General features: G+C 38.4%; 2 protein-coding genes and 2 long non-coding RNA genes across 8 annotated transcripts; 2 read left to right on the top strand and 2 right to left on the bottom strand.

Annotated features, from left to right (window-relative positions):
• On the bottom strand, positions 147,648–342,348 carry LOC100626591. 4 transcript variants are annotated; one of them, XR_001307127.2, is made up of 9 exons: positions 341,996–342,295; positions 333,897–335,492; positions 251,081–251,287; positions 250,098–250,235; positions 171,527–171,731; positions 168,487–168,600; positions 166,723–166,776; positions 164,512–164,584; positions 147,648–162,048 (listed from the first exon to the last, which is right to left on the bottom strand). It is a non-coding gene; the product is annotated as an uncharacterized LOC100626591 (long non-coding RNA). The 4 variants fall into 4 exon arrangements; XR_002341849.1 differs by lacking the exon at positions 333,897–335,492 and having other exon boundaries at positions 341,996–342,348; XR_002341850.1 differs by lacking the exon at positions 333,897–335,492 and having other exon boundaries at positions 168,509–168,600; positions 341,996–342,348.
• Positions 419,360–596,707, bottom strand: MAN2A1 (mannosidase alpha class 2A member 1). Its single transcript, XM_003123823.6, has 22 exons — positions 595,505–596,707; positions 565,350–565,607; positions 562,481–562,625; positions 545,100–545,271; positions 530,848–530,975; positions 523,642–523,815; positions 520,623–520,809; positions 516,398–516,575; positions 509,640–509,842; positions 505,959–506,141; positions 501,694–501,808; positions 500,063–500,130; positions 468,744–468,909; positions 466,870–467,085; positions 466,273–466,395; positions 463,087–463,201; positions 448,565–448,698; positions 445,403–445,544; positions 441,242–441,375; positions 433,585–433,779; positions 423,709–423,819; positions 419,360–422,148 (listed from the first exon to the last, which is right to left on the bottom strand). Exons 1-22 carry the CDS (start codon positions 595,637–595,639, stop codon positions 421,996–421,998), a joined length of 3,435 nt encoding a protein of 1,144 aa, XP_003123871.4. The 5' UTR covers positions 595,640–596,707; the 3' UTR covers positions 419,360–421,995.
• Positions 596,732–952,521, top strand: PJA2 (praja ring finger ubiquitin ligase 2). Of its 2 annotated transcripts, XM_021085401.1 has the most exons (12): positions 596,732–596,966; positions 607,143–607,327; positions 761,740–761,845; positions 901,206–901,323; positions 902,765–902,965; positions 904,378–905,428; positions 914,255–914,440; positions 928,574–928,759; positions 934,273–934,384; positions 946,637–946,751; positions 947,142–947,263; positions 949,365–952,521. In XM_021085401.1, the coding sequence occupies exons 4-12, from the start codon at positions 901,293–901,295 to the stop codon at positions 949,488–949,490; spliced, it is 2,130 nt and encodes a 709-aa protein (XP_020941060.1). In that variant the 5' UTR covers positions 596,732–596,966; positions 607,143–607,327; positions 761,740–761,845; positions 901,206–901,292; the 3' UTR covers positions 949,491–952,521. The 2 variants fall into 2 exon arrangements, with proteins under 2 accessions (XP_020941060.1, XP_003123870.3); XM_003123822.5 differs by lacking the exons at positions 596,732–596,966; positions 607,143–607,327; positions 761,740–761,845 and adding an exon at positions 878,468–878,637.
• Positions 954,201–996,117, top strand: LOC110259437. The gene is made up of 2 exons (XR_002341847.1): positions 954,201–962,732; positions 993,392–996,117. It is a non-coding gene; the product is annotated as an uncharacterized LOC110259437 (long non-coding RNA).

The raw sequence follows: 1,064,909 nt of genomic DNA, 5'->3' as shown, positions 1-1,064,909 counted from the left end.
AAGTTAATTTTTTAGTGATTGTTTTTGGGTTCCTTTCAAATTTTGTCCTGCTCAAATTTTGTGACCAGTTGCTCACACATTTAGCTCTTACTTTTGGTCAGCTGTGACTCTCAAAATATCACAGGTCTCATGAAGCCTCTATATTCCTCTTTACATCTCCATTTGCTGAAATGGCAACATGAACAAGAGCAGCCCTATTTGTTTTGTGTGTGATTAATCAATGATACTTATCATCTTTCCTGTGGGCTCAATATAAACAACGATAGGAAGTCATGAAAACCTGTTTTCCCAATGCCCATATAGAAAAAGACATGTCTAGTAATAAATTCAGCCCATACTGTGCTTCTCAGCCTTAGGCTGGTCACTTGAGACTTAAAACATTTGTAAGGCTCCTTGTACTAATTCTAGCCATTTTCTAGACATGCAGTATGTGTTTGGAAACTTAGAGCAAAACTCATTTTAAATTATCATCTTCTATAACATAAATTCATATATTTATATAGTTTTGCAAATTTTGTTGATGATTTGGTTACTTTTGAACTACATGCATTTTTCATAGTGACACAGATTTCAAGGATAATTTGGCTTTAATGTTATTCAAGCTCACTTTTTCCTCCAATCATCCTAGCTAAGGGACCTATTTACATAATACCTAGTGCTTATTTTTTTTTTTTTTATATTCCTGCTTCATTGGAAAGCCAAAAATAAACAAAAAGAAATGCATTTCCAAAGCATTTTTTAGTTGGAAGATCTTTGTGATAGCCAACTTTCTAGTAAAATTTCCCAAGTTGACTCTATTTTGGAAAAGGCAGATTTCTCTTTTATGAACTAATGAATAAGACAGAGGTTAAACATTTTAGGATCCTCAGTGTGACTCTTAAAATACATAGTCATCCTATTAGAAATCCAATGAGGCTTTGACTATTTACTTTCAAACAGGTCCTTTTTAAGGACATCCATTTTATAGGAAAACTGAATTTGAGTAAATGCTAAATTCTCAGGAAGACTGACAAAAGGTTAAGTCCAGTTCAGCCAAAAGCCAAAGAAAGAAAAATGTAATGCTTAGAAATTCTTTCAGTTAGGTTAAACAATTGTCAGTCATTCCTCATACCTGGTTTAGGGAGAAGAATGAAAACTAAAACTTAATTATTCTTTATTACAAAATAATAAATGTTTGAAGTCCTTTGAAGAACTTGAAAGCCAATTAGAACCCTTGTAGTCAACACAGAGCCCTTGCTCATGAGAATAGGGGAATGACAAGAGGAATGAAACAGCTCATTAGATGTTAGTCCTAGAAGAGATCTTAGAATTAATAATCTAATGCTCTCATTTTACAGATGAGAAAACAGCATTTGCAGTTCACCACGCTCAACATGAGATATTCATTAGTTAATTCAATACGACAAAACTATGATGTAGGTACAATTATTTCTGTTGAATCATGAGGAAACAGAAGCTTTTAGAAGTTAAATAATGGGGGGAATTCCCTTCGTGGCTCAGTGATTAACAAACCCAAGTTCCATGAGGACGCAGGTTTGATTCCTGACCTCCCTCAGTGGGTTAAGGATCCAGCATTGCTGTGAACTGTGGTGTAGGTCACAGATGCAGCTCGGATCCTGCATTGCTGTTGCGGTGGCTGTGGTGTAGGCTGGTAGCTGTAGCTCCAATTTGACTCCTAGCCTGGGAACTTCCATATGCCGCAAGTGCGGCCCTAAAAGCAAAAAAAAAAAAAAAAAAAAAAAAAAAAAAAAAAAAGTTAAATAATGTCCTAAAATATCATGTAAACAAAGGATGGGGTTCTGTGGGATCTTAAACACCACAGCCACAGCAGTGCTAGATCTGAGCCACATCTGCAACCTACACCACAGTTCATGACAACATGGGATCCTTAATCCACTGAGCAAAGCCAGGGATAGAACCCACATCGTCACGGATACTAGCTGGGTTTGTTTCTGCCGAGCAGCAACAGGAACTCCCAAGCTTAGAATCTTAACTCAGCTTTCCAAGGTCCTATTCTTATGTCTGTAGCAATTCTACATCAATATAATACACAGAATTTTTAGCACTACCTTACTTCACAAGAGCACTGATGGCTTTATTACAAACATACTACTGAAAAGTGAAATGGAATATTAATGCCAAGGTTGTAGATGCAGACTTCTCTATTTCTCTACAAGTAGCACAATGCCATTTGGGAAGTGAAGTAGGTATTTACAGAGGAAGTCTAGTTATTTTCTTACCTTTTGCTATGATCCTAATACTTATTATATTTCCTGTTCACTTGCCTTGAGCTTACTCTGGATAAATGAATAAAGTGGCAACAATTTTAAAGAAGAAAACAGTAGGCAAGCAAGTGGACTTGGTGATGATGATGATGATGATGATGATGATAAAAGCCAATGTGCATTGAAACCATATGCCCTATTCTGGGCTAAATACTGTGCTAATGTTCTCATTTAATTATTAATTTTGTGAAACTCTGGGTTTATGTAATATTGTCTTCTTATATATGAGGAACTGAGGCTTAGAGAGGCCAATGAACTTGTTTAAAGTTGGACAGCTAGTAAGTAGGCCTTTTTGAACCTGACTTATCTGACTCTCGAGCCTGTGTTCTTAAGCATTGTTCTACACTGAGTCTGTAATTATATCAGCATGTTCAGTTAAGATTGGAAATGGTAACAGTCACAGGATGATGAGCAGAATGAGACTAAATCTCTTAAGAGCAAAGGTTTTATATTTTTAGTAAATTATGTATTGCTCAGATCATAAAACAGTGTCTAGTCCATAGCAAGCTCTCAACATGTGTTTCTGGAATAACTGAATGGATGAATGAAGTATGCTAGAGATATTTATTTAAAAATAAAAAGCTTATTTTACATGCTATGAACTGTTGTGCTGTGGTTATAATGCTAAGCCTGCTCTCATGGAGTTTACCAGCTGCTCTCTGCTTCACATTACAATTATAAACTCAAAAGCCTTGCATATCATGTATAAAAAATGAAAAATAAAAGGTAGTTTAGCCCCATTATAACTTACATCAAAGCCAGTATTTATAATACTGGGGTCAGGACAGGGGTGGGGAAAATGCAGTGAGAAAAAGCAATCATCCTGGTTATCTAATGAACTTCACAAGCTACCTGGCTTCAGGTTCATTAACAGAGTCTGTTATATGTTTCCCTTATATATATAAATTGTTTTTGATCATACTAAAGCCTTTAGAAAATTAATTTTTTTTAGAAATTATAAGAAATAGCATTTTTTTTTTGGTACTTGGTCTTTTTAGGGCTGCATCCTTGGCATATGATGGTTCCCTGGCTAGGGGGTTGAATTAGAGTTGTAGCTGCTGGCCTAGGCCACAGCCACAGAAACTTGGGATCCCAGCTGCACCTGTGACCTACACCACAGCTCATGGCAATGCTGGATACTTAACTCACTGAATGGGGCCAGGGATCGAACCCACGACCTCATGGATACTAGGCAGGTTCGTTAACCACTGAGCCATGACAGGAACTCCAGAAATGGCATACTTTTGATATCATATAAATATATTGAATCCTATTCATCTCTAGCTCTAATTTTTCATGTGGCTCTCTAATCAAAAGCATCCAAATTAAAAGCAATGGCTAGAGGCTGGAGGACACATATAGGTCTTTCCAAAGTGTACATGCTCAACATGATCACTAGGTCATGAGACTTAAGGCCCTAGAAGAGAGGAAAGGAGCAGCTTGAGGAAGACCAGGCCCAACACCATTCCAAGCAGAGACTGCATGGAGAATAAGAGAGCTGGAAGGGATAGACTTAAGGGTGCTTGAGACACTCACCCCTTCTCTCAAGGGATGAGGGTGATTATAAATACCCAGATAGATAAGGAGCCTGCATACATCATAACAGTAGCATTAACTCCTGCACTACTAGGGTACAGATAAGTCAGTGAGTTAAAGGGAGAGAGGTATTGGTTGCATCCACTTCCAATGACACCTGAAATCAAGGCATGAGATGGGATGCCATGTCTTGTATTAGCACACTGAGCCCAAATTAGCAGAAGGGATTAGATCGACATTAAGGCACATTAGTATAGAAAGCACACCAGTTCATCCATCCTACAGTAGAGGGCAGACAGGATCCAGAAGACACTGGGACAATTTAAGGATGGAATCTTCTTTCTACTGCTTACACAGGCCATACCCCTCTCTTCCATATATTCAAACACCATCTTGGAAGAGAGAGTGGTAATACAAAGCAGTTATCCCACAGAAGCCAGCTGACATCTAAATGATTGATTTTCTAGATGTGGATGATTTTTTTTTGTATAAACTGAAAATATTTTATTTTAATGATTTTAATTTTTTTTTCCATTACAGCCGATTTACAGTGTTCTGTCAATTTTCTACTGTACAGCAAGGTGACCCAGTCACACATACATGTATACGTTCTTTTTTCTCACATTATCCATGCTCCATCATTAGTGACTAGATATAGTTCCCAGTGCTATACAGCAGGATCTCATTGCTTATCCATTCCAGAGGCAACAGTCTGCATCTATTAACCCCAAATTCCCAGTCCATCCTGCTCCCTTCCCCCTCGGTAACCTCAAGTCTAAGTATCTGTCTATTGTAAACATTCAGAAATTTATGGAAACCCTGAAACCACCTTGTTAAAAGTGAAATTTAAAAAAAATGAAAACTTAAAATTAATTTAGCTATGTTAAAATTTTGTTGGAAAAGGGTGAATTATAAATCAAAATACATATAACTTTATGCTACCGAAGGATACCCTTCTTGCTGCTCTCTTCGAAAAAGAGAGTTTGGCCACTTTATTTTTACCGAGAAGCTGATACAGCAGCCTGGGTGTTTTTCTTCTCAGTAAGAAAAGAATATATTTGACATGTCAATGGCAATGATTGCTTCAAAACAAGCAGAGATGTGGAAATTGAAATAGGGGCCCAGTGGAGCTCTTACAGTTCATGCATGTAGGTGTTTCAGTGGCTTCCATTCACTTTGTAGCTTCCATATCAATGGCAAGGAAAATAGGTTTGATTGGATTTGGCAGTAGCTTTCCTCGAACAATATTTTCAAGAGATAGGATTGTTCAGGGTTGAATTCCCAATTATTTCCTGCTGTAAGAAGCAGTATAAAACAATGTCTCCAGCATCAAATGTAATTAGTTCTTCTATTGACTTGTGTGTTTTTAATGTTAAAATTATATTCCTCTGTGGAGAGAATCGACAGATACCATTCTTCCTCATGTATGCATTAATATCCTAGAAAACTGAGTGGATTTGTTTGACAACTTATTCCTGTGTCTCTGAGATCAAAGCTCTGAAGAGTTCTGAGATCAAAGCACTAAGGAGATGGGCTATAGGATGTAACAAGCATAAAATTTTGAAAGTATTCAACTAACAGAGATTGTGGATTTTATCTCACCCCCCCCCCACATATCAAGTTCCTTTATCATCATTTGAATATTATAGTACTCAAAGGGAAAAGGGAACACTCACGTTTATACAAGCATTATTCACAATGGCCAAAAGGCAAAAGCGGCCCAAGTGTCCACTGATGGATGAATGAATAAACTGTGGTTTATGCCTACAATGAACTATTAGTCAGCATTTAAAAGGAAGGGAATTCTGTCATATGTTGTAACATAGATCAACCTGGAGGATGTTAAGCTAAGTGAAACAAGAAGACAATTAGTATACGATTCCACTTATATGAGGTAAAAAAGTAACTGGGTTCATAGAAACAGAAAGCAGAATGGTAGTGAGCAGGGCCAGAGGGGGCACTGAAATGGGGAGCTGTTGTTTAACATGCATACAGTTTTAGTTTTGTAAGATGAAAAAACTCCTGAGACTTGTTGAACATTAATGTGAATATACTTAACATTCCTGAAAGGTAGACTTAAAAATGCTTCAGAGGGAGTTCCCTGGTGGCCTAGTGGTTAAGGATTTGGCCTTGTCACTGCTGTGGCTAGGGTTCCATCTGTGGCCTGGGAACTTAATGCCTTAGGCACAGCCAAAAAAAAAAAAAAAAGATGTTAAGTTTGATGCTTTGTGTATTCTACCACAATTGAAACATGTATTCTTTTAAAAGAGAAGAGGTGGTGAATAAGCATATGAAGGAGAAAGGGGATGCCTTATTGATAGAGAAATGAAGTAGACATCATATCAGTGAACCCTGGAAAAGTTGGAAAAAGAGATGCACTGATATGAAGTGAGTTGCAATACATGTGTCCTTGTCTCCTCCCTGGGGATGTGTCCTGATGTAAACATCTGGGAGGGGTATAGAAAGATCTGGGAGCATCAGGGCAAGCTGCCCTGGCTTAGGCAGGAAGGACACAAGCCTGTAGGAAAACTCCTCATCCTTTTCATCCAGTAGGGCACAGGGATACTATTGCAGTATCTGCAAGGGATGTGGCCTGTGCAGGGAGGCTCAGGGTGGAGAAGTGCCTATAGGCTGAGAGGGTTTCAGAAAGGATGCTAATACAATGTCCCAAGAAACAGTGCCTGCAGACACCACCTGAGAGAAGCAGATCAGCACTGCAATAAAGAATATGAATTCTGAATCCAGTCTACCTTGGTTTTTATTTCTGGTTTCTCTACCTTTGAGCTGTGCATATTTGGACAAGTTTGTATCTTAATTTCATTCCTTAAGTTGTACTACTAACAATACCCACCTCATTTTGTTAGAGGATTAAAAGTATACATGAAATCCTCACACAACACTTGACACAGAGTTCTCAAAAATATCAGTCGTTATTATTATTATTGAAAAGGAATGGAAGGAGAGTGATCAAACATATATCTGTCAACACTGCCTAAAGAGCTAAGTCATCCACCTTCACATAGAAATTCTAAAGCTTCCATATTTTGCCATCTGACTGAGTATGGGTTAGGGGAGAACAGATGATCGGTTATTATAAAATACTTTAAAAGCTAATTTTTTCATACATTGAGTGGATGTGAATAAATTGTTGATTCCACTAGTTATGGGTCCTTCAATATTCCTAATCTGTGTGCCTGAAACTAATATTTGTGGGATTTTGGAGAAAAACAAGTAGAGGCTCATACGCCATCAACACTAATGTTTAAATGATACAAATCAAGCTAATAAATATAATTTTTAAAATTTTAATTTATTTTTATTTTTATTATCCTTTTGGTTTGAAACCTACACCTTTACAATGATCTAGAAGGCCAGACTCAAATTGAGAATTAGCAGAGACTTCCATGCTGGAACCTAGTGGGGCAGGGAAAGTAGGCTGTGAGCCTCTCACCCGCCCTCTTCTCTTTCCACCATCCATGACCCGCACTGCAAGAGGCCTAATGTACATACACTTTGTCAGTCACATCAGCAAACTCTATCCATACCCTTGTAAACAGACATCCCTTGTCCACTCCTCAGACCAAGAGATGAAGACATCAACTACCTGGGCCACCCTCCCAGTTCTTGAAGCATGGTGTGGTTGGGGAAGAGGCCTGGGCTTTAGGTGGACATGTCTCTTTAACCCAGTTAGCTCCTTGCCCTGTAGAGATGTTGGCCAGTGAACCCCAGCAGTATTTACTCATGGAGCCCAGAGTAAGAGCTCTGCTTGCCTGCACCTGTAGGTAGCAATGTGCACCAGAAACTGATTCCAAATCCCTCAATTTACAACTACAGAGCAAAATCATCCAAAGTTAGAGGCCATCTCAACCCTGAAGGAGAAAGAATATATAGTAGGAGCTGAAAGATATTCAACAAAAAGAGGAATGAAAGAGAGAGAGAAGTCTAGGTCTAAGGCCTTTCTTAAAATCAGTTCTTTTGAAAAGAACAAATCTTTTCCAGAAAGAGAAACCCAGCGTTCCAACTCCAGCAACAGCAGTTTAGGTTGTGAATGTGGCGACTGGAGATGTACCATTTTCCATTGACTCTAAGAAGCATATTTATTTTACATTTTAACATCTTGGGATTGGAATGTTTCCTATAATTGATGGTACTTTACGGTGGCCATTGGCCAAGCAACAGTTGTGACATGGTAGTCGGTGCCTGTGCGTGCACAAACTGTTCACCAACCTCTCTTCACGTGTGTGAATCCTTGGCTCTGTGTAAGCGGCATTGCTAGTGTAAATGTCTTCAAACAGATTACACCATAATTTGGCACTGAAACAAGTTACCTTGTGTGCAGGAAGACATCGAAATGGAACAGCAGGGCATAAATTGGATGTTAGTGAAACAAATGTTCATAATTAGAAGAATACCTACAACTTCATGACTGTTTGCAAAATAACAACCAAGTGGATTATGGGTCTAACAGGAAGATGGGCACAAGTTACTGAGTTTACTGTAGCATTGTTTAATGCTACAATAATGTTGCATAAAGTCCTTAAAACAACTCATTTATCAGAGTTCCTGTTGTGGCCCAGCGGAAATGAATCTAACTAGTATCCATGAGGTCATAGGTTCCATCCCTGGCCTCGCTCAGTGGTTTAAGGATCCGGCGTTGCCATGAGCTGTGGCGTAGGTCACAGATGCGGCTCAGATTTGGCATTTCTGTGGCTGTGGCATAGGCCAGGCTACAGCTCTGATTCGACCCCTAGCCTGGGAACCTCTGTATGCCATGGGTGCAGCCCTAAAATAAATAAATACTCACTTATCATGTGTGTGTAGCTGAAAGTCATCTGGGTTCAGCTGGCCTAGGCGGGAGTTTCTTAGATGAATCAGTCAGTTTCGCATGTTTCTGCTCTACACGTTATATGATTATATCAAAGTTGTGTTTTTTGTTTTGCTTTGTTTTACCCATTCCCCTATTGATCATGGCTTTCAATTTCGGCAATAGAAATTGTTATGCAAGGCATTTTGTGGACAAATATTTTCATTTCCCCAGGTAGACAACTAGTATCATACTGTCTAGGTCATTGATAAATAAAAGCTGAACTGTACATGAAAAACTTGAAGATTGGAGTATCATTTACAACTACCCCAGTAATAGATGTAGATAAGGATTCTATTTGCTGCATGTCTTCACTAATATTTGGATGAATCAGTTTATTCCACTATCTTTGGACTTGTAGTGCTTCCAAAGAGAAGTCAACTATTACTCTTATAGTTATATCTTTGTATATGTATATAATGGGTCTTTTCCCCCAAATGTTTTGAATTTGTCTCTTTTTCTGTGGCTTTTAGCAACCTGACTATGATATGTCCAGGGATGGTTTTCTTTATTCTACTTGGAGCATGTTACTTGGTATTTGCTAAGCTTTGCAATCTGTGGACTGATTTTTTTTTTTTTTGGTTGTTGTTAAATTTTTAAAACATCTTGGCCATTATGAGTTTTCTGCCTCACACTTTCTTTTTTTCTCCTTTTGGGACTCCAAATACACACATAGTATCTCTAAAATTCCCAGAAGTTGCATATGCTCTATTTATTTTTTTCAGCCTTTTTTTCACTGTGTCCTTCAGCTAGAAATTTTCCATTAATGCATCTTTGAGTTTACCAAGTATTTCTTCTGCACTATCCAACTTGCTTTCATGCCCAAACAAAGAAGTTTTGTTTTCAGATATTGCGAATTTCTCTTTTAGGAGTTTGATTCTTTTTTATTTTAGAATTCCCACTTTTTCCCCAAATAGTTCATCTCTTTCCTCATTTTATTCATCTTTTCTTATAAGTTTCTTACCATATTTCTCACAGTTTTGTTAAGTTCTGAAACTGCTAATTCTAGTATCTGGGAAATTTCTAAATCTATTTATATTGATTTTTTTTTCTCTTGGTTGAGAGCATATTTTCCTGCTATGTCACATATCATAATGTTTTATTATATTCTGAATATTGTGTATAAAATAGCAACATAAAAGTGTACCAGAGAATGCAAGCCAGTGCTCTGTTTGGCAGTTAAGGGGAAGGCACCGGCATTCAGAATGTATCTAAGAGTCAAACTGGACTGGTGCTCTAGCATGGCTTTAGTTATCTTGATTAGCTCCTGCATCAGTTTTTCTGTGTCACCACTGCCTTCTTTAACCTTGCCCATATTTGAGCTGCAAGAAGGTTGAGTTTAAGATATTTTTGTTTCACTTTTGGATTCAACTTTGGCAGCACCCTGGGATCTATGTAACACAAGAACATGATTTTTCTCTGTTTATCGGCTCCTTCTCCATTGCTGATTTCTTGGAAGTATTTATTTGACTGAGCAATCTATTTTTTATCTGGATTCTTTTAAGTATCTCCTACCATCCCATTATCATCTAAACTCGAATGTTTTTGTTTTGCGCCTGAAGTGTCTCTTTATCTTCAGCAGGCCCATGTCTCCATTAAACCATATTCAGACCAAGAACCATCCCTCAGGTAGACAAGGTGCCATCATACTCTGTTCAACTGGGCAGCACTTGTTCTTCTCTGGAATTCAGTTCATCAAAGCTTTATTACATCTACTAGTCTTCATTATCCCCTTAGAAAATGACATTTACTTCATCCATTTTGTTGGTGGTAGTGTTCTTAACACGATTTAGAAGAATCTTTTTGGTTCCTCTCCATATAAATGGGAAATAGAAGTCAATTAGGTATTTACTTTTGAAACTAAATTTGTATTCTCAGTTTTATGTTATTATTCATATAAATTCCTCCAAGTCTAAAAAGCTTTAGAGCTCACAAACCTAGATATCTCCTGAAAGAATTAAAACACTTCATTCAGAGTGCAATTTCTTTTTTTTCCGTTTTTTTTTCTTTAGGGCCATACCCGTGGCATATAGAGGTTCCCAGGCTAGAGGTCAAATGGGAGCTGCAGCTGCTGACCTATGCCACAGCCACAGCAATGCCAAATCTGAGCCACATCTGCGACCTATACCACAGCTCTCGGCAACAACAGATTCTTAACCCATTGAGCGAGGCCAGGGATCGAACCTGTGTCCTCATGGATACTAGCCAGATTTGTCTCCACTGAGCCATGATGGGAACTCCCAGAGTGCAATTTCTTAAATCAAGGGGCCATTAAGATAGACACTAGGTAAATCCTATTTAGAATCTGCATCATTTTTTCTCATCCCTTCATTTTCACCTTCTCTGCCACTTTCTGCCCTTCTTTTTTCACCTTAATAAACAGAGATAAGGGGAAGTGGTCATCACAAAAATTTGGGAAGATAGTAGAGAATGAAAAATAATGTATATATGTAGATATATCTTTTTAGGGCTGCACTTGTGGCATATGGAAATTTCCAAGCTAGGAGTGGAACGAGAGCTGCAGCTGCCGGCCTACGCCACAGGCAAAGCAATGCTGGATCCAAGCTGCATCTGCAGCCTACACTGCAGCTTGTGGCAGTGCCAGATCCTTACCCTACTGAGTGAGGCCAGACATTGACCCTGCATCCTCATGGAGACTAGTTGAGTTCTTAACCTGCTAAGCCACAATGCGACTCTGAGATATATTTAGTAATTACAAATTAAGCCTCTAGCAAATTTAGATGTTGAAACTAATAATTATATGAATATAATTACTCATATGAAATATGCAGACATATTTATAATTTATTATATGGATATGATATGTAAACTGCATATTTCCAGTTTACTGGGTATTTTTTTAAGGCTTTGGGATCATATTAAGAAATAGGGGTTCCTGGAATATATGAAATTCAACTTAGTTTTGAATTCGTTAGCTCAAATCCCTATGTGTTCCTATTGTAATTTTTCCCTCCAGCATAAATAATTCCTCTGCTTTTAACAAGTCTTTGTAACAGGTCTGCAGCTCACAAGCTCTAGATATCCTCTGATATCAGTTTTAAATCTCCTGAGCTATGAATGGTCCCTGGCAGCTGTCTGCCAAGCAATCGTTTCAGCTTCTGACAATCTATGGGTAGCTGAAGCTACAGATCAAAATAAGAATATGGCCATCCTTAGTTATCCCAGAAAATCCTGAGAGGAAAATGAGTGTTCTATCCCAAGGCCACCTAGATAAGTAGGTTTTATCTAGCTGAGAGTGACAGTTAAGAGGGCCATTCACACTGGGGGAAAACTCTCAAAAATATTTTAACACTTAGTTCTATTGCTTTACCTTGTGGCGGTTTAAGGAGACTTTCTAATTCTGCCTACAGTCCAAGAGATTTATTACTTAAAATTTTCTCTAGTATGAAAATACCAAGACTGACCCTTTGGTAGACACCCAAGGGCCTCATAACCTATGAAAGAGGTCACGCTGACCATATATGCCTTCATATCCATGAAGGTTGTCTGTAGAGAATCTGCCAAGAGCACAGAATGAGTAATCTTATTTTTCCTTATATCAAAACACTACAGAATTTAAAGACATCAGAAGTTATCTGCTGGACTGCAGTGAACAGATTCTGTAGTGGCTGGAAATATTCACTGTGTAGCCTGGGCCTGTTAGGGCGAGCTCAAGAGATCCCTAAACAAAGTTTCAGTTGTTTGTGCTGGGAGATGGGGAGTGAGAAGGAAAGGTGTGGGAAGAGGGAACTGCCTGGATCAGGGAGCCAGGGAGTGGCTGTCGCCTTAGGCAAGTTCTCTCCCTGGGAGATGGGAGAGGCAAGGAAGAATTAATTACAAGATCAAACTAATGTGGGTTGTGGGCTGGGTAAAGGACTTCCCAATGAAGTTGCCTTCTTATTTTGCACCTTGAGTACAACCTCACCTTTCTCTCTCCAGCCCTCTTTCTACCACAATCCCCGTGGGCTGCCTACCCACCACCAACCTGCCATCTTTATGTTTCAAACATGGAACACAGCAAACTGTAACGTATGAATTTAATTTAAACATCAAAATTTGCTAGAGGCTTAACTTATCATTACCAAATATATCTCAAAATTGTTTTTATTATCTTCCCAAATTCTTTGCCTCCAACATGGACTTCATCTTTGCTTTCCGAATCTACTCTGTCTTGTGATGATCTCTTCCCTTTATCTCTGTTTCTTTAAAAAAAAAAAAAAAAAAAGAAAGAAAAGAAAAAGAGGGATAGCAGGTGGCAGAGAAGGTAAAAGATGATGGGAAGAGAAAAAAGGTTTGATTCAGATTCCAAGTAGGATTACCTTATATCTAGCTTAATGTCTCCTTGATTTAAGAAACTGCACTCAGAATGAAATGTTTTAATTCTTTCAGAAGAGATCTAGGTATGTGAGCTGTAAAGCTTATTCAATTTGGGGGACTTTTAAAGAAGAAAAATATTAAAGTGGGAATACAAATTAAGTATAGAGTATAGAATGTGTCAAAAGCACAAAGTGATTCATTTTTCTTTATATCAAAACACTGCAAAATTTAAAGACATTAGACATTATCTGTTAGATTACAGTGAGCAAATCTTATAGTGGGCTTTTCTTGTGTTTTTGGCAACCATTTCTTTTTCTTTTGGTCATATGCATGTGGATTTACTTTTGAAAGTTACCTTTACTCCACTGTTTTGGTGTAATTGTCAATCAGGGTACACTGACCTCCTCTAGAGATAAGTGTCATTCACTTTAGGCCATCTGAACATCTCAACTTTGAATCTTGAGTTAATGGACAGAAGCATAAAAATCACAACCTTGTTACTTGTCATCCACAGCATGTTGATAAAACTATTACTCACTCCTGCCATCCAGCACCCCTGAGCTGTACCTGTTCCCACTCTGCCAGACGTGGTTCCCTTCAGTCCTTTTAATAATTATGGTACCATCTCACACCCTTCTGATAAATTCCCTTCTAGTTAAATTACTCAGGCTTTGTCTATATTGTTTGCAACTAAAGAAAACCAATTTATGCATGTGCATCAAGTTAGTGAGATGGTAGATGATTTTAAGAGTAATTAGCTCCATAATATGCCTCTGCTTCCCTAGTAGTACAAACATTATTGTATTATTTAGATTCAAGTTCTGAAAGAGCTGTTTAAGTGGAAGTTGATACTTTGTGACACTGCAACAAGAGGTAAAAGATGTAGTTACGAAGCAACCTCAAGCAACACCTGTAATCTTCTGTATATGGAGAAAGTGATGGATTAATGAGGCAGGTCTGGTGTTCCTAAATCCTGAAGGATTTAAAACTGGGATTACAAACTGAAATGTTGTTAGTGAATGAGCACTGATGCAAATGAGTGAGTCATCCAATATATGCTTACTTCCGTGAAGAAATAATGCCCATTTCTCTTCAGCTTTTCCTGTCTGTCTTTTCAGTTTCTACCTTGGATAGAGACATGTGCAGAGACATATTGCTGGACTCTAAGGAAAACACCAGTGACAGTTTAGTGATGAATGGCAACTGAAACTCACCCACTTTTCTAGGGAAACAATGGGATCATAAAGACTCAAGAAACTGGAGAATATATGCCCTTTACATGAAGCAACATTCCTGATTTTTTTTTTTTTAAAGTGGTGAGAATTATTACTTTTCTTAAATGTACAATAATCTGTTTTTATATTTTGGCAACTAATCTAATTTAAAAACTAAAACAAAAACAAAAACAAAAAAACAGTGCGTCAGGCCAGGAAAACAAGTAAGCATTCTGTTCCCAAACAATACTAGAAGCTGGGTTGTGATAATGAGTCTGGATTGGAGGCATGTAAAACATTTACTGACCACAACACTTAAGCAAACAAAATATTTTTACAAAGTAAAATCATAAGCTAGAACAAGCCAAGCCAGTCATGGAATAAATCTCTGGGGGTAGCCTGGTGGAGCCTCCAGGGCCCAGCAAGTGATGAACAGTATGCAGAGAGAGGAACACTCTTCTAGTGCTGGCAGCTCTGGAGGGCATTTTGATGCACTTTGCTAGGCCAAATAAGTGAATCATGTCTGCGTCAGGAAGTGGTTTGATTACCTCATTATGTATACATTACAAATAATTTTTTTTTCTTTATAGGGCCACACCTGCAGCATATGGAGGTTCCCAGGCTTGGGGTCAAATTGGAGCTTACACCACAGCCACAGCAATGCTGGATTTGAGCCACATCTGTAACTTACACCACAGCTCACGGCAGTGCCAGATCCCAGGCCTTGCTCAGTGGGTTAAGGATCTGGCACTGTCGTGAGCTGTGGTGTATGTTGCAGATGTGGCTTGGATCTGGCATTGCTGTAGCTCTGGCATAGGACAGCAGCAACAGCTCTGATTAGACCCCCAGCCTGGGAACCTCCATATGCCACCAGTGTAGCCCTAAAAGAAGACAAAAGACAAAAAAATAAAAATAAAAACATACTAGTCAGGTTCGTTAACCACTGAGACACGACGGGAACTCCAGAAATCAAAAATTTTAAAGTAAATATTGATATTCCAAATTTATGAACTTATTCCTCCCAGGGCTTGGAGTGCTTGAAGCTAAAAGAAAAGAATGCTGTATCCATGTCAAGTTGTATTTAGACTACTGCATTTTACAACATGGGTTACCTGGAAAAATGAACCATTGTTTTGCCACTGAGCATCTTCAAAGAAGAGAATAAGATTGACATCACTGTTCACATCCATTAGTCAAACTACAGTTGCTTTGGACAGGTAGTTTCCAGAATGCATCAGTCTCATTTACACCCAACAGAAGGAACATACAGTGTGCCTTTTTTTTTTTTTTTTTTTTTTGCTGTGACATGAGGATCCCAGATACTAAGGCAGAAAGTGGTTTTTGACACAAAATGCTTTTAGGAAAAAGACTGGAAGTAGGAGGTGAAATGAAGAGTAAATTTTCTGTATGCTAATGATTATAGAGAAAAAAGGAACAATCCAATTGTACTTAGGGGCTAGACCAAAATAATTGAGCAAACAAAATAATACAGCAGGAAATCAACGGATCTGATAAACAGTGAAACAGTGATTTTCCCCAAAGAAATGCCACATAGCTCTAAGTGTGTCTAAGAATGTAGAAGATTTTTCTAATTCTTGGAAGTTTTTGTTCTAATAAATGCCACTATACTATTTACCAATTTTAAGTTGTTCATTTCTTGTACCCCAGGCATTCTGCATGCCTAGATTTAAAATAAACCTAATTAATTTGGATTCTGGAATATATACAACCTGAAAGTACAAGAATTTGCTAACTTGGCTTTTCCTGCCCATTGATGTACTGGGCAGGATGTGTGTTTTATCTGTTTTTCATGATTAACTCTATGTTCCCAGGCTTCTATTACCTAGGTGAAATACACCAGCTCCAGGAGAGTAAATATGATTATTAATACAGAAAAATAATACATTATTTATGTGAGCATATTATGATAATGTGGTAGGTAATATGTTCAATATCTCATTTAAATTTTAATTCTCATGTTGAAATGTCAGTTGAATCATGACATGTCACTTCTGCTCTTATATATAGGAAAACTAGCTTAAGAAGTTAAAATATTGGCTCAATATTGCACATTTTATAGGTAGAACAGCCAGAATTTGATATTAAATCTGCCTAATACCAAATTATGCATTTTCCACTCATCTATGCTGTCTTGAGGCAGAATGAGTGAGAGTTGACAGATAAGAGGGAAACTGTTCTAAATATGATAGTCAACATTTAAATATCTCATCAAAAAAATAAAGTATCTAGGAATACCTGCCCACGTAAGGAGGCAAAAGACCTGTACTCCAAAACTTATAAGATGCTGATGAAAGAAACTGAAGACACAAACAGATAGAAGGATATACCTTGTACTTGGATTGGAAGAACAAATATTGTTAAAATGACTATATGACACAAGGTAATCTACAGTCCCTATCAAATTGTCTGTGACATCTTTCACAGAACTAGAACATAATTTTTTAAAAATTTATGTATATGGAAACATAAAAGACCCTGAAGAGTCAAAGAAATCTTGAGAAAGAAAAACAGAGCTGGAGGAATCAGGATCCCTGACTTCAGACTATACTACAAAGCTACAGTCATAAAACCATTATGGTACTGGCACAAAAACAGACATATAGATCAGTGGAATAGGAGAGAAAGCCCAGAAATACACCCATACACTAATGGCCAATTAATCCTGACAAAGGAGGCAAGAATACACAATGGAGAAAAAAATTCTCTTCAATAAGTGGTGCTGGGAAAACTGGACAGCTATACATAAAAGATGGAATTAGAACATCTTCTTACAGGAGTTCCTGTCGTGGCTCAGTGGTTAATGAAGCCGACTAGGAACCAAGATGTTGAGGGTTCCATCCCTAGCCTTGCTCAGTGGGATGGGGATCCAGTGTTGCTGTGAGCTGTGGTGTGGGTTGCAGACATGGCTCAGATCTGGCATTGCTGTGGCTCTGGCATAGGCCAATAGCTACAGCTCCGACTGGACCCCTAGCCTGGGAACCTCCATATGCCGTGGGTGCAGCCCTAGAAAAGACAAAAAAAAAAAAAAAAAAAGAAATATTCTTACACCATACACAAAAATAAACTCGAAATGGATTAAAGACCTAAATGTAAGACCAGAAACCATAAAACTCCTAGAGGACAACATAGGCAGGACAATTTTTTTTTTTTTTTAATGACTGCACCCATGGCATATGGAAGTTCCTGGGCCAGCAGGGACTGAATCCAGGCTGCAACTATGTTAACACCAGATCCTTTAACCCACTGTGCCAGGCTGGGATTGAACCTGTGCCTCTGAAGCAACCAGAGCTGCTACAATCAGATTCTTAACCCACTGCTTCACAGCAGGAACTTCAGGGAGGACATTTTTTGATATGAACTGCAGGAACGTTTTTGAGGGATTCATCTCTTAGAGCAATGGAAACAAAGGCAAAAATAAACAAATGGGACCTAATCAAACTTAAAAGCTTTTGTAAAACAAAGGAAACCATGAACAAAACGACAACCTATAGAATGTGAGAAAATATTTGCAAATGATGTGACCAACAAGGGATTAACTTCCAAAATATACAAACAGCTCATTACAGCTCAGTATAAAGAGAAACAAACACCCAATTTAAAAAATGGGCAGCAGCTGTAAAAATACATTCCTCCAAAGAAGACATACAATGGCCAACATGTACATGAAAAGATGCTCAACATTGCTAATTATTAGAGAAATTTAAATCAAACTTCAATGAGTTATCACCTCACACCGGTCAGAATGGCTGTCATCTGAAAGTCCACAAATAATAAATGCTGGACAGGGTATGGAAAAACAGGAACCCTCCTACACTGTTGGTCGGAATATACATTGGTGAAGCCATTACAGAAAACAGTACGAAGTTTCCTTAAAAAGCTAAAAATAGAGTAACCATATGATCCATCAATCCCACCTCTGGGCATATATCCAGGGAAAACTGTAATTTAAAAAGATATATGCATCCCAATATTCATATCAATACTATTTACAATAGCCAAGACTTGGAAGCAACCTAAACATCCATTAACAGATAAGTGGATAAAGATGTGGCACATATATACAATGTAATATTACCCAGTCATAAAAAATAATGAAATAATTCCATTTGCAGCAACATGGATGGACCTAGGGATTATCACACCCATTCTAGTAAGCCAGACAAGGACAAATATCCTATGATATCACTCATATGTGAATATAAAACAAAGATACAAATGAATCTATACATAAAATAGAAACAGACTCACAGACATTGAAAACAAACTTATGGTTATCAAAGGGGAAGGGTAGGGATAAATTAGGAGTTTAGGGTTAACATATACACACACTACTATATATAAAAAAGATAACCAACAAGGGCCTACTGTATAGCACAGAGTATTTTGTAATAACCTATATGGGAAAAGAAACTGAGAAAAAATATGTATATGAAAAAAATATATAAATGAATCACTGTGCACTACACCTGAAACTAATACAACATTGTAAATCAATTATACTTCAATTGAAAAAAATACATGAATGATAGCATAGAGCAGGTCTAGAGACATTGAAAGATTTCCCTTTGTAGAGGTACATGACAAGGGCAAAGTCTGGATTATTTTGTTTGTGCTCCTGCTTCCACTTCCACAAAATATACAACTTAGGGGTTTTTTTTTTTGTTTTGTTTGTTTGTTTGCTTTTGTTTTTGTTTTTTAACCAAAAGCCATCTGGTGAATGTACAGCTATTAAACATCAGTGTCACTGAATATGGGGAAGGATAGCCAAACTTGGATTGGGAGTGTGCACATAATTCAGTAGTGGCTCTAGAGTATCTAGAAAGAAAGATCCTAGCAGTAGCTATCTGGTAAGAAAGGGCAACTGGGGAATTTGTTTTGAACCTGCACTTACAAGGGAAGAACACTGTTTAATATGTTGATCTGGACTGATTTACTGGATGATGAAAATCAAGAAGATCTAAGATGTTTCAGGGCCCAGTGTCCCACTCCAATGACCTAAGAGTATAAAGGGGAGAATCACAGGACCTGAGGAGAGGGCAGACAGCTGCATGACAACTTTGAGATGGCTTTCAGATCAGTAGTAATGAGCTCAGACTGATTCTGGGAGAAGGATACAGTGCGTGACAAGGCCTCCACATGAGTGGCATTATCTCTGGGGATGGTATGAAGGAGCAGCAATGAAGCCATGGTTGGCTGGCAGTGAAACTCAAACCACTTGAGGGTGGCCCGAGTTACTGAGCCTGACAGGGTCTATTGCCGATATGAACGGTACCCTGCACAGCACAGAGAAATCTGAGAAGTGCCTGGCAAAGAGACTGCTAAAGGGAATTTTAGCAAAGCAGAAGTCAATCTGAAGGGGATAAAGCAATACCTGTGGGAAATACATTATTTTATTATTCTCAGTGGTGTTGAGACAGAGGGACTTAAGGGAAACTTTTCTCTTCTTCATGTCCCATTATTTTGTTTACAAAAACTATCCTCTTGCCCATAAACATTTTTTTTAAAAGTCAGTCAATAAAAATATTTTAGATTTTCTGTGACCTCATTGTCTCCCAAAAAGATTAAGCATATTTTCTGTGGTTATTTTTTAAAGCTTATTTTACACAAGTTTTGAAACAACAGGTTTGGAGCAACATTAACAAATAGCAGGTGAGATCTCTGAAGGGTTTTCTCATTTGCATGTCACCACTGCTCAGTATTACAGGAATTTAGCTTTACACCTTCCTCAGGAAGTATCTTTATTACTGCTGACAGCAGGATTAATGGCCATGCTCAGAAGAAAATCAACTGTCAAAAAAAGTTTAATTCTTGTAGTTGTCCTCCCTTTCTTTGTGCTGTGTAAGCTTTTTTTTTTTTTTTTTTTCTGTTGGATTAAATGGTATGTTATTTAGGATTCTTCATGGTAGATCATGGAAACTGCTAGATTAAGCAGAATGAGATTAATTAAAGGATGTATACAGTTCACAGAATCTTTGCAGAGCTCAGGACACACTCATGTCCATACTGTACTAGAGACAACCAGAATGCTGGTGCTTCTGCCACACTGAAGCCACTATTATAGCTGACAGGACCAGAACGACACAACCTTTGCTCCTATTTTATTATTTGCTTATGCATTTATTTATTCATGGTCAATGAAATAGATAGCTTACATTCTTGCTGTGTCCCCAAACAACCACCTCCATGACTATAACCACTGTTCATTGGAGAATATCTATGGAATGTGAAATAATAGCATATTTAAAGATCTGAAGAGAGATTAAGGAATCATTTTGAATTTCTTTAATGTAGCCATGTGGATGCACAGATATGGCCTTTTCAGTATCTGGACGCATTCTGAAATGACCACATTTTATTTATTTATTTATGTTTGGTGGGAATTTTTTTTTCCTACTGTACAGCATGATGATCCAGTTACACATACATGTATACATTCTTTTTTCCCACATTATCAAGCTCCATCATAAGTGACTAGACATAGTTCCACATTTTATAAGCTTTACAATCTCATTAAGCATATGTCTCTCTACCAAACTTAACCAAGATAACTGGTATGTGGCATCAGGGCTCATGGACTGTGAAGTGGCCTCTATTATTCTGTCTGGAGCAAGGCGCAAGAAAAACTATGGGCTCTATGATACCAGCCATTGTTTCTGCTCGCAGCCTCAAATCTACAGCTGTTCTGGGCATCTCTTAAAATCATTCTGCAACCCTTTCACATAACTTGTAGAGTCCGTGACTAAAGATCAGAAGCCATTGTGTTAGAAAGCTGTTAGAAATCAACATGTCATTTTTTTGTCATAATAATAATGAAATAAGGATTAAGAAGAACAATATACACTCATTCCTTTTCAAGGGAGAATAAGAATTATTTTTAGAATTAGTTATTGTTTAATACAGTAAAATCCTTTTCTTGAGAGATAAAAGTCAAAATAATTAACATAAATCCAGAAGAAAAAGAGCCTATGTGATGCTTAATCCTGAAGATACTTGCTTCAGTGACTTAGCCTCTATATCATTAGGCTGAAAGGATGATTAAGACGTATCCCAGACAAAAACACAGATACAGCTTTGGTTCAAATGAAACGGAGTCTACTTTTAACTGATCATACATTTATAGAGGCTTCTTAAGGACTCAGGACATACGGTTTGTGTCTTTGAAGAACATTTCCTCTTTGGAGGAAAGGAAGACTAACATACATGAAAATCTTAGCAAGGAAGACAATAAATAAATTGTAGCTCATACTGTGAGATCCAGAGTAATAAGCAACAGGTAAAACTTGACATTATAAGGCATATTCAGGCTGAAAATTAGAGTATAATTTATTATATTCAGTTTCTTAAGGACGAGAATTTTATTCCTTAGGAAAGCACAGTCATTCAGAGATGCCTTATTGAATATTCAGGCATTATACTCATGGTATAAATTTCCAAACCTCAGAAAACTAAATATAGAATTATCATATGACCCAGCAATCCCACTCTTGGATGTATATCCAGACAAAACTTCCCTTGAAAAAGACACATGCACTTATAAGTTCATTGTAGCACTATTCACAATAGCCATGGCATGGAAACAAACTAAATGTCCATCAACAGATGAATGGATTAAAAAGAGGTGGTATGTATACATAATGGAATATTACTCAGCCATAAAAAAACAAAATAATGCCATTTGCAGCAACATGGATGAAACTAGAGACTCTCATACTAAGTGAAGTCAGAAAGAGAAAGACAAATACCACATGATATCACTTATATCTGGAATTCAATATATGGCACAAATAAATCTTTCCACAGAAAAGAAACTCATGAACTTGGAGAATATATTTGTGGTTGCCGAGGGGGAGGGGGAGGGAGTGGGATGGAATGGGAATCTGGGGTTAATAGATGCAAACTATTCATTTGAAGTGGATAAACAATGAGATCCTCTGTATAGCACAGAGAACTGTATCCAATCATTTGTGGAGGAACATGATGGAGGATAATGTGAGGAAAAGACTTTATTTATATATAAAGTCATATAGATATAGATATATACATATCTATATATATGACTGGGTCACTTTGCCATACAGTAGAAATTAACAGAACACTGTAAATCAACTATAGTGGAAAAAATAAAAATCACTAAAAAAACAAAATAAAATAAATTTCTAAGTTTGGAGAACAAAATGTAAAAGGAAAGTGAGTTCAATCACATATTACCCTCATTATGGCTGCCATTTTTATAATGACAGTACCAATTCCCAGAAACTTCGTCAAATATGTTCTTCGAGTAGGGGCTTTGATCCCAAGTATCATGTATAACCCCTCTATAAGTATCTATCTGGTTGAATGACATAATAGGCATATTTCACACATCTGAACAAAGATACATGGTCCTTGTTCAAAAATGTAAAGGAGGAATGCAGGTATAAACATGGTTGCTTTTGCAGATGGATATTCTTTTGCGTTATATGTGTGTTCTTGAAAAATATTTTCTACTGAAGAACATGAATTAAAGAAAAACTGACATGACAGCTTGATTATGCAAAGTTGTCTTTGCATTTTCAAATAATTTTCTACTAATTTAAATCTCGTATTTCTAGTTTCATCACTTCTCTTAAAGAGATATCTCTGTGTTCTACAAGGAAAAGTGCTTATTCTGGTTTCACAGATATACTAGTGTCTTACTGCTACTGTAACAAATTACAACATAAGTGGTGGCTTAAAATAAAGCAGATTTATTATCTTACATGTCTGGAAATCAGAAGTCCACAGTCTTAGGGGGCAAGGAATGAGTTATGAGCAGGACTCCATTTCTTTATGGAGCCTCCAGGAGAAATCTGTTTTCTTGACTCATGACCCTGCATACTGTCCACCTCTCCTTTTATAAGCATATCTACACTTTTAAAAACTCTGAATCTCTTGCCTCCTTCTCATAAAGACCCCATGTGATTATATTGGATCCACCTGGATAATCTTCCCATCTCAAGAACCTTAATGTAACTTCATCTTCCAATTCCCTTTTGCCACGTAAGGTAACATATTCATAGGCTCTTGGATATGAATTAGGATATGGGTATCATAAGGGGGCATTATTCATCCTATCACAGTGGGAACCACCAACCATTTATGGCCCTTGTCTTGTAAAATTTTGCTACATACATTAGCAACAATTCTGACTGCAACTTTTGAGTGTCAATACAAGATCCATTTTTTTTTTCTACAGAGATTTGTTAATGACTGTGTTATAGCAGCATTTTCTAGAATACACATGAATGGCAGCTATCTTATCATAGCAGTAGTGGATAGGTTAAAAAGGGAAAAGTTAAAAAAAGCGAAAATAAACAAAGGAGACTTAAACTTAAAAGCTTTTTTGCACAGTGAAGGAAACCATCAACAAAACCATTATCAAAAAACAACCTACAGAATGGAAGAAAATATTTGTAAATGATGTCACAGATGACAAGGGGTTAATATAAAAAATAAACAGCTCATACAATTCAATATTTTAAAAAATCCAATCAAAAAAACAGGCAAGAGAAAGACAAATACCATATGATATTACTTATATGTGGAATCTAAAATATGGCACAAAGAACTATCTATAAAACAGAAACTGACTCATAGATATAGAGAACAGACCTGTGGTTGCCAAGGGGAGGGAGAAGGAAGTGGAGTGGACTGGGAACTTGGGGTTAGTGGATGCAAACTATTACATTTAGAATAGATATGCAATGAGGTCCTACTGTATAGCACAAGAAGTTATATCTCATCTCTTGGGATAGAACATAGCAGAAGACACTATGATAAAAAGAATGTATATATATGTATTACTGGGTCACTTTGCTATACAGCAGAAATTGTCACAACTTTGTAAATCACATGCACCCACATGTTCATTGCAGCACTACTCACAAATAGCCAAGACATGTAAACAACCTAAATGTCTATCAACAGATGATTGGGTTAGGAAGATGTGAGATACACACACACACACACACACACACACACACACACACAATGGAATACTACTCAGCCATAAAAAAGTACAAAATAATGCCATTTGCAGCAGCATGGATGGAACTAGAGACTCTCATACTGAGTGAAGTAAGACAGAAAAAGAAAGTCAAATACCGCATGTATCACTTATATCTGGTATCTAATATACAGCATAAAGGAACTTTCACACCAAAAAGAAAATCATGCACTTGGAGAATAGACTTGTGGTTGCCAGGGGGAGGGGGAGGAAGTGCGATGGATGGGGAGCTTGGGGTTAATAGATGCAGACTATTGCCTTTGGAATGGATTAGCAGTGAGATCCTGCTGTGTAGCACTGGGAACTACGTCTAGTCACTTATGATGGAGCAGATAATGTGAGAAAAAAGAATGTATACATGTATGGGTAACTGGGTCACCATGCTGTACAGTAGAAAACTGACAGAACACTGTAAACCAGCTATAATGGAAAAAAAATAAAAATCATTATATAAAAAAACACGTTGTAAATCAACTGCACTTCAATTTAAAAAATTGATAAAATTAAGAAAAAAAAGAGGCAAGAGACTTGAACATTTTTCCAAAGAAGAAATACAAATGGCCAACAGACACATGAAAAGATGCTCAACATTGCTAATTATCAGAGAAATATGAATCAAAACTAGAATGAGATATCACTTCACACTTTTTTCAGAATGGCTATTATCAAAAGGTCCACGAGGTTTGGGGAGGGTGTGAGAAAAGGAAACCCTCATACACTGCTGGTGGGAAAGTAAAACAGTGCAGGTACTGCATTAAATAGCATGGAGTCTCCTTAAAAAAACTAAAAAGAGGTACCATATGATCCAGCAATTCCACTCCCAGGTATATATCTAGAAAAGACAAAGTTGCTAATTCAGAAAGATTCATGCACCCCAATGTTTACAGCAGCACTATTTACAATTGTCAAGATACAGAAGCAACCCAAGTACTCATCAACAGATGACTGGCTTAAGAAGGTGTGATATATACATTCAATGAAATATTATTCAGTCATTTGCAGCAATATGAACAGGCTAGAGAATAGTACGCTTAGTGAAATAAGACAGAGAAAGATATATACTATATGATATCACTTATATATGGAATCTAAACAATAATACAAATGAATCAATATACAAGACAGAAACAGACTCACAAACAATACAAACTTATGGTTAACAAAGGGAAGAAGGAAGGGCAGAGGGGCAAACTAGGGGTATTGGATTAATAGAAACAAATTACTGTACACAAAACAGATAAATAACAAGGTTTCACCTATAGCACAGGGAATTATATCCAATATCTTATAATAACCTAAAATGGAATATAGCCTGCCAAAAAACTGAATCACTGTGCCATATAACTGAAACTAAAACAATATTATAAGTCAACTATACTTCGATTAAAAAAAGAATAGGTGACAAGGTTGGCTAAAGATTTGAAACAGGCTAACTTGAAAATGGTTTTAATAAGATGCTTGGATATAATTTGTGAATTTCATTTACTAGACTGCACCTGTCTTTTCTGTAAATAATTAAGTGACAGTCCATGGAAATCCTTAGCCTTTCTTATAGTGAACTGTGTTCATTATAAGAGGTGACAAGTTGCTGAGAGAAGAACAGACTATCAATAATGGCTTTATATTTTTAAAACAATAATTTCCTCTTAGTCCAGACAGAAGCAACATACTGTGAAAAATTATATATCATGTAGCAACAGCTGAGAAGTCAACATATATCACTATCAATGTTGCTTCTATAAAAGCCAAAATAATTACCATATCTAACAATAATTTTTACTTTAAGAGAGAGAAAAGAGGACATAAAAAGAAACCAACTTGTTCTTATAAATGGTTGGTTTAACACATAGTGAACAAACTGATGTGTAAATTGGCTTTGATGAATGCTTGTGTTAAATGTGGTTATTTATTATGAGTTCCATTACATAAATTGGTTGCAAAATTATAAAAAATGTTCTTTATTAATCTTACCTTCTCTGTGGTAGAGAATGACTCAAGGCAATTATGTTTTACGTACTTCAGCATCATTAGTGCTGATGTGCTGAGGAGGGCAGACAAGTTCTAATAACACAGAGACAAGAGAAACATGCCTTTTCTTTGCTTCTTACATGAGAGACATTTTTCTCAGTGCAGTTTCCTTCAACTACAGCAAATACCTCAAGTTGTTAGTTTCTGGTATTTTCGCAGTAACAGCAGCTGTAGATGTAAGAAATATCTCACATATTATGTTCTTTATGGTATGACATTTGAAATTTAAACAGATGGCATAGATTCTGGTCTTGAGGAACGTAGAGTTTACCCAGGATGGCACCAATGCTCTCAGGCCACATGTGGCTACATCTTGTAAGGGCTTCAAGCATTAGCTCTGTGGTTCAATGACAGATTGCGGAACTGTCTGACTGTTTTCCTCTTCCACATGGGATATATAAATAACTGGAAGATAGTAGCCTTATGGGAAAAAAAGGAGCCATTTCTTCACAGAACACTTTTATGGCCCAACACTCAAATAGAATCAAAGAGTTAAAGCATTATCCCAGGAGAGGACCTGGAGGCACTTCTTAGTTAGCAGAGGCCTTTTTTCAGTTATGACTTTTTCAGTTCCCTGATTCTCATTTTCCTCTCCCCTATAGACATGTTCTTGGCTTTTCAGATCTCCTTACATCTCTAAGAAAACAAAAACCACTAGGAAAGAAAAAAAATTCATTCTGTTAATTATGCACCTCTGACTGAAATTGGGGTTAAATGGTACAGGTGAAGAAATGCTCAAAAATCATGATTATTTAAAAGAATATAACAAAAACAGCAGAACAGATTTACAGTCTGGAGAAGTCACAGTCAGATGGAATGCCTGCATTTTTCAATTTTGAGTATTTATTGAGCCCTTGAGCTAGGTGTAGGGTGCTAAAGTTAGGGGGATGGAGAGGGAGAAAAGTCTACTGCATCAGATACACCAAAAAGCAGACTGGTACCTGGAAACATGCCTCATCTTGATGCCAATTGTTCATCACTGATATGAATGCTTATGAAATGTATAGATAGAATTCGTTTCAGAAATGAAAACGAATATTCAGTAAATTAGACAAGTTAGAAGTGATTTTGCTTTTTTTTTTCTCTCAGGTAAATATTTGTGTAGGTAACTCAGTGCTTGCGTAAGGCTTCTTCTATATTGCTATACTACTAGAGGTGGCCTTTCTTCCTAAAATCACTTCATTGTGCAACATGAACTGCATTTCAATCAGCAGAACAAGTAACAGGAAGGAGAAGAGTATGCTCTCTCCCATTTTAAGAATATAAACTGAAAGTTGTACATATGTACATATAATTAGCCAGATCCAGTCATAAGAGAGGCCAGGAAATGGAGTCTTGATTCCAACTGGTCCATGCCCAGCTAAATACTGTGTATTCCAGGGCTTTCAGTTTCCTCTCAGGATGTAGAATGCTAAAAAGAGCATTGCTCCTGCACTTGAAACAATAACAGCGACAGCAGTGGCATAAATGCTAAATAATCTGAATACTCATAACCATTTTTTTTTTTTTTTTGCTTTTTAGGGCTGCACCCCCAGCATATGGTGGTTCCCAGACTAGGGGTCTAATCAGAGCTACAACTGCTGGCCTATGCCACAGCCACTGCAACACCAGATCTGAGCCACGTCTGTTTTCTACAGAACAGCTCACAGCAACACCAGATCCTTAACCCACTTAGCAAGGCCAGGGATCAAACCTGCAACCTCATGGTTCTGAGGTGGATTCATTTCTGCTGCACCAGAATGGGAAATCCTAATAACTATTCTTGAACCCAGAAGAGAACAGATGATTACTAAGTATCCTGAAATTTAAGAACAGTACATCCAAGAAGAGTTAAGGCATGAGCACTTGCTTACCTGGGATAGATGCTGTCACAGTTAAGAATTCAACTTAATGTTTTAATGAACTGCTAAAGGCCAACTTTGGGCTGTCAGAAGGATTGAACCCTTGGACACAAACAAAGGAGAACCTGCAGTCATTACAGGCTTTTCTGCAAAAAAATCAGATGCCTACAAAAAAAAAAAAAAAAAAAAAAGACCAACAAGAATCCTAAAAACATGTTCTTTGTGATGCAGGTCTGGAGCAGCAATGGCACTGGAAGGGAAAGCACAAATCATTCTTTCCTGTATCTTGTATGAAATAAAAGGGAAACAAAACCTGATGCCCTTAGAGCACAGATAAAAACCCAGTGATCCTGAGGGGAGGGAATAAAACAAGACTTTTTAACAGTAGAAAGAGGGGTAGAAATACTTGCTAACCTCAACCTACAGCTGAGAGTAGGGTAGATTCATTGAGAAAGACCCACCCTCAAGACTCAGGAACACTGTGCCTAAAGATTGAGACTTAAACAAAATGACAGAAAAAGTCACCCCTGACCCTAGACTAACAAGCACTGAATAACAAGTAACAGTGGTCTACTGCTTGAAGAGGGGCAAGAACATGAAGAAAGGTCATTTTTGAGACACAGCACAGAGGGAAGACTTAAAAGTGAAGGTGGAGCAGACATTGAAGAAAAGCCCACATGCAAAATAGAAAGTAATCCTAGATGATCTGAAGCCCACCTTATACTGAGAATGATTGCAACAACAGCTTCAAAATCCAGTTAAACTCATAGCAATAAATACTTAACCACTCCCACTACACAAAGACACACTCATACCACACTAAACCTAGCAGAAAGGGAGATTTGTCTATTTCCAGCCCCAAACATTCTTTATCTCAGACTCTACTGTTCTACACAAGATGGCCAGCTCCATACCGCAATAAAAAATTATGAAGCATACAAAACAAATAAAAACAACCCACTGTCAAGAGACAAAGCAACCAACAGAACAAGATTCAGATATGTTATAGAAGTTGGAGATAACTAATATAGAATTTAAAATGAATCTTATCAATATAGTGAAACCTCTAGAGGAAAGGTGAACAACATGTCAGATCAGGCCAGTAATTCAGCAGAGAATACAAAAACTAGAACTGCTAAATATAAAAAGCAAAAGTCACAAAGAATAGCTTCAATTGGTTCATCAGTAGATTCAATATAGCTAAGGAAAGGAACAGTGAACTTGAAGATGAGTCAGTATAAATTACTCAAACTGAAACAAAATGAAAAAAGAGAACAGAACGTAGGAAATGTTTAAAGAAATACTCAGAATTTTCTGGCTGAAAAGTTTCTGAAATTAATGACCTACGAAAAATGACAGATCCGAAAAGTCCAGGTGAGAAAGCACAAGCAAGATAAATGCAACAATAAACTAAAAAGTAAGGAAGCAGGCAAACAAACAAAACCACCTAGGCATATTCAAGCTGTTAGTAACCAAAGACAAAGAAAATCTTCAAAATGACCAGAGATAAAAGATATATACTGAAGGGAAAAAATGCACAAGAATTACAGGATTACAATGAGAAACTACTCAAAATAGAAGGAAATGGAGTGGCTTTTTTTTTTTAAGGGATAAAATGAAAAAAAACCCTGTCAGATTAGAATTCTATATCTGAATTACCATGTGAAAACATCTTTCATAAGCAAAGATGTTTATAGAAGTAATGGCAAGAAAATCAACACTAAAAGACATGTAAAAGAAGTTCTCCAGGTGGAACTTGAATAAAACTGAGCTCTGTGCAAAGAAATAAAGCACCCTGGAAACACAATAAATGTAGTTAAATATAAAAATTATTTTGTCTTTTTTTTTTTTCTTTTTAGGGCCATACCTGCAGCATATGGAAGTTCCCATGCTAGGGGTCAAATCAAAGCTGCAGCTGCCAGCCTATGCCACAGCCACAGCAACAGAGGATGTAAGCCATGCCTGTGACCTACACTACAGCTCACAGCAATACCAGATCCTGACCCAGTGAGCAATACCAGGGATCAAACCTACATCCTCATGGATACTAGTCAGATTGCTTTCCACTGTACCACATTGGGAACTCCTCTTTAGTCTTATTTTTTAATTGGCCATAACAGAGAAATGACTGAAAGAAAAATATAATAGTATGTTGTGTGTTCATAATATGTGTAAAAATAAAATACATGACAATAACAGCACAGAATATTAAAGGAAAGAATTGAGAATATGCTATTGTAAGGGCCTTTAAATATTGTGGAGTGGTGATAAATTCTTTGATTTATATTATAAATTCTATGGCAACCACCAAAATATTAAAAAGGGGTATAACAATAATATAATAGTGGTGATAAAATAGGAAAATTTTATGGAGTTCCTATTGTGGCTCATTGGGTTAAGGACATGATGTTGTCTCTGTGAGGATGCAGGTAAAATCACTGGTCTGGCTCAGTAGGTTAAGGATCTGGCATGCCTGCAAGTTGCGGCATCATTACAGATGTAGCTTAGACCCCATTCTGCCATGGCTATGGCATAGGCACAGCTGCAGTTCCTATTCAACTTATGGCCTGGGAACTTCCATATACTGCAGGTATGGCAATAAAAAAAAAATAGGAACACTTTAAAAATTAAAAATAAGGCAGGAAAAGAAGGAAAAAGAACAAAGAATAACTGCTAATGAATTTAAAAAGCTAGGTGGATAGTAGTCTTTAACCCAAATATATCGATTATTATATTAAATTGCCTAAAAACACCAATTAAATGTTAGATTTTACAGTGGATTAAAAAAAGCAATAACAAGTACATACTATCCATGGTAAATCAACCTCAGTTATAAATAATACGTTAAAAAACAAAAACAGAAAAAAGATATACCATGTAAATAAAAACCTAAAGAAAACTGAAGTAGCTGTATTAATAGCAGCAGAGAAAACAATGGTACCCGGAGAATAGAGATATATTAAATGATGACAAAGGAGTCAATACTTGGAGGGAAACTGAATATTCATATACCTAATAACACAGCTACAAAATATATGAGGCAAAATCTGATGAAACTGAAAGGAGAAAGAGACACATCCAGAACTACATTTGAATACTTCAATATTTCTCTTTCAGCAATTGCTAAAGCAGGTAGATATAAAACCAGTAAGGATATAGGAAATCTGAAGAATGCTAACAATCAACTTTATCTGACATTTCTAGAACATTCCACCTAATTAAAGCAGAATACATATTCTTTCAAATGTGCATTGAACATAAAATTGACCATGTTCTGCACTGTAAAACAAACCTCAGGAGTTCCTTTCATGGCTCAGCAGTAACGAACCCAACTAGAATCCATGAGGATGTGGGTTCAATCCCTGGCCTTGCTCAATGGGTTAAGGATCTGGTGTTGCCATGAGCTCTGTGTAGGTTGCAGATGTGGCTCCAATCCCATGTTGTTGTACCTGTGGAGTAAGCTGGCAGGTGTAGCTCTGATTTGATTCCTAGCTTGTGAATTTCCATATGCTGTGGGTGTGGCCCTTAAAAAATAAAATAAAACAGATCTCATCAAATTTAAAGAATTGAAATTATTCAAAGTGTGCTTAGGCCCAAACAGAATTAAGTAGAAATCAGTAAGAGAAAACCATCCAGAAAAATCACAAGAGGTGTGGAAACTCAACAACTCACCTCTAAATATTAGGTATTCCACTGTTACTAAAAAAGAGAAAATGCAATATTGGGGCAACAGTCTTTTCTAGATACAGATATAGAAATAGAGTAATTATGCTGTCAGAGTATCTCCATGTTAGGTCATGGAAAAAAAGAGTATTTAAAGCAGTTGTTATGGACTGAATCTTGTGTCCCCCAAAATTCACATGTTGAAGTCATCTGATTTGGAGATAGGATCTTTGTGAGTTAATAAGGTTTAAAAGAGGCCATGAGTGTGGGGCCAACAGGGTGGGATTAGGGTCCTCATAGAAAGAGGAAGAAAGACCAGAGCTCTCCGTCTCTTACCATTATGTGAGGACTCAGCTAGAAAGCAGTTGGATGCAAGTCACGAACAAGTTCTAATTGGGAAGTGAGTCAGCTGGCACCTTGACCTTGGACTTCCCAGCCTTCTGAACTGTGAGGAATAAATGTCTCTTGTTTCAGCTATTAGCCTATGGTATTTTGTTAAAGCAGCCTGATTTAGCTAAGGATGGCACGTCATATTACTGAGAGAGAGGGAACTGCCACCTCAGTTCTACTCAGTCCACCAAATCATATGTGTATATCCTTTTAAAAAGGTGCTGGAGTTATTAGCCTTTTTCTGCTCTTTCTGCTCAATGGCTCTTTTACCAAGGTTTTGGCTCTCTAATATATATATCCATTCCTCTTCTGCCCCTTAGAGTGCTGACTCAGCCCTTTTTGTTGAGGCAAAGGATCAGAAGAGCAACTGAAAAATTAGGCTGCTCCAACTCATTCAATACACCACCTGGAAAATGACTTCTGCCACCTCTCAATGTTAGGAATCCCTCAATCAGAAGAGTCTACAAGGCTGACCAGTAGAGCAGACAAGGCAGTATGAGGTCTTTAACATTTACCTAGTTAAGTTAATGCCATACAAGGCACATGGAGGCCATTCAGTGCCATCACTGAGCTCCATATATCCAGTAATTCTTATACTTTTGTGATTATAAGTTCAGTACCATTGGCACACTTTTGACTTAATATCTAAATATCTTGATGATCAAGCCATCAATTTCATCTAATCCTACTGAATCAATAGATTCTTTTATGAAAATAATATGTACAATATTCCTACATATACTTGAGTACATAGTTTTAACTTCTCTTTCCAAAACCTCTAACCAAATTCACTTCATTATTGATATTTAACCTAAGATTTGCTCATTCTCCAGCACACTATATTTCCTTTCCAATTGATGCTGCCTATCATTTCTTTGCTATTAATTCTTTCTTTTTAATTAGATGGTAAGCTCTATAATGCCATCGATAGTCACTTTTTTTCCCTGCTCATTTATTCCTAGCACCTGGCACATTGGCTCAGTAAATATCTGCTGCAGGATACATCCCACAGATTTTTTATTTTCTCTCCCTCTCTCTGTGTCTCTCTGTCTCTGTCTCTCTGTCTCTCTCTCACATACACACACACACACACACACACTCACATGGGAGCTTCTGGCTTCTTTGCTAATATACATGTACCAGGTTTTCTCTTGTAGCATTTGACACAGTTATCTCATCATATTCATCAGATATGCCAATGCTTATTAGCCTCGGGGCAATGCAGCAAAAAAAAAAAAAAAAGGCCATCCCTGCCATGATAGTTTATTGCAAAACAGAGGAAATAGGGAAATGAAGCATCTAATGCTATATATACACAAGCTAATAAACAAGCGAAAGGTCTAAAGCACTGTGACATCATTGTGACAGCAGAGTCTTGAAGACATTCTACTAGTTCTAACTCCTGTCAGAAGCAATGAATGCCTGTGGTGTGTGCACTATAACAGAGCTGGGGACAACTGTGGCCAGTTCTTTGAAACTGTTAACATGCAAATGACAGCTGAATCTTCCCAAAGGTGAGCATTGTCAGTACTCAAATTCTCTGCTCTAGTCAAGGACACAGGCCTTTGTGCTATCACATTATTATCACCAAAGAACATTATTACTTAAAACTATGATCAAAACCATGTATTTTAAGAGGAAATCAGAGTCCTGCAGCTTGCAGAGCAGATAGAAGTTTGTTCATGTTATACATAACCAGGTTCTGATACCCACATGGAAACTTTGGCTTTCCTGTGTCGTGGGGTGAGGTACTCACAAGGGAGTATCTCACTGCTCCCCAGGCCACTTACGATGGCTATCACCCATCATTTGGTCCTGTCTTCAACATTTTCCTTAAAGGCCGAAAGAAGACAATGCTTGTGTGTTAAGAGAATGCAAGAGAGATTAAGAACATTTGACATGTTGGATTCAGCTCAGAATCTCTGTGCAAGAGATCTGATTTTGGGCTGGACTGCAACACCTAGCCAAGGCTGATCCAACCCCAGAGAGCAAGTAGTAAAGGGTCACGCTGCAAAGTGTACAACGTGGCAGAACATGACGTCCTCCGAACCTTCTCCATTGAAGAGATTAGAGAAAATCCTTTTAGCCAAATAACTGATCATTTTATCTATTGGGCAGTACTCTCCTACAGAGGATGATATCTATTCTTCTCTTTTGAAGTTTAACAGAGACAGTCATGAAATGTGGGAGAGGGAAGTAAAGAAAAATAAAGGAGAGACAAAGTGGTTTACGACATAAAAAGCTCAACTAGCTGTGGGGACAGTCAGGGAAGAACGGTTATCTTTTATTTCTTAATGTTCCCCCAAGAACAGGAGATAAGAGTCTGTACAAGTCAGTCCTTCTCCCTCACGGGATGAATCCTTCCCTGACAGTACAAATGTGCCAGCATTGCCAGTGTTTTTGGGGGTGGGATCATGTTAGCAGACACTTACTCTGCACCTCCTACAGATCAGGTCTGACTTGCTCTTTACTTTTGACTTTGCTCTTAGTTTTTTTTATGAATGTCACTTGGGCAATAGAGAGGATGAACCTGAGTTTCCGGCACTGGCAGCCAATGGCCCATTTATTTCTAGTATCACTGTTTTCCTGAGCTCCAGCAGAAACATGGCAATCTTGATTCCTATCTGATATTAGCATTTTGAAAAGAGCCTGATTCTTGCTCAATTTATAGTAATCCAGTCCTTTGAAAAGCTTATATTAATGCAAGGTCATGGAGTATGTTTGTGTGCAACTGATGTTGAATTTTTATGGCAGCTGAGTTTCATTTCAGACCCAATGCCACTGTTAAAACAAACCTTACTTTTATCTCAGCACAAACTTTGCACCCAGAGTTATCAAGTGCCTTGGGCTTATTTCAAAAGAGAATGTTTTGAGACTCATCACCCTATGCTCAGGCATGTTTGAGTTCTTTGTTCAACAACATCTTGGTTTGGTCTTTGTTGGTGTTGGGAAAAACACAAGCCCCATCAAACTGTATCTCAACTGTATCTCAACTTGGATGCCTTAAAAATCTTTTTTTTTTTTTTAATGTTTCTGATGTCAAACACTTCCGCTTTGAGAATTCTTCCATCATCTTCTTTATAGTTCTCTCCTCCATAAGATTAAGCTCACCTACCCTCTGATTCATTCAGTAGGATGAGAGCTGCCCTAAATTACTGCCATTCTTAAAACTTCTTGGCTCCTACTCACCATGTAGGCCATCCCCTGCCTCTGCCTGCCCCATCCATGTTTTCCATGAGTGACCTAAACTACTACTGCCTGGAAGTCTTAGCTTCAGTTTATTTTTATTTTCCTTTCACAAACTATTGTTTACATGGTCTCCACCCCCTTTGTAGAAGATCCTCCTTCTATGGTAGTAAAAGCCAAGTAGGGAAGTGAAGAAAGCTACCTGGATTTGGAACCTGTGACTGAAAGATATAGTGACTCTTGCCCATATGTTGTGCAGTGCATGAAGCCAGAAGATAATTTTCAAAGCCCATCTCAAGCAAGGCTCCAAAAGTGAAAATGGTGGTGATGGGCCAAAAGTTCACCAGAGCAAAGGAGTGTGATCCATAGATTCCCACGGGATGGTGAATAGTCAGAGTATAAAAGGGACAAGACAAATCTGATCCATGAATGGGAGCCCAAAGAGAATGACCAGAGGAGCTGGGCCACAGTATGCTGCTGGGTTTTCATAAGCATATAGAAGCATATTATCCTAGATTGATTTTTATAGGTTTTTATGGATATTTTCAATGATTAATGGAGACCATCTTTAAAATGAGTAGCAGTGAAATTTAATCTATCCTTTCCACTTCAGTGGAATGTGAGCTAAATGGATCACCTTGGACTGGTGAGTTCAATCAGGATTTGTAAATATTTACTTATTTATTTAGTCTTTTTGCCATTTCTTGGGCCGCTCCCACGGCATATGGAGGTTCCCAGGCTAGGGGTCCAATCGGAGCTACAGCTGCTGGCCTATACCAGAGCCACAGCAATGCGGGATTCGAACTGAGTCTGTGACCTACACCACAGCTCACGGCAATGCCAGATCCTTAACCCACTGAGCGAGGCCAGGGATTGAACCCACAACCTCATGGTTCCTCGTTGGATTCGTTAACCACTGAGCAGGACAGGAACTCCAGGATTTGTAAATATTTAAAGAGGAGGAGGAGGAAGGGGAAGTTGATGAAGAAAAGGAGCTTGGCGTTTTCCCCCCAGCAACCTAGGAGGAAGCCAGTAGGCACAAGGAAACAAGGAATATTATTATTATTTTTTTTTTTTGTCTTTTGTCTTTTTGTTGTTGTTGTTGTTGTTGTTATTGTTGCTATTTCTTGGGCCGCTCCCGCGGCATATGGAGGTTCCCAGGCTAGGGGTTGAATCGGAACTGTAGCCACCGGCCTACGCCAGAGCCACAGCAACTCGGGATCCGAGCCGCATCTGCAACCTACACCACAGCTCACGGCAACGCCGGATCGTTAACCCACTGAGCAAGGGCAGGGACCGAACCCGCAACCTCATGGTTCCTAGTCGGATTCGTTAACCACTGCGCCACGACGGGAACTCCAAGGAATATTATTAAATGAAATTTGCTCCATGCTTTTCATGATTCTTTCCCCACCCCGCCCCTCTGTCTTTTGAATGTGATTGTGAATTGACTTACTGATATATTCTGTATTCTACTGGCCTGGGGATCTGGGAGAAAAGGAAAAGGTATAAGATGGCTAAGAGGAAAAGGGAAAATGATATAATGAAGCAGAAAGCAAGAGGGAACTACTGAAGAATTTGGGGACAGTGGAAATCTTACAGCCTAACGGTTCTTTGACAGACTCCTTGTGAGCATATTTACTCACCTTTAAAAGGCAGAGGAATGGAGGCTTACTGCTTATGATGGTATCCGTGGGCTACATTCAGGTCCCTGTACAGGCTGAATACCTTCTCTTTTCAGCAGGGACCTTTTTGTGAAATTTTGAGGATATGGCTAATGATTCATCAAATGCTTTGCTGCATTCCAAACCACCCTTGTGTTGGGCCAGGGAGACATATATTTTCCTCTCAGAAGAGCAGAACCAGACTGGTTTGTCTTCAGGCAGCTGTTGAGACCTGTATGGTAACCCACCAGGAGCCTCTGAAAGAGGCTTCCTCCCACCTGCTCTATCCCAGGGAGGTGTTAGGATCACAGAAGGCCTCCAACCAACTGTGTGCTTGATCTCCAGCCCTGAAGAGGGACTAAGCCAGATGCTTTTGCCTTCTGTACAAGGACCCTATTCAATCAAGAGCCAGTCACCAAATCTAAAGGTTAAAAAATAAAGAAGAATCAGTCATCTTCCTATCCAATATTCAATATCGACTTTAATTAAAATGGATACCTATTTAAATTATTTAAAGAGGGTAGCTCTTTGATCATGAGTGCTTATTTCCAAAGATTGAAGACAGCAGAACTCAGCTTCCCCAGGTCCTAATTAAAGGTGAGAGCCTGAATTAGCATGTAACTACTTGCTATGTTTGTCACATCATTAGTAAAAGTAGTTTCAATGTTCTTTTTTTTTTTCTTACTTAAATATTGCTCCCACACAAGCAAAGAGCCCCAGCTCTCCGTCCCAGAAAAGGCTGGTGGGTCTTGTTCAGTTTGGAGGATTCATGACAGATACAAATGCTAATAATTCTTTGGAAACAATAGAGAAAATACTTCAGAATTCCCCAAGCATTTTAAAACACTTTCTCATTCTAATATTTGCTGAAGACCGATTATGTGAAATTTGATCTCACTTATTTCTAAAACAAGTAGCTGAATGGCTCTTGGTAACTAGGCAGCATTGAAATTTGTTAACTTCCTTTCTAATGAACCAATATTTGAAAAATTAAAATGAGAGAAATAGTTAAGATAGGTTCAGATTTTTTATTACCCCCTTACAATTATATAGGCAAGGAAATCAGCTATCCTGCAGCATAATGTAACCTCAAGGGAACTGGGATTTGATAGGTTATGTACAAGGGATGATGGGAATTGCAAGAAGCAGGAGTTTTTCCAGTATCCCATGATGAGCTGAGGTTCCTGGGATGTTACAGAAGCATACAAAGGATTCAGGGGACAAGAAGATTTTTGTTCTCCTTTGCTTATTTTTATGTGGCCCTTGATTTCAGTCTCCTTTAGAAATCATCAGTTCTTTACTTCAACTACCCATCATTACTTCTCTCCATCTGATAACAGCCTTTACCCCTTGGGCACAGGGATATGACCATGAAGCAAGTTAGAGCAACATGTTTCTGGACAGAATGGTTAGCAAACAATATGTTATAATATTAGTCAAATTGGGATGCTCTCTGGGAAAATTTTCAATTGTAGTTGCTAGAGAAGTGCTCATTTCTTCCCAGTGGGGAGCTAAAAAGAAGTGAGCCAAGAGTAGCAGAAAGTCATGTTTTGTCTTAGAGGAGCTAAAGATTTTAAAAGCCACAATGTACAAACAGAATCATAACTGTATCTGAAGTCCTAGTCCCAGATGTCTCAATGGCCAGATGTCTCCCACTTTTTCTGTAGTTCAATTGTATAAGCCAATGCAGATCTCTTTTGTTTACTGACTGAAACAATAACCTCAAATATAAAAGTGACTTCCTCTACTGCTCCATTGTGTTTGAATTGAGTGCTATTTTCTCTAGTATATCAGCTCAGAATGGTATATGGCTATAAGTGTAAGAAGGAAGAGAGGAAGGGAGGGAGGAAGGAAGCAGAGAGGAAAAAAGGAAGAAAGTTACATTCTTACCTCATACAGAAATTAATTCAAAATGAATCATAGACACAAGTGGAAGAATGAAAACTATAAAAACTTCTAGAAGAAAATATAAATGTAAATTTTTGTGGTTTGGATTAAGCAATGGTTTCATAGATAAAACACCAAAAAAGATATACGAACATCTAATAAGCACATGAAAAGATGCTCAGAATTGTACCTCAGTGTTCAGAAAAGTATTTTTACAATTACCAAGATATGGAAGCAACCTAGCTGTCCATCAATAGATGAACAGATAAAGAAGATGTACCCCCCCACACACATACATTGGAATACTACTCAGCCATAAAAAAGAATGAAAATTTTTGCCATTTCCAACAACATGGATTGACTTGGAGGGCATTATGCTAAGCAAAATAATTCAGAGAAAGGCTAATAACTACATGATATCACTTACATATGAAATCTAAAATATAAAACCAGTGATTTTTTCTTTTTTTAAAGAAAGAGACTCATAGAGAAAAAAACTAGTGGTTACTAGTGAGGAGAGGGAAAGCAGATGGGCAAGGTAGGGGTATGGAATTAAGAGGTAAAAACAACTGTGTATAAAATCAATAAATCACAAGAATCTATCGTACAATGTAGGGAATATAGCCAATATTTTGTAACTATAAATGGAGCATATCCTTTAAAAATCATGAATCACAGGTGTTACACACTTGAAACTCATATAATATTGTACATAAATTACACCTCAATTAAAATCCTCAAAATCATTAGTCATTAGGGAAATGCGCATTGAAACCACAATGAGATCCTCTTCATAACCATTAGTATCACCAGTATTAATAAGATGAAGAATAAATATGTTGGTGAGGATGTGGAGAAATTGAAATTTATATTAAAACGTCCAGAAGTGAGGGGGAGGTACATTAGTAGTTGCCAGGTCTGGGGGTAAAGTGGATGGGGAGAGACTGCTAATGGGTATGGGATTTCTTTGGAGGATGACGACAAAGCTCTGGAATTAGATAGTGGGGATGGTTGCAACAACTCTGTGAATATACTAAAAACCCTGGACTTGTACATTTTTAAGGGGTAGATTCCATTGTATGTGAATTATATATCATAAAATTGTTATTAGAAAAACAACAAAATAAATAGTTTGGACTATATAAATTCCCAAAGCAAAATTTAAGAGGGGAGGGTTTTTTTTTGTTTGTTTTTTAAATTAATTTCCTACATTTTTTTTAAATGGTGGGTTCATAGGGGAAAAAAAAAACTGTTTAGAGCTCTGAGAATGTGGAACAAAATTGTCTAGATAAATGATTAGCTGCTGATCAGATTTTTTTTTAACCACAGAAGCTACATGGACAAATAAAATTTCCTGGAAAAATTGCAAGGCAATTTCAAAGGATCCCAGCCCTGCAGTCCTCATATACAACTAGAACTAATCTACACAAACCTGGCTTCAAATCCTATCACTGCCATTTAGTCTTTATAGACATAATAAAGCTGGTGTTCAACAACCTGATTTCTCTTAAGGAGTACACCACGGGCTGTGATATAGTTGTGACATCCTTTCCATGTTAACAACTTGGACGGCCAGCAGACAGGTGGTCCCTTCCCTTCCTCTCCACTCTATGCACATTCCTTGCAGAATGTAGACTCCATCAAAGCGAAAAAAAACTTTTTAGGAGAGAAACATGTAGGAAGTGCTCTGGTTCTCTCTACCAGAAATCTATTAATGGATGTACCTTGTGCCATATTGAGCAAAATGTGTGCTTTCTCTTTTTCAGCTAAAGTTGACCAGCATGACTAATACTAAAGGGCTTGGTCCTTAAATCCACTAAAGTTTAGCATTTGGGTCATGTGGGAGGCTGAAACACAACAGAAGCTCTCATACAGAAATGCCCTAGACACTACAGGAAAAGCTCCTGGAAAAGGGTACAGGGAATCCAAATAAGGAGTCAATCTACTTCTACATCTTTGTATGCTCCTTGCTGCTACTCATGAAGGTAGGCTGTTCTCACCTGGAGGACCAATTATCCTCTATGAATCTCATGATGACATGCTATCAACTGAAAAAGGAAGCACAGTCCACTACTGTACTTACTACAATGGCTCAGATATTAGGGGAGGGGATAGTGACACATGTTCATAAATACAAAATGAAAAGCTCCCTTTTATTTTCTTATGTCCAACATATTAGAAGAAATTTTGCCTTTCCAGCTGCTAGCCATCCCTCTCCAAAGGAACACTGATTCATTCATTTTTTGCTTTTGCTGAGGTTGTGAGACCTATTATTCTGGGTCTGACATCTCTTTTCATTTAACTTTCCAAGATCTACAGGACAGTAAAAATGAATCTATGTATTATGGTGTGTTTAAGGAAACTTGGGATTAAGAATGGGGGAGGAGGCAAAGAGGAAAAGGGTGTATTCCTTTGATCCACAACTGCACAAAGAAAGGCATGGTACAAGGCTTGGAAAATCCTAGTTTCTTTAAAAAAATGAATCTGAAATAACTCTTTTATGCTGTATATTAAAGCTAGAACTGAGTTTAGCCAACCATGGATACTTTATGAGATTGGATCTTAATCATATTGATTTATCACTACCCCCAAAAATATATCTGACCAAAGTTTCTGAGAAATACACTCTTCTTACAATGATTGGATTTGTACAGTAACTATGTTTCATATCATATTAGTGTTAATTTTATAAGCTGAATTCTAATATGACTGGAAGAGATAATTGTGGTAGTCATATTTCATTAAGTTTTTAGCTATATATATGAAAATTACTGGTAAGGGGAAATTTTAAAAAACTTATTTTGTAGTTGGAAGTATTTGGTAAAAGGGTGGTTTTCAAGTCATAGCTTAGGTAAATGAAGGTTGAAACATGTTCTTAAGTGTTTTCCAAGCTAGTTCCAGTCTCCCTCTCTATAGTAGCAATCATAAGCTACAGTGGGAGTTCCTGTCATGGCTCAGTGGTTTACGAATCTGACTAGGAACCATGAGGTTGCGGGTTCGATCCCTGGCCTTGCTCAGTGGGTTAAGGATCCGGCATTGCCATGAGCTGTGGTATAGGTTGCAGACACGGCTCAGATCCCGCACTGCTGTGGCTCTGGCGTAGGCTGGCAGCTACAGGTCCGATTAGACCCCTAGCCTGGGAGACTCCATGTGCTGTGGGAGTGGCACAAGAAATGGCAAGAAGACCAAAAAAAAAAAAAAAAAAAAAAAAAACACCACAAGTACAAACTGTAACCACTAAATATTAAGGGGTCCTGTTCTTCTTTAACTGAGTGTGTTCCATGGCATGGCCCATGAACACAGAAACGTTAAGTCAGCTCTGGGCTTTATTCAAGTTATTAGAAGCATCTCAGCTGATCTTCCACCATATCCTCAAAGTGACCTTTCTGTGCCTCACATTTGAAACAACTTATGAAAACTGTTCCATATGTCAAACTTCATTTCATTCAATTTTCTCCTGGTTGAAAATTGACACTAAAGATGTTTTGTCTTTCAGAACATTTTCCTTTGGGAGCCAAAGGCCCGATGATGTATAATCCTTCCTGAAGGTTTTATGGCAGGCTTCACAAAGCAAACATTTTTTTCCTCTTATTTTATATCACCCTGACAAACAGAAATGCTGAGCCATTTAATTACAGAGCCTGCCTGACACATCCAGAGAGTCAAATATTCCAGCAGCATCTAGCTGAAGGGGAAAAATGCACTGAACTCCCCGAGTTGCTTGTCAAGACAATGACACCAAGGAAACTAGTAAATAATCTGGCAGGTCAGAGGGTGGATACTACGGTGTGCCAGAGTGGTCCCCATGGCTCTGTGTCAGCACCATTAGCCTGTAGCATCTCATCCCATGATGGTAATACATGATCTGAGCTTTAGGCTGAGCAGCCAGGAAATGATGAGAACACAGGTCAGAACGAAGGTCAAGCCACAGGCCCATAGATCATCTCTTGATCTGGGTTTTACAGAAATGTCCAGATTGAGAGCTTGCACTCTTAATTCTCAAACTAACTCACAAAAAGAATCTGCACAGATACAACTGAATATTCGTCCCTCTATATCCAAGATGTGACAGACAGTCCCCAGGACCAGGCACGAGTGCACTGAGATATTATGTCCTATAATGTTTCAAAGCTCCAACACATAATCAAAATATCTTAGGTTACATCTATTTAACGCCCTTTCTATCCCTTTAGAATAGTTAATCCCTGTGATAATTTCCAGTCCATTTTATGGCAATAACTAAAGTATGAAAGTCACTCTCTTGAATGCTTCTTGTTTGCATGATTTATATTTTTCTTTCTTTCTTCTATCAATCATACAGTAAAAAGAAAGAATAAAAGTAGACCTCCTATGAATCAGGCACTAATCTAAGCACTGGATTGAGCAGTGGTGACAAGGTCACTACATTTAAGGAAATTACATCCGAGAGTCAGGAGGCAAAATAAACATGTAATAAGATTATTTTGGGGTTGTATATGTTCTGAATAAAATAGTCTACAGAGTGATACAGAATAGAGTGGTGGGATGCTTTCTCAGGATGGCCAGGGAAGTTCACGTTGAAGTGATGATTGTTAACTTGAGATATGAAGGATGAAAATGATAAAAGGAGGCAGCCAAGAACTATTTGGGTGAAGAATGTTGCAGGAAAAAGAAATAACATGTGTAAACGCCCTAAGACAGAAATGAGAGGGGATGAGCTTTATGGAAAGAAAGGTCAGTGAGGTCAGAAAGTATTGAATGAAGAGTAGAGTGGACGGAAATGACACAGGGGAGGTTTTCAGAGGACAGATCATGTAATGCATTGGAGGCATATATTTTGAAAATGAAGAAGTAAAACTGCCTTTAATCACAAACAGTATGATCCCAGTTGCATAATACTCCATAAAGATTATACCCCAAACCTAGTAGAGCCAATAACAAAATTTAAGAATAGCATAAGGTCAGTGCATACTGCATTTCTACATACTAGGAAAGAAAAATTCAAAAGTTCGGTCAAGATAATTACATTCAAAAAATCGAAAGAATTTAGAGGCTTACTAATGCTTTTAACAAAAAAGCACAAAAGTCATACAATGAAAACTATAAAATATTGCTAAGAGAAATTTTTAAAGATTTATAAAAATTAAGAGACATTCCATATTAGAGACCAGGAAGACCAAATATTTTTAAGATAATAATTCTCCCCAAATTCATCTATAATCCAATGCTGTCTCTATTAAAATCCTAGCAGGCTTTCTCATAGAAATTAACAATCTGGTCTTAAAATTTATATGGGAATGCAAAAAACCTATACTAAATGAAATAATTTTGAATAATTCAGTTTTTAAGGATATACCATCTGACTTCAGGTAGTGGTGGCATTAGAACAGACATTTACATCAATGAAACATCATCTAGATTTCAGAAATATATCCTTATATTGTGAATAATTTATTTTTGACAAAGGTGCCAAATTCAATGAAAAAGAACTGTATTTTCATAAAACTGCTGAAACAACTGAACATCCATATTAAAAAAAAAATTTGTCCTTATTTCACACAACACACAAAGGTAAGCTCAAAATGGATCATAGATGTAAGTGAAAAAGCTGAAACTATATATGTCTTTTAGAACAAAATGTTGGAGAAAATCTTTTCAATTTAGGTTAGGCAAATATGACACTAACTGTAAGTTATAAAAGAAAATACTGATAAATTGAACATTTAAAAAAACATAGATACTGCAGAAGACATCACTAAGAAAATAAAAAGGCTAGCCACAGGAGAAAATGTTTTTAAATCACATATCTGATAAATGTTGTACCTGTTGTATAAATGTACAAAGATCTCTTACAGTCAATAACACCAAAAAAGTCAGTTTTAAAGTGGGAAACATTTACATACAAATGGACAATAATAACATGAAAAGTTTCTCAACACGTTTAGATATCTGGGGAATAAAAATTAAAGCCACAATGAGACATTACTATACACTCATAGAATGGTCATAAAGAAAAAGACAATCATAAGCATTCAGGGCATATGTGCAGAAAACAGAATATTTCATCCACTGCTGGTGGAAATGCAAATTGGTACAGCCACGATGCAAACAGGTAGGCAGTTTTTTAATTGTTAAATGTATACTTACCACGTGATCCAGCAATTTCGCTTCCAAGTATTTACTCAAGAGAAATGAAAACCTATGTTCACATCAAGATTTGTTCACTAATGTTCATAGCAACACTTTTCATAATAACTCAAAAATGAAAACAATCCAAATGCATATGAATTGGTGAATGGATAAACAAAATGTAGTGTATCCAAACAATGGATTTCTATTCAGCAAAAGATCAAAAACTTACTAATTCATGCAACAACATGAATGTGCCTCAAAAGACTATGCTAAATGAAAGAAGCCATATACAAAAGACTGCATATAGTATGATTCCACCTATATGAACTTTCTAAAAAAGGCCAATCTATAGATATAGAAAGCTGATTAGTGATTGTCTAGGGCTGGGGATACGAGGGGAAAATGACTAAAACATGCATGAGGGAATTTTTAGGGTGAGAGAAATGTTCTAAAATAGGATTGTGGTGATAATTATAGAGTAGTGTAAATTTACCAAAATTTGTCTAATTGTACATTCATAACGGGCAAATTTTGTGACATGTCAATTATACCTCTATAAAGCTGTTTAAAAATCACAATGGTATTATTGCCTGAAGTTATAATTATAATCGAAATGTTAAGTATTAATTAAATTATTTTCATCAATTTTAGTTTCATTTTCCAAGATTAAATCCCAATTAAACATTTTGTCCCTATTCACTATGATCTTGATGTCCTTGCTATATATGGTTTCACCTCAAGCGGCCTTTTTCAGCACCAATTATCCTCGAATAATGAAGTTTTATATGTACATATTACTTCATAGTGCGCTATATCCATTAGGAAGTTAATATACAAGAAATATAAAACCCAATTTTTAGCACTCTAAGATTAGGTGAATTTTTTGTTGGTTTATTTAATGCAACAGAAGTCTGGAAGTAGGTGGCTACTAGGAAGTTCAGTGGCTCAGCATGAAACCAGACCAGATGCTTGCCTCAGCTTTGGGTATTACCATGAGATTGTTTCAGCAGCAATAAGAGGGGAGAGAGAAACACAGAAGGAAAGAAAAACTTCCCCAGGTAATTCCACTAAACTTTTGGTACATTTCTCTAATCAGAGTCGGATAACTTAACCATCTTTTGGCTATGGAGGAGGCTGAACAAGAGGATATGGTTTCCCAGACTATAATAAAGATGGAAACGGAGAAGATTCAAAATGTGTCAGCCTAGGCAATAAACAGTGACTATCACATGTATCAGTAATGTCATTTGGAGAATATCAGAATAGGAGCTAATTGGATGAGGATCAGCTCCTAAAATATAGGATGCTATTGGTAATTCATGTAAGAAATGAAATGAGAACAAAAATGTAAAAGAACCTCCCTTTGCATCATCTCTGCCTTCAGAAATATAACATGAGGAAACTAATACCACAAGGTTAGCATAGCATCATAATTGTATATATAAGGAATGTGCAGTACAGCGAGCGACCTGATTTGCTCAAAGCCACCCACAAAAAACCAGCACAGTATGAAGACCCATCCAGATGTCTTAAACCCCACTTTAGCGCTCTTACCATCACACTACTATAGCTCTGTTCCTTATTTTATTTTTATTTAACTTAGGGCTGCACCAAAGGCATATGGAAATTCCCAGGCTAGGGGTCAAATTGGAGCTGCAGCTGCCAGCCTATGCCAGAACCACAGCAATGACAAATCCAAGCTCCTTTTGTGACTTAACGCCACAGCTCACCGCTATGCCAGATCCTTTAACACACTAAGCGGGGCCACGGATCGAACAGCATCACATGGATACTAGACAACTTCTTACCACTGGGCCACAAAAGGAACTCCCTAGCTCTGTTCCTTGTTAATCTATGTTTTTATCTTGTCTTTAACTCCTAGACAATAGGAGAACAGCTTTAAAAAAAAAAAAAAACAACCTCTTTTCGACTACCCTAGTTGTATCCAGTTTTCAGCACAAATATCTTCCGCAAATATTTAGCTGAGTCATCATATCGCAAAGATAGCAAGAACCTCTCAATTATTTAATGAAATATATGAAAGAAAGGGATCAGAGCTATGTTCAACTTTTATATGAAAATTGTCTAATATCTACTGGATGGTGTCTGCTGAGAAAATTCAAGTCCCAAGGCACCTACTTTAATTACTCACTTAGATTCCTGGGATGCATTTATTTAGAAGTACCATTTTTTTTTTTTTCTGTGAGCTCTCACAGGAATTGTTGAGATTTTCAGAAGCCTCCTGGTAACTGCAGTTGTAGAGATTTCCTTCAGGAAACCCATTTGCTGAGCATTCTGTTTCTGACCTAACTTACTTTTCTTATTAAGGGCAATTCAGAGCAAAGAAGTCACTCTGTTTTTGTGCAAAGAATATGACTGAATCAGTCAAGGAAGTTAGCTTAGATAAAATAAAATGTCTTCATCTTTTTAGTCCCTTGGTCTTGATATAGCCATGCCACCTAGCACCTAGAACTGAAGAGTGTTTTAGTCAAATTTTAGAACACTGGCATTGGAATTTTGGAATGAAAGAATTACCAATGAAAACCAAGGCCCATGAGCCTGGTTTTAAGGGGTGTTTATACTTGGGAGAATGTAGAAGTACTTAAATCTGTAGACAAAACTTTAACCAGTTCACAAGTCTCTTGCAACAACTTAGTGGGATAGAAATCTGGTGGATAAGTTAGAGCTAAAGAATAAACATTTCAGGGCCAAGCCAACACATCTGAAACATTGCAAGTTAAATGATCCTCCTACCTTTGTTTCAGAATTCAAATATCCCCATTACCTCTCAAGGAAATACTTTCTCATGATAGCAATAATTTCATGTTTCATGAGATAATACTTAAATCTCATAAATGATAGAAACAATGTAACTGGTTTAAGTTCAGTAGCAATTGAAAGGCATCAATATCCCATACCAATCATGCAATTTCTTTATTGCTATAAGGCATCACCAGACTGTAATGATATAGTATCGTTTATACAACATTAAAAATATAATCTCCAGAACAACCTAAATGTCCAAGGACAGATGAATGGATTAAGAAGATGTGGTACATATGCACAATGGAACACTATTCAGCCATAAAAAAGAATGAAATAATGCCATTTGCAGCAACATGGATGTTGCTCATACTAAGTGAAGTCAGTCAGGAGAAGAATGATAAATAGCATATGGCATCACTTATATCTGGAATCTAATATATGGCACAGATAAACCTATCTACAGAAAGGAAACAAACTCAGGGACGTGGAGAACAGACTCATGGTTGACAAGAAGGAGGGCGAAGGAGGGGAGTGGACTGGGAGTTTGAGGTTAACAGATGCAAACTATGGCAATGGCATTTGCAGTGGATAATAAATGAGATCTTGCTGCATATCTAATCACTTGTGATGGAACATGATGGAGGATAATATGAGGAAAAGAATGTGTGTGTATATATATATGGGTGTGTGTGATATATACATATTGGGTCACTTTGCTGTACAGCAGAAATTGACAGAACATTGTAAATCAACTATAATAATAAATAAAAATAAAATAAAATAAAAACACCCTCACTCCAACATAACCAAAAAAAAAAAAAAAAAGTCATCTCCACAGTGAAGATAAAGATACAAAGAAAGATCAGACTTCCAGAAGCACAAGACAAATTGGTACCTCAAAATGACAATCCACATTTCTATCTGAATACCACCCGAATCACTGGAACCATCAATTGTGCTGAGGGACCTAAATATTCAATATATCCCCATGAGTTAAGTACATTCTTAAAGGAGCATCAGACTTAAAAAAAAATGGAATACACAGAAATGACATATAGAACCTTTCTGAAGGTCAGGATTAGGGCTGCTTTAGTTTGGGGGTAATAAAATACTTCCTGAACTTATTATTTTCCATGTTAGACTCTTATAATCACAACTAAGAGTTATCAGTTAAGTGATCAATTATGAAATCCCAGCAGGCATTTTCAAGCCATTAGGATAATACTAAAAAGCCACTGTATTGGTTTTTCCCTTGGCTCAGAGAATTATTCCTGGGATCATTTATTACCTCCTACTGAGCACTTCTGGGTTGACACACAAGGTCCTTATTGGTTGCAACCAATAATACACACTTCAGGTCTTTTATCTTGACAACTACCATTCCCCATCTTACCTTAATCTTGTGGACATAGAAAGCCAGGTTTATACTATCCACTTTGCATATTACTCATAAACTTTATTGAATACTGATTTTGGTATTTCCCTCAAACTCCTTAACCTCAAGGTAATACTAAAACATCTGGTGTTTTGTTCACCCAGATTCCTTCTCCTTTTCCCACTGGTAATAACCCCAAGATTTGGAGCACTTTTCCATCCCCATTTTCTGCAGCCATGATGGAAATTTCTATTATAGTATTTCTCCTCTCTTGGTCAAGAATATTATAGGACCCTGACTGACACTGGTAGAATTATTTCCCAATATTTCATATATGGTTTTGGAAAGGATATGTTTATTCTCTCTTTTCCACTGGATCATGAACTGTAAATAGGTATTACCAGAGCTGGGACAGCCTGATTATACCAAATTTTGGTCATATTGAGCATTTGGGATGACATGGGGCAACTGGAAATTTTATACACTGCTGATGGTAAATGGTACAACTGTTTTGGAAAATATTTTTCAGTTTCTTAAGAAGTTAAACATACCTGTACAATATGACACAGACATTCCATTCCTGGATATTTACTCAAGATAAATAAAAGCATATGTGCACATAAAAACTTGTACACAAATATTCATAGAATCTTTATTTGTAATAGCCCAAAACAAGAAATAACCCAAAGGCCCATAAAATGGTGAATAAATGACTTGTGAAACACAGGAACACACACAGCAACGTGCACACACACACACACACACACTGAACCACTACTCAGCAATAAAAAGATCTACTAATACACAAATGGATAAATCTGAAATAACTATGCTGAGTAAAATAACTCAGTTATAGAGTAGTAAATATTGTATGACTACACAATTCTAGAAAATTCAAATTTTATATTCTATATTTTACAAATGAACAAGCAAACTTTGCCCACAATGAAAGTCAAATGAGGTTGGGGAAACATGTCTATAGGTAGTTGTGAAGGTGACCAGGTAAGAAAGGTCAATAACAGGTGTATCATCCCTTTGAATGGGAGGCAAGGGGGCTTGAGCTCTCCCCTCCTGGAGAAAGGCAGGAATACCTGAGAGTGTACCTTAAGAGCAAACTAGTAGGGACAAAAACACTGTTAGCGGTATTAGGATTAAAGTCTCTTTTGAGGAAGTTAGTCATTGCAAATTGATTAATGTAATCTCTAATGCTCTAAAGGAAGGTGGGAAGTGGGAAGCCCACATACTTGGGGTCAGCCAAGGGGGGAGAATGCTGCAATTTGTGAGGCCTCTTTGGTTTAAGAATCTCGGTTCATCCATTTTCCTTTGCTAACAAGTGAGCATTTTAATGGGCATTTAATCACTTGCTGTGAACTTTAAGTAATTTCTTGTAGAGGAATAATAAAAATCACAGTGATGTCTCCAAGAGACCAAGTAATGACATTTATTTTGGTGATTCCTATTGATTCTGTTTCTCAGTGTGTGAGTTGCATGGGAGAAACTTTGTTCCAAGACAAACACTTAAAAAGTTTTATCAGCACATTCAGACTTCCAGAACACAAAGAAGAATACTTACAGACTATGGAAAATACCTGCAGAAATAGTGGGTGTGGGGCCTCAAGAAGTTTCCAGGTATGGGACAAATGTCACTTTTAACATGACATTTATGTTATGTATGTTAAACACGTTCAGAAGCCAGTCTTTTCACCTTCACCTCTGATACATACCCCAAATGTATCTATTCTCTTTAAGCTTCTAAGCCCCTTCAGATCCTCGCCGGATTAGGGGCAACTGGTTAGGCTGATTTCACTTTTGTCCACTAGCATCCACATGCCACAAAGAAATGAGAGAGCACTTCCTTGTTTCCAACATTAAAATGGCTTATCAGGAGTTCCCGTCATGGTGCAGTGGTTAACGAATCTAACTAGGAACCATGAGGTTGTGGGTTCGATCCCTGGCCTTGCTCAGTGGGTTAACGATCTGGCGTTGCCATGAACTGTGGTGTAGGTTGTAGACGCGGCTCGGATCCCACGTTGCTGTGGTTCTGGCATAGGCCGGAGGATACAGCTCCGATTTGACCTCTAGCCTGGGAACCTCCATAAGCTGCAAGAGTGGCCCAAGAAACAGCAAAAAAAAAAAAAAAAAAAAAAAAAAGACAAAAAATAAATAAATAAATAAAATAAAATGGCTTATCAAAATATTTGGAATAAAATCTAATTTTCTTACCAGGACTTTTGATGCCCTAAACCATCAGACTCCACTTTACTCCCCCATCTCGGCCCTTATTCTTCTCTGTGCTAACTCTACTTCAATCACACTGCGCCTCTTTCTGTTTCTTTATTATACCAAGCTCACACATGAGGGCCTTTGCATAAGCTGTTCCTAGGAACTGGAACAATTTTCCTCATATCGTCTAGTAGCTGATTCCTACTCAGAAACCAGCATTCAGCTCAAACATTTGTTCTTTCAGATGTCTTTCCTGAGCATCCAGTCTATAGCATCCTCTATTGCATGACTGGTATTATCATCAGAGCACCAATCACAATCTGACACTGGCTTTTTCTTTTTTTTTTTTTTTTTTCACAGTTTCTTTGCCTGTTGCCCCTATCACAATTAAGCTGTTTGAGAACAGGGATCTTTTCTGTTTTAACTATCATTGTATCTCCAGTGTCTACAACAGTGTCTGGCAAATGGTAGCTATTGACTAATTATATATTTAATGAATTAATGAATGAAAAGTAGAAAGAAGAATGAACCCCATTTGCACGTACTATTACTCAGCAGTCCACTTGACCTAGAAATAGGATTAATCTACTTTCAGCCTCCTTGAAGAATGATTGCTCCCGACCCCTAATGTCAAACCACTAATGACAGGCTACAGACTACCCCAAATCAAGTATTTCAATGCATACCATTAGGTTGATGGAATACTTTTCATTAAGTGTAAGTATTGACTTATAAAAATTATCAGAGATGAAAGAGATCTTACTGTATATATAACTGAAATGTAATATTAACAGCAGCAAAATAGCAACAGGTACCACTTACTAAGCATATACACTTACTGAGGATATACCATATTCCAGTCACTGTTCTATGTGCTTTGTACCATCATATTTAATTCTCACTATAATTTTATGAAGTAGGCACTAATTTTATCCTCATTTATAGGTGAGAAAACCAGTTCAGTAACTTGTCCATGGGCACACAGCTAATAAGAGTCAGAATATAGGTGGTATACGCACAGCACTCAGTGTGCAAACTCATCCTTCCACCTAGACAAGAGACATCATATTCAACTCAGACATTCATTTTGTGAGCCAAAGTGTGGCCTCCCAACTTTTGTAAGGTCAGGGCTCCAGAGAGGACCTGTCGACAGAGTGGTGTTGGTACCCAGAGAAAACCTCAGCTGTTCTAGTCTCAAAGATGACCTATTTCAACCTTCCTGTTATATGAATAAAGAAATAAATGTCCAACCAAGTTAAGTTATTTTTCTGAGGCCACATAGTGTCAGGACTTGAACCTAGTGAGTCACTCTACTCTTACAAAGCCTTACAAGTAGTCATCAGGGAATGGTAAACATTAGAGAAAGGGTAATGACTTGGGGGTTAGAAAGAGTCACACCTAATGTGAAAAGATGGCTCTGACCTGTTATGGTACTCCATTCTACTAAAAATGCCCAGAATCCTCCTAGCCACTTGTTTATAAATAGACCCTACTATAGATATCTCAGACTCAAGTGATTTTGTCTTGTTTTGATTAGTACACAGGAAAATAGCACCATTGAGTAAAGTATACAAATATTTACTGAACACTACATGCCCAGTGCCCTACTAGGTGGTGGTATGAGCTAGGATGAAAGCAGGTGAGATGAAAATTGGTCCCCGATCTCCTGCAAGGCAAAGCAGAATGGTTTTCTCCCGCCAAGCAGAGAAGATAAATGCAGTGACTAGGAAGTGGGGATATTATCCTTCCAGGAACTGGTAATGGCCTTCAGACACGCAGGCAGCTGTGCATAAGCTTTCCAGATGAATTGTTTAAAAACTACTTAGGGTGTACCTTCTTTTCTTCATTTATTCCTTTATTTGCAATTCTCCTGTTACCTTTTGGAAATCATTAAGAGAAAGGAGCAAATCAAAATGGGCAGGCTTTATTTGAGGTCAGTTACTGAGTCAGCAAATGAGCATAAATGCACTTGGGGTGGAGCTGTGTGGTACAGAGGGTGAAGTTTGCTTTTTTTTTTTTTTCTTCTCATATCTATTGCCGCCCACTCCTAACTGCTAAGGCCCTGAGATGTGACTCCTGATAGATTCTAGGAGTCTGCTTTGCTATATCTGCTGACTTCATGTTAGCAAAGCAGAATTAAATACCAGCTAAAGCTCTAGAGACCAGGAAGCTTTTCCTGCTTACCTGGTGCTTTATCTCCAAAAGTAACTGTAGAGGAAAATCTTGGCCTAATTTTCTGAATCGAACAAATATTTATTCGATAAATATGTAGGTTATATGTGCCTTCTTAAGAGTCACTATTAAACCAAAAATCCAGTGCAGTGTGTCTGACTTTTACAAAGGCTGTGTGTGTGTTTGTGTGTGTGTGTGTGTACAATTTCCTGCATAGCAAATGGCCATGGAAACGTAGAGTACCAGCTTAATATAAGTCCTCATCAAAGCTGATTTCCCTCTTCTCTTAAAACAGAAGGGAGTAAAATGAAGCCTGAAAATAATGTTGCAACTATCTGACTCCAATGAAGAGTAAAGAAGAGAAAGCCCAGATTGCTTCATTTTTTTTTTTAAACTGAGTAGACCTGTTTTTCAAATTTATAGCAAGTTGCCAAGTTTGACAGAATGGCTTTTTGCCTTATCCCTGCCAAGGTTTCTAACCCACAGCAGCATGAGTTATGAGGGAGGCAGGAGGAAGACAAAACTGATTATCATTCCTTTGTAACTTGGAATACTGAAACTCAAAGCCGGACTACTTGTGATTTTTAAACTGGGAGCCTTGTGTTGGTTGCCAGGATTATCCAGCATCTTCTTGAGCCTGAGCCCTTTCCTTCCTTCATTCACTCAACAAGGATTTTCTGAACAGGTACTGGGTGCTAGGCATTATATTAGATCCTCAAGGATGCAGAAATGAATAAATACGGCATTTACCCTTGAGGAGCTCAAAATCTGGTAAACAAAGGACCTAAAAACAACTAATTATAATATATTATGATGAAAGCACAGAAGAAATATTCTCTTCTAATACAGGATGCTTTGGGAACATAGATTAAAAAGCTGCTAATTCTGCAGTCTGAGCATATTTGTTTTTTGAATATGGTAGAGGGATTTGGAATCTTTCACAAGAAAAACACTTCTGTATCAAATTGTTAATATGTTAGGACTGATTAATTAAGAGTAATAAGGAACCCTTGGTAGTTATTATTTTATTATTATTGACTTGTACTGGTGATCAAACACTCTGGTAATAGCTAACTTCTCACATTTTGCCCATGAGGAAATTGAGGCTAAGAATTTAATAAGGCCTTAATATATAAACTGTCTTCACATTAAATTTCTTCAAGGAAACTCAAGCTATTCAAACTTTGAAAATATAACAGGAATTAGTTTCTGCCATTGTCATGAAAAAGGAGAGCTAAGACTAACTGGAGAGGAGCACAGTACAGGAGTTTGCTGCTGCCCACTCATGGGGCATAAAGAGAATATGAGGACAGGTCAAGAACTGCCATCAGCCCTAACTCTCCACAGGTACTGGACAACTTATGGCACTTACCGCTATCCCATCTGCTTCTCCCAGAACCAGTCTGCATGGAAGAAGAGAAGGCGGAAATGGAAAAAGAAGTGGTAAGAGTGGCCGGATTCCATCAACTGCTACAATCTGGCTTCTCAAAGATTATGAGAGGGCATCCTGGTTCCTCCTTTCAACTAAACCACCCACATTATAGGTGGCCACTTAGAGCACAAGTTCCATGATATTGCGGCCATCAATGTAGGAGTGAGCTGTGTGCTTGTTAAATAAGCAAAGACACCTTGGTTGGTCATCCCAAGGCTCAGTGTGTCAGTCAAGTAAGTGAGGTGCATTTAAGGAACTGAAGAGAAAGTAGAACTGAAATTTCCTGTCTTATCCATTTTCTCTCCAGAATCTTTTGGATTCTTTTGGAGGCATCTTCCACTGTGTCATGAGAATTTGGCCATTTTGATATCGCAATATTCTTTTCTATGATTTAGATAAGCATTACAGAGTCTAAATTTTCAGTCACATGTTAAGGAAATCATTTTAAAAAATCGCAAAGAGATAATAGCACTGCCACCAATTATTCTCAGGAGCCGTATGGAAGCATTGGATTCAGAATGGCCTGGTAGTCAGAAGCCTGCTCTGCCAATATCCAACTCTGTGACCTTGATAGTTGTTTTAACTCTTCTGTCCCTTAAGAGCCCTAACTATGAGATGTGGGGTTTGGACTAGATTAATGCTCCCCAAATATAAGCTCATGGGACATTTACACATAATTTAAGAACTTTCCAACCTATACTAGATATGGGGGGGGGTGAGTTCCAAGATTCTACATATTTTAATGTCTCACAAAAGGTGGGCTGTGTAGCTAGTCTGGAAAACCATGGGGTTTCTTTCATCTTTGTCAAATAATGGTTTGATGAGGTGGACAAGCATGAAAAAGAATCTAGGAAGAAATAGGTAAGGTTAGGTCTGCATTCAAATATAAAGAACAGCAAACAACTCACAAACACATCATGATCTTACTACCAAGCAAAACTCTCTTCACTTAATCACAAATGGACACTTCTCAAACAAATTGTAGGCATCACAGATTTTAGATTTTTTTTTCATTTTAAATGAGGTATTAATAGCTAAAACATTACCTTTTTTTCCCCCTCACAGCCAAAACAAAACGCAAACTCAGCAACTGAGAGCAAGACAATTAAATGGGGGCTTATGATGAAGATAGAGTTTTTTAAAGCCAAAGGTACTTCCAACCAATGAAGCAGGTGCCTTGATCAGCAAGCATAGTTAAGAAAGAAAATTGAATTCTTTGAAAACAATTTGGAACGGAACATGGAAACCATATCCAAACAATGTTCTGGGGCTGACATTTCAAAAATGTATTTGCTCTTTATTCTAATCATTTTGGTACTTTCATCAGAGTGAAGGCATGACATATGGAACAGAAGATATTCAGTGAGATGAAGGAATCAGATGCAAATGGTTGGAAAAGACTCAGAGATTACAATCTGGCTCACCTTACACATCCAATCTCAGCTCCTTAAAAACTTGTAAGAGCTGTCATTTATGGAAAGCCTATGGTAGAACAGGCACTGCATAGCTTTCCACAATCCTCAAAGAAACTCTAAGGAGACTGATGCACAGAAAGATTATCTACTTTCACAAGGTCTCCGACTTGCTAAGAGAGGGAGTTGGGATCTGAACTCAGTTTGAACTTCCTGCTGCTTCTGAATTCAACACCCTTCTGACTATTATTCTAATACTATTTCTGCCCTTTGAAGCCCAAGCACACAGGCAAATATTAGTGTGTTCAATGTCTTCTCAGTATGTTTTAGGGATTTACAGGTGGAATTTCTCTGAAACAGGTGAACACCAATAAAGGGCTATTACTGAAGGGTTGCTCTTTCCTCATTTTTATTATTGTTGTTATACCTGTTTTCTATGATATCTAATACAGTGCCTATTGTTTCTGGTTGTCTATTCTTTATAAGACACTCAGCAACATTGGAAAATAAAAGAAGATAAAATCGTTTCTTAAAACCTTATCTTTTCTGCATGTTTTCACTATGTGTTTAGAATCTATTGTGAAGTTTGCCTGTGGCACAACAGATCCAGCATTTTCACTGAGTGGCTCGGATTGTTGCTGACTGGGAACTTCCTCATACTGTGGATACAAAATAAATAAATAAATAATAACATTTATTGTATTTCCATACATAGTCAACCAATGAAAAGTATCAACAGTAAGCAACTCAAGCATGAAATGGTCTTTGTATACCGAAATCACAAATAACTAGAAGTTCCCATTGTGGCTCAGTGGTTAACGAATCCGACTAGGAACCATGAGGTTGCAGGTTCGATTCATGGCCTTGCTCAGTGGGTTAAGGATCCGGCGTTGCCATGAACTGTGATGTAGGTCCCAGACGCAGCTTGGATCCCCACATTGCTGTGGCTGTGGTGTAGGCTGGTGGCTACAGCTCTGATTGGACCCTAGCCTCAGAACCTCCATGTGCCATGGGAGTGGCCCAAGAAATGGCAAAAAACAAAAACAAAAACAAAACAAAACAAACAAAAAAACCCAAATAACTGAAAATGAGTTATTTTACATCTAGAGCAAACTCATCATGTGTTGATGAATAGCATAGGCTGGAACATACAATGGCTCAAAGGAGAAAGTTGGTGGGAAGAGAGAGACTGGACAGATTACTTTGTCTTTATGCCAACAGCTTCTTTTCCAGGAGGGGAAACAAACCCACTCAAATGGATCATTGATCTGACACAACACAGATCAAATTGAGGAAAAAAATGCAATGAAAAAAGCACATAATATCAATCAGTCAGGAACTGATATGGGGAGTCCCCTAGTGGTCTAGTGGTTAAGAATCCAGCCTTGTTACTGTTGTGGCTCAGGTTACCTCTGTGGCTTGAGTTCGATCCCTGGCCAAGGAACTTTTGATACTGCAGGTGCAGGTGAAACAAACAAACAAAAAACAAATATGGAATCCATCACTGAAGCTTGGGTCTCACTTGAGCCTATTGTACCTTTTACGTCTCCAGGAGATGATGAATCCTGCTTCTAATGGGACCCTGTGTCTGCACCCATCCTTCATCCTCAAGTGAGAGTAGCCCAGGGGTTAAAATTAGCACTGGGCAGTCCTACAGAAGAGGAGCTAGGGCTGATTGAGGAATGTAATTTTCTCAGGAACCCACAGTGTCCTGCAAGACCCTTCTTTGGGTAACTCTGCTCAGGAGACAGCCAGAGTGGAGGAGCCTTGGGGCTGGGTTTTGCCTGCCTCTGAAACCCAAACTCAAGCCTTTTCCCAAAGGTGTGGCTCTTCAGTGCTGTGCCACCAGTTGCAGCAGGAGCATGCTGCCTCCCCCGGCCAGGCTGTGGAACCCGCGCACCGGGGAACTCTGCACCCCGCCGATCATTGATGTCAGTTCCTTTTATTTCCGTGAAGCTACTTAATGAGATTCTTCATGCATAAAATTAATTTTTGCCCTCTTCTATCAGCTTTAACCACTAAAGGATTTACTTACAATTTTGTCAGATTTTATTTACACGTAAAATAAAGGGACCCGAATCATAATGAAGGCTTTTATGGGTGATGATGGAGATACAAAGGGAAGCTGAGAGTGGGCAGCCCTCCAGCCCCCCTGTGGATGCCAGGATGCATAATGCATGAGATACCCCCTGCAGAAATGCACTTGAGACCCTTCCTTCCCAGAGCAACACCCCCAGTCAGATCCCAATTTGTTGTTGAGGGAGAGAAGGAGGAGCAGGGCTATTAATAAACAGTGCAAATAATTAGGCTTTAAGGGAATTTGGTATTTTTCCACACACATTAGATTTGCTCTCAATCCCTTCACAAATGTGTCCTGAGCTACTGCTTAGCAGCCAGCAGGCTGTGGCACTGACTGCCCCCTGGGAAGCTGTCTGGAGATGGGATGGGGGTAGAGCTGGGCAACATGCTCCTTGATAATAGCAGACCTGTGCCCAGGCTCCTTGCCAGGCACTGTGCTAACATGATGTCACCTAATCTTCCAAACAGCTGGTAGGGTGGCTATTGTCATTCTTGCTTTAAAGATAAGGAAACTAAGCTCCAGAGAGGTTCCATAGCTGCCTAAGCCACCTACTAGTGTTTGTGGGATCCTCCCCACTTGACTTGGCTAAGAGGTTACTCTTTTATCCTCACTCTACTTTCAATCATGACCCCTCCTCCAGGCTATAAAGTTCAGTCCAGTGGGTTCAGAACAAGCACTAGACAGTGGGCAAGAAATCTGGCTTCTAGCTCTACTCCCATTTTTATTACTAAATGCTGTGTGACCTTGAGCAAATCATTGCATTTCCATGACTGTTACATTGTTTTGAAAAACAAGATTATAATCTCAGGGACCCTGTTCAGTTCTGGCATTCTTATTCTGGGACATAGTCTCCACAGGGCTTGATAAAAGAGGGTGTGCAAAGTGCACGTGTTAACTCACAGAGACTGAGCTGTTTTCAGACTAAAACACTTGGAGCTATGCCACTGCACAGGCAGCGCTGGGATGGTCTCTGGATTTCCAAAGCTGGGAGTAACTACTAAGCTGCCCTGGAACATCAAAGATTTTTTTCTTACTCACCCTTCTCTTGCCAGCACTAGAGATGAAGAATCACAAAGACGACCAAAATGACAGTTGCATCCCATGGCTAAGGGCTAGCAACTGGAGATGAAGAGCACATTTGTACATTTCAGCCCCTTCCAGGATGGAAACCTTGCTATAGAGTCCCAGAGGCTAGATGGGGACTCTATTTTCTGGAAAACCTGACTCTATGGGCACTTGTGTTCCCAACCAGGAAAAGATATCATCAGCCATTTGAATTATAGGGAGGAATTTCTGCAACACAATGTGGCCTTTCCCCTACCCTGGTTCTCTGTCTCTAATACTGCAACAGAAGTACCAGAGCCACAATGTTTTATCCATTCAACAAATACTGAGAGGCTACTGTGCTTGAAGCACATGTGAGGTGTCGAGGATAAAAAGAAAAGGAAGATACAATGCTTTCCCCAAATGTGCTCCCAAAAGAGTGAGGACCATACCATGGCAAAGAGAGCAGTGTGGGTGTTGAGAGGTTGGTTATCTGGCCAAAGAGCAGTGGGCCATGGGGCAAGATATTCATTGGCATTAAGGCAGGAAAAGTATTTAATTCCAAAGAAGATAGATGTTTGAGCTGAATCATGAAGGAGAGGTAGAAGTGAGCCAAGAAGGTGCGTGAGGGGAAGAAGTTCCAGCAGAGAGAAGAGTAGATGACTCTTCATTGATTATTCCAGGCCTGGTAGGAGGAAGCATTGCTTAAACAGAATCAGGAGAGTCTTCCCTTGGTGAGAATTGCAAGGTGAGATGTCTGGGTTTCTTATACACATAGCTTTTCCCATTCTATGCAGCTGTTCTCCCTTGCCTTCCTAGGAAACTGGCTGTGAAATCTCTTTCGAGCAATCTCACTGCGAATACTTTTCAAAGAGAGAGGATGTGGCAACATTCTATTTCTAAAAGGTAAAAAGGAAGAAAGGATGGGAGAAACATAAGAAACTGAGATCTAGCGAAGCCTCAACCACACCTAGATGCTCCATGGAGTGAGGTACCAGGTCCAGGAAAGCCAAGGATCAATTCCCAAAGGCTCAAGGGTAGAGAAAGTGGAGAAGTAGCTCACTGTGGCAGCAATACTCTCTAAGTAACTCTCAGCCTGGACACTGAGTCAGCAATGGAAACAGAAAATGTAAGATGGATGGAAAAGGCATCTTTGCTATCTTTTGAATTGTTAAGAAATAAACCTAAGAGCCAGAAAATTGGTTGCCATGATCTAAACGCAAACCTGATAAAACCAGGTCTGTCTTGCTCTGAGAGCTTGAGAAGGGGTTCCCATCTATTGGGTGAGGGAGAAACTGAGTATCAAAGACTAGAGATGGCTCCAAAGGTGGGGAAGGTGGGAGAAGATGCTTGGCTTTCCTCATTTAGCTCCATGCTTGGCCACCAAATGTTAACTGAGCAGATGGGGGAGGGTAAAGAGGTGCAAAAGAGTGGAAAGAGGAACAATCAATGCCATAAAGTTGGAAGAAGTATTTCATACCTCTTCAGTGACAAACAGCATCTTCATTTTCCCTTCCACAAAATGTCTTATTACAAGAGTAAAGGCAGGGTGACAAATGAGGTGAAGCCATGTAAAAGAGACTTAACGGAAAATAAGAATAACAAAGCATTGAGCAATTTCTTATGACTCACATGCAGAGAGAAAATATTTTCATGGAAGAAAGCCAGAGGAGGGCCTGAAAGGAAGTATTGTGAGCTTTTCTTTTGCAATCCCATTATTACTTTAATAGTTTTTTCTGATGACTAAAATGATGGAAGTTCTTTGTATAATATTTAGAAAGTCCACAAAAGCACACACAAAAAAAGAAAATAAAAATCATTCACTATATTAAAGAAAAGCAGTTATTAACATTTAACTTTTACAGGTCAGATGATTTTTTAAGAGAAAAACAAAAAAGAAAGAGGTGGAAAAAGCTGTATAACTTTGAACTCTAAATGGATAGCAAATAACTTAATGATATAAAGCATTATCTCTATTAATGAATATGTACCAAAACATGTAAATTCTTATTAGAAACAAGGGTATTTTGATATGGTAGTCATTTTTATCAAAATACTAACATAGCTTTGTAAGCAACTGTTGTCTACAGCAGAGGTCCCTGCCACATCCCACCCTGAGTTTCATTCTCCTTTATTCCATCCATTACTCTTTCCCCTTTGGATAGTCCGATGGTGACATACATGACACTGACTTGGCAAGGCTTGGGTAGAATGGATATCAAGGAAGGAATGAGAGTGAGTGCCAAGAATGACTTTTAGGGCTAAATCAAAACTGTATATAAATGTTACTCTCTGTACCCCCACCTCCTTATAAACATAGAAATGAGCAGAACTAGAAAGCCTCTCTTTTGAGTCTTAACAGGACAAATTCTTTATTGGTGGCTTCCATTCTCCCCTTTTATGGTCAAGGTGAAGATGTTGCTGCTGTTAATAAGACAGGCTACCTTCTCCCCTGCCATAACGGCCCACACCCGGTAACATAGGTGTTTCAGCCAGCCATAGTCCAGGCAACACCTCACCTGCCCATTTAAAGGCTGACAGATGGATTAAGTGAAGCTTAGGTTTGGCCTTGGGTCATCTATGGAGAGTCCAGAGGGACATATTGTCAATGCTTCCCTTCGTTGACTGCCACAAGTTCTAACAGCCCTACTCTCCTCAGATTCCCGGTTCTCAGAGGATTTCCTGGTAGCAGTGTTACTATAATCCACTCAAGGACTAGGAAACCACAGTGACTCCAGAGTTCCTGGAACGTGGTAAGGACAACTGTCCACCACGCCATCATCCAAAAATTCACTGGTAGGAAGCTTATAAGGGAGACTCAAAAATGTACTATAAGAAGGTTAGGAAGAAGTTCAAGAGATTCTCCTTCACGACGGAGCCATTTTTACATATTTCTAACTTAGAGCACAGGCAAATCAGAGCACTATCTTTACCATTTCCAATCAATGTTGGGCCAAAAAATGTTTTAATTATACAGGATTGACAGGGTGCTGAAGTACGCATCTCACTACATTGGCTCATGTGCTAATCCATTTATACATATATACCCACCTATTCATGCATTTAATAGCTACTTATTGATTATATGACATGGTCAATATCCTGCTGGTTATTAAAATATGGGAAACTGATTTCTTCAAAAAGCGCAAACTTTAATGGAGAAAATGAATATGTACCAATGATAACAATAATAATAACAAACACTCATTGCACACTTACTCTGTGGAAGGCATCATTCAAGTATTTTGTGTGACTTAACTCGCACAGTCTTCATAACAAGCCCATGAGGTAAGTAATATGATTATCACCATTTTAGAGCTGAGCAAACAGAGGCACATAGAGGTTAACTTGCCCCAGATGACCCAGATAAAAATAGGGAGGCCTCTAGAGCCCATGTCCTTTTTAGTATGCAGTATGAAGTGAGTCCTCTGGGCAGATAAGGAGGAATCATCAGTTGCTAAATTCATGACCATACTTTGTCTCCAGGACTGAGATGAGAATTCCATGCAGCAGCAGTCCTCTCCTTCAATCACCACGGACTGAACTCCCACAGGCCATGCGGAGGGCGCATTCAGGCCTTGTGTGTGGGAGGCAGGAAGGCAGGATTCCAGGCTCAGTCTTGGGAACAGATGTGTCCCCAGACGGCTCTGACTCAGAGGTCTGCTTGCCAAGGGAAGGAGTCTCAACTGTGTGTCCAATCAACAAATAATGTGCTTGAGAAGAAAGCAAGTTTATTCAAGAAGCAGCTTTTGTCCAAGTCATTGCTAGGGACTTGAAATCTTTGGCAGAGTGATTCCAAAGAAAGAGTTATCCAAATAGCCACATTTTTTTTTTTTTTTGGAGTACCCAACCCAAATAGGACAATATCTTGCTCATTGCAGCAAGCCTTAATGAATTAAAAAAAAATTTTTTTAATGATGGTACATTTTCTAATCCAGAAGTCCAGCTCAGAAATTTTAAAAAACATCCAGATAATTCATGGTTGGGCACTGGGGATATCATATCAAATTGATATTTTCCACAGGAAAGATAATGTAATAGGGATGTCTTCTTTTTTCTTTCTCTTTCATAGAAAACTTCTGACTGTAGCTTAAGTCCTGATTTTTTTTCTTTGAGGACCCTGTAAGACCATCAGTCTACCTGTTTTACTTTCTGCAAAATGCAAATAGTATATATATTTAGAATAACTTAGTAAATAATTTATAGCCTGAATAGTAAATTATTTATTTATTCCAGGCATACACATTTAGAATATGAACATAAATATTTTATGGTCTGTGCCACTGCTAACAAAAACTTAAATCAGCCTGCTTGCTGCTCTGGTTTGTATTGTATATACTCTCTATCTCATCAATGAACTGTGAGCAATCTCACACCGTCAAGCTCTTTCAAGTTACTGTACTTGCAGGGTTTTCCAAAACATTCAGGCTTTGAAGTCTATTTCAGTCTCTCCTCCTCCATTCACTGCTCTCACTTTCTGCTGTCTCAACCTTTCTCTAATCTGCTAAGTGTCTGGTTATTTCTTTATAAACAAACACACATTTATTGAGCACTGACCATATTTCATGCTTGCAAAGGATTGTGGGAGAAGTCTAACCTGTGGGCCTTCCTAGGAGTTTGCATTACGGCTAACTTACATATATATAGTCTGCAAACAAATAAGAAAACAAACAAACAAAATGACACACTTTAAATAATTGCTATGAATATTTCTGAAAAGTGACAGCCTTTGGACAAACTCCATGGATGTGATTTGGCGACTGTGGGAATTTGTAAAAACTGAGAATCTATGTGGGGAAGAATGTGTGACCTCTGAATAAAATGACTCCTTCTGAACCTGAGAACTACTCTAAAAACTTTAGTACACTTAAAAATCATCAGCAACTGGCATTATCATGCTCAAAAAACAGAATATGACTGCAGAAAGTTGAGAAAGGGAAAATTACAATGACTGAAGCACCAGGAGTAGAATCTTTCAGAATTAAATATTTGATATTAAATATTGGATTGCAAAGTACAGTAAAGAAGCAGAAAAATACTTAAAATTACATAAAGCCATAAAAATTAGGGAAAACTGAATATAAGCTTATTTTATAAATCTTTGAAATATTAAGACAGCTTTATGAAGGCTCTCTTCTTTGAAACTCAGGCAAAGTCAATATTAGGACAACACACCGACAACATTTGCTGAACAGTTTGTACCTTCCAGGTGCTTGACATACTTTGCTTAATGCAATTCTCACAATGGCCTTACAAGATAACTGCTATTAGTATCATTTTAAAGTTGAGGAAATTGAGAGTCAGAGGTTAAAAAAAATACCCAAAGAGCATAAAGTCAGTAAATGACAGACCCCAGTAAGTGACTAATTTTTACATTTTTCACCGTGAGGCCTCTGCTTTTCTTGGGTGGAAATATCCTTATATGCTTATTATTTCAAGCTTATTTGTTAGGCTGTTGAAAATTTCTGGAGTTCCTGTCGTGGCTCACTGGAAATGAATCTGGCTAGCATCCATGAGGACCAGGTTTAATCCCTGGCCTTGCTCAGTGGGTTAAGGATCTGGTGGTGGTGTCAGTTGTGGTGTAGGTCACAGAAGAGGCTTGGATTCTGCATTGCTACAGTGTAGGCTGGCAGCTGTAACTCCAATTCGACCCTTAGCCTGGGAACCTCCATATGCTGCGGGTGTGAGCCTAAAAAGACAAAAAAAAAAAAAAAAAAAAAAAAAAGAAAGAAAGAAAGAAAGAAAAAGAGAAAAGAAAAAATATTTTCTAAATTCTTACATATTTATTTTTTTCTGCTTGATTTTTCAGTTTCTATGAGAGGTGTGTTAACAATATCCCCAGATAAATGTGGACTTGAATATTTCTCTTGAATAATTTCTCTTAAAATTCTGTCACTTTGGGGTTTAAAAATATGAAACAGCTTTACTAAGTTTATAAAAAATTTAAAGTGTTACATGTTCTTGGTAAATTAACTCTTTTATCATTATGAAGTGACATTCTTTATCTCTATTAATGACTTTTTTATTATAGGCTATTTTTTCTGAAATTAGTATGACTATCTAAACTGTCTTTATTAGTGTTTTTATATTACACTCAGCTCTTTCAGATGTTTTTAGTGGGAAACTTATTCCTATTATTTAGACCACCATGTTGTAAATTCAGAATGCTGTGATTTTATTACTTACTTTTGTTATAGTATGGTCTCTTGGATTACTTGTCATTAGTGTTTTTTTGATATTTTCCTTCCACTCTTCCTACTTTAATGCTATCCCAGTAAAGACGGTGTAGAATATTTTCTACTTTTGCGGTGATTATCACCTATAACCTATGACTCTGAGGATAGCATGGCAAGAAATGTATTTAGTGACTATAAATATACATCAGGAGAATCTGCTTTCTTTTTCCTATGGCTGAAGAATATTTTTTGCCCATATTTTTTTACGGACATTTTGAGTATTTTCTACTAAACTTAGCGAAAAATCTTAGACTACATTGTTAAATTTAGAATAATCTTCTGAAGATCCCTAAGAAGCAAGTCATTGATGCCAAAATAAAAAACAAAATGTTGAGCCAGGCAAACAGATCCAGCCAAAAAAAGAATCAAAGAAGTGAGTGGATCTGCCCAAGAAGAACCTGTCCACTCTCTCCTTTCACTCTTTGCTTTCCTGTGATGGCTGGCACCATAAAGACAGGTCCTTGCCAAGTAGGTCTCCAATGTGCCCAGAATTAGAACTCAACCTGGCACTGCCAAGACTTTCCAGCATAGAGATCTTCAGCCATCGTTTCCCACCTCCTTTTTCTTTAACATAATTGCATCCCTCAGGCATTCCATATTTAGTTTGTTTCCTATATGAGATGGAAAACAACAGCAGCCTCACCAGGATGTTGAAGGAACTGTGAAAAAAAAATTACACAGTTTCTGGAAATAGAAGAGAACAAATTACTAGCTTACAAAGCTACTTGCAAGCAAATTTGAGCTCTCCTGGTCCCCCTTCTAAGGGTTAAATTAGTGAGATTCCAAATCCCCAGGACTGATTTTTAAAACAACTACCATGTTCTCTAGTTCATGTTTCAACTTAGAGTAATGCTTACCAGGTTTGCAAGCATGTACAGATACCCAGACATACACATTCCTTCAAGTGCACACATACACATACATGCGCCCATGCACATTTCACCAACTATAGCAAACAATGTGATGGGGATATAATTGCGTTATTGAATCATTAAGAATAAAAAGAAAAATGATATTGAGTTCTGGATAGAAATATCTTAGGCTTTCAATAGGACTTGTTTTCCTTGCAATTAATCTTCTACTTTTTACCAGGCAATAAGAGTTTTTATGTAGCTGTATTAATTAAATTAATGCAAATGCAATTGCCTATTTTTATCTAGAGAGAATTAAAGTGATTTGGAAGAAAGTAATAGCCTGTTGTCCCCATGGATCCAGACAAAAGAAAATAGATTTTAGGCTGACCAACTAAAAGGGAACAATTCTCTACTGCATCAAGTTTTAAACTGGCTTATTTCCAAACCAAGGAATTCAGCACATAATCTCTTAACAAATGGGCTCTACACATTCCAATTGCAGATAATTATTCCACTGGGTAGGGCTAAAAATTCTGTTATTCAAAGAGAGAAAGGGGCAAGAATATTGCCATCCTGGAGACTTTTGATTATAAAAATTATCCAGAGTAAGGCAAAGTGGACAAAAATTCTTTGGGCTTCTACAATGATACAGACAAAGCTTTCTGAACAGACTATTTACACTGGACCCTGGCACTCCTCTTAGTACAAATGTTCACCAAACTTAAAACAAGTTATGTACTCAGAATAAAGCAGTATAATTTAGAATTATGTGGAGCCTAAAATTTATTTTCTCATTAAAATAAAGTGGCATAATAAGAGTTAATATTCCTGAATATTTGCTACCCAGCTTTATGGAAATTACTGCTAGTGTTCCATTTTACCAAGTCTATATAGTATACCTAAAGAAGATGAAGTTTTCTAATGTGCATATCAATAAAATCACAGGAACACTCAGTAGCCAATTTTCTTAAATTTAATTTACAGGAATATAGTGTACATTGTAAAGTTCTTTTCTTCATTCCTCGTAGTTTTTAATTTTTACTGCCTCAAATCAGAGACCATCAGAGTCCTTATTCAGGATCAATGAAGGAATCTATTGCGGGGGATTTTCATAGTCAACTTGGAGATGTATGGCTGCACTGATTTGTTTTAGATGTTCCAGGACAGCCTGTTCCGTTTTTGTCTTGGCTGATTTTTCTCATTGCACACACACACAAAGCAAATATAAGCACTAGGGATAAAGTTATTGGTCATTCTGTTGCTTTGGAAACAAATTTTATGCTTTTTTCAGTTGATACTTTATTATTAACAGTGATGATTTATATTTTAATGTAAGAGAAGAGAAATCTTTCTTTAAGTATATGACTCATTATTTTACCTTAATTGTTATTTGAAGAAAAGCTATAATCATGCATGATTCCACTCATGCAGACAAATCACGTCTGTCTGCTTTTTACAATTCTCCTCTGGGTCTTGCAATAACTGCTGCAGAATTCACTCAGGCTCTACTGCATTTTTTTAGTCATTTAACAGGATATGTTACTATGAAGAAACGACATGTTTCATAAAAATATGTGAAGTTTTATTGCCAAATTATACAGTGCCATTATCATTCTTTAGAAGAGACAGCATCATGTATAAACAAAAACGTTGTCCTAAATTTTGAGAAGCTTTAATTTGACCTCCATGATTGCCTCATGTAAGATTCTGGCCATGAACCTTAGTATTTCTTACCCCTGGTTTCCTCATTCTTGATGTGAAGAATAGAACTGGATGATGTCTAAGGCCCTCTCTAGTTCTACTACGTTGTGATTTTAGTCTCATTTATTCAAATACTGTTTCCACTATTAAAATACTTGTATAGTTCTCTCTCTATGGGGCTGTATTTAGAGAATCAGTTTCCGTTTTGCAAAATACCATGTGGTTTCCCTTGACATGCTTAGTGCTCCTATGCTGCTGAAGTTATGAGTGTTACTCTTAGGCAAGGACCATGTGTGCATTTGTTAAATTCCTACACTGCAGCTGCTGCCCATGACTGATGGTAGTGTTCACAGAGATTTGCAACAGGAGTCCCACAGAACAATTATCTATTTCCCAGTGAGACTCACACAGAGACCGATCTCCTCTTTGGGAATTGTTGACAGAGAGGATGCAATAAACAGTGGCTAAGTAATCACCTTGTTTAAGATCATCTGCCATACCCAAGTATGCTGCTTGTACTTAAACTGTGTAAGGATTTTTCACTTAGGGATCTGTGAGGAAGAAGGACCAAGCTTCTGAAATAGGTTAAGAAGTTGTGCTGATAGACTGTTCTCTCCTTTGGAGAATGTTGCTGATTAGCATCTATCAAAAGAGGCAGAGTTCAGGACAAGAGCCAAAAAAGTAAGGGTATGTCTAAGAGTTGGTGTTTGTCAATATTCTGATCTGCTGATCAGACATCAAAGAATGTAAATTTCAAACTGGAGTTTTGAGCTTAGACTTGACAATCTCATTCCTCTGTACTTATTTTTATTTCATGTCTCAAGGGGTACAACCGTAAAGCAGAAGATAAAGCAGCATGGACAGCTGGCTAAGCACTTGCTGCTGGAATAGGAAAAGTGTTATTTTCCTAGATAAAGAGTGCAAAAGTGAGGCTAGGCAGAGCATGCTCTTGGAAGCTTAAGAGTGTACTGTTGGCTTCCCACGGCTGTTGTAATAAATTACCACAAACTTGGTGGCTTAAACCAACACAGATTTACTATCTTACAGTTCTCAAAGTTGGGATTCAACATGGATCTCACTGCGATAAAATCAAGGTGTTGGCAGGGCTGGTTCCTTCTAGAGACTCTAAAGGAGAATCCATTTTCTTTTCTTTTCTTTTTTTCTTTTTTTTACAGCTTTGAGAGCCTGCTTGCATTTCTTGGCTCCTGGTCCCCTTCTATCTTCAAAGCCAGTAATGGCCACTTGAGTCTTTCTTATATCCCATTGCTCTGGCACAGGACTCTTCTGCATCTCTCTTCCACATTTAAGGGCCTTTGTGATTATATCAGGCTCACCTAAATATCTAGGATAATCTCTTTCATTTTAAAGTCAGCTAATTATCAATGTTAATTCCATCCATAACCTTAACTCCCCCTGCATGCAATATAATGTAGTCACAGATTTTTGGGGATTAGGACATGGATATCTTAGGGGCGTCATTCTGCCTATTACATTTGTGTCATGCTGGTGGGCACAAAACTGGGGAGAGTTAGTGCACAGTGCTTTTAAAATATGCAATAGTTCCTGAGAAGTCACAAGTTTAAAATGATTCCTCAGCGTGGATACTAAATGACAAAAGACAGAGGGATACAAACATCCAGCTAGAACAGTACTATAAGGCAGTTACTCCTTGGAGAACAGGAAATACTTCGCTTCTAATAGTTTACATCCTTCAAAACAATGATTTCACTTTAGAAATCCAGTCTAAGTATGACAGTGGTAAAGATTTGTGATGAGGATGTTCAGCAGAGTGCTATTGGAAAAAAACAAGATGCCCAACAATAGAAGATTATTTAAACATATCATGACACCATCTATATGACTGCATGTTATACCTCTATGAGGTGGCATTTTAAGAAAGAAATTTTTTCCTCTGTTCTGAGTGAATCAATTTTAACTCTCTCCATGTTTCTCTCTAGTTTCTTTTGCCTTGATCTAATATTCATTAACTTTACTAAATGCTAGTCTCTGTGTTAGGTGATAGAAAACAGTACTAAAACTTCCATATAAAGTTTTTATGGAGCTTATAGTTAAACACTAAAAATAGACACTACACAGGTAACCATGAGTATGATGAATACTTAAAAGAGATGGTGGGAGATTCTTGAGGAGAAAACAGAATGGGAACCTGTCTACCTGGGAGTTTCCCAAAACACAGAAATGTTATCTACTGGCTAAGCCCTACTACCCTATCTTTATTAGGGCTTAAATCATCACCACCTGCAGATGATACATTAGCAGAATTGGTGCTTAAGAATCTATAACTATCCTAAGGCATCAGTTTTCCCTACTTTGTTCTTCATTATAATTTGTGACCTCTGAAACTTTCCTTTTTAATTTTTCACCTACTTCCAATAAATGTTATCTCATTGTATTTTACACAGCCTATAGTCTACTTTAAAATCTTTCTGAACAAGATGGCACAAACCAATTAATACATGAAAATAATAAGGGTCATACCTACCACATTAATGTGTTTTTAGCCAATGAGCTGAAAACCATCAGTATATGACGCTGAGCAATTTGTCTTTGTTCATCATCATTTGCTTCTCATTCTATCTGTTTCCAAAGCAGACAGGCACCGAGTTTTCTGGGTGGAATGTGGACGTTTGCCCTAGTAATCTTCCCCTAGTTCCTTGACTTCCCCATGACTTTTTCTGTTCAGAGGAATGCCTGAATGAGGACTCCTCTTCCTCTTTTGCAGGATAACTGAAACTAGGGCTTCCTGACTTTTCCTATGTACTTCAGATAGTCTGTAAACGTCACAATGCTTGGCATGGCACCAGCTCTAAATGAACATCAGCTTATTTTCCTTCACTTTATTGAGGCATGCAGAGGAGACAATTTCATGGAACAGTAGGTGAAATGCTTACATGGACCCCAGCAACTGCAGAATCCTGGGGTTTGTTTTGACAAGATCTATAGATCTCATTATTTACTCTCTCATATGGGGGATCCTTTGGACCATACCACCTATAAAGTCTATCTTACTCTCCTCTCCTAAATCTGAAGATATTTCTAATGACATAGAAAAAATACCATACAATATTTAGTTTAAAAGAAGAAATACAAACCATATGAACTCAATTTTCAGCAGGAATATTTATGGCAAAAATATCCTCAAAATTAATTCATAGGAATCTTTTCTTGCATTTCTCCTCACACTATTGAGGAGATTGAGAACAAAATTTTGAGCCTTCTTTAAATTTTCCCCAAAGCATTCATCTACACAAGAAAACAATGGAGAAGTAGGAAGAAGGCACATGATGCAAATCACTTTTGGTCAAAATGAGGATATTTTGGTCAGCTCCTAAGATCAATGGAAAATCACTGAAATATTTCACTCGTGATTATATTTAATATGTATTTTATAAATATCACTCTAGATCCATGTGAAGACATGCTTTTGAGAGCCAGAATGAGATAATACATGAGGCTAATAATACAGTCCAGGCAGACTATGATGGTGGCTTCGATAAGGGTAGCAGTAATAGTTAAGGAAAGAAATGGACAGATTTAACGTTTTAAAACAATAACACTGGCAGAGGTTGATAGTGGATGGGAAATGAGGAATGAGAGTGAAAAGAGATGTCTAGGATGACTGCCAAGTTTCTAGCTTGGTAACTATATAGATCGTGTGCAAGTGCCTTCGCAAATCCTTTAAGGGGCTCAAGAAAACAGAGGCTTTATAATTAATTGGATTTATCATTCCTGCAGCAGAGAAAAGATTCTAATTAGGTTTTTTTGTTTACACACACACACACACACACACATACATACACATAAATCCCAGTTATTCTGTATGTGTATATATGTTCATATTCATACACACATAAAACATGCACATATACATACATATAAAAATGTATAAAATTTTAAATAAAAGTATAAAATTTGTACATATACAAATGGACTTGTATATGTACATATATATATACTCACATACTTGGAAAGAGTTTAAATAGGATTATAATAAAATGATGATAGTAGTGACAAAGAATGTTGAAGTTTTAAGTCATTATATTTTCTTTTATTTATATTTTATTTTCAAGAATTTCTATATTGAGTGGAAATTATTCTAGAATCAGAAATACAACAAAACATAAATTTAAAAAAAATTTTAAGTAAATGGTATCTCCATGGCCACCTGCACAAGAATGTATTTTACCTCAATGAAAATAGAATATTTGTACATATGAGAGATTTTCAGTTATAGTAAAACTTATTAAAAATTAATCCTTTTGTATTCGTTTTTTTTATTGCTATTCTAACAATCTGCCACAAATCCAGTAGCTTAAACAGTACACATTTATAACCTTACAGTTCTAGAAGTTAGCAATCCAACAAGGTCTCACCGGTGTCTGAAAAACTGGGTTCCTTTCTGGAAACTCTAGGGGAGAAATCATTTTCTTGCCTTTGTCAGGTTTTAGAGGTTACTTGCATTCCCTGGTCCTAGCCTTATTCTTATTCTTCTTTAAAACTAGCAAAATAACATCTCTCTGACCCTTCCTCTATTGTCACAGCTCTTTCTGATCCAGGCAGAAAGGTGTCCATGTTAAGGACTCATGTGTTTAAATTGGATCCATGCAGATAATCCAGGATAATCTCCCCATCTCAAAGCCCTCAACTTCAACTATACCTGCAATGTTCCTTTCATCATGGAAAGTAATATATTCACAGATGGAGATGGGGATGAGGACATCTTTGGGCAACTACTATTCTCTCTACCACAACTTCCAAAGAATAACCACTTCTGCTGATATATCTCTTGACCTAACTGCTTCTCAGTTGCTCTTTAATTATTTAATATAGGATTTTTAAAATGTATATAAAGTAAATAGCACTGCACATAATGAGGAAAAATTTCTTCTAATCCTAATTGCCCAACTCCCAGTGTTTAGCTACCATCTATTTCCTCCTCAAAATGTATTAATTGACTGAGGCTTTATCCTCTGAGAATGGCACTTTTTGACTAACCATCTCAGATAATTTAAGGGTCTGAGTTTGACAGCTTTGGAGAGGTTCTTTCCATTTAAAATTTTTCTAAATTAGAAAGTATCACCATATGATGCAAGAAACCACTAAATGTAGGAGAACTCAAAGTGTCAGAGAAATTGAGACTCAGTTCTCTAGTACACCAGAAAAGAAAACTTAAATAAACAAAAAACCAAATAAATGAAATCAGTATATCTTGAAGAGAATTTGAAAGTTGCTTCAACATTTATCTGAGGAAAGGCTGAGGGAAGCTGAAGGGCTTCCAGGCTCTTTCCCATGTAATCCTTTATAAATGGGCTGAAATGAACCTTTCAGAGGTGGAGAGCTGGACCATTAAAAACTGCCTCTGCCTGTAGGATCTTACGTTCAATCTGATTGTAATCATCTTATCAGCATGCCAGTGAACACAGGTGCTGCCAGAGTCAATCTATTTGCTATATTTTTCTGTGACACCAGGCAAATTTCCCTGTAACTGGTCCCACAACTGGCCAGTAACCCTCTTTTACAGTTTTGGCATTTTTCAATAAGAATTTAGAAAAATCAAAACTTCCTCTCACTCCCTCATTTTCCCATTTATAAAGTGGTGTAACTATTTCCTGCTCTCTGACATAATCTGCTCTGTCTAAAAGCCAGGCTTTTAATGAGGCAGCTGGCTCGGTCTCCCCCATAATCAGAGTGTGAGGAAAGCTTGCTGACAAACTAGCATTTCAATCTGATGGTTAATTCTTTCAGGGAAGCTGTAGCAGTGCAGTAAGAGGAACCATCTACTCCATTAATGAGTCAAGCAGAGATCAGATTTTCTAGCCCTGAATGATATTAGAGCCATTTTTAGTTGAGTGTGCTCTTCAGGGATGTGTCTTATCTAATTTCCTTGAAAATCCATGATTTATAATGGCAAGGGTGGTACCTTCTCCATCTCCTTCTCAAAATGATTCCCCATGCAGATGTTAAATCCTGAAAGGCAGCTGCTTCCAGCAGCCCAAGAAACAGAGCCATATGGAATATTGAGAAATAAGAAGAAATGGAAGAGTGCCAAGCATCCTGACTTGTTCCTTTGCCTCATGTTTTACCATTCCAGACGGTGGTTTGATCCTGAGTCAGTCTCTGGTAAGTAAGCTCCAACTGGAGACAGATGATTATTTTCCTAATTAGCCTATTCCTGGTTAGCCTAATGTCAGGCTAACCAGGCAGACCAAAAATAAGCTGCTGAAAATGTAGCAGGGTTACAAATGCCAAGTCTTACCTTCAAATCAAAAAATAAATTTCACCGGAGTTCCTGTTGTAACTCAGTGGTTAACGAACCCAACTAATATTCATGAGGACATGGGTTCGATCACTGGCACCGCTCAGTGGGTTAAGGATCCAGCATTGCCATGAGCTGTGGTGTAGGTCCCAGATGCGGCTTGGATCCCGAGTTGCTATGGCTGTGGTGTGGGCTGGCAGCTACAACTCTGATTCAACCCCTGGCCTGGAAACCTCCATATACTGTAGGTGTGGCCCCCAAAAGACAAAAGACTAAATAAATAAATAAATAAACAAATAAATAAATAAATAAAATTTCACCTATACAAGTTTCCATGTTTCTCCAGTTTCCCCTTCCACATGCTGGTTACTCTTGCAGTTTTCAATGTGGGTGATAAAATAGTTACAACTTAATCTCATTGTTTGAGCCAAAAATCCAGTAGTCATCATTATTTATCTCTTTTTCTCATTTCCCACATATAACTCATAAGTCCCTTTGGTTATATCTTAAAAATATATCCCAAATGCAGCCTGTTTATAAAATCAATAAGGAATGGAAATCATTGATGAAGGCATCTGTGTCTTTCTCCTGGGGTTCAGAGCTGATGATATGAAAAGTGGTTACTCCTTGATAGCAATAAGGATAAAGTATGATTGCAAAATAATAGAATTCAGGTGATGACGCTTATCCATTATTAGCAAGGTAGACACAATTAGTTAAAAGTGGGGCATGCTCGGAGGGCATCCAGGGTAACCTGATACCTGGGTGTATGGAATGTGGAGGTGCTAGGAGCAAAACAGGTGGTAGCCAACAAGCTTATTTAATCTATATATTCAAAAGAAAAGAAAACTGGAAGATGAGGAAGTTGAAGGCCATCACCTCAATGAAAATTCATGATCCTTGGCGCAAATTCTGGATGTCAGGCCAGTTTTAGACCCAGAACCCACTGGGTGAATAAGAGGATCAGTTCCCAAGAAGAAAAAGACTATGCAATACCACAGTAATGACTATGATTTACCAAATTCTTCCCCAAATGATTCAGGGGCCGTGTACTTTGCTAACCATACTTGCTATGGACTGAATGTTAGTGTTCACCCCAAATTAAATTTCTGATACCTAATCCCCCGATGGGATGGTATTAGGAGATGGGAAGGTAATTAGAATGAGATGATATCGTAAAGGTAGAGTCCTCATGAGTGGTAAGTGCATTGTAAGGGTCCCCAGGGCTCTTGCTCCTTCTCTCTGCTCTCTACCAGGTAAAAAGACAATGAAAAGGCAGCCACCTGCATCCTGGAGGAGGGGGCTCACCAAAATTGAACCATACTGGCATCCTGATCTCAGGCATCTAGCCTCCAAAACCGTAAAAACAAACAAACAAACAAAAAAACCCAAAAAATGTCCTTGTGTATAAGCCACCCAGTTTATGGTATTTTTCTAGAGGAGCCTGAACTAAGGTAGTACCTTAGTGAAAGAAAATGTTTGATACAGCCTTAACAGGTATTGGGCTGACACTTATACCTGGGGACTAAGTGTCATTATAGCCCTCCTGTTGCAGTGGGTATTATGGGGTAAGGAAATAAATGAAGTCTTGGGTTGGGTCAGCTCACAGTGGGTAGAGTAAATCTATAAACCCTTTCTGGGTCATTTCTCAAGCCCCTGAATGTATAATGGCATGCTTGGTAGTTGAGAGTTTGCTGTATTTTTTCCCTAGCCTGTAGGAAGAGAGCTAGCATGGAGGAAGGCTAATTGGAAGCCTCCAAAACAACCCCCCACCTCACATCCCCAACCAATATAGTTATGTTGAAAACAACAGTGCATATTAGGTGAGTGGAAAACATTCATATCACTCTTAATGGCTTATAGGATAGCCTGGGTGATAGCCACATCATATATCCACTTACTTTATCAGTTTAACCTACATAAGAAATACCCTGGAGGATAAGAGCAGACCATGCAGAATCCACCCAAGTCGTAACCTCAGTAGCTGTGCTGTACCAATTGTGCTGTCTTTAGTAGAGCAAATCAGCCTGGCTTCAGGTAGCTGGTATATGACCAGTATATGTCAAATGAGTTATTTTCCACCACAATCAGGAAGGAGAATCTAAAGAAGTTTGCATTCATGTTAGACTTGTAAAGTTACATGCTTACAGTCTTGCCCTTGCCTATTCTTTCCTTCTGCACAGCATCATTCTCAGGGGTATACACTATTTGGACACCCAGCAGCAAATTACATTGGTTCATGTATCTATGACATTACATTAATCAAACTGGATGAGTAAGAAGTGACAAACTTTGAAGGCCTTGGTAAGAACGCATGTACTCCAGATGGTAGGATATAAACCAACAGAGTTTCAGTCCTATCAAATCACTTAACTTTTTAGGGATTCAGTAGGAAGGGACATACCTGTCCTTCACCATCCAAAGTAAAAGACAAATAACTGTATTTAAAGACTCTCTTTACTGGCTGGCCTCTTTAGTTTCTGGAGTCAGTGCCTTTCACTCTTACAAACATTCTCTGACCACTTTTGAGAGATACAGATGGCTGCCAATTTTAGGGTCCAGGTCAGGACAGGCTTCTGACGTATGTCTTGGCTGTGTGGCAAGTAGCCCTGCTACCTTGTTTATGCAACTTTGTAGATCCAGTGGAATTTGAGACATCTATGATAGAAAATTCCCTTTGATATCATGACAAGCCCCAGCAACGGAATCACAACACAAAACCTTGGGGTCTGGAGAAAGGTTATGCCAGGGTCTCAACATGTGACAAATAGTTTTTGGCACGTTAGCTCATCTTGGGAGAAGTGAGCAACATCATGAGACACAAGTGGCCATGCAGCCAGACTGACCATCATGAGCTGATTTCTTCCAAGTCATACATTTGGGTGAGCCACAGTGATCCATCATAAGATGGAAGAAGCACATGTGAAAACTGGAATGAACAAGGCCAGAGGGCAGAAGTTAGCTGCATATGCAGATATTACAAACCCCTATGACATCTACCACTAGTGTACTTTCTCTATTCCTCTCCGCACAAGGCTGCATAGGAGTCCTTGTGACCAGCATAGAGAGGAGGCGATAATTTATTTAAGATTGATTCATGAATAGGTTAGCTGCATATGTTGGTACAAGCCAAAAATGAATTGCTTTTGTACTACTGCCATACTGTGGTATGTTGCTAAAGATAGTAGTGAGAAGAAATCATCTAAATGGGGGCAAGGCTTCAAATAGTGCGCTTGGTGAGCCACTTTATATAGAAAGAAAAATAGCCTAATATAATAATATATATTAACTCACTGACAGTGGCAAGTGGCTTGGTTTACCAATTTTGGGACTGGACGGAGAAAGACTGAAAGATTGGAACAAGGAAATCTGAAAAGAAGCTGTGAATATACCAATGGAAACAGGCACAAAGGTAAAAACCTTCATATTGCATGTTAGTAACCATGAGGGTTTAGCTACTATGGAAGAGGCTGACCAAGGAGCTAGACTGAATTACATAGCTAGTTGATTTTTACCTGCCTTCACTACCAGTTACTCCAGTGCCTACACCATAGGTATGTGAATATAGCCACACTGGTGGCAGGAATGTAGGCTATGCACAGAACTCCCACTCACAAAGGCCAGTCTAGTTTCCACCACTGTCAGAAGTACAATCTGCCAAAAACAAAGACTTATGCTGTCCCTGATACCACACTACTCCTCAAGAAGCCTGTCACTGGTGGCAAGTTCATTGCATTGTACCTCTTTCAATTCTGATGGAATCTCTTGAAGATCCAGCACTTCGTCTTGACTAATTCACACATATTTGGGGTGCAGAGTTGCCTTTTCCATTCACAGAGTCTTAGCTACTAAGTAATCTGAGGATTTAGAGAGTTTTGATTCACTGAAGGAGGCTTCAGAAGCTGCCCACAGAATCAGAACAGAATGTATGCTGTAAATCAGCTGCTATAATAAAGTACTGTGCTCTTGGAGTTCCCATCGCGGCACAGTGGAAACAAATCTGACAAGGAACCATGAGGTTGTGGGTTTGATCCCTGCCTTGCTTAACACCGGTTAAGGATCTGGTGTTGCCATGAACTATGGTGTAGTTCGCACACACAGTTTGGATCTGGTATTGCTGTGGCTCTGGTGTAGGCTGGTGGCAACAGCTTCGATTAGACCCCTTAGCCTGGAAACCTCCATATGCCACGGGTGCGGCCCTAGAAAGACAAAAGACAAAATAAATAAATAAATAAGTACTGTGTCCTCAATATGCGAAATTCATAGGTTCAGGAACTGAGAGATAAAAGTAATAGTCCTACTTAGCGTTATTCTCTGTGACCTATTTGGAAAGTTTTTGCATTTTCCCCAACAATTCTAGACTCTGTGCCTCAGATCCTAGGTTACCATGAGACTTAGAAAGAGTCAAGTTCAGGAAGTTACCATTATGGCTTAGCAGTAATGAACCTGACTAGTATCCATGAATATGTGGGTTTGATCCCTGACTTTGCTCAGTGGGTTAAGGATCTGGTGTTGCTGTGAGCTGTGGTATAGGTCGTAGGTCACAGAGGCGGTCAAATCCTGAATTGCTGTGGCTGTGGTACAGGGCGGCAGCTGAAGCACCGATTCAACCTCTAGCCTGGGAACTTCCATATGCCGCAGGTGTAGCCCTAAAAAGCAAACAAACAAACAAACAAACAAAAGAATGAAAGAGTCAAGTTCAACAGTAAGCGATGTCTGCCACCTGATTATTTCAGGTTCCTCTTGTCAAGAGACAAATAGGTAAGGAAGAGTTAACATCCTGTCAGGGTGAACTGACCCTAATCATAAGGGTGAACTACATTAGCTGTTTCACAGTTGGGGAAGGGAAGAACACCCAGACATCCAAAGGATTCACTGGAGCATCTTTTTACTGCCTGCCCTATTTGATCAGTAAATAGACAACTGCAACAAACATGTCCTTAAAAAGGCATGGCTGATTAATAAGCGCTCCTAACTTTCAAAAATGAAGGTTCGAGTCATTTTATCAAATTTTCAACACAGACCAGCAGAGATGCTAGCTGAGGATGTGGAAAATCTAAATTGAGCCATATAGGACCAAAAAAATGAGTATAAATTGTATCCTGAGATGAACATCAGAGGCAGGAGGCTGTAGTTTATGCCACTCAACTTCCTCTCTTTAGTTCTCCAGGAAGTGAAGCAAACAGAACCTTGGAAGGGCAGTTATCTGATGGGATGAAATATTTATACGAAGCAAATGGATCTGAATAGCACAATAAGGGATGGTAAAGATTCTTGCTGGATGCCACCCACACACCCTGAGACACTCCTTCCTTGGTCACTGGGATTGTTGGCAGCCAAGAGGCCCTGGATTACTCCCTCCTGGAAACTAGCCTTAGTTGAAGGTAGCGGCATGTACCTCCTCCCTGGGTGTCAGCTCCAGCCAATGACTGGTTGATGTCAAGGTATAAAGGCCCAGTCCTCTTGGCCTCAATTTAGGCCCATTCTGCAAAGTCATCAGAGTCCCCGAGCTCACTGAGGGTCAGTCTGAGGCCTCTGCTGCACCTGCATCTCACTTCCACATTTCCTCTGCTTCCCTCAGTGCCTTGCTCCTGCTGTCTCTGGGAGCACTTCTCCATACTCCCTCTGCCAAATATTCTACAAGTGAAACTCTAGGTCATGGTCTGTGTCCTAGAGCACCTAACTAAAATGCTGATCACATCCTTAATTAGCTGCACTATACCCAAATTAGAGAGCTAATGAAAGCATGGGATCTGTACTTAGAAGACCACAGCTTGGGCAATGTTCCAGTTCTCATGTTTTAAGAGTGTCTGAAAAATTTAAGTTCATGAGTTGATGAAACAGCTAGAAAAATATCCATAAGGGCAATCCAAGAGTTTGGATTTTTAAACAGAATATGTTGAATTCAGTTATATCAAGAGAGCAATCTTCAAATAATTGAAAGACTAATATATGATTGAAGAATTGGGGATTTTTAAAATGACACTCCAGATATATAGATTCAAGATCAATGAATAAATATTACAGAGTAGGTTTCAACTCAATATGAAAATGACCATAATGCCTCATAATTAAGAGTGTTCCAACAGTTGAATGAGCTGCTTAGAAAGAGAATGAGTTCCTTGACCTGAAGGTAAGGAGAAGCTGTACCATCACCTCCTTGGAAGTTATCAGTTTGGTTTTTACATCATAAGCTAAATGAACTTTGAGGTGCTTATTGGTTTTCCATTGATCTGTAATGTTACCAAAAAACAAGCAGCTTAAAACAATATAAATGTATCATCTCACAGTTTTCATCAGTCAGGAGTCCAGATATGAGTTAGTCGGGTCTTACCAGGTTAAAAAAAAAAGGAATCAACTAGTCCTGGGGTCTCATGTGATGCATGGGGCCCTCTTCCCAAGTCATTCAGGCTGTTGGCATAATTCAGTTCCTTGCAACTCTTGGACTAAGTCCTCATTTTCTTGCTGATCATTAGATGGGAATTACTCTAAGTTATTAGAGGCTGCTCTTGAGTCCTTGCCCACTTTAGGCGCTCTCATACTCCAATGCTGAAATTCCTTTTCAGAAAGGGCCTAGGACCTTTTAGGGCTAACTTGATTAAGTCAGTCCCATCCAGATAATTTCTTTTTGATTATCTCAAAGCCAATGATTCATAATCTCATCATGGGAATGATATCCCAGTGTTATCACAGTTTCTATGCATACTTGGGGGAGAGAATTACCCAAGGCATGTACACCAGGGAGTCTGGAATCTTGGGGCCCATCTCAGAATTCTGCCTACTCCAATGGGCTTTGCCACTGCGAAGTCTAGAATTTAAGTCACATAACCATCCACAGATTCTCACTAAATTAAATGTCTCCTTGGTTCACAAAATGTGCCTCTGGGGCTGCTTCTATAGCTGGCATTAGCTTCAGTAATGACTGAGACAAAAAGACCATCTTCAGATCAGTGATGCTTCAAAGGGTTCTGGTGAGGGTGGGTCTGAATGTGTAAAGCAACACCCTCAGCTTTCCAAACTCCAAGCGATGCTTCAGACGCATCACTGATATGGAGACATCTTAGAATCCCCAGGATTTCTCAACAGCAAAATTAAATATCTGGCACTAGTAGATACACTTTTCTGGGAATAGACCACATATTTTCAGGGGTGAGACATGTAAAGGTCCAATTCTCCTCATTCTTTTCTTTCCCTCAGTTCTCAGCTCTTCATTTACACACTAAGAGAGTTAGGATTTGTGGAAAATGATGTTGGAAGCTCAACTGAGATCCCTCTGAAGAAAGGAAAGACAGAGTTAACGGGTAGGAGTTTAGAGATGGAAAGCCACCCACTTTAAGAATCTGGCTGAAAACCCCTCCAGGCCCTGCAGGGACAATTATCTGTCACCCACAATGAGCCAGCCCAATCTGCACTCATCGTGTGTGGCTGCCACCTCTTGGGACTATGCCCCTCCAAATCAAACTGAAAAAAAAAAAAAAAAAAAAAAAAAAACCTGATTTGGCTTCACCAAGATGAGGAACTGGGAGAAATGTTGGCTCTCTTGCCATTTTGGCTTCCAGTTGCTATATCATTGGCCTGAGAGAACTGAGCCAAGCAAATAGATCTTTATCTTTGCTCAGTGAGCTGCTCTTTTCATCTTGAGCAGGAATCAAATAACCTTTGTAAGGAATGGTATACTCTTGGGCAGACCCTAAGCAATGAGCTTTGCTTTGTGTAGAAATTCTAAGGATATAGACCCTCTGCATAGAATTATGACCAGATGAACACTGATCTACACTAATATGCGAACAGAATCACAGTGTGTTATTTTATTGGATAAGCAATGAACAATTTGAACTATGCTTTTTGATCTTGCCTTGAAACGTCCACAAAATTTGAAATATACTCCACCTTTATTTATTTTTTTATTCCTTGGGCATATATGTTTGGGTGTAAAAGCCTGCACACACATAATTGTTCTGATTAAAAAATCATTATTAAAAACACAGAAAAGCCTCAAGAAAAATAATAAAAGTCACCCATGCTTTCTCCATTTCAAAAGAACCATACTTAATGTTTTGTTATATTCATCACATCATTGATTCATTTCATATGTATTGTGCATGCTGTTTGGTATACTGAACTATTTTACGTAAAAATATATCATGCAAGAGATTGAGAGACAGCAGGGACCATAAACTCCCAAAACCTCAAAGCAGCTATTCTTGTAATTACAATGAGGCTTTAACTTTAAACTTCCTTTGTAGAACTCAATTTCCATGAAATGTGACCATATCTGAGAGGCAACAAGGGGCTATGTCAGTCTTCCAGTTTAAGATTACGCTAACTTGCCTCTTGTTCCTTTTCTCCTCGCCCCCACACTCACCATGAATTTTTAAGAGAGAGAATCTAGGGAGACAAGAGGGCTAAGTGCAAGCAAAAGTTCAAGGAAACCTTCTATGCAGATACGAGAATTACTATCTTTTTTCTTTGGCCATACCCTAAACTTCATCCCCCAGTAAGGGGACCTGTAGTGCCCTTGTCCCATGTGAAACTCTTTTCCACAAGGGTAGAGAATAATCTTTATGCACATACCCTTCTTCACCTGAGGGGTCAACATATACCATTTCTCAGTTAATGAATTTTTGTCTTTTTAGGGCTGCTTCCATGGCATTTGGAGGTTTCAAGGCCAGGGGTTGAATTGAAGCTGTAGCTGCTGCCCTACACCACAGCCACAGCAATGCCAGATCTGAGCCATATCTGTGACCTATACCACAGCTCACAGCAATGACTGATATTTAATCCACTGACCAAGGCCAGGGATCGAAACTGAATCTTCATGGATCCTAGTCAGATTTGTTTCCGAGGAGCCACGGTGGGAACTCAGTTAATGAATCTTTGAGACCTGCCTTTTCATGGTATAGTGACCCTGTAACATAACTTAATCTACTGTTTAAGATGTTTGGATGAAACCATAACTTAATCTATTGTGTTGGAGTATTCATTACTCCCATTTTTTTCTTTACATATAAAGCTATGATAAATATGTATAATAATCTTTAAAAATGTCTTCCCCATCATTTCGGAAGACAAACAATTTTGTTGCATTCTGACAACTAATAACAATTTTTTTCTTATGAAAACTGTTAAAAAATAGAGCATATTATTCTAAATGACCCAAAAAGAACTAGTCTTAAGAGCAGAGAAAATGAAAAATGGAAGTAGCACGTAGAGAACCAATCATACAGACGTCTTTTACTGAGAGTATAAGCTACTGACTCTTCAAAGTTACTAGAAAAAGTTTTTATGATTTGGGTTTATATATGCAAACACAGGTCTTAATATCCATATATATGTGGATATGGAGGCATATATATATATATATAAAATGATATATTCAAATCAATAAATTATCAGTCAAAATGAGCATAATAGATACCAAGTGAGAATAAGAGCAGCAACATTAGTATATCAGTAAGATACTTTATTATCCATTCAAAATTTTTGTCATCATTAAACAATTTTAAGGACCTAAGTGCTTTGACTCCTATAAATTTCCAGTGATTGAAATAGAGAAACCTGTATCCTTCCTCTTTTTTTATGATCTTCCTTTGCTCCTCTTCAGAGTTCAGCATTGTTCTTTTGGTGTTGTAAGGAAAGAGTTCAGAAACTCAAAGTCTTCATCCCTTGCCAAGTAGAAATAGATATTGATTGCATTTAGGGGGAGGAGGGAGGAGGATATGTACCAAAGATATGACATGAATAAGAAAAGGAATGTATAGCCTCAGAAGAATGTTTCAACCAGTCAAAGGCTGGATTATATACTTAATGATGCAGTAGGAATCCCAAGTTTTCTGTTTACCTATGTTTCATCTGTTTATCTATACACTTATCCATTCATCTACCCATCAATGCATATGCCCTTCCCTGTATCCAAAAGAATTTGAAGTGGTTCGCTTGCCACATTTCAGGAACGGCCTTGGTAAAAATTCAGGAATACTCTTTCTGCTAGAGCACTGACCCTGACCAATACGTTTGAGTCAAGTTCCAGAATAACAATGATAGTTTCATTTAATTTCCTATTTTTAAAATATGTTATTTTATGGAGTTCCCATTGTGGCTTAGTGGTTAACAAGCCTGACTAGTGTCCACGAGGATGTAGGTTCGATTCCTGGCCTCACTTAGTGGATTGAGGATCCAGTGTTGCTGTGAGCTGTGGTGTAGGTGGCAGATGCAGCTCAGATCCTGAGTTACTGTGGCTGTGGTACAGGCCGCAGCTGTAGCTCCAATTTGACCCCTAGCCTGGGAACCTCCATATGTTGCATGTGAGGCCATCAAAAGACAAAAAAAAGTTATTTTAAAAAATACCATTTGAAGAGAAGAGAGTGAGAGATAGTAAAGAATACCTACTCCTTCCTTTCACATTATAAATATTTATTGACTCCCACATCTCAGATTTCTCTTTTCAGCAGGTAAGATGCTGAATATTTAACTCCTCTCTAGTTCATCGAAAGGATCATGCATTAAGAAGTATTGGAAGGGTAAGGTCAAGTGGAAAGCACCAAAATATCAGCATTATTGCTTAAGGCATTTGAGTCTTCAAACACAGCCTTAATTTTTTGTGCCTCTATTTCCCCATCTCTAGTGAGATGAATACATCTTACTTTCTTTAGAGCATACCCATTCTGAGGTACTCGCTAGGGTCAGTAAATCACCTCTAAAGAAGTGGGTGTCAAGAAGACTATCCTAATGTTTAAAGGACAAATGCAAAATGGATTGGCTGAACTGAAAGAAGAGATTTTTTTTTGGCACCAGGGAAAGCAAAAAGGCAGCACAAGGACAGAGCAGTTTGGGAGAGATGTATAAAGTAGAAACCCTTGGAAGAGAAAGTTCTGGCTCTGAGACTTCTCCAGGGAAGCCTTTTCTCTCCATTACTGCAAGCCAGGCTTCTGCTAGCCCATCCTTTGATCTTGTTCCTCAGGCCTGGTTTCACCAGGAAAGCAGTCAAAATATATTCAAGCTACAGTGTGAATGTCACCCTAGGGAATAACTTTGGAACTAGACTTGCCTGGTTCTTAAATACATAGGTAAATTATATGTCCAAGATCATGGTGTAGATGTCAAATAATCTCTCAGGACTATGGGGAATGGGACAGCAAAGGAAGAGATAGTTTCATGTGTAGATATAGCTAGAGCCAAACACTGGGAATAGGAATATGCGGCCAAGTGTTTATTAGTACAGTTAAACCTCATCACAACAGACTCCAAAGACATGAAATTTCCTTAAATAAGCATTCCTTGCTAGCACTTCCCTTCCTGCAGCTTTTCAGTATTACACCCACAGTGCTATAGGGTCCTGTCTAAAAATACTGCAGCATGTGTTTATGTAAAACTATTGCACCATGAAGATAAGAAGGGAGGGCTCTGTTGAAAAGAACCATGGGAAGCTGAAAAGAGAGCTGGGCTCAAAACTGAGAGATTTTGGCTTCTACTTTTGATTCTGTCTGCGGTGAAGGCTGAAGATGTGCTCAGTCAAATGATCTTTCTAAGTCTTGATTTTTTAATTTGTAAATAAGAAGTTTGAACAACATGCTATATAAAGACCTTCTAGCTCTACTGTCATATAGAGTCTATGACAGGCGATAGTGAAGGTTCTTTCCAGTACTACGATACATGAAGTCTGGCTTATATCTTCTGTTTTATACATTTCTTTCTTAACATTCTTAAATTAGAAAGTCATTTATTGGGGACATCTGAAAATAGCACTGGAATAAAATGCATAAAAAATAATCAAACACATCCATCTATATTTCTTGAAATACCAATTCAAATTTTAAATCGAAGAAGGCTTTTTTTTTTTTTTCATTTAAATGGAAGACAAATCTAGGTCATGAAGATACCTCCAATTATGAAAGGGATGACAGAACAACACTACTGAGATAAGGCAAGTTGCTTCAGGGAAATGTATTTTTTCTAATTATAAATTTATTAAACCCAGTGGTTCTTAAAAGGAGGCAATTTTACCCCAGGGAACATTTGGCGATGTCGAGGCATTTTAGGTTTCACGACTGGTGAGAAACTATTGGCATCTAGTGGATAGAGGCCAGACATGCTGCTAATCATCCTACAATGCACTGAACAAACTCCTATAGCAAAAATAATCCAGCCTAAAATGTCAATACTGCCAAGGTTGAAAAACTCTGATATGACGCTCTCAAGACTACTAACCATATTACATTGAGCTTGAAATACCCAAGTTGACACTGAGAGCAGTAGCCTCACCACAAAATGGTTATTTTAGTCTTGCCTAGAGAGAAACCATCCTCTCAGATGCAATTCTCTAAAGGAATTAGGCAAAAACATTACTTTTGTGGATGCAGGCATTTATTCTTGTATCCTGAGTTAAAATCGAGCAAACTCAGCTATTTTGTGTTTCCTGTGTCATTATTTTATATCGTGATTTCAAAATAGTCTTTTTCAATCTCTAGCCCAAAAAAAGCACCTAATATTAGTTAAAGTCCTATTGAAAAATATAACAATCCAGAAAGCTAGTCAGATTTTAAGGTATTGCTTAGCACTATCAAATCAGAAAGTATAATCAAGAGCTATGCTGTGGTTTCAAGTACCCCCTCTGTGTCTGATAGACTTTTGTGATTGACATCAGTCTTCTCTATATTTCAAATAAACGTTAGTAACCAACATTTACAAAGGAAAAACCGATTAGGTCAACAATTGAAAAGGAGTTTCTAAAATCTCCTGAAATGAGGGAGTTCCCATCATGGCACAGTGGTTAACGAATCCGACTAGGAACCATGAGGTTGCGGGTTCGATCCCTGGCCTTGCTCAGTGGGTTAACGATCCGGCGTTGCCATGAGCTGTGGTGTAGGTTGCAGATGCGGCTCGGATCCTGCGTTGCTGTGGCTCTGGAGTAGGCTGCAGCTATAGCTCCAATTCGACCCCTAGCCTGGGAACCTCCATATGCCACAGGAGCGGCCCAATGGCAAAAAGACAAAATAAAATAAAATAAAATCTCCTGAAATGAATACAGTGGACTATGCTGACTAGAAATAAAATGTCTAATGTCACTCATTCCTACTTTCAAATCTGTTGTCCTCTTAATTACAATGTGGGGGCTTGTATGCAAAGATGGCTAGTATCAATTTATTCCTTTCCTACACATGCAAGCCACTTCTTATCAAATGCAGTCTATGTCCTCACCCACTTGAGCTTTAGCTGGCTTGGGACTGCTTTCACAGTTAAAATATAAGCAGAAATGATGTTGCACCTGAGTTGAGGCTGCGTCTTTAGGAAGACTAGTGCGTCTAAGACTGTTTCTCCTTCTTAGAACTCAGTCTCCATGCTCTGAGACAGCCAAAGCAGCACCGCAGACAGGTTCATGTGAGCAAGAATCTAGGCTTCTAGGCAACAGCCCTGGCTGAGCTACCATGTGACAGCAATAAAAGATTTGTTTACCATGTGAGTAAGCCACTTAGAACAGCATCTATCAGCTCATTTGGGCCAACTCATACCATAGAGGACAGAGGCAAATATACCAGACATAATGTTGTCCAATTAAAGATTCATGAGGAAACAATTTTGTTTGTTTTTTTCTTTTTACAGCTGTGCCTGTGGTATGTGGAAGTTCCCAGGCCAGGGGTCAAATCGGAGCTGTAGCTGTGGCCTATGCCACAGCCATGACAACACCATATCCAAGGCTCATCTATGACTTACACTGCAGCTTGTGGCAACACCAGATCCTTAATCCACTGATCAAGGCCAGGGATCAAACCTGCATGCTCATGGAGACAATGTCAGGTCCTTAACCACGGAGCCACAATGGGAACTACTATTTTTACTTTTCTGAGTTCTACTGAAGTATAATTGAGAAAATTGTATATATTGAAGGATGTTTTAATATGTATACATAGTGAAATAATTATCACAATCAAGATAACTAACATATACATCATCTCACATGGTTCTCTGTTTTCCCCAGCTCCTTTGGTGAGAAAAATTAAGGTCTATTCTCTTAAGGTTGTGAAGAAAAGGGAATACTTTTACACTGTTGGTGGGAATGTAAACTGGCGCAACCATCATGGAGAGCAGCACAGAGATTCCTCAGAAAACTAAGGATAAAGTTACCATATGATCCAGCAATCCCACTCCTGGGGATATAGCCAGAGAAACCTTTCATTCAAAAAGATACATGCACCCTTATGTTCATTGCAGCTCTATTCACAATAGCCAAGACAACCTAAACATATGTTGGTAAATGAATGGATAAAAAAGATGTGGTAGTTATACACAATGGAATACCACTAAGCCAAAAAGAAAGAAATAATGCCATTTTCAGCAACATAGGCAGACCTAGATATTATCATCCTAAGTGATTTAAGTCATAAAGAGAAAGACAAATACCATATATATTACTTACATGTGGAATCTAAAAAAAAATAAATAAATAACACAAAAGACCCTTTCTAAAAAACAGAAGCAGACTCACAGACATAGAGAACAATCTTGTGGTTGCCAAGGGGGAGGGAATGAGGGTAGGTATTTGGGGCTAGCAGTTGTAAGCTAATATACATGAAAGGGATAATCAACACAGAGAACTATATTTAATATCCTATAATAAATGATAATTGAAAGGAATATTTTTAAAAAGAGTATTTCATATATATATATATACACATACACACATGTATGTATAACTGAATCATCTTGCTGTACAGCAGAAATTAACATAACATTGTAAATCAACTATACTTCAATAAAATAAAACAATGTTCAAAAAAATCCTAGGATAAATACACTTAACCAAGAATTCTTAAGATCTATAAGCTGAAAACTATAAAACACTGCTAAAGAGGATTCAAAGAAATGGAAAGCTATCCTACACTCTTGGATAGGAAGAATTAATTTTGTTAAAATGGTCATACTATCTAAAACAATCCACAGAGTTAATGCATTCATTATCAAAATACCCATTCTATCTTTCACAGAACTAAAACAAATAACCCCTAAAATTTATATGGAATCACAAAGACCCAACGTGATTCTGAGAAAAAAGAACAAAGCTTGATGCCTAAGACTCACAACAGACCTAAGACTGTACAACATAGATACAGTAATCAAAACAATGTGGTATTGGTACAAAATTAGACATAGAAATCAGTGGAATAGAATAGAGATCCCAGAAATAAACCCAAACACCTATATCAACTAATCTATGATACAGGAGGCAAGAATATACGATAGAGAAAAGACAGTCTCTTCAACAAGTGCCACTGGGAAAGCTGGACAGCTACACATAAATCAATGAAATTAGAATACTCCTTCACATCCTATCCAAAAGTAAACTCCAGTTGGTTTAAAGTCCTAAATACAAGTCCTGATATTACAAACTCCTAGAAGAGAAGAAAATCAAAACATTCCTGGACATAAATTATAGCAATATTTTCTTAGATCAGTTACTCTAGGCAAAAGAAATAAAAGGAGAAATAAGCAAATGGGACCTAGTCAAATGGAAAAGCTTTATTAGCACAGTACAGGAAACCATAAACAAAATGAGCAAACAACCTATGGAATGGGAGAAATTATTTGCAAATGATGCAGCTGACAAGGGGTTAATATCCAAAATATGAAAATAGCTCATACAGTTCAATATCAAAAAATCAAACAACCCAATCAAAAAATTGGCAGAAGACCTAAATAGATATTTATCCAAAGAAGACATACAGATGGCCATAAGCAAATGAAAAGATGTTCAACATCAGTAATTAGAGAAATGTAAATCAGAACCACAATGAGGTATCACCTCACATAAGTCAGAACGGTTATTATTAAAAAACCTACAAACAGTAAATGCTGGAGAGGGCGTGGAGAAAAAGCAACCCTCCTACACTATTGGTGGGAATATAAATGGGTGCAATCACAATGGGCAATAGTATGGAGGCTCCTTAAAATATAAAACTTGAACTACCATGTGATCCAGCAATCCCAGTCCCGTGCATATATCTGGAAAAGATGAAAACTCTAATTCAAATGGATACATGCACCCCAGTGTTCGTAGCAGCACTATTTGCAACTAAGACATGGAAACAATCTAAATGCTCATAAATAGATGACTAGCTTAAGAAGAAATTATATATATAAATATACATATATATATATAATCTATATAATATAGTCTATGTGTGTGTATGTATGTATGTGTGTGTGTGTGTGTGTGTGTGTGTATATATATATATATATGAATATTACTCCACCATAAAAATGACTGAAATAACACAATTTGCAGCAACATGGATGGACCTAGAGAATATTATACTTAGTAAAATAAGTCAGATAAAGAAAATATTTTATACCACTTAGAGAATATTATACTTAATAAAATAAGTCAGATAAAGACAAATATTTTACATCACTTATATGTGGAATCTAAAAAATAACATGAGGAGTTCCCATTGTGGCTCAGCTGTAATGAACCTGATGAGTAACTGTGAGGATGTGGATTCAGTTCCTGGCCTCACTCAAGATTAAGGCACTGGCATTGCTGTGAGCTGTGGTGTAGGTCACAGACATGGCTCAGATCCCCCATTGCTGCTGTGGCTGTGGCCTACACTGGAAAATACAGGAGTGATTTGACCCCTAGCCTGGGAACTTTCATATGCTGCAGGTGTGACCCTAAAAAGCAATAAAATAAAACAAAATTGAATAACACAAATGACTCTATATACAAAACAGAAAAAGACTCACAGATGTAGAAAACAAATTAATGGTTACCAGAGGGGAGAGGGGGATTAGGACTATGGAACTAACAGATATAAACTACTATATATAAAATAGACAAGCAAAAAGGATTTACAGTATAGCATAAGGAATTATATTCAATATCCTGTCATGACCTATAATGGAAAATAATCTGAAAAAATATTAAACTCTTTATATATATATGTAATAAAAAATTACTTTGTTATACACCTAAAATACAGCAATGTAAATCAATAACACCTCAATTTTTTAAAAAAAAGATCTACTCTCTTAGAAAAGTTGAATTATTTAATACAGTATTATTTATAGTCACTATGTTATACATTAGATCTCCAGAACTTATTCGTACTGCATATTTGAAACTCTGTACCCTTTGACCAACATCTTCCCATTTCTTCCACCCTGAAACCCCTGTAACCACCATTCTCCTCTCTGCTGCTACAAACTCAATTTTTTTTTTTAGATTCTACATATAAGCGACATCACACAATGTCTTTCTGTGTCACTTAATATAATGTCCTCTAGGTTCATCCATGTTGTGTCAAGTGATAGCAGCTCACTGTTTTCTATTGCTGAATAATAGTTCACAGGTATTACTGTTTTTGTTTTCTTGCTATCTAGTTACATGAGTACCTTACATATTTTGGATACTAACCCCTCATCAGATACAAGGTTTACAAATACTTTCTCCTATTCCATTTGTTTTTGCTTTAAATAACTGTGTTGGAATAGTTTTTATCCAGCAATCACGTACCAAAACATATATCAAAGTCTGAATTTTAAAAAATTCCCTATTAAGAGCCCTTGCTAACATTATATTAAGTATAATTTTATTTTTGTGAATGGCAGATATCATATGATTTATTGTCTTTCTTATAAACATGACTCTTTGGGATCTTTGAGATGATAAGCAACACCAATATTATAACCTATTGATGAGATAAGTACATAACTTTTGTTATGAAGTATGTACAAGTCGTTTTTGCTAGGCTTCTAGGACCAAAATATTCCACACTCGGTTTTAGGTCTTTTCTATGGTAGCATAGGTAAAACTAGGACATAGACATGGTATCATATGGATTTGGAAGGAATGCTTTACCTTTTTAGAGGCAACTGACCGCCATCATCCTTACTTATTTTACTTAACGAAGGAATAAAGCTGAATCCATATCTGTGGAAATGCACAACTAGGAAAAGGTTGGTGCAGGGCTGTAGGGTAAAGCCACTTACATTTCCTTTAGTAGTAGGTAGTCATCATTGTTACTTTCTGCTGACTTTTAATTTCATGCTCAGCACTCCTAAGCCAGTAAGCATTTAATCAGATGTCTTCAAATACCACTCAAGGCTTTATATTGAAGTACAACTTTAATACTATGTCAGAAAAATTTGGAACATGTTTCTTTTTCTTACTTTGTAAGAACATTCAGAACATTAATAGTTTTTAAAAATTCAGGTTGGTTGTCCTGATGTCCTTTAAAGTAGGATTTAAATGGATAAAGGCTTACTTTATCAGGAACTACAATCAAATCTGACTGCTACAGAGCCAACTGCTCTAATTTTTATTAAAAGCAATAGCAAGTTGAGAGACCAGAGGTCATGGACTAGAATCCTATCTATCTGTATCTGAAATCCATACACTTTAAAAAGACAAAATAGTCACTGAAAATATCTGGAGTAGACTTTTAACATAAACAGGGAAATTTCATTTAGTTTTTGAATCACAGCTTCTTGAGTATGAAAGGCATAGGGAAATTTAAAAAGTAGGTAGCTTATGTCAGGAAAATACATTCTATTGACTTTCTAAAGGCAGTGGCTGAAGCCAGCAAAGTGTTGAGCAGCAAGCATTTCTGTTGATTCCTTTGTGGCCTCTGTGTGACCTGGTGGTTATCTGAACTGATAAAACAGAAAAGTTTCAATTCCACCCAGATGAAGGAAGGCATTCACAAGGAATGTAACCAGACTTTTATTTTCAGGACAAGAACTTGATGTTACATAAAGCTTTGTGAAGTGCGGTTACTACAAGAGTTTGAATGGAAACGTGACTACTTCTAAAGGCAACAGAGAGAGAAGTCAGCAGAATAGATCACTGGAATAGTTTGGACAGATGAAAATTTCTGCTAAACCAATCAGCTTGGAAGGGGAACTGAAATGAAATGCGCTCCACTTTGCATGAACTAATCTCATTTTACATGCCTTCCATAGATTAGTTATGTGTACACTACTGGAATGTATTTAATCCATGAATAAGGCGGTCACACAAGGTCATTCTGGAAATAAAAATAATATACAGTATAAACAACTGGAATAAATGTTGTGTCTATTTGGTACTTGACAGAGAAGTTGGACTATGATAATATGCACATGTGCATTTGAATATCTCTTTATATTGGCAAGAAAGTCAATTCATCTTGTTTTTTGGTTTTTATTGGAGCAAGGATGTTTAACATGAGATCTACTCTTTTACCATTTTTTCCAGTGTATAATATAGCATTGTTAACTACAGGTTGATTGCTCTTTAAATTAGTTTTCTTACATCATCTTAACCAGCAGAAAAGTTCCATAAAATCAGTTAAATTAGGAAAATGATCATTTGGGATGAACAAAACTGCTACTAACCAGACTTAGGAAGATTGAGATGTTGGTGGAGACCAAGTTCAGTGCCCCGCCTGGTGAGTGAATGAACACTGTCGGAGGCAATGGGGTGTGCAATCCTGGTGTGTGGACTCTGACCTGAGTTTAAGACCCTCCTCTGCCACCTTAGTAGCTGATGGCCCTTGTGAAGCTTCACTTCTTTGAGCCATTGTCTCCCTGTCTATCAAGCAGCTATAAAAGTAGTACCTACCTGCAGGGCTGTTTTGATGATTAAATGGGAAGATGCATGTGAGAATATTAACATATAAATATTTAGAGCTTCTCCACCTTCTTTACCCATCAAACATAGTGTGTGAATCAAGACAGATTAGGTTTTCCATGATAAAAAAAATAAAACAACCCTCCAATTTTCATGCAGCCTCTTTATGCTAAATTCTCTGCAGACAATTTTCTAAGCAATTGTCCCCTAGGTGTTAGCTCAGCATTTCAGCTTCTTTGATCTTATGGTACCTTGATACCAACACATGCTTCCACAATACCCAACAGGAGAACAGAAGGCTAGAGCATCAAGCACTAGTGGTGATATGAGGATGGAGGCAGAGATTAGAGAGATGCATGTGCAACCTAAGGAAGGTTAAAGATTGTCAGAGCTCCCAGAAGTGGAAGGAAGGATACCTCTTAAAGCCTTTAGTGGAAACATGGCTCTGCTGACACATTAATTTCAGACTCGTGCCCTTTAGAATTGTGAGAGAATAAATTGCTGTTGTAGCAAGCCACCCAGTTTGTAGTAAATTTATTGCTGCAGCTTTAAGAAACGAATACAGATTTGAAGCCCAGTATCTCTGGCAGCCTCTCAGTCTTTCCCGCTTTCTGTCAAGATGGCTATCACATCACCAGGCATCATGCCCATATCCAAGAAAAAATAATAGAGAAAGAATGTCACAAACACCTTTTGTCCCTTTAATGAGAACAGCGAAATTCTCCACTAAGTGAACCCCTCCAGCAGGCTTACTTTATTTCTTCCTTAGCTGGGTCAGCAATAATAAGATATTCCTAGTTCAAACAAACCCTGAGAAAGTGAAGGAAATAACCCCCATGACTAGTTTAGATCTGTCAGGATTTCATCGCTTGTTAACAGCATATTGCTCTTTCAAACAACATCTCTGTTCTACAAAGCAGGAGAGAAAAGGTTAATGAATATTGGGTAGGAATAAAGTGTCATTTGAATCAATGTTAGTTCAATTAGTATCACCTAAAATGGGTAGGCTTAAGTAAGATATCAGAAGAATTTTGGGTTCAAATATTGATATTTTTTAATTTACATATTGAATTTTACCTATTTCTCAGTACAGAGCTCTTATAGTGTATTTATAATATTTTTACTTAATTCTAATAAATATTTATTTACATGTTTGCTGTAATTTGTAAATAAAATTCTTATTTTTTTTTTATTTTTTTTTGAAGTGCCGCACTCCTGGCGTTTGGAAGTTCCCCAGTTAGGAGAATTGGAGCTGCAGCTACTGGCCTATGCTGCAGCCACAGCAACACAGGATCCAAGCCATGTCTGTGACCTACACCACATCTCACGGCAATGCCGGATCCTTAACCCACCGAGCGAGGCCAGGGATTGATCCTGCATCTTCATGTTCACTACGTGTACACTAGGTGGGTTTGTTACCACTAAGCCATGACAGGAATTCCATAAAATTCTTAATAAAGGTTACTATTTTAAATGTACTTTTTTCTTAATGTAGTTATATATATTCTTCCTAATGAAATATCTCATTATCATTATTTTACAACTTCTTGAATGTAAAATTTCCAAGTAATTGTGAAATTATACTTTACTTTTATTATAAAAGCTTCATAATTCTTCACACCCCTTAGACTGTATAAGAAACATATTTAATAATTATATATAATAATTTACTCTTATCATATATGACACTTACATATCTGAAAGTACTTGCTCTCCTGAAAGAACATGCCATAATGACTTCTGTATGCATCAAACCATTCGTGGGCTAAATCCCAGACACTTCTGGAAACATAATTTCATTCACAACTGTCTTATCTTTAATGTGAACAGCAGTATAACAATTTCATCATCCAGATCTCTAATCTATAGCAGACTATAAATAGAAAATTGTAGGGAAAGAGAATCTGGAGTTCTTCTTCGAGAAAAAGGCAGATTGGCAAATGCACCCTGCTCTGTCCCCCTAGGTTCTTTAAATTGTTCATGTCCATTAACACAAACTTATTCTTTGTACATAAATGATCAGTCAAAGTCATGAAGAGTCACACATTTAGCCAGACTGTCTTTAGCTCACTGTTTTTAATCTCCTGGTTCTTGTATCTTTACTGGTTCTGTCCATCCTGATACCCATCTCTTGTTGCTCTGGTGCCTCTAACAGTCTTAGTAGTTGACCATTAAATATTAAATTTCTTTCTCTGTTTTTTCACACACATACACACACACTTCTGGTACTCCCTGTCCTTATACAGGGTCTAACACTACAGGTAAGAGGAAGCCCCATTTCTGGTTTGAGTTTCTCAGGACCCATAGCAGTCAGCATACTCTTTTCTTCCCTTTCCTCTAGAGGACAACAGACTACAATAGAGAGAAAGGCTTGATGAGCAAATAGGGTGAAAGGAGACCATGAACACTTAAACAACAACAACAGAAAAAAGTGAAGGAAATGTGTGTGATATACACATATATATTTTTATATCCACCATGTGTATGTATATATACATACATAGATCCATATATACTACCCAAATAAATAGGAGTTGGGTTTTATTTCAAAGTTTTTTTGTGTCTGTTCTCACTATTGACCTCATTCTTATACATCACAGCCATCTGAACCACTCAGTGTAGGGACAAGCAAATCTATACAATATTCATATTACCAGTATTAACGGCATGCATGTATCTGTTACAGCAAGCTCAGTGGCTTTTTTTTAAAAACCAGAGCAGGAGTTCCTGTCGTGGCGCAGTGGTTAACGAATCCGACTAAGAACCATGAGGTTGCGGGTTCGGTCCCTGCCCCTGCTCAGTGGGTTAACGATCCTGCGTTGCCGTGAGCTGTGGTGTAGGTTGCAGATGCGGCTCGGATCCTGCGTTGATGTGGCTCTGGCGTAGGCCAGTGGCTACAGCTCCGATTCGACCCCTAGCCTGGGAACCTCCATATGCCGCGGGAGCGGCCCAAAGAAACAGCAAAAAGACAAAAAAAAAAAAAAAAAAAAAAAAAAAAAAAAACCAGAGCAAGTGTTACAGGTAAACTTATCCTTACTGACCTATTTGTTAGCATTATCCTTACTGACTTATTTGTCAAGACAGCATGTACTAGGTGGTTTGGTCCATATGAGACCTGCTCTGAAAACATGAAGTGCTGTTGTCAAACTTACCACCATGCTCTGCATGGGCAGAGACTAATTTATGCCTGGCATCCAGCGTAACATACAAATACTAGGAAATGTACCAGGAGAAAGATCATCTGACATGAGCTCAGCCCAGTTATTGGTTTGCGAACCTGTACCCAAATTGCTGGCTGTCATTCCACAGAACTGAGATGATTACAAACATCAGCTTGAGTAAATGAGAATTTTATGCCTTCACAGCACAATTTAAGGATGTGACAGAATTGTTGCAAGATCCATGTCTAACGACATGAACTCTTAAATTCAATAGGAAAAAAAGGGAGCACTTTCAGGAAGAGATAAGAAGAAACATTTGACATGCTATCAAGGGATGAAGTAACATTTCCCTACTAAAGTTTAAATCAGTAAAAAAGAATGAAAGACAGTAATGAAATAGGTAATCTCCTTTAGAAAGGTTTCTAACATAAGCAGTTAAACATGAAGAAATTTTGATATTCAGAAATCCAGGAATCCTAAGCTGAATAAACTAAACATCACTGTGACTTGTCATGGTTTTTTAAGTGGGCAAAGGACAATATAAGCACAATATAGAACCCTCATTATAGGATGACTTATTTTGCTAAAAATAAGTTCAGGCACCTTCACACATTTACTCATTTTCCTCCCTACATTACCACCTATCTTCCCTCCCCCCACCCCAACACACTCACACAGCTCTCTCTTTTGTTTTCCTAACTTTGTCCCATTTATTCCCTTCTTTCACCTTCCTCCAAGGCTAGTACTATGTGAATGCACTTCTCTTCTTCTGAATTTCAAATCTTTTTTTTTTTAACCAATAATATCATTTCCTGAACATTTACTAGTTCTTCAGAGTTTTGCCTTCAATAACTCATCTGATGTTTACAACACCATGAGGCGGATATTTATTATGTCCACTTCACAGATGAGAAAATTAAGGATTAGAAGGATGAAATACTTCCTTTAAAAAATACAGCTACTAAGTGGGAGAACTGAGATTTGAATTGACCTCAGTCAAATATCAAAGCTCCTAGTCTTTACCATTCTGCTTTAAAGGCAAACCTCTTGATATACAGTGTCAGCAATTAAAACCAAATCAAGGGGTGTGGAGAAAAGGGTACCCTCCTACAGTGTTGGTGGGAATGTAAATTGGTGCAACCACTATGGAAAACAGTATAGAGGTACTCAGAAAACTAAATATAGAACTACCATATGACCCAGAAATCTCACTCTTGGGCACATACAGGGACAAAACTTTACTTGAAAAAGATACATGCACCCACATGTTCATTGAGGCACTATTCACAATAGCCAAGACATGGAAACAACCTAAATATCCATCAACACATGAATGGATTAAGGGGAGGTGGTACATATACACAATGGAATACTTCCCAGCCATAAAAAAGAATAAAATAATGCCATTTGAAGCAACATGGATGGAACTAGAGACTTTCATACTAAGTGAAGTAAGTCAGAAAGAGAAAGACAAACACCATATGATATCTCTTATATCTGGAATCTAATATATGGCACAAATGAACCTTTCCACAGAAAAATAACTCATGGACTTGGAGAAGAGACTTGTGGTTGCCAAGAGGGAGGGGGAGGGAGTGGGATGGAATGGCATTCTGGGCTTAATAGATGCAAACTATTGGCTGGGAGTCTGGATTGCATTTGGAGTAGATAAGCAATGAGATCCTGCTGTATAGCACTGGGAACTATATCTGGTCACTTGTGATGGAGGATGATGGAGGAAAATATGAGAAAAAGAATATACATGTGTGTGTGTATCTGGGTTACTTTGTTGTACAGTAGAAATTGACAGAACACTGTAAACCAACAATAATGGACAAAATAAAAATCATAAAAAAATAAACCTGCTGAGTAGCATTGAGAACTTTGTCTAGATACTCATGTTGCAACAGAACAAAGGGTGGGGGAAAAATGTAATTGTAATGTATACATGTAAGGACAACTTGATCCCCTTGCTGTACAGTGGGAAAATAAAAAATAATTTTTTTTGAATTAAAAAATAAATAAATAAACCAAACCAAGGCACACTTTTAAAATAAACCAAATTCAAGACACCTTTCTAGACAAGAAGGGGCCAGAGTGGTGAATTTAAGAAAAATTCCCTTTGTACCTGCCAGGGTCCTGTCAGGAGACAGAAACCACACGGTTACTTTATCAGAGAGAGTATTGTACACAGAATGTATGGAATAGTTAACTAGCTTTTGAAGAAGTGAAAAAGCTTAATAAAATACATGCTTGAGTATCATAAACATAGTAGCATACATATTCTGCCCCTAGAAATGAAGGATCAGAGGGAAAAGTTTAGAATTTTTAAAACTTAGAATTTTGAAGATGGGGACCCCACAGATTGCCATTCAGACCTCTAAGGAGAGTCAGCTAACAGGGGCTAGTGTGTCAGCTCAGAGGAAGGGTGCGTGAGGTTGATCACCTTACTCTGCAGAGGCAAGTCTGGCTCACTGGAGCTGAGTTTCTGAAGACACAGTGTCACTGGTTCCAGGAGTCAGAAAACTGCAAATGTAAATCAGGGGCTCCTACGAGAATGACCGCCACAGCTGAGAGGCAGAACTGTTCTTACAGTGACATGGATAAGAACATAAGCAGGAAGCAAGCAGGATGGTAAGAATGCCTTCTTCCTTTTCCAGTCTTCCATCTCCCTCCAGTTTCCCTAGTGGCAGAGCCTGAAAGCAAGGCGGTAAGGCAAAGCAGATATCTAACTGCAGAGGGTCAGCAAAGCAAAAGATAAAAGGGTACACGTGAGGCTGAGACAGAGGGTTACTATTAGCACAGCCTTGCAGCTTACAATCTAGCAGAAGGACTTAGGCCAGCTCTCATGCAGGGTATCACATAACTGCTAGGACATGTGAAAAATGAGAGGCTTGAATTATCCTACAAACTATCATGTAGGAAATATTACATACATTCTTAGAAAATATATTTAAATCCAATTCTGAGTTCCCCTGCAGTCTTTATTATAGCCCTCCATTCCCTAGGGCTTTGCAAACATCATTTGCCCTGTTGTGGCACCCAGGAGGTCTACACCAGTTTCTCCTGAGAGGCTCAATTGTCTCCTTTTCCCTTTGAGACACAGCCATCCTTCCTTTGAAGAACTTATGCCCCAATATAAAAGGGACCATGACAACCTCTGATGTGAGGTGACTTCTTCTCTGGGCTCTATGAAAACAGCCTGAAGTGGGAAAATACTAAAGAGGCTGCCTACTCACTTGGAAAAAACTTTGGAAAATCAAACAAAAATTATTATTTTTAACACACTGTCCTGTCATACAAATACAATGCCTATGGATATAGGACAATGTAATCATATTCAAGGAAATGGAAGCAGGAAATGGCAAATGTGCATAAATTTTTTTGTTGTTGTTGTTGCTTTTTAGGCATATGGAAGTTCCCAGGCTGGGGGTCGAACTGGAGCTACAGTTGCCAGCCTTGGCCACAACCACAGCAAGGGCAGATCCAAGCTGCATCTGCGACCTACACAGAGCACATGGCAATGCTGAGCAGGGCCCAGGAAAGAACCTGCGTCCTTATGGATGTTAGTCAGATTTGTTTCCACTGAGCCACGATGGGAATTCCAAGATCCTCTCTTTAGGAAGGGCCTTGTGATCTGTGAGGCAGTGCCAGGGACACCTTATTAATGGCAGGTGGAGGGACTTGCAGCAGTGCTGTGAACACTGAGAAATCACTTTCCAAGGAACTCCCCATGGCTTTGAATGTCTGACACTGCCGTCTCAAGTGTTGAGTGAGATGTTACAGTGTTTGTGCTTTGGGTCTGGTCTTTGCCAGAGATTACTTATGCTGCACCCTAAAGATAACTGGGCAGAATAATAATAAGGCGGCTGCACCATAGCACTGGGAAATGGGACCATAGGGCACCATCAGAAACAAAACTACAGTCTGGATGCCTCAGGTCTTTTCCAGCACACTGCAAACAAGGGCGAGATTATGGCCCAAGGAGGTGGTTCTTTTCTACCTAGTTTTCACATTTTGAAACTCCCCCCTGCACCCAGAATCATGACAAACTCCAAAATAAAAAGGAGGATACATGATATGTCTCTGCTTATTTTGTCACTCACTAGATTCTCAAACTCATTTCATTTACTTCAAGAGACATTTCAGAAAAATGGGTTCTCATAAAATGATATACCCATGAAAATGATTTTCTTCAGTTTATCCTGACATAACAGAGAACGTAACCATTCAAAACACCAGCCTACAATCTCAGTGAGTCTGTGCAGTACAAAAGCAAATGAATGATGCTACAAGACTTTTTCTCAAGCAATTATGTACAAAGATTTTATTCAGTCTTCTTGATAACAAGCAAATACATGGTGATATAGCAAACCTTGAATCCTCTCTTCACATATTTTTTCCAACAGAGGAACAGTGCCCCTTGTAATAAGCTTTCTCCTTCCTACCATCCCTCAGTGGCACCCAGGAAAAATAGTAAATTAAAGTTTGTGCCCATGAATCACTAAGATTTTTCCAACCTCTCTGAGGCAAAGAGATTTATGTGATGAAAGCAATAGCTTTTTGCAACCTGTCTTACACTGTGCATTGTCTGCACAATGAGATATGTCTTTCTTTCATCCTCCACATTAGCTAGCCTCTAAAGGTCACAAAAGCTAAATCTAAATATAATGATATCCAGTAACATTTCTATTGCCAAGAGACTACTTGCTGTCTTTAATGCAATGCATTCGTTAATGCAGAGTAGCATTTCTCTTAGCATTTATGATACTCCTGTGCATAGACTCAGATCCACTGATGTTTGCTCTAAAGAATAAGATGCTCTGAACTGAAAGAAAAATGAAGGTGTTAATGATGATGATTAGCATTATAAGGTTGGGTTGGACTTGGCTGCTCTTTGAGTTTGGGCAAGACATTTCAGAAGAAATTATCTAACAGATGACTTTGTTTTAATCCTAAAAGTCAAACCCTATGTATAGATTAAAAAAAAAAAAATTCCCATGGAAGTGGATATTACCTTACATAAAACTCTAAATTGAATTCTCAATAGAGCTATTAGTCTACGTGCTCATTAACCTGTAGGAGCTCAGAAATCCCTAGAACTGAAAGCCTGTTTCAGTCCCACTATTGGCCCTAAGAATAATGTAAGAACGGTGCTGGAGTCCTCCCCTGAAGCATTAAGAAAAAAGGGGAGGAGTTGTCTTTCTTGATGTTGCTATTTTCCCCCTATTCTGAAACCAGTAATTTCTCTTGTTTTCTGTGCAACCCGACCTCTTTAGAGAGAATGAGCCCTAGTAGCTGTGTTCTCACAAAGGCCAAAATTAACTGTAATCACCTTTGTATAGTATATGGCGCAATGCAAATGGAAAACTTTCCCATCTCCTTTTTCATAAGACCACATACCAAATAAACATTAAAAACAGTCCATTTCCTCTTCCAATAGGGACACTTTAATAGTAAAATGAAAAGATTCCAGCCTTCTTTTGCTGCAGCAGCTCCCACGCCTACCTAATTTAATGACACAGTAAAACTCTGGTAGTTGCACTCTACAGATAACACATTAAAGTGTAGCTCTGGGTGAGAAATAACTTGACATCAAAGCCTCTCAAGAAAAACACATTCATTAGACATGAAAACAAAAAGAGAGGAAAGCTCGTGTTTGCCTTAGAAAGAAACATGAAGTGTCACACTTCTGAGGTCACACTGAATCCTAGAAAGCCAAGAAAAACATTCCATACTTGATAATGCTGCTTTGGTGTCAAGAGGCTGAGGATTTATGGAATTATGTCACATTTAACCTGAATCACAGGGTTTGGTCTCCACTGAACACATGCTTAAGTTCCAAGCCAGCAAGTCTTCTGAGGAGAAATGAAAATGGTGAAATCAGCTAATGATGCAACTTTCAGTCCTGCCAGGAAGGAAATACGTAATGCAATAGACCTCCCTCTGAGGAGAAAAAAAAAAATGCCATTTAAATAATTCTGAGCTTCTGAAGGATCTAGGAAATAAGACACAATGAGATGAATGAAAATGCTATTTCTTCAACTTGGTAGAGAGGGGGGAGATAGACTCAGAGCCAAGGATCCTAGTTTTCATTTCCATTCATACTTCCGGCTTGTTAAAACATCAAGAGCTACCAACTAATTTCCCTTGTCTTTGTTTCCCATTTATTAAATTCTAAAATGTATGTTGCTGTGGTAGTTCCCAAGTCATACAGTCCCTCTAAGAGGCCCACATAGCCCTATTCTGTTGATGGTTAAGCCCCTAAATAGTAGGTAGAAAACTCAAATATAAAACTGATATTTTAGTTACACTAGGACTGTCTCTCAGGTCTCCCAAGAATTTGCATAAGATACAGAGATGGGGTATAGAAGTAGCTGTTAATCTCCAAAGGACTCTCTAAAACCCATGCCCTCTGCTGCTGCTTTGATGGGTCACCTAATTGCATTAGGTGGCAGCAACTTGGGACTGTAGCCCTTCAGCTCCTTCAAATCTCTCTCATTTTTTTTTTTCCAGGCACATGGACAACTCTGCAGCAAGGAGCCTCAGATCTTCCAGCAGATATTCCCCATGATCAAGGTTAGAGGTAGGGAGAGACTAATATGAGTTCCAGCTTGTCCTTATGAATTCCATTTGTCCCTGCTTTACATCTAGCTTTCCCTTCCAACTGCCTGTCCTGGGGCCACCAGCGATTATAGCCTATTACAGTTGCAAAAGCAAGAACCTTATGTGTTATGGTCTCAATGTTTCTGTCTACTTTCCACCACCCTATTTGTCCTTAAATTGATGTGGTGAAATTGTAGACCCCAAAGTTGTTGGTATTAGGAGGCCAGGTCTTTGGGAGGTGATAAGGTCATGAGGGCTCCCATTAGGTCATTTAGGGCCATTATAAAGAAGCCTAGAGAGATCCCTTGCCATTAGAGGGCAGAGCAAGAAGGCCCTGGCTATGAATCAGGAAGAGTGCCCTCGCCAGAACGGAACCATGCTAGTATCATGACCCTGGAATTCCCAGCTTCCAGAACTATGGGAAATAAACATCTGTTTTTGTAAGCACCCATTCTGTGGGATTTTGTTATAGGAGCCTGAATGAACTAAGACTTCTTCCCCTTCAAGTTTCCTAGTTAGTGACTTTTCTGATCCTTTAACCATCCTTTCCAGACTTCCCCAGGTTTTCTCACAGTATTACAATATCTAACTCTGTTAAAAAAAATCAATTATTTTGGGTCTTTTATGCCCTGATTAAACTCATCTAACACTTTTGTGAGTCAGGAACTTAGGCAGAGCTCAGCTCAAGTGCTAACCGGGACACTAGTTATTCAGCTGATAAGTGGATTAATATTCAGGTCTAAGACAGCTTCAATCACATGAATGGCACCTTGGCAGGGGCATCTAGAAAGGTGAACTATACTCACCCACTTTACACTGCCACAGGGTATTAGAATTTCTTACAAGGGTGCTCAGAACTTCAAGGGAACAGTCCTCTTAAAGGCTAACCCGGAGCTGGCATAGCATCACTTCCATTGTACCACACTGGCCAAAGCAGTCACAAACCAACTATTTGAAGGGGCTAAGAAAGAGACCCAACCTATTGATAGGAGAGATGCCAAAAATTTTTCCATCATCTTAAATCCCCCACACAACCAAACTAGCCTTGTTTAACCACTAAAGCTAGTTTGGTTAAAATTATGCCTTCTCTCCTATCTCCTCCTCACCCCTTTAACACATTTTTTCCATGTTTATTTCCTTATCTACCCATTTATAGTTATTTCACATGATACCTTGAGATTGTCAAATCCTTTTATGTGGCCATTTTCTACTTCCCAAAGTAACGTTGGGAACAGGATTGGTTTCTCTCCTAAACCTATCTCTCATTCCCAAGGTTCCCAAAGTCTGTGCTTCTGGAAAGTTCAGAGATAGGAAGCCTAGCACATGGGAGGCCTGGGGATCAAACACGGTAGAGCCCCATTGGCTGAGGGACAGGAAGCAAGTATAGTGTTTGATAAGCAGTGAATTACTGACCAATCATGATGATGGCTATAGAGGCAGCCAATGGCAGCTTCTCATATATCATTCCACATCTCCTTTGACAGCAGCTAAGAGTGTGGAAAATGACTTCTCTCACTCTCTTTAAAAGCTTTATAATTTTTAAATTAATATTTACCACAAGTCTGAGTATAAAAGCAATAAGTAGGGAGTTCCTGTCGTGGCTCAGCAGAAACGAATCCGACTAGTATCCAGAAGGATGCGTTGACCCCTGGCCTCTATCAGTAGGTCAGGGATCTGGCATTGCTGTGAGCTGTGTTGTAGGCTAGCAGCTACAGTTCTGAGATTAGACACCTAGCCTGGGAACTTCTATATGCTGTGTGTGTAGCCCTAAAAGGAAAAAAAAAAAAAAAAAAAAAAAAAAGGCAACGAGTAAAGAAACTTTTCAAAAAAAATCTTTTGATTCTGATATCATTTTAAACCTTCACAGAATTTGTAAAAATAGTACAGAGCTCCTATGTACCCTTTAACCAGCTTCCTCAAATAACATTTTATATAACTACAGAAAAATGGTCAAAACAAGGAAGTTGTCTTTGGTATAAATCTATTAATTAAACTACAGACCTTATTCATATTTCAGAAGTTTTCACATTTTTTAATGAAATAAAATAAAGGTTAGACTATTTTAGATTTGTGAAATGTCATCACATGTATAGATTTATGTAACTACAACCACAATCTGGATGCAGGACTGTTTCATTTACCCAAAGAAAACCCCAAGAAACCACTCTTCTATGGTCACACTCTCCCTCATCCCTATCAAAGACAACCCATTCTACAGTGGAGCAATGGGAAAAGGGTAACAGCCATACACAGTTCCATTCAGAAAAGGGAAGAATGAGAAACACCACAGACGTTAATCCATAGCAATGAAGTAACTCGACAGGGTGGGTCTCCTGAGGTCCCTCTTCCTAGCAGTGAAACAAGTTCTTTAATTAGACCCTAATTCTGCTTTGGGGGAATGTTACCGATTGACTTCTTCAGGAAACAGACTCTGAGAGAGATCAGCACAAGGAGGCTTACTAAAGCATGTTCCTGGAAATAGCACCTGTGAAGAAAAGTTAAAGAGTAGGACTGAGAAGTTGAAGATGTAGCTTCCCATCCATAGTCTTACTGAAAGCTTCAGCTACCCAGGGAGGAAACCTAAAGATGAGATGTCCCTTCAGTATTGTTCTGAGATGGGTTGATGAATCTGAGCTTTTTACTCCCACGTAGGTCAGTCACTAGGCCTGGGAAGGTGTCTGACTTTGAAGAAGACAACCGAGGGCTGTCAGCCATCAGTATTCTCAGAATCATGGTTAAGAAGTTTTATAATCTGGAAGGGAGGGCAAAATGGATTACCCCAACATTTCCCACAGGAGAGGAATTATCTTTTATTTTTTATTTTAATTTTTTTTTTTTTGTCTTCTTGCCATTTCCTAGGCTGCTCCCAAGGCACATGGGGGTTCCCAGGCTAGGGGTTGAATCGGAGCTATAGCTGTTGGCCTACGCCAGAGCCACAGCAATGCAGGATCTGAGCTGCATCTGCAACCTACACCACAGCTCACGGCAATGCCGGATCCCAAACCCACTGAGCAAGGCCAGGGATCAAACACGCAACCTCATGGTTCCTAGTCAGATTCATTAACCATTGAGCCTCAACGGAAACTCCAGGAATTATCTTTTAAATCCTGGGTTGTGGAGTTTCCCTCGTGGCTCAGCAGTTAATAAACCCAACTAGCATTCTTGACATAGGTTCGATCCCTGGCCTTGCTCAGTAGGTTAAGGATCCGGCGTTACCATGAGCTGTGGTGTAGGTTGCAGACATGGCTCGGGTTCTGTGTGCTGTGGCATAGCTCAGTGGCTTCAGCTCCGATTGGACTCTGAGCCTCTGAACCTCCATATGCTTCAGGTGCAGCCCTAAAAAGACAAAAAAAAAAAAAAAGATTCTGGGTTGCTGGACCATGAGGGCTTTGAAAACCTAACAGAGAACATAGTACACAATGCAGAGAATTCTAGACTTTGAGCTGGATGGGGTCACCATTTAAGACTTAATGGAGCCGAGGTCTCGGTGCCCAGGCTCCATTAAGTCTAAAATGGTGACCCCATCCAGCTCAAAGTCAACTTACAGAATGGGAGAAAACAGTTTCAAATGATGCAACTGACAAGGGCCTATCTCTAAAATATACAAACAACTTATACAACCCAACAGCAAAAAAGCCAGTCACTCAATGGAAAAATGGGCAAAAGACCTGAATAGACATTTCTCCAAAGAAGATATACAGATGGACAACAAACACATGAAAAAATGCTCAACATCGCTGATTATAAGAGAAATGCAAATCAAAAATACCATGAGGTACCACCTCACACCAGTCAGAATGGCCTTCATTCATAAATCCACAAATAACAAGTGCTGGAGGGGCTGTGGAGAAAAGGGAACCCTCCTGCACTGCTGGTGGGAATGTCAACTGGTACAGCCACTATGGAGAACAGTTTGGACATACCTTAGAAATCTATACATAGAACTTCCATATGACCCCGCAATCCCACTCTTGGGCATCTATCCGGACAAAGCTCTACTTAAAAGAGACACATGCACCCGCATGTTCATTGCAGCACTATTCACAATAGCCAGAACATGGAAACAACCTAAATGTCCATCGACAGATGATTGGATTCGGAAGATGTGGTATATATACACAATGGAATACTTTTACTACTCAGCCATAAAAAAGGATGACATCATGCCATTTGCAGCAACATGGATGGAACTAGAGAATCTCATCCTGAGTGAAATGAGCCAGAAAGACAAAGACAAATACCATATGATATCACTTATAACTGGAATCTAATATCCAGCACAAATGAACATCTCCTCAGAAAAGAAAATCATGGACTTGGAGAAGAGACTTGTGGCTGCCTGATGGGAGGGGGAGGGAGTGGGAGGGATCGGGAGCTTGGACTTATCAGACACAACTTAGAATAGATTTACAAGGAGATCCTGCTGAATAGCATTGAGAACTTTGTCTAGATACTCATGTTGCAACAGAACAAAGGGTGGGGGAAAAATGTAATTGTAATGTATACATGTAAGGATAACCTGACCCCCTTGCTGTACAGTGGGAAAATAAAAAAAATTATAAAAATAAAAAAAGACTTAACGGAAAAAGCAACTGGTGTGGGAACATGAGTGTAAAGTGTAGTTGGGGACCAGTGGCATAGGCTTTGGCAGAGACAGGTAGCTCTTGGCCAGAATTACATGTCTTAACTTCAGGAATGTAGAATTATCTCTGGAAACTGGCTTTCCAGACCCAGACTTTGTTTCTCATACCCCCTACTCCCAGCAGTTAGGTGGCCCTGTGAATTAGTTCTGCCTGATGGTAAAAAAACAATTCTGGAGTTCCCACCGTGGCACAGAGGAAACGAATCCGACCAGGCACCATGAGGTTGTGGGTTCAACCCCTGGCCTCGCTCAGTGGGTTAAGGATCTAGTGTTGCCATGAGCTGTGGTGTAGGTTGCAGATGCAGCTCAGATCTGGTGTTGCTGTGGCTGTGGCATAGACCGGAGGCTACAACTCCGATTAGACCCCAGCCTGGGAACCTCCATATGCCGTGGATGTGATCCTAGAAAAGACAAAAAAAAAAAAAAAAAAGCAAATGAGATATTATGTCCAACCCAGACCTGATCAAACCTCTCAGTGGTGCAGTTCTTTCCACTTTCTAGCTGGGTACTATGAATTCAATTTCCCAGGAAACTTCAAAATCATATGTTTTACAGAACTTCAGTCACTGTGAGTCCTAGGTAATGACATAAAGGAGAGCTCTTTCTCCATCTTGTTCACCTGCCAAATACTGTTATGTCAACAGAACTTATACTATTTTGGAGTTTTTGTTATGACGGCTAGCTCTCCATGATCTAATGCAACACATCTACACATGCATGCACAGATACATACACACACACACACACCGGAATAGTAGCCATCAGAAAGAATGAAATAATGCTACTTGCAACAACATGGATGGCCCCAGAGAATATTACAGTTAGTAAAGTAAGCCATACAAAGATAAATATCATATGAGGAATGTAAAAAAAGAAAATACATTTTCTCAGGTCAGTCTCCCAAGGCAAAAGAAATAAAAGCAAAAATAAACCAGTAGGACTGAATCAAACAGACAAGATTTGCATAGCAAAGGAAACCATTAAAAAAACAAAAAGACGACTTACAGAATGGGAGAAAATAGTTTCAAAGGATGCAACTGACAAGGGTTAATCTCTAAAATATACAATTTATTCAACTCAACAGCAAAAAGGCCAATGATCCAATTGAAAAATGGGAAAAAGACCTGAATAGGTATTTCTCCAAAGATATACAGATGGCCAACAAGAACATGAAAAAATGTTCAACATCACTGATTATTAGAGAAACGCAAATCAAAACTGCTATGAGGTACCACCTCACGCCAGTCAGAATGACCATCATTAATAAGTCCACGAATTACAAATGCTGGAGAGGGTGTGGAGAAAAGGGAACCCTCCTGAACTGTTGGTGGGAATATAAATTGGCACGACCACTATGGAAAACAGTATGGAGGTACATTAGAAAATTATATGTAGAACTACCATATGACTTCAGTAATCCCACTCTTGGGCATATATCCAGACAAAATTCTAGTTAAAAAGAACACATGCACCCGCATGTTCACTGCAGCACTATTCACAATAGCCAAGACATGGAAACAACCTAAATGTCCATTGACAGATGATTGGATTAAGAAGATGTGTTATATATACACAATGGAATACTACTCAGCTATAAAAAAGAACAAAATAATGCCATTTTTAGCCACATGGATGGAACTAGAAACTCTCATACTGAGTGAAATAAGTCATAAGGAGAAAGACAAATATCATGATATTGCTTATATCTGGAATCTAATATACAGCACAAATGAACCATTTCTCAGAAAAGAAAATCATGGACATGGAGAACAGACTTGTGGTTGCCAAGAGGGAGAGGGAGGAAGTAGGAGGGACTGGGATTTTGAGGTTAATAGATGCAAACTTTAGCCTTTGGAATGGATAAACAATGGGATCCTGCTGAATAGCACTGGGAAATATGTCTGGTCACTTGTGATGGAGCATGATAATGTGAGAAAAAAGAATGTATACATGTACGTATGACTGGGTCACCTTGCTGTGCAGCAGAAAATTGACAGAACACCGTAAATCAGCTGTAATGGAAAAAAAAATCATTATTAAAAAATAATAATACAAATGAATGTATACATAAAACAGCAACAGGCTCACAGAGAAAACAAACTTATGGTTACCAGAGAGGAAAGGGACAACAGAGGGATCAAAAGGAATATAAGATTAACAGATACCAATTATTATACATAAAATAGATAAGCAATAAAAATTTACTGTACAGTATAGAAAACTGTATTCTATACCTTGTAATGACCTACAATGGAAAGTAATCTAAAAAATATATATATATAATTGAATCACTTTGCTGTACACCTAAAACTAATACAATATTTTAAACCAACTACAATTTAATAAAAATTTGAATTATTGTATATTTGAGCAACTTAAGTTTCAATTTAACTATGATGTGACAATTAGAATAGCATCCCAATCCACTAATGAATTTATTTCCACTATATTTGATATGTGTTCTACTTTTAAACTATTTCTCATCACTATACAAATTTGATTCACTAAACCAAAACCTCTTTTGGCTTCAGCCCTACCATATTTCAAACTTCACTATTTCATCAATGATGCCAACAACTTATTTGCTAAATTAGAGAATTCTGTTTAATCCTGGAAGAATATTTCCTCAAGTTGGGGGCTATCCTATCCACTAGGTAAGGGCTTTATGTATATTATACTTTTAAATTTAATCTGAACTATTAACATTTTCCCAGTCACTTTCTTAAGTCTAGACAATCAACCAAACAATGACTCACCCCCTGATTTGTACATTTACCTACTGCCAGACTGCACATATTCCTGTGCTGGCTGATTTCAAGCTACCAATGTAAAGTCAATGAATGTGAGTTTGGGGGAGATATACAGTAGCACACTGTTCTAGAATGCTTCTGCCACATGGACACTTTAGACATAAGTAACCTCAAAAATAGAGTTAAGAAAAAAAGGTGTAACTTAATTTTAAAAGTGATGAGTTTTCAGTATTTATCTTTAATTTTAAAGTAGTGCTGAACTTTTAAAGAGTGGGTTTCAACATTTTAAAATAGTAGGTTTATATAGTTTTTAATAATGGCCGTATTTAACAATCAGCTTTAAAAATTCCACAACTGGCTGTTCTGATCTAGAACTAGTCCTCCCTGGCCCACCAGTTGAAGGATGGTTTGAGGGGCAGTAATCGAGCAGTAGCCAAACACACTGTGGCAGAGCTCACTAGTGGCCCCTTGGGAGAATAGTGGTACTACACTTTTCTTGCACTTGAATATGGTCATGTGCATTGAGTTCTGGCTAATGTGAGTGGGAGTGACTTGCATCACTTTGAGGACCAGCTGATGGCCCTTCCAACCCACCTCTCCCCAGATAAGATCTAAGGACTCTTTTCTCATCTGCCAGCTCAATGGAGATGACTCAGCAGTCCCAGAAGAGAGAGGCACAAGAAGCAAGCAAGGAAGCTAGCATCTAATAGTCCTGTGGAACAGAATCACCTCTGACTTGACCTCTCCACCCACCCACTCACTCACATCCTGACCAGAACAGGCATGACATGAGCAAGAAAAATGTTTTACTTTGTTAAATTACAGAGATCTCAGGACTCACCTGTCATAGCAACTAGTGTTTTTTACCTCAACAAATATAAAATCGATGCAGGGTTTTCTGTGGTTTGTTTGGTTTTGCCCTGCAATGAGAGTCTCAGCTGTGTTTTGTGTCTATCTTCATTGTTCCTCTATCACATCTTTAGGCTTAGGCTTCAATTTGGAGACTATATTGAAGATCAGGGGCCAGAAAAAAAATGGATCATACTAAACAGGCCTCCACAGAGTGAGAATTATATAGAAAAACAAATTATATTGTCAAACCCACCCGTAGTTTCACAGCCTTTTTTAGGAGAAACAGCTTCCAAGCTGGGGGGTATAAAATTCTTTAGGGCCATCAGAGAGGAAGTGGGAAATTTTAGATACCCCAGGAAGGAAAGCATGTCCTTCAACAATAACATGTCAATTTTTTATACTTGAATAGTGGCACCAAAGGAAGTAGCAGATAAGGCTAGGATAAAGAAAATAATCTTTAGGAAATCAGCCCCCCCCTCCTGACATATACACAAAAACATCAATTGGTCTCGGGGGTGGGGTGGGGGGTTACCCTTGCAGTAGAGGCTGCAGGCTCTAGTCCAAATGCAAATGGTCTCTTCTCACCACTCCACAAAAGTGGATGCAGCTCAGCCATCTGACCTCTGAGTTACGTGTGCAATATTATTCCTCTCTGCAGGAGCATCCTTATTTCTTGTTTCTTTTTTCCCTTTTATTGGGAATGCTTCCACGTAGCTTTAACAATATTACCTTTCACAGCCTGGGGTCTCCCTTTTTTTATCTTTTAGTAGGATCCTTTTAAATGCTTCCTGGCTTGAGTTCTTTCTCTGTGTTTGATGGCCCTCTGCTATGTGGAAATTCAGGCACATGTCTCCTGAGCCCTACCTTGTTAGCAATCCCCAAACACATACACACAGATGTGTCATTCTTTTATCTTCAACTGCAGTGTCAGGCCCTCCAGTATCAAAATTTTTCCTGTATTCTCCAAGCATAGTTTTTTTTTTTTGTTTTTTTGGTTTTTTTTGAGAATAAGAGGTAGGTTCTTTGAAAGATATCTGAAATTGAAATTAATTCAAAGATTATTTTATGATATATTCAGATCCAAATTAACTGAGAGATATGAAATATTTAATGTGTTTCTTCCACTTCTTTCACTATGAAAGGAGATAAGACTCCTTTCGTAGATCCATAAAATGCTAAATAAATGTCCTGCCTATAACCGATTGCTCAGCAAAAATTACTATAATAATGCCACCTAATCAAATCCTGCAGAGTATCTTCTTAAAACTTTCTATCAGGTTTCCAATTTTCAACATTTTTCTACCATCAGTGCTGTGCATCTGTGCTTTTTCATCTGAATTATTTAAGTACAATAAAAATCAAAAGCTCATCACTCAATATCATAGAAGAATGAAATAAAGAAATTCTAACTTTACAGCACAGGGAGCTGTGTATGACTGGGTCACTGTGCTATATAACAGAAACTGAAGAAACACTGTAAATCAACTATACTTTAAAAATCAAAAAAAAAAAAAAAAAAAGACCGAGATACTATTGTTTTTGGATACAACCTTCTATAGATTTCAAGGAAGATAACTATGAAGATGATCTATTATGTATGGCATCTATTATCCGTTCCTCACTTTTCTGGTAATTGTGCCTCAACTCCCCTCTGGGCCACCACTCCTCCCCCACTTAAGCTCCCATGCTCTGGAAAGGCTTGGCTGCTGAGTCTAGAGTTAGGTGTGTGCCCAAGGTCACATTCAATCAGAGCATTTCCCTAAGTGAGTGACTGGAGCAGAGAACAGCAAGTAACCTAATCAGAGCTGGTTAACAATGAGGTGGCTATTTGTGAAACCTGAACTGGTGTTATATAGCTATAACTGGCTACTGGTTTATATAGCTATTTCTTTTCCTTTAGTCTCTTGCTCAGGCTCCCTGCGATTATCTTCTGCATGTACTATGTGCACATTCTTGCCTCAGTCTCTACTTTGGGGAGTATGGGGGAACCAAATTAATACATCCACTATAGTTCATCTTCCTCAGAGCAGCCAAATTTAGCCTGTGAAAGCTAATTCAAATTAGTTCATCCCTGGCTAAAACATTCCAGTGGCTTTATTTTACCACAAAATAAAAAGCAAAACTCCTTTTGGTGATAGTCTGCAAGGATCCACAAAATGTGATCCTACCACTCTGACCTTATCATCTCCCAAACTTCCTGAATTACAGTTCTAGCCCAACCAGCCTTCTTTTTGACCCTAGAATATGTCAAGCCCATATTTGTCTCAGCACACTTTGGTCTGTTTATTCTGCTTTGAACAATCTTTCTCAGGAAGTTTTCATGTCTTGTTTTCTCACTGAGTCCTTACTTTAAAAAACACCTTCCAAAAGTTATTACTTACCCTATCTAAAGCACTCACCCTATCATCAATTCCCTATCACACTTCTATACTTGATGTTTGTAAATATCTAATTTGTTTTACTGAGCTTCTCTCTTTCCCTCTAGTTGCAATTTGAGAATAAAGTGAAGAACAGTTGGAGCATCTTATGGATATTATATAATGAGAAACACTGGAGGAGAATGGCACCAGAAGGAGGAGAGTAGAGAAATGACACAGAGGATGTGATGCTGGTGATACTGGATGACTCATGGCTTAAATAGCATCTGAAGCCACCCTAGTTCTGTTCTTCTTGGTTACATTATATATTACATCTCTTAGGTTTGAACTGGTTTTCTGTCATTTGAGTATTACAGATAGTATAAACTCTAAGGAAAAATCAGTGAGGATATCATTTCAAGACCAAGGAAAGCACAGGATACTCCTTAGAGAAATTGTTTTAAGTGTCTTAAAAGAAATCTTCTTAGAGCAAAGAATAGCAAAGCTAACAAGACTTGAAAATATTTGTGAAACAAAAATTTTATTCAGTATTTTGACGTAAATTACAAAGTGTGATGTGCAGTGCCCTTCCCTGGAGGCACTTTAAAAGAGTGTCTCATCTGTTTGAGTTGACTGAATTGGCATCAACCTGATGGCAGAGAGGATCTAAACAACCCCAGCCTTCTTCTGACTCTGTGATACAAACAAAACTTGGAAAATGGCTGTTCTAGCAGTTAAAGTTGCCAATAAAAAAGTAGGCACTTTCAGGGTGATACAATGTAATTAGACTAAGCAAGAACACATGTGTGAGGCATGACATTAAAAAAAAAGATAAGACAGAAGTGTTATTAATTATGGAGGGCAAACAAATACCCAGGATAGTGACTAGTCCAAGATTCCAGCAGGAATTGTCATGAGGGCCTCAGTATCACATAGACACACGTTTAGAAAGTCCTACTCTGTCATAAATGATCTCAACATTTTTTAACATCTGATATCTGGAGCTAAATGTCATTTCAATAGCATACCTAATAATTATGACAACAGCAGTAACAACAATGTCTTGGAGCAGTACCCATATGTCAGGTACTGTTCTGAATATAGAACATGTGGTATCTGTTTTAATCCACGAACAATCCAAGAAAGGAGGTACTATTAATTTATCCACTTAATAAATGAAGTCACTTAAACATAGAGGGCATATATTCTTTTGATGGATGGAATGTCAGAGTCCCAAGAAAGGAAAACTGAGATAAGATGCATAAACTACAAAGTATAAAGTTAATGGAGGAATTTAAGAGCCGGCTTAAATTTGGTCTTTAACAAATGTAGATTTGATCATTTTTTTGTACCTTAGTTATCGACAGTATGTTCTTGTACATTTTAATACCATGAGCAAACCAGATAAAATCTGAAGCTCTCTAATTTTTCATAGAACTGGAATGTGGCATTTTATATTCAGCATAAGGCAAAGCCTCTCAATGTCAGGGAAGAGGCTAATGAGGCCGGGGTACTTGAGGAGATCAAATGGCAAGGAATACAATAAGGCCACAATGCATATGACAGAGGAAATGGCAATATGCCAGTTTGGAAATAAAAATAGGGGAGTCCAAAGAACTTACTGCCTGTAAAGGTTTTTTCTTTTTTTCCCCCTGTGAAAGAAGTCAATTTGAGAAGCTTCAGGGAAAATCAAAGTTCTGTGTTGAGATGAGGTTTTAGATGAATGAGGAGCTTAAAGTACTTTCAACTCGACATGGCTTGGCTTCAAGGTCTGGCGGTTCATTATGAAGTATAGATGGTATAACTAAAAGCACGACTCTTACTGTGAACAAGAGGGACCTAAAATGGTAAGGAAAAAGGTTTGATTGCAAACATGAGTGCCATACTCACTAGCTTTCTCTGTTTTAAAGGGAAAACGCTTCTCCTCTTTTTATATTCTCTCATCCATGTGACATCTCTTGTAGCAACTGAATAATACCTCAGAGACAACTCTGGACTTAGGGGCCAAATCATGGGTGGACATATCAGAGAAGCAGATCCCAAGGACAATATGGAAGAGGAACCCCCAAGTGCACACCAAAGAGGCTCTGGCTAGAATGTTCACTCAGGGAAGCTCATTCCATCCACTTCTCTTAGCTTTTAGCCCATGTTGTCCCACACATGCCTCAATGCACAATAAGAGATAGTGGGAAATAAAGTTTCTCTAAAAAAATCTAATTTTCAAGAAATATTTTCAAAATCAAAGAGTAAATAACTTGTCTTTTTGAGTAGCTGGTTGCAGAACTGCTTTGGGGGAAAAAATGGTGTGAGACCTCTTGAGGTGTTTCTTACTTCTGTTACTGAGATTTGCCACAATGTGAACTTCCAAAATATCTCTCTGCTGAGTCATTTACGCAAAAGCCTAAGGCTCTGGGAATACAGGTTTGGTTCTTTCCTTCCTTTAGACAGATAAGGGTACAGAAGTCTACAGAAACTAGGGGACCTTACAAAAGCCATAGCAGGAAGGACAGCCCAAAGCAAGACTGTGAGAATCTTGAACTTCCCAAGTTCTTAGGTTAGGAGTACTAGGAATGCAAGATCCATCATTTTCTCTAGTGCTTTTTTATTTCTCTCTTATATTTTTAGTTTACTGTGATGAACAGTAACAACCACCTATGAAATATCAGAGTCCAAGTACACTAAATCCATTTGAAATACTGAGATATGATTCCAATCTGTCTTTCTCTCTTTCGTGCTTTTCTGCTAACACATCTGGTAAAACTCAGAAGGTGCAGCTGGAGTCCTGCTTTTAGTCTTTTAAAAACATCAGTTGCAATCTGAAACTCAAAGCAATGTGACCTCTGTACAACCTGAAACCTAAAAGTTTCCCAAGGCTCTCCCATGAATTTTAGGCCAAGTTTCAAAAACACACACATGGCATTTGAATGAAGTTCAGGGAAGTTGGTCAGAGAAATGAATTGAACAAAAGAAGGGCAAACTTGAACTCACTGAAAGAGCAGGCATACCAACAAAAGCAGGCAGACAATGACACTGAGGCCATGCAGTTTCCAGGTCTCCAACAGAGCTGGGGCTCCTGAGAGTTTGGCAAGAGTGTAACTAGTTGGAGAGCCCAGGACACCAAGTGTCAAAGTGCTACTCGGTCTCCCAGACATGACTTGAATAGTTATACAGCTTCACCTTTTCTGGGACACCCTGAGACCTTCTGGGTCAACTTAAAGCCAATCTCCTTCAGCTATTCAGTGGCACTTCTAGAGATGGCTCCTGTGACTCTTTTCCTGAAATGTGCCCTAGGATGAGAACAGAAATTCTGCTCCACTTATCACTCCTTTCAATTAATAAAAAAGCAGCCTAGACCAACTTCTGTAGGGCTGCCTAACATTCAAACAACCATTCCCCCCCCCCCGAGGGTCTATTTCGTATCCAGGGCTGTACAAAGCACTGTCACTAAAAATGTAGAAGTAATCACACCATCCCTATAATTTACAATCTTTTTTTGGACACAAGATTTACAAACCTGAAATGATGCAATAACAATACAATATTGTCCTAAAAACTAACTTATCCTTAATTACATTGTGTTAAAGACTCATATCCCTCCCCCCCCTGAATATGGAACCCTAGAATGCAAGTTCATGCCATCTGTATCCTCTATGGAATGTAGCACTAAAGCCGAGTACCACAGGTCTGCAATGAATAATGAATGGTTTGTAGGATTAATCAATTGGGAGCCTAAAATGCCTATGTTTCTTCATGGGTTATATCCCTTGGGAGCACTAGAGGTGGACACAGGTGGGAAATGGCACTAGCTTAAGCAAAGAACTTCATTCTGGGTTGCAAAAGGAAGTTTATCTTACTTTTTGCCTTCCTGTTTTGAAATCTGGAGAGTGACTTCCCCTCTTGACTGAGTGGTGTCTGATAAGAAAGTGTCCCAGTAGGGAGATATGTGGCCATGTTCCTGGCCCACTATGACCAGTATCTGGCCCATGCCATAAGCATTCTCCCAATGGATTCATTCAACAGGAGGGCAGAAATGAAAGCACTATGTAACATAGAGGGTGTGTTAGATGGCACCGCACCCTTGCATGCACATGCATACACACAAAATGACACAAAGAAAGTACAAGACATTGTAGAAAACAGAGCATCTAGGTCGAAAAGAATTTATCATTTTCCTCTGGCAGAATGGGGCAAGGGTGGATGAAGGGCACAATCTCTCTCTTAGAACTGTTGGAAGAAAGTTGGCTGGTATGGTCAGTTGAAAGAACGAATCCCCCCACTTTCTGAAATTTACTGTAAAGGGAAATGTGTACTTAAACTATGCACAAGTTTTGTCAGCTCTAGTTGCATTTTACAGACTGTTTTGCTAGTCCTACACAAAGAAAATATCATTCATCCATCTAACCAACATTAATAACCACCCTCTGTATATCGGACACTAATTCTAGAAGCTGAGCATAGAGTGTTGAACAAAAGACCCCTGTCCTTAAGGAGACTATAACCAGTGATAACTAGGTATATTATTACATACCATGTGTAATATCACTATAACTAGTTATATATCATTATAGAGACTGATTGTAACTACTGATTTCAGAGAATAAAAATGCTTTCTCTGAAGGAAATTAAACACAGTGGGATGATATTGGAGGGGGATGTTTAAGATTGACTACCCAATCTTAATGAGGTGAGGAATGCTGGATGAAGAAGTAACATTTGCACTGAGAGCTGAATTATAAGAAGGGGAGAACATTCCTGACAGAGAAAAGAGCAAACACAAATGCTATTACTTTTCTGTATTTACTTGTGAGTATGAGCAGCCTGATCCCTGACCCAGATAGTCTTCCACAGCAATAAAAGCTACCTATTAGCATGGCCTCCATTCAGAGGGGTTATCCTCTCAGCTAGATCCGAGGCATGAGAGCTGAAAACAGGAGACACTTTCTCAGCTTCCGAGGAAAGGAGAGAAAGAATCACAACAGGACAGGACCTACCTCCCACTCCTCCCTGTAGTAATGGTCCCTGCTTTTCCAAGGTAATGAAAATTACCTTCAAGCATCCAGGAGGCAGAGGGTGGTCAGCGGCATAATATTAGGTGCTACATTGATCATAAAGCATAGCCCACCATGGACTCACAGCATGGCCTGGGCCAAGGTCAACTCAAAGAAATGACCTCTCATATTCCAAGTTGAAATTAACTTCTCCAGTTTCATCCCTCTACAACCTCATAACTTCCCAGATCTGTATGACAAAAGGAAGAAGGTAGAGAGGGAGTCTTCCCCTGAAACAATAATTCTCTGACCTGGTAAGATTCTTATCTTTCTATATGCTTGTGAGTTCTTGGCATTTTATAAACTGCAGTGTCAAGGTTGAAAACAAAGTTCAGGAATCAGTCCTAGCTACACTGTTTGCAGGCTGCGTGACCTAAAATATCATCTTTTTAAGCTTTGATTCCTCATCTGTAAGACAATGGTTATGTGACCTCACAGAAGACTAAGAGAAATCATTTATATGAAGCCATAATGCACGTGGTACTAAGCACACAGTACGTACTTGATCAAAGTAGCAGACCAGTTGAAGAAGAGGAAGAGGAACAAATCAGTATCATGCTAACATTCATAGGCTCAGCACTCAGCACCTATTGATAAGTATCAAGAATGCTTGGTATGGAAAACAGTAGGGAGGTACCTCAGAAAACTGAATATAGAACCACCATATGACCCAGAAATCCCACTCTTTGGCATATATCCCAACAAAACTTTCCTTAAAAAAGAGACACGCACCCCTATGTTCATTGCAGCACTACTCACAATAGTGAAGACATGGAAACAACCTAAATATCCATCAACACATGAATGGATTAAGGAGACGTGGTAAATATACACAACGGAATACTATTCAGCCATAAAAAGAACAAAATAATGCCATCTGCAGCAACAGTGGAACTAGAGACTCTCATACTAAGTGAAGTAAGTCAGAAAGAGAAAGACAAATACCATATGATATCGCTTATATCTGGAATCTAATATACAGTACAAATGAGCCTTTCCACACAAAAATAACTCATGGACTTGGAGAACAGACTTGTGATTGCCAAAGGGGAAGGGGTAGGAGTGGAATGGACTGGGAATCTCAGGTTAAAAGATGCAAACTATTGCCTTTGGAATGGATAAGCAATGAGATCCTGCTGCTGTGTAGCACTGGGAACTATGTCTGGTCACTTGTGATGGAGCATGATGGAGGATAATGTGAGAAAAAGAATGTATAAATATATATGTGACAGGGTCATTTTGCTGTGCAGTAGAAAACTGACAGAACACTGTAAACCAGTTATAATGGAAAAAATAAAAATAATTAAAAGATAAGAATAAAATAGTCAAACACATAGAGTAGAGAATGATTATTACTAAGAACTGGAGGGAGAGGGAATGAGGAAGTATATATCAAAGGATACAAAATTTTAGTAATGCAAAATTAATGAATCCTAAATATTTACTCAAAAAAAAGAATGCTTGGCTTCAAACATGGAAGCATCCTAAGTGTCCATCTACAGATGAATGGATAAGAAGATGTGGTATACATTTATATAATACTACTCAGCCATGAAAAAGAATGAAATTTGCCATGTGCAGCAATGTAGAAGGATCCTAGAGATTATCATAATGAGTGAAGTCAGACCAATACAAGTATCATAAAACATCACTTATACATGGAATCTAATAAAAGGATACAAATGAACTTATTTACAAAACAGAAACAGACTGAAAAAAATACAAAACAAACTTATGGTTATTGAAGGGGAAAGGGTAGGGGGTAGGGATAAATTGGGAGTATGAAATTAATGGATACAAATTACTGTACATGAAAGAGACAAGCAATAATGATTTACTGTTGAGGAAAGGGAACTAAATTCAGTATTTTGTAATAGCTTATAATGGAAAGAATCTGAAAAATATACATATATTGCAGATATATATATATATATATATATATATAAAACTGAATCACTTTGATGTCTACCTAAAACTAACATAATATTATAAATCAACAATACTTTAAAAAAATAAAGATGCCTTGCTTTACTGTACTTGTTGGCCCCTATAACTAAGCTCAAAAACCCTAGATTAGAGAAAGTTTAAAAAAAGTATAATTCCCCCCCTTCATATTTTCAGTGATGTTTTTAGAAGCCTCTAATAGGGCTCAAGGACTGAAAGTATATTTGCTTTTTGGTTTTTTTTTTTTTTTAAAGCAACTGCAAAAATTAGAGAAAAGAAAAGCTGTTTTGCAAAAGTTAGACCATTCATAATCGACGCACTTTGGATTGCACCCAACCAGTGAAAGCAAGAGGGAACACAATTTGTAAGTTTTAGGGCTCTCTATGAGGTCACTGCTAATTCTATTTTAATAGCAGACCTCCAGAAGATTATTAATTTTTCAACAATAAGCCTGAAAAGAAAAGAAACACTAATTTCATTCTCCCTGGATGCCTATAAACATTCATTATTTTAAGCCTTTCTGTTCTCCTTTTCTATTATACTACATTTTTTTTTCAAGGCCAGAGACAGACCTACTCTTTCTATATGCCAAGAGCAAAGCTGATTTGGGTGGTAGTGACATTCACCCGATGTCATTCTCCTGTACTTCTTTGGAATGGAGTTCAGGTGAATGCCTCACAGCCATGAAGTATTATAGATTAACCATTGTTTTCCAGTAGCCTGGCATAGTTCCTGGAACAGTGATTTCCACTAAAGTTTATTTAAGGGAAAATTTAAAATAGAGGAAGATACATAAAGATATTAGGAGTTGTCACAGAAATTTAACAACAGGAGAATAGAATAACAACAGGAGAAAAGTAAACTCAGCATGTTAGCACATGCTCACATATTGTAGTTAAAATAAGATTTAAAAATATTCCAACTGGAGATGAAATAGCTAATAAGAGTTTATTTGTCATACACACAAGAAAAAAAAAAGTATGAAAGAGTCCAGGACCAGACTAGAATAATAGCTCCATGTCCACCAGAGACATAGACTCTTTCTGTGATTGCTAGGATGTAGCCTTCATCATCATACTCCAAAAAGGCTGCTGGAGTTCCAGCTATCACAGCCACATTTTAAGCATCAGTATCAGAAAAGTGGAAGGGAAGAAAGAGACTTCCCATGATTTCTATACAACACATTTTCTTACTTTTCACTACCAAGAACTTAATCACCTACTTCAGTCAAATACAAAGAAGGCTATTGCCCAGTCATAGGCTTCATAACAGAGGAGCTATATGTTTAGCAACAGGATACTAAGGTTAATAACTCTAAATATAAAAATGTTTAGGAGCTGACAGAGGATTCCATGTGTGCATGTATTCTGAGAGGGGAGGAAGGAGGACAGAGGAGTGAGCTGGCTCTTAGAAACTGAAAGCTTAAAGTAGCAAGAGGAGCATCCAGCTCATCTGGGGCCTGCTCTGACAAAAACAGATGCATTTATGGACAAAGTAAGGCAGAATAAATTAAAGGTAAACAGACAATTTTCAAACCGTCACTGTTGGTATTGCCCAGTCTGGTTTACCATAGAGAAACATAAAGAGATTCAGGCTGGAAGTTCAAGTCTAAGTGAAGATTCAGCTGACAGCCTGGTGTCCCTGTGTGCTAAATCTCTTTGAACTTGACTATGACAAAGAGGATAAAAAAGAGAGATACCGTGACTCTGGGGTCAGGGGGAGCCCAGTGCTGCCTCTCTCTCCTGCTGATACCTATTGTTTATCATATATACCCTCATTCTAGATCAGTTCTCTCCCAGGCATTCTGTAACCCTGAATAGTGTGACACGTATGTTTGTAATGATAATTTTCAGCCAATAGTTGTGACTGAATGAGAAATGGCCACCACCATCTGCACCCCCACACTCCTCTACCACACTCTCACACACTCCTTATCTCAGAGCAAGCAGGTTTCTGGGAATTAATCCATCAAATATTTTGAAGGAAGACTCTACAGCCTGGTAACACGGCTTATCTTACCCCAGTGCATATTCATTGCTATGGTAGCCATAGCTGGGGAAAAAGTATCACCTAGGACCTCCTATTTCCTGTCAGGGAGAGGAGGGGAGTCAAAGAAAACCAACAACCAAGGAATATAGTGCCAGGATGAGATTCCTAGACATCTCTGCCCTCAAGGAAAAAAGCAGTGAGGCAGAGAGCAGCAGTGCTATTGTGAGGAAAATCATTTACTGAACCCCTGCTGACCACAGCTCCAGTCCCAAATTAAGAATAGATGAAAATGGAAATAGCTAAGTTGGTAGGTAAGGCATGTTTGGGTTTGTTTGTTTTTGGTATGATGGAAGGGAGGTGAGATATTAACTATGACTATATATTTCATCTCTAATCTCTCCCTTTCTACAGTAAACACTGGGAATAATCCAAAGCACAAAAGGGTGTGGACCAGTAGCCTTTTAAAGGAATTTTATAAAATGGATCTATTCTCAGTGCCCTTCAGCAGGTTTCTGAGGCCTCTGACTTCTTCAGGTACTTTGGCTCAGAAAATTATTAATCTTGGTGCTTTTAGTTTAGTGCCCACCCCATGGCTTATGATGCATTGCCAGAGTTTTGAATAACTCAAAGTTTTGTGTAAGACCCATTCTCTCCTTTACCCCTGAGTTTTTCTTTTGTTGGAAAAAGAAAATCAAGAATTCTCTGAACATATTCTCTTCTGTCTATGTATTCCTGGAAGTATTATAATAGTCAGGACTTCCACATTTTTCTTCATAACTCAATCTCAACTTATCTCCAATGAATCAAAGGGTGGTAGAGTTTTTAAGAGGTGGAATGGGGGCAAGGATCATAGGATATCTGGGGTGAGGTCAAGGGCCAAGGGGCAGAAAGAAGCCTGCCCAAACTCTAGTCAAGTTGAGGGAAACACTAAGGCCATTTTGGTCAATTCTTACCATAACTCCACGGAGTCATGCATTAATATGCCCATTTTAGGGTAGAAGACCTAAACAGACAATGTCCAAAGAAGACACCAGATGGCCAACACACACATGAAAAGTTGCTCAATATCACCAATTATCATGTTATAGGCTTCAAGTCCCCATGAAGGAGATCAAACCCAAAAGCCACTGACCAGGTTTCATTGTAATACCCCTTCCCCCACCTTGAGCAACCTGGGCTGCTCACTCCCTGTTAGGGAAGAAATGTCACCCATTCCTTACCTTGCCTCTATATAACCTGTTCCTCATGCTAATAAGGTATCCAGCCTGAAAACAACCAGAGGATCAAAATGCACCCTCATACAGAGATCAAACAACACTGCCCTTAGAGATGGTGCAGCAGGGCTGGGACAGGAAAATGAGTGGGGCTCAGGGCAGGAAAATTCAGGTCCCCAACTACATTCACTGTATGCGGATATAAGGAAAGACCCAGCTGTGACCAGAGCCAGTCTGTACTCCAGGGTGGCCTGCTCTCTCTCTGAGGGCATAAATAAAATTTGCTATACACTACTATCATTTGAGTTCGATTGTGATCTCCACATTTCGCAGACGGAATAGTCCCCCTGCCAGACTGCCCACACCTCTAAATCCTTGCTGCGTGTGGGCAAGAATGAGAGAAATCACACAGAGGGACCAGACAATTAGAGAAATGCAAACCAAAACCACAATGAGTATGCCCTCACACTGGTCACAATGGCCGTCATCAAAAAGACCACAAATAATAAATGCTGGAGAGGGTGTGGAAAAAAGGGAACCCTCCTAAACTGTTGGTGGGAATGTAAATTGGTACAGCCACTGTGGAAAACAGTGGAAAAGTTCCTTAAAAAACTGAAACTGTAGCTACCACATAACCCACCAATCCATCCTGGGTGCATATCCAGAAGAGATAAAACTAATTCAAAAAGATACATGCACCTCAACGTACACAGTAGCACCATTTATAATAGCTAAGACATGGAAACAATCCAAGTGCCCATCAACAGAAGACGAGAAGACTGGTTTAAAAAGAAGTGTGTGTGTGTGTGTGTGTGTGTGTGTGTGTGTGTGTGTGTGTGTGTGTAATGAAATATTACTCAGCCATAAAAAAGAATGAAATAATGCCATTTGCAACAACATGAATAGGCCTAGAAAATATCATACTAAGTGAATTAAATCAGAGAAAGACAAATTTATATGATATCACTTCTAAGTGGTAGAATTAAAAAAACTACAAACAGATCTATATATGAAATTGAAAAAGACCGACATAAAAAACAAAATTATGGTTACCAAAGGAGAAAGGGATGGGGAGTAGGGATAAATTAGGGATATGAGATTAACAAAGTGCTATGCATAAAATAAACATAACCTTTAAGGGAAGAGAATTTGAAAAGGAAGTGATATATGTATAACTGATTCACTTTGCTGTACCCCTGAAACTAACACATTATTGTAAGTAAACTATACTCCAGTAAAATTTGATAAAAAAAGGATTTACCATATAACACAGAGAATAATATTCTATAATAGAAAATAATCTGAATATGTGTGTATATATATGTATACACACTGAATACTTTTTCTGTACACCTGAAACTAATACAATGTTGTATATCAATTATACTTCAAATTTAAAAAATACATTTTAAAAACTCCCATTCTACAGATTGGAAATTAAAGTACAGAAAGGTTGAGTCTTGCCCTAAAAGCCTCACAGAGTCCGAAGCCATCCCCAAGTTCATATCCCTCCCAGTGCTCCCTATTTCCCACATATGCAAATTAATATTTTTCTTACTGTGGTTTGGAACCAGGTCAGCCACATTAGATTCAAGGGCTGCCTTGCTGATAGCATCTTGGAAGGCTCAACCCAAAGATAGTTTTAGGGAAATATGGAGGGGAAAGGATGGGCAAAGCAGAGGTAAGGGTCAGGGTGGTCAGCTTTCATTCTACCCCTCATTTCAACATATGGTCTCCAATGACATGTTCAGAACTGGGTTGGCAAAAATCTATAGGCAGAAAGGAGTGAAACCCTGAGAATAGGAATAAAATGGGATGGACAAGTTCCAGGGATCCATCAAAAAAGTGGCAGGAGTTGGAGTTCGTGTCATGGCACAACGAAACAATCTGACTAGGATCCATGAGGATGCAGGTTTGATTCCTGGCCTCAATCAGTGGGTTAAGGATCTGTCACTGTTGTGAGCTGTGGTGTAGATCACAGACTCAGCTTGGATCTTTCATTGCCGTGGCTGGGGTGTAGGCCAGCAGCTATAGTTCTGATTCAACCCCTAGCTTGGGAACCTTCATATGCTGAGGTGTGGCCCTAAAAAGCCAACAACAACAACAAAAAAAAAGGTTGGGGGGGGAGGCAAGAGTGAAAAACAGAAAGGCTAGAAGGAACATAAGACAGGGACATGTCCAACATGACAGTCCTAGAAATATGGAAAGTGAAATAGCTGGAAGAGGGAAGAAAATTTAAGGGGAAAGATGTGAATTAAGAATTACAATAAGAATTAAGGTAAACGGACACATTTATTACTCTGGAAATATTAGACCTATACTATAGAATAAAATTGCTGCTGCTGATTTCCAATTTCAAAGTGATGCTACTGATACAGAAATAAATGATTCTGGTCAAAGAGAAAATTTCAAAGCGAGAAAAACAAAGGGAATGATTAGAACTCTTAAAGAACCACCAACTTCAAGGATCAGGGAAGGAGAAGAAAACAAAAACAATAATGGAGAATAAGGAACAGAAAAAAAAAATAATAAGAGAAATAGACGTGTCCAGAAAGTATTGTCAGAGAAACCACTAAGAAGTTTATAAAAGACGCAGATTCCAAAGAGTCAAATAGCACAGTTATAGAGAACTGTATAAGATGGAGGACTCTTCTGGTGATTTTCCAGAGAGATGTTTCAACATAGTTATGAGGATGAAAAACAGATTCAACAGATTAAAGAAAGTGGTAGCTGTGGTGGCTGTATAAGAAGAAAAGGCACTGGGTCACAGCTATGGAGTAAAAAGAAGATGGTTTGGATGCTAGTTAGAAAAACAAAGATCTTTTTGTTTTCCAGTAGCAATGGAAAATATGTTGAGAACCTGAAGCATTAACCCTGGATCCAATATATTTATGGAGGCTTCTCTACAGATTGCTAAGGTATACACAAAAAGGATATGGTTCTCTAAGAATATTATGGTTCTCTACCGTAATGTGATTGGTCCCATCTCTGATATGCAGTGTGCATGATAGGGGAGCTCTCCCTCAGGGATTTCCAACCTTCTGATTAGTACAGAAGAGAGTTGCTCTCAGCCTGCTTGCCAATCAAGGTCCTCTAGCTTGTTCATCATTTGAAGAGATTCTATTGTGGGCCTAGAGACAACTGCTGATAACTTGTTTATCTCGGTGTCTTAATCATTTCCGGCTGTTACAACAAGTTACCGTAGCCTGGGTGACTTAAACAGCAGACATCTATTTCTCACATTCTGGAGACTGGAAAGTCCAAGATCAAGATGCCAGTAGATCTGTTGCCCAGTGAGAGCCTGGTTCCCAACTGAAGACAGCCTTCTCCTCACTGTATCCTTACTTGGCAGAGAAAACAGAAAGGAAGCAAGCTTTCTTGTGTCTCTTCTTATAAAAGCACGAATCCCATTCATGAGGACCTACTCTCTGGATTTAATAACCTCTCAAAGGCACACCTCTTCTTACCACCACAATGGAAGATAGGATCTCAACATATCAATTTGAGGGATGACATGAACATTCTGTCCATAGCACTTAGCAAGATGAGTCAGAGTTTCTGAGGATTCAAGGAAGGATGCTGATGCTTTTAAAAGGGTTTGGGACATGGCAGTAGTTGTCACACCTGAAGGTGCTGCAGAGCATTACATATGAGAGTTATTGTTTTGTTTGATATGTTTCCCTGATAGGTAGCTATTTTCAAATGGTAATCATTTACCAGCTCTTGACAATCCCCAGATATTTTCTCTGAGGCTATCAGGCCTATGTCTTCGTCTTATTAACTTTTTTTGTGTGCATACATCTTTTTTTCTGGTGATGGCCAGCAATATATGCTTGGAAGAAGCATATATTTCTCTCCCTGCCTTTCAGCACAGCTTAAAGCTATCTGCTTCTGAAAAGCAGGTCCACAGCTGGTCAATAGCTTGGTAGATTTATTCCAGTTCCTACCTCTGATCATTTCCCATTTTTAACTTTTGTCTCCATTTCTTCTCTGCAGTTCTCCTGAGAGCAGGCCTCCTCTCGCCCCCACACCTCTCACCTGGCAATTGGACACTTTGTTGTTCCATTTTATGTGTTCACTTCATCTCTCCCAGTAACCATCCTAAATCTGCTCTCCCTGGAAACACTCTCAATGATATCTCTGTCCTCCAGGGCCTAAAATAGGCTGAAGGGCAAGGGACAATGAAAAGGGGAGATATGGTTTTTGATTACTTGTGTGCTTTTGGCTATAATGGAAACAGCCAGCAGGTCGGACCTTCATGTGCATGTGTACATAGAGAATTTTTTAATGAGATGAGCAAAAACGATTATACTCAAAAAGCTATAAATACGCCTCAGAAATAAGTGAAAATAACTAAATATAAAAAGCATACCTGGTTCAGCCTTGGAACTTCACCTGAACCATTGCGATCTCTTCAAATGTGATATACTTAGGGAAAAAATTTCATGTCAGGGAACAGATCAAAGAGCCCATGATATAAGTAGCAAACATGTTTCTTAAACGTTCTAAGGATGATATTGGAAAAATTAAAAGCTTTTCAGATTCCTATTTGAAGTTATGGATAGAAATGAGTAAGCTATGGTACTGCCCATACGCAAACACTGCTTAGGATGTTAATTATCTCCCCAAATCATCAATGTCACACAGTTGATGTGCAGCCCTAGCTTTTCCTGGGAGGGTAAGGGTAGGGAGCAACTGCACAGAATACTGCTGCCCTGGCCACACAACATTAGGGAAAGACTGATATCCTTGATCTGGCCAAATGCAGTTTTCACTGTTCTTTGTCTCTTTCACACATACACACTCTGAAAAGATCCATTACTCTGCATGTGCTTTTGATTCTCCTTTTTAAAAGCTATGTAATGAAAAAAGATTTGTCCACTTAAAAATGCTGTCTGTGTGCAAAGTGAAACCTGCTTGCAACCTTCTAGCTTATAACATTGCTCTTTCTCTAAATCTGTAAAGCCTGCATGAACCAAGGCGCTTACTATTTGCCCTTGGACTTTCTCATGAGCCAGGCCACTTATTGTTAGCTGGTGCAGGCTGCTGATATGTGCGACTTGTTAGCTATTGCACAGCCTAACAAGCCAGGAGAATAAAGGCTCCCCATTTGAATGTTCTCCACATCTGAGGCACTGAAGAGGTGCTCTGCAGATTCTAGCAGGTCTGAGAAGACTTTCCAGAGAGCCCACCAAGTTTCTCTGGCTGCAGGAGTGACCTGGCAGTTAGCTGGCAAGATGAAATGACCATGCCAAAGGTTTGGCATCCCCTTGGATCAGTATGTAAAGCCTGTGCTTACTCCCAAGGCCAGACTCATCACAGCTAAAGTGACCTCCCCCAAAGCATGCTTCAGTCCATTATTTTAGGGTGACCTCCTAAAAAAGGGAGACAAAGTGAAAGCTTTTGTCTGAGAGCAGGAAGACATAAAGGAAAGAAACTGGAGAGAAAGATGGAGATGACACTAAGGGTCGCTCTCCCAGGGCCTTCAAAGAAAGACTTAGAACTAAGATTGAAGATTCAGAGTGCTATGCTGTGGGCAACTGAGGGCTAAATGTGGGCAGACAAAAACAAAGAGTAGAACTAGACCTGGGAGTAGCATCCATCCCATAGCTGCCACTAAAAATTGCTAGGCAAATGTCAGCTTCACTGGCAAGCATAATTAAAGGGGGGAGATGATGGTAGCATCTTACTTTTTTAACATACATGAACATCAGGCTTTCTAATAGGATAGCAAAAATAAGGATTGATTAATCATATCTCTAATACAGTAGCTGGTGACACCGGTGTGTGTGTGTGTGTGTGTTTGTGTTTTCTTCGGTACAGCAAATAACAACTGCTGCATTCTTCAGGGAAGCATTAATAAATTAAATAGTTTGGAAGAAAAAAATATCATCAGTGGGCAGAGAGTTTGGAAAAAATATTAAAATGATGAAGGAGCTGGCAGCTGCAGTGAGCCACACTGGGAGCTACAAATACGGAGAGCACAGGCAACAAGTGAAGAGTGATTGCTCGAGGAGAGCCCCTAAATGGGACTTTGCCCACACAAGCAGGTAGAATGTAAACTCAAGCCTTCTCCCAGCCGTCCTGCATGATACCTCCGCTCTCCATGGCTATGCTCAACAGTGTGCTCACTGGCAGAGAGTGGGTCACCCTAAGACAGAGACGGTCAAATTTGAGTGCACAAAAGATCACATGGGAATTTACACAAATGCCAGTGCTGAGTCCTGGCCACCCCACTCCTCACCTCCATCTGATTCAGTATGTATCATGGGACATAGAAATGTGAATTTTTAAAAGTCCCCAAAACTTTATGAAGTACTGTTCTAGCCAATACAAAGGCTGACGCTGGATGAAATTAAATGATAAATATTTCCTTCAGAGATTGTACTATTTTCAATCCCTTGAGGGCACTCTATTTACTGTCAGCCCACATGGACCATTAATAGATTAAAAGCAGTTCAGGAGTTCCCATCCTGGCTCAGCGGTAACAAACCTGACTAGTATCCATAAGGATGAGGGTGTGATCCCTGAACTCACTCAGTGGATTAAGGATCCTGCATTGCTTTGGTGTAGGCTGGCAGTTGCAGCTTCAATTTGACCTCTAGCCTGGGAACTTCCATATGCTGCAGGTGCAGCCCTAAAAAACCAACCACCCAAACAAATAAACAAATAAAAAGTGGTTCAAAGAAATTAGTGGCTGGTAGATATTTATATCTTGGATTAAATTTAAGGCAACATATTTCCCATTTTAGGATCAATGCCGGACACATAAATCATAACAAACGTGATGCATAAAGTGAAACTATTTAGAAAAATAAACATGCACCAAGATCCATTAAAAAGATCAGATTCCTCTACATGGTATCAAGTGTAATCTGCCTCCTTACTGGGTTGGGGACTGTCTTGGGCCACAGAGAAACGGGCCTCCATTAAACCCTACCATAGGGATTTGCCATCCACTTGGGAAGCCTGGTTTTTTTTTTCCCCAAATAAAATCATGCTTTTATACCTGTAGCCACAAAACAAAAACAATAAATTTAATTAACAACTTTTTGATTTTGTCCTGATTTGTTAAAAATCTAGATTTAAATTTAAGTGGAAGAGGAACTTGGCTACTGTGGTCGTTCTCACTGTGCTTTAGAACAGCCTTGGGGTTGGTCTAGGTAAGAAGGCCAGCAAGATAAAGTGACCTTCAATTTACCATATGTAAGTATGAAGAAGAAAGTATTTGCCAAAAAGTAGTGGTTACCAGGACCAAATAAATCCTCAGTACTTCTGAGATGGCAATAATTATGCTTCTTTTGTTGTTTATAGGAAAGAGAATGGGAATAATGATTATTAAATAAGTTAATATTTACTGAGCACATAATATGTATGTGTTGGCCGCTACATTAAAAGGTTACATGAATTTTCTCTTTTAATTTTCATGAATATTCAATGAGCATGTTACTTTTAGCATTCTCATTTTACAGATAAGAAAATAATTGAGGGCTTTTTTCAGAGAGAGTCGATTTGGAAGAAGCTGTAGATAATAGAGTTCACCAGGGCCTAGAGCTCCCTTATAGAATAACTAAGGCAATGAGGTCTTGCTGTATAGCACAGGGAAGTGCTATACAGCAAGACCATCACTACTTCACTTGTGATGGAACATGATGGAGGATAATGTGAGAAAAAGTGTGTATATATATATATATATATATATATATATATGTCACTTTGCTGTACAGTAGAAATTGATAGAACACTGTAAATCAACTATAACGGAAAAAATAAAAATCATAAGAAATAACTAAGGCAAAAAAATTTGAGAATTAGATAGCTTAGATAACAACTAATGCAAAACAGAGCAAGGACTCCAACACTGGTAGGTTAATGCCCAAAATCATAATATTAAGGATTGCCCTATATTACCTTTATGCTGTTTCATTGTTTGGATAAATCAACAGTGGAGATACTACAGTCCATATGTTAAGCACATACATAAATAGATTATTTTTTAAAAGTCTCTTACCATGTATATTTGGGGCAACAACCACCAAATAGATAGGTAACTTTTATACTTCTTTGAAGTGAAAATTTTCTTAAAGTTGGGGCATAAGAGGGAATCAATAAACTGTAATTTGTTATTAAAAAACATGAATCATGGGCTCAGGGAGTTAGAAGCCCCATTAGCCATCTTCTTGTAGGACCCTGAATCCAGTGCAGAAATTCCATCTGCAACATTCCCAGCTGACAATCCTAGTAGCTCAGGAAATAGGCATTCCCCTTCTTATTAACGATTCAAGATCCAAATCAAGAAGTAGTTCTTGCCTGAGGATCTCTATGATGAATGAGTTAGAATTCCTTCTTTTTAAGGCTGCACCAGCACCACATGGAAGTTCCCAGACTAGGGGTCGAAGTGGAGCTGTAGATGCTGGCCTACATCACAGCCATAGCATGCCAGATCCAAGCCACGTCTGTGACCTACACTGAAGCTCATGGCAACACCAGATCCTTAACCCACTGAGCAGGGCCAGGGATCGAACCCATGTCCTCTTGGATACTAGTTGGGTTAATTAGCATTGAGCCACAATGGGAACTCCAGGATTTCTTTTAATATCTTAATCAGAATGTAGTTTATATAGAAGGATCATATAATTTTTTTCTATTACTTTCTTTCTAGCTTTACCTAGATAGAATTGATGTTTAACATTGTATAAGTTTAGCTATACAGCAGATTATTTTATAAATGTATATTTTGTGGTGAGAACTTCTAAGATCTAATCTCTTACCAACTTTCAAATAAACAATACATTATCACCATATTATACTTTATTAGATCCCCATTTAGCTGGGATCCACATTCAAGTGGGAACACTTGGCATAGAGGGGAGGCTCCCTTCTCAGTCAGGTTGCTAACTATCTTCTGTGGTTAGATGAAGTCAGCAACTCACCTAATTGCACTGTGCAATCACCTCTAACCAGGCTGGATAACACGTTTATGTTCTCTAGCAGGGCAGTACCACTATTTGGATTCCACGATTGAGCAGGGCTGTAGGCTGTTCCACAACCACTCCCAGTCTGGTAGGACTTCAGACCTTGCTCCCAGGCAATGGTGTTGCTAATTGTGCCCTGTCTGCATTTAGGTGGGACCATAGACTATGCCTGAAGTTGGGAAGAAAGGAATAGGCTAGACTTCACTGTCAGGTAGGCTGTTCGCTGTGCTCCACTGTTGGGCAAGGTCACCAGCCAGGCTTTCTGTGTGGACGGGGCTCCCAACTATGTCTCACATTTGAAGGGGTTGAGGACTGCTATGCAGTCACATGATGTTTTGCTCTGGGATCCCTGATCTGATAGGGTGGTAGGCTATCCTCTCTAATTGGGTGGCAAGGCTACAGGCTTTGTTCAGCAATGAGGAAAGACCAAATACTGGGCTTCACTATTGGGTGGGTTTGAGTGAGTAGAGTAGTTCACTGGTGAAGCCATATACCTAACTGAAAGTGATTTTTAAAATACCAATTTCCATTCCATTAGCGGAACAAGATTATCCAGATTTTCTATTTCTACTTCTGTTAGCACTGGCATGGCATTTTTAAAATATTGCCCATTTTAATAAAGTTTTTTAATATTTTGCCTTAGTTCATAACACTTTCATTTATAAAATAAAATCTGTATATCTCTCTCTTTCCTGTCCCTCTTTCCTTCCTTAATCATGTTTGATGGGTAGAAGTTTATCAATTGTGGTAATTTTTGCCACACCTGGAGCACTTGGAAGTTCCTGAGGCAGGGATCAAAGTTGAGCCACAGCAGTGACAATGCTGGATCTGTAACTGCTAGGTAACCAGGAATCTGTCAATTTCAGCAATCTTGAAAAAAAATTGTCTTTGATTTTCTCCTGTGTAAGATTTTTTCTGTCAGTAGTTTCTGCTCTTACTGCATAATTTATTCTTTTTTCCATAGTACTGATTTGCTCTTTTCTTTAGCTTCTTGAAATTAAAGGTGAAAATATTTTAATCTTTCCTATTTTCTTTAAATACATTTACCACTAAGAATTTTCCTGTCAAGCACTGATTTAAATTTATTCTAAAAGTTTTGATACACTAATATTCTTTGTTATTCAATATAAAATATTTTCTATTTTCCATTTTGAATGCTTTTTATCCATAGACTATTAAAAAGTTTATTAAGTTCACTGAACTGGGATTTTCCGCATGTTTTTGGTTGTGGTTTCTGGCTAAATCTCAATGTGGTCATAGAAGAAACTGAATAATTTTAATTATTTGAAATTTTTGAGGCTTTCTTTTTGACTCAGCATATAACGAATTTTGGCATGTAAACATGAAAATGATTTGAGCTTTATGAGAGCTGATTTCACTGTTCTATTTATATTGCACAGATCTTCTATACTATAACTGAGATTTGTCTGCTTGTTAAATCAGCTTTAATGATGGGAATTTTCTGCATGTCATTTCAATTCTGTTTTGTGTGTTTATTTTGCTTCATTTATTTTGTAACTATAACATTAAGTGCATGTAAATTTAAGATTGGGATATGTGTCTGTTGGATGAACCTTCTTATTATAAAATACTCTTGCTTCTTGCTACTCATGTTGTTTCTCAGTACAGCTATTTTCTTTTGGTTGGTGTTTGTAAGGTAAAATATTTTTCTAACTTCAGTTCTAAAATTTTGAATGTAATGTGTGTCTCTGGCCAGCAGCAAAAAGAGAGTTTTTAATTGTTATTCATTCTATCTTAGATTTGTATTGGAATATTCAGTCCATTTATACATAAAGTAATTTCTTATAATAGGTTAGTATTTACCATCTTCTTATTCATTTTCCATTTTTCCTTGTTCACTTTTCTTCCATTCTTTACTTTTTAGGGTTAGTCATATATATATATATATATATATATATATCAGTAACCATACATATTACAAAACATACTCTTGAATTAACATAGTTCAGTTCAGTTTATTATATTTACCACTTTGTAGTACTGTTATTATCTCAGGACATTTAAACTCATTTTTATTGTTGTTACAATATCGGTTCTACATATAAATGAAAATCCATATTCAATATTCATATATAACAAAAATTGATATATTCATATATCAATATATTTATCATATCCTTATCTTTTGTCCTTTCTATTTTTTTATCCCCTCCTATATTTCTGTTTCTTTTTGTGATAAAAAAAATTTTATCAGGCAGAAAGTTTAACTGCTGGGTTACTGAAAAAAGTTTTCTCAGTATTTGTCTGAAAACATTCATGATATTCTGAAGGATATCCTTGCAGAAAGCATAATTCTAGTTTGGCAGTTATTTTCATTCATTATATGGTTCCATTGCTTTCTGGATTCCATTGTGTTTCTAAAGAAGTCAGTTAACATTCTCATTTTATTTTCTTTGAAAGTAATGACTTCTTTCTCTGAATGTTTGTAAGAATATTTTTTTTAGTTTTCATAAATTTTGTTTTATTTTCTTTTATCAGGTTACTTGTATATGTCCATAATTATTTTTCCTACTTTGGAATTGCTAAATTCCTGAATCTTTGGGTTGATAAATTTTTTTAATTATGAAAAGTGTTAATCACTATCTTACTAAATACTACTGCTTACCATTCTATGTTCTCCTTTTAGGACTCCTTTTATACATATGGTATATACTATACATGTTTAAGTACATTTCATATGTCTTTTGCTCTCTATTCTTTTCTTTCCATTTCTTTTCCTCTGTGTGTTAATCTGTTTTCTATTGACCTGATTTGAACTAATTTTGTGTTTTATTTTATTCAGATAATTTCAAGTTTATTTCGTTGTTGCTGCTGTTTAGTTCTAGAGTCAATATTATTATTATTATTATTATTATTATTATTATTATTATTAGTCTTTTTGGGGCCGCACCTGTGGTATATGGAAGTTCCCAGGCTAGGTATGGGAATCAGAGCTACACCAAAGCCACAGCAACAAAAGATCTGAGCCATGTCTGAGACCTACACCACAGCTCACAGCAATACTGGATCCTTAACTCACTAAGCAAGGCCAGGGATTGAACCTACATCCTAATAGATACTAGTCTGATTCTTAACTCACTGAGCCACAATGGCAACTCCTAGAATCATTATTTGATTGTTCAATATATACTTTACCTATTTTGTCCTTTTCTCTGAATTATTTAATATTTTATTTGTAGTTATTTAAAATATTATAATTCTGTTACCTCGATCACCAGAGGACTGACATGTATATTCTGCCTCTTCTATTAATCACTGGTCATATTACCTGGTCTCTTCATGGGTCTATTAATTTTTAATTGTATGCCAGATATAATGAATAGAAGAATAATAGATGGTTCAAAATACACAGATCAATGTGGTAAAATATATTAACAAAAGAAAAGACAAAACCATATGATTATCTCAATAAATACAGAAAAAGCATTTGATAAAATCCAGCATCCATTAATGATAAAAAAAAACTCTCACCAAACTGAATATAGAGGGAACATATCTCAACATAATAAAAACCCATTATGTTGAGACAAACATAATGACAAACCCATAGCCAACATAATACTCAATGGTAAAAATCTAAAAGCCTTCCCGCTAAATTCAGGAAAAAGACAAGGATTCCCATTCTCACCACTTCTATTTCAACACAGCATTGGAAGTCCTAGCCATAGCAGTCAGACAATTAAAAAAATAATGTACCCAAGTTGGAAGAGGGAAGTAAAACTGTCATTAATTGCAGTGACGCGATACACTGTCACAGAAGACTCAACACAAAATTTATTATAACTAATAAATGAATTCCACAAGGATATAAGATTAATATACACAAACATGTTGCATTTCTTCACACAAATGATAAGAGATCAGAAGGAGCAAGCAAAAAAAAAAAAAAAATCCAGTTTAAAATCTCATTGAAAAACTATGAATAGACTTAACCTAGGAGTTAAAAGACCTATTCACTGAAAGCTATAAAAAACTGATAAAGAAAAATAAAGGTAATTCAAGGACAGAGAAAGATAGGTCATGCTTTTGCATTGGAAGAATTATTCTTTTTTTTTTTTTTTTTGTCTTTTTGCTATTTCTTGGGCCGCTCCCGCGGCATATGGAGGTTCTCAGGCTAGGGGTCGAATTGGAGCTGTAGCCACGGGCCTACGCCAGGGCCACAGCAACGCGGGATCCGAGCCGCGTCTACAAGCTACACCACAGTTCACGGCAACGCAGGATCATTAACCCACTGAGCAAGGCCAGAGACCGAACCCACAACCTCATGGTTCGGATTCGTTAACCACTGCGCCACGACGGGATCTCCGGAAGAATTATTCTTAAAATGGTCATACTACCTCCAGAGCAACCACACATTTAATGTGATCCCTATCAAAAAAACGCATAATGTATTTCCACAGAACTAGAATAAATAATACTAAAATTTATATGGAACCACAAAGACCCAGAATTGCCAAAGCAATCTTGTGTATGTGTATGCATGTATGTATATTTACATACATATATACAATGGAATATTACTAACCAATAAAAAATGAAACATTGCCATTTGCAGCAACATAAATAGACCCAGAGATTATTATAAGTGAAGAAAATCAGAGAAAAACAAATATTATATGATATCACTTATTTTTAGAATCTGAATATAATACAAATGAGTCTATATACAAAATAAAGAACAGTTTTACAAGTATAGAAAACAAACTTATGGTTACCTAAGGGAAATGGGGGGGATAAATTGGATTAAGGGACTGAAAGATAAAAACTGCTGTACATAAAATAGATAAGCAACAAGAGTTTACTGTATAACACAGGGAACTATATTCAATATCTTATAATAACCTATAATGGAAAATAATCTAAAGAAATATATAACTGAATCACCTTGCTATAACCTGAAACTAACACAATATTGTGAATCAACTATACTTCAATTTAAAAAAAAAAGAGGGTCCAGATTATTTTATCTTTCACCATAGTGTTTTCTTCATAATTATGCAAATATAGCAAAATACAATCATCTTAACCCATTTAGAAATTCATTAGGAACAAAACTAGATTGCAATATTTATAATATTAAGTCCATTCCTGATTTTCACTGGTGCAAGAGCCTAAATCTCCTAGATTTTTTAATATAACCCTGACAGGAATTCCCATCATGGCTCAGCAGAAATGAATCTGACTAGCATCCATGAGGGCACAGGTTCTATCCTTGGCCCTGTTCAGTGGGTTAAGGATCCGGTGTTGCTGTAAGCTGTGGTATAGCTGTGTTGCTGTGGTTGTGGCTAGCCTGGGAACCTCCATATACCATGGGTGCAGCCCTAAAAAAAGAGACAAATATATATATTTATATATTCTGTCAGGGACATGTATATCCCTGTCAGAAATATTTCCTGAGCCCCAGAACAGTACTGGTTTCCATCTCTGCTCTCTGTAAGTTTCAGTCAATCTCTAGACCCTAAGTAAATTTTCTTGATGCAAGCTCTCTCACTGGCAGATCTTAGTTCCTAAGCACCAAGAAACTCTAGACAATTTACTCTGCATTTTAGAAGCTTTTAGCTTAGTTCCCCTGCAGCTCTAGAACCTATATGGAAACAATAAGTATTTGAGTCTCTTCAAGCTTCCAAACTGCCATATCAGCCCCCTGTAACTGCTAAAAGCTCAGGTGGTCACTCTTACTCCCAGCAGAGTTCTGCTTCATCAGCGAGCCTGCTCCTCAGGTCATGCTCAAAATTGGCAGATGACTCAGGTTGAAAAATGACTAGAGTAGTCAGCTTCTCACCTCTCAAGATTTAGGGTTTATCTCATCTCTGTTACTTCTACATTTCCCCCATGCATTCAGAAATATGAAGTTTGCAATTTATCTGTTGGTTTCAAGTTGTTGCAGTGGGAACATTACCCTGTCAGCTTCTACTGTATCCTTCTGAGAAGCAGAAGTCTACCCTATCTAGAAGCAGAAAACCCGTTAGCAATATTTTGGTTGCAAGTAGCAAACAAGCCAAAGCAAACTGCTTAAGAAAAAAGAAATTTCTTGTTTCAGCTAACTGAAAAGTCCATGTGTAAGTCTCCTTTCAGCCATAGGCAATACAGGAATATTTTTAAAATCTCACTGGCTATAGTCAGTCATGCTCCCATTCCTGTCTTAGTCATCACCCAAACTAAGCGGACTTAGAGTGGGGATGCATGACTTCTCAGAGCAAAATATGTATTATGTTATTAGAGGAAAAACAAGTAGATTGTGGGCAGTCAGAGCAATTGCTCACTATGCTTGACCAGTCCAGCTGTCATTCATTTATTTGTCATCCCAACTGCCGTAGTTTATACCAGTCATTTAACCACTGAAATTCATTATTTTGACTTGTGTGGTGCTCAGGGTAAGCTGAAACCTAGCTTTCAATACTCTTTTGATACCCAAAGCATAAAAATTCATGCTGGACTGTTAATAGATACTTAATAAATACCTGTGCCTTGGTCAGCCCTGGAGTAGGTTACCTGACTGCATTTCACACTGCAGGTCAGCAGCTGAAGAAGGATTAGTTTCTCGGTTTTTAACTCTAATCATGTGCTACTAAGGACTGTCAGAAGAAAGCACTTTAAAATAAGCCATGGGTTATTGTTGTATATTTTATATAGTTCTCCTTTGAAGGAAAACTAAATGTGAAAATGGGTTGAGGATGCCTAGCTAATCCCTGAGCCATTTCACTGATGTGCAATATTGGGTTCAGCATGTCTGCATTTGCGGTGACATCACTTATCCCATTTTCCACCTTCCAGGCAGGCAATTATGGGAGAGACTTCAGTGCTGCTCTCCAAGAGACTAGACTGAGGGCTGAATGGAACAGCCCCACTCCCTCCCAACTACTTGATGTGTCTCTCCCAACAAAGGAAATGGTTTTGAATTCTTCCTTTCACCTGCTTCTGCCAGAAATCTCATAAAAGAGTCTACACTTTGAGCCCGAGCTTAAAACTAGGAACTGCCTGATACAGTCAGTGGAGGGTTAGAATTAACAGACCATGCTATTTCCAGCATATGCGCAGAACCCACAGTGGCTGTATTGACTAAAGCCACTTGAAAGAGAAAGACCTAAAGGAATTAATAAATTAGAGCAAATGTGTAGTGTGGTGAGCATAGTTACTGGTGTCAGAATCCTGGCTCTGTCAGTGGGTGGCCTTGGGCCTCACATTTCTGATTTGTAACATAGAGGTACTGTAATTAATTGGAATAATGTATGTGAAATGCTTAGCATGGTGCCAGGCATAACCAATAAAAAATAGTCATTACTGGTATTTTTATTGAACTATGCAGGAAACTTTATGGATAGCATCACCCCCTATTTATCACTATGGTAATGCTAGCATTGCAAAAGCCACAGATAAGTGCTAAAGATAAGCAGAGAAAGCTTAAGGATTTGGGTTTTTTTTAATGTGTACAGGCGTGCTCTTCTGGCACAGCACGTTAAGGATCCGGTGTTGTCCATGCATCACCTCTGGTCACTGTTGTGGCTCAGGTTTAATCCCCGACCCAGGAACCTCCACATGCCATGGGTGTGGTCAAAAAAATTTTTTTGGAAGTGTCCATTTTTTTTCCCTGCACATCAAAATACCCAAACCGTTTTGAATTTCTGCAGACCCAAGGGCAGAGGTTATCATTAAAAGTTAACACCATTAACTAAGATGGGGAAAAATTAGAGATACATTCCTATGAGTACCTATATCGCTCAGAACTCATACAAAATCTCCTTAGACTGTAGTATACAAACTCATATTAAATGCTGTTTTTTTCCTTGGAGTTCCCACTGTGGTGCAGCGGAAATGAATCTGACTGGTATCCACAAAGATGCGGGTTCAATCCCTGGCCTCTCTCAGAGGACTGGGGATCCGGCGTTGCTGAAAGCTGTGGTGTAGGTTGCAGGCGCAGTTCAGATCCCGCATTGCTGTGGCTGCGGTATAGGCCAGCAGCTATAGTTCTGGTTTGACCCCTAGCCTAAATTGAAAGCAAAGAGTATGCAAGTTCTATTTTGCCACGAGTTTTTACTTCTTTCCTCTTTCCGTATTTTAAACCTCATCCCTGAGAATTTTCTGTTCACCTAGTTATCGCAGATATTTACTCATTTGTGGTTGAGTTGAAAAATATATATAGTATTGGCCAGGCCCTATGCCACAGACACGAAATCTATGTCCTGCCCACAGTCCAGTCCAGGTGAAGGTAAGGAAACAGAATATTTTAACACCGTGAGAGAAATGTCCACAAATTGTGAGAAAGTAACAGAATCTGAGGGTTAAAGAATGGATGGGAGTCAAGAAAAGGGGTCATGGACTGAGAATCTTGGCATGACCAAAGGTACAGAGGCAAGAAATAGCTCATCATGGCATGAAACTGAAAACCATTTGATGGTGTTCATGCAGAAAGTTCAAAGTAGTAAGTGGCAAAAGAATTCTGGGGAAGCAGACAAGGGCAAAATAGTAAGGTCCCTCTCTTTTGCTTTAACAACTTTGAGCTTCTTTCTGTACATAGTGGGGAGCCACTGAAGGGCCTTAAAATAACAAGCGACATGGTCAGATTTCACATATTAGATAGATTACAGAGTGGAGGAGGTCATTCGAGGCTGTGGCCAGAGGCAGCAAGACCAGCTATGAATCATAATAATCACCAATAATCAAGGCTAGAAACCCAAAGGCCTGAAATGCAGGCAGTGGTAGCTGACAGAGAGGAAATTAGGGAAAGATGTCTAGGGAAGATGAAACTTGATGTTTTTCCAAAATAATCCTTAAAAAAAATGAGAAAACATTTAAAAGTGAAAGATAAAGTATATAAAAAAAATAGAAACCCATGAGTCTACATAATGTGTTTTCTAAGGTAGTTAATTATGCTAGCTCATATTTTACCAAATAGGCAGCTTCAGAAATGTTCCTGGCCTCTATCCTATTTCCCTTTGATCCTGGGACAAACTTGGGGTGACACCACATCTAGCAGTGAAGGCTCCATCCATGGCCTTGATTTCTCTCCTTCTAAGCATGATGGTGTCAGGTCCTCAGGCTTTAGATCTTGAGGCCATGGCTATGCATCTTCCTCATCTCCTACAACTGACAGTCAGGGTCCTGGGCCCAGAGTCCTCAAAGGAAAAAGGTGCTTCCTTATTGGCTTCCTAATACCTCTTCTTAGGCTTCAGGCCATTTTTCTTCATCTTTATATTTACTTCTAGCATCTGTCTTGATACCTTTCCTCAAAGTAGAACTTCTCAGAATTCCAACCAGAGAAGTTCTCTGAGCCCTGACCAATAAATACCTTTTTATTTTGTACTGTTTCAGAGAACACAATGGTGGGGAGACAAATTATAATCTTCAGTGGCAAATGTATTGTTCACTATGGTCCCACAAACTGTGCCCTGCAGGCTAAATCTGCTCCACTATATGTTTTAATAAAGTTTTACTGGAACAGAGCCACTCTCCTTCAATTTAGGCATTTTCTCAGTTGCATGGGCGCTACTGTAGCAGAGTTGAGTAGTTGTTTCCATGAGCTGAGACTATGTGTCTCAGAACCTTAAAATATGTATCACATGGCCCCTTTTTATCCTCCCTTTCCCAGGGCATGTGGAAGTCCCCAAGCTAGGGGTTGAACCCATGCCACAGCAGTGGGATCATTAACCCACCAAGCCACCAATGAACTCCTCATATGGCCCTTTACCAAAAAAAGTGTGTTGAACCTTTCTCTAAACCATCATTAAGACCGATTTTTCTCAGTAATTTTATTTATCTTATAGTAAATGCCCATGTTCTTGTAGCTTTTGGAAGTCTCCCCAGCTCCCTACCACAGTTGCTATGTCCCAACCTCAGTGCCTGTGTCCCACGGGAGGACAGTCTTCAGTTTCACCAACTCCTTTCTCAGAGTTCACAAGAGTGACTATCCAGAATTCTATTAATAAATTCTACAAAATTTCTACAGAAAATTGTTTTTCATATATGGTATCAGTTTTAAAATTTGCTCTGAGCAGGACATGAAAGAGTATTGAGTGATTAGGTCTCTATGAAATGGTGCAATTAGTTTTCCTCCTTTGTTCTCTTTCCTACAAGGCATATCAGCAGAGCAAGAGACATGAGAGAGGAAGCAAAACTGAAATTCTTCAATAAGCCGTATACCAGACAATCAACTCGTGATAACTAAATTTAGCTGAACCACTTTTCAAGGGATATAAAATGTCCTTGATTTTCCTGTAATATAATAAGATAATTCATATCTGTTTTTCCTTAAAGTAGTATTTTGTTAAGAGACAATACCATTTAATGATTTAGAATAAGGACTCTGTTCTTTGTTAAATACCACCATCCTTATTCATTCGTTTATGTCACTTTGTACCTCAGTTTTCTCACCTGTAAAATAGGAATAATACTGTATTACCTAATAGTGTTTTATCTAATAGCATTTTATGAGTTAATATATGCAAAATGCTTAAATAGATAAATGCTATCTGTTACTGTATTTTTCTTTCTCGCATTCTGTTTGTCTCTATTCTCACAGTGATGAGTATTTCCATTTAGAAGAAAGTAGGGCTACATTCTGGCTGAATTTCTCTCAATTTTCTCCTTGTTAGGTAGACCTCCCTCACAGTGTTCCCTCCCATTTCACCTGCTACACTAGCCAGATTAAACCCTCTCCTAACAGCTTCACACTTATCACAACTAAAGTTCCTACTCTTGGCAATTGATCTCACCAAGAATAGAATCAGTAGAGTGGAGGTGGAGAAGTCAAGACCTCAAAATAGTGGCTACCTGTCCATTTTTCCAATGCTCACTCCCCAGACCCCATGAGGGAAGGAGCTTTGTCTTTTTTGCTCACTCTCTGTACCAAACCCAAAGAATGGGGCCCACGAATATTCATGGAAGGATGAAGTAAACTGCACAGGGAAGCAGAGGCCAGTGAGGGAAAGAAGGGTAAGGATTGAGTGCTGAGCCCTCACCAGCAGCTATTCCTCTGGTCTTGTGTCCAGTGATCAATATGGAAAATGACTATACCAGCAGGATAGTGATTATTGCTGAAGGCATCAGCAAAAGGTGAAGGTAAAAGTTAAGCAAAAATCAGGGGCTTGCTTTCTGGAAAGAATGGCTCAGGTCCAATCTTGGATATACTAGCAGTTTATCAACCCCAGATATATATGTATACATACATACATATATATACACACACACACATATATATATATTCTGATCTAATTAGTTAGAATATACACTGTGTGTGTGTGTGTGTGTGTGTGTGTGTGTATTATAGATATTACCTTTAAGTTTAGGTAAATGAGCACCATTTATTCCTAATTTGTCTGATGTTTCCACTCTCCTGGTGTTTCGTAGTCATTTATGTTGCTAACTAGTTATCTGCCATTATTAATTCAGCATAAGCCTATAAAGTATATATTTTATATCATGCATTCTGCTACAGATGAGGGATATTTAAAAATAAAAATGAGTGGCACATTGTTCCTGCTCCTTTTCTGAAGGAATACCACTTGAAAGAAGAAGATATGCAAAATGACAGGTAATATAACATGATAAGTGCTAATCAGGGCAAGGAAGAAAGGCTACGGAGAACAGAGGAGAGAATAATTATGTTCTCCTGCAAAGGAGACATCTATGATGACCTTAGAAATAGGAGATATTTCAGTTGAACTTTGAAGTTGAAATGTGCCAAACAGCGAAGGAGTATGTCAGATAGCTGTGGATCGGGTAAGACAAAGCAAATTTTGGAAATGGCAAATTATCTGAGTGCTTTGAATAGAGAGAATGTCCTATATAGTAAGAGGGAATGAGACAGAGAAGATGGTTGAGGCCAGATCGGTAAAGTTAGTTGACATATGCACTAGAAGCCATCAGAGGGATTCTAAGGAAAAGAGCATTGTGCCACATCTTACAAACTCAGCTCTGTGACTTGGGAAGAGTCCTTGAGTTCTATCTCTATCCATTAGTTTCCTCATTTGTAGGCGATTAACAGTGCCTCTCTCTTGTGGTTGTTGTGAGGACTAAATGAGTTAATATATGCAAAGTACTTTAAAAAAGTGCCAGATTCATATTAAGTGGTTTTTAAAAATATCTCTTATTATTGTCTTCAAGAGTGAACTTCTCATTCATGGCCCATTGTTAAGGCATATTTGGAAGAGCTACCATTTCTTTACTCCTAGGTCACCTAGAGCAGTGCATCAATATAGAACATATGCTCTGTCTCGAGTACTGTTTCTGTCAAGATCCAGTGCCAAAGTAAGAGTTGTGTTGGCTGCACATACATCAGGGTGCCAGGAGCCCAGCATGTGAGATGACAAATTCTGGGCAGAACCAGCTATTAATCACTCATGCCAAACAAAAGAGAAGGCTGCCTACAAGTTCCCTTACTTCACTGTCTAAACCAACATTATTTTGTGCTGTGTTTGGCTTCTTTCAGGATCTCCTTCTGGAATACTTTTTGAAAGAAATCTTGCTCATCAGAGTCGTTGTAAATGTGAAGAAGCTTCTCGCTCTAATGTTTTCCATCACGTAACTGTCTCTGAACATCCTGACCACTGAAGTTCTAGGGATTGTCAGCACAACAAAATGATTTCCTTTATTATGTAAAACCTGACCTTTATTTCCCCCCATATTATATTGGTATTTGATGCAGTTTTCCATTTTTCTTAGCACTAATATGATGAAAAGAAACTATTGGTGTCTGATATGTTAAATGCCCAGAGGAACTGACAGCCCAGAGGCTAACTTGGAAATAGCTAGCTTTGTTTACCCACTGCAAATCTCTCAATTGAGAAATTGCTCAATTATTGTTCATATTGCTCATCTGGGGTATAGTCCAGAGAGCAGGCCCCTCAAATGGTTAAGCCTCAAAATAATTCTGTGTTAGCCCAGTGCATTTGCATTGGCCACATCAACATTCCATGGGGCTCCCCTTCCTACTTTTCCTCTAGGCAATCTGCTCAACTCAGCCAGACCGCAATACCAAAGTGCCACCTACTTGTCTTGCAAAGCCCCTCAGTACCCCCCTCAGTATGGATTTCACTGAGCTTAATTAAGTGGTTTGTTCTTTAGTTAAAACTAGTGGTAAAATAATATCCTTGATTGGATTCTTTAATTGTTAGTTCTAATATGTACTAGATTTGATGAACTTTTCATGCAAGAGAAGCTTCAAAATCAAGAGCAAATGCAGGACAAAGTAAAGCTATGTAGGTATAAATGACGTATGTTGATATAAAGTACATTTCTAAATACAGCAGTCAACTATTTTATTTACGTGCTATATGTGAAATGGATTTGCAACAGGATATTTTTCTCATTCATTCAGTCATTTATTATTTACTGAAGACAGCCTTCTTATCAATGAATTCTTTGCTTTCTCCTCTGCAATCTCACAGCTCTCTGCAAATCACTTACAATAATATTTATTTTTAATAGATAATTCCTAATAACTTCCATCTTGAAATAATACGCTGAGAATTTTTTTGTGATGCTAAGATTTATGTGTAATTATTTTTACTGCAGCATTATTTATAGTAAAAAAAGGAGAAACAACCTAAATACTCAGCGAGAGGAACTGTTAAATAACAGCACATGTGTACAATAAAGTGCTGTAAAACCATCTCAATGCTCATGTGAAAGTTTTAAAGATAGCAAAATATTTGCTTTATGATGTTAGTAGAAAAAAATGATATATAAAACTTTGTCCTAGTCTTAATATGTTATACTTAAATATTCATGAATAAAATGATTATCAGTGGTGATTTCTGAATTAGAAAATTAAGAATATTATCTGTTACCTGCTTTATATATGTGTGTACAATAAGCATATATAACTTTCACGTTTACAAAACAAAAGCACAGATTTTTTTTTTCTTTTTTCTTTCTTTTTTTTTTCTGTAATTCCATTATGCATGTCACACTGTGTTGCCTCTGTCAAGGAACCAGAAGAAAAAACATTTAAAGTAGACTTGTTCTCTTGGAGCTTACAATGTAAAGGGGGATACTAAAAAGAAAAACATGATTTTATAAAAAGAACAATACAGAAGAGGATTAAAACTGAGGTTCAAAAATTGTTCTCTATAGGCTACTACCACTGAAAGAGTTAAGAAATATGGATTTAATGGGAGCTCAGTAGGTGGAAATGTTGCATGGAGGCAGACTCAGATGAATTTGAATGGATAAAGATATGGAGAGACAAGAGGGTCCACTGAAGCACAGAGTAGGTCTATGTTTTGCCTTTGGTTTCAGGCATCTTTATCAAATGAGGGTTTATATTACATAGTCAGGGTTCAGTTAGAAAACCATAAGCCATTCTGTGTATTTAAAACATAAAAGAATATATTGTACAGAACTTACAAATCATGGAAAGGCCTGGACAGAGTCAGAAACTCATGTCCAGAAGTTTACAACTGGCAGAAAACCAGTAACACTTGATAGTGTCTCCACATACCTGTGGTAGGTGAATAGCAGAAGAAAACAGAGATCGTTAGAAAACTCATTTCTATAAGCCCATGGTCTGGTGTCAGAAAAAGTACCAGAAAACTTCTGCCTCTCTTCTTCTTTCTAAATCTTACATAAGTGTGACTACTAGGTAAAGAGCCAATCTATCCAAAACAAAGGAGAAAAAGTGGTCTGAAAATGTAGTTCTGAGGCTTGTAGCCTCTGCCACACAAGATAAGGCAGACGAGGCACAAGAATGAGTGCTTAGTACCTAACTCCCTCCCCAGACATTTATCAGAGATAGTTCCATAAAGCCTTGAATGTCAGGATGAAGAATTTAGCCTTAAAAACAATATAATTCCTTAAGCAGATGAAAGAAAAATAATGTGTTGGAAAAGTAAGTTGGTTAGGAAAACTATCCTACTGTGGCAAATATATTTTGAGTTGCTTCATCAATACAGAGTTCATGAAAAACACAAACAACCTCAAAGTAAAGGGAAATCAAAAGGGCCATCAAAGTTATACCGAATCATTGTAAGGATCATGTGTCCAAATCTCACTATAGGTCTAGAGTTGTTTTACACGAACCATACAACCACCCTGACCCTTTAACCAATCAATTTGCTTAAAAAACAAACTTGGTTAAAAACAAAACAAAACAAAACAAACCCATGAAATCCAACTGACTTTAAAACTGTCACTGGGTGCACTATGTAAACCCAGCTTAACAGCATCTATGGTTAACTATAGTCAAATGAGAAATGTCATACTCATGCATACCAGTTTTCCACAGCGATGTTTTCATTCAAATACTATTTTCATATCATCACGTGAGGTTTTCAATATTTCTCCCAAAATGGTTTAGGAAAATTATATATTAGATTTTGAATGCATTATGAATAGAGTGAATTTAATAGAAATTCCCATTTGCTGAAAGATAGTTTTTGTTCAGAAACAAAGTAATTTCAAATAGACAAAAAACAGATATTGAAACCCTTAAACTCTCCTTCTTTGTGGGGTATGGTTGGATGAGGTATCTCTTTCTAAGTGACAAAGTCGAGAAGGATTTTGAAAAATTAACCCAAACTCCTACCTGCCTTTACAACCTACAGTTTTGTAAATTCTCTGGATGGAGATGGTGTGCTTTATGTTTCCCAACACTACTCATTTCAGATATTTGCCCACAGCTCTTGTTTGATGAATCAATCAACTCTAATAGCCTCCTTATCACTGCAGCTCTATCACAAGTCCACAAGGAGACTTAAAATGATAGAAGTTTCTTAGTCTGGAATTTTACTACGATAGCAGCTCCTCTACAGCAGCATTAGAGAAGGAAGTGGAGGAGGAAGGGGAGGAGGAGGAAGAGGGCAAAGAAGGTAGGAAGGATGATGAAAGGAAAGGAAGGACGATATAAAATTTTCACCAAGAGCAAAGGGGTTGTAATAAGACCAGAGAAAAAACATGAAGTAGGGCAAAATGAAGTCATATTTGCTCTTAACTGACTCTGTTGAGAAAGATCCGTGTTTAAGATAACCATACTTAGAAAGCAAGGCTGAGACTATGGAACATTTAGGGGTTGTCTCCTTAAGTATGTTTTTGAAGATGTCCTGAATCATGACTAATTTTTCAGTGGTGGTAAACAGAAAATTCTACATAAAAAGTCATGATAAATGGATAGTGCTCTCTGTGATCTATAATTTCCTAATTTGATTGATTTTTAATAAAAGTGTTCATATTATTGTCATTAATATATGTCTTATGAACTTATCTACTCAGCTCATCCACCAGGATCTACGATTAAAGTAGGCACTTCTGCTACTTTTGGAGAAATCTTTTCAGGTCAATTTCCCTTGGATCAGCCTTCAACATAAATTTTGTCCTTTGTGGAGAAATTCAGTACAATGTATGCAGGCCCATAAAATAGGAAAGCCTATTTTCATTCAGGAAGTGGGGAGCTGCATATTTATGCACAAAGCCCCATGTAAATCAGGAAACCACAAAACTAAAGGCACTAAAAACTCTAGGTCTTTCTACAGAATACTGAGGTTGGTGCATTTTTATGTGAAAAAAGTTAAAGCTGAGACTCAGATTCTTCTGTGTGGCTGCAATGCTTTTGCCTTAATAAAGATCTGGGGCCAGAAAGAACTGTCATCAATTCACAACATATTTTTCTTTCCAAAAATTACATTTCTCTTATAAATATCCCTGGAAAACAACCTTAAGAATCCAATAAGCCCTGAATCACTTTGCCAGTGACCTTATTTCTGGTTGAATGTTCTCATCCAGCATTCTGGAGGAAAAAGTGAAATTTGTGATCTTTTGATGAGCCATGTAGATGAAACCTGTGATTTAGAACCAAGGGTTTTGAGAGACTTTCTAAACAGAGAACAAAGCTTCTATATCTAGGGTTCTCTAAAATGTCCACCTGTGTCCCTTTTTGGTCACCAACATGGACTTGAAAAAATTTTGTGGTAATGCTATAATTAAACATCGGGTTTTAGGTTTAAATGCACCAGGAGGGTTTTTATCCCCCTTTCGCTGACCCTCCCCTCCCCAACTTTTCCACCCCACAGGCAAGAGCTTTGCAAAGCCTGCCTTTATTGTCCATTTGGTTTGTATTTTTATCTGATTGGGAAGACATACCTGCAGAGGCTTTGCTTTTTTATCATCTCCTATATTTCAAAGCTTGTTTCTCCCTCAGTCCTGACACCAGCAATCCTTTGTGGTTTTTCTGGGACCTCAAAGACTTAATAGTCCAGCACATAACTTGAATCTTTGGAAATATATCCTAACCACCTCTAACAGCAGCTTCAGAGAAGTTCAGGGAGCAGCCACTCAGAAAAGCAAAAGTGGGTACCTGTGGTTAAATGTTCCAGGGAGGTTTCTGTCTTTAAAATCAAGTGAATATATTAAAAGATTGCTTTCAAATCTGCAGCACTCACCCAGGTAGCTTAGGGAGGTTTCTAGATCCACTGTGGGGAAGAAGATGAAACCAAGTTTAAAAGTTAATTAGTTAGCTCTCTTCTCGAATGTTTGGTGCCCACCCTGCCCTCCCCCTCCTCCCACCTCACCGCCTGGGGAAGAGAGGAAAGCAAGAGCGTGATTAGAGAGGGAAATTCTTGCATGAAGCTGGTTACTGGGAAGTCAGGTAATATTAAATGTCTAGTTATCTCACAAGGGCAAGCACATAAATGCAATAAATACAGTTAAGCAGTTATGATGAAAGGAGGTATTCTATTATTCTCATTAACATTCTAATTTGATACGTTTTAAAAAACTTCAAATGAATTAAGCTACTATTTAAAATCCTTGGAGGTTAATATTTTGTTCATTTCTTTGTCACGGATTATCTCTTAGGGAAGGTCTGGCATGAGAAGAAAAGTGGGGGAGGGAGGGAGAGGGAGAAAAAAGAGAATATACAATGGAGAAAAGACAGCTTGTTTAACAAGTGGTGCTGGGAAAATTGGACAGCCACATGGAAAAGAATGAAATTAGAACACTCCCTAACACCACACGCAAAAATAAACTCCAAATGGATTAAAGACCTAGATATAAGACCAGACACTATAAAAGTCTTAGAGGAAAACATAGGCCAAGCACTCTGTAACATAAACGACAGCAACATCTTCTCAGATCCACCTCTTAGAGTATTGACAATAAAAACAAAAATAAACAAATGGGACCTAATCAAACTTCAAAGTTTCTGCACAGCAAAGGAAACCTTAAACAACATGAAAAGACAACCCACAGAATGGGAGAAAATCTTTGCAAGTGAATCAATGGACAAGGGATTCATCTCCAAAATTTATAAACACCTTCTGCAGCTCCATACAGAAAAAAACCAAACCCCATCAAAAAATGGGCAGAAGATCTAAACAGACACTTCTCCAAAGAAGACATACAGACGGACAAAAAACACATGAAAAGATGTTCAGCATCACTCATTATTAGAAAAATGCAAATCAAAACCACTCTGAGGTACCACCTTACACCAGCCAGAATGGCCAGCATCCAAAAGTCTACAAACAATAAGTCCTGGAGAGGGTGTGGAGAAAAAGGAACCCTAGTACACTGTTGCGGGGATTGTAAATGGGTGCAACCACTGTGGAAAGCAGTATGGAGATGCCTCAGAAAACTAAACATAGAACTACCATTCGATCCAGCAATCCCACTCCTGGGCATCTACCCAGAGAAAACCATGACTCGCAAAGACATATGTACTCCGATGTTCATTGCAACACTCTTTTCAATAGCCAAGACATGGAAACAACCTCAGTGTCCATCGACAGAGGAGTGGACCCAGAAGATGTGGTTCCTATACACAATGGAATATAACTCAGCCATTAAAAGGAACGAAATACCAGCATTTTTAGCAACATGGATGGACCTAGAAATTATCATGCTAAGCGAAGTCAGCCATACAATGAGACACCAGCATCAAATGCTTTCACTGACATGTGGAATCTGAAAAAAGGACAGACTGAACTTCTTTGCAGAACAGATGCTGACTCACAAACATTGAAAAACTTATGGTCTCCGGAGGAGACAGTTTGGGGGGGTGGGGGAATGTGCTTGGGCTATGGGATGGAAATCCTGTGAAATCTGATTGTTATGATCATTATACAACTACATATGCAATAAATTCGTTGAATAAAAAATGGGAAATAATCTAAAAGAAAGTGGATATTTATTATAAACATGTACAACTGAATGTCTTTGCTGTGTACCTGATACATTGTAAATCAACTATATTCAATTTTTTAAAAAAGAAAAAAAATAAAATGAATGGTCATTTTTTCCCTAAAAAAAAAGAGAGAGAGAGAGAGAAAAGAGGAGAGGAGAGCAGAGGAGAGGAGAACCTAACATTTACATGTTACCTGTGTGATAGAAACTATCCTTAACACTTTACCAATATTCATTTATTTAATTCTCAATAACACTGTGCAAAATATTAATTTTGCTTCTAATTTACAAATGAGGAAACTAAAGTACCGAAAAACAAACAATTTGTTCAAGACCGCAGTTAGTCAGTGGCAGAGCTGAGATTCCAATCCAGGAAATGCGAACTCAGATCCTGAGCATTCCACCAGCTAGAGTTCGGATAGCAACTGAGGGGTCTATTTTGAAGGCCTGATGAAATCACATGCACACACACACACGTCTTTAAAGCCTCAACTGCTTTACACAACAGAAGTCAATTTCTCAATCACTGTGTCCAGTGCAGCTTGTCAGGGAAGCTTTGTGCCTGGTACTCACTGAGGGACTCAGACTTCACCTCAACACATGTTCTCACGAAAACCACCCCAATGGGAAGGGAAGGTGGCGAGTCATACTGTATCTCTTAAATTTTCCTTTGCCATATTGCATTTGTTACTGTAAGTCATATGGCCATGTCCAATCTGAAGAGAACAGATAAATGTAATACTACTGTGTTTCCTAAAGTAGGGGCAATATATTGAGTAGAATTAGGGACTGCGTATAACCAGACATATGGGACAACCAGCACTAACGACTACCAGGGCACCCGTGTGGGACCCACCCAGGTCTCTTATCTCAACAGTCGCTTCTAGATATTTCTTCCCTTCAGCTGGAAATTAATTTTTAAAGCTCTAGGAGAAGACCCACTTTCCTTAAATTTTGGTTCTCTAGCGTAGTTATTGAGAATATTTTTGTCCATGTTACCTTAAAGACCAAGGATTTTTGAACAAATAATTCAGAAAGAGACTTAAATTGATGGGCTTTCTGCTCTACATAGTCTATAGGCTATTATCTGCTTGAAAAGGAGAAGGAATGTAAGTTAACATTTTGAAAATATTACTCTATCACAATGCTACTAGATGATACTAAAATCTTAAGAGTTCAGAGGTTGATGTAACATTTTCTTTACTTTTTTGGTCAAATCACATTTCAGCTCATTAAATTCAATCGCAGCTGGGATGCATCTCTGCTCCTTCCTAGTCTTTTTCCTTCTTCAGACTTTATGTGCATTTTCTGCTCCTCCCCTTCTACTAGCAACATTGCCAGGATTTGAGCTTTTAACATTCAACTCTTAGGGGCAAGAGTAGGCCCTTCAGACCCTGTACATCACTGATAGTCCCTTTAGCAACTTCAGAATGAAATTTTTCTATGGCAAACAAGCATTTTTTATGTGTATAGTAATGATCTTCAGGTTGTCCTTGCACTATTATACTGGCAGGATTTTTATCACTTTCCTCCATACGACCAAGAGACTCCCTCATAGGAGGGAGTAACAGTAAGCCTGCAGCCAACCAGTGCTGTATGAAAATATGTGGCATGTCTCAGGGACATGATCAACTGTCCCCAAACCAAGTGTTGGTCTCAGTCTCTAACGCTAGCACCTTTCTTTCGAATTAAGTAACTGAACTGTGGGCATAGTCCAACTCTAATATCTTAGTGGTATTATCTAGCTCAGTAGTTTTAAACTATGCCTACATCAATTGTTTTAAAATATGAAGATTCCTTTTGAAATAAAAATGTAGCTAAAAAAAGGATATACAGATGACATACAAGTGTGAAAGATGCTCCATATTGTACGTCATCAGGGAAATGCACATTAAAACAATGAGGTATTACTATATACCTACTAGAATGTCCAAAACCCAGAACACTGGACAGCCCAAATTTTGGTGAGGATTTACAGCAATAGGAACTCTCACTGCTGATGAGAATGCAAGATGGTGCAGCATTTGAGAGACAGTTAGGTGGTTTCTAACAAAACTATATATATCCCTTAGAATAATTTCCTGCAATTATGCTTTTTGGTATTTGTCCAAAGGAATTGAAAATGTATGCCACAAAAACCTGTCCTTAGATGTTTATAGCAGTTCATATGTAATTGCAAAAACTTGACAACAACCAAGATGTCCTTCAGTGGGTAGGTAGATAAATAAATTGTGTTGCAGCCAAACAATGGATATTATTCAGTCATAAAAAAAAAAGAAATAAGCTATCAAGCCATAAACAGACATGGAAGAAACTTATACACATATTACCAAGTGAAAAAAGCCAATATAGAAAGGACTCATGATTTACATCATGTCCAAAGGCAAATCATTGGAAGCAACTACTCTTAATCTGGAGATCTATGAACTAAAAAATATAGGATATCTGACACCTACACAACAAACACAAAATGAACAGAGTCTTTATATGGCATTGACAATGGTGCGATTCATTCACAGTTCAGATTGTTTTTCTTATCATCATTTGTGCCAGAGTAAACAAGCAGAGCTTCATAAAACCCTATTAGTTACTTTTATACCACTTTTGTTTACATCTGAATTTGTCCTGAATATATTGTTCACTGCTATGTGACTGGATAGAACTAAGTGTATCTGACAGTGCCTGACCATTTTTATTAGAAGGGCAATGGGCTATAAACTAGAGAGGTAAAATTACTAGCTACCACTTGCTCTGAGGCCCCCAATACAGAGACCTCTTTGGAAGACTAATAAAGATCATGAAAGCAGGTCTAGAGGATTCTCTTGCATGGAAATATTAAAACTTCAGAGATTGACATGGACTCTGAATTTTTGGAGAGTAAGTGTTTTATAAGGACTTTATTAGACTTTTTTTTTAATATATAACGATTAAATTTTTTTCCATTATAGCTGGTTTACAGCGTTCTGTCAATTTTCTACTAAAACTCTGAAGATAAATTTTTTCTAAGAATAAAGAAAGTATATAGCACAGTAGCTCCACGGTATAGTTGTTAGGTTTAAGAGAGGTGCTGTTGTTTGATGTTAGTTGTGGGTTTATTGATCCTTTTCAGTTACTGAGCTAGCTCTCTGTAAGAATTTGAGAATTATTTCCTAGTTACCCAATGAAGTCTTGTTCATCTTTTTTTTTTATTGCTTTCCTTTATAACATATTTGCTAGAAGTAAGAATGGGAAATTCTCTTGGAAAAAGACAACAAAAGCAGACAGAACTAATTTATATTCAATAATTATTGGCAAACAATTGGGTAAGAGTCAATAACCTCTGTAAAATTTTCTGGGTCTCAACCTAGAATTTATTTTCTTGCAAAGCTGAAATCGAGGAGAATTCTCCTGAACCCCAGCACCACAATACTTTATAAGAAATAAAATAAGTCATCCTTTTACAGCAGCCCTGCATTCTCTGATGCATGTCTTAGGCTGGAATAAAGTGAGTTGCTTTTGTTCCAGAATTACAAGGAGTTCTGCTAGTAAGAATGAAACATTCTAGAATTATATAAAGAGTTACTGATGTTAGAAAATTGACAATTAAGCTAATTATCAAGAAAACCCCACAGCACCCTATCTACCTCTAGAAAAAAAATCAATGCAAAAAAAAAAAATCCAGGCTAATCAACAATGTATCTCAAAACATGTTGAATGAAAATAAATTATGGAGAAAAATATATACCATGTGATATAATTTAATTTTTAAACACATAAAGCTATATACTACTATGAATACATACATATGGAAATATATAAACTAGTTTCAGCATGGTAGTTATCTCTGAGGGGAGCACAGTGGTTCTCAAAGCATTTAAATGGCTTTGGAGTTCCCACCGTGGCAGAGTGGGTTAAGAACCTGACTACAGCAGCTTAATAAATGCAGAGGCAATGGTTCGATCCTGGGCCCAGAGCAGTGGGTTTAAAGGATCTGGCATTGCTGCAGCTCTGGTAGATTGTAGCTGTGGCTTGGATTCAATCCAGGGAATGTCCATAATGCCATGGTTGTGGCCATAAAAATTAAAAAAGAAAGAAAAGAAGTGGCTTTAATGGCATCTGCAACATATAGTTGCTGGGTATAATGGATGTTTGTAATATTATTCTCTATGCTTTTCTATATGCCTTACATATTTCATAAGTTAAAAAAACTTACAGAGATTCAGAATACTTTCCAAATAATATCCCAAACAAGATATAAGGAGGGGACGTTGGATACAGACTAGCACAGAACCTAAAAGATCACAAAATGGAACAAAACAAGAATGATGGGGAGGAAAAAGGATAAGGATGAAGAGAAAGTAAATCCCATTAGTCTGAATCTCTATAGGTTTCATCAATTTCTAAGCGTTTTAGCCTATGCTCACTCAAAAGTCAGAGCACAAAACAAGGGGACATGCGCAATTATTTAACTATTGCATTACTCATTCTGGGTTGTCATACTCTTAACACTTGATCTGATCAGCAATAGATCTAATTTGCTTGCCTGTCAGGGTAACCCAGACCTTTAATCCTGAGGTTTCAGAGTCCTCAAATGTTTTACCCTTGGGCTATGGTTGCTATTATTTTCAGTGTGTGGTAATCACTGAGTTCAAAGGTATCAAAAGATGACTTCGTGAGTTCCCTGGATTTTAGACCTACTTTCCACCCTCACTTGTGTAGGGATAATCCTAGATCTTCACTGGAATATGATGATAAAGCTTACTGAAATAAGGATGAATTCCCCAACCAGCATGGTAGGTAATTCCCTTCTTTACTAATTCAATAGCTCAAGGATACCAAAATATCCAAGTGGAAGTCATAATTTCAGGCTCAGTGGATCCATTATTATATCCCTTGGTCAAAGCATTACTTTACCAGCCCTGAGGTGAACTGTTAATCTAGCAGATCCTAAGATTGCATATATGAGAAACGAATTCCATAAATTGAATCACTGGAAGAGACAGTGAGACAGTCAATCCGACGTCTATACATAATTTCCAAATCCACATAGTTCAGCTTCTGAGCACATAGAAAAACTATTTGTCATTAGTTCAATGCATAAACTGCATCCTTGAGAACAGATCCTACACCTTGTAGAGTGTGATACTCAAGTTGGTACCTTAACTGAGCTCTTAATAAGTTTAATAAGCATAATGTACACAAGACGGTAAGAGAGGATCACATAGGTAGTCATTTATCCTTAGTCATACCTCTCATATGAGAAAAAGTATCTGAACCAAAGTTACACAGATCTGATGTTGGTAAATCAAGCATTCAAAGCCCTCAAAGAATAGCGTTCACAGAGGCACTGCAGATAAAGGAAACTCATATATGAAAAATGAGAAATGGATTGACAATTCCAGGGTTGAATGGTCTGATATAAGCAACCTGCCCCTAAGTGAATACCTGGTCTTTCTTTCTTTTTTTTTGTTTTGTTTTGTTTTGTTTTGTCTTTTGTCCTTTTTAGGGCCACACCCGCAGCACATGGAGGTTCCCAGGCTAGGTGTCTAATTGGAGCTACAGCTGCTGGCCTACGCCAGAGCCACAGCAACAACAGATCTGAACTGCATCTGTGACCTACACCACAGCTCACAGCAACGCCAGATCCTTAACCCACTGAACGAGGCCAGGGATCGAACTCGCAACCTCATGGTTCCTAGTCGGATTCGTTTCCACTGGACCATGACAGGAACTCTGATACCTGGTCTTTCTGAGGAATGATATCAAATCAAGGGCTTAGTGCTGATCTCTGCTAGCAAGAAGGTAGTCAGAAATTATCAGCCCTACCAACAGGCAGCCTCTATTCCTGCCATTATCGCTACTCTGTTCATAGGCCCACTGTGTAAGTACTAGGATAACCAAGGAGAAAGACTGGCTAGTGTCCATGGGTTGAGTCATCTTATGCAGCTGATATTTAGTGACTCCTGTGAGGTAGATGCTGGTGGGACATGAGACGTGATGATTCTCAGTCTGTGCGCCCACTCCCATAAGTCTATCCAGTGTGTCTCTCCCTCAAAAGTCTTTGTTTCTGGTTGCTAAATCTTGATTTTTCAACATCTCTGGATAACCAGACTATTCACCATGGCCCGTAAGTCCATGGATATCCACCCTTTAGCTCAATTCTTTATTCACACAGCACAAATATACAAATGCATGGCTTGCAACTCTGCCAACTGGGAAGATTTCTCTTAACTTTTCCTCATGACCACCTCTAAGAAGGTTTAGTGTAGCGATGATTCACTCTTGCTTAGAAGTTATATATTGAGTTCTGTTAATTGTTGAAGGAAACGGCCCAGAAACCATAAATGTTTTTTGAGAGAGGTGACAGGGGAACTTGAACTTCCTGTTCATAAAATTTACTTGTGATTCCTGAATCTGCTTGAACAGTTCTGTCACTGAACAGGGATTATTTTTCATAAGGAATACTCTCAGGAAAAGGAGAGTGATGGTGAAAGATATGTTTAAGTCTTAACCTCAGTGCATCAGAACATGACCTTAATTAGAAATAAGGTCTTTGCAAATATCGTCAAGTTAAGATGAGATCAGCAGAGCATGAGGGAAATTTTGGGTATGGTAAAATATTCCTTATTTTGATTAGGATGGTGAGCCAATGAGTTCAAAACTTATTGAACTCCATACTAAAATGGGTTCATTTTATTGAATCCTTAAATAAAGGTGATTTTAACAGGTGAAATTAATGAATTAGTCAATATTTCAAAGTCATGGTTGTTGTTAGTCAATTTTTGTTCTTCATGCCTCTGGGCTACTTCATGCCAGTTACTAATCTGATTACTAAATAAAAATTAATTCTGTTACCATAAGAATGTAGGATGATGATGACCACATAGTAGGGGCAGGGAGAGTTTGTCTGGAACTCAGTGGTTCAATAAGTGCCTACTGGCATTTCCATGTAAATTGGCAATTCAAGCAAAGCAGATACAAGAATACCTCCCCTCCCTTCTCCATCAGTTCTTCATACCCATACACTTCAGATACAATAGAATTCTGAGTAACTATGTTGAATTTCATAAAAACTCCAGGAGCTAGATTGTTATTCATGAAGTTTGGGGTGACACTTGAGGGAAGTGATACAAGAAGGCTAGGACAAAGGAGGTACAAGATAAGATATTCTTTAATTAAAGGCTGAGGTTTTACACCTATCTAAAGTCAGGAGTTAAGGGGCTTCTCTGAATATAGTAGGAAACCAGATCTAGTCTTCTTATATAAAGCTGGGAACAGGGATAACATTGATCTGTCCCTGAACCTGGACCTAAAAAGTATCTTTCTATCACTCATATATAGCAGCAATTGCTAACTTATTCTTTATAAATTTTGGTACTTCTGAATTTCTAAAAAAAAAAATACTGATGATAGAATGAGTCTAAATTATAACTGGGGGAACTGATACATTTAATTTGGGGCATATTGAGTTTAAGGAGTGTTTGGGACAGCTCAATGTCTCAAATGTCCAGCAAGCTTATCTACAGAAACTTAAAGAAAAGTGTGTCCCAAAGATATGCACTGGGAGTGATGGAGCAAAGGACTGGAGCTAGATGATACCACTAAAGAATGATGTGTAAAATAAGAAGAATATTGGGCAAAAGTCAGAAGTCGGCTGTTCACCACACTTGAAGGGTTAGGAGGAACATAAATGGTCACAGACAGAGCAAGGTAACTAGGAGAAGATGGTGTTACCAACACCAAGCACATAGAACAAGTCAACATGCATAAGAGAAACATGGAAGCTGCAAATTGGAAAATGTTCCTTGGAATTGGCAATGAGATATTAGTTCATAAGCTTCAAGAGCAGTTTACAAAGTGTGGGAGGCTAAAAGTGAATCACAGTGAATTGAGGAGTAAAAGGTAAATGAGAGAAAAGAATACAGTTAATAATATAGAAAAAGAGGAATAAAGATAGAGTAAGAAATTTACAGGAGATGTGTCAGAAGAAACAGTGGGAAAACGCAATGTCAGGGAAACACAGTGTCAAGTTAGGTAGTTTGAGAATGGAATACACTCGGCTCTCTTAAAAAGTAAGGAAAATGAGCCAGTATCAAAGATAAATTAATCATGTAGGAGAAAGAAATGTTAGGAAATGGGACGTCTGTATGGATGAGGAAGGAAGTGGATTTAAGAGAACAGATGAAGAAACGCAGGGTAAGAAGAGAGGTCCTTATTTTTAAGAAATGAAGAAAAGTCTGTCAAATGGTTATAAGTACAAATAAGCATCTGGGTAGGGAAATAAAAGGTTATCCAAAAGGGAGTATGTATAATTGTATATGGAAGGGATGGTCAACAGGGATCTTCTATATAGCACAGGGAACTCTACTCAATATTCTGTAATAACCTATATGGGAGAAAAATGTGAAAAAAAAAAAAAAAGGAGTGTGTATAGAGTCCTTGAAGTAATTAAAGATATTTGAAAGTCATCAACCTGAAAAGAATGCTTTGCAAGACAAAAGTCTATTTCTTTGAGATAATCATATTACCTCAGCCATGCTAAATCCAGCACATTTAGAAAATGACTATATCTAAAAACATATTCACAATTTAAGTCTCAGAGGTAAAATTAACTTTGTCACTAAAAAGTCTGCATAGGAATACAAAGCATGATTTTCTAAGTATATCTTTCCCAAAGGGACCTGCTTTGATAGAAAATAAAGGTTTGGATCATGATGATCAGGTGGCCTCTATCTTATAAGGTTACTCTTATAAAATAATATCCTTTCTCTGGCCAAATATTATATTAGATAAGAAGGTGTGCTGTCTCAGATATCTGGTTACATCTCATTCATTTAGACTGTTCCTCTAATCCTTTCTTCAGAGAATGCAGGCTTCCTTGTTTGCCCAACAGGTAAATATCTTTGCCTATTAATGCAAAAGACATACATATTAAACTGTACGCCATCGAGGCCAATGAAAACCAGATTATTATAATGGTTTTTTTCTCTGTATTGTCAAATAGCATTTTTAGTTAGTAAAAAAGGATTTCCTCACTCCCCCTTACCTAGTGTGTAACTATTTGACGAGTAGTATCAGTAAAACATGCAGTTTACTGACCTGATTACAATGTTGAGCCCATCAGTTATATTGTTATGAAGGAAGAAGTAGCACTGTTTTCTTGTTCTCCAAGTCACCAGTGTAAGGCATCCCAGCTTGACCCGGGAGGAATCAGAATGAAATCACTTTGAGAAATAAAGGGTCAGAGAAACTCAGACATTGTCCCAGTGATGCCTGAAACCTACATCACAGTGGACTGAATAGTTTGCTAGAGCTTTTGTTACCCCGTGATCTTAGCTGCTTGCCAATGGGAACAACAACAGCAGTGAAAGCGCATATTTTTATTTTTATTTTTTAAATTAAAGTGTATCAAATATACATTTTATACACACACACTGGTATGTCTGTTACTCAGATGGGTTGTGTGTGGTGGGGAAAAGTGTTAGCAGCTAATATAAAACAGATGTGTTGGCAGGTTAAATGTTTAGCTCTTCAATGACGCTTCCAATCCTATTGTTATGAGAGTCCATAACAATCAAAAATTTAATTGGGGGTTTAGAGAGGCTCTCCTAACTTGGTAAGAATGATACATTGCTGTTCAAGTCACAAATTTAGCCTCAGCCTGTGCAGCTGGGGTTTTCTAGAGCACGATTTCATACCACTTTCCTGGACCTCCACATACCCCTAAGCAGAGTTAATTCATATTGGACACAGTTTCCTACAACTCACTGTTATAAAGTAATCAGATATGAAGCAAGTCTGCTGTCCAAGCGTTAACACCTTACTGCGGGCGCCACCTGCCATGCAGTGCTGTGAGTCTGAGATATGGTGTCCAGAAAAAAGGGATTACGTGAACAGACATTTTTCAGAAATAATGACTTATGAGTGCCAGTCTCATTTCCCTTTGCCTGGTGATACCCCCATAGAGGCCACTGCAAAAGGATTCAGCAGCTTGCAAGAGGCAGAACTTGAGCTCTAAAATATCCAAAGGAGAGTGAATGTTTCTTTTTTCTTCTCTGGAGCACTGCTAATCACAATCTTCTTATCACAGCCTAGATGCTGCATGAGATAAACCTATTTGACACTCTAAAAATAGCATCTTCTGAGCTACTTCTGTGTCTTGTGAAGTTCCCAAAGGAAAGCTATGGAATGATTTGTAGCTCATTGTAACCAGAATCTACACAATCGGGGAACTCTTGTGTTTTTTTTTTTTTTTTTTTTTTTTTGCTTTTTTTTTTTTAAATCCTGGAAGTCGCCAGGTGGAGGATGTTTTCGGCTGGAGTCTTTGATTTGTGTTCACACCCACCATAAAAGAGGCTGCTGGTATCTGCCTTCCTCAAAGCTCTGTAAAGTTTTTTTTTCTCAATTTGAGCTGAGAAAAGTAATGTCCACATTCGTTATCTGGCCGCCTTCCTGGGGGCCAAACAGACTTGCTATTTGAGATAATTAGGGCAGAGCCAACATCCCTACCTTCTGGACAGCAAAGTCTCCAATGGCTTAACCAAAACTTTAGAAGAAAGTCACCAGTTCTATAGTGTTTCCTACCTATCACCATTTATAAAACTAAATCATTTTATTATCCTTTTACTAGGCCTAGGCCAATTATTTATGGGTTATTTATTTCAGAAATAAAATATGGGGACATCAAAGGAGGGGCAAAAGATCCTATTTTCTTCCCTATCCAACTATCAATCTAAGTCTTGGCTTTATCATTTTTTGAAACAAATAAGTGTGATATTTAGATCCATGTTCCTTTTTTTTTTTGCTTTTTAGGGCCACACTTTGGGCATATGTAAGTTCCCAAGCTAGGGGTCAAGTTGGAGCTATTGCTGCCGGCCTACACCACAGCAACAGCCACACCCACAGCAACTGAGGCGCATCTGTGACCTACACCACAGCTCAAGGTAACGCCAGATCCTTAACCCACTGAGCAGGCCAGGGATCAAATGTCCATCCTCATGGGTACTAATCTGGTTTGTTACTGCTGAGCCACAATGGGAACTCCCACTATTCATTCTTTTCACAATTCACAGGAACTAGAACACTGTTAATTGCAAAGTATGTTCCAAATAAGAATGGCATGAAATGGAATTTCTGAAGAGTCGAGGAATGCTGTGGCAGTTTCTGGTGAGGTAGCTGATTCTTTTTTAGGAATGGTTTTAAGAATAGCCCTGCTACTAGCAACATTAAGGCTGGATGAGACATCAACTTCAACTAAAAGAAAACAGTACTCGTTAAACTTTTACTCTTGAGAAAATTAAGAAATCTCCACACTTCAAAAAAGTTAAAAAAACCGAAAATCTCCCATTGATAGAAATGCAACTTCTCAGAGCCCATGAATGTTTCCTACAGAACTTCCTATACCAGCTAAGCCAGTTTCTCTCTACACACTCCTGGGTTGCTAAGCTGCCCTCAGGCACTGTGGATAGGGCACTTCTCCCCTGTCCTCCACACCCTACTAGTTTAAACACAAAAAGAAAGGAAACCAACAAAAACAATGCTTTCCTTGTCCACCATACTGGGGATTAAATTTTCCTTCACAGGACATCAACATTTCATTTCCCAGTCAAAAGGATACCCCATCCAATACCTTTGCAAGGTAGACATCGGGACCTTACCTGGGATCTGGTTTTAATAGGCCAGAGGACCAGCTGACAGAAGGGTAAATGTTTCAGAAGGATGAATGCCAGACTGTGGGGAAAATAAGAAGGCAGTTAAATAATATTTATGAAAAAAAAAAGAATATTTATGACAGAGTTTGGGCATCTTTCAAAGTAACCTGGGGCCAAGTTTTAAGCTAAGAGTAAGTAGCCTGTTGGAGAAGTTCTTGGAGCCAAGGCATTGGAGTCAAACACACTTTGGTCAAAATCTCTTCTTTGTTGTGCAGATCTCTAGCACATAAGCTAATCATCTAAAGTCTCTAAACCTCATTTTCCTCTTCTATAGAATGCATTTCAGCTGCCTGGGTCTGTGTATCAGAGACCCATGTTAGGGACCCAGAAATATTCAAGTGAGAGATATGGACCATGCACAGTAACAGAGGAAACAAATACACATTGAAAGATATTTTCCATAAAAATCCTTAAAATTTTTTTCTGCAGTTATTCAAATGTTAAACAGGTTAAAATATTTTCTGCTCTGACAGTCATGTGAGGAACATGTTTAGTTAAGGCAGCCCTGTGCAGAGGTGAAAAACAGGGTGCTTTGCTTCTGGACAGCTTGATCAAGGTGGTCTCAAGCATCCTCTCAGCCTGACTAAACTTAGAAGGGCTTCTTCCTGACTGGAGGCCCCTTATTTCCCTTTTCTTGGAATTTGTATTTTAGAAACCTTATCACTGTAAATCCTTTCTCTGTCCCTTTGAATTGTATGTAAATCTCCTCCCAGCCTCTTGCCAGTTTTACAACCCTTGAAAAGTTTTTTCTCAAGGATCTAGCAATCATTTTGAAATGTAAACACTGAAGGATAAAGTGCCCCAATCTCCCAGTTTCTGTGGAGGGTAGCAGTCGAATTTCCATGGATGCCAATTAGCAAACACAGGTGGCCTCATCACAAAAGAAAAAAAAAAAATTTGCAAACTCAGGAATGACTAAATGTGCTTAACAAACCCCATGGATCCACCTGCTCTCTAATGTCCTCCAATATTTTCCTACTAGCTTATCCCCAGGGTTTAAAACCCTCTGCCTTTTGTTTCAGTGAGGCTAAGTATCCAGACTTGCTCTGGGTTCTCTGTCCTACTGCTGGCAATAGATCAGAATAAAATCAACTTCTGCCTATTCATCTTATCCAGTGACATTTTTTTCTGTAATAAGCTTGACTTTTGCTTTGGAGACTCCCTCTTGGCCATAAGTGCCTCTGTCAACATCAAATCCAGGATAGTTTCTAAAACCTTCAAAGGGTAATGAACTGCAGGACGATGAAACTTGCAGTGGAGGTGAGCTTAAGGGAAGTCTGTCTATACCAGGAGCCCTGTAAGGTCTGCTACAGAATGTCTCTCTCCTAACATCTTTCTCTTGTAAGCCTACCTCCTGCGCACCACTTAGGGTAAATTGGTGGAGTGGTAACAGCCTTATATTTGTTCCTATATGAATGGTCTTTTGCAATGTGACTTTGCCCTCTCTCTTCTCAAGAGATGTAGTCTTTTACTCCAACTATTGAGTCTGGGCATGGTCTTATGCCTTGATTTAATTAATGGGACACTAGCTAATATGACTAAAGCAAAAACATCAAGTGTGCATGGGAGCTTGCCCTTTCTTGCATGCTACTGGGACCCAGACTGCCTCCAAATAATGAGGAAGCACATGAAGAGATCCCAGCCATCACAGCCTCCCCAGCTAAGTTCCCACACATCAGAGTGAGGACATTTTAGATCTCTTATGTTCCAAAACATCTAGCCAGCCTACAGAATCATGATGCATGATGCATATTTGTGGTGTGAAGCATTTGGGTTACACTTTTTTTTTTTTAATATAGCAAAAGCTGATGGAGTTCATGTCATGGTGTAGTGAAAACGAATCCAACTAGGAACCATGAGGTTGCAGGTTTGATCCCTGGCCTCGCTCAGTGGGTTAAGGATCTGGCGTTGCCCTGAGCTGTGGTGTAGGGTGCAGATGTGGCTCGGTTCCTGCATTGATGTGGCTGTGGCTAGGAGCTGCAGCTATGATTGGACCCCTAGCATGGGAACCTCCATATGCCGAGAGTGCGGTACTAAAAAGCAAAAAAAACCCACAAAAACAAAAAGCGGGAAAAAAAAAACTTATAACATCAGGATGCTACATTTACTAAGAAAGCATGAATGAGTTCCCAACCAAGAAAAATGACTAGAAATTACCTGGAGAAGAAGAGCTTTCCAGGAAAACATTCCTTCATATGGTGAGCCTCAAACCTGAAAGGTTAGGTGAAATTTAAAAGAAGTTTTTTTCAGGTAATTGAGAGTATTAGAGAAAATCAATCTCTCTGAAAAACTAAAAATATCTCAGCTTTGAATACTTTTTTCATTCTTATTAGACTTGAAAGCTTGCCCATTGATCTAGCAAGAACAATTTGCTATTAGTTAGGCTGGCAAGGCAGGATTGTTACCAAAAGGGTGTGTGAGGGGCCCCTTTAGTTCACAAAAGTCATTGCTGCAATGGGAGAAAAAAATGAAGAAGCAGTAGCCACGAAAAATGCCTCTGTTTCCTGTAATTCAGGTGAACTTAAACTCTTATCATGGGAAAACGACTTCCAAGCCTAAAGTCACCCCATGCAGTATCTGATGCCATCTGCAGAGAAAAAGCAATCTTTAAGTCAAGTTCTCCCCCCAGGAGATCCTACAATACTCTTACATTCCTTTAACACTGCAAGTACTTCTACCTCTCCTCCTCCTTTTTCTCCTCCTTCTTCATCTTTCGTGAATATAAACAATATGCACTTGTCCATCTTTCCCATTAGACCTGAAGTTCATTGAGGACTGGGTCTGTGCTTAATTCATGTTTTTAATCTCCTATAGCACAGGGTACAGAGAAGGTGCTCAATAAATATCTGTTACATAAACGAATGGAAGAGGACAAGTGCTATGTAAAACATGGAGTAAAATCCAGATAATTCTGTTCTTATTCCCAAGGCCTGAACAGGGAGCGTGGCAAAAAGTGGCCACCATTGTCATGGCAAATAAAGTTTATACTACAAAAAGCTGCATGATGCATGAAAGTGTGTCATTTTTTTTTTCAAGAAGGCACCTGAAATTCCACCAGAAATCATGACATGATGCCTCTATAATATGTCTATTTGAGTGAATTCCAGACAGTATTTGCTACTTGCATCTCTTCTTTTTGTTTGGAAGAACAGAAGGCCTGAGCCAAGGACAGATTTCATGGTGTTCCAAAACAAAACTTTCCTCCTGAGATAGCATATGAATAACAAGTTGCATCTAGAGGTAAACATTTTTTGGAAGCTCTAACTAATTAAAAACAGTATTGTTTGCTTTCAACTGGTTGATAGAGTGAGAATATTTTTACTATTTCAGTTTGCTTATACCCCAAAACGAAAAAAATTTTTAAAAAGCCCTTCCCTTATAAAATATTTATTGTTTTATATTTTAAAAGAAAGCACCAAATCAATTCTACTTTGAAAGGCACATTAAAAATGTAAGCACAAAGCACAGGACACATTTCACAGAAGATTGGAACTGCTAACAGTTTTTTTTTTTGTTTTTTTTTTTTCATCTACCAGAAGAAATCAAATGAAGCCAGTTTGCCTCTGGGGTTTTAAACATCATTACAATTCATCTTAATAATGAAGTTAAAATTAACTGAAAGAAGACAAAATGGAAAAAAAAATCCTCACATCACTAACATGGATTTATTCATGGTAAAATGGATAAAAGTAATATCCTTTGGGTATAGTTAAGAAAAAAAAAATCAAAATAACCAACATATAGGTAACCCATGACTGAAGCAGCACCTCAGTCATCTTGTGTTTATGGAAGCATGAACTAATGTGTACATACACACTTTATACGTGTATATAAACATATGTTGAGAATATACACATTCACATTCAGTAAAAAATAAATGCAACCACCAAGAAACCTTTAAGCTATTTCCAAAAACACTACCTTAGAGACTGTCTACACTTACCATGGAATTCTCTTTCTGATGTTGCACATAAGTAATAGCAGGAACTCAGGTCTGCTTCATGTAAGCTTCCCCTTTGCCTTTGTGGAATCTTTCTGTTGAGGAATTAAAAAAACTGATGAAAAGGTCGAAAGGGGTCCTCTCCACTCTACAGGGGCCTCACATGTTTCCACGAGCACTCCTGCTTTGACTTTCTTCCTTCCCCTCTGAGAGAAAGAACAAAACAGGTACCTTGCTCCTTGGAAATGGACAGAATTTCATTTTAACCAATTAAATCCTTTCAGAAAACTAAAGCTGTCACACTGGAAATGTAATGATGCTAACAACAATGAATTGCAAATCCATGGTACACACTGGAAGATGCAGTGTGTGCTTGTCTGTCAGGTGGGAATACTGCTTACTCCTTCACACTCTTCTGGGGTCAAGTTCAGAATTCAACCATTCCTCTTCGAACCAGTGAATTATTTTTGCTTTAGTTGAAAAAAAAAAAAAATGTAAGTTTCCCTAGGAGGTACACAAAGCTACAAACTACAGGAATGCAACATGATTCTTTTATGTATGTATGTTGCTTTTTTGAGGAGTGGTGGTGGTGATTATTGAAACTGAGAACTGAGAGAGATAATTAACTTGATATTTCTTAATATTAAGCATAATATTTCTTTAGTGTTCTGGAGAAACCAAACATAAAGAGAGACTTCTTTTTTTCTTTTCTTTTTCTTCTTCTTTTTTTTCTTTTTTTGATTTTTAGGGCCGGACTTGAGGCATATGGAGGTTCCAGGCTAGCAGTCGAATCAGAGCTACAGCTGCTGGCCCACGCCACAGCCACAGCCACAGCAATACCAGATACACAGGGACCACATCTGTCCCCTACACCACAGCTTGCGGCAATGCCAGATCCTTAACCCACTGAGCAAGGCGAGGGATCGAACCCTCATTCTCATGGATATTAGTTGGGTTTGTTACCACTGAGCCACAATGGGAACTCCCAAGAACAATGTATTTTAGGAAACAGAGAAGGCTCAAATTATCATGGAGTTTTGACCTTTTCAAATAAACAAGTTCAGAAAGGTTGAGGATGAAATCAAGACTATTTGTTCCTAAAATACAGGGATCATCCTCTCTCTCTCTCTCTCTCTCCCTTCCTCCCTCTCTCTTTTTCTCTGTAATAATCACCCCTAATTAATCTGAGTTTTTAATCTGTCATTCAGATTGCTTTAAATATTTAGCATTTTCCCTCATACTACTAAATGCAGAGTAATAATAAGGTATCCAAAAGTCACAAATAACACATTGTGTATGTTTTAAGATTTTACCATTGGAGAATTTATTATATAATTAATCCTAAGTATCCTTTGAGAAAACATTTGAAAAGTTACATGCTATCTGTATAACTGGGCAATACATGCACAGAAAATTTTTCCATAAAACATTTATTTACATAATAAAAACAGAGATGACTCACATGGAGAAATTAACATGAATGGGAGCTTGATATCTAAGATTTTAAATGACTTAATAAGTTTTCATTGAAAACACAGAATCATAGCAAGTGAGCAGTTGTGAATATGATATGTGATAGAAAGCTATGAAGGTGTCCCCATTGTGATGCAGTGGAAACAAATCCTACTAGTATCCATGAGGATGCAGGTTCAATCCCTGGTCTTGCTCAGTGGGATCCAGCATTGCTGTGAGCTGTAGTGTAGGCCAGCAGCTAAAGCTCCAATTCGACCTTAGCCTAGAAACTTCTATATGCTGCAAGTGTGGCCCTAAAAAGCAAAAAGCAAAAAAAAAAATAATAATAATAATCTGTGTATTTTCCATCTATTCACCTTTCTGACTTGTATTCTGGGTTATATCTTCTGTTCTGTCCAGCTGGCTATTCTTCACATCTCTTGAATTATAAAAAGAAATCTATGCAATCTGGTGTTCTATCATGTATACATAATGGTTTAGATATCACCCCCAAATTAAGAATAAAAAAGTGCTTAATATCCCTCAATTGGTTACTTCATATATTCATTATATTCATGTTTTTTACATAATGCTTTTTATTTTTTTTCCATTATAGCTGGTTTACAGTGTTCTGTCAATTTTCTACTGAACAGCATGGCGACCCAGTTACACGTAAATGTATACATTCTTTTTTCTCATATTATCATGCTCCATCATAAGTGACTAGACAGTTTCCAGTGTTACACAGCAGGATCTCATTGCCAATATTTATGTATAGGAGGTAGTTTATCTTAATGGCTAGGTGCACAGGCTCCAGAGCCATACAGCTTGGATTCACATCCCAGTACTTCACTTACTAGCTACATGATCTTGTGCAAATTTATACTGCTTCCTGACATCAACTTAGTTTGTAAAACCGAGATAATTCTATCAGTTAGTGTCCAATCAGTAGAGAGGAATTACATAATAGTTCAAATGGGAAAAGTTTAAAATGAAGAATTTACCATAGTAGCATGTTGGGATAAGGAAGGAATGGCTAATAAAAAGCATAAGGATACTAAAGAACAGAGCAATAGTCCATTTAAGGAACAGTCTTCAGGCTGAGATTGGGTACCCAAAGCAGCTGCCCCAGAGCTAAGATCCAGACTTCATTAGAGAAGACACATCTATGGCTCACTGATGACAGAGAAGTTGCTGTGGTTTCTTAGTAGGGTGAAAATCCACCATCAGCAACTTATCAAAAACTTACTTTTTAGGGTTCCAAGGACAGCTGTTCATGAGGAAGTGTTTCAGTGAAAACACTCCACTTTAAACCTGCACAAGGGGATAGCCCGGGGAACCTGAGGGCTATTGTCTGCTAGAGTAGCTGCACATGCTTCAGTAACCTACTTGGTGAGCACATGGAAATCGGAAATCACCTCCTCAAGAATGCACCTCCTAATACCACCATGTTGAGCACTAGGATGTCAACATACAAATTTCGAAGGACATATTCAGATCATAGCAGGTGCCAATCTGTCTTCAGTATTTTTTAAAACTCTGACATAGTAATCCTAAAAAGTATCTCACCTCCACGGATGGAATGAATAGGACTGTCAACTCCTTGAGGGCAGAAATTATGTCTTCAGATAATGGAATGCAATAAATCCTTGTTGAATTGTTGCAGAAGGCAAGAGTTGGTACAAAAAGAGAAAAACTGGATAATACAATCTTCAGTCCAAAAGAGCCTTCAAAAGTCCATCCATTCTATTCATCTGTCCCAAATCTCTAGTAACTAAAGGAGAGGGTACAGGTACAGGCAACAACAATGTCACAAAGAACTCAGTACTTGGAGCACACTTATGTAGATCCATACATCACTTCATATACAGGGAACTTTTTCTCTTCTCAAATATGTAACCATCCCTCCTCACTCTTTGCTGCTGACTTCATTTCTTATTTAATTCAAAAAGGACACAATCAAGGAAAAAAGACTTATTTTCCCAGCATTACATCTATGAGCCAATAGGGATCTATATATCCACAGACGGTGGTGACATACTATTTCAATTTTTGTCCTGTCCATGCCAATTTTCAAAGGTCAATTTTTTAAAATGTGCACTGGATCACACTCTCTCACCTATTCAAGAAATGTGTTCCCTCTTCCTCCCACATCAAAATTCCTACTGTTGTGGCCAAGAGCACTTCTAATAACATATAAACATGCTATAATACATCCTACTTTTAAAGTTTTCTGAGTTTTGGCTTATGTTTTGCTCTAAGAGTTTTATAGTATCTGATCTTATATCTAGGTCTCTAATTGATTTTGAGTTTATTTTTGTGTATGGTGTTAGGAAGTGATCTAATTTCATTCTTTTACATGTGGCTGTCCAGTTTTCCCAGCACCACTTACTGAAAGGGCTGCATTTAATGTTGCCCCAGAGTCCTCTGAGATGCTCATTATTTCTTTTCAATCTTTTTTCTCTTTTCTGTTCTGCATCAGTGATTTCTACTAGTCTGTCCTCCACCTTGCTTATTCTTTCTTCTGCCCCCTATATTCTGCTGTTGGCTACTTCTAATGAATTTTTTTTTAATTCAACTATTGTATTTTGCATCTCTGCTTGCTTAAGTTTTAAATCTTGTATTTCTTTGCTCAGTGTTTCCTGTAAATTATCAATCTTTGTCTCCAGCTTATTTCCAGTGTCTTGCATCATCTTTAGCATCAACAGTCTAAAGTCTTTTTTTCTGGAGGCTGATAATCTCCTGATCAGTTAACTACTTTTCTGTTTTTGTTTTTTTTCTTATCTAAGTTATAGTTCTCTCTCTTTTCATTTTTATAGGTTTTTGGTGTGGTGAACTTTTTGCAGAAAATAGTCATAGGCTCTCTTACTTCTGGTGTCCACCCTCCTTGTGGCTGAAGTTGGTATGAGGGTTTGCTGTATGCTTTCCAATGGGAGGGACTGGTGCCTGCTCACTGGTAGGTGGGGCTTTGTCTCTGGATGGGATTAGAGGGCTGTGTGCCTGGCAGGTCTCTAGGCAGCCTGTTTACTGATGGGTGGGGCTGTGATCCCACCTGGATTATTATTTGGCCTGGGGCTTCCCAGTGCTGATGGGTGGGGCCAGATTTTCCCAAAATGGCCACCTCCAGATAAATGCATGCTGATGAATATTCCCAAGAGATTTGCCTCCAATGTCCTTCCCCCAGAACAAGCCGCAGTCACCCCTTGTTTTCCCAGGAGATCCTCCAGGAACTGTAGTCAGGTCAGATCCAGATTCCTATGGAGACTTTGCTTTGTCCTGGGACCCAGTGCTTGTGAAAGTCTGTATGCGCCTTTCAAGAATGGGGGGTCTCTGTTTCCCCCAGTCTTGTGGAGCTCCTGCACACAAGCTCCCTGGCCTTCAATGCCAGATGATCTGGGGGCTCTTTCTGCCAATGCCAGATCCCCAGGTGTGGGAACTTGATGTGGGGCTCAGAACTCTCACTCCTGTAGGTGAGTCTCTGTGATACAGTTACTTTCCAGTCTGTGGGGCTTCCATCCAGGAGGTATGGGGTTGTTTACATCATGTAATCACCCTTCCTACCTCTTGATATGGCCTCCTCTTTGTCTTCTGGAGTAAAACATCTTTTTGAAAGTTTCCAGTCTATTTGGTTGAAGGTTGCTCAGCATTTGGTTGTAATTTTGTTATTTTTATGAGAGAAGTTGAGCTCCAGTCCTTCTATTCCACCATCTTAATCCCATCTCCCCCAGTACAATAATTTTTGACAAAGTGAACACATTTTTCTTCTTGAAAAACTCTTCAGCTTCAGAAATATAAAATTCATATGGAACTTCTCGTAATGTTGACTTGATCATTCTCTTAATGAGACCCCAACTCCATTCTAAAATGGTTATTTCCTACCGAAATAACCTCATCCAGTTTGCTGTATACAGTCATGACCTCCACTTGTCTATTACCATCACTTACTCCTCTTAGTTTCAGATTCATTTACACAACTACCTTCTTGATATTTAATAGGAAGTTTTTTTTGCTTTTTAGGGCCATATTCATGGCATATGGAGGTTCCCAGGCGAGGCGTTGAATTGGAGCTGCAGCTGCCAGTCTATGTCACAGCCAAAGCAACACCAGATCTTAGCCATGTCTGTGACCTACACCACAGCTCACAGCAATACTGGATCCTTAACCCACTGTGCGAGGCCAGGAATCAAACCTGCATCCTCAGTTGGGTTCGTTAACCACTGAGCCACAAAGGGAACTCCCTCTGATAGCAAGCTTTAAAACAGAATACTTGATTTCTCACCCCTGAACCAAAAATCTCCCCATGTCTCTCTCATTTCAAGAACTGGCACTATCCTTTGTCTACTTGCTAATGCCCAAACCTCGATAATAATCTTTGATTTTTCTCTTTTCTCATGATCTTGTATCTAACCTATCACCAAGCCTCTTGACTCTATCTTCAAAATATATCCTGAGCCCAAGAGTTTCTCAACACTTTCCTCTCTCTAGTCCCAGGCACCATCATTTTCTGGCTGTACTACTTTAACAGTCATCCAACTGGACTCCTGGCTTCTACTCTTTCCTTCTACCATTTCTTGTCTACATGAAGTTTTCAAAATTACCTCATGCTCCAGAGCAATTAATAGCTAGTTTAAAAATCAAGCTTTTCTTCTTCCTTTCACAACTAGAATATGTTTCCAGTTTCCCCTACAGTTAGGTTTAGTCGTTTATGCCTTTTAAGCCAATGCACTATGAAGGGAAGTGGTATTTCCCACTGCCAAATCTGAACCTCAAACCATTGCATACACGATTCTCCATGTCCTTTCCTCTTTTTCTAGCTTGATGCAGCAAGCATGCAATATGCCTCCATATGAGTTTTGTAGGGAATAGTCAAGAGTAAATACTTATGTTTTTACCACTGTCATAGGCATCCTGGATGTAGGTTGTGGTACCATCAGAATAGGAGCAGTACCATATTTTCTATTTTATCCACACAGCAGTAACGTCTAGGAAGACAAGCATTAAGGCTCTCCATCTGAGAAGCTATCATTTATTTGATGACTGGCTCCACCTCTTCCATTCTTTCTTAAAAATAAGATAACGATAAAACAGAAAGTCAAAGTTATCTCGTTCTACTGCTTATATCCTTACCAGATTTGTGAGGAAACTTTAGGGGGAGATATATTATGGAAACCTCAGCTTTTGTTTCAAATATATGCATAAGATTTAGTCTGGTTGTAGACTTCTAAAACAGTTTGTACCATTAAATAATATTTGAAAGCTACAAATAAAAATTCTTGATTCAAAATGTTTTATTCCTTCTATGATAGAATACTCCAAAGGTAAAAATCAATTTCTACTCTAGAAATAGAGAAAAACAAAAATTGGAATAATGGGAAAGTGGTATCAAATTTTCACTCTGAAATGAATGTGTGAGACTAACTGACAATAGGAAAGCCAGTTCTGATTTTCACTCCTCTAGTGGTATGGCTTGACTAAAATCTAATAGGCATTTAGCTAGCTGAATAGGGCAGGCAAAGAGGGTCTGCAGCCCCTAATGCATGCACCTGAGAATGCACTGAAGTCACTAAAATTATCATTGAAGAAATGAGGTTGGTGTCAAATTGGGGATTTTTTTTTTTTCTTTCAAGGGGATCATGCTAGAGAAATAGATAACTTTTGGCTCAAATGGCCCAATGGCTAAGTGATGGAAAGTAAAAATAATCTCTGATAAAATGAAAAGGAATGGGAGTTCCCGTCGTGGCTCAGTGGTTAACGAATCTGACTAGGAACCATGAGGATTCGGGTTCGATCCCTGGCCCTGCTCAGTGGGTTAAGGATCTGACATTGCCGTGAGCTGTGGTGTAGGTTGCAGACGCGGCTCGGATCCCACATTGCTGTGGCTCTGGCGTAGGCCGGCAGCTATGGCTCCAATTCTACCCCTAGCCTGGGAACCTCCATAAGCTGCGAGAGCAGCCCAAGAAATGGCAAAAAGACAAAATAAATACATAAAATGAATGGGAACTATCAAAAGAGCTATGTTTGCTCAAAACTTGGAGGTTCTCATTTCTCACAATAAAGCATTCATTGGACATTTTAAATAATTTTTATTTTATACTCTTGTCCGTCTAGAATTTATAAGAAAAGTAAATTCTAACACTTGTGTCTTCAAGTAAAACACCAGATAGCTACTTAGGTTTAGAAAACATAATGTTATATCAACACAGGGCAGGAATAATATCAGTGCTTCAGTGCCTAGAGGAAAAAGAAGACAGCACCAAAAAATTGTGAAGTACTTTTGATTTTTCATTTGGAATTAGGATTTTCACTCTTTACACAGCTGATTGCCCATGCAACCAAAGTGGGAGAAAGCATCAACTAAATGGGCATTCTAGATGTGCTGTAGAATTTATGTAGGTACAATGGACTTGCCAATAAAGTTGACAGTAAAAGATAAAATTTCTTCTCAAGAGAAGAAAAAGTATGAACATCAATCCCAATCTAGATCCATGAAAATGAAAGGAAGGAAAGTTAGGCATTAAGGTCTATTTGAATACACTCTGTCTGCAGGGTGAAAAACAAGGAAAAAAAAGAAAGCATATTTCATCTAATAAAAGATTAATGTGAGAGCTCTTCTGAGTGATAACTGCATTGTTTCCTCTCACAGCTAATTATGCCTTTGAATCACAATCGAGAAGGAAGACACAAAGTTACCTTCCGAAAATACTTATTTTAATTGTTTAATAGTGAATACTTTTTTTGAGCTAATTGAGTTATTTCTCTGAGAGTATACAAATCCCTGTGTCCTCCAGAATACAGAAGATGAACAATGTTATTCTTTGGGAAGAAAGACTTGGAATATTGTAATTAATGACATCAGATTGTTTTGTCAAGAGATAATTTTAAATTGAATTTATTTTCTCCATTAAATTATGCTATGGAGGTTTTAACAGACCGAAGCTCAAGAATTAATCTGCAGCTGTGGTGTGTATCTTCACATAAAAGAAATGAGGTCCTCTATACACTTTACTTTTAATTTTTATACACCCAAACAGAGCCGAAAAACTAGGGCTGAGACTGTCTTAACATCCAATCTCTTTTGGACATTCAAGAAAATATGTACACATATTAATCTCTCTCTTGTAAGAGAGATTAATATCTTCTAATTACTCAGTGGTATACACAGGCAGAAATGATGGCAGTGGGTTATCTGGCAGGGTGGAGTACTTTATTATTGAAATTTTCCAGAATTGATGGTGCATAGTGGTAATAAGTTATAATCCAACCTTCAGTACATATTATTATTTTCTTTAACACTCCTCAGGCTGTGCACCTCCCACAAGTGCATCTAGGGCAGACCACTCCATCACCCATCTGGATGTACTATTTAGCATAATTACTTGATGCACATTATGCTGACTTCTCTCAGGCAAGGACAGGAAATTCAGAGGGCAAATACATGGTTACTCAACTAGTTAAACATGTTACTATAGTTACTCATCTAGTTAAACAAATTACTCAATTTATTCAAGTAGTAACTGGTAGAGCCAGGATTAACACTAATTAAAACCAAGGGCTTCCTGATGCCAAAGCCTATATATTAATCATTGGTTAGACTGTTCAAATGAGTCATTTGAATCTCCCAACTACCACCTCCTTCATTTCTTTCTTTCTTTTCTTTTTTCTTTTTCTTTCTTTCTTTTTTTTTTTTTTTTTTTTTTTTTGTCTTTTTAGGGCTATACCTGTGGCATATGGAGGCTCCCAGGCTAGGGGTTGAATCAGAGCTATAGCCATCGGCCTATGCCAGAGCCACAGCAACACAGGATCCAAGCTGTGTCTTCAATCTACACCACAGCTTGCAGCAACGCTGGATCCTCAACCCACTGAGTGAGGCCAGGGATCAAATCTGCAACCCCATGGTTCCTAGTCAGATTTATTTCTGCTGCGCCATGGCAGGAACTCCTCCTTCATTTCTTAAATGCCACTTTCCCACTAGGGGGATACTCAGTTTGACACAAGACTAAATGAGATGACATTTGCACCCCAACTTTCCTCCTGATGAGGGAAAAATTTTTTATACAAATCCTGTTGTGGGAAAGAGCCATATATGTGGGACATGGAGTATACTGGCCTTTCCTCTTATGCCAAGGACAGAGCAGAGAGACAAGAGGGAGCCTGCAGGAATACAATATACACCATCAACCTGCTGCTCTCCATGAAGAGTGCATCCTTCCTTAATTTGAAGAAGGTGTGGACCTCTCATCACCTGACTATCTCAGACTCAGTTTACTCACCCTGAAATTGACAAAACTTTGTATGGAGTAAAACATCAAAGTATAAGGTTTCTGTTTCCCTTGTCTATGGATTTCAAAATTAAACTCATTGAAACATTTTCAGACTATAACATGGATGAGATTAAACAACTCACATTTTAAGAAAAACTGTATAATTTCTTAGGCTATAAACTAACCAGGCCAAACTACCAAGTGGGTTTTTTGACTAAAAAGGAATGGATGTTCTCACAGTCAATATGGTGGGAAGGATATGGGGAACAAAGTCTTAGACTGAGATGGAGAGAAACCTGCTTCTTTCTCAGAGAATGGGGGTATTTGGACTCACAGATGTGAAAGGACCTGGTGCATTTAAGGTGATGGTTAGTGAGTTGCCCTCAGTCACAAAGAGCCATGCAGGGATGGATAGGAAATTAACTCTCTGAGGTCCCCAGTTAAGGTGTGGGCCCAAGTCTGCACAATAGCTAGAGTCACTTAATATACCACATACCTAATTAGGCCAAGATGCTGACCACAGGCAATTCCCTCTGCAGCTTGTGCCATTATCACTCATCTGAGATTCAGGATGCTGTTTCCTCATATTATTTGTCAGAGTTTCACAGCATTTCTCAGTTGAGCTGTACCTCCTCACAGTACTTCCCCATCTGATAATGGGCTTTGACACATGAATTCCTAAGGACCCTAAAGACATTTAACAAATCTTAGTGTGCAGCCTTCATCTGGGTCTCCACTTGCCTAAACTATAAGCTGAAGAAGATTCCTTTTCAACAATTGGTGACCTATAAACCCCTTGGAAAGATATTTGACAGCATCTAGAAAAATAAATAAATACAGACTATGATCCAATAATTCCACTCCTAGCTACACACCCAACAGAAATGTGCACCAAAGGACCACAATAATGTTTACAGCAATGCTATTTGTAATTGACAAAAGCTAGAAATAAGCCAAAGAGAATGGATCTATAAAATGTATTATATAAAAATAATGGGTTACTATACAGAAATAAAAATGAACTGTGGGATATAACATGAATAAATTCCCCCAGATATAATAAGCAAAAAATAAATAGATAAAGGCAGACACAAAAGAGCGCATATTGTATGATTTCATTCTTATAATGTATAAATACAGGCAAAACTGCTTTAGGATGTTAGAAATTATGACAGTGGCTTCCTTGATGGAGAGGGATAAATAATGACTAGAATGGTGCACAAAAAGGATTTCTTGGAGTGCTTGGTAGTAATGCTTTCTTTCTCTTTCTGGGTACAAACTTTAATCAATAGGGACAAATATTGACACTCAAACGCAAATAACCCAATACAGTGAGAAGGATGCTGGAAATGTGACATGTTTATACTGAAATGGGTATATCAGTTTAGCAGACCAATGGGGGATTTGGGGTGAGGGGGTGCAGTGAAGGTCCGTGCAGGAGCGGACTCACTGCCATATCCCTACGCGGTTCTGGGCAGCATCGAGCTAACACTCTACTGAGGTAGTTCTTCCTACATGGTCAGTTAGTGAACACTCATGGAACTGTTTGTTTATGAGATGTACACTTTTCTTCATGTTACTATATATTGTTACAATACCTGGGTTTTAAAAGTATACACTTAAAAATGATAAAATAATTGGGTTTTTAAAAACTTGGAACTCTACCTTGATGTTGCCAATATCCTTCTCCCCATCCCAGACCTCATCGCCTTTGGTTTTGGAGTCATGAAATGATGAACAAATCATCTGGAGTGAGGCTTGTTAGCCTCCCTGAACTTATAAGTACTGCCCTTTACCAAACTCAAATCAACAGCTGGAATCAGGATGTCTTTCACTTACCTGTTTCTTACAAGATATCAAATTCCATGAAGACTACATCTTGCATTCTCATCTGAAAGTCTAATGTCAGCTAAACCTCTTCCATCCTTTTTTCATTTATACGTTTCTTATTAAATTGTCCTTTATTTCAACTATGTCGGGGATTATGCTCAAATATGGAGATAACATTAGCAAATAAATTAATGGTTCATGTAACATTCCTCTGCCTCATTTCATTCCTATAGCTTCATAACAGTGGGATCATACATTTCTTTGCATGGCAAGCAAAAGTTCCTGGGCTAAGGACTAAACCCATTGCCACAGCAGTGACCCAAGCCACAGCAGTGACAACTCCTGACCCTTAACAGTTAGGCCAAAAGGAACTCTGAGACCATAAATTTCTCCTCAAACTAGCCATCTAATATCTAATAAACTATCATCATATGGCATGTCATCTCTGTCTACACAGTGCATGACAGGTAGCCACAGAGATGCAGGTGGATCATGGCTGTCATAGTGATCAAATCCTTCAGTCAAATCTATTTTGAAAGAGGTAAGGAGCCAATCATGTAAATTAAATGAGTCATTATATGATTCTAGTAAATGTAAATACAATTTTCTAAACAAAAAAGAGCTAGAATCAGGAATATACTTTTATTGTCTGCTTGTAATTTATTTTTTCTTGTTTGGGCATCATCATATCCTAAAGGCTTTGTCATCTGTGGAATAGATGTATGGAAATGTTTCTTTTCTGAGCAAAGAGCAGAAGTACATCAGTGAATGCGTATATGACTGGAAATGCCAAAGTTTCTTTGAGAACAAATGTTCTTTGAGGAATTTTTAAATGTTTTTTCATTTTATTCCCATGAATTAGGGAGCCTATTTAAGGGGAATGTGTACTCTAGGAAGCATGTTTTTAAGACCTAAAAGAAAAAGGAGTGCATAACATTTTTCTGTGAATTTACCAGCTTCATTAACTGACAATATACTCAGTGAATTTAATAATTAACAATCATTAAAAATAATTGTTTAATTATTAACAGCCCATTAACAATGATTTCAGTTTTTCAAAACAACACTCATAACTATACATGTACCAACTCTTTGGGTAAGCCTCATGAAAATGGTATAGTATTACTATGTTGCCAGATTTGGTTCCATTTCCAGAAAACCTAACAACTGAAAAATGTGAAGATACTTTCTATCTGTGGGAATGTAGATAAGGACAAAATTTTATATAGCAACACCCAATGGGAATTGTAAACTTCCTTTTTAAACTACCACTTTCCAGGCCAGTCACTGATGACTTCCACTTATATTATAAATCATGGTAGCACATTAACCAGACTCTTATGGCTACAAATTAATTATATTTGCTCTCAAAGATTTGACATTTCCAGTACATACACATTCACTGATACCCTTCTGCCCTTTGCTCAAAAAAGGTGCATTTCCAAACATACATCCCAAAGATGACAAATAAAGATTTTACTTTACTTACAATCTGATCTTTATTTTAAATACCCTTTTAGCTAGTTTGAGGAATTTTTATGCAACCTTACAAACAAATGGTCCCCTCCCCTGCCTTTCCCTTTCCACAAGATTTATTGAATGCTTCCTACATTTCAGGTGTATCTGATGCAAAGACAAGTAAGACATTCTGACCTGCAACACTATAAAATTTCCACAAATCTACCAATTTCAAAACACTTGAGTTCCCTTAGCATTCTGAAACCTGACTGATTTTAGTTTCTAATGAGTAATCTAAGCTTCTTTCTAAAACCGTCTTTGTCACAGGTTTTGCCTTTTCTTACAAGCTGCAAGTGAACCAAAGACTAAGCATTCCTCTGTTATTTTCTTTCTTGCTCACAACATCTCTTTGACCACCATCTTATCATCCCCTCACCCACGGACTTTCATGGCCAGGTTGGTAAGGTGATTTCACTAGGAATCTCAAATCAATAGAAAGAGCCAAATATCCTCCCAGAACCTCCAGAGTCATTTTTTGTGCCAAGATTCTTTGCATAATTATATTCTGCAGATGAGGACTGGGGATAAGATGCAAGGCACAGAAAACTAACACCGACACATGATGAACCACATCACCTGCATCCTATTTTGGTGCTTCCCTACTTAGTCCTAGAACATTTACAGGGATTTGTCATATTAGAGATATAGTGATGAGAGAAACAACCTCTAATTTCTTAGTAACTATAAAGTCATGAATAAATAGGTTATAACTATCCCAACTGATTGTTTCCAATCAATTTTCAACTTGATTTCATTTCAGGGTCAATGCTGAGGGGTCATTTTACATGCAAAAACAGTCACTGAACTGAATTTATTGTCTCTCAGTCTCTCAACAGGCATACTACTCCTGGATCAGAATTTTAATTGCACTAGCACTAAGGGCTATATTATTTTCTGGTTAGATGGCTGGAATTAACACTAACAATATGTAAACTGTGACATAGCTTTAAATTCATTCAGTAGTCTGATAGCTACCTTAAGGAAAAAGTAGTTGTGCTGGTTTTTGTTTTTTCTTAAGCAACAGATATTTGTTTTGACACAGTCCTGCAGGATAGAAGACTAAGATCAAGGTGTTGGCAGTGACAGTTCCTTCTAAAGCCTCTCTCCTTGGCTTGTAGATGGCCATCTCCTCCTGATGTTTTCACATGGTCTTTCCCCTCTGTGCATGCTTATGCCCTCATCTACTCTTTTTTTTTTTAATTGAGGAATAATTGACATATAACGTTGTATGTTTTTGGTGTACAATGTAATGACTCTACACTTGTATATATTGCAAAATGTCACCATAATGGATCTAGTTAACATTCATTATGATATATAGTTACAAAAATTTCTTTTCTTATGAGGAGAACTTTTAAGATCTACTCTTTTTTTAATTTTTATTTCTTTATATATATGTTTTTTATACTGCACAGCATGGTGACCCAGTTACACATACATGTATACATTCTTCTTTCTCACATTACATGTTCCATCATAAATGACTAGACAGAGTTCCCAGTTCTACACTGCCAGATCCCACTGCTAATCCATCCCGAAGTCAACATTCTGCATCTATTTACCCCAAGCTCCCAGTCCCTCCCACTTCCTCCCCTTCCCCCTTGGCAACCACAGGTCTATTCTCCAAGTCCATGATTTTATCTTCTGTGGAAAGGTTCCTTTGTGCCATATATTAGATTCCAGATATAGTGATATCATATGGTATTTGTCTTTCTCTTTCTGACTTACTTCACTCAGAATGAGAGTCTCTAGTTCCATCCATGTTGCTGCAAATGGCATTATTTTGTTCTTTTTTATGGCTGAGTAGTTTTCCATTGTGTATATATACCACATCTTCAATTAATCTTTGACAAAGGAGGCAAGAATATAAAATGGGAAAAAGACAGTTTTTTCAGCAAGTATAGATGGGAAACCTAGACAGCTGCATGCAAATCAATGAAACTAGAACACACCCTCACCCCATGCACGAAAATAAAGTCAAAATGGCTTAAAGAATTAAATATAAGACAAGACACCACCAAACTCCTAGAAGAGAACATAGGCAAAACATTCTCTGACATCAACCTTACAAATGTTTTCTCAGGTCAGTCTCACAAAGCAACAGAAATAAAAGCAAATATAAACCAATGGAACCTAATCAAACTGACAAGTTTTTGCACAGCAAAGGAAACCAAAAAGAAAACAAAAAGGCAGCTTACAGAATGGGAGAATATAGTTTAAAATTATGCAATGGACAAGGGACTAATCTCTAAAATATACAAACAACTTATACAACTCAATTGAAAGATGGGCAAAGGCCCTGAAGAGACATTTCTCCAAGGAAGATATACAGATGGCCAACAAGCACATGAAACAATGCTCAACATCAATGATTATTAGAGAAATGCAAATCAAAACTACCAGGAAATACCACCTCACACCAGTCAGAATGGCCATCATTAATAAGTCCACAAATAACAAATGCTGGAGAGGGTGTGGAGAAAAGGGAACCCTCCGGCACTGTTGGTGGGAATGTAAGCTGGTACAACCACTACAGAGAACAGTATGGAGGTACCTTAGAAAATTAGAACTACCATATGACCCAGCAATCCCACTCTTGGGCGTATATCCGGACAAAACTCTACTTAAAAAAGACACATGCACCCGCATGTTCACTGCAGCACTATTCACAATAGCCAAGACATGGAATCAACCCAAATGTGCACTGATAGATGATTGGATCAAGATCTACTCTTTTAATAACTTTCAAATACGTGATGCAGTATTATTAGCCATAGTCACCATGCTTCACATTATATCACAAACTTTTTTTTTAATTGGGAGTTTGTACCTGTGATCACCTTTATCCATTTCACCAACTCCCCTCATCCACCCTCCCATAAAACTGGCGACCGCTAATCTGTATTTTGTTATCTATGAGTTCATTTTTTTGTTGTTGTTTTTGTTTTAGATTCCACATGTTAAGTAAGGTCATATGATATTTGTCCTTCTCTAACTTATTTCACTTAACATAATTCCCTCAATGTCCATCCAGGTTGTCACAAATGGAAAGATGTCATTCTTATTTACAGATGAACAATGTTCCACTGAGTGCTTTGTGTTTATATATGTATATGTATGTGTGTGTGTGTGTGTATATATATATATATATATATATAATATTACTATATTATAAATTATGCTGAAATGAACATGGGTTGCCTGTATTTTTTTGAGTTGATGTTTTCCTTTTCTTCAGATAAATACCCAGAGTGGAGTTCCTGGATCGTATGATAGTTCCAGTTTTAATTTTTTGAGGAACCGCCATACCCTTTTTCATAGTGGCCATACCAATGACATTCCTATCAACAGTGCACAAGGGTTCTCTTTCCTCCACATCCTCTCCTGTACTTATTCCTTGTCTTTTTGACAGTAGCCATTTAACAGATGTGAGTTTATAGCTCATTGTGGTCTTAATGTGAATTTTCCTGATGATTACTGATATTGAACACTTTTTATGCACCTGTTGGCTATTTGTGTGTCTTCTTTGGAAAACTATCCATTCAGGTCCTCTGCCAATTTTCTAATCAGACTATTTTGTTTATATTAAGTTGTATAAGTTCTCTGTGTATTTTAGATATGACGCCCTTTATCAGATATATGGTTTGCAATGTTACATTTACATTATTATGATAATCATTTTTCAACATATACATATATCAAATCATAATGTACAATTTAAACTTACACAATGTTATAGGTCAATCATGTCTCAAAAAGCTAGAGAAAGAAAGAAAGGAAACCGATATACAAAACAAGACAGGCAAATAGAATGCACTGTTAAAAATGGTACATTTCATGCAAATCAAAACTACCATGAGATACCACCTCACACCAGTCAGAATGGCCATCATTAATAAATCCACAAATAACAAGTGCTGGAGGGGCTGTGGAGAAAAGGGAACCCTCCTGCACTGCTGGTGGGAATGTCAACTGGTACAGCCACTATGGAGAACAGTTTGGAGATACCTTAGAAATCTATACATAGAACTTCCATATGACCCTGCAATCCCACTCTTGGGCATCTATCCGGACAAAGCTCTACTTAAAAGAGACACATGCACCCGCATGTTCATTGCAGCCCTATTCACAATAGCCAGGACATGGAAACAACCCAAATGTCCATCAACAGAGGATTGGATTCGGAAGAGGTGGTATATATACACAATGGAATACTACTCAGCCATAAAAAAGGATGACATCATGCCATTTGCAGCAACATGGATGGAACTAGAGAATCTCATCCTGAGTGAAATGAGCCAGAAAGACAAAGACAAATACCATATGATATCACTTATAACTGGAATCTAATATCCAGCACAAATGAACATCTCCTCAGAAAAGAAAATCATGGACTTGGAGAAGAGACTTGTGGTTGCCTGATGGGAGGGGGAGGGAGTGGGAGGGATCGGGAGCTTGGGCTTATCAGACACAACCTAGAATAGATTTACAAGGAGATCCCGCTGAATAGCATTGAGAACTATGTCTAGATACTCATGTTGCAACAGAAGAAATGGTGGGGGAAAAACTGTAATTGTAATGTATACATGTAAGGATAACCTGACCCCCTTGCTGTACAGTGGGAAAATAAAATAAAAAAAAAAAAAGAAAAGAAAAAAAAATGGTACATTTCAATTTAAATAAAGACCTATTATATTACATATAAATGAACTAAGTGCTTCAATTGTAAGAAAAATATGATCAGACTACATAAAGAAAATTACAAGTCTATCCTATTACAAGACATCTAAAACATAAAGAAACAAAAAACTTGAAATAAAATAGAAAGACCCTAGAAATACTAAGCAAAGGAAAACTGATATAGCTACATTAATATCTGAGAAATTAGACTATTAAGAGAAAACATTATTAGGGATATCAAAAAAGATATCATAATAATAAATTAAATTCACCAAGAAAATATTTACATCTAAAATTATTTTTTCAAAATATGTAAAATGAGAATTAACAGAATAAAATATGATCTAAATAAATGGATAGATAAAACATTTCATAGGTTGAAATACTCAGTAAAGCTTCTGATTTTTTCTAAACTGATTTAAAGAATTAATGTAGTCATAATCAAAATACTAACAAGTGTGTTTTGGAACTTGGTAAGTAGTTTTTAAATTTTATGTAGAAATGCAGCCATTAACTAGAAACAATAAATTGTATTTTTATTTTTTCATACCATTTTATTTATGCATCCATGGCTTAATTTACTTATTTTAATCTTCACAATGAATTTGAATAGAAAGAACTCTATTGAATCTCCTTGTCTTGATACTGATTTCAGAAGGATTCATTATCATTAAAGCTAATCATTAAATTTTTTTTATCAGAGTTAAGGGAGGTCTCTTCTAGTCATCAGTTTCTACATTTTTCCATAATGAATGTATATTTTTCCAAAAATGTTTTTTACATCTCTTTAGATTATATATGCATTTTCTTTTTTATTCTGTTACTTTAATAATTTACACTGATTGGCTTTCACATATTCTATCAACTTTGCCTTCTTAAAACAAAGCCAACTTAGTCATGGAATATTGTAATTTTTAAGTATTTCTTGATGTGACTTGATAAAATGTCATGTAAAAAGTTTTACTTCCATGTTTATGGGTGAGGTTGACCTATAATTTTTCTTTTAATGTCCCTGTCAGGAGTTGATATCGAGATTTTCTAGCTTTATAAACTGAGTTGGCAAGACATACTTTCCCCTTCCCCCCCATTTTTCCTCGGTTTTTTTCTTTTTCCTTTTTTGAGATTGTAGTTGTTTCTTAAATATATAGTAGCAGAAAGGTATGATAAAATATGCTGCTGAGAATGTGATTTGAAAATTTCTCCCTTTAGTTTCATCAATATTTACTGTACAAAACATACACATTTAGAATTACTACCCCTTACTAATGAAATTATTGTATCATTATAAAATAATAAATTGTCTTTAATAATATTTCTTGCCTTTATTTTATATTAATCTAACAAAATCAGCTTTCTTGTTCGCATCTGTATTATATATTTTTACCCTCTGTTTTCAAATATTCCATATCCTCTATTTTCTGTGCATCACTTGTAAGCAGCATATACTTGTCTCTTAATCTAGTCTCACAATCTTTATTTTCTGATGGTGTCAGATAGTTCATTTACAATTAACATCATGACTCATATATTTCCAATTAAATCTGTCTTATTGAATGGCAGAATAGAATGACTGGAGCTCAACTTCTCTCATAAAAATAACAAAATTACAACCTCCAGTAAAGACTATTTTACCCAGCAAGGCTCTCATTCAGATATGAAGGAGAAATCAAAAGCTTTATAGATAAGCAAAAGCTAAGCGAATTCAGCAACTCTAAACCAGCTTTACAACAAATACTAAAGGAACTTCTCCAGGAAGAAAAGAAAAGGCCACACTTAGAAACAAAAATACCACAAATAACAAGGCTCACCAGTAAAGGCATATATGCAGTAAAGGTATGAAATCATCCACACACAATTATGCTATCAAAATCGGAAATCATGAGAAGAGGATGGTACAAATGCAGGACACTGGAGATGTACCTGCAATTAAGAGACCAACAACTTAAAACAATCTGGTATTTATATAGACTCCTATATCAAAACTTCAGGGCAACTGCAAACCAAAAATCTAAAATGTAAATGGACTAAATGTCCTGACCAAAGACATAGACTGGATGAACTGGATGAATGGATACAAAAACAAGAAGTATATATATGCTATCTTCAAAAGACCCACTTCACTTCTAGGGACACATACAAATTAAAGGTGAGAGGACAGAAGAAAATATTCCATGCCAATGGGAATCAAAAGAAAGCTGGAGTAGCAATACTCTATCAGACAAAATTGACCTTAAAATGAAGAAAATTTTAAGGGACAAGGAATAACACTACATAATGATCAAAGGATTAATCCAAGAAGATGTAACAGTTTTAAATATCTATGCACCCAACATAGGATCACCACAATATATAAGGTAACTGGCAAAAACCTTAAAAGGAGAAATTGTCAATAACACAATAATAGTGGGGGACTTTAACACCCCACTTACAGCAATGTATAGATCATCCAGACAGAAAAGCAACAAGGAAACACATGCCCTGAAGGAAGCATTAGACCAGATGGACTTCATAGATGTTTATAGGACATTACATCAAAAGCAGCAGAATCTACATTATTCTCAAGTGCACATGGAACATTCTGTAAGATTGATCACATTTTGGGCTACAAATCAAGTCATGGTAACTTCAAGAAAATTGTAATTACATCAAGCATCTTTTCCGACCACAATGCTATACGACTGAAAATCAATAACAAGAAAAAAATGCAAAAAACTCAAACATGTGGAGACTAAACAACATGCTACTAAACAACTAATGCATCACTGAAGAAATCAAAGAGGAAAGTAAAAAAAAATACCTAGAAGCTAATGACAACAAGGTAAGACACTCCAAAACCTATGGGATTCAGCAAAAGCAGTTCTAAGAGGGAAGTTTACAGCAGTACAAGCCTATCTCAGGAAACAAGAAAAGGCACAGATAAAAAACTTAACTTTACATCTAAAGCACCTAGAGAGAGAAGAACAGAAAAGACCTAAAGTTAGCAGAAGGAAAGAAATCATAAAGATCAGCACAGAAAACAATGAAATAGAAATGAAGAAAAGCATAAAAAAGATCAATGAAACGAAAAGCTGGTTCTTTGAAAAGATCAACAAAATTGATAAACCCTCAGCCAAACTTCTCAAGAAAAAAAGAGGAGTCAAATCAGCAAAATTAAGAATGAAAAAAGGGAAGTAACAACCGACACCACAGAAATACAAAGGATCATAAGAGACTACTACATGCAACTATATGCCTATAAAATGGAAAACCCAGAAATGGACAAATTCATAGAAAAGTACAATCTTCCAAGACTAAACCAAGATGAAGCAGAAAAGATGAACAGACTAATCACAAGGACTGAAATTGAAACTGCGCTTAAAAAACTTCTGACAAAGTCCAGAACCAGATGGCTTCACAGAAGAATTCTATCAAACACTTAGAGAAGAGCTAATGCCTATCCCTCTGAAACCATTCCAAAAAATTGCAGAGGAAGGAGCACTCCCAAACTCATTCTATGAGGCCAACATCACCCTGATACTAAAAGCAGGCAAAGATACCACAAAAAAAGAAAATTACAGGCCAATTTCACTGACGAATGTAGATGCAAAAATCCTCAACAAAATACTAGCAAACCACATCCAACAGTACATTAAAAGGATTGTACATCATGATCAAGTGGGATTTATCCCAGGGATGCAAGGGTTCTTCAATATCCGCAAATCCAACAGTGTGATACACCACATTAACAACCTGAAGAATAAAAACCATATGATCCTCTCAATAGATGCCGAAAAGCCTTTGACAAAAATCCAACACCCATTTCCGATAAAAAAAAACAAACCTTCAGAAAGTGGGCATTCCAGAATTCAATTCATGCACCTACAGCCAACTAATCCATGACAAAGGAGGCAAGAATATTCAATGGAGAAAGGACAGCTTGTTCAATAAGTGGTGCTGGGAAAACTGGACAGCCACATGGAAAAGAATGAAATTAGGACACTCCCTAACACCACACACAAAAATAAACTCAAAATGGGGAGTTTCCGTTCGTGGCACAACGGTTAACGAATCCAACTAAGAACCATGAGGTTGCGGGTTCGGTCCTTGCACTTGCTCAGTGGGTTAATGATCAGGCGTTGCCGTGAGCTGTGGTGTAGGTTGCAGATGTGGCTCGGATCCCAGGTTGCTGTGGCTCTGGCATAGGCCGGCAGCTACAGCTCCGATTAGACCCCTAGCCTGGGAACCTCCATAAGCCTCAAGAGCAGCCCAAGAAATAGCAAAAAGACAAAAAAAAAAAAAAAAAAAAAAAAAAGAATATTGACAATAAAAACAAAAATAAACAAATGGGACTTTAAAGTTTCTGCACAGCAAAGGAAACCCTAAACAACATGAAAAGACAACCCACAGAATGGGAGAAAATCTTTGCAAGTGAATCAATGGACAAGGGATTCATCTCCAAAATTTATAAACACCTTCTGCAGCTCCATACCAAAAAAAAAAAAACAAACAAACAAACAACCGCATCAAAAAATGGGCAGAAGATCTAAACAGACACTTCTCCAAAGAAGACATACAGACGGACAAAAAACACATGAAAAGATGTTCAGCATCACTCATTATTAGAAAAATGCAAATCAAAACCACTCTGAGGTACCACCTTACACCAGCCAGAATGGCCAGCATCCAAAAGTCTACAAACAATAAGTCCTGGAGAGGGTGTGGAGAAAAAGGAACCCTAGTACACTGTTGCGGGGATTGTAAATGGGTGCAACCACTGTGGAAAGCAGTATGGAGATGCCTCAGAAAACTAAACATAGAACTACCATTCGATCCAGCAATCCCACTCCTGGGCATCTACCCAGAGAAAACCATGACTCGCAAAGACATATGTACTCCGATGTTCATTGCAACACTCTTTTCAATAGCCAAGACATGGAAACAACCTCAGTGTCCATCGACAGAGGAGTGGACCCAGAAGATGTGGTTCCTATACACAATGGAATATAACTCAGCCATTAAAAGGAACGAAATACCAGCATTTTTAGCAACATGGATGGACCTAGAAATTATCATGCTAAGCGTAGTCAGCCATACAATGAGACACCAGCATCAAATGCTTTCACTGACATGTGGAATCTGAAAAAAGGACAGACTGAACTTCTTTGCAGAACAGATGCTGACTCACAGACACTGAAAAACTTATGGTCTCCAGAGTAGACAGTTTGGGGGGGTGGGGGGATGTGCTTGGGTTATTGTGATGATCATTATGTAACTACAGATGTGATAAATTCATTTGAGTAATAAAAATAAATAAACTTTTTAAAACGTGGGCATAGAGGGAACCTACCTCAAGATAATAAAGGCCATATATGATAAACCCAGAGCTATCATCATTCTCAGTGGTGAAAAGCTGACAGAATTCCCACTGATATCAGGAACAAGATAAGGATGTCCACTCTGGCCACTACTATTCAACATAGTTTTGGAAGTCCTAGCCATGGCAATCAGAGAAGAAAAAGAAATAAAAGGAATCCAAATTGGAAAGGAAGAAGTAAAACTGTCACTTATCATGCAGATTACATGATACTATACCTAGAGAATCTGAAAGACTCTACCAGAAAACTGTTAAAGCTCATCGGTGAATTTGGTAAGGTCACAGGATACAAAATAAATTCACGGAAATCGACTGCTTTTCTATATACTGACAACGAAAGATCAGAAAGAGAAATTAGGGAAACAATCCCATTTACCATCTCATTGAAAAGAATTAAACACTCAGGAATAAACCTACCTAAAGAGACAAAAGAGCTGTACTCTGAAAACTATACAATGCTGATGAAAAAAATCAAAGATGACACAAACAGATGGAAAGACATACATACCATGCTCTTGGACTGGAAGAGTCACTATTATCAAAATGACTATACTACCCAAGGCAATCTACTGATTCAGTGCAATCCCTATCAAATTACCAAGGACATTTTTCACAGGACTCGAACAAAATATTTTAAAGCTTGTTTGGAAGCACAAAAGACCCAGAATAGCCAAACCCATTCTGAGAAAGAAAAATGGAGCTGGGGCAAACAGGCTCCCTGACTCTACTACAAAGCAACAGTCATCAAAACCATATGGTACTGGTACAAAGACAGAAATATAGATCAGTGGAACAGGATAGAAAGCCCAGAATTAAACCCACACACCTACAGTCAATTAATCTATGACAAAGGAGGCAAGAATATTCAATGGAGAAAAGACAGCCCTTTCAGTAAGTGGTGCTGGGAAAACTGGACAGCCACACGTAAAAGAATGAAATTAGATCACTTCCTAACACCATACACAAAAAGAAACTCAAAATCAATTAGAGACCTAGATGTAAGTCCAGATACTATAAAACTCTTAGAGGAAAACATAAGCCAAACACTCTCTGACATAAACAGCAGCAACATCTTCTCAGATCCACCTCCTAGAGTAATGACAATAAAAAAAAATAAACACATGGACTTAATGAAACTTAAAAGTTTCTGCACAGCAAAGGAAACCCTAAACAAAATGAAAAGAGAACCCACAGAATGGGAGAAAATATTTGCAAATGAAATGACTGACAAGGGATTAATCTCCAAAATTCATATACACAACTATAAATGTAATAAAATTCATTGAGTAATAAAAAAATAAGTAAACATGGGGCTAGGCTCCTACTGAGCCTCTGTGCAGATCTATTTTCCTTACCGTGGAAGTAGAAACTTTGCATTTATTATGTATAAAATGTTGAATAATAAAAAGTAGAATTAAAACAAAAATAAATAAATCTGTCTTATTAAATGTTTTCTATTTTTCTTGCCTACATTCTGTTTATTTTTCTCTCCTTTCTTGGGTCATTTTGGATTGCTTATCTTTTAGTATTACATTTTTCTATTAACTCAGTAGTTCTACACTCCTTTACTCTTCTGTCAGTGATTTCACTAGTTTAAACATGCCTTCTATACTTACCAAAGTCTAATATTCCTTGTTACTCTCATTCTTTTTCCGTGACACTTTCGGAACCTTACAACAGCACCTCTGTTTCTTCTCTCTTGACTTAAATGCTATTCTTGTTATGTATTTTAATTGTATACATATTTTGAATGATAGTTGACTTAATTTCACTGCTTTATATAGTAATATTAATTGGATGTATCTTTATAGCTTTGAGAGGGTATTGAGGGAACATATCTCAACAAAACAAAGGCCATAAATGTTAAGCCCACATCTAACATCATATTCAACAGTGAAAAGGTGAAAGCACAGGAACAAGACAAGGATTCCTATTATTACCACTTTTATTCAACACTGTATTGAAGTCCCAGCCAGCCACAGTAATCAGACAAGTAAAAGAAATAAAGGGAATCCAAACTGGAAAGGAAGAAGTATAATAGTCACTGTTTGCTGAAGACATGATACTGAATATATAGAATATATACATAGAAAAATCCTAAAGACACCACAAAAAAAACTAGTAGAATAAATGATTTCAATAAAGTTGCATGACAAAAAATTAATATACAGGAATCTTATATTAATATACAGAAATATTATATTTCCACATACTAATAATGAACTGTCAGAGAAATGAAGAAAACAATTCTATTTAAAATTGCATCAGGGAAGTTCCCTGGTAGTTCAGTGGTTAGGACTCTGCTTTCACTGCTGTGGTCCATGTTCAACCTCTGGTCTGGGAACTGAGATCCCACATCAAGTCACTATGGCAAAAACAAAACAAAACAACAAAAACTGCATCAAAAAGAATAAAGTATCCAGTAATAAATCTAACTAAAGAGGTAAAAAAACCAAAGATTTATACTCTGAAAACTATAAGACATTGAAAGAAGTTAGAAATGACACAAATAGAAAGATATAATATGACGGTAGATTGAATATTGAGTATTGTGAAAATGACCGTACTACTCAAGGCAATGTACAGATTTAATGTAACCCCAATAACATTTTTCACAGAGCTAGAACAAATAATTCCAAAATTTGTATGGGATAAAAAAAATGGCCTCAAATAGTGAAAGCAATCCTGAGGAAAAAGAACATACTTGGAGGTATCCTCCCCCGATTTCAAGCTAAGCTACAAAACTATAGTAATAAAAGCCATATGGTATTGGCAGAAATCACTGGAGCAGAATAGAGTCCAGAAATAAATGCACAATAATATGGTCAACTTATCCATGGCAAAGGAAGTAAGAACACACAATGGAGAAAAGACAATCTCTTCAATAAATGGTTTGGGAAAACCGGACAACTACATGGAAAATAATCAGTCTGGACTACTTTCTCCTATGCAAAAATAAACTCAAAATGGATTAAGGAAAAAATTTAAGACCTGGTAGTTCCTGTCATAGCTCAGCGGAAATGAACCTGACTAGTATCCATGAGGACACAGGTTCAACTCCTGGCCTTCTCAGTGGGTTAAAGATCCAGTGTTGCCATGAGCTGTGGTGTAGGGTTGCGGACATGGCACAGATCTGGCATTGCTGTGGCTGTGGTGTAGGCCAGCAGCTGCAGCTCTGATTGGACCCCTAGCCTGGGAATTTCCATATGCCATGGGTGCGGCCCTACCAAAAAAAAAAAAAAAAAAAAAAAATTAAGACCTGATACCATAAAACTCCTAGAAGAAAACTTATACAGTAAGTTCTTTGACATTGTTTTTAGCAATTTTTTTTTAAAATCTGTCTCCTCAGGCAAGGGAAACAAAAGCAAAAATAACAAATGGGACTATATCAAACTAAAAAGCTTTTACAAAGTGAAGGAAATTATCAACGAAAAGAAAAAGCCACCTACTGAATGGGAGAATACGTTTGCAATTGATCTATTCTAAGCAATTAATGTCAAAAATATACAAAGCACTCATACAACTCAACATCAAAAAAAAAAAAACCCTGATTAAAAAATGGGCTGAGATCTAAATAGACATTTTTCCAAAGAAGATATCCAGACATCCTGATGGCCAACAGATACATAAAAAGATGCTCAACTTTTTCAATCATCAGGAAAATGAAAATCAAAACTGTAATGATATTACCTCACATGTGTCAGAATGGCTATTATTAAAAAGACAACGAATAGCTGGTGTTAGTGAGGATGTGGAGAAAAGAGAATTTGCATGCACTGCTGGTGGAATTGTAAATCTTGACTTTTGCAACATGGATGGATCTAGAGCATATTATGCTAAGTAAAATAAGTCAGGAGTTCCCACTACAGCTCAATGGAAAGGAATGCAACTAGCATCCATAAAGATGCAGGTTCAATCCCTGGCCTCACTCAGTGGTTCAACAATCCGGCATTGCTGTGAGCTGTGGCGCAGGTCACAGATGCTGCTTGGATTTGGTATTGCTGTGAATGTGGTGTAGGCCAGCCACAACAGCTCCAATTAAACCCCTATCCTGGGAAACTCCATATGCTGCGAGTACTGCCCTAAAAAGACCAAAAAAAAAAAAAAAAAAAAAAAAGTCAGATGGAAAAAGACACTCTATGATTTCACTTAAATGTAGAATCTAAAACACAAAGCAAAACAAAAATGAAACAGAGTCATAGATACAGAATAGAAATGGATGGTTGCCAATGGAGAGAGAGTAAGGGGGGCAAAATATTTGAAAAAGATTAATAGGTACAAGCCTCCAAGTACAAATAACTCACAGGGATGCAATATTACAGCAAAAGGAATATGGTTAATAATACTTTAATAACTTTGCATGGGGACAAGTGGTTACTAAACTTATTGACTTATTGTGGTAATTATTTTTATTATGTATGCAAATGTCAAATCACTATGTAGTATACCTGAAACTAACATGATTCAGTACATCAACTATATTTCAATTTTAAAAAGCAAAATAAATGCAGCATTAGGAATATGATTATGTGAGAAAAAAATTAAAAAGAAAAAGAAAGGGAGACATTGAAAGTACAGAGTCAGTAAGACAGAAGGTGGGAATTTCTCTGATTTATCAGACATGCAAAATTATAAAAGGGAGATTAGATTCTAAATGATAATTAATAAAAACAAAAATTTCTCTTATAAGGAATATATTCAATAATGGAGCATTATAAATAAATATATACATTTTTCTTTCTTGATGTGAATTGTGTGAAATAGAATATATCAGAATCTTTGTGTTTGTGAAATATAAGCACGCAGTAGTTCTATAAACCTCAAGTTTATTTGTATGTGATGTTTTACAAATTTCAGGGGTAAAGATCATATTTTAGAGTATTTGATGCATATTTTTGTGTTACTATCTAGTGATCTGAATGAAACAGTGGGTAAAATTGGCCCAACAAAGCAACACAAAAATATTCAAAAGAAAGATTATCTATATGCTTAGGAGTTATTTAATTAAAATATGTAATTTGGATTTGGGGATATGTGTGGGAGTTTTGGCTTTAAAATCATCTCTTTGGGTTTTTTGTTCTAATAAATATTTACATTTAACAACTTTGTACTCAAATTTGAATTCCTTCTTGTAAAGAGAGACCCAAAGTTAATGAGTTTCAGGTTCCATAAACCCTCCTTTTAATGGTTTATTCAGTCTTATTAAACACTCTGTTTTTGTTTGAATGTAAATGTTTTCGTTTATGCACTTTTTAAAAATAATTATTGGATTTTTAACTCTAAGTTTTCAATTTTTTAACTCTTTTGAAGATATGTTTCTTTTTTTCTGGTTTCCATTATTTTTGTTGAAGTTAGCTGACATATCTGATTGTTGTATCTTATTAAATAAACTGTCTTTTTTTTCCTCTGGCTGCTTTTAGGCTTTTACTTTTCTATTACTTTGAGCATTAGATTTAGTATGCTATGACATGTGTTGTGTTCATAGTGTTTTGAATCTGTGGCTTGGTGTCTTTCATCTTTTATAGAAATTCCAAGGAATTCTTGTATTGTTGTTCCTCCCCCATTCTCACTTCTTTTAGAGCCCCAGAAAGTAAAAACTTATATTAAAATTCTTCACACATTCCCATTTCTTTCATACTAATTTCTCTATTTTCCCTCTTTCTATCTCTGCATGCTTCGTTTTGGGCACATCCTTCTGAAATGCTGTCCAATTCATCATTGTCCATTCAACTCTGAATGTTTTTAACTCATCCCTAAATTCCTCAACTTACATGTTGTATTTTCTTCAGTTATAGAAGTTCTGTAATTTATTGCCTTTTATTTCTCTAGTCTTTCAAAATTCCTCCCCTTAACTTATTTCCTTGAATTCACTGAATAGAGTTATTTTAAAGTCTCTGATTTTTGCATTATTTGTATTACATATGCTTCTACTTATCACTTAGGTTATAGTATATTATTAATCTCTTCTTCTCTTGTATGTTCGGTTATTTTCTGTTGAATGTTTCCCATTATATGCACAAAAATAATTTGATGTCTAGGGTTATGCTTTTTTTTAAAGGAGAAATTAATTTTTCCTCTGGCATAAGACTAGTGGCATTAGTAAGTTAAGAGAACCTTAATACTTTCAAAGAATAGAAGGATTCAAAACAAGTCTCCACTCTGAGAGGACAAGACTGTTTGTAGTTAGCTTTTACCCTCAAGGTATGAATGTTTAGCATTCCAAACTATGGAGTTGACCAAGGTCTCACCATCTCAGAAGGCCTCAAAGTCCAATTTTGTAATGTCAGCCTTGTGAGGCTGTGAAAAGCTCTGCTTAAATGAAAAAGAAATAAGAAGAATATGAAGAGGAAAGGAAGAAATAAAAATTCCCCTACTCAAGGACTACGACCTATGTCGAAAATCCCAGGGCATATATAAGACAGTTCCTAACAGAATCACAGGATAAAAGATCAGCACACAAATATCAATCATATATACTAACTATATATATTTAGAAAAAATTAAAAACAATATGATTTATAGTTACAACAGAATTACTATTAACCTAACAGAACATGTACACAAGCTTTATACTGAAATCTTAAAAATACTGATAAAAGAAATAAAAGACAGCTTAAACAGACATACCATAATCTGGGATTAGATGATTCAACATAACAAAGATGACAAAAATCCCCAAACTGATCTATAGATTTAATGCAATATTAATAAAAAATCTGACAATACTCTTTTGTTTATATGAACAAATTGATTACAAAACCTATGTGAAAGGGCAAAGAAAATAGAATAGCTACAACAATTTTGAAAATGAAGTGAATTTAACACTTAAAAAAGATAGTATAGTTTTGATAGAGTGACCAAGGGATAGCACACAAATCAATGGAATGGAAGAGAAAGTCCATAAGTACTTCCACACAAACATGGCAACTTGATTTTTGACAAAGATACAAAATATTTAATGGATAAATGATAGTCTTTTCAGCAAATGGTATAGGAGCAACTGTATATCACTGTGCATGAGGAAAATGTGACTTAAACATCTCATTTTATACAAAAACATTCAAAATAGATTACAGATCGAAACATAAAAATAAAATTATAAAACTTTTAGAAGAAAACAGGAAGCATATTCATGACTTAGAGTTTGGTTAAGAGCCCATAGACATTATACTAAAGTATGATCCATAAAGGAAAAAAACTGAATTAACAATGTTAAAATTTTTGCCATGATAGGCTCTGTTAAGAGAATGGAAAGATAGACTGAGAGAAAACATATGCAAATCACATATAAGACAAAGGACTTGTGTCAAAAATATATAAAGAATTCTTCCTTCCCTATTGTGGGGTGGGATGAGTAAAGAAGAAGAATAATGACACTATTTGGCTTTCCTCCTCATGGAAGAAGTGTCTGCTACTAACATTCTCTGGGTTTTCATTCTCTCAACCGTTGAGCTTAATCACTGCCTGTGACCAACGGGGGGGGGGGGGGGGGTGGAGACCTTCCCTTTCAGAGAAGAGCAAGCTGGCAGGGCAGAGCCCTGCTCCCACCTTCAAAAGACCATTCTCCTAAGACCACTGATGCTCTTTTGTATAGTATCCTGGTTCAACTTGTAGACAGTTTACATTTGGCCCTGAAATAGTCTGAAATTGGTCAGAAAGAAGCATTAATTAAATCAATTCCACTCTGTACTCAAGAATGAAAATAAAACTCGTTCTCTTCTCTATATTGGTTCTCAAGTTACATACAGCAACATTACCCAAAATAGCACATCATAAATCCTGCAATGAGATTAAATGACAACATGAAGACACTCCAATAATAAAAAGCCAACACAGAGATGCACCAAAATTGAATATAAACCCCTTCCTATTATCAAATTCTCAGAGAGAAAAGATCAGAGATTAAATTTCCTTGCAAGTTTAAGTCCCAAAACATTCAAGTCCAAAGGAATTTAACTTCAAAATGAAATTTTCTTGCTCTTAAAAGTTAAAAGCTCAAAGTCTTAAGAGATTCCTCGCTGCTTTTCATTCTGCTCAGTCCAGTCAGAGGCATTCTTACTGCCTGGGTGTGATTACATATTGCCTTGCATATTCCAGGCAAGATTATGTGCTCAAAAGAGCACTTAGTTTGCCAGACCAAACAGAAACTCAGGGTTAGTTGAATAATGAATGTTGGTCATTTGTAAACTCAACTGAGAAAAATCTTGCATCCAGTGGTTAATATTGTCACTGTGCCTCTACTGCTATCTAGCAGAGGGGAGGGAATCTATTTGTGCATATTGCCTTGTCTCCCCAAGAGTGGCATTTGAGATATACCCGCCTTCTACAAATTTTAGAATTTGCAATGATAGCCCAAGGTATGCACATTTGGTAAAGCCTAAGTACCCTCACTGTAGGACAGAAAGGAAAATTCTCAAAGTCACTCTCAGTGGAGCATCAGGGTTCCAAAAACATGCTTGTGTTAGTGAGGCTAAGTTGCTTCAATCAAGAAACAATCAGGTCAGTGGGAGATACAAGGGAATTTACAGGTACACAAGAAGTTCCAAAGCAGCTAGGCGGAGAACAACTTTATTTAAAACAAAACTTAATGTCTTCTCTTTTTAAAATCAGATCCTTTTAAGCTGTACTAATCTTCCCAAACTTCTCTCTAAACCATCTTCTCCATCCTATAGTAAAGCTGACTTATTCTTAATAATTACTTTGTTTTCCTGAGTCTTGTTGTCATTCAAGAATCAATAACCTTGGGAAGGAGCCTGCGATGAAAGCAACCAGGAGTCAGGTTTGCAGCGTGCGACTTCATGATTCCCAGTATGCCTTTAACCAAAATCCACCTGGGGTCACAAATGAGTGTTTTCTGCAGTCTGCAGTCTCATCTTCCTTAACTGCTCTGCTTTACCAGCTGTCTTGGAACCTGTGCTGTCCTTTTGGATTCACTAGATTAATATGTTCAATTTCTCCCAATGAAAAGGCAACATATTTTTCTCCTCCATTATTATACATTTTCATTCAGATCAAAACTATATAATATTACCAAGTGAAGAGATACAGGGGTTTTAAAAACTGTAGAAGTCATCCACTTTAAAATATCACTGATTTTTAAATTATATATAAAACCAAGTTACACACATATGTATTTTTCGAATTTTTCTTCCAATTTTAAAAAAATCAGTGACTAGTTTGCTTTTCAAAATTGTATTCGTTTTCATGTCAAGCTGCAACAAGCCACATAAAGAAATCTGTGGAATCTGGTTGTAAACATCTTGACCTATATGAGTCTACAATGTATTATCGTAATGTAATTTGATTAAAATATAATTCCAGTTAGCTTGGTAATAAAATATACTTTGGTTCTGTATGCCTCTGCACAAAGATCTCTTACATATATAAATTCTTTTAAGCCTTAGAGCAACCCTATGAGCCACTGTATTATTGTTCCCATTTTATAAATGAATAAACTGGAAATCAGTGGTAGATTTTCCATACTCTAAATATACTGTAATATATGACAAATTTCAGACTTAAAAACAAGTCTGATGACTCTTAGTTCTTTGCTTTTACTGCGACAGTGGTAAGACTTGGAAAATTTTAGGGAAATATCATTATCAGTGTACTATTTAGCTGGTGCCTTAATAATGATGCATAACATATTAGCAATTGACAGATTCTCAATCTCCACATTATTGACATAGTGAATATCCAGCCCTGTTCCCCTTCTACTGAAATACAGCCTAATGGTCTAACAGAAGAGGCTCAGCACAAAGGGCTGTCCATGATTCCCAAGGGGTCGGTCTCCTTTCCCAAAGATATGCCAGAGATTTCTACATAGCTTTTGCTCTACCTCTCTCTCACTACGAATGAAATCCATGGTAAGGCATTCCCACTCCATGGAGACTTATTTGTTCCAGTCAAAGTGTTATCCCTTATACTGTCCTATCTCTATCCCTTTGCTTATGCTTTTTCTTCCATCTTGACATTCTCCCCTTGCCCCCTTTCTTGCTAGAAAATCTGCACTTGCACTTGTTTCAAGGCCCGTATCAAACTTCACTTAATCTTTAGAGTTTTCCCTGACAGAATCCTCTTTCCTTGGATGTCTCTTAGTCTATTATGCCTGCCTCAGTCTAAGTCTTATTAATGAAAAAAAAAAAAAAAATGCTGCCTACCCTGTCAGTAAATAAAACATGTTGCAGCCATCAAGCCATACATTACAGCTGCCCCAAGGGTGAGCCCTGAAGGAATCAGGAGGGATGTGGGAGGCAGGATGCTACCCCACCCCCCAGCTCCCATTTAGCAGTCATCTGCTACATCTACTCCCAATGGAGCACCCTGAGGAGACTCAGGATGAGAAGGCAAAGAATACGGGGCCCCAGATGCTGAAGTTCATATCAAAGGAATGATTTCACTGAGTCCACACTCCTGCATCTTCCCATGCATAGAAAAGGGCTAAATTCCTTAACTTGAGACATCTGCTTTTCTTTAATTAACAGTAATCATTTGAAGTTCTGACTACCTGGTCTTTGTTGCAAAAACTTCTGTATATCTTAACTTGTCCCTTACCTCTTCAGAGTAGTTTCACAGGGCTATCTGAGATGCTATGTCACAAGCTTAAGTCCTCAGTTTTGGCTACCAAATAAAACATAATTCTTAACTTTTAAGTAGTACCTTTTATTCAGTCTAAATCTTAGCTCCCATTAGTCTAGAGGCCTCCTGAGATGGGGGCTATGTCTTCAATACTCTCCACAGTGCCCAGCACAGCATATTCTTCCTAATACTGTTTGAAATTTTATTTTGAGTATTAAACTTTACTTCAAGAATTAATTCACATCTTTGCAGCAAACTGACATTCATCTTCAGTGCGAAAATCACAACAATGCTAAATATTTGTATTCCTGTGAAAGTAAACATTGAATGGGAAGACTTTCTTTTTTTCTCTTTTTCTTGTTTCTGAAACATTTTTTTTTCCTTTTTCTCTTGGAGCCAAGAATGCATATTCAGTTTTCTGACTCTATTTAATGCCTAAAGCATTTTAGTAGAATCACAATAGTCCTGAAGGAACTTTAAAGGGTAAAGTAAGGTACTCTCTTATTTCTAAATAAGACTGTAATTAACTCTCCTAGAGAAGTGAATACATTTAGTCTCTGAAGGATTTGCTTTAGAAAAGAACTGGATTAGAAAGGGAAAGTAGAGTAGGAAAACTCAATCTTTCATCCCTGATTAACCCCCTCCTATTCTAGCAGTTCCTGCTTTTATAATGATTGGCTCTGTGAGGCCTTTTATTGTTCTCAAGAAGAATATGCTTGAAGAGAATATAAATTTTTTATAAATTTGAATATAATTTCAATATAATATATAATTAATTCTCAATATAATTTTTGGTTGTTATTCCCCCTCCTCCCATTTAGAGAATGGCATTTCCTTTACACTGTTTAATATAGTTCCCTGGACCAGCACATTTGTCTCTAATAAGCATCAACCATTATGCAGCAGCAATTCTTCATTTGGGGTAAAGTCACTTCACAGAACAACCATGGAGGTAAAGCAAAATATTAGAATGTGAGGACCTGAGGGCTTTAAGAAGTCTTCTAATTCATTCCTCTGACTTCAAGTATGAACACATAATCCATCACAAGGGAGACTCTTCTATGTTCTGAGATTTTAGAGGAAAAATCCAATCTCCATTGTTAACTGATTTCTGACTTCACTGGGTTATGTACCATAAGTCACTCTGCTGTTCTGACGGTGATGACAGTGGTGTGGTTACATTTTGTTTACTGAAGTTATATTTGTTTTGTTTCTTGACAATGTTTTATTAAAATTATTGTGCAATTATTTGCCAGCATTCATTTCCTAACTCACTTCCATGATACTTGCTCAGAAATCATGCTTGTCCACTCTTTAATTATTTGGTCAATACCTTCTGATCTATCTCTATATTGTCCTTACTTTCTTTGGGGACAATTAGAAGGAAAAAAAAGTCGATACATAAATCTTTGTAAATTTGCCACTGTACTTTTCCCCTTTTAAGTAATTCCAGCTCCACACTTTCATTGCATGTATCCTACCTGCTAGTCTGGCATCACAGATTTAGCAAAGACTGGTCAAGCTTCACACTAGATTCAGATGTTATAGTCTCAAGTGAATTGATTGCTCCCTCTTCTGGGTTCACGTTGTTCTTCATACCTAGCTTATTATTAGATTGTACATATTATACTTTTGTTTTTAGGTACATATGTGTTTCATAGACATATTAAAGTACAGTCAGGATTGGAACTAGGAAAATACTTGTTGAGGTTAAATGCTCAGTAAACGTAAAAAAGCAAAAGATTCAAAGAAAAAAGAAAAATCATTTAGAAGTGGAGGGGAGATCACAAAGATGATCAAGTTCAACTAGTTTTTACCAATAAGGAAAGTAAGACAATATTCTAGGAGAAAATGTCCTGATAAAAAGGTAGAAAGGAGAGACCCCAGCCATGATGACTAAGCAAAGTCTAGCCAACTGCCCCAACCACCCCTTCCCTACACATCTGCTTCTGTAAACTTGTTTCCGCATCTATTACTTTGCCAGTTCTCACTCTGGTCTGCCAAGCATGGATCCAGAAGAACTAGCCCATAAAAGCCTTGTGAAACCCCTCTTCGGGACTCAGACTCCAGAGAGCGATCTCCTCTGAGCCCACCGGCATAATAAACCTGAGTTCTCCAACTCTCTAAGTTCTTGCTTGGTTTCTCACCGGGTGAAAGAGCTGCTAGAGCTGGTACACTGGCCATAGGGCTGCCACCAGAGCTGATACACTCCAGCCTTGGGCTGCTGACAGCCGCCACAATATGAAGTTAGGTGAGCCAAAGTCAGATGTCAATGAGAGGCTGTTGTAGATATTTTGAGTTTGGGAGCACCAAGTACTCATGTCCCCATTTATTTAATAAAAGTACTCTGGGAGTTCCCATCGTGGCGCAGCAGAAACAAATCCAACTAAGAACCATGAAGTTGTTGGTTTGATCCCTGGCCTCGCTCAGTGGGTTAAGGATCTGGTGTTGCCATGAGCTGTGGTGTAGGTCACAGATGTGGTTCTGATCTGGCATTGCTGTGGCTGTGGCGTAGGCCAGCAGCTGTAGCTCCGATTAGACCCCTAGCCGGAGAACTTCCATATGCGGCCCTAAAAATGCAAAAGACAAAAAACTAAAACTAAAAAAAAAATAAAAAATAAATGTACTCTGATTTTAGATACTTGCCCTTCCAGAGCTTTTCTATTTGCCAGTCTTGAGCCTAGGAAGAGTCAGTTCAGGATCTGTTGGCAGCCAATATGCCACCATTTGAAACCCTGGGAATAAAGTCAATACAGAGTAGACAAAAGCCTGAAGAGGAAAAAGAGACTGGGTGTACTGATGCTTCTTAAACCTCTGAATCAAAGCAATCCTGTAGAAGAAATACATTTCTTTTTTTTGTTTGTTTTTGTTTTTTGAGGGCTGCACCTGCAGCATATGGAGATTCCCAGGCTAGAGGTCTAATCAGAACTACAGCTCCTGGCCTATGCCACAGCCACAGCAACGCAGGATCCGAGCCGCATCTATCAACTACACCACAGTTCATGGCAACGCCAGATGATCCTTAACCCACTGAACGAGGCCAGGGATCAAACCCAAAACCTCATGGTTCCTAGTCAGATTCGTTTCCACTGCACCATGACAGGGAACTCCAAATACATTCCCTTTTTAATACTTAAGTTTGACCTGGGCTTTCTGACCTTGTCCTAATTAACATCATGCAGTGCTTAAACTAAAGTACAGGTCTCTTCTAATCCTTAACCTGCTCTTTCACTACCTTGGTACTGCCTGCTCTCCTCCTCAATATCTTATTCCTTTTCCTTTATCAGTCAGAGAACAGATCTTCTCTAGCAATTAAGTCCTGAGGTAGGAAGCTTCCAGCTTTAAAAGACAACCTTGGTATCTTTGCATGGCCCTGCATCTGATGGCTGGAAAGATTACATCACTATCCCTACATGGCTAGATCCTTATTTATCCATCTCCAAAACATGCTATCTATTTAAAAAATAAAAATACAAAGCTCCACTATTCCCACAGCCTTCAATCTCATTTCAAATGTGTTCCAGTTTCTATTCATTCAAAGTTGAAAACCAAAGCCCCAGGGAACTCTGTGTTCTGGTACATACATATGTATGACCTTATCAATGCAGAGGCAGAAATTCTATGCATCCAGAAATCCCTGAGTCAGAGGCTAACCTAGACCATTGTTGGAATTGATTTCCTCAGGATGTTAAGGTGACTTTTGTGACCTTACCACTGTAGCAAAAAGGGTCATATTTACTCAATAACTGATCTAGTAGCAGCGTGAAAACATTGATCGAACTTTTGTCTTCCCTGACTAGATTGGTAACATCTAAACTAAACCAGAGAGAAATCCCACATCCAGAAATCAGCACTATATACTGGCATAGAGTTAATATTTCAAAAATGAAATATAATTAAGTTTGCTGAAGTTTTCTGCTGAGTTTGGGAGAAACTTGCAACCACAGAAGAGGAAAGATGTAAGAAGAAATTTACATCATGGCAGTTCAAGATTCCAAAATACTTCACATTGTAAGGTATGTGGAAAGTATTCATTCCAATGTTGTAAGGGCAAACGAATCAAAAGAGCTTAAGTTCCCACGAAAAGGAAGCTGGTTCATTAAATTATGATACATACCTCATTGGGCTTCTATAGAGCTGTTAAAATAAGAAGATTGGTCTCTATGTCCTGATATGAAATTGTCCTTAAGACAATTTTTAATTTAAAAAAAAAAGCAAGAGGCAAGAGAATGTGTATAGGATGCAACTATTTAGGTTAAAAGAGAACTCAGAGAGGGTGCCCATGCATGAACACATAAATACACACACACACACACACACACACACACACACACACACACACACACATACTTCAATGTTTCATTATGCAGAGAATATTATCTCTGGAAGGAGCCATAAGAAACTGGCCACAGCAAGAGGAACTGGAGTGCTGGCAGGCTGGGTTGGAAGGGAGAATAACCTTTCATTTCCTTTTGAGCCATTTGAATGTGTGCTACCTTGTCTCTACATTGCCTATTAAAAATAAAAATAACCATATTCCAAGGTCTGGCTTTGGTGTAGAGTTTAAAAATGAAAACATTAAGATTTTATATCCCTTTTTTCCCTAAGGCAAAAGCAAGCCCCTTCCATCTTTGTTACTTGCTTTTGAAAAAATAGGCTCTAGTATTTTTAGACTTTCCCCCTGGAGTCCAAAGTTCATTGGGGTAAAGTAACCAGGGAAGTACAGAAGAGATGGAATCTAGGTTCTGGGTCCTAAATGTTTCTTGGTATGGAGAAAAGAAGCCTTTTCCCTAACACTGTTGTTTATACCAGAAGGAGCATGCACTGAGGTATTTTCCACCTTTCAGCTAGATTAAAGAGCCCTTTTTTTTTTTTTCTTTCTTTCTCTCTCTCACAGAAGGTCTGTTGTTCTTTTCCTCAAAGTGAACATATATCTGAAAACAGCTCTAGTGCTTTTCTGCTGGAAGATGTAAGAAGCTATTAACAGCTGCACTTGAGGCCACTGTGCAAGTCCATTACCCCAGAAATAGATTAGGGCAAGTCTGCAGAAATGTATTCCCCCCACATTATCATTCTTACCTGAAAGAACATGGCTCCTATTGAGCAGGAGACAGATGTTCTTATCTCATTTCACTGACAAATTAAAGTGAAACGAATTAAGACAAATAAAACACTCACCTCCTGAGAATTTTGTTTTGCCTCTTTAATTTTGAATCATAGTTCTGGATAGGGTTATTTTTTCTCTCTATCCCTCCCCCTCCTCCAAAGTCCTTAATAGTACCAGCCTGGGACCGAGGCTCTGAACATAGGTTGCCGAGTTCATTTCCAGACAGGTGTATCTGGATCAGAGGAAGAGTGAAGGGAAGGACTAAGCCTAAGACTTTGTGGCTTGTGAAGCCATATGCATAAACTCCAGGTTCTCATCCCAAAGCTATTCCTTAGGCACAGAATTTAACTAACTGGTGTCAGTTCCAAAACCAACTCTAACAGGTAGCAAAATGGTCTAAGTAGAAACAGATTGATGCTGTTCCTCTCTACCTCCTCTTCCTTTATCAACCCCTAATATTGCAGTGCCCCAGTTAGTGCTTTAAAGAGGGCTTAGAGAGGCTAAATATAGTTCAAGTTGAAAGAGTTCCCAAAAGATGTATAGCTCTTAGGAAGTTCATTTCCAACAGTTGTGTCACAGATGATTTCTATTTATCATATCGGCAAGAAAATTAAGAATCAAGACTAGAAGCTATATTTGTCAAGCTTAATAAGACGACAGCAGGACAGTCCCCTACAGACTCCATCCTTGTCTGCACTGTACCTCAGGCATTAAATGTGAGAAGGGACATCCTTGCATATACAGCGATGATCAGGATTGAAGATCAAGAGAATGGTAAGATTTCCTTGCCTTCACATCACTGGTTCTCAAAACTGCCTTCACGTCCATTTTATATGTCTGACTCTTTCCCCTAAAAACTGCTTGGATGGTACTGAGGGTCGCCCAGGAATGGTATCCCTATAGAATTCTGCCCTGCAAGGGTGGCTAACTCAGAACACTCAGGGACTAGGACCAGTTTGATGGCACCTCCCTCACTAAAAGGACAGATCAGAAAAACCTAGCAATTTATCAGCCTCCGTACTGATCAGCACACTCTCATCATAGCCCCGCAGGGTAAGAAAGACAGAATATTCATCCCCATTTTTCTGATGACGAAATTGAAGATCCAAGAGATTTGCCTAAGGTCAGATGAACAGTAAGACAGAGGCAGATCCAGAATTCTAAACTAACCCTCTAAGGCCACTACAGTTTTCAATACAGCACTGCAGGCTTCAGGTCTAAGATGAGTAGCCTGGGAGCTGGCAACCGTTTTATTCCCTGAAACCAAGGAAAAAGGCATAAAACCAAGGCTGTAGCTAAAAGGTAAGTTACTTAATTGTATACATAAGGAAACTGAAGCCCAGTGACTTCCCCAAAATTACTTGGTCGGCAGCAAGAGAAATAAGCAACAGTGGGATTACAGTTAATGTAAACCAAAAATAGAGCATTATGTAGGGGAACTGTACACCTCTTGCTTGGGGTTTCAATGAAGTCAAAGTGATTACTGCATAGAGAGCTGCTGAGTATTTGGAAGACTGCCCAACTCACTGAGAAATGGACCATGGCAAGGGGTAGCCATACAAATCACTGGGGTCACCTTGCATGGTCTTTACGAGTGTGCCAGCCAGTCTGTGCCTCTGCACGCATGCGTGTGTGCGTGTGTATTGTGTGTGTTGGTTAGCTGCCAAGGGAAAGCTCAAGCAAGCAAGAGCCTATATCCATTTGGAAAAGGTAAAGAGCAAAATAAAGTCTCCCAGGAAAGTGTTAACCTAATTATAGAGCCAGTCTGCTTCCTACCTGGAGGTAAACATAGTCTCCACAATCCCTGCCAATTGTGGTGATCATTCATGATACAGGAGTGTGCAAGGGAGAGGTCCCCTGCCCCCACCGCCTCATCCTATCTAATTTCTCTAACCCTCTAGCATAGCTAGAGATTAACCCTATTCCTATAAAACAGAAATAAACTTCAAATCCATGTCGGAGCCCTCCAGAGAATGATTTACAAACTGCCAGCAGAACACTGGTATAAACAAGATAATGCACGTTAATTCCCAGCAAGTCAATTAACATTCAGTTATTCTGAACGGGACCTGACCTTGATGCTTGAGGATCTGAACAGAAGGCAACCTGCAGCTTAAAGGAAAATGCCACCTCTTCCACTCAAACTGGCAGGACTCTAGGGTTCAAAGGCTCAAGAAGCACTCTTCCTCATAAGGACACACAAAGGGACAAAAACCACCTCAGCACAACTCTTGTATTTCAGAACTGATGTCTTTTTGCTTTTGAGCCCACAAACACTTTGATGACTTTCACCTTTGATCTCCGTGTCTGAAGGATCTAAGGGCAATGCTGCATTCCAGAGGCACTTCTCCCTTCAAGAGCTCTGAGGGTTAAAAAGTACCCAAATGAAGAATTGCATGAATTTTTTTGGATATTTCTTCAGTGGCTAATTCAAAGAAGAGGTTTAGCTGTACTTGCCATGCTTATTAACATTACCTCTGCTTTCCCAGGAAACTTTGAACTTTCTTGAACTTTGGGAGATGATAAACCAAAGTCTTTCACAGTGTTTTGTGACTCAAGGGACCCAGAGAAGGTGTGTGACTCATTTAAGTCCACGGCACCAGAGCTGCTCAAACTCTAATGCACACCTAAGTCTCCTGGGACCTTGTTGAGGGAGGTTCTGATCCAGCAGATCTGGAAGGGAACCTGAGATTCTGCTTGTCTCATGAGCTCCCAAGTGGCACTAATGCTGTGGTCAAGGATCACACTGGGTGGCACTGCCCCAGAGCACTTGTCTGAGGGGCTCCTTCCACAGAACAAGCAGTTCTTTAAAAAGGGGTCCTTCTATGATTTTAAGTCTCAGCCCTTCGTAACAGGAGATGGCATTAAATAATATTCTAGGTTGGGGGTCTCAGACTTAGACATCTGATTCAGGGACCCCAGATATACAGGTTTAGAGGAATTACCCCAATACTGACTCTGTAGTGCCCAGGCCCCCCTTTTAGAGAAGGTGTTATAGGGGATTTTGTGTGTGGTTTGCAGACTTGATAGCTGTCCACACTAATTTGGAGACAAACCAAATTCCTGTGCTACCAATGGCCTATACTTCTGCTGCACTCCCAACTGGTAGAGAAAACACCTTTAAAAATAGCATATGTGTACCATTTCTTCTCTCAGTGGTTGCAGAATCAACTGGCTGGGTCCTGGGTACAAGCAGAGTAGATTCTTCATTAGACACAGACAAGGCAGCTGGGTGCAGGGGAGAAATCCAATTGCTTGGGTACCAAAACAGTGTTCTTGATAGAGTCCTTCTCTAGCGTGCTCAAAAGACTATCCAGGCAGGACTTTGCCTCATTTCCAGCTCTCCTTCCCCAGCACACACATGTATGCACACATTCACACATGCATACATACACACAATTTCCTAGGCAATTACCCAGGAATCATTTAGAAGACTGTGATCCCATCTGTCTATACCATCCACTCCCCATCCATTCTCAGGGATCCAGGCCAAACATAATATGACAACAAATAATAACAACAACAATAATAGTAACCTCGTTATGACCATTTAAGAAAAGGTACTATTATTATTCTCATTTTATGGATGAGGACTCTAGGGCACAGAGAGAATATGCATAATAAATTTTCTCAAGGTCACACGATAAGCAGGGATACAAACACAAATAATTTGGCACCACAATCCATGATCTTAACTACTACATGGTACTTGTCCACAGCCTTTAAATCACTTTACCAAAAAAGGAGGGGTAAAAAGCCTTACTATTCTCTTTATCTTTTACAGTAGAAGGCTTATTAAAACCAGAGCCAAAATAATTAGCAACCAAATAAATTGGTTGCCTTTCCAAGAGAGTGTTTTCAAACACTCCCCTGAGGTAAGGGAAGATATTTGCATTCTGTCCCTGTTGGTGGGGTATGTGCAGTGAAGCACATTCTTCTAGAATGGGCTGGATCCTTTTAAGGAAGCAAATAAGAAGAAAAATAGAACAGTTGTTTCCACAGTAAAATATATTAACTCTTCTAACCCCCTTACATTTGAATAAATTTTATCTTCACACTGGGTCTTCGGGTTGTACTGCCTTTGTGAAACTTCCTTCACTGACACCAACCCTCATCTCTTCTCATTTTTTTTAGCAACTGTGGCCAGTGTTATTAGAATCTCTCTTCATGCCATTTGAGTATGCATCATATGATTTCATTATTTTACATACATTATCCTGGTCTCTTCTACTTGAGTCTAACTAATAATATCGGTTTAAACACAAAGTTAAAGTTATGTATTATAATGTAGGGTCTTTACTTATATTGAGTATGTGTATGTTCATGCTTTATTAGTCGAATACTGCCACTGTCCTTCCCTAACACAGGGCAATATAGCTTTATATGATTAGTTTAGGTGGTAGTGCATCAGTGTAGACTCTCCTCAACACAGCCTAGATACCTGTACCCATGACAACTACCCAGGACACCTTGAAGCCCAGGTAACTATCTCATACCAATGTATGATGGTCATAAGGCTACCAAGCAAGGAATGTAAGCTAGAACAGCACAAATTTAGGAATTGCAATACTGAGAAAACAAACTCAGAGTTCAGGTTCCATGATTAAAGGCTCAGAAGGATCACTTTTGTATATACATGAGGGGCAACATTTATTATTAAAGTTTTGATTTAGGCACTGAGGAAATCTTGCCCTCTAGGCAGAATCAGAAACCCAAGGGCTCACAACACATGGCAGAGCCAAGATTGAAACCAAACCCATTTGATTAAAGAATACTTAATAAACTCTCCCATTCATAAAGCCCAATTTTCAGAGTCTTCTATGTAATCTCTTTCAGCATGTGATCCAAACTTATAATTTAAAATTTTTTTCAATTAGTTTTATATAATCTAGAATGATAGTTTTCTACCTTGGTCGCACATTTTATGTATCTGGGGAACTATGGAAAATCCTGATACCCACGCTGTCCTTTAGAACAACTGTATCAGAATTTCAGGGGGAGAGCCCTAGAAGCAGCATTTTCAAAAAATTCTTATGATTCCAAATGTAGCTGAGTTTAGCCTTTATAATTTAACCAAACTGACTAAATGTAATTTTCTACCTCCGTCTCCTTATTGATGTTATTCCATACTATTTAGAGTACCTCATCGCCATTCAAATTTTAGGATTACTTTTCTGTTTCTATGAAAACTGCCACTGGAATTTTTATAGGAAATTTATTGAATCTGCAAATAGCATTGGATCATATGGATATTTTAATAATATTAATTCTTCCAAGCCATGAACAATGAATATCATTCTGTTAGTTGTGTCAATGGGAAAAGGAGAGTCTCTTCAGTAAATGGTGTTAGGAAAACTGGATATCCACATGCAAAAGAATGAAATCGAACCTTTATCTTACAATATACACAAAAATTAATTCAAAGTAAAGACTTAAACATATGAATTAAAACTGAAAAATTCCTAGAAGTCACAGAGGAAAAGCTTCCTGACTCATATTGGCAATGATTTTTTGAATATGACACCAAAACTGTAACTGCAATGTATACATCTAAGGATGACCTGACCCCCTTGCTGTACAGTGGGAAAATAATAAAAAATAAAAAAATTAAAAAAAATAAAATAAAATGTGAATATGACACCAAAAGTACAGGTAACAAAAACAAAAATAAACAATTGTTCTGCACAGCAAAGTAAACTATCAGCACAATGAAGAGGCAACCTGTGGAATGGGAGAAAATATTTGCAAACTATATATTCAGTAGAGGGCTAATAGCCAAAATACGTAAGAAACTCATTCAACTCAATAGCAAAAAACAACAACAACAACAAAAAATCCAACTTTGAAATGGGCAAAGTGGAATCTAAAAAAAAAGTGATACAAATGAACTTATTTACAAAACAGAAATAGAGTCACAGATACAGAAAACAAACTATGGCTACCAAAAGGGAAAGCAAAGGAGAGAAGGATAAATTAGAAGTTTAGGATTAATAGATACACACTACTGTATATAAAACAGATAAACAACAAGGACCTACTGTATAACACAGGGAACTATATTCAGTATCTTATAAAAATGTATAATGGAAAGAATCAAAAGTGTATATACACACACACATACATATATATGGCTAAATCATTTTGGGGTACAATTGAAATTAATACAACATTGTAAATCAACTATACTTCAGTTGTTAAAAATGAATGAATGGATAAATAAAGAAGAAGAAGCATACAAATGGCCAAGAGGAAAGGTACTCAAGATCACTAGTAATCAGAGAAATGGAAATCGAAACCATAATGAGGTATCTCCTCATACCTGATAGGGTGGCTATTATCAAAAAGGGAAAAATTAACAAATTTTGGTCAGGATGTGGAAAAACTGGAACACTCCTGGGGGGACTGTAAATTGATACAGCCACTATGAAAAAATAGTTTCCTTTAAAAATTAAGAATATGGAGCTCCTGTTGTGGCTCAGCAGATTAAGAACCCAACTAGTATCCACGAGAATACAGGTTTGATCCTTGGCCTTGCTCTGTGGGTTAAGGATCTGGAGTTGCCATGAGCTGCAGTATAGGTCACAGATGTGGCTCGGATCTGGCACTGATATGGCTGTAATGTAGGCTTCAGCTGCAGCTCTGATTCAGCCCCTAGCCTAGGAACTTCCATATAATGCAGGTGCAGCTATAACAAGAAAAAAGAAAAAAGAAAAAAAATTAAGAATATAACTACCATATGATTCAGCAATCTCACTTGTAGGTATATATAAAAAGAAAATGAAATCAGTATCTTGAAGAGATAAATGGATTCACATGTTCTCATGGTATTACTCATAACAGCCAAGATACGGAAACAACTTTTGTGTTCATTAATGGATGGACAATAAAGAAAATGTGGTCTATATATTATAGATATGATATATATGCAACAATTCAGCCATAAAAAAAGAAAATTCTGCCATTTGCAATTACATGAACAAACCTAGAGGACATTATGCTAAGTGAAATAAGCCAAACAAAGACAGATATATACTGTATGATTTCATTTGCATGTGAAATCTAAAAATGCCAAACTCATAGAAACATACGACAGTCATCATGAGGGGCTGGAGACTGCAGGAGATAGGAGGATATTGGTACAAACTTTCAGTTATGAAATGAATAAGTTCTGGAAATCTAGTGTACAGCATATAGGTCATAATGAATTATACACTTGAGATTTGCTAAGAGAGGAGATCTTACTCTTCTAGTAACATGTTCTCACTACAAAAAAAAAGATAAATAAGATAATTAGCTTGATCGGGGGAAGCATTTCACAATGCGTATGTATATGAAAACATCATATTTTACACCTTGAATATATATAGACATAATGTTTACTTTTCAATCATACCTCAATAAAGCTGGAGGGGAAAAAAAGCTGTTGTTGCTGTCCTTAGAACAGTGGGATCCCTTGGGAGGGATTTAAGCAGTGGTGTGCCATGGATTAGAATGGCATTTTGTTAGGAAGAGGAGGCTGGAGTATGGAAAAAGAATTTGAGAGTGAGTTAGGATAGACACATAAGAGCAAATGGGAGGCTATGACAGAGCGCAATGATGAGGAAATGATAACGTGAACCCCCAAAGCAGCCATGAGATAAAAACACTGACAGATATTTGTGAGGAAAAAATCAGTAAAGAATTATTGAATGGTATTCGACCTAGTTTAATGTCAAATTTCCAAGAGACAAAATCTCAAACACATTCATCTTTGTTTCGCAATTCCTGGAGGGAGGCAGACCCCATAACTGAGTCATCAACTGTAGTTCACCTTTTGTTTGTTTGTTTGTTTTTAACAGCTGCACCTGCAGCATATGGAAGTTCCCAAGCCAAGGGTCGACTGGGGCTGAAGCTGCCATCCTATACCACAGCCAGGGCAATGCAGCAACCTTAATCCCCTGAGCAAGGCTAAGGATTGAACCCGCACCCTCATGAATACTAGTCAAGTTTTTAACTCACTGAGCCACAACAGGAACTCCACGTTCACCTTTTTAAGCAATGAGTTTGATGATATTTAGACTGAATGCGAACATACCTCACCCATTTTATCAATAAAAATAGTCCATGCTTCTAAAATTCACAATGATGAAGTAAAAAAGAAAAGTAGTTTTCTCCCAGAAATGCAAAACCAAATCTTACTTAAATAGGGATATATAACCTTTATCCTATTGGAGAGGAGAACTTTTGAAAATTTTATTTTGGTCAATTAAAAATGTCATTACCAAAAGACTTTCAAATGAGTTTCTCCTTGGGAAAAAAATAAAGCAAAAGCAAATAAGTGACTTACAGAATAGATGTAAAGTGTATTTTACAACCCATTCTCTCACTCAATGTCAACACCCTGTTGATCTGGCAGGGTTGAGGGGGAGCAGATTAGTGCTCAAATTGCCATAGTGAGAGCAGAATTTATAATGCCCTAAGACTTTGGTACCTAAAAAAGTTTGAAATTGAGAATGCATTGCACTTTTAAAAGCAGAGGCAGAGCACTTAAATGCCACTTTTTAAATAGCACCCAGAGGTTTTGAGAATTAACCAACTCCAAAAATATATTATGCACCCTCTGAAGGAAAATTAAAAGACAGATGAAAATTGCTGGGTGCCTTCCAGCAGCTGAGGAGCTGCACATACATGCTATGTTCACAGTCCCTGCTGGCCTGAGGCCAGTAACCCAGAAACTACATTTCAACACAAGCCAGCATACAAGGGGAAGGTTAAAGGGCCACTTCCCTGTAGGGCCATTGAGATCCCTTCCCTTCCAGCCTTTTCTCTCTAGCAGCTCCCTCTCTCCCTGCCTAAAGACAGAGGTTAGAGAACTTTCTCTGAAAGGTCATTTCAATTCTCCCTCTCCTCTCACACTTCCAAACATGGCAGATTTTCTGTTAGTTACCAGGCTACCAGTTATATACCGAAGTCTATGTTGGGAGTGAGTGTAATTTAGCTCAAAGGTAGATTAAGTAAACCCACAGCCTTTTGAAAATAATTTAAATTCCAAAGTTGATTAGAGAAAGTGCTAGGTATAGACTCCTCTTTGGAGTTGTATAATACACAATAATATAACTGTTGTGTAAAACACATTACAATAAATTTTCAGAGTATAATGCTGATATAAGCAACTTCTGATTCTCGCCAACCTTTGCAATCACAATAATGTATTTTTTATCCTCAATTCAGTATTTACAGCTCCATCCATTCAGCTAACATATATCAGAGCCACATTAGGTACAAGGCACTGTACTGTGCTTGTGAGAAAATTTAAAATGAATAAGACCCAAATTTTTGCTAAAGGAGCTTAGAGTACAGCATAGAGGCCAAATTCCTTGAATTCTGGAGGAAAAGCAATCCGAGTTTAAATATGAAGTCTGGTTGTTAACTCTGGGCAAGTTTATTAATCTCTCTGAGCTCTGATTTCCTTGTCTGTAAAATGGGACTAATAGGGTAGGCATGAGGAGGAGGAGATTTGGAACCACAGACCCAGCACAGAAAATGGAAAGGTAAATTGGATCTCCCTTCAGGATGACAGAGCCATGAATAGTCTGAAACATGGTTTGGGATAATACCATGCATGGCCTTGAATGCGAGGCTAACAAATATGGACTTTATCTAATAGATGATAGGGAATCCCTAGAAGTACTTTGGTGTGGGAATAGAGTCATGGATAAATATGTACTTTAGATGGATAACTTCATAAGCCACATGATAGAGGAAGTAGGGGGAAAAAAAGCCAGAAATAAGTGATTTAAAGGGTAATTAAAGGGCAAAAGTACAGCCCAAACTACAATGGATACCTTCAATGTAATCATGAAAAAAGTGTGACAAACCCAAATGAAGGGACATTCTATAAAATAATTGGCTCAGACTCTTCAAAAGTGCAAAGGTTATTAAAGATAAGGAAATATCACAGATTATTGAAAATTAAGGATTCATGACAACTAAATGCAATGTGGACCCTGGAACAGATCAAGGACATGCATGAGATGACTGGTTAAATTCATATAAGGACTAGAGTTTAGTTAGTAATATTATACCAATGTTAATTTCCACAAATATGCCATGGTTAGGAAAGATGTCAACGTTAGGGAAGATGAGTGAAGGATGTAAGAACTTTATGTATTACCTAGATAAATTTTCTGTAAGTATAGGGTCCACACAAGAGAAGATGAGGACCTGAACTGGGGTAGGGGTCCTGAGAACTAAGGGAAGAGGAAGCAGAACTGATAAAAGTTGGATATTGACTGGGCTGGTAGGTTGAGGGAAGAGACACTGAGAATCTGGCTCTAGTCTCAATGACAGAGCAATTAGCAGAGTCATTAACTTAAAGTCCTGAGAGGAAATAGATTTTAGAGGAGGATAATGTGTTCTATCTTGCACATTTTCAGTTGCAGATGTTGAGAGGCTTGTTGTAGATGCTGTTCAAAATGATATGAAAGGAAAAGGTAAGGTAGAGTTATAGACTTGGTTTTTACACAGGTCTATATTCATCCAATACACAGCTAATAGTTGGAACTATGGGAGTGAATACATTTACCAAAGGAGTGAGGAAAAGGGATGAGAACAGACACTTTTTAGGAAACACCCACATCTAAGAGGAAAATGGAAAGAGAAGAACCACATAAAAACTTTATTTCTTTCTTTAGGAGAAAGCTCATTTATTTTTAAAAATACAGCAGATTTGGAATAAAATGAGGTTTTGAAAGACATCAGTTTGTACCTCCAGAATGGAGGTAATTAGTGATAGGAATTAAATGAAAGAGAAAAAGAGAAAATCAAGGGTCATATGCATGTGAGTGCTTTCAAATAAGCAGAAAACTCTCAAGAACTATGTTAATGGATTGATACAGCTTGGGCTTTGAAATCTCAGCAGCATGTTTTAAAAGAATTTAACCAGGCTTTTTATCATTAAACTTAAAAGTTAAAGATATCCCCAAAGATCCTAGTTTCCTATATAATTCCACTATCTATTTAGAAAAATAAGAGATTGCAAAATGAGATGTACATGGATGATCCTTTAGGAAAATCTGCTCAAGAATAATAAATAGGGTGTTTTAGGTCTCCTGAAAGAGTTTACCCAACAAATATCTTAAACATCGATGCCCATTTTTGACCCCTACAAATTCTAAGTTTACACTTTGGTGAAACTGTTTTGAGAATGAATGGCCTTCCTTTTTCCACCTTCCTGATGGAGCTGGAGAGAAGTCTATCTCTAAACCCTCCCTTTATAGAGAGTTTTCCCTCCTCCAGTTCGAAGTGGTTCTTAAGGGTCCTGTCATGTTTCTGTAGCACTTGACTCTTGGGGCTCAGTGTGGTCAACCAGAGCGCTTCCCTGGGAGTTGAAATGGTAATCGAGGAAGCTATTTGGACTGTGTGGCCATCAAAGCAGCAAGATTTGAAACTTGAAAAGCATCAGTAGCCATGTTCTCTGAAAGCCTGTACTTAAAAATAATAATAAAGGAGTTCCCATGGTGGCTTAGCAGTAACAAACCCAACCAACTAGGATCCATGAGGATTTGGGTTTGATCCCTGGCCTCGCTCAGTGGATTAAAGATCCAGCGTTGCCATGAGCTGTGGTATAGGTCACAGATGCAGCTCGAATCCTGCACTGTTATGACTATGGCGCAGGCAGGCAGCTGCAGCTCTGATTCGAACCCTAGCCTGGGACCTTCCATATGCTGCAGGTGCAGCCCTAAAAAGCAAAAGAAAATAATAATAGTAATAAAGTTAAAATACAGACTCAAGTTGTGATGTGAAATGACTCAAAGGAGTTCTGGTATCATTTTACTACATGGTTGTAGCTGACAATGACTATTTCACAAGTATTACTACCCCCTCTCAACTCAGCTCTACACATGAGCACATTATCCACCCCAAGAGCCTTCCAACAAACTCCTTTTTTTTTTGCTCAAGGTAGTTAGAAGTGGATTTCTGTCCTTTGCAACTTAATACTCCTAAGGATTACGCCTAGCTAAAAGGACTCTGCTCAGGAGTATTCTTTTTAAATGATTTTTAACGAGTCTTTGTGCCCTAGGATAGGATTTGTTCTTAAAATTTGAACTCTTAAAGGCATCAGCTTCTTTCCTTCCTTGGTTGGCATTGGGGGTCAAATACATTATCTGATATCTAGTCTAGGTCTGGAATCTTGGATCAAATGAAAACATCCCTCTATCTCCAAACATGATTGTGCATGTCAGATTTGGTGTTTAGAAGAAACAGTCTTATTTTTAAAGACAAGGAAAAAATACATTTATGTACAGCAAAAAAAAGGAATTTTTGAGCCAACTAAAATTGGATATAAATCTCTCCTCTGCTTTGTGACCTTGAATAAAGTGCTTAACATTTCTGAACTTCTAATAAAAAGTGGCACTGAACAGTTTCCAATGTGCCAAGCATTGTGCTAAGTATTTCACAGGCTGTCCTTACAAGGCAGCTACAATTATCACCATTTTATAGATGAGGAAACCGAGATTTAGAAAAGCTGTCACTTGCCAATAGACACTGTACAGCAAACTCCAAATCTTATGCTTAACCACCAGGTGACATTATCTGACAATGACTATCTCATAAATGTTGTGAAGAGTAAGATGATATTGTAGGTACTGTGCCTGGCATTTCCTATGTGGCAGTAATAATTGCATTACTCCTAAGAACCATGTCTATGTTTTTTCTTTTATGTCTATGCAACCCTAAGCTATAGGAATTGAATATTGATTATTTTGAAAAACAGAGATACTTGCAAAAGAATCCGATATTAACTGGGCAGGGTATTTTTGTTGTTGTATTGTTTTGTTTTAATATTCACATCAAGAAATAACAGTCAAATTAATAGTCTACAGAAGACAGTAGCCACCCACTAAAGGTGGGTTAACCAGCAGGGTCACTAGCTAAATAAAGAGCCCATGGGTTGAGTGCTAACCTTCTCTATTCAGAAAGAGCACAGGAGCCCAAAAGTAAAATAGACAGGCCAATGGGCTGCTCAAGAACTCTATTCCCAGCTTCTCCCTGAGTTATCCCTACATTGTTTCCTGTCTTACCCCTTCATGCCCTTGGGCTTGTCACTCCATTTGGGCCCAAAGAATCCAGGGCTTGCATTGGAGAGACATCTATCTACAATAACCAAAAGAGTAAAGGACATAAATGGTATGTACTCATGTAATCAGGCACTTTGTCTCTTTGATGACATGAATAAATTAAATGACAAACTTCTTCCCTTGTCCATTATAGACTAAACTCTACCTTTTTCCTTTCTTGCTCAGGATTTTTCCCTTCAGTCTTGCCCTGGGTATAAGTGAAAATTAAAAACCTTCTTTCCAACACTCAATATCAAATGCTTTCTCTCTATGCTCAGATTTCTGGGACAAAGTCTCACTCTGCTACCTTATTTCACACATGAAAGTTGTCCCTATTTCCCTTTCTAAAGAAATAAAAGCAGAAAATGTAATTATATGTTCTGTCATAGCATCTGCAGTACAATATTAGCTCACTGCAACTGTCACACAAGTCCCATTACCTTTCAGTGGTGGCCACAGAAATGACAGGGCAAAAAATGTTTCTCATTCTTCTTGCCCTTAAAAAATATGACTTGTCAAAGACAGGTAATTTTTTAAATTAAAATAATTCATCCTTTTTTCAATTTTTCTATGTCAAATGAATCACTGTAATTTGAAAATGGTATTTTTTGGCCAACCATTATGAATTCAGACAAACTAGTTAAATAAAAATTAATTGAAGAAATAGAAACTGCTTTTATTGTATAGTTCTACTGCTTATTCTGTAAGAAATTCTTTTTTTTTTTTTTTTTGGTTTTTGGGGCCACACCTGAAGCATATGGAAGTTCCCAGGCTAGGTGTCAAATAAGAGCTATAGCTGCCAGCCTAAACCACAACCATAGCAGCTCAGGTTCCAAGCCACATCTGCAACCTATACCACAGCTCATGGCAATGCCAGATCTTTAGTCCACTGAGAGAGGCCATGGATCAAAAATCCGCATTCTTAGGGATCTAGTCAGATTTGTAACCCACTGAGCCACAATGGGAACTCCCTCTACAAGAGATTCTAATGAAAGCCTGAAACGTAAACTCAGGTGTTCCGGCACAGACATCATCCATAGTTGTGATTACATGTATGTATCCATGTTTGCATCACACAATGCATTTAGTGTCTGAGACAGCACAGTAGACTGAAATACTGTCCCAGGTCTAGGGGATGAAACTCGGTTTCTTCATTTATAAAATTGGGATGATAAAATATTTACAGATTTAATATCAAGATGAGATTCATAGTTACAACATATCCAGAGGCATTCTGGATATGTTAGCTCTTGTTACACAGCATGTGTCTATGTTTGTTAATACTACCTAGACACACACACACATGCAATCACTAAATCATCTAAAGGACACACAGAGATTTAAATGTGGAATTACTGACTCAGTCAAACCTCAGAAAATTATTGAAGGTCATTCGAGAGATCCTTTAGCATCATCACCTCCTGCAAAGAGCAATCCTCTTAGATGTAGTGGTGAAATTCACTGAGGCTTTGATAACTTTGGGTGGATGACTTTGAGAAGCAAAGAACAGGAGCAGGGACACTTGGCAACTTTATTCTGCTTATCTCCAGTCAGAACTAATAGAGCTATTCATTTTGAGTGACCCTACACAGTGCTTCGCATTTGGATACTGCTTGTGCAGCCATTAAATCGACTTTCTGGGAACAAATGGGAAAACAAATCAGCAATAGGCAATGTTTTTGTCAGTTTCTATCAGTTTCAGCTGGCACTGCCTTTCTATTATTGGTCTCCAAGAGAACACGTGATCCAGTGGGTAAATAACTAAATTGAGAATCACAGCAGTTAACTTTACAGTATTTCCCCCAAATTTGCTCCTAGAAGAGTGTCATAGGTAACGTGATGAGTTTTCAAATCACGAAGACTTAAATTGGAATCCCAGGTGGACGCCTCATGGACTAATTTTAGACAAGTTATACAACTTTCTGAATGCCAACTTCTTCATCTGAAATATTTTCTACCACAAAGACTTGTTCTTAAAAGTTCACATTTGTGCATGTAAAGCACCTATTGTAGGCTTTACTTGGCAAAAGACTGTCAGTTGTTAACAGCTTATTTCCTATAAACTATAATTAACACTTCCATCTATTCTATAAAACTGTGTTACATAACTGTTGAAACCAGTAACATTCCTTTTTTTTTTTTTTTTTTTTAACAGCCACACCTATGGCACATGAAAATTCCTGATCTAGGGGAGCCAAACTGGAGCTACAGTTGCAAGCCTACATCACAGCCATGGCAACACCAGATCTGAGCTGCATCTGTGAACTTTGCCACAGCTTATGGCCATGCCAGATCTTTAACCTATTGAGCAAGGACTGGGACTGAACTCACTTCCTCATAGAAATTATGTTAGGTCCTTAAGCCACTGACCCATACTGGGAACTCCTCTAGTAACAGTTTGATCTAACAGAACACAGGATGAAGAGGTAAATGTCCTCAGAAAGGAACACTGACGACAACTTTATTAATCAGAGATTGAAAACACAAATATTGAAAACTCATGATTTGTGCATGCTAAAGCCACGTATATTTAATGTATTAGACAAAATGTTCATCAAATGTTAGATTTTACTAACAAGAGGACTTTTTACACATCTGCTTTGCTTACCTGATATTCCCACATAGCTAATTACATAATTAAGGATCAAGTTTCATGCCTTTAATATAGAGATAGTGCTTATCAGGGTTGTTTTGAAATTTATGATAATGCCTATAAAGTGCTAAAATGAAATTTAAAGTATATTGTAAGTTGTGAGCTCTTTTACTAAGTCAACAATCTGTCATTCTTTGTAAAAGCAAAGTACTCAATTTAGGAATTTGCTAATTGTTCTTCCAAACTACATCATTAATGCACGGCATTTTAAGTAGTTCAAATAGATTAAAAAAATAATATGCCTAAAGTGATAAAATGTAGCTACTTTCCCATATTCCAGAGAACATCCTAGTTTCTAAAAAATCAAAGTAAAGTTATACAATGAAAATAGCTAGATTTGTAAAAAGTACATCAGTGCCCAGTAGTGAATCAAATTCTTTTGTTTTGCAGTATTTGTAAGTGCAATGTGTTGAGCAATCACTTCTTATACAAAGTGATGAAATGTGCAAACAAGATTCTCTGCCCTGTACAAGTTAGAGACTGTGGCATGACCATTTGGCGTAACACTTTGGTTCTAAAGTTTGTCAACTTTTGGCTTGTAGGTGCAATCTGATCTCTAAAATCTGCCAATTTAATCAAATGCATCCCCATATCTACTCAAATTACCAGGAGCGGTAATTTTAATTATTAAAAACTTATTCCCTGCACCCATTTGAAAAATGTGATGAAAGTTATGTCTTCTCTGTATACACACACGTACGCACACAATGTTGCAGGTTGCTTCAGGAATTAGCCATCCACATATTAGAGAGTAAGCACTCTTGATACAGAAGCAGGTGTGTGCTTGTGCATTCAGGAAGGGTAAATGGTGAGTTTCATCTATGTAACATTCATCTTTATATAGCTTGTGACTAGCACAGTGGCTTGACAAGATAGGCTCTCAATAAATGTTGGATCAATAGAAGAGCGAGTAAAAAATAAGGTATAAAGAATAGGTCAAGGACAGCAGAGGAGTCTTGACTCTCTATTTTACAAAAGAATAATCAAATCCTCCCTTAAAAATATTTATTCCCTACAAGATAGGCATTCTTTAAGCTGTAATGATACCCTCTTAACACTTCCACATTACTCTAGGAGCTTGGAAGAGTTAACACAGTTTCACATAGTGACTGATTTACAGCAGGGAAAGAAATTGTGTCTGGGATGTATGAATCTCTAGAGATCACAGGTTTTACTTGGCTGAGCTGAGTGATGTGTCGATTCTTGACTCATTCACAGGTAACATTCTTGTTTGCTGGCAGTGACATCACACAGCAATTTATTGCAAACCGCAGAGGACTAAACATGCTCCCTGTCCACTAGGACTGTCTGACAGCTCCTGGCATGTGGGCAAAAGAAGTCACTCACTAACTCACCATCATCTCTTTTAAGCAGGGACATTTTCTGTGACAATATTTTAAACCACATTTGTTGGTACACCTACCTAATTTGTCTGTTGATAGAAACTTACCCTGGAATCTCTGTCAGCCCTACCAATTCCCCTGACACCACTGATATTCCAAGGAAACCCCAAATCTCCAGAGAAGATGTAGTCAAGCTCTTGTTGACAAATTTCTACTGTGTACAGCTATGAACGTGAGGAGAAAACACAAAACAAAGATGTCTCTGCAAAAAAAAAAAAAAAAAAAAAAAAAAAAAAAAAAAAAAAAAAAAAAAAAAAAAAAAAAAAAAAAAAAAAAAAAAAAAAAGATGTCTCTGCAAAATAGAAAATTTTCCCAGAGACTGTCCACCATGGAAGCATCTCCTTCCACTCTTCACCCTTACTCTCATTTCTCACACAAAAGTGCATCCTGTTTCTAACCTACTCGATTCATGTAGCTAGCAGAAATCACAATGACAAACCAAGCAAATGGAAATAGATGTAAATAAGAAGGAATTCTGTCCTGATTACTTGAATCACAGGTATCAATTCTGTGTAAGAGTAGCAATATTCCTTTCATACCTTCAAAATTTCATAAGAAAGACTCCCAAAAGTCTAATGGATGTAAACAAGTTGAGAACTTCAGTGATCTAATGTTAAAACCACAAAACCAACTTCTCCCTCTTGTTGATTCCTTATATCCCTTTTCCCTCTCGCTATACTCAGAGTCATTAAGTTTTCTCCAGGTATTAATAACTACCCACTTGATGGTGTTTAAAATCCAATAGGAATGGAAATGCTTGTCTTTTCCCCTCTCTGTGCCCTCCAATCTCTATCACTACTACCAGTTGCCAAACTACAAGATGGCATTAGGCTAAGAAAACAAACAAGTCAAAGGACTATGTCATTTCTTAGCAATTGTCATTTTCCCTTTCATTTAAGATACAATTTAACAGCTGAAAGTAAAAGTGAGAAGAATGAGCAATTTTTTTTATGCAGGGCTCTGTAGCAACATAACAATATTAGGCAGCTGCCTTGAGACACAGCAAGATTATTTATTGCAAGAGGCAGTACAAAGACTATTGGGGGAAAAAAAACAAAACCTGTGTGTTCTTCCAACTTCTCAGACTGTTATGATTTCAATGTGATAATATTCCCTTCCCTTATATGTACACACACACACATTCTTGTTTGATTCAATACATGATTTTACTATGTGGAATTGCATCTGGTAGCCCAGTTCACAGGGTCTAGAAGGTTAATTTTATATTCTTTCATTTGAAAACAGAAGTAAGATCTGACTAAAAGTTCAATAATTAAGTGATCTGAGCTACATCAGAAATCACATTGCTAATTTAATTATGACAGCGTTGAACCTCCTTGGGCTTGGATGTCAACACCCAAGGCTGCAAATGACTTTGGTTTGGGTCAGTCGCCAGAACATATATCCTCAAGGTGCTCATTTGGGTTTGTCAGCCTTTATTCACTGGCGTCTTTGATGACAAAAAAAAAAAAAAAAAAAAAAAACAGTGGCTGTATAACCCTGATCAGGCTCTCAGTCTGTCTATAAAGACAGAAGGGATTCCATCAATAAATCTCATCATACATAAATATCTGAAGATGTCCTAACAGGCCACCTGAAGAGAAAGTTCTGCATTTCAAAGACATGCTTCCTGATTCTTTAATTACAGAACTGATGGTGAAGTCACAGAAGGCTTCTGTGTGAGCAAAAAGGAACTTAAGTAAAAAAGTATGCTCCTGGTTATAAAACAACAGTGATTGCAGCTGTGCAATCTAAACTTTGAGGATAAAAAAGACACTTTATAAAAGCACAGCCTCCTGGCTTCATATTCAGCATGTCCAGAGAAACAAATTTAAAAGATATTAGACCATTCAAAGATATTCAGGGAAAGCAGGCTATTCAGAAAAGACTTAACTAGATTTTCACCCTGCTGGGGATGAACATTTACTTATTAAAGAAATATACTATAGTAAATGAATATTAAATAACATTGTCATGAGTATTAAGTGTATAGAAAGCATTAAGTACATATTGGAAAGCGTGCGGAGAAAAGGCAAACCTCCAACACTCTAGGTGGGATATAAGTTGGTACAACCTCTATGGAAACAGTACAGAGATTCCTCAGAAAACTAAAAGTAGAATTACCATATGATCCACAATCATACCCCTGGGCATTTGTCTGGAAAAAACTATAATTCAAAAGTACATATGCACCCCTATGTTCACAGCAGCAATATTCACAATAGCCAAGACTTAGAAACAACCTAAATGTTCATCAACATATGAGAGGATTAAGAAGATGTGATACATATATACAATGGAATACTACTCAGCCATAAAAAAACAATGAAATAATGCCATTCACAGCTACATGGATGGAACTAGAGATTCTAAGTGAAGTCAGAAAGATATAGACAAATATTACATGATATCACTTATATGCAGAATCTAAAATATGACACAAATGAACCTATCTACAAAAGAGAAAACAGACTCATGGACAAGGAGAACAGATTGTGGTTGCCAATGGGTTTGTTCTAAATGTAATGTCCTCCACATTCATCCACGTGTCACATAGAGCAGGATTTCCTCTTTTTTTAAGGCCGTGTAATACTGCATTGTATGCTCATATGACACTTTCTCTATCAGTTCATCAATCAGCAGACATTTAGATTGCTTCTATATCCTGGCTACTGCAAATAATTTTTGCAACAAACACTGGAGTGTTGACACTTCTTTGAGTCACTTTGTTGTACATCAGAAATGGGCACAATGATGTAAATCAATGTAAACACTTAAATTAAAAAAAAAAAACTTAAACGTACAGCAATAAAGTTCAATATCCAGACCTTAGCAGCTCTATAAAAAAAGAGAGTAGATTAGTGGCTGCCTAAAATTAGAGGGAGCAAAAGTGGCTTGGGAGTGAAAATAGTGAATGTTAACCGGTATACGATTTCTTTGGGGGATAATGAAAATTCTAAATGTTTTTTTTTAGGGATGCATCTGTGGCATATGGAGGTTACAAGGCTTGGGGTCTAATCAGAGCTGTAGCCACTGGCCTACACCACAGCCATGGCAACGCCAGATCCGAGCTGTATCTGTGATCTACACCACAGCTCATTGCAATGCCAGATCCTAACCCACTGAGCAAGACCAGGGATTGAACCCACAACCTCATGGTTCCTAGTCGGATTCATTTCCACTGTGCCACAACGGGAACTCCTGAAAATTCTAGAGTTAATTAAGGCGATAGATATACAATTCTCTATGTATATCTATACTTAAAAAAAAAAAAAACATTGAATGGTATACCCTAAACATGTGAGCTTTACAGTATATAAATCATATCTCAATAAAGCTTATAAAGCTGTTTTTCATTCACTAAAAAACCCAAACCTCAAAAATTCGGTATACAACATGAAAGAAAATTACAATCTAAAATTCACCAAATTTGGAGTTCCCATTGTGGCTCAGCAGTAACAAAATCTGACTAGTAAGCAAGAGGATGCAGGTTCAATCCCCAGCCTAGCTCAGTGGTTAAGGATTCAGCATTGCCATGAGCTGTGGTGTAGTTCACAGACACAGTTCAGATCCTGCATTGCTTTGGCTGTGGCATAGGCTGGCAGCTATAACTGCGATTAGATCCCTATCCTGGAAACTTCCATATGCCACAGGTATAGCCCTAAAAAACAAACAAAACAAACAGAACAAAAATTCTCGAAATTTGTCAGTCATCTCTATTGACTGACTATATAAATTGTGCTATATTCTTAAAGACAGCAATTACTGAGCTAAATGATTTATGGAAAAGCCTTGCTAATGAGGAACAATGAATATATGAAGCCTCTTCTACAAATCAAATAGAGGATATTCTAAGAAAAGTACAAGATTCTAATCGCATTTCAGGTACTACTTCAACATTCTGGCCAAGTCTTATTTAAATATTTGACTTTATTTTTTTATTCCTTAAAATTGTTGTATTTCTAAATATAACCATTGTATTAAAGTAATGTGTGTTAAAAGTGTGATATGATGTTTCAGATCTTAAACTTTTACCACATGAAATTTAATTCGCTGATGATTGAAAAAGTTTATCACTATAATGTAAACATATAAATGAATGGAGGTAAATACACACTAGAATTTTGGTTAATCTGTTACTGTATTGTGGTATTAAGCAACTTTATCAATCAGGGACCCAAGAAGAAACAAATAACACATTCATGTGGGGATGTGCCAAGGAAGGTCAAAGGCTATTTACAAAGCTGTTGGTCACTGTAGAAGAATTTGAAAAGATGGTGCAATAACAGGAAGAGAGAGGGGTTATCAGAACCTCCAAGAACAGAGTCATATAAAAGAGGCCCTCTCAGTCAAAGAACACAGAAGCAGTCCTACAGGGACTCCCAATGGCCAAACCTAACTGGAATCGATAGCCTTCTAAGGCAGACTGGTATGGAGAATGAAGAAGATCTGGAGTAGAATCAAAAGATATCTAGCATGGGCAACCTATTTTTATCCTCCAGTATCTTCTGGTATCCTTTATCTAGATGAAAACTGTGCCAACCATTATGGAAAGTGGCATGGTTCCTCAAAAAATTAAGAATAGAACTACCATAGAACTACTAGCAATCTCACTTCTGGTTATACATCCAAAGGAATTGAAATAAGTATCTTAAAGAGATATCTGTACACACAAGTTCATTACAGCCTTAGTCACAATAGCTAAGATGTGGAAACAACTTAAATGTCCTTTTATGGATGAATAGGTAAGGAAAATTCCATAATAATGGAATATTATTCAGACTTTAAAAAGAAGGAAATCCTGAGGGTTCCCTGGCGGCTCAGTGGGATAAGGATCTCTCACTGTCACTGCTGCAGTTAAGGTCACTCCTGTGGTGAGTGTTTGATCTCTAGCCCAGGTGCATGCTGCAGGTGCAGCCAAAAAAATAAGAACTCCTACTATTTGCAATGGCATGGATGAAGCTGGAGACCAATATGCTAAGTGAAATAAGCCAGAGAAAGACAAATACTGTATGGTATAAGCTGTATGTGGAGTCTTTTTTTTTTTTTAAGAAATTTCACAGAAATAGAGAATAGAACAGTAGTTGTCAGGGGTTGTGGAAGGGGAAAATTGGGTGATGTCAGTCATACAATATAAATTTTCAGTTACAGAAAAAATAAGTTCTGAGATTCTAATACGCATGGTGATACTTAATATGCGTATACTTGAAAGATGCTGAGAGTAAATATTAAGCCTTCTCATCACAAAAAAATAATAATGTGAGGAGATAGCTGTGTTAATTTCCTTGAACTTAGTAATCATTCCACAATATGTATGTACGCTGAATCACTGTACTGGAGACTTTAAATATACATGCAAACGCTTGTCAATTATTCCTCAATGAAGTTTTTTTTTAAATTTTTTTAATGTGTCCCCAGTACAGAGGTTACACAATATCTCATTAGTTAATGCATTAGAACAGGCTGAGGTCAATTTAATCAATTCTCACTGAAACCTAAAACGATAATCACCATTTGTGTCAATAATACGAGAAAGAAGAGGAAAAGATGGAAAAAACATAATTATGGAACAAATCATAACTGCTTTAGCTAGTCATAATAATCTTATGCCCTACCCCACATTTCTATGATCTCTGCCAAGACGTCAGCTAGACAAAGACACAATGGTGTGGCCCAAACTTTTATTCCTACAAAATCTAAGACTTTAGTGTTCTTGTTTTAATTGAGTTCCTGCAATTTTCCAATGACCAGAACTACTGAGAATAGACTGCTCCCTCATAAGTAAGAAATTCTCTGTTAAACCTTTGGGTGCCCTGTTACTCTTTGCTCTCACTGAGATGAAGAAATCACATTTCTTCCTGGTAATTGAGATAATCACTCCAGATACAACAGTGACCCTCTTCTCTGCCACAAGGAACCCAAAATGACCAGAGTACCTAGTACAGCAGAAAAATGACTGCTTTTTAGTAAAATGATTCCTCCCTTCTTGGAGGACTCTACATCCTGCAGAACTACCAATGCCAAAACTGCAAATGTTTCCCAAGTGTGTTGTTAAGTTTAAGAATGAAGAGGGGTCACTCTGATCTTCACATTTTAGCATCAGGAGCCATGTACTCTGGCTAACAGAGAAACTAATATATGAGAAACTAGCCCAGAGAGATTTGTTCGTGATATCTATCACATTCCATCATGTAACCCCTCAATCTCACGAAATGTTTCCCAGCTAGAAACATAACCAACTTTCAGAAGGACATCCCAGCACTCTATTAAGCCAAGTGCTTCCTAGTGATAAAACACATGCTGAGACCATGGGCATGTGCCTGAGTTTCCATACTTACTCTGCTGTAAAATATGCCCCTGGCCAGAGGGGATGTCACGTGGTTATTATGGGAATGAAGAAAACACTCCTTCACATACATGAGTGGTGGGTTGAGCATTTCCAAAATATGAATCATAAGGACTATAGTATGCCCTCCCTATCTAGAGATTAATCAAATATGACTAGCATGCCACCAGGTAGCTGGTTGGCCCTCCCTTGAAAATGGTGCCTTATCAGGAAGGAGTTCAGTGTTGGTCTATGTTAGTAGTAGTCTGTACAGAGAGGAATGGCAGTAGCCAACTAGAGTTGAAAACTCTAAGTTTGAACCCATGTATAGCTTCTTTCTCTGCTACTCTAGATACTTCATACTTGGACTCACTGGAATAGAAGTAGGTGGCTGGGAGGAAAAATGGCATCCACAAGAAAGAACATCTTTTTCATCTCTTCACTGGATGTCCTTTGATGGGCACTACATGGAACATGGGAACCTTTGCATGGTGTACCCATTCTGAGAGACCTATTTATGTACCTCTTTCAGCCATACTTACCACCAATTTTTCATCACTGTTATTTCCAAGGCCCTGACGAGTCAGCCAGTCCTCCAGCTGCTGCACGAATCTGTATTTTAGGCTACTTTCCACACAAAATATACAACCAGCTGTTCATGAAGAGTTCTGCTCAGGTGGATGTCTGTTCATCAATTTATTTCAGGCCATCTTGAGTAGGATAGCAAGGCAGCAGCCAAACTATTCTTTCTGATGCCGACATACTATACAGATAAATCTATGAACTGAGCTTGTGCTTGAACAAATATGGAAGCGTCATCTGCAATTACTAAGCATACTATATGCATTTTCACAACTGGAAAAATAATCTGAGTATGCGTTCATGTTCTTATCGGATACATCTTTAGGCAGACACTATCAGGATGCCACAACTTGAACTCTGCAAGGTCCTACAATGACTTGTGAACTATGGTGTTATTTTTGGTTTCTAGAGATCATTTTAAGTTCAGAGAAAAAACTCAAGAAATCCCAGGAAAGTTGGTTTCCATTCTCTCCCATGCACAGTTACTCTGATAAATGGCTTTGGGGGCAGTTGGAGAATGCTTATGGGTTTGTTACATTGTCATTTCTCAAAAAACCTTACCTCTCCTTAATGCAAGGGGATCTGGAGCTGTGTACTGGCTTAGGAAATGGATAAATCCCACTTAAGGTAATACAAATTTGATTCCTTCCCAGCCAAACTAAAAACTGTTTTTCCCATGTCTTTCAAGGAGCACTTTACTCCCCATCTATTTCATTTCTAAGGAGCTACTGCCAGAAATTCCTGCAGGTCAGAAATCCTCTAATAACATTTTAAACATGATTTTATTGTAGTAATTGCATCACCACCTGTTCTCTACAACTCCTTATGATATTACTCTCATTGAGATCAAACACCCAGTTTCACTGAAATTTCCCTATATCTGGGCTACTGAGAACAGGAAATCCAGAGGTTTTAGGATGGTGGTGTGCTCCTTACCAATGATCTCTTAGTGCTTGAGTAAAGACAGTGCCCTCCATGTCCTCCCAGAGGATAGCATCAGGGATGCCTGAGAGGTTGCACAGAATAAATCTATTCCAATCTTCCCACGTCCTGCAGCTTCAGACTCCTACCTTTCAGAATGCTTCAATGAGAAGTGCTAGCATTTTAACCTTATTAACTATAAGCCAAACTTTGGGTATAGATTTAGATAAGTCAACTCAGCAAATGATATGTTCCTAAGTGTTTTAACCAAGACATTTTATTCTAAATTCCAAATGCGTACACTCAGCTGACTGAACTCTGACTATATTTCATCAATGATGTTCCAGCACCCCAAGAATTCACTCCTTGCTTACTTTCCAAGCTACTAATGATAGAGAATGGCAAGGTCATTTCCTCTTTTTTTAAGAAATATCTTTTTTATTTAGCTTTTCAATTTAGATAACTTCAAAAATGCGTTAAGATTGCATAAATGATATAAAGAACTCTAATATAACTTTCACCCAGATTCAACAAGTGTTAACTTTTTACCTTATTTATGATTTTTATGTCTATCTTTCTCTATGTTCATACATCCTCAGACATAGTTTTTTTCTGAATTATTTGCTATTTAAAAGGAAATTGCAGGAGTTCCTGTCATGGCGTAGTGGAAACTAATCTGACTTGGAACCATGAGGTTGTAGGTTCAATCCCTGGCCTCGCTCAGCAGGTTAAGGATCTGGCATTGCCATGAGCTGTGGTGTATGTCACAGATGCGGCTCAGACCCACGTGGCTGTGGCTATGGCATAGCTGGTAGCTGTAGCTCTGATTTGATCCCTAGCCTGGAAACCTCCATATGCTGCAGGTGCAGCCCTAAAAAGAAAAAAAAAAAAAGGCAAAAAAAAAAGAAAGGAAATTGCAGACATCATGGACTGTAACCCCCAAAATACTTCAATATATATTTTCTAAGAACAAGGACATTCCCTTACAAAATCACCATACAATTATCAAAATCAGGAAAACTAATTTTGGTACATTATTATATAAATCCGTCTGTGTTCGAGATTTACCACTTGTCCCAATAATGTCCTTTACAGCTATTTTTGCCCAGATAATGAAATATACTTCTTGTTCGTAAGTAAACTTTTTCTTTGTTACTGTGGTGAAAACACTTATGAACTACCTTCTTAATAAATTCTGAAGTGCACAGTAAGTGTACACTGTCAACTATAGACATAATTTTGTAGAGTGGATCTCTAGAACTTATTTGACTGAAAAAATAAAATTTATATCCAGTGAAGAATTATTCCCCATTTCCCCTCCTTTCAGCACTTGGCAAGAACAATTCTACATTGTTTCTACAAGTTTGACTATTATAGATATCTCTTATAAGTGGAATCATGCAGAGTTTGTCCTAAATCTAATGTCCTCCACATTCATCCATGTTGTCACATAGAGCAGGATTTCCTCTTTTTTGTAAGGCTGAATAATACAGAATTGTATCTTCATACTACATTTTCTCTATCAGTTTATCCATCAACAGATATTTAGACTGTTTCTATATCTTGACTACTGCAAATAATTTTGCAAAAAAAAAAATCATGGTCTGTTGATACTACTTTGAGATCCTAATTTCAATATATGCTCAGAAGTAGGATTGATAGATCATACTGTAGTCCTATTTTTGGTTTTTTGAAGAACTTCCATTCAGTTTTCCACTGTGGCAGCACCCCTTTACATTCCCATCAATAGTATACAAGGGTTCAAATTTCTTTACATCCTCACCAACACTGGTTGGCTTTTCATTTTTCAGTAATAGTTATCCTAATATGCTAACTGTGAGGTGACACCTCATTGTTTTGATATATGTTTTCCTGATGACCAATGATGTTGAGCATCTTATATAACTATTGGCCGTGTATAGGTATTCTTGGGAGAAATGTCTAAGTCCTTTTTCCATTTTCGAATCAGATTACTTATTTTTTAGTTTTTGAGTTGTAGGACTTCCTTATGCATTTTAGGTATTAGCCCTTTATCAGATATATGGTTGACAAATATTTTCTCCCACTTCGCAAGCTGTCTTTCATTCTGTTCACTATTTCCTTTGCTATGCAGAAGCATTTCAGCTTGAGATAATCCTGCTTGTCTATTTTTGCACTTGATGCTCGAACTTTTAGTGTTAAATCCAAGAAATAATTGATGTAATGAAGTTTTCCCCTATGTTTTCTGCTGGGAATTTACAGTTTAAGTTCTTACTTTTAAGCCTTTAATCCATTTTCACTTAGATTTTTATGTATAGTGTAAGATAGGTATCCAATTTATTCTCATGTGAATATTCAGTTTCCCAAGACTAATTTTTGAAGAGACATTCCTTTCCCCATAATATATTCTTGGCAACATTACTGAAGATCAATTGACTGTATATGCATGAGTTTATTTCTGTACTCTCTATTCTGCTCCATTAGTCTACATGTTTGTTTTTAATGCCTCGACCTCTGATCTTTCTCAAGATTGCTTTAGTTATTTGGGGGTTGTGTTTCCATATAAGTTATAAAATTATTTTTTTCTATTCATGTAAAAAAATGCCGTTGGAATTTTGATAGAGATTGCATTGAAGCTCTAGATTACTTTGGGTAGCATGAACATTTTAACAATATGAAATCGTTCCAACTATGAACATAGGCTGTCTTTCCACTTCTTTGTGTCCTAATTTTTTTCATCAATATTTTGTGATCTTCAATGTACAGATCTCACCCCTTGGTTAATTTTATTCCTTAGTATTTTATTCTTTTTGGTGCTAAGACAATCTACAGATTCAATGCAATCCCTATCAAATTACCAATGTTATTTTCTGCATACTGGAACAAGAAATTTTAAAGTTTGTATGTAAACACACACCAAAAAAAACCAAATAGCCAAAACAATCTTGAGAAAGAATGGAACTGGAGGAATCACACTTCTTGTTTTCAGACTATACTACACAGCTGCAATAATCAAAACAGTATGGTACTGGCACAAAAAAACATACACAAGGAGGAGTTCCCTTGTGGCATACTGGGTTAAGGATTCAGCATTATCACTGCAGAAGCTGGGGCCACTGCTTTGGCATGGGTTAGATCCTTGGCACAGGAACTTCTACATGTCATGGCCAAAACAAAAAAACAAAACCAAAAAAACCTGACACGTAGATCAATGGAACAGGATAAAAAATCCAGAAACAAATCCAAACACTTACAGTCAATTAAGCTACAACAAACGAGGCAAGAATATACAATGGAGAAAAGACAATTTCTTCAATAACTGGTCCTGGGAAAAATGGACAGCTACATGTAAAAGAATGAAATAGAACATACTCTAACATCATATACAAAAATAAACTCAAAATGGATTAAAGACCTAAATGGAAGACCAGAAATCATAAAACTCCTAGAGGAAAACAGGCAGGACACTCTTTGACATAAATTGTAGCAATAATTTGGGGGTGGGAATCCATCTCTTAGAGTAGTGGAAACAAAAAGAAAAATAAATAAATGGAACATAATTAAAGGTAAAAACTTTCTCACAGCAAAGGAAATCATAAATAGAATGAAAAGACAACCTGCAGACTGGAAGAAAATATTTGAAAATGAAGCGACTAACAAGAGATTACTATACAAAATATATAAACAACTCATACTGCTCAGTATAAAAAAAAAAAACCCAATCAAAAAATTGGTGGAAGATCTGAATACACATTTCTCCAAAGATATACAGATGGCCAAAAGGCACATGAAAACATGCTCAGCATCACTAAGTATTAGAGAAATGCAAATCAAAACTATAATACACTATCACCTTACAACAGTTAGAAATGACCATCATCAAAAAGTCTACAAATAATAATGCTAGAGAGGATGCGGAGAAAAAGAACCTTCCTACATTGTTGATAGGAATGTAAATTGGTGCAGCCACTATGGAGAACAGTATGGAAGTTCCTTTAAAACCTAAAAATATGTTTACCATATGATCAGCAATCCCATTCCTGGCTGTATACCCAGATAAAACTATTTATAATAGCCAAGATAGGAAGCAACCTAAATGTCCACTGACAGATAAATGAATACAAAATATGTAGTGTGTGTGTGTGTGTGTGCCATAAAAAAGAATAAAACAATGCCATTTGCAGTAACAAGGATGGACCTAGTGATTATCATACAGAATGAAGTCAATCAGAAGAGAAAGAAAATATCATCGCACATGTGGAATCTAAAAAAGTAATACAAATGAACTTATCTACACAACAGAAGTAGACTCACAGACATAGAAAACAAACTTATGGTTACCAAAGGAGCAAGAGTAGAGGAGGAAACAGTTGGAATTTGGAATTAACAAATATATACTACTATACTTGAATAAATAAACAACAGATACACACTACTATATTTGAATAAATAAAAAAATGTATAGTAGAGGGAACTGCAGTAACTTAGAATGGAACAGAACCTGAGGAAAAAAATCACTATGTTCTGACACATTCAATCTCACTTTAGGGGATTCACCTTAAGAAGTGATTGTAAATGCCTTTGATAAAATTTATAAGCAGGTGGTGATTTTGCCAAAATCCTCCTTTTTTTTAACTTTCCAAAAACAGAAGTTATTTTTATTATTTATTTTTTAAGTTTATATAATGATTTTCAAAAGTCTCCTTAATTAAAAATTTATAAAAGACCAAATTTTCTTGAGATCTTACTTCTGTGCCTTTCACCTCTTCACTGACTCTCATTCCCTTCTCTCAATTTCTCAGCATCCTGAATTTCTTATCCCTTGGCAGTCTCCCTCCCCTTACTAAGGCATGAGCCATAGACTGGAAGAGGTATTAGGCCAAGAAAAAAACAGACCTATCCAGCTTCTCTGAAACTACACTCAATCCTCTAATCCCACAACAGCTACTCTTCCTACTTATCTCGAAGTCTTGCTCATACTGGGCCTTGCCAGGCTCACGCCTGTCATACAGAAAGAAAAGAAATCATTGATGGAAAACAAGGGATTTCAAAATTATTTCCAAGAAACAAGGAATAAAGTAGACCAGGGCAATCATTTATACACACATGAAAACATCCCTGGACCTAACTGCAACCCAGAGCACGAAAACCGTGCCCATTGGCATCTTATCTAATTGCCTCATGCATACCTGCAGACCATCACTTACAAAATTACTTTTATGATTGAGTATATATGTGCTGCCTTTGGCATTTTTTTTGTCCCTACAAAGATTTGAGAAGACCGTAATGTAAGATGTAATCTAAGGTTGGACTTAGGGTTTTAACAAAAAGGAACAGGGCCAGTGCTTTATGGCAATTCAAGGAAAAGTAAAAATTTATTTTTTATAGCTGAAGGGTAACATTCACTATGGGGATGTACTGGTAGAAGTGGGAGTGGTGACTATGATTTCACTACACAGACCCACACCCACACCTAGTATTTGCAAGATGCAGGGCAACACTAAAGACAGAGTCCCCCAGCTTACAGGACACCCACACCCCATTCTCACTTCCACTCATAACCACATGGTAATGGAACTCCCAAGCATACCTGGGACATGCAACCCAGAAAACCAAGCCCCATTCATGTACCCCTAAAACAACTGCCCCTTGTCCTCAGACTCAGAGAAGCCTTGTAAAAAGGCACACAAAATCATTGGAAGTGGATTTGGGGCCAAGTGATACCAGGTTATGGGTACCTAGAATGTATACCATAAGGGGAGAGTGGGTTTTAAGTGAACACGTCCCCTTGGTCCCCAGTGCACTCTTCTACCTGTGGGGAGTGAAGTAATCAGAAGACTAGAAGGGGGTTCCACTAAAGCACCGAGCACGAGGCAAGAATAACAACAGTCGAGGTCTACAATGGTCTTGGATCCATTACACATTAATTCATTCTGAGTGTGGAAGAAAAGGAACTAAAATGTCCCCACGCTTGTCATTATAATCCATAGCTATTAATTGATTTCCTTTACTTCATTCTCTTGGTGATGACAATACATTTGCAAGTTCTTCAATATGGTAAGAGATATCCTAATTGGGCTTTGAAGGTTTTGTTAGATTTGAAGTTTTTGTTAGATTTCCTCACATTTGAAAATAAGATGATTATCATTCTACCTATAAATAACAGGCCAAGCTAATGACAGAAGAGAAGGAATCATTGCCCTTAGCTCCTATACCAGAAAGACAACAGTAGGAGGGGCAGGTAGGAGAGTCCATTCTCATTACCATTTTTTAGTTATAAATAAATGTCTATACTGAGAAGATTACTCTTATGTGGAAATCATGGCCACCTGTTTTTCTGGGCCCTGAGGGCCCCATATACTTCATAGCACAGTCAGTGAAAACACTGATACTCACATCCAGAAAATACGTTGAGAAAGACTGAATGCCATCCTGTTGATATAGCAGTGTATTCCATTACCCCCAATAAATGTGCTAAATTGTTGGGCTGGGAAGGCTGCCAGTTCCCAGATAGCTTGGACGTGTGTGATGCTTCCTGGGCCACAAATTTCTCCTGCCTCTGTTATAGTTTTCTCTCACAAGTAGAGCTATGGCATGATATAGATTTAAATAAGCATAGTTCTTTGTGCATTGATGAGCCACTGACACACTGGAAACAGATGATGGTTAGACTGAACCAATGAGCCAGACAGTCTTTCTCTTGATAACCAGTCTCTTATTTTATTTCTTAATAACAATCCATAATGCCTAATCATTTTTTTTAATATTACCAGCCATAACTACTCTATCCTTGAACCTAATGGAGTTCTGGAGACAAAGCCCTTTCTAGTGGCTAGCATAAGCCTCCTTGACTTTAATTCACCATGTAGCATTGCATTTAAAGTTTAAACTTGTTGCTGGGTTTCCAAGTACCATTCTGTTTCCACTCTCAGAACATGCAGCTATAGTCAGATTTGCACAGCAGTCACCCATTTGCTGCAGGGGCTTGTGAAAAGTAATCAAGGGGTAATGTTGTGTGTCGGCACTGTGAGGTCCCTGGAGCAAGGTGCTATATAAATACAAGGTATTAGGATATTTTGACCTGTGGGGGTAGTGGTGCTTTGATACAGCCCTGATACATTGCACTGTGACAGGTCTCTGCATGAAAGGCTAAGACAATCAGCCGCTGAATTTATCTTGCTGCGTAAACCTCAGTGGGAAGCAGTCTCACCTGAATTGCAAGCCAGTGTCCATAGAGGCCATGATTATTTCCATCCCTTATTTAACTTCCTTTTGCACAACTGAAAATATGTAGCTCCAACTGCCTCTCTTTATTAAACAGATCCTGATAAGCTTTAAATGATCCATCAACCCTTGTCTGTGTTTTTATGAATAAATGAACATTTAGGAAGAAGAAACAATTGCAGTCAGGTTCTTCTACAGGAGTTGTGGTCATGGCGCAGCAGAAATAAATCCAACTAGGAACCATGAGGTTGCAGGTTTGATCCCTGGCCTCGCTCAGTGGGTTAAGGATCTGGCATTGCCATGAGCTGTGGTGTAGGTTGCAGACATGGTTCGGATCTGGCATGGCTGTGGCTGTGGCGTAAGCTGGCAGCTGTAGCTCTGATTAGACCCCTATCCTTGGAAGCTCCATGTGCCGTGAGTACAGCCCTAAAAAGAAAAAAAAAAAATTCTTCTACATATTAGATCTTATTAGTGCAAAAGATGATTCTTGATGGTTCACCTTAAATACTGGGACACTAAGAGCTCTCCTTAGGAATAGAATCTGTAATACAAACAGAAGCATTTAAGTGATCTAGCTGAGCATCACATTCCTCACCTACATAAGAGCTAGATGGTAAGTATCTAGGTGTAACTCTGGGTAATATTTAATCTGTAATAACAGAAACACTGCAATATTTTCTATAAATGAAAATTCAGATGATTGTGGCTTACAATAGAGTCATTTTTATTTATTCATCTTAAAGCCTTGTGAATTTTTAAAGGATGAAAATCCTGGTTTATTTATGTTTTCAGAAAATGCAATAGGATAGGCTTTTAATACATGTTGACTAACAGCAACAGAAACAGCTTTAGCGCCCATTGCAGTCTTCAACTACTTCAGCAAATAAAAAGAGAATAAGTGAATGCTTTACCCAGGATTCCATAATTACCCATTGTAGAGTCGGCATTGGGATCAGAATTATGATAAATCTATCAGACCATGGGAAGGAAAAGAACAAGATCTATAGCAAGATTTGTATTGCACCCCTCTTGTACTATTTCTGCCTCTCGTCCACGGGTGTACAAGCACACATGGGCGCATATTCCATCTAGAGACTACAATGCAAGTCTGACCTTAACCAGAACTTTAGGAAACATGAGTTATGCATTCAGCAGTTTGCAGAGTTATAAGCTACTCTAATTCAAAAGTCAATGTGAACATGTGAACCCAGAGAATTATCATTCTACATCAATAACAAGAGAGTCCACTTTTCAAGAAGAGGTAGAAATATGGGCATTAATATGGATAGAGAACTTCCGGGAAAGCATTTTGGAAGCATGCCATGAAGGTTTGTTTAGCAATAGTATGTCAAGACCCTATAATAACCCCCATAAAACGTGCCCTTTCAAAAGTCCCCTTGAATTAAAATGTTAGCTCCTACCAGATAGCAAGGCTTTAAGCTGAAGTCTAATTACCTACACCTTATTTTACATGAATGAATTTCATAATAAATGACTCCAACAGCAGAAATAACATGACCAAATAGCTCATTTCCCAGAATGCTGTCCTGACTAAAAGTTCAATGTTCCTTCTTTAATCAGAAGCCTGACCCACCAGATAAATGTGTTAGCTTTTCAACATGACCCTCCATTGATTAAATTTTGCCCAAACTCAGGGAATTAAACAGAAAGGAAAGGAAGAATAAGATTGGTTTTACTTTGTCTTCTGTTAAAGTATCTTAACTGTCTGATTACTTTGAATAAAAATTTACATATTATAGTTTAGGCTTTATCTGAAATACAGAAAGTTTATTTGTAGTCAAAATGGATTTTAGTTCTTGGGTTGCCAATGGCTTACACATATCAGATAAGTAATCATTTGCTGTGTGCAGTTTATCAGATAATGATTGCTAAGTAAGGTAACATTGGTAAAATAGAACTGTTTGAGAATTTAACCAAAGACATTTTAATCATTAAACATAGGAGTTACACATTAGATTCTAAAAGAGTTGCATATGCCAAGGATGACCAGTGGGAGAAATAAATACATATTTTTAAACCATTAAGAGAATGGATATGTGTATATATATGACTGAATCACTTTGTTGTACAGCAGAAATTATATCACAAACTTGTAAATCAACCATATTTATATTTCAATAAAACTTTAAAAAGTAAAATATACCAGCAAATCAGCCTAATTTCAAATGTCGAATATGCTAGAGTTTTACATTTTTTTCGCAAGTAAAATACTGCCTAAAATTGAAAAAATTGGTGATGCAACATAAATAAATAAAAGTTTAAGGGGAGTTTCCGTCGTGGCTCAGTGGTTAACGAATCTGACTAGGAATCATGAGGTTGCGAGTCTGATCCCTGGCCTAACTCAGTGGGTTAAGGATCCGGCGTTGCCATGAGCTGTGGTGTAGGTCACAGATGCAGCTTGGATCCTGTGTTGCTTCGGTTATAGTGTAGGCCAGTGGCTACAGCTCCAATTAGACCCCTAGCCTGGGAACCTCTGTATGCCACAGGTGTGGCCCTAGAGAAAGTCAAAAAGACAAAAAATAAAAAATAAAAAATAAATAAATAAAGGCTTAAGTTCAGAAAACAAAAAAAAAAAAAACAAAAAGAACCATAGAAACAGCCATCAATTTTAAAGATAAAGTAAGTGAGCCATATAAAGATTAAGTGGCTTTTTTCAGATTCATATCATGTTAATAATCTAGGCAGGACTAGGATCTAGGTTTCTAGGCAATACACTAGGACAAGGCGTTTATCCACAGAATGTACATTCAATAAATATTCTTTTAATGAATGAATGACACAATGCCTTTCAAATAAAACCTTGCCCTACCATTAGGGATTTACTTTTTAGTCTAGTAATAGGCAGAAATTACCACCTATTCTAAAGATGACAGATGGATGGATGGATAGATGGATGACATCTAAATAATGAAGTTCAGAGAAAAAGAGAGTAAATGAAACGATTCCCCAATCCCTAATGTAATGTGAAATAACATTTTTCACATTTTTTGCTATCTCTTTGAATACTTCTGGGTGTTCAGAAGCAAATACTCTGGTACTGTGGGTTAAAATAATTTATGGATGGTGTTTAGATAAACACCTATGTAAAGTATATCCATTATCCAATCCTGTTTCCTTGTTGATAGTGAGGGGTTTGTTTTGTTTTGTTTTTTGGTCTTGTTTTTCAGCCACACCCACAGCATGTGAAACTTCCCAGGCCAGTGATCCCAACCACTGCAGTGACAATGCCAGATCCTTAACCTGCTGCACCAGAAGGGAACTCCAACAATGAGTTTAAAGGGAAAAATTCTTTGTGGATCTCCTCACTTCTTTATGAAAACTCCAAAGAGCATTCTTACCATGGTCACTTCAAGGAAGAAAATATACATCAAGGAAGGAGAGTAAGAGGCATGGATAAGAGATTCAGGCTTTTCACACATTCAGATCACTTTATGAATAAAGAATAAGAAGAGAGGCCATCTAGCTCAGGGCTTTTCAACCCTTCTTTACACATTCCTTCCTTCTTCCCATTCTTCCTTTCTTCTTTCTTTACTGCTCTTCTTTTTTTTAAGCAGTGGAGCACAGTTTAAAAGCACACTGAAATTATAACTATTAATCCCGAAACCAACTACCCATTGAGTCAGTGACATTTCATATCATTAGAGGAGGGCAGATGCTGCCCGTTACAAAGAAGTCAATTCTTATATTTAGCATTTTGAAATTCATGGCAGAGTTAATAGCTTAAAAGATAGTTTTTCTATTTCAAGAGTAAGGATTTTAAAAGAATAAAGCATTTACTGGAATGACAGTTTTGATAAAAATAAGAGCATTAATTTCATACTATCTACAGTAAGGCTAGAAAAAATGCCAGATTATGTAGAAGACATTTTCCACCCTTAAGAAGAGATAAATTTCAACCAGCTCAGAGGAAGAAAGGATAGTCAAGGGGAAAAGCAGGAGAGTGAGTTGCTGGTGAGTCTGCAAAGGAAATCTAGATAGGATTGGGGGTTCTTAGAGCCAGAGAGAAATGTACCCCCTTCTCAGACCCTCATGAGGGGTGGCAGAGAATCTTACAGAGAACTTCCCTCCCCAGCATGGGTTCTACAACTGTGAATAGAAATTCTAGCACGTCAGGCGTGAGTAGAGAGGGTCTGAGAGAGCTCTCCCCTGTGGTTCCAATAGCCCCGAGAGTTTAGGGATCAAATGTGAAAATTTCCAGTGACTCCCAAATGGGAACACAAGTGGCTGAGGTAGTGAACCAGATGTATGATTACACTTGAGATTAGAACATGCTGATGTGGATGTGGTGAGGCCCAGGTGGTTATGGTAGGCCAAAGACAAGTGCAACAAAGATAAAATTGATGACTAGAGTTGAAAACTGATGTCCACACAAAAACTTCCATGCAGATATATATGGCAGCTTTATTCATAATTGCCACCACTTGGAAGTAATCAAGATATCCTTCAGTGATTGAGTAGATAAACTGTAGCACATCCAGTCAATGGAATATTATTCAGTACTAAAAAAAAAAACGAGCAATCAAGTCATGAAAAAAACATAGAATCATCTTAACTGCATATTACTAAGTGAAAGAAGCCCATGTGAAAAGGTTGCATACTATATTTACCCGACTTATATGACATTCTGGAGAGACAATGAAAAGATCCATGCTTGCCAGAGGCTGGGGTGGGGCAGGGAAGGATGAATAGATGGAGCACAGAGGATTTTGAGGGCAGTGAAAATACTCTGTATAATGCTATAATAATGGATACATGTCACTATGCATTTATTCAAACCCCCAAAATACACAACACCAAGAGTGAGCCCTAAGGTAAACTACAGACATTGGGTAATTACGTTTTGTCAACATAGGTTTACAAATTGTAATAAATGTTCCACCTGAAGGGGGATGTTGATAATAGCAGAGGCTATCCGTGTATAAGCACAGGAGGTGTAGGGAAATCTCTGTACCTTCCCCTTGGTTTTGCTACAAATGACTCTAAGCAAATTAAATCTTGAAATGCTGCCATTTGCAGCAACATGGATGGACCTAGAGATTATGCTTAGTGAAATAAATCAGATAGAGAAAGACAAATGCTGTATGTTATCACTTGCATGGGGCATTTTCAAAATCATGCAAATGAAAGTATATGCAAAACAGAAACAGTCAACAAGAGATACTGAAAACAAACTTGTAGTTACCAAAGGGGAGAGGGACAAAGTAAGAGTATGGGATGAAAAGACACAAACTACTATATGTAAAATAGATAAGCAACAAGAATATACTATATATCTCAGGGAATTATACTCCTTGTCTTGTTGCAATGGAATGTAATCTGCAAAAATACTGAATCACTATGCTGTACACCTGAAACTAACACAATATTGTAAGTCAGTCATATTTTAATTTTTAAATAGCCCCGATGGCTGAAGACTGGCAAAGAGGGGTACATAACTGCAGACACGAATGTAGGATCAAAGGTGGCAGTGAACTAAACATTCACTTCCTCTCAATGCCAGGATGGTTTTCAAGCCCCAGAGGTAGATTCAGAACTCAAGGCAAGAAAAGAAAGGAGCAGAATCTTGAAATACCTTAGTGCAAACTCTGAATCAAATGAGAACCAGAGTGGGGGAATTAACATATAACTTCAGCTCAATTACAGAAAATAAAATCAAAGTTGGCACATTTGTTTAGTGCCTATCAAATATATGTCTGCCGCTTTCAGGAAATTAAAATAGTTGTACTTTGGTGTTAGTGGGTTAGAGGCAGGAGCCCCATCAGCTCAGGCTTACTCACATCTCCCATGGCAGGGTTTCTCAACCTGAGTGCTATCGGCCTTTAGGGCCACATAATTCTATCAAGAGAGCTATCTCATGCACCGCTGAATGTTTAGCAACATGCGTGGCTTCTGCCAGTAGCAAACACATTCCTCAGACATGACCAAAATATCCTCTGGGAAGAGAGGAGGAAAATGCCCTTGGTTGATAACCACTGTTCTGGAATATCCCCAGCCAACACTGAGAAAGAATCCACACTGAAGCAGCTAATGGACAATACATGATACCCACTTTCTCATTCACAGTGTGGAGCCAAAGCCAAGGTAAGTACATTGACTCTCATTCTGCCTCAATATAAATTAAGGAGACAGTCAGGATTATAACTCAGATGTCCTGACATTAAGTTCTATGCTTTACCCTCCTAAATTTGAAACATCTCAGAAAGCTAGCAGAGAATGTTCACATAGTACCCGCTTATATTTATGCACTGAATGAATGGTGGGATTAGAACTTTAGACCTTGCCATGTCACTAGACATTTCAGGACCAATGAAGAACAATGATCCAAGCCTTCCATCAAAGAAGCAAAGACACTTCTAGAGCTCATGCTTTACCATTCAGTACTGATTCTAACACTCATCTGCCTATCTGTGAATCTAAAGTCAATGTAGAAAAATATCACTGGTCAGTTTGTGACTCAATGCTGATTTTGTGCTGTTATTTCAAAGCTTTGAAGATGCTAAATGTGGAGCGGCATTTAGACTTCCCAGGGCTCATGTATGACGGAGCTGTTGACAGCCATGTGCTCCCTGGCTAGGTCCAATCTCCTTTATGCAATACAAAGCTCCCCTAAAACTCATTATCTGAACAGCACAGGCTTTACTCAAATGTACTCATGTACTGTTACTGCTGGTGTATTGTCATGTTTACCCTATAAAAGCATAGGTGGCTCTAAAATTGCTAACAGAATTTTTCTCCTTCTTTTATGTTTTATATGATGTCTACCTAGCACAGTATTAGGCACAAAGTAGCAGATGCTCAGATTTGAAAACTGCTAATCACAGTTTTATAGAAATGCCTTTAATTTGTTCAGAAACTAGGTGCCCTAAGGTCCATAGTCTGTCTGTTACAGATAGGCCAAAAGCTGTGATTCTATCTCCTATCCTTATTTATTAATGTGTAGCTGGATGGCACATTATCTGACATCAGAAGCCAGTGGCAGCGTTCCAATCTGTGTTTCTAATAGAGATAAATGTTGAGCAGAGGTGGCAAACTGGCTGACAGCCCACCAAAGACAGCCCTGGGGTAAGTTCTACTTGGCTGTTTATTAAAGGCTACACAGCTAGGCACTGGTCGTGCTCAGTCAATACAAGCATCTTGGCACTAAGCCCACTTCATCAGTTACTTAACTTCTCTGCCTGTTTCTTTATACCAAAAAAATGGAAATAATAGAAGTTCCTACTAATGAGGTCATTATGAAAATTAAATTAATACATGTAAAGTTCTGGAACACATGTAGTGTGGCACAAATTAACTTCTCCATAAATATTAACTATCATCATCATCATCACCCCTACAAAGGCTACTAGAAGGGATTATACCACCAAACACTTGCCTATCAGCCCTTCCAATGACTAGAGTCCCTGAAACTATTTACCAACCAAATAACCAAACTCAGAGGCTTAAAGCATAAATCAATTAAAATGCTCAACCCTTACATAGGAAGATTGTCATAGAGCTATTCATCAATCAGAATATTTAAACATTACATTTTAGTATTAAATGATATAAAAAGCCTTTATTCTTCCTAAGTCTTTTTCTTAGCTCCAATCAAGTCTTGGAGGTTTCAGGAGACATATTTTCATTACAAAATACCTGAAACTAACCCAGGCCTCAGCCACTCCTGGTGCCCCAGAGTTAACTCTGAAAGGCAGAAAACAGTATGATTTTCTTATGTATTGTTTGAAAGAGGTCATGGATACCCAGAAACAAGACTGCAGCCATTAAAAAATTATTAAAATATGTGTATTCTCAGCCAGGCTTCCTTCTCTTCTGCTAAAGAAAGTTCTGGCTTTGCCCATGTGGTTTCTCTCATTCCTCTGCCCTCTAAACACAACAGCAAGGATGGCTCCTGCAGAATTCCAGCAATAGCTAAGAAGCAGAACAGGAAAAAAAAAATATCAAAGCAAAGAGGGTTTTCATCAAAAATAAATATTCTCCTGTTTTGGGAGATGAGCAGATACGAAAACTACCATATATAAAATAGATAAACAACTAGATCCTACTGTGTAGCACTGGGAATTACATTCAATATCCTATATTAAGCCATAATGGAAAAGAATATGAAAAAGAATATATATACACACACACTATATATATATACACAAATGCACACATATATATAAAACTGAATCACTTTGCTCTACACCAGAAATGCAATATTGAACACAACATTGTAAATCAACTATAATTCAACAAAAATGTTTTAAATATACATATTTTTATTTTTTTCAAAAGACTGAAGGGCAATGGAAAAAAAAGGGGTAGGGGGAAGCAGTTTAGAGAAAGAAAGGAAAACCTGGTGGCTCATGTGTGCTAGCTGTTGGGGTATGATTCAGTGATGAAGAGGCTTGGGGTAAGAGCAGCCACTCCTGCAGAGAATGACAAACTTTGGGGAAGATTTCCAATGTGTTTATGTCCCTAATACCTCTCCCCCTTCCACTTGCCATCTGATGTTTTCCTCGACAAGAAACTAAACTTGGAAATGTTTTCCTATGTGGATTTCTCTCAGACCACTGTCTTTATATCAGTACCTAGCAAAGACCTAGGCCACGTAAGACTTTTCATGACAGATTACACAAAATATCCATCAGTGAGGAGGGAGGACTCACATTTGAATTGTACAAATATCCGGCAGTACTTAATCAGATTTCAAAGAAGGTGGCATTGTGACTGATTCATAAATGGTAGAGGATGATTCATTTGGAAATGGTTGCTCGGTTGCTGCATTAGAGTTGCTGACGAAGCACAGTGGGAATTCTTGGAACCACTAGAGAAGGACTGACATGGATTCAACTAAAACCCTGGAGGGAAGCGGCAGAGAATTCCCTGTGCCTTACGTTCCATTTGTGCTTCCACAGGAGGCGGTGGCAACAGCAACTTTATTAGCAGATACAGCCAGTGCAGCTCTGCGGGCTAGAGCCCAGCTGCTTTCTCCCTTCTCTGAAGTGCAATACAAATTAATTTGCCAAAACATCCAAGAGTCATCTTTGTACTAAATGAGGCATGATTAAAAAAACACACACTGGCTATGTTTGTCCTGGCCACGTTCATTATCATGATTTGCTAAACATTTATGAGCCCACCACTATTTTTGGGTGGCAGCAGCTCAGTAAAAGCCAACAGGACCCTGGAAACACACCATGCTGCTGCTTCTGGAAGGCAGAGCTTGCTTCAGATTTATTTGTTGCCATTTTCCAGCAAAATATTTCAAAGCAATCTAAAAGTTTGGGAGAGCAGGCTTCCCTAATAACCCTATCAATCCTAAACCCCACGGCGTGCCAGGGTCTCAAGTGATCTTAAAAATAATAATGATAGTACTGAAGAGCAGCAGCCAAATATCAGCCAATACAAAAAATTCTGAACAGTTAGGAAAAGAGAGAGAGAGACTATGAGACTATACATAGAGATTAGTCACAGTTTATAAAACATTGATGACTTTTGGTTACTGTGCCTTACTCCTGAAAATCGAAGAAATTCATGCATAACCTATATAGTAGGATGTCTTTAGAGTAAATGAAAGCATCTGAATAATACAGTTTCATTCGACTTTGAGACTCCTTTCATCTTACATAACTACCAGGCAAAGCATTGTTGCTCATATCGCTTTGGTTGATTAAGTTGTAAAGTGAGGCTTGTCCAGGCCCTGTGTGTCCCTTGAAAATTCTTGGGAGGGGCTTCCCCACATCTCTTCCAGTCCCCATAAGGCTGAAGTCTGCAGAGGATCAGACATTGCCCAAGCATCTCCTCCTGCTCTAGGCATCTCAGGCTCCTATTTTCAGGACAACTGCAGTGCCCTTGTTTTCTTGACTACATCCTTGCTTGCTTTGTGAGAGGAAAAGCGGTAGCTAGCTTTTACTCGGGAGGCCACAGAACTCTCCACTGTAATTAAAAAGTACAATATCAAAGTTAGCTCTGCCTCTAGCAAGACAGAGGCTGTGTTAGTCAAAGGTCTTTGTCTCCTTCCTGACAGATCATCAAATTCCATTTTAAAAAAAAAAATGCAAATAAGAAAAACCCCTACAAGGCAGAAAAAGAATACACTGAAGAAAAGTCAATAAAACAATTTGCTCTTCAAGGGAGCAGCAGAGGTAATTTCCACTTTGATCTTCCATATCTGCATTCTGGTTTGTACCTGATTTATTCAATTTCAGAGAAGGAATCTCCACATTCAACTTTTTGATTAAAACCTGTTTTGTTTGTTGATGGCAAAAGCTTTTAATTATCCTCACGAAGAATGACCTCACTGTATTCAAAAAAAGAAGTTGTTTCCAAGCCCTGGGACAGGAAGAGTATAAGGATGTATTAATTCATAAGGATGATATGAAATCCTTATAAATTACTTGAACCTGTGACTCAGGGAGTACTAGAAGTCAAAATGAAAACTGCACAGAAGTCAAAATGCATGGCTTTATGCAAAGTTACAGAATCCTGAGCATTTTCTTTGCCAAGTAGACAGCTCTAAAGTTACAGACTTTTATAATTAAATTCAACTTGCAATTTATAAAAGAGAAAACTGAGGCCCACACACATTCATTACCCAAGATTATCCCATTACCCAAAATTTACCTGCTTAGTGGTGGTAGCCAGTTTTGTCTCCTAATCCCAGCCATTCACTCATTCACCATGAGACGGCAATAGAGAGCTCTCTTTAAAAGCACATGCTGAGGCAGTGGGCAAAATGCCAAAACATCAGGATGATGTGGTCTAGTGATTTAAAAATGAAATCAATCATCTGTATGTTTAAGTGGCAGAATGCCAAATAACCAAACGACTAAATATTTAAACCTGGGCTGTCACCTAAGTCTTTGTAAACTGCTAGGGTGGTTTTAAATGAACTGCAGTTTGCATGTATTAAGGTTGGGTTCCTCTTGCCCTTTAGGGATTCTTCCTTCTCAATAGTTCAAAAGACTCTGTGTCTCCAAAAAGTGAAAAATCAATGCCTTTTCCCTGACTGCTAACAAGACTAAGTTAATTACGAACATCTTAGTAGTTGAAACTAGGAAAACACAATGACGTGTTTGGGGATTTCTTGAGGAAGCAGGACTTCGCTGACTTGCAGTATCATATCCTGCATTGGTGGTTACCTCTAGGTGACTCTACTTCTAAATACATACACATAGTAAAAAGCATGTCGTGTATGCACGGCTGTACCAGAGATGTATCATGCAGAGCAGGTTGGCTGCCAGAGAACTGATGAGAAATTATCATCTCCTCTATAAAATGACCCCCTACACACAAACATGGGTAAACTTGTTAACCATTTGCAGTTGGATCTTAGAGCCCTTATTTCATTTGATCTTAGAAACAATTTTATGCAGTAAAGAGGATACTATGACTATCTCACACCAGAGATGGGGAAACCAAGGCTCTTAGGCCTTAGAAGTTGCACACTTCTAAGTTGCAGACTCTGACCTTGTGATTCATACTCTGGCACCCCTTCATTTGCCCACATCACCACCTCACACTCAACAGTGGAGCAAGTGATAGCCACAAAGTATTTCTCCCAGTGATGTTGCCCACAGTTTCAAGCAAGGGATGAACTGTCTTACCTTGATTTTCAGAGGTTCCCGTGCTGGAACTGCTTAGTCTTCACTTGCATCTGATTGACATGCAGTTGACATAAATGTGCCACATGGGATTCCGGATGCCTCCTCTCTGCTCTCTGTTAGCTGCCCCTGCCATCCCTTTAGAATTCAAAGGTGTGAAGGCAACACACGCAGACAATACATCCCCTTCTTAGTGTCCGTCCCCTTGTCCTATTTACAAAAGAAGGGGGAAGCCATATAAGCAGATATTCTTAAAAGAGCCAGAAATGTGGGACCTAAAGACTATGGAGAAAGGGAGAGTTGATTTGGTACTTTTACAAGGAGGTGAGCTGTTAGTTGGAAAAACAATGTGTATTTAGTATTCATTCAATAAACATGCACTGAGCACATTTTGTGTGCCAGGCATTGGCTGTGCAATAATAAATAGGATGTGGACTCTACCTCTGGGACTTCATAATAGAATGAGAGAGAAAAGCAAATGAAAAATTAATAATTATCCCATTTTAAGTGCTTCAAGAGCAACATCAACTGTTAATAATCATCCAATAGAAATAGAGTATTCGTCCAAATAGAAATGAAAAGTTTCACAAAATTCTAGAATCAATAAGTTTTTCCACTATAAACACTTCTAAAACTGAAATAAGTAATAAATAAAGCAGTTATTTATTTTGGACTTAATCGAGGGTCCTGAAAAAGCACTGAGAGTTAAATCATTTAGAGCTACCACGTTCCTTCTCTAAGTCAAATCTTGGGCTATGCTGTGAATGAAAAAATAATAATAATAATAAATAAATAAATAATTATAGAAGGTGTGTTAAGTACTCTAATAGAGCAAACTAAATAATGCTATAAGAACGGAGAAGAGAATTTAGATAAAACAGGGACATCAAGAGGGATTCCCAGGATATATGACCCCCCCAAACTGAGTTTAAAGGGTAAAAAGGAGTTTATAGTTGTTAGGGACTGAATGTTTATGTTCCCTCAAAATTCATATGTTGAAACCCTAATCCCTAGTGTGCAGATATTAGGAAGTGAGGCTTTCTGGAAGTAATTAGGTTTACTTGAGGTATGAGGGAAGAGCCCCTATAATAGGGGATTAGTGTCCCTATAGGAAGAGGAAGGGAGACCAGAGTTCTTTCCCTCCCTCTCTTCCTCCCTCCCTCTTTTCTTTCTAACTAGACACAAAGAAGAGGTCATGTGAACACAGAGTGAGATGGCTGATGTCTACAAGCCAGGGAGAAAGCTCTTAATGAGAAATGAACCTGTCAGCACCTTGATCTTGGACTGTGCAGCTTCCAGAACTGTGAGAACTAAATGTCTGCTGTTTAAGCCACTCAGTATATGGTATTTTGTTATGACAGCCTGAGCTGACTAAGAAACCATGTTAAAATGAAGAAAAGCAGCCATTTAGAAATAAAAAAAGGAAGTGAAAAAATTACAGATGCTCAAGATAGCATGCCAGGTTTGAGAACTCAAAGAAGGTTGTCATGATTAAAGGGTGGGCATGCATGTGGCTTAGTGCAAGAAGATGATGCTTCAGAAGCAGGAAGCTCAGAAAAGCTTTAAATGCTAAAGTGGGCCCTTGAACTTCATGTTGAAAGCTACTGAAAGATTTCAAACAAAATAGGATTTATTCAGAATTGCAACTTAGCCTACTCTACAGGAGGGCTACAAGATAGGGGTAAGGAAAAAGTGGGAAAGGGAGTATAAATATGCTCTTTACTTTAGAGACTAATCTTTCCTGATTTTATAATCTTGGTCAAGCCACATGATTCAAGTGTGCTGACTGGTCCTCCCCCAGCCGTAGGCATGGACAAGAAATTTCATTCTGGGCCAGTTAGAATACTTTTTCAACAATGCTTAGAACAGGGCTCAACATCCAAGACATGGAAATTTCATTCTGGGCCAGTTAGAATACTTTTTCAACAATGCTTAGAACAGGGCTCAACATCCAAGACATACTTTAAAATATTATTGAATATTATTAGAAATGGCATTGTGGAAGTGATCCATGGAATTCTTGAGGTCCAGGGATTGTAGTTTACGGCACTATAAAAGGAAGGATAGAAGGCTGGTGTCCTCATTCAGTCTTCAGTTTAAGAGGAGGTGCTGGAAGAGGGTTGACAGAAATATAAATACGAGTAAAACACAGTTCTTATCCTTAAATGTCACAACTTTTTAAAATTTAAAAAATGTAAATTTACAAGATCCTGCTGAATAGCATTGAGAACTATGTCTAGATACTCATGTTGCAACAGAAGAAAGGGTGGGGGAAAAACTGTAATTGCAATGTATACATGTAAGGATAACCTGACCCCCTTGCTGTACAGTGGGAAAATAAAAAAAAAAAAAAGAAAAATGTAAATACATAAAATGGTACCAATAAAGGAATATGGTCATCCAGGAAAAAAAAAAAAAGGTGAATTGTACTTGCTGTTGCAGGGATCAAGAAAAGCTATGATAAGGGGATAGTTTTTGAGCTGAGCCTGGGGTGGATGAAATTTTTGGACAGATAGACATAGGGACAAAATCAGTATTCAACTGAGTCAAGGAGGATGAGATTATGGGTCATTAATTTGAATCCCAAAATGGCAAAAGAGAAAGAACTGAACACTAAATTACTTAGGAAAAGGAAACAAGCAGAGGCAATGGGAGACAATGGTAAAGTCACCTGAAGCATTCAAATGGTAAGAATTAGTATCAAATCTGCCAATGGTTCAGAAGGAACTCTAGGAAACAAGAAGCCTTGTATGTGGAGGGAGGGATGAAGAGTTTCTACTTAGAGAGGAAAAGCAGGAGGGAGGAACCAAGTGAAGGATATCTCTCCATCATGTGATGAGGCTCCCACAAGCTACCCACAGAATGGTGGATGAAGGAGCGAATAAGATGGGGAACCTTTGTGCTGGTCACATCAGGATCCGTGTAAGCCTCAGGCTGGAGATAGCAGGAGCAAATTGTTGGCAGAATGTGGATGAGGTCATCAGAGCCTTGGAGAGTGGAGCAAAGACACCTCATCCCACAGGGAGAGTCTGACTTAGAGAAAAAAACAACCATTCATCTTCTTATTTATGCTGGATCCCTCCATCACTCTGGTTGCTCAGTCCACAAATCTTCTTTGCACTAGAAAGCGGTCATGTACTCAGTGAGGTGGGATTTAGACTTTTCTTGCAACTTTTCTTTTAACCTAATATTAGTTTTAATGTATAAGATTCAAATGGAAGCTAAGCTCACTTTTTTTTTCCTTTTTATGGCCACCCCTGTGACACATGGAGTTTCCCCGGCTAGGCTGAATTGGAGCTGCACCTGCTGGCCTAAGCCACAGCCATAGCCACGATGGATCATTGACCCACTGAGTGAGGCCAGGGGTTGAACCTGCATTCTCATAAACACTATGTCAGGTTTTTAACCTGCTGAGCCACAATGGGAACTCCAAGGCTGTAGTTCTTGATGGGAGAAGCTCCTTGGCACAGGGAGCTTGTGCATGCAGTTGTCTTCCCTTGGCTTCCCTAGCTCCTAACTCACTCTTGAGCTGCCCCACCCTCAACAACCTCATCATTTCCAGATTGAACTATTTCCTTCTATGAAGCACAAGGCTTGGCATTTTATTCTGAAACTCCCAGCTTAAAATCCTACCTGGTTGGTATTTTGCGACATTGATCAACACCTGCAGAATATAAGAAATGAGATACCGGGGAAGGAAAGGAACATTATGTTGTTCCTGTTAGCACACTGACACATCACTATTTCTATTTTATCTGAGTATTACTTCATGCTGTACCAGGAATTACAGAACAAACTAGTGTAGGAAACCCTGAATGGAAAAAGAACTGGGGAGTATAAAGTCAAATCCAACCCAGTTTAGGAGCATGAAATGAAAAGGAGGAGAAGAAAGGAGTGAGTCTTAAAACCTGCACCGCAACCTCCCTCTAGGGAAGAGGTGAGAGGGCCTAAGGCAGGATCTGAAGATGACACCTTAGGAAGAAGTGTAAGGAGAACGATCAGTTTAGTCTAAGCCACAAAGCCTCTAAGAGAGTCGCTGATAGTTTTGCTCAAAGGGCATAAGAAGAGGTAGTTGCCTTGGTAACCCAAGGGGTATCCAAAGAGGCACCAATTACAGTTGTGTAAATGTGTCAATGACTCAGCTGGCAGAGCAGGCCTGAAGGAAGCAAGGAATAGAAAGCAGAGTGGTAATAAGGCAGGGTGGTAGAGGAGGAGAAGAGGCATCTTGTAACTGCTGTCTTCTGGGTCATGACTGAACACTTTCGATATCCTTCATCTCTTAGAAGATATACCCCAGTGACTCACTAGAAGCCAAAAGCAGTGCAGAGAGGAAACGTGCTTGCATTATCGCCAAGGTGTTGTCATACTGAATTCAAAATGAGAAGTTTAGTCATCATAACTTGACAAAGGGTGATGTCACGACAGCTGAGTGAATCCAGTTTTCTTCAAAAGGCATTTTACGGATTCGAGGGTGCTCTGTTACAGTCCCATCAAAATATTTCTAAACCTGACTATATTTATTTTTGCTGTCATAACTGATTGGTTAGCATTTTCTTCTCAAGTTATTTAGAGTATTCCGTGGCCTTTTTCTAATTCTTGATAAACTCCTCATAACTATGTCAAAAATCATAATTTGGGAATTACTCCCAATAATCTCTACTGATTATAGGATATTGGAACAGGGCAAGATGAAAAGCTTGTATCTATTTTCCTCACATAAATGAGGACAGAAACAAAAAGGAGCAGTTTGAGCCAAGCAATTGCCTAGGGAGCCAATTCAATTTCTTTTATAATTTTTAATTACACAAGTAATACAAGAAATATTTTCCTCATAAAAATTTCAATAATACAAAGCAAAATTCTCCAGTTACCACAATACTTAATCCTGCATGCCTCTTTGGATGTGTCCACTATTATTAGTTTGGTGTTTATTCTCTACAACCTTTTCTATGTGTTTATACATACATATCCATATATAAATCTAATTTAGGAGTTCCCATTGTGGCACAGCAGTAATGAACCAGACTAGTATCCATGAGATGTGGGTTTGATCCCTGGCCCCACTCAGTGGGTTAAAGGATCAGGTGCTGCCATGACCTGCAGGGTAGGATGCAGACTTGGCTCAGATCTCAAATTGCTGTGGCTGTGGTGTAGGCCAGCAGCTGCAGCTCTGATTCACCCCGTAGCCTGGGAAATTCCATATGCCACAGTGCAATGCTAAAAAGAAAAAAAAATAATTTACATGATATCATATGCTTTCTTCATTTAATATTCTTTGACATATAATTAGGTCAAAATATACTAATCACTAATCTACTTACTCCTTTTTAGCTGCTACAGATCATTTGTTCTAGGGTAACAATAGCTACTTTAACAAGTAAATCCCAGAAAGTCAACTTGTCCAATGAGAGTGATGCAGATTGACAGGTAGCTTTCCTCCATTCAGGAATCTAAGCTCTTCCCATCTAGTTGCTGACTCCTCCTATGGTCTTCTGATTATATTCATCCAGTGAGTGGCAGAGCATGGAGAACGTACATGTACTTGTTACAAACCATAACCTGAAAGTGTGACCCACATTACTTCCACTAATATTACACCAATTACTTCAGGGGAGATTTGCCAGTTTAACTCTTCGGCCATTGATTGGTCGTCTCTAGTTCTGTTCTCACAAGCAATACTGCAAACAATGTTTTGGCCAGCCTTTAAAGTACATGGACAAGTATTTTTCTGGGTTACAAAGTGAGGTATTGAAATGCACCTGCAACATGTGGAGGTTCCCAGGCTAGGGCTCATATCAGAGCTGCTGCTGCCCGCCACAGCCACAGCCACAGCCACAGCCACACCAGATCCAGACCGCATCTGTGACATACACCAGAGCTCACAGCAATGCTGGATCCTTAACCCACTGAGCAAGGCTGGGGATTGAACCTGCCATCTTCATGGATACTGCTCAGATTTGTTTCCATTGAGCCACAATGGGAACTCCTTCAAAGATATTTCTTACCTTCATGGAAATTTTGCTCTACAGAAAAGACTATCCCTATGTATACTCTACCAACAAGGTATCATTTCCCTATATGCTGCTAATACCAGCTGTTATCATCATTTACATTCTACCAATAAAATAAACATGATATCTGATCGCTCCAAATTACATTTCCAAGATTTCAAAATTATGTTGAGCATCTTTTAATATGTGTGTTGGCTTTTTATATGATTGTATCTGTGAATTAATTACTCATAACTTTTGCCAATATTATTTGGCTATAGGTAAAACAGAATGTTCAAATAGAACTACCATAATGCAGTTTTGACTGTGGCCATAAGACTTGGGATCAACCTCATTTACATGACAAAGTGAGCTGTGAGAAAACAAAAGCAGGACTTTTCAAAGGTAGCTGACAACCAGTTTGGGAATTTAGCTGAAATCCACCTCTTATCCACAAAAGGACTTTGCGAGGCTGAGAAAGAGTGGAAATATTATAAGGAACAGAAAGGAATTTTGAAGAGTGGCTGGAGAGACATCGGAATGGAATATACACTTCTCTTGCTCAAAAACAGCAAAATGGGCTTTAAGGATGTCGTCCCCTAACCTAGCCAAAATCTGATCCCAGTCTCCTGGAGATTGGGGACAAAGAGACCTGAAGTCTCAATCACTCCTGAGAAATCTAAAGGCAAGTTACTGTAGGCAGCCAGCCATTCTGCAGGTGGAAGAGAAAGAGGTCAGTCTTCATTTTTGTAGACCAAAGAATGTATGTGATTCCCCTGGACCAGTAGTGGTCCATGCAAAGGGACAAGTTCATGTAGGCTATCCTAAGTTCCAAAGGCCACTTAGAGGGGTCAAAGGACTCCTAGCAGAGAGAAGCTGGAAGCACATTACTACGTGGTTAGAGGCTGAGGAAGGAATAAGGAGTGACTTGCCTGAAGAATTTACTTACTTTATCAAGGTGAACTGCAGGAGAGTGTATCTTTGTGACAGGGCAGGAAAGGTCTCCAAAAACTCCAGTCATGCCCCACAAGGTGCTGAGGCCAACACATGACCACATCCATCAGAACATATAGAACATGTATGTTAAATCCCTTTTCCTCACAGTCTTTCCATAATTTCAACCACAGAGGATCCACAGCCATCATAGGAAGTGGAAGAAGAGGTTGAGAGTACTGGAATTATGGGAAGGCTTATCCACACACCAAATCCTGTGCAGGCTGACTCAGAAGTTTATACCTTCTACATCATCCAGGTTGAAAACCTCAAGGACAATGGTGAGGTGAGACCAGGGAACAAAGCAAGAGGCTTATCCAAATTTGCTAAACCAAATTTTAGCAGGATATTTGTACCAGAACATGCAGTGTTCATGAAGATAAAGAGGTACAAAGGAGAGGAGACACACAGGTCAGTTTGCAAGAGTGACAAGGGATATAAACAAAGAGCAACTGCTGCTCTCAGAGAGGGAGAGGACCACATGCTGTGTGGGCACCTTAGGAGACTCTTTCTGCTCAACATACCTCCCAATGCTTTGAAAAAAGAGAAAAAGAAACTAGCATAAACAACCTAAGAAATATGAGTTTCCTGGGTTCCCGTCGTGGCTCAGTGGTCAACGAATCCGACTAGGAACCATGAGGTTACGGGTTCGATCCCTGGCCTTGCTCAGTGGGTTAAGGATCCAGCGTTGCCATGAGCTGTGGTGTAGGTTGCTGATGCGGTGCTCGGATTCCACGTTGCTGTGACTCTGGAGTAGGCTGGCGGCTACAGCTCTGATTCAACCCCTAGCCTGGGACGCTCCATATGCCACAGGAGCGACCCAAGAAATGGCAAAAAGACAAAAAAAAAAAAAAAAAAAAAAAAGAGTTTCCAAGAAAGTATGATATTGATAATTATCTGAATTCAAGGAACACACATCGGATAGAATTTTAGCTTGATTATGTTTTTGAAGGCGTGAACACATTTAAAATGCTAAGAAATGTGTCCAGCATACAGCAAATGCTCAGTAAATATTATCATTGTTATTATCATTATTAAAAATAATCAGATTCTGTGTGAACAAAAACTATCTGGTAGACGATTTTGTGCAATGATTCGTACAGTCACTAAAATGCAGTGCAAGCTTCTGTTTCATTAAAAATTGTCATTGTTGTAGTCTCCTGGAAAGACGTGTGTGTATGTATAAAATTTCAAATGACTACTGAAATAAACCAGATGAACCCATATCATCAAAAAAAACCCTTTAATTCTGCATGGTAGAGATTGTCCTATTACTGTGAGAGCCAGGTGTTGATACTAACATTATACCTCAAAGCCACCTATTCTCCCTGGTAATTATGTGTTTAAAATAGCCATGAAAGAGTGCATATGAAGTAAAGCAAGCCGGAAAGAGCTTTCCTCTGGGTAATGAGGAGCCGGGGCATAATGACCTCGGGCGGGGAGAAGTGATCCAAAACCAGAAGACTGTAGCCGTGCCAAAACAGACTTGGGTGTAGGTAACTGACAGTCTCCAGCCAATCATGAGTTTTCAGCAACTGATGACAGCAAAACCCAACTCTATTTGGAGTCACCCTTCCCCACGAGAAGGATCTGGACAGAGAGGCCACCGATAGCTGCCAATCCCTTTAGAGGCAACTTAGAGCAAGTGGGCAGTGCCAGAAACAAAAAGCATGAGAGATGTGCCATCATGGATTTGTGAGGATGTGCTCCCGATTTTGTTTGCCAAAAATGATCTGAAAAGTCCCCTGGAATCCTCGAAGCCTTCCTGGTAATTGAGATCACTTTGTCTAAATGAAGTGGGTAAAATGGCACTGGTTTACTTAGTACTATTCATTTTAGGAAAAGTAGTCGTAATCAGCATAGTCACCTCTTCTTGGCAGATCTGAAAAATTTCTAATCTGCCAAAAACTCAAGTTCTTAGGAACATGACTTCCTAGAAACATCAGCTACAGGAAACTTAAGTATCTGGAAGGTAAGCATTGTGGGAAGAAAGAAGGGACTAAGGCACCAGCCACTACTAGATTTAATTCTAGCAGATCTCACTAGTAGGCCCATAGGAAGTACTTCCTATTTTAATGTTAATCATTTGACCCACAAAGTCTCTATTTTCTTAATATTTTATAATTATCAGCATAAATGGCCATCATATAATTAATAGGTGATGGTTAATTTCTCGAAGTTTGCAGATACAGAAGTCGAGTATTATTTGTGCACATGCAGGCTTATCACAAGGGATCCTGTGTCTTCTGATCTACAATCTCGATATGTACAGGAAAAGACACTCTTGCCTTTTCTTTATGAGCTAGAACAGAACTCTGCCCAGTTAGAAGCCCAGCAAAACCAAAACTGAGGGATAGAGGTGTGGACAATGGAGGGAAAGGATCTGGAGAACTTTATACATTAGCTATAGAGGAGCAGACAAGATAGCACAACTTTTGTGTCCTTTCTACAAGCTCACCTACACTGTACTGTTCTAGCAAGGGTAAGCAGGAAGTTTAGCATGGCAATGCTATACTAGCACAATACTGACCTCCTAATATCCAGCAGAAGTTGTGTAGGTGTTTCACAAATATTTTTTGAAAAAACGAAGGAAGAAAGAAAGGAAAGGAGGGAAGATAAGAGGGAAAGAAGAAGGAATGGAAGGAACTGAGGAGAAAAAGAAGAAAGGACTACATTGCCTTTAAAATTACCCAGCGCCATTGTCACATTTTGCAAATGTGCTAACGGAGACCCAAAGGAGTTGACAAAAGAGAGAGCAGAGTGGTACCCCAGGTCACGGTTGTATAACTCCAAGCTCGTTCTCTCTTGTTCTCATTCTCGACCCTCTCCCCACCCCCACCCCGTGAGGACACAGAAGGCAATTGTCTGCAAGCTATGAAGAAAGCTCTCACCAGAACCTAATCATGATGGCACCTTAATTTGTACTTCTAGCCCCCGGAACTGTGAGATAATTAATTTCTGTTGTTTAAGCCCCCATTATGACATTTTTTTGGCATTGCAAGTTGACTAAGACAACACCTGTAGAATTCAACCCTACTCAAACCACAACAGTCTTTGTCCTTCATTTCCCATATGGAATACCCTTTCTCATAACTATCCCACTCCCTACCATGTGCCCATAAACACACTCTGTTATAATGACACACTTTCTCGTTGGTTCTGTTCACATTTCATCACCTTCTAAAACTTCCCAGATCCTGTCCCTGTCAGAATGAATCTGCTGTAATTCAGCTTACCCAAAGCCCAAGGTATTATAAAACTGTTGTGTCTTATTAGATCTTCAGGCTATTCAGAAACATGAGTTACTACGCTTACTAGGCTTTGAGCTCCCAGAAGGAAAGGGTGTGGGTCCCATTCATCTTTTATGACTTGTTCTGCCTAACATCTTGTCTGACTCCAAGCATCTTGTTAATAAATATGTGTTGATTAAGTAGAACCAACGATCAAGCACTTATTTAGTCCCAGATGAGACTCTTTCCAGCCAGAAGAGAGACTGGCAGGTCCCCAAAGGTTTAGCATGCAGGTTTTTCTCCTCTAAAATTTAAGAAACTGCCCGTAGATTCCGCCAGCCTTCTGAGCACCAGAAAATCGATGACAACAAATGGTGGTGTCAAAGGGCCAGGTCATGAAGGAGCACACACACTGGAGGCACCAATGGCTGGTCCACCCATGCAGTGCCTCCAGGAGCTTATCAAAGCAGCCCCCACCCGGCCCCTGTGTGGACCCAGGTCAGGCTCGGGCAAAGGGCATCCTGCTGATTTCTGTCCTCACTCTTGGAGTGATGTCTGTGTCTGTCAGTAAGGGGAGGAAGGGTGAATTATCTGTCTCAATGCTGGGCTGCAAGGCACAGAGAGGAACAAATAGCCACTTGTACTCCAGCAAGATAAGGGAGGAAGAGGAATGGCAAAGCAAGACTATGAGATGGGGAAGCCAGGGGTGCAAAAACGAGCTGGATTCCAACTGTGCAGAGAAGGAAGATGGAGAATGACTTGCTGTGTGTGAAATACATCATTCGTTTTAATTCCCAGAGGGAGGCAGGACTATCTAGTATGAAAATGTAAGGTGAGCATTCTAACATCGCTAGCCTTGCAGTATTCACTTTAACACGCCGGCTAAGAATTAGAACCCGGAACTGAATTATTATCTTAGAAGCACTCTAATTGGTCATACAGTGAGGTGCTCTCATGCATGATAAAACTCTTTGCATCAGTATGCTGCATGGCCTTCTTATTGCTACCCCTACTCCAAGCCCCACCATCCCTTCACCTTTCCCTCCTGTGAGGACCACTATTCCTTCCAGAACAGCCAACTCAGTTACTGTAACAAAACAGATGAAAGTCTTGAGAGAGATGCTGGGAACCCTGGGGTAGAAAGATTGAATGAAAAAGGAAAGAAAAAAAAGAAGAGAAACAAGCAAAGTTAATATATAAGGCCTGAAAAAACTACTTTCACATTCTCATTCCGGCATTATCTTTGCCTGGCAGCTGCAGCTCTTCACGCACTTTCATCCCTGACATAAACAGTCCATATCTGCAATTACCAACGCCCGGGAGCAAGCATTAGTATGCTGCATACAGTCTGGGAAAAGGTGTAATGCTGGGCTTCCTCCTCCCTTAGAAGCCCCTAGCAGACAGGCCCAGAAACAAAGCAAAAAGAGATACAGAAAAGCCAAGCATCTGCTGGAGGCCAGAGCCCATGTCTGATGTATGTGGTCAGATGGTTGTGTCAGAATCAAATCGAGGTGAAGAGAGGTAGAGTCAAAATGCAGCCAGTGGCCAAGACAGATTTTTAAAAATCTGTCCAAAGCATTAACAAGACCACCTTTCGGCTAATTTTAGAGGTAAATTAAATGGTAACAAAGAGGAAGGGGGATTCCCCCAAAATCAAGCACATAGGGACAAAAAAAAAAAGGAAAATTGCAAAGGAAAAATTATTGAATATTCTCTCCCCTTTAATATGATAACACAGATCTGTCAATTGACCTTGTGTCATCACTTCTTGGCCTAGTTAAAATCACATGCCAGGAGTTCCCATCATGGCTCAGCTGTAACAAATCCAACTAGTATCCATGAGGATGCGGGTTCAATCCCTGGCTTCGCTCAGTGGGTTAAGGATCCAGGGTTGCCCTGAGCTGCAGTGTAGGTCGCAGATAGGGCTTGGATCCCGCAGTGCTATGGCTGTGGCATAGGCTGGCAGCTGCAGCTCTGATTCAGCCCCTACTGTGGGAACTTCCATATGCCTCCCTAAAAAGACAAAAAAAAAAAAAAAAAAAAAAAACAACCCACATGCCATTACACCCCGCATAGAACAACCCAGGTCAAATAAGTCTTAATAAAATCAGGCTCTCTAAATATCTCAGCTTTATGCAATAACTAAATCTTAGAGAACTGTGGGAAACTTTTAAAGTCCCCTAATTAGAAAACTGTATGAAAGAAAATTGACTACAATTTTATCAGAACGTTAATGTCCAATAATAAGGGACTGGCTAAATCAACTATAAAATGTACAGTTACTAGAACACTATGCAACCAGTATTTTATAGTTTTGAGCTATATTTGATATACATTCACTAAACACAAGCCTCATAAAGAAGCTTATGAAATGAGATTTTGTTTGATCATAGATAAAAGCATTTCTGGCCAGGATCAGAAAAGGTCAGTCCTTGGCTCTATAGCATGTGCCTGCACCAACACACAGACACTGACTGGCCACTTAAAACAACCCCCCTTCCTCCCTGAGGACCAGAGTCCTGGGTCTGATAAACTGTGGTAGATGCCACAGACAATACTAGTTTGCTCTTACAATATCTTTTTTCCCTCTTTCCTTGCTGACAGCAACTTCATTTGTTCTAGTGCAATCATTTGTCTTGCTAAGAAAAAATTAAGAAAAAATAAAAAATTGTCCCTCCTCCTCAGCATATAAGTTTTCTCTAAACAATAAGATCTAAGTGTAAGGCACTGGATGGGACCTCTAGGAAATCTCTGTAAAAAGGAGCCATCAGTTGGCATATACCTTTTGCCCAAGTATGATGCTGAAGAGGAGTAGTCATCTTGTGACCATGAGGCAGCAAGTCTAAGGTCAAAATCCACACGCTAAGGTGACAAGCAGGAAGACAAGGAGCACTGGCTCCCATTTGGCATGTGAACCGCAGTACATGTTCTGCACCATCTGTCTCTAGACTTCTTGTCACATACAAAAAAAAAAAAAAGAGAGAGAATAAGAAAAAAATGTTCTTCAGATATTCTGTGGCTTGCATCCAAGTCTTCTACTTTTTTTTTTTTTTTTGGCATATGGAATTTCCCAGGCTGGGGTTGAATTGGAGCTGTAGCCACTGGCCCCACACCACAGCCACGCCAGGTCTGAGCCATGTCTGCAACCTATACCACAGCTCATGGCAATGGCAGATCCCTAACCCACTGAATGAGGCCACAGATCGAACCCAAGTCCTCATGGTTACGGGTCAGACTTGTTTCCACTTAGCCTTGGTAGGAATGCCTGCTTCTACTTTTTACAGGTGATATCCATTAAAACCTGGGAGAAATAAAATCCTCCTCACCTTTCCTCCCATCCCTCAACAAGAGAAGCCAAATGAAAGTTTGTTGGTTGATTGGCATCCAGGGTTGAACACTGCCTTCACCCCCCAAATTTGTGTCAAGACATGTGAATGTCATCTTATTTAGAAATAGGAGTTTTGAAGATATGGTCAAGTGAAGATGAAATCATAGTGGGTTAGGTTGAACTCTAAATCCAATTTGACTGCTGTCCTTATAAGAAGAGGGAAATTGAGACACAGAAATGAATAGGGGAGAAGGCTGTGTGGAAACTGAGGCAGAGACTGGAATATTAAACCTATAAGACAAGAAGTGCCCAGGATTGCTAGTAACAACCAGAAGCTAGGACAGAGGCATGGAACAGATTCTTCCTCAGAGACTCCAGTAGGAACCAACCATACTAACACATTGATTTTGGACATCTAGCCTCCAGAATTATCAGAGAATAAATTTCTGTTGTTTAAAGCCACCAAATCTGCAGTCTTCTGCTACAATAGCCCTGGGAAACTAATATAATTGGTTTGCCACCTATGCGCAAAGATTTATTTTTATACACCATGTTTCTAAAATGAGCAACTGATGACTACTAGGAAAACTGAATTATCATTCTGATCCCCATGAGGTAGGTCAGAATTTAAGAATCCATGGACAATTGTAATTCTTTATGGGCTCTTCTCTTGGGGAATGACCAAGACCAGGAAAGAATCCCAGTTTTTCATTTTAAAGTGGAGACACCAAAGCAGTTGAAGCCAATAAAATAACTTGGAACTTTTTGATGAGAAGTCAAACACAGGAGTTATGTAATATGAATAATCTAAATGATCAAACTATAATACACTGCTTGCTGGATATGCAAATTACAGGTCTGAATATAGATTCTGAAATGTACCAGTATTTAAATGATCAACAATGAAAAATGTGATAAGCAAATATGGAAACAATCAGAAAATACTATGGAAATTGTTGGAATGAAATGATATCCATGTAAAAACCCAAGCTGGTTACAAAACAGCATTTACATCATGTTTTCATTTGTTGTAAGGAAACATTAGATTATAGAAAGAGAAATAAAGAAACCGATAAAAATAAAGTACCAATAGATCTCCTATCAGAGAGAAGTTTCAAGTTAACATAATTTAACTAGAACCAACTGTGAGACTTTGCTGATGCCTTCATATCCAAGACAAAATGTGCAAAACCCAATACTTTACGGAACAATGACAAGGGCTCAGAGTTTCTGAAAATCAGGACGGGTAAGAAGAAAAATATCCCTTCTTGAGCATGGTTTAAGCAATGTGAACTATAAAAAATTGATGTTTATCTTCAGAAACATGTATAAATAAGTCCCCCAATCCCTGGTAGAGCAATGTGCTGACCTAGAAGAGAGGGAATACTACTCTTGTTCAATTAGGGGACTAGAGTCCCCCATGAGGCCTGGGAGCTTGCATGTTAAGAAACATTAATATTCATCTACCTGAAATTCTAGACTGTCAGACTCAGGAAAGGACCAGGAAATGAGAGTTTTCTGTGGCTAAATGAAATTTTCAGAAGGTAGGCAGCAAGCCTGATGGTCTGACAGAACTAACAAGAAGCTACTTAAGGTAGTCACAAGGACCCTTATGTATGGAACCAGGACAAATATTATCCAAACTACCTGAGGCTGCATAGTTCATATACGTGAGAAGAGAGAAGTCCAAGTTGTATCTGGAAAGCCAAGGAGCAGAAAGGATGCTATTAAAGAGATGCCAAAGGAGGGAGTTCCCCAGTGGAAAAGAATCTGACTAGGAAGCATGAGGTTGTGGCTTCAATCCCTGGCCTTGCTCAATGGGTTAAGGACCTGGCATTGCCATGAGCTGTGGTGTAGGTCATAGATACAGCTCAATCTGGCGTTGCTGTGGTTAAGGCATAGGCCAGCAGCTACAGCTCACATTAGACCCCTAGTCTGGAAACCTCCAAGTGCCACAGGTGTGGCCCTAAAAGGACAAAAAGATTAAAAAAATAAAATAGGAGTTCCTGTCGTGGCGCCGTGGTTAACGAATCTGACTAGGAACCATGAGGTTGCAGGTTTGATCCCTGGCCTTGCTCAGTGGGTTAAGGATCTGGCGTTGCCATGAGCTGTGGTGTAGGTGCAGACTCAGCTCAGATCCCCCGTTGCTGTTGGTCTGGCGTAGGCTGGTGGCTATGGCTCTGATTAGACCCCTAGCCTGGGAATCTCCATATGCCCGAGAAGCAGCCCTAGAAAAGGCAAAAAGACCAAAAAAATAAAAATTAAATAAATAAATAAAAAAAATAAAATAAAATAAAGGGATGCCAAATGAGGAAAACAGGTCAGTAATGGAGAAAGAGGGAAGAGATGTGAAGAATTAGGCTGAACAAGCTATTTTTTCTGTAGGTAGAAATTTGATGAGAAGGTAACAACCATTATATGTAGAATGGATGAGCAGGAGGTCCTACTATATAGCAAAGGAACTATGTCCAATCTCTTGGAATAGAACATGATGGAAGGTAATATGAGAAACAGAATATATATCTATGTATATGTGTGTGTGTATATGTGTGTATATATATATCACTGGGTCACTTGGCTACACAAGAAATTGGCACAACACTGTAAATCAACTATACCTTAAGAAAAAAAGAAAAGGAAGGAAGAAAAGAAGAAAGGAAGGGAGGAAGGAAAGAAGGCAAAGGAAGGGAAGGAGGAAAAGAGGGAGGGAGAGAAGGAAAGGGAAAAAAAGTTAAAAAAAAAAAAAAGTCTTCCTTAAACTACTTAGCCCTGAAGAAATTCTCAAGGTCTGGGACACAGCCTCCTTCACCACCTGATATGCATCAAGCCTTTCCTACACTTCACATGCACATCTGTGTGTGTCTGTGTGTGCATGTTGTTATAGCAATGTCTGCCCCCACCTACCCACTACAACCGAGTACTGGTCTTGCTTACTAATGTTCTGTTCATTACCTTCACTGTATGCGAGGCCCAGGGAGCCAGTGGAATATCCAGAAACAGATCCAAGCTTTCATTATCTGCAGGGTGGTACCTTCCCACCTGTTCGGGTTGCCTCTCCTGCGTCTAGTAAAATACCTTTGTTTAAAGGATCTAGGAATTGTTGCTGAAACCTGAATTTAAGTTATCGTATAAAAGAAAGTCCACAGATGTCAATTTTCTTACAGATAATAAGGATAGCTTCCAGAGTAATGGCTTAAGAATAAAAGTAGGTTGAATGTGAAGAAAATATAGAAAATATTATCAAGTTAAGATAAAAAGTTTGAGGCAAAAAATGCCTTTGTTCTTTTACATTAACATATTCATTTGGCAACACAAGCTCACTTAATGAAGACCTAGAGGCCATCTCATGTAACATGAAATATTAATGATGGTCATATGTATCACCAAAGGCTGAAAACTGAGATCACAAAAATAGAATATTGAAGAGAAATAATTAACATTAATAATCTGTACTATTTCCAGATGGTCAAACTAAAGGGCCCTTTTTATACGTGAAACTATAAACTATGTAAATTTGCCAGTAAAACATATCACTAAAAATTAACACTAGAGGAGTTCTCCTGTAGTGCAGCAGGTTAAGGATCCAGTGTTGTCAATGCAGTGTCTTGGGTCACAGCTGTTCGATCCCTGGCCCAAGAACTTCCTCATGCTGCAGGTGCAGCCAAAAAAAATGAGGCTAGAGATTATACCTATGGTAAAATTTCAAGTACTTCAGAAGCAAGTTCTTAACTTGAAACACAAAGAGCTACGATGACACATCCTGACTTTCACAGACCTCAGCAACCTATGGATATAAAGGGACCAAAATAAAAAAATTTTAAAAGCTTCCAGTTCCACTGCTATATACTCCCTTTGCACAAGACAGGGTTCATAGGGTTCCAGAATCTTAGTTATTTCTGCCACAGACTGTCTCATGGGCATGCACGGGTTTTTTTTTTCTCAGAGTTCCTCTCTGTGTTTGATGCCTGCCCCCCAAAACTACCTGAGAGCAGTGCCAGGCTGTTTGCACTACACCTAAAGTCAAAGAGAGACTACTCAAGTTCATCCTCATTCAGTCATCCTGCACACAAAGCAGCAAACTGGATTCTGTGGGAGCAGGAGAATTCCCTGCTTTTCCCAACTTGTGTGACTATGACAACCAGGCACAAAGCAGTATATCTGATACATCTGAGTTTCTCTTTTGGAAAGAAGCCCTTCACCCTGTGCCTGCAAACCTTCTCTCCCTGAGACTCGGACCCAAGCCCATGGGCCAGGAAGGGAGAGCAGTAACTGAAACAAGCACCATGCTGTGGTCCCCATTTTCACCTCTCCTGCAGGTGGCCGTGAAAACCTTCTCTGAACAGGCAATGTCACCCTCATACATGCACTCAGAAAAAAGCTGGGCTATGAACCCTCGACCAGTCCATTCTTGTGTCCTGAATTCTGGAAGTATCTGGGGTTCATTCACTTAGTCAGTCGACCAGCAAATATTTATTGAGAGTCTACCCCTAAGCCATATGGTGGAAGTGCAATAAAGAATAAAAGCAGACCTAGCCCCTGTTCATGAAGCTTACAGTCTAATTGGAGAAGCAAACATTATTCAAGGAATGATACAAATGGACATAAATGCACAACTGATAATAGTGCTACACAAGACCACATATGGAAGAAAATCATCTACCCAGATAGCAAAGAAGGTTCTTGAGGAAGTAAATAAAGAATTAACTAGGTGAGGCGAGTGGAAGGAGCACTCCAGCCCTAAGGAAGAAGGTAGAGGAAAGGTTAAGGCAGTGAAGGAGTTTGAGCTCAAAATAGTACTTTCCCCAAATACACTGATTCATTCAACACTAATGACAATCACCTATGATAAGCACTGGAAAGCACTTGTGTAATTTTTTTAAAGTTATAACATTTGATCCCAAAGAGCTTAAAGTCTAATAGGGAAGATAGAAAAATTAACTTCTATGGGAATGTGATTAACAACCATGAGAACATTATGCAATAAGGGACTCTGAGAGCCTTTACATTAAAGGTTCAGGAGAGACATCCTAGTGAGAGGTCACCGGGAAAGGTGGAAAAGATGGGAATCTCCAGGAAGAACAAACAGAACTGGCAAAGGCACAGAAGCATGGACCCATTCAGGGATCCACAGGAAGCTGAGTTTGCTTTCTGAGAAGGCTGTGAGCAGGTGGAGGCCAGGAATGTGACAGGAAGTGAGCGTGGGCAGGCAGAGAAATCAGAGACCCTAAAAGGAAGGGCCCATGTGTAAGCAAAGACGCTGGAAACTTGTCCAAAAAGGAATAGGGACAAAGTGAAGGATTAAAAAAGACAATTGAACAATTTCCTCTTTTATTTCATTTTGCTGTTTTCGCCACTACCTCCAACAGTGAACCATACTAAGATTTCTAAAGAAATCCAAAACCCTATAATAATTGATCCTGACTCTACTTTGTCATTTTCACAGGTTTATTTCCCCTGCTGGATGTTAGCACAGAAAATCCTCAGGTGCTTTTCAATGAATGTTACATTTCCTCCAGTTTAGTAAATCAGATTTTTTTTTTTTCTGATTTATTTGCTTCAATACACTGCTTTTTGTTTTGGTGGTTGGTAAGTCATTCTGGCACTTAGGTAAAAAAGGTATTTTTAGCAACTGGGTGGCCATATGTGTAATACAGATAGATAACAGCACAAGGAAACAGTATTTTTCTTTTAACATCATGATGTATGTGTTAAATATTAACAATAAAACAAACACGGAGTTCCTGTTGTGGACACCAGAAACAAATCTGACTAGGAACCATGAGGTTTCAGGTTCAATCCCTGGCCTCGTTCAGTCGGTTAAGGATCTGGCATTGCCATGAGCTGTGGTGTAGGTCACAGATGCGGCTCAGATCTGATGTTGCTGTGGCTCTGGCGTAGGCCAGTGGCATCAGCTCTGATTAGACCCCTAGCCTGGGAACCTGCATATGCCGAGGGTGCAGCCCTCAAAAGACAAAAAAAGACAAAAAATAAAAATAAATAAAACAAATACTAAAAGATAGACTTACTCTTAAAACAAGTTAAACCTCTTAGAATACAGATAATTTCTCTTTAAATTTTAATACCATGTATGACATATAATTTATTAGTATATATTTATGTTGTAAAGTGTAAGAACATATACAATGCTGTCAAAACTACTGTCCAATGAACACCATTATGAATAATTTGCATCTGTGTATTTCTCTTCTAATAAACCAGAAATAAAGCACTATTCTGCATTTTGTGTTTGTCTTTGCTTTTTACAAACAGCTTTATTAAATTTTAATGTCTAAAAATGTTGCTTAATTTGTGTGTTTCAGCATTATTTTAATGGTGTCACGCTGGTTAGGATCTTTTAGAACTTCTCTTTTACTCAACACTAGATATCTAAGATTCTTACATGACAGAGTACAGCTGGAGCTTATTCATTTTCACTGCTGTATACCAAACATTCCATTGTGTAAATGTAGTACAATTTATATATCAATTCTCTTGACAAAGGATTTTTAAAATTCTAGCTCTTGGCTATCATGAATAATTTGCCAGGAGCCAGTATTCTGGGCACATTACAAAAATTCTTCTGGGTATATATTAAGTATGAATTATTTGGTTATAGGGTATTTCCATGTTCATATCTTCAAGATAATCTTGACTTTTTTTTTTTTTTTTTTTTTTTTTTTTTTCTTTTTAGGGCTGCACCCATGGTATACGGAGGTTCCCAGGCAAAGGGTGGAATCGGAGCTATAGCTGCTGGCCTACACCACAAGCCACAGAAACATAAGATCTGAGTCACATCTGTGACCTATACTACAGCTCATGGCAACATGGGATACTGAACCCACTGAGCAAGGCCATGGATCAAACCTGCCTACTCATGGATGCTAGACAGATTTGTTTCTGCTGAACCATGACAGAAACTCCCCAACTTGCTTTCCAAAGAAGTTTGTTAATTTACACTTCCAAGGTCATTATATAAGAATTTCTGAGAGTGGGATCGAGATGGCAGAGGAATAGGATGTGGTGCTCACCTTCTCCCACAAACACCTCAAAAAAACCCATCTACAGAACAATTCACATAGAACAGCTACCGAATGCTTACAGAAGACCTCAAACTTCCAAAAAGGGCAAGAAATCCTCCACATAACTGGGTAGAACAAAAGGTGAGTGGGGGTAGGGGGGAGAAGGAAGAGAAAAAAAAGATATCAGGATAGGATCAGCACTCTGGGAAGGAAGTTGTGTAAGAGGAAAGGAATCAGCACATTGGGAGACCACCTAACTGACAGGGAGATACCTGGGGTAGAGAGGGGTAGATTGAAAGCCTTTCAGAAAAGCAGAGCAGCTGGTCTGAGGAGAACAATGCAGAAAGAGAGCCACGCAGTGGTATATATACACAATGGAATACTACTCAGCCATAAAAAAAAACAAAATAATGTCATTTGCAACAACATGGATGGAACTAGAGACTCTCATACTAAGTGAAGTAAGTCAGAAAGAGAAAGACAAATACCATATGATATTGCTAATATCTTGAATCTAATATATGGCACAAATGAATCTATCTACAGAAAAAAAAAACAAACAAACAAACTCATGGATGTGGAGAACAAACTTGTGGTTGCCAAGGAGAGAAGCAATGGGAATGACTGAGAGTTTGGGGTTAGTAGATGCAAACTATTACATTTAAAATGGATAAGCAGTGAGGTCCTGCTCTACAGCAGAAGGAACTATATCCAATCACTTGTGATAGAACATGATGGAAGACAATATGAGTAAAAAAATGAATATACATGTATGACTGAGTCACTTTGCTATACAGCAGAAGTTGACACAACACTGTAAATCAACTGTACTCTAATTAAAAAAAAAAAAGTTCTACAGAAACACTACAGGCCAGAAAAGAGTGGCAAGATACATTCGAAGTTCTAAAAGGGAAAATTTTGCAGCCTAGAATACTCTACCCAGCAAGATTATCATTTAAAATATGAGAAATAAGGAATTTCTCAAATAAAAACCAAAAGAATACAGCAATACTAAACTCTTCTAAAAGAAATACTGAAAACTCTCCTCTAAATAGGAAAGAGATAAGAAGTAACAGGATGGAAGAAATCACAATTAGAAAATGATCACTTAAATAAGCCAGTTTTCAGATCAAAAAGTAAAACAAATCTATTTGTGAAAGTAATGATAAATACAAGGAATAGCAAAAGGATCAACATAAATATGAAAAAAAAGAATATCAAAATCATAAAATATGGGAAGGAGAATAAGAAAATCTAGACTTTTTTTTTTTAAGAATGTATTTGAGCCTATATGACAATCAGGATAAGCAAGCAGATATAGAAAGGTATTAACATACTTGAAAAATGGGGCAAACACAAATCAAAACCAAACAATACATTCACAAAAACCAAAAAGAAACGCACAAAGCATAAAAGGAAATCATCCAACCAAATAAAGAAAAAGGAAGGAACAGGGGAGAAACATAGACTCAAATGGAAAACAAGGTTTAAAACAGCAAAGAATACATATTTATCAATAATTACCTTAAATGTCAATGGACTGAATGCTACAATCAAAACACATAGAGTGGCAGATTGGAATAAAAAAAAAATGGAGTTCCCATGTGGCTCAGAGGAAACCAAGTCTAGTATCCATGAGGATGTGGTTTGATCCTTGGCATCATTCAGTGAGTTAAGGATCCAGCATTGCCATGAGCTGTGATATAGTTTGCAGATGCAGCTTGGATCCCACATTGCTGTGGCTGTGGCATAGGCCAGGCAGCTGTAGCTGTGATTCCACCCCTAGACTGGGAACCTCCATATGCTGCGGGTATGGCCCAAAAAACCTAAATTAATTAATTAGTTAATTAAAAAATAAAAATTTTAAAAATAAAAAAATAGCCTACAACGTGATGTCTACAAGAGACTCACCTTAGGGTAAAAGACACATAAACTGAAAGATACATGCACCTATATGTTCATAGCAGCACTATTCACAATAGCCAAGACATAGAAACAACGAACATGTCCATCAACAACGAACATGTCCATCAACGAACATGTCCATATATATACACACACACACATTCAGCCTAAAAAAGAACAAAAATATGCCATTTATGGCAACATGGATGCAATCAGAACTTCTCATACTAAGTGAAGGAAGTCAGAAAGACATATACCACATAATATCACTTATATGTGGAATCCAAAATATAACACGAATGAAACTATAAAACAGAACTAGACTCACAGACATAGAGGACAGACTTGTGGTTGCCAAGGGGAGGGGACTGGGAATTTGAGATTAGTAGATGCAAACTATTACATTTAGAAGGGGTAAGCAATGGGAGTTCCCATTGTGGTGCAGCAGCGGAAACGAATCTGACTAGTAACCATGATGTTGAGGGCTCGATCCCTGGCCTCGATGAGTAGGTTAAGGATCTGGTGTTGCCATGACCTGTGCTGTAGGTGGCGGACGTGGCATGGATCCTGTGTTGCTGTGGCTGTGGCGTAGGCCGGCAGGGGCTGTGGCTCCAGTTTGACCCTAGCCTGGGAACCTACATATGCTGCAAGTGAAGGCTTAAAAAGCAAAAAGAAAAAAAAAAAAAGAATGGATAAGCAATGAAATCCCACTGTAGAGCACAGGGAACTATATCAAGTCTCCTTGGGACAGACCACGATGGAAGGTACTATAAGAAAGAGAATGTATATATATGTATGACTAGGTCACTTTGCTATATAGCAGAAGTTGGCACAATATTGTGAATCAACTATAATTGAAAAAAAAAAGAATTCCTATATTCCATATCATCTCTAATACTTAGTGAACTAAAGCACAATGACAGTGGAAGTAAAAAGAAAAATAAAAAAGATTTAGGCTCTATTTAGGAAAGAAAGCATGCAAAGATGGAGTGAATACGAAGGAGAGGTCAGGATGACATTATTTACTTATTATAAACCAATATAACAAGTAAAATATTTCAATTTCATTATAATTTTTATTTCGCTGATTGTTAGAGATTAAACACCTTTTTATGGTTACTGGCTATGTATTTAAATGTCATTTGCTCATTTTTCCATTTTATTTGTATGTTTTCACTGATTTGTAAAAAAATTTTTTATATTCTGAGTATTAATATTTGTTGGTTATATGAATGATAAATACATTCTGCTATTTGGTTGTCTTTTCATTTCCTTTATAGTATTTTGAATCAACAGAAGTTATTCATTTAATATATTAAAACTAATCAATAATTTACTTTATGGTTAGAACCTTTTTATTTATTTATTTATTTAGTCTTTTTAGGGCCACACCCACAGCATATGGAAGTTCCCGGGCTAGGAGTTACAGCTGCTTACCACAGCCACAGCCACAGCCACAACCATGTGGGATCCCAGCCACGTCTGCGACCTACAATGCCAGATCCTTAACCCACTAAGTGAGGCCAGGGATCTAACTGCATCCTCATGGATACTAGTCAGATTTGTTTCCACTGCGCCACAAAGGGAACTCCTAGAAGATTTTTTTTTTTAATGGCCACACCCATAGGAAATTCCCAGGCCAAGGACTGAATCCCAACCACAGCTGTGACCTGTGCTGCAACTGTGGCAATACCAGACCCTTTACACCCACTGCACATGGCGGGAAATTGAAGTCGCACTTCTGCACGGAGCTGAGCCACTGCAGTCAGATTTTTAACTACGGCACCACTGTAGGAACTCCAAACTTTTTCGTACTTTGTTTAACAAAAACCTTCCCACCTTAAAACTAGAAAAATATTATTCTATACTTCTTCCTGTTGTTTTCTTTTCACAAAAGTCTTTATCTCTTTAAGCTGACTTGTGTGTAGCATGAGGCAAGAACTCAATTTCAGTTTTTGGCATGGATATCCAGTTGTCCCAGCACTATTTATTGAACAGTTCTTTTTTTCTCCATTGATCTTCAATGCTCCCCAAGCTAGATGTTTTCTGGAGCCCATGGCACCCATTGATTTTCCCCTGTAGTACAAAAGAAAGAAACCTAAGGACTGAATTTTCCAAACTTCCTTCCCAGCAAGGTTTGAGATGTAGTTTGGATGCTGTCAGAGAAATGCACTTATGAAAATTTGAAAACAGTAGGAAGGTAGAAACAATTCATTCTGAACAACATGGACAGAGGAGATACAGATCTGAGTAGGTAGGAAGACTTTTAGGAGCCAGATGTGGACTTTTAAGTTCTTATCCTGTCTTGGGGCTGCATTTTGGAGATGCTGAAGGAGTGTCCCAACATCTGCTGGCTTGGGTAGCAGCCAAATAATTCTGACTCTCTGGATGACTGTAGCAGTGAACTCTAAAGCTAATGCACCCTGGTGTCCCAACCCTCTGTCCTTCGAGCCCTTCAATAATTTATGTAACTCTATTTTCCTGTTTTAAATACTTCCTACTTAGTATATTGAGTAGTTTCTGTTTTCCCTGTTTTGCCCTAAGAAATAGCCCTTTGTCAAAGAATCAGACTTCCATTCATTAGTGAGTCTTCCTGGGTTTTCCATTAGGTATCATTGGTTGGTTTGTCTATTTTTGAGGCAGTAACACAATGCCTTAATTATGGCTTTCAAGTAAAGCTTGGTATCAATAAAGCAAGTATTTCCACAGTAAACTCCATAAATAGCTTGGTCTTTCTTAGCTCTTTGCTATTCTATAGGTACATTAGCATCACCTTTTATTTTTTTTTTTTTGTCTTTTTAGGGCCTCACTTGTGGCATATGGGATTTCCCAAGCTAGGGGCCACATCGAAGCTACAGCTGCCCGCCTACACCACAGCCACAGCAACTCAGGATCCAAGCCACCTCTGTGACCTACACCGCAGCTCATGGCAATGCCAGACCCTTAACCCACTGAACAGGGCCAGGAACTGAACCCATGTCCCCATGGATATTAGTCAGATTTGTTACTGCTGAGCCACAATAGGAACTCCTCAAATCTATTTTTATTCATTTATTTATTTTTCTTTTTTAGCCACACCTGCAGCATATGGAAGTTCACAGGCCAGGGATCAAATCCTAGCTGTAGCTGCAACCTATGCCACAGCTGCAGCAACATCACATCCTTAACACTGCACCACAGCAGGAACTCCTCAAATCTATTTTTAAACAGCTATAACTTTTTTGGACTTGTATCAAATCTATAGATAAGTTTTGGCAAAATTAACTTGGATCTATGTTTTAGAAGCATCATTCTAATAATGATAATTCTATTAGGTTTGGTGGGGTCAGACAGAAGAATGAAAGCTATATAGGTGGGAGTTCCCATCATGGCTCAATGGTTAACAATTCTGACTAGCATCCATGAGGACACAGGTTCGATCCCCGGCCTTGATCAGCAGGTTAAGGATCCGACATAGCCATGAGCTTTGTAGGTGGCAGACACAGCTCGGATCCTGTGTTGCTGTGGCATAGGCCAGCGGTTACAGCTCTGATTTGACTCCTAGCCTGGGAACCTACATATGCTGCAGGTGCAGCCCTAATAAGCAAAACAAAACAAAACAAAATCTATATAGGCAATTAGGTGAAATAAAGCAGTAAAAATGAGAATGAAGAGATTTATACTATGTTTAGGAGATGAAACATGCCAAGATGCACTGACTAGGAAGGAAAATTCAGGAATGACTTAGATTTTCTTCTGGGTCTTTGAAGATATTTAAAGATAAGTACAGAAGCAGCCTACTTAGGAACAAGGACAGTAAGACTGGTTTGAGGCATACTGCATTTTGGTGACTAAGAGATATTCAAATGAATATGAGTCTGAAACTCTGCAGAGAGGAATAAGCTCTATATTTATAGTTATGAGTCAGCCATATGAGTGGTTGTGGAAGTCAGTGTGGAAAAACATGCCCACACTTGGGAACAAGCCTTTGGGAATGTTGTAATTTGGGAGAGATCAGAAGAAAAGGGAGACTGGAGGTAATGTCCAGAGATATAATAGGAAAACCAGAGAAGAAAACTGTTATGACAGTCAAAGGAAGAAAGGTTTAAGAAAGAGGAAGCTATTAACATTGTAAAATAATTAAAGAAGAAATATATCCACCTGATTTAATAACATAAATGTAATTGGTTGAAATAATTTCATTGCTGTTTTGGGGAAAGAAGATGAACTGTTGTCAGATGAGCAGCAAATGACCAGTGAGGAAGGGAAATGGGGAATGTAAATGGCTCTTCAAGAAGGGTGGCTACAAAGGAAAAGAGATATACAACAGTAGCTAGAGGGTGCTGTGGGGTCAATTTTTTATTTATTTTATTTTATTTTATTTTATAGAACATGTTTATATTTGAAGGGTGCAAACAGAATTCAAAGTAAAGTAGATGGCCGATGGCCCAAGGTCTCTGACAAGTCAGAAAACAAACTCCAGGGAGTTCCCATTACAGCTCAGCGAAAACAAATCTGACTAGTATCCATGAGGATGTGGGTTGGATCCCCGGCCTTGCTCAGTGGGTTAAGGATCTTGTGTTGCCATGAGCTCTGGTGCAGTTCACAGACTTGGCTCGAATCCTGCATTTCAGTGGCTGTGCTATAGGCCGGCAGCTGTAGCTCCGATTTAACCCCTAGCCTGAGAACTTCCATATTCCACAGGTGCAAACCTAAAAAGCAAAGAAAAAAAAAATAAAAAAATAAAAGACAAACTCCAAGGCAGGTAGTTGGCTAGGTGAATGAGACTTCGGCATTGGGAAATGCAAAAGACTGTGAAAGCATGGGTCCTGGTGGAAATATACTGTATAGGTGGTCTGGAGTTGTGGTGTGAGTTATTTCTTGTTTTTCTGAATGAATAAGAAGGCAAACTTATGTGCTGAGATCAAGAATAAATGGAACAGAGAAAGGAATCTGAGGCAAGTCTGGAGTACCTATGGATTCAAGAGGGAAAAGTAGCTGACTAGCTGCATAGAGGAGGATTCCAGGCAGCACTCAGAATCCATCAAAGGTCAAAGGGTTTGTTCGAGTTGCTGGCTGATTTCCCCCAGTGCAACTCAATAATCTAGGGAAAGCCTGCTTCATTTTATCCCAAGCCTTGTGTACAGAATTATCCATATTAGAGTGAAATTGAATGTCATGTGATTTCACTTGAATTTTATTGCAAATTGGTGTGGGCTAAGTGGTAGCTAAGACTGCCATAATTAGACCCATAGGAAGAAACATAAGAGACTGAATGATAGTATGTGGCAGGATAAAAACAAAAAAACAGAAGAATATGTCCATAGGAAAATGTTCTTTTCCTTTGGCTGCTCTGGGCTATATCAAGAGGCATTCATATGTGGCCAGGAGCAACAATTATTTTTTTAAATAAGGTTTTCAAGTCCTACAACACTATTAATAATGTCAAATGAAAAACATGTGGGAAAAACCACCATCCAAAGATAGATTCATATAGGATAGTGATTAACCAACTCCAGCCAACAGATCAGATATCCTGCTCTTTAAGAAACTTAATAAAACCGTAGAACTTATTGATTTTGCTCTTCCTCTAGGCAGAAATATGCCAAGAATATACAGAGAGAAAATAAATAATCTCAAGCTTTCATAAGAAAGCTGAAGCAAATGTGGAGTTATAGACTCTCAAAGTGAACCCAGGGATAGGCTGGTTCAGCATGCAGCTAATATTATAAAGATTCATTACCAGGTGCTTGTCTTAACAAAGATGAAACACATATCATATGACCTGAAGATTTTTTTCCCCCTAAAATGTACCCAGGAGAATGGAGACAGAAGAGCAAGTTATTACAGGATGTACTGATAAACCATCTGTGAAGTAGAGATCCATCAGCTGTCCCATGAGAGGCAATTCTAGAAGGTTCCAGGGGAATGGTTTGATACTTTGTTAATCACTGAGACTCCAACAGCACAGCTGTTACTAGAAAATGTGAGGGGTTGGGACATAAAGTTCCAGAGGGGAGCTGTGACACACCAGAGTTTATCTTGCTGCCCTGAATGTAAGGTCAATAGCATCAGCTGCAGTGGTCACCAGTCACCCACACAGAAAATTAGAAGATATTTCTCAGCTAAAAGGGACAGTAAAATGGCTAGCAGAATGCTTCTCTATTTGACTTATCCAGGGTCTATATGAACTGCAATCTACAGTGGAAATTAAGGTGGGAAAAAAAGGTACGGGAATGTTGAGAGGAGTCAGACCAGTTGTGAGGCTGGTGGTAGGAGAAAGACATCTCAGGGGAGAAGAAGAAAAGAAATTCCCTTGTTTAATACTTACTTAGCCCTCTCTCTCCTTTCCTTCAGCTTCTTCATTATGGGTAAATTCTCTATTCTTCTGTGTGCCACTGGCCAGGATGGAGCTATATTGGGATAACATTTCCAGAATTTGTTGCTGACTTTTACCTGCTCCTCCCAGACGGAGAAGGGATGATTTATCTACCAAATAGATACTCTACTCTTAGCAAGCCAGGAACAGAAGGGAGCATCTTTAATCTGATAGAGATTACAGAAAAATTCTACAATAAACTCATATTTAATGGAGGTTTCCATAGTGACATATTAAAAACTTTCTATCTGCCTAAAATCAGAAGCAAAACAAGGATGTCAGTTATCCTTGACAATTTATCATTTACTGAAGGTGCTAAGAAGTGTAACAGGAAAAAAAAAAAACACAAACATGTGTCTTGCAAAGCATCTTAGTCTTTTAGGGCTGCTATAACAGAAACCCAAGGACTCGGTGGATTCTAAGCAGCAAAAATTTATTTCTCACTGTTCTGGAGGCTAGAAGTCCAAGACTGAAGCACTGGCTAAGTAATGTCTGTTAAGGACCGGCATCCTGGTCTTTTCATGGCAGAAAGGGGGAAGGGAGATTTCTAGGACATCTTCTATAAGGGCTCTAATGCCATTCATGAAAGCCTGCCCCCATGACCTAATAACCTCTCAAAGGCTCCTCATCCTAATACCATCACATTAAGGTTAGGTTTCAATGTATGAATGTGGAGGGGGGAAATACAAACATTTAGTCTATACCAGAAAGAAAGAAACCTGTTCTTATTCACAGATGTTTTAATATGTGCATTGTAAACTTCTTAAACTATAGCCAACAAATACATGTAACAGTGTTTCTCAATATTAAGAATCAATAAATTATATATGTGTGTGTATATAATAGAAGTATCTAATTAGGAAGGTTTTTTTAAAAATCAGAACTTTCGCAGTAGCATAAAAAAACCTCAAATGCCTAGAAATAAATTGGAGGAAAAAAAATGTGGAAAATTTCCATACAGAAAAGTCAAAAATGTAGTGAAAGAAATTTAAGAACACTTAAATTCATAGAAGAATATACCTCATTTATGGACTAGAATACTAATTATTATAAAACTTCATTTCTTCTCAAACTGGTTCAGTAAAATCCCAATTAAAATTCCAGCTTTATTTGTGGAAATGGCAAAAGCCAAAAATAGGAAAGACTGTCTTAAAGAACAACAAAACGAGAAGCTTTACAGCACCAGAAATTAAGACATTAAAATCTTCAGTAATTAAGGGATCATTGTTTTGGCACATGGATAGACAATTAGATATCAGTGAAACAGAATGGAGAAACTAGAATTAGAATGACATTTACGTGATCTTCTGATATTTGACAAAAGTGCTACTGTTAACACAGTAGGGAAAAGATGGACTTTTCAATAGACAGCACCAGTTAAATTGCACATATAGATGGAGAAAAAAGCAACTTCACCTCATTACATACAATACACAAAAATCTATTCCAGACAGGTTGTGGACCTAAATGTGAGAGATAAAACAACAATTCTAAAAAAAATATAGAAAGAATATATTCATGACCTTGGAGCAAGCAAAGACTAACTAAACATGATATAAGACAATTATTAGCCAATAGTAAAAGATATGGAAAAACTGAACTGGATTGAAAACCATGTGACCGTAATTACTAAAGCTGGTAATTAGAATCGGAAATTCTTCTCCTAGTGGTATACCCAACAGAAATGTGCACATGTGCACACCAAAGACATGCAGGAAATGTTCTTCAAAGAATTATTCATAACAGACCTAAACTGGAAATAATTCAAATGTTCATATCCTAGAGAATAAATAAATGTGTATATTCCTACAATGACATATCACAGAACAACAATAAATAAAATTCCTACTCTGAGTTCCTGCTGTGGCACAGTGCGTTAAGAATCCAACTGCAGTGGCTTTTCGGTCAGTACAGTGCATCAAAGAATTAAGGATTGCTGTAGCTGTGGTGTAGGTCTTGGTTCTGGCTTGGATTCAGTCCCTGGGCAGCGAACTTCCATATGCCATGGGTGCAGCCATTCAAAAATAAATAAATAAATAAATAAATAAAATTCCTACTACATGTTGTAACTTAGTTGAATCTCACAGACATATGTTGAGAAAAAAAACACCAGACAAAAGACCACATATGTGATTCCACTTTTACAAAACTCGAAAACCTGTTAAACTAATTTATTTGTATGGATGACAGAATGGTAGTTAATTTACAGGTTGTACTATAACTAAGAATTGACATGAGGAAGACTATGGAGGAGTTTGTAGAACTCTAGTTCTTGATTATGGTTCTGTCCACTTTGTAAAAATCTATCAAGTCATACACTTAAGATTTATACTTCATTATATATGGCTTACATATCAGTAAAAATATCAAGCAAAATAAAAATTACAAATATAAGTTAGATTTCTATCTCTCTCCCCAGATTTTTTTTTTTTTTTTTTTTGGCCTTTTCTAGGACTGCTTCTGCAGCATATGGAGGTTCCCAGGCTAGGAGTCTAATCGGAGCTGTAGCTGCCGGCCTACACCACAGCCACAGCAATGCGGGATCTTTAACCCACTGAGCAAGGCCAGGGATCGAACCCGCAACCTCATGGTTCCTAGTCTGATATGTTAACCACTGAGCCATGACGGGAACTCCTCTCTCTCTCCCCAGATTTTAAATGCCTTCTCATGCTCAAGCAAGATGACTTGGAGTTCCCATGTGATGCAGCAGGTTAAGGACCTGGCATTGTCATTTCAGTGGCTAGGGTTCAATCCCTGGCTCGGGAATTTTTACATACTGCAGGTGCAGCCCTCAACCTCCGCCCCCCCCAAAAAAGGTAATCGTATATACCTCTTGCTTTATAGAATTATGAAGATTTGAAAAGTCTCTATGAAGTGTTGATTGGTGTAGTGGAGTGCAATGGCAACAGAATGAAACATCTCAGTCCAAGTACCTGAAATCTCATCTACCATCCTCATGACCTTGAAAAGTCTTTTAATCTTAGTTTCCTCATCTATACAACCATGGTCATAGTACTCTAGTGTCAATATCCTCCCTCAATCTGTGTGAAAAACATTTTTCTTTTCATATCTTACTCTAAATTCTTCTTCTTTTTGAAATATTTTCCTGTTCATCCAATCCAGCTTTAGCAACCTGTCCCTGCTCCCCATCTACACTTTGTATAGACAATTTACAGTATTAAATTACTTTAGCTCCCATAAGAAGGGACCATCTAGAAGCTTCTAGAAGACAAGGATGGTGTTTTTCATATTTCTTATACCTGGAACCTAGCTCAATGCCTGACCTATCAGTACTCAATAAGTATATGAACAAGTAAATGCAAATGAAAGAATGAATGAATGAATGCTTTACCCACGTAACCAAGTGACTGTAACTTGTGCATTGATATGCATGAAAGAGAAATGCTATACAGACATAAATTATTATATTCCAGTGCACAGAAGTCACAGAACTGTGTCCAGTTTATCATCTTCACTCATAAAGAAATATAGAAAATACTAGTTGATTTTTGAAGAGCTATTTTAACTGAAGTGTTTAAAAAATATTCTGAGAACCATCATTGAAACTTATGAACTCTACAAAGACACACAACTGACTGAACAAAGTAGGAATCCAGACAGAAGGGATAATAAAACATTTGTCAGGGAGACAGAAGCCATGTTTATGGCAAGCAATCCTCGGGTTTGAAATACAGTCTCACTGTCTACTCAAAAACTCAGCAAATGGGTAAATGATGTGAAAGGACCAGCATGTCCTCCAGCTACAAGTGAGGCAACTAGACTATCTGTTGAACACACATTTATGAATAGCACGGCTGCCAAGTCTTTTGAGAAAATTTATCTGTTTCTTTTGTGCAAAAATGTATAACCAAATGATCACCTCTTTTGATTTTGGCCTACCTTTTTGTTTTTGGTTTACATACACAGGCTAATTTACGCTTTTTATTTAACAAAAGAGAAAAACTCTAGACAAACTACATCACATCAATATTTCCATCAATGGTAACCGTAGAAACAACATCCTATTTTTCCTTAAGATCACTTAAAAATCTCTTTTCAAAACAGAGCACAAAGAAATGTATGAGGAAGGAGCTTAATTGGCTCCATGGATTGGATTTGGGCTGTAGAACATTTCGCCTCCAAGTCAGCAGTTCAAATCCAGCCTGGAGTGAAGAGGATAAAAATATTTCCAGGTGTTGGGTGCTTCAATCAAGTTTAAGCCCTGATGTAGCTCCCAGAGGCAAGGGATCAGCAATGTATTTTAGCATCTTGTTCACAGCCCTGAAGCAAAAACAATGTCTACAAACCCAGGAGACTAAACCAGCTCTTTATCCCAACATCCTGCAGCATTATTTAGGCTTCACTCGGTGTCCTATTGGCCTCTCTCCCGAGGTACCAAGAAGATTTTCACTTAACTTGGCTTCCAAACACTTAAATCGTTATCTCCCACCACTGGGGTGCTGGAAGACAAAGCTGAAAATTTAAAAAGAAAAAGCTATTCAATGTTTTCCTTCTCAAAAAGCAAGATGACTCAGAAAGAACAAGGTGGGGAAAAGAAAGTTAAATTTGAAATTACAAACTTTCACATACATGGCCAAGAATACAAATAATTTATTATCAGGAAATTTATACAATAATTTTCCTGATAAACTTTAAGATGTTGCCCAGGAGGATATTCACCCTATTATGAATGTAATGGAGTTCCCATAAACATGATACATGACCTCCTAACTTGCATACCAAATTAGATGCTGGAGACATTGCTAAATCACAAACACCTGTTTCTGAATTTCTGTAAATACATCAGGAATAGAATTGAAGTGATCACCAGCAATAGTAAATCATATAAACCTCAAGCCAGACCTACCTTATGGGTGAACAGATACATCACCAAGCAAATTAAAATCTTGATATATTACCACTGTTAAAATTTGCCAAACACAATTACACAGACCCTTACATTTCCAGTATCACCTCATGCAATTCCTAATGTTTTATTCAGTTCCATTTACTGAGACAACCTTATCACTTAACAAAAGTGATATAAAGGAATGGTGGTCCGGCTATGGTTTGATCAAATGGAAAAACTCCTCAGTTGCAAATCCACAATTACTCAGAGCCCCCACCCTGACTCTGCCATCAACATGTGGCATAAACTTGAGCAAGAAATGTCAACTATCACTTTTATCTCTTCATCAGCAGAATAAGGGTACAAAAGGGAAATAATGAGGCATTCTGGAAGGTTCCTTCTAGCTCTACATTCTAGAAAATGTGAAATTGGCTTTTAAGAGCCTCTTTAAAAAATTAGTTATGTAGGAGTTCCCACTGTGGTTCAGTAATAACGAACCTGACTAGTATGCATGAGGATGAGGATTCAATCCCTGGTCTCACTCGGTTGGTTAAGGATCCAGCTTTGCTGTGGCTGTGGTGTAGGCCGGCAGCTGCAGCTCTGATTCAGTCCCTAGCCTGAGAACTTCCATATGCTATGGGCGTGGTCCTAAAAAGACAAAAAACAAACAAAAAATGGTTATTGTATATTAGCTCTATAAGGCTTTAAGTAAGAGATATTAAAATGCTATTTTCATGCATTAATTTTTTTTTGTCTTTTTGCCATTTCTTGGGCTGCTCCCGAAGCATATGGAGGTTCCCAGGCTAGGGGTCTAATCAGAGCTGTAGCTGCCAGCCTACGCCACAGCTCATGGCAACACCGGATCCTTAACCCACCAAGTGAGGCCAGGGACTGAACCTGCAACCTCATGGTTCCCAGCTGGATTCGTTAACCACTGAGCTATGACGGGAACTCCTAATTTTTTATTTTAAAAGAGTAAACAGTATATATTAACTGCCAAGTAATATCTAGGAATATTTTTTCCTTCAATTTTCTAGTCTGCCTTTATTCCAGGCATGATACTGTAAATTAAAATATGATGGAGTCCAAGAATATTGCTTAATCACAATCTAAACAAAAACATCAAAAATCTAAACAAAACAACCCTTGCTCCAAGTTGTCACATCACCTGATTCACATTTCCTAATTCCCTCGTTTACTCAGCCAATCAACTAGTGTTGATTCAGTACTCAGTATATGCTACACACACTGTCAGATGCCAGAGTTATAAAGAAAAACAAGCTGCTGTCCCAAGGAGCTTACCATCTCCTGAACAGTTTGAAAGAAAATAAAAAATAATCTGTCAACTTAGTTATCCCTAAGGAGGACCAATTCATACAACTCAATTCAGTAAATCAGAAATAAGTGATAATTATTCATAAGTTTTTTTTCTAAGTCAATTATCATTTATTCTGTGCTAACTTGGTGTCAGGAATCATGGACACAAGTATGTCCACCTTATGTAGATATGTGGTGTCTCCATAGCAAGTGTCTTTGGACTTATTCTAAAACCACTTTATGGTCACTCATCTTTTTATTTTTTACCCCACCTTCACCTATGTTATCTTGTGGGTATTTCATGTAACATTTCAGTCTGATTGAAATCATTTCTATAAAAAGGCAGTATGTAAATAAATAAATCTAGACACGGCCAAATTTATACAAATGTTTAATTCCAGAAGGCTTTGCACAACTTGAATTTTTCATAAGTCAAAAAATCATCTCCCTAGAGTTCCCACTGTGACTCAGCAGGCACTAACCCGAATACACATCCATAAGGATGCCAGTTTGATCCCTGTCCTCACTCAGTGGGTTAAGAATCCAGTGTTGCCTTGAGCTGTGGTGTAGGTTACAGACTCAACTCAGATCCCGTGTTGCTATGGCTGTGGCATAGGCCAGTAGCTACAGCTTCAATTCAAACCCTAGCCAGGAACTTCCATATGCCATGGGTGAGGCCCTAATAAGATCAAAAAAAAAAAAGTATCTTCCTTTCTTTAAAAACTTAATTTTCTATTTGAAATCAATCTTCTTATGCTAAGGAACTCTCCTTGCACTTGGTCCTTCCTCTGTCATGGTTAAAATGAGAAAAAAAAAGAGGGGAAAGTAATTACCCAGCTAAAACTACAGTGACATGAGCTAATTCAGACAGTCTGCACTGAACTGGAAACAAGAGGAGATTTGAAGCAAAAGCCAAAGCTGCCACTGCCAACTTTATGCAATCACTTGGACATAGTCCCTACACTTGTGTTTCCAATCATAAACCAACATTTTTTCATCTCTTAAAATGCGATAATGTCCTTTATAGTAATGCAGGGAGGTGCTGCCAGAAACTCTCAGGCCCCTGCCTTTCGTGACCTCATTTCACATTCTCATGACCTGGGCTCACACAAGGATTACTCAAGTGCCTTGAGTAGACAATAAGCAATGAGCTCCTGGGACAAGGAATGTGCCTATGCACACTGTAACCTTCCAAGACCTAGGACAGTGCTTGGTGTACACTCGATGCTTGATCAGTGTTCAGGATTAAGAAACAATATGGCTCCATGTGACAGCTCAGTCAATCAGAAGGCCCCAATGACCATAACAGGAATAGACTAGAGAATAAGAAATTTTTGTTCCATGTTTTATTACGTGTAGATCAGTTTTATTACTAAGGAATGCTTTGCTGGTCAACTAATGCTTGTCTGAAAGTGTATTTCCTTGGACCAAAAAGATTCTAATTTCTCTGAGCAAGTTCAATGAATGCTGCAAAGATAATGAAGTTATCATAAACTGGTTCTAGATTTCACCCTTTCTATAAAGTTAATAATACTAAAATAAGCCTGGATGGAGAAGAAGGGGCAGGGGGTAGGGATGAAAAGGAATGTTTTCTATTTCTGTAACTGTTGCATCATCCAAACAAGTTATTATAATGCTTATCCTTAACTTGATCACTTATTATTGCCTATGAAAATTTTCAAAGGTATAAATTTCCATTTAAAAATGTCATTTGATTCAGTATGACCACCATCTGTGGAGATTTAAGACTTATATATAGACTACTCACACGCTTCAAAAACATCGATAAAATAATTTTTAAGTGCTGATTACAATACAGCTTAATGATTCAAAATAAAACTGTATTAATAATGAAAAGCTCTGATGGAACTGAGTGTGGAGCAAAGACCTAAGGAAGCATTAAGGTTAAATCAAGAGTAAAATCAATTCTTTTGCAGCTGGGATGACCATTACCCAGCAAAAGGGAAGTCCAATCACCTAGCCCAAGTCCACCGGATGAAGAGCAAGCTATTGTTGATGAAGACGTCTGAGTAAAGCCAGTAGCCTGGCTGACCCTACTATTAGGTTTTAAATACTTGGTACCAGCCTTCCTGTGGCCTAAGAGTTGATGCATGGTATTTAGTGAAGTTTAACTAGCTTACATTCTGTATTTTATGGGAGTATGGAGTCATTATAGTCAAATAGAGGAGACCAAGAATTTTTTGCTCAGTCTAAGGTTCACTGTCCAGCCAGTCAAAACTTCTGGACCATTCTATCCAGATCTAACTGAATATTCTGGAGATTGGGGGAAGTAGGGACAATAGGGCAATAAGATCATTGTTTCCAACATAGACCAGATTAAAGAATGAGTATCTTTTTATTTTTCTCCTTCTGACTTACTTAGTATGAGAATCTCTAGTTATATCCATGCTGCTGCACAGAAACAGACTCATGGACATGGAGAATCGACTTGTGCTTAGACGTAGGGGGGAGGGAGTGGAATGGACTGGGAGCCTGGGGTTGATAGATGCAAACTATTACATTTAGAATGGATAAGCAATGAGGTCTTACTGTACAGCACAGGGGACTATATCCAATTTCTTGGGGTCAAACATGATGGAAGACAGTATGAGGAAAAGAAAGTATGTATGTGTATGACTGGATCACTATGCTATACAGCAGAAATGGACACAACACTGTAAATCAACTATAATAAGAATGTTCAAAAAATGCAATAAAACCCCACTCCCCATTTGTGGCGGGGGTGGGGAGAGAACCAATGTGAAGCCAAAGCCTGCTGGCCTGCTCTTGAAATATTTTATTGTTAGGCTTAGAGGGATGGTCTAAGAAGTAATAGGAAGCGCCATAAGCAATCAGGATGCTTCTTAAGGACATACTTATGAAAATGCAGCCTACTCTGAGCCAATTATAATAAAAATGACACCATGGTTTTTAATCTGTTATGTTACACTTCAATCCCCTTCAAGGAGATTAACGCAAAGCCTCTGGCCAAGACAAGAATTACCAGACCCTTATCATCGTCCCACAGGTCTCATTGTAATGCCCCTTCCCCACCTTGAGCAACCCACAGGGGCTAGCAGAACTAACATCAAGGGATTCTCCAGGGAATTTCCCTATAACCTGTCCCCCATGCAAATAAGTTATCCTGCCTGAGACCAATCAGATCAAATATGCCCCATACAAAGACCTTGCTTACGCAGGCTCAGTGGCCTGGGGCAGGAAAAATCAGGTCCCCACTCCCGGTCTGCAGCATAGGGATATAAAAATTCAACTGTAAAGGGGGGAGGAGTCCCTCTCATGGTGTGGACTGCTCTCTCTGGAAAGGTACTTTTGCTTTAATAAATTTGTCTGCAACGCCCCACCATTTCAATTCTTTGCTGTGGCAGGCAGGGACTGAGGGAAAACTGGAGCCCTGTCAGACTTACTCAAGCTTTTCTTGTCTCCTAACTCTCTCACATAAATGAGAGAGAATCTTATGTGTACACTTTTGTTAAAAAAGGAAACAGAAAAAGTGGTTTTTTTTTCCTAAATGTTTTACATAAATACTTTATCCTGTCACAGGCATGTCTTTGTCCAATAACTTTTCTTTTTTTTTTTTTTTTTTTGTCTTTTTGGGGCTATACCTGTGACATATGTAAGTTCCTAGGCTACAGGTCCAATTGGAGCTGCAGCTGCCAGCCTTCACCACAGCCACAGCAATGCCAGTTCTGAGTCTCATCAACAACCTACACCAACACCTGATCCTTAACCCACTGAGCAAGGCCAGGGATCAAACCCACATCCTCACAGATACGTCATGTTTGTTACCACTGAGCCATGATGGGAACTCCAAACCAATAAACATTTATTGACTATTGACTAGTACGTGTCAAGTCTAGCGCTGAGTGAAGAAGAAAAAGAAAAAAATATATATATATACATATATGTATGTATGTATATATATATGTACATACGTGTGTGTGTGTGTATATATATAGTGCCTACATTCATGAAACTGTATTCCAATGACAAAGAAAGATAATAAAATATTACAGGAAGAGGATCAAAAGTTGGACAGAATATTAAGGGCATAAATAATAAGTGAACCAACCTCATTTGTGGTCCAGGAAAGGACATGAAGTTTTGGTTGAAATTTGCAAAGTGAAGAAAGATTTATCAGATGGACAGGAGGGCAAAGAGTGTCCAGGCTAAGGAAATGACACATGTGGACTCACAGAAGCAGGAAGAAGCAGGATGGACCCCAGGTACTGAAAGAGGAGCCAGAGTAACTAGAATGTGAGAACAAAGAAGAGGTTAAGAGTTCAGCAGTGCCCAATGCTAGCTAAAGGCCTGGTAAAACATGGTAAATTATTTCAAACTTTATCATAAATGCCTCAGAAGGTACCAATCGGGAAAGGTGACTTACTGACACCTGTTACCATTGCCAGAAGAAAGATAATTACCATTGATGGTACCCTGTGTCTCAACACATTTCAAACGTAATGTTTCATTTTAAATTTTGCAACCCATTCACATTTTTGAGAAAAATAACAAAGGGAACTTTAAATAAATGGTTTCCTGTAAATCAAATTCAAGTGTGAATGTTCCCACTGGTTTGTCTTTCCTCTTTAATGTCCATAACTTACGATTCTTCATTAGGAAACGAAGATAACAGATAAAAATGAAATATCAATAGCATCAGGTGTATTTTAGTACTGGTATTGTGATGATGAAATGAGGCAGGAGTATTATTTAGGATCCTTACTGCTAGCTTCTTTCATGCAGAGGTGCAGATCAGGAGGCAAGAGAAATTTAGTACAACCAGCCAGAACAACTCTTCCCTCAGGGTAGTCATTAAGTCGGGTACAAAGTGAGGTGTTTTCGCTCTCATCCCAAGGGCTACCCTCACAGCAAAGGGGCAGTCACCTGGAAATCCAGCTCTTACCACCTCTATTTATTATGCTTATGTTATTTATTCTTCTAGGTCTCCTCTCTTGAGAAGACCCCCAACACACAAATAGTTGCCCCATCCTGCTCAAAGGAAGTCTTTTCACTGGGGACAAAAATTTTCACTCCATAGACAAAGCTTAAAAGACACTTTCCAGAGAAGGTAAGAGTTTTGGTTCAAATCTTTCAAGGTGGCTCCTCAACAAGCCTTCTCAGATTTCTCAAAGATCTCTTTTTACTCTGAAAGCCCTACCCTACAAAATCTCTTTGAATGGGAAGAGATTGCAAATAGGAAGAAGAGTGATTCAAGGTCACCGAGTGTCTTGGGAATAGGAGAAGAAGAGAAAGAAATGTTTGTCTGCAGCCTGACTGAGGAAGGACTCCTGACTTTCCAGAAGAAGCCCTCGAAGCAAATTACTGGTTTGGTTATTTCTAAGAATATCCTCCAAAAGAACAAGAAATATTCAGACAAGAGGCTTTTCACCTACCTGGCAAAATGTATGCCAAGACTATTATGATCACTGAAGGGGGAACAAAGGCATAAAAAAATCTGTTGCCAGGAAATCAAAGCAAGAGAAGAAAACAAACAACCCCCCCAGCCCCCCTAAAACTGCGTCACTTTAAATACGTGTTTAGCTTCACTGTATTTCAAATTGAGATTTCCAATACAGTTTTGTTCTCTTCTTGAAAGGGCTAATTATACTGATGTTTCCAAGAAACGTGTGACTGTTACAGTGGTTTTATTAGCCTGTTTTCCAGAAGGCTGGTGTGAACGAAAAGCAAGACCAGTTTCATTCAAGTAATATTTGGTTGTTTTATTTTCAAACTCTGAAAGTAAGAGCATTCATATTTATAGATCCCTGTGTACACATCGAGATGTGCAGAGAAGGAGCCAGTGTCTGCCTTTGGCTTTACTTCCAAGGAAACTAGAGGAATTACTCATGCACAAATAAGTACAAACAGCTATCTTTGCAATTGTATAGAAATACAGAGATTTCAAAAGGTATCAGTGTGCAAAGGCATGTATTTAACTGTTTATTAGATTTGTGAAATTGTGCTTTTGTGGTGATACAGACTCTTCAAGGAGTTGGAACAAAATAATGTTTCATTTAAATAGGTTGCAAACAACATTGACGGTCATATATTAGCATCAGAAAATCACTATAATAAAAAAACAAGGTTTTTCTCACTGGGGCTTGGCAATCAGAGCAGGCAAAGAAAATTCTACAAATGAGAACTCTTGAAGGGAAATCCCTGCTCCTCTTTCCCTGAATTTCTCAACTGTAGCTGGAGTGCTTCAAGTCATCTTAATTGTGGTGAGAGCCCAGAGGGGAGTGGTGTCATTTCCAAGAATGCGGTTGTGTTATTTAGGGACTTAGATGCTAATATCCTAGCTAGAATTATACCAGGACTGGAAAAGACAGCCTGAGGACACTGGGCCCTAGTATCTTCACAGCTCACCCCACTTAGCTGCCACGGGAGAAAACCTCTCTTCCCAGAGGATCTCAAAGGTACGAGTACCCAAACTCGAATTAGAACTAAGTACTGAGAGACTCCGGGGGGTTAAGGGGTGGGAATGGGGAAGGGATTGTTGGCAGTGTACAATGCCCTAAAATGTTACATCCCATATCTGCCTGGTCCATTTTCAAGTGTGGATGCTCATTTAGAAAAGTACCTTCCTAATAATCGCAATTGTTGGTTGCTGGTTGAGAGAACAGAAGAGATCAGCAGCCATGAGGACAGGAAAGATCAGGCAGCCACCAAGGGGAGAAAAACATGAGGGTGAATTGGATTTAAGCAACTGTGCACTGTTGGGCCCATACACTGAAATGGCCCAGCTCTTTCAGGTTATACGACTGTTTACTCTGAGGTACTTGGTTCATCTGAGGTTAAGGCAGTTTTTGGAAATAAGGAGGACTTGTGTTGTTTGCCATCCCAGTAATCATTCTTCTTTTCTCAGTTTTCCTTTGGGAGCAATGTGTCTTACACTCAAAATCACTCTAAGAGGTGCTGAGAACTAGCTACGCTGCATCTCCGGGATTGGGCTCGTGGACCATTCTTGGCCATGCAGAGCATTAGGGCCCCTTGGCTACAATACTTGGTTCAAAAATATGCACACACAGCACACAACGGACCAATAAGAGCATGACAATGAGTTGTCTTTATACCACAATTAGGAGGAAAGATCTTTCCCTGGGAAGGCAGCAGGAGTTGCTAAGCTAAGGAGATATGCATTAGCAGATCTGGATACAAGGAAGACCCAAGCTAGATAAATTCTTAATCTGCTTGAATAGTTTTCTGCCACTTGTGACCTACAGAGTAATTAACACAGTAAAGGAACTAGGATGTCCAAACCTGATAAAGGTTGGGGAATGGGAGAACAGAGCTCTCTTATTCAAAGTCAGGGCCCTCAAGATCTTATTCTCACTCTACTACTAATTGTGTGATTATGAGTGAGTCATAGCATCATTTGTGAAATTAAAAAGAACTGGAAAGTGTAAGTTCTAAAATTTTTTGAAAAATCCTATTTTCACATCAAATCTTAACCAAGTCCCATTATCTGAAATAAATCATAATAACAACAGTAAGGGTTCAAGAAGCATATTCTCTGCAGACATCTCAGTTCTAAATGTTTCATGTGTATTTCACACATCTTAATTCTCACTAAATCTTATGAGCCAGGTCTGGTTATAAATTTCATTTTGCAGACAAAGAAACTAAAGAAAAGAGAGATTAAGAAACTTGCCCAAGGGCATTTCTGTTGTGGCACAGCAGAAACAAATCCAATTAATATCCATGAGGACTCAGGTTCAATCCCTGGCCTCGCTCAGTGAGTCAGGGATCCTTGTTGCTGTGAGCTGTGGTGTAGATTGCAGATGTGGCTGGGATCTGGAGTTACTGTGGCTGTGGCATAGACTATCAGCTGTAGCTCCACTTTGACCCCTAGCCTGGGAACTTCCATATGCCTCAGGTGCAGCCCTAAATAGCAAAAAAAAAAAAAAAAAAAAAAAAAAAAAGAAAGAAAGAAGAGAAAAAAACAAACTTGCCCAAGCTCACACAGCCATACATGGTGGGTCTGGAACAGTATCTGGCTCTCAGGCGCTCTGCTTTTAACCAAAGCTTCTCCGGTTGAAGTGAAGTGGGCAAGCTAGAATCCCTTCCCTGAAATTTCACTTGGACATCCTAAGGTTCTGACGAGCTTGATAAGCACAAAATTCTTTGACAGCTAACATTTACTCCAGTTCCAAGGTTTGCATTCATATACACTCAAGAATATTGTGCCAAACATGTCGCAGTAAATCAGTCCTAAGACAATCTGGACATTTGAGGACACCGCTACAAAGCCCTAAAGGAAAATTCCCAGCAGTTCAGCCTCTACCCCATTTGGGGGCACTAGGAAATGTCAGGGCCAGTTGTTAGGAAAACCAGAAAATGGAGAATGTCTGACTTCTGTTGGTATTGTACCTTCTCCCTCAATCATTTCACCTCAGGTACCATACCAGCGAAGCTGCAGACAACTTGAGAAAATTGAAAACCAAAAGAAATATTTGGCCACCATTTCAGTAGACCATGTTCTCTGCAAGTGTCAGGCACTTACTTGGAGCTGTGTTCATTGCCCTTAAGGGCTTAGGGTGGAGGAATCGAGCCAACAGTTGGAATTATAGGAGCAGAGATGAGGAAACAGGAGCAAGGTAGAGATGCTCATTTGACAATAGGTTATTGTTAATGTCCTAGGCATCGTGAAATGCTTACCAAGTAACACGAGAAAAGAGTCAATGATCAGAATGCCAATATTTTAGCACTATTAAGAGGAAAAAGAATTAGGGCAGACACCTAAGAAGGTTTTTCAGAGAGGGAGAAATAAATATTTTCTGTTCCAATCTGGAGAGTTGAGTTCTTTTTATCTTATTCTTTTACCTCTTTCCTCATGGATAATATTTTTTTTTTTTTTTGGTCTTTTTAGGGCCGCACCCGTGGCATATGGAAGTTCCCAGGCTAGGGGTCAAATTGGAGCTTCAGCTGCCAGCCTATGCCATGGCTCACTACAATGTGGGATCTGAGCCTCATCTATGAACTTCACCACAGCTCGTGGCAACACCAGATCTGTAAGCCAGTGAGCAAGGCCAGCAATTGAACCTGCATTCTCATGGATGCTAGTCAGGCTCATTACTACTGAGCCACAATGGGAACTCCTACCTCTTTCCTGAACCCCTATTTTCATTCTGATCAACTGCCCAATAGGTGGTCACAATGTGTTTAATAAATGTTTGTATATCTGCCTATATTCTTATAAAATATATTGTCTTGGTTTACAAAAATGTGAGCTTCTATTTTATATAAACATTTTCACGATGAAATAATTTTTATTTTCTACTTTTGCCACTTAATATTTTCTTCTGGTGAGAACCAAATTGGTGGTTTCCTCCTATCCTATGGCATTCTATAGTTATACCTATCATATTTAAATTCTCCCTTCCTGTAATGATGTACACCCAGCTTCCCTCTATAAGTAGACATGCTTATTCCTGCTTCATATTACAGTATCTTATCTCCTTAAAGGTAATCATTACATGTATTTTAAATTGTTGATCTCTCTGTTCCACCCATTCTTCTTCCAATAGGTTGTTTTATCTCTCTCTTTTTTTTTTTTTTTCCTCACTATTTGATTACTTGGCCTGTGATTTTCTTCTACTGGAGGTATCAGCTATCTTGATTGGCAATATATTCATAGCCTGGGTTTTCAGTCCTCACTGTTTTCTGGATTTGATCCTGTGCCTGAGGACATCAATCCATTCCTCAGGCTCGAGCACTGCTCTTTTCTGAAAGCTTTTATCTTTCAGCAATAACTGCTTAGAGCTCAGAGTGTGAGGAGGTAAAAGAAGAAATGCCTGAAAGTGGGCCAGTAGACTTGCATCTATGGTTACCTGCTCCTAAGCCCACCCTTCTCCTAGGTTGCTCTTATTCCTTAGTCCCTTTTACTGACCAACTGGGGCTGGTGTTGTGATGTTTTCCTATCACATTATGGTGGGGGAAAACGCACCCGTTAGCTATTCCAGGCAATGTGACAGAAAACTGCACAATGAGATGCTTCCTGACTGTGTCACTTGTACTTTCATTTCCTATACTTTCTGTCACAAGCACACTCCCTCTTGCAGGCTTTCTTGTCATCATTTGCTTTCAATCTCAGGAATCTACTGGGTTGGGCTTGGAGCCTTCCAGGGAACTGTGTTAACTCTCCATCTTGTCAGGTCTAAGACACAACCAAGGACTGGATTTGTCTCCCCACTCAACTCTGAGTTCCTCTGATGGTTGGCACTGGGTCATCTTACATCCCAACTACCTACTCCAGGGTCAATGTCAGGTGAATTGCAGAAACCAAACAAGTTTGTTGAATGTCATGGGTTGAATTATGTCACACCCAAAGATGTTATGCTGTAGTCCAAATTGCCAGTGCCCACAGAAAGGGAACCTGTTGTGGAGACTGGGGCCTTACAGAGGTAATCAAGTTAAAATGGGGTCTTTAGGGTGGGTCCTAATCCAATCTGACTGAGGTCCTTATAAAAAAAGAATTTGGACACAGAGAAAGAAATGTGCAGAGAAGGCAATGCGCAAAGACTCAAAGTAGGAGTTCTCATCATGGCGCAGCAGAAATGAATCTGAATAGGAACCATGAGATTGCAGGTTTGATACCTGGCCTCACTCAGTGGGTTAAGGATCCGGCATTGCTGTGAGCTATGGATCTACTGTTGCTGTGGCTGTGGTGTATGCCGGCAGCTGTAGCTCTATTTGACCCCTAGCCTGGGAACCTCCATATGCCACAGATGCAGCCCTAAAAAGCAAAAAAATAAATAAAAAAGACTAAAAGCAATTATCTAGAAACCAAGGAAAACAGACTTTCCTCTCAGAGCCCTCAGGAGGAACCTACTCTGGGACACCTTGATTTAAGACTTCCAGCCTCCGGAACAGTAAAGACAATAAATTTCTGTTGTTCAAGCCCCCAGTGTGCGGGACTTTGTTACAGGAGCCCTTAGAGAACTGGAACATAGAATGAAAAATATCTGAAGGTATTAAACAAAAGAGGAGAAGGGAAAAGAGTGCTACAATAGCACCTAGGTGGGAGAGAATTTCAGAGGGAAGACACAATCTTCAGAGCCAAGGGCTACAGATGGCTTAGTAGCAGGAGGCAGAAAGATGTCCTTTGGACATGACAACTGACAGTTTTCTTGCATTGTGTTTCTTAGTGTTCTCAGTGAAATAAGTCTTAGGGGGATTGTAACCGAGCAGGGCCCTGTGAGGCTCCTGGGCACACAAGTCTTTCTGTGTCTTTCTTGTTTCTAGGGAAGAAGCTTCAGCCTCCATGACCTTCCCTGAGTTTCAAAGGGCAGCTGCTAATCAGGGAAGGGAGGGGATGTGGAGACCAGAGAGGAGCAGTCAAGAGACAATAGCAAAGCCTTGGGGCAGGGTCCTGGTTCCTCCTCAAGGAATATACATGACAATGTCTTTGAGCCTTTCGGCAGAGCTAAACCCCCTAACTCTTCATCTGGGAAGGGGGACAACCAAAACAGTCCTGGGGTCACAAAACACCAGTTTTGAAAGATAATACAAGCTTGCCTCTTTCCTAATCCTTATCAACAGGCCCTATTTTCTACTCCCCAAACTGTAAAAAACCACCTCGTAATCTCTTCCATGGTGCAGGGGGTGGGGGGCAGTCTTTAAGGCATTAGCCTGATGTAGACCCCTCTGCCTGGCTGAGCAATAAAGCTAAATTCTGTCTCTATGCTTCTTAACAGCAGACAAAGGCCGAGTTTTGGCAACAGGATGGTGAAGGCAGAAGCCCAATTGTTAAGGGATGAGAAGACCAAAGAGAAGTGGGAGGAGGATACAGATTCTCAGAAAGTTTGGAAAAAGGAAATAAATCTATAGCCTTATGAAGAATTTTTCTTAAGGATGAAGAACGAAGTCTATTTGTGGGTGAAAAGAAGATGTCAAAACAAGGAAACATTGGTAACACAATAGTACCTAGGCTGCCTTTTCCCAAACTGTGTCTCTCCTTAGGCATAAACCACAGTCCTAATGACTGATGCTACTTTCCTCACTGCAGGGCAGGAGAGCCTTCTTCCCAACACATCTACAGAGTTGTCGTTCCTGGCAGGTCTTAGAACTCTTGCAACTATCTGTCTCAATAGACAAGTTAACAGGGGAGAAGGGAGCCTCCTGTAGAGCCACTCTCCCCTGCTCCTCACACTCCCTCACCTCTACCTTCTCTTGCCCCAGAAGGTGAGTCTATCTGCATTGCGTTTCTTTAGCACTGGTTCAAAAATTAATCCCTGCTAAAAGAGTAGCTTACTGGCTGGCAATGGTGAAAGACATGACGGCCTCTAATATAAATACACACTCAAACACACAAGCACATAGGAATCTGAACTCTTGGAATACAAAGCTTTCAAGCCCCAAAGAATATAATCCTCCATGTTTTCTGGGGAAGATAAGAGTTTGGGGCTGGTTGTATTTTAGGGTGGGACGCTGTCTTAGCTGAGGCGGCTTTGACAAAATACATAGATGTTGTGGCTTAAATCACGACATTTATTTCTCACATTTCTGGAGGCTGGGAAGTCTGTGATATATAATAATAATAATAGTAATAATAATAATAATAATAATAATAATAATGCCTACATGTAAAGGCTATTATTATGTTTACCAAATGAAATAATACATACAAAGCATTAGTTCTTGCCTGGCTTGGAATTAAGTTTTCAGTAAATGTTAGTATTCACTGTCATATCCAACATAAACCTTGCTTTTAGAAAAATCAACACATAAGCTAGTCGGAGCCACTAAAGTTAAAATTTTGTTAATGAGACAAATATTTTTTTTCCTGCCGTTGGAGAAAAAGCTTCTCAAAATACAAACATGCTCCTGGTAAATTCAGGTGAACTGATAAAAGGTGTGAATGACTGATGGTAGCACTTTGAAAAGCACATTTTGACGATGAAGGAAACACAGGCAGAGTGGGGCCTCTGGGACTATATGCAATAAAAGTAATGGAAGACATCAGCTGCAAAAGGCAAATTCACCTGCTTGCTGACATGACCCAGCCTCTTTGCAGGAAAGATTAACACTGACAAGAGAGTGTAGTTTCTAAGCCAAGTGCAATGGGACTCAGCCCACTCAGCCACAGCTATTGGGAGGACAGAAAATGATAAATGGCCCAGAGAAGTCAAACATCCCAAACTCCAGTGACCAGGAAGGCCAGTCTCCTCAAAACAACAGAAGTGCTCCTGCCACTCTCAATCCCTCCTCCTAACACTGGCTCCAATTCAGCTTGCTGCAAATCAACCCACTGGAGCAGTTTGTTCTGAGGAGATTTAAAAAAGAAAAAAATCCAGATTCCATGGCATCTACACATACATGAATTTAAAAATTTTCCTAATTTGCAGAGCATGCAAAAGACCTCAGATTCATGTTTATAATGCAACTGATCACCTTTTTTTCCCCAATATGAAAAGAAGAAATAATACTGTCTGGGGAATTGAGAGAGGAAATTCAGTGTTAGATTTCAAGCAGTCATTTGGAGTCAAACTCTCAAATAAGGTCAAATTTTAAATCGTGAGGCCAAGTGGAGAGCTTAAGTTTTAGAATGTAATTCCCAGTTTTATTACTTATCAACTGTATAATCCTCTGTAAGTTCAATTATCTCAACCAATAATTATTATCTGCCTAATATGCTCCTTAATCTCTCAGAGCCTCAGTTTCCCCATCTGAAAATGGGAGTAATAATCCCTACTCCTAAGTTTGTGTTTAATTATAAAATGAATATGTGACTAGGTAACATTTTGAGATAGTAACTTAGAGTTGTCTGCCCACCTCCTTCGAGGGGTTAGGTGGGTACCTATGTGTTACTACATAAAAGAAGCCAAATGAGAGCCTATTCTACCGTAAAATATGTAGTTTTCCCCCAAATAAGCAGGAAGCAAGCTCTTTGCATATTGCCTAGGAGGAAATAAATAATGTGGGAGAAAACTTCTACTTTTTTCCCTGGTAAAACCTTTGTTTTCACGGCTTCTGTTTCCACAATCTGAATCCCCAGAGTTGAGGATGGGGGGAAAGAAATATTTTGTGGGTGGGAGAAACATGAAAGGAAAAAGATTTCCCTCAGGCTAAATTCCCTAGGGATTAAAGGAAAAATAGCTCCTACGGATGCGAGGAAGATGGACTCTGGCCCAACTCCACACTAGGGACAAATCAGAACAAAGTAACATATGGCTGCATGAGACTCCTATGTGGATGGAGCCCTAAGGCATGTCACAAAAGGAGTCTATGTCCAAGAGTAGACCAAACTGTGTACATACTGGCCATGTGGACCAAGCTGCTGGCTGACTTAGGGCCCAGATAGCATCACTCAGGGCCCAGATAGCTGAGTTCCTGTCCCACCAACATCCCAGTACTGGGTAAGTCTCCTAGGATCTTGACATGACTTCAGGTAGAAAACACCCAAAATCCCTCAGTTTAAGCCTGGTAGGTGAAACTTACAATAGAAAGTAAGTGGACTCGTAGACAGTAAGAGGCAGACATAACCACAATAGGAAACCATACTTCACATCCATTAGAATGGTTGTAACATAAAAGATAATAAAGTGCTGTTGAGACTGTGGAGAAATTGGAACCTTCATATATTGCTGATAGGAAAGTAAATGGTGCGGCTGCTTTAGAAAACAGTTTGGCAGTTCCTTGAAAAGTTAAATCATAGTTACCATATGGCCCGGAAATTCCATTTCACCCAAGAGAAATGAAAGCATATGTACATGATGTTCAAAAAATTGTACACAAATTTTTATAGCAGCATTATCCATGATGGCCAAAAAGTGGAAACAATACAAATGTTCAAAAACTAATGAATGAATTCAATGTGCTTTATCTATACAATGGAATATTATTTGGCCATAAAAAGGAATGAAGTAGTGATTCATGCTATGACATAGATGAACATTATACTACATGAAGGAAGCCAGACACAACATTTGTTATGTTGTATGATCAACTTATATGAAATGCCTCAAATAGGCAAATCCACAGAGATAGAAATTAGATAGTGGATGCCAGAGTCTGGGGAGGAGAGGAAATTGGGCAGACTGCTAATGGGCATCAGATTTCTTTGGGGGATGAAGAAATTTTCTGGAATTAAACAGTGATGATAGTGGCACAACTTTGTAAATATACTAAAAATCACCAAATTGAACATTTTAAAAGGATGATTTTTGTGGTATGTGACTTGAATCTCAGTAAAAAAAGAAATAGGATATGTTTGCATACTTTAGTTACAGACTCAAATTCACTACTGCTATATATAAAAAACACTTTTACATGAACCTGGATCATAGTAGGAGTTCAATAAATGTGAGTTATTATTAGAAAGTAATTCAAGGCAGGATCAGATCATTACAAAAGTGTCACCACTGCAAGTTTCCCACTAGGCACAAACTGTTAGCCATCTTGAGGCAAATTAAAATTCTCTTGGTTTCTAGTCCCCAAAGCTGAAGAAGTGTATTTGACCTGATATGGGCTCCTGACCTGAGGAAAGAAGGTGCTGTCCCCCCACCTCAGTGGTTCTTGAGGAGCCAGCCCCAACAGCAGTGATAAAGGAAATTTAATCTACCTTATCCCTGCTTTATACAATTACCATGATTCAAACACTTTCTGTGCTTATACCCAAAGACCGTCCTAGGAAGGAAAATTCCACTTCAAAGTTTTCTGATACAATCATAGGGGTAGAAGAGTAGGAGGCTTGAAGCAGAACTGTGTGATTTAAAGGATAGAAGTTTTAAAGGGACTAAGAGAGCAAGAATGGACAAGTGAAAGCAATAAACTAAGAGTCAGAATAGCATAACTGACATAGACAGCTCAGGCAGGGATTAAGGGGGAAAGAAAATGTCCTTGAAAGTGCCCTTCCCAGTTCAAAAACAAGCTTGAGTTCTTCTATACTGAGGGACAGACTTAAAAAGACTATAGCACAACTTTGAGATGAAGTATGGGTCCTTTTCTTATGACTGTTAAATGTACAGGCCCCTTATGACAGGAACAATGTTATTACCCTGGAGGGGGTTCCATTAGGATGCTTAGTGGCTCACATTTTAGTTTAGAGCAAAAGTTCTTAAGAGTGTGACTTATGTCTGAAGGAATAAAAAAGGGCTTTGCGAAGAACAGAAGTAGTCAACATTATTATGGGGCATTGACATAGCAATTTGCTTGCAAATTATTTTTAAAACTACTGCTAATAATATACCTTATTGTATATAGTACTCTCAACAAAGCCACCTTGGGTAATCAAATTAATACAGGGCAACAGAAAAGCAAAGGGAATAGGAGAACCTGTAGCACTACCAGCAATGACTACAATTAATACAAGTACATAAAATAATCCAATGGGACCATTGGACAACGGAGGGCAATGAAACAATCATTTAATTATTTTGTGTGGTGTGTAGCAGAGCAACATAATGGGTGACAATAGTATTACTAAGAAAAGAAAGATGCAAAGACTGAAAATTCAACAATGGAGGTGCATCGGTGTGCTCGACTTGGGAGTAATGTCTTTTCTTTACCTCTCGTCAAATTATAGCACAGTCACACACAGACTCCACATGCAGAATGACTAGTCAATGGAACACCAAAGTCACCATTGTCTAAGCTACTGTAACTCTTACCTGAATGAGAAAGTCATAGTTATTGCTATCAAAGAACTTGAAAATAATGTAGAAAAATGCCAGCAAAAAGTTGAAAAAAATCATGACACACACATACGCAGAAACACATCTCTCTACTTAAATGCTGCCACGGGTAAAAAGGACAAAGCAATCACACCACTGTACATTCCTAATCAGTGAATGCTAGTTCTATCAATGAGCTAGAGGCCAGATTTTATGTATCTATGGAGGGAGGGAGTCAGGCCCCCACTTCTAGCTACATGCTTTGAGAAACTAAGAACATAAGCAAGTGTTGTAGAATAAAATCCCATACTGAGCTCAACTAACCATCTAATCCAATCCCTCCAGTTCTCCCACCACTGCCCAAGTCACTAGTGGATGATAACCTTCCCTGGTGAGTCTCCTCCATTCATACAGCAACCTCCATTGAATGCTAATGGAGAGAGCCATCTGAGCTTATAACATCACGAACTCTCTGCAATTTACCCTTAATCTGGTCCTCAGCCTCTCCTGGCTGTCTTTTAAATAATATACAGACACCTGTTCAGCCCATTCAACCAAAAGAGGAGAACTAGATTAGACAATGACAGAAAATTTTAACTTCTTGTAGGACCAATACTTGAGTAATTATAAGGCACCAAAGGACTTATTTGGGAACAAGTGCTTATTTTAAAAATACAATAGGCCACATGAAGGAATTCCACCAAGAAAACATAGAGGCTGTCTGAACTCTGCCTATGATAGAGTCTCAGGAAAGCCATGTGGTTGATCCATCTATAGCCTTAAAACCAGACTGACTTACCCTTGCTTCATGCTCCTGCCAGCTCACAAGGGTAATCCCCAAACACCAGCCAATGTGCAATGTCACTCAGGACTATCTCTCCCAATCTCATGTTCCCTTATCAATTCCAGTTGCTTTTGCTGTAATCTTGTCTTCCCAGCTCTAAATTACTGGCTCCACAACTTCAGTTATGATCCTTACTTCATGTCCTCTAGATTCGTCATTTGCCTTAGTGGGTGGTCTTCTAGACTTTGTAAGAGCCTGCATTCTGTCCCAGTCAGTCATGAATACAATCAGCTTTTTTCATCTTGGCCTTGTTCTGGCTACTCAGTGTTCATCTCAGTCATGGCTAATTCCTTCATGTGATCAGGAAGACACAGGCAAAAAAAAAAAAAAAAAAAAATTTAATTAAAAAAAAATAAAGGAGGAAGAAGGAAAAAATTTCCAAAGCAAAACTGAATAGCAACAAAATAAAAAGAACAAATAGCAATCATGGGTTATTAGACTTCACGACTGAGAGCCCGTCAGGTGACTGGAAGGTGAAGGAATGAGTAGGTGCTGAGAAAACAGACATGCTAAGTATGTGCTAGCCTTTCAAGAAGCAAAGACACAGCTAGAGTAATGTCTTGAGACAGTGTTTGGTTTAAAAAGAGAGGATTTTGAAGATTGCAAAGATTTGAGCCTTTTATGAGTTTTTTTTTTTTTAATAAGAAGGGCCATTATCCAGACATGTGAGAGAACAGAAAATGGAAAACAATACAGAGAAATTTTTACCAAGAAAAAGGGAAGCTAGAGGAAGTGTTCATTTATCTTGGTATCTTTAAAGTGAGAGATAAGTCATCTTCTGGGAATAAGAGAAAGTGTAGCAGGGTCAGTATCTGCAGTTGCCAATCAATTAGGATGAATAAATAGGCTGCCAACAGCTATGAAGATCTAGTTACAACTAGAAGAGGCTGAGAATGCAGTATTTTCCTCAGTAATACCCCGAAGACAGATCAGACATAAGGAAACCAGACAGCACTGAAGTTTGATCCAGTGAGAACTGCGGATCTGAGTGTTCCAGCAAATGGCTTTTTAAATGGCTCCAAGCCATGAGTCTACACAGAAAATGCTAAAAGGGGATGGTCCCTGAGAATAGGCAAGGAGTTCGTGGTGAAGCAGATTCTACTGTTCAAATGACTAAGTCAAAGAGGAAGAGATAAGAGAACAGGAATTGCCATCAGAGACACATGGAGACAAAGATGATTAGAATTTTCTAAGTGAAAGGCCTATGAAGCCAAGGTGACAAAAAGGTCTCAGTGGAGAAAGAAAAATCTTTGAAGCTGCTGCAGGAGGCAAAGGGAAGAGAGGATGACACAAGGGCTGATACTCAGGAAGATAGGAAACTATCTGATACTCAACAATTATTAACATTTTATCAATTTAATAAGATCTTTCATCCTTACCCTGCATATGATAGGAAGCCCTTGCCAGAACGGGAGGGAAAATATTGAAAAAAAGCAAAACATTCAATAGCCATCAACTAGATAATTAAGAACACATTGTTGATCCAATTCTGAGTTAACACTGATATTCTTCTAACTGATACAGTAGAGAAGTTATGAGTATGGGTCTGGGGTGATTGGTCTATAACGATCCAGAAAAACCCAGGCTATCATTTGACATCTTTGACTCCCCTTCAGTTTTTGAGGAAATAGGTAACTGCTATCGGGATGACTAATTCAATTTATTTAATAGTATGTTTGTTTTTGTAAATGGCATGTTAACTACAGTGTGTCATATCAGATAGAAAAGATATGCAAACCAGACTTTATTTTAAGTTCAATATTACTGTTATTTAGAGACTATGATTGGCAATCCTGAGGCATGAGAAAAACATTCACAAGGATTTTTAAATTATTTCTCAATCCCTCTTATTTATTCCATCTGCTCTTTTGGGCTGTACATACATATTTTTAACATGGTTCTAGTTTTGTCAATTCTTTGATAATTTTCTCAGGGAAAGAGTTCAATCAATATCCATTCCAGTGCTAACAACTGGCCTTCTGCAAAGGAAAAAAAAAAAGTTTTGATGGTCATTCACTGAGAAGGAGTCTTTTTCATGCATTGTTTAAGATTTACTGGCAGAGAATCATTATTAAGGAGTTTGACCTTTATGTCATGTAAAATGATACATTTTTGTATCAATTATGGAATATATTCCAAGTATCCTTAGCGAATACACCAGAATTTCTCTCCCCAACTCAAGGGAAAATGAACTCTTAGTTAACTTTTAATTATACTGGCTAGTGCTTCTGCTTCCAGCCATGACACAGAAACTGACATCAGATTTGCCTCTCTCCATATACAACTAGTTAACTGAGCAAAATATATGAAGTAATTATATGCAGATACTGAAAAAGAAATAGTCTCAGACTGTGATCCTTAAAAGAGGCAAAACAAAATGAGGTCAGCTGTGCAATACCACTAACTTTCTACCTAAGGGCACCTGTCAAACGGTGATGCAGAAAGTGGGAACCCAAGCCAGCATGGTCATCCCACTGAGTTAAGGAAATAGAAAAGGGTTTGTGGAAACCAATGCAGTGGAATGTGTGGGGCAGAAAGGAAGCTCTGTGTAGAACTATCTCCAGTTATCTAAAGAGGAGTCCTCTTGAGTCTTTGGCTGCATATCAATATATGCATGTACTGGGTCAGATTTCCAGTGGGTAAAAAACAACTGCCAGGAAGCAGTGAGGTTAATAATTCTTAGATCCCAGATCTTGGAAGTATTTGAAATCTGGCCAGTTAAAATGGAGAGACCAGTTACCCATCCAGGACATTCAGGAAAGATCCAGACATGTCATTCCTTAGATGTCGGACTATAGTAGCTCTAGGATAAAAGTGCTCCTAGATACACTATAAAAGCTTTAAACAATCCTCAGAATCAGGATCACCTAAAAGCTCGCTTGCCTGCTGAACTCTTCAAAGAAGATAAAAATGTATCATATATTAATCAATATAACATTATCCATCATCCAAACAAAATTAGGAGACATATTAAAAAAAAAAAGAAAAATATGGTCTTCCATATTCTGGTACAATAGTAGTCCCCAAATGCTTCTTTTTTTTTTTTGTCACTTCTAGTTTCATTGAGATATAATTGACATACAATACAGTGTAAGTTTAAAGCATACAGCATAGTGATTGGACTAGTGTACATCAAGAGATGCTGATCACAAGAAGTTTAGTGAACATCCATCATTCCATACACAGACAACATTAAAGACAGAGTTCTATTTTTCCTTGTGATGAGAATGCTTAGGACTTGCTCTTAATACCTTTGATTTATAACATATGGCAGCTGTAATTATATTTATCATGTTGTACATTACATCCCTAGCACTTAATTATCTTATAACTGCAAGTTTGTACATTTGGACTGCCTTCATCCAATCCCTCCTCTCCACCCCACCCCTACCCCCTGTAGCCACAAATGTGATCTCTTTTTCTGAGTTTAATTGACCTATACATAACACTAAGTCCCTGTTACATAACTTAGTGATCAGATATTTCTACACATTTCAAAATGATTACCAAAATAAGTCTAGTTATGATGTGTCACCATACAAAAATTACATAGTTATTGACCATATTTCCCAACTACACAACCTAGTGATAGGATATTTCTATACATTTCAGAATGATTACTAACATAAGTCTAGTTATGATGTGTAACCAAAGATTAGTTATTGACTATATTTCCCACACTGTATGTTTCATACCTATAATTCATTTATTTTGAAACTGTAAGTTTTTACCTTTTAATCTCCCTCACCTATTTCTTTACTCTCTTCCTTTCCCACCCCTGTGACAACCACCTTTTAGTTCTCTGTATCAGTAACTCTGTTTCTGACTTATATTTGTTCATTTGTTGTTTTTAAGATTCCACATATAAATGAAATCATATAGTATTTGCCTTTCTCTGTCAGATTTATTTTAGTTAGCATAGTATACTCTAGGTCCATCCATGTTTTCACAAATGGCAAGATTTCATTTTTTTAATGCCTGGATCATATATATATGGGCATTTAGGTTGCTTCCATATCCTGGCTACTGTAGATAATGCTGCAATGAACACAGTGGTGCAAAGATCTCCTCTAACAAGTGTTTTCATTTTCTTCAGGTAAATATCCAGGGGTGGAATTGCTGTATCATATGGTAGTTCTATTTCCTTTCTTTTTTTTTTTTTTTTGTTTGTTTTTTTACAGAATCTCCATTCTATTTTCCACAATGGATGTTCCACTTTACATTCCCACCAACAGTGTATGAGTGTTCCCTTTTCTTCACATTCTTACCAACACTTGTAGGATGCAACTAAAACAGTACTCAAAAGAAAAGGTAACATCTTGAAGATATACTAGAAAAGAAAAGGTTAGGGGAAAAAAATCAACAATCTGATTTTTCAGTTTAAGAAGCTACATGAAATAAAGCAAATCAACCCCAAAGAAAATAGAACACAGTAAAGTTCAAAATTCAATGAAATCAAGAATGGATAAAAACTGAAGAAAAAAAAGAGAGAGAAATCTTAAATAGAATTGTATCTACTAAAGCAACTGAATTCATTATTTAAACCTTCCCACACACAAAATACTCTAAAGTCAGGATGAACTTCTGGGTGAATTATTTCAAATATTTAAAGAACTAATACCAATGTTATATAAATACTTCCAGAGATGAGGAATAGTAAATGCTTTAATGTTATACATAATGAACACTTTCTCCCTGAAGTAGGAAATAAGCCAGGAGACTCAATGTTTTGTCCTGATTGGTGGTTCCAAGCAATGGAGTGAGGCAAGAAGATGATATCCACAGATTAAAGACTGGCAATGGAAAACTAAAACTGCCATATTCACTGAAGAACGATTATATATATAGAAAATCAATTGGTTAACTGAAAATACAAAAACAATCAAGATTTCTGAAGTGAATTTATGTAGGTGGGAAGAAAATCTGCCATGAATATTTAATATTTTCATTTATGCCCAGTCTGTACCTTCTTTTTTTTTTTGGCTTTTTAGGGCCACACCCATGGCATATGGAGGTTCCCAGGCCAGGGGTCCAATCTGAGCTGTAGCCGCCAGCCTGCACCACAGTCACAGCAATACGGGATCCCAGATGCATCTGCGAACCACGGCTCAGCTCACAAAAACACTGGATCCTTAACTCACTGAGCGAGGCCAGGATAAGACCGGCATCCTCATGGATGCTACTTGGGTCCATTAAACACTGAGCTACACTGGGAACTCCAGTCCCGGCTTTCTTGCAAGGAGGCAAGTTTGAACAGCAAAAGCCTTGGAAGCAGGAGATAATGTATTGTTCTGGAGAGATTTAGAGACTTCTCTCTCTAGAGCTTACATTCCTGGATAATAAACCTAATCTGTCTCTCTTGAGGGAGAATGGGAAGTGTTCTTTTAAGATTCGGTGTTTCTTTTTTTCTTTTCTTTTCTGTTTTTTTGTTTGTTTGTTTGTTTTTTAGGGCTGCACCCACAATATATGGAATTTCCCAGGCTAGGAGTCAAATTGCAGCTGCGGTTGCTGGCCTATACTATAGCCACAGCAACTTGGAATCTTTAATCCGCTGAGCAAGGCCAGGGATCAAACCTGCATCCTCATGGATATTAGTCAAGTTCATTACTGCTGAGCCACAAAATCAGGTGTTTCTAATACTCAGTATTGCTCAACTGCGACACAGACTTGTGTGGGCAACGTTTCCCAGGCCCACTCTGCATCACTCGCATGGAATGTAAGCAGGGAGACTAAGGGAATTAATATAAACATGTTATGCCATGAATAATAAATCATCTACATCCATTGTACCTTGTTCCTGTACTGATCAAATTTGTGGAAACATGGCAAGCACACCTCAGGAACTGCTTGACCGTTAGACTTATTATGTAACAGCAGACAAATTTTACACTGGCATTGAAATATATCAAATGCACAGAATTCTATGTAATGAAAATGTAGGTGACCTCTACAATACAATATGTGAATAATGCTAACAAATTAAAATTCTGAACAAATGGAGGGATTTATGATGTGCAGGTTTTATCAAGTTCAAAATTTGTGTATTTGTTAATTATCTCAAAATTAACCTGTAGATCCAATGCACTTCCAAATAAAATCCCAAAAAGTTGCACAAATAAACAGGCTTCTAAAATTCTACATTTCATACAAATTCTAAAATGCATAAAAAAATGCAAAAAACCTATAATGCAAAAGCAACCTTGAAGAATATGAGCACTGGGGGACTCAAAGATACCAGAAACAATTATAAGAATCTATATAACAAACCGACTAGTAGACTACAATAAAGTCAATAAGTAGTCGGCACACATTCAGTCACATGATTTCTGAAGAAGATGACACTGTAGTGCAAGGAGACAGAATTAGCTTTCAAAAAGGTGTGCTAAGTTGGTTAATCTATACTAAAATAAGAATTTTATAACCCTATCTCCTACCTTAACACACAAAAAATGACTTCAGATGGATTGCAGACATAAATGAGAAAATAAACAAAAAGTTTTCAAGGAAACAGGAATTCCGGTCATGGCTCAGCAGAAACAAATCCAACTAGGAAACATGAGGTTGCAGGTTTGACCCCTGGCCTCATTCAGTGGTTAAGGATCCCGTGTTGCCGTGAGCTGTGGTGCAGGTCGCAGACTTGGCTTGGATCCCATGTTGCTGCGTCTGTGGTGTAGGCCGGCAGCTGTAGTTCCAATTTGACCCCTAGCCTGGGAACCTCCATATGCCGTTGAGTATGGCCCGAAAAAAAACACACACAAAAAAAGTTTTCAAGGAAATGAAAAAATATATATTCATGATTTATAAGTAATCAAAGATTTCCTAAAATAGAACACAAAAGACATTAATCCTAGAGAAAAAAATGATATAATGTGACTACACTGAAATTAAAGGAGTTCCTGTCATGGCACAGCGGAAAAGAATCTGACTAGGAACCATGAAGTTTCGGGTTCCATCCCTGGCCTCGCTCAGTGGGTTAAGGATCCAGCATTGCCATGAGTTGCGGTGTAGGTCACAGACACAGCTGGGATCCCGTGTTGCTGTAGCTGTGGGGTAGGCCAGCACCTACAGGTTCAATTAGACCCCTAGCCTGAGAACCTCCATATGCCGTGGGTGTGGCCCTAAAAAAAGACAAAAAGAAAAAAAAAGAAATTAAATACTTCTACTAAAGAATTCATTAAGATAATGAAGACAACACCAAGAAAGAACAGGAAAAGATATTTTAGATAGACACATACATGTATATATACATAGATCAGTCCAACAAAGGACTAATATCGAGAATATACAAAGACTTTCACAAACAAAAAAGAAAAAAAAAGAGAAATAGAAGAATTTCACAAAAGAAGATACCCAAATATATAATAAACATATAAAAAGATACCTTTTATTCATCTTCACCAAGTATAAATTATTACCCACAATGTGTAATCATTATAACCCCAGTACAATGGCTAAAATGTACTAAGTATTAGAAAATATCTGGAGATCTGGTCCTCTCACAGCTGTGAGTAGTACCTACTAAAGCTCAACATATCCAATAACCACACCTGTAATTACATTTCCAACAGAAATGGTACACGAGGTCACTAACAGTACAAGAATGTTCTCAACAACACTACTTGTGAGAGCTAAAGACTGGAAACACTATGCATATTCCTTAATGATAGAGTACATAGACATTTTAGTATTGTCAAAGAATAAAATAATAAAATAGTAAAAAATGAATAAAAAATGAATAAACTTCAACTACTAGTAATTATATGGATAAACCTCATACACACAATGTTACACAAAAGTAGCAAGACAAAAACAATTTAATGTATAACTAATTATATAAAGTTCAAAAGCAAGCAAAATTAATTTCTGATATTAAAAGTGAGAGGGAGAGATGACTGGAAATGGGTAAGTGGGGGCTTCTGCGTGCTGGTAATACTAGTTCTTTATCCAAGGGGTTGAGAAAATTTCTCATGTAGTTATGCTTATATTTTGTGTATACTTCTCTTCAATAAGAATAAAAAAATATCTCTTTCAACAAGGAAAAAAAAAAAGAAAAAAAGAAAAGAATCCTATTTCCTGGTATTTCCTGCTGACAGGATCTAGAAACAACAACCACATGGTAACAATCAGCCCAGATTGTGGTTTTAAAACACCAATCTCAACAGGATCCAGAGCTTCTTAGAGAAATGTATGACTTCAAGTCTGGGATGATAATGTCCAAGATGAACCTGGAATATCTTGTCATAACAGATGTCCAGGAAGCTCTGGATGACACTAGGGTTCTATGCAAACGACTCTGAAACCATCATGATTGTTTAAAGACAGATCCAGGACCAATTAAATAATTTACAGGGCAAAATGAAATTGCAGGTGCCCTTGTTCAAAACTCAGAGATAAAATTGGCATTAAAGGTACTAAAATATAAAGCCTCTTTCTTTCTTCTACACTCTCTCTTGACTTGTTATGACATTTTATTTGCTACTTAATGTCATTCTAGGTAATGAAAAATGAAAAATTAAAATTATTTGCATGAAATTTTCCATTCATCTTTATATTATACAATTCCAGTTTTAAATGCAAATATAAAAGTGTTTTACTCATGCAGAATCACCTGCCTTATTTCTACACTAAAGGCACATTCTTATTTAAATGGAAAGTGTAGCTCTCAAGGATGTCAGTGGCTCACTACTCAAGTCAAAGACCCTACAGACTTACCTTATATTTGCTCCAAGGCTCACTGAGCTCCCACATATCATGGGTACACTCTAAGTTTGGGCTCATGGCATTGTGAAAACTATAAGTTAATGGAGTCATAGCAAACAGTGGACACAGATGGTGCACGTATTACTTCTGCACATGTGCCTGCTCCATTGTCTTGTCAGACTTCACTTAGAAAACAAAGGTTCAATGATAAAATTACCAAGAATTTAAAGATAGAAACAGTGGAGCATTAAACCAAGCATGAGGCCTATAGTGGGTTGAATAGCAGACCCTCAGAAAGATACATCCATAACCTGACTCCCAGAACTAGAGAAACTACCTTTTTGGAGAAAGTCTTTGCAAATGCAATTAAGCTAAGGACACTGAGATGAGATCAGCCTGGATTATCCCAGTGGGCTCTAAATCCAATGACAAGTTTCCTTATAAGAGACACATGAAGGAAAGATACACAGAAGAGTTTGCTATGTGAAAACTTTCTCAGGAACTGAGACTGCATTTTTGTGAGAAACCGTTTTCTCAATTCTCATAGGTCCATAGCTAATTCCTTTCTAGATTCATGGAGAAAATTAATTCATTACATGTGGTAGATGTTTTAGAAGAGTATGGCTTAATTTTCTCCCCAAACCCTAGTTGAGAAGGGATAAAAATAAACTCTTTTACATGTACAAAATAGGGTATGTATTAGGATATTCAATGAGCTTTGTTTTTAACAGCCAAAAAAATTTTCTAAATCAATATATATTTATGAATGTACATTCATATGATGAATTGGTAATATATCCACAGAATGGAATGAATAAATAAGTTATGTATGTACCCAAATATTTAAATTTCAGTATTGCAATGTTAAATGAATAAGTTGCAAAGAAGTATACATAACATACTACAAATATGCAAATTTTATTAGCATACAAAATGTATACATTGCTTTTACATAAATATGTATAATAAAATTATAAAAAATATTGAATAGAAAGAATGAGCTCAAATATCAGTACAGCCCTCATCTCTGGGAAGGGAGGCAAAGAAAGAGATTTCAACAATACCTGTTATGATTTTATCTGTAAAAAAGATTCAGACTTTGTTAATTTGTTTTATCTAAATGTTAAGTACGTGAAAGTTTGCATTACTGTTTTCTGTCCTCTTTTTGTCTCTTTAAAACTTTTGTAGGAGGTCCCATTGTGGCTCAGCTGTAACCAACCTGACGAGAATCCATGAGGATCCAGGTTTGATCCCTGACCTCATTCAGTGGGTTAAGTATCCGGCGTTGCCATGAGCTGTGGTGTGGGTTGCAGACACAGCTCTGATTCTGCATTGCTGTTGCTAGGCCAGCAGCTGCAGCTCTAACTTGACCCCTAGCCTGCAGAGAAGGATCTGGTGGAGGAGTAAGATGTCGCACTCAACTTCTCCCACAAACACATCAAAAAAATACATTTGGAGTTCCCGTCATGGCGCAGTGGTTAATGAATCCGACTAGGAACCATGAGGTTGCCGGTTGATCCCTGCCTTGCTCAGTGGGTTAATGATCCGGCGTTGCCGTGAGCTGTGGTATAGGTTGCAGACATGGCTCAGATCCTGCGTTGCTGTGGCTCTGGCGTAGGCTGGCGGCTACAGCTCCGATTAGACCCCTAGCCCGGGAACCTCCATATGCCGCGGGAGCGGCCCAAGAAATGGCAAAAAGACAAAAAGATGAAAAAATTAAAAAAAAATACATTTACGTGCAGAATAATTTGCACAGAATATCTACTGTACACTGGCAGAGAACTTAAACCCCACCAAAAGGGCAAGAAACCCTTGACATAATGGGGTAGAAGAAAAGAAAAAAGAGAGAGGGGGAAAAAAAAGAATCAGGATGGGACTAGCATTCATGAGAGGGAGCTGTGAAAGAGAAAAGGAACCCACACCCCAGGAAGCCACCTAACCAACAGGGAGATCAACCAAGATGGAGGGACCTCAAAGTCACCAAGAAAAGTGCAGCAGCTGGACTGAGGAGGGCAAAGCAGAGTGAGAACCACACAGATCATCTGCACCACCGCCCCGGACACGACGCCTGAGATGCTCCGGTGGAGGCTAGAGGCTGAGACACTGGCTCTGGAGGTCAGTTCCAGGGAAAAGGCTAGGGTTGGCTGTGTGGAGACAGCCTGAGGGGCTAGGGAGTGGTATGCCACCAGCTAGGGAGTGGAAGTCCACAGCTGAGGGAACCCAGGGAGGGGTATGGGCCCACAGGAGAAGCAATCTACACATAATAGGAATTCCAGAAGGAGAAAAAAAAGAAAAAGGATTGAAAATCTATTTGAATAAATTATGTCTGAAAACTTTCCAAATCTAAAACATACTGATATCAAGATACAGGAAGTACAGATGGCCCCAAACAAGTTGAACCCAAACAGGCCCACACCAAGACACATTATAATAAAAATGGCAAAAGTTAAAGAGAGGATTCAATCGGCAGCAAGAGAAACACAAAGCATTAATTATAAGGGAACACCCATAAAGCTATCAGTTGATTTCTCTGCAGAAACACTATAGGCTAGAAGAGAGTGGCAAGATATATTCAAAGTTCTAAAAGGGAAAAATTTGCAGCCCAGCATACTCTACCCAGCAAGGATATCATTTAAAATAGAAGAGGAAATAAAGAATTTCTACAGCAAACAAAAGCTAAAAGAATACAGCAATACTAAATCCATTCTAAAAGAAATACTGAAAGGTCTCCTCTAAATAAAAAAGAAGAAGCAATAGGATGGAGGAAATCACAACTGGAAAGCAATCACTTAAATAAGCCAGTATACAGATCTAAAAGTGGGGGAACCCTACTGGTGATGATAAACACACAAGGAACAGCAAAGGGACAAACATGAAGATGTTTAAAAAGGACTTCAAAATCACACCATGTGGGGAAGGAAAGTAAGAAAATCTAGACTCTTTGTGTTTTTTTAATGTGTTTCAGCCTATATGACAATCAGGCTAAAGCAAGCAGATATAGGAAGGGGTTAACATACTTAAAAAACAGGGCAACCACAAATCAAAACTAAACAATACAACCACAAAAACTAAGAATAAGAGGACACAAGCATCAAATAAAAGGAAATCATCCAACCAAAAAAAAAAAAAAAAAGGAACAAAGGAGAAACATAAAATCAACTGGAAAACAAGGTTTTAAAATGGCAATAAATACATATTTATCAATAATTACCTTAAGTGTCAGTGGACTGAATGCTCCAATCCAAAGACAGAGTGGCAGATTGGATAAAAAAGCAAATCCCTACAATATGCTGTCTTTAAGAGACTCACCTTAGGGCAAAGAACACATATAAATTGAAAGTGAGGGATGGGAAAAGATATTTCATGCCAATGGACAAGACAGGAAAGCAGGAGTTGGCAATACTCATATTGGACAAAATAGACTTTAAAATGAAGGCCATAAAGAAAGACAAAGAAGGACACTATTTAATGATAAAAGGGTCCATTCAAGAAGAGGATATTATAATCATCAATATCTATGCCCTTAATATAGGAGCATCCAGATACATACAAATACTAATAGACATAAAAGGGGAAATTGATGAGAATACAATAATAGTAGGAGACTGTAACACTCCACTCACATCAATCAACAGATCCTCTAGACAGAAAATCAATAAGACAACAGAGATCCTAAATGACACAGTAAAAAAGTTACACTTAATTGACATTTTCAGGACATTACATCCAAAAAAATCAGAACATACATTCTTCCCAAGTGCACATGGAACATTCTCAAGGATTGACCACATACTCAAGGGTAGCACAAAGCTACCCTCAACAATTTAAGAGTATAGAAATTATTTCAGGAGTTCCTGTTGTGGTGCAGGGGAAACGAATCCAACTAGGAACCACGAGGTTTAGGGTTCAATCCCTGGCCTCGCTCAGTGGGTTAAGGATTGGGCGTTGCCATGAGCTGTGGTGTAGGCCCAGACGTGGCTCAGATCTGGTGCTGCTGTGGCTCTGGCTACAGCTCTGATTAGACCCCTAGCCTGGGAACCTCCATATGCCGTGGGTGCGGCCCTAAAAAAGAACAAAAGACAAAAAAAAAAAATTATTTCAAATATTTTCTCTGACCACAATGGCATGAAACTATAAATCGACCACAGGAAAAGAAAGAGAAAAAACTAACTACATGAATACTAAACAACACGCTACTAAAAAAAAAAAAAACAATGGGTCAATGAGAAAATTGACCCCTAGCCAGGGAAACTCCATATCTCTATGTACAGCAGGTGGGTCCCTAAAAAAGAACAAAGCAAGAAAAAATGTTCTGCAATGTTTTGACGGTTAAGAAAAAAGAGAAAAAGCAAGAATTCCTATTGCGATTAAAGACAAGAGCAAAAGCTATTGCTTATTTAGCACCTACCACATGCTCAGTAATGTGTTAAGCACTTTACCTGCATTATCTATCTCACTGAATCCTCACTGTAAACCTATGGCAGGTACATCATGATCTCCTTCTCATAGATGAAATAAAACCAAATGCCTGTCCCCAATTTCTAGTCAGTTTGAGTCAGTGCTGTCCCAGCTACAAATCATGTCCTCCCTGGTGACAAAGTAAGGACCACTGAATGCCAGGAAGTTATTTTAAACTTTCTGAACTCATCCATTCAGTCATTTATTCTCTCAATCATTTGTTTTATTCACCATTCAAGCTCCAAGCCTTTTAACTTGGGCTAATTAGTCAAGTTGTCTTTATCTTGATGATCCCACCTATAAAGGGAGAAAAATAATAGTACCTTCCTTTTGGATTGCTAACTGGATTAAAAACATAAAATATTCAGAACAGCTGCTAACCAAGCACTAATATATCTTGGTAATTCCATGTTTACTCATTCACGTATTCATTTGCAATGAATTATTTTACCATGGGCCCACCTTAGGAGCTGGCCTTGAGGATGCAGAGATGAGGAATGAAACAAAGTCCTTGACCTCAAAGAATTTCTAATCTAGTAGGTAAGATGCCCCTATGAACAGGTAGAGGTGATGAAGTGGGTGTAAGGGTGAGACTCAAGTCTAAATAAGATGCAGGGGGACACAAAGTCAAGTCACATGTGAGGGGTGGCAAGGATGTTTCCAAAAACAGACTTGACATTTGAGTTGAGTCTGGGAAAATTCATCAGTTTTAGCCTAGCAGAGAGGACAGGGTCCTAGATGAGAGGAGTGGAAGGAAAAGAACATGTAAACACAGGGGAACGCCTAGGTAAAAGCAGCCAATTGTGGTATTGGGGAAAGAAGAGCTGCTAGTGATAGGGAAAGAATTGAAAAGACCCTTAGGGACTGGCGTGTGGAGGACCTGGCAGGCCTCACCAGGTTTGGGTTTTTTATCCTACAAGAAATGGAAAATACTGAAAGATTTTAAGCACTGTGAAGACATTTGCTTTGGAAAATTACATTGTCAGCTGAGATTCTGTGCTTACATTTTTTTTTTAATCCTTTGATTCACAACCCCCCCCCCACACACACACAGTACTAAACAATAAAATCTGTTAGGGTGCTGATCATCAGTTTTGCTCAGCATGATAAATACTGAACAGTTGATAGGAGGATCTAAAAAATACTTTTTAAAAACATAAAGGAATCAAAGTTCCCCTTGGCACTGGTTAACGAATCTGACTAGGAACCATGAGGTTTCAGGTTCGATGCCTGGCCTTGCTCAGTGGGTTAAGGATCCGGCGTTGCCGTGAGCTGTGGTGTGGGTCACAGATGCGGCTCAGATCCTGTGTTGCTGTGGCTCTGGCGTAGACTGGTGGCTGCAGCTCCAATTCGACCCCTATCCTGGGAACCTCCATATGCCGAGGGAGCAGTCCAAGAAATGGAAAAAAAAAAAAAAAAAAAAAACATAAAGGAGTCATGAACAGAAGTAGGAGGCAACTGAAATAGTCCGGGTGAAAGATAATTAGGATCTTTAAACTGTATCAGTGGCAGCAGAGTTGGGGGTGGATCCGAGATATGCCAGAGAGTGCATCAAATGAAGTACCTAGAGATACTTAGGACTTGCAAATAAGGAAGAGGTGTCAGTCTCAGGTGATTTTATCTTGGGTGACTTAATACATGATGGTTGCTATTGACTGAGCCTGGAAAAAACTAAGGGAGAGGCAGGCTTGTACAGATGGGAAGTGGATTTGCACTGTGATGGGGGGAGTGGGAAAACAATATAAAATTTGATTATCTTCTTTCTTCTTTTACAGTCTTATAAAGAAATCAAAATATGAGAAGACATTTGCATGTATATCATTCTCTCCTCAGATAGAAGGCTCTCATGCTTATATTTTAAAAGACTAATGCCAAATGGGAGCAATGTCTGAAGTAAAAGAAATATTGTGGTAATAGGGAAGGAATGGGAGAAATTAAAAAGAGAAAACTAAGACACAAACATTTGAAAAGTTTTGACATAATGGAGGAAATTAAAGTGGAATGAATTATACATGTGAGATGAAATTTGTATGAAAGAAACATCCAGAGGAAGTAAGAGTGAAGAATCTATTTAATAACACTTTAACCTAAAAATGGTGACTAGGCATTGCTTTAATTTAATGGGTGCTGTCAAATTTTTAGTGGTGGCAATTTTTGAGGCCTTTTGATTTAATAGAGGTCTGGATCCTGATATGGGTGTCCCCTGCTCAGAAAACTCAGAAGGTGCTATATCAGGAGAGGAAGGCTTTGCACTGTCACATTAAGGGTGCCCTGATTCTGCTAGATTTTAAGCAACTTTCAAAACTGATGCCTAGATGCTGTCTCTGGAATTCTGCTTACCATTAGGTGCTCAATGAAAGACTCATACCTTCTTTCAACTAAAAGGGCCAATACGGTAATCAAATGATGACCATTTTCATGGGGGTTTTTTCCCCTAATTTTTATAAGCTCTCGGTCAAGCTTTCTCTTAATTTATTTTTAAAGAATGTATATACATCTACCTTCTCTATAAAGGCTGCTCTAACTGTATAAAAGAAAAGTAAGTAAATAAAAAAATCTTAAAAAAAAAAAAAAAAAAAAAAAAAAAAAAAAAAAAACTGCTTAAGTAAATAAAAAAGAAAAAGAAAAGTAAGTAAATTTTTCTCCTTCCCAACTTTAACTCCATCTCTGCCCAGCTCCCATGCAATGGACATTCAATCCTCGATAAACTGCAGAATAAATATTGATTAGCAAAGTCCTTCTTATTGTGGGGACCATGCTCTGTGTTAACATCCTGACCTGTTTTAGGTCATGTTGCAAAATGCACCCAGATGTCACAGGAATGTGGTTTAAGAGCCAAATTTGACGTGCTGACCAATTTTATCTGAACCTCCACCCCTCTTAATTCTGCAGTGTCTTTTACATGTTTTCAGTTGCCAATAGTTAGGAAAATCAAGACATTTCACATGCAAAAAATCACTTTCCTGCTTTCTTTGAAAATTCCACAGATTTGGCCACATTAGCTCTCAATTCCCACAAAACAAAGGGCAGCTCTAAGTACATGCACTTGGAAACAGTTTGGTGCGATTTCACCAGATTGCCCACCCAGCCCATTCTGTTCATTTATATTTCCCTCCTGCATATCCACTATGCCCTTTTTTTTTCATCCTCTCTTTGGAAAACAAACAAACAAACAAACAAAAAAACCATGTGTGGAGGTAATTCTGCGACTGTGAACTAGGTAAACTAGTTTTCACAACTCAGAATACTAGTGTGTCCAACAGGACCAAGACATTATTTTGACTCTTTCCTTTTTAGGACATTCTGAGAGCCCATAAGATTAAACCTCTTGCCCCTACTCTTCAACATGAATAATATCATACAGGCCTTTCTTGAAAGGGAAACCTGTTCTTTGGTTGAGTAGTAACAGTTCTTAGGAACCTCTTTAAATTGAGTCTCAATACGGTCCTCCTATAGCATAAGCCATTCATCAGTTCTACCTCCAGCTCAGTCCCTGAGAGCCCTCTTCACCCAACACCTCATCAAATATTTGGGGACAATTCTTACATCTCCACCAAGCCTTAAGAACATGTTTCTTGTAAGAAGCCACTTGTGTTTCCCACCATGGAATGTGCACAGTTTCAAAGTGTGTGACAAAGGAAAGGATGTAGATCTTTATCAGAAGGGAGGGAGAATGCCCCCAGAGAGCCTCTTCTTTTACCCCTGTTATCTTAAGAACATGAAACTTCTGACAAGGAAAAATAACTCTGCAGGTCATAGGACTGGACCCTCTGAGGGGGTTATGCACCGGGAAACCTTAGTGGGCACAGTCTTAACCTCTGAGTTACACAAAAGGTCTGCAAGTTTTCAGTTTCACAGCATGTTTAAGATATTTCCGTTTGCTGATAAGCATGTGTTCACACAGCCCAAACTCAGTTCAAAAGTAATTTAAAACGACAAAGTCTGAACTGCCTCTGATTTTCCAGAAGTGCATTCCAAGATCACATGTTTGTGCTAAATATCTATTTGTGATAGTCCTATCAAAAGAAGTATTACCCCAGACAGACTGTGAACATCAAAGACATCCCAGGTCAGGCTAGGACAGGTTCAAATGTTTACTGGCAGGAGGTAAAGATTAGAGAGGTTAGAGGGGCAGGGAGATAGTTACTATCTTTGTACGTATGTAATTTCACATAGGATAAATATGACTTTGGTTTTTAATACATGGTTACTATTTACATACCCTTTAGGAAGTTAAAAATCTGTGAAAGAAAAGTCAGTGATCCTTTCAAATTAAAATTGTGCACAACAGAAATTCATATTAGAACAATTTCATGAGACTATATACAAATATTTCAGGATTTTTGATGAAAGGAGAAGTTCAAAATGAATTAGTAAAAGCTTTTTTCTACTTAGAAAAAAAACATCAGATGGATGTTTTTCAGGCAGAAGTTGGACGACCATAACCTTTCCATTTCATTAAGACTGTCTTCTGGCTGCCGCTAAAATCAAGCCTCAAAGGCAATTTGAGGATGAAAAACAGAGTGCATCTGAATTCAGCATAAGAGTTAAGGCACTAAGTTTCCTGATTTAAGTATGTTGCAGAACCTGAACCAAAGTTTAAGATCTCTGAAAACATAGTAAACAAATCAGGTTATATAAATTTCATTTTTCAGATAGTAAATCATGGCATCAAATTTTAGCAGGCAATCTCTGAGATTCAGAGAAGTCACGGACATAGTTGAAGTCACACAGCCACTAAGAGGCAGAGCCAGTATTTACTGCCAGCATGGTCTGACTCCAAGGATCTATGATCCTGAACAGTTTTCACAACTACATAGAATCATTAAAACTCAATTCTACAATTTCTGTTCGTACCTCATGGAAACAGACCCTCTCTTTTAAGACTGCTGGCATAATATGAGCCTCAAATTCCAGGGTCCACCAAGCAAGCCTAAGAATAATGGAAGTATGAGGGGGAGGGGGGAAAGAGCAGGAGCGGCCACACAGCATCAGGAAGCACGATGCGGCTCACTCAGTTTTCTACGTAGCAGGAGTCATGCAACACAACAGTCCTGACCCAGAAATGGATCCTGATCAACACACTTCAGCACTGAATCAAGCCCCTCCTAGAAACAGTTCTAATCCTGGACCTAGACAATTATGGGAGCTAACACATTATTTTCTTTTTGCTTAAGCTAGGTCACAAAGAATGTAATTCAAACGTTTATTTTATAAGCCCCTTATAAATACTAGACAAGGCGGCAGATATAAAGTGTCTTTCACATGTTAAAAGATGTAAAAGGCACAACTTAACATTAGCTCTCTTTCTTTCCCAACTGTTTTTACTACATTAAATCCCCACTTAAATTGGACATTCGACATTAAATAGTAATTCCACTAAATGTGATTTTAACTCAGTTAATTACCATTCCCCTTCTTCATCCAATTTCACCCTGTTATGTTCAATTGCAGATAGAGAAAAAGAGAGAATGAGAGCCAGAAGGAAAGTTAGAAGGCAATAGGCAGGGAGGGAGGGAGAAGATAAAAGAAATTATCAACACAGAAATCTCTAGTCCCATGCATAATCATTCTCTCCTATGTTGGAAGCATGGACTGTGACTTCCAGAAGAAATATGAATTACCCTATATTAATCCATATTATTTGGTCAAAATAACAAAATTAAAAGAAAACATAAATTTTAATTTATTCAAAAACATAATTTAAAAAATTAATTGTATTTTTTTAAGATGATTTACTGTATCACAAAATCAAAGCATGGAAAAGATGACAGTACTGTTCCAGGTTTGATGGGAGTAGTGTTCCCAAGAAAACAGGACTTAAACAATGTAAAGCCTACTCAATCTCTCTACCTTACCCACTCTCCCTGTCTCATCCACCCCACTTGTACTCATTTCTCATCTTGGTTCCATCTTTACTAACTTCATTCTCTCAGCTATACTCCATATTCTGGGGAATCTTGTAGCTTCAAACTCCTATCTTAGGAGTTCCCGGTGGGGCTCAGTGGTTAACGAATCTGACTAGGAATCATGAGGTTGCAGATTCGATCCCTGGCCTCGAGCGGTGGGTTAAGGATCCAGCTGTTGCTGTGAGCTGTAGTGTAGGTCACAGAAGCAGCTCAGATCTGGCATTGCTGTGGCTATGGCATCAGCCAGCAGCTACAGCTCCAATTCGACCCTTATTCTGTGAACTTCCATATGCCATGGGTGGGGCCCTAAAAAGAAAAAAAAAAAAAAAAACAGCATGTAGCATAAACACATGTTATTCTAGCTTTGCAAGGTAGTTCAAAACGAAGATATTTTTAAAAATCGATTGGTTTACAAAGAGAAACTGGTGCCCATCCTCCTTAAACTTTTTCAAAATGTTGAAGGAACACTCCCAAAGACATTCTATGAAGATACCATCACCCTCATTCCAAAACCAAAGATACCACCAAAAAAGAAAACTATAGGCAAATATTTTTGACAAAATAGATGCAAAAATTCTCAACAAAATTTTAGCCAACCGAATCCAACAACATTTCAAAAAGATCATACACCATGACCAGGTGGGATTCATCCTAGGTTCACAAGGATGGTTCAACATATGCAAATCAATCAATGTCATACACCACATTAACAAAGAAAAGTCGAAAACGATATGATCATCTCAATAGATGCAGAAAAAGCATTTGACAAAGTCCAACATCCATTTATAATAAAAATTCTCACCAAAGTGGGTCTAGAGGGAACATTCTTAACATAATCAAAGAATTTATGACAAACCCACAGCAAATATAATACTCAATAGAGAAAAATTGAAAGCTTCCCACTAAAATCTGGAACAAGACAGGGATGCCTACTCTCACCACTGCTATTTGACATGGTTTGAAAGTCCTAGCCATGGCAATCAGACAAACAAAAGAAATAAAAGGCATCCAAATAGGAAGAGAAGAGATAAAACTGTCACTGTATGCAGACGACATGATACTATACATAGAAAACCCTAAGGACTCAACCCAAAAACTATTTGAACTGATCAACAAATTCAGAAAAGTATCAAGATATAAGATTAACATTCAGAAATCAGTATCATTTCTGTATACTAATAATGAAACTTTAGAAAAGGAATACAAAAACACAATACCTTTAAAATTGTACCACAAAAAATCAAATATCTGGGAATACACCTGACCAAGGAGGCAAAGGACCTATATGCCAAGAACTATAAAACATTAATCAAGGAAATTAACGAAGATGTAAAGAAATGGAAAGATATTCCATGCTCCTGGGTTGGAAAAATTAATATTGTAAAAATGGCCATACTATTCAAAGCAATCCACAGACTTTATGAAATCCCTATTAAATTACCCATGACATTTTTCACAGAACTAGAACAAACAATCCAAAATTTATATGGAACCACAAAAAACCCAGAATCGCCAAAGCAATCCTGAGAAACAAAAACCAAGCAGGAGGCATAACTCTTCCAGACTTCAGGCAATATTACAAAGCCACAGTCATCAAAACAGTTTAGTACTGGTACCAAAACATACATACAGACCAAGGGAACAGAATAGAGAACCCATAAATAAACCCAGACACCTGTGGTCAATTAATCTTTGACAAAGGAGGCAAGAACATAAAATGGGAAGAAGACAGTCTATTCAGCAAGAATTTCTGGGAAACCTGGACAGCTGCATGCAAATCAATGAAACGAGAACACGTTTAATGTAAGACAAGACACCCTCAAACTCCTAGAAGAGAACATGGGCAAAACATTCTCTGATATCAACCTTACAAATGTTTTCTCAGGTCACTCTCCCAAGGCAACAGAAATAAAAGCAAAAATAAACCAATGGGACCTAATCAAACTGACAAGCTTTTGCACAGCAAGGGAAACCAAAAAGAAAACAAAAAGACAGCTTACAGAATGGGAGAAAATAGTTTCAAAGGATGCAACTGACAAGGCTTAATCTCTAGAATATACAAACAACTTATACAACTCAACAGCAAAAAAGCCAACAACCCAATGGAAAAATGGGCAAAAGACTGGACTAGACATTTCTCCAAGGAAGATGTACAGATGGCCAACAAGCACATGAAAAAATGCTCAACATCCCTGATTATTAGAGAAATGCAAATCAAACTACTATGAGGTACCACCTCACACCAGTCAGAATGGCCATCATTAATAAGTCCACAAATAACAAATGGTGGAAGGGTTGTGGAGAAAAGGGAACCCTCCTGCACTGTTAGTGGGAATGTAAGCTGGTACAGCCACTATGGAGAAGAGTATGGAGGTACCTTAGAAATCTATACATAGAACTACCATATGCCCCAGCAATCCCACTCTTGGCATATATCCGGAAAAAACTTTCCCTAAAAAACACATGCACCCGCATGTTCATTGCAGCTCTAGTCACAATAGCCAAGATATGGAAACAACTCAAATGTTCATTAAAAGATGATTGGATTAGGAAGATGTACATATACACAATGGAATACTACTCAGCCATAAAAAAGAATGAAATAATGCCACTTGCAGCAACATGGATGGAACTAGAGACTCTCATCCTGAGTGAAGTAAGTTAGAAAGAGAAAGACAAATACCATATGATATCACTCATATCTGATATCCAATATACAGCACAAATGAACGTTTCCACAGAAAAGAAAATCATGGATTTGGAGAATAGACTTGTGGTTGCCAAGGGGGAGAGGGAGGGATAGGGAGCTGAAACTCTCTCAGAAAGGGTTCCTAGTAGTTCCCATCGTGGCAGAGTGGAATCGAATCTGACTAGGAACCATGAGGTTGCAGGTTCAATCCCGGGCCTTGCTTAGTGGGTTAAGGATCCAGCATAGCCTGAGCTGTGGTGTAGGCTGCAGACTCGGCTCAGATCCTATGTTGCTGTGGCTCTGGCGTAGGCCAGCAGCTACAGCTCCGATTAAGACCCCTAGCCTTGGAACCTCCACATGCCATGGGAGTGGCCCTAGAAAAGGCAAAAAAAAAGACAAAAAATAAAATAATAATAAAAAATAAAAAATAAAATAAAATGTTTAACCACACTCAATTAATCCAGTATTGAACTATGACAATGGATCTTTCCCAAGTATTTTTAAAATAATAAAAACATTGAAAGAAACACCTAAAATCGTCCACCCCAGCACAATTATTTTCTTACTGATATTCATTCAGTCTTAGACACTGATTTTAAATTGCCTTAAAAATTATTCCTGATACTCCTAATGTCATTTAAAACCAATGTTAGAAAGACATTGTTCTGAAAACTCATGGGACTGTTTATCGAATCACTGATAATTATGTGTGGTGGCCATATGACTTCTTGTCTGTGCTAGCATGGTGGTGAAGACCTATCTCCATCTGCACAGTTTTCAGCTTCAGGCAAAAAGATGGGCAAAAATGTGTAGAATGAAAAGGTGAAGGTCTGAGATATCAGCTAAAATATTTGATTTCACTTGAAACTTTTTCCAGGAAATATATAATCACATCAAAGTGTGGTTGGCAGGTGTGTGCAGGGCAATAGAAGTCTCCTCCAGTCTTATCATTAATGGTGTCAGGAAGGGGTTGTAATCAGATGAGGTGTGAAATTGATTGTGTCTAGTCTGAAGGCTGAGTAAGCAATTAAAAGTTTGAACTATGTAGAGAACCACTTATTTCTATACCAAGGGAAAGAAAGTTCTGGGTAGAAATGGCAATCTTCCTGCAGCCTGCTAGTCTGCCTTCTATTGTGGTTATCTGTCCTCATGACTGTTCATGCCCCCTGCAAAGAGGAAGAACATTGAGATCCTAGATGACCATTCAGTCATCTCTGCCCATCACCTCCTTTCTCCCTCCAAAGACTCAGTGGTGCAGCTCCTAGCCGGGTGCTCTTCAGTGATATGAGCACCTAAACTCATCAGTCAAGCACTCACCTCATCTTCCCCATCAAAATGGCTTCTTGCCTAGTTGGTCCCATCGTACCATCTCAGCATAGAACAGCTTCATTGTTCTATCTTCTCTGGCCAAATCCTCTCAACATCCCTAATTTCTATTTCCTTTCTAAATACCCAATCTACCTGACTCTATGTTCAAAATACATCAGAATTTACCACTTCCACCACCTTACTGCTACTACCCTGGCCCAGACTAGTCTCTGCTTCTGCCTGTACTCTTGTACACACTCCATCCCAATCCAACTTCTTTTCAACACAGAATCCAAAAGCTAAATTAGATCATGTTACTCATCTGCCCCAAATCTTTCATGATTTCCAGTTCATCCAGAATAAAAGCCAAAGTCCTTTTAGTGGCCAGCAGGACCCTATGTTCATTATCTGTCCTTCCACTATCTCTCTGATCTTATTTTCCACTACTCTGCCCTTTCTCAAGACACTCCAGGCATGCTGGCTTCCTGGCCTTTTCCTGAATATGGCAGGCACATTTCTGCCTCAGGAATTTTATACCTACTATTTTCTTAGTTAAATCTTTGCCCCCAGATATCTGCATGGCTCACCCCCTCACTGCCTTTAGGTCTTTGCTCAAGTATCACCTTCTCTGTGAAGACCCCTGCTCATTCAATTTAAAACCACAACTCCCTAACCCCTTCCCTACCAAAATTTTCTCCATAGCACCTACAGTTATCTGACATACTAAATAGCTTAATTATCTATAATCTATTTATTTTTCCCTAAGAGACATTAAGCTTTATGAGCCAGACATTTTCTGTCTTGTTTGCTGCTTCATTCCCACTTCCTGGCATGTGTTAGACATAAATATTTCCTAAAAGGATGGATTGTTGGTTGGATAGATAAAGAGATGGTGTGTAGATAGGCGAATGAATGAATTAATGACTATATGTCATCTTTTGTAAGCAACTTTATTAGTGGTTTTAAAAAGATATTACTGGCTTTAAAACAGATGCATAGATCAATGAAACAGAATAGAGACCCCAGAAATTAACCCATGCACTTGTAGTCAGTTAATCTATAATGAGGGAAGCAAGAATATAAAATGGAGAAAAGACAGTTTCTTCAATACGTGGTGCTGGGAAAAGCAAACAGCTACATGTAAAAGAATGAAATTAGAATATTTCCTCACATCTTAAAGAAAAAAAAAAAAAAACCTCAAAATGGATTAAAGACCTGATGTAAGATCTGAAACCATAAAATTCCTAGAAGAGAACATAGGCAGAAAACTTTTTGACATAAATGGTAGCAATATTTTTTGGATCTGTCTCCTAAGGCAAAAGAAAAGCATACATAAACAAATGGACCTAATTAAATATAAAAAGCTTTTGCACAACAAAGGAAACTGTCAACATAAAAGACAAGTACTGACTGAAAGAAAATAGTTGCAAATGATAAGACCAATCAGGGGTTAATGCCCAAAATATATAAATAGCTCATGGAACGCAACATCAAAAAACAAAGAAACCAATTTAAAAAATAGGCAAAATACCTGAACAGACACTTTTCCAAAAAAGATATACAGACGGTCACCAGGCACATGAGAAAATCCTTGACATCACTAATCATCAGAGAAATGCAAATCAAAATCGCAACGATGTATCATCTCACACCTGTCAGAATGGCTATCATCAAATAATCTACAAATAATAAATGTTAGGAAAGATATAGAGAATAGAGAACTCTAGTACACTCTTGTTGGGAATGTAAATTGATGCCATCACCATGGAAAGCAGTATGGTGTTTCTTCAAAAAAACTAAAAATAGGGAATTCCCTAATGGCCTTGCAGTTAAGGATCCAGTGTTGTCACTGCTATGGTTTGGGTTTGATCCCTAGACTGGGAGATGCTGCCTGCCATGGGCACAGCAAAAAATAAATTAATTAGTAAAATAACTACCATTTGATACAGCAGTTTCCACTGTTGGGGATATATCTGAAGGAAACAAAAACTAATTTGAAAAGACATACACCTCGCTATTAGCAGCATCATTTACAATAGCCAAGATATGGAAGCAACCTAAATGCTCAACATTCGAGTAGATAAAGAAGATATAGTATGTATATACAATAGAATATTAGCCATGAAATTTGGCCAGTTGCAAAAAAAAAAAATGGATGGACCTAAAGAGTAATATGCTTAGTGAAATAAATGAGAGAGACAAATACTCAGAGTTATCACTTATATGTGAATGTGAAAAATAAATAAATGTATATAACAAAAAGCAAATGAACTTACGTATATAGAGAACAAACTAGTGGTTACTAGTGGGTAGAAGACAGGAAGGAAGGGTGAGATGGAGTAGAGGATTAAGAGTCACATTAACAATGTATAAAATAAACAACAAGGATATATTCTGTAGCATAGAGGGCTAGAGCCATTATTTTGTAATAATTTAAAATGGAGTATAATCTATAAAAATATTAAATTACTATGTTGTACACCTGAAACTAATATTGCAAACCAACTACAGTTCAATAAAAAAGTTACTATTATCTTTAAATTATATATAACAAAGTAACTCATGTCAAACAACCTACCCCAATTTCAAGTCTAGAGTCTATATGCTAGGATGTCTGACAGATGAACCAGTACATTCCTATGCTGCTAATTTTAAAACTCTCCTTGGATTAAACTTGAGATTTAGAAAAAGGTTAAGATTGAATTGTTTGGGTGAATAATCACCTCTTTGTGCACATCAATTATGACAAGCAAAGAAGAAAAAAGCAGGACCAAAAAAATTTGCCCTAATTAGTTTCAGGACACAAAATAGATTAAATTCCAACCAACTAACTGAAACAAAGGAAAAGGAGGCAGAAAAAAAATACACATTGAAGGATAAGGGTCCTTGCTTGGCTTTCTATGCTGATAAAAATTAAATTGTCAATGCTTTATTTCATTTTACATCGTGAAGATGCAGACTATGTGCAACAAATGTCATCCTTTCCAATTTCTGATCAATAATATTTCATGGCCTTTAAGGATTAGTAGATACTACAATTGGTTTCTCAGAGATACGACTAATCAGCAAGAGAAGCTGACAGATGGCTTTAATTCAGATGGCTGCCTGAAAAGAGATGGTCTTCAGAGAAGGTGTCAGATCTTATCGTTTTGTAATATAATGACATTCTTTTTTTTTTTTTTTTTTGTCTTTTTTTGCTATTTCTTGGGCCGCTCCCGAGGCATATGGAGGTTCCCAGGCTAGGGGTCTAATCGGAGCTGTAGCTGCCAGTCTACGCCAGAGCCACAGCAACGCAGGATACGAGCCACGTCTGCAACCTACACTACAGCTCACGGCAATGCGGATCCTTAACCCACTGAGCAAGGGCAGGGACAAACCCACAACCTCATGGTTCCTAGTCGGATTCGTTAACCACTGCGCCACGACGGGAACTCCTATAATGACATTCTTTACTGGAGTGAAGGGAAGGAGGGAACATACTGGTCTAGATCCTTTGCATTACCACCTTAAGGTTAAAGGCAGGAAGCACATGGCCAGGGTATCTGTAGTTTGTGGGGTAGACTTAGAGGCTGCCCCCTTTCCCACAGATGCAGGCCATCAGTCATTCTTCTTGGCTATACAAGTGAAAGTTGCTCCTCCTCTCCGGAAAGCTGATCTTAGAGTCCTGATACTCTGAGGCTTGGAAGTAGTGAGTTTTCCAGACAGGGAGAAGGATAAAAATTATGGAAGGGAGAAGAACATGAAATTATTGTTTCTCTCCTTTCCTATCATCATATAGGTATGCAGTGTGTTGGGAAGCAATGTACTATACAGGGTAACTGGAAGGAACTGAACAGGCAGAGGTAAGTAATCATTGCCTCAAATCTAGGAATGGGGAGAAGGATGAGAAAGTGAGCACATGGAGTTAATGTACTTTATTTTTTTTTAATCATCCCAATATTTTGTATTGGGACCTAACATAATTGGGTAGAACTGAGCAAGTATATGAGTAAATCTAATTTTCAAATACGTGTTCCAATAGCCAGAAGCAAAAAGATACAAAATATGGCATCTCTCAACACTGCACACTAGGAAGCTTGCTTAATTTACCAAATGTTCATAAAGTCTTTTAGATTATTACATTGATTTATTTATATTTAAATACTATTGCAGTTTTTCTAAATAACTGATAAAAACTAATTTTACCTTGTCCCCCCATCATATCACTACCACCACACACATATAGTTTGTTGCAGGTATTTGGGTTTATCTTGTATTTTCTCCGCATTTCCACTTTCCCCCATAACTTACATCTTCCCACAGATTGCAGTCACAGATCTTGTTTAACTAATTTCAGCTGTGTTCTTGCTCATGTAGAAGAGTCTATTTTCAGCAGACAACTGTTCTTAGAATGGTGATAAAGGGCTCACACCTTTGGACTAACTACTTAGGCATTCGTTTAAGTCCTTACCATTCTCTAAACATTGTCAATCACTTTGGAATAGAAAAGACTTCATTGTGATCTACAATTTTTCCCATTATGCTTCTGGGTGGATTTTGCCAAACTAGCAAATGAGAAAATGTTTTATTTACCTGAGTGTTTTCCACTCCACTAGTCATCTTACTGAAAGCTATCGAAACCTTTCTTGAACCTTGCACTGACCTTCCCTACATTATTTCCAAATTCCCTATTTTTCACTGGTCACTAATAGAGGAATAGGTTATTTTGTAAACAACAACATAAATCCTCATTGCCTATATTGTAATATCTTGGATTAGAATGAGAAATTGTACAGTGAAGTGGAAAGAACAATGGACTCAGAGTTGGATCTGAGTGCTAGGGCCAGATATGCTGCTACCTAGTTCTGTGGACTTGGCCAAGTCATTCAACCTACAGGCCTAGGGTTCTGCAATATAAAATGAAAGGATTGTAACAGATTAGGTTTTTCATGTTTTATATCTTACAGAAAGTTATTTTCATATCCTGAGAATCTTTTTTTAAGTTCATTATTTCATTTCACTCAGCAAAAATTCACTTAATGCTTACTATGTATTAGGAAAATAAGACAGGATAAATGATCCTGAATTCAGCATCAAGAGAAAATAAGAGACAAACAATGCAGAAGAGAGAGTACGGGGTGGGGAAAATACAAGGCATAAATACTGAAAAAGTAAATGAGATAAGAGACAGCATGGGTTAGGGCAATATTTGAAAAGCTGATACAGGCAGACCTTAGAGATATGGCTTCAGTTCTAGACCAATACAATAAAGCAAATACTGCAATAAAGTGAGTCACAAATTTTGTGGTTTCCCAGTGCTTCTAAAAGTTATGTTTACATTATATTGTAATCTATTAAGTGTGCAATAGCAGTATGTCTTAAAAAAAACAATGTACATAAATTAAAATCACTTTATTGCTTAAAAAAAGCTAATCATCATCTGAGCCTTCAGTGAGTCATAGTAATAACATCAAAGATCATTGATCACAGACCATCATAAAAAATGTAATAAAGAAAGAGCAGTTCCCACCTTGGCTCAGTGGAAACGAATCTCACCAGCATCCAAGAGGATGCAGGTTTGATCCCTGGCCTTGCTCAGTGTGTTAAGGATCTGGCGTTGCCATTGGCTGTGGTGTAGGTTGCAGATGCAGCTCAGATCTGGTGTTGCTGTGGCTGTGGCATAGGCTGGCAACTACAGCTCCAAATGGACCTCAAGCCTAGGAAACTCCATATGCCTTGGGTGCAGCCTTAAAAAAGACAAAAAGACCAAAAATAAATAAATAAATAATAATGAAAGAGTCTGAAATGTTGCAAGCATTATAAAATTTATCATATAGACAAAAAGTGAGCAAACGCTGTTGGAAAAAAATGGCTCTGATAAACTTGATCAATGTAGGGTTGCTGCAAATCTTCGGTTTGTAAAAAAAATGGAATACCTGCAAAGTACAGTAAGGCAAAGCATAATGAAATGAAGTATGCGTATATCTGAAAAAAATTCCAGGAACTAATCAGAGACAGCAATCCAAAGGTTTAAGAAATCTAGAGCATCCCAAATAAAATAAATTCCAAAAAAGGAAACTATATTACAATTGCTAAAAGTGAACAAGGAGAAAAAAAATATTTCCCCGGGGATGGGGTGGGTAGGAGCCAGGTCATATGCAAAGGAAAAGTTAGACAGCTGATTGCTCAACACATCAGTGGAGTCCTGCTAATAGTGGAATAAAGGCTTCAAAATACAAAAATAAAAAACCTGCCAACTAAATGTCTACTACCTTGTGGAATATCTCTCAAGACTGGAGTAACTAGGCTTATTGTGTTCATCATTTTGTAATGTATAAAAATAATGAATCACTGTGATGTAAAACACACTAATGTAACTTTCTAAGTCAATTATACTTCCATTAAAAAGAAACTGAAATAAAAATAGACATTTATAACTCTAATAGAGTTCATCACTAGCATACTCTTACTAAAACATAATCTAAAGGACACCTTTCAGGCTAAAGGAAATTAATTCTAGATGTGATGTAAGATCTGAAAAGCAGGATGGAATAAAGCGAAATATTAATCAACATAGTACAAAACAGTAATAATAATGTCAATTGTTTTTAAGCAGACTTCCAAATACAGCAAGTGATGAAAGTCAAAAGGGGATAAGCAGAATTAAACTCTGCAAGAACTTGTATTACTGGGAAGAGGGTCAAGGTTTTGATTAACTTCAACAATTTAAGTATATTTGGTAAAATTTCTAGAGTAACCACCAAAAGAAAGAAACAGAACGAGCAACTTCCAAATGAGTACAGGGAAAAACAAGGTAAAAAATGACTCATTCAATCAAGAATAAAAGGCAAGAAATGAGAGAAAAACAATCCCAGAATAGTCCTGGCACATCACAGATAGTTTTAAAATATTGAGAGGATAAATGACTACATTTACGAAGGAAGAAATGAATGAATGCACATGTTGACATTCCTATACTGAAGAGAACAGCTCAGAATAAATCAGTACCTAGATACTGCCTAGTTTAGAGGTTGTGACTTAGAGATTAATAGATAAATGAGGTTGCTAAAGTCGCAAATATCAGTATTTGTCCTAAAATTTACACAGCCACTTGAAATCTTGAATGTGAATTCTCATTTCTACATCCACAAGTGGCATTTCCCGTGAGGTACACCAGCTGAAAAGACAGCATTTGCATTCCACAGCCCTGATATATGTGGCTCCCCAGGATTTCCCCATTCCCCACATATTTAGGCAAAAAGTCATTTTAATTTTTCACTTCATTTCAGTATTTCTGAATGCTACTTACCACATAAGATTGCATTTTAAGACTGCCTTGATCAGTAAAGGATTTTCGGTTGTGCTGGCCCCTTTTTCTACTAGGTCCCCAGGCGGAACAGCTGCAAAACTTAATCTAGCTTTTGGTAATGAATTCATTCATCTTATTAGTATGCAACTCAGGCAGACTAACCCCAACTTTAAAGGAAAATGAATGCTGATCTTTTTAAAGAGAGTGAATATGGAGCAGCCTGATCCCTGAGAGGCTCCAAGAGATTGAAGTTGTTCAAGTCTCACCCCTGGGCCTTACATTGGTAAAGTCACACAATCAAGGAGTGCTTTGACTGTCCTGTCAATCAAAGATGCTGCACCAAACCTCACTCATTCAAACTGATTTGCCAGACGGACTTATCTTAGGATAGTAAAAAGAACCTGCTAAGAATCACCACCTTTGCTCAGTCTCAATCTTTCTGGGCTTCAATTTATTCATCTGTGAATTAGGGTGAGTCCGAACATAATCATCTACAACCTTGGTTTTCAAACTTTAGAGTATATCAAAATTACCAAGAGAGTTTGTTAAAACACAGGGTTTTGGGTGTGGCAGTTCTCAGGTGAAGCCTAAGAACATGCATTTTGATTAAGTTCTCAGGTGATGCTGATGCTGTTGGTACAGAGACTATACTTAGGAAACGCTGACCTATACAGCCCTTTATATCTTTATTATTATTCTCTAGAATAGTGCAAAATTCGTATTACAGAAGTGTTTAATATTGTTTGCATGTAAAATAATTTTACTAGTTTTTATAAGCACTGTATAATCAGATCATATTAATATACTGTAGTTAAGAACCATTTATAATTACTCTCATCATTTGCTTTTAGAAGTTAACAAAAAGACCTGGTACACAGTTTATTTTTCTCAACAACTGAATATTTAATACGCAAGATCAACCCTTCAAGTATGCAGTAAAAGTGGCTTTTATATGTTTATAGGCACCAGAAAGAAATGTTCAATTTCAAAACTATATTTTCTTGGCCAGTTTCTTACTTCTAGAAAGCATTTATTCCTTTGGATAAAGACTTTAGTTCTATTAACATGAAAATGTCCCAGATATAGTATAAATAAATAAATAAATAAATAAATTAATCAGTGAATCTCTTATTACCACAAGTGATTTTATCAAATTATTTCACAAGTCCCAAATTTGATGGAGGAGGAAGATGGTGGCATACACATGATTCACCAGAGAGAGAGGTGGCATCATCACGGCAGGAAAAGGACATACTAGTTGGGAAGGTTCAACACCAACATCACCATTTTGCCCAAGCCTTCGACTTGTCCATACATTTAGCAAGGTCTTCTCCGCAATGGGCAAAGCCAGGTCGAGTGATCCTAAGTTCATGATGTGGAATTCAAATGAATGAAGCTCCATGGATTCAGATTTGCCTGGTATCAGATGGTGTAATCCAAACTCATGCAATTTCCTAGATGTACTGCTGATGACAACTATATGGCTCAGTATAATATTATGTCATCTGAACCATAAGCCTTCTTATCCATTTGGTAGAAATGGCTAGACCAATGGCCTCAGCAATTAAGGATGGAAATCCTGAACCCAGTCATTCTCTGTGGCATAGAAAAGAGTTCAGCATTACAAATCCCCAGGTCTAGCTATAAATGAGAACAAGCAGCATGGAATTTATTATCTCTGTGTTCCCCCGAGTACTTATTACCTTGTTACTTGTTTTTTTTTTTTTTTTTCCTAGCTGGAAAGGATTTGAACGTTTCAGAACTCCTAGGGCGTAGAACGTCTTAGGCTACCTATCCATTCGAACCAAAAATACACCCTCTGTTACAAGCATGGCAGATTTGTGAAAGGAAAATAAGCAACATGTAGAACATAAAAGAAGTTGGAGAACATATAAATTAAACACCTCACAAAAGCTGGCCAATGTTCAAGGCTTGTGAACTTGCCATGACATTGTATCTACTTAGCGTATCATTAAGGTAAAGTACATTTCCAAGATAACAAAATGAGCAGACATTTAATTTGATTTCAGTAAATACGAGTTAGAATCCCTGCTGCTATGTAACTGTTCTAAAATTAAATGCCAGTGACACAATCCTGAGAAGCATGTCTTTAACTCTGAGTAGCAAAGCCTCTGAGCTGCCCAGTTAGAGGGACTCTTTCTGCTAGCTGCCATTTCGCTTTGTACACAACTCTATCACCATGATATGAAGCCTGCAGGGCTGAAGATACCAATTATTGCCTCCAACTGTGCAAGACCTTTGGAGCTGGACTGCCAGAGTTTAAATCCCAGCTCTGCAATTTAAGAACTATGACTCTGAACAACATACCTAAATACTCCGTGTCTATTTCAACTATAAACTAAGATAACTCTAGTATCAACCTAACTGTGTTATTGTGAGAATTAAATTATTTAAAGACTAATACATGTAAAGCACTTAAAACAGGGCCTGACACAATGTAAGTGTTAAGTCTATGTTAGCTATTAAAGTTGATCATTTCTGCTTTTCTCCCCTAAGTCTATTCGTATCAATAATGTATGTTATGAGCTACCTTCTGGAATGAAAATTCTCAAAGAGAACCCATTCACTCAAGGAGAAAACTCACTCCTTAAAAGATGGTAACATAACAAAAGGGGACAGGTAGGCAGAGGGAGGAGCGGACTGGGGGTTTGGGATGGAAATGTTCTAAAATTAAGTTCTGATAATGGTTGTACAACTATAAATATAAAATTCATCAGAAAAAAAAAAGATGCCAGCCTACAAGGGAGTGGGTACCTTCAGGACACACTAGAAAATGGACTAAAATGGAGAACTGTCCAAAGATTGGCTATACCCCAGAAGGAGAGCAGGATCCCTCCAGCTGCCCTGCAAAAGTCTATTAGAGCACCATGCCGGGTCCTGTGGATCAACCCTACAAAATACAGGCAGGGCAGGATGCGTGCTGGAGCCTTACCGCCCAGATCATCAGCAAAGGGGAGGCCATCGCCACAGGGAACCTCTGTGCTGCTAACCTGGGTGTCATGTATTCACACTAGGTCTGACTAGTTTGCCCCTCTACCTAGACCACTGTACATTTTTTTCTGTTTAGGTCCAGTATCCAACACATTTTAATAATTTATGTTCTTAACAATAATTGCTGCCCACAGTTTAGGATCTACCGTGTGTGCTGCTTCTCTCCAGTATGAACTCTGCAAGGCAGGCACAACTGACATCCTTCTAGAGCTTCAGAAACGGCTGAAGGTGAGGTGAAGTCACCTTCCCAAGACTGCAAAACTATTAAAAGGCAGGTCTGGAATTTGATCATAAATTCAACTGGCTCCAAGGCCCATGCTCTTTCCCCAAATTATCCTGCCTTCTGCTTCATGCGGAGGTGACACCCTGAAGCTCTCTGTTGACCTCTGTTGCGTAGTTAGGGAATATCTTTTTTTTTTTTTTTTGGTCTTTTCAGGGCAGCACTTGTGGCATATGGAGGTTCCCAGACTAGGGGCCGAATCAGAGCTGTAGCCGCTGGCCCATGCCACAGCCACAGTAATGTGGGATCTGAGCTGTGACTGTGACCTACACCACAGCTCACCACAACACCAGATCCTTAACCCACTGAGTAAGGCCAGGGATTGAACCTGCATCTTCCATGGATACGTCAGATTCACTTCCGCTGAGCCACCACAGGAACTCTGAATTTGGCAACATTTTTGATGGCCAATGAGTTTTCCATGGTCCTCACAACTGCTGGGGGAGCCATCTGTGGGGCATCTACTTCTAACTGCAGCCCAAACTGTCCCTCAGGCTTGCACTAGAGAGACAGTCCTTCCATCTGCTGCTGAATATAACCAGAAGCATCCTCATCAGCAGGCAAGGGAGTCAGCCAGACCCTGATTAAAACTCCAGCTCTGTCACTTACCAGTTACATCTCTGAGCAAAGTTCTTTAAGCTTTTCGTTCTGAAAATGAGGATACTGGTACCTCGTAGGTCTTGTGGTAAGGGTTACACAAGAAGATCTTTGTCAAGTGCCTGGCACACAGTGGCTGCTCCTTACACTGAGAACAACAACCACACCTCAGCCCGTAGGAGAGGAAGGAACTTGCTACAGACCTGGGACCCTCCCAGAGGTGGGAGATTTGTCATTCCCTATCTTTCACCCTCAACTCCCCAAATGCCTACTGTCCCAGTTGTTACTATGTGTCCTGAAACTTCAGTTTTGTTCAGGAAGGTAAACCAATCTCCATCAAGAGTAAGAAATATAAGAGTTTCTGCTGTGGCACAGATGGTTAAGAATCCAACTGCAGCAGCTCAAGTCACTGTAGAGGTGCAGGTTTGACCCTGGCCTGGTGTAGTGGGTTAAAGGATCTGGACATTGCTGCAGTCCCTTCATCCCGAGCATAGGCATTGGAAAAAAAAAAAAAAAAAAGAAGGCAACGTAAGAGTAAAATATTACCTTTTTTTTTTTTTTTTGTCTTTTTAGGGCTGCACCTGTGGCCTATGGAAGTTTCCAGGCTAGGGGTCAAATCAGAACTGAGATCCCAGCCACGTCTATGACCTACACTGCAGCTCATAGCAGTGCTGGATCCTTTAACTCACTAATCGAGACCAGGGATCAAACCGGCATCCTCATGGATACTAGTTGGATTCTTAACCCACTGGTCCATGACAGGAACTCCCAAATAGTACTGGTTTTTTTTTCCTCTATTCGTGATGCTCACTCAACTCACCTCGCCATATATTTATTGATCATAGGTACTGATTTATTGGATCTAAATACACATACTCTATCATAAATATAAATATAACATATATTGGAATTCCCATCGTGGCGCAGCAAAAACAAATCTGACTAGGAACCATGAGGTTGTGGGTTTGATCCCTGGCCTCATTCAATGGGTTAAGGATTTGGTGTTGCTGTGAGCTGTGGTATAGGTTGCAGAAGTGGCTCAGATCTTATGTTACTGTGGCTGTGGCATAGGCTGGAAGCTACAGCTCTGATTCGACCCCTGCCTAGGAATCTCCATATGCTATGGGTGTGGCCCTAAAAAGACAAAATAAATAAATAAGCATATATTCATGTATTATGATATATGTGCATGAATCACGTTTGTGTCTATGTTTATGTGTATACATGTACGTGTACTCATGAGTTCATACACATGCACACTTTTTTTTTTTTTTGTATTTTCTAGGGCCACACCCATGGCATATGGAGGTTCCCAAGCTAGGGATCCAATCGGACCTATAGCTGCTGGCCTACGCCAGAGCCACGGCAACGCAGGATCCGAACCATGTCTGTGACCTACACCACAGCTCACGCCAACGTTGGATCCTTAACTCACTGATCAAGGCCAGGGATCGAATCCACAACCTCATGGTTCCTAATCGGATTCATTAACCACTGAGCCATGATGGGAACTCCCCTGTACGCAATTTTAAATGCATAATTTCAAAGGATTGTTTAAATGTCCTCAAGACCTATTCTTAGGAGCATAGGCAGACTTGGATTTCTAAGAAGCTTCCCTCTGTGAGTTAGTAATAAAACAACTGGGCCCTCCTTTTTGGAATCAATTGTCTTTTTATTATCTCCTCAGGCTGAACCTGGCTGTAAGGTCACACAATCTTGTTGAATCAGCTCAATTTGTTCATTTAAAGTTTTCGACTGATGTGAGTTTAAGTGAGAGCAATTCAGACCTTATAAGCTGGTCATGTCCTCAGGTCCCCCTGGCTCTAGATCACTGCTGGCCCCCTCAACCTGCCCCCCTCCCTACTATTATGAGAATGTTAATGACCAACCCCTTGACACCGTCTACCTATTTGTAACTCTCCCGTGTCAGTATCGACCTTAGAATGGCAGGGGCTCAGGCATTAAAATTCAGGCCCCATATAGTCCACCTACTGGTGTAACTAATGCCCATTAACCTCACCTGAAATCATACAGTTCAGAAAAGGCAGAGAGGAAGCTTCGGTTCATTTACAGAGTTAGCTGAAGTCCTCCAGGGCAGTACCTACATTATCTCATGAAGCCTACAGTAAACCAAAAGACCATGCAAAGGCCACAGAATTTATTTCTGCTAGAATTGTCTCCTACTCTACAAGGAGCTATAATAGCACAAGAGCAGAGTCTTGAATATTTTACAAGAAAAGTTTTCTGCTCACAGTAATTGAGCTGTCCAAGTTCTCTCCACCTATCTCCTTTTCTCCTAAATGTTCCTGCTCTTGAACACGCAAGCAGTTTTTATGGGTGCAAGTGTGTTTAGGCATTGAAGAAAAAATTTCGAATAAGGAAAAATATAAGAAATAATACAACAACAACAACAACAAAATCCCACAGTGTATCAACTGATAGAAAAATAGCATGGTCCACTGAAAATATTTTATCTTCCATGCTTTGGATTTTTTATTTTATAAAATAAAAATAGGGCACACTACAATTTTCTTTGACCATCGTCCCCCAATGGAGAGACACCCACTAGCATGAATTGCATGGGGATACTCTTCCAATCCATTTTTTATACTTGAACATGCACACATAACCCATTAAAATGTATACAGTATGTATACACACTTAAAAGTTACATAAATGGCATCGTGCCATAGCATTCTGCAAGCCTCTATTTGTCGATATTTTGTTTCAGTGATGTATATATGATACACAGAGATCTAGTTGATTCTTTTTAATATCCCCAGGTCACAGGATAAGTCTGTGTAGAAGAAATGAAATATGATCATTCTACTTCCTACGTACAAGAGGCTAGGGACTCTAAAACATAATCAGCATATAGCAGTGCCCTTGAAAACAAAGCGTCTGCCAGCCAAGATGTATCAAATTAGAATACTGACTGCAAATACCCATCATGCCCTAGGCTGAGATACACACGTTAAAGTCATAAAGAGGTACCTACCATTACCAAGTTCACAAATGAACTGGAAATGCAAACTTAACACTTGAAATAAATAAAAGATAATGGAGTAGATTCTTAAGCATATTGTTGTGAAGGACAAAATCAATTCAGAACCCAGAAGAGATCACTGTCAACAGAGTTAGTCTTCCTGGAAGAGGCAGTAGTTGAAACAGACAATGAAGCGTGGGAAAAAGTCCAAATACCGTAAGAGACTAGGAAAGATATTATGGATTGGAAACTTTATGGAAAAAAACAAAAAGCTTATAGGTTGGAATAAGTACGGAGCAATTAGGATAATCCTGAATGGCAGGGAGAAAGCTATTAGAGGAAAAAGGAGGTAAACATGTGGAGAAATCTGAGCACTGAATGACAGAGTTTATGCTTGTATAGTTACCCACATGGAGCCCATTAAGGATCTCCATGCAGGATTGGCCCTAACTGTTCTGTCTACATCTCCCAGAATATTCCAGGACCTCTAACAGCCTTGCACCTGTAAACATACTAGTCCCTCAGCAGGAATGCCATTTCTGACCCCCTCTCTTTATCTGTAGCTTTAAACTCAGGCAGCACCCCTACAAAGCCTTCTTTGACAATTCGCCCCACTCAGGATTGGGCTCCCCTTTTCAAACACTCCTACAAGAGCATGGGCTTCCTTCCAGCACAGAATTGATCCAACTGTGTTGTAATTATGTGTAGTTGTCTTTCCCAGTGAATTATAAATTCATTGGGACAAAGAACTTTGACTTATTAAACTTTTGGGTCCAAAATGTAGCCCGGCACCTGTTTCACAGATGCACTCGCTTAGTGTTTATATGAATTAATACCTTAAATAATGATTAATCAAAAAATCATGGGTAGTCATGTAATTTTATATACTATAAAATATTTGTATGTAAATATTACCCACTTAGGCTAAAAAAAAAAAAAATCATTATTTTGATGCCTCTTGACTTTTAGGATACTTCCCATGAGAAAAAACAAATAACTGGGAGCAAAGAAAATATTATGAAAGATAAGTCAAAGTTCTGTTTGTCTTGCAACTCTTCAAAACTCTAATCTTTTCATCTACAGAAAGAAAAACTATGAGCACTTTGATGTAACTGACTATGACACTTCAATCATGCCATCTCCAAATGGATATCTCACCAGCAAACCCCATTAACAAATCCCAGGAAATAAAAATAGAATCTGGGTAATAAAACGGAGTCTAACCTTTCTTTCCTTCGTGCTTGGTTGAGTTTCACTTGCTCACAGGGTGGTCTGAGCAGAGACCTCGCACCAGGGGCTTCAGACCAGAGCTCCTCCTCGTGGCAAGCGGCTGCACCCACCCCTCAGCATAGCAGGCAAGCTGTGTGCGCAAGCGCCGGGCTCACAGTGAGATGCAAGATGGAGGCCTGGGCGCCCGCACCGCGCTTGGAGTGTGGACAGCCCGAGACATGAAGGGCTCGGCCCCAACTGCTCCCAGCTGATCGCTATAAAGCAGCCCTGCCCGTGGCCTATTGCCAGAGCAGGTGTTCTGAGCAGAGCTTACACCTCTCCAGTCTTTGATCAAAGAATGACAGTTTCCTGTGCGTCTGAACTCAGTTTCATTTTATTGGCACCAAGGATACCAGGCTATAACTACCCTGAACCACATAACATATAAGGATGCAAGGTATCCAAGAAAAAGGCTCAAGTGCCACAACCTAGCGTGACCTACTAAGGCTTCGTTCTCACAGAAGGCCAGAGAATACTACCCCAGGAATGGAAAGAAGCTATTTGCAGCCTCACCCCTCCTAAAACTAGAAGATGGCTTAAGGGTTTCCTAGTGGTGGCCGGGTTTTGCTGCATTTAGGTCCCCAACTATGGTCTAATAGCTAAGCCTTTATGTGAAAAGTCAAAAAGAAAGGATTATGATCCTTTTGAATGGATTTCAGAATGTGCAGGAATCTTTCAAGAATTGAAAAAGCTGGAGTTCCTATCGTGGCTCAGCAGAAATGCATCTGAGGACCCATGAGGACGCAGGTTCAATCCCTGGCCTCACTCATTGGGTTGGTTAAAGGATCCAGCGTTGCCGTGAGCTGTAGTGTAGGTTGAAGACACAGCTCAGATGTGGCATTGTGGCTATAGCATAGGCCAGCAGCTACAGCTCTGTTTTGACCCCTAGCCTAGGAACCTCCGTATGCTGCAGATGTGACCATAGGAAGACCGCCCCCCCCCCAAAAAAAAGAAGAAAGAAAAAGAATTGAAAAAGCAATTACTTCAGATCTCTACCCTGGCCTTCCCAGGTTTAGCCTTTTACCTTTACATTCAGGAGAGAAGGGGAATCTCCCTTGGCATATTAGTTCAAAAACTGGTGGGTCTCCTTAATCAGGTGGTTTCTTATTTCTCTCAACAATTAGAGCAACTGCTGTGGGATGGCTCCTTGCCTACTGTAAGTAGCAGCTACTACAACCCTGCTAAAGAAGGCTAAAAAGTTAGCATTTGGTCAGCTGATCTCTATATGTAGTCCACACCAGGTTCAGGCTTTACTATGATCTAAGGAAACAGAGCAGCTATCCTCCTGAAAGTTAATTCAGGTTCAAGGTGTGCTTTTAGACAACCCAGTATTTACCATAAAAAAGTAAACTTATGCTGAATCCTGCCACTCTGCTACCCATGCAAATGAGACCCCTGGAGCATGACTGTGTAGGAAACACAGACACGATCTATTTGATTCACTCCAACATAGGAAGTGAACCTCAATATCAGGGCACACTTGTGTCTACAGTCAAAAGACCTGGATACGTTCTTTTTCAAGAAAACGTTGCCACATGGCTATTATTCTCTTATTAGTATTTGGACCGTGTATCTTAAATTATCTGGTGTCATTTGTCTCCAAAAGGTGAGACAAATGGTGATTGCTCAGAGAGGCAAACAGAGCTGAGGCCTGGTGACCATTAAATTCATCAAAAGGCAGCTGGGGTCAAGTTATCCTTTTCCACCATGATGCCCCAAATCAGTAGGAAGAAGTTACAGAAGCCAAAACTCACCCCTCAGCACCCCTCAAGAATGAGGAGCAGGTCAAAAACAGAGGGGTTTGTTACCAGCAAAGCCCATTAACAATTCTCGGGAAATAAAAAGAGAATCTGGGTAATGAGGTTTAACTTTTTGTTTTGTTTTTTTCCTTTTCCTTTGTTCAAGTTTCACTTGCTCAAAGGGTGCTGAGAGCAGAGGCCTTGCATCCTGCTTTTCAAGATGGTGGCAGCAGCGGGCTGAGTACAGAGACGCTGTGCCTGGCACTTTTGTCTGTAGTGCACAGTGAGCAAGGGGACTGCGCTTACCTATGGGAAAGAACTCCACCCCCACCCAGTCAATGGCCTGTTAGGGAGAGTGAAACCTAGCACCTGAGCCTGGGCCTCTCCATTCTTTGATCAAAGAGAACTTTCCTTTGCTTCTGAACTCAGTCTTGATCTATTGGCTTGAGTAATACCAGGCAGGAAAACCTTTGTTGGAGCCCAATTTGAAAGGGTTGGTAACAAATAAATCTCTTGGGTCATCATAGGGTTGTGTGAGGACTGATTTGGTAAATTTCCAAGCACAGGGCCTGACTTCCCATAGTGCCCCATAGTGCTCCATTCGTGTTTTAATTAAACACCCTATGTACCTTAGGGTTTTCCATTATACTTAAAATACTATCCTAATCCCCACCCTACATGATCTGGCTACTTCTCTAACCTCATTTCTCATGACTCTTTTTATCACCAGCTTCTAGTCATTCCCCAAGCATGGTATGCATGTTCCAATCTCAGGGTCTTCCACGCCATTCCCCTACAATAGAATACTCTTCCCCTTGAGAGCAGCCTGGCTTGCTCACACCACTCATTGGAGTCTACTTAAATGTCCCTCATCAAGAAGCCTTCCCCAACACCCTATCCAAAGCTGCATCTTCCATCACTCCATCTGCTCGTCTTGCTTTGTTTTCCTTCTACCACTGCTCAGGGCCTCACACTCTTAGATTGCTATGCTTGCTTGTTCACTGTCTGTGTCTTCCATGGAGGCCAAGACCACTTTTGCACTTATACTCTCACTACCCAGAAAAAAATAGATGGATAAATAAATGAGCAAACAAACACTTGGTCTTATTTAACACTCACAAATGCATGGGTATTGTTTTATGGTTGAGCAAACGGAGGCCTGGTGAGGAAATTCTATCCATCCAGGATTGGCTGTGTCTGCTACTGTGGTCTTAGTCATGGTAGTGCTCCAGTCTGCCTGCACCTTGCTCCACACTCACCCATCCAGCACTGGGCCATACCCAGACACCTTGCCCAGCCCACAGGCATGCTACTAGCCCTTGTCGCCTGAAAGATGTACCCCCCCACACCTCTGCCCCCTCCCAGTCCACCCAGAGTGACATCCATATCAGAGTGGCATGCACAGTTCTGCTGTGTTCCTCCCTTCATCCGACAACCATGCCATTTCTCCATCACATCAGTGCCTCCTGAGCCACCACTTTCTCCCCACTCCCAGCTCTCTTTCCTCCTGATCTTTTCTGGGCAGACTCAAAGATGCAGGCCACATCGGAATGAGGGAGTTGTAAATAGATAATCTCCTTTGATGCCTTTCCCCAGCTGCCTACGTTCTTCAATAAAAAGTCTACCTCCTTCTGCCAGAAACCTCTTGGTGGTACCTGACCTTCTGTGGTTTGATCTTTCCTCAGCCTGTCTTTGCAATTCCCTCAAACCTAGTTTCCCTTTCAGTGTCTGGAATACTGATTTAGTTTGAAAGAGCACCATCAGATGTGTCTTCACTGCTCTGTGAGTTAATCAATAACTGAGTCCAGCCCAGCAGTGGATCAACTAATATTTCACTTCTGCCCACCCCAGCCTTCCAACTCTCCCTTGCCCTGGGTGAGAAGGACATTGAGTCCAGAGCTTGGGAGGGGCAGGACATCCCAGGAAGCAGAAAAGCAAGGGCAGATCAATCAATCTGCAGAAAGTAGGGAAAACCCAACTTCCTTTTGAGGGTAAACCTCTACTCTGCGAGCTTTTTCAAAAGGAAACACAGAAAGAAAAATTCACACTGCTTCCTCTCCCCCTATTTCCACGGAGCCCTGAACATCCTGTGAAGAGATGTGAAAGCTAGAAAACTTCCACCCCAGCTGAAGGGACTATTTCAGGCTCCATATCCCACTTAAGTTCTCCAAGCCTGCAATCTGTAGGCTTACCAGGCTTTTTACAGTGTTAGCATTAAAACCTAGAATGTCCCTCCCTGCCTAGTCCCTTCAGGTTCATGACTGATGCAGCCACATCATGTGTTAAGGTATTAATTTAAGTAGATTTCCTCTCAGTGCTTTTCCCTTTTTCTTCCCTCATCAAAGCAGGTAGCCAGCTCTGAGACTCACTGCCTTAGGGCAGGTACACGACAGAGTACAAAACAGGAAGCCCATTAGATTTTCTGCTTTGTGTTTCCTTAACCCTAAACCCACTGAGAAGAGGGCTGACAGAAGAAGCAGAGGGGCTTGGAGAAGTAGCAGAGGCAGCAGGCAATTCCCATGGACTGGGAGGATGAGAGAGAGCTGTAGGCGCCTAGAGAAATGGGACAACTATCTGGTCTTCCTCCGTGGTGTTGTGTTTAGGCACAGAGACCTCAGAATGACATGAGTCCTTGGCAACCTGAGGAGTGGGACCCTAAGCACAGACAGTCTTGGCTTCATTAAAGCTGCCCCACATTCCATGTGATGTGGAAACAGGGCTACCAGATGTCAGGAGACACTGAGGTTTTGGATGGGAATGATGCTAGCTGTCAACAGAGCAGACTTAAAATTAGAAACTTTTTTTTTTTTTTTTTTGGCAGGCATTCTGTAAGCCCATCCTCCACCCAGGCTTTGCTTCAGTCCCAAGAGAAAAAAGGATCCCCAATGACAGAGATGGAAAGTGCCCCCGTTGAACAGGAGTAGGCACCCAGAGTCCTAAATCAAGTTGGTCTTCAAAAACAGTGATTTTTTTTCCTCCAATGGAATTTTCCAGAATGAGAGTCATACATAGCTGTAGGCCATTCTCCTGGCTTTTCGATAGGCTCTCCCTCAGATGCTGTCTTAAATCTACCTTAAACACATGTCAGATATAGGCAATGCCAGAAACGGGTACTGAGATTTCATGCCAACTCTGGCCTGCAAGGCTCACTCCTGGCTTGTCTGTGGAGGACAGGGGACATCTTCAGACAGACATATTAATTTACTGAGACTAACTGTGTTAAGTAGTTCATTTTTCATTTTCCTTATGTCATGCAGACACCTTGAATCAAGAATTTCTAGGACTCAGTTAATGGTGTCTACCCAGAGGAAAATCTCACCATTACCCAACTTCTTCTTTCTCCTCTACCATAGAATCACTTCCCTGGGGATTCGCTATTAGAAATGTCCTTCAGACCTCTCCTGTCTTCATCTCCAACACCACAACCTTATTTAGGACTTTACAATCCTTGCTAACACTAACTTAATTGATGTACCATACCAGACATTTAGTGAGTATTTAAATGAATATGCATCAAAAATGAAGAACCATATAACATTTTATTACCTGAACTTAGAATCAACAAGTTTGGTTTTTTTGTTTGTTTGTTTGTTTGTTTGTTTTTGGTCCTTTTAGGGCCGCACCCACAGCATGTGGAGGTTCCCAGGCTAGGAGCCTAGGAGTCTAATCAGAGCTGTTGCTGCCGGCCCACACCACAGCCACAGCAACGTGGGATCCGAGCCACAGCCTACACCACAGCTCACGGCAATGCTGGATCCTTAACCCACTGAGCAAGGCCAGGGATCGAAGCTGCAACCTCAGGTTCCTAGTCGGATTTGTTTCCCCTGCACCATAACAGAAACTCCAGAATCAACAAGCTCTAATATTTGTTATTGAAATTTACTCTATAGAAAGAGACTTACACTTGATATACAACTTCATTTTCTTATTTTCTAACATGCGTCTGTTACCTTTACATGTAAGATGTTTCAACCTTGTTTTGTCCCAATGCTAACGTTACTTGAGGTAAACCACGTGGTCAGGGAATTTGTCTCAATACCTAGTTTGTCAACCAGTTATTGGCCTTAATTCATTTTGGGAAGCCAACCAAGGTCAATGGTTGCTACCTAATAAAGTCAAAGGTCTTCTTAACCAATGCTCCAACCACCACAGATTTCCAAAAATGCTGTCAAAAAGAGTTGATAATAGAATTGAGATGGTTATTCTTTCTTGGTGGAATTGCATTTGAATAGATGCAATAGATGCTTGCCAGAAATATACATTCCTTCTCCAACACTACACCAGCCAAGAGAAGGGGTTTGTTTCAGTGGATGTAAATCATTAGATTATATTTTATAAATGTGAAGATGGCAGGCTTGGATGATTAATGGCAGGAAACTTGGACATAATAAGTTGTAGAACCTATAAAATATGACTCTGCCATCAAGCCGACATGGCCATGTAGGGTGTGTTGGCAAGCTTCAACAAGCAAACCTCCAACAGCATCCTGCAACAGCCTTCTCATGCCAGAAGAGAGCACATAAGGAAAGCGGATGCTTCACTGAGAGCCCCATGCCTCCACTCTTCCAAGCTTGGATGTAACAAATAACATTTTTAATATTCATGAGGAAGAAGGTAGCCACTGCATTTCCAAATGATTCTTTACCTTTAACTCATTTGCTAGCTATTTATTCTGTTGCAAGAAGGTGGCCTAGAGTCTACATAGATTTCTACTGCAGATGTGTTTAGAGTCAATTTTCTGTGGATTCTTCCTAGCTGCATCGTTTGCTCTTGTCACTGTATCCCTTTTCTCTGGTTGTGCTCATGCCCTCCTCATCCTAATAGAACAGATGATTTATCTAGTGTTTCACTTTGTGTAACTCTGGAGCTACAGATGATTCATAGGCTTCACTTAGGACATGTTGCTGATTGACTAGCCATTCTCCTCCACAGACCTCTAGCCAGGCATCCTGCAGCCACATCAGTCAATGCATTCTGACCTGTTCTACTCTGCCACCTCCATCTCCATCCATGCAATTAACCCCCAGGCCTTGCAGTCAATGTCTGAGAATCATCCTCTGTGATTTTATTTCACCCTGTGCTACCTGAAGCAGAACTCATTATCTTAAAGTTTCACCATCTAAACTTGCAGATAGATGTTGGTTGTCTATTTATTTAGACTAAGTGTTTTAGAAAATGGGGCATCTGCTGAGTAAGTGCTTTCATGTGGAGAGGTTCTTCTATATCTCACCCATTCCATTCCCTTAACAAAATTGAGTCCTTTGAAGATGAAAAACCTCAGTTTTGAGAATTAAAAGGTAGAAATACTGAGTTTGCTAAGAGAGATTTTTATCTCACCTAAGAGGGACATTATGGCTCTTCTTCCCTCTCCCCTTTTACAATTCCCTCTTCCATGCTTTCTTTCTTAATTTATACCTCTTGAACTCAGAAACCTTCTAACACTTTGTCAGAGTGTCTTAGGCTCCTAAGACCAGGAGAATAATAACCCTGGTCAGAAACTTGACAGAGTTTGGAAAAGTACATATAAATCAAGCAAAAAATTTTGAAAAAAATACATAAAGATAAATTGATTGGTAGACAAATGATGGCTTGACAAGGATTTATTAGCACAGGCAAAACTGCAAGGGTATATATCAAAATGGTAGCAGTGCTTATCAGTAAGTAGTATATTACCAGGAATTTTTATTATTTATGCTTTTTTAAGACTTTATTTTTCAGTGGAAGGTTTAGGGTCATAACAAAATTGAAAGGAAGATAAAGAGAGTTCCCATATAACCCCTGGCCCACACATGCATAGCTTCCCCCAATAGCAATATTCCTCATCAAAGTGATACATTTGTTATCACTGATGATCCTACATTAACACACTATAATCATCCAAAGCCTTCCCGTTCACTCTTGGTGTTGTACGTTCAATGTCTTTAGATAAATTATAATAACATGTTTCCATCAGTAAAACATGGTATGATATACAGAGTATTTCCACTACCCTAACGATGCCCTGTGCTCTGCCTATTCACCTCTTCCTCTTGGTTTTTGCTTGTTTGTTTTGTTTTTGCACTCTCAAGATTTTCTACAATGAGAAACCATAATTTGAAGAGAAAAAATGTTTCAGAGTAGCATAAAACTGGATTGGTCTGAAAAACTTTGAAATGCTAGATAAGATTACCAACACCACTTTAACTTCTTACATAATTACTCAAGAGAATGTGGAAACTGTTTAAATCTTAAATCTAGGTCCAAAAATAGACAACATCACTTCTACTGTATCCTGCTGGACAAAGTAGTCACGAGCCAGCTCAGACTCAATTAAATGAAGGCAGTGGAGGAACGACATGTGCATAGAGGCAGCGAAGGCAGCCAATTTTCAAGACAAGCTACTTCCTTCTACCAGAGGAGTCTGACAGGAAAAGGAAGAAGGCAAAAAACTCACAGAGTGCTGACTTCTACCTGATTCTTCAGAGGAATTCTAGAAAGTAAACTCAAGTTAGCTCAACCTAAGGGAATGTATCTGGACTTTCATGTTCTCCCACCAAAAACTCCTGGTCATTAGGGTGGGTGAACCCAATTAAAAAAACAAAGGGTATGAATAGACATTTAGCCAAGGAAGATATGCAAATAAACTTATGAAAAAACACATGAAAAAAAAACATTCCACATCTTTACTCATCAAGGGAATGTAAATTTAAACCATACCAAGATACATTCAAGGGAATGTAAATTTAAACCATACCAAGATACATTCTGAGAATGGCTAGAATCAAAAAAAAAAAAAAAAATGATAAGTGTTGGCGAAAAGGTAACCCTCATACACTAATGAAGGGAATATAAAATGGTGTGCAGTCACTTTGGAAAACAGTCTAGCAGTTCCTCAAACAGTTAAAGGTTATCTATGACCCAGACAATTCTGTTCTAAGGCATATACTCAAGAGAAATCAAAATATATGTCAAACAAAAAAGCAGACTTAGACGTTCATAACAGCATTATTCATTATACCCAAAAGGGGAAAACAACCCAAATGCCTATCAGCTGATGAATGAATAAACAAAATGTGATGTATTCATACAATGGACTATTATTTGATCCCAGAGAAGAATAAAGCACTAGTAAATGCCACAACCCTGAAAGCATTATGTGGAATGAAAAAAGCTGATCACAACATACTGCGTATGACCCAATTTATATGAAATGTCCAGAATAGGAAAACTTATTGACACAGAAAGTGGATTTGCAATTTCTTAGGGTGGGGTGGGGACTGGGGTGTCTGGAGGGCATGGGGTTTCTCTCTGAGGTGATGAAAATGTTCCAAAAACTACTGTGAAGATGATTGCACATATCCGTATACACACTAAAAAAAGCATTGAATTTAAATAAAGTATATAATATGTGAATTATATCTCAATAAAGATTTTTTTTGCTTTTTTTTTTTTTTTTTTTTTTTTTTTTTTAGGGTTGCACCCATGGCATATGGAAGTTCACAGGCTAGGGGTCCAATTGGAGCTGAGGCTGCCAGCCTATGCCACAGCCACATCTGAGCCGTGTCTGCGACATACACCACACCTCACAACAACACTGGATCCTTAACCCATTGAATGAGGCCAGGGATCGAACCCGAATCCTCATGGATACTAGTTGGGCTCGTTAACTGCTGAGTCACAACAGGAACTCCCTCAATAAAGATTAAGAAAAAAAAAAAAAACTGGTCAAAAACAAAAAAGATGGCATAATATAAATGTTGGGGCATCTCTAGTTCCCTATGATTGGGGCAATGTATCTGGGGCAGCCCAAGAGTGGTCCTCAAAAGAATTATCATGACTGGCCCTTGAAAACACATTGATGGTGCAGGGATAGAGAGGGGAGAAGGGAGAAGGTTCACAAGACTGATAAAAACAGCACTCATGGGATAGACATTGGATCATCTCAAGGACTGTAACCAATCACTGTAAACCAAGAAGATACAAAGTTCACATTGTTCAGGGCTGAGTCCGATGCCCACCCGAAAACAGGACTTAGGATGGGGAAGAGGGAGCCTTTGATGGAAAGGCATAATGCCAGTGCCAGGGAGCAAAGGGAAGCAGAGGAGTCACAAACCAAACATGACCACTATAGGAACACAAGTTTTATGGTTCACCCCAAGGAAAATCTAAAAGTGGAAAGGAAAGAGCTGCCTCAGAAGTGTGGAAGCTTCCAGTGCAAGGAGTATGCAAGCAGAGCACAGCTGTGGTTGCCTGAAGGGTTGAACTGGATAGCTTCCTGGTAGGCAGCCTTAAAAGAATCCTAAGTGGCTCCCCTACCTTCATGGATCTCCTTCCCCTTGACCAGCAGCTGGATTTAGAGACCCCCTTTTAGAGGAGAGGATGCAATGGAGGTGATGGGAAGTCCTTTCAAGATCAGGGGGCTTCCAACTTGGGTGTCTTCTCTCCCTTTCTTGACCTCTCGGTTACTTGCTCACTGACTCTGGGGGAAGCAGCTGCCCTACTGTGAATATCTCTGGAGTCCTTGCAGAAGGAACTAATGTCTCTGGCCAGTAGCCAGTGAGCACCTGGGACCTGCCAACAGCTTTATGTGTGAGCTTCCCCCCAGCGGAGCCTTGAGAGCCTCGGCTGACACCTTGATTACAGATTTTTGAGACATCATGAGCCAGAGGTCCCCAAGCCATGCCATTTTCCTGACCCACACACTGTGAGATAATAAATGTTTGTTCTTTTTAGCTGCTAAGTTTTGCCGTAATTTGTAATGCAACAATAGATGACTAGCATAGTCCCTTCTCATCCTAACATCACATTACTGTGAAAATGTATTTTAGCAAAGGCACTACTGTTGTGGTATGAATATGTGCTTGTATGTACCTGTGTGTAATGCTGAAGGGGAGGCCAGGAAGCTAACCCATATATAAGGAAAAGGACTTTCATTTCTTTCTTCTTCCTCTTCTTTTTTATGGCTGCACCTCTGGCACATGGAAGTTCCAGGGCTAGGAGCTGAGTTGGAGCTGCAGTTGAGGCCTACACTGCAGCCACAGCAGCACCAGATCCAAGCTGCATCTGCTATTTACACCACAGCTTATGTGGCAACACCGGATCCTTAACCCCCTGAGTGAGGCCAGGGATCTAACCCACATCCTCACAGAGACAAATTTGAGTCCTTAACCTGAGCCACAATGGGAACTCCCAGGACAATAATTTCAAAGACTCCAGCTTTTTTTTTTTTTTTTTTTTTTTTTTTTTCCTTCTTTTTATGGCTGCACCCAAGGCATATGGAGATTCCCATGCTAGGGGTTGAATTGGATCAGCAGCTGCCGTCCTATACCACAGCAACACAGGATCCATGCCATGTCTGCGACCTACACCACAGCTCATGGCTATGCTGGATCCTTAACACACTGAGCGAGGCCAGGGATCAAATCTGTGTCCTCATGGATGCTAGTCGGGATTTAATCACTGAGCCACGATGGGATCTCCGACTCCAGCCTTTTTCGATGTTGATGTGTCCTGGCTCTCCCTAGCAACACGTTGCTTTCTGTGAACAGAATTTGTCTCATCCTTCAGAATGAAGAAAATTGTCACTGTGACAATGGTTACAAAAGAACAAGAGTGGTTCCTTTCAACCAGGTTTCATGCCCTGTAAGAGACTGCAACCAGTCCCTGAATTTTAGCTTGCCAAATTAGGCCCCAAAGAAATCATTTAAAGTATAATCAGCATCATTTAGACTTTTTTCTGATTAGTATGGGAATGGTCAGGAGCTTTTCAAGTACTATTTATCCCATTAATTCTATTCTGTGCTTCACAAGGATATGTGAGGGTTATTTTTTTCCCCAGAAATCTATGACTGCCCATTCTAAAACCATAAATTATGCAGGAAGCTCTTCTGTGAGGACGTCAAACCTGGATCACTACATGGCTTTTATTCATGCCCAAAGCATGCAGTCTGCCTTGCCCTGGAGAGAGGGGGCCTCCCGCAGCAGCAGCTACAGAAACACTGTTGACACAATCAGAAGCCCAGTTTTGTTCCTGTTTCCCTCCTGCCCCCAACAATTAGCCTCGCTCAGAATGTCAGCTTGCCCTTATCCTAAGGGAACACAGTAACAAAACAAGAGCTGGCATCTTAAAGCAGTAGGTGAGGGCCTGTCTGGTATCCTTCCCCTCCAGTGATGGTTGAGTGACCCTTTCAAAAGGGTAGAAGGCATCACTTCATCAGCTGAGGATAGAGGCTCCCAGAAACTGACCTTGAGGTGAAAGAGGAATACAGGAGTTCAAGGGATTTTCAGACATCTGTTCAGATGGGCTTGTGGAAGGGCCGTGGCACTGATTCCCATTGCAGCCTGCACAAGGATGAGCACTGGGCCTCAGCTGATCATCCCATATGGGAACCAAGTTGGAAGGTAGGACCATGAAGGGTCTTGGCCCCACTAGGACACAGCAGAGGTGCCAGAAATGAGGTTCTGCCTTAGGAGTCTAGAGTTGCGCTAACAGGCCAAAGGACCAGTAACGAGATCAAATATTTGCCTGGGGTCAGGAGGACTGGATTCCAGTTTTGTATCTTTCTTTGGTCAGCTTGTCTTGATCAAGGATTTTTTTTTTAATTATAATTAAGTGAAGCCCATTCACATTAGTTTAGGCCAAACAGGGTCTTTTGTGTAGGTCTTGCATAGAATCTGAGAGAAACAAGCAGAGCAAACCCCCAAAGAAACTAGAACTAGAAACTAGAAAACCACCAAGAATCAAGACAGCTTCTCTCTCTCTCTTCGTGCTCTCCCATCTAGTTTTGCTTTCTGGCGATGTCATTTCTGTCTCTGCCCACAGAAGTTAGCCCTCTGGGTGTAAATGTCCTAAGTTCAAAAACCAGTTACACCGACAAGTATTGCTGAATGTTACGTCCAAATTCCCAGGTGAGAGACTATGAATAGAAAGATGGGGTCAGGGGCCTGATCCTGATCCCATCACCCGTGGCCTGAATGGGGGTTGGGGTGGGAGTCTTATCATATGGTGTGTTCAGCAGCAGCAACCCCTCAGAGTTGCGGAAGGAGGGTGGTGAGAGGGAAGGCACCAGAAAAGGCTTCTTGGGAGCTCCTGCTGTGGCTTAGTGGAAATGAATCTGACTAGTATCCATGGCGTTCAATCCCTGGCCTCTCTTAGTGGGTTAAGGATCCTGCGTTGCTGTGGTTGTGGCATAGGCCAGCAATTACAGCTCCGATGTGACCCCTAGCCTGGGAACCTCCATATGCTTTAGGCTTGACCCTAAAAAGACAAAAAAAAAAAAAAAAAGGGAAAGGGCTTCTTGGGCTGATGCCCCATCAAAATGCATCCATGCTAGTTAGTACATAAGCTGCTTGGATTCCAATTCTTTGAGGAACTAGTCCCTCAAGTTCTCCCTGTGAGTCTTGAGTTCTTTCCAACAAAGACACCAGCCTTGCAGTAAGATAATATTTCCTAACTTTTGCCCTCAGGAAGAGAAAGAAGACAATCCCTGTACCAGCGTAGTAAGCCCTGTGGTCACAAAGGAGACATGGAATTATAAGGACCAGTCTAAAAAAAAATAGGAAATTTTATGTTAACCATGCTTTAACTGCTGTGCCCTCCTCTCCCCAGTGCCTAAAGAGTCTGAGGGAGGTGCTTTAATTAACCTTATGTTAAGGCCCAAAGGGGACCAATGACAGCCTTATCACTGCACTAAATGGCTGAGAACCTCCAAATGTCCTACAAAAGTTACTGGATCCCCAAAGGCCTAGAAAGAGTTAGTGTTCCGCATTGAGTACCCAGCTTGCCACTCCCCAGAGCAAATGGAGCACTGCGGAGAAAGAGGCTGCATGTGCAGCTGGAAGAGGTCTCTTTACCAGCAGCAAGGACGCATCTCTCGCTTGCAGGGAGACATGTGTGCCCCATTATATAAATAGGCCCTTTAAGGGATTTCTCACTGTAGTGCACTCATGTTGGTTTACTTCCCATTTTTACCCATAAATCATCTCCTTTTCACTCTCCTGTCTTCCCACAAATGGATGAGAAATTATATGATCCAAAGACTCCATCCTTGGACTGGGGTTTCCTTCAGTGTCAGTCACTTTTGAATCAAGTACTTTTAGCTGCTGTCTTGCTATTTTTCTAAATTACCGTCTTCAGAAAATGCTTCAATAAAACAGTCTTTTTATTATTCTGATGGAATTCAGCAAACAGTGTCTATGGGACTTTTGTTTTTGTGAAGTACTCTGTTGCCAGGATACCCAGGGTGAAGATGTCAAAAGAAGACACATTGAAAGGACAAGCTATAGTGAACATCCCAGAATCAGCCCCTTGCATACTAATCATTCTGATTTGCCCTATGTTGTTTCTGTTTGCTATAGGAAAGATACCAGAGTCCACACTTTCTAAATAATAAACTATCCAGAGAACAGAAAACATGCATTATTAAGGAGGGCAATGCATGCTTAACTTTCTTCTTTTTCCTTTCCTTTAAAATGTAGCACTAAGACCATTAGAGACAAATTCTGGCATTTCATTAATGCAAGTAAGGAGATGAAAGAGAAATAGGTTTCTACACTAACAACTTCAGAAAGAATTTAAAATAAAGTAAAAGGAAAAGAAAAGGATGAGAAGAATTAAAGCTACTTCTAATAATAGCAGAAAGACTCCATGGTCATCTAATTATTTAAAAAGCCCATATTAAGCATTTTGTTAACAGGTATTTTTTTAAGCACCTTCTAAGAGGGACATTGTATAATATCAATAACACCTTCCTTAGATTTAAACTAGATGCATTTAAAATAAAACAGATGTAAAGTTCTGTGGAATGAGGTAAATAGAAAAAAGAAAAAAAAAAGGCAAATCCACAAGTGCAGAATAAAGCAGGTTGAGGTTGTCTTGGCAGTAACTCCCAAGACCATAGCAGACCACAGATTTATTACAAGCAATAGTATAATGCGCCAGGGGTGAGAGAGGGGGACAATTTAACTCTGGACTCTCTCAGTAATATTCTTCTCATACCTGAATATGTTGAACTTTTAAAATGTGGGCTAGCCATGCTAAAGGACACATGAAATATCATGTTAATGCAGACAGTATTTCAAGAAAAATGTTGGCTAACTGTATATATTCCAGATAAGACCAACAAACTTGATGAGGATGTGGAGGAAAGCTAACCAGAGAGAAAAGTCTACCAACCACTCTATCAGAATAATGACTGAAGACACTGAGGATGCTTAAGGCAGGACAAGAAAAACTCACATTGTTGGGGAAAATGCTATTGATGGTGCAGAAATCACTAAAATCAACACTTAAATACATCCAGTGTTACCAAATATTGTCTGAGGTCAAAACTAGCACTGTTCTGGAGCCCGTCGTGGCTCAGTGGTTAACGAATCCGACTAGGAATGACAAGGTTGCAGGTTCAATCCCTGGCCTTGTTCAGTGGGTTAAGGATCTGTGTTGCTGTGAGCTGTGGTGTAGGTCACAGACGTGGCTCGGATCCCACATTGCTGTGACTCTGGCGTAGGCTGGCGGCTACAGCTCCGATTCAACCCCTAGCCTGGGAACCTCCATATGCCATAGGAGCAGCCCTAGGAAAGGCAAAAAGACAAAAAAAGAAAAAAGAAAACTATCACTAGCACTGTTCTCTCATCATGTGACAGACTAAAAACCTGAATGTTACATTTTCCAAAGGAGTTGGCAGTCACCCCCACTGGCCATGCACTGCTAGGTAATGGCACAGGCCATGGGATCTGATGGCTTCTTGCTCTCAGGTGTGCCTTCCCGATCGGATCTGAGGATTGAACTTGGCTCTGGGGGAGGCTTCTCTTCTGACTAGGTGCTTTTACATTCACCAGAGGAGGAGAAAGACAGTTTGGAGAACTATCCTCTATTGCAAGGAAGAGGTTTCTCTCTGCCAAGGACAAGTTCTGAGAGAGCCACAGAGGTGGGAGCTATCATTCTGGACCTGCCTGAGCTTTTACCTCAAAGAGGCACAAAGTGATCATGGATTCTTTTTTTTTTGTCTTTTGTCTTTTCAGGGCTGCACCCACGGCTTATGGAGGCTCCCACGCTAGGGGTCTAATGGGAGCTACAGCTGCCAGCCTACGCCACAGCCACAGCAACGCCAGACCCAAGCTGCATCTGCGACCTACACCACAGTTCATGGCAACGACGGATTCTGAACCCACTGAGCGAGGCAAGGGATCAAACCTACAACCCCATGGTTCCTAGTCAAGATTCATTTCTGCTGCGCCATGACGGGAACTCCTGATCACAGACTCTAAACCCTTACTGTAGAAATCCTTTCCAGTATTTCTGCAATTTTACAATGCTCATCTAAAGAAGCTAACTGAATATAAAAATCAATTTGTGTAGAAATATGCTGCAGATAGCAGAAGTGTAGCCCACCTGAGACTCCTTAAGGTGTTTTTAAGGAAGAAATTTCTACCCTTCTCCCTTCCTGCTGCCAGCCTGGCTTTTAAAATAATTTGAGACAATGATGAGCAAGAGAAGGAACTATCAAGACTCCCAGAAAAACATCAGGCCTTGAAAAATCACGGGAGTAATAGAGTAAGCCTATACCAACAATACAGAGTATAGGAGAAACCAGCATTTTTATATTGAAAAATCCAGATTTATTCATATACTGGCTAGACCAGCGTATGTTACAGAATGATAGAAGGATTAACTGTGATGATTATACCTAGGAAGTGCTTACTACCTGTTATTAAAATGATTATGAAAAGAAGTAACACCAAGTTTGTTGCAAACAGACAATATTTTTTAATAGCTTCTCAGTTTTGTTTTGTTTTGTTGCTATAGAGTGCAGAGGCTTGATGTGGGAATCTCAGTTCCCAGACCAGGAATTGAATGCTGGGCCTGGGCCCCAACAATGAAAGCTCAGAATCCTAACCACTTGACTATAGAGGAATTTCTCTCAGTTTGTTTTTTGTTGTTGTTTGTTTGTTGCTTTTTTAGGGCTGCATCCGCAGCTTTTGTAAGTTCCCAGGCTAGGGGTCAACTCAGAGCTGCAGCTGCCAACCTATGCCACTGCCATAGCAATGCAGGATCCGAGCCTCATCTGCAACCTACACCACAACTCACGGCAGTGCTGGATTCTTTTACCCACTGAGCAAGGCCAGGGATAGAATCTGAAACCTCACAGATACAAGTTGGGTTCATTACCACTGAGCCACGATGGGAACTCCCTTTCAGTCTTTTAATATGCATAAATATCTTATAAGTTTCATGTCTTTGACCCTCTTCCTTAATTTTCATACTAAAGACATAGTCCCAAATGCAGGCAAAGATTGATAATATTTCCCAAATCTGAAACAAAGGAAATCTAACATTTGGAGGATAATTATGTAAGTTTCAGAAAAATTCATCCAGTGGAATTTTAACATGATGAAATCATAACATAATATGAGCAAAAGGGGGGGAGGGAGATACAAAATTGTATAAATGTGACCAAATAAAAACTGCCAAAACAGCGGGTTCATTTGAACGGTAGAAACACAGATAACATTTTGGTAATTAATCTGTACTGCATTGATGATGCCAACTGCTAAGTGAAACCATGTTAAATGTGTTAACTTCTCCTGTAGTTGACCTGGAATGAAGACAACTAGTGAATGGGTCATAGAGAGAGGAAAAACAGAACCTTTTGTGCTAGACCTCCACATCTTGCAGATACATGCTATTCGTCACTTTACTGTAATTCATGTTTAACAAGATGAAACCCACTGCCTCAGAATGGTTGTGTCTGGACCAACTTTTCTCCTGGCCTCGCCACCATGGCAATCTGCCACTTTCTTTCAGGGGGAGGGGATTAATTTTCTTCTGTTATTGTAGACTGAAGTCCCAGAGAATTCACAAGCCTTTCCAGAGAAAGGCCAGTTTTTCGGAGGAAGCTGAGTTTGCTTCAAAAGAACACAAGAGAGGGGCTGGAGCATAGAAAAGCAGCAAAAGCCTCAGTACATGCAATACACTGAGAAACCTCCAACAAGGCCTGGAGGAGCCAGGTGCAATTACTACGTACCCCTGAGTGGAAAATTTCCATGCGACATTTAAAATCAGATTCCTATGTCTTGTACTAGAGTTACTTGTAATTCATTTCCTCCTTTGCCCTCTAGCTCTGTTCCTCACTTAATTCTCTGCCCTATTTCCAACACAGGAATTTGGTTAAACTGCAGCTAGGTACAATCCAGCCCTACCCTCACCTCAGGTGAAGAGGCTTTATCCTTAAACAAACGTTGTTAGTCCCTGGTGGGTTTCATGAACACATCTGGGTATTTTCACTTAACCATGTCACGACCCAGTTAATTCTCATAAAAACTCTGTGAGATGTTATTTCTAGTCTCTGAATGGGGAAACTGAGGCTCAGGGGTTTTAAATTGCTTTTCCATCACTCAGCCAAAATCCAGGATATAGAAGATTTTTAGTTTTTTTTTTTTTTTAAGGGCTGCACCCATGGCATATGGAGGTTCCCAGGCTAAGGGCTGAATCGGAGCTGTAGCTGCCAACTTACGCCACAGCCATGCCAGATCCAAGCCGCATCTGCAACCTACACCACGGTTCACGGCAATGCCAGATCCTTTAACCCACTGAGTGAGGCCAGGGATCGAACCTGCTTCCTCATGGGTGCTAGTCAGATTCATTAACCGCTGAGCCACATCAGGAACTCTGAAGACTTTTAGTTCTAAACCTAATTCTTCTACTATATCACAGAGGATGTCCCCTAGATGACATCTACTCTGGGTTCCCTAGAAATAGTATAGCCACATAATTTACCATACAAATGGGGACAATTTTCAGAGGGAAAGGTGCGTTGTTCATAATTGTACTGGGACAACTGGCATAAATTAGGAGCAGGGAAAACTGGAATAGTTATCCTGACTAAGGTGGGAAAGGTACAAAATATAAACAAGAGCCTCCTCCAGATCACCACACACACAACCACGTGTATAAGGAGTGTGTCCCAACCTGACAAAAAGGAGTCAGCTGAATGGAAGTCACTGAGCCATTGCTGTGTCCCAAGAAACTGTCCCTTGGAGAACATGGTCAGGGACAATTCAAGCAGTGCAGCCCCTCAAAACAATCATGCTTGAAAGGATCCCGCACTATTGGGATATCATTAAAGAAAGAAAATTTGAAGTGGACTTTTAATGATTTCCAAATAAGACGTACGCTTCCGCCGAACTCAGAGGCCCCTGTCTCATAAAGCTGTAACTTGGTTAAGATTTAAGTGACAACAAACTTAGCCTGCTGCACAAGCAAACAGCATATAACTAATGCAACATTTATATGTGCTTCCTTTTTTCTCCATCATCCCTAGGTAAAAAGCACTGGGGCTCAAGTGAAAAACAACTCAGAACCACTGCTGGTTCTGCTGGCTGGGGCTGAGGAGGATTCCAAGCCAATGATTGAATTTCTTTTGTTGCTGTTGTCTTTTTTTTTTTTTTTTTTTAGGGCCGAACTCACAGCATATGGAAGCTCCCAGGCTAGGGGTTGAATCAGAGCTGCAGCTGCCAGCCTATGCCACAGCCACAGCACCACAGGATCCTTAACCCACTGGGCAAGGCCAGGGATCAAACCAGCATCCTCATGGATACCAGTTGGGTTCATTACCTCCAAACCACAACAGGGATTCCCAGTGATTGAATTTCAAAGGAAATTTGCATCTCTTTCTTTCTACATTCTTTCAGGAGATCAGAGGACCTGTGTGGGGAAAATGGAGTAACTCAGGCTCCTTCTGCCTGACCTCCATGTTGCTCCAGTGAGGAATGACGCAGCAACTATTAGGTAACGATAGCATGTGTGCATACACAATAGAGTAACACTTTGGCAGGTTGCAGGCTTTGTTCTGTACTAGTATAAAAGGTGGGCAGGGCCTTCTGTGCAGCTGCCTCCTCTTATGAACCCCATAAAGGGATATCTGAGCTACCCACAGTGCCTCAGCTCTTCTCCAGGTTGCCCAAATCCAGATTAGACCTGCCTGGTCTCGAGAGATTGCCATTCAACCTGGAATCTGCTAGGGTTTTAAGCTAAGTCAGGAATATATCCAAAAATATAAAAGTCAAAGTGTCTTTCCGACGTTGCCCTAACCAAGGCTGACGGCATGATGATCGGGGCTAGAACAGAAGCACAGAGGTCAGCTTTGAAGCAGAAGGTACATGTGGACAGGTAATGTTCCCTGCCATTCCGGGGAAACAAAGAATGTTGCACACCATCCCAAGTTTACAAGCATCAGGCCATTAGCACCAGGTGTGCACTGAGAGGAATTCAGGAAGGAGAAAAACAGGAAGCATTCTGTGCTTTGGATACTGGGTCTAGATAGTTAAGATGCATATCTAAGGAATAGTTTCAATGAGCCCAGACGCTCACGTTTTCCTATACATTGAAAAGCACTAAGATCATTAACCAAAGACCTCTGTTCTTTTTTTTTTTTTTTTTTTTTTTTTTGCTTTTTAGGGCGTCACCCGTGGCATATGGAAGTTCCCAGTCTATGGGTCGAATGAGAACTACAGCTGCCGGCTTACACCACAGCAATGGCAACACCAGATCCTTAACCCACTGAGCAGAGCCAGGGATCGAACCTGCATGAACTCCCAAGATCTCTGTTCTTGATGGTTAGCTGTCATCTTTTGCACTTCAACTACATAGGCTTTTGCTTTTTTTTATTTGGCAAAAAAATTCTTATATACCGTGGCTCCTCCCTTACCTCTTTGGAGTAGTTCCTCAGAGCTATGAGAGGCTGTCTCCTGGGCTACAGTCCTCAGTAAGATCCTCGAATAAAACTCCACTCACAATTTTTAGGCTGTGCAGATTTTCTTCAGTCGACAGACATCTCAAGGAAACTCCAACAGCAGTCCTCAGAGAGACACAGGACGCCACAACTGCCGCCACCCACAGCCTCTGAGCCAAGTGGGCTTTGCTCTCTGGCAAAAGAGCCAAATGAGCTTCAGGTTGAAGCAGTCTCAGATGGCACTACTTTAGAAGCAAATGAGCTACTTTCTCTCAGATACAAATAGCTGAAGCTGTGACAAGGGACAGCCATAGGTGATAAAGAAAAGGAAAATGAGATGTCTAAAATGCCCAAGAGAGGGTGAGAGAGGGAAGCACATTTCTTTATTTTCTTTTTTTTTTTTTAAGGGCCGCACCTGCAGCATATGGAGGTTCCCAGGCTAGGGGTCTAATCAGAGCTACAGCTGCCAGCCTACGGCACAGCCACAGCCACAACAGATCCCAGCTGGAGTCTTCAACCCTCACCATAGCTCACGGCAACGTGGGATCCTTACCCCACTGAACAAGGCCAGGAATCGAACCCGAAACCTCATTGTTCCTATTTGGATTTGTTAACCACTGAGCCACGACAGGAACTCCAGAAGCACATTTCTTATCAGTGTTTAAAATGACCAGAAGACACCAACAGACATTTTAGAAAAGTCTTTTGCAAAATCAAAACTGATAATCCATGTTACAGCTGGAATCTCTAGGAGGATCTCCTGCGGTTTAGGAAATTGATTGGGTTGTATTTAAATCGATGTGTAGCCTAGTTCCTGAAGAGTAGCTGTGTGCAGTCATTCTCCAGAATTCCAGTTCACTGAGAACCGATGGGTGTGTTCCTAAGTTTTCACTCATCACACCCATGACAGTGTCCCCGAGAGAGGCAACGTCACATGGTGGTCAAAGGCCTGGAGTGGGGACACAGAGTATAGGATTTCAGGTCCTGGTTCTACCTCTCCTTAAATATGTGGCTTTGCAAAGGCTTCATAATTACTCTATGTTTTCAGTTTCTCCCCCTTCAAAAGGTTGTGGGGAGGGTAAAAATGTGTTTAACTCTCAGAGAGGTTAGAGAATTAGGTGAGTTGATATGTATGCAATGGTAGGACAGTGTCTAGCAAATAGTATATCCTGTGTAAGTGTGGACAGTCATGATGGATAATAGAAAAACATGTGGCTTGCTTCTCACAATTGGACAAATTGTTCATGCTTCTTCTTGTTTGAATCCCTCTTGTTCTGGCAAGTATGTGAGGCAGCTAACACAAATAAGTGAAATACAGTAGGATAGCACACGTTTCAAGGGGGAGCAAAAGAAATAAAAACAAAGGTGGAGCTAAAATTAAACTAGGATGTTTATCGTTTCTCTTTTTGTGTTGTGAATTGACCTCTCAAAGAAAAGACAATAAATAGCTAGTCAGAGGCATGGGAAGGTATGCCCTCGTGTGTGATATGCCTTATAGCAGATACTACGGTCTAGTCTCAAATAATTGTCAGGTTGACATGTCATTACTGCTTCCTTTGAAGTCAACGTTTTTTGCTGGTTTTGTTCTCTTTCCTTTGCATTACTGATCTTTAATGCTTCGGCAAGAAATGGCTAGCAGGGATGAGGCACACACCCCTAGCGGGAAGAGTGGGGAAAGGAGAGGAGGGAGAAGCTAAGAACAAAGGTAGACACAGTGCAAAAGGCAAGGAAGAGAGAATCAGGGCATCTGAGGGGATTACAGCACTCCCTGCCCAGCCCTAGAAAGATGAGCTCTGTCTGTGCCAGAGTCCTCTCCTACAGGGACCTACAGGGAACTCCCAGCCTGACCTCTGCTTCCAATTAATGCTGCCCATTAACATTTTCATGAGATGATGCCTTTGTCTTCTGAACACGGTAATGGTCTCAGAGTTCTTCCTCGTCTTGGGAGAATTTATTCACCAAAAGTGTCTGCTCTGTCTTAAAGAATTTGACTGTGGTTTGAACATCAGGATTAACTTCAGTGTAGGTCATGTTTTATGTGTCACAGAAACAATGAAGTTATTGATATACTAGAACTAGATGATTACAATAACAACACAGGTTTAGATTCATGAAACTAGAGGAGGCCTTTCAGAGATCATTGAATTCCGCTTCCTCATTTTGCAGCTGAGATGAAGTAACTTTCCTCAGACCAGCTTACACTGATCTTATTAGAGTAAGGGAAGAGGCACAATTTTTTTTTTTTTTTGTCAAAAGATAGTTGAAATACAATGCATGATTTTCCTCATGTTAAAGTTTTGTCAGCAACTGCACATCTTTCCGGTTCTAAGCTGCCACCTCCAGGGCTACATATGTCAGGGTGTCCACTACAGTTGCCCTGAGTGAGCCATTTAGGACCCTCTATTGATTCCTTTCTGGCTGCCCATCTGCCATCTGTCAGTGTAGCCATCATTATTTCTCATGAGAATCAGACATGACTTGAGACGAGGTGCCACTTGTCAGGGGAAACCACGTCACCAAGATTACTACATTGGAAAGCATAATTTTGTTCAAAATTTAATCAGTCAACTCTAGTTGGAGGCCCAGAAGGTAACACCACACTTGTGTGCATGAGCATAAAGTTTATGCCACCTACTTTTTCTGACTTTTCAGAAACATGGCGCCCAAGTGATGGCTCCTGGAAATAGACTGCCTTGGTTATCTGCTATATGATCTTAGGCCAACGTCTCTAAGCCTCAGGTTCCTCATATGCAAATGGAGACTCTAACAATAGTACCTATGACATATGGTGACTGCAAGATGTAAATGAGACAAACCAAGTTAAGCACTAGTACATGCAGGCATTAAATAAAGCAAAAGAAGCATCTCAAGCTTGGGAAATAGAAAGACACTCCAATAACATAATAAGGAAATAAAAAGAGCCAAGCCATCAGGAGATTAACCTTTGTAATGCTAGACATCTATGTTTTTAAAGATACTTCACTCAGGGAACAAACCTCTGGGAGGCTTCTTATCCCTCCCCCTTTTTACTCCCATGACAATCTGCTTTCACAACTACCACTCCCCGACACACACACAGACCCTGTATCAACCTAAATGTATCAACCTTTCAACAAAAGTAGTGGACTCAGCAGAAAATGACTGAGCTGCTATGTTTTGAGGCTGGACTCAGGAAATGGCAGAAGCAAGAGGAGTGGGGAGCAAAGGTGTTAAAAGCATTGAGAAATTGTAGGCACTGGCATGAAGAAGGAGGAGGGAAGGCCATCCAGGAATCCAACATCCCTAGGAATCATGAATGCAACTTGTGGGCAAACTGCATAGATTAAGGTATCTATTTTTGCTTCACTAGCCAAGGAGGGTTAGGGATGGAATACATGCTGTTTTTTTCCCCTTGCCTACCTCCAATTTCTAGCAAATACTTGGATTTCTCCACTTGGTAGTAAGGAGGTAGAGAGAAATGGGGACGACACTTAGCAATCATCGGAGTAATAGCTGACTCAAATAAGAATTACCAAAGGATAATAACACAATTGGGTAAAAGTTTGATGGAAAACAGGATATTTATATAGTTTCCAAATATTAATCACAAAGGAGAAAATGGTAACTTTACAAGTGGATGTCTCATAACCACACAATCTTAGCTAACATCACCAATAAAGAGACAGACACTGCACACCTCCTGATATGATGCATTACGATGGACACAATATTACTTGTGTTGTATTCCTGCCAAAGTTGCAAAACCTGAAAATAATCGTGAGGAAAGAGTCAGACAAACACAAACCAGTGGGACTTTTACAAAACAGCTGGCTGAGAACCCTTCCAAATGCTAGTGCTGTGAAGGACCACTAAAGGCTGAGGAACAATTCTAGATTAAAAGAGAGCAAAGAGTACAATGAATATTCCTAGACTGGATCCTGGATCAAGAAAAAAAAATGATATGTATAAGAAATATTATTGAGTTGAGATCTAAACATGAACTGTATATTAGAGAATATTATTATATCAATGTTAAGTTTCCTGAATCTGATCATTACGTGGCAGGTTTGTAAAGGCCTATTCTTGTTTTTAAGAGACACACATAGGAACATATAGGGGTAAAAGTCATATGGGGTAAAAGCCTTGCCTCAAATCATTTGGCAAGACTAATGGAAGAGGAGGCGTGGAGGAGACATGTGCACATGGGCGTGCTGCAAACATAGAGAGAAAAAAAGACTGAAAATTGTTAACACTGGTGAATCTAGGTAACGAGTAGAAAGAAGTTAATTACATTATATTTGCATCTTACTAAAAGTTGGAAATTTCTCAAAATAAAACATTTTGTAAAACATTACAGAAAAAAAGAAAAAGAGGAGTTGCTCCTGTGGCACAGTGGATTAAGAATCCAACTGCAGCAGCTCAGGTCTCTGTGGAGGTGTGGACGTGCAATTGCTTCTCAGCCTAGGAACTTCCATATGCTACAGCTGTGGCCATTGAAAGAAAGAAAGAGAAAGAAAGGGATGGGGGCGGGGAAGAAAAAAGAAAGAAAGGAAGAAAGGAAGAAAGGAAGAAAGAAAGAAAGAAAGAAAGAAAGAAAGAAAGAAAGAAAGAAAGAAAGAAAGAAAGAAAGAAAGAAAGAAAGATGGAAGGAAGAAAAAGGGAGCGAAGGAAGAAGAGTCAAGGAAAAGAGAGCACAAGAGATATGTATGACAAACAAGCTGACTGAAGGACGAATTTGCTACCGAAGACGGCATCTCCTTCCATGAGAGGCATGCTGGCCCAGGTCACATTTCACTTGGGTGGCTTGGCTGAGCTCCCAGGCTGACGCAGGCTCCAAGGGTGTGACCACCAATCATTGTGCTTTCACTGCAAAGACAGACTGCTGATTTTGTGTGGCCTTCATTCTTTTTGAATTTATTATTATTATCATTATTTTAGTAAAACTACTCTTCTGCTACCTACCAAGCAGGAAGAATAGGTAACTGGTTAATTGTAAGACGTTGATGAAAGCAACAAACCATTTTCAAAAATTGTACATCCATGGCTTAAATACTTCTTTTCTCTTAAAATGGTGTGTACTTTCTCTGAGTGGGTGTTTGCCAGTTGGAGTTCCACGTTGTCTTTCTTGCATCAAGCACATTTGTACAAGCTGTACATCACCAATTATTTCTAGGTTTAGTTTCTTCATAGTTGAAAGTGCATTTCTTCTGAATGTTTACTTCTTTTCAATCATTTACAGGTGTCTCACCCACTAATTTTACAGACTTTTTAAGCACTTGACTTTATTGAGTTCCTCCTGAGCATTCAACTTATTTTTCATAGGAGAAAAAAAAAAAAAAGATTTCCTTACCTATGTCATCAGTTTATGGAATATTTAAGGAAATTCTGCAGGGACAATCTGAAGAGCAACAGGACTGAAGGGATTTGGAAAGAAATGCAGTTGGTTCATGGTACACACACAGGCACAGAGCTCACCGAGACAGCCGAATACGGTCCCACTGCTGACTGGGCAATGAGCCACATGCGTTCAGTGGCCATAAGCTCCAGTCACCCTGTATTAGAGAAGAGGAAGAGCATCCGTTAATTCCATGGGGAGCTGGGTGTTGCTAAGTAGAGGTCATTAAAAGATTTTCTGTATTTACTTTCAGGCAGCGCCACGAAATTTAATACTCTCCTGAGGGTAAAAACACTCTTCTGATGATGAATGTTAATCCTCTATGAAATTTACTCCCTTTCAGAAAAACCAAAATTAGGAGTGGTGGTTTGGTTAACATACAGAAAATTCAGTGCCTTCATGTGTCAGGTACTGTTCTATGTACCAGGGTGCAGACAGATTCTTTGTGAGTGTCCATCCTCATGTGCCTTGTTCGGTGGTGGGGCTGCTGGGCCCTGCTTCTCTACCTGGGTAGAAGCCACAAAAAAAAAAAAAAAAAAATGCTTGCTTGACTCAGTAAGTGAGGAATTAATTCAAGGCTGTCCTTTTTCTCTTCTGAGGAACTGCAGGGATAAAAAAGAGGGAATTTTTTTTTTTTTTAATCCTGTGTCGAGTTAAATGATGTTATCATTTGCCACATGTACACCATGTTGTTTATGGTACAGTCAATTGATCATGACGCCTGGAACCAAGTGATAGATGGGACATGGCTGTAGCGGCAGCAGAAAAACAAGGAAAAATAGCCATAATTAACATATGGAGGCATACTGGTGCAATTTTGTGGGTTTTTTTATTTAAGCAATTTTCTAAATTTGAGATGATTCCTTTAATTAATCATAGAGTCAAGCTTTTCGGTTTTCAGTATTTATCTTTACCTTCAAATTACATTAAAAAGACTGCTATTGCTTTTAGTAGGAAGAAGCTTGCCTTAAAGTGGGAAAGCCACCAGGAAGATTCCTGAAATATTTGGGTGAGAGAACATAGCTATAGATTCGAGTGTTGATCTCTGCATTGCCTATTCCCCTAAATGAGTCTACCCATCTCTTTGCCTGTAATCTGTATCCACTCCCCTCTTTCCTCCACTCCCATCCCCACAAGGTAGAACACCCCCTCTGCAGACATATACCCACCTCTAAGTCTGATGCATAAAAGGGCCCCTGCTAAGAGTGGCTTCTGCCTTCTTCTCCATGAATTGAATCCTATACTTGATGCTCAAATCAAGGCTCCCTTCCTCTGAGCAGTTTTCTGTCCCTCCTCCTGTCCCATGGCTACACAGACATGCATCTCTTGAATGCTTTTTAGCAGTGACCAAGTTCAAGCTCTTTTATTTTATCAATGTGAAAATGGAGACTGCAAGAGAATGAGTAGCACAGCCCCTGACGTATGGCAGAACGAGAGCAAAAGCCAAGGTCTCCTGTCTCTCCCTGCTAAAGGCTCTTTCCACTCTCTTATTTTGATTGCTTTAGCACTTATTCATATAGCCTCGGCATAACTGCCCTGAGCCTGCTTTCCATCAGAATCTGCCTGACTCAGAACAGTGCAGCTTGCTCACCCAATTAGCATGCAGGTTCCTTGAGGGCAGGGACTGTGCCTTTCATGTCCTGGGCTTGAGCCAAGAAGACACGGACTAAGGACAGGTGAATTTAATTAGCTAAATCTCAGATCAGACAGCATCAGAACCTTCCTCCCAGCAACTTCCCAGTGTCCCAGTAATCTCAGCCAGCACATGTCTTCTGATTGCATTTCCAGACGCCCCCTGTGCTTTTGATTAACTTCTGTATTTTTCAGCCATTGCATTGCTGAAGCATCCATTTTGTTTCCCCAGGTGGGATATAGAACTGTAGGTAACAGGCAGTTAATAAGCTTAACAGGTAGGGACAGAGGCTCATTAATGGTTGCTCTGTGATTTGTGGCCAGTTCCCCCAGCACCTAAATCTTGGAATAAATATATTCAGAGACTCCGTTATCCCAGAGAGGACATGGATCATTTTTCTTTCATTAACAATGGAGCCACTACAGCAACATTTTTATTTATATGCACATTTCCAAGCCTAAAAGCGTGTCCCTTTAAACCTGCTCACACTAAATTTTGATCAGCCCTTGATGAAAGAAGACTTATGGATCGGAGACAACCTGGTAACCATCTGCGCCCAATGCATATTAAAGGAAATGTAAATTCACAAAAGCCTCCCCAGCATATATCAGTTTATCCACTCTGGGAAGACAGAGGATGATTAGATAATCTGGGGATGAAATCTCCAGCTTCAGAGCAGAGCCATGTTAATGAGGAACTTTGCTGAAGTACACAGCAGGGAGGTACCTTCAAAAAAAGACATTTCTAGATTAAAGGGTGTGTCCAATTTTCCTCTCTCTGGTTATTCATCTGGTGTATCTGATGTGGTAGACACTTAGGGAGGTCCCTGTCCAACCATAAGACCATACACACACACACACACACACACAAACACACACACACACACACACACACACACACACATCTCTGAGCCCTAATGAATGTGGGTCCAGACAGCCATGTTAAAATTCTATGACCTTCTCTCTACTACCACCCACTATTCTCCTCCCTCCCCCTGCTGCCCTATGTCCATAGCCTTGGAGCTGCTTTAGATCCAGACTGCTAGGTGTATACTAGGATCAGAACAGGCAATCGCCGTAATGTTCCCCTGAACACTTTTAACCCGCCGTGACTTAATCTCGACGAATCATATTTTTTTTTTCCCTGTGACTTTGGAATTGGCACTAAGAGGACCAGCTGAACTGCTTGCCTGAGCTGAGGGCTTTGTAAAATTAGGAGCTAAGAGGTGGCATCTTCTGCCATGTGCTGGAAGAAACAGCAGAAGTTGGTGCAGAGAGAAAAAAATAAAGCAGGTACACAGTGACAAGTGGGGAGCCAGGGCCTGTCAAATCCCAGAGTGAAAGAGGAAAGAGAAATAAATTGTGTTGCTTTGGGGACGTTTTCCAAGTGCTGGGCCCAGCCAGCCCTGGGTCCAAGCCTAGCTTTCCCTTGAGTTTCAAGAAATAGCCCATTTTCGTAGCATCAGTCCACCATTCTGCTTAGTTTCTGTGCATGAAAAAGAGCTTTGAGGAAGACCCTTGGCCAAGTAAGGGCAGAGTCCAATCCGAGCTTCAGGGCCAGGCCTAAGCAAAGCCATGCTTGGATGGGAGCTTGTCCACTGCCTGATCTGACCAGTGCCTGGCCTATTTCAGAACCAGATCCTCTTGCTGGCTCTGAAAGAATCTTTTCAACACTCTGTCTTTGCCAGAAGCCCATGGAACTAGAAGACAAAGGCCCCCCAGGATGAAGGAGGGGGACCCTGGCAGAAGTGAATGCAAAACCATGGATTACTGTTGACGGCTGCGTCTCTCCCTGGCTGTTCTCAAAATGTCACCTCTTGGGGCTCCAATGAAGCTTCCCTGGGGTCAGGGACAAAGAAGCAAGCCCACTTCACTACAATGGGCAGTCAGTCGCACCTAAAAGCTACAGGCTTGAGTGTGCTAGTGTGTCCAGGGTCAGGGACAAAGAAGCAAGCCCACTTCACTACAATGGGCAGTCAGTCACACCTAAAAGCTACAGGCTTGAGTGTGCTAGTGTGGCTGGAACGCAATCCTCCTGCCAGAAGGAAAGATGATGGGCAACTTCCTGCCTCTCCACCGCGTCAAAGGCTTGCCTGTTCTTTCTTTAGAAATGCACTATCGGCTCAAGGACATATTGCACAGCATGGGGAATATAGCCACTATTTTGTAATAAGTACAAACAGAAAATAAGCTTAAAAATTGTATCAAAAGCTTAAAAATTTAAAACACACTGACATATGTGCCCCTAATGTGATCCCTAAGAAGAGCACATCACTCCCACACAGTGTGCCTACCAAAAATGTATTATGTCATTCTAAACTTGAGAACACATCAGTGCAACAAACTGAGGAGCCTTCGACAAAATCTCTGACCAGTTCTCTACAGTAGCATCAGATCATGGAAGACAAGGAAAGAACAAAGACGTGTCAAAGACTGAAGACCAGGGGAGATGTGATGACTGAATCCAAGGTGGGATCCTGAGCTGGAACCCTGGAACAGAAAAATGACGCTAGTAGAAAAATGGATGAAATCCGAATCAAGTCTGTAGTTAAATTCATAGCACTGCACCGAGGTCAATGCCTTAGGTTTGATAACTGTGCTATGGTTAGGTGAGATGTTATCACTAGGAGAAGTGGATGGGTAGGAATTCCCTCTACGGTTTTCCCAGCTCTTCTATGAGTCTAAAATTATCGCAAAATAAAAAGACTTCAAAAAAAAATTTTTTTAAGAAGATAGTTTACACACTCTTCCAGTTTCATCAAAGACTCAATACCTGGAGTTCCCATCATGGCTCAGTGATTAACAAGCCCGATTAGTATCCTTGAGGACACGGGTTCCATCCCTGGCCTCACTCAGTGGGTTAAGGATCCAGCTTGCCATGAGCTGTGGTGTAGGTCTCAGACAAGTCTCAGATCTGGTGTTGGTGTGCCTATGCCTGTGGCAGGCAGCTACAGCTCCTATTCGACCCCTAGCCTGGGAACCTCCATGTGCTGCAAGTGCACCCCCCCCCAAACAAAACTTAATACCTCACCTGGTGAAAGTTCTGGCTTTCCTTATACTTGTTCTGGGTATTTGACCTCTGGACTGAAATCAGTATGGAAAGAATTTCTCCTCCCCCGAATAAAGCCTGAAGCACGTCCACCCACGGCTCTCTCAGAAGCACAGCCATTCCCCACCTGCCTCATCTTTGCTCCACCAAACCTCCTTGATAAGCATTCCTTCCTTTCAAAGACCGCCAGAGCCAGAGGGAGGAATTTAGTCCACACAGGACATTTTATCCTCAGAGCGCTAAAATACAAGTTAAGACTAGTGACTCTTTTCAGCTCTAATCACAGACTAATTTCTCTGATAAAGCCACTCCAGATTTCTATTCAGCTCAGACCCTTGGCATCAGGCCTTGGAGCTGTTCCGGCTCGGGCTGCAGGGCATATCCTGTGATCTGAGCTCAGGCAGTCACCACATCCCTCCCCCACCGAACCTTTTAACCTGCTTTGTTTTGATTATTTTAAATCCTGCCAAACCCATTAGGCCTAATGCTCAGCTGAAAGCAGCCGAGACCTCCTGTCAGTGCTTGGCACGGCAGGGCCATCGGTGACCAGGAGGAAGCTCACGATCTTCCCTGAAAGAGGCCAGAAACCTCCGCTTCCAAAGTAGGGGGAGCAGCGGTGGAAAAGGCACCTCCTACTAAAGCTCTTAAGTCAAAGCCTCCCCTCCCCCTTCAGCTCAGGGTTTAGCTCTTTGAAAGATTTGAGCAGCTGCAGAAGCAACAGCCGCCTCACAATTCAAAAAGTCCCACCAGCCGCTCAGCTCATCGAGAGTTTGCAATCAAAACAAAAGCACACCTGTGTCTGGCATGCTTCAAAGGGGTTATGAGGGGCGAGCAAGTGTCACGTGATTAAGAGAGACAAGCTTTGAGCCTATGGCTGCACAGATGCACCCCAGCGTTCTGGCACCATGGCTGCATGGTGACCTTGAGGGGTCACCTGGTGGATCCTTGACGTGAGATAGTCATGGTTGATTAGCCTTGAGCTTGGGGTGCTCTCAGGAGCTCAGTGCATAATTAAAGATGTTCATAGCCTGTCTTTCTGAGGCTTGGATTTGTACCACTTCCCTTGAACACTGAATCAAAATTTCCTGCAGTGTCCTCTTTGTTCCTGGCTCCTAGAGTGTCTTTCCCTCCCCCCTACTCAAATCTGGCACATTTTCTAAGACCCAGCTTTAGTTATTTTTCTTGCAGCCTTTCTTGGCTGCCTACCACAGCCCTCAAGGCTCCTCCTACAACCCTTGCACACAATTCTACAGTCATTTTAGATTCCTCTCTCTTGTTCTCAATCATCAAGTCTGTGTTAACCCTGTGTCCCTCAATGTCATGAGCTCCTTAGCACACTCTTGGAATGCATGATTGATGAGAAGGAAAGAAAATAATAAAATAGTAACAATGCACATGTCAGAGCATGGGTTCTCAGCCACCCGCCTTTAGTCTCCATAGTCTGAGTCAAGAGAATGCAGCACTGTGTAATTTCCAAAGGTCAGAGAAAGGTGATCATGGTGGGCCAACAAAAGTCTGGCGAGCCATGACCATCTGGATAACCCTGCTGTCTATTTCTGTGTAATCCTCCCCTCAGTGAAGGAGTCTACAATGCAAATGATGGTGGCTTCTGACCCATAATTACAGCATCTTGCCTGTAACCCCAAGAGTGGATCAGTTCTGGGGCCCTACCTTGGCAGCCAATGGGCTTTTATCCTGCCCGCATCAATGGCAGGAAGGAATGACAGAACCATGAACCTCCTATAGATGCAGGGGTGGACCACAAATGATTGAAACCATCAGAAAGGACCAAAAGAACTCTGCCTGATTGCTTCATCTTGAGTGTCCTTGGAGGGCCAGGTCTGCTTGAGAGAGGAGTTGCAGAAATTAGAAACAAGGCTTTGCAATGTGACTCTGGGTAAAGCTAGGACCCTCACAGGTAAAAGTCCTGAACAATAGCAAGACAGCAATCCTCATCAACATCACACAGCAACACCCATCAAGGACCCACACAGGCCTGCCCATCAGTGGCCTACAAGAGGTCCCACCCTACATATGCCCCAGGGAGCAAGAGGCAGGGTCCTCATGGGACTTGCAAATCCTGATCAGTGGTGGACAAGGAAGAAAAAGAAAGAAAATCCAATCAAAGTCATCTTCTAGCAGAGTCCAAATAAGGTTCAATTTTTTTTTTAAATCAGTGTGTAAGAGTCTAGGAATTCAGTCTCTAGCAAATTTCTCTGCACCCACTCCATCATGGACAACAGCTATTTTGGCTCAAGTGTTTCTAAACAAGGGTATGAGGTAAGGGAAGAATATTGTTTATTTCGTCCCGAGGAGGAAAAACCAATTCCAGAGGCACTATTGCTGAAGAAGAACATAAGCATCTTTTTTTAAAAAATGAATTTAAAAAAAGCAAAATGCATAATTCAAAAATGCCTGTGAGACTTCAAATACCATCTTTGCACATGCTTTTGACAGAGCTGCCCTTGCTCTGAGGCCTAGTCTTTTTTTCTGGAACTGTCCTGTTCTCTGCCACCACTTCCCCCTGATTCCACACTTTGGGACTTCTGTAGATGGCTCAGCCCCTCACCACTCACACATCAGCCCAGGAGCTCCATGGCTGTCAGGAGAATTGCCTGTTATCAGGCTTACGTGAGATTAAATTTAGTCATTATCTTGGAAGAGAGTTATCTCATGTTGACAAAAATCCCTCAGAGTTCACTGTAGAGAACTTTAATTTCCACATTTAAATGAGATTTGAATTTGATCAGGCATCAGTTAAACACTGTGCATTATGCAGTGACCTAACTTCAGAAGAAGAGGCCCTGCCTGCCTTCCCTGGGCTTGTTCAACTCTAAGGTTTTGTTTCCTCCTAAAACCATCATCTGAGGTTATAGGTCAGACTCGGAAATAATGGGCAATACATTTAGAATAATACACATGGGTTTGATTGCTGCGTTTCAAAAGAGCTGTAGCATCCTAAATTACAGGCTCACTTTCCTGGGTCAGCTCGGTCTCAATGAGGACAACACCATGTGGCAGCTAAGAGCAGCCAGACAGGCCTGCGTCCAAATTTCATGCCATCACTTTGAGCCATGTCATGTCAGGCAATTAATTAACATCTCACCCTCAGTTTCCTCATCTGCATCATAGGAAACAAGGAGATGATGAATAGAAAAGGCACATCCCAATGTTTGACATAGAAAAAGCACTCAATAAATGACAGCTTCCACTTACCATTATCCCTCTTAGGGCATTAATCATTTTCTATAATCAATTATTTATTTTTTCAGTCATAAATATGTGTTGAGCATCTACCACTGGGGAAGGTAACAGGGCTAGAAAAATAAAAATATGTGGTCTCTGCCTTTAAAGAACTTAGAGTTTGGGGGTGAGACATTTCTTAGCAAGCTTGTGAGATTGTATACAAAGTGTTATGAGAGTGTTGGAGAAGGAACATTAGAATTTTTTTTTTTCCTTTTCTTTTTAGGGCTGTACCTGAAGCATTTGGAAGTTCCTGGGCTGGGGTTGAATCAGAACTGCAGCTGCCAGCCTACACCACAGCCACAGCCACAGCAACACTGGACCTAAGCTGCATCCTCAGCCTACGCTAGAGTCCATGGCATCACCAGATCCTTAACCCACTGAGTGAGGCCAGGGATCGAACTCTTCTTCATGAATACTAGTTGGGTTCTTAACTGGCTGAGCCACAACAGGAACTCTGGAGCATTTGAATTTGACTGAAGAAATTAAGGCAGGCTTTATAGAGGAGGTAGCTCTTAAGCTCAGATGTGAAGGATTAGCATACAGTAGAGACACAAATGCAGGGCGACCATTCCCTTCAGAAGAAATACCTTGTGCTGAGTCTCAGAGGCCTAGGAGAGTACAGCTCATCCAGGAAACTCTAAGCAGCTCATCAGGCCTGGTGAGAACAGGTAAGAGCAGAGGTGAAGGAGAAAACAAGAACTGGATGACAAAGGACCATTGCAAGCTCTCAGTAAAGAAGAGATAATATTTTATCAGTTTTGCACATTGAGGATAAGACCTAGCTCTTATTCTTTGTACCCAGCACAGAGAGCTGTGGGGCTAGTTAATTTCATGTGTCAACTTGACTGGGCCTCAAGATGCCCAAATATCTGGTGAAATGTTACTTTTTGAGTTTATCTGCAAAGGTTATCTCCAGAATAGATTAGCACTTTAATTGATGGACTCAGCAAAGCAGATTGGCTTCTGCAAAGGGGCTGGGAATCAGTCAACCCACTGAGAGTCCCAACAGAACAACAAGGCAGAAGAAAGTTGCATTCACTCTCACTGCCTGATCGCGTGAGCTGAAACATCAGTCTTCACAGACTGGGACTTAACACCAGAGACCATGCTGGATTTCACACCTCTGGACCCAGACTAGAATTTATACCTCTGGCTTTCCTGGGTCTCCAGTAGATCATGGGACTTAGCCTCCATAGCATGTAGTATATATACCTACATATATGTGTGTGTGTGTGTGTGCTATTAGAGAACCTGACGTGCACATAGCAGATGCTCAGTAAATGTGACTGGAAAGACAAAATAAAGAATAGTGTCCCAGAATTACTGTCTCACTTTCAGGAATCAGGTCAAATTTTCAGGGGGAAGGGATTTAAAAGGGGGAAATAGATGTCGCCACATAAATCTGGCCCAAGAACTCTATGTTTTCATAAAAGTCAAGACCTCTCCAGTTAGATCAAGGGATATACCAGAGCATTCTTTCCAATTCTGTGACTGTCATGCAGTCATTTTCTTCCTTCCTTCCTCCCTCCCTTCCTTTCTTTCTTTCTTTCTTTTTTTTTTTTTTTTTTTTTTTTTTTGGCACATGGAAGTTCCCAGGCTAGGGGTCGATTGGAGCTACAGCCTCCGGCCTACGCCACAGCCACAGCAACATCAGATCTGAGCCGTGTCTGAAATCTGCACCATAGCTCATGGCAATGCCAGATCCTTAACCCACTGAATGAGGCCAGAGATCAAACCCTCATCTTCATGGATACTAGTCAGGTTTGTTACCACTGAGCCACAACGGGAACTCCCATAAAATCATTTTCTTATACTCAGGTGACATTGCTCTCTGAATGTCACTGTTTCCACCTCCAAAATGGGGAGCACTTAACAGTAGCATTTGGGTCAGTATCTCTGGGAGAAAAACCCAAGCACCTTTTAGAACAAAAGATTTAAACATACGGCTCAGGAATTCAGAAGAACCAGAAGCAGTCCTCAGGTCCGCAAACATATCAGATGTGGGAGGAAAGAAGGGCTGGGCTGCTGGGGTGGGGACTGGAGGAGATCCATGAGGAAGGAAGAAGGCTTCTGCCCAGTTCTTCTGGGGAAAGGAAACCAGAATGGGCCCAGGTCCTTGCCCTCAACCACTAAGCACTGCATTTCTTCACTGATCATTTTGTTCTGCATTCACAATGCACGTCCCTGTGGGCAGAAATATGACCTAATTGTATGTTTTGCACCTTGATTACTGTTGGCACCCAAATAAATATCGAATAATAACAGAAATTTTGCACATCTATTTAGCTAATAAAGGGAGAATATACATACTACACAGAAGGGGGTCATGAGGTGTCAGTTTTGGGGATTCATCCACATACTCCTTGGCTGTTCAAGATTCCACAGTAAAGACTGAAAACCAGAAGGTAAAAATCAATGTGGTTTCCATATCCATTGTTTTTGGTAAGCGCTGAAAAGTAACTTTAGGATCTAGGAGAAAGGACAGGGGAAGGTAGCTGGTTCCAGGAGGTCAGGGGAGCATAACCTGAGCATAATCAGGGGAGCTGATTATGAGGAGAGACAAGCAAGAGTGCTTTGCCCAGTGGAGTGTCCCAGGAAGGTTTTGTCAAGATCACTTTCCCAGAGAAAGAGCAACTTGGATGCTGTTTGGACTGATTTTATTTTGTGTTCTAAGTTCTTCTGTGAAGAGGATTCCTAAAAGAAATTAATTTTCAAGGGAAAAGTAGAAGCATTGGTAATACATTTATTTTTAACCTCACTTATAGTCTGTCCTTCCTCTGACCTTCCGCATGAGTTAAGAAGAAGAGAGCAGCAGACAGAAGAAATGCGTTTTGAAAGCTGAAGAGGCCTTTGTTGTTCACTTGAAAGAGTTAAGTCTGGATATCCCAGGCCAAACAGGTATTTCTCCCTGGGCTTGATTAAAACTACCAGGCGGCTTCTCTCCATGAAATAACCATTTTTGCCACACGATGAGACTCCTTCCTCCTTCCAAAGGTCTCCCTGGCAATGTTAGCATGCATGTGAACTCTCATTCTCACATGTTGGTCAAGACCACACTTGTTAATTAGATTCCGTGGTGGCTTGGGTGAGTGGTCAAAATCACTCTGCATTTGTCTCATTAACAACTTCACACTTGGAGTCAGGCTTCCGGCAAGTCACAGCTGCCCAGGGAGCCTGATCTGGGAAGAACCAGAAAGAGCCCACAACCACTGTCCAAAGATAATCTGCACCAATCAGGAGCTCCAGGTCTATTAATTTTGCCGTTTTCAATTTTTTTTTTTTTTTTTGCAAGAGTTAGCATAACCCTTTCAGAGAGTTCTCTATTTTCTATTCAGCAAATACACATTAAGCATCCTTCCTACATAGGCATTGTGGGAGATTTCACAGTACAATAGCCTATACTGTACAGGGTCTACATGGAAGACAGACAGACATCAATAACCATAATCTAGGATGAAAAGTATAAATGTCCTAAGAGAGTATCAGATAAAATGCTTTGGGAATTCAAAAGGCGAAGCTATTGACCACTTCTGACTCAGAGGATCATCTGGCATTTGAGCTGTGCGCCTTAGAGGGTAGGTATGATTTGGACCTATCTGGAAGGCATTCTAGAGGCACTGACATTTGTGAGGTTTTTTCCTATCTTTTTAGCAGTAAATATCCTACAATAAATAAGTGATTTTGTTTTTCAGATCAGTCTTCTGTGTGGCAAGAGACATCTGGGACCAGAGAGTGTTTCAAGTATCCCACCGAGCACTCCAAAGAAAGGGCACCAAAACAGTGGGAGAACACTAGCTGGAACAGTGAACTTGCTGAAGTCACATTTCTACTTGCACCAGGCAAGACTTTGATATAAGTGACAGACTGATGTCTTTGAGTTACTCCTCTAGGGAATATATAGCCGGTGGAGATACGTTCAAACCCCTGTCCCAGAATAGCAGGGGGACCAAAGTCCTGTCAATGGCTGTATGTGGGGGCTTAGGGCGGGACTACCCTCAGTCTGGAAGTACACATAGGAGAGATGGACTAGCTATGGCCAATCCAAAGTTGGCAGGTGTGATGTCACCAAGAATCTGGGCCACAAGGTCAAACCCAGCAGTTCCTTGAGATCCTGAGATGACTGGTCACAGGCACATTTTACCAAAAAAAAAAAAAATATATATGTATATATATATATCCAGTCATGGTAAAATATGTAATATAAAATTTACCATCTAGGGAGTTCCTGTTGTGACTCAGTAGTAATGAAACCAACTAATATCCATGAGGATGCGGGTTTGATCCATGGCCTTGCTCAGTGGGTTAAAGATCAGGTGTTGCCATGAGCTGTGGTGCAGGTCAAAGACACAGCTTTAATCCTGCATTGCTGTGGCTGTGACATAGGTCGGCAGCAGCAGCTCTGATTAGATCCCTAGCCTGGTAACTTCCATATGCCACAGGTGCAGCCCTAAAAAGCAATAAATAAATAAATAATAAATAAAATTTACCATCTTAACCATTTTTAAGTGGTCAGTTCAACAGTGTTAAGCTCATTCACACTGTTGTACAACTAATCTCCAGAACTCCATTCACCTGTCAAACCTAAACTTTATACTCATTCAACAGCTCTGTATTTCCCCCCACCCCTCAGCCCCTGGCAACCACCGTTCTACTTTCTGTCTCCACAGATTTGACTTCTCTAAGTACTTCAAATAAGTAGAATCAAAAAGTATTTTTCCTTTATGGGACTGGCTTGTTTCACTTTGCTAATGTCCTCAAGCATCATCTAGGCTGTAGCACATGTCAGAATTGTCTTCCTCTTCAAGGCAGAGTACTATTCCATTGTACAGATACCCCACATTTTATTTAGCCATTCATTCATTGATGGGCACTTGGGTTGCTTCCACTTTTGGGCTACTGTGACTAATGCTACAATGAACATGGGTGTCCGGGTATCTCTTCAAGACATTGCTATCAATTCTCTCGGGTATATCTACCCAGAAGTGGAATTATTGGATCACAGAATGATTCCATTTTTAACTTTTTGAGGAGTGACTTTACTATTTTCCACAGAACTGCACCATCTGACATTGCCACCAACAGTGCACAAGGGTTCCGATTTCTCTATATCGTGCCAACTCTTGCTGTTTTTTGAAAGTAGTGATCCTGATATGTATGAGTGGCATAGGACTTATTGTGCCCAGTGGGCAAGGCTTCCTATGCAGGGAGGGAGCCATTAGACAAGAGAATAAGCGCAGCTTCAGGCACTTAAAATAGTGATGCCCCTCAGCAAGCCTAAAAAATAACGGAAAAGAGAGGATCCCAGGGAAGGGTCTCCTGCCTGGGTCAGTGGGGTCCACTCTGAAGCTCCTGAGCTATGCCTATGCCACCTGCCATCTGAAGCTGTTGTCCTGCAGTTCAATGGAACAGTTTCAGCAGGTAAGGCCTGCATTAGGGAGCCCTGTGGAAGGGGAACATAGTGCTCAAGGAAGCAGTGCTAGGTTGTAAAGGGGAAATGCCCAGCCCCTCCCCTGAGGTCTGACATAAAGCACAGGGCAGTGCCACAGGCATTGCCAGAGGAATCCCAACCAATAGGAGGCAACGCAAGAGACTGAAGGTGTGGCTCGTTCTGTCCTGAGCTTAAAACAGTCTATAGGTCAGAGAACAGAAATTTTCTTAGGGACATCAGGGAAGATAATCAGCCCACCTTATTATATGATGAATTCTTGGAGGGAGAAAGCCACTGAATACTTTTTAGAACACTACTGTCAGTGTTTTTCAATAGGACAAATTGGATTTGAACTGCTTTTCTGGCTCATTTAGAGAAATCCCAAAGATTCTGAGTCAAAGCTTTAAGCACAGAAACATGATTCCATTGACCGCAAATGGGCCACATTTTTGCCTGCACCTCTACCCCTGAGATGACACTGAAATTTCCCCTAAAGGTCATTGCTCTGTTAAATGGGCCATCATCTCTCAGCCAACTTGAAATCGGTCTACCCGTGGCCAGAGCGTCCAGATGCTGGGCTCCATCAGTGCATCTGAAAACACGAGCATCCAAGCAATTCCTCCCCTGGTTCATGATGATATTTTGGGATACAATCTGCTGTTTAAAACAGCTGTTGTTGATTTACTTGGGGCACATGCTGATTTTACGTCAAACAGTATGTCATGCAAACTTCTCCATGGAGTCCCAGGAAAAAAAGAAGAGCAGAGAAGATAAGAACAGCATTGATCAACATTTGCCCACATTCAAAATCTCCTATATAAAAATTTTCAGACACTCTGGAAAATGATGTGCCTGACTTCTGATTTCTATTTCCTCATGCATGTTCCTGTGTTGATGTGAGCCAAAGAGAAAAAGAAAAAAAAATTTTTAACAGTAAAATACCAGTTACACTGATGCCTTGGATAAATACTGATATAATAATGAAAGGATATGACAATTCTTTACTTTCAAAGAAGGATTGTCCATCCTCAAGTCTTCCTTTGTTCTGTTCAACCTTCCTTGAGTCCTCAGACCTCAACCACTTTTCATCACCTGTATCTTTCCAAAATCAAGTTTATTTGGCTTAACAAAGACTTATTAATTTATAGGTTTATTAAGGACAAATAACACACAAGACCGTGATCACTTTGAGGCTGTAGATTGGATCTTTTAGCTTCCTATCAGAAAGCTAGGCAGATATAGGCACTTAATAAATTCCTAAGTAATCAATGAAGTTAAATGAAGAGTGTGGCTAGTGCTGCACAAAGAATTATCTGAGAGACTTCCTGAGTGGAAGTTTGTCTCTCCTTTACTATCATGCTTTCTCCTGTGGATAACTGTCTACTCTTATGGCTCAGCCCTATCATCACCTCCCTCGCCTTGTTATTGGCCATCAGTAACCTCCCACCTTCCAGCCATCCAGTCTCTTGGCTCTGCCTTGAAGTATCATATCGGTCTGTTCACAAGGCTATCAGTTCTGTTATCTTCGATGTGCTGGAACCAGCCCTGACCTGGCTAACTCTTCTGCTAATTCACTCTCCTTCATTCTCAGATCTAATTGCTTCAAATCACAGTCCTCGTATCGATGAATTTGTGTTTCAGCAAGTTGACCAAAAAAAGAAGAACCTGTTTTTTTTTCTAGTTTCAAGAGCCAATTCCAAAGCACATCTAAGTGGTTAATTTCCCTTGCGATCTATGATACACTAACATATTTAGGACTCAGGGAGAGGGAAAAAAAAAGATAGAATCAGTCACTAAACATATACTGCTACTCAACATCACTAGGAGAATAAAGACTAGGAGAATAGGCTTGTGGTTGCCAAGGGAGAGGGGGCGAGGGAGTGGGATGGAGGGGGTGCTTGGGATTAATAGATGCAGAATATTGCCTTTGGAATGGATTAGCAATGAGATCCTCCTGTATAGCACTGAGAACTACGTCTGGTCACTTATGGTGGAGCATGATAATGTGCGAAAAAAAAATGTATACATGTATGTGTAACTGGGCCACCATGCTGTACAGTAGAAAGTTGACAGAACACTGTAAACCAGCTATAAGGACATAAAAATTATTATACTTAAAAAAAAAAGAATAGCATGTTGGAGTTAGTCAATACAGCAGACATCTTCTGGTCTCCTTATGCATCAAAATGTAAACATAAAAAAGCAATTTTGAAAGCAAATTTAAAAGGTGTGGTGAATTGATAAGATGCAAAACAAAAATCACTATGTAGTATGTCTTAATCTATTAAGCTGCTATAACAAAATACCACAAACTGTGTAGCTTATAAACAATAGAAATTTATTTCTCATAGTTCTGGAGGCTGAGAAAACCAAGACCAAGGTGTTGGCATGATCACATTCTGGTGAAAGCCCTGTCCCTGGTTCACAGTCTTCATATTCTAGTTCTGTTTTCACATGGTGGAAGGGTTGAGGGAGCTCTGTGGTATCTTTTTAATAGGAGTACTAATTCTGGAGTTCCTTTTGTGGCTCAGCAGGTTAAGAACCCAGCTAGTATCCATGAGGATGTGAGTTCAATATCTGGCTTCACTCAGTGGGTTGAGGATCCAGGGCTGCTGCAAGCTGCAGCAGAGGTCAAGGTTGTGGCTTGGATCTGGTGTTGCTGTGGCTGTGGCTGTTTGCCAGCAACTGCATCTCTGATTCAACCCCAAGCCTGGGAACTTCCATGTGTTTCGAGTGTGGCCCTTAAAAAAAAAAGCACTAATTCCATTTATGAGGACTCCACCCTCCTCACCTAATCATCTCCCTAAGTCCCCACCTATTAATACTTCGGGGTTTAGAATATCAACATCTGGATTTGAGGGAAATACAAACATTCAGACCATAGCAGAGCACCTATTATAGGCTAGGCTTAATCTAGGTACTGAAGATCCAACAGTAAACTTTAAAACTCCTTGCCTATTGGGAATTTACATTTATTTGGAAAGATAGAGAAAAGCAAGTAAAAACAAACAATAAAAGAGGTACCTTCAGATATTAATAAATGCTCTGAGGAAAATATAATCAGATTGAGGGACTGCGGTAAAAGAGCAGTGGGGGCAAGGACCATTTTCGGTTGATGGTCAGGGAAAGATCATGCAAACTTTATCAGAGATCTGGAAAAGACCCTTCAGACAGTGGAAAGAGTAATTGCAAGGATCCCAAGGAGGAAATAAGCCTGGCATGTTCATGGCAGCTGAGAAAGCTCACATGACCAGAACAGAATATGTCATGGGGACAGAAATAGAAAATTAGAATAGAGACAAAGGTAGAAGCCAAATTATATGGGACTTGTTGGCAATAATAAAAATTTGGATTTTACCCTAGGTGTGATAAGAACATATTGGAGGATTTTGAAGGAGAAGTGACAGAATCTGACTTAGGTTTTAAAAATACCATTGAGGCTGCTGTGTGGAGACTGGATTTGGGGCCATCTCAGGCAGAAGCAAGAAGATTCATGAGGAGGATTTTGCGCTAGTCCCAGCGACAAATGACGGTGATACAATAGGATAGCAGCCTTGAAATTGAGGCGTCACTGGATTTGAGGAATAATTTGAAGAATGGACAGGACTTGCTGATGGATAAGATCTAGGATATGAAATCAACAAAAGATTAAAAGCTGGCTCCTGTAATTTTGACCTGAACAACTGAATAGACTTATTGTACATGCTAAGTTTGAGAAATTTATTGGACGGTGGAGATTCCAACAAGGCTCCTTGGAGTCTGGAGTTCAGAGGAGGACACACATAATATTTAAAGACATGAAACTGGATAGAATCATCTAAGGACATAGATAAGACAGAGGTCTGAGACATGAGTCCCATGTTCTTCCCCAAAGAGTGGTCAGAAAAGAGGTGAAACCAGCAGAGAAGGCTGAGAAGTAGTTGAGGATGTAGAATGAATATCAGAAAATTGCGCTAGCCTAGAAGCCAAGTGAGGAGTGTTTTAAAAAATGAGAGGAGAACATTTGTATCAGATGCTGCTGAGAATTCACAAAAGAGGAGAGCCATAAGGTGGTCAGAGTTGGCAATTGAGAAGGGACTGGGGACTTGGCCAGAATGGTTTCAAAGGAGTGGTGAGGACAAAACACAAGGGAATGAGTTAAAAAGAGATTCAAAGATGAGCACATAGAGGCAGAGTAGAGACAACTCTACTGGAGTGTTCTGTCATCAAAATGGGCAGTGAAAGAAAGCAGGCAGAAGGTGGAGGAAGACATGGGACTTGGAGGTAGTTACTGGCTTAGTATGTTGTGGAAATTAAGGAAGGCAAAGTTTTGACAAATTCCTTCAAAATGAATGTTTTTCTCTTTGAGTTTTTTTTTTTTTTTTAAGATGGGCAGTACAGTATTAAGAGTATTTGTACTAGATCTAGTAGAGATCTAAGGACGATCTAGTAGAGAGGAGAAAATTGATTATATTTGCTATGGACTGAATGTATGTCTCTTTAAAAGTTCTATGCTGAAGCTCTAATCCCCAGTGTGATGATATTTGGAGGTGGACCCTTTGGGAGGTGATTAAATTATGAAGGTGGAGCCCTCATTAAGATTAGTGCCTTCAAAGTAAGAGACACAAGAGAAAAGCTTTCTCTCCACTAAATGCTTCTCTTCCTGAGATATGCAGGAAGGCATCCATCTGCAAACCAGGAGGAGGGCTCTTGCCAGGAACTGAATCTGCCAGCATCTTGATTTTGGACTTAGAGTCTCCAGACTACAAGAAATAAATTTCTGTTGTTCAAGCCATCCAGTCGATGGTATTTTATTTACTTTTTTTTTACGGCTGCACCCTCAGTATATGGAAGTTCCCAAGCCACAGCTGAGACAATGCTAGATCCTTCAACCCACAGTGTCTGGCCAGGGATCGAACCCATGTCTCCTCAGTGACCCTAGCTGCCAGAGTCAGAATCTTAATCCAGTGCACCATGATGGGAATTCCCAGACTGTGATATTTTTGTTATAACAACTCAAACTAAGACAATACAGGATGGAAAATGAAGAATTGCTGGAGTTTAATTAAAAGAGGATAAGCTCCAGTTACTAAATGAATAGAGGAGTAGGCTTTGATAGGACAAATATTTCTAATCTAAATGCTTTTCTTTCAGAATAAATATATTAATTGCTTCCATTTTTTCTCCTTTAATAAAAGCAACCTCATGGGCTGCATATAAAAGATAGGTATTATTAATTTCACCTTTCACCAGGAAACTGAGACAATTATGGTTAAGCAACTTGCCCGAAGTCAAAGAGTTCATTTCAGTCTCAGAGCAGGACTCATACTCTGAGCTTCCGAGGCCCCCTCCCTGGTTCCTCCTGCTTCTCCACACAGCATGTGTGTCAGTGACACACAATGGAAGTGTCACTCTAGGAGGATGAGTTAAAGTTACTGACTTAGTTTGTTGTGGAAATTAAGGAAGGCAAAGTTTTGACAAATTCATTCAAAATGAATGTTTTCAACTTTGATCTGCACCTGTCATTTTCCCAATCAGCCTAGCTCAGAGACTCAGAGACTCGGAGCTGACAGATGGTCCTTATGACTTATCAAGGGAGCACTCCCATCCCTTCTCTTCTGCCAGTTCTTCCAGGTGCATTTCTTCCCAAATGGCAGTCGTATCAAGGATATATTTTTATTCTGCTAGCAAATAGCCAAGGGATGGACCAAAACATATTAGACAGCTGAGGGAAGATGGTCTGGAATTATCAGTGTGCTGAGTCTAATGCTCAAATGTGTATTGAACCGCTGACAATTGTTCTGAGCTGGGCACCATCCTGGAATGGTCAGATCGAGGCATCATGTACAGTACTTAAACCTGGGCATTTGCAGTTCTTCACTCCTTAATATAAACTGGGAAGCTGGAAGCTCTCTCTCTTAAACAGATTTTTCTTTTCCCTTTTTAATTTTTTTTCATCTCTACCACCACCTAAATTGCCCTTTAAAAACATGCTCAGATTCCAAGGATAGAACTAGCATGAGAGATAAAGAGGCTATGAATCTGAGAGGTGGTTTTGGCTGTTTTGCCACATCTGCTTGAAATTCCACAGCTGGCTCAGAATCCTAGCGATTACTGGAAGGACTAATGAGTCACACACCTCGCAGTCTTAAATGTGCTTGTGAAAATGTTCAGGGATTTGACCACAACTTTTCAACATCACAAATGAGAGGTGTGAGAGCTCGCAGACATCAGCTAGCTCATCTCTTGCCAGGTCTGGATTTTTCCTTTCTGGATAAGATTCTAGCAGATGCTTTAGCTAGTCCTGTTTTAAATATCTTAAATGATGGCACTCCCTCCCCTTTCCACTGAAAGGCTATTTCACAGTCCAGTGGATCTTATCACCAGACTGCATTTTCCAGAAAGTGGACTGAAATTCATCTCTTGTTAATTTCTTAACATAACTCACATTTATTCACTTTGGCAACTCACCTGTGAGCAGCCTCGCTCCCTCCACGGCAATTAAGCAAGTAAATCTACACATGAGAGATCCTCAGCCAACCGCCTCCCTCGCCTCCTTTTTTCTGCTGGATGAATCCAGCATGCTGAGACGCTTTGGGCACTGAACACCCGGTGGTGGTCTGTGACTTTTATTCCGTCTCTTCAATTATCGCCTCATCACTCTCAGCCACTGCATGGGATGTTCCCATCTACCAGGCTTGGCAGGGGACGCAGTCATCAACACAATGCTCTTGTTATTCACACTGATTCCCACCCTGGCCCTGGGCCCACAAGGATTCTTTCCACTGTCACCGATTGCAGAGGAGGGATAGTCAGCAGAAAGGCCACAACAGCAAAGAGGGTCAAGGGTGGAAACTAACCCCATCTCCCTCAAGTGACCCCCCCCCACACACACCTCCCACTGCCACAGAGTCTTGTCCATTCTGCCAGCATCTCTGGACCCAGACTCACTGGTGCTTTTCTTTGAGCTCAACCTCCTCAGTTTAGTCACTGCATTCAGCCGCTTGGCTCTTCCATAATTTCTCTGAACCTACTTCTGTTTCTTTGTCCATCTTCCAACTCTTATGTGGACCCTAAAATACATCCATCACTTTTGTCTTTTTCTCTTTTGATAAAAACAACCCTGTGGGCTCTATAAGATAGGTAGTCTTTTTTTCAACTTTTCCCACCCTGGGAAACTGAGATAACATGGTAGAGTGACTTGTCTGAAGTCAAGCAGCTTTAATCAGTATCCGAGCAGGACCTCTGGGGCCTCACCCATTGCTCTTTCTGCCTCTCCTCATAGTACGCATGTCAGTGACACACAATGAAAGCAGTCTTTGCAGTGGGCTCCCCTGTTTTTCCAGGAGGCACTTCATACATAAATATACTTACTTGAATGCCACAAAGACTCAACCTTCTTAACTTTCCTTTTTTATAAGAATTATGTATCTTAGATATTACCTTAAATGATTAAAAACTAAGGAACAGTTTCTTGCCAAGTGGATTTTTTTTTTTCTTTTTTGCATTTAGGCTAAATGGGTCTCACTATCTAGAAGCGCTCAAATACATTATATGATGACTGAAAAGTAATTTACTAGAAGTTACACTTTGAGTGCAAGAAAATTACATTAAGCTAAGGATGTATAAGGACAGCTTTTATTTGGCTCTTTTCTTGCTTGAACTGAACACCCACCTGGCCACAGTCAAACAAAAAGCTTCTTTTATCTTCCTGAACTGATGTCACTTGAGTTGTTCTGTTTCAGAACGCACAGGAGAAGAGTGGCGGGGAGGGAAGCCAAAACCAAAACCAGCATTAACTGGAAAGCGAACAAGATGGGGAGAATATGACTAACATACCTGCATATTGTTCACTAAATTGCTTTGAATTTCCAAGCAATACGAACTATGGTCTACTTCAGTTTCCACACTATATTTTAAGAATTGTTGCTTCACTATTCTGGTTTAATTTCTAAAAAAAACATAGAGTTTCACAGTTATGGCCAACTGCTTATCCCAAGCAAATTAAATTAAGCCCCTGGCATGCAACTAAAAGTTTGTTTCGCCTAATTGAGCAGCTAATGGGTATGGACAAATTTGAGGTACAGATAAAAACACTGTTTTCAAAGAGCCTTTCTGATTAGCAGGCTTTGAAATGGCCAAAGAAAAATATTTATGCAGCCATTTATATAAGCATGTTCAAATCCATTTGTTAAGCTCCAGGAAAGATTTTTTTCCTTGGATGCGCCCATGGCATGTGGAAATTCCCGAGGCCAGGGATCAAACCCACGTCACTCTGTGGTTGTACCACAGCTGCAGAGGCAACACCAGATCCTTATCCCACTGCACCACAAGGGAACTTCCTCCAGGGAAGATTTTAAAGGGCTCTGTCCTGGCTTTATATGAAGTGACCTGCTCAGTGCTAAAAGTAAGGACTAAAACCCTTCACCAAAGACATTCCGACATCCTGTTGAATCAACACCCAGCCACCTTTGTGCTGCAGGTGGAAAATGTGCTCTTCCCATCAACAGCCTGTGTCTTCATTCAAGGACTCAGAGTGTCTCCATTCAAATGAAAATCTACTGTTTCACCTAATAAATGGCCTCATGTCACAAAGGGCCCTAGTGCTACCTCGCCATGCACAAAAGCAATTGTTAATGGGATAGAGGAGAAAAGGAACAAATAGCTGCAGAGGGTTCTCTATAATATTAACATTCTGGAACTTGTTGCATTAGTTCCCTACCATTTTGCTGAGTTTGCTTTTAGAGTATTGAATATCAGGGCAGATGGTCATTTCTACTTATGAATCTCCTTTTTCCATACTGTCCTTTAAATTTTTTTTTCCCCTACTTTAGGGCCACACCCATGGCATATGGAGGTTCCAGGCTAGGGGTCAATTGAAGCTGTAGCCACTGGCCTATGCCACAGCCACAGTAACGTGGGATCTGAGCTGCATCTGCGACCTACACCACAGCTCATAGCAACGCCAGATCCTTAACCCACTGAGCAAGGCCAGGGATCAAACCCGCATCCTCATGGATCCCAGTCGGGTTCATTAACCGCTGAGCCATAATATGGGAACTCCTTTAATTTTTTTTTTCATTTTTATTTTTTTGCTTTTTAGGGCTGCACCTGCAGCATATGGAAGTTCCCAGGCTAGGGGTTGAATCAGAGCTGCAGTTGCCAACCTACACCACAGCCCAGGCAATGCCAAATCCTTTAACCCACTGAGCAAGGCCAGGGACAGAACCTGTGTTCTCATGGATTCATTTCCACTGAGCCACAATGGGAACTCCCTTCCATATTGTCTTTTTAAAATAAGATTTGTTAACAACAAAACCAATGTGTGTATTATTTTATACATCTTACAGTTAGAAAATGGATGCGAAAAGACACCATGCTTACAGAATCCACATGCTACTTTAACAGACAAAACCTTAAAGACATCTATTTTAAATGACAGCTCTTACTGTGAGAGATTTGCTTCATATTCTACCTATTATTCCTGGACATACACAGGCTTCCGAGGGTCTTATGTTCGTCTGTTTGTTCACTTTAGTTTTATTTTTCTTTTTAGATCTCCTGCCCATGTGTAATGAAAGAACAGAGAAAATACCATGGGGTAGAGAGTAGGATACAGATGGCACACAGGTGATGCCCCAGAAGCTACATGCCCTGAAAACTGAGGATAATTTTCTAGCAATAGCATGACTCCATGCATTTGGCCCTCCATGCATTTACTTCATTTGGTCCATGGGTGAACTTGTCACATTACATTTATAAGAAGCAATAAACCTTTCTGCTTCCAGTACTTCCTGGACCTCCAGTGAGCTCCTACTAGCAACATTCTGTGTCCAAGTAATGTTTTTCCTACCTGCATCCAAACCTGATTGTCAAAGACACAAAATACAATATCTTTTGGTCCCTCTTTTGCTGAGCTAGCAGCATGGCATCTAGCAGACACTTGCAAGTTTGAGAACTGTTATGAAATTCCACCAGCCCCATCTCAAATTCATATGTTGAAGTCTAACCCAGTAGCTCAGAATGTGATGGTATTTGGAGAAAGGATCTTCACAGAGCTAAGCAAGTTAAAACGAGGATATAAGTTGGGCCCTAATCCACTATGACTGGTGTCCTCATTAAAGGGAAAATTTAGAGACAGATAAATATGGAAGGAGGTTGATGTGAAAACACAGGGAGAAGACAGCCATCTCCAAGTCAAGGAGGAAAACCAGGAACAGATCCTTCCTTCACAGTCATCAGAGAACCAGTCTTCAAGATGCCAATATCTTGCTTTTGAACTTTTAGCCTCCAGAACTGTGAGACAATAAATTTCGATTTTCAAGCCACCCAGTCTATGGCACTTAATGGAAGCCCTAGAAAATTAATATGAGTCATCATTTAGTCATTTGCTTCTTATGCTCATTTAATAAATAATTGAGACTGACCTGAAAAGGCTTTCAGATCTACCATTAGAAATCCCTCACTCTGGCTACCAAGCAGTCTTTCAGCTGTTTTATTTTATTTTTTATTTAAAAAAAATATTTTTGGCCACACTCATGGCATGAGGACATTTTGGCCTAGAGATCAAACCCATGCCATAGCACTAACCAGAGCCACGGGAGACCATATTGGATCCTTAACCAGGGAATTCCTACTGAGCAGTCTTTAAACAAGAAATTCTAATTTTTTTTTTTTTTTTTGTTCAAAGTCTGCCTCAGATTAAATCCATTCTAATTTCTGCCTTGAGTAAGAAAATTTCACTTTTGTTTGTCCCGTCAAGGTGTAGAACTTTTTTTCCTACAGACTAACATTAGCCCAGCAAGTCATCACCCTATACAATAAGATCAAGATTTCAATGACATTTTCTTCTGGGTCCAAAAGTTTCAGATGCGAGTTATACATCATTTTATTGTTCACTTACTACATCAAAATGCATAGCAAATATATGCTTCCCTTTATATGACACATGCATGTCCATGGGCCATATGTACACACACTACACACATACATCAGTCACATTTTCCCATTTCACAAAGTGTAGCCATGTACCCAGAACTGGCCCATCCTAGGGGTCACAGGTAGAACTCTCACCTGGAGTGGGAGGGAAGAGGGAAAGGAACTTAACATGTATTTACCAGCTACTGTACATACGTAAAGTTAAGACATATAATTAATATAACAATGCTGTGAGGTATGTACCATTATGTTTTACAGATAAAACAAAATGAACTAAGAGTGCTAATAGTCATTCACATTTAAATGTCCTGGCCAAGATAGACACTTTTCTTTTCCCCCAAGTGTTCAGTGCAGTCCCACCATATGTATGCACATATATCCAGGCTTTTTCTTTAATCAGAAGAAACTTCTAAAAGGCCCAGAAAAAGAAGTCCCATTCAGTCCTTCTGATCACAGCAAAGTTTCCTCCTTGCAAGTTTCCATAGCAGGGCCAGGAGCACCTGGAGGCAGGCGATCTTTTCTCCCTACCTGTCAAGACTCAGCTTACATGCCATCCATCTCACAGGCCCAGGGAGTATTTAATGGGGCCGATTTGGATCAGTGGAGATTGGTGTTTAGGCCGTTCTCCAAGACCTCGAGAATGGCTGGGAAACATGCCGATTTTTGGCAAGGGGTCCAGTGCTTATTGAGGTTTTATGTTTAAATAAACCTAACATTTTTTGTTATTGCTGTTGTTGCCTGTTGTTGAAAGCTCTTTCAATTATTCAAATCAAATCAATCAGAATTTATCAAGCACCTATTCTGTGCCAGACACAGCAGGAGTGTAAAAAGATCACGAAGACAGTGCTCCAGAAACTTGAGGAACTAGGAGGATGCAATACACCCACAAACAATGCTAAGAGGCAAAGACAGGAACGATGAAAGGAGTCCAGATAAAGAGCGACAGGAATTCAGACAAAGGAGACATTATTTCTGGTTGGAAAAAAGACACCATGGATAGGGAGCTAGCACGAGATCCAAACCTTTAGCAATTCAGTCATCCATTCAAAAAGTGTTTAGTGATCAGCTACCACGTGCCAGGCATGTGCTAAGAACTAGAGATATAAGAGGGACATAATCCCTGCCCTCAAAGTATCTGCAGTCTAGCGATTAATGAGACAATGAGCAAGTAAACTAATTAATTAATTATAGCTTGTTATGGGCACTAAGAATTTAATGAGCAGAATGCACTGATAGTACTAACCAGGGTAGGTGGTGGGGTAGGGTACCTACTTTGGCAAAGTGGGTAGGGAAGGTCTTTCTACAGAGATGATTTTTAGTGGAAACCTGAGGCATGAAGAACTCACCATATGAAAAGCAGAGGCTAGAATGATCAAGATTCTGTGAGCATTAAGCGAAAAGTTCCTAAAAAGAAAAAGAATCTGGGATTATCAAGAAGGACTCAAAAAGTCACCATGGTCAGAAGATGGGAGCATTAGGCAGGTCAGCTTGAGGAGGGGCTGGAGAAGTAGGTGGGGTTTAGGTCTGGCAAAGCAGTAGTCATGGGAAGGAAACTGGATCTTCTCCTAATTGTAGCAGGAACTTTGAAGAGTCGTAAGGTGGGCAGTGGCATGGAGTCAATTTGCATTTCCAAAAGAGAAGTCAAGTTGGAGTACCATGTGGAGAATGGGCAGGAGCTGGGAGGTGAATTAGGAGACTATAACGATGGTGCCTTTTCGACAATGTGTCTTATACAGGGTGAAGCTGGGAAATATAAAGGTAGAAATGCAAAACAAATTTTGAAAAGGGAAACAAACAACAATAATTTACTAGATTGAGGTGTAACAGGTCATTGAAGTAGACAAAACAACCTAAGCGAAGATTCAGAGGAGGAAAGCAGTAGGTCTATGTGGTTTCCTTGAGACTAGAACAGACTACCTCTTCCTTGCAACAGAGCCCTCGGTCATAGAATAGCATTATCCTCACTCTTTAATTGAACTTTACTTCCTGCTCCCCACCTCCACTCTCATGGGCTCATTATAATTAAAAAATTAAGGTTGCTAGAGTTCACAGACACCTAAGCAAACAGTGAGACCAACATGCCCCAAAACATAGTCCATGTAATATTTTTTACACCAGACACTTCTTGAATAAAATCAGGGGCTTTATAGTCAAATAAGTTTAGAGAATGACTTTCACATTCTCTTCCTAGAAAACTACAAAGCATATTGACATACTAAAGACTTTGAGATTTTATTAAACACGGTAATCTATTTATTTTGTTAACCCATTTCCCCCCCAAAGTAATAGCACTTTGGATTCCTTATTCCATAGTAAAACCCTAGGAATCCTGTGGAACCAATGACCTGGCCCACAGGACCAGCTGCATAATTTGCAGGGCCCAGTACAAATGAAAATGCCCCTTATTCAAAAATCATTAAGAATTTCAAGTCAGTGACAACAAAGCACCAACTCAGGTGTAGAGCCATTTAAGCATGGGCTAATGAGGGACTGCATAGACCAAGTACAACCAGGAAGCCAGCCTTGAATGTTCATCATCTTCAAATTACAGAGGAAAGAACAAACCCATAAAAAGGAAGTGGGCTTAGGTTAGGTCAATGGTGGAACCAGATCTACCTTGGAACTTGTGATCATTATAAGACAGATGGCTTCTGCAAGGTGAACCAGACACAGTGGTTATATCTTACTGCTACATCTATAATTGACATCACTCCTCCATCAGGCACAACAGTGCCATCTCTGGTCTTGACCACTTCAGCAGGCTCTAACCACCGTAAGAGTCCAACTCTGGCATATCTTACCTCTAATTTGCTACTCAAGCCAATTTCACTGCTCTTTTCGGTTATCACTCTGGGTTTATTGTACCTGGTCACAGAACATAATTACCTTCCTAATAGCAGTGCGGGGACAAAATATGGCTTTAAGAAATATTATGAATTGCCTTCTGGAGATGAATAAGAAAGCCAGGTTAGAAGAGCAGAGGAGAAGACTATGATTGTTTGACTTTTGCTCTATTTGTGAAACAAACCAATTATCTCCTATCTATACTCCATAAAACATATAACATAATATTCTGTACATAGCAAGTGCTCAGAAAAGAAAGCGCCCTTTCTATCTTAAAGGTAGGGAAGTTGAAGTCTATATGGAAAGAGAATGAGTGAATAAGGAAATTCCAGTGCCCTGTGAAACCATAAACTGGGTGATGTCTAGTTCTCCAAGGAGGGACTTCAAAGGAAAGGATATGGATGAGCTCTGGAACAGACTGCCCTGAAATAGACATATTTCAGGGACAGAAAGTAGAAGCTGCAAGTAGAGATAGAACACACAGCAATAAAAGGAATGTGGAAGCTTAGAGAAGACAAATGGAGAGTGTAGAGGATTTACACTGTTTTTTCCTGATGTATAGTCATCACTCCCCAAAGAAACAAAACCAAAAGAATGTATATTCATGAGAGAAAGTGGCAGGGGGAGGGGGCAACAGAAGGAGGAAGAGTGAATAATGGCCGTGCTATTATGAAGGCTGACAAGTCTCAAGACCTACAGGGTGAGTTGGCAAACCAAAGAACCAGGAGAACCAATGATGTGAATTCTCATCCAAAGGCCAGCAGGCTTGAGATTCAGGAAGATACAGAGCAGGAACAGTTAAGGACCCCTATGTGGCAAGGATTTACCTAAGAATGATGCCAACATGGAAGAACAGAGCTGAGAGATGAGGACAAAGAAAAAGAAAGTCAATCTTGGTGACATGGTTTGGTGTGACCTTCTGTCTCAACTTTGCATGGACTTTTTAGTTGCCTGAGTTTCATTTCATGCTTAAATTGATTTAAGGTAAGTCCTTTTCTTGTGTGAGCAATCAGTCCTGACAGGTGCTGGGAGCACATTATGCTCAGAGAGTAAGTCAAGGGAATGGGCCTCCCTCATCTAAGGAGCAGTGAGAAAGCAGCTGGCAGCTCTACTTGCCAAACGGTTCTTTTGAACTAAGTTACAGCATCACTGAAAGAGGACGAGTAACTGGACTTAGCTCCTGAGGCTGAAGCTAAATCTATGAACTACTAACATCATACTGTTAACTGGAAATCATTCTGTTCCTGAAATTCCATCACTTTGACAATGAACCTCATCAGGTATCATTTTATATGAGCATATACAGTGAATTATCAGGGTTGGGATTGGGAGACAGCAGAGAGCTTAAAATCCCAACTTCTATTGTTTTGAATGATGAAAACTAAAAGTAGGACCCCGAATGGTTCCAGGGATAAGTTAGAAGTATAGGCAGGGGCTCCTTGATGTCAGCAAGAAAGTGGAATAGGAGGCTCTGAACTGTCCTTCTCCCCGCAGACACACTGATCTAACAGCAACACATGGCTCAGCACCCTTTGTGGAAAATCCAGAAACCAGAAGTTCCTATGTCCTGGGCGTGTACAAATCCAGTGCCACCAAAACCAATAGGAAAAACAAAGAATCTCCCTATCACCATAAACCCCATCCCTGGTACAGGGCCATATGGTCAGGGGGAATACCACGCTCCAGGTTTCTTTCTAAGAAGCAAAGGAGTTAGACTACCCACCTAGTGTCCTAGCTTTCCTGAGTGCTACCCAAGTTACTGGTTTGAATCTTGCCTGTCTCATTTGACAGGGCCTGGCATTTGCTATTCCTTGGTGTTACAGAGAACAAAGTGGTTGGAACAGGTGTGCAGGCACTTAGGGCAGCTCTTCCCTCCAGCTCAGCACATAGTGAGCAGGCAATAAACCCCAGCTTCTAGCTTTTCCCAAGGAGGAAAATAATTGAATCATACATCTAATGGCCAAAGTTTTCCTAGTGCTGCCCAAGGAAGTGGTTTCTCACTTGTCTCACCTGTACTGAAATGACCTGGCATACTCTAGGTGCCTGGGGCCTACAGGAACAAAGAAAACAGGGTGGACTAGAACAAAGCTTTGAGAGGCCCAGAATCGCTGACTGGACACACTGGAGGGTCTCCTCCTGTACAAGGTCAGTCCATGTACTCTGGGAGAAGTGGCTGTTTTATGTAATGCATAGACACCAACAGAGAGGGTAAAAGAAAATAAGAAATGAGGAAATGTATTCCCCAACCCCATCCCCTCCAAAAAAGAACAGGATAAACCTTCAGAAACCAGCCATAATGAAATGATGATGTACGATTTGCCTGTCAATGGTATGTTTTACAGAAATAGGAAAACCTATTATAAAATTTTTATGAAACCACAAAAGACTGTGAACAGCCAAAACAATCTTGATAAAGGAGAATAAAACTGGAAGTATCACGTGTCCTAATTTCAAAATATATTACACAGTTACAACAATCAAAACAATGTTGGCACTGGAAAAAAAGACAAATATATAGAACAAAAGAAAAAAATATTGATCCCAGAACTAAACCCACACATATATGGTCACTAAAGCCTAAACAAGAGTGTCAAGAATATATAGTAGGAAAAGGATGGTGCCTTCAATGAATGGTGGGAAAACCGGATTTCCACATACAAAGTAGTCAAAGTATACCCTACTATACACTACACACAAAAATTAACTCAAAATGGATTAAAATTTAAACGTAAGAGCTGAAACTATAAAACTTCTAGGCGACAATACAGGAGAAAAACTTTATGACATTGGTCTTGGCAGTTATTTAATAGATATAATATCAAAAGTACAGGCAACAAACACAAAAATAGACAAGTGAGACTACATTAAACTAAACAGCTATGCATAGCAGAGAAAACAATAGAGTAAAAAGGTAACCTATGGAATAGGAGAAAATATTTGTAAACCATATATCTGATAAAGTGTTAATCTCCAAAATACATAAGAAAGACAAACAACTCAATAGAAACCCCACCCCCACCAAACACACACACACACACACACACACACAAAACCCTAATAACTTTATTTTAAAGATAGGCAAAAGTCTTGAATGGACATTTCTCCAAAAAAGATATATAAATGGCCAACAGGTATATAAAAATGTACTCAACATCACTAACCATCATGAAAGTGCAAATTGAAACCACAAGATATTACCTCACACCCATTAGGATGACTAATATAAAAATAAAGATATGATATTTTTTCATGATGATATGGATAAATCAGAACCCATGTAAAGTGTTGGTAGAAATGCAAAATGGTACAGCTACTATGGAAAACAGTATGGTGGTTCCACAAAAAAACTAAGTATATAACTATCAAATGACAAGCAATTCTACCTCTGGATATTTATCCAAAAGAATTGAAATAAGGATGTAAAAGAGACATCAGCACTTTCATATTCATTGTAGCACGATTCACATTAGTCAAATGTGGAAACACTCTAAATACCCAAGGGTGAATAAATGAATTTTAAACAGTGGTGTATATATATATATATCCAATGGACTATTATTCAGCCTAAAAAAATAAAAGGAAATCCTACCATATACAACAACATAGATCAATGTTGAGGATATTATAGTAAGTGATACAATTCAGTCATGAAAAGACAAACATTGCATAATTCCACTTATACAAAATAGCTAAAATAGTCAAATGTATAGCAGCAAAGAATAGAATGGTTGCTGCCAGTGGCTGAGGTTGGGGGGAGGAAATGAGCAGTTGCTAATTAATGGGTATAAAATTTCAGTTATGCAAGATGAAAATGTTCTAGAGCTCTGTTGCACAACATTTTGCCTATAGTTAACAATAAATATTCTAAAGCATAAATAAATTATGTACATATATGCTTTAGTAAATAATCTTCTAGTTGTTTAAAATAAGTAATAATTCAAGCATTGATAACAATACTTTTACAGTAGCTCTATGATTCTTGTTTAAATAAACAAAAAAGTATTACATGATAAGTAAATCATCAGGACAAAACAAAGAGACAAGAAGCCAATACTAGTATATACAATAATTTAGTATAAGATAAATATAGTATCACACCTTAATAGGGAAAAATGAATATTCAATACATTGTGCTGGGATAATTAGCTCCCTTTTGAAAAAAAAATAAAAGTTTAACTTGATCAAATAAAACTAACTTTACAGGCAACAGTGAAATTTCTTAAATGTTGAGGAATTTAAGAAAGAAAAAAGGAAAATTCATTTCCTTTGTATGCTTTACCAATTTTCAATGAGAAAGCAGGAGAAAAACCAAAAACATTAGAAGAAGTGTAGTCCTGTTCCCAAAGCAACCTCACAAAAGATGATCCCTCAAGCTTGAATCTCGTATTCAGAAACAGTCATTGACGATGATCTTACAGCCTGAATATAGCCATGTTCTCCTGCAGCTGCTTGAGGTGGGGGGCAGGGCAGCAAGAACCTTTCCTCTGCAGATGCTCAATTCATTGCAGCCTTTCCAGCCAGGCCAACCTCACAGAATAAAGGAGGGTCAGAGGTTGTATCTAACCTTGGTTTAACATCAGACTAGATGTGGAGGAGCTAACAGAGACAATGCATAAGTCTGCACAAGGGAAAAGAGCCTGCACTCAGGCATCTTCCAAGCCTGGCAGTCCTCCAGGTTCCCTCTCCTCCCTGTCTCGTTCTAGTAGAGCCACAATAGCCAAACTGCTTAACTGTTTGAGTCTCAGTTTTCTCAACAATAAAATAGAACCTGTAATCTCTTCCTCATAGTGTTATGAGCTGGGCTTCTAACAAGGCAACAGGCACCGGTTCAGAGGTACAGTCAAAACATGAAAATTGTTCAGTACAGGTTGATAAATAATCACTGCCCAAGCCTCTACAGGGTTCCCCATGGTTCCCACCTCACACTCCTCTATATTCTTCCAACTAAAGCACAGAGGTGCCGGCAGGACAGATCCCTGCTCCAGCCCTAGTCTAGGATGTCATTTGCATCATCCATGAAGGTATCGTATTGATTGTTAAATGTTATGAATATCATCCCTTGTTATGGGAATTAAATATGAATGAGGTGGTTCACAATGATGAAGTTATAGACTGTAGAGATACGGAGAATTTTTCAAGAGGCATATACTTGCAGTAACTTACCCAGATCAAGGAATATTTTTCCCTTTGGGGCCCAAGATACTCCCCTAAAAAGATAAGGAAGACTTTAGATGAGGGTGAAAGAGAGGCAAATAGTATGACCCCAAAGCAACTTTCTTGGCCTTCAAGCACTGCCAGTACCAAGTTCAGAGGAGTGGGCAAATTCAACCATTTATCAAGCCTTATTTTAGGTATTCATGACAAGTGAACTTCCTTAGCCTTGTTACTTGCATATGAAGATCTAGTTTTTTCTCAGTAAAAACAGTTGCTCTGAAGAGAGGTATATGGCTTTAGATTTTAATAGATCATCAGAGAGTTTCTGACACAGATAAAATTTAAGCATTGAAATTATGGTCTCTCTTGCTTCAGGTCTGGGCTGCCAACTCTTCAGAAAAACACTTAATTTATGATTAAGGTCTCTTCTCCAGGGTGTTTTGTCCATTTCTTACCAAGACAGGCCTGGAACATCTGCTCAGAGACCGATCACTAATGCTGGTAGACACTCCTCATAATGGATTATCCACATTCTTACCCTTTTCCATGGTACTGTTTTGTCCTTTTATGAGACAATATTGAGAAACCTTCTGGATACTGCTAATTTGAAATAAATTTGTTGAGAAAAAAAAATCTAAAATTTCTAGAAATATGCACAATACTAGTGTGAACATAACTTACACAGAATCACTCCTGTCTTGTTCTTGATGAAAATGCTACAAAAAAATAACACATGATATTAAACTGGGCCAGCTTCCAGGGGCATTGTTACTTGGTTGGAGTGAGAATTATTCTAATCTGAGTGTATTTACATGGGATAGAATTCAGATACTTTTTTTTTTCACGTGCTAGGTTTCCTGTTAAAAGTGTGCCAGTCTGTCTTACGGTATGTTCTACTCGTTTTCAGTCCTTATAAAGTCCTGGGGAAAAAAAGAACAATCCAGATTCTTGTTTCTATGTCTATTTTTTTGGTGCTTAATTTGCACACCTGCTCTACTGATTTGGAAACATGGTACTTGAAAGCCTCCAGTGTCCCTAAAGACAATCTCACAAACCGTCATTGCTCTTTTTCTCCAGAAACAGAAAACCTTCTGAACATCATAACCTGACTTTGGATGAGGGCAACGTGCACTTTTCACAGGTGTTCTTTTTTTGTGTGACAAAGGACAAATTAAGTCTCTAAAAAGACTCATCTGCTAGCTTTTTCTGATGACTTCTATTTCAAGGTCTTCTCTCTCTAATTAGCCTCCCCAAATGGACTGTTTAATGCATAACTAATCTTGAACTTGCTCTTTTCTCTGACTGAAGAGAAAATTGCACTTCATTTTGTTGAGCTATGGTGCTTATGTTGCACATTTAACAACGAGTGATATTTTAGAATTCTAGATGGCAGCTGTTCAGAGTTTCCTCATTGGCACTATTAGATTGGGAATAACTAATGGTGAATATATAAGCCCTCTTTAATATGCAATCTAATCAAAATTTTTCTAAATATTTAGCTTCTTAAATTCAAGTTGTTTTTCAAAGTATATTAGTCTAATGTGAACAAGAAACATTCTTTTTAAGATCTAGTGGGAAGTTGAAAGCATTTGTAAACCTTATCATGTAGCCAAATAAATCACTGATAAAAATGACTACAGTGTGTTGATTTTAACATCTTCCTAGATCCGTATTAACATCATTCTAATCTATTTCTATTATTTTCATTTCAACAGTAAATAAAGTACTCCAAAAAGATCGAGTCAGAAAAAAAGGGTCATGCTTGCTTTGCATTGTCTTACCAGAGTCATTTTTTAAAAAGTTTGTTTTTGTCTGTCTTCTGCAAGTAAAGAAGTGGAACAAAATAAGCACACACAAGCAAAAAGGGTTCACAACCGGATTCCCTTCTATGCTTGATGCCATGCTTATGTGGCCAACAAGCAACAGCGACTTTCCTGTCCCTACAAGCAGACAGAGTTCCCTTGAGGCAAGTAGGAATCTGTAGGCAAAGAGCCCAGGATACCGGAAAAACTTCCTAAACCTTTCTTTTTAAGAAATATAGCCCTTACCTTTTTATAGGCGCCTTGAATGAAATGGAAACTAAGAACAAAAGCTAACAATCCTTAGGTTTGAGGTTGGAGAGACATCAACCAAATAAATAAAAAATTGGGAGAGTCAGAATCACACAATGAAACATGGTATAAAACAGGTGCTCTTGGGTTGACTTCACAGAAGGAGGAGGCCCTTATCAGGTGGAAAAGGAGAAGAGGAAGTCCCAGGTATAAGGAGACAGAGGTTAGCAAGAGTGCTCAGAGTTACATACACACTACCCCCAAACCCCACTGTAGAGATCAGGCTCCAACTGAGTACAACAGAAGAGTTGTACTCTCTGGGCCTAAATGGAGCTGAGTCTAGGTTTAGGCTGAAGCTCTTAGACGATAGGTGGAAACTACTCCCAGATGCTGAAATAACGCACAAGACTACCTCTGCAAGGCTGGTAACACACATGGTCCACATCCAGTTCTGCCTTTCTCAAAAGAAGGGCATGAAATGCTTGAAGTGAAATATAGCAATTAGAGAAAAAATTTCTTTAGAGAGATTTGTCAGTATGCTAAGATTTAATCCTTTCTGCCCACCCCAACCGTAACTGGGAGACAGACCGATGTTGCTTCCTCTGATCTAGTGAGGGGGCTTAAAGTCAACCACAAGCATCTGCATTGTGAGCTCTGATACCAGACTAGTATGTAAACTTGTGCTGAGAAATCTAAAAGTTAACTATATGGTCAAGGCTTGATGCCTACCAGGTGGCTATAGGGGAAAAAAAAAAAAAAAAAAAAAAAAAAGGGCTGTGTTTTGGAAAGATATTGAATTCAAAGATGGAAATGGGGTGGGGGGAGTTAACGTCATGGCTTAGCAATAATGAACCTGACTAGTATCCTTGAGGTTGTGGGTTCGATCCCTGGCCCCGCTCAATAGGTTAGGGATCTGGCGTTGCTATGAGCTGTGGTGTAGGTTGCAGATGTGGCTCAGATCTGGCATTGCTGTGGCTGTGGTGCAGGCTGGTAGTGGCAGCTTTGATGTGACTCCTAGTCTAGGAATTTCCATATGCTGCAGGTGTGGCCCTTAAAAAAAAAAAAAAGGAGATGGTGATGGAAGTTTGGGGTTAGTAGATGCAAACTATTACAATGGATAAAAAATATGATTCTACTGTACGGCACAGGAACTATATCCAGTATATCCAGTATAGACTGTAACAGAAAATAATATAAAAACAAGGTATATATATATATATATATATATATATATATATATATGATTTTTTCACAAAAGTCATTTTAAAAATCCTTCCACCAACCCCTGCCCCCAATTTTTCATTTATACTCTGTTTATATTCTTTTATGCTCTGTTTTCAACCATGCTATATTCTTAGTCAATAAAAATAAAGAAAAAAAAAAAAAGGTGGAGATGCACCACAAAATACCCAGGAACTGTGAGAGGAAGCCAGTGATTGGTAAATCCTTGTGCCCGCATCAGGGGGAAGGTAGGTGAGAGATTACCAGCAATGGGGAGGGTTCCCAGAAAAACTAGGGAAATGTCCATGACAAAGTCAACTTTAAATGTCTACTATTGATTGATCTCAGTCAATAAAGAACTTCCCCCAACCCCTTGCCTCTCCTCCCTTCCTCTTACCTTATCAAGGGGTTGGAGAGTAGGGCAGAGAAGAGCTGGCAGAACAATGAAGCCAATCACACCCTGGTCACCAGCTCACCTTGGGCTCCGACAGGCCAAAACTGCAGGAAAGGAGAAACTGTAACTTTGAATAAAATTTGGAGTTTTGGAGTTCCCGTTGTGGCGCAGTGGTTAACGAATCCGACTAGGAACCATGAGGTTGCGGGTTCGATCCCTGCCCTTTAGTGCGTTAACGATCTGGCATGGCCACGAACTGTAGTGTAGGTTGCAGACGCGGCTCGATCCCACGTTGCTGTGGCTCTGATGTAGGCCGGTGGCTACAGCTCCGATTGGACCCCTAACCTGGGAACCTCCATATGTCATGGGAGCGGCCCAAGAAATGGCAAAAAGACAAAAAAAATTGGAGTTTTGACAGGAAATGCAGATGATTGAATTGAGACTACTCTGCAAATTAAATGATGCTTTTCTTTTTTAAGTGTGACCAGGAAAGTCAGTGGTACCTAATATCAATTTTATCTGGAGACAGAAAAGAACCAGCCCTTGGAGTGAGTTTGCTGCAGCAGTTGAAGGAGAAGAAAAAAAAATTTTTAAGTTACTTTATGATCGTTCTTTAAAAGTCCTAGTTTTTCATTGTAATGGTGACATAGAGGAACATATAACATTTCCATAGGTGGGTGAAATCAGGTTGTAGGATAATTCTGGAAAGGAGAGACTATGCCACAGAAGAGATGGAGAAGTAGGAAAGACTGAAAATCTGCTGGAGATACAAGAAAAAAAAATCTGCACTTTATTTAGGAAAACATAAGAATGGAACTAAAGGGGATTCTGATAACAGCAACTGTTTCACAGCAATTGTGTCTTTTAAAAGAAATTGTTTCTGACTGAAAGCCTGTCTTCCTTTTCTTGAGGAAAATGAAACGAGAACAATCTACTGATGTGGAATAAGCATTTCCCAGTCAAACCTTAAATAAGAAGGGGGTGACATTTGTGGCGGATGACTGGTCTCTGCTTTGGGACCACATGTACCTCCTATATAATGGAGGAAATCGACTTCCTAATATAAAGCAGTCACGTGTAAGTTTGGGTATCAAGTCATTTCTCCCAGAACCTTATCACTGGAAACATGCTTTCCCCTGGTTCATTCAAAAGCCATACGTCACCCTCCACTGAAGTCATAACTCTAGTTGTAAGAGTGACATCTTTTGTGACACATGTGACACATGCGACATCTCCTTTCTCATCCTAAGCTTCCTCTGGTCCATCACTTTTTTCATTTCCCTTCCCTGCCAAGTACATGGCACATGGTAAAATATGAAGAAATGGGATGGTATCTACAGCTCAGCCCTCTTGACACCTTCCTCAGCCACTTCTAAAATCCTGTCTGGCACCGTGTTAGGTGCGGTATCTTGCCTACTGTGAGGATGCTTTGAAATATATGCTAGGATAAGCCACTGTTCTGGAAAGTGTTTCCACCATATACTCCAACAAAGTACAACCCCAAGGGAGCCAGACAGCTGGAATGTTCATGCCTGGTGACCTGTATTTTTTTCCCCTTTCTCCTCTCAGCCACCTCCTCTCAACAAAACCAAGGTCATAGCTCAGTGGTAATGAACCTGACTAGTATCTATGAGGTTTCAGGTCTGATCCCTGGCCTCACCCAGTGGGTTAAGGATCTAGAATTGCTGTGAGCTGTGGTGTAGGTTGTGAATGTGATTTGGATCCTGCATTGCTGTGGCTATAGCATAGGTTGGTGGCTGCAGCTCCGATTCGGCCCCTAGCCTGGGAATTTCATATGAGGGTGAAGCCCTAAAAAAAAAGAAAAGAAACAAAAGGAAGGGCTTTCCCTGTTCCTCTTAGGTGAAAGTGTCCCTTAGAGCATATACCAGTACCCTCTACACTATGGCTTAAGATAAAATTCAGCGATCCAGATTCCCAGAGGTTTTGCAATTGATTTATTAAAAGGAATTCTAACAAATTTAAACAATCTTCCTCCCCCACCCCCCACCTCAAAGCTTGAATTTTAATACTGCAGAGTCACTGTGAATTTTTTAAAATATGGTTTTCCACTCACAGACAAGAAATGACTTCTCTGTACCAATCTCCCAAGAAATGATGAAGTCCATTGACTTGTTAAATGTACAGCCGCACAGCAACATGATTTCTGGGAATGCAAAAATGTCAGTTTAGGATTTCCTGTCATGGCTCAGCGGTAATGAATCCAACAAGTATTCATGAAGACTTGGGTTCAATCCCTGGCCTTGCTCAGTGTGTTAAAGGATCCAGAGTTGCCATGAGCTATAGTGTAGGTTGCAGATGCTGCTCAGGATCTGGCATTGCTGTGGCTTGCGGTGTGGCATAAACTGGCAGCTGCAGCCAGTTAGAACCCTAGCCTGGGAACTCCCATATGCCTCGAGTGTGGCCCTAAAAAAAAAGTAAGTTTAATGTTTGCCAAAAATATTATTCCTGTAAAAAAAAATAATCTAAATATATCTTTCTTTTGGAAATTATGACCTAAAAAATTTTCATGTAAGATGAACCATTGCATCTAGGACCCTAGATGGTAAACTAGTTAAGACCAAGTATTGTTGAGTTTCTCCACACTGGCATCCCTTACATAAGCAAGAATCACAGAAACCTAAGGAATAAAGGTCTCTACAGATCGTTACAGAGGAATGTGGTACAATGACAGATGACTTTTCCTAGTAAACCAGTGAGATTAGTAGTATCCATTCTTTTACAACTTGACCCTGATGTAGCACTCCAGCTTATTTCCCATTCCTCACCTGTGTCAACCTTCTCTTTCAGCAAAGCCAGGCAACCCTTCAGATTCACTGACTCAATTTCTCTATCTGTGTCTTTGGTCTTGCAGTCACTTCAGTAGGAACGCTCCTAGGTTAAGGCTTTAAAGAGCAAATCCATGAGGGCTGAGTATCAAAAGTCTTGCCTCCTTTGTGTTTCCATCAAACATGGGAATCTTGCGTTGCTATAAGAATGGAAGTACAATATTTAGTTAGATTCCTTTAAAAAAAAATTGGACCATGATGGCATCTTACTTTGAGGGAAAAAGAGATATGTCTGAATTCTATTTGCTGTAGTTTGTCTATTCTTTTCAAAAGGACATCTGAGTGGGAGCCACAAAGCTGAGTGTGGCTCTGAGGAAAGGAAAAGAATGGGAGAATAAACACTGAGCAGGAAGCAGGGAGACCATGGTTGTTACCATAGTGATGAACATCCAGTCTGGATGGTGCTGTTCCCGGATTGTGCTAGTGAGTGGGAGAAAAAAACCACCTTCCTTCTGGTCTAGTGTAGCTGAGGACAGAAAAATCTGAGTTGACCAATTTAACTTGCTACTTAGAGCTTACATTGTATCTCCATACAATTCCAATTATACAATTGTATAGAGATACAATTGAAGCTGTAGATATGGACAATATTTATTAAATACTAGCTAAGTGGTTGGCAATGTGCTGGGTATTTGAGCGAATTTAATGTATGTAAACCTAAAAATTAGGGACAACTGTCCCTATTTTAAATATCAAGAAAATATCAAAAGGGTAAATAATGTTATTTAATGACCTAGCTATTGAAAGGGCAGGGCTAAGATTTAACTCCAGATATTTAATTAAATTCACTTTCAATGTAAACCTATTTGCACCAAGTCACAACTATGCTTGTCAAATGACTTAGCATAGAAATTGTGTCCAATTGAATAATGCAAACAAGGAATCCACGATTAATCCAAGATTTGACAGTTTAGAGTTTTCCTTGTCTTGCAAGTTTTCTAGAAAAAATAATTGATGTTAAATATTTCTTTCACTTAGAACTGAATTGGTTTTCTAATAACAAATGAAGTAATTGATTAAGAAGTGATCCTAAATGACAGATTTCAATGTATGTTGCATTAATGTGGCAGTATCAACAATTTACCCAATGTAAACATCGTCTTAGAGGCAGGCAAAGAATGAACTCTTTTGTGCTTTTTCTTCCAAAATAGGGGAACTTTTCAATTTTTAACAACATATTGCCAGTAAACACAATAAACAATACCAAGATATCAAAGGCCCTAATAGTTCTATTCCTATTCCTACTCCTAATCCAAATGTTGATGTTTGTTCTTTTTGAATATTTATCCAGAGTGTAACAATTCAGAGTGTAGGTTCACATTCTAGCTTTACCACTTATTAGCTGTGTGATTAGGCAAGTTAACCTCCTAGACCTCAATCATTTATCTGTAAAATGGGGATAACAATACTACCTAATCACATGTGAATGTTACAGGGAATAAATGAAGTAAGTGATGTAAATTATCTTAAATACTTAGCACAGTACTTAGCATACTGTAGCATGTAATAAATGATTGCATATAACTCTTTTTATACATATTATTTACATAAATGGGTCATGGTATACATACTGAGCTGTAATTCTCACTTAGCAAAATATCTTAAGACATAGTTCCATGTCTATATGTAAGAGTCACCCTATCAACTGCTGCATAACACTCTACGAGCTGCTGTATCCGCACATGACCTTTCCTTAGTGTGTGGCCTTTGGAGGAAGAGAAAGCAAGCTTTCTGATATCTGTTTACAAGGGCACTAATTATCTCTCAAAGGCCCAAATACCGTCAGATTGGGGATTAGGGCCTAACATACAAATTTAAGGGGAGATACAAACATTCAGTTCACAACACTCTGAAAAGAGGGACACATTTTTAAACTGTTAATGTTGATATGCATCACCAGAATTTCCACATCTTTCACTCCTACCAAAGTTTGTGAGCGTTCCCAACTCTCTACAGCCCATTATTAGCAGTTTTTATAGTAACTCATTTTGTTCTTTGATAATCTGATAAAGCACTGAACTCATTTTGGTTTGCATGAGGATAAACATGTTTTCATATATTTATTGGTGAACCATATTTCTCCATTTGGGAATTTCCAGTGTATATCCACTGTCAATTTTTCTATGTTAATTTTTTCTTATTGACTTCCCTGAGTTCTTTATACATTAGAAATATTAACTCATGTCTGTCAATACTCACCCACAATATCCTTCCCCATGGCATCCAGATGTGACCTTTATAATACTCATTACACTTGAAATTGTTGAATGTGGTTCCTTCTTCACTAAACCAAAAGTTTCACAAGGTCTGTTCTATACTTACCTTATCAATGTTTTGTTCCCAGCACCAGCTACAGTGTCTGGGCCATAGTTGTTGCCCCAAAACTATTGAATATATTAATAACACATATATTGCAAATATTTACCCCATATGTTATTTTTCTTTTAATTCTATTTCTGACCTCTTTGCCTCTTTGGCCATATCACTTTTAATTTTAATAATCAAATTTGTCTAACTTTTTTTTTTTTTACAGCTCTCAAAATCTTACCATGCATAGAAATATCTTCTGCAATCCAAAATGATTCAAATAGTCTCCTGTATTTTTATACTATATGTATAGTCTTAATTTTTGCAATTTTTAAACCTGCCAATAATTTTTATGTGTGTTTGAGGTTGATATATGATTTTATTTTTCTCCAAATACAAACCATGCTATTCATTGAATATTCTACCTTCTTACCAACAATATGAATTGCAGTCCTTATTATATTCTGTATGAGATGTTATATCTGTATGTTTCATTGTGTGGTAAGGCAAATTTCTATTTTTCTTCTTTAAACCTTCCCCTATCCTGGTCTTATTCAAGGACACATCCAGGTAAATACATTGTCAATTTATTAAGTCTGTGTTGGGTCCAGTCAATCCCCAAAAATTAAGTCAATGATCAGGGCATCAGATCAAGAAAAATTATCTTTCAATCAAGGTCCTTCATTAGTTTTCCAGCTTGAAGATGTACAGCTTTGAAAGATCTATCATCATACCTACCTGACCTGCTTCACAGAGTTATCATGAGACAAGAGGGTACAAATTTATCTGCATATTATAAGTGCTCTAAAAATTAGAAGTTCCCAGGAAGAGAAAATTATTCATAGCTCCATTATTGACAAGCATCCAACCATTTCATCGTGAGAAGAGTTTACTCAGATTGATTGGAACTAGATGAGTAACTTTCTGTGGTAAATGGTGGCAAATCTCTAAAAGCATTTTCCAGTGCTTATTTCAAGCCTATTCTAAACTGCTGGTGGATAAGTAATCCCACAGAAGGAATCAATACGGAAGTGGCTCATGTCTAGTTTTGTGCTTCTCTCATTTTGGCAAAGTGTCTGCCACAAATTAGCACAATCCCGCAGCCCTTCATTCTCTGACAGGATCCCAAGGGGGAGGTGGGAAGCCCTGCGTGCTTCTCCTTCTCCACACAGGCTGTGGGATGGATGGGAGAGATGTACTTGGAGTGCCGTATTAGTTTCCCAAGCCTTCTATAACAAACGACTACAACTGGGTGCTTTAAAACAGTAGAAATTAGTATGCCCACTGTGGCACAGCAGGTTAAAGACCCAGTGTTGTCTCTGCAGTGGCTCAGGTCACTGCAGAAATGTGGGTTCCATTTCTGGCCTGATGCGGTGGGTTAAAGGATCTGGCATTGCCACAGTTGCAGCATAGGTTGTAGGTTGCAGCTGAGGCTCAGATTCAACTCCTGGCCTGGGAACTTCCATAGGACTCGAGTGTGGCTATTAAAACAAACAAACAAACAACAACAACAAAACAACCCATGAAAAAAGAGAAATGCATTCTCTCACGGTTCTGGAGCCAAAAGTCTGAATGCAAGCTGTCAGCAGGGTCCCTCTCCCTTCAGAGGATCCAAAGAAGGACCCTCCTGTGACTCTTACAGATGATTCTTCCAGCTTCTGGTAGCTGTCAGTGTTCCTTGACTTGGGCTGCATAATTCTACTCTCTGGGTCTGTGATCTTGTGCCTCCTCCTTACTGTGTTTTCCAGTCTGTCTCTTATAAAGATATCTGCATTAGATTAGGATCCATGCAGGTAATCTGCCTCATCTTAAATCTTTAATTTAATTACATCTGCAAAGGCCCTTTTCACACTTTAGGTGACATTAGCAGGTTCTAGGGATTAGGACACAGGCAAATCTCCTGGGATCCTCCATCCAACCCACTACAAATGCCTGTATCAAAGAGATCAGGCTCAGTCTGTGCAGTGCTTTTCCAACTTGACACCCAACAGACCATAGCTGATATTAGCCAAGTGGAAGTTCATTCCCAAATGGTGGGCATCAAGATCTGATGTCTTGCTATTCCTAAAATATGCATACAGCTTCTCTCAGACTCAAACTTGACTGAGGTTGATTTCAAAGATATACATCAAATTATCTCCTTCCTGCTCCCACTCCAAATCTTCCTACTCTAAATAGATAGGATCACCGAACAAACACATGTCTTGCTTTAAACCACCATGATGCAGTATTGGAACAAGATATAGCTCCCGTCACCAGCCTTCTCATCAAATCCTCTTTGGGTAAGATGACAATTCAGACATTTCTTACAAGGCAGCCTGTATTTTCTCCTAAGAAATCCTTTTCTCTTAATCATTCAGGGCAAAGCTACAACAGGACTAATTTTTAACCACAGATGGCCAAAGCATAAGATTTCTTGAGATTTAAAGAAATTTCTTGTCTTAGTCCTTCCATGAAAGACTCCTGTTTCACGAGTCCCTGCACTGATCTGAAACCTACAACGTGTAGGAGTGTCCATGCTGACCTGCAGCTTGAAGCTCAATAGTTTTCACATAATCCTTTTGGGATTTTTTTTTTTTTTATATTATTCTTCACATCAAGGCTTCAATCTTCCTACAGAAAGCTTCGGACTTAGGTGGTTTCAGGGGAAGGAAACACTGATGTTCACACACACACACACACCAAAAAAAAAAAAAAAAACCCAAATTGCACTAAACAGATAATTCTATTCCCACTCTCAAACGTCTTTCTACCCAAAGGTGCCATGCCCCAAATATGCAGAAATAGGACTTCAAAAGGTTATTTGGCAAGAGCTGTGAGCGTTGCCATGGAGAACTGGTAAAAATGCATTTTATTTGATCAGTTAAAATAGCTTTCTGCAAACCAGAAAAAGTGTTTAGGAAACCCTTTGATTCGGAAACTTGGCAGTGTGGCTTTAATACACAGATCAGGAAAAAATATTTCTTAGGAGGTGGAGTGACTTTTCCAAGGTACCACAGCTACTTTTTGCAGAAGTGAAGACAAGAATCTAGATATCCAGGCTCCCAGTCGAGTGCTCTTTCCACTACTGCTACCATACTTTCCATTCTTTTATAATCATAATATTCTCTGAAGTGAAAATTCTAGGGGTTCCCCATTATGTGGACTCAACAGAGATAAAAAAGTCTACATTTTTTTCCCTAAGGAACCATTAGCAAATATTTTCAGATTTGTGGGTCATATAGTATCTGCCACAACTACTCAACTCTGCCTTTGTAGCCATAAAGCAGCCACGGAAAGTATGGAACAAGTGATTATCACTGTGTTCCAGTAAAGCTCTATTTACACAAACAGACAGTAGGCTAGGTTTGGCCTGTGGACTGTAGTCCTCAGACCCCCAAAGACCAAGATTGGAATTCAATCTCATTAAACTCCCCTTTCCTTTTCTGTAAAATGGGTATAGTAATAATAATAATGCCTTTATAGGGTGGCTATAAGACATACCTAAGAGTGCCTGGCATATGACACCTAATAAATGTTGGCAGTTATTATCATCATCATATTTTCCTTCTGGCCATGCCTTCTAAAAAAGGAAGAGAAAAAGGAATCACCATGCAATTATCCTTTCTTTTCCCTCGCCCCCTGACACTATCTGCCTGACGCCCTGAGCCCCCACTGCTTTATGGACATTATCGGGTAGCTGATTGTCACAGTCTCACAGATGGCATTACCAGACTTCAGCCCTGAGACAGACAGTTTGCCTTCTATTTGGAACCCTGGCAAGTTTGGAACTCCTACAGCCTCCTGGCTCTGTGAGATCAGGTGCTTAAATAGGTAGTTTTCTTTTTAAATATTGAGGTTTCATTTTCATTGTTTATTTCTAGATATTTTAATGAAGCCAGGTGCACGGTTCCAGAGACCAATCACTTCTCCTCGTGCCACCTGCCCTTTGCATTCCCTTCTAATTTGAAATGTTGTAATCCAAGGGACTCCATTCTCCCCAAACTTGATAAAGCTGCAAGAATTGGGACTACGACTTCGTTGAAATCTCACTCCTCTCTCACCAGGCAAACAGGCTGGGGTTCAATATAAGGTGGGCTAGTCTTTCATCTGATGTAGTTTTCACTGAATTAGAAAACCTCATTATTACTACACTTCAATGACAGAGATCGGAGAGATTGCATTACCCCAAGGTTCCACTAACTTTTAAAACGAGATCATTTAAAAGTAAAAGTATTTTAATAATGTGTCGAATTAATTCTCTGACGACTTATCTAGGTGGCAAACATTCTAGAGTTCAGAGTGGAAAAATTAAAGAAGACCGACTGAAGTAGACTGACTCTGGACTAGTCTGGACTAGTGAACGGAGACAGTTACTTCAGGACCCTGTTAAACCGTTCTGTCCAAGCTTAGATGAGAAGTCACTATTTCACTAATAATAAAACCACCACAGAGCTCCGGAGTCAACAGTCTCATCCGTAAGAAATTTACATCTCATAATTGCCTTAATCAATTATCACATGGTTGCAATGAAAAAACCCCACAAATTCAGGGATACATGCATTCTTTTCTTCATGATCTCACTGGCAATTATTAAGGTTTCCTGAAAACTACATACAGGCTTCTTTCTTTTCACCTTTTTAACATATTTACCAATCAGTACTACTGTTCCTACTACCTCATCTCCGTTTTCTTCTGCAGAGTCCAAAGTCAAGATACAGATTATGGGAGCCTTTAAATTATACAAAAATATTTCCAGTATAACTTCCAAAGCTTTCCCGTCACAAAGCTTCTACCCAGCATGAGATTTCCTGTTTTTGTGCTGTTGGTGTCATGACAAGCTCCTCTCCCACAGCTAGTTGGTGATATGCTTATATCCTTCCAGGCTCCGCTCGTCTTCCCACCTCCTCTCCTCCTCCCTTCATCACTCCAGATGGAAGCAAAGTCTCCCTTTTCTGTGTTCGGAGCATCTATCGTTTGTGCCACTGATGTCAACATGGCCCTCTTATCTTACAGCACCCTAACTCCATGCAGGATTTCTTCCCTTTATAGCAGGACAAGATTTTTTTACAATCACCCCCCACCCCATGCCCAGCACAGGTACCCTACCCCAAAGACAAATTCCATTAATGTTTATCAAAAACGCAAAATCTAAAATCATTTTCTTCAGGCTCTGTTAAAGGGAACACAAATTCAATGAGGATACATTTGCAGATTTTTCTGAAGAAAGTGGATTTAAACTTCAAGCAATCTTATTAACTGCACTTTAAAAAGCCATTTAGAGGGAGTTCCTATTGTGGCTCAGCGGTAACAAATTAGACTAGTATCCATGAGGATGTGGGTTCGATCCCTGGCCCTGCTCAGTGGGCTAAGGATCCAGTGTTGCTGTGAGCTGCAGTGTAGGTTGCAGACATGGCTAGGATCCTGCTTTGCTTGTTGCTGTGGTGTAGGCTGGCAGCTGCATCTATGATTTGACCCCCAGCCTGGGAACTTCCACGTGCCACAGGTACAGCCCTAAAAAGCAAAAACAAAAAACAGAACCAAACCCAAAAAAAAACAAACTAAAAATCCATTTAGAAAGACAAAATAAGCACACGAGTCAAATAGCTTTTTTTTTTTTTTTTTCCTTTTTAAAAACTCAATTCCATACAGCCAGCCCTAAATGATTTCAATCCTGCATGTAGTAAGGACATCCATCCCAAGAAAGGCACGTGCTCTGATCTTCTGCTCCAGAAAGGAGCTTGGGATCAAAACAAAGGCCTCCCTGAAACTTCAGATCTTGCTCTGAAAGCCAACCAATGAAGGCTCCATTTGGTTTAGTAAGAGTTTCACACACCCATACTCCAGAGACACATCTTGCTTGCTAGCATTGCCATTTAGATTTGGGACTGGAAAATGAGCCCTAAGGCTAAGCTTATGAATAAAAAATTGGAAAGCTACATAGAGCATGGAAGCCAAGAACACTAGGCTCCATGCAAGGCCCTTAAAATACGCCCTTTAAAATAGCACTGTTACAATTTCCTTCCTTTGCCTGGTTTGCAGATTCAGAAATTTACTTAATTCTATTTGGAAAAACTCTTAAAATATTTAAAGAGTTAGCTGACATACTTCAAAGAAGCTAGCCCCCACCAACTCATTGCTCCCATTCCAGCCCTTTGGTCCTCTTTGCCCAGTCCTGCAGACTGAGCTTACAATTTGCAAGGGTCACCTTACTACACAGGAGCCACATCCAATTCCACATTTGGGCTGACACACTCTCTGAGTGCATATGCTGGAGGAACCCTGCAATCTTAAGGCATTTTGCTAGCACCCATATCTTGGCTTCATTTTGAATTTTTAAAAATCCTTTTTCTCATCTGATGTTTAAAAAAAAAAATCTCCATACAATACCATTAATTAAGAACAGTTTTATTCAACATTTTGAGCAAATGGGTAAGGTCATGGGAGCAACAGGGACAAAGCAAGAGGCTGTATTCTGAGAAACTGACTTTACAACCAAGGTTTGGTCAGGCAAGTACACACGCACTCACTCTAAACAAGAGAGCATGGTGCCATGGCAATGGTGAAGAGCAACACTTTAAAATCCTTCAGCTCTTTATAATGTAATGCTAAACTTGAAGTGGCTTAAATACTCAAGTGACATTATTTCACAGAACAAGAAAGTTGGAGTTGGTTTATTTAGCAGCTTTTTTTTTTTTTTTTTTTTTTTTTGCTCAGCATCATCAGGGATCCAAGTTCTACTCATTTTTTATTTGCTCATCAGTTGACTTTTGTCCTCAGGCTTGTCTCTGCAGGGTTGCAAAATGGCTGCAGCAGCTCCAGCACCAGCATTTACACAAAGCTGCCTTTGAACACTGTCACAAGAGGAGGAGAAGCTCTCCCCTTTTGAAGAAGGAGGAGTGCACTTCCAGAAGCCCTTAACCAACCTCCCATGACAGCTCACTGACCAAAACTGTGTCATGAGTCAATTCCTAAATCACTCATCAAGCCTAGAGAAGGAAATCATCATGACTAATTTAGACCAATCACAGTTCACCTCCTGAGGCTCATGATTGTCTGGTATATGAATAAAATCAGGATTTCATTAGGAAAGAAGACAGGGCGGGGACAGTGGTGGGTTGATAAGCAACTGCAATATCTTCTTTCATAAGGAGGTCACATCCTTTAGGGAAATTAGGAATGCAGCTGGAAACATCTTTAATTTCTGGTAATGGGACCTTCCTGAGGGTTTCTAAGCATGAAAATAACATCAACAGACAAATACAATTCAAATGTAAGGAACCTTGCAGCCTTCTAGTTTGAAAATTGCAATTTTTGTTTCTCAGCATTTAACAGTGATAAACATTTTCATCAATTTATTGAACACATATTTTCTGAACCTCTGCTGTTTCAAGTGTGGGGAGACAAGGCTGAACAAATAACTGGGTTTCCTGATATCAGGGGTACTTATATTCCAGTGGGGAGGGTAAACTGACATCATTTCACACTTGGCTCTGCTAAGAAGCAAGGTAAAATACTCAGTGAAGATGTGTAAGTGGGTATGGTATAAATTGGCCGGTCCAGGGAGATTCTTGAGGTGACAATGAACCAAATCAGAATAACAAGGAGCCTGCCACTGGAAGACCTGCAAGCAGAACCCAAAGGCTTGAAAGAATACTTGAAGCAGAGGGAATAAATGCAAAGCCCTGAAGAAGAATAATCCTAAGGATGTAGGAAACTTCCCTTTTCTCCATGTCCTTGCTAATACGTATTTCTTTTCTTTTTGTTAAGAGCCATTCTAACAGGCATGAGAGAATTTACTTCTTGAAAAATGTTCTAGTCTGGTGCTTTCCTGCGCATGTTAATCCTCTGGGGATCTTGCTGAAATGTAGATGGTGATTCAGCAGATCTGGGGAGGGGCCTGAGATTCTGCATTCCTAACACATTTCCAGGTAAGGCCAATGCTTCTGGTTTGAGGAACACACTCAATAGCAGGATTGTAGCACAATGTGCCCAAAACTTGAATTTTTTTTTTCCCTTTGGTCTTTTTAGGGTTGTACCCACAGCATATTGAGGTTCCCAGGCTAGGGGTCTAATTGGAGCTGTAGCCACTGGCCTACACCATAGCCACCGCAATACCAGATCTGAGCCACATCTGCAACCTACACCACAGCTCACGGCAATACCGGATCCTTAACCCTTTGAGCGAGTCTAGGGATTGATCCTGTGTCCTCATGGATGCTAGTCAGATTCGTTTCCGCTGAGCCATGATGGGAACTCCCTGAAACTTGCATTTTTAGTTGTATTTCCTACATATTGCATGTTGCAGGCCACTATTAATTCTGTAGATTCACGTGCCTATTTAATTCAACTAGGATAAGCTATTGAGTTCCTTAGCTGTACTAGCCGCACTTCATATATTTGAGCCACATGTGGCTAGAGGCTCCCATAAGGGACAACACATGTAGAAAGAACCTTGTCATCATCACAGAAAATTTTATTGGCCAGTGCTGCTCCAAACAGAAGGAACTATTTCTAGTTCTTTAGTCTTGCTGTTACCATGTCTTTCCTCATTCTGGTCTTTTCATGGAGAACATGCATATTGCCTCCACCTGCTGAAGTCAAATGTATCTTTATGGAACTATCCCAAGTCTACCACTTCTATGGAACCTTTCCTGAATCTGAAGGTAAGTGTGCTCTCTGCTTTCTTTAAATTTGCACATTTGTTTCTTCCCGGCAATATATTTCCACTGTATTTTGCTAGTATCCATCTCCATTTTCTCTGGTTGAAGGATCCCATTTTCTACAGGGTAGGGGGTGAGGGAGCATGGTTTTACACCCAATTTGTCCATGATTCACTTTACCCTCAGCCACCATCATGATCATATGAACCAGTCAATCCCAGGATATCTGCTGACAATCTGGAAAAGGTACTCTTTCCACTGGGGTCACTAAGCAGGCTGGATGCAAGTCCGGGTCCACGGGCAGCCACTTCCCATCGAACGCGCTGTCCTTGCCTGAGAATGAGAACAGCTCAGAGGCAAACAAAACAAGAGAAAAGACATCCTGGATGACATCACCTTAGAGCTGGTTCCAGCTGTATTTGAAGTGCTCTCTGTCTACCCTTGCTCCCTAGTTACTGGGAACAATAAATTACCTATTTTTGCTTAGGCCGGTGGACACTGAAGGAGTCTTGTCCATTATAATCTCTCTTCAGCTGTTCTCTATATAGGATATATGGGAACATATATCACATCTACTCACAAGCACCCTGAAAACTTTTTTTTTTTTTTCTTTCTGCACTCATGGCATGTGGAAGTTCCCAGGTCAGGGATCAAATCTGAGCCACAGCTATAACTGAAGCCACAACAGTGATAATGCCAGGTCCTTAACCCACTGAGCCACGAGGGAACTCTTTTACTAGTTTTAATATTCAAGTGATTTTGACATGTTGATAATCAAATATTATAAAGCCAAAAACAATCTTCACTGATAATAAAATTAGTATTTTTATTAATAGGTCTCTAGGTGTTTATAGCTTGGTATATCCATATTACATATGGATTAACCTCTTTACTTTGTAGTTGCCCAAAATAAGTCCAAACTTCCTAGTCAGCATGCCAGGCTAACCCAATCGTACCTCTGAGATATTGATCCCCACCCGCCCCTGCCCTCACCACCTTCCTGGCTCTGGAGGAATGCCTCTAAACGCACTAAGTTGTGGAGTTCCGTCATGGCTCAGTGGTTAATGAACCTGACTGGTATCCACGAGGACACGGGTTTGGTCCCTGGCCTTGCTCAGTGGGTTAAGGATCTGGTGTTGCTCTGAGCTGTGGTGTAGGTCACAGACACAGCTCGGATCTTGCGTTGCTGTGCCTGTGGTATAGGCCCACAGCTACAGCTCTGATTGGACTCCTAGCCTGGAAACCTACATGGGTCAAGGATGTGGCCCAAAAAAGACTAACTAAGTAAATAAATAAATAGAAGCTCTAAGCTGTGTGCTGGGCTGGGCCAGTGGGCTGGCAGACAGTCTCCAGACCCCACTCCCCACTCTTCCTACAAACTTACCTTTCATATTGGCTCAGGTGAACACTCTCAGCTTCATGTCGTAGCTCATTCTCATCTCTGTCCTGGAAGATATGGAATCTGACTACAATCTACCTCTCCTAATTGGTTCAGAAGGTCCCACAGGCATGGCATTACAGGAAGGTTCCTAGACTCCAACCTCAAAGGTGACCCCAAATCCAGGCGTGAAACTCACTGCCAACCCCTGTCCTGTCAGTCATTTGCTCTTTAAAACCCCCTTTTCTAACTAGAGTTGGCCTGAAGAAGGAGCAATTCATACAGGACAGAAAAAAAGAAGAAGCCCTCACTACCTCACCCTACCCCTTAAAATGTTTTACTATATCTTATGTACAAAATAGGACTGAAGAACTACTCTAGAGGACCGTGCACATGATAAGATTTATCTTTTATTAGATATCTTATATTACATATTCCCAAAAAGATATAAAATCTTCCAAGAGAAAATATCAAAACCTATTGATTTCAAGGTAAGCAACATAATCAAAATGAAAGCAAAGTTTTTCATCCAGACAAAGGAATGTGAAACATTTCAGCACAAATACAACAAAGACATGGGGAAGGTAATTACAATGTTTTACAACACATTTTACAGTGTTTTGTTTCAGTCAGTATTTGTAGAAAACAAGGATGCTGAGTTTCAAACACTGCAGTTATAACCCCAAATTAAAAAAAAAAAAAAGCGAGAAAGGAATGAACTACTTGGTCAACGCAGTATCTTCAATAATGAACATAGTAAAACCTAAGCAAACAAATATGCCACTGAGATCACAACTGAAGTACACGATTTTTAGTGTGTGCCAGGGACACTAAATTATTCAATCAGCTCTTGACCACAACCCAGAGCAAAAGCATTCTCTCTTCATTTCCCTGATGATTTATTCTAAAAATAAGAAGCAGAAACTCACTGGTTGAGAGAATTTCAGCTTCACCTGTGAGCAGCAGGTGGCAACACAGTGAAGAAGATCCGGACTGAACATGGGACAGATCCACCGCAAACAACCAGAAGTGGCAAAACCACTGTTATTGCATCAAGATTTTTTTTTTTTTAATTTCAACTGATCAGAAACTGCAGAACAATTAAGCACACCCACTTAAATCACAGAACACAGTGTACTCCTAAAGGAAGGTTTGATATTTAAGATGCAACGAAAATACCGATCTTATTCCTGGGATTTGCTTCTGGTAATCCTAACATCTGTAGATGTTCACAGAAAGGAAACTTTTTTAAAAGTTGTTTATCCCTCCAAAACGAGGAAGGAAACTTACAGTACATGTTTATTGCATGAAATTACTCCCTTGTAATCTTTCCCAACACTAGTATTATATCCTTAATAATTAAAGGCGAGAGACAATTATGAATTTAACATAACAATAATCTTAGGAGCTGCATCTTGACTGAAAATCCAGGTGATAATCAGACGACATGATAAAACAGAAATTATGTTTTATTTCTATATGAAGAAACTGGAATGGTAGGAGGTAAAGTGGAAGTTTAAAATCAGATATTACTTGATCTATGAGTTACCACAAAGAGAACTTTCAGAAGTATATGTAGTCAAGAATCCTTTCTAAGCTAAAACTGAATATTCTAAGTGTGGCTAATGGTGCTTTTATTTTAAATGTCAAGTTAACAATATCCCAAATAAATTTTATCAAAAGTACTGTAATGGCACATAGGTTTAGAACTTCGCTTTGAGGTTAGCACACACAAAAGTTTGGAATTCACTGAACAAACACATTCTTTAATAAGATAAATTATGATGAGCTACATATAAGTGGGATTCCAAACAGGGTCTAGTTTAAAGCATTCTCTTCAAAATGGTTAACTTCTGTGAAAGGGAAACAGTATGTGGATTCTGCATTTACAAAATCCTTGCTTCAAGTTGCAGTCTCCTTGGCAGCAGCATATTTTAGTCAATGATATTTTTCTTCCTTGTTTTGTTTTCTGACATCTCAGTACATTCAAAGAGTCAAAATGTTTAAAGTAACATCACCACAAATTTAATGAAACAGATCAGAATGTGGCCAGCATTGTCAGGCAAAACTTATACAATTTATGTGTCATAGAAAGTACCCACCCTCCCCTTCCCCCCAACCTCGCCCACTCCCTAAACAGTAATACGGACACCAAAAGATTTAACAAGACTTATAAAAAAAATAAGGCACATTTATTTTGATATGGTAATTTTTAAATAGAAAACCCCTTCTTGGAACATCTGTATTCAAATGAGCCATGTAAAAAGACACCTTGTGGTACCTAAGAGAGGTTATGGTACCTATGGAATTGCTTCTTCTATTTTAGCAACAATGGAATAAATTGCACCTATCCCAAGTTGTCAAGTAATGAAAATATGCCTCTTTTTCTACTATTGAATGATTTAAAATCTGCTAATTCTGGAAATACTTACAAAGGATAGGAAGGGAGGGGTTAAGTGGTACGAGTGGTAGAAAAACATGTAAAATCACTGATGTATATTATAAGGGTTGATGGATTGCACTTTTCCATATATTACAACATGTAACATTTTTCTAACATGTATGAATGATTGCAACCATTTTGGCCATTAGCTATTACCCACCAACTTTTTATTCCATTTTGGTAAAAATGGGTCTTTTTGTAAAAGTAATGAAGGGTCGGCAACACGAATACTTACAGCAATCTCTTCACAACCCCCAACACAGATATAATTAGTTAGCATTTAACCTGAGATACGATCTGTTGAGAGGTTGTCTTTAGACATTTCTTCATTTGTTTCATCAATTCATACTGATGTTGATAGTTCATGGAAGGAACTTAAAAAAAAGAACTAGTTTACAGCATGGCTTTTTGTTTTTTTCTTCCCTTACCGCACTGGTTAAAAAAAAAAAAAAAAAAAAAAAAAATCACAGGATTCTTGTCCTCACAGTAGCCAGAAGCTAAAGTAATGTGCTTCTTTATTGCACGTCAAACCAAGAAGCGTGTAAAAGCCAATGCTTGCCAATCCAAATCGGAAAGCCAGGTTTCACCTCAACTGGATTCGGAATGTGCTGATTTCCATGGGACTCAAGCTGATCTCACTTAAATTTCGGGCGTCTGGAGGTGAGTGCATCAAGGATAATGACGAAGGTGTGAGACTTACAACAGTAAACTTGTTAAAAAGTTTCTGTACCAGTATCTAAAAAGTAAATGATAAAAAAAAAAAATTGCATGTTTAGAGCAACTTTAAAGATTAGCAGTGCATCTATATATTCAGCATGAGAAAAAGTGAAATGGCATGTTGGCCTTTCCCTTTTAATAAAAAAAAAAAGAGGGAAGAGGAGGGAAACTAAATACAGCTGTACATTCCTGACATGAAGACTATCCCTGAAGGGAGACCTATGAAACTGGAAACAGGAGAGGGAGGCGTCCTGTGCATTCCATTTCGGTTGCGTGAGCACATACCATGTGCAGCGGCCGCTTGTTCAATAAAAGAAGGGACATCTATGGACCAAGAAGCTTTAAACACATCCATGTCCTCTTTCAGACAATACTTAACACCTAACAGCGGTGCTTTTCCACCATTTCTCCCTGTGCAGGAAGGGTTGGGAGATAGGACACAGGGCACCACAGGGAAGGCCCAGCAAGGCCATGAGTCCTTTGTGGGGGCGGGGGGAAGTGGGGAGTGGGGAGGGAGGCTCTTTGGAAAATACTACCCTTACCCCTGGCAGGTAATTTTAGTATGTCTCTCCAGATTGTATAAGCTTCTTAAGACTCAACATCTTAATGTCTGAATACACATGTTCCCAACCCAATATTCTCACATTGATAATAAGGTAGAGTGCAAATACAATGAAACAAATAACAAAGGTAACAGTGCTTTCTTAGCACCAACCACAGGCAGAGTGAGGCAAAAGAAATGGAGAAGCTTATCTATTCAAGCAGATTTAGGTCTCCCCTACCTTCTTTTCTTTCTTTTTGGATCTTATGCACATACTAATTTCGTAGGCCTGGAAATGAATCTCTTGAGTCTGGTCTATGAGGTTTTGGAGAAGAGCTGGGTCATCTGAGCTGACTTGGTGGAGCAGAACTGTCTGTGTGCTAGAATCGACCCAACTGTCTTCTCTGAGTTACAGGCTGCTCAGTGCCAGAGGTGTAAGACTGGAGGTTCACTTCCTCCCTAGGAGAGGCTTGATGAGAACTGTCAGCAAGACCAACTTGAAGATAAACTGGAAATGCACAGCCAGCAAGCAGTGGTCAACCCAAGGATCTGTTTGATTTGCAAAGTATGGACTTGTACAAATCTTGCTTAATCAGAAGATCTAGCCCCGAGTCTTCCCCCTGGGGAAACAACGAGCTGGAGCTAAGTAAGGCTGCCTTGGGTTTTTTACTATAAAACTAGCCTTAGCCCCTGCAGGGCTTGTGGTTGCCTCTGCTGAACTAGATCACACAAGAGCATGTCTGAGAGAGATGGATAGGGGGGTGGATGAGAAGAAGATGCTTTGCAGGCTGAACATGGAAGAACTGAGAACTGATGAGATGAGGGACTGTCCTCAAATGTGTATGTTTGCCTATGGATTTTCACACTGACAAGGAGAAGAGACTGAGATTTGAGAAAGGGAAACTTGAGCTCATCTGAAGTTGAAGGAAACAAGTCAATGAAGAGGCAAGGAACATCTCAGTGTCAGGAGTATGTACAGAAAGCAAGGATTTCAAAGCATGCTAACCCGGGGCAAGCAAAAACAAGCCTTCTGCTCACCTTTCCCTGGGTAGTGGAACAAAGCAGCCCTGTGTCTCTGTTGGAGAAGTGGCAGTCAAAGCCCCTCCTGTGGAGGATCAAGGCTGCCTCGTTGGAATGCTTGTCGTCCACCTGCAAATGAGCAGATTGTCAACTGACTCTACCGCACACCTGTGATGTGAGCGACCCCCAAGCTACAAATGCCCACTTTATTTAAAAGTGAATTCAGGCAAACCCATGGCCATTCAGGTTCCACACTCACTGTGACCATCCCCTGCAATCCTCCCTCCCCACACGGAGTCAGGTGATATTATGTTCTAAGAGTCCTTGTTAAGTCACTCAGGCCTTGGTTTCTTCCATGGTTCCTAAGCACTTGGGTTTCCTTTTGTCTACATATTCTATACTGTTTTATTTATTTATTTTTAATAAACCCATCAGTTGAATAGAGTATACCTGAATATGGTCCTTATCTGTTCACTGAATTATGTGATGAATCACCCAACTTAAAACTGAAACATGTTTCTTTATTGAATTCTAATTTTTGCTAATTGCATTAACATTTTTAATCTTTAATGTGTTGGTTCATTATTTTTAAATAAGAGACACTCAAATTGAATTAGTTATGCTTATCACTTGCTAAGCCAACCACATTTACTAGTTTGATGTATCATTTAAATTCACATTACAGAAGCTATTCTTCTTGCGCAGGCAAGAAGGAAATCACTAAATATGACAAGTCAGCTACAGGACTCAGCATACAGTTTCCTGCAATAAAATGTCTTACATTCATTTACGTAACAATGTCATGAATAGTTCAAGTCCTTAGATATTAAAAATTACAATTATTTAATATATTTTATATTTCCTAAGCTGGGAAGATGGTTATAATGAACAAAATATATGCACAATCCTTGGAAAAGTTAAGAAATGCAGTTATTCACATGCTGCTTTGTAGTGAGACCGTGAACAGAATTGGTCCCTTTTTCTTTTCTGTGGCCACGGATATGAATTAGCCTGGGTTCTTGACCATCCTCACTAGGGCATAGCATTTTTAATGTGCTATAGAGATATCTTTTCTGAGTAGCTGCCAGCATTCCCACTGCTGATTTGACTTTAATGTTACTGAAACACTTAAAACTGTCCTCATCTCAGATTCTTGGCTGCAATAACCTGTTTTATGACATTTTACACTGGTATTTTGCAGTGGTACTGCTAAGATTTTGTTTAAAGGGAGAGAAGAAAGTCATTTAAGGAATTCTGACTCATCACAGGACCACATGATACACATAGCGAGTTGAAATCATATGATAAAGATTCCTAATGAAATTTTGAACAATTGCACAGTCCCAAAATAGCATGAAAACAGCACATAAGAAAACCCTTTATTTATTCCATACACGAGATCTCCAGAAGGATATTTGTACCAATTATGAAACCTTGGACAGTCCCTTATTCTTCCTAAGCATCAATCTCCTCATTTGTAAAATGGAGCCAACGCATGTCTACCGCCTTCACGGCATTATGATGTGGGTTAAGCCTTGGAAAATACTATATACGGTAGCCCAGTTTATAGGACAGAATGTGTCAGTACAGAAGCTGTAGAAATGAGTAGTTCAAAATCTGGGCTGGGAGTCACACAGCCTAAGATCTGTATCCTAGTTCTGCAATTTACCAACTGCTGATTTCAGCAAAACAGTTTTCCTTTACCATAAAAAAAGAGAGGAAATGAAACAGTATAAGGGGACTTAGCCCAGGGTCTGAAGCATAGGAAGCCCTCAGTATATTATTATTTCTATCAACATCATCTATCAAATAAATTGTGATTATTTTCATAATAGTTACAAATTAAATAATATTCTCATTTAACTTCTCGTTCATGAATTTCCTTTATGGACATCATAACTCTGTAGCTAAGGAATCAGGAAAGCTGCAAATTATATATCAAAATTATAACAGAGTCTTGATTCAAATTCACAGATTACATGATCTCTTTATTTACTCCCAAAGCACTTATCACTATTAACCTAAAGCATTTGGCCATTTTTTTGGGGGGGGGAAGGCACCTGCACATGTGTAAATTCCCGGCCAGGGACTGAACCTATGCCACAGCTAAGGCATAGACACATCTTTAACCCAGCAACTTCCAGCATTTGGCCATTTTAACTCACAAGACCATTCTTTAAAAAACCACTGATAAGCAGGCATTCCTAAAATTCCTGCAACACAATTATTCTTGGAATATGAATATGTAAGGCCTTCAGCGGATTGAAGGTGAGAAAAAAAGTAGGAAGGGAAACATTTTCAGAATTTTGCCATTGAATTCAATAAAAGATTTAAACAAGCAGTGCAAAAGTAGAGATTAAAGTCGGAAAAATTAATTTTCACTGATGGGGAAAAGTTTTACTTTCTCTAAAAATTAAAATTGCATCACTTTTCATAAGAATAAAACACCAACTGAAATGGCAATCATCTTGTGTAATTTTTAAAAAATCAAATATTCATGAAAGTATCAGTTTTCAAGCAAAAAAATACCTGAGGCAAAGCAGCAGTTTTTCAGTCTCCAAGTCTGGCTAGGCATTTTATTTCTAAGAAAACTGTTTTTCAAAGTAGGAAAACTGTGAATTTAACTTGCATATGTATGCAGGAAAACAGATACCTTCCAGTAGTCACAATATATGCTCTAGGAGAATAAACAAATTTTGAAAGACCTCTTTTTATACTCATTAATACGTTAGTAACAACCAGACCTCAGAAGAGTAGGGGAGGGTGGGGAAGAAAACTTACAAATTGTGAAATTGCACCAAGCACTGTACTGGGTGAGTTTCAAATTAAGTGTCTTTGTAAAACAGTTCAGATCACAGTTGGGGCTGAATCCCTGCTTGGATGTTCCAAAGTTACACCAGGAAAATCCACTGTAGAACCTATTTCAGGGAACTTATTTAAACCACTATCTGGCTCCTAGACTAAGCGGTGGGCCTGTGAAATTTTTCCAGTTACTGGCGGAAAAGGGGGAAAGTAATCTAACTTATAAAACAAAGCCATCAGCCTTAGAGAAAACCAGATTGGAAGCAAGGTTTGGTTCCACCTCAAACCAGCTACGTGACTGGGTACATCGCTTAACCTGTGAAAATTCAGGGAACTAGGTTAGACTCACGAAGTGCCCCTTTGAGCATCAGGGCCAACCACCATGGCAGTACCAGTAACTGCAACGTACTTGGACTGAACACTTGCTGTGTGCCAGACCCGGGCAGAACGCTTTTCATGGATTAACTCATTTTGTTTTGCAACAACCTTTGAAGTAGGTGAGGGGGTACACAAGGTGCCTTGCTGTATTTACAGGTTTGGGAACATCCCCTTCACAAAGCACTCCCTTTCACACTCAAGTACCAACTCTCACTTATGTCTCTGCAAGGGCCCTTGGTGATCTTTCCCCACCAAGGGTGGGTGTTTCCTTCTATGGGTGTCCCATTACTACTGCATAGAGAAGAGGAAAATAGGCAGTATATTCCCTCACCTTTTCAGCACTATCACTCTCCTTCTCTTCCCATGCAAGAGGCAGAATGAGGTTCTGCGCGGGGATCTGGAGTCAGACTCGCTGGGGTGGGCCTCCCAGCACCACCAACTACTAGCTGCATGACCTGGAAAAGTTACCCACCATCCCTCGATCAGCTAGTTTCCTCTTGTGTAAGTTGGGGGACAAATGGTGCCTACTTTCAGAGTGTTGTAGTGAGAGGTGTGTAAGGCCCATGGAAAGCACGCAGAGTAACGCCTGACATGGAGACAATTTCAGGTACACTGTTTTGAAAAAATCTGAGGAATTAGTAATCAACTGTATAAGCAATACAAGTCAAAGTGACATCCAGATCTACTCTGGCAGTAAACGTCAACCTTCTCCAATTTATAAAAAAGTGCCAACGTTTTTACTTCATTATTAGTAACGACAGCTCATGACTGAAGGATCACCATTGAGAACCTTTATTTGTCAAGCACTTAGTGCATACTACCTGCCAGATGCTGCTCTTAATGCTTTACAAACATCACCTCATTTAATCCACTCAGAGCATCTCTAAGGTGCGTACTATTACCACTGCCTTGTCACCAGCGAGGAAAACTGAGACTTGGAGAATTAAGTGACTTGCTCAAAGACACCGGGCCAGCAAGTGGAGGGAATGCACCCAAACCCAGGAGGTCTGGCTCCTAAGCCTGTACTTTGACAGCTACAGTCTCCCACTTCCGCTCTAGCTGCAGATTAGTGCTCAGAGACACCTAGCTCGGAGAGGAAAGAAGAAATCACTTTTGACTTACTGCAACAAAGGCTATGAATGAAAGGAGAGCACCTCTCTGATGTGAGGCTGGAAAAAGGGAGTATTTACTTATTAATGTTTAATTTTTTTGTCTTTTTAGGGCTGCACGTGTGGCATATGGAGGTTCCCAGGCTAGCGGTCTAATCGGACCTCCAGCTGCCGGCCTATACCACAGTCACAGCAACGCCAGATGTGAGCCTGCGAGCCTCGTCTGTGACCTACACCAGAGCTCATGGCCAGACCAGATCCTTAACCCACTGAGCAAGTCCAGGGATCAAATCTGCCATCTCATGGTTCCTAGTCAGATTTGTTTCCCCTGCAACACAATGGGAACTCCGGGAAAAGGGAGCATTTAATCAATCTTTCAACAGAGCTAAAACCATGAGTTATCAAAACCTAGTCAGAAAGTAACATATAGAAATGATCATTTCTAGCCATCCACAACCTTCCCATTCATCCACTCATCCCATTTTGAAACAGGATTTAAAGCTATTCTGAAAATTAGACACATGTTGATAGTCTCTCCTAAGATAAAGAAGAGGCAAATGCTCCTATCCCGAGGTGGATGAGAAATCTGCAAATGGGGAGCTGAGCTACTCCTGTCTCACACCAAAGAAACGGGACTTGCTCACTAGTAAAGTGAGGTTCATGAAACCGTACCTCCCAGAGACTGTGGTCAAGGGTGTACGTGCACACATTGTTTGCTGAGGAAGAGAGGGGTCATACCGTTGACCAAATTCTCCAAGAATGTGACCCCATCCTTCTCAGAGGATGTGTAAGCTGTATGTAGATTAAGGCATGGCTAAACACTTGGTGGGAAAATTCCTCTACCTCTCTCAGATTCTTGGAAAATGGCAAACACCAATCATATTTCAGTGCACTCTGGCAGCTGGGAGGGTTAGCGAATCTCATTCTAAGTCCTGAGATAGGAAATAACCAGTAGAAATTCATTTTGCAGGGCACTCATTAAAACGTCAATAACAGTTATCCTGTTTTAATCAACAAGATAGCATGACAGAAAGAAAGGGGAAGGTAAATGCTTGTTCTCAGATATGTATAACTGAGGCCATTTCCCCCCCATAATTTTTACCTTTCCAGAAGCTAGGGTGACCAATAAAGCACCAATCAATTCTTATAAGAAAGGCAAAATAAAGTGAAAACCTTAAATGGCCTCTTATAAGAAAAGGAGGGGGTGCTGTAAACAAGTTGGGAGAGAAAATGTTCAATAAGTGGTGCTGATGTTGAAATGACTGGTTTACAAGTTGTAGGAAATTGTTAAACAAGTCAAAATAAATTTCACGGAGAATAAAGAGTTAAATGTTTCATATATATATATATATAATGTTATATAAACATAAAATGTTTATATATGTTTATATATATAGCGAGAGATCTATGAATAAATAATTAAAATAATGTCTGAGCATGAAATTCATGCAGTGGAAATAATCTGCAAAGCAAGCTGAACTACGCATCATTGTTCAAAAAGCCAAGGCAGAATGGTTCCATGAAGCCTAGCTGAACAGTTCTGACTCGCCCCTGGAATATCAGCATTCCAGGCTGACTCTTTCATTCTAGCCTACAGAACTCTGACTATCATCCATCCTCTCATGAGATTCTCCCAGCATCCTCTCTACCAAGGCTCTCTTCTCCCTTAATCATTACCCTTTCCAGATGACATGGTTTTCCTGTTTAGTGCACTTGAGTGGTACTCCTGCTTCCTAGTTTCAAACCTTTATAGAAGTTTCTTTTTTTTTATCTCGAGCTGTTGATAGTGCAAGAAAAGAGGGTAATAAAGAAATGAGAGCTGGAGGCCAGGCATTTAGGATGTGAAAGTTAAATTCCTAGGCAGTGGCTGGAGCATGCTGGGCTGTACATGCTGTGAGGTAAGGTTTTAAGAGATATCTGTTCCCCGCTTCATCTGAGTACAAATATATGACATTTAATTAGTTTTTTCCAGAAAAAAAAAAATCTATAAAGTAGAAAAGCAAGAGATGCTTATATAAAAACAAACTCATGGGGAGTTCCCTGGTGGTTAGGATTTGGTGCTTTCACTGCTTCGGCCCAGGTTTAATCCTTGGTCTGGGAACTGAGATCCTACATCAAGCCACTCCATGCTGTGGTCAAAAACAAAAAGCAAAAAACAAAACAAAACAAAAAAACCCCAAAAAACCTCATCTACCAATATAGAACAATTTCTGAAAAACTGGATTCTGAGGAACAGATTTAGTAAGTCTTAAAAAGTCAAATCCTATTCCTCTGAGGCCCTGTGCAGCACCCAGATTTAGAAGACCTGGGTGTGGGTTCCGATTCTACCATTTACTGCTGGGTAGTTTTATTTTAATCATTTAATCTCTCTAGCCTTTACTCTTCATTCCAATTTAATAAGTGGAGAAAACTCAGCAATATTTCTAGAATCATGAGGAGAGGTTTTTCAAAATTACTGAGTTATTTTTGTCTTTCTTTGAGTGTAACCATGGAATTATACTTCACTCCTTTTAAGTACCAAGCTTTCTTTCAGTCAATGTCTCTATCAGACTTCCTTCAAGGCTTATTTTCCTTGAGTTCCCATTGTGGCTCAGTGGAAATGAATATGATTATTAACCATGGGAACGCAAGTTCAATCCCTGGCCTCGCACAGTGGCTTGAGGATCCAGTGTTGCCATGAGCTGTGGTGTAGGCCGGCGCTACAGCTCTAATTTGACTCCTAGCCTGGGAATCTCCACATGCCTCGAGTACGGCCCTAAAAAGCCAAACAAAAAACAAATAAACAAACAAAAAAGCATTACTTTCCTATTATCAGAGGTTAGGGGATAGAGAGCAATTTTTAAAGAATCCCCTAAGTTTTCAAACAACTGTTAGAAATAAGTGTTAACAAGGAGTTGTCTTGTGGTACAGCTGGTTAAGTGTCCAACATTGCTGCTGTCGTGGTGTGGGTTTGATCCCTGGCCCAGGAACTTCTGTATGCAGTGGATATGGCCCCCAAAAAGTCCAGAGAGAATGTATAATGTTTTGGGATGGAAATGCTATAAAACTGGGTTGTGATGATCACTGTACAACTATAAATGTAATAAAATTCATTGAGAAACTTAAAAAAAAAAAAACAAGAAAAAACAAGAAAAAAGGAAATATGTGCTAATAGTCAAAGACTAACACAAAACTGGTACCAACTGATAGGAAAATGCAACACAACCCTAAATATTTCATTCTGCTCATGTGGTTAGGCATTAACCTATGCCTCTGGTTAGGCATTTCAATCTTTATTCTTCCTGATCAAATTGTTAAATTGCTTTCTATCGTCTCTGCTAAAACCCTAGTTTGCACCTGAGGTCGCATGTATCAAGACAGCAGTGTGTATCTACAAAGCACTTCTGTTTTCAAAGGGCTCTAACAGTCTTATTTCATGCTTCTCACACTAGGCCTGAAGCAGGCGTGTGATATCAGGCTCATCTCATAAATGGGAGCTGAGGCTGCAGTCATGCAGCTGACAGGGAGTGAAGGTGTTCCACCTGTTCACAGGTGAGAAGGGCAATGGGAAGCCAGGTGGCCACAGCCAGTGGAGGCCAGACTGCAGAGGGCCTGACTGCCCCTGAGTCTGAACCAGTTCAGTAGGCAACAGGATTTTTCATCCAGAAAGCGATTAGATTTATATGACAGGAAGAGAGCCAGTAGAAGGAAGAATGAAAGGAACAGCTAACCAAAAAAAGAGGTCATCTGGAACACAAGCAGATTGTGTTCTTGGATTGTAGAGGGTAAAACCCTACACTCACCGATTCCAGAGTCAGCTGGGGCTGCTTTCAGAAAACCACCACGGGAAAGAATCATCTAGAAGTGAAGCTAAGGTATAGCTAAGGTCCTTCAGCTGGTTTACACTCTTTACCATCCTGTCCAGGCCTGGTGGTGGCAGCCTGAGGCTCAGAACCTTTGGTACCCTCCACTCTATCCTTTCATTCTCTTTAGTCCACGAGTTAATGACAGGTTTCCTGAGAGAGTCCACCATCTCTAGTGTATTCTTTTCACGTTAAAGGAGACCCACAAAAGACCATAGCAGAATCTTAGAACACTCAAAAGCATCACTTGTCAACAAATTATTACCAAGCCCCTACTAGGTGCGGGCTCTTTTCTGGGCAGAGGGATAAAGCAAAGCATCAAAAAAAAAAAAAAAAGGCCCAGGTCTCAGTAAGCTTCCATTCTGACCAATACAGTATCTCTTTGTCTGTCATGCTTCCTGACCACTTTACCCCCAGAAATCCGGACAAGTCTTTTATTCCCTGACCTTCTTCAGATATTTACTGCCTTATCTATCACCTTTTCTGCAAGGCCTTCTCCAAACACCCTATTCAAATCACCTTCTAGAATTGCCCTTCCCTCCTTTTTTCCTTTCATAATAACACCTATCACTAACATATCGTTCCCTTATTTTTTCATCTTTCATTATTTTTTCTCCTCCCACAAGAATCACAGCTCCGGAAGGGCAGGGACTCTTGTCTGTTTAGTCCATGACTGTACCCCTAGTGTCTTTAGGAGTAACTGACACCTAGCAGGCATGAAATAAATCCTGTGAGCAAACAAGGCCTTTTGACACTGAGATACAAACACAGGCCTCTAACAATCACTTGTATTCATTATTACTAGTCATATGAATTTTCTTACATAGTCAGACATAAGTTCTTCATCTTGGACATAGAGTTTTAAAGCCCTAAATATCCAAATTTGTAGGCACTGATTCTTCCTTTTTTGGTGCACTTCAGTTCTTTGTTCTTAAGCTAAACATTTTTTTCTACTCACTCTATCTTCTTTTCACACTTAGACTGTTTATTAAAAGATACTTCCCATAGAATCCATAACCACTTACTACTTCCAACTAAGTGTATGTCAATTCACAATATCAACATAGCTCTGCAACATATAAAAATGAAGACAAATGTCTAATCTTTTATTCTTTTCAAAGTAGCCTCAGATTTTAAAAGCAGGCAAATAAGTAAATTCAAGCAATTCAATGTAATTAAAAATCCACACCTAATAAAAACTTCCCTTGGCTCTTCTTCCTCTAATATACCTTTATATTTCTCCTGAAGAGTTGGTTTCTTACTGAAAAGATTTGAGTTTTTTTTTTTTTTTTTTTTTGGACATTTGTATTTCTAGGAGAAAAGATATGAATGTACAAAGCCTCTGGTACAGAAATAATTAAACATTATGCTTTCTATTTCTCTAACTCCTGTGAAACACTGGCTAACAAGGAGAAACAAAAGGAAACTGCCAGTACAGCTGATCTTAAGGCCTGGTTTTCTCACCCACTAATTATGTGACCTGAGGCCAGCTTCAGCTTCCTTGTCTGTAAAATGAAGCTGATATTCCCTGACCTGCTCACCATACAAAACTTTTCGGAGAATAAAATAAGTTAGTCTTCGGACATGCTCTAAACTACACAGCAACAGTCAAATGAAAAGTATAATGATGTTGCCTAAAGGGGATGTCCTCTTAATTACTCCTCAAAGCACAGTAAAACCTACAGCATTTCTTTTTTCTTCCCACCCCCTATACGACGTATAGTATAAAAAGTCATTTTTTATAGATATATTTTGAGATATACCTTTGACTGTATAGTCCTCAGATTAACCAGATGAATGTCACATGGCAAAGATGACATTAATGGAGAGAATTCACCCAGCAGCTGAAGGGTGGGCACAGGGACCTTTTCTGTCATTGGAAAGACAGGATGATTCAGGAAAGAAGAAGTTATGTGGCTAAGGAGGGAAGGATAACTGACCGACTTCTTTTCTTCTTCCTAGTAAGAAAAACAAAATTGCTTAAGAGTTATGTGCTTACAGTTCTTATCATGTTAATTGAATGACCAGACAGGGCTTAAGGAGGAAAGAAATACAAAAATATATGCGTACTCTAGTTTCATTCTATTTTATAAATAAGTCTTAGAAAATGCACAGTGGATTACCACATGCAGTTCTAAACGATACAAGAAAACAATATCGACTTAATGCTCATGTGTAGAAATAGGTCTTTCCCATTGCTTTAAAACTAAACATCCTGACGACATTCTCCACAAACATTTTAGGACAGGGTACAACTTTTATGGAAATTCTGTCTCAATCTACCACAGGACTCTCAAAGTCGATGGGTTGGGACATTCAAATACCACATACATTATCAAATATTATCCCTTTTCCTCAGGTTTTATCCATTATATTCTCATGGATTCACTTATACACTTGATTAGACTGTTACATATTGATCCAAAGCTGTGTTCTATAAATAATATCCAATAATAGGATTAAAAAAAAAAACTCAGGATACATAAGGTCTGAAAATAACACAGGTAGCATATCCTGATCATCTGCTTTCTTTAAATTTGGTAAAATCATTATCAGTTGCTTCACTTTATTCTAAAAATAGGAACTAGTACATGTGTGAAAGAATAGCTATCACACATTTTCAAATATTAAGTAAGTCTACTAAGACTGGGGATATACATATGGAGATAACATATACAATTAATTAAATCAATGACTAAGTAGAACCTTTAACCAGTAATACCTAAGGTGTAAAAGCAGACACAGAAAAGCATTAAGAAGAAAGCATAATTCACGTAGAAATGTCTGATCACCAACAACGACTGGAGAAAATTTAATTTTGTATCTCAGTTTTGGAAATGACTTTTTTCACTGATATCTTCTGATTTTGCATCCTTTTTAAAACAGAGGGCTCAAATAAAAGGCTTGGCTACTTATCTGTGAGAGAAGACAAAATTTATAGAAGATACAGAGCTTAAAATTCAGAATGTCAGATTAGCATTGAAGTGAGGGTGTTAGCAAAGAGTGCCAGCAGCAAACTGTATGTCATTATAATTCAGACCATGGAGAGAAAGAGAAAAAAAATTTTTTTTAAAGGCAACAGAGGCACACTACACTATTAAGATACTGACAAAAAATATTGGGTATGAAAAGAGTTGTTAAAAAAAGTATCCATTCCATATCCTTTTTAAAAGGAAAGAGTAAATAAGCATACACAATAATATTCTTCAACAATATTGAAATTTAATGCAGCTTGTAGTAACATGAACAGAGCAAGAACATTTTCAACAAGATGCTTTAAATGTACTCAAAGATCAAAGGACTTCATAATCTAGGTCAGGATTGCCAACAAAATCACTTTTAACTAATAAAAGATAAAAGATGCTTACAGAAAGGAAAACACCTGCCTTATCAGATTCAGGAGGCATTAAGTCCATTCTAGGTCAAGGAACATTCAGAAAAAGCTCTCTGGCATTGTTTTGTGCTACAGAGGAATCCCTGGACACATCAGGGAAGAGGCAGGGTACTTCTGGGCAGATTATCTATACCTTAGAGGTACTAATGGGCATATTTACCATTTTCCCAACTCAGTTCTCCTGACCCTCAGTGCTTCCCCCAGATTGACCATATATCAGAATGGCTTGGAAAGCTTTCCTAAAACACAGATCCCTGAACCCAAGCCCAGATCTGCTGAACCAGAGTATCCAGAAGTGGGACCCTGGGAAGGTAAAGTTAAAAGCTCCCAGGTAACTGTCACATGGTCAGTCCCACACTGCTCTGCTGACCTGTGCTAGGAACTGCCACCCCAGACATCCTCCCAATCTTTTAGGGAAATAAATCAGAGCTCCCTCTGGAATCAGAAGTATGAGCCTCACCCTTTAACTAATTTTGGACTGGAAAAAAGATGCAGACTTAAAAACATGTTAAAGTCTTGTCAAAGGATACTATGCCATGAATGAAAGCACCTGAGCACTCAAGAACTGTGCCATATTTATTGTCTCCTAAGCAAGATAAGGAAGAGAACTTAATGGAAGAGTTGTGGTCTGGTGCCAGAAGAGCTCTGTGAGCCAGTAACCTATCGACACTGGCCAGGCTGGGTGAGACAGAGTCTCAGGGAAAGTGTATCATTCACACACTTTAACACATTTATAGCAACAGGCAGCTCAACATGATATTTAACTGTGCAACCATCACTATTTTGACTAATCTCCTAGAAAGGTAATCTTTTAACTATAACTCTGACGATAAATCCAAAGACTATAAAACATATTTGCTATAGGAAATCTTACACGTTTGAGCTATAAATGAATTCTTCAGCCTTATAGTAATGAATATATTATTATAAACATTGTTTGGCTTCTTGTAGGTTGGAGGGTTGCTCATTGTACAAGTTTGGCTTTTTCCTCACAGCCTGCTTGAACTGAACCAGCGTTTCTAAGTACCTTCTAATCCAAACCACATCATGCTGAGGTCTTCTCCACTGGGTTTCAGCCCTTATATTATAAGTCAGAACTTCCCACCAGGCTCCTCGGTGCCCTTCATTAAGCCCACATGAGTTATCTGATCCTTAAACATCAAAAGTTTCCATTTCTTCTACATCAAATGTTGCTAACTTATTAAGATAGTAAGAGATCATTTTTTTTAGTCACCTTTGTTTACTCAGGATGACCTGACACCTGGTGAGAACTTGATGTCTGTTGATGATTAAATGATTTATAAATTATTAAGTTAACAAGCAATGCAATATAAATAAGGGAGAATACTACTGTAGGGGAAAGGATAGGGTAAAAAGACAAAAGCGGGAGAAGGTGAGAGAATGAACGAAAATATATAGACTTATGAGATTTAGAGATTTAGATATCAATACAATCTAGCACAGAGCTGAAACCTGGCAACATGTGGGCCAAATTTGCCTATTTAGATATGTTTTGGTAGTTTTGCATGGTATTCAAAAGTTATTGGTTTTTCAGCTACCTCTCAAAAAAAAAAAAAAACAAACACAACAACAACAAGCAATTTCACATTAAAATCATCAAAAACATCAATAATAACAAAAACTCCCCCAAATAGATAACTGGTTTTTTACCCCCAAAAGTGGAAACTGAAGTCACACTGGACTCCCGCATTCCCACATGGAAACAATCACGTGGAGCCGAGTTGTGGCTCTGAAGTGGGTATGTGTCCATCCTTGTGCTCACCACAGACTCCCTGATCCCCTGATTTAAGCCTCTGCTCTTAAACCTGATCACCCTCCCTCAGGCCATCGCTTCCCTGAGCTCTGTCAGCATTTGGGTTGTTCATCCGGTCTCTCCCTACTTCCTCTCTGTATATGTAAAGAACTGGTATCCAGAGGAAAAACGACACAGTCGTAACATTTGAACACTGTTAACTGTGCTGTCATTCCTAGTTCAACGACCTCTTTACTTCAGCAGTCAACAACAGGAAGGCAGGAGGAAGCAAGGGTCAAAGTCATAAATCCTCAAAGGTCACTGCTGATGAGATAATTCCTATTTCCCACTTCTGCTGCCCTCTGAGCACTGTTGCCGTGGACCACAGTCAACCTCCACAGCCACAGTCCTCTACTGGGAATCTAGACTTCCAGCAAATATTTATCATTCCAGTCTTGTTCTCACTGCCCCTCTGCACAATGCTTGAAAACAGGATGCATTTCCATTCAGTTATCCTGGATTATTCCCGTCGGGCTTGAGCAGGCTCAAGGGTTCCTACTAAAATGCCTTCCTTTCCAGGGAGTGTTTCCTCATCTCAGTTTCTACCATTGATATTTTTAGTCATTAGCCTGACCTGAAAATAAAAATAATTTCTAGAAAATTTAAGTGATATATAATATGTAACACTTATTAGTCAAATGTCTTTTTAATCAATTTCACTAAAAATTAAAACTTATTTTTTCTTCTCTAGTTCATTTTTTAAAAAGAAACTATTGATTGAAGCTCAAGAATCTATAGCTGAGCAAAAAAAAATTAAACCAACCCAAGATTAAAAAACTCTGAGTCAAATTTAAATCAATTACTATCCAAAGAGTTTTGAATGAGAATAAACACATTATTTAACTTCTAAGTGAAAGCTTTATAGATCTGACATGAAAATTCTTATTGCCATAGTTAAGAGAAGTCTTGTAAATTAGTGTCTATATAGAGAGAAAAATCATAAAAGCCAGAAACATTTCAGGAGGAGTAAAAGATAGTAACTGTCAGCACTCAGACAATAAGTTTTGTATGCAGTTTTAGTCCTAAAGCTAAGCTATCTTGTCAGTAATTGATTTAAACCATGAGTCCCAAGAACTGGTATAAATCTTGACATCTAAAATGGGTATTAAAAATCTTTTTCCTAAAAGAGTCTAAACACTGGATGAATTCTTTGCCTTAATTAGCTACTGCTATTTCATTCAATCAACTAGTATTTTATTTACAGAATGTCTACCACAGGCCAGGAGGCCCTGTGGAGCACATGAAAATGAAATAGACAAGTCCCTAGAACCTAATAGGGGTTATAGAACATGCATCTGGTGACAAGGCAGTGAGCAGTAACTGTGGTAAATACAGTGTGCAATGTACTATCACAGTTCATTCATTTGTGCATGTGTGTATTCATTGATACAACATACACTGTGTATTTGTTCTGCTAGGAACATACTAGAAGCAGACAGAGACACAGCCCTTACTCCCAGGGAGTATATGGTCCAAAGGAGGAGAAAGACAATTGATCACATAATCACACACACACGAAGGAGAGATGCCTGGTTCTGGGGGAGCACAGGAGGGGATGTGACCTGGTCAGACTGATGCAGTTGATGAAGTGGGCTCTGACTGAGAGTCCCTGGGCAGAGAGACTGAAAAGGTATGTGCAAAGATGCTGTGAGGATAGCATGTGGGGGGCTTATGATGGAAAGGAAATAAGCTGGCCCAGAGCAGAAACAGGGAGAGCTCTGCTGGATAAGGAATGGGAATGGGCGGGGCCCATGCTATGAGGAAGGAGCTTTGCAGGCTGTGCTAAGGATCTGGCTTTTTTTTTTTTTTTTTTTTTGTCTTTTGACTTTTTAGGGCTGCACCCATGGCATATGGAGGTTCCCAGGCTAGGGGTCCAATTGGAGCTGTAGCTGCCAGCCTTCGCCACAGTCACAGCAACGCCAGATCTGAGCTGCATTTGCGACCTACACCACAGCTCATGGCAATGCCAGATCCTTAACCCACTGAGCAAGGCCAAGGATTGAACCCACAACCTCATGGTTCCTAGTTGGATTCATTCACGCTGTGCCATGATGGAAGTTCCCAGGATCTAGCTTTTATACTGAGAATGATGAGAAGATGGAGAGGGGTTAAACAGAGCACAGTGAGGTCAGATTTGTTTTTTTTTTTTTTTTTTTTTTTTGTCTTTTTAGCTATTTCTTGGGCCGCTCCCACGGCATATGGAGGTTCCCAGGCTAGGGGTCCAATCGGAGCTGTAGCCACCGGCCTACACCAGGGCACAGCAACGCGGGATCCGAGCTGTGTCTGCAACCTGCACCACAGCTCACGGCACTGAGCACTGAACAAGGGCAGGGACCGAACCCGCGACCTCATGGTTCCTAGTCGGATTCGTTAACCACTGCGCCACGACGGGAACTCCCAGATTTGGTTTTGAAAAAACAAAACCCACTGCTTACTAAGTTAAGAACAGTTAGGGCAGAAAGGAGAGGGTGGAGTGGATGTGTATAGGCTACCTCCAAGAAACATATGATGCTAGTTCAGATTAGAACTGGTGATGTAAGCAAGTTGATAGATTTGAAATATTTAAGCAATGAGATAGCCAAGCATTGGTGATGACTGGTGAAGCAAGTAAGGGAGAAACGTTTATCAGAGATGACCTCTAGGTGTCTGCCACTGGATGGAAGGTGGTGCCAGTTATCAAGGCGGGAGGGGGGGCACTGGAGAAGGGCCAGGTGTGGGGGAAGGGAGATCATGAGAGTGACTTTGGATATATCAAGCTGAGATGCCCTTAGAAATGGAGGAAGAAATGCCAGGAAACAACTACATAGATGGATCTGGAGCTAAGAGGTGAGACCAAAGCTGGGGGTAGGAGGGAAATGTATTTGTGAGTTCCTTCTGATGCAGAGGAAGAATAAAAGGAGAAAAGGAAAAGGCCTGGGGTTGAGCCTTGGGGGCTCTAGTATTTAATGGCCGAATAAAGAGCTAGCAGAGCAAACTGCCCTAGAGGTAGGAGGAAAACCAAGCAAGCAGACAGCATGGAAGCCCTGGCTGGGCAGTATTTTAAGACATGACAATGGTCAGTGTCAAATGCTGCTGAACGGGGAAGTAAGATGATGATTGAAAACATCCACTGGATCTAGTGACACTGGCAAGAGCGTATCTTGGAACCTAAATCCCGACTGAAAGGAACTGAGTGTGAGACGGAGGTGAAGATACAAACTCAGCTCGTCAACTCTGGCTCAGTGGAGTAGAGAAGATGGGATAGCAGTGGAGGGCAAATGAAAATGCAAGCATGAGTGACAGCTGCTTTTTTGTTTTCATTTTTAATGGAAGAAAATGAAGAGTGTTTAAAAGCCAAGAGAAAGGGGCAGAGGCAGGGAAGGTGGAAGGGTGGCTAATACCACTTATCCTCTGGAGGGAGTCTGGGGTTGGTGCCAGGGACAAGTGGAGGGACTGGCCTATGATGAAAGGAAGGGAAACATCCCCTCTGTAACATGAGGGAAGAAGGAGAGAGGAACAGATGCCTGGCATCCAGAAGAGAGAGTCCCATCAAAGAGCTGTTCTCTCTACAAAGTAGATGGCAAGGCCACTGCTGAAAAGAACAGAAAAGATTTGAAATGGTCAGTGCAGAAAGAAGGACAGCAGAGTAGGAGAAAAGGGGGCAGGTCAAGGACCATCTGAAGTGGGTAGTCAAACAGTATATAGAAGGCTCTGAGGGTAACTTTTTCACTGTCTGAAGAACACTATCAGGTGGGTTCTCACTTTTGCCAGACTATTAACATGGAATGCTGGATTTTTGCTTTGAGGAATGAAAACGGAACAAGACGACAGACAAGAAATCCACTTTGAACAGATGAATCTAAGACAAAAATGAGTACTCTAAGGTTTCCAGTAAATTTTACTAAGCAAACTTAATCTCCTAAGTATGTGACTAAGCTCTATTCTTTAAAATCAACTCCTATTTCTTCCAAAATAATTCAGAGGATTTCACCTAAACTGATTCCTTAACATTATTTTATATCTACATAAGAAGCAGAAATAAAACATAACATGGCATAAATGCAAATCTTACATGATAAATGTACGTGAAGTTCTCTTTCTTGTGATTACAGGCTAAGACTATTATAAAGATATCTCAGTACTGAAAAGTGCAAAAAATAAAGAAAGTACAAAGCCATAATTTTGGATGACAAAGAGCAAGAAATATCAGAACATGAGAGTTTTTTTGTCCTACCATGTTCACGACACTTCTTTTTTCTAGCAGTATTCGAAATAAATTAGCTGTAATCTTGTTATCGTGGACACCTTGCTCAAGGCCACGATTATCATCTTGCATGAGTCTTCGATCCATGATAACTTCAATCTGACCTACCAAACAATCAAACAGGCCAGGCTTAGTCACTAAGAATCAGTTAAATATAAGGCAGGATCTCAACATAAGTTTCTCCTCCAGTCAGGGTGACAGATCTATACAACAACAGTACCATGCATAGGCTTTTGTTTTTTTCTTTCATTTTTTTAAAGTTTTATTGAAGTATAGTTGATTTTCAATATTGTGATAATTTCTGCTGTACAACCAGGTGATTCAGTTACACATGTACACACATCCATTCTTTTACGGATTCTTTTCGCAGGTAGATTATCACAGAATATTGGGTAGAGTTCCCTGTGCTATACAGCAGGTCCCTGTTGGCCAGTCATTCTATATACCAGAGTGAACCCAGAGATTATCATACTAAGTGAAGTTAGTGAAAGACAAACATCATATGATATCACTTATATATAGAATCTTAAAATGTATACAAATGAACTTATTTGCAAAACAGAAATTGACTCCCACACTTTGAAAACAAACTTATGATTACCAAAGGAGACAGGTGGGGGCAGGGGGAGGGATGACTGGGGTTTGGGATTGGCATATACACACTACGGGCTTCCTCTTGATAATAGCTCAAAGCAGCTAGTACAAATTCATAAAACAGGACTGTCTTTCTCCTTTTCTTCACCAGTGTCTAATTAAAGAAGAAATTTAAAAATGGGACAGGAGTTCAAAATTAAAGTGAAACTTAAAAAATGAATCAAAAGGGTAAATTATCCTCCATCATGTTCCATCACAGGTGATTAAATATAGTTCCCTGTGATGGAGGATAATGTGAAAAAAAGAATATATATATATATATATATGTTATGATGTATACGCACACACACACAAGTGTGTATGTATATACACCTGGGTCACTGCTGTGAAGCAGATATTGACAGAGCATGTAAATCAACTACAATAAAAAATTAAAAAAAAAAGAAAGGGTAAATTAAAGCCTCCAAAACTTTTAGTGGCAGCCTTTGACATTTTAAACTGTTATGAGGTTCCTTAAAAAAAGGTATATTGCACATGGAGTAATAAGGCAAATACAGAAGGAAAGGATCTAAAAAGGATCTGAAGTAAAATTTTAGGTTATTTGATGAGTGGTGATACATGAAGCCCTAAGATTTGGAGAGAGCATGACCCCCCTGACCTCCCTGACACTAGGTTAGAAACATCCCTACTGTCCTCCCTCCTACAGCTCAAAAAGTTGTCAGACTTGGTTCCTTTGTTTGCTGTGCAATAATTCTACAACTCCTCTCCTTTAAGCTGTAAAAGCTAATGTTTAGGTTACAAAATTACACACTAAAAGAAACTGAAAAAAAAAAAAAAAAAACACCCAGGGACATATTTATACGTTTAAGATTATACCATATTTTATTTTATTTTTTGTCTTTTTGCCTTTTCTAGGGCTGCTCCCACTGCATATGGAGGTTCACAGGCTAGGGGACTAAATGGAGCTACAGCCACTGGTCTACGCCAGAGCCACAGCAACTCAGGATCCGAGCTGCCGCGTCTGCAACCTACATCACAGCTCACGGCAACGCCAGATACTTAACCCACTGAGTGAGGCCGGGGATCGAACCCTCAACCTCACAGCTCCTAGTCAGATTCGTTAGCCACTGAGCCACAACGGGAACTTCAATATACTGTTTTAGATGACACAGACGAACCTATCTACAAAACAGAAAGAGATTCACGGACATGAAGAGCAGCCTTGTGGTTGCCAAGGGGGAGAAGGAGGGAATGAGATGGACTGGGAGTTTGGGATTAGTAGAATGCAAACTATTGCATTTTGAATGGATAAACAATAATGTACGGAACAAGGAACTATATTCTATCTCTTGGGATAGAGCATAACAGAAGGTAACATGAGATGAAGAATATATATATATATACATATACGTGTATATCATATGTATACATACATATACATATATATACATACATATATATCAGCAGAAATTGACACAACACTGTAAATCAACTATACTTTAATAAAAAAAGGAAAAAAAGAAAAAAGATTATATCAAATCTAAAATTATATGTGCTTAAATATATGTATTCATCCACCCATTCATTCATATTTGCCATTATATTGAGCAATCATTTGGCATAAAAAGGGCAACACATAAAAGATTTTAGTAACTATTGCACTTACATGGTCAAACCTACTCTGCTTAGGTTTTTCTTCTCAGTTTAGGGATCCAGAACATAAAACTACCAGCGATGGCTAGAATTTTCATTTTTACTCGCTTCATGCTTTACAAGACAACCGTTTAGAACATGTTCCTAAGGCACTGGGGGAAACTGTCCTCACGCCCAGCTACAGCTCGCTCACGTCATCAAATGAGTATTTCAATCTTTTGGCCATTTCAACTCTTCTCTGCCTCCAAACATTCGTCTACACACTATGTGACACTACTGTCTCCTGGCCTGTACCCAAACTGTTTTTAGGTCCAAAGCTCTGCCAATACCAGGGTATCTGGGCATTGATATCAGTGTCTTTTATTAGGGAAGTGAGACAACACTGTTTGGTTCATAGCTGCTTGAATCCTATGGTCTAGTCCACCAGTGAGAGCCCAGTTTTGAGAATTTAAGGCAGGGTTTAAAAATGGGTAGCTCAGGAGTCACCTCTGACACAAGGCAGTTTTATGTCTTGATTTAAGAAAAAATTATGTCAACAGTGACAGAATGGGCAACTTCATGTAAAATTCTAGACTTCTGGGCTTCTCTTCAAAAACAGAAGATTTTGGCAGTACTGGGTCCCTGTCTCCAAAGCTACAATGAACTCACACTAAGCAGTGGCCACTCTACTGTACATGGGGGATGTGCTTTGCAATGTGTTCAAATCCCAGTACCCCTGCTGGATCCCCAGGTGAGGCTGTTATTATTTTTATAAGTGTACTCATGTCTGGTATGACCTCCTGATTTTGCTTAGCGAAGGCCACAAAGAAACATGAGATGTAGTAAGGTTTTCTGTGTGTGGAAGTTCAGAATGTATGTACATGCCTAATACAAAATGAATATACCAGGCATCCACACACATTTATTATCTGCCTGGCTCCTTAACACACTTGTCTTAGCAACTCTTAGTAGGTAATGAGAGAAGAACAACTGACACGTAAATGATAATTAAGAATATGTATTATGGAGTTCCTGTTGTGGTGCAGTGGAAATGAATCCGACTAGGAACCATGAGGTTGTGGGTTCGATCCCTGGCCTCGCTCAGTGGGTTAAGAATCCGGCGTTGCTATGAGCTGTGGTGTAGGTTGAAGAAGTGGCTTGGATCCCGCGTTTCTGTGGCTGTGGTGTAGGCTGGAGGCAACAGCTTCGATTAAACCCCTAGCCGGGGAACTTTCATATGCCGTGGGTGTGGCCCTAAAAAGACAAAAGACAAAAAAAAAAAAAAAAAAAAAAAAGAACATGTATTACGAAGGACAAAAATCTCCCAATAGAAAGTTTTACAAAAGTCAGTGTCTACTGTCTATTTTCCCCTTCTCTCCACTTCATTCTCTTTTTTGGAATCTTTAAAGTCCTGTCTGTCACCTCGTTATCCCCACCTGTACTGTCTGTACTGCCTTTCTTTTTTCAGGTAGCAGTGTCCTAGAAGGATGTGATTCAGAGAAGGACCTAAGGCTGAACTGTAACATTCCACCTTTGCAAACTTGGTTAAGCTATCTAAATTCTAAATTATCTAAACTTATTTTAATCTGAGTCAGAATTTCGCTATCTATTCAGTCACAACAATAACAGAGACTTTGGCAAAACAATGGGCTATCAGAAGACGGAAATTATCTTTAAAAATAATCAGTTTCAGGTAGTTTTAGGTCCTTCAATCTTCCTTTGAAGATTGAGGAAATTTATTATTTTCTGCTGGCCTCACAAAGCTCAAAATTAACTAACAGTTTAGTTCTTAAAAGAAGAAAGCTTGTGACTGGAGATGATAATTTAATACATATGACCCACAGAAAGATTATACGCTTGAAACTGAAACTTCTAAGGGCAAAAAATAATCTAAACAATACACACCACTTTTCAAACTTGAAACACCTAAGGACTGAGCAGCGAGCAGGGTCAGGCGATACTGGGCATCCTGGATATATGCCATTGTAGTCATCGGATAAACATTTGCTTGAAGAGGCAATTTGCTCATTGTCATTCTGGGTTGAATCTGTAAGACCAAACAATCCTCATTAGGAAAAAAAAAAAAATCAAGTGATATTTACACATGTACTTAAAAAAATTAGTATTGACTACAGATGGCTTTTCTTTCAGAGAAAAAAAGCACCTTTCTTGTTCAGTGAAACAGCTAGCTTAAAAACTAAAACATTCTTCAAAACAATATTAAGAAAAATCCTGAGCATCTTGGAAAACAATGTTTAAGTGAGAAAGGTAGAACTTGTCCAGATTTTTTAAACAGGCATTACTATTTAAATTCAGCACAAAAATCCTTAACAAAAGTCTTCCAGTTCTCCAATATTTGCATAAAATAAATTACAAAGGTATTAAGTATTCATTTCTCATCTAAATCTAACATACTGCTTTTGTAATGAATGCTAAGCATAATAGCTGTCCCTTTTCAAGAAATATCTCTTGTAATTCTTAAATACCAAAGATCTCCCATCAAATCCTCTAACATATTACATTATAATAATTAAATGCTTATTTATATTCAAAAGCTATTCAATGCTTACTCTTCTTGTTTAGTTCAATGTAGATAGTTCCAAATTCCAATTTTCTTGGTCGAGTATCTGAATGCATGTAAGATGACTCTAACTTTATTTTTTGAGCGAGACCAACAATGCACTAAGCTAGTCTGGGTCCAGGAGACTCACTCCAACCTCAGGAGGAGATATCAGAGTCTGTTATCAGAAATCTTACTCACACCCCACAAAAATGGGCCATCTCTTCTTTTACATTCATGGAAGTCTGACATGAAACCCAAAAAAGGAGAAGTGCAAGGCACACATAAGAGTTAACTTGTACTGAGGACCCATGAACGCCAGGCACAGTATTGGGTAGTTCATAAGTAAGATTTTTAATCTGCGTAACAACCCTGCAGTCTGCTGTTGAACTTAATGGTTCGGCATAGCATTCCCCCCCAAATTCATGTTCACCCAGAACCCATGAATGTGATTTTATTTCGACATATGGTCTCTGCAGATATCATCAGTTATACCAGATTAGGGCGGGCTCTAATCTAAAGAATGGTGTCCTTACAAGAAATGGAGAATTGGACACAGAGAGCACACACAGAGGCATAAAGGAGAAGACCATGCTGCAGCAGAGGCAGAGATGGGAGTGATATGTCTGCAAGGCAAGGAGTGCCAAGGACCACCTGCAACCACCAGAGGCTAGAAGAGTAAGGTTACACTTTCCCAGGGCTGATGGAGGGAGGGGAGCCTGCCCACACCTTGATTTTGGAGGCCTAGTATCCAGACAATGAGAAAGTAAATTTCTGTTGTTTTAAGAAACCCAGTTTATGATAATTCATATCATAGCCTTAGGAAATTAATAAACTAGTGAAAAAAACAACTGGAAAATATTAAAAAAAAAAAAAAAAGGGACACAGAAAAGCTAGCTTGAAAGAAACTTATCCTTTCCAATCCTGATCTTCCTTCTCCAAGGAAGTCGTATACTTAAAAAAAGGACATTTAAAATTGTCACAACTGTTACCTTCACTTCCCACCTGTAGGTCTAGATTTCTAGTTTGGCCCAAGGAACTACTCTTTCCAAGGTATGATAATGTACGAAAACAGAATGTGTACGTGTATGTGTAACTGGGTTACCCATGCTGTACAGTAGAAAAAAAAATTGTATTGGGGAAATAACAATTAAAAAAATGGCTTATTTTTAAAAAGAAGAAATATTTAGTTTGTAGACTTAAAAATAATATTTTCCTATTTATTCAAATGCTTGATCTTTGCAAAGAAAATTCACATTTTTATTCGCTTCTACTAAGTTTTTTTCATTCATGTATACACCCACACACACAAATTATTGCTTCTGTAAGATTTTAAGAAAAGCCTTGCTTTTGTACACAAGGAAAATGAATCACCATAAAGCCAGGGCTTCATCTGAAAACCAAACAGCTGTAGTAGAATTAACATGTTAATTCAAAATGTATGCTGCAATTTTTATGCTTTGCGAAGGTTTAAATTTAACTTTTGCAGGAAATTGTAGAAGAGAAAATCAACACAATCCCTTCCACTCATCCCAGTTGAAAATCAAAGTAACAGCATTTGTGAAATTATTTCTATTCATAGCCAGAAATTTCTAAGACGCTAATGTCTCAAAAACACCACCATGTTTTTAATAGTATTATTTCAAAGATATGTTGCTATTCATATATACTCTGAATCCAGAGATTTCAGTAACAATCAAAGGAGCTCTAGTAAATTAGAGAAATGGCAATCTGAAAATTTCTTATGAATCAATTTTCCCATAACTATTTCAAGCTATTAAAAGAAAATCTTGACGAAATACATACCTACTCATATGTCTAAATAGATAAATGTTTTTATTTGTATATCTCTATCTATGTACACAACCATGTGCATGTATAAATGTACACAAATGCATACATCAGTAGAGAAGAGCTTTTCTGAAATTTAAAAGAGCCATTATTAAATCATACATTTAAAATATACATGGAATAAACTAAATATGAATTGATCAATTTCTTATGAGGAAAAAGAATATAGTGCATCAATTCTTAATAAATATTTCCTTTTAATTAGATAAATTCACATATATTTTGGGATCAAGGTATTTAACATGCATATTGATCACCAAGTCTTCCTTTGGGGAAAAAAAAAAATCCTTACAGACAGATGTTCTTTAAAATCATCTTGTGAATATTTGTTCTAACCTTGGAAATCTGGTTGAACACCTAACTTTCAGGTGTTTTTTGTTTTTGTTTTTGGCTGTACCCGTGGCATGTGAAATTCCTGGGCTAGGGATCGAATCTGCACCACAGCAGTGACCTGGGCAGCTGCAGTGACAACACCAGATCCTTAACCAGATGTGTCACAAGGGAACTCCCAAGCATTTGCTAAAATTTACTTTTATTTTAGAAATAATTTGTTACCTTAAGCATATTTTTTCAAAGGCTCCAAAATTAACTGGCCTTTTTCATATATTAACGTTACCTACTACACCCACTCCTTAAACATTTTAACGGAAAATTACCTGGTATCCATTGAGGTCAGTATAAAATCTGTTTTGGCTGTTTATGCTAGAAGAAATTCTCATCGCAATCTCATGGTTACGTTCTTTACGGATGTCCACAACATTGGAAACTTCCACAGACTGTCCTTCTATTCCTAAATTTAAAAGAATACATACCTTAATAAAAATGAATTGCCCCACTTTTCCTAAATAAACTATACAGAACTCCTTCCAAAGTTACATGTACTGTACTATTTCCTACTCCCTATCTTTACCACCTCTCGTATGCCAAATACGGACACAATTCATTTTTTTTTTTTTTTTTTTTTTTTTTGCTTTTTAGGGCTGCATCCTCGGCATATGAAGTTCCCAGGCTAGGGATCTCACTGGAGCTACAGCTGCCAGCCTACATCACAGCCACAGCAATGCAGGATCCTTAACCCAATGAGCAAGGCCAAGGATCAAACTTGCAACCTCATGGTTACTTGTCTATTCGTTTCCGCTGCGCCACAGTAGGAACTCCATCTTTTTTTTTTTTTTTTTTTTTTTAATCAGATGGTAGAAAACATTTGTCAGGGGCATATATAACTCAACAGAAGGATAAGGAGGCTGGAATAAGATACATGTAGCTGAAACATAAGAGGTACATGATGCTGCAATGAGTTCTAGAGGGGAAAGAGGACATTAATGAGAAAAAGCCAGCCCCACTACAGGCCAGTCCACCTCTCGTCTGCGTTGGCATTCCTCAACAGAGCCATTCGAGCCTATGTCTTCACCAGTCTCACCTCACACACTGGAAATTAGGAGCAGTGAAATTTATACTTTGTTGGTTCAAGAGACAGTGTATCACAGCCTAAGATCTATATTGAGGAAAGGAGATAGGAGATCCAATGAGATAATTTATGGCTGTAACTAATATTACCGTATTAGTATTTGTAGAGTATAATCTGGAGAGCTCCCTGGAACTTAAATCAATTTTAATTGAGTTTGGGATCTCTTAGGAACCCTGTTATGGAGTGATTCCATTTTGCCCTTCACTATATAGAGCAGAGGACAGCTTTAAAAAGTCCCAGATGTATCAAACGTTTTAATTTTGGGGGATAAGCCTAAAGTATTAACTAGTTTTTATCTGTCATGCTACCCTAACTATATCTTCAGGTCCTCAGTGAAGCCCTAGGTCTATTTTAGAGGGGGAGAAAGGAATTAGGAAGAAACCCAACACTATTAGTACCAACTGAGTGAGTATAAAAGATAATGTAGGATCTTCTAAGAAAGAAAGCAACTAGGAAAGCAGTAAAGAAAAAAGATTGGCCGTATCCAATTTCATACAGCTGAAGCTTTTTAAAGTGCCAAGAACTCTGGACACTTAGCCACAGTTGTTATTCATTATCCACCCCTCTACCTCCTCACACACACTCTGTCACTCAACCAACAAACTCTTTAGACAAAAGAGCACTATGTACAGAAAAATGGGGAGGGGGAAAGAGTAAGGAAGACTTTTGCCAGGAGCCAAGAAGAATCCCCAGAGCTTACACAAAGTGACTCGCAAATAGAAAAGAAGTTTGGATCTATGGGATGTGTGGAAAAAATGTAAATGGAGCTGGTCCAGGCACTACCGGTTTATGTGAAAAGTACACTGGAAACTGTACAACATAACAATACGGTGACAATTTTAAAGCGGCTGCAGCTTCCATCAACAGAATTTTCAGAATGCTCGGAGAAACTCTTGCCTGGTAGATGCTGCTCTTCCAACTCAACAACCTTAATGAGAGGCAACTTCAGATTCTTACTATGATGAGTATGATCACCATGGGGAGGGGAAGGAAAGTGCCATTCCATTTTTTTTTTCCTGCTTTATAGCCACAGTCTGAACCACTGACCTTTGTTAGTTACATACGCATGTATATTGCCTTCTGAGACTTACCAGAAGAACCTGCCAAGAGAGCTGTTCCAAATATCTTTACTTTGGGGAAGTTAAAAAAAAAAAAAAAGCAAGCACATACACTGATGATAGAACAACACTATCTTCTTTGAACTATGAAACGCGTAACTTTATTATTTATTTATTTATTTATGATTTTTTTTTTTAAGGCCGCACTCATGGCATATGGAAGTTTCCAGGCTAGGGGTCAAATCGGAGCTACAGCTGCCAGCCTACATCACATCCATGGCAACTTGGGATCTGAGCCACGTCTGCAACCTACACCACAGCTCACGGCCACGTAGGGTTCCTAACCCTCTGAGTAAGGCCGGGGATCGAACTCACATCCTCATGGACCTAGTCAGGTTCGTTACAGCTGAGCCACAACAGGAGCTCCGGAAACACATTACTTTAAATGCAAACTTTCCTTCCAGTATACTTAAATGAGCCAGTACATTTTTCTAAAACCAAATGAATTGTATATGAAATTTTAATAGACAAGCTTCTACAAATGAAACCAAGGATGCTCAAAACAGAGACTGTAGCACTAGGGATGCCAGTACTAATGCAGTGTTAGGGAGAACAGCAGATGGCAAGTAACTCTAATTTATTGGCAGCATTGCACGGGTCTCAGTGCTGCTTTATATTTTCTCCTCTCTAGGTTAGATATTCTCTCAGGGGTCAACAAAATACATGAAATGAAATAAAAATCTTCACAAAGGAGGGCATCATTAATTTCAAGTCATATATCTCTGGCAAACATTGACAAAAAATATGCTTCAAGAAAAATTAATAATTTCATATTACCTCTAGCAATTATAAATTATTTCTGTTGAGAAAATCATCTTTCTCAAGCTCAGCATTATGCGCAGATCCTGTTGGGGCAACAAATGCTTAGAGCTCCTTTAAAAGAAGCCTCCACATCCATTCACCATTCAGCAAGGTATTAATTTAAATTCTGTGCGCCAGGACAGACTTTAAAAATAAGATCAGACTTAATATACTTATTATGAACAAACCAAGTGAAACCTGTAATGGTAATAAAAGCAAGGAGGGATCCCTAAGTTCTCAAAGAAAGAAATTATTATTTTTAAAGAAAGAATATGTGTGAGGAAGAAAGACGACTGCTAACATTTCCTCTTCTGTGCGAGGAATTCTTTAGATGTGCCAGTCCCAAAGGTGCTCAAGGAACTGAGGGGAGAACTCCCCAGGAAGCAGGGGTGCAAATCTGGGGGCGCCAGTGTCTGCTGGATCTCTGCACTATATTACTTTTACTAACACGGTTCTACCTAAGCATACATGGCCAGGGCTTTCTCAGCTCCTCTGGTTTTTCCTCAATCCTGGGAAAGGAAATATCTCTGACTTTGTAAGAGCCATCCACAGGGCAGAGGGAGGCAGTGTGATGCCATTCCTGGGGTTCGACAAAGAGAAATAAGAGCCCAGAGTTCCCTTCGTGGCTCAGGGGTTAATGAACCTGACTAGGATCCATGAAGATGTAGGTTCGATCCCTGGCCTTGCTCAGTGGACTAAGGATCCAGCGTTGCCGTGAGCTGTGGCGTAGGTCGCAGATGTGGCTCGGATCCCCTGTTGCTATGGCTTGTGGTGTAGGCCGGCAGCTACAGCTATAATTGGACCTCTAGCCTGAGAACCTCTATATGCTGAGGGTGTGGCCCTAAAAAGAAAAAAAAAAAGCAAAAAAAAAAAAAAAAAAAAAGAAAGAAGGGCTCTTTTGCTGGTCCCTCACATTTTGCACCCTTGAGAAGAGAGGATGGAGATTAATGATCCTTATTAACAGAGAAAATGCAAAGTAAAATCAAGCCAGTCCACAAAGAAGCCAAAGGAGTCTTTTAAAACCCTGGAGCTCTTTATTTTCTTTCCTAGAGCCTATGAGCTTCTCAGAGACACTGACTGTCTCACATACTATCTTTGCATTTCAGTTTTTAACCACAATGTAGGCACGTGGTAGGTGCTGAATCACTGTTAAACACAATGAGTGAAGATGTGAAAGGCTGTCCCTTCTCCTGCATGGCGAGCTGGCATGGAAGAAAGCAGACTGGGCTACAGGTAAGGTTCAGAGAGATGGAAAGATGAGGAAGCAAGTACTTCATTTTGAGCAAACACATGCACGTCAGAAGTCAGCTCAAGACAGGTTCTATGTCTTATTATCCTTATACTTCCAGAGCATAATAGGTAAAAGTCAGTGTTTGCTGAGTGAAGGGGGTCAGCTATATGGGCAATGAGAACAGCCAACAATTACCACGTGTTTACTATGTACCTTATGCTTAATAAAGGCTTTACATATAACAACTCATTCAATCCTGACCCTAAACCTAGGAGGAATTTACCCCTGCTCTGCCCCAGATCACAAGACCTAGCAGCATCAGGACCAAAACCTCTTAACCATCATGTCTCAGTGGCAGACCATCTACTAGAAAATGTTGCAATTACTTTGGGACCAGGATTTGGGAAAGGCTTTGTAGTAACTCTAAGTAGAGAGGAGACCTCCAGACTAATTTTAAACAAAGAGGGCACTGATCTGGGATCTGATATGCTGCAAGAACTACTTAACTGAGTGAAATAAAATTAAGGGACAAGGCTTGCCAGGACCCAACACTTCTTTAAAACAGTCCAAAAGTCTCTCTTAAAATGTCACTTTAGAAACCAATATATTAAATATTAAAGACACAACCCTACTTATCTCACTTATCTACCTAAAATAAACACGGATCATGAGCACAAGACTGTTTACAGCACACTGGTGAAAAGAGTAAACAACTGGGGAACCACACTAGACGTCCATCAGCGGCTCATGAATAATAAAAGCAGGTACATCCATGTTATGAAATGCCATGTAGCAAATAAAAGGAATGAGATACCTCTCCATGCTGGCAGAGAAAGATCTGATTAAAAAAAAAAGCAAACAGAGCATTTGGAGAGTATGAAAGCCTTTATGCTGAATATAGACAGAAACACAATCCTAAACATTTCTTTAGGGGTGTGTGTGTGTGGGGGGGGGTTAGAGTGAGAGAGAGAGTGAGGAGGAGAGAGAGACACACAGATAACCTGTATTCATCTCTTGAGTGTGGATAGCGGCCAGTCAGATTCCAGAGAGATTTTACACTATATCCGTGATGTGTGAATTTTTTGTCAAAAGACTGTGTGTGTACAGGCATACACACACATACAGAATTTGTATTTTATACATAAAATACAGGGAAAAAATGAAACGAAGTAGGCAAGAAGTCAGGGTCGGAGGGCATTGCCCTCTTGACTCTGTTGCTCAACACTGGGCTTGAGGAAACCAAGAAATGAAACATACTCCTTTGAGCGTGGAGAGAAAATCTGGAGGGAGTCTCCAATGCGTCCTCTGTGCCTGGAAGAAGAGAAGGAGGAAGCATCTAGGATGGTGTAAATGACTGAGTCATGAAGATAGAAAGCCGGGGGTCATGACTCTGAGCAGCGAGGGATGCCTCTTGAGAATCCTAGGCACAGGTCCCTTGCACAGTCTACGTTCTTCATGTCAGGTCACTATCAGATCTATCTGGAACAGCCTAATTCAGCCCTCTCCATCTGTCTAGATCACCTTTATTCTAGCAATTCCGAAATACAAAGCATACGTTTCCAAGGCTATACCTGATAAGTCAGACCCCACCTCACCACTCTGAAATAGTTACAGGAGTGAGAGGCAGTGGAGTGAGAGTCAGTGGCTTGGGAGAAAGAACAAAAGAGAGCCTCACTCACACTCCAGCAAGAATCCTCGATTTGATTAGCGGCACTCAACGTGTGCTTAGGTTAAATCTTCAGATCAAGAGGGAAAAACAACTGGCCTACATCCACTCCGGAGAATGAAAAGTGATGCTGAGCACCCCAGGTGAGGTGTTTAAACTCTTAAGTTAAGGTGTTTAGACAAAGTTTAAATGAAATTTGACATAAATAGGAAATCCTATAAAACAAATCCTCAAAAAATCCATCCAAGGTTTAAAGCAAGGTCTTCAGTGACTGTCCCTAAAAGTGGGCTCTGGGGCAAAAAAATGGAGCCTCGCTATCAATCTGCTGTTCCTCAAATCTGTGTCTGAACAGAGAGACCAAACCCTCCGGTCACAGCAGAAGCAGGACAACAGGAGCTGTCATGAAAAACCAGGGCTTCTAATTTTGAATATCTCCCCTTCAATTTTGGAGGTATTCTGTTTTGTATTTAAATCCTCAAAAGTATAAAAACAATGTTCTCACTGTATATTTACTTTGTGACACTGTTTTCGTAAACTTCCCCAACTCAACTGGGTGTTGACACTTACTGTTATTAACACACACTGCTTCGTTCAACACACACACTTAAAATGACAATTCTCAGGAGAGGATGTTTCTACGAGGCAAATACTACCATAACTATATTTTTAAAAAACTGTACTTCTATCTGAAAGTACCAAGAATAGAAACAGTAGCAATTCCCACACCCGGATGACCTTTTTCTCCATGTTGACTAACCCAACTCATCATCCATGACAACATCTAATTTATCCTCTGAGGTACTTGCTGATTTCCAGGTCTGTAAATGTTCACATTGATTATTTTTCCACAAGTGAAAATTTTAACATCTGCTTTCATGAATGTAAATTTCATTCTAAGACTCAAATTTAAGAAAATGATGATGTACCACTGGGCTTTATTTATAAAGCACTAGATAAATAACTGCTGCTACTTAGTGACCAACTTATCCCAAGCTAGGCCCTAGTCTACAAATTATCCCAAGCTAGGCCCTAGTCTACATGCCTTATGCTTTTCATTTCAATAATTCTCACAATCACACAAAAGTAAATGTATAATAGGAATGGTATAGCATTTTCTTCACATAGATTGCACATTTTGGTTAAAGATTATACCAAATGAGTATGATACATGCGAAAAAAGCCTAATAACTGAAAAATACACACACACACACACACACACACACAAACTGGGAAGCTGTCTTTTTTCCTCCTAATAAACACTGATTTTAGGGAGGGGGAGGGAGTGGGATGGACTGGGAATCTGGGGTTAATAGATGCAAACTATTGCCTTTGGAATGGATAAGCAATGAGATCCTGCTGTATAACAGTGGGAACTATATCTAGTCACTTATGATGGAGCATGATGGAGGATAATGTGAGAAAAAGAATGTATATATGTGTGTGTGACTGGGTCACTTTGCTGTATAGTAGAAAACTGACAGAACAGTGTAAACCAGCTATAATGGAAAAAATAAAAATCATTTAAAAAAAAAAAAACAAAAAACACTGATTTTAAAGAACAACAGGTTTTTTAGAAGCCCTGTCTTGGAGGAATTTAACATCAGTAACATTCTCTTCAATCTCGAACAGAGGCAGTCTAACAAACCCCCGCCTCCCTCTGGGAGGTGAATAAACACCTCATGACCCATAACTGAGACTTGGGCTGGTCTAGCACAGGGAGGGAAGAATGCTGGAGTAATTCTGATGGTCTGTCTGTACACCGTCCACACTGACAGTCACTCTGAGATCGCCTACTTCCAGTTCTCCCCAACAAGCTCTTTTCCAAGGTGCCTTTTGACAGGAAGCTCAGACCTCATATGATACTTCTCTAGCTAATTTGCTGCATGAAACAGACTTGCCACAGAGGCATTTGGTTCTTTCTTTTCTTTTCCTTTTCTCTTTTTTTAAACCACAGGCTATTCTTTCTGCCAATTTACCAAAACACAAAACAAAACAAAACGCAGCTTGCCTCTCATCCACCTTAACTTGGGTGGGGCTGAGCAAAAACAGTATGAAGTACATGTGTCTGACTGAACTTTAATGACTGGGGAATAAGTATTTTTGTAAAACACACTGTCTCCAATTGTTGGCTTCCAACAAAATTGAAGGTTACCTAATAAAGTTGTCAGGCAGTAGATCATTAAAAATAAATGTTTTTATTTTTATTTTATTTTATTATTGATGTTTGGCAATAGATCCCTCTGATTTATGGAATATAACTCAGAAGGAATTCAGGGAGTTAAACGACATTCCCATAACTAAACTCCTATTCCCACCTACATATTTACGTTAGCAGTATTCCTTTGCCTTATATTTATAAGAAAAGTAAAAATAAAATTGATGCTGAAACCTATCTCATTCTAGCAATAAGAAACATTCAGCAGTGGATATATAAACATTTAGAATACAAAGGGTACAATTCATCTTAGTAAGAAAAATGTTTTTATTAAATTTTATACAATAAATTATCAAAATGGTAATATTTATAGATCAATTATATGTTTTGATCACCTATATACTATTACTATTTTTTGTAACTTAATCCAGAAGAAATTTAACACTTTTTGAGTTTTAGAATGTCAGAATTCTAAAACATATACACATGTGTATGTGTATATATATACACGCATATTATATAATTTATATATCGTATCATGACATAATATATATTATATATTACATATATAATTTATGTATATTTCTTTAAGAAGAAGAATACTGAAAGATTGACCAATAATTAGATTCTCAAGCATAAAATATTACATTGAGATAAAATTTGGTGGGGGAAATAGAATGGAAATAGGAATTCAAGGAGAAAATAATGATATGAAATTTGACTTGTTCAGGTTTTTTAAAAATGCATGATTTAGTATCAAACTGTGACCCATTGGGTATGCATATTTTAAAATGTCAATATTTACAATATACCAAAATAACATCTTTTGCAAATATTTAAATATTTAAAGAAAAATTAGATATCAACTTATAAATATGTAATGGACACAGATTTTTTAAATGCTTACAGGAACAAGGGAATCTGCTCTAACCAACCCCACTTCACACTCTGTGATATTCTTTCCCTCCTTTCTGCTCATTCAAGACATTTCTCCAAGATCTAGCATCTCACAAGCTCACCTCCTTTATCAAATCTTCCCCAGCTCCCTAACTCTCCATGACCACCCTCTCCTGTTAACACTTACTATTTAACTCATTTGGCCTGTTCATCTCCTTAAGGAGATACAACACTTAGTATGAATCAGGCTTTATGTCTATTAATTCAGTTAATCTTCCAACACTCCTATGAGGAAGACAATTAATGTCACCATTCTCAGGATGATGAAACCAAGCCCAGGTAGGTAATAACCTGCACAAGATCAAATATCTGGTAAGTAGCAGAGCCGGGATGGGAGTTGGGAATGAAATGCACACGGGCTGAGTCAGGAGTCTGAGTTTTTAACCATCACACTTTCCCTGTATTTCTCATCGCAGTGCCCTTCATTTGAGTTTAGTATAGCACATACTTGTGGGGGATGATATTTCCTGCTAAGAAGCTATGCCTTCAACGTAGCAGCTGCTGTCAAACAGCCCCCAAGATAACCTCTGAGTTCTGAATATGTGTAACCAGAATGTGCTTACAGTCCCTTAAAATAACCTTCCCTTTCATGCCTGTAGGGAATAATCAGATTCAACGTAAGCTACTTATTTCATTTTTTAAAAGTCCCAATTAACAGGAAAAAAAATTCTCAGCAGTCAATTGCATATTATGATATTCCCAAAATGTTTTAATTACCTAAGTCTGCCTAGCCATAACTTACTTAATGCTTTTCACTCTTAAATCAAACTAAATACTGAACGTAGTCCTGGGAAAAATGAGAGATTGATTGCAAACCATTTTAATATCCTTATGAATCTTTTTATGGAAATTAAAACAACTTCTGCGAAGCTCTGAGACTTTGTTTACAAGTGGGAGGACTCCAGGGACGGGGCCCCGATTCAAACATGCTTAGAAGATGAATTTAGAAGCAGGGAGTCAAGCACCAAAGAGACTTGATGTGATATTAAGATTCGTGAAGACTCTTTGATGGTGAGACTTAATTGACCTACAGTTTAAGAAACTGAATTCCTAAGAAGTTAAAGAACAAACTCAAGGTCACTCTAAGTTTGCCAAGAGGTGAAAAAGAATTCGGATCCCTAATCCCAAATGCGGTTCTCTTCTACGTTTAACAGGATAAAGTTCATTTTGACTCTTGAAAAGTCATGGGTCATGTTGTGAATCCATTTAGATTATATATTCCAAACAGAAAAAAAAATAAGCAAACTCTTTCTGATTGCTAATATGCCCATGCAAGGAATTATCAGTCATTTCAACCAAAGGAAAGTCTTTTCTTCCATATTTTCTGATGGCAGTTCATTACATTTTACCCCCAGGCTACTCTGTACTTTCTTTTGGTAAGATCCATTACATACAGTACATTTATAATACGTTGGTGGAAAATAGGCAAAAGTATTGCATTGAAGCTATTTTTCCTAAGGGCTGAAACACGGTTTACACAGTTATACTCACTCAGTCACGCACTCACAAACACCTGCCTACGAGAACAATGTCCTGAAGGGGAGGGAAAAAAACTTGAAGGTACGTATTATAACAGATCTGGAACCTGAACCTTGTGCCAGTGAAAATGTACATGACATGTTGGGAACCAATAGCAACCTAATTCTTCAAAGTAGGAGTTGATGTCAGAAAACTAGGGCAGCAAAGTCTGATAATTACAACTCTGAAAACTAATGAAACTATAGCTAGTGAATGTCACTTATGGATTCGAACATCCCTGCAAGATATGTATTCTTTGTGATGGTAAAACACCAAATTACTATAACACAAGTAGGTACAGGGGTTTCTGCTTGCATCATATTTTATCTTCTAATCCAAGATTAACAATAAAAGCTAAAGTAGCCTATTTGGTAACATTTAAGGCTTCGATTTAATGAAAGATGATTACACTACAAGAAAAATTAATCCCCATATCTTCTACCTTTTCCTCCAGAAAAATGTTATTTTCTAAAAACTAAATAATCTTTTAGTAATCACATAATAGTTCTAAAAGGGCATTGCATTAAATTATGGTGACCATAAAATGGATTTCTTACTTAACCTGATATAAGGCAAAAAAGCATGAAGTTTCATTAGAATTCTCTGAAAGTGCTTTTAACTTTTGGAGCTTTTAAAGCTACTGAACACAAGATTTCATCTAATTTAATATTTCTATAAATCTTTTGGATGTAATGTCTGAACAATAATGAAAATAAAAACACTGTTTTTAAGAGCTTAAATGATGTTATTAGAGAGACTTTAAACTGCACCATTATTTCTAGAATCTGGACAGAACACAAATAGAGAAATTAAAATTAAACACCAAACCCAGAAAAAAAACAAGAAGTCAGCTCTTCCAACTCAGTTGATTTCAAAATCGATAATGACCACATCGTTTAGGTAATTTGAAAAGTGTTAGTTGATTTTTGTTCTTGATTTTGTTTTCTGTTGCAGCTTAATCTGGGCAAAAGTTACATTGGAAAAAAAAAAGAATCAGAGAGTAACTAAAAAAAGAGACTGAATTATTTAAATATATTTTATCAGGTTTGTATTACCTTAAGTTTTTAAGAGAATGTTTCAAATAAACTGAATTTGAAAGGTTTAATATAAACAGATACTCAGTAAAGACAATCCCTACCATGAACACATTTGGTTTCTTTACCCTTTTTGCTTAGAGATAGTAAAATCTTTTGTATGATTAACTGGTTTAGTAAACTAATATATATACATGTAATCATAAGATATTAATGGACTCCCTCCCCTCAACCTCCATTTATTCCTGGATCATGAATTTGGTGCTAACGACAGGCTCTACTCATTAATACGCATTCAATAACTCACTGAATACATTACATTCAAATAAACTGCATCTGGTCAGTTTAAAGGGGGCATAAATTAGCCTGTGTCAAAAACTAGTTTAATAAGTCAATTCAAGAATAGTTATTTTTGTTATCTTAAGAAATTTTAAACCAAAGCCAATCTACAAAAGCGTGGAAGATGGCTAAAGTTTTCATAGCACCTAAGATGAAAAGCCAGCCTGTCTACACATTTTGATCAGTCACACAGAAGCCTGGTTTACATGAGGCCAAGGTTTAAAAGAGCTGTCATGTATTTCTCAGTACAGATACTTTAGCACTGCATAATCAAACCCTTTTCAGGTAGTTTGAAAGCCTAGAGAGTCAAACACCCTGAAGATTTCACATCTCTGTCACAGGTCTGGATTAGTGATTTAATTAAAATCCACTAAGCCAGGATCTAGACAACCTGTGCCCTGACATAATGGTATATGAAAGAAAAGGATAGATGGAAATGGGTCACAAAGGCTACCAAGAAAAGACTCCATCTCCAAAACTGGACTCCGCCCCCACCCCCAGGAGAAAGAGATGTTGAGGGGCTCTAATACTAACATGAGAAGGTATACAGTTGGAAGAAAACCTTTCAGGTGATCTAATAGCTCCATCTTTCACCAACTACAGTCAAGCTGGAAAAAAAAAAAAAAAAAGCTTGGGGCTTGACAGAGCAAAAAGAAAGATGGGTATGTCACTGTGAGTAGTTACATATGCTGGTTTCAGGTTCAATCCAAGCAAGAGCAGTAAAACTCAACTGCAGAAGCACTTGAAGTTAATTTCACATTATGTCTAACTTATTTATCTGTCATTTCCCCACAAACTTCTGAAGCTTTCTGCTTTCAAGCGGCAAAAGTCTAATATCAGGAAAAAAAGATTCAGCTCAAGTTTATTCCACCCACCGAGACATCCAGAGGCAATCTAGGTCTGCATATTTATTTTTTATTATGACTTTTGTCACGCTAATACTCTAAGTGCCTGTTCAAAACAACCTCTATTCCTTCAGTGACTACTCAGAGCTAGCACTGCCATCCTGGAGAGCTGGGGGTCAATTAAATCTTGGTGGCCTCTGCTCCTGCTCCAGGACTACTGGTCAACACTGGGCATTTCTGACTGCTCCATGGGGGACAGGGGAGAGGGAGAGGAAAGAAGACAAGCCTTTAGCTCTGATGAGTGTGTGTTTGCTGAAATAAGCAAACAGGCCAAGTCAGAGCCTATTAATTTCCAAATTGGCCAATGAAACATGATGGCAAGCTCAGCTACAGCCACAGAAGCAGTAGAGAGCCCTCTAATTTACAGAAACTGCCCTTTGCTATGAGACCCAGATCCCTGGACAACCACAGAAAGCTCAGAAGCTGCATTAATGGACAGATGCAATTCAACAAGAGCCAAAGCAACTAAGCAAATTCATTTGTTGAGAATTTGGAATTTTCTGATGAGTTGCTTCAGCTTAAACTCTGGGACATAGCCTATCCCTAAATATAACTGATGAAAATCAATGGCAAATCAAGCTTGATGATGCAGGTCTGTTTCAAAGGATGCATGTACCATGTCGCCCTCAAGGAAGAACTTTTCCATTCAAAAACAATAGTTTTAAGCAAATTTAAAGATAGATAAGTACATCTTCTGTGTGACTATGCTATTTTCTACCCATAAAATGAAACCTTTGGCCATAGCTGAAAACAGAATTTTAAAGCCCTCAGAAATGTTAAACAACAGCTTACTCAAGAGCACAAAGCGATGGCCAAAAATATTGTTTCTGACTTGTCAGGTTTTGGGGAACCAATAAAAGATTATTTCAGAACTACAGAACTTCTTACAGGCAGCAAAGTCATTGCAGACAATTGCAGAAGTCACATTTAGGACACAAAGTTAGTATCCAACTTCCAGAAGACCTTTTACTTCTTAACACATGAACCATGAGTGACCCTGAAAACATAGGACATTACTACCTAAGAAGTCACACGAGAAGGTCTATCCACATCTGAATTCAAACCAAAGGCAAACACTGATGAGATTTAAAGTTTAATAAAGAAAAAAGTGACATAAAAGCACAGTCAAATTTAGACACTGAAATCTTAGCCAAGAAACTCCCTGAACATAGTACCCTTTGCTTCCCACCCACAAGACCTAAAAATTAAACAGCGACTGCCCATGCATTTTATCCTTGGTTTTGAAGTGCTTTATTACCTACCTGTCCAAATATTCAAGGAAATAATAATTTCCTTTTCTAATTTTTTAGAATTAACAGGAACAAAATTTTTAAAGTGGCACTTTTATGAGGTCCTTTCCTAAGGGAGTTGATACTATGGTAAATGGCCTGGTTACTATGATTAAAATGAAAATTGTGATTGGAAACATATCCCATTCTAAACAGTGTATTCAAAATCAACCAACATAACTGTACAATTCTGAGACTGTTTGTAGCTCCACCCAAACCCTATGGAAGGACCAGTGCCACTGCCCAGAGTTTGGTTTCTAAGGAGATCAGAGGCCTATTTCTTATTACTTGATTAATAAAGAAGCTGCTTCAAAACTATCCTAAAAGCAATTAACAATTGTCCAATATTTTTTGTTTTGAATTTGATATAATTTCCAATTTACCAAAAAAACCCCCCACTATATTGTTTTCAGATGTGTGAAATGAACTCATGACTTAAGGCAAATACTGAGATAGGAAAAAGAAGATACACAGAGGAAAAGAACATGTATAAGCAGGGAGTTAAACGTTTTACTATTTTTGATTATCAAAGGGTAAACACCACATTTTAAATCATACGATAAGTACGACGTCATTTAGACAGATGATTATGTCATCTCAAAAAACCAGTTCCTAAATTTTTAGAATTGACACTAGAAAAGCAGTAATTCATGAATCAGTATAAGTTTGTTTTACAACTGCATTTCTGTTTTCTTACCATGTACGTTATACAGTCGAACTCTGTGAGTAACATGTTCAAAAAAGCAAGTCACGTCTGAATAAAACCTTCCATGTTGCACTATGACAAAAGGCGGTGTTGTATAAACGTAAGGCTGAGGAGAAAAATCACATTTTTTCAGAAAAATCCAAGAAATGCTTATTATAGTTTCCAAACTGGCAAATACCTGATACTTGTAATTTTAAGTGAAAACCGAACCTTATAAGGTACCAGAATATGCACATGCTATAAAAATTGCATAAAGTTTTTCATTAGACAAAATTGCTAAAAATAGAAAATAAAAATGTTTACAACTTGATTGGCCTAAATGGCCTACAAACATTTTTCCTGGCTACATCAATTTCTAATGAAAATCTTTCTGTACTGTCCATATGTTATTTATTAGAAAGAACAATTGTTCTGTAGCAGTGACATTTCCCCAGGCAAACATTTATTATAACCATGGCCCCCACAGTGCAGGTATTGGGTCAGGTGGCTCGGATGACCACAGGGAGTCATCTGAGCAAACAGGAAGCAGGATTCAGAAACACAGTTTAATCACAATCAGGTTTACTTCTCTATAAACCACACTGCCCTTTTACGTCAAAGAACTCGCTGGATATAAAGCAAATTTACCAACTTGGAAAAAACCAGGGCAACCACTGGTTTAGTTTTCACTAGTCAGAATCTAGATGGCAGAAAATATGGGAATAGAACACATAACATATATGACATAGAAACAAAATTTAAAGCACTTACAAAGAACTTTAAGTATTACACCCCTTAGAGAGCTAGGCCTGCAACGCAGCACAAGGTTTACAGAACTGTGTAATTTTCTTCCACATTTACCTCTTTGGCTAGAGAAAAATATTCTGAAATTAACATAATGCTTTATAGTTAACAAAGTTCTTGTACCTAATTGCCGCATAGCTAGAAAGTAATGGAGATGAAACCTAGGGTCATGAGGTCTGGGCTCCTGCCTCTTACTGATACATTCAGCTGTCTCTCCCTGATGTTCTTTTATTTCTTCTTTGTAAACATATGATTCTCTTTATCCTTCTATTATTAGAGCTACTTAAAGATAAAGTAATTTTAAATAAATTAGTGATTATAATTGTCCATGTATAATATTTTACAGCACAGCAATTTTTTTTTTTTAAGTGTAGGAAAAGTCAATCAAAACAAAATGCCTGTCTGACAACAAAAGCTGTTAAGTGAGAAAACACTGATATAGATGATCTTTAGGATCCACTGCCCATCCTGAAATGCCTACTATGAGCTGTAGTTTATCTTTAATTTCTCACTGATTTAAAAAAACTAAAACAACAAAAAACTAGGATCCTACACAATCCCTTAAAATCTATATTTGATTTTATTAGCAAGTTTTTCTACACTGTAGAACAAAAGTAACTTTTTCAGGAGACAGTTCTCTAGACAACAAAATGTGGAGACTACTTATCTTAAAGTGGACAAAGTCTACATAAGTGTAAAAGCAAAGGGAGACTCTCTGAAGAAAAAAAATATAAAATTGACATAAAAATTAAAAGCTACTCTAACAGAAAAATCAAATAATGAACATACTAAACACACTGAGGGAATGCTTTGCAGTAAATATGAAAAAGGATTCATTTTACCATATATAAAGAATACTTACAGATCCGCAAGTCATTATGGATAGAAAAATGATTAAAGAACTTAAATAGAAAACTCACAAAAGAAATATGAAAGATAAATAAAGGTATATAAGAAGTTCAACCTTCCTAATAATCACAAAATTATTAACAGTAAAATATTTTTCACTTATTATTATAGGCAAAGCATTTAATATGGCTAGTTTTCAGGGCTTAGAGTGGTACATTACAGAGCTACTTTCAAAAGAAAAAATGCTGGTGAGTGTGAATATGTATGTCATCTCCCTAGAAGGTAGGTAACTAGCATGCCTATGTCAAAAGCCTAAAAAGGCTTCATCCACTGACACAAAGTGACTCTCCTAGAAAGTTATTCTCAGGAAATAATCAGCCCTGTATAAAAAGAATGCTATAGAGAAAGCTTATTACAATGTTACAGTAAAGTACCTGGAGAAAATGTACATATGCAACAACAGGAAATTCTTGTCTTCCCCACGTATGTGCATACATACCCATTTTAAATGGGAGAACCTTTAAGTTCCACTCTCAGTGAATTTCAATTATACAATACAGTGCTAACAACTATAGTTACCATGTTGTTCATCAGACCCCCGGACCTTATCCATCTTATAGGCAATAGCTTTTAAACACAACAGGGAATATTAAAACTGTTTTCAAAGAACATATCAGATTATGAGCACTGTCATAATGAAAAATAAAATATGTTCATGTAGGAAGACAAAATGTGAAAATGGGGAAAAAAGGAAAGGCATATAGAATAAAAGACAATAAAAATACATCAAAATGTTGGCAGAGGTTTTCATGGGCTTGTGGAATAGTTGGCACATTTTATTGTTTCCTTCAGTTTTCTACATTAAATGTGTCATGATTTGTATATACTACCATTTATAATCAAGAGTAGGAAAATTTTTGGTTAGGTTGTTTTTTTTTTTTTTTTTTTCCTTTTTAGGGCTGCACCCATGGCAAATGGAAGTTCCCAGACTAAGGGTCGAATTGGAGCTTCAGCTGCTGGCCTATACCACAGCCACAGCAACGCGGGGTCTGGGCAGCATCTGACAACTGTTCCTGAGCAAGGCCAGAGATTGGACCTGCATCCTCATGGATACTAGTTAGACTCTTAACCTGCTGAGCCACAACGGGAATTCCTGGTTTGTTTCTTAACGTGCTAAAAGTTAAGGAGAAAAATGGCTCAGTGGGCAATCTATTTTTTTCCCATATGGCTAGACATTCCGTGTCTATGGATACGCCATGTTGCATAAGTACAAGGCAACACAACAGCATCCTAATCCTAAATCAAATCTAGCTTCTTTCCCTACAGAGCACTTGTCCATTGTAGCATCCCAACTGAATTCCAATTCTTAGAAATTTTGTGTTCATCTAGCATTCAACTAAAAATTGCTAAGTGTCAATAATGATATATAATAGCGGAGCCGATACATCTCTTTCTAAGAGGTGACAATGTAGTGAGATGCATTTGTTTTTCTCTTTGTTATTCTTTCAATAAATGCTTATTCACTGCTTAGCTCATAGTACTTACCCTGGCTTCCCCATCGGGTAAGAAGAGGTAGGCACCACTCTTGTCCTTTTTATTCGTGGTTCCATACCATGAAAACTGCACTTTTACTACATGACTTTTACCGTCTTCTTTATTTATCATCTCCTAAGGGGAAAAAAGTTTAAGGTAACTCACTATTAAGATATTAATGAGTTGCATCTAGTTCCATGTATATGTCAATTTAAAAAAAATTACATCACAAATATACATATGACTGAGTCACTTTGTTGCACAGCAGAAATTGACACGACACTGTAAATCAACTCTACTTCAATGAGAAAATAAAACTACATAAGACAAAAAAAAAATTACCTCATGATAGATTTTAAAATGCTAACATTCAGCCTCTAATATTCACAGTTCTTGAAGAACTACCCAAAATTTTATACTTTATCTTAGGCTTTAAAACCTTTATAAGAGGAACAAAAAACATACCGTGCCAAGTAAGAAAGAAAGATAGAAATTAAGAGATTCAGACCAGTACTCTCCAAACTTTCTGTACTTTTCATAATGCTATGGTATTTTCAGTACATAAAAGTGACAAGCCTTCTATAAATTTCAGAAATATTCAGAACATACCTCCATAAGCCCAAACTGACCAAACCGCAGCTTAATAAAAGAGTTTTCTAGAGTTATATCTTCTTGAGCACTTTTTATATTCATGTTGAAAATGCCTTTATTCGCAACATTGCCATAATATAGGACATATTTGGCTAAATGTGGATTTGAACTTGCTGTTTCCAAAATTTTATACACTTTTAGTCCCATTGGTGGTATCTGTGCTAGAAAAGAGATCTTTACAACATAAAGGAGAGAATTTATTAAAGAGAAATGTAGTCTACTGAAAGGAAGCCATTTATACTTCTAGTAAAAACAGAAACTATCATTTTACTTCTTTTAAAAATTTTTATTTATTTTTTTGTCTTTCCAGGGCCGCACCTGCAGCATTTGGAGGGTCCCAGACTAGGGGTAGAATGAGAGTTGCAGCCGCTGGCCTATACTACAGCCATAGCCATAGCAACACCAAATCCCAGCCATGTCTGTGACCTATACCACGCTTATGGCAATGCCTGATCCTTAACCCACTGAGCAAGGCCAGGGATCGAACCTGTGTCCTCATGGATACTAGTCAGATTCACTTCCGCTGAGCCACAATGGGAACTCCAGGAAACTCTCATTAAAAGTATGTATGCATATATATATATATATATATATATATATATATATATATATATATATATAAAATACTATTCTATAAACACACTTTGATAAATTATGGGTGGAGTACTCACATCTCTCTTTATCCAGGAAATCTAATAGCTTCAAGTGAGTAAGACTATCAAAGGCATTAATGTTTTCGTCCAACACAATGCATTATGCAACCACCCTCAATTGTCCTACAATGCTCTTAATGGATGCTGAGGGGGGGAATTCTCCATGAAGGTTAGGCTTACTGTGAACAATGATTTTTCCCAATATTAAGAATCTTTTCATAATGCTATGGTATTTTCAGTACATTAAAAATAAAAATGGTAAATGTAACAATATAAATGTTTAGCACATTAGTTCAGTCAATACTGGCCATCAAATGCCTGGGGTCCAGCAGGCACTGAACAAGCCATGGAGGATACATACACCCAGAAACATAATTCCTGCTTGATAGGATGTTTCCTGTAAAATCCGACCAAAACTTTTGTTATATTTTTCTTCTTTCCTTGAAGGATTACCAATTTATAAAAGTAGCCAGTAAAGGCTTTTTTAATTCTCTTTTAGAGTTCCTAGCTTTGGGAATCGTACGTTCCCAAAGTACGATTTAAATTGTACTCCAATCTCTAAAAGTTCAATCTTTCCAGTGACATGGGGTGGGGAGGGGTTCAGTTTAATACTCTTATTTTAGGACATTTTCCCAAAAAAATGTCTATTACATGAGCCTAGTTTTTTCCCCTAATTATAGCTCAGAAAAGCTTCTTCCTTATTTTAGAAAGTCTTTCATGGTATATAAATGTCAGCTTTGCAATGAAAATTTGAAAGGATCCAAAGTTATTTAGAAGGATAGTATTTATCTCCATTTCAATATTTATAACTGTCATTAAATTGAGTTAGATCAAAAAAAATTCAAAATTTTATGAGAAATGATTATTTCATTACTCCAGGAAAAAGTTACAATGCATACACTTACAAAAGTATACATATTAAAAACGTACTAGAAGAAACATACAATACATATACTAACAAAGATATCAATATTTTGGGAAACCTAAGATCTATTTTCCTTTAGTATCACTGAACTAGCCAGTCAAACTCTCTTGTATTTATAATTTTAACCATTTCACATACAACTTGATAGCTCTCAGAGGTGTGTATATATATTTTCCAGATTTATATGTATGTAAACTATATATTTGCTATGCTTTCTTCATGATGCTTCTTTAAGTTCTCTGGAGAAGACATACCTCATAGGCTGTCTGTGAAATAGCACTTGCTGTATCCCACACTGCACTCATTTGAATTTCCACAGGCTTTCCTGAAGCAGAGAACACTTGAGCTTTGGGGGAACTCACATAGACTGAGACTACTGAGTTTCGGTCTTGTTCTGAAGGATTAGAGACCACAAGATACCTGCAAAAACAGCCGCTTTACTATAGGGGTCTCGAAATATTTGGTTTTTTTCACATGATTTGTAAATATTTCAGCTCATAGATAGTCATAAAGCCAACACACGAAGAAGAATTGTAAGAGACATTCTGGTAAAACTTTTCCAACAGGCAATTTCATTACAACAAAGAGCACACTGTACAAACGGTACTGAAATAATGATTCATTTTTTAAGAATAAATGATACACGAACGGAAGACAGTAACAGAACTATAATTAAGATTTTTTTTTTTTTTTTTGCTTTTTAGGGCCACACTCATGGCATATGGAGGTTCCCAGGCTAGGGGTCCAATTGGAGCCCTACCTGCTGGCCTATACCACAGCCACAGCAACATGGGATCCGAGCTGCATCTGCAACCTACACCACAGCTCACGGCAATGCTGGATCCTTAACCCATTGAGTGAGGTCAGGGACTGAACCCACACCCTCATGGATGCTAGTTGGATTTGTTTCCACTGCGCCACACAGGAACTCCTATTTTTCTATGTCCCAGAAAATGACTTGTATTCATATGGTTTTATTAGACTTTCTAAAATAATCAGCCCTATACAACTAATATCCTGATCTCTACCTAATCTCACAGAATAAGAAAATACACAAACTGTTTGTATTTTAGTCAAAATTACTTTCAATTAAAATTCTGACATTCATTTTAAATCACTAGAACACAGTGAAATGTATGGCTACACATAAAGAATCACATAATTCACACGTGTTTTTAATACACAGGGGCCCATATGATCCAGGAGCATTGGTTCTAGAAAAAAGATCCTTTAAAAGTGAATCCGCTTAAAATAGGGGCTTAAAATTTTAAGTAAATAATGGTGAAAAAAATTTGATTGGAACTTAGCTAGAAAAGGAAAATAAAGATTATTAAAATAAGCTTAGGTACATTTGCAATTGTGTACAATTCCTAGAATGAACTGGAGTTTTTGGCAAAATTTTTTCCAATATTGTATATTAGCCCATTATGAAATCCTTTATGTAACATTTACTTTTTACAGGATGATTTTAAACATAAGTATATTTGTTAAAAATATTTAAGGACTTAATTCATCATTTTTCAAAATCTTCTCTCAATTCTTTGACATTGGAATAATTCTCAGTTGAAGCCACTAACATCCCTAGTTTTTTCAGTAGCATAACTCTGCTGGTTCCCCACTGCTTCACGGCTTTGCTTGTGAGTAGAAATATTCTAGATTATCATGTTACAGATTTCATGAAATATGTATTCCTTATAAGATTTATGATTTTACGTTATAATCAATTGGCATCACATTATTTTCAACAAAATAAACAGTATTTCAAAGAGGATATTTAACTAGTGATACGGCTAACTGGATCGTTAGTGGGTATTTTCATGATCTGAAATATTTTGCTTTCCTCTACAATTTTGTAACTTCAGGAACACAGAACTTAACAGTCAGATAACAACCACCTCTCCCTCTCACCCATAGAAGCTCTATCAGACATGGTAGAAGCAAGCCAGCATTGTTCATTTAATGCGTCAGAAAACCTGATAGTGTTCTCTTATCCTATGTGTGTGCTGTATATTTCAACTGCATTGCAAATGGTTTGTTAGAAAATAAAATTAATATAGTAGCCAAAACTAAAGTGAAGGACAACAGGAAAGCACAAAGGAAAGGAAAAAGGATGTAGCATAAAATTTATAAAACATTTAACTTAGGAAGTTCCTTGTAGTAGCTCAGAGGTAATGAGCCCAACTAGTATTCATGAGGATGCGGATTCAATCCCTGGCCTCGCTCAGTGGATTAAGGATCTGGCGTTGCTGTGAGCTGTGGTGTAGGTTGTAGACATGGCTTGAATCCTGCGTTGCTGTGGCTGTGGCATAGGCTGGCCACTGTAGCTCCAATTCCAAACCTAGCCAGGAAACTTTCATAGGCCACGAGTGCGGTCCTAAAAAGCAAACACACACGTGTGTGTGTGTGTGTGTGGTGTGTGTATAATAAAATAAACCGTTTGACTTGTAAAATGTTTATCAGAAAAAGCACTTATGATTGAAACAATTGTGTAATAAGAATGTCTCTAGCTCCTCTTGACTTACAGTACACCTCAGGATTGTAAGATCTCACTTACATCGTTGACTGAGATTCCATATGTATACAAGAGCAGCTGAATCATGCTGTCAAAAACATATTTACAAAGGGCACTGAAGCCTCGACATAATAAACAAAACCCTATTTTATCTCCGGGACAATGAGAGCACTGCCCCAATGAGAGGGGTGCTTAACACTTACCTGAGGGAATCTGTCAACCTAAGTGCACCCTCCCACTGCCTTCTGCCAGAATTTATATTTTGCCTGATGTTCTCCCACCACAAACACACCTGGAGAATCACAAATGCCAGAATTCACTGTTACCAACTGGACTGTACCATATTCCTAAAGTGTGCTGGGGAAGAAAACCAGGCACCAAAGACGTTCAAACCAACATCCAAGAAATGAATGACTTATTACTGAACCCTATGTGTCCAGAGGCATAGAGCTAGTATGTGAAGAACTCTAGAAAGATTTAGTTTACAGACTTAGGCCGCTCTCCTCGTTCTGCAGAAGCCCTGAGGCAGACCTAGATATAGAACCCAGGATTCCCAGAGCAAGTTCTCTGATGCTCCATTACCCAGAATGAGTCATAAAGGCTCTGATAAGAAAACGTAACGTGTTTGAGCAATAAATTAGGCAGCAAGCATTCAGAACACTGATTCTTTTCAATGGAGAAGAAAATGATTCACATTTAAAGGAAATAATCATTTTAACCATACATTTCATTTTGTACAATATTAAATAGTTTTTTTATAATAAGCTGTGAACTAGGTTCTGTCTTGTTTCATCTTAGTAGCTAATTAGTATTTGACCGTAATGATGTTGCTACTGTACTGAATGATTATGTAATTATCATGCCAGGAATCTATTCAAAAACTAAATGTGTAGAGTATATAATGAGTATAATGCTGCACTAAGAAAATAATTCTTTAACATAATTAGAGATTCACAGCATGTTCTTCAAGAGCATCGCAGAGCACATTTATTTGACACACAAATTCCTATCTATGTACATTTCAAGAAGATTACACAGGGAGGATGGTCATACATGAATTACATTTCCTTGGGAAATAAGTACGCTATCATAAATTAAAGAGTCCTTGTCATGATTGTGTTGAGTAGTAAAACACTTGTTATACTATCAGTATCTCCAAACATGAGTATTTCTAAGACTGTCAATTGTGAATGGAAACAACAGTCTCCATATTATAACATCATATTCACTTAGAAAAATTAATATTTCATCCACACCAACAAAAGAAAGGGGTAAGAGTGGTGATAATGGGGATAGGTAATTTCTATTTTACTTTGGAAGTAACTGTATGAAGCTCAGAACCATTTTTTCCCAATTTCCCCTATATCTGCATTAGCTTCCTATCTATCATCTGTCACCAAGGCACATCCAGTCTCCTAGTTCTCATCATGACACTAAGCCCCTGCAACTTGGGTTACAGGCAATTATCTCAACTCGCTACCTACAAGGAACAACCTTCACCTCATGAAGACAAAGCACTCATATGTTACCTGTCAATCAAATGAGAGAGCAGATTATGATCTACTTTGGCTGAGAGAAAAAGGAATGGAGGAAAATGACATATAATGTATGTCACTGTATGAAGAACTAAAATTCTAGAGTAAATGGGGATCTGCCCTTGAAGAGTCTAATAAGGGGGAGTCTCTTTGGAATGCCTTCACCCCTTTTGTAGAAATGATTCATGTCATGTTAAGAAAGACAACTGTGGCACCCTGAGGCCTCTCTTGAGGCAAATCGACTCAATGTCGACTCTAAAAAAAAGACCAGGACCATGTGGGTTTCTGTGTAGGACTAGACAAAGGGCAGAAGGAAAGAAATAAGCCCTCTGGTCAGAGTGAGGCTGGAGTTATCACTTACAGAGTGCTTCCTGCACGCCGGGCCAGTCCTCAGGTGGCCTGGACAACCCACCAGGCACAGCCTTCCATCCCTCCCACAGGCAGACAAGGGAACTGAGGTTCAGGGAGGTGAGGTATGTTGCTAAGACACACTCATCTAAAAGGGCCACAACAGGCTTGGAACGCAGCCTTAAGCCCTCTAACTGTCCTCTTAACCATCTTAACCATTCTACTCATAAGCTAAGGTTATAGTGACCTTTTTGACAACTGGGGTCTTCTGTGGAGATCCCCTTAGTTCCAAATTCACTTGAGAAGAATTTTATCTTCACTGATGCCAGAGATCCCCAAAGACCTTCTAATCTCACTTCAGGACACTCAAGATGAACAGAAAGCTATTTACATTTCAGTACATTCTATCTGTGAAATGAAATTTCTATGCTGGAGCACTGAAATAGATGAAAATCTTGTAATATATACTAAAGAGTTTATTTTGTGACCTCACTGCATGAAATAAACAAAAACAATATTCAAAAAAATTTTAAATACTATGTACATTTTTACTCCGTAAGGAAGATAAAGATAAAAAATATTTGCAAATCCCATGTAAGTACAGTTTAAAACCAATTAAGGAAACAACAGTTTATATGAAAAGTAATTGTAACTTCATGTGCTTAGTATTGTACCTGGCATGGAATAACATCCATAAAGAGCTAATAAATTAATAACGCACAAAAATTTCAGTAGGAGAATTTATCATTTGTAAATAATACCTACTAGTGTGGAACTTCATGGTTTTATCAATTTAGTTTCATTTAGATTACTTTGGTTCCTCAAAAAATGTTCTCAAGGTTGATAAACTATGTAATTAATCCCTTTGCAAAGACAGGGGGAAATGACAGATCTAAGATTACAGAGAAAGTTAAGAACAAAAGCAAAAATTAGAGCTCAATTTGTCTGATTCTTGATCAATGACAGAATATTTAAAAAATAACTTCAACAAGATAAAGTCCTTCTAAGTGGCCTCCTTAGTGGCACATAAATTTAAGATTTACTGTATAAACCTTTATATAGTATCCTGAGTATGAAAATACATTGCTTTATATGTTTACAAAAATTGTAATTTCTAGACATGAAGTCCTTTTGACATAGTCCACCTAGTTTTTTAGGTTTAAAACACAATGACTACCATATTAGCCATCAGGGAAAAAAAATCAAGATATTTACCACAAAGGAAGCCTTTTTTTTTTCCCCTTTGTTTTTTAGGGTCACATCCACGGCATATGGAGGTTCTCAGGCTAGGGGTCTAATCAGAGCTGCAGTTGCTGGCCTACGCTATAGCCACAGCCACACTAGATCTGAGTTGTGTCTGTGACCTACACCATAGCTCATGGCAATGCCGGGTCCTTTAACCCACTGAATGAGGCCAGGAATCGAACCTGTATCATCATGGATACTAATACTTGTTGGGTTCTTAACCTGTTCAGCCACAACGGGAACCAAAGGAAGCCTTTTTGAAATATAGTAGGTCTTCAAAAATCACAGTAAGTTCTGTGATTCCTGGGTGCTGAAGACAGATACATTCAAGTTCAAAAACCCATCATGGCACATAGAATCTGAGAGGCTTTAGACAAGTTATTTCATTTCTCTAAGCTTTAATGTCCTTATCTATAAAACTAGGAGATAAGACTGTGGTTAGGGTTACATGATAAAATGTTTAAAAAATCACAGAGCTCAGATCTGGCACAAAGGAGAATCTCAGCAGCAATTAAATCTCTCCTTTTCCTTACAAGACCCTCCCGGCATCCTGATCAGGGACCCTGGTACATGAATCACAGGGATGATGGAATAAAATGAATGTTTTACTTAACCTCGGTCACTGAGTGGTCACATATGTCTTTTTTAATGTAAGGCAAATATAAATCAAAATGAAAGAAATTAACAAAAACAACATGTTATAAGACATACGTTGAAACAAAAGAGTTAGGATCATATGGGGGGAGGATGAAGATAAACGAACAGGTGCATAGAATATATACACTATAAAGTAACCACAAGATGTGGCTAAATTAAAAGGCAAGGGGGAAAAAAGGAAAGAGAAAAGGAATCCTCCTGGTACGTGCAGTTATAAACTTATGACTGCAACTATATATATACTCCCTCCTTCAAAGTACCTATAATCTAGGCGGGGAGAGAGACAGAAACTATCAAGTTCAATATAACAGAGTAGGTAATAAGACAAAAGTATGTACAGAGTGTCCTGTGACACACAAAACTACACAGTTAGGATGATTAAGAATTAATCAGGGAGTTCCCGCCATGGCGCAGCAGAAACGAATCCGATTAAGAATCATGAGGTCGAGAGTTCAATCCTTGGCCCCACTCAGTGGGTTAAGGATCCTGTATTGCCATGAGCTGTGGTGTAGGTCGCAGACACAGCTCTGATTTGACGTTGCTGTGGCTCTGGCATGGGCCGGCAGCTGTAGCTCCAATTAGACCCTTAGCCTGGGAACCTCCATATGGCGCGGGTGCGGCCTAAAAAGACAAAAAAAAAAAAAAAAAAAGAATCAGGAGAGCCTTCAAAACAGAAATTATTTTTACATAAAATGAGCAAAACATACATATAGAAATAGAACTTTACTGAGGACCATAAAAATAAATGGAGAGACACATTTTCCTAGGTGAGAAAACTAAAACAATGAAAAGACAACAAATCTCCCCAAATTAATTCATGAATCTTAAACACTGCAAACCAATATCCCATTGAAATCTTCTAATTGGGAGAAAGGGAGCAAAACCATCCTATGACATATCTGCAATAAAAAAATGGGCAAGACAAGTGGTTAAACAGAAGCATTAAAACAATACGAAAACATTGATTCTAAATGAATTATTAAACTATTTATTTATTTTTGAAAGGAGGATTCTGTGATCTGTCATGTGCTTTATTTATTTATTTTTTCCATTACAACTGGTTTACAGTGTTCTGTCAATTTTCTACTATACAGCAGGGTGACCCAGTCACACACACACATATATTCCTTTTTCTCACATCATCATGCTCCATCATAAGTGACTAGATATAGTTCCCAGTGTTATACGGCAAGATCTCATTGCTTATCCATTCCAAAGCCAATAGTTTGCATCTATTAAGCCCAGATTGCCATTCCATCCCACTCCCTCCCCCTCCTCCTGGGCAACCACAAGTCTGTTCTCCACATCCATGGTTTTCTTTTCTATGGAAAGATTATTTGTGCCATATGTTACATTCCAGATATAAGTGATATCATATGGTATTTGTCTTTCTCTTTCCGACTTACTTCACTCAGTATGAGAGTCTCTAGTTCCATCCATGTTGCTGTAAATGGCATTATTTTGTTCTTTTATGGCTGAATAGTATTCTATTGTGTATATATACCACAGCTTCTTAATCCAATCATCTGTTGATGGACATTTAGGTTGGTTCCATGTCTTGGCTATTGTGAACAGTGCTGTAATGAACATACAGGTGCATGTGTCTTTTTCAAGGCAAGTTTTGTCCCAATATATGCCCAGAGTGGGATTGCTGGGGCATATGGTAGTTCTATATATAGTTTTCTACAGTACCTCCATACTGTAACCAACTGACATTCTCACCAACAGTGCAGAAGGGTTCCCTTTTCTCTACACTCTCTCTAGTACTTGCTATTTATGGACTTATTAATAATGGTCATTCTGACTGGTGTGAGGTGGTACCTCACAGTAGTTTTGATTTGCATTCCTCTAATATCAGCGATGTTGAGCATTTTTTCATGTGCTTGTTAGCCATCTGTATATCTTCTTTGGAGAAATGTCTATTCAGGTCTTCTGCCCATTTTTCCATTGGATTGTTGGCTTTTTTGCCAGTTAAGCTGTGTAAGTTGTTTGCCAGTTACATCGTTTGAAACTATTTTCTCCCATTCTGTAAGTTGTCTTTTTTTTTTTTTTTGTTTAATGCTTTCCTTTGCTGTGCAAAAGCTTGTCAGTTTGATTAGGTCCCATTGGTTTATTTTTGCTTTTATTGCTGTTGCCTTGGGAGACTGAACTGAGAAAACATTTGCAAGGTTGATGTCAGAGAATGTTTTGCCTATGTTCTCTTCTTGGAGTTTGAGGGTGTCTTGTCTTATGTTTAAGTCCTTAAGCCATTTGGAGTTTATTTTTGTGCATTGTGTGATGGTGTGTGCCAGTTTCACATGCTGCTGTCCAGTTTTTCCAGCACTACTTGTTGAAAAGATTGTCTTTTACCTATTTTATATTCTTGCCTCCTTTGTCGAAGGTTAATTGACTGTAGGTGCCTGGGTTTATTTCTGGGTTCTCTTATCTATTATACTTGAAATAATTTCTATACTCTTAAATTTACTGAGGTTAGCTTTGTGCCCAAGTATGTGATTGATCCTTGAGAATGTTCCATGTACACTTGAGAACAATGTATATTTGGATTTTTTTGGATGTCCATTGGTCTGTTGGTAGCAGTACCACACTGTCCTGATTACTGTGGTTTTGTAATATTGCCTAAAGTCTAGGAGAGTTAAGCTTCCTGCTTGGTTTTTGTTCCTCAGGATTGCTTTAGCAATTCTAGGTCTTTTTTGGTTCCATATAAATTTTTGGATTGTTTGGCCTAGTTCTGTGAAAAATGTCATGGGTAATTTGATAGGGACTGCACTGAATCCATAGATTGCCTTGGGTAGTATGGCCATTTTTACAATATTAATAATTTTTCTAAACCAGGAGCATGGAATATCTTTCCATTTCTTTTGATTCCTCTTTAATTTCCTTGATTAATGTTTTATAGTTGTCAGCATATAAGTCTTTCACCTCCTTGGTCAGGTTTATTACTAGGTATTTGATTTTTTTGGGTGCAATTTTATAAGGTACTGTATTTTTGTATTCTTTTTCTAATATTTCATTGTTAGTATACAGAAATACAACTGATTTCTAAATGTTAATCTTATATCCTGCTACTTTGCTGAATTTGTTGATCAGTTCAAGTAGTTTTTGGGTTGAGTCCTTAGGGTTTTCTATAAATAGTATCTTGTCATCTGCATACAGTGACAATTTTACCGCTTCATTTTCCAGTTTGGATACCTTTTGTTTCTTTTGTTTGTCTGACTGGTGTGGCTAGGACTTCCAATACTATGTTGAATAACAGTGGTGAGAGTGGGAATACTTGTCTTGTTCCAGATTTTAGTGGGAAGGCTTTTAGCTTTTCTCCATATATATTGGCTGTGGGTCTGTCATAAATGGCTTTTATTATGCTAAGGTATTTTCCCTCTAAACCTACTTTGGTAAGAGCTGTTATCATGAATGGATGTTGGATTTCGTCAAATGATTTTCCTGCATCTACTGAGATGATCACATGGTTTTTGACATTTCTTGTTAATATGCTGTATGATGTTGACTGATTTGCGTATGTTGAATCATCCTTGTGAACATGGGATGAATCCTACTTGGTCGTGGTATATGACCTTTCTTATATGTTGTTGCATTCAGTTGGCTAAAATTCTGTTGAGAATTTTTGCATCTACATTCATCCAAGATATTGACCTATGGTTTTCTTTTTTGTTAGTGTCTTTGGTTTTGGTATTAGGTGATGGTGGCATCATAGAATGTCTTTGGGAGTGTTCCTTCTTCTTTAACCTTTTGAAAAAGTTTAAGGCAATGGGTATAGGTTACTCTTTGTATATTTAGTAGAATTCACCTGTGAAGCCATCTGGTCCCAGACTTTTATTTGTAGGGAGTGTTTTTAGGACATATTCAATTTCATTTCTAGTGATCAGTCTGTTCAGTTGATCTATTTCTTCTTAATTCAGTTCTGGCAGAGTGTAAGTCTCTAGAAAGTTGTCCATTTCTTCTAGGCTGTCAAATCTGTTGGCATACAGTTGTTCATGGCGTTCTCTTATGGGTTTTTGTATTTCTGCAGTATCTGTTGTGATTTCTCCTTTTTCATTTCTTATTTTGTTTATTTGGGTTTTTTCATCTCCTCTTGGCCAGTAGTTTGTCAATTTTGTTTACCTTTTCAAAGAACCAGCTCTTGGTTTTATTGATTTTTCTCTATTGTTTTTTGAATCTCTATTTTATTGATTTCCTCTCTGATCTTTATGATTTCCTTCCTTTTGCTGACTTTAAGTTTTGTTTGTTCTTCTTTTTCTAATTCATTTAGGTGGTGGGTTACGTTGTTGACTTGAGATTTTTTCTTCTTTTTTGAGGAAGGCCTGTATTGTGATGAATTTCCCACTATGCACTGCTTTTGTGGCATCCCATTGCTTTTGAATTGTATCTTCATTATCAGTTGTCTACAGGTATTTTTTAATTTCCTTCTTGATTTCCTCACTGACCCACTGGTTTTTTAGTAGCATGTTATTTAGTCTCCATATAGTGGCTTTTTCTCATTTCATTGCCTGTGGTTGATTCCATTGTGGTCAGAGAAGATATCTGAAATAATTTCTATACTCTAAAATTTGTTGAGGTTAGCTTTGTGCCCTAGTATGTGATCAATACTTGAGAATATTCCATGTGCACTTGAGAAGAAGGTATATTCTGATTTTTTTTGCATGTAATGTCCTGAAAATGTCAATTAAATCTAATTTTTTTCTATTGTGTCATGTAGGATCTCTGTTACCTTATTAATTTTCTATCTACAGGATCTGTTGATTGATGTGAGTGGAGTGTTACAGTCTCCTACTATTATTGTATTCCCATTAATTTCTCCTTTCATATCTGTTAGTATTTGTTGTATGCATCTGGGAGCCCCTATGTTAGGGGCATAGATATTGTAGATTGTAATATCCTCTTCTTGAATGGATCTTTTATCATTAAATAGTGTCCTTCTTTGTCTTTCTTTATGGTCTTCATTTTAAAGTCTATTTGGTCTGATATGAGTATTGTAACTCCTGCTTTCCTGTCTTGTCCATTGGCATGAAATATCTTTTCCCATCCCCTTACTTTCAATCTTTATGTGTCCTTTGCCTATTTTTTTTTTTTTTTTTTTTTTTTTTTTTTTTTTTTTTTTTTTTTTTTTTTTCATCTTTTGTTTCTTTTGCCTAAAATGAGACTCTTATAGACAGTATATTGTAGGGTTTGCTTTTTTATCCAATCTGCCACTCTGCATCTTTTGATTGGTGCATTCAGTCCATTGATATTTAAGGTAATTTACAGGTATGCATTTACTGCCATTTTAAACTTTGTTTTCCAGTTGATTCTATATTTCTCCTTTCCTCCTTTCTTTTTGGTGGGATGATTTCCATTTATTTTATGCCTGAGTACTTTTCTTTTTAGTTTTTGTGAGTGTAATGTTTGGTTTTGATTTGTGGTTGCCCTGTTTTTTAAGTCTGTTAAACTCTTCCTGTATCTGCTTGCTTCAGCCTGATAGTCGTACAGGCTTAAACACATTATTAAGAAAAAAAAGAGTCTAGATTTTCTTACTTTCATCCCCACATTCTATGATTTTGAAGTGCTTTTTTTAACATCTTCATATTTGTCTTTTTGCTGTTCCTTGTGTTTATCATCACTTTTACAGCATTTTCCCCCCACTTTTAGATTTGTATGTTGGCTTATTTAAGTGATTGCTTTCCAATTATGGTTTCCTCCATCCTATTTCTTCTTCTTCTTTTTTTTTTTTTTTTTTTTAATTTAGAGAAGCCCTTTCAGTATTTCTTTTAGAATGGGTTTAGTGAATTAAACAATTTAAAGACAGAAAAAAATGATATAAATCACTAGGAAAAATAAATATAAAATGTATGGTACAAAAATTCTTTCTAACCATAACAGAAAAACACAGCAAAGTAACAGGCAGGTAGATGTGATAGCAAAAAGCTTAGAACATTTTCTGTCTTAAAAAACATGATTAAAGCATTAAAAAAAAAAGGAAATCAAATTCAGGAAATGTGTAAAGTACTCTTACAAAACAATGGAAACACTCTAGTGGAAAAAATGAGTATTTTTCTTTCCCCAAATTATAGTTCAAAGTAAATGATGCTTCCATTTCCAGAAGAGATGGAGTGGTAGACAACACACAAGAGCTCTCACATCTATGAGCCAACTAGAAAAACCAGATAAATATAGTAATTATCTGCTCGAAGGCAACAGAGAATTGCTGAGGAGAGAAAAAAACTTCAGAGAGGAGGGCTGCCTTCTCTAGTCATTTTCACCCCAGAAAGGCTGAATGCCTTGCAAAGTCCAGTACAAAGCCTAGAGAAGTATCATTGTTGGAGCAAAGAAGGTAAAAAGCATTTGGTAGGGATTTAGGCTTCAAGTACACACTTGGCTTTCTCACTAGTACATGTGCTGAATACTAGGAGCTGCATGGAAAAGGAGCTTACAATCTAAACAGAAAGCTTCTGAAAAATAGAGCAGAAACATCTCATGAGATTTTAGAACCCACAGGGGATTACACTACAGAATATATCAGGCTATTAGCTGAAAACTTAATGAACTAGATGAACAAGATCTTGAGTGAATTAGCCTCAACGCAGCATAGCCCTTGACTGGCGTAAGAGTGAATACTCTAGAAGATACTTTCTAGAACCTATAAACATTTTATATACAATGTCTATCATGTAATATAAATTCTGAGATAGCCCCAAAGACAGAGACACATGATTAAACAACAAAAAGAAAAAGACAGAAGAATTAGAACTACATGTGATCTGGATACTGGAGTTTACCGATAAGACTTTAACAAAATAATCAGCATGTCCTAGGAAAGTGGAATACATGAATACAGCAGATGAAAAGATAATGAATTCCCTACAGAAACTGAATATGTTAAAAACTGACTGAGTGAAATTCTAGAACATCAATATTTGAAATTAAGAACTCAGCAGGTTATTTAATAACAGAGAAGATGAAGCAGAAGAGAAGTTAAACTGTTAATACAGATAATTCCTCTAGATTCTGGGATTATTGGAGAACATTCTGCAGCTACTTTTTAGACATCTGGATGTAAAACATTATTCTACAAAAAGTATATATACATTTTAAAAACAATAAGAAAAATACAACAACAGAAACATGTAACTTTTTAAAAGGGCAGGGAGAGATACCAGGTAAAAGAAAGTAGGGACGTATGCTCTAGGTCAAGGGACCATAAGAATAAAGGCACAGACACACACAAATATATATATGCATATATAAAAATACATATATACACAAATATATACACACACACACACACACACATAAAGGATGTTCAACATACAGGCCATTAAATATCACTAGAATCCACATCTAAAGTGCATGTTTAAAATGCCAATATATGGAGCTAAAAGGGGAGATTAAGTTTCAAGTCACAGAGAAGAGAAGGGTGTCTTTAAGTCATTACAAATTGCTTAGACCGTATTACATAGGTTATAAGGAGTGACTGGAAGGTTTAACATGGTCAGGTTCATTTTTAATAGATACTTCTAGTTGCCAGGTAGAGAAAGGATTTAAGGAGTCAAGATTCAAAGGAGGAAGACCAAGAAAATAGCTACAATAGCCCATGTAGGAAAGGCGGAAATCTAAATTCCAGAAGAGATAGAAATACAAAAAGAGCAAGTCTGAGAAAGAGGTAGGAATCCTCCTCTACAGGATTTTTTGGATTCCTTCTGGAAGGCTGCATAAACCAGAAGGAAAAGTATGCAATTCCTGGCTTTCAGTTAGGGTGGCAGAGATACAGTGGTGCCACTAACCAAGTCTGAACACCCAAGGATAGGTAGTGGGAAGAGGTACCCCCATTACCCCAAGATGAAGGTAATATTTCAAGATTAGACTTCTTGACTTTGAAGTAACTGAGAGACATCTACATATATTTATCCTGATGTTTTTATATTAATTATCCCAAATTCAGAATCCATATGTCCATCATAAATACAAAAATTAGGTTTCCAGGTATGACAGGCAGAATAATGTACACATTCTAGTCCCCAGAACCTATGAATATGTTACCTCATATAGCAAAAGAAACTTTCTAGATGTGATTAAGGGTCTTAGGATCAGGAGATTTCCTGGATTATCCAAGTGGGCCCAATATGATCTCAAAGGTCCTTATAAGAGAGAGAATGGGAAATCCAAGAGAGAAGGTGGCCATGTGACAAGCAAGGAAGCAAGAGTGTGGATTATGTTTGGAAGGGGCCACAAGCCAAGCAGGTGACCTCTAGAAGATGCAACAGGCAAAGACCCAGATTCTCCTCTCAGAGCCTCTAGAAGGAACGAGCACTGCCAATACTTTGTTAACCCCAGCAACTGATTTTGGCCTTCTGACCTCCAAAACTGTAAGCTAATATGTTTGCGTGCGTGTGTGTGTGTGTGTGTGTGTGTGTGTGAGTGTGTGTGTGTTTCAAGAGACTAGGTTCGTGGTAATTTGTTCTAGCAGCAGTAGGAGACTTATATGCCAGATCTGACTATTCCTCCTGAATATGAGGGTTAAGTGCCAGTTTCATATCACAAAGACACAGAAAAGAAAGTCTTGAGTGCTGGGAAAGGGGGCAGGGGTGTGGGCAAACAAAGAGCAACGAGAAGAGCTTGGGGTCCTTGGAACTGGGCCCAAGAAAGACTGAAGTGACATGTGTCTCACTCTCTGATCTGCTCTCCCATGGGCTACTCCCTCTGACTTTCTCATCCAAGGAGTGCTGGACCTCCCACTGTCCCCATGCAAGTACCCAGAGCTAGCAATAAGGAAAAAGCAAAGGAGAAAACTCTCCCGACCTGTACTTTGTAAAAAGCAAATGACGGACAGTCCTTTAGACTGACAAAGATGGTTACTCTTAACCTTTTAAAATTCTACTTATTTTCTAATCTTTGAAGATGACCTCATATAGATGCCATTCACCAAAGAAATGCACATATGCACAACATTTTTCATATAAGTTCCAAGGTTTCCCAGTTTAAAAACCTTTCTATTCCCATGATGTAGGCCTTCTTAAATAGGCAAACGTTTGACTATTTTCCCATAAAAACCTTTCTAGAAACTATACAGTAACAATCTTACTTATCTTCCAAGACCAGATACTGGAATTTACATTTGTGAGGGGAAAAGTAAAAAATGACATTTTCTGGAAGCTTCTAGTTGATGAAGTGACATACATTATTTGGCCTCATTTAAGAAGAAAAAAATGCAACACTAAGGAACAAAACATTCTTGCATCTCAGCAATAAAATTTAGGATTGTACTTGAATAGAGCAGTGCATGAATGTTACCTGAACTTCCTAACATACGAAAATTTATTTCACCATCTTTCCTGCATTTAGGAGAAATAAATTAAAATTCATGGACAAAAATATTAAAAATCTATCATCACATGGAGAGTTATTTGCTCAAGGACAAGATTCAAAAGCAAAGTATACAAGTATACTACATGGGTGACCAATTCTATTGTAAAGACATCCTTCTTGAAACATTGAGATGATAGTAGAGCCTAAAACTGCTGCTGTCAACTAGAGTATTTGACTTCTGAAAATTCCTTGCTAAATCCAAGAACTCCATAAACTATTACTAATAAGAGTTCTCAGTTTAAATAAAAAGCACACAATTTTTTTTTAGTATGCAATGATTAAGTAAATATTCTAGAAAGCTCTATGTTAGAAGATATTACCTAGTGTAGAGAATTATGTTTGTTTCTAACACTAATAGGCCAAGCAGTAAATCAAAAATAAAATTATATCTTAAAGGAATATTTTTGTTACTTTTAACTCAAAGTAAATTTGACTTGGCAGGTAAAAAAACTGAGTTTTTCAAATGTTAATAGCAATAACAAAAACAATAACAACAATAATGCCAAAAAGCTAGCACTTAATGAGCCTTGAGGACAGTGCCTAGCATGCAGTATGTGCTTTACTAACTTCTTTCAGCTTCACAATCAACTTATGAAGTCCTAAAATCATGCCCATTTTACAGATGTGTAGGGTGGTCTGGTATCCACCTCAAGGTTCACAGCCATTTAAATGGCAGAGCCAGGATCAAACTCAAGTAGTCAGGCTCTAAGGCATCTTGGAGATTGGGTAGGTGTACCTGCTTTTCTCCAGTGCGTAAAAGAACTGGGGGTGTACGTGCTAGAAGCACAGAATCCCCCCCTGCCGAGTTCCATCTCTGCAAGACTTTCTGAACACTGCTTCATCAGAGTGTTCCACCTCCATCCTAGCAAAGAGCTTTACTCTGAAAGCCCCCAACTGCCTATAGCATCAGGACTGGGGTTCAGGTTTGTTTTTGTTTTGTTTTTTTTTTCAGGTGATGAAGTGAAGGGTACTTCTCTAAGCAGCTCAGATGACAACACAAGCTATCTTTCAGTACATTTTTACTTTTTCTAAGAGGTAGTGGGAAGGGAACTGCTTATATAACAGGTCTTCACTTTGCAATATTAGTGATATTTTGGAAAACAGTTTCCTTATTCTATGTCCCAGTTACTGAACACACTTGGTTATTTTCCAGAGTCAAGTTTTCCAACCCAAACTTCCTTTTGCAGTGTTTACTCAAATGTATGCTCTATAAGTGATTCGTGTTTTAACAGAAAAGTAGATGTTTAATAGCATGCAACCCGGGGAATTAACTATTTTAGTCTCCTCTCTCTCAAGACATATTACAAATGGAACCAATGTTTCCAAAAAAATGAAGCTGGTTAGTGACAAAGGTGGAACCAGAACAAGCCCTCTGATGCTCAGTCCACGGCTCCCTTCACAATACTTGCTCTTTCCAGGCATCTGACAGCAAGATGTGCCCAAAGTTCAACAGCATGGAAACAAGAGTTAGTATCATAAATGTTATTAGAATTCATAGCTGAAATCCAACTTAATAATATAAATTAGAGTGTTAACTCTCAAAAGTACAACTACTATTTCAGGGCTTTCTCACACTCAAAAAAGCATTTCTAGAAGCATAAATAAAACTATAACCAAAGTAGAATCGACCTGTACTTATATAACTTTTTTAAACAAAATAAGGTTGAAAAATCTTGCAACTATATCCACTGCATAACAGAAAACAGCAAGTCAATGAAAAAGATAAATATTTGCCTCCAACTATTTTAAAACCTGTGATACTAAAGCAATTAAAAAGAAATAGACACAGAAATTGTACATAATTTGGGTGACCTCAAGAGTCTTGTCACCAATTAAGTTGCTTTCACTCTGAGAGCTTTGCCTAAACAAAAATACCATCTGTTTTACCTAAAACATTAAGATGTTCTATTTTCTTGTCAATTCAGAAATCACATCTGTAGCCATTTTCTGAAAAGACAGCAAAAGACATTATATTTATGGCTGACTGCTTAAGGAATGGTGTTCAATCAAAATGTAATTTTCATCTGCTAGAAGAAAATTTCACTTCTCCAATGACTATAACACCGTAACTTTGGAGGAACACAGTACGTAAACACACTGACTTTCACAAATAAAAAGATCTTAAAAGTTAATGTGGTAAAATAAGGTTGTTTTGTGGCTAAAAGACAAAAATGGCAGATATGTTTGTATTCACTTTATGTTATCTTTGTTGACAACTGAAATCTATCTTATGTGAGGTTTTCGGATGAAGAGAAAACAACTTTTTATTGGTGCTACATTCCACCATGCTCGTGAGCTATCATGTAAGAGGTAAAATTATGAAAACAACAAAAACACAAAGCACTCTCTATTTTCAAAACACTTTTACACAATATCGGTTCTGAGAAAGAAACTCTACAATCTAGTGAACCAACTGAAGAAGATACAAAACACTAGGAAAAAAAAACACACTCACAGTGAAGGCGAACAGGATGTCACAAGGAATAAAGAACATGTTTCGAAGAAAAGCAAACAAGCCACCCAACTACCTATAGTACTGAGTATATGTTAAGCACCTACAAAATAACAAAATCTAAGACCCAAGTATGTTTTAGTTCAAAAAGTACCCCAATTTCACATTTAGTTTTCTTGCCTAAAAAATTAAAATAAAGCTACTCTCCAAATAAGGATGAAATAAATAAGTCCAAAGACTCTATTTAAAATGTTTCTTTTACCACAAAGTTGTGAAGTGTTCTGAAGTCCAAGATGGGCTTGAAGCCCTCCCTGACTTTTTCAGGATCAGGATACCTTCACTAAAATCCTTTTCCTTGTTCCTCTTGTAGTGCACGGTTTATTAATCTGCATTTAGAAGGAAAAAAAATCTGGTTCAGAAGAATGGAAGACTTTGAAATACGCCACATCACTTCAGTCTGTGCTCTGAACTGCTGAGTTAAGGAGCTTTGTGTTACAATTTCAGAAGACATGATGGACACTGGGAGGAAAAGACGAGAGAAAGAGGACAGAGGACAAAGTGTGCACAAAACCAGACAAAATAAACGACTAAGGAATCGCTCTCATACAATCATCAATTCTCCCAAACCCAATATAAAGCACTTCAAGAAATCACTCATATTTCAGATATTTACTTTAACACTTCTGCAATGCATTATCTAACTCTAAGGGGGGAAAGCTTTGGTGCTACAAGCAATAAAGAACAGAATCATTCAAAATTTCATTATCTGGCAGACACACCAAGACTAATGCCAGCTCTTCTTTGACACAATTTCATCTCCTTTACATATTTTTTCTTAGATTCTACGAGGTTACTTGTTTCCCAATATCTTAACTGGAAATGATCATAGCCCTTTCCATATTATAAGTGGTAGTCTCCATGCTAACTCTGCCTTTGTATTTTAAGTATCAAAATAACATCGTAATCTTACATATAGCGCCACATATTCCTTCCCATCTTCTGCATTTTCCTGATTATGGTCTTTGATAGCGTAATTGTAAGATATTGCAAACAACGCACAAAATCACTTAAGTTCATTAGACAAACCACACAACGAAACCACCCTATGTAAATTTAATTCACTCTATAATAATCTGACAACGATAAAGTAGAAACACACAGCTAGTTAAGAAAGTCTGATTTAAAGTGTAAAACAATAAAAAGGAAATTAAAACATGGACTAACCAGGCAATTGAGCAGGTGTTCTCTGAACACATAACTACTTTGCCACTGCTTTTAAACAAATGAAACTTAAAACTATCATTTAAAATGCAGTCTGTTCAACCACTTTCACACATAAAATCTACATCTAGTAGATCTAAAATAATACTGGACTTAGGAACAAAAAATCATAGTAGACTAATTATAAAGGCCTGGGAAGAACCTCAACTTTTCAAGTTTATGTAAAACTGATTAAAAGAATGATTTAAGATACCATGCCCTGAAAGCACTAAGGAGACAAATTCCACACTGTGAATCACTTTAAAAAATCAATATGTGAGATTGATAGTAGCCTACCGATAAACATTGTCTGCAAACGTCTAAATGACAGTAAGAAAGTATATACTATTAATATACAATTATATTATTTAAAGCAGTCTGTCATAAACATTAAACTAGTTAATCAAAGAACTGTAAAACTTATTTCAGGAGGTGTAAGAATGGAATAAGAATTTTTTTTTTAATTTTGATAATGAGGAAGCTTGGAGTGTAATCAAGAAGCTAGAACAAGAAGTAGAGACTCTTTCAAAGGAAAAAGTCAACAGCTAAATACTTTGGTGGTTCAGGAATGTGGTACAGAAAGGTGGAGGGTTAGCAGAGATGTGCAAAGACTTCTTTAGAGATGGATATTTTCCAAGAAACTTTTGAAAGGATTGAGAATCCAACAGAGAGGAAGAGGTAAGCCACTCAAACATGCCCATAATCCAATGCCAGTGAGAAGAATGTTTTCTGCCATTCTGTGCCTTGGGGGATACTTGCTGGTTATGTTAAACACTTTCATAATTCTTCTAGACCACTTATCTACAGGTTGACAAGAGTTTTCAAAATTCACTTGGTGGCAAAAGCTAAACTGAACTGACATGAAGCTATATATATTTATTCCTCTTGAACTGCATATTCAGAAAAGTTAAAGCATTTGATGAGTCTTGGGACCCCGGACTCTGAGGGATTATGCAGTACGCTATTACATTCCTAAAGTTTTAAAAATTCAGAATTCACAAATAAATAGCTAGTTGTGAAAATTTCAGGTAGAGGATTAAGGACTTGTGTTTAGAAGCTTTACAGCAATCTGAGTCACAGACTGCTTATAGAAGACACCTTACTCATGCAGATTCTGTGCAAGAAAGAACCAAGCAATGAAAGGAGAAAGAAATGTATACATCCCAGCACAGTTCTACACAGGGCAGGCATGCCAAACTAAATCTGGCATCCAATGGCTGACTGACTGAACCAAGGAACAAGTATATTTTAACGTGGTCTTAAACAGGTCACTAAGAAACAGTCAATGTTTAAAAATACTCTATCTTCTTAATATGTGAAAACTCTGAATCCCAGTAGGACATACATCCTCTTATTTTATGAGATATTACTTTATCTCTCTCCCAACTCTTAATTTTATAATATCCAATAATGTCTTGGTTTTGGAATAAACAGAAAATCTCTATCTTTAATAGTTGGAAGGTTTTGATATGATTGTTTTATCTAACTGATATGGAAGTCTTGAGGACAAATTTTAAACAAGCTTCTGGTACTGAGAACTGATTTATTCAGCCCAGATCTCTTTCTAGAATAATATGGAACGTAACTCCACTCTGAGCCAAAGGGGGCAGGAAAGAGTAGCCAGTGATGAAAAATATGGTAGCCGCCCCGGGTTTAGTTAATGAACTTAATGAATAGATGCTGCTAGTTGCTTACCCAATAGCTATTCTCATGATCTGCTTTACAGAAAGAAACCCAATTTTACTTAGGATGAAAACAATCCTAGCTTTAAAAAAAATCGAAACAAACAAACAAAAAACTTGATTCCCCATGCTTGGGATGGCCATGTGACATAGTTCTGGCCAACAAAATGTAATGAGAATTCAATAAATAGAGCTTTCTAGAAAGTTATTATATCAGCAATTTAATAAAAATCGGCAGACTCTAATTAGCTTTCATCCTTTGCTCCTCATCTGTAGGAATAGAGATGCCATGTCTGGAGAAGCAGGTACAATTTTGAGACTGAGAGCAGCCAAGGGCTCAGGATGGCAGAGAGTTGAAAGGTAAAAGGGGTCTGGTCCTTTAATGACCCCGTGAGAGCTATCATGAGTCCTAGACTCCTTACTCAAAACTTGTACATGACAAAAAAATAACTGCTTTCTTATGAAGCCAATTTAATAAGGTTTTTGTTACATGCAGCTGAATGCAATCTGAAATGAGGTACTAAACACACAAGAAATAGTACTGGGTAACAGAGGGAAGCCAACACGTACCAAAAACTTAATCCTAAAAGAAAAACACTGAATGCAAGATGATTATTCTAAAGCAAAAAATTTCTCATAAAGATTCATCACTGTAGACATGCTTTTCCTTAAAGGGCTGCTTATTTTTAAACAAGTCCTAAACTGCCTATCAAATATTGAATTTAACTTCTTTCTCATAACTGTCACCCTCTCCATTTCAATTTTTAGTTATCAATTCAGCAAACACCTCCTCTGAGCCAAGCACGGCTTCTTTATTTCACTCAACTAATCACAACTTTTTAAATTCAAACAAGCCATCTTCTTTTCCTGCATGCGACTTGGAAGGCAGATTTCATAAAAACATCAGCTAAAACCTCAGAGTTTACCAATCCCATGCTATTTTTATTACAAAAACAAATGGTTACTCGGCATCATTTAAAACTTCGTAAAGAATTTTATGAACATAGAATCTTCAACCGATTCATTGATGGTTATTGCTGATGAACTTTTAAGGATCTCTTCACACAATAAAGCCAAGAGACACATCCCTATCCATAGCTCCCTCCATCTCCATATATGATTATTTCTTCCAGTGCAATGCCCAATTCAAATGCTCCTGGCACATATTCTTAGGTGACGTTCCTGAAAGATTGCTGGATGCCATGTTAGAATGATGAACAAGACTCAGACCACACCTTCATGAGGTTCACAGCAACTGTCTTCGGAAGAACATTATACATGTGGTAAGTGCAGCAACAGTGAGTAAACACATACTCCCATGTAAGCATACAACAGTGACATCTAGGCCCGACTCAAGGATATCAGGAAAGACTCCAGAGGATGTAATTTTTATTTTATTCCTAAAAAATAATCAGGAATTGGGCCAGCTGTGTGTGTGTGTGTGTGTGTGTGTGTTTATGTGTATGTGTTTGGGGGTGGGGCAGAAGGCAGTTTTTTTGGTTTTTTGTTTTTTTCTAGGCAGCAAAGATCTGTAAGTTAGACAGAATGTGGCAATTCAAAAAACCTGACAGCTGCAGAAAGGCTGGAGCACACAGGACAGGGCGATGTGAAAGATAATGAGAGAGAAACCAAAATGCAGGTACACAGCCAAGTTAAAGACTCTAGGACTTTATCCTTAGGGGCAATGGGGAGAGGAAGGTTTTGAGCAGGGATGTTACAACCTCATTGTTAATATGTGCTGGGTGCCTACTAAGTGCTAGATCCTATGCAATTAAATTCATAAACAAAAGCTTATTTAATTCCTCCAACAAACATATGAGGTGGGGACACCCATAGGGTTGTCACCACCACCCAGGGGAAGGGAGCTGCAGCTCGAAGTAGAATGTTGGCATTGAATAAAAGTGGGCAAAACTGAGATATATTTTAAAAACAGAACAAAAGGACTTGGTGTTTGGATGCAACTTGAAAGTGAAAGAAGAAACAAAGATAATCAGAATACTTCTACAACTTATTGTCCAAACAAATATACTTTTGAGAGAAAAGGGGGCCACTAATGAAAAACAAGAATATATGATTACTTTAAAGCAGAGGTTCAGGTTTCTGGCCTGGGAAACTGGATGACAATCTAAAATGTTATCAAAGAGCTTGGGATCACAGAAAAGATTCGGGGTGGGGGATTTGGTTTTAAACACACTGAGATGAAGGTGTGAGTGGGCCTTTGCAACGGAGCGAGCTACATGGCCTGTGGGCGTGTGGGCCTGGAACTCCAGACTTTTCAACACAAATGTGTATTTGAAGGGTCAACAGTATACCGACAATAAACAAAGGCAATGAGAAGGAAGCAGCACCCTCCCCAGAAGCTTCTATCTTTTAAATCTTTCTGAGGCAAAACAATTATTTTTTAAGATCTCCTATCATTTCCTGCCTCTCTGCCTGTTTCAGATGTTCACACAATCTGAAACTACAGATCAATACTACTGTGAGTAAACCACATTTTACATTATTAGAGTTCTGCCAAAACTAGACAGGGGAGTTCCCATTGCAGCTCAGTGGTAATGAACCCAACTGGTAACCATGAGGACGCGGGTTCGATCTCTGGCCTCGCTCAGTGGGTTAAGGATCCAGTGTTGCTGTGAGCTGTGGTGTAGGCCAGCACATAACAGCTCTGACTGGACCCCTAGCCTGGGAACTTCCACATGCTGCAGGTACGGCCCTAAAAAGATACACACACACACACACACACACACACACACACACACACAATTAGATAGGAAATTCTTTCAATTTGGAAATTGAATTCACAATAATGATTTGGATTTCCACTATGTCTAATTATTTCCAGTGCCTTAATTTTGATTCGTATATCAGTCAGGTGAAGTGACTTTATCAAGAACATTTAAAAATTTTCCTTTTTAGAAGAAGAAAAGAGTACCTGCAGTACGCTTTCTAAGTGTTTTCCTATTTGAAAATGTCTTTTTGTTGCATCCACATATGAAAGATAACTTTGAGTATAAAATGATTTCAAAACTCCATAGACTTCTTGTTACAGAGAAGAAACCTAAGTCTGTCTGGCTTTTGTTCCATATTATATAATATCGGTCTTTCTGCCTGGGCACTTTTCAATGTCCTTTTCCTTTTAATTGAAGAAAGTTACCAAGATGTACTAGGGGTGACTGTCTTTTCATTTCTATTACCAAGAACTTAGGCCTTTTCATCTATAAAGCCAGGCTTCTCGGCTCAGAAAACTTGTCATTATACGTTTGATCATTGCCTCTGCTACACCTTTTCCTAAAGAAAATCCGTAATTCTTTTGTTGAGCTTTGTCCTCCATACCTATCATCTTCTTTCTCACTGTTTCCACTGGTCCTCCTTTCCCTTGCATTCCTGAAAAGCTTTTCATTTTCATGTCACTGATGCATTCTTTCCCAATGTCAGCTTCACCCCTAAGTGTCGCTAATGAAGGTATTGTTATTGTCCTCCTAACAATCTTTCCTCATCTCACACCTGTACCTTTCCATAGCATCTTGTAATTTCGCTTTCTACTTTCTGTTTCATTTTTCTTAGAGATCATGACTCTTAAAATTTTGGAGAATTCCAAAGAGTTAAAAAAACAATTTTTTTTTCCTAAGTTGACAAAGATTTGTTGAACACCTACAGTGTGCCAGGTATTTGCTAGGGAATTCAAAAGCAAACAAGTTCCCTGCCCTTATGGAGCTAGTATTTTAGCATAGGACATGGACAACTAGAAATAAAGGAAATAAGTAGTTTGTTAATACTGTCTGAAGGCTGTAAGGATGCAGTAATGGGGAAAAGAGTGAGTGAAAAATACGGTCATATGCATAGATGAAGCCCGACTGCAAGTTCCTAAAAGGCTACTATGCAAGGGGGCTGGGTCTATCTACAGCATTCAGTCTTCCATACCAGATCTGCTGTTCTGCACAAAGGGAGGGCTTTTTTCTTTAATAAAGAATACCAGGTGCTTTTCTGGCCCATGCCACCACCAAGAGCAATTTCCTTGAGTGGATACTTCCCTAGGTCAATGCTCTACCATTAGTTCCATACTTGCTCCCACTTATTTTATGTCTTTCAGTTTCCAAATTGGTTGTAAAACAGACACAGTGAAAGCCCTCATCACTATGATTAAGGTGGCAATAGATCTGTTAACTGGAAGAGTTCAAGTTGATTTGAAAGTAAAAATTTAAGTAGAACATCTTTAAGATATATAAACACGCACGCGCGCGCGCACACACACACACGTGTGTATGTATTTTTTAAATACTTTACTGTAAAACATACAAATGTGTATCACGCGCCAACTACAAATGTAAGGGCAAAACTGCTTGGATTATGGGACCACTAACTAGCATCCTGTGTCATATTTTCTGCATAACCATAGAGATGATAAATTAGTTGGTTCCTAGCTTAGTTTTTCTAAAGTAGACCGAGAACTTAAATGTTTAAAAATACTAAGCAATCTGAGTACAGACTGCTTCTACATCTTTGTAATTTCTTCCCAAATATTTTGTAGGCATCTCTTCAGTATTTACCAGTGATTTACATTTACTGAAAATTACCAAATTACTCAACTTTATATTAAAAATATATTTTTGCATAATTCATCAGTTTAATAAAAATCAAATGATGAGAGAAACATCACAAGAACAATTGATTTGGGAATAAGTAATTGATTCGTGTAACCAGACAACTCAACTGAAATACTGGAGGGGGAAAAGTATGCCGGCCTGCTAGCAAGTAGTCTCCGAGCAGCAAGGCCATAGTGCCATTTGCACAGAAAATGAAAGAAGAGTATCAGTTGATCTGGTTGCTCAATTAAAAAAATGAAGACTTTTTAATAGAGATCTTAAGGAAAGCGGACGAAAAGAATAACTACCTGTGTAGCTATAAAAAGTAGTATTCTCCTTGCAGAAAAACATTTGTCCTTTTTCTCATTGGTAAAGCACCAGAATTTCAAATCCTTGAGGGTAAACATTATGAAAAGGCAAAGGAATTAATCTCCATACCTGCTTTTAGAGACATACATGTTATTTTTATTTCTAACTGTTTATCACTGGTCAGTGAGTAACTGCATTTTTTAATCTGGTTCGATCAGCTTTGCAGGTTGTGGGTATTTTACACTGTGACAATAGGTTGACTGTCAAACCAAGGTTTTGGTGTTCCTCTCACTGTTCATCATCTTCTGTGTTTTCATGAGATTTAATACGAAATTGAGAGAGTCAGTCTCAGGGTTCCTACTCAGCCATCATATAAAATGGATGTGTCGACATTTTAAAAAAAACATATAATAGATGTTATTTCATTTAAGTCAATGTAAGGGTGAAGCAGCATTTCAGGAATTAATACTTATCATTTCTGATACAATAATGAGAAATATTAGGGTGGGAAGAACAGTGTGGGAAAGGTGGAATAGAACCCTCCCAAAATTCTTCCTGTCTTCCTGAAAAGTTAGCCAAAAGCAAGCCTTCGAATTATCGATTTAGAATGGCAAACTGCAGGTAAGATTATTTTATGTTGCTAGCCAGATATGACTGCTCCAAAACTAGTTCCAACCACAAGATGAAGAAGTTTTAACATAAAATTAACTAAGGTATCATGTAGAAGGTACCTTTAATACCCTGAGAAGCTTTTGGTTGTTTAAATAATATACTATCTCTCACTCAGTCTTCAGGGTAAACCATCCTCTTTAAAAATATCCCAGATTACAAACAGGCTGAAAAATGTTTCTGGATATCAGAGAACTGGTCAATTCACTTTTTTTTTTTTTTTTTCTTTTTAGGGCCGCAACAACATCAAAGTTAGTGAAACACCACTCAGAGGGAACATGGAAGCACAGATGAAAACACACAAATACCTTCCACAAGCAATTAATACTTAAACAGAAAAGCATCTCAGAGGAGAATTTAAGAATGCATCCTTCAAGTACAGTAATGAGTATAAATTCAGACTTATGATCTGATGAGGTCAATTCGTTCAAGTATTTGAGAGTATCTTTTGAACCTCCTCATTCTGAAGAAGCCCCAAGGATACAATCCCAACAAAGTTAATTCTATAAGAATGCAATGATGCTGAAATGCAATCCTAAATTTTTTAAGTCCCATGGTGTGAAATTCTAAAATCTCAAAAGAGCAGCTATCTAAATGCTGAGCAGAGTTAAAACTATTGAATTACTGTTTATTTTTATGTATTTAGTGGATTGGAAAGTTTTCTGTCACTTAACTTCTAAATATTAGATGAAAAAACCAATTGGGGAGAACACATACTAAGATACCACATACAAAATGTGAACCATATATCTGGTGTCTAAAGTTTAATATTCTCTTTAGTCAAGGATTACATGTATTTCAACAAATCTTTATTAAACTCTTACTATGTTGAATATGGTACTATAGGCATAAGAGTGGACATAAATGAAAGAAATAGGTCCTACACTGAAGCAGTTTACAGGTGAGTAGGATTAACTTCAAATAATTATACTGGCAGAAGTAAGTCAATGTCATTTCCCAGCCATATGACTGAGCCATGCTGGACTTGATTTAGAGGAAAAATTGGGGCCAGGATCCTAAGACTTTAGACATCTTGGGAGGAGGTTAAGTTTACCTTATTTTATACATGGAAAGTATGTGGACTTTGGTGGCCAGTAGTGAACTGTGGTAGAGAGTCTCCAAAAATGACTGTCATTATTCTTTCTGCTTCTCACAGCAAGGAATAGAGAATAATTCTCACATCAAGTAATAGAGAATAATTCTCTCTTTAAGCCCTGGATAGCCTTAGTGCCTTGCTTGACTATTAAAATACCAAGAAAATGACCTTAGACTTCTGAGTCTAGGTCTTGAGAAGCCTTATGATTTCTACCTACATAACATTGTCAGAGTTCTGCTTTGGGTATATTAGTTAGGTGACCACACAAATTGTGGTTAATAAATTACAGGCACAGGGGAAGGCCTAAGGGTAAGAAGCCACTGCAGTAGTTCAAACAAAACATAAAGGATGGCTTAAAACCAAAAATAGGACAAGAGGAGAGGATGGATGTCAGAGATGAGTAAAGCTAAAATCCCAGACTCTCCAACTGATGACACATAAGGATAAAAAAAACACAGAAGTCAAAGTGGGTGCTGCAGTTTCAGAACCTACACAGTTAAAAGGAAAATGATGCTTTTAATCAACATTAGAATTCAAAAGAAAATTAATTTAGAGGGGCACTCAGGCCAACTGACAAGTAAACGGCAATAGGGATATCGAGTGCCTTTTCTGGAATTCTGTCTTTTTATATCTGGATGATACTCTTAAGTCACCCACGCTTAGAAAATACTGACTTCCTTTGTGTTTCCACATGGTTAGTGGGTTTCTTTTCAAGTTAATCCCTTCTTTTTTGGGCTAAAAGAGATATAGAATTCCCTACCAATAAATACCCTGCTAAAAATTAAGAGCATTTAAAGGTGCATTTGCAGCAGTGGTTTGAATAATTTACTCTCAAACTAAAAATATATCTACTTGAAAAATGAACTTTCAGATTTACAGAAGCCATCTTGATGTTATTTGAACTACATACTTGGTGGCATTTCGAATTATCCACCTTTAAAAAAAGTTCCTTGATACCCTGTCAAACCAGGTGGCTTGCAGATGGGTTCTGTGGCAACATTTACTCCTGTCCTGCCTGAACAGATGGAATACTAAAGGAAGACTAGAATCTCTCCACCTGTCTCAGACTTTTACCTTGCATCCTCAGTGTCTTCCAAGTCTCTAATCGTGAGGTTGTTTTAAATGTCCTTACAATGGGTTTCCTTAGGCAATTGTGAGTGGAGAGGGAAAGAGAAACAGTTTTGTATATTTAAGGTTATTTAAGGCTATGTATGACTTGTTGAGGGTGAACTAACTTTTAATTCCATCTGCTCTCTATACAGACTATGAATGTATACACTATACAGCTCACATAACCTCGTCAACTAAATTAGGTATACTGACATGAACTTTGTCAATTTCAGCAAATTATGGACTAATTTTTAAATACTCACAAACTAAATTATGTCAGGTTATAGCTATAACTAACTCTGCCAAGAGCATGATCAAATTCATTTACATATATTACTTAAACTCTATATATTACTTGTTTCCTTATAACCTCCTTAAAGACTCTTTTTAGACCTTTTTTCCTAATCATTCTTCCACATAATTTTAATATTACATATAAAATGTATATTTATGTACTATTATGTACTATATCTGTGCTTTGCATATTAAAAAGAGTAAGTTTGTTTCAAACCCTCCCCCAAGAACTAATTCTTATTTTCCTAGACATCTCTGTACTGAGAATGCATGTTTTATTTAGATTAATAATATGTTGTTTAAAAAATTATGCTTATAATCAAGATAAAGCTAAGCCTTAGAACATCATAGAAAACTCATGAAGACTAGAAGACTGATTCATGGTCACTCTTTTGAATCTGTCAATGCAAATACTGAGACACACAGATGGATTATTTAACTTTCGGTACTTGTAAAATATAACCATCAGATCCTTCCATTTTAAAGGCCACCATCAGTTATCCATTCTTCACTGATTTTACTGAAAGATCAATAATTCAGATAATTTGTGGCTAATAAGTAAAAAAAAGATTTAAAAACCAGAAATATAAGTAGTTTTATTCATGAGGTTCTAAAGTACAAATAGGATAATAAAGACAAAAATAGGAATCTGACAATCCCAAGTATTGCCAATGCACCTAAGGAAATAGCAGCATGGAGATTTGGTAGAAAAGAACTTGAAGATAATAATATTATAATGAAGAACATGTTTGCATATGAACAGTTTAAAAGGAAAACAAAAAAGTGATTGTTTTACTAATAGACTTAAAAGTTCTGTTTGTGTTTATCTTTAAAACTTTTCAATATTAAAGCTTAAAAATTTATTTGTCCTTAATTAATAGACCTCTGTCTCCTAGTTTCTTCCTCCAGCATAAATAAGGCTGAATTATCACTTACTGCTGGCTAAGGCAAGGACAGTTTAGGAAGTAGAGAAACCACAGAACACGTCTTTTTCTCTGACTCATTATGGCGCTATCCCTACCGCATCCCACCCATCCTAACATGTACCCACAGGAAGACTAAAGGGATGAGGAGGGAGCATGAATTACTTAGAGCAAATGTTAGGTCATTCTTACAGTCAGCAAAAAGGAATCTTCCCTCTCCAAAATAGAAGAAAAAAGGAAGTAATAGATAAGAGGATTATGCCAAATAGACTTACTGACAGCACAGTTCAGTCGGGATACAATATATTAAGAACACCATCTAATCCAAAATTCATCAAAATATTATTAATTATAAGACAAAGAAAATGTTTTCTAAGTTAATAACCGATTTTTCTTTTAGTATCATTTTTCTTTCATCCTAACAGGGGCCCGGCAGTATGAAAGCTCTTAAATCTTCAGCAAGACAGAACTTAAACTTTCTTTTCAAATTAATCCCTTCTTTTTTTCTGGGCAAAAGAAATGCGGGGTTTCTTTAGTGGTATTTTAGAATCACCGAAATATACTTACTTTCTAGTTCTAAGGCATGAGCTATATATATATGCTTTAAATTCTACATACTGAAGAAGTGTAGTCGCTAAGGCTCTAGCCTATGTTTAATCAAAGTCTCAACTTTACTAGCAATTGTAAAATTTCTGTAGTATTTTGATTCCACTTATTTGAAAATAATTTTAAGAAAGTATAACTAATTGAAATCATTAATTACACTTTACAATTACTCTGTTATCCTATAATTTCTAAGAGGTGATACTTAATTAAATTTTTTTAATGTAGATAGTAAAAAGTTATGTTACAAAAACACACTGTTTATCTGGGTACACTGGGTACTGACTGGTATTTGGTCATGAAACACAGACAACTTGGTTAAAGAATTGCCAGTAAAAACATAAAACGTTTCTTTGTAAATCAGAGCCAGCATCTATTAAATGCCCCATTTTTAGGTCAAGAAAACACCTTTCCCATTTACCTTAACATAAATCAACAATGCAAACATGAGGCAGTTTAACAAGCACAACAACCGGTTGTCTAGTAAATGATTTACAGTAGGAACCCTTATCTTTTAATAGTATTTAAATTTCTGCTTACATTTAAAGATACAGGATCAGAGATTAATGAAAACAAGGCAAGTAGGCAAAAAGTTAATCAAGAAAGAACATACTCTTAAAAAAAAAAATCAACATTACAAATATAAGGTTCTTTTTTATAATAAACCTACATATTCACCATTCCACATCAGTAATTTGTAAGATATTGTTATAATAGTTTATTCAGCTATCAATGTACCCAGTGCTGTGTTAGCTACTAGCACTGAACATGACGCAGTCATGGGAAAAAATCCATTTCTTCAAAACAATTTTTTTAAACTAATAAGGTGATTAAATGAAATACTGCCTTAAAATATACGCTAGGTCCAGAACCAAATCATGAGAACCCAAAAAGTCAAGTGAGAGAAGTGGTAAAAATTCATGAGAAATTATGCTATTTACCTTGGCTCCGTACTCAGACTTATTACATTTTTTTGTGGCAGAGAACTTTGTGTTCTTTGTTTCAAATCCTATAAAAATGAACAGAAATTTTTATTTTACTTTGAAAACTTAAGTTTCAAAATTAGCTATGTAATAATACCTTAAAAAACATAAAAAGGGAACAATAGGAAAAAAAAATCCTCATTGCAGCTACATAAAATGCATCAAAGTTCAAAATAAATAAATCTTGTATATGTGCATGTGTTTGGTGTATTTAGACTTCAAGTATAACACTGTTACAGGGACTACAGTCCATAATGAGTAGTTCCAATTAGGAGCCAAATAAATCAGAGATCGAGAGACAATTCCGCAAAAAGCTTTACTATTTTACTTTTGCGTCATATGTTTCATATCCTTAAGAAATGTACATATGTTTATTGCAATTTTTACTTTAATATGAAAATATATAATTATGATTTGATTACAAGCATCAGTATATGAGATACTGAAGCTGTATCTCTGATTCCACATGTGCAAATCCAAATTACATGTAAAATTTCGAAGCCTGTCATTCACAGTAAATTCTAATCATAAATAGAAAGTTTTTAAATATATGAGTTGCCAAGTAAAGAGCAAAGAGGGGTGCGATCAACCATCTTTTTCAACTACTCTTCCTTGCTATAGAATAGCATGTTCTTCCTTGCAGAGCATCACCTGTTTTACTAGTCTGTCTAATCCTAATAAGCCAAAGCACATATTATCACTCTATTTTACAGATGAATAAATGAGGGCTCACAGACTTAGTTAAGTAACTTTTTCAAGGCCCATACAATCAGGTGCAGAAGTTGAGGCTAACAGTCTCTTAATTATTCAATCACTGCTCTACTGTTAACACACATATCAGGATTGCTCAGAGCACTCCTTGGACTCATCCTAAAACTAGAAGACAATGTAGGATCATTTAAATTGAAGTTTACCAGCAAGAGATTAAGGATTTACAGAAGTTCAAATATCAAGCAACTTCTAGTTAAAGCTAAGTAAAATAACTAATTTTAATGTCCAGTTACCTTGCAATATCATCTGAAGTGTTCTAAAACCATATTATATGGGAATTCCCATCATGGCTCAGCGGAAACGAATCTGACTAGTACCCATGAGGACGCAGGTTCAATCCCTGGCCTCACACGGGGGGTCAAGGATATGGCGCTGCTCTGAGCTATGGTGTAGGGCGCGGGTATGGCTCGGATCTGGCATTGCTGTGGCTGTGCTGTAGGCAAGTGGCTACAGCTCCTATTCGAGCCCTAGCCTGGAAACCTCCATATGCCATGGGTGAGGGCCCAAAAAGACAAAAAAAAAAAAAAAAAAAAAAAAAAAAAGCCTATATATTTCACATACCCTGAAATAAAATTATTTTATTTTTCAGGCTTAGATTTAGTCAGAATAAAATAAACACCAGAAGTTAAATCATACACATTATGGGAAAGAATACCATACAGGTAGTTTACATAAAGTGATACCAATTGTTTCAAATAATGTACAAAGAAATAATTATATTTCAAAGTATCTCTTCATTAAGCTTCTCACCCCCTTTTCCAATCCAAGAACAACAGAATCACACATTGTTATTATGAAAATTAAAGATATCAACTAACCATTTCTAGGAAGGTATCAAAAGAGTAAGAGTCGTACAAGTGTTTGTCCTTCAAAATAAGCAGCAATGCAGAATGTCCAATTATCTTCTTTAAATTCATTAATGAATGAAAGAGTCTGTGAACCAAAAATTTTATTCATCTGAGAAGTAATTCAAAAACCTGTATACTATATTTTCAGTTTCTTTAATTATGTCCAAACCATCATCACCTTCATCCTGTACGCAAAGTGGAACCTATAATAAACCTATAACAAATTGGCTTTTTTTTAAAACCCAGAATGAGGTACTTAGGGAAAAAAGTGAATCAAAAGGCATCACTGGTAAAGATTCATTTAAAATAGAAAACTTTTTGGACATACCACAAATACATAAAACTTATTCAAACTACTTATACTTTCTATGAATATCATACCAAAAAATAAGAATAGCCAGAATGATTACCTTATATACCTTACCAAATAATAAGACAGCCAGCTTTAAGGCATTCTACCAAAAAGCGATGATTTGATACTTTACTTTAGAAAAAGATTTTAACAAGCATTGAAATGATGACAAAAGAAGACGTGAGATTAACTCTCATTCAAAAGAAAATACAATCAGTATACACACTTCAAAGGATTTAAAATTCTAAAGAATTCAAATAGATGTTTTGTTAAATTTAGTTTCATGTTCTTGTTCTAAAGAACTAGAAAAAAAAGAAAGCTTTTCACAGATCTGTCTTTATCCTTGTTATTTTTCTTTGTTGTTGAAACTGTTAACTGTATCCAAATTGTGTACTTATATCTGAGGAACCAAAGAGATGCCTATGAATCAACTGATTTTAAGATCATTTCTGGAATATAACCTTGTACATCACCAGCTATTGCTAAAGCAGTACACATAGGGGGGAAAAACTTGTCTTTTTTCAAGTTCAATCTTGTTTCTTTAAAGCTTTACAAAGCAGGCATCTCTAAGTAAATTCATACTGGAGAACTTTGTAGAGAAACTTCCTCTATCTTGTTGTCAATCAACTATCAGAATGAATATATTATGTTTAGAGAGTGATTACATTATTTTCCCAAACAGAGGAAGCAGTTTTGGATCTATGCGTTAAAAACATTTTTGTTGGCACGCAAAACAAAAATATTTTGCAAAGGAATTTAAAATAACTTTTTTTTTAGAAATAACTTGGCATAACATTATGGTTAACTTCAGAGACAGAATAATCATGATCAATAAGTTATTAAATACATTTACATAATAAATCTGTAACAATAGTATGAAAATATTATGGATCTAAATTCAGACCTTCATCCAACTAAATTTCTCAGTCTATTCAAATATTTTATTAGATAGTGATGTGTTCTTACCAGACCACATATATGAATGAATACAATTCAGTTATAAGAACAAGTTCTTCAATCTAAGTTTATTTTTATTATCTACATGGCTCTCTTTATGAGGCCATCTGAACCTGCAGAATAAAAGTCATGTTCTCCATCAGCTAAAACTTACATACATTAGAGTGTATTACAGATTTCTAATTAAACTGAGTGAATGCCACGAATCAATGTTGGCTTCCCAAAGGCACACACGTAGTCTTCTTATGAGATGAGCGCTAAAGACTAGTACAGCTTTTTTCCAACAAGTTCTTAGGATGTATAAAACTGTTTGTTGGAAACAAAACAAAGCTAAATAGTAAGTAAGTTTGGAGAAAACTGGGTAAAACAAAATGCATATGTTTCAACATTCCATCAATGTGGGATTTCTCAGCACCTCTAATTTCATAACAGGTCCTTGCCCTGTTATGAAACAGTTCAGGAAATATCACTTAGGAATCACAGCTGTCTAGCTTCTTAACATTATTGCCATTTAAAGGAGATGTTATCATGTCTGTCATTCAGTAGTTTGATTAAGTGTAAGGAGCCTCAAGCTCGCCCTTTGTTCATTTTTTTCTCTTCCTTCATTGTAATTTAGGAGCTGGCAGAATTCTTAATCTTTCCATAAGTGACCTTGTTACCATTCCTTTTTCACAAAGCCCCAATATCCATTTTCAAGCTGAATATCCATGTAAACAGTGCCCAGTCTAGTTCATTTTTTAAGCCATGAATTAAAATTAACCTCCAAATATGCCATGATGCATGCCTGCTCTCCGATTTACAGTTACATAAACATTCAATCTACTGTTGAAAGCAAGACTCTAAGTCACCCTCAGATGGCAGAAGAGAAAGCTAAAAGGACTTGGAGTCCTGCTGGCATCCTAGAGCTGTTAGACCTGACCCAGTGACCTGCAAACTTCCTTCACATGGCATAAAAATAAGGATGGGATTTATTCCATTTTGAGCTGCTATTACTAGCAGCCAAAAGCAACCCCCAACTTACACACTTGTTTATAGGGACATTTCTGCCAACATCTGAAGAGACAGTAGTCAACAATCCAATAACAAAACAACACTCAATACTAGCTGCCTCTTTATAATTTATAATTCTCTGTGTTCTGAAATTTCCTACTTAAAATGTCTGTGCTAGTGACTGGATAATTGTTTATGACTTTTCAATATACGTATGAAGTGCTCACAAAGCAAATTAGCAAATGTAAAGTACAATTTGAGAATTAGTGTGTCTTTTTTCTCTAAGATGCAATTTTGCCTAGGGATGCTTTTATAAGCTAAAAGCAACAGAAACATGGAGGAACTAATGGCAGGGCTTCTGCAGAGAGGTTATGAGACAAAAAAAGTTCTATAGCAAAACCTCAATGACCTGTACCCCAATCTCTTTCAATATGGAACCCAGAGAGAGAGCAAGTAGGCTATGCATGCAAGGGGGTGACTCCTCCCATTTCTTCTTAGGAGCTCTGCTCTGGTCCGATTCTCAGCAGCTTCACTTTTAAACTCTCAATAAAACAAGAAGACAGAAGCAGGTGAAAAAGAAGAGTAGAGTATCTGACCTTACTTTCAAAAATGCTTATTGTGGGAGAAATAACATTATTATCATCCAATGAGTGTTTTCCACTTTAAGCCTGGCTCCACCTCAACAGACAGATGCCAAATATATTTGCCACAAAAAGCATTTTTAAAGACTCAAGTCAACTAATGAAACCTCAAGAATATTTTTCCTCAAGTTTCTTGAAAGGCAGTCAAAATATTACAACTAAAAATTTAACGGGCATTTATTATAATCAGTAATATCAATTGCAGATCAATTATTTTTAATGTTGGCTTCATGTGCTCTGGACACTTCACATATGACAATGTCTATAGAAAAGAGATTCACTTTTTAAATCTGTAAGAAAATCAAAGCATATTTTAATGACTAAAATATTAACAAAGCATGATCTGGAAGAAATACCAATCTGAACTATAATGGAACAATAGGCAAAACTCCTCCCCAGGGTCAGAATCTCCTTTGCACTGACCCTAAGGTACTGTAGCCTCAACTTCAGCATCATGATGGAAATCCCATTAAGTCTTTCCATTATTGGAAGTACTGTTTATAAAACCCTTTGCTATTTCGAGACAAAGCCTGTGCTCACTGTTTCTGATCTGCAACATGAAAAATAGCTGAATGTTATTCCTTCCTTCCTCTGACTGATCATCTACCAGCTGCAGATGGCTTTGATATCAACACCCAGCCCATCCCTTTTCATCCCAATTCCTTGCACCATTCACAGTGGACAAGGTTTCTAGGTTCTTTTACCTCCTAGCTATGCTTCTAGGCTTATTCTTTCTTGGTCAATGTCCCCCTCAGAAAATGAGGTATCTGAGAGCAAATGGATATGAAGCAGGATGAAATTAAATGGCACTATAATGGAGTGGAACTCTTTATCTCCCTGCATTACAACTATGATTTATTTGATACCAAATCCTTGGTCAAGATGGTAACCCCAATTACCACCTTATGCTTGGGAAAAAGTGGGATCAGCTCTATAATAATGTTTTACTACTCCTTTATAAAAATGCACTACAATGAGAAGTTGAGACAACCAGAACTTTCTCAACAGATTCTTGAAAAATTAATAGCTTTGAAAATTGGTGGTTTTCCTATAGTAGTATTTTTAAAGGCTATCATTATTAAAAGCTTCATCAAAAGATAAGTATTTTGGGCTATCAGCATGACCGAAAATGTTTACTTGTGTAACACATGTATCTTTGTAGTTGGTCTGATTCAGTCTGCTTTATATTAATAAACATTCAGTATTACAATTAAAAAAATGTCACAAGATAAGAGCTTATGACCCAAAATTTTTAAAGATTTTGTTTTAAGATCACTTTTCAATAATTACATTACCTGGTACCATAATCCACAACCACCCAGTCCTTCGCAGTTCCTGTGATAGCATCATGATGTTGAAATAGTCCCAAATTCCTTCTGGCTTCTGTCAGAGCCACGTAAAGGGATGATGAAAGAAATTTACTTATCTTGTATTGCTGAGCTTGTTTCAGGGCGAAATAGTAAAGAACTTCAGCAGCCCTAATTGCACAAAAGAGTCATTAATTTTTATTTCAAAACCAACATTTTAGTTTCCAGTCTAAAATATGTGGCACTGATACCTTTTCAAAAAATTTTTTTAATTCCATAATTTCAGTATGATCAATTTACAGGAAAGATACTAAAAGAAAACATTTCTATAAAACCACTAAGGTATTCACCTAACACATCTAAACTCTCAATTTCCAAAGAACGCGATGGCTCAGTGACGTAAGGGAGAGAAGCCAGTATGTGTTGGCAGCAAGATATGTTCATTTACATACAACATCGTGAAAAATGTCTCAAAGCAGTAAGACCTGGATAAGGGTTTCTGTTCTTTCTCCTGAGCAGTGTCAACATGTATCACAAACTTCATCACCAGAAAGCCATTTCCTCTCGCATATGTACGTTAAAAGGAGAGGTGGTGGGAAGATGCATGGTTACATGAGTGGGAGAGTCACAGTAAAGAAGAGGTGGACACGATGGCAGGACAGCTCAGGGACAAGCGTTGGTCTAAAAGTTGAATGATGGGTGACATACAGCTATAAAGAATTAACAATATAAGCTGAAAGATGATACATCATACGCCATCTTTTCTCACTTATTTTAAAGGATAAGAGTTTTGAGCAAGAATATGGGAGTTTATCATTTTCATCTTTAATTTTTTTCATCTGAGGATATGGTTCAAGATAGGTTTCTTAACAGTTCTTTGACAGGCTTGATGGAGTAAAAAGTATAAGAAAGTTCTCCATGACAAACATGCTAATATTGTGGAGAGAAATCAAGGCAGCAAGAAAATATATTAAGATATCAGTAAAAAAGGAGAGACTCAAATGTTTTAAAAAAAAGAATTCTTTGAATTGTTGAAATAATTAAAAGATACTAAAAAATTTCCACTTTTTAAAATTATAAACCTTCTGAAATTCATGGCATGAGAAGCATTATATTGGATTTAAGGAAAGTGTGTGTATAGATATATAAATGCATATACATCCAGAGTAAATATTCCTGGTTTTGGAAAGAGTATATATATACATATAGATGTTCCAAAATGTTAAAAAGTGGATTTTAAGAATATTTTCCTCTTTATGCTCTTCTATTATATATGTATTTTTTACAAATGAGTTTAGGATGAAATAACATCAGACAATAAACTTATTTACAAATAAATTAATTACATTTTATGTATGTATGTATGTATATATTTTTCTTTTTTAGGGCCCCACCTGTAGCATATGGAAATTCCTAGGTGAGGGGTCGAAGTGGAGCTGCAGCCTATGCCACAGCCATGGCAATGTGGGATCCCATCCATACCTGTGACTTACATCACAGCTTGCAGTAATGCTGTATCCTTATCCAACTAAGTTAGGCCAGGGATTGAACCTGCATATCCTCATGGACACCAGTTGGGTTCTTAACCTGCTGAGCCACAATAGGAACTCCCTAATTACACTTTAAAATTCAAATTATTATGTGGTTTATTTTTCTTTCTTTAAAGCAGCAGGAGTTCTCACTGTGGTGCAGTGAGTTAAGTATCTGAATGCAGTGGCTCTGGTCACTGTGGAGGCGCAGGTTCAATAGCTGCCCCAGTGAGTGGGTTGTAAAGGAACTGGCATTGCCACAGCTGAGGCTTGGATTTAATCCCTGGCCCAGGAAGTTCCATAAAAGTGAGGCCATAAAAGAAAAAATTTTTAAATAAAATAAAGCAGCAAAATTTTCAAAATAAAATACCAGCTGTAATATATTTAAGTAATAGCTTTAAAAAGTACAAAATTAAGATTGAATCAATATTTAAGACTCTTTGCAAATCAAAAAATACTTCACACTTAAAAATCATGCATTAGGTCAAAGGAATTTCTACAGTATTTAGTACTTACTCTGTTGTTATCATAATAACAAAACAGATAACTAATATTCTACTGGGTTAAAATGCAGAATATCTATAATGTATAAATACTACTTTGTAATAAATATAATAATACGTATTCATCTGACACATTTATAAATATCCAAAGAACAGTCAAAGTTTAGGATTTTTAAATAACAATTACTGTTAATTTGTACAAACAGTAGGACAACAGCAAAAATAATAAAAACACAGGCTACTATACCAAAGTATAGCTCTTAAAGAAATTAGTGATTTTTATAAACAGGATGCCCAATATATACTCAATATCCACAAGTACACAGAAGAAAGGGAGTTATAACTTATTTTTAATACAAGATTCATTATGAAAATTAATCATAATGAATTCACATTTTTAAACTATACTGAACATGAATTTGTCATGAAAATGAATTATTCTCCTGGGCTACATACACATAGGAAAAGCCTCAGGATCCCCTTGGGGTGGTTTTTCTTCATCAAAAAACAATGAGCCTCAGTTACTTAGAACTATACTTTCCACTCTGACAGCCAATGGCCACATGTGACTATGTACATTAAAATGAATTAATATTGAATAAAACTTAAGTGCTCTAGAGTTACATGTAGCTAATGGCTCACATACTGCCTAAACAGTGCAGAAAAAGAGTATTTCTATCCCTGAATAAAGTTCTATTGGACAGGGATTAAAAGAACTGGACAATGCAGGTTTAGAGTATTTTTATGTCTTGCTATTGACTTTTCTGTCTTCTCTATATCAGTTTACTTTTTCACCCAATCACACGGCTTCCATCAGTTTTCATCTCTTTCAATTTTCTTCTTCTAAGCAGAAAATCATATCTATAGAAATATGTTTCAAATAAATAAGTAAGAACAGAGATGGAGCCTCTAAATTTCTCCCATCTATAAAAGACATTAGTTTTAGAGTTTACACTTTGAGGCGCACACTTTGGCTGCTGAGAAACCCTATTTTTTCCTTCTGACCCCCGCTCCTGTTTCCATCAATTTAGCCTGATAGATAACTGACCTGCAGACACGCCATGATGACAATGAATATTCTTATGGTATGCAAATAGAAGAGGTGGTTAATTAGAAAAATATAAAATACTGTATACAACTCCCTGAAAATCTAATTACATAAACTTCCAGAACAAAAACCCTTGTAGTAATCAGATTATGGTCTGGAGATATATCTCTGATTGCATTAAAATTTCACAATTACATTAAATGCAACCTAAACGCATAAATACTGTGTATTATGGAACACTCTACAAAAAGCTATGATAACATAAAAGAAGTGAATAAATAAATGTAGCTGTCTAGAAGTAAATGCACCTTGGAGTTCCCATCGTGGCTCAGTGGTTAATGAGTCCACTAGGAACCATGAGGTTGTGGGTTCGATCCCTGGCCTTGCTCATTGGGTTAGGTAGGGATCCAGTGTTGCTGTGGGCTGTGGTGTGGGTTGCAGACAAGGCTCAGATCCCGCACTGCTGTGACTCTGGCGTAGGCCGGTGGCTATGGCTCCGATTAGACCCCTAGCCTGGGAATCTCCATATGCCACAGGAGCGGCCCTAGAAAAGGCAAAAAGACAAAAAATAAAATAAAAGTAAATGTACCTTAAATGGGATTCCAATATCCTATCCATTCGTTTGTAAAAGGGTCTGGATGTAAAGTAGCCACTCCAGTAATGATCATCTCGGTCAGCATAAGTGAAAAAATCTCCACTTAGGACAGGGAACATTGACTGGCTGTTCTTTCTATTGGCTGCATCTTCTTTATCCAGTGCATCAAAATAATCTGATAAAGTCCCAAATTGTATCTAGTTAAAAGAAAAAAGAAAAAGTTACACTTCACTTAATCACACATTCACCTCTGCCATAATTAGTTCTAGCACTGAAAGGAAAAGTTACTAATAGGTATTAAAGATGTGATTCCAAGTTAAGATGACTATATAGCTCAGTTTACTCAAATGCAGGGGAAAAACATTCTGTGACTTTCTTTTACTTGCATCAAGTTCCAAATTAAACTAAGAAAACTTGTATACCTAAGCTGTTAGAAGAAGAGCTGTTTAGAGCTACCAGTGTGTGGATCTGAAAACTCCTGACATTATCTCTAAAATCTTCAGGTGTGCAAGGATCAGGATATGGAATAATCAAGAGATGAATGAAAAATGGGGAAGCAGCAAAAATAAAAGACATGGATTTTGAACAAAATGTTCCAGAAGTCGAGAAGAACAATTTTGTTAGCTATTAAGTTATTTTCATAGATCATATGCACAGACCCTCCCCTGGCCTCCCCTTCTCCACAGTTTGTGTTTTTATAGTGGAGAAGAGAGAGGCTTAAACAGCAAGTCATTAAAAAACCAGACTTTCTCTAACACTGAATAGAAATAAAACACAAAGAGGGATGAGAATTGCAAGGCTGACTGCTCAATTGAAAAGATTTTTCTGACTCATGACTCAGATTACTAGTATATAAATCCATCTTCATGAGTCCAAACTATTCTATAAATCAAAGGAAAAAAACAAATGTTTTACCAGACCTTGTAAATAGATATTAAAAGGCATGGTTGCTAGAAGTAAAACAGTTAATGAAACAGGGAACATGTTCCTTTCAATAAGACGTTAATTTTGTTGTTTCTGACCTTATACACACATACACACATGCACACACACAGATACTGAGTCATTTTGATTCAATGAGGCAGAAAAATAATTAAAGTCATCAAAAATAGTTAGTAGCACTCTAGCAATTATTGAGAACAGCACAGAAGCTGGAGCCAGATGAGGCAGGCTTGAATTTTATCTCTACTGCTTTTCTAACATGTGGTTTTGAGTGTATTACATAAAGTCTCTGGGTTCTCTGTGTTACTGCTAATAGGTTTTAAGTAAAATACTTAGAAACAAGACTGGCAAATAATGGTGTAAGTTTACTATTATTCCTCCAATGCAAAGGCAAAAATATCAACCAGAAACACAACAATGACATTAGTAAGACGAATATAAGTTATTCTAATCTAATATGATATAATAAGTTTTGTAACAGCAGAGAGGATGATTATTTCTAAATCCTTATGCTTACATTAAAGAAAAGCAGTTTTCAACTGTATTATCTACACTTATCTTGGCTTCACTAAACACAGTGTTTCTTGGGCAAGTTTATCTCTACCTCAATTTCCCTGTATATAATGGGAATAACTCTAGTACCTACCAGAAAATGTTCAGAGAATTAAATAATGGTTAAAGAAAACACTTTACTTGAGAGCATTGTGCTGCTTTACGTAGCTAAGTCAGAAAGAGAATGATAAATACTATATGAGTGTACATGAGAAATCTAATGAAAAAAACAACCACCTCAGAAAAGAGAGCAGATCTGTGGTTACCAGAAGTGGAGGGTGGGGGAGGGGGGAAGGAATTGAAGGCAGGTGGACAAAAGGTATAAACTTCCAATCATAAGTAAGTACTAGGAATGCAGTGTACACTATGATGATCATAGGTAACACCTCTATAGGATATGCAGGAAAATTGCTAACGTTCACATCCCAAGGAAAACTTTTTTCTTTTTTAATTGTATCTCTATCAGATGATCGATGCTAACTAAACATATTACAGTAATCATTCCACAAAATATGTAAGTCAAATCATTGTGCTGTTCACCTTAACATATACAATGATACATGTCAATTACATCTTCATAAAACTGGAAACACTTTTTTAAAATGGAGCACTTAAAAAAGTTAATAGCGAATCATAATTTCTCAATACATTTTAGCTAACATTAAATACTACTCCCCAATCTCATTACAAGGAAGCAGAATATAATTACTAGGAAGCAGAATATGTGTGTGTGTGAATATAGAAGAAATGGGGTTCACAAATATGAGGAAATAACAGCATTAACTTCATACCCAATAGACAGAGATGAACTCAGGGAAGTAAACATAACAACAGTGGCAAAATATTCATTGATGTAATTATTTTTGAGTCTCACTTTCCCTATATAATAAGAGATTTCTATCGGATAACAAAAGTTACATTCAGTTTCAAATTTTAGGGAACTATGGCATGCTACAGCATTAATATCAACAACAGAGTACACTCTTTAAAAATATTTCAGTTAATTTTTGGTATTAGCTATGATGAAAATATTTCCCTCTTGGCAACATCCTAGAGCAAAGTTAAATGTAAGTGAGAAAGTGGGCTTTCTCACAAACATAATTCAATCTCAAAGGATTGAAATATCCTCTATTTATGCTAGAGAACTTTTAAAAAAGCATTTGAATTTTTCTATAGTCTCTTGGTAGCTCAAATAAAGTCTCTGGAACACCTAAAAAAATAACCAGACAAAAATACTTAAGTATTTTTTTTTATTGTATTAAAAAGGAAACAAAATAAATCTTAAACAAAACCTTAATCTTAAACACAATCTTAAACTCCTCTGACAGAAGAACACTTCGGAAAAGTTCCGTAAATTGTTAAGCAAGCGATGATCAAACTGGCTGTCTGGGCTAGTCCCAACGTCAATTTCTCCGCCACCTAAATTCAATTGCTTACTTTTGTTTATCCTTTCATTAAAAGAAAGTAATAATAAACTTACACTTTCAGCTTGATTAAGCAACTTTAAACATCCCATAGAGAACAGATATAACTAGATAAACTATAAAGAGAAAAACAATGTTTGAAGACATCTAAGGGCACTCAAAGCAGCCAGGACTTGAAGGACAAAAATCCTGGAAAGACAGGAAATGCATCAAGGTTACTGGACACAAACTTAAAATGTAAAAGTCAACCGCATTTTTTACACATGAAATATACCATGTTTGTGGATTAGATGGCCTAATATTTGCATAGAATTTAACTATACTCAAAAAAAAAAAAAAGAATTTAACTATACTCAAATTGATCCATAAATTCAATGCAATCCCAACCAAAATCTCAATGTGGGATTTCATTATTGATGCTAAGCTTACACAGAACTACAGAGAACTAAGAATAGCCAATGTGACATTGAGGGGAACAAAACTAGAAGACTTATACTATCAGATAGTAAGATCTATTACAAATCTGTAGTAATTAAGACAGTATGAGATCAGCTAAACAGACAAAAGTGAATAGAAAGTTTACACACAGACTCACAGATGTATTTGTCTCACTCGTGATTAATGACAAAGATGACACTGTAGCGCAGCGGGCTAAAATACGGTCTTTTCAACAAATGGTACCAGATATGCACATGGGTGAAAAGTACCTCAATCTCCCTAATGCAATTCACAACAATCTATTCCAAATATACTACAGACCCAAACATTGAAGGTAAAACAATAAAACTTCAAGAGGACAGCTTCTTAAGAAATCTGTTTTCATGACCATGGGGGTAAACAAAAGATTCCTTCAACAAAACATAAGAAGCACTAATCATAAAGGAAACTGCTGCTGTACTAGATTTAGTTAAAATTAGGAATTTCTGTTCATCAAGAGATTAACATGAGAGAGAAAACAGAGGCTACATACTGGAAGATAACAAGTGTATAACTTTTGTCTGAAAAAAGATTCAATCCAAAATACGTAAAAGAATTATAAATGGTTAAGAAAGAGACAGATAATCCAATTTAATGAAAAAAAATCATCGAAAGACTTAAATAGACACTTCACAAAAGAGGATACCCAAATGCCAATAAACATGAAAAGAGACTCAACTTCATTAACTACCAGAAATCCAAAATAAAACCATCACATCTATCAAACAGGATTAAAAAAAAAAAAAAACAACAAAAACCCTCACAATACAAAGTCTGAATAAGGAAGTAGAGCAATTGCAACTGTCACACAAGGCAATATCCAGTGCATCTATTTTGGAATCTTGTTTGGCAATCTACTGAACTTGAACATGTGCACTCCCAACGACCTCAAAATTCCACCCTGTTTTACACCCACATAAACTCATACATGTTATACCAAAACACACACAAAAGGTTCAAAGCAGCTTTATTTGTAACAGAAAAAACTGAAACAACTCACAAGCCTATTGACAACAGAGTTGATACATTGTGGCATATTTATCAAATAGCTATTAGACATACTATACATTATTAAAAATTAATAAACTACACTACATGCAATGTGTAGGAGTGAATGGATGAATCTCAAAAACATAATGTGGAGAAAAAGAGCCAGACATAAAAACACATATTTAAGATTCCCTTCTCATAACATTCAAAAACAGGCAATACTAATCACAGTGATAGAAATGATGGTGTTTACTTCTGCAGGAATTGGTAGTGACCTGGAGGACCTCTGAGGGGTGCTTCTAGGGACTATAAATGTTCTACATCTTGATCTGGATAGCGGTGGCATGGGGGTTTTACAACGTGAAAATATTCTCTGTATATTTAATGGTTTCCATACTTCTGTGTATATGATTTATCAACTTTTTAAGTTAAACATTGTTCTAGTGGGAAAAGGTAGAAAAAGGTAAAATACTAAAATCAGGATATGTTCTTCAAAGTCATGCTGTGGATCCTTTTGCAGACCTCAAAACCATTCCCCAAGAAAATATATTTTATTTACTTATCTTTTTTTTTATTTTTTATTTTTTTTGTCCTTTTGCCTTTTCTAGGGCCGTTCCTGAGGCACATGGAGGTTCCCAGGCTAGGGGTCCAATAGGAGCTGTAGCCACTGGCCTGCCTATGCCACAGCCACAGCAACACAGGATCCAAGCTGCATTCGTGACCTACACCACAGCTCACGGCAACGCCAGATCCCCAACCCACTGAGCAAGGCCAGGGATCGAACCCACAACCCCACGGTTCCTAGTTGGATTCGTTAACCACTGCGCCACGATGGGAACTCCAAAAAAATATATTTTAGAAATAAGATACCCACATCCATAAGCACTCCTCTAATCAAATGTCCATGGATGCACTTCATCTTTGAGGAGATTATAAGGATGATTCAAACAAAGGCCTGATGCTCAGAGTTCATAATACGGTGGAAATTCAGCTGTCCGTATCTTGAATAAACTTGATGTTTTATTTAAGTGTATTTATTTTATATCATTTGTTTACTTAATAAACTTGAATTCTCACCTCACAAAATAAAATGCAGCACATTATCAGCTTTCCTACACAGCAATACCGCTTTCTTGCTATAGTATTTTCACAGATTTTTACTATCTTAAAGGCTCATAGTGAATGAAATAAACATGCTGGATAATTTTCTCATATAGAGTCCAACATAGGACTCTTGTTTGAATCCTGACTTATACAAAGCATTTGCTTAAAAAAAAATGCTGGAGTTCCTGTTGGTGGCTCAGCGGAAATGAACCTGACGAGTATTCATGAGGACGCAGGTTCAATCTCTGGCCTTGCTCAGTGGGTTAAGGATCGGGCATTGTCATGAGCTGTGGTGCAGGTCATCAACGTGACTTGGATCTGGCATTGCTATGGCTGTAGCACAGGCCAATGGATACAGCTCTGATTCGACCCCTAGCCTGGGAATGTCCATATGCATTCCAGGTGTGGCCCTAAAAAGAGAATAAAAAATGCTTTTAGGAGCTGAGGAATATTTGAGTCTATTTGGATATATGATATTATTAAATTACTGCTATTTTTTTAGATGTGATAATGGTATTATGGTCATATTTTTATATAGAGTCCTTCTCATTTAGAGATACATACTGAAACAGCTATAGACAAAAATATGCAACCTCTGAGATTTGCTCCAAAGTAATTCCAGAGGAGTGAGGTGACCGTGGGGCACATCTGAAACAGGAGTGACCGTGAGCTGATGGATGTAGCAGCTGAGTCACAGATATGGGAAGAGGGAGTGGGGTAGGAGGGTGATTTATGTTATTCTCAGAACTTTAGGGTCAATTTTAAATTTTCCACAGGGGAAAAAAGAGTGAACGACAGACAAATGATTAATTTTAGAAGCCTTCTTATCTAGAAAAAATGCTAGTATAGTCTCTGGATACAAGACATTTCTTTGCAACATTCCTGACAGGTGCATCTGCATCTGCCAGTCCCACTACTAAATCACAGGATGCAATTGTAAGAGAGAAACAATAAACTCTTAGTGCTGGTAGGAAAAGAGGGCATCAGTGGCAAAGGAACATCGCAACTTAGTAGGTGCATGTCTTCAATCACATACAGTAATGCCTCTTTCATCCCCAGTGAATGGTATGAAGGGACAACTTTAGAAATGAAACTGCAAGATAAGGTAATTTTCCTCTTCGTGAATTCCTTTGTAGAAGAACTACACATTCGAGGAAAACTGGGATGTGAGACAAAGAAACTAAGGCTATTGTGTTTTAGCCTTGTTTAATAATGAAGGCTCAACTTCAAATACAGTATCATAATAAAGTATTTTCTCATTACCTTAACATTGTATTGAGGATGAGAATTCATATAATCAAAAAGCAGCTGGTAATTCTTGAACTGATGATCCCATTCTGTGCGTTCACAGTAGCGGAAATCATCTCCTAGTGGAGCCAGGACAACTGTGGTACGGAAAAGTTTTGACTTCTTTCGGTATTGATCTAGAAGCATCTCAGCCCTACAAAAGAAAAAGGGAAAAGAGGAATACTACTAAGAAAAGAACAATGGGCAACTCATTATAAAAACCGTGTTATGGTAAAATATAGGTTACCTATATTCTAGCTTAGCATGTTTTATGAAGCAGATTTTTTAAACTACCATACTAATTTTCATTATCCATTTAAAATAGTCATAAATTCTTGGAGTTCCCTCTGTGGCACAATGGGATCAATGGTGTCTTGAGAATGTTGGGTCACAGGTTCAATCCCTGGCCCGACACAGTAGGATTGAAGATCTGGCATTGCCGCCAAGTGTGGCTTAGGTCGTTAACTACAGCTTGGATCTGACCACTGGCCCAGGAACTCCATATGCTGTGGGGTGGCCAAAAAGGAAAAAAATATTTATAATTTTTTTTTTTTTTTTGGTCTTTATGGGGCCCACCCCGAAGCATATGGAGATTCCCGGGCTAGGGGTCGAATTGGTGCTGCAGCTACTGGACTATGCCACAGCCACAGCAACACCAGATCTGAGCCTCATCTGTGACCTACACCACAGCTCATGGCAACGCCAGATCCTTAACCCACTGAGCAAGGTCAGGAATCAAACATGCATCCTCATGGATGCTTGTCAGACTCATTTTCACTGAGCCACGACACAAACTCCTATAAATTCTTATCAGAGGGAAAATATCATACTATTCCAACGTATTATCCTCAGCAAAATGAAGTCATGTACCAACTTCGGCATGCAATTATTGGAGCCATCAATGCTGTCCTCAAGGCCAGCCACCAAGTTTGGCTCCCAGAGTGTCTGAGTTGTAAAATGACTTAGTCCAAGAAGATAGTACGGATTTTTCAACTATATGAACTGTGAAGTTTTCTTTGACTTAATATCACTTTCTCTAATCAACAATTGCCTAATTAGATATAGAAAGGTATTATGAATGAAACCAATTACAGAACCATATTTCCTTCTCTAAAGGAAGAAAATGAGCTCATTTAACACCTTCCATCAATAACCTGCGTTATCTGTCACAGTGTCCTTTTTAATAATGATCAACAGATAGAGCTTAGGAGTTGAATGAGCTATTTTGGTTTTTATTTCTCTGGGCCCTAACCCATGACTTGAAAGGTCAGCTAAACATAATGTGCTGATGTGCTTTTATATTTCATATTCTCCTATTCTGCACAAAACCCTTTGGGAGATGCAGAATTGGGGCATCATTAGAGGAAGTCTGGGAACACAAACTGAGAAGAAGACCTTCTGAAAGTGAATTTTAAAAAGCAGATGAACCCAGAGAAGCTCTCCATATGTGTAACACCAAAGCTTAAAAAAAAAAAAAAAAGTGATAAATGACAGATACACTGTTTACAAAGTATTTCATTTTTCTCTTCAATGATTATCAGAAGTAAACTCTAATTCATGATATAAAAATGTATGGAAAAAACTGAATGAACATCAATGATGGAAAGATATATTTTATAGAAGTTATGAAAACATTTAACTATATTTAGTACTTCATATGATCTTTTGATATTGATAGTCTCTGAAACTGCTTTGCAAATATTAAATTAACAACAATTTAATAACTTGGTGAATAAAATATAACCATAATATTCTTACATAAAATATAATACTGAGTTTTCTGACATTAGCATTCAATATAGTACTTAATTTTTTCTAGTAATTTGCTAATATTCTACATCTTCCCCAAACAACTTTAGATTATTGCTTACAGTTAAAAAAGACACACACAGTGAGATTAATCACTTAGAAAAATATATAAAACCAGATGAAATAAGAGAAAAAAATATATATAAAAATCACAGATATAAGATAGACTTATGAGTGGGCATACAGTGAGATCCCCCAGGCACCCAGCATGACAAAAGGATATGTGATCATTTAAATATACTCCAAGATTTACCACTAGGTACACAACATTTTGTGTGTACATGTGTAAAAGACATATGAAGAAAGAAATCGCAAACACTAATGACATGCCTTTTCTATTTAGCACCTATCCTATCTCCCAAGCTCCTGCTCAAAAAGTGTCAATGCTGGGAAAGCCAAGGGACCAACCTACTCCACCTGGCAGTTAGTGAACACTCACTAAATATATGGTAAATTAAGGATGAATGCCTTGGCCAACATCACGTTTAAAGAATTTGTTTTTCACTTATTCAAACAGGTAAGAAAGGGCAACTTAACTAGAACAACAACAACCAAAAAAACCTGAATCATCAAGTCATCCGACACTGTCATGTATAAAAGACATGGTACTAGACCCAAAGTGGAACTTGCTGAAGAACAGAATTTCTTTCTCTGCAAAATAGAGAAACCTGTTGACCTGAACATACTGAATATATCACCTGTACTTCACATTTAAATTTCATTTTCTTTAGGGTATTTAAAAAAATCAAGCGTCATTAAGCTGGAATGCCCACGTTTGATCTTTGTTTGTCACACATCCAAAGGAAGGTGGTGTCTGTGTGGGAAGTAACAAGCAGAGTTAAGACTTCAAGAATTGTAAGAAGTTAAAAGAAAAAATCTCTATGAATATTATATAGATTCATTCATCCACAAATCCCAAGTGCCTGGAAACCACTTTCAGCATCACTGGAACTTACCAAGCACAAGGTATATTCCAGGAGGGTAATCTTTGAAGGGCTGTATGACACAGCAAAATACAGTTCCCACAATACAGTTCCCAGGTACTCTCAGCAACACCCAACAGAGAAAATGAAGAGCTTCACATTATCTAGAGGTGCACTGGGATTCCCCAACTAAAGCATTAGGCTACCCTTCAAGAAGTCTCCTATCCCTGACCCTCTGAGCTGAGTGGATAAGGGTAAATACCATCCAGGGTCAAAGAGCTGTTTTCCCCAGTAGACAGAGAAGGACTCCACCCCACCACCACTCCAACCCCACAACTACTTCCTTTTCACTATACCTACTGCTACATAATATACTGGGTTATTTATTCTCTTATGCCTAAGGACACTAGAAAGCAGACTGTTCAGGCTCTTTTATTGAGCCTGACTGCTCTAAAAACCAAGAAAATGAAGCAGGTTGATCCCTATTCTTGGAAGTTTTTCAAAATACTATGAAAGCCAGATTTTGATACAAAGGATTCATGGCTTCAAGAAGGCTGCCAAGCTGAAATATTTCTGTGTCTGCCACAGTCGGAGGCCCACACTGGAATATTTTCTTTATGGCCACAGGGACTCAAGACAAAGAGACCCAACCTCACCTTTATACTCACATGTACTTTTTCAAAAGCTTTTTTTTTTTTTTTAAATAAATGAACATGGCACAACGATCTTATTTTAATAGGCTGTATTATTTTTCTAGCAGAGCTGAGTGGTTTATACAACAACACAATGCTTTATTTTAATGAATTACATACCATTAAAGTGAAGAAATTAAACTTTAAAAGTACCAAAATTAGAAGTACAGATTACTTGGTTTAATGAGATGGGCAAACCATCTGCACACACATACACTCAAAAAGACTCGTTCCTTTGATTTTTGTTTAAAAAATTTTAAGTATAACATTCCTAATAAAAGTTTTCTTTAAGTCGAAAACATCAGAAAATGCAAAGATACACATTCATCAGAGGTGGGCAGCATTCATTGTTATTGAAATTGTTATTAAGGGAACAGATAATTACACTCTTTATGTGTTCCATTTCAATAAATGTGTTTTTGCAGTTGAGTTGCTTTTCTTACCAATTTCTACTATAGAAGCCATAAGTTTTATAATCAACAAAAATATATGAAATCAATCAAACACAGTAGAAGGCTTTCATAATGAGGGCAAAGAGACGGTAATAACAGCATATTATAGGTTATCCATTGTACATTGATCTACTATTGTTCATTTTCCATTAAGTCATAACATCATAGTCAAGGCCTTTTTAAATTGCTTTAGATCTAGTTTGAATGAATACCTTGAACAAGAGTAATGTTGGATACTAACGCCCATTTATTCACCTCTTCAGCAATCAGCCATTAACCCTTGCTGGTTCAAGATGCTGTCTTGACAAAATGCATATTTTCATACCTGTTTTGGACATTTCCAGGATAAATTGTTTCTGGGGGGACTCCCCAGGGACAACCATATCTGCCTCCAGGAAGCCTTTTAAAATCAAACTGGCAGCATATTTTAGGGTCAGGTCCACAAGTGTGAGGGATGTCATAGCTGTAGAAAGGCATCATGTGGCAAAAAATATCTGTGCCAGATCCCAGATCTAAAATAAAGAGCCAACAGACAAACCTGTGTTTATAAATTTTGTTTTCCCAAAACCGTTGAAAATGCCAGTACTTTATACACATATAATACAAGCCCTACCCTAAATCAACAATCTCTTTTTTAACTTTAATACCAGCAGTATTTCATGACCACCAGCCAGAAGGAAGAAAATCACATCTTAGTCTCTATCTACTCCTTCTATCTAAAAGTAGCCAAGACAGAAAGGCTCCGTCATAAAGTAGCATCTGCTGACCTGGAAGGATATAAATGAGAAGCAAAAGTTATAACCGGCTCATCCAAAGTTATGGCTATGCCCATCTCTGGCTACCAGCTCCTGCTATGTTTGTTCCTACTCAGGTAACAAGACACTCTGAGAGAGATCATGAGCTTCAGAGAAGAGAGGAAGGGAGAAAAAGGGGGAAGTCAACAAATAAAGGAAGAAGGGGTGGGGGCTGTGAAAATCCTGGTCTTGTAGTCACAAGAAAGAGGTGAACCCAGGAGAGTTTGTGGGGTCTGCATGATATTCACCAATAAACTGCCAACATGACATTTCGCCAAGGGGCAGAGGAAAGGTAAATGTAATCTTCAAAAGCAAAAAGAAGAATCAAAGCAAACAAAGAAACACAGAAAATGCGCAAATGTTCCTGATGGAGAGTTGTTTTCGTTTTGTTTTGTTTTTTTACGAATGAACCTGCTGGCCTACACCACAGACACAAGGCAGGATCCAAACCACATCTGTGACCTACATTGCAGCTCTCAGCAACGCCCAGCCCAACCCACTGAGCAGGGCCAAGGATTGAACCCATATCCTCATGGATACTAGTAGGGTTCATTACCACTAAGCCATAACAAGAACTCTGTGGAATTGCTTTCCATTGAACTTTCAGTGCTGGTATATGTTGATAACACTGCTCTTGAGAGGTCAGAAGCGTCCCACCAAGTGCAATTGGAGGACTTTACAAAGAATTAAAAGTAATTATTTTATGATCATGACCTGAAATATCATGTTCCTTTTACATATGGATTTCTAATTCTCGGCAATGGTATGTGTTGCTTTTATAGTAAAAACAGATAGGAAGTAAAAACAAAAGGCAAAATGCACACTTAAAAAACTGAAAACAACTGCTTCATTAAGAAACAGAACACACAAAGAAGCTCAACTTAATTCCAAAATATAATTTGAAAGCAATATGTCCAAATCTATCAAGTAAGTCTTAAAATAGTCCAGTTTTATCTCAGACTCTATTTAAATTAATTACCAGTTTGTTCCCAACTTTTAATAATATTACAATCCACGTATTTCTGTGCTGGAAGTTGTTTCACTGAATCATACTCATGATTGGCACACCATGGGTGCTGGCCACTCATACTTGTTATTTGCACTGAGTGGTCACAGTCCCAGAGCTGATGACAATTCCCTCCTTCTTTCTCTTACAGATCAAGGACATATTCCACACCCTGCTACCTCTCTTCACTCCATACTATTTAGCAGCTCATTTACACATTTCAGTTTATCTGCTGCATTTAGTGCTGTTTGTCTTTTACCAAATTAGACTATAATTTTCTCATAAACAAGGATGTTTTCTCTCTTTCCTCTTAGCATGGTATTAAGTACATAAAAGTACTCAGTAATTTCTTACTGATTGATATTTATGGGCAATTTGAATGTAAAAAAATAGTTTAAGTAGAGCCTCTTTGAATTAATAATCCATTTTTTAGAAATTAACATGCTCCCTGCATCTGATCACACTATATAGGACGTAACTCCCTACAAGTTTTTGGCTTCCCTACAGGTTTAATTTTCAAGGATAAAAGTTATACAGCTAATATGTTTCCTTACTGAAAAAACAAGAATATACATAAGAAAGATACTGTCTAGATTTACAAATGATTTTTCTGAAACACTTAAGGAGGGTCTAGATATCACAGAGAAGCAAGTATGATGTAACAGGAATTTCTAAACACCGTTTTAGCAATGAACCCTTTTGTTCAGATGAAACCTTACTGAGGACTTAATACTAGGATGGCAACATATGCTAGGGGTTACAGGTCTGGCTTTGGAACTGCACAGAACTGGATTCAAATCTTGGCTCTCTACCTTCTATCTGAGTGATTTTTGGTATATGACTTCACTTCACATAGCTAAGCCTCTGTTCCATCACCATTTAAAAGGGATGATAATAGAACCTAATTCAAAGGAGAACTAAAGATTTAATGAAAGAGTGCATAAAACTATGAAGAGCACATAAGAAGGACTCAAAAAATAAAAATAAAAATGTAAACAAGGTGTTCTGAATTACGTGGAGGTTCAGAAAGGCAAAGGCCTCTCAGAAAGCCTAAATCTTGTCATCTCCCCCACAAAACAGAGCTGCAGAAGTTAGTCCTTGAACACCTGGGTGCCCACAGAAGAGTGTGAAAAGAAGTGATAGAGGTGATAGGAGGGCTGTTCTTACTAGCTGCAGAGACAGGAGAGACAGAAGGAAGAAACACTGGCCAAATAAGAAATATGTGACTAGATATCAGTCTGATGCATGTTCAACTTAGTCATAAAACAGGTACTTTTTAAAACAGAAGCAATGCAAGACTAATTTCTTTACTTACTTCCTTTAGGCTTAAAAAAAAGAACTCCCATGTTCTACATATACATATCTTCATCACTGTTTAAAAGACTCTTGACACAAATACACTGACAAAATAATTACATGTGACTTTAGGTAACCTGATTTTCAAGACTGACACTGAATAAAGTCCCTAACAGCATGAGTTCATATGCGTGTGAATTAACACCCAGGTCAAGGGAGATCTTCAACTTTCGTCAAACCCTACATACCCCAATTCTGTCTCCAAAAAAACTCCAGCGTTTTATGCAATGAAAAATGTTTTTTAACTGCATAATGGACTCTCTGGATAAGCATGTGAGAAAATCCAGCACGTTTTAGAAGGTAAGTCATTGTTGGTGAATGTCCAAAAGGATCAATAGCCCAACCAGAACGAGGTTTCACTCCTGTTGATAAAGAAAATAAGTGTTATTTTTAAAGAACTGTTAAAGGAGATAGAAAATTACAACACACTCAGACCCGTCAGAGTTCTTTGGTCTCCTGATGTCCAAGATAAAGGTGCTGCCCAGCGTTACCCTTAGCGAGCACTGCCAGCAGGAGTCCCTGGGAGGAGGGTCTTACCACTGCCCTGTCTTCCCAGGCAGGGTGAATCACCCTGCAACCTAATCAGGTGGACCTGAAATACACACCCTGGCATTTCAGAGGTATAGGAAGCTACTGTACTTGGCAGAGCTAGAGAAGCAAAGAGGACCAAGTCACTGCCGTCCAAGATACATGCACCCACATGTTCACTGCAGTGAACTCAAATTGAGAGACTTTATATAACAGAGGTCTGTACTCCTCAAATATATCAAGGTCAAACAGCTCAGAGAAAGGCTGAGGAACTGTTTCAGGTTAAGGAGACTAAGGAGACATGACAACTAGATGCAAGATATGATTCTGGGTTGTATCCTAGATGGGAGGAAAAAAAGCAACTTTTGTGTGTGTGAATGTGTGTATATACACACACACATTCACACACACACATTATATATTTATGTATATACATGTACACACAGTGCAGTTCTACTCAGGCATATAAAAGAATGAAATCCTGGAGTTCCTGTCGTGGCTCGGTGGTTAACGAACCCGACTAGGATCCATGAGGACGGGGGTTCGATCCTTGGCCCTGTTCAGTGGGTTAAGAATCCAGCATTGCTGTGAGCTGCGGTATAGGTCGCAGACGCGGCTCAGATTTCGCATTGCTGTTGCTGTGGCTGTGGTGCAGGCCAGCAGGTACAGCTCCAATTAAACTTTACCCTAGCCTGGGAACCTCCATATGCTGCAGGTGTGGCCCTAAAAAGACAACAAAACAAAACAAAAAGAATGAAATCTTGATACAACGGTATTGATGGACCTTGAGAGCATTCTGCTGATGAAATAAGTCAGACAGAGAAAGATAAATACTGCATGATTTCAGTTACATGTTGGATGTAAAAAAACAAAACAAATGAACAAATGTAACAAAATAGAAACAGTTATAGTCAGGAGATCAAATGGGTGGTTAGAAGGGAGGAGGCTGGGAGAGGGAAAGACATAAGTGAGGAAGATTAAGAGGTACAAACTTCCAGAGGCAAAAGAAGTGAGTTATGGGTTGAAATGTACAGCATGGGAATGCAGTCACTAAGTATGTAATATCTTTGCATGATGACATACCTAACCTAGACTTATCATGGTGAACAACTTGAAATGTATATAAATACTGAATTTCTACACTGAAAAACAGGAATTAACATATTGTTGTAAGTCAGTTATACTTTAAAAACAAGACAAACTCATAGGAAAAGGGATCAGATCTATGGTTACCAGAGGTGGGGCTGGGGGAGAGGGAACTGGAGGAAGGTGGTCAAAAGGTACTAACTTCCAGTTATAAGATAAATTAGTACTAGGAATGTCATGTACAACGTGATAAATGTCATGAACATGGCTGTATGATCTATAGGAGTGTTGCTCAAGAGGCTAAATCCTAAGAATTCTCAGGATAAGAAAAAAAAATTGTTTCTTTAATTTTCTATCTCTATAACAGATGTTCACGAAATTTATTGAGATAATCTTTTCATGATAGATGTTAAGTCAAATCATTATGCTGTATACCTTAAATTTATACAGTGCTACGGAGCAATTACATTTCAATAAAACTGCAAGAAAAACAAAAAGACTTTATTGCTAAAAATTACTGTCATCTGAGCCTTCAGTAAATCCTAACCTTTCTGCAACAGTAACAAAGATCAAGGACCCCAGATCACCACAACAAATATAACAACAATGAAAAAGTTTGAAACATGGCGAGAATTACCAAAATGTTGACACAGAGATAGAAAGAAAACAAATGGTATTGGAAGAATGATAACAATAGACTTGTTCAACACAGGATTGTGAAAAATGCCCAATTTGTAAAAAGAGTGATCTCTGTGAAGCATAGTAAAACCAGATATGCCTATAATTTAAATCATCTCTAGATTATTTATAATACCAATACAATGTAAATGCTATGTAAACAGTTGTAAATACAATGTAAATACTATGGAAGTAGTTGGCAGGCATGGTAAATTCAAGTTTTGCTGTTTGGAACTTCAAAGAATTTTTTTTTCAATCATTTTCCATCCAGGGTTAGCTGAATCATCAGAGAGTTAGTGAAGAGAGAGGGCCAACTCTACAGGATATACAACAATTCTTCCCAAATATTATCGGGCAACTCTTTAGAAATTTCAAATTAAATGAAAATTAAGTTATGTAATAAAAAGGAGTATGTGTTGCCCCAAATGACAAGGGTAAAAGAAACTTACAAACAAGAGTAAAAATCAACATGAAAGATTACAATGATGTCTTGAGATTTTAGCATCAATGGTCATCTTTTCCATATCAAAATCATTTGACACACAGGAATAGCCACCTAGCTGTATGGGTTAAGGAATCTTGAGAAGTAATAACACAGGAAAGAGAGAATGTCAACTACATCTTTAAAACTGATATAGGAAAAGAGGTAAAATTAGGGAGAGAATAAGGAACCCACTATCCCGCTAGGATTTTCCTTGGTATTAGCAAATACTCTTTTAAAAGGTGTAAGTGACAAAATCAGGGAAAAATGCAGTATAAGAACAATCCAAAATTTTATAAAAGGCATGCGTGCAAAAAAAAAAAAAAAAAAAAAATCCAGGAAAGATTTTACATTTTCATATAAGAATATGACTGTCAAAACATAGAAAGGTAAAAACAAGAAAATTACAGGAAACGATCATTAAAAAGAATAAAACACACCAGTCAGTTTTTGGCAAATCTAACAGATTTAAAAATCAGAATAATCTGAATAATATAATTAATAAAATTGGATTATTTCCAGTACATTTAATTTTAAAGTTTAAGAGGAGTTAGAGAACAGTTAAAAGATGGATATTTTAGGCAAAAAACCTTAAAAATTCAAACTTAAAAAAAAGTTCCTAATGGTCAAATTTACATAATAAAGTTCATGAAAGGAGAAAGGAACAACCAAAGATTAAACAATTTAAAAAAGCATCTCATAATCAAATGTAAAAATGAAAGTCTCCAAAACATGGGGTTCTAAACTGTTTAGAAAACAACAGTAAGAACACTAATTTATAAGATGCAGTCGAAGTTACAAGAAACTTCATATTTTTCAAAAGTGGTCATTATCTAAATGTAATGGCTAAAACCATAAAACACCTAGGGAAGAAAAACACATTAGCACATCTCTATAACCTTGGGTTAGACAATGATTTCTTAGCTATGACATCAAAAAATACAAGTGGACAATAGAAAAAACAGATATAGTGGACTTCACCAAAACTGAAATTTCTGTGCATCAAAGGATACATTCAAGAAAATGAAAAGACAACCCGCAGAATGGGGAAAAAAAAAATGCAAATCATTCTCTGACAAGAAACTTGTATCAAAAATTTATGAAGAACTCTTACAAATCAACAATGAAAGGACAAAGAACCCAATTTTAAAAGTAAGCAAATGACATGAATAGACATTTCTCTAAAGAAAATATACAAATAGCCAATATACACATGAAAAGGTGCTTAACAGATTAGTCTTCAGGGAAATGCAAATCAAAACCCCAATGAGACAGCGTATGGCTAAAATAAAAAAAGGCGGTAACAAATGGTGAAATGTTGAGAAATTTGAACCCTCATTGCATTGCAGGTGGGAAAGTAGAATGATGCAGCCATTTTGGAAAATAATTAGGCAGCTCCTTAAAATGCTAAACTACATTTATCATAGGACCCTGCAATTCTACTCCTAGATATACACCTCAAAGAAATAAAAAACTTTTGTCCTCACAAAAACATACAAAAATGTGCATAGCAGCATAATTCATACTAGCTACAGGAAGAACAACCTAAAAATGTCTACATCAGCCAAAGATGGACAAAGTATAAAGAAATACAGCATATCCATACAATAGGATATTATGCAGCCATAAAAAGGAATAAAGCACTGATACTACATGGATAAACCTTGAAAACATTATGCCATGTATAAGACGCCAGTCCCAAAAGGCCGTATGGTATTATTCCATCTATGTGAAATGTATAGAACAGTCAATTTCATAGGTAAATATATAAAATCTACTATGTATTTTATATATATAATCTACTAAGTATATATAGATTAGTGGTCATTTGGCCCTGGCAAAGGGAAAGGAGGAGTCAGAAAGGGGTGTGACTGTTAATGAGTAAGACACTTCTTTTTGAAATATTGAAAAAGTTCTAAAAATAGATGGTAGTCATAGTTGCACAACTTTGTGAACTAAAACTAAAAAGAACTGAACTGTACACTATGGTATGTGAAATAACACAGCTGTAAGAAAGAAATCTATGCTGATCAAAAGAAGTTGGATCCAAAAGAGTGAGTCCATATATCTGAAGTCCTTAAATAAGCAAAAATAATTGGCACTGACAGCAATCAGAGGAGTTGGATGCAAAGGAGAGTTGGGAGGATGAGGGAATTTTCTGGAGATGAAAAGGTGGTTAAATGGGTATATATATTTGTCAAAGCTCAAATTCCACGGTTAAGATTTATATGTTACACTGCATGTAAATTACACATCCATAAAAGCTAAACATAAAAAAAAAAAAACACTGAGGTTTATAAAGTGCATATTTTTGGCTCAGAACATAAGTATTTAAGAAAAGTGGCACTGAATAGGGGGTCCCCAAGTCCATCCCTAGGTTGAGTGACAAGAAAACTTGCAGCACTAGACATACAGTCATACTCACAGCTATGACTTGCAGTGAAAGACTGAAAGTAGAGTCAACAAAGAGAAAAGGCATGTGGGGCAGAGTCCACAGGAAACTAGGCACAAGCTTCCCTGTGGAATCACCCAATGATGAATTAATGTCCATCAATAAATGATGACAACACCTAAAATGCTGTCAACCAAGGAAGCTCATTAGAGACACAGTGTGTCCAAAGTTTTTACTGGGGGGCTGGTCATGTGGATACCCTCTGCCTAATAAATAATATCATTCTAAATTCCCAGAAGAAAACAAGTGTTTAGCATAAACTACTATGTTTTTACAAATGGCTTAAACATAGAGAGTCACTCATCATTTAAGAAATCTGGGAGTTCCTCTTGTGGCTCAGTGGGTTGCAAACCTAACTAGTATCTATGAGGATATGGGTTCGATCCCTGGCCAGCCTTGCTGTGATCTGTGGTGTAGGTCACAGATGAGGCTTGGATCCTGAGTTGCTGTGGTTGTGGCTATGGCTGGCAGCTATAGCTTCTATTCAACCCCTAGCCAAGGAACTTCCATATGCCACAGGTGGGGCCCTAAATTGCAAAAGAAAAGAAAAGAAACAAAAAAGAAAGGAGAGAAGAGTAGAGAAGAAAAAAGAAAAGAAATCCAAGTTCTCAGACATCCGCCAAGGCTAACATTGCAAGCAAGACCTTTCTAAAGAAAACAGTTTCAAGTTTCAGACCTGCCATGTTAACTCTTTTCTGCACAGACATGGTATCTTACTCTAATAACACGCACAACAAGAACTATATAGAAGGAGAAGAAAAGTAAAGAAACGTGTCAAAATAATAATTGGTGAATCTGGTTGGGGGCTTTATGGGCGTGCTTTGTGGTATTCTTACAACTTTTAAGTTTGAAATTATTCCAAGATTAAAAAAAAAAAAAAAAAGAAAAAAGAAAATATTAATGGTGTTGGTGGGGATTTTATCCCTAACAACAAAATGTTTTAAAAAAGGAGTTCCCATCGTGGCTCAGTGGCTAACAAATCCGACTAGGAACCATGAGGTTGCGGTTTTGATCCTTGGCCTCACTCAGTGGGATAAGGATCCGGCATTGCCAAGAACTGTGGTGTAGGTTGCAGACACGGCTTAGATCCCGAGTTGCTGTGGCTCTGGCATAGGGCAGCAGCTACAGCTCCGATTTGACCCCTAGCTTGGGGACCTCCATATGCCGCAGGTGGGGACCTCCATATGCCACAGGTGCGGCCCTCAAAGGACAAAAAAAAAAAAAAAAGTTTTAAAATAATAAAATATCTACAAATAACTTCAATAAAACATGTATATTTACCACAGAGAAAACTACAAAGTTGTATTGAGAGATGAAATATTTGAAAACGATTACAAACCATGTTGCAGAATGCAAATATTAGGTATCATAAAGATTTCCATTAGTCACAATTTCTTATGAGTTGTATGAACATCTGATTTTATCGTTCAGAATTCCCTTCCTCACTCCTGTGGTAACAGCATCCTTCCTGGTAGAGGATTCATTCACATGGTTCAGGTGAGGCTAACCCTCAATGACCATTTCTATCAGACTAACCAGACCTTGGTGATTTCAGCTCAGAGATAAGCACCTAACCCAATGTGGGCCCAATTAGGCAAGATAGTAAAGAAAACCCTTTCACATAATCGTTAGATCAGGAAGATCAGAGTCCTGGTTGCCTATGGCCATCTTATGCACCAGGAGAAGACTTAAGCTATACAAAAACAAGCAGAGTCAAGAGACGATATCCAGACAATATAATCTAAGTCCCCCAGATCCAGCCTTACCTGAGGCTACCCTATCTCTGGAATTCTCAATGACAAAAATAATATTTTTCTTTCCTTCTTTTTTCTCTGCTTAATCTAGTTAATTAGGATTTGTCTCATATGATAAAGAGTCTTAACAAATACGTAATTAAAATCTCAGTAGGATTTTTTAGAAAAAAATTCCAAAATTAATAGATAAAATAATAAATGAAACAAGTTGGATGACCCTAAAAGTACCATATTTTATCTATGTAACTGAGTTTATGATCCAAGAAGCATCAACAATTAGTGAAACATAAACTATTCAATAATAATCACTATGAGGAAAACTAGTAACTAAAACAAAATAAAGGACCCTTATCTCTTTCCCCAAAATTATCCATCCAAGGTAGTCCAAAAGAAGGGGAAAGATATCAATACATACCTAGATTTTTTTCCAGCCACTGATGTCCTTCAATTAGTTGGTCAATTAAGGCAAAATAATGTGTACCAGCTTCATCAGGCATAACCCAGCCACCTGTCACAATTTCAAACTGACCATTTTCTAGTAAACTAGGGAGAAAATAACATAAGTATTTACATTAACATGTGTAATAAAATGTAAAGCAAATCAAAAAGTAAGACATTATGAACATTAAGGACAGTTTTTAAATGTAATCAGTATTGGAGTTCCTATTGTGGCTCAGCAGAAATGAATTTGACTAGTACCCATAAGGACACAGGTTCGATCCCTGACCTCGCTCTGTGCGTTAAGGATCTGGCATTGTGGTGAGCTGTGGTGCAGGTTGCAGTCGCTGCTTGGATCCCACATTGTTGTGGCTGTGGTGCAGGTTGGTGGCTACAGCTTCCATTTGACCCCTAGGCTGGGAACCTCCATATGCTAAGGGGGGAGGGGTGTGTGACCTTAAAAAGACAAATAAACAAAAACACAAATAAACAAAAAATAAATGTAATCAGTATTTACATTAGTTGTTTAAAAAAAAAAAAAAAAAAAGCTGTTTAAACCAGTGAATGGATTTCAACTTTGGAACCCTGGTGATAAAGCATCCTTAGCAAAGTATCTGAGGTGATCACCCCCCTCGCCCCAGGGAGAGCTATGCAGACCACTCCAAAAGTTCTATTTCATAAACGTGTAATCTCCCACACAACTTCAAAATCCCCAAAGCCAAGAACTAGGTCTGATTTATTTTTGGATCTTGCCAAGCACCTAGCAAAGTGCTTTACTCAGAGTATATGCTTTACTCAGAAGTGTTTATTAGAGGGCTGTCATTTTAAGCACAGTATTTTTTTTCATTACATCTATGGCAAAAAATCAGCATTTTAGTATTTCTGACACTGAGAAGTTAATCATGCCAAGTACAAAAGGAATGATAATAATGGCAAAGCCAGTAAATACCACATGCTTCTGGGAACATGGAAAATATTATAAAGCACCCTGATTCAGAGTCAGATATAATGTAGGCTATAAACATATCCTTCATTACTGAGTGAGGACCTCAAACACTATTATCATCTGTCCACTGGGTAGATCCACAGCCCCAGAAGACTGAATTGCTATGAGAAGATAGCTTCCTTAGGGAAAGAAAAAAAATCATCAACTGTTAAAAACCGTGGAAGAAACCACAGAAGGGAAGGAGCAATTAGGAGAATGGGAATAACACATACACACTACTGTATAAAATAGATAATTAACAAGAACCTATTGTATAGCACAGGGAATTCTACTCAATAGTTGGTAATAACCTGTATGGGAAAACAGAATGGATATATATATATGTATAAGCGATTCACTTTGCTGGACACCTGAAACTAATACATCATAAATTAACTATATTTCAATAAAATTTAAAAAAATACGACAAAAAATAAAAAATCAAATTTAATGGGAAAAATTTTGAACAACTACCTGTGGAAGTATAAATGTCAAGAACTTAAGCAAGCACCTTAAGTGTCAAGGAGGTTCTGAAAATGGTGTAAAATTTCAGAAGGAAAAGCAGTTTTAAGAAGGATAAAGTGAATGCCTATAGCTAACAGCCAAGTAAAAAGCCAGATTTAACTGAAGCAGATCAGAGACATAAAGAATAAATATTTTCCTATAAGGTATATAATAGAAGCCACAGCATTATAAAAACATCTAATTTTTTCAAACATATGCATGATCACAGAACCAATGACAGAATGGATAATGGACACAATTTCTAAAAATGAAAGATTTCCTTGTATACAATAAAAAGATATTGCGAGTTGGGAGCATTGTGGCTCAGTGGTAATGAACCCAACTAGTATCCATGAGGATGTGGGTTTGATCCCTGGCCTCAGTTTGTGGGTTAAAGATCTGGTGTTGCTGTGAGCTGTGGTGTAGGTCGCAGATGCAGCTCAGATCTGGAGGTGCTGTGAGCTGTGTTGCAGGTGACAGACGCGGCTTTAATCTGGTGTTGCTGTGGCTGTGATGTAGGCTGGCAGCTGCAGCTCCAATTCAGCCCCTAGCCTGGGAACTTCCATATGCCATGGGTGCGGCTCTAAAAGGACAAAAGACAAAAAGAAAAAAGATAAAAAGAAAGAGAAAGGAGTGTGAGTAATCTGGGTATGAAGTGACAGGATCCAAATATGTTTGTGGTAGGGAAGAAGGAACAAGGACAGAGAGGAGAAGTTTGATAAAAGGAGAGGTTTGGGAATTAGGAAATGCCTGACATAGAAGAAAGGATCAAAGCACATAAGACTTGAGGTTTTGATTCCAAGTGGCTAATGGGGGTGGGGTGCTAATACACAGAGAGTGGAGTTCAGTTGAGAAGAGACTCATTTTGCAGTAATGAATATAAATTTGGATAGGCCTATCTGATGTGACAGGCAGCCAAAAGGAGCTGAAAAAGAGAAGTAAGTTTAGGGAAAAAGGCCAATGTAAAAATTAAGTTTTGGAAGACTGAAACAGAAAGGAAATAGAGAAAGATGGGAAGTCTGGAGAAAACAGTCAAAAGGAGAGATAAGCATCAAGCAGAAGAAAAATATAAGGGAAACTGAGGTGATAAGAAACGTTAAAGATAAAAAGAAGAAATCTATGACTATAGCCTGAAACATTCTAGAAAAGAGTAATAAGGAGCAACCTGTACTTCCCCTTTGTAAAATGTGTTTATATATATATATATATATATATATATATATATATATAATTTTTTTTTTTTTTTTTTGTCTTTTCTAAGGCCGAATCCACAGCATATGGAGGTTCCCAGGCTAGGGGTCTAATAAGAGCTGTAGCCGCTCGCTGGCCTACGCCAGAGCCACAGCAACAGCAATGCCATATCCGAGCTGCATCTGCAACCCACACCTCAGCGCAGGGCAATGCCGGATCCTTAATCCACTGAGCAAGGCCAGGGATTAAACCCGCAACCTCATGGTTCCTAGTCTGATTCGTTAATCACTGAGCCACAACGAGAACTCCAGTGTTTTATATTTTAAAAGCTACCATGCAACTGCGACTTACTCAGAAAGAGGCACATCAGTGGGTCAGAATATAAAGCTGAGAAATAAATTTTTAAAATGTTTATATCATTAAAATAGCTGTTAAATTAGTGGGGAAGGTGGATTATAGTTTTTATTTTTATTTTTTAATCTTCAGTCAGAATGATTTAAAACAAACTCATAAGCCAAGATATCATGTCATGGAAGCCAAAGAACTAATACCTGAAATGGCTCATACAGGTTAAGAAAAATGACATGAAAAGGTTACAAGAGGCATCAATGATGTCACAATAAAAGGACAGAAAGAAAATAGATTTTAGTTTTGCTCTGCATAGTTTCTTTCTTTCGTTAGGCAGAAAAAATGGAAGAAAAGAGACGACATGATTTAAAATACGAAGTAACATCACAATGACCGGACCCCTGGCCAGACAATCAGGTTGGTGGTATGCCTATTTCACCGAACTGCCTGTTTTCCCTAGTCTATACATATGAATGGGAAAATTCAGATTATAAACCAGACAGTCTTATAGGCAGAAAGGCTGGGTTTAATATAAAATATTCACTCTGTTAGGCAAAAACACATGCCACTCGACCAGTTAAACTAAAAAAAAAAAAAAAAAAAAAAAAATGCCCACACATGTGCAAATTTGCTGTTTATACCCCTGATTTCTACAACATGTGTGATAAGTACTTAACAAGTATCTGACTAATAACAAAAAAAAAACAAAGTCCAAATAAATGTGAAGAAAATGCTGACCTAATGACTGAGAAGAGCGGCAACATCATCACCATTTAGTGACAGGTACAAAAAGCAGGACTGACAGCCCTACAGAAACAACACTCCAGGAAATACTTAGAAAAAGCATTTATAAGCAATAGCAGGCAAGCTACGTTAGCCTACCAAAAACAAAAAACTGTATTTAAAATTGCCATTGTTAACAACATAAAATAGTGTGAATGCAAACTGCCCATTCAACACCTTCATAATTTTTTTAAAAAATCAACTAATGAGGAAAATAAACTCCCTGAAAAAGTTCCTAAAAACAAAAACAGGTGCTTCCAAGTATTTCTGTTCACTTGGTGCTCAACAAGCATGAACTGAGCTATTTCTCTGCCATTTTCAAGGGAGTACAAATCAAAAAAGATGTGCCCACCTCATAGGCTCTATTGCTTAATTCCTGCCAGGAGAGACTCTGGTTTCTGGCAATTTTTTGTACATATGCTCTTCCTAATATTTCCTAATAAACTAGAGATCTAGAAACAAATGAAAAGACAGAAAGAATATATATGTGCAGAAAATAAAAAAAAATAGGAAACCAGATACTAACTTTCACAAATAATACCCGTTTTACTTTTATAAATGGTTAACTTGTAAGCCACCATGGACTTCTGTTTCTACTATTTCAATGCTTTGAGAACTTGATAGAAAAAACTTAAGAAAACACTGATCAAAATGAAGCTGAGCATATCTGCCACAGCTCACATTGCCCCAGATTCAACATTTACATTTATGAATTTACTTGCCAAGCACAAGATGCTACAAATCACTTTATCTGAGAGTCACTTTTTCCCCTATGTAGATAGAGCACACATTTGGAATTTGGTCACACACAGAAGGACAGACTCGAGAAGCTTTTCTCCCTAATGGGAAAACTGTTACAGATAACTTAGTAGCAAACAATGCATCATTTAGTGAGCTTCAAAGAATCGCAAATTAATTTCACATGAGAAAACGAGTTGACTTTGTAATCACACATCTGGGGAAATATGAAATAATATAAGATGATGCACAGGGATTCATTCTTAAATAAAGAACTAGTTAAATGGAAAATTCAGAAAGATGCAGGCTCTCGATGAATCAACTAATAGCCTAAAAACTTTTGCTCATTAGATTATTTGATTTATATGCCTTTCATGCGGAGTATCTAATAAGAGGGTGCAAATAAGATTTGTTTTTAAACCCCTCACATAGTAACTCATTGTATACTTCTGAATGTTGTGGACACCTGTCTTTAGGGAGCATATGAGTTACAGATGGCCAATTAGTCATCTCTCCTCATTCCTTCATCACTTCAGCCATATCCCTTCTCTGAGTTTTCAGTCCATTCTCTCTGCCTGAAATGTTTCTTCCCTCCCAATATTGGCCTCAGTGGCTCTTAACAGATCCCTCAGGAGCCTTCTCTGGCCACCACACTCCACCCAAAACCCACTTAAATTACTAGCTTTCATAAAAGCCAAAACTTTTCTTTCACAGCAATGATCACAAAATGTATAACCCATTTGCATGTTTACTGTCTTTCAACAGACTGTAAGCTCATGAGGGCTGAAATCCCATCTGTTTTGTTCACCACATAAATCGTGTTCCTATTAGAAAAGGTTACCAGTAATCCCAAAGAAAAGCAAAAAAAAAAAAAAAAAAAAAGGTATGAAGCAGATATTCAAAAATAACTAGCTCCTGAAAAGTTTAACCTCACTCATAAGGAAACGCAAATTAAAACTTCAATGAGACCCCAAAATTGTAGAACATACTATGATGTCAAGGATGTTTGGAAAGAGGTATTGTTACTTACGGCTGGCAAAACCACCAAATTTTAGAATGCATATATACTTTTATCCTTGTTCATTAAAATGAAGTCAGAAAATATATAAAAGTATAAAAAGAAATAAAAGCATCGAACAGTCGGCCCACCATAACTGCAGCCTCTGCATCCACCAACTCAACCAGCTTCTGACGGAAAATTAAAAAAAGAAAAAAAAAAATTCCACGAAGTTCCAAAAAGCAAAACTTGAATGTCCTGCATATTAGCAACTATTTACATTGTATTTACAACTATTTAGATAGCATTTACATTGTACTGAATATTATAATTAATCTTGAGATGACTTCAAGTATACAGGAGAATGTGTGTAGGTTATATGTGAATACTACTCCAATTTATAGAAGGGACTTAAGCATCTAAGGATTTTGGTATGTGGGGCAGGTTCTAGAACCAATCCCCTGAGAAGAATGAGGGAAGACGATAAACACTAAAGATGACGATGTACTCAATGGACTGACAAATAGACCTATAGGGTCATCAACTGGGTGAAGTTAGGGCCCATTTATAAAAGAGACTTTGATACAGCCTTTAAAAAGATATCTATTCCTCTCTCCTGAAAGGTTCCCCAAGATATATTAAGTTTAAAAAGAATGGTTTACAAAACTTGTTAGGATGACTATTATTAAAAAAAAAAAAAAAAGGAAATAGATATTGATACAGATGTGAAGAAGGTGAAAACCCTGAGTACTGCTGATGGCCACGTAACATGGTATGCTGCTGTGGAAAACAGTACAGGACTTCTGCAAAAAATTAAATATAAAACTTTTATACAATCCAGCAATCCCCCTTCTGGGAATATACACAAAAGAAGTGAAAGGAAGGACGTGAATTGATATTTATACACCCACAGTTGGAGCAGCATTTTTTTTTTTTTTCCTTGTTTTGTGGCTGCACCTGCAGCATATGGAAGTCCTGGGGTCAGAGGTCGAACTGGAGCTTCAACTAGGGCCTACACCATTGCAACACCAGATACAAGCTACATCTGTGGCCTACACTGCAGCTCGCAGCAACACTGAACCCTTAACCCACTGAGCAAGGCCAGGGATTGAACATGCATCCTCACAGAGAAAATATCATGTCCCTAACCTTCTGAGCCACAGTGGGAACTCCAATAACAGCATTTTTTTTTTTTTTTTTTTTTTTAAGGGCCACACTCATGGTGTATGGAAGTTCCCAGGCTAGGGGTTGAATTGGAGCGCTATGCCACTGCCACAGTAATGCAGGATCCAAGCTGTAGCTCACAGCAATGCCAGATCCTTAACCCACTGAGCCAGGCCAGGGGTTGAACCTGCATCCTCATGGCTACTAATTGGGTTTGTTTCTGATGAGCCACAACAGGAACTCCAGCATTTTTAACAAGAGCCAAAATGTAGAAAAAATCCAAATGTCCACTGATGGATAAATGGATAAACAAAACATAATATATTCATTTAATGTAATATTATTCAGCCTTGAAAAGGAAGGAAATTGACACATGCTTCAACATGGATTAACCTTGAAGACATTACGTTAAGTAAGCAAGACATTTCTGTAAATCTGGTTATCTGTAAATCTTTTGTTCCCACTACCTTCCCTTTGTTGCAAAACTTATATATCCTGACCCCCCGCCGCCCCATCCTATGGGCCTTGCCTGCTCTGAGCAGTTTCTCAGGGCTCCCTGAGATGCCATCTCCAGGGCTTAAGTGCTAATTTCACCCCAAATAAAACTTTCAATTTTCAAAAAAAAAAAAAAAAAAAATGTATGATTCCACTTATAAGTACCTAGCACAGTCAAATTTATAGAGACAGAAAGCAGAAGTGAAGCCACTGGCAGTGGCTGCCAGTGCAGAAGTGAAGGAGGATGCAGTGTTATCATTTAATAGATACAGCATTTCAGTTTGGGATGATCAAAAAGTTCTGGAGGTGGCTGGTGGTTATGGTTGCATGACAATGTGGATGTATTTAATGCCACTGAAAGTTACACATAAAATTGAAAAATGATAAATTTCATATTACATACATTTTATCACAATAAAAAAAGACTTGTTCAAAAAAACCCACAATGTGCATGGCATGCTATTATTTATATGAATGTGTCCTTGCACATATGGACATGTGCATATCTTTTTTTTTTTTTTTTTTTGTCTTTTTGCCATTTCTTGGGCTGCTCCCACGGCATATGGAGGTTCCCAGGCTAGGGGTCTAATCGGAGCTGTAGCCACCGGGCCTACGCCAGAGCCACAGCAACGTGGGATCTGAGCCGCGTCTGCAACCTACACCACAGCTCAGGGCAATGCCAGATCATTAACCCACTGAGCAAGGGCAGGGACTGAAGCCGCAATCTCATGGTTCCTAGTCGGATTCGTTAACCACTGCGCCACGATGGGAACTCCGACATGTGCATATCTTTTTCTGTAAATCTATAAATTAGATAAGTATCTGGTCACAGTAGCTACCTTCTGTGAGAAGAGCTAGATGATGGGAGACAGGAGTAGTTAGTACCTTACCTTTCACTGTGTATACTTTACATATTTGAGTTTACATTAAATTATGAATCAAATGAGAAGTTTTTCTAAATTATAAATGCTATTCTATCCTGATTACTCCGAAGCACTGAAAGGAAACAAAGCTAAGCATACAATAGTCATGAAAATTTATTTAAGAAAATTTCTCAGATGGCTTAATAGTTTCTGTAAAGTTTTAATAAGGTATAATTTAAATATTTCACTGTCTAGTAAATATTACTTCATCTTCCCATTTTTAAAAAATAAAATTAATAAAATGTTCATTCAAATACATCAGAAAACACATGAGGTTGAAGCATAAAATTTTTAAATCCACTCTTAGTATCTTGCTATAAATGCATAAAGAGTTATGGCAGGCATAGTTTTTATCCAACTTATTTTACTTGGTACTATATACAATGAACATCCTTCCATGTTAATCGACAGGTAGTATTATGTTTATGGCTATACTGTATTTTTTAAAGTATTCTTAATTGAGGTATCACAACACATAATACACGTGTCCAGTTTGCTGTGTTCTGACAACTATTTGTACTCCTGTCATTACTATCCAACATAAGATAATAGGCTACTTCCATCAACTTGAAGAGCTCCCTTAAGCTTCTGTCCAATCAATTCCTACCTTACCCTCTTCCCCAAGAAAGATATTCTTCCTTTGTGATTTCTATCACAATAGTTAGTTTAGCTACTCTTAGACTTCATAAAATGGAATCATACAATACCCTTTGGTGTCAGGATGCTTTTACCAACATGTTTGTTAGATTCATCCATAATTCAGTGTAGTTCAGTATTTTTCATTGCAGAGTAGTACTCCTTGTTTAAATATGGCACAAAATTTTAATCCATTATCTTGTTGATGGACCTCTGAACTGTTTCCATTTCGAAGTCACTATGGGGACTCTGCAATGAAAGTGTCTAAACAAATCTTTTGGAGAACATGTTTTTATTTCTCTTGGATAAATTCCTAGGAGGGAACACCGAGGTGACATGATGTATGTTTAACGTTGGAAAACTCTGGCAGTCTTTCAGAAAGTAGATGTCTCATTTTACATCCCGCTAGTAGTGTATGTGAGTTCCAGGTGTTAAACACTCTTTTCAAGCCTTAGTGTTGTCAGTCTTTCTAATTTCAGCCATTTTAAAAGGGCTTTGGGATACTTGTAATAGTTTTAATCTGCATCTCTTGACGACCGCGACCGCAGGTTACTCAGCTTTTGCAAGCACACCCTCCCCCTCACTGTTGCAACCTTATAAACTTCTTGCAGGTGTCTGAACATGCCATGTTCTTGCTAGTTCCTGGTCTATAATCACAATTCTCCTCTCACAATCTGGAATTCCTTCCCCACCCTCTACCACCTGCTTCATACCTGGCTAGCCTTTGAGGTTTCAGCTTGAGTGCCACCTGCTTCAGGAGGCCTTCCATGACCCCCTTCCTGCTACCTTACAAGGAAACACTTTATCATGATACTGTGTTAATTACACGGTCTTCCCTGCTCCGCCCTGAGGGCTGGGATCAGGTCAGTCTCACTCATTTGCTTATGCCTGGAGTCTAGCGCAGTAAATATTTGTTGAATAGACAATAGAGAAAATAAGGAAAGGCTTTGGCAATGAGGTAATCTTTCAGTCAAACTTTGAAAAATAGGTAGGATTGAGATTATCCAATATACAAAAGAAAAAAAAAAAAAGGTTCTTGGCCAAACTCATGGGCAAATTCCTAAGAAGCAGAAAACAACCTGTGACTGAGGACACCCACATAGTTCAGCATGGCTAAGAGTGCAGTGTGAGGCAGGAAGTAAGGCTGGACAAGGAGGGAGGAGTCAGGGAGCAAAACCAACAAGGTGCCAGGCAAAGGAAGCTGGGCTGTACCTTTTGACACTAAACTGTCACTGAAGCATTTTAAAGCCAGGAAGAAAGGAGGGCAGACTCATGGATTAGAAACCTAAGTCTGCTGGGGAAAGGCAGCACACCTGCAAGTGGCACAGCTTGAAACAGGAAGACCACTGGAGATTTTCTACAGAGCAGGAAACAGGAGTAAAGGGGATAAAGCAAGGGTCTGAGTGCAGATACTAAAAGGGAGAAGTGACAGGCTTGGGGTGGACTGGATGGCAGAAATGGCAGATGGAAAGGCAGAGCACACAACAGCAAGAGCCCTGGTTCTGGTTCTGGTTCTGGTTCTGGTCCTGACTTGCTAGCTGGGGGAAACTTAGGAACACAATCATTACCATCCCTGCCCCAATTTCCTATAATGGTAGAATGAGGATAATGAAGGGTCCAGAAATATTATAGGACCCATCTAAGTGTTCAGAACATGCCTCCTTCTTTGCAACAGAGTAAGAACTCAGAAGGTTTTAGCTGTTACTGTTATCCTAAACTAGGGAAGAAGAAAGAAATCGCAGGTAGAGCTTTAGATCTGGAAGCAGCCCACACATCTGGAAGTTAAAATACCAGTGTGGAAAGGCACGCAAAATGAAGAGGAGAAACAAGAGTGCTATTGCCCAGGTAAGACTTGGGACTTTTAGGAGGAGCAGAGGAGGAAGTCAAGAGGTGACAAGAAAGGAATGTTCAGCAATGCAGGACTCAAATCAGGAGAGAAAGAACTTTCCAGGTCGCAGAAGACAAGAAAAAAGAAAGAATTTTGAGAATGGAATGGTCATTGTCAAGCAATGAAATCCTCCTGGAGAACTGAGAATGTATCCAATGGATGGAGTGGCTGAGAAGTCCTCTTGGCTACACCCATAACTGACGTAGACAGAAGCCAGCAGCTGAGGAAAGAGAGGTGAAAGCAGAGTGAAACCACCTGACTCCAGATAAACTAGGATTGGAGCAGGAGGGGATGAAATATATACTTTCTAAAATAAATGTACAACACGGCTTCAACTATTAGAACCAAAGTTATTTTAGACACTCGTATACTGCTTTGATTCCTTTGATGAAAAGCTAAGTATCTTTAGGCTCTAAACTCAATTCAAACTTGTAATTTACTCTGAATATCACAAGACACACTGTAATTTCTCATTGCTCTGCAATTTTATAGCAGACTTTGGTTACATACTATAAAATCTGACCTGTATAAAACGTATAATGCAGTATAAGAACTTTAAAGGTACTTTTTCCTAGGGAACTCAAGATGCAAAATGCATATAAGTTTGCAAAATATAAGTTTGGATTTGTATTATTTAAGAAAGAAACCTCAAAGACTCCACTGATTTCAATAATCAGAGAGAATTTAAAGACAGGGTAGAAGGTTCGTTTAACCATTAAACCTAGGAAAAAAGAATGGTAGAAAGATGAGATAAAGACTTTGCATTTTTGCAAAGCAATAAACCCAGGGATATGCTGAAGACACAATTTATCTAATGGGACCTTCCCCTTCTAAACATTTAGAGCCTATTTCATATAAAAAGGTCCACATAGAGAAGTTTGTCAGTATTCTGGAGAATACATAAACTGTTCAAGATTCAAACAACTCAGTGGGCTTCTCAATTGAACGCTGGTCTCAACAGAAATAGCAGAGGCAATATAAAAACTCTTTCAATGTCTCAGAGAGGAAAAACATGTGATGTGCTGCGTGCTAGTCAAAGAAAATGCTAAAGCTAATGTTTCAGCTGCTTGACTCTGAATACAGGTTCATATTTGATGTTAGAAACGTCATGCAGTACGTAACTGCATTTAGCCAAAAAAAAAAAAAAAAAAAAAATTCAAATAGGAAGCCTAAAAAGTAAAAAGAATGTTAAACATACCAGTCATTTTCAAAATAAAACAAGCAAAGACAGAAAATGTGCTGATTAAAATGGAAAGCAGTTTCTTTTAAATCCACTGGATATGTGTTACAAGTAGGAACCATGGCTATATTTGATTTAATCGCTTTGAGTCACACGGAATAAAAAAAAACTAGATGTTGTTTGCATGGATCTCCCTTTAGTTAACTAGATTTTCATTTTTGAAAGCTTCTAGAGCTGAATACTGCTGCCACAGGGGGGAAGAATTAAACAAGTCATTGCTAGCATAGATTATGGGGATCATTTGAGTTATGTTTCTGTTTAGATCCCACAATCAATTGGTATTCTTCAGGGACAATGAAAGCTTACACAGAACTCTGCTAGAATTAACAGGTTCTTCTTTGCAACAGCTAGCTTGCAAATTTAGGTACAGACATTTAATCCACACACTCATCTCCAAAAAGGGAAAAACAAGCCATTGCATAAGCATTACGCGAGTAGTCAAAAAAAAAAAAAAAATTCCATCAGTAAGGCTATTTAACACAAGATCAGAACTTTAAATAGTGGGAGCAAACCTATGTATATATTAAATTTTGTTTTTGTTTTTTTCCTGGAATCCAGCTCTTCAGATCTGAACAGAAATATATCAGCCAGCTTTCTTGGTTGCAAGCAACACTGACTGACTCTGAAGGGGAAATGCACTGGGGGTCTGTCCTGAGTACACAGAATTGAGGACAGACTAAAAGCCCAGGCTTAACAAAGGAATGGAAAAAACAAGAGGCCATGCTCTAGACATGACAGGGACCATGACACAAGACAGGGAGAGTGTGAATGCACCAGGGCTGTGAGGGAGGACCTGCAAGCTTCCCTCCATTCTGCTTCCCTTCCTTCCATCTTCCCATCCTTGCTTAACTCCCTAAAGGTTCAAAAACCTGGGAAGTAATATGTTGATTAGATGAGCTCAGATCAAAGCTGACTGGTCTGACCTGGGGCTGGATAGTGAAGGATCTGACTTCCATGTGTGAGAGACCACTTGCTAAAAGGAAATCAGTTGAACAGAATGGGAAACGAAGTTGTCAGAAAAGGAAGGGATTCCAGTCAAGTTACACTTTGTTTTGTAACAAATTCCAGGTGTGGTCACATATTACTGCTCATGGATGAATAAAAGAAGGGAAAATACATGGACTTATAGACAAGGATATATATATATATATATATAAAAAAAAAGAAAGGTAATTAAAAACAAAGTTAAAACCAAGCATTTAAAGCCAGAAAAGAATCAGATCCATACCACAGAGAACTGAACCTGAGGTGGAAAGGAAAAAAACCTTGAGAAAAATCTCATAAAAATACAGGAAATATGACAAAAAATTAAAACTATAATGTAAATACAAGAGAGAGACTAGAGACTCTAGATAACTCAATAACAGAATTTTAAAATAAATGGAATAAGAACAGTAATTAGAGCAAAAACCATAAGCTGAAAAAAATAAAATGGAAAAATTTATTTATAAGTTACACATACCTAGATATATGGCAAAAGTTTAGAATCATAAGGATCGGTGTCACTGTTTCTTTGTAAACTTAATTATAAAATCTCAAAAAAATTCCAAAGAATGAAAATTATACATTTTATACTCTCCGATCCCAAGACATTAAAACTATCTTTTAACGCCTAAAGTATAACTGGGAAAAAAAAAATCACACTCAGAATTTGAGAATTTTTCTAACATATTCAAGTCAAAACAAAAACAAAAAGTACAGGTTACAAAATATTTAGGAAAAAACACAATAATGAAAAAATAACATACAAATATGTGAAAGCCAGTTAGGATAGTGCTAAAAGCAAACGGGGAGCCGGGGAATGCTCCTTGTTAAAATACATCAACCGTCCTACAGAGGATCAGTAAAAACAGGCACAAGGAATCATCAGAAAGATAAAAGCAGAAAGGTCAGGAGTAAATACCAGTAAAATATAAATAGTTTTTTTGGGTGAGAAGAGGTACAAAACCCAACAAAAATAGTAAAAGCTTTAGCCAATTTAATAAAGATGAAGAAAAAATGGTATATTTCCATATGGAAGATTGAAGAGTACACTGAAATCACCTTTCCAGAGATCACTTTGATTACAAGCTTCAAAAAAATCTTTAAGTTATTAAGCCTCTTAGACCTAGTAATTCCACTTCTAGGACAAAGCTGGAACATAAGGATTTCAATGGAAAAGTTTCAAGTCACTTTTTCAGAGATGAACCAAAATCAAGGATAAAAAGGATGTGAGGAAATATTTTAAGTTTCAGATATAAAGCTAAGAATTGTCACCTTTTAAAAATGTAAACATTTGTTTCAACATACAATTAATGTTTGGTATTACTAAATTAAAAAAAAAGTTTTAAAACAAACCTTTTCACAGCATCCTTCTTCTGCAAATCTATAGTTTCCCACCACTTTGAAAGGTAGGAGATCTCAGACCACATAAATTTCCTCCGTGGGTCTTCTTTCAACTTGATGACCATGTTATTAAAAATATACTGTGTCTTCTCTCTAAAGTAGTCATCAAAAGTCTTCAACCAACCTAAATTAAGACACAAATATACCACAAAGATCTGATTCACATGTCTGATTTAAACTCAGTCACATTCCATTATATTACCTTTGGATAACCTTAGATGTTTCATTCATATAAAGACATATTTAAAAATTTAGCAAACGTTTTCAATTAATGAAGTTCCATGTGAATGGACATGAGACTCAAAAAGTCACCAACAATAAAGTGATAAAAATACTCTGAAAACCGTACAAGTTCAGATATTCATGAGAAAGATGAGAAAACCAAAAAGCATTCATTCATACTTAACAATTATAGTATCTAATTCAATTACTTATAATTTATCTCTAATTTAGGGAATTTCTTAATTTAAAAAATCTGAACAGTGTTCACAAGTTGGTGGTAATATTCTCACAATATGGAATCAAAATGTTATCCTCTCATGCCACATTTAAAATTACCTATCCATTAAGTAAAACTAAGAAAAGGAAAATCACAAGTACAAACTATATTGAAAAGCCAGCAGCAGAGCAATATGCAGGTAATTACAGCACTATTATGAATACCGAGAAAAAGAGTTCTGCCAAAAATAGGCATGAGTTCCCAAAGGCTGCTCATTATTCCATTTTTTAAAGCACAAATTGACAATAATCAAACAGCAAATGTGTACACATCTATATAAAGTTTAAAAAAAAAAACTGATGGTGACAACTTAGTTTTTTGACTTTTCCTATTACTGCTCAAATATCCTGCGGACTTTATTTAAAGACATTTGCAATTTGACTATAAAGAAACATTTTTAAGAGGACCCATAGTTACAAATATAGCCCCATTTGGCAGAGTAATAAAGCAACATAATGAGTGGCTGAGGCAAAACATACACAGCCAATTCAACCTACTTAGGTGATAGCAAGATGTACCCTGCAGTGAATAACCTGTTAACTGTGATATCTTACAGCAAGGAGAGTTTCTATACAGATGGACCAAACTACTCTTCTGTTGTTTCCAAGCCTCAAACAAGTAGGATGTCTAAAATACAAGGGGCCCAACCGGCTGTTTCTTTTGTCTCTCTACGATTAAGTAAATATTCAATGTATACTGTACTTGTTGGCAAAACAAACAAAAACCTGCTAAGGCTGGAAGATGGCAGTAAACTATTTTGACAATGCAAATACGACCTTTGAAAGGGCACTGCCACTGTGACTGTATTTCTCCCCTTTGCTTTAAGTGAAATGAATTCATTCTACAGTTATTTCCTGAGCACCTACAAAGTAACAGGTATGAAGCTATGAGCCAAGCAGGAATATGGTGTAAAACCTTCTCTACAGGACTTTCTTGATTTGCGGCACTTTTAAACTGGTTTGTCCACAAAGAATGATAGCGGAATAATTCAACATTTCCACATTTAAGTAAAAAACCACCTACAGAAAACTCAACGATATCTCATGAAAGAGTGGTTTGCAAAGAATCCCAACTTGCTTCACTGTTGGGGAAACTATACAAAGTAGTCTCGTTCTGGCTTCAGAGAGGACAACGGGCCTCTAATTGGTCAAAGACCATAAGGCTGGCTATGTGCCAAACTGCTGAACCACATACAGGCCAATAGGGGTGCCATCAGCAGACACTGTAAATCATTAGATTACATAGGGAGTAAGCCACAAAGAAGATTCATTGAGCCTTGAGGGCCTGGCCAACCCCAAGAGATCAAAGAACATAGCAAGATTTATGAGTTAAGACCAAGGCATTTTGACAATAACCAGAGCTACATATTTGCACGTAGGCTGATTGTTACCAGCCTGCAGCTTGGTGCTGAAAAAGCTGGACTCCTTTGAGCAGGAAACTGAAGTCTCACTCACAGGGTGGACACACTACGTGGGATCCCCTCTCCCAGTTGGGACTCCAGATTGCTGTTCTTGGGACTTCCCAGTGCTGCCTGGATCTGAATGTAGGTGTTTCCCCAATTCAGTGATGTATGAACATCTCTTACTACTCTGTCTCAATTAGAATACTGTAGTCTTTTGTTAATTCTACAAATTCTCTAATTCTTGCTTATCTGAGTGCAGAGTGGTTATTTTGCCAGTGAATCCTACGAACCTTGAAACTCAAAGTCAGGCTTGCAGTGAAACATTCACAAAGGTATAAACCTGGACCCCTGTCCCAGAGCGCTGAGGCCAGGATCCATATCTGGATTCCCAGGGACGAGCAAAGAAAATTCAACCTATTCTTCAACGGAGAGGCTGTTAACTCCCTGCTGACCACACAGCACCCCAAGAGACAAAAACTATCAAGTGCTTAGACCCGAGCCCAGGATATAATATAGCATTTGATAAATAATAGCTGCTGCTACTATTGTTATTATTACAATCATCATCAGTCTTAACTCCCCCTTCCACTTATCCACAATCAAACCAAGTCCAGGGGAAAATAAAAGATATTCCAAACATGATTTAATATTTTAAAGAAATTGCTCCACATCTTAAACATACTGGTTACCCAATATTTCCATTTGCACAGAATTCATTCTATGCTCCTGTTATGGGCTGAACTGCGTCCCCTTGAAATTCATATATTGAGAAGATCTACACCCAATACCTCAGAATGGGACTTTATTTGGAGATAAGGTCTTTAAAGAGATAATTCAGGTAGAGCGACGTCATGAGAAAGGGCCCTAACCTAATACAGATGTAAGTCATTTTATTGCACTTGGCTTTATTTTGCTTCATAGGTAACTGTGCTTTTTCCAAACATAAAGTCTGTGGCAACCCTCCATCAAACAAATCCATCGGCACCATTTTTTCAACAGCATTTGCTCACTTTGTGTCTGTCACATTTTGGTAATTCTCATAATACTTCAAAAATGTTAATTATTATTATTTTTGTTTTGTTGACGTGTTATCAGTGATCGTTGATGTTACTACTGCAATTGTTTTGGGGTGCCATGAACTACACCCACCTAAGACAGTGAACTTAATCAGTGTTCTGACTGCTCCACAGCCATTCCCCATCTCTCCCTCTCCTCCAGCCTCCCTACTCCCTGAAACATAACACTGTTAAAATTAGGCCAATCAATAACCCTACAAGTGTTCAAATGACCTATAAGTGCTCAAATGAAAATGAGTAAAATGTCTCTCACTTTTAATCAAAAGCCAGAAATAATTACACTTAGTGAGGAAGATATGTTGAAAGTTGAGATAGGCCAACAGCCTGGCTTCTTGGACTAGAACAGCTGGCCAGGTTGTAAATGCAAAGGAAAAGTTCCTGCAGGAAATGAAAACTGCTACTCCAGTGAACACATGAATGATAAGCGAAACAGCCTTATTGCTGATATGGAGAAAGTTTGAGTGGTTTGGATGAAAGATCAAATCAGCCACAACATTCCCTTAAATCAAAGCCAAATCCATAGCAAGGCCCTAACTCTCTTCAATCCTATGAAGACTAAAAGAGGTAAGATAAGAAGAAAATCTGATGCTAGCAGAGGCTGGTTCATGAGGTTAAAGAAGCCATCTCCATGACATCGAAATGCAAAGTGAAGCAGAAAGTGCTGATATAGAGCTGCAGCAGGTTATCCAGAAAAATCTAGCTAAGATCATTAATGAAGGTGGCTGCACTAAACAAGAGATTTTCAACATAGACGAAACAGCATTCTACTGAAAGAAGATGCCATCTAGGACTTTCTTAGCTAGAGAGAAAGACATCAGTGCCCACCCTCAAGGCCTCAAAGGACAGGCTGTCTGTCTTGTTAGTGGTAATGCAGACAGCGACTTGAAGGTGCAGCCCATGCTCATTTAACATTTGGAAAATTCTAAGGCCCTTAAGAATTATGTTAAATCTACTGTGCCTGTGCTCTATAAATGGAACTACAAAGCCTAGATGATAGTACATCTGTTTACAACAGTTTATTGAATTTGTATTTATTTATTTTGCTTTTTATGGCAGCACCCACGGCATATGGAAGTTCCCAGGCTAGGGGTCAAATCGGAGCTGTAGCCACCAGCCATAGCCACAGCAACTCGGGATCCAAGCCGCATCTGCGACCTATACCACAGCTCATGGATCCTTAACTCACTGAGCCTAGGCCAGGGATTGAACCTACAACTTCATGGATATTAGTCAGATTAATTTTCACTGAGCCACAACGGGAACTTCCTGTTCACTGAAAATTTTAAGCCCACAATTGAAAACTACTCAGAAAAAAAGCAAAAAACAAAAAATATTGCTTTCAAAATAGTACTGTTCCGATTCAACAGCTAGCCTGGCAAGCTCCATGTGCCTCAGGTATAGCCCTGAAGAGCAAAAAAAGACAAAAAAAAAAAAAAAAAAAAAATAGTGCTGCTCATTGGCAACAGTCACATGGTTACCAAGGAGCTCTGATGGAGATGTACAAAAAGATTCGTGTTGGTCGGTTTCATGACAGCTCACACAACATTCATTCTGCAGCTCATGAACCAAGTAGTTATTTCAACGTTTAAGTCTTACTCTTTAAGAAATACTTTTCATGAGACTATAGCTGCCAGAGACAGTGATTTCTCTGATAGGTCTGGGCAAAGTCAATTGAAAACCTTCTGGAAAGGATTCACATTCTAGATGCCATTAAGAACATCTGTGATACATGGGAAGAAAAATGATCAACATTACAGCTCAGAAGACACTGGTCCCAACCTTCATGGATAACTTCGACGGTTTTAAAACTACAGCAAAAGAAGTCGCTACCCACGTGATGGAAAGAGTAAGAGTACTAGAATGACAAGTGGAGCCTCAAGATGTGACTGAATTGCTGCAATCTGATAAAACTAACGAATGAGCAAAGTGGTTTCTTAAAATGAAATCTAGTCCTGATGAAGATGTTGTGGAGCTTGTTGAAATAACAACTAAGGATTTAAAATATTACATAAACATAGTTGACAAAGCAGCAATGTGAAAGTTTGAGAGGATTGGCACAATTTTAAAAGAAGTCTTACTGTGGGCAAAATGCTATCTAACAGCGTTGCATGCTACAGAGAAATCATTCATAAAAGGCAGGGTCAACTGAGGCACCAAACTTCACTACTGTCTTATTGTAAGAAACAGACACAGCCATCCCGACCTTCAACAACTACTATCCTGATCAGTTAGCAGCCATCAACATCAAGGAAAGACCCTCCTCCAGCAAAAAGCTTATGACTAGCTGAAGATACAGATGATGGCTAGCACTTTTTAGTAATCAAGTATCTTTTAATTAAGGTGTATATATTGGGGGTTTTTTAGACATAATGTTATCTCACACTTTGAATAGAGTATAGTGTAAACAACTTTTTGTATGCACTGGGAAACCAAAAAATATGCAATATCTCCGAGGTACCATGCATGTCCTTATAAGAAGAGGCAGTGAGGGAGTTCCTGCTGTGGCTCAGTGGCTAACAAACCCAACCAGGATCCCTGAGGATACAGATTCAGTTTCTGGCCTCGCTCAGTAAGCTAAGGATCGGGCGTTGCCATGAGCTGTGGTGTAGGTCGAAGAAGAGGTTCACATCCCACATTGCTGGGGCTGTGACGCAGGCCAGCAGTTATAGCTCTGATTTGACCCCTAGCCTTAGAACCTCCATGTGCCATGGGTACAGCCCTAAAAAGCAAAAAAAAAAAAAAAAAAAAAGAAAGAAAGAAGAAGAGGTAGTGAGGGCACAGACACACACAGAGGGAAAAACCATGTGAAGACACAGGAAAAAAAATGGTTATCTACAAGCCAAGACAAGAGGCCCTCAGAAGAAACAAACTCTGCAGACACTTTGATTTTGGACTTTAAGCCTCCTGAACTGCGAGGCAATAATTTTCTGTTGTTTAAGCCACATCATCTATGGTATTTTAAGACAGCCCTAGCAAACTAATATCATACTAGAAAAAAATAAGTGTTATTACTATGCAAAAAGTAAAGATGGCAATGTAGAGACAATCTGCCAAGTACCATCGTAATACTTAAGGTACATCTACCTCTGTATTACAAGACTGAGCTAAGAATCACATATATATATACACATAAAACATCTAGTTTTGTAACATGTTACTGTATATATGCAATAAGGGCCATGTAAATTATTAAACGGCTCTATTAGAATTATTGTCCCTAAGACATCATATGTATCTTCTACCCAAATTTTAATAAAGGTCAAATTTAGTCCCTAATTATTTGGTTATTAACTCAAGAAACAAAAAAAGAATAGTGAAATGCCTCCAAAATTAAATAATAAAACAGAAAATTAAATATTAAAAGGCAAATTTAGAAGAAAAAGTCTTTATGAAGATTAATAAGTAAGAATTTTTTAAAGTACAATTACTTATCTTCATCAGATATATTTTGTTATGAACTCAGGCCATTTCAAAGAATAGTTTATCACCAGAGTTTGCACAGAGGAATCACAGTGACTGATTAATCCATTTTGCCTTCAACACTTCATTTGCCCTTCAACGATCATGCAGAAAATATGTCAAAGATATTTACGTGAGCCAAAATACAAGCTCAGAGATGTCAAGTTAAAAGCCTTGCATAAAACTCATCTATAATAGATACTAATATCACTACAATATAGCACAATTAATGAAGAATGAACTGAAAGATAGCCTCTTGCAGCTTTCAATATTGAGTAATATAACAGTAAATTAGCTTTTATTGCTCTTATACAATAGACTAATCAAGTATTCCCTTTTACATTGAATTGGCTCTTTCTTTTTCTAAATTACTGTAAAACTCCAATTGTATATTAACATGAGACCAATCACAAAGGTAATATTTTATAAAAAGTTGTATGGTATGAATTTTTGTGACATAAAATTATATTCCTACCTCTAGATTTAATAATCTTAGGACATTCAGTCGCAAACTGATTTACTTAAGTGGTCAATTCACAGTCTTTTTCTTTCCCTTGAATTCACTTGGAAACTGAACCAGGGCTAGAACAGCATTAATAATACCTTTCAATTTATTCTTTCTCACTCTAACAACACTATCACCCATAAAACAGCTAATCACTATTTTAAATAAATGGGGAAATAGTAAAAACAAAGAGTACACATTAGAAATTGTATACAGCTGTAACAATTACAAATTTGCTATGACTATTTTATCCAAATATTTTTTAAGTTCTAAAATATAAAACTAATAAAACTGAAAACTCTACTGCTTATTGTTAATGTGCAGGAACAATTACACCCCTAGTAACTGTTCAGTGACAAAACGCAATTTATTTTTTAAATTTTGGACCCAATATAGTTTCGACACGCACAGAATTTATGGAGATCTGATTCTCTTAAGGAATACCTAGTTTTATTAGGTTCAAGGACATACAGTACCATCCTTAGGACCTGGGCAAGAGCACACTACCCTGAGCACTGGACTCAAGAGGAATCTCCCCATTCCATCTCTGACCATATCCCTTTCCACATGATAAATCCACAGGGCAAAGAACTTGCCCACTCAGCACCTGCTCTGCCCTGCTCTTAAGAGTCCCTGGGACCCAGAAATCTATGTGAACATCCCCAGGCCAGCTTCTGGAGCATCCCAGGACCTTTTGTAAGACCTTCCCATTCAGGGCAGTTGAATTTGCAGGTGATAAGCTCTCTAGCCTGGGCAATAGCCAAGGGGATGCAGTTTGCAGGAGTGTGGGAAGACTGCTGGCCTGTCTGCAAGAAGGACCTTCATGGGTTAACAGGGTCTGGAAGGAGAGAGGCTGGACTGCCCGAGGCTGGCTCCCCCCTCTCCTCCACCAGCACATTTTGGTGGGGATCTGGAGACCAAGCAATTTAAACCCACACTTGGCCTTCTAGGTCGCTGAGCTATTTCTCAAGGCTATAAGAAAGGATCTGATCTAGCAATGTATTAGTTTGATTTATAACTTTTAAATGTTTAGACATACTGTCTGAGGGCCTCTGTGTATTTTACCCCAGGTCCTGCAACTTTTAGAAGCAAATCTAGATACATGCTACAACCTAACATTCAAGCCAGTCAAGTCTCATGAATCTAGCACTTGGAACCAAGTCTACAACAGGAAGGGTTCAGTAAGTACCTGAGAGAGAAATAAAGTGTATAACCAAAAGGACTGGGGAAAAAAGCCATGTGGAATCTAAATGCAAATTTATTACTTCAACTAGAACTGAAACCAAAGGTCAAAGATACCATAAACTATTAGGTCTACTATGTTCCATGTCTATTCTGATACTAACCTAATAATCTTTGAATGATATCTCTAAGGTTCTATTTTATATTTTAAAAGGCTCTGTCAGCCCTAAGATGATTTAAAACATACCTCCAGAAGAAGACATGGGCCTCAAATCATTGTTACACTCTTATGGTTTTAACTGCTACAATAATGATTTCTTAATGAGTACATTAATTCCACTCAAAAGTTAAATAGGTACCAATTGTTAAGCAAACATAAAAAGATTCTGAGTCAAAAATCATTATATCCAGATAACTAACATTGAAAAAATACAACTTAAGGAGTTCCCGTCGTGGCGCAATGGAAATGAATCCGACTAGGAACCATGAGGTTGTGGGTTCGATCCCTGGCCTCGCTCAGTGGGTTGAGGATCTGGCGTTGCTGTGAGCTGAGGTGTAGTTCACAGACTCGGCTCGGATCTGGCATTGCTGTGGCTCTGGCATAGGCCAGCAGCAACAGCTCTGATTAGACCCTAGCCTGGATACCTCCGTATGTCGCAGGTTCGGCTCTAAAAAGACAAAGAAAAAAGAAAAAATATAACTTAAACTTCCAGTTATTTCCATTGTAATACAATATTCTCAAATTTAAAAATAAATACATATAGAGTTCATTAGAAAAGAAAGCTCCTTCATTTTAGTAATCAAATTATTATCTATCAACAAATGATCAACATGTTCTTTCCCTCACTTATCAAACCCTTCAATATATGACTGCAACACCCAGGGAGTTACCATCATAGCTCAGCAGAAACAAATCTGACTAGACCATGAGGACACAGGTTTGATCCCTGGCCTCGCTCAGTGGGTTAAGGATCTGGCGTCAACAAGAGGTGTAGTATAGGTGACAGATGTGGCTTGGATCTGGTGTTGCTGTGGCTGAGGTGTAGGCTGGCAGCTGTAGCCCTGATTCGATCCCTAGCCTGGGAACTTCCATATGCTGAGGGTTTGGCCCTAAAAGTCATATATATCTCTGATATTACACTGAAGAGGTCACGCATTTTAATTGCTATTACCATAACTAACATGCTGATTAATTTTAATTCCAACATTTCTATTATAAAGTAAGCTTATTTTTCCTCCCTGAAAAACTGTGAGTTTCAATTAAAGTTCTGTTCTGGTTTATTCATTCAAACACAAACCAAGCATCTAATAAGGGCAAAATAATAAAGCTAAGCTAAATGAAAACAGATTCTACAGTGAAAATATGCACCAAATGCCATGGGAATAAAGAAATGATAAACTCCTACCAGAAGGACAGAAGAGAGAGATTCTGAGATTAGACATCATCTGGTTAGAGGAAAAAGGTGGTAGTTCCAAAGAAGTTAGAGCATACGGAAAAGACACTAACTATGAAATTGTGTGTCAATTTCAGGGACCAGAAGGCAGCTGGGAATGGCTGTCCTACAACCTACACGGTCGAAGAAATGGTGAGAAAAACTGAAAGGGTGGGGGGGGGCAGATCACTGAAAACCTTCTAAACAATACTTGCTTCTTACCAAAAGCTTAGGAGGAAGGAAGTTAAGGTTTTCTGTATTGTGAGTATAAAGGAGAAACTAACAAGGTAAAGTAGAAGAAAAACAGGAAGTGAGGCCAGTGCAATAATTCTGCTAAAAAATGGTAATGGACCATAGTGGAAACAGAGGGAAGTAAGAAGCTCAGGAGGCAAAATGAAGACAATTTAGTAACTGACTTAAGTTTCCAAAAGAGAGGAGAGGGAGTATCAAGATGAAGCTGAGACTTTGGATACTTACAAACCTACTGATTCCTACAGGCTTTTGAATTCAGGTTTCCAAAATAACCCAACCCAATCTTTTTTCCAGGTGATTCAGTCATCTAATAGTTTTTAAAGCATATCAGCTTCGCTTCCATTAAGTTGTTTGAGAGACAGAATTTTTTGAACCCATGTAAGATGCTGTCACTGGAAATTCAATCCCATACCACAAGAACTTATTTGCATGTCTATTAGGACAGCTGTGGTTTTGTTCACCCTGCAGCTGCTTATGTGTACTGGCCAAATATGCCCCCTTACTGTATTGCTCTTCTAAATGCCCTTTAAAAGATCCGCACACCTTGTACCTGACATCTGCAATTATGACATCAACCTCCAAAATATATTCTTCTAAAGTCACTTCCCTCCCTTGCTAAAAATTTCATCTATGAGCATCTACTCACATTGAATGAGGACACTTCATGTGTAGTAAGTCTTCCCCAAATAGAGCTTGGTTGCTTGAAATAATGGAGAGTGTTCTACAATATGACAAATACCATTACAAGTTTAAAAAAAAAAAAGAAAGAAAGAAAGAAAGAACAAAAAGTGACTTTCTTTGAGGTGTTACTCTTAGGATATATGAGGAATCTACTTAGCCTTATGATTAAGCAGATACTGGGCAAATTATTAAAGTTTCTAGAAGAAACCATTTTAAATGCTGGAAAATACTGCTTCTAAATCACTTCCTAATTGTAAAATATGTAGCAATGAGGAAAACCACTCACCATTGCATGTACTAATGTAGTACTTAAGGACAAAGACATCCATTTCAATGAGGACAGAACAGAAGAAAAAAGGACAGGAAACAGTGCGATGAGGTATCTACTTTTGCAAGATAGTTAATAAAATGTCTTATGTAATTAATAATACTAAAGTAGATGACATTGGGCTTGGAAAAACTTAAGACTCTGGCCAGAAGCTCTCCTGTGGTTTCAGAAATATGTCTGCAAGAAGCAATATTAAGTAACGGTTACAAGTCTTGATGCCAGAACCAGATGGCGTGGGTTCAAACTCAGCCCTGCAATAGACATATTACTTATCCGCTCTTCTGCCTCAGTTTTCCCAGCTGTGAATTGAGGGTTAAAGCATGATTTTTCCACACAGTTGCTGACAGGAGTGATGGACTTAATATAAATAAGTACCTAGAATGGTGCCTAGAACATAGTAAATTCCCATAGTACCAGCAATTATGTGTCTAACCAGGGAACTGCTGAGCTCTGAAGCACCCAGGATTAAAGACAGACAAAAGGAACCAAAATAAGGAAATCAGGAGATGTTTAATGATCACCTACATCTCTTAGGCACTACCTGACCTTTGTGCTCCTGAAGAATACGGTCTAATCAGAGCCCAAACAATGAGATTTTTTTTTTTTCTCTTCTAAAAAGGAATTCAACACACCAGTTCTAGTGACCTCTTTTTAAGAGTTCTAGTGACTGTCTTTTTAAGACAACCTTAAAGAGCCATGTAAGTATTTTAACTCTTAAATGCCAAAATTTTGACAATTAAGATTGCCAAGTAAAAAACAGGACACCAAGTTAAATGTGAACTTCAGATAAATAATAAATGGTTAGTATTAGTGTCTCATACGACATTTGCAATACATGCAAAAAATTATTCACTGCTTATACAAATTTTCAATCTAACTGAGCAGCCTGTGTTGTTTTGTTTTTTTTTTTTCAGCTCCATCTGGCCACCGTACTAACAACCCAAAGTTCAGATAAATGTGTTAAATTAGTGAATGCCCACAAAATAAGAAGAAAAGAAATACTAGCATCAGTTGAACTAAATAAAGTATCTTAAGAGGTAGTTTAGGCAATGGAAAAAACATGGATTGTAGAATCAGCCAAATCAAAGCTCCAAACACCATCCCCCACCAATTTATAACTGACTGACCTTTAGAAATTACTATACTTACTCTAGCCTCACTGCCCTCACCTGGTAAATGGGGTTTAATTTACCACTTTTCAGGCTTGCAGGAAAGGTTAGGTGAGAAGACACACATCCAAGACCCTGAAGCAAAACAGGCAATGAATGCTGATCTGTTTATCACACTATCTTAGTTCCAAAAACTCAAATTTCACAATGCAGTAGCCAAAACCAAAAACTCACTTTATCTTACAATAACTAAACTGAAAATAGTACTATCTCAACATACCAACCATTCCCTCTCCTGCCTCTCATTCCACTGCACAGGTTCGTTTGGCAGCCAGAGTTCTGTCTCCACTGCCTTTCACCTACCGGGGCATCACCCAACCACGGCGGACCAGAACTGTTTTCTTCTGACTGTGTATAACAATACTTGAAGACACACTTTGATGTAACATTACACTGTGATTTCCTGACACGTTCTTCTTCTTCACAAACTTTTTAAGGATAAGGACATATAAATAAACTCATTTCTAATTACCATACAATATTAAGTGAAAAAAAATCTGTTATTTTTCAAAAAAAAAAAGACTGAAAAATCCTAATCACTCATTTGAGTCAATAAAAGTTCTGCAAAAGAACTGCAAATGCCCAAAAGAAAATTATTTTCCAGTGTGACTCTTGGGCCTAGGTCTTTCTTCTGCTTTGGAGTCATACCACATAGGGGATTATTTTCTAATGTTCATTTTACAAATTGCTTAACTCACAATATGCTGTCCAATTTTCCATTTAGTATACCTTATCTTCTCTCTACACACTGGGATTTCTTTGAAGGAAAATTAACTAAATATTTCAGCAGTTTAACTAGTGGGAAGCAAAGAATTAAGATTGTAGATACAAAGGGGCTGTAATTGTGTTTTAATCAGCTTATTAAATACAACATGAACACATATCAATCAACTAACATTTAATTTCATGGTCTATGATTCAAAACTTTTCAAAAGCGTAACAGTACAAAGTTATCAGCATTTACTTAACAATTCCTTTCCAACTTTGTTTCAGCTCATGTAAACCATACAACATACTGTATGACAATTGCTATACGTCCTTTCGGACTAGAAGACACATTGAGATATTTTATTAAAATACAAATATAATTTGAAATATATATCTCCAATTTGACTCCGAAAGAAAAAAATCTTCATGCACAAAAATGCAGCAACATAAAGTTAGGTGACTAACTGTAGGAATCTTTTAAAAATTTATTTCAAATATTTTCATCCTCAATAAACAAAAGTGCACTGATCAAACAAAGTACTGAACTAAAGTTGGTTTTAAATTGTTGCTGGAGAAAAGGCAAACAAATCTCACAAATCTCATTTAGAAAGTAAATTGCCTAATTACACATTCATTTAGGAGTATTATACCAAGATTTCCCATCCCAGAGTCGCAGTGTAACTTGGAATGTATGTGCACATACTTATCTCTTTTCCTCCACTGAAAGAGAGGTTTTTCATCATCCAAACGATTTCCATTTTTCCCAGAATAATTTAGTTTATCTTAGTTCTACTTTTCTTAAGGAACAGTGAAAATTATTCAGGAAAGTCAGCAGGCTCTTTTCGCCAGCATTTTGCTTGATGGCAAAAATCGCTTTAGTTTTAAAAGGTCTATTTCTGACCATTATTTTTGACTCAAGCAGAGAAGGGCCTGAGGGTAAGGGTCATTAACATCTTTCACTAAGACAAAAAGATTCAGCTGGGGTTGCTAGGATACCAACAGACAGATTCATTTATTACCATCAGGAACAGTTATTAGGAATGTCTTCTCACAGAACAACATATTACTGCAACAGGAACCTCAATGCCAAGTCTACAAGGCAGCAGCAATCCCTGCCTTGAAGAGCTTAATACAGTCTGATATTGGCATTTAAAATTACAAAGTGCACTTTAAATAAGATCTTTTTTAAAAGGACTAGAAATAAGAAGACAACAGGAAGAAAGGGAAGAAAGGAAGTTAGAGGAAAGTATAGGCTAAGGAATAAGTCAACTGTTCCTCCTGAGGATGCAGAGAAAGATGCCTTTGTTCATTAACTCATGTCACTGAATGAGTCTGTGTACGTGCTGGTTATTATTCCAGCTATTAGTCACCTGGTGGTTAGTAAGACAAAGTTCAAGCCCTCACTGAGCTTACGTTCTAGGGAGGAGATCAGGCAAAAGTTTCCATCTGTGCCTATATAGTATGAATGTGTGTGCGTGTGTCTGTGAGTGTATACGTATGTGCAGTTTGAGAAAGCTGTGGAGGGGCATGGAGGCAGGTTAGGGAAGGCTGTAATTATGTGCACTTAGTGTGGGACTTCAAGGTCTCTTCAGAGAGATAAAACTCAAAAAGCCGCCAGCCAAGATAAGAATTACCAGACCCTTGTCATCCCACCCATCTCACTGGAATTATTACCATGTTCCTAAGGACCTCCCCACCCCAGCTACTTGGCCTACTCCTTCCTGCCCCCTGCTAGGAAAGGTATGTGGCCCACTCCTTACCCTGTTCCTGCAGGGGCAATATATGCCCCCAGCCAATCAGCAGTGTATCCGAAGACCCCATCTTTCCCCAACCAACCAGGAGGTCAACAGGAGCAAAGCAAGACGTCTCCTCAACTCCTTTGTCTCTGGGCTTTAAAAACAGACATGACCATGTGCCCAGGGTCGGCGCTTCCTGACTATGAGGAGTCGGCCCACTGTGTTAATAATGTCTCTTCCCTCAATAAACTTGTCTTTTCTACACCTTGCTTTGAATCTGGACAATTCTTTTTCCACCTGTGTGCAGAGACCACAATACTTAGCGACTGCTATATGCCAAGTGTTGGGCTAGGCAATGAGGACTGAGTGTAACAAGAGACACACGTTCTCTGTCCCTTGAGTCTACTTGGGAGCGAGATGCAGGTAAACAGGGAAGTATTCTGGTGCCACTTACTACCTGGGTAACCCTGGAAAGATGGGAACACCTTCACCATGAACAGTGGCACTAACTTTCAAACGTTACTGTTAGCATTAGATGTTTATAAAACGTTTGGCATACTGCCTGGTAAGCTACAAATTATATTATTTCAGTTAAGTGCCCATGGTAGAGAATAACAAGAAATGAGAGCAGTGGAAATTGAGGATGGCAGAAAAGGGGAAAAGATAATAAAGGTCTGCAAAAAATCAAAAAGGGTTCACATTAGGAGCTCTTGTAAAACACACTTTTAAGTGTATTTATAAGCTTAGGAATGGTATACAATGGAATCACATTGCACACCCTTAAATTAAGTGATAAGAGCTATGTATGATTGGCAGAGAAAAGAGAAGGCGAGAACGATTTAAAAACTATAATACTCTGCCACTATAGCACCCAAGGAGGGAATATTTCAGAGTAAATGAAATTTATGGAAAAAAAAAAAGTTCTGCAGTCCTACAGTCAGTCTCATGTAGGAAGTATGAGCAGCTGACCTCACTGAGTCCAGATATAAAGATAATGTGTTTCTCATATGCCTCCACTAAATGCAAGTGTACTATTTAATCTGGTGCTCAAGTGGATAAACAGCAAAGGGAATTTTGATTAGATGTGATTTCCATCACCTTTTTACTTACTTTATAACTAATTCTTGCTAAAACTGCTACTCTACTTATATGACATCTATTTTATAGATACACAAATAAACATGCCCAAGGACACCAGGAGGTCTGACTAGTTCTGCCTGGCTCCAAATCTCTGCAGTCTTTCCACAATGCCCAGCCATCCCTGAGTTTTGATTTGAAGGCAAAGGGTAAGATCAAGAAGAAAGATGAGGAATTCCCATTGTGGTGTAGTGGAAAGGAATCCGACTAGGAACCACGAGGTTGCGGGTTCGATCCCTGGCCTCGCTCAGTGGGTTGAGGATCCGGCGTTGCCATGAACTGTGGTGTAGGTGGCAGAAGCAGCTTGGATCTGGTGTTGCTGTGGCTCTGGTGTAGGCCGGCGGCTGCAGCTCCAACTAGATCCCTAGTCTGGGAAACTCCTATGCCTACGCCGCAGGTGCAGCCATAGAAAAGACAAAAAGACAAAATGACAAAAAAAAAAAAAAAAAAAAAAAAGGAAGAAGAAGAAGAAAGATTATATAAAACATATAAGAGGAAAAGGATTTGTAGGATAGGAAAAGATAAAGATATTAAGACCAAAGACAGAGAAATCAAGTCAGAAGTTGATATGTGGTAACTGCTCATCACGAATTTCCAGAACAATATTGATTTTAGATATATTATACCTCTGTGCATACAAACAGTGGAAAGTATAATGGAAATTTAAATATTTCAGCATCCAAGCTCTATCTTCCAGACTCGCACACCCAAAAGCAGCCACACACACACACACACACACACACACACGTGTGCACGTGCAAAACTTCCCCAAATCTTATGTCCAGACATAAAGTAACAAGTTCCATTATCTTAGAAGCAGAAATGCATAACAATAAACTAGTGGGGAAAAATGTAAGTATGACAAAATTGAATGTTGGGAGTAAAGAAAAAACCTTCAAAGTACTAAATGAATATGGAGCCTCTGATAATAATAGTGAAACTGAGAAAAAGAAGAAACAGAAGCCTAAGTAAATCCTTCAAAAGGAGCCTTAGGGAAGTACATTCCCCAAAAACCCTGCAACTTAAATCACTAGGCATTGACTGCACCTGTGTACTCACAGTAACAAGGACAAACATGGACTCTTACTTCCCAACAGCATTTTAGCAATTTCCCTTTTACCGTGGGGGAAACATCTCTTGCTTCAGTAAATAACAGATTTCGTCAAATGAAAGAACAATACCACTAATGATAATGAACGTAGTTACTCTGGGACCCTGCAACATGCCTTTTATATTTCAGCCTATGAAGGAAATACTTTATCCTGATTCTACCTGGGAAAAGACTTCCTCTCAGATTAAGTCACTGGCTGAAAGTTGCCTTAACACTAAGACTGGGACTCACACTCATGTCTGCTTGACACTAAGGCTCTTAACCACTTTATAATGTTTCTACATTTTAAAGACTGAAACTTTCCCAGGAGCACACTACATTTTCTAACAGAAAGTTAAAGGACATGAGATAATTCTCCCACACACTAAAAAGTAACTAAAATGAACTATCAGTACCTTAAACGCATGTAGCTTTTCATCTCTCAAAGCTAAGACCTCCTTGTGTTTCTTCCTATTTCATCCTGCACAAATACTATCCTTGAAGGCCCCATAAATTGAGAAAATGAAAGCTCAGTACATATGAAAGAAGTATTTTACTGTTAAAAGAAAGAGAATGATGTCTCAAAAATTTGAGAAGTGAGTTATACCAGAGCCTCATTAAAATACTCTGTGCCTACAAGGGCTTAACTTCCAGATTTCTGAAGTGCAAATTTTACCTGGGTCGTTATGAGAATGAGGCACCACAAAGACTTGAAGGGGTTTAGTGTCCCATTCATCAGCTCTGTAAGTAATGTCAAATCCTTGCTTCCAAACTCCACCATCTGGATTGTCAAAAGGAATTAGACTGTACACATCTAACATCTAAAAATATAAAAGACAAACAAAAAAAAGTAAGTTTAATCATATACAACCCTTATTTAAAGTTAATGTTGGAAATACTTAGTTGAAACTACTCACGGCAGTACTCTGTGGATACGTTTTAAAAGACAGACCTATTTCTGTAGAGATTAAAGAGTTTAAGGCAGAAATTACATAATTAACCTGATAAATAATCCCTTCCCCCTCCTGCTTCTAATTTCATTCAATTCCTTTCCTCCTGCTTTCCTTCCAACACAGTTTAATAGAAAATGCTAGGAACAGCAAACAAAAAATATTTATTATGATCAAATATTCAACATTTTTAAACACAGTACTGAAAATGATTTTTTTTTTCTTTCGCTTTTTAGGGTCACACCCGCAGCATATGGAGCCAGGCTAGGGGTCAAATCGGAGCTATAGCTGCCGGCCTACACCAGAGCCACAGCAATGCAGGACCCGAGCCATGTCTGCAACCTACACCACAGCTCACAGCAACGCCAGATCCTTAACCCACTGAGGAAGGCCAGGGATCAAACCTGTGTCCTCATGGATGTTAATCAGATTCATTAACCACTGAGCCATGTTGGGAACTCCTGAAAATGATTTTTTACTTTGTCTTTATTTTATAATCAATCTTCTATACTTTAAAATCTGTATCTGAAAGGAAATGGATCTACAGCTATTCTTTAACTCAGCATGTGTATTTTTATTCTAAAAATAAAACTATAACAGGCTCGAAAGGTTTAAAATGGAAGAATTTAAACAAAGATTCAGCTTTTAAGTGTTAAGTGTTTTCTAAGATTCCAATGTACTATAATCTATTTGGACACAAAGGAAAAATATTACAAAGAAACAAAACCAAACAAACCCACAAACTTATTTTCACACTCTCTATAATACTAAGTGTGACAAAGAACACAATTCTCCTTCAGTAAAATTTAAATTATAAAAATTTATGATACATCCTAATTACTATGTAAATCAGTTACAAATTTTTTAAAGATAAGTATAAACCTGAATACAAAGAATTTTAAGACAATCACATATCTTTCACTTGGAAATTTATGATTTAAATAAAATGCTGTCAAGGATGAGGACAAATCCTTGGGAACCACTGGACAAAAGGAAGTATGAACAGTCTCTAATATTCTTTCCAGGTCTTTCTCTGGCCCTGCAGCTCTCAACTTCCATGGTTGCCCTCCAACTCCTTTCTGTTCAACCCAGATTTAGAGCAAAAAAAAAAAAAAAAAAAGATTTTTATCATTTCCCTTTAAAAGGTACTTAATTAAAACCTAAACAAAGCTGAGCCTCACAGAAATAGATATTCCTGCAAACACAGGATCTTGATCCTATCTGTACCTGACTATGCACTAGCAGATGAGACTGGAGACGCTCAGCCCAGCCAGCTTCACCGTCCCCAGCTTCCGGCTGGGCCTGTGAGCCATGGCTTCGAGATCATATCATGTTCTCTGTCCCCAAGAGTTAGTAAAAATGGCTCCGAAACAAGGCCAGAGCCAACTCCTTTTGTCCAACTTTAAAATATTCACTCTTTAGGGTTCTACTTCCCAGTTCCAGTTTCTGTTCTAAGGTCCAACCTTAAACACATCTCTCCACTAATTTGCAGAACAGAGCAAATATGAGTGACACACCTGCAGTTTAAGAAACACAGAAGTTGGAGTTCCCGTTGTGGTTCAGCGGAAACAAATCTGACTAGCATTCATGAGGACACAGGTTCGATCCATGGCCTTGCTCAGTGGTTTAAGGATCTGGCATTGCTGTGGCTGTGGTCGCAGATCAGGGGCTGGCAGCTACAGCTCTGATTCTACCCCTAGCCAGGGACTATCCATATGCTGCAGGTGCAGCCCTAAAAAGCAAAAAAAAAAAAGAAAGAAAGAAACACACAGGAAGTCCTTTGTTTGTTTTCACCTCCACTAGAACAGCACTATCCAAGAGAAATATTACAAGGGCCCAATAATACATAATTTAAAATTTTCTAGTAAAATAGAACAGGTGAAATTAATTTCAAGGATCTCTTTTATTTAACCACAAATAGTTAAAATATTACCATCTCAACATGTAATATAAAAATGAGCTAGAGAGTTTACATTCTTTTCTCATACTAAATGTTCAACACTTTGTGTGTATATCAGAGCACATCTCAACTCAAACTAGCCATATCTGAAGCGCTCATTCACCACAGGCAGACAGTGGCCTTCATACGGGACAGCACAGGTCTAGAACATTTCCCCTCCCTCTCACAAAGGGATATTCAGTAAAAAGAATCTAACCTTACACAGTGCGGAACCTATAATGATACCAGATGCACAATAAGAGTAAGCCCTACAGTAAGAGTAGGGCTTTTCTTATACTCTCTAAAGGAAGGTTAAAAAAAAATAAATCTCTTTAGTCAAATTTAAACCTCTAAAGGTCTTCAACTATTACAGAAAAGACGACCTAAGAGCAGACAGAAAAGACCATAGTCACAAAATATAAAATGAGAAAAATTAAGAGATATGCAGAAATATGGAATTTTATCACTATAAAGAATATTATTGATCATGTGACTAATCAAATCACTCTACAAAAATAGAACTTAGAATCCAGAGAATTTAGCAACTGAGAACAGATACCAGATTAAATCTAAAAAACAAACAAAACCCCAAAAAACAAAACAAAACAAAAGAAACAAAGCAAAGCCCAGTGATTATTAATGAATGTAAATATTACCTGCACATCTGACCTCTGACTTCCACTCTGTGAAGCAAACAAACAGTCTTCAGAGTCGACTGTGAGAGACAACTGTTTTGATGACAGAAGAGGTGAACCAAAACCTTGGCTGAAATTCCCTTGTGAGTTTTTCGGACCATCCTCCACAGACTCACTCAAATTGATGACCGAGTCTTTAATATTTGAGATGATCTCATTATTCTCAGCTAGCAAACGTTCCAAATGGTCGATTTTTTCTTGCAACAATGAGAGCTGGCCCTACAATAAAATAGAAAAAAGCAGTAATATGAAATTCTAATACAGTTCTGCTGAGAAACACAACATTTTTTAACTATGTGTCTGCCTAAGAAGGCAGGCAGTCACCCTTCACTTTCCATTTTTATAAGTGGGATCACAGAAAGCATGAATAGCTGGCAGGGTTAAAATCCCAACTTACAGCAGAAGATTTTTTCCATGGCTGCAATCTTTGTTTAAGCACATTTTAAAATGTGCAACAGAAAGACCAGAAGATCTGGGGATATATTTCCTATTACGCCAAACCTAGCCCTGAATATAAGTTATTCGAGAATCTAAAATCACGAAGTACAACCCCATAGTATATTCAGGTAAGAAATTTTAAATTTAAGCATAATTGATTCCATTTATCCATAAGAGCAAAAAAGTAAGCCTCTGAAAAAGATCATTCCATCAGTAACACTAGTGAAACTAAATAAGAACTATCAATGGAAAAGTTAACTAGTCAAGTCTTAATATGCAATTTTATGAAACAAGATTGGCCTGAACATCCCCCAAGCAACCACACTGTAAGTCATTTAGATTGCTTCTACTATACTGTGTGACTTTTAGGGTTTTTTTTTTTTAACTGATCAGGCTTGCCGTCTCTAAGTATAAACCTTGCTATATAGAGCAACACCTAAACTTAGGAGAGCAATGACAACCTTGGTCTTGTTCACCCTATATCCTGGGCCCCAAGTACAAAGTACTTATACATTTGTCACATGGCCCTCTTCAATTCAACAACAGTTCTTTAGTGAACACCTGCTGTTCCAGGCATAGTGACACATATTAGAAAGAGAGATGTGCATAGATATGGGTCCCTGTCTGAACATGCAGGTGACACTATCATCTGTGGCACAGCAGTAGCAACAGCCTACCCCGTGACCTCAAAAAAGCATACATTAAAGCTTAATAAAATAACTATATGCATAGTAAACCAACAATTGTGGAGATTAAGAAACAAAAAATTCTATTACCAGTGAACAACAGGAAGATAGAAAGGAGGAAGGGAAAGAAAAAAGAAGGAAAAAACTACCTAAATGTCGAAAAGCAAAGGATTGGTCAAATGGTACGCTGAATATCATGAAACAGTTTGTAGTCACTGAAAATTCAGAAATACAATTTTTAAAAAGGGAAATATATAGGAAAGTACTTGAAAGGGATATGGTGAAGAAAAGCAATTTTTAAACAGTATGTATGAAAAAATAAAAACAGCATATAGGATATGATCCCCTTTTGAAAAATAATGCATATGGAAGGCCAGGATCAAGATGGTAAAAATGGGTTATGGGTATTTTCACTCTTCCTTTGTCTGTTGTGAGTGGTTGTGGATTCTCTAATGGGGAGGCCAAGAGAAAGAAGGCTCTACTCCCAGGCACTGGCAGCTCAACAAGGGGAAGGGAGAACCAAAGAGTGCTGTCGACCAAGAGAAGGCCACTTCAGCAACTATGTGAGAGCTGACAGAAGTGAGAAGGGACTAGAGGAGACATTTTAGAATAAGAAAAAGTAGCCAAAATGAGAAGCAAACCAGTAGGAAATCACCTTGGGAGGTGAGGGGGATAGATGACACTACAGATGAATACCCAAAGCCTTGACCTTGGAGAGACTAGGAACACAAAATGGCCATGCCCCTCCTCAGACCTGGAAGATGCTCTTAGACCTCTCTACTTAAGACACACGGGACAGAAAGAGCCTCCTACAGGTTGAACAGTGTTCCTTGAGGGCACCTGTCGCCTCTAGGGTGAAGCCTGTTCATCAGTGTATAGAGAAGCATGAAGTACAAGGTCTTAGCAATGAACTCATCCTGCAAGACAAGCCCCAATTCCCCTAGAGAAAATCAGGAGAGAATAAGGATCTGCCCTTGACTAAATGGCAAAGCAAAGTAAATGTGATGGATCAGTGCAACACTTGTCCAAGGTCCAAAGAGAAGCCAGTTGAACCATGCAGACTGCAGGTCAAGCAGTTAATTGGTATTATACAACAAATGTTTCTTCATAGGCACACACTGATATTGGTTTACTGGTTCTCAGTGGAAAGGCCAAAGGGAAACCCCTGGCATAGCCCAAAGGTCACCCAAAGAAGCTGAAAATATTTGAGTCAGGTACACAGCTAACTAATCTGCATATATTTTCCTAAACAAACATGCTATCAAAGGCTGTCTGAAATTAGGGAAAAACTTTTCTTCACTCATTATCACAATACCACAGACAGCAGCTTTTGAAATCACTTCTGATGAATTCTGCTGAATATTTCCAATACTAAAGACACAAGCCTACTTCAGTGATGCTTGCAATTTCTACCGCAGCAGGTGACAACAGTAAATCAAGTTCCTCTGATTCCAAGCAGAATGAGAACATGTTGACTTGTTTTGCCTACAGTAAAGCCACAACCTCCATAAAATAAAACCTTAGTTTTGTCTAAAATACCGCCACCCCAGACCTTTTAAAGATGCCACATACTATAAATTAATACCTGGGTGCCCTTGTTTCTCTATTGTGCCCACTGTGGATTCTCTAATGCGGAGGCCAGATCTTTTATACTTTCAGGAAAAGATAATCCTAGATGCGTGCATATAGCAAAATTGCCTAAAGCTTAACAAGAATGTGTCGTGAAAGAAGAGGGCTCTCTTTGGGAATATTCTCACCATGGCCCTGGTCCCATAACCCTTGGATGAGAGTACAGTTCAAGATAAACATTACAGGCAATGGATGTTTCATGAAAAAGGATCCTGCAGGCACTAAAGATGACTTTCAACCTCACTGTAGTTTTAAAGATACAATTAATGATCAGTACCTGGAATTCTGTACTGAATTAATAAGTCCACGGAGAAAATTGTGGCCTAGGGATATGTTAGCATAAGGGTCTAATGAAAATCATTTTTTAAACTTTATTATGCAATGGAATAAAACCTCCCGCCAAACAGCTGAAATTCATGAAATACACACACCTCCAAAGCAAATTCTGCACACATGACACAGAAGAGTGATATGACCTTAAAAAGATGCACTTGTAGTCTGCATTAAAGTAAAAGAAATCACAGATAATGTTTCAATTATGCTGACAAGTCAAAGGATGCTGATGGTAATATCGAAAAAGACAATTTTCTGTAGGGCAAGAAAATCACTTGTGAGAAAACCATTTTATTCTTTGATTTGCTAATCAGTTCCAGAGAGATGCCACAGTGTTGCACTGTCAAGGAGTGGGGAAGGAGGTCAAGACATTTGATTTACTATGCTTTTGGTGAAAGAGAAAAAACTGAGAAAAAAAAAAATCACTGATAGCAAGGACTTCAAGAAATAAAATTTAGAGCCTACTACAAGCAAACCGGGATCTGTACCCACACAGCCCTATGAACAAAAATCAATCCATGTACATCTACTGCTAAATTCAAAAACTTAATTTATACATCATTCTTCCTTCCTGATACCACGAAAAAATATGTGCCCTCCCCTCTCTCTGCTTCAAAGGCCAGCACTCCACTGGTAAGCTCCTTACTCATTTCTCTCAAAAGCTCAAAGGCAGTATATTCTTTTGGTTAAACTCTCTCAACGCTGTATCATCAAATTTCCCTTCTAAAAGCAACTAATTTTTAACAGTATAATGACATATAGGGTCCAAGTATATGAAATTGCCATTCTCATAACCTCAAAAGAGTCAAATGTTACCAATTTCTCATGGTTCAACTTGACATTATATCCTATCTAAAAAAGAAATCAAACTCCCTTAGCCTCACAATTCCCTTTGAAGCCCCACCTACTCATGGACATAGAGATTATCAATAGTCTAAATATTCCCCCTTCCTTACAAACTCCTATTTCCTTCTCTTCCCATTCCAATTAGCATCTGCACACTACTCCACCAAGAGTCCCTGAAAAGTCCCCAGAGGCTACCATGCTATCAAGCCTGATAAGCAAACACTATACACACTTAACATCTGAGGATCATATGGCACAGTGGACCACTCCTTCCTCCTAGAAACATTTTCTCTACTTGCTCCAACACAACATGCTCTTGTTTTTCCTTCTGCCAACTGCTTATGAGCCTCCTCCTCCTCTTTCCAGGATCTAAATGATGGAGTAGCCCTCAAGGTGACCTCCTGAGACCTCTGGCTTCTCTACACTGCCTGAAATCATCTCATCCATTCCTTGGTTTCGATTTCATTTTCTGTACTGATGTCTCCCATAGTTTTATCTCCAATTGAAACCTCTTGTCCAAAAAACAGACCCATATAGTCAAATGATTACCTGACTTCTCAACCTGGGTTTCAAACTTAAGTCCAAAAGATTACATTCCCAAAAAAGTCATCTCAGGTCTTTACAAAGCAGCTTTAATCTCCACCTCATTGGCCACTTTCAAAATCTTGGTGACAAAACTGATTCTTCCTCCTTCCTCACCCTGCTCACACATCTCCACCTATCTGCAAGCTCTTTCATCCTACTTCCAAAATACTTGCTGAATCAGTTTGCCTCGTTCCTTCTCAATTGCTCCCTACTGGTCCAAGCCACCAACAATCTCCCCTATCCTGGTATGGCAGCCTTTTAACTTATTTCCCACATTCATAGCCTTCAACCACGCCCTCTAGGATGTAATTATCTTTATTACAATCCGGTGCTAGTTTCTTATCATACTTAAACAAAACAAAACAGACAAACAAAAAACACCTCACACTTGACTCAATAAGGCTGTGCACATCTATCTCCACCCCCACCTCTCTTTCTCCCATCCAGTTCAGCTTCACTCTGATCTTATCTCAGTTCTACATCAGCCTCTCCTCACCTCAGCTCAAGACTTTGGTACATGTTTTCTCTTTACACGATGCTTCAAAACTCTGCATACTCTTCCCAGACAGCCTATCTAAAATAGGCCTCCTCATGTAATACTCTACATCAGCTTATTTTTTTGTTTGTTTGTTTGTTTCACAGCACTTACACCTATTTTATTCATGTACTGCTTCCCTATCTTCATCACTAAATGAATCATTATATTCAGAACCGGCACCATAGCTATGTTACTCACCATTGCACCCTGATGCCTAGCACAATGTCTGGCACACAAGAGGACTGCAAATATTCATTGGGGGGGGAGGAAAGAAAAACAGTGTGTAATATTTTTCTAAGACAAAGAAGTATTAAATGTCATTTTTTGATGCATAAACCTATACCAAAAATAATACAAATAAAAATAACAATTTTTAAAGAAAGGAAATCCAGAAAAAAATCTTCACTGTAACCTCCAAAGTAGGTAAAAGAGTCAGAAGTCTTAAGTAGTGGGGTGATCTTCATGGACTGTTTGGGAAATGACAGAAAACTGACCCCTGTTCAGACCCAAGGTGAGAATTATGACCAAGTGAATAGAGTAAAACATGTGGTTTCTTTTCTGGGGCAAAGATTATGGATCTGTACAGTCCAATCGAAGTCTTCAACTCTCACTATCTTCAATAACCACGGACCAATGGGCTATGATTTTCAACTGATGGGGATGGAGGGAGTCTGGAAAAAGAACCCTGAGATGATTCTAGAATCTTTCTATCATAGTAGTGATATAAGATCTTCATTCACCCAAAGTAAGTTTTCAACTAAGAGAACTCTAGAGGAAACAGTACTATGCCATGCATAATGTAACCACCAAGCATTCAAAAGACACAAAAGAACTAAAACTTTACCCCATATGTGTGCGTGTATCTGAAACTTCACGATCTACATCCCCTTTCATTTATGTTTTTTTAACCCTTTATATCTAATTTTGATAGATTCAGCATACCACTCCAGCACATCATGTTTTTTCAGACTTGAAGTGCTCTTAGTTTAGCAGTTTGGGTGCACTAGCCCTAACAGTAACCATCAGACTCACCAGAAAGGCTGCTCGAAATTATAGATCACCAGGATCCATTCAGCAGTAGGGCCCCAGAAATTGTAATGTTTATGCTCCACAGGTGACTCTGGTGATCAGCCAGGTCTAGGATCTATGGCTGTGACTTCATGCATTTCAGTCAAATATCTAAGAGCATGCAACCAAGAATAAAGCATTTGGCAAGTCATCTCTCAGTAATCTGGGTTCTAGTTCCAGACTTCTTCCCCTGCTGGGAAACTTGAAAAGTGGGAGCACCACTAAAAGAGGCACAAGGACTGCTTGGAACAAGGAAGAAAAGCAGCAGCTACCAATAGCAGTCATGCATGAGGAAGAAGAGCAGTTCACAGTGACTTGCTCTACAGAGAAAGACAGCAGCTTTCATCACTGAAGAAGAAACCAACAGTCAGCATAGTAGTCACATAACCACTGTAGATTTCATCAGTTTTTATCCCACATGTATTCACATTCACTGACCTCAGCCACCTGTGTCCCTTCCCACTTTGTCCCCACCTACCCACCTCTGGAGCCCAACGACAACAATGGAAGCCACTCCAGGTCTCTGTGGGAGCTCATGTGCAAGATTCCAGCTTGGATTTCCACTGCCATGGGAGCCACTGCAGCTGTACACTTGCAAGCTGCCACCAATCTGATGTATATCACCAGCACCTGTGCATGCCTAAGAAGAACCTGTGCAGCCATGGGAAAACATGCCTACAGTTAGGGCCCCTAAAGCTGCTTGTATGTCAGGATGAGGTCCTGTCTTCCGTCACTGGGAGGTACAACTGTACCCACCTACAGCTAGACCCTCCTGCTGTGCATGTCCCCAGCCTTACGTGTCACCAGCCTCCATGTCCATAGTGAGAGTGAATAATCACAACAGTACACATTGACAATCAGGGCCCCTGCAACTACCAGTACACTCCTATTTGGCTCCAACCTTGCTGCCTGCCTTACAGTGCCAACTACATGAATACTGCAACCATCCCTGCCACTACACTGAACTCTGCAGCTGGCTCCTACAACCAAATGTGTACATACTACCAGGTCTGGCCATCATAGCTATCTGCTCTGATACCTAGCCAGCTGACTTAGCAGAGCCACTGAGGACTCAAACAGCCACTGTAGCCACTGTAAACACTCTTCAGTACTTACCAAAGACCATACATATTAATACTGAGGACTTCAGTGGCCTAAGCCGAAGAGATATCACACTGTCCCCCTTCCCCCCAAAAAACTAATACAGCCATACATCCCTGCACCTGAAGCCTTGTACCACTAGACCTGGGGCACAGGATGTTCCAGCATGCCCCCACCCACATATGAAAGGCTCCTCTTACTGAAGTCAGTCCATAAAGTTTGAAAGAGGTCACTGCCTCAAATATAGACACCTTTACTAGACTACAAGAATCAGGGAAACATGACTCCACCAAAGGAATACAGTAAAGCTCTACTAATTGGTCCTAAAGAAATGAAGATATGGGAATTGCCCAACAAATAATTCAAAACAATTGTCCAAAAAACACTCAAGGAGTTACAACGGAACACAGATAAGCCATTTAGCAATATCAGAAAAACAAGGTAAGAAAAAAAAAATGATAAGTTCAACAAAGAGATGGAAAACCTAAGTAAGAACCAAACTGGAGTTCCTGATTGCTCAGCAAGTTGAAGATCTAGTGTTGTCACTACTGGTTACTCTGGTTACTGCTGTCATGCAGGTTTGATCCCTGGCCCAGAAACTTCTGCTAGCTGCAGATATGGCAAAAATAAATGAATAAATAAATAATTAAAAAAAGAACCCAACAGAAAATGTTAAGCTGAAGAATACAGTGATCAGCAGAGATTTTTAACATCAGACTTGACTAAGCAGAGGAAAGAATAAGTGAGCTCAAAGACGGATCATTTGAAATCATCCAATCAGAGGAGAAAAAAGAAAAAGGAATGAAAAAAGAATTTTTAAAAAAGCCTGCATGTTCTATAGGATACTACAAACAAAGGAACCAATTGGCAAATTATTGGCGTTTGAGAAAGAGAAGTGTGCAGAAAACTTCTTTAATGAAATGGCTAAGAATTTCCCCTAACTGAAGAGAGATTTGAATAGCAGGTTCATGAAGCTCTATGTAACCATACCAAATCAACTTCAAGAGATCATCTCCAAGACACAGTGTAACAAAACTGACAAAAATCAAAGACAAAGAAAAATCTTAAAAGCTGGAGAGGAAAAAAAAAAGCTTGTAATGTACAAGGGAACTCCCATTAGTCTACTAGCAGATTTCTAAGCAAAAATCTTACAGGGCAAAGGTGAGTGGGATGATATATTCAAAGTGCTAAAAGAAGAAAACTGCCAACCAAGGATACTTTAGTGGGCAAAAGTAGAAATGAAGAAGAAATAAACACTTTTCCAGACAAAAAAACAAACAAACAAAAACTAAGGAATTCATCACCACAGCAACTGTTTTACAAGAAATGCTGAAAAAAAAGTCTTCAAGCTGAAATTAATACAAAGTAGTAACATGAAAAAATGGAATATACAAAACACACAGCTAAAGGTAAGTACACAGTCAAATTCAGAATACTCTAATACTATAATATGGGGGAATGGAATATTAACATTTTACTCCACTAAAAAAGTTAAAGACCAAGAACATTAAAATAACTATAGCTACAATAATTTGCTAATAATTTGTTAATGGATATATGATATAAAAAGAGGTAAACTGTGATTTCAAAAACAAAGTGGGAAGTAAAAGAATAAAGTTTTCTATGTGACAGAAGTTAAGTCGTTATCATGGTAAAATAGACTGTTAAAACTATTAAAAAAAAATTTTTTTTTTTTGCTTTTTTTTAGGGCTGCACCTGTGACACAGGGAAATTCCCAGGCTAGGGGTCAAATCGGACCTACAATAGCCAGCCTATGCCACAGCCACAGCAACGCAGGATCTGAGCTGCATCTGTGACCTACACCACAGCTCAAGGCAACGCCAGATCCCTGACCAACTGAGCAAGGCCAGAGATTGAACCTACATCCTCATGGATACTAGTCAGATTCATTTCTGCTGCACCACAATGGGAACACCTATAAAATGTTTTACATAAGTCTCATGGTACCCACAAGGCAAAATGCTACAGAAGATTTGCAGAAGATAAAGAGAAGAGAATCAAGTCATCTATCACAAAGGAAGGCATCAAGAGAGGAAAAAAGAACAAGGGAACTACAAAACAGCCAGACAAGATATTAGAAACTTCTTACCAATTAGTAATTACTCTAAATATAAATGGACTGAATTATCCAAACAAAAGACAGAGTGGTTGGGTGGATAAACATCAAGACTTAACTATATACTGCCTACAAAATACTCTAAATATAAATGGACTGAATTATGCAAACAAAAGACAGAGTGGTTGGGTGGATAAACATCAAGACTTAACTATATACTGCCTACAAAATACTCACTTCAGCTTTAAGGACACACACAAATTTAAAGTAAAGGGGTGGAAAAAGATATTCTACGCAAATGGAAACCAAAACTGAACAGGGATAAACATATTTCTATCAAACAAAATAGATTCTAAGCCATAGATGATAAAAAGAAACAAAAAAAAGCCATTATATATTGACAAAGGGGTCAATTAATGAAAAACATATAATAATCTTAAATATATATGTGCCTAACATTGGAGCACCTAAATATATTAAGTGATTATTAACAGAACTGAAGGGAGAAACAGACAATAGAATAATAGTGTGGGACTTCAATACCCCACTTTCAACAAAGAGATCATACAGACAGAAAATCAACAATGAAATGTTGGACTTTAGAACAAATATACCTAATGGACATACAGAGAATATTTTATCTAATAGTAGCAGAATACACATTCTTTTCAAGTACACATGGAACATTCTCCAGAACAGACCATATAATAGGTCACAAAGCAAGTTTAGCAAATTTAAGAAGACTGAAAGCATATGAGGTATTTTTTCCATCAGAATGGAATCAAACTAGAAATGAACTACAGGAGGAATGCTGGAAAATCATAAATATGTGGAAATTATACAACATACCCCTGAATAGCTAATGTGTCAAAGAAGAAAGCAAAAGGGAAAACAAAAAAATATCTTTACACAAATGAAAATGGAAACACAGCATACCAAAACCTAGTAAATGATGCAAAAGCAGTTCTTTTTTTCTCCTGCTTTTTAGGGCCACACTTGCAGCATATGGATGTTCCCAGGCTAGGGGTCTAATTGGAGCTACAACTGCCGGCCTACACCACAGTGACAGCAATGCCAGATCCGAGCCTTATCTGCAAACTACACCATAGCTCATGGCAATGCTGGATCCTTAACCCACTGAGTGAGGCCAGGGATCGAATCTGCAACCTTATGGTTCCTAGTCTGATTGGTTTCCACTGTGCTATGACACGAACTCCAAAAGCAGTTCTTAAAGAGAAATTTACAATGATAAATGTCGACATTAAGAAAAAGAGAAATAACAAATAAACAACATAATCTTACACCTCAAGGAACTAGATAGAGAAGGAAGAACAAGATACCTCAAGGAACTAGATAGAGAAGGAAGAACAAGATAAGTCCAAAGTTAGTTGAAGGAAGGAATTAATAAAGATTAGAGCAGAAACAAAATGGAAAGATATCCTTTGCTCATGACTCAAAAGAATATTGTTAAAATGTCCATATTACCCAATTCCATTCCTATCAAAATTCAGTGCAGTCCCTATCAAAATTCCAATGGCATTTTAACAAAAATAGAAAAAACAGTCTAAGTTCGAATAGAATGAAAAAATACTTCAAAAAGCTAAAGCAATCTTAAGAAAGAAAAATAAAGATGGAGGCATCACACTTCTTGATTTTAACTGTACTACAAAGTTACAGAAACCAAAATACTATGGTAACGGCATAAAAATGACACATATGTCAATGGAACAGAATCAAGAGCTTAGAAATAAATCCTCATATATGTTTGTCAACTAATATTTGACAAAGGAACCAAAAATACTCAACAGAGAAAAGATATTCTCTTTCATAAATAGTGCTGAGAATATTGGAAAACCACATGCAGAAGAATGGAAATAGATCTCCCTTATACCACTGAAATGGATCCAAAATTTAAAGTTAAGAACTGAAACTGTTGGAGTTCCTGTTGTGGATCAAACCCAAATAGTGTCCAAGAGAATGTGGGTTCGATCCCTGGCCTCACTCAGTGGATTGAGGATCTGGCATTGTCGAGAACTGTGGTATAGGTCACAGACCCAGCTCAGATCTGGTATGGTGTGGTTGTGGTGTAGGCTGGCAGATGTAGCTCCAATCTGACCCCTAGCCAGGGAATGTCCATGTGCCACAAATGCAGCCCTAAAAAGACAAAGACAAACAAACAAACAAAAAAAACCTGAAACAGTAAAACCTCCAGAGAAAGAAAACATAAGGAAAATGTTGACACTGATTTGGATAACAATTTTTTGGATATGACACCAAAATCTCAAGCAACAAAAGTAAAAATTACTGGAGTTCCTATTGTGGTGCAGTAGAAATGAATCTAACTAGCATCTATGAGGATGTGGGTTTGATCCCTGGCTTTTCTCAGTGGCTTGGAGATCCATCGGTGCCATGAGCTGTGGTGTAGGTCCAAGATGTGGCTCAGAACTTCTATATGCCAAGGATGCAACCCTAAAAAGCACAAAAGAAAAAAAAAGAAGAAGAAGAAGCTGCAAAAATTAGTGAGTGGGACTACACTGAACTGTAAGATTTCTGCATAGCAAAAGAAATCATCAACAAATTGAAAAAGGAACCTATAGGATAAAAGATTTTCAAATATATATCTAATAAGGGGTTAATACCCAATATACAAGGTGCTCATATAACTTAATAGCAATAATAATAATAACAATGATAATCTGATTAAAAAATGGGCAGAGGAACAGAAATTTTTCCAAGGACGATATACAGTCAGCCAACAGATATATGAAAAGGTGCTTGCATCACTAATCATCAGAGAAATGCAAATCAAAGCTGCAATAAGATATCATCTCATTATGGGTAGAACAGTTGTCATCAAAAAGACAAGAGATACCAAGTGTTGGTGAGGGTGTAGGGAAAAGAGAACCCTTGTGCACTATGGGTGGAATATAAACTGGTGCAGCCTCTATGAAAAATAGAAGTTCCTCAAAAAAGTAAAAATAGAACTATCACATGATTCAGCCATCCCACTTCTGGGTATATACCAAAAGGAAAGGAAAACAGGATCTCAAAGAAATATCTGCACTCCCACGTTCACTGCAACGTTATTCACAACAACCATGGTATCAACACTAAGTGTCCATCGATAGATGAATAAGGAAAGCATGGTATGTATGCATACACACACACTCTCTCACACACTATTTAGCCATAAAAAAAGAAGCACACCCTCTGTCTGTGACAACACAGCTGGGCCTTGAGAACACTATGCTAAGTGAAATAAGACAAAGACATACACTGTGTGATATCATTTATATGTGGAATCTAAAAAAATTATAGAAACAGAGAGTAGAATGGTAGTTACTAGGGGCTGTGCAGAGGGAAAATGGAGATATATTAATCAAATGGTACAAACTCTCAGTTACAATAGGAATAAATTCTGGGGATCTAATGTATAGCATGATGATTATAGTTAATGATTCTGTCTATCTATATATTATCTATCTATCTATCTATATATATATACTACCTACTTATCTACTTGTTTCACCACAAAACAGAAATGGTAATTTATGTGAGATGATGGATGTGTTGACTAATATTATTATCGTAATCATTTTTTATAAGAACCATGCGCTAACCAATTGCGCCGCTGGAGCTACAATGGTAATCATTTTTTAACAGATACATGTATCAAATCATCACTTGTACATCTTAAACTTATTTAACGTTATACAGAAATTATATCTTAATAAAGCTGGAAAATAAAATAAGATAAAAAATAAAGCCAAGCCCAATTTGAATTATGGCTCCACTCTTTTTTCTTTTTATGGCCGCCCCTGTAGCCTATGGAGGTTCTGGGGTTAGGAGGTGAGTCACTGCTGCAGCAGGGGCCTACCTTGCAGCCACAGCAATACCAGATCCAAGCTGCATCTGCAACCAAAGCCTCAACTTACGGAAACATATGGCTCCACTATTAATGGCTGTATAACCTTGGACAAGTTACATGATTCTCTGTGCCTCAGTTTCCTCATCTGTAAAACAGGGATAACTAATAATACCAAACCCACAGGATGGTTGTGATCATTAAATTCGTTTGCATATGCAAATCAGTTTAAACAATGTGTGATATCAGAGTTCCCATCATGGCTCAGTGGAAATGAATCTGACTAGTATTCACAAGGAGGCAGGTTCCATCGCTGGTCTCACTCACTGTGGTGAGGTGTGGTGTAGGTCAAAGACACAGCTCGGATCTGGGGTTGCTGTGGCTGTGGTGTAGGCCAGTGGCTACAGTTCCAATTCGACCCCTAGCCTGGACAGAAAAAAAAAAAAAAAAAAGTCTTATATGCTAGGCAGAATAATGGGCTGCCAGTGATGTCCATATCCTAATCCCTGAAACCTGTGACTCTGTTACTTTTTATGGCAAATGGGACTTTGATGTTGTGATTAACTTAAGGTTTTAGAGATGTGGAGATGTCCTAGCATATTCAGGTAGTCCCAACACAATCACCTGGAGATGATTGTGGAAAAGAAGGAGATTGCAAGAGTCAGAGCCAGAGGAGATATGAAGACAGCTATGCCTCCAAAAGAAAAGCAGGCGTGCCAACATCCTGATTTTAGTCAAATAAGACTCAGTTCATTTAAATTTAAAAATATTTTCCAGGAAAAGAAACATCCCCATCTTCATCCTGGATAATTTTAGGGTCAGTGAACAAAAAGTGTTTTAAAGCTATTCTGGAGCAATGGTGAAGCAAGTTGAGTAAGAGGTTATACTTCAGATTGCCAGGTAAACACCATGGTAGCTAAGACCAAAGCAGCCGAGGTGGAGGAATATGAAACCATTTGATTGGACTGAGGAACTGGGAAGGGGAGGGTGGGGCAAGAAAAGAAGAAAAATGGCCTCTTCTTTTTTGCTGAGAAATTGGCAGGATGGCAGGTGGCATTTTAGGAAAACAAGGAATACTGGCGAAGGAGCAGAGTGAGGGGCAAAAGGTTCCATTCTGAAGCTATTAGGTCAACTATCGCATGTCAATGTCACACAGATATGCAAGTCTGAAAGTCAGGAGAATATATAAACCTGAGTGGTTCATACCAATATGAATTTAAAGCAGTGGGAACGAATGGGATTACCTAGAGAGAGTGCACAGATCTGCCTTTTATTCATCATAAAAAGACTCACCAGGCCATTCTCATATATCCTCAGTTAAAAACCACTGCATTAAAGCTAAATATAGGAACAGAGATTTGGTAAAAAGAGAGTCTGTATTTCCAGCAGGGGTGTTACCAGTATTGTGGTAGTTCTTAGTCAGTCAGCTGCTATTCAACTATATAGAAAAATCCCACTATTTAGTCAGCTCTCAGGCACTTTATAAGAAAGCATTTTGGTTTGATGAAATGACAAGCTATCTAAGTGACCATTCCACCTCTTAAGATACACAGTGCTAAAGCCAGAGATAGTGTGAACCAAGGCTGTGGCCACAGTTACGTATGTTACCCTACTTCTCTATCTAAAACCACAAACCACAGCTACAAAAAAACCTTTCAGTGGTACTGCCCAGATCTGGAGCTTATCCTACTTGAATCTTCTCCAAGGTATTGTCTTTTTGCTTCCTTCCGCTTGTCCATTCAAAGAAATAAATGTCCTCACCATGTGAGCACAAAGAATGCTTAAGTAATACCTTGCCAAAACACAGGAATAAGGCACTCTTTGCCCTGGAAATCATCATTCATAAATCTCACATCTGCCACGGAGTGATAGTAACAGAGGTTGCTCAGACGTAGGTATATGAAAAGAGTGCCAAGTGACGGTGAAGGGAAGAGCTGGGACACCAAGTTCCCCATCCCTTGCTTCCAGCAGGGGACCCCAAAGACTCATGGTTGCAAGTGCGCACCCTCTTTGTAGCAGCTGGAATCACCACAGAGGGTCCCAGGCTTGAGCCAGAATAACAACAGGCCCTACTGGTTTTCCCCATCTGTGTAATCCCCATCCTCTCATCACCTCCACAAGTGAGGGTGGGACTCCAGTTGCTGGTGCTTTCTGCAGGCTCCAAAACACAGCTTTCCTTCCACCCTGTGGGTTTCCACATGTTTATTTAGATTAGAACTGTGGAGTTCCCATCGTGGCTCAGTGGTTAACGAATACGACTAGGAACCATGAGGTTACAGGTTCGGTCCCTGCCCTTGCTCAGTGGGTTAACGATCCGGCGTTGCCGTGAGCTGTGGTGTAGGTTGCAGATGCGGCTCAGATCCCGTGTTGCTGTGGCTCTGGCGTAGGCTGGTGGCTACGGCTCCGATTCAACCCCTAGCCTGGGAACCTCCATATGCCGCGGGAGCGGCCCAAGAAATAGCAACAACAACAACAACAACAACAACAACAACAAAAGACAAAAAAAAGACAAAAAAAAAAAAAAAACTCTAAAAAAAAAAAAAAATAGATTAGAACTGTAGTGCCCCCACCCACACCAGCCCAATGCAGCAGCACAGAAACCATCTTCCTGCTGAGGCATCATTTTAGGCACCAAGTCACTGTATTAAGCGAAATTCTACAGAACGACTATCTTTTTAAAAATGATTAATAGAACAAGGACCTGTAAGTAGCCAAAATGTTTAGATTCTAAAATATTTTCATACACTGCAGTTTTATTACCTTCAAATATATTTAATAACTGTAATTAAGTGGCACTAAGCAAATTACGTGTTGACTAATAGAATTCTTTCTGTAATTCAGCCCTTTGCAAACTGTTCTACGGAATATTACTTTTCTTCATATTTATTGCAACTTTTTCTAAAACCACACTAATTTTTCTCTAAAACATATTTCATACTTTTAATGGAATGTCTATTCTCAAGCCTAGCATTCTGAGATAGTATGTCAACACTATATCCCACTCAAGAACATACATAACAAAGGATTTTCCATTGTGGTTCAGGGGGTTAAGAATCCAACTAGTATCCATAAGGATACAGGTTCAATCCCTGGCCTCACTCAATGGGTTAAGGATCTTGCATTTCCGTGAGCTGTGGTGGAGGTCACAGACATGGCTCAGATCCTGCGTTGCTGTGGCTGTGGCACAGGCCAGCAGCTACAGCTCCGATTCAACCCATGGCCTGGGAACTTCCATATGCCATAGGTGTGGCCTTTAAAAAGAAAGAACATGGAATTCCCGTCATGGTACAGTGGTTAACGAATCTGACTAGGAGCCATGAGGTTGCGGGTTCGGTCCCTGCCCTTGCTCAATGGGTTAACCATCCGGCGTTGCTGTGAGCTGTGGTGTAGGTCGCAGACGTGGCTTGGATCCTGCGTTGCTGTGGCTCTGGCGTAGGCCAGCGGCTATGGCTCCAATTTGACCCCTAGCCTGGGAACCTCCATATGCTGCGGGAGCGGCCCAAGAAATGGGAAAAAGACCAAAAAAAAAAAAAAAAGTCCATGGAATGCATTTTCAAACTGCAACAATTCCCAGGTAAGTGGGGTCATGCTGTCATGTATTCATCTGAGCAAAGAATGCTGGTCTATGTTGTTAATCTGTCTTATATTTTTTGATATATGCTTGTCTTTGCACACAAGGGTCATTATGCAGAATCCATTTATACTACCTAAACTCATTCTCCATGAAGGAATGACATATATTGTATTTTAGGATCTGCTGATAAAAGTTCCATTGACACATTATAATTTTACACAAGTAATTTTGAGAAACACAATTTTAATGTAAAAAGAGAGTCACTGTCAATAATGGAAAAAGCAAATCAACCTAAACAGTGTTAGCCTATTAAAATAAATGCAATTGGCTTGTCTAAGATGGTTTTTCATACAGAAATAGTTCTGGGGAACCTCTGAAGGCAGGATTGTATTAAGTAGGTAATCAGCCTGCCTTCAATCTTATTTATACTAATCATTTCTGGAATAAGCCCCTCTCTTCCTTACTAACAAGAGAAAGGTGTTCAGGCAAGCCCCATCTGAATAATTATAAATTCTGAATTTTCTTACTTCTCTTTACAAGCACCAAATATTCTGAAGTTTTATAGATCCTTTCCTAGTGACTTAATAAAAATTGGGCTGAACCAACTCATTTACAAGGGCAAGATGGGATATTCTGTAAATACCACAGAAGCAACAAATGCAATAGCAAGGCACAGTGTAACATATAAGAATATAAAATAGCAAAATTCTAAATATTATACCATCAGCTACCAAAGATGAGTTAAAGATCCAAATTACTTAGGGGTATACAATTTTTCTTTCTTTTACACAATTACTGGTTTAAAAGAAGAAAAAAAAAAAAGTCACAGGAATATCTAATCAGCCACCAAAGCAAATGGGAGAGGTTCTTCTTTACTATAAACAAGAGGCAGTTTAGGGGTATTCTCAGAAACCTGTCTCATCTTCAGAACAACCTTGAACTTTGAGGGCCCTATTTAGAGTGTTGCCTTTTGGTCTTTTAATATCTCTTCCTCCCTTTCCCTTCTCTCCCCGCAACATACACACCACATGCAAGCACACACACACTCAGTAATCTATTTTTTGTTCTTATAACCTAGAAAAAATAACTTAGCCCTGTAATTTGGGTAAAAGATGAGATGGGCCTTTTTTAGTTTCTGAATGCTTCTTTGAAATTCTTCCCTATGATGGCCTTATCTTTTCTTAGGTATGCTGATCAATGAGCTGGTTTCTGACAATTTGAGTACAAGCTGCTTCATTTTATTAACATCTGCTACACAGTCATCTCAATCTAAGAAGCGTAACTCTTTGGCTGTAAGAAATGTTACTTGGCTCTCTGTGCTCCTCTCACAAAGCAAGGCCCTAAGTGAGCTCAGTCATTCTGGGCTGTGCCGATGATACCAGATCAGCATCTCTATTCCTAATTTCTCTGGCACTCCAGCCCACTTGGCTATTTCCACTCACATCCACCTCATCAAAAATGAAACTGAACTTGGCTTCCCAAACCAGCTTATCCTTCAAACTATGCCCTTCTGCAAATAGTACAAGCAGTCTCCAAACACCCCAAAGGGAAAACATGGATCAAATTTTTTGACTGAAGCCTCCCGTCATTACCCTTTATCAAATTTGTAAGAAAGCTCGGTTGCTTCTTTTTACAAAAATTTCTCTCCATTTTTCCTCTTGCTCTTGTTTCTAGCCAATTCAATACTGGTACAGGGATTTACTGCCTTATGTCTGTATTACCTCAAACAGATTCTCAGCTGCCTTCCTGCTTCTGAGTCTTCCTACACACTGCTACCAGAATAATCTAGATTGAATATTCTCTTAGTTTTCTTCCAGGTCTAAAATTTTCTATGAAACTAATTCTCCAACGCTGCTTTTCTCAAGCAGCTTCTTGACACATTCAATAACTTTGAATGGTTCAATACCATCGAACTCATAACTCCGCACACTGGCTCTCAGGGCACCTCACAATCTGATCTCAAACTACTTACTATGTTTTCCCAAATCCTCTTTACAAGATTATAAACCAAACCAGTCTCCTCACCTCTTCTCATGGTGCCAGGCTCCTTCATGACTCCAAGACTGTGGAAGCACTGTACTTCACACTAGGAGTGTTCTTTCTCCTTTCAAAATTCTACCCAATCAGAAAAGCCTAGCTTCACATAAAAGAATGAAATTAGAACACTTCCTAACACCATACACAAAACTAAACTCAAAACAAATTAAAGACCTAAATATAAGGCCAGATACTATAAAACTCTTAGAGGAAAACACAGGCCAAATATTCTCTGACATAAACCACAGCAACATCTTCTCAGATCCACCTCCTAGAGTAATGACAATAAAAACAAAAATAAACAAATGGGACCTAATGAAACTTACAAGTTTCTGCACAGTAAAGGAAACCCTAAACAACACAAAAAGACAACCCACTGAATGGGAGAAAATATTTGCAAATGAAACGACTGACAAGGGATTAATCTCCAAAATTTATAAACACCTCATACAGCTCAATATCAAAAAAACCAAACACCCCCATCACAAAATCGGCCGAAGATTGAAACAGACAATTCTCCAAAGGAGACATACAGATGACCAAGATGCACATGAAAAGATGTTCAATATCACTCATTATTAGAGAAATGCAAGTCAAAACCACTGCAATGCATCACCTTATACCAGCCAGAATGGCCATCATCAAAAAGTCTACAAACGATAAGTGCTGACGAGGGTGTGGAGAAAAGGGAACCCTATTACGCTGTTGGTGGGAATGTAAATTGTGCAACCACTGTGGAAAACTCTATGGAGATTCCTCAGAAAACTAAAAAGAGAATTAACATTTGATCTAGCAATATCACTCCTGGGCATCTATCCAGAGAAAACCATGACTCAAAAAGACACATGTACTACAATGTTCACTATATACAATAGCCAAGACATGGAAACAACCTAAACGCCCATCGACAGAGGAGTGGATAAAGAAGATATGGTACATACATACAACGGAATAACACCCAGTCATTAAAAGGAAAGAAATAACGGCATTTGCAGCAACCTGGATGGACCTACAAATTGTCATGCTAAGTCAGTCAGACAATGAGACACCAACATCAAATGCTATCACTTACATGTGGAATCTAAAAAAAGGACAGAACGAACTTCTTTGCAGAACAGATACTGACTCACAGACTTTGAAAAACATACAGTTTCCAAACGAGACAGGTGGGGGCGGGGTTTGGGATGGAAATGCTATAAAATATGGTTTTGATGATCACTGTACAACTATAAATGTAATAAAATTCATCCAATAATAAAAAAAAAAAAGAAAATCCAAGCTTCTGTCCCATGTTCTTTGGTCAATTTGAGCTAGACCATTACATGAACTTAGAATTCTCTTTAAGTCCTTTGCCCTCATATTAAAAATATATATAAAATCATGGGCTCTTGTTTTATTCTTAGTTCCTATATCCCCAGAATCTACAACAGTGCCTAGTACATAATAGGTACTTCATAAATCTCTGTTCATTGCTAATAACTAGCATTGATTGAGCATTTGCTATGTATCGGGCACTGTTCTAGCTTTTTAAAATTAACTCTTTCAAGAAATAATTAAGTAACAATTGTCTCTAATTGTCTCACAAATGGCAGTTGTGTCTCCTCAAATAACTAAGAAGCTCTATCAAAGCAACATATCTAGTATGTCTATCACAATTTCCATAGTACCTAACATGCAGTGAGTCATCGAATACATGCTGGTTGTAGTACAACAGAAATGTCACTGAATTATAGGCTAATAAGCATATTCCAATTATGTTATGACTAGTTATGGGACCTGGGGCAAAAACAGCTGAGGTTCTGTGTACATGTCCGTATCCTTATCTGAAAAATTACCTAACCTGGAAAGGCCCTCCAAACTCCAAAAATTCTGTCTGACTTTTTCATATTATGACTTTTAAAGGGGGTACTGATGACTGTTAAGAGAATGACTACCTTACTGGATTCTAAAAACACAAACTCAGGAAATTTTTTTTTTTTTTTTTGTCTTTTTAGGGCCACATCTGCAGCATATAGAGGCTCCCAGACTAGGGGTGGAATTGGAGCTACAGCTGTCAGCCACAGCCACAGCCACAGCCTTGCCAGATCCGAGCCACATCTGCAACCTACACCATAGCTCATGGCAACGCCAGATCCTTAACCCATTTGAGTGAGGCCAGGGATTGAGCCTGTGTCCTTATGGATGCTAGTCAGATTCGTTTCCACTGAGCCATAACAGGAACTCCAAATTCAGGATTTTCTACTGTAGAAAATAATTCTGAGAAGGATTCATACTCTTAGGCTTCCACCCTCTATGCTTCACAGGTAAAAATGTTATCATGAAGAAGAGTATCTATAAATTCCACAATCCTCCACACCTGTGCTAAAAGAAGAGAGTAAATGCTACAGAGTACTTCTGAGGTCCCAAAGTACAGCCTCACCCTGAAGAGGAAGAGCTTGCCATTACAAAAGAAAGTATCATCAGTCCTGGAAGAAACACGTTTAACTGAAAAAGAAAAACAGTAGCCAAAAAAAAAAAAAAAAAAATTTGCAAGTTCCCTAGTTCTCCAGACTCCTGATTTAGGACAATGGGGTTCACTGGTAGGATCAGGTCCCATTTGGGCTCTGCTCTCCCTTTGCAAAAAGCATTTAATTTCTCTGGATTTCTGAAGGTGACTACTTGCAAAGGAAGCCAATATGGAAATCCATTTAAGTACAAAAAAATGAACAAATGTAAATAATTAAAAAAAAAAACACTTAACACTGAAAGACAAACATCATATTATATCACCTATATGAGGAATCTAAAAAAAAAGGATACAAATGAACTTATCTGCAGAACAGAAACAGACTCACAGACTTTGAAAAACTTATGGTTATCAAAGGGGACAGGATGGGGGGGTGGGCGGGATGAATCAGGGGTTTAGGACTGGCATATGCACCCTGTGGTATATGGAATGATTGGCCAATGGGACCTGCTATACAGCACAGAGAACTCTACCCAGTAGTCTGTGATAATGTATGTGGGAAAAGAATCTGAAAGATAATGGATATGTGTATATGTATGACTGAGTCATTCTGTTGTACAGCAGTAAATATCACAACATGTAAATTAACTATACTTCAATAAAATTAAAAAAAAAAAAAACACTTAAACGTTGCACCACCACTCAGTGAGCTGCATTACACTCATTTTGTTCAGACTAAGTGTGCTGCACTTTGAGGATGACAATAAAACCTTTGAGGACACAAATACGATGGTGGCCGGTGCCACGAGGAATGATGAAAGTCACATATAATTGCTAAGAAGCATGAAGAAGAATCAAAATTAACAGGAATTAATGACTCCTGGATAAGAAGAGTATCTCAGCGCCCCTTCAGACATCCTGGTAGTTAGTTCTTTGCCTCCAAGCTGAGCAGCCCTCAGGGGCCCAGAGAGGTCTGCCAAATTCTAGCCTAAATCTATGCTCTACGAAGATACTTGAACCCATGTTCTCTTTCCACAGTACTAGGCAGTTAAATAGGCTCTAAATTTCACCATTCTGTGAATTTCAGCAAACCCAAGATACATAAAGTCACGGTTTGCAATTTCCAGACTGGATCAATTTTGCGTAGTTCATGTCTCAGAACCCCTCTGTCCCAGAGTGGTCTTGGAGTGCGAAATCTTCAGGTGATAGAAGGGAAAACAAATTCAACATCTCAAGCACATCCATGCTCTAGCCTAGAAGTTCCCTAAGGTGCTTGGGAATCTATGAAACACATAGATACCACGAGTTTCCAACTACACTCTCAAAACACTAAGTTTAGTTTGAGTAATGCTTATCTAATAACCAGCTTATGAGAATTTTGTTTGGTTTTAATTAACCTCTGCTTCAACAGATCTAACCATACTATTTGCCTCTAACATTAACAATAAAGTTTAAAACAGGGGTTGGCAAACTTTTTCTGCAAAGGGCCAGACAGTAAGTAGCTTGGGCTTTGTGAGCCACACCATTCCTTACGTAACTACTGAATTCTGCCCCTATAAAACAAAAGCAGCCAGAGACGATTCAACTTGCAGAGGAATAAGTGTGTCAATGTCATGAAATACTTCCCCATTTAAAAACGTAAGAGGGAGTTCCCATCATGACTCGGCAGAAATGAACCTGACTAGCATCCATGAGGACACAGGTTCGATCCCAGGCCTTGATCAGTGGGTTAAGGATCCAGCATTGCCATGGTGTAGGGTGCAGATGCGGCTCAGATCTGGCATTGTTGTGGATGTGATGCGGCTATCGCTCTGATTAGACCCATAGCTTGGGAATGTCCATATGCCGCGGGTGTGGCCCTAAGAAGACAAAATAATAATAATAATAATAAAATAAAAATGTAAGAATCATTCTTGGAGTTCCCACAGTGGCACAGGTGGTTAAGAATTCGAATGCAGTGGCTTGGGTCACTATGAAGGTGCTGGTTCAATGCCTGGCTTGGGAACTTCCATATACCATATACCATAATGGTGTGTGAAGCCATTAAAAAAAAAAAAGGAATCATTCTCAGCTTGTGGCCCTACAAAAACAGGTGGCAGGCAAGACTGGGCCCACAGTTAGCTGACTTCAGCAGAGTTCAAGACCAAAGACCTTGGTTCAAAAGGGAAGGAATGAGACTATTTGCCCACAACTTCATTCTTTTTCTACCCTCACCTCTTCCCCCTTTCTTAAAAAAGGCTATTTAGAACAAAATAAAACAAACAGGAAGGAAATCTCCATCCACTTTATTTTCCAGTTTCTTTCCCTGCTCTTTCTAACCTCAAGAAGGAATACAAAATACAGTAACCAGAATCATCAGAATTAACAGAAATAAAACAAGTAATACACTGAAGAAAGTAAAACGCTTGTCTGAGAAAATTTCAGGCATCTTGAATTATTTTACACATGCCTCTTATGCTACTTTATTACTACTCATTATATCTTACCTTTCAATGCTAAAAGGGCAAGGGGAATAAATCCAGACTACTGCTAATCTCTAATTCATCTTGTGGAAAGTAAAAGACAATCTATTTACTTTAACCTGACCATATGCTTTTCTCAGAATAATAACTATATCCATTTTAAAAAAATTAATGTCATTATAGCAACCTTCCATTTTTAGCTTCCAAATGAACAAAATCTACCCTTGTGTTTTCTGTAACATATTGCAATGGGAACCCTAAAAATGTAAGTGAATTTTGAGCAGCTAGAGAAAGGATACATTTCAATCATCAAAAGAAAAAAAAAATGCTAGTTATCCCTTTGAGTATTAGACTTAAGCTGTTTGATCACTTTCTAAAATGCAAACTGCTAACTAAGGGTATAAAAAATAGGCCTTTGGCTAGACTACAGCCAAGGCGGTTTTCAACTGGGTTGATTCTTCCCCTGGAAGACATTTAGCAATGTCTAGATACATTTTTGATTACTACAAGTCAGGGAAAGGTCTTTCTGGCATATATTAGGTAGAGACCAGGGATGCTGTTAAACATGCTACAATGCACAGGACAGCCCCCTACACCAAAGAATCCAGCCCCAAATGTCAAGAGCAAAGAGTCTGTGAGGCAGCCAAAGGTAGAGTATGCACAGGTTCAAACTAGTGTGCTTCAAGGTTGATCTCTTCTTTAGATATATTGAATTTATAAATTTAACATAAAATATTTACTGGATACCCACTTTGTGCAGGTCTGCATAAATGTATGAATAACATTACCTTAAACACAATGTCTAATAGAAAAGCTACGTTGTAACCCCAAGAGACTGAGTTAATTCAAAGCAAATGATTTACCTCCTCCCCATCACAAGGTAAAGTTAGCAAAATTCAAGCCCTAGATCTGAACTCCATTTCAGTGCAATTTACCCTCGAACCTGAGACATTGTTTCAGCCTTAAAAAATGGAAGCTTTGGAATAAAACTTATAACTGAAACAGAAACCGGTTTTAGCTAAAATGGTCTACTTCCTCTTCTGATCAACCTGCTAATCACAACTACAAAAAAGAAGCAAAATCCCCCCTTTAGAGTTCCCTCTCTTCTCTTTAGTTCTGCATGTACCATAAAAGCTGATGCTACCAGGAACTTGCCCACCAAGACAGAAGGCGCCAAAAATGCACTAAGGCCTTTACAACCCAACAACCAAAGGCTATATCCCAGCTGTTGAATAGCCTCCCATTTTTTTTTAAAGATCTCCGAGTGAGAAACAAAGGAAAAGTAAGATCATTGGGCTCAAAAAACTAAGAGCGAAGCAGGGAATCAGCAGCAGCTACTGAACCACTCCTAGGAAAATCTCAACATTTAGTCCAGCCTGTTGAAAAGGCCAACATTTTAACAGTTCTCACCCAAATCGATAGCTGACTCAAAATAAAAACAAAAAAAGAAATAAAAGTGGTAATTTCAGTCAGTGTTTTACTCACAGCCCAGATAGCCTTTAATACTAATTAATGAGTCACAGAGAAAATCCTTTTCAGATAAAGAGGATTGCAACATCTTCCAAGCAAAAGGAGTTGTTTAGGCCATGATAGCAGTGCTGATCTGGGAACAACACATTCACAAGTCAATTAAAAAAATAATAAACTTAAGCCTTCAGACCAGATTCAGTCATAAGTGTTATGCCCCCTTTGGTGTATAGGAAAACATTTGAGTCTTAGTGACACATACATGGCAGGAGGAGTCCTTGAAGACTGCTGGACTCAGGAGAGGGTGGAAGACACCAGCCTCTTCAGGGGCTTTACATTCTTGCACTCACTCCTCCTAAATCCTTGGTTGCCAGCATGGGTCAAGGTCAAAGTTTCATCACATCCCCAAAGTCCCAAATCTCAAACAGTATAACCCCCCAAAATGAAACCTTCTTCTATACACCTGCAGAAACCCTAGTAACAAGTGCTAAAGGTTATAAATAGAGTGCACTGGGGTGTGAGAAGTGGGAAAGACCATGTTTTTCTATTTATCATTCTTATCAGTCACAGATTTCTGAAAGCAAGGAAAAACAACCAGGGAGTTTACACCAACTTCTATTAAACATATACGATACTGAACTCTTGGGAAAAAGTATTAGAGGTGTAAAGTGTTTTACATATTTTTATGTGTGTATTATATTTTCACTGTAAAAGCTGAAAAAAAAAAAAAGGCATAAAAGTCCCCACCCACCAATGTCTTTCAATCAAATACTTAAAGACATTTACATATTCTCACTTGATAAATATTATCTGGGCACAAAGATAAAATCTGAACTTCCCTTTCACATTTTCCATCACTCTCAATCTCTGAACTTTCAAGGATTAATATTAATCCCTATGATCATATACTATACTAGTGACTTAAAGATCATTTGTTATACAAAACCTGACTCACTCATTCTCCAGATCCAAACACAAGACATTAATAACACATCCTATTACACACAATCTAGATAGTAAGTAACTTGTAAAATCTGCTTGTAGGAAGTGATGAAGAATTTCAGAAAGACCCTAACAATGTTTCTCCTTTACATCTGGTCAAATTCTTATAATATTACCTCAAAGGATCTTTAGGGCATGAGGTCCTGGCCAGCCTCTCATTCGGAGTCAAATTTTTATTAATTTTTCTAGCTGAGACTTATTAACCCTGAAATATACATACAAGCTAAAACAGACAAGGCCACCTGTTACCTCAAGATCTCAAAGGAATTCTTCCCAGAAGCACAGGGGAAAGCCTTCCAAAGGACCTTCTCAGAGGCCAGCGGCTGCTTCAGGGTGGGAAAAACTGGAGCACCTGGAGCTGGGCCCATTTCCACCCTAGAGTGTGGCCAAGCGGTGGAAAACACAGACTTGTGGGAGGAGGGAGAAAGAACAAAAGCCAGAATTAACAGTGGATAGATTGCTCTCAACCGAGGACAGTTTTAAAACATATCTTGTTCACAAGATGGACCAGATACCTTACTGAAGTTTTCATATTATCTGCAAGACACTAAAATGGACAATTCAGAGGAAATCAATTCCCTTCTAAAGAAATCATTCTACTAGACACCAAAAATGATTTATAGTAACTGACTAGCTTGGCTCTCTCTATTAAAGTTAAGGAAATCAATACCCAAACTCATCAAAGGAATATAATATAGTACAACCTAGTTTTGCCAAGTTTGGTGTTCTCATCAGATTAAGGTTGACATAGGAGTTAGAAGTAGTAAAAAAAAAAAAAAAAAAAAAAAAAAATCAACTCAAATGCTGTGATGCTATACTGCATAATGGTTTTCATTACAATGTTTAGCTCTAACGGGACTTGGAAGACATTCTGGGAGAGGTATAAATCTCAAGCAGTAAATGTTTCATAAAAAGGAGTACATTTGGTGGTCTGGAACTGAACCCGCAATATCTTTGAGGTATGCCTGCACCATATGACCCAGTAACTGTACTCCTGGGCATTTTTTCATGGGAAAATGAGGATTTATATTCACACAAAAAAACCTGAATGGGAATGTTTATAATGTTCATAGGAACTTTATTCATAATAAACTGCCCCAAACTGGAAACAACCCAGATGTCCTTTAATAGGTGAATGGTTAAAACAAACTGCTCTATCTATGGACTACTACTCAGCAACAATAAGGAACAAAAGAAAAATGAAAAGATTATACCAACAACAAAAAAAAAAAAAAAAAAAGAAGAAGAAGAAGGAACAAACATGTAACAACCTGGATGCCTCTCCAGAGATTTAGGGAGTGAAAAAAGCTAATCCCCAAAAGTTGTACACTCTATTATTTCATTTGGCATTCTCAAAATGACAAAATTATAGAAATTGAGAACAGCTAAGTAGTTGCCAAGGGCTAGGAAGGGATGGGGACAGAAAGAAGCACTTGCAGCTCTAAAAGGGCAATCAGTGTAAGGGGTCCTTGTGGTGATGAAAATGTTCTGTATCTTGAATGTATCAATATATCAATCCACAGTACAGTTCTGCAAGATGTTACCACTGGGGGAAACTAGTAAAGGATCCACGTGATCTTTGTGGATTATTTCTTATACTTGCATGTGAACCTATAATTATCTCAAAATCAAACATTTATTTATTTTTTTAAGGTGCACACACATGCACACACAAGCACATTCATTAGGAAGGCTTTGTTTCCTTAAAAAAAAAATTCATAAGCTAAGGAGCCACAGAACAACTCTATCTTATACACAGACAAGTTGGGGCCTCTAACAGGATGCAAAGGATTACTAAGGGGCAGTTGGGCATAGTGGCTAAGAGCTTAGACTCTAAAGGCTGCCTGTTCAAATCTCAGCTTTTAGCTGTGTGACCTTAGGCAAGTTAATCTCCATGTGCCTGTTTCCTGACCTACTGAGTGGTGGTTTTGTGAATGGAGTTTATCATGTAAGACTAAGACACACAGGCAGGTATCAAGCACAGATGAGTTAGGCTTACAGACATTTATCCGGTCCACCTGTTTGGGGCTTCAGTGGTTCGCCAAAACTAAATCAACGAAGGTGCCTTCTTGCACCCAAAATTCAGTAATGAAAATCTGAGAAAGACAAACTTAGGTATAAAAAGTTCCAATTCCAAACCCTCTTTCCTCGTGCACACAAAACAGAATACACACAGGGCCTTCTCTCCCAGCAGTCACTGTCACTTTCTATTAAACGCTTTATACTCTAAGCAGAACTTTAGCCCCTTGATGAAGACTAGGCCTGAATATTAAAATGCTGGAATTAACTTTGTCCAAAATTTCCCAGTAACCCAATGATTTACTCACTTCTTCAGAAACAGTAAAATGTCAAGGTTGCCAGAGAACCTCAGCCCCAGATGTTTGCATAAATCATTTCCAAGTGATCATCAAGCCAAAGCCAAAGGACATTACTCCAGATAACGTTTTAGGTAAAATCTATCAGTTTTTATGATTTTTTTTTCCTGTAATGGATAAAATTCTAAAGATGGATTTACCGGGAGAGAAAAATCGTAATACACTAAGCCCCCAAATTATACAACATATAAAACAAGACTCGGAACTCCTCCTGTGCTCTGGCTTCAGAAGGTTTACCCTTTTTTTTTTTTTTTTAACTGTTTAATCCAATCTCATCAACAAGCACTGGACAAACTCTAAACTCAATATTTAAAGATATCCCATAGTGCTAATCTCACTATATTTTCTCTATAATACTACCCCAAACCAAATGCTTTTAAATTTTTTAATACATCTGTTCACACCCAGATTTGTAGTATCGTTCTCCTGCTCTGTACTGATGATACCATCCACAAAGGGGGGTCTTTTTTCACTTTCATAATAACTGAGGTAAAATTACTAGTCTAATTTCATTAAACTCAAGCCTCTTGTCCTAGCATAGGACAAGAACAAAAGGCAAGACTATTCTTTGGTCATTTAAACAATCGCACACACACACAAAAACAAAACACCAACTTGTTCACGTCCTACGTTTCTCTACCCTTGAGCCAAGTAATTGACAGATAAGCGTCTCAGGATTTTGAGTTCTTCACGTTCATTCATTACAGAAGATACTACACAATACCCAGTATTACTAAAATCTATGGAGCGTACAGGTCACCGGAAAACAACTTGAAACACACGCGGCGCGACAGCCCCCCAAATAGAACCGATCATCCCTGTTTGCTTATTTTTAGTAACTTTAAATAAAAGACTTAAGATGGGTCGTTTTCCCAACTCCTTTGACAATTTGACCGCTGGGCTCAGGACTGAGCGCCCCACAGCTTCCGGCCAGAGTATAACAAGCGCTTCCTCACTAGGCTCCCTCTTCTGCTCCAAACAAACACGATGTAATAGCTGAAGAATGACGACACTAAAATCAACCCTACAGATTCACATCTAAGAGGTCTGTAACACGAAATAAACTTTTATTTCTCAAGAGACAGCGGGGATAAACAAATAAATGAAACACCCAGATGGGGTCTGTCTGATCCATTTCCGTGACTGGGTGAGCGAAGGGGATCAGTGCAGCTTAACCCTGTGTGTGCCGAGGGGCTACCATAGCCCGTGAGCTGTCAGCAAGCGCTGCGCCTGCAAGGGAGCGCCTCACGCCGCGCGAGTTCACCGGCCAGCAGGTGACCACCCCAACAGGCCTGGGTACGAGCACAGGAACACGGCCATTTCCTATGAGCACGATCCGGCCACCGCATGCTGCCTAGTACTTTGTTAACTCCGCGCGCCCGGGAGGGGGTGGCTCCGGGATCGCGGTCACCGCCGTCCGAATGCTGCGGAGCGGGGGTTGGAGAAGGATTCATGCCTCCTCCAGTTCGGCCTCGCCTAGCCGGGGCGCGGAGCCCCGGCGGGAGAGAGAGGTCTCGTAGCAGTGGGTAACTACGGGCCCCCATGCCTACTCTCTCGGAGCCCCGCGCCCTCGCTCCCGGTGCTTACCTGGGGAAAGGAGCCCTCGCGGCGCGGGCTCTTGGGGTAGTCTAAGTGACCCCGGTCCAGCATCAGGTAGAGCGAAAAGATGACCACACAGAAGATTGCGCTGCCAAACACGGTGAACTGGCGGCTCAACTTCATTTTTCCTCGATAGACTCAAGGCCAGGGCACTGTCCTCACTAGGAGGAGGAGGAGGCAGACACCGTGGACTCCTGGAAGCGGCCGCCGGAGGCTCTCTGCTCCCAGGCTCGTTGTCCCCGCGCTCTAGGCTGTGGATGCGGGTCCCAGACGCGGTCCGCACCTTATCTCCGGCGCCACCACGCGCCCTTGGCCTTCGCCCCGGCCTGCCGCCCTCCCGGGGGCCGGGCGTTGCTCCCGAGGCGGGACCTGCCTGCAGCCCGGAAGGGGCCCGCTAAAACTTAATCTCGACCTCAGCGCCGGCACCCGGCAGGGCGCGCAGGGCAGGCAGAGAAAAGGTCGCTGTCTGGACTTCCTGCCACCGTCGCCCCGACCAAGTCGGCAGGAAAAGTTTTCTCGATTAGGGCAGGTGTGTCCTCTTCACCCAGGAGGTGCAGGCTTGGAGGCTCTGGGGTCGGTGGCGCGGAGCTGGGTCCAAGGAACCGTGGGGAAGGAAATCAGGTCGGGAAGAGCCGGGCCGCACAACTTAGCGCCGGGACAGCCGGGCCCGCCCCCGCGGTACAGCCCCCGCCTCCCGGGACTGAGCCCCTTCCTGCTGCCGCCGCCGCCGCCGCCGCCGCCGCTGAGACCAGGCCGGCGTGCACCCCGGGAGCGGGGACTCACGGGTCGGGCAAGAGTTTCCTCCAAGCGCGCGTCCACCAGCCGGCTCCTCCCGCCCCCCGCCGACCCTTCTTCTCCCTTCTCGGACCCGGGCTGCGCCGGGAGGGCGCAGGGGGCGGGCGGCGGCGGCGCGCGGAGGAGGAAAAGGAGAGCAACGGGAGGACCGTCCCCGGAGAGAAGCCCGCTCCAGCTGCAGCCGCGAGTCCCCTCCCTCCCTCCCGCTCCGCAAACGCGTAGATGGCGGCGGCAGCTGCGAAAGGAAACGCCGGTTCTCCAGCGCCACTCGGTGCTCCTGCACCGCCCGCCACAAGCAGGAGACAGCGGCGGTGCAGTGGCCGCTGGGTCAGTAGGCGCCCGCAGCCCGGGAGCTGAGCAGGCAGCGGGCCCCGCCCCCTCCCGACGCGCCGGGATGAGGGGGCGGGCTCCCTGGCGCCCAATCACAACGCGCCGCCCGCCGGCCCGCCCGGCGACGGCCTCCCGGAGCCCCTGCGATGGGAAGACCTCAGACGGCTTTTGTGACCTGGGAGGGAGTGTAGCCGGAGTTGCGGCCCTGAGAGGCGGTGAGGCTGTGCAGTCCGGGTTCTGCTGAGCTTTCTCCCCACTTCCTTTTCGCTGCCCAGTTTTCCTGTCCTTGATGTCCCGGGCCTGGCGTGTCTTGGACGGAAACTCGGTGAGGAGAAAGAGAACGGGGCTGCGAATTCTGTTCAGACTAATCTTTTACTCCATTGCTGTTGGCAACTTCTGGTGAAACCTGAGGGAAAGGAGCCTGCAGAAGGACCCTCCAGAAAGGTGTAGAAATCTGGCTACAAAATCTGTGAGGGGAGCTTGAGAAGTGATGCTTGTGCCGGTTATTGATTTATTTCCTCAATTCCAAATTCACCCTTTTTCACTGTACTGTGAAAATGGATCTGGGCCTTTGAAAATAAGTTTTCCTTTGCCAGCAGGGGCTGGATCTTTGATAGGAGAGGATACTGAAGAGACATTACGGGAAGAAGGGTGTTTTCCTACGTGGTGTTGGTAGGCAGGCTCTTGCAGCAGCAAATCTGGCTTTTTTCCAGTGCCAAGCTCCTATAGTGCTCAGGGACCAGCGATTTCCTTCCATGTCCCCAGCTCTAGTGATTTTTATGGTAAAGGCCCTGGAGAGAGACACTACCTCAATGAATAGCTTTCTGGCACCTTAGAGGCAAAATGTGTAGCAAGTTCCAGGCAGTCAATTTTCAACAAGTTCTGCAGGTGTGGCACCACAGTGACTTCTCTGCTATTCAGTGAGCCAGGCTGTGCCCTCTCCAGGACTGTCTGTATCTTTGCCGTGGGAAGGTTTGGGGAAGCTCCTTGAGAAGGCTATCTCCCAGCCTAATGGTTATTATAAAATTAGCTCCTTATACCTGCTATTTCTGTATTCTCGAGGGGTCTCTTCTCACTAGTGAATCTCATTACTCCAAAACCCTGTTTTATCTTTTTATTAAGTTTACCTGTAGTCCCAAGAGATAGACTTAAAAAGACACAATTAGGAGTTTGCTTTGATTGGGTCTTTGGGTTTGAGTTTAGTACTGAATTCCTTGCCGAAGGGATATAAGACACTGGTGATTCATGCTGTAGGAGGCATCCCAGTTAACCTGTAGCTGATTGTGATGAAGTACCAAGTGCCTTAAAGCACCAAATGGCAGCTACAGTGGCCTCTTAAGGCTGTAAGGTGACTATAAAGACTATGGTGTGAGAGTGGTTCTTTTGAGTTCCTTTGAATGCTTACAAAGAGAAATGATAAGCACATTTTAAAGGAACCATTTTAAAGGACGCTCTTATTGACTGGCAATGAAGTGATATTGCTGAAAATCAAACACAAAATTACCGAATTACAACTACTGTTGAATTGACAGGTATGCTAAGTTTCTCCTGTAAAAGCTAGGGACTTGTTAAATGATAGAATCCCCAAACTTGGGATGGATTAAACCCAGGTGAAACTGACAATCTAGAACCCCCCAATTCAATCTGAGCCTCTCTTACTAGTGGAAGTAGCTTGCCCTCTAGTTTCTGAGGTAGGCTTCCTCTGCTTGAAAACTCACCTGGGGCAGATGCCTTAAGAGGAAATTTGCATTCTCCTTAAATTCCGGATAGGAGTTCCTATCATAGCACAGCAGAAACAAATCCGACTAGGAAACACGAGGTTGCAGGTTCGATCCCTGGCCTCGCTCAGTGGGTTAAGGATCTGGTGTTGCCGTGAACTGTGGTGTAGGTAACAGACAGGGCTCGGATCTGGCTTTGCTGTGGCTGTGGCGTAGGCCAGAAGCTGTAGCTCGGATTCGACCCATAGCCTGGGAACCTCCATGTGCTGTGGGTTCGGCCCTAAAAGGCAAAAAAAAAAAAAAAAAAAAAAAAAATCCATGGTAATCAACCTGGACTACCAGTATACCCACAACGAGAACCAAATTCCAGCATGCTCCTGGTGTATAGGTACACCCTATGATGGAGGAAGATGTAATTACACACTAAAATAATTTCAAGACTTTGCTAACATAAAGGCAGAAACCTGGCAAATGTGTAGGTGTGGATTCTAAACCTGTTAGACCATGGTGGATAGAATATACTACTACAGTGAGCCAAATTTATTGTTATGGTGTTAATTATATGTTAGCTCATGCAGCTAGAGGTGGTTCTAATAGCTTACTTGATTGATGGAAACTTGGACTAATTGATTGCCAAGAGTTTATGAGGTTGAAATGCCAGAGCTTCCCTGACATAATATGGAACAGGAAATCAAAAAGCCTAGGGAAATATTCTGTTGGAATTATATGTAATATGCATACCCTTCCCCCAAATGTGTTCCATGCAAAGACACTCCCTGCACTAAAGAATTGAGAAATACATTAGTGAGAAGACAGGCATCTTCGAAAATCTCTGTGGAGATTCACCTCTGTAGGCCATGTATGACAATAAAGGATACCACTATTGAGGTAGACTCACTGATATCAGTAGGGATAACAGGATCCCAGAGTAGCAGAAGCCAAGCAACACTTAACCGCCAAAGATAATGTAGTCCATCTGCCTTATTAAAGGGCAACAGGTGTGTACAGGCAATCATACTGCGTTGGCCCACAAAGATGTCCTGTGGGCAAAATATATAGGCAACCTCATGGAGTACTGCTTGATATTTATTAAAAGTAAAAGTTCTAAATCAGGTAGCTAAAATCTGACCTGAGTCACCACAATGGACTCTCACTTAGTTTTTAGACTTATATCAGTTCACAGACCCGGAACTCGTTGATTGAAGTTCATGTACGTTTTAGAAATGATCTTGCACCATTGCTATAACACATGTTACAAATGTTCCCTCAAGCCTGTCCCAAAGAAATGTGATGCCATCTGCTAGAGTGGCAGTACATTGGAAAAAGGAAATATGGAGATATTTTGAGGAACACTAGACATTGATCTGAACTGATAGGGGCAATTCCTGGGGACACAAAACAACACTGTGGCACTTTAGCCAAAGCTGGAGTTTATCTTGGTCAGTATAGATGAAGTTTTAACTTGTGTCCAGCTCATAACTGGTTGTTGTTCACTTGAACCACATACCAACTGTGTGGTTATTTTCTCAGTTCTAAAATTGATCATATTCCCACTTTGGTTTTATTTTCCATGAGATAAGGACCATTATGGTAGGAAGACCTAAGTGGGTACTCCTGGAACTTTCACACTCTTCCAAGATAATAAATCAACTTTGTTACCACACCTAAACTCACAGTGCTCACCACACAACAGGGCAGTAAATCAAGAGATGAAGTGTTAGGACAAGGAATAGAGACTTTATTCAGAAAGCTGGCAGACCAAGAGGATAGTGGACTGTTATCCCTAAGAACCATCTTGCCTGGCTTCAGATGTTGATTTCTTTTACAGAACAAAGAGAGGGAGGTGAGGAAGTAAAATTTTAAAAGGCAATATGTTGTTGCAAGTATTTCCTTGTTCCAATCAGACTCTGGAGAGGATGTGTTAATTTCTTTTTTCCTGCAGCCATTTACAGGTGGACCTGATCAGGATGTTTCCTGTGAGCTAAACAAAAGTATTTTAAGTTCTAACCTGACAGACAGTGTTTCTAGAGGAGGGCCATCATGTATACTTTAAGCTATAGGCAACATTCCTTTCCTGGCTAACTTATAGCAATAGCAATAGAAGACAAATGTTAATGTAAAAGAAACAGATCCAGTATGGAGTCAGATTTGTTTTTCCTCTGTTACAGTGTAACCACAAAAGACTTGTAAAAAGCAGGGGCACTGATACTTATTACATTTTCATTTAACTCACCAGTTTGGCCAGTGCAGAAGTAAATCTTGCAGAATGACTGTGGACCATTATAAACTTAATCATGTGGTAATTATAATTGTGGCTGCTGTCCCCAGGTGTAGTTTACTGGAACAAATCAACACAGCACCTGGCATTTGATATCTGTCTTCTCTATACTTATTTATGAAGTCCACCAGAAGCAGCTAGCTGTTACTTAACAGGTCCAACTGTTTGGTACAGAGTCCAGACTCATACTCTCACCACTTGATAGGTCAATAAATCCAGAACTGAGTTATTAGAGCAAGGGATAGCAACTTTATTTGGAAAGCCAGAAGACTGGAAAGATGGTAGACTAGTGTCCTAAAGAACCATCTTTCTCAAGTTAGAATTCAGGCTTATTTTATGTAAGGGAGGTGTTCTTGGTTGTTGCAAACTTCTTGGTGTTGGAATTATTTGTACTTTTAGTTGTCCACATAGGTCAGGTCACCATGTTCCTGTAAACTTTCAACAAAACAAATGGTATTCTCTATTCTACAACTTTTTATCTCTAAGTAAATTGAAAAGTGTTATACCTTTAAAGGTAAGAGCCTTGAGAATGGGCTAGTCTGTATATTTCAGGCTACAGGCAACATTCTTGTAGCAAAAGCAATAGAATACAAAGGTTACAGTAAAAGAAACAGACCCAGTATGGATTCATATTTGTTTGCCCCAATAACAAGCACACATCCATAGCATTGCCTCAGGGACACATCAGTTCTTCTTAATATAACCTATCGAAATGCTGATCATCTTGACATTCCATAAAATATCACACTGGTTCATTTTGGTTGTTCATAATGACAACATTATGCTGATTGTGTCTGATGAGTAGGAAGTAGCAAGTATTTTATACCCCTTAGTAAGATTTCTTTGATCTAGAGAGTGTCAGATAATAATCAGGAGTGTGAAATGACAGCTCTGTAGTGATTCTGGCAAGGGCCACACTTCATGGGTGGGATAAGTTCTATGATGATACAGGCTGTACAAGGGAAAAGTCACTGAGAAATCCAAGCAAATGGCATGGACTAGAAATTATAGGATTGGAAAAAGGAATGAAGTGATTGCCACAGAGACTAGGCATACCAATCATGTAGCTGTGGAAGGAAAGCAATATCACAGCTAGTAGAAAAGGAGTACTCTAAACCCCAAGAGGTCAGGAGTTGGGGGAAGACTCATAAACTTCTTTTGTCTCTCACCTCTAGGATACCAGACCTGGTATCTCAGGTAACCAAATGTCCATTCTTAACTTGGATCCTAAATCCCTAGATCTTAGGACATAGATCCTTAGTCCTTAGATCCTAAACTAAGGACTGTTAACTTTTCAGATGGATGACGTCCACCCATGATGACAGAACAAGCTTAATTTTCTGAACATTAATATTTTCCCCCCAGCCTGATACTATTGTCAATTTCATGTGTTCTCTATTTACCAGCTAAGAAAAAAAATTCCCTTGTATACTTTCCCCAGACCATAGTGACTGCTCTGAATTTGATTGATTACTGAATCTATCACTCCCTGCTGACCCTACTGCCAAAGATTTAATAGATGTTGCCTTGGACACTGAAAAATCAGACCTTGACCCCCATGTCAGCAAAATGCTGTTGTTGAAATAATAAACCTATTAGCAGAATCTAGTTTACCTGGAGCAGTTTGTACTGTAAGGGATAGGCTGGTTGGCTGTGATAGCCAGATTGTTCTCCTCAGATGCACTCCTGCCTGCTTTGCAGGAATAATTTAGCTGTAACCAAGGAGTTTGTCTATCAAAAGGAACATAAAATTGACTCACCCCATCAAATGATATTAAACATTCCCAGTACAGTTTATGCCCCTAGTAAGGATCTTCTTCTGTGGACATCAGACCTGTACTTGCCTGACAAAAACCAGTCTGAACTCTGTAATACAAATGGTTTTAGACAATCATATTGTTCCCGACCTCCTGCAGGCCAATCAAGGTAAAATATATTCCAATACCATCACCTATTGCTGCACTTGGATTATTGAATCAGGAAAGGTGGCCCAATCTATCTCCTAAGAGAGAAAGTAGCACCTGAGAGGTACTTAGCTGCTTGGCTCTGGCTGAGAGCCTGTTTGCAATTTATCCTTCACATTAGTCCGATCATTCTTGGAGTCAGAGTCATGGTCACTCTCATCTGAGACAGCCTAAGACGAATAGAAAATATCCGGTCCAAGCACCTGCAGTTAATCAGAACAGTTAATTTGGTCATTTAATTGGGTGGCCTAAACTCCTGAAAATAACTCTTTCTTGGATACATGAAAGGTCAGGGATGGAGTTACTTAGGCACAGCTCTGCTGCCACATGACTTTACATGGCTTTACATATGCAAGTCTGACCAGAGTCTCGATGGAAACCCTAAAGTTCCTCCTCAACCAGAAGGAGATAAGCTTCTTCTGAGGAGCTGCCAAGAAAACTGGCAAAACCCATTTCTCATTCATTTCACTATTTTAACTGAACACAGGACTTCCCATATAACTTCATCTTCCTTCACATACAGCTGCAAGCTTCTGTGAAAGTCTACAAACTGCCTGGCTATAGTTTAGATGGCTTCTCAGTAGCAAATCATCACTCTCATTGGGTTCCTGCAGATCAATGTTGTTCAATAGGGCTAGAGATGTGGGCAGGTGACACCATGCTGGTATTGTTTTTGCTGTGTAAGTAGTAAATTGTCTGAATCCAGTTGAGTCTGTGGTCATCTTAATGGCTGAATCTCTCGAAGTATGTCAAGCCAGTCTAGGACCTTCAGTAGTGATCCTTGTGGTCCGTTAGCCTCCACACTGATACTTAGGGGCTGCTCAGCCACTTGTTACTTAGAAGGGTAGGATCTTCTGAATGGTGAATAAAGCCAATATAATTCAGGGGAAAATACTGCAGAAAAATAGGAGTGAGGAGAAGAAAGTCTTTGATATACTGGGGCAAGCAAAGGCTGTAGGAATGAAGTGGAGAGAGATTGAGGACACAGGAAAAAGAAGAGTTAAGTAAAAGATGGAGGAGGTAGAGAAGGTGCACTGATGGTGATCAAGAGCTCTGATGGAAAGAATTACTCTGGAAAGGCAGATGTCCCCCTTCCTCTGAGACCAAAAAAGCCTCCTCCCTATCCTTTTCCCTCATGGCCTCCCTTTATCTTCTAGTCTATGTCTTATTAGGTCTCTCATCTTGCCTTATTGTCACCACTTTTCCAATATCCCGTTTGTGAAATTTTAGTAATTTCAATCACATATTCTTGCCTAAAATCATCTGTAGTTTCCCAGCACCTTCAGGTTTCATACTAAATTACATTGGTATGGATCCTAAATTCCTTCACGTTGACCTCTGCCTTTCTTTCTTTATTTTTTTTCAAAAATTCTATACAATTTTTAATGGTTACTTTCCATTTATAAAATGTTGGCTATATTATAAAATATTGGCTATTGTCCCCATGTTGCACAGTATATCCTTGAGCCTATTTTTTTTTTTTTTTGTCTTTTGTCCTTTTAGGGCCACACCCATGGCATATGGAGGTTCCCAGGCTAGGGGTCTAATCAGAGCTATAGCTGCCAGCCTATACCACAGCCACAGCAACGCCAGATCCGAGCTGTGTCTGTGACCTACACCACAGCTCATGGCAACACTGGATCCTTAACCCACTCAGCGAGGCCAGGGATCGAACTGCAACCTCATGATTCCTAGTTGGATTCTTTTCTGCTGCACCACGACAGGAACTCCCATCCTTGAGCCTATTTATACCCAGTAATTTGTACCTCCCACTCCATCACTCCTAGGCTGCCCCACCCCCACTACTTTGAACCACTAGTTTCTTCTCTGTATTTGTGAGTCTGCTGCTTTTTTGTTTTATTTACTAGTTTGTTGTGGTTTTTAGACTCCACATATAGATGATATCATATAGTATTTGTTTTTCTTTGACTTATTTCACTTAGCATAATACTGTCCAAGTCCATCCATGTTGCTGCAAATGGCAAAATTTTGCTCTTTTATGGCTGGGGAGTATTCCATCGTGTATATATATATTTCCACATCATCTTTATCCATTTATCTGTAGATGGACACTTCAGTTGCTTCCATGTCTTGGCTATTTATTGTAAATAACGCTGCTACAAACATTGGAGTTCCTGTATCTTTTCAAATTAGTATCTTTGGGTTTTTTGGGGTATTTCCCCAGGAGTCTGACCTCTGCCTTTCTATACAGATTTATCTCTTATCTCATTTTCATACACAATCTTCCCTCTAGTTATGCTCTCCAACTTAACTTCTTTCTGATGGGCCTAGCAGACAGGGCTATGTCCACCAGCAAACTCCTATTCATTCCACACAAGGAAACTCAAACACCATCTCTCTATCTCTTCTAATATTACCAGGTACTTTTTTTATAGCTACTTATCTCGTAGTCTGTCTGGTTCTTATCTCTCCACTGTCTAATGGTGGGTTTTTAATCTTCATCATTATTCAGTTTATCCTGAATGAGCACATAAGGTGTTGGATCAGAGGCAGATTTCTTTTTCTTTTCTTTTTTTTTTTTTTTTGTCTTTGTTAAGGCTACACCTGCAGCATTTGGAGGTTCCCAGCCTAGGGGTCGAAGCAGAGCTGTAACCACCAGCCTGCACCAAGCCACAGCAGTGCCAGATCCGAGCCATCTCTGCAACCCACAGCTCACAGCAACACCGGATCCTTAACCTACTGAGAGAGGCCAGGGATCAAACCTGCGTCCTCACGGATGCTGGTCAGATTTGTTTCCATTGAGCCACAACAGGAATTCCCCAGAGTTCTTATTATCCCATACTAAGTCCAAACTGTAGGCTCCCCTCTCCCAGCTGATCCTAGGCCTTACTCCTGGGATGAAGTGATAAAAGCCAATGGAAGTTTTCTTACATGAGCGGCCAGATACTCTGTAGATAAAGGACAAGGAAAGATGATTTTTTTCTGCTTATAAAGGTAAAGGAGCCAGGTGTCTCTCTCCTCTCCTGAAAGGCCTCCTTCTTACTCCAGATGTCTTCAAGTTCCAGGGCCTCATTCCTAGTTGAAATTTAAATAACTGGAAAGATAACACTCCAGTCTTTTCAGCACCTTTAGAACTAATCTAGGTGCCTTTCCCAGGATATAATTTTTTGCTTTGGGGAAGATAAGAGAGGTTTTATTAAACCTTTGGCTCTTAGCTCTGTCATTAGGGAAACGAACAGCTACAGATCTAATCCTTATGGTATGAGAAAATGCATCTAGAAAAACTGAAAGTAAACATTATCTATAGTGAATCCACTTCTGTGGCTTAGGAGGCTAGAGCTTCTTATAGGAACACTGGGGGGAAAAAAAAAACAGGGAAATTTTATTTTCCCATTTCTAGAAGCCTGCATGAGGGAAGGTCCTGTGTCATAAGGATTTCTTCTGATTCCTTCCCCAGGGTCACACAGCTTTTGTGATTTGGGGAGAGTTACATAACATCTCCAAAACTCCATTTTCTAACATTCCGCATTGGGATGATAATAGCTGTTTTTCAGCACTTGCTCTAGCATTACAAGAGGTTACAAATGACGTTAGGAGAGCATTCCCCAGATGTTTTCCATTTGCTCTGGAAAAGGGAAGGATGGGTTCCATGAAGGGGTGAGGAGGATAGAGAACACTTGGAATAGTCACTATGGGGAGTAGAGTCCACATAGATAATTGCACAGCACTGATTTGTTATGGAGTGGATCTACACTTTTTTCCCTCTGGCTTTAGAGCCCAAGGAAGTGGACTCTGAGGATGATCCATGCAGGGCCCTTTCTACCAGGACTCATGAGCAATGGCCATACAAGGAGTGCTCAGGGCTGAGAGTATATCAAACTCTTCCCTTTTTCCTGCCCATGTAAGTATATTTTTGCAAGTGGAGGTTTGTTAAAATGAGCACTCAATTTCATCTTGAATAGGAAAAGAGCCTGAGGTGAGGTTTCTGGAAAATGTGAGGTCCAGAGCCATGCTTCTGGAGATGAGAAGCAGGATATCCATATAAAAGCCTCAAGTTATATCTGGTAATAATTGGAAAATCTATCTTTTCCTCTGTCACCTTCTTAGTCTTTCTGAGATATTCAGTTGCCTAAATACATCATATCTGGTGTGAAAGTTTGGAAGTGAGTAGAGACAAAGTTCTAAGAACCTTAGAAAGTGTTATAATTATGATTGCATAAACCAATAGAGGATGGAGAGTTCAATTATTTCCTCTCCTCTACCTATGTGAAAAGCTCTCTGTCAAGGGCCCTGGGCATCTCTACGTGTTATTTCGGGGTATGCCAAGAATGCAGAGCCCAGACTACTCTTTACTTGGATTATTTCTCTGGGTTGGATTTGCAACAAGCAACCAAATACTATCTTCTCCCAAACAAAGAGCAAGCTTGCAGTAAATTCCTCAAGTTCGCTATTCCTTGGTTGTCTGAAAACCACTGTATATGTGGCACCCACTTAGACCTCATAAGATTTAGGGGGCATGGGAAACTGGTGCCAACATCATGCCAGTGCTGATTTGACATACTCCTTTGTCTCTAATCCAGGCATCTTCTGTTTACTGCTGGCATCCACGAAACAGTAACAGGCCCCAGACTCTTCACAGATCCTGAAACCACTCACCTGCCTAAGACTGACAACGTTGGCACAATTTCAACCTCCCTGTGCCTTTCTTCCCGGGGAAGGAAGCTGAGAGGGGATGAATCAAGTAACATAATAAACTTCTGAGAAGGTAAGGGAAGGAGAGCTAAAGGAAGAATGCCTTTTTTTTTTTTTTTTCATAGTCCTTCTCATGATTTGAAATTATTTATTGACTTATTTTAGGTCTGTCTCTCCCAATGGAATGCAAACTCCTGGAAGTCAGGGACCTTTTGATTGACCTCTATATCTTAATGAGTAAAGTAGTGTCTAGCAATGTTGAGGCTTAATAAATATTTGTTGAGTTAATCAACAAATTATCTGGGCCCTGAGCCACCAGTTGGGCTGAATTAATAGTACTCATAATAGAAGTCTGTTTGCTCTTGAGCTGCGTTTACAACTATTCCTGTTGTCTTTCTGAATCAATGCCAAATCTCTGTGTGTTTTTTTGAAAGTCCTTTAAAGAGAATTTCACTCCCAGTTATTTTACCAATCACCTTAATCACTAAAGGATGTTCAATATGGGAATAGAAATAAATCGACACTATATAGTCAGTGACCATTCAATGCTAGGTTCTAGGCACCTAGATACTTTGCTTGTGTTGCCTCATTTCATTCTCACAACTCTCAAGCTTAGTATACTGATATCTGTTTCATAAGTAAGTATATGTAGGTCATATATATACAAAATAGATGTCAGTACACTAATATATATAATATAAAATATGTATAATATAAATTATATATATTTATATTTATATATATATGAAAGGGAACTTAGATACAGAGAGGTTGACTACTTTTAGGATGCATAGCTACTAAATGGTATAGCTTGTTTTCCCTGGTTTAAACACCCCTCCTCTGTTTGTTTCGCATTCTGTGGAGTTGTAATACTTTGAACCTTGTGTTACAGTGAATTGATTTTCCAAAACAGTATCTATATCATGTATATCAGTCAGGGTTCAGTGTGAACAAATAGAAACAATTCTAAGTATTTTAAACAGGAAGGTATTTCATAAGAGGGTGCTTACCACATGCCGTATCAGGATTGGAGAAGTGAGTTAACCGACTAGGCCTCTAAGGATGAATAATTCCAGCACAACGCAGGGTTGACCTATCAGTGAAGCTATTACTGCTGAGTAACATAACCCTGTGATAGAAGATAGAGTCCAAAGCTTACTGCTCTCACAGCTGCCACAACTGCTTATTGTCTTCCAGGAGGCTGAATAATGAGCCACGGAACACTGCCCTAGAAAATGCTTCCATGACTTTAATTCTAAGAGATACAGTCAGAAGTGGTCAGGAGAATGCCTCAACTTCTCTTAAGTTTTCTAAATCTTGCATGAGTATATCAAATTGATAGGCCTAATTTATTTCCACAGCACTAAGTCAAAGGAGTCTAGGTAATGTTTTAAGCTTCCAGTGTCTGCATTATAAAAGCCACCATAAGAGAAGAGTAGAATGGACACTGCGTGAACCAATCTGTAGTATTTCCCCGAGGCAGTATTTGGGGAAATACAAATACTTATACAGAGAGAATGGGTTAAAATGTTCAAAACTGACTCTGTCCAGGAAAACCTATATGATGTGATTATTTATTTGACCTCCAAACTCCTACAACTCAATAGCTATGATTTATCCTGGGGACAAAATTCTATATGCACATTAAGCCCAATGATGTATCTAAATGTACACATATCAGAGATGAGAAAATTATTCGTGATGTGGATCTTCATTTTCATTTTGCTATAGCCCTCTGTTTGTTGACACTATTACTGGCATGAATTTTCAGAAGAGGAGGCTTATTTCCATCAGACCCCAGGCCTTCCTCTGGATTTTCTTTGGCACTGATTTCTCATAGGCCAACACAATACTCAAATAGGAAGGGCTTAACAGTTTAGTTCTCTGAAGCGTCAAAGATACTTAGCACATCCAGATATTTTACATGGAAGTCCCAGAGAAGCAGAAAGATTTGCCCAAGATCTCCTGGAGACTAGACTAGAAGCCAAGTTCTCTGGCTCCCTCTCCAAAGCTTTTTCATCACACTGTAACTAAGCCTGTTAGATTGCATGCTTCCTAAATACAGTGATATTGTGTGTGTGTTTGTATGATTCCATTTATATCAAATTCAATTACAGGCAATAATAAGTGATATTTTTAGGGAGGCATCGTTACCGTTAAAGTATAAGGCAGAGCAAGGAAGTGTTAATTATCAAAATCTGGTTTGTGGTGGAGGTGAGCAGTTGTTACTGGAAAAAGGCACATGACAATTTCTGGGGTGATAGCAATGTCTAGGAAACTCAGTTTTGTAGAACCCAAGCTTTTTTTTTCTTTTTTAACCCAGTATAGTGTATTTGACTTCTTTGTTTTTAATAACACTTAGTTTTAGTACTCACTCTATGACAGGGCCAGACTAAGTGCTTTCCATAGATTTCATTTAACTCTCGTAAGACCATTGTAGTAGAGGCACTATCAGCATCCCCATTTTATAGATGAGGAAACTGAGACACAGCCTTTACTAATCTGTCCAAATCCTCAAAGTTAGGTAGCAGAGCTAGTATGAATTCATCTGGCCTCAATGCCAGGTGCTTAACTACTCTGCTGATGCTAGCCACCAGAAATTTGGTGAGTCAATAAATTATAGACCTATTTTTTATTGTTACTTTACAGTCATAAAGTTATAGTTAAGAAGACCATATTAATAAGAGAAAAAATCTGGGTGCAAAATTATGGACATACACAGAACTGTGATTACATCTGTGTTTAAAATATATATGCATAGGTAAAGACCGGAATATAAAACTCTAAGTTAGGATGATGAAAATATAGGTGCTTTCCTCCCTCTTCTGTTCCAAATTTATTTTAAAGTAGCCATATTAAATTTATAATGGGAAAATATGCTCTAAAATAAATTTCCTGTTTACTTGAAACATAAAATTTCATTTCCACTCACTTCTCTCCTGCAGCTTTGTGTAATCTTTTAGAAGCCTCTTCTGTTCAATGGGTAACTTCATTATTAAATTGATGGCACCGGATCATTCTAGCTATGCAAATCACAGACCTATAGCCAGCTGAGGAAAATATGGATAAAAGATTACATTAAAAATTAAAGCAACGTGTGGAGATGTGGAGATATGTGCTTACTATTATTTCTACATATTTAATATTTATGCAGTTACAAAGCTAGTCAAGACAACTCTTAAATCTTGAGTCATATTCCTTTTGCCCTCTGACATTTTTGACCTTGAACTGAGAAAGCCAAATAATATATAAAAAATTGGCTGTGGGAGAAGCATTTCCTTTGGCCTATAAATGATAAATTCTCTTTCTTAGAAAGTGATCTCATTTCTTCCTAGCCTTTGTTTATTTTCATTGCCTTGTTTTTCTTTTTTCTTTCTTTCTTTTTTTTTTTTTTTCTTTTCCTCTGCTATATTCTGATCACCCTTGAAAGCACTGGGCTTTCAGTCTTCCACAGTTTGGTTGTGTTGTTTTCTGGTGCTGCTGCTGTGATGTGTTTTCTGTCAGAGGAAATTTACAGGCACATTAGCCTACTTGACAGGCACAATGAGGCACAAGGCTCTCCTAAGGAGAAACTACCACGTGCTGTGGGGAGGTTTTCTCTGTCTCTCCATCTAACCCTCCCTTTTATGGCTTAGTACACCACCATGCTTCAGATACAAATCCCAACCACTTTTGCTTATAGGTCTTGCCTTGGATCCTGGATTTAACTCTCTGGTACCTAGTAATAGCATTACATTGCTTCTACAGTAATTAATTCATACATCTCCAACAGTCTGCTGATAGCACTTTGTGGATAAAGCCCATATCTTCATGCATAGCCATATAGATACCAAGTAAGCAATGGGTGGGAACCTTTTTTTCCAATGGCAAGTCATTGACACAAAGAGGGGAAAATAGCATCCAAGAACTATACAGAGGAAAAGCATTATCATCAAATTTTATGGAGGGTGTTCAGAGAGAAAATTCTAAAACACTTAATTTACTTTTCTCAGTGTGTCATAGAAAAATGGTCAGCAAGAATCAATAAAACTTATTAAAAATTCAAAAATAGAAAATGAGATATAAATGAAAGGGTGAACTGTTTCCTTGGCATATTCCAAATAAATTAGAATATTACCCTAGAGCCACTGGGGAACCAAAGGCCTGTGTATTTGCAGTTTCATATATATTATGCTACCCTCAGGGAGTAAATTTGCTAAGATAGAGCGGTTCTGGTACATTCAGACCTTGACTTCATGCTAAGCAATCTCTTCAATTTAAAATTTTCCATGCCTTTTAAATGATTTTTGAAGGGTGATTTTATTTTGAGAACATTCCCTTTGTCCTTGGTATGTTTGACTATAAGCATGTGACTATGTACCCGACAGAAATCATTTAGAAGAATAGTCCAAAATCACGTGTAAGTTTCTTGCCAGTCTCTGCCAGAGAGCAGAGATATTTACCAGGCCAATCTATAATATTGGCCTGAGGTGCTCTGTTATTGAATGAATAAATAAATGAATGAACCTTGCATTATCTAGAAACTAGGAATAGGTAGTTTCCTGGTAGATTTATTCTTTACAGAGTTAACTAGGAACATTCTTAGTTGCGCCCTGTCCTAGTCCATCCGGCTGCTATAATATAGACTAGGTAGCTTATAAACAGCAGAAACCTATTGCTCACACATTCGGAGGCCAGAAATCCGAGATCAAGGTGCCAGTGGGCCATCTTCCTGGATACACACTTCTCACTGTGTCACTATGTGGTGGAAGGGCCTGGGGAGCTCTCTGGAGTCTCATGAGAGCATGACTCCCACTCATGAGAGCTCCACCCCCATGCCCTATGCACCTCCCAAAGGCCCCATCTCCTTTACCATCACCTTTGAGGAATTAGAATTTAAACATGTATATTTTGTTGAAAATGAAATATTCGGGCCATTATAGGCTGCTTCACCTTTTCCCCTCTTTTTGGGGGCTGTGCTCTCTCAAAGGTTTCCGTATAGCTAACTGCAAGTGAGCTCTCACCTATGCCCTCTGTCTCTCCCCATCCTTAGAAGGACAAAGGAGTTTTTCTCATTCCTGGCAGCCTCATGGTCCGTTGAGAGACTGACTCATTCCTTAGATTCCATCAGAGTGAGAGTGGACCATGGATTCCTCTCTTTAGAGTGATTCTTCCTTGTCCTTTTTTCTGCAGTGGCGGTGGTTCTCCCTTCTGCCTTTTGCTCCTCTGTAATGACTGTAAGGATGAGGAGAAGGACCTATTTTCCAGGTTGTCACATGACTAGAGGTCTTTCCAGCTAGTTCAGAGCAATGACTACAAGTACCACCAGTCTTGCCCACTGTCTGGAAAATACAGAATACTTGGAAAGCAAGAATTATCTTTATACAAACAAAACCAATATGCCAGTCAGACACTGGACTTTATATATAGCCATTCTGCATCTAAATATCTTTAGAAATAGGATTCATTAATCCAGGGTGATTTAACTAAGATTATTTCTGAAACAGGAGGCCAATTTAGATAATATCCAAGGTGTCTTTAAACTCCTTTTTTGTTTTGTTTGTTTTTTTTTTAACTGAAAAGTCATTAAAACAATGGATACATTTTCATAAATAATATAAATTTCTATCTGCATCTAAACCATTGGGAGATTTCCTCTAATTTTAACTCTGAAATATTTTAACAAATGATCATCAAATACCTACTCTGTGCCAGGTAGGCACTATTGTAGGTGCTGGAAATACAGCATAATGTGTATATTAAACCTTCAATGTGAAGACTGCATATAGACACAGAGAATTCCTCAGGCTCTAATGACTCCATTCATACTTTTTGTACCCGCTCACACTTTAAATTTTACTCAGGTGAGCTCTCCAGATCGTGGGTTTCACTTGCCTCCCTGATCCCCTAAGACTAAACCAAGACGTTAAATCCCTGCTATTTTATCCCCAACCCCAACCTAGTGGATGCATTTTCATTGGGATGAGTGTATCCAGGAGGAGAATTTTATCATCTCCCCAAAGTTCTGAGGAGTTTCCCTTAGTACCAAGAACTCTTAACTGAAAGTCAGCAACCAGGTAGATTAACCAAAGGACCCTAAAACATGAAAGCATTTGCCAGTCTGGATGTCTTCATTCATTCATTCATTCATAGCCATCGGGGGAGCTGCTACAAGATGTATAGAGAGGGGAGTTCCCTTCGTGGCACAGTGGTTAACGAATCCAACTAGGAACCATGAGGTTACGGGTTCGATCCCTGCCCTTGCTCATTGGGTTAACCATCTGGCGTTGCTGTGAGCTGTGGTGTAGGTCGCAGATGCGGCTCGGATCCAGCGTTGCTGTGACTCTCGTGTAGGCCGGTGGCTACAGCTCCGATGAGACCCCTAGCCTAGGAACCTCCATATGCCGTGGAAATGACCCTAGAAAAGGCAAAAAGACAAAAAAAAAAAAATGTATAGAGTGGGAAAATTACTCACTTGGAAGCCTGGCTGTCAAAGAAAATCCAAACCCAGGAGCTTTTCTCCTAAGAATCCCTATGACATTTTATTCTTTAAATAAATCTTTTCTTCCTCTCCTTAGGTGAGAGATTGACATTTTAAGATCAATCATACCTCTGCTTTGCAGGGTTGGTAGACATAGAACACGATAAATGGAAATTAAGCAAAATTTCCATTTTTTAAAAATAAAAATACTCAGAATAGTTATATTCTAACTCAGTATCAAAGTGGGATGCTCTTCCCCCAGGGGTCATTCTCTACTATGGTTATCTCAAGACCTTCTCATGTCAAAATTTCAGCCTGTTTTGTCTAGAAGAACCAATCTGTGGTTTTCTTTTTGTTTTTTGGCTTTTTAGGGCCGCACATGGAGGTTCCCAGGCTAGAGGTAGAATTAGAGCTACAGCTGCCAGCCTATACCACAGCCACAGCAGTGCAGGATCCGAGCTGCATCTGTGACCTGCACCACAGCTCACAGCAACACTGTATCCTTAACCCACTGAGGGAGGCCAAGGATTGAGCCCATAACCTCATGGTACCCCTAGTTGGATTTGTTTCCACTGTGCCATGACAGGAACTCCTGCCTGCTGTTTGCATAGCAGCAGAAAGCAAAGGAATTTCATGCCATCTTTTTCTCCATCCTCGACAAGGATATTCTAGTGCTTCTGATATAGATAGTCACAAGCAACTAGCTTTTCCAGCACCTCCCCATCATAGGATGTTTCAGCTTGTTACTACAGGCTATAGTTAAATGTTTTCCTCCTGTTTATAGTATTCTTGTTCACAGTGGTCTGGTTGCAATTGACTAGTCTCTCTAAAAAGATTTTTTCAGTGTTTTTAACTAATTTAAAATAATATTTGTAATTATTAAGGCTCTCAGGCCATTCAGTGAATTGATACACATTTATTGTGAGCCCACTTTGTGCCAGACATTGGAGGAAGTGCCGAGAACCACAGAATTCTAGGAATCATGCTAGATGAGGTCAGGAGGTGCCATTCTAGGACCAGCCTTACCGTGATGTGTGTGGCCTGAACAAGGCTATTAACCTCTGAGATGCCAGTTTTCTCACCTTCAAAAATAAGGGTGGACAGAGCTGGTTTCATTTCAGACCCTAATATTCTGTGATTACTACTGGTTTGGTTAACTCATTGCCCTGGAAACCCAGTGGCCTCTCCAAGGTGAAAGCTTTTATAAACCTTCCCAAAGGGTCCTAATTCTAACCTAAGGAGTCGTTTCAGTGCTATAATGAATGCTTTTCAAAGAACCGAGAAAACAGTTAAAGGTTACTTTTTTTTTTTTTTTACTCAAATACGTATATTTGAGCATATTCTCCCCCAAAATGCTTTCCTGCTTTCTAGTTGCTAGGTAGTATAAAGGCGCAATCTCCAAGTGTGGAGGTTCAATTAGAATTCCAAGCACCAAGGTCTAATCTCCCCAGGATAATAATAAATCAAAGTTACAAAAACAAGAGATGAGTCAAGATAATTCTGCACTTACAATAGTGGCAGTTCATCCGGGCATGTTAAAACTCCCTAGTTCTGTGCCGATTCAGTAGTTCTAACAGTTTTCAAAGCATCTGATACTCCCCTATTATTGCTATTTATTTATTTGTGGGTATTGACAATAAAATAAATGCTTGCTGTTCACACAATATTATATTGTTCCCTATTTGCAAGTCACTAGATATTCTTCTAATACCATGTGAGAATTATTTTTTTTCTCCCATTGGTTTTCTCACTATATAACATGTATTTTATAAAATGTTTTTAAAACACACCTCACTGTGCAAAATATGCAGCAGTTTGGTATTTGGACTAGGCAGATTATTTGAAATTCAACATGATTCTTCAATTTCTAACAAAAAAAAATTAAGGGAGAAAAGGAAACCTCATATTGCTTTTTTAGGTCTTATCTTCCTGCATTTGTGGTTAGTTCATTTCAATTTCTTGAAATGAAATATAGTAATTTATTATATACCATTGATGAGGGGGAGGAAGTTTCTTGTTTCTATTTCTTAAGACCCCACACATACATTATACATAAAAACTCCTTAAAAAAAATGAAGAACAAGTAGTAAGGTATGAGTAATATTGAGTAGCTCTATTTTCCTGACTTTCTAATAACATTTCATGGCTTTCTCTTCTTTCTTTCCTCCCTCTCACTATAAATATCAGAGCTGATGACTGACTTTTACTGCTGCCTTTCATGCATACTCCTCAGGCTTGCAAATTAGTTGCTGATTCCGGGAACCATCTCCCTGCCTCCTGCCCTTGCTCACACAGTTTTCTAATGGGGCTAAGAGGCCACCAAGCATACACAGATATTGTATAGCACATTGATTTAAATAGTCAAACACAAAGAGTAGATGGTAGGCTCATTGAATCAGCTCATATCAGTCCCCTTGGTGCATGGTGCAACATAGCCACCCCCGAACATTTTGCCTGTTAAGAGGATGGCAAAAGGGCAACCTGAACAGGTGACAGAAATGGAAAATAGAAAGGTTTGCAGAAAGCCTTCGGGCAAGCAGCAATTCTACTTCTTCCTTCCTGTTGCTGTTTTAAAATAACATTTTAATATATATTTCAAAATAACATCTCAACATTTGTTTTTCTAAAGTGAATTAGATTCCCTAATAATGGTCCGGTTGAACACCATCTTGTACCTCTCCTCTCCCTTTGTCATAGTGCTTTATTCTCACATTCTTGTTAGTGGATATATTAATACCATGTTGATTTAGAAACATGGAAGAATGGAATCATTAATCATCATGGTTAGCATTCTTGAGAATATACTGCATGCCAGGGACTGTACTAAGTACTTTATGTCTCTCTTTACCCCAACTCTCTTCCCCCCCCCCCGCCTCCTTCCTCCCCTACCCCCCACATGCACATAGACACACATATTCTCTTTTCACAGTTTGAGGTGGAAACTGTCATCAGCTCCATTGTCAAGGTAAGAAAACTGAGACATGAAGATGTTAAGTGACTTGCTCAGGGTCACACAGTAGAAGATATCAGAGCAGACATGGTAACCTAAGCATTGCACTCCTTTGCTAAAAGTGAGATGCATTCCACAACCCAATAAGTGATACAATGTGTGTGTTTTTTGGGAACTTGATTCCAAGATTAACTAAACTTGGGTGTCACTGCCAAACCTCTGAGTTTTGTGACAAATTGCTGCCCCAGGATAGAGATAACTGAGGAGATACAAAAGAGTAAATGATTTTCAAAGCCTTCTAGAAAAGGCGCGGACATGGGTTTCCAAGGAAGAACATTTATTGAGTGTCTGCTCTCGGCCAGGCACTGTGCTAGCTGCTGAGGGTGCAATGATCGATAGAGATGAGTGAGGCAAACATGATCTCTGCCCTTCCTGGAGCTCAGGTCTCTGTCTGAGCCAGGCACCAGACAGCACTGCAGGTCTAACATGCTTGGAGACATCACAAACCTAGAAGATGCAAGATTAGGGATCAGGTAAGGCTTTCTAGGGGAGAGAGCAATCTAAACTAAAGCTTTGATGGTAAGAAGGCTTATGAAACAAAAATAAGAAGGAAAGTGTTCTGATGAAGGAACGGCCTATGTGAAGACTAATAGAGGGGAGAGAACATTCCAGGCTTTGGAGGAGCTTATAGAATCAGTAAAATTGCTTTCTCCATTCTGTTTCTTAGGATCAGAATTTGACTTAAAAGGAAAAAAAAGTGGGGGGAGTTCCCATCGTGGCTCAGTAGAAATGAATCTGACTAGTATCCATGAGTACACAGGTTTGATCCCTGGCCTCGCTTAGTGGGTTAAGGATCCAATGTTGCTGTGAGCTGTGACATAGTTCACAAATACAGCTTGGATCCCACGTTGCTGTGGCTGTGGCGTAGGCCAGTGGCTACAGCTCTGATTCAACTCCTAGCCTGGGAACCTCCTTATGCCATGGGTGTGGCCCTAAAAAGACAAAACAAAATTTTTGTGTGTGTATTGTCTAAATTATTTGGCACAAAGGAAAGGGAGTATAGAAAGGAAAGCAGAGGACAGTTCAGAGCACATATGCAAGAGCCAGAAGTGGCTAATAGCTATACTCCCACCATGACTCAAGTGTTCCAGTGTGAAGAATGTGCATGGACAGCAGTCTTGGAATGATAACATGGCAGCCACTTTAGATGAAGAGGATGTACCAGATACCATGCTGGCAGTTCACTAGCCTCTTTTTATCAATCCTCATCTTAAGCCTAGCTATTTTTTTATGTTTACATTATTAGAAATTGGAAGAACAACCTATTAGCTAAAACAACCTAAACTCATGAGCTCTTTGCTGAAATACCAGACTCTACAGGCTCCTCAGATATTACTCCATCCCTACTAGCCCCAGGCTAGTACTATCTGAGATGACCAACTAGAGGAATGGTTTAACTGACAAGAAGTCATGGAAACACAGCCAGAGGTGGAACTAAGAAAAGTTGTGCTGCGGAGAAAGTAGTTTGTACCAAACTAAAGAATAACCCCCCAAAAGAAATGAGTGACTAGGGAAATGCCTTAGCTCTCTTTCACAACTAACTTGTATCATAATTAACCATTTACCAATACTGATTAACCATTTACCAATATTGATTAACCCCAATAAAAGAATCTCGGTTTGTAGAATTATCTAGAAGAATGCTAAAGTAGGAACACTTGTATTTGTCGTCTTATCCAGCAATATTCAGACTGACTCAAAACATTTATTACTTACGGTGAGATAGTTCAAGCCAACTTTCTTCACAAACTTCCCTCTAAGATTGCCTCAATCTGTTGAAAACTGTTTTATGACTCAACCCAGCTAAAATTTCAGCAGTGCATATCTTCAGATAAAACGCTTCATTCACATCAAGCAGTAATTAAATGTGCAGGGCATGAAATAAGCAGCAAGTTTGGCTTCAGAGCCATCTTGCAATCTGTAAGCGATCCAAGATAGACCATATGCCTTTAAATCTAGATGACTGCATACATATCCAAGAGAAAGCTAACTGCCATTTCTGCACAAGAGTCATCAAAAGATGAAAAGAGACAGGAGTTCTCTTGTGGTGCAGCAGGTTAAATTCCTGCTGTTATCACTGCAGTGGCTTGGGTCACTTCTGTGGCACAGGTTTGATCCCTTCCCTGGGGACTTCCACATGCTTTGGAGTCAGCCAAAAAAAGAAAAAAAAAAGAGAGAAAGAGAGGAAAAAAGACAAATTTATGTAGCTTGTCTGATAAATGCATGCTAATATATATATCCATTTAGATGTGGTAAACTGTACTTAACTTTCCCTTTTTCGCCTCTTCTTCTTCTTCTTCTTCTTTTATTTTATTTTTATTTATTTATTTTTATTTTTTTTGCTTTTTAGGGCATCCACTGCAATACATGGAAATTCCCAGGCTTGGAGTTGAATTGGAGCTACAGCTGCTGGCCTATGCCACAGCCACAGCAACACAGGATTTGAGCCATGTCTGTGACCTATACCACAGCTCACAGCAGTGCCAGATCCCCTACCTACTGAGTGAGGCGAGGGATTTAACCCACATCCTCATGGATCCTAGTTGGATTCATTTCTCCTGCACTACAGTGGGAGAGAGAAAACATTCAGACTGACAACTCAAACTAACATTATTCTTAAATAGCTCATTGCAGTGGATGAAGGTAGCCATTTGGACAGACAAAAGTTTCATCTCTCCAGCAAGGATAGCTACCCCTCTTCTTCTTCTTCTTCTTTTTTTTTTTTTTAAACAAACAAACAAAAACCCAACTTTTCCCCTACTCCACACTGGGGTTGTTTGCCCTCTGCCATCCTAACTCTTGAACACACTGGCCAAACCCAGATGGAGGTTGGGGGCAGGGAATTGGTTCAGTAATGAACGTGTGACATAAGGAATATGTCCCAATCTGAGTATTTCTCGGGATTGCTATACAGGCATGGGAAAGAGAGGTCTTCCATCTCTGGTCTTCCTCAGCCAGGAGGATATGGGGATGGAGTCTCTGATGTCATCTTGCTAGTGAATGAAGAAAGCCTATGTGAAAACTGTCAAACAGGTAAAAGCAGAACTGGGAGTTGGAGACAGCGTCCTGACCACACTGGGCACCTGGATTCCTTCGTGTCTGATGTCATTTCATGAGTATTGTATTGAATGAGTTAAGCAGTGTCTGGCAACACAGTAGGTGCTTAATAAATGTCATTTCCCATATTTTTTCCTCCCTCTTTGACTTTGGCAACTGCAAGATAAAGATCCAAACCATCTTTGGCAGCCAGCACTTCTGTTTCTCTTTCAGAGGAAAGCCAATAAGACAGACTGGAAAATGATGAGCACAAAGTCAGCACCCCAGAGCAAAGCAGGCTTCCTTTGCGTCTGATAGCCATGATTATGGCCATTCTTTCCTCAGTGCATTCTCATAGCTCAGGCAACAGCCAGCCATAATCAAACCAGTCCAAAAATGACACTTTATTTCCTAGGGAAGGGAGGAGATGACTAGGTCAAACTATAAAGTGGAACCCACTACAGAAAACAGGCTACAGAAGCACCTCAGAATGCAGTTTTCCAAAATCCAATTGTGTGAAGGTGCCAGTCTGTGCTTGTTTGGCTGTTTGCCAGTGGCACCATTCTGTAGAAAGCAGACAATCCAGAGAGTTAAAAATACAAAAGCTTAGCAACTTGATGCAGTGTTTAACCTTGTGAAAACCAGACATCATGGTGGTAATTAGTGCTAGATATTAAGTGATCTAAAATTCAGTTAAGATAAGGCAAGTAAGACCATCACTACTGAATGATGTTTGCAAAATATGCAGCCTTGCATCTCTGCACAGTTGTGCAGATAAACTATTTGCTTGCACAATAAATGCTGGTGGTTGATTATCAAATTGGGTTGTTTATGTGATACAATCTGTGTAGTACGAAAATCTTACAAGGTAATTTCTGAGACCTTATGTTTGTGATATTTTCAGACTCAATAAGCAGTGTCATAAAAATCATAGACTTTAGAACTGGAATGGCTCTTACCGACAAAAGAAGCCAAAGCTCAGAAAGGTTTAATGAGTTGTTGCAAGGCAAGGTGGGGACCTCAAGCCTTGTTTTCTGGTTTTCAGTTGCACATCTCTCTGTCATATGGTCTTCTCTCCTGGATGGTAGCACAGAACCTGAACAGTGGGAGGGATTCTTTAAATCATCTAGTTCAACCTGCTCATTTACATGTAAGGAAATAGGGCCCAAAGAGATGAGGTTCTCGCCAACATTCAGGAAGGAATTGGGCTAAAAGTTATTGACTCCTGGACCAGTGCTCACTCCTTGTTGCTATGGATAAGTATGTGTTACCAGATTTAGTTGTAACCACAAGTCATCCCATCATTTACTTTCTGTCAAAGGGCCAACAAATTAAGAAACACACAGTCATTATCTGAGAAATCTGGCTGAGGTAAGGTCTGGCAATTAAATTCTTTAGAAAAACAGGGTCTCAGGCAACTAAGTGTGTGGTGAAGTATAAAGAAACAACTGAACTGAAAAACGATAATCTGCCAGGTGTGTCGTGGTATTTTATTTTTCCTCTAGTCAGTGAGATCTAGAAGCGGCAGCTATTTCTGATACTGAAACTTCACTGGCTTCGGTAAGAAGGCCTTTGAATAGCCTACAGCATCAAGTCTCTTCTCGGTTCCTGGTTCCTCATTTATTCTGATATGGTAGATGGGGTTAAGCAAAGAGTATTTGTGTTGTTGTTATAAGGTCCACTGCTTTCTAAATTCCTGTAGGATATATGTATACCAAGTGGAGTCTGTGTAACTGTGAGTAAGTTTCAGTCTCTCTCTTCCCCTTCCCCTACCCTCCAGCCCACTCTCTCTCTCTCTGAAAATGAGAGGAGTTAAGTCATTCTATCTAAGGAAGAGGGGGAAGGTGAGAAGCAAGCCTCTGAGTTGCCTGTCCGCCTACAGAAGAACATTAACAATGTTAATCAGTATTGCAGGCTTGGCTTTGCTTCTTGGGAAAATGGTTGGTAGAGATATAAAACATTTTAATCCTTTCCAAGCAATGTTGTCCTTGGTGATAGCCAGGAAGGAGGAATTTTTTTCTTTTCATTTATACCTTTTAGCAATCTTGTACACTTTTGAGTTACTAACAATAAGGATGGAACTTGTCAAATAATGTCAAGCCAGGTTAATGAAGAATTACCAACTGATTGTGCCGTGCTCAACTTTGTGCTGAGCTCTCCCAGAGAGACAAAAACTATTGTCTTTGCTCTTGAAGAGTTCATCACCTTCTTAGAACAACAATATTTAATAACAAAATGATAAAATATTCTTTCTTGGCTATAGTGAATTCTAGTACAGACCATTCTCCAGTGAAGCAGGACTGATGGAAACAGTCAGAAGGTCAAAGAGCAAAAGAAGGTTCCTATCAACCCGGGATGAGCATGAGGGCTCTTTCACATGAACTCATGAATGGAGTCATCTGTTTTCTTTTTTTTTCCCTTGTTTGTTTGGCTTCCTGTGACCAAGCCTCTTGGGGCTGCAGTGTAAAGGATCCCTTACCCAACACTCTATCCCTTGGTCTGTATGTGGTCTGTTATGTGGCTTAGAAAGTTGTGGTCTCAAAGCTTCAGAACTTGATGAAATTGAGGGCATTAAGAAAATGAAAGAGAAGAAAACTCAGAAACTTAAAGATAAAATTGTTTATATTCACTATTAGCTTAGTGTTGGTAGGTACCACAAAGTGGAGAATGTCAACCAAAAAAGAGAAATATATCCATTAATAGATAAGTCAATTTCAATTCAAAAAAATGATATAAACTCAAAAGCAACAACAACAAGCAGCTCTACAAAAATGAATTAAATAAGCGAGAGGTATTTGGTGCATTTGGTAGGAGATTTTTTGAATTGTCTTTTTCACTTTAATCATCTTGCTGCTATTATTGCATTTCTTCTGAGAATCACACAGTACACAAGCTGAGATCTTGCTGATCCATGGCGTTCCTGGTAAGCACTCACTGTCATCAGAAAGAAAATTGTTGGAGTTCCCACTGTGGTGCAACAGGATTGGTGGTATTTCTGTAGTGCCAGGACACGAGTTCCATCCCTGGCCCGACAGATTGGGTTAAAGCACCTGGCATTGTTGCAGCTGTAGCATAGGTTACAACTGCAGCTTGGATCTGATTTTTGGCTTGGGAACTCCATATGCCATGGGACAACCAAAAAAAGAGAAAAAAAATGTATAATTAGCCATTGAAATAATCAGTTTTCCTCAATCTTATCAAGTTCTCATACAGAATGAAAGATTAAATATATTTTACTGACAGAAGTAGTATTTCTAGGAAGGTTACTGTTTTAGTTAACTAGTTTGTAGAACACTGATAGAGAAGCAGAATATGAACTGCTTTTGAGACAGAGGCTGGCATGGGTTGGATACTGGTGAATTTCAAGTCTTTCCTTTGGTCAGTGGAAGTCCATTACCCCATAATAGGATGGACAATTTCTTATGTCAATCATTTTGTTGTAAGTAATCTAGCCAAAAAAAAAAAAAAAAAAAAACCCTCAATATATCTTAAATGTTAATAAAGTTAAGCCTAAAAATTGTAATACATCAAATACAGTGTAATACTAATCAGCTATTAAAATAGCATTTACACACAAATATATTTAAATATCTTTACAGAAATCACATACTTAGGATGGATAGACAGATAAGACATAGACACTCAGGATAAAGAAAGATGTTCAAGTTAGCTACTAAGTGAAAAAATAGTTCTATTTATACAATATAGCATATGTGTATCCTTTTTTAAAAGGAAAATATGTGTATAAATATAATTATTTCTGGAAGGATATACAAGACATTGTGAACAGTGACTACCCGTAGGAGTGAGACTGTTGTGATAGTGTATTTGTGCTTTTTAATGTATATACATTCATATTCTTTGAGTTGTTATCCATGAGCATGAATTACTGTAACAGTATATACTAGTTTAAAACTGAAAAAAATTTAATAAAAAACTGTAAGGGCAGTTAATGGTAAATATCAAATATATTAAAGAAAAAGACTGAACATTTAATAAAGGGAAGCCATTATTTGGTTAAAAAAAAGTGAGATGAATTATTTTCAATGAAAATAAATTTAACTCATGATTCTAAAGTAAAAAGAGAAAATAAATGCTGAGCAATACAGTAAACACATTAGTTGCCATGTGTTAGCAGTACTAAATTACAAACAAAACTGTGAAGCTAATGGTTCCCTTTCAGTCAGTTGCTTTAATTATCAAGAATCAAATATATAAATGAAACTTTTCTCAAAGAACTTTATGAATCTCCCCATGAATATGCATCTAAAAGACAGAAGGCCTCTTCCCTTCCTCCTACCACACTCACTCACAGCTCTGCCATGCACTGTCAACAGATGCTCCCTACTGAAGGGAAATTTAATTTCATGACCCACTTAAAATATCAACATCTAAATGTAGACATCCCTTTCATTGGAATAGCTGCTGTGACCATACCCTTCTCTGGTAAAGACAAATGCAAGGGGATGTACACATTTTTGGAGTGTGTCAAATGGTAATTCAGCATGTAGCACTTGCAAAGGATAGGCTTTGGGGTAGGCAGAGATACCTCCTTGCTTTACTCATTCTGGGCCAAACCAGACCTGTTATCAGATGGGTCTACTGTTTTACTCCTTTCAGTATTCATGTTACTATCATAAGGGATTCTTGTAATGCCAAACTTTGTGATGCCAGTGGAAGGGGCAAAATAAGAATACCTAAATCCACACTGGAGAATGAGTATATGGGATCATAAGTAGATAATTAGCATACAAATACTACATAGTTCTGCCAATAACCCCAAACTTTCTCATTAAAGGACTGGTGAAGTCTTAAGCCTGGGCCTGTTTGGTTCCTCGCCTTCTTCCGTGTCTTCCACTGATCCTCATCCAAGTCCTTTAACTATTATCAGTAACTGCTATTATTAATGATGACTCTTGTAACCATACATTGGGAACCTACTGTATGTCAAGCACTGTGCCAATCACATTGCATGTATTTTCCAGATTCTTATAACGCTACAGAAAAGAAAGGGCTCAGAGAGGGCACACAGTTAATAATTGTAAAAGCTGAGATGGGAACCATGGTACTAGTTAGGGTTCTGGGTTGCAAAGAGTAGTTCTGATTCTGGTTAACATAAAGCAGAAGAATAATTAATTGAAAGGATATCAGAGACCACACAACATCTATGTGTATCCTTCTAGAAATTGTATGTGTGTGTGCGTGCATGCGTTTCCCTTTCAAAAAGGTATATTATGCTGGAGAACCAGGCTCAAAACTGAGCAGAGGAACAAAAGGGAGGCTAGGTGGTCAGAATCTTAGTCCAAGTCATGCCACTTGTCCATAATAGACAAAGAAATAGAGACAGTGAATGGCCATCAAGGATAATGATTAAATAAATTATAGTAGAATTACATGAATATAATACAGATACTAATTATGATGAATAAAGCTCTCCATGATACCTTGGATAGATTTCCATAAGAAATTGCTGAGTATGAAAAAGCAATATTCAGAAAAGTATTTATACCAGAAGTGATTGGCTGAGGTGAGGAGGGAGTAGGGTGGAGGATGAGGGTTGATGGCATCAAGCAAAAAAAGGCAAAGGGAAAAAAAAATAACTAAAAAGATACACTGTGTATATATGATTACCATTTATGCATTTATGTAAAGTTATATTTGTGTGTAATATATGTAATACATTTTTAAATGCTAGAAGGATCTGTTTAGGATTCTATAACTGTTACTGCTACCACTATCAGCATGAGCTCTCTGCATCTGTAACTTCCCTGCTTTCTTAGCTCTAGAATAAGAGCATCTGAGGATGGAGAGCATCTGCCTGGGTCCAGGTGAGTGTATTAGTCAGCTCAGCTGCATAACAAAATACCACAGGCTGGGAGTTCCTGTCATGGCTCAGTGGAAATGAATCAGACTAGTATCCATGAGGACACAGGTTCAACCCCTGGCTTCACTCAGTGGATTAAGGATCCAGTCTTGCTGTGAGCTATGGTGTTGGTCGCATACACAGCTTGAATCGGGTGTTACTGTGGCTGTGGCATAGGCCAGCGGCCACAGCTCCAATTTGACCTCTAGCCTAGGAACCTCCATGTGCCAAGGGTGTGCCCCCCCACCCAAAAAAGCAAAAAGCCAAATACCACAGGCTGCATGGCTTAAAACAACAGATTCTTACTTATAGCTCTGGAAGCTTTAAGTCCAAGATCAAGGTTCAGTCAAGTCAAGTTCTGTGGAACATCTCTTCCTGGCTTACAGATGGACTGTATCTCAGAATGTCTTATGTGAGCTCATCTTTGTGTAGCAGCAGAGATTCCTTGCCCTCCACATCTTCCTTTCTCTCTCCTCCTTCTTGTCTCCCTCGATTCCCCCATCTCTCCTTCCCCCTCTCTTCCTCTTCTTACAAGGACACTAGTCCTATTAGATTTGAGACCTACTTTATGACTTCATTTAACCTTTACTATCTTCTAAGACCCTGTCTCCAAATACAATTACATGGGGGCTAGGGCTTCAACACATGAATTTGGTGGACACCCAAGATTCAGTCAGTAGCAGTGAACCAGCTTTATTTGTTCTTCCATCATGGGAGTCTAGGTCTTGATTCCCATTAGACTTATACATGCAGTGGCAGATTCTCCAAACATGGAAAAGTGGTTTGGCGGGATGGCAAAAGGTACTTGACAAATATGCAGATATCTGACTCGAAAACCTATACAAACTTTTCACCACTCCAGGTTGTTTCCCCTGCAAAGAAATTGAGTCTCTGTTTCAATGATATTTGTTCAGGCTTTAGGTTTAGAGTCTTGAGCAAGTATATGTCTGCTGCATTGGTCACCACTGTTCCTAATTTGCTGTTGTACAGATCCAAACTTAATCTGCTTTCAGGTATTGGGGTTTGGAACCATTTTAGATATATTATGGAGCTAAGCAAGATAATAAGTATATTGATGTCGATGAGAGCCAGAGTCCTCACTATGAAAGAAGGGACCCACACATGTAGAGCTGAGAGAGACAAGAAATAATTCAGGGGTGATGAATTGGTATTGGAGACATGAATGTGAATTCATGATTTATAAACTATGTACAGGTAGGCATATCTAAGTGCATGCGTATATGCATATATGTATATTCACATATACATATATGTATACATATGTGTATATGATTTTATGCATACTTATGTGTTTCCTAGCTCTGGCCACATAAAAATAAAGAGACCCCAGTCAAAATGAGCACACTTAGCATGCTTATTTTGGTACCCAATATTCCCCTACATAAAGGAACCAGGCCTCCTTAGAGAAATGGCTGATTACAAAACTGGGGCAGAACAGATACAAGATGAGCCTATACCATTTTATCAGAAATAAAGGAAATGATTTAAAAAATAACAGAGGCCAGTTTGAAAGGAATGACACTGTCCAAATCTGTGACCATTTGAGTGTGAAAATACCTGGGTACAGTAATAAATTATAAACCAATTATAAGATAGGAATCCATGTGTCCATGCCGATAATAGGTAAATTAATCGACAGGGGGTAAGGAGGGCTCTTTACAGGAGAAGGCTGAGTGTAGAGTGGCAAATGTAGTGGGAGAGCTGGAGCCGGAGAAATACTATTCTGCCAAGATTGGTCCAAGCAGGAGTCACAAATAGATGCTGAATAAAGGGGTAATTTTGATGGGGAGCAGTATATTTGCCTGGTCTTCAAGCAATCCCCACAGGTTGCTTATTAATTACAAGGGGGAAGATAGTAACTATGTAGTGAACCAATAGTGTAACACCTTTACCATATAAATAAAATTAACATCACCGGTAAAGGGCAAATTGATGTCATACACTTCCAGACATGATGCCATGAAAAGGACAAGTGCTAAGTACAGAGTGGCAAACGTAATTTGTGTGATATTCTGGCCAATAACATGAATTAAATGAGAGGAAATAGCAGACAACCCTAAATAGGAATACTACTGTATATTTTTATATACTTCCAAAATATGAATAACATGAAAGACAAAGAAAGCCTGTGGAAATACTCCAATGAAACGCTAAGTAGAAGCAATACTTGCTTGGTCCTAGGCTGGATCCTGTTCTAGAGGGAGGGGAAAATGCTATAAAGATGTCATTTTGTTAATGGGTAAAACTGACATATGGATGGTGGACTAGGTATAAGTATTGTTTCATTGTATCTTTACTGAAGTTGAAAGCTATATTGTGGTTATTTATGTAAAAGAATATCCCTAATATCATGAAACATACACTGAAGTATTTAGGGATAAAGAACGTGATATATGCATATTACTCTCAAGTTATTGACAGGAAAATATTTTATTTGTATTTATATGTGATAGATAATAGATAGGTAGACAGATGGAAAGCAAAAATAAAGTAGTGGAGTAAAGGATTGACAATAGGTGAATTTGGCTTAATTAAATAGTTATATTTCCTGATGCATCTTTTGTATAAGTTCAAAATTATTTCCAGATAAAGAGGGTTGGGTTTTTGTTCATTTGCTGGGACTCGTTTATTTGTCTTGTAGGTCTGGGAAAGACACTTTAAGAAAAGGGCTTTTTCATCTGAAAAGTTTTCTGTTTCTGAAAACTGAAGTCAGTGAATTGTTTTTCTGTCTTTTGGAGGACAGTGATCTGTAGAGAAGATGGCAGTAATTAGGAAAGCAGCTAAAGAAGCTGGTTATAAGTACTATTTTGATCCAGGAGAAGATATTTTTTTCTCACACTGAGAAGTTGTTAGCTCAAGAAAGAATAAAAGTTTAATGGGAAGAATATAAGATTGGGAGTTATAGCAAATTTATTTATAGCTTTAACATTTTACTTTGAATAAGTGACAATATGTAAGAGAAAACAAACTGCTTTCCGGAGAACAGGTATGATATCTTTGAGGGGAAAAAAAAAAGGAAAAATCGCAGTGCTTCTCTCGAAACCATCATTGTCCTGTAGTACTTTCCCCTCAGAGATATGTGAGGAATAAATTCAGTTCTCTGCCCCATTTTGATTTTGCACAGTCTGCTTTCTCGCTGTGGTTTAGAGATAATGCAGAAGCTCTCTGAATGCCAGGAAGAGCAAACTTCCCTACCTAGTCATATACCTAGATTTGTCTCAACTCAGTTATAGAACAGTTTGATTGTAATTATTTTAAAGCGTTAATTTGTAATTGAACTAGTCCCAAATGAAGGGCTTATCTCTGAGTTCTATTAGAATTTTTACAAATGATTGTATTTAGGTATGTGAAATTATTTGGAATGCTGCAAATCCCATAAAGACTCTAGTGTCCAAAGGCATTTTATAAAATATGTATATTCTTACTGTGTACCTTAGAATTTATTTTACTTTTAAAACAATTTTATTATGGAAGTGTTCAAACATACAAAAGTAGAGAGCATTTTATAATCATCTCCCATGTACTAATTACAGCTCTGACAATCATCAACATATGAGCACTCTGGTTTTACCTATAACCCCACTTTTTTCCTATCTCATCCTCCACTAGATTATTTTTGTGGCAGCTCTCAGATGTTATATCATTTCATTTATAGATACTTCAGCATGTAGATCTCTGGAAAAAATCATGATTACGCCAAATAATCTAGTAATTATTTAAAGGCAATTCTAAATTATAATTTTATTCTCAAGTATTTTTTCCCCTTTTTTTGACAGTTCTTCATGATCTGTCTCTTTGATCTCTAACTCTTTCTGTGTAGTATTGAGACATGCAAAGGGACAAGCATTTATGTGAGGAAAAGAATGTATGTATATATGTATAACTGGGTCCATTTGCAGTACAGTAGAAATGGACAGAACATTCTAAATCAGCTATAATGGAAAAAATAAAAATCATAAAAAAATGAAAAATTAAAAAATTAAAAAAAGAAAAGCATTGCTTAAAGTCCAAGAAACCTCTCCCAGATTGTCAATAGCTTTTAGCTACATAGCCTTAAAAATTTTTAACTTCTTATTATAAAATAAAACACAAATATAGAGAGCTAGATAAATGTACAGCTTAGTGAATTATTATAAGGCTAGCACCCATGTCACTGCCTCACAGGTCACATCAAAAGCCTCTCCATTTGAATTATCTCAAAATCATCTATTCTGTCCCTCAGAAACAACCACTATTTTTATAGTTATCCCCTGCATGCTGTGCTTTATAGTTCTGTCACCCAAGAGTACAAACCTAGACCCTATAGTTTTTAGCCTTGACCGTATTTGTTTAGGTTTGCTTGTGTTTTTGAATTACATGTTCTTTAAGACAGGCTACATGCTTCTCCCACTGAATTTTCACCACCTTCCTCATCCAGGAAAAGTAATTAGGTTTGAAACATTCTTCCCTTCCATGTACCATTACTATAAAATATATTCAACTAAGCCCACACAAAAATTAAAAGCACTTTTTTTCTTGATGTAAGCAGACAAATTAGTCCAAAATACTTTGATCTAGATTGAGGTGGGAGGCACAAAGCACCTTTTTATAATCTCAGTCAACATTAGAAAGCCAACAGTAAGTATTTCATTGTATGTTGAATAACTTCTGGTGGCAAAGTTTCCTCTTAGTTGTCATGACAATATTCACATTCTTTACAATGCAGAAGCAATTAGTACCTGGAAGATTAAAAGGAAAAAAAAAAGGATAAAAACTTCTAGACAAAGGTGTTGATTCAGGATAATTAGGGTGAAATAAAGACTAATACATTTTGATCAGTTCTGGGGAGAACATTTTTTTGAAAATCCTTCCACCTTTAATTTTATTGATTAGGGAAAGAGTATGGCTTCATATCATCTATGTGATTGAAAAATATAAAAAGGGCATATATTAAAAGACAAATTCCTATTTTGTATTCTCTTCACTAAGTCTGTTACGCTTACACATCATAAGGTAAAATTTAAAAACATAGCTTATGCTGCAAAGAGGGTGTCCATTTCAAAAATAGTGTCAGCAAAGGCTTTCTTCCAATAAGATGGTAAATAATTTTAAGATATTTTTCTTCATTTATATTTCATAGCCAGACTTATGTTAGCAAGAAACTGGAAGAAAATCTCTAACATTGTCATATTTGGTAGATGAGAATAACAGTGACATGACTGTTTATAACTTGATCCTTACTAAATATTTTGTATCTTGAGGAGAATAATAAATACCAGAATTTCCTTCTTTTGTTTCCCTTTAGTTTTCCTTTCTGCTTTATTTGTAGCCTACTTTAGAAAAAGTCATCTGCCACTGATTAGCCATATCAATCATTAATATGAAAAGTGATTTTCCCTCTTTTAAAATGGTTTATAAAACATGAAAGAATAATCCAGATTTTAAAAATTCTTACAGGTGCTAATAAAATGCGGCATTGTTTAATTTTGGTCATATTTATTCCCTAAAAGAGTACTAACTGGAGAAATAACCAGGCTAGTATTATCAGGCCTTTACTTCTGTATTTTTTCATCATTATTACTTGTGGCAATGAAGATCCAACTGAATAAATATCTGTCCTTGTAAAATTGTGAGGCACTTGTTAAACTATGCTCTAAATTTAATTCTCACTGAATCAGATCACTTGTTTTTCCTTAAAAACTTAATTATTGGAAGTCAATGTTTATCTGTGTGATCTTGATATTACCTTAAACTCTTGAGGAGCTTTAGCAAAGATGTGACCCCTGTGCTAAGTTTTATATTTCAAATTCTTTTAAGAGGAAAAAAAAATGACTTCAAGATCTGGTCACCATTTCTCAGCTGTCAAAAATGTCTTTTCTTTCTGGTGGTGGAGAAATATCACATTGCACCGCTTTGTTTCAAGGTCGTCTGTCAAGAGTCTCAATTTACCTGCAAGTCTTGATGGATCTTCAATAAGTGGCTCATTCCGACCTTGCAATATAAAACGGATTCTGTTCCTGTGTCATCTAATAAGACTATGAGTGCTTTTTTAGCAGTGTTAGCAGTAAGCATTCAAAAGCATCACATCTAGTCTCTTTTCTTTCTCTCTTGAGAGAGGATGAAGAAGTCTCCTAAGGAATAGAAACTCTCTGGCATCATTCTTTGTCATACAGCTATCCTCCTAATGAAGCAATAACCTTTCTATATACAGAATCTTTTTAAAAAAATATGTTTTTTTTTGTCTCTATTGTGAAAAAGACACTCTTCCTGCCTGGACTGTCCATAAAACATCCCTTTTGTGTGTGCCTACCCTATTTTAATGGAAGTTAAAGCATTCTTTAACATTGATGTACCAAACAGCCATCTGGACTACACAGTAGTGGGCAGTTTATTAAAGAGAAGTTTTAAATAGGAAACTGTAAGAGTCTATTTTATTCTTAACGTTGCAAGTGTAAGGACATCAAATGTCAATGAATTTATTTTTGTATGATTCTGGGTCCCTTTTAGTGTGTAACATAAGCTCAATAATTCTTTGTAAAGTTGAAAACCTCACGTCCATGCCCAGGAAGCCTAAATAGGCTAGGATATGACTGGATAAGTTACTTAATGCATTTTCTATAATTATCATTAATGCTAATCATTATAACATCTTGTGAAAGCTTCCTATTTTAGGTTGGTTGGCACTTTCCTTCACATTTCTCTTCATGCCATTATCTTTTACCCAACGAAGGGTCAAAAAATTCGTTTATTTATTTATTTATTTATTCAACCATCAGATATATATATGGAGGGCTTTCTATATGCCAGGCACTCTTGTGTTAGAGAATATTCAAATGAGTTTAAGAAAAGGCCCTTGCTTTCAAGGACCCTATGCTCTCACAGAAACAGTAAGACATGCTTTCAAAAACCCAGAGTAGAGAGCAATGCTATCTGAGTGGTAAAGGGAAGGGAAATATGTATTGATCATCTAAATGCACTCACATATGATCTCATATAATTCTTACATCCATCCTCTCCCAGGAGTATTATTATCACTGCTTTTTTTTTTATAGCTAAAAAAGTAAGAAGTTCCTGAAGGTCATGGAATTTTTAAAGTGGATCTGCTTGAGTCCAAGCCCACATTTATTCTAGTAGGAACAGTCGTACAGTTTTAGGAAAGAAAAAAGTCACGTCAAAATGTGGTTGAATGGGAGAGAGGATTTTCTAGGAATAAAGCACAGGGAAGAGAGTGGGGTGGGAAGAGAAGAATACGCTTGGGGAACCGTGAGTAGTACTGGTAAGTACTGGAAAAGGAGGCCAGAACTTGCACCTCTGAGCCTGAGGAATAAGGCTGTTTAATGGATTGTGGAGGCTGCACTTGATCCTGCAATGAAAAGATACTGGAAAATTTTCATTAAGGGCATGAGATGATCAGTGTCATCTTTCAGAAACACATTCTGCCAGTAGCATTCAGAGGGAAAAGATGCAAGCTCTTCTGTCATTCCCCGTGCAAGCCACACTTCTGGCTTCTGGGTTGGCCCAGGAAACTGCCAGTTAAGCTTTTTGTGGCCTGTGGTAAACATGTTCACTTCTTCCTGTGTGAGACTCACAGTTCCTTCTTAGTCTTAAGTGTGTCAGGGAGAAGTGCTTTTGGGCTAACAAAACAATGTGGGAGCAAGGCAAGAAAAAGGGCAGATTTAAACTCACTGTACTGCAGTGAAAAATAATGATTTTGCTCTGATTAAAGGAACAGAGTGAGCTCAAGGTTTTATGCATTTTTAAATCTCACAGTAAAGCAAATATCCATTCTGGGGGGTGGGGGGAGTGAGAGAAGAGATTCTGAGGTCCTGAAAACTTCAAAAATACCCTTCAATGGAGTTCCCATTGTGGCTTGGTGGTAACAAACCCAGCTAGTGTCCATGGGAATGCAGGTTCGATCCCCGGCCTCTCTCAGTGGGTTAAAGGATCAGCATTGCAGTGGTGTGAGTCACAGACGTGGCTCAGATCTGGCGTTTCTGTGGCAGTGGTGTAGGCCAACAGCTGCAGTTCTGATTTGACCCCTAGCCTGATAACTCCCATATACCTTCGGTGTAACCCTGAAAAGAAAAATAAATAAATAAATACCCTTCAAAAATACATACTTAATAAATATTCTCAAAAGTTTAAGTGGAAGGAAATGGAGGGATCATAACCAGCTTCAAAGGGAAAGGATGGCATTATCGAAGCCTCTGTAGTGTATGATTAGAGGTTGAGGGCAGGAGTTCAGTACTAGGAGACAGAGATATGCCCAGATATTAAAGGAGTGCCCAAATTCTGCAACTAAACTACCTTTGATTGTCCTGTATTAGAGGGTAATTGTTTATCCTCCTTGGCTGCACATTAGAATCACCTTCATAGTTTGGGGAATAAAACAAAAAGCAAAAAAAAACAATGAAGTTCCTATTCATGGCTCAGTGCAATGAATCTGACTAGTATGCGTGAGGACGCAGGTTCAATCCCTGGCCTTGCTCTGTGGGTTAAGGATCCAGTGTTGCCGTGAGCTGTGGTATAGGTCGCAGATGCAGGTCAGGATCTGGCGTTGCTGCGGCTGTGCTGTGGCTTGGCAGCTGTAGCTCCAATTCAGCCCCTAGCCTGGGAACCTCCATATGCCGTGGTATAGCTCTAAAAAGACAAACAACAACAACAAAAAAACACATATCTAGGCCCTACCACCAAGAGCTCTTAGCTTAATTACTCTGGGAATTTTTTTTCTTATTTTAAAAATTGAGTTTAATTTACAGGGAATAACACATGCAGATTATTTTTGGTTGACACTTGATGAGTAGACCCAGTGTTTTTAATTGAGATGCTGTAATATTCATGGATGAATAATCTTTGACCTTCAAACAGCACATTGAATATCTATAGGGCTAGAAGAAATTCAGAAACTTAGCGGAAATGGGGATGATTATTAAAATTACCTTTAAAATATTTAAATATATTTTGGGCTACATCTACTCAGAAGGTACAGTTTGGCAAGAGTCACAGTATATAACTTTAAAAATTTTGTTTTTGGTTGTATATGCTAGAATATCAAATTAATGACACATGTCACTGAACTCTGGGAAGACCATGCATTATGCAGTGAGAAGATATTTTTCCTGCGATTCTCCCCACTTATATGACCTGATGGCCTGTTAGGAAGGTGTAGGATTGCATGTGAAGAATGAATGCAGAAGCTGCTCTTGGTGGTTTAAAGCTTTAATAGGAACCATTACATGGTCCTGTTATTATATACAGAGAATATGGGAGAGGGGATAGCACAGGGAATTCTACCAGCACCAGCCTGTCTAAAGGAAAGATTTGTCTGGAGTCATTCTTCCACAAATAGGATCCTCTACCTGAAAAATTGTTAAAGAATTCAGGAGTTCCCATCGTGGCTCAGCGGTTAACTAACCTGACTAGTATCCATGAGGATGTGGGTTCAATCCCTGGCCTGGCTCAGTGGGTTAAGGATCTAGGGTTGTCTTGAGCTGTGGAATAGGTCATAGACAGGGCTCAGATCTGGCGTTGCTGTGGCTGTGGTGCAGCTATACCTCTGATTCTACCCCTAGCCTGGAAACTTCCATATGCCCCAGGCGTGGCCGTAAAAGTAAAATTATAGAATAGAATAGAATAGAATAGAATAGAATAGAATAGAATAGAATAGAATAGAATAGAATACCAAAAAGTCAAAATGCAGAAGAGCATGAAGGAAGGGAAAATAGAACCAAAATTTAAGGTATTGTTCAATTATCCTTATTAAAATTAAAATTGCTTCTGAAACACTGATAAGTAGGAAGATTGGGAATTTTATCTGTATGAAAAAAGAGAAATGTAAGCAATTAAACATGCTAGATATAACTATTGTTTGATGTTCATTTCTGGCATTTTTTTCTGGGAGAACTGATGACATACTGAAACCTAATTTCTGGAACTAGCTCTTAGAAGCTCAGGTTTTAATTTTTTTTTTTTTTTTTTTTTTTTTTTGTCTTTTCAGGGCTGCACCTGTGGCATATGAAAGCTCCAAGGCTAGAGGTTGAATTGGAGCTGCAGCTGCCAGCCTACACCACAGCCACAGCAACATGGGATTTGAGCAGCATCTGTGACCTACACCACAGTTTATAGCAGTGCCGAATCCCCAACCCACTAAGCGAGGCCAAGAATTGAACCCACAACCTCATGAATGCTAGTTGGATTCATTACTGCTGAGCCACAATGGGAACTCTTGTCAGGTTTTAAATTCTTACTTGTTATTGACGATAAACAAACTAACTCCTAAGAAAGCTGAGAAGCCACACAGGATCTCCACTTCAACTAGCATTAGGCCTAGAAAAATATTTAATCATAAATTTGAACATTCTAATTTCAGAGATGTGTTTAAAATGAGTGAATAAATAATGTATAAGTTTAGTTAGCTAAAAGAATATTTTAGTATTTGGAAATGTAACCATAGCAATGAAACAACATCATAGAATCATCACTTCCCCTCACTGCCCCCTATATAGATGGGCAATAACATTTTTTCTTTTCCTTTATATAGCTATACCTATGGCATAGGGAAGTTCCTGGCCCAGGGGTGGAATCGGAGCTGTGGCTGCAGGTGACCTACACCACAGCCTGTGGCAACACTGGACTTTAACCTGCATCCTCACAGAGACTACATCAGGTCCTTAACCCACTGAGCCACGACAGGAACTCTGGGAATAACTTTTGAGAGTTTCCCATATACCAGGCCAGGCTCTGAGAAAAGTTTGTACTACATGGATTATCTCATTTAATTCTCATAACACTTTGAAGGTGTGGATCTTGTTATTATTCCCATTTCGCAGATAAAGGAACTAAGAAGTGTAATTACAACGTCACCCACCTTGCAGGAGCAGAGACAAGACTGGAACCCTGGCAGGCTGTTTCCGGCCCAGGGATATTTACAGAATTCAGAATCAATTCCCCATGTACACAGCATGGAAAGTATAGTCCAAGGTCCCTGATGAGGCCTGTTGGGAGGGAGGATAAGAAAAGCAGGGGATTGAAACCCATCCTGTCCACTCACCTTCTTGGTAAGTCCTCATAAGAAGCATCATCCAATCAAATAGTTTTCTTCTCCCATCTCCCCTCTCCCTCAGGGAGCAAGTAGGTAGAAGGACAGTCCTAACAGCAGACAGGGACAGTAGTTCACGGGCCTCTGCTCCTCCTATCACCTAGTGAAGCTGAGGATATTTCAGAACATCATTAGGACCAGGCCCTGGGTAAGCACCTGTGTCAGGGCTTAGCAAAATGGTTCTGAGGGGGCCTCTCTATCTTTGAGCATTTCTATCACAGTTTGTCATTGTGCCCTTAAATCTCCTATTCATCCTGCTATCGAACTGACATATATATAAATGTAATGTATATATACTACATCTTTAACCATTTGTCCATGGATGGGCCCTCAGGTTGCTTCCATATCTTAGCTATTGTAAATAACATTGCTCTGAACACTGGGGTGCGTGTACCTTTTTGAATAAGCGTTTTTGTTTTCTTCAGTTAATATACCCAGGAGTGAATTGCTGGATCGTATGGAAGTTCTATTTTTAATTTTTTTGAGGATAATTTGTCTTTCATACTGGCTGCACCAATTTACCTTCCTACCAGCAATATACTCATGTTCCCTTTTCTCTACATCCTTGCCAACAGTTATTATTTGTAGGCATTTTAATGATAGATATTCTGATAGGTATGAGATACCTCACTGTGTTTTAATTTTCTTTTCTCTAATGATTAGTGATATTGAGCATTTTTTCATTTGCATGTTGGCCATCTGTATATCTTCTGTGAAAAAATGACTATTCAGGTCTTCTGTCATTTTCTTCATCAGTTTGTTTGGAATTTTCTTTGATATTGAGCCTTTGCTGTGCAAAAGCTTTTAAGTTTAATTAGTTCCCATTTGTTTGTTTGCTTTTGTTTCCTTTGCCTTAGCAGACAGATCAAAAGAATATTGCTATGTTTTATATCTCAGAGTGTTCTGCCTATGTTTTCTTCTAGGAGTTTAATGGCTTCCAGTCTTAAATTTAGGTTATTAATTGATTTTGAGTTTATTTTTGTATATTGTATGAAAAAATGTTCTAATTTCATTCTTTTACATGTAGCTGGCCAGTTTTTCCAGTACCACTTACTAAAGAGACTGCCTTTTCTCCATTGTATATTCTTGCCTCCCTTGTCATAGATTAATTGACAGGGTGTGGGTTTATTTTTAGCCTCTCCATTCTGTCCATTGATCAATGTGTCTGTTTTTGTATCAGCCTTATATTGTTTTGATCAGTGTAACTTTGTGGTATAATCTGAAGCCGGAGAATGTTATACTTCCAGCTTTGTTCTTTTTTTCTCAATATTGCTTTGGCTATTCAGCGTCTTTTGTGTTTCTGTTTAAACTTTAGATTACTTGTTCTAGTTTTGTGAAATATGTCATGGGTAATTTGATAGGGATTGCATTAAATTTGTAAATCACTTTGGGTAGTATGGCCATTTTATTAATATTAATTCTTCCAATCCATGAACACAGGATATCTTTCTGCTTCTTTGAATCCCCTTCAGTTTCTTTCATCAGTGTTTTATAGTTTCAGAGTATAGGTCTTTCGGCTGCTTGATTAAGTTTATTCCAAGGTACTTTATTCTTTTGGAGCAGTTTTTGTCTTTCTGATTATTATTATTATTATTATTATTATTATTATTATTTTGTCTTTTTGCCATTTCCTGGGCCGCTTCCGCGGCATATGGAGGTTCCCAGGCTAGGGGTCCAATCGGAGCTGTAGCCACCAGCCTACACCAGAGCCACAGCAACACAGGATCTGAGCCGTGTCTGCGACCTACACCACAGCTCACAGCAACGCCGGATCCTTAACCCACTGAGCAAGGCTAGGGATCGAACCCACAACCCCATGGTTCTTAGTCGGATTCGTTAACCATTGAGCCATGACGGGAACTCCAGATTATTATTAGTGTAGAGCAGACAATGGGTTTCTATATAATAATCTTGTGTCCTGAAACCTTACTGAAATCACGTATTATTTCTAATAGGTTTTTTTTTTTTTAGGGCCATACCCCCCGAGGCATATGGATGTTCCCAGGCTAGGGGTCAAATCAGAACTACAGCTTCTGGCCTACACCACAGCCATAGCCACAGAGAGTCTGAGTTGCATCAGCGACATATGCCACAGCTCACAGCTATTGCGGATCCTTAACCCACTGAGAGAGACCAGGGATTGAAGCTGCAACCTTATGGTTCCCAATAAGATTCATTTCTGCTGCAGCACAATGGGAACTCCTCTTATAGTTATTTGATGGAGACTTGAAGTTATTCTATATATAGTATCATGTTATCTGCAAATAGTGACAGTTTTACTTCTTCCCTTCCAATTTGAATGTCTTTTGTTTCTTTTTCTTATCTTATTGGTGTGGATAGCAATATTTCCAACAATATATTAAATAGAAGTGGCAAGAGTGGGCATCCTTGTCTTGTTTCTGATTTTCAGTGTTCACCATTGAGTATGATGTTTGCTTTAAGTTTGTCATAAATTTATTATGTTGAGATATGTTCCCTGTATGCCAGCTTTGATGTGAATTTTTATGATGAATGGATGTTGACTTTTTCTGTATCTGTTGAGATGATCCATGTAATTTATACCCTTCCTTTTGTTAATGTGGTGTACCACATTGATTTTTGATTTGTAAATTTTGAAGCATCCTTGCATCCCTGGAATAAATCTCACTTATTCAGGATGTATGATCCTTTTTATATGTTGTTGAATTCAGTTTGCTAATATTTCACTTCTCTATTTTCAGAAATATTGGCCTATAATTTTCTTTTTTGTGGTATCTTTGTCTTGTTTTGGTATCAGGGTAATGTTTGCCTTGTAGAATGAATTTGGAGGTGTTCCCTACTCTTCAGTATTGTGGAATAATTTGAGAAGGATAGCCATTAGCTCTTCTTTATATGTTTGGTAGAATTCCTCTGTGATGCTGTTCAGTACTAGACTCTTGCTTGTTGTAAATTTTGTTTTTTTATTACAAATTCATTTTCACTACTTGTCTTTGGACTGTTCATATTATCTCTTTCCTTCTGACTCATTCTTAGAATATTGTATGTTTCTAGAAATTCATCTATTTCTTCTAGGTTGTCCAATGTTTTTGCATGTGAGTATTCATAGTATTAAGATTGTTTGTATCTTTGTGATATTGGTTGTTATTTCTCCTCTTTCACTTCTTATTTTATTTATTTGAGTCCTCTCTCTTTTTTTCAAGCTTATCAATTTTGTTTATGTTTTTGAAAAGCCACCTCAGTTTCATTGACCTTTCTATTATTTTTTTGGTCTCTATTTTTATTTACTTCCACTCTGATCTTTATTTTTTCCTTATGCTGACTTCGAGCTTTGTTTGTTCTTTTTCTAGTTCCTTTAGGTGGTAGTCCAGGTGCTTATTTGAGATTTTTCTTATTTATTGAGGAGGGCCTATTTCACTATAAACTTTCCTCTTAGAACTGTTTTTGCTACATCCCATAGATTTTGTTAATTAGTGTTTTTATTTTCATCTGTCTTGGGGTGTTTTCTTAGTTCCTATTTAATTTCTTCATTGACCCTTTGACTTTTTAGCAGAATGTTTAGTCTCCATGGGATTGTGTTTTTCCTATTTTTCTTCCTATAATTTATTTCTAATTTCATACTGTTGTGGTTGGAAAAAATGCTTGTGTTACCTACTTTGATCCTCATGATCTCATTGAAGTAGGTATACCACTAGTAATATTTTTACTTAGATGTGAATCCACTAAAAAAACTAGAGGTTAGATATTCCCCTGAGGTCACTGATAACATGTGGCTCAACTGGGACTGGAAGCCCAGTTTGCTGTAAAGTTAATGTTAATAGAGTGAATGTTTGGTTCCCCCCAATTACATATGTTGAAACCTAATCCCCAGTGTCACGGTTTTAGGATATGGGGCCTTTGGGAGGTTCTCATGTCCTGCGGATGAGACCTTCATGAATGGAATTAGTGTCCTTATAAAAGAGACCCCAGAGAGTTCTCTGCCTGTTTTGCTGTGTGAGGACACAGTGAGAAGATGGCAGTGTATAAACAGGAAGCAGGTTTTCTTAAGACGCTGAATCTGCTGGTGCCTTGATTGTTTATTGCCTGGTTTCCAAAGCTATGAGACATCTATTTTTGTTGCTTGTAAGTACTCAATCTGTGGTAATTTGTTATAGCAGTCCTGATGGACTAAAAAGTTAGTATTCTTTCATTCTTTCTTCCTAACTTTTAAAGAATATATTCTGTAGGATATTCATGAACCTATATGACAGAAATAAATGGGTAAGGTAATGAATATTAATTGACTGAACTCCAGTTCCAGAAATGAAAGTCACAGAATGAGTAGGCTAGGTGGCAATTACTGTTGAAACTTCTAAATAGGCAAAGAGAGGGCAAGGAAGAAATAGGCATAGACCTTTTTTTTTTTTTTTTTTTTTTTTTTGACATTTTGGTAAAGACCAGAACAAATTTTACATACTGTGTAAAAAAATCTCTTCTGTCTGTAACTCATTCATTTGTTCATTTATTTAACACGTATTTAGTGAGTACCTCACATGCACCAGGGAAGAAGATATAAGAGTGATGAATATAGATACAGGAGAGCTGGACACACAGAACTTACAGTGGGAAAATTCAACCACTGCTAATTATTCATGCCAGTCCTGGCTCTTCCCACAGCAACTGGAGGCAGAGGAGGAGGGGGACAGCTAATTGGCATAAGTTTACTCATTCATGGTATAAGTAGTCCTATCTGTGGTTGATTCTAAGCTGTCAAGGTTATGTCAGTTGGCTCACAACATTCCTGAACATCAGCTTTCAAGCCTGAGTACACCACTGAAACTATCTCCCACCTTACCCACCCTACCCTTACATAGTTAACAGCAGGAATTACTATTTCTTAAATATTCTAAAGGGTTTAAAACTAGGAGTGTGTTTCCAGCACTAAGAAGATAGCATCAAGTTGGGAAACTGTCAGGTAGTTTGGGTTTTTGCCCAGAGTGACAAAAGTGAGGGCAGAGGAATCCTGCACAGCATGTCTGTGGAACTCTATAGGAAGAAAAGCTGGAGCACACCTGGAGACTCCTAAAGACCTAGAAGTACAGCCCCACTGCAGCAGGAGAGGAACCACTTCAATACATTCGATTTCAACACAGCTTAGCTTTACTCTTTCAGGCCCAAGGTAAGAGATATAACACGGTGATCCATGAGTGTGGGTCAGTAGATCACACTGGTTTACATTTTGCTGAGACTGTATCCTTAGAATTGTTAAAAAGTGTTTTGGACAGAGACCAGGAGCTGGATTCAGGGGGGTGAAAAACTTGCTGGAAGAGAATGTAGGTGGTAACCTAGAAAACAGAATGGGGAAAACACCAAAACCTCATGGCTCTTGCTTCATAATTTTGCCTGGGGCTGGTGAAATATGCACATTTTGAGCTACCAGCAGATATAAAGTGGTAATAATAATTAAATCAGATCAATAAATAAAGTAAGGTAACTTGGAAGGATTTCTTACCCCCTATCTTTTCTAATTACCCTGCAAAAGACATTTGACAGCAAATATGAGTTTACAGCTGTTACGGTTCCCATAGAGATTAAAGGGTAGTCTTGGCAATACTCTGCAGTACTTAGCAGCGTGTGTGAAATTACTCATAGAAGTGCTTCTCATTTTGTGTATTTTATTTATTCTTTAATTTTTTAACCACTGTTTGAGACTAAATTCTTTCTAGATGTGGTAAAGTGGAACTCCAGATTGCTTTTCAGTGGTAGTACAAAACTTTTTGCCTGCCTAAGGAAGAAAAAATATTACAAGTGATATTTGGTACTCTGTACAAATACCTGAAGACCTACTCAATTGGAAATTATTTATGTAATGATTAAAGGTGTTTGGTAATCAGAAAATGTGACAAATTCATCATGAGAAACTGGCCAAATGAGATGGTGGTGACAATGTATTTAATTCTTTTTAAATGCAGAATGTATAAATGAGACTCAGTACATTAAGACTTTTGCTTGACAGTGACCACAAACACATACACCCCCCCATACACACACACACACACACACACACAAAACCCAACACCAAACAAATAAACAAAAAATCCCCTCTACAACCTGAATGAGATTGGATATCAGCCTAGTCTCCTCAAGGATGATCCCATGTCTGTAACAGAAGCTGAAGAGATGGTGGTAAAAGAAGGAAAGTAGTTTCACTGTGACATTGATGGTCTCAATATTTCAGTACAATAGTTTATCAACATGTATTTGCCAATAATATCCGCATAATATTCAAATGTTTAAATAGTGCAACTAACATACCCAAGATCTGTGAAATAATACATTGTAGGAAATTTTGGGCAGACTGTGATGATTTCTAAAATCATGTCTTGTATAATAAATTCGTTTGGACAAAAATGAATTTATGTCAATGCATAATCCTATTTTCTAATTTTTGATTATAGGACCTATTTTCTTTCCTTTCTCCCCTTCCTATCTTTGGTAACTAGAGTTTGAGATAAAACAATTGGACATCAGGATTTAGTAGGTGCTTCTTTCAGATGCTAGATTTTTCTCTCCTTCATAGACTTATTGCCACACCATCTCAACTCTTATCACAAATGACTTGAGTTTCAGTGCTCAAAGAATATAAGTTCCTCATTAAAATTAGGATTAAAAAAAAAAAAACCTACAATGAAGGATCAGAGACCCACAAAAAAATACAGCTCAGACAAGTTAACCCTAGTGTCTAACTTAACTATTTTCCTATTTTTTCTTTCCTTTAAGTTATAAAATCAATATAAAAACCAATATTAAAGAAAATTGTGAAAATAAAAAGAAATCAGCTATAATCCTGGATGCCAACAAAAGTTACTTTCGATTTTGTATTTGCTGTGTGTTCTTCAGCCTGAGAATGCATTTTACATAGTTGCAATTAAAGTGTATATTCAGATTTGTATAACTTTGATTATATTCATGAATATCCTTTAATGGTGTTTTGCTGTTGTTTCTTAAATTACTGACATGTGTCATATAGTAGATGTCATATATGAATAGTTTTGTAGCCCAGATGCTCTTGAAAAGGCAGAATATGCTATGTTTTATACTAAACAGGATCACCTAAGGTTCTAGGTAGAGTGTAGTGGCAGTTACTTGTGAGATACCATGTGAGTTAATGAATCACTCTATCCTTTTCACTTTCTGCTAAGATGTTGCATGTCTCTCCTCAGGCAGGAAGCCCCAGCCTGAGGCTGATGTGAGCTTCAGCTTCAGTCAGTATGGCTTGGACTTGTTGAAGACTGTGCATGCCATCGACCTCCATGGCTCCAAAGAGACAGGACATTTTCTCCCTTTGTAACCCATGTTTGCTTTCCTTTGATAGTGAGATGTAGCATTCTGTACCCTTGGTTGCTAAATAGGATGGGTGAGGCTCCTTTCACAACAGGGCCGAGAGAAATTCATCCCATTTCAGTGCACTGTAGCGTGGAAGATGAAGATGGGCCTTACCGAAGTGGGCTGTATTTTCCCAAGGCCAGTGTAATTCTCGTCTTCAACATCTCCTGTGGAGGCTGCCTAAGTTCCAGCCCACTGTACTGTAAGGTGTATATGTGTACTAGAGTCATGGGCACAAGATCAGTGCTATACACTTTCTCCCCTTGCCTGGTTTACAATGAGAGGCCTACAGAATAAGAAACATTGGTAAACTGTTGTGAAAACTTTCCCGTTAGACAGAATAGCTCAAGAGCATCTCAAATACCATCTTAATGGACTGACCAAATTCATGTCATCTTTTGTGGTCACTTGATGGAAAGAGCCTGGACTTCAGATTTAGACAGATTGGGGTTCAAATTCTGACTATGCCACATAGTACATGGATCGTTGGGCTTAGGTCGCATGAATGAATGTCTTAGTATCTGAGCATCCCATCTTGGCAAATGAGGAGAATGATTTCGATCTTGGAGGGATTTTTGAGTATTAAATAAGATCATATACATGATTATTTGAAGTAGTGTTAATAGCATATGGTAGGCACTCAATCAATCTGAGTTTTCCTCTCCTTTCCAGACATCAGCTAAGGCCCTTGGGTCAGTTTGATTAAGTACAGCCCTTTGTTTTTGTTTAGTTTTTTTGTTTGTTTGTTTTTCAGCCCTTTGTTTTACTGGGGGCAGTAGTCTTCTAGTTTTAAAATAGTCATAGAAAATAGAAGGTTACAGCCATTTCAGAAATGGTGAAGGTTTTCTAGAAGTCCTCAATGCCTACTGTAACACTGTTGTTATATGAGACCAATTTGGAGAGTTGACTGTTCTCTGTGCAGCTGATCTAAGAGAACACTAGGTTCAACCAGAAGACAGATCATAGGCCTTACTTACACAGAAAGGAGCCCAACAGCAAATCTCGCAGAGCTCAGATTTCCAGTGATAGAATTCAACCGTAGACATAAATTACACGGTGCTTACAAGGCAAATGAAACACAATCTATCAAGATGGAATCACCAACCTTGCACCTCACAGCCAAAATGAATGTGATTGAAACAAGTTTCTTTGCAGATTCTTATTTCGGATTCTGACATTTTCCAACAGTTTGTTTAAAAGTTTTCTGAAGTAACTGAAAAGTAATTGTATTTTTTGGCAACCTAGAATTCCTAGGAAAGCATTTAAAATGCAGCAGCTGCTGGCATAGGAAAAAGAGACTTTGCTTGATTATAGATATTCTGCTGGAGATTTAAAAAGTATTTTTGTACACTGAAGAATTGCAAGTTAATTATCTTACTTTAGACAATAATACCTTCCTTGCCTTCACTAGAAAATGCTGATAATTTACCAGTCTACCCAAAATTCTTGATCAACCTAGTCTTCTCAGAATAACTAATATCAGATTTTAGGAAAGTCATCACAGGGGATTGTCAAACTATTTGAACTTTTCCTGTCTGATAGGTGAAATATTGTATCTCCTTGTATTAATTGCCCTGCCAGGTCTGAACAGGTCCTTGGCTCTCCTCTGTGGTATCCCTGTCAGGCTCTTTGGGAAGCAGGTGCTAGGCTTGGCAACGCATCCTGGCAGCTGATGTGGGGTCCTTATCATGTCTGCAGCACTCAATAGGGCCCTCATTATCCACACTGCCTGTAAGCAGTGGTCCAGATGGTCTTCACAAAGCAGTGTGAATCAGGGATGGGCTGGAGACAGGGCAGCAGTAGTCAGGTGTGGGATATGTGCCCTGTTGTGTGTCTGGGCTACAAAGAGAAGGTTCGGATGAATAAATGTTCTTTCTTCATACTGTTTCTTCTCTTCTTGCCAGCATCCTTTCACTAGGATTGTTAGCAGTCACACCTGTGGAACTGCTTCACATTCTTTATTCTATGTTGCAAGTGAAATAAGACAAGACAAATAAGGAGATAGGTGGCCATGGGCTTTAGGTCATTCTTTCCCATCACCAGTGCAGAAGCAAGTAGAGCACAATGTCCTACAGAACTCATTAGCAAAAGCATCGTTGATTGAATTTCCTTATTAAAATAATTTGTTCTACTGGATATGTGACTCACTGTTTTTGTTCCCTGACATATGTTTCTTTTGTTATTTTCTGAATTATTCTAAAGTTTACTATAGAGTTGATTGTGGGAGTTCCCATTGTGGCGCAGTGGAAACGAATCCAACTAAGAACCATGAGGTTAGGTTGCGTGTTCGATCCCTGGCCTCACTCAGTGGGTTAAGGATCTGGTATTGCCATGAGTTGTGGTGTAGGTCACAGACGCAGCTTGGTTCTGGCGTTGCTGTGGCTCTGGCGTAGGTCAGCAGCAGCAGCTCTGATTAGACCCCTAGCCTGGGAACCTCCATATGCTGTGGGTATGGCTCTAAAAAGACAAAAGACAAATAAAATAAAATAAAAGTGTGCCTTTCATCAAGTGACACATTTAGAAACCATTCATCTGGCCCAACTAGAAACAGTTTTCTCCTCTTTGCTGCATAAGAATTTATCAATAAATTAGAAGAATTGCTTTAGCATTCATTAATTCATTCAGTGAATGAATTTATTGAATACCTATTCCATTCCAGGCTTATACTAGGGGTCTAGGAATAATAAAGGAAAATCAAATGGCCCTGTTCTCAAGATGCTTATAGTCTGGAGTGCTTTTCACAAAGTGTGTTGCAGAGAAAACATGTTCCTGCAGTTGCTTCACTTTCCTCTCTCTAAGTCTCTTTCTCAAATATGATCATACATATTTGGGAAACACTATACACAGGGTACATCAACATACTAAAAGCTCTGGATGTTTGGTAATAGAATCCTATTTAATTTTTATTAATTCAGATAAATTTAGATATACCTTGACAGTCTAAGAAAGTAGAATTTCTCAAACAACCAGTGGGAGATCCTTCTGAACATCTTTTCTGAACATCTTTCCCATTCAGGTGGAGGAAGAATTCTAGGAAAACCCTAATATCTCAGATTTTCCAGATAGGTTATTGAATTTGGAGGTTTTTTTTTAAGGAGAGATTGTATATTATATATGTAAGTTCAAGTTATTACCACTTATATAATTGCACTTAAAAATGCTGAACTTGGAGTTCCCATTGTGGTTCAGTGGTTAACGAACCCAGCTAGTATCCATGAGGACTCGGGTCGGATCCCTAGCCTTGCTCAGTGGGTTAAGGATACAGCATTGCCATGAGCTGTGGTGTAGGTTGCAGGCATGGTTGGGTCCTGCATTGCTGTGGCTGTGGCATAGGCCAGCAGCTATAGCTCTGATTTGACCCCTAGCCTGGGAACCTCCACATGCCTTGGGTGTGGCCCTAAAAAGACAAAAGACAAAAAAATTTTTTTAAATTAAAAAAAATGCTGAACTCCTATAAAAAAGGCTTAAAGGATTGTCATAAGAGATCATCTTTCCCTGAAACTTGATCATGGTTGCTTCACTGGTTTCTTCCTAATTTTGTAGGTCTCCAAGCACTGTAAATTATCTGGGTCTTTGTTGTAATTAATAAGATCTCAGGAAGATCATATGCTTAGTTGCTGGCATGGGTTGGAAGCAGGAGTCCCCATCCTTGTGGGGTTGGGGGGGGCGGGGCATGGCTTACTGTTTTTCTAATGCCCTGTCTTTACCGAGGGATTCCTCTTAGCATCTGGCTCTGTCACTTTTCCTGCTTGAAATACTCTTGAGCAGCTGCCCCTCACAGCAGGGTGGCTGCAAGTGACTGGCTGGGGAGCCCTGTTGTCAATGACAGCTGCAGGGTGATTTTGGTCCTGGCTGCCAAGAGGCAGAAGTTGAGTGGAAACACTATAGAATTTCCATTATTCATTGTGGCAGTGTGTTCATGGCCAAACAAAGAGGGCACCAGTTGAATACAGGGAAAAAAAAAAAACAAAACATTGGATTCACTTTCTCGAAAGCCTCACTGATGCCCTTTCATTGCCAGAAAATGGAACAAGCAAAACAAACTTGAGGACACAGTAAATATTTTAGCCTTCACCTCTTCTGCCTAAATTTATACACCCTTGGCCTGAGAAATTGAATGATAACAATACTACTGACACCTCCTATTTATGGAGCACTAACCAGATACCAGACCTGCTATTTTTAACCCTTATTTGAATTTCCCCTCCCAGTACACTTATAAAGTAGCTGCCTTTTTACAAATGAAACAACTGTGTTGTTGAGAGGTGTAGAACTTACCCACAGCCATCTACCCAGCAGCTTGTGAGACAGACTCAAACTGATACCCACTCAAACAGACTTACAAGAAAGTCCATGCCATTGACATACTACAACTGAAGGAGTTTCTGAAATCCAAGAACAGTGAATGTTGTTTAAACAGACATGACTTTTCCCAGCACTCTGGTCAGATTCCGGCACTAGTACGTGGTGGTATTTCCAAGCAAAGGTGAACAACACACAGGAAACACATTTAGTGCTCAAAGTCCATTTTTGTCTGCTAAATTTCAGTGTCAACTCAGTCCCTTGGTAAATAAAGCAAAAGATGTTAAATAATCTTTGTGGATGTGAAAATGATTACCTAGGGAATCTCAGTTTCATAGCTTCCTTTAAGATTAAAGTGGCTCGATTATCATTTCTGTATCTCCATCACCGTCTTGTGACTGCACCGACTGAAACGGAGATCAGTCAATCACTAGTTACCTGTGGAGGGAACGGAGTTGGGAAGTGGAATATATATTTGAATTGAGCCTGAAGTTTGTGGAATGCAGTCATTATGGTAGGTAAAGCTTGGAAACATCATGATGACTGTTTTCGCATGGAAAACCATGCGAAAGAAATGCCATTCGGATTTCCATCTGTGTTGAAGGCGTTGTATTAGTGCTGAGAGGAGCATTTCTTAGGAATGCTTTTCTCTCTGCACATGTCTTAGGATTTTCTTTATGGCTGCTCAAAGATTTTTCTTTTCCTTTCTTGAGATTAAAATGGGATTTAATTTTAAAGAACTCAGTTCCAGTGTGAGAAATACAGCCATGCCTGTTCACTTTCACACAGCTCTTTGAGGAAAGGGAGATGGGAAACTTCTCTGAAATTGTGAGGTGAGGGGTTCAGTCCAGTTGTAATTGTGTTTTTCTCATCCTCACAGTTCACGCCATTCATCCCAATTTCTTCATCGCCAAGTTTTGACATAGAAGTTTCTTTTTCGATAAGGCTGAATGCTTGGGGCTGTTGCTCACCATTCTCACTGCAGCCAGTGCAAAGGTTTGGTCAGTATTTGAGATAAACTTTTATTAGAGTGTTTCTGTTACGATGCTTCAAGGCCATTATGTCAAGGAATGAGACACATTCATCTTGTTCTGATTTAATTGCAGAAAGGAAGGTTGGTTTTATATGCTATAAAGCCACTTTCCGGGAAGATAGAGCTCCATATCTATAGTTACAGGGTTTTATTTTGGTGAAACCTTCAATTTCTCTTAACACTGCTGAAATTCTAATGCAGTTTCACTTTATGAGGCTCCTGAAATGGTGGCTGCAGTCGCTGCCTAGTTTACCAAATTGACAATGACATGGACAATATGAAGTGCTAGGAGCCAGCTCAGCCAGTTTCACAGCAGCAGTGCAGAGGATTTGCACACTCTGCCTTAGCAGTCTGCTTCATAAAGGTTCCTGCTGCCAATGCTCCCCTCCTAGACCACATTTCTCTTCTCCTTAATGATAGCTTGCCAGGGTCTCCCCTGCCCCCACTTAACCATATCAGTCTTAAGTCCTTGGCAAGGTGCTCTGATCATCTGCACACCTCTGCTTACATCTCTGAAGCCTTTCCCCACTATCTTAGCCCAGGTCAGGATAGAGTTGGCCATCTGGCAAAGGATAAACCCAGAGAAGAGAACTCAGGGTCCCTACCTACTCTCCCATCCATCCAGCATGTTTACCTCTAGTTCTACCCAAGCCCAGGGACTCTCAGAGAGGGGCTGAGCTGAGGCAGCCCTGCCTTTACCACTGCATGTACCTCAAGCACAATCTTGCTCCCTGACTGCATGGCCTGAAATGGGATCCATCAACCCCAAGGCCACTGTTTCACTGGAACAGAATTACTTTTTATTTTGGAAAAAAAAAAAAGTTCACTTGAAAATAAAGAGCAAACAAATCCCAAAGCACCGAACCTGACAAGTTTAAGACCTATGTCCTGGCCTTTTCCACTTCAGAATCTGTGTTTCCTATTGGACTGGCCACAGAGGTCTGTTTCCTCAGAATATGAGAGAAGATGGTTGCTGTCAAAATAATCAATTCCATTCATCTCCCAAGTTTCTCTTAGTGCATTTCTAAGAAACACTGGGGAGAAGCCCTTTCCAAATTCATCATTAATCATAAGATGACAAAATTATACATTCTGTAAATATATCAGATGTTATTTCAATCTAGGTACTAAAAAGTTTTCCATCTCTCCCATCCTTTCCAAACATGAGCCTTCAGATCTTAGATTTAGCAGGGGTACTCTGGCACTTTAAAGTTAGTTTCTTCTACCCTTTGCATTGACTAAAACCCCAACTCTTTTAGAAGATTTTCTTTGGTGTCAAGCCTGGCTCTAAACCCTCCTTATTATAACCCAATTGATTGGTCCCAATAATGGAAGAATCTCTAAAGATGTCTGTGTCAGTCCTTCCCTTAAATAATCCCTTAAATAATTAGGGTTGGTCCATCATACAGTGCATATTTATGTTCCTATATTTGATGTCCTACTGAGGTTTTCCACTCCTTAAAGGGCTGTGTGTATTTGACAGTCTAGCGCTATGACATGCATATCTGCAAACTTCACTGTTTAATGATAAGGATGTAGAATTCAAGAATTAGGAGCTACTTTGGTTATAACTTGGAGTCAGTACTTCAGAATAATGAGTATTTCTTTTTAGGCACAAGAGATTGATTCTAGGAAGTTAAGACATTTAGAAATAATATTTTGAAAAGAAAATATCAAAGGGCTGCTAATGAGAATTAGTGTGGGATATATTCCTTTTATAAAATTCCATAGTATCTGTACCTTTTTATGGCAAATGTTACTTTCTATTTTCAATTATATTAAAGATACAGACACAAGATGCCTAAAGACAGGATTCCTGTTGAAATCATCTTGACATGTACCTCATATTCACATAGGCACCATGTCTTGCAAATATTAAATACTCAGGAGTTCTCATCGTGGTTAATGAACTTGACTGGAGTCCATGGGGATGGGGGTTCAATCCCTGGCCTCACTCGGTGGGTTAGGGATCTGGCGTCGCCATGGGCTGCAGTGTGGGCTGCAGATGAAGCTCGGATCCCAAGTTGCTGTGGCTGTGGCTGTAGCTCCAATTGGACTGCGAGTGGGGATTTCTATATGCCGTGGGTGCAGCCCTAAAAAGACAAGCAAAACAAAACAAAACAAAACAAAAACCTCATTGAACTTCTCCTGAATTACTGGAAATGGGATGCGCTGTGGAGCTATAATGGAAAGGGTGCTGGTGGAACTGGCTTTATGTGATCTACTGTCCGTACAGCAGGTTTGGACAAACTTTCTGCAGGTCACAGCACCTTTTCTACACTCTCCCTTTCCCCTTTCCCCTACCCCCGATCTCCATCTGAAGGATCAGTTCCTGTAGAAAAATGTTATGAATGTTATTTTCAACTTTTTAACTATAAATGCATGTATAGAACTAATCCTTTTTTTTGTACTTTTGTTCCTTTCTCCTTATCCCTCTCCTTTTGTTCTTTCTTTTCCCACATTGGTTTCTATCTCCTTCTTTTTCTCTTTCTGAAATTTTCCCTCCACACTGATTTACTTTTTGTCTACAGAAATGAACATCAATGAGAGAAGAAGGACTTAAAATAGATAAATATATATAGGCAGGATGGAATATGCAACAACACAGTCACTGGTCCTGTCTTTACTCTGTATATACTTTGATGCATGTCTCACAGGATATTTATTTAGGTTATTTTTTTAAAAGAGCAATTACTTTCATAACAGACTTTCCAGTTGAGTGATTAAATGCAGCATAAAATGACAAAACAGTTATGGCATGTTCAATATATTCCTGGGTAACTGAAACAATCTTAAGCTTAATTCCTTCTTTCCTTTAACATTTGCTAGTACCAACGACATTCCTGGCAACATGTAGGACACTGAGCATACAGAGCTGTGAAGACATGATCCTTGCCTTTAATGAATTCTACTGAGTGGAAGGGTGAAAAAAGGACAGAATTTCACCTCAGGAAAGCCCAGGGTAATATTAGGTCTTTGGTCAAGTTTTCTTGGAATTTTTTTTGTTTTGTAGAAAAGTACTGCATGAACCTTCTTTTCTAGCACTCCCGGGGGGAGAGGGAGAGGGAAAAAGGGAAAGAGATAGAGCAGCTCTTCACCTCCAATGTCATTTCAAATTTATGACTGTTAATACAAAGCCTACTAGCTCTTATTGTCTTTACTAATCACCCAGCGAATGGAAATAATGATGTCATTAGGCAGTTTCTACTCTGCTGCTGCAATTTTACCTGTTTAGTTAGCTCACTGGTCCACAGGCCTCACAGAACATCAGAATCACCTGGGCAGCTTCTAAATAGATCCAGCCCTCAGAGATTCTGACTGAATCATCTGGGACAAAGGGAGGCTTTCACTTACTCCAAATCATTTTACTGTGAAGATTGATTGGTTTGGAAAATGCTACTAAAATTAATTAATAATCAGATTATCCCTTCCCTCAAAAAATTAAATTCATCAAAAACCCCATAATAATAATTAAGGAATCCTAAGTAGAAAGGGTTGGGATGGTAGAATTCAAACTTTCAGTCGCTAAAAGGAAACTAGTGCTTTAGGAAACAGAATTTTTCTTGGCATGAACTTTGAGAGAAATTCTCATGCTTGATAACAAAGCAAAGCCAGGTCTTTTTGTAAATATCATTTTATCAAGGTATATTTATGGATATAATTTGATGGGTTGGGAGATAAATGTACACTCAGAAAGCCATCACCACAATTGAGGCATTTCTTTAGGAGATTATAGGGCTTGAGTGTGTATCCCCGAGGTCTTCAAATGATGCATGGACAGAAATGCAGATATGATCCTGGAGGAGTAAACAAGTAGCATTATCCCCATACTCATCACACCTCATACCGTGAGGACACTACCTTCAAACAGTTCATCATAGAAGCTGGTATTAGGCACATCAAGATTATACTCCTTTTAGAGAGGCCTGAAATGAAGGATCTTTTCACAGCTAAGTCATTGGCTTTGGAAACCATGCAGATGAATATGGGATAAGGATATTTTATGATGAAATTAAGGCACATTTTTCCTCTGTGTGGAAGAGCAAGTGTATTTGAAATATAAAGCAAGATATTTCTTAGAAGCTATTCTGAATTCTCTGTATCACTTGAACCGGTGTTTGACTCCATTGTCTGGGAGTTCCCATTGCGGCTCAGTGGAAATGAATCCAACTAATGTCCACGAGGATGTGGGTTTGATGCCTGGCCTTGCTCAGTGGGTCAGGGATCTGGCATTGCTGTGAGCTGTGGTGTAGTTTGTAGATGCAGCTCAGGTCCTGCGTTGCTGTGGCTGTGTCTCTGGCCAGCAGCTGTAGCTCCGATTCCACCCCTAGACTGAGAACTTCCATATGCCACAGATGCAGTCCTAAAAAGCAAAAAAAAAAAAAAAAAAAAAAAAGAAAAGACTCCATTTTCCCCGTTGGAGAGTTTCTGCTTCTGGGGGTAGAATGTTGGCAGAGACTTATGTGTACACTCTTCTCCCTTTCCCAGGGTAACCTAGTAATCAGGAGCTTGTCTCTGAGCCGATAGCTGGAATATCATCCTCACACCATTTTTGCATCCATTCTGTTCAAACGAATGGACCATTAATTTGAAGCATGGCATTTTTGGAAGTTAAATAAATCTATAGAGAGCACTTAAAATTAACGTTTGGAATTATTGTCAGAGGGCCTCTTTCCCTCCAACCAAAGTTTATGCATCAGCAGACCAATTGCAAGTCATGACAGGGCGTGGAGCTAGTTTCTCAGACTTTCAAACTTTAGTGCTGACAATAACACTTGAATTTTACGTTTATATACACGTATACCCTGCCCAATTTGGCTGTTGTTCCCTAAAAAGGTGGTAAGTGTGTGCCTGGCCAATGACTCTAGACATGGCCAGAAAAGGAGAGGAACCTGGACAGATAAAAGCCATAGTGCTCAGAGCAAAAATTAGCATTTATAAACCCTTCTGATATCTACCTTTAAAATTAAACCTGATGTATTAGGTAGGAGAAGAACATTTTGTGGATGAGTCCTTTCCTATGCTGAGAATATCTTGCTTTTCTAAGATAGTTCAAAAGCCTTGGAGTTGGTACTTCAATTTAAGCATGGGATTTACTTAGCTCTCATTATCTTTTTTCACTGTCATTTCTGTTTCCTTGATAGGGAATTTTTCAAACTAACTTAATTTTCTTTTCTTTTCTTTTCTTCTTTTTTGACTGCCCTGTGGCATGGAGTTCCCTGGCCAGGGATCAGATCTAAGCTTCAGTTGCCACCTATACTGCAGCTGTGACAATGCTGGATCCTTTAACCCACTGTGCCAGGCCAGGGATTGAACCTGCATCCTGGTGCTGCAGAGATGCCACTGATCCCATTGCACCACAGTGGGAACTCTTAATTGTCTTTCTTGGTTGACTGTTTGTTTGTTTTTTTTTCCAATGGAAATGCAGCAGAAAAGATTAGAAATGTCTTTAATAACAAATAATCAAAACTAAATTCCTTTTGCCCATCTTTACAGTGGCCCTTGGGGGATTGTTTCCAGGACCCCCTCAGATACCAAAATCTGACAGTTCTCATGTTCTCTTTATAAAATGGCATAGTGTTTGCATATATCCTATGTACATTCATCTGTGTACTTTAAATCATTGTTAGATAACTATCTAATACAATGCAATGCTCTTTGGAACTTCCTGGAATTTTTTTTTTTTTTTTTTTTTTTTTTTGTATTTTCAATTCTTGGTTGACTCCAAAGAGGTGGAGCCTAAAGATATGGAGGGCCATTGTACTTTATCCCCTGCTTTACTTTCATACTTTGGTATTGACTTTAGCTGCTGCCAGGTATTGAGTATAGGACAAATGAAGAAAATGCCTGACTCTTTGCTTTAACTCATCCCTCAGGAGAAGATGGCTCATGCCCTCTAGACCTTGGCAAGATTGTAGCTTCTTCTTTTCCTACCAGTCCCAGTAGGAATTTGCATGTTCCTAGAAGCTGAATTAGTAATTTAAAACAAGCAGTGTGATGGTTGAAGCTTGGAGTAGAGTCCATTATGCGTTGAAAAGAATTCCCAGCTGTGTTTTCACTAGTTCCTGATCCCAGCTGCAGCAGTGCTCAAGGCACTCCATTTCTTAAGCCCTATGTGTATGTGTGTATATATATTCACATCAGTGTGTATGAGTGCATGACTTTGAAGCAGCTGGAAATCCCTGAACCTTAGAGATGAATTAATTTTCTTTTTGAGACAGACTCTAGTATCTACAGGTACAAGGTAAATACATCACACTTCTCTGTTTATTAAGTTGTAAAGATTCTCAGTAGGATTTCAAACATTAGGGGCATCAAAAGAAATCAAAGGCATAGGTCTTTATGTCAAAGCAGGTAAGGGCATGGGAACAAAAATTAATTCAAAGTAGATCGAGGAATATTGCATACATAGGGGAAAAAAGAGCAATAAGGTTTGAAGTAGATTCAAGGTTACTGTATAAAAGGCCTCCTTCTCTTTGGCTTGGAATAACAGAGTAAGTCTGAATTTCCTCCTTTCTAGGGAACTGATTCTTATAAATATATATGGATTTTTCTCTTAAGGTTGTACATAAGCAAGGGAGAACTAATTACACTGAAATAAAGAGGAGAATTTGGAAGTGAGATGTAAAGAGAAGTCAATGCTTTTCTAAACATATAAGAAAATTAAAACTTTGAGTATCCATCACTTTTCACTGGATTAACAGCCAGTGAAGCTCAAGAGCCTGATCTGAAGACCAAGTCAGGGTTAAAGGAATGCTGTCTCTGGCTTTTCTAGACCTTATTTATCTGATACCAGTAAAGTCCATGATTTATTGCTTTGGTCACAGAGTATAATCAGTCAACATGAAAGCATCTAATCCAATATCCCCATCATCAAACATGACGCCATTTGTATCCTGAACTGTAGTCTTCATCATTTGACACTGACCATAACCCATGGTGGGTTTCTTACTGCCTTATCAAATGACCTCAGGTTTCTGTACCACGCATTAAATGCCTATTTTCCCTAGACCTTGGGCTTAATTTTTGCCCTCTTTGTTTACTGGCTCACCCAAAGTCATCATTATCTGTCAGTTTAGCAGCTTTTGAACCATCCTCCATTGGATCATTCGCATCCTCCTTGAAAATCCCACTACATGAAAGGCGTCTTAACACTAAAAGAACAAATAACAAACTCCTCAACAAATAACAAGGAAAAATCATAACAAAGGTGAAAATGACCAAATGCCTCAATGTCCTCAAAAAACCTGGGCAGGATGGAAGAGGAAGAAAGCAGTTTGGAAAGGCATTGTGCCTAGAAAGACAGGGACAATGTTTCAGCCTTAATTACCCACAATTTTCTCTGCATTCATTATGCTCATTCACAAGCCTAGTGTTATTTTGATGTCATTATTCTGTGGATGGCCTTGTTTTTATTTTTTAGAATATAAGAAAGGGACAAAAAGAATTTCATTGTGAGTCTGTCAGGCAAACTATTCTCTTCTCAGAGGAAGAGAGTGGTTGAATCTGTGTCAGCAGAACTATTCATTACACACAATTTCCCCAGAGCAAGAAAACCAATGTCCAGGGTGTGACTTGCCATCACCCTTGTCTTCAGTATTGACAGGGGGGTCAAACTTGAGGTCTGATTCCTGAGTCCGTGTTGAGCCACAATTCCTTGGCAGCAATTTTATGGTGAAAGGAAAACATGACTAGGATTTAGAGCTCCGTTGAAGGTCAAAAGGAGCACCTTCACATGACAAGCTTCCTATGAAAAGCCCAGGACACCAGCAAAATCTAAGCTATTTGTTAAGGGATATCAGGCAGTTAAGAGCATCCATTAAGCACTGTTTGTAGAGAATTTAGGGAATTAAAATGAAATAGAAGATGCAGCCCTTTTCTTTTAGGAGTGTGAAATCTATTGGAAGGGATAAAAGACACAGGCAAAAAAAATGGGACAGTTATAAATGAAAATAGATAGAAACACTTACAGGACAGCAGCTGAAAGATGCAAAGATGGTCACTGTTAATTGGACATGTACAGAGATATATACAGTTGGTTGGGCTAAAACAGCCTGGGGGTGGCTGACAAAAAAAAAAAAAAAAAAAAAAAAAAAAGCCTGGGTAAACTTCATAGTGTGAAAAATAAGATTTTTTTAGAAACATATTTCGGTCATACATTGGACCACTTGATGACCCACTCCCCTTCTGGGCTCTGGACCCTGTGGATCCCCTCTCCCCTCTTCTTGGTGTTGAAAAAGACTGGACCATACCCCCCCCCCAAAAAAAAAGAAAAAAATGCAATAGGAGAGGAGAAGAGTTAGACTCTTGGGATGGGGTGGAGAAGGGGTTAAAGAACCTAAAGGAGGGGCTCCATGGGGAATCTGCCCACAGTTGCTTGGTCAGACATGTGCAGCTCCCCAAAAGGCTAGAAATGTGTCCTTGTGCTGAAAGATGAGGCACAGGGACAGGCTAGCTAGACTAGAGGTACTCACCACACTTTGGACTCTGTCCAGTAGATTATACTATTGAAATCTAAGGTAAAGAACTGAGAATAGTTTTAGGGATTCTTGGTAACATTTGCCTGGCTGAGGGAGGTGATAAACCACCCTGCTGTATTCCCACCCTCTATCCTTGGTCTACAGACACACTCAGTTCTTCCAGAGTGGAAGATGAAGGAAGTCAGGGCAGGCCATGAAGGATCCACCAACCCACTGGCCAGTACAGCAGGACATCTGGCTCTCCCACCTGCTCCTTTCCTTGGGTGACATGGAGGGCTCAGGTTACAGAGATGTGACCTGTAAGGTGTATGACAGAGAGAGGAGTTGGCCTGATAAGGGACTCTCGCAGAGCACAGGGAGCATGACTTAGCAAATTGACCTTTGGTTGCCTTTTCTGATGTACTGCCCCAAACCTTTCCGTACAGTTTGCACAACAAACTGCCTTTCAGTGAACCAACATTATGCTCAAAACCATAGCACTTTTTGTTTGTGGTATGTTTTGTTTGTTTCATCCTAAACATGATTCTTCATTCATCCACTGTGCAAACCCCCAGGGATAAGCTTCAAAGAAGGGAGAAGGCCTGCCATTCCTCAGGGCTCCCTCTTCCGTAGGCATCATGTGAAGTGACATTCTTTGTCCTCAACTCTATGTGAGAAAATGGTATATAGTGTCCCATGGACTCTCTCCAACAAGCTTCTATTTCCACAAACCCTGTGTGGTAAACCTTCACTGGTTTACACTGGAGTAGGTAAGAATTCTGATTATGGCAAAAAAGTATGCAGTGACTAGTTACTAAAAGTATTATCCAATTTACCTCCAAATAAATTCCCCAAAGCAATTTCAGAAACAAGGTTCTTCCTCTCCTGTTGCCTTTTTATGCAAAATTGATTTTTTTCAAACTACAAACATAGATAAAATTAGCAACAAATATAATTAGAAAAGGTGTACTGAAAGAAATATATATACATTCTTGAAAAGTTGCACCTCTCAATAATCCTTTTTATAAGTTATTACTTTAAAAATTATCTCTATGTTTTTATTCATGATATTTGTATTTTAGAAAGCTGCCACGTCTGGCGCTGTAGGGCAACGGGGAATTCTGGAAGAGGACAGCGCAGTATAGCAAAGCACACAAGACAAGAAAGTGGGGGACCAGGAGGCACTCTGTTATGCAGAACAAAGGCACCTAGGCTTTAGCCCACATGACTTTTATTAAGGAAGGTGATGAGATTATTATTAGTGGGATTAAGGAAGGTGACAAGATTAGTGGGCAGGAACAGGCATAGGAATAATATCTTCTTAGTGATATCAAAGGAAGGTATCCTTAGGACATAGTGCAGCTGTTTATAGAATAACATGGTTAATGCATAAGTCCTCTATCTTGTCCTTGAAGGACACTCTGTACTTTAGAACTCTGCATCCATAGATATTTGTCTTCTGCAAAGTTCAGCTGTTCCATGGTCTCCAACAGAAAGCAACTTTAATCTTTTCTTCACCAAGGACATCATGGGGTAAAGACCTTATACTAGCAATAAATGAGTATTTTGAAACTTATGCTTTTGCAAAAATGATGGAGTTCCCATGTGGCTCAGTGGTAACAAACCCACCTAGTATCCATGAGGATGCGGGTTCAAGCCCTATTCTCACTCAATGGGTTAAGGATCTTGCGTTGCCTTGAGCTGTGGTGTAGGTCACAGACTCTGCTTGGATCCCATGTTGCTGTGTATGTGGTGCAGGCTGGCAGCTGCAATTCCTATTTGATCCCTAGCCTGGGAACTTCTATGTGCCATGGATGTGGCCCTAAAAATACAAAAAAAAAAAAAAAAAAAAAAGACATTCCACAGGTGATGACAGGCAGAGTGACTTACAAAGCAGTAGTAGCAGAAATCCTGGAGATCTTTCACAGAAGGATTAGAACTGTCACAAACGTCCTTCTTATCACTAACAGCCTTCAAGCCTCTGTGTGGGTGAGAGCTTTGAGCTCAAGTGAGGACCCTTCTTCACCATGTGGAGAACTGCATGTGCAGAGTAGGTGTCAGGAAGTAACTGAGAATTCATATTATTTTCTTCACAATTAAAATTTCTTGCTAACAGTTTATAAGTGGATTCACAAAAGATTAAGTCAACAGAGAGCAGGAGGAAAATAACTGCTAAAAACAGGGCAATCACAATTCACTACAGTAATCTTTGCCAACATAAAATTTTGGCCCAAAGTACATACATTGAGCTGTGGATTATAGCCTGTGGTATGACTGTGGCCATCTACAGTTAATTGAAAGGAAATCATTTCCTAATTAGGATTGCCCCCCATCTAGAGCCTGGGGTTAAAAAGTAAGAGAGAGAAACAGAAAGGAAAAAAAAAAAAAAAAAAAGCCTTCACACCAATTTCATGATCTTTTCTATTTTTAATGCTTAGCCAGGTTAAAGTAGCTCTGAGAAAATGAGATTGAAAGCCTAAAAATGTTAAGTATGGAGTTAATCCCGCTTTTAAAAATTAGATTATTGATTTTCTAAACATTTGGTTGCTAAAGTAGCATTTGTCCCGAGAGTGGGTCTTATTACATGATGCTGAAGGGATATCAAAATCAGGAAGGGCTGAATTTCACTCCATCTTTTTTTCCAGTACCTAAATATGGGGCACTTGTCTTTTGGAACCCAATCTATTCTTCCTCCCTTGGGGAGAGGTAAAGAGTGTGGTAGAAAAAAACACAGGCATTTTTGTCAGAATATGGAGGGTTCAAACCTACCCCTAACTGGATCTAGACATTGGGTAGTCATTTGATCCCTCTAAGCCTCATTTGTACATCCATACAAAGGGGATAAACCTATCATAGACGCCTATCTTAGAGGTCATAATGAAGGTTAAATGATACAGCACAGGTAAAACTAGCACAGAGTAGCAGACTACTTGGTTTGATGGTTACAGCCCAAAGCCTTACATCTATATACCACCATAACCTGTGGAGTAATAACAAAAACGCAACAATGGAAACAACAACAGCTACTATCGATCTGTGTTAGGTGCCTTTCTTTTCTTTATTTTTTTCCTTCTTGTATATATTTAAGATGTAAACACCATGATTTGATGTATATATATACATTGTAAACAATTCAGCTACAATCAAGGCTATTAATATCCATTTTTATGTTTTTCTTCTTGTATATATTTAAGATGTACAACACCATGATTTGATGTGTGTATATATATATATATATATATATACACACATTGTAAACAATTCAGCTACAATCAAGGCTATTGATATCCATCTCAGGTGCCTTTCTAAGCAATAGGGATAGAGTTATAGATAGAGGGGCAAATATATACTATATAAAATCTCATTATATGTATTTTACACATGAAGAAACTGAGACATAAAGAGTTTAAGTACAGTTCTCAAGATTTTTCAGCTAGATGGCCAGGCAACCAGGATTCCAACACAGTCTGGAGGTAAGTTTTATAATTATAACCTCTCTGCTAAGCTCTTCCTTCCCAGGATCTCCAGCTAAGAGCTGCTGACAGCTCATTGACTCTGACTGAGTTATGTGCCTCTTCTTGAGCCAATTACTGTGGGCTGCTAGGGGCAGAATATGCTGATGGGCTCAAAGCAATTAGGACCCACCTTGGAGCTGGGAGTGTGGTCAGTGCATTGACAGCATCTGGATGAGAGGGGTTCCAGGAGTACTTGCTAAAAGGGACTGTTAAAAGAAAAAGAGATGAATACTTGACAACAAGTTCTTTGAAGGATTATAGCTATAAACTGTGGTTGGAGCCCTCCAGTAAGCTTATGATTTGGAAGGAAAGAAAAATAAGTATTCAGGGATATAATACAAGGCACTCAACAACACTCCTTTTAGCATGGCAGTAGGTTGGTCACTGTATACATGGCATCAGAGTACCAGCAGGTGGGCTCTGGCTCATTCCTTGTCTTCTCTGTCCTGAATGGCTCCTTGGCCTTTTTCATCCATCCATGTATCCATTCAACAGATACCAGAGCCCCTATCTTTAAAATGCTTTGGTGGCACTGGGACTTCCGGTGTGAACATGGTGGGTACAGTTGCTGCTCACATGGAGCTCACAAAACACTGGATAAGGTCACTGTTACAGTTATAGTGTAACAATCAGTCACAATAGGGAGCTGTGATTAGGAAAGTGCGGGGTGATGCACAAACCCATAGCAGAAGGATTTAACCCAAGCTTGGGGTTAGGGGAAGTTTCCAGGAATAAATGACACCAAATTTGAGACTCAAAGGAGGAATTTTCTAAACAAAAGTGGATAAAGATAGGCCCCAGAAACTCTGTGTTATAAATATTCTTTTGTTTGTTTTTAGGGCTGTATCTGTGGCATATGGAAGTTCCCAGGCTAGGGGTCAAATCTAAGCTGCATCTGTTGGCCTACACCTCAGTCACAGCAATGCCAGATCTGAGCTGCATCTGTGACCTACACTGCAGCTCACAGAAATGCCAGATCCTTAACCCACTGAAGGAGGCCAGGGATCAAGCCTAAGTCCTCATGGATACTAATGGGGTTGGTTTTCACTCAGCCACAACAGGAACACCCATGTCCTGTAAATATTCTGGTAGTTCTTTCTCATAAGCCCTATAGCAATGACCTCAAAGCCTCTGTTAGAGTTCTTCTAAAAATATTTTAAAATATGAGGTTAATTAAATTGACTTACATATGCTTTATGTGATGTAAGAGTGTGTGTTACTGCATCATGTTCCAGAAGCCCTAGGGTCCTGCAGAGGTCTCAGGGGCTCAGTGGGTAGAGGTGAAGGATGGAGATGGGGGATCTCTTCCTTTCAGAGGGCAAAGAAGCTGAGTAGGGAGATTGCTGTATCTCCTTTCCCTGACTCGACCAGATCAGCTCTGTCTTTATGTTTTAGGTAGTGGAAAATTTGGATATATATTATTAGGGATTTTAAAATAAAGTTTGAATAGCTCCAAGATAGAATATGGATTTATTAGAGTTCCTTAAATTTTTTGTCTTATATACCAGTAATCAGGTCCTTGACTGAGTTTATAACCACCATCATGATGCTGTCTCCATGAGATAGTTCTTATTTGGCTTACATATTTCAAATTATAATGCCTTTTCTGGAAATGCAGCCCCTTATAGAACATACCTGTGTATGGCAAGTAAGGCATGAGAGGTTCCACCATGTGCAATCAGATTTCGACAAAAAAAAAGGTAGATTTTTGCAGTGAATGATCTGTGGTGCTTTCACAGAAGAGTGGCCTCTGCACCAGGATTTGCTGGCTTTAAATAGTCATAGATAGGGAAGAAGAGAGCTTTCCATGTGAAAGGGGGAAAATGGAGAAAAACATGGGATGGGAATGCAAAGTCATGTGTAGAGGAAAATAAGATAAATAATTTGGCCAGACCCTGAGTATTGTGTGGACAAGTTACATGAGATTAGACTGAAGAGCTAACTTGGGTCAATATGGTAGGGGGCCAAGAATGACAAATAATTCCCGTCCCTCCTCAGGGCCTTTGCACTTGCTGTTCTCTCTACTTAGATTGCTCTTCCCAAATCTTCAGGTGATCAAGTCCTACTCCTTATTTAGGTCTTCAGTCAAAGTCATTTCTTCCAAAAGGTCTACCTTGACTGCTTTGTTAAAGCAATTCATTTTTTACCCCGTAACATACTCTCTACCTTTTACCACATTTCATTTCCTTCATAGCACTAAACTGTATCGCCCATTTGCTTACTTGTTTATTGGCTATCTTCTCACTAGAAAGCAAGAGCCATAAAAACAGGAATCTTTTCTATTTCCTCACTTCTGATTCCCCAACACTGTCCAAGTACCTGGCACATAATAGGTACTCAATAAATATTTGTTCAGTGAATGATTGGGTGAGTTCTTCTTTAGTCAATGGATAATGAGGAGCCCTAAGATGTTTGAGTAAGGAGATGAATCCCAGCAGCATTTGGAAAAAAAGTTAATTGACAATAAATTTTAGGATGGAAAAAGGAAGTATGAGATTAAGGGGACGAAGAATAAGCAGGAGACTATTTTAATGGTCCAGATAATGATAAGGTCCTGAAATCTGGCAGTGGCAAATGTGCATCGATATGTGGGCTAGATGAGAGCATTGTGAAGATCAAGGGCATTTTACTTGAGGACTGATTAGATATGGAGGGTGAAGGACAGGTGGGAATTAGGGAATAGTAATGCCTCACTTAAAAAGGGGGACTTTTCAAAAAGGAGCTAGTTTGGGCAGAGTTCAATTTGAAGCATCCTGAGCTTTAAACGACACAGTGCTTGGAAATGAAGTATGAAATCAGGTAGGAGGTGTTTGCTCTTGCCTGGAAAGAGGAGCTAGGAGAGGAAATAAAGATTTGGGAGTTAACAGCTTAGATGTGGTAGTTGACCCCTTGATAGTGAAAAAGGTCTCTGAGGGAAGGTACAGAAAGGAAAGAGAGTAGGGCAGAAAAGAACAGCATAGAGAATAGCTGTATTTCAAGGATGAAAAAAAGGAGAAAGGACAGCAGGAAATGGGATGGAGGAGGGAGGAATTCAAGAAGGAAAAAGGGAATTGGAATGAGAGCATTTCAAGGGGGTCACAGGATGGCAAAAGATGGAGGATGAGGATTTGCAGGTTGAAGATAGGGACCTCCTACTCTGTCCCTGCAGTGGGAAGAGCAGTGTTCAGTTTTTTTCTACGGTTTATTATCACTAAGACCCTCTGCCACTTTGGCACTCTTTCTGGAATCCCATACCTACCCACATATAAGTTTTGCATAGCTCCTCAGCAAACACACCTGTTCAGAGACCCACCACCATTTTAACACCAAGTCGCTCTTTACTACTTTTCTCTATGTGATTTTTCCCCTTCATACCCACTGCTTTATAGTTGAGATCTAGTTTGAATCTTTTAATTACTAGACATCAGCAGTAAAATCATGCAAATTATAGGAACCATAATAATGACCTATAATAGTTAATCATTTACACCTAATCTCATTGGCATTGCTATTCCTCATCATCACTGTGTACTTACTGTATAAGATGTAAGAAGAAAAAAAATAGGTAATGATTTTTCTTTCCTTTTTCAAAGTCATGGACTGTGTTTCTAGTCATCTCTGGAATGTGTCTCTATGTGCCTTGTTTTTTTACTAAGAACTCATTGAATTTAAGTGAAAGTAGAATCTTTGGTATAGAAAAAAACTCGAATCCATAAAAATGATACAGAGGCATAACTAAGGAAATTTAAAGCTTCTACCCTCCCTGCCGAATCCCCTTACCTGGAGTCAAGTTGTGTGAAAACCACTTTAAAAATGAGAGTGGTCAAATGTCCCTTTGGCCAGCCATGTTTATTGAGCACATGCTGTGTGTATGAATAGGAAGTATGAAGAATAGGAAAAGAAAGTACCAACCTTGGGGCACTCACAGTCCTGGTGGAGGGCAGGCATGATGCACTAATGATTATGATGTGATATGAAGATAGATGACAGAGATGTCTGTAGCCTGTGCCCTTGAGCCCTAAGGGTGCTTTGTAATCAGGCCATGGACAGCAAAAGATGAGGCAAATAAACCATCAGTCAGGGCCACTAGAGCCAAGATAGTAGCCAGAGAAGAATAAGGGTTCATGTCTTGGTCCTGAATTCTTTGGGGTCAAGACATTGTAGGTCACTAGGGAACAACATGGATTTGAGTACAAGGCCCTATGAACTGGAGTTAGGCAGTAACTGGACTAAATTATGAAAGGAGAGCAAAGAAACTGAGACCTAGTGCCTAAGATAAAACAGTTTGAGTCCCCATATTGGAAACTCTTGGCCTTGGTCTAGTAAGCATGCGGGACAGGGATGTTGGTTGGTATTTAAAAATTAGGAACATAGTTGTTATCTGGAACATTTGTCTCTTCAAGCTCCTCCAAGAGTCACTAGAGGGTTTTTCTACCCTCTGAGATTTAGATAAACTTCCTGCAATCCCCATGCTCACAACTGGAGATTATCAAGGATGTATGACAACTACTATTCATTTCCAGGTTTATTTTTGTTCTCTGTCTCTACTCCTGAATCCATGTATACAGTATAGTCCTCAAGAAATCACAGGTCTAACCGAGGTACAATATTCATCCCTCATCAACTTTCATAAGAAGTCCAATCACACTGAGTATATCATATTTTTTGTAGTCTTATTGAATATTTGCTGAGTCATGGGGCAGAGGGCAATCACATCTATTCATTTATTGAGCACCTATTATGTTTTAGTTATTGTTCTAAGTGCTATAGATATATCATTGAACATGATATACATAATTTCTGTCTTCTTAGAGTTTCCACTTCAGTAGGAGGGATTGATGACAAACTCCATGGAGGGTGTGACCACCTGCCAGCTTTCTGGGCCCTAGCCATTCTACCTCTCTTCCATAAGAGTCATCCTGTCATGCTTTGCAGCTTCTGAAATCTGTGCTCTGATGAGTGACCCCATGGCCCCACCAGATGGCTTTGTCCTTCATAATCCCCCAGCCTTAGAATTTGGGCAGACATAAATGTTTATATCTTGTTACACAGGATTCTTCAATTCCATGAAGCTGGAACTTGGCAGTTCCTCCAGATACCTAGCTGCCAGCAAGGAAGTTATGATGCTTGATAAGACAGTGGGATGAATATAGAAATTTGGAATTAGGCATCTCAGGGCTGAAATCTCTGTTTCTTATGTGTTGTAAAACATTCAGTATGTTCCTTAATCTTTCTAGGCCTTCATTTTTGTCATCTGCAAAATGGAGCCATTAATAATGTCCTCTTAATGTGAGGATAAATATTAAATGTGATAACCAGCCTACTTCACTTCTAGGGACACATACAAATTGAAAGTGAGAGGATGGAAGACAATATTTCATGCAAACAGGGATCAAAGAAAGCTGGAGTAGCAATACTCATATCAGACAAAATAGATTTTAAAATGAAGAATATTTTAAGGGACAAAGAAGGTCATTACATAATGATAAAAGGATCAATCCAAGAAGAAGATATAGCAATTTTAAATATCTACGCACCCAACATAGGTTCTCCACAATATATAAGGCAACTGTTAACAACCTTAGAAGGACAAATCAACAATAACACAAACATGGTGGGGGACTTTAACACCCCCACTTACAGCAATGGACAGATCAACCAGACAGAAAATCAATAAGGAAACAGAGGCCCTGAATGAAGCATTAAACCAGATGGACTTCATAGATATTTATAGGACATTTCATCCAAAAGCAACAGAATACGCATTCTTCTCAAGTGCACATGGAACATTCTCTAAGATTGATCACATCCTGGGCTACAAATCCAACCTCGGTAACTTTAAGAAAATTGAAATCCGATCAAGCATCTTTTCCGACCCCAACGCTATATGACTGGAAATCAACAACAAGAAAAAAACTGCAAAAAATGCAAACACGTGGAGACTCAACAACATGCTACTAAACAACCAATGGATCCCTGAAGAAATCAAAGAGGAAATTAAAAAATACCTAGCAGCAAATGACAACAAAGATACGACACTCCAAAACCTATGGGATGCAACAAAAGCCATTCTAAGAGGAAAGTTTATAGCAATACAAGCCCACCTCAGGAAACCAGGAGAAGCTCAAATAAACAAGCTAACTTTACATCTAAAGCAGCTTGATAGAGAAGAACAGCCAAGACCTAAAGTTAGTAGAAGGAAAGAAATCATAAAGATCAGAGCAGAAATCAATGAAATAGAAACAAAGAAAAGCATAGAAAAGATCAATGAAACCAAAAGCTGGTTCTTTGAAAAGATCAACAAAATTGATAAACTCCTAGCCAGACTTATCAAGCAAAAAAGAGAGAGGACTCAAATCAATAAAATTAGAAGTGAAAAAGGAGAAGTAACAATGGACATCACAGAAATACAAAGGATCATAAGAGACTACTATATGCAACTATATGCCAATAAAATGGAAAACCTAGAAGAAATGGACAAATTCTTAGAAAAGTACAATCTTCCAAGACTAAACCAAGATGAAATAGAAAAGATGAATGGACCCATCACAAGAACTGAAATTGAAACTGTGATTAAATATGATAACCAAGTTTCTAGCACAGTATAGGTGCTTAAATATGACTGGTTCATTTCCTTTGGGTTCTCAAGAGAGTCTGGGATATGCCAGAAAGAGGAGTCAATCAAAACTTGGGACCAGACACAATAACAGTGTTATGGACCAGTATGAGAGAAGGAAGGGTAGTAGCACTTACTCCACTTTAAGGGGGAGCAATACAGATATTCATAGGTCCCCTAGGACCCCTGATGAGCAGTAGGCTGACCCTCTCCAGTGTTATGAGCTGGGTGAGATGCTTAACTAAATATATCTTCCCTCCAGACCTTGGGGCTAAGATTGTAGCTGTCACTCTCACTACAACAGGATTGACTTAAGGTAGAATTGAAGCAAACTAAACCTGCAAAGGCCATCAATGGACCCATGGATGGGGGTCTAGCAAAGACAGAGGTAGAGCAGGTGGAAAAGACACTCAATGCTGTGATGAGAGTGGAGGCTGGATATCCGTATGGTAAGGATCAAAGCTGTAAACTATCCCCAAGAGCAGAGAATGCACAAGGGGCTGGGATGGCTGAATCCTGACATCTGTGGTAGGAGGAAGTACCTGGCTCGTAGAGTATGGTCGCATGGGGATGGAAAGCTGAGATTCTAGAGTCCCCAGCATGGGAGGGCTTTGAAGCTTCTAGCCCAGGGCTTCCCAAACATGGTCCTTCATCTAGCACTACTGCATAAGGAGTGCCCAGATTTGTGCCAGGCCAAACATTGAAATACTTCTCTGGTGATTCCTGTGACTTGGAGTTGGAACCAGAAATGCTGCATTTCTAACAAAGCCCCTAGCACATGACTCTGCTGCCAGTTCATGGACCATATTCTGAGCAGTAGAGTCCTAGCTTGACTGCCCAACGGATGCTGTAATCTTCATTACAATATTCCATCACAGGTCTTTGACTTTTGCTTATCTCCTATGAAAGAAATTTCATTACCTCCAATGGGACCCATTCAAACTTCATCCCTCCTAGTTAACTGCTTGTGTGTACATGTGTTTCCTTAGTCCTGCTGTTGATATTTCTAGCCTGTTTTATCCTTTGGTAACTCTGCCTTGCTTTTGTTTTTCTATCATTAATTATAACATTAACTGTAGATTTTTAGTAAAATTATGGAAAATATAGACCTATAAAGGTCATAATAATGCTAATACCACCAACTAGAGATACCTGCTATTGAAATAGTGGAGTGTTTCCTTCTAGTGCTTCCTTATCATACTTCGAAATCTGATTCCTATGTCTTTCTCTCTTTGAATCTCAGAGAACAAGGCTCAGCCCTATTCTTTTCTTTCTGACAGCCCAGGGGAATGGGTAGCAATTCTCCACTGTCTGGTGCTCCAGTGCCTGCCTTTCCTACTGACTTTGCAGCCTCCTCCTCACAGGGGTGAACTTTGGCAGGGACCAGAGGAAGGACAACTCTGGCCCTTTCAGTGAAATGGGAGTCCTGGCACTCACTGAGCTGGGGGCTGTTTTTCAAGTCATCAGAAAAGCTTTACAATGAGCCATTCTCTCTTTCACTTGATACTGCTTGTCACCAGTAAGCAAACATTTTAGAAAGTCTGTGACCATAAAACAGTGTTTTTCACTTGGCAAAGTAGATTGGCTCCCAGCCAATCATATTCTCACCCTTGTTCAGTTTCATTAGTCTTATGATCGACTGAGTGTGGGTTCATGAGTTGTAATGCCTGGTTTTAAATCCTGTCTCCATCATTTCTTACAAACTCTGAAAAGTTGGACAAGTTACTTAGCCCCTCTATGCCTCAGTTTCTTCATCTTTAAATGAGGACAGTAAAACTAACATATGTTAATCCACATGAGGTTTTTCAAACAATGTCTGACTTATGAAAAAACTTAGGAGATGATATCTAAAGTGCACACACACACAGCCAAAAAGTCAAGTTTAATGGGTTAGATGTATTGAGATAAGGAGATAGGCTTAGTACTTATTTCCATATTTTAACCTTGAGAAATTCCTGGCTAATAGAAGGCTCACAAAGTACCCAGAGCCAACTGGGATAAAGCGTATGTTCTACATCAGAAGCAACAGCAGAAACTGTCACCTGTGGTCCTGCATCTACTCAAACAGGCTGCACCCTGAGCTTTGAGCACAGCCACTTGGACAAAACAAGTGCTCAGTAGAAATTGAGCAATGAGAACAGCTGTTGCCAACTCCCTCACTATCGCTAGTTCGGCCTGATGGGCAGGATTAGAGATGGCCCAGGGCACAAATGGAAAACCTGGGTAATTGGTGCTATTTTTGAGTTGGGACAGGTTCTCCATAGAACAGGACATAGAAGATTTCATGTCACTCCCTCTGATGCTGCTGAGACCCCTAGCTGAGCATTGGATGCTCTGAGTCTTGAGAACTGTGCTGAGTTCCCAAGGGAGACACTGGCTCTGCTCTGTGCAATTAGTGCATTACTGCAATTATAGCTGGTTTTCTAAAGTCACTGAATGGCACCCTGATGATTAGAAAAAGATAGCATTCAACCCTATACACCTAACTTCCTATTAGAAAATTACTTAGACACTGGAGGCAATCTGACGCATTAATAAATACATTTCATTTCCTAATCCAGACTATATAAGTAGCTTACCCCATACACTGATCCTTGAATTTATAACTTTTTTTTGTCTCTTTATCATTCCTTTATTTATATTTTAACAGCTTAATTGAGGTGTAATTCACATATAACATTGTATTAGTTTCAGGTGTACAGCATATTGATTTGATATTTGTATACATTGTGAAACAATCATATCTAGTTAATCATCACCTTACATTTCCTCTTTTCTAATATAGATGATTAGTAGTATAATTTCCCCATAAGTGGCATTGCAAAGATGAAAATGTATTTTTTTCTTCCTCATTCAGTTCAAAATTCTTCCTTATTTCCCTTTTGATTTCTTCTTTGACCCATACGTTAATTAGAAGTGTTTAATTTTCAAATATTTGGGCAGTTTCCAGAAATATTCTCTCATATTTGTATGGCTTGAATCCTTTCAAACTTTATATATTGAGACTTATGTCTCAAAATATGCTCTAGTTATGCTGTGTGCACTTGAATGTGTTTTTGACTCTTCTAAAATGTCAAGCAGGTCAGGTTGGTTAATACAGTCTTCAGATCTTTTGGATGCTTGCTAAACTTTGTCATCTTGTTCCATTGATTACTGAGAAAGGGGTATTGAAATATCTACTATAAGTATTGATTTTTCTATTTTATCTAGAAGTTCTGTCAGTTTTCGCTTCCTGTGTTTTGATGCTCCGTCATTAAGTTCATTAATGTTTAGGATTCTTATGTCATTTCAATAAATTGATCCCCTTATTATTACAAAGCGATCTTCTTACTCCAGGTAGTATTTTGGCTCTTTGAAATCTACTTCGCTTGATAGTAATATAATGTAGAATAGTAGACAGTAATTATTCCAACTTTCCTTTATATAGTTTTAATCTTGGTGTATCTTTTTACATCCTTTTAAATTTAATTCATGTGTAGTCTTTATATTTAAAGTAAGTTTCTTGTTAGCAGCACTTATTTGGGTCCAAAAATCTTTGCCTTTTAAGCAGAATATTTAGATCATTTGCACTTAAGGTAATTATTGATATGATTAGATTTACATACATCATCTTGCTCTTTGTTTTCTATTTTTCCCATCTCTTCATTTTCTTTCTTCTTTTTTTCTGCCTCATTATGAATTATTTAAATTTTTATGATTTCACTTTATCTCCTTAGTTAGTTATTAGCTATAACTCTTATATTTTAGTGGTTGCCTTAGGGTTTATAGTACACACTTTTAACTTGTCACAGTCTATTGCCATTTGTCATCATAACACTTCACTTATAGTATGAGAACCTTTAAGCAGTGTATTTCCATTACTTCTGTTCTAGTCTTTATGCTGTGGTTGTCATACATTTTACTTATCATATGTTATAAACTATACACTACATTGTAATTATTTTTGTTTAAGCACTCACATATCTTTTAGAGAGATTTAAATAATAAGGAAATAAATTACATATTTACCCATTTAATTACCATTTCTGGTATTCTTCATTCCTTTCTGTACATCTTTATTTACATCTCTTATCGTTTTATTTCTGCTTGAACACTATCTTTGAAATTTCTTACAGGGTACATCTTTTGATGGATACTTTTAGCTTTTGCTTGTATGAAAATGATATTATTTTGTCTTTGTTTTTGAAAGATATATCTACTGTGTATAGAATTCTAGGTTGATTTTTTTTTCTGTCAGTACTTTAAATATGTTGCTCCACTGTCTTCTCATTTCTACTGAAAACTCATCTTTATCTTTGTTCTACTCTACATAATGTACCTTCTTTCTTTGGCAGCTTTTAACATGTTCTCTTTATCATCGGTTTTGAGCAAATCAGTTATGATGTGCCTTGCTGTCATTTTCTTCATGTTTCTTAAATCTGAGGTCCATTGAACTTCTTGGGTCTATGGATTTATAGTTTTCATCAAGTTTAGAAAATTTCCAATCTTTATTTCCTCAAATATTTTTGTCCTCTCTCCCTCACCTTCAGGACTCCAATTACACATATATCAGTTGGCTTGAAGTTGTTCCATAGCTCACAGATACTCTGCTTATTTTTTCCTTTTTTCAAATTATCCTTTCTGTGGGTTTTGTTTTGGATAATATCTACTGCTCTGTATTTAAGTTCACTGATCTTTTCTTCTTCAATTGCTAATTTGCCAATAATCCCATTGGTGTGTTTTCCATCTTATTCATTGTAGTTATAATCTGTAGAAATTTAATTTGGGTCTTTTTATATCTTAATTTTGTGAGCATATGGAATGCAGTTATACCTGTTTTAATATCCTTATCTACTAATTCTAAATATGTGTCAGTTCTATGTCAGTATAGTAGATTGATTTTTCTCCTTATTATGGGTAGTATTTTTCTTTTTCTTTTTCTTTCTTTCTTTTTTTTTTTTTGCATGCTACTAATTTTTTAAATACACCAGATCTTTTGAATTTTACCTTTTAGAATGTTGGATATTTTTTTGTATGCCTACAAGTACATTTGAACTTTACTCCAGAATGTAGTTATTTCAAAATGATTTGATCTCATCTTGCTCTTAAGATTTGTTAGAACTAGATTAAGTTCAGTCTAGGGCTATTTATTCTCCACTACTGAGGCAAGATTTTTCTGTGCATTGCGTTTGGTTCTCCATGAATCCTGAGGTTTTTCCAGTCTGGCTGATAAGAACAGACAGTATTCTCAGCCCTGAGTGAGTGCCAGACTCTACTACCTCTAATCTTTTTGAATGTTTCTTTCTTATAACTCAGATAGTTTTATGCACTTATGCTCTGTTCAAACCTCAACTGAGGCAGACTCTTTCCAGATCTCTGGAATTTTCATGCTGTGTGGCTTTCCCCTCTCTGGTGCACTGTCCATGATCACTGATCACCTTGATATCTCTGGACACCCAGCTCCATCTCTTCAACTCTAGGTACTATTGTAATCTAACTGGGTTTCCTCTTCCTATGCCACATTCTGGAAACACTCTCACAGCAGTAAGTTGAGGCAATTGTAGAGCTCACCTATTTGCTTCCCATCTGTCAAGGATTACTGTCCTTTGTTGCCTTACGTCCAGTGTCTTGTCCTTACATATATTTTGTCCCTTTTGGTTGTTTCATGTGGGAGAGTAAATCTGCTCCCTGGGTGAAAGAGGAAACCCTACCATTTCCATTTAAATCTACTATAATTATATCCATTTAGTTGACAGATTATCTAGCCTCTTGCCATTATCTATAGTCAATTGAATTCTGTAGCTTATTTGCATCTAGCTTTTGTATGAACCTCTGGAAGTTACTTCAGAAATTAATAATGTGATTTGGAAAGTATTTTATTTTCATAAGGTCTTTGTTTCTTTTTTTACAGCATAGCTGATGCTTCTGTTTTAATGGGTTCCTCCCTTACATTTGTTACATATGTGTCAACCAGGCTAATTGTTTACAGCACCTGAGCTTTTAAGTTCTTATTGATTTTTTTCATCGCTTAAATTAGAATTGTATGTATGAAACCATTTATTTGATTAAGTGTGTAATAGCTGATGTCCTTATCTAATAGACAAAAATATCTGGGGGGATTAGGAGACCAATATTTATGAATCATATGTAATATGACAATAAATATCATAAACATAACCAAAATTAATATTAATTACGGACCTGTTTTTGGCCAAGTACTGAGCTGAGTTCCCCCCACCACATTATCTTAATTATCTTTACCTTATAAGATAGATATCTTCTACTCCATTTTTCCAGGCAGGGAGATTGAGTTTCATAAAGTTTAAATAATTGCTAAGAGTCATTTGGCCTGTATCTAGGGTTTCAACTTGAGTTACCTAATTCCAAAGTACAAATTCTTGCTCTTCCGACAAACTGGCCCAGGAAGAAATCAATTTGTTGCTGATCACTAGACTTTCCACATGTACTTACTAATGTGCCCAACTACAGAAAGACACATTAAAATCATCTCAAAAGCAAGTGAAATATCAAAATCCTTTGAGGTAGACTTTTTATCAATGCCCTTCTCTCAACCTAAAATCCTTTAAGGAGCACATTATTTAGTGACTACAAATAATAAAGGCCATGAATGAGCTGGGACTCATTTCTACTTAGAAAAAGGTTTATTTGGATTATCTAGAGTCAGCCCCCAAATAAATACCAAGTGATTTAAATATCTAAGCATAGGAGTTCCCATTGTGGCTTAGAGGAAACGAATCTAACTAGCATCCATAAGGATGCAGTTTGATCCCTGGCCTCGCTCAGTGGGCTAAGGATCCAGTGTTGCCATGAGCTGTGGTGTAGGTTGCAGATGTGGCTCAGATCTGATGTGGCTGTGCCTGTGGTGTAGGCCAGTGGCTACAGCTATGATTTGACTCCTGGCCTGGGAACCTCCATATGCTGTGAGTGTGGCCCTAAAATGACAAAAACAAAACAAAACAAAAACAATTTAAATAGCTAAGCATAGAAAACAAAGTCATAAAGTATTAAAATGAAATTAGATAACTTTTTAAAAACATGAACTTGTGAGATGCCTTTCTAAGAAACAAAATCAAGAAACCATAAAGGAAAATATCTGACAAATAAGTTGTGATTTTTAAATTTCTATCTGTACCAAAAATATTCCAAAAATTCCCCAAAAACTCTCAAGCAACCGAACTTGGAGGAAATGTTTATGACATTTGTTGATAATGCGTTAATGTTCTTAATTGAACTATCCTCATCATTACTCCATAGTTTTTCTCAGCATTATTTTCAAACTAAGGTCCTTGCTGTGGAGAACCTTTTCTCTCAGGCCACCATCCCTCTGGTTAAGTCTGGGTCTATCTTCATTCAGAGTTCCTAGGATCATAAAGAGAGTTAGCTAAGTCTGTGCAGAAGCTCTGGCTCTGCCATTTACAAGCTACACGACACTGGTCAAGTTATGGGATTCTCCACCTCTCAGTGTAACAACCCAGTGAGAATAGCAACAGTGCTGAGCTCACTGATTTTTGTGAGAATCACTTATTGTTGACTTTGGTTTATAGTAAATGTTCAGTAAATGGTGGCCAGTAAATTTCTCCCTGTTGCATCCTCAGTGCAAGGACATCTGATATATAAAGGCACTCGGTATTTGTTGAATAAATAAATTGCTTCTACAAGTCAATAACAAATGGACACCCCATAGAAAAATAAGCAAATGATATGATATGAAATACACAGAAAAGGCACATTTTTGGAAGTACATGGAAAGGGGTTCTATCTCAATGATAATGACATAAATGCAGATTAAAACAACACCAAATTATCTTTTTTTAATCTTTTGGATTGAAAAATATTTAAATGACTTATTACATTCAATTTACTGCATTGATTATATCCAGTGCAAGCAAGGTTGTGGGGGATATGTCTCTAAGGATGTTCATGACCTATGTTTTGAAATTTAAAACATCAGAAATAACCTAAATGCTCATTAGTTGAGAACCACTTTAAAAATCGTGATATATCCATATAAGAGAATGAAAGAATAGTAATAAGGCCCATAGTGAATATTCTTAAGGCTATATATTTAAAGAGAGAGCAAACTCCAGACCAATATAATAATACCTAATATTTGTTGAACACATGTTAGTCAATGTGGCAAGCAATCTACATGAATTATCTTATTTAATCATCTATATATATATGTATCCTCTATGGACTTTATTTTCTTCAAATGTAAAATAAGTAGATAGGGCCAGATAAGCTCTAAGTTCCTTTCCATCCTGGCTCTAAAATACTACCTATGCCAAGATACATTTTTTGAGAGCCATCTAGCCTTGGAAAAGGCTGAGCATGACAGTGCCTTTGGGAGTTTAACAATCAAATTGATGTCTATTTATATGGTTTCTACTGTGGAAACTCTGTAGTACTTGATTCTGCTTCCCGGAAAAAGTTTACACTCTTGTTCTCAAATATTTAACAAAATGAGACCACTATTAATTGGTGAAGAATGACTTTCCTACATTAAATAAACTGGCTCCCTCTTGAAGTCTGCCTTCCAAGTAGAGTGAGCTCAGGTCCCCTAACTAGGCAGGAGACACCAACCATATGCTCTCCTGAGGGTCTAGCTGTAGATGAACAACTTTTTTTCATTGTCTCTCCACTTGCACAGAAAGGCTTACCTCACAGTAGTCCTTGGGCTGTGATGTTGGCAAGTGCCAGCCTTCACACAGGCAGCTGGACAGTGGAGAATGGGAGAGTGAGGCATAAGCAACTGGGAGGCAGTTGCCTGCTCCTTACAGATCTTCGCATTTGGTCCACTCACCGTCCACACCAGGGATGTGCAAAGGAGTGCCCTTAGTTCTGCCCTGTGGAGAAAAGGCAAATTTAAGTTGTAAACATGTGTGGAATAGTGTGAGAATATAAGGAAGTGAGTAGTGAGTTCAAGATTTTGACTCCCTGCTCATTGTTTTAGAAAAATGTTATTAGATTGTGAAAACTTAGCAAAAAATATTACTCTTACAAGTGCCTTAATTTTAACTTTTTTTTTTTATTAAGAAAGCATGGGTTATGTCCTGTCCCTGGATTAGTATCTGACAAAAACAATGTGTTTATTAGTAGATACAGATTCAAAGTACAACATAAGCTCTACCTTTTGACTATTTGATAGTCTTTATCAAACAAAAAACACTTATTGGGTAATCATATCCCAAACACTGCCATTCCAGTTGTGCAATCTGTTGAGAATTGTCTGAGTACTATTAGTAGCACTGGTGTGAAAAATGGCCATCAGAGAGGCTGGAAAAATTGGAATCATCTATTCCAAGAAAGGATGAAAGCACACTTCTGGCATGTGTCAGGCAGCTGGAGTATCAATTTGGAAATTGATGGCTGCTTGCTCCCAAGATCAGGGGAGTGTACCCTCTTACATGGACTGCAGTAATCTATCCAAACATGCTTTTTGAAAATTAAAAAGAAGGAGAGGCAGGAGAGCAGAACACAAATGTACTTTACTCTACGAGAAATTTTTGTTTTATACATGAATTATTTATACACCAACTCTGACTCTCACAGCAGTATTATGTAGATATTATATCAGTAATCAGGTGTCTATATTTATACCTGAAGCCACTTGTTCTCTTTTTGAGCTAGAGGCTGAGTAAAGCCAATAAAAATCACAAAACAACACTATTCCTAATAGGTTTTTTCAAAGGGTAATAGAGTATAACAGAATCTTTAGTGGACTAGCCCACCTATTCCTCGTGTAAGATATTGGCTTTGAGAACTTCAGAACGCAGGTTGAATATCTGTCTAATTCAACAAGCTTACATCAGAGTTCCTGTTGTATGGTAACAAACCCTGCTAGGATCCATGGGCATGTGGGTTTGATCCCTGGCCCCACTCAGTAGGTTAGGGATCCTGTGTTTCTGTGAGCTTTGATGTAGGTCACAGATGAGGCTTGGATCTGGTGTTGCTGTGGCTATGGTGTAGGCTGACAGCTGCAGCTCCAATTTGACCCCTAGACTGGGAACTTCTATATGCCGTGTATGTGGCCCACAAAAAATCAAACCAAAGAAAAACAAAATAAAACAACAACAACAAAAAATCCCACAGGCATACCTCAAGAGAAACCTAAATATGTAGCTCAAAAACAAGACAGAGGTTCTATGGGCCTCCTTAGCCTCTGACACTGGCTACGTGGATTTTTGGCCACTACAAAAACAGAGCTTGTTGCTACTTTGAACTTACAGCCAACAGTCTGTTTCATTCCTCACTATCCTCCAATGTCAGCTTCAATGAAGGGGATAAGAATGCCTTGCACCCATTTCTGTGCCCTTCTATTCTGAGACAGGGCTATCCCATACTCTCTGGGGCTTTCTCCTCCTCAAGCTTTGGGGTAAACTCCAAGACAAGAAAGGGATGAAGAGTGGTGCTAGAAAGGCAAGAGGACAAGCTTGATGGAGCACATGCACTATTTCACGTAAAATTGATCTTTAAAAGTGTTGTGTATCCCTGACTTCTGACTGCCTTGGGGTGAAGTCCTTCCCATTAATCTTCTATTTTTGTCTGTTCCCAATGAAACTGTTCCCATGAAACTCCTCTTTTTCTTCTGGAAAGCCCACCTACCTCTTAGACATGGTTAAATCGCCCAGGTTATCTCTGACCTGGGCTCTTCCACTGGGATCTCAGACAAACAGTAAGAATTATGAATAGGAGAATAATTGATTTGTGAGTTCCTGTGCTTGAATTAGGGAGAAGAGAATAATTGAGGGAAATACTGGTTACTCATTTCATTTTGAAAAGGCTAAATTTCTAATTAAAAAATTAATGCCCTTCTTAGTCAACTTGCCTAAATATCCTAGATCTGCTATTACACCTGCTCTTATTTCTCCAGATGGAAGATTCATTACTCCTCGGTTTTCTCCCTTTCACTTCAAACAGATTGTCTTTCAGATGTGCTCAGGAAGACTGATACATTAAATTCTCCCAGTGCTGTCAGCAGTAGCTCCATCTTAGAGTAGAAAAGAAAGACACAACCATCCTTTTGTCAGATGGAGACTTAGGAGAGAGGAAAAAAAACAAAAAACAAAAAAAACAAAAAACAAAAAACCAGCAACCTCCAGTGATTGTTTTCTGAAGGTACACTTTTATTTATTTCTGTTGCATCACCAATGATTTCAATTTGGGGTAGAATTTTAGTACAGAAAAAAATATAAAACTCTAGCATATTTGACATTTGAAATTATGCTGATTGGCTGGCATATTTTAAAACATATCAAATAAGATAGGCATCAGTGTTTGACAGATTTTTTTCACAAAGTGGATTGTAAGAAACAAGTGAAAGGAAAAGTGTCAACAAATTTTTAATAAAATTTAAAAGACAAATGCACAGAATTGCAGTAGGTATATTAACTCCGTGTAGAATTTAAAATGACTTTTGTGGTTTATAATCCTTTTGAGATTCAATCTGGAAAATTGCTTTGGAACAATGAAAACATGAAATCAAATCATAAAGCAGACTAACAGATAAAGACTATAACACAAATGGACACATTTTATTCTGCCTGCTCAAAATGAGATCACATTTCTATTTCTTTTATAAACACAAGAAGGGTCTGCATTAATTTGCCTCACAATAGTCATGATTTCCTTTGCAAAATTTTAAGCTATTCCAAAGCTCTAATCTGACCATATTTTTTTAGTGTTCACTGTTGCTTACTGGTTCAATTCTAGTAGGCATAGCAAAAAATAAATAAATAAATAATCGAAATCACATAGGTATTGATGGGCATACAGCCATGAGTGTCACAAAACAGCTGTTGCAGGGACTCTAAGGGGTTTTTAGGGCTTTTATATTTCACTTTGAAATTATCATCTTTGGGTTTGAATTTTGCTGATAATCAGTGTCTGCCAGGCACAGACTAGATAGACAAGATCAGAAACACATCTTCTCATTGGTCTTTATTCCTTCACTATTCCTGTGCAACTTCTCAGAAGACATTGAAATTCTCTGCTATAGTCACCATGTGACTGGGTTTTAATGTATGGCTGCATGTCCCAAGGGCAGAGAAAATTATGCTGCCTGAACCCTTTATCTGTAAGCAGCAATACAACAGGGCGATGTAAAATAGAAGACAGATTTATTTAGACATAAACAATGTAAAAAATATTATTCGATACAAGAAGCATAAAATCCAATATCCCAATAAATCTAGCTGGCAAGCCTTACCTTATTGCTAAATGATTGCACAAAAGAACAAACTTTCTTTAATGTTTCCAGGTTGACAAATGCAATATGTTTTGTCTACAGCCTCCTAACTTTGTCAGGAGCTATAAAGTCCTTCCCTCTTGGGTGCCAATATTTCCGAGGAGGTTTACGGGATTTTGGAGTCTATCCAGTTGCAGGTTACAGAGGCCCTGGCCTTATATTTGTCCCCTGATATTTATGAAAACAGTGGGCACAACCAGAGTGTAATGTTACAGAGTTGCTTATATTTTGTCTTAAAATTATAATCAGTTATAAAAATGATCTGGGCTGGCACATCTCAGACATTAATGTGCGTATATATCACCTGCGGATCTTGTTAAAATGCAGACTCTGAGTCAGTTCCTTTGGGTGAGACCTGGGATTCTTCATTTTGAACAAAGGGTAGCCAAGGCTGGGTGTCTCTGGACCATATTTTATATTACAAGAATCTGTATGACCTCATTTTTAGATGAAAAACACTGGATTTTGAAATTGAAATTTGCACAGATAACTAGGGCCACTGTGTTGGAATTTTTGTGAAACTCTTACTACATGCAGGCCTGGGTCAGGTAATAGGGGTACAAGATGAGGGTACCACAATTCTGTCCATCCATCTGGAGCTGACAGGGATGTGGGGAGGAAGGCAAGAGACAGAGAAGACCTACAGAAAACTTGCAGGGATCGCACTTCCTCAAGTCCAGTCCACAGCCCTGCCTGGCCTTTTAGGCTCTGGACTTTGTCTGGCTCCCTCATGTCCTACCCACCTTTCCAACATTCCAGGCCTCCCATTGCCTGCACGTTCTCAGGCTATATGGTAAATGTCTCCATTCCAGCAGCCTAGTCAAGAATGGCTAATCGTTCCCTGATAAGTGATATGAATATTATCTTGTAATCAAGATGGAGCCCTTGGAGGATTTTAGCAGGGAAATGGCCCTAGAAGAGCTAGAGCTTTGTCTGTGCTGCTGAGTATTATATCAATAGCATCAGGACTGTGCCCAGCAGGGAGACTTTGGTCAGCATGGTTGAGCACATAAACTCAACAGTGAATATTCCTTTGCATTTTGGGTAGGCTAACTACTTGAAGTGATGGGAATGGATTGGATGAGAACAACTCTTCTCTGTGAGATTTGGGCAGAATAGTTTGACCACCTATTCTGTGTCCCTACGCTAAGCCATGAGGTTAACCTTGTCGTTTGATTTCATGAAATTCTTCCCATGATAAGAGAGCAGAAGCTACAAACTGGTTGCTGAGTTTGAACCCAAGGCTCTTTAACCCCAGCATTTTTGTTTTTCAGCCCACTGTTACTCCAAAAGCATGTTATATACATGAGGCTTATCATAGTGCTATGTAAAACAAATGCATATTGGATGCCAAAATAACATGACAATAGAAAGTGCAGCAAAATCCTTCAGCACTCAGTAGGCTTAGGAACCAGAAATACCGGGTTTCAAATTCTGCTTTGGTCACTTAGTGAACTTGGGCAAGTTAATTACTCTCTCTGAGACCGATTCCTCTTCTATAAATGGCAATACCCACTTCCACAGAACTGGGTAAGAGGAAAAGTAACACAATGTGGGAAAAGTGTTTAGCAGAGTATTTAGCACACATACAGTGCTGGTACATGAAAATCCTATTGTTCATTATTATTATTGTTAACAAATGTGTTTAAATTTTGCTTGGATAGATATAGACTGGGTAAGTAAGGAAAATTCTTTTCAATTAGGATGTTATGAATAAATTAGAGATTTCTCAGAATAAAATGCAGGATGATTTATTCCTGATGACTTAACTATAGTCTTACGTAAGGACCCTGCCCTGAACATGCTTTCTAGCCACACGATTTTATGGTCTCTATGTTTTCTCAGCTAAATAAAAAGGACAATCATGATGACCTTTTCATGAAGGTAATTTATGACCTACATCATAAATTTTGTAAAGAAGGCCAAATCAAGTGTCTTAGTTTGAAAAAAATGCAAAGTAACATATATATTCTTACTAATAATTATCTTTTCTTCTGAGGTCCAATACAAAACTACTCTGGTAAGCTAGTGACTGAACAGATTTTTTTTATCAGGCACTTTTCAGTTAGTACAATGGAAATGCCCCCAAATAGTGTAGGCATACATTTTGGGGAGTTTCCATGGCAACCTATAGGCTGCTTTAGAATGCCTTAAGTCTACAAGACTCAGTTCTGTCACAGTCAAGATAATCAATCATAATATTAGACCAACATGATATATAATTCAAGCCAATTTCCATTTTTATTGAGTACATCATTCTTTATATAATAATTTTTCTTCACGGTATGCCTTTTCCCTTATGTGAAAACACAAATAACTTGTTCCATGTGGTAACTACTGTCCCTTCATTTATATCTAACCACATCTCCTAGATAAATATTTATTTCCTAGGAGTTCACTTTGTGGCTTAGTGGTTAACAAACCCAACTAGGAACCATGAGAATGTGGGTTCGATCCCTGGCCTCTCTCAGTGGGTTAAGGATCTGGCATCGCCATGAGCTGTGGTGTGGGTCACAGATGTAGCTCAGATCCCACGTTGCTGTGGCTCTGGTGTAGGCAGGCAGCTGTAGCTCCAATTGGACCCCTAGCCTGGGAACTTCCACATGCCACAGGTGCAGCCCTTAAAAAAAATATATATATATGTAATATATGTATATATTATTTCCTAAACATTTCCTTTCCTTGGAAATATTTCCTTGATGATACTTGCCAGACCAAAATTTTGGAATACTGTTAGTTTTCTCTGTGTATTTTTTTATGCAAGACCAAATGAAAACCTGCCTTTAGTTTTATAACTTTTGTAAGAAACAGTGGATGAGCATTTGATGAGAGTTGCATAATATTTTCTTTGAACACAATTTTGTTGATTGATAATTTCTACTCAGAAATCTGGTTCTGTAGAGAGAAATCTAGGACAATACAATAGTTAACATATTAACAATGCTTTTTCCTAGCTGAGAAGGTACAATTAAGTTGTTCTGATTAATCACATGACTAAAAGGAAGGTTATACAGCATAATGAGTACCGACAGTCTGAGTCTTCAAATAAAGAGGAACAATTACATTCAAAGCACTATTTAATTTCCAGGGAAATCTTTCTGTCATTCAGAGAATTATGCCTTTAGAAGATATCTCAGTTGCACGTATCAGCCCACCTCAGACAAGCACTAAAGCCTTTGTGGGCAGCTGTAAGTACCTTTGCTGTAGTTTGTGTATCAACTTTAACTCCTTCCCCTCTCCCCATGGAAAGACCATAAATGATAGAAAAGTAATAGCTGAGGGATTTTTTTTTCTCCTTCTCTTACTTCTCTTAAAAATAATAATAAAAAAAACCTGCTAAGTTTGAGAACTATGAGAATTTTCCTGATATTTATATAATGAGATGAAAAGAATTTGTCAGAATTCCAGGAAAAATGCTTTTCCAAGGCAGTTGAGGCAAGAAAGTAGACACTATTTTGGTATCACTTAGGATCCTTTGGTTAGAGCTCTATGATTTAAGTAAAAAAGAAATGGTATAGCTGAGAGAATTGAAGGGGGAAGGCTTTAGAAAGGAGAGGAATGAGGGCATCTAATAGGCAGTTTCTTGGGGTACAGCCCTCTGGAGGAATCAACTTCTGCTGGTTCACATACTGGGAGAGAATGGCTAATTGGCCCAGCCTCAGTCCTGAGAGTTTTCTATCAGAGTCTCTAGGGCACTTTGACAGTTTGCCTGAAACAGCATGCAGTGGATGTGACAAGGAAAACAGAGGCTCTGTTAACACAGAAAGGGGCATGGAGAATAAGAAGTCAAAACAGGTCTGAAGGATTCTGCAACTCACCCTGGGCTCTATGCAGGATGGAGAATGTCACATGGCAGGAACACAGGCTTTGGGAGGCAGCAAGTGACGACTAGAAGAGAATCTGAGAAAGAAGAAGGAAACGGGTAGAGGAGGCGTTGTGCAGACAGTAGGATGCCACTGATGTATAAAATGTGATTCTTTCCTCAGATCCCGCAAATCTTTAAAAAAAGCACCCCAAATCATGATAAGATTAGTAGGTTTGAATTTCTTACAGAAGTCAGAAAAATGCAGTTCGGAGAAGGTTTGGTACAGGGAACAGAGTGTAAAAATCCAGTGAGGGTTCAGAAGGGAAACTCAAAGTATTCCTGGAGAAATAATACATAGCTGATACCATGCAAAGACTGTGAATATGTTGATAAGTGATGAGATGGGTTACAAATGCCCTCCAGTGGCAAGGAGGAACAGTCTGTACTTGGGTAGAGGTTTGGGTGACTCTTTGTTCTTATCTTTGTAGTTATTTCTAGGTAGGAAGAGATCCAGAGCCATCCACGTGAATCCAGATCTAGAAACAATTACCCAAGTATTCAAAGCCTGAAAATACTGTTTACACAGAAACAGTCATGTTTAAATTAACGTTGTGGTCACTTTTGAAAGAAAAATGTGAGCAATATTTGACTTCACTAGGAAGTCTCTTGAGTTTCCCTTTGGTCGTAGTGTATAAGTTTTGAGTGGATGTTGTGTGTTTGGACTCAGGTCCTTGGACTCTATAATCAATAGAAATTGATAGGAGCCCAGATGAGGAATTCAAGCAATACTTTATTAGGGCTTGCTATTGCATCATGAGAAAGTGAAAAACAAGTAACTGATTCCCCTGCTCACCCTTGAGGGGAGCTGACTACTTCCTGAAATGGGGTGAGTTTAGGGGCAGATCTGTGGATTGGGCCTTATGGGTGGCTTAGGTGGTCTACACACCCCCTTGGTGATGCTGTGTGCCGGGATCATGTACGTTACCCTGGTTTTGCTCCTGGCACCTCAGAAGTAGCAACTAGTCTATGGTTTGTACCTTATTGCTCATAATTTGCCCCAATAGTGACTGCACATATTTGCAGTAATTTTTAGTCCCTTATAATTTTTTTTTTGGTCTTTTTGTTTTTAGGCCACGTAAATACCATAGGGAGATTCCCAGGCTAGGGATCAAATTGGAGCTATAGCTGCTGACCTACACCACAGCCATAGTGGCACAAGATCCGAGCCTCATCCGCGACCCACACCACAGCTCATGGCAATACTGGATCCTTAACCTACTGAGCAAGGCCAGGGATCAAACCTGCATCCTCATGGATGCTAGTCAGATTCATTTCTGCTGAGCCACAACAGGAACTCCTAGTACCTTATAGTTTCTTTATATTCAGTTGCTCAAGGAGATGTTTGTCCAGGTTTAAGTGCTTTAGTAAAGGGTCCCAGGTCTCGGGTCCTAGACTGTCTCACATTCAAAACTGTTCTCTCTGAACACAAGTTGATGGGGATCCTTCTGCCTGCCCTCTGTCCAACCATCACCATCATGCCCCTCCATCCTCAATAAGGATATGATGATTGCCCTGAGTAAATTCTATCCTAAACAAAATCCTGTTTATCCCCTTGTGTTTGTATGGAATACAAATTTTCCCTCAGGTAGTACTTTGGACACTAGACAAATTATATACCTTGGGAATTATCTACTTTTCCAATAGGCATGTAATAAATTACTGCAAAGGGCTGTTGAGGGAACCTCTTGGCTCTCCATTTCTGGAAACTATAGGTAGACAACTTTGACAGGTTTCAGACACTAAGACTCAACCTTTTGGCATGTAGATCCTTCACTATTTGCTTTATTTTATTATACCAGATTATCCCACTAAGAGTATGTTCAGGCATATCACTTTAAAGTTAATAAATTTTTTGTATTTTAAAAGTCCCCTTGGGATTCCCTCAATTAAGTGTGGAATATCACAAAAATAAATGAAAATTCCTGGTCTGGGAAATTTGCTTGGAGGAATCCAACAAATGACTCAAGTCTCTTTTTAGTTCCATTATTCTATTAAATCTAAGTGTCAACATTTAGCTTCCATTTGATTTGAGATGTATTTGTATTGCCATTTAGAAAAGAAAGGCTGAATAGTTATATTGGCCATACAGAATGAAGAAAAAAACATTCTGATTGGTCACTAGGACAATGACAAGATCTTTTGAAACTCTTAAGCACTATTTTTCATGGCCTAGTACCTAGGTTCTCATTCAGCCAAGAAAACACTCACCAATGTTTATCTAGGTACAAGTTTTTCCAGAACTAAGAACCATTAAAGATGCCTAATTATTACAAATTGTTCTCTTTGTTTTAAAAAAAATGTCTTTTGAAAGCAAGTTAACCATATCTTCAAATGAAACTTGCAATTGTATGTAAAAGTTTTTTCATATTTTCAAAAGCAGTGAAACTTCCTGGATACTGTGTGTCCTACTAATAAAACATAAACCATCTTTGTACTGGAGCTGTGACCTACCAAGGAAGAAAGTACTATTCTCTGATGAGTTTTTGAAAGCTCAGGTAAATTGTTCATAGAGGAAGCAAGGTCTGGAAAAGGACGTGCCCACTTCTTCTTATTCCAAGTCTTTTCCACTTCATTACTGCCACCTGATCTCAGACTAGCTAAGGAGAAAAATCTTGGTCCAAGTTTGGACTAGTTTACATGCTTCAGCTAACAGACTAATAATTTGGCACACCTTCAAATCTGTATCTCTTAAACATTATTTTAATAGGTATTTGGAGGCTATTGGGGAGGAAGTTGCAAAAGGAGGGATGGGGCAGCCTCAGTCCTTCCTCAGTTTCCCTAGGCAAATTCAGCTCCAGCCCAAACTTGCATACCCCACTCAGCGAAAGGACATACCTTGCATTAAATTCCATTTCTCACCATCTGCTGTTACTCAAGCATGCTCTCAGATACCACCTTGATGCTAAAAAAGTAGAACCCAGTAAGATACAAAGAAAAAACAACATTATTCTTTTTCTCAAGATCCCTTAAATCTTTTCTGTGGGCTAGTCTTTTCCCTGTCAATGGATGAAATCATGGCTTTTATGTTCACTTGCAGATAATGTTTTAGAAGTCCTCCTAGAAATTCTAGTCAAAGCACAATATCAATAATTAAAATGTTCATTCTAGTGTAATAGTCAAAATTGCAAACTTCAATCAAATGGAAAGCTTTTCCTATCCTCTGAATTGCACTACTTCCAGCTGAATGCCTGCACTGGTAAATGGATGCACGATCAACCTGTATTCTCTGACTTGTCCTTATTTCAGAGAAAACCATTTCTGTTAGCTGGACTCTGACTTCTGCCCTGGGGTGAGGTTAGACAGAAATCCTAGACAATAGGAGAGGTCTGTGGTAGTGGTACTATTGTGATAAGGCATTGGGCACTCTCTGAGCTTGGTGCATGTTCAAGGCTGAGTTTTTCCCTATTGGGTGCTTCTGAATATTTTTCAGATACGTACCCACTTGGAGTTTCCGTCTGCATTTCATATAATTTGAATTTGAATCTCTCTCCACTAACATCTCATGATTCCTGCCCCAGTCTCTGATCAGTTGCAAGTACTTTATCCCCACTGTTGGAAATCCCATCCATCTTTCAGGCTGTCTTTTCAGGAAAAATCCAAAGCACTTCCCAAAGCATCCTTCTTTTCTCTGTCATACCAAGGCCCACTTGGGGGACAGCTTCCCCTCAGCACACTGATAGCCTTGCTCTCCACCTAGGCCACACAGGCCAGGCTCCATCACCATCTTATCCAAGTCTTAGCTGAACACCCTGTGATTCTCAGAACAGGGGGAAATAAGCAGCCTTGAGAAGAGCTGCCCAACATACTTTTGCATCTGTCCTCCTATCTTGTGAGAAGCTGCCATGAGATCACTGACCATCTATCTCCTTGATTTCATCTGAGCACAGGGCTTTCCATCCACTTCTCCCCTCCCTCTTTAGGGTACAAATGTAGGCTTCTGTATAGGGCTGTAACACTGCTTGGCTTTAATTCAGAGTTGGCTCCTTACTATCAGAGTGGCCACTACCCACATTGCCTTCATATTTGGTGTCACCTCCACCCTATCCTGTGGGAGAGACACATGAGAAGCTGACACCATGGCAACCTTGATTTTGCTATGTAATAAGAATCTACCTGAATCCCCTTGGGGTCACCGTCACTTTACCAGCCAAACCTCTGGAAGTGTGGTGAGCTAACCTAATAGTTTCTAGAGTGCCCCTTATAACTCTTACCACCTGCTGCTGCTCAGAACCTGCTTAACTGCTTGGCAGCAGCAAGCCAGCCACAAGCTCTCATCATTAAACTTTTCCAGCCTCTGTTCCCTACAGACTTCAGGGACATAAGTCAGACTTTTTAAGTAGTTTTCCTAAAGCCCTTCTTCTTGAGGCAAAGGAGTGGCACACCCTACCACTCCGACATTCCCAAGATGGGCTAGCTGTAGTACTCCAAAAGCCTTCTCCCCAGAGCACTCCCCTCCCCTACATTTTCCACCCAAACCTGTTTATATCCTCAAATGTTTGCTTAAGCCTGCAAAATTGGTCACCCTTCTTAGCATGCTGGTTTAGTGCTTTATTTTGGAATGTAGGCATAGCTGGACCTCTATAACTTACTGTTTTATTCTCAGCTTTTGAAGTCTCAGTTTAAATGAAGTCAGAAAGAATTTCAAGCAAACTCTTTGGCTTAAACAACAACTCTGCATAACATATTCAGATCATCCCCTCTAGTAGCGGAATAATCTTCCTGAAAGAAATTCTGCTTAAAAACAAAGTCGTGTTTACCTATTTGGTTATATCCTTACTAATGCTTTACCACCCATTACAGGTTGCAGCTCTTGTTAATGTCCTCACTGGCCACAGTTTAATCTGGCTCTGGCACCAACTGTTGAAAATGTTAAATTCCAGGAGCCATGTTTTGTTCTAGGCCACCAAGTGGGAAGATTTAATTTAGAGATTGTTGAATGTCTTGTGTTCACTTTTCAGTTACCTGTGAAGGCAAGGGTTAACTTCTGAGGAGATTAATCTCAGACACAAAATTGTTGAATTTATAACTGTCTTGCTTGCCTTAATTAAATAGCGGGAAAACTCAGCAATTGAAAAGCTTTTTTAAAAGCTTGAAGCCTTAGGAGCTTTAATATACCTTATTTGTCTCTAGCTAAATGCAGCTGCAGCAAAGCCTCTGAAGTATGGGTGTCCCTGAGGGAAAAAATGTGAAATAGCTATTTTGATATCAGCACCTTTGCTGCCCTCTTTTGTTGCCTTCTCCCCTCAAGAGCACCTAATACCCTAATTTAAATTGAGGTATCATTGACATATAACATTATATTAGTTTCATGAACTAATATGACCACCACAGTAATGCTAAATGGCCGCCACCGTAAGTCTAGTTATCATCTATCTCCAGATGAAGTTAAAAAAATGTTTTTCTTATGATGAGAACTTTTAAAATTTACTCTCTTCACAATTTTAAAATATGCACTATAGTGTTTTGGGCTGCAGTTACCACATTGTACATTGCATTCTCATGATTTATTTATTTTATAACTGGAAGTTTGTACGTCTTGACCCTCTTCACCCATTTTGCCCACCCTCCAATCCCCGCAGCCCTCTGTGAGTTGTTTTTTCATTTGTTTTGTTTTTTACATCCCACATATAAATGAGATCATATGGTGTCTGTCTTTGTCTTGCTTATTTCACTTAGCATAATGCCCTCAAGGTTCATCTGTGTTGTTGCAAATGACAAGATTTCTCTCTCTTTAATGGCTGAATAATAATCCATTGTATATGACTACCACATCTTCTTTATCCATACATCTGTGATTGATACTCAGGTTGTTTCCATATCTTGACTTTTTCAAATAATGCTGCAGTGAACATAGGGGCGCAGATATCTTTTTGAATTACTGTTTTCAGTATTTCTTTGGATAAATACTCAGAAGTGGGAAATGCTAGATCATATGGTAGTTCTATTTTTTATTTTTTGAGGAACCTTCATATTGTTTTCCATAGTGGCTGCAGCAATTTGCATTTCCATCAGCACTGCACAAGGGCTCTCTTTTCTCCACATCCCTCGACGATATTTGCCATTTGTTTTTTTTATAATTGCCATTCTGACAGGTGTGAGGTGATATTTCATTGTGGCTTTGATTTTCATTTCCCTGATGATTAGTGACGAACATCTTTTCAGGGATCAGTTGGCCATTTGAACCTAATGTTCTTATAGCTTCACTAACAAGTCTTCTCAAGGATGAGCCCTGGCTCAGAACCACACAGTCTCCCCCTTTCCCACTAAACTCAGCTATTATACAACTCATTTGTTCTAGCAGGTACCTGCCTTGAACTTATAAAGAGATTTATGGCCTTTCTTGCTTAGTTTCCTCTCTTCTTCTACCCAGCTGGGAAATTCTTGCTTTTCCATATAAATTCTGGATTTTTATAAGAATACAGGAAAAGAGGGAGAGGAGTGAGATGGGAGATAGTAAATTAACGCATTTATCTTAAGATTGTAAGAGCCCATAATAACTATGAATTATTTACACCCAGGGTATTCAAAGAAATTAGACCCTTGGGAAAATTTTCAGTCATTGCAGGAGAGTGGAAGAAGTGTACCCTGAGGCTATGAACCTTCATATTAAATTAAGAATGGTATATTTGTGCCAAACTTTGCCTTCTCTTAAAAATCTGGCTTTGCTGAAAAGCTCTCTAAGGGACCTTCCTGTAAACCTTTTAAGTTATTTGACAAAGCATACACTTGTTTATAGCATTACTCTTGGAATAAAAATAGACATCAATTGCTGACCACCTCTGAATTAGCAAGTACTCTGCAAGGTATTTGATAAACACTGGCTTCAGCAAGCTGATAGCTGGCTTCTCAGTGTATTCTCTCCTTCAACAGTAATGACCTTTCACACCAGCACATGGTTTTCCACCTTGAGACTATTTCTCAGCTACTTACAGGTCAGAGGCCATGTGACTAAGTTCTTTTCGTAAGAATGTGGGCAGTGAAATCCAATTTCTGCATTACTTAAATAAGTAAAATTTTCTTGTCCTTTATTTATTGGATGGCATGCAAATGTGTCCATGCATTTAGTTTGGCCATGCATGTAGAATCAGAACCCAGGGAATGAAGAAGTAACACAATGAAAGTTACCGGGGCTCCTGACTCTCTGTGTATCACCAGAAATATCTGGTTATTTCACACCAACTAGACTTTTAGCAGAGATAGAGATAAATTACCTTGTTTGAACTGCTATAATTTTTTTTTTAACCTCGCTCTTATAGCAATTTAGCCTATATTCTAAATAATATCATAAACATAATTCTGCTTAAATGTAATAAATCCCATGAAGTCTGTATTATTATCTCTTTTATAGTAAGGAAATTAGAATGAAGAAGTAAAAGATAATACAATAAAGCAGTGACTGAACTGGGATTTAAGTTTATATTTGGCTCCAAGGTCAAGAACTTTCCCACTCTGCTATAATATTTATATATTTCTGAATTAATTTGTATATATAACATGACTCAATGTATTTTTCATAAAAGAAGCCATGGTACTTTTTAAGATATACTAGATTTTGTTAACCAATAAATGTATGCAGTACCCATTAATATAAGGAAAGTACTATGTATATATATATGCATCTCAGGGAGTTCCTGTGTGGCTCAGTGGGTTAAGGATCCAGAGTTCTCACTGCTGTGGCTCTGATCATAGTCATGGCATGTGTTCAACACCCGGCCTGAGAACTTCCACATGTGCTGCAGGCACAGCCAAAAAAAAAATGCATCTCAGTATTTCATGTAATGTATCTAATGCTATAATCCATTTGACTTGGCCTTAAAGTGGTATGCCTGTGAACCAGTAATTCTTCAACTTTTTAGTCTCAGAACTCCTTTACACTAAAAACATCTTGAGGACCCCAGGAATCTTTTGTTTATGTGAGTTTTATCTACCATTATTTATTGTATTTGAAAATAAAATTGAGGCATTTTAAAAATAATTATTAAGTGATTTAAAAATGATTAAACTTATTGCATTTATTACCAATAAATAACATTTTAATAAAAATCATCTATATTTTTCAAAATCAAATTAAAATTAGAGTAAGGACATTGTTTTACATTTGCAAATATCTTTCACATGCTCGTTAATAGAAAACATCTGGTCTCACATCTCCTTCTGTATATGTTGAAATATGTTGCTTTTGTAAAAATACGCTGAGAACATCCAGCCTAACATAGATATACAGTTGAAAAAGAAAGAAATATTTTAATAGCCGTTTCAAATGGTAGCGGATTTTCATCTTTGATAACACACCAAAACTCAACAAGCAGTAGTTACTTACTTCAAGGTGAGTTGCACCGTGACATCAGAAACCGTATCAGGATAGAGGACAAGATGGCGGAGGAGTAGGGGGACACGCTCGCCCTCTCCCACAAACACAACAAAAAAAGCACATCTACAGAAGAAATGACTCGCACAGAACAACAACCAATCGCTGGCAGAGGAACCTAAACTCCAATAACGGCAAGAAGTTCGTGACATTATTGGGCAGAACGGGAGAAAAGAGGAGAGTGAGAGAAGGTGAATCCGAGCGGGACGGGCGCTCCTGAAAGGGAACTGCGGAGGAGAAAGGGATCCCGCACCCTGGAAAGTCTCCTACCGGGGGAAAGATCAAACGAACCGGAGGAATCTCCAGATGCAGAGAAGAGTGTAGCAGTAAGTCGGAGTACGGAAAAAAGATCAAGAACCCAACGGACCATCTGAACTACGGGCACAGTCACCAAAAATTGAGACGCCTGGGTGGGGGCTGGGCACCGAATCCTCGGCTCCAGAGGTTAGTCCCCGGGAAAGGGCAGGGGGACGCCTGGGTGGGGGCTGGGCACCGAGACCTCAGCTCTGAAGGTTGGTCCCCGAGAGGGGGCCGGGGGACGCCTGGGTTGGGGCTGGGCACCGAGACCTCGCCTCCGAAGGTTAGTCCCCAAGAAAGGGCCGGGGGACGCCTGGTGGGGGGGGCTGGGCACCGAGACCTCGGCTCCAGAGATTAGTCCCCAGGCTAGGGGGGCGGGGAAGAGCGGAAACTGCTTGGGAGGTCTCTAAACCATTTGACGGGGCAGAGACTGCCTGGGAGACTAGAAAACAAAGCTGTCGCAGAGGAAGGGAGCAATACTCTAGGGGCGGGGAAGTGGAAAGCCGCCGCAGAGGGAACCTGGGAGAAGAGCCTGGTCTGCGCCCGTGCTGGGGAGGGGAGAGAAGAAGGGGTGGGTCCCCATAGAATACCCCCCACGCCACAGCAAGCTTACAGGCCCGCTAGCTAGCAGAAAGCTGTGCTTCCCAGTGCATTCCCTCCCCCCACCCCCGCCACCCCCTATGCTCTCGCTGAACCTGGGGCTGCCTGCCATCCAGGAGGGCTGGCCTCAACAATTGCCTGAAGCCTACCACCGCAGGGGCTCTCCCTGCACAGGCCTGCTTGCCCTTTGGAGGGGCTACACTTCCACAGAGCAGCACCAAACACCACCAGCCCCCTAGAAAAGGCCTGCAGCCCAGAAAAGCTAGAACAAGCCTAGCCAGGCCGTGAATAGATCGACCTAATTCTCCGACGGTTTTTCTGAGACGGGCTCCCCCGGGGAGGAGCCTCTTGAGTCTCCAAGGGCCTTGCTACACGCCCAAGACCCCAGGGGGTGCTAAGACCTAGTGGACCAGCTGCATAGGACTGCCAGCTCCAGGCAGGACCCCCTGCAGCCCAGAAAAGCTGCAACAAGCCTGGCCGACTTGGGAAAAGATCTCAGACGGTCTTTCTGAGTCGGGCTGTCCTGGGGAGGAGCCTCTTGAGTCTCCAAGGGCCCTGCTACCCGCCCAAGACCCCAAGGGGTGCTGAGACCTAGTGGACCAGCTGCATAGGACTGCCAGCTCCAGGCAGGACCCCCTGCAGCCCAGAAAAGCTGCAACAAGCCTGGCCGAATCGGGAAAAGATCTCAGACGGTCTTTCTGAGTCGGGCTGTCCTGGGAGGAGCCTCTTGAGTCTCCAAGGGCCCTGCTACCCGCCCAAGACCCCAGGGGGTGCTGAGACCTAGTGGACCAGCTGCATAGGACTGCCAGCTCCAGGCAGGACCCCCTGCAGCCCAGAAAAGCTGCAACAAGCCTGGCCGACTTGGGAAAAGATCTCAGACGGTCTTTCTGAGTCGGGCTGTCCTGGGGAGGAGCCTCTTGAGCCTCCAAGGGCCCTGCTACCCGCCCAAGACCCCAGGGGGTGCTGAGACCTAGTGGACCAGCTGCATAGGACTGCCAGCTCCAGGCAGGACCCCCTGCAGCCCAGAAAAGCTGCAACAAGCCTGGCCGACTTGGGAAAAGATCTCAGACGGTCTTTCTGAGTCGGGCTGCCCTGGGGAGGAGCCTCTTGAGCCTCCAAGGGCCCTGCTACCCGCCCAAGACCCCAAGGGGTGCTGAGACCTAGTGGACCAGCTGCATAGGACTGCCAGCTCCAGGCAGGATCCCCTGCAGCCCAGAAAAGCTGCAACAAGACTGGCCGACTTGGGAAAAGATCTCAGACGGTCTTTCTGAGTCGGGCTGTCCTGGGGAGGAGCCTCTTGAGCCTCCAAGGGCCCTGCTACCCGCCCAAGACCCCAGGGGGTGCTGAGACCTAGTGGACCAGCTGCATAGGACTGCCAGCTCCAGGCAGGACCCCCTGCAGCCCAGAAAAGCTGCAACAAGCCTGGCCGACTTGGGAAAAGATCTCAGACGGTCTTTCTGAGTCGGGCTGTTCTGGGGAGGAGCCTCTTGAGTCTCCAAAGGCCCTGCTACCCGCCCAAGACCCCAAGGGGTGCTGAGACCTAGTGGACCAGCTGCATAGGACTGCCAGCTCCAGGCAGGACCCCCTGCAGCCCAGAAAAGCTACAACAAGCCTGGCGGAATCGGGAAAAGATCTCAGACGGTCTTTCTGAGTCGGGCTGCCCTGGGGAGGAACCTCTTGAGTCTCCAAGGGCCCTGCTACCCGCCCAAGACCCCAGGGGGTGCTGAGAACCAAGTGAAATCTGCTACCATCGTGGGGTGGACCTCCCAGTCCTGTCTGCCCTCAGGAAGTCCTCCTTTGCTTCAAAGAAACACTGTTAGTCCCATCAACACTCCAGAAAAGCCACACTGCCTCAAAAAAAGATTGACCAACAACGACAGCCCTCAGGAAATATTCCAGGGCAGTGACAAGGCAAACACTACCCGATAACGGAGAGTACAACTCCCTCAGGAGAAAGAAGACAACAAGCAAGATGAAGAAGCTGAGAAACCACCCCCAGTCAAACCAACAGGAGAACTCACCTAAAACAGTCAACAATGAAACTGATCTCTGCAGTCTGACAGACCTGGAGTTCAAAAGAGAAATAGTGAAAATACTGAAGGAATTAAGAGAAGATATGAACAGCAATGCAGATACCCTCAGAAAGGAGCTAGAAAATATAAGGAGGAGCCAAGAAAAACTAGAACATTCATTTGCAGAGATGCAAACTGAACTAGGGGCAGTAAAAACCAGAATGAATAATGCAGAAGAACGAATCAGTGATATGGAAGATAGAATAATGGAAATCACTCAATCTGGTCAACAGACAGAAAACCGAATCAAAAAACTGGAAAGCAATATAAGAGACCTATGGGATAATATAAAACGGGCCAATCTACGCATAATAGGAATTCCAGAAGGAGTAGAAAAAGATAAAGGAATGGAAAATATATTTGAAGAAATTATCGCTGGAAACTTCCCAAATCTAAAGGATACTGGATTCAAGATACAAGAAGCACAGAGGGCCCCAAACAAACTGAACCCAAACAGACCCACACCAAGACACATCATAATAAAAATGGCAAAAGTTAGTGATAAAGAGAGGATCCTAAAGGCAGCAAGAGAAAAACAGAATGTTACCTACAAGGGAACCCCCATAAGAATATCAGCTGATTTCTCTACAGAAACACTACAGGCCAGGAGGGAATGGCAAGAGATATTTAAAGTGCTCAAAGGAAAAAATATGCAACCTAGAATACTTTATCCAGCAAGAATATCATTTAAAATAGAAGGGGAAATAAAAATTTTTCCCAACAAACAAAAACTTAAAGAATACAGCAACACAAAACCCAGGTTAAAGGAAATATTGAAAGGGCTTCTCTAAACCAAAAAGAAAGGAAGGAAAGGGAAGAAAAAAGAAAAGAAAAAAAAAAAAGAAGAAGAAGAAGAAGAGGAAGAACTAGGACTGAGGAAGATACAATCAGAGAGCAGTCACTCAAATAAGCCAGCATACAGATTTAATCATGAACATGCTTCAAACAAAATAAAATTAAAAAGAAAAAAATAAAAGAGTCATCAAAACCATAAAATGTGGGCAAGGGATGTTAGGAGGTAAATAATCCTTTTTGTTTGTATGTATGTCTCTCTTCTTAATTTTAATATAATAATGAAGTGTTTGAACTTACAGGACCATCAGGCTAAAACACACAATTATGGGAAGGGGTTAGCATACTTAAAAAACAGGGCAACCACAAGCCAAAACCAAATATTGCATTTGCAAAAAATGAAAAAAAAAATACACTCAAGCAGATAATAACAGGAGACCATCCAACCAAAAAAAAAAAAAAAAAAAAAAAAAAAAGAAGAATGGAGAACCATAGAATCAACTGGAACACGAGGATCAAATGGCAATAAATAATCATCTATCAATTATCACCTTAAATGTCAATGGACTGAATGCCCCAATCAAAAGACACAGAGTGGCTGAGTGGATAAAACGGCAAAAACCTTCAATATGCTGCCTACAAGAAACTCACCTTAGGACAAAAGATACATATAGATTGAAAGTGAAAGGCTGGGGAAAAGTATTTCATGCCAATAGACATGACAGAAAAGCAGGAGTTGCAACGCTCATATCAGACAAAATAGACTTTAAAACAAAAGACATAAAGAAAGACAAAGAAGGACACTATTTAATGATTAAGGGATCCATCCAAGGAGAGGATGTTACTATCATCAACATATATGCCCCAAACATAGGAGCACCCAGATACATACAACAAATATTAACAGACATAAAGGGAGATATTGATGAGAATACAATCATAGTAGGAGACCTAAATACCCCCCTCACATCAATGGACAGATCCTCTAGACAGAAAACCAATAAAGCAACAGAGATCCTAAAGGAAACAATAGAAAAGTTAGACTTAATTGATATCTTCAGGACACTACATCCAAAAAAATCAGAATACACATTCTTCTCAAATGCTCATGGAACATTCTCAAGAATCGACCACATATTGGGACATAAAGCGAATCTCAATAAATTTAGGAGCATAGAAATTATCTCAAGTATCTTCTCTGACCACAATGCCATGAAATTAGAAATCAACCATGGGAAAAGGAAAGAGAAAAAACCTACTCCATGGAGACTAAACAACATGCTACTAAAAAACCAATGGGTCAATGAGGAAATCAAGAAGGAAATTAAAAACTATCTTGAAACAAATGATAATGAAGACACAACCTCTCAAAATCTATGGGATGCTGCGAAAGCAGTGCTCAGAGGGAAATTTATAGCAATCCAGGCCTTTCTCAAAAAAGAAGAAAGATCCCAAATTGACAACTTAACCCTCCACCTAAATGAATTAGAAAAAGAAGAACAAAGAAGTCCTAAAGTCAGCAGAAGGAAGGAAATTGTAAAGATCAAAGAAGAAATCAATAAAATAGAGACTCAAAAAACAATAGAGAAAATTAATAAAACCAAGAGCTGGTTCTTTGAAAAGGTGAACAAAATTGATAAACCCCTGGCCAGACTCACTAAAAAGAGGAGAGAAAGAACCCAAATCACCAAAATTATAAATGAAAAAGGAGAAATCACAACGGATACAGCAGAAATTCAAAAAACCATAAGAGAATACTATGAACAACTATATGGCAATAAGTTTGACAATCTGGAAGAAATGGACAATTTTCTAGAATCTTACAGCCTGCCAAAACTGAATCAAGCAGAAACAGACCAACTGAACAGACCAATCACTAGAAATGAAATTGAAGAGGTCATAAAATCACTCCCTACAAATAAAAGCCCAGGACCAGATGGCTTCACAGGTGAATTCTATCAAACATATAAAGAGGAATTGGTGCCCATCCTCCTTAAACTCTTTCAAAAGGTTGAAGAAGAAGGAATACTCCCAAAGACATTCTATGAGGCCACCATCACCCTCATTCCAAAACCAGGCAGAGATACCACCAAAAAAGAAAACTATCGCCCAATATCATTGATGAATATAGATGCAAAACTTCTCAACAAAATCTTAGCCAACCGAATCCAACAACATATCAAAAAAATTATACACCATGACCAGGTTGGGTTCATCCCAGGTTCACAAGGATGGTTCAACATACGCAAATCAATCAACATCATACACCACATTAACAAGAAAAAAGTCAAAAATCATATGATCATCTCAATAGATGCAGAAAAAGCATTTGACAAAGTTCAACATCCATTCATGATCAAGACCCTCGCCAAAGTGGGTATAGAGGGAACATTCCTGAATATAATCAAAGCCATTTATGATAAACCCACAGCAAATATAATCCTCAATGGGGAAAAACTGAAAGCCTTCTCACTCAAATCTGGAACAAGACAGGGATGCCCACTCTCACCACTGCTCTTCAACATAGTTTTGGAAGTCTTAGCCACAGCAATTAGACAAACAAAAGAAATCAAAGGCATCCATATAGGAAGAGAAGAGATCAAACTGTCACTGTATGCAGATGACATGATTCTATACCTAGAAAACCCTAAGGACTCAACCCCAAAACTCCTTGAACTGATTAATAAATTCAGCAAAGTGGCAGGATATAAGATTAACATTCAGAAGTCAGTTGCATTTCTGTATACCAGCAATGAAGCATTAGAAAAGGAATACAAAAATACGATACCTTTTAAAATTGTACCTCACAAAATCAAATACCTCGGAATACACCTAACCAAAGAGGTAAAGGACCTATATGCCGAGAACTATAAAACCTTAATCAAAGAAATCAAAGAAGATGTAAAAAAATGGAAAGATATTCCATGTTCCTGGATTGGAAAAATCAATATTGTGAAAATGGCCATCCTACCCAAAGCAATCTACAGATTCAATGCAATCCCTATCAAATTACCCATGACATTTTTCACAGAACTAGAACAAACAATCCAAACATTTATATGGAACAACAAAAGACCCAGAATCGCCAAAGCAATCCTGAGAAACAAAAACCAAGCAGGAGGCATAACTCTCCCAGACTTCAAGAAATACTACAAAGCCACAGTCATCAAAACAGTGTGGTACTGGTATCAAAACAGACAGACAGACCAATGGAACAGAATAGAGAATCCGGAAATTAACCCTGACACCTATGGTCAATTAATCTTTGACAAGGGAGGCAAGAACATGAAATGGGAAAAGGAAAGTCTATTCAGCAAGCATTGCTGGGAAACCTGGACAGCTGCATGCAAAGCAATGAAACTAGAACACACCCTCACACCATGCACAAAAATAAACTCCAAATGGCTGAAAGACTTAAATATACGACAGGACACCATCAAACTCCTAGAAGAAAACATAGGCAAAACACTCTCTGACATCAACATCATGAATATTTTCTCAGGGCAGTCTCCCAAAGCAATAGAAACTAGAGCAAAAATAAACCCATGGGACCTCATCAAACTGAAAAGCTTTTGCACAGCAAAGGAAACCCAAAAGAAAACAAAAAGACAACTTACAGAATGGGAGAAAATAGTTTCAAATGATGCAACTGACAAGGGCTTAATCTCTAGAATATACAAGCAACTTATACAGCTCAACAGCAAAAAAACCAATCAATCAATGGAAAAATGGGCAAAAGACCTGAATAGACATTTCTCCAAGGAAGATATACAGATGGCCAACAAACACATGAAAAAATGCTCAACATCGCTGATTATAAGAGAAATGCAAATCAAAACTACCATGAGATACCACCTCACACCAGTCAGAATGGCCATCATTCATAAATCCACAAATAACAAGTGCTGGAGGGGCTGTGGAGAAAAGGGAACCCTCCTGCACTGCTGGTGGGAATGTAAACTGGTACAGCCACTATGGAGAACAGTTTGGAGATACCTTAGAAATCTATACATAGAACTTCCATATGACCCTGCAATCCCACTCTTGGGCATCTATCCGGACAAAGCTCTACTTAAAAGAGACACATGCACCCGCATGTTCATTGCAGCACTATTCACAATAGCCAGGACATGGAAACAATCCAAATGTCCATCGACAGAGGATTGGATTCGGAAGATGTGGTATATATACACGATGGAATACTACTCAGCCATAAAAAAGGATGACATCATGCCATTTGCAGCAACATGGATGGAACTAGAGAATCTCATACTGAGTGAAATGAGCCAGAAAGACAAAGACAAATACCATATGACATCACTTATAACTGGAATCTAATATCCAGCACAAATGAACATCTCCTCAGAAAAGAAAATCAATCATGGACTTGGAGAAGAGACTTGTGGTTGCCTGATGGGAGGGGGAGGGAGTGGGAGGGATTGGGAGCTTGGGCTTATCAGTCACAACGTAGAATAGATTTACAAGGAGATCCCGCTGAATAGCATTGAGAACTATGTCTAGATACTCATGTTGCAACAGAAGAAATGGTGGGGGAAAAACTGTAATTGTAATGTATACATGTAAGGATAACCTGACCCCCTTGCTGTACAGTGGGAAAATAAAATTAAAAAAAAAAAAAAAAAAAAAAAAAAAAAAAAAAAGAAACCGTATCAGTGAATTCTTGGTAGTTTGTAACGAAAGTCTACTGGTCTGTCTTGTCCTTTGGTGGGACCTTTAACCCTGGTATGATTTTATAGCAGTATTTGTTGATCATTGGGAAAATATTGGCTCACTGAATTAGGCAGATCCCCCAAATGTTGATACATTTCATTGTCCAATAAAAAATGTCACATTACTTAATATCACCACCAGTCTCATTAGAAAAGTCTTAGCATATTGGAAAGCTGTCAAGCTTATGGTTTAGATAAAAGTTTTCCAGAATGTTAATTTTTATTTAAAAGCTTGGATTTTTATCATCAGTGACATATAGTGTGAATTATTTTTCTTGAAGTGACAGCCTCATTTTGTTCATTTTGAAGATCATGTCTGCCAAATACCCAAGTCTGAATAATAATGGTTTGTCAGTCATTCTTTCAAGTAAAAATGATGTTCTATGTAAAACACTGACTAGTTCAGTTCACAACTCAATGACAGAAATGTTTTTCCTTGAGACAGCATCATACTTCTGTATGCAGCAGAAGCACTTTACAGATGTACTTGCCTCTTTGTCACACAGAATATTAAAATGATGTATACTCGAGGATTAATATTTAATAAAATGCTAATTTTTACTACTTCATCAAGGACATTATTAAGTGAAAGTGGCATTTAAATTTTATTTTCATAATGTGAGTGCATGATAGTGAAGTACATACCATACCGACTCAGACTAGTACGGCTTGGTGCCCTGCTTTGATTCTTGCTGAATTGCCAGCAGTTTTACCCACCATTGCTTTTGAATGTCTATAGAAATTATTATTACAAAAATAATATTAACTCCACAGAACCCCTGAGAGGCTCTTAGGGACCCTCAGGGATCCGTGGACCACACTTGGAGAATCTCTGCTGTAAACAGTCATACTAACAAAATGCAGCAACCAAAGGCATCTCAAAATAACTGAAATCCTTTGTGTTTCTCAAGCACCCATGAAATGAACATTTAATTCACTAAATGCTTCTCAAAGTCATTTCCCCCTCCATCCAAAGCTATCACAGTGCTGCTACTCTTGAGCTTTTCTCTCCAATCCCCGCCCCCATAAAAGTTCCCTCCCTAGTCACAGCCCATGATCCTTGAATCCTTCTCTATCTACATCTTACCTACTTAGTCTCATCTTAAAGGCTTGAAATAACTGGTTCAGAAAAGTGAGGAAAAAGAAGAAACATGTCATGGGAAGCGGTAATCTTCTACTTATTGGAAAAGCAACTGGACACAGTTGAATGTTCATATATTACTTTTTGTTGGGACATTTTAAATATTTTTCAGAAGCTGATGGTTATATACTGTGTCAAATATTGACTGTTTATTATTAGGGTGATCTCTACCGATCCAAACTCTTCCCTATATTATAGTGTCTGGAAGTCTGGAAAATACAGTGCTTAAACTCCCTCATGGTCTCCTTTAGAGTCTGCCAATAAAAGGCATCTTGAACAAAATTTGGAAGGCAGAAGAGAGGACAGCCATTATTCTTCCCCAACAGTGACTGGTAGATGTCTGACTTGGTAGTAGGTGTGATGTTTACAGATGCTTCTGGGTGAATTTTTGTGAGTTATCTACCTTGGCACTTTAAGTAGCTGTAATACCACTTACTGCCATTCTAGGATTTCCAAATTTTCGCAAGGCCAGAAGTATGTTTCCATGAACCTTAATTGCCCCAGCCCCCCTAATGATTTTATAAGTTTGTAATTCCCTTTGTATTTAATCATCCATTCCTGCTACATCTAAAGAGATAAGTGCTTTCTGGTAAAATCTTTACTGATAAAACAGTGGTTGGTTCTTGAAGTGGTTCTCGGATTTAGAAATTCAAAGACAGGAATCTGGGATTAGTTATCTGACCTCCTTAGATTAGAAAGTAGTTAAGACTTCATTGCCAGTGAAAAATGGGATACCCATAGTCCGCAGAAAGCAGTGGCAAAATAATTATCCACAGTTTTCTGGAATGAAATACTTATTGCAGAAAACCCTTCGAGGGACTCTTAACTGCTACAGTAGGATTTTTTAGAGGGAATAAGGATTATGGTATGGTCTGGGTGCTTCTAAATCAAAGGTTAGAACTTCAGATTCTCAACTCAAGACACAGAGGACCAGAGAGTTCTAAGACTGCCCTAAAAATATCTCTTATAGCCATATGGCTAATGTATAAAATTTCTTTATTCTGTAGGTTGCACAGTGACAACCCACATGCTTGCCAGGTGTCTTATGTAAAAGTTTGAGCATTGATGGAGAAACGGCAAACACAGGAACAGAACATTGGATTCCAGTGACTCTGAGAGTTGCCAACTGCTAAGTCTTACTGAGCTGCCCTTCTTCCCTTTTTGAGATTAGCCTTCCCTAGCTTAAAGATCTTGAAAGTTTACCTTTCACGGGCACACAGATTTTCTTTACGGCCCACCTTTACTACTTATTGCTCCTGGACTTATAACGAGAAACAGAGCCCAAAAGATCCTGGGAGGATATGAGAAACCTGGAAAACATTACTGGGAATGGAATGGAATGGTTTTAGACAAGAGAAGAAGAAACGTGATTTGGGGTATAGGCAAGTTTGTTAATATGGATGCAATTACTGTAGACTCTAGATTCACTGTTTGAGTGACTGGGAAGAGCCCTATAAAGAGTTTGTTTGATTGGCTGACTAAAACTGAGACCCAACATTGGTCTTTATTAAATGAAATTGATATAAGAAATAATTTGAAGGATTAGCTGTTGGCATGGCATGGATCATTCCTATATAACTGGCTCATCTATCCCTTACTATGGCCCCAAAGACAGTCCAGAAGACAATCCCATCAAGAAGATACTGAAGAGGATATTAGTGGAAGGAGTTCCAACTGTGGCTCAGTGGTTAACGAACCCAACTAGTATCCATGAGGATTTGGGTTCGATCCCTGACTTTGCTCAGTGGGTTAAGGATCTGGCGTTGCCATGAGTTGTGGTGTATGTAGGTCACAGAGGTGGCTCAGATCCTGAGTTGCTGTGGCTGTGGTGTAGTCTCACAGCTGTAGCTCTGATTCAACCCCTAGCCTGGGAACTTCCATTTGCTGTGGGTGTGGCCCTAAAAAAGACCAAAAAAAAAAAAAAAAAAGTATGTTAGTGAAAGAAGCACTAGCATCCTTGAGAATCTCAGTGGTGTCTATCCCTTTTCAGATTAGGCATGAGATTGTAATAATAACAGAAGAGCTACCAGGAGTTGCAGAAGCCAAATGACAGCACTCAGCCACCAGAGAGACAAGATAATCAAGATTACCATACTAGACAACAGGCCAGAGTCCTTATCTGAAGGATTTTTATCCACAAAGATCTTTGGCAGTGACTTTTGATCACAGGGTCCCTGGGACTGAAATGGATTGTCAGGATACTAATGCCTTAGTTCATTTATAAAATGAAAAAAAAAAATCTACTGGACAGATGTCTGACTTAAGTAACTATAGTAGAGACCCATGGACTTAACAGCCCTCAGATATAAGCTAGTTAGTAGAGTTCTTTAAAAGAGGGGAAGGCTGGGAGCTTTGAGGATGGACCCAATGAGATTTTAATATGAATTTACTATAAAATTTCCTTCTAGCTTTCCCACAAAGGAAATGCATCCATTTATAAGGACAGTTATGTACTTTGAGGAAAGGAAAATACCCACACATTTCCAGAATTTTCGACACTGGCTCTGAAATGACCACAAAAATTTTAGGTTCCACCAGTTAGTATGGGGATTTAGAAATGCCAGATAAGAAATGGAATTTGGCTTGAGTTCTTCTCCCAGAGGGCTGAGAAGATCTGTAAACCTAGCCTTGTGTTATTTCTCCAGTTTCCAAAAATATACTTGGCAACTGATAGAACTCTTCACCTCCTGACTCTCTAACAGAGGGTTATATGATATGAAGGGCTAAGAAGAAGCCCCTAGAACTGTCCACTTTCTACCAAAGTAGGAAATAAATAATAGTTCCATAACCCTGAGGAACTTTCAGAGATTAATATTGTCACCAAAGGCTTGAAAGATACAGAGGTGGTGATTCTTATCTCATTCCAATAAATCTCCTCTATTTGTCTTGTGCAGATGAAAGATGAATTTTGGAGAAAAACAGTAGATTACCATAAACTTAATCAGGTTGTGACACCAATTACAACATCTACCTCAAATGTGATATCTTTTATGGAGCCAATTAACACATCCTTTGGCACCAAGTATGCTACTATTGATCTGGAAAATGCTTTCTTCTCTGTATCAATTCATAAAGGCCACATGCTATGCATGGAAATGCTGTATTAAGCCTCTGACAAATCCAGATAAAAGAGTTACAGTGCAACCTTTGGGGTTTTAGAGCAAAGCATGCCCTCTCCGATAGGTAATTCTTTTGAGGAATTACTCTTGGAGTAAAACTGGACCAAGTGAAGACCGAATTGCAGAACAACCAGCAACCATGCAACCTGATCTGCTTATCATGAGCTGGGAGTTGGTGAATTCACTGAGCCACAGTGGGCCTGGGAAGCATCACTCCACAGTCAAGTGCAAGTAGAATAAATGAGGTCATGCTCAAGCAAGCCTTGAAGACAGAAAAGCTATGTGAGCACTTAGCTCAGATTCTCATGACACCTGCTCCTGCTGCTTTGTCGCTTCTCCCTTGACCCCATATAGAGTCCTTGAGGGGATTCCCTATGATCATTTGGCCAATAAAGACACAACTTGGGCTGGATTTTGAGATGATTCTGCAAGGTATACTGGCACCATCCAAAATGAAGTGGTGCTACATTTTAGCCTTATTCAGGCCTTGAAAAGCATAATGATAAGGGTCTATGATGGCCATAAGAAGGAGCCACCAAAAGGATGAGGTAGAGATACTCATATTAGTCTTCCCGAAGCCCATATAAAATGTTATACTTTATGTATCAGAGCTTACAACCTTCGTGTTATCACCATTCATCCCTGCCCTCCACTTTTTTCATTAATATTCACTAAATGCTCTCCCACCTCAGACTTGGTTTAAGATGGCACTTCTCTCTGAGTGACCTTTCCTACCCTACCCAAATGCCATCTTCTTATTGAAGCCCTTCCAGATTTGCCAATTATCACTCTTTCTCTTTGTATATCCCATACCTCCATATATGTTCTTCTCTTCTTCCTCCTATCTTGCATTTTACACTGACATCCTCTGAAACATCAGACCCCAATTTCAAATCCTTAAAAGGGTGAAGCCCATGAATTAAATGAGTGATGCAGGCCTACTAGTTGCATGTGAAATATATCAGGTTCTTTTTATTTCTTTAACAGAAAATGCTCTCCTCCATTTCTTAAACTGTGATCCCTTGGCCCTTTCATTTCCCACTTTTGATGTAGACATATGTACACAAATGTTTCTCTAGTATTTTTTCAAACTCATTGATAAAAGACCACTAAGACTCAACCTTAGCAACAGGAAGAAAGAGGTGAAGACTGTGGAAAACTGTCAAACTCACACCCTGGTCAAATGAGAAGGCTGCCCCTCAGTGTCAGGTCAGTGTTCCAGGTATGTGGGGCTTATGGTGTCAGATCTTATGATTTTTCTGTAGAAACTGGAAAGTTAGATGTTTATATGAAATCTCACAATTTTGTGTTTAGTCTCAAAGTTGCTTAAGCACTCTGCCAATAGAAAACAAAAGGATCTATAGGCAAGGGTAAGGCTTGCAGGCACCAGTTTGTAAGTTCTGCCTATGGTACCATGAGTTCCTTTACGGCATGGAAGGAATTTTATTCACTTGTGTATGCACAGAGCTCAGGACCATGATTGGCCTGTAAATACCTTCTCATTAAATTTCAGTTAAGTTTAGCTAGATTTTAAAAATCTATATTATATATTGTCAAATTCTATAGGTAGAAATCCTTGAAGAGAGAATCTTTTTCTAGCTCTTTCATGGACACCCAGGGCCTAGTGCTTCACTTATACATAATAAATGCTCAAACATGTTTTGAATTGTTGAAGGGAAGCACATCATGTTCATTAGCAGTTTAGTTTGTTTCACTTCTTAGCAGTGTAGCAAGATACTGCCTAAGGTTTAAAGGTACTTAACAGTAGGAGACATTAAGACAGATGCCTTTGACAAGGAGAGTTAGCTCAAGAGAGATCATTACTGCTGCCCTCAGCAGGTGTAATGGAGTGTCCCAGTGATCTCTGTGCAAGAATGTGGATGTGGGGGAACCCTGAGCCTTTGGGGATTTTATGAAACGTAAACCCTAGATATCTGTGACCTGGGGTCATAGTGAGGTACAAGGCTCTGCTTCTTCAGTTCCGAGGAGCTCTGGGACTGTCCCTGCTGGATGTCACTTTTCAGGAAGACTATTACTTTATGGTGGCCACTTTAAACATCATTCAAATATCTATTCTGAGAAAGAACCATAATATATGAAGAAAAGTTTTGAATAGAAGGCTAAATAAATGGACTTGCTTTTTGAATTTTGCAACTTGAAAAAAATTGCCCATAGTTATAAATGTTTGCAAAGATTAAGAACTGGAAAATAGTTGTTTTTGAGGATATTAGCAAGGGGTGCATTTCAAAGAGAAATCAAAATAAATAATAACTTCATATCTATTCATGTATACTACTGTTATAAAATGTAACTTTAAAAAATGAAGACAAGAACTACTTTATATAAACTAAAAAATGACTGATAATTTGCTGAGTAAATATTGAGTTACATCCAGTTTATTACAAAAAGATCAATTGTGAATATTTCCTGTTAAATTATCATGCTGTACTTCAAGTGATGTATTCGCCTTGTCTAATATATAATGAAAACGTTTTTGGCAAACATTTGCCACATATGTTAAATAATGCATTTTAAATTTACGATAGTGACAACATTTTATTATGAATATACAAAACTCATGAATTTGAACAGCATTTAGAATATGGAAAATTCAGCAAGCAAAACTTTACTTTTAAAATGCCATTAGATAGGACTTTGATCTTATTTCTTTGAGATAATCAGCCCCCTACACTTCCCAACCCACAGTCCTAATTTCATGTTGAATAAACAAGAAACTATTCAATTGTATACAGAACTGGGTAATAGTTCATAGTATATGAACTTAGATCAAAGTACTTAGCACCCTACAGTAGTGATGCTTCATGTAAATCAGACCACATATTTTATAAAAACTTATTCATCCAATAATATTTACTGAATTCCCATTATGTGTTGGACACTGTGTGCATTGTAAATATATCAATGAATAGACAAAAAAATAAAAAATAAAAAGGTCGGGCCATGTGGAACTTAAATCATATTAGCAATACTGATATCCTCATTTTCCATTTTTGCATGTTATATATTCTGAAATCAATCATAGTAATACTGACTTACAATTATAAAATACAGTGTTTAACTTTTCAAAGTGCTTTCAATTATATACTCAGTTAATTCTTGTACATCCTTCGTCTTAAAGTAAGCTTGACAGATGTTACTACCTCAGTGTTACAAATGAAGAAACTGTAGATGTTGGATTCCTGCATCCACCATCCTAGGACCAGTCTCATCTCTCTCAAATCTATATACCTGTGGAAGCACAAGAATAAAGCAGAGTCAGAGGCTGAATAGGGTAAAGGAAGTTTGAAATCACTGCCTTGAAGAGAGGAAGCTAACTGGGAAAATACTAGGGATGCTAGGAGAGGCTGAAATTGATGATTGGGCAGTCACTGGCTGTTCATAAATACTCGTATTTGGTTCTGCTCCTTCCTGGTTCTTCACCTTCCAGGCACATGGTAAGATTGCACTTCTCCAGCTACCTGAGTTCCTTTGGCAATAGAAGATGAGCAGAAGCCTTTCAAAGCTAATGTGTTTTTCGTGAAGCCTCCTTCCCCCTTGCTGCAATGACCTAGGAGGCACAAACTCAAATGTAGCCTCCCTCCCCATGAATCCTTGAATAACAGAGATGAGCAGAACCCCATTCTGGGACTGCCGCATAGGCAAGAAATAACCTCATATCAAGCCATTGATATTGGAGATTGATTGTTTATGTTTTGCTTTGCTTCATCTTGTTTCATTTTGTTTGTTGTCACAGCATAACCTTGTCTACCCTGGTTAATAGAAAGCATGGGTTGATACCAACATCAGTTTGCCAGGTTATATAATTTCTTTTTCTACAACTTTCTCAGCAGTTCAAGCATAGATGCAAAAATCAGATAGTGAATTATGGGGGGGATTAGATTTTTTCAAGTGGATACAAAATTATGGACTATGATATCTAAGCTTAATTAGAAGGGAGGTCAAGCAAGAGGAGGCACATGAGTAAATAGAAAGCAGATGCGTTAAGCTACTGACTGTTTTGATACAGTAGATGATTAATTATAGAGGAAGTAAGTGAATGGTCGATCTTAAAAAATAAGGAGTTGTGACTGAAGCATAGGAGTTGTAATTATAAATTTGGGAAGTGGCAGAATTTCAGGGCATGACAAGGTACAAGATATGAAAATGAAACTGAGTGATTCAGCTAGAGAGGAGATATTTGGGCAGCAGCAGTTATGGACCTTAGAGGCGGTATGCTGGGCAGGCAAGCCACATGCACCTTTGAATTCCACAGAATAGTGGAAGGAATTGGAGTAGAGAGGGAGACAGTGAGCTGGTTGCCAAAGTCACCAGTTAATGAGTGAGGAGAAGCCAAAGATGGGGATTGTGTCTTCAGAGAGAGCCTGTCACGAGCTTCAGAGAGAAAGGAGTTTTCATTTGTAAGAAACTAGAGGCAGAAGTACTGGGCTGCAGACTTTACTTTCCACTGCTGAGCTACACAGGATGTGGAAGAGAAAAAGCAGCCTCCATTCATGAAGATTATAGGACCAGTGGTTTTATAGGGCAATAGCCAAATGTCTTTGCAGGTGAAGAGACTGAAGGAAGGTTGAGGATTTGGAGCCATGGAAAAGGAGTTGTAAAGGGTTGAAGGAAAGAGTTTGGTGGGGAAGAATGGGAGATTAGAGCAGGGAGACAAATAAAGCATTATTAGAACAAAAGCTAGACAGCAAGTGTAATGAGAAAGGTGTCCTGGTTATGACCTGGCAGTAACCAAGGAAAATAGGCATTTGAGGCTGGGAGGACTTAGGTGGCTGTGATCATTGTAATTTATAATAAGAAATTTACATATTTGGTTTTCCTTCCAATTTCTGGCCCAGAGCTCCTAAAACCCTTGGGGCTTCCTAAGAGTTGAGAGGGAACAACAAAGTGTCTTTTGTTATATGAATGAGGTAACTTTTAGGACACCATGGTCCTAAAGATGTCGTAAGATTAGTGGCTGAAAACCAACTATGATTAGAGGTTTGGAACTTTCAGTCCCACCTCTAACCTTCTGGGATGGGAGAGGAGCTGGAGGTTGAATCAGTTGCCAGTGGCCAATAATTTAATCAATCATGATAATTTAATCGATCATGTCTCCATAAAAACCAATAGACTGAGTTCTGAGAAGCTTCCATGTTGGTAAACACGTGGGCCCAGAGAGGGCATAGAAGCTCTATAGCTCTCCCAATGTACCTTGACCTATACATCTCTTCCATGTGGATGTTCATCTGTATTCTTTACCATATCCTTTAGTAAACTGATAGATTTAAGTGTGTTTCCCTGAGTTCTGTGAGCCTCACTAACAAATTATCAAATCTGAGAGAGGAGTGAAGGGAACTTCTAATCTATAGCTTTTTGATCAGTACAGATGACAACCTGGACTTATGGAAGGTGTCTGTAGTTGGGGATGCCATTGTGGGGAGGCATTTTGTAGGACTGAGCCCTTAACCTGTGGAATCTGATGCTATCTCTGGGTAGCGTCAGAATTGAGTTGAATTCTCGGATACCCTGCTTGTGTCCAAGAATTTCTTGGTATTGTGCAGGAACCCATCCCCCACCTTGGAACTGGATCCATGAACCCAAAAAAGTGTCTTTCAGAGCTGTGGAGAGGTTGGGAGGCAGTTAGGATGGTTGTGTCCTTTGCTCATTTGTGGGTTGGCCATAGTTATGCTTTGGAAATATGCATTCCTTTTTTGTGAGCATGGGCCTCCTACAGGCTTAAAGCCTGTATCTGTCAAAGAATGCTCCCAGGAAATGGATCTTTGCTACATCCAATCTCATAGAAGACACTCGGAACTAAGTCTTAAGATTCTCTTACACTGGTTGCTAGAATCTGGAGTCTCTATAACAGTCAAGTTGGAAGTGATTCATCCAAACATTTCTCATTTATTAGATGAGAAAACTGAAGCCAGATGAACTGTCTAGCATGAAGTCTGTGGTTTGTCACAGAGCTGAGTCTAAGCTCAGGTCTCCTGACTCTTGCACTCTCTCTAGTCTATATATGTTCAGCCTCCTTGAAGAGCAGTGGCTGGCCACTGTCACATAGTAAAGAGCTCATATTCACAGCTAATGCTCATTGAGAACTTAGCAGTAGCCGAACCCTGTACATCACCTCTCATTCTCCTGACAGCTCCCCATGATGTAGGTACTGTTATCATCCCCATTCTACAGAGATGGAAACGAAGGATTAGAGAAGTTAACTAACCAAGGCCACATAACTAGACAGTGGCAGCCCTGGTATGGAACTTTCATCCTTCCCTCCAGAGGCCTCTCCCTTAACTAATATAATTTGCTTTATCATTCACTGTTACATGTGCTACAGTTTGCCCCTCCCTCCATTTTTAAAACAAATCTAGAAAAATAGTGGTTCCCCCCTTCTGTATGTAATCCCACATGCCAGCACCCGCTCTGCTCAGACACCTGTCTAGCATGTCTGCGCAAACACGTTTTGAGATTGGCTCTGCCTAATCACCCTTGGCTATCAGTTTCTGGAGCTACCCACCTCTGGGGAATGAAGCAAAAAAGGAAAAGTATAAAAATACAAGTATGAGATCTGGGTTTTTAAATTTTATTTTAATTTGCGAAAGTACCAGTAGTATCTAAAAATAATACCTACCTTCTCTTTCCCTGTAAAAAAGTAGCAGAGAGGCTTGATAGCTGCTTGCATCTGTGGAATTCTTAGGTAGTACAATTCTATAGTATAGGGAGAGCTGTACCCAAATCAGCTTTGGGATAAAACTTGGGGTTTGTGGAGAAGGCTGTCACACATCCAACATGCCTGCCATTTCCTCAAGTCTCTTCAGAGATGGAGAACCTCTGACTAGCAGGTGAGAAGACCTCTTGGCTACAGACCTAGCCTGCTCCTTGGCACAGGGTAGCATTTATTAGGCCAACATTTTGCGAATTCCTCCTGTGTTCTAGCATGTAATTGACACCTACCTGGGAGACCAAGTGGGTGAATAGACTTACGACACCATGTGGTAATTTCTACATGGGAATACATTCAGAGTGCCAGGGACACCAGGAGGAAGGGCTTGGCCATCCCTAGAAGGCTTCTTCCAAGAAATCTCACGGAGCCATGACACTAAAACAACTATTTCCCTTCAGAGAAGCAGAACAGCAATCTCTTTGGGGGTTTTCATAGTTTTTATTCTTGAAATAGGCAGGGTCACATATTGATTAGGAATAGACATTTATACGCAGACCTGGGTACCTACAGAACACATAAGGGGAAAATTGGAAAGGCAAGGTTCTACAAGTATTTCCCTAGCCTTGTCATAATTGGTAAAGTTACCCTCTTTTGTTCCCCTGCCACTCTGAAGCAGTGCAGGATTGCCTCTGAATTGTTTTAATGATGTGCTGTTTTGTTCCCATGAATACTCCTTACTTAAGGTGCTAATTCACCTTTTCCTCTCATAAAGAAGAGTCAGGGAAAAGAACAAGAGGAATGGCTGAACAATTGAAAATCCAGCATATTGAAAAGGTCATGGTACTGCTGCGTACTATTTAAATTTCTAAACATTTTAGGCCCTGTAAGTCCTTTTTGACGTTCCATTCTACTGACAAATACTAAAAAGGGGCTGAGAAAGGGCACAAATTATTTCATCTGCTTGTAAAACATGATGACAAGAGTAGGAAATGGTGCCCAATTAATCCTTGCTTTTTGTGGCATTTCACTTGGAGGCCTGTTTTGGACACGCTTTCCTGTGAGAAAGATAACAGTTATGACCTAGTGGTTTACCATAGTGATATAGTAGAAATTAGACATCCCTCTAAATAAGCTAGCATTTTAACTTTCACTTGTTATATATTCTACTAATTCTGTCTACCATCTATTGAGTGACTGATTTACTTTCAAGAAACTTTCAACTAAAACACTAGGAATCAACATTTACCCAGAGTTAGCACTTTATAAAATGCTCCCAGCAGACACTGCTGATTATTTTATCCAACCTCCTTCTCTCCCCAGCTCTCTCCTCCTCTAGAGGCTGAAAAGCCAAATACTTGTTTAGCCTCCCTGGCAGGTAGATGCAGACATGTCCTTTAGTTCTAGAAACTATAAAATGTAAGTGAAAGTCTGCTGAGAGCATTCTGAGTAGAATGGAACAAAACTCACGCATACTTTCCCCTTTTTTCTTGTGCATATTTTGGGAATATCTAGAGATCCAGCAGCCAGTCTATGACTGTGAAGCAATTATCGCAACTTTGCTAGGGAAGTTGGAGTGGAAAGATAAAAAGACCCTGAGAGACACGGATGATGTCATGGAGCTACTACCTACCTGCAGATGTCTTGTTTTAAGAAAAAAAAAAAAAAAAAAAAAAAACTTCTCTTTGTTTAAAGTATTAGAATTTTAATTTTCTAGAACTTGTAGCTGAAAGTATTTCTAACTGATGAAATGTTTTTATAGACAATATCTCACTTGAGCTTCATGATAAACCTTGTAGTAGATTTTCATTATCCCCATTTTACCAATGGAGAGAGGGAAATTAATGGAGAGGGTCAGTGAAGAGCACACTAGAAAAACGCAGTCCAGGGCTGAAGTACTGGAAATCCCAAATTCTCTGTGCTTTTCCCACCATTCCCCTGCCCCATCTGGGATAACAATTTGAACTTTCGTGGGAAAGGAAGACAGTCCACTAAGGAGTTATTTGATCTATCTATAAGTGATTTCAGTTTCTTTTCTCCCTCTTCAACTATTGAAGGTTTAGTGCATCATGCTTTTGCTTTCTCTGTTTGTGTCTTATTTGCATAATATCTTTCCTACAAAGTTAAAGTTAGATTATATCTAGGGATATGAAAAATATCTGTGAGTGCAGAAAACAGCAATGAACCTTCCTATACCTGGAATGATGGACAGTACTATGAGTATATATTTTGGATTGAAGGTGATTTTTTTCCCTTTTTAACTTAAAGGTGAACAGTCACAAAATGAGCAGTTGATCCTCCTACAGTGCACACTGTGGTGGCCCATTCCTAATCCTTTCTCCATTCCTTGCAGGCAGAGCAATATGTTTGGGTCTCCATCTTTCTTTCAAGTGAGTAAAAAGAGGGATCCTTTCCTCAGTTATAGGGCTTCTGTCAATCATAGCATCTCCACTGCCTTTGCCATTATTGGCCTGGGGTTGACATGTGACCTAGTAATAAAACATGAGAAAAGGTCTAGAAAAGGTGGTTTCCACTTCATCTTATCAGGCTGGCTATAACTCCTATTGTACGACAAGACAAATCTAATTCACTGTGAATGGCAGAGTGACAAAATGGGAAGAATCTGGATTCTGCATGATAGAGTTGAGCCACTGAATTTAACCCTGGAGTGACCCTATTTTGGACTTCCTGTTGTGCCAGATAATAACTGTTTTAAATTATTTAAGCAAAGTTGAGTCAGCTAAGGCACAGTAATAGCATAGTTTCCTGATCTCAGTGGAGATTTGGCCCTATTTGGAAGCCCGGCAGGATAGTTGTCATCTGGCGCCACTGGGTCCTACACAAAGTAGGGAGACTCCTTCTAGGCAAGGTCTGGAAATTTCCCCACATACTGGTTCTTCCAGGTGGTCTGAACATTCATTACTGCTGTACATAGTAGTCATAGTGTGACCCCAGACTGGAGACATTCAACAATGACAAATTGAAAAACCAAATCTAATTAATGTGAACTGGGATTTCTTAAAATAGAATCGCTAATGCTGTTAACTAAATTGTCATTAAATTGAGTATGTCATGGAAAATGCTTCATGTTGTGCACCAAGGTCTAAACATTTATCTTTTTCAGAATGAGTAGTTGTTTGGGATTTTGTTCTCCGGAAAACAGTATTATGTAAAATTAAGAGTCTGGGTTCTGGAGTTCCCAGCGTGGTGCATTGGAAACGAATCTGACTAGTATCCATGAGGATGTGAATTTGATCCCTGGCCTTGCTCAGTGGATCAGGGATCTGGGGTTGCCATGAGCTATGGTGTAGATTGCAGACGTGGCTTGGATCTGGCTTTGCTGTGGCTGTGGAGTAGGCCGGCAGCTGTAGCTCCAATTCAACCCCTAGCCTGGGTACTTCCATATGCCATGGGTGTGGCCCTTAAAAAAAAAAAGCAAGAGTCTGTTCTGAGTGCAGGTTGCCAGAGATCAAATTGCTTATCTGTCATTAAGCAGGACAGATGGAGTAAGTTATAGTACATCTCTATGCCTCAGTTTCCCCATCTGTAAAATGGATACAGTAACATCTCCTACCTCATGGGATTTTTGTGATGGTCTCTCAATTTTCATCATATGACAGGCTCTAAGCAAATGTTAACATATTTTTATTATTGGCTGAGTGGATTGTGTCCTCTCTTTCTTCCCTTTTTGGATGTATGTAACCCTTTTGCTTCAATTTTCTGTAATTCCATGATTCTTTCTGGAAAGTTTTAACAATAATATGATGATTTTTTAATTCAGCTTTTTATAGCCACACCTGCAGCAAATGGACGTTCATGGGCTAGGGGTCAGATTGGAGCTGCAGCTGCTGCCAGCCTATGCCACAGCCTGTGCCACAGCCACGGCAACACTGGATCCAAGCTGCATCTGTGACCTACTCTGCAGCTTGCAGAAACGCTGGATCTTTAACCCACTGAGCAAGGCCAGGGATTGAACCCACATCTTCATGGACACTATGTCAGGTTCTTAACCTGCTGAGCCACAGCAGGAGCTCCCTATAGTACGATTTAATATGTATCTCATATTGATAGGAGAAAATAGTATCTTGGAAACTATGCTATCTTCTAATTTTTCATAATATTATTCTACTAGTAGCATCATTACACTAAAAATACTTTTAGTGACAGAATCCTTACCATTCATAACCTGGTAAACACATCCCTGATTATTTTAATTGTTAAGGCTGTGTAAGTGATATTGATTTTGGTAAATAACTCCAGTAATTCCCTGTCTTTAGCTCATATTTCTCAGTGACTCATTATTCTTGTGATAGCTATCATTCACCTGTACAGTGTAATTTTAAAATTTCCCTTCAAAGTATAGCCGAGATCCTCACAAATACTTTCTCAATGGGATGTCTTTCCTTAACAATCTAGTACTGTATCCTTCTTTGCATATCATTTAATTTTACTGTTTTCAGGAATTATGTCTAAATATTGTATAAGTAAAAGATTCTGGAAGGAAAATGATGGTGCCTGGATTTTCTTTTTTAGCATTTGAATTCTGTAGCAGAATGAATACCATTGTTTGTTACATGAATCTTACCTGCAGAAAACAGTATTCATGCTTTCAGATAAGGTATTGGTGTTTAATTCATAATTATATGAAGATTAATCTCTACTTCTCTTGCTTAGATTTTTTTCTTTGATATAGCTTTATTTTTTCATAAATTCTCTACCATAAACAGACTTGTAACCACTGAAATCCTTTTCCTGCATAAAAATCCTTCACTTATTTATTCACTCAAAAACATGTTGCTTGCTCTAGGAGGGAGACAAAGATAAAGCAAACATAGCCAATTTTCTATATTAATGAGATATTAATAATGGAAATATTATTATTTTTAAATTTTTTTCTAATCCACCTGAAAATTATTTTTATTTCTTTATATATATATTTTTTCTACTGCACAGCATGGTGACCCAGTTACACATACATGTATACATTCTTTTTTCTTACATTACGTGTTCCATCATCATTGACTAGACAGAGTTCCCAGTGCTACACAGAAGGATCCCATTGCTAATCCATCCCAAAGGCAATAGTTTGCATCTATTAATCCAAAGCTCACAATCCACCCTACTCCCTCCCACTCCCCTTTGGCAACCACAAGTCTATTCTCCAAGTCCATGATTTTCTTTCTGTGGAAAGGTTCCTTTGTGCCATATATTAGATTCCAGATATAAGTGATATCATATGGTATTTATATTTCTCTTTCTGACTGACTTCACTCAGGATGAGAGTCTCTAGTTCCATCCATGTTGCTGCAAATGGCATTATGTTGTTCTTTCTTATGGCTGAGTAGTATTCCATTGTGTATATATACCACATCTTCATGATCTAATCATCTATCAGTGGACATTTGGGTTGATTCCATGTCTTGGCTATTGTGAATAGTGCTGCAATGAACATACGGGCACATGTGTCTTTTTTAAGTAGAGTTTTGTCTGGTTATATGCCCAAGAGTGGAACTGCTGGGTCATATGGTAGTTCTATGTATAATTTTTTAAGGTACCTCCATACTGTTCTCAATAATGGTTGTGCCAGCTTACATTCCCACCAAGAGTGCAAGAGAGTTCCCTTTTCTCCACACCCCTTCCAGCACTTGTTATTTGTGGATTTATTAATGATGGCCATTCTGACTGGTGTGAGGTGGTATCTCATGGTAGTTTTGATTTGCATTTCTCTTATAATCAGTGATGTTGAGCATTGTTTCAAGTGCTTGTTGGCCATCTGTGTATCTTCCTTGGAGAAATGTCTATTCAGGTCCTTTGCCCATCTTTCAATTGGGTTGTTGGGTTTTTTGCTGTTGAGTTGTATAAGTTGTTTGTATATTTTAGAGATTAGGCCCTTGTCAGTTGCATCATTTGAACTATTTTCTCCCATTCTTTGAGTTGTCTTTTTGTTTTCTCTTTGGTTTCCTTTGCTTTGCAAAACCTTGTCAGTTTGATTAGGTCCCATTGGTTTATTTTTGCTCTTATTTCTGTTGCTTCAGGAGACTGACCTGAGAAAACATTTGTAAGGTTGATGTCAGAGAATGTTTTGCCTATGTTCTCTTCCAGGAGTTTGATGGAAATATTATTGATCACTTCTCAAGTATTAGCATATAGGAGGATTAGATAAATATTACTCAAACTGCAAATATTTTATTACATCACTAGCTTTTACGAGAAATATGTTTTTCTAAATGTTCAAATCAAAGAACAAAAGCTGTGCTCTGTTGGCTTTAAATGTCCTACAGAAAAATCCAGGGCTGATTGAATAATGATTCCAAAAAATTTCAGATTAAGAAGATACAAACTGGTTGCCAAAGGTAGAAATTCCATTCATGGTAAAGTGATAAGACTGAGAAGGAGGAATAAGATTAAAATCATGCAACAGATACATAACAGGGGAAACAGAGTCACAAATGTTGGAACATTTTTTAATAGATGGGAGAGAAAACAAATGACCACATGTTTCCCTATGACAGAGGGGGAAAGCTTAGAGAGCCTGATAAACTCAGTAGGTAACAAATAACATGAGATTGAGAAATTTAAAATATTTTTTGGGGGGGTCTTTTTGCTGTTTCTTGGGCCGCTCCCGCGGCATATGGAGGTTCCCAGGCTAGGGGTCAAATCGGAGCTGTAGACACTGGCCTACGCCAGAGCCACAGCAACGCGGGATCCGAGCCGCATCTGCAACCTACACCACAGCTCACGGCAACGCTGGATCGTTAACCCACTGAGCAAGGGCAGGGACTGAACCCACAACCTCATGGTTCCTAGTCGGATTCGTTAACCACTGCGCCACCACGGGAACTCTGAGAAATTTAAAATATTATTTAAAGTCTGGGGTTAATAAATACAAACTATTGCATTTGGAATGGATGAGCAATGAGATCCTGCTGTATAGCACTGGAAACTATATCTAGTCTCTTGTGATGGAGCATGATGGAAGATGATGTGAGAAAAAGAATGTGTGTGTGTGAGAGAGAGACTGGATCACTTTGCTATGCAGTAGAAACTGACATAACACTGTAAACCACCTATAATGGATAAAATAAAAATCATTAAAAAAAAAACAAACAAAAATATTAAAGTCATCAGCCTGGAAGCAACAACGAAAAAATGGCTACAGGCACAGCTTTAACTCCAGAGTTTCGGAAAGTGACAGCCCCAAGGTATCTGAAGGAAGACGGAATAATGTAATGAAAATGATGGTGAGGATGAGGATGAGGATGACAAAGAATAGTTACCCTGTAGGGCATGTGGTGTGTAGAAGGCACTGCGCTCAGTGCCTACCTGTCTTTCCATTTACTCCTCTGAATTACTCTTGGAGACCACTGTTACCAACATTTTACCATAGAAAGAAGCCAAGGAGTAGAGGGGTGTTGAGATTTGCCCAAGGGCACCATTCCATCATAACCCATGGACTGGTAATTCCTCTGACTTCTCTCACTTGGGACATACCTTCAGTGCTTCTCCATGTCTTCTTTCCATCTCACTTTAACTCTGCCTCCTCTAGGAGGGTATTCTTCCAGATCCAGCCAGAGTCAGTAAGGGGACATTTATAAAATATAGCAGACCTCTCTGGATGGAGGAGCTTATCTCTGCCTGTGCAAGAAGCAGATAGATCCTGACTCCTGTCGAAGCAATATTCATGCAAAATAATTGCATCTATCAAAGAGAACAGATCTTATTCATGGGCTGATCACCCTGTCTGTGGATTGAGAGTTGATGATAAAACCTTGTCAACACTGTTACTTTGAATTCACAGAGAACCTTTCATCTGAAGGGCTTTATAGTTAAGAGATGAGTGATTGCCTATATTTTTAGAAAATTCTATGTTGGAGTTGAGAAAATAATTTACAGTTACGGATTTCCATATTTTTATTCTATGTGCAACGTTATTTACACTAATTCCTACTTTCCATCCTGTTCCATTTTAACTCTATGATAAGGGTTAAAGCACTACAGTCATTCTTTGAGTTGACAGTTTGGCAACGTACTTTTGTACATTGTAAGTTTTATAAATTAATAAAAATAACAACTAATATTTGTATAGCACTTTCGATTTACAGTTCTGTTTTCCAAGCAGATAAGAATATTGTTTCAATTTTTCAGATGAGAAAACCAAGATGGAAGAGTTTAGTGATATACCCAGGTTCACCCAGGTAATAAGAGTTAAGCCTGGTCCTTCCAACTGCACATCACAGGATTTTTCTCCTGCTCCACACTGCCCTTGGTTCCAGGTATATGATATATTCCTTAGATTGTAAGTTAGCTCCTAAAGTTGGAGGCATTCCCTGGAAATAGGTAGGTGTTCAAACGGTTTGTTTAATGACTATTGAATAGGAAAGTATTTTTAAAAATTGTTTCTATTTAGCTCATTTCCATATTTCATATCAAAAGCACCTTTCTTCAATAATTAGAAGCCTACCAATATAGAGAGAAAATGAGGTCCAGGGAGGTTAATTAAGTGCCTAGAGTCATACAAGTGATTTCCTAGCAGAACAAGAAACACTGAGCACCAGTTTTATCTTGTCTGTGTCGATCTTTGCCTTTCTCAGTGTAAAATGTCAGTCTGTTCAGCCTGTTCTGTCTTTCAGTGCATGCACTTTCCTGGTCATAAATGTTTTCTTTCTAGAATGCCTAGCCAAAAACACATTTAATAGAAGAGCATGGCACATAATATATATTAAAAAAGACGATATTTGTTGTTGAATGTTTTCCACTGGCATCTCAATATCTCAATCTAACTGGATGTCATCGATAAGAGCTATTAATGATCAGGTTTCAGGAAAATAACTACATTTTAAATATTGCTCAGATTAAAATAAAATTGACTTGAGAAAGGAATCAGATATAGATTTTTAAAGATAAAGCTAAACAATTTCATGTGATTGCATAAGGTAGTGGCAACATACCTTTAAGTGTACAACATTATTTGGCTTTGTACTTAAAAATAGGGGAAAATGGATAGTAAGTTTTCCTAGTTTAAATAAAATCTAGCTCTATGAGACATAAAGATCCACATGTTAATAACAATAGGAAAAAAAATCTTTATCAGAAGTAAGTAGTAAAATCTTATCTTAGTGAAATAAGCACCAATCAAGATGATGCAAACTAATTTTCCAAAAAAGAAAAGTTGAGAATTATCCTAAGATTTTATAGTAACACTTTACTTAAATAATGATGAAGTATAATAAATTTGATATTCCTTTTTTCCTCTTATTAGTGAACTAGAATGTACACATAGAATAAAAATGACATATCTCCTATGGCTTATTGATTGCTTTTCTGCAGTCACTTTTATTTTCATCTAACTGAACTTCTGCTACAAATGATATCCTGTATAAATGAAATTTTACTTTTTTCTCAAAGGGATGCAATTTCATTTTCTTCCTCAGAGAGAATCCAATGCAAAATAGAGCCAGCATAATTACATACATACTTTTATAACTTCAATATCATAATATTTTGATTTTGCTTTACATCACACACTTTCCCAGCTGGTGGGCAGCTTCTGTTTTTAGGTTTCTGAATTATATTAGTAACGGGGGAAAGAGTTATCATATACATTGTGAAACTAATGAAACCAACATTCTGGTGTCGTTTGAGGATACAATAATACATCTGTTTGATAGTCTTTGACTTGCTTTGTTATAACTCTTCATACTGCAGGTGCAGTGGCACTTATAATTATTTATAGCATGCTGGTGCTTAGGCAGCATCCACAGACTTTAAGTAAAATGTGGTATCCAGGAAAGGAGAGAGACTTAGAAAGGATCATGAGGAAGATAGATACCAAGTTATGAGTCAAACTAGATGACGCTAACAGAGAACCATCCACACAGTCAGAACAAGTTGGGGGAGCAGATGACATGAAAGCAAAAAGACAGCACAGAGAACATCTAGAGAGCCTTCCCCAGGGTCAAGTAAGGTTTAAGAGAAGAGGCAATTTCTTACTTTAGTTTTAGATGTCCACTGTTCTCCTGGGAATATTCTTCAGTACAGTTCATGTGAATCCCTGGGCATCTTTTAAAATACCGATTCTGATTTAAGAGGTCTGAGATGAGAGTTAGGATTTCCATTGCTAGCAATCTTCTAGATGATACTGATGCTGCTGGTACAGGGATATTGTACAGCAGAGTCTTAAGCCAATGTAGAGATAAGCAAAGTAGATAACTGGAAAGCCGGCTAGAGTGATGAGTATAGGGTTGGGGAGCAACTATATGTATATAGTTTCTAACAAATGCAGAACTTGCAATGTAATGTGTTTCAGGTGAAAAAAAAAACCAAACTTTGTTAGTGGCCACTTGTTAGATGTTGAATTGTCCCCCCCAAAAGATGCTGTTGAAGTCCTAACTCCTGGTACTTCAGAATGGGATCTTATTTGGAAATAGGGTCTTTACAAAGGTACTCGTGTTCAAAGAAGGTCATTAGGATGAGACCTAATCTAGATGACAAGTGCTCTTATAAAAAGGGAACATTTGGACACAAAGACAGACACCACAGGGAGAAGTGGCCATGTGATTGGAATGGTACATCTAAGAAGCCAGTGAACACCAAGGATTGCCAGCAAACACCAGACACTAGGAGAGGCAAGGCAGGATTCTGCCCTAGAGCCAGCAGAGAGCATGGCTTTGCCAACACCCTCGCTGAAGATTTCTAGCCCCTAGAACCATGAGACAGTAAATTTTTTTTTGTTTTAAGCCACCCAATTGTTGATGCTTTATTGTGGCAGTCTAGTACCTGACTAAATGATAAGAATATTGATTTACCACATTTTTTCCCTTTTTTTAACAGAGTATAAGTGACTTAAAAATATATTTTAGTTTCAGGTGTGCAATGTAGTGAGTGATTCAGTATCTTTATATATTGCAAAATGATCACAATTCTAGTCATCTGTCATCATGAAATTTATTAAAATAGGAGTTCCCATTGTGGCTCAGTGGGTTATGAACCTGACGGATATCCAAAGTGAGTCTTTTGTAGCCACCCTATATATAGGTCTTATTTTGTATCTATGGCTTTTGATTGGAGCATTCACATTCAAAATTCTTATTGCCATTTGCTTATTGTTTTGGGGTTGTCTTTGTAGGTCTTTTTTCTTTTCTTCTTCTTTCTCTTTCTTTGTGATTTGATAACTATCTTTAGTGCTACATTTGGATTCCTTTCTTTTTGGTGTGTGTGTATCTATTCTAGATTTTTGGTTTGTAGTTACCATGAGGTTCATACAAAACTATATATATATAGTTTAGAAGTTTTTGCCTCCCTCAATGGCATAAAGGTATTTTTCTATATTATCAATCCAAAACGTTATTATTTTACCTTCAACAACCCATCTTGAGTTTATTATTTGTAAGTGTGATGTAGAGGTATAGGCTCATTTTTTTCCAAGTTATCCAGTGACTCACTACTATTTATTGACAAGAGTATTTCCCCTCATCTCTCCACATTACAACTTTGTGATAAACCAGGATTGGGTTCTGAACTATGTTTTGTTTCATTTATCTGTCTACCCTTTCACCAATATCACACTGCCCTAATTACTATTCTGTCATTGGCTCATGAAGTCCTCCAGTTTTGGCCTTCCTCAAAATTGTCTTGGCTTTCCTGGGCTGCTTATATTTTAGAATGTGCTTGTCAGTTTTCACCCCTCAAAAAAAAAAAAATCACTCAGGAGTTCACACTGTAGCACAGTGGTTAAAGGATATGCTTTTGCCACAGCTGCAGCTCGGATTAAATCGCTGATCCAGGAACTTCCATATGCCATGGGCATGGCTATTGAAAAAAAAGAAGAATCACACACACACACAAAATGGATTTTGTTTGGGGTTGCATTGATATGTAGGTGAGATAGAGCACATTTAAATCTTTATAATATTTTAGCTTTCCATGCTTGACTATGATATATCCTTTTATTTATACCATATTTATTTTCTCTGAATGAGTGTGTGTGTGTGTGTGTGTGTGTGTGTGTGTGTGTGTGTGTGTGTAGAAGTTTGGTACATATGTCTTTAGATTTTTTTAGATTTGCTTTTAGTATTTGAATTTTATCCTACGTTAAATATTCTTGAAAATTTTATTTTCTAATTGCTTGCTGCTTGTATGTAGAAATAAAAAATGGTTTTTTTTTTAATCCTCTAGTATCAAGAAACTTCTCTAATCACTTAGTTCTCATAGTATATCCAGATTCTTTTGGGTTTTCATTGTACATTTATATTGACTGTGAATAATGACAGTTTCTTTTCTAATCCTTTAAGACAATGTTGAATAAAAACATAGGTAGCAAATGTCCTAGTCTCATTCCCAACCTCAGGGGAATGCTTTTCATTTTCACTACCTAGTATGATGCTAGCTGTAGGCCTTTTTGGTAGGTAGACTTTGTCAAATTAAGGTAATTTTCTTCTATTCCTATTTCGTTAAGGGTTTTTATTATGAATGGGTATTACATTCCATCAAATGTTTCTAATTCATCCATTGAGATATGATATCATTTTTTCCTCTTTAATGCAGTGAGTTATACTGATTATTTCTTGTATAACTAAACCAAACTTGCATTGTTATTCATGTTGTATGGCTCTTTTGTATATCATTGGATTTGGTTTGCCAGCATTTTTTTAAGGATTATTTTGCATCTATGTTCATGAAAGATTGACTGTAATTTTTCCCTTTCATAATATTCTTATTGGATTTTTCTCTCAAGATTATGCTGTCCTCAAAAAATAAGATGACTGTTTTCTGTTTTCTGAAACTGTTTGTATAATATTAATATTATTTTATCCTTTAATGTTTAGAAGAATTCATTAGTGGTGACATCTGGGTCTGGAGGTTTTTTATGGGACAGTTTTTAAATAAAAATATGATAAATTAGTTATATGAATTCTCATATATTCTATTTCTTCTTACATCATTTTTTGAAAAGTTACGTTTTTCTATCAACCTGCTTATTTTATTGAATTTTTTTAGCTTGTTAGCAAAAAGTTGTTACTACTATTTAGCTATGTGTTTGCAAACAAATGAATTTATAATGATAAATGAATCTATAATTGGTATTAGAAATTCTTTCCCTCTCTCTATCTGCCTCTCTCTCTCATCATTCTTTCCAGGGGCTTATCTTTCCTATTAACCTTTTAAAAGAACCACCTTTTATATTCATTTATTCTCATTACTGTATTTGTTGCTATTCCATTATTTTACACTTGTATATATTATTCTTTCCTTCTACTTTTTGGGGTTCTCTTGGTATTTTCTTTTTCTTTACCTCTTGAGGCAAATAATTAGATCATGGATTTCAGCCTTTCCTTCTTTGAAATATATGCACCAAAAGTTATAAATTTCCCCTTTAACATAAGCTTTAGCTGCATTCTACAAGATTTGATGTGTTCTACTTTATTATACCTCAGTCCAAAATATTTTCTAATTTTTATTGTGATTGCCTCCCTAACCAATGGGTTATATTTAAATATACTTTAAAACTCTGAGCATTTGGTGATTTCCTATTTTTAGATGTTTACCTTAATTTTACCTTAATATGTGGTGAGAGAATATGCTCTTTCACTGTTATGTCCTTTGATATTTGTGGAGACCTTTTTTATGACCTAGTGTAGCTCAGTTTTTAAATAATTCCAAAGCACTAGAACATAATTTATATTGTGAAGTTTTAGGTAGAGTTTTCTAGTATATCAATGAATTTCATTTTGTAAATCATATTGTTAAATTATCTATATCCTAGCTAATTTTGTATGCTTTTTCAATCTATTACTGAGAAATGATTAAAATCTCCCTCTGTGATTGTGGGTTTTCTCTTTCTCCTTTCATGTCTGTTAATTTTTGCTTTGTAAATTTCAAAGCTATGATAATGAGTGCATGTAAATTAATAGTTGCTATAGGTTAGATATTGATATTTTCATTATAATAGTTGAATCATCCATTTTTTTCTTTCAGAATATATGCTTCACATATTATGTGCCTCTCTTATTAGGTGTGCATATAATTATATAGTTGTTAAATCCTGAAATCTTTTATATATAAAGTATTTTATTTTATAAAATATCTTCCTTGTCTCTAGTAATAGTTCTTAAAGTCTATTTTGTCTGATGTTAACATTGTTAATTCAGCTTTCTTACCATTAAGAAGTGTGATGCTCACCACCCATGGCATGTGGAAGTTCCTGGGCCAGGGATCACACCTAAGCCACAACAGTGACAATGCAAGATCTTTAACCTCTAGGCCACAAGGGAACTCCATCATTGTTATTTTTGCATAGCTCTCTTCCATCTACTTTTGGTGATATCATTCCACTGTCCTTTAATTTTCATTATTTCTATTGCTACATCGGGTTATAGTTGCTCCTTTCATCATGTCTTTTTTCCCTGGCTGTTTTTGAAATTTTCATTCTATCTTGGATTTTCAACAGCCTTACAATGATGAGCCTCTGTGTTCTTTGCTTTGCATTTAGCCTCCTTTTTTATAGCATCTGCTGACTCTGTTTCTTCATATCTTTCATAAGTTTTGGAAAATTAATGGTCATTGCTTTTCAGTTATTCCTTTTGCTTCATTCTCTCTCTGCCAAACTGTTTTCCAGAGTGATTGTACCATTCAGTGTTCACACCAGCAACGCATGAATAATCCAGTTTCTCTCTTCATTTTTTTAGGGTCACAGGCATGGCATATGGAAGTGCCCAGCCTAGGAGTCAAATTGGAGTTGCAGCTGCTGGCCCACCCCACAGCCACAGCAATACCAGATCCGAGCCACATCCATGATCTCTGCCACAGCTTGTGGCAATGCTAAATCCTTAACCCACTGAGTGAGGCCGGGAATCAAACCCATGTCCACATGAATGCTAATCAGGTTGTTAACCCACTGAGTCACAACAGGAACTCCAAATTTCTCTGTACTCTTACCAACATTAATATTGCCAATATTTTTTTAGTCATTCTATTAGGTATTTAATAATATCTCATTGTAATTCTAATTTGAATTTCCCTAATAGCTAATAATGTTGAATCATTTTATGTGCCCATATGATATCTACAAGTCCTCTGTGGTGAAATGTCTTTCCTTAAAATATAGGACTGCTGTATCTTCTTGGTAGATTGACCTTTTAAACATTATTTAATATCCCTCTCTGTCTCTGTTAATATTCTTTGCTCTGAAGTCTGCTTTATCTGATATTAACATAACTTCTTTCTTTTGATAAATGTTTGCCTGGTATGTCTTTCAGCCTTTTAATTTCAACCTGCCTGTATTACCACATTTGAAGTTGATTTCTTCTAAATAGCATTTAATGAGTCATGTTTTAATCTACTTTGGTAATCTCTGCTTTAATGGGTATATCTAGACCATTTGTATTTAATGTGTTCATTGATATATTAGAAGTTAAGTTCGTTTTTATTTTTTGTTTTCTCTTTGTATACTCTTTTTTTCTCTCGTTTCTTCAGCATTCTTTAGAACTTCATTTTGATTTGATTTGTTTTTTAGTGTGTCCCTAAGTATTTATTTTTAGTGGTTGCTCTAAGTATTACATTGTGTATAAATAACTTAATCACATTCTACTGTTGGTGTTCCTTGGGACCCAAGGTCCCTAAGAGATCTACTTGTTTCTCTTCACCTTTTAGAATTTTTTATATTCCTTTTATACATAAAGGTCAGTTTTAAATTTTAATTGGTGAAAATTATGCCTCCTCCATGATCCCAGAAGTGTTAAATCTGTTCTGATAATTTTAACACAGTCATGTAATCACCACCATATCTAAATTTAGCTCAGTTCCACCATCCCCCAAAATTACCCCCTGCCCTTTATGGTCAATCCTTTCCTTCATTTTGACTGATCTGTTTTCTATTTTCTATCCCTATAGTTTTGCCTTTTCCAGATTGTCCTATAGTCACACAGCATGTAGCCTTTTGAGACTGGCTTCTTTAACTTAGCATAGTACATTCAAGAGTCAGCAGTGCTCTGTCATTGTTCTTTTCTGTTAGTGGAGAGTATTCCTTTGTACTGTAGTTTGTTCAAGGACTCTCAGGTTGAAGGGTATTTGGGTTGTTTCTAGTTTTTGGTGATTACAAATAAAGCCACTGAACATTCATATATAGGTTTTGCGTGAACATAAATTTGATTTGACTTGAGAAAATAAATGCGTAAGAATAGGATTGCTAAGTTTTAAAGGGATGTTTAATCTTATAAGAAATAGATAACCTTTTATTTCCCCATGTATCTGTACCATTTTACATTCCAACCAGCATTAGATGAATACCAGCGGCTTCGGGTACTTCCCTGCAAGTCTTTGGTTTTGTCTCTTATTTTTGCCATTATAACCAGAGTGGGTGGTATCTCACTGTGATTTTAACTTATGTTTTCCTAATGACTAAGGATATTGAGCAGTTATCATCTGTATATTGTCTTTAGTAAAGTCTCCTTTCAAATCTTTTGTCCATTTAAAAAAAATGTTACAATGCTCCATCATTTTCTGCTGTACGACAAAGTCTTTTGCCCATTTTTAATTAAATAATTTGTTTTCTTATTCTTGAATTTAGAGATTTTTTACATGTTCTGGATATAGGTACTTTATCAGAAACGTGATTTAAAAATACTTCCCCACATTTTATAATTTCTCTTTTTATTTTCCTAAAAGTGTCTTTCATAGAGAAGGAAGCCTCAATTTTGAGGAAGTCTAATATAACAATTTGTTCTTTGATGGATTTTACTTTTGATATCATAGCTTAAAAATCTGTGCCTAACCTAAGTTCACAAAGATTTTCTTCTATTTTTTTCCTGGTAATTTTAAAATTAAATTCCAGACCTTGTTTTTGAAAGATTATAGAGATAATTTGAGATTCTAGATGATGTCATCTTCCTCCTGGAGAGAACATACTTCAGCTTCTGTTAGGCAATTAGGTTAGAAGGCAGATCATTTTAATCTAATTGGGGATTGAGATGACTCAAATCTTTTCAGTTTTTGTGAGGGCAGGTATATTTCTTATTTGCCATAAAATTTAAGGTTTCATGGGGGATCATTGAAATTAGAGTTTTATCAGGCTTCCTCTCTGATGGGTCTTAAGCCCCAAATTTTATCTCACAGCCTTGTGAGCATGCCAAAAGCTCTGCTTGGTTTTTCTTCTTTTCACCCATTGTTTATATATCAGCAAATGGCTCAGGAGAAGTGTTCTGCCAAATGTCAGACTCTCTTTATGCTTCCCTTCTCTTTAGAATTATAGCCCCATAAGCACAAGAAAGTCCTTAGAGACTCTTAGAAGGCTTCAAACATTTTCCTTATCCAGCTTTCATAATTTTAGTCAATGGGAGGGTTGGTCTGATATAAGCTAGTCTGACATAGCCAAAAGTAGAACTCCTCCCCATCAGTTTTTCACATTGACTATTCTAGTAGCATATTATTAACTCAGGAGTCTCAGGGATTATTTTTTTTGGAGCAATTAGCTTATATTGGGAACTGAGACATTAAAAATCTATAGGTTCACATAGATGCGGAAAATGACTTCATTTCCCTTTGAAAGCAGAGGTGAAGAAAGGTGATTCTCTCTCTGGTATTTCTGGGAAAATGTACTTTACCAGCTTGGAATGAGAGAAGCTAATCCTTAACCACCTGCACAAGCTTAATGTAACAACTTTCTTTGCCTAAGTAGCATCAAAAATTTAATTACTTTCTCCTCAGTCATTTTATGTGTTTATCTCCCCTTATGCCCTCAAAAGGGTTACCACTAGCAAACAAATCTGTCAAGTAATATCTAGCATTCCATCCAGGACTTAATAGTGTGGTTCCCTAGGATGATCCTGGATGAAGGAATTTGTCTTCAAAGTGTCAGATGAGAGAGATAAAGTTTACAAAGTCAACATTAAATCTTTGATAGCAGCTCAAAAATAATTGAAATAAGAAATACCAGATATAAATGCACATGTACAGCTTTCAAAATTGAAAGTGAAATCCTTCTAAGAATCCCAAATGGAGTTGCTACAGAGCTTGTCTAGGGCGGCACTGACACTTAGACCAAGTCTAGTGAGAGTATAAGTAAAGTGCATGAAGGTAAACTTTATATAAGACACAGAAAGAGAAAAAGAAGAAGGAGAAAGGGGGAACTCAAAGGTAAAAAATGTTTAGATTATAAGAAGAAATGAAAGATTTAGCTTAACAATAAGCAACGTGTCTAAGACAAATGACTAAAATAAACATTCATAAGTTATGGATGTAAGGTATGAGCTTTCTAAAGTGAGAATCTTTATAAAAAAAATGGGTAGCAGGTATGATCTGTTTCCATTTTCACCATACACAGAGTGCAAAATTTGGGGAATTAATTGACCGAAGGAAAAGACGAGAATGCCAGCTCCTGTTAAATCATGGAGTAACCTTGAGAAGGTCACTTATTTTCTCTAGGCTTCTACAAATGGCAAGTTTTTTTTTGTTTGTTTGTTTTTTTGGTTTTTTGTTTTTATTATTTTCCCACTGTAAAGCAAGGGGATCAAGTTATCCTTACATATATACATTACAATTACATTTTTTTCCCCACCGTTTGTTCTGTTGCAACATGAGTATCTAGACAAAGTTCTCAATGCTATTCAGCAGGATCTCCTTGTAAATCTGTTCTAAATTGTGTCCCATAAGCCCAAGCTCCCGATCCCTCCCACTCCTCCCCCTCCCATCAGGCAGCCACAAGTCTCTTCTCCAAGTCCATGATTTTCTTTTCTGAGGAGATGTTCATTTGTGCTGAATATTAGATTCCAGTTATAAGTGATATCATATGGTATTTGTCTTTGTCTTTTTGGCTCATTTCACTCAGTATGAGAGTCTCTAGTTCCATCCATGTTGCTGCAAATGGCATTATGTCATCCTTTTTTATGGCTGAGTGGTATTCCATTGTGTACATATACCACTTCTTCCGAATCCAATCATCTGTTGATGGACATTTGGGTTGTTTCCATGTCCTGGCTATTGTGAATAGTGCTGCAGTGAACATGCGGGTGCACGTGTCTCTTTTAAGTAGAGTTTTGTCCGGATAGATGCCCAAGAGTGGGATTGCGGGGTCATATGGAAGTTCTATGTATAGATTTCTAAGGTATCTCCAAACTGTTCTCCGTAGTGGCTGTACCACTTTACATTCCCACCAACAGTGCAGGAGGGTTCCCTTTTCTCCACAGCCCCTCCAGCACTTGTTATTTGTGGATTTATGAATGAAGGCCATTCTGCCTGTTGTAAGGTGATATCTCATTGTAGTTTTGATTTGCATTTCTCTTATAATCAGCGATGTTGAGCATTTTTTCATGTGTTTGTTGGCCATCTGTATATCTTCCTTGGAGAAATGTCTATTCAGGTCCTTTGCCCATCTTTCATTTGGGTTGTTGGCTTTTTTGTTGTTGAGTTGTATAAGTTGTTTGTATATTTTAGAGATTAGGCCCTTGTCAGTTGCATCATTTGAACTATTTTCTCCCATTCTGTAAGTTGTCTTTTTATTTTCTTTTGGGTTTCCTTTGCTGTGCAAAAGCTTGTCAGTTTGATTAGGTCCCATGGGTTTATTTTTGCTCTAATTTCTATTGCTTTGGGAGACTGACCTGAGAAAATATTCATGATGTTGATATCAGAGAATGTTTTGCCTATGTTTTCTTCCAGGAGTTTGATGGTGTCCTGTCGTATATTTAAGTCTTTCAGCCATTTTGAGATTATTTTTGTGCATGGTGTGAGGGTGTGTTCTCGTTTCTTTGCTTTGCATGCAGCTGTCCAGGTTTCCCAGCAATGCTTGCTGAATAGACTTTCTTTTTCCCATTTCATGTTCTTGCCTCCCTTGTCAAAGATTAATTGACCATAGGTGTCAGGGTTTATTTCCGGGTTCTCTATTCTGTTCCATTGGTCTGTCTGTCGGTTTTGGTACCAGTACCACACTGTTTTGATGACTGTGGCTTTGTAGAATTTCTTGAAGTCTGGGAGAGTGATGCCTCCTGCTTGGTTTTTGTTTCTCAGGATTGCTTTGGCGATTCTGGGTCTTTTGTTGTTCCATATAAATGCTTGGATTGTTTGTTCTAGTTCTGTGAAAAATGTCATGGGTAATTTGATAGGGATTGCATTGAATCTGTAGATTGCTTTGGGTAGTATGGCAAATGGCAAGTTTTTAATGAGTCATCTTTTAGGATCTTAAAAGTCTGTATAGGTATAACCCCAAATTTGATAATTGATAGAAGGGAAAATTGAACTTATATTTTCCTTGGCATTTTGCATTCAATATAATTTACTGTGTGGTATTTTGGCTGCTTTTTTAAAAATCATAGAAATATAGATTGTACAACATATTCTTTTCTCTTAATCATCAGTCATTTAATATATACAAATCAAGCTGTAAATACAGGTAGATAAAATTTACAGAGAACCTTGATTCATAAGCCTAATTGCCCATGGAAGTCATTACTTAAGTCTCATATTGAGCTAAGTTTTGTGGATAATTTCACCCCCTGTGTAGTCACCTTTGGATGAGTGTATATTTACCTCACTCAAAAGAAAAGATATTATCACCAAAAATTTATGGAGAAGCTAAAATTTCATATCAGCAGTTTTAAAAGATACAATGTTAATTCCATCCTTTACCTAGTGCCACCATAACCCTTTTTTCATTATTATAGTTATAAGATGAGACAAAAATCTAAAAAGTTAGTTATAATAACTTAAAAGTACCTATAAAACTGATCTGGAAACTTTCATGTTTCTTTCAGAGATGTTACAGTGATTATTTCTTATTTTGGGATTCTTGCCCCTTCACTTAAAAGGCAGCCAACACTGGAGTTCCCTGGTTGCCTGGCCATTAAGCAGTTGGCATTCTCACTGCTTATGGTGTGATTGAGTTCGATCCCTGGCCTGGGAACTTCTGCATGCTGCAAGTCCCTTATCCAGGAAAACACAGTCTTGTTACAAACAAAGTCCTGTTCTGACTCTCTGTTAACTGCTCCTTGAGTCTAACAGGTTTATCATCTGTCCATTTAAGTGAAAACCAGGTGTTTAGGCATAGTTACAAAAAAATACAATTATCATTTTCAAAACTGAAAGTTCCTGGACAACCTAGTCCAAGTATGTCTTGTTCATTGGTGTTGCTCAGTACCATGCCGAGTGCCAGGCACATGTTGAGTGTTCCATCAGTATATTAAGTTAAAGGAACTTAAGAGAGAAGGTAAACTAAACTGGAGAAGGCTATCCTGTTTTAAAGGTCAAGGAAAGTAGAGGGAGATGGGATTAAGATGGTGGAATAGAAGGACTGGAGCTCAACTTCTCTCCTAAAAACAACAAAATTCACAACTAAAGGCTGAGCAATCTTCACCCAAATGGACCAGAAACCTTAAAAAAGATATCCTACTCCAGAAGACAAAGAGGAGGCCACATCAAGAGGTAGGAGGAGTAATTTCGTGATATAAACAACCCCATACCTTCCCGGTGGGAAGCCCCACAGACTGGAAACTAACTTGTTCACAGAGACTCACCTACAGGAGTGAGAGTTCTGAGCCACACATCAAACTCTCACGTGTAGGGATCTGGCACTGGGAGAAAAAGCCTCTGGAGCATCTGGCATTGAAGGCCAGTGGGGCTTGTGCGCAGGAGCTCCAGGGACTGGGGGAAGTGGAGACCCCATTGTTAAAGGTGCACACAGACTTTCGCGTGCACTTGGTCCCAAGGCAAAGCAAAGTCTCCATAGGAATCTCAGTCAAACCTGACTGCAGTTCTTAGAGGCCATCCTGGGAAAACAGGGGAAATGTGACTTGGTGTGAGGGAAGGACATTGAAAGCAAAGCTCTATCGGGAATATTCAGCAGGGTGTCTTTCTCTGAAGGTGGTCATTTTGGGAAAATCTGGCCCCACCCATCAGTCAGCACAGATAAGCCCCAGGGCAAACAACAATCCAGGTGGGATCACAGCCCTGCCCCTCAGTAAACAGGCTACCTAAAGACCCCTCAGGCAGGCAGCTGTCTCTAATCCCATCCAGAGACTATGCCCCACCCACCAGAGGGATTAGAATCTGCTCCACCTACCAGTGGGCAGGCATCAGCCCCTCCCATCAGGAAGCCTACTGCAAGCCCCCATACGGACTGCAGCCACAAGGGGGGCAGACACCAGAAGTTAAGAGAGGCTACAACTCTATTATCTGTAAAAAAGTCACCACACCAAACACCTATAAAAATGAAAAGACAGAGAACTATAATTCAGATGAGGGAGAAAGGAAAAACCCCAGAAAAACAGCTAAGCAATGAGGAGATTCTCAGCATCCAAGAAAAAGACTTTAGACTGTTGATGCTGAAGATGATGCAAGACATTGGAAATAAACTGGAAGCAAAGATGGATAACTTACAGGAAACACTGAGCAAAGAGATACAAGATATCAAATTTAAGCAAGAAGAGAATGCAAAATACAATAACTGAAATAAAAAATTCACTAGAAGCAGCTAACAGCAGAATACAGGAGGCAGAAGAACAAATAAGCGAGGTGGAGGACAGATTAGTGGAAATTACAGATGCAGAACAGAAAAGAGAAAAAAGATTGAAAACAAATGAAGAGAGTCTCAGAGAACTCTGGCACAACATGAAACGCACCAACATCCATATTATAGGGGTGCCAGAAGGAGAAGAGAGAGAGAAGGAGACAGAAAAAATATTCCAAGAAATAATAGCTGAAAAATTCCCTAATATGGGAAAGGAACCACTCACTCAAATCCAGGAAGCACAAGGAGTACCATATAAAATAAACCTATTAATCAAACTGACCAAAATTAAAGACAAAGAGAAAATCTTGAAAGCAGCTAGGGAAAAGAAACAAGTAACATACAAGAGAAACCCAATAAGGTTATTGGCAGATTTTTCAGCAGAAACTCTGCAGGTCAGAAGGGAGTGGCATGATATACTTAACGTGATGAAAGGAAAAAACCTCCAACCAAGATTACTTTACCCAACAAGGCTCTCATTCAGATATGAAGGAGAAATCAAAAGCTTCACAGATAAGCAAAAGCTGATAGAATTCAGCAACACTAAACCAGCCTTACAACAAATATTAAGGAACTTCTCTAGGCAGAAAAGAAAAGGCTGCAACCAGAAACAAAAATACCACAGATGAAAAGACTCACCAGTAAAGGTGTATATACAGTAAAGATACGAAATCATCCATGCACAATTATACCACCAAAATCAGAAATCATGAGAAGAGGTGGGTACAAATACAGGACACTGGAGATGAACTTACAATTAAGAGACCAACAACTTAAAACAATCTCATATACATATAGACTCTTATATCAAAACTTCAGAAAAACTGCAAACCAAAAATCTACAATTGATACACAAACAAAGAAAAATCAACTCAAATACTACACTAAAGATAGTCATCAAACCAGAAGAGGAGAGAACAAGAGAAGAAGGGAAGAAAAAAGAGCAACAAAAACAAGTCCAAAGCAATTAATAAAATGGCAATAAGAACATACATATCAATAATTACCTTAAATGTTAATGGACTAAACGCCCCAACCAAAAGACATAAACTGGCTGAATGGATACAAAAACAAGACGCATATATATGCTGTCTTCAAGAGACGCACTTCACTTCTAGGGACACATACAAATTGAAAGTGAGCGGATGGAAGACAATGTTTCATGCAAACAGGGATCAAAAGAAAGCTGGAGTAGCAATACTCACATCAGACAAAATAGACTTTAAAATGAAGAATATTTTCAGGGACAAAGAAGGACATTACATAATGATCAAAGGATCAATCCAATAAGAAGATATAACAATTTAAATATCTACACACCCAACACAGGTTCCCCACAATATATAAGGCAGCTGCTAACAACATTAAAAGGAGAACTCGACAATAACACAGTCATAGTGGGGGACTTTAACACCCCACTTACAGCAATGGACAGATCAACCAGACATAAACTCAATAAAGAAACACAGGCCCTGAACAATGCATTAAACTAGATGGACTTCATAGATATTTATAGGACCTTCCATCCAAAAGCAGCAGAATACACATTCTTCTCAAGTGCACATGGAACATTCTCTAAGATTGATCACATTCTGGGCTACAAATCCAACCTCGGTAACTTTAAGAAAATTGAAATCATATCAAGCAACTTTTCCGACCACAACGCTATACGACTGGAAATCAACAACAAGAAAAAATCTGCAAAAAGCACAAACACTTGGAGACTCAACAACATGCTGCTAAACAACCAATGGATCCCTGAAGAAATCAAAGAGGAAATTAAAAAATACCTAGCAGCAAATGACAACAAAGATACAACACTCCAAAACCTATGGGATAAGCAAAAGCCATTCTAAGAGGAAAGTTTATAGCAATACAAGCCCACCTCAGGAAACAAGAAAAAGCTCAAATAAAGGTCAAGGAAAGTAGCATGGCAGAAGGGGTCTGAGCAGAGGCTTGGGCAGCACATATTGAAGTTGTATTTCTAAATCAGGCCAGTTTTGAGCAGTCATTGCAAGAGCAGCAACCTGCAGAATTTTTGCATGTGGCTTCAGTAGAGGTTATCCAGGTACAAGTAGGGCAAAAGGAAAGCTCTAGTGCATGCCTGCACTCTTTACAATTTGGGGACATGACTTCAGTACCTAGTACTTTAAATGTGTTCTATTTTAAAAACACTTACATAGTGTCTACTATGTCCCAGGCACTTTTCTAAGCCACTCACAGATCTCCATTCAGTGACCCTCAAAATAAACCTATGAGGTAGAAACTGAAGTGTGATGTTAAATAATTCACTCTAAGGTCATTAGCTAGTAAGTAGCAGAATCAGGATTTGAACCCAGGCAGTCTGGCCCTAGCATTTCTGACAGACTTCAAGCACAGTGCTAGGCTTGCTCCCAGGTGTGAGGAATAGGATAGGGACCTAAAGGAAATAAAGCCAGTCTCTTCTCTCTGCTTAACCTTTTCCAGCAGGATCTTGAGGAATAACAGCGCTTGGACTCAGCTAAGCCTTTCATTCTTATAGTCATCATCCCTTCATTTGAATCATTGATAATTGTGCTCAAAAAGTGATGCTTGAGTTGTCTGTGAGAACCACTTCTTTCATGGACACTGCATTGTCCATTGGTAATGGCAATTGCCCTCTTCCCTGACTGGCAGTAGGCAAGGGACCTGGGAATCTCCACGGAGGGCCTAGGAAGCTTGGCTGACAAATGTAGTAAATGAGTGTTCCGGAGATGAGCTGGCAAATTGTTTAGGTACACAAGTCTGGCGATTGGTTAATTAAAGTGAGGATCTGAAAGAGAAGAAAATGCTAACTTGTCCATGCTGAGCATTTTACCTCATTTAATCCTTGTATCAATCAGAGGAAGTTAAAAAACTATTATCCACATTGACATAGAATTCTGAGAGTCTGGGACCATTAACTAGTTTGTCCAAGATCTCTCATACCTTCTGTAAACAGTGAAGATGGGGTCACCCTCTTGCCTGAGGTCCAAGCCAGGCCCTTCCCATCCCCTTTTGAACGCTGCATCAAGACAGCTGAGGGAACAGACATGCTGTGGACTCTGGAACAGTGATAAAGAACACAGTGTAGACTCTTTGCCAGACCCAGCCAGGACCAGAAAGGGAAGCAAAAAGCAAGGTGATATGGTTCATAAACTGTGGCTTAGTGAACAGGAGTCGAAGCCTGTGACTAGGAGTATGGCCAAAGCTGGAGGCCACAGCTAGGATTTCTGCCACATAAACAATTGGACAGGCTTCTTGGAGGCTGAAGAGTATTTTTTTATTTTGTTTCAATTTTTCTTTTTTTAAGTTAAACTGTAGTTGATTTACAGTGTGATGCCAGTTTCTGTTGTATATCAAAGTGACTCTGTTATGTGTGTGTGTGTGTGTGTGTGTGTGTGTGTGTGTGTGTGTGTATTCTCTTTTCATATTCTTTTCCTTCATGGTCTATCCCAGAAGATTGGATATAGCTCCCTGTGCCATACAGGACTTGTTGTATGTTCATTCTAAATATAATGGTTTGCATCTACCAACCCTGAACTCCCTGTCATCCCCTTCTTTCCTCCTTCGCCATAGGCAAAAACAAGTCTGCTCTCCATGTCCATGATCTGTTTCTGTTTTGTAGATAGGATCATTTGTTCTATAATTTAGATTCCACATGTAAGTGATATCATATGGTATTTGTCTTTCTCTTTCTGACTTACTTCACTTAGTATGAAAATCTCTAGTTGCATCCAAGTTGCTGTGGATGGCATTATTTCCTTCTTTTTATGGCTGAGTAGTATTTCATTGTGTGTATAAACTACATCTTCTTAATCCATTCATTTCTTACTGTACATTTACATTATTTCCATGTCTTGGCTTTTGTGAAAGGTGCTCCTATGAACATTGAGGTGCATGTATCTTTTTTAATGAAAGTTTTATTGGGATATTTGACCAGGAGTGAGATTGCTGGATATAATGATAATTCTTTTTGTTTGTTTGTTTTCTGAGGTAACTCCATACTGTTTTCCATTGTACCAATTTACATTTCCACCAACAATGTAGGAGGGTCCCCTCTTCTCCATACCCTCTCCAGTATTTTTTATTTGTAGACTTAAGGATAGCCATTCTGAATGGTGTGAGGTGGTACTGCATTGTAATTTTGATTTGCATTTCTGTGATAATTAGTGATGTTGAGCAACTTTTCATGTGCCTACTTGCCATCTGTATGTCTTCTTTGGAAAAATGTCTATTTAGATCATCAATAAGTTCACAAATAACAAATGCTGGAGGGGTTGTGGAGAAAAGGAAACCCTCCTGCACTGTTGGTAGGACTGTCAATTGGTACAACCACTATGGAAAACAGTTTGGAGATACCTTAGAAAAATATACATAGAACTATCATAGGACCCAGCAGTTCTACTCTTGGGCATATATCCAGACAAAACTTTCCTTAAAAAAGACACATGTGCCCGCATGTTCATTGCAGCACTATTCACAATAGGCAAGACGTGGCAACAACCCAAATGTCTATCAACAGACGATTGGATTTGGAAGATGTGGTATATATACACAATGGAATACTACTCAGCCATAAAAAAGAACAACATAATGTCATTTGCAGCAACATGGATGGAACTAGCGACTCTCATCCTGAGTGAAGTCAGTCAGAAAGAGAAATACAAATACCATATGATATCACTTACATCTGGAATCTAATATATGGCACAAAGGAACCTTTCCACAGAAAAGAAAATCATGGACTTGGAGAATAGACTTGTGGTTGCCAAAGGGGAGTGGGAGGGAGTAGGGTGGATTGTGAGCTTTGGATTAATAGTTGCAGACTACTGCCTTTGGGATGGATTAGCAATGAGATCCTTCTGTGTAGCACTGGGAACTATGTCTAGTCACTTATGATGGAGCATAATAATGTGAGAAAAAAGAATGTACATGAGTCGCCATGCTGTACAGTAGGAAAAAATAATTGTATGGAGAAATAACAATGAAAAAAAAGATAAAGATAATCTGCCCATTTTTCAATTGGCTTGTTTTATGTTGTTGTTGAATTGTATGAGTTGTTTGTATATTTTGGAGATAAACCCTTGTCAGTTGCATCCTTTACAACTATTTTTTCCCATTATGTAAGTTGTCTTCTTGGTTTTTATTATGGTTTCCTTTGCTGTGCAAAAGTTTGTAAGTTAGATTAGGTCCCATTTATTTATTTTAGTTTTTATTTCTATTGCCTTGGGAGATTGACCTAAGAAAACATTTGTTTGGTTGATGTCAGAGAGTGTTTTGCCTATGTTTTCTTCTAGGAATTTTGTGCTATCATGTCCTGTATTTAAGACTTTAAGCCATTTTGAGTTTATTTTTGTACATGGTATCAGGATGGATTCTCATTTCATTGATTTACATGCAGCTGCCCAGTTTTCAAAGATTAATTAGGCATAGGTGTCTGGGTTTATTTCTGGGCTCTTTAATCTGTTCCATTAATCTTTAGGTCTGTTTTTGTACCAGTACTATACCATTTTGATTAATGTAGTTTTGCAGTATTGTCTGAAGTCTGAGGTAGTTACACTTCCTACTTTTTGTTTTTTTTCCCCTCAGGATTGCTTTGGCAATTCTGGGTCTTTTATGGTTCCATGTAAATTTTTGGATTGATTGTTCCAGTTATGTGAAAAAGCTATGGGCAATTTTATAGGGATTGCATTAAATCTGTGATCGCTTTGGGTAGTGTAGCCATTTTAACAATGTTAATTCTCCCAATCAAAGAGCATGGAATATATTTCTATTTCTTTGAATCCTTTTTAATTTCCTCAACTAATATTTTGTAGTTCTTTGGATGTAAGTCTTTCACCTCTTTGGTCGTTTTATTCCTAAATACTTTTTTGGTGTGGTTTTAAAAGGTATTGTATTTTTATATTCTTTTTCTAAAATTTCATTGGTAGTATACAGAAATGCAATCAATTTCTGAATGTTAATCTTGTATCCTGCTACTTTCCTGAATTTATCTGATCAAGTAGTTTTTTTGTGGAGTCCTTAGCGTTTTCTATATATAGTATCATGTCATCTGCATATAGTGAAAATTTTACTTCTTCTCTTCCACTTTGGATATGTTTTATTTCTTTCGTATGCCTGATTACTGTGACTAGGACTTCCAATACTATGGTGAATAAAAATGGTGAGAGTGGGCATCCTTGTCTTATTCCAGATTTTAGTGGGAAGGCTTTCAGCTTTTCTCCATTGAGAATTATATTGACTGTGGGTTTATCAGAAATGGCTTTTGTTATGTTGAGATATGTTCTCTCTATACCTTCTTTGGTATAAGTTTTTTTTTAATCATAAATGGATGTTAAATGTGTCAAATGCTTTTTCTATATCTGTGAGAAGATCATGTGATTTTTGACTTTTGTTAATGTGATATATGACCTTGATTTGTGCATGTTGAACCATCCTTGTGAACTTGGGATGAATTCCACTTGGTCATGATGTATGATCTATTTGATGTGTTGTTGGATTCAGTTGGCTAAAATTTTGTTGAGAATTTTTGTATCTATATTCATCAAAGATATTAGCCAGCAATTTTCTTTTTTGGTGGTATCTTTGTCTGGTTTTGGTATTAGGGTGATGGTGGTTTCATAGAATGTGAAGACCAATTTTTTAGAAGGCATTTGAGCTCCTCCTGGGAAGGCCATGGAGGACTCTAGCATGGCAGGCACACTGTGGAGGGAGGCCTGGGTAAACTGTCCTGAACTTGAAGAGCCCCAGGATGTATTTGGAAGCACTGCCCATACCTGCAATGGCTTGTGCCACTTGAACCGTATGTAAAAAGGGGAGAAGAGAGGGTTGGTGATCTGGTGCCTCAGGTTTTTGAACTAACATACTGTTTATTCTTTTTACATGATTTCTCTACGCCAATTGCTATGTATCCTTGGAGGTAGGTGTTGGGTCTTATTCTTGTATTCATGCCTTTTCTTTAATACTTCTTCTTATGGTAAGAGTGAAATAAGTGTCAGATAAATGAATAAATAATCCTTTTATGTTTTTCGTACATTGGACTTTTATAGTGATACAATAAGTAGCAAATCAAACTGGCTACATAACATCAGCTGTTCTGGTTCTTGCCTTTTCTTGCATGTTTCACAGAGACCAGAAGCAGTGAGTTTGCATTTAATATTTTCTCACTGTTTGAATGGGGTGCACAGCTTTGTTGTATTTATGGTGTTCACTATTCACAGTGACCCCCATGAGAGCATTTTACAGTTCTGTGCTTGGTTAGTGGCATATTTAGGCAGAAATTTACAGTAAACAGAATCTTTCTCTGGATTTCATGAAACCAAACTGAATTTGAGATGCTCTGAGTCTTATGAAACAAGTTACTTAATAAGCCAGAAGCCTTGATTTTAAACAGAAGTTCTCCAAAATTTTTTTTTGTCCCAAGGCCAAATTAATTTATAACAAGCTACTGCATATGAGATGGCTTCTCTCATGCTATGAGCTCATTTAAAGGCAAAATTCCTCTGCAAATAATAGCAAGTAATCAATGCCAGCAGCCGTATAGCCCCTCTGTCATTTACCAAGAAAATCTATCCTCCAGTTGCATCAGCTCCTATTCTGAATAAAACTGGATTTACTTTTAAGAGTGACAGAAATTAAGCAAGGTTAGCAAATATCTGACATTAAAACTTAATGCTAAAAAAAAAAAAAATGAATACCCATCTGAAAGCGCAGTTTTTTGCCACAACCTTTTCTAATTCCATTCTTAAGTTGCCTGGTTCTCAGATTGTGCCCTAGGGGTAGAGCACAATAAACATGATGGGGAAGAAGGCTTTGTTCTGAGAGATTGTAGCAACTATTTCTAAGCTGAATATGTTTACCCTGATGTCTTAACTAACAAATTATTCAAGATCTTCCTTCTAGCAAGTTACTGAAAAACTAAATGTTATACAAGTCTGTAAGATTTCCAAAACTTAATGTAAATTCATGGTACAGCGATTAATGAAGCCTCGGTCTAGCTTTATAAATATAACGTATGGTCATCATTGTCAAAGGTTGTTCTAAATTTACCAAAAAACAAAAAATAAAGAAAATGTAACATGTAAAGACAATGTGTTTTTCTCAGTGTGACTGTAAGAAAAGAACTATTATAAAAACACTTATAGGATGCCCCTCAAAAGATTTCATGGTTTGTTACTGAATGCTATGCAAGCAGTTTTAATATTTTCTACTTTTTAATTAATTTTTTGAAAAGAAATAAATAAAAAGCACATGCTTTCATGCAGTACTAACCCGTGACATTAAAAAAGCCTGCCAGACTAAAGTTAAAAAGAAAGCTTTATTATAAACATATAAACTGTAGCTTTCACTTAGGACAGTTTAGTAACTAGAATTAGCAATTTTAGAGACCCAGAAACTGATATGGTATAATTTTTTCCCCACTGAAATGGTTATTGGGGAATAATAATCCCTGTGAGCAACTGCCTTATTAAGGCAATTGGGCAATTGTCATCCTTACAGTTGAAACTGCTCTTATCACTAAACCACTTATTCATCTATTCAACAAATATGTATTTCAGTACCAACTGGTGGGAGCTGGGGTTACAGTGGTGAACAGGAGGTATGGCCCTCACTCACATACAGGAGCTCATAGTTTAGGGACTTCTGCAGCCCCATACCAGGAAGACTACCTGCAAAGGCTTGGAACTGACTCCAGCATCAGTCTTGCAAACTCAGCAGGAATAAGTTTACCCATTTTACATACAAGAGAAGTACAGGGACATTCCCAAAGTCACACAACTGTTGGCTGCCATGGAACATGTGTCTGTTTTGGCCTGGCTAGAATCTGGTAGTTACTCCTCTTTGATCCAGCACGTTGGGAGGAATGCTTGAGGTGCTCCAAAAGGCTTGAGTTTAGACTCATAAATGGAAGCACCACTTTGGAAATAACGTTGGGTGAGAAAAAGTGAGATGGAGATATAGATCTAAGAGCTGTGAAGTGATCCTGAAATTTGTGAAAATAAAGAGCAAACGATAACAAGATGATGCAGTACTATCTGGCAGGAATAAAAACATCATTTACTATATGCCTGGCACTGTCATAAGCATTTTGCATATACTAATTCCTTAAAACAAAAAACAAACAAAAATCCTCTGTGGTAGCTTTAATCTCCCCGTTATAGATGAAGAAAGTAAGGCACAGAGAAGTTGAGTAGCTTTCTCAGGATAACACAGTTACTAAGTGACCATGGTGGGATTTGGATCCAGCAATTGGACCTCAGAGTCTGTGACCTTAACCTCTATCTATACTATCTCTCTTTAAGAAAAAGTCAAAAGCTCTAGAAAGATATTTGTCTGTCACTCAGGGTTCTTTTTCTCCTTCAGTGATTATGGTGTACTCAATGACAACAGCCACTGATTTCTATTTCACAGCACTGTTGTGGGCTTTATAGGTGAAAAAGCTTTCTTCTCTTCTTTCTCCTAGGAAAAGCTCAATGCCCTTACCTAGAGGAAGAAAAAAAAGGTTGTTCCTACATTCCACTGACTTACTACCAGCTCTGCCCCAACTGCACATTTCTTGGTATTCTTTTCTAAGAATTAGCCTTTTTGACCTTCGAAATCAATAGTGTCTTATCTTGAGCAGAGCTCAGAAAATCAAAATAGTAGACAAGCATGGAACTGTCATTGTCCACAAAAAATGCCATGACCTTAGTGGCACTGTGGCCAAACAAATGGAATTTGCCTGTGTGGAAAGCAAAGGACTCTGCTTTAAAATAAGAGACTAGAGGAGTTCCTGTTATGGAGTAGCAGAAACGAATCCAACCATGAACTACGAGGCTGTGGGTTCGATCCCTGGCCCCCTCAGTGGGTTAAGGATCCCGCATTGCCAGGAGCTGTGGTGTAGGTTACAGACGAGGCTTGGATCTGGCGTTGCTGTGGCTGTGGTGTAGGCCAGCAACTGTAGCTCCAATTAAACCCCTAGCCTGGGAACTTCCATATGCCTCGGGTACAGCCCTAAAAAGCAGACATAAATAAAATAAAATAAAATAAAATAAAATAAAATAAAATAAAATAAAATAAAATAAAATAAAATAAAAAAGAGGCTAGAATTCTTTGGACTTTTAAAAGATAGAATTTATAAGATCACCAATAAGTTCAATGGTAGATGAGTTCCTGGTTTGCCAAGCATGAGTCCATCCTGGCAACAGCCACTTAAATCCCATGGACTGAGTCATGAAAGAATGGCTTCCAAAAAGAAAATCAAAGTACTACTTTTTTTTCCATTTTTTTTTATTACTCAAATGAATTTATCACATCTGTAGTTGTATAATGATCGTAACAATCTGATTTCACAGGATTTCCATCCCACAGCCCAGGCACATCCCCCCACCCCCCAAACTGTCTCCTCCGGAGACCATAAGTTTTTCAATGTCTGTGAGTCAGCATCTGTTCTGCAAAGAAGTTCCATCTGTCCTTTTTTCAGATTCCACATGTCAGTGAAAGCATTTGATGTTGGTGTCTCATTGTATGGCTTACTTCACTTAGCATGATAGTTTCTAAGTCCATCCATGTTGCAAAAAATGCTGGTATTTTGTTCTTTATAATGGCTGAGTTATATTCCATTGTGTATATGTACCACATCTTCTGGATCCACTCCTCTGTCGATGGACATTTAGGTTGTTTCCATGTCTTGGCTATTGCAAATAGTGCTGCAATGAACATTAGAGTACATATGTCTTTGCGAGTCATGGTTTTCTCTGGATAGATGCCCAGAAGTGGGATTGCTGGATCACATGGTAGCTCTATGTTTAGTTTTCTGAGGACTCTCCATACTGCTTTCCACAGTGGGTTGCACCAATTTACAATCCCACCAACAGTGTACGAGGGTTCCCATTTCTCCACACCCTCTCCAGCACTTATTGTTTGTAGATTTTTGGATGATGGCCATTCTGGCTGGTGTAAGGTGGTACCTCAGAGTGGTTTTGATTTGCATCTCTCTAATAATGAGTGACATTGAACATCTTTTCATGTGTTTCCTGGCCATCCGTACGTCTTCTTTGGAGAACTGTCTGTTTAGATCTTCTGCCCATTTTTGATGGGGTTGTTTGTTTTTTTGGTATGGAGCTGCAGAAGGTGTTTATAAATTTTGGAGATGAATCCCTTGTCAGTCGATTCACTTGCAAAGATTTTCGCCCATTCTGTGGGTTGTCTTTTCATGTTGTTTAGGGTTTCCTTTGCTGTGCAGAAACTTTGAAGTTGATTAGGTCCCATTTGTTTATTTTTCTTTTTATTGTCAATACTCTGATAGGTGGATCTGAGAAGATGTTGCTGTCGTTTATGTCAGAGAGTGTTTGGCCTATGTTTTCCTCTAGGAGTTTGATAGTGTCTGGTCTTATATCTAGGTCTTTAATCCATTTGGAGTTTATTTTTGTGTATGGTGTTAGGGAGTATTCTAATTTCATTCTTTTCCATGTGGCTGTCCAGTTTTCCCAGCACCACTTATTGAAGGGGCTGCCCTTTCTCCATTGTATATTCTTGCCTCCTTTGTCATAGATTAGTTGTCTGTAGGTGCGTGGGTTTAATTCTGAGCTTTCTATCCTGTTCAAAATATGGAATGCTTCACGAATTTGCGTGTCATCCTTGCACAGGGGCCGTGCTAATCTCTGTATCATTCCAATTTTAGCATATGTGCTGCCGAAGCAAGCACCAAAGTACTATTTTAAAATAAAAATAAAAAATAGGAGTGGAGGTGGGGCAGATACAGATGAGGCCAACAACAGGCCAAAATGAGAGCCTAGTCTCCACCCTTCAGCTTGAAACACAGGCAAACTTCCCCCAGCAGGGCAGCCTTAAGGAGAATTCTGGATTTAGCCCATGATTTCTCAGAGTGATCTAGACAACACAGAGGAGGGAGAAGAAACGACATTTTTGAGCTCTCTAGTGCCAAGCACAGTGCTCAATAGGTGTTGGGGAAACTGGTAATGTAGTCTTACTCAAGTTTCAGAGGCAACTTTAGGCCTCTCTCTAATCAGTCAATGAGCCTAAGGCTGGAGACATGCCAAACTCATGAGCCACATGCAGGCCAGCAAGGGTGCCGCCAGAAAAGGTTGTAAATCATTAAATTAAATAGGCAGTAAGTCCTCGCTGAGCCTTGAGGACCTGGCTAGCCCCCCAGGATCAAGGAACATTCCAAGATTAAGGCATTTCTGACAATAACCAGAGCTGCAGATTTTCACGTAGGCTGATTGTTATCAGCCTGCAGCCTGGTGCTAAAAGCTAGACTCCATCCAGCAGCAAACTGAAGTCTCACCTGCAGGGTAGACACACCATCTGAGACCCTTTTTCCTATTGGGACTCCAGATTGCTGTTCATGGGACTTCCCAGCACCTACATGTGGATGTAGGTGTTTCCTCAATTTGGTGATGTATGAATCTCTATCTTTTACTATTCTTTCTTAATTGTATACTGTAGTCTTTTGTTAATTCAATAAACTCTCTAATTCTTACTTAACTAAATACAGAGTGATTATTTTGCCAGTGAATCCTATGAACCTTGAAACAGTATGCCTTTTGGCCAAACAATAAGGGTTTGCTCACCTCCCAGAACTACCTCTGCCTTTCCCATAATTTTCTTTAAAAGTCATCACACGAGACTGTATTGTCATTCAGCCTGAATTACTATATTAATACTCTGAGTTCCTTAATTGTATTTAGGAAAAATCAACAACCATGTGGTTTTTTTTAAAAATGACTATTTTATCAATTTAACAATGAATGTGAAATGGGAAAGGAATTATATTTTTAATTTGGTCCTGTGTCACATCACCAAAGATTTTATCCAGTTGGACATTAAGTTAATGCCATGATATTCAGCGACTCAGAAGTCCCATTTTTTTAATGTCCACGTAAGACTTCATATAAACGCTTGTGTCTATGTGTTTTAACTGTTCTAGTAGTTGATAAGTTACAGAGTGGTTATTTTGCCACTGACTTGATAAGTTACAAAATTTGAGAGTTAATATTAGAGGGAGACTGGGAGAATTACAGGTGAGGGACCAGAAACCCTAAAAGCTTGGAAAAAATTCAGGTCAATTCATATCAAAGGAAGAATTCAGTGTAAACAAGTTTGAGCATTTAGCCATAGTCTAAGATTAGGTCTGCCATACCTGTAAAATGTGAGATCATCTTTTTCTTATATGCTTTTTAGTTCTTTTCCTTATAGAAAAGTGAATTTCTCATCAAATGTAAGGTTTTTATTGACTTATAACCTTACACTGAACTAAAGGATAAATGAAGTACCACCCCACCTACTGGGCCATGTGCTCAAATTTATAGTCTCTGTGGAGAGAGGTCAGTGAACAGAACACATCTCCCTGGTCTGTGGTTCATCCTCATGGCCTCTGAACTGTGGGCTAGGCCAGCCGAAGGCAGACTGTCTTCTCTGAGGAATGCCTGGACTTGGTGCATGTCCTTCATATCTGAATCCGAGTAGCCCATCTACTCAGAAGGACTGTTCTTGCAAAGCTTTCAGTGTACTTTGAACACAGTGACAACGGCTTATGGCATCTTGGCGGTCATTGCTGTGTATGCCTGAAGTCCTTCTTCAGCCATGTCCAGTTCTTGCAGCATTATATGACAGGACAATCATACAACACTTTTTTTTTCCACCTTGGTTAATTTCATTTGCCACCATTATCCTGCAGCCTGCCATTGGTCTTGAAAAAAGAGAAGCAGGGACTCTAAAATAAAATAGCCTTCAAAGCTTCCTTCCTCCATTCTTGTGATTTTGACTAATGACATAGCTGCTAATAAGATTAGTGCCTTTCCTTATGTTCATTTTCTACCAGAATTAGTTGCTGCTTTTATACCCTCTGCCGCTAATTTTGCTGGCAAATCTTCGGAGGATTCTAGCCTGATTTTCTGCTACTAGAAGCAGAACTGCTATTCTCGTAGGTCACCTAACATTATTTAATTCCTTTAGGGGATCTCAAAGAATAAAACTTATAGTAGTAATTCAGATACAAATGTCAAATACAAATTAGTGACCGGTTTTTCAGACAGACAAATTGCCTCAAACCACTTAATTATTACTTCCCATAACCCTTGTGCCATAGTGTTAGTGTAAGAAGTAAATTATACATTATATGTGTGTTTATACATTATTAATAATATTGTATACAATAGATTACATTGCAATACATTACATTGTATTATGTTGCATATGCAAATATAGCCAGCCTAGCACTGTGCCTGACATATGGAAATATAATAAATTCAAAAATTTTTAAAGCAAGTAAAACAAGTTAATGTTTATAAATATGTATCTAGGTCATCCTTTGTTTATTCGGAACTTGAAATATGTAGCCTAAGGATTATACAAGCAATTTTCATTTTCTTTTCTCCTGTTGACTCCCTTGTCTTTATTTCTTATACTTTGGAAACACTCTCAGAAGAAAGATGAGAAAAGACGAGGGTGATGCATTTCACATTTCTCCAGACTAACACTATCAGTGGAATGAGAGATATCTTGATGTGTGTCTTTCCCCCCAGGGGTAATGAGAATGGACAGGCAGAGTTCAGGGCATCCCAGGACAGTAGTGGAGATGCTCTACTTGCTGTCCATTTCATCCACAACCCAAGGCAGAGTCCTGAGGAAGAAAGAGACTGGTAATGGGGGCTCAAAATGAGATACCAAGACCCATTCCAATAAGAAGGAAAAATTTAAACTATATCAGGGGATATAAGTCAAAAACAGATGAAACTGGGCCAGACTGGAGAGACGATCACTCAAGGGACCTCTGTGCCACATTTAGATAAATGTCTTTATCTGTCTAGAGGTGAGGGCCAATGGCAAGTACAGTACAGTGGCATTTCCCCCGAGGCATTAAAGGCACCAGTTAGTCTCTGGCAATACCTTGAGCTTGATCACTGAGTAAAACACACTTGGGCTATTAACAAAACAGTAGATTTTCTTTTTCTAAAGACACACACACACACTCACACAGCTCCATTGGTAAGACATGGAGCCACAGAAAATTTATATTGAATGATGTGAAGATTGTGGCAGCAGGGTCATTAACAGGATAAAAGCTCAATAAGGTGATAGTACAACTCACAAATCAGCACTACCAGACACCACAAAATGATCTGTAATTGACATAATCGCTGAAACTGAAAGCACTGTACATTAACTACCCTATGAACATAATCGTTAGGGAAGCATTGTAATTGAGGAAAGCAGCAATTAATGTTGGCTGGTTACAAAGTTGTATTTAAAGTTGTAATTATTTAGAATTGATTGCAGATTACATGGAGAGATACTGGAAGCTTAAGTGGACACCACAACAAAGTAATAATAGTAATAGCATAACCTGGTGTTCTCAATAGAAAGTAAAAGGAAAGAGGACACTCAAAACCCATTGGGGTCTTAGCATTAATGTTGTTCATAGAGCAAGTTCTAAACCTACACATTTTGAGCAGAAGGATTTTTCTGAAACTATTTGGCCATGCTTTCGTCATGGTGTCATGAGTCATTATGTATCAAAATCAACTGTAGGCAACTCTATTTGTTAATAATAATACATATCAAACTTTAGAATTCATTTCCCTCATTCCCTTAATAAATTAGAGAGGATTCAAGATTATCCTTAGCCAAATGCTCCGACCTCTTGCTAACATTTCTGTGCTATCTTCAGTGAGAGAGGGAGAAGTCGCCTAAGGAATGAGGTCTTTGTAAGGTCAAGGTAAGGAATGAGGATGGGGTTGGGGGAAGAGCATCTGGCCAATTTATCTGCTCATGTGACATACCCTCATTTTCTTGTGCAACACTTACTGCATCTCCTCAGATTCTGTTGTACACATTTGTCATTTTTCTGACTGACCAGAGCCTGAACCCATTTCTCACTGTGGGGGACTGCCATGGAATAAACCAGATTCAATTCCCCCTTGCAGAAGAAAACACCTGAGAGATATTTTTCTCTTCAACCCCATCATCAGTGCACAGACACGAGACATAAGCTTGTCCAATCTGATGAGCCTGCCCTAGACATAATTCAGAAGCTGATGACATTTAGAATCAGAGTCTGCAGGGACTCAGTCCTAGCAAGGCCATGTGCAGAGAATACAGCTGTGTGGTCTAGAGCATCATAAAGGCTCCAGGATCAGAGAAACTGCCTGTGCCTACTGCAGCCACAGTGGTGTGGCTCCGGATGGTTCTGGGGTTTAGCTTGGAGCATTTTTCCAGATTTTGTGGCCTCCAAGCCTGGTTCTCAAGCTTTCCTGGAGATTTTATGATCTCTCTAATGTCCTTTGATTAAATAATTTCCTGCTTAAATCAGCCAGCATTAGTTTCTGTTGCTTGTGATTGCAAACCTTGACTGAAACAAATGAGCTTAGGAAACACTGTTCTGTGTTATTTTCAAAAATAGTGATAGAAAATGAGTTGTTACTGACTACGGAAGGAAGATTAAATTTTTAAAAATGGATTAAGCAAAGATTCACTGAATGTTACCAGTAACTGGCACTGTGGCTTAGGTTTTATTATATATAGTTATTATTATTCCAACTTCACAAATAGAAAAACCAATGCTCAGAAAGATCTGCCTGAAGTCGGTAAGCAGGAGTCAGAATTCAAATTCAGTTCTAATTCTTTGGCCTATGTGGAAGAAACAAGGCTAAGTAACGTTAGCAACTTAAATTAAAATGTACAAATTTAAATAGAGTTACACCAAGATAATCAGCACATATGGCTTATGGTAATCACATGTTCTTGTAGCAAAGATGGCAAAATGTAAGCCATGGTAGGTGAAAAGAGAAGGCTTCTGAACTGGCTTAGTAATTGCTTGAATAACTCTCCTTCACCTACATAAAAGATGAGGTAGGGTACCAGAATTCCCAGTCTTCCCCTAGTTATTCTCCCATTATTTCATCACAAACTGAAGGCGATTAAAGCAATTAAAAGTTAGTGCTGACAACATTGTAAATCAACATACTTTAATAAAAAAATTTTTTTTAAAAGTTAGTGCTGAGAGAGACAGAGGGATATGTTCCGAGGTAATTAACCCCTGTATAAAGTCAACCAGTTAAGAATTCATTTGATTCTGTGACAAATAAATTTTTGTTGTTTGAGCCACCCAGTCCTCAATATTTTGCAATGGCAGTCCAAGAAAACTAATATACCCTATTAGGTAGAAAATGAAGCCTAATCATTGACATCCAATCAGAAATTAGACTGGGGTATTGTTTTAGTAAGATTCAGTTTACTTCTGGTATAATCACTTTCCTTGTATATGACTATCCCAGGCATGGAGGTTCTTTGTCTCTTCATTACTGAAAGCCTGCAGGAGATATATTTCTGCCCTTCAGAAGTTTCAAGCTTACTTTTTGGCTTCCTGTACCATGCAACTTCAAGATTTGACAAATGTCCTCAGAGGGTGACTGGCCATGTGCTGGAGACAGACCTCTTCCTAATGAGAATCTGTTTCTGAGTGCTGTGAGATTGGGGAAGATTTCAATACAGTGGGGAGAAACCAGGCATGTATTTGAGACCGCTGAAATTTCTAGTGATCCACAAGATTATAAAAGCCTTAATTTTTTTTCTAGCAGAGTCCCTCCACGAGGGTCAAGTCCAAGCATTAGTACATTCCCCAACTGACAAATGCCCCAAGAGAAAAATAGCTGACAACCATGAGGTCATCTCAGAATTATTCTTTCTCTTTCTAAAAGTTTAATTCATTTAGCCTTCATTTCTTTCATAGCTCCCTGATATTTCAAAAATGACTTTTGCAATATTTTCTGTGTGTTCAAGTGAGGATATTGGCCTATCGCATCTTGCTCAGAGGCAGAAGGCCTTCTCCATCTATTTCTAACGTTTACAACTCTGGCCTTCCAAAAGGATCTAACAGAATGGGATGGAGATCAAGGTGGTGGTGTAGGAGGACGCTGAGCTCCTCTCCCACCTGGGAACACATCAAAAATCCATCTATATGTGGAACAACTCTTGCTGAAAACAAACCAGAGACTGACAGAAGGCTGTTCTACAACCAAGACGGTAAAGGAAAGATCGACAGAGTCAGATAGGAAAAAAGGGATTACGTTGGGATCCCATACCCCTAGCAGAGGACACAGAAGAGAAGGGGAATATCATGGGCCCAGGGAACCTCCCCAAGGAGAGAGAGGTCCAAGTCAGAGACTAGGCACCTCAGCTCTGGGGTCCAACACTGGGAATACCAGTCACCTTAACTGGAAAACCAATGGAATTTACCAGAGGGCTATAAGGAACTGAAATTCCATTTTGGAAGAATGTGGTATGTGGGGCATGTGCATGTGCCCACACGCGTGCACACGCACACGCACACACACGCTAAATGTACAACCTGATTATTCTCAAAACAAGGTGGAGGAAGCAGATTGAAAACAGTCTGGGGCTTTGGCTGGTTTCCTGTGACTGCCCCAGCATTCACCCAGCCTGCACTTGGTGCCTGCTCCAGCCCCTCTTGTTTCAGCACATCTCTCCAGTAGAATGGAAGATGCTGTTGCCAAGGTGATCGTGCACTTGGTGGGGATGGAGCCAACTTGGACCTAGCCCTACATCTGAACAGAAGTATTTCCAGCATGCACATGGAGATGGTGAACTGGGATCTACCCAAGGCTCTTACTGGCATGCCAGGACTGTCCCAATGCATATCCTGATGCTTACTGGGCACAAGTTTAAACTCCTCTTGGTCCGCCACTTATCCTTACTTGGGTGAAGGTGGCATTGCTTGAGGTGGGACAGGCATGTACACACAGAAGGAAGTGAAGTCAACCAGATCTGTCCCTATCTTTGAATAGGGCAAGGAAAGCTATTGCAAAAGTGCACAGAGACAATGGATTGGAAACTGACTGGGGCTCTGACTAGCCAGTTGAGACTATCTCAGTGTACACCAAGGCTCACATTAGGCACCCAATGAAGACCCTCTTGTTCAGGTGCTGCTTATCACCAGGTGCTGGCATGAAAAGCACACATTTAGAAGGAACAGAACCACTCAGACTCAAATCTCAGTGTTTTTGCTCTCTATCCCACCCCCAAGAGGATGGTGATGGCCATTGAGCATAGAAGCCCTAGGTCACACCTGGCCTGTCTTTAGCCCCTTCATCTCCAGCTCTACTTCCCACCAAAGTGGTAGCTGCCAGAGCACCCTCTGGGGAAGGATGTGATCTGTGCCCACTTCAGATCCAGCTCTGCCACCAAAGCCACTAAGCACATGCAGATGCCATAAGGATGCTCCCACACAAGGATGCTCCTGTATCACCTAATTTCATAGAGAGATAAAAAGTTAAACAAAATGAGATGACAAAGGAATTTGCTCCAAATGAGAGAACAAGGAAAAAAAACTTGAAAAAAAAAAAACCCTCATGAAACGGAGATAAATAATTACCACGTAAGGAGTTCAAAACATTACTAATTAAAATGCTAACTGAACTTGGGAAAATAATAGATGAATACAATAAGAATTTTTTTTTTTTTTGTCTTTTTGTCTTTTGTTGTTGTTGTTGTTGCTATTTCTTGGGCCGCTCCCGCGCATATGGAGGTTCCCAGGCTAGGGGTTGAATCGGAGCTGTAGCCACCGGCCTACGCCAGAGCCATAGCAACGTGGGATCCGAGCCACGTCTGCAACCTACACCACAGCTCATGGCAACGCCGGATCGTTAACCCACTGAGCAAGGGCAGGGACCGAACCCGCAACCTCATGGTTCCTAGTCGGATTCGTTAACCACTGCGCCACGACGGGAACTCCTACAATAAGAATTTTAACAAGGAACTGGAAGGTATACAAAAGAATCAATCAGAGCTGGAAAATGAAATAACTGAAATAGAAAATACACTAGAAGGCATTAACAGTAGACTAAGTGATGCAAAAGAGCACATAAGCAGTCTGGAGAGAGAATAATGGAAGTCATGCAGTCAGAATAGGAAAAAGAAAAATTTTTAAAAATATGTATAGTTTAAGGTACCTTTAGGACAACATCAGGCACACCAACATTCACATTATACGGTCCCAGAAGGAGAAAAGAGAAAGAAAGTGTTGAAAAGTATTTGATGAAATTGTGGCTGAAGCTTCCTGAAGATGAAGAAGGAAACAGATTTCCAGAGAAATAAAGGACCAAGAGTGACAAATAAGATGAACCCAAAGAGATCCACATCAAGACATACCATAATTAAAATGGCAAAAGTTAGAATTTTAAAGACAGCAAGAGAAAAACAAAGGCACATACAAGGGAACCCCTATGAAACTATCAGCTGATGTTTCTACAGAAACTTTGCAGGCCAGAAGGGAGTGGCATGATATATTTAAAGTGAAGCCCTTATGAAAAACAGTATAGGGGTTCCTCAGACACCAAAAATTGTGTATGTGTGGCTATGTCACTTTGCTGAATAGCAGAAATTGAGGGAACATTGTAAATCAACTGCACTTTAACTAAAAAAAAAAATAGAACTACCATATCATCCTGTAGTTCTACACTGGGTATATAGCCAATGCAAATGAAAACCGTAATTCAAAAAGATATGTGTACCCCAGTGTTCATAGCAGCCTTATTTACACTGGTCAATATATGGAAGCAACCTAACTGTCCATCTAAAGATGAATAGATAGGAGTTCCCGCTGTAGTACAATGGGATTGGCATCATCTCTGCCGTGCCAGGATGCAGGTTTGATCCCTGGCCTGGCACAGTAGCTTAAAAGATCCATTGTTGCTGCAACTGCAGTATAGGTCACAACTGTGGCTCAGATCTAATCCCTAGCCCAGGAACTCCATATGACTTGGGGTGGCAAAAAAAAAGAAAAGATGAATGGGTAAAGACTATGTGGTATATGTGTGTGGTATGTGTGTGTGTGTGCACATGCAATGAAATATATATGTGTGTGTGTATATGATATATATGTATGTGTATATATATGTATATATGTACATACATACAATGGAATATGTATGTATGTGTGTATGTATATGCAGTGGAATATTACTCAGCCATTAAAAATGATGATATTTAGCCACTTGCAAAAACATGGGTGGACCTGGAGGATCTTATGCTTAGTGAAATAAGTCAGACAAAGACAAATACTGTTGTCATCATTTATGTTTAAAATCTAAGAAATATAAAAAAAGAATGACTATTACAAAACAGAAACAGACTCACAGATATAGAGAACAAACTCATGGTTACCAGTGGGAAAAGGGCTGGGGGAGTGGCAAGATAGGAGTAGGGGATTGAGAGGTAGAAACTACTGTGAATAAAATTTTAAAACTTCAAGGATATGCTGTATAACACAAGAAATGAAGATAATATTTTATTTATAATAACTTTAAATGGAGCATAATATATAAAAATATTGAATCGCTGTTTTACACCTGAAATTATATTCTATATTATAATATATAAATCAAGTATAGTTTTTAAAAAAGGATCTAACAGAGCAAATACATGTTTATTGGAATGAGGGGATAAATAAATAGAGCCAATTTTGCCTGCTTTGTGACTTACCAGGGCCAAGTTTGCCTCTCTCTTGAGGACAGCAAAGTAAACAATGTTATTCAGGTGATACAGCAAAAGTGCTATGGCCAAGATTCAGGAATATGTAGCAAAGGGAATATTTTTGCATCACGAACCAATCAGACCTGGATGGTCTAGATTCCTGCTCTGTCTTTATGTTTCACTGGCTTTGGCTTCTCAAGTTCTCCTCTAGAATCCCAAGATGAGATGCAGTGGGCGAGATATTTGCTTACTAGCTTACTCTCTGTTTTCCCACCTAGAGTCCATGGGGCAGAGACTCTGTCTTGCCTGATAGTTCATCCTCAGTGTCTAGCACAGTGGCCAACCCACAGTAGCTGCTCAAATCATTTGTATAAATGAATGACTATCTCAAAGTCCTTTCATAATTTGGCTTGTTAACAGATTAACCTGGCTAAATGTGTAACAGAGAAGTAAAACAGGGCAGTGGTAGTTATTGACAATAACTAACATGGATACAAAATATGACTTTTAGAAACTTGAAAAGAAGCAATTTAGCAATCAATAACTTTGATCGAAGAGAAAAAATCTCAAGGATACCTTCTATTTTATGGTCCAAAATAAAATTACTTATGGGATTATATTGTCCTAAAACCCGTCAATTAAAATAAAATCCTGTCCAGAAAGTAAGAACATTGCAAAAAAGAAAAAAAAAATGAACCACAAGCAAAACTTCAAAATTTACATAATCTTGGAAATATTTTCAACTTCCAGTGCTGACTATAATTGTTAGCCACTTAGAAGAGTGCCATAGGAACTTCATCAATAGTTATATTTATACATACCAATACTAATAAGATCATACAATCCCAACCAAGGAAAGAAGTTATTTTGAGGAAAGGAGAGTTAACCTTATATTTTATTTATTATTTTTCTCCTCTGGAGAATATCCTTTTATAGGATCTTTATGTAAAAGCAGCATAATTTTCTTAAAAATTGCAAGGCTATCTGAAATGATTGATTCTTACTAAAAATCTAGGGCAAAATCAAATCAATTATAGGGTGTCTGTAGGTGAACTAATAATGAAAAATATTATAATTGTATACATATACATTTTATTTATATGTGGTTGAAAATGTTCAACAGCAGGATAATGAGCCATAGGCCATAACTGATGTTAAATAATCCAAAAAGTCCATTCTGTTAGTATTTTATTTTCTAAACCGATCACAAGTGAAACAATCATGAGAGGAACCATAGAGTATAGGTAAAGCGTATGGACTTTGAAATAAAACAGTTATGAAGTCAAATCTTTGCTCTTGTGTTACTATTGATATAATTAACTTCTCTGAACCTTGTTGTCTTCATTTGTAAAAGAACTATTGAGAGAGCTCAGAGGAGTCATCTGTAGTATAGGAGGGTAACTAGGGTTAACTAGTAGAAATAGCACGAGTTAATCTAATAAAGGGAAAGAGCTGTGTAGATCCACCAGAACACAGGAAGAGACAGACAAAATGAGAAACTGGCATAACAGTGGCGTGATTTTCATTCTTGTACCACAGAGTGAGAAATCTCAGGGTGGGGTGTGATACCAGCCAGAGAGAAATTAAAGGTCTTGGTCAAAAAAAACACCGTTATGCCATACCTCAGGTTGCCTTGACAATAGGATCCTTGCTTAAACACAGTAATATTACAAAGAAAATCATTCCTTGTAATTGAGCTCATGTTACCTTAAGAATTATCTAGGAGGGAGTTTGAAAGGGGATTAGGTTACAGACAAAAGTTTATGTCAAAACGGAGAATGTGATCATGCTGGAAAGGGTTACCTTGTGCCTGAGCACTGGCAGAGCATCTGGTCCTGACGACCTGCTGCTTCTTGGAGCTGACTTTGGTGAGAGTCAGAGGTTAAGTAATAAATCAGGCCATTGCACGTCTGCACTTTGCCGCCTTGTCTAATCACACTGCTGCTTGGAAGGAAACCCCCAAAACTAGAATCCTGACCTGGGAAGTGGCAAGTGCTCACTCTTCTGGTACCTGGTTGTGGAGGTTTGGATTACCCAGGCTTCCCCAGACAGCTCTTCTAGCCTTTACAACTGCCTTGGAGGATGGGGCCTGCCTGGGGGAGAGAGCAGAACAGATCCTGAGGGCTAATAGTGCCAACCTCATAGGGTTGTTAACTGAGGATTAACTAAGAAACTTATTGTGAAAGTACACATCTGTGCATAACAAGTGTTGGTTTCCTTACTACCTCTTTTAGCATTTGCCATGGGCTACACATTGACTTTCTCTTAAGAGTATTAAAGTTGTTTTCATGTTTTATTTTAAACCCTAGCCCACTCTTCAGGGTCATGTAAGAGATCTGTGTTTATATGTTACCAAACCCAGACACGTCAACATATTTGCCTTACAAACTAGTTTCCAGTTCAAACTGTTTACTCAAAACTCAAGTTATAATTTGGGGGCCTAGGAATTTTCAAATAAAAGCGTGAAAATATGATGGAGATTTTTAGAGTAAAGAAAACAAAAGCACTCTAATAATTGACTTTCTTACCCTCTCTGCCACAGTACAGAGTATGTCTTCCTAATCTGTGTGTACAAAGTCTGTTGTGCCTCAAAAATTCTGTTGTTGTCATGGTTGTTGTATAAAGAAGGAATAAAGACAAAAAGAAAAGCCAATTGAGTCATAATATCTACCTTGGGGATTCAGAGGTAGGGCTCTAGAGACCTTTTACTTTTGGAAACTATGTGAAACCACTGTGCCTGTGGAATCTCACTGAAACAAAGTATTTATTCAGGGGAAACTGGCAGGATTAAAGAAAAATACAAAAAAAGACTAGAGCATTGTGATGGACTCAGTGTACCATGTTTATCGGATCATTTTAAGTGGCTGTGATCTTTAAAATAAAAGATTGCATTTTACTACAGCAATGGAAAATGCCATTAACTTGTAAGCATTTAACTGTTTCTGGTCTCAGGATTTCAAAATAGAATTGACTTTTCATTAAGAAGTAAAATTTTATATCAGACAGGGAAAGATAATATGTGATGTCACTTATATGTAGAATCTAAAAAATGATACAAATGAATCTCTGTATGTGGACCACAGACAGAGAACAAATTTATGGTTACCGAAGGGGAGGGGTGGCAGGGCAAATTAGGAGTATGAGATTAACAGATACCAAGTACTATACATAAAAAAGAATTTGCTGTATAGCGCAGGGAATTATATTCAATATCCTATAATAATCTATAATAGAATATAATCTACAAAAAACCCTGACTATGCTGTATACCTGAAAATAACACAATATTATAAATCAACTGTACTTCAATTTAGAAAAAAATAAAACTTTAAATCATTCTAGACTATGTTTTCTCCAAAACCTATTTCACTTGTTCACTAAACATCAAGAAAAGGGGCAAGACTGGATCCTGTGGACTGCACAGCTAAGGATTTACGGGGCTAAATGGCTACTGTTCCTAGTAATCTCTAATTTATCAAAGAGATACAGAATCGCTGGGAAGAGAGGTTGCTTGCTATTTTCCTGAATTAGAACTTTTATTAACATGTGACAGAAACCCACATCAAACTGTGTAAGATGAAAGTGAGAGAGAAAACCAGCAAGGGGTAGTTAGAGGGGAGAGAAAGTCAAAAGGAATATGTTGATTTAATTACCTGAGTAATACAGAGTTAGCTCTCACTTCGGCTTGGTTGGGTCCAGGTTTGAGATAATAATATTAGGATTAAGTATACTTCCATTTCTTTAACTAGATTTTCTTTGTATTGGCTTAACTCTCAGGTAGGCTTTCTGTGTTATGCCCTTTATAAGCTCTATGGAGACTTACTTCCTCCCAGTTCCCAACAAGCAAGAAAAGAAAGAAGGAAGGAAGGAAGGAGGGAAAGGGAGAGGATGAGGGAAAAAGGAGCTTATTTTTTCCTTATGGGCCCAATAAAATTCCCCCAATTGAGTCTTATTGGTCTAGCCTGGGTGATTGACCCATGACATCCAGGATATGAAAGCCTCTTTTTGAACAGTTTGGGTCGTATCATATATCAGATATAAAGAGATCAGAAGGTATAGGAAAGGCTTTCCCGCCATGGAGTAGTGGGTTAATAAACTGACTGCAATGGCTTGGGTGTTCGACAGAGATGCGGGTTTGATCCCTGGCCCTGGGAACTTCCATATGCCATGGTGTGGCCACAAAAAGAAAAAAAAAATTATTTCCTTGATTAATTAAAATTTAATTAAAAAAAAAAGCTACAGGAGAAGGGGTGAAGTCCTATACAAACCTGATGTTATTTGTTTACAATTACTGTAACTATGTGTGTGTGTTTTCTAAGTCCAGGCCTGGCCTCTCCACTATTCATGTTTAAATTTTGCCTTTGAATAAATTATCCCTAAGTAGTCCATCAGCTTATATTATACCAGTGATACACATCTAGCTTTATCTCTTTCTCAAGCTTATCACAACATGTCTTGCTATGTATTAAAATTTGACTCTGCAGGGAACACCATGATAATTTGGCTTTTTGCAGAAAAGGAAAATATGAGGTGTAGATAACATCACTGGGAAGATATGTGTTAGTTTGCTTGTGAGATGAGTCTGGTTCCTGCATGCATGGGGCTTAATTAGATTTTGAAGTTTGCTATTGCGAAAGCATAGCTATGAGAAACATTTTTTTTCTTTTTGGCCACCCCAAGGCATGTGGATTTCCCAGGCCAGGGATCGAATCTGAGCTGAAGCTGTGACCTGTGCCACAACTGTGGCAATGCTGGATCCTTAACCCACTGCACTGCACCTGACCAGGAATCAAGCCTGCTGATGCAGAGATACTACCAATCCCATTGCACCACAGCAGGAACTCCATATGGGAAACTTTGGGGCATAAGTATAAGCTTGTCTTTCTGTTATTGACAAATAAAGGGAATAACATATTAGTCTATTTAGTGAATTTTTCAGTTTATGGACATATTTCATAGATGGCAAGTGTCAGTAAAGTGATCACATCAGCAGTGCTTCCTCCAGAAGTTTCTCAAGGAAGGACATCAGCACCATGTAGCATGGCAATGAGAAGAATGGAGACTTGGAATTATATAATTGAATTTCTGTCTTGGTCTTACACTTACTATTTATAGGGCCCTGGCTAATTTACTTAACCATCATGCACATGTACATCCCATTTCTTTACCTATAAAGTGAAAATAACAACCTATGTCCTACTTAACTGTCTTAGTCTGTTCAGGCTGCTACAAAAAAATAAGAGATCGAAGGCTTATATAAACAACAGAAATTTATATCACACAGTTCTGGATGCTAAGATCATGTCGCCAGCGTGGTTAGGTGAGGACCCTCTTCAGTCCCAGGTTCTCCCTCTATTCCCACTTGGAGGAAGAAGCTAAGGAGCTCTCTGGAGCCTGTTTTAGAAGAGGACTAATCTCGTTTATGATGGCCTCGCCCTCATAACCTAACCACTTCCCAAAGGCCAAACAACCTAATACTTTGGCATTAGAACCTCCATATTTGAGTTTTGGAAGGATATGAACATTCAGAAAATAGCACTCACTTACAGGGCTGGTTTGAAGTTTATATGTTACACTTATTCACCTTCGTGTCTCTTCTATAAATGAAATACGTGACAGGCTGTGTCTCGTTCAATTTTGTGAGTGTCCATGCCTAATCCTATGCCTGAAAGTCAAAGTATACTCAACAAATGGTGAAGGAACAGATAAATCAATGAACAAATGATCCAAAAGATGAATGAAAGAGGGAATGATAGCCATGGCTTAGACAGAAGTAGAAAAACATGGTTCAGCACTGGCTTGGGGGAGTTCTGAGGTTAAATAATATTTTATTAGTATCTCAGAACTTAGAATCCTTTGATGATGCATGCTTTTTTCTGGGCTTCTCTTAATAGAAAAGAAGCTTCATATCAAGATTTGGAAAGAAGGGCAAATCTCTTAGTGAAGAAACTGCCAAGAAAATTACTGCTCACCTAGCTCAAAGAGAAACATTAATTAAAGGTAAGACATGGGCAAGAAGTAAAATGGAGCTTGTATGAGTTAATTCTATCATAATTAACATTTATAATTCCTCTCAATTTCAGAGGATGACTCTGTTTTTGCAGAAACCCTTGAATTATTTAACGTATTTCTAAAGAAAACTTTAGAAATCCCTGGAGATGACTTTTTTACCTTTCTATAAAGACTCTTTCCACCCCCATTCAGAGTCTCTGTACAAGTTTATATGATAGAACTTATACTATCTATGGTCTAAGAAAATCGGAATGGATTTAGGTAAACATGAGATTATTCTACTTATTTATAATGACATCAGTGGGCAGGGGGGATGGTCTCTGTTATGGAAAAATATTCTATATGTGTGATTATGTGATTTCAGAATTATGCACTCCAAATTTTTTATTTTATATTCATTTAATCTTTCTTAATTTAATCATTTGCAGTGGGGAAAAACAGCTCTCTGGTAATTGTTGTAAAATCATGGCAAGCATAGGCTCCACTGTATATACAAAATTGTGTATGTATGTTTGAATGGAAGAGTAAACATTGCCAGGGTAGGGAAAGGATGCAGGAGAATTTTGAAACAGGTACTGTAATACCGTATATTCTTCTTGGTTCTCCTGATTAAACACATCTGTATTCTGTTACTCATGGCTATAACTACATGGAATGCATTATAGAAATAGAATCACATGCTCATCCTGCCACAAGTACAAGAACATTTACAGTTTGTGTTGAAGAGAAGAAATACATGGAACTAGGAAGACATCTCTGACTATGGTTACTTGGATTTCTTCTGAATACCTTATAAGAGGGGGATGTTTCCCAGCTCTGTGCCAGGTATTTAAGACCTGGAGTAAGGACAAAATAAAGAGACTGAATCTTGGTTTCCCCTGCACTAAAAATATTCTGTTTCAGCTTCCCAGCCCAGAGTACAGGGAAGAAGCCAAAATTTCCACTGTAAACAGCAAAACTAATAATCTCCTGTGGGGTGTGGGAGGACGAGGATCTTCATTGCTCCTTCCTACATGCTCCTTCATGAATATAATCACTGGCCCTATGGATTTGCTAGATAAGACAACCAAAAATAAGCTCATTACAGACATAAACTTAGCAATTTTATGGAAAAGGGCAAAAAACATGAGTTCATATACACCCAGAAAGCCAATGGCTTTTAAACACATGAAAATAAACTAGATTTCTCCATTAAAGCAAATAAGACAAAACCACACAGAGTTACCATTTTCATGTGGCAGGTCAAGTAAAACCCAGATGTTTTATGGTTCATTGGATAGATGAGGGTGAAGGCACTATTGTTGTTGGGAATCAAAACCGGTAAAATTCTTTGGAAGTCTGCTTGGAAATATCTACCAAATGTGATATGATTTTAGGAAAATTAGTACTGCACAAATATCTCTAGGACATTTCATACAGATATAATCACCTTAATGTATAAAATCATATGTATGATGATACAGATCTTCTTTGATTTACCTCCCACTAAACCCATCATAAAATAAAAATATTATAGATTGAAAATGTTTTTAATACACTTAAACTACTGAACATCATAGCTTAACCTAGCCTAACTTAATTGTGCTCAGAACATTTACATTAGCCTGCAGTTGGGCAAAATCATCTAACACAAAGACTATTTTATAATAAACTGTTGAATATCTCATGTAGTTTAGTGAATACTATACTGAAGGTGAAAAATAATGGTTGTATAGGTATAGAATGGTTCTGAGTGTATCACATGTTTACCCTCATGATCTGGCTGACTGGGATGGTGGCTTGATGTCATTGCACAGCATCACAAGAGAGAATCCTACTACATATTGCTAACCTGGGAAAAGATCAAAATTCAAAATTTAAAGTATAGTTTTATAAATGTATATTGTGTTAGCACCATAGTAAAACTGAATAATTGTAAGTTGAGAACTATCTGTATTCATTACAAAAACTTACAAAACAAACTGAATTCTATTTGTAAGAATAAAAGAATGTAGACAATCTAAACATCTGACAACAGTAGAATGCTTAAATAAATTCTTTTACATAGAATATCAAGCAGACAGTAAAAAAGAGGAAGTTTCTGGTATGAACCAATTTCCAAGATACTTTGTTAAATGAAATAAAGTAGATACACAAGAGTACAGATATTCTGCCACCTCCCACCATTCATCCTAGCCTTTCTCTCCTCCAGGTTGGCCAAGCTCATTTGGAGGCTCAAGGCCTTTGTACTTGCTAACACTTAGTCTGTAATGTCTTACTGATTACTCTTCTTAGACCAAACTTCTAGGTGCCATATATTTTTGAAAGAATTAGAGATTAGAGACAAGTTGGCAGAGTAGAGAACTCAAGCTCACCTCCTATCACAAAATACGCCAAAATTACAACTAACTGCTGAACAGCCGTCAGCAAAATAGATTGGAAGCTATCAAAAAAAGATATCCTACACCCAAAGACAACCCTAGATGGCAGGAGGAGCACTTTGGCAATATAAGCAATCCCATATCTGTCAGGAGGGCAGCCCATAGCCTGAAAAATAACTATATATTGTAGGGCTCTCCAACAAGACTGAGGATTCTGAGCCTGCATAAGGTTTCCAAGTCTGGGAATCTGCCACTGGGAGGAGGAACTCCTGGAGCATTTGGCATTGAAGGCCAGTGGGGCTTGAGTGCAGGAATTCACAGTACTGGGGGAAACAGAAATGCCACTCTTAGAATTGTGCATACAGGGTTTCACATGCACTGGGTCCCAGGGCAAAGGAGGGACTCCATAAAAACCTGCATCAGAACTACCTGCAGGTTTTGGAGAGTCTCCTAGGAAAGCATGGGGTGGCTTTGGCTGGCTTGCTGTGGGGATATGGAGGACATTCTCAGAGAATAATCATCACTGTGAGCTCCCCTGGAGGTTTCCATTTTGGAAAAATCTGGCCCCACCAATTAAGGCTGAGAATCCCCAGGTCAAACAACAAACAAGATAGAAACACAACCCCACTCATTAGCAAACAGGCTGCCTAAAGTCCTTATAGGCACAGAATCACCTCTAATCATACCCAGAGACAAAGCCCTACCCACCAGAGCGCTACCTACCAGTGGGCAGGCACCAGTCCTTCACATCAGGAAGCCTGCCACAAGCCCTTGTATCAGCTTTGCCCACAAGAGGGCAGGTGTCAGAAGCAAGAGAGGCTATAACCCTATAGTGTGCAAAAAGGAGACTGCACAAAAAGCTAGACAAAATAAAAGTAAGAGAAATATGAGACAGATAAAGGAACAAGACAAAAGCCCAGAAAAACAGGTAAGTGAAGTAGAGACAAGCAACTTACATGAAAAATACTTTAGAGTAATGATAGTAAAGAAAATCCAAGATTAGAAAAAAAACTGGAGGTAAAGATTGATGAATTACAAGAAATGTTTAACAAATACATAGAAGATTTAAAGATTAAACAAGCAGAGATGAAAAACGCAATAACAAAATAAGAAATTCATTTAAGGAACTAATAGCAGAATACAGGAGGCAGAAGAATGGACAACCATGGTAGAAGACAGACTGGTGAAAATAACTGATACGGAACAGAATAAAGAAAAAAAGAATAAAAATAAATGAGAACAGTCTAAGAGAACTCTGGGACCATTTTAAACACACTGACATTCACATTATAGGGTCCCAGAAGGAGAAGAGAGAAAGGCCAGAGAAAATATTTGAAGAGAGAATTGATGAAAATTTCCCTAATTTGGGAAAGGAATCATTCACACAAGTCCAGGAAGAATAATGAATGCCATATAGAATAAACCCAAAAAGGAATACCCTGAGACATGTATTAATTGAACTAACCAAAATTAAAGACAGAGAGGAAAAATTGAAAGCTGCTAGGGAAAGGCAGCAAATAACATGCAATTGAGCCCCCATAAGGATATCAGCTGATTTTTTTAGCAGAAACTCTGCAGGCCAGAAGGGAGTGACATGGTATATGTAAAGGGATGAAAGGAAAACAACCTCCAACCAAGAATACTGTACCCAGAAAGGCTCTCATTCACATTTAGAAGGAGAACTCAAAAGCTTTATAGATGAGCAAAAACTAAGAGAATTCAGCACCACTAAACCAGTTTTACAATAAATACTAAAAGAACTTCTCTAAGGAAAAAAGAAAACCCCTCAAATAGAAACAAGAAAACCACAAATGAGAAGGCTCACCAGTAAAGGCAAACATTAAAGTAAAGGTAGGAATTCATCCACACACAAATATGATAGCAAAACCAGCAATCGTGAGGTGGGCACAAATGCAGGATTCTGGAGATGCATTGGCAATTAAGAGACCAGGAACTTAAAACAATCTTGTATATATACAAAAAAAATAATAAAAAACATTCTAAATACAACTAAAGCTAGTCATCAAACCACAAAAGAAAAGAACAAAAGAAGGGAAGAAAAAAATCAACAAAAATAAATCCAAAACAATTAATAAAATGGCAATAAGAACATATCAATAATTACCTTACATGTAAATGTACATAAACTGGCTGAATGGATACAAGACCCACATATATGCTATCTGCAGGAGACCCACTTCAGTTCCAGGGACACATACAAACTGAAAGTGAAGGATGGAAAAAATATATTCCATGCAAACAGAAATCAAAAGAAAATTGGAATAGAAGTACTAATATCAGACAAAATAGACTTTAAAATAAAGATGGTTACAAGAGACAAAGAAGGTCATTACATAATGATCAAAGGATCAATCCAAGAAGATATAGCAATTGTAAACATATATGTACCCAACATAGCAGCACCTCAATATATAAAGCAACTGCTACCATAAAAGAACAAATTGACAATAACACAATAATAGTGGAGGACTTTAACTTACAGCAATGGACAGATCATCAAGGCAAAAATCAACAAGGAGAGTTCCCTTTGTGGCTCAGTGGCTTAATGATCTGCCATTGTCTCTGTGAGGATGCGGGTTTGACCCCTGGCCTCAGTGGGTTAAGGATCCCTCATTGCTGTAAGCTGCTGTGAAGTTCGTAAATATGGCTCAGATCTAGTGTTGCTGTGGCTGTGGTGCAGGTCTTAGCTGCATCTTTGATTCAGTCCCTAGCTCAGGGGCTTCCATATGCTGCAGATGCAGCTGGAAAAAAAAGGAAGGAAGGAATAAAACCAACATGGAAACACAAGCCTTAAATAATGCTTTAGACCAGATGGACCTAATAGATATTTATAGAACATTCCATCCAAAAGCAATGGAATGGATATTCTTCTCAAGCACGCATGGAACATTCTCTAGGACAGATCACATTCTGGGCCACAAATCAAGCCTCTGTAAATTTAAGAAAATTGAAATCATATCAAGCATCTTTTCCAATGACAATGCTAAAAGAATAGAAATCAATTACAAGGAAAAAGACCTGCAAAAAATACAAACATGTGAAGACTAAATAATATGCTATTAAACAACCAGTGGATCACTGAAGACATCATAGAGAAAATAAATACCTAGAGACAAATGACAGTGAATACACAATGATCCCAAACCTATTGGACACATTAAAAGCATTTCTAAGAGGGAAGCTTATAGCAATATAGTTCTACCTCAGGCAACAAGAAGAATCTCAATAAGCAATCTAGCTCTATACCTAAAACAACTAGAGAAAGAAGAACAAACCAACCCCAAAGTGAATAGAAGGAAAGAAATCATAAAGATCACAGAATAAACAAACGAAATTGAAATGAAGAAAACTATAGAAAAGATCAATGAAACTAAAAGCTGGTTCTTTGAAAACATCAACAAAATTAATAAATCCTCAGCCAGACTCATAAAGAAAAACAGGGAGAGGTTCAAGTCAATAAAATTAGAAATTGAAAAGGACAAGTTACAGTGGACATAACAGAAATACAGAGGATCATAAGAGACTATTGCAAGCAACTGTATGCCAATAAAATAGACAACCTAGAATAAATGGACCTTTCTGAGAAAGGTACAATTTTCCAAGACTAAACCAGGGAGAAATAAGAAACATGAATGGACCAGTCACAAGTACTGATATTGAAACCATGATTAAAAAAACTTCCAACAAACAAATTCCAGGACCATATGGATTCACAGGTGAATTCTATCAAACATTTAGAGAAGAGTTAACATCTATCCTTCTGAAACTCTTCCCCAAAAAATCACAGAGAAAGGAACACTCCCAAACTGATTCTGTGAGGCTACTATCACCTTGATACCAAAACCAGACAAAAATACCACCAAAAAAAGAAAATTACAGGCCAATATTACTGAGAACATATATGCAAAAATCCTCAACAAAATACTAGCAGACCAAATCCAGTAATACATTAAAAGGATCATACACCATGACCAAGTGGGATTTATCCTGCAGATGCAAGGATTTTTTTCAATATCTGCAAATCAGTGTGACATACTACATTAACAAATTGAAATATAAAAACCATGTGATCATCTTAATACATGAAGAAAAAGCTTTTGGCAAAATCCAATACCCATTTCTGAGTTTAAAAAAAAAAAAAAGCCCTCTAGAAAGTGGGCATAGAGGGGAAGCTACCTCAACATAATAAAGCCATGTATGACAAACCTACAGCTAACATCATTTTCAATGATGAAAAGCTGAAAGAATTCCCACTAAGATCAGGAATAAGACAAGACTCTTTCCCCTTTTATTCAGCTTAGTTTTAGAAGCCCTAGCCTTGTCAATCACAGAATAAAAAGAAATAAAAGGAATTGAAATTGGAAAGGAAGAAGTGAAACTATGACTTCAGATGGCATGATGCTATACATAGAAAATCCTAAATATGCTACCAGAAAACTGTTAGAGATCATCAATGAATTCGGTAAAGGTGCAGAATATAAAATTAATACACAGAAATCTATTGCATTTATATATACTAACAATGAAGGATCAGAAAGAGGGATTAGGGAAAAACTCATTTACCATTGCATCAAAAGAATAAAATACTTATGAATAAATTTACCTAAAGAGACAGAAGACCTGTAGTCTGAAAACTAAGACACTGATGAAAGAAACCAAAGACAACACAGATGGAAAGATACACCAACAGATGGAAAGATATCCATGCTTTTGAATTGGAAGAATCATTATTGTCAAAACAAGTATACTATCCAACACAATCTACAGACTCAACACAATCCCTATCAAATTTTACCAATGGCATTTTTCACAGAACTAGAACAAAAATGTTTTAAATCTGTATGGAAACATAAAAGATCACAAATAGCCAAAGCAATTCTGAGAAAGAAAAATGGAGCTGGAGGAATCAGGCTCCCTGACTTCAGGCTATACTACAAAGCTACAGTCATAAAAACAGTATGATACTGGCACAAAAATAAATATATATCAATGGAACAGGATAGACAGCCTAGAAATAAACCCATGCACCTATGGTCAAATAATCTGTGACCTAGAGATTGAAGGAGATAAGAATATACAATGGAGAAAAGACAGCCTCTTTGATAAGTGGTGCTGGGAAAACCAGACAGCTACATGTAAAAGAAGGAAATTAAAACACTCTCTAACACCATAGACAAAAATATATTCAGAATGGATTAAAGACCTAAATATAAGGCCAAATTCTCTTAGAGGATAACAGGCTGAACACTCTCAGATATAAACCACAGCAATACCTCCTCAGATCCATCTCCTAGAGTCATGAAAATAAAATCAAAAATAAACAAATAGGACCTAATTAAACTTAAAAGTTTTTGCACATCAATAAAATGAAAAGACAACCTACAGAATGAGGGAAAATATTTGCAAATGAAGCGACTGAGAAGGAATTAATCTCCAAAATATACAAACAATTCATACAACAAACAAAAAAGCAACCCATTCAAAAAATGGGCAGAAGATCTAAATAGACATTTCTCTAAAGAAGACATACAGATGGCCAAAAAAATGCATGAAAATATGCTCAACATCACTAATTATTAGAAAAATGCAAATCAAAGCTACTATGAGGGTACGCCTTATACCAGTCAGCATGGCCATCATCAAAGTCTAAAAACACTAAATCCTGGAGTGGGTATGGAGGAAAGGAAATCCTCTTACACTATTGGTGGGAATGTAAAATTGGCACAACCACAATGGAAAACAGTATACAAGTTCCTTAAAATACTAAATATACAATTTTCATATGATCCAGCAATCCCACTCCTGGGCATATATCCAGAGAAAACCATAATTGGAAAAGATACATGCACCCAATATTCATTGCAGCACTATTTACAATAGCCAAGACATAGAAGCAACCTAAATGTCCATCAACAGAGAAATAGATAAAGAAGATGTGGTACATATATATAATAGAATATTACTCAGCCATAAAAATGAATGAAATTGGCATTTACAGCAACATGGATGTAGTTACTGTAACGGACCTAGAGATTATCATACTGAGTGAAGTTTCTCAGACAGTGAAAGACAAACATCATATCATATCCTATATGTGGATTCTTGAAAAGGGATAAAATGAACTTATTTGCAGAATAGAAACAGACTCACAGATTTTGAAAACAAAGTTATGATTTCCAAAGGGGACAGGTGTGGGCTGATGGTCTGTGGGTTAGAGATTGGCATATACACACTGTGTATGTGGAATGACTGGCTAGTGGGGCCTTGATGTTTAGCACAGGGAATTCTGCCCAGTGTTTGTGATGGTCTGTGTGGAAAAAGAATCTGAAAAAGAATAGATTGTATACATGTATAGCTAAATCACTTTGTTGTACAGCATAAGTTATCACAACATTTTATTTTATTTTATTTTATTTTGTTTGTTTTTTTGCCTTTTCTAGGGCAGCTCCTGAGGCATATGGAGGTTCCCAGGCTAGGGATCCAATCAGAGCTGTAGTTGCCGGCCTACGCCAGAGCCACAGCAAGGCCGGATCCAAGTCACATCTTCGACCTACACCACAGCTCCTGGCAAGCCGGATCCTTAACCCAGTGAGCAAGGCCAGAGATGGAACCCACAACCTCATGGTTCCTAGTTGGATTCATTAACCACTGCGCCACGACGGAAACTCCCTATCACAACATTTTAAATCAACTGTTTTCCTCTTACCAACTGTTCTATACCTCCTGAGCCCTGGGAGAACACAGTTGGTCATGTCCCTCCTCAGAAGTTCAAGCACCAGCTGCATGGAATTTCTTCCCAGAGGCCCAAGCACTAACTCTGCAAGGCCCTTACTCCTAGCTCGTAGTGTCTGGTTAAGGGCCTTTTCCATATGTTCTGCAGGCTTGAGAGTGGTTGCTGCTTCTTACAGTCATAAATTTCTGGGCACCGCAGCATCCGCTTTTTGCTCTCTCAGGCTTTTGTCTTCTGAATAACAAGTTCCCTGTAATTCTAACTATTTATGCTTTCTGTTTTCCTTCCTGTAAGTAGGTATTCTGGTCCATCTTCTTCCCCTGGTTGATCTTGGTCTGTCTTGACTCATTTATATCCCTCAAGATGCATATTCAACTTCCTGTTTGCTGTTTATATTTTAAAGTCTGATAGACTATCTTATCAAAAAATGAACTTCTCTTGCACAATCTATTTCTCTGTCAGAATTATGTATCTCAGTAAATGGTACCTCTATCCATTCATTTGTTTAGTCTTCATATTCTAGAAGTCATCTTTGCTCTCTGATTATTCACATGCAGTGCATCAGTATGCCATGTTGGTTCCATCTCCAAAACCTCACTCCCTTCTATTGCTTTCCATCTCATGTCATTACCCTGATCTAGATCATCATTATCTATCATTTGGCTACTGCAGTAGCCTTCTGAGTAGTCTTCATTCAACTCTTGCCTTCCTGGAGTCATTTTTCTACATCAGAGCCATATCATTAAGATATAAATCACAATGAAAATTAAATCCGCACTCCTTACTACGATCCTATAAGATCTGGTTCCTGCCAGCACTTCCAATCGCATCCCCTATCAAAATCTGCTTGCACTACCCATACTCTAGAGTTAGAGGCCTCTTTTCTGTGTCATGCCACATAAAGCTGTTTATAGACTAAGGTCCTTTGAATTCATTGCCTCATCTATCAAGAAGTTTCTTCTACTGGTTGTTCACATGGTCTCAATGCTCATATCGTCCTACTTTTTCTAAAGTAGCCTTCATTCCCTAATTTCTCTCTATTATAAAGTCCAATTAATCTCCTTCATACTCTTATCTTGATTGTTGATTCTTTCCTTTGTTTGCTATCCAACCACATGGGGCCCTTGCTATTTTTGTTGCATCTGCAATATCTCCTGCACCTGGAGCAGTCTCTATTCTCTAAAAATTGCTCAGTAGATCTATGTTGACTAAATTAATAAATGACTGTTTTTAGTATCCTTTTTTTAAAATAATCTAACATCAAAGTCCTTATATACTTTCAAGTATATAAAATTTTCTACTACATTGGAATGAAAATATATAGAATTAGATTCATCTTCCACCTACATTTTCTTTGGATAAATAATACATGAATATGTAAGTCAAAGATAAAGATATACCAGAATGTATGAGATTTTTGGAGTTCCCATCTTGGCTCAGTGGTAATGAACCTGACTAGTATCCATGAGGATGCAGATTCAATCCATGGCCTCACTCAGTGGATTGAGGATCCGGAGTTGCCCTGAACTATGGTGTAGATCACAGATCTGCCTCAGATCTGACGATGCTGTGGCTGTGGCATAGGCCTGCAGCTATAGCTCTGATTTGACCCTAGCCTGGGAACTTCCATATGCTATGGGTGCAGCCCTAAAAAGCCAAAAAAGAAAAAAAAAGAATGTGTGAGATTTTCACAACAGCGAGATTCATGGCCTTTAAAAATATGTAGAACAAGATGAAACAAATGTTTTCAGTGGATGTTCAGGTGCTCTTTTCTAAAAATAACATAGTAACCACAAATCAATGTTTAAAGCCAGATGGTTAATGAAGGCCAGCCAGGAAACTCCCATAATTCACAGTAATGAGTATGGTAATGAGCTCCCATTATAAACCAAACTGCAGTATGACACACTGTATCTATTTCAAATAACAGTAATTTGATTGTCTCATATTTTTCAAAGCTCCAAAGCTTAATTTATTGGAAAAAATGTTAGAAAGCCTGATTGATGGAACTAATAATGCCCAATTTGTCAATGGAATGTGGCCTAAATTTTATTAACAAAACCTGTTCAAATGTCAGATGTCATCAGAAAGAAAACAATATTCAAACTCAAATGAAAATTAAGGTATTTCAAAACATGAAAGAAGTCCCATTACTATGGTTGAAAAGAAATGTTTTTTTCTTCAGCTCTTTGATGTCTTTAAATAGGACCCTAGCGAGGTAGGTTCTGTTGAACAAAATGTTTTAGGGACCTGGCTACTATAGAAAAATGCTATGGATTAAATTTTATTTTAGTATCAAAAACACATGTTTATTTTACACTTAAAATTCACCTTGATCTCAGAGAGGTAGTCTTAAAAGGCATTCCCAGTTACCCAGAGTGACATGAGCAGGAGCACATTGCATATGCAGACAATTTAATAGGATTACCTAGACGGTTCTCCTTTTGAGTGACATGTCACACTCTTCTTTTGAAAGGATGGAATCTTCACAGTCAAGAATTGAGAAAGCAAGGGCTGCAATATATATCCAGATTTCCATCTAATGTAAAGTTGGCTGCTCGTATATCATATGTTTGGAATATAAGCCTTTACAATTGATGGGTATATTTGATGTGCTATATTTATACGTTTTTTAAATTAAACTGTTATTTGCTTGTAAGAATTCTAAACCACACTTCTCCCAAAAATGTAACGAGAATATAGACAGTCATGCTTGGACAAATTCTGATCTTTTATAAGATTTCTGAGTTGATCTTAGTTATATTTACTGAGGGCTGGAAGTTTATTTTCTGAAGTGTGTAAGACAGAAGGTCTCTGGTCTGGGAGCAAAAAGGAAAAATGGAAGGTGTGAGTATTATATTGAAAATCGAATGATCAAGTTAATTTAGCCATTTTCTCCTACTCAGCTCCCCATATACTGGTAGCCGGGCCTTCATCATCCAGAGAAGAAATTAAAGGTCTCTAGAAAATAATACAAACTCAAGAGGAAGTTCCAAAGATGCTGACATCAGAAATTTCTTGAATAAATAGCCCAACCTGATCTACCTAAATGAGATTCAATCTTAAGGCCCACTAATGCACTCAAAGAGACCAGTGAGATTTTTACAAAACTACAAAATATGAAAAGACAATATATGTCAAATATGAGAAGACAATAGTATATATGCGTATATAATTATATATAAAGTATTAAAATATATGTGAAGACAGAAACACCATAAAATATGATAAGATGATTAAGGGTTATCAGACATTGAAAACCATTATATAATTTGGAAGACAGAGACAAAAACAAATAGATATAAAGCAATTTGGAGGCAAGAGACCATGCAGAAAAAAAAAAAAAAAACTGAAAATGAGAACAAAACAGAATTAATATCTTCAGAGAGATGAGAGATCATACACCCCAAAACAAAAACAGGATACTATAATAAAGAAGAGTTTTTACAAATGAAAAATATTATATCAAAAAATGAAAACTTGGAGTTCCTATCATGGAGCAGCAGAAATGAATCTGACTAGGAACCAAGAGGTTGCAGGTTTGATCCCTGGCCTCTCTCAGTGGGTTAAGGATCCGGCGTTGCCGTGAACTAAGGTCTAGGTCTCAGGCTTGGATCTAATGTTGCTGTGGCTTTGGCATAGGCCGGCAATTGTAGCTCCAGTTCAGCCCCTGGCCTGGGAAACTCCATAAGCTGCAGGTGCGGGCCTAAAAAGCAAAAACAAAGACAGAAAAAAAGAAAATAAACTCAACAGAAGAGTTTTCAAGAAGACTCTTGAGAGAAAATTTCGACAACTCTTGAAGAGTGAGAGGTCAAATAGTGATTAAAAGCATAAAAAAATGAAACAAATGGAAACAATTTTAACTTTAGGGAAAATAGTTGTGCAGGAAAGGAATAGTGCTCATAGTTTACTACATGTCTCAGCTAAAAATAGAACTTCCATAGTCTATGAATATGTAATATTAATTTAACCAAAATTACAATATAAATCTACTATAAGAATAGGGAATGAGAAAACCATACATATGTGGAAAGGGGAAAAGGGAGGGAGGAAAAGAGATTTGTAGTTTCATTTCTGTAGTAAGAAGTCAGAGCAATGCTAGAAATTGAGAAAAGAAGTAGCAAGAATGCTACTTAGAGTCATGAGCCTAAATGACAACAAAATGAACTAAAAGAGATGAAAGTGATTAATTCAGGAAAGACAAAAAGTTGAAAAGGAGTGTTTCATAGCAAACCTTGTCAACTATTGGAGTCTTTAGATGTTGTATATGATGAGCCTTAATAAAAATGAAAACTGAAAGGAAAGGAGAATGAGGCATGGGTGGAAGCAGTGGTGGAGCTCAGTGAACAGTACTTACGAGGGTAAGAGAGCTGGGTTGGTGATGGTCAGCACATTTCTGTGTGTCTCCAGACTGGTCAAACTGAGAAGACCACTTGGTGAGTGGAGGCACATGACAAAGTACAAAAGTCATCAATAGGCCTTAAGGATTCTGGCCTCCTGACATGTCTCATTTGTAAATTCTAGACTCTGCCTCTTTATAGATGGGTGACCTTGGACAAGTGAGCTAAGCTCTGCAAGCCCTAATAGCTCGGCTGTTTCTCATTCATTTTGTATTCTTTGCAGCTTGTAGCAGAGAGATTTCTAGAGAGTATGCACCCAGATACATTTATACATTATTTGGATTTCTATTTTCTTTGGGGAAAATATTCCCTAATGTAAACAAATATGTGAAATATATTTGTATAGAAGAACCTGTTTAGAAGCCATAAGGCATAGAGATGGTTCCAAGTAGTCATCATATGCAGCTTTTTACATAATAATCCAAACATGGATAAACAAGAAGTTCTTCCAGTAGAGCACAGGGAACTATATCCAGTCTTCTGGGGTAGACCACAATGGAGAATAAAATTTAAAAATAGAATATGTATATATTTGTATATGTGTGTGTATATATATGTATATATGACAATCACTTTGCTGTACAGCAGAAATTGGCACATTGTAAATCAATATACTTTAATTAAAAAAATAACCCAAACATAGCCAAAACACTTAAAATTTCTGTTGTAATCACCTTCAAAAAGCAAAACACTTTTAAAATTTTTGACTACTTTTTCAATTACAAGCATACACATTTTTACTGAAACTTTGAAAAATGCAGATACAAATATAGAATGTTAATCACACCACTCAAAAATAATCATAAAAGTTTGGGTATATACTCCAGATTTTCTTTTTATTTATCTATGTATGCATGTATATACATTTTACAAATTTGCAATACACTGTGTGTTTTGTAACCTGATTTTTTACAATTAATATTTTATAAATATTTCCCTCTTGTCATTAAATATTATTGTCATTATAATTTTAATGGCTTCATACTGTTCAAATAGATATACAACAACTCATTGCCAGATTTATCTAATATTTTCCATGGTCTGTTTTTATAAATAATGCTGTAATGAATAACCTTGTATGTGAATTTCGGTGCACATTTATTTATTTCAATGGAGACAGAATTTCAATTCCTGGAAGTTATTTTAATTCCTAGAGGTAGAATTTCCAGAAAAAAAGAGGATGTATATTTTAAAAAACTCATTGTACTAAATTTCTCTCCAGCTGACAGTTTCACCAGCAGTCCACAATTCATATTTTTGAATACTCTCTATTTGATAAAACTTGATTTTTGAAAATAAATTCTTTACTAGGTATCACACTTCTACCCATAGTTGATGAACTCTTTGAGTTTGGAGACCACTTCCTAAAAATTCATCTTTTGTAATTTCCAAAATCTCAGGAAAAAGTAATTTTGTGTTAGTACCCAGTAAATAAGGTCAATCATCAAACTGGGTGATGCTGTTTGGGTCAATATAATATACTAAAGAGTAATAACATTGATCATACTATACTGAAGAGTAATATTGATTAACATTGATTATAATATACTAAAGAGTAATAACATTACTAGCGGACTTTGAAGCACAGATATATCTGATGAGCACAGAGAACAACTGTCAGAGAAGACAAATGGAAGATACCTGGGGTTTATCGGTTTTCTCTGATGGCTTCTTCAAATTGGCAGTTATTGTTTCAGATTATTCACACATGATACTCATTAAAAGAGATCCTCCCCCCCAAAGAACAGAACATACAGATCATGACCAAAGTGCATATCGGTTAGTGTTGTTTACATAAGAGACAAAAAATGAAGTAAATATATAAACATAGACGAATAAAGTAAGACTCAATGAAAAGTCTCAAGGAAAAACAAGCATTACTTTTTGTTGTTGTCTTAAATTCTCTTTTACTGAAAAAGAGTACCACTGGATTCTAAAAGCAGCTTGCAAGAAAAGCTTCCTTCCGTTGCTGTCATAAAGTGCCATTCAAAGATTTTTCTCAACACAGAGATGGATCTTCACAGTGTTCATCCTGAGGCATGACAAAGAGAACTTGAGTTATACCTTTCCAGGTCAAGGAAGAGGTGATTAGAAGTCAGACACAGCTGTTACAGATGACCTCTATCAGGTCCGAGTAAAAGGCCAGTTAGCTCCCTCAGATTCTCTGGAAATGAGGCTCTGCTCCCCATAAATTTGTATGGCTTCTGGAACACCCTGGAGCTTCACCTTGCCCAGCCTCTGCAATTGAGGGCATCATTAGTGACACCTGAGGCTCTTCTTCAGCCCTAGCCTGCATAGAGACTTGCTTCTAGCACTGGCAACATCTTCCCTTCATCCACATGACTGCCTCCCAGGTCCAGCCAGTCTAGGGTACTGTTGGAAACTTGGCGGAAAGGAGAGCACACCTGCTTTTGTGCCTTTTGCACAGGCAGAACAATAGCTGGCTGTACATCCTGAGCTTGTTCTCTAAGCCACAAACATGTGAATCAATGGGCTTGAGGAATTTCTCCTGTCTTTAAACCTCTGTGGATAGTATTGACATCTCTGAATTAAGTAAAATTTGGTCCTACAGTCATAATTGTGGAGAGGACAAAGTTTGTCTTCCGGGTTTTTTTTTTTTTTTTTTTTCTTTTTAGGGCCTCACCCACAGCATATGGAGGTTCCTAGGCTAGGGGTCGAATCAGAGCTACAGCTGCCGGCCTATGCCACAGCCACAGCAATGCTGGATTGGAGCTGCAATCTTCAACCTACACCACAGCTCATGGCAACACCAGATCCTTAACCCACCAAGCGAGGCCTGGGATCGAACCTACAACCTCATGGATACTAGTCGTGTTCATAACTGCTGAGCCACAGCAGGAACCCCTGTCTTCGGTTTAAAAAAGAGAGAGAGAGAGAGAAAGAGATCCTCCAGTGCCTATTCCAGTTCAGGTGCTGTACTAGTTGTTTTCACATTTCTTAATTCATTTAAATCTGACAACATTCCAGGGAGGTGAGCTAATTATTCCCACTTTAACTAATGAAAGAAATGAGCTAAAAGAAAGGGAATAATATATTTAAAGTTAGCCAACTGATGAATGGAAAAGCCAAAATGTCATCTCAGGTCTTAAAATTCTCATACCCCTTTAATATAGCCTCCCCATTTTCTGTTTGTTTCCTGGTGTCCCCTCTTTTTTTGTGTGTGCACTTCTATTCAAATTGACTTTCATCCAGCTATTATGTTAGAAGGGATTTAATAATTAACTTTTTATAGTTTTGACTGCATTTGAATAGGAAGCAACCATGGGATGAAATTTCAATGATGGAATTTTATGTATCAGTGATATTTCAATACAGGATATATTTTATATATAGTCTCAGAAAAGGAGGCTGATGAATCTAGTGGGATGCCTAAAAGTTTCAATTCTATGTGATCCTAGAGTCAGAGACTACATGTTTTTGTCCATTTATGTTATAGCGACATGGACAAAACATACTTGAAGAAAATAACTTCTGTTGAGAATAATGAAAAACTATTGGGGGTTTCAAGGAAAAACTACATCTAAAGAGAAAATGGTAGCAGAATAAGAATTCCTTTGTATGAACATCAGAATAATTTGCATCTTTTTCCAGCTTTTCAAAAATATCGCTATAAACATAAAATTTCATCCATCTCTTTCAACCCTTAATTCATTGACATGAACATTCGCATAATTGAGTAGTAGAAAAAGAACATTATTCTTGTCACTAAAGAAAATATGTCATACAATCTTCTCTGAGTGTATGTTCTGATAATGCTGAAACTATGAAATAAAATTAAAGGAAAAAAGTATCCTTTCCTGAGTTTACATAGAAAAATTGTTAGCTCAGAATTTATGTTGAATCTATAACTGCAAAGTATATAGAGCAGATATTCAGCACCCAGAAAGAAGAGTGCTTGAGTTCTGAGCCAGGAGAGAGCACTGGGTTATCATACTCAGCAATCAAAACAAACCTCCATTGCACATCTATTATGTATAAAACTATGAACTAGACAGTAGAAAAATAAAAAGTAGAAGGTCTTAAAATCTATTTTTGGAGACAGACTATGCCTATCCACCTACCCACATGTTAAAAGTGATCCAAGCAAGGTGGATGCCATTTAATGAATGTCTTTCATCAGTGACCTCACTTTATCCTGCGTCTCCATGATATTACATAATTATTGTTGTTTATGGAGTAATCTGCTTTATTCTTTCACCTTTTAACTTTATATCCTAGCATGGAAAATAAAACTGGGGTTTTATAACAATGATTAATAAATAGTTCACTTTTTATTTTTTTCAAAAAATCTTTTTTCTGTTAAGATAATTTTAGGCTTAGAGTTGAAAAATAGTACAAAGTTCACGTTTCATCCAGCATGGCTTACTGTTAACACCTTACTTAACCAAAGAAATAAGGAGTATTCATCTCTAAAGTAAAAAATTACCATTGGTACAATGCTATTAAATGACAGATTTTCTGGTGTCAGATTATATTAGTTTTTCTACTAATGTCATTTCTTTGATGTTCCAGGTTCGATCTAATTCAAGATTGCATTTTGTTTGGCATGTCTGCTTAGTCTCCTCCAATCTTTTGTCTTTTGTTGTCTTTCATTACCTTGAGGCTTTTGAAGAGTACTGGTCAATTACTTTGTAGAATGTTCCTCAGTTTGGGTTTGTTTAATGTTTTCTCATTGCTTAGACTGAGATTATGCCTTATTAGAAACGACATCACAGAAGTAATGTGCCCATTTTCCCTGTATCATATCAGGGGGTACCTGATAATGGGCATGGCTTGTTATCTCTGAGGTTAATCTTGGTTAAGGCTGAGTCTGCCTGATTTCTTCACCACAGATGTATTACTTTTCCCTTCATAATTAATAAGTATGTATTTACCTGAAGATACTTTGAAATTAATTCAAATGTTGCATTTCTTCTTAAATTTCATGCACTAAGCAACTCATATTTGAAGAAAAGCAAATGCACTGCATACATAGGAGAACTCTACCAGTAACACCAAAAGCCAGAAAGTATTATGAAAATATGAAAATCCCTAAGCTAGAGAACCTTAGACATGCTAAAAGCAGAGCATATGAAACAAAAGCATCCCCTCAAAAAGGATTAAGGAATCAAACAACTTGCCATTAAGATCAAAAACCCTTTTCATTAATTCGAGGGCAGGGCTAACCTAAAAAGGTAACATGTGAAGAGAAACAGAAGGAATTCCAGACAGATGCCATAGTTTTCAGAGCTGCATTATCATTTGTATTTCTTACCTCATTTTTGTATCAATAAGTTATATGGTTCATAGATAGATTAAAAATCATGCTTCCAGTGTTCCTTAGATTAAGTTCATAAAGTGCCATGGGCTTTGGGGTTTCTGAATCATTAAACCTTGGCAAACTATTGAATGCCACTTGTTGTAGAATTGGTTTATTAATTTTCCAACATTCAATTTTAGCATTTCAAAATCTATATTCAAGTTACATTGCAAAATATGCCTCCAAATTATTTCTATACCAACTGCCCAGCCATAAGAGGCAAGAAATCCTATCTTTGTAAAATTGAATTTTTTTTTTTTTTTATGCTGCACCCATGGCATATGGAAGTTCCCAGGCCAGGGATTGAATCCAAGATGCAGGTGCAGCAGTGTTGGATCCTTTAAGCCACTGTGCCAGGCCAGGAATCGAACTGCACCTCTGCAGTGCCCCAAGCTGCTGCAGTCAGATTCTTAACCCACTGTGCCACAGTGGGAACTCCTGAAGAATTGATTTGAGTCTCCAAGAATCCCAATTGCAATAACGGCAGCATATACAAAGGAATATTAGTATTTGATGATTTTTCACACCAAAAAAAGCAATTTGGAGTTAATGTATATAAAATACCAAATACTTATATTAGTGAAACAATTATGTATTTTTTTCTGATTCAATTATATGGTTACTGATAGTAGCCAATATGTATTTAGAGCTTAAGTGCAAGTCACTAAACAGCTACAGAGATTATCTTGTTTAATTATCACAGCTTTATGAGATGTCAAGAGTTTTGAGGTTTCTCCCTACTTGGAAGTTAACAAAATAGAATACCATATTTTTTGTAGATGCTGGCAGAAGACATGAGGCTCTTGGGTCAGAAATGAAGAGCCTTATTACCCACAGAGATAACAATAACCAGAGCACCAGCATTTTCGTGGGCCAGTTCCCCAAGCCCCAGTTTCCTCAGGACAGCCTGAAAAAGGTCACGTGATATGTGCACACACAGCAGGTTGCACTAAGGAAGAGGAGCCCTGAATTTAGGGAACCTAAATATTTTTAAATGGACAGTAAGTATGACACCCTTTGCCCCAGAGGGAGACACTATCAACTGTCTTTCAGGAGTATTTACTGTGCAGGCAACCTTGAACAAGTAGTCCAGAACAAAGGCAGTCTGTGCCTGTGCTTTCAGAACACCTAGAAATACAGGACACTCATGGAGAATTATTTCACAACATGATGTAGGTGCTATAATTATTACCCTAACAAATGAAGATCTTTATGCTTGTAGAGAATCACATGAATGTAAGGAGCCATCCAATGAAGGCATAAATACTTGCTTTTTCATAGGAATATTTGTTTTTTTATCTTTTCAGTGCCACACCTGCAGGATATGGAGGTTCCCAAGCTAAGGTTAGAATTGGAGCTGTAGCCACCAGACTACACCACAGCCACAGCAACGCCAGATTCATGCCACATCTGTGACCTACACCACAGCTCACTGCAATGCCAAATCCTTAACTCACTGAGAGTGGCCAGGGATCAAACCTGCATCCTCATGGATGCTAGTCAGGTTCATTTCCAATGAGCCACGACGGGAACTCTCATAGGAATATTTTAGTATTTACACGTGCCCTACAAAGGGCTGCAGATTAGACCTGGGTGAGTTTACAAACTACAGGAGTGGGGTGGGTATAAAGATGCACCCAAGGTAAACTTTTTTAGGTGTTTTGAAAAATAAATTTTGCTTTCCTCCCTGTGATGTCGTTTTTAAAATATAAAGCTTAACTTCAGTATATAATTTCACACTTACTCTGTTCAAGGAGGAAGTATGTTGCAGTAGATAAAACATGAGCCCTGAAGTTGAACAGCATAAAGTTGAAATTTTAGCTCTGTATTTACTAACCTCTCTGAGGCTCAGTTTCCTCATCTGTGAAATGGAAATTTCTTGAAGAGTCATTGTAGGGAATGAATGAAGTCCTGGAAGTGAAGCTCCCAGTGTAGAATTTTGGCACATAGTAAGCACTCAGCAAAAGAGATCTGTAATGATGCCTTGTAAGGATAATTGTAAGCAAAATTCCCTTAACTTCAGTTTCCCTCAAAATTTGGAAAATTCAACAATAAAATCAGGAGACTTTTCTGTCTGTTTTTACATGCAAAAGTTTATTCAGGCTTTGAGGATATCATATTGATTTTAACTTTTTTTTGTTCAAAGATTAATTTTAAACATGGGGTGAAAATTATTTAAGCTGTCAAATCATTAGCTTTTAGCATCAAAATGGATGTTGTTCTTTGAAAAGTTCTAATATTTTTTTAATAACTAAGAGCAGGAAAGCTTGTTATTTTCCCTAATACAATGTGAATAAAATACAAATATGTGGTGGGAACCAGAGTTGGGAGGAGCTCAGTAATCTACATTTGCTATAATGTGTGTCCTAGTGATCAACTCAAAAGGCCTTCTGACGTTGCATAGGGAACGGTACTGTGTTACCAACAGCTCTTTTGATCTTTTATCCATTCACTTGAAGAGGTGTTGGAAGATGGAATTGCATTTTACATTCACTTAAAAGTTACGCCACAGCCATTAGATAAAAGCAAGAATAATTGCCTGCTCAGTGGGTAGGCTGCTACAGAGAAAGAAACACACTCATCAAACAGTTGTGTTTTTAGCTTTGGCAGATGGAACATCACATTCTTTGGTGAGTTCCTCCACCCTGTAAAATTTAATGATTTGCCCTCCCCGCAGATTGCTGAACAAATTATTGTCCGTGATAGCTTGATGTCGATTTGCTTTCGAAAGCCTCTCAACTTTAACTAATAGTTGCAATCCAAATTAACAATAACCAAGGAAGTATGGAAATTATGGGTGCATTCTGGTAATTCACTCCAAACTAAGCTTGTTATCTGCATGAAATACAACCATGGCTCCATGAATAATTCTCAAAAAAATGTTGAATTTAAAATGAGCACTGGGTAGGATAAACAGTAGTTGAATAATACTTAAACTCCACCATCTGGTATTCTTGTGTTTTAATGGGAGCAGAATTTCTTTTATTAGGTGTTTATTTGTGATTCTTTCTGTATGGATTCTTTTCTTATGCAGAAGGAGCTCCATAAATTGGGAAGTAGGAAGAGTTATGATTCGGGACAGTTTTCTTTTATAGTAATTCTCTTAAAGAGAAACACAAGGTTAGAATCTCAACCATTTCCCAAAAGGGTAACTGAAGAATTCCTGAAAAAAAAAAAATTGCCTTAATTCAGAGCCCTTATTTGTAGGACTTCAAAAGCCTGGTGGGTATGGGAGGGAGAGTTATTCAGGTAGTAGGGAAAAAAAAAAAAGAATATATGGTAAAAATGACAGGAAACACACAAGCATAATGATTAATAGCAGGAGCAGGATAAAAAAACAATAACAAATATGCAGTAATGGTCTTTGGGAGAAAAATAAGAAAAGATAAAGAATTTTTGAAAAATGAAATGGGTATCATAAAAGGAAGATGTAATGGGTTCATCCTGCTGAAAACAATCAATCAATGTTATTTCCTTCAAAATGTCATACTGAGCTATTCCAGCGACTTAATGTGAAATTTGCATGAGAATTATTTTTCTTCTTCCTGATGTGAGAAATGCAATAAAAAGTTACACGGAGAAAGCAGGAGACCATAAGAATGACATTTACATAGCTCCTTACTGTTTACAAAATACTTTCACATGCATTATCCCCTTGACGGACACAAAGCTTTGTGTACGGTGGGTAGAACTGATCTTATCCCCATTCTCCATATCACCAACAAGCTCAGCTGAGGAGTGACAGAATCTTGAAGTCAGTTTTATTTTTCAAAACTCTCAACTTTAATTGTTGCATTTTTAATTAGTACTAACCAAAGAGGCAAGGATATTCTGGGTATATTCCAAGTAGCACTATGATCTGCTTGAAATGTACCTTCCGTCAGACTCCAAATTCAGCTCTCATTTCATAACATTACACCACCTAAAGAAACCTGGTTCTGCCAAAACTGAAAAAAATAACACTGTCCCTTACTTTCTCTAAGCACCAATTTCCTGATCTAACATTGATAGAATAGTTAAAATTTTACAAAGCACTTTTGTATCCATCATCTCAATGTTCATAGCAACTGTGTAAAGTAAATGTTTCTATTTTTAAAAAAAGAGTAAATTTAAATTCAGAGTTGGTATATGGTCTGCCCAGGATCCTGCTGACAATAAATGTTAGATCCAGGTGTCCACTCAGGGAGTGGAGTTCCCTTTGTGGCACAGTGGAAACAACCCAGTTAGTATCCATGAGGATGTGGGTTCAATTCCTGCCTCGCTCACTGGGCCGAGGATCTGACGTTGCCTTGAGCTGTGGTGTAGGTCGCAGATGCTGTCCAGATCTGGCATTGCTCTGGCATAGCCCAGCAACTGTAGCTCTGATAGGACTCCTAGCCTGGGAACTTCTATATGCTGGGGGTGGGGGTAGCGGGGGCTAAAAAAAAAGATCCACAAGCCATGAAATCTGGGGGTGGGTTAGATGTTCTCTAAGATCTCTTCCAGTTCTATCTTCCCTCCCTTCAAAGATTGTTATTTACATGTCAACTGGTAAAATCCATAATATTTAGAATAAAAAATTAAGTAAAAATCTAATTATTAAATTACTTCCTGATACTTCCTTTCCACATGTGGTGGGAAGAATAAAAAATGAAACAAAACCTTTCTCTACCCTCGGAGAGCATGCTCTGGTTTGGGGCGTAACATATAAATATCCACTGCCAGAAAATGACCACAAACAGCTCTGAGAATCAGAGTACAGTGGTGCCCATAAGCCTTAAGCCACAGGATGGGCTTAAACACTCAGAAATCAGAGCAAGGGGAAGAGAAAAAGGATAACCCAGAACTATCTTATGTTCTGTCTACATTGTTAGCTTATCCCTCCTGGCTAAAAACATGTTAGAATGTGTTTTCTTAAAAATGATAGTAACATTATTGTCACCTTTATTATTATTCAGTATCAATATAGCCTTTTTAGCAAAATCAAGTTAGGCAACATTCATTCAGACCTGAAATATGATTCACATGTCTATTAAAATCCAGAGAGAATCGCAAATACAGAGAACATGCAAATTTTAGGCACCAGATTTACCCTTGTCTTCAAAGCAATCTTTTCTTCTGTTGTATCTTTATCAAGGTCTGCCAAAAAGTCATTCAAGTGACCCATTCAATTTTTTCTCCTTTTTAACTTCTAAAAGTACTATAGTAAAACATTGGAATGAATAAATGGTAAAATGACAGAATGGAAAAAGAACAGAAACAAAGCACCAAGGCAATTACTCCTTGAATAATTGAAATCTGACAAACTTTTCTACTACCCATAACTTGTGCAGTGTCATTTAGTTGTACCCTGTGGCAAATTACCTCAAAAATAAAACAACTTGCCTACTTACACTTAACTTATAACAATGTACTGAGCGCATATTTTCTTCATGAGACAAGCAAGATGGATGTCAGAGCAGACCTTGGAAGATACTGAAAACTGAGTCAACAGTAGATTGCTCTGACAGCAGATTAAATAAGTAATATATGTGCATCAATTCCAAACACTCTTTTCATTTAAATTTCAGCACTGCATCAAACATCAGGCAACAGTATAAGATGAAGTAGGACAAAAGCAAGAAGGAAATTACAATAATGTAGCTTGCAATACAACTTCATTTCAAATAACATCTTTCATATAAACTGGTATCCAAAGTGCTTTACCGAATAAAATAGTACAAGAAAGTGGACAGCATGTGGTATAAATTACAGAAAACAGTAGTGCAAGGATATTATATGTGGAACAAATTAAAGCATTCCATCATAAAGCCAAGAGCAGTGGGAGAGAGCCTGAAGAGGTGCAGCAAAGTCTATAATTTTAGATGAGGTGTAGGAAACTTGAAGATTGATAAGAAAGCCATTTTTCTTCCCACTTATGTTTTTAAAATGAAGTACCTAACATTCTCTTTTAGTAGAATGCTTTACGCTGGGGATTTGACAAATCTGAATTTTGGATGCTTAGCTTGGCTATCCTATAATCAATTAGAAAGAATGAGGGTTTCTGTGTGAAAAATCAAATATTTCCCACAATGGGCTGATTGTCTAGAAGTGGCAAGTCTACAAGTGGCAAAAATCCTCTTCCAGGCATTTATAGGAGGTTAGTTTATAGTATGGGCATTGTAATCAGACTGATCAGATCCAGGCTTTAACTCTGTCAATTAAGAGCTGCATGGACCTGGACACTTACAATATAACCTTTCATTGCCTCAGTTTCCCTTATCTCTAAAATGAGAATTATACTAGTATCTAGGTAACAAGATGGTCATAATGATTAAATAACAAAATTCATATGAAAGGTTTAGCAAAGGGTTGGTAACAAAGCTACTTAAAATGTCAGCTAGTCTAAATATTAGGCATGAAGAGGAGATCGGAGGCCCCAGAGGAACTCCAGAACCAACAGTGAGGACCTCTAGATTTGCCACAGCCCATGGTATTCAGATAAAGTAGTCAGGATTCATTTCTGAGTGCTCCCCAAGAGCACGAGTTACTGACGTCCCCTCTCCCAAAGGTGCCACAGCAAAGTCCAGACATTCAAGAGTAAGAATCTCTGAGGTCACACAACTTTTTGTTTGTAATCATGACTCTGAAACAACAGAAAAGTGAGTGACACTCATTAAAATCTGGTAGAAGATCCAGATCTTTGTGAAAAGATCTGGGGAGAGAAGTTGGGCACATGAGCTCATTTGTTTAACAGGTGTTTGTTGAGGTTAGAGAATCAGAATCACCAGCCCTGCTGCTTCCTCATTGCTCTTACCAACTCCTAAATTATGGCTCTGCTGTGTGACCTTGCTTATTCCTGTCTTAGATGATGTCTTATGAATGTACCCCCCATGGGAACCCACAGTGTCCACTATTCTCTTGATGTAAGTTACAAATTACCCCCAAGTCTGGCACCTTCAAACAGCAGACATTTATTTCACAGTTTCTGAGGTCTGCGAATCCAGGAGTAGTTTAGCTTTGTCTTTCTGACTTAGGTCTCTCATGAGATCTCTGCAAAGTCAAGCTGCCATCCAAGCCTGCAGGATTGTTTCCAAGGTTATTCATGTGGCTATTTGCAGGAGATTTCAGTTCCTCACCATATGGGTCTCTTCACAGAACTGCTCATGATATGTGAGCTGGTTTTTCCCAGAATAAGTGTTCCAAGAATGCAAGAGAGACCGGCAGAAGCCAGTGTCTTCTGTAACGTCATCTCAGGAGTGACATACCTTTACCTCTGCTGTATTCTGTTGGCCACACAGACCGACCCTGGTTAATGTGGAAAGGAACTACACAGGGTGTAAATACTGGAAGGCAGGGAGCCTTGAGACCATCTGAGAGGTGAGCCGCCACTCCCCCTTGTGGGTGATTATGCTTCAGTCCTGGTCCATCTTGGACATGATTATTAGACTGTTGATGACTATAATCCAGTTTGTCTCAATATTCCTATTCCTACCAAGCCAAACCATTATAGACCACTGTATGATACTGAGGTTTTCCTTTCTCAAAGCTTAAGTCAAAATCTTTACCCTGTTACATATAATGCAAGTACTTAAAGGTTTTTATCTGTTCTTCCTAATAAACCTTAAATGTTTACTGAAGAATATTAGCTACTGGAACTGAAGGATCACCTGTCTGTAACTGATTATATGGTATCTAACATGTCATCCTTGTTTTTTTGGGTTTGTTTGTTTGTTTTTTGCTTTTGAGGGCCACAGTTGCATTACATGGAAGTTCCCAGCTGGGGTCAAATCAGAGTTACTGCTGCCAGCCTACATCACAGCCACAGCACCTTGGGATCCAAGCCACATCTGCGACCTACACCACAGCTCACGACAATACCGGATCCCCACTGAACGAGGCCAGGGATCAAATACTAGTTGGATTCATTTCTGCTGCGCCACAAGGGGAACTCCCCATCCCAGTTTTTGAGAAATTAAAAATAATTATGATTATCAAAGATAGATGAAACTTCAGAGAAATGCTAGCCTTGAACTTCCTTTTCTCTAGGTCTTTGTGCTCTATTTATTCTCTGTCAACTTAGAAGAGCTCTCTACCCTTTCTCCAAGTATTCGCATTATTTTTCATGGCCTAACTTCAGGCACAGCTCCTTCAGGGAGCCGCCTTTGATCCTTCATTCCTCTCTTCTCCAATTGCATCTCATCTGATTTCTCTCTCTCCATTGTTTACCCTTCAGGGAGTAAGAGGGCACAAGCTGCTGCTCCTGTTACAGTGCGGTGGTACCAGAGGTTAAGTCTGTTAGCTGGCGAGGCATGGTGACCTTAACCCCAGAGGTTCAGAGACTGAAAAGTCACCGATTTAAAAAAATAACCACGAATTTCGTAACAGTCATAGAAGTATCCATCTGTAGGATCCTAGGGTAACATATTTCTCTTCCTGGAATGAGGGGATGTTTACCTTTCTGCTGGTCTCTGTCAGCAAGACACTGTGACCTTTTAAATCTGTTTGCTCAGTGACCTTATGGACTCTCCATCCAAACTTGGCTTCAGCTTTAAGCAGAGCCTAGCAGTTGCCCTGGAGGCAGTGGGGTGGGACTGACCTTGGTTTCCTCAGCCTTTACAAGCTCAGCACTTCTCAGGGGCTGAAAGCCTGAACCTTTCTGCTTCTGTGTATGCCTTGTTCTTCTCTATTTTAAAAACAATGTAGCAGCTTTCAAAAACATTTGGAAAAAAAAATACGGGGGAAAAACAATAACCCCAGTACTCAACTGCATAGAGTCTGTGAGTCCTAAGTCTGTGTATTTTCTACGTGTTTAGGAATGGAGTGCAAGTTCCCTTTTTTCCTTAACCATTTATGTGTTACACACACATGCACACACTCATTCAGTCATTCTTTCATCTTGTTTGCTTTTAAAGACTGTCTCCTCATTCTCTTGGTTTCTTGGACACAAATGAGCGGGCTGGAGTTCCCATTTTGGCTCATGTTAAAAACCTAACACAGTGTCCATGAGGATTTGTTTCCTGGCCTCCCTCGGAGGGTTAATGATCTGGCTTTACCACAAGTTGCGGCACAGGTTGCAGATGCTGCTCAGATCTGGGGTTGCTGTGGCTGTGGCCTTGGCTGTGGCGTAGTCTAGCAGCTGCAGCTCATATTTGACCCCTAGCCTGGGAACTTCCATATGCTACGGATGCAGTCATATAAAAGAAAAAAAAATGAGTGGCACGTGACATGTGCTCCTTTCCAGGCTTTTGTCCATATGTGTATGACGTTTCATAGTTGCATCATACTGTGTATACAATTTCCTATTCTTTTTTGGGAGGGGCATGTAATATAAAACCATAAGCACTATTTCCATGTTGCTGCATAACCTTTGTAATTCAGTCTAGGGAGTTTTGGTGTCTAACAGATCTGGGGGCAGACGTACTAATATCATTTAGTAGTTGTATTACCTTGGAGGATTAACCAGTCCGGGAATCACTGTATCCCTAAAATAGGGTTAACAGTATTTGCCTTGTGCTGTCAGGAGAAATAAATGAGTTATGGGATGCAAATCTTGATTCTGGCTTGTACTAAATATCCAATAAATTTTAGCAAAAAATAACCTTCACAAAATATAAATGTTTAGATGGTACACTATCTATCCCATGAAGCAGAAAATGGAAGTTATATTTGAAATATAATCGCTGTAGCATATGATGAAATGCTTATTTAGCACCTAAAATCTTAAGTCCAGTTTGGCAACATAAACTTATATCAAATCATCATGTTGAACACCTTAAATGTGCATAACATTTTCGGTCAAACGTATCTCAGTAAAGCTGGAAAGGTAATTCCAGTTTCAGCCACTTGATTCTGAAACTCATCTATTGTCCCAGAGGGCAGTGGCCTAATTACAGCCCTTTCACTGTTCAGTCTCTCTGTATTCTTTCCTTCCTTCACTCTGGATACACATTGCTCCTAATAAAAATATTCACCTGCTGGCCTTTATGTTTACATTGAGAATATTCATGGGCTGCTCCCTAGGTATTTGTGTGATAGTCAATATTGCATGCAATGTGAAATAGAATTTCAGGACGTTTGCATAACAGGAAAATAAGTGATTAAGCACCCAATAAATGAATAGAGGCTTTGCAGGGATCAAACATTTGTTAATGAAGAAGTTGTCAACATTACAAGTTCTGTTTGATTTCTTGTATTACTTGTGAAACCAAGGAAACAGGAAGAATGTATTCTGCTGATCACTGCAGAGAGAGAGAAGTGTTTTAGCCAGAGGTTTTGTTTGTTTGTTTGTTTGTTTGTTTGTTTTACTAAAGGTCTGTAAATAGATAAATAGCATTGATTTACATGTAAAACTTTCTTATTGGTATCTATAAATAGAGTTTGTCTTTGTGATAATTAAACATGAGCAGAAAATTTTTACTAGGGTTGGGCTTTGTTTTGTTTTGCTTTGAAAAGGGAAAGAGTGTTACAACTGGGATAATATATTGGGCAAAGTGCTTAACTGTAGCCTGGAGAATCCACCTTTGCAAATTTGAGCAGAAAAGCAATTGGTGAGAGGATATTAGGTAGTTCACGGAACTGGTAGGGTCTGATGATCCAACAATAAATCTGAACATCCATGAGCAATAGCCAACCACTCTTTCCTAAGCAGAAATACCACTGACACTAGCTCATGTCACTTATGATGCTCAGGACTAGATTCCAGAAACACTGCCACTCCCTGCCCCCCAAGAACGGGATCCTTCCACCACCTGGCTTGACAAAAGAGCAGTATTCCTAGGAACACCTGCCTCCCAGGGTTCCCTTCAGATCTGTCTCCCAAGGATAGCCTGATTAGAAGAAGCTGGGTCGTGCCTGCCCCCTAATGCAGGGAATCTGGGAATACAGGTTTCCTGGCTTCCTCTTTGGGAAGGTGAGACATGCAATGTGGGGAATTATCATAATGTCCAGAAAGTGCTCAGACATGGCAGGTAGCTCAAGTGATGAATGTGCAATACAGGCTTAGTTATTTTGAGTGTTCTATTTACTCTTATTGTGGATTTCTGTGCGTTTGGATAAATTTCCTGCTACCAAATACTTTTCAGCTCTCTTCACATTCCTCAAAGCCCAGGATTGTTCAAACCCTTTGCTGCCACAAAGACAACTTGCCATTCATGAAACATGGGCCTTGCTTCCTCCATTCCTCCCCTCACCAGCATACCCAGTGTTAACACGGAATATTGAGGTGATGAAGATAAAACTGACAAAAAAAAATTGTGTGTGTGTAAGAATGAGATATCACATATTGCCATGGAGGAACTTATGACCTCATTTCTGGTTTATGGTTAGATATTATTATAACAAAAGAAAAAGGAGTAAACTGTTTCTTAGAAATTTGATGGCAGAAGAGGGAAATAGGCTAGATAGGTAAGATAATTAGAAAATGTCTCATAATGCAAGAAAAATATTTATTTCTACCATTATTAGGCATGTGTGTCTAAGGCAGAATGCTAATTACTCTAATTGGAAATATAATGATTAAAATGGTCATTGTTTCCAAATAATAACTGTAGTTGGGAGAAAAACAAGTCTGTCTTTCAGTAGTATATTTAGACACCTTATCAATCTTTGACATTCAAGGAAAGAAGGATTTAATATGTTCTGTTAAGTCTAATTGTAGGCCAAATAATTAGTGTATGGAGAGAATTAATGAAGATATGCCAAGGTAATCACAATGTTTGAATAACTGATTTTACTAATGATGAATTTCTTACTGAATCATTTGTATGCACTGAAAGAATCCTAATACTGTTTAATAAAATTTATACCATCTTTTAATATTATATAGTATATTTTTTGGATAAAATATAGAAATATAGATAAGCCAAAAAAGGAAGAAAAAAGAAACCTTCTTGCCTTGTGTGATTTAGTCTGCTCAGGTTGCCAGAACAGTATGTCAAAGACTGGGGGACTTAAACAACAGAAATGTATTTTCTCATAGTTCTGGAGACTAGAAGTTCCAGATCAAGGTGCTGGCCAATTTGGTTCCTGGTGAGACCTCTCTTCCTGGCTTGTGGATAACTGCCTTCTGTTTAAGTCTTCACATAGTAGAGAGAGAGAGAGAAAGCAAACTTTCTGATGTCTCTTCTTATAAAGGCACTAACCCATCATGAAGGCCTACCTTATGACCTAATCTAAATTTAATTACCTCCCAAAGATCTCATCTTCAAATACTGCATTGGAAGTTAAAGGTTTCAATGTATACCTTTGGAGGACACACCACAATTCAGAAAATAACCCCTGCTGAGTGCTTAAATTTTGTTTTTTTGCATAAGAACAAAAACAAATTTTGTAAAAACAAAAAATAACAAGTAATTCTCTGCTCGTCATTTAATACTGTTCTGAGAATATCTTTCTACTTAATTACATAATTAAATATGTAAAAATATTTTAAATCTTTTCAAATATTACTCTATAACATTAGGGTAATAGTAATATAAAATTCTACTGTAAATATATCCTCTAATTAATTTCCCAATTCACCTACTGATGGACAATTACTTTTTTATAATTTTAAAATATTTTAAATGGTGCTATGAAGGATATTCTTACAATCTTTGCTCTGTTACATGCCTATAATTATTCTGAATAGTGTAATTTCTGGGGCAAAGGCTAAACATATTTTAAGGCTTTTGATAGCATTGCCAAGTTTTCCTTAAGAACATTTATTTTAAATATACTCTCCACTAGCAATACAAGTAAGCCTATTTGTGATGTCTTCGCCTTTAGCGTAACACAGGGAATCATCATTTTTTTAAACTTTAGCAAAGACATGACAGTGTTGTTTTACTTTAATTTTTTATTGTTTTATAAAATATTTTAATTTTTTACCCTTATAGATTCTATCATTAGATAGGTCTTCCCCACTTCACAAATAACTTTTGCAAGTATTTTAATTTCCCATTTTTAAAATCTTTTTGTGGGAGTTCCCACTGTGGTGCAGCAGAAACTATTCTGACTAGTATCCATGAGGATGTGGGCTCGATCCCTGGCATTGCTGTGAAGTATGGTGTAGGTCACAGACATGGCTTGGATCCTGAGTTGCAGTGGCTGTGGCATTGGCCGGCAGCCGTATCTCCTATTTGAACCCTATCCTGGAACCTCCGTATGCCGTGGGTGCAGCCCTAAAAAGAAAGATAAATAAAATAAAATAAAATAAAATAAAAATCTTATTGTGTACATTTACATTTTAAATACATCTTGAATTCATTTTTAAGTTAAAAATATTTTTTTTAGTGATTAGCAAGTTGTTCCAACGTTTTCTGAAATTGGGTACAATTATGCAAAAAATTTTGTTATTTGCTACACAAAGTAAAAATTTTAACTAGTGAAATATAAAACTAGGCCTCATTTTAAAGGGTATTTAATTGTGAAATAGTCCTCTAATAGGTTAGACTCTGAGTATCATGTTATTATAAAGGTCATAGGCATTGACTCCAGCCAGCTGTTGGTTATGTTATTTTTAAAATATTATGTGAACATGACCTATGATAACTCCCTGAATGACAATTCTGAAAATTAAATCTCCAGTATGTAATTTGGCTCCAGCATGGGAGGTTTTACATAATTTTCTCTGTAAGAATACCTCATTCTGATCTTGAAATCAGTAACACAACCCTCAAACATAATTTTGATTGTCAACTTAATCATTGCTGTTTCTTGACATTTCCAAGAAAGATATTGTTGCTACCATAATTCTTTAAACAAAAATAGCTATCCAATAAGATCTATATGTGTATTTTCTAATTCACTTACAATTTCAACTGGCCACTAGATGGGGTCATTAAGTGTTAACAAACTGGGTCCAATATAATTTAATGATCTTAAAACAAAAGGTCTATAATGTTTTAGCATGTCAGTGCATGTGATTATTAACTCATCTCCATAAAACCATTATTTTAGCTGAATTAGAATGAATGCCAAATTTATTATTTAATAAAAACTTGTGCTAGTAAATATTTTAAGTTAGCCTTAAAAGCTTTCTTCTCAAGATGAGCATACAAAACACAATAACAATATTATATATGTGCTCACAATAAACAATTGAAAAACATAATATTTATGAGATAATCCCATTTAGAATATGTACAAAAAATATAAAGTACTCAGGAATAACTCTAACAGAATATGTGAAAAGCCTTTATACAGAAAACTATCAAGCATTATTAAACAGCATTAAAAAGTCCAAAAAATGAAGGGATATACAATGTTCATGGATGGAAAGACTAAATAACATAAAAATGTCAGTTTCTGCAGATTCATTCACATATGACATTTAATTCCAATAGAAATACCAAGATAATTTTTTCTATAAGTTAACAATCTAATGCTAAATCTGTATATAATAGACTTAAAATAATCAATTTGAGGAAGAACAATATGGGAGTAACTTGCCTTATTTGACCAAGGGAACAAAATAGAAGTACAATGTTAAAAAAAAAAAAAAAATCCGTAGCAACATCCCAAGAATCAGAGAAAAGAGAATTTAGTGGGAAAACATTAATCTAAATAAAATTAAAATTTCATCTCACATGAGCAAAAAATAAATTCTAGGACAACTAAGAGCCTAAATATTTTCAACCATAATTTTGAAACTGTAAGAAGAAAATGTAGAAGTTTTTTTAAATCCCATGTGAGGGAACAATTTTCTAAATAAGACCCTAAAAGCACAAAACAAAAAGAGATCAGTTTCCCCATAGTAACATCTGTGTATCAAAGATAACACAAAGAAGAAAAGACAAGCCCTGAACTAAGGTATTTGCAACAGATAGACAAATACATATATTCTTTTTACAGATAAGTTTTTAAAAAACAAATAATCCTATATAAAAATGACAGCCAATTTCTAGTATAGAAAGCCCAGTGACCAATAAATGTAGGAAAAGTTTAAATTTACTGTTATTAAAGAAAAAAAATTAAAACTATAGAAAGTCACCTGTGCCACTGATGAAAGTTTAAAATCTGTTAACTCTGAGTTTTGTGGTAGTATGTAGAAAATGGAACTCCTATAGACTCCTCATAGAATGTAAATTGGTCATTATTTTCTAGGACAACTTGTCAATATCAAATAAGCTTCAAGATGCTCACTAGCACACAGAAATCTCACTTCTAGATAAATATCATAGAAGCAACATCTTTTATAAAAGCATAAATTTGGAAATGACCTAAATATTCTAATATTCACCTAAATATTGGTAGGTGAATGGATAGATTGGTTTTTGTGGTGTTACATTATTTAGCAATTTATGTAAAGTTTAGAAACATGACAAATAAGAAGTTGTTTGTGGATAGTTATTTATAAAATTATGAAGAATTTCTGGGAAATGATGAAAATCAAGATCAAGATCATGTTATTTTGGGAAGGTGGAAGTGGAGACACAGGAACCTTCAAATGTTTCACTCCATTAATTTAAAAATCTAAAACAAATAGGGAAATATTGAGATTTGATAAAGTTGGGTAACAAATACATGGGTACTATTAACATACTTAAAATATGTCATTATTTAAAGAAAATATTTTACTTCAATATTCAAGTTTTATTTATTTATTTATTCTTATTTTTTGCTTTTTTAGGGTCACACCCACAGCATATGGAAGTTCACAGGCTAGGGGTCAATTTGGAGCTATAGCTTCCAGCATATGCCACAGTCACAGAAATGCGTGATCCAAGATGCATCTGCAATCTACACCACAGCTCATGGCAATGCCAGATCCTTAACCCACTAAGCAAGGCCAGGGATCAAACCTGAGTCCTCATGGATACTAGTTGGGTTCATTTCCACTGCACCACAATGGGAACTCTCTTAAGTTTTATTTTTAGAGAAATAAGAAAAACATTCTGATGTGTCAGTTCAGCTATCCTTAATAGCTTCACAGTTATAGTTATTTTTATAATACTCTTATTTTTATATTTGGGGGCAATATTGATGGAAAGTAGAAAAGTGGGTTATGGGTTTTTGAAGGGTTTTCTTTTAATGATTACTTCTAGCACTTTCTTCTAAGAACTAGAATATTCATTTTGTTTTTTCTTTTTGAAAAGTGGTAACATCTTTTTGCCTCTAGAGCCACACAGGCTATTAAAATCGTGTTTCCAGAGCCCTATAATACCTTTGGAAATTTTTTTCCAAGCATTTTTCCTGTTATCTGCTTGATTATCATAGCCACTCGCCTTCCAGTTACCCTAGCACAATCAAGAAAAAGCCAAGAAAAAGAAATTTTTATTGTATCATTGAAATTATTATTGGATGAAGAAGTTATTGTTGTATCATTGTATTATTTTATTGTACTGGGCAACAAATACAGTTCAGCTAACCAGATTCCTCCATCTCGTACTTTATTCTCTTCCATACCTAGTACCTGCCAATTTAATGTAACATATTTAGGGCCCTCATTTACAAATTATCAAGTTAAATTATACACTAAGTAGAAAAAAAATCATGGCCATAGTTCTCTGGGACCCTGAATCAAATGGCAAGATCTATTTCTTGCACATTATCAGTCTTCACCAAGAAAATTAATTTGCAGGAAGTGTTTTTACTTTTAGCTTTCCATAAACTAAACCCCAGTTAACCTGAAGTAAAGTGAGGAATATTTTAGTGACTCATTTATACTTCATGAGGAAGAAAACTGACATTTTGATACCCTTCTACATATCTTTGCCTGATATTGACTACCCTCTGTATTCTTTTATTCCTCAAAATATAGAATTCACATGCCTTTTGATCTGATCCAGGGAAAACTTCAGGATATAAATGCCAACTTTGTTCCCCAGCCTTGGAAATTTGCAAACAAAGGGGGGAAATACGAAAATCAACAGAGGAAAAGATGCTTGTGCAAAAGAGATAACATTTTCCTATCCTTTAAAAAAATTGCTTTTAAAGAATACTCACTTGCTTGAAAAGTATATCGATGTCAGTTATTCAACTGTGGCTGAGGTTTAGAAGAATGTGAGATGCATTTCCCCACTCCTGGTTATGGTATGCTAAGTTAGAATTAACTGTAGACCAAATTTGTCAGATATACTCTGAGATTTGCCCATGAAATTAATTATTTATAATCATTTTCTAATTATTATAAAAATTTGGAAAATATAGTTAGTTATGTTTTTGTTTAGTATTGCATTGTAAACACAGCATAAGAAATACATGTGAATGTTTAACAGTTTTAAATTTTTAGATTTGAAAATGTACCCAAACATGGAGTTCTCGTCCTGGCTCAGTGGCTGATGAACCCGACTAGCATCCATGAGGATGTGGATTCCATCCCTGGCCTCGCTCAGTGGGTTAAGGATCTGGCATTGCTGTGAGCTGTAGTGTAGGCAGCACACATGGCTCAGATCTCATGTTGCTGTGGCTCTGGTGTAGGCCGGCAGCTACAGTTCCATTTGGACTCCTAGCCTGGAAACCTCCATGTTCCATCAGTGTGCCCCTAGAAAGACAAAAAGACAAAAAAAAAAAAAAAAAAAAGGGGGGGGAATGTACCCAAACATAAATAAAATTCTAAGTAACATAAGTAGCTATGTTTTACTGGCTAAAACGCTAGAATAGTTAGATATTAATTGATCACTCTAAAAAGTTGTTTACCCAAATCAGGTTGGAAATACTTGTCAAAACTCATTTGCCTAAATAACATTATTCTATTGTTTTGGAATATTGGTCTTTTTTCCTTCCAGTTTTACTGAGATAAAATTGACATACAGCACTGTATAAGTTTTAGGTGATGGCATAATAAGTTTATTTACATACATAATGAAATGATTATCACAGTAAGTTAGATGAACATTCATCATCTTACATAAATATAAAATTAAAGAAAAATATATTTTTCCTTGTGTTGTAACTCTTGGGTTTTATTCTCTTAAAAACTTTCATATATAACATAGAGCAGTGTTAAGTATATTTATCATTTGTACATAACATCAGTAGTACTTATCTATTTTAATGAAGTTTAGTTGATTTAGAATATTATAGATGTATAGCATAATTATTCAATATTTTTATAGATTATACTCCATTTACAGTTATTACAAAATAATGGCTATATTTCCCTGTGTTGTACATTATATACTTGTTGCTTATGTGTTTATTTAGTAATTTGTATCTCTTTTTTGTCTATTGCATCTTTAATACTGAGTATTTAATAGTAATGATAAAGTGTTTAAAAATAATGATAAATATTTTGATAAATACAGTCTCTGTTGAGAGTATTTAGCAATGAAGACAGATTTGTGAGCTCAAAGATTTTATCCTTTATTAAATTTTTTATGATAGTTGATTTACAATGTTCTGTCAATTTCTATACAGCAAAATGACCTAGTTATACATATATAGATATATTATTTTCTCACATTATTTGCATAATGTACACCACAAGTGATTGGATATAGTTCCCTGTGCTATACACTCTTCGCTTATTCGCTCCAAATGCAATAGTTTGCATCTACTAAACCCAAACTCCCAGTCCACCTCACTCCTCCCCCTTGGCAATCACAAGTCTGTTCTCCATGTCTGTGAGCCTGTTTCTTTTCTGTAGATGGGTTCATTTTTGCCATATTTTAGATTCCACATGTAAGTGATATCATATGGTATTTGTCTTTCTATTTCTGACTTCACTTAGTATGAGAATCTCTAGTTTCATCCATGTTGCTGCAAATGGCATTATTTTGTTCTTTTTTATGGCTGAGTAGTATTCTATTGTGTACATGCACCACATCTTCTTAGTCCATTCATCTGCCAATGGATCTTTAGGTTGTTTCCATGTTTTGGCTATTGTGAATAGTGCTGCAGTGAATATTGGTGTGCATGTATCTTTTTGAATGAAAGTTTTTTCCAGATAATATGTCCAGGAGTGGGATTGCTGGATCATATGGTAATTCTATATTTAGTTTTCTGAGGTACCTCCATACTGTTTTCCATAGTGGTTTTACCAATTTACTTTCTCTTTAACCGTGTGGGAGGGTTCCCTTTTCTCCACACCCTCTCCAGTATTTGTTATTTATAAACTTATTAATGATAGCCATTCTGACTGGTGTGAAGTAGTACCTCATTGCAGTTTTGATTTGTATTTCTCTAAAAATGATGTTGAGCATTTTTTCATGTGCATATTGGCCATCCATGTGTCTTATTTTGAGAAATGCCTATTTAGGTCTTCTACCCATTTTTAAATTAGGTTGTTTGTTTTTTTGCTGTTGAGTTATATGAGCTGTTCCTGTATTTTATTTTATTTTTTGTCTTTTTTTTTGGTCTTTATAGGGCCACAACTGTGGCATATGGAGATTCCCAGGCTAGGGAGTCGAATCAGAGCTGTTGCTGCCAGCCTGTGCCACAGCCACAGCAACGCCAGATCCCAGCCACATCTGACACCTACACCACAGCTCACGGCAATGCCAGATACTTAACCCAATGAGCAAGGCCAGGGATTGAACCTGCAACTTCATGGTTCCTAGTGAGACTTGTTTCCACTACGCCACAACGGGAGCTCCTGTTCCTATATTTTAGAAATTAAGCCCTTGTCAATTGCATCATTTGCAATGATTTTCTCCCATTCCATTGTTATTGGGTGTGTCGTTTCCTTTGCTGTGCAAAAGCTTGTAAGTTTTTTAGGACCCATTGGTTTATTTTTATTTTTATTTCTGTTGCCTTGGGAGACTGGCCTAAGAAAACACTTGTAAGGTTAATATCAAAGAATGTTAACCTATGTTCTCTTCTAGGAGTTTTATGAGGTATTGTCTTACATTTAAGTCTTTAAGTCATTTTGAGTTTCTTTTTGTGCCTGGTGTGAGGATATATTCTTGTTTCATTGATTTACATGCAGCTGTCCAGTTTTCCAGCATGACGTACTGAAGAGACTTTTTCCCATTTTATATTCTTGCCTATTTTGTTGAAGATTAATTGACAATGAGTGTCTTGGTTTATTTCTGGATTCTCTAGTCTGTTCCATTGGTCTGTGTGTCTGTTTTGATACCAGTACCACACTGATTACTGTAGCTTTGTAATATTGTCTGAAGTCTGGGAGAGTTATGCCACCTGCTTTGTTTTTGTTCCTCTGGATTGCTTCCAATTATGGGTCTTTTGTGGTTCCATATAAATTTTTGGATCATTTGTTCTAGTTCTGTGAAAAATGTCATACATAATTTGATAGGGATTGCATTGCATCTGTAGATTGGGTAGTGTGGCCATTTGAACGATATTAATTTTTCCAATCCAGGAGTATGGAATATCTTTCCATTTCTTTGAATCCACTTTAATTTCCTTGATTAATATTGGTTTATAGCTCTCAGTATATAGGTCTTTCACCTCCTTGGCCAGGTTTATTCCTAGGTATTTAAATTTTTAAGACTGCGATTTTAAAAGGGATTATGTTTTTGTGATCCTTTTCTAATATTTCATTAGAAAATGAAATGAAACCAATTTCCAAATATTAATCTTTTATCCTGCTACTTTGCTGAATTTTTTGATCAGTTTAAGTAGTTTTTGTGTGGAGTCTTTAGGGTTTTTCTATGTATAGTATCATGTCATCTATATAGAGTGACAATTTTACCTCTTCTTTTCCAATTTGGATACCTTTTATTTTGTTTGTCTGATTGCTATGGCTAGGACTTTCAATACTATGTTGAATAAAAGTGGTGAGAGTTGGCACCCTTGTCTTGTTCCAGAATTTAGCAGGAAGGCTTTCAGCTTTTCTCCATTGAATATTATATTGGCTATGAGTTTGTCATAAATGGCTTTTATTTTTTTAACTCAATTAATTTTATTATATTTATAGTCATACAACCATCATCACAACCAATTTTTGTAACATTTCCATCCCAATGTTACAGACCTTCCCTCCCCACTCCCCACCACCTGTCTCCTTTGGTAAGTATAAGTTTTTCAAAGTCTATGAGTAAGTTTCTGTTCTACAAAAAAGTTCATTGTATCTTTTTTTAGATTCCACATATAAGTGATAGCATATGACATTTGTTTCTCACTCTCTGACTAACTTCACTTAGCATGATGATTTCTAGGTCCATCCATGTTGCTAAAAATGCCAATATTTCATTCATTTTTATGGCTGAGTAATATTCCATTGTGTATATGAGCCACTCTTCTTTATTCACTCTTCTGTCAATGGACATTTAGGTTGCTTCCATGTCTTGACTATTGTATATAGTGCTGCAGTGAACATTGGAGTACATGCATCTTTTCAAGTCATGGTTATCTCTGGATAGATGCCCAGGAGTGGGATTACTGGATCAAATGATAGCTTTATTTTTAGTTCTTTGAGGAACCTCCGTAATGTTTTCTATAGTGGTTGCACCATTTTACATTTCCACCAACAGTATAAGAGGGTTCTCTTTTCTCCACACTCTCTCCAGCATTTACTGTTTGTAGACCTTTTTATGAGGCCCATTCTGGCTAGTGTAATGTGGTACCTCATAGTGGTTTTGATTTGCATTTCTCTAGTAATTAGTGATGCTAAGCATCTTTTCATGTGTTTTTTGGCCATCTGTATGTCTTTTTTGGAGAATTGTCTCTTTAGATCGTCACCTATTTATTTATTTATTTATTTATTTTGAATTGAGCTGTAGGAGGTGTTTATAAATTTTGGAGATTAATCCCTTCTCAGTCATTTCATTTGCAAATATTTTCTCCCATTCTGTGGGTTATTTTTTCATTTTGCTTAAGGTTTCCTTTGCTGTGCAAGAGCTTTTAAGTTTAACCAGGTCCTATTTGTTTTTTGTTTGTTTGTTTGTTTCGTCTTTTCTAGGGCCTCACCCACAGCATATGGAGGTTCCCAGGCTAGGTGGTCTAATTGGAGCTGTAGCTGCTAGCCTACACCAGAGCCATAGCAATGCAGGATCTGAGCCACATCTGTGATCTACACCACAGCTCACAGCAACACCAGATCCTTAACCCATTGAGTGAGGCCAGGGATTGAACCCACAACCTCATGGTTCCTAGTCGGATTCATTAACCACTGAGCCATGATGGGAATTCATGTTTTTGTTTTTATTGTCATTACACTAGGAGGTGGATCTGAGAAGATATGGTTTATGTCAGAGAGTGTTTGGCCTGTGTCTTCCTCTAAGAGTTTTATAGTATCCAGTCTTATGTTTAAGTATTTAATCCATTTTGAGTTTATTTTTGTGTATGGTGTTAGGAAGTGTTCTAATATCACTCTTTTACATGTAGCTGTCCAGTTTTCCCAACACCACTTATTAAAGGTTCTGTCTTTTCTCCATTGTATATTCTTACCTCATTTGTCATAAATTAGTTGACTGTAGGTGCACGGGTTTAAGTCTGGGCTTTCTATCCTGTTCCACTGATTTATGTTTCTGTCTTTGTGCCATATGGTTTTGATGACTGTAGCTTTGTAGTATAGCCTTAAGTCAGGGAGCCTGATTCCTCCAGCTCCTTTTTTTTTTTTTTTTCTTCAGAATGGCTTCTGCATCTTTTTTGCTTCCAAACAAACTAAAATATTCTGTTCTGTAAAAAATGCCATTTTCATTTGATAGGGATTACATTGAATTCATAGCTTGCTTTGGGTGGTATGGTCTTTTTGATAATATTGATTCCTCCAATCCAAGAGCATGGTATATCTTTCCATTTGTTTGTGTCATCTTTGATTTTTTTCATCAGCGTATTATAGTTTTCAGAGTACAGGTCTTTTAAGTACAGGTCTTTTAAGTAGGTTTATTCCTAGGTATTTTATTATTTTTGATTCAATGGTAAATAGGATTGTTTCCCAAGTTTTCTGATCTTTCATTGTTAGTGTATAGAAATGCAGTTGATTTCTATGTAATAATTCTGTATGCTGCAACTCTACCAAATTCTTTGATGAGCTCTAACAGTTTTCTAGTAGCATCTTTAGGATTTTCTAGGTGTGGTATCATAAATGGCTTTTATTCTGTTAAAGTGTGTTCCCTCTATACCCACTTTGGTAATTTGTATCTCTTAATCCCATACCCATATCTTGCCCACCCACATCCTTTTCCAAAATGGTAACCACTAGTTTTCTCTCTGTATTTGTGATTTTGTTTCTGTATTGTTTTATACAACCATTTGCTTTATTTTTTTATATTCCACACATAAATAACAATGTACGTAAAGTATTTGCCATTTTCTACTTGACTTATTTCACTAAGTCTTGTACTGTTTAGGTCCATCCGTGTTGTTGCAAATGGCAGAATTTTGTTCTGTTTATGCCTGAGTAATATTCTGTTATATCTACATATACTATAATTCTTTATCTATTCATATGTTGATGGGCACATGGGTTGCTTCCATATCTTTGCTATTGTAAGTAATGCTTCTACGGACCTTGAGGTGCATGTAACTTTTCAAATAACAGGTTTTTTTTTTTCAAACATTATCCAAGAGTGGGATTGCCGTATCATATGATAGTGTTGAGGAACCTCCATAGTTTTTTACAGTGGTGGCTGCACCAATTTACTTTTGTACCAAGAGTGTAGAGGGTTCCCTTTTCACAACATCTTCCCCAACATTTGTTATTTGTACACTTATTTTTTTGCTTTTTAGGGCCACACCCACAGCATATGGAAGTTCCCAGGCTGGGGTCTAGTTAGAGCAAGCTAGCGGCCTGCACCACAGCCACAGCAATGCAGTATCCAAGCTGCATCTGCAACCTATACCACATCTCACAGCAATGCCAGATCTTAACCCACTGAGTGAGACCAAGGATCAAACCCTTATCCTCATGGGTCCCAGTCAGGTTTGTTACCCCTGAGACACAACAGGAACTCCCTGTACCCATTTTGATAACAGCCATTCTAACAGGTGCGAGCTGACATCTTAATATGGTTTTGATGATAATTAGTGATGTTGAACATCTTTTCATGCGCTTTTAGCTATTAGTCAATCTCCTTTGGAAAAAAAAATGACTTTTGAGGTTTTCTGCCCATTTTTAAAAGCAGGATTTTTTTGGTCATATATATATTAGATATTAACCCCTTATTGATCATATCATTTGGAAATCCTTGCTCCCATTCAATAGATTGTCTTTTGTTTTGTCAGTGGTTTCTTTTGCTTTGCAAAAGCTTTTAATTAGGCCCTGTTTGTTTATTTTTGCTTTTGTTTATACTGCCTCGGGAGACCAATCCAAAAACAAGTTACTGCAATTTATGTCAAAGAGTTTTCTGCCTATGTTATTTCCTAGGAGATTTATGATTTTAAGTCCTATATTTAGATTAATCTATTTTGAATTTATTTTTGTATAAGGTGTGATAAAATGTTCTAATTTCTATTTTTTTACATATAGGTGTCAAGTTTTCCCAGTACCATTTATTGGAAAGAATGTCATTTTCCCATTGACATAGATTAATTGACCATAGGTGCATGGATGTATTTTTGGCCTCTTTGTTCTGCCCCATTGATCTCTATGTCTGTTTTTATGCTAGTATTGTGCTTTTTTGATTATGAGAGCTTTGTATTATAGTCTGAATTCAGGGTGTGTGATACCTCCAATTTTGACCTTTTTCTCAAGATGACCTTGGAAATTTTGGTCTCTTGTGATTCCATATAAATTTTAGGATTATTTGTTCTGGTTTTGTTTAAAAAGTCATGTGTATCTTGACAGGGATTGGATCAAATTGGTAAATTGCTTTGTGTAGTATGTATGTTTTAACAATATTTGTTCTTTCAATCCAAGGACACAGGATATCTTTCTATTTTTTTTGTATTCATCTTCAGTTTCCATCACAGTGTTTTGTAGTTTTTAGTGTATAAGTCTTTTACCTCCTTGCATAAGTTTATTCCTAGGCATTTTATTATTTTTGATGTGATTTTATTTATTTCTTAAATGTTTTTATTAAAATATAGTTGATTTACAATATTATCCCAATTTGTGCTGTACAGTAAAGTGACTCACTTATACATATGCATACATTCTTTTTATATTCTTTTCCACCATGGTCTGTTCTGGAATACTGGATCTAGTTCCCTGTGCTATACAGTAGCACCTTGTTTTTTATCCATTCTAAATGTAGTGGTCTGCATTTACTAACCCCAGATTCCCAGTCCATCCCTCTCCCTCCCCCTCCCCCTCAGCAACCCCAAGTCTGTTCTCTATGTCTGTGAGTCTGTTTCTGTTATATAGATATGTTCATTTGTGTCATATTTTAGATTCCACATATAAGTGTGATTTCACATGATATTTGTCTTTCTCTTTTTGACTTACTTCACATAGTGTGATAATCTCTAGTTGCATCTAATTTTTGATGTGATTTTAAGTGACATCAACCTTACAAATGTTTTATCAGGTGAACCTCTCAAAGCAACAGAAATAAAAGCAAAAATAAACTATTGGGATCTAATCAAACTGACAAGCTTTTGCACAGCAAAGGAAACCCAAAAGAAAACAAAAAGACAACTTGCAGAATGGGAGAAAATAGTTTCAAATGATGCAACTGAAAAGGGCTTAATCTCTAAAATATACAAACTTATACAACTCAACAGCAAAAAAGCCAACAACCCAATGATAAAATGGGTAAAAGACCTGAATGGACATTTCTCTAAGGAAGATATATATGGCCAACAAGCACATGAAAAAATGCTCAATATCCCTGATTATTAGAGAAATGCAAATCAAAACTACCATGAGCTACCACCATGGACAATCCCAAAGTTAAATACCATGTGATATCACTTATATCTGGAATCTAATATATGGCACAAATGAACCTTTACACATAAGAGAAAATCATGGACTTGGAGAATAGACTTGTGGTTGCCAAGGAGAGGGGAGGGAGTGAGATGGATTGGGAGCTTGGGGTTAATAGATGCAAACTATTGCCTTTGGAGTGGATTATCAATGAGATCCTGCTGTGTAGCACTGGGAACTATGTCTAGTCACTTATGATGGAGCATAATAATGTGAGAAAAAAGAATGTATACATGTATGTGTAACTGGGTCACTATGCTGTACAGTAGAAAAAAAATAACAATGTTTTTGGGAAATGAAACAAACAAAAAATAAATGGCATTGTTTTCTTGTATTCTCTTTCTGATAGTTCATTATTAGTGTATAGAAAAATCAGTAGATTCCTGTATATTGATACTGTATCTTGTGACTTTAGTAAACTCATGTATCAGTTTTAGTAGTTTTTTGGTGGAGACTTGAAGGTTTACTATATATATTATTATGTTGTCTGTAAATAATGATAGTTGTACTACTTCCTCTCAAATCTGGATGACTTTTATTTCTTTTTCTTCTATGATTTCTGTGGATAGTTCTTCAAATACCATGTTAAATAGAAGTGGCATGAATGGGCATCCTTATCTTGTTTCTGATTTTAGATAAAGGGCTTTCAGCTTTTCTCCATTGAGTATTATGTTAACTGTGGATTTTTCATAAATGGCCTTTGTTAAGATACATTTCCTCCTTACCAACCTTGATCGCAATTTTTATCATGAATAAATGTTGAATTTTGTCAAAAGCTTTTTCTATGAATATTGAGATGATCAGGTGATTTTTATCTTTCCTTTTGTTAGTGTGGTGTATCACATAGATTGATTTGCAAATATTAAAACATCCTTGTGTCTCTGGAATAAATCCCACTTGATCGTGGTATCTGAGGCTTTTAATTTATTGTTGAATTCTGTTTGCTAACATTTTATTGAGGATTTTTGCATCCATATTCATCAAAAATACTGGCCTGTAATTTCTTTTCTTTTCTTTTCTTTTCTTTTCTTTTCTTTTTTTTTCTTTTCTTTTTTTTTTTTTTTTTTTTCTTTTCTTTTCTTTTCTTTTCTTCCTTTCTTTCTTTCTTTCTTTCTTTCTTTCTTTCTTTCTTTCTTTCTTCCTTCCTTCCTTCCTTCCTTCCTTCCTTCCTTCCTTTCATTTCTTTATTTCTTTATTTCTTTTTTTTTCAGTGTCTTTGCTTCAGGGCAATCATGGCCTTGTAGAGTGAATTTGGGATTATTTCATCCTCTTCAGTTCTGGATTTTGTTGGCTAGGAGGTTCTTTTTTTTTTTCAATTTCCTTACTAATGATTAGTCTATTCAGATTTCACATTTCTGTTTCTTCTTGATTCAATCTTGGAAGACTGTGTTTCTAGAAGTTTACTTCTGTGTTATCCAACTTGCTGGCATATAACTTTTCATAATATTCTCCTATTATTATTTGATATTTGTATGATATCACTTGTTATTTCTCCTCTTTCAATTCTGATTTTGTTTATTTGGGTCCACTTTTCTTAGTCTTGATGAGCTTGGCTAAAAACTTATCAGTTTTGCTTATCTTTTCAAATAAAACCTGCTCTTGGTTTCATTGATTTTTAATTTAATTGAATTTTATCTTATTTTATTTTATTGTCTCCATTTTATCGATTTACTCTCTAATCTTTATTATTTCCTTCCTCCTGCTGACTTTTGGATTTGTTTTTTCTTTTTTTTCTAATTCCATTAGATAGTAGATTAGGTTGAGACTTTTCTTGTTTCTTGAGGTATATCTCTATCTTTTTAAACTTCCATCTTCTTTTGCTTTGTCCCATAGAGTTTAGAAAGTTATGGGTCTTTCTCATTTTTTCCAAGGTATTTTCTGACTTTCTTTTTTATTTCCTCATTGACCCTTTATTTCTTAGTAGCGTGTTTTTTAGTCCTATGTGATTGTGCTTTTTTTTTATTTTTCTTCCTGTAATTTATATCTGGTTTCATACTGTTTTGGTCAGAAAAATACCTGATATAATTTTTAGCCTCAAATTTATTGAGACTAGTATTGTGGCCTTGCATGTGATCTCTCCTGGAGAACATTACATATGCGCTTGGTAAGAATGTGTATTCTACTGTTTGTGAATGTAATGTCCTATATATATTTATTAAGCCCAACTGATCTATTGCATTAATTAATACCTCTGTTGCCTTACTGATTTTATTTCTGGATGATCTGTTCTTTGATGTAATAGGTTGTTAACATCCCCTGATACCATTGTGCTATTAGTAATTTCTCCCTTTTATATATTGTTGCTCCTGCATTGGGCACATGTATGTTAACAAGTATAAAATCCTCTTATTGTACTGATCCCTTTGTCATTAATAATGCTTTCTTTGTCCTTTGTTATGGACTTTTTTAAAAAGTCTTTTTTTCTGCATTGCTACCCCATCTTTCTTATCTTTCTGTTTGCATTTTTCCTATCTTCTAGCTCTGAAGTGAGTCTCTTGTAGGCAGAATATAGATTTTTTTTTTTATCCAGTCAGCCACCATATGACTTCTGACTGGAACATTTAGTCCATTAATGTTTAAAGTGATTATTGAGAGACTTATTGCCATTGCATTACTTATTTTCAAGTTGTTTTTGTATTTCTTCACTGTTCTTTTCTTTTTCTTTTAATTTCTTCTCTTGTAGCTTGATGATTTTATTAGTGGTAGGCTTGTGTTCTTTTTTTTCTAGTTTTCGTGTTTCTAGTTTAGGTTTTTGATTTGCAATGATGGTGCAGTTCATAGATATTGACCTATAATTATATCTACTCTTTTTAAACTGGTATTCATTTAAGTTCAAACACACTCCAAAAGATCTACATTTTTAACTCTCCTCCCCCAACATTTTGTGTTTTTGATTCATATTTTACACCTTCATGTTTATCCCTTAACTATTTATTATAGTTGTATTTGCTTTTATAATTTTGTCTTTTAACCTTCTTACTAGCTTAAAGAGTGGTTGATCCTAGCCCTTACTATCTATTTGTCTTTCCTGGTGGTATTTTCCCTTCCTTATGGATTCTTACTTCTCTTTATAGCAATTCTTTTCCACTTAGAGAAGACCTTTTAACATTGCTTTTACAGTATGTTTAGTATGATAATCTTTTTTTAGGATATATTTAGTACCTACCTCCTCTTTTTTTTTTTTTTTTTTTTTTTTGGCTTTTTAGGGATGCAGCTGTGGCATATGGAAGTTCCCTTGCTAACAGTCTACCTGGAGCTGTAGCCTGTGGCCCATGCCACAGCCACAGCAACATGGGACCCAAGCTGAGTCTGACCTACACCACAGCTCACAGCAACATCAGATCCTTAACCCACTGAGTGAGGCCAGGGATGGAATCTGCATCCTCATGGATACTAGTTGGGTTTGTTAATGCTGAGCCATGATGGAAACTCCTCTTTGTCCTTTTTTAATTCTCAATGATAATCTTGCTGGATAGAGTATCCTTGATTATATGTCTTTTTCTTTAGGACTTTGAATATATCATCTCACTCCCTACTGGCCTACAAAATTTCTGCAGAAAAATCAGCTGATAGCCTTAAGGAGCATTCCTTATATATGATTCTTTGTATTTCTCTTGCTATCTTTAGAATTTTCTTTAACTTTTGCAGTTTTAATTATGACATAGTTTGGTCCAAGTCTGTTTGTGTTCATCTTGTTTGGAACCCTGTGTGCTTCCTATACCTGGATATATACATCATTCTTCAGATTTAAGAGGTTTTCAGTCATAATTTAATCAATACACTGTTTGATCACCTCTCTCTTCTTCTAGGACCACCATAATGCAAATGTTTACATGTGCTTTTATCCCAGGAATCTCATTCTCATTAAACTATTCTAATTTTTTAAAAATTTTTTCCTACCATTCTGATGGGTGATTTCCATTATTCTGTCTTCCAGATCACTTATGCATTCTTCTGTATCAGTCTGTTATTAACAACTTCTGGTGTGTTTTTCTTTAGTTCTTGATGATGCTTCTTTATATTTTCTAGTTCCTCAGTGAAATTCTCACTGTGTTCATCTATCTTTTCTGTAATTCACTTAGCATTCTTAGTACTAACACTTTGAATTGTTTAAATAGTAAATAGTGTGTTTCTGTTTCATCATTTTTTCAGGGGTTTTCTCTTGCTCTTTCATTTGAGACTGGTTGCTCTGTCTTCTCGTTTTTCTGTCTCTATGAATTTAGGTGAAACAGTTACCCACTGTGGTCTTGAAGGGGTGTCCTTGTGTGGGAATAGCCTTATACTCTCATTTCCTAATGTCTTTGGTGGGGGACCTGTATTTCACTTGACAATAAGTCTTGTCTTTCCTCAGAGTTCGCTGATAAATGTCACCTTGGTAGAATTTGGAGCTACAGATGGGTTAGGGCCAGAGCCAAATGTTAAGCAAGGTTTCCCCACTGCTCAATGGCAATCACTGTCATATCAGGGCTGGAATATGATCCCAAGTTGCTGAAGTAGAAGCCCTGAGGATCAGTTCCAAATTGGCTCTGTTCCTTTTAAATGTATGCTTTCCTCTCTCCTAACAACAGCACTCTTGCCCCCGAGGGGAGCATTGTTAGAGCAAGAAGAGTCCATGCAAGCTCTTGGCTTAATAAGGGGCAAGGGTTATGGTGGGCCAGCCACAGAAAGAGATCGAAACCATCTCCAATATCCCACCAGTGCGAGTGCCGGCAGTAGCTGCCCCTACTCTGTTCAAACACAGCTTCAGGCCTAAGTCTCCTTTGTTCCTCACAATTGATCATCACTTTGAACCTCTGCCACCATACCCTTTTGTGGATCTGTGATGCAGTGCATGCAGCCAATCTTAGGCATGTATGGGGCCTCATCTGTGGTGGTTAAGCCTCCATTAGAGATTAGGACCACTCCCTATCTAAGCACTAGCAGTGGCACTTCACAGGTCCAAGTCACCTCTGCATCTCATGGCCACACTCTTCTTGGTTTTTGCAGCCATAGGTCCAGTGCTGAGCTGTGATATGAAGTAAACTGGGCTAGAGCATTTGCTTGGCTCGGACTAGAGCATATGCTGGGGCTGTTTTAGGAAACAGCAGCCACTGGGGCAGCCCTCAATCTGCCCTCTCTATTTTGCCTTTAGGGCAAGCCAGTGTAGTGTGTTCCTCAGGTATGGATTCCAGGCTTTATAGCCCTCTTATCAGTCCCAGCAGCCTTCTAACATACCAAGAGGAATCATCTTTCCTGAGTTGGACCCAGGAAATGTGTTGCCCAATATTTGGCCTGAACTGCGGCATAGATATCCCCCTATGTCTTCTGAGTCCTCTTTTGAGTCCCCTCCTAGGGGCACAGGTCCTAACTTAATCACTTTTCTTCCCTTCCTACCCTATTCTGTGTGGATCTTATTGACTTGTTTGTACATGACTCTTTCTGCTAGTTTCCATTTAGATTTCAGTGAGAATTGTTCCATAAGTAGATATATTTTTGTTGTGTTCATGCATGGAGTTGAGTTCCTATCTTCCTATTCTGCCATCTTGATCAATCTCCTTAAACTGGTCTTGATGAAGTTTGCCAATAATTTATTGAAAATTAATTTAGAGACAAATTTTCCTTGCCTTCCTGTCCATTCCAATTCCTTTTGTCACAGGATTGAGGAAAACAATTATCATCCTATGGAAACATAAAGGAGAATATATTAAATCCCATTTAGTGCTCTTCCCCAAGTTTCATTAGAATCCTTATTCATTTTCTACCCAGATACAGTGGTTGGTTACAGGGTGAATTTCAATGTCCCTTCAAATGCTGAATTGTATTGTTTCTACTTCTTAGAACAGTACAGACAGTCCTTGTTTATGTTCACAATGCTTTCCTGGAAACCACGCCATATAGGGTTCTGTGGTAACACAGATCACTTTCCCTTGTAATACTAGTGTCTCAGTTGAGAGTCATAGTCCTAAATAAGAGACACAAAAACAAATAAGCTTTTAAGCTAATATGCCATAAAACAAAGTTTCAACAATAAATTATATCTATAATAATTTAAACAGTAAAAATAATACACTACATCTTATAAAATGGGCATGGGACTCTCATCTACATTTGCTTACACAGTGGGAAAACCTATAGCACATAAAAAATCAAATTCATCTGTAGTACATTGACCATAAATGAATCAGCATTAATTTTATGTTACTTTTTAGATAGGGTAAGATAACTTGTGGTGGTTGGCCCAGATCTTTTTAAAAAGAAATCCAAGATATCAGCAAATATGTCTTTACTTTCTGCTTATAAATATCCATATATAGTCATTGAAAATCTCTCCACAGAGCAGAAGAGAGAATTTAGTGAATGATTTTCAAGATGATTGTAAGAAAAAAATATTACAATGACCATAGTGAGAACTTTCCTTTTAACCTTTCCCAGGGTCTCAACTTGCTTAAATTGCCTTTGTGGCTTTTTGAAGACTATTGAAAACATCGCTGCAAGGGTTGTTCATCATCTCTTTGCAGGATGCTTTGGTATTACCAACACAGTTTTCTCTGCTCTGCACAAGAAAATTTGGGGAAGCAAAGCCTGAGGAATGAATTCAAGAGATGTCTTGATAGTAGATTCAGCAGAACTTGGATACAGACAGGACATGATTAATTAAAAATGTCTAAAATCTTTGCTACTCCTTCCATGAAGAGACTTCTTCCTCTCCTGAATCTCAACACTCTTATTGCCTTTGTCGATCAATGTGGCAAAGGTGGCATTCTGGTACTAATGAGGCTAGGTCATAAATACTCTTGCAACTTCCTCCTGGACTTCTTGGAACATTCCTTTTTGTTACTCAGCTTTTGTGCTATGGTGAAAGCCAAGGAGCCCTGCAAAGAAATGCACTGAGGAACAGAGGCCTCCAAATAACAGCCCAGCTAAGCTGCCGGTTGCCAGAGGCACTCTCTCATTCAGTGTTACTAAACCGTCTTGAGCCATACCAGTTGACCTCATGTGGAGGAGAGAACTGCTGACACTGCTGGGTCCTACCCAAATTATAGATTTGGGAGCAGTTAATAAAATATTAATAAAAAATAGTTATTTGAGGTGTTTGCATATTTTGGAAATTAACCCTTGTCATCTGCCTCATTTGCAAATATTTGCTCCCGTTTGTAGGTTGCCTTTTCATTTTGTTTATGGTTTCCTTTGTTATGCAAAAGCTTTTATGTTAGATTAGGGCTTATTTGTTTATTTCTGTTTTGTTTCTTTGCCTTGGGATAATGATCAAAGAAAATATTGCTACAGTTTATATCAGAGAGTATTTCTGGGGTCTCTATTCTATTCTATTGATCTATATGTCTATTTTAGTGGCAGTGCCACCCTGCTTTGATTACTATAGCTTTGTAGAATTGTCTGAAATTTGGGAGGGTTATACCTGCAAGTTTGTTCTTTACCATTACATTGCTTTGGCAATTCTGGGTCTTTTGTGGGTCCATCAACATTTTAGGATTATTTGTTTAGGTCTGTGAAAAACATCATAGGTAATTTGATAGGGATCCCATTAAATCTGTAGATTTAATGGCTAGTATGATTATTTTAACAATACTAATTCTTCTGGTCCAAGAGAATGGGGCATCCTTCCATTTCTTTGAATCAGAGATGGTTGTTTTAAGCTAACAAGTTTTTGGAAAGTTTTTTTTACAGCAGTGGGTAACTGGGAAAGGAAGAAGGGTAGGGAAAATAAACAAGCCTGGATAAACAAGACAATAATAGTTTCCAGGTGAGAAAGCAAATGAAATTGATGAAGATAGAATATTTGATTGGAACAGTGCGGAAAATGTTGGGTTATGAATGGTATTGCTGGAGGTCAGTGAAAATTATAATTTGAATTTAGTCTTGTTTATTTTTATTAGCCATGGTATCGTATCTACCTCTATAACATTCAGTTAAATCTGTAGTTAACTAAAAGTTCATTTTAGACAAAAGTTTAATAAAAGTTTATTTTAGTTTCTTTTAAGAAAATATTGATGGACCATTGTTAAGTAATTTGAGTGGATAATGTATTATAATTACCTTTAATAGGATATGAATCATGCAAATAATGAATCAGATCATTATTGCCTTCAATTCTTTCAAGAAAGCAAATTATCTTTTTTCTTTTTCTTTTTCTTTTTTTGTCTTGTGTCTTTTTAGGGCCACACCTGTGTCATATGGAGGTTCCCAGGCTAGGGGTCTAATTGGAGCTACAGCTGCCGGCCTATACCAGAGCCACAGCAATGCCAGATCCAAGCCACGTCTGCGACCTACAGCACAGCTCACAGTAATGCCAGATCCTTAACCCACTGAGTTAGGCCAGGGATTGAACCTGCAACCTCATGGTTCCTAGTCAGATTCATTTCTGCTGCGCCAAGATGGGAACTCCGCAAACTATCTCAAAATTTATTAAGCAACATCCAAAACTACTGTGACTTCTCTGGCAGTTTTCAGGGGCCTGCCTCCCAGATTTTGTACATCTAATTGGTGTTGTACAGAGGTCATTTTTATGAGAATGTATGATTCCAAAAATGAGTCTCAAAAGAGAATTCTTATATTTCAGAGAAATCAATATGTATTGTTTATAAATAAGTGATATAGCTATTAAAAGATGTTGACTGGAATTATGCCTATATGTAGATTGCATTTAAATGCTTTACCTGGTCATATGACATAGCATATGTAAACCTTTTTTTCCTCTCTAAAAGTACATAAACTCCTAAGCACATAATTTGTCGCTTTAACCAATATCTGGAGATAAACTATTGCTGGAATAGCATGAGCCACATGATTGGGTAGAACTACACCTTTCACCCTTACTTTTAGTTCACACTGTTAAGCAATTTCCAGTAAATAACTTTTGTCAACCCATTTAGTATGGAGCCTTTGCATTTTGAACATTGTCCATTTTGTTAAGGAATATTATGGCAACTATTTTTTTAAAAAATACTTCAGTAAATAAACTCTAAAGTTGAAATTGGAATTATTTGTATTTAATGTTTTCATGTGTCAAAAAGTTTTAAGGACATAACTCATGGTATCTCTCTAGTAAATCAAGAGTCAGTGTATTTTTAAAGCACTTAACTTTTCACAGAATGACTTTTACTTTTTCCAGAATAGGTCAAAATGGGGAAAAAATGTGATTATTTTTATCTATTATCCAGTAAACTGTAAATATTCTTTCTTTAACCATGCCTAGTACATCTTAACAAAGAAAGAGAAATGAAGAGAGAGAGGCAAAGAGGGCTCTTTTGGAAATCTGCTTTTGCATCACATTAAGAATTAACCTGACGAAGTTCCCATCAGTCATGGTGCAGTGGCAACTAATCTACCAGGAAGCATAAAGTCACTGGTTTAATTCCTGACATCACTCAGTGTGTTAAGGATCTGGCATTGCCCTGAGCTATGGTGTAGGTTGCAGAAGCAGCTCAGATCTGGTGTTGCTGTGGTTGTGGTGTAGGCCGTGGCTATAGCTCCGATAGACCCCTATATGTCATGGGTGTGGCCCTAAAAAGACAAAAAGACACAAAAAAAATTAACCTGAGACTTCTCTGTTCATTCTCTGATGTCTATACACAAAATACAGATATTCATTTGTATCTGTAGGATAATATGTCATAATATATCATTCCAACATAGAAACAGTTTGGAATACTAAGCATGTCTCCTCTCTCACTACCATTAATGATATCTGGGTCTACCACGCAGACCTCATGGCATGGCCTTTATCATGGCCATCGTCTATTAGCTGTGCCTGAAATCTGGACCTTGCTAGGTCCCACTGCTAAAAATATGACAGCAAAAGGAACAGAATTTATCATTCTGCAACAGTGACCAGTGTAGCACTGGGTACAGTTTTGCTTTTACTTACTAAGCTGTAAAGTTTTGGATTACATATAGCACATATATTCTGTGCTATGTAATATCAGAACAGCTGATATGAGTAGTGATTATAATAAGGATCATAATATCTACCACTTAGTGAATGAGCACAAATACCAGGCACTTGGCCAAGATCTTTTAAATTATTATCCGTTTATTACAACAGCTTTGGATGGTAATATTATTCTGCCTATTTTGAAGGAAGTAGAGGTTAAGTAACTTTGTAAGGAGTATATCTAGTAATTCAACTCCAGATCATTAGTCACCAGAGTTATTCCTCTTTCCAAAACTCCCACACTTATGTTCAAAACCACTATAGTCACTGAAGCATTTTTGAGTAGTCACTACCATAAAAGACATTTGGAGTAGAGTACATGTGAGTTCCCAGATTTATTTGGAGAACCACCATTAAAGTTTTCCTGTGGAAGTCCTTCTCCTTTCTTTATTAAAGTCATTTTATTTTTAACATCATTATTCTAGGAGGTGGATCAAATAAGATTTTGCTGTGATTTATGTCAGAGTGCATTCTGCCCATGTTTTCCTCTAGGATTTTTATAGTCTCTGGCGTTACATTTAGGTCTTTAATCCATTTTGAGTTTATTTTTGTGTGTAAAGTTAGAAAATGTTCTAATTTCATTCTTTTACATGTAGCTGTCTAGTTTTTCCAGCACTACTCATTGACGAGACTATCTTTCTTCCACTGTATGTTACTGCCTCCTCTCTCATAGATTAGTTGCCCTTAGGGTCTTGGGTTTACTTCTGGGCTTTTTATCCTGTTCCATTGATCTACGTTTTTGTTTTTAATGCCAGTACCATACTGTTTTGATGACTGTAGCTTTGTAGTATAGTCTAAAGTCCGAGAGCCTGATTCTTCCATTTCTATTTTTCTTTTTCAATGTTGCATTGGCTATTTGGGATCTTTTGTGTTTCCATACGTTTTAAAATATTTTGTCCTATTTCTGTGAAGAATGTCATTGGTAATTTGATAGGGATTGCACTGAATCTGTAGGTTTCCTTGAGTAAAAATAAACCAATGGGACCTAATTAAACTCAAAAGCTTTTGCACAGCAAAGGAGACCATTAAAAAATGAAAAGACAACCCAGAGAATGAGAGAAAATCTTTGCAAATTATGCAATGACATGGGCCTATTCTCCAAAATATACAAACAGTTCATATAATTCAACAACAAAAAAACAAACAACCCAATCAAAAGATGGACATAAGACCTAAAGAGACATTTCTCCAAAGAAGACATATGGATGACCAACACGCACATGAAAAAATGCTCGGCATCGCTAATTATTAGACAAATGCAAATCAAAACTACAATGAGGTACCACCTCACACTGCTCAGAATGGCCATCATTAATAAGTCAACAAATTACAAATGCTAGAGAGGATGTGGAGAAAAGGGAACCCTCCTACACCATTGGTGGGAATATAAATTGATACAACGACTATGGAAAACAGTATGGAGATACCTCAGAAAACTAAATATAGAGCTACCATATGATCCAGCAATCCCACTCCTGAGCATATATTCAGACAAAACTTTCAAACAAAAAGATACCTGCACCCCTGTGTTCATTGCAGCACTTTTAAAAATAGCCAAGACATAAAAACAACCTCATTGGGTGTTCTCATCTTTGCTCAGCAGAAATGAATCTGACTTGTAACCATGAGGATGCAGGGTCAATCCCTGGCTTCACTCAGTGGGTTGAGGATCTGGCATTGCCGTGAGCTATAGTGTAGGTCACAGACATAGCTTGGATCCCATGTTGTTGTGGCTGTGGTGCAGGCCAGTGGCTACAACTCTGATTCAACCCTTAGCCTGGGAAACTCCATATGCCAAGGGTGCGAGCCTAAAAAGACAAAAAAAAAAAAAAAAAGAAAAAAAGAAAGAAAAAGAACAAATAAACAACCTAAATGTCCATTGATGGATGAATCGATTAAGATTTGATACATATATTCAATGGAATACTACTCATAAAAAAGAATGATATAATGCCATTTGCAGCAACATGCATGCAACTGGAGATTCTCATACTTAAGTGAAGTAAGTCAGAAAGAAAAAGGCAAATTCCCCATATGATACCACTTATATGTGGAATCTAAAATATGGCAGAAATTATCCTATCTATAAAACAGAAACAGACTCGCAGACATGGAGAACAGACTTTTGGTTGCCAAGGGGGAGTCGGGAGGAAGAGGGTTGGATGGGGAGTTTGGGATTGGTAGATATAAACTATTACATTTAGAATGGATAAGCAATGAGGTCCTACTTACAGCACAGGGAACTTTATCTAATCTCTTGGGGTGGAACACAATGAAAATATGAGAAAAAGAATATATATATAATCTTTATATATATATATATATGTTGTGTGTGTATATATGTATGTGTGTGTGTATATGTGTATATATGTGTATATGTGTGTGTGTGTGTATATAATCTATATATATGTGTGTTGTGTGTGTGTATATATATGTGTGTGTGTGTGTGTGTGTATATATATATGTGTGTTGTGTGTGTGTGTATATATATGTGTGTATATATATAACTGGGTCACTACAGTATATAGCAGAAATTGACTCAAAACTATAATTAAAAATAAAATAATTAAAAAATTAAAAGTCAATTTGTTGGTTTTTCTAATTTCTGTAAGACTATTCAAGATACCCAAATTTGAGGACTCTAAGAGCAAATGTGGGTCTGAGAATTTCAGAAGACTGATTCACTCATTCCCTACTGTGTGTCATGCACTGAGTTTGACATCGATGATACAGCAATAATAACATGGAGATAGCCTTGACTTTGATGTGCTCACAGTGATTCCTCTTCTTTAAAATCCAATGAAACAAATTTCAGTAATGTCATGGGGGTGGGGAGAATGTATTAGAGAGAACAAATGACGCTAATCATATGGAGGCCCTTGAATTGCTAGGTCTGGAAATTACTGAACTGCGAAATTCAACACCAAATTATCTTGGGGCAGGTAAAAATATTGATTTCTCCTAGGACTGGCACTTAGGCCCCCTCTTTCAAAATAAATGTCAAAATATTATTCTGTTATGAATTCCCAAACAGAAATGGAAACTCACTGATGCATTTTAAATTCCATCAAAGGATTAAAAAGGACAAGAAATGTAAGAGAAGCTTTGGATATGGTTGGGTACCTTTAGATATGATTAATACATCTTAATTCTGGTTGCAAACATTCATGAGATTGAATAACAGGAGAAATTAAGATGTGGTATAGTGAAGCATGCTTTGCTAGAAGCTATTTAATCTGTGACCTATGACATGGACTTTCTTATCTAATACTTCTTTTTGAAAACTTTCTCTGCCTTACCCCTACATTACTGTAAATACATCATCCCATTTATTCCTCCTACTCTATGCTTCAACTCACATGTCTCCTTCAAGTTAAGGAAATATGCTACCCTAGAATAAAAATATTACTGACAACTCCAAAGTGAAGACAATTGTAATAGGAAAATACCTTGACACTCTTTCAGGGGGCTGCCAGTGTGGCTGTTTCTGGCTATCAGTTAGGAACTGGCAAGTGTTAAATTGACATATGTTAGAAAATAGCTTTCAGAGACTCATGTTTCAAAACGTATAAAATAAAAACAGATGATACCACTTCTTTTTTTGGCTTAAACTGGATAACTAGAAAATCACACCAGATGTGTTAAGATGTTCCTCTTTAGAAATATTTTCTGTTTCCCAAGAAAGAATAAGCAAAAGCAGAAGTGAGGTATGTGCTCCTCAAAGTGTACTTTGTTCTTTTTTCATAAATTTTAAATTTCTATTGTGATGAAAATATTTGATCAAAATTAATGAGGCAAAAATTAATGAATTCAATATTTTTATAATTGGCATAGGTTTTATAGATTGATAAATTACTCAGTTCCTCATAAGGATTGGTTAGTGGGGATCTAAATAGAATCCTATCAGACACAACTTAGAATAGATTTACAAGGAGATCCTGCTGAATAGCATTGAGAATTATGTCTAGATACTCATGTTGCAACAGAACAAAGGGTGGGGGAAAAAATGTAATTGTAATGTATACATGTAAGGATAACCTGACCCCCTTGCTGTACAGTGGGAAAATAAAAAAAAAAAAAAAAAAAAAAAAAAGAATCCTACGGGAAAACACATCATGGAGAAGCCTGAAGTATGAAAAACAATTGAAATGTTAATCTCACTTCTCTGATATTTTTATCTTAAATAATTCATTCTCACATAAGGAATTAGCACAGGAGAACATACCTAGGTAGATGGCATTTTCACCTGTACGGATTACAATTTGACAAGGATACTTTTTTTGGGGGGGGCCTGTTTTTTTTATTTCCCCTCCTTCAGGTGAGAGTGTGTCTAGTATAGATTTGAGGAACCAACCCTTTTCCACACTCTATATAGCTATTCTCCACAACTGGGCTGGCTGATCTCCAGGGATAAGTAGTGACCTGAGATTGGCCAGTCAGTAGATTCTAATCTCATGGCTCCAATGATTGGTTCACTGTTGGGCACATGGCTCAAGTTAGGCCAGTGAGATATATTTTGAAAACTTTTGGTAGGCTCATGGAAAAAAATAGGTCTTCTCTTCCTGTTAGAATTCAACTTGTTGGATGTAGTCATTAAGCTCCCAGTAACATTTTGACACCATGAATGAAGAGTTTCTTTAAGAATTAAGCCAAGGCAGAGGAAAACAAGGGGATGAGGGAAAGGGTAGATAGGGTAAGGGAAGAGAGAAAGAAAGAGATAAGTAGGAGGGGGCGAAGATTAAGAGAGATTGAGAAATTCCCATCATGGCTCAGCGGTAAGGAACCTGACTAGTATCCATGAGGATGCAGGTTCAATCCCTGGCCTTGCTCAATGGGTTAAGGATCAAGCATTGCCATGAGCTGTGGTGGAGGTCACAGACGCAGCTCAGATCCCTTGTTGCTGTGGCTTTGGTATAGGCCGGCAGCTGTAGCTCACATTCAACCCCTAGCTTGGAACTTCCATATGCCAGGAATGTGGCCCTAAAAAGACAAAAGAAAAAAAAAAAAAAGGAAAAGAGAGATTGAGTCCTTGTGCTATCATTAGCCTGTCAAACTAAGCTACTCTTGAACTTCTCAAGTAGTTAATCTAATTCCCCTCTTTGTTTAGCGTTTCATTCAGTTACTGCTAAGAAAGTGTGACAACTACATGAGAAATCACTTTAGAGAGAGAATTAGGGTGGTTCTGTGGAAGAAGTCATCCTGGGTAGGAAGTCATCTTGCAGGAAGCTAGATGAGGGTAAGCAGATAAGAGAAAAAGGCATGGATGGTGGTGCAGCTTCATGATCCAAGGCAGTGGGATCAATCTGAAAAGGGAAGTTGCTACAGGGTCACAAACTCAGGATACATGAGGGACTCTAGGCTGGATCTTGGTCCCAGTTACCCTACCTGGACTTCAAACATCCCTGTTGACTGCATAGTATTCCATGAGGTGGGATGTACTCTCCTAAAGAGAATGGATGTGCTTTCATGTGAGAAGATTCACAGCCTAGCGCCTATATGAATAGATACCCTAGGGACAGTAGTAATGGAGACAAGAGCAGAGGGACCGGCCTGCAAAAGTGGGAACCCCACATCCATGGTCTGAAAATCCTGGCCCAACATCCACTTTGAAGAGTGACCATCAGCTGCCAAGTAAAGCAAGCTTGGTACTTGGCTTAGTTTGTCTAAGGATGAAGTAACTGTATTTACTGAGCAAAAACTATGTCCTTGCAGAGCACTGTGTAAAGTACTATGGCATAGAAAAAAATGTATCCTAGTAATTGTTTATTTGTGTGGAGAGAGCCTAATTTTATCTGCTGCTTTCACAGCTGATACACCCTCAAAGTCCAGACGACAACTAGTCCAACATCAACCACTGGCGCAGATAATTAATCTGCAAAATCATAAACATACTACACTCAGTGATAATGATTCAAAAATAAATAAGACAGATTTTTGAGGGGAAAAATAAACAAAATAAAGCAACAATATTAAAGGCATCTCTACTGAAAGTTGTTACAGGTACAACAGAGAATAAAGTTGGGAGTGGCCAGTTCTGCTGGGACGAAAAAGTTCACCGAAGGAGTCATGGCAGATAAGCCCTCAGAGCCCTTTCTTGAGAAGGTTCCTTGGTTACAAAACCCTTTCCACCTCACCATCCTTGCTTGCTTGATTTCTCAAAACTTACCTGATTTTCTCAACAGTTGAATCCTAACTTTTTTCATTCCTTCAAACTACCTGCCCTATTTTCTTTACACTGATCACTTATCATCCCAAGTTGTAATCATCTGAACAAGCCTGGAGTATGTAGGCATTTAGTAGATATTCTTAAATGGGTAAAAGAAGACTGAATGGCTAAATACATTCCTTCTAAAGGGTTTTTGTCTGGTGGCAGTTACCCTATTCACCACATTTTTGATCAGCCAAAGCCATTCTTTGCAGGTACAACAATCTCCAGATGTCAAAGCCACACCTGACCCCTGCTCAGAAGCCACTGAGGGACCTAAGGGTGTCAATTATGGAACAATCCTTGACCATGGAATATTATCAGGACCCTAGATTATCAAATGGCTCTATATGGGTCAAGTAGGTATTACAGTTTTTATAATATCTCAAAGAGTTATTTAATTCATAATTTTGGAAAAGACAGGTAAATAATAAAAAATTTTACTGAACTGTCAGCTTAGGTATATGGTTGTATTTATCAAATATCTACATATCCCAAATGTTCCCTAGGATGTTTATGAAAATAATGAATATGTCTACTATAGGTACAGTCTTATTAACTGTTAATCTCATTTTACATGGGAATTATATACATATAATTACATGTATATATATACATTAAATAATAAACAACTGGAATATCTCCTGTAGGTGCCTGATCTTCAAAAGGACCTCAACCTTGGATCACCAGCTAGAAAGTCCAGGACTTGCCTTAAATTTAAGGACTCTTCCAGACTTCTCCTCAATCTCTCTTATCATAATGCCCATCTTGACTTCAGGGCTACGCTGGCCACAGGAAGCCTTAACCCATTTTGGTCCCATGAGTGGTATTGGCCACACAGTATTCCATGGCTGGCTCTCTTGGCTGTTCTGAACATTGGACTTATGATTTCTCTAGCTTATATTTTAGTGCATTGCAAAAATATCTTCTGTCCCATGTTTTGAGACCAGGAAGAACAGCTTACAGAAAGCTGCTTTCTCTGAGTTCTATTCCTCTTTCTTGCAAAAATTCCTTTGAGTTCCCTGGTCCACAGTTATGACTTTGCATCTAAAGCTGCTGGCTAGAATTAATAAACAAAAATCTTTATTTTTGGGCTATTTCTGAGTCAGTGGGAGCTAAAAGCTCAAAATATGCTTTTTTCCATATTTTCATTCATGGTTAGCTTTTTCCATCAATGTTGTTAATAGCAATGTGAGATAAGAAATCTCCTTTTGTGGAATTTTTTAAAACTTTGTTTTCTTGCTTCTTTGTTCATCTATCTATCTATCTATCTATCTATCTATCTATCTATCTATCTATCCATCTACATATCTATTATTTTGGCTAAACTACGTTTGCATCACTTCCAACAATAAAGTTACCTTTCAGGACTTCACCTGTTACTTATAGTCTTGAGAATATAAAGTGTCTGGGAGCCAAGCTGGAATAAATTTTGTACCAATGCTCAGACCTGCCAGGCCAGCTACCATATATAACTCTTATGTTGTACCCAGTAGATCAACCCACAAACCTCCCATGACAGCTATATTATCCATTCCAAGTGCCCGGTGTGCCATGGTAAAGTCTAGGTATGTTAGATATATAGCCATTGATTCTCTTTTGTACCCAGGATATCTTCACATTAATAAACAAACCAAGAGCAAATATTTCAACCTTCTTTGACTATACTTTAAAGTTTGGTAGGGATAATTTTGTTTAAAAATTATTCATTCTGGTAAAATTCAGAATAGCCTGAAACTATAAAATTTGAGGAAATTTTGGTTCTTATTTTAGGTTAAAAATTCTCCCAGATGAGAGGGAATTTTAAGTTATGAAAATACCTCATTTATCTCTGTGAGGTTTATAGAGTATTTTTATTAGATATAATTTCATTCTTGTTAATGTAGGTGCCCAACTCCATCGAATGCTTACTGCAGTAAAACTTTTAAGTCCGTATTTATTATCAGAGGCATGCAAATCATTTTTGATGGTAATATTTTTAAAAGATACACTAAAGTCACCGCTTGGCAATACTAAAAACTAATATACTCTTATATCTCCAGTCTCACCTCTCTTGCAATATCCAATTAAAATAAAACAAATTATGACATTAAATCTTGAAAGCAGTAATACACCCAGGATGTTCACAAATCCCATGACTGGACGGTCAGTTGTATGTGACTGCATGGTTGGTTAAAATATTTCCATCATGAACAGAAGGTATCAGAGATGAGTAACAGCTCTAATATGGTTTCGGTCATAAAAGTTCTTCTTTTCCAAGTATATTTGGTACTAGAAAAAGTACTTTCAAAGGGTTAACACTTAAAACTGTGGCAAAGGCAATGCTTTGTGTGTTCCTAGTCGATTTCATTTTCTGCTCCTGAACACAAAGAAAAATAGCATTTTACAACTTTTCTTACAGTTGGCTGTGGCCATGCAGCTAATTCTGGCCACTGGGGTAACTGGAGTGGAAGGTGCTTCTACCACACAGTTAAGGCCACATGTTGAAGTGGCAGAACCAAAAAGAAGCTGCCTGATCCCTGAGTCACACCATAGTGGACAGTATCATTCTTGAATTAGCATTTATTGAACAGGAAATAATCCTTTGCTGTGTAAAGTCATACAGATTTCAGGATTAGTTTGCTGTTCAAGATAGCCTAGCCTGTCTTAAGTGTCCTAATCAGGGAGAGAAATTTTAAGTATAAATAGTAGAAAAATTAATTTGATTGGGACTTTATACTAAAAAGAAAAATGATGAAGATCAGCTTATTTTCTCTTACAGTTAATAAAATGTAGATTATAATGTTATAATTGTGCTTAAAATAAAGAATGAGTCAAATGTTTGGCTTTTGACATTTTTTCCCATTAAGGACACATACATACCTACTAATCTTCACAAAAATGCTGTAATGATGAAGTATGTCCTTCTGTCATACTTTGGAGTTACTAAATTGAAATATAATACACATCCCAAGAATTCTTCTTAGGTAAAAGTGTGAAATTTAACCATTGGGGGGAAAATCTTATTTTTAAAAAGTTAAAAATGATTAGGTTCTTGGAAAATTCTTTTGGAAGTTTTAGCAAATTTGGCACATGAGCTAGTATTTTATATACTTCTTGAAAATAATAGATACTATCATTTTTACTGAACTTCAGAAAATTTCCTAACTCTGAATTTTAATTAAAAACTAAAAATAAATTTGAATTTATTTCAAGATGATTAACTTAAATCAGTGAAAAACAACTACTTGTTTAGCTACGAATAAGCCCAGAAAGGAGGATCTGACAGGTTAGGTGTCATCCCAAAAGCCCACACAGGAGGTTTAAGACAGAAAGTGAAAGTTATTACAGCAAATGGCATAAAAACATTTTGAAAGCTTTACTACACAAAAATTATCATACACAACCAATACATTAAAAAGTCTCTCTATAGGCCTCACTAAGAATCCATAATGATATAATATAGCACATATGAAACAAGAAACAAAATCCTAGCCTATCTGATGGAATATTTTGGACGCTAATACTCTGACAAATATTCCTGGGAAAGTGAAATAACTCTATCATTTCCATTACTTCATTTCCCCAATGGAAAGTTGTCTTTATTAACATCCTTCATTCTTAGATAACCTCTATGATGAATGTAAAGATTTGATCCCTAAATAGGTATACGTAAATCTTGTATTTCTGGTGCACTTGACCACTTTAAAATAAAGAGTCCAGAAGCTTTGTGGAATCAAGAAAGTGCCTTATGCTATTTTAGTATATTTTGATTCCTAATCCAAATGGATGGGAAAACATCCTCTGTTTTCCAATGCAGTCTAATTAACAAACACAAAAATGATTTTTACTAAGGATTTATTATACAAATTTCATGCAAGTGTTGATTAGATCATTTAACACATTAAACTCAGTTTTAATCTTTTAGGGCCACACTCATGGCATATGGAGGTTCCCAGGCTAGGAGTTCAATCAGAGCTGTAGATGCCTGCCTAAGCCAGAGCCACAGCAATGCTGGATCGAAGCCATGTCTGCGACCCACACCACAGCTCATGGCAACGCCAGATCCTTAACCCACTAAGTGATGCCAGGGATCAAACCCTTGAGTGTCCTCATGAGTGCTAGCCAGGTTTGTTAACTGCTGAGCCACCACAGGAATTCCTCAATTTTAATTTCATATCAAAATTTTAGAAGTTTGTATATTTTGCTAATTTTATATGAAACATTAGTGAGTACAATTAGTCTAATTAATGTTCATTTAATTTATTAAATATGTATTACATTAAAATAATTCAAAACTTGATAACTTTAGAAGATACGCAAAATGTGGAAGTCAACCTTTCATCCATATTCCTCATCTCCCCAGGGCCCACTCTCCTCTGTAAGTAACCACTGTTGTTACATTTTTATAAATCATTTCAGTGTTACTCTGTGTGCATCTAAACAAATGCAAATATAAACCAGTGATGGTTTTCATTTCTTAGCTTACTTCTTTGGAGCAGTGAACAGGGCTCACTATGCTCTATGCCTGGGAACAGTGGTCCCTTGCCTTCTCTCCTGGTTTTTCTTCTCTGTCTCTCTCCTCCTTCATCTCCCCTGCAGGCATGGCTTCCTCTGTGTGCCCATTACAAACCAATTCTTCTGTTTTCACATGGCATATTCTTCCCAAGTGAAGATCACCTAGTCTCACCAAGGAATAAATAAATGTATTGGCATCTAAGTAATTTTGTGGACTAAGAAAGTCTTTTCAGAAGACATGATTCTTCAGGAGAAGGAGGAATTAGCTAGAAAAGAAAGAGGGTAAGGATATTTCAAGATGGAGGGAAGAGTGTATGCATAGATAGATAGATAAATAGATAAAAAAACAAAATTCACAAACAGTGATCAGCTCAATATCTAACTTAATAAATATCTGTTGTGACTATTGAATGGAAGAACAAATATTATATAAGGAATTTTATCAGAAAAAAGGTAATTATTTTGCTAAATCAGCCATGCAAATTATACACATTGAATGAAATTAAACTAAACCTAGAATAACTGGATCTGTAAATAATTTGAATGAATAAAAGTGAAACTATTGAATCCTTTTAATAGTAAACGCATGTCTCAGTCTGCAGGTCATTGTCAACACAACATTCTGCTTTAGGTCACCTTGATGTGTGGGAAGCTTGTCTGGACAGCTTTTCAGATTGACAGTCTGTGAACTCTCCAGATGCTATAAAAGATTTTGCAGCAGGACCTTAAAGTATACTTCACCATAGGTGGAAGACTTTCATTTTTACTAGTGTAACTTTTAAAATCTATCGACCATAAGGGCATGTCAAAATCCAGTTGCTTTCAACTATTATACCCCAATGACACAATGAGTGGTCTGAAAAGCATTTATTCCCTCTGGAGATGCAACTTTTAAAATAAATATTTTCATTTTGTTAGACTTCTCATTCTCTCAGTTGAGAGAATAGAATAGTCTCCTAGAGTTACAAATTCATATCCAAAACCCAGAGTCAAAAGAAGCCACTCTCAGCATATTTAGCAGAAGAAGATCTCTATCTCTGTGAGCATAATATTTTGACTATCTAGGTCATGGGATTTTTGCCTTTAAGAGAACACTTCGTGTTGTTTAATCTTCATGTTCTTCTGAACTGATTGTTTGTTTGTCTATAATATGCCTACAGCTGCAACATTAATGATTAAGACCCTGAGGGCAGTTCCCTGTACAGAGCCAGAATCGCAGCCAGAAACTGCCTCATTTCTCTGTACCTCATCGTCCTCATCTGTGCTAATATCACAGGACTGAGAAGAGAATAGTCTAAAACAAGCAGCTTTTTAACATAGAATGCTATCATAAAGTTTCTGTAGAAATCTCCTAAACTTGGAATTACCTCCTTTTTGAGTTAAATTTATTTTTATTGCAATGAGAAAGAATTAACAGGATACCAGCAGACAGAGCGTTTCATAGTCTCTTCATTTCCTCCGAATTCCTAATTAGTAGTTGACTGCTTCCAGTTCTTTGCCTGACAGTGTAAATCTTCATCTGTCGAAGTTGTCCTGCGGCCCAGAGCTAAGATCTCTTTGTTGGCAACTGGGGAATATTTGACAGAAAGTGTTTTTCTGTAGTTCTAAATCCAAGTCTCTATGGGGGTCCCACACATAAAGAAGGGTATATCCTGACCCTTTTTACTATTTTCCACAAGGTAAAACTGTGACCTCAATGAGAAATTCAATTATAGCTTCACTGTAGGAGGTGCACAGATATATTCACATGCCCACACTCCAGATATACAGACTCTTTTTCAGAAAAGGACCTGGTGACCTGATACTTTGCTGAAAATGATGGTCATGCCCTAATAATTCCATGTTCCCTTAAGAAAAAGAAATTGTTGCCTGGAAATGCCAGAGGTTTCCAGCTCATTTGTGAATTTTAGAAAGCTCTCTCATAGCATGTAGTATGGTTTGATTGGACCAGAACTGCCCCAAAGTTAGGACAGCTAGTTTCTAGTCAGGTCACCCCACTTTGTACTTCTAACCCTAACAGGTCACAAGCTTTGCGGTATCTGCTTCTTTATCAGCAAAACAAGTCCATCTCATCTCTAAGACCCCTTACACCTCCAACACGCCGTGATTTTTCTCATTACAGTTGTCTTTAAATTTATCAAATGCTGATGGAATGTTTTGGAGGGGAGAACCAAATAGAGTTTGATTCTCTCAGTCTGTTTCAGCTACATTTTTTAATCAGAAAGGCAAAATCTTTAGTGGTGCTAATAAAGGACTGGTAACGATTTTCTCTTCTTCATGCAAATGTAGAAGGATGCTATCTGCATATAGGTTAATTTTGTCCACCACTGAACCAGAACAGATCCAATGACTAGGCTGGAACATCTATCTCAGTGAGATTGTAAAAGGTGCTGATGAGAGAGGAGATGAGGTCTTTGTATCAAATAAATTATCTATTTGGATCTAAAAGCCATGGTGCCTACTCAAATGCCGTGTTTGAGTATTGAACAAATATTCCTTAGCTAGTGCTTATGAAGCAGTTTGGGGGTTTCTATTCGATAGACTAAAAGGCAAGAACCAAGAATTCTAAGTACAGTTCAGGACTGAAATACCCCTGAGTGTCAGCATGCAGTTAAATATATGCCAAATGCATAATTTTCCAGACATCACTGACTATTTCTCTCAGTTTACTGATAACTTTGAAAAATTAATTTGATTCAGCACAAAAGTTGTCAACATATTCTGAAATAATGAGATCAGCGTTTCAGTATAGGGGAAGTCATCTCAGAAAGTTTAAACTTATGAAAAAAAGGCCTTCGTTTTCTCCACACAAAGGTAATCTCAATACATGCAGATAAGCAAAAAATTAAAATTAAAAAATTAAAATCACCTGCAAGTCCACCAAGCCATTAATATCTTCATGTGTTTTCCTATGTATTTTTTTCATATATGGATGGGATTGCTTGTTTTTTAAAAACGGGTACATACTGCACATATTGCTTTTTACTTTATTTTTTTTCACCAATACTACATATTGAACATAAATATTCTTTACTTAAAAATATTTGTTTAAAGGGTTCTGCTGCTAAAAAGAAAAATTAAAACTCATCATTTAATATCAGTTTTAATGTCAGTAATTTTTGGCAGATTTAATATTCTGATTAACAAACCTCCTTTGACATAGTAAGTATGATTTAGACTTCCTAGGTTTGAATCCCAACTCTGTCACTGACCAGCTGTGGCCCTATGGTGGTTTTAAAACACCTACAAATTAAAAAAGATTCCCTTCCTGCACTGCTGGTGGGAATGTAAACTGGTGCAACCACGATGGAAAACATTAGGGGATTTCCTTTAAAAACTAAAAATAGAGTTGCCATATGATCCAGCAATTCCACTTCTAGGCATATATCTGGAGAAAACTCTAATTCGAAAAGATACATGCACTCCTATGATAGTATCAATACTGTTTACAATAGCCAAAACATGGAAGCAACCTAAATGTTCATTGACAAATGGATAGGTACAGAAGATGTGGCAGATATATACAATGGAATATTACTCAGCCATAAAAAAGAATGAAATATTGCTTTTTACAGTGACATGTGAAACTAGAGATTCTCATGATAAGGAAAGTAAGAAAGAGAAAGACGAATATCATATGATATCACTTATATGTAGAATATAAAATATGACACTAATGAACCTATCTACAAAACAGAAACAGACTCATGGACATAGAAAATGAACTTATGGTTACCAAAGGGGAAAGAGGGTAGAATAGGGATAAATTAGGAGTTTAGGATTGCAGATGCGAACTATTATATATGGAATGGATAAACAGCAAGGTCCTACTGTATAGCACAGGGAATTATATTTAATATCCTTTAATAAACTATAATAGATAAGAATATGAAAAAGAACATATATATATATATATATATAAACACCCACAAATTTTGACACTCCTGCCATAAATATAGATATGGTTATAGAGAGATACTAATCAAGAACCTATATTAATCAGAATGCCTTCAATTTTAATGACACATAATCCAATCCAAAATGATTTGTCCAAAAAAAAGGAATTTATTTATTGGCTTACATAGCTATTCATGTTAAATCCAGGCAATCCTGGATCCAGGTAGTCATCAATTCTCAAACACTTTCTAATTCTTGATCTCTCAGCCAGCCTTTCTTTTATTTTCTACTTTATGTTCATGTCAGGGTCCTTGAAATTTCCAAGTTTATATCTACCAGTTTTACATTATAGTCCAAGTTCTTACTTATAACCACAGACTGACTCTGAGGATTAAAGAGAAAGTAAGTTTATTAAAAGACTACTTTGTAGGCTACAGAATTGTAAAGGCTGAAGAACCACACCTACAGCCAAGCTTCCAAAAAGAGCTGTTGTTGCTGCTGGCACCAACACTGGGTGATTTGTTTACACGGGTGCCAAAGCTCAGATTCTGATGGTAATAGGCCCCTCCAAGTCTAGAAACTCAACCATGCAACCACTGCCACCCTCAGAAGCCATACATCTTAGTTCTTATCCTCACCTATCAAATAGGGCCCCCAGAGTTTTCTTCCTTGAGTTGTTGATGTTACAATCAAAATTTTCACATGACAGTGATTGATGAAGGCATATAGGTCACATGCCTGTTTCCTCACTGCTAAAGAGCCTGGGTTTTCTGTGTTCTACTTTGGTGAGGCAGGCTTCATAAAATAGAAATGATGTGAAACTTGGGAATTTTGTTCAAAAGTACTGGGCTAAAAACATGATGAATGTCCAGAAGAGCAGCTCCAGGGAAGAGAGGGTCTTTTTATGTATTATGCCAAAAATTTCAGATCTAATTTTCATAGTCCTGGCTAGATCATGTATTGAGGCTCAACAATCACTCTTCTGATTTGGGAACCACTGATTTGTCACATGCCCACTTCTAGAGTTTAAGGTGCAGCCAGTCCCATGAGGACCATGTGAAATGAAAATGGGGCTCATAAGGAAAAATCAGTTACTGACCAGCAAAACCACCCAATGTCTTGAGCCCCACCTTGGTCTTCATAGGGCACCATGTAGGCCCTAAACCAGTTTTCAGTATGTGCTCCTCTCTCACCAAACTCATGTTCACCCAACTACAAATCATAATTAATTCAGGCAGCCAATCCCTGGCCATACTGTACCCAAATCCTGCTTCTAAGCCAGGAACAGCAACATTACACAGAATCATGCCTATTCTGCCATCTTGGTTTTAGGAACCAAAAATACAGAGGGGAAAAGAGAAAAGAATTCTTTTTTGAGGAACTATTTGGGGACAAAATGAGAAGGAAAAATAAAAGTTAGAAGTTTATTTCTTCAAGGCAGAGAAGCTTTTGCTTCCTTCTGCAAGCAGCAAAAGTTTATGCTATTTGCCTTCTTGTTCTACTCTAGATTTACCCACATGTTTTGGGTTCTCAGGAAAAGAGTAAGAGACAAAAGCAGGTAGAAGTGAAAAAACAGAATTATAGAATTTCAATGACTGTACTTATTTCTAAGGACATGATACCACCTCCCGCTGCTTGCTTGCTCTATCTCTCATATATACGTGTGAGTGTGTGTGTGTGTGTGTGTGTGTTCTCTCTCTATTTATATACATACACATATGTATATTTGTTGGTGATTGATTTATTTTTTCTTGCATTCAGATGTAAAGTAAGACAATAATTGAACCACTTTTGTTAATGTCATATTTTATAAACATTTAAAAAATTACACATGGAGCAACCCAGCTAAAAATATGAGGAAGAAAAAACACATTGAGCATTGCTTACTTAGTAAAAACAGCTGGTCTTCTCTAGCACATATCAACAATTTAAAGTTGGAGTAAGTTTTTCCCTATTTAATTTCAAGAAGTGCTTACATGTTTTAACTATTGTGGAGTAAGAAAAATCTGCAGTCTTAGTCTATTTTCCTTTGACTTAAGAGTTGTTTAATAAGGTATAATTATTGAAAATTTGCATGTTGAAAGGTCTTTAAAAACTTTGTTAGTAATTTCCAATTTGATTGCCTTACATTTAGGAAGGGCTATTTTATTATTTTTATTCTTTGGATTTTATTGAGATGTACAGGTATGTGTGCTAAAATACAGTCAATTTTTTTATGAGTGTTCATTGAGTATACAAATATAGATAGAGTCTCTACTGCTTGGATACACAATTTAAGATACCTATAAGGTCTCTCTTATTGGTTATGTTTTTAGGTCTTCTATATTCTTACTATTTGTTGTCCATTTTATCTGTCGTGGATTGAGAAAGGTATATTAAAATTTTCTCTTTTTAGTGTGTTTCTTCCCATTTCTTCTTGCATTTTAATGTTATTATACCTTAAAATAAAATCAGGTCAAGACAAGCCCTAAGGGGTAAAACTGAAGGGGAAAAAGTCACAAAAAACTTTAGTAGATGGGAGTAGAGAGGTGGTGAGGCTCATCCATACTTTGCCTAGGAATGAAGTCAGGATATTAGACTATATGAGCCGAAGCCAAGATGGAATGGTATATTCCTTTCCAGAATCCTTCCAGCAGACCAGCTATTGCATACACCTAAGTTATTGTGCACTTTTTAAAAAAAGGCTCTAGAATAAGGGCCATGTGAGAAAGGAAGTGAACTTGGCCAACTGTCAAAACATAAGATGCAAATGAGTTAATGACATTTCATAATTTTAAACTACGCTTAATTGAAAAACAATTGAGATTTATCACTACGTCATACATGAAAAGTTTAAGAAAAAAAAAAGCATCTGAACAGTTTTTAGCTGATAAAAAATTCCTTTTTTTTTTTTTTTTCTTTTTAGGGCCACATCCACAGCATATGCAGGTTACCAGGCCAGGGGTTGAATTGAAGCCACAGCTGCTAGCCTTCGCCACAGCCACAGCAACACAGAATCCAAGCTGCATCCGTGAGCTACACCACAGCCCACAGCAACACCAGAACCCCAACCCACTGAGCGAGGCCAGGGATGGAACCTCAATGTCATGGTCACTAGTCCAATTCATTTCTGCTGTGCCACAATGGGAACTCCTCCTTTGGTATTGTTATCATTTGGACCTTTCACTCACGTGTGCTCTGATCTTCACAAAAGGGCTTTAGGATATTAATTAGTCTAGAAACAAATGTATCCTTATCTGATGTTGATCACCATTATACAGTTACTAAGCTAAAAGTGCATCAAATATTAAAAATCAGTTAAGTTACAGAAAACATAATGAATGATCCAAAAAGACTGCATGCCATCTAGAGAAAGAAAAAATTTCTGCTTTGATTATTTTATGGATATATCTTTTATAATTCATTTAACCTGGCAACTTAACATTTTTGCACCTGTCTATTGCATTTCATGTATAAATTCCATAGCTATTATCTATTAGTTTCTTACACGTTGTTCTCCATATAGCAACAAATTGTAAGTGTTGTGCTTGTTGGAAGCTAGATGTGGTGTGTATTAAGAATATATATAGAGGTGGCCCTCAAGTACTTAGAAGTAAAGGAAATAGAATGCCTTGTGAGACAAACAGTAAACTGAGCATAACTACCCTATCTTTGATGGGGAAATTCTCCTGCAAAAGATATAACTTTCCGTGCCTTCAGAACTTTAAAATATGGATGATGTTTATATACATACCTGTCACGTTAGCCAAGGAAACCCAGCAAAGAAGAGTCATGCAGCATAGTTTGGGATCTTTCCCAGGACATAGAAAGGAGAGTTATCAAGGATAACATTGGAAGTATCAATTCCAACTGGTTCTTAGTGAGAGGGAGTTTTAGGCATCATGTTTTGTTTTGTTTATTTCATTATTTATTTTTGGCCACAAGGGAACTCCTAGGCATTATATTTTAAATGCCCTGGTGCCTAGAGAAAGATTATGTCCATGGAGATTTGGACACATCACCCTCATATAAGAAATATTTGACTTCTCTAATGCTTATTGTTAAAATGTTTATGTTCAGGTAACTTTAATCACATGACCTTAATTATGAGAGAAAAGCTGTTCATTCTGACTGTGGGTCTTCTACTTTCGTAACAATTGTTTTTCAGCTTAATTTAATAAATTCACATTTTGATATCTCTTGCTATCTCCTGGGCAGTTTACACTTAATCAATGTCACAGGACTTCTAGAAATTGATCATCGGTCTCTCCTTGAGCCTACTTGCACATGCTGATCTATCTGGGGATTTCTATACTTGATCTTAAACTAAGTCACCAAATATACAATATTAGAAGCCAAATCAAATTCTGTAAACAAAGTGAGAAACCACAGTTTACTAAAGAAAAAAAAAATTGGAGATGGCTCATATCACAAGCTGGATTTCAACATCCAACACTATGTGGTAGATGGCCGGATCAACTGAAACCTACAAATGAGCTCTTCCTAGAACAGAGGTGAATGTGGCTCAAGCAGCCTTTGAAATAAGATGTTCTTCCCTAAGTGTATGTGTACATGTGTGTGTGCGTGTTTGAGTGTGTGTTTGTATATGAGAGAGAGAGTCTAAATAGATTTTTCTGATGTCTGGCCTAGAAATCCAACTAATATCAGCCCAAAATTGTCAATGTGTTGGCCAATATGGTAGCAATCATGCGAGTGAGAAAGCGGGAGCAGAATCAGGGTACCTCTTCATGTAGCTATATATCATCAAGTCTGGGCCTGACCTAAGAGTATCCTGATATATAACTCCCCTGCTAGCAGTGCTGCCTTTGTGGTGTCCAATATGCATTAAGCTACTCTGGATTTTGTTTATTTTCCTTTTTGTTTATTTTCCTTTTTAGGGCTGTACCTGTGGCATATGGAAGTTCCTGGGTTACAGGCTGAATCAGAGCTGCAGCTGCCAGACTACACCACAGCCACAGCAACACCAGATCTGAGCTGCATCTGTGATTTACACTGCAGCTTGTGGCGATGCCAGATCCCTAACCCACTGAAAGAGGCCAGGGATCAAACCTGCATGAACACTATGTCAGGTTCTAAGTCCACTGTGCCACAATGGGAACTCCAAGCTGCTCAGTTTTGAGAGGGTTTGTTATTGCTATTTAGTATATGTACTACTTGCTACCAAAATTAAATATGTTAGGCTTATATATTTCATCATATATAAAGGCCAAAAATACAATTTTCAGTGAATAGAAGTCATTGAATGATTTATACAGGTTTGTGTAAGTGTGAAAATGTGAAAAAGAAAAGTACATATTCTTTATACATAAATAAAATTATGAAATGTATACACAGGAATGATATATTCAGGTTAAGAGATATATCTAGGAAAGTTTGGAGGGAAATGAGATTAAGAAAACTGCACTCAAGGGACTTTGTTATATTTTATTTATATTTTAGAATTGAAGATTTTATAATATAGCAAAACTGAGCGGAAAACATGTATATTCAGGATAAATTTCTCCAGATTTTTATACACGTTTGAAATACTTCACAGCTAAAAAATAATTAAAAATAAAAGCCTTCATGGAGAAAGTGCTATTTCCTGTGAAGGATAAATAGGATTTACACAGTGATATTTTATTGCTCTATATTAGTTTCCTATTGTTACTGTAAAATACTGTAAAATTAGTGGCCTAAAACAACATAGATTTATATCTTAGTTTTGATGGTCAAAATATGAAATAGGTCTAAAACGAAGACGTCAGCAAAGCCATATTTTTCTAGAGGCTTTAGGGAAGACTCTATTTTCTCACTTTTTCCACCTTCTCAAATCTGCTCACATTTATTGGTTCATGGTCCTTTTTGCTCTTTAAAGCCAGCAATGGCACGTCATGTGTTTCTCAAGATGTCTTCTCTCTTTTTCTAATTCTTTTGCCTTCCTCTTCCCCATTTAATGCTGTGTGATTACATTGGGCCACCTGGAATAATCTCTTTATCTTTTTTTTTGTAATTTTTTTATTTCCCCACTGTACAGCAAGGGGGTCAGGTTATCCTTACATGTATACATTACAATTACATTTTTTTTCCCCACCCTTTGTTCTGTTGCAACATGAGTATCTAGACAAAGTTCTCAATGCTACTCAGCAGGATCTCCCTGTAAATCTATTCTAAATTGTGTCTGATAAGCCCAAGCTCCCGATCCCTCCCACTCCCTCCCCCTCCCATCAGGCAGCCACAAGTCTCTTCTCCAAGTCCATGATTTTCTTTTCTGAGATGTTCATTTGTGCTGGATATTAGATTCCAGTTATAAGTGATATCATATGGTATTTGTCTTTGTCTTTTTGGCTCATTTCACTCAGTATGAGAGTCTCTAGTTCCATCCATGTTGCTGCAAATGGCATTATGTCATTCTTTTTTATGGCTGAGTAGTATTCCATTGTGTATATATACCACCTCTTCCGAATCCAATCATCTGTCGATGGACATTTGGGTTGTTTCCAAATCCTGGCTATTGTGAATAGTGCTGCAGTGAACATGTGAGTGCACGTGTCTCTTTTAAGTAGAGTTTTGTCCGGATAGATGCCCAAGAGTGGGATTGCGGGGTCATATGGAAGTTCTATGTATAGATTTCTAAGGTATCTCCAAACTGTTCTCCATAGTGGCTGTACCAGTTTACATTCCCACCAACAGTGCAGGAAGGTTCCCTTTTCTCCACAGCCCAATCAGCTGATTGGCAATCTTAATTTTATATGCAATCCTAATTCCCCCTTGCCATGTAGCATAATATATTCAGATTCTGGAGATTAGGTTGTGAACATCTTTGGGGCAGATATTCTTCTGTCCACCACCACAGAGGCCATCAGTATTCTTTGTTTATAAACAACAGACATTGTCTCTAACTTAAGCATATAGAGAATTTATTAGGTGGATAAAGGTTTAGCTTATAGAATTACAGAGATCTGAATAATTGTGTGTTGGAATGGGTGTGAAACAGAGCAGCTCTGGATATCTAGAAAGTGGAGATGATTGACAGTCTTTTTAATAGATACTACTATCTTTTTTCCCCTTTTTTCTTAATATATTTCAACAAATAATACACCAATGTTTGGGATCATTAATGTGATGTAACTTATTAGTTTGTCTCAGAGAAAAATATTCCATGTTTAGACACTACTATCTTGATGAATAGTTCCAACTATGTTTTTATCTTATGCTACTGAAGATTGAAACTCCAGGGAGAGAAAGATTCAGACTGGATTAGCCTAAGTAATGTATCCACTCCTTAGCCAGAGCCTGGATGAACACCTTGGTTTATGGACCCATGAAGATTGTAGGCAATGAGAGGAGGTTCTTCCCCAATGGGAAATCTAGATATTATCACCAGAAGAAGGAGAAATGTATGTTAGGCGTCTCAAAATAAGAGACGCCTACTGCAGTAGAAAAAGGTATTCTGAGTAATAGTAGTGTCAGCTAGGTGGTAGTAGAATGATAATAAATTGTATATTTTATGAATAAGTTTAGTTTTGCTAGCATGGAACATGAAAATAGCCCTCCCTGGATAACAACAGCAAAGTAGGCTTGGCTGTGTAGAGCTGTCCCTGAGTGTGCAGGGGAAAGACTTTACCCAATGTCATGGGGCATAGGCAACTATCAAATATTTTAGGATTGAGGAATACCAATAGCAACTGTAGTTAGGAAGCTTAGGTCAATGGCACTGGGAGCAAATGGAGTAGGAATTTTGATTCAGAACACAGTTATGCCACTAACAGCTAAGAACAAATCTTACCTAATTATTTCCATTCTCTCTGGAATTAAACACTAAGCTTCTACTTAGTGAAAGACAAGTCTGATTTCCTAGAGATCAATTATTTCTGCAGCTCTTTGGGGAAGGAAGTAAGATTCATGATTTTCTATAACATATCTAAAAGCTCCTATACAGGGACTCAGCATAACCTCCCATAATGACAACCACAGAGGCAAGCCTTCACAAAACTTTCTTCATTCTATTCCATTCATTTTTGTCTTTCAGACCCCATATTTATCTACCTCATTCTATCCAGTAGCCATTCTTCCCAGTTATTCATTAAAGGAATTTATACATTTGTCCTAAGCAAATCCTTACCTAGAATATGCTACACAAAAAAATTGCAATATGATTTTCAAGGAAACTAATTTTAAATTCACACATTTAAAGATTGGTGTTTAGGTTTCACAAAGAGAAATTACTAAAGTAAGTAATTTGATGCTCAAAAATATTTGCAACTTACATACACGACAAAGATTAAAAAAGAATTCCTGGTCCAGAACTATTCCTCCTCAGGAATCCTGGAAGCAATATGAAACTCAAGCTGTGAATCTGAAAAGGAATGTAAAGTATTAACACGTACGATCAATGTACCATCATCATTGCCTAGAAATATTTTCCCCTTACTTCTGAAACATTGTCCATTTTTATCTGGATCATAACAGCTCTTCTTCTGTCTCCGTTGTTTTGCTGGCCGGTGGAATAGATGAGTCATTTCACCATCTGGGCTAGAGAAAAGGGAGATGTATGGCTGAATAAAGCTGAATATTATCTGCATAATGATGGCCCTGCAATCCAAAATATCTCTCTTTCTTAGTGTCCTCATCTACACTTAGTCTTTCTTCAAAACAAAATTAGGGGATATTCTACAAAAGCAATTTCTGGCTACTTCTTCTCACCTCTAAGTCAACATTTCAAAACGTTTGGCAGTATAAACTCCAGGCAGCATTGACTTTTCAAAGGTTTGTTAATGGCTGAAAAGACTGGATTGAAGTAATTTAGCAAAACATATAGCACCATATTTTTTTTGAAGTGTCATTCAAAATTCTACATAAAACTACTTCTCAAAAGCAAAGTTAGCACTTGAAGAGGTAAAGGTCAGTCTTTGCCTGGAGATAGAATCAGGGTTGCCCAAATGATGCAACTTTTCAATTCACTGTATGTGGGTGTATGTGTGTGTGCGTACGTGTATATGTTCATGTGTACTTTGCTGAATGCCAAGATACAGTGGAGGAAAAAAACATATATCTTGCCTTCATAGGGTTTATAGATGCATGTGATCAAACGTATAGACTACCTGTAGAAATATGTATGTATTTCTAGGAATAAAAAACTTGTATTTATGACACAGGTAATCAGGAGTTCTCTTATGGTGCAGGTAGTCAAGGATCCAGCATCGTCACTACTGTAGCACAGGTTTGATCCCTAGCCAAGGAACTTCTACATGCCATGGGAGCAGCCAAAAAAAAAAGAAAAAAGAATGATATGATAACTTCTTTTAGATTATGGAATTGGTCAGTGGTATAATCAGGATTACAACTGAAATCTTACAACAGTTCAGTGTTCTTTCTCCAGTTTCATTCTGCATTTCCTTGGCATGAAATTTTCATTTTGGGAAACGCTATTGTCATCATCCTCATCAATCAACCAGTCAATCATTGTCATCAGTAATATTTGTTGAATGCTCACTCTGTGTTGGTTACTGATCTTAGCACTGAGTTATTACCTTATGCCTCACAATAACTCTTTAGGGTAGATGCTATTAAAACAATGATGTTCCAGATGTGGAAAACAAGAATTAGAGAGTTCACTCAGCTAGTAAGAAACAGAGCCAGGAATCAAATATTGGTCTAACTCTAGCAGTTACAATAAAACTTTTAACTACTGTGCTCTATTCTGAATAACTAGTCATCAGATCTAAGACTCATGGGTAAATGTTATAAGAAAGAAAATTTCATCTTGTATAAGGAGGAAATTTCTAATATTACTCTACTAACAAATCAGAGTTGGAATGAGACCCTATTTCATTGAGCTCCCCAAATACTGCAAATGTTGAAATGGATCTTGGAAATGATGTCTGCATTGAGTGAGAAGTTGAACCATATCAACTCTCATCTAAACCTTCAGATTTTTATCTTATAGAAATCATCTGATACAGTGTTTTAGATCTCACAGCTTGTTTATCTCTGCATTTTTCCATTACTGTAATTAAAAGAATCTATTTTCTAAACATATGTAAACATTCACATTTATACAAGTTATGCTGAATGTTGGTTCTGAATCAATATTCAGAGCTATGTGCTCTAAAGTGAAAATTTATGTCCCTTGGTTACCTAGAATCCAAACCTCTCTGCTATCTGAGGAATTTCCTACTATGTAAAATCTTAAGGGGAGGCAGAGATTCTCATTACAGTAGCAGAAAATACCAGATACCTGGTTTTCCTCCCTTTACCAGCACATGACTTATGCTCTGGTAATCAGTTACCCCCTCCAGGGACTTTGGCTCAGGAGCTGGTAATATAAAGAAGCATGGTCAGAAGTTCCCGTCATGTCTCAGCGGAAATGAATCAGGGTAGAATCAGAGTAGTAACCATGAGGGCACAGGTTCAGTCCCTGGCCTCACTCAGTGGGTTAAGGATCCTGGGTTGCCTGTGCCCTGTGGTGTAGGTTGCAGACAATGCTCATATCTAGCATTGCTGTGGCTGTGGCATAGGCCAGTGGCTACAGCTCCAATTTGACTCCTCCCCAGGGAACATCCATATGCAGTGGGTGCAGCCCTAAAAAAAAAAAAAAGAAGAAGAAGAAGAAGAAGAAGCGTGGTCAGGGAAGAGTTCATTCGGCCACAACAGCAGCCAATTTTTAGTGGCTGAGTTGCCAAGAGCGACATACAGCATTAGTGCTGCCTTATTATTTAGTGCTCAGTGGGGTGGCAGCAGCGTACTCATCAGCCTGGTTATATGGCATGCCTCAGGCTGATTCTGCATGCCCAACCTCTTGTTCCTGCCAGTTTCCCAAGCTTACTTCTCCAGTCTTCTCTACACTTCTGAGAACGACCCAATGCATTTTTTTAAATTGAAGTATAGTTGATTTATAATGTTGTATTAGTTTCAGGTAAACAACATAGAGGTACAAATTTTTATAATTATACTCCATTTCAAGTTATCATATAAATTGGCAGAGTTCCCGTTGTGGTTTAGTGGATCAAGAACCCAACTAGTATCCATGAGGATGCGGGTTTGATCCCTGGACTTGCTCTATGGGTTAAGGATCCAGCATTGCGGTAAGCTGCAGCATAGGTTGCAGACACAGCTCACATCCAGTATTGCTGTGGCTGTGATGTAGGCCAGCAACTGCAGCTCTGATTCAACCCCTAGATTGGGAACTTCAATATGCCACAGGTGCAACCCTAAAAATAAAAATGAAATAAAATAAAAATAATTAAAACATTGGCTATATATCCTGTGCTGTACAATATATCCTTGTAGCTTATTTGTTTTATGCATAGTAGTTTGTACCCCTTAATCTCCTACCCTGGTCCTGCTTCCCAGTGATAACCACTAGTTTATTCTCTATATTTAAGTCTGTTTCCATTTGTTATATTCATATTATTTGTTATTTTTTTTATTTTCCATATGTAAGTGATGATATGACAGTATTTATCTTTCTCTGACTTATTTCACTAAGAATAATACTTCTAGGTCCACCCAAGTTGTTGCAAATAGCAGAAATTCATTCCTTTTTATGGCTGAGTAATATTCCACATATATATGGAATATATATATATCACATTGGACTACATATATCTTTTCAAATTAGTGTTTTCATTTTCTTTGGCTATATATTCAGGAGTGGAGTTGCTATATCATATTATATTTCTATTTTTAGTTTAGTTTTTGGGATTTTTTTTTTTTTTTGGTTGCACTTGTGGCAGTTCTGGGCCAGATTGCCCCTGCAACAATCTGAGCCACAGCAGATTGACAATGTAAGATCCTTAACCTACTAGGCTACCAGGGAACTCTTACTTTTAGTTTTTTAAGGAACTTCCATACTGTTTTTCACAATAGCTGTACTGATTTACATTCCCATCAGCAGTGTTCTAGGGTTCCCTTTATTCTACAACCTCACCAGTATTTGTTCTTTGTGGTTTTTTTGATGAGAGCCATACTGATAATTGTGAATTGACACCACATGGTGATTTTTATTGCATTTCTCTGACGGTTAGTGATGCTGAGTGTCTTTTCATGAGCCTTTTGGCCATCTGTATGTCTTCTTTGGAAATATGTCTACCCTCATCTTCTGTCCACTTTTCAATCATGTCTCAGGATTTTTTGATATTGTATTATACGAGCTGTTTATATATTTGGATGTTAACCCTTTATCAGCCATGTCATTTGCAAATATTTTCTCCTTTACAGTAGGTTGTCCTTTCATTTTGTCATTGGTTTCCTTTTGTGTGCAAAATGTCTTAAGTTTAATAGGGTTCTATTTATTTTTGTTCTCTTTGCCTTAGGAGACTGATTAAAAAAAAATTCCCATGAATTATATCAAATAGTGTTCTGCCTCTGTTTTTTTCTGGGAGTTTTATGATTTATGGCCTTGTATTTAGGTCTTTAATCCATATCGAGTTTATTTTTGTACATTGTGTGAGAAAATATAATCTCATTCTTTTATAAGTAACTTTCCAGTTTTCCCAGCATCACTTATTAAACGGAATGCCTTGGAGTTCCCTAGTGGCCTAGCACTTAAGGACTTGGCATTGTCACTGCTGTGGCTCAGGTTTGATCCCTGGCCTGGGACCTTACACCTGCTAGGGGTTCAGGCAACAAATAAATAAATAGACTCTCTTTTCTCCATTGTAATACTTGCCTCTGTTGTCATAGATTAACAGAACATAGGTGTGTGACCTTATTTCTGGTCTCTATTCTATTCCATTGATCTATGTATCTGTTTTCGGGCTGGCACCATACTATTTTGATTACTGTAGCTTTGTAGTATGGTCTGAAGACATGTAGCATGATACCTCTAGCTTTATTCTTTATTCTATAGATTACTTTGATTATTTGGAATCTTTTGTGGTTGGACATAAATTTTAGAATTCTTTGTTTGGTCTAGTTCAGTGAAAAATGTCATGGGTATTTCAATAGGGATTATGTTAAGTCTATAGATTGCTTTGGGTAGTAGGTACATTTTTAACAATATTAATCCTTCCAATCCATGAATATGGGCTCCCTTTCCATTTATTTGTATCATTTTCAACTCCCTTCATCAAAGTCTTATAGTTTACAGAGTTTCTTTCACCTCCTTGGTGAAATTTATTCTTCATATTTTATTATTTTTGATGCAATTATAAATGAGATTTTTAAAAAATTCTGTTTGTGATAATTTATTATTAGTATATAGAAAGGCAAAAAATTTCTGTTTATTGGTCTTATATCCTGCAACTTTACTGCACTCATTTATTAGTTCTAATAGTTTTTTTGTTGGAGACTTTAGGGTTTTCTCTATATAGTATCATATCTTCTGCAGAGTGAAAGTTCTATTTCTGCCTTTCAAATTTGGATGCTTTTTATTTATTTTTCTTGTGGATAGCAATATTTCTAATACTATGTTAAATAGAAGTGACAAGAGTGGGCATCCTTGTCTTACTCCTGATTTCAGGGGAAAAACTTTCTTTTTTTTTTTTTTTTTTTTTTTTTGTCTTTTTGTTGTTGTTGTTGCTGCTATTTCTTGGGCCGCTCCCGCGGCATATGGAGGTTCCCAGGCCAGGGGTCGAATCGGAGCTGTAGCCACCCGCCTACGCCAGAGCCACAGCAACGTGGGATCCGAGCCGCATCTGCAACCTACACCACAGCTCACAGCAACGCTGGATCGTTAACCCACTGAGCAAGGGCAGGGACCGAACCCGCAACCTCATGGTTCCTAGTCGGATTCATTAACCACTGCGCCACGACGGGAACTCCAGGGGAAAAACTTTCAGCTTTTGCTATTATGATGTTAGCTGTGGGTCTATTTTATATAGTATTTATTATGTTGAGATATATCCCCTCTATACTAACTTTGATGAGTTTTTACCATGAACGAATGTTAAATTTTGTCAAAACAGTTTTCTGTGTCTGTTGAGATGATCATGTGATTTTTATCCTTCCTTTGTTAATGTGGTGTATCACACTGATTGATTTGTGGATATTGAACCATCTTTGCCTTCCTGGAATAAATCCCACTTGATCATGATGTGTGATTCTATTTATATTATTGAATTCAATTTGATAATAATTTGTTGAGGATTTTTACATCTATGTTCATCAGAGATATTAGCCTATAATTTTTTTTGGTAATGTTTCCGTTTTTAGTATCAGGACAATGGTGTCCTCAGAATGAATTTGGGAGTGTTCAATCCTCCTCAGTTTTTTGGAATAATTCAAAAAGGATAGTATTAGTTCTTTTTTATATGTTTGATAGAATTTTTCTATGAAGCTATTCCTAGACCTTTGTTTGCTGGTCTTTTAAATTACAAATTTCACTACTGGTGATTGTTCTGTTCAGAATGTGTATGTCTTCCTGACTTGGTCTTAGAGGATTGTGCATTTCTAGAAATGTATTTATCTCTTCTCTGTTGCCCAATTTGTTGGCATATGACTGTTCATAGTATTCTCTTATTATTGTTTTTTGTGTCACGGTGGCATTGGTTCTCTCTCATCTTTCATTTCTTATTTTGTTTACGTCCTCTATCCTTGCTCTTGGCTTAAGTTTTATCAATTTCATTTGTCTTTTAAAAAAATAGCTCTTGGTCTCATTGGTATTTCTATTGCTATTTATTATTTTATTTTATTTATTTTCTCTCCACTCTTTACATTTCCTTCCTACACCTGATTTGTTTTTCTGATTCCTTAAAACAGTAGGTTAGGTTATTTATTTGAGACATTTCTTGTTGCTTTATATATACCTATATTGCTATAACTTCCCTCTTATAATTGTTTTTGCTGTGTCCCTTAGATTTTGAAAAGCTGTGGTTTTATTTTTATTTGACTCAAAGTTATTTCTGATTTCTTTTTTCTTCTCTAGATGTATGTCTGTGTTTTTCTAGAAAATTGTCCATTTCTTCTAGATTGTCAAATTTGTTGGCATATAATTGTTCATAGTATCTCTTATGATTTTTTGTATTTCTGTGTATCCATTGATATTTCTCCTTTTTCATTTCTTATTTTGTTTATTTGAATTCTTTCCTCTTCTTAGTAAGTCTGGCCAGAGGTATATCAATTTGTTTACCTTTTCAAAAAATCTGCTCTTGGTTTTATTGATTTTTTCTATTGTTTTTTTGAATCTCTATTTTATTTATTTTATTTTATTTTATTTTATTTTATTTGCTGCTTTTTAAGGCTGCACCCATGGCACATGAGGTTCCTAGGGTATGGGTCAAACTGGACCTACAGCTGCCCATGTACACTACAGCTACAGCAACACAGGATCCTAGCCATGTCTGCAACCTACACCACAGCTCACAGCAACATCAGATCCTTAACCCAGTGAGCAGGACCAGAGATTGAACCTACAACGTCATGGTTCCTTGTCAGATCCATTTCCACTGCACAGGACGGGAACTCCCTGAATCTCTATTTTATTGATTTCCTATCTGATCTGTATGACCTCCTTCCTTCTGCTGCCTTTATGTTTTGTTTGTTCTTTTTCTAATTCATCTAGGTGGTGGGTTAAGTAGTTGATTTGAGATTTTTCTTCTTTTTTGAGGAAGACCTGTATTGCCATGAACTTCCCTCTAAGCACTGCTTTTGCAGCATCCCAAGATTTTGAATGGTTGTGTTTTCATTGTCATTTGTCTTGAGATTTTTTTTTTAATTTCCCTTTTGATTTCCTCATTGACTCATTGGTGTTTTAGTAATGTGTTGTTTAGTCTCCACATAGTGAATTTTTTTCTCATTTTTTTTTCCTGTGGTTGATTTCTAGTTTCATGCCTTTGTGGTCAGAGAAGACACTTGAAATAATTTCTATACTCCTACATTTGTTGAGGTTAGTTTTGTGCCCCAGCATATGGTCAATCCTTGAGAATGTTCCATTTGCACTTAAAAAGAATGCATATTCTGATTTGGGGGGGGTGTAATGTCCTGAAATTATCTATTAAGTAGAACTTTTCTATTGTGTCATTTAGGGTATCTGTTGCCTCATTGATTTTCTGTCTAGAGGATATGTCCATTGATGTGAGTGGAGTGTTAAAGTCTCCTACTATCATTGTATTCCCATCTATTTCTCCTTTTATGTCTGTTGGTCTTTGTTGTATGTATCTGGATGCTCCTATATTAGGGGCATATATAGTAATGATTGTAATATTCTCTTCTTGAATGGATCCTTTTATCATTTAATAGTGTCCTTCTTTGTCTTTCTTTATGGCCTTAGTTTTAAAGTCTATTCTGTCAGATATAAGTATTGCAACTCCTGCTTTCATGTCTTTTCCGTACCTATGAAATATCTTTTTATACCTCCTCACTTTCAATTTATATGTGTCTTTTGCCCTAAGGTGAGTCTCTTGTAGGCAACGTATTGTAGGCTCTTGTTTTTTTTTATCCAGTCTGCCATTCTATGTCTTTTGATTGGAGCCTTCAGTCCATTGACATTTAAGGTAATTATCAATAAATATATATTTATTGCCATTTTAAACATTTTTCCACTTGATTCTGTGTTTATTATTTGTTCCTTCCCTTTTTTGGTTGGATGTTTTGCTTTTATTTTATGCCCATGTCCTCTTCTTTTTAGTTTTTGTGGATGTATTGTTTGGTTTTGATTTGTGGTTGCCCTGTTTTTCAAGCATGTTAACCCCTTCCTATATTTGCTTGCTTTAGCCTGATAGTCACATAGGATCAAACACATTCTAGAAAAAAAAAAGAGTCTAGATTTTTTAACTTCCCCACATTTTATGATTCTGATATCTCTTTTTAACATCTTCATGTTTATCCTTTTGCTGTTCCTTGTGTTTATCATTGCTTTTACAATTTTTTCTTTCTTTTAGTTCTGTATACTGGCTTATTTAAGTTATTACTTGCCAATTGTAAGTTCCTCCATCCTATTTCTTCTTACTTCTTTTTATTTAGAGAAGTCCTTTCAGTATTTCTTTTAGAATGGGTTTAGTATTGCTATACTCTTCCAGTTTTTGTTTTTTGGAGAAACTTTTTATCTCTTCTTCTATTTTAAATGATATCCTTTCTGGGTAGAGTATTCTAGGCTGCAAGTTTTTCCCTTTTAGAACTTTGAATATATCTTGCCACTCTTTTGTGGCCTGTAGTGTTTCTGTAGAGAAATCAGCTGATATCCTTATGGGGGTTCCCTTATGATTAAGTCTTTGTTTTTCTCTTGTTGCCTTTAGAATCCTCTCTTTATACTTAACTTTTGCCACTTTTATTATAATATGTCTTGGTGTGGGACTTTTTGGGTTCAACTTGTTTGGGGCCCTCTGTGCTTCCTATATCTTGATATCTGTTTCCTTTAGAGTTGGAAAGTTTTCAGATATAATTTCATCAAATATATTTTCAACCTACTTTTCTTTTTCTTCTCCTTCTGGAATCCCTATTATGTGTAGATTGGCCTGTTTTATATTACCTCATAGGTCTCATATCATTTTCATGTTTTTTCATTTGGTTTTCTGTCTGCTGTCCTGATTGGGTGACTTCCATTATTCTATCTTCTATGTCACTAATTCATTCCCTTGCATTATTCATTCTGGTTTTTAGTGTCTTTAACTCAGCTTGTGTCTTTGAAAATGAATTTTCTAATTTTTCTTGGCTCCTACTTACATTTTCCAGTTCCTTTCTTAAGTATTCTGCATTACTGTTCATATCCACTCTTAATTCCTTCATATTTTCCCTTAATTCCTTCAGTGTTTTCACTCTCTCTTTTTTGAGCTCGATGTCTGACTTCAGAGGTCTCTTTCATTGTTTGCTCCTTCAGGTGACATTTCCTATTCTTTTAACTGGGAATGGTTCCTGAGGTTCCTCATTTTGCTTATATATTTCTTATTCTGTGAGTTTAGGGAAGCCAGCTACTGTAGTCTTGGATGGCTATTTAAATGCAAGAATGTCCCTGTGTATTTTGTGAGGGCTTACTATTTTTTTTTTTTTTTTTTTTTTTTTTGGCGTGAGAGTTTGGATGCTTGCTGTCTCTTTCCTCAGTGGGAGCAAGCTGTTATCCCCTTGATAGTGTGCTGCATGTGGTTTCGGGGAGATGGAGGAAATAGGAAGGGCTAGTAGACAGTACCTTGATGCTGAGCCTTGATAGTAGCAAGGACCCACGGGAAGGTGGTGCATGCTGCTCCTAGTGGCAGGGCCCTGGAACCTGGCAATGAGTCTCAGGCAGGTTTAGGCAGCACCCAGTGCATTTGGCAGTGGTAGTGGCAAGGTGTGTACATTCCCAGGGGAGTGAAAGCAACAATGGGTGGTGCTCAGTTGCAATGTCTCTCCTCTATGCCAACCTCTGATGTGACTGGGGCTTCAGGTGGTGCCTGTTCATGGACCCCTGCTGGTGGCAGGCCACACCCACTTCTGGAGTCAGAGATAACTGTGGTACTTTGCCCCCACTGCCTGTAGACCATGCAAGAAGCACCCTGTCCCACTTAGCCCACAAGGGAGGTGCCACCATCCATAGCCAGTGCAAGAGGGGCCATTGCCTGTAGCCTGCACAAGTGGCACCTCACCTCCTGTGGCCCCACCCTCCAAGAGTCCATGTGTGTGCAGAGAAAGGCATTCCTATGGCAGTCCGGCCCTGCTCCTCTTGCCTTCCCCATCAATGGTGCCTTGCTTCTCCTGAGGCCCCAGACCTCCTCCAGCTTCCTTTGGCTGTGGTGCTTGGCTCCCCAGGCCTTGGTGCACTGCTCCCTAGATCTCTCAGACTGTCTCCACACTGTCAAACCTAGTCCTTTCCCTGGAACTGATCTCTGGAGCCTGAGTCTCAGTGCCCAGTCCCTGCCCAAATGTTTTCTGGCTCTGGTTTCTGGGGATGGTGGTACCAATGGCTTTTGCAGCCCTCTCTCTGCTCAGACCTCCTCAGTCTAGTCTTTTATCTGTAATTTGGGGTACCTCCATCTCAGGTGATCTCCTTGTCAGTTAGGTGGCTTTCCAGGGTGTGGGTTCCTTTCCTCTTTCTCAGCTCCCTCTCAGGAGTGCTAGTCCCATCCTGATTCCTTTCTCTCTCTCTCTCTTTTTCCTTTTCTTTTCCCAGTTATGTGGAGGGTTTCTTCCTCTTTTTGGAGGTTTAAGGTCTTCTGCCAGCATTCAGTAGGTGTTCTGAGTGAATCATTCTTCATGTAGATTTTTTTTTGGTGTGTTTGTGGGAGAAGGTGAGCATCACATCTTACTCCTCTGCCACCTTGATTCTACTATCATCTACGTCCTTTTCTTTCTTTGCCCCTGGGGACCTCTATAATGCAAATATTTGTATCCTTGATGTTGTCCTGGATGTCTCTTTAAACTTTTCTTATTTTTTGTTTTTCTTTTAGCAGTTCTGAGTGTATAATTTTCAATTATTGTGTCTTCCAGATCACGCTTTCATTTTTCTTTATCACCCAGTCTGCTGTTTGTGTGCACAGTCTTCTAGTGTGCTTTTTGTTTCAGTTATTGTATTCTTCAGTTATGACTCGTTCTTTTTAATATTTTCTAGTTCCTTCTTAAAATTTTCACAGTGTTCATCTCATCTTTCCTTAATTCACTTGGTATTCTTATACTAATACTTTGAATTCTTTTTTTTTTTTTTTTGTCTTTTTGCCATTTCTTGGGCCGCTCCTGCGGCATATGGAGGTTCCCGGGCTAGAGGTCGAATCGGAGCTGTAGCTGCCAGCCTACGCCAGAGCCACAGCAACACAGGATCCAAGCCGCGTCTGTGACCTACACCACAGCTCACGGCAACGCCGGAACCTTGACCCACTGAGCAAGGGCAGGGATCGAACCCGCAACCTCATGGTTCCTAGTCGGATTCGTTAACCACTGCGCCACGACGGGAACTCCTGAATTCTTTATCTGGTAAATTATTTGTTTGTGTTTCATTAGTTGTTCTTTCAGAGCTTTTCTCTTGCTCTTTCATTGAAATACCTCTGCTCATTTTGCTGAAGTTTCTCTATTTCTATGAAATTAGGTGAAGCAACTACTTACTGCAGTCTTAAAGGGGAATTCTTATGTGAGTGCATCCCTATATAGTCTTAGTATACCTAGAGAGTTGGTTCTGGTGTAAGCATGAGTTATGACTTCCTCCAGGGTGTGCTAGCACCCTAGAACCTTGGTATAATGTGGGGCTGGAACTGGAGGAGCTAGAGCCAAACCTGGTATGAACTGGGGCTTCTCCTCTGCTCAGTCGCCAACACCACCCACCAACTTTGTGAGGCAGGGTTGGGTCCTAGGTTGCCAGAGCAGAATCCTTTAGTGTTGAGTCCAAGCTGACTCTGTTAATGCTAAGAATATGCTCTCCCCCATCACAGCACCAACAACACCTTTGGCCCAGAGGGAAGCAATTCTGAAGCAAGAGCATCCATAGCAGGTGCTCATTGTGGGATGGAGTGCAGGCTGTGTCAGACTCCTAGACTGCTCCTAATCTGCTGCCTGCATAAGCAGAAGCAATGGCTGCCCTTGTCCCATTCAGAAGCCATTCTGGGTCCAAGCTTGTACTGTGCCTTACAGGTCCTCACTCCCCTCAGCTCTGTCAGCCTTGCCCTAGTGTGCCACAGAGCAAGTGTGCCCAGAGTAGGAGCTTGGCTTAGGGTGGGGTACACACTGGGGCAGTCACAGGAAGATGGCCAGAGTCCTGGGCACTTTGAATCTGCTTCCTCTACTTCATTTTGGGAATAATCAAGTGTTTATCTACTCTGCATAAGAAGAGACTAGGTTTCTTACAGCCCTCCTGCTAATTTCACTAGTTTTCAAACCAGCTAAGGGCATCTGTCTTCTAGGTATTTTATCCCAGGGCTGGAGAGCTTAATATGTAGCTCAAACTGCTCCTTTTCCAGGGAGGATCCCCCTCCTTTTTTGTGTCCCCTCCCAGATATGAAGGTCCCTACCAGATCAGCTCCCTTCCCTTCCTACCCAATTCTGTGTGGATCTTTCTTACTCTTAAATTTGTCGAGCTTAGTTTTGTGCCCCCGTATGTAATCATTTCTTGAGAATATTCCGTGTGCACTTGAGAAGAATGTATATTCTGAATTTTTTTTTGATGTAATGTCCTAACAATGTTGATTAAGTCTGATTTTTCTATTCTGTCCTTTAGGATCTCTTTTGCCTTATTGATTTTCTGTCTAGAGGGCCTGTCCATTGACGTGATTGGGGTGTTGAAGTCTCCTATTATGATTGTATTCCCATCAATTTCTCCTTTTATGTCTGTTAGTATTTGTTGTATGTATCTGGGTGCTCCTATATTAGGGCCATATATATTGATGACTATAATATCCTCTTCTTTAATGGATCCTTTAACCATTAAATAGTGTCCTTCCTTGTCTTTCTTTATGGACTTTGTTTTAAAGTCTGTTTTGTCTGATATGAGTATTGCAATTTCTCCTTTCCTGTCTTGTCCATTGGCATGAAATATCTTTTCCCATCCCCTCATTTTCAATCTATAAGTGTCTTTTGCTCTAATGTGAGTTTCTTATAGACAGAAGATTGAAGATTTTTGCTTTTTTTATCCACTCTGCCCCTCTGTGTCTTTTGATTGGAGCATTCAGTCCATTGACAGTTAAGGTGATTATTGATAGATATGTATTTATTGCCATTTAAAGCCTTGATTTCCAGTTGATTCTGTCTCTCTTTTCTTCTTTTCTTTTTTTGGTTGGATGGTTTCCATTTATTTTATGCTTGAGTACTTTTCAGTTTTTTTGAATGTAATTTTCAGTTTTGATTTGTGGTTGCCCTATTTTTTAAGTATGTTAACCCCTTCCTATATCTGCTTGCTTTAGCCTGAAAGTTGTATAGGCTCAAACACATCATTAAAATAAAAAAAGAATCTATATTTTCTTACTTTCCTTCCCCACATTGTATGATTTTGGTGTCTTTTTTTTAACATCTTCATGTTTGATCTGTATCCTGGCTTGTTTAAGTGATTGCTTTCCAATTGTGGTTTCCTCCATCCTAATTCTTCTTACTTTTTTTGTAGTTTAAAGAAGCCCTTTCAGCATTTCTTTTAGAATGAGTATTTGAGTGTTGCTGTACTCTTTCAGCTTTTGTTTGTTGGAGAAATTCTTTATTTCTCCTTCTATTTTAAATGATATTCTTGCTGGATAGAGTATTCTAGGTTGCAAATTTTTTCCCTTCAGCACTTTAAATATATTTTACAACTTCCTTCTGGCCTGTAGTGTTTCTGTAGAGAAATCGTGATAGCCTTATTGGGGTTCCCTTATAATTAATGCTTTGCTTTTCTCTTGCTGCCTTTAGAATCCTCTCTTTATCCTTAACTTTTGCCATTTTTATTATAATATGTCTTCATGTGGGACTTCTTAGATTCAACTTGTTTGGGGCCTTCTGTGCTTCCTATATCTTGATATCTGTATCCTTTAGATTTGGAAAGTTTTTAGCCATAATTTCTTCAAATATATTTTCAATCCCCCTTTCTTTATCTTCTCCTTCTGGAATTCGTATTATGCATAGGTTGGCCTGCTTTATATTATTTCATAGGTCTCTTATATTGCTTTCATGTTTTTTCATTTGGTTTTCTGTCTGCTGTCCTGATTGGTTATTTCCATTATTCTGTCTTCTATGTCACTAATTCATTCCTCTGCATTATTCATTCTACTCTTTATTGCCTCTAGCTCAGTTTGTATCTCTGCAAATGAATTTTATAGTTTTTCTTGGCTCTTCCTTATATTTTCTAGTTCCTTTCTAAAGGAATCTGCATTACTGTTCATATCCTCTCTTAATTCCTTCAGTATTTTCACTATCTCCCTTTTGAACTCAATATCTGTCAGACTGCAGAGGTCTGTTTCATTGTTGATGGCTTTCAGTGAATTCTCCTATTGCTTTAACTGGGGATGGTTTCTGAGCTTCTTCATCTTGCTTGTGTTTTTCTTTTTATGTAAGTTTGGGGAAGCCAACCTGTAGTCTTACAAGGCTACTTCTATGCAAGAGTACCCCTTTGTTTTTTGGGGGGAGTTACTATTTGTTTTTTGGTGTGGGAGTTTGAATATTTGCTGTCTCTTTCTTTGGTGTGAGCAGGCTGTTATCCCCAGGATGTTCAGTGTGTTTTCAGGGAGAAGGAGGCAGTGGGTAGGGCCAGCAGTCAGTGCCTGTTCATTGGGTTCTCAACAGCAGCAAGGACCTGCAGGAAGGTGGCACAGGCTACTCCTAGTTTCAGGGCCCTGGGAAATGGTAATGAGCTGTAGGCAAATCTACAAGGTCACCAGAGCATGTGGCAATAGCAGCAGCAGGGTGAGTGAGTTCCCAGGGGAGTGAGAGCAACAACAGCTTGTGTTTGATTGCAATACCCTCCTCTGAGGTGATTGGAACTGCAGGTGGTGCCTGTTCAGGAACCCCTAGTGGTAAAGGGCCACGACTACCTCTGCAGTCAGTGATAACTATGGTGGTTTGCTCTCATCACCTGTAAACCTTGCCTGAAGCAATCCGTCTCACTTAGCGGACATAGGAGGTGCTGTACAGGCTACTCGTAGTTGCAGGACCCTGGGAATTGACAGAGATCAGGCGTGTAGGTACTGTCTGGAGCATTCAGTAGTGGCAGCAAGGGTGGTGCCACCGAACACCAACAGGTGGTGTTCGGTCACGATGCCCTCCTCTGTGGTGCCCTTAAGGTTAATGGGGCTGCAAGTGGTGTCTGTTCACAGACCCCTAGTGATCAGCCACCTTCACCTCTGGAGCCAGAGATAAATGCGGTGGTTTGCCCCTGCCTCCTGTAGACCACGCAAGGAGCACCTCATCCTGCTTAGCCCCCACAGTAGGTGCTGCACAAGGTGCTCCTAGTTGCAGGTTCCTAGGAAGGGACAGTGATCAAACATCTGAGCACTGCCCAGAGCTTTTGGCAGTGGCAGCAGCAGGGTGGGTGTGCTCCTAGTGGAGCGAGAGCAACAACAGGTTGCGTTACATTGCAATGTCCTTCCCTATGATGCCCTCTGAGATGGTTGGGGCTGCAAGTGATTTTTGTTCAGGTATCTCCAGTGGCAGTGGGCCACGCCCACCTCTGGAGTCAGAGATAACTGCAGTGGTTTGCCCCCGCCACCTGCAGACCACACAAGAAGCACCCTGTCCCACTTAGCCCATGCAGGTGCTGCACCAGCTGCTCCTAGTTGTAGGGTCTTGGGAAGGGACAGTGACCAAGTGTCTGGGTGCCACCCAGAGCATTTAGCAGTGGCAGCTGCAGGGCAGGTGTGCTCCCAGGGGAGTGAGAGCAGTAGCATATGGTGCTTGGTTGCAGTGCCCTCTTTTTTCTTTTTTGCCATCCCCTGAGGTGACTGGGGTTGCAGGTGGAGCCCACTCACAGGCCCCCACTGGTGGAAAGCCACGCCCCCCCCCTCTGGCCTCTGAGACAACTGCCACAGTCTGTCCCTGCCACCTATGGATTGTGCAAGAGGCACCACGTTGTACTTAGTCCCCTGATGTGCTTAGCCCATCTAAGAGGTGCCTAGCCACTTGTAGCCTGCACAAGAAGTGCCCAGTCTCCCCTAAACAAGCAAGAGGCTTCTTGCTGGTGGAAGCCTGCACCACAGCTGCCCCAACCTCTGAGAGCCCATGGGCATGCACATGCTCTGGTGCAGGGAGTTTCCTATGGTGGTCTGCCCCTCCTCCTCTTCCCCTCCCCAACAATGGCACCTTGCCTCTCCTGCAGGTTCGGACCTTCTCCTAGGTTCCCTCTACCATGGCATTCCCCTCAGCCAGTGGTATACCACTCCCCCACCTGTGGCGCACTGCTCCTTAGCCCTTTGGCTGTCCCCACACCACCAACTCCAGTCCTCTCCCCGAGACTGACCTACAAAGCCTGAGTCTCATCACCCAGCCCCTACTTGAGCATCTCAAGCTGTGGTGTCCAGGCTGATGGTTCAGATGATCTGTGCAGCTCTCACTCTGCTTTGTTGTTCTCAGTCCTGCTGCTTTGAGGTTCCTCAAACTTGGCTGATCTTTCTGTCAGTTAGGTGGCTTCCCAGCATGTGGGTTCCTTTTCTCCTTCACAGCTCCCTCTCAGGAATGCTAGTCCCATCCTGATTCCTTTTCTCTCTCTTTTTTTCGTATGTTCTACCCAGTGTTGTCAAGAGTTTCTTGCCCTTTTTGGAGGTTTAAGTTCTTCTCTCAGCATTCAGTTGATTTTCTGTGCAAGTTGTTTTACATGTAGATGTGTTTTTTTGATGCGTTTGTGGGAGAAGGTGAGCATGACCTCTTATTCCTCTACCATCTTGCTTTGCCCCCCATCTTATTTGGTTTATTTGGGTTCTTTCTCTCCTCTTCTTGATGAGTCTGGCCAAAGGTTTGTCAATTTTGTTTACATTTTCAAAAAAACCAGCTCTTGGTTTTATTGATTTTTTCTATTATTTTTTTGAATCTCTGTTTTATTGATTTTCTCTCTGACCTTTATGATTTCCTTCCTTCTGCTGGCTTTAGGTTTTGTTTGTTCTTATTTTTCTAATTCATTTAGGGGGTGGGTTAAGTTGTTGATTTGAGATTTTTTTTTTTTTGAGTTGTATTGCTATGAATTTCCCTATACGCACTGCTTTTGCAGCATCCCATAGATTTGAATGGTTTTGCACCCCAGTATCTTTTTCAATACTTTACTTTACCCCTTTAATTAACTACTTTTGTTTACTTACAACTATAATGGATACAGTCTCCATCATAAGGAAACAGAATTTATCACTTTTGGTTCAAATATATAGTCTCTTTCTATTACAGGTATGGATTCATTAGAAATCCCTTACTGTTTTTAGTGTTGTCCCAGGCCATGCTGAAGATATAACTGGATATATGATCCAAAGAATGTCTTTTAAGATTGAATAATCTATTTTTCAAAGAGTATTTTCAAAACAGCATGTTATGTCTTCTTCCTCTGGAATCTACAGGAAAATAATATTAAAGAAATTTATAAGTGGAAACCCTAAATTATAAAAGTAGAAAGAAGGACATCAAGACATGAAAGATTTCAATTACTTCCTAGAAAACAGAAATCAAATGGAAGAATGTTTACTGATGGAGCCAGACAGAGAAAAAGATAAATATTAAGAATACATGGAAGGAGTTATAGCTGATGTTGGAAATTAGCAAACTGAAAAAGAACCTCAGTGATACTTGGTATTCAGCAAGCTAGATATTAGTACTATTAAAAGCAGAAGTAAGATACAGAATGAAATAAGATCATTGAAAACTCTATATAAGTGCTAAGAAATAGAAATACACTTTGATTTTTACATATATAATTTAAAATATTATAGTAGCCAAATTAAAAAGTTAAAAAAAGTGAAATAATTTTTGATATATTTAACCCAATGTGTCTGAAATAATAATATTTCAACATGTGATCAGTATAAATATTTTAATGAGTTTTTTTTTGTACCACTTCTTTACAATCTGGTAAGTATTTTATATACATAGGCATCTTGAGACTAGCTACATGTCATGTGCTCAGTAGCCACATGTGGCTAATGACTACTATATTGCCAGCTGTAGGTCTGATTCAACCCCTAGTCTGGGAACTTCCATATGCCATGGATGCAGACTGAAAAGAAAAAAAAAATTCCTATAAATAACACTGAAGAAAACATAACAGAAGGAAACTTTAAAAAATAAAAGATAAAAATAAATGTTAGAATCTTTAGGATAAGCAAGATGGCAGAATAGTTTTCTATCATCATCATTCACCCACAGAACATTGATTCTGATAACCACCCATAGATAAGAGCACCTCTGTGGGTGTCCAGGAATCCAGTCCGGATGCTTCAGCACACCACTGGAACAAAAAAAATCTGAGAATATATTATGGAAGAAGCTAAGAATGGTTTCACTTTACCCATAACACCTCTCCCACAAAGCAGCACAGATCAATGCTAAGATTCCTTTAACCAACAAATTCTCCCACAGGGGAAAGTAAAAGCATAGTGAATGAGTTCCCATGAAAAATGTAATAGATAGATATATCTACCTGTGGAATATTTTTATTATTCCTTTAAAAAATGGAAATTCTACCATTTGTCTATGTTAACTTGGAGGACATTATTCTAAGTGAACTAAACTAGACACAGAAAGACAAATACTGCATGACCTCAATTACTTCTGGATTTCAAAAAGTCAGCTCATAGTAATAGAAAGTTGGATGGTGGGTGGCTACTAGGGTGGGACAACAGTTTGGTCATAGGTGCAAACTTTTCGGTTATAATATAAGCAAGTTCGGGAGGCATGATATACAGCATGGGCGACTATAGTTAATGTACTGCATACTTTAAACTTGCTAAGAGAGCATATTTCAAGTGTTCACACACACATACACACACAAAATTAACTATGATGTGATTAAAATTTTAATTAGCTTAATTGTAATTATTTCACAATGTATATGCATAGCACAACATCAGATTGTTTACCTTAAATATATAACTTTTATTTGTCAATCATAATTCAATAAAGCTGTTTGCAGTAGGGGATGAATATTTGGGAAGTTTCAAAAAAAAGATCACATCTAAAAACTAAGAGCAGTATGGCATAAAAAAGGAAGAACTCATAGAAATAAAAAATATGTGGCTGAAAAATTAACTCAATAGAGGGAATTATTGTCTACAAACTCTTCGAAAATTGGAGAAAATTTGAGGGAATGGAAGGATGAGAACAAAGAATGAAGGATGTCTAGAGAGAGAGAGTAAAGAAAAGAGAGGGGAATAAATTATTAATGTTAATAATATAAAAAAATCCCTGTGCTCAGAATTAACTCTTCATATAGAAAAGGCTTACCTTGTGCCTAGCACATGAATCAAAATAGACCCACAATTTAGAACAAATTTTTGTAAAAGTTTAGAACACAAAACATAAGGAAAATATGTTAAAAGCTTCCAGAGGGGAAAAAATACAGGTCACCTATTATATCATTTAGAAACAGTTTCAGAAAACTTAATCTACTCTGGTAAAATTCATATATGATATAAAATGGCTGGAAGGAAGGGTTGATGAAATAGGCTCTGATTTGGGCATCCAAGGACTAGCCACAAAATCACACCACCGAAAGTGGAGCCACCAAAAGGAACTTCTGCACTTGCCATGAACAGAAAGACAGAGTATCATATGCTGGCATTTCAATGAAAGAATCCCTGCAGTTCCCAGCTCCAAAATTGCATCCTCTCCACCACAATCCACACCAACAAAATGGATGTCTCATCTAATTCTGGACTGCCACAGAACTTGAGAGCAGACACCAGGATCTCGGGCATAGCTGCTAGAGATAATTCCAATTCTTCCAACCTGGGCTTGCAGAAGAAATAACCCAAAGAGTAGAAAGGTAGCATTGCCTTATGATATTGCCTTTCACCTTACAAAATCTCACATGAGTGCATCTAATTGGCAAACCCTCAATCACATCTGGAACTTTAACAGCAAGAAAATCTAAGATGAGCTTTTAACTTTCTAGTTTCCAGATATCTTAGGAGGTTGTAAGAAAAGCTGAAGAAGCCAATCAATATTATCTGTCACAGTCCAACTCACACTCTATTCTTCTGATACTTAAATATTCACGCAAAAGTACTTACCATGTAACTTCAGTTAGTCTTTCTAGGAAAGAAGAGAAACCGTCTTACGTCATTGTATCCAATTCTCAAACTAACATTGATATTCTGAAATGGGATGGTTCTCAAATCCTAGCCTATATTCAGATTATCTTGGGGGCTCATTAAATACAGAATGCTAAGCCCCATTCCCAATGTTTCTGATTCAGTAAGTCTGGGATGCATTTTGAAATTTTGCATTTTTAACAAGTTCCTAGGTGATGCTGATGAACTTGTGTAGGTTCAATAGGTTGAAAACCACAGGTGTAAACTATAGAATGAATTATGTAACAGACTATAATTGGTAGAGTGTTTATAATCTCTTTTTTTTTTTAACTACCTGTTTTATGCTCCTTTTCCCTCAACCACGACTCAGCTGGTCAAAGTTCTTTTAAACTACTTGAAGAGGAATCTCAAAACAAATTTGGAACATATGGTTGTAGATGGCTTAGATTCTGCCAGGATCAGGGGTTAAATTACAATATAAAGTAACTCTCCCCCATTCTCTTTCTCTCCCACTGCTAGGTGAACCTTAGGTCTTCAGAAAATAGCCATCAATTGAGTTACTCCATGAAATTTTAGGCTTAATCTGTTACATTATACAGTGTTGCTTAATTAATATAAGATATAACAAAATATTGTAAATACATGGCACTGGCTTATCAGATGGTCAGTGGATGGTAACATAAGTGATAGTAGATGCTAGAAAAATGAAGACGCATGCTATGCAGTCTCAAAGAATCTAGTTAAAAAAACAGATATCGTTGTGGTAATTTGGGAGGCAGATATGGTGCCTGTGGAATCTATAAAGCTTTGAAAACAGAATTCTAGGGGTGTGCATTGTCCATAATGATGGTTTATTAAAGTGTAAGATGAAAGAGATGAGCTCAGGCAAGAAATGATTGTTTGCAAATAGAAATAGAGAAATTCCAGAAGTTTGGGACTACAGCTACAAATTACTGGAATAGTAGACTTCTACTAGACCATAAACTGTGAGATAAAAGACTGGGGGAGGTTTTGATCAATGCAGGCCAATTCAAACTAATCTTTATGGGGAAAAAATCAGTTTATGAGTATGACTTCCCACTCAAACCTGATAGCCTCAAGGTAGTCACTATTAAATTGAAAAAGAGAGGCATTGGAGCCACAAACTGCCTATTTAGGAAAAGCACAAGCTCTGAAGCTCTGCCCAGTGGCTGGGCAGGAGCTCATGCTAGTGGTGACTGTCCCACACCAGAAGAGATGCTGATACCCATCCCCTGCTGGAGCCACAGACTGCCTGTCCTGGAAAAGCATAAGCTCTGTGGCTCCACCCAGTTGTTCTGCAGGGACTCTTGCTAGCGACACTTAATCTATGCCAAAAACAGCCAAGAGAGGGCCACAGTGCACACTCCCTGGTAGAGAAAAGCACAAGCTACAGGGCCCACACCAGTGGCACACGTTCCATGCCAAGGGAGCTATAGGAGGCCCATTAGTCCACATTCAGATCCACAGCCACTACAGAGAGCATTCTGACCAGCATCCAGGCTGGCGGAGGGACTGCCAGAAGTACATGTCATGCAGCTACAGAGAAAGCCTTTTAGCAACAGTTTGGGAGCAGTCTTTGCCCTTGGGGCAGAGACAGATCTCTAGAGTAGCCAAGCAAGGGAAGTGACTACAGAATGTGGACACTTGCCCCTGCAGCTACAGAGAGCAGTCCCTAGAGCTTTCCCAGCAAAGGCGGGGGGGAGGGGGGCTGCAGGAGTAACTGCTGACATTGCAAGCTATAGGAAATAGTCCTGAAAGGTATCTGGTAGTAGGAGAGCTCTCAGGAGCCACTGCTGCCCCCAAATGCTACAAGAGCAAACCTGTGAACTGTGAATCACTGCCACCTGCTTCACAGACCCCATCCCTAGCAGCCACCCGGCTGCTCCCAACACATTCTCTGGGTACATGTGAACTGCTACCACCCCTGAGAAATTACAGGACTAGGCACCTGCTGATCAATCTACATACCTACTCTCAAGGGGACAATAAACAGAAAGGTAGACATTATGATATGACAAAGAAGTAGCTTTCAGAAAAAGGAACAAGACAAAACACACAGAAACCACTAAATGATGAGGAGATAGGCAATCTACCTGAAAAAAAAATCCAGAGTGATGATAGTAAAGATGATCTATATCTTGAAAAAAGAGTGGAGACACAGACTGAGATGTTAAAAGAAATGTTTAACAAAGATCAAGAGGGTTTAAAGAACAAGATGAATAGCACAATATCTGAAATGAAAAATACACTAGAATGAGCAAATAGCAGGTTAACAGAGGCAGAGAAACAAGTAAGTGAGGTGCAAGACAGACTGATGGAAATCACTGCCACAGAAAAGAGTAAAGAAAAAAGAATGAAAAGAACTAAGGAGAGTCTAAGAGGCCTGTGGGACAACCTTAAATGTAACAACATTTGCATCTTCAGGATTCCAGGAGGAGAAGAGAGAGAGAAAGGGCCAGAGAAAGTATTTGAAGAGATTATAGTCAAAAATTTCCCTGTATGGGAAAGGAAACAGTCACTCAAGTTGAGGAAGCACAGAGAATCCCATACAGGATAAACCTAAGGAGAAGCATAGCAAGACACATACTAATTAAACTGACAAAAATTAAATACAAAGAGAAAATATTAAAAGCCACAAGGGAAAAGCAACAAATCACATACAAGGAACACCCGTAAGGATAACAGGTGATTTTTTAGTAGAAATTCTACAGGCCAGAAGGGTGTGGCAAGATATATTTGAGGTAATTGAAAAGGAGGAATCTAGAACCAAGAGTTCTCTACCCAGCAAAGCTCTCATTCAAATTCAATGATGAGATCAAAAGCTCTCAGACAAGTAAAACCTAAGAGAATTCAGCACCTCCAAACCAGCTCTACAGCTGCTAAAGGAACTTCTCTAAGCAGAAAAGGAAAAGCCACAATTAGAAACAAGAATGTTAAAAAGAAAAATCTCAGTGTTAAAGGCAAAGATAATATAAAAGTAGGAAATCATTCACTGACAAGTATGATATCAAAACTAGCAAGCATGAGAAAAGGAGAGGGCAAATGCAGAAATTTTTCTTATTTTTTTAATTGCTCAATGAATTTATTACATTTATAGTTGTACAGTGATCATCACAATCCAATTTTATAGGATTTCCATCCCACAACCCCAGCACATTCCCCCAAACTATCCAAACTATCTTCTTTGGAAACTGTAAGTTTTTCAAAGTCTGTGAGTCAGTATCTGTTCCGTAAAGAAGTTCATTGTGTCTTTTTTTCAGATTGCACATGTCAGTGAAAGCATTTGATGTTGGTGTCTTATTGTATGGCTGACTTCACTTAGCATGATAATTTCTAGGTCCATCCATGTTGTTTAAAATGCTGGTATTTCATTCCTTTTAATGGCTGAGTAATATTCCATTGTGTATAGGTACCACATCTTCCGGATCCACTCCTCTGTCAATGGACATTTAGGTTGTTTCCATGTCTTGGCTATTGTAAATAGTGCTGCAATGAACATTAGAGTACATGTGTCTTTGCGAGTCATGGTTTTCTCTGGATAGATACCCAGGAGTGGGATTGCTGGGTCAAATGGTAGTTCTATGTTTAGTTTTCTGAGGACTCTCCATACTGCTTTCCACAGTGGTTGCACCAATTTACAATCCCACCAACAGTGTACGAGGGTTCCTTTTTCTTGACACCCTCTCCAGCACTTATTGTTTGTAGACTTTTGGATGATGGCCATTCTGGCTGGTGTAAGGTGGTACCTCAGAGTGGTTTTGATTTGCATCTCTCTAATAATAAGTGATGTTGAACACCTTTTCATATGTTTTTTGGCCATCCATATGTCTTCTTTGGAGAACTGTCTGTTTAGATCTTCTGCCCATTTTTATATATATATATATATATATATATATATATATATATTTTTTGAAGATGAATCCCTTGTCAGTCGATTCGCTTGCAAAGATTTTTTCCCATTCTGTGGGTTGTCTTTTTGTGTTGTTTAGGGTTTCCTTTGCTGTGCAGAAAATTTTAAGTTTGATTAGGTCCCATTTGTTTATTTTTGTTTTTACCGTCATTACTCTAAGAGGCAGATCTGAGATGTTGCTCTTGTTTATGTTGGAAAGTGTTTGGCCTATGTTTTCCTCTTAGAGTTTTAGATTATCTGGTCTTATATCTAGTTCTTTAATCCATTTTGAGTTTAAAATGTATTTGAAATTAAGAGACCAGAATCCATAAACAATTCTGCACATATATAGGTGGTTATATCAAAATATAATGGGAACCACAAATCAAAAAACTATAATGGACACACACATAAAAAAGAAAAAGCAAGCCAAACATAACATTAAGATGCTCAGCAAATCACAAGAGAAGAAAACAAAAGAGGAAGGGAAAAAAAAGACCCAAGATAACAATCTAAAGAAATTATAAAATGACAATAATTTCATACTTATCCATAATTACACTGAATGTAAATGGATTAAATGCTGCAACTAATAGACACAGATTAGCTGAATGGATACAAAAATAAGACCCATTATATGCTGTTTACAAGAGATCTCACTTCAGATCTAGGGACACATACAGACTTAAACTGAGGGGATGGAAGAAAATATTACACAAAAATGTATATTATAGAAAAGCAGAATTAGCAATACTCATATCAGACAAAATAGATTCTATTTTTTTTATTTATTTTTTTGTCTTTTTTTTTTTTTTTTTTTTTTTTGCCATTCCTTGGGCCGATCCCATGGCATATGGAGGTTCACAGGCTAGGGGTCTAATCGGAGCTGTAGCCACCGACCTACACCAGAGCCACAGCAACACAGGATCTGAGCTGCATCTGCAACCTACACCACAGCTCACGGCAACACTGGATCCTTAACCCACTGAGCAAGGCCAGGGATCAAACCTGCAACCTCATGGTTCCTAGTTGGATTTGTTAACCACTGAGCCACGATGGGAACTCCTGGACAAAGTAGATTTTAAAATAAAGAAGGTTACAAGATTCAAAGAAGGACATTACACAATGATCAAAGGATCAATCAAAGAAGATATAATAAATGTAAATATATATTCACCCAACATTAGAGCACCATATTATATAAAGCAACTACTAACAGCTATAAAAGGAGAAATTGATAGTAACGCATTAATAGTGGGAGACTGACTTACAGCAATGGACAAATCGTCCAGACAGAAAATCCACAAGGAAACGTAGGCCTTAAACGACACTCTAGACCAAATAAACTTAACTGATATCTATAGAACTTTTCTCCCCAAAGCAGCAGTATATACTTTCTTTTCAAGTGCACTTGGATAGATCCCAACTTGTACCACAGCTCAAGCCTTGGTAAATTTTTAAATATTGAAATTATTTCAAGCATTTTCTCTGACCACAATGTTATGAGACTAGGAATCAACTACAGGAATAAAAGAGCAAAAAACACAAACTCCTGGAAGCTCAACAATATGCTAACAAACCAATGGATCACTAAAGAAATTAAAGAGGAGATTAAAAGACACTTAGAGAAAAATGAAAATGAAGATGATAAAACAATGCAAAAACCTATGGGACATGGCAAAAGCAGTTCTGAGAGGGAAGTTTATAACAAGACAATCATATCTCAGGAAATAAGAAAAACTCAAATAAACAACCTAAACTTACACCATAAACATCTAGAGAAGAAGAACAGACAAAGCCCAAAAGTAGTACAAGGAAAGAAATCATAAATATTAGAGCAAAAATTAATAACATAGAAATAAAGAAAACAGGAGTTCCCGTCGTGGCGCAGTGGTTAACGAATCTGACTAGGAACCAGGAGATTGCGGGTTTGATCCCTGCCCTTGCTCAGTGGGTTAAGGACCCCACGTTGCCATGAACTGTGTGTAGGTTGCAGACATGGCTCGGATCCTGTGTTGCTGTGCCTCTGGCGTAGGCCAGTGGCTACAGCTCCAATTCGACCCCTAGCCTGGGAACCTCCATATGCCTCGGGAAAGGCCCTAGAAAAGGCAAAAAGACCAAAAAAAAAAAAAAAGAAAAAAAAAGAAATAAAACAATAGAGAAGAACAATGAAACCAAAAGTTTGTTCTTTGAAAAGATCAACAAAATTGATAAAACTTTAGCCAGACTCATCAAGAAAAAAAGGAGAGGGTTCAAATCAATAAAATTAGAAATGAAATAGGAGAGGTTACAACTGACACCATAGAAATACAAAAGATCATTAGAGACTACTATGAGCAACTCTATGCCAATATGATGAACAACCCAGAAGAAATGGACAGATTCTTACAAAGGCACAACATACCAAAACTGAACCAGGAAGAAATTAAAAATATGTATAAACCAATCACAAGCACTGAAATTGAAAATGTGATTTAAAAATTTCCAAAAAACAAAAGTCCAGGAAATAACCTGATATCTTCACAGCTGAATCCTGTCAAACATTCAGAGAAGATTTAACACCTCTTCTTTTGAAACTCTTCCAAATAATTGCAGAGAAAGGAACACTGCCAAGCTCATTCTATGAAGGCACCATCACGCTGATAACAAAATCAGACAAAGATACCACACAAAAAAAGGAAATTACAAACCAATGTCACTGATGAACATAGATGCAAAAATCGTCAGCAAAATATTAGCAAACTGCATCCAGATATATATTAAAAAGATCATATGCCATGATCAAGTAGGATATATCCCAGGGATTCAAGGATTCTTAAATATCCACATATCTATCAATGTGATGCACCACATTAATAAACTGAAAAATAAAAACCAGGAGTTCCCGTCGTGGCACAGCGGAAACTAATCTGACTAGTAACCATGATGTTGCGGGTTTGATCCCTGATCTTGCTCAGTGGGTTAAGGATCCGGCATTTCCATGAGGTGTGGTGTAGGTCGCAGACGTGGCTCAGATCTGGTGTTGCTGTGGCTCTGGCATAGGCCAGTGGCAACAGCTTCAATTAGACCCCTAGCCTGGGAACCTCCATATGCCGTGGGTGCAGCCCAAAAAAAGAAAAAGAAAAAGAAAAAACATATGATCATCTCAATAAATGCAGAAAAAGCTTTTGAAAAAATTCAATAACCATTCCTGATAAACACTCTCCAGAGAGTGGGCATAGACAGGAGCTACCTCAATATAATAAAGGCCATTTATGAAAAACCCAGAGCTAACATCATTCTCAAGAGTGAAAAATTGAAAGCATTTCCACTAATACCAGAAACAGGACAAGGATGTCTACTTTCACTAATGTTATTCAGCCTAGTTTTGGAAGTCCTAGCCATGGCAATCAGAGAAGAAAAATAAATAAAAGTAATCCATATTGGAAAAGAAGTAAAACTATCAGTGTCTGTAGATGACAATACTATACCTAGAAAATCCTAAAGACACTACTAAAAACTGTTAGAGCTCATCGATGAATTTAATAAAGTTGCAGGATACAAAATTAATACACAGAAATTGATTGCATTTCTATATACTAACAACGATAGATCAGAAAGAGAAATTAGGGAAACAATCCCTTTTACCATCACATCAAAAAGAATAAAATACCTAGGAATAAACCTACCTAAATAGACAAAAGACCTGTACTCTGATAACTATAAGATTCTGATGAAAGAAATCAAAGTTGATGCAAACAGATGGAAAGATATACCATGCTCTTGGACTGGAAGAATCAATACTGTCAAAATAAGCATACAACTCAATGTAGTCTATAGATTTGACACAATCCCTATAGAATTACCAAAGGCATTTTTCACAGAACCAGGACAAAAATTTCTTAAATTTATATGGAAACACAAAAGACCCCAAATAGCCAAAGCAATTCTTAAAAAGAAAAATGGAGCTGGAGCAATCAGGCTCCCTGACTTCAGACTCTACTACAAAGATACAGTCATCAAAACACTATGGTACTGTCACAAAAACAAAAATATAGATCAATGGAACAGGATAAAAAGCCTAGAAATAAACCCAAGCACCTATGATCAACTAATCTATTACAAAGGAGGCAAGAACATACAGTAGAGGAAAGATAGTCTCTTCAGCATGTGGTACTGGGAAAACTGGACAGCTGCAGGTAAAGAATGAAATTAGAACATTCTCTATCCCATTGTGGTGCGGTGGAAATGAATCCAGCTAGTAACCATGAGGTTGCAGGTTCAATCCCTGGCCTCCCTCAGTGGGTTAAGGATCCAGCATTGCTCTGAGCTGTGGTATAGGTCACAGACATGGCTTGGATCCCCTGTGGCTGTGGCTGTGGTATAGGCCAGTGGCTGCAGCTCCAATTTGTCCCCCTAGCCTGGGGGAACAAAAAGGGATTAAAGACTTAAATGTAAGGCCATATGCTATAAAACTCCTAGATAAAAATTTAGGCAGAATGTTTTTTGACATAAATCACGGCAACATTTGTTGATCCACCTCCTAGAATGATGACAATAAAGACAAAAATAAACCAATGGGACCTAATTAAACTCAAAAGCTTCTGCACAGCAAAGGAAACCTTCAAAAAAAAAATGAAAAGACAACCTAAACAATGGGAGAAAATCTTTGCAAATGATTCAACCAATAAGGCTTTAATCTCTAAAATATTCAAACAACTCATATAACTCAACAGCAACACAAACCATCCAATCGAAAAATCGGCAAAAGAGACCTAAATAGACATTTCTCCAAAGAAGACACACAGATGGCCAGCAGGCACATGAAAAATTCTCAACATCACCAGTTATCAGAAAAATGCAAATCAAAACTACTATGAGGTACCACCTCACATCTGTCAGAATAGTCAACAACAAATGCTGGAGAAGATATGGAGAAAAGGGAACCCTCCATCATTGTTGGTGGGAATGTAAATTGGTACAACCACTATGGAAAACAGTAGAGAGGTACCTCAGAAAACTAGATATAGAACTACCATATGGTCCAACAATCCCACTCCCAGGCATATATCTGGACAAAACTTCAGTCCAAAAAATATATGCACCCTTAAGTTCATTGCAGCACCATTGACAATAGCCAAGACATGGAAACAACCCATATGTCCATCGACAGATGAATGGATTAAGATGATGTGGCACATATAAACAATGGAATACTATTCAGCCATAAAAATGGACAAAATAATGCCATTTGCAGCAACATGGATGGAACTAGTGGCTGTCATAGTAAGTGAAGTAAGGCAGAAAGACAAAGACAAATACCATATGATATCAGTTATATGTGGAATCTAAAATATGGCACAAATGATCTATCTACAAACAGAAGCAGGTTTCAGACATGGAGGGCAGACTTGTGTTTGCCAAGGGTGGAGGGGAGAAAGAGGGGGACTAATGATGATTTGGAGGTTTTTAGGTGCAAAATGTTACATTTAGATCAAATGGGTAATGGGGTTATGCTGTACAGCACAGTGAACTGTGTCTGGTCTCTTGGGTTAGGGAAAAAAAAGAATGGGTGTGTATGGGTGGCTGGGTCACTTTGCTGTACAGCAAAAATTGAAGAAACATTGTAAACTGACTATAATAAAATTTTTTTAATTAAAAAAAGAGAGGCATGGAATTTAGAAAGCAAAGAATTAAAAAAGATGAGGATGAAATCTAGGAAAGAACTCTGGATATGGTTAATGACTTCTAAGAATATATGGAAGAAAAAATATCAGAAGTTTAAGATTTAGAAGCAGTTTTATTGATAAAGAACCGTGATTGTAGACTAAAAATGCATTTCCTTGTTCAAACTTTAAAACAACCATCTGGTGGTCTTTTGATGGTAACCACAATTAATAAACTTCCATCATACTAAACCTCTCACTGCAAGTAACTATAAAAAAAAGGTGAAAAATAAATAAATAAAACAATGTTTTAAGGCATTGAAGAGGAAGGAGTGCAGGTAGGACTTGAGAACCCATGATTCTTGAGAGAACTGAAACATATGGGAAGTTTCTCACTCATCCTGGAGTTTTCCCTGAGAACATTTACCCAATTGTGGCACCAAGGACTAAAATTACAGCAGAAAGTGGCATTCTTTAGTATAAAGTTGCCAAAATGGCTGAACTCAAGTGTAAAAATTCTTCAAGAGGCAGGAACTTCAAAGAAGAAACCTCAAAACTTCAAGTAAATTCCCTTTAAGTTGCTGGCTGGCTCTTAAATGATATATATCTAATCACTTGTAATGGAACATGATGGAGGATAATATGAGAAAAAGAATGTGTATATATATTTTTGTATGACTGGGTCACTTTGCTGTACAACAGAAGTTGACAGAACATTGTTAATCAATCATAATAATTTCTTTAAATAAAAAATAAATGATATATGCAAAGAGCAAGACTCTGAGAAACAAAGCAGAAAATAACAAATGAGATTATAAAGAGCTAAGCAGAATCTAGGATCTTGGTAAATATCCCAGGTTTTCATTTGAGACCCCAGTAGGGTGATACTCCAAGAATTAGTACCACAATCTAGGAATAAAGACTACATCCTAATAGTAAGGATTAAACCAAAATAGATTACTTCCAACATAGCCTAAAACCAAATCTCCATGGTTCAAGGTGTTCTCCTGGCAGAATATGATCATTAATGACTAAGCCCTGTCCATGCGAAGTCAATAAAAACCTCATAAATCTTTCACATTCTTTTCCTGCAGGATCTCTCCATTCTATTGACTGGATATTGGTGCTCAGTCTTGTAATGAAAGCCATATATTGAAGATGATAGAGCTCAGGTCCTGAATTTGAAGCAGAGATTCCTATTTGTCCTTCTAATCTGTGTTGTGCTAGTGAGACCTGAGGGGTTTATTTATTACAATGGCTAGAGTTACCTTAACTAATATAACCTCTCTGTATTTATAACCTCGTTTAAGTCCAATGACATAGGTATAATTTTATAATTTTTGTTTTCCAGCTCAAGAAGCTAAGCCCCAAAGAAATTAAATGACCAACTTAAGGTCATTCTGTTCATAAACGACAAGGCTAAAGATAGATTTTCTATTTCTAGAATCTGGAGTCATTTTTTGTGTTTTGTGTCTTTCTAAAAATTTGTCCATTTTTTTCTAGTTTTTCTAACCTGTTAGCATATAAACGTTCTCAGTTCTCCTTTATAATAATGTTTTATTTCTATAAAGTTGTAGTAATTCCTATTTAAGTGATTTGAGTCTTCTCTCACTTTATCTTGTTCAATCTAGCTAAAGGTTTGTTAACTTTGTTGATCTTTTTAACTTTGTTGATCTTTTTAAGAAACCAATGCTTGGTTTTGTTTAAAATAAGAGCATTAAGAGGGAATTCCTGCTGTGGCTCAGTGGTTAACGAATTCAACTAGGAACCATAAGGTTTCGGGTTCTATCCCTGGCCTCTCTCAGTGGGCTAAGGATCCGGCGTTGCCATGAGCTGTGGTGTAGGTCACAGACTCGACTTGGATCTGGCGTTGCTGTAGCTGTGGCGTAGGCCAGTGGCCACAGCTCCGATTGGACCCCTAGCCTGGGAATCTCCATATGCTGCGGGTGCGGTCCTAGGAAAAAAAAATAAAAAAATAAAAAAATAAAAAAAGAGAGAGAGTTAAGAGGATATCATGTTGAAACCTTGGGAATTAAATTCTTCCTCTTTCCCAGTTTTTTGTTTATTGCTATTTGTTGTTTTGTTTGTTCAGTGACTTTTCTGCACTATTTCGTAAAGTCTCTTTTCTTTGTAATATGAAACAAAATTCATATTTTATGGCAAGACAAGAAAAATTTAACCACACAAAAATTTTCTCTACCATTTTCTCTACCTCCCCTTTCCCTTCTACTGTGCATTGTGTATCTGCATTATACATCAACCAAACTTCCCTATCAGCAAAAATACCTCCTAAGTCATAAACAGCAATATTCTCCTAGCATCAAAAAGACAACTCCTTAAAGATAACATTGCTTCTTGATCTTGTAAGGGGCCATGATGAAGCTTAGATCTAGATTGTGTAAACTGTCAATAATACATCATTTAATGCATAGCCTTCTGTCTCCAAAAACCTATACAACTATGCCTTGACTTCTAATGGGTAGAACAGTTCTCAGAGCTTCCTGAGATGCTGTTCCCAGGTCATAATCCTCAATTTGGCTTGAATAAAATTCTTTCTTAGATCAACTGATTAATTTGTTCATCAACAATCATGAGTAGCCATTTGAAGACTGTTTGGTTAGCTTAGTGCTCAGCTAATGATACGACAGATATTCCCTAAATGCCTGGAATCATTATGTCTCCCAGACTTTGTTTTTTTTTTTTTTTTTTTTTTTTTTTTTTTTTTTATTTTATGTACAGCAGGTCTGTATCCTACATGATACATTACATAGTACCTGTTGCATGAGTATTAGCTGTTCATGCTTTCGGGATTTGTATTATTTCGTGTGATGATGGCTGTTTTTTCAGCTTTTGTTGTTGATTTTTTTTTGGTGTTTTGTGTGGATTGATGTTGTGTGTATTGGTTTTGTTTTGTTGTGTTGTGTTGTTGGGGCAGCGCTTATCATACCATCCCAAACCCGAGGCAGTTGACCAATTCTCCCTTAGTGGTTTCATTCTTTGCTTATGGATTCTATTTATTTTTTTTTTTTTTTTTTTTTTTTTTTTTTTTTTTTTTTTTTTTTTTTTTTTTTTTTTTTTTTTTTTTTTTTTTTTTTTTTTTTTTTTTTTTTTTTTTGTGTTTTTTGGCTTAATGCAATTAGTTACTTCCTCAAGGTCAGCTTTAGGTGAATGTTTAGAGCTTTCTCAGATCTTTCCTGTGCTTACATACTGCTTAGCACAGCCTTGGGCATGTGTGTGGGTTTCTGGATTCTCATTAATGTGTTGGAAATTTACAGAGTTCCTACAGACATTCTCCAGCTTTTCCTTTTAAGCTCTCTGGTTAACTTATTGTCTGTTTCAAGATGTTTTCACTGCCTAAGGCACAGCAAAGTTAATCAATTCCCTCTCATTGTTTTTGACACATGCTTTTGGTGGGAAAGTTTTTCCCCAGGAAAGCACTGAGTTGCCTCTGAATCAAATCAAATCAAGAGAGCCTTACAAATGAGGTCTTCTAGGGAACAACCAGATAGCTCAAATGAAGACTACTCTCTTGGAATCAGGCTTTGAAGGAGTTCCAGCCTCATTCTGCCTCATCCAGTATCTGCCAGGTTGTTTCTTTTCACCATAATTGTGGACTGTTGTTTTTCCATGCTACAGCAGATTTGGAGATGAGGGGACTGGGTTAGGGCAAGTCAAAACATCACAAAACTTGCTCCTATTACTAAGATGCAACTGTTTTCTTGAATAAATGCTTCCTGGGTTGCTGCAAGCCCTTCGTTGATTTCCAGAGTTCTGAAAAAGATGACTTTGACAATTTTGCCATTTTTCTTGTGGCTTTTATAGAGAAAGAATTTTCTGAGGTGTTTATACCTCCATTTTTGCTGCTGTCACTCTAAGACTATAATTTCAATTCAGGTCCTCTCACTCCTGAGAAGGAACAGTTTTCCTTCTGTTACATCTGTGGTCCTTAAACTTTGCATGCATCAGAATCACCTTGAAGTCTTGCTAAAATACTGATTGCTGGGCTCCATATCTAGAGTTTTTCAATTCAGGTCTGAGGTTGGACCTACCTGAGAATTTGCTTTTTTTTTTTTTTTTTTTTTTTTGTCTGTGACTGTGGCATGTGGAAGTTCCAGGGCCAGGTATCAAAACCATCCCACAGCAGCGACCTGAGTCACAACAGTGGTAATGTCGGGCCCTTAACCTGCTAAGCCACTGGGGAACTCCAAAATTTGTGTTTAAAAAAAATTCCCAAGTAATGCTGATGCTGTTGGTATGGGAATTACTCTTTCAGAAGTACTGCCTTTCATCCTGTGATACCTTCAACTCATTGCCTTAGGGAGTGCTTTCCTCCTCTAAAATCAACAATAATGCATATAAATCATTAATACATATTATTAACTCTATATACATATAATAATACAGTACATAAGTCAAATGTATTTAGTACTTCTACTTGCTAGGTATATGGTTCACATTTATTATGTTATTTAGTCTATAGTACAACAGCTTGTGAGTAACTGTTATTACCTTCCACATATTTAAATTGGAAATTGAAGCCAGAGAGGTAAATAGAGATTATTCGGAGGTACTCAGCATAAATGCAGGAGCTAGTTTGAGAGTATAGAATTTCGATTCTAGAATATACGTTATAAGCCTCCACAAGAGTGTTTCTCAAAGAGTAACATAAATCACTCCTTGTGCCTTGGATGACTAGTTGGGATTAAAAACAATGACTCACATAGTGAGTGAGTGATTCCTATTTTGGTTCTATTTATCTCTCCTTTGATTACATCATGATAAAAATGCCATTTGCCTTCTTGCTTTTAAAATATGCTTCTAATGCTTGGTAACTTCCCTTTCATAGGGAGTGGGTTTTAGGCTCAGAGACTTTAGCAGAAAATATAGTCTCTAGCCCCAGAATTTAAAAACATTGATTTATATTCACTGAAGTTTACTTTCAGTTTCTTTCAACTTAGGTGAGGTGATACAGGTTTTCTATTCATAGTAACTTATAAAATTTTCCTTTTAAAGAAATTGAAAGAAAAGCACTTATTTAAAGAAAACAATAGGAAGTTCCCATTAGGGCTCAGTGGTAATGAACCACACTAGTATCCATGAGGACGCAGATTCAATTCCTGGCCTTGCTCAGTGGTTTAAGGATCTCTCGTTGCTGTGAGCTGTGATGTAGGACCCAGATGAGGCTCGGATCTAGCATTGATGTGGCTGTGGTGTAGGCAGGCCCCTGCAGCTCCAATTCGACCCCAGCCTGGGAACTTCCATATGTCCTGGGTGTGGCCCTAAAAGAGACCAAAAAAAAAAAAAGTCCAGGACCAGATGGCTTCACAGGTGATTTCTATCAAACATATAAAGAGGAATTGGTGCCCATCCTCCTTAAACTCTTTCAAAAGGTTGAAGAAGAAGGAATACTCCCAAAGACATTCTATGATGCCGCCATCACCCTCATTCCAAAACCAGACAGAGATACCACCAAAAAAGAAAACTATCGCCCAAAATCACTGATGAATATAGATGCAAAAATTCTCAACAAAATCTTAGCCAACCGAATCCAACAACACATCAAAAAAATTATACACCATGACCAGGTTGGGTTCATCCCAGGTTCACAAGGGTGTTCAACATATGCAAATCAATCAGCATCATACACCACGTTAACAAAAAAAAAGTCAAAAATCATATGATCATCTCAATAGACACAGAAAAAGCATTTGACAAAGTTCAACATCCATTCATGATCAAGACCCTCGCCAAAGTGGGTATAGAGGGAGCATTCCTGAATATCATCAAAGCCATTTATGATAAACCCACAGCAAATATAATCCTCAATGGGGAAAAACTGAAAGCCTTCTCACTCAAATCTGGAACAAGACAGGGATGCCCATGCTCACCACTGCTCTTCAACATAGTTTTGGAAGTCTTAGCCACAGCAATTAGACAAACAAAAGAAATCAAAGGCATCCATATAGGAAGAGAAGAGATCAAACTGTCACTGTATGCAGATGACATGATACTATACATAGAAAACCCTAAGGACTCAACCCCAAAACTACTTGGAACTGATTAATAAATTCAGCAAAGTAGCAGGATATAAGATTAACATTCAGAAGTCAGTTGCATTTCTGTATACCAGCAATGAAATATTAGAAAAGGGATACAAAAATACGATAACTTTTAAAATTGTACCTCACAAAATCAAATACCTCGGAATACACCTGACCAAGGAGATAAAGGACCTATATGCCGAGAACTATAAAACTTTAATCAAAGAAATCAAAGAAGATGTCAAGAAATGGAAAGATATTCCATGTTCCTGGATTGGGAAAATCAATATTGTAAAAATGGCCATACTACCCAAAGCAATCTACAGATTCAATGCAATCCCTATCAAATTAACCAGGACATTTTTCACAGAACTAGAACAAACAATCCAAACATTTATATGGAACCACAAAAGACCCAGAATCGCCAAAACAATCCTGAGAAACAAAAACCAAGCAGGAGGCATAACTCTCCCAGACTTCAAGAAATACTACAAAGCCACAGTCATCAAAACAGTGTGGTACTGGTACCAAAACGACGATAGACCAATGGAACAGAAAGAGAACCGGAAATAAACCCTGACACCTATGGTCAATTAATCTTTGACAAGGGAGGCAAGAACATAAAATGGGAAAAAGAAAGTCCATTCAGCAAGCATTGCTGGGAAACCTGGACAGCTGCATGCAAAGCAAAGAAATGAGAACACACCCTCACACCATGCACAAAAATAATCTCAAAATGGCTGAAAGACTTAAATATACGACAGGACACCATCAAACTCCTAGAAGAAAACATAGGCAAAACACTCTCTGACATCAACATCATGAATATTTTCTCAGGTCAGTCTCCCATAGCAATAGAAATTAGAGCAAAAATAAACCCATGGGACCTCATCAAACTGAAAAGCTTTTGCACAGCAAAGGAAACCCAAAAGAAAACAAAAAGACAACTTACAGAATGGGAGAAAATAGTTTCAAATGATGCAACTGACAAGGGCCTAATCTCTAAAATATACAAACAACTTATACAACTCAACAGCAAAAAAACCCAACAACCCAAGTGAAAGATGGGCAAAGGACCCGAATAGACATTTCTCCAAGGAAGATATACAGATGGCCAACAAACACATGAAAAAATGCTCAACATTGCTGATTATAAGAGAAATGCAAATCAAAACTACCATGAGATACCACCTCACACCAGTCAGAATGGCCTTCATTCATAAATCCACAAATAACAAGTGCTGGAGGGGCTGTGGAGAAAAGGGAACCCTCCTGAACTGCTGGTGGGAATGGCAACTGGTACAGCCACTATGGAGAACAGTTTGGAGATACCTTCGAAATCTATACATAGAACTTCCATATGACCCTGCAATCCCACTCTTGGGCATCTATCCGGACAAAACTCTACTCAAAAGAGACACATGCACCCGCATGTTCATTGCAGCACTATTCACAATAGCCAGGACATGGAAACAACCCAAATGTCCATCAACAGATGATTGGATTCGGAAGAAGTGGTATATATACACAATGGAATACTACTCAGCCATAAAAAAGAATGACATAATGCCATTTGCAGCAACATGGATGGAATTAGAGAATCTCATACTGAGTGAAATGAGCCAAAAAGACAAAGACAAATACCATATGATATCACTTATAACTGGAATCTAATATCCAGCACAAATGAACATCTCCACAGAAAAGAAAATCATGGACTTGGAGAAGAGACTTGTGGCTGCCTGATGGGAGGGGGAGGGAGTGGGAGGGATCGGGAGCTTGGGCTTATCAGACACAACTTAGAATAGATTTACAAGGAGATCCTGCTGAATAGCATTAAGAACTTTGTCTAGATACTCATGTTGCAACAGAACAAAGGGTGGGTGAAAAAATGTAATTGTAATGTATACATGTAAGGATAACTTGATCCCCTTGCTGTACAGTGGGAAAATAAAAATAAAAAAAAAGAAGAAAAGAAAAAAGAAAAAAATAATCCTCCGAGTCTTATGCACAGTTATGGTATGGCATGAAAGAAACTAATTTGGGAACCCCTGCCCCAACAAACACCTTAATGTATACAACCGGATCAATATGCAACATTCTAAAGGGAAGTGATGGAAATATCAGTTCTCTTTCAAAGAGGGGGAGACCTGGATGGAGAAAGAGCCACAACTTCTAGAGCAACATGTTAGAGAAGTATCAAGTGGGAAATGGTTTCTTGGTAAGAAATGTACCTTACCTCTCACTAGTGGGCTAAGAGACTTACGTCTAGCAAATTCTCATAGTCTAAGTTTCTATAGTAAAAGTAAATTTTCGATAATTTGTTTTCATCAACAGCAAAAAAAAAAAAAAAAAAAAATTAGTCTCCACTTACTGGCAGGAGATTTTGCAGTTGCTAGGGCCAGCACAAGAAGTGGGGCTCTTAAGCCTTGGCTAGGGGATGAGATAAATACATCTCTGGCATTGGGCGGGTGTGTGGGATGGGGGTGAAGGGGGTCGGGGAATAAGGTGGGAGAGGGACTGTAATCAGAAAAGGGGACATGTTCAGGATGAAAAAAGAAGATGTGTAAAACAAAGAAACCAGCATCAGTGACATGACTGACTAAACCGTTATCCGCATTTAAATTAAGCAAAGTGTCCAGGGACTTCAGCTGTTGTATTATTTGGGTTGCTTGTGATGGGAGTTGTTACTTCCCCGCTTGACTACGCACCAGCCCCAAGATGCAAACTGAAGTCTCTGGTCAGGCCATGGCTATGAAAAGGAAACGCAGACAACCTCTATATCCCGGCCCCACCCCAAGAAATAAGAAATGAGGGGGCCAGGATCTGACTGCGGGGTGGGAGTGGACAAGGCTCTATCCAGTGCGCAGTCAAGATGGGCAGAGAGGAAGACCTGTCCTTCTACCTGCCGTTTTTTTTCCTTGACCCACCCACATCTGAAATGCGATGGATTGAACTTTATGCCAGGAAACCCTAATCTTGTTAATTTCCAGTCAAATTAGGATTGACTTTAATGCCTCCATCTAGGTTATTGCAATTGCAATTTCTGAAGGTCTAGCTGCGTCAGACTTTTCAATTCCCCACATCCCCTTCCCTTTCCCTGAGACCCCGCCTTTTTCTCCCAGCCCAAACCACAAAAGGCCGTGCTGTTCCAGCCCCAGCATGGTGCCCCGCCCCCTCCTAAACGTCGCAGTGCTGCAGGGAAAGGAGGCGGGGCTAGGCGAGGGTTTGGGGGATGGAGTGCAGCTCCGTCCTTCCGCTCTCTGGCCAATCCGTGAGGTCCCCTCGAGTGAGAACTGGGGATCGGGGTGTAGAGACAGTCCAAATATTTCTCCCTTTTTCTGCCACGTCCCAACCATTGACGTAAGCCCACTCTTCAGGTTCGGATTGGATATGTGGATTGTTCCCCAAGAGGTCCTTTAAGCCTATTGGTCGACTCTGACCGGGGGCGGGGTTTGCGTTGCCTCCTCCTTTGCCTCCACCGCGGCGCAAGGGGCGGGGCGAGCCGCCGCTGCCTCTGCTTCCGCCGCCGCCGCCGCCGCCGCCGCTGTCGCCGCCGCCAGCCGCTGCGCGTTCGGCGGGGGAGGAGTCGGAGGCGGAGAAGAAGGCGGTGGTGGCGGGTGGAGGATCGAGCGCTGTTCTCGCTCTGGAGCCGCTGCACAGTTCGGTGAGGGGATTTTTTTTTTTTTTTTAAATGTGGCTTGTTCTGATGTTGGGAATGTGAGGGTCAAGGCGAGGAAATTGCTGCCGTCACCTCCTCCATTTCTTAATTTCTGCTCTCCAGAAGGAGCGGGGCCTGTCCCTGGTCCGCTGCGCCGGCCATGGTGGGTGGGGTTGATGGCTGTGAGAGGCCTTCTTCGCCTCCTGGGTCCTGTCCAGCCCGAACCTGGGGCTACGCTCTTGTCGGTGGCCTCCGCGCCCGCTGCCTCTAGCGATGGCATCGAATGGTATCGGAGTCTCTACAGGCCACTTTTTCTTGCTGCCTCTTCTGCTGTCCTTGGTGGCTCGGCCAAGGACCCCGCTGCCTTTCTCCCCACACTGGAGACCGTTTAAGAAGAGTGTGTCCCCTACCTACACCTCTCCCCCTCCCCCATGCCCATTTCCAATCACCCCCGTGTAGAGCTGATATACGTCTTACGCCACAGGCCTGCAGCCTTTCTCCCCTGAAAAACCTTCCGTTGCCGTCGCTCTGTTGACTGTATTTGCATTTTTCTCGATTGTCACCGAGGCTCGGGCACGCAGACGCCCTGTCCAGACCATAGCAGTCATTCTTCTCCCAATATTAGCTCCATTCTATTAGTGCTTCTCCTGGTTAGTGCTGTCAGATCAGAGCACGCCTCTCGCAGATGCACCTTCAATTTCGGCTTCCCTAATCATTCGTTAATGATTTTGCGCACATTCAAAATGGTGAGTTGAAAGCCTCAGACCGAGTTGAAGAAAAGAGGAGGAGGTAGTCTTTGCTGGGAGGAAGAATCTGTTTAGGAGACCTAGCTCTCCAGGCTTTTTTTTTTTTTTTTTTTTTTTTTTTTTTTTTTTTTTTTAAAGCAAACGTATAGATATTGCTTTGAGCCTACTGGTTCTGGGAAGCTGATGATTTTTTTAAAGGCTTAATATGTTTTTATCATGAACTATTTAGTATGTTTAATTTCTTTAAAATGGCAGTCACCTCTGCTGAAGATTGTAGATTATTTGCAGAGTACGTAAATAAACATGAAGATAAACGTTTAAAAGATTTTTATAAAACGCTTTAACTTTTTTCCAGTTTTTGTCTTCTGAAATTTATCATTTTATATGAAATAACCTTAAAAAATTAATTACATACATGCAAACTATATGTAAAATTCAACAATACAGAGGAAGGTGTATTAGGTAAAATATGAATATATCCTTTCATCCCTAGTATCGTTCCAGTATCTAGAGCTAACAATTTACTTTATATTTTTCTGAATGCACTTTTAAACACATATGCATTCATAGAAAGTTGGGGTTGGGGTTGGTGGAGGTATACCAAATAAATTAGTATATCTCTTGGTTTTTTCACTAAATTATATATCTTGGACATCTTCACTTGTATGTAAAAGTCTCCCTGATACTTTAAGTTAAATGATATTTCAGTAGTTTAAATGGGCCATGGTTTATTTAACCATTTCCTTACTGGAAGACATTTATGTTAGTTTCTTTTTCCTATCAAAAATAATGCTTTATTTGCAGCTAACCTTTACATTTATTGATTAGTTTTTAATTACAAGCTTTAAATCTTAAATTTTAAAACTTCAGTGTGGAAAATGTAAGGTAAAAAGTGCAATTCCCACTTCCCCTTCTAGTTTTTCCTTCATCCTAAGAGTCAGCTGTTCAGGAAACTTCCTCTATGTGATTATTTCTGTAGCATAGATTCCCAGAAATGGAATTGCTAGTTTAAATATCTTAAAATTTGATAACCATTTCTCCCTCCTTATTATTCTTTTCAGAATTATTCTTGACACTTATGCATTTCTGTTCCAAATGAACTTTAGCCTCAACTTGTAAATTAAATTTTAAAATCTTTAGACATTTTGAATGAGGTTATATTGAAATTTTAGATTAATACGGAACAAATTGATCTTTGTGATATTGCATCTCTTCCTTCAAATATATGTATGTATGGTATTCCTATCTTGCTTAGAGAAAGTTTTATAGTTTTTTTCCTCATATGTATGACATTCCTTCTTAGTATTCCTAGCTATTTTATGTTTTGATTGCTCTGGTAGATGGAAACTTTCAATAACATTTTTTTCTTTTTTTCCCTTCTCGTTATAGGAAAGCTTTTCAATTTTTTTGTTTATCATATATCTAATCACTTTATTGAATTGATTATCTGAACATACTCCCCATTTGTGGCTTTCCTTTAAATTTTATCACTGTGTGCTCTCCTCATGGCTTTGGCTGTGATACATCCTATATAATGTTAAATAATAGCAATGATGACTAAAAGCTTTGTGTTGTTCCTGACTTTAAGGGGATTGCTTCTGGTGTTTTAACATCAATTATGGTATTTGCCAAAGCTTTTCTGATAAGTGGAGAATATACCAGGTTAAATTTGTTTTCTTGTATTGTTAGCTTTTCAAGATGATTTTATTGTTATTTTTTAATTCTGATGATATTTTAAAAAACCATAAATGGGCATTGAGTTTTGTAAGATGTTTTTGACATTTTTTCGAGTGGGTGTATAAAGGCATCACCAGCATTCTCTGGTTAATATTTTCCCATGAGAGTGCTTTTTTAGAGAATCAACTTTTTTGAGGATAATTTACCTACAATAAGGTGTGTATATTTAAAATGTACAGCTCAGTTTGTTTTGACAAACGTATATGCCCATGTATCACCACCACAATCAAGAAACAGAATATTTCTGTCATCCCCCAAATTTCACTTCTGCCCTTTTGCAGTAAGTCACATTTTCACCCTCAGCTCTGGGAAGTTTGTTCTTTTTCACTATTAATGAGTTCCATTTGTTCTAATATTTTATATAAATGGAATTATGTAGTATGTATTCTCTTGTATCCAGGTTTTATTCTTTCAGTACGGTGTTTTGAGGATAGTCCATGTGTTTGTATGTTTAGTTGATTCATGACTTTTTATTAGTGAGTAGTAGTTTATGATATTGATTTACCACAGTTATTCACCATTTCACCTATTGATGAATATTTGGATTGTTTCCAGTTTGGGATTGTTACTAATAAAGCTGTTATGAAGGGACATTCATTCATGATTTTTTGTGTAAATATATGTTTTCATTTCTTTTGGTAAATACTTAGAAATAGATTTGTTGAGTTGTATTATAAATGAGTGTTTAATTATAAGAACCTGCCAGTCTGTTTCCCATTTTACAGTTCTAGTTGCTGTACATCCTCATCGACATTTGGGAAGCCCTTATAGTGGATGTGTAGTAATATTACACTGTATTTTATATTTGCATTTATGTGATGATTAATGATGCTGAGAATTCGTTCATGTGTTTATGAGTCGTTTATGAAGTCGTTTGTGAAGAATGTGTTCAAATCTTTTGCCCATTTTAAAACACTGAGTTGTTTGTCTTGTTGAGCTGGAGGAATTCTTAATATATTTTTTTGTACAAGTTCTTTGACTCACGTAGATACATATACACACAGTGCTGTCTAAAGCTTACCTTTTATTAACTTTTTAAAACGGAAGAGCTTTTATTTTGATTAAATTTAATCATTTTTTCCTTTTATGATTTGTGTTTCTATGTTCTAAGTTGGTCAGTATAAAATTGTGCGTATTTCCTCATATTTTCTTCTATAAATTTTATGGTTTTTGAACTTTGATCTTTTATATTAACTCATCCATATTGAGTTAATTTTTGTATATGGTATGAGATAGAGTCAAGGTGTGTTTTCCCAGTTCTAGCACCATTTTGGGGGAATATTTTCCTTTTCCCCACTGAATTAGTCAAAAATCAGTTGACCAGGTATGTCAGTCAGTTTCTGGATTATCACCTTGGTCTTTGTATCTGTCATTTTGCCAGTGCCACATTTGTCATGACTGTTGTTGCTTAATAATAAGTCTTAAAATCAGGTAATATAATCTCTTCAACTTCATTCTTTTCCAAAACCATTCTGGCTATTCTAGTTCCTTTGCTTTTCCATAAAATTTTTTAGAAGTGATTCGTTGGTTTCTACAAAAAGTACTGGGGGGGGTTGTTAATTTAGATTATATTGTCTGAATTGATCAATTTAGGAAGAATGGCTATCTTAATATTGAGCCTTCCAATCAATGAACACAGGATAGCTCCATTTGTTTGCTTTTAATCAAAGATCTTCTTTGTTTTCTTTCATTAGCTTTATGTAGTTTGAACATACAGATGTTTTTGCTCATATTTTATTAGGTTTATGTCTAAGTATTCATTACTTCTTGTACTATTGTAAATAATTTTCCTCAATTTCACTGTACTATTGTAAATAATTTTCCTCAATTTCACTGTCCAAGTGTTCACTGACAGTTGTAGAAATACAGTTGATTTTTGTATACTGACCTTGAATCTGGAAACCTTGCTAAATTCACTTTTCTAAAACTTTTTTTTGTAGATTATTTTGAGTTTCCTCATGTAGATAGTTATGTCATTGTGAATGTAGAACAGTTCTGTTTCTTTTGTTTTCAGTTTGTGTGTAAGCACTTCCCACCTCTTTTTTCCCTTACTGCACTGGCTAGGACCTCCAGTATGATGTTGAATAAGAGTGGTGAGAATGGATATCCTTGTCTAGTTCCTGATCTTAAGAGGAAAGCTTTCAGTCGTTCATTATTAAATATAAAGCCCTTTATCAAGTTAAAGATGTCCCCATTTGGTTCCTAGATTGCTGAGAGTTTTTTTTTATCATGAGTGGACTTTGAGTGTGGTCAAATATTTTAAATGTATTTATTAAGATGATCATATGGTTTATCTTTGGCATGTGAATAAGATGAATCACATTGATTTATTTTCAGATGTTGAATCAGTTGTTTATTCTGTAGATACACCTCTCTTGGTTGTGATATGTTATCATTTTCATAAATTGGTGAATTAGATTTGCTAATATTTTATTGAGTAGTTTTTTGTGTAAACCCGTGTCCATGAAGGATGCCTTGTTATATGGAATTTTATTTTGTATAAGGATAATGCTGGCCTCATCGGTTTAAAGTGCCTCTTATATTTTCTGAAAAAAAGTTGAATGGGATTGGTATTTATTTCATAAATGTTTGTTGGAGTTTGCATGCTAATCCGTCTGTGTCTAGTTTTATTTTTTTGATGATTTTTATTTTTTCCATTATAGTTGGTTTACAGTGTTCTTCAGTTTCTACTGTACAGCAAAGTGACCCAATCTCTCTCTCTCTCTCTCTTACTCACACACCCACACACGTACATTCTTTTTCTCACATTATCCTCCATCATGTTCCATCATAAGTGACTAGATATAGTTCCCTGTGCTATGTAGGATCTCATTGCTTATCCACTCCAAATGCAATAGATGCGCCTGGTTTTCTTTGATTAAAGATTTTAAATTTATTAAATTTAATTAATAGGTATCAGATCATTGGGGTCATCTAATTTTTTTTTTTCTCGGAAACTTTCAGTCTTTGACTATATGAGTAACCTATTATGTGAGCCTTAGTAGTTTTGTGTCTTTCAAGGAATTTGTCTCTTAGATCTATTGATTGCCATAACGTTGTTTCTTTATTGTCCTTTTAATGTCTGTAGCATCTGTAGTTATGTCTTTCCTTTCATTCCTGATCCTGGCAATGTGTTCCCTCTTTTGTCTTTTGTATGTTTCCAGGTTTATCAATTTTGTTATTTTTTTCCAAAGATCCACCTTTTTACTCTATTACTTAAAAAAATATTTTTAATTCTATTGGTTTGTGCTCTTTGCTACTATTTCTTCTTGTGTTCTTTGGATTTAAATCTGCTATTATGATTTTTTAAGATGCAAGCTTAAGCTATTGAGATCTTCTTTGCCTTATTAGCACTACTTTTTATGGTCTCAAAAGTTTTATTATATTGATGTTTTCTGAATTTTTATTGTGACTTTCACTTTAATCCATGGGTTTAGAAGTGTATTGTTTAATTTCCAACTATTTTGTGATTTTTGCCTATCTCTATAATTGGTTTCCATGCTTAATTTTATTATAGATGGATAATAGACTTTTATCTAATTTTGTTTGAATTTTTTGAAGTTTTATGACAAATGCTTCATGTGTAATTCAGAATAATGTATATTATACTGCTTAGGGGTGAATATAAATTTCTATATTGTACATTAAATACTAAATTATTTATATTAAAATTCTGTAATTGTCACATCAAGTTGATTGATGATGCTTGTTAGGTTTTCTATTTCCTCACTGAGCTTTTCTCTACTTATTTTGTTGGTCACTGTGAGAAGAGTTTAAGTCTCCAAGTACAATTGTGGATTTGTCTGTTTCTCCTTTTTGTTATAATTATTTTAAAATTTTTAAAATTAAGCCTAATTGGGATATAATTGATTATGTTTTATTTTTGCTTCATGTATTTCGAACTCTGTTGTTTGGTGCATAAATGTTTAGGATTGTGATGTCTTCTTGGTGAATTGACCCCTTTATCATTATGTAATATCCTTTTTTATCTCTGGAAGTATTTCTTCTTTTGCACTGTACTTTATCTGATATTAATACTGCCTCCATCTTTCTTTTGATGAGTGTTTGCATGATAAAATTTTTAAAGGCATTTATTTAAAGAAAACACCTTTTAGGCATACATAATATGAAACTAAGAAGACTAAGTATTATTTGCAAACACTCATCAAAAGAAAGCTGATATGCCCATATCAATATTGTACCAAGTAGACTTAATGCAAGAAGTATTATAAAATATGAATAGGAAAAGATTATAATAAGTATGTCAGTTCATCAAGAAGACATAATAATGCTAAGTGTATTTTATGTAATATCATTTCTGAATATATGAGTTCATAGTAAAGATAGATATGAATTTATATCTGGAGATTTTAAGTGTAAATTTAAAGTAATTGATAGAACAATTATATAAAAATATCAGTAAGGGAATAGAAAATTTGACACAATTAATCATCTTGATATGATTGATATTTGTAGAACATTTTATATAAACTTAAGACCGTACTTTTTTTTTTAAGTGCACATGAAACATTTGCCAAAATATTCTGATCTTTAAAGACGTAGCAAGTTTCACAGGATTGAAATTATACAGTGCATGTTTTCTGACCACTGTGGAATTAGTTACAACTCAGTAACAGAAAAATAGCTAGAAAGGAGTTCCCACTGTGGTGCAGTGGGTTAGGAATCCAACTGCAGCAGCCTCGGTTGCTGTGGGGTGCAGGTTTGATCCCTGGCTGGCTGCAGTGGATTAAAGGATCTGGTGTTGATGCAGTTAGAATTTTTTTTTTTTTTTTTTTTTCTTTTTGCTATTTCTTTGGGCCACTTCTGCAGCATGTGGAGGTTCCCGGGCTAGGGGTCTAATCGGAGCTGTAGCCACCAGCCTACGCCAGAGCCACAGCAACGCGGGATCCGAGCCGCGACTGCAACCTACACCACAGCTCACGGCAACGCCGGATCGTTAACCCACTGAGCAAGGGCAGGGACCGAACCCGCAACCTCATGGTTCCTAGTCCGATTCGTTAACCACTGCGCCACGACGGGAACTCCCAGTTAGAATTTAATTCATGGCCGTGGAGCCTCCATATGCTGTGTGTGCAGCAATTAAAAAAGAAAAAAAAGAAAAACCAACTAGAAAGGTTTCAAATGTTTTGAAAGTTAATCAGGATATTTGTAAATAGTCCATGAATCAAAATGAAGTCACAATGTAAATCAGAAGATATTTTGATCTGAGTAACAACAGAAGTATTAACTCAGAGCTTATTGAGTGCAACTGAAGCAGTGCTTTGAGAGAACTTTATTGCTTTATATGGACATACTGCATTTTTTTGTTGTGCTTCGCTTTATTGGATTTTGTAGATATAGCTTTTAAAAAAAATAATTTGCAGGGTTTTTGTTTGTTTGCTTGTTTTGCTTTTTTTTAGGACTGTACCTGTGACATAAGGAAGTTCCCTGGCAAAGGATTGAATTGGAGCTGCAGCTGCTGGCCTACACCACAGCCACAGCAATGTGGAATCCTCAACCCACTGAGTGTGTTCAGGGATCAAACCCGCATCCTCATGGATATTAGATGGGTTTGTTTCCACTGAGCCACAATAGGAACTCTCCAAATTGAAGTTTGTGGCAGCCTTGCAGTGAGCAAGTTTATTGGTGCCTTTGGTCCAAAAGCATTTGCTTACTGATAGTATTTTCTGGCAATAAAATATATTTTTTAACTGAATGAATTTTATTACGTTTATAGTTGTATAGCAATCATCACAACCCAGTTTTACAGCATTTCCATCCCATACTTCCAGCCCATCCCTCCCCCAGCCCACCCTGTCTCCTTTGGAAACTATATAAGTTTTCAAGGTCTGTGAGTCAGTATCTGTTCTGTAAAGAAGTTCATTGTATCCTTTTTTTAGATTCCACATATAAGTAATAGCATATGATGTTGGTGTCTCACTGTCTGACTAACTTCACTAGGTATGATAATTTCCAAGTCCATGTTGCTACAAATGCCAGTATTTCCTTTTTATGGTTGAGTAATAGTCCATTGTGTATATGTACCATATCTTCTTTATCCACTCCTCTGTCAGTGGACATTTAGGTTGCTTCCATGTCTTGGCTGTTGCATATAGTGCTGCAGTGAAGGTTGGAGTACACGTATCTTCTCAAGTCATGGTTTTCTCTGGATAGATGCCTAGGAGTGGGATTGCTGGATGTTATGGTAGTTCTATTTTTAGTTTTTTGAGGAATTGCCATATTGTTTTCCACAGTGGTTGCACCAATTTACATTCCCACTGACAGGGTAATAGGGTTCCCTTTTTTCCACACCTCTCCAGCATTTATTGTTGACTTTTTGATGGGAGCCATTCTGGCTGGTATTTGGTGGTACCTCATAGTAGTTTTGATTTGAATTTCTCTAATAATTAGTGATGTCAAACATTCTTTAATGTGTTTTTTTGGCCATTTGTATGTCTTCTTTGGAGAATCGTCTTATTTAGATCTTTTGTCCATTTTTTGATGTGTTTGTTTTTTTTTAGTATTGAGCTGCAGGAGGTGTTTGTTTATATATTTTGGAGATTAATCCCTTGTCAGTTGCTTCATTTACAAATATTTTCTCCTAATTTGTGGATTGCCTTTTCATTTTGTTTAGGGTTTCCTTTGCTGTACAAAAGCTTTTAAATTTAATTAGGTTCCATTTGTTTATTTTTGTTTTTATTGTCATTACTCTAGGAGGTGGCTCTGAGAAGATATTGCTGTGGTTTTATGTCAGAGAGTGTTTGGCCTATGTTTTCCTGTAAGAATTTTATAGTCTCCAGTCTTATATTTAGGTCTTTAATCCATTTTGAGTTTATTTTTGTGTGTGGTATTAGAAAGTATTCTAATTTTATTATTTTTAGCTGTTCAGTTTTCCCAGCACTGCTTATTGAAGGGTTTGTCTTTTCTCCATTGTATATTCTTGCCTCCTTTGAAAATACTTTATAATTAAGTTGTGGCCATGTTTTTTTGAACACAAGCTGTTGCATGCTTAATAGTCTACAGTATAGCAAAAACATAACTTTTCTATGCACTGGGAAACCATAAAAATTTTTGTGACTTTTTTTGTATTATTTTCTTTATTCTGGTAGTTTAAAACTGAATCCACAGTATCTCCAAAGTATGCCTATATGCATATATCAGTAAGGAAGTAAAGTTCAAAATCAGTGGTGTAAGCTCCTAACTGAAGGGAGCTACAAATCAAATCCAAGGAGAGTTGGAAGAAGGAAATAGAAACATCAAGTAGAATTCGTTGAAATAGAAAAGTTTTTTTTGTTGTTGTTTTTTGTTTTTGTTTTTGTTTGTCTTTTTGCCATTTCTTAGGCTGCTCCCATATGGAGATTCCCAGATTAGGGGTCTAATCTGAGCTATAGCCTCTGGCCTAGACCAGAGCCACAGCAACAAGGGATCCGAGCTGCATCTGCAACCTACACCACAGCTCACGGCAATGCTGGATCCTTAACCCACTGAGCAAGGTCAGGGACCGAACCTGCAACCTCATGGTTCCTAGTCGGATTCATTAACCACTGAGCCACGATGGGAACTCCATAGAAAAATTTCATAGTCAGTTTGTTGAGAGGACTCTTTAAAAATAATAAACCTATAATGACTGATGAAGGAAAAAAATAGGGAAAACACAAAACTGCCAATATTAGGAATGAAAATGGGAGGCATAACTATAAATTTGATAAATATTAAATTGTTAATTAAGAGGAATTAAGAACAACTTTATGTTAGTACATTTTATAACTTGAATTAAAGGTCATAATTCTTGAAAAATACAGCTTATCAAAACTGACATGTGAGGAAATGGAAAATCTACATTGTCCAGTATCTGTTAAAGTCAGTTTATCAAAAACTTCCACAAAGAAAACTCCTGGCCCAAATGGTTTCACTGGTATATTTCTCAAACATTTAAGTAAGATATAATGCTAATTTTACCCAGACTGTTCTGAGAATTAAAAAGAAAACACATCCCAGAACATTTTATGGTTTTAGCATAATCTTGGTAGGAAAATCTGACAAGAACATGACAAAGAAGGTGTAAATATAGGCCAGTGTTTCTCATGAGCACAAATACAGAAACAGAAATAATCCAGTGATAATGTAAAAAAAGATATCACAGATTTACTCCAGGAATACAAAGTTAGTTTAATGTTTTACAGTTAATCAGTGTAACCCATCACTTTATAGAACAATGTGTAAAAATCATAGGATCATCTCTGAAGATAGACAAATCATTGACAACATTCAACATTTATTATGTTAAAAATCCTCATCAGACTGAGAATAGAAGGAAACATCTTTAATTTTTTAAAGAATTCCAACAAAAAATCCTATAGCTAATAACATCATTCTCAGTGAAAAACCTGTGTCATATCCAGTATCCTTCTTTCTATTCAGTGTTGTATCAGAATCCTAACCAGTGCCTTCAAGTCTAAAAAAAAATTAAAAATTGGAAAGAAAAAAGTCTAAAAAATGTGTTTACCAGCAAAGTTTTAGAATAAGTGAATTTTGCAAAATGACTGGATACAAGGAAAAAATGCAAAGATTGTAAGTTGTGTACTAGAAACCAAAAACTAAAATAAAATTAGAAAAGTACATTTAGAATAGAATCAAAATATGTAAAATACTTGAGTAAGAAATCTAATAAAAGCTTACGCATTACTTCTACACTGAAAATTATAAAACTGTGCTCAGAGACATTTTTAAATTACTTAGGTAAGTGGAGAAATATTCTATCCTTATATGGTAGGAAACTTGGTATTGTTAAAATGTCAGTTTCGGAGTTCCCTTTGTGGCTCAGTGGTTAAGGAATCCGACTAGCATCCATGAGGACGCAGGTTCAATCCCTATCCTCCCTCAGTGTGTTAAGGATCCAGGTTGCTGTGAGCTGTGGTATAGGTCACAGACGCAGCTCGGATCTGATGCTGCTGTGGCTGTGGCGTCCACTGGCAGCTGTGGCTCTGATTCAACCCCTAGCCTGGGAACCTCCATATGCTGTGGGTGTGGCCTAAACTCCCCCCCCAAAAAAATCAGTTTCCCCTAAGTTGAACTATAGATTTAATACAATTTCATTTTAAATCCCAGTATTTTACAGTTTTTATAAAATGGGTTCCAAAATTCATATCAAGATGTTAATGTCTCAAGATTTGCTATAAAGTTACAGTAATTAAAACAATGTTGTATTAGTACGAGGTATACAGAAAGACCAATCGAAGAATATAAATGTCTAGAAATAGACTTTCACAAATACAGTTTTTAGTTTATGACAAAAGCTTTACTGAAGGTAAGAAAAAAACCATTTATTTTTAATAAATTGTGCTCATTAAGTTGGATATTAGATACTTGGGCTAGAGGAGGTACTTGATTTTTACCTGATACTATATTCAAAAGTTCAGTTGAGTTGGGTCATAGATCCGAATGCAAAAGCTAGAATTATCAAGCTTCTAAAAGAAAACCTAGGAGAATATCTTCATTGCCTTAAGATCACAAAATTTCTCAAATAGAACATAAAATTGTTACATTACACTACAGTAAATTATGAATTTCTATTCATGAAGACATCATTCAAGAGAAAAAGCAAGTTATAGACATATACTCACATAAAGTAAATCTGGTGAAAGACTTGTATCCAGAAACTATAAGTATCTCTTAAAATTCAAAAGAAAAAGGCAAACAACACAGTTTTTAGTGTATGCAAAAAAGTAAGCAGTTTCTTCACAAAAGAAGATATCCAAAAGGCCAATGCCCACAGGTAAAGGTGCTCTACATTATTACTCATCAGAGAAATGTCACAATGAGACACCATCACACCCCTCCCAGAATGGCTGAGATTAGAGACTGACAATATCAAATGTTGCCAAGGATATGAAACATTATCAAATGTTGCCAAGGATATGAAACAACAGATACTCTTATATATTGCTGGTGGGAATGTAAGTTGTTTCAGCCACTTTACACAACTGTTGGTATCTGTTATAGCTAAATACAGCTCTATACTCTGACTCAGTAATTCCAGGTCATATGTGTCCACAAAAGATTTTTTAAAAAAGTACAAGGATGTTTATGACAACATAAATGAATCCTAGAAACATATTGTGTTGAGCAAAATAGACAGACACAGGGGTTTATGATGTGTGATTCCGCTGGTATATAGAGTTTAAAATGGGAAAAACTAAACTGGTATGATAGAGGTCAAGAGAATGGCTGCGTTTTGCTTGAGAGGAGTCATTGACTTGGAAGGAGCAAGAGAGAACCCTTTGAACAGATGGTACAGGTTTTGTATCTTGATCTAGGAAGGGTTTTGTTTTGTTTTGGTTTTTTGCTTTGTAGGTTGTGCCTGCAGCATATGGGAAGTTCCCAGGCTAGGGCTCTAACACAGCAGCTGCTGGTTTATGCCACAGCAGTCCAGAATCTGAGCTATGTCTGCAGTTTACACCACAGCTCGCAGCAAAGCCAGATCCTTAACCTACTGAGCAAGGCCAAGGATCAAACTTGCATCCTCATGGATATTAGTTGGGTTGGTAACTGCTGAGCCACAACAGAATTCCAGACCTAGGGAGTATTTATTCAGATATATACATATGTAAAAATTCACTGCATTATTTTGTATGCCTAAAAGTTTTATATTTTATTATATGTAAACAGTTTTTCCACAAATGAGTGTAGAAAAGAAATAATTTTAAAGTTTTTATCTCCAAAATTTATAAATTTCTGTAGACTGTAAGGAACCCTCATGTATATATCATCTTGCGTCCACATTTTGCCATGCTTGTTTCTGTATCTCCCCAACCCCATTCACATGTTCCCTTTTTTTCTTTGATAATAGCACGCATCTAAGTATGTATCACAGGTATTAACTCAGCACATTTTATGATTTTTTTTTTAAATCGTCAGGTGAAATTTGCTACCTTTTGGTATGCATAACATTGAATTTTCTCTTTTCCTTGTTTCCTGTACCCTTGTTTTTTCTTTACCTGGCTCATTGACACTAAAGTAAATCTTTGAAGCTTTTTTAAAAGATTGAAGTATAGTTGATTTACAATGTTATGGTAGTTCTCTGCAGCTTTATTATTATTATTATTATTATTATTATTACTATTATTATTTATTCTGAGCTGATTTAACTTTTCCATCTCAAAGGAAGTTAGGTTGAGCAGGGTCCTTATTTGTGACATCTGAATTAGAGATCTTCCTAGAGAGGTAAACTTGAGGAATGTTCTTCATCTGTTTTTTTAATGGATTGGATATTTTATTCTTTCATCTCAGTTTTCCTTTGACTCCTCTTTAATTTTCCCCCATTAGCCAATAATACTATCAGTTAACCACAGAACATTTTATTGTTCTAGTGTGTTGGGTATTAGGTATATGCTCATTTAATTCTTTATTCAAAGATTTCTGTTGATAGTCTTCTAAAAAAAAACAGTATTTTTCAACTTTTTTAAAAAACAGAATGAGAAATTTATAAACACTTGGTGAGATAGAGGTTTTACCAGGACAGAATTTGGAAACATAGTTTTTTCAAGATGTAAACTTACTTTATCATGAAGTTTTTATTTCTGAATTTCTAGCTGAAATGTGATAATCATTAAAAAGTTTTCATGTGACTAAATTACTAAAGGGAAATGTAGGCTAGATAATTAGAAAAGTTTATTTTAAGAGGAATTTTGTTTTTGTTTTTTAACAATTTTTATTTTTTCCATTATAGTTGTTTTACAGTGTTCTGTCAATTTCAGCTGTACAGCGAGGTGAGGCAGTCATACATATGTACATACATTCTTTTCCTCACATTATCTTCCATCCTGTTCAATCACAAGTGACTGGATATAATTCCCTGTGCTATACAGCAGGATCTCGTTGCTTAACCACTCCAAATGCAATAGTTTTAATCTGTTAACTCCAGACTCCCATCCATTCCACTCCCTTCCCCCTCCTCCTTGGCAACCACAAGTTTGTTCTCCAAGTCCATGAGATTCTTTTTTGCATATATTAGATTCTTTCCATATATTAGATGCCAGATGTAAGTGGTATCGTATGGTAATTTGTCTTCCTTTTTCTGACTTACTTCACTTAGTATGAGTCTCCAGTTCCATCCATGTTGCTGCAAATGGCATTATTGTGTTCTTTTTATGACTGAGTAATATTCCATTGTGTATATATACCACATCTTACTTTAAGAGGAATTTGAAGAAATATTTTTGGTGCATATATGTAAAGCTAAATATGAGAGATATAAAATAAATATTCCAGAGTGCTCAGAAGAGTAATCAAGACTTCCTTCAAATAGTTGGATCAAATTGTATTTGTTTCTGAACTTTTATTTTGTTTTTTGATTTATCATTATTTAAGTTTCAGGTGTCCAGCTTTATGATTCAGCATCTTTGTTCATGACAAAGTGATCATCACCAGAAGACTAGTTAGACTGATCACCACATACTTCACACATTTTTCACCCCCCTCAATTATTTCTATAAAAGACACTTTAAAAGTAGGTTATTTCTAGGTACTTTATTGAATGGGAGAAAATATTTTAAGTCAGATATCTGAGAAAGGGTTAATATCCAAAATATAAATAACTTAAACAACTCAGTAGCGAGAAAACCCAATCAGTTCAATTAGAAAATGAACCGAGGATATGAATAGATATTTTTCCAAAGAAGACACACAGATGGTCAACAGACTCATGAAAAAAATGTCAGATAACATCAATTGTCAGGGAAATACAAATCAAAACCACAGTGAGTTATCAACTCATTTCTGTTAGAATGGGTATTATCAAAAAGACAAGAAATAACAAGAGTTGGTGAGGATGTAGAGAATAAGGAACCCTTGTACATTATTAGTGGAAATGTAAATTTGTGCAACCACTATGGAAAACAATATGGAGGTTTCTCAAAAAAAAAAAAAAACTATCATCTGATTCAGAAATTCCACTTCTACATATGTATTTGAAGAAAATGAAAACACTAACTTTGAAAATATGTAATCACTCCCATATTCATTGTAGCATTATTTACAACAGCCAAGTTGTGGGAAACATCTGAAGTGCCCATCAATGGATAAATGGACAAAAATTCCAGTCCACACAATGGACTATTATTCAGTCATGAAAAAGAACAAAATCTTGCTTTTGTGACAATGTGGGTGGACCTTGAGGGCATTATGCTAAGTGAAATAAGTCAAACAGAGAAAGACAAATGCCATGGGATCTCACTTAAATGTGAAATATTAAAAAAAAACAAAAACAAAAACAAGCTCATGTATATGGAGAACCAGTTGGTGGTTGCCAGAGGAGGTAAGGGGGTTGGGAGCAGACAGAATGGGTTAAGGGAGTTTAAAGGTACACACTTCCAGTTATAAGTCGTGAGAATGTAATGCACAGCATCGTGACAATGGTTAATAGCACCATATTTGAAAGAGAGTGGATTTTAAAAGTTCTTTTCCCTAGGAAAAAATTTTATAATTATGTGTAGTGACAGATGCCTTCTAGACTTATTGTCATCATTTTGCAGTATGTATAAATATTGAATCATGTTGTACACCTGAAACTATATAATGTTTTATATAATTTATTTGTTTTTATTTTTATTTTTTAAATGAGTTATTTTTGGATCCCAGCAAATGGGTCACAGGGGTATAGAGCCAAGCTTTTAATTGCAACTCTTTTTCTGAAAGTTTAAATGATTTCTCTCTCCCTTTGCTTAAAACTTCACTTAAATAATTTAGAATTAAATTTTAAAAGTTTTCCTGATCCAGTAGCTATTCAATAAGTATCTATTTCAATGATTATCTTCTAGGTGATAGGTAGAGTGTAGGTGCTAAGCCCAGCTCTGATATCGTCAACAAGCAGAAGACCAGTGTAATTCATTTTGATACCGTCATTTCCAACATGGCAGTTTCCATGTTGAGAATAAGCAGATTTTTTAAAGGGAGGAAATGTACTTTCAGGAAATGATATTAGCAAATCTTTGTTCTGATGATAGATGGAAGTATAAGAAAATTCAGAATCCAAATACATGTAATTTGAATTGCTTGTATTTTTTACCTAATGCAGGATAATTGTTATGCAGCCATAGACCAGCAGCTCAGAACATTTATTATCTCATAGTTTCTGTGGGTCAGAAATTCGAGCATGCAGGCTGTGTGGTTTTGGCTTAAGGTCTCATGGTTTGCAATCAGTGTATAGGCTGGGACTAGTCATCTGAGGCTTTGACTGGAGCTGAAGGATCTGCTTCCTAGGAGGTTCATTCACAAGGTTATTGCCAGAGACCTCAGTTCCTTCTGGGTCTTGGCAGAAACTTCTAGTTCCTCATCAAGTGGACCTTTTCTTAGGACTACTTGAGAGATCGTACGGTGTAGCAGCTGGCTTCTTCTAGAGAGAGTAAGCCAAGAGAGAGTAAGGAGGAAGCCACAGTGTGTTCTGTGCCTGAATCTTGTACATCACACACTGTCATTTCTGTCACATTGTCTTCATTAGAAACAAGTCACTAAGTATAGCCCACACTTAAAGGGTACAAATTGGGATCTGCTTTTTGAAGGGTGAAGTATCAAAGAATTTGTGGAATACTGTAAAACCACCACATTATTCTAACAGAGGTATGATGATGTTACTGAAGTGAGTAGGGTACATTGCAAAAAATAATAATTGTGTAATTTTAAAGTATTATACATTCTGGGTTATGAGTTGACTACTACTCAGTGGTGTTGGAGAAATATAATTCTGAAGACAGTTCAAGGTATAGGCTTAGTATGTACCAACTTCAGTGTATATTATGTTTATTTAGATATATGAACATTCATTATTATGTTTGCTTAAGTCTTTTGCTGTATTACTATTCAGATTTTGAGTTTTCTGAATTGCTTGTCTTACCACTAGCTTTCGTTTAATATATGGTTAAGTATAAGAGCTGTAGTTTAAATCTAAGTATTCCCAGTGCTTAGTCTCTCTTTTCATTATATTTCTGTATTTCCATTAGAGAAGGGAGCACAGATTTGTCATTCATTCAGTCATTCATTCATCCCTTTGTTCACAATTGTTTGTGTATTATGTTAGACAATGTATAGACACGGTGCATTTGATAGATACAATGCATTTCAAGCAAGATCTTTGTCTTTTAAGTCAGTCTTCCAGTTCTTTGGGTGGTTTCCATTGTCTGTCTAGAGATGCTGGCATACCAGCCTAGTTCAAATGATAAAATGATAACTTCTAGGTTAATAATTGGAACACCTAGGATTGATACTTCCTTGATTAATTCTTTTAATTCTAAGCAGCACATTTGTATAGGTTTTTTGTTTGTTTGTTTGTTTGCTTTAATTTGGGGAGGGGGGGAATGTTGTTTTCATTTTTTACAATCAGGAAGAAGTGTGTGAAAACTCCAAAGCATTTGAAATGAATAATTGTCACAGAGAGGAATCATGGGTTATTTATTAGATGAATAGTATAAGGAGCAAGAGACTAATTTAGCAAAGGAAGTGTTTCTTTAGGGAAAACTCAAACCAATTTTCCCAATAAATTTTTTTTTTTTTTTTTTGTCTTTTTGCCATTTTCTTGGGCCGCTCTCGCGGCATATGGAGGTTCCCAGGCTAGGGGTCGAATCAGAGCTGTAGCCACCGGCCTACGCCAGAGCCACAGCACCCCGGGATCCGAGCCGCGTCTGCAACCTACACCACAGCTCACGGCAACGCCGGATCGTTAACCCACTGAGCAAGGGCAGGGACCGAACCCGCAACCTCATGGTTCCTAGTCGGGTTCGTTAATCACTGCGCCACGACGGGAACTCCCCAATAAATTTTAGATACGAATTTGGCACTAATAAATTAATGTATTTTAATCTTGAGACACAGCTATGATCTTTATTATTCATCCTCTCTCCTCCATGTTCTGGTTTGTTTCTTTTTTATACTTCAGAGATAGGAATGAGTAACACTGTCATACATACTTAACTATAGCTGGACTCCGATGAAGTAGAGGTCATTGGTATCTACAAAGAGATTCTAGTCTACATTTTATTCGTAAGACAAGAACCACTATTGAAAATATTACTAGTAATAGAAGAAGATTCAGGGAACAAGAAAATGCAAGAAATTAAAAAGATTATTATAGAGAATATTGGAAGGTTGGAACTGAAAGTAGATGAAATCTGCCATTTCATAGATTGAAAATAAGAAAGAAACTTTGAGACAAAGGATTAAACTATGCGGGCCAAACACGGAGAAAATAGGAAAGACGAAAAAAAGGACATCTCTGAGACAGTCTGAAATGAGCCTTTAAATTAAAGCAATCCAGCTAGAGCTGTTGCGGTAGAAGTTTTATAAATGGCCTAAGGAAGTCCTTGTAAAATTACAAAATACCATTTGTTAAGTAAAAATCCTAAGAATTCCAGGGAGAAAAACTGGTTTACTTACAAAAGAATGAGAAATTGGCAGGACAGTTTCTTAACAGCAGCATGGAATGCTGAGAAAACAGTGTCTTTTAGAGTTTGGGAAAAAAATGATTTTATCTTGAACTATATCCAGAGTATGAAGGAAAAATGAAAATAGTATGACATGCAAGGAGTCACTGTTTACCTCCTTATGTAAAATTCCAGAAACAATTACTTGAGGATCTTGTAGTAAAGAAAAATACCCAATGATAAATAAACAAAACATTAAATAAAAATAAACAAGACAATAAAATAAATACAAATAACTAAAAAAAGATAAAATATAACAGTACATATAAATACATAAAGTAGAATAAAGTAAAAATAATAAAATAAAAATAAATTAAAAACAATAGAATAAACAAACTAAAGGAAAGTGTGAATTTTAACTCAGGGTACCTAACGCAGAAGTACAATCCATCAAAAGATAGCACAGAAGTATTTGGGTCTTGAAAATAAGTAGACTGAATTTAGACCAGGGTGTTGGAGGGCTCCAAAAAGAATATTTAAGAAGGAAGTGAATGCACATTAAAGAAAAGTGTGATTAAGAAACAGGGTGAATTGGTGGCCTGGGTTTGGTTTCTGCCAAGGAACTGCCTGTTCCATCCTCTGACAGGTACGTGCAGCCTGACAGTTGTAAAGAACACAGGTGTCTGTGCATTGCTGTGGGAGGAGCACAGTGTCTTCTAGACTCCATGCAAGGTTTGGGTCTGAATTCTCTGGAAACAGGTCTTCCATGAAGAGGACAGAGTCTGGGTTACCCATTCCCTTGGCAAATCTCTTTTTTCACAGATCACACTCTTCCATTGTCCTTCTGACCACTACGTAGACTCTTTCTGAAAAAATCTTTATTTTCTGTTTGAAAATATCTTTCAATGAAAAAGTTTTTTAAAAAAAAGAAAGAAAGAAACTGGGTGATCTTCATCATTTTTATACTCTTAACAGCACTTTCGTTTGACATCCACCCTCCTGGGTTTTTCTTTTCTCTCTCCAGCTTCTCTCTCACTGGTTAGTTTTTCTGGTGCTTTTCCTCTGGCCTCTTAATGTTGTCTCATCTCAGGGCTTAGCCCTTGAACTGCTTTCCTTCTCCAAGTCCACTTAAACTTCTTTTGCAGGTTTTGAACATTGTCTATATTCTGATAGCTCCCAAATTATGCTGATAGCTCAGAATTCTCCAGTCAACTCCAGCCTCCTGTTTAACATTTCTAGTTGAATATATAATCAGTATCTCAGATTTAATATATCCAAAACTAAACTCAAGATAACTTTCTCTAAACCTGCTTCTTCCACAAATTTTTGTACGTCAGTTAATGGCAACTCTGTTTCTCCAGTTGCCCAGGCTGTAAAATTTAGAGTCAACTTTAAGTCTTTACCTTCTTTCATAACCTATATCAGAAAACTTGGTCGACTGTACTTTCGCATAAGAAGTTAGATAATGTCTCTTCTCAGAACTATTTGATGGTTTTCCATCTACTCAAAATAAAACCTACATTTCTTATATTATCCTATAAAAGGCCCTTGTGATCTGTTCCCCCTATTCACCCTTCCCTAATTAATTTTCTGACCTCTTCTGTTGCTTTCTCTCTCTTACTCATTCCATCCCTCACTTCTTGCTATGGTAACTGCTGGAAATTCTCACTTCCAGATCTTCAGTTTATTCTACTTAGAATGCTCTTTCCCTAAGTTTACATGTGGCGCCCTCTCACACAGGTGTTTGCTCAAACAACTCCTTCTCATTGAGGCCTTCCCTAACCACACTGTTTTAAACTGCATACCCCCAGACTCAATTTATTATCTGCTTTATTTTGTTCCATAGTATATATTGTGTAACATTTATTTATTACTTGTTTTCTTTAGTGTCTGTATCCCATACTGCAGTTTTAGGAGGGGAGGAGCATTTGTTTATTTTGCTCATTGTTAAATCTTCAGCACTGAAAATAGTGCCTGGAATATTGCCTTATTTTAAATAAAGGGCATTGGGTAAAATACTTGTGAACTTAAATCCATTGTCATCCTTTAAGTCTGCCTTGTATTGTACTATGAATCTGTGAGGATTCAAGTTACTGCAGATAATTTTTGTCATTATTAAAACAGTTTTAATCAGAGCTTCTGTTTTTGCCAGTATGCTAAGATTATTCTTTTGATGTTTCTTTATCCTTTAGCGATTGCTGACAATCTGTGTTGATTCAGACATATTAGCAGATCATAACCTATTACTGAATTTATAAATTATGTGGGAGAATGTGTGTGTACTTTTACATATGTTTATATATAGCTATATGTAGCTATATGTGGCTGAATAAACAATATACAGTTAAACTCATTTGTAGAACTATCATCTTCAAACAAATTTGAATTGGTAATAGGCAGCTAGCAATAGCTCAAGTGTTTAAGTAAATAAAATATTTATATAAAAAAACTAAGCCCTTGCCAAACTTTAAAAAAGCACAGATTACAACTTTTAAAATAGTTAATAGGGAAGTTCCCGTCGTGGCGCAGTGGTTAACGAATCTGACTAGGAACCATGAGGTTGCAGGTACGGTCCCTGCCCTTGCTCAGTGCATTAAGGATCCAGCGTTGCTCTGAGCTGTAATGTAGGTTGCAGACGTGGCCCGGATCCTGCGTTGCTGTGGTTCTGGCATAGGCTGGTGGCTACGGCTCTGATTAGACCCCTAGCCTGGGAACCTCCATATGCCGTGGGAACAGCCCAAGAAATGACAAAAATAAAAAAATAAAATAAAATAAAATAGTTAATAAATGGGTTAATTTCAAAACAGATGAAAATATTTTTATATTTACCTGGTAAATTTTTCGTATTTAGAATAGGTTCTTTGAGATTAAGATATCTCAGTGATCAGTTGATTATTGTAAAGAATAAGTATAGTATTTTTACACACATTAATTATTAATCATCATAAGCCATTATTTATTTTTTAAATGAAGTTTATATTCTTAGAGTTAACCTTTTTTTTGTCTTTTTTGACCTTTCTTGGGCCACTCCTGCGGCATATGGAGGTTCCCGGGCTAGGGGCCTAATCGGAACTGTAGCTGCCGGCCTATGCCAGCACGGGATCCCAGCCGCATCTGCGACCTACACCACAGCCCATGGCAATGTCGGATCCTCAACCCACTGAGCAAGGCCAGGAATCGAACCCACAACCTCATGGTTCCTAGTGGGATTTAACCACTGAGTGACGACGAGAACTCCCGGGTTAACTTCTTTTAACAATGCCAGGCTAAAGTGTTTTGGTGGAGAAGAAAAGATGGCATAGTATGTGGTAGACCCCCAAACAGTTTGGTCACTTACCCTAATTAACACTTTTCCCAATATATTTGCTTCTTACTTATAAATTATATGTGTTTCGTTATCATTGTCGGTCTTAAGGTTAAAATGTATTAAAGCAAGATTTTTCATGATGAGATCTAAATCTGTTTTCAAAGCAGCCATCTTGGTAGTTTTAAGGTTCTTTGGTTTGACTTGTAAGATCCAGTTGTATTTTTCTGTGTAATGAGTTAATAAAGAGCTGAACTGGTCAGATCCAGTTGTATTTTTCTATGTTATGGGTTAGGAGAGAGAAGTATTACTTTTGCCTTTTTTGTTTTGCCCTTGTATTATTAATATTTTGTTTAATCCGTGGTTTCTTTGTAGGAATCTTTTGCAGCTTATCCATTGTGTGAGTAAAAAGTAAATCACATCCATAATTCCACTGAACTGGGCACACAAAAACTGCCATATATGTCACAGTATACTGAAAAAGAGCCGGCAGGTAAGCATGATGTTGCTGTCAGTTCCTCTAACATTGTGGACTTCCTATTTTTCCCTCCATATTTCTTGAGTACCATATGTGATATATGACCATGGTATTACTTAGGGCCAGTTTTAATCCATATATTAAATATTTATAAAGCTTAATTTCTAATATTGATACAAAAATGAGTATAAATAGAAATTCTTATATTTTCTTTTCACACTCCCTTGGCATCTATTTTGCTTTCCACTTTGGAAACTATTCTTTTGGTGTTTAGGTTACTGGACAAGTTACTTAATTAATTTTAACCCTAATTTTTTGATATTTAAAAAAAATGCAATATTCACCTCATAAAGTTTATGAATCAATCATGTAACAGTGCAATACTTGGTATTATATATTATAAATACATATTTGTTTTTCTTTGTGCTTAGAAACAATTAGATTTCCTATTTCAGTGTCACAAAACAAAAAATACATAACTATTTCATTTATTGACTGTCCCATATTCTGTGAGAAAATATTTTTAGTTCCTGCATATATATGTAGACCCAATTGAATAAGCAAATGTGTAGTATACATGTATGATGATACATACACACGTGATATACATGATATATTATCATGTATATGATCTATACATATATGATATACATACACACATGGGATATACATGATTATTATATATGTATACTATTCATTTGCTTATTCACTTGGGTCTACGTATATTATATGACAATGTGCTACTTAATAAAGATGCTACTGTTCGCTACTGTATATCCCTTCAGAATCAGTACTTAGTATTCAGGTTGTTCAGCTGTTAATGGATTTTCTCACCTTATGTATACCATTGGTAGTTTTGAAAAGTGGGGTAGCATGTGTTTGACTTGGCTCATCACTGTTTTCTTTCAGAGAATTTTCCTTGGCCCTAATTTTGGCAGGTTGTTTAATTGTGGTCCACTTGGTTCTTTATGATAGTACAGGTACCATTAAAGAAATTACTTTTCATCTTTGGAATGTATTCACTTTTAATGTAATTTAGTCCAATATACCTGTGTGAGTAATTCACTTAATGAATTTGTATTGAGCACTTATATGTAAGGTACTTAGATAATTTGGAGGATCATTCTCCAATTCTTAAGGAGCTTTTACAGTATAGAAATTTGGCATGTGAAAAAAAATTTTGGTAGGTTACATTATAAAAATTCTGAAATACATTTAAGGTACCAAACTTTAAAAGATATATTTTTGGGGGGTAAAGAGGTCACATAATTCTCCTAATGTATTTCATATTTACTTTTCAAGTAAGTTTGTGTAGTACTAGTAAGGTGCACTTGATGTTCAGTAGCTTATGCTTTGGCAAATAATAGATACACGTTGAAACATTACCCCAAATATCAGAATAAAAGGTCAGAATAAAAGAGGCTGTGCCCCTTTTATTTTTAACTCTGTTTTCCAGCAATGGATCAAGAATCCAGCAAGGCTGCCTGGCCCAAATCAGCAGGAGGATATCAGACAATCACAGGCAGGAGATATGGCAGAAGACATGCATATGTCAGTTTTAAACCATGTATGACCAGGCATGAAAGGAGCTTAGGTCGGGCTGGTGATGACTATGAAGTGTTGGAACTAGATGATGTTCCAAAAGAAAATTCCTCAGGTATGTAACATGAATTATTTTTAATAAGCATGTAAGAATTGGTCATATAATATTTGAAATATTGAGTCAGTTTTATATGTAGCTGAGTATAAATGCTATACATTTCCTATTAAGAAGTTCTGTTTTTAAATTTTTATTGAATTTAATGTTAATAGTATATAAACTTAAACAAAGAAAATAGAATATGGCCAATCATTATAACTACTTAGGCATGGCAGTGATTATATTGTCACATCCTTCAGCCAGAGGAAATCTTCATGTTTGAATCAAAAAAAAAATTGTTAATGTGAACTGAGTATATTTTCCCCTGCATATTACATTTAAATAGCTTTTTTGTTATTTTATTTGTAACTAAATAATTTTTTTTAAGAATCATCATATAAAATACAGATGTCAAGCAGCATTTAATTATTCAATTAAAATTTCTTAATTGTTCATTGGTTCGAAAAAGTATGTTGCACATATCCATGTGCTATAATTACATGTTTTTTGGACTGGAATATAATCTTCCTCTTTCCTGAGCAAAGTTGATAATTCTAGATTATTTTTACTGTCATTTATGTACAAGAATCTGAATTATTAGCCAAGGTCATTATGTTAAAGAAGGCCTTTTGCGATATGACAAGACTTCCCTTCAGTTTTTTATAATTCATAAATTTTTGTTCCAGCTATTCTCAATGTCTTCATTTTTGAAATTATTACATTAGTGATGGTAAAGATAGTCGTGCTTAAAATAATTTTTAGAGTAGATACAATTTTACTTTTGTCTCAGAATTCTGACAAACTATGTCAGAAACACCATTGTATTTTTTGTTGTTTTTCAGTCATAGTTGTGAGGTAGCTAAAGTTAATTCATTTTCATAGGTATCTTACAGCAGTTCATTTTGGGCATAGAAATCTAATATTATGTATCTAGATACAGAGATAATTTTCTGAAATGACATAAAACTCAATAGAATCTTATTTCTGCTAGATCTGTAACCTGCTCTTATAGCTGTTATAAGCACCTTAAAAAGCTGTGTGTAGTAAAAGAATTTAAGTGTGAATTGTACTCTCCAACAACTGGGAGGTTACTCTTTGACTTCACTTTGGTCTCTCACTGTGTAGTGTCTCATTAGCCTCCCTTTTAAATGTCTTTTAGAGATTGTTTTAGGTTTTAGAATGGTTAAAAACCTACAGAAGACATCTGAGGGACAGTATGTCGAGAGGCTACTAAATTGTATGAATGAACTCATAGGATGACCATTCTGCCCTCCCAGTTAAATTAGGGAGTCTAGAAGCACATGTCAGAGAAATTTACTCATATTCTCAAATAGGTAATAATTGGTACAGTTTCTTCTTAAGAATTGTTATTAAATAAAATCTATCTAAATTAATTCCTCTACATATGTTTTCTTTTGTTCTCTATGAAGGTTCCAGTCCATTGGATCAAGTTCATTCTTCGCCCAGTGACCCTTTATTTGAAAAAAGTGAAGCAGATATTCCCATTTGTGATACAGCATTGAATCAAAACGTTGAGAGCAGTCCGTCCTTTGCTGCAGTACATCATAGCGAGGAAGGCAGGGAGACCTTAGGAAGCAGTACAGATCTTCACAATCACGCTGAGGGAGATTATACTCCAGGAGCTTGTAATGCTTCAAGTGTCCAAAATGGAATTACATTGGTTCATACTGACTCTTTTGATCCAGATGGCAGACATGGAGAGGATAATGACCATCTTCAGCTTTCTGCAGAAGTTATGGAAGGTGATAGATACCAGGAAGCACTGGGCAATTCAATATTTGAGTTGGAAAATGGAGAGGTAGAGGCATACACTGGTGTTTCACCACCACTTCCCTCTTTTAACTGTGAATTAAAGAATGAGTTTGAAGAGTTAGATTCACCACCTTTAGTGAAAAGTTCTACTGATGATACCGAGTTTGTTGATCAGAACAATCAGGAATTTCAGAGATCCTCTTCTGAAGATGAAGTTATTAGAAAGAAACAACAAGAAAATACTAGCCAGGAGAGACAAAGAGAAAATTCAACTGAAGGTTCAGCCTGTGCTCCCAGGCATATTTGCAGTGAACAAAATACCAGTGATAAGAACAAAAACCAGGGAAGTTCTCCTGAACAGGTAGTGAGGCCCAAAGTTAGGAAAGTTATAAGTTCAAGCCAGGTGGACCAAGAAACAGGTTTTGGTAGGCATGAGGCTAAACAAAGAAGTGTCCAGAGGTGGAGAGAGGCTTTGGAGGTTGAGGAAAATGGCTCAGATGACCTCTTAATAAAATGTGATGACTATGATGGAGAGCATGACTGTATGTTCTTGGATCTGCCTTTCTCAAGAGTTACACAGAGAGAAACAGAAAATAACCAAATAACACCAGAAAATGGAGCCTCAGCAGGAAGGCAAGAAGTTGTGGATAACACATTTTGGAATGGCTGTGGAGATTACTACCAACTATATGACAAAGATGAAGATAGGTAAGGTTTTATGTAATATTTTGTGGGATTGTGTAGTGAGCAAAGTGATTTATTTCTAGAATTAGATGTTTGATGGATGGACTCTCTGACATGGTCAGAAATTAGATATTTTGGCTTATCAAATGGTCTTATTTACTGAGGACCAACTGTACATGTAAACTACTGGTTAGTTTTGCACAGAAACTTTGAGGTATTTCAGGAATTTATAGAAATTATAAGTTCAGGTAACAATTATTAATTATTACAAAAGGGTAGAAATACTATTTCTGTTCATGGTATTTCAGTTAATGGTATGTGAGGTAAACATTTTTTTTTTTAATTCCTATATTAAGCCAGTCTGGGTTTAAAAAGTGATTAAGGTCATAGAAAATTTTGATCAATGACATTACATTAACTTTGCCAATATTTATTAATATCTCCTGTTTCTCTATTCTTTCTGTTGCTCTTCCTATCACTGTTTATTTTTTTTACTTATTTTTATTTAGCATTTAATTTTTACTAACAACTTTATGTAGTAGATTCTATTATTTTCCCTATTTGTAGATGAAGAAACTGAGGCACAAGATTATTTACAACTTCCTAAGGTCACAAAGCTAGAAAAAAGTAAAGGGGGAATTTGAATATCTACTTGCTGCCTAACTCCAGGCTCTACATTCTTCACCACTGTAATTTACTGTTTTCAAGAGAACATACAGCTTTTTCTTTATACTAAACATTTTGATTTCTCTTATATGGATTCCTGTCGTTCCCCCCAAACTTTAAACAACAGAAAGAACAGAAAAATTGAGAATTTCTTTGATTGCTTGAATTTTCATTACCCTAGAGTCTAGACTTTGACCTAACCTTTTAAGCTGGTTGTAACCCTTGCCCTGTTCAATTACAGTGCACTTTCAAGATTTTATTAACTTACAGAAATGATTTTTATTTTTTTAACTAGAAGGTACTACAGGGGAAGACATTTAGCCTTTGGAATATCAGTGCATTTTATATATTTTATTTCATATCATAAAATTAATAAAATCTTTTTATTTGGACATATGAACTAAGCTTTTGTTACAAGTAACTTTAGAAACAATTGAAGTATAATTTTTCCTGCTATTTCGAAGTTTGTAAACTTCAAGTGTTAGCAGACTGTTTATGTAACCTGCTCTTGTTTAAGCTAAGAGTAAAGTTAGTTAAGAACTTTTTTCTAGCTTATTTCTACTTTTTCAGTTTAGATCTAGTCTTTTATCCAAAACCCACAGAGTTCTTAAAACAGAAATTGATAGCAAAACCTGACCTAATATAACTTCCTTGATGGCAGATCTAGAGCTAAACTAAAATGAGGCCTTTTTTCAAGTATTCATACATTTTGTGGCAGAAATATGAAAGTGTTTGATTTCCGGGTGCTGGCTTAGACCTACTGGGAATTGTTAAGTAGTATTTCTAAATCTTAAGGAAAAATCTAAGTTCCAAAATATATTCCACCCTAAGATTTTTGAATTAGATTGTGAACCACACTATACCTCTAGATTACTATTAAAAACAACTTAATAGTCTTAGATATCTTTTTGAAAGTATAAAGTTTTTTCGTTTTTTACCACGTTTTTGGTTTTTTGAAGAAAATTTAGTTCCTGCTCTCTCATTATAGACACATTGATAAAAAATTAAAAACTTTCGTTTGCTTTTTATAGTCGGGTATAATGTCATCTAGTGAAGTTAATGAAATCTTTACATTGTTTGACAATCTCAAGAAAAAGGGTAGTTTTCTTGGCTCTTGGTTTTTATTTATTTATTTATTTATTTATTTAATTTTGTTTTTTTCTTAGAGCTGCATCCACAGCATATGGAGGTTTCCAGACTAGGGGCTGAATTGGAGCTGTGGCTGCCAGCCTACACCACAGCCACAGCAATGCCAGATCTGAGCCGCATCTGTGACCTACACTGCAATTGACAGCAACCCCAGATTCTTAACCCACTGAGCAAGGCCAGGAATTGAACCTACATCCTCATAGATACTAGTTGGGTTCACTAATGCTGAGCCACAAAGGGAACTCCAGCTCTTGGTTTTTATTTTTTTGCTTTTTAGGGCTGCCCCCGTGGCATATGGACGTTCCCAGGCTAGGGGGTCTAATAAGAGCAATAGCCACTGGCCTACGCCACAGCAATGTCAGATCCGAGCCATGTCTGCAACCTACACCACAGTGCACAGCAACACTGGATCCTTAACCCACTGAATGAGGCCAGGGTTTGAGCCTGCATCTTCATGGATGCTAGTCAGATTCATTTCCGCTGAGCCACCATGGGAACTGCCCCAGTTCTTTGTTTTTAAATTGATTTTGTTGTTGTTAATAGTTGAAGTGTTTTCTTTGCCTAGAATGGTTCTGAATTTTCAGGGGTTATAGAGTATTTTCTTAGTGTATTTATTTATAAGTTTTTTCCTCAAGTGATGTAAATATTCTGAACAATGACAGATTTTTTTAAATAAATAAAATATACAGATGAGAAAAACCCTTAAAATCAATAGGAGCTTTTTTTCTTTCAACTTTTTAGAAATAGATTGACTAATAGAACCTGTAGTTTGGGTGTGCTTTAACGATGGAGCTAGTGTTGGAATATTCTTTAAAACACACTGAAATTCCAGAAACACTTATTGTTTGTTTTTTAAGGCTCTTATCACAGAGTAAATTTTCAAGGATATTGATTCTACCTAAGATTCCACTTCCATTTGCAACTATAAGCCTTCAGATACATTTTAAGACCTCATTTCAATAATTTGTTTATACAGTCTTGAGGAGTGATGGTATTTCTGTGCTCCTGTTTCCAGAGGCTTACTCTCTGCAGAGGATCCCAGTTCCCAGGAATGCCTTTTAATATGGTGCTAGATAAAGGGTGAAATTTAGTAGCTGTACACTCCTATTTAGTTTCATTTTGTCACTTGTTCATCTTCCTAATGATTTGCTGCGGCCCTACTCAGTTCTGATATTTGCAGATTGGAGAGCTGGGAAACACAGTGACTGTACCACTGGTACCTTGAGAGGGAAAGTTTAAATAGCTTCTGCTTTGAGTCTGTGAGGTTATTTTTGCATTGTCTCTGCTTTATAAGACTTAAAGATGATATACTTGAAAAGCTTTCTTGACATATTTGTATTATAATATCTACAAATAGAATGCTCTTACCAAGAATATAAAGTAAAATTTACTATGACATTTTTAGGTCTAGGAATTTTGGTCCACTTTTTAAAAAAGGTATAGTTTATATATTCTTTTATAAGTGGAAAAGTATTTTAATGATTACATGACCCATTTCTTCCCTAAAAAATTCTAAATGATCACTTAGTCACATCTGAAACCTTACACTCTATGGGATAAGCATTGCAGCTGGTAGCATTGCTCTGAGCTGTTTGATAGGAGATGTGCATTACCTTATTAAATTAGAACTGCAAGGGGAATTTTAATAGGCAGCATATAATTACCAGACTTGGAATTAGACCAAAGAGCGAAGGTTAATGCCCTGCTCTTTTGAAATATACCCTGAGAACTTTAATAACTGTTTGAGGACAAGATTGTGAGTTTAAAAGAACGTTTCAGCCATGCTAGCGCATTTTAAGCTTGGGTCTAATTGTTCTAAAGAGAGGTGTGCCATCTCCTGAACATTTTTTTCTAGCACCTGAGCTTTCTTTTAGAGTTCTTCTGTCCCCAGGTCTTAACCTTGCTTAAAAGGTTAAAAGAAATCTCACCTAAGAAAAATATGTCAGGATAATTTTGTTGTTGATGATGACTTTGGGAGAATAAAAGGACTATTAGTTATTTAGTTTGATTTTAATTTATATATTCAAAAAGAATTCATTGAAATTCTCCCTAGGGTCAAATTTTATTCTAGGTACTCTGTAAATGCAAATAATAATGATCTCTGTTACCTTGGTGTTCACCAGCCTTATTAGGAAGACAAAATATACATATAATTAAGCTCCTTTCCTCTTTTATTATATTAGTTAAAAACCACCAGAAAGCGCTCCTATGATTTCGCTGACTCCCAACAAATAAAATATCTATAAGCAGCCAAAACAAAGATCTTTAAGCACATGCTCTAATATTTTAGCAAACCCTTGTATCTTGTTTCCAAGTTTGCAGCCTAGAAAATACAAAAAATTACAAAAAAAAAAAAAAAACCACCAAAACAAAACAGTGACTTCCTGATTTCCATAGCCAGTTGACTTTTTCTCAGTACCCATTTTCTTTGCTTCATTGCTGCCATCAAGCTGTTTGCTCCCCCTTTTCTGCTGCATGGTTTCTCTTCCTTTGACCTATATTGGTTGCTTCTATGCCCTGTCTTCTCTCAAGTATGCAAACTTTTTTTTTAAATGTTGACCTCATAGTAAGTATTATAAGCTTTGTGGACCAAGAGGCAAATTTTAGGATATTATGTAGGTATCTATATACCATTTTAAAATTATACACACACACACACACACACATACATGCACACATATGCACACACACACGCGCACGCGCACACACACACATATGTATATATATATATATATACACACACACATCCTTTTCTTCTAGGCCATTGAAAAATAGGCAAGAGTCCAGATTTGGCTCATGGGCCTGGCTATAGTTTGTTAACCTCTGGTATAAAGCTGTTGGGTGACTAAGAGACTATATTGCTATTTTATAAGACAAACCAGAGGACATTGAGTAGATTTTCTTTGGTAGAGAAAAGAGAGAAATGGTGGTGTGTGCTGGTAGGAAATCTGATGGAAATTTCTAAGCAGACAGCTTATATAATCAAAGAGGTAAATACCACCTTTATTAAATGTTTACCATTTTCCAAAAATCATGCTAAACATTTTATCTGTGGTATTCATTTAAACATCATTGTAGACCTGAAAAGTAAAATATTAATATCCTCATTTTACAGATGAGGAAAAGTGAGCTCAGGAAGGTTCATTGCCCAAGCTTGTGCTAGTAAGTACAGAACAAATTCTAACCCAACTCTGTCAGACTTCAAAGCTTGCCATGGTGTTCCACCACCAGGGTGAAAAAGGCTGTCATATGTCATAGATGAGCTTTTTGCCTGATGTTAGATATAGAACTTTGTTTCTTCAGTTTAAAAAAAAAAAAAGTTTTTTTTCTTTTTCATAGTAAAAAAATCTTACTTATAGTTACAGAGTTTCCTCTGACTTGTCCTCTGAGCCAGTTTGGACTTTTAGAGCTACAAATTAGTAACAGACATTAAGTTTGAAATTTGTCATGGATGGTAATGTTCAGAATGAAATATTATAGGAAATTACTTTCTATCACATATCACAAATGTGTATTAATTTCTGAAAGAATTAATTGTTGGCTCTTTTAAATAAACTGATATCACTAAAAGTTTTCTATCTAAATCAGTTGATATCACAGTCTTAGTTAACTTCCAAAAGCTTATAAATACTTCACAATTCAGGTGCATTTCCTTGGATGCTTTTCTGGCCAAAGAAAGTGAATTTTCACTTAAGAAAAATACCTTTAAATGCAGTGTTAAAGAAGGAGCTGTACTTTGGTGAGTTAGCTTAAACAAATAAGAAGGCTAGGCCATGAATTAATTGAAAAACAAAAAGAAGCAGTGTTATAGAAGGAAATCTTGAATAACTGATCTGGTCTTGGAAAAAAAAAAGTGAAGTGATTGTGGAGACATTCTTGATGGTGGGAAGAATAGTTGTGATGAAAATTCATAATTAGGGAAAAGTATTTGGAATAGAACATTTCTTAAGAGAAGAGTGGATTAAGAATGTACTTGTAACTGAGATTAGGTTGTAGTAAGTCATAAGTTCTATTCAATGTTTATACTTTTTTTCCTATAGGCCAAGATTTGTTAAAGTGGCACAGACAAGTGTTTTTGATTTTTATCATTATATTATTATTTTAATGCAAATCAGAAAAAAATAGACCTAGCATATCAAATTTGAAATTTTATGAATGTTGCTTAAGAGAAACTAGAGTGTATTTGAGCAAAAAAAAAAATGTTGTTTAAAAAAAATTTGCTCGTAGTTGTTGATGGCTTATTATTTACCAAGTGCTGTTAGAATGGTTTCTATGTATTGTTTACTTTCCGCATGAACTCATTGAGCTATTAGATGCTATTATATTCACCTGATATGTGAGGTAGTAAAGGCATAGAGAGATTAAGTAATTTTTTGACAGTTAATAACTGGTGGATTCAAATCCAGGCCAACTGACTCCAAAACCGTGGTTCTCCACTACTGTACCTTAAGACACAGTGTTAATGTACAACTGGAGCAAAATTGTGAGGGCATTAGGCAAATGGCTTGTTTAGTGGAGAAGAACTATTAAAGATCTTTGGAATAATATTATAAATGCACTATTTGGTATGAATTGAAGTGATAATGACATTCAGAATATGTTTTTTGAGTTAAGTTGACATTAAATTTAGGAACACCAAGTAAGAACTGACTGTCTAGTTCTAGGTTTGGAGAGAAGTACTTGAACCAAGGCTTTTTAGGGGAAATGGAGAAAAAAGAAGGTAAGATACAAGAGTCATTTTACAGAAAAAAATGGAAAGTAAGAAAGAACTTAAATGTGATGGGTTTGTGAAGAGTCAAAGATAGATGCTTTCCAACTTCAGGGCAGGGTAATATACCATTAGCAGATAGAAAATCAGGAAAGGGACTTATAAGGCAAATGATTTGTGTTATAAAATATATAACTTTGGAAAAAGAGGGGTAAAACCTAAAATGTTTGATGGGATGTTAGTGATTATGAAAACCTAATATGGTGGTCAGGACTGGGGATATATATTTAAAAGTTACCTATGTGGAGGTAAATGTTATGTATAATGAATAATAATGATGTAGGCCGGGGTCTGCACACTTTTTCTTAAAGGACCAGATAATAAATATTTTAGTTTTGCTAAGAAGCAAAAATCAGAGGTAAGCATGTAAAAATTCATTTTAGCTCACATACCATAAAAAAAACAGGCAGCAGGACCAGATTTGTCTGAAAGGCTGTAGTTTGCCAGTTCTTGACATGAGCTTCTTAAATATATTAACTTTTGATTATAGACATCCTTCGTATGTTGAAATTTGGAGATATTCCACCAGTTGTTTCATCAATCTAGAAAGGTTCAGAAGTTTCATGTTACCTTTCTGGATAGGATCATACTCTGTGAGTGAAATGTTTAAAAACTAAAGTTTGCTCTTGGTTAAGTATGTTAACATAGCTGCAAATACAGAAATCATACTCTACTTGTTAAAGACATCAAAATTGGAGTTGGTAATTTAGTAATGAATTTGAGAAGCTTCATAGTCAAGGAAACTTAGCTCTGTAATCTCCAATTTTCTGTGTTAGATTTTGATACTCATAGAAATCTGGAAATGATATACTTGTTCTTAGATTATTCTTTGTGTCACAGAAAATTTTACAAAATGTAAGTAATTTTGACTCATACCCAGTGAAGGAACATCTTTTATTTGCTAGGCCAGGGCTGTATTCTCTTCCTTCTCCAGGATATTTTGGCCCTGTTGCCTATCATTTACTGAAAATTGGAAGCTGATTTTATTTTTTCACTTCTTCTAACTTCTCAGAACTGAGATTAGTGCTGCTTTTTATTAACTGTATGTGAATCTCTTGGGTTCATTTGCCTATATAAAGGAGGGACTCACTAACTAGTCTAGATATTAATAAAATATCATAAAGAAAAATAATGTCTTACCAATTATCGCTTCCTTTCAAAAACATAAAATTTGTAAATTTTTGGTTTCTTAAAAAGTCAGTGCACAAAGGGTAATCTTTTTTTTGCTTTTTAGGACCACACATGTGGAGATTCCCAGGCTAGGGGTCCAATTGGAGCTACAGCTGCTGACTTACGCCACAGCCACAGCAACACTAGATCCGAGCTGTATCTGTGACCTACACCACAGCTCACGGCAACACTGGATCCTTAACCCACTGAATGAGGCCAGGGATTGAAGCCTGGTTTCTAGTCAGGTTCATGTCTACTGTGCCACAGCGGGAACTCCCACAAAGGGTAATCTTTAAGGGAATTCTTAACCACCAGAATGATTGATGTGGTTAGAAAGAATATTCAAGATTTATTTTCAACATTGATAAGTAATATTTTAGTTTTTGGTAATGTAAGATGATTAATGTTTTGTGAGTTGTTCAATATAACCAAATTAACCAAAGTTCAGTGTGTATAACTAAAAGTAATTTCTCTGAGGTTTTTTTAACTCCTTTATCATGCTTTTTTGTTCCTTATCTAAATAGGGTCTTGAATTGAAATTTATTTTGTATTCACAGTCTTACTAAAAGATTTCAGTAAAGATTTGTCAGTGCTGCTTTTTGTAAATTTGAATCTCTCTCCATTGTGAAGTGCTTTTTGTAAAAGGAAGGGAAAAAGTTAACTTTTAAATCATGGTAATAGTGAAAATTTATTTATAGACAGTATGTTACCAGTTGTCAATATGTAATTAGAAGATTGTTTTGATTAGGACAGATGAATAATAAATCTTATTTATTCCATATAGTGTTTAATTTGTGATTACCAAATAAATTACTTAAATTTTATTTAGAAACATGTCTGTAATATAAAGAACCTATGTCTAACCACCGTGGAATTAGTTACTTTAATAAAGAAAATAATAAATTGTTATATAACTTGCCGTATGCTGCATTCATTTGAAAAAGTTATCTATGTATTTTTAAAATATATTAAAAATTGAATTGGCATGTGATACAGCATGTAGAGTATTAATAGAACATTCTTTACCATGATGCCTGATTAACTCCAGGGGATAAATGTACATGTCATGACAGTTTATTTCTGTTCTAAATTTGCAGTTCAGAATGCAGTGATGGAGAATGGTCTGCTTCTTTGCCTCATCGATTTTCTGGTACAGAAAAAGATCAGTCCTCTAGTGATGAAAGCTGGGAGACTCTGCCAGGAAAAGATGAAAATGAACCTGAACTACAAAGTGATAGCAGTGGTCCTGAAGAAGAAAACCAAGAACTATCTCTTCAGGAAGGGTATGTCCGCAGTAAGATTTGTTATTTTTACGTTTATTGCACAAGAGTGTTACACACTACGTTTATATGTTGGATGTGGTATTAATTGCATTTATAAGCCCTGTGTAGGACAAGTAGATCCTACTGATTTATTGGTTATGCTTTTGGTGTGTTGTATTGTCTTAGAAGTGTGTTTGTTATAGTGTCTTATATTGAGATATAGTGTGTTTCCACTTTGCTTTATTAAAGAAAACTTGGGCATTTAAAAGTTAATTTTGGTTGAGTTAGGTATGAGTTATAAGTTAGGTATAATCATAACTGCCATTTCTATTTAGTGGAGATAATGGCAAGGGAGAAGGGATACCCTCAGAGGGAAATTAGTGATTTATTCATGGAAATGGGAGCAGTTGCAAAAGTTGAAGTTTCAGTATTTCTGTCTAATTACATTGGATGACATCTTCAGAAATTAGTGGTTGATGATAAAGTATCTCTGTCTTTTCTAGCTTTAATGGGAATACTCTAGTGCAAGGGTTATCAAAGGGCCAGGTAGTGAATATTTTTGACTTTGTCTTTGTGTGTCATTTGGAGCTACTAAGTTCTGTCGTAGTGTAAAAGTAGCCATGGACAATAAGTAAATAAATGGGTGCAGTTCTCTTCCAACAGAATTTTATTTATTAAAAACAAGTGGCAGGCTGGAAATAACCTGTTGGCCATAGTTTCAACCCTTTCTCCACTAGTATTTCCCTGGTAAGAATGATTTCTAGTTTTTAGGTTTATTTCAATACATAGCACTTGACACTATATATATATATATATAGTTTTGTTTTTCTTTTTAGAGCGCAGGTGGAGCATATGGAAAATTCCAGACTAGGGGTCAAATCAGAGCTGTAGCACAGCCTACACCATACTTCATGGCAGTACTGGATCCTTAACCCACTGAGTGAGGCCAGGGATTGAAACTGCATCCTCACAAATGCTAGTTGGGTTCATAGGCTGCCAAGCCACAATGGGAACTCCCACTACACACAGTTTTTTAAATCACACCAAGGAAATATTCCCCTGTTTGTATTTTATAGGTTTCTAGCAAGAATGTTTGTTGAATTTTATTAAAGGCTTGTTAGCACCAATGGAAATGACATAACAATTTTTTGCTTTTGGCCTTATGATCATGAGGAATTATTCTGTTACTAGATTTCCTAATATTCACCTACCCTTAGTTGTTATAGTAAACTCAAAATAATGCCATTTGAAGCAACATGGATGGAACTAGAGACTCTCATGCTAGGTAAAGTAAGTCAGAAAGAGAAAGACAAATACTGTATGATATCATTTATATCTGGAATCTAATATATGAACCTATTTACAGAAAAAAAAAAAACAAACTTATGGACATGGAGAATAGACTTGCACTTGTCAAGGGGGATGGAGTGAAATGGACTGGAAGTTTGGGGTTAGTAGATGCAAACTATTGCATTTGGAGTAGACAAGCAATGAGATCCTGCTGTATAGCACAGGGAACTATATCTAGTCACTTGGGATGGAACATGATGGAGGATAATGTGAGAAAAAGAATGTATATATATATTTATATATGTATGACTGGGTCACTTTGCTGTATAGCAGAAATCGAGAGAACATTGTAAATCAACTATAATAAAACCTTTAAAAAAATAATAATAAAAAACTGATCATGTATGCCAGAGGCCAACTCCGGCGGCCAGGGAGTGTACACTTTTTCCCGATTGGAGAGGGACATGGCGTCGGTGAATGTACATACGGACACAGCCTCTTTGTCCCTTCTTTCAGGGCGCTGGACTGCTCAAACTTTATTGGCAACAGTGGTTGATTATATAGACAGTTTTTCACTACAGATTACATTACAGTGTTAAAAGTACATTGGTTAACTATTACATGGTATAGCAGCTATGCATCTGTTTTAAGATCTCTATCTTAACTAAACTTAGTACTTTGAAGAGGCCATAGACACAAGAATTTGACATTTACAAACCTTGTTTGTAGACTGGTGCTTATCTTCAAAGCATTATGGCAGGGAGATAGTGTAAGTAGATATAAACCGACTTAACTAAACTAGCTATCACTTAAAAGCTTTTAAAATCAAGGACAAAACTCATAGCTAGGTTTTTTGGGTAATATATGTCTAACGTTTATGAACCTCATTAAGATCCTAACTCTAAAATTTACTATATAACCAGTTAATAGATAGACACTATGTTTTAACTAAGTTGGATTTAAATAGGGGAAAAGTCCTTCAGGATGAAATTTTTATTATGTTATTGTTGTAACTTTGCTAAGTCACAAATCACAGGAAAATAAGAATGGAAAATAAGAATAATAAGTAAATAATCAGGAAAGACTGAGGAAAACTGAATAACAAATAAAACAGCAGGAAAGACTAGGCCACCCGAGAAATAGTCCATGCTCTCCAGCGCAAACATGGAAATTGTTTTCCCAGGAAAGCCCCAATTCTTCACCATCAACATCAGAGTGAGAGCTGTGTAACCTAAGGCCTATCCTCGGCTTGTACCATGCTGGCAGGCTTTCATCCTGACCAGAAGCCCACCTTCGGCTTGTACCGTTCAGGTGAGCTCCCTTCCTTGGTTAGGAACCTGCCTTCAGGTTTTTTTTGCTATCAGGCAAGGCCCTTTTTTTTTGAGTCCCTGTATCTTCTCAGGTCCCGCCCATGTAGTCATGGTTTATTGCTTTAATGAGCTGCTAGATTGTGTTTGCTAATATTTTGCATAGGACTTTCATATTGAGACCTAAGTGTGAATTGTCTCTAGTAGTGTCTAGTGTATTTTGGCTTATTTTGGTTTTTTGTCTTGATAAGTTTGATACTTGCTTTTCCAAAAGATAATGAACTTTTTTTTTTTGTATCCTTTGGTGTTTAAATAGCTATTTATTCCTTCAAAGGGTGTTTATATTTGCTTGTGAAGCCTTCTAGGCTTGGTGTTTTGTTGTATTACTTCAATAATTAAGGGGTTTTTTCCTATGATAAATGGTTAGTTTTAGCTTAGTCTCTCATGGGATCTAATTTGGTAAATATGTTTTCTTAGGAAAAAAACTATTTCAACTTGGAGTACCATTAAAATTTTTACTTTTCAAAAGGTATAAATTTATAGCTTGTGATTAGTTTCTATAAGAAAATCCGAGAATAAAACATCTTAGGAAATCTGTAAAGAAAGAAATTTACAGATGTAATTGTTTTTGACAGTGGTTAAGCGGAGGAGGCATTTTTTTTTCTCTTCGTAATTTTATATTTGATCACCTTTAATTACTATTACTAGTGCTATTACTAGTACTAGTACTATGTACTATTACTACATTTTTCATATGTAATTTGTGGTAGTAACTATTCATGCACCAGATATTTATTGAGCATATAGAATGTGCCAAGCATTGTACTGGATCCTGGGATTATATCAATGAATAAGACAAGTAAAAATCCCCCATGATGTTTACATTATGGCTAGAGAGGCAGATAATTAATAAGAAACAAATATGGTAAATTACAAACTGTGATAATTACGTGAAAGGAATAAAACACTAATGTGATAAAGTAACTGATAGGGGCTTACATTAATTAGAATGGTCAAGGAGGACTTCCCCTCTTAAGAATGACTTTTGAGCTAAGATCTAAAAGATGAGAATGAATAGTGGAGAGGAAGTTTCTAGGCAAAAGGTAAGACCAGAACAGAGATACTGAAGAGGAAAGGGCTTGGCATGTATGAAGGTAGTTGGGCTGAAGCAGATGAGTGAAAGGAAGAGTAATATAAGATGAGGTGGGCAGGAACCAGACTATGCAGGGCATACAGTATTTGGAATTTATTCAGACACCAGTGAGATTTTAAGTGAAGAATTAACTGATTTGACACACATTTTTTAAAAATCACTCTTACTACTTTATGGAGATTGAATTGGAAAGGGACTAAAGTAAAAAAGAGGATGGAGAGTAGGTTAGACTGTGAAGGAACCGTAGTGAGAATTTTAAAAAGTAAACAGCTTTGAGAATATTTTTGAGTTATAAATATTAGGATGGATTGGATGTGAGAGAAGGGAGAAATCAGTCGATTGTGACTGGGTGTTTTTGGTTTGAGCATTCGTATATGTTAATGTCATTGACCAAGGTGAAGAAGTCTGGAAAGAGGACTGTGAAGTAGGAACACCTTTTGGAAGTTTTAAGTGTCCATTAGACGTGCACTGTGGATGGCAGGAGGCAATTGCATATTTAACTTACATGCTTTGAAGGTCACCAGTTACTTGCATTGATACCTCAAAGTAATAAAACTGATAAACTGTTAAATAGTAAAAGTCAAATGGTGAGGGGGACAAAACTAAAACATTGCACAGCAGTAGTATTTAAGTTGACAAGGGGAAGATCAGAGTTGAAATGTGTTGCTTCAGAGATAGCTGAAAGTTAATTTTTGACATAAGTTAAATTCGTATGGTAAAATTTTAAGGATAATCACTATAAGAATAAATAAATGTGTATTGCAAACCTGTAGAAGAATAAAAAAAGAATTTAAGATATGGAAAAATAATTTAAAGTCAATCCAAATAACAAGAAAGGAAGGAAAAAAGAAAAGATAAAATAAAAATGAAAATAGAAGGATATAAGAACAAGTCCTGTAATAAATATAAATTGCTTAATCTTTGCTTGTGAAAGGCAAAGCTTGAAATCAGTTGGATTTTTTTTTTTAAGTTAAATGCTGTTTGCAAAAGACACACTTAAAACATTAGTATACAGAAAAATTGAAAGTGAAAAGACAGAAAATCCTATTTCAGGGGAATACTAACTAAAAGAAATGGACCAATTATCTTAATATTAACAAAGTAGACTTAAAGACAGAAAAGCATTATTGGGGAGAGTAAGGTATGGATGTAATGATAAATCCAATTTACCAGTAAAAGTAGCTGTTTTAAGAATGCACCTAATAAAATAGACTCAAAATATATAAATTGAAATTTGACCAAACTGGAGAATATTGATGGATTTTTTTGGTCATATTAGAAGATTTTAAAATACCTTTCTCAGTTGCTAATTCTTGGATATAAAAATTACAGATTTGAACAGCTCATTTAAACATGGTTTAATGAACACTTCATCCTGTGGAATATAAACACACAAAAACTGAACATACACTAGACTACAAAGCACAGATTAACACATTTCAAAGAATCTATATCCCACAGACTGTATTCTCTGACCTCAGTGCAATTAAATTAAGAATAAATAATGAAGACGTTTTAATATATAAATATATATTTTATGTTTTTTCTTTTTCTGTCTTTTCAGGGCTGTACCCTTGGCATACGAGGTCCCAGGCTAGGGGTCAAATCAGAGCTGCAGCTGCTGGCCTACATCACAGCCACAGCAACACAGATCCAAGCTGCGTCTGCAGCCTACGCCATAGCTTATGGCAAGGCTGAATCTTAACCCACTGAGCAAGGCCGGGATCAAACCTGCGTCCTCATGGATGCTAGTCAGATTCGTTTCCACTGAGCCATGACAGGAACTCCTATTTTATGTATTTAAAACTCCCCTTGCATTTTAAATTATCCATCCTTCTGGAAGACCAGTTAAGACAAGAAGAAATCATACTAGTACTTTAAAATGCTAACAACTCAATGATAAAACACTGCCCGTCAAAATCTGTGGGATTACAATGAAATTGCTATTTAAAGGGAAACCTTTATAAATGCTTATGTTAAGAAAGAACAAATGCTGAAAATGGAGCAGCTGTGCATTTAATTTAAAAAACAGAAAAGGAATATTAAATAAAATGAGATAAGAATTAAAATTAGCAAAGAAAAGTACTAAAATCAGTGAATTGGAAAACAGTTACAGTAGAGAGAATCAAATCAGAATCTGATAACTTTGAAAAGGTTAAGAAAAAGAGAACATTCCATTTGATAGTGAACCAAAAAAGGACAACACAAATAAATAATAATGAAATATAAAAGTGGATACAGCTGCAAACACAATAAAGATTTGATAGACTAAAAGGAATCCTGTGAACTTTGTACTTCTACATTTGAAAACCTAGAAGTTAATAAATTCCTAGCCAAAAAACTCACATAGGAAGAAATAGGGAACCTAAATAATACAGTAAGTATTACAGATATGTATTCAGTGATTTAAAATCTTATCTTGGAGAAAACAACTGATCGAGATGTTTTTAGAGCTGAATTCTCTTAAGTTAATCTTTCACAGACCAAATCACACCACTCTTTAAGAAAACAGAAAAAGAGCTATTTCTCCAGGTCATTCTAATAAGGCCAGTATAACCCTAATACCAAGAGTATATGAAGAAAATTTAAGCCTCTTTTGTTCATTAAAATACACATCAAAATTTTAAACAATTATTGAAAATCTGAATTTGTGTGTTTTTTTGACAGATAAAACTCAGTTACCAATATGAGTTTATTCCAGATAGGCAAAAGTAGTTTGATGTAGAATACTTGTAAATGTCATTCAAAATACAGGAGAAAATTCATATGATAGATTCTATATATTCTATAGTAAGGTTTACACCTGTTCATGATAAAAATTCAGAAACTAATACAGAGCAGATTTTCCTTGCCCTCATTAAAAAAACCATCTAAAAAATTAGAAATAATTTTCAGTAAGGAAGCATTAAAAAAAAAAAATCTCCCTTAAAATCAGGAGCAAGACAGGTATTCAGTAGCACCATTTCTGTAGCCATTGTGGGGGAAGTCTTGGCATGGCAGGATGGAAGAATAATAAAAGACAAAAAAAATGTAAGAAAAGAAACACTGAAAAGGAAAGATAGAAACAAGGAAAATATATTTATAGACTGTAAAGTCTTAATGTGCAGAATGTATGAAGAACTTCTAGAAATCAGTAAGAAAAACTGATAGGCTAATTGCAAAATCATCAAAACATTGAGCAGACAGTTCACTGAAGAGGAAATATTAGTGATGAATAAAAATATCAAAAGATGCTTACATATTAGTAATTAGGGGAGTGTAAATTAAGATAACAAGGAGGTATCTTTTTTTTTTTTAACCTACCCGTTGCATTAGCAAATATTAAGAAATTTGACAGTGTCAGGTGTTTTGGAGAATATTAATAAATTCTTTCACACTACCTGTTGAGGTAGATATTACGCAAATACTAATTAATAGAAGAAAAACTGTTGGTGAGTATTACACAGCAATGGGAATGAATGAGCCACAGTTACTTGCAAAACATGGATGAATCTTAAAGATAGGGTACTGAGTGAGAACAACCATTCCTGGAAAAATGTATATGATATCTATTTCATAAAGCTTAAAAACAAGCAGTAGTAAATATCTTGTTTAAGTATACAAGAATAGTGAAAACACCTTTCAAAAAGCAATGGAATAACGATAGCATCAACAAAATAATACTTTTCTCTGGAGGATCAGGCCAGGGGATAGGAAAATTGTAGAACACATGATATATGCTAATCAATGGTAATTTGTAGTTCCTGGCTTGAGTGGTAGGTTTATGAATGTTCAATATAATATGCTTTAAACTTAACTAGATTGTATATATTTTGTCTTTGAAAAAAAGGGGGGGGGTTACAAAATAAAGGGAACTGAAAGTGGATATAGTCACCATGCCTGATTCTCTACAAAAGGGAAGTGACCACAGGTGGATTTGAGGCCAAGAAAAGTGTTGTCCTAACCCCTAAAAAACTGGAAGCATGAATGTTTGCTTATAGAATGTTGAAGAAGAGAGTAACTGATAACTATGATAACTGATAGGACAGAATGAAGCTCTTGAGAAGATGAGAAGGGTTTGGATCAGAGCTCAGGGAGAGGGTGTGTAGGGGCAGAGACTCTTCCATTGTAACAAGTGGGAAGATAACAGGTAGATGTTTCTCCAGTGACTTGAGTATTCTCGTTGTTACTAGATGTTGAGAGATGGAGAGGATAAGAAGTTAAAAAAAAAAAAAAGGTGGAAAATGGGCTTTCAGAGAGCTGGACAATACTGAGTGTACAGTAATTGCTGGACAGTAGTGTATTTTTGAGATGTCTTTTGGAATTTCAAGTTAAGCATCATCACACTTGTGTATTTTTTTCTGTAGGCTTTTACAGCTGTATTGACTTTACAAACATTTTATGTAAATACTCAATTTTTAGTGAAAATTTAATAATTTTTTTCCACTAATCAACACTAAATTTACTAGAATAAAAAAACAATTCTTCAGCTTACATGCTGGAATTCCATCTTTCCATCTGCATGATATGGAACAGGGTACTATTGATTTTGTAAACTGTAATTCCTATTTGTTTTTCAACTCTTGATTCAAATTTCATTTACTTTCCTTCATACTTTACCTCTTCAAGATAGGGATTTGAAATGTTAAGCATATGCTATACAATTAGAATTATTAAAAATGAGTTTATGGAGTTCCCATTGTGGCTTAGCAGTTAAAAACCTGACTAGTATCCCTGAGGATGCAGGTTCGATCCCTGCCTCACTCAGTGGGTTAAGGATCTGGCATTGCTGTGAGCTGTGGTATAGGTCACAGGCGTGGCTTGGATCTGGTGTTGCTGTGGCTGTGGTGTAGGCTGGCAGGCTACAGCTTTGATTCAACCCCTAGCCTGGGAACTTCCACATGCTGCAGGTGTGGTCCTAAAAGGCTCCCCCCACCCCCCAAAAAAAGAATTTATACCTAAAGCTTAGCAACTACGTAAATGTATGTGTGTCTTAAGTTATAAAATGAAAACCAGTTAAATACCATTTAACTAAGAATGTTAATCTCCAGTTTACAGGGCTCCCCCATGGTCATAAATTTGACTGCGTTTTCGAGGCATTTTTTGTCCATTTTGTCCCACAGTGCCAGGAATGCTTATTCCCAAGTCTGGCGAAGATTTTGTTGACAGGCCACTCAATATGCTCTTACTGGAGTAGGCCTTATTAACAGTAGCCACAGGTTCTGAACCACCTGTCTTACTAGGCTGTTATGGTCCAAGAAATTATTCCCTTATTGTGTTTTCTCATATCTAGAGTTATACTGTTATGATCACTGATCTCATATGGAACTGTATATCATTTTATCAGAGACTTAGTTACACAATTGGCAATGTCAGAAATAGTAATTTTGTAAAAACAGTTAATGAAAATAGATTTAAATACCATTTAACGAGTTCCCATCATGGCTCAGTGGTTAACGAATCCGACGAGGAACCATGAGGTTGTGGGTTCGATCCCTGGCCTTGCTCAGTGGGTTGAGGATCTGGCGTTGCCATGAGGTGTGGTGTAGGCCACAGATGCGGCTTGGATCCCGCATTGCTGTGGCTCTGGCATTGGGTGCCAGCTATAGCTGCGATTAGACCTCTAGCCTGGGAACCTCCATATGCCATGGGAGCGGCCTAGAAAAGGCAAAAAGACAAAAAAAAAAAAAAAAAAAAAAAAAAAATTTAACTAGGAATGCTCTCCAAAATTTTATAAAATAAATTTCTTGTAATAAATAGCTGTATTATTTTACAAAAGCATCAGCCCTTTAAAATATTGGTGTTAACCTGAAGATTTAATATTCTGTGCTGTTAATAATGGATACTTGAATTGCTGATTTATTAAGAAAGCAGCTCAGATTTGTAAAATCAGAGTAGTTAGTGTTTTCAGGGATTTAATTTGATTTGTCTGCCTTTCATTTTCTTTATGTCTTAGGAAATTCTATGATGCATGATTACATAATAGCATATTTTAAAATTTTAATGAAAATTTCTTTAAAATATTCAGTATTGTTTATTAATATGTCTTGGTAAATTTAATATTGTTTTTCCAGTAATATTATTAAATTTAGTGTCTGTTATTGAGGAATAGAGATCTTTAATCATGAAGCATAGACCATATAGAGAGTAACAGTCTCTTTATCTGAGGCTTTGAAGTAACAGCGTAGCCTATAATCAAGAAAATATGATGCTGGTGGTATTGCAAGATTTTCCATTGGAAGTAGACTGCGGGGATAGATGATGGGGCATTTTTGGCTTCCTGTTACAGCAGCAGCATTCATTTCCTCCAAACTGTGCTGAAATTGCTCAAAAGGAAAGGGCAGATAGGCAATTTTCCTTCCCAGGTGAAATACCTATGACATTGGTAGTAGTGGTAGTAGGGCTTCCACATTTTCCATCTACTAGATATTTTTTTTAGAATTGACCCTTTGGAGACTTGATTAGATAATATGACATTTTAAGCCTCATAAATTACTGTTTAATGATGTAATGGCATTTTGTCAATTTTTGAATTACCAAAATGAAGAAAGGGCATTGACACTGTAAATTTTTGTGAATGTATTACATATGGTGTGTGTGATGTGCATATGTGTACATGTGTAGGGAGAAAGAAGATACTACAGAAAGATTTTCAAAGCTTTTTAAGCATTTAAATTTAAACATTATATACTTACATTCCCATGGGAATATTTGTTTCTCCTGTTAGCTACACAAAAATGAAAGATATTTTTCATCCTATTATGAATCTTTTTTTTTAAGATTAAGATTACTTTTGTCAAAAGTAATCTCTGGCCAAGCACAGTGCCGCTCTTGTAGCCTGACAAATTTGGGGTTAAATGGTAAATAAACTTTATGTAACATATTGAAAGCATATGCCATGTAGCCTTATTTTTTTGTTTCTGTTATAGTGAGTCATGAAAGACAGAATCAAATGTTTAAACAAAATATGTAGCCAAGAATTGTTTATAATGATGTTATAAACTGTTTAGCTTCAGCATGATTTATTTTAGTTTTCTTCTTTTTTGAATTAAAGAACTGATAAATTAATTTTATTTCATATACTACAGCATTTTCACTGGTATATTTGTTTTATATTAAGTATCTGAAGTAACAGTTATTTTGATAGCTGTATAATAGAAAAAAAAAGTACTTCTTGTAGGCATATATTAGAATTACAAACATTTCCAAGGACTGTTCCAGACTTAATGTCTAAATTACTTGACTTTTAAAAGATTATTTTTCAAGGTTTTATTACTACATTTGCAGCACATAGAGAGCACCTATTATGTGTCGAGAACTTGCTACAGGGAATGAGGCTACAGTGATTAGAGACAACATTGTATATGCCCTTCCCAGTTTCCCAGTCTAGGAGGAGACAAAATGAGTCACCACAAGGGTTACTGCACAGCACAAGTTCTGGTTATGCTGTTTCATCAGTCCCTGCCCTGGTCCTGCCCACAACAGCAAAGAATTGAAACTGCAGGCACGTTACAGCATGTTTATTAAAGTGAAAGTACATTCTCAGAGAGCGCGGACACCCTGTGAGTAGGAACTGGCCCTGCTTTACAGTTGGATTTCCCTTATATCCCCATACTACATACCTGAGTGGGGACATGATTTCTTCCACCCCAGGCCCACTGATTATTGTTGCCCTAGCCCACTGTGTATGTATGAGGGCGTTGATTGGTCTGCAGGTAGGGCATTTTGATTCCCTAATTGGGCTTAGGCAGGATGCCTTATTTGCGTGAGGTACAGGTTATGGGGGGAAGTTCCCCAGAGAGTCCCCTGATGTTGTGCCTGCCATGTTCTTATTGCCCCTGTAGAGGTTGGGTGAAGAGTGGGGCAACATTCCTTTCCTAGTAGGGAGTAGGAAGGGGTAAGCCAGTAGCTCAAGGTGGGGGAAGGGGCACTACAGTGAGATCTGTGGGGTGGTGATAAGGGTCTGGTAATTCTTGTCTTGTCCAGAGGCTTTGAGTTCAGTCCTCTTGAAGGGGACTTGAAACCTAACACTCTCATAAAGGTGTGAAGAGGGATCTGCTGCTAAGAAACTTCTATTTTTATTTTGTTTTTTAAAGCCATTTGGGGCTTAATTTTTCAATGGACCTAATTTTTATGCACAAAAGGAAAACATCCAGTATCTTTACATATTAGACATTTAAAATGTAACAAAATAAGCACATTTTCTTATGTTACTTACTCTGATTTTACTAGACTCTTATAAACCTGTTATTCTAAAGTGTAGTTTAGGATATGAAATTAGAGAAACATTGATGAGTTTAGCTATATAAAGAGGTAGTGTTTCTATGTATTTAAAATGTGTTGATTCTTTTTTTTTTTTTTTTTTTTTTTTTGTCTTTTTGCCATTACTTGGGCCGCTCCCGCGGCATACGGAGGTTCCCAGGCTAGGGGTCGAATCGGAGCTGTAGCTGCCAGCCTACGCCAGAGCCACAGCAACGCAGGATCCAAGCCGAGTCTGCAGCCTATACCACAGTTCACAGCAATGCTGCCGTTAACCCACTGAGCAAGGGCAGGGATCGAACCTGCAACCTCATGGTTCCTAGTTGGATTCGTTAACCACTGCACCATGACGGGAACTCATTTTTTTTTTTTTTTTGTAAAATGTGTTGATTCTTATTTTGGGCATTGTCTATATCTCTTTCATAAACATTTTTACTCCTGAAGTTAAATGTACATTATTAGAATGAATAGAGCTGTTCAAGTTGAAAGTTGTAAATTGTTATATAACATTATTTCTCATCTTAAAATCCAAACTAACATTAAATTTCACCAAGACTATGCTCTAATTTTATCCTGCTTCTGATATACTAACAAATATTTTTTATTAAATAAAATGAGTAAGAAAATCCCGTGGAGTAATGTAGTTTTCTATTATAGTTTTCTTAATATAAATTCAAAAAGTACCTTTTATTCAGTCATTGCAGCCTTGAAATACCTTTTTGATCTTATATATTATAATTTAAGATTTTTCTCTTTAGTGTTTGTTTTCCAGTTTTTGGTGTTTTGTCTTTTGCATGAGTGTTTAATATGTATGTTGTGAAATTTAACAGTTTGTTTACCTATGGCCTTAAGGTTTTGCATCATGCGACACTGGGATATTTGTAAAATTTTCTCTCATGATTTTTTAGTACTTTTGTTTTAGTGGTTTTGGGAGGTGCACATGCATTTTTTTTTGAAAAGTAGACTTAGGATTTATTTAAGTGTAAATAAGGATAGAGATTTAACCTCCTTCCCTCCCTCCAGGTGGATACCCAGTTGTCCCAACATCATTTATTACGTGATCCTTTTCCCTATAGTTTTGAAATGCTTCTTGCATCTCTTTCTTGTTTTCTTTATCTGTGCCATTAATTTCTCTGTCCCTGATTCTGTAAGCTTATTTTCTAGTGACAGTATGACTAACAATAAGGCAAATAAGAAAATGATAATTAGAAATAAGTTTTGTAATGAAAATAGCTGAGTAATTATGGTAGCCAGTGACTAGTGAGTTATTTGAAATGGGTGGTCAAGACAGGCTTCCCTGAAAGAAGTGACATTTAGTCTGACCTGAAAACCAAGGAGGGAGTGGCTATGCAAAAGTCTAGTGAAAGTAACTTCAGGTAGAGGAAATAGCCCCAAAGTGGAAAGATCTCCATGTGCTCCAAGAGTAGAAGGAATAGTAGGAGTAAATGGAGGGGAGAGTGAGGAGGAACATAGGAACATTTGGAGAAGAGGTCCGAAGAAAGCATGTATCATGTAGATTTGTAGGCCAGATTGAGCAACTTGGGATTTTATTTCAGTTGTGAAGGGAAACTACTCAAGATCAGGGCTTAAAAATTCAAATTTGAGTTCCAGTTGTGGCTCAGCAGAAGCAAACCCGACTAGTATCCAAGAGGACACAAGTTTGATCCCTGGGCTCACTCAGTGGGTTAACAATTTGGCACTGCCATGAGCTGTGGTGTAAGTCACAGACATAGCTCATATCTGGCATTGCCATAGCTGTGGTGTAGGCCAGCAGCTGCAGTTCCAATTAGACCCCTAGCCTGGGAACTTCTATATGCCATGGGTGTAGTCCTAAAATAAAAAAATAAATAAATTCTAATTGTCTAGGATGAGTTTTTCTTATTTTTCTCCTTAAAAGGAGAAAATACAGAAACATAAATAAGTGTATCAAATAAATAGATTCTCATGTAATTAGGAGCTATTTCTATATACATATGACCCTGTAACAAATTTGCTTCCCTTTTAAATAATTTTACATTTAAAGAAACGTTTTTTAGAATCATATAAGTACCAAGAATTTAGAACTCAAAGGATGAAGAATCTATTTGCACTAAAAATAACTCTTTAAGGGAAGTTCTTACAATGTTTTAAAATATTATTTTTCTTTCCATTAAATATTTGTATTAGAGAACAGACATCCTTGGAAGAGGGAGAAATTCCTTGGTTACAGTACAATGAGGTCAATGAAAGCAGCAGTGATGAAGGAAATGAGCCTGCCAATGAATTTGCACAGCCAGAAGCTTTCATGTTGGATGGTAACAATAACCTTGAGGATGACTCCAGTGTGAGTGAAGACTTAGATGTGGACTGGAGGTATGTAGCACAGTGTTACCCATGCTTACTTAATCATTGTGTAGACTCTGTTCATGATTCTAAATGAAGAAACAATCTCTGATAGCTGAGAAGTATTCCAATTTTCCCATCTGTTAGTCTTCCTTTCCTTCACAGTTCATTTCAGGTGTCACTTCCTACATGAACTTCTTACTTACTTTAGTCAATGAGTTCTTCCTTCTTTGACTGTTAGCTTGCTTGACCTAGTTAGCTTGCTCACCTAGTTTATACACTTATGTTTGAGGTTTCAGACTTTAAAATTTAGTTTTCTATGCTAAATGCAGCACTTACTCTGATCCATTAAAAAAAAAGTTGAGTATTACTTAAAGACTTTCAAAACGTGATTGAATGAGAAGAGTCGTAAGACTATAGTTTTCCTTCTCTTTATGGAAAATATAATTGTACCTTCCCAGAGATGTTGGATGTATTAAATTTACTTTACTCTGACAAAGAATAGTGATCTTCCAATAAAAGTGACATAAGTTAAGTAGATTATAGAATTGTTATAGTTTGTGATATAATGATCAAGATTTAACTCTTCTGGTTTATAACGTAGATAAACCAAGTGTGCAGTATAACTTTTTGAAAGCCGTTGATTATTAAAATGTAAAGAGAATGTTCCAACTGATTCCTTTTTGTTAACTTTTTCTGGAAAAAAATATGGCTTATTACTATCCTTGTTTCCATCTCTGCATAGACATATTTTTAAGAATTTGTCTTATTTTCCCAGTTAAAATTCAATTACAAAAAAAAATTCCATTACAGAAAATTTGCAAAAATAAAGGTAAGAAAAACTCATTCATATCCCCTGATAAATCTGCAGGTTTCTAGAACTTAGGTTTTTAAGGCCTCCTTTGTGTCTTCAGTTTTTCTGAGTGTGGAGAGCTACTTCTTTGTACTTCTCCAAATTGTTCTAGACACAAAAACTCAACATCTCCATGAAATCCTCCTTACATAGAGTTCCTGCTGTGGCTCAGCAGATTAAGAACCCCAACATAGTGTCTCTGAGGATGCGGTTTTGATCCCTGGTGCAGTGGGTTAAGGATCCAGTATTGCTACGAGATGCAGTGTAGGTCGCAAATTACAGCTCAGATCCTGCATAGCTGTGGTTCTGGTGTAGCCCAGCAGCTGCTTTCCTAGTCAGCCCCTAGTCCAGGAACTTCCATATGCTTCACGTGCAGCAGCATGAAGGAAAAAACAAAATCCTCCTTACTATTTCCTATTCTTCCTCCCCAGGGGAAGAAAAAACAGTATGTTCAGAGCAGACTTTTACTGACCGTATTGTAGAAGTAAAAGGGGTTTCACCACAGCCACACAAGCAATTAGTAATTCCATCCTAAACATTCTCACTCTCTAAAACCTATTTTCTTTCTTCCCAAACATTACAGAAACTCAGCCAGTCTTAGTCTTGATCTTGACACCCCCCTTCTTTTCTTCCCTTTCTTATGTCTGCCCATTACCTTCTTACTGAACCCCTGTTACTTCTGATGTTTTCCCTGATGACATTGTGCAGTCATTCCTCACAGTGCTCAGCAGATGACACAGTTGTCTGTTTAGCATCATCTGTGCATTTTGGGAGGCAATTATGGTTTCATATGAGGAATTTTGTTCTTTTGCACATTTTCAAAATTTTATAAATATAATTATTATAGCTCCATTATATAGATGATCCATCCTACTATCACACTAAAATTTAATTGACTATTTTGTCATTGAAATAATACAGTTAACTTCCCATCCCCCAAAATTTGATCTGTACTTCAAGTTATTTCTTTAGGTCAGATTAATAAGAGATAACATTATTGAGACACATGATATTTTTAAAGATTTTGACATATATTTCTAAATAACTTTCAAAAGTTTCACATAAAAATTTGAAAGAAAAATTGAGGTCTTTATTGAATAAATTTTAAGTTAAATTTAAAAACTTTTATTTTAGGAGTTCCCATCGTGGCTCAGCTGATAACAAACCTGACTAGTATCCATGAGGATGTGGTTTCGATCCCTGGTCTTGCTCAGTGGGTTAAGGATCTGGCGTTGCCATGAGCTGTTGTGTAGGTTCCAGACGTGACTCAGATCTGGCATTGCTGTGGCTGTGGTGTAGGCTGGCAACTGCAGCTCTGATTCAACCCCTAGCCTGGGAACTTCCATACGCTGTGGACGTGGCCCTAAAAAGACAAAAAAAAAAAAAAAAACCCTTTATTTTAGGTTTTAATACATTGATAATCTTTCTGGATATGGCTCTTTTATTAATATTTTTGAGACATTGTTGATTGTCCATAAATTTGGGAAGCTTCAAAATAGTTTTTCATTAATATGGAAAACAATTTAGCATTGATTTTAAGACAGAATATTCTGAATTTTGTCTACATATGGCAACACCTCATTCTTTGCTTATGTGGTCCTCTATTCACTTTATGTAGTGGTAGCTAAATGTTGATAAGGTAAAAATATGGTTTGATTTTCACATTAAAATAGCATGTCATTTTGACAACTAAAAGAAAAAGCCATGGCAAAAAGCAGAAATTCTCTAACACAAATTTTGACACATTTAAAAAAAATACTGCCACTGGTAGAAAAAAAATTAAAGTTTTTTTTGTTATTTATTTTAACTTAAAAGAAAATGGAAAAAGTCCGCTAGCAAAAGTTTATTTTGATTAAGTTGCAGAAATGTTGTAAAATAGCCAGAGAATATTTCATAGATTCAAGTAAAGGAGTTGATGAAAAAACATGGGTTTTTGGATTTAGACCCATCCCAGGTGCATCATTTCTTTGAAAACAACTTTTCTATTGGTTAGAAGTTGGGGTTATAACAATTAACCTAATAAGACTGAGAAATTAAGTCTTTGTGGATATAACCATGGTTTAATAATAGAATTTTTTAACTCTTTGGAAATTATTTCAGTCTTACAGAAAAGTGGCAAAAATAGTACAAGAAATTCTCATATATCTTTCAATCAGATCCCCTAAATGTTAACATTTACCACATTCCTGTTAGCATTCCTTCTTTCCTTTTTTAATATTTTTGATATTTTTTCTGATGCATTTATGATTAGTAAACTGCAGCCATGATGCTTCTTTACTCATAAATAGCCTCGAATGAATTTCATAAAAATAGAGATTGTTTTATATAACACAAAAAATTGTCAAAATCAAGAAATTAACACTGATACAGTACTGTTATCTAATCTAGACCTGTTCAAATGTCTATAATTGTCTCATTAATGTCATTAGAGAAATTTTTCTCTGGGCCAATCCAAGAACACTCATTGCACTTAGTTAACCTGTTTCTTTTAGTTTCTTTTAATCTGGAACATTCCCTCAGTCTTTTTTGTCTTTCATAACTTTGACATTTTTTAAAAGTACAGGCTGTTTATTTCATAGAAAGTCCCTTAGGTTGGTTTTGTCCGATGTCATACTTAGATTTGAGTTAACACATTTTTAGCAGAAACACTATAACAGCAATGTTTTATTTTTCTCAGTTCATCTCAGAAAGCACACGGTGTCTAATGGTGCCATTACAGATGATATTCTTATCACTTGGTAAAGGTATTTTCTTTCAGATTTCATCACTGTATGGTTGCCATTTTTTTACCTTTGTTATTAATAAACATTCAGTGGGCAGATAACCATTTTCCTCTCACAGTTCCATCCACCAGTTTTGGTGTCCTTGGTGATTAATGTCTGAAACAATAATTACCATGGTGTTCACCAAATGAATGATACTAGAGTTTTTAATATTAGCTGATTATTCTGCAGTTACCACATTACAACCAGATATCATGCTTTGGGTGTCTAGATTTGTTTAGCCTAGAAAAGAGAAGAATTATTGGGGGATAGTTGACTCTAATCATTTGAAGGCATTTTCTGCAAAGGGAAAGTGGGCATGGTTTGTGTTGCTTCAATAGGCAGAACTAGAGCACGTCACATAAGCTTTGAACTTTTAATAGGGTTCTTATATACTGTACATACCTGCTTAGAAAGCAGGAAAGCAGTGTATTTTCCACATGGAGGAAATGGTTCTACTGTTTCTTGAATGCCTTCTCTGGTGCCATCTTTGGGCAAGGCACCTGTGTGTCTGCTCATTTAATTTGTTGTATAGATAAAGAAACAGACTAACAGTTAAACTTTTCACATTGTTAACTATGAGTTAAATTCCTGTTTGACTGGCTCCTAGGTTCTTCCTCTTTACCCACACATCTCCCTGCTAGATGAAGGAGTTCTGGTGTCGCAGGGGAGGTTGGATTCAGTAATGTTAGTTTTCATTCTAATTCTAAAATCCGATTGTTTGAAAATGTCTTTTCCTTTGTACCATGTAATGTCTGCTGATTTCTAGATATTACTATGCCTTAATATATTATTCATAAAAATACTTCTGTATCTCTTGGCGATAGATTTGTAATCTTAATGGTGGCACAGAGGTTGATATCAAAACTATTTTAAGCTAGCATGTATAATTGTAGGTGTTTCTGGCTATGGTATACAGTTTCTGATAGGACTATGGAAGTTAGCAGAAGTCTTTAGACAAAATAAGCTCAGTTTTGGAGAACTTGGATTTGAGGTGGAAGGAATTCATGAAGTAAAGTGCCTCACAGAAAACTAAAAATGTAGATCAAGAACTCAGAAGGTAATTTAGAATTAGGTAGACATTTACGAATTATCTGCAGAAAGGATAATTGAAGGGACGGACTTGAATGTAATTGCCAGGAGAACAAGATTTAGAAAAAAGGTGACTGAGGATGCACTTAAACGGTTTCCCGATTTCGAAATACTCAGTATTTCCAAGACTAGAGGGAAAAGGAGTAACGGTGTATATGTAGGAATGGAGGAAGGAGATGAGGACCAGATTTAGACATTACGTGTTCCTTCAAGGGGCTTACAGCCCTTGAGAAAAAAAAAAAAATTGTAGTAAAAATGAGCAGTAGGAGCTAAATCTTTTTCAACCTGAAAATAAGGGAGGAGGCTTACGTTCTTAGAAGAACGGAAGGATGATTAATGAGAAAAACTTGAGGAAAGTAAAATATTTTTTAGCCCCAAGTAATTAAGTAATTCAAGGTAAGAGAAGAAAAAGAGTCTTTGACCAATGATAGAATTAAATGCAATAATTCTTTTCTTTTTTTATGATGTTCTCACTTATATTTAAATTGGAAACTGAAATAAAGAGGAAAGACATGAGAAAGAATTAGGAAAGTACTACCTTTATCCTAGCCATAAACAGTTCCCAGAGCTAGAACTAGAAATGTAGAGAGTTTTCTTACAAACTTTGTGCAGCAAATGTGGCAGCCTATTAGGAGTGGGACCAGTGTCTTAATTCTTTATGCTTTGCATTTAACCTGTCTCTTGGGTTTTTCCTGTCCCTCACCCCATAAGATTTATATTAAAATAGTCTAGGTTCTCTGCTTGTAGTATGTTTATTAGCTTGTTAGTTTGCTAGTATAATTAATTATGTCTTCACTATAAAGTTTTCCCAAATCAAGGTTGTATTTTTTTTCCAGCCTGTTTGACGGCTTTGCAGATGGACTAGGAGTTGCTGAAGCTATTTCTTATGTGGATCCTCAGTTCCTGACTTACATGGCACTAGAAGAACGCTTAGCACAGGCTATGGAGGTATGTTAGTGACTCTGGTACCCATATATAAGTTGGTGGGATGCAAAGTGTTAAAAATCAAAGGTTTTTTTAACTGTTTTTAAGAAAAGGTGAATAACTTTCTTATCAATTTAATAACATTTACTGAGTAGTGATTCAGCATGTATATAAATTACTTGACATCCTATAAATTCGCCTAAACTTAAAATATTTTCCAGGAGTTCCCGTTGTGGCTCACTGGTAAACAAATTCAACTAGGAACCATGAGGTTTTGGGTTCGATTCCTGGCCTCGCTCAGTGGGTTAAGGATCTGGCATTGCTGTGAGCTGTGGTGTAGGTTGCAGACGCGACTTGGATCCCATGTTGCTGTGGCTGTGGTGTAAGCCAGTGGCTACAGCTCCGATTAGACCCCTAGCCTGGGAACCTCCATATGCCGCGGGTGTGGCCCTAAAAAGACAAAACGACAAAAAAAAAAAAAAAAAAAAAAAAAAAAAAAAACCTTCCAGCTCTTACTATAGAATATAAAGTGTTTATTTTACTTATATTTATAAAATACATTTTGAATTATACAGGTCTGTGAAATTGAATATTTTATACACACACGTGTACAAGTATATTAGTTAAATGAAATTAAAGCTCCAAAGATACACTACAAATGACTTTTCGTTTTTGGTTCGTATGGCTTCTAAATCTCTCTTGATGCATTTAGAAAACTTACCCCCCCCCATTCCCACACACATACACGGTAAATAAATGTGGCACATTCGGTGCCTGTTTGTCTTGCTTTCTTTGCTTTATCTGACCAAGACACAAAAACTTGTTCATAATTGTATTTGCCTATGGTCAAAATCCCAAGCGTTTCGCATTTGGTAACTTCCAGTGCACTGGTGGATTTTGTTATAAGAAATCTTTATTTATATAAATCACTATTTCTAGTGATTTCCAAAGTCAAGCAATGATAAAACTGTGAGTGAATCAAAAGTGAGAAAACAAAAGTGAGAGAACTTTCAGGAACACTATAATAGCACATTGATTTGGCATTTTATGAGTTTAGAAAGTCCAGTTTAGATTCATAAATTAGGTGATAAGTAAATTGAGGGGGACATACCTATATATCTACACATACACACGCATGCACATGTACACACAACAAGTTAGCTCTGCTTTGTAATCTTCCATGGAAATGATTGCTCTCAGTTTTGCATTATAGCGTACATTTTCCACAAAATGACCGTAGCAGAAGTACTATGTATCATGGTATTCATTTTGAAATGTACAGAAATATCTAATCATTACATAGTGTAAGAGGAGCTAATATAGTATTGTAGATCAATTATACTTCAAAAACGAACTCAGGAAAAGTGATCATATTTGTGTTTGCTGGAGGTGGGATTGAGGTGAAGGGAGAATTGGATGCAAGCAATTAGGGAGTTCCCATCGTGGCTCAGCGGAAATAAATCTGTTTAGCATCCATGAGGACGCAGGTTCAATGCCTGCCCTCGTTCAGTGGGTTAAGGGTCTGGCGTTGCCGGGTGCTATGGTGTGGGTCGCAGACATGGCTCAGATCCTGCATTTGCTGTGGCTGTGTCATAGGCTGGCAGCTGTAGCTCCAATTGGACCCCCAGCCTGGGAACCTCCACGTGCCACAAGTGCAGCCCTAAACAGACAAAAAAAAGAAAGCAATCAAAAGGCATAGACTTCCAGTAATAAGATAAATAAGTACTGGGGATATAACTTATATAACATGATAAAATAAAATTTATACTGATGTGTTTTATATATAAAAATTGTTAAGTGAATAACTCCCAAGGATTCTCATCACAAGGAAATAATTTTTTTCTACTTCTTTTTTGTACCTATATTGAAATGATGGGTGCTCACTAAACTTTTTGGGGTAATCATTTCATGATATAAATTATGCCACATACCTTAAACTTACACAGTGCTGTATGTCAGTTACATTTCATTGACAGAAGTGGGTGAAAAAGAAATACTTTGTAGTAGAAGAAAAGTTAGAACATCATGAGATAGGATAATGCATTAGGATTTTTCTCAGTTCATATAATTTGTCTTGCCAGATTCTGACACATGAAACAAGTGGCACACCATGATAACCTGCATCAGAAGTAGAAAATATAAAGATTAAGGATCACTAACTTCCTTGAGTTATATAAATTTTAACTGACCACATGGAATACATCAATATTAGAGTCTGGTTTCAAGTTTTATTATCTGTTACTAATGGGAAATGTAAAAGAAGAGCCAGAGAGATTGGTCATGAAAAGTTGTGCTAAGTAAGGGAGCTAGAAGAGTGGACAAAAACCAGAAGCGAGAAAGAGCATAGTATGTCAGGGAACTTGGAGTCCCCACATTGTTGGCTTCTGCCCTCAGGGAACCCAGTGGTTCTTACCCATCTGTCCTTCTCTTTCAGATTAATGATGTTAAGTGTCTCCCCTCCCCACAGCATAACAGCTTTCTCAGATTTAGTGCTTAGCTTTATTTTATTTGTATTTGATTGAGACCTATTTCATTCCTAGAGAATCACTATAGTTCTTCCTATCACTCTAGAAATCTTTATTTTTTTCTAGGTCTAGCATGCACTTAATCATTTTGAAAAATGAATCGGAAAATAAGTTATAATTTAGGATTTTTCCTTTTAAATTTAACACTAACATTCTTGGGAGTTCCCATCCTGGCACAGTGGAAACAAATCCAACTAGGAACCATGACTTTACAAGTTCGATCCCTGGCCTCGCTCAGTGGGTTAAGGATCTGGTGTTGCTGTGAGCTGTTTTGTAGGTCATAGACACGGCTCGGTTCTGGTGTTGCTGTGGCTGTGGCATAGGCTGGCAGCTGTAGCTCCGATTAGACCCCTAGTCTGGGAACCTCCATGTTCCATGGGTGTGGCTCTAAAAAGCAAATAATAATAATAATAGTAATTTAACACTAACATTCTTTACATGAAGCAAACACAGTAAGACAAACTGAGTGCTTTGAAGTGTTTTTTCCTCAAGCAGTCCAATCTCTGTTTGGCAATAGTTGTTTTCATTTCTATTATTTTTCCAATACCAGGCTGATCTTTCTTTTCAGGTAGTGGATATTAGTGAATACATTGACAGCAAACATTTGCCTCAGATTTGAGTGGGAACAGGACAAAATATTTAAGAGCTTTAACTGTTTTAAAACAGTGATATTAAAACTTTTTACTTACTCCCGAAGAAATTTAGAAGAAAAAAAAGTACTCCTTTGCATATCTTTACATTGACATCTACATTTTTTTGGCATTCTTAAGAAATATTATTTACTCTTTGTAATAAGTAATAAGTAGTATTATTTACCTCTTTGCAGTAGAAATATGTTCAGGAATTTAAATGTAATGAAATTGATTTAAATTGAGTTAAAATTGTTTGTAGGGTCTTTTCATCAAAAACAAACTTATAAATTTTGATAAGTAATTATTTGAATATAATTTAAAGCTTTACTGGAAATGCATCTCTTGATGAAATAGAGGGTTTTTCCCTTCCCTAATTACATTATGAGTGCATTTGATTCATTCCTCTAATGAGATACAGTTCAGCCTCAAGTTTATTTCTGGTTTTCACCTTTATGAATGTAAGCTTGAAAAATCTTATTCAAAATAAGTAAATTGGTAGGAATGGAAGGAGTTTGTCATAGCATTGTCATTGAATTCTTCTGAGATATTTGCCAAAAATCACAAAAACTTAACAAATTATTTAGAGCCTCCTTCAGTTTGGTGGGGTGTTTTTTTGTTGTTGTTGTTTGTTTGTTTTGAAAGTAGAGAATTGGAAACCATCTGCAAAGAATTGTTATTCAGTCGTTATAGTTCATTTTGACCCCAGTATTTCAGATTGCCCTGTTTGAATGGGTGAGAAGTAGGCTTTTATTTATAAAAGTGGAAAAAGGTTAGCGTAAAAAGGAATGTGGAAACGGAGAGCCAGCATGATACTTTGACAGAAGGGGAGTTCTCAGGCAAATTTCTTTGAGGAAAGATTACATAAGAAAGTTAATTGAAATTGAGACTCTTAAGACTCTCCATGCCCCTGACCCCTGGGAAACTGTTAACATATTTACAGAGTACCTCATATACACTAGGCTGTAGGCCTTAGGAAGGTAGTGCATAAAATAAGCTCCTGGACTTTTGGGTTAGACTGATTCTTTTAGGCTCTGTGACTTTGGATAATTTACTTAACCTCCTTTAAGGTTCAGGTCCTCATCTATAGAATGGGAATAACAAAATTTACCTCAAGGGTTATTGTGAGATTGCATTAAAGCACTCAGCAGAAAACCTGGTGCCATGGTAAGCCTTCAGTAAATGGCTGTATTCAAAGATACATTCAAATTAGCAGTCAACCAAGTGTTAATCAGGTAGCAAGTTTGGATTCAGTGGTCATTCAAAATCATTATTAAGGGAGTTCCCATCATGGGGCTCAGTGGTTAACAAATCTGCATAGCATCCATGAGGACACAGGTTCAGTCCCTGGCCTTGCTCAGTGGGTTAAGGATCCGGTGTTGCTGTAAGCTGTGGTGTAGGATGGCAGTTGTAGTTCCGATTTGACGCCTAGCCTGGGAACCTCCATATGCTGCAGGTATGGCTCTAAAAAGCAAAAAAAAAAAAAAAAAAAAAAATCATTATTAAGTCATTTGTTTTAAGTCTTCAGTCCTTAGAAACTCAATTCTGTTTTATTCTTTAGAAACTAAATTTTGTACTGACAAAGGCTTATGCTAGGTCTGTGTTTAAACCTAAATGTATTCCATTTGGGCTCTTTAGGCCATTTAGTTGTCTTTCTGACACTTGGACTCACATTTGAATATATTGCACTAAGCCAAAAAAAAAAAAAAAAAAGATTAAAAAAAAGGGAGTTCCCATCGTGGCGCAGTGGTTAACGAATCCGACTAGGAACCATGAGATTGCGGGTTCGGTCCCTGCCCTTGCTCAGTGGATTAAGGATCCGGCGTTGCCGTGAGCTGTGGTGTAGGCTGCAGACGCGGCTTGGATCCTGTGTTGCTGTGGCTCTGGCATAGGCCGGCAGCTGCAGCGCCGATTAGACCCCTAACCTGGGAACCTCCATATGCCGTGTGAGCGGCCCAAGCAAAAAAAAAAAAAAAAAAAAGATGAATATATTGCACTAAGGTATGGACACATTTTTATAGATTTTCAGAGCAGTGGCTATAAAATGGTCTCTCTTGCTCTTGTTGCTTGGACCTGTTGCCAGATCAACCTTAAATATATGTTAATACCAAGGCAATAAATTATTTTTACGTATATTGAAATTTCAGGTTTTCAGTAGTACTGCAAATATGCAGATAATCATAAGAAAGGAAAAATGAACCTATTGACCCAAACATGTATTAAAGTATAGTTAGCCTGGAATAGCCTCCTAAAATGGAACTTCTTATATAAATCATACCCCTTTTCTTTTTTGTAACTTTAGTTTTTTTTGGTATACTTAATTTACAATGTTGTGTTAGTTTCAGGTGTGCAGCAAAGTGTTTTACCTTCTTTTTTGTTTATATGTAGCACAGATAAGTACTTGCAGAGTCCATCTTGAGAAATACATAGAAAATTGGAGGAGATTCTAAATATAGTTATTTATGAGAAGGAAGGAACAAATTACAGGCTCTTTCATTCCATTTCCTATCTCCTGGTGGGAAAGTTTAGTATAAAAAATTATTAGCTGTAATGGGATTAGAGTAAAAAGGGCTTGTTTAATAACAAAGATTGTTCTAAGGAATATAGAAAAACACATCTAAGGAACAGCCATCACCCCGGATCACCTAAGGAAGAGTCCCCACTCTACGATCCATACCTTGATGGAGATGGCTTTGGCTCACTTAATAGCAGAAAAGTCATTGTGGTACTGGGCTGGCAGAACTTGCTGGAAATCAGCCCTGTAGGGTGCTGGGGAAAGCTATTCATAGGGAGATGTCTAATTGGAAATCCTCTGCTAAAGAACTGTCTAAGGTGGGTGCTGGGGGAAGCTAGTGGTAACTGGCTGCTGCTGGCCACATGGAGTACAGCATCTAGAAGCTGCAGAAACTGTACACGTTGCTGGAGTCTGGTGCTGGAGAGAGCATGCCAAAGAAGCCTGTCAGGCCTTCTCACCAGGATCAGAAGCAAAGCCCTTTTCCTTCTGTGCTGTCTCTTGAGCATCCTTGATGAACAAAGCTGAATAACTTGACAGCTTTTAGAAGGGAAAATATTTAGATGGCCCAAATCCATTTTCAGAGAGCTTACAAAAATAGTCACCTTAGATCTGAAGAACAATAGTTGATAATTGGAACAGTTAGTATCTTTGACTACTTGGATTCTGTGTACACCTTTCTACACGGATTTGAACTCGCATCCAACAATACGGCTATATTTCTAACTAATACAATGCAGCTACTTTTGGAGTTCCCTGGTGTTATACCAGGTTAAGGACCTGGCATTCTCACTGCTCTGGCGTGGGTTTGATCCCTGGCCTGGGGAACTTTAACATGCAGCAGGTATGACACCCCCCCCCCCATAAAAGATGCAGCTGTTCTTAAAAATGAAGTTTTCACCCTTTCCACAGAATGAATGGATGAACAGTCCCGAGAGTCATTGTATCCATTGCTGGCTATGTTAATTACAATTACAAATTAAGTCAGTCATACTGAATATTCTCTTATTTAAAAATTAAATTATAAAGTTGACTGCTGTACTAAATAAAAATGGGAAGGATAGAAAAAAAAAGGAAAATGATTAATAGATACAAATAAACAAATATATATACCAAGCAAATAGAAAATATTCAAAGCTACTAGTCCTTGTTTCTGTATTTGGTCACAATCTGTAATTGAGAGTGTCCTTCTTCCATATTTTCCCTGCCTTCAGCAAGAAATCTCACCTGGTTAGGATTCTTCAGTTAGTGATATAACCCAGATCTGCATTTCTCTAGAGTCTGTGTCCTCAGTCATCCTACCTTTTTTAGCTGCCGTAGCTTTTCCGCTACAAAATCTGTCAGGGAGGGGATAAGCCAATCAGACTGGAAAAACCTGGTGCAGAAGAAGTCGTCTGTGTTACCGAAGCCCACAGTAGAGAACCCTTACACAGGAGTGAGGCCTGCCCAGCAAGTCCACTAGAACTAAGAAGCAAAGTCCTTTCCTCCTGTGATATCTCTCCACCACCTTCTACTGGTAAAGCCAAAGATCATGGTAGCTGACAAAGGAAAAATATTTAAAAGGCCCAGATCTATTTTCATAAAACAGAAATGAAGGGCAGTTTTGGAGCTGAGAGGTAATAATAATTCAATTACTGGCACACTTTTTCTTGTTGCAGTATCTGTCTCCAAATCCAAAGTCCAATTTAGTACCCAGTGTTATTAACTATGTTTATTATAACTCTTTTAATGAACCTTTTTTGCTTATTACTCTTTTTTCAGTCCTGACCTTGCTTTCACCTTGGCCCTATCCTATAATGTAGATCATCTCAAATCCTTCTTGGAAACACAATTTATTGCTAAAATATCTAGGCTAGATCTTGAGGAATATACAAAAGATTATGTTTGCTGTCTAAGAGAACATGATATTAACAGGTAGAATCCTATTCCTACCTAGGAAACCTAGTTTATTTTGTATTGTGGTAAAAGACACATGATATAAAATTTACCATTTTAACCATTTTAAGTATATAGTCAGATGGCATTAAGTGCATCATAAAAAAAAAAAAAAACTATAATCCCTTCTTTCCTTATCCTGTGGCAACCATCTTTCTACTTTCTAATGAGTTTACTACTTTAGGTACTTGATATAAGGTATACAGTATTTATCTGGCTTATTTCACTTAACATAGTGCCTTCAGTGTTCATCTTTGTTGCACCATGTATCAGAATTTCCTTTTTCAAGGCTGAATAATACTCCACTGGATTTATATGCCCTGTTTTTTCAAGCTTTATTGAAATATAATTGGCATGTAGCATCATATAAGTTTAAGTGATTGATACACTTATGTATTGTGACATGATTATCACAGTAGGATTGTTTACCTCCATCATCTCACATCATTACCATTTCTTTCTTGTGTGAACATTTAAGATTTTTTTTTTTAGCAACTTTCAAGTAAATAATATAATACTGTTGTCTATAATTGCATGCTACCTTAGATCCCCAGGACTTATACCTGGAAGTTTGTACCCTTTGACAAGTAACTGCCCATTTTCCCCAGCCCTCAGTCCCTGACAACCATCATTCTATTCTCTGTTTATGTGATGAAGTTCATCTTTTATAGATTCCACGTATAAGTTATATTATACGGTATTTGTGTTTCTCTGAGTTATTTCACTTAGCATAACGCCCTCAAGGTTCATCCATGTTGTCATACATGGCAGGATTTCCTTCATTTCCTGGCTGAGTAATATTCCTTTGTGTGTGTGTGACGTCTTCATTATCCATTCACTAGTGGATTGTTTCCATATTTTGGCTATTGTAAATAATATTGCAGTAAAAATGCAGTTCAGATATCTCTTCAAGATCCTAATTTCATTTCCTTTAGGTAACTACCAAGAAGTGGAGTTGTTGGATCATATGGTATTTCTGTTTTTAATTTTGAGGCAATTTTCTACAGTTTCCTGTAGTAGCTGCATCAGTTTACATTCCCACTAACAGTGCATGAGAGCTCCCTTATCTACGCAGCTTGGCCAACAATTTTATTTCTTGTCTTTTTGTCATAGACATTCTAACAGGTGTGAGGTGGTATCTCATTGTGATTTGATCTGAATTTCCCTGATGATTAGTGTTATCAAGCTTCTTTTAATGTGTCTCTTGGCCTTTTCTATGTCTTCTTTGGGCAAATGTCTATTCGTTACTCTGCCCATTTTTTAGTATTTGTTTTTTAGCTATTAAGTTCCTTATATATTTTGAATGTTGGCTCCTTATCAGATACACGATTTGTAAATATTTTCTTTCATTTTGTAGCTTGGCTTTTCATTTTTGGGTTGATTCTTTCTTTTCCTATGCAAAAGCTTTTGCATTTAATGTAGTCCACTTAATTATTTCTGCTTTCATTGCTTATGCTTTTGTTGTCATATCCGAAAATCATTGCCAAGACCAGTGTCAAGGAACTTTTGCTCAGTATTTTCTTCTGTGAGTTTTATAGTTTCAGGTCTTAGGTGTAAGTCTTTATTCCATTTCAAGTTAATTTTTGTGAGTGATGTAAGGTAGGAGGTTCACTTTGATGCATGTGATTATCCTTCTGCATCTGATTATTCAGTTTTCACAGTGCCACTTATTGGAGAGGTTATCCTTTCTTCATTGAGTATTCCTGGCTCTTTTGTCAAAATATTAGTTGTTCATGTTTGCCAGGAGTTATTTCTGGGCTCTTGATTCTGTTCTATTGGAATGTGTGTCTGTGTTTATGCCAGTACCATATTTTTAAAATTACTATAGTTTTGTGGTATAGTTTGAAATCAGGATATATGATGCCTTCAGCTTTGTTCCTTGCTTTGTCTATTCAGGATCAGGATTTTTAGTGGTTCCATACAAATTTTAAGATGTTTTTATCTCTTTCCGTGAAATACACTATAGGAAGTTTGATGGAGATTGCATTAAATCTATAGATTAGGTAGTATGGATATTTTAATATACAAATTTTTCTAATCCTTGAACATGTGGTATATATGTGCCTTTATAATTTTGAGGTGTGTTTCTCCTATACCCAATTTATTAAAAGATTTTTTTTTTTTATCATGGAAGTATGCTGTATTTTGTCAAAGGCAGCTTGGGTTTATTTTTGCATCTTTTGAGGTGATCATATGCTTTCTATCTTTTCATTTTATAAATGTGGTGTGTCATTTATCAATTCACGTGTGCTGAACCATCCTTGCATCCCAGGGATAAATCTCACTTGATCACAGTGTATGATTGATCCTGTTTTGTGCTGTTAAATGTGGTTTGTTACTATTTTGTTGGGCTATAGTTTTCTTTTCTTATACAGGCATACCTCTGAGGTAATGTGGGTTTGGCTCAAGACCACAGCAATAAAATAAATATCACAATAAAGCAAGTTAACAATTTTTTTGTTCCCTAGTACATATAAAAATTATGTTTATACTATAGTCTATTAAGTAGACAATAGCATTATGTCTAGAAAAATGATGTACTTATTTAATTTTTAATTGTATATTGCTAAAAAATATTTAATTTTTAAATCCTATATTGCTAAAAAATATAACCATCATCTGATAATACAGGGTTGCCACAGACCTTGAATTTATAGATAATATATTGCCTGTGAAACACAATAAAGTAAAACTCAGTAAAACAGTGTATTCCTGTTGTGTCCTTAACTGGCTTTTGTATCAGAGTAACGCTGTCCTCATAAAACAAGTTTGGGAATATTCCCTCCTCCACAGTTTTTTGAAAGAGTTTGAGAAAGGATTGAGATCAGTTCTTTGGTAGAATTTCGCAGGGAAACCGTCTGATCCTGGACTTTTCTTTTCTGGGAAATTTTTGATTACTGATTCATTCTCCCTACTTTTATTGGTCTACACAGATTTTCTGTTTCTTCATGATTAATTCTTGGTAGGTTTTGTGTTTCTAGGAATTTACCCATTTCTTTTGATATTTGTTGTTGTATAGCTAATTATTCATGATAGTCTCCTATGATGCTTTGTACTTCTGTGTAATGTCTCTTTCATTTATGATTTTGAGTCTTTTGTCTTAGTCTAACTAAAGGTTTGTCAATTTCATTTAAAAAAACATAGCTCCTAGTTGTTGTTTTCTTCTTTTCTGTTCTCTACTTCATTTATTTCTGCTCTGATCTTTGTTCCTTCCTTCTGATAACTGTCAGCTTAGTTTGTTCCCTTTTTTAGTTCCTAGAGGTGTTAAGTTGTTTGAGATATTTCTTTTTCCTTAATGTAGGTGGTTTTTGCTACAAACTTCCCTCTTGAAACTTCTTTTGCTTCATCCCATAAGTTTTGGCATGTTGTATTTCCATTTTTGTTTCTTTCAACGTTATCTATTGATTTCTTCTTTGACCCATTGGTCGTTCAGGAATGTGTTGTTTATTTCCACATATATGTGAATTTTCTGGTTTTCTTCCTGTTGTTGACTTTTCATTTCTTGCCATTTTGGTCAGAAAAGATAGCTGATGTGATTTGAGTCTTCTCAAATGTGCTAAGACTTGTTTTATGATACATCACATGATCTAACCTAGAGAGTGTTCCATGTGCATTCCGGAAGAAATGTATATTCTGCTGATGTTATGTACAGAATATTCTATATGTGTCTGTTAGGTCCACTTTACCTAAAGTATAGTTCACATCTATTGTTTCCTTTTTGTTTTCTGCCTAGATGATCTGTTAGTGAAAGTGAGATATTAAACTCCCCTGTAGTATAGTTATTTTTAATACTCTTGTTCTTTAACCTTTATACTTAGTAAAGTGGTTAACACACTACTGTATTACAGTATTGTTGTCTAATGTCACGTTAGATTAGGGTTTTTTTGCTTACTATACTTGACTGCTGTGATATTGGGTGGATGGTAGATATTTATTTATGATTGTTATAGCTTCTTGATGAATTTATTATCATTATAAAATATCTTCTTTGCCTCTTGTTATGATTGTGAGAATTACTGAAACAAAGTGAACAAATGCTATTTGAAAAAAAATGGTATTGATAGATTTGTTCAGTACAAGGTTGCTAGAAACCTTCAATTTGTTTGTTTGTTTGTTTGTTTGTTTGTTTAAAAAAAGCAGTATCTACAAAGTACAGTAAAACGAGGTGTGCCTGTACTAGGGAACTAATAATGTGGGTGTACTCACTCTGTATCGGGAACAGATACAGCCACTCAGGAATTCATTATTTGCCTTCCTACCTTGAGCATCTCCTAACTTTGGCCACATTTTATCTTTGATGAGTTGAACCTATCTGAACTGTTTACTTTCTTTCAAATTATTTATCTCACATAGAAACTTATAAGTTGGAAGAGATAACCATTCTTCTGAAAATAAAAGTGTAATGGGCAAAGTACATAGTTATTGAAACAAGATAGATTTTTGTTGTACTTGTGGAAAAATAGAACTTTTTTGGTATATTTTATTTTATTGTGATTTGTTAGTGGTGATGATGGTTCCTTTTGAAAGGAGGCAAAAAAGACAGGGACTGAAGCAGAAGAAACCAATGGGAAAGAGAATAATGGTGGATGTAATTTTGGAAGCTACCTTTAAAAATAGTTTTCTGTTATTGCTTTAAAACAGGTTTTCTAACAAAGAAATGTGACTTCCTTTTCAGACTGCCCTTGCACATTTAGAGTCTCTTGCAGTGGATGTTGAGGTAGCCAACCCACCAGCCAGTAAAGAGAGCATCGATGGTCTCCCAGAGACCCTTGTTCTTGAAGATCACACTGGTGAGGGCAAAGCTGATATCTGATGTTGAATGACACATTGCTTATTCAAGTATATTGTCAGTGCATCTAGAAGATAAAATGCTGTCAGAAACTTTCATTAGATTTTCTACAAAGTCTAGTTTTGACAAACTTTTACCTGGTAGAATTTTTTAATTTATCAAGTGATAGGCTGGGACAAATGTTCTCCAGTCAACTTTTCTACAAAAGCAGTGTTGTTAAATTTCAAGTTGTCATGTCTTAAGCATATCATGTCTTAACATGCTTGCCAATTAATTGATCAGTGTGGTTCTTTTGTCCTTCATAATTATCATCTATGAGTTAATATGTTGATTTTCAATTTTGTTAAACTTGAACTTTATAGGATTAATAAGTCACATTATTTGTTTTCAGCTATTGGTCAGGAGCAATGCTGTCCAATCTGTTGCAGCGAGTATATTAAGGACGATATAGCGACAGAGCTACCTTGTCACCATTTCTTTCACAAACCTTGTGTCTCAATTTGGCTACAGAAGGTAAGTTGCAGATTTCTTTTTAAAAATTAATATTTTAATAGCTTCTCCTATAAGTTAAGCCTATTTTATGTAGCTACTTACTTGTAGTACTTTTTAACTCATTGTTTAAAATTGGTTATCTTTTAATGACTACAGATTAATGGTAATATCAAACAATTTTACCTTACTAACATTGTGTATAAAACAATATAGGCAAATGATTTTAGGATAAAGTGAATTAGATCTTTTAACTAGCTCTGAAATTTGATGATTTCAAATACCTTAAGTAAAGAAGCCTATGGGACTACTCAGACGACTATAACATTATTATAGATACTCTGCTAATAAGAATTGGTATCTAAAAATGTATATGAGAAATACTTAATAACCTGTCCAGTACTTCCTATTACAAATTTTTATATACTGTTTTTGAATGTTTACCCAATAATCTTTAAATATATTGGAATTACTTAAGAAAAAGTTTTACTTAAATCATCTCTGTAAACTCTATTTTTGCATTAAGGATGTTTACATGCAGTTCAGTGGAATTTCACAAAGCACTTTGCCAGCTTATTTAGTTATGGATGTGGTTCTTTCTTCCCTTCCTCTCTTCTTTTCTTTCCTTTATCTTTCTTTTCTGTTTCTCCCCTTCTACTCATACTTCATCTTTGTCAGAACTCTAGTTACTGTCTCTAAAATCCAATGCAGCATTGTTCACCATTTCTTTATAAAATCTAAAGTTTCTGTCTAGGTTTTCAAGACGGTCTGTGATCTTCAGACTTACTCCTCTGTACATTCACTCATGTTTGCTTAGCCTGGTGTGGTCTTTCCCTTATTGTTATTGCAGGTGGTTTAGGTAGGTCCAACTTAAGTTCCACCTTTTCTATTCTTAATATCCCCTTTTTTAAAACTCACAAAATAGTATCAGAGCCTGAAAAAGGAGCTAGTGTTTTGTTTGTCTGTTCTATGTCATGCAACAGTTGTTGTTCATATGTATTTTCCCATTTAATCCTAACAGTAATTCTGGGACGTATTGGTATCCTTACTCTCATTTTCCAATAATTGTTACTGATCTAAAGTTACATAGCCACTGTGTGGTTGATTGAAACAGCACTCATCTATTTGACTCTAAAATGTAGCTTTTATAGCCTCATCTCTATGGCAAGTGCACAATAAGTGTTTGCTGAGTTAAATTCTTGAATTGTAGATATTATATATGTTGTACAATCTTGAATTATCATTGTTTTTGCTTTAACCCAAGGTAATAATCTCTTTAGTCTCTCTCCCCTCAGGAAACAGCGTATTATGAAGCCTTTCTCCTGGGGAGAAGGTTCCCAAGATACAAATCTTTGTCACCTTCAACAACTTGATTTCTTTAACCTGCTTTCTATCAGATAGATCTCTTTGGGGAAAATATCAGATTGTGAGGGAATATATCTGGGTATCATTGCCAGATGATATATTTCTAATAATTTTCCATTGGTTCTAAAATAATGTGCTCCCAATCTAATTGCTTTCCCTGTTCCACCTTCCCGCAATTTATTTTATAATTTAGAAGGCAGCTAACTCTCCATATCTTTTTGAAAAGGAATTATATAACTTATAAAGAAGGTCTATGGTGCCCCTGTTGTGGCATATCTGTGCTAAACCAAAGTGAGCCTTAAATGAGGAAGAATCTAGGGGCATGATTTGATGTAATAAATGTGTGAATTAATTAGATCTCTGATTTCTCTAGTCCTGTGCATTGTAGATTACATAAAATAATTCAGCTCAAGGGAGGACATGCCTTGTGACTCCATGTTCTCACCCCTGTAGCACCAGTACCAAGTGGAGAGTTTAGTATACTCTCATTTAATACTCACTAAATGAAAGATGAGTAACGTGAAAGACATAAACATGATTAGGAGACACAGTTTACTTCAAAGAAATTACAATCTGATTGGGATGAAGAGGAAATAGCATCAGAATTTTGCCTCTCTATATTGTGTGGGTTAGAAATTTATTTTTTTTTAAGTTATTTGACTTGTTTGTAGGATAATGATACTGTTTTTTCTTTCTTAAGATATTTTATAGTAGTTAAGACCTTTCCTTTGGCTATGACCTTGTTTTTTTCTCCCTCTAGTCAGGGACATGCCCTGTGTGCCGCCGTCATTTTCCACCTGCTGTGATTGAAACACCTGCAGCTGCTTCCTCTGAGCCTGATCATGATGCCCCACCTTCAAATGACAGTACTGCAGAAGCCCCCTAAACCCTAACACTTGAATGAGATCAGTCTATCAGAGTAAATCTGCCAATTCCTTCTAAATCTGATGTGCAAATAATTATATATAAATATATTAAAAATGCTATATATAGTCTATGCCATAGTTTAGAAAGAATATTAACCTTTCTAAACTAAATTTAGGTTTGCAGAAAGTACTAAACATTTTCAAGCTGAATGTTGAGCAGTGCATCCATTTTCTTTAGTTTAATATGTTATTAATTGTAAAGTCAAGCTTATCAACTAACTTTCTCCAGAAGAAATAATCCTCTATGTGGCACACATTGTTTTGTTCTGAAGTTCTGCCACTAAGTGATTCTAAGTAAGCTTTCCTGTCTATTTGCATCAAATGTGAAGACTGTGATCACAACAGTAGCCAAATTTGATTTTGTTGCAAATAAAAAAGAATTCTAAAGCATGCTTTTTCATTGGTCCCTTTGCTTTTGCTTCATCAAAACCTCTTAGTTCATAATACTGAGTGGTTTTATAAGAAGCTATCTACTCTTCCATCTTTGAAATTAAGGCTTTTTAGGATGCCAAACAAAACTTCTGGCTAGAGCATCATAAAATTTTAAAACCTTAAATGTAATCCCTAGGAAACGGTTAGGTAGTAAAATAAATTGTTATATTTTAATTGGTGGATGTGCTTAAAAGTAAGTTTAACAAAGCATATGAACAATGTCGTGTGCTCAGTGCTTGGTATAGTGAGGTGAATTAGATGGCCTTATGAAATCCTTTCTACTTGGATAAAATTATACTTGAAGGTCCAAAACACTCATGGCACATTTGTATAATAAATACTAGATATAGTTAAAGGTAACTTTGAAGTATTTTGGAAAGTCTGAAAACAAGCATAAAGTGTTTTAAAACACTCTTCCTGTTGTATCCCAAAGGAAAACCTGATACCTTAAAAAACTGAAAGATTAATTGTACTAAATTGTGTAAAGCATAAAATAGATGGGATATGAGACAGATTTGGCCACACCTTTTTACAACATATCTAAATCTGTGTTACATTTTTTTATTTTAAAGTATTGCTGAACAAGGATTATTCACATTATTTTATCAGCATTTGTTTCTTTACACTCATATATTTTGGTAAAATTATTCACTGTGGAACTAAAGTAAAAAATAAGTATTTTGAAATTAAGCCATGGGTGAAAAAGTAGATTGTATGATTGCCTAGTGACTTTGTGAACAGAACTGAGTATATAACAGTTCCTTCCTTATTTTCTGTAAAAGAGAAGAGAAGATGTTGACCTCAGATTTACCCTCTGAAAGAGTTGTGTTCACAAGCTTTTACAAAAGTGAGAAAATCAGCTTCCTTTTTTTTTCTTAACATGGGAAATTTGACCCATAGGATCGTCTTTGTAATTATATTACCAAACTAAAACTTAACAGCTTTCCATTTAGGTGATCACACCCCATAGGCAAGTGTGTGTCTACGTGAACATAATATTTAACTTGCAGGTGTTATTGGGTATCAGTCAGCACCAGAGAATGATGGGTGTTAGAGTGCCACATTTGAGCAAGTAAAAAGTAAAGCACATAGTGAGTGAACATCCATCCAAGTAGTATGTGCATCATTTAGCTTGGACACAGAAAAGGAATATTTATATGGCTTCCCAAGTGCAAAATAACTTTTTATTTGTGTAATTTCTCTGAGTATTTATATTCCATCTCTTTTCTCCTTTCTTAAAAGTGGATTTTCACTGTTGGCACATTTGAGTCTTAAATATAAGGAACATAACACTTGCATTCTAATTTTTGCATATATTGTAAATGTGTCTGGTATTTACAGCAAAATACTGTGTATCCTTTTATGGGTAAAGCAGAATTGAACATTGCATGCATGTTATGTGGTGACTTTGTAATTTCGGGGTTCTTTGGGGCTTCTGTGACTTTAGAAATGCTTACATTCAGGCCTTAATGTTGCATTAGGTAGCATGTTTTCCTTCTGATGTATATAGTCACTGTTGTATAAACTAATCTTTGCTTGTTTTCTACTTTGTGATCTTTCCATACTGTATTTCATTGATGATCAGTTAGTGTCAAGGAGTCAAATCAGATTACAATTAATTTTCATGTGTATATTGTGGAAAAAATGTGACTCGTGTGATTTTTGTTGTTGTTGTTTGTTTCCTTTAAGTACTATTGATCAGTTGTGACACTTTACTGGTTAAACTGACAGTGCTACACATTTCTCTGTAATAAGCCACACATTATATTTAGGCAGTATAAAGGGACATTGGTTTTGTTCTCCTAGATAGCAGCTGTCCCAAAGAAAATATTTCTTCTTTGCCTGTTAAGATTTAGCTGTTATCTGCCAGTTGTTAAGTTTTGGTTCCAGATTCAACCAGCAGTGTTGAGAGCTGAACTTAAGATAGCTGTTGTACTTTTTGCTTTCCATCTGTTTCTGCCCTTCATTCTCAGCTCCCTACTATCTATAAACAGCTGCTATGAAGGAGAAAAGTTGAATAAGAGTTGGCTTAAAAATTCTTTTAAAAGAAAAATTGAAGTTTTAGAATTTTCATTGTAACAAACTAATGCAAGCTGAGGCTGACAAGTTAAGAGACCAGAATATTGTTTGATCACATCTTGGATCCTTTCAAAAAAGTAAAGAATATATGAAGGTAAATTAGTAGTATAAATATTAATACAAATATTATTTCTCTTATTTCTCTATTATATGTTAAGTGACTTGACCTAATTATTTTATTTTTTAAACATTTTCTCTCTTGTAATATGAATGCTGATATTTAAAGATAGATCTATGTGGTTTTCTTTTGTGTTTCTTAATTGTTTATCTCTACGTGGACTAACTCTTAAGATTATTTGTGATCTGAATTTATATATATAAGCTGTTAAATATATGTAAACTGTTAAAATGGAATGCAAGTTTTTGAAAAAGCCCTGGTCTAAATGTAATGATTGGTTTATTGTTCTACAACCGCAATTCATCATTTTTTGTGTAAATCATAAACAATAAACAGGATGTACTCAGTGGTCATTTCTAATATTTAATTGTGTAGTCGTATCACTTCTATAAGTATACCCCCCCCCCGGAGGATTTAATGTTAATAGCAAAGAACACAGGTATTAAGGAAATCTGGGATAGGCTCCTGAACACATGATTATACAGCCCTTTAACTGTGATCTAAGCAGGAGGACTTTAGAAGAGACCCCAGTTATACAGAAGTGGTTCATGGACTTCCAGAGTTAGAGCCACTCAGCATTCCTGCATGGGTAAGATTTCCTTGTTAGAAGAGTATCACCCAGATGTTCCTATAAATAGGACATATGTGAAGCTAGACAGAAAGGTTCTGTCTCTCCTGTGTGGCCACTTCTTCATATCTTCCCTCAGGCTTCACACTTTTCTCAGATCTTGCATGCTATCTATTCGAGATCAGCCTGGAATTGGCTACTTTTAATCCCTGACTTAAAATATGTTAGAACTAAACACAGTTCTTCTGTGGTCTCACTAGAGCAGGGTCCAGAGGCATTATTCTCAACATCAAAGTGATTCTCATATGACTGTTATGACTAGTATATGTTGATTTTATTATTCTTATTACCATCATTATTAGGTAAGCATATCACATTGTTCTTGCTAAACTTGCTGGTAAGCCAGATCCATTCCCACTAATTATACAATTTCTTCTTAACCTAATTGAAGGACTGCATTCATCCTTCCTAAATTTAACTTATAAGGGTCCATATGAATTCTGATCCTTCCTCAGCCTATGTCGATCCCAATTTTAATGAAGCATGCCTTTGATATTTAGTGGCTTTGTCCAAGTTGCTGATAAATACTGAATACAATAAGATAAAATGTGACCCTTTTCAGAATGCCACTGTAGACTGCCCTCCAGGTGACCCTGACTTTCAGTCAGTACTTTGGGTGCAGTTGTTGAAGCAACTACCGATCACTTATATATGTTTCTTCGTGCTTACTAAAAGGACACTGTAAAAATTCTGTCCTGTTTAGCTGACAAGTAGATTTTACTGAGGAAGTAGCCTAATCTGCTGGTATATTAAATCAAGAAAGCAAATGAAGTTAGCTGAAAATGCTTCTTAGTGAAACCATACTACCCCCTTTTCTAACTGCTCATACGCCATTTGTTAATCTTAGCTAGAATTTGATGATCACTGTCAACCTTATTTTTGTAATTTCTTGGTGTCTACTTCCCCCTCCCTCAAAAATTATATTTGAAGTAACATGACCTTGACAAATCACTTAATCCCTCTGCTTCCTCTAGAAAGTCAAGAATCTAAAGGTTCAGAACTACCATTTGTGCATAGGTAAAAGTTTGAAAAAAAATGTTCTTTGTTGATGTGCAAATCATGGTCAAATATGGTTGCTTTCTATCATTGTTTGATGCTAGCAATGCCTTTTAGGATTGATGAACGTTTCAGATAAAAATGTTAAAAGCATCTTAATCACCTCTGAGGAAAGAATTTGACCTGGGAACTTTATTAAATCAAAATCATTAAAATTTAATTAATGTCAGTTTTACTAAAAGGCTACATGCCTGGGTGTGGCAATTTATTCTGTATTCTTTTTTTGTGTGTATCTTTTTAGGGCCTCACCCTTGGCATATGGAAGTTACCAGACTAGGGGTAGAATCAGAGCTGTAGCTGCTAGGCTTACACCAGAGCCACAGCAACTCGGGATCCAAGCCAAGTCTGCAACCTAAACCACAGCTCACGGCAATGTCGGGTCCTTAACCCACTGAGCAAGGCCGGTCATCGAACCTGCGTCTTCATGGATACTAGTTAGGTTCATTACTGCTGAGCAACAAAGGGAATTCCATCTATTCTGTGTTCTTAGTTTATAGTCAACATGCAGTTTTTTTAGTGAATATTAGATAAAGTAGGTCTTTATCTTTTTTTGTTGTTTTGAAAGATACTACCTCTTAGCCTTTACTATCATGAAGAAATGCTGCAGACCACCATGAACTCTCTTGATTATGAAACAGCAATTCTTAATAAGATTCATTGAGAAAAATGCATTTTTACATTATAAGAATAATTACCATTTATGAAGGGCTAAACATTAGACATTGTGTTGGACTTCTTTAGCTAATCTTCATAATGAATGACAAAATTGAGTCCTATAGTTCTGTGAGCCTGAGGGTTCTGTGTAGTTCATGCCACCTTCCTGGGTAGGAACAACCTATCTGATCAACGTTAATAGTTAAGTTGTTTGAAATGCAGTCTGAGTTTTAAAAATGGGGCAAAGAGGGGTATTTTAAAATTCTCAGGAAGTTTTTCCTTGTATTATTTTGCTAAGTTGTTATGGAGAGACATTTTTGCCTACAGTGGTATACTGCTGACCAAAGTTCTAATGTCCTACTTAGTGGAGTTTCTTAGTCACCTTTATGATCTGATGACTGCTTCCTACCTTTCCCTGATTATTTGAGAGTCTTAAATTATATCTGGCCTGAGAAGTGTGTGGCATCCTCTTGTCTATTCAACCACTCAGACCTCGCTAATGCAGGCACCTGTCTATAAAAGCAACTAGCCCTGCCCTTTTCCAAAGTCTCTGGATTTCTTCCTTCAGACGCCATAGACATTTGCCCTCATAATTGCAGTCATTCCAGGGTGGAAAACTTGTCCCCAAGCTGTTTCATCAAGTTCTTTTCAGGTATTTAAGCTGTACCCTAGTTCTGTTTGTCTGTTTTATTCCCATTTTCTTGTTAAAAGACTCCCACATCTTACAACTATTATAAGGGACTTCACTACATACCATCCTGCTGATTGGCCTTTGGCCCCCGCAAATAATTCCTCCTCTTGATCTGGACCAAGGGTCCTTCAACCTTAGGGTTGCAGTAAACTAGGTTTGGTGCCGCTGCAGAATATCAGTTTTTGTTTTAGTTTAAATTCACATTTAAGGCAGATAGGGATAAGAAGGGGGGCTTACTGAATCAACATTGTCTGGAAAGCAAGCTCTAGCCTAGATGGGATGAGGAATCACAAGTGAACACTGGTCATGGCCCACATCTAAATGAGAAAATAGCATCTGAAAGAAGATGTTAAAATTTTTTAAATAAAAACCAGTGATCTTATAAAAACAATGTGTTAGACACCTCGGCCTGGCATTCTGCCTGAATCTGCTGAAACAACACTTGCATCAAATCCAACAAATTAACAGCATGTCCTGAGCTGCTGTTTAAACAGTGTTTATCAAGTGCCCCCTCTAGCACAGCTGTAAATCCGCCAAACTGCCTGACCTCCTGGAGTGTCCCCTCGAATGCAGAGACTCTTACACGTTTTTCCTGAAGCAGTTTGATTCACTCAGTGGGAAAGGGTTCATCTTGGCCTGGGGAATGCCTGGCTCCAAGGGCTTTTCTGTGGTTATCCAAGCTAGAAACAACCAGAGCAGGGAGAAAGGATAACAAGTGTCAGGCCCCCAGGGTGACTAGCTACCAGCAACCACCCTCATGCCCACATGATCTCTAGCTGCATGGCTGTATTTATAGGTTGATGATCTCTTAGGAGACTATATGCCCTATGACACACACACACACCCGCCCCCGCCCCCACTGCCTAGATGTTTCCCAGCCAGGGAAGTTGGAAAGAACTTTGCTGAGATGGGGCTGGGCATGGTGAAGAGAAGCAAAACTTAAAAGTATTTCACCTTATTTCCTGAGCTATATTATTACCTGTCCCTCTTACTCCCTGTGCTCTAAGGCATTTACACATAAGCATCCATTGTGATTTTACCCAGACAGTGGAACATGAAGCAGGCAATTCTGAGTCATTGCTTTCCTGCTGGCTAAGCAACCTCTGGTGCAAAACATTGCATACGTTTTGTTAGCTGTGTTGGAGGATTAGGGCTAGCATACCCTGAAAACTATCTTACTGAGGGCTGGACAAGGAATAAGCACCACTGTCAAATTTTCTATGTTGTGACTCTCACAGAAGCCAAATGACCCAAGTGTGAAAGCACACTGGGCAGCAAGTACACCACGTGCTCTGCTGATGCACCGTAGTGTCAGGACCGCCTGTGCCTGACTTGGCAGTAGTGCCATAGCATACGGAGGTGCCAAATCTGGGCATGCCAAGGCTCGCTCAGGGAAGGCAGAAATGCTGCACAATCCTTTGTCTTCTTATCTTCCCTCCTCCCACCCCATTTCTGTATAGTGCCATTTTCTTCCCAGAATAAGGCCCTGGAGAAGCACCTAGAGCTTATTTAATCCTTATGTAGGTGAAACTTTATAAAGAGGAAGCAGAATAGAAGGCTGCATTAGATATTCCCTGCCATGGCTATTCCACTTGAAACATCCCTTCTCATTGTCCAGAACTGCAAGGAGTCTGAAATTTTACCGTGCTTATGAGCTACCACATTTCATATATTCTGGGAGAATATATGAGACCCCTTAGAGACAAAGAGTTTTATTTCTCACAGTACAATGGGTAGCATGAGCTGCATAATCACCTCAATTCCCTTTGCCCTCACGTCCCTCGTGGAGAGTGCAGAGCTTGGCCCAGGTGGACAAGTGAGTTTGTGTCACACACACACACACGCACACACACGATGAGTTTGTGTCACAGATAAGAAACTTCGAGCTTAGGAAACACCAGTCTTGTAAAGGGGCTGATGGCAAGCCTGCTTAACCTTTGCCCCAGAGAAAGACATTAAATGTTATCTTGGTTAAGAAACAAATTTGTCCTTGATCTGGGGGGAAGGATGGAAGGGTAATGTATCTGTCATATGATTTTTCTGTATAGACTCAAAAGGCAGTACAGAACAAAACTGTCAGTCCCTCTTGGTCAGAAGACATGAGAAACGCAAGAAACCCATGAATTCTCTCCCACCACCTGTTGCCCCTTGCAGGTCAAAAAATCCCACGCAGCCCAGCCGTAGCTGATTTGACTCATGGGGGCACCGGGCCCAAGGCCCATCCATTCAGAGGCTGATCAGTGGCCAGGTGCTAAAGGTAAGGCAGGACAACCAGGTTCGCTCACTTAACATTTTGGAAAGGAGGGAATTGCCAGTAGGAAATGGGAGCTGAGGCAAAAAGCTTGTGTAAGGGGTGATATTAAAGTTGTAAGTAGCGACGATCATGCTGAAGTGATAGGGAAGCAGAAAGTGAGAGCAACTAGAAACCGAGTGGGAGAAGATATGCGAGAGTGGATTGCAGAGGAAGCCAGCGGCAGTGGAGGGAAGGAAGCTGAGCCTCATGACTGGTGGAACCCTAGAAAGTGGAAGCAGACACAGCTCCTTACTTTCCATCACTATCTGCTCCTCCCACCAAAATGGGCTTTCTTTATAGTAACACACAAGCCATTACTGCAGAGAATTTGAGTGAGTTTCTTAGTTAAAAAAAAACAAAAACAAAACAGATTATAAAGAACAGAAGAGATGCAGAAAGATGTTTTCGGACAGTAAACTGGCTAACATTTATCAGGTGCATACTATTGACCAGGAATTTAATACATGGTTTTATATGCATTATCTTGGTTAATCCTAACCATTTTTAGGCGTAGACTTTTTTTTTCTTTTCTTTTCTTTTTAGGGCCGCACCCGTGGCATATGGAGATTCCCAGACTAGGGATCTAATGGGAGCTACAGCTGCCAGCCACAGCCACAGCCACAGCAATGACCGATCCGAGCTGCATCTGCAACCTACACCACAGCTTACAGTAACGCCGTATCCTTAACCCACTGAGTGAGGCTAGGGATCAAACCTGCAACCTCATGGTTCCTAATTGGATTCATTTCCACTGCCCCACAGTGGGGAACTCCTAGGCGTAGACTTTTTAAAAAATTGAAGTATAGTTGATTTACAATGTTGCGCAGTTTAGACTTAATCTCTAAAAGGCATCAAATGTTAAGTAGCTGCCAAGGATCACGTAGCTAGTAAGCAGGGGAGTCAGGATTCTAATCCAGTGCTCTTACCTGCTTTGTTCTATTGCTTCCTGCGTAGGTGAGTCAACACTCAAGGTAAGTATAAATGAAATTTCATCTACCGTACCAATAGTCCTTGCAGGCTAAGCTGCAAGTTCAGTAGCCTTTATAACACTCTTTTAGTGGAGATAAAAACACTAAACATTTGGACCGAAAAATACTCAGAAGTTGGTAATTATCTTGTTAATGATCAAAGAGAAGCCCAAAGAGGCTAAGGTGAGGAGTATAAACATATTAAATTGACTTATTCTCCTACCTGAAACCAAAAAAATGATCTCAGCAGGTGCAGAAGTTTGTTACTTTCCAATCCACCTCAGAGAGAAATCTACCTCCTCCATTTTTCTCCTGTCAGTCCCTATAGTATGCACAGTTCCAGTGGCCATTATCCCTGTCTCTAAATAAGCAAGAACAATAATGTGGTCAAAGGAAGCCTGCTGCTTTTCACACTGGTAAGGCCTGGGTAAAAAGCAGATTGTGATTGAATGGGGATAAAAGTCAAATCCCTACTGTTCCTCACCCTAAATCCACTCTACATGCTCTTGTTCTGTCCTAATTAGTCTCTGTCCCAGATAGCTACTACGCCTTTTTGGTTAATGAATACCCATGGCCTCATCATCTCCGGTAACTGATCCCACAGGAGGCTGGGAGAGCCTCATCCGAGCCACCTGACAGAAGGTGCTTTTCTATTCATAGATTGCTTTGTACTTAGAATCAATGAAAAATTAACAACCAGTTTGTTACCTCACCTAGGAGGCAGTGGCTTGCCCATAATTGTACAACCAGAAAATGTTGGAGCTGGTACTTGAATGAGGTCTTTTGACTATGCTAAAAACTATGCTTCTGCTTTCTTGCCCAGTTTAATCTTCTTCCTCTGGCGAGTCAGGGCAACAGCTAGGGTTAGATCAGAAATACGTATTTACCTCCAAACCTGCTTTGTGCTTAGATCTCAGATGCCAGTGAACAAAGTGGGAAAATAATGACGAATAAGCAGGTCAAGACTTGCTTGTAAATTCCTGTTTTGATGCTTCCATTTGAGGTCATTTTTAAGTTAGAAAAGGCTTGGGGTGAGGTGGAAAGAGAGAGAAAGAGAACAGAGTGGCAGAGCAGGAAACTAGAATGAGACAGAAAATAAGCAAAGTCAGTGGTTCTTAGGCTTCCAGCCCACCAGAGGAATTTTCCGGTAGGTGTTTGACACACATGCAGAGCACAAATGTCAAACTTCTAGGAATTTTGAAATTCAAATGTCAAGAGTTTAAGAAATTTTAATAACATTTCAAAAATACCTGAGAAATTAGAACATATAGCAGAACACTATATACTCAGCATTTATCTGCAGTGGATTTGATAATTTAAGAACTATTAACATTTTACCATATTGACCCGAAAAAAGGCTCATATGTATATACAGTTCCTTTTCCTCAAAAAAGGGCCATGGCCCCGGGAAAATTGTTTTGATTTCAACCTTCACTACCTGACTCGTTTTTAGAGGCCCTCCTAAAATCCTATGGGTCTGCCAGAGTCAAGGATCGTAAATAGGTTTTACCTAACTTGTCAACTCTGATCAGCTGGCTGGAAGATTCACCCTTGAATCCAGGCACAGAGAGAGTGTGGCGCAGGAGAGGGAGTTGGGGAAACTGAGAACTGTCCCTCCTCACAGCTCCACCTCACTAAATCGGCTCTCTGTGCACTGTGGGACGTGCCAGTGTTCAGTCCAGCAGCAAGAAAAGCTTCCCTCCCTGCGGCTGTAAGAGACTGCATCATTGTAATGCTGTGTTCGCATCACTAAAAACGTTGAGCTGCACTACATTCTGGGAGACCCCCGTAATTCGTGCCTTAAAAAAATGAGTTGTCCTTCTCTGGTTGGACTCCCTCTGCAGAAAATTCTACCTCTAACCACTGGCCTGATTTCCATGTAGTTCCTCCCTGGAAAGTGTGCAGAAGTCCCCATGGGAAGAAATCTTTCTTCAGTTCTGAGCATGGAGGTAAGGTCATTTCATTTCTTCTAGACTGGAGGAGCAAGCCTGCCTTTGCTTTTCAGACAGCTTGTTTTGCAGCAGGCCCTTTATTATCATGAAAGTACAGGATGAAATTTTGAGCTTTTTAGTGATAACACTGATTAATCATCCCTTGGAGCCGGTGATTGCTTCGTGGTCCCAAGGTAGGGAACCTGCTGGGTTAAAAAAAAAAAAAAATCATGTTGAAGAGAATGTTTTGTTTTGTACATTGAGTAACAGCATTCTCTGGTGATCTGTTAAAATAAGGGATGTCTGCAAAAATGAGGATAAGCATCGATGCACCCAAGAAGATTTTTTTCTTTTCAAATGGAAATACAAATTTAGGGTTGTTATGTGCACTTTCTTGAACTTGGAAAGAGAGAAACTGAGGCAATATTTATACACTCCTAGTTAGAAGAGAAAACCCTCCATCCTACTAGTTGCTCCAGAGGTAACAGACATTAGCCTTTCTTACTCTTCCCTTCGTCTTCCCTCCGTCCCTCCTCTCCTTCCTTTACTTCTTTTTCCTTCATCAGGCAGATTGGCTGAGTTTAAATCCTAAAACCACAGCTGTATGAGCTGTGAAATCTGGAGCAGCTTAGTTGACCTCCATATGTCTTTTGCTTCATCTGTACAACAGAGACAGGTGGTGTTTCCCTCCTGAGTTTTGTGGGGTTTTTTTGGTTTTTTTTTTTTTTTATGATGATTGAGTGAGTCAGCGCGTGGAAACTTAAGGGTTCTGTCAGGCATGTAGTAAGCCTCAGGTGGGAACACTTCTTCTGTACTCCCTGTGTTTCCTTCCATGGGGTGGGAACTACTCTGCTGAGACACTCCCAGCCTCCCTCCCTCTCACTTGCTGGATATTGGCTTAATCTGATTAGAATTAGAGTGAATGAACTGGCATGCTGGCCTCAGGCTCTTTTCCTCTCTTGGAAGTAAGTGGTTGCCTCTGCTTTTCCAAGGGAAGCCCTCGTTTGAGACTGACTCTGACCCCACTGTTGTAATGGCAGCACAATCAGGCTAATTCCAGATTGACTGTTGAGAAGGGTGGCACTGTCCTTAGCAGCAAGCAGGAGTCCTGCGCTATGGAATTCCTTCCTCAAGGTGTTCCAAATCCCCCTCCAGAGCCCAGGATTGCCTGGACAGGGATCAGCGTGAGCCTGAGACCTGGCGTCTGCCCTCAGGGTGCCCCCACACGGTCTCCCATGCAAGTGGATACAAGGAGATGCCCCAGGGGTTCCAGGGCTCATGTCTGTGGGGTCCTTCTGGGGCCCCATGGCCTGGTTCTTGTTCCAGGAGGATGGACTGGCCAGGATCTCTTTCCCCCTAACTGGCAGAGTATTTCTTTTGTATGAGTGGGCAAGATTAGGCCCCTGTAATCATGCCGACTGGGAGTACTTCTCACTCCCATCTCAAACAGAGCAGGTCCAGGTCTTGGCTTGAGCTGCATGTGTGGGCCTGTGTTACTGAAGTGTGGGCACAGTGACACTCAAGGTGGGGCCAGCAGGTGTCCTTTACCCTGTTCTGTGCCCACCACTGGCTCCTAGGGCAGTCACCCACCCCAGCAGGTGGTCTCTAGGGTGGCTGTGCCATCTCTTCTGAGGACACCTGAGACCATTGTCTGGCTACACCAGTGGGCCCTTCCCATCCGTGTCCTTTCCTGACTTCAGTTCTGGTGACATCATGCTCTCACAGGATGGTCTTAAACTGCTGGATGAGGGAATCAGGTTTCTTGTGTAAAAGAAACTATTCTCTGATGATATGTGGAAGACACGGGTGTGGTCCATATGGAGAGATCACATTCCAGCCTAAAGAGTTCAAGAGAGGATATAGCTGGAAGATACATTGTTCTATTAATGCCATGAAATAAAGCAGAGTACATTTAACATATCTGGAAAATGAATTATTGTTCACATTTTCCTGCCTATTCTGGATAAGACTTGAATATATGGTCATGATCAGTGAAGCACGATAACAACCTTCAATGAAGTCACTGGAAGCTGCTATTCACAGACCACACTTTGAATGATACAGCAGCAGCAAGAGTAATAATGTAACAGCATCAAATAAATGGAAGTCTGAACTTGCAGAGGCAAGAAGACCTATATTGTTTTACTACAAAGAGGTTCTGAAAGCCATGGCACCATGAGTAATAACGCTATTGCTATCACTTCCTCCCTGCAGGAGATATGAAATTAGCCAGGAATGTTGTGTATGACAGTAAAGAACATGAATAAGTGGTTCCCGAACCTGGACAGAAAGAAATGGTGCTACATAGTATGAAAAATCTTCACATGCACTGATAGGATCATAAACAAATAGGTACGTACATCTTCTTTTCTCATTATTGGTTCTAAATCTTGGTGGATAAATCACAATACCTCACATGGGTCCATGAGTTGTATAATATGTTTTTCATATAATTATTTATATAAACGAGGGCCCAGCAAAAATATTTTCAGAGTAACGTACACCCTAGGGGTTTCCCTGGAGAAAAGCATTTGCTCATAGAAATAAGCCCCCTCTCCTCCCATCTTACCTCTATCAGTAACAGAGGTGCTATTTTGGCCACTGTCTGCCACTCTTTTATCTTACTCCTCAATTTGTTTTGAATTTGGGAAAGGTAAGGGGGGTGCTATTTATTCAAAATTTCTCCAAGTTTCTAATAGTAAGCATCAAAGTTATCATCATGTTTTAAGCATTTGGGTTACATTTTTTAATACATTGAGGTATAATTGACGTATAACATTATGTGTATGTTATATGTGTAACTACATGTTGTGTAGTTTCACCTACACAATGTAATGATTTAGTATTTGCATATATTGCAAAAATGATCACCACAATAAGTCTAGTTAACATCCATCATCATATACATACTTAAAATTTTTTTTTCCTTGTAATAGGGATTCCTAAGGTTTGCAAATATTTTCCCCCATTCAGTGTGCTCTCTTTTCATTTTGTTGAAAATTTCCTTTGCTGTGCAGAGCATTTTTGGTTTGATACAGTCCCACTTGTTTATTTTTGCTTTTGGAGTCAAATAAAAAAAAAAAATCATTGCCAAGACTGAGTCAGGAGCTTATTCTTGACTATTTATTCCAGGAGTGTCATGGTTTCAGTTCTTACAGTGAAGTCTTTAATCCATTTTGATTTTTGTGTATAGTGCAGGGTAATGGTCTAGTTTCATTATTTTGCACATGGCTGTCTAGTGTTCCCAATAACTTTTATTGACAAGACTGTCCTTTCCCAATTGGGTATTCATGGATCCTTTATCATAAATGAATTGACTATATGATATGTGTTTATTTCTAGGCTCTCTCTTCTGTTCCATTGATCTATCTCTGAGTTTTTAATGCCAGTACAATATAGTTTAAATTACCATAGCTTTGTAATATAGTTGAAGATTAGAAAGAATTATGCTGCCTCCTTTGCTCGTCTTTCTCAAGTTTGCTTTAGCTATCAGGGTATTTTGTATTTCTATACATATTTTAGGCTTGTTCTATTTCTATGAAAAAATGCCACTGGAATTTTGACAAGGATTGCATTGAATCTCTACATTTCTTTGAGTAGTAGGTACATTTTAATAAACATTATTAATTCTTACTGTTCATGAGCATGGATGACTTTTCATTTATTTGTGTCTTATTCAGTTATTTTCATCAATGTCATAGTTTTTAGTGTAAGGATCTTTCACTTTCCTAGGTATTTTATTTAAGTTTATTCCTAGGTATTTTATTCTTTTCATTGCAGTTCTAGATGAGATTATTGTCTTAATTTCTCTTTCTGATAGTTTGTTATTATAGTATAGAAACACAACAAATTTTGTAATTAATTTTATGTCCTGCAACTTACTGTATTCATTAATTAGTTCTAACAGGTTTTGTTTTTTGGTTTTTGTGGGTGTTTTTGGTGACGTCTTGGAGGTTTTCTCTATATATATTATCATGTAATATGCAAATAATGATTTTACTCTTTCCTTTCTCATTTGGATGCCTTTTATTTTCTTTTCCAGCCTAATTGTTCTGACTAGAACTTTGAGTACTATGGTGAATAAAAGTGGTGATAGTGGGCATCCTTGTCTTGCTTCCAAGAGAAAAAGCTTACAGATTTTTACCATTGAATATAATGGTACCCTTGGGCTTGTTATATATGACCTTTATTATGCTTAGATACACTCCCTCTTTATCCAGTTTGTTGAGAGTTTTTATCATAAATTAATATTAAGTTTTGTCAAATGCTTTTTTTTTGCATCTGTTGAGAAAATTATGTGGGTTTTAATTCTTTATTTTGCTAATGTGATGTATCATGTTGATTAATTTATGAATGTTGAATCTTCCTTGTATCCCTGGAATAAATCTCACTTAATCACAATGTATGATTATTTAAATGTACTATTGAATTTGGTTTACTAATATTTTGTTGAGAATTTTTGTTTCTATCTTCATCAGGGATATTGGTCTATAATTTTCATGTAGTGTCCTTTTCTGCTTTTGATAAAAGGATGATGCAGACTTCATTAAATACGTTTGGAAATACTTCCTTTCTTTTCTTGGAAGTGTTTGAGAAGGATTGGTATTAAATATTTGGGTCCCTATGCATGTAACAAGTTGCTTTCTTCTTGCAGCTTTTAAGATTCTCTATTGAAATTTTAGTTATAATATATCTTGTATTTCTTTGGGTTCATCTTATTTGGAACTCTATGGCTTTCTGGATCTGGATATCAGTTTCCTTCCTGAGGTTAGGGAACTTTTCAGCTATTATTTCTTCAGATAAGTTTTCCATCCCTTTCTTCTTCTTCTGGGAGCCCTGTCATATGACTATCAACCTGCTTGATATTGATCCATAAGTGCCTTAAACTACCTTCACTTTTTAAAATTCTTTTTATTTTTTGCTGCTCTGATTGGGTGAGTTAATTGCCCTGCCTTCAAGTTGACTAATCCTTTATTTTGCTTTATCTTGTCTTTTATTGAACCCCTCCAGTGTATTTTTCAGCTCAGTTATTTTATTCTTCAGGTCTGTGACTTCTCTTTGTTACTTTCATATATTTTCTGTCTTTTGTTAAAATTCTCACTGTGTTCATCCATTAGACCTCTTTAGCAGGTAGATCACTTATCTCCTTTCATCAAGATTTTTTCTGAGGTTTTTATCATGTTCTTTCTTTGGAAAATATTCCACTATTTTCTCATTTTGCTTGACCCTATGTGTTTGTTTCTATGTAATAGATGAAACAGTCACCTTTTCGAGTCTTGAAGGAGTGTCCTCATATAGGAGATGAACCTTATTGTTCAACCTTGTCCTAGATCTTGGTTGTCCCTTGAAACTTTGGGCTTGTCTAAGTAGCCTGTTTTATTTTTTAATAGCCTCAAGTTTAGGGTGTCTTCCAAGACCTGTCAGTGTCCAAAAGTTGTGAAAGGAATCTCATCCTCTAAATTCAGGGTTATTGGAAGCCAGACCCTCTGGTAGCGACTTTAAAGTATGCAAAGAGAGAGTTCCCATTGTGGCTCAGTGGGTTAAGAACTTGACATGGTATCCATGAGGATGTGGGCTTGATCCCTGGCCTTGCCCAGTGGCTTAAAGATCTGGTGTTACTATAAGCTGTGATATAAGTTGCAGATGTGGTTGGGATCTGATGATGCCATCCTGCGGAGTAGACCACAGTTGCAGCTCCATTTTGACCCCTAGCCTGGGAACTTCCATATGTCACAGGTGTGGCCATAAAAAGAAAAAAAGTATGCAAATACACAGTCCTATGAGACCACAAGTATGAACCCTGCTGGCCACCAAAGCAGGTGATATGGAGTGTCCCTTGGATGACAGTCACAGAAATCAAGGCTTTAGGTGATCCATAAGATCCTTTTTGAGAAGTCCTGGCATGCTGTAGTGAGGCACTGAGAGCTCTTCCCTCAGCCCCTGGATATGTGCCAAACCTGAAGCCTGCCCCTCAGGCTGAAGTTCCAAGACAAGTAAATAGGCTTCTTTCCTAGAGAGGCTGTAGGTATGTTTCAGTAAGCAGTACCCTGTGTAGCACCCTGGAGGTGGTAGTCTTCCCAAAACTCTCTTTCTGATCGTTACAGTCCTCTTGGACCCAGGAATGCATGACCTCTTGACCTCCAGAGCCTGGTGATGAAGGGGCATCCCCTGGGCTGCAGCATCAAAACTGGGGAAGCAGATGTAAGAACTGGGGTACCAAACAGGTGTAAAAGCCCTTCTTTGGGAGATGCAAAAGGAGAATGCAAAGACTATGACTGTTGGTCAGAAGATAAAGATGGAACATGCTGAGAAAAAAGTAAAGATCTAGGGTAAAATAAATAGTGTCTGCTTCCTTTAGCAAGGCAGAGAGAGAGTGCAAATTGGTATCTTCCAGCTCCTCCATCCCCAGAGACTATCCCAATAGGCCCTTGCTCCTCTGTCTAACACTTAAAGATTACCAAATACATCTCTTTCACATAAAGTCTGGTCATTTTTCAAATGGCTGTTTCTGCCTTGGGCCCTGGGGTGGGTGAGGCTGTGCATGAGTGCTTTAAGAAGCATTTCTCAGTTTGCCACAGCCCTTTGGTTTTCATGGACATGTGAACTGATGGTCAGATATTTTAGGGGCTCATCTGTCAGGTGCAAAATTTGAGGTGTCTGATGTGAGTTATGAACCTTTTTCTTCTCAGAGAGAGGCTCCAGGTTTGTGATTCCCTCCCTAGTGTGGTCACTGTGCCAGGGGTGGTGTTCATAGTGAGATTGTGTCTCGGCCTCTCTGACCCATTCCTGTGGCCTTTTTCTCATTTGCCACATGTGTTTCTGTGCTAATTTTCAGATCTTTTTCAGTCATAGATTTGGTATATGCATGGAGGAGGTGAGTTCCAGATCTTCCTATATGGCCGTCTTGCACCACCTCCTCAGGTTGCATTGTACTTTTCATGTGTTTCCTTTCCTTCCATTCCCCAAAGCTTATAAGCTCTTCCCTAAGCCCTGCAAGATTCCTGGGTTGTTTTGTTGTCTTGTTTGTTTGTTTTTGTGATCATTCTGGAGACCTGGACAATACCTAGCTCAGAAAGAATCCCCTTCCTTCTTAATATCCTTCAGTAGTTTGGACTGAATGAAAGTTCTTTGCTTCCTACCCCTCAAGTGCATTGCTCTTAAGCCCCATGGACAGTAGGTGGCCCTTGACTTGAGGGGATGATGACAAGAAAGTTGAATTCATGGGTTAAGAAAATAAGGCGCCCAGAAAGAAGAGTATCTACCTTAAGCATTTAAACCAAAAGATCAAAGGGTTATAGAAGTGAAGGTATTCAACATAACAAAATTGGAAGCAAGCGAAATGTTTACTAAGTGCAGGACATGATAAAGTACAGGATTGCTGAGCCAGTCAATAAACCGATATGAAGCACTTTGCTATTATGTTACGGAGGCCAGGTAGAGTCATGGAGTAAAACTTCTGTGAACTAAAATAAGGAAGAAAGGAAGTGACACAATTTTATAAATGTATGTCTTGTGGTTATAACTAACGGAAAAGCACATAGGTATTTGTATGATCTACATTATTTCCTAAAGCAAAATTAGTACCCTGGAATTATGCTCTGTGTGTGTGTGCTTTAAGTGAAAGATTCAGTAAACATAGCGTTATTTATCCTCAAAGTCTTTTGTGTAGAGATTTTTATTTACAATTTGTTAATCATTTTTGTTTAGAATATTATCCTATATGCACACTGTCCTATCATAAGATTGCTATTTTCTTTTCCTCCACTTTGGGGGCTTGCCATTGTTAGGACTGACTAACCAGCTATTCAGGACACTTTTTACTTTGGTTCTTGATCATGACACAACAGACTCTATACCTCTCTGGAGTCCTAAGACTGGCCAAAGGGTTTCAATTTTCCTTAATTCTCTATTATTATAGTGCCAAGAAATACCCAGTCATGATCCCAATGCCCTCAAACTACGGGTGGAATCATCCACTGTCCTTAGCATCCTAGACCTCGGGCCCCAAGGCACTGCAAGGAGCAGTCCTGTCCTGTCACCTTGGAGCTTCTGCTGCACTACAGGGAGGAAACCCTTATGAAGTGCGACATGTTCCCATGCTTTAGAGAATTCACTCAAAAAATGAATTTCACTCAAGGCAGAAATGGAGATCCCATGGTTTCATCCAATCACAGTCATATTTCACCTTTTTAAGAATGGTAGGATACCTTTCACAGGAGCAACAATTTCCCTAATCTTTTCCAGAAACATAAAAAGTAAGCAAGCATGTTTTCTCAAAGGAGGGTTTTTCCTGAGAATCCATGGCCCGAGCATGAACTCCTCCAACCTCATTGCTACTTCCTGGGCAGGCCCATGGGCCTCACCTGCTCTGCTCACTGTGAAGGGCCAGGCGCACAGGCTGGGGTCCAGCCATGAGTTGCTAGGTGGCGTTGTCAGGAGGTCTCGTGCTCATCTCGCCAAGTTCTGCCAAGATACAGCTCCCAGCACAGGCATACAAACTTCCATCACCTCCTGTGTATGTAAATAAGCACACTGAGTTATTAAAAAACTCGTGCATTCGTTTATCATCTGTAATTTCAGTCCAGGATAAAATGATCATCCAGATTTTCACAGAATTCATGCATAACATTCAAATCCACTAATAATCCCCTCTCCTAAACAGTGGGGGTTCCATTAAGCAGTGTGCTGAACACAAGGCCCATTTTTTTTTTTCAAAGCTTTGAAGATAAATTATGAAGCTTCCCAGGAAATGATCTTTTCTGTAGCAAAAGAAAAATTATATTTGAGGGTCAAGTTGCCAGAATAGCCAAGGAGGTCAGACCTTTGGGCCAGGAGGCCCTCTGAGGTCTGCATACAGTTATCCACTGTGGGGTGCAACTGGAGTTGATGAACCAAGCCAGGGCACCCCAAGGCTAGGCCAATGGTAGTCATTTCCCAGGCCTTTTGTCTCTCTTACCCAATAAGGAGAAAAGCACTTTCACTCTGCTGAGACCTGCTTCTTTAAAGACATTTATAATCCCTTCATCCATTATCCTCAATAAAAAGCTTAAAGGAGGATCATACCATGGCTGGAAATCCTTAAAACGTCCTTCTTTTTCCTTCTTCTCAACCAAAAAGAAGGGTTCATTTTCCAGTACCAAAGCTATTTTTTTAAATCACAAAAAAATTACTTAAGAAAAAACCCTAAAGCTTACCTTTTCTTTCCTTCGTGAACAACAGAGAATAGCCCAGCAGGGTAATCAGATCCCAAACAGTGGTGGAGTGGCTGCCGGAGACAGGCAAAGCCACTCTGTGTGAGGGCGGCATCTGTGCAGGGGCAGCCCCATGTAGAGAGCCAGACCCAGGGAGGTGAGGGCGGGGTGTACATGGTGGTGGCAGAGATGGTAGATGGTTACATCTGCGGTGACTGGCAAATAAGTAGCCTAATGATATGGAATTCAGACTTTTTGCTATCATTAGAGTCACCAATGTAGAAGGGAGAAAAGCAGAGTGAAGCCTTTGGTGTTGACTGGAATTGGATATGTCCATGTGAATTCATGGCTTTCAGTATACCTCTGTCCACTGTGTGCCAGGAGTAGTGGTGATCCTCATACCCAGATCTTGGTCTCTAAAAACCATCTTCCACTAAGAGGAACCAGGGCTTATTGGAGAAATGGCTGATTCCAGGACAAAGCTAGGAAAAGGGCAAGATGAGCCTTAAATACCTTGAGTCAGAAAAGAAAGAGATCAGAGAATGATGGAGACAAGTCACAAAGACTCAAAAATTGGCTAGAAGTGGTTCCCACTGCCCAAATTGGACAGTTTGTGCATCAAAATAAATAAAGATCATGAAAGGCTATAACCCATTAAACAAAATAGGAAACTCTGAAGCCATTCTAGTAATAAACAAATAAGTGAAAGTTTGATTTTAAAAAAATAGTATGGGAGTTCCTGTCATGGGTCAGCAGTTAGCCAACCCGACTAGCATCCATGAGGATGTGGGTTTGATCCCTGGCCTTGCTCAGTGGGTTAAAGATCCGGCGTTGCCATGAGCTGTTGTGTAGGTCGCAGACGAAGCTCGGATCTGGCATTGCTGTGGCTGTGGCATAGGCTGGAGGCTACAGCTCCAATTGAACCCCTAGCCTGGGAACCACCATGTGCTGCAGGTGCGGCCCTAAAAAAAAGACAAAAAGACAAAAAAAAAAAAATAGTGTGATCACATAATTTCAAAGTGCTTCTCCATAAAACACTTATTGCAGATGGGAAAAATTAAAAACAAAACAAAACAACTCTGCAGTGGAAACATCTGACAGATACCACCTTATCCAAGTTGTCACGGGGAACAAACATCATCAGTAATTACACAAATTGAGATCCTTTGCCACCTGGTAGGAGGCCTTCAGAACTTTTGTGATATTCCTGCTAAAGATGCATAACCTGAATCTAACTATGAAGAAACACCAGAAAAACCCACATGGAGAAATTCCTGCAAAGACAACTCTTCTATCATCTTCAACAGTTTCAAAGTCAGGAATGTCAGAGGAAAACTGAGAAACTGTTTGAGACTAAAGGGGACCTCAGAGACATGATCATTAGAGGCAACTCATGATTCAAACTGGACTTTGTGCCTAAACCAGAGTGAGATCTGGGGCTTAGACGGCAGCAGTGTGTCATCCTCAGTCTCCTCAAGGTGGGCTTGACAAAGTCACTACAGCAGCTGCATCCTCACACCCTCCTGTTTTTGAGTCTAGATTGAGACCCTTCTTTACCCTCCCCAGCAGCCCAGAGATTTAATATTACTGCAACCACTTTGGTCATACCCATTACTCTCCCCATCACTGTGACTCAAAGGAAGTGATGTTTAATTTGATCAGACCTGAGTCACGTGTTTGAGCACAAGGCTACCCCTGGAGCCTTGGATGAAACTGCGTAGACCTGTGGACTCATAGTGGGAAAGGGGTGTAGTCCAATGAAAAACAGGGGCAACAGAAGGGAAGATAAATGCTAGAACAGTAAATATCCACAAATGTCCAAAATGTCCCCTACTATGTGGCCCTAAAAATCTCTTTTTAAAAATTTTTTAAAAGTAAATTATAGATGACTTATAATGTTGTGCTAATTTATACCGTACAGCAAAACAACTTAGTTATACACGTTTATACATTTTTTAAATATTCCTTTCCATTACGCTTTATCTTTGGAGATTGAATATAGTTCCCTGTACTATACAGTAGGACCCTCTTGTTTACCATTCTAAATGTAGTAGTTTGGGTCTCCTAACCGCAAACTCGCAGTCCATCCCTCCTCCAACCCCTCCTCCAACCCCTCCCCCTTGGCAACCACGTCTATTTTCTATGTCTGTATGTTTCTCTTCTGTAGATAGGTTCATTTGTGCCATATTTTAGATTCCACATATAAGTGATATCATATGGTATTTATCTTTCTCTTTCTGACTTACTTCACTTAGTGTGAGAATCTCTAGTTGCATCCATGTTGCTATAAATGGCATTCATCATTTTCTATGGCTGAGTATTATTCCATTGTGTGTGTGTGTGTGTACACATACACATATGAGATATATAGATCCATCTATCTATATGTGGATTTTCTTAATCCATTCATCTGTCAATGGACATTTAGGTTGTATCCCAGTCTTGACTATTGCGAACAGTGCTGCTGTTCACATAGGGGTACATGTATCACTTTGAATCATTGTTTTGTCCAGATATATGCCTAGGGGTAGGATTGACGGATCATATGGTAATTCTATTTTTAGTTTTCTTAGGAACATCCACACTGTTTTCCATAGTTGTTGCACTAACTTACAATCCAACAGTATAGAAGGGTTAAAAATCTCTTCTGAAACTATTAATATACTTTCACCATGGTGCAGTTTTTGAAAATCTGTGATTTGAATAAGCTAATGGAAGTTTGGAAATAAAACATAATTTTTTGTCAGTTATCCAATATTTCTATCCACTTTGGGTTTTTTTGGGGGGATGGGGGGATATTTTTGTCTTTTTCTTTAGGGCCGCACCCATTGGCATATGGAGGTTCCCAGGCTAGGGATCCACTTGGAGCTGTAGCCACCAGCCTACACCATAGCCACAACACCAGATCCAAGCCACATCTGTGAACCACACCACAGCTGACAGCAATGCCGGATACTTACCCTGAGGGAGGCCAGGGATTGAACCCGCATCCTCATGGATGCTAGTCGGTTCGTTAATCACTGAGCCCCAATGGGAACTCCTTTCTATCCACTTTGAATCTAAATTCTTGCATACACTTGAATTAGTAAGCTTTTTTTCTTTGTTTCCCTATACAGGTTTTAATAATTTTGTTTATACGTCTTTTCCATATCTGTAAGGAGTCGCACATATCTGGTCTCTTAGAGCCCTTTAAAAGTCGAAAAATTTCCATGGTGGAGAAAGTAGATCAGTAAACAACTGTAACAATTTCTGTGCTCCAGTCTCTCATTACATTTGAATTAATTCAGTCCCTATAACCTGTTTGAAGTTTTTCCATAAATTTCTCAACCCAACACCTACAAAAGGATAGGCCCTATTTGCTAAAAATGTATAAGCTTTTTTCCTGGGCCTTATCCCATCCACTATTGAATATTGTCATTTAAGATTTCACGAGTTCAAGTTTATATTAGAGCAATAGCCTCAGATCAAATGTGCCTATCCTGAGTTCCTTCCATTTCTTTTTTTTTTTTTAAGATTTTATTTTTCCCTTACAGTTCATTTACAGTGTTCCGTCAGTTTTCTACAAAGTAACCCAGTCACACATACTCATATACATTCTTTTTCTCACATTATCTTCCATCAAGCTCCATCACAAGTGACTAGATATAGTTCCCAGTGCTATACAGCAGGATCTCATTGCTTATCCATTCCAGATGAATAGATATATAAAGAGACTCAGATCCTTTGAGTCCAATAAAGGAGATTCTAAAGAGCTTTAAAAGTGGAACTGACATCATCAAAGCAGTTTCCTTTCTCCCCCTTGTATTTGCTGTTGTAAGATATCATATTGAGATCATCTTGAGAGTTTTGAATGTAAATTTAGCATTTAGTATTTAATAAAGTTATAGCTATGATGATGTCAAGGTTTGGAATAGCTATATTAAAGACCACTTCACAAAACCTATTTGCCCTGCTCATATCAGATATCCTATGTCATTTTCTCTCTTTCTAGTTCTGATGTTTGCAATGATTCTGGTCATAATTAATTGCTAATATAGGATGGTATTTATTAGTGATGTTTCAAATCCTTGGAAATAGACTCCTCTGAGTGCCCAGTATTTCTCATCTAACAATTTGCACATGCATCATTAAATCTTCTACATAGCATTCTGTCTCTTCTAAAACAACAAACTTGAAAATCTTACATTTAGTTTCTCAAAACAAGTTTCATGAGGATGCCGGGAAGTAGATTGTTAAAACGATGGATTTCCTACATACATTCCAGCACTGATTATGGATAAGAGTTCACAGATTTTTTTTTTCACCTGACCTAATCCAATCCTCTGCTTTTATTCACTAAACATAGTTTGATACAGGGAAGAGCAGAAATCAGAGAATGTGAGTGCTGAAAGCAACTTTAGCGATCATGTGAGATGCTTCACAATTGATGATTTGAATTCCCTTGAGAATCTGAGGAAACATCTGAGCAAAATCCCTAAGAACATGCACATGAAAACATTTCTGCTGAACTTCTTGGATCCCAGAAAATGAATCTGAGATTCTTGGGCTTGGAAGGACATTGAAATAAGATGACTTGCTCAAGACCATCGAACAAGCAGATGGAGTTAGGACTCAAAGCTGAAATATCAGGGAGTCCTGGCCTTAGTTCATTATCTAAGGCCCTACTGCTACACAATTGGCATGGGAGGCTTGAAAGAAAAATATTATCTAATGGGCCAAACAGTCATAAAGTTATTCCCCGTTCAAACATTCTCCTTCATTTAGCGTTCATTCCTACCAATCACATCAATGTCTTTGTTATTTGGACGCCAGGATTATTGGCTTTTGGGAATATCTAACAATGTACTCTTAATGCAATGCACATTGATTGCAAAGTGAACATACAAATCTTGTGAAAGATGCAGGGTTTATGGGGTTGATAGAAGTAATGTTAGAGAATTGCTCAACGTCGCACTCGCTGAGACTTTGATAAATGAAGCCTTGGCAGAATCAGACTGGTTGACAACTGAGAGGGTAAAGGACTTGCAGGTCGATTAGCTAAGCACCCAAGTGAATATTGGGACATGAAAGGGTTTAGGGAATCCTCTGGGAAGACTAAGGAGGTCCTCACATGTTTTTTGTTAAGCAATCCTGTGAAGCATGCATCACAAATTAATTGCGGTATTTACTAAAGTACAATTTTGTTGGAAAATTACACCAAAATCTGTACAGCTTTTAACTTGATTGAATCCTATGGAGACATTTTTGTTTTCATCATTTACTATGAAATGTTGGTCCCTATTTTAAGTGAGTTTGCTTTAAATCACTCTTTTATTTCTCATATCCATTATCCTTAGATAATGAACATGTCCTATATTTCATTTAACTTCAAGAAGCAGAAGATTCTTTTATGTGTTGATCTTTACATCCTTCTGGTTAAAAACCACAAAGTTGAGGACTGTCATTTTGAAACTCTCCCTCAAGGATTTTTTTGGTCAGGTTCATAGATATGGAGTGTCAGTGATGACTCTAGGGAATAAAACTATTGTGCAACAAATTGAGTAAATTTTGATTAACTGGGAAGAACTTTTCTGAAACTCCATAAACAGAGTAACTCAATATTGTTTTGAAAAATGAGAATGTCATTGAAACCAAAGGGCATGGACATGAAATAGATGAATTCTGGGTTATTTATTGAATGCCTCTCATGGATAGAATTTTATAAAGTCCTATGTGGTTTGAATAATTTGTAACTATGCATGTTTCTGCTCCCAAACATTTTAATCAGTAATGATTCTGCAAAATAAAACACCCTCCAAGATATTTTTACGCTGTTTGGTAATCTAAGAATGAATTATAAAAATAACCCTCATAATTAGATTGTTCAGGTTTATCCAGTAGGGTGGAATTACTGTTAATTTGAACAGGTGATCAATTTCTGTTGGGACTTAACAATGACAGTAAAATTTAGACTCATATTTAGGCATTTTGCCTCCTTACTTAGCTGTTCAACGTCACCATAGTTTTTGCCCCAATATGTCTAAGGCTGATTACCAATGAGTAGGGCTGTTGGTAGGGTGACCATATAACTTATCTAAACCAGGGCACTTTAGAGGGGTAACTGCCCCTCCTCTGACTCTCTGCCCATAGACTACTCTCCCCTGAGCTTTTGTTTTATGACATTCCATGTGGTTATGTCTTTTTTCCCCTGTTCACGTAAGAGCACCTTGAGAGAAGAAACTGTTTATCATTCTTCACTTGTGTTTTCCAAGCCAATAGAAGGTGCTTAATAAATACATGTTTGATGAATGAAAGAACCAACAAAGAGATGAATTAGGGAGCATTTGGTTGGTCACCTCTGTCTCTCTAAATCCGCATTGACTGCATATCTTCCATCTGCTCTGGAATCCATTGTCTACCCTTCTCCATCCTACTCTGTGCCCCAGGAGGCTAAACCAACAGGCTCCTTTGTCATCTGGCTTCTGACATTAGAGGGTGGGCAGAGTAAGGTCTGGACTAGGAAGGTCTTTTTGTACAGCTACTCTTCCTAGGGTCCTATTACTTCTCCATCCATCTAAGGCATTTGAAGGGTAGGGGTTACAGAGTCGTCCTGAAGCCTTCGGTCTCCACCTCAGCACCTCTGCTAGACCTGGGAATTTTTCCTTACCAATTGCCAATACCCTGCCCACACCATTGCAAGCCATCCATTTTAAAAAATACTCCCAAATTACCTGCTTTGGATCTGCCATTTTTTCCCCCAAGAACACTGATGTATCTCATATATATCATGTCAGGTAGATAGAAATGTATCCTATTACAAGTTAGGACTTAGACTCTTTTTTTATTCTGGGAGAACAGATTCTACCACTTCCCTTGGTAAATTTCCATTGTTTCACAACTAGAGCAAGTTTCTCTGAGCCTGCTATAACTTGGGCAAACAAGTTATGATGAAGCTGTCCATTGTCTTGAAGAACTAAGCACGTTGTTCGCAGAAATTGCAGAACTAAGCAGACATTAGCCATTGCTGACAGTTAAATGTTTTTCAGAAGAGTAAGATAAAATGTCGCTTCATGGAAGAAACTAAAAATACTTTTAAAGTGTATATTGTGCATGAGCTTTTTTCCCTATTCTGAGTTGCCAGGCTGTGGGTGTTGAAAACTCTTCAGAAGATTTGGTCTGTCATGTTCAGATGGTGGGTGGCAAAAGAAATGCTAGGTTAAAAAAAAAATACAAGACATTCACTCCATTGTCTCTTGCTTAAGTGTGAATTGTAGAATGTTGGATCCTAAAATAATATGATCTGGCACAGTCAAGGCCAGCTGGCAGATCCCAGGGAGAACAGGTTACATGTGAAATAGCAGCTCCAAACCATCCCCCTCCTGGTTCTCAGGCTACCACCTTGATCACTCTTGCACTGATTCTCACAAAAGACAGGGTCTTTTCTTTTCTTTCCTTTCCTTTTCTTTTCCTTTCTGGCCATACCCGTGGCATATGGAGGTTCCCAGGCTAGGGTCCAATCGGAGCTGTAGCCGTCAGCCTATACCAGAGCCACAGCAATGCAGGATCCAAGCCACATCTGTGACCTTCACCACAGCTCACGGCAATGCTGGATCCTTAGCCTACTGAGCAAGGTCATGGATCAAACCTGTATATTCATGGAAGTTAGTCGGGTTTGTTAACTGCTGGGCCACGACAGGAACTCCAAGACAGGGTCTTTTCTATCAGATCTAATCTTAGAAATGGGCAAGGTAGCCTCAGTGAACTGGAATTTCTTTACGAAAAAGCGGTAAAATATTTTTCATTTGCAACATTGATGTGTCCAAAAAGAGAATGTTACTGACAAAGGTAAATGAGAAAACAAAAGGAGATAAAAAGACTTCTGATTGGTTGACCTGGGAAATCGCTTGGCGTTGTCACCAGCTCAGTATACATCTATCTTCTGTTCCCTGATTTCATGACACAGAGACTCCTTGACACGCCCTTGGAGCACCCAGATATTCTGTGTAGTGAATAGCCCTTCCACACTGTGACACCACCCACGCTTCCCTACCCCTCCCCAGCTTCCTGCAGGATATATTCTGTGGTCTGTGACTTAGTTTGTTCAGGCTAATGATATCCATCGTGTGACCACCCCCTAACGTGTACAGCTTGCAGACCACAAACTCACTCTGAGAGTACCCTGGCCAGGGTATCCCTCCCTAGAGGAGAAGGGAACTTGTGTTTGGTCAGGTGGACCAAGAGCATGTAAAATCTGTGCAAAGAAAATAAAAGGCACCTATAAGTTAGCTGCTGATTTCTCAGCTTTCAGTCAAATTATTTTTCTGATTTATTCATTCAAAAGAAGTTCTAGGCATTAGGGATACATCCTGGAGCCAATCAAATTTTAATTCTGTCATGAAGGAAAGGGGAGTTAGATAATAAAGGAATAAACAAAATAATACAAAACTCCTTTCACCTTTCCTGTGCCATGGTTTCAAAGAGAAACAATGAAAATAAAGTTTCTTGTAAAAAGTAAAGCCAAGCCCTGGACCACACCACCAAACAAGCCCTGACACCAGAGGCAGACACACCTTCCTCCACTGAAGCCACCCCTGAGAAAGCAGTGGAAATTGCAGATGCATTGGGGGCCCAAAAATGAATACAGAATTTAGGGCTGCAAGAGCCTCTGACCTGCAGACAGAACTCAGTCCTCTTGGGCCCATAGGAACCCACGTAGTTTTCAGAGGTTCTTGGAAGGAATGCATGTACCCTCAGTAACATATTCCAGGTATGATGGCTTTCAGTAAAAAGGTGCTTGTCTTTGTGTCTAAACCAAACTCATTTTGTCTTGCACTATTCTCAGGGAGAATTGAGACCAGATGCTCACCTTCTTTAAGAAAATAAACTTTCATATAGCTATAGATTAACAGCCCATAATTCCTTAAAGATTTCTTCCTGTTTCATTGTATGCCTCTATCCATATTATTAAAAATAGAAGATTTGTGTAAATAAGTGTTACTTGGAAGGGAATATGTGCAAGTTGTCAGTTTAGCACCCCTTGGAGAGATCCCAGCTGATCCAGGACCAAGGAAAGCAAAGCAGATATCTGATGACACAGGTTTTATTATTGTTACCTCTATCGTATTGTTGTGGATATTTGAGTAGAGTTTGATTTGGAATGGCATCTTCAAGTTATTTGTTACACGCAGGTCCCAATGCTGCTTGCACATCTGATCATCTGGGGAGTTTATAACAGACATGTACTTAGGATGTCTCCTTGGATATTCTGATTAGTAAACTGGGTCAGGTCAGGAATCTTCAGTTTAAAAAGGTTCTTCAAATGATTCTAAAGTACAGGCAGCTCCAAGAACCAGTGAACTGGGCTAACTTCATCCTTTAGTAGAGAAGAGCATCTGTGGTTCCCCACGGAAATATCAGTGCCACGGAGTTCCCAAGGCTGTTCATTTCTCCAGAGGACAAATTTAGGTACCAATTACATCCTAACATCACAAGGTTAAAGTTAGTCTCTTGTTCTTCAGATGTCCCCACTCTAATCCTATCTCTGTTCCCAGGAATGACACAGGGCAGACCCAGTTTTCTCCCTCCTTTTCCCTTAGCCATTTCTTTTTGCAGCTGAATGGAGGGAGGGAAGGTTCCTCAGCAGCTTCTGTTTCCTTCACATGCCAGGGTTTCTGGACTCTTCCTGACACTGCCCAGAATGGTAAATAGCATTTGTCGTGCGGTCCTCTCGAGGCATGTCTGTTGGGTTGCGATTGTTTCTTAGATAATATTCCTAGTAATACCCACACTTCAGAATGGCCTGTGCTTCTTTATTCCTTCTTTTCCTCTCCTTAAACATCAATATTTCCATCTTCTCCAGGACCCTTTTGATCAGATTCTTTATGCCATGGGAAGGGCTGTCCAGGTCCTACAGCAGAAGGGTATTCGGTGATGGCATAAAAGGTCAGACAAGGTGGGAGAGAAGCAGGGACATGTCACACTTAACTGCAGGATGCATTATGTTCATCAGCGGTGTTTATAGTAAAAGGAAAATAAAACTATGATTGCCTGTAAACAGAGAACCCATGATGTAAGCTAATAAAGGCATTAAGGCTGCATGATAAGCCTGAATCCAGCAACACATTATAAAATACCTCCTACACGTTGTGAAGAGGCAGAGTTGTCAAACCAGGTCTATAAATTTTCCCCAACAGACACATCCTGTGCTTCTACCTGGTAACTGTATTCAAACAATAGAGCTCTTTAGCATTGCTTTTCAAAAAACTGAAAACCCTCAAAAGATGTACAATGAAAAGACAAAGGTGTCTGTGAGTAGAATTGAGTGGAGTTACTGAGACAACCGCGGAGACAGCTTAAAGGCACACTCAGAGTGGATTTTACCTCAAGTACTGGGATGGTTCTGTGAACTTTAGTTAACCATTTTAAAGGGAAATTGTAATCTCAGAATCCTGGTGTATCTGTGTGTGTCTGTGTGAGTATGCACACATGCACATATGTACACAATGTTTTATTTTTAATTAAGAACGAATTATTTCTAGGAGTTCCTGTCATGGCTCAGTGGTTAACAAACCCAACTAGGATCCATGAGGATGCAGGTTCAGTTCCTGGCCTCACCCCAGTAGGTTAAGGATCTGGCATTGCCCTGAGCTGCGGTGTAGGTCGCAGATGTGACTCAGATCCTGAATTGCTGTGGCTCTGGTATAGGCCAGCAGCTACAGCTCTGATTTGACCCCTAGCCTGGGAACCTGCATATGCCATGGGTGTGGCCCTAAAAAAGACAAAAGACAAAAGACAAAAAAAAAAAAAAGAATGAAGTACTTCTGTACACGTGTTACTTAATCAAGTATATAGGGAATTTAAAAAATAAAGATGCTTTTTAAGGCAAGTCTTGCCTGATACAGAAGAGAGAACAAAGAAGTCAAAGAGACAGAGCTGCTATCCCTTTCCTATAGATCGAATGGCTATATCTCCCCCAAATTTGTATGTTGAAGCCTAATCCCACTGTGATGGTACATGGAGGTGAGGGTTTTGGGAGGTGCTGAGGTCGGGAGGTTGGAGCTCTTAGGAGTGGATGAGCGCCCTCATAAAAGGGACCCCACAGAGCTCTCTTCCCCCTTCCACCCTGTAAGGACACAGTGGGAAGAGGCTGTTTATGAACCAGGAAACTGGCTCTCATCATACACTGAATCTGCCAGCGCCCTGATCTCAGACTTTCTAGCCTCAGAACTGTGAGAAGTAAATTTCTCTTGTTTGTAAGCTCTCTTCTATAGCATTCTGTTAGAGCAGCTCGAACTGACTAAGACAACCTTCCTGGTTTTAAAATATAGCACCTCGGAGTTCCCATCGTGGCTCAGTGGTTAGCGAATCTGACGAGGAACCATGAGGTTGCAGGTTTGATCCCTGGCCTTGCTCAGTGGGTTAAGGATCTGACATTGCCATGAGCTGTGGTGTAGGTTGCAGACACAGCTTGGATCCCGCGTTGCTGTGGCTCTGGTGTAGATTAGACCCCTCGCCTGGGAACCTCCATATGCTGTGGGAGCAGCCCTAGAAAAGGCAAAAAAAAAAAAAATATATATATATATATATATACATATATGGCGCCATAGCCAGTGCCCTGGGGGATGTAAAAGACACAGCTGGTGCTTAGCTTTGGCTACTTACGGAACAGCATAAGTCTACTCTGGTTGTTCAACATGAGACAATATAATCACAGAATAGCTAAATACAATCTGTTAAATTTTTTCAAAAGCAGCAGAAATGGGAGCATCTGTCACACTGTCTGTTATTAATAAGTGATGCACATCAAGGCATGTAGGTACATACCAAGGAATGGGGCATATCAACACAAGGCAGGGAAACAGATGGCATGCTCCTTTAAACATGTTTTCTTGTCAACTTGGGTAGAACAAATGCTCCTGCTATACTTTAATTTGTAAAATATATATTTATTTTTAAAGTGAGAATGTCTACTACATGAAGAAAAAATTTAGTAGCAGTTCAGTGTTTCTTAAAAATGACTTATCTCTTGTGCAGTACTTTCTGAGCCAAGTAACCAATTTTATTTGGAAATGGAAAAATGACAGAGGATTATTTTTAGAGCAATTTTTCTGTTCATGCCCTGTAACCTCTGAAGAAGTCAGGCCTATGATGACATACACAGAAGAGCAACAGAATTGTCATCATCTATATTTATTTCTTGAAGAGGACTATCTAATCAGACATTAGATGATGCCTTTGTGACCAAGATTTTCAAATGGATGTGATTATTCCATCTTACTACTTTTAGAAATATGATTTATAGCTCCCTTCTGCTTATTTTTCACTCAGTATGTCTATTATGTTTCCTTTTAAAGGTTGTATTTTTTAAAAAATTGACTTAATGTAGAACCAGAAAAAGAAATTGGCAAGCTGGCAGAAACAATTTGAGGTAGAGAATCTATTTAAGGAACATATATTTCTGATACGTGACTGCGATTTCTCCAGGGCCTGGACAGACTTTCTTCATCTCTGTGGCCACCTGCCTTTGGGGAGTCCCGAGAGGGGCCTGGACCTTGTGACCCAGAGCCCGGAGCAGAGGAACAGCCTCCTGGGCTTCTGTAAGAGTCCATTTGCCTTCTGATCATGAACATCTATCACAGTAGCTGGACCCCAAGAATGGTTCAGAACTGCAAAGCCTCCTTCCCAGTGGATTCCTTTTAGTCTTCCTTTCTCCACATTTAAGGGAAAACTACCTCTGATCCACTTAAATGCCTGCTCAGAAACATCCAGTGACTTGTCACTGCTGCTAGAACAAAGCTCATCCCTGAGTCTAAATGTCAGTGTCCTCCCCAGTTTGACTATGACTTTCATTTCTGTCCTTATTTCCCTGTACAGCTCCAGAGGGTGCCGTGTATTCTACTGAATGGAAAACCTGCCATTATTTCCCTTCCCAGCTTCTCCATGTCTCTTCCTATACAGACCCCTCCGCCAGGAAAGGACTCTTGGTGCCCCCTGGCAATCCTGTCTGTTCTCCCATTTCTGCTTAGCCTCCATCTCCTCTATAAAAGCTTACCTGATTCTTCCAAATAGAAACAACCTCTCAACTCTCACACCACAGGACATTTAATTCTTTTTTTTTAGGACTGCAACAACGGCATGTGGAGGTTCCAAGGCTAGGAGTCCATTTGGAGCTGTAGCTGCCGGCCTACACCACAGCCACAGCAACGTGGGATCTGAGCCGCATCTGTGACCTACACCACAGCTCATGGCAACGCCAGATCCTTAACCCACTGAGCAAGGCCAGGGATCGAACCCACAACCTCATGGTTCCTCGTTGGATTCATTAACCACTGAGCCACAATGGAAATTCCTAAAAATTTTTTAATTTAATTTTATTGAGTATAGTTGACTTAAAATGTTGTATTAATTTCAGGTGTACTGCAAAGTGAATCAGGCATATATATAATGTCCATTTTTTTCCCATAGAGGTTATTACAAACCATTGAGTAGATTTCCGGTGCTGATCTTTATTAGATCACATGTAAGTGATATCAAAGACCTTTTATTAATGTCTTTCATGGCAATTGTATTGGTTATCTGTTGCACACCTGTCTTCTCATTGAGAAACATCTTGAGGGCATTGCTACATCTATTGTCCTCCCATGTCTCTCACAACCCAGCACAGCCTGGCACACACAAGCTGCTTCAGATCAATTGGCTCAATGAAGTTCCTGTTGCTGGTTCTGGAAAGTTAAGAGCAAGTTCTAGTCTGGAGAGCACTAAGGGGTGAGGACAGCTCTAGGATGCATGCGTGTCAATACCGTTAATAGTCATCTCCAGGAGGCATCACAGCGTCACCAGCCACATGCCCCTGATACACTCACAGACCATTGATTTGTGATTTTCTTAAGAAAAGCTCCTCTTCCTGGAGGTTGGCGGTTCTCTAGACCAAGGCAGTTTACAAGGTCTCCTGGCTTCTGGCTCTGGCTGTATGAGCATGATTACAGTAACACAGTGCAAATGAAATGCAGTAGCAACAGCAGTCTTCTCTGTTGGGATCCTTTCTAGTGAGAAACCCAGAGGTTATTTTGAACTGGTTCTTTCCCGCCATCCACCCATTCCATAGCTCTGGTGTGAGGCCAGTACTTTCCTCTTTCATCACCATCTCCTGAAATTGTACCCTCCCACTCCATTTTTCTTCCAGGGCACCACCAGCTCCTCCTTTCCAAAGCCACCCCACCCCATGATCTTTGTCAAAATCATGGTTTCTGGCAATTGAACCTCTTTAATCCCTTTTCTAAGGGCCACTTTGCCACTGAGCTGTGAAAAAGCATGAAGATGGTAGATTGGGCTGATGACATTTTATGAGGAAAAGACAAGCATATGAAATTTGCTTATAATTTATAATACATTTTCCCTTTTTTATAAGGTCACTTTCATTAATTTATGCTAACAATAATGAAGAATTTGAGCACCTACCAGGTGCCTGGCATTTTCTCAGTCCTGGGGTGAAGAGACGTGAAGAAGCAGACACCCCTGCCTTCATGGCGAGGGAGAGGGAGACAGACAGGGAGCAATGAACTTAGTAGATAAGTAAATTACATCATTTCCTGTGATGCAAGAATTCAGGGCATCAGGAACTCTGCCACAAAGTGTACTTGTCGTGAAGGCTTGGGTCGCGTTGGCACAGACTTGGTGCCAGGAGTGTTTAAGGAACAGCAGGAGCCATGGCTGGAGAGCGGAGAGTGGCGAGAAGAGTTGGAGGTTTGCAGGATGATGGCAGAAGTACGGCCTCACACACCAGTGTAAAGATGTTGGGATGTTTTATTCTTCTCAGAGTAAAAACCATTTTCCTTTACCATAATAGAAAAGAGGCAGTGCCTTGAGATGTCTGCCCTAACTGAAAATAGGACACGGGTCTTCACTCACTGTGACAGAGGGTCATGTAGAACCATCAGTCCACAGCAGGCTGTGCTCCAGCCCCGCGCGCAGGTGAGCTCAGGGACCCTCAGAAGACAGACCCGAGAAAGAAGCGTGAAAGTTACTAGAGGTGGGGAGAGCTTTGCAATTCTAGCAAAATATTTATTAAGCACTGCAGTGTGCAAAAAGGGCCTTTGAGCAGAGAGAGCTGTTCATCAAGAGGTTTTGCCCAGAAAAAGACATAATCACAAAGTGGTGAGCTAAATGCTTAGGCGGAAAGGAGAAGGGGTCATGAAGACCAGCGTTTATGGCCTCGTGTGTCTATGTGCCAGAGCTCTGACTAAGAAATAAAGCAAACTGTAAAGAATGCAAATTCATGACCGTCCTTCCTGACACTACAGAAAGCTCCTTGGATAGAACCAGATATGGAACCATGGTGGAGACAAATACATTAGCAAGAGAGAAGGTGTAGTTTGTAAATCAAGCAGATATGACTATTTATAGAAATTCATGAAGTGGCAGTGGGGTGATATAGAGGAAGGACATGTGACTGACTGTAAGAGGAGGGGAATGCATGGAAGACAGCTAACCTGCCTAGTTCCAACAGTTAAAATTCAGAAAACAATGTTTGCTTATCATTTAGCATATTATAAACAAACCAGAAATGCAGAGAGAAGGATGATGCCCTTATTTTTGCATGTTGCTTGGAAACTGTCATCCTTACTCAAATGAGTGAATCTTGAAGAGGAAAAAAAAAAGTGCTGCAAAGCCAGTCCTGGCTCTTCCTTCCTGCAACAAATAGCACAGGGTGCTGGATCACATTTCTAGCATCCATGTGGGCAGAATTGTGAAGGGGGTGATGTGTGTCTCATGACTCTGTATCCCTATCCTCTCCTAGGTCTCGCTTCCTTAACACGCCACCGCTTATAGTCCCTCTCAGCATCACAAGGAGCTGCCTCCTTGCCCATCACTTCTACCCCATCCTAGTGAAAGCCCCAGGAGGTCGACAGCATGAAAAGTTGATAGGGTTCAAGGGAGATTTAGACCGAATGGTGCTCATCGGATTCAAGAACAAGAAGGGCATTTGTGGTCTGAGTAAGAGCAGTTGTTCATGGAGCGTGCGTCCAGTTGCATTTGGGTTGAGGGACAAACAGAGGTGAGGAGCTGAAGGCAGGAAGGGTGAGAAATCCAAATGTGAAAAAAAAAGGGGGGGTGAAAGGTGGCATTTACATTTTAAGAAAGGAGAACATGGAGTGTGTCTGCATCGTAAATGTTAATGGAAAGGACAGCTGCAAGGAACGGGTGGCTGATACAGGAGAGGAAGGAGGCGATCGATAGGAGGAGCCCTGAACCGGGCTGGGATTTTCATACCAGATGATAAACGGTTCTGGCCTGGTCTTTGGCCTGTTGCTGAAATCTAGCAAACAAGCACAGGGAAAGTTTTCTGGCTGCTCCTCACATTCAAGCAGCTTAAGCCTCATCATTAAGCAGGATCTTGAGCAGGGAGCCCTTAAACAAATCTCAGAGAAATGACAGGCCGTCTGCATCTAAAATTAGAAGATCAAGAAAAGACTCCCTGTGCTCTAATACATGTGTAACATTTTCTTAATGTCCTCGGAGGTCTGTGACTCATATTATGATGAACCGCTCTAACCATTTCTGAAAGCCATTTCCACATTAACATTATTCAATTGATTTTCATTATCCTAGGAAATTTTTTGTTTTCCTCTCAAGATCTGTTGCCTCTGCTCTACCTTTAATTGTTTGAAAAACAAACGTCATCGTCCAGCCAAACGTTAGCAGAGACATAAAATAATTTAACGCAAATGCACAGCTCTGTGTCCTTTCAAGAGAACTCAGCTCTGACCAACAAAGCCCTGAGCTGAAGAGATATACTGGTCAGCACTGCTGTTTATATCAATGTTAACAGTTTCATTTTAAAAGAGAATCCCACAGAAAATGCAGGGGGGCCAAGAATCTCTCTGAACCATCCAAATTGGGACTGTAATTAGTCCTGGAATTCATATTCCTGTACATTGTTTAAGTCTAATGAGCTCTGGATGCTCCTTACCTGCCACCTAAAAGTAAGCATGCATAATCAATGACCCTCCCATGTCGGTGACAGGAGGACCCTCAGACTCAGAGCCATGCCCCCAGTGCAGTGGCGAGATGCCCATCCAGGTTGTGAGTCACTGGTGGCCAGCATTGCCAAGCACAGTTGTGGAGAGTAGAATATACTCGGAAATCAAGTAAAAGATTCTGTACTCAAGTGAGCCTTGAACAATGCCATATTCAGAAGCTAAGAATTTTATGAAAATTAGTGAAGAGTCTGGCAATAAAGAAGATAATAAGAACATCCGTGGCACAGAGATGAACACTAGTAGAACTTGACAACTTTGAGAGACCCTCAGACTCAACCAGACCAGGCCAGGAGAGGTGCAAGTTCTTTGCCACAGTGGGCCAGAAAGTCTCACTAATTCTTTAGTGACAGCGCTTTGGACATTGACAGGAAACCCTGCCAAATGATGGGGACAGTTGTTGACCCTGACGTGGCAGTGTGTCATATGTGGTTCTCAGTGTGCTGTGGATCCAGCATTCTCACCCCTCCTGTTAAGAGTCTGCGTCAGCTATTGTCAGGAATAATAGCAATGGCTGGAGTGAGTGCACTCAAGCTTGTTGTTTCCGGCAAGCTTCTGTCACTTTTATAGAATCTGTTTATTTCAAAGAGTGCTACATGTTACACTAGACATTGATTTCCATTTTTAAGAGAAGACTTTCCTCCTAAAGCTCAGTGAAGCATTTATAATTCTTTTTAGAACATCGTGTTTTTATACCTACAAATAATGTCAAAGCAGGGTCATGGTGCTTTATGAATCCAAACATGATATAGGCCAGTAAAGGAGTCAGTTTCATTGTATTAAAAGTGGCCTGAGCTCGTAAAGTGGATTCTTCAGACTAGCTTTGATCTGATCCTAGACTGACTCTTACTGCAAGACTCTTTTTCTAATTTTCTTAAAGCATCCTGCCAGTTTGTTAGATAAAATATTCCTGACTCTTTGGTTTAGGAAAGTACTTGGGTGAATTTTGCGTATGCAAACTTTTGCTGTGGTTTGCACTTTGGTGAAGGTCATTGCTGATTTGATTTAGATGTGATCTGTTCATAGCCACTCATGTCAGAGAACCAGAAGCTGCCTGGGTTGGTGTGAAGCATGTCATGCCAGACCCAGTGAATTCTCCTAAGTGTGACTCTATTCAGCTCTGAATTTTAGAAACAACCAGACCTACTGGAAGCTTGTTGAGTGAGAGGCAGCCCAGAGGGCTCTGAGTGGACCACTCAGAAGAGCCTGGTACCAAACTGCCAGAATCCATCCTTCTGTTCCCTTGGTATCAGCCAGGGCTTTCTCTAAAAAGGATGTTGTTTGTCTTTTAGACATATAGGGGAAGATGTCCAAAAGAATGCAGAGCAAATTGTCTTGATGTGGGTTTTTCCAAAAGCTGACCCCAAGATAAATTTAAATGCAAGTGGGTTATTTGATGGCTGACACTATGAGCCTAGGTAGGAAGTGAGAAAGTGAGACAGAGAGAGGAAAGACGCTGATAAAGTGTGACACTGATATCAGGCTTATCGCCACTGTGGGGAAACCTTGCCTGGGATCTGGGGGACAGTGTAGAACACATGTCAGTCATTGCACCTTGGGACAAATGCAGCAAGGATGCTAGATAGTGATCCATCAACTCCCCTTCTTTCATTGGTTGAGGGCTGCTTCCTGGTGCTCAGGCGCCTGCAGCAAAAGGAAAAGAAAGTGCTCAGGCCAAGAGTGGCAGGTCCTGGCAATCAAGCAGCCTTGGTGTGCAAAGGTGATGCTGGGTGCCATGGACAAAGACTACATCTGCATCATGGCCACCAGAGTGGGAACCAGGTCCCTGAGTGGAGAGAAAAGATCCTATTTCAGTCTGTTCAGGCTGATGTAACAATGACTACAAACTGGGTGGCTTACAACTGGGAGTCCAGGATTGTGGCAGCAGCATGGTGAGGGGGCTGGGGTTCTGCAGTGCAGGTTGCAGACTGCTGACTCCTTGCTGTGTCTTTACCGGGTGGGAGGGGCTAGGGAGCTCTGTGGGGTCTCTTATAAGAGCACTCATCCCATTCATGAGGACTCTGCCTCTCAGTACCACCTCCTAATACCCTTAAGGTGGCATTAAGACTTCAACGTATGAGTTGTGGGAGGGCACAATAGTGAATCCACCCCAGGGAAACTGCCTCAACTGGAAAAAGCTGTAGTGATGGGGAGTTCCCATTTCAGTGCCGCAGAAACGAATCCGACTAGAAACCATGAGGTTGCAGGTTCAATCCCTGGTCTCACTCAGTGGGTTAAGGATCTGGTGTTGCCATCAGCTGTGTTGTAGGTCGCAGATGTGGCTTGGATCCTGAGTTGCTGTGGCTGTGACATAGGCAGCAGCTGTAGCTCCAATATGACCCCTAACCTGGGAACCTCCATGTGCTGAGGGTGTGGCAAAAAAACAAAAAAACAAAAAACAAAAAAAAACCTGCAGAGATGATGCTCCACCTCCTAGTCATCCTCCTCCTTCTTATTCCCCGTTCCCCCCCACCTCACACACACACACACACACACACACACACACACACACTCACACTCACACACCTGCTGGTGAATTCTCCATGCCCCACCACAAAAAAAGGGGAAAAGAATCTTTAAACATAGAATTTGATTAGACAAAATAAGCATAAATGTAAACACAAGCAATTATTGAGCGCTTATTATATGCAAGGCACTGTGTGGTGGTTATAGTAATGAGTAATATACCATCATCTTCCTTCTTCGTTTAAGGAGTTTGCCCTGAAACAGGTGAGACAAAACATAAAAAAAAAAAAACCCAAACTTCTCAACGTGCCCAAGAGGTAAAAGACGTTCTAAGTCCTCTAACTACTTGAGTTAGTGGTGGATGTTAAGAAATAATTAGCGCTTTCTAAAGATTGCAGATGATCAGGAGAGAGGGGGAGACAGCAAGGGTCTTTGGGATGGGTTGGGTGATGGAGGGAGGTCATTTGTTCTTCTTCTACCTTAGAAGAGGGGTATCATTGGGGGGTGAGTACTGTAGAAAGACATAAAAAAACATGTTGACTTTTTAGAGGATTAAACACTGAAAGAGACATGCAGTGAAACCAATGAAATAGTGGGAGTCTCGGCTTCCAGACAACTTTCAGTGTTACACGCACATCCTTTGGTCTTGTTGAAATGTGTGATGTTCAGAACACAAGTGCTGGCTCCCTGGGACGATGGGATGATACACAAGGTGGGCAGCATTCACAAATAAAAGTTAAAACCCCAAGGAAAGCTCACTAGCCCATATATGATAGAAGGGTAAGGACATCTAAAAGCTTCCCAGGCCGCTTAGCACCAGGATCCAGTGGCCAGAGGATCACCATTGGGCATGTCTGGCTGCAGGTATCAGAACCCCTGCTCTGAGGACAGAGACTCAAGGGGGAAGCTCAGCCCCAGGGCCAAGGTCCCCAAGGCCAAGATGTGTCAGAAGCATTGAGAACTGTAGGATTATGACTCTCAGAAACCAGTTGTTTCACACTCTTCCTTCTGCCTCACACCATTTTGCAGCCTTCTCTGTCAGGAGCTGAATCTCTAAATGATTCCCCCCAAAAAAAAAAAAAAAAAAAATCCCAAAAACTGTGACACTTCAACAGCAAAATTAATAACCTACTAAAAAGGGCACAACAGATTTAAACAGATACTTCACAAAAGGAGGTATATGGATAGATGGCAAAAAAAACAAAAAACAAAACAACAAAAAAAAACAAAACCACATGAAAATGTGCTCGACACCATCAGCAAGAAGGAAATACACATAATGATGAGAAACCACTATCCACCCACCAATATGTTTAAAAATTCTTAAATGGACAACATCATATTCTGACAAAGTTGTGAAATAACCAGATCTCTTTTACATTGCTGATGAGCATGAAAACGGTACAGCTACTTCAGAAACCTGTTCGCAAGTTCTGATAAAATTAACATACACTTGGAGTTCCCGTCATGGTGCGGTGATTAACAAATCCGACTAGGTTCAATCCCTGGCTCAGTGGGTTAAGGATCTGGTGTTGCCATGAGCTGTGGTGTAGGCCGCAGATGCGGCTCGGATCCCGCATTGCTGTGGCTGTGGCTGTGGCATAGGCCAGTGGCTACAGCTCCGATTCAACCCCTAGCCTGGGAACCTCCATATGCCGTGGGAGTGGCCCAAGAAATGGCTAAAAGACCAAAAAAAAAAAAAAAAAAGTTAACATACACTTACCATATGATTCACCAACTCCACCCCTAAGTTGTTACCCAAGAGAAAGAACTAAAGATACATGTCCACAGAAAGACCTGCATGATGAGTTCCCATTGTGGCACAGTGGAAACGGATCCGACTTGTATCTCTGAAGTTGTGGGTTTGATCCCTAGCCTCACTCAATGAATTGGGGATCTGGTGGTGTTGTGCGCATTGGTGTAGGTCGCAGACGAAGCTTGGATCCCACATTGCTGTGGTATAGGCCAGTGGCTATAGCTCTGATTTGACCCCCAGCCTGGGAACCTCCATAGACATAAAAAGCAAAAAGAAAATTAAAAAAAAAAAAAGCAAAAAGACCTGCATGGCAGCTTTCATCATAATCTCCCCACACTGGAAAGAACCAAAGTGTTCATCAGTTGTAAATGGATAAACAAATTGTGGGACAGCCATTCAGTGAAAACCACTCAGCAATAAGAAGGGATGAAATACTGGTCCATGCAATAGCATGGATGAATCTTACAAGCATTCTGTTAAGTGAAAAGAGTCAGCTAAAAAATGATGTTCTGAAAAAGGCAAAAATTATAGGAACACAAGACCAGATCAGAATCGGCCAGGCTGGGAGTGGAAGTGAACTTTACTGTATGCAATTCTACTTCAATAAACTTACCTTAAGAGAAAATGAGTATTTGGGGGTGGGGTGGACAGCCAGACCTTGACAGTGGAATTGCTGGGTTGGTTCCCTCATCAGGGGAGCCTAAGGAAAGATAAAGGAAGACCCCCCCCCCCAATTTTTAGGCTGGGATCCTCAAAGCTGTTCTCCTCTCACAATTGTCTCTTTTTAGACAATTTCCCACCTTACCAGAGATAGGATGAGGGTACCACCTTCTCATGAGATTCTTGAGACTGTGGTATGTCCACAAAACCTCCAGCTGGCACACTGAGCTACGCCAGAGAGGGGTGGGAAGCTCTGGTGATCTGGGTTCCGGCTCCAGCCTTGCCCATGACATTGCCAGTCTCTTTCATCCCTTTACTTGTAGAGCCTGTGTCCTCATAGTAACAAGCTCAATTCTCATACTAGATGCCATCTTTATGGTGATTCCAGACTGGCTATGGACAACATGAAAATCAGCTCGTTTTGGTTTCTTTGCAGTGATTCGCACCTCCTCATGGTCATCCAGGTCATAGACTGAAAAACCTGGGAAAAGTCAAAATGAATGGACATGAGGGTCTCTGGTCAAGAGTCCACAGTCACTTTTTTGGGGTCACAGGTATTTTCAGGTTGCTGTCAGCCAGGAAACTCAGTCAGACATTTCTGCCCTGAATGACCCTGTCACTGATTTCCATCCTGCCTCTGACCTGGACTAGAATAGAGGGAGGAAAACGTAATATTCTGTGACCGTGATTGCCAACAGGGAAATGTCAAGAGGAGAAAGGAGCTTGTGTAAACAGCGACTTGATGTTTCTTAGAAAGAAGGCAATTTGGGAGAATTGAGTGGAATTCCGAAAGGATGATTGGGTATAGACCTGTGTATGGCTTGGGGCACTGCGTTTCTTATCTGCACCTTTGTGTTATCTCCTCGAAACAAGCAGAGAATAGAACTGTAATCTCCTAATGGATCCACGTTTTTCATATGTATTGTAGCCCTTCTGTTAGATGCTGCATCTTATCCATTTAACCTAAATTCCATCCTGCTGGTTATATTTGTAGATGGCACAGGACTGAAATACAGAGAGGTTTTCCCAAATATATAACTCTAAACAATGGCTTTCTTTTGCTGCTTGAGTTAGTAAAAAACTATTTTGCTCTCTCTAGGCTTGGGGGTTTGTTTTGCTTTACCTTTTTTTTTCATTCTTTCATGAGGGTGAGGGAGACAAGGTGTTTCAAACAGTACGCACTGAAGATCCAACATCGCCAGTACATCGCCAGTCTAGCAGCCACTCTGCAGGTTTCCCTGTGTTCACGCGTTTGACGATTATCTCCCTTCATGGGTTAGAAAGAGGGAGCACATCCTTCTCAGCGAGTGATCCTGTGGAAGTTTCCTAGTGAATGAAGTGCATCATTACAAGAGATGGGCAGAAGGGTTCCTGCCACAGAAGAAAGAGAACGACACATAACTCTCATACGATGGCAGAGGTCTGCTTTAGAGGGAGAAGAAAAGGAAGAGTGAGAAAGAAGGAAGGAGATGGAAGAACACGTTTTGAGGGAGATGAGATCCAGATGTCTGAGGCACTTCCACCGTAAATTTCATTTAGAGTTACAGCTTTAGGGAGTAGCATTCTTCCTTTATAGTCTTCTATGCTTAAATACCAATCCATAAAAATCTCCCTCCTATGTGTGGGTACATGTGTGTTAATTAAAAGAAAAAAAGTCTCCTGCACTCTTAACCCCTCATGGAACAGAGTGAAAAAATATATATACATTAAGATCCACTGTGGTACAAGTTCCTGCAGAGCAGAGAAGCTCTGATTTCAGAACTGGGGACCAAATATAATATTTGAAATTAAGAGGCTTAAAATGTAGCAATGGTTGAGAAGCATGACAGCTGAGGAATTAGGGTGGACTAAGGATTTGTCAGAAGTCGAAGGATAGATGAAAATAAGTTGTTTGCTTGCATTTTTCTCTTTTCATGTTGACAGTCAACAGAGTCACTCAGAAGATAATGAGTAACTTCAAAGAAAGAAACAGTTAATCAGCTCCAACACCTAGGACTGCAAAGAACCCTCAAAGAAGATAAAACAGTGATATGTTCACTGGAGAAGGAGGCATCCAATTCTAGGGCACTGAGGATGCCAAACTTTAGGAAAACATCACAACTCATGTAAATGGTACATGGAACAGACTTGTCTCATAGAAATGGCTCATTGTATTTAAATTTTTTTAATTTTGGTTTCCATTTCAATTGATATGCAAGGGCCAACTCCTTCCCTGGACCTAGGCATCACATGAGTTACCTGTTCACTCTCATGTCATTCAAATCCTCCAGGTATTCTAAATTTCAGTGCAGTCTTAATATAGAAACTATAAGCCCAGTCCCTGTAATAATCAAAACTACGAATCTGATTTAAAATTGAGGCATTTCCCCACACCAGGCTTGGGCCAGCAGCTCCAAGGAGAATGCAGAATCGGGCCATGGCTGGCTTCTCTGTTCGCTCAAAGCGCTCTTCTATCCACCCCCCTCTCAGGTAGGGAAAGGTCTTACCTGTGCAGCACTGTTATGCATGTCACCCTCTGACACATAGTCTTACATCTGTTATTTCCGCCTCTCTCATGGGGGCTACAGACCCTCCCTTCTCGACCCCTTTGCCTCGTACTGTCCCTTGAAGTCTCCTTGACTTGGGTGATTTACTCTAAGGATTTAAACCTCCGTGGTTCACCTGCAGCTTCTTTATCCCAAGGGAACTTTGCACTTCTGGGTGGCCCTCTTGAATAGGGCAGAAAGTTGCCTCTGCCCATAACTCACAGTTGGTCCATGGTGAGCCTGGCCCCTCAGCCCTGATAGCTGCTGTGGGGTTGGGGTTAGGCTTTTCCTCTCTAGCTGCCCCTCACCCTTCCTTCCACTAGCAGAGCAGCTGTATTTTGCCCTTTAAATTTAATAGCCAGAGTCAGATGCCAGTGCTCTTCGATCCCCAACCCCTCAAACTGCAGGGGCAAAGTGTTACCCTCTCTGATGAAAGCCCAGCTCCCTTGCCTTCAGTAGAACAGGAAGGGGGAAGCAGCCACTATCCTTGGCTTCTGGGGTGGAGCTGGGACTCAGAAGCTTCCTTCAGATCTAGCCTCCTACAACGTGCTTCAATTCTCACCCTTTTATACCATCAAAGGGAGCGAGGGCTTTCACCCACTGACCAGTTCATATTTGTATGATCATCTAAACTCTTACTTTCTCTATGCTTTGAAAAAAATTTTGAAATAGCCACAAGGAAAAAAAACAATGAGCATACCTCAAGGAAATGACAGCCAGCTACATTCATATCATTTCTACTTTTTTCAGACAGCCTAATTTTTTTTTCTTTTTTCCTTTTTTTTTCTTTCTTTTTTTTTTTTTTTTTTTGTGTGTGTTTTGGACCCAATTCCTTGAAAGAGTTGGCTGGTCTTGGGTCCTTATTTTAACCTAAAATTGTAAAATTTAAATAATCTATCTAGAAGGCTAAAGCTAAAGCTATTTATTATTTATGTTTATATATTATCTCATTTTAACAAATGATTTACATTGGCAAAAAAAAGAAAGAAGGAGGGAAGGAAAGAAAGAAGGAAGAAAGGAAAGAAAGAAACCCTAATTCACAATTGTGTGAATTTTCTTTCCAGGTATGGATAATACTTCTATGCTCTAATATTTGATTTTTAGAGTTTTTATGCATGTTTGGTGAAACTACCAAGTTTGTAATAATCATAAACTTTATGACTAGAAGAATTATTCTTGTTTCAAAATAAATTGAATGTAAGACAACCCAATGATCTTTCTGCTAGTGAGTAATTGTTTATGGTCTGTTAGAACTCACAAATATGAACTAGTCAGTGGGTGAAGACAAAGTGGCTTATGTTTATATTGGGAAAAGTTAACAAAACAGCTCAAAATCATCAGCAATTTACTGTTGCTAATATGCAACTAATAAACTACATTTTGTAGAGAAAGATTGCTGGGTTAGGAGCAAGAAAATATATTTGTGTTACTTTGTAGCCTGGAGAGGAAGCAGTGAATAAGACCCAGGATTTGGAATCAAGATGCTTGGCTTTGAATCCTGCCTCTGCTATTTAGCTATGTGACCTTGGGCAAGTTAAGCACTCTCTCCTTCCTCAATTTCCCCATCTTTAAAATGGACGTTATAACAATGATGTAGCAGTCAAGGTTCAACCAGAGACACAAAACCAGTAAGATATATATATTTTTTACATGAAATTGGCCTTACACAATTGTGGGGCTTGCTAAGCAATTCCAGAATTCATAGGACACAAGCCAAAGCAGTGAAATTTCTTCCCCTCCCCCAACAACCCTCACCCTCCTCAGACCATGAAAGTCTTTGCTTTTAAACCCACCCAGATTATCCAGGACAATCCCCTTTACTTAAAACCAATTGATTATAGACTTTAAATCTATGATTATAGACTTTAATTAAATTTTCATAGCAACATAGATTAGCATTTGATTGTATAATGGCTGATTGTAGCCTAGTCAGGCTGACACACCACAAGTACCTACATCACAGGTTGTTGTAAAGCCAAAGAGATAGCTCTACATCAGTGTCTGGCATACGCTAAATACTCAAGTGTTCATAAATATTATTTACCAGCTCTGTGGCTTCGAGCAAATCATGTAATTTATCTGATCCTTGATTTCTGCATGGATAAAATAAAAGTATGGGTGAAACGAACATTATGAATCTTTCTTTTCTGGACATCTATGATTTTTGGCTGCATTAAAGGGAAAGGAGACTAAGCAAGCCGAGATTGGGAGGGGAAGCAAACTGGAGCGAAGCACACATAGAAAAAAGAAGAGGTCCCGGCATAGGAGGAAGAATGTAAACAGCAAAATTCCTTAGTCCCGCTGGACACTGGAACCTTGTAGTGAATAGATTCTTCCAGATGTTCTTGAGGAGACTAGCCTGGGTCCATAACCCCCCCTGGCTCCTAGGTAGCCTGGTCTGACACGGAGGGACCCTTGTCAGAAGCAGAAATGAAAGCCCAACTCTCTTACATGGTAGACGTATTCCCATAACACTCTTTGAACACCTACTATGTGCGAGGCCTAGGCACCTACTACATGTACTCCATGCTGTGAACAAAGCCAGGGAAAGCTGGCTCCAATTTTTGATTAGCAAGAAACACTCGAATAATCACCATTACTGTTTCTCAATGTCATCTGCACAAAAAGTGTTGTTTCCATTTCAGGGCTGCCAGGTTATATGCCAATCTGGGCATTCAGGGACAGTTCGGCAAGAACTCCCTCCCTCAAAAGAGAGCACCACCTAGTACACAAAACGGAGATGGGATTTCCGTTTCCACAGACAAAAAGGATTCTGATCTCTTCTGTTCTCAGAAAGCAGTAGCTAAAAAGTCAACCTGCAAATTTGTCTTTTGAGAAAAGCTGAGGTGTTTGGCTGTAGTGATCTCAACCTTCGGTCAGGTCCCCTTGTCACAGGAAAGACGGGATGAGGGTTAAGGCAATAGCGAATGAAGGGCCTGGAAAGGAAGGACCAGCAGAGTCTATTGGGAACTCCTAGAGCATTCTATTAAAGACAGTTCTACCCAAGAATGTATTTCACACCATGTCCTAGGAAATGACAAGCTGGATCTTGCTTAACCCAGCAAGACAGGGTAGGTTTCTGGTTTTTGGGAAATGGCCAGAAAACTGGCCCCCAACAGTCTGAACATTTTCCACTTTGGTTCCTGTTCTGTGAAGCTCTAGGTACCAATGTCCATTGTTTTAAGGCAGTGATTTTCAGAGCAGTATGACATTTAGAAAGGTGAAGATCTAGAAAGATCACGATTTATCGTTTGCAGGTTTCCTTTTATTTGTTGCCCTTATATTTGCCTCCACTATGTTGTATAGTACTGACTTTACAGAAAGGAAATTATCACCTATTTTTTTGGGTAAATAACCCTTTATTAAGGGTGTGTTCTTATTTCTGGTTTCAGATAAGGAAGTGAAGGAATTTTGTCTGAATCCAACTCTAATACCATTTAAACAATACTGGAAAGCATTGTTTCCTAACAGACTTTATTCTCTCCTCTCAGGTGAGAAAGGAGATGTTCAAAAATTTTTATACTTTAAAAGATATTTTAGGAGTTCCCATTTTGGCGCAGTGGTTAGCGAATCCGACTAGGAACCATGAGATTGCGGGTTTGATCCCTGGCCTTGCTCAGTGGGTTATGGATCCGGCGTTGCTGTGAGCTGTGGTGTAGGTCGCAGATGTGACTTGGATCCCGTGTTGCTGTGGCTCTGGCGTAGGCCGGTGGCTACGGCTCCTATTAGACCCCTAGCCTGGGAACCTCCGAATGCCAAGGGAGCGGCTCTAGAAAAGGCAAAAAGACAAAAAAAAAAAAAAAGATATTTTATAGTTCAACAAATTTGAGCACATATTTTGGGTTTTGAGTTTGAGCTCCGTTTGTATAATAGCTGCCTAGAGAGTTCATGTGGAGTTAAGGCAGGAATCCTGATACTCACTTTCCCCCACTGCTTCTAAGGCATCTGACACTGAGTTACCTGGTTTCTTATTTGCATTTTACTGGACAAGGAATTCATTGTTCCTCTGTTGCAAAAAATGTAATCCACTTATAAATAATTTATATTTACATCACACATCACTTCTACATTATAAATTATTGGATATATTTTGGTTTTCTACTTATAATTGCAGGATTCTTATTGCAAATGAATTAATTGCATTTTCTCCTTTTGCAAGGCTGAGGTGAAAACTAATGACACAGATAACAGTTTCCCCCCTCCCCCCTTGGTAATTAGAAAGCTTAGCTTCATTATGTAATCCCTAAGGACAGGGTAAGTGATTACTCTGAATGAATGAATTACAGTCTATAGTTTCATTTTAATTAAGATTTTTTTCACAATATGAGAGATTTGTTAAATAAATTTTAGCAACATAAATGCTTGAGGACATAAGAATTGTCTTAAAGTTTTCTATAAAATTATTACTGTCTCACACCAATTCTCATGAAATTTACCTTTTATTAAATCAATTGACAAAGGGAACACTGTATTTTCCCATAGTTATATTTTGTTGATATTTAGATTCTAATTTTTTGTTGTTTTGTTCTACAACCCACAAATCATTAAATGTGTAAAGGAACTGCCCTTTTGACTTGAGAATTGCCCTTCTAGAAACTTCTCTGAAGGAGGCAAGGACCAGGAGAATGGGGTGTTCCTAGAACACATTTGTCCCCATTTGACATTTGGGTGTCTCCAAGGACTGGTGGGTGGACAAATAGCTTTAATTTCCCATGCTAGGCCCTTGTTACATGTTGGACTGTAATAACTCCTAAGGGTGCTATGAAAAGTGATAAAATTACATCTGGCACTGGTTTTGGTGAAGCCATTTAATCAAATGCAGGCCAGATGAAATCTGTTCTGCAAGAGACTGGGTGCCAATTTAGCTGTTACCTGATCAATGCAACAAGTCGGATTTTTCAAGGATGTGGAGGCTGCAATTAGAGAGCAGCTAATTGGGTAACTGTCTATTAGCAGGACAAGCCAGATCTGTATTGAGCAAGAAGGGAAAAAGTCTGACCTGATTAACAAATCTTCTCGGCGTCGATAAACGAATAGTTGGTTTGAAAATGTAATTTTGCTTCTGTTCCTCAGCAAGTGGCCAAAAATAGCCCAGGGAAGGGCTATGGAGAACGTGAAAGTGTTTATAAATCAGGAGCTTAGGCTGTTGTTTGGAGAAACCTGGGGATGAGAAAGGGGCAGCATTTCTGTCTCAGGCAGAAAGTGACTCTACCCCTTGAACATCATATAGCAGAATTCAACACAGTTTTATACTGAAGCTACAGAGTTGGATTTGTGGCTCCATGTTTGGCTCTGAAAGGCTTTCCTCTAGAGGCAGATGCGTGACGAAAGAGAAGCCTTTTTGTTTTTTCTTCTTTTTTTAGGGCCGCACCTGTGGCAGGTGGAAGCTCCCAGGCTAGGGGTTGAATCAGAGCTACAGCTGCTGGCCTACACCACAGCCACAGCAATGCAGGATCCGAGCCGCATCTGTGATCTACTTCACAGCTCACAGCAACACTGGATCCTTAACCCATTGAGCAAGGTCGGGGATCAAACCTGCATCCTCATGGATACTAGTCGGATTTGTTTCCATTGTGCCAAAATGGGAACTCCTGAGAAGCCTTGGTTGTATCAAGAAACCTCTCCCTCAACTATGTCACGTCCCATGGGGCTCTCAGGACAATCCCCGAAACCTGGGAAACTAGGGATCTGACACCCAAGACACTGCGTCTGGGAAGCAGGTGGGAATGATATTCTGGGAATTCTCCCCCGAGTCACGTGCACCTTCTTCCCTGAGAAGAGGGAGATCAGCAGAGCATGGGTAGATAGCGGGTAACATTTATAAATACCCCCTACCCCGTGCCTCTGGGAGAGAAATCACAAGTACTTACTTTTTATGTTGCCCTTAAAGAACAAGGGAAAACCTGCCTTTAGTTGTCCCAGAGCTCAGAGAGCTGACACTGCTTATGGACCTGGGTCCATAATTGAGACCTGAGGATGCCAAGCAAAGGTATATCCTTCCACCTCCTGCCTTAGAACAGAGTGGCCTCAGATCTGCAGTGAGCTGGCTGAAGATGTGGGCAACCCCTGGGGTCTCTCCCTCCCACTGTTCATGCACAGCAGGAGAAGCAGCACCAGTCCTGGGATCCCTGATCAGACAGGTAAAGAATCCCACTGTGAGCGGGAAGCTGGGGGCAGTGTGGATACTCTATCTGAACATCATAGGGCCTCCAACAGGGAATGAAGAGTGTGAAAAGCACACTGACAATATCTTTCTCGCCGTGTCCTGTGGCTTCTGCCTCACTGCAAGAAAACCAGAATCGGCTTGGTTTGGTCCAGAGAACAGAGATAGCTCCAAGGGTGATAAAATCTAAAGCACGAACATTTTATTCCAATAGGAGAATTGGGGTGAAGATGGCAAAAATAAACAGGTAAACCTGGAGAATTTAACTGGGTTGTTCCTTTGTGGGTTTACTGCCAACGACAATAAAACATACTGCAAGTGTAGCCGTTAGTGCCACAAGGCACCAGTTATTTGAATGCATCCGGGAGAGAGGCTCTCAGATTCCTAGACCCAAGAGTTCTGAGTCTGTACAAGTCCACAGGCCACTGCTTATCCAGTCTTTACTGACCCCAGGTCCGAGGTGATTTTGCAGCGCTGAGGGAGACATCCCCAGGCATTTGCCACATTTGCAGCTTCTCCAGAGTATATGGATGCACAGCTGTGCTCATGGGCACATTTCTCACCTGCCCCTGCCTCTGCTCACTACGGCCACCACCAAATCCACCTGCAAAGCTGCAGAGGAAGGCAGATGCAGCAGAGTTAAGTGCTCACATTACAAACAGCGCTGTCTTCCCAACGCACCCCAACCTCCTTGTCTTCAACAACAAGCAGAGGATCTTGGGGCACCTCCATTAACCTTGAGGAGCTCAGACATGAGCTCCTGAGCCTTGTCTCAGTGTTATTAGTGTTTCATGAAGGATGATCTGCCCTCTTTGGGTTTAGCCTTCACACACAGGACAACAAGCAGATTTAATAAGGCTGTCCCAGTGGTGAGTGTAAGTTGCAGCAAATGCCTTTTTCTTATTGGGGTTGCTGCTCTTTTGCTTTTGGCACATTCAAGGTTCTAGCAGTATGAGATGGCACAGAATTTCTCAGGAAGAAAATTTATAAACGGCAGAAAGATTCATGTCGTCAGTACAGACAAGGGTTTTCATTCCAACTCCTAATACTGGCATCCGTTCCTCTGCTAGGTTAAAATTTTGAGCTTCTCTGTTTACATAAATATCCCCCACCTCTTAACAAGAGGCTCGTGTATTTCCTCCAGCTGTTGTGGGTAGGCCATCAATGGCACTAATGCCTCTGATGTGGGCTAGTGGAGATGGATTTGCTGTGTCACTCAGGAGACAGGCATGAAAGGAAATGGATGGCTAATAGCGGCAGAGAGAAGAAACCACAAGCAGAAACCAACTCTGTGGGCCATCAGTGTTCAGTGCACTGAGGCAGGACCACCCTGGAAGAAAGTCTCCCACTTCCTAGAGGAGGAAGGAAGCCCACTGGGCCCGGGGATGGGATCGGGAGGGGCACCATCACGTCAGCACCAGAACCCGAAAGAGCCCTTGGGAAGCTGAGTCTGGATGCTGGAGGCATGGAACTATGCCAGAGAGAGTATAGAAAGGAAAGGAAGTGGAAAGAGGGGCTTTGGTGAGGGTGCTATGGGAAGACTGGGCTGTCTGTCCAGACAAGGTGACCTTTGGGGGCTGGAAGCAAATTCCTCATGGGAAGGAGGAGGCCTGAAGCCTCGTGTCAGCATGGACCTTATTCAGCAGTCCCCCTATCAGTGACCTGCCTGGTTCCTCGCTGTGCTCCCACCTCCAGCAGAACAGAAGGCAGAATCCAGGCCACTTCTCTCCCTAACTGTGAAGTGGCATGTCCTGATTTGGAGCTGTACACTCAGGTGGTGCTGGCAGCTGGCCAGCCACTGAAAGACAAGGACCGATGTTAAATGCCTATAGCTTTGTGAATCACCAGCAACTTGGAAAATGATTTACAGCTTACTGGATGACTACTTTTTCCAGGGCGCACTTGTTCCCAGGTGGCCCAGGAAAGCCTCCAGGAATGATGGCGGTGGTCCTCAGGATGGCGACCCTGCCTTTCCACACCACCCCCCACCCTACCCCCACCCCCACCTTTCCCCTGTGAGTGATGGCAGCAGCCTTTGGAAGCAATGTCCTTGGCGACACCCCCCAGGGAGTTCCCATTTGGGTGGTGGGTGCTCGATCCTGGCCACAAGGAGGAGATGGTGCACAGAGGAAGCTGGTCAACTCATTTGAGGAGCGATCAGCTCTGGATGCTTTCTTAGTATTGTAATAAAACCAGTAAAAGAGCTTCTTAAGTCATAGACCTATCTAACTGAGATGGAAAGATGAGGCTTGGAGTTGGGACCACCTTGCTGATGACAGGGCTGTGAGTTAGTCACTTAACACGTTTAATTTTTGAGGCTCAGTTTCTCTGTCTGAAAATTGGGCACCATAATGCTTAATCTTCTTCTCTCACAGAATTATGGAAATATTGATATGAACCTCACGATGATGGTGGTGGTGGTGATGATAATGACAATAAGTATTAGACGTCCCTTACATAGAACTTACCATGTTCCAGGCAGTGTTGTAAGATGTCATGTAGTTCTTTGAGTCCTCAAAGCACTCCTGTGAGGAAGGTACCCATAGAATCCCCCTTTTACAAAAACAACAGGCTAAGTGACTTGCTTGCCCCGCACCATACAGCTAGCAAGTAGTATCAGCCAAGCAGAACTGAATCCTGGACGGCCTGGCCTCAGGACCTCCTCTCCTAACCTTATGCTCTAACTTTTCTAAGAGATTCCCTGTGAAACTGTCTTGGAAATCTCTTGCCTCCAGAGCGCAAGTATTGAGCATGTATTTCATAAAGGAAGATTTAATGAAAAGACAATGGATACCTGATGTGCTAAACACATATCAGCAGATACTGTCTTTATTACGACTAGAAATCGGGCAGTTCTGACTCCTACAATTAAGGGACCGAATTTGAATTTTCTCAGGCATCAAAACCATCAGCTGGGAGATGAGTGCCTGGCTGTAGTTAGCTGCAGGTAGGGGTGTGTGTGTGTGTGTGTGTGTGTCTCGACAGCCCAGCCTGAGTGCAACAGCACATTGGTGGCTGCCTGAGAGGCCAGAGGAGTGCCCAGCCTGAAACGCTTTTCTTCAGCGGGCTGGGAAGGAGAATTTTTCATTCCAACAGGCCATTGGTTCTGATTGATGAAGAGAGGAGCTTCTGCTAGGAGAAGCTGACAAAGGCAATTTACAAAGGGGCGAGAGAAGGAGGAATTGAGCCGTGTGCTGCCTCGCAGATGTCGCCCGGCACTGTCCCTTGGGCCTTGGCGCAGCGTGGCAGACACGCGTCGGCGCGCGATGTAAATGTTGCGGCCAGCGTTGTTTTACTCTTTTGCAAGGACCCGGATCAATGGCCAGCCGTGCAGAGGCCATCTATCACCCTAAGAACAGGCTGTGAATTATGAGGCCAAAGTCGAAGCACCGACTCCACCGACCGCCTCCCTTGAAGAGTCGGAGACGGACATGTGGGAGGGTCCGCATCACAGTAGGGGGTGCTCCTGGGGGGGAACCAGGTCCAGGCCTGGATTCCAAGGCTGGCTCATAGCCAGCGGCCGCTGATGTCTTTTCCAAAGGGCAGGAAATGCCACAGAGGAGCCGGCTCACTTTTCGGGAGTGCTGTGCATCCCAACGACCCTCCATCCCAAAGGGTTTGTAACCTCTGTTAGTCCACCTAATGTGATAAAGAAACATTGGTTATCTCATCTCTTCCACCAATAGCGTCCATCCCGGCTGCAGTGATTTCTACCCTCCTTTGGGAGGGTCGGGGTGACTCAAATTCAATAGGTCTTGCTCCTATATTTGTCTCAAACCTTTCTTATGACCTGCAAGAAAAAATACATTTTCTATGGCAGGTCAGCATACCATACAACACAATTTCACACACATACACCTGAAACTACCCTTTTGTGAAGCAATACTTACCCTTCCTAGATGCAAAGTCCTCTGGTAGTTTGTTTGTTTATTTATTTTTACAGGGGGAAAACAACAGAAGATTATATAACTTTTATACCTCCTGTATACATGGGAGATACCCAGGAAAACTAAGTAAAACTCTCCTCTGGTAAAGTTTTTGTTTGGTTGGTTGTTTTTGTTTTTGTTTTGTTGTTTGTTTGTTTGTTTGTTTGTTTTAGGGCTGTACCACAGAATATGGAAACTCCTAGGCTAGGGATCAAATCAGAGCTGTAGCTGCCTCCCTACACCACAGCAACTTAGGATCTGAGCTGCCTCTGGGTCCTACAACACAGCTCACAGCAAACCCAAATCCTTAACACACTGAGCAAGGCCAGAGATCAAACATGCATCCTCATGGATACTAGTTGGATTTGTAACCCGTGGAGATACAATGGGAACTCCCTCCTCTGGTAGTTTGTAATTTGGTTCTAGTTCACTTAATCCTAGTCACGACTCACTCAGTATGTTTATGTTAACACCCATAGTTTGAAAAACACCATCCTAACCATCTCTTGGAGCTAATCCCTCTCTCCATCACCACCGCTATCTAAGTCCAGTATCCCATCACCTGCCATGTGGATGACTGCAATAGCCTCCAAAGTGTTTGCTCCTTGATCATTCTTGCTCTCCTTCAGTCCACTGCTAGCCTTAAAACATAGCCAGAGTAAAATTTTCTCGAGTGATCATGCTCTTTCCACAGTCAGCACCCTTGAGTGCGCCTCTGTTTCTGCCGTATGAAAGCCAGCTCCTTTTCTCTGCCTCCAGCAGCCATATCACATGGCCTCCATTTATGTTCCTAGTTTGTCTCTGGTCATTCCACCCTCATTCTTTTGAAACTGGTCATACTGAACTTCCATGTCCTTGAACTTGCCATATTCTACCCTGAGTCTGAGTCTTTGTACGGTCATTGTTTCCGCTGTTTGGAACACTCCCTCCTCTTCCCTTCATTTAGTGCAGTGGTCTACATCTACAGTAAGCAAAAGTGAGATCCAGAAATTCCTTGGGATAATGTAGAAGAAGGATTTTAAAGACCTCTCTGAAGGGATGTAGGAAGAGATGTTGGAGTAACTTTATCATGTGCTACTCGCTCACTTTCCCCTATGTGCTCTAAAGGATCCAGAGGTGTCCTTCACCGCAGTGTTGCACACTACATGGGTAAAGGGAAGGCAGGCATGGTGGATACCACTGGTGCCAGATCCACTTCATGAGGCTGAAACATCTATCACCCAGCTGCTCTGAGTGCTGGCTATAGCCTTCTCCATGGAATTCCTTCCCACCTAACAGAAGCCATTCATCTTAGGCATTACATCACTCCCATTGCTCTCCTAAACAGCCAGAGGCCAGAGACTGTCTGACACAGGGAATCTAAGGCAGCTCCCTTTGTTTCAAAGTGCAGGTAGATCTGTGCAAGGCTTCAGTACTAGGAACCAGGCTAAAATTAGTGCCCAGCCAAGACCTCCTTGCTTAGCTTTCTTCTTGTGCTCTATACTGATTCTTTCACTTCCCTTTTCCTGAGAACACTAACCAGTAAGTTATTTTCACAAATAAACCCTGGCCAAGTTCTGCTTCTAGATAACCTGAGCTATGACCACTCACACCAAAAAATACAAAGGTGGCTATCCTCAGAGGGCTGGAATGAAGGTGGGAGAAGGTGCTGTTGAAATAGCCTCCTTGGTTCCACTGTGGATATTTAGATTCCTGGGATGGGGAGACCAAGGAATAGCAGTTACTTGCCAGAAGCAAGGTTGGCCTGGTTTCCGTCAAGGGCAAATGGCCAGATGGTCTATCAGAATGGTTTGACCCTCAAGGACCTCTTTTGTTGACCGACTGGTCACAGAGTCCCTAGAACTAAGATGGATGGGCAGCTCACTAACACACTCCTGAAACTGTGTAGCTAGAAAAACCTCTATCTCAGAAGAGAAGTGAGCTTGAATTATCACAGAAGGTCAAGGCCCCTCAGCTAATAACCAAGCCTGAGATGGTTTGCAGATCTGATGCTGTGTGAGTGGAGGGGTGTGATGTGACCTTGAGGAAGGACCTGATGATAAAATCACAAAAATATCTTCTATCTGCCTCTTAGCTTCTCTCAGGGGCCTGCAGGCAGCCACCAGAGTAGCTGCACTGGGGGAGGAACATGTCCAGCCATTTAGGGAATCGTTGGTCTTGACTCTTAAAATGCCACTGTGGTTTACCAGTCAGAATATGAAATCAGATGGAAATGGTGTTTTGGTACAAGCTCCTATTTTGGTCCATGTCCATCACACAATGTGTCTCATGGTTCCATCCTACTTCCCAGATACTTGAGAGTTTAATTAGAAAAGGTGAAATTAGCTACTAACAGAGTCTCTACATTGGCTCTCTGTCCTCTGCAGCAAGGCTTATTTTTTTAGTCAAGGAGGGTAGAGTACCTTGGAATAGCCCCCATTATGCCAAAACAGACAACCCAAAGCATGACTTAGCAAAAGCCAGCTATGTACATGCACCATCTTACCTAATGTATTGACCACCCTGTGAAACTGGCATCATGAGCTTCAGTTTATAGATGAGAAGCCTGAGCTCCAGAGAGACTGAAGAATGTGTTCCTAGAAAAACCTCCGTTTCTCAATTCCGCAGGGCTTGGCTGCCATGAAGTTGTTGTCTGGTGCTCTGTGGCCCTGTTTCCACTTTACTATATTATAAATGTGCAAGGCTTTGGACCTGGGTTTTGGTTGTGACAGGGAGCCTTAAAGGAAATGCTGGCCACCTCTGCTCTCTGAGTCCCTGAGGCTGGACAAGGAATAGCAAGGGAGCCTTGAAACAGGATGGCAAAGCACTGGGTACCATATTAGCTATAGCCACTTCTAGCCATCTCCTTCTCTTCAGCTCAGAATTCTTTCAGAAATTCTAGAATGAGGTAGCCTCTCCAGTGAAAATTTCTTGTACCATGTGAGCCTTCCTGTTCTAGACTGAATTGTGTCCCCAGCAAAATTCGTATGTTGGAGCCCTAACTCTCAACATGACTGTACTTGGCGATTTAAGGAGATAATAAAGGTGAAATCAGGCCAAATGGTGGAGATTAAACCCAGAAGAACTGGTGTCTATAAGAGGAAGAGACCCCAGAGCTGTCCTTCCCCACAGGCTCACCACTGAAAGGCCCTGTGAAGACACAGCAAGGACATGGCCATCTACAGGCCAGGAGGACAGCTTCACCAGAAACCAAATGGCCCAACACCTTAATCTTCCACCTCTAGCCTCCAAAACAGTGAGAAAGTACATTTAGTTGCTTAAGCCACCCAGTTTGTGGTATTTAGTTATGACAGCCCTAGAGCACTAAAGGACTTCCCTTAGCCGGCCTGGAGCCAGCCTCTGCACGGCTGTGCTGTTTGACCACAGAGGCTGCCTGTTTGTCAACCCCTAGCAGAGAGTTTGTCAAGTACTTTACTCCCGATGAGATTTCTAGCAAGAGTGGTGCCGAGGACTCTTCTTTTTTAATCGACATTATTATTATCATGAAAAATTATATTCTACACTTGCCTTCTGCTTGGAGACTGATTGTGAGGCCTGCAATGAATTGTGGAATAATCTTCACTAAGGCATAATTAATACACACTGATTCAATTAGTCAGAGCCCTACCCCCATCCTGCCCTCTTTCTCTTGCTAAAAAAAATTTACATTTATATTAGTCAAGCAGGGAATGTGAGAAGGGGAATGAAAATACTCCAGCACTTTTGAGACCCTTTTCTCTTTGTATTATGGCGTGTTTTCTCCCAGCCCCTGAAGCTTTTCAGCTCTCAAATGCTCCAGGACACAAGAAAAGGTCTGTCGGCTGGAACTTTGCAAGGGGACATGCTCTCCCAAACCAGAAATCGGCCTGCTGGAGTTCCGCTTGTGGCATAGCAGAAATGAATCTGACCGGTATCCCTGAGGATGTGGGTTCGATCCCTGCCTTGTTCAGTGGGTTAAGGATTTGGCTTTTTCCTGAGCTGTGGTGTAGGTCACAGACGAGGCTCAGATCCCGCATTGCTATGGCTGTGGTGCAGGCCAGCAACTGTAGCTCCAATTCAATCCCTAGTCTGGGAACTTCAATATGCTGCAAAATAGACCAAAAAAAAAAAAAAAGAAAGAAGGAAAGAAAGAAGATATCCTGTCAGCCTCAAGGTTCCGGTCTTCACACCCATACTCAGGCAACCCTCATCTTGGGCTTGCTCTTCTTCCTAAGCACCTCTTCAGTGTGACATTTCTCCACTAGCCCACGGCCTTTATCTGCTGGTTCCCAGACTTTGCAAGATTTTCTGACCCATCTTTCTAGCTGTTCTTCCCTCCCTTCCAGCCACTCTCCACACTGTTGCCAGCAACCATTACTCTAAAGTCTCTTCAGGAGTTTCCTCTAGAGGAAATGTGCTTTTTGCTGTTGACATCTCCTATGCCCATCCCAGCTCATGGGGCAGGCACATGACTCAGGTCTGCCCCAGGCTACCTGTCCCTGCTGACTGGGTCACAGAGACCCTGCCAACCCCAGCAGGGCTCATCCAGACCCTGCCTCTACCCCCTTCCCTGAGATTTTGCTGGAGCTATGAGGAAAATGGCATCCATTTCATTCTAAAATCATGAATCCTGGAGTTCCCACCATGGCGCAGCGGAAACAAATCCAACTAGGAAGCATGAGGTTGCGGGTTCGATCCCTGGCCTCGCTCAGTGGGTCAAGGATCCGGCATTGCCATGAGCTGTGGTGTAGGTCACAGATGTGGCTCAGATCTGGTGTTGCTATGGCTGTGGTGTAGGCCGGTGGCTATAGCTCCGATTAGACCCCTAGCCTGGGAACCTCCGCATGCCACAGGTGCGGCCCTAGAAGAGACAGAAAGACAAAAAAATAAAAAAATAAAATCATGAATCCCCAATGATCTATCACTAGAGGACCAACAATTTCAAGGAAATCTGAGCCAAGAGATGGAGAGAGGAGTTCCTGTCGTGGCACAGTGGTTAACGAATCCACCTAGGAACCATGAGGTTGCGGGTTCGGTCCCTGGCCTTGCTCAGTGGGTTAAGGATCCGGCGTTGCCGTGAGCTGTGGTGTAGGTTGCAGATGCGGCTCAGATCCCTCGTTGCTGTGGCTCTGGCGTAGGCTGGTGGCTACAGCTCCAATTCGACCCCTAGCCTGGGAACCTCCATATGCCGTGGGAGCGGCCCAAAGAAATAGCAAAAAGACCAAAAAAAAAAAAAAAAAGAGAGAGAGAGAGATGGAGGGAGGGAAGGAAATAGGGTAGGGAGAAAGAGGAGAGAGAGTGATGGTTTTGCTGTCATCTGCAATCAGAGGTCCCAGTGAACATTTCTTTATCCTAGAAGGTGACACCTTCCTGGGCAGTTGCCCTCTCTGCCTTCTCCTCCTCATCGTGTTGCCTCCTCATCCTCAGGCCCCCACCACACAACTCCAGTTCAAATCTCCTGGATGTGATGTTTAATTTCAGGCCAGCATGCATTTGTGCTGCTCTCCACCCTGCCAGGATCATGGTCTCCCCTGCCTCTGCTTGACTCACTCCCTCATCAACTTTCAGACCCAGCTGAAATATCACCCGACAACTCCTGCCTCTCCATGGTCACCACAGATTAAACCCTCATCTGTGCTCTAACACTTCCATAACCACTTCTGCTGTCACAGTTATTAGACCATAATTGCATCAGTGGGTTGAAGGCAAGGATGCTGTTAAACACTCCACAATGTACAGGACAGACCCCACAACTCGGAATTACTAGGCCAACATGTTAATAGTGCTGAGGCTGAGAAACCCTGCTATAGAGCGAGTGCCCAGGATCTCCAGGAAAAAGAATCAGACTGTTGCCATATTACAGTTTTCAGAACCAATGGGAGATCTATCCTTAAAAGCCTGTCTTCAGAGTCCTGAAGAAAAAAGAAATTAAAAGGAATTGGAGTTCCCATAGTAGCTCAGTAGGAATGAATCTGACTAGGAACCATGAAGATTTGGGTTTGATTCCTGGCCTAGCTCAGTGGATTAAAGATCTAGCATTGCTGTAAGCTGTGGTGTAGGTCACAGACGTAGCTCGGATCCTGCATTGCTGTAGCTGTGGTGTAGGCTGGCAGCTACAGCTCCAATTCAACCTCTAGCCTGGGAACCCCATATGCCAAGGATGTGGGCCTGAAAAAAGCAAAAAACAAAACAAAACAAAAGGAATTTAGTCCTAGATATCTATGCCCAGCTGAACTACCAAGCACGCGCGCGCGCGCGCACACACACACACACACACACACACACACACACACACACGTGGTGTTGGGGGTGCATTTTTAACCTAGAAGCACTTGTAACGTTTAACAGACCCCATACATTCATTTGAAAAAATTATTTGAGGCAGTATTCCAAAAAACACAAGAAAGGAATCCAGAAGATTAATGGCATCAGAAATGAGACAGAGTTGAGTATGAGCCAGAGGATGTGAAAAAAGCTGGAGAAAGTAAATAACAATGAATCCATTAGGCCTTGATGCACGTAGCATTCTCACTCAAGAGGACAATATAAATTCAGGAGTTACCAGCTCCTAGATGTAAATATTTAAAGCCACATAGATACTGTTTAAAATTATGTTGGAAGGTCACCAGAAGAATAACGACAGAAGCATAGCACTGGTGGATGGGCAAGTGCCAGGCATGCAGAGGGATTGTTTAATGCCCTGCTCTCAGGTCAGTTTTTCTTAAAAACATGCAAATGTATTATTTGTGTAATAAAAACATACTAGTTAAAAATATCTATTTAAAAAATAAAATTCTGAATCCTTGTGATTCTGAGTATGAAATGAATCCTTATAAGAGTTGTTATTGTTTATTATCTCAGGGAAAGGAAGAGCTGAGTGCTGCCCTCAGGCTCACAACAGGGAACAGTTATATAAGTTATGCTATGTCTCCTCCACTGTGTAGTTATGAAAACAATGGGCATATTGAAAACTAAGGTAGGGATATGAAAAATGTTAGGAAATAATGTCAAATAAAGATGTATATATATTAAAAAAAAGATGTATATAGGGAGTCCTCAGCTTTAACAAACCCAGCTAGTATCCTTGAGGATGTGGGTTTGATCCCTGGCCTCGCTCAGTGGGTTAAGGACCCGGCAGTCCCGTGAGCTGTGGTGTAGGTGGCAGATGAAGCTCAGATCTGGCATTTCTGTGGCTGTGGTGTAGGCTGGCAGCTGCCGCTCTGATTAAACCCCTAGGCTGAGAACTTCCATAGGATGCGGGCACATCCCCCCTGCAAAAAAAGACCAAAAAAAAAAAGTTTTTGTATATATTTTATAAAATTATGCCCATTTGAAAAAAGGCTGGAAGGAAATTTCCCAAGTGGCAATGGTGCCTATGTGAGATGAATGATGTATAACACATATTTTTTCTTTCACCCATTTCACCATGTTCTATCTATAATGTTTCTTTCATGATTAAAAAGAGATTTCCCTTAAAACATAGGAAGGTGTTGTTTTTAGATAGCTGGATGATGCCAAGGCACACAAGTCTAGTGACTCCTCTTTGGAGGAGGACCCTCAGTCTCTTCTTTAACCAGATATTGGAAAATTACCACCTTCTGTTTGCAAAAGAAAGCCACAGGGGTTCTATCGACAAGATCTGTGGTTAAAAGTGCTCTCTGAATGAAGTGAAAAATAAGAATTTGGAATCCCGTGTGTGTGTGTCAAGGAGTTAAGAACTAGGATGCTAGTGCAATTGCGTGATTAAGAAAGGCCAGGGAGTTTTTTAGTAGGAAATGCTAAGTTGCTCCTGGAGAAAGTTTCAGGTTTTGATCCAAAGTAGTCTGAAGTTTTGGAGTCTGTTGGCAAGCTCTAGGATGGATTTGAGCACAGAATAAGATTAAAGATCATTTAATGTGTAACATAAAAATATGTGCCTTGACAGAAATGGAACAGGGGCTGTGTGTCAGACACTGCTGGCTGTTTTCAAAAGCATCCATTCCTCCTTCTTGTGTAATAATAGAAACTCCATTTTGTAGCCAGGCATAGGATTTCCCAGGGAGGAAAAAAAAAAGACTGTATTTTCCACCTCTCAAAGCTTCCAGTGGTGCTAGAAATATGACGAAGTTCTAGTCAACAAGATGGAAGCAGAAATGATGTTTGGCACTTCTGAAAAGCATTTTTACAGGAGGAGAGCATACCTTTATCCCCACTTTCCTTCCTTCTGACTGACTGGAATGTGCACGTGATAGCCGGAGCTGGGGCAGCCACCTTAGCCATGAGGTAGTCTAGGGAACGGGAGTTCCAAGTGGCTAAGCATGAGGTAGATTGAGCTGGCCCCCACTTTCTCACTAAAGGCCTCATGCAAGTTATTGTCCACCTAATTCTGGACATAATTGTGGGAGAAGAATGAGCTTCTGTCCTGTTTAAGCCACCACACTTGGGGCTTTTGAAAACACATCTTAAAGGTACAAGGAAGGTGGCAATGTGGGGTTAAGAGAAATGCTTCGTGATCATGATCCCTGTATCAGGTACCTCTTACCTGACACAATCAGAAAATTGCATTAAAAAGTGAAAACAAAACCCCAACATCAACAACAATAACAACAAAAACCACATAGACTCAGGACTACAGAGAAGAGAAATGGCCCTGGCCTCTGGGGTGGCCTCCATCCCTGGCAGGGATCTGAAGAGTGCATGAGAGTGTGCAGAGGTCAGCGTGCATTTTGCACTTGGGACCTCATTCAAAAACCCATCATTCCTGTAACTCTTGGTCCCAAATTTGGGTGCAAGCCATCTCCACCAGTGCTTTCCACTCTCCAGGAATTCTCAGGTTCTCTTGTCAGACTACTGCAGGTGCTCAGAATGAGTCAAAATTATGCAAACAATTTCCTTAGAAAATGCCACCTTTACAAATAATGCTACTGATTATAAAGGCTCCATAAATTATGCTACTAAATAAAGGTGATCAGACCTTGTTTAGTCCTAGGGGGAAAAATAGTGCTAGAATTAGTAATGGCTATAATATCCAGTCATCAAATAAAAAGCACCAATTTGTTTTGTTTCTTGTTATCTCGAATCCTCCAAAGAGTTAGGCTGACCCAAGTCTGGAAGAGGGGATAGCAAGCAACTGAAAGACAACAAATTCTAGTGGGGCCTGAAAATGGCTAATTCAATTTATTTCACATGCAAATGCTTTATGGAAACCTAAGGACAATGCAATGAGTAAAATTAAGCAGTACTATGCCCTGAGGCCCCTTATTTTCCCTGAAAAGTCAGTGTGGGCTGAGGTCGCTGGGTCTTCAAAGCTAATGAAAGGAAAAAGGCTGCTGGGGAAGAAAAAAGGCTACAAAGAATGTTCTGTACCCTTCTGTCTGCTTCTAGGTGAATCCAGTGGGTTAAAGGAACCCAGGACATCTGGGGCAAGATGATAGTACTTATTAGGTGACAGGCATTATTTATTAAGGTTATGTTCGGTTATGTAAGTAATTTTAATTTTTATTTGAGTTTGGGAAAGCACAAAGGGTTACCTCTACCTGCCATTTGCTTGGTGGCTGTGCGGCCTTCCCAGAGCCACTGAGATAGCACCTGGAGTCTGTGTGTAGAAATGAGCTTGCTGAAGGCTGCTTGCAAACTGACCCTACCCGCTGAGTCTTACCCATCTACAGCAACACTGCAAGGGAAAAGGAGGTGGAGAGAGGAAGAAAAGGAGGCACAAAGGGAAACTAAACCAAGAGTGGGACCATTAACCCCAGCAAAACACTGGGGGCCTGGCCGGCTGCCATATTTTCCAAGAAGTGCTCACTCAGAAACTTCACAGCATACCTGTGGTATAATCTCCTTCCATCAAGCTGTTGGAGGAGACTTGGGGCCAGAACTAAATCAGCACAGTCCCCTGAGGTTCAGTGCTGGCAGGTGTACAAAGAAGGCAGGCTGTTCTGCAGGCCCCAAGTTTTATCTCCTTCACTCTCTGAAGATTCATATACAATCTCATTGCTCAAGCAGCCAGAACCTTTTGCAAGCATTTTGAGAACCAATTCCCTGAGTCCTAATCTCCCCTAAATGAATTACCAAGACGTGGTATCCTCAATGCTCTGACTCTTCATAGTCTCTGTCCTTCCCTCTTCTGCAATGTTTATAAAACCTGAGGTAGAAGCACTGGAAGTCCTTGGTTCAGGTGAGAGCTTTGGATGACTTGTGTTTCCTGAACCCTGTTTGGCTCGTGAGAAGTGAAAACCCTCTCCCCACTGGCTGCTTATTTCTTCCTGGCTGATGATGAGTTCACCATCTCAGACCAGGCCCCTTGGGGGCTGGAGAGCAGATCTTCAATGTCCATCCCTGTGGACTTTGGAGATAGGGTCTCAGGAGGACTCCCAGGGTCTTGGGGGCAACTTTAGCCTCCAATCTCCCCCTTAAAGTAAGGCTTGTTTACAGCTCTGCCCATCAACCCCTTCTAGGTGTTCTCATAATTTCACACCCCTGTCAAGGGATGCAGGTGAGTCTCCCTTTCCTGGCAGAGCACCTTGACTTTGGAAAAGAAAGGCTACAAACTTCTGGCTGCTTGGGCAAGGTAGCATTTCATAAGCCACACCGTCTCCTGAATCCTTTCTGGGCTGAGATTATATTACCATTTACCAAAGGATCAGGAGGAGAACAAACTTCCTTAAATGTTGTCACGATCGCCTTGGGCAAGAAGACCCAGTTAAAACAGCTCAGCAATTCCAAAGGAGGCCTCTACAGTAGCTGTCCAGCCCAGACCATCAGTGAGGGCAAGAATATCCTTGAAGGCAGAATAAGGTGAGGCACTCCAAATCCTGGCCCCGTGCTGTTAGAGGACAAATCCGATCCGGAAATCCATCTGTGAATATATTCTTCTCAGGTAGGTAAAGCACCTTAGAGCCATATAATCAACAAAGAGAAATCCAACAGTCTTTTAAAATGTGTGTCTAAGGGGAGGCAGAAGCATCTAACTCAAAGCCAATAAACTGAAAAAGGGCAAGTAAGAACAGCTGCAGTCAACACTTGCTTTTCTGCATCCCTGGGGACTTCTGAGAGGTAGGGGAAAGGTTTTTAAAAATAAGAAAGACAATGGCCAGGGCGAGCTGAGCTGTTTCTTTGCTCTGGGTTGAACAGAATCCTCTCTCCTTTCTGGCTGACACTGGACAGTAGCGTGCCTCCGGAGTGCTGACATTCGGGGGTTCTGGGGACCGTGCAAGGCCTGAAGAAATGGGGCTGCCTGGTCACACATCCAGGTATGCCCCTGAGCTGCCTCAACCCCTGTGTTGTCTTCCCAAATCTGCATTTGTTGATTGGTGTGGTGAGGTCCCCCCCAAGACAGCCTCTATTTACACCATTGTTTTGGGGCCCAGGGCTCTAGCCAGCATTCCCGAAAGCTGCCCTGGAGAAGGTGGCCCCAAAGAGATTCCCACGACACTGCTGGACACTGGGGCGTGCTCTGCTCCCCCTTGCAGGAGCAGGTCGTGATGACAGCTCCCCAGCCTGACAGGCAGTGTGTCTTTCTATGGGCTCAGAGCCTTTGAGCGCATCCATGTCAGGCCCCCTTGTGTTCCCGGAATGTGCCGGTTGGCTGGCAGGATGGGTGCTTTCCAAAGCTGAAGCATGAGGGTGAGATCTGAATGCACTCATGTTGGGTGAATCTTCCTGTGGCTGTTGGAGAGAATCCTGCTTCCTTCCCCCATCCCTCCACTTCTCACCACAGCATGTGGCTAGGGCAAGCAGGGTGGTGGGTGACAGGGAACACCACCATCACGTGGTCCCCTGAGGGCAGGAAGTTAGGGGATTTCACTCATCAGGCTCCTGGTCCTCACACTTAGGCCTTGGAAAAGGCCTAGGCTGTGGCCAATTGGTCACATCCGCAGATTAAAGAAGCTTGAAGGACATCTCAATAGACTCCAAGGCCACTGGTGGTCATGACCCAACTCCTACTCACCTCTCCTTCATGCAGCCCCCAGCAGAGAGATGGTTCATTGCCATGGTTAGGGTCAGGATCAGGACCCCCACTCTCTGCTCTTGTTAGTAACTAATCAATGGCATAGCTAAGAGCAGAACCCAGGCTCAGCACTCTTTCCAGAACATCGAAACTCTTGAAGTAATGCAGTGTAACCCCATAATACAAATGCATGCCATGTGAGAAAGGCCTTTAAAAACTGTAAGGTTGTATATAAACCTCTGACTCTCTTTGTTCTAATTTACCACATCAGTGTCTTATGGTGACATCATATGCTTTCTTATGTGGAGGTAAATGTTCAGACTTTGGCTACCCTCTTACTCCACTTCTTGGCTCAATGCTGCTTCTTGGGCTCCTGGTTATTTCATAAGCTAGGAAACCATTCTGGGCTTAAAGGCCAAGTTGGACGATTTGCTGAATATGGGGCAATCTTTGGATAATAATCTTCAGATAAATTAATTTAGACTCGAATTTCAAACCTGTGCTACATACAAAACTCAAGCCTCAGCATTTCAGAACTGATGGGGAATTCTAAAGGAGGAAATACTGAGCAAATGAAGTCTTTGAGAAGTGATTCTCTAGATAGAGCAGCCCGCGGATATCCACAGGGTGAGACTCAGGGACTGAAGAGGGTTTTGTTCTCTAGCCACCAACTGGATTGTGACTGGGTTCATTCATTCTGAAAGAAGCCAAACGACATGAATAAGCTGATACGCTCAGCAAAAGCAGTCAGATTTAATTCATCTTGAGTTCAGTATTTTTCCTCAGGGCTTTGTTCAGATTTATGCAAGGAACCCACACGAGGACCTGAGCCCAGAATTTAGAGGTAATTATACAAGATGGATGGTCAAGTCAGAAGTGCTGGTGGCAGCACTGGGGTGGGAGGGGGGAAGAAGCATTTCCTAGCTGCTCTGTATTTGTAAGCCCCTGTGCCGAGCCCCCAGGGACCTCCCAAGCAGAGCAAGAAGGGAAAGGAAGAAGGAGGGAAGATGACTAGCTGAAAGGGACCCCGGGGGTGGGGGACACAGTGGTGGAGAAACAGATAATGTTAGATCTGGAAAGAAATTCACATGGGCGGAAGCTGGGGAGAAGGGCCTTAGAGTTACCATGACTGCTAGGTGACAGGCACTGAGCCATGTGGGCTGGGTATTGTAAGGGTATTAAAATAATGTAAGAAAATGAAATATAGCTGGATGCTTCTCCCCTTCCCTTATTTCCTTTTCACCTGCTCCTTACCCCCATTCAGACAGTTAGCTGGACCACCTGGGAGTCTTTCCCTCAGAGAGAGTTATTACTGCAGAAACACAGAAAAAGAAAATTTACCTTTCAAAGACCTGAACCCTGCAGGTAACCAAGAATTTTTTTTTTTTTTTAATGTGGGAGATGCAAGGACAATGCTTTACAAGTCCAAGCTTGTATGGAGAATGGGAGCCAAAAAGGAGCGTGATTAGTAGGTAGATGCTGGTGGGAGCAGGTGGGAGCCCTGCTGTGTCCCCACGCCTCTCCAAGATCCACCAGGGTGGACACCCACGTCACCCAGAGACATTTGGAAACTCAGGGCCCCTTACCCCCAGAGCTGCATTAGTGGTCTTGTGTGGCTGAGTGGACCAGCCAGGATGTATGGGAGAGCAGACTAAGAGGGACACAGAAGCATAGTTCAGAGCATCACCAGGCCAGCAGGCATCTTTGCAGACAGAATGAGGAACACCATGTGTATCCCGATGGGGAATCCTTTGTGAATGGAGAGATATTCTGTATATGGTCCAGAAGACTCAGTGTTATTAAGGTACTGATTCTCTGACTATAGCCTTGAGTCCTTCCAGCTGTCTCCCTCACTCATCTCTAATACAGACTCTTCAGCCTTCTGTTAACCTCCGCTATCTCCCCTGTGTATTAACTCCCTCTGACTTTGTTTCCTTCTCTAGTGCTGAGCTTCCTTCCAGCATGTCTTGATGCGGCAACAGGTGTGTAGCAACACCAGTCTCCTCAGCCTCCTGGGGCCAGAGCCCCTGGTCAGTTGCATCCAAGTGCAGGCAGTTTCTATTGCCCTCGTATGCCATAGGTACAAAGAGTTAGGAAACATTGTCTAGATCTCATGGTCCTTCACATCAATCCCTCTAGCTTTTGCTGCAAACTCTCTTGGCTTCCATTGTGCTTGCCCTGCCATTTCCCACAGCTTTACATCTTCCAGATTGAGGTCGCTGCTCCTGCCCCACACTGAGCACTGTTCAGTGCACCATATTTTTGATCAGCAACCTTGGCTGGGCTCTTTTTATTTTATTTATTTATTTGCTTATTTATGCTTCTTAGGGCCACACTGGTGGCATATGGAAGTTCCCAGGCTAGGAGTCTAATCAGAGCTGTAGCTGCCAGCCTAGACCACAGCCATAGCAACACCAGATCTAGGCCATGTCTGTGACCCACACCACAACTCATAGCAACGCTGGATCCTTAACCGAGCAAGGCCAGGGATTGAATCTTCATCCTCATGGATACTAGTCAGGTTCGTTACCATTGAGCCACAATAGAAACTCCCATTTTTTTGTTTGTTTTGCTTTTTATTTTATTTTTTATTCTTTAAAACATTTTCAGCATTCCCATTGTGATTCAGCTGGTTAAGAACCTGACACTGTCTCCATGAAAATGGGGCTCAATCCCTGCCCTCACTCAGTGGGTTAAGGATCTGGCATTGCAACAAGCTGCAGTGTAGGTTGCAGATGCGACTCAGATCCAGTTTTGCTGTGACTGTGGTGTCAGCTGATTTGACCTGGGAACTTCCATAAGCCACAGGTGTGGCCATGTAAAGAAAAAAAGTTTATTGGAATATAGTTAACTTAGAAAGTTGTGTTAATTTCAGGCAAAGTAAATAAGTTAGACATATATCCATTCCTTTTCAGATTCTTTTCCCACATAGGCTATTACAAAGTACTGAGTAGATTTCCCTGTGCTGTATAGTAGGACCTTGTTACCTATTTTTTTATATCTAGAAGAGTGTGTATGTCAATCCCAATCTCCTAATTCCTCATTCACCCCCCCCCTCCATTTCCCCTTTGGTAACCATAAGTTTGGTTTCAAAATCTTTGAGTCTGTTTCTGTTTTATGAGTTCTAGTGTATAATTTTTATTAGATTCCACATCATGTGATTTCATATGATAGCTGTCTTACTCTCTATGACTTACTTCACTTAGTATAATTTCTAGGTCCATCCATGTTGCTGCAAATGGCATTATTTCACTCTTTCTTATGGCTGAGTAATGTTCCATTGTATATATATATGTACCATATTTTCTTTAGCCCTTCCTCTGTCAGTGGGCATTTAGGTTACTTCCATGTCTTGGTTATTGTAATTAGTGCTGCCATGAACATTGGGATGCATGTATGGTTTTCTCCAGGTATATGCCCAGGAGAGGGATTGCGGAATCATATAGAAGTCCTATACTTACTTTTAAGGAACCTCCATAGCAGTTGCACCAGCTTACTTACCCACCAAGGGTATAGGAGGGTTCCTTTTTCTCTACACAATCTCTAGTCCTTATTGTTTGTAGAGTTTTTGGTAATGTCCATTCTGACTGGTATGAGGTGATACTTCATTGTAGTTTTGATTTTCATTTTTTTCTCATAATTAATGATGTTGAACTTCTTTTCATGTGCTTTTTGGCTCTTTATCTTCTTTGGAAAAATGTCTGTTTAGGTCTTCTGACCATTTTATTTTTGTGGCCACATCCACTGCAGAGGAAAGTTCTTGGGCCAGGGATTGAACTGAAGCTGCAGCTGCAGCCTAGGCCACAGCTGCGGCAATGCCTGATCCTTTGACCCACTGAGCTGGGCTGGGGATCAAACCCATGCTTTTGCAGTAACTCAAGACGCTGCCGTTGGATTCTTAACTTACTGCTCCATGAAAGGAACTCCCTGACCATTTTTTAATTGAGATGTTTGCTTTTTTGGATATAAAGTGTATGAGATGTTTGTACATTTTGGATATTAATCCCTTGTCAGTTGCTTCACTCGCAAAGATTTTTTTCCCCATTTTTTTGGGTTGTCTTTTTGTTTTGTTAATGGTTTCCTTTGCTGTGCAAAAGCTTTTAAGTTTAATTAGGTACCATTTGTTTTTGTTTTTATTTTCATTACTCTATGAGGTGGATCAAAAAAAATTGCTGCAGTTTCTCTCAAAGGATGTTCTGCCTATGTTTTTCTCTAAGAGTTTTATAGTATCCAGGCTTATGTTTAGGTCTTTAATCTGTTTTGAGTTTGTTTTTGTGTATGGTGTTAGAGAATGTTCTAATATCATTCTTTTACATAGCTGTCCAGTTTTCCCAGCACCACTTATTGAAAAGACTGCTGGCTGGCCTCTTGATGCTGGAAAAGGCTTCTCTGGGTCTAAGGCAGCTACCCCTCCACTTTCTTCAGGTGCTTTTCCAATCTCAGTTGCCTTTTGAAAATCTCCTCCTCAACCATAGCACTCTTTCTTCCTGGCCAATAATCTTACCAATTAGGAGATGATTATCCACGAATCTCCAAAGTTTCTAGATGTGTAGGCAGAGCAGCCAGTTTGATCTAAACTGTGTTTTCAAGAATATTTGTGTAAGCAAGCAGCCTTGGAAAGGTAGCAAAGTCTCTTACTTTGCAGATTAATAAAGATGGAGGCATCCGCCTCCCCTCCTCGGAGCAGATTTGCTTACATTCCAGGGTAACCTCTCTATGAAAAAGAAGATAGGCAGGTTTTCCAGAAACACTTAAGTGAGAATGAAGCTTGCTAATCTCAGGGTTCCATTCCTATAATGCACACCACTGCATGTGCAGGCAACACTTGACCTAATCATATCACTCGGTAGAAATCGGAGTTTGGAGAAAAGGTTCAAGATGTTACTGTCCCGACTACTATTACTTTGAGTAATAAACAGGTTTTTGGTTTTTATTGTTGAGCTATAATTGACATATAACTTTTATTAGTTTCAGGTGTACAACATGATTTGCTGTTAGTATATATTGCAAAATGATTACCACAACAAATCTAGTTAACATGTGACAGACACCATATTTAGCAACAATTTTTTTTTTTTTTTTTTTTTAGAGCCGCACCAGTGACATATGGAGGTTCCCAGGCTAGGGGACAAATCGGAGCTGCAGTTGGCAGCCTACACCACAGCCGCAGCAACGGAGGATCCAAACTGCCTCTGTGACGTATGCCGCAGCTTGCAGCAATGCTAGAAACTTAACCCTCTGAGTATGGTCAAGGATGGAACCCACATCCTCACTGACACAGTGTTGGGTTCTTAACCCGATAAGCCACAACAGGAACTCCCCACTTTTTTTTTTAATTGAGATGAGAGCTTTTAAGATTTACTCTCAGCAACTTTCAAATATGTCTGAAGTATTACTAACTATTGTCCCTATGCTGTACCTTACATCCCCATGACTTTTTAATTTCATCACAGGAAGTTTGTATTTTTTGACCTCCTTCACCTGTTTCACCAAGACCCCATCCCTCACCCCCACATCTGACAACCACCAATCTTTTCTCTAAGAGCTCATTTTTTTGGTTCTTTTTTCTTTCTGTTATCTATGAGCTCATTTTTTGTGTGTGTCCTTTCTTTTCTTTCTTTCTTTTTTTCTTTCTCTTTCCTTCCTTCCCTCTCTTCCTTTCTTTCCGCATGTAAGATTACACAGGTATTTATCTTTCTCTATACGAAATATTTTACTTAGAATAATGCCCTCAGTTTCCATCCACATTCTCACAAATGACAATATTTCATTCTTTTTTATGGGTGACAAACACTCCAGTATTTATAAATATCATGTTTTCTTTATTCATTGATCTACTGTTTGGACACAGGTTACTTCCATCTCTTGGCTATTGTAATACTGCAGTGAACATGGGGATGCATACATCTTTTTGAGTTAGTGTTTTTATATTCCTTGGATAAATACCCCCAAAATGGAATTGCTACAAGTTCTATTTTTAATTTTTTGAGAAATATCCATGCTGTCTCCATAGTGGCTGCAGCAATTCACATTCCTACCAAGAGTGCACAAGAATTTCCTTTCTCCTATCCTTGCCAACATTGGTTATTTCTTATCTTTTCGCTAATAGCCAATATGACAGATGTAAGGTGGTATCTCACTATGGTTTTTATTTGCATTTCATTGATGATTAGTGATGTTGAGCCCTTTTCCATGTACCTGTTGGCCCTCTCTATATTGTCTTTGGAGAAATGCCTATTTAGATTATCTGCCCATTTTTATTTGAATTATTATTTTATTTTTGCTCTTCAGTTGCATGAATTATTTATATATTTTGGATATTAACCCTTTATCAAGAATATGATTTGCAAATATTTTATCCTGTTCAGTAGGTTGCCTTTTTATTTTGTCGATGGTTTCCCTTTGCTTTACAGAAGCTTTTTAGTTTTATATATCTCCACTTGTTTATTTTTGCTTTTGTTACCTTTGCTTTGGTGTCAAATCTAAAAAATCATCACCAAGACTGATATCAGGGAGGTTATCACCTATGTTTTCTTCTAGGAGTTTTATAGCTTCAGGTCTTCATACAAGTCATTAATCCATTTTGAGTTAATTTTTGTGTATGGTATAAGATAGCATCTCAATTTTATTCTTTTGCATGTGGCTCTCCAGGGCTCCTATTCACATTTTATTTTTTATTTTTTATGGCAACACTCATGGCATATGGCAGTTCCCAGGCCGGGGACTGAATTAGAGCTGCAACTGCTTCCTATGTTGCACCTGCAGCAACATCAGATTCTTTAACCCATTTCACTGGGCTAGGGATTGAACTCAGGCATCCACAGGGACCAAAGCTGCTGTAGTTGGACCAAACCCGCTGTGTCGTAGTGGGAACTCCCCTGTTAACAATTATTGAAGAGACCATTCTTTCTTCATTATATATTCTTTGCTCCTTTATCATAAATTAATTGGCCATATATGCATAGGTTTATTTCTAAGCTCTCTGTTATGTCCCATTGATCTATGTGTCTGTTTTTATGAGAATACCATGCTGTTTTTCTGAGTTTTTAAAATTTAAGTTAATTTTTATTGAAGTATAGTTGATTTACAATATCAACTATAAATCAGATGTAAAGCACAGCAATTCAGTTATATATATGTGTGTGTGTATGTGTGTACATTCTTCTTCAGATTCTCTTCCCTTATAGGTGTCTTGTGCTATGCAGTAGGTCCTTGTTGTTTGTCGATTTTATATATAGAAGTGTGTATGTGCTAAGCCCAAACTCCTAATTTATTCCTATCCCACTTTCTCCTTTGGTAAACATAAGTTTGTTTTTATGTTTGCAAGTCTCTTTCTGCTTTGGAAATAAGTTTATTTGTATCTTTTTTATAGATTCCATATGTAAATGATATTATGATATTAGTTTTTCTCTGTTTGACTTACTTTGCTTAGTATGATAATCTCTAGGTCCATCATGTTGCTGCCAATGGCCTTACTTCATTTTTTATGGCTTAGTAATATTCCATTGTGTACGTATACCACATGTTTTCTATTCTTCTGTCAAAGGACACTTAGGTTGCTTCCATGTCCTGGCTATTGTAAATAGTGCTGTAATGAACATTGGGGTACATGTATCTTTTCAAATTATGGTTTTCTCCAGATAGATGTTCAGGAGTAGGATTGCTGGGTTATATGATAGTTCTAGTTTTAATTTTTTAAGGAACCTCCATACTCTTTTCCATAGTGGCTTGTCAATTTACATTCACACAAACAGTATAGGAGGGTTCCTTTTTCTCCACACCCTCTCTACCATTTGTCTTTCATATTTCCATTCAAATTTAAACATTTTTTGTTCTAGTTCTATGAAAAATGTCATTGGTAATTTCATAGAAATTGCACTGAATCTGTAAATTACCTTGTGAAGTATAGTCATTTTGACAATATTGATTCTTCCAATCCAAGAACATTGCATCTTTCCATCCGTGTTATCTTCAATTTATTTCATCAACATCTTATAGTTTTCAGAGTACAGGTCTTTTGCCTCTTTAGATGGGTTTATTCCTCAGTATTTTATTCTCTTTGATGTGATAGTAAATGAGACCATTTCCTTAATTTCTCTTTCTGTTCTTTTGTTGTTAGTGTATATAAATGAAGATTTAAATAATCTAGAACCATATTTCTGTGTATTAATTTCATATCCTGCAATTTTCCTGAATTCATTGATGAGCTCTAATAGGTTTCTGGTAGCATCTTTAGAATGCCCTCTATATAGTACCATAGTATCTGCAAACAGTTTTCAGTTTTACTTCTTCTTTTCCACTTTGGATTGCTTTTATTTCTTTTCATTTTCTGATGGCTGTGGCTAGGATTTCCAAAAATATATTGAGTAAAGGGGGTGAGAGTGGACATTCTTGTCTTGTTCCTGACCTTAGCAAAAATGCTTTCATCTTTTCACCATTGAGAATGATGTTAGCTGTGAGTATGTCATATATGACCATATCCATTGGTGGTCTATTATGTTGAGATAGATTCCCTCTATGCCTACTTTCTGGAGAGTTTTTTATAATAAAATGGGTGTTAAATTTTATTAAAAGCTTTTTTTTTGCATTTATTGAGATGCTCATATGGTTTTTATTCTTTAATTTGTTAACGTGGTGTATCACTCTGATTGATTTGCAGTTATTGAAAAATTCTTGCATCCTTGAGATAAAACCCACTCGATCATAATGTGTGATCCTTTTAATACATTGCTGGATTCAGTTCACTAATATTTTGTTGAGGATTTTTGTATCTATGTTCATTATTGATACTGGCTGTAATTTCCTTTTTATTTGAGGTATACTTGTCCTTTTTTGGTATCAGAGTGATAGTGGCCTCATGGAGTGATTTTGGAAGTGTTCCTTCCTCTTCAATTCTATGGAAGAGTTTCAGAAGGATAGGTGTTAACTTTTCTGTAAACATTTGATAGAATTCAGCTGTGAAGCCATCTGGTCCTGGATTTCTGTTTATTGGGATTTTTTAATTCACAGTTTCAATTTCTGTACTTGTAATTACTCTGTTCATATTTTCTATCTCTTTCTGATTCAGTCTTGGAAGATTGTGCATTCTTAGAATTTGTCCATTTCTTCTAGGTTCTTTATTTTATTGGCATATAGTTTCTTATTGTACTTTGTATTTCTGTGGTGTCAATTATAACTTATTTTTCATCTATAATTTTGTTGATTTGGGCCTTCTTACTTTTTTTCTTGATGAATCTGGATAGAGGTTTATCAATTTTGTTGATCTTTTCAAAGAACAGCTTTTAGTTTTCTTGACCTTTTCTGTTATTTTCCTCATCTCTGTTTCATTTATTTCTGCTCTGATCTTTATAATTTCTTTACTTCTGTTAACTTTGGATTGTTTTGTTCCTCTTTCTCTAGGTGCTCTAAGTATAAAGTTAAGTTGTTTGTATGGGATTTTTCTTGTTTCCTGAGGTGAGACTGTATTTCTATAAACTTCCCTCTTAGAACTGTTTTTGCTGCATCTTACAGGTTTTGGATCATTGCATTTTCATTGCCATTTGTCTCTAGGTATTTTTTTATTTCCTCTGATTTCTTCAGTGATCTGTCAGTTGTTTAGTAACATATTGTTTAGTCTCCATGTTTTTGTGTTTTTTTGCAGTTTTTTTCTTGTAGTTGATTTCTAATCTCATAATGTTGTGGTCAGAAATGGTGCTTGATATGGTTTCAACTTTCTTAAATTTACTGATAATTGATTTTTTTTAATTTACCAGCTAGTCCAGGGTAGGTTCTGACCTGCGTTTTCAGACTGTTCTTCAGACTGCAGGATGATAGTTTTCTTACTTCTGGTATCTGTCCCCTGATGGGTGAGGCTTGTCTAGAGGCTTGTGCAGAGTTCCTGGTGGGAGGAGCTAACGCCTGCCCATTGGTGGGTGGAGCTGGTCTTGGTCCTCTGGTGGGCAGGGCTGTGTCAAGGGGCATGTCTAGAGGTGGCTGTGGGCTCAGGAAGTCTTTAGGCAGCCTGTCTGCCGATGAGTGGGGCTATGTTCCTGCCCTTTTTGTTGAGACATCCCAGCACTATAGTTTACAGGCTGTTGGGTGGGGCCATGTCTCAGTGTCAAAGACCAAAAATGTCTGCCTCCAGCCAGGGTTCACCTAAGTCCCCACTGTCTGCCACAAGCTTTTATAACAACAGAGAGGGCTACAGCCACCCCCTCCCACCTTCCCAGAAGACCCTCCTGAACTGGCAGGTAGGTCTGGCCCAGGCTTCTATGGGGGTCACTGCTTTTGCCTTGAGTCCCAATCCATGTGAGACCTTTTGTGTGCTCTCTAAGAGTGGAGACTCTGTTTCTCTCAGTCCTCTGGAGCACCTACAATCAAACCCTGCTGGCCTTCAATGCCAAATGCTCTGGGGCTTCTTCTCCCAATGCTGGGCAGCCTGATATGGGGCCCAAAGCTCTCACCCCTGTGGGAGAAACTCTTCAGTATACTTATTCTCCAGTTTGTGGATTTGGTGATATGGGATTTCGTTATATAAAGAGTGCACCCCACCTACCATCTCATGGTTTCTTCTTGGCTTTTGGATGTGGAATATCCTATTTTTTTTTTTTTTGTAGCTTCCATCTTTATAAATCAGTAGTTGTTCAGCATTTAGTTGTGATTTTGCTGTGCTCATGAGAAGAGGGGAGATCAAGGTCCTTTTACTCAGCCATCTTGTCCTTAAGCCTCCTCCTGCACCACTGCAGCCACTGACAGGAAGACATGGCAATGGCTGCCATGGTTTGTGCTCCCTACCTTGCCTCACCTCCAGGAAGTCTTAATCCATCTCCTCGAAAAAGCGGAAATCCCTGAACCTTCTGGAATGGACACTATCTTGTTGTCAGCCTGGGGCTCATTCCTCCTTTTTCTGGTACAGCAACTTGTACTTCCCAGTACCACACCATTTGATTACTATAGTTTTGTAGTGTAACTTGAAATCTGAGATCATGATACCTTCAGCTTTGTTCTTCTTTCTCAAGATGCTTTGGATACTCAGAATATTTTGTGGTTCCATACAAATTTTAGGTTTGTTTGTTGTGTTTCTGTGAAAAATGCCTAGGATTTTGATAAGGACTGGATTGAATCTCTAGATTTCTTTGGTTGGTATGAACATTTTCATATATTAATTTTCATAATCCATGAGTATGTTAATCTTTCCATTTATTCGTGTCTTCAATTTTTTTTTATCAGTGCTTTATGGTTTTTAGCATACAGGTATTTCATCTCCTTGGTTAAATTTATTTCCAGGTATTTTATTCTTTTTGATGTGGTTATAAGTGGAATTGTTTTCTTCATTTCTCTTTCATATAGTGTGTTATTAGTGTGTAAGAATGCAACAGATCGGAGTTCCTGTCGTGGCTCAGGGGTTAACAAATCTGACTAGGAACCATGAGGTTGTGGGTTCGATCCCTGGCCTTGCTCAGTGGGTTAAGGATCCGGCATTGCCATGAGCTGTGGTGTAGTTTGCAGATGTGGCTCGGATCCCATATTGCTGTGTCTCTGGTGTAGATTCAACTCCTAGCCTGGGAACCTTCATATGCCACAGGAGCAGGCCAAGAAATGTCAAAAGACCAAAAAAAAAAAAAGAATGCAACAGGTTTTTTTGGTATATTTATTTTATATACTACAACTTCACTGAATTCTTCGATTAGTTCTGACAGTTTTTTTGGTGAAGTTTTTAGGGTTTTCTATATATAACATGTTTCTCTACATAACATCGTGTTGTCTACAAATACTGATGTTTTATTTCTTCAGTTCTGATTTGAATGCCTTTTTAAAATTTTTCTTACTAATTTTTCTGACCAGGAATTCCAGTACTTCATTGAGTAAAAGTGGTAAGAGTGGGCATCCTTGTCTTGTTCTTGATCTTAAAGGAAAAGCTTTCAGCTTCTGACCTTCAAGTATGTAGTTAGCTAGGGGTTTATTGTATTTAGCTTTTATTATGTTAAGGTACATTTCCTCTATACCCACTCTGTTGAGAGTCTTTATCATAAATGGGCAATTTGGTCAAATGCTTTTTCTGAATCTCTTGTGATCATCATATGATTTTTATATTTCATTTTGTTAATATAGTGAATCTTATTGATGAATTTGTGGCTTTGAACCATCCTTATATCCCTTGAAATAAATCCATTTGATCATGACAAGTAATTCTTTTAAAGTATTGCTGAATTTGTTTTGCCAATATTTTGCCGAGGATTTTGGATATTGGGCTGTAATTTTCTTTCTTGCAGTGTCCTAGTCTGGTATCAGGGGTTGATAACACTGGCCTTGATGTTGGTATTCTTAAAAAGAGTAAAAGGCATGTAAATTGGCCCCTCTGGATGGACTATGTTAGTTGGGGAATCATTTGATAGACTCTGTGTGCCTGAAATCTCTCCATCCTCCCATACTGACCATGATTCCTGAATCATTTATCTAACTACAGCCCCTAGAAAATTGCCTCACCAGTCCTCTAATTATCCCCAGGTAGGCCTGAATCCTCCAGAAATACAATTTCAACTGGAGCTGATGCCTGAATCCTGCAGGGAGTGTGTTTTAGGCTTGAGCTGTGCTCCCTGCCACAAACAGATTAGATAACTAAAATTTGGAGGAATGTCATTGCTTACTTATGGCCCCACAGCTGGAAAAGCTTTTTTTCTCGTGTGCCATCCCAGTCTCTTCGCCTGCTTTGCTCTTCTACAATTCCCACCAGTCAGCTTCACCAAGTCCTATGAGTAGCCCACTGCCTTTGTAATCAACTGGAAAAAGTAGCCCAAGATGACTGAATTTGGACTGATGATATAGGAAGGGAAGCACTTTATAGTGAAATATTTCAGTATTTGTGCAGAGTCACATTTCTGCTGTGAATTACATTGCCAAAACCTTTCTATATAGTTTAATTCCAGTGAACAATAGCTCTTTTTCTTCTTTTCCCTATATTGTGTTTAAGATGTACTTTCTATAAGTCTGCCCCCCTCATCCCCAGTGCATTGCATGCATCCTGAATAAATCTCAATTTGCACAAGTTCAACATCAGAAAGTTAATATGTTATGAAAAAGGGGCTCTGAATGTGATAGCTATGGAGGCAATGTTGAGCAAAATCCCTTAATCTTTAAGAAGACAACCCACAGAATGGGAGAAAATACTTGCAAATGAAGCAAATGACAAGGGACTCATCTCCAAAAAATACAAATACCTCCTGCAATTCAATATCCAAAAAACAAACAACCTAATCAAAAAATGGGCAGAAGATATAAATAGACATTTCTCCAAAGAAGATAAACAGATAGCCAAAAAACAAATGAAAAGATGCTCAACATCAAAAATTACTAGAGAAATAAAAGTCAGAACTACTATGAGGTACCACCTTACTCCAGCCAGAATGGCTGTCATCAAAAATGTCTACAAAATAAGTGCTGGAAAGGATGAGGAGAAAAGGGTACCCTCTTATACCATTGGCGAGAATATAACTTGGTGCAACCACTATGGAAAAGAGTATGGAGCTTCCTCAAAAAACTAAAAATAGAACTACCATATGATCCAGCAATCCCATGCCTGGGCATTTATCTGGAGAAAATCATAATTTGAAAAGACACACACAACACTATTTACTATAGCTAAGACATGGAAGCAACATAAATGTCCATGGGCAGGGGAATGGATAGAGAAGATGTGGTACATATATATAATGGAATATTACTTATCCACAAAATGAAAGAAATAATGCCATTTGTGCTGGGGAAATAACAATTAAAAATTAAAATTTAAATTTAAAAAAATAAATAAAAAATAAAGAAATAATGCCATTTGCAGCAACATGGAGGAACTTAGAAATTATCATTATCTTTCACGAAGAAGTTAGTGAAAGACAAACATCGTATATCACTTATATGTGGAATCTAAAAAAGGATACAAGTGAACTCATTTGCAGAAGAGAAACAGACTCACAGACTTTGAAAAACTAATGAGAGCACCACAGCTCCTAGTGGGAATATTCTGTAAGAGCTAGGAGGAGGGAAGATAAAGGAAGTGGAAGAAAAATAGTTGATAACACTTTTTTTTCTTGGGATCCTGGTAATTTGTAACGCTGTTGGAATTTTAGGAAATATACTCACCTTATGAATATATTTAAAGCTCTTTTATGCCAGTTAAAATAATAAGAGCCACTGGGCTATCTCACAAAAGTACAGCTTGAGTTAAATTTCAAGGACCTATCCTGTCCATTGCCTCATTCATCCCCAAAGCAGTTCTAGCTCAGGATACTCCCAAAAATCTGACTTGTTTAAGCACCCACAAGGCAATGGTGTTGACTAACAGAAATCCCAAGAATCACCCTACCTTCATGCCCACAAAGTGAAGCAATGCCTTCAGATCACTGGCCCACCGATATCAAAGGAGGGTTGGAAGGGTGAAAGGAAGGGAGTCATAAAAATTTATGGGATTATTTTGACAGTGAAAGGGAGTGTCCTTCATAACTAAGCCAGAACCACAGGACCATTTGAAGCAAGTTGAGAGGTACAGTCACCAATTCTAAGACTAAGGGATTTTCCCCCCATTTTTAAAATTTTATTGAAATATAGTTGATTTACAAGGGTATGATAATTTCTGCTGTACAACTAAGTGACTCAGTTATACATATACACATATCTATTTTCTTTCAGATTCTTTCCCACAGAGATTATCACAGGATATTAGGGAGAGTTCTCTATGTTGTATAGCAGGTCTCCTGTTGGTCAACCATTGCATATACCTCAGTGATCATATGCCAATCCCAAACTCCCAGTCCATCCCCACCTCCCCCTACAACCTGTCCTTTTGTAGCCATAAGTTTTTCAAAATCTTTCAGAGAACTAAGCCAGATTGCTTTCCTGCCACCATTCTATTTTCCTCAAGCTAGGGACACATTTTCTTTGTAATAAGCAGATGTCAATTGTGACCATCCCATAAGCCATTCTCAGTGCATTTGCCTTTGTACAAGGCAATCTCCCTCTGCCATTACTCCCCACACTGAAACTGAGTTTGAGATGACGAGACTTAGGCAGCCCCTCTTTCCCTCTCCTGCCTCATGGGAGCAAGTAGGATAGTGGAGTGGCACTATCCTTCTAGACTCATGAGATATTGCTGTTGCTCTGCTGATCTTGCTGTGAGGCCTTCGTTCGTTCTTCCTCTCTCCAGGAGCTCCAAGGCCAGAAGGATGATTTATTCCATACCTCACCATCTGGGTTTCTTAAAAGCATTTCCAAACTATTATAGATAGGGAGAAAGTATCCCATCCATAATGGATACAAAAATACCAGTTTCCTCCCTTTGAAAAATGTGCTTCCAAGGAATATAGTGAGCACAAATAAATCAGGGGAGGGTGCCATGGCTCTGTCCACAGTGCTGAGCTGGTGAGGGGTTCTGTGGCCATGCCTGAGATAGACAGACAGAAGTCTCATTTAGTTTCCTGGTAATTTTCAGTGTCAAGGCTTTAGGCTTAGTTTGCAATTTTTCACTGTCAACTTCTTGCCAGGAAAAATGCTAGGAAATAAAAAGAAAAAAGAAAAAGAGTTTTAAAGCAGGCATCCTAATGTATCACTCGGAGGAGGGTCAGGGGAAGCAGCAAGCAACACAGTTCCTGATATGCTTCTGCATCTGATCTTTAGTGAGAACAATATCATTATTTTTTAAAATCTCAAGACAAGACATCTCTGACCATTGTCATGTTGTGCCTTGCAGTCTGATGTTTGACAGCAAATTATAGGGATGAAAAATCTAGGGCTCTCATTAAACAGCTAATCCGCAATTCAAAATATAGAAATCAAAGAGCTGGTTAGTTTAGTTATTCTGAAAACTATTTTCCTAGTGTATCTAAGAGCCCCTTTCTTGTAGAAACCAAGAGGAACTGGGATGGTATATGGGGGTTGGACTGGGAAAGGAAATGCACTCATACAGCATCAAAGAATGTGGAATGACTAGTTTTTGGAGGTGAGGGAAGCCAAGATTTCCCAAATGCTAGTCATTTGCATATGGTCTTCAGTGTTACCATAGCCATGTACCACCTGGATTGGTACTTATATATTCTGTGTGATTTTTTCGATTTAGTTTATTTTAAATAGATAGGATCGCACTGGTTGGATGCACTAGTTATAATTTTTATTATTGCTTATTAAAATAAATATGTACCTATAAACATGATGTACCACCTAAATCATCTCCACAATAATCTAGTAGCTCACACATCACTTTGAAGAGATATTGGGTAGGCTGGGCACCTGGATGCACAGAGGGCCACAGCAGTAGTATTGGGTGCCAGGAACATTTTTCAGTTTCTAAGGTCTTGCACTCATTTGCATGCCCCCAGGCTATCCGGGTCTGCCAAAAATGTTAGTTTCTTAGTGTTTGGAATATCAAATCAGGTACAATACTGCTGATTTCATGAGAAAACCAATTCACTATTTATTTATTTTTGCTTTTTAGAGCTACCTGTAGCATATGGAAGTTCCCAGGCTAGAGGTCGAATCCGAGTTACAGCTGTCACAGCCACAGCCACATGGGATCTGAGCCGCATCTGCGACCTACACCACAGCTCATGGCAGTGCAGATCCTCCACCCTCTGAGTAAGGCCAGGGATTGAACCCATATCCTCAAGGATACTCGTCAGATTCATTTCTGCTGTACCACAACGGGAACTCCCCAACTGACTATTTTTTAAATATGCGCAGCTGATTTGGATAGACATTATTTTTCAAAATATGTGTGTTGGCGGGATAACAAAAAAGGGGTTTTTAATGGTGGAAAGTTTAGTAGTCACTGACTCAGACCACCCCTACACTCTTAAGATAAAGAAACACCTCTGGAGAACTCCAGGAACACACATGGAGGAAGCCCTGACACTCAAGTTACATGATCTAGTCATGTTCTCTTTCCTCTGGGTCCCCCACCTCTGTCACTTCTCTCTCTTTCTCCCCAGGGTCAATTGCTCTTGACCACATATGTATTAAACGGATGACCACAGCTCTTTCCATGGCAATTCCCTGACCTCAAAGAGTCACAGGCTGGGAAATGTGCTGGGAAATGGTCTGTGTCCAGTGTGGGTGGATGGGACCCTGTGTACTTGGACCAGGAGGATTTTCCTTAATCCTTGTCTGCCTTCAGGACCAGACCATGATCTGAGTCATAGAAATGATGCAATAAAAAAAGGTTTGAGTAAATGAGTGGAAGGGTGGGAAAATTAAGTGGAAATGGAAAGAGTCTCCACTGTGTCATCTACCAGTCTTATGGGACCCAGCTCCCCTATACAACAGAGCAGCATTGAGCCCCTCCCCTTACCCCCCACTTTTCCTCCCAAGGCAAATATCTTTTGATGTCACTATAGAAGGTAGAGCCACACAGGCTACAGCTGATGCACCTGGGAATATGTAGTCTGGAGAAGAGAAAGGGGCATGACACTATTTTCAAAGCTGTGGCACACCTAACCTCAAGTGACCCTCAGTGAGTCATGCCCTTTTATAGTAACTTTCTGGGATTGTGAGTGGAACCTGTAGCTTTCTTCTGTGGAGCAGAACTTGTGATGCAAAAATTATGGCATGTCACTCTCTTGATGAGATTATTTCACATGGAAAATGCCACTCCCATGATTATGTTTCATTGTGAGACTCCATCTTCAAATACTGAAAAGATAAATTCTTCCACTGGCCTTGAAGAAGCAAGCTGCTGTCACATAAACTACCTGTAAAGGGGGTCACATGACAGGAAGCTATGGATAGCCACAGAGAGCTGAAAGCAGCCCGTGGACAATAGCCAGTAATAAAACAGGGACTTCAGGACTTCCGCTCAGTGGAAACAAATTTGACTCGCATCCACAAGAAGGCAAGTTCAATCCCTGGCTCGCTCATCAGGTTAGGGATCTGGCATTGCTGTGAGCTGTGGTGTATGTCACAGACGTGGCTTGGTTCTGACATTGCTGTGGCTGTGCTGTAGGCTGGCAGCTGTAGCTTCGATTTGACCCCTGGCCTGGGAACCTCCATATGCCATGGGTGCAGCCCTAAAAAGACAAATAAATAAATAAATAAATAATAAATAAAACAGGGACTCAGATTTCAAGAACATGAATTCTGCCACCAGCCTGAGGGAGCTTGGAAATGATTATTTCCCCATTTAAATCTCCGATGACACTGTGGCCCTGGCCAAAACCTGGATTGTAGCCTGGTATGCCCCTGGTACAAAGGACCCAGCTAAGCCATGTCTCCTGATGGAAATTGTGAAATGATAAACATGTATTGTTTAAAGTCTCTAAGTTAGGTATTTTGTTATGTAACAATAGAAACCTAATACAAAGACCTCCTCTGTTAGATCCTGTGCCAGACATTGAAAAATGTATAATCTCATGTCATTTTCACAGGACTCGTATGAGGGAGGCACTATAATTTTACAATTTTATGGATGTGGAAACTGTCAAGATTTGAACCCAGGTAGACTTTCAATAACTGTATACTTATGACTAGGCCTATGGTTCCCAAACAATGTGCTGAGGCACCCCAAGATACCTCAGAAATTCACAGGCATCCCACAGGGCATTTTAAAAATTTGAGGGAAGCATCTGTTAACTATCATGTGAATTGCTAGCTCCATGTAGCTTATATTTTCAACATTAGATCATATTACAATCTATTTGATGATACATCTTTGTGAAGCTGGATTTTGAGTGGTTGCTACAATAAAAAGCAAATATTAAATAAAAATCAGTGTGGAACAGGAAATGAGGGGTGGCTAAGTCTGATATGATTCCCAGGTCTGAGAAGCTGTATAGAGGCCAACAGGTATATATCCTATTAGTAAGTAATTGTGGTTATTTAAGAGCAAAATCAAAACATTTTTTCTTTCAATTTATGTATATTATTTCAAGCCACTAAGTTGTCAGGATATACTTAATAAATTAATTAATAAAGTGGTAGGGAGTAACTACCTATTAAATGGAAATTCCTGGTATTTCTTTTGTCACTGATGCTATAGATTAAGTTACTATGACACTGAGGACCCTGAGAATTGAGACATTTGTGTACCCCTGTGGTCAGCACTCCAATCCTCTAGTACTTGAAAGGCTAATTCCATTTCATCTCGAGACCAGGACTAGGAGCAGAGGGCACGCTTATAGGAGGCTAATTTTAGATCAAGGATGGACTATTCATCTACTGGTGTGGTCCCACACCCACTCGGACCATACCTATGTTAAAGGTGGCCTCCTGGGGAGTGCAGTCTTTGTTGAGGAAGTCATTCTAACAGAGACTGGATGAGAACTGTGAGGCTGACCACACAGATGAGGAGATTTCTGTGCCTGCCTTAGGTGGGAAGGGAAGCCAGAGCAACTGCAGTTCCTTTAAGATCCTGGGACTCTGGGCCTCCATCCAGCTGATCTCTGAGAGTCCCCACTTTCAGCACAGCACTAGTGGTCTCTGTTCTTCTCACAGGCAGATGTTTCTAGGGAACCTGGGAACTGGAGGATCTTGGTATTGGAGAGAGAACAGCCATATTAGCCCAAAGGCAGGCTAAGCTGCCAAGACGGCAAAGGCCCAAAATACCCTAGAGGGGTGGATACCAGTGTATTTCTCTATCAAATCCTGGGTATAGATGAGGGTGGTCAGTGTGTTGCAGGAGAGTTAGTTGTGTCTTCCGTCTCTTTGAGCAAGGAAACAGCTCTGTTTGTAGCCATCTCCCTGCCAGTAAGAAGCAGGCAAATAAATGGTAGTGGGGTGCAAGCAGCCCTCACCCTAATATCGGGACCTAGATGTTGCCATATCACGTCTGCTCACATCCCAAGGCTTAAAACTTAGTCACGTGTGGCTCAACCTTGCTGCAGGGAAGGTTGAGAAATGTAGTATCTCAAATGTTCAACTAAAACTAGAGGAGGTCTATTTCTAAAATGAAGAAGGGGAAAATTGATATTGTATTAGTCTGCTAGGGCTAAGTCATGACAAAATGTTTGAACAACATTTGAACAACAACAAAATGTTTGAACAACATTTATTTTCTCAGAGTTCTGGAAGCTAAAAGTCTGAGATCCAAAGTATTGGCAAGGTTGGTTTTTTCTGAGTCCTCTTCATGTTCATGTGGCATTCTCCTTTATGCATATCTCTGTTCAAATTTCCTCTTCCTATAAGGATACCAATCTTACTAGATTAGGGTTCAACATAATAATCTCATTGTAATTGTCTCTTTCAAAATATTTTATCCACATACAGTCACATTTGGAGGGTCTGGGGGTTTGGACTTCAACTTAAGAATTTTGGAGGGACAGAATTCAGCCCATAACATATGTTGAAGGAGAATTATCAACCTTCCACAAAGGCCAATATCGCACAGATACCCTGGCTGTAATGGTCATAGAGCAGGATTTAAGATGAAATGAGAGGCAGAGAATGGTATACGCCCCCTTTTATGTTGAGATGGAAGTAAATGATGGCAGAACTTCCCCTAATAGAAGACATTGCCAAGATGGAGAAAGAATCAGAGCACCAGGTTCCTAGAGCTCAGGGGAAGGATTCAAGAAAGTGAAAGGCTGAGCACCCTTTCACTCCACCTCACTCGCCTCCCCATAGCAATTTTGCCCAGAGCTGGCCTACTTGGGAGGTGGAAAAGATGGTTTAGCAGAGCAAGGCAGGTGGGGTTCTTCCAGTCTCTTCTGTTCCTTTGTGTGATTTTCTCCTGTTATGTCAAGAAGGCCCTTGTAGCTAGTTCTAGAGAGAGACTATGGCTGTGCTCATGCCCAGGAACTGGATAAATAACCACTCTCTGGGGCTATACTTTTGCTGAGCCCCACTGAGCACTGTTTTCCTTGCAGAGGCAAGGACAGATGTGTCTTCTGTTGCAGTACAAATGGGATCACTTCTGACTCCCTAATGCGCAGGGAGGGGAAGCCCACTGAGACTTGGCCCAGCCTACTTGAGAGTCAGGGCCTAGACAGCCCCACCTAGGTTATGATTGTGTACCCTCCACAGGCAAAACCCAGGCTGACAGCCAGAGCACCTAAATGCCGGGACCCTATGGGGTATGGGGACCCCAGTGTGCACCCCGGGCATTATATTGAGTGGCTTGTCCACTGTGCCTGAGGCCACCCCCCTTGTGTGTAAAATGATCTCCAGAGCAGCCCCTGTTATTTTTCTTCGCATTCTTTAATTCCTTTCTTTCCTTCCAGTGATCCCTCTTCCTCAGATTTACCCCTCAGGGCTCAGGCTCTCCCACAGCCAGCCAGGCTCAGCTCCAGGAAGAGGAGAAAGAAGATCAGGGGTAGTTCCCGCAGGCTCACTGATTAATTTTAAACATCTCAGCTCTCCCTGGACACTCGTTTCTCAAGTCAGTCTCCTCTTGATGTTCTTTCTATTTCTGTATTATCCTCCCTGCTTTCCACGGAGATTCAGATTTCATTAGTGATGTGAGCTGATAAAGACAGACAGCCCATCCATGATTTAAAATTCACTGCTCTAATTTAATCTCTCCTTTGATGGTTCTTCTTTAGAGGCAGCGTAATCAGTTGGGTTTTCTCGGCTGCTGTTCATAGCTCTAATTTTTAGCTGTGAGGTCAACGTATTTGCCCTTCCCTGGTCTTTCCCTAGAGTAATCAGCCTTAACAAGCCTTCTACCTACCTGAGAAAAATGCTTTCTCTTCATCTCTCCAAATAGTCTGTCTTCTCATAAATTCTTTACCCCTCTGGTTCACTGACTTGCTACAGGCATCTAGGAGACCAGGGGTCCTGCATGTAAGGCTACCTGCACAGAGGTGGTTGCCCTGAGTTCAGTGTCCTGATGGCAGGCGTTCTGTCTTCTCTGGCAGTTTTGGGGCAGCTGCTGGACTAGGTGCATGCTTTTGAAGGAGAGGGAGTGAGAATTCATGGCAGAATTCAGCTGAACTCTGTGTCAATTTTAGGTTATTGAGCCTTAGAAAGACTGGTTATGAGCTGGTGATTCCCTTCCCCAGGGTCATGTTGTCACTTCAGCTCAGTCGCATATCCGAGCAAAGCATTTCACAGCAGCACCTCTTAGGGAAGACACTTGCATGAGAAACTGGATGAGGTGGTGTGGGGTGGCTCTTTCTTGGATTTTCATCTTCCCCACCGTTTCAATCCTGTGTTCCTGACTTAAAAACCTTGCCTGAGGAGAGGGGACTAGTGGGGGAAAGGAACTGGGGTGTGTGGGGAGGTGTGGTTGGAGGTGTCCACAGGCACAGTGGAGATGGCTTATTCATGCACACTCCTATGTGAATGAGTGTGTGACTGTGAGAGTGTGAGTGTTGGAGGAATGTGTGTGATTGTGTGTTTTGGGTACACAATAGAAAATTTCCTGTTTTGTTCAGATGCAATTGATATACAGGATTGTATAAGTTTAAGGTATACAACATAATGATTAGACTCATGTATATAATGAAGTAATTACTATAATAAGTTTAATTAACATCCATAATCTCATATAGATATAAAAGTTTTTTTCCTTTTAATGAGACCTCTTAGGATTTAGTCTCTTAACAATGTTCATATACAGTGTTAACTCTAGTCATCCTGTTGTGTATTACATTCCTAGTACTTATAACTGGAAATTTGTACTTTTGACCACATTCATCAAATATCACCTCCCCCAAATTCCCACCTCTGATAACCACAAGTCTGATATCTTTTTCTGTTAATCAGTTTGGTACTTTCCCCATTTTTATTTTTTAAATATATTTTATTTTATTTATTTTTTGTCTTTTTAGGGCTGCACCCATGGCATATGGAAGTTCCCAGGTTGCGGGTCTAATCAGAGCTGCAGCTGCTAATGCCACAGCCACAGCAACACCAGATCCAAACCATGTCTGTGACCTACCCCACAGCTCATATCAGCACCAGATCCTTAACCCAATGAGAGAGGCCAGGGATTGAACCCACAACCTCATGGTTCCTAGTCAGATTCGTTTCCACTGTGCTGTGACAGGAACTCCCTTTCTCCATTTTTTAAACTGGATTATTCAGAATGTGACTTTGCTATTGAGTTTTATGCATTCTTTATATAAATTAAGTATTAACCCCCTTATCAGATATATGGTTTGCAGTTACTTTTTGCATTCCATAGGTTGTCTTTTAATATTGTTGATCATTTCTTTTGTTGTACAGAAACTTTTTAGTTTGATGTATAATAACTTGTTCATTTTTTATTTTCTTGCCTGTAATTTAGCAGTCATATCTCATATCCAAAAAAACATTCCTAAGACCTATGTCAAGAAGTTCCTGTGTTTTCTTCCAGGAGTTTCATGGTTTCTGGTCTTACATTTAAGTCTTTAATCCATTTCAAGTTAATTTTTGAGAGGTGAAATATAGGGGTGTAGTTTCATTATTTTACATGTGAATATTCAATTTCCCAGCACCATTTATTGAAGAGACTTTCTTTTCTCTGTTGAACAATCCTGCCCCATTGGCAGTACTAGTTGACCGTACATACATTTACTTGTTTCTGGACTTTCAATTCTGTCCTATTGATCCGTGTGTCTGTTTTAATGCCAGTACCATACCGTTTTATTAGTAAAGCTTTATAATATAGTTTGAAACCAGAAAATATAATGCCTCCTGGTTTGTTCTTCTTTTTCAATTTTGCTTTGGCTATTTGGGGTCTTTTGTGTTTCCATACACATTTTTTATTAAGTTTTTATTTTTCTATTATAGTTTATTTACATTGTTTTGTCAATTTCTTCTGTATAGAAAAGTGACCCCATATATATTTTAAGATTTTTTCTACTTCCCTAGAAATTGCTATTGGAATTTTGATAGGGATTGCATTGAATCTATAAATGGCACTGGATATTATGGATGTTTTAACAACATTAATTCTTCCAATCCATGAACATAGGATAACTTTCCATTTATTTGCCTCTTTTTCTATTTTTTAAAATTAATGTCCTAGAATTTTCAGTGTAGCAGTCTTTCACCTCTTTGGTTAAATTGATTGCTATGCATTTTCAGATAATTCATTGTTTGCATATAGAAACATTACTGATTCTTGTATGTTAATTTTGTATCCTGTAGATTGACTGAATTTATTGATTAGATCTAACAGTTTTTGGTGGAATCTTTGGGGTTTCCTATAAATAAAATTGTGTCATCTGCAAATAGAGACAGTTTGATTCTTTCCAATTCTGATACCTTTTTTTCATGTCTGGTTGTTCTGGCTAGGACTTCTAGTATATGACAGGAGTGGTGAAAGTGGTCATCCTTGTCTTTTTCCTCATCTTAAAGGAAACTCTTTTAAACTTGCACCATTGAGTATGATGTTAGCTATAGGCTTGAAATATATGGCCTATTATGTTAATGTATGTTCCTTCTACAACTGACTTAAGACTTTATCATAAATAAATGCTGAATTTGGTCAGATGAATTTTTCATCATCTTTTGATATGATCATATGATTTTTTTCTTTCATTCTATTAATGTAAGGTATCACATTGATTTATTTGTATATTTTGAAACATCCTTGAATTTTAGGGGTAAATTCCACCTGATCATGGTGAATGATACTTTTAATATGCTGCTGAATTCAGTTTGCTAGGATTTTTTTGACAATTGTTGCATCTATATTCATCAGGAATATTGATCTGTGGGTTTCTTTTCTGGTAGTGTCATTTTCTTGCTTTGGTTTCAAGTAATGCTGATCTTATAAGTTTAGGAGTGTTCTGTCATTTTTAATTTTTTGGAAGAGTTTGAAAAGGAATGGCATTAATTATTCTTTAAGTGTTTAGTAAAATTTACCTGGGAGCCATCTATTCCTGGACTTTTCTCCATTGAGAGTTTTTTTTTATCGATTCAGTCTCCTTACTAGTAATTGGTCTGTCCAAATTTTTTCTTTCTTTTTGATTCTCTCTTGCTAGGTTGTATGTTTCTAAGAATTTTTCCATTTCTTCTAGATTATCCAGGTTATTGACATATATAGTTGTTCATAGTAGGCTCTTACATTCCTTTGTATTTCTGTGGTATTAATTGTAATGTCTCCTATTTCATTTATAAAAGAGTTGATTATTTTTCCCCTTGTTTTTTTTTTTAATTCTGTCATTGAATATTTGAGCTCTAGGATATCTGAAGTTTTTTATGGTTTCTACTTTTCTGTTGAACTTTTTCTGTTAATTTGTTTCCACAGTTTTCTCTAGTGGCTTTTATGTGTATTCTTATAGTTCAATAAACTCCTTTAAGAGGAGTTTTTTGAATACTTTGTCTAACAGTTCAGAGATCTCTATTTCTTTAGGGTCAGTTATTGGAGCTTTGTTAGTTTCATTTATTAGTGTCATGTATACATAATTCCTTACATTGAGCTGCACATTTGAATTAGCAATCTATTCTTCTAGACCTCCAAGTTCACCCTAGCAGAAATAGTTCTTCACCAACCATCTCAGTTTGGTTTTCCAGACCTATCTTCTGGTAATATCCTTGGGAAGGTGGGGCTTGCTATCAGGGTCTATTCTGGGGAGAGGCCATTGCCTGAGTTTCTAGGTTGAGTCAGGTGGGGTGGGGTGAACTAGCCTAGAATGGTTTGATAGGACTACTGGCCTGGTTACTCTGCCCAAGCAAGGCTGTAACTGAGATCCACAGTGCCTGAGTTCTCTGGTCAGTCTTATCATATGCCTGAGACTGGGTACTATATTCAGCAGTAGGTGAGACTATGAAAGCTTTCCTGCCCTTCCAGGACAGAAGGATAGGCCCCAGGACCTGCGTGGTTCATTTTTTCAGGACCATAACAGGCAAGACCATGCAATGAATTCCCTGCACACATGGAGCCACTGGTTTTGTCTGCAGAAGCACAAAGTCACGGGCTACACTCTGTTCAAGTGCCACTGTACAGAAGGCTGTTGGATTGGCTATGCATCTTCCTGTGTTCTCTGGTTGGATTCCCTGGACCAGTGGAGCAAAGGCTATGTTCAACAATGGGCAAGGCTATGAATTAGTTTTCCTGCCAGGATGCAGTGAGAGAACAAGCTCTAGGGCTGGCAAGGCTCTATGTTTATAGTCTTGACTCAACTTGACCCATGCCCAAGTTCCCTGGCTGAACAGTACCACGTGTTTTGCTCTGTGGATGACCAGCCCTGTCTGCCATACTCTGTGCCTGAGTGTTGCTGAGCTATGCCTCTTCCAGGTGTTCCTAATCAGGCATTCTGGCTGGAAGGAGCCAGGAACAACACTCAACAGTGGGCCGAGCCATGAATTAGAGCTCTTTCTTGGGAAGATCAGGAAGACCTGTTCTGAGAAGTGTTGCAGGTATTCCCAATCAGGCTTTCTGGCCAGGAGGGGCCAGGAGCTACACTCAGTAGTGGGCGAGGCTATAAATTAGCCCACCGGCCTGTGTGAAGCAAGGGAATTCTCTAGAAAAGCTCTCTAATAAGACTCTTCAGTAAAGTTCTTTTTGGTCTTGACTTAAGCTGACCTGTTTTCCAAGTTTCCTAGCCAAACAGAGCCACTGGTTTTACTCTGCAGAAGATTAGCTCTGCCTGCATACTCTGTGCCTGAGTGTTGTTGGAATATGCAGCTTCCAAGTCTTCTAGCCAGGTAGGGCAGGGAGCTCTACTCATCAATAAATAGCTGGGCTATCACTCAGCCTTCCTGCCTTGGTGGAGGAAGAACAGGTTTCAGGGGCCAGGAAGGCTTTTCACGTGAGGACCCGAATCAGGCAGACGTGTACTCCACTGAGTTCTCTGGTCAAACTGTGCCACCATCTTGACTCTGCAGATGAGCAAAGCAGCTGGTTGGGACTACTACTTCGACACTGCAGGTAGGAACTTTATTGGCAGCATTTATAGTGCTGATTGTTGTAAGCCCTCCCCCTTCTCCTCTGAAATCAACTTCTCAGTGGTTAAGCCTTGCAGATGCCCCTGCGTGTTCCATGGGGCAAGACTGGAATGGGGGCTCCCTAGAAGTAACCCACAATGATCTGAGAGGTAGGTGTCCCTGGAAGTCTCTCGTTTCCCACTCTGGAACCCATAGGCTCAGGGGAAACCTCAGCCTGGTGCTGCACTGGCCTTGGGGAGCAGAAATGCCATTTTCAAAATTCACTGTCTTGGTTGCTGTAGTGCAGAGGGTGCTTCAGCCTCACCCCTGTGTTCTAAGATTTTCTCAATAATGTTTGGTCCATGAACAGTTGTTAGTGGTTCTTGGTGGAGGAGTTGGGAGAAAAGTCAGGAACAACTTGTGTTACTATCTTGGTGATGTCAGTCCTTCACCATGAAACCTTTTCTGCTGTGCTTTATTTTTTTCATTTAGCATAAAGACTTTTGCAGCCAGGTATTTGGCTTAACCCTTAACCCACTGCTCCAGGCAGGGGATTGAACCTGCATCCTGGTGCTGCAGAGATGTGCCAATCACATTGCACCACAGCAGGAATTCATGTTTCTGAATCTTTTTTGATAATGGCCATTCAGACTGGTGTGTGGTGATACCTCATTTTACCTTTAATTTGCATTTATTTTATAATGAATGACATTTAATATCTTTTTATGAGCTTTTGGCTTTTTGGCCATCTGTCTGTCTTCTTTGGAGAAATGTCTGGTTAGATCTTCTGAGCATTTTTTAATTGGGTTGTTTGGTTTTGTAGTACAAAGTTCTGTAAATTGTTTGGATAATTTAGAGATTAATCCCTTGTCAGTTGCTTTGTTTGCAAAGATTTTTCTCCCATTCTGTGGATTGTCTTTTCATTTGTTTATGGTTTCCTTTTCTGTGCAAAAACTTTTAAGTTTAAATTGGTCCCATTTGTTTATTTTTGGTTTTATTTTCATTACTCTAGGAGGTGGATCCAAAAGGATATTGCCGTGATTTATATCAAAGAGTATTCTGCATATATCTAAGAGTTTTATAATTCAGTCTTGTGTTAATGCCGTTAATCCATTTGGGGTTTATTTTTGTGTATGGTGTTAGAGAATGTTCTAGTTTAATTATTTACTTGTAGCTGTCCAGATTTCCCAGTACCACTTATTGAAGAGACTGTCTTTTTCTTTTCTCCATTGTATATTCTTGTCTCCTTTGTCATAGATTAGTTGACCAGAGGTGCAGGATTTATTTCTGGGCTTTCTATGCTGTTCCACTGATCTATATTTCTGTTTTATGCCAAACCATACTGTTTTTTTTTCTTTTGTCCTTTTAGGGCTGCACCCATGGCATATGGAGGTTCCCAGGATAGGGGTCTAATTGAGCTGTAGCTGCCAGCCTATGCCAGGGCCACAGCAATGCCAGATCCTAAACCCACTGAGAAAGGCCAGGTATAAAACCCCCAACCTCATGGTTCCTTGTCGGATTCGTTTCCACTGTGCCACAGTGGGAACTCCCAAACTGTTTTGATGACTGTAGCTTTGTAGTATAGTCTTAAGCCCAGGAGCCTCGTTCCTTCAACTCTGTTTTTCTTTCTCAAAATTGCTTTAGCTATTCTGGTCTTTTGTGTTTCCATACAAAATAAAAATTTTGTTTTCTTGTTCTGTGAAAAATGCCATTGGTAATTTAATAGGGATTGTACTGAATTTGCACATTGCTTGTGGTAGTATAGTCATTTTGACAAGACTGATTCTTCCAATCCAAGAACATTGTATGTATTTCCATCTGTTTGTGTCATTTTTATTGCTATCATCATTGTCTTATAGTTTTCAGAGTAAGGTGATTTGCCTATTTGGGTAGATTTATTCCTAGGTATTTTGTTTTATTTGATGCAATGGTAAATGGGATCTCTTTCTGATCTTCCATTGTTAGTATATAGAAATGCAAGAGAATTCTGTGCATTAATTTTGTAATATAAAACTTCACCTAATTCATTAATGATCTCAGGTACTTTTCTGGTAGCATCTGTAGGGTTTTCAATATATAAATCATGTCATCTCCACTGGTAACAGTTTTACTTCTTCTTTTCCAATTCGCATTCCTTTTATTTCCTTTTCTTCTCTGACTGCCATAACTAGGACTTCCAAATCTATGTTGAATAAAATTGGTGAGAGTGGGCTTTCTTGTCTTGTTCCTGATCTTAGCAGAGATCCTTTCAGCTTTTCGCCATTGAAAATGATGTTAGCTGTGGGTTTCTCATATATGGCCTTTATTATGTCGAGATAGGTTCCCTCTATGACCACTTTCTGGAGAGTTTTTTATCATAAATGGTTGAATTTTGTCAAAGGCTTTTTCTGCATCTATTGAGATGATCATATGGCTTTTTTTTTCTTCTATTTTTTTCTTACGTAATTTTTTATTGTTATAATTTATATACAGTCAAATTCAGAGATTGTAGGTGTAAAATTCAATTAGATTTATTAAATTCATAAACTTAAATTCATTTGTCAAATTTATGTTCCTGGGCTTGTGTGGAGTCTGAGCTATAGCTGCTGGCCTATGCCATAGCCATTGCAATGCCAGAACTGAGCCCTGTCTGTGACCTACACCATAGCTCATGGCAATGCCAGATCCTTCACCCACTGAGTGAGGCCAGGGATTGAATCCACATCCTCATGGATTCTAGTAGGGTTCCTAACCTGCTGAACCACAATGGGAATTCCTTGCTTGTATATTTTCTTAATAATAGATCTTGATGAACAAAAGTTTAAAATTTTTGTTGATAACCAAATTCATTTTTTCCTTTTATAATCAGTGGCTTCTGTGTTTTTTTTTAAATGATTTTTTTCCATTGTAGCTGGTTTACAGTGTTGTGTCAATTTTCTACTATATAGCAAGGTGACCCAGTCACACGTACACATACACATTCTTTTTCTCACATTATGCTCTATCATGCTCCATCATAAGTGACTAGATACAGTTCCCAGTGCTATACAACAGGATCTCATTGCTTATCCATTCCAAAGGCAATAGTTTGCATCTCTTCAATTTGTTGATCTGATGTATTACAGTGATTACTTTGTGAATACTGAAGAATCCTTGCATCCCTGGGATAAATCCTACTTGATCATTGTGTATGATCCTTTTTATAGTTGGATTGGGTTTATAATATTTTGTTGAAGATTTTGCATCTATGTTTATCAGTGATATTGGCCTGTAATTTTCTTTTTGTGGTTCTTTGTCTGATTTTGGTATCAGGGTGATGGTGGCCTCATAGAATGAGCTTGGGAGTATACTTTCCTCTGCAAGTTTTTGGAAGAGTTTCAGAAAGATAATTTTTAACTCTTCTTTAAATGTTTGATAGAATTCAGCTCTGAAGCCATCAGGTCATGGACTTTTATTTGTTGGAATTTTTTTAACCACATTTTCAATTTCAGTACTTGTGATTGATCTATTACATGACATCTTTTTTTTTTTTTTTTTTGTCTTTTTGTTGTTGTTGTTGTTGTTGTTGTTGCTGCTATTTCTTGGGCCGCTCAAGTGGCATATGGAGGTTCCCAGGCTAGGGGGTCAAATCGGAGCTGTAGCCACCGGCCTACGCCAGAGCCACAGCAACACGGGATCCGAGCCGCGTCTGCAACCTACACCACAGCTCACGGCAACACCAGATCGTTAACCCACTGAGCAAGGGCAGGGACGAACCCGCAACCTCATGGTTCCCAGTCGGATTCGTTAACCACTGCACCACGACGGGAACTCCAGACATCTTTATATTATATAACATCTTTTCTATTTCTTCCTGATTCAGTCTTGGAAGATTGTACCTTTCTGAAAATCTGTCCATTTCCTCTAGGTTGTCTATTTTATTGGCATATAGTTGCTTATAGTAGTTTCTTATGATCCTTTGTATTTCTGTGGTGTCAGTTGTAATTTCTCCTTTTTCATTTCAAATTTTATTGACCTGAGCACTCTCCCTTTTTTTCTTGATGAGTCTGGCTAAAGCTATATCAATTTTATTGATATTTTCAAAGGAATAGTTTTTAGTTTTATTGATCTTTTCTATTGTTTTCTTTGTCTCTATCTCATTTATTTCTGCTTTGATCTTTAGGATTTCTTTCCTTCTATTAACTTTGGGTTTTGTTCTTTCTCTAGTTGCTTTAGGTGTAAAGTTATACTGTTATTGGGGATTTTTCTTGTTTCCTGAGGTGAAATTATATTGCTATAAACTCCTCTTAGACACTGCTTTTGCTATGTCCCATAGGTTTTGAATTGTTGTATTTTCATTTTCATTTGTCCCTTCTTTTTTTTAATTTCCTCTTTGATTTCTTCAGTGATCCATTTGTTGTTTCATAGGTTATTGTTTAGCCTCCATGTGTTTGTGTTTTTTGCATTTTTTCCTTGTAATTGATTTCTAATCTCACAGCATCATGGTCTGAAAAAAATGGTTGATATGATTTCAATTTTCTTAAATTTACCACGGCTTGATTTTTGGCCCAAAATGTCATCTATCCTGGATAATGTTCCATGTGCACTTGAGAAGAAGGTATATTCTGCTACCTTCAGATGGAATGTTCTATATATATCAACTAAGTCTATCTGGTCTAATATGTCATTTAAGGCCTGTGTTTCATTATTGATTTTCTGTTTGGATGATCTATCCGTTGATGTTTGGGGTGTTAAATTCCTCCACTCTTACTGTGTTTTTGTTGATTTCTTCTTCTATGGTTGTTAGCAATTGCCTCATGCTCCTCTGTTGGGTGCATTTTTATTTACAATTGTTATATCTTCTTCTTGGATTGATCCCTTGATCTTTAGATAGTGTTCTTCTTTGTTTCTTGTAACATTCTTTATTTTTAAGTCTATTTTGTCTGATATGTGTATTGCTTCCCCATCTTTCTTTTGATTTCCATTTACATGGAATATTTTCTTCCATCCCCTCGATTTCAGTCTGCATGTGTCCCTAGATTTGAAGTGGTTCTCTTGTAGACAGGACACATATGGGTCTTATTTTTGTATACATTCAGCCAGTCTATGTCTTTCAGTTGAAAAATATAATCCATTTACGTTCAAGGTAATTACTGACATGTATGTACTTACTGACATTTTCTTAAATGTTTTGGATTTGTTATTGTTGGACTTTTTCCTTCCCTTCCTCTATTTTTGTCTCTTTTCATTTGATGCCTATCTTTAGTGTATTTGCACTGCTCTTTTTTTAATGCGTGTGTCTGTTGTACATTTTTGATATGTGTTTTCCGAGAGGTTTTGATATTGCATTATGTATATATGCAAAATTGTTTTAAGTTGCTGGCCTCTTAATTTCAAGTACATTTTGAGTATCCTGCATTTGTACTTTCCTCTTCTCACAATTGCTGGCTTTTGTGCCATATTTGTGTGTAAATGATTTCCTACTTTTACTATATGTTTGCCTTTACTGGTGAGCTTTCTCATTTGTAATTTTCTTGTTTTTAGTTGTGGCCTTCTTGTTTCAACCTAGAGAAACTCCTACAGCATTTGTTGATTTTGTGATGCTGATTTGTTTAGCTTTTGCTTGTATGTAAAGCTTCTGTTTTCCTCCTCATATGTGGATGAGAGCCTTGCCAGGTAAAGTATTCTTGGTTCTAGGTTCCACACCTTCATCACTTTAAATGTATTTTGCCACTGACTTCTGGGTGGCAGAGTTTCTGCTGAAAAATCAGCTGATAACCTTATAGGTGTTCCCTTGTTTATTATTTATTGCTTCTCCCTTGTTGCTTTTAATATTTTTTCTTTGTCTTTAGTTATTGTCAGTTTGATTAGTATGTGTCTTAGCATGTTCCTCCTTTGGTTTATTCTATATGAGATTATTCATACTTCTTCAACTTGAGCAAGTATTTCCTTTCCCATAGTAGTTTTCCCATAGTATGGTTTTGGCTATAATGTCTTCAAATGTTTTCTCTGGCTCTGTCTCTTTTCTCCTTCTGGGACCCCTATGATGCAAATGTCAATGCGTTTAATGTTGTCCCTGAGGTCTCCTAGATGGTCCTCAATTCATTTCATTCTTTTTTCTTTATTCCTTTCTGTGGCAATGATTTCCACCAGTCTGCCACCTCACTTATTCTCTCTTCTGCCTCAAATATCTTACTATTGATTCCTTCTAGTTTATTTTTCATTTCAAATATTGTGTTATTCATCTTTGTTCTTTAAATCTTCTAGCTCTTTGTTAAACATTTCTTGTAATTTCTCAATCTATACTTCCATTCTTTTTCTGAGATCTTGGATCATCTTTACTATCATTACGCTGAATTCTTTTTCAGATAGATTGCCTATCTCTTCTTTATTTAGTTGTTTTTTTGTGTGTGTGTTTTATCCTGTTCCTTTGTCTGAATTATATTTCTCTGTCATCCCATTTTGTCTGACTTTCTATGTTTATGGTCTCTTTTCTGCAGGCTTCAGGGTTTTCCTGGCAGGTTTCCTCGTGCTTTTGATGTCTGCCTCCTGATTGGTGGAGCTGGGCTGTGTCCCTTTCATGGGGCAAGGTCGTGTCAAGGGTTGTGTTTAGAGATGGCTATGAGTTCAGTACGACTTTAGGCAGCCTGACTGGGTTTAATAATTTTTTGGTGTGAGGGCTGTTTTTAGTTTGGATGCCTGCCATTTCTTTCCTCAGTGTATGCTGGCTGTTATCCCCTTGATAGGAGATGTGACTGATGTTGTAGTGGCCAGAGTCTGCATTAGATATTGAGTGGAGCCTCTTATTTGCTATGTGGCTGTCATAGCTCTGTAAGGGGAAGTATCTAGTTGTTGGAATAGAAACCCCCAGATCTGTTTATGAGCTGTGTTTCTGGTCTGTGGCACAAGGTAGGAAGAATCACAACACTCTCACAGGGAGAGGAGCCACTGGGTATTTACCACTGGAGCTGTTCACCTGTGAGAGTGCTATGTCATGTCACCTTTCACTCATTGTGTGGCCTCACAAAGTTCACTGTTGTTTGCACTGCTCTTGGCCTCCCCTTAACCATGGATATGTTAGTAATTGCCCGTGGTGTCTCTCAGGCATTGTTTTCATATGGCCATCAGGGAAGATCCACTGAGGTCATGACCCAGGGCTGCAGTATTTGTGTACCTGGGCCCACTTCAGGAGCTATGGAGACAACTCAGACTCTGGCCTGGTCCAACCCCTGCATGTTTGCACCCACAAAGCTCACAGCTGCTAAATCCAGACACCTTTAATCTGCAGAAGCACTCATCTGTTGGTATATTCTGTCAGTGCTGAACTTATAAGGCTGGCAGTAGAGGAGTAAATCCCCAATTTGCATAGCCAGGATGAGGGTTTTCAGCTCTTCCTCCATAGGTGCAGTGACACTGGGGCTCAACTGTGGTGACAGTCCCACCTCTACTGTGTGTCAGCAACCCCCCATGTGTGAACAACGCATCAGTGACCGCTACTGAGGTAGCAGGTGCACAGGGTGACAGAGTGGCAATCATTGTGTGGGGGGAGGTGGAGCAGGTCACGATCACTGGCAAGTGCAGGCAGTTTCCAATGAGAGAGGAGTGGAGCAGCAATCAAGGTACCTGAAGGCCTACTTTGGGCAGGAGGGTGTGGCTGTGACAAGATGGCAGAGTCCATCTGAGGCAGGAGCCTCCCCCAGAGCTTGCAGAGGCAGGGCCTGAATGGAGAAAGAGGCTGCAATGGTGGCCAAGGCCCTCTCACACCATCTAACAATGGTGCTTAGCTTCCATGGCAGCCTGACCTCCTTCCTGATTATTCCCTGATGAGGGGCTCTTCCCTCCCTCTCTTCCAAGCTGTCTCATACAGCCAACAGCTATCCTATCCCCAGGTCTGTTCTCCAAGCCTCACTCCAGCACTCAGCCCCTGCCCATGTCATGTGAAGCACATCTCAGACTAGGGTGTGCAGGGCGGTTGCACAGATCATCTCTGTTTGTCTCATTCTGTCCTGCCTGCTACAGACTGGCTGTTGTGCTTTTCTCTAAGCATTTGAAGCTCTTTTCCTGTCTCAGCTGGTTCCTTTGCTGGTGAAGGGACTTCCCCAATGCAGGCAACCTCTCCTTTCCTTCATCTCCCTTCCTGGGGTGCAGGTCCTGACTCACTTCTGTGTCTTTTTTTTTTCCCCTTCTTTGTCTTACCTGGATACGTGGAGATCCTTCTAGTCCTTTCAAGTGTTTGAGTTCTTCTACCAGTGTTCAGTAGATGTCCTGTGAGGATTATTCCATTTGTAGATGTATTCCTGATTCATTTGTGGAAAGAGGTGAATTCCATATCCTCCTACTCCACCATCTTGATCTCTCCTCCTTACGGTTTGTGATTTTTGTAGGCAAATAATTTTTAAATGGCATAACTCAAATTCTCAAAGATTTTACACTGTCTTTTCTTTTAGAACTTTAAAAATTTTACCTTTATATTTAGATTTGTGATCCTCTTAGAGCTAATTTTCATATAGTGAGAGTTAAGGGTAAATGTTCATTTTTGGTAGAGAAGTATTTAATAGTCTTGTACTCTGTTGGGAAATCAATTAATTATATATAGATCTATTTTGGAATTACAATTTGGTTTCATCAATCTATATGTCTCTTTTATGCACACACCATGTTGTTTGATTACTGTAGCAAACTAGGTGGTGTAAGTATTCTTTCTCTTTTTTTTCAAAATATTTGATGTTTACACATAAATTATAGAATCAACTCAGCAATATCTGAAGGTGGTCTGTTGAAATTTTGATTGGGATTTTATCCAATCTACAGATCGTCTGGGGAGAATTGAGATCTTAATAATTGAGTCTTTCAATCCATGTGTAGGATGTCTCTCTCTACTAATTTCTGTCAGCAGTAACTTTTTAGTGTACAGTTCTTACATACATTTTATTAAATGTATCCTTAATATTACATGTTTTTTGATGCTTTTGTAAATGGTTTTGTGAAATTTCATTTTTCAATTGTTTGTTGCCAGTGTATAGAGTCAGACTGATTTTGTATGTTGAGCTTTTATCCTGTGACCTTGCTAAACTCACTTATTGTGTTCTAGCAGTTTTTTTTTTTAATTCCTTGGAATATTTTACATGAAGGGTCATGTTGTTACAGATAAAAATGATTTTAGTATTTTTTTTCCTTCCATTACTATACTTGTTAGGACCTCCAGTGCAATGATGAATAAAAATGGAGAGGATATCTTGGCTTTGTTCTGAATTTTAGGGGAAAAAGTGTTCATTTTAAAATCATTAAATATGATAGCTATAGATTTTTCATTGATGCCCTTTTTTAGTTGAGGAAATTCCCTTCTATTTCTAGTGTTTAATAATTTATATAATCAGAAGCAATTAAATTTTGTCAAATGTTTTTCTACATCCAATGAGATGATCATATGGATTTTCTATTAGTTTGTTGACATGGTTCATTTTTATTAGGGTTATTGTTTTGATTGTTGAACCAATCTTTGTTCATGCTTTATTTTTCTTTCTACATATTGGCGTATTTGATTTCCTAATAGTTGAAGAGATTTTGTATCTATGTTTTGAGTAATATTGGTCTGAGTAATATGTATGTTTCTGAGTAATACTGTTCAGGTAATATTGGTCTGAGTAATATGGAGTAATATTGTTCAAGTAATATTTGTCTGAGTAATATCATTAGTAATGTGCCTACCTAATAAAATCAAGATTCCTCAAAATTTACTTTACTTGGTTATCTTGTGGCATCAGCTCTCTTATAGTCTAAAAGATTTAAGATTTTGTAGATGATTCAATTTTTTTCTCATTGTTTAGAATGGGAGTAACATTTTCCTGGGTTTCTACATCCTAAGCCTCTTAGGCTTCTGTAGAAATGTCCAAAATTCTATTTTTGATATTCATTCATATTTATGCTAATGACCCAGCTTGTTAATTTTGGGTGATGCATAGTATGTCACTATTAGAATATATCACAATTCATTTTCTGTTTTCCTCTTGAAGGAAATATTTCAGGTTTTTTATTTTTTTTCCTATTACAAGCAATACTATTACAAATGTTGTTTTAAAATGTCTCCTGGTACAACTGCACAAGCATTTCTCTCAGTCATGTACCTAGGAAAGGAATTGCCGAGTCATTGGGTACATGCTGTAACTATAGAAATAATTCCCCATACGCCACAACTTCACCTGACCTGTGCTTGGGATTACTTACATTTAAAAAATTTTCCAACCTTGTAGGTATAAAGTTATATTAATTATAGTTTCATTTTACATTTCCCTGACTACTGACAAGTTTTTTTTTCATATGTTTATGAGTCATTCATCTTTCCTCTTGTGAAAAGGGTTCCAGTTTCATGGAGGTTTTTGTCCTTTATGATCTATAGGATCTTTTATATATATATGTTCATTATTACTTTGTCAGCTACATGTGGTATAAATATTGTCTTACAGTTTACAATTTGTCTTTTTATCTTTTCACGATGTTCTTTGGTGAACTAAAATGGTTCACTTTATTTTTTTATTTTTTAATTTTTTTTCCTTTTCTAGGGCCACACCTGTGGCATACGGAGGTTCCCAGGCTAGGGTCTAATCAGAGCTGTAGCCACTGGCCTATGCCAGAGTCACAGCAATGGGGGATCCGAGCTGTGTCTGCAGCCTATACCACAGCTCATGGCAAAGCTGGATCCTTAACCCACTGAGTGAAGCCAGGAATCGAACCCACAACCTCATGGTTCCTAGTCAGATTCATTAACCACTGAGCCACAATGGGAACTTCCATGTTCACCTTAATATAAGTGAATTTAGTAATTTTTTTCCTTTTGCATCTTATTTTTTATCTTATTTGAGGAGGATTTTCCTGCTCCAAAGTTATAAAAATAATCTCCAATACTTTCTTGTAAAATTTTTAATGTTTTTCTTTTTACATGTAAGTTTTTGATCAAATGATAGTTTTTAAATTAAAAAAAGTTTGTTCATAAAGTATGAGGTAGGGATTTCATATAATTTTTTCCCCAATGGATAACCTAACCTCCCTGAACCATATAATGAATATAATCACCTTTATTGTAATCTTTGATTTTTCATTAGGAGTAACTTTACTGTTCTTGGCCCTTTACTTTTTCAGAAAAATTTAGAATTATCTTGCTAATTTCTATAAGGATCTCTATTGAATATTAAATATGAATTTTACTTTATTGTAGTAGACAACTTAGAAAGTTATTTATTTTTACAATACTGAGTATTGTAATAACTTATTTATTTTTACAATACTGAGTATTCCTTACCATTCAAAGACATAGCCCTCCATTTATTTAATGTTCTTCTTTGATGAAAACTTTCTTCATAAAGGACTTGTACATCTCTCATTAGTTTACTCCTTGTTGTTCTACAGTTTTTGTTGCTATTGCAATAGCATTTTAAAAATGTCATTCTTGTGCATTCTTTGGTGAAGAAATGTAGTTGATTGTTTTCATGTTGATCTTATATCTAGGAATTTAGCTGTCTTCTCTTATTATAAGACTTTGGGTTTATGCTGTAAACAATCATATCATCTATGAATAACAATTTTATTTTTTCTTTCTAATTATGACATTATGTATTCTTTTTCTTGACTTTCTGTACTAGCTGGGACATCCAGTATAAGACTGAACTGAAATGGTGATAGATGTTCCCTTGTTTTATCCCTGATTGTAAAGGGAATGTTTCTAACATTTCATCAGTGTTTACTACAGGGTCTTTTGTAGGTTCCTTTATAATTTTAAGGAAGGTACATTTTTCTCCCCAGCTTACTGGGGTTTTGACTGGTAAAATTTTATGTGTTTCGTTTTCCTTTTTTCTGTTAATGTGATAATTTGAATGAAAAAATTTTTAATTAAATTAAACCATTATTTAATTCTTAAATATAATTTAAAATTGATATTTTAAATATTTTATTCACTGCTTTTGCCTTTACTTTGGAAGAGGCTCATCCATATTCAGGATGAAAATCAGCTTGTAATTTTATTTTCTTGTATTTTTTTTTGCTCTTTGTCTTCAAAGTTATAGTAGTTCATTAAATGGATTGGAGATCTCTTTTCTTTTTTATTTCTCTCTCTCTCTGGAAGAGTTTCTAAGAAGGAATTATCTGTTCCTTGAAAGCTTGGTGGATTCCCTCTAAACCCTATATGTCTAGGCTTGGTATTGACTTTCTGAGAAGATTTTTATTTATATATATATATATTTTTAACTTTGAAATAACTATAAATTTACAAGAGGTTACCAGGAAATGTACAGGGAAATCATGAATATGTTTCCCCAGCCTTCCTCATGATTTCAACATTGGTGAAGTCCATAGTGTTTATCAGATTTCACCAGTCATCTATACCCATGTTCATGCAGCTCTGTGCAACTTTATCAAGCGTGTAGCCTTGTGTAACCACCACTGTAATTATAATAGTGAACTTTGCTATCAACACAAGGCTCCCTTATGTTTTCCCTTTATAGCCATGCCCATCCTCTCTCTCTACCTCTAGCTCCTGGCAGTCACTAATCTGTTCTCCATCTCTGTGACGTTATGTAATGAACGCTACACAAATGAAATCCTTCAGGGTGTATCCTTTGAAGACTGACTTTTTTCACTCAGCATAATTTTCTTGAGGTTCAAGTTGAGTATGTCAGTAGTTCAATCCTTTTTTATTGCTGAGTAGTAGTTCGCAGTGTGGATATACCACACATTTTCCTATTGAAGAACATTTGGGTAGTTTCCAGTTTGGGGCTGTTATGAAAAAAGCTGCTATCAAATTAACTGCACATGGTTAAAAGTTATTTTATTTTTATTTATATGGCTGCATCTGTGGCATATGGAAGTTCCTGGGTTAGGAGTTGAACTGGAACTGCTGCTGAGGCCTATGCCACAGCCACAGCAACACTGGATCTGAGCTGCATCTGCAATCTGTGTGGCAGCTTTGTGGCAATGCTGGATCCTTAACCCACTGAGCCAGGCTGGGGATCAGTCCTGCATCCTCATAGACACTATGTCAGGTTTTTAACCTGCTGAGCCACAGCAGGAACTCCTAAAATTATTTGAAATACTTCTCTGATTTTGCAAGGTTTAAAGTACATGGTTTTAAAGATGTAATAGCATATCTTGCTAACATACTTCTAACTTCTCTTTCCTAAGCCTAGGAACTTCATCTCTGACTTTCTAACAGCCTCTGGTGAACTGAATCAAATTAAAAGCTATCATTATTAATTTCCTCCAGCCTCACTTAAAATAGTAAAATAATAATTAAAAAACCCCAAACTAACAAAAAACAAACCAAAACAAACAAAAAAAGCTCCTATGAACATGTATGGAAAAGTTTATGCATGAAATAAGCCTCTCGGTTCTCCGGGTTAAAATTCCGTGAGCAGATTTTAAACTACTGACTTCAATTCTTTAGTGGTTATAAAACTATCTGAATGCCTATTTTTTTTCTTGAGTAAGTTTTGGCAAGTTTTATTGTTTCTAAATATATAAATAAATTAATTTTTAGTTTAATTTTTGTTTGTTTTCAAGTTTATTATCAAAGAGTTCATAATATTCATTTACTACCTTTTTAATCGCTGCTGTTTTGTAGCTATTTAATCAATTTTTTTTCATTTCTAAGATAATTATTCTTATATTTCTTGGTGAATCTCATTAAAAAACCAACTCTTGACTTTGTTTTTCTATATAAAGCAGTATATCAAACATGCCAATTTAGGGAAAGAAATTAAAAAGAATTTTTTTGTTTTTTGTCTTCCATTGTTCCTTTAAAATTTGTCCACTTAGAGAAAGTCTTCCACTTCCCCTGGATGGAAATTCACAGAAGCCTCATAACTCAGGGTGTCATACCTGTGGCACTATTAACATATTGGGCCAGAGAGTTCTTTAGTATGAAGGTCTGTCCTGTGCACTGCATGATGGTTAGCAGCACCTTGGCCTCCACCTACTAGATGCCAGTAACAAAGTTGTGACAAACCAAAAACATCTACAGACACTGTTAAATATCCGTTGGGGGACAAAATTGCTTTCAGTTGAAAGCTGCTGCCATGACTTTTATGTTCAATCTTAGAAACATAAAATTCTAGGTGTTCCCATTGTGGCTCAGCAGTAATGAACCAGTAAACATAAAATTCTAGGAGTTCCCATTGTGGCTCAGCAGTAATTAACCTGACTAGTAATGAACCTGAATCCATGAGGACACCCCTGGCCTCACTCAGTAGGTTAAGGAGCTGGCATTGCCATGAGCTGTTTTGTGAAGTTTAGATATTTGGTTTCCTCTCTTTCTCTGCTCTTTGTAAATAGATTTTGATTCTATTCATAATTTTTCTCTTTTACTTTATGTTTAACTTTGTAGATAGCTTTTCTTTTCTTCCCTAATTAGTACTTGAGGAATATACTTTAATATACACTAATAATTAATTTCAGGTAACATCTGCTTTGGTGTAAGAAACTGGGAGGGTATCCTGATAAAGGACTGATTTCAAACCAAAAAGTGGGCAAAAGGAAGGAAAGAAGGGAGGCTGGGAGAGAAGAGTGAGCGAACCTCCAGATAATCTTGTGAACCTGCTGGTTCCCCACTTCTAGGTTTCTAAATGCATCAGAGGACATAGAAGAGAGGCTGGATTTAGTTTGATACAAAAGGAAATTGAGGAGTTCACTTGGCAGGGGCAGATGGCTGCCTGTCCCTTAACTTGATTGGGATTTAACAGTAATGGTTCAGCCATAGCTGAGATGGTCTTGTCTCTGTGTGTATAGTCACTGGAAGACTAGTGAAGTGTACAGGTGGAAGAAAAAAGGCCTGGTTCTGGATATTTGGCTGCTGCAGCAGTAGCTTCATTGAAGGATTCCTCCCACTTCCGCACTCATTTTCACCGGGCACATATGTGTTTCTTCCAATCCGGGTATGCACTTTTTTTTTTTTTTTTTTTAAGGGCCGCACCCATGGCATATGGGGGTTCTCCGGCTAGGGGTCCAATTGGAGCTGTAGCCACTGACTACGCCACAGCCACAGCAACAGCAGATTCCAGCCACATCTGCAAACCCACACCACAGCAATGCCAGATCCTTAACCCACTGAGCGAGGCCAGGGATGGAACCTGTGTCCTCGTGGATGCTAATCAGATTCATTTCCACTGAGCCACAATGGGAACATCAGCCCTGCTATGTTTTATTACCATGTCGTATCCATCATACTGATTCCTTGCATTTGGCACAGGGACAAGAGGATTGTGGGCAGAGGGAAGGCTTCTAGGGACTACTTGGAAAAGCAACTTGGGATAAAAACCCAACAGGCTTAAATTATTCATTGGCACTTACCCAGATCTGGAAGGAAATATTTGGTCAGGTGTGTCTGCAAAAAAAGGAACAACTCTCCTGAATATGGAATAAGACCAAGCCCTAATGAAAGATGGGAGGAGGCCAGAAGAGAATAGCTTCTAAGGTTGTCAATACCTCAGCTTCCTGTGACATTTATTTTTCTATTAAATCTTGGCATTTATATTGCTGTGATAGATCAATTAGCCTCTCACAATGTTCTAGTCCATTGACCTTATCATTTAACTATCCTATGGTGCCACTATCACCACAGGGAGACTGCAAAAGAAACATTTATAATTTCGAATTACCTAGGTCCAGAGCTGGGGAGACATTAAAAGGCTTAGTTTGGATAATCAGCCCATTAGATGACTGAACCTTTAGGGAGTTTTCCTTTTTCTCATCACTCTTGAATTCTGACAGCTGTACAGTAAAAGCAAGAGCACAGAGCCCATCCTACTGAGCACTGGTGTTCAGGGATTCTCAAATGACCCCAAGAAGACTTGGGAGGTTACAGAATCTCAAAGCCAGAAGGGGCCTTACCTTAGAGATCATCTTATCAGCTGAGATCCTTGGCTACAGCTAACAGAATTGCTCAATAGATATCTGTGTAAAAGGGATTAGCTGGAAGGTCATAAGGAGGCTCCAGGTCAAGAGGTGGCCAGAGGAGAATGAAGCTTGGGAATGGAAGGAAACCAGGGGTGCACTAGGGGCCGGAGCAATGGAACAGCAGTACTTTCTGTCCCTTCTTGTCCTTCAAGACTCAGTCCTGGGAGAAAGGATCCAACTGGGTAAAACCAGAAAGAGGTGGATCAATCCTTTGGCTTCCATAGTGGGAAGGCACCACCAGGACCACACCAAATCTGAGGAGGGAATCAGGATGCTTTTAGGAAGGAGGGATGACTGATGAGAAGAAAAAAAAAAATGTTTAACTAGGCAATTATTTTCTCCAGCCTGTTTTATAGGTGAGGAAACTATGGTGCCCTCGATAACAGTGTGGCTTTTTCAAGTTTACAAACTAGTGAGAGTCTAACCAGGGGTGAGAAGGTGGGTTTCCTAGCTCCAAGCTTGGTGCTCATCTTGAGAGCAGATGCCTTTGGAAGTAGCACCCGACTCAGTTGCAGTCATGAGTTTGGTCTAAGTATGTTGGTCATTCCAGTCGCAGCAGATTTGGGGAGTTAAAAATCCACTTCATTTAGACTCAGCTTTTAATGAAGGACAATTATTAATGATTTTGGTTAATAGGAACTATTTCCTACATCTGTTTTTTTTTTTTTTTTCTTCAAGCAACATCACTACCCTACCTGAAGAAACCACTAGCTGGGGGGGGGGGGGATGTGGAATGAAGTAGAGGACTTTAAATGTCATGAGAGAATTTCAGAGATGCTGTTCATCCATCCTGGGGAGTGGGGCTTTAATCTAACAGCCAGCCTTCCTTGGTAATGGACGTGCCTGGTCCGAGTCAACTGAAGTCAGTAGAAGCACAGGTTGCCTGGGGATGCTGTGTGGGAAATCAAGGCTGCCTGAGATGAAGAGGCGATCTCAGGCGGTTAAGAGCTATGGTGATTGGATTCACCATGGGACAGAAACATCCAGCTCTGGTCAGTGAGAGGGCTGCAGAGGCAGGAAGGTGGAAGAGGGTTGTATGGATTTACTTTGCCTGTCCCAAGAAGCTGCCCTATAGACAGGAAACATATGTTTTTGAGAGGGGAGCAGTTGACTCTTCTAATCCAAGATCAGGGATGGGGAGAGGGCTTGGTTTAACGCAGGGGAACCTGTAAATAATAACATGCTGTTTAGAAAGGCTATGGATTTGCTGACTCAAAGGTCAACAGAAATCCATTATCTTGGCTCTATTACCAGCTCGGCCCTACCCATGAGCCAGGCAAAGAGGCACGCTTGCAACTGCCGTGTGGTAGCAGCTTCCAGCTTCTCTTTCCAGACATCCCTCTCAGCCACCTTTCTCCCTTAAGTCCTTTTGTTCTGTCTAAACAAATCCTGTTATGAAACAACAACAGCAGAAACCCTGGCAAATATCTAGTCCACACAGAGAAATGGGACTTGAACTACATTTCAGTTTTGATTTCTAAACAGAGGGAGCAGTGATTGGGCTATAAGCAATACACACCCATTATCATCAGAACTCATAAGCTTAATTACAGAGAAACTGAAAGCTAATAATTTTTTATGCACCATTACATCCCTAGGAGACCAGTTACCATGGAAATCTCTCCTTCCTTTTCTTGTGCTTAGAGAATATTTATATGGAAAAGGAAGAGAAGTATAAACACGATGGAAAGATTAAACAAGACGGCACAGTTTGTTACAAATATTTTACATTTATTATTATAAGAATACAGTAAAAAAAAAAAAAAAAAAGAGGCCCACAGACCTATGAGTGGTAAGTGGTCTATTGGAAAAGAAAAAAAGGCTATTCAAAAATGGTCTATGTTTACAAAAATGTTGAAATCATGTTTTAAAAAAGTAGAAAACACTTTAAAAACATCCTACAATGTTAGCCCAAGTTCAAAGTGTATTTCTTCTTAATGTAAAACTAACAAATAAATAAGTGTTAAATACAGATCCGAGTTAAAAATGATAAAAGATAGACAACTAACTGCTTATATATATTTAGCTCTCATTCATTGTCAGACTTGTTTACAAAGCCAGAAAAACTCACCACAGGCCTTGCTGGTGTGTTTGATACTTGAGCTTTTTATAAGAAGCACCCTATTTCCAGTGTTTCTTTTATCCACTTCACAAATACATTATTTTAAAATAACAACAGAAGATTAAAGGTGCTTTAACCCAACAACATTGGCACCCAAAGGAAACTGTAAACCACAGGAGTGTTTTGCTCAAGATGAGGCTTGCAGATGGAACATCCGTACCTGGAGGTGCTGAGGGCAGACTCCATGCCCGCCCCATCCTCCCACACTCTTCTAACAATGGGAAATGGAAGTAACCCAGAAAAATCACATTTCTGCAACCACTCGCTGTGGGCCTATGCCAAGAGAGTGGCAGTGCCTGAGGCCTTTGCGCCGCCCACAGTCAAATGGCCCAGGCTCCATGGGGACATTTTGTCTTTGCTTTCAATTGGCTTGAGTCCCTGAAAAGTCAGAGCTGTTCTTGGGACTTTGACAACTTGATTTTATTCTCCTGCATTTATCTGGCTTTTTCTAACCTTATGTGGCTGTATGGCTATGACTTCAGAGAGTTCCACTCACTAGACCACAGCAGGAGAAACACAAAAACCATCACTTGGAGTCATCAGAATTTACACGGCCACCAAATCCTGCTATACTCATGTTGCTTAAGTAGACCATCTGATTTAAAATATTTACTATAAATTCAACCTAAAGTCTATGCACACCTGACTAGTAAAGCTGTTTTAGTGTGAAACCACAATGCTTTATGAAGGAAACTGACAAACAGAAAGGGCCCATGAAAAGTGTGCTTCTGGCCATTGGTCCATGTTGAGAGTCTGATTATGTCACAGGATGGTTGGGTACCTGACACTTCATGCAGTGAAATGTTCAAGTGAAGGGGACTTTCAGGTCTTTGGGCACTTTGGTCATGAATTTGAAATAACCAAGACCTCTATCTACCAGTTCCCCTTTATCTTTGATTTTGATGTGATGCTCAGAACCTAGAGCTGGGATGGGATTTAGAACCATAAGGTTATAAAATATACTTGTTATGAGGAATCAGATGAACCTTGTGGAACCAATCTCTTTGACATTAAAGCCCCAAATGGCGAATTCCCTTAAAATATGTACATTTTCTGTGTGTCACAAGTGTGAAAGGCCTGGCATCTGAGGAAGAATTATGGCAAATACGTTCACTTCTGTTGGAGCTGGTCTTCCACTTGCAGCTGAAGCAAAGCAATTAGACTAGCAGGGGATAAGCCTCCAGAGTGTCCTATAGTCTAAATATAAAAACTGCTGTGCTTTGGGTTAGAAGAAAACATTTACAGTCATCTTAAGCATGACTCTAGGCACCGTGGCCTCTACATTTGCTTACAAATCTGGCTTTTCTTAAGAGCAGGAAGGCAAGTTTATTTCTACCAAGTCAAATTATTTGTAAAAGGAATATCTCTACATAATAGAGGATTTTCCTCCCCTCCACCTCACCATCTCATATGTTTAAAAATTAATGAAAGCATGGATTAGTGAGCTGGGAAAGACTAACAGGATGGTTAGTAACAACATTCCAGATTCCCTCTCAGCCCCTAAGGTTCTGAATCCAGGGCACTTAGAAATTTAAGCTCCCATTGAGGGTTAGGGAAAGAGGAAATTTAGCATTTTGCTTTACAAAATTTTTTTAAGCAACTCAAAACAAGATCCCAAAGTTGTACAATTTGATAAGAGCTACATGAAGAAAATATTGAGTTTGGACTCATGTACCACTTCGTAGACACATGAAGAAAATGTTAATGAGGAATTTGGATGCATATACAACTTCATTTTTCATTCTCAGATTTTTGCCGCTCCAGTGTGGGAATTGGATTTTTTTTTTTTGCTGCACCCAAAGCATATGGAAGTTCCCTGGCTAGGGACTGAATCTGAGCCACAGCTGTGACAACACCATATCCTTAACCCAGGAGCCAAGCTGAGGATCGAACCCACGCCTCAGCAGCCACCCGACCGCTAGAGTCAACACTGGATCCTTACCCTGCTGCACTACAGCGAGAACTCCTATGGCCATTTTTACTTATCCTGTGTTGCTCAAAACATTGATTTTTTTTTCCCATGGACATCTATCCTGTACTTTCTAAATAAGGTTTTAGCTCCTGTGCTCAGAGGTACTGCCTAGATGCTTCTAGTTTTTGCATGGGTGTTTTAACTGAACACAAAGGGATGAAGTAGTGTTTCTGTTGTCTGCTTTATTGGTTGAAAACTGCTTCTTAGTAAGTCATTTTAGAATCTGCCTTTGATAGAATCTATAATGTGCTTACTCTGATACTAAAGATGTTCTTAGCAGATGGGAGAAAGATGTAGGAAGGGTTCTGCTCTGGGGGAACTGTAGAGTATGGCTTATGTTTTAACACAGTGGCACTCTAGGGTCTGTCTCAAGGTAAATTGGCTTATTTTAAGCTTAAGTCTCCACGTTTGTTACCCTTTTTTCTGAAGCTATGGAAAAACTCTTTGACACTGCATAACTGAAATATTTAGATATTTACTGAAAGAGGAGTGTGAGGGAAACAAGGCAAAGATTGGCAGGAGTGGAATGGGAAAACTGAGTACGTCCCGGGGTTTAAAATAATCATGTTAGTGGTTTAACATTTCTTTGTAAGTAGATCACCTTATGAGCTTGCTTGGCTGAGTCAACAGGCTGCTTCCCCAGACTTATCTGCTCCCCGTGTGCTCTCCGTCTTGGGACAAATCATCCACACTTGCCACGCAGGCGTCCTATCTCCACCCCAAAGACTACAGCAAGGCCTCTGGGTTCTGCAGTGCCTCTGCCCCAGGTCCTCTGGGTGTGCAGTGGCCTCAGTAAGTGGATGCTGGGAGCTGCTTCCTATAGGGCGAGGGCCCCCTGAGCACCTGAGGAGAAACTCTGGTCCAGGCCAATTAGACTCTGTCTGAAATAGCTGATGATAAGAAGCTCTTCTGTTTTGGTAAAGTAAGGATTAGGAAACTGAATATGAGAAAACAAAACCAGAAAAGAAAAAATAAAAATCCAGAAAAACTAGTCCCCAGCACGTTTCCCTGAGCCAGACAGTGCAGATGTTCAAGAAAATCTTCTGAATGAATAAAAATGAGGAAAACCTATTACAAAATTCTGCTACCAGGGTCATCACTGTCACTTAAGACATTTCATTACTTCATAGAACACTCACATCTTCTGCCTTCAGTGGTAATGTCTGGGAAGATAATCTCTAAGTTCAAGATTTGAATGTTTTTAGAGTGAATCCTAAATTGCCTTGTCTGGGGGCTCCTACAAGTTGGCTGGCAAGGAGAGAAGCTGACTCTGTATGTTGCAAGTACAGACACCCACAAAATATCTTTTTCTTTAATAAAATAAAAAGTAGTAACTGTGACAGCAACTTTCCTCCCATGCTGGTTACCCCAACATGTGTGGACCTCTCTGAGCACCTCACTGCTTAGGGAGTCATGCCTGTAGCCCTAGAGAAAAACAGAGCAAGAGTAATACTCATTCAACAGTGGCTTCTGTCTGAGAGAATAGGGAGCATAAAGAATCTAATCAGTATCCAATTCATGCTCCTTAAATGTTGTAGAGACCTGAGAGGCACATAATGTCTAATAACATTCAGCAGGAAGCACCTCAAAATTCCCTTCTGAGGATTCGCCTTCCCTCATTGATACCACATTTATTGCTTGGACAATGAACCCACAAGTCACTTTGCATTGGTTCTTTGTTGCCTTCCTGTCCTTCAGTCTTCCTTTTTGGATGTCTCTTTCTCTGCCTTCCATGCCTGGCCATGGCCTTGCTGCACTGTGACTGACTTGCCCTCAAATGTTACTCACATAAAGAAAGCAGCGTTGCTATTTCATTGGTATCTTCCTCCTTCTCTGCTGGATTCCATGTTTCCCTCAAGCAGAGCTCATTGCAGGAAGGTCCCTCTGGGGAACCTCTAGGAGCCAGTGAGTTAACATGAGTCAAAAACCAAAACGAGGCTGACCTTGGCGTGTGCTTGGTTAAGAGACAAGCCCCATTGCAATTGGAGATTTCCAATAAGGTGGGAATAATCAGTGATCCTAGCTGAAGAAACATTATCAGTAACTCAAATGCAAGGAGAATGAGTAGTCTTTTTAAATACATATGGTCAAACTCATTAGTTGGCAGGACGAGTATGTGTCACCAGGCACAGCCTGACCTCTGAGTGAGGGACGTAAGGCTGCTCCGAATGCAAAGGAGAGACGTTTGGTTTGCTGAC

This window comes from Sus scrofa, chromosome 2, assembly GCF_000003025.6.
Source record: "Sus scrofa isolate TJ Tabasco breed Duroc chromosome 2, Sscrofa11.1, whole genome shotgun sequence".
Taxonomy (NCBI): Eukaryota; Metazoa; Chordata; class Mammalia; order Artiodactyla; family Suidae; genus Sus; species Sus scrofa.
This window is presented reverse-complemented; position numbering and strand designations above follow the sequence as displayed.

Bases quoted from the DNA above. Each gene is read 5' to 3' on its own strand.
- MAN2A1 (XM_003123823.6), bottom strand. From the start codon at position 595,639: ATGAAGTTGAGCCGCCAGTTCACCGTGTTTGGCAGCGCAATCTTCTGT. The intron at 520,810-523,641 runs GTATGTAGGGTT...TCTTTATTTTAG, and splicing joins TTTTTGGAGACAGAATTGGG to ATCTGGGATCTGGCACAGAT. The intron at 467,086-468,743 runs GTATGTCTTCTC...TATGTTGTAAAG, and splicing joins TTTCACAGACAGCCTATGAG to ATCTCTTTTCTAGCACAGAT.
- PJA2 (XM_021085401.1), top strand. From the start codon at position 901,293: ATGTCACAGTATACTGAAAAAGAGCCGGCAG. The intron at 928,760-934,272 runs GTATGTAGCACA...TTTTTTTTCCAG, and splicing joins GACTTAGATGTGGACTGGAG to CCTGTTTGACGGCTTTGCAG. The intron at 934,385-946,636 runs GTATGTTAGTGA...CTTCCTTTTCAG, and splicing joins GCTTAGCACAGGCTATGGAG to ACTGCCCTTGCACATTTAGA.